Source organism: Pleurodeles waltl, chromosome 8 (assembly GCF_031143425.1).
Source record: "Pleurodeles waltl isolate 20211129_DDA chromosome 8, aPleWal1.hap1.20221129, whole genome shotgun sequence".
NCBI classification, from domain to species: domain Eukaryota; kingdom Metazoa; phylum Chordata; class Amphibia; order Caudata; family Salamandridae; genus Pleurodeles; species Pleurodeles waltl.
In genome coordinates this window covers 815,175,731-816,329,163 of record NC_090447.1, presented here as the reverse complement: position 1 = coordinate 816,329,163, position 1,153,433 = coordinate 815,175,731, and the positions used below count along the sequence as shown (strand labels likewise).

Genomic DNA, 1,153,433 nt, shown 5'->3' with positions numbered 1-1,153,433 from the left:
TCTTCTGTCCCCTCTCCAGAGGAGAGGACGAACGTGCAGGGGTCTGTTGGCCGGTGGCTCCTGCTGGGTCACTGCTGGGCCCCAACAGATAAAGTATCCTGTGGAGGGAAGCACTTGGCAGCCCGAGTCAGAGCTCCTTGTGGCTCTGGGACCGCAGGGGCACGGACGGAGTGCGCAGATGGGGAAAGATAGAGCGGTGAAGGCGGCTGGAAACACTCCATCACACAATATACTACCCTGCGGCAACCTACGCAGCGGCTCACCCAGCAGGTGGGGGAAGGAGATGGAGACCCCCATGGGTGAGATGCGGTGGAGCCCTACAGGGCGGACTTGATGCAGGCCATTCAGGGATTCCGCTCAGCATTGGAAAACTGGATAGAGTCTGTGTCCATCGATCTCAACTTGTTGAGGGCGGACTTCCGCAAAATCTCAGTGGAAACCAATATAGGGACCCTCCAGCGGGAAATGGCCACAATGAAGAGGCAGATGACCACAGTGAGTGCCGAGGTGGCCGGGCTGGGAAGGAGGGCAGAGGACGCTGAGGGCCACTCACGCCACAGCAACATTTGGGTGCTGGAGTTCCCGGAGAAATCGGAAGGGACCTCAGCGGAGCGATTTATGGAGGACTGGTTCAGGTCGTCACTGCAGCCTCGTGGTCTGTCGAAGGTGTTTGTCATCGGAAGGGCACACAGGGCCCCAGTGCCTCTGTCCCCCCCAAGGCCCCACCAAGGGCCATTATTGCAAAAGTCCTCAACTACAGAGATAGGGACTGCATCTTGAGAGCGGCCCGTGAGCAGCATGTCCCCCACTATGGAAACTGCCGTATTGACATATTTCCCAACTATACCAAACAGGTGCAGGAACAACGTAATTCTTTTTTGGCAGCAAAACAGAAACTAAAGGCCATGGGATTGACATACATGTTGTTGTATCCTGCCAAATTGGAAGTCATCCACAATGGCAAAGCTCACTTTTTTGAAACGCCACAGGAAGTCTGAGACTGGCTTGAAATTGGGGTGCCAGAGGCCGTGGGCCGGGGCTAAGGGACCTAGAGAGGGAAAAGAACATGGGACCAGAGACCACGTGGAACTCCTACTGACTCTACCGCTGGGGGCCAGGAGCGAGATTTGTCGACCACTCACAGAATCCATATAGGGGAGGATGGCGCTATGCACTTCTTGTAGTCGAGCTCCCAGGGAAAAGAAAGCTGCTTGCCAGAGCAGGGACCCTTGGGGAGGTATGTCCCGCACAGCCGGGGCTCCAGGCCGGGGACGGTGTCAGATGTGGCCCCCAGCAGGGGGGGCACTGCTCGAAGGTTGAGGTCCGAGACATTGAAGTGGAAACTGGCCAAATGGCTGATCGAAGCCCTGGGGGTCCCTGTGCTTGGTGAGAGGTGTGGGCTCCCCAGGCTGGGCCAACTCATGCAGGGATTGCTATGTCACATGCCACCACAGTTTGTAGTGGAGACAACAAGATGACACTTTACCATGCTTCAGGTTGTTAAAATACGCAGAAAGCAGGGTGACTTGATGCTGCAAGACTGCTGGTATTGTTGGAATAAACAGTTAGGTGCTCAGCTCCAGGTTGAACCAGTAAGGGAAGTGTCAACGTCCAATCCAGACACAATAGGGAGTGGGCTCCGATAGACTTATGTTTATGCTACGGTTGGCTGTGGGAGGAGGGAGGTTAATGGGGAAGTTCTGTTTTCAGTTGAGTATGTTATGCATGTTGGTTTGCTTTGCACACTATGGTCGGGAGGGTCCGAAGGTGCCCCCACAGCGGAGATACTTAATATGCCACAAACAATGATAGTCCGAAACACCTATTCACTTCTTATGTGGAATGTGAGGGGGCTTGGTACTGCTACAAAATGTTACATGGTGATGTCTTCGCTTAAATGCCGGGGGGTCAGTATAACTTACCTGCAGGAAACACATCTAACGGATGCCAAATCACAAAACCTGGCCAAAAAAGTGAGGGGACAAAATTATTATGCTGCTTTCTCATCCTTTGCTCGTGGGGTGCATATCTGGATAGCCTCCGGAGTCCCTTTTGCCTTACTCTCAATGGAGGCACATATAGAGGGCAGGTATGTCTTGCTTTTGGGGGCCTTGGATGGTCAGCAATTGGAGATACTCAACTCTGATGCCCCCATTACGGATGACCCCACATTCTACCCACCTTGGCTAGTGAACTGTCCATGCATGTGGAGTCTAACATTTTTTGGGCTGGGGACTTCAATTGTATCATAGTTGGTGACAGGGACAGACACCCCCCCCAGACAGGGCACTAAGCCTAGGATGACTGCAGACTAAAAAACTATAATGGCATACCTTGGGTCTACGGACATTTGGAGGGAAACACACCCAGACTGTAGGGAATACACATAACACCTTTAGTTGCCTTGATCGTATACTGCTCACTCAAAATACCACCCCGAAAGTACAGAGGGTATTTCACCTTACAAGATACTTGTTGGACCACTCCCCAGTGATGTGTGTGTTTCAGTGGGGCTGTCCCTCACGAACCTTGTATAATTGGAGATTCCCCTCAGAAAGTCTTCAGGACCCAGTTGGCAGAGATGCAATCACACAATCACTAACGGAATGGCGACGGAATGGAAGCATGTAAAGCCGTGCTCTGGGGGGGCTGTATGGGGGTTATGTGTGGAGTGCAGAAGGCATTGCAAGCAGAACTGACTGACAGGGAAGATGCCCTGGCAGCGTGCCTGCAGAATGCAGTACCTGGATGCAATAGTTATCAGGAGGAGTCTCACCTTCTCCGTCAAGTGACTGAAACTAGAGATAGGCTGGAACGCTATACCTTAAAATCATATTGACAACTCCTACACCACGAGAGTGACAGCTCCGGGAGGCTGCTGGCATGGATCCTTTGTAGGGAACAGCCACGCTCCTTAGTACTTCATCTTCCACACCCCGAGGGGGGGGAGGCGACCACACAACATGACATAGTTACAGTCTTCAGGGATCACCTTGAGGGAGTGTATGGGAGCACAAGCAACCCAGACCCTGCAATATTAGGAGAGTACCTAGTGGGGGCATGACTCCCGTGACCGGGTGAGATGGGGGTGCAGGCGTTGATCCCCAAGTCGACGGTTGCCTGCTGAGATCCGGCGTCATACCGCCCTAGCACGATGATTAATCTCGATGTGAAAATTCTATGTAAAATCTTTGCAACGTGCCTTGCACCGGAAGTGGCCCATTTGGGGCACCCTGACCAGTGTGGGTTCGTCCCGTGACAAAATACCACGATAAACACCCGACGCCTCATGCATGTCCTTCATGGAGTTGAAGAAAGGGAGGAGGAAATAGCACTGGTCTTGATTGATATAGCTAATGCCTTTGACACCGTCCATTGGGTTTACCTCCTCTCAGCCCTATCTGCCTTCGGGGTTGGGCCACCATTTCGGAGGTGGGTCAACCTTGTTTACACAGAACCATCAGTGAGGGTCAGAATGGGGGGACACTGCTCAGACACACTGAAGATACAGAGGGGGACACGACGGGGGTGCCCTTTGTCACCATTGCTCTTTGCAATGGCCTTGGAACCACTGGCGCAGAGACTTAGGCGCGGCATGGATAGGTGGGGCATTATTCTGGGCAGGACATGCCACCTACAGTCACTGTACGCTGATGATACGCTCTTTTATCTGAGGGACCCCAGAATTTCACTCCCTAGATTGATGCAAGAGTTTGAGATCTTCGAGCATTTTTTCTGGCCTACGTATTAATGTAAACAAATCTCTGATATTCCCCCTGGGAAGGCCTAGCACAGCTTCCACCGGGGGCACTGCTGAGCATGTCACTGCGATAGGAAGCTAACCATTTCTGATATCTCAGGATTATGGTGGCCCATACCGCCCAGCGCCATTACCAACTAAATATTGAGAGGGTACTCACAGACTTGGACAGCTCGGTGCAATTTCGGAACACCCTACCATTATCAGTAATGGGGCGAGTGGTTGTCGCAAAGATGGTGTTTCTGCTTCGATGCCTGTATACATTGCAGAACTCGCTAGATACACTCCCTCGCTCGGTATTCAGGCGTCTCCATTCCCAGGTGCTGTCACTGGTATGGGTGGGGAGGTCACTGTAGAGTGAAGCCAGAGACTCTCAAACTCCCCCTTGTTGAGCGGTGACTGGCGTTACCCAATTTAGAGTATTACTATTTAGCCACCCGGTTACAACATGCAGCGTTCTGGCTAGCGGAGGGTGACAATTGGGAGAAAACCCTTCTTAGGGATGACATTCGGCGCAACACCCTTGCACAGCTCTAACACATACTGCAACTCTGTGGATTCAGGCCGTGAAAGTAGCACTGCGCTGTGCACCATTTGCCCGGGACTTCGATTTTTGGGATCTTCCAGCGTTTCAACACTTGGCTTCGATGGTGGATGTCCGACCCTGGAAGGAGGAAGGGGGTTTAACGCTTGCAGACCTTTACCCCGGTGACAACTTTATAGTCTGCAAGGGGGCACAGGATTCATTCGGGTTGAATCAGGGACAGTTTTTAACTTAGGCCAGTATACTTAATATTGCCCGAGAGATATGGCCCACCTACCCAGAGGCCCCCTACTCCTCGGCACTCCTTAGGGTGCTCCTGGAATATGGGGTGGGCAAACATCTTATCTCCCACATATATAAGGCAATGGTGGGGGATACACCTAGATCTCTACTGCGGGCTTGGGAGGTAGATCTCGGTACCCCACTGGAAGAGACACAGTGGAAGGCAATATGTGCCCTGCTGCTCCAGGGGATATGTAACGCCAGATTTAAACTAATACATTTTAATTTCATACACCATACATATGTCACCCCTGTCTTCCTCCATAGAATTGACCCTGGCAGAGAGGACAGATGCCAACGTTGTACTGCACGACCTGCAACCTCTATACATTAAGCATGGGATTATCCCACAGTACAAAGCTTTTGTCAGGTTGTGGTCCAGACCTTAGAAAGGTAACTGGAAAAATATAGGAAATGTCTTAACAGAAAGTGAGAAAAGGAACAAATGATTGTTCAGGCTGGAGATGTAGTATGAGAATGAAAACTCACAATGAGTGCATAAAGGTACATCTGTATCTTTAAAGCCCATGGTTGTTACAAAGTGTTGCAGTGAATAAAAAACAAGATGAAAGACTCTGGAAAAAGTACTGTTCAATTGTGTACAATCTATGACAGTTCAGCATTAGTACGAGGGAGAGAGTGGCAACAAAATTACCCGGATGAGTGATATCAATGATGTTATCCCTGCTGGAAAGAGGGGAAATTAGACTGACAGGCCATCCATCTACAAAATACTCTATCACTACTTTCATTGATTCTTCAAGGTTCATTTCTTCATTTCACTAAGTGTAAGAAACAGACAATGGGGGTCATTCTGACCCCCGTGGGCGGCGGAAGCCGCCCTCCTGGCGGGAACCGCCAGAAGACCGTACCGCGGTCAAAAGACCGCGGCGGTCATTCTGACTTTCCCGCTGGGCTGGCGGGCGACCGCCAAAAGGCCGCCCGCCCGCCCAGCGGGAAAGCCCCAGCAACGAGGAAGCCGGCTCCAAATGGAGCCGGCGGAGTTGCTGGTGTGCGACGGGTGCAGTTGCTCCCGTCGCGATTTTCAGTGCCTGCCAAGCAGACACTGAAAATCTTAATGGGGCCCTGTTAGGGGGCCCCTGCAGTGCCCATGCCAGTGGCATGGGCACTGCAGGGGCCCCCAGGGGCCCCATGACACCCGTTCCCGCCATCCTGTTTCTGGCGGTGAAAACCGCCAGAAACAGGATGGCGGGAAGGGGGTCTGAATCCCCATGGCGGCGCTGCTTGCAGCGCCGCCGTGGAGGATTCCCTGGGGCAGCGGGAAACCGGCGGGAAACCGCCGGTTTCCCTTTTCTGACAGCGGCTTTACCGCCCCGGTCAGAATGGCCCCAGAAGCACCGCCAGCCTGTTGGCGGTACTTCCGCGGTCGTTGGCAATGACCCCCAATGTCTTATCATACCACCATAATTAAGATCAATTGCAGCAACAAAACGTTCTTCAACCCCATCAAGTTATTTAAAGTTATTGGAACTATTTTTAAAAAATGAAGATCCACAAAGATAATCAGCTCAATTATTTCTTGCACATGGTATGCATTCAATAATAAACCGATATTCCAACAATCTTGTGCATAATCTAGCAATTCTTGCAGATTGTTTGCTTCTAGCCTTCCCATTGAAAACATGAACCAATGGGCGGTGGCTTGTTGGCAGAGCAAATTCTTTACCCCCAAAAAATGAGTAAAATTTACTGACTGCCCACAAACACTCTAGTAATTCTCTCTAAATTACTGAATAAGATTTCTCTCACAATCTCAGAGCACAGGAGGCAAAAGCTAACGTAAACATGTTCTAGTTTTCAATTTGAGACAGAGCAGCGCCAAAACCATTGTTCCGTGCATCAATAGAGATGTAAGATATGATAGTTCTATTGAAAGTTTGTAAAGAAGGTGCTCAAATAATCCCACTTTTAAAACACCAATACTTGCTATTCTCCTTCTTAAGGAAGCAGTTTTACTGGCAAACTCCAGTATGAATTTAGGCTCCTATTGATGGTTTTGTGGAGCAGGGCAGCACAGCAAGTCACCTGGTTGTGCTGCCCTGCGTCAAAGGGAAAGGGTGGGATTGTGCCACATCTAAGGCATACAGTGCATTCCTGTCCTTTACCACTGGTCTGGTGCCGTTTTGGCAGCCTAGCGCCAACGCAAGCACCCTTGCACCATAGTGCAAGTGTGTCTGCGTTGTAGATAGGATTGTTTTTGTGCAGGAAGGGACACTTTTCTGCACAAGAACAATCCTGGGAGGCATTTTACTCTTTCAGCAGCACACATAGAAAGGGGAGAAAATGAGGAGTAATAAAAATATTTCTCTTTGTTGCAGCTTCGCTGGGGAAGCGTAAGATTTTGGCTCACCCCCAGGTTTACAAGTTCTTATAAATCTGGGAATGCGTCAAAATCCCTGAGTGTTGCATGAGAAAACCCACAGAAACACCCATGGAACACCTCTCTTACGCAGAGAAAGTTAACACAGTGATTTGTGCTGCCTTGCCTTAATCCATATCTAGGAGGCCATTCCAAGCCACGCAAAGTGGTTTTGCGTGGCCTCATAGATATGAATTCAATGTTTGCACCACCGTTGCATCACAAAAAGTGACACAACAGTCATGCAAGGAGCTCATAAATATGCCCCTTAGTGTGAAACTTTCAAATGCATAAAAGGGTTCCAAAACCTCCCTATTTTCTGGCTGCTTCGCAAGGAAGGTGTTGTTAGGGAAACTACTTTTCAACCCTCCTCAGAGTGACGCAAAGAAAACACAAACACCAGGCAAGGCTCCAGAACTGATGAAATGTTTCTTGAGGTACCAAGGTTTATTGGCATGCCAAGGCAGAAGGCAGACGCACATCCCAGTGTTACGTCTTACAAGCTGGCATCTTCTGCCCTGAAGCATATAAGTCAGGCAAAACCCCAAAAGGGGACATAGTCCAAACATGGGCACGCACATACAAAAGTAATGCTGTATATACAAAACTTAAAGTCAATAGAGTAAAAATATACATAATGCAGCGTGAGCATAAACAGGTGAACAGACAACATGTGGTTCCTAAATAAAAAGGGGCTGGGTTGCTGACTGGCTGAACTTAAAGTGTGAGACCAAGCTAAACTTAACAATGAGGCTTGGAGAGGCTTGTTTGCACAGCTGGCATATGTGTCAGAGATGTCAGCAGGGACGTCTTACTGGGATTCAGATAATGGAGGAGAGAATTGAAACTAAAGTATCATATCAATAGGTACATACATGGTAATATATTTTTCTCAACAGGTGTTACATGGGCGTTGCGGTGAGTGTCCCATGCAGCACCCCTGGATTTCGATGCATCCCCAGATTTACCAACCCTGGTAAACCTGGGGATATGCTAAAATCCTATGCCTCCCCAGGTGAGTCACAACCAGGAGAAATATCTTTATTTCTCCTCCTTTGTTCCTCTTTCTGTGTGTGGTGCATTCTTCAGTACACTTAGAAAGAGGAAAAAGCTTCACAGGATTGATTTTGTACAGGAAGTTGCAGCTTCCTGCACAAAAACAATCCTGCATGTAAAGCAGACGTGTCCTTTCCCACAGCGCTGTCGCTGTTTTGGCAGTCTAGCCCCAACTCAGGCACCTTTGAACCATGGTGCAAGGCTGTCTGCGTTGCACGCAGGATTGTTTTTATGCAGGAAGGGCACCTGCCTGCACAAAAACAATCATGCAAGGCCTTTTCCTTTTTCTATGTGTGTTGGCGAATGCAGAATGCAGTATAGATGAAAAAACGAGGAGAAATTAAGATATTTCTCCTCATAACGCCACACCTGGGGAAGAGTAAGATTTTGGCACTTCCCCGGGTTTACCAGGGTTAGTAAATCTGGGGATGCACCAAAATATATGGATCTTAAGTGTGAACATCAACCGCAGCGACCATGGAACACCTCCCTTGCGCAGCATAAGGCAACACAGCGATTTGTGCTGCCTTGTCTTACTCCATATCTATGAGGCCATTCAAAGCTGCACAAAGTGGCTTTGCGTGGCCTTCTAGGTATGGTTTAAATGTATGCGCCACCATTGCATCACAAAAAGTGATACAATGGCGGCCCAAAGGGTCATAAATACACCCCTGAGTGTGGCATCTGCCTCATCCAGTATGTGTAAAATGTTTTCCAGCATGACATCATAGAAATGTTTCGAAAAGATTGTTCACCAGGCTTTGAAAAACAGAAGCTACCGTGATTAATCCAAAAGGCATGGAGCAATACTGGAATAATCCTTTGGACGTAGTGTGGTGCCAGCGCTTCTGAGCTAATTTGATCGTGTGGTAAGAGGAACACATTGCAAGTTTTGAAGGAACTTTATTATGCATACGCTTATGGAGCAAAATCTCTATATGAGAGGAAGGTAAGTTATCCACTTTTAGGGCCTGATTGACCAAACTACTTTCAATGAATATACATAAATCCTAATGTTCCTCTGAGGTTCAATCAAAGGGCAACCCAAAGGAAGATTCCATTAACTCTTATATTCCATCAGAAAATGTAAATTGTAATGTCTTGGACAAGTATTTGTGCATATTAAGGCCCTTATTTATACTTTTTGGTGCAAAACTGCACTAAAGCAGTTTTGCACCAAAATGTTTAGCACCAGCTTGCACTATTTCTGTGCACCAGCCGGGCACCATATATATGGAATGGTGCAAGCCGGTGTAAAGGGTAGGCTAGAGTAAAAAAAAAATACTTTAGTCGGGTGGGGCTGGCGGTATAGAAGAAGGGGGTTTAGCACCAAAAAATGACTTTAGGCAGGTTAGAGTAAAAACAAATTACTCGAACCAGATTAGCGTCATTTTATGGTGCTAAACCTGCCATGCCACATGACTCCTGCCTTAGAAAAGGCAGGAGTCGTGCCCACCGACCCCATGGCCAGCATAGGGGACAAGGGTCCCCTGGGCATGGCCATTGCACCCTGTGCCATGTATGGGGGCCCTGTATGGCACTTTAAAAAAGAAAATGCAACACTTACCTGTACTTATCTGTACTTACCTGGGATGGGGTCTTCCATCCTCTGCAGTTCCACTGATGTGGGTGGGGGTGCCCATGGGGCCTGGGGAGGACACCTGCAGGCTTATTCCATGGTGTTCCACCATGGAAATAGGTCCACAGGTCCCCTAACACCTGCCCTGACTCAGGAGTTAAAAAACGTGGCAAAGCAAGCTTTGCACCATTTTTTGACCTCTCCTCCCTCCCGTGCACCATTTTTGCACGGGAGTATAAATATGGCGTTAAGGCCATAGAGTCATTTTTTGCACGGTAGGTTTCCACTTCCAAAAAATGACTTTAACTCCATAAATTTGGTGCTAGATGGGTCTAGCACCAAAGTATAAATATGGAGTTAGTTTTGCATTGAATTAGAGTAAAACAAAATGTCGCTAATTCGGTGCAAACTGCGTATAAATATGTCCCTAAGAGTTCGTTCCTCAAATGATGTTTCATTGGAATTGAAAATGCAATTCTTTTTCTCTTCAATCATGTAACTCCCTTGTCTAAAGCATCCTAAAAGGCTCTTGGGAGCGTACTTATTTGATGTGTTCAACATTGTTTGGGTGATTCTTTACCTTTTGTGGGAATTGTTACCATTGATAACTTGGTAATGGGAAGCTTAATAAATTAATATTGTTGAAAAATAACGCCATGAAATTAATAATTCCTTTGGCGAACACATGGAAAGTTTAGCACTTAGCTATGTGGATTGCCTCTCACGAAGATGGATTTTCGGTAGCTAAAAGTTTCTCCTGGCCTGTACTCCTTCATCAAAATATCTCATTGTGAATTGATCTCGTATAGCTGATCCTTGAAGATCATGAATTCACAAGATGCATCATGGCTCAGATTTACTAAGCCTTTGACCTTGCATCAATGAGATTTAAAAAGCAACACAATGGGAACCTTGCACGACTTTGTAAAGAAATGTAATGCGGTGACTTTATATTTCATAGTGGTAGGCGTTTCATGGGAGTAGCATTGGCATTCATGTGCACCCACCTATTAAATTTTACACAATCCCAGCTTTCCTGTAATCAGTTAACCTGGAATTATGCCAAAATGGAATGCCACCCTGATCATGGCGTATAAATATGCTTATTTCGCCTTGTTATTTCCACTTTCCACATGTGCTGCAGTCTGCCCACGTGGAAAGAGGAGATTGTCTGTTAGGACTGTTTTTGTGCAGGAAGGCAACCCTTTCTGCACAAAAACAATCTTGGTCATAACAGACACAACCTTGCAGGATAGAGCATAGTGGCATTAGGCAGCACGCAGTATGGCTGCACTAAGAGTGAGCAGAAGTGCACCATGGCTTAGTAAATATGGATCATTCATGCGTGCTGCCCTGATTTGCGTGAAACCTTAATAAACATGCCCAAAGTATGGAAAGAGCTGTAGTGTATGTGTCAATCCTTTCATTTGGCTGTTGCTCTCTTGAAAAAAGTGAACGTTTATGAACCACTTTAGTAGACTGTGTGTCAAACTGGACTTTCAGGTGCTTAACGACTTCTTAAAATTCTTCTAGATCATTACCACCTGAACCATCTTCTATTAGAGGCAAATGTTCAACAATGGCGTGGACCACAAATCGTAAATGGTAAACCAGTAAGAACATTTTGCTCTCTTGTCTGAAAGTAAACCCATCCATAGCTTTCTGATAATTACTGAATGCATGGAATCGTTCCTTGCATTTAACGGGTAGTTCACCGGGATCAGATAGAAATGGTGGAGAAGGGCTAACATTTCTTGGCATGACTGTAACGCGCTTCCTTATATTTTAAAATAAACTTAGAAGGTACTTCAGTAAATGTCGGTTTGAAGGAGAAGTGACACCACCAAAGTAATGTTGAGCTGCTGGTGAACATGGTCGTATGTGCCAATAGGACAATCAGGTAGTGCTCGAAGGGCCGGTCTGAAAGATCAGAGCGTGGGCTGTTTTTTTTATATTTGGGACCTATTTTATGGTCTGCTTGGCTGGGTTTTACTGATGACTTACTTGAAACAAGTCAGAACCGCCCCGGTCAGAATGGCCCCAGAAGCACCGCCAGCCTGTTGGCGGTACTTCCGCGGTCGTTGGCAATGACCCCCAATGTCTTATCATACCACCATAATTAAGATCAATTGCAGCAACAAAACGTTCTTCAACCCCATCAAGTTATTTAAAGTTATTGGAACTATTTTTAAAAAATGAAGATCCACAAAGATAATCAGCTAAATTATTTCTTGCACATGGTATGCATTCAATAATAAACCGATATTCCAACAATCTTGTGCATAATCTAGCAATTCTTGCAGATTGTTTGCTTCTAGCCTTCCCATTGAAAACATGAACCAATGGGCGGTGGCTTGTTGGCAGAGCAAATTCTTTACCCCCAAAAAATGAGTAAAATTTACTGACTGCCCACAAACACTCTAGTAATTCTCTCTAAATTACTGAATAAGATTTCTCTCACAATCTCAGAGCACAGGAGGCAAAAGCTAACGTAAACATGTTCTAGTTTTCAATTTGAGACAGAGCAGCGCCAAAACCATTGTTCTGTGCATCAATAGAGATGTAAGGTATGATAGTTCTATTGAAAGTTTGTAAAGAAGGTGCTCAAATAATCCCACTTTTAAAACACCAATACTTGCTATTCTCCTTCTTAAGGAAGCAGTTTTACTGGCAAACTCCAGTATGAATTTAGGCTCCTATTGATGGTTTTGTGGAGCAGGGCAGCACAGCAAGTCACCTGGTTGTGCTGCCCTGCGTCAAAGGGAAAGGGTGGGATTGTGCCACATCTAAGGCATACAGTGCATTCCTGTCCTTTACCACTGGTCTGGTGCCGTTTTGGCAGCCTAGCGCCAACGCAAGCACCCTTGCACCATAGTGCAAGTGTGTCTGCGTTGTAGATAGGATTGTTTTTGTGCAGGAAGGGACACTTTTCTGCACAAGAACAATCCTGGGAGGCATTTTACTCTTTCAGCAGCACACATAGAAAGGGGAGAAAATGAGGAGTAATAAAAATATTTCTCTTTGTTGCAGCTTCGCTGGGGAAGCGTAAGATTTTGGCTCACCCCCAGGTTTACAAGTTCTTATAAATCTGGGAATGCGTCAAAATCCCTGAGTGTTGCATGAGAAAACCCACAGAAACACCCATGGAACACCTCTCTTACGCAGAGAAAGTTAACACAGTGATTTGTGCTGCCTTGCCTTAATCCATATCTAGGAGGCCATTCCAAGCCACGCAAAGTGGTTTTGCGTGGCCTCATAGATATGAATTCAATGTTTGCACCACCGTTGCATCACAAAAAGTGACACAACAGTCATGCAAGGAGCTCATAAATATGCCCCTTAGTGTGAAACTTTCAAATGCATAAAAGGGTTCCAAAACCTCCCTATTTTCTGGCTGCTTCGCAAGGAAGGTGTTGTTAGGGAAACTACTTTTCAACCCTCCTCAGAGTGACGCAAAGAAAACACAAACACCAGGCAAGGCTCCAGAACTGATGAAATGTTTCTTGAGGTACCAAGGTTTATTGGCATGCCAAGGCAGAAGGCAGACGCACATCCCAGTGTTACGTCTTACAAGCTGGCATCTTCTGCCCTGAAGCATATAAGTCAGGCAAAACCCCAAAAGGGGACATAGTCCAAACATGGGCACGCACATACAAAAGTAATGCTGTATATACAAAACTTAAAGTCAATAGAGTAAAAATATACATAATGCAGCGTGAGCATAAACAGGTGAACAGACAACATGTGGTTCCTAAATAAAAAGGGGCTGGGTTGCTGACTGGCTGAACTTAAAGTGTGAGACCAAGCTAAACTTAACAATGAGGCTTGGAGAGGCTTGTTTGCACAGCTGGCATAGGTGTCAGAGATGTCAGCAGGGACGTCTTACTGGGATTCAGATAATGGAGGAGAGAATTGAAACTAAAGTATCATATCAATAGGTACATACATGGTAATATATTTTTCTCAACAGGTGTTACATGGGCGTTGCGGTGAGTGTCCCATGCAGCACCCCTGGATTTCGATGCATCCCCAGATTTACCAACCCTGGTAAACCTGGGGATATGCTAAAATCCTATGCCTCCCCAGGTGAGTCACAACCAGGAGAAATATCTTTATTTCTCCTCCTTTGTTCCTCTTTCTGTGTGTGGTGCATTCTTCAGTACACTTAGAAAGAGGAAAAAGCTTCACAGGATTGATTTTGTACAGGAAGTTGCAGCTTCCTGCACAAAAACAATCCTGCATGTAAAGCAGACGTGTCCTTTCCCACAGCGCTGTCGCTGTTTTGGCAGTCTAGCCCCAACTCAGGCACCTTTGAACCATGGTGCAAGGCTGTCTGCGTTGCACGCAGGATTGTTTTTATGCAGGAAGGGCACCTGCCTGCACAAAAACAATCATGCAAGGCCTTTTCCTTTTTCTATGTGTGTTGGCGAATGCAGAATGCAGTATAGATGAAAAAACGAGGAGAAATTAAGATATTTCTCCTCATAACGCCACACCTGGGGAAGAGTAAGATTTTGGCACTTCCCCGGGTTTACCAGGGTTAGTAAATCTGGGGATGCACCAAAATATATGGATCTTAAGTGTGAACATCAACCGCAGCGACCATGGAACACCTCCCTTGCGCAGCATAAGGCAACACAGCGATTTGTGCTGCCTTGTCTTACTCCATATCTATGAGGCCATTCAAAGCTGCACAAAGTGGCTTTGCGTGGCCTTCTAGGTATGGTTTAAATGTATGCGCCACCATTGCATCACAAAAAGTGATACAATGGCGGCCCAAAGGGTCATAAATACACCCCTGAGTGTGGCATCTGCCTCATCCAGTATGTGTAAAATGTTTTCCAGCATGACATCATAGAAATGTTTCGAAAAGATTGTTCACCAGGCTTTGAAAAACAGAAGCTACGGTGATTAATCCAAAAGGCATGGAGCAATACTGGAATAATCCTTTGGACGTAGTGTGGTGCCAGCGCTTCTGAGCTAATTTGATCGTGTGGTAAGAGGAACACATTGCAAGTTTTGAAGGAACTTTATTATGCATACGCTTATGGAGCAAAATCTCTATATGAGAGGAAGGTAAGTTATCCACTTTTAGGGCCTGATTGACCGAACTACTTTCAATGAATATACATAAATCCTAATGTTCCTCTGAGGTTCAATCAAAGGGCAACCCAAAGGAAGATTCCATTAACTCTTATATTCCATCAGAAAATGTAAATTGTAATGTCTTGGACAAGTATTTGTGCATATTAAGGCCCTTATTTATACTTTTTGGTGCAAAACTGCACTAAAGCAGTTTTGCACCAAAATGTTTAGCACCAGCTTGCACTATTTCTGTGCACCAGCCGGGCACCATATATATGGAATGGTGCAAGCCGGTGTAAAGGGTAGGCTAGAGTAAAAAAAAAATACTTTAGTCGGGTGGGGCTGGCGGTATAGAAGAAGGGGGTTTAGCACCAAAAAATGACTTTAGGCAGGTTAGAGTAAAAACAAATTACTCGAACCAGATTAGCGTCATTTTATGGTGCTAAACCTGCCATGCCACATGACTCCTGCCTTAGAAAAGGCAGGAGTCGTGCCCACCGACCCCATGGCCAGCATAGGGGACAAGGGTCCCCTGGGCATGGCCATTGCACCCTGTGCCATGTATGGGGGCCCTGTATGGCACTTTAAAAAAGAAAATGCAACACTTACCTGTACTTATCTGTACTTACCTGGGATGGGGTCTTCCATCCTCTGCAGTTCCACTGATGTGGGTGGGGGTGCCCATGGGGCCTGGGGAGGACACCTGCAGGCTTATTCCATGGTGTTCCACCATGGAAATAGGTCCACAGGTCCCCTAACACCTGCCCTGACTCAGGAGTTAAAAAACGTGGCAAAGCAAGCTTTGCACCATTTTTTGACCTCTCCTCCCTCCCGTGCACCATTTTTGCACGGGAGTATAAATATGGCGTTAAGGCCATAGAGTCATTTTTTGCACGGTAGGTTTCCACTTCCAAAAAATGACTTTAACTCCATAAATTCGGTGCTAGATGGGTCTAGCACCAAAGTATAAATATGGAGTTAGTTTTGCATTGAATTAGAGTAAAACAAAATGTCGCTAATTCGGTGCAAACTGCGTATAAATATGTCCCTAAGAGTTCGTTCCTCAAATGATGTTTCATTGGAATTGAAAATGCAATTCTTTTTCTCTTCAATCATGTAACTCCCTTGTCTAAAGCATCCTAAAAGGCTCTTGGGAGCGTACTTATTTGATGTGTTCAACATTGTTTGGGTGATTCTTTACCTTTTGTGGGAATTGTTACCATTGATAACTTGGTAATGGGAAGCTTAATAAATTAATATTGTTGAAAAATAACGCCATGAAATTAATAATTCCTTTGGCGAACACATGGAAAGTTTAGCACTTAGCTATGTGGATTGCCTCTCACGAAGATGGATTTTCGGTAGCTAAAAGTTTCTCCTGGCCTGTACTCCTTCATCAAAATATCTCATTGTGAATTGATCTCGTATAGCTGATCCTTGAAGATCATGAATTCACAAGATGCATCATGGCTCAGATTTACTAAGCCTTTGACCTTGCATCAATGAGATTTAAAAAGCAACACAATGGGAACCTTGCACGACTTTGTAAAGAAATGTAATGCGGTGACTTTATATTTCATAGTGGTAGGCGTTTCATGGGAGTAGCATTGGCATTCATGTGCACCCACCTATTAAATTTTACACAATCCCAGCTTTCCTGTAATCAGTTAACCTGGAATTATGCCAAAATGGAATGCCACCCTGATCATGGCGTATAAATATGCTTATTTCGCCTTGTTATTTCCACTTTCCACATGTGCTGCAGTCTGCCCACGTGGAAAGAGGAGATTGTCTGTTAGGACTGTTTTTGTGCAGGAAGGCAACCCTTTCTGCACAAAAACAATCTTGGTCATAACAGACACAACCTTGCAGGATAGAGCATAGTGGCATTAGGCAGCACGCAGTATGGCTGCACTAAGAGTGAGCAGAAGTGCACCATGGCTTAGTAAATATGGAGCATTCATGCGTGCTGCCCTGATTTGCGTGAAACCTTAATAAACATGCCCAAAGTATGGAAAGAGCTGCAGTGTATGTGTCAATCCTTTCATTTGGCTGTTGCTCTCTTGAAAAAAAGAGAAAGTTTATGAACCACTTTAGTAGACTGTGTGTCAAACTGGACTTTCAGGTGCTTAACGACTTCTTAAAATTCTTCTAGATCATTACCACCTGAACCATCTTCTATTAGAGGCAAATGTTCAACAATGGCGTGGACCACAAATCGTAAATGGTAAACCAGTAAGAACATTTTGCTCTCTTGTCTGAAAGTAAACCCATCCATAGCTTTCTGATAATTACTGAATGCATGGAATCGTTCCCTGCATTTAACGGGTAGTTCACCGGGATCAGATAGAAATGGTGGAGAAGGGCTAACATTTCTTGGCATGACTGTAACGCGCTTCCTTATATTTTAAAATAAACTTAGAAGGTACTTCAGTAAATGTCGGTTTGAAGGAGAAGTGACACTACCAAAGTAATGTTGAGCTGCTGGTGAATATGGTCGTATGTGCCAATAGGACAATCAGGTAGTGCTCGAAGGGCCGGTCTGAAAGATCAGAGCGTGGGCTGTTTTTTTTATATTTGGGACCTATTTTATGGTCTGCTTGGCTGGGTTTTACTGATGACTTACTTGAAACAAGTTGGTAGAAGAATATCACAAGATGTTGAATTCAAGAAGAGTGTGCAAAATGGTGAAATGGAAGGGGACCTGGGGATAAAGTCCAACAGACAGGAAAAGGTTTATGATTATGGAAACACTGATTATAGAAACTCAAGTGTCACAATTCAACTTTGACTCCATAAAAGCTATTATTTTCTTGATAGTAAGGCTGATCTCTGATACATTTTTTGGTTTTATCACACCTCTCTTGTACTAAGAAACCTACATTGGCTCCCATTGGTAGTGAGGAATAAGTTCAACATTTTCTGCCTTTTTTCATAGCACTCCATGAAAAACAGAAGATCTGTACAACTCCCTGAAAACTTCTGGCTGTTAGAGAAGTATGAAGATCAAAGACACTTTCCAACTAGAAACAAATAAATTCTTGCATCATTGCACCTCTAAAAAGTCTTTCTTTCGTGCTGTCCCAACCTTTTCGACTTTGCAGCCAGAAAGCGTCAAATGTATAAAGAATTTGCTCTCATTGTGAAAAAAATCAAAAGCATCAGAATGCTAACGTCTCCTTCATTTACAGCACACACCTGACTTATCAATCACGTTTCTTGTTGCCCAAATTATTTTTTATCAAATACTAGTCATTCCAAATCTTTCACTAATTTCTGATTAAACTAAGTAGCAAAAATGCTTCTCAGGCTTCTAAAGACTCACCTTTTCTTCCTCATTTTGCCCATCTTTCTGTCATATATTCTCCCATTGTATACACAACTTGTCTGCTTTGACTGCCTCTCATTTGCTTCTCTTTTCTCTTTCCTTCTCCTCTCATCGCTCTCTAACACTTCTTTCTGATTCTTAGTCTTCTGGGATTCTACAGAGTCTATGCTTCCACCTGCTGTGATCCCCACCTATTCTAACCTCATTGCTTTAAGTCCTCATTTTCCTATGCTATTTGCTAATCCAGGTGTTATACTACTCACAATCTTCAATAAGAATGTATTATGAATATCAGCTTGCAAGTTTTTGTCAGCCTTTATTATAGCTCCTTGTTCTGTGTAAAAGAGATCACACTCAACCGTTTTGTTATCTGTGAAACATGCTGACACCATTCTTATTATGTGGTTATGATGTGCTGTATGACAAATAATTAAGTAAAGAGTTTACACTAATAAACAAAGATTGTTATTTGACCTCTAGTTTGCAAAGGTATGTATATATTGGTCTACTAGGTGCACATTTTCTGCTGTTTCATGATCCATTATGGCAGGCCTTTGTAAAAACAAATAATGATCATCCTATGTTGCATATTATGAGCTACCAGCTGCCATTTAATTTTATGTCTGTGTGTGTGTGTTCTGACATTGAAATTGATTTTTATCATTAATAATGGTAGGAGAGGGTGACATATCATACTGGGCTGAAAGCCAGAATATGATATGCTGCACAGTTTTCCCTAAGTTGGTGTTGAACTATGCTTCTGGTCAGTTTCATTTGGAGCTGTGAGACCAGTCTGCTAGTTTTATCCAGTGGTTCATACCTGTTTCGTAATAACAGGACAACCCTCTTGGTATCTGTTAGAAACTGAGGTCTCTATTTGGCAGAGTTATGCGCCCTGTCCAAGTAGAGACTACAATCCTAGAGATGTCAAAGATGCAATGCAAAGAGCAGCAGGGGCTGATGCAAAGGTGATGCTTTGGCTCAGATCCGCGTAGTCAGAGATGCATCATTGTAGAGCTGCGCAATCATCAATGTGATGTCCTCCAGCAGCAGTGCAGCATCGAACCCCTTGCGATGAAAGCGATGCGTCATCATCAAGCCACGCAGCCAGCAATGCGATGTCCACAAGCATCGTCATCCAACAGGTGCAACAATGGCAATGTGTGGATTTGGCTGGTTTAGCACAGGAAAACCCACTTCCAATGGCCCAAGACTGGATTGGCAGAGTATCCACAGGTCCAGAAGTGTACAGATTTGGTAGGGTCAGAGGGCCAGTACTTATACTTAGTTGTGCCTTTGAAGTAGGGGTGACTTCAAAGAAGGGTCTTTGAAGTTTACATGGTCCTTTCTTCTTGCCTTGGCTCCAGATGCAATACAGGGGGTTAAGCATTCCTTTGTGTGGAAGCAGGACACTGCCTATTCAGGTGTAAGTGTCAACTCCTCCCTCCCATCCTTCCCAAGATGTCCCATCAACATGCAGATGGCCAATCAGTTACACCTACCCTTCATTGGTGTGAGGCTGTCTAGACAGAATGCAGGAAGCCAACTGTCACCCCACCTCAGACATGTATTGGAGACAGGCTTCAGGCACACAGAGCTAAGAGGAGGACATTTCCAACTCTCCAAAAGTGCCATTTTCAAAATTGTAACAATAAATTGGACTTTACCATTAAATAGGATTTGTCATTACACTTTCAGAGGTATTAAACATGACATAGCTACTCCTTCTCAAATAGGAATTATAGCTTATTAAATGTAATAAAAAATCTCCAATATTTTCTATTGGGGGGTAGGCCTCACAGTAGTGGAAATTGAATGTAGGAGTTTTTCACTACCAGGACATGTAAAACCTAAAAGTACATGTCCTACGTTTTAGTTACATGGCACCCTGCCTGCCCTATGAGCCATCTAGGGCCTACCTTATGGATGACTTATATGTAGCAAAAGGGGTTTTTAAGGCTTGGCAGGAGGTTTAAGTCAACATAGCAGTATAAACTGTACACACAGGCTCTGCAATGGCAGGCCTGAGACATGTTTAAGGGCTACTTGAGTGGGTGGCATAAGCAACGCTGCAGTCTTACTAGCATGTTTTATACAGACAAGGGAACCCAAGGATGAATAGGGACCAAAGGTAATCATAAAGCTATGAGGAACACAGGTCCCTAAGCATACATACAATACACTGATGCTCTAAATGCACACAAATCATGCACAGGGAAAGTCAAAGACAAGTAGTGATGTATTTATATGAACAAACTGAAATTGGTTCTTTTCAGGGTATACACCCCTTCGTGGCACACTGTAGCAGGTACTGCATAAACAAAACAGGCAAACAAAATGGTGACATCGCGAATTGCATAGAGTGAAGAGAGTCACCTTTCTTATTAAAAAGAAAGCGCTACTGCACCCAAGCAAACAATTTTCTGAATTCACAAGGGTCAGAGTGACTTAGTCAATGATGTTTGGATCCCCTCAACATACGGGATCATCATCAGGACAATACAATGTTTTCCTGGTTACATGAATTGAATACAATAAATCAGTAAATATATATTGCAACCCTTAACACAGCAAAACAGATGATAGCAAGACAAGATATGTATTTCCTGGTTGATGAGGTCCCGAATGGTGCTCTGCTGGAAACCCACTACATTCCCGCCAAGACGTTCTTTCTGGGCTCGTCCAGTTTGTCTTGCTATCATGTTTTGGCATTCAGACCTTTTGCATTACAGCCTATTGTCAGGCTATTACAGGCGAATTGCAATACGAAGTAACCAGTTATACATTAATCACTCGACCAATGTTGGCTATCAATACCTACGCCTCCCTCTGTCTTAAGGGTTGCAATTCCCCTCAGTGCGCATGTGTGTTTGGCCAGCCGTCTCAGGCCAGCCAAACACACATGCGCACTAAGCTGTCAGTGCCTGGTTGAAGACAGGAGGCCCAGGCTCCCAGTCTGCCTGGGAGCGTGAAAACAGCGCACTCCGCCCAATCCTAACACTGCTTTCATGCTGCCAGCAGCATGAGAGCAGCGTTAGGATTGGCCACACAGCAGGCTGAGAGGCTGTGCCTGCAAGTGGAGCCAGAAGAGCGGTGCAGTGGCAGGGAGTCAGGTAAGCTTTTTTTTAAAAAAATGTATGTTTTCTTTTGTTATATTCCCCTCCTCCCCCCGGACACGTGCCGCCCCATCCCTTTATCGCGCCACAAGTTGCGACTGTATGCCTTAGGTTATTTGTGCACTCAATACATTTTATTTCACTTCATTTTATTTTCAATTTGTTGCATTTCATCGGTTTGGAAGGTGATTACCTCAATAGGTTATTTCAATAAGGACTTCTTTACTGTCAGATGTTGGTGCTGTTAGCACGTCTTACCTCATTTGGTTATTTATCATTAGTTTATAAGCGGACGCGTAAGAGGTTAGATGGACCTTTTGACTGCGCTTAGAGTAGTTCCCACCATAAGGCTCAGTACCAGTACAAATCAATAGCATTGACAATCAATTGCATCAATAATCTTAGGAGTCAGTAATGTCCACACACCATGACCTCTTGGTCATGAATAACCACACCTTATGTAAAAGTTAAAATGTTTATTTCGCTGTATTAACAATGCTAATATCGCGTAACTGAGTCTCAAAATCAAATGATAAGCATACAGAAACAATACTGGCTGCCCAAATCTTCTAAAGAATCGCAATTTAATCAAGGCTTGGGCCACTATAAATTCTAAGGTTAATAGCAAGAATAGCTGCGCAAGAGAAAAGGCATACATTTGGATTCAGCAAAGAAAAAACATCAACTGTTATTACATGTATCGAGCATCATCAGTGAGTATCCTAATTAACCTTCAGATTAGAATAGCATGTTTGGGCTTCATGCAAAACAATTTAGTCAGCACAAATTTAGAAAAACATCTAACTATGGCTCTGTCAAAATTAGCGGTTGGTACCTAGGGACAAAAGCAAATATACATAAAAATCAGTAACATCGTCTTATACCTTGCCTCAGTATGGTTCAGCAAGCTGTGACAGTCTTCGTCAACTGGACATCTGTTCGTCAGCAAGACATCGGAATTCAGCATTAAAGTTCAAGAAAGCAAAGTCTCTTCATACAGTTCGGAAAAGAATAATAAAAAAATGGCCTCTCTCCTCTCAGTGCAGTCTTGCTAAGTTAGATTCCCTAAAACTACTTCCCACGTTACTATTGGTCAAAGAATAGTACGTTTACGTTTAGTCCGATGAAAGTAAAACCCCAAATCTAAGAATTCACTAGACCACTGTTCTTATGTCAATGATTGGCTCCTCTTCTCCTATTCCCTTCGTTGGACTCGTCAGGTAACGAATTTGTAACAGTTTATACTCCAGTCAGTGCATCCATTGTCTGCTCCTTGGAAGGTCGCCTTAACACACACTGAATTATACAAAGTATCCTTAGCTAATACAACATATTCTAGCAAACAGTTCTCATGGGAAAGAATTCTAGTTTTTAACATTCAGTCCATGCAATGGAAAATCACAATTTAATTATCCTAAGCAGCCATTTTATTATTCGCCTAAGCAATGCAGCGTGACCTGAGGCTGTGCAACTAGGCCCTCCTCGCTAAATCAAGGCCTATGATTAATAAAGCAAATACAAAATACATGACCATTAATATGACATAGTACTACATTAATCCAAACATGAGCTCAACATTTTACACTAATAAGCTGTTAATAAGTACACTTCGTGATTATTAGTGGTCACTCAAATAGACACAATTTCAAATGTGTGTATTATTTTTCTATGTGAACTCATTTTCTATGCAGATTCAACACTCAGAATACATGAATATTCATTAGAGAAATTTCAGTGTTAACAATCCCTCCTCTGATGACTAAATGTCATCACATCTACATATTCCCATACAAATTTCTGCTTTCAGCTAAAATTTGTCATCTCTATCCCTTTTAATCTTTGTTTCCTCGTTGAATTTTCCCTAAACAAATTTTCCCTTTTCATTTCATCCTTCCTCTGATTATTCTTTATTTGTTTATTTAATCCTGACACAATTTACATATTCCTCATGCTTCAATTAAGCAAATCACCATAATCAATATCCCTTCTATTATTTTCAATATTATCTCTTTCCCAGTGTTGCTGAGCCAATTTCCCACTGAAGCAAAACCTTTGCCAACTTTCTTCCAAACACCTGGCTCTTTCAACTCTTTCAAATCAGCACTATAATTAATAAGATTAGTAAGTAATATTCTAATTTCTTTGCTATTATTTGGAATATGTGAACAGCAATGCTTCAAATTCAGCATTTTGCAAACGCCGCCATCTTTTGCTAAAAGAATGTCTAACTCAAGGCGGTTCTGAAGAATCATAAATCTTACCGCAGCCATTTCTTTAGCCATTAGAATCATGGCTCCTGAAAACTTTGTCAACATGTTATCCACAATAGTTGACAACTTTCAAATCTTTATAGAATTCGGAACAACTCCTACTGAAGGAATCATTGCTCTAAATATATCTTCCACTATAACAGAAGGAGACTCTCTCTTTTTTTAGTGTGATGTAACTCAGACATTTTTGGTAATCCTTTCAAATCCTCAATTCAGAATACCTGTGGGAAAATTATCCCCAAGTAACATGTGCCATACCATCCTCTTGGAAGACGGCAATAAGAATTTGGCCCACAGATGTAATATATACCAGGAATCACTGGATCCTGTCCATTCAACATAAATGTCCATTTACTCTGGAACAAAAACACATCTACCTTCACTCGTACCCACAAACAAAGTGTCAGTATTAGATTTAGTCCTATATAGACAAAGCGTCCCTACGTGTTGGGCATCTAAAGCTAACCTCCCTTGTGTTTTTATTTCACTAAATGCTAAATCATTTCTAAAAGTCCTTTTCTCTAAGCCCTTTTCTAACTTCTCCTTTTATGCCTTTCTCCTGTCGTCTGTCTGATCTAAGAAGCTCTTTTCTAATGGTGTAAGTAATCATATCAGATTATTTCTATGCGGATATACCGTGCCAAAAGTAAATATAGGCTCAAAGTATCCTCTCACTAATTTTATATTGTTCTGCTTCACTACTCTACTGGGGTACTTAATTATGCGGACAAATGAAAACACAACATCGAAATTGGAATAAAAATACTGGATGTACCCCTGGTTATAGAATCTTGTTAGTATCAGACTACAACTTATCTCATAGGTGAGGGGCAAACTATGATAGGGCAAACTCCTTCTTTGACTGATGAAGGAATCTGTGTGCAAACATAACAATTTCTCACATCCATCGTCTCATCATACTCACTCAAAAAGCGATATAAAACATTAGAAGAAAGTTCTTCTTGTGCAGTGTCAACATGCAGGCACTTCTCATCTCACCTGAACTTCTCTATCTCTGTTAGTGCAGTAGGTTTATCTAAAGCTGAAGTATGGTTAGCTTTACTCTTGTCAAGAACAGTCATTCCCACAATCAATATCAAGCACAATACAACACACACAATTGCCAAACTAATACCCATGTATTTACAGCACCTATTCTTCCTATCCAGCTGGCTAAGGTTACTCATGATCTGTAAAGAATCAGAGAGTAGAAGAGAAAAATAGTAACTATGCAGCAAATTCAAAAACAGAATCTTCAATCTTATTTCAGCAATTATTTACAGCTTCCAGTCTCACTTCCAGGACCCTTTGTCAAAATCGGTAAGGTTGTCAAAAATCGGTTTAGCAGCTTGTCAAATCAGGTTATCTTGTCAGGCTATTAAAGCCTTTTCCGGTTACTTTTAACAGTCTCCTTTGCTCCTTTTTATTTTTCTCAGCTTGTAGTTTCCACAGTTCTGTTCATTGATTTCCTTCAAGTGGCAAAATATTTACCTGCAATGTCTCGATCAAAACGAAAAGACAAAAATTATCCTTGCCATAAACTTGTTGTTGCATATGCCCGTTCAGGACCTGCGTACCTTCGACTTGCTATTCTCTTTCTTTTCAACTTTCGATCTCCATTCAACTCTCCTTCACTCAGGTCTTCTTTCCGTGTCGTATTTACTTCCTCCTCAATAGTCGTCCCTGTGACTGCTTCCTTTCTCTTTGCTTGTGGCTCTGGCCACTTATCTCCTCTCAGTGGACCCTTTGCCAATGCTCTTTTTTTCAGTGTTGAATTTGAAACTTCATCTTGCTCTGCAGGATTTTCTCTTGACAGACGTGCGACTGGTTCAGGAGGAGTCATACCACAGTGGCTTTAATCTGCCTCAACTCCTTCCCCCTTGGGCTCTGTATTTGCTCTGCTTGTCTACTTTTGGGACAGCCCTCCTCTGACTAGACTCTCCTGCTGCCTTGATTGAGATTGGCTCACTGTCACTCTCCTGGAGGTCTGCTCTTTTGTCTCTCACAGGAGTGGCTGAACCGTTCTCGTCTTGCTCAGATGCAGTCTCAGTTCCTCTTTCTCCTCTTTCCGGCTCTGAGGTTGGTCTGGTCGTTTTTGGTACTCTCAATAACTCCTCTTCATTGTCCAGAGGACATGCCACTTTTCTTGTATGGCTTGCGTTGATCCAGTTTGGAACTGCAGCGCACTTCTTAGCTGTGGTAGTAATCAGACTTATCTGGAAAGGGCCTTTCCACTGAGGCTCAAACCACGTCTTCCTCACGTGTTATCTGATCACAACCCAGTTACCAGCTCTCAGGTTGTGTCCTTAATCTTGAGACGGTTGCAGTGTGGTGGCTTCCACCTGATGAGAGAAAGAGCGAACCACATCGGCCTGACACTTGCAGCAGTCCAACACCATATCATCTGTTATGTTCACAAGAGCATTTGCAGGAACCGCTGGCAACCTCATCACTCTGCCCATGAGGATCTCATGTGGTGACAATCCTGGCTTCCTGTCGGGGTGTTTCTCATTGTCATCAGAACGAACAGAAGTGCGTCTCGCCATTTCAGATTCGTGGACGCACACATTTTCGCCATTCTTGTTTCAAGGTACCATTCATCCTTTCCACCAGTCCTGATCCTTCAGGGCGGTAACTACAATGCAACTTCTGCTCACTGTTTAAGGCTAAACATAGTAATTGAATTGCTTCATTGTGGAAGTGACTTCCTCTATCTGATTCTAAAGAGATCGGAAACTCAAAACGTGGTATCAGTTCCCTAAGCAGTAATTTTGCTACTGTGAGGCTGTCATTTCTTTGTGTAGGATAAGCTTCGATCCAATGACTAAAGATGCAGACAATCACCAACACATATCTCAATCCTCCACACACAGGCATCTCCATAACATCCATCTGCATTCTGCTGAATGGACCTCCTGCTATTCCAATGTGGCTCAAATTGAACACTGTCCCCTTACCTGTGTTAATTTGTTGACAAATGACGCAACAATAGGAAACTGCTTCAGCAACTTGTCTACATTTTTGATTGAACCAATTCTGCTTGAACAATTGAATCATGGCATCCCTCCCAACATGCGCTTGACCATGATAATGTTTAGCCATTTGAGTCAACAAACTGTTCGGCAGTACTAATTGACCCTCTTCTGAAATCCACAGTTCATCCTGTTGTTGTACAAATTTCATTTTGACCCATGACCATTTTTCCTCCCTGTCAACATTATTTTCCAATATTCTCAGCTCTTCCAAGGTATCTATAAAATGCAATGCATAACTTGGACATGTCTTATCTTCTTCAGGTAACAATTCTCACTTATCCTTGAACGATATACAGTTCAATGCGCAAAACCTTGCGACTTGATCCACATATCCATTTCCCATTGACACAAAATTTTGCAATTTCAGATGTGCACTGCATTTCACCACGGCAATCTTTTAAGGAATTTGGTTAGCTTGCAACAACTCTTGAATTCTCTCACCATTTCTTACTGGTGAACCAGAAGAGGTCAGGAAGCCTCCCTCAGCCCACAATGGGCCAAAATCGTGCACTATCCCAAATCCATACTGGCTATCCGTACAAATGGTAACTTTAAGCTGTGCAGAAACATGACATGCTCTAGTAAGGGCTACCAGTTCCGCTACTTATGCAGAGTATACTCCTTGAAGCCAGGACACTTCAAGTATACCAGAAATTGCACACGTAGCATATCCTGCTCTCAGCATTCCCGTATTGTCCCTTAGACAGGAACCATCAGCAAAGATAATTTGGTAATTTTCTTCCAATCGGGTGTCTCTGATATCAGGTCTCGGTTTTGTGCACAGATCAGTTACTTCAAGACCTTCATGCTAAATGTCTTCCAATTTTTCAATTTCAACATTTTCATTTGGGAGGAAGGTCTCTGAGTTAAGCACTGTCCATCTTTTAAGTAGCACATTAGGGGACCCCAGGATGCTCGTTTCATAACCAGTGAGCATGCACCTGTTAGGTATTGTGTGTTGGTTCTTGTAAGTAGAACTTCAATGGAGTGAGGGACCATAATAGTCAGGGGATGTCCCATCACAATGCCTTCACACTGTGCGAGGCACTGTCCAACTGCTTTCACTAAACACAAACATCCTGTTAAAGCTGCTGCAACAGGGTCCAGAGTAGCTGAAAAATATGCCACTGGGCGGTTTACACCTCCATGGACTTGAGTCAAGACAGACAAAGAACAGGTATCACGCTCATGACAAAACAACATGAAGGGCTTTTGTAGTCAGGCATTCCCAAAGCTTTGCATAAACACTCTCTCAATTCAGAAAATACTTTCATACAGACCAAATCTAACGCTAGGAGATCAGTGACTTTTTTGTGAGTCCGCTTCTGCAATGGCTTGAAACGACTGTGTGGCTGGGGGACTCATCTGCAATATGGCTGTGACCCTTTCACTGGATATTTTCCTTATTCCCTTCTCAATCTGGTGACACAAATATTTCACTTGTTTTTGACAGCATTGTAATTTAAGTGGAGACGCTTTATGACCATTCTTCCCCAAATGGTTCAGTGAGGCAATCGTGTCATATTTGCACTCTTCCCTCGTTTTGGCTGCAATCATCAATGTATTGTACCAATGTCGATTGGAAAGGAATTTCCAATGAATTCATGTTCTTTTTCAAGATCTGATTGAATATGGAAGATGGTTCTGAAAAACCTTGAGGAATTCTACACCAACAGTAAACTTGATGTAAAAATTTGAAACAGAAGAGAAATTTACTATCCTCATGAAGAGACACAGAAAAGAAGGCTTGTGACAAGTCTATGAAGTGAACCATTCAGTATTACATGGAATCTGAAAGAAAATCACAGCTGGATTTGGTACTACAGGCCAACATTTGATTACTATATAATTTATTTTTCTCAAATCCTGGACAATCTGAATTTTCCCACAGGGCTTTCGCAATCCCATTATCGGTGAATTACATGGATTGCTCAACACTTCTTTCAAAACCCCTTGGTTCACATATTCTGTAATTATGGAAGCAGCCTTTTCAATGATGTCCTGTGTCAAGTGGTACTGGGGAATCAGGGGTAAAATTGGGTTCGGCTTTACCGGAACTTCAACTGGCTCAACTCCCTTTATCAGGCCAATATCTCTCTCTGTCAAATCCTTCACTCTCTCTTTAACTGTTCCTTGCAAGTCAGAAGGAAGATCCTTTACTGTAAAAACTGGAAAGAAACTAATCAGAGGGTACTCCTCATTTGTTATTTATTTCACACTCTGTCTCTGGAGCTGGGTCATCCTCATCATCACTTTTCGTCTGTATCTCGATTCCATAATTTGAGCAAGTAATCGAGCATCTTGTTTTACACAGCAAGTCCCTTCCCGATAGGGAGACTGGACTGGAATCACAGACTACGAATTTGTGTAATCCTTTAACGTTGCCTATTTTAACCTGAACTGGGTCTGTGATTGGATTGGTCAAATACTGATTTGCTACTCCTACAATCTGGACTGTTTTCCCTGAAAGGGGCAGGTTTAGAACTCCTGCAGTTCTCACTGAAGAGCATGTAGCTCCTGTGTCAACCAAGAAGGAAACTTTATGACTCTACTTTTCCCTTCACATGTGGACCTTTCTAATCTACTTCCAAGGAAGCAGCAAGCACACATTCCTCTTCATCAGAACTCTTGATCACTCACTCATTGTTTATTCCATTCTCACTGTGTACAGGGAATTGGTGTACGGTGTTATTACTCTGGTTCAACCTTTGACCTGTGACCTGTTGAGGAAGCATCACCTGCTGCTGTTTCATTAGGCCTTGAGGTATTTGGATTTGCTGTCTAGGTACCATATGAACCTGCTGTTGCATTGGCTGCGACTGTGCCGTCTGCATACGTGCCATGTGCACCTGCTGCATGGGTTGAAAATCTGATTCACATTGTTATGGAAATTTAGGGCCAGATGTATCATGAAAGCCTTTTGCAATTCGGAATTTGCGATTTTTAAGAAATCGCTATTTCCGACTCGCAAAATGCCATGTATCACATTTGCGAATCGGTAATAACGATTTCTTAAAAATCGCAAATGCTATTACTGAATCCCAAATTGCAATTTGTGACTCTCTAAACAGGGTCACAATTTTAAGGAATCGCTATTTTAGCGATTCCTCAAAATTGCGTTCAGAATGTCTTTCATACATTCTGAAATGGCTTTTTGCATTCGCAAACGGGCATTCGCACCGTTTGCAAATGCAAAAAACCTTGATAGAACTGGCCCTTAGATTATGACCTCTCATTCTTGGTCCTCTCATATTTTGGAATGAATTGATGTCATTTGTTTGCTGAAGAACACCTTCCTGTATCATCATCAGACACTTCCACTTCCAATGTCCGATTCCTCCGCAAGCGTGATATGGAAACAATCTCTTCATTCCCTGTACATCATTCTGAACTACTAGAGTACTCAAAACGGGACTACGGTTTCCATTTACAATTCCTCTGCCACCTCTACCTCTTGTCTGATTTTGAAATACCACATTTCCCTGTTGTTGTTGAAAGTGTCCCTGCATCCCTGTCTATGCAACTCTAATCTGCATCACCATCACCTTTTCTTTAAAATTTCTCTGCTTCAACTCAATCTCGTCACTACAGTACTTTTCATACTGCAATACCTCGTCAATCGGCTTTGCTTGCCAGCAAATCAAATTACTTTTAATTGTCTAGCTAATTTCAGGTCTCAATCATTCCACAAATCTAAACACAAAATGAATCATGTCTTTCGGCTCAATTGTCTCTGTACCACTGTAATGCTTAAATGCCTGCAACAATCTCTCATAATACGCATGTATTGACTCTTTTGCTTCCTGAGCTGTCCTGTCTATTCTCTGCCAATCAACGTTTTTGGCTGAAATTCTCATTTTCAAAAATTCAATCACTTTGTAGTAGTATTTCATTACTTCAGGAGATGGTGCACCTGTAATCAGATCCCTTTCTGGTTCCTTTATCGGCCAATCTATACTCCTGCACTCCATCCATAAATCTGCTGGAACTACTATTTCTAATAGAGTGTTCAAGACCTCCACAGGCATTTTGCAAATTTCACAAACCTGTCTGTCTGCTGGTACCATTCTACTGGTTTCTCTCTCAAGCTGGGATAGTCATTTGTAAGGACAGAATGTCACTTCTGCTCCAAGGGACGTGAACAAAGTTCCCTCGTGGAATCTCTCTCATTGGTAAAATTTGAACTGGATCCTCACCCTGCTGCACATTTGCAGTAAGATTTGCGGAATCCCTTTTCCTTTTATCTCCCTTCTTTACCCATCTGCCTTCCCACTTGTCTAATGCTCCCCATGTCTGGACACTTTGGAGAATCTCCCTAAGGTGTGCCTTCATTCCTGCAGATCTCGTGTTCAAAATCTTCTGTGTCAAAATCTAACCTATAACTCCTCTTCAAGTGTTTTGTTTTCTCTGTCTCTATGCTATATTGCTCTGCTACGTCTGCTTGCTTCTGATGTACCTCGCTTGCCTCTCTTGTAATTTTCAGGCACAAGTATCTCAATTCTGCTTCTGTGTAGGCTTTGAGTCTGGTCACACCCATAGTTCCTTCAATGAGCTGACACGCTTCCATCCCCAGTCTAGTATAGTTCAAGTACTCCTCTCCCCTGGGAGCACTCTGCAGGATATTCAGCTTATCTAACCATTCATTCAATTGTTGGGCAGTCAAACCTCGCAGTGAAATGTTGTTGGGCTGAGTATTTGGCAACTGTTGCACAACTAGATTTGGAGACTGCGGTGTCAGTAATTTCCGGCTGACGTTCGACCCTGTTGCACTATCCAAAGGAACTCCTAATGGGCTAAGGTCTAGCAATGATCTGTTTTCATCAAAGGGCTGTCCCACAGGAGAGACTATTCGAGTATTCTCATTGAGTCCTCTCCTCATTGAATTCTGACTCAGGACTCCCTGTCCATTTGTACTGTTCTTATCCTGTACAAACAAAGGTATGACTGGACCAATGGTGACAGGTACAGATACAGCGCCTGGGCTTTGTCTAACATTCGGGTTCTGTGGGTGCATAATTCCTTACTCTGGCTCATCAGCACAGACATATCTGTCTGTGTCCCTGTTACAGGAGTGTATTTTGGCATTGCTTGCGACTACACTTGAGGCAGTAAGAGTGGAGTTGGTTCTTTCTGGCCTAATATCAGTTTCAGGAAATCCTGTCCTGTTGGCACTATTTGGTTTGTGGCATTTCCCACAATGGGTACATCAGGGTGAATTCTCTGGACATTTGGCTGTGGCATCTGGTTTTGTGCTACCGGAATAGTATGCAGATTAAGATTGCTCTGCATTGGGCTCTGTGTCGTGCTAGGTCTAACCTATACTGGATTCGTCGTCATGTTAACCGGTGTCTGTGCTGAAGGGTTTACACTAGTGTTCGGACCGCTCTCTTGTGCTGCATATGGTGGGGGATAATTTCTCAATAATTGTAAAATAGCTCATCATCATCATCTGCCTCTTCCTCGAGTGTTAAAGATCTCCTAGACTCCTTTGATCTCCACTCCTTATTCTCAGACGGGCTTCTGTTTGTCTTTCTGGTGGCTTTCCTTCCTTCTCTCTCACTGTCCTGAGTAATGGCAGGAAACAATTTAATCCCCTGTAAAGTTTTGGTTCTCCTAAATTTCTGATCACTGTCCCATATAGCCTCCATTAGTGTCTTTTCTGCCTTTCTCATCCTACTCTCAAACTTCTGTTGCTGTTGCTGTCTGGCTACTAATTTCCAGATTGCTAATGCCTTGAACTGTGCTGTCTCGGAGGAGGCTTCAAGTCATATAGCACCGTCCTCAAATTCTCTAGGCTCCTCATATTAAATGTTCCATGAACAGAAAATGCTAAGTTCACATCCTTCTCTGTCACTTTGCACCATTGTTTGAGCCAAAGACATGGCGCAGCACTCTTTTCTTCGATTACAATGTAAGCTGGTGTACCTTCTGGCAGTGCAATATCTCCTATACTCGTTGTAATGTACGTATCTCCCCTTAAGGCATTTATTTCATTTCTGGGACCTTCATGTTATTCCAAATCAAATCAGGAAGTGACTTTTAATCCCAGAATCCTTTTCACCAACCTTCTCAAGCAATTGTGCTACACGGTTGTCCACCAATCCCTAACCAACCTATCCCAGCGTGGCTGCAATGACGTCACACTGACACGTACTGAGGCTGACAAAGACTTGCGCTTGTCCTCCTAAACTCAGATTCACACTAGGCTAATGCAAAATCATTGCGAGCACTAAACAAACTCAAAACCCAATTTGTCCATTTACAACAGGTAGGGTAACACAATCGCTTCAGAACCCTTAAGGATTTTTTACTGACAGCGTTTCACTTTAGCAGCTACTCCTTCTTTCTCAGTTTCCCTAATTCGTAAGCAAAATTCAACCCACAAATTTTACTCTGAACTAATCAGTGGGTCTGTCTTAGGATTCGCCAGATATCAGTTGAAAATTCTTTCACTCACTTTGATTCACACTCTGACTTGTCAACCACACCTGATCGACTTATTAAACCAGGCAAATTACAACAAAAAACAAGTGTCTGATACACTTTTCAAGGTACTCCGGAGACTTAGACCTACCTGGGAAGTCCGTATACCAACAACCACTTTGACAATTTTTGAGCACAAAGCACCACACACATGTGAAGTTCGACAACTTCCCCACTCTCACACTTTGGGGTATGCACACTCCTTCTACAACTTCATTTGGAGTACACAAACTCCCTAAACCCTCACAGACATTACAATTCACCTGCGATTTGCATAAGCTGTGCAAGCGCAAAACCTATTTCATTTACACTGTCGCTAGAACGCCGGGAACATCCTCAAACAATCAATGGCAAGCTCCAACATCTGGGAAAGTCATTCTAAGTACTTAGGGGCACATTTTCTCTCCACTTTGTATCATCAAATCTGAAAAATCCAAACTTTCTCTGAATTTTCTCTTTTAGGGGCCACCCGTGTATGGGGCCTCTAAGATGGGCTCTTAAGGAGAGTAATCATCATACTCTGCTACCATCATTGTTAGCTAATCTGACCTTATTTGGTTATTTATCATTAGTTTATGAGGGGACGCGTTAGAGGTTCGATGGACCTTTTGATTGCGCTAAGAGTAGTTCACATCGCAAGGCTCAGTACCAATACAAATTAATAGCAATTAAATAAATCGCATCAATAACCTTAGAAGTAAGTAATGTCCACGCACCATGACCTCTTGGTCATGAATAACCACACCTTTTGTAAAAGGTAAAATATCTATTTCCCTGTATTAACAATGCTAATATCACGTAACTAAGTCTCAAAATCAAATGATAAGCATACAGAAACAATACTGGCTACCCAAATCTTCTAAAGAATTGCAATTTAATCAAGGCTTGGACCACTACACATTCTAAGGTTACAGTACAATTCAATATTAAGAATAGCTGCGCAAGAGAAATGGCATATATTTAGATTCAGCAAAGAAAAGACATCAACTGTTATTACATGTAGTGGGCATCATCAGTGAGTATCCTAACTAACCTTCAGATTAGAATAGCATGTTTGGGCTTCATGCAAAACAATTTAGTCAACAGAAATTTGGAAAAACATCTAACTATGGCTCTGTCAAAATTAGCGGTTGGTACCTAGGGACAAAAGCAAATATACATAACAATCAGTAACATCGTCTTATACCTTGCCGCAGTATGGTTCAGCAAGCTGTGACATTCTTCGTCAACTGGACACCCGTCAGCAAGATAATAGAATTCAGCATTAAAGTTCAAGAAAGCAAAGTCTCATCATGCAGTTCGGAAAAAATTAATCGAAAAAATGCCCTCTCTCCTCTCCACCCAGTCTGGCTAAGTTAGATTCCTTAAAACTACTTCACACGTTGCTATTGGTCACAGCATTGTACGTTTACGTTTAGTCCAATGAAAGTAGAACCCCAAATCTAAGAATTTGCTAGACCACTATTCACATGTCGATGATTGGCTCCTCTTCTCTTGTTCCCGTCGTTGGGCTCGTCAGGTAACAAATTTGTAACAGTTTATACTCCAGTCAGTGCATCCATTGTCTGCTCCTGGGAAGGTCACCTTTATACACACTAAATTATACAAAGTATCCTTAGCTAGTACAACATATTCTAGCAAGCAGTTCTCATGGGAAAGAATTCTAGTTATTAACATTCAGTCCATGCAATGGAAAATCACAATTTAATTCTCCTAAGCAGCCACTTTATTACTCGCCTAAGAAATGCAGCTTGACCTGAAGTCGTGCAACTAGGCCCAAGACCTCGCTAAATTAAGGCCAATGATTAATAAAGCAAATACAAAATATATGACCATTAATATGACATAGTACTACATTAATCCAAACATGAGCTCAACATTTTACATTAATAAGCTGTTTAGTACACTTCGTGATTATTGGTGGTCACTCAAATGGGCACATTTTCAAATGTGTGTATTATTTTGTATGCAGATTCAACACTCACAATACATAAATATCCATTAGAAACATTTCAGCGTTAACAATGCTGAGCCCTGAAATGTTGAGAATATGTTCATTGGCAGTTGCTACCTTTTGAAAGAAGTGGGCCACATAAAAATATGTTCAACCCTTTAAAAACAAACCTACTTTGCTTGATTATCTTCTTCTGCAGCACATATTCAGCTGCAAACACAGCAAATGTTCCTTCTGTGTCGGGCTTGCTGGCAGTAGAGATGTGCATGCTGGACAATAGCATCCAAGCCAATCCAAGTACTGCTCTCATGCTGCTTACAATGCTAACCAGCATAACAGCAGTGCCAGGATTCTCTCGAGCAGGCAAACACAGTGCTCCATCAGACATGTACTGGGCTATGCCTCTGCTTATCAACTGCCTTTCAACTGTTGACTGCAGATGCTTGAGCTGCACATGTCAGACTGACCACAGTGAAAACACCAGTCAATCTGATATGCGCAGTAAAGTTAAAACAGCAGCATGTCGTCCAACTGCACTGCTGTAAAGCGGGGAAAGAGAGCTCCCTTATGGCCCCACCCCTAAACAGATGAGAGTTCAAGGGAAAGTTTGAATGGGAAAATGTGTGACTGTGTGTGATGTAGTGGGTCACAGTGGGGTGGTCAGAAGATCAATGCTGAAATGCCCCTATAGACGAACCACCTCAAAATAGGTTGAACATATAATATTGCTATTTTTTATATCTTAGGAAAAGAAATAAAATACATGTTAACAAAAATATCTAAGTCAAACTTGTCCCATGCTTTACTGAAAACATTAAATAATTGCAAAAGTGGCACCTTCTTTGAAAATCATCCCATTGCTTATTTAACATCCAAGTCTTTGACAACATCTTTAAGTGTTTAGTCCAACCATATGCAAGAGGCTCCAGAATGCCGTCCTCCTTCTGGATCAAGGCAGGTGGGAAGACGTGTGATGTAGGTAACATCCAATTTGTGTCAGAAAACAGCCTGTTTGTTTACAAAAATTAAGACTAAGAAGCCCATAAAGTAGTGTGATGAAAGTTTCCTTACCTTTTTCTTACGCCTTTTGGCGTTACCAATACCTTTTGACAGTGCTGTGCAGCATCATCATAAAATAAAACTAAGAAAATAAATAAAGGCACAATGATGCTCACACCAACAGAATGTACCAGGCGCCATTTGTTTTGTCTTTTATTGACCAATCCTATATGTCAGACGCCACCTGGAACAGTAAATAAAAATTATGAATTTTTCTGCAAAAAAAGCTCAAAATAAAAACGTTTTTATAGTGGATTTGTTGAGCAACGGAGGAGTATTGGGTAGGGAAAGAGTAGAAAGTCAGGCAGTGGGGGTGGGAGAAATGCACATGAGGGTGAAAGCAACAAAGGAGGTTGGGGAGAAGCACATGAGGAAGAAAGCAACACAGAGCATGGAGCATGGGTGAGAAGTACATGACAAGCGAGAGCACAAGTGACAGAGCAACATGGTACTTCAGGGGGGAAGCACAAGACGGACTGAGCTGAAAAACATATTCTCTCTTAATGAAGAGAAGTAGTCACCTGAAAGCGAGCAGGGGAATGACACAAGACAGCCAGTCAAGAATGTGGTAAAGAAGGTATGCTCAAGGGGGAGGACAATCACTAGCTTGAACAAGAAAGACAAGGAAAGCCACTGAATAAGTAGCAACGAGATGAGAATGACAATAAAGCCAACTAATGTTAAGCAGTGCGTAGGCTTTAAGCCGATAGGTCTTTCACAGCCAGACTGCTTGCATTGCCTGGTATTAGAGGCCTAAGAAAGCAGAAAAGGAAGAAAGAAGGAGGAAGAGAAAGATCAATAAAACAGTGACAGAGAAAAAGCAAGGAAGAGAAACAGCCTGTAGTAGTGAGAGAACTGTACAGAGGTGGAAGGTAGAAGCATGAGGTAGAATGAACACAGGCCAGCACTTCGTATTTGGCAGCCTCAGCGTTTGGGAGCACTGTCAGCAGTTTTCTAGGAAAATCCTTGCCCCCCTACACTGTTTTTTTTTTGGGGGGGGGGGTTACAAATTGAACACCACCACCCGTCTTATTTTACCTAAGTCGGCAAACTAGTGATAAAAAAACCACAACGGAGAATTGTTTCATTGCGTTGTGAGCTTGCAAAATGGACGATGATTTTTTTGTGAAATATATAAAGTGTTTATGACCGTTTTTCGTTAAAATAAATTATTTTAGTTCTGTGTTATCTTTAAAAATTACCTGCCCACTTCTACAACCAAATTGCCCCTACTTTTATATCCCATCAACTTTCTTCTTCTCACTGTGATTGTAAATATCTTTGTCCTTCTTCCTGATTTTTTCCACAGCTCTTCAGAATAGCCTGCGTGCCATGCATTTCGCCTCCGCCTGCAGAATAAATGGGCGTATTTTGCTTCCGGCTTTGCAGTTCTCCCAGATTGTGCAGAATCGCAGAGACCTGTGAGCAATCAAATACCTAGCGTATGCGGGTAGGGACACAATCACTGCCCTATTCATGGTTTACTGGGAGGCAAAGCAGTTACAGTGCAGAGTGGTGTCATTAAAGAATGCTTTCCATACACGCTGACCTGTAGCATGAATTTTCTGTTTGTAAGTAATTGCTATGAGGTCACTGATGACTGAGAAGAAGACAGGAAGAGGGCCAAGCGCCCTGATAATAGTCACCACAATCACACCCTGCAGATGTCAATTATGCTTCCAGCTAATTCTTAGGCAGCTGTGGGATAATGGCTGTACAAAGGCTATTATATTTGCAAAGAGAGAGGTTTTAAGCACCTCTCGTACGCCATTTCACTCCAGTTCAGGAGAGTTGTTTTTAGATCTGACTGCAGACATGTTTAGTTTGCTGGAATACCTCATGTCATTAATTCTTTTTTTAAAGTACCATAAGAAGAAGTACAGAGGGGGAGTGGGGTTTGGGTCAGCCCTCTTCAGTCAATAGGTTCCAAGTGTTTTTATGATTTGCAGTTGCTGAATGGACGCTCCGTCAAGCATGTCCCATTTCATTGTTCCATTTGTGTTCCCATTATGGTTTGGTGATGAGGCATCAAATAGTCCTTTTATTGCAACACAGATGAGAAACAAGAGCCTGTGTGAAATCTTTAGCCAGTGAATGTTCTTTGATCTATTTTCTTTGTTCACACAACACCCTATTTGGCAAATTGACGTCATATTAATTGCTGACTTGTGACTTTTTTATTTAGGAACTGAATAATGTTTGGATACTTAAGCTTGTTATAAGGATCACTGCAATTCACTTATTGGCTCTTTTGTCCATTTGTTTTGCTTTCCTGTCATGCAGCCACAGCCCATCGTAAATGGATGAGGAGGGAGGGGCCACCGCCTCATCTTTTGGCCACTATAGAGAATGTCTGTCAGGCTGAACAAAGGTCAGCCTGACAGACACTCTTTATTTTGAGGACAGGCAGCTAGGAGTTGGACATGCACTAAATGTGTAGCCTTCTGGCTGCTGAGTTGAACTTTGCCGGGCTGGAGAAGTCACAAGTCCTGTGGGTGTGACATCTTCAGCCTGGCAAAGCACGTTGAGGCCCTCCCACTCGTGAGAAGGGGGAGCATCACTGATTGCCTCGAACCTGGGTGCTTCAGTTCTAATCTCTGAAGTGCCCAGGACCGAGTGTCAATTAGTGACCCTTTGTCACTGACCCATTCCACTTTGTGACGAGTGAGGGACTGCTGTCTTCTCTTATTTGCTGACTTGAGACCAGCCAATGAGAGAAGGCTGCAGTCCCAACCCTCCTGGGCCCTCCAAGGCTTCAGACCGCTGCCTTCCCTCATTGGCTGAACTTAGGTCAGCCAATAAGCTAAGGCAGCAGTCCCAACCCGCCTGGGATCTTCGAGGCAGAGCTGCGCAGGTAAGTTTGATTTTATTTTTTAATGTTTGGTGTGTGGGTGCATGAATATTTGGAAGTGAGTGTTGTGAATAGATGTCTGTGTGTGTGTGTGTGCGCGTGCATGTGTGAATGCATGAGTGTGAGTGAGTGTTTGTGTGCGCTTGTGCCCCGACCGCCCCCCTCCCTGTTATACATACAGGCAGGGTGATTGGTGTTCATGGGCAAAAGGGGTGTTGTCCCTGCAACCATCCATCACTGGGCAGAGACAGAGGCCCTGATTCCGACCCCGGCGGTCAAGGACCGCCGGGGCCGGGGTTGGCGGGAGCACCGCCAACAGGCTGGCGGTGCCCCGCAGGGCATTCTGACCGCGGCGGTTTGGCCGCGGTCAGAACAGGAAAACCGGCGGTGTCCCGCCGGTTTTCCGATGCCCTGAGGAATCTCCCATGGCGGTGCAGCTTGCTGCGCCGCCATGGGGGATTCCGACCCCCTCACCGCCATCCTGTTCCTGGCGGTTCCGACCGCCAGGAACAGGATGGCGGTGAGGGGTGTCGTGGGGCCCCTGGGGGCCCCTGCAGTGCCCATGCCAATGGCATGGGCACTGCAGGGGCCCCCGTAAGCGGGCCCCACATAGAATTTCAGTGTCTGCATTGCAGACACTGAAATTCGCGGCGGGTGCAACTGCACCCGTCGCACCCTTCCCACTACGCCGGCTCCATTCGGAGCCGGCGTCCTCGTGGGAAGGGGTTTCCCGCTGGGCTGGCGGGCGGCCTTCTGGCGGTCGCCCGCCAGCCCAGCGGGAAACACAGAATGGCCGCCGCGGTCCGGTCATTCGGTGGTTCCCGCCAGGCGGGCGGCTCCCGCCGCCCGCCGGGGTCTGAATGACCCCCAGAGTGCTGAATCTCCTGGGTGAACTCTAGTGAACTCTCCAGATGTCCTACGACCTGCAGATACAAGCTACAGCAGTGACCTGATCAGAGAGGGAGGGATGATTTACAATGCATTTGGTCTGGTTGCTTTTGGGGTGCAAAAACAATGGCCCTGGGAGGAGTTAGCAACGCTCCATTCACTTGAGCGGCTGGGGGTGAGGCAGGCAGATGAGGACAAGGATGGAGTGGGTGGCAACAATTTGTTAATTGCACAGAAAAGCAGGCTGTAGGAGGGGTGCAGGGGGCTGCTCTCTGGGCAGTAACACATGTTTAGTACTGCATTTGGTTTCACTTTGAAAAAATCATTATGGAGCTGAGCATGACAGAGTGTAGAGGCCCAAGAGAGTGAAGTAACCAGCTGCGGACAACAATTGTACTAGTGGGCTAAGATGTAAGTGTGCAGTTAAGCTTCTGCGTGTATCAGGGGCATCGTCACTTCCCCCTCTCCCTCTTTAGCAGCTACAGTGGGGTGGGTTTCTTGATGGGCATCTTCTGTTTGCAGCTCGACAGACAAAGGATCATAATTAACTTGGAAGGGTGAGTGAGTGAAAGGAAGGATGGGTGGATGGATGGATGAAATTGTAAACCCTGGCCCCTCCACAGAGTGCTTCCTGGCCACCCCGAAGCACACCAAAGGACCTTTTTCCTGCCGCACCTGCAACTTCTCCTGCAACAAAACTACGAACCCAGCAACAACCAACACAAACCACCTGCACTGCATCCTCCTCAATACATTCTCCGCACGAAAACACGCGATCGAGCTCTGGGACCTGCTCGACACCGCCGCCCCAGACGTGGCCTTCCTGACCGAAACCTGGTGGAACGACTCTTCGGCCCCTGACATCGCCATCGCCATACCTGACGGATACAAGATCACCAGAAGAGATCGCACCAACGGAATCGGCGGAGGGATAGCCATCGCCCACAAATCTACCCTCAAGATCCACACCCACACGGACGACACCCTCAAGACAGCCGAACACCTCCACTTCCAGATTCACACGGACCCCAACACTACCCTCAGAGGAACCCTCATATACCGCCCTCCAGGACCAAGAGCCCCTTTCAGCGACACCGTCTCCGACCTCGCAAGCACCCACGCCCTCGCCTCTCCAGACTACATCCTCCTGGGAGATCTAAACTTCCACCTGGAAAACAACAACGACGCCAACACCGCATCACTGACCACCAACCTCCTCAACCTCGGACTCCGTCAACTGGTCAACACTCCCACCCACATCGCCGGACACACGCTTGACCCACTCTTCACCTCAAGCAACCACATCTCTTTCAGCCACACCTCCGAACTCCACTGGACCGACCATCACTGCATCCACTTCACCTTCAAGAAAAACACCGAACACCACCGCATCCCTCTACCGCCTCACCGCCGCTGGGGAAAAGTCACCGAAGACCAACTAACCAGCACACTCGCCAAATACCTACCACCCGAACCCACCGACCCGAGCACCGCCGCCATCAACCTCCATCAATGGATCCTCAACTGCGCCAACACCTTAGCCCCACTCAAGAAACCCAACGCCAACCAAGAAAAGAAAAAAACAGCCTGGTTCACAGACGAACTGACCACCTCCAAACGCACCTGCCAGAAACTCAAGAAGAAATGGATGCTCGAGCGCACACCCGACAACCTTGCTACCCTTAAGGACGCCAACCGTGAACACCACCAACGGATCCGACTCGCCAAGCGCGCCCACTTCACAGAACGCCTCAACAACAACGCCCACGACTGCAAAGAACTCTTCTGCATCGTGAAGGAACTCTCCAACCCTAACGCCAACGTCAACGACGTCCCTCCCTCCCAGAAACTCTGCGACGATCTCTCCACCTTCTTCCACCAGAAAATCGCAGCCATCCACGACAGCTTCAACACCGCACCTTCGCCAGACCCCACCCCCGACGACTCCTCCCACGCCTGCCGCCTCACCACCTGGACCCAAGTAGATGCCACCGAAACCCTAACAACCTGAATTCCATCCACTCAGGCACTCCCACGGACCCGTGCCCACATCACGTATTCAACAAAGCCGACGCCACCATCGCCCCCAAACTCCGCAAGATCATCAACCTCTCCTTCAACTCCGCCACCTTCCCGGACAGCTGGAAGCATGCAGAAATCCAACCCCTCCTCAAGAAACCCAAGGCTGACCCCAACGATCTCAAAAACTTCCGACCGATCTCTCTCCTCCCTTTTCCAGCGAAAGTCATCGAGAAGATCATCAACGCACAGCTCGCTCACTTCCTAGAAGTCAACTCCATCCTAGACCCCTCACAATCTGGATTCAGACGAAACCACAGCACTGAGACCGCACTCCTCGCCGCCACAGATGACATCAGACAACAAATGGACAACGGCGAAACCTCAGCCCTCATCCTCCTCGACCTATCTGCCGCTTTCAACACAGTCTGCCACCGCACCCTGCTAACCCGTCTCCACGAAGCCGGCATCCAAGACAAAGCCCTCAACTGGATCTCATCCTTCCTCTCTGACAGAACCCAGAGAGTCCGACTCTCACCCTTCCGCTCCAAAGCCACCAACCTCATCTGTGGCGTCCCCCAAGGCTCCTCTCTTAGCCCAACGCTGTTCAACGTCTACATGGCCCCCCTCGCACGACTGGCCCGTCAACACAACCTCAGCATCATCTCCTACGCCGACGACACCCAACTCGTCCTCTCCCTGACCAAAGATCCGCTCACCGCCACTAACCAACCTCCACGAGGGACTAAAATCCATCGCCGAGTGGATGAGCAACAGCCGCCTGAAGCTCAACTCCGACAAGACGGAAGTCCTCATCCTCGGACGCACCCCCTCGGCCTGGAACGACTCCTGGTGGCCCACCGCCTCGGACCCCCACCCACCCCAGCCAGCCACGCACGAAACCTCGGCGTCATCCTCGACTCTGCTCTCACCATGTCCAAACAGATCAACGCCGTCTCCTCTTCTTGTTTCAACACCCTCCGCATGCTCCGCAGGATCTTCAAGTGGATTCCAACAGGAACCAGGAAGACGGTGACTCAAGCCCTCGTCAGTAGCAGACTTGACTACGGCAACGCATTCTACACAGGCATCCCAACGAAAGACATCAAACGACTCCAACGCATCCAGAACGCATCCGCCCGCCTGATCCTCGACATACCCCGCCGATGTCACATCTCCCCCCACCTGAAGGACCTCCACTGGCTCCCTGTGGAAAAAAGGATCACCTTCAAACTCCTCATCCACGCACACAAGGCACTACACAACACCGGACCCACCTACCTGAACACCAGACTCAACTTCTACGTCCCCACACGTCAACTCCGCTCTGCCAACCTCGCCCTCGCCATCGTTCCCCGAATCCAGCGCAAGACCTCTGGCGGCAGATCCTTCTCCTTCCTCGCCGCCAAGACCTGGAACTCTCTCCCCACCTCACTACGCCAGAACCAGGACCTCCTCACCTTCAGAAGATTCCTCAAGACATGGCTCTTCGAACGCTAGCAGCACCCCCCCCTCCCCAGCGCCTCGAAACCCTGTCGGGTACATAGCGCGCTTTATAAATTCTTTGATTGATTGATTGATTGATAGATGAATGGATGAATGAGTGAAAGGATGGATGTAAGAGTGGAAGAGTGAAAGGCAGGGAGGGTATATGAGTGAAAGGGAGGGTGGGTTGATGGATGGATGGATGATGGATGGATTGATGGATGATGAGAGAAACGATGGATGGATGGTAGAATGAGTGAAAGGATGGATGGATGAGTGGAAGGGTGAATAGAAGGATGAGTGGATGGATGGAGTGAAAGAATGGATGGATGAGCGAAAGGATGGATGAAAGGATGTATGTAAAGATGGAAGAGTAAAACAATGGATGAGTGAAAGGGTGAATTGATTGATGGATGGATGAATAGATAGCTAGATGGATGAGTGAGTGAAAGGATGGATGGCTGAAGTAAAGGATAAATGGAGGGGTGTATGAATAGAGGGATGGATGGGTGGGATGAAGGGTGGGTGTATGAGTGTAACTGTGGATGACTGAGTGAAAGGGTGGATAGATGGATGAGCCAAAGGAAGAATGAAGGATGGATGGAGTGAAAGGATGGATAGATGGAGCAAAAGGGTGGATGGATGAGCAAAAGGATGGATGGATGGATGATTGGATGGATGAAAGGGGGATGGATAAGTGAAAGGATGGATGATTGAGTGGATGGATTGGTTTGATGGATAGTTGTCCCTGGACCAGTGGCGGCTCTCCTTTATGGGCTCCTTGTTTCCTGTTCCATTTTTATTTTATCAAGAGTAAATAATTATAATTTTATTATAATAAAAATAAAATGCAAACCTGCTTAGGGTCCAGCAACAAACTGAGCGGCTAGTGACATTGTTTGATTGCTGACACAGCTGACACAGGTGCATTAAGGTGTCTGAATCAGCCATCAGAGATACTGTTAAGAGGTGGTAAAATCCCAGCACTGTGAGCATGTGTGTGTGAGCATGTGCATGAGTTAAACTGAGCGAGAGTCAGTGAAGGAATGAGTCACAATGAATGAGAATGACTGACAGTAAAGACCAGTATGTGTGAGAGTGGGTGTGAGTGAGTCAGGGAGAATGTCAGTGGGTGTAACTGAACGTTACTGTGTGTGAGACTGAATCACAGTAAGACTAATTCAGAATGAGTAGGACGGAGTGAGACAGAGTGGGCCAGAGTAGAATGAGTGAGACTGCGTGAATTAGTGAGACCAAGTGAGACTGAGTGAGTCAGAGTGAGACAGTACACTTAGTACAAGAAAGTGTGAGAGAACCCTTCAAGAAAAAGCTGTATGAAATTTGGGAGAAGGATTACACCCCCACCACTTTTAAAGACCACCACCTGCAACTGTATACTGGTCGCCACTTCTGTCATGGTAACAGGTTGATGAATTTCCAGTTTTTTTATCAAAAAATTGAAGATGTGTGTTCACATAGGTTTTGATAAAGATGAAATAAAAAAGAAAGCCTTTTCTCAAAAGTATCTATAATGCAAGATTTTGCTTTGTATGTCATTTAAGTTCACCTCATACAATGGAAATATTTTCTGACTCCTTCTCATGACACTCTGCTTTGAGGGTACAACTAATTAAGTTTGTTCCAAAAAGAGGCCATATTCTCAGTTTTCCCACTGTTGTAACCCAATATTTAGCTTTATTATGGTATTTACTTCCTAGGACAGCTGATACAACACACTTAATCAAACAATATTTTCAAACTTTTTCATAGCAAAACACTGGCTTTGCAAATGCTTGTTAGAGACATGTAATGTATTTTAATTGTTCTTGCAATATCAATACTATCTGTAAGAATTTGTGAGCGGCCTGATTTTAAACCCACTGACCACCTGCCCCCAAATTATCCAGATGTAATGGCTTATGCTTTACTATCTTTCTTTCATGTGTAGTATTTAGCTGTGCACTTTCTTCATCCAAAAGCGCTGGCTGAACAATAAATTGCTGATCGCTGCATAACTGAAGTCCAAGTCTCTAAATTCCTCCCTGACTAAGCCTTGGATAGCTCTAGCTAGCTACTCTAAGGGTCAAGTGCCAATATAGTGTATTTAGAGTTGAGTCTGGGTCCAACAATAGGGTAAGCTCCAAGACAACAGAGGCAAAAGGCTCCAGTTGTCACAATAGAAGCCCATCAACTTCTGATTGCCAAGGACAACAAAAATGGCCCTACTCAATCCAAGTGCTTACCAGTGACCAACATTAATTCAAGTATTCCACCCTTCCTGTTTTTGTTTTTCTATGTGTGTAACAAAGGCCCAATGTAACACGCATCTTTCATTAGATGAAGTTCAAGTGGCTTGCAGAAATTACATCTGCAAAGAAGTCATGGATGAGCCTTTGCCTCACATGTGAGAAAAATTTGGATTTTTATAATATGATCAAGCTTTGGCAGTTCAAACGCCAGCAAGAATTGATCTTCCCCTTCATGTTTTTCATAATTGTATTTTTATTTTCTAGCCATTACAGAACCATGAATTGTGCACAGATAATGTTATATTGTATAAACAAATCCGTTGTTGGTCAACAATATTTAAACAGACACACATTGCCAGAGGCAAACCAGGCTCCGGCAGTCCATTTCATGAATCCATACTCCTAATTCCGGTGCGTTCTTCATTTTCCAGGTATTGTCAATATTACTTTTAGCAAGGAGCAGACTCATGTTATAAAGAATATGGAGCCTTTCAGAAGTTTGAGATCTTACAACAAAACCACGATTTCTGGGGTCATTTTAAATTTTCATTGGAAGACATTGAAGATAACATGAGCCATTTTGTCTTAGAATCTTTACACATAATGCAAGAAATTCCCTCTGCTCAAGTCAGGCAGTGCAGATGTGGGAGTGAGCGATCTCCTTTTATTTTCCACAGCTCCCTTTTGCAATACAGTTCATAAAGATAATTAAATGGAATAAAATGATGACCAAAGGAAAATGCCACCTCTCTCTGCACCAGTAAGGCATTTCTCAAGTCCTCATCTGATAGTACTTCTACATTGAGCGCTACAATTGACTGACAGCATCAGTTGTATTGACCACCAGTGTTCCGTGAACCTGGCAAATCATTTTACAATTGAACTTGGCTGTTTGTGTCCTTAGAGGTGGGGGTGAGAGCAGTGGTGTAGCGTATGGGGGTGCAGGGGGGTCCGGGAGCACCGGGCCCAACATCTTGGAAGAGACTAAATCCACGGGTTAGGGGGTGCAAATTACTTGCCTTGCCCCGGGTTAGGGGGCGCAAATTACTCGCCTTGCCCCGGGTGCTGACAACCCACGCTACGCCACTGGGTGAGAGTGTGTAGTATATGTATTTCTAAAATTTACCATTGTGCAACTGAAACTCTAGCTGCATATCAGTGAGCAAGCTTAAAACTCCCTCGTGCACCACATCACTGATATGGGAGATGCCATTCAACCACAGACTACAAATTTCTGAAGCGTGGCTACCTGCTCCAACTGTTATCCCACCCAAAGAGGGATCTCATCCATTTATTTCTCCAGCTATTTAATCCTTTTCAGGAACCCATTCCAGATTTGGAACACAATTTCTGTCTGGTTAAGGAAGGTCATCAGGAGAGCAGCCTCTGAATTGTACAGAGAGGGAGTTTGAGTAAGCCAATTTCCCGAGCTCAGATCAAGTCGCTTGCTCACTCATAAGGCCAACCTCCCAGTCGTTAGAATGAAACACACAGTGCTGTACCTGAGCACCTGCATCCCTAAGCCTCGTTCAAATACTGATTTGTAGCATACATCCATCCAGACCCTGAGCACACCCTCTTTCCATAGAAAAGAAGGAGTCTGTACCAGTAGATTAATGACGAAACCCCTGGAAACTTTGTATAGATTATTCTGAATCTAGTAAAGAAGCCAGAGTGTGATCACCATTTGGGAGAGGAGGACAGTGTCCATCTTGGCGATGGAGAGATTGCTACAACCCTGAAGACCATACAAGATGGAGAGCTGTAGAGAGTAGCAGTTAGTATTTCACTTACCATTACAGTAACCGACCATTACGTCGTGGCCCTAAGCAGCTGGATTTGGATAAATGAGCGTACTTAATAAAACAACGTCAATATTTCCAACCAAGAAATGACACTGTATCCATAGCGATGACATCGATAATGTCAATGTTAAGGTGACATGTATTGCAACAATAAATGTTATCAGTCTCATTTCTGATGTCATCGATCACGTCACTTGTGAGGTCATGTCAATGCATTTGGGGGTGTGAGGTATGATTTGCGTGGCAAAGATGCAGGGATTTATTTTCCACACTAACCCCCAAAACCTGGTTTCCCCTTCTCCCCTCGAAGAAATGCGAATGGCATGAACAAATGTGAACGGTCATGAGCATAGTTTGTTATAATGTATTCCTTATATCTCGCTACAAAGTGACGGTTTCTGCAGCGTGGTCTGCAACGCCGTCAAAGGAGGAAAAAGGTGCTAAAAACAATTACCGTGCCTGGAAAAGTGGGGCGATTTTACTCTACAGTAGAACCTTGCTTTGTATGTTGATATTTTTCCCGCTGTCTGATTTCGGTTCTGTGTCGAACCACAGTCTTTTGTGTTGCAGAGAAAGTGCCATGCAGGCATGCACGCATTGGTGTCACTGAACGCTGCCTCCAAGGTGATAAAATATGGGCTCAGAAACAAACTTCACGTTTACTTGCTGCCTTTTCCCACGCTGTCGAGGAGGATGTGTTGTTTTGTTGACTAATGAAAGCCAACACCTTATCACATGGTCCCTGCAGTGTACACTCCGTGGCAATTAATGAACATGAGATTTTTGCTGATTCGCTCCTCTGGCGATTTTCTTTCTCTCAGCATAATTATACAATCTAGTGTGTTCGTGTTTAATCATGGAATTGTTGCAATACCATGTCTGCACGTTCAATTAAGCAATATAAAGAGTGCGGCGTTTCTGCAGATGTGCTCGCTACTGATCAAACGTTTTACTTCAGAAAGTTAAGATATTTTAGTGCTGTCAAGGTTGGCAGGAGTCTCAGTTGTGTTTCCCATTAGCAGGCGTTGAGATTAGGGCACTGAAAATCCGTGGGCAGGAACTCTGTTATGTTTAAAGACTTCGTTGCAGTGCGCTACTTTGAGGAAAGTATGTCCCAGATTTAAGAGGGCCTAGCGCCTCCTGGCGCCACATTAGTTTCAATTTTTATGACGCTAATGTGGTCTAGAGGCCAAATTCGCCGCGCCAATTTTTACAAAGTGACGCAATGCATAACATGCATTGCACCACATTGTAACCCCTTGCGCTTCATTATGCCTGTGCTAGGCATAATGTATACAAGGGGGGCATTCCCCCATTGGGGGGGACCGCAAAAATGGCGCAGTGGAATCTAAGAGATTCTGCTGCATAATTTTTAGCAGCTATTTTTAAACCCTGCACAGAGCAGGTGATAAAAGGGGGTATACCATTGTTTTCAATGGCCCCTTATGTACTCTGTAGGATTAGCCCAAAATGTTGGCGCTAATCCTGCAAAGTATATCAATAGCATAAAAAATGTTGACAATATTGCCCCAACCTTGCATCATGTTGCGCCGTATATTAAATACGTCGCACACGTGGAGGGGGTAGGGGGCCTAAGGGATGCAAGAAAAACGTGTATTTAGTGGCCTCTGCTGAACTGAAGTAAAAGCAGATGCAAGGTCTTTGTGCAATGCAAGCTGTATATCATTTTTGTAGTGTGTTCTATTTCCTGATTACGTTGTTCACAGTCTGACTGACTTCATTGTTTGTAGTTATGTTTCTAACTCGTATGTCTTTCCACGAGGGAAAAGGAATGGTGTGGTAACATATTTTGTAATCGTTTTCCTGTGCATTCGTATTCCGGTGGAGTGAAACAAAGGATTCACAGATGAAAGTGGAGAAGAGGAAATGCAAGATACAATTGTATTTGTTTTGTTTTCATCAATGAAATAACAGCAATTAGAAGAGCTTAAAATATACAATTTATAGAATTTTGATATCTGTTAATGTTCTGATTGGTCATAACTTTCTCACCTCATGCTTTATCCAATCATTTTAATTTAACAAGTTTAATTTAATGTTCAGTCACCATGAGTTAGAGTTCAGTTGCTCTTTGTCCATGTTCCAGGTTCCTGAGTTCCCAAGACTTACTTTATGATCTGTCAGTTTGACATTTCAAATTTACCAGATAGTCTATTAACATTCTCGTACTTTATTAGCTAATGTCTTATCAATACTGAACCTATGCTTAGATGGTTTAGCGAATCTTATAGTCCAAACTCTAAAACATCACCCCTACTCTTATTCCTCATGCTACCTGTTCCGGACCTGATGTTGATGCCTGATGTTGCTGCCCCCTGACGAAGTAGACGTTGCTGATTATCATAGTGATTTAGTAAAAGTGTGAGCTGTGAATTGTTATTTGTCTTTTGTTTTTCATGTGCCAACTGCAAATGTTTATTTACTGCTGCTTATTTTTGAGAGCGGCATAGTTAGATGTTTTCGAAAGTTATGTTATTAAAACCTTTACATGAAGTGCAACATGTTGATGCTAATTAGTGGTTTGTGGGGTGATACTTCCATGCTCATGAATAGTCATTGATATTTTTGTCTCATCATCATCAGATGTATTCAGTTTCTCTTGCTCATATTCTGTTACTATGGTATTGTGTAATAATCATTGAGATAATTTGTCTTTTTGCATTGATTAAACATAGATACATTCGCCGTTCTAATTAGCCTTTATTGTTTCTCTACATGTATCATTTGTGTTTGAGAATTATTTTCGTGACCTTAGCATTGTTATTATAGGGACATAAATCATTGACTTCTTAATAAACTAGTGTGGTTATTGATGTTGAATTGATTTTCATATGCTTTATGTGAGGTTTATGACGTATTTCAGATGACATTTACTTCAAATCAGATTCGGTTCGGTTCATCGACCTAGTGTGTAAAATCCACTATCTAGTCCTTGGTGACTAAAATATAGCTAGGGTTTCTCCACATCAACAGTTTTGGTAGCAGACTTCGGTTATGTATCTCTTTGGATGATGTCATTGCTCGCGTCATAAATTGTGAAAATTAATTGGTGTGTTTTGATTATTATTTTTGAAATGTTCAAATTTGATAAAATGAATTGCTAAATGCCTAAAGTGACTTTCCCTGGTTCTTGGAGGTTCCCTAGGTTGACAAGGTATGTTCTCAGTGTATTGTTATTAGATTGAGTGAGTAGAATATGCTCTTGCACAGCTTTAGCTAATTTGCAATTGATTGGTTTGTTTGTGAGTTCTTAGGGGAGTTGGCGTACTCCAGAAGAGGAAATAATGTTAAAAAGACAGTTAGCGGACTCTGAAGTATGTGAGTAGGGAAGTCGGCAAACTTCACGTGTGTGGCACTTGGTGCTTGGAAAAATTGTCCACGAGGTTATTGATAAGACAGACCTGACAGGAGAGGTCTAAAACTCTGCAGTGTATTGAAAAGTGTTATGAGACACTTCGATTTATTTTGTTGTTGTAATTTGTCTATTTAGTAGACCAATCGGGCATGGTTGGTAAGTCGAGTTTGTGAGTTAAATTGAGTGTTTGGGAATTTTTGACTGAGATTTGGCGAGTCCTATATACACCAGGACTGTCTCCATTGATCAGTTGAGGATGAAATTTGCGGGTCAAATTTTACTTGTGAATCTGGGGAACTGAGAAAAAAGAATAACTGTAAGAGCCAAAGCCCACAGTGAAATTTAGAAGGTTCCTGAAGCAATTGTGTTACCCTACCTGTAGTAAATAGACACATTTGTTATTTTTTATTTTTTTTTGGTTTTTTTCAAGAAGTGCTCACGATCAATTTTTGTATTAAGTTTGAGTGATCTGAGTTTAGGAGGACAAGCTGCAACACTTTGTCAGCCGCTGTGTGTAAGAGTGATGTCAGTTTTTGTGCCACGCTGGGATAGGTTGGTTAATGAGAAGCGTCGCACACGGATTGGTGAACAACCGTGAAGCGCAATTGGATGAAAAGGGAGTTCAAAAGGATTGTCAGATTGTAGTCACTTTCTGATTATCGATTTTGAAATAAAATCTATGAAAAATGAAGTATTTCAAAGCTTTTAAAAGTGCTGTTAGAGGAGATGAGTATATTCCGGCAAGGGAAGGAGAAATTTGTCCACCAGAAGGTACTCCGGCATATATTGCAATTGACGAGAAAGGAACCAGGGCATGCCTTTGGTTAAAACACTGGATTAAGATTACAAAGAAGGAAGGTTGTTTAACTTTTCCTAAAAATGGTTCATTTAATTTGAGAATTTTTGAGAATTTGAGACAGAAGATGTATAGTCTAAGACCTCCACCAAGACCAGCTCAGTTTGAAGCCTTAGTGATCTGGGAGCTAGTAGCTAGACAGCAGCAATCATTGAAATTTGAGAGAAGCATGAGAAGGGCAGAGAAGTCACTAGCGGAAGCTAGATGGGACAGTAAGCAGAGACAGTGGAGACTCGATACCTTACAAGGTGTTAGATTGTTTCCGGCAATGTCAAAAGACAATGAGAAAGAGACAAACAAGATTTAAAAAAAGAGTTCTTCTTTAGCAGTTAAAGAGCAGACATCAAAAGAGCCTAAAGGGTTTTGTTTAATGATGATGAATCAGATTGTGATGAGTTTATTACACAGATTTTGAGAAATTGTCCACCACCAAATGTGGCTCAAGAAGGTTCAAGTACAAATGATATAAATCCTATTGCACCAATACCAGAGTTCAGTTCAGAGTGACCATAACATAACTGAGATTTGTGTACAGGTTAATCCTAATGTGAACCAGAGTTCAGGACAGAGTTCACAGAGTTCAGGACAGACTAGTCCTTTAGTGCAAATACCGATGCAGAGTAGCTTTAATCAGTCAACAAGCAATAGACAGCGACCAGAGATTATTTTTCATGCGATTTATCCAGATGTACCCATTGTAAAAATAACTACCAATTTAGTATTATCTTGGGGTCAGAATCTACAGGAGCTGAGATTGATTCAGAAAGAGCCTACTTCGATATTATTATCACAAATGCAGAATACAGGAATAATGCAGTCTCAGAGTATAGAAACCAGGAGCCCAGATGCGATTTCAGTTTCAATTGCATTTGGTCCACCTGTGCCTTTATATGTTCAGGGCAATAAGGGTGTAGCAAATCAAGGAACTCAAAGTCTGAATGGAAACATTGGGTTAATGTCATCTATAGGACAGACTCTAAATAAGTCGAAATCTTTAATAGATTTGACTCCTGTTAGAAGTTTGAAAATAACTGGATCATGTAGGGGCCAGGAGATGAGATTGTTAACTCGTCAATGTGTGAGCCCAATGCAGCAGCAACAAGTGTTCAACCTGATAATATTTTATTAAAGTGTCTGACTGCACAGGAAATAACAAAATGGTTAGAAGATTAGAGTGCTTCAAAAGTTCCAGAGAATCAAAGTAAGGGAACTGAAGTTTTAAACAAAACAAGATTGTCAATGGAAGCAGGTGAGCTTTTTGAAGGGACAATGGGAGTAAATAGACTTGAATCATATACTGAAGCTCAGTTGAGATATGTGTGTCGATTAATTACAAAGGGAGCAGCTGAAGTGCATCAGCAATTACAACAATTAGCAGATAAATATGAAATAGATCTTAAAAAAACAAAGAACCTGAATAGAAGTAGATTACATTTTGAGACTGAAGATTTTGAACACATGACGTCTGCAGGGATGAAAACACATCTTGGAGAGTTACTTGAAAGAATACATATCTAGAGAGCACTAGAAAAATGGGAAGGGAGATGGGTCAAGAAAAGAGAAAGGCCAAGGAAGAATTCAGATACTCCTTTTGTAGATATATCACAGAATAAAGAGCTAGTAAATATTTTGCCAATGAGAAAGACTCCAGGAGGGAATTTTGTACATGTACCTTGGAGCAGAAGTGCCATTTTGTCATTAACAAATGATTACCCCAAGTTAAGGGAGAAACCAGTGGAATGATCTCAGCAAACAGATAGGTTTGTTAAATCTTGCTAGATGCCCGTGGGAGGACTTAAATACTCTTTTTGAGATTGTTGTTCCAGCAGGTTTGCGGGTTGAGTGTAAAAGGAGTGTAGATTGGCCTGCAAGTGAACCGCAAAGAGATCAGAAAACAGGTGCACCATCTCCTGAAGTGATGAAATATTACTCTAAGGTCATTGAGCTCCTGAAGACAAGAATTTTGCTGAAAAATATTGATTGGCAACGCATAGATAAAACAGCTCATGAAGGGAAAGAATCAATTAATGCTTACTATGAAAGGTTGTTAAAAGCATTTACACATTACTGTGGTACACAAACAATTGAGGCGAAAGACATAATTCATTTTGTGTTCAGGTTTGTCAAAGGACTGAGACCAGAGGTTAGCCAGATGATTAAGAGTCATTTGATTTGTTGGCAAGCAAAACCAATTGATGAGGTGTTGCAGTATGCGAAATACTGTAGTGATTAGATTGAATTGAAACAAAGAATGTTGAAAGAGAAAGCGATGGTGATGCAGGTTAAAGCTGCCCAGACAGGGATTCAAGGAAATTGTCAGCAGCTACAGCTGCAGGGAAATGGTATGTTTCAGGATCAAGGCAGAGGTAGAGGACGTAGTGGAATGACACTTCCGGTTGTTAATCGAAGTATGAATTTGAATTCTGTAATGATGCAATGAGAGCAGCAGAGAAAAAGAATGTTACCTGGTCATGCTTGTGGGGCAATTGGACATTGGAAACGGCAGTGCCCAATGCTAAATCAGGGAGGTGTTGTTCAACAGACAAATGGTGTTAATACATTTCAGAGCATGAAAAGACCAAGAATGATCCAAAATTTTCAGAATGATGTAAATCTGATGCAGGGTTTCCAACCCTTACAACCAATGCTGATTGTGCAAAATGTACAACCGCTAGTACAACAGGTACAAATGCCCCAAGAACAGCAGATACAGCCACAAGTGCAGATGGTGCCTACACAACAAATTAAAATGCCTAGACAATTGCAAATACCACAGAGCCCTATGGATCAGCAGCACGTGATGCTTTCTCAGGTGGTCACAAATCAGAGCTTAAACCAGAATGACAATGCAGTACATCAATTTCCTTTCCATAGTGAGAATGAAAAAAAAGATGCATGGCTGTCAGATAGTTCAGATGAGGAGGAGTGTGTGATGGCTGCATCATTAGAAGTGTATCAGAAATTACCTTATGTTGAAGGAAAGGTGCATGGTCATGGTGTTTATTTCCTGGATGATACTGGAGCTACAGGTTCAACAGTGGGATCTGCAGAGGTTCCAGATTAATCCTGTCAAGTAAGACAGTTCCAACTGTGGGAGTTGCAAACAAACATTTGACAAATCCTATTACAGAACCAGTTGTAGATAAGATTGGTAATTTTAAAGGTTTGCACAAGTTTGTGGTTTGTGACTCAAGTCCGGTGTCACCCTCAGTAGAAATCTATTGTGCAAAACAAGATGTTCAATTACTTGCACAGATGAGGGAATTGAGATTCAGACAAGCAGTGATGATGAAGATCCAATACTAACTGATGACAATGAGTTGGTTTCTGAGGAATTTCCTTTGATTAGTTTCAATGAATCAGAGGTTGAGGAAGCACCTTTGATTAGTTTCTTTCCAGTTTTTGAAATAAAAGATCTTCCAGTTGATTTGCAGAAGACTGTCAAGTCTAAAGTTTGTGATCTTTCAGGAAAGGATATTGGTTTGATAAAAGGAGTAGAACCAGTCAGAGTTGCAGTGAAGCCTAATGTGGTTTTCCCTCAGACTCCACAATATCCAATGGCAATCGAAGCAATCGAGGGTGTAAGACCTTTGATAGAGCAGTTTGTGGAGAAAATAATTTTAAAGGCAGTGTTGAGTAGCCCATGTAATTCACCAATTATGGGTTTGAGAAAACCATGTGGGAAAATTTGTCTTGTACAGGATCTGAGAAAAATAAATTACATTGTGACTAAGTGTTGTTCAGTTGTGCCAAATCCAGCTATGATTATGTTTCAGATCCCATGTGATGCTGAATGGTTCAATGTGTTAGATCTGTGTCAAGCACTTTTCTCTGTGCCTGTTCATAAGGATAACAGATATCTCTTTTGTTTTAAATTCTTGAGCAAAGTCTACTGTTGGTGTAGAATTCCACAGGGGGTTTCAGAGTCATGATCTATTTTCAACCAGATCTTGGAAAATAATCTAGAGTCATTGGTAATGCCTTACCAATTGACAATGGTGCAATACATTGATGATCTACTGATCGCATCACAGACAAAGGAAGGGTGCAAATATGATATGATTGTTTTGTTGAATTTCCTGGGAGACAATGGTCATAAAGTGTCCACTACTAAATTGCAGTATTGTCAGAGAGAGGTGAAATATTTGGGTCATCTAATTGAGAAAGCAACTAGGAGAATTTCAAGAGATACAGTTGCGACAATTATGCAAATGAAAGTACTAAGTACACAAAAGGATGTGAGGATGTTTTTGGGAATGGTTGGTTATTGTCGCCAGCGGATTCCAAATTTTTCAGTTCTTTCAAAGCCCTTACAGAGACTGGCTCATAGCAATGTTTCCGATCCTACAATGATGGATGTAACTTGTATGAAAGCGTTGACTGATCTGAAAGAGAGTGTGCGTCAAGCTCCAGCTTTAGGTATGCCTGATTACACAAAGAGTTTTCTGTGGTTTTGTCATGAACGAGATGCATGTTCTTTGTCTATTTTGACTCAGACACATGGTGGTGTCAATCGTCCAGTAGCATATTTTTCAGCTACTTTGGATCCAGTCGCAGCAGTTTCAACAGGATGCTTGCGGTCCGTTGCAGCAGTAGAGCAGAGCATCGCTCAAAGCGAAAACATTGTGATGGGTTACCCTCTTACTGTGATGGTTTCCCATTCAATAGAAATCTTGCTCCCTTATTCAAAGGCTCAATATCTCACCAGTTCTAGACTGACCAGATATGAGACCTGTTAGAAATGGGGTCTCTAGCTGGCAGTCGGTTTGCATTCTGTCCAAGTAGGGACCCTCACTCTAGTCAGGATAAGGGAAATGCCTGCTCAGATAACCTCTGCTCACCCCCTTGGTAGCTTGGCACGAGCAGTCAGGCTTATCTCAGAAGCAATGTGTAAAGCATTTGCACAAAACACACAGTAACACAGTGAAAACACTACAAAGGGACACAACACCAGTTTTAGAAAAATAGCCAATACTTATCTATTTAAAACAAGACCAAATACGATAAAAATCCAACATACAGTAATAAAAATATTAATTCTGCAAGATTTACTCAAAAATACAGTTCCTTGAAGACAATAGCTCCACCTGGGGCTATCACAGCGTCGTGATCAACAAAACCAACAGTTCAGGCCGGCCGCGGCGTCGCGGGCCAGCTAATGTGTTGGGAAGACCCGCAAACAGTTCCTTGGATTTATAGGGCGTCGTGATCCTCGCGGTGAGCTCTAGAAAGCGTTGTTGCTGACGTCGCTGTGTCGCTTCCAGAGTCGGTGCAGGAGTCTTTGGGCCCTTGAAGTCACATGCGTTGCAGATTGAACTCCGGGCTGATAAAGTCAGGAGCGCTGGCGTGGATGTCGTCTGGGCTGCGCTGCGAAGTGGGACAGTGCGACTTGCGGTGCCCACAGGTCATGGTGCAGGCAGCGGCTCAGTGACAGGGTCCAGCAGCATCGGTGAGACCAGGGCTGTGGTGTGAAATGGGGCGGTGCAACGTGCGGTGTCCACAGGTCATGGTGCAGGCAGTGACGTTGTCATTGCGGAAGTGCTGTAGTCAGTAGGTCTAAGCCAGCGGTGCAGGACAGGACGGTGCTTTGTGACCCTCACAAGCGGTGTCCACAGGCCACGGTACAGGCAGGGATGCCTGGTGACGACACTGCAGTCGATGGTGCTGGCGTCGGTGGACCGGGGCTGCAGTGCAGAACAGGACAGTGCTTCGTGCTCCTTACGAGTGGTGTCCACAGGCCATGGTGCCGGCAGTGGCACCAGTGACAGCAGGAGTGGTGTTGTCGAGGAGGCCCAGGCTGCAGTGTGAGCAGGTGATGCCAGAGTGCGGGGCCCACAGGTCACGGTGCGAGCAGCGGCTCAGTGAAGTCGTCTGATGATGGCGTCGCTGAGACCAGGGCCGCGGTGCGAAGTGGGGCAAAGCGACTTCGTACAACGGCGGCAGGTCACGGTGTGGCCAGCGGCTTCCTTGGTGGCGGCGCAGTGGTTTTTCCTCTTGAACAGCACAAAACACCCAGTTCCCAGTGTTCAGGTCGAGGAAACTGAAGTCTTTGGTGTCCCTCAGACTTCCAACAGGAGGCAAGCTCTATTCCAAGCCCTTGGAGAACTTTCTCAAACAGGACACACAGCAAAGTTCACCCTTTGCACTCTTTTCAGGCAGAAGCAGCAACTGCAGGCCAGTCCAGCAAAGCAACACAGCAAAGGGACAGTACTCCTCCTTCAGTGCTTCAGCTGTCCTCCTGAGCTGAGGTTCCTCTTGATTCCAGAAAGATTCTAACAGGCTGGGGCTTGGGGTCTTCTTGCTCATCAGGATATGCAGGCTACACCTTCCCCCTTTTGTGTCACTGTCTAGAGAGGTGCAAAACAGCCCAACTGTCAAAGTGACCCAGTCAGACAATCCACAAACAGGCAGAGTCAAAGAAAGGTTTATGCAAGAAAATGCCTACTTTCTCAAAGTGGCATTTTCAAACAGACAATTTAAAAAACAACTTCACTAAAAGATGTATGTTTAAATTGTGAGTTCAGACACCCTAAATTCCACATTTTTATCTGCTCTCAAAGGGAATTTGTGTTTTAAGGATATTTAAAGGCAGCCCCCATTTTAACCTTTGAGAGAGATAGGCCTTGCACAGGGAAAACCAAATTTGGCAGCATTTCTGTTAGGACATATAAAACACACTGGTGTATGTCCTACCTTAAACATACACTGCCCCCTGCCCCTGGGGCTACCTAGGGCCTACCTTAGGGGTGCCTGACATGTAGTAAAAGGGAAGGTTTAGGCCTGGCAAGTGGGTGCACTTGCCAAGTCGAATTGGCAGTTTAAAACTGCACACACAGACACTGCAGTGGCAGGTCTGAGCCATGTTTACCGGGCTACTAATGTGGGTGGCACAACCAGTGCTGCAGGCCCACTAGTAGCATTTGATTTACAGGCCCTGGGCACCTCTAGTGAACTTTACTAGAAACTTACCAGTAAATCAAATATGTCAATCATGGATAAACCAATCCACAGTACAATTTACACAGGCAGCATACGAACTTTAGCACTGTTTAGCAGTGGTAAAGTGCACTGAGACAATAAACCAGCAAAAACAGACCTGAAAAAAATAGGAGGAAGAAGGCAAAAAGTTTGGGGATAACCCTTCAAAAAGGGCCATTTCCAACAAGAGCGCAATCTGGGGATCTCCGAATGTTACATTCAAGAGTTGTACAATGCTTTACTCGGCAACTTTACTTCCAGTTGAAAATATTGGTTTAGATAAATTGGATGATACTGAACATGATTGTTTGGAAATTACAGAGTTATGCACCAAACAGAGAGCAGATATTAGAGACACTTGCCCGCAAGACAATGATCAAATTATTTTTGTTGATGGTTCCTGCTTGAGAGATAATGTGGGCACTTTGAGAGCAGGATATGCAGTATGTACTATCACTGGCATACTGGAAGATTCATGGCTTCGGGGAGTGGTTTCTGCACAAGTAGCAGAATTGGTAGCTCTTACTAGAGCATGCCATATTTAGAGTCAGATGAAAGTGACGATCTACACAGATAGTCAATACGCATTCGCATTGTGCATGACTTTTGCCAAATATGGTCACAGGGAGGTTTTTTAACTTCTTCTGGTTCTACAGTGAGAAATGGTGAGAACATTCATGAGTTGTTAAAAGCTGTTTAAAAACCTGAGAAAATTGCTGTGGTGAAATGCAGTGTACATCAGAGATGACAAGATTCCGTGTCATTGGGAAATACATATGCAGATCAAGTAACAACGATTTGTACCGTGAATGGCAAGTCCTTCAAAAGAAATTGGGAATCGTTAACTGAAAATAATGAAGTGTATATGAATTTTACTATACAAATTATTGATACTTTGGAAGAGCTAAAGGCTCTACAAGATAATGTTTCAAAAGAAGAACGCAGGGATTGGATCAAGCTTATATGTATCCAAAGGGATGATGATATCTGGGTGACAGGATAGGGAAGGTAGTTCTGCCAAATAGTCTACTGACTCAAATGGCTAGATACTATCATGGTCAAGCACACATAGGGAGAGATGTAATGGCTCGATGTTTTAAACAACACTAGTGTAATCCAAAGTTTAGACAGGTTGCCAAAGCAGTCTGTCATAGATGCATCGTTTGTCAGTAAATTAATGTTGCAAAGGAACAGTGGTCAATATGGGACATAATGGCATGGCAGGAGGACCATTTAGCAGAATGCAAATGGATTTCATTGAGATGCCTGCATATGCTGGTTTGAAGTATGCGTTGGTTATGTGTGCATTTTCAGTCACTGGACTGAGGCTTACCCTACAAGGAAAAATTATAGTCTCACAGTAGCAAAATTACTGCTCAGAGATTTAATTTCACGTTTCGGTTTCCTGGTCTCTTTGGAATCAGATAGAGGAAGCCACTTCAACAATGAAGTGATAAAGTTGCTATGTTCAGCTTTAAACATTGAGCAGAAACTCCATCATACTTACCACCCAGAAGCTTCGGGACTCGTAGAGCAGATGAATGGAACTCTAAAGTCCAGATTGACAAAGATGTGTGCATCCACAAACTTGAAGTGGCCAGATGCTTTGCCATTGGTTCTAATGTCAATGAGAATTACCCCTGACAAGAAAACAGGATTGTTGCCCCATGAAATCCTCATGGGTAGAGCTATGAGAGTACCAGCAGTACCTGCAAATACTCTTATAAATATTACAGATGACATGGAGTTAGACTACTGCAGCAGTCTAGCTGATGTGTTTCGATCTTTTTCTCATCAAGTTGAAGCAACCACACTTCAACAATCTCAAGGCCAAGGACACAATCTGAAGGCTGGTGATTGGGTCGTCATTTGTAAGCATGTGAGGAAGTCGTGCTTGGAGCCAAGGTGGAAAGGACCATACCAGGTGATATTAATCACAACTACAGCTGTGAAGTGTGCAGGACTTGTGAACTGGATATATGCAAGCCAAACTCAGAAAGTGAACAATCCAACAGAGCAAGAAGAAGAGCTGTTGAGATTACCTGCAACAAAACTTATTCCAGGGCAAGAGAGAGAAGGAGAAGAATGGGAGACCGTACCTAGAAATGTTCCAATCGATTTATCCACCCCTGTATCAGACGAAGTGAAGAGTATCCTGACAGAGCAGGGTGAATCATCATCAAATGAGGTAGTAAAAGAATCGGTCCACGGAGAACAAAAGAGAGTACCGGTCGAGAGAAACACAGCTCAGAGGAGAGTGTCTTTGGAAGCAGGTGGTCTGACAAACCAGACTAAACAAGTGACTGACCCCAATGGAAAGGGAATTGAGACAGATCCAAGCCAAGAGGGTTTGACTTCTCCTGAACCAGTTGCAGGAACGTCAAAGGAGAAAAGTTTGAGTTCAATTATGAAAAAAGTGTTAACAAGAAGACCTTTGAAAGGTGACAACTAGCCAGAGAAAAGCTCAGAAGCAGGGAAGATAAACGTAGTCCACCAATTCAGGAAGAAAACGAAGGAGAAGATTTCAGTGAAGAAGAAGTTGGTAGTAGTCAAAAAGTGAAAGGAAAGAGAGTTGCAAATGGAAGATAATCTGTTCCTGAATGGGCATATGTAACTACAAATGAATGGCAAGAAGATTTTTTTAATTTTGGTTTTGATAGAAACATTCTGAGTTTAGATTTTGGTGAAATGAAAAAGACTGATGAACATTTTTTGAAAACTAAATGAAAAGACTTTGATGAAGTCATACCTAAAGAGACTTTGATAACCTGTTTAAACAAGCTGCTAAACTGATTTGACACATTTTTATCGAATTTTGACAAAGAATCCTGGTAGTGTGAATGAGCTTTTGAAAAAAAAGAAACACAAAAAATAGGAGGGATTGAAGGATTGAAGATTGAAGATTGAAAGTCGAAGATTGAAAGTTGAAGATTGTTTTGACATTTTTGTCTTTTGTTTTTGTTTTGTTTTGGATTTTTTCTGCATAGCTATAGTTTTGTTTTACTTCTACTTTTTGATTCTTTACAGACCATGGGAAACTTTAGTAATCAACACACTAAGAATAGTCATTGTAAATGTATTGGTATTGGTTTGGCAATTGTTTGTGCAATAGTATGTTTGTTATTGATTGTAGGTTTGATTGTCTTTGAGATGAATGGAGCCAAACATACTGTAGAAACACTTGCAACTGTTAGTCTTTTAGAGTCAACTACTACTCTTTAGCAATAGATAGGTTTAAAGTAGATGATAAATACTTACACAAAGAGAAAGAACTTTCTTCTAATGTCTCCTATCGCTTATTGCAGTTTGTTGATGTAATCGATGCGAAAGATTGTCATGTCTGTATAAAGATTCCAGCCTCTGTTGAGGAGGGAATTGCTTATCATAGTTTACCACTTACTCATGCTATAAGTTGTTGTAGTCTTTTACTAACACGATTCTATAACCAGGATATATTCAATATTTCTTTTCAAACTATGATGTAGTATTTTCGTTTGTACCTATAATTAGATATGTAAGTAGACTAGCCAAGGATAATGACATAGTTTTAGTAAGAGGTTTATTTGAACCTACATTAACTTTTGGAACTGTGTTTGCACACTGCAATAACCTTACCTGTTTACTTACACCTGTAGAAAATAAGTTTATAGATAACAAAGAAGATAGGAGAAGAGCCATCAAAGCTAAGAGAGATAAGGGAGAAGTTCACCGTAGACCTGGGAATGATCATGCTTACACTGACATCACTAAACAAGGGAAGTTAGCATTAGATGGGCAACATGTAGGAAAGCTTTGTATATATAGACTGCAAAGTTACTTTGATAGAATACATGTGGGTACGAGTGAATGTAGACATGTTTTTTTGCTTCAGAGTAAATGGAATTTAATGTTAAATGGTCAGGATCCTCCAGTGCCTGAAGTATATTATATTTGTAGGAAGAATGCTTATTACCGTCTTCCTAGAGGATGATATGGCACATGTTATTTGGGAATAGTCTTTCTGAAATGTACCAGGTGGAAGACTTAAGTAAGTTTCCTAAATTTACTGAAATTCAAACAAGACACAAGCGAGAATCAGTCCCCAGCCTTGTGGGAGACATATTTGGAGCAATAATTCCTTGAGTGGGAGTTGTTCTGAATTCAATAAAATATAAAAGTTATCTACAGTTGTGGATGACATGTTAACGGATTATTCAGGAGCTATTCTCCTCATAGATACTGAAATAGCTGCTACAAGAGCTATGGCTCTTCAGAACCACCTTGCATTAGACATTCTTTTAGCGAAAGAGGGCGAAGTTTGCAAATTCCTTGGCCCGCATCACTGTTGTTCATACATACTGGAAAAAAGTAAATTAGTTAGAGGTTTGATTAACAATTTAACAAAAGATAAAACAGAACTAAAATAATTAACTGAATCTACTATTTGGGAAAAAGCTGACAAGGGAATTGCTTCAGTGGGGAATTGGCTTGGCAACTTGTGAGAAGGTATTATATTAAAATTTGTCAAATGGATTTCGATTATTGTGTTTTGTCTAATTGGAATTTGGGGAATATATAAAATATTTCAAATGATTAAAAGAAGAAGATTTGAAAAGAAACAGACGAGGGTAGATGTTCAAATGGAGGGATTTTATAGGAAAAATTCAAGGAGAAAGAAAATTTATGAAAAGGTGAATGAATCAAGATTTTGAATTATAAAACAAAATAAATACGTTTATTTGTTTTTTTGTGTGATCACATATATAGTCATCAGAGGAGGGATTGTGAGAGCTGAGATTCTCTTGAAAATTATTAGTCTTTACGTAATTATACTTACAGATTAATGTGTGAATTAATCTAATAATAATATTGTGTTTACGAGAATTGTGGCTAACTAAATGACCACTATCATATGTAAGGCCTATATTTTGTTTTCCATGCTAACTTAAGCTGATTAAATTATTTTGTCTTTACAAAAGAGTGTGTTTCCTAAATAAAATAAATGTCAGAATTTAACGTGTATCTAGTGGCTTCTGCTGGACTAAAGTAGAAACAGATGCAAGGCCACTGTGCAATGCAAGCCATATACAAATTTTCTACTATGTTCTGTTTCCTGATTAAGTTTTTCACATTCAGACTGACTTCATTGTTTGTAGTTATGTTTCTAACTCGTATGTCTTTCCTCGAGGGAAAATAAATGGTGTGGTAACATATTCTGTAATCGTTTTTTCTGTGACTTCGTATTCCGGTAGAGTGAAACAAAAGATTCACAGATGAAACTGGAGAAGAAATGCAAGATACAAATGTATTTGTTTTGTTTTCGTCATTGAAATAACAACAAATAGAAGAGCTTAGAATACACAATTCATAAAATGTTGATATCTGTTACTGTACTGATTGGTCATAACTTTCTCACCTCATGCTTTATCCAATCATTTTCATTTAACAAGTTTAATTTAATGTTCAGTCACCATGAGTTAGAGTTCAGTTGCTCTTTGTTCATGTTCCAGGTTCCTGAGTTCCTGAGACTTACTTTGTGATCTGTCACTTTGACATTTCATATTTACCAGCTAGTCTATTGACATTATGGTACTTTAGTAGTTTATGTCTGATCAATACTGAACCTATGCTTAGATGGTTTAGTGTATCTTATAGTCCAAATTCTAAAACATCACCCCTACTCTTATTCCTGATGTTACCTGTTCCTGTTTTGATGTTGGTGCCTGAAGTTGCTGCCCCCCTGACGAAGTAGACGTTCTTGCTGATTATCGTAGTGATTTGGAAAATGTATGAGCTGTGAATTGTTATTTGTCTTTTGTTTTTCGGGTGCCAACTGCAAATGTTTATTTACTGCTGCTTATTTTTAATAGTACCATAGTTAGATGTTTTCTAAATTTATGTTATTAAAGCTTTTACATGAAGTCTAACATGTTGATGCTAATTAGTGGTTTGTGAGGTGATACTTCCATGCTCATGAATACTCATCGATATTTTTGTCTTATCATTATCAGATGTATTCACTTTCTCTTGCTCAGTTTCTGCTATTATGGTACTGTGTAATAACCATTGAGATCATATGTCTTTTTGCATTGATTAAACTTAGATACATTTGCCGTTTGAATTAGCTTTTATTGTTTCTCTACATGTATCATTTGGTTTGAGAATTATTTTCATGACCTTAGCGTTGTTAATATAGGGAAATAAACCATTAACTTCTTACTGGTGTTGTTACTGATGTTGAATTGATTTTCATGTGCTTTATGTGATGTTTATGACGTATTTCAGATGACATTTACTTCAAAACAGATTCGGTTCGGTTCATCGACCTGGTGTGTGAAATCCACTATCTAGTCCTTGGTGACTAAAATATAGCCAGGGTTTCTCCGCGTCAACAGGGGCAGGGGTGGAGGCAAAAGCAAAGAGATGGAATGCCCAGAACAAGGTATTCCTGCAGTAGTCCTAATTCACCATTTGGCCAGCAACGTAGGGCCTGATTTAGATGTGGGCAGGGGGGAATACTCCATCACAAACGTGACGGATATCCCATCTGCCGTATTACAATACCCGTAGGTATCGTAAAACTGCTTTCACACACACACACACACCTCTAATTTTCTCTTGAGCACATTTCTGTGGGCTTCCAGCTTTTTTGCCACAGCAAACCCAACAATAATGCATGTAGGCCAAGGGCCTCAGTGTATAGCCTTGGGCCCAGAGTGGGACTCTGTGGTCAGGAATGGCAGCTATGACCATGATTCAAGTCTAGGCCTTTTTACCTGTTGTCTTCACTGGGAGAGATGCTTACTGTGATTTCCTTTTTTAAAAAGTCTGCCAGTTCCTTTCAGACATGGATAGTGAAAGCATCTCTATGTTTATGGTATTGAGAGTATGATGGTGTGAGCCCCCATAAGAAAACCTATACCACAGCAAAAGTCAAAAAGCACAAAACTAGGAGTTTTCATGAGTTTTCTTGCACTGTATTTAAAAAAATACTTTATTTAAATGTGACCACAAACATGATTGACTGCTGACTCCAGCAGACCTTCAATCACAGATAGTTAGAGATGAAGGGGAAAGGGACAGTCAAACATCACCTTAAAGAAAACGAAATGTGAAAGCTACAGCAGAGAAGCCCAATTTTGGTTCTCTTTCTAAAGAGCCTCCACTTGAGGTCTAGATACAGGGTATTAAGCCCCAGGTGCGTCATTCCTTTTATGGAACAAGAAGCCTCACACACCTCATAGTGTCATATTTCATCATCAGCTTCCTCTCCCCACCCTGGTAGGACAATGCCTGAATAGGTTCAGTGCAAGAGGGAGTTCTCAATAAGTATACTACTGAATAAAAACTGGGATTCAGATGACTAAAACTACCTTGTATTACCTCGACTTTTCACCTTTATTAATGGGGAACACAGGTAATATTAAAAACGGTGGAAGGTGATACCTCGAAACCTAAGGTTCAAGTCACCTAATGTACAGCCAACATGTTTCTGCCCATTTGTATAAGCACTAACAGGTCTTGGGTATTCGTGAGAGCCACGGATCCCTACAAAACCTTGCTCATGAATCTGCTTTATTCTCTTTTATATTTAGCGCAAGGAAACTACATGCAGGAAAATCCTACCTGAGTCAGTGCCAAGCATTAGTTGAGCCACCTGCAGGAACATAAAATCACAGGTTAGGGATCTATCTCTGTTAATTTTAGGATCCCCTAAAGTAACACTGTGACCAAATGTGACAGCACACTTCACTGTAAACACCTCTGACATATGACCCAACTCATGCAATAAACCCCCCATGCATGCTTAATAGCTGGTAGTCTTCTACAAAAGTAGAGAGATATTATCTCTAAATCTACTACACTTATCCTTTTGTTAGGAATATTTAGTGCTAGTCACCCTAACCCTAGTTATAGCTTCCAGGTCAAGGAGAGGGAGAATGCCCTTTGTAGTCACACTCTGTATATTAAGATACAAAGACACAGAACATGGACATGCCAAACACAGACAACATATAAAAAGAGCATCATATACGTTGCTCATGACGTTGCATATTATCATACTTGCAGTAACTGGAAACAAATTATCTGGTCAGCTGTGCTGGACTCACTCAACAACATCCAGCGTTGCACAGACCTCACACCTCATGTTTACCAACAGCAGAGGCTGTCACTCAAACAACAGATCGTTCATTTAAATTAGCACAATTCTTCTCACATTTTTCCCAGCCCACTGGGCAGCCTCGGTGACGATGCTGGGTTCCACATCGCAGGTCCTCAGAACTGACGCATCCTTGACACTAGATTTTGCATCACAAGCCCTTGATGCAGGCCCTCCACTGGAGCTTTGCTGAATTTCAGAACCCACACATTGCTTCGGCTGCACAATGCATCCCTGAAGCAGACCCTCACAAAGTACCACAAACCCAAGATTTACGGTAGTTTGATCAGCAGGTCTAAACTGAGTCCCTGTAGCCGTCCCATGCTACCTTGCAGTTGGCACGAACTTGTGACTTGTCCCAGTCCGGCGCAACCAGATTTCTACAGTTGGTGTTTGTGTTTTTTGGAGAGATTTTCATTGTAACCTTTAAAACTGAATATCGCAATTCTACTAATTGGATTTTTGTCATTTTGGTCTTGTTTTATTTATTAAAAATAACTCTATTTTTAGGTCGAGCCTGGAAAGCGTGCATGCGCTGTCTGGAAGAACTGTTGTTAGGGATATAGGCATTTTTGTCCTGCCTGCCGCTGCCTGGCACTTCAAATAGGTTGAAGGCAGTGTTGCTCTTGTTGTGCTGCCTTCTAAGTGGTTGGGTAGCCGATACATCACTTCCTCTACTTGGCTGAGGAGCACAGGCCAAGTACAGTTTACTTACACCTCACATGTTTTTCTGTTGTTTGGACTGACTTTGTTTCCTGCCTCTCGTGTTTGTCAGTAAGCACTCATGTTGTTCACGTGCGCGGTTCTTTTCTGCATTTGCCTATCACTTGGTCCTTACTTTACACAGTCAGTAATAACAAGTAGTTTATTTGTACCTGTGTTTTATACTTTTTTGTCTCTATATAAAACATGAAATCGACCCAGGAATGAATCCTCAGACTCTCCCGGCACAGCCGGAGAGCCAATACTACAATATTCACTGCACTCGGGAAACCTCAACCCATAATACTTTGCAAGCATTCATTTTACAACACATTTGTGCCCATAATTCAGCCTGTGGTGGTCCTAGGGCAATGGGATCCCGACCCCCAAAACATTTAGAATTATGGGGGTCATTTCAACCCTGGCGGTACTGGACCGCCAGGGCTGAAATGACGGAAGCACCGCCAACAGGCTGGCGGTGCTTCCAGGGTCATTACGACCGCGGCACGGCGGGCCAGAGGTTTTCCGACACATTTGCCCCTGCGGTGATAATCCGCCTGGGCAGCGCTTCTAGCAGCGCTGCCCAGGGGATTACGAGTCCCCGACCGCCAGCCTTTTCCTGGCGGTTTTAACTGCCAGGAAAAGGCTGGTGGTACGGGGAGTCGCAGGGCCGCTGGGGGCCCCTGCACTGCCCATTCCACTGGCATGGGCAGTGCAGGGGCCCCCTGACAGGGCCCCATGCAGCTTTTCACAGTCTGCTATGCAGACAGTGAAAAGCGCGACGGGGGCAACTGCACCCGTCGCACGGCCGAAACACCGCCAGCTCCATTTGGAGCCGGCTCCCATGTTGCGGCCCACATCCCCGCTGGGCCGGTGGGTGGAAACTCAGTTTCCGCCGGCCGGCCCAGCGGGGATGTCAAAATGGGCACCGCGGAAGTGCGGCTGCATTGGCGGGCGCATGGCGGTTACAACTTGGCGGGCGGCGGTTGCCGCCCGCCAATGTTGTAATGAGGCCCTATGTGTTCTTTCTGTTCAGGCAATCTTGTGGGTCACACTAGGTGTGAGGGGGCCAAAATATCATAACCTCTTTCACCTCTGAATGTTTCTTTAAAATCTGCCATAGCTGAAACTTTTGTTTCTACAGCTAAAAGGTGTTTGTGTTGTGAGAGCCATGTTAGTGTTTGGATAATTAAGTTTGGCCTGCGGATGTGCTATGTGCTCCTGCTCCTGATATTGAAAAAAAAATTGTTTTAAGGTACTATTGACTTAATTAGCTTAACAGAGACATCTACCACCACCAGTGGTACTGCACCTTCTGCTAATGAAAAACACACTTTATTTCTGATAAAGGTTGAATGCATTCATTGAAACTTTGACCATACTGCTTTGCAGGCATTTGTTTTCCAACACTTTTGTGCTCATAACTTAGCCTGTGGTGGCCTTGGGGCAATGGGACCACCCTCAAAACATTTAGGCCCAGATATATACTTTTTAACGCTAATCTGCGCTAATGCAGTTTCGCGTAAAAAAGTATACCGCTGGCTGGCGCCATTCCAAGACGCCTTCTGGGCGTCTTATTTATGGAATGGTGCAATCCGGCGTAAAGGGTGGGCTAACGACTTGGAGAATGACGTTAGCCGGGTGAGGGTGGTGGGTTGGGAGTAGTGGGTTTAGTGTTAAAAAATGACATTAGGCTGGTTAGAGTTAAAAAAGATGAGTCTAACCAGCCTAGCGTCATTTATTGACACTAAACGTACCATACCACATGACTCCTGTCTTACAAAAGACAGGAGTCATGCCCACCACCCCCATGGCCAGCACAGAGGAAAAGGGTCCCCTGGCATGGCCATTGCACTCAGTGCCATGTATGGGTTAAGGAAAAAAGGTGAATAATTACCTTTACTTATCTGTACTCACCTGGGATGGGGTCCCCCATTCTCCGCTGTCCCTTTGGTGTGGGTGGGGTGTCCCTGGGGCCTGGAGAGGGCACCTGTGGGCTTATTCCATGGTTTTCCACCATAGAAATGGACCCACAGGCCCCCTAACGCCTCCCCTGACCCAGGCGTTAAATAATGGTGCTAAGCAAGCTTAGCGCCATTATTTAGGCCCGTCTACCTCCCGTGTGCCATTTTTGCACGGGAGGATAAATAAGGCGCTAGGGCGTTTGAGTCCATTTTTGCCTGGGAAGGCCTACCTTGCATCTCATTGACGCAAGGTAGTTTTCCGCAGACAAAAAATGACTTTAACTCCAATATTTTGGCTCTAGACATGTATAGTGCCAAAATATAAATATGGAGTTAAGTTTGCACCGGATTTGCGTAAAAGATAATGACGCAAATTCGGCACAAACAGAGTATAAATATGCACCTTAGAATAATGTGTTCTTTCTGTTCAGGCAATCTTGTGGGTCACACTAGGTGAGGGGGAGGGGGACAAATATCACAACCTCTTCCACCATTCAATGTATATTTAAACTCTCTTGTAGCTGAAACTTATGTTTTAACAGCTTAGCGGAGTTTGTGTAATAAGGGCCTTGTTAGTATTCTGACAATTCTGCTGGCCTTCAATATTGCTCCCAATATCAAAAGAATAATTGTTCTAAGGTACTACTGACTTAGTAGCCACCACCAGTGGTACTGCACCTTCTGCTAATGAATGAACACACTTTATTTTCTATAAATGTTTAATGTATTCATGGAAACTCAGCCCATAATGCTTTGCAGGCATTTTTCAACAACACGTGTGTGCCCATAACTAAGCCTGTGGTGGTCCTAGGGCAATGGGACCACCCCCAAAACATTTAGAATGATGTGCTCTTTCTTTTCAGGAAATCTTGTGGATCACACTGATGGGCATATTTATTTATACTTTTTGGTTCAAAACTGCACTAATGCAGTTTTGCATCAAAAAGTTTTGCACCGGCTTGCACCATTCTTGAGCGCTAGCAGGGCACCATATTTATTGAATGATGCAAGCAGGCACAAAGGGTAGACTAGCGTAAAACAAAATGATGTTATCCAGGTGGGGGTGGGGGTGGTGGTATGGGAGAAGGGGGTTTTGCAGCAAAAAATTAAGTTAGACAGGTTAGAGTAAAAAAAAAAAAAAAAACCCAGCCTTGCGTCATTTTCTGATGCAAAACCATCCATACCACAAGACTACTGTCTTAGTAAGGACAGGAGTCATGCCCACCACCCCAATGGCCAGCACAGGGGACCAGGGGACCAGGATCCCCTTGGCATGGCCATTGCACCCAGTGCCATGTAGGGGGGCTCATTTCAGGGCCCCCAATGGCACTTAAAAAAATATATTTACATGTACTCACCTATACTTACCTGGGATGGGGTCCGCCATCCTCCGCTGTCCCTGTGGTGTGGTTGTGGTTGTGGCTGGGGGTGGGGGTGGAGGGTAGGGGGTGTCCCTGGGGCCAGGGGAGGGCACCTGTGGGCTTATTCCATGGTGTTCCACTGTGGAAATAGGCCCACAGGTCTCCTAATGCCTACCCTGACCCCAGCGGTAAATAATGGTGCACAACAAGCATTGCACCATTATTTGACCCTCCTCCCCCCGTGCGTGATTTTAGCCCAGGGATAAATATGGCATTAAGGCCATAGACTCATTTTTCGCTTGGGAACACCTACCTTGCATCTCATTGATGCAAGGTAGGTTTCCATGTCCAAAAAATGACTTTAACTCAATAACTTGGCGCTAGACAGGTCTAGTGCCAAAGTATAAATATGGAGTTAGTTTTGTACTGAATTTGCCTATAAAAATGATGCAAATTTGGTGCAAAACAAGTATAAATATGCCCATAGGCGAGAGGGGGCCCAAATATCGTAACCTCTTCTACCACTCAATGCATATTTAAGCTCTCTTATAGCATTTTTTATTTTATTTTTTACAGCTAAGAGGAGTTAGTTTTACAAGGGCCTGGTTAGTATTTTGAGAATTATACTTGGCCAGTAGATGTGTAATGCTCTAAGCTCTTTACTGATTTCATTGGTTTTAGGCGCATATTTATAGGCTCCTAGTGCCACATTAATGTAATTTATTGTGACGGTAATCTGGCCCAACAAGACCAAAATCCCTGTGCCGTATTTACCAAGTGGTGCAATGCATGCATTGCGCCACTCGGTAACCCTTTGTGCCAGGCATAATATATGCAAAGGGGGCGTTCCCCTGTTAGGGTAGCCGGAAAAATGGTGTAAGGAAATCTATGATATTTCCTTGCGCCATTATATTACAACACTTTTAACGCCTGCTCAAGAGCAGGCGTTAAAAGGGGGCTTCCATTCTTTAGAATGGGCCCCTCTATACTCTGCAGGAGTAGCGCCAATATTTTGGACTACTCCTGCAGAGCATATCAATAGTGTCATAAAAAATGACACTATTGCCTCCTACTCTGCGCCATGGTGTGTCGTATTGTAAATACTGCGCACACATGGTGGTGGTAGGGGAGTTCTAAGGGACGCAGGGAAAGTGTTGCCTTTCCATAAATCTGGCCCTTAGAATGATGTGCTCTTTCTGTTCAGACAATCTTGTGGGTCACACCAGGTGAGAGGGGGACCAAATATCAACCTCTTCCACCACTCCATGCATCTTTAAATTCTCTAAAAGCTGAAACTGTTGTTTCTATAGGTGAGAAGAGTTTGTGTTATAAGGGCTTTGTTGGTGTTAGTATTCCGACAGTCCTGTTTGGCCTGCAGATGTGTAATGCGCTATGCTTTACTCAAAAGGATAATTATTCGCAAGGCATTACTATCTATGTTGGCTCAACAGGGACATCTAGCCACCACCAGTGGTACTGCACCTTTGGTTTTTGATTCTACTGGGACATCTAGCCACGACCAGTGGTACTGCACATTCTGCTATTGACTCTACAGGAACATCTAGTAAGGACCTGCGGCACTGCACCCTCGTGCCACTGACTCCAAAGTTGAGTGATATTTCAAAGGCCTGCTAGGCCTGAAAATGTGTAAAACACTATGCCCTCAAAGGGATGATTATATCATTACACTGCAATAATCATTATCATTCTTTTTTATGTGATTATGTCCTCTAGGGGTTGAATATATGTTTATATGACCAGGTTTCTCCAAATGCAATTTTTACTGTAGTGCTCTGTAGGGGCTGTTCAGACCATTACAGTCTAATGCCAATTGCATGAAGGAATGCACAAAGGCAGTTTATTTCTGAAAAAGGCTTACGGTCTGATTTATACTTTTTTAGCACCTCATTTGTGTCATTTTTGGGCAAAATTAAATTATATTTTGTAAGTCTACCACTTTTGTGTCAAAAAATGATGCAAATGAGGCGCCGAATAAAGGCCCCTAATGTGCTGCATGCCTAAATATTTCTAAAATGAGATGGTTGTAATTATTATTTACAACACCAACAGCTCTAACTCTTGCTAATGAGAGAACTACTGCATTGCAATTGCTTGTTCTAACTTGGTGTGGGATCCTTTTTGGGTGGTGTTTTCAGATTAGCACTTTTTGAAGTGTTGCAGAAATACTTTACGTATTGCCTCCAAGTTAAGCCTATTCATTCTGTGCCAAGCTACCATGGAGGTTGAGTACAGGGTAATTTAGGGCTGGCTTGTGTTTCAGCCTGGCAAGGGCTGTTGTTGCTGCTTGACCAGGGTTCCCACCAATAACCCAAATCTCACAAGAGCAGATTTTGATTACCTTAGTAAAATAGACATTTTTAAATGTACCAAACCAGTTGAACAAGCTTAAACCCAGCTTGGTTTAAAATGTTGACCAAGTATATTTTGGAAAGATATGCATTGTTTTTAGCTTCTAAAAAATACTTGTGTGTATTCCTATTAGATTTCTAGGTATGATTTTTATTTTTGTTTTAGAGCTTATTCAGATGAGAGGTGCTAATAAAACATGACATGACACACGTACTTTAATGCATGACAAATAGTTTATGCATTGTTTTGTATATGTACACTCATGTACCAGTGCCCAAGCACTCATTGCTGTTCAGTGAAGCACATGTATACTTACTGTGTGGTTTATGTATAAGTACATACTTTTCACACATATATCTACATCTGTGGTAGGTCTGTTGCTAGATCTCTGAAGAGTAACAGGATCCCTGCCATTTTCCAACTGATGACACCATCTTGAAGGTGTTTGGTGGCCTCATTGTGCAAGTGTTATTTGTCTTAACGTGCCTCCAAGGCAGTTTGCAGCATTTCACCACCCAGATCAGGTGTTTGCAGTGCAGCAACTTCAATGGATGACTATCCCAGTGCTCTAGGGATTTGCTCCCAGAAGACTACGGGGTTAGACTCATAATAGCCTCTTTGAACTGGAAACAGTGAACAAATTTATATTGAGACATAGATTCCTGCTTTCAAAAGATAACAGCACTGTTTTATTCATAGCACCTAAAGGCGGTGCACGTTGAATATTGCAAACTGAATACAGACCAGCAGTGTAACTGGACAACATTAATAATGCAACGTCCCATAACTGTAAGTCCTAAGGGTTTTGGTGGCTGGTTGCAGGCTCACTTGAATTAAATGCAGTTGGTGGGTAGGAAAGTTAGCTAAGGGCCTGATTTAAATCTTGGTGGTATTACCGCCAAGCTTCTTCGGCAGAGGCCCCAAAAAGACAGTCAAGTCAGCGGTCTACTGCCTGCCTTATCTAGATGTATTGCGGTTACGCAAAAGACCGCTCCGCTGCGCCAGCTGCATCCCACAACCGACACCTCAGGCTACAAAGCCGACGAGTAGGCCTATCATCGCCTTCTTGACTGTAGCATTCCGATAAGCCTATTTAGATCACACCGCTGTGCTGGTGGTGTTTCAGCAGCCGGCCCATGACGTCGGGATTCTGTTGAGGGACCCGTGCAGTATAGTACCATGGCTGTGGCCATTGGTTGGTTGCAAGTAGGCCACACCTGTTGTATATTGGACTATTGTGACCATCTGCAAAACACACTACAAAACACACTCCATTCCAGACCATGATTCTTTGCCATTCCACTGCATCAGATTGTTTAGGTGCAAGATAGCTGCGCCAGCTGCATCCCACAACCGACACCTCAGGCTACAAAGCCGACGAGTAGGCCTATCATCGCCTTCTTGACTGTAGCATTCCGATAAGCCTATTTAGATCACACCGCTGTGCTGGTGGTGTTTCAGCAGCCGGCCCATGACGTCGGGATTCTGTTGAGGGACCCGTGCAGTATAGTACCATGGCTGTGGCCATTGGTTGGTTGCAAGTAGGCCACACCTGTTGTATATTGGACTATTGTGACCATCTGCAAAACACACTACAAAACACACTCCATTCCAGACCATGATTCTTTGCCATTCCACTGCATCAGATTGTTTAGGTGCAAGATATCTGAAGCCTGGCGACAGGTTTTTTCTTTGTTTTGTTTTCTTTTCCCTCTGCGTTATTTTTGTTCAATTTGACTTAAGTTCATTACTCTTATTTTTTCATAAAAATCACAATGGCAGGCAGGAGAAATCCCCATTTCACAGAGGGAGAACTGACTGTCATGGTGGATAAAATAATTAGAATTGAGCCACAATTGTTTGGAACACAAGTACAAAATACTACAATTTCCAAGAAAAGGCAAAGGTGGTCGAGAATAGTGGACAGAGTGAATGCTGTAGCTAACAATCTGTGCACACAGGAGGAGATTAGGAAGAGGTGGAACGAGCTGTAGGGGAAAGTCCAAGTGTCAACAGAAGGGCCAGAGGACTGATGTTGGTTCTCCCAGCTCCCCTTTATGACTATTTTCCTGGGAGGAGAAGGTTTTGCAGTTCCTATATCCTGAAGGCTTGAATGGAATCCTTGATAGAGAGGAATCTGGTAAGTTGCCCCTAGCAATGCCTCCACAATCACAAACAGAGGATTGTCCTTAAATTAGATATTTAGAATACTTAATCACCCTTAGCAAAACAGTTTAAAATAATCTTGACTCCCCAAAATATTTCACAGTCTTCTATATCCAAGATTTCCTACATTGGTGATGTGGCATTCTGTATAAAAGTACTATTCTCACACAATTTACATTGCACTGTCCATACGATGACAGTTACATTTTGAAGCTGACCCACATTGTTTTTAATGTCTTGTAACCTGCTAGGCCTTAGAATAGTCAAGTACTGTAACCAAATCACCGTTGTGCTGGTTGAAAGTCTACTAGATGTAATGTGCAATGCTGAAATAACACTTTTGCATTTCAGGGTGTCTCTACAACATCATCACTGGAGTTGGCATCTGTGTAAATCAGTTGACATGGGTAAAACAATGGAAATCACACAAAGGCCTAATCATTCAATACGTCTGATTTTACATTTTTAGGTTTCCACATTTGTAGCTAAAGATACATAAAATGCACTAACTACATATGAATTACATATGTTCTCCATCCTTCTCAGGACCAACACCCCAGACTAGTGGAACAGCAACTGCCACCCAAGACAGTGCCACTCCAGACCAGGAGCAAGCCTTCTGTGAGTACACTACTCCTGCAAATCTTTAAGATCATGAGCCAGCTGGTCCTTCTAGTCAGTCTGGCTAGATAGCTCCAGTGATTCATATTCGTCCCACACTTACATCTCCCAACTCAAATGTAACAACACCTCAGTCAAAGGATACCTCCACTTCCTATGTCCAAAGGAACATCACACTAATCTTGTGCCCCCCCCCCCAGTCCTGGCTGCTGTTGAGAACACACCAACACCACCTCCAGTTCTGCCACGAAGCAGTAGGATGGGGTATGCCACTTCAAGAGCACAAGGTAGTGGGGTAGGTGTTGTGGGAGGGAATCTGTGGGTCAGCCACGTGAGGCCATTGGGGTATTTGTCAGCCAGACGACCATTGACCAAGTCTTGGCAGCAGTACAACAGGTCCAAGACATGATGGGCCAGGTAATAACCGAGCCCAGGGAAATCAAGGAGGTGTAGAGGGAGCTCATATTGGAAATATGCAATCATAATGAAAATATGAGCTCCCCTGACTGGGGTGCTTTATGACATACCACCATGTGAGCAGGAAGTTTCCCATTCCATCTGCCCCTGTCTGTGTACCCTCTACATCTGGCACTATTACGCCACTGCCAGCCACAGACAGGGAGACACTGCCCCATGAGGAACAAGCTCATCACACTCCAGTCCCTGCACCTGTTCGGCCCCCCCTTTCTACCCAGAGGGGACGGTCATCCGGACCACCAGGAGAGGATGGCAAGACCGCCATTACCACCTCCAAGAGATACGGATCTTATTTCCTCCAGTATGTGTCAAGCATTCACTCTATGGACTATTTCAGAGACACAGTTACATTTTCTGAGGACAGTTGTATTTTGTACATTAGACTCCAAACTGTTTCTGGCTCTACTACCATCATTTTATCCACCATGATAGACCTATTAGTTTAATTCCTACATTTTTTGTTTGACATTTCTGTTTTTTTGGGTCATGCTTGTTACTGAAAATATAGAAAGAGAAGGCCCATTTTTTGCTAATGCATGAGTTAGGAGGAAAACGTGCAGAGTCATATATGCTCAGAGAGGAATACAGGCCCGAGTGCTCATGGCATTCAAGTAAAAGGTCAGTGCAGGAGGCAGAGAAGTGAGACAAAGGCATAGTTATTCACAATGCAATTGCACGTAGAAGGGCCTAGAAGCTTGAATGGTCACAGGAACGGCACGCATTTCAAATCCACGTTCATAAGTAAAGGGAGTTTCAGGACAGGAACACAATGAGCATTGATACTTGAAGGCCAGCAGCTGTGTGAGGGAGGCCAGACAGACGGGGGGTTCCAAGTCTGGAGTTAGAAAAGGAGGAAATACAGACAGCCTTTAGAACGTGAGATAAAAAGGTATTGCCGTTTATTAATAAATGTGCACATGACAGATATGTAACCTTCGCTTTCCTGCAAATGTGTAATTAGATGCTTTTTCATGAGAAACGTGGCTTTATGCTGACGTAAGTAGTGATACAATGTACCAAACAAGCTTAAATTAAAAATGCATGACGAGTGATAAGACGCCTTCAAAGTGGCAAAAGCATATAAAAAGGGCTGCTTGAGTTGATGAATTTGAGTGCAGTTTCAGACTTAGAGCTGTGCTGCCCTCCCGGCCGTTATTCATAAATGCTCATATTAATTGCCAAACTGAGTCCTGTCGTTCTTTATTTGTGACCTGCCAACATGCTAATAAATGGTATGGACACAGACTCCAAGATTACTGTATTTTTTTGTGGCCTTTCATTTGTCATGTCTGTCTTCCACCATCATGTGGCTATTTCTTCTGAACATTTATTTGCCAAAGAAAAATTCTAATGACAAAGAGGTAAAGTGTTATCCATTTTATTCTGAGGACACAAACACAAATCATTATGTATCTGAAACATACATATGTTGGCAACAAGTCCTTGAAGAAATGAAATCTGGGTTTCAGTAACCAACCGAACCCCAATAGTCTGTGCCATTCAGGGTTATGCACCCCGACCTTGACACCATGGAGGATAGGGAATATTCGAGAGGATCAATTTAAATAGGCAAGCTATCACTGATGTATGACCTCAGTTGCAGCCATACATCCTGCTCGCACAATGGGAATCCTAGATCAATGATACCAATAGTCTACGTCATGGCAGTAACAACATTTGAGGCCATATGATCAGTACTGGACACAGTGGCAGTATCTGGTGCAATGACACATTCACCATTCAGTGGTGTACAAACAAAAAGTTTGATCAACTATGAGGAGACACATCAACAGCTACCTCCACTGTTCACAAATTGTAGATTCAGCCAATGTGAAGAAAGAACATTACGCTAGGGCTTGACCTAAACATGAGGTTTGAGAAAGTGAAGTGGCACATATTGCCTTGATGGCACTATCGCACAGAAAACAGATCTGATACAATCTTCTGAACTTCCATGTTCTCACAGTGAAAGTTGTCTCTGTCCAAGATTTGTCCATTCCAAGTTGTTGTCTATCCCAGGATCAAAACATGGTCACTTGGTACTTTCCAACAGCAACATATCACTGCAAATGTCACAAGTTTGGAATGTCCAAATGAAGATGACATGGTGAAGGACCCTAAAACAGAATGACAAGGGGTAATTAATGATTTCACATATTCAATCTGACTCACATGACAGTTATGAGGGCACACATACTTAGCACAAGCAAAGTTCATCTCTGTCAATTACCACTGTACTCAATGTAGGGAAACACTGATCAACTAACATCTATGCTTTGGAGTTTCTTGCACTGATCCTTCCTCCCAAATTACCACTGCAGACTCATAAGTTCCCTATGTCACAATTTCTTCTGACATTAGAGGTTACAATTTGCAAGGGTAAACTTACACTAAGGTGAAGAAGTGGTCAATCACATCTTGACATTAAGTCAACTCCTTCTTCGTCACCACTGTCATCTTCATTGGGCATTTCAAAATCCTCACCCTGTTGCTTATCATGTTCTCCCTCCTCTGCAATTACAGGGATGTTCCTCCACAGGGCGATGTTATGGAGAATGCAGCAGGCAACCATCATGTGGCACACCTTACAGGTGACTAGAGGAAAGCCAGTTTTGTCCACGCACTTAAACCTGGCCTTCAGGAGGCAGAAAGCCTGCTCCACTGGCCCCCATGCCCTTCCATGGGCCTCATTGAAGCGGACTTCCCCTGGCATTGTTGGATGCCTCAGCGGTGACAGTAACCACGGTCGGTTAGGATATGCTAAGTCTCCTACATGGAAGCAACACATGAACAGATTACTTACATAGCAAGCCATTGTCCCTTTCTAAACTAGGAGTCAGGCAAAAGATTATCAAGTCATGGTGTACTTACCAACAAGCCAGGCTCTCTCTGTTCCAAGTTGTGACACCTGCATGTGTAGGGTTCTGTTCTGTAGTCCGAATGGATCATGTGTTGACACAGGGAAGTGGGCACAAGTAGGCAATTTGCACATTGGTGGAATGAAAGTTCTTCCGATTGCAGTAGACCTGTTCCCTTTTGTGTGGTGGCATCAAGGCAACATGTGTGCCATCCATTGCTCCAACCACATGTTGTAGTCTATCCAAAGCTTAAAAAGCTCACTTCACAGTAGCCAAATCCTGTGGACATGGGAATTAGATGTAGCTGTTGATGTGTCTCATCAAAGAAGCAAGGACTTCCTGTAGCACACCACTGAAAGTTGGTTCGCACATGCTCCCAGATACTGCCACAGTGTATTGAAATGTGTCAGTGGCCATAAAATTCAGTACTGCCGTGAGTTTCACTATTGGTGTTATGGCTGTTGGATGTATAGTGCGAGGCAAGAGATCAGGCCCCAACTGCTGACACACATCCAGGATTGTGTGCCTATGTAGCTGAAATTTATTGATGACATCCCTTTCCTACATCGTGGCAAGGTCTGGAAAGGGACGGGACATCTGAGCCTGTCGCCTTTGCTGCAGCGTGTCCTCTTATAATTTTCACCAGGTTAATTTAACAGGAATGCGCACTGATGGGGTCGATGGACCTTTTGACCCCCTTCAAGATGATCATGCCCTAAGTCCATAAATTACATCAACATCTTATTAAAAACAATAGAAATTCATTGGAACCAGTAAAATTCACACACCATGGCCCAATTGGCCACAAATAACCACGCCTTTAGTATCAGTTAGAAGTTTTATGTCCCTAAATTAATAATGCTAGTGTCACATAAATTAGTCTCAAACCCACATGCTATAAGTATAAAAACAACACTGGTTGACCGAATCTTCTAGAGAATCTCACTTTGATTAATGCATTTATAAATAATCCTTCTAAAGCCAAGTACAAATCAACAATAAGAGTAATTGTGCAATGGTAATAACACATTGAAATTCAGCAATTGAATGATGTCATGTAGGGTCCAGTTGCATGGAGGAAAAACTCACTAGTAGCAGATTTGTATCAGCATGTTTGGACTTCATGCAAAAGAGTTTAGTCAACATAAATTTGGAAAACATCTAAGTGTGGCTCTATCAAATGCAGCAGTTGGTAACTAGAAACAAAAGACAGCAATAATAACGTAATTAGCTGTTAGATGATACCTGTTTTTAGGGATCAGCAAGCAGTGAATCATCTTCATCAGGTGGTCATCAGCGTGATCAGCATTGGGAGGGAGGCATGGAAAGGGTAATAATTCAGAAATTTGGGACTCTAAGCCTTCCGAACCATTAGAAAGAAGTATCTAAAGGAAGTAGTAAAAACGCTACAAGCTCTTAAGCATCAAGTGCAAAAGTGAACTCCTGCATTTCGCATAAGTAAAGTATCAAGTGGAGTAGATCTCTACTGAATGAGATGAAAGCAATAGCCCTCAAAAAGGGTAAGAACATGTGTATGGGCATATGCTAGCACCTCCACATGCAGTGTGGTTAAATTAAAGTTGTCCCACATTGTCATTGGTCAATGAATCATGCAACAGTCATTAGTACAATTAAAATTGTATTTCAAATCGAAGACATAACTAAACAGTCTTTCACACGTTGACGATTGGCTCTTCTTCTTCTCCTGTGCACATTTGTTCGACTCGTCAAGAATCAAGTTTGGTATCCTTCCGTTCCTTCCGTCAGCACGTTCATTGTTAGTTCTTGGGGACATCACTTCCTCACACATTTCATTGTGAATATTTGTAACCATTTTAATACATTTAAATTTCTACACATTTCCTTACACACAATTCTCATGAGGACAGGAAAAACAGTTTTGCTACTAGTATAATTCGTGGTTAGCTTTTAGTTTAGAACAATGGTTCTTTATTAGCAGGCATGAGATCATATTTTATTCTGATATTGCAATTTTTCAATATGAGGCTGTGTAACACTAAAGCTTAAGCCTTGTTAGCTTGAGGCCTACAGTTAATTTAAGCATAAATTGTAAGTAAAATATACTATTGCATTTTCACATTCAAATAAGGTCTAAAACAATCATTAGCACACTTTTAATAAAACAATACAATTTACATAGCGGCCATTCAAGTGGGCAATTTACAAGTTACACATTATTTTCTCTATTAATTCATTTTCTATGTAAATTCAAACATAGAATACATGAGATATTTTATTAGTGATCATTTCAGCGCTCACACCTTCTACCCTAGGCTGGGTTCAGATGTCTGTATGTATGGAAAAGAAAATTTCAGGTCATATCATACTTTTAATGTCACCATGCATCTGAATTCTTGTTATCAGTAGGAATGTCATTGGGTAATACATGTACACACATTAGCATCCAATTTTTGATCCTTAAAAATTATTTACGTTTTTCCTTTTTTTCATTATGTGCAAATAATACATTTTAAATGTATTATTTGCACATACTTTTGTTTTTATTTTTTCATAAATATAGTGTCAATGGAGGTATACTTCCCTTGAGGCACTATCGGTGTCCAACACAGTCACAGTTCACAGTTTTTTGTGTCATTTCTTGCCAAGGACAGTGTTGTTTGTATCTGGCATTTAAAAATACACTGGCCTCTATCTTGAGTGCTGGTGACACACTAACAATTGAAAAATGCACAGCTTCATACCCTAAAATGGCAGATGTCTGACCTTGCTGTCAGGATGCTGGCTACCTGACTGCAGAAGTTGACTGGGTAGTAGTTAGTACCCTCTACAATAGTCCCTGCCATTGGATAACGTGTGTGATGGCTACGCACGGAAGCCAATGGATGTGTCCGCTTCTGTCATGGATAGCGTCTACTGTGTAGCTGTATGCAGCATATTGCAAAAACAATCACATGCCTCCTAACACTGCTGCCAACTAGACCTCCTCGTGATTTGATGCTGTTTCTGACAGCTGGGAGCCAGGATGCCAGGTAAAACAGGTGACAGGACCCCTTTCTTCAGCAAGGAGGAGCTGGAGCTCCTTGCTTGGGAGGTCCTCTCCCTCTACAGCCAGCTCCATGATTGGAGAATGTCTGAATGAGTAACTACTTCTTTTTTAATCCACAGGCTGTTTTTTTTGGTTAATGGGGAAAGTGTTATAATTGGGGTTAACTGAATGATGTAGCTGGAATAGATTGTTTTTTGCCACCGTCTGAAATGTCTGCGAGTGGTAATGTTAAGTCATCTGAAAGTAGAAGCTGTAATGTGTGTCCATGTAACATACAAGTCCTATTTCTTCACACAAACTGCAGGCCACTGACTAACAATGGCCAGTAGACGGTATACCAGTAGTATGACTGACAACACACAGCCAAAGTTGAAATGATTGTGATATTGAGGGAAAATGTAGAGGATCTGGAGTTGTCTAATGCTGTACTGTCAAGTGGGATTCAATCCCATAATGTGTATTAGGCTGCACTGTATGGTTTAAACCTGTCTTGGAGCCATATATAGGTAAAGTTATTTTATGTGCCGCAAGTTCAGATGCTACTGACTCACAATCATCCATCTCAGTCTGCCCCCTTCTAACACACACTTGTTTATACATCCCACAAATCCCTGCCTTCAATGACACATAGTAGCCCTTCTGTATTGCCCTTAGTCACTGTCTGTAATGCAGCTCATGGGTTCTGACTCTTGGGAGCTTAGGCAGGAAACCAATGTAGCTGTGTTAGGATTGTACAAGTGGTTTGGCCATTAGTAGCTCACAATGATTGTCAGTAATCAGGGGTGGCTCTAAAAACAGGATAGGTTGCATAGCTCTGGCCAAGATGATGTTGTAGGTCTGATTAGGTACTATGAGAGCTAACAAATTTTGATGGTCCTCATGAGATCACTGCAAATCAGTATTTCCTGGCTACCTTTAATATTTTTGTGAAGAACATGTAGTTACTGTTTGGTGAACATACATGTGAATGTCCAAAATGTAATCTCAGAGCAATACTGCCAAACAGAAACACTCACATTTCTTTTCTTGTTCTTTTCTGTCAACGCCCATCAGAAGTAGGAGATTTAGAAGGCCATCGCAAAGAAGGTGCGGACCCTGTGGGTACACAAGTGGCACAGCCTGCACTGTAGGAAGAGGGTGAGGACCTGCATTGTGCAATGCGGACGTCTGCTGAGGGCCAAATCGGGCAGTCCTCCCAGCTATTCCGGCGGATGCACCGCACCCTCACCCCCTAATTAGCCACATCCTTGTGGTGGCTTACCCAGAGCTTGATGGGCAGTTGAGGGCCCAACAGCAGCGACAAGGGGGTAAATCTTTGCCTGTAGACATTGGTGTGTTTTAACCTCTTTATTTTCCAGCTATGCTGTACGTTACCAATATTGAGGTTGACACACATGCAAAGCCCATGAGGATTTCTGGAGATGTAAGTTGATCAGACAGTGTCTGATGCTGTGTGTGGTGTATTGTCTTGTGCTGAAGGGTGCCACTAGATTCCTCCTTACAAAGCAGGTACTGTTGTGGGCAGACACATGGATGCATGCACACAAAGGGGTTTCCAGCATTTTCTCAATGACATAAGGGACAGTTTCACAAAGCATGCCCCATGTTATATTTGGGTCAGGTGGGATGGCACATCATAAATGTGTGTAGTGAATGTAGGCCCCAATACTGGTAACTGTGGCAAACTGTGCAATTATAATGCAGCTGAAATATCAGAATTGGCATTGGTAAGTATTGCCATGACAATATGAGAATATGCATCTGCTCCAAATGTATTGGAATTTTGTGTACAGTGGCATCATTCCTTATCTGACACATGTTTGAAAGCAGTTTGTCTAGCAAACGTCTAGTAAGTTCATGTGGACAGTAGCAGGTTGACCTGACTTCTTAGTCCTTCACAATTGTGCATGTAGGCCAGTCTGTGATTACCAACGTGAATCTGTCTGCCAAATTGTATTGATTGCAACTGACAGGAATGTGTCCACATTGGTGATAGAGTTGTACATCCCACAGACAACATTTTGGTGTCTTTAGCTTTGCCCAGAGGAGAAATTGATGATGGAGAGCAATGTGATACTGAAAGGGACATATGCATATGGAAGGTTACATCACATTGATGTGGTGGCTTTCCATCTTGAGCAGTCAATTTCCATCCCAGCACCTTGCTCTTTGGGAAACGTGAATCAATTTTAGATCTGTACTGCAGTGGTACAGAGGTGTCTCCAGGCCTATGTGTTTACTCATTCTGCTGGAACCATTTGTCATGGAGTGAACTACTATATAAGTGACAAAGGCATACATGATATGGGAGCTGGGATGTGGGATTACTGAACTTAGCATTAATGTTATGTGATGTACTTTGATGTCCAATCGTATTCTCAGAGATACCTGAAAACAGTTGTATCTGAATTTTCAGCATCAACTGGGTGAGCGAAGATGACAGCAGCCACAACGGTGAGGATGAAGTTGGCCACTGGGGATTGGGTGTGGACACCAACTACACTGAGGGACCTAGTGGCAGGGAGGGTGAGGGGGCTGGCCAGGAGCCCACAAGCGAGTGATTCAACATCTTCCTCGGAGACCTCCAATGAAGTCCAGTCCCTAGTGGGAATGGACCCTGGAGTGACTGTGACACCTGCGTCTTCGTCTGCCCCCCATTCCAATCTCAATCCTCCCTCTTGCTTCCCCTCAGTTGGCCATAGCTGCCCCTGTAAAAGGAGTGGCATCAGCTTTGCTGCAGCACCTCTGCCCCTGCCCCAGTGTCCCAGGCTGCGCTCAGTCAGGAGACTATAGACCTTTGATGGACAATCATGTAGGCCAGACCACACTTCAGAATGCCATCCAGGGGCAGGCTGGCCAGAACACCCAGATGCTGGCTTACCTAGATGGCATTCATGGTGCCCTGTCTGGACTCATCAGCGGTTATTCCAGGCTGTGACCGCCTCATTGGGTGCAGCCTCCCATCCACACCAACCTCGTGCCCACATTCCCACCCCTTCCTCATCCCAAATCCCTCAACCCAGTCCTAGCCAAAGCACACACAACCAGATGCTCACACCCACTACAACAGCAAAAAGCAGAACATCCGTACACCAACATAGCAAAAAACACAAACACAGACACACACATGCAGGCACCACACATCCCACCACCACCACCCCTCCAGCATTCACAGAGACACAACAGTCTGCACACCCACAACTTTGTCAACACCCACAGACACCACCAGCACACCCACAATCAGTGCATGCACAACTCACAAACACCCACACACACCATGGGCACACACCCCAGTCAGCACAACCACACACATATGCACCAGCACACCCACAGACACCACAGCAACAGACACCACAACACACACATCCACACACACACTCAACCCAAATGCCCACACTCACCCACTCAATAGACACGCACTCACCTCAACATTCATACACACACTCACCTCAACATTCATACACACACTCAACCACTCATACACAGATTCACACAAGCATACACATACATGCATTCAAAACACTTATACACACACGCACACACTCTTACATTCACACACGCAGACAACACACACACCCCACCCTTCTGCCCCCTCCCCTATCGGACGATCGACTTACCTTGTCTAGCGAGGAGGTTGTCTGACAGGAAACGGGTACTTCCACTGCCAGCAGCACCCTGCCATCAGGTCACGGTCAGGCTGTATTACTGCTAGTAATACGGCTGGTGGAATACTTTTGGCGGGGCACGGCCGGTGGCGGAACCGCCCATATGCCTCCGACTGCCAGTACGACTACTGGAGTATTTCCACCCAAAATGTGGCAGAAATCCTTCAGTACTCGTGATCTGGTGAGCGGAAGACCGCCAGCACTGGCCGTCTTCTGGCTCCTACGGCTTTGGTGGCCTGATAAGAAAAACGCCAAAGTCCAAATGAGGGCCCTAGTGACAATGGATTGCGTCACTGTTATGTTTCTCACATGTAGTCTTGGTATTAGTACATATGCACTTACTTCCACTCTCATTCTGAATAACTTGGTCTGAAGTTTGTTTTGGCCCACATCCTTCTTCCGTGGGCATGTGTACATACTTGTCAATAGGAATCATCTATTCAGGAAATCATCTTGCAGATGTTATACTTTCTAATTAATCACACATACAGATGACGCACTGCCTATGTTGGAATTTTATTTACATATCGACCTGTTACAGGAGGGGAGGCTAAAATTACCCTCAGTCTTCTGAAAGTAGGTGCTTACTCATATCGGGAAACATTTACATGCCACATCTTTCTTTTGTGGCTCAAAGACTGACATGAAGTCTTAGGGGGTTATTCTAACTTTGGAGGAGGTGTTAATCCGTCCCAAAAGTGACGGAAAAGTGACGGATTTACCATCAGCCGTATTACGAGTCCATTATATCCTATGGAACTCGTAATACGGCTGGTGGTATATCCGTCACTTTACCGTCACTTTTGGGACGGATTAACACTCCTCCAAAGTTAGAAAAAAACCCTTAATCTCTTCCACCATTGTTAATGGTAGCTTCTCCCTTTTTTGGAATGTCTACACAGACGAGTCCTACAACTGCTAAGGGATGATTTCTCTATAAAAGCTGAGGTGCCAAAAAGTAAATGCAAATAGATATGTGTAAATTCTTGTTATATTCCTTCGAGCTCCACATGACAAATGGGCTACTCGTTGGATTTCTGGCTGTAAAGTATGAGGCAATTACTCTGGCTCAAAATACATGAGCGTGACCTACCTCTAGTGCACAACTAGGAGCATGGCAAACGATGCTCGAAAGTGATCTACCATGTATGTTAACCCTAATGTGGTAACTGGCAGCACATCACACTGTCCTTACTTACTCAGGAATCAGGTGGTCTGTTTTCCTGCAAGTCCTCACCATTCTTAGATACCTTTCTGCACTTAACAAGCAGAAGCTCCAGATACTGACAGCTCTGGGGAATCACATCACTGGTGATTTTAAAGGCCTATTTTCACACAGTCCTGCCACTGGGTCCACAAAGAATCTAACCATGCTCCTTGGGAGGACCATACTCTATCTGTAAAGCTCTCACAAAGGGGTGATAGTTGCTCCCTTCCAACCCATGTTGAGCGTCACAGGTGGAAGTTACTCCAGCTATTGCCCAGAATCTACTTTGCTCCTTGGAAGACTAGCTCGAAGAGAACAGACTGACTCTTCTGGAAAATTTTAGTCATAAAATATACCCATGGTCCTGCAAAGCTCACCAATCAAAACAAAGCAGACTCTGTCAATCATACCGAAACACAACCTCTGATATCGTCATTCCTTCCTGGAGGAGATACAAAGTTTACCTTCCTCCAGGACCCTCTAAATTCTGGCTCACCTTTCATGCTACAAAAGCACGCCTTTTATGCATTCATTCATCCAAAATGGCCTACACACATATAACAAAATACAAGAAGAGTTGGGGAAAGAGAACTAGGGAAATGGGAAAGTAAGAACAATCTGGGGCAAAGTAGAAGAAAAGTCACTAGAGAAGACTGATGAGAGAGAAAGAGTAGGAAAATGTTACATTGCTATAAGCAAATATTGTTACAACGTACAATAACGGGCCCTAAAAAGTTTGAAAAAAATGTTGTTCGGTCCCCATCAGAACTGCTCCAAAGTATGTGCAGTGAACTGTACGGCTTGATGCCATTTTCACAAACATTTACTTGCCGGAAGAGTGCCACGATGACCTGTGAGAAGAGTCGGTTTCACTCACTCGCATGGTGCGTTGTGACACTTGTAGGGCTGTTTTTGGTTTTCAATGTGGCAATACCAACTGAAACTGACAGACACAGTTAAACAATAATTGCTTCCAAGATGGGAATGGATTTAAGTGAGATTTTTCACGTAGAGTTTCAGTAGATTACTACAAACGCACATGTGGTTGCAAGTGGATTTGTCTTAAAGTCCCTTAGTAAGAAGTATTCTAATAATTTTCTTCTCACTCATCATCGTCCACCTCCCTCAAGGACTCCCTAACACTTGGTATGTATCGTTTATAAATTTCTCAATCCGCCAAAGCTGCAGTGGCAGATCAATAGTAATAAATACATCAGCCGTCTTCAACTTTCCACTCAAATGTATTGTGCTGTGTGTTTATTTTGGAGACTACACGGCTGAAAAACAGACATTTTTCAAGCCACACTTGATCTCACATCTGGTCCGACCTCTAAGGATGAACCACACAGAAGGAAGGCCAAGTAAGAGGTGAAGTACGTGTGTTTTCAAAGTAACAGAAACCACTAGTTCAAAACATGCTTAGAAATGAGGCCACTAAACAAGAGTGAAACCTGAAATCGGACTGTAGTGAATGGAAGAAAACTAGGACCAATGTGTTCCTCTCTGACTCATCACACCTCCTCGCCACTTTAAAAATACCTAGCTACTGCTTTAACCTAGGAAGACAATGCAGACTTATCAGTGTTGTATACCCTAAGCACAGCAGGCTGCAAGGCTGATGTCTTTGTCCCTAAACTCAACAATCCCTCCATTATTGCCTGCAGTTTACTCGGCCTATGTACTGTCTTCTGGGTTTAGGTCTGGAAATAGTAGGATTCAATGCCACTGATAAGACTAGCCTCACCATAAGGCTGCTGATCCTAGGACTGTTTCATGGCACTGCTAGACTGAGAGCATTACAGACAGTATCGCTTGGCATTCTAGAAGATTACAGATACGTTTATTGTATAGAGGATGTAATATCTAAACTGTTGTTTCACCAAGAAATTAAAATAAAACCGCAAGTGCTTCTCAAGAAGTAGGAAGAGGGGTGAACAAGGGTGAACTATGTGGCAATGCGTGAGCACTAGGAGATGTGTGGGTATTGTGAGGCTACTATATAGATGAGCAAGTTGCCAGGGCAGGTGTAGGAAGGTTGCACTCTTTTAGTCTGCTGGTTCTAATGCAAAGAAGCACTCCTGGTACCCTAGACTACAGAAGGACAGCGGATTTGACCTTCGAGAAACACTGGCAATGCTTACATACAAGGGAGAAAAGGATCCAAGTTCTCAATCCCTTAAAGTTAGCAGCATGATTCCCCTTGTCTGCTTCCATTTCTAGTTGTGCTCCCCAGTCTCTGAAGTGGGAGCCTTTTTAATAGCAGTAACGAGCTGGTGATTGGCGATAGGTGAATAGCCACTATCAAGAAAGTCCCACACTCAGGTCCTGCTTCTTTTAAAGTGCTTACTGTGACTGTACTGCAAAACAATTGAAGATTGCCCTATTATGTTTAGCGTAAGCGTTCGACCTCATGTATGCTTTTAGTATTTCATTTGTTGGTTGCAGCGTCCTTTAAAAATTCTTGCTCGCTAGTGATAATTTCTGCCTTTTTCTCCCTCCTTTTTCGGTTTCAGCGCAATGACCATCTACTGTATTATTCCACCTTGGTTTCTTTATCTGTTGCTGTGACAGACTATTTTTATTTCATTGGTGCCCCCTTTCACTGTAGGTGTTTTAGGCTGGTAGCTGCCTGTGTTTTATTGCAGCATTCCGTTCCTCCCATCTCCTCCCATGTGGCTGACATTTGTTTTGGCTTTATTCCAATGCTGTCCTCGTTTACTTCTGGCTCCTAAAATAAGCTCATTTTACAAAAAAAACACCTAGTTGTTTAGCTCACTGCTCACAAAAGCCACAATATGCCCTATCTAGTAGAAAGTAGCTAAACCTAGCAGCAATGAAGTGAAACTTGCTTAGCCTCACATTGCATCTCAAGTCTCTCTCTCCAGGGCCCCTCCCTGTCAGTACTCACAACATCACACAAAGGGCATTGCTTATCTCCTTTATTGGGGCCATAAATCTTCTCAGGCTGCTCTGCTCGTTGAACTACGAGACAAGAATGCGACGTTTCATTCTGTTAAAATGAAAAAAAATACTTTTCCAGCCTTATTTTCCTATTTCTGTTCAGATGTTTACACAACACGAGCTACTGCAGTCATTTTCTCGTTCTCCTCAAGGGCTTGTGATTTCTGATGTCAGTAGTCACACGTGACCACCAAAACATGGCAGGAAAAGATGAAATTATGAGACAAGGCTGACCAATTTATGTGGCAAGAAAAGTCCAGTTCTGAATTTGTTTTTCTAACCAAAAGTCTACAGCACAAACTGCAGCTGTAGGGCTCTCATCAGGATAGTACGTGGCTGTGCCTCACGCAGAGGAGTCAAGTTTCTGATTTTTTAAGAAGCTTCTTCCACCTTGAAAACCGAGTGCATTTCGGCATTTTATCAAGTCAGCAGCAGTTTTGAGGAAGAAAGTCTCCTAGCGGGGTTTTATTTATTACTTTTTGCAGCCTTTCCTCTTATGCATTTACATATGTCTTCTGTTTAAAAAAAAACACCTTTGGGGTATTCTGAGTCATATGGGCTGTGAAAAATGTGCTCCACTCACAGTTGTCACTGCTTCTTTGGAAGAAATGCAGAAGTTTTGATGCGTTTGTTTGTGCTGAACTTTGAAGTTAACCCCATTTTAGGAAATCTGAGGCATCCTGCTTCTGGAAGACATGCCCCTGGAAAACCTGGTTACCATTACGCGCCTTCCCACCAGGAGCTCACCAAATCTGCAGCAAAAATGTCTTTTGCACACTTACTTGTTTATAGCAGATGTCGGGGTGAGGCTGAGTTAGGAATGCTATCAATGTAGTTTGTGTTGTGATTTGTATAATGCCACGGAAGCTTAAAACTGGGTGAGGGAATTTGTGCAGTGAATATATCAAAATGCAGACAGAATATATGAAAATGCAAACGTGAAAAGCATGTCTCTGTAAGAACAGAAATATGTATAGGTCAGATAGAATAAAGCCACAGGTGGCTTTTGAAAGGCTATAAGGAGCAGTGCGGTAGGAGTGCACATACCCTTGAGTCTGTGCTAAATAAATAAAGTTATGAACAAAATATTCAGTAACCACAGTACAAACCATGTCTGATTTGTACTTGTATTTCTGTTTCTTAATATGCAGTTCGCACTTACCTAACTTCATGTTCTCCACTCGCCATGTGGCATAATGCATTGTGACTCTTGATACAGATTAGACAGCAGTTAAGTTCACTTTTTCAGAAGTCTGTTAGTTGAACTGCATTGGGAAGGATCTGCTTTGGGAGGGATCTGGTTTGGTCTTGGAGTCTGTTTTTTTTTTTTTAACACGGCACAGCCAGGCTCAGTGCATTGAGTTATGATGGTCACAGTTTATGAGTGAATTTTTGATCCTTAAAAATTATTTACGTTTTTCCTTTTTTTCATTATGTGCAAATAATACATTTTAAATGTATTATTTGCACATACTTTTGTTTTTATTTTTTCATAAATATAGTGTCAATGGAGGTATACTTCCCTTGAGGCAGTATCGGTGTCCAACACAGTCACAGTTCACAGTTTTTTGTGTCATTTCTTGCCAAGGACAGTGTTGTTTGTATCTGGCATTTAAAAATACACTGGCCTCTATCTTGAGTGCTGGTGACACACTAACAATTGAAAAATGCACAGCTTCATACCCTAAAATGGCAGATGTCTGACCTTGCTGTCAGGATACTGGCTACCTGACTGCAGAAGTTGACTGGGTAGTAGTTGGTACCCTCCACAATAGTCCCTGCCATTGGATAACGTGTGTGATGGCTACGCACGGAAGCCAATGGATGTGTCCGCCTCTGTCATGGATAGCGTCTACTGTGTAGCTGTATGCAGCATATTGCAAAAACAATCACATGCCTCCTAACACTGCTGCCAACTAGATCTCCTCTTGATTTGATGCTGTTTCTGACAGCTGGGAGCCAGGATGCCAGGTAAAACAGGTGACAGGACCCCTTTCTTCAGCAAGGAGGAGCTGGAGCTCCTTGCTTGGGAGGTCCTCTCCCTCTACAGCCAGCTCCATGATTGGAGAATGTCTGAATGAGTAACTACTTCTTTTTTAATCCACAGGCTGTTTTTTTTGGTTAATGGGGAAAGTGTTATAATTGGGGTTAACTGAATGATGTAGCTGGAATAGACTGTTTTTTGCCACCGTCTGAAATGTCTGCGAGTGGTAATGTTAAGTCATCTGAAAGTAGAAGCTGTAATGTGTGTCCATGTAACATACAAGTCCTATTTCTTCACACAAACTGCAGGCCACTGACTAACAATGGCCAGTAGACGGTATACCAGTAGTATGACTGACAACACACAGCCAAAGTTGAAATGATTGTGTTAGGGTTTGTGCACAGCAAAGAGCATGTCCCCTCTCACTGCACTAGTGGGTTCTGTAATAGCTCCCTTTTAAACTTACTATTGAAAGCCTTTCTTGTTATCTCACCTCCCCCCCCTCTAGGCTTCTGTGTATGTTGTTTAATGTGCTGTTTTGTTTACACATTGGGCCTTGCTTTTACCAAAGCTTCTTTAAAACACTCCTCTCTAGGCCATGTGTTAATTTAACTCATTTGCATAATAACTGAAACTCTGCACACCTTTCAAGAACATGTGCAGCATGTGAGGACCACACCCAGCTCTTCAAACCACACCCAGCTCTGCACACCTTTCAAGAACATGTGCAGCATGTGAGGACCACACCCAGCCCTGTCTATAAAAGACAGCCCCCGAGCCTCACCCAGTGCTTGTGCTCGTCTACCTCCCGCTTACCTGAGGACAGATCCCTCGGCGCTGGCACTCCTGCTCTCTACAGACTTTCATTGGCTTCAATGGGCGCAGCTGCTGGCTCTTCCTTCTTCCGGTTTCCGGTTCCTCCTTGCCTCAGCCTCTCTCCTACAAGCAACCTGCAAAAGAGAAAGAACACAAGGTTAGACTGATCAGTATCTCTTGCCAGCAACAAGTAAGTGCAAAACTTTTATTACCTGGAAGAACTTTTGACAACAATTTCTGTATTCGTGTATAGACAATTTGAAACAAGATACCTACCACGAACATTGTGATTCAAACTCTTTGTTACAAGAATACTTTGCGGAACTTTGCGAAGCAAACTTATTTTTTTTATGGAACTTTTAAGAATCGAACCGTGGAAACCATTAACAGCAAGGCAAACAGTAAATCAAGGACTTGCACAAATTACATGCTGTATTTTGACGTAAAAGTACAGTATTTGTTTTATAAAAGATTCTGGAAATATGGGAAAAGTGAGTCTGCTATTGGGAATTTAGGCTTTAGTTATATTAAGATGAATGTTTGATATTGGTAATTCTGATAACGGTATTTGTTTAATGTTTTAGAAGCTTTAGAGTAATAGAAAGCACATCCCAGAGAAGTAACACATTCCAAACCTGGAAACTAGAGACCAGGATCCAAGAGGTACTTTTAGAAGAACATTTTTAATAAATAAAGGGATAGTCAGGAACCCAGTTAGGAATAGGTTGTACTTATCTGTTCTTTGTTTATGTTTCATTAGGCACCAGTTTCTACAGAAGTCAGAGAGGGCCGCAGATTTGTGCAGCACTTCAACCGTGGAAACGCAAGAACGGTGTTGTCTCTTTATTTTATTTTATCCACTTCCCCCCTTCCCTTGAGCTTCTGTTCTTAGTGCACTGTTTTAAAAACTAGTGTGCTGGAACAAGCAGTTTCAGGGTGGGGTCGGATTGTCTTCAACCTCCATCAGAACTGAACAAGGACTCAGGTGAGCTGGGCTTTGACAGAAGCACAAGCCTTAAAAAAACAAACATTTCAGTTCTGGTGGACGATGAATATCGGGGAAGAAATAGAGGGCATTGACGTCACGGATATGGCGCAGGCCCTAAATGAGGACTTGGCTCTTAATGAATCAGTGTCTGGCATCTTGCAACATATGCAAGAGGAAATAGAGAGATTAAAGATGGAGAATACCTCTTTAAAACAGGATTTAAGCAGGTATAAATTTAGGGTATCTCAGTGGAACACAGCTTTTACGCCTTTGTTTAAAACCTCCTCAGAGAGAGGGGCGCCATCAAAACATACAACTTTGCCTCCCCCAGTTGAGGTCACTGTTAATGTTCCTAATGCTGTGCCCTTAGCAGCACCTGAACGTTTTCATGGAGATAGTAACAAATTCCATGTTTTTATCAATCAATGTCAATTACACTTCGTTTGTAAGCCACAACAGTTCCCTACTGATGCTACGAAAGTGGCATTTGTCTTGTCTTATTTGGGTGGCACAGCAGCCAATTGGTCAATTCCTTTCGTGGAGAGAGATGATCCCATCCTCCATAATTGGAATCAATTTAAACGTACCATGACCAGCCTTTTTGCAAAACACACTTTCATGCAGGCAAGTGATAATGAGCTTTTAAATCTTAAACAAGGTAACAAGGATTTATTGACCTATCTCACTAGTTTTAATCGTTTACTCACCGAGACACAGTGGCCAGAAGAAAAGCGTGTCTCCCTTTTCTATAAAGGTTTGAGAGATGAGTTAAAAGACGCGCTGGCTCATATCGTTGATTTGCCAGAGGACTATTCGGACTTTGTAGATTTAGTTGTAAAATTAGAACATAGACTAGGAGAAAGAAAGGGAGATAAATACAAACTGGAATCACGGTTAACTTTTATTAGACACGAGAAGAAAGACCCAGATAATAAACTCCCTGAACCTGAGCCTATGCAAATAGGGACACTCAGAGGTCCACTCACATCAGAGGAAAAAGAAAGAAGGAGAAAACTTCAATTATGTTTATATTGTGGAAGGGCAGGTCACTTTGCCAGAGAATGTCCAGTAAAGCCAAAAAATCCACGAAAGGGTGCTGTTTCCTCCACCTCCTTAACTGAATCGGGAAACGATTAAGCTCGACAAGGGGAGAGGTTACTTGTTCGAGAAAACATCTTAATCAAACCTCTAATGCTGCAGCCTTCATGGTACCGCACATACCTAGACATTTCATAATTCAGGTCGTTTTAATTGTTACTACCCAAGTGAGGCATTCTCTCCCTGTCCTACTGGACTCAGGCGCGACAGGAAATTTTGTGGATAATAAGTTAGCTGAAAACTTAGGACTTCCTATGTGCCTAAAGCCTTGTCCAGAAGCAGTATGTGCAGTGGATGGGTCAGAATTGACCTCTGGATTAATCACAAAACAAACAAGTCCACTTGTTATGGTCTGTCAGAACGGGCACACAGAGGTGATTAGCTTTGATCTGATAGATACTCCTAATTTTGGTTTGATTCTCGGGGTACCCTGGTTAACAACTCATAACCCAAAAATTGATTGGGTGAATAGAACTGTTACTTTGGATTCCTCTTTCTGTAGAACCAATTGCTATCAAGAAGCAGGTACAGAACAGAGCACAGTATTACACTGTGCTAGTGTTACACAAGATGAACCAAGTCTCCCTCCTGAATATTCTGACTTTAAAGACGTCTTTGATCCAGTAAAGGCTAGTGTGCTGCCCCCACATAGGTCTTATGACTGTCATATAGATCTTATCCCAGGGGCCCCTTTACCTAATAACAGAGTATATGCTTTGACTGACGAAGAAACCAAATACTTAAGAACCTACCTAGATGACCTACTACAGTCTGGGTTCATCCGTCATTCCACATCTCCGGTGTCATCTCCACTCTTTTTTATCCCGAAGCCGGATAAATCCCTGCGCGCGTGTATCGATTATAGAGGACTAAATAAGGCTACAATAAAGAATAAATATCCTCTTCCTCTAATACCTGTGTTGTTGGATCAATTAAGACATTCTACTGTATACACTAAACTAGATCTGCGGGGAGCTTACCACCTGGTCCGAGTAAAAGAGGGGGATGAGTGGAAGACAGCTTTCAAGACAAAGTTTGGTTTATTTGAGTACACAGTAATGCCCTTTGGGTTATGTAATGCCCCTGCGGCCTTTCAGTTCTTTATAAATGAGGTCCTACACAAATTCCTGGACATTTGTGTCATAGTATGCATAGACGACATCCTCATTTACTCTAAGAACTCAGAAGAACATACCCAACATGTTCGTGCAGTATTATCAAAGTTAAAAGAAAATCATCTTTTTGCTAAGTTAGAAAAGTGTACTTTTAATGTCAGCAAGGTGGACTTTTTAGGATACTGCCTGTCACCTCAAGGAATAACTATGGATGTAAAGAAAATCAGTGCTATTGCTGATTGGCCAGAACCATCCTCTGTAAAAGATATTCAGAAATTTCTGGGTTTCGCCAATTTTTATAGGAGGTTTATTGCACATTTTGCAGACATTGCGGCCCCAATAACTACCTTGTTGCGGAAAGGGCAACGATTTCTTTGGACTGATGAGGCGGCACACGCCTTTCAACTCCTAAAACAAAAGTTCACTTCAGCCCCAATTCTGAAACATCCTGATCCTGACTTGCCTTTTTTTGTTGAAGCGGATGCTTCACAAGTAGCTTTAGGAGGAGTTCTCTCTCAACGAGATGCAGTAGATGGCCAGTTACATCCTATAGCCTTCTATTCCAAAAAGTTATTACCAGCTGAACAAAATTACACTGTGGCTGAAAGGGAACTACTAGCTATCAAAGTAGCCTTTTCAGAATGGAGGCACCATTTAATGGGAGCCAAGTACCCAGTTACAATCTTTTCTGACCATAGGAACCTACAGTTTTTTGGATCACTTAAAGCACTAACACCACGTCAGATGCGCTGGTTAATTTTTTTTAGCACATTTGACTTTGTAATAACCTATAGACCAGGTGCACAACAAATTCAATCTGATGTGTTATCTAGATACGGACATACCTCAGACATGAAACAAGATAAAATAGGAGAACCCATTATTCCTCCCCAAAAGTTTTTGGCACCAGTACAACAGAAGGATTTCATCACAGATCTATATAATGCACACATGCAAATAGAACCTCAGGATTGGTTAAAGGATTCCCATAACACAATACAACGAGGTTTATTGTATCACGACAACATGCTGTTAGTGCCCACCTCTGAATTACAAACACAGGTGATAATTTGGCATCACGCCTCACCGTTGGCAGGTCATCCTGGTTGGGTAAAAACCCTGGAAAATTTGCAAAAACACTTTTGGTGGAACACTATAAGAAAGGACATTAAGCAATTTGTCACTACCTGTCCAATTTGTGCAAGACATAAATCTTCTCATAAGGCCCCTGACGGCTTGTTAATACCAATGCCAACACCCAAACAACCTTGGCACACTGTGAGCGTAGACTTTATTGTAGGTTTACCACCTGTAAAATCTTTCACAACAGTGTTGGTTATAGTGGATTTTTTATCTAAAATGGCACATTTTGTACCATTACGGAAATTACCCATGGCGGCAGAATTTGCCGATATTTTTATAAGGGAAATTTGCGTTTACATGGTTTGCCAAGCAAAGTGGTGTCAGACCGAGGGAGCCAGTTCAACTCAAAATTTTGGAAAAAATTATGTAAAAAACTGAAAATAGATGTGGCATTATCCACTGCTTTCCACCCAGAGACAGATGGGCAGACTGAACGACTGAACCAAACCTTACTTCAAACGCTACATTGTTTATTGGCTGATTATTCTAGTGAATGGTTGGAAGCTCTCCCTGTAGCGGAGTTTGTTTATAATAATACTGAGCATTCAGCTCTACTTTGCTCACCATTCTATTTCTTGCAGGGGTATCATCCAAGAGCTATACCCATTTTGTTAGAAGATTCTCTGTTACCTACAGTAACGGATAGACTAACGAGGTTAGGTGACATACAAGACAAAGCCAGGAAACATTTATTAAAGTACAAGGAAAGCATGAAAAGACAAGCAGACAAACACAGATCTGAGGCCCCAATGTATAAAATCGGTGACAAGGTATGGCTCTCCACAAAGAACCTAAACATAGAGGGATCCCGAAAGTTGCAACCACGTTTCATTGGACCCTTTAGTATAACTGCCATAGTAAACCCGGTAACAGTAAAATTAGATTTACCAAAAGAATATCCAGTACATACTACATTCCATGTGTCCTTGCTTAAGCCGTACAATCCAAAAACCCGACCTGAACCACCACCTCCACCCATACCAATTAAGGGAAATCTAGAATATGAAGTGAAAAGCATAAAAGACTCAAAAAGAATTAGTGGACGTCTGTTTTATTTAGTAGAATGGAAAGGATATGATGAATCTGAGAATTCATGGGAACCAGCATCATATGTACATGCCCCACGGCTGATTAGACGGTTTTATTTAAAAAATCCAGGAAAACCCCGTCCTGTAGGAGGGCCTTTGAGGGGGGCAACTGTTAGGGTTTGTGCACAGCAAAGAGCATGTCCCCTCTCACTGCACTAGTGGGTTCTGTAATAGCTCCCTTTTAAACTTACTATTGAAAGCCTTTCTTGTTATCTCACCTTCCCCCCCCCCCCCTCTAGGCTTCTGTGTATGTTGTTTAATGTGCTGTTTTGTTTACACATTGGGCCTTGCTTTTACCAAGGCTTCTTTAAAACACTCCTCTCTAGGACATGTGTTAATTTAACTCATTTGCATAATAACTGAAACTCTGCACACCTTTCAAGAACATGTGCAGTATGTGAGGACCACACCCAGCTCTTCAAACCACACCCAGCTCTGCACACCTTTCAAGAACATGTGCAGCATGTGAGGACCACACCCAGCCCTGTTTATAAAAGACAGCCCCCGAGCCTCACCCAGTGCTTGTGCTCGTCTACCTCCCGCTTACCTGAGGACAGATCCCTCGGCGCTGGCACTCCTGCTCTCTACAGACTTTCATTGGCTTCAATGGGCGCAGCTGCTGGCTCTTCCTTCTTCCGGTTTCCGGTTCCTCCTTGCCTTAGCCTCTCTTCTACAAGCAACCTGCAAAAGAGAAAGAACACAAGGTTAGACTGATCAGTATCTCTTGCCAGCAACAAGTAAGTGCAAAACCTTTATTACCTGAAAGAACTTTTGACAACAATTTCTGGATTCGTGTATAGACAATTTGAAACAAGATACCTACCACGAACATTGTGATTCAAACTCTTTGTTACAAGAATACTTTGAGGAACTTTGCGAAGCAAACATATTTTTTTTATGGAACTTTTAAGAATCGAACCGTGGAAACCATTAACAGCAAGGCAAACAGTAAATCAAGGACTTGCACAAATTACGTGCTGTATTTTGACGTAAAAGTACAGTATTTGTTTTATAAAAGATTCTGGAAATATGGGAAAAGTGAGTCTGCTATTGGGAATTTAGGCTTTAGTTATATTAAGATGAATGTTTGATATTGGTAATTCTGATAACGGTATTTGTTTAATGTTTTAGAAGCTTTAGAGTAATAGAAAGCACATCCCAGAGAAGTAACACATTCCAAACCTGGAAACTAGAGACCAGGATCCAAGAGGTACTTTTAGAAGAAATTTTTTAATAAATAAAGGGATAGTCAGGAACCCAGTTAGGAATAGGTTGTACTTATCTGTTCTTTGTTTATGTTTCATTAGGCACCAGTTTCTACAGAAGTCAGAGAGGGCCGCAGATTTGTGCAGCACTTCAACCGTGGAAACGCAAGAACGGTGTTGTCTCTTTATTTTATTTTATCCATTTCCCCCCTTCCCTTGAGCTTCTGTTCTTAGTGCACTGTTTTAAAAACTAGTGTGCTGGAACAAGCAGTTTCAGGGTGGGGTCGGATTGTCTTCAACCTCCATCAGAACTGAACAAGGACCCAGGTGAGCTGGGCTTTGACAGATTGTGATATTGAGGGAAAATGTAGAGGATCTGGAGTTGTCTAATGCTGTACTGTCAAGTGGGATTCAATCCCATAATGTGTATTAGGCTGCACTGTATGGTTTAAACATGTCTTGGAGCCATATATAGGTAAAGTTATTTTATGTGCCGCAAGTTCAGATGCTACTGACTCACAATCATCCATCTCAGTCTGCCCCCTTCTAACACACACTTGTTCATACATCCCACAAATCCCTGCCTTCAATGACACATAGTAGCCCTTCTGTATTGCCCTTAGTCACTGTCTGTAATGCAGCTCATGGGTTCTGACTCTTGGGAGCTTAGGCAGGAAACCAATGTAGCTGTGTTAGGATTGTACAAGTGGTTTGGCCATTAGTAGCTCACAATGATTGTGAGTAATCAGGGGTGGCTCTAAAAACAGGATAGGTTGCATAGCTCTGGCCAAGATGATGTTGTAGGTCTGATTAGGTACTATGAGAGCTAACAAATTTTGATGGTGCTCATGAGATCACTGCAAATCAGTATTTCCTGGCTACCTTTAATATTTTTGTGAATAACATGTAGTTACTGTTTGGTGAACATACATGTGAATGTCCAAAATGTAATCTCAGAGCAATACTGCCAAACAGAAACACTCACATTTCTTTTCTTGTTCTTTTCTGTCAACGCCCATCAGAAGTAGGAGATTTAGAAGGCCATCGCAAAGAAGGTGCGGACCCTGGGGGTACACAAGTGGCACAGCCTGCACTGTAGGAAGAGGGTGAGGACCTGCATTGTGCAATGCGGACGTCTGCTGAGGGCCAAATCGGGCAGTCCTCCCAGCTATTCCGGCGGATGCACCGCACCCTCACCCCCTAATTAGCCACATCCTTGTGGTGGCTTACCCGGAGCTTGATGGGCAGTTGAGGGCCCAACAGCAGCGACAAGGGGGTAAATCTTTGCCTGTAGACATTGGTGTGTTTTAACCTCTTTACTTTCCAGTTATGCTGTACGTTACCAACATTGAGGTTGACACACATGCAAAGCCCATGAGGATTTCTGGAGATGTAAGTTGATCAGACAGTGTCTGATACTGTGTGTGGTGTATTGTTTTGTGCTGAAGGGTGCCACTAGATTCCTCCTTACAAAGCAGGTACTGTTGTGGGCAGACACATGGATGCATGCACATGAAGGGGTTTCCAGCATTTTCTCAATGACATAAGGGACAGTTTCACAAAGCATGCCCCATGTTATATTTGGGTCAGGTGGGATGGCACATCATAAATGTGTGTAGTGAATGTAGGCCCCAATACTGGTAACTGTGGCAAACTGTGCAATTATAATGCAGCTGAAATATCAGAATTGGCATTGGTAAGTATTGCCATGACAATATGAGAATATGCATCTGCTCCAAATGTATTGGAATTTTGTGTACAGTGGCATCATTCCTTATCTGACACATGTTTGAAAGCAGTTTGTCTAGCAAACGTCTAGTAAGTTCATGTGGACAGTAGCAGGTTGACCTGACTTCTTAGTCCTTCACAATTGTGCATGTAGGCCAGTCTGTGATTACCAACGTGAATCTGTCTGCCAAATTGTATTGATTGCAACTGACAGGAATGTGTCCACATTGGTGATAGAGTTGTACATCCCACAGACAACATTTTGGTGTCTTTAGTTTTGCCCAGAGGAGAAATTGATGATGGAGAGCAATGTGATACTGAAAGGGACATATGCATATGGAAGGTTACATCACATTGATGTGGTGGCTTTCCATCTTGAGCAGTCAATTTCCATCCCAGCACCTTGCTCTTTGGGAAACGTGAATCAATTTTAGATCTGTACTGCAGTGGTACAGAGGTGTCTCCAGGCCTATGTGTTTACTCATTCTGCTGGAACCATTTGTCATGGAGTGAACTACTATATAGGTGACAAAGGCATACATGATATGGGAGCTGGGATGTGGGATTACTGAACTTAGCACTAATGTTATGTGATGTACTTTGATGTCCAATTGTATTCTCAGAGATACCTGAAAACAGTTGTATCTGAATTTTCAGCATCAACTGGGTGAGCGAAGATGACAGCAGCCACAACGGTGAGGATGAAGTTGGCCACTGGAGATTGGGTGTGGACACCAACTACACTGAGGGACCTAGTGGCAGGGAGGGTGAGGGGGCTGGCCAGGAGCCCACAAGCGAGTGATTTAACATCTTCCTCGGAGACCTCCAATGAAGTCTAGTCCCTAGTGGGAATGGACCCTGGAGTGACTGTGACACCTGCGTCTTCGTCTGCCCCCCATTCCAATCTCAATCCTCCCTCTTGCTTCCCCTCAGTTGGCCATAGCTGCCCCTGTAAAAGGAGTGGCATCAGCTTTGCTGCAGCACCTCTGCCCCTGCCCCAGTGTCCCAGGCTGCGCTCAGTCAGGAGACTATAGACCTTTGATGGACAATCATGTAGGCCAGACCACACTTCAGAATGCCATCCAGGGGCAGGCTGGCCAGAACACCCAGATGCTGGCTTACCTAGATGGCATTCATGGTGCCCTGTCTGGACTCATCAGCGGTTATTCCAGGCTGTGACCTCCTCATTAGGTGCAGCCTCCCATCCACACCAACCTCGTGCCCACATTCCCACCCCTTCCTCATCCCAAATCCCTCAACCCAGTCCTAGCCAAAGCACACACAACCAGATGCTCACACCCACTACAACAGCCAAAAGCAGAACATCCGTACACCAACATAGCAAAAAACACAAACACAGACACACACATGCAGGCACCACACATCCCACCACCACCACCCCTCCAGCATTCACAGAGACACAACAGTCTGCACACCCACAACTTTGTCAACACCCACAGACACCACCAGCACACCCACAATCAGTGCATGCACAACACACAAACACTCACACACACCATGGGCACACACCCCAGTCAGCACAACCACACACACATGCACCAGCACACCCACAGACACCACAGCAACAGACACCACAACACACACATCCACACACACACTCAACCCAAATGCCCACACTCACCCACCCAATAGACAAGCACTCACCTCAACATTCATACACACACTCACCTCAACATTCATACACACACTCAACCACTCATACACAGATTCACACAAGCATACACATACATGCATTCAAAACACTTATACACACACGCATACACACTTACATTCACACACGCAGACAACACCCACACACACACACACACCCCACCCTTCTGCCCCCTCCCCTATCGGACGATCGACTTACCTTGTCTAGCGAGGAGGTTGTCTGACAGGGAACGGGTACTTCCACTGCCAGCAGCACCCTGCCATCAGGTCACGGCCAGGCTGTATTACTGTTAGTAATACGGCTGGTGGAATACTTTTGGCGGGGCACGGCCGGTGGCGGAACCGCCCATATGCCTCCGACTGCCAGTACGACTACTGGAGTATTTCCACCCAAAATGTGGCAGAAATCCTTCAGTACTCGTGATCTGGTGAGCGGAAGACCGCCAGCACTGGCCGTCTTCTGGCTCCTACGGCTTTGGTGGCCTGATAAAAAAAACGCCAAAGTCCAAATGAGGGCCCTAGTGACAATGGATTGCGTCACTGTTATGTTTCTCACATGTAGTCTTGGTATTAGTACATATGCACTTACTTCCACTCTCATTCTGAATAACTTGGTCTGAAGTTTGTTTTGGCCCACATCCTTCTTCCATGGGCATGTGTACATACTTGTCAATAGGAATCATCTATTCAGGAAATCATCTTGCAGATGTTATACTTTCTAATTAATCACACATACAGATGACGCACTGCCTAAGTTGGAATTTTATTTACATATCGACCTGTTACAGGAGGGGAGGCTAAAATTACCCTCAGTCTTCTGAAAGTAGGTGCTTACTCATATCGGGAAACATTTACATGCCACATCTTTCTTTTGTGGCTCAAAGACTGACATGAAGTCTTAATCTCTTCCACCATTGTTAATGGTAGCTTCTCCCTTTTTTGGAATGTCTACACAGACTAGTCCTACAACTGCTAAGGGATGATTTCTCTATAAAAGCTGAGGTGCCAAAAAGTAAATGCAAATAGATATGTGTAAATTCTTGTTATATTCCTTCGAGCTCCACATGACAAATGGGCTACTCGTTGGATTTCTGGCTGTAAAGTATGAGGCAATTACTCTGGCTCAAAATACATGAGCGTGACCTACCTCTAGTGCACAACTAGGAGCATGGCAAACGATGCTCGAAAGTGATCTACCATGTATGTTAACCCTAAAGTGGTAACTGGCAGCACATCACACTGTCCTTACTTACTCAGGAATCAGGTGGTCTGTTTTCCTGCAAGTCCTCACCATTCTTAGATACCTTTCTGCACTTAACAAGCAGAAGCTCCAGATACTGACAGCTCTGGGGAATCACATCACTGGTGATTTTAAAGGCCTATTTTCACACAGTCCTGCCACTGGGTCCACAAAGAATCTAACCATGCTCCTTGGGAGGACCATACTCTATCTGTAAAGCTCTCACAAAGGGGTGATAGTTGCTCCCTTCCAACCCATGTTGAGCGTCACAGGTGGAAGTTACTCCAGCTATTGCCCAGAATCTACTTTGCTCCTTGGAAGACTAGCTCGAAGAGAACAGACTGACTCTTCTGGAAAATTTTAGTCATAAAATATACCCATGGTCCTGCAAAGCTCACCAATCAAAACAAAGCAGACTCTGTCAATCATACCGAAACACAACCTCTGATATCGTCATTCCTTCCTGGAGGAGACACAAAGTTTACCTTCCTCCAGGACCCTCTAAATTCTGGCTCACCTTTCATGCTACAAAAGCACGCCTTTTATGCATTCATTCATCCAAAATGGCCTACACACATATAACAAAATACAAGAAGAGTTGGGGAAAAGAGAGCTAGGGAAATGGGAAAGCAAGAACAATCTGGGGCAAAGTAGAAGAAAAGTCACTAGAGAAGACTGATGAGAGAGAAAGAGTAGGAAAATGTTACATTGCTATAAGCAAATATTGTTACAACGTACAATAACGGGCCCTAAAGAGTTTGAAAAAAATGTCGTTCGGTCCCCATCAGAACTGCTCCAAAGTATGTGCAGTGAACTGTACGGCTTGATGCCATTTTCACAAACATTTACTTGCCGGAAGAGTGCCACGATGACCTGTGAGAAGAGTCGGTTTCACTCACTCGCATGGTGCGTTGTGACACTTGTAGGGCTGTTTTTGGTTTTCAATGTGGCAATACCAACTGAAACTGACAGACACAGTTAAACAATAATTGCTTCCAAGATGGGAATGGATTTAAGTGAGATTTTTCACGTAGAGTTTCAGTAGATTACTACAAACGCACATGTGGTTGCAAGTGGATTTGTCTTAAAGTCCCTTAGTAAGAAGTATTCTAATAATTTTCTTCTCACTCATCATCGTCCACCTCCCTCAAGGACTCCCTAACACTTGGTATGTATCGTTTATAAATTTCTCAATCCGCCAAAGCTGCAGTGGCAGATCAATAGTAATAAATACATCAGCCGTCTTCAACTTTCCACTCAAATGTATTGTGCTGTGTGTTTATTTTGGAGACTACACAGCTGAAAAACAGACATTTTTCAAGCCACACTTGATCTCACATCTGGTCCGACCACTAAGGATGAACCACACAGAAGGAAGGCCAAGTAAGAGGTGAAGTACGTGTGTTTTCAAAGTAACAGAAACCACTAGTTCAAAACATGCTTAGAAATGAGGCCACTAAACAAGAGTGAAACCTGAAATCGGACTGTAGTGAATGGAAGAAAACTAGGACCAATGTGTTCCTCTCTGACTCATCACACCTCCTCGCCACTTTAAAAATACCTAGCTACTGCTTTAACCTAGGAAGACAATGCAGACTTATCAGTGTTGTATACCCTAAGCACAGCAGGCTGCAAGGCTGATGTCTTTGTCCCTAAACTCAACAATCCCTCCATTATTGCCTGCAGTTTACTCGGCCTATGTACTGTCTTCTGGGTTTAGGTCTGGAAATAGTAGGATTCAATGCCACTGATAAGACTAGCCTCACCATAAGGCTGCTGATCCTAGGACTGTTTCATGGCACTGCTAGACTTAAACCTTTACAGGTATCATGGTTCACGGAGCTCCTAGTAGGCAGTATCATTACTCATATCAGCTTAGGAGGATTCCCCACAAAATCGAGATGCAATTTGTTTTTTTTTCCAAACATTTTTAATAAACATTTTAAGTGAGAGCATTACAGACAGTATCGCTTGGCATTCTAGAAGATTACAGATACGTTTATTGTATAGAGGATGTAATATCTAAACTGTTGTTTCACCAAGAAATTAAAATAAAGCCGCAAGTGCTTCTCAAGAAGTAGGAAGAGGGGTGAACAAGGGTGAACTGTCTGGCAATGCGTGAGCACTAGCAGATGTGTGGGTATTGTGAGGCTACTATATAGATGAGCAAGTTGCCAGGGCAGGTGTAGGAAGGTTGCACTCTTTTAGTCTTCTGGTTCTAATGCAAAGAAGCACTCCTGGTACCCTAGACTACAGAAGGACAGCGGATTTGACCTTCGAGAAACACTGGCAATGCTTACATACAAGGGAGAGAAGGATCCAAGTTCACAATCCCTTAAAGTTAGCAGCATGATTCCCCTTGTCTGCTTCCATTTCTAGTTGTGCTCCCCAGTCTCTGAAGTGGGAGCCTTTTTAATAGCAGTAACGAGCTGGTGATTGGCGATAGGTGAATAGCCACTATCAAGAAAGTCCCACACTCAGGTCCTGCTTCTTTTACAGTGCTTACTGTGACTGTACTGCAAAACAATTGAAGATTGCCCTATTATGTTTAGCGTAAGCGTTCGACCTCATGTATGCTTTTAGTATTTCATTTGTTGGTTGCAGCGTCCTTTAAAAATTCTTACTCGCTAGTGATAATTTCTGCCTTTTTCTCCCTCCTTTTTCGGTTTCAGCGCAATGACCATCTACTGTATTATTCCACCTTGGTTTCTTTATCTGTTGCTGTGACAGACTATTTTTATTTCATTGGTGCCCCCTTTCACTGTAGGTGTTTTAGGCTGGTAGCTGCCTGTGTTTTATTGCAGCATTCCGTTCCTCCCATCTCCTCCCATGTGGCTGACATTTGTTTTGGCTTTATTCCAATGCTGTCCTCGTTTACTTCTGCTCCTAAAATAAGCTCATTTTACAAAAAAACCACCTAGTTGTTTAGCTCACTGCTCACAAAAGCCACAATATGCCCTATCTAGTAGAAAGTAGCTAAACCTAGCAGCAATGAAGTGAAACTTGCTTAGCCTCACATTGCATCTCAAGTCTCTCTCTCCAGGGCCCCTCCCTGTCAGTACTCACAACATCACACAAAGGGCATTGCTTATCTCCTTTATTGGGGCCATAAATCTTCTCAGGCTGCTCTGCTCGTTGAACTACGAGACAAGAATGCTTGCGAGACGTTTCATTCTGTTAAAATGAAAAAAAATACTTTTCCAGCCTTATTTTCCTATTTCTGTTCAGATGTTTACACAACACGAGCTACTGCAGTCATTTTCTCGTTCTCCTCAAGGGCTTGTGATTTCTGATGTCAGTAGTCACACGTGACCACCAAAACATGGCAGGAAAAGATGAAATTATGAGACAAGGCTGACCGATTTATGTGGCAAGAAAAGTCCAGTTCTGAATTTGTTTTTCTAACCAAAAGTCTACAGCACAAACTGCAGCTGTGGGGCTCTCATCAGGATAGTACGTGGCTGTGCCTCACGCAGAGGAGTCAAGTTTCTGATTTTTTAAGAAGCTTCTTCCACCTTGAAAACCGAGTGCATTTCGGCATTTTATCAAGTCAGCAGCAGTTTTGAGGAAGAAAGTCTCCTAGCGGGGTTTTATTTATTACTTTTTGCAGCCTTTCCTCTTATGCATTTACATATGTCTTCTGTTTAAAAAAAAACACCTTTGGGGTATTCTGAGTCATATGGGCTGTGAAAAATGTGCTCCACTCGCAGTTGCCACTGCTTCTTTGGAAGAAATGCAGAAGTTTTGATGCGTTTGTTTGTGCTGAACTTTGAAGTTAACCCCATTTTAGGAAATCGGAGGCATCTTGCTTCTGGAAGACATGCCCCTGGAAAACCTGGTTACCATTACGCGCCTTCCCACCAGGAGCTCACCAAATCTGCAGCAAAAATGTATTTTGCACACTTACTTGTTTATAGCAGATGTCGGGGTGAGGCTGAGTTAGGAATGCTATCAATGTAGTTTGTGTTGTGATTTGTATAACGCCACGGAAGCTTAAAACTGGGTGAGGGAATTTGTGCAGTGAATATATCAAAATGCAGACAGAATATATGAAAATGCAAACGTGAAAACCATGTCTCTGTAAGAACAGAAATATGTATAGGTCAGATAGAATAAAGCCACAGGTGGCTTTTGAAAGGCTATAAGGAGCAGTGCGGTAGGAGTGAACATACCCTTGAGTCTGTGCTAAATAAATAAAGTTATGAACAAAATATTAAGTAACCACAGTACAAACCATGTCTGATTTGTACTTGTATTTCTGTTTCTTAATATGCAGTTCGCACTTACCTAACTTCATGTTCTCCACTCGCCATGTGGCATAATGCATTGTGACTCTTGATACAGATTAGACAGCAGTTAAGTTCACTTTTTCAGAAGTCTGTTAGTTGAACTGCATTGGGAAGGATCTGCTTTGGGAGGGATCTGGTTTGGTCTTGGAGTCTGTTTTTTTTTTTTAACACGGCACAGCCAGGCTCAGTGCATTGAGTTATGATGATCACAGTTTATGAGTGAATTTTTGATCCTTAAAAATTATTTACGTTTTTCCTTTTTTTCATTATGTGCAAATAATACATTTTAAATGTATTATTTGCACATACTTTTGTTTTTATTTTTTCATAAATATAGTGTCAATGGAGGTATACTTCCCTTGAGGCACTATCGGTGTCCAACACAGTCACAGTTCACAGTTTTTTGTGTCATTTCTTGCCAAGGACAGTGTTGTTTGTATCTGGCATTTAAAAATACACTGGCCTCTATCTTGAGTGCTGGTGACACACTAACAATTGAAAAATGCACAGCTTCATACCCTAAAATGGCAGATGTCTGACCTTGCTGTCAGGATATTGGCTACCTGACTGCAGAAGTTGACTGGGTAGTAGTTGGTACCCTCCACAATAGTCCCTGCCATTGGATAACGTGTGTGATGGCTACGCACGGAAGCCAATGGATGTGTCCGCCTCTGTCATGGATAGTGTCTACTGTGTAGCTGTATGCAGCATATTGCAAAAACAATCACATGCCTCCTAACACTGCTGCCAACTAGATCTCCTCGTGATTTGATGCTGTTTCTGACAGCTGGGAGCCAAGATGCCAGGTAAAACAGGTGACAGGACCCCTTTCTTCAGCAAGGAGGAGCTGGAGCTCCTTGCTTGGGAGGTCCTCTCCCTCTACAGCCAGCTCCATGATTGGAGAATGTCTGAATGAGTAACTACTTCTTTTTTAATCCACAGGCTGTTTTTTTTGGTTAATGGGGAAAGTGTTATAATTGGGGTTAACTGAATGATGTAGCTGGAATAGACTGTTTTTTGCCACCGTCTGAAATGCCTGCGAGTGGTAATGTTAAGTCATCTGAAAGTAGAAGCTGTAATGTGTGTCCATGTAACATACAAGTCCTATTTCTTCACACAAACTGCAGGCCACTGACTAACAATGGCCAGTAGACGGTATACCAGTAGTATGACTGACAACACACAGCCAAAGTTGAAATGATTGTGTTAGGGTTTGTGCACAGCAAAGAGCATGTCCCCTCTCACTGTACTAGTGGGTTCTGTAATAGCTCCCTTTTAAACTTACTATTGAAAGCCTTTCTTGTTATCTCACCTTCCCCCCCCCCTCTAGGCTTCTGTGTATGTTGTTTAATGTGCTGTTTTGTTTACACATTGGGCCTTGCTTTTACCAAAGCTTCTTTAAAACACTCCTCTCTAGGCCATGTGTTAATTTAACTCATTTGCATAATAACTGAAACTCTGCACACCTTTCAAGAACATGTGCAGCATGTGAGGACCACACCCAGCTCTTCAAATCACACCCAGCTCTGCACACCTTTCAAGAACATGTGCAGCATGTGAGGACCACACCCAGCCCTGTCTATAAAAGACAGCCCCCGAGCCTCACCCAGTGCTTGTGCTCGTCTACCTCCCGCTTACCTGAGGACAGATCCCTCGGCGCTGGCACTCCTGCTCTCTACAGACTTTCATTGGCTTCAATGGGCGCAGCTGCTGGCTCTTCCGTCTTCCGGTTTCCGGTTCCTCCTTGCCTCAGCCTCTCTCCTACAAGCAACCTGCAAAAGAGAAAGAACACAAGGTTAGACTGATCAGTATCTCTTGCCAGCAACAAGTAAGTGCAAAACCTTTATTACCTGGAAGAACTTTTGACAACAATTTCTGGATTCGTGTATAGACAATTTGAAACAAGATACCTACCACGAACATTGTGATTCAAACTCTTTGTTACAAGAATACTTTGCGGAACTTTGCGAAGCAAACATATTTTTTTTATGGAACTTTTAAGAATCGAACCGTGGAAACCATTAACAGCAAGGCAAACAGTAAATCAAGGACTTGCACAAATTACATGCTGTATTTTGACGTAAAAGTACAGTATTTGTTTTATAAAAGATTCTGGAAATATGGGAAAAGTGAGTCTGCTATTGGGAATTTAGGCTTTAGTTATATTAAGATGAATGTTTGATATTGGTAATTCTGATAACGGTATTTGTTTAATGTTTTAGAAGCTTTAGAGTAATAGAAAGCACATCCCAGAGAAGTAACACATTCCAAACCTGGAAACTAGAGACCAGGATCCAAGAGGTACTTTTAGAAGAACATTTTTTATAAATAAAGGGATAGTCAGGAACCCAGTTAGGAATAGGTTGTACTTATCTGTTCTTTGTTTATGTTTCATTAGGCACCAGTTTCTACAGAAGTCAGAGAGGGCGGCAGATTTGTGCAGCACTTCAACCGTGGAAACGCAAGAACGGTGTTGTCTCTTTATTTTATTTTATCCACTTCCCCCCTTCCCTTGAGCTTCTGTTCTTAGTGCACTGTTTTAAAAACTAGTGTGCTGGAACAAGCAGTTTCAGGGTGGGGTCGGATTGTCTTCAACCTCCATCAGAACTGAACAAGGACTCAGGTGAGCTGGGCTTTGACAGAAGCACAAGCCTTAAAAAAAAACACATTTCAGTTCTGGTGGACGATGAATATCGGGGAAGAAATAGAGGGCATTGACGTCACGGATATGGCGCAGGCCCTAAATGAGGACTTGGCTCCTAATGAATCAGTGTCTGGCATCTTGCAACATATGCAAGAGGAAATAGAGAGATTAAAGATGGAGAATACCTCTTTAAAACAGGATTTAAGCAGGTATAAATTTAGGGTATCTCAGTGGAACACAGCTTTTACGCCTTTGTTTAAAACCTCCTCAGAGACAGGGGCGCCATCAAAACATACAACTTTGCCTCCCCCAGTTGAGGTCACTGTTAATGTTCCTAATGCTGTGCCCTTAGCAGCACCTGAACGTTTTCATGGAGATAGTAACAAATTCCATGTTTTTATCAATCAATGTCAATTACACTTCGTTTGTAAGCCACAACAGTTCCCTACTGATGCTACGAAAGTGGCATTTGTCTTGTCTTATTTGGGTGGCACAGCAGCCAATTGGTCAATTCCTTTCGTGGAGAGAGATGATCCCATCCTCCATAATTGGAATCAATTTAAACGTACCATGACCAGCCTTTTTGCAAAACACACTTTCATGCAGGCAAGTGATAATGAGCTTTTAAATCTTAAACAAGGTAACAAGGATTTATTGACCTATCTCACTAGTTTTAATCGTTTTCTCACCGAGACACAGTGGCCAGAAGAAAAGCGTGTCTCCCTTTCCTATAAAGGTTTGAGAGATAAGTTAAAAGACGCGCTGGCTCATATCGTTGATTTGCCAGAAGACTATTCGGACTTTGTAGATTTAGTTGTAAAATTAGAACATAGACTAGGAGAAAGAAAGGGAGATAAATACAAACTGGAATCACGGTTAACTTTTATTAGACACGAGAAGAAAGACCCAGATAATAAACTCCCTGAACCTGAGCCTATGCAAATAGGGACACTCAGAGGTCCACTCACATCAGAGGAAAAGGAAAGAAGGAGAAAACTTCAATTATGTTTATATTGTGGAAGGGCAGGTCACTTTGCCAGAGAATGTCCAGTAAAGCCAAAAAATCCACGAAAGGGTGCTGTTTCCTCCACCTCCTTAACTGAATCGGGAAACGATTAAGCTCGACAAGGGGAGAGGTTACTTGTTCGAGAAAACATCTTAATCAAACCTCTAATGCTGCAGCCTTCATGGTACCGCACATACCTAGACATTTCATAATTCAGGTCGTTTTAATTGTTACTACCCAAGTGAGGCATTCTCTCCCTGTCCTACTGGACTCAGGCGCGACAGGAAATTTTGTGGATAATAAGTTAGCTGAAAACTTAGGACTTCCTATGTGCCTAAAGCCTTGTCCAGAAGCAGTATGTGCAGTGGATGGGTCAGAATTGACCTCTGGATTAATCACAAAACAAACAAGTCCACTTGTTATGGTCTGTCAGAACGGGCACACAGAGGTGATTAGCTTTGATCTGATAGATACTCCTAATTTTGGTTTGATTCTCGGGGTACCCTGGTTAACAACTCATAACCCAAAAATTGATTGGGTGAATAGAACTGTTACTTTGGATTCCTCTTTCTGTAGAACCAATTGCTATCAAGAAGCAGGTACAGAACAGAGCACAGTATTACACTGTGCTAGTGTTACACAAGATGAACCAAGTCTCCCTCCTGAATATTCTGACTTTAAAGACGTCTTTGATCCAGTAAAGGCTAGTGTGCTGCCCCCACATAGGTCTTATGACTGTCATATAGATCTTATCCCAGGGGCCCCTTTACCTAATAACAGAGTATATGCTTTGACTGACGAAGAAACCAAATACTTAAGAACCTACCTAGATGACCTACTACAGTCTGGGTTCATCCGTCATTCCACATCTCCGGTGTCATCTCCACTCTTTTTTATCCCGAAGCCGGATAAATCCCTGCGCGCGTGTATCGATTATAGAGGACTAAATAAGGCTACAATAAAGAATAAATATCCTCTTCCTCTAATACCTGTGTTGTTGGATCAATTAAGACATTCTACTGTATACACTAAACTAGATCTGCGGGGAGCTTACCACCTGGTCCGAGTAAAAGAGGGGGATGAGTGGAAGACAGCTTTCAAGACAAAGTTTGGTTTATTTGAGTACACAGTAATGCCCTTTGGGTTATGTAATGCCCCTGCGGCCTTTCAGTTCTTTATAAGTGAGGTCCTACACGAATTCCTGGACATTTGTGTCATAGTATACATAGACGACATCCTCATTTACTCTAAGAACTCAGAAGAACATAACCAACATGTTCGTGCAGTATTATCAAAGTTAAAAGAAAATCATCTTTTTGCAAAGTTAGAAAAGTGTACTTTTAATGTCAGCAAGGTGGACTTTTTAGGATACTGCCTGTCACCTCAAGGAATAACTATGGATGTAAAGAAAATCAGTGCTATTGCTGATTGGCCAGAACCATCCTCTGTAAAAGATATTCAGAAATTTCTGGGTTTCGCAAATTTTTATAGGAGGTTTATTGCACATTTTGCAGACATTGCGGCCCCAATAACTACCTTGTTGCGGAAAGGGCAACGATTTCTTTGGACTGATGAGGCGGCACACGCCTTTCAACTCCTAAAACAAAAGTTCACTTCAGCCCCAATTCTGAAACATCCTGATCCTGACTTGCCTTTTTTTGTTGAAGCGGATGCTTCACAAGTAGCTTTAGGAGGAGTTCTCTCTCAACGAGATGCAGTAGATGGCCAGTTACATCCTATAGCCTTCTATTCCAAAACGTTATTACCAGCTGAACAAAATTACACTGTGGCTGAAAGGGAACTACTAGCTATCAAAGTAGCCTTTTCAGAATGGAGGCACCATTTAATGGGAGCCAAGTACCCAGTTACAATCTTTTCTGACCATAGGAACCTACAGTTTTTTGGATCACTTAAAGCACTAACACCACGTCAGATGCGCTGGTTAATTTTTTTTAGCACATTTGACTTTGTAATAACCTATAGACCAGGTGCACAACAAATTCAATCTGATGTGTTAACTAGATACGGACATACCTCAGACATTAAACAAGATAAAATAGGAGAACCCATTATTCCTCCCCAAAAGTTTTTGGCACCAGTACAACAGAAGGATTTCATCACAGATCTATATAATGCACACATGCAAATAGAACCTCAGGATTGGTTAAAGGATTCCCATAACACAATACAACGAGGTTTATTGTATCACGACAACATGCTGTTAGTGCCCACCTCTGAATTACAAACACAGGTGATAATTTGGCATCACGCCTCACCGTTGGCAGGTCATCCTGGTTGGGTAAAAACCCTGGAAAATGTGCAAAAACACTTTTGGTGGGACACTATAAGAAAGGACATTAAGCAATTTGTCACTACCTGTCCAATTTGTGCAAGACATAAATCTTCTCATAAGGCCCCTGACGGCTTGTTAATACCAATGCCAACACCCAAACAACCTTGGCACACTGTGAGCGTAGACTTTATTGTAGGTTTACCACCTGTAAAATCTTTAACAACAGTGTTGGCTATAGTGGATTTTTTATCTAAAATGGCACATTTTGTACCATTACGGAAATTACCCACGGCGGCAGAATTTGCCGATATTTTTATAAGGGAAATTGTGCGTTTACATGGTTTGCCAAGCAAAGTGGTGTCAGACCGAGGGAGCCAGTTCAACTCTAAATTTTGGAAAAAATTATGTAAAAAACTGAAAATAAATGTGGCATTATCCACTGCTTTCCACCCAGAGACAGATGGACAGACTGAACGACTGAACCAAACCTTACTTCAAACGCTACGTTGTTTATTGGCTGATTATTCTAGTGAATGGTTGGAAGCTCTCCCTGTAGCGGAGTTTGTTTATAATAATACTGAGCATTCAGCTCTACTTTGCTCACCATTCTATTTCTTGCAGGGGTATCATCCAAGAGCTATACCCATTTTGTTAGAAGATTCTCTGTTACCTACAGTAAAGGATAGACTAACGAGGTTAGGTGACATACAAGACAAAGCCAGGAAACATTTATTAAAGTACAAGGAAAGCATGAAAAGACAAGCAGACAAACACAGATCTGAGGCCCCAATGTATAAAATCGGTGACAAGGTATGGCTCTCCACAAAGAACCTAAACATAGAGGGATCCCGAAAGTTGCAACCACGTTTCATTGGACCCTTTAGTATAACTGCCATAGTAAACCCGGTAACAGTAAAATTAGATTTACCAAAAGAATATCCAGTACATACTACATTCCATGTGTCCTTGCTTAAGCCGTACAATCCAAAAACCCGACCTGAACCACCACTTCCACCCATACCAATTAAGGGAAATCTAGAATATGAAGTGAAAAGCATAAAAGATTCAAAAAGAATTAGTGGACGTTTGTTTTATTTAGTAGAATGGAAAGGATATGATGAATCTAAGAATTCATGGGAACCAGCATCATATGTACATGCCCCACAGCTGATTAGACGGTTTTATTTAAAAAATCCAGGAAAACCCCGTCCTGTAGGAGGGCCTTTGAGGGGGGCAACTGTTAGGGTTTGTGCACAGCAAAGAGCATGTCCCCTCTCACTGCACTAGTGGGTTCTGTAATAGCTCCCTTTTAAACTTACTATTGAAAGCCTTTCTTGTTATCTCACCTTCCCCCCCCCCTAGGCTTCTGTGTATGTTGTTTAATGTGCTGTTTTGTTTACACATTGGGCCTTGCTTTTACCAAGGCTTCTTTAAAACACTCCTCTCTAGGCCATGTGTTAATTTAACTCATTTGCACAATAACTGAAACTCTGCACACCTTTCAAGAACATGTGCAGTATGTGAGGACCACACCCAGCTCTTCAAACCACACCCAGCTCTGTACACCTTTCAAGAACATGTGCAGCATGTGAGGACCACACCCAGCCCTGTTTATAAAAGACAGCCCCGAGCCTCACCCAGTGCTTGTGCTCGTCTACCTCCCGCTTACCTGAGGACAGATCCCTCGGCGCTGGCACTCCTGCTCTCTACAGACTTTCATTGGCTTCAATGGGCGCAGCTGCTGGCTCTTCCTTCTTCCGGTTTCCGGTTCCTCCTTGCCTCAGCCTCTCTTCTACAAGCAACCTGCAAAAGAGAAAGAACACAAGGTTAGACTGATCAGTATCTCTTGCCAGCAACAAGTAAGTGCAAAACCTTTATTACCTGAAAGAACTTTTGACAACAATTTCTGGATTCGTGTATAGACAATTTGAAACAAGATACCTACCACGAACATTGTGATTCAAACTCTTTGTTACAAGAATACTTTGAGGAACTTTGCGAAGCAAACATATTTTTTTTATGGAACTTTTAAGAATCGAACCGTGGAAACCATTAACAGCAAGGCAAACAGTAAATCAAGGACTTGCACAAATTACATGCTGTATTTTGTCGTAAAAGTACAGTATTTGTTTTATAAAAGATTCTGGAAATATGGGAAAAGTGAGTCTGCTATTGGGAATTTAGGCTTTAGTTATATTAAGATGAATGTTTGATATTGGTAATTCTGATAACGGTATTTGTTTAATGTTTTAGAAGCTTTAGAGTAATAGAAAGCACATCCCAGAGAAGTAACACATTCCAAACCTGGAAACTAGAGACCAGGATCCAAGAGGTACTTTTAGAAGAAATGTTTTAATAAATAAAGGGATAGTCAGGAACCCAGTTAGAAATAGGTTGTACTTATCTGTTCTTTGTTTATGTTTCATTAGGCACCAGTTTCTACAGAAGTCAGAGAGGGCCGCAGATTTGTGCAGCACTTCAACCGTGGAAACGCAAGAACGGTGTTGTCTCTTTATTTTATTTTATCCACTTCCCCCCTTCCCTTGAGCTTCTGTTCTTAGTGCACTGTTTTAAAAACTAGTGTGCTGGAACAAGCAGTTTCAGGGTGGGGTCGGATTGTCTTCAACCTCCATCAGAACTGAACAAGGACTCAGGTGAGCTGGGCTTTGACAGATTGTGATATTGAGGGAAAATGTAGAGGATCTGGAGTTGTCTAATGCTGTACTGTCAAGTGGGATTCAATCCCATAATGTGTATTAGGCTGCACTGTATGGTTTAAACCTGTCTTGGAGCCATATATAGGTAAAGTTATTTTATGTGCTGCAAGTTCAGATGCTACTGACTCACAATCATCCATCTCAGTCTGCCCCCTTCTAACACACACTTGTTCATACATCCCACAAATCCCTGCCTTCAATGACACATAGTAGCCCTTCTGTATTGCCCTTAGTCACTGTCTGTAATGCAGCTCATGGGTTCTGACTCTTGGGAGCTTAGGCAGGAAACCAATGTAGCTGTGTTAGGATTGTACAAGTGGTTTGGCCATTAGTAGCTCACAATGATTGTGAGTAATCAGGGGTGGCTCTAAAAACAGGATAGGTTGCATAGCTCTGGCCAAGATGATGTTGTAGGTCTGATTAGGTACTATGAGAGCTAACAAATTTTGATGGTGCTCATGAGATCACTGCAAATCAGTATTTCCTGGCTACCTTTAATATTTTTGTGAAGAACATGTAGTTACTGTTTGGTGAACATACATGTGAATGTCCAAAATGTAATCTCAGAGCAATACTGCCAAACAGAAACACTCACATTTCTTTTCTTGTTCTTTTCTGTCAATGCCCATCAGAAGTAGGAGATTTAGAAGGCCATCGCAAAGAAGGTGCGGACCCTGGGGGTACACAAGTGGCACAGCCTGCACTGTAGGAAGAGGGTGAGGACCTGCATTGTGCAATGCGGACGTCTGCTGAGGGCCAAATCGGGCAGTCCTCCCAGCTATTCCGGCGGATGCACCGCACCCTCACCCCCTAATTAGCCACATCCTTGTGGTGGCTTACCCGGAGCTTGATGGGCAGTTGAGGGCCCAACAGCAGCGACAAGGGGGTAAATCTTTGCCTGTAGACATTGGTGTGTTTTAACCTCTTTATTTTCCAGTTATGCTGTACGTTACCAACATTGAGGGTGACACACATGCAAAGCCCATGAGGATTTCTGGAGATGTAAGTTGATCAGACAGTGTCTGATGCTGTGTGTGGCGTATTGTTTTGTGCTGAAGGGTGCCACTAGATTCCTCCTTACAAAGCAGGTACTGTTGTGGGCAGACACATGGATGCTTGCACACGAAGGGGTTTCCAGCATTTTCTCAATGACATAAGGGACAGTTTCACAAACCATGCCCCATGTTATATTTGGGTCAGGTGGGATGGCACAACATAAATGTGTGTAGTGAATGTAGGCCCCAATACTGGTAACTGTGGCAAACTGTGCAATTATAATGCAGCTGAAATATCAGAATTGGCATTGGTAAGTATTGCCATGACAATATGAGAATATGCATCTACTCCAAATGTATTGGAATTTTGTGTACAGTGGCATCATTCCTTATCTGACACATGTTTGAAAGCAGTTTGTCTAGCAAACGTCTAGTAAGTTCATGTGGACAGTAGCAGGTTGACCTGACTTCTTAGTCCTTCACAATTGTGCATGTAGGCCAGTCTGTGATTACCAACGGGAATCTGTCTGCCAAATTGTATTGATTGCAACTGACAGGAATGTGTCCACATTGGTGATAGAGTTGTACATCCCACAGACAACATTTTGGTGTCTTTAGTTTTGCCCAGAGGAGAAATTGATGATGGAGAGCAATGTGATACTGAAAGGGACATATGCATATGGAAGGTTACATCACATTGATGTGGTGGCTTTCCATCTTGAGCAGTCAATTTCCATCCCAGCACCTTGCTCTTTGGGAAACGTGAATCAATTTTAGATCTGTACTGCAGTGGTACAGAGGTGTCTCCAGGCCTATGTGTTTACTCATTCTGCTGGAACCATTTGTCATGGAGTGAACTACTATATAGGTGACAAAGGCATACATGATATGGGAGCTGGGATGTGGGATTACTGAACTTAGCACTAATGTTATGTGATGTACTTTGATGTCCAATTGTATTCTCAGAGATACCTGAAAACAGTTGTATCTGAATTTTCAGCATCAACTGGGTGAGCGAAGATGACAGCAGCCACAACGGTGAGGATGAAGTTGGCCACTGGGGATTGGGTGTGGCACCAACTACACTGAGGGACCTAGTGGCAGGGAGGGTGAGGGGGCTGGCCAGGAGCCCACAAGCGAGTGATTCAACATCTTCCTCGGAGACCTCCAATGAAGTCTAGTCCCTAGTGGGAATGGACCCTGGAGTGACTGTGACACCTGCGTCTTCGTCTGCCCCCCATTCCAATCTCAATCCTCCCTCTTGCTTCCCCTCAGTTGGCCATAGCTGCCCCTGTAAAAGGAGTGGCATCAGCTTTGCTGCAGCACCTCTGCCCCTGCCCCAGTGTCCCAGGCTGCGCTCAGTCTGGAGACTATAGACCTTTGATGGACAATCATGTAGGCCAGACCACACTTCAGAATGCCATCCAGGGGCAGGCTGGCCAGAACACCCAGATGCTGGCTTACCTAGATGGCATTAATGGTGCCCTGTCTGGACTCATCAGCGGTTATTCCAGGCTGTGACCTCCTCATTGGGTGCAGCCTCCCATCCACACCAACCTCGTGCCCACATTCCCACCCCTTCCTCATCCCAAATCCCTCAACCCAGTCCTAGCCAAAGCACACACAACCAGATGCTCACACCCACTACAACAGCCAAAAGCAGAACATCCGTACACCAACATAGCAAAAAACACAAACACAGACACACACATGCAGGCACCACACATCCCACCACCACCACCCCTCCAGCATTCACAGAGACACAACAGTCTGCACACCCACAACTTTGTCAACACCCACAGACACCACCAGCACACCCACAATCAGTGCATGCACAACACACAAACACCCACACACACCATGGGCACACACCCCAGTCAGCACAACCACACACACATGCACCAGCACACCCACAGACACCACAGCAACAGACACCACAACACACACATCCACACACACACTCAACCCAAATGCCCACACTCACCCACCCAATAGACACGCACTCACCTCAACATTCATACACACACTCACCTCAACATTCATACACACACTCAACCACTCATACACAGATTCACACAAGCATACACATACATGCATTCAAAACACTTATACACACACGCATACACACTTACATTCACACACGCAGACAACACCCACACACACACCCCACCCTTCTGCCCCCTCCCCTATCGGACGATCGACTTACGTTGTCTAGCGAGGAGGTTGTCTGACAGGGAACGGGTACTTCCACTGCCAGCAGCACCCTGCCATCAGGTCACGGCCAGGCTGTATTACTGCTAGTAATACGGCTGGTGGAATACTTTTGGCGGGGCACAGCCGGTGGCGGAACCACCCATATGCCTCCGACTGCCAGTACGACTACTGGAGTATTTCCACCCAAAATGTGGCAGAAATCCTTCAGTACTCGTGATCTGGTGAGCGGAAGACCGCCAGCACTGGCCGTCTTCTGGCTCCTACGGCTTTGGTGGCCTGATAAAAAAAACGCCAAAGTCCAAATGAGGGCCCTAGTGACAATGGATTGCATCACTGTTATGTTTCTCACATGTAGTCTTGGTATTAGTACATATGCACTTACTTCCACTCTCATTCTGAATAACTTGGTCTGAAGTTTGTTTTGGCCCACATCCTTCTTCCGTGGGCATGTGTACATACTTGTCAATAGGAATCATCTATTCAGGAAATCATCTTGCAGATGTTATACTTTCTAATTAATCACACATACAGATGACGCACTGCCTATGTTGGAATTTTATTTACATATCGACCTGTTACAGGAGGGGAGGCTAAAATTACCCTCAGTCTTCTGAAAGTAGGTGCTTACTCATATCGGGAAACATTTACATGCCACATCTTTCTTTTGTGGCTCAAAGACTGACATGAAGTCTGAGGGCCTGATTCTAACTTTGGAGGACGGTGTTAAACCGTCCCAAAAGTGGCGGATATACCACCTACCGTATTACGAGTCCATTATATCCTATGGAACTCGTAATACGGTAGGTGGTATATCCGCCACTTTTGGGACGGTTTAACACCGTCCTCCAAAGTTAGAATCAGGCCCTTAATCTCTTCCACCATTGTTAATGGTAGCTTCTCCCTTTTTTGGAATGTCTACACAGACTAGTCCTACAACTGCTAAGGGATGATTTCTCTATAAAAGCTGAGGTGCCAAAAAGTAAATGCAAATAGATATGTGTAAATTCTTGTTATATTCCTTCGAACTCCACATGACAAATGGGCTACTCGTTGGATTTCTGGCTGTAAAGTATGAGGCAATTACTCTGGCTCAAAATACATGAGCGTGACCTACCTCTAGTGCACAACTAGGAGCATGGCAAACGATGCTCGAAAGTGATCTACCATGTATGTTAACCCTAAAGTGGTAACTGGCAGCACATCACACTGTCCTTACTTACTCAGGAATCAGGTGGTCTGTTTTCCTGCAAGTCCTCACCATTCTTAGATACCTTTCTGCACTTAACAAGCAGAAGCTCCAGATACTGACAGCTCTGGGGAATCACATCACTGGTGATTTTAAAGGCCTATTTTCACACAGTCCTGCCACTGGGTCCACAAAGAATCTAACCATGCTCCTTGGGAGGACCATACTCTATCTGTAAAGCTCTCACAAAGGGGTGATAGTTGCTCCCTTCCAACCCATGTTGAGCGTCACAGGTGGAAGTTACTCCAGCTATTGCCCAGAATCTACTTTGCTCCTTGGAAGACTAGCTCGAAGAGAACAGACTGACTCTTCTGGAAAATTTTAGTCATAAAATATACCCATGGTCCTGCAAAGCTCACCAATCAAAACAAAGCAGACTCTGTCAATCATACCGAAACACAACCTCTGATATCGTCATTCCTTCCTGGAGGAGATACAAAGTTTACCTTCCTCCAGGACCCTCTAAATTCTGGCTCACCTTTCATGCTACAAAAGCACGCCTTTTATGCATTCATTCATCCAAAATGGCCTACACACATATAACAAAATACAAGAAGAGTTGGGGAAAAGAGAGCTAGGGAAATGGGAAAGTAAGAACAATCTGGGGAAAAGTAGAAGAAAAGTCACTAGAGAAGACTGATGAGAGAGAAAGAGTAGGAAAATGTTACATTGCTATCAGCAAATATTGTTACAACGTACAATAACGGGCCCTAAAGAGTTTGAAAAAAATGTCGTTCGGTCCCCATCAGAACTGCTCCAAAGTATGTGCAGTGAACTGTACGGCTTGATGCCATTTTCACAAACATTTACTTGCCGGAAGAGTGCCACGATGACCTGTGAGAAGAGTCGGTTTCACTCACTCGCATGGTGCGTTGTGACACTTGTAGGGCTGTTTTTGGTTTTCAATGTGGCAATACCAACTGAAACTGACAGACACAGTTAAACAATAATTGCTTCCAAGATGGGAATGGATTTAAGTGAGATTTTTCACGTAGAGTTTCAGTAGATTACTACAAACGCACATGTGGTTGCAAGTGGATTTGTCTTAAAGTCCCTTAGTAAGAAGTATTCTAATAATTTTCTTCTCACTCATCATCGTCCACCTCCCTCAAGGACTCCCTAACACTTGGTAGGTATCGTTTATAAATTTCTCAATCCGCCAAAGCTGCAGTGGCAGATCAATAGTAATAAATACATCAGCCGTCTTCAACTTTCCACTCAAATGTATTGTGCTGTGTGTTTATTTTGGAGACTACACAGCTGAAAAACAGACATTTTTCAAGCCACACTTGATCTCACATCTGGTCCGACCACTAAGGATGAACCACACAGAAGGAAGGCCAAGTAAGAGGTGAAGTACGTGTGTTTTCAAAGTAACAGAAACCACTAGTTCAAAACATGCTTAGAAATGAGGCCACTAAACAAGAGTGAAACCTGAAATCGGACTGTAGTGAATGGAAGAAAACTAGGACCAATGTGTTCCTCTCTGACTCATCACACCTCCTCGCCACTTTAAAAATACCTAGCTACTGCTTTAACCTAGGAAGACAATGCAGACTTATCAGTGTTGTATACCCTAAGCACAGCAGGCTGCAAGGCTGATGTCTTTGTCCCTAAACTCAACAATCCCTCCATTATTGCCTGCAGTTTACTCGGCCTATGTACTGTCTTCTGGGTTTAGGTCTGGAAATAGTAGGATTCAATGCCACTGATAAGACTAGCCTCACCATAAGGCTGCTGATCCTAGGACTGTTTCATGGCACTGCTAGACTTAAACCTTTACAGGTATCATGGTTCACGGAGCTCCTAGTAGGCAGTATCATTACTCATATCAGCTTAGGAGGATTCCCCACAAAATCGAGATGCAATTTGTTTTTTTTTCCAAACATTTTTAATAAACATTTTAAGTGAGAGCATTACAGACAGTATCGCTTGGCATTCTAGAAGATTACAGATACGTTTATTGTATAGAGGATGTAATATCTAAACTGTTGTTTCACCAAGAAATTAAAATAAAACCGCAAGTGCTTCTCAAGAAGTAGGAAGAGGGGTGAACAAGGGTGAACTGTCTGGCAATGCGTGAGCACTAGGAGATGTGTGGGTATTGTGAGGCTACTATATAGATGAGCAAGTTGCCAGGGCAGGTGTAGGAAGGTTGCACTCTTTTAGTCTGCTGGTTCTAATGCAAAGAAGCACTCCTGGTACCCTAGACTACAGAAGGACAGCGGATTTGACCTTCGAGAAACACTGGCAATGCTTACATACAAGGGAGAGAAGGATCCAAGTTCACAATCCCTTAAAGTTAGCAGCATGATTCCCCTTGTCTGCTTCCATTTCTAGTTGTGCTCCCCAGTCTCTGAAGTGGGAGCCTTTTTAATAGCAGTAACGAGCTGGTGATTGGCGATAGGTGAATAGCCACTATCAAGAAAGTCCCACACTCAGGTCCTGCTTCTTTTACAGTGCTTACTGTGACTGTACTGCAAAACAATTGAAGATTGCCCTATTATGTTTAGCGTAAGCGTTCGACCTCATGTATGCTTTTAGTATTTCATTTGTTGTTTGCAGCGTCCTTTAAAAATTCTTGCTCGCTAGTGATAATTTCTGCCTTTTTCTCCCTCCTTTTTCGGTTTCAGAGCAATGACCATCTACTGTATTATTCCACCTTGGTTTCTTTATCTGTTGCTGTGACAGACTATTTTTATTTCATTGGTGCCCCCTTTCACTGTAGGTGTTTTAGGCTGGTAGCTGCCTGTGTTTTATTGCAGCATTCCGTTCCTCCCATCTCCTCCCATGTGGCTGACATTTGTTTTGGCTTTATTCCAATGCTGTCCTCGTTTACTTCTGGCTCCTAAAATAAGCTCATTTTACAAAAAAGACACCTAGTTGTTTAGCTCACTGCTCACAAAAGCCACAATATGCCCTATCTAGTAGAAAGTAGCTAAACCTAGCAGCAATGAAGTGAAACTTGCTTAGCCTCACATTGCATCTCAAGTCTCTCTCTCCAGGGCCCCTCCCTTTCAGTACTCACAACATCACACAAAGGGCATTGCTTATCTCCTTATTGGGGCCATAAATCTTCTCAGGCTGCTCTGCTCGTTGAACTACGAGACAAGAATGCTTGCGAGACGTTTCATTCTGTTAAAATGAAAAAAAATACTTTTCCAGCCTTATTTTCCTATTTCTGTTCAGATGTTTACACAACACGAGCTACTGCAGTCATTTTCTCGTTCTCCTCAAGGGCTTGTGATTTCTGATGTCAGTAGTCACACGTGACCACCAAAACATGGCAGGAAAAGATGAAATTATGAGACAAGGCTGACCAATTTATGTGGCAAGAAAAGTCCAGTTCTGAATTTGTTTTTCTAACCAAAAGTCTACAGCACAAACTGCAGCTGTGGGGCTCTCATCAGGATAGTACGTGGCTGTGCCTCACGCAGAGGAGCCAAGTTTCTGATTTTTTAAGAAGCTTCTTCCACCTTGAAAACCGAGTGCATTTCGGCATTTTATCAAGTCAGCAGCAGTTTTGAGGAAGAAAGTCTCCTAGCGGGGTTTTATTTATTACTTTTTGCAGCCTTTCCTCTTATGCATTTACATATGTCTTCTGTTTAAAAAAAAACACCTTTGGGGTATTCTGAGTCATATGGGCTGTGAAAAATGTGCTCCACTCGCAGTTGCCACTGCTTCTTTGGAAGAAATGCAGAAGTTTTGATGCGTTTGTTTGTGCTGAACTTTGAAGTTAACCCCATTTTAGGAAATCTGAGGCATCCTGCTTCTGGAAGACATGCCCCTGGGAAACCTGGTTACCATTACGCGCCTTCCCACCAGGAGCTCACCAAATCTGCAGCAAAAATGTCTTTTGCACACTTACTTGTTTATAGCAGATGTCGGGGTGAGGCTGAGTTAGGAATGCTATCAATGTAGTTTGTGTTGTGATTTGTATAATGCCACGGAAGCTTAAAACTGGGTGAGGGAATTTGTGCAGTGAATATATCAAAATGCAGACAGAATATATGAAAATGCAAACGTAAAAAGCATGTCTCTGTAAGAACAGAAATATGTATAGGTCAGATAGAATAAAGCCACAGGTGGCTTTTGAAAGGCTATAAGGAGCAGTGCGGTAGGAGTGCACATACCCTTGAGTCTGTGCTAAATAAATAAAGTTATGAACAAAATATTCAGTAACCACAGTACAAACCATGTCTGATTTGTACTTGTATTTCTGTTTCTTAATATGCAGTTCGCACTTACCTAACTTCATGTTCTCCACTCGCCATGTGGCATAATGCATTGTGACTCTTGATACAGATTAGACAGCAGTTAAGTTCACTTTTTCAGAAGTCTGTTAGTTGAACTGCATTGGGAAGGATCTGCTTTGGGAGGGATCTGGTTTGGTCTTGGAGTCTGTTTTTTTTTTTTTAACACGGCACAGCCAGGCTCAGTGCATTGAGTTATGATGGTCACAGTTTATGAGTGAATTTTTGATCCTTAAAAATTATTTACGTTTTTCCTTTTTTTCATTATGTGCAAATAATACATTTTAAATGTATTATTTGCACATACTTTTGTTTTTATTTTTTCATAAATATAGTGTCAATGGAGGTATACTTCCCTTGAGGCACTATCGGTGTCCAACACAGTCACAGTTCACAGTTTTTTGTGTCATTTCTTGCCAAGGACAGTGTTGTTTGTATCTGGCATTTAAAAATACACTGGCCTCTATCTTGAGTGCTGGTGACACACTAACAATTGAAAAATGCACAGCTTCATACCCTAAAATGGCAGATGTCTGACCTTGCTGTCAGGATATTGGCTACCTGACTGCAGAAGTTGACTGGGTAGTAGTTGGTACCCTCCACAATAGTCCCTGCCATTGGATAACGTGTGTGATGGCTACGCACGGAAGCCAATGGATGTGTCCGCCTCTGTCATGGATAGTGTCTACTGTGTAGCTGTATGCAGCATATTGCAAAAACAATCACATGCCTCCTAACACTGCTGCCAACTAGATCTCCTCGTGATTTGATGCTGTTTCTGACAGCTGGGAGCCAGGATGCCAGGTAAAACAGGTGACAGGACCCCTTTCTTCAGCAAGGAGGAGCTGGAGCTCCTTGCTTGGGAGGTCCTCTCCCTCTACAGCCAGCTCCATGATTGGAGAATGTCTGAATGAGTAACTACTTGTTTTTTAATCCACATTCTGTTTTTTTTGGTTAATGGGGAAAGTGTTATAATTGGGGTTAACTGAATGATGTAGCTGGAATAGACTGTTTTTTGCCACCGTCTGAAATGTCTGCGAGTGGTAATGTTAAGTCATCTGAAAGTAGAAGCTGTAATGTGTGTCCATGTAACATACAAGTCCTATTTCTTCACACAAACTGCAGGCCACTGACTAACAATGGCCAGTAGACGGTATACCAGTAGTATGACTGACAACACACAGCCAAAGTTGAAATGATTGTGTTAGGGTTTGTGCACAGCAAAGAGCATGTCCCCTCTCACTGCACTAGTGGGTTCTGTAATAGCTCCCTTTTAAACTTACTATTGAAAGCCTTTCTTGTTATCTCACCTTCCCCCCCCCCTCTAGGCTTCTGTGTATGTTGTTTAATGTGCTGTTTTGTTTACACATTGAGCCTTGCTTTTACCAAAGCTTCTTTAAAACACTCCTCTCTAGGCCATGTGTTAATTTAACTCATTTGCATAATAACTGAAACTCTGCACACCTTTCAAGAACATGTGCAGCATGTGAGGACCACACCCAGCTCTTCAAATCACACCTAGCTCTGCACACCTTTCAAGAACATGTGCAGCATGTGAGGACCACACCCAGCCCTGTCTATAAAAGACAGCCCCCGAGCCTCACCCAGTGCTTGTGCTCGTCTACCTCCCGCTTACCTGAGGACAGATCCCTCGGCGCTGGCACTCCTGCTCTCTACAGACTTTCATTGGCTTCAATGGGCGCAGCTGCTGGCTCTTCCGTCTTCCGGTTTCCGGTTCCTCCTTGCCTCTCTCCTACAAGCAACCTGCAAAAGAGAAAGAACACAAGGTTAGACTGATCAGTATCTCTTGCCAGCAACAAGTAAGTGCAAAACCTTTATTACCTGGAAGAACTTTTGACAACAATTTCTGGATTCGTGTATAGACAATTTGAAACAAGATACCTACCACGAACATTGTGATTCAAACTCTTTGTTACAAGAATACTTTGCGGAACTTTGCGAAGCAAACATATTTCTTTTATGGAACTTTTAAGAATCGAACCGTGGAAACCATTAACAGCAAGGCAAACAGTAAATCAAGGACTTGCACAAATTACATGCTGTATTTTGACGTAAAAGTACAGTATTTGTTTTATAAAAGATTCTGGAAATATGGGAAAAGTGAGTCTGCTATTGGGAATTTAGGCTTTAGTTATATTAAGATGAATGTTTGATATTGGTAATTCTGATAACGGTATTTGTTTAATGTTTTAGAAGCTTTAGAGTAATAGAAAGCACATCCCAGAGAAGTAACACATTCCAAACCTGGAAACTAGAGACCAGGATCCAAAAGGTACTTTTAGAAGAACATTTTTAATAAATAAAGGGATAGTCAGGAACCCAGTTAGGAATAGGTTGTACTTATCTGTTCTTTGTTTATGTTTCATTAGGCACCAGTTTCTACAGAAGTCAGAGAGGGCCGCAGATTTGTGCAGCACTTCAACCGTGGAAACGCAAGAACGGTGTTGTCTCTTTATTTTATTTTATCCACTTCCCCCCTTCCCTTGAGCTTCTGTTCTTAGTGCACTGTTTTAAAAACTAGTGTGCTGGAACAAGCAGTTTCAGGGTGGGGTCGGATTGTCTTCAACCTCCATCAGAACTGAACAAGGACTCAGGTGAGCTGGGCTTTGACAGAAGCACAAGCCTTAAAAAAAAAAACATTTCAGTTCTGGTGGACGATGAATATCGGGGAAGAAATAGAGGGCATTGACGTCACGGATATGGCGCAGGCCCTAAATGAGGACTTGGCTCCTAATGAATCAGTGTCTGGCATCTTGCAACATATGCAAGAGGAAATAGAGAGATTAAAGATGGAGAATACCTCTTTAAAACAGGATTTAAGCAGGTATAAATTTAGGGTATCTCAGTGGAACACAGCTTTTACGCCTTTGTTTAAAACCTCCTCAGAGACAGGGGTGCCATCAAAACATACAACTTTGCCTCCCCCAGTTGAGGTCACTGTTAATGTTCCTAATGCTGTGCCCTTAGCAGCACCTGAACGTTTTCATGGAGATAGTAACAAATTCCATGTTTTTATCAATCAATGTCAATTACACTTCGTTTGTAAGCCACAACAGTTCCCTACTGATGCTACGAAAGTGGCATTTGTCTTGTCTTATTTGGGTGGCACAGCAGCCAATTGGTCAATTCCTTTCGTGGAGAGAGATGATCCCATCCTCCATAATTGGAATCAATTTAAACGTACCATGACCAGCCTTTTTGCAAAACACACTTTCATGCAGGCAAGTGATAATGAGCTTTTAAATCTTAAACAAGGTAACAAGGATTTATTGACCTATCTCACTAGTTTTAATCGTTTACTCACCGAGACACAGTGGCCAGAAGAAAAGCGTGTCTCCCTTTTCTATAAAGGTTTGAGAGATGAGTTAAAAGACGCGCTGGCTCATATCGTTGATTTGCCAGAAGACTCTTCGGACTTTGTAGATTTAGTTGTAAAATTAGAACATAGACTAGGAGAAAGAAAGGGAGATAAATACAAACTGGAATCACGGTTAACTTTTATTAGACACGAGAAGAAAGACCCAGATAATAAACTCCCTGAACCTGAGCCTATGCAAATAGGGACACTCAGAGGTCCACTCACATCATAGGAAAAAGAAAGAAGGAGAAAACTTCAATTATGTTTATATTGTGGAAGGGCAGGTCACTTTGCCAGAGAATGTCCAGTAAAGCCAAAAAATCCACGAAAGGGTGCTGTTTCCTCCACCTCCTTAACTGAATCGGGAAACGATTAAGCTCGACAAGGGGAGAGGTTACTTGTTCGAGAAAACATCTTAATCAAACCTCTAATGCTGCAGCCTTCATGGTACCGCACATACCTATACATTTCATAATTCAGGTCGTTTTAATTGTTACTACCCAAGTGAGGCATTCTCTCCCTGTCCTACTGGACTCAGGCGCGACAGGAAATTTTGTGGATAATAAGTTAGCTGAAAACTTAGGACTTCCTATGTGCCTAAAGCCTTGTCCAGAAGCAGTATGTGCAGTGGATGGGTCAGAATTGACCTCTGGATTAATCACAAAACAAACAAGTCCACTTGTTATGGTCTGTCAGAACGGGCACACAGAGGTGATTAGCTTTGATCTGATAGATACTCCTAATTTTGGTTTGATTCTCGGGGTACCCTGGTTAACAACTCATAACCCAAAAATTGATTGGGTGAATAGAACTGTTACTTTGGATTCCTCTTTCTGTAGAACCAATTGCTATCAAGAAGCAGGTACAGAACAGAGCACAGTATTACACTGTGCTAGTGTTACACAAGATGAACCAAGTCTCCCTCCTGAATATTCTGACTTTAAAGACGTCTTTGATCCAGTAAAGGCTAGTGTGCTGCCCCCACATAGGTCTTATGACTGTCATATAGATCTTATCCCAGGGGCCCCTTTACCTAATAACAGAGTATATGCTTTGACTGACGAAGAAACCAAATACTTAAGAACCTACCTAGATGACCTACTACAGTCTGGGTTCATCCGTCATTCCACATCTCCGGTGTCATCTCCACTCTTTTTTATCCCGAAGCCGGATAAATCCCTGCGCGCGTGTATCGATTATAGAGGACTAAATAAGGCTACAATAAAGAATAAATATCCTCTTCCTCTAATACCTGTGTTGTTGGATCAATTAAGACATTCTACTGTATACACTAAACTAGATCTGCGGGGAGCTTACCACCTGGTCCGAGTAAAAGAGGGGGATGAGTGGAAGACAGCTTTCAAGACAAAGTTTGGTTTATTTGAGTACACAGTAATGCCCTTTGGGTTATGTAATGCCCCTGCGGCCTTTCAGTTCTTTATAAATGAGGTCCTACACGAATTCCTGGACATTTGTGTCATAGTATACATAGACGACATCCTCATTTACTCTAAGAACTCAGAAGAACATACCCAACATGTTCGTGCAGTATTATCAAAGTTAAAAGAAAATCATCTTTTTGCTAAGTTAGAAAAGTGTACTTTTAATGTCAGCAAGGTGGACTTTTTAGGATACTGCCTGTCACCTCAAGGAATAACTATGGATGTAAAGAAAATCAGTGCTATTGCTGATTGGCCAGAACCATCCTCTGTAAAAGATATTCAGAAATTTCTGGGTTTCGCCAATTTTTATAGGAGGTTTATTGCACATTTTGCAGACATTGCGGCCCCAATAACTACCTTGTTGCGGAAAGGGCAACGATTTCTTTGGACTGATGAGGCGGCACACGCCTTTCAACTCCTAAAACAAAAGTTCACTTCAGCCCCAATTCTGAAACATCCTGATCCTGACTTGCCTTTTTTTGTTGAAGCGGATGCTTCACAAGTAGCTTTAGGAGGAGTTCTCTCTCAACGAGATGCAGTAGATGGCCAGTTACATCCTATAGCCTTCTATTCCAAAAAGTTATTACCAGCTGAACAAAATTACACTGTGGCTGAAAGGGAACTTCTAGCTATCAAAGTAGCCTTTTCAGAATGGAGGCACCATTTAATGGGAGCCAAGTACCCAGTTACAATCTTTTCTGACCATAGGAACCTACAGTTTTTTGGATCACTTAAAGAACTAACACCACGTCAGATGCGCTGGTTAATTTTTTTTAGCACATTTGACTTTGTAATAACCTATAGACCAGGTGCACAACAAATTCAATCTGATGTGTTATCTAGATACGTACATACCTCAGACATGAAACAAGATCAAATAGGAGAACCCATTATTCCTCCCCAAAAGTTTTTGGCACCAGTACAACAGAAGGATTTCATCACAGATCTATATAATGCACACATGCAAATAGAACCTCAGGATTGGTTAAAGGATTCCCATAACACAATACAACGAGGTTTATTGTATCACGACAACATGCTGTTAGTGCCCACCTCTGAATTACAAACACAGGTGATAATTTGGCATCACGCCTCACCGTTGACAGGTCATCCTGGTTGGGTAAAAACCCTGGAAAATGTGCAAAAACACTTTTGGTGGGACACTATAAGAAAGGACATTAAGCAATTTGTCACTACCTGTCCAATTTGTGCAAGACATAAATCTTCTCATAAGGCCCCTGACGGCTTGTTAATACCAATGCCAACACCCAAACAACCTTGGCACACTGTGAGCGTAGACTTTATTGTAGGTTTACCACCTGTAAAATCTTTCACAACAGTGTTGGTTATAGTGGATTTTTTATCTAAAATGGCACATTTTGTACCATTACGGAAATTACCCACGGCGGCAGAATTTGCAGATATTTTTATAAGGGAAATTGTGCGTTTACATGGTTTGCCAAGCAAAGTGGTGTCAGACCGAGGGAGCCAGTTCAACTCTAAATTTTGGAAAAAATTATGTAAAAAACTGAAAATAGATGTGGCATTATCCACTGCTTTCCACCCAGAGACAGATGGACAGACTGAACGACTGAACCAAACCTTACTTCAAACGCTACGTTGTTTATTGGCTGATTATTCTAGTGAATGGTTGGAAGCTCTCCCTGTAGCGGAGTTTGTTTATAATAATACTGAGCATTCAGCTCTACTTTGCTCACCATTCTATTTCTTGCAGGGGTATCATCCAAGAGCTATACCCATTTTGTTAGAAGATTCTCTGTTACCTACAGTAACGGATAGACTAACGAGGTTAGGTGACATACAAGACAAAGCCAGGAAACATTTATTAAAGTACAAGGAAAGCATGAAAAGACAAGCAGACAAACACAGATCTGAGGCCCCAATGTATAAAATCGGTGACAAGGTATGGCTCTCCACAAAGAACCTAAACATAGAGGGATCCCGAAAGTTGCAACCATGTTTCATTGGACCCTTTAGTATAACTGCCATAGTAAACCCGGTAACAGTAAAATTAGATTTACCAAAAGAATATCCAGTACATACTACATTCCATGTGTCCTTGCTTAAGCCGTACAATCCAAAAACCCGACCTGAACCACCACCTCCACCCATACCAATTAAGGGAAATCTAGAATATGAAGTGAAAAGCATAAAAGACTCAAAAAGAATTAGTGGACGTCTGTTTTATTTAGTAGAATGGAAAGGATATGATGAATCTGAGAATTCATGGGAACCAGCATCATATGTACATGCCCCACAGCTGATTAGACGGTTTTATTTAAAAAATCCAGGAAAACCCCGTCCTGTAGGAGGGCCTTTGAGGGGGGCAACTGTTAGGGTTTGTGCACAGCAAAGAGCATGTCCCCTCTCACTGCACTAGTGGGTTCTGTAATAGCTCCCTTTTAAACTTACTATTGAAAGCCTTTCTTGTTATCTCACCTTCCCCCCCCCTCTAGGCTTCTGTGTATGTTGTTTAATGTGCTGTTTTGTTTACACATTGGGCCTTGCTTTTACCAAGGCTTCTTTAAAACACTCCTCTCTAGGCCATGTGTTAATTTAACTCATTTGCATAATAACTGAAACTCTGCACACCTTTCAAGAACATGTGCAGTATGTGAGGACCACACCCAGCTCTTCAAACCACACCCAGCTCTGCACACCTTTCAAGAACATGTGCAGCATGTGAGGACCACACCCAGCCCTGTTTATAAAAGACAGCCCCCGAGCCTCACCCAGTGCTTGTGCTCGTCTACCTCCCGCTTACCTGAGGACAGATCCCTCGGCGCTGGCACTCCTGCTCTCTACAGACTTTCATTGGCTTCAATGGGCGCAGCTGCTGGCTCTTCCTTCTTCCGGTTTCCGGTTCCTCCTTGCTTCAGCCTCTCTTCTACAAGCAACCTGCAAAAGAGAAAGAACACAAGGTTAGACTGATCAGTATCTCTTGCCAGCAACAAGTAAGTGCAAAACCTTTATTACCTGAAAGAACTTTTGACAACAATTTCTGGATTCGTGTATAGACAATTTGAAACAAGATACCTACCACGAACATTGTGATTCAAACTCTTTGTTACAAGAATACTTTGAGGAACTTTGCGAAGCAAACATATTTTTTTTATGGAACTTTTAAGAATCGAACCGTGGAAACCATTAACAGCAAGGCAAACAGTAAATCAAGGACTTGCACAAATTACATGCTGTATTTTGACGTAAAAGTACAGTATTTGTTTTATAAAAGATTCTGGAAATATGGGAAAAGTGAGTCTGCTATTGGGAATTTAGGCTTTAGTTATATTAAGATGAATGTTTGATATTGGTAATTCTGATAACGGTATTTGTTTAATGTTTGAGAAGCTTTAGAGTAATAGAAAGCACATCCCAGAGAAGTAACACATTCCAAACCTGGAAACTAGAGACCAGGATCCAAGAGGTACTTTTAGAAGAAATTTTTTAATAAATAAAGGGATAGTCAGGAACCCAGTTAGGAATAGGTTGTACTTATCTGTTCTTTGTTTATGTTTCATTAGGCACCAGTTTCTACAGAAGTCAGAGAGGGCCGCAGATTTGTGCAGCACTTCAACCGTGGAAACGCAAGAACGGTGTTGTCTCTTTATTTTATTTTATCCACTTCCCCCCTTCCCTTGAGCTTCTGTTCTTAGTGCACTGTTTTAAAAACTAGTGTGCTGGAACAAGCAGTTTCAGGGTGGGGTCGGATTGTCTTCAACCTCCATCAGAACTGAACCAGGACTCAGGTGAGCTGGGCTTTGACAGATTGTGATATTGAGGGAAAATGTAGAGGATCTGGAGTTGTCTAATGCTGTACTGTCAAGTGGGATTCAATCCCATAATGTGTATTAGGCTGCACTGTATGGTTTAAACCTGTCTTGGAGCCATATATAGGTAAAGTTATTTTATGTGCCGCAAGTTCAGATGCTACTGACTCACAATCATCCATCTCAGTCTGCCCCCTTCTAACACACACTTGTTCATACATCCCACAAATCCCTGCCTTCAATGACACATAGTAGCCCTTCTGTATTGCCCTTAGTCACTGTCTGTAATGCAGCTCATGGGTTCTGACTCTTGGGAGCTTAGGCAGGAAACCAATGTAGCTGTGTTAGGATTGTACAAGTGGTTTGGCCATTAGTAGCTCACAATGATTGTGAGTAATCAGGGGTGGCTCTAAAAACAGGATAGGTTGCATAGCTCTGGCCAAGATGATGTTGTAGGTCTGATTAGGTACTATGAGAGCTAACAGATTTTGATGGTGCTCATGAGATCACTGCAAATCAGTATTTCCTGGCTACCTTTAATATTTTTGTGAAGAACATGTAGTTACTGTTTGGTGAACATACATGTGAATGTCCAAAATGTAATCTCAGAGCAATACTGCCAAACAGAAACACTCACATTTCTTTTCTTGTTCTTTTCTGTCAACGCCCATCAGAAGTAGGAGATTTAGAAGGCCATCGCAAAGAAGGTGCGGACCCTGGGGGTACACAAGTGGCACAGCCTGCACTGTAGGAAGAGGGTGAGGACCTGCATTGTGCAATGCGGAAGTCTGCTGAGGGCCAAATCGGGCAGTCCTCCCAGCTATTCCGGCGGATGCACCGCACCCTCACCCCCTAATTAGCCACATCCTTGTGGTGGCTTACCCGGAGCTTGATGGGCAGTTGAGGGCCCAACAGCAGCGACAAGGGGGTAAATCTTTGCCTGTAGACATTGGTGTGTTTTAACCTCTTTATTTTCCAGTTATGCTGTACGTTACCAACATTGAGGTTGACACACATGCAAAGCCCATGAGGATTTCTGGAGATGTAAGTTGATCAGACAGTGTCTGATGCTGTGTGTGGTGTATTGTTTTGTGCTGAAGGGTGCCACTAGATTCCTCCTTACAAAGCAGGTACTGTTGTGGGCAGACACATGGATGCATGCACACGAAGGGGTTTCCAGCATTTTCTCAATGACATAAGGGACAGTTTCACAAAGCATGCCCCATGTTATATTTGGGTCAGGTGGGATGGCACATCATAAATGTGTGTAGTGAATGTAGGCCCCTATACTGGTAACTGTGGCAAACTGTGCAATTATAATGCAGCTGAAATATCAGAATTGGCATTGGTAAGTATTGCCATGACAATATGAGAATATGCATCTGCTCCAAATGTATTGGAATTTTGTGTACAGTGGCATCATTCCTTATCTGACACATGTTTGAAAGTAGTTTGTCTAGCAAACGTCTAGTAAGTTCATGTGGACAGTAGCAGGTTGACCTGACTTCTTAGTCCTTCACAATTGTGCATGTAGGCCAGTCTGTGATTACCAACGGGAATCTGTCTGCCAAATTGTATTGATTGCAACTGACAGGAATGTGTCCACATTGGTGATAGAGTTGTACATCCCACAGACAACATTTTGGTGTCTTTAGTTTTGCCCAGAGGAGAAATTGATGATGGAGAGCAATGTGATACTGAAAGGGACATATGCATATGGAAGGTTACATCACATTGATGTGGTGGCTTTCCATCTTGAGCAGTCAATTTCCATCCCAGCACCTTGCTCTTTGGGAAACGTGAATCAATTTTAGATCTGTACTGCAGTGGTACAGAGGTGTCTCCAGGCCTATGTGTTTACTCATTCTGCTGGAACCATTTGTCATGGAGTGAACTACTATATAGGTGACAAAGGCATACATGATATGGGAGCTGGGATGTGGGATTACTGAACTTAGCACTAATGTTATGTGATGTACTTTGATGTCCAATTGTATTCTCAGAGATACCTGAAAACAGTTGTATCTGAATTTTCAGCATCAACTGGGTGAGCGAAGATGACAGCAGCCACAACGGTGAGGATGAAGTTGGCCACTGGGGATTGGGTGTGGACACCAACTACACTGAGGGACCTAGTGGCAGGGAGGGTGAGGGGGCTGGCCAGGAGCCCACAAGCGAGTGATTCAACATCTTCCTCGGAGACCTCCAATGAAGTCTAGTCCCTAGTGGGAATGGACCCTGGAGTGACTGTGACACCTGCGTCTTCGTCTGCCCCCCATTCCAATCTCAATCCTCCCTCTTGCTTCCCCTCAGTTGGCCATAGCTGCCCCTGTAAAAGGAGTGGCATCAGCTTTGCTGCAGCACCTCTGCCCCTGCCCCAGTGTCCCAGGCTGCGCTCAGTCAGGAGACTATAGACCTTTGATGGACAATCATGTAGGCCAGACCACACTTCAGAATGCCATCCAGGGGCAGGCTGGCCAGAACACCCAGATGCTGGCTTACCTAGATGGCATTCATGGTGCCCTGTCTGGACTCATCAGCGGTTATTCCAGGCTGTGACCTCCTCATTGGGTGCAGCCTCCCATCCACACCAACCTCGTGCCCACATTCCCACCCCTTCCTCATCCCAAATCCCTCAACCCAGTCCTAGCCAAAGCACACACAACCAGATGCTCACACCCACTACAACAGCCAAAAGCAGAACATCCGTACACCAACATAGCAAAAAACACAAACACAGACACACACATGCAGGCACCACACATCCCACCACCACCACCCCTCCAGCATTCACAGAGACACAACAGTCTGCACACCCACAACTTTGTCAACACCCACAGACACCACCAGCACACCCACAATCAGTGCATGCACAACACACAAACACCCACACACACCATGGGCACACACCCCAGTCAGCACAACCACACACACATGCACCAGCACACCCACAGACACCACAGCAACAGACACCACAACACACACATCCACACACACACTCAACCCAAATGCCCACACTCACCCACCCAATAGACACGCACTCACCTCAACATTCATACATACACTCACCTCAACATTCATACACACACTCAACCACTCATACACAGATTCACACAAGCATACACATACATGCATTCAAAACACTTATACACACACGCATACACACTTACATTCACACACGCAGACAACACCCACACACACACCCCACCCTTCTGCCCCCTCCCCTATCGGACGATCGACTTACCTTGTCTAGCGAGGAGGTTGTCTGACAGGGAACGGGTACTTCCACTGCCAGCAGCACCCTGCCATCAGGTCACGGCCAGGCTGTATTACTGCTAGTAATACGGCTGGTGGAATACTTTTGGCGGGGCACGGCCGGTGGCGGAACCGCCCATATGCCTCCGACTGCCAGTACGACTACTGGAGTATTTCCACCCAAAATGTGGCAGAAATCCTTCAGTACTCGTGATCTGGTGAGCGGAAGACCGCCAGCACTGGCCGTCTTCTGGCTCCTACGGCTTTGGTGGCCTGATAAAAAAAACGCCAAAGTCCAAATGAGGGCCCTAGTGACAATGGATTGCGTCACTGTTATGTTTCTCACATGTAGTCTTGGTATTAGTACATATGCACTTACTTCCACTCTCATTCTGAATAACTTGGTCTGAAGTTTGTTTTGGCCCACATCCTTCTTCCGTGGGCATGTGTACATACTTGTCAATAGGAATCATCTATTCAGGAAATCATCTTGCAGATGTTATACTTTCTAATTAATCACACATACAGATGACGCACTGCCTATGTTGGAATTTTATTTACATATCGACCTGTTACAGGAGGGGAGGCTAAAATTACCCTCAGTCTTCTGAAAGTAGGTGCTTACTCATATCGGGAAACATTTACATGCCACATCTTTCTTTTGTGGCTCAAAGACTGACATGCAGTCTTAATCTCTTCCACCATTGTTAATGGTAGCTTCTCCCTTTTTTGGAATGTCTACACAGACTAGTCCTACAACTGCTAAGGGATGATTTCTCTATAAAAGCTGAGGTGCCAAAAAGTAAATGCAAATAGATATGTGTAAATTCTTGTTATATTCCTTCGAGCTCCACATGACAAATGGGCTACTCGTTGGATTTCTGGCTGTAAAGTATGAGGCAATTACTCTGGCTCAAAATACATGAGCGTGACCTACCTCTAGTGCACAACTAGGAGCATGGCAAACGATGCTCGAAAGTGATCTACCATGTATGTTAACCCTAAAGTGGTAACTGGCAGCACATCACACTGTCCTTACTTACTCAGGAATCAGGTGGTCTGTTTTCCTGCAAGTCCTCACCATTCTTAGATACCTTTCTGCACTTAACAAGCAGAAGCTCCAGATACTGACAGCTCTGGGGAATCACATCACTGGTGATTTTAAAGGCCTATTTTCACACAGTCCTGCCACTGGGTCCACAAAGAATCTAACCATGCTCCTTGGGAGGACCATACTCTATCTGTAAAGCTCTCACAAAGGGATGATAGTTGCTCCCTTCCAACCCATGTTGAGCGTCACAGGTGGAAGTTACTCCAGCTATTGCCCAGAATCTACTTTGCTCCTTGGAAGACTAGCTCGAAGAGAACAGACTGACTCTTCTGGAAAATTTTAGTCATAAAATATACCCATGGTCCTGCAAAGCTCACCAATCAAAACAAAGCAGACTCTGTCAATCATACCGAAACACAACCTCTGATATCGTCATTCCTTCCTGGAGGAGATACAAAGTTTACCTTCCTCCAGGACCCTCTAAATTCTGGCTCACCTTTCATGCTACAAAAGCACGCCTTTTATGCATTCATTCATCCAAAATGGCCTACACACATATAACAAAATACAAGAAAAGTTGGGGAAAAGAGAGCTAGGGAAATGGGAAAGTAAGAACAATCTGGGGCAAAGTAGAAGAAAAGTCACTAGAGAAGACTGATGAGAGAGAAAGAGTAGGAAAATGTTACATTGCTATAAGCAAATATTGTTACAACGTACAATAACGGGCCCTAAAGAGTTTGAAAAAAATGTCGTTCGGTCCCCATCAGAACTGCTCCAAAGTATGTGCAGTGAACTGTACGGCTTGATGCCATTTTCACAAACATTTACTTGCCGGAAGAGTGCCACGATGACCTGTGAGAAGAGTCGGTTTCACTCACTCGCATGGTGCGTTGTGACACTTGTAGGGCTGTTTTTGGTTTTCAATGTGGCAATACCAACTGAAACTGACAGACACAGTTAAACAATAATTGCTTCCAAGATGGGAATGGATTTAAGTGAGATTTTTCACGTAGAGTTTCAGTAGATTACTACAAACGCACATGTGGTTGCAAGTGGATTTGTCTTAAAGTCCCTTAGTAAGAAGTATTCTAATAATTTTCTTCTCACTCATCATCGTCCACCTCCCTCAAGGACTCCCTAACACTTGGTAGGTATCGTTTATAAATTTCTCAATCCGCCAAAGCTGCAGTGGCAGATCAATAGTAATAAATACATCAGCCGTCTTCAACTTTCCACTCAAATGTATTGTGCTGTGTGTTTATTTTGGAGACTACACAGCTGAAAAACAGACATTTTTCAAGCCACACTTGATCTCACATCTGGTCCGACCACTAAGGATGAACCACACAGAAGGAAGGCCAAGTAAGAGGCGAAGTACGTGTGTTTTCAAAGTAACAGAAACCACTAGTTCAAAACATGCTTAGAAATGAGGCCACTAAACAAGAGTGAAACCTGAAATCGGACTGTAGTGAATGGAAGAAAACTAGGACCAATGTGTTCCTCTCTGACTCATCACACCTCCTCGCCACTTTAAAAATACCTAGCTACTGCTTTAACCTGGGAAGACAATGCAGACTTATCAGTGTTGTATACCCTAAGCACAGCAGGCTGCAAGGCTGATGTCTTTGTCCCTAAACTCAACAATCCCTCCATTATTGCCTGCAGTTTACTCGGCCTATGTACTGTCTTCTGGGTTTAGGTCTGGAAATAGTAGGATTCAATGCCACTGATAAGACTAGCCTCACCATAAGGCTGCTGATCCTAGGACTGTTTCATGGCACTGCTAGACTTAAACCTTTACAGGTATCATGGTTCACGGAGCTCCTAGTAGGCAGTATCATTACTCATATCAGCTTAGGAGGATTCCCCACAAAATCGAGATGCAATTTGTTTTTTTTTCCAAACATTTTTAATAAACATTTTAAGTGAGAGCATTACAGACAGTATCGCTTGGCATTCTAGAAGATTACAGATACGTTTATTGTATAGAGGATGTAATATCTAAACTGTTGTTTCACCAAGAAATTAAAATAAAACCGCAAGTGCTTCTCAAGAAGTAGGAAGAGGGGTGAACAAGGGTGAACTGTCTGGCAATGCGTGAGCACTAGGAGATGTGTGGGTATTGTGAGGCTACTATATAGATGAGCAAGTTGCCAGGGCAGGTGTAGGAAGGTTGCACTCTTTTAGTCTGCTGGTTCTAATGAAAAGAAGCACTCCTGGTACCCTAGACTACAGAAGGACAGCGGATTTGACCTTCGAGAAACACTGGCAATGCTTACATACAAGGGAGAGAAGGATCCAAGTTCTCAATCCCTTAAAGTTAGCAGCATGATTCCCCTTGTCTGCTTCCATTTCTAGTTGTGCTCCCCAGTCTCTGAAGTGGGAGCCTTTTTAATAGCAGTAACGAGCTGGTGATTGGCGATAGGTGAATAGCCACTATCAAGAAAGTCCCACACTCAGGTCCTGCTTCTTTTACAGTGCTTACTGTGACTGTACTGCAAAACAATTGAAGATTGCCCTATTATGTTTAGCGTAAGCGTTCGACCTCATGTATGCTTTTAGTGTTTCATTTGTTGGTTGCAGCGTCCTTTAAAAATTCTTGCTCGCTAGTGATAATTTCTGCCTTTTTCTCCCTCCTTTTCCGGTTTCAGAGCAATGACCATCTACTGTATTATTTCACCTTGGTTTATCTGTTGCTGTGACAGACTATTTTTATTTCATTGGTGCCCCCTTTCACTGTAGGTGTTTTAGGCTGGTAGCTGCCTGTGTTTTATTGCAGCATTCCGTTCCTCCCATCTCCTCCCATGTGGCTGACATTTGTTTTGGCTTTATTCCAATGCTGTCCTCGTTTACTTCTGGCTCCTAAAATAAGCTCATTTTACAAAAAAAAACACCTAGTTGTTTAGCTCACTGCTCACAAAAGCCACAATATGCCCTATCTAGTAGAAAGTAGCTAAACCTAGCAGCAATGAAGTGAAACTTGCTTAGCCTCACATTGCATCTCAAGTCTCTCTCTCCAGGGCCCCTCCCTGTCAGTACTCACAACATCACACAAAGGGCATTGCTTATCTCCTTTATTGGGGCCATAAATCTTCTCAGGCTGCTCTGCTCGTTGAACTACGAGACAAGAATGCTTGCGAGACGTTTCATTCTGTTAAAATGAAAAAAAATACTTTTCCAGCCTTATTTTCCTATTTCTGTTCAGATGTTTACACAAAACGAGCTACTGCAGTCATTTTCTCGTTCTCCTCAAGGGCTTTTGATTTCTGATGTCAGTAGTCACACGTGACCACCAAAACATGGCAGGAAAAGATGAAATTATGAGACAAGGCTGACCAATTTATGTGGCAAGAAAAGTCCAGTTCTGAATTTGTTTTTCTAACCAAAAGTCTACAGCACAAACTGCAGCTGTGGGGCTCTCATCAGGATAGTACGTGGCTGTGCCTCACGCAGAGGAGCCAAGTTTCTGATTTTTTAAGAAGCTTCTTTCACCTTGAAAACCGAGTGCATTTCGGCATTTTATCAAGTCAGCAGCAGTTTTGAGGAAGAAAGTCTCCTAGCTGGGTTTTATTTATTACTTTTTGCAGCCTTTCCTCTTATGCATTTACATATGTCTTCTGTTTAAAAAAAAACACCTTTGGGGTATTCTGAGTCATATGGGCTGTGAAAAATGTGCTCCACTCGCAGTTGCCACTGCTTCTTTGGAAGAAATGCAGAAGTTTTGATGCGTTTGTTTGTGCTGAACTTTGAAGTTAACCCCATTTTAGGAAATCTGAGGCATCCTGCTTCTGGAAGACATGCCCCTGGGAAACCTGGTTACCATTACGCGCCTTCCCACCAGGAGCTCACCAAATCTGCAGCAAAAATGTCTTTTGCACACTTACTTGTTTATAGCAGATGTCGGGCTGAGGCTGAGTTAGGAATGCTATCAATGTAGTTTGTGTTGTGATTTGTATAATGCCACGGAAGCTTAAAACTGGGTGAGGGAATTTGTGCAGTGAATATATCAAAATGCAGACAGAATATATGAAAATGCAAACGTGAAAAGCATGTCTCTGTAAGAACAGAAATATGTATAGGTCAGATAGAATAAAGCCACAGGTGGCTTTTGAAAGGCTATAAGGAGCAGTGCGGTAGGAGTGCACATACCCTTGAGTCTGTGCTAAATAAATAAAGTTATGAACAAAATATTCAGTAACCACAGTACAAACCATGTCTGATTTGTACTTGTATTTCTGTTTCTTAATATGCAGTTCGCACTTACCTAACTTCATGTTCTCCACTCGCCATGTGGCATAATGCATTGTGACTCTTGATACAGATTAGACAGCAGTTAAGTCCACTTTTTCAGAAGTCTGTTAGTTGAACTGCATTGGGAAGGATCTGCTTTGGGAGGGATCTGGTTTGGTCTTGGAGTCTGTTTTTTTTTTTTTAACACGGCACAGCCAGGCTCAGTGCATTGAGTTATGATGGTCACAGTTTATGAGTGAATTTTTGATCCTTAAAAATTATTTACGTTTTTCCTTTTTTTCATTATGTGCAAATAATACATTTTAAATGTATTATTTGCACATACTTTTGTTTTTATTTTTTCATAAATATAGTGTCAATGGAGGTATACTTCCCTTGAGGCACTATCAGTGTCCAACACAGTCACAGTTCACAGTTTTTTGTGTCATTTCTTGCCAAGGACAGTGTTGTTTGTATCTGGCATTTAAAAATACACTGGCCTCTATCTTGAATGCTGGTGACACACTAACAATTGAAAAATGCACAGCTTCATACCCTAAAATGGCAGATGTCTGACCTTGCTGTCAGGATATTGGCTACCTGACTGCAGAAGTTGACTGGGTAGTAGTTGGTACCCTCCACAATAGTCCCTGCCATTGGATAACGTGTGTGAAGGCTACGCACGGAAGCCAATGGATGTGTCCGCCTCTGTCATGGATAGTGTCTACTGTGTAGCTGTATGCAGCATATTGCAAAAACAATCACATGCCTCCTAACACTGCTGCCAACTAGATCTCCTCGTGATTTGATGCTGTTTCTGACAGCTGGGAGCCAGGATGCCAGGTAAAACAGGTGACAGGACCCCTTTCTTCAGCAAGGAGGAGCTGGAGCTCCTTGCTTGGGAGGTCCTCTCCCTCTACAGCCAGCTCCATGATTGGAGAATGTCTGAATGAGTAACTACTTCTTTTTTAATCCACAGGCTGTTTTTTTTGGTTAATGGGGAAAGTGTTATAATTGGGGTTAACTGAATGATGTAGCTGGAATAGACTGTTTTTTGCCACTGTCTGAAATGTCTGCGAGTGGTAATGTTAAGTCATCTGAAAGTAGAAGCTGTAATGTGTGTCCATGTAACATACAAGTCCTATTTCTTCACACAAACTGCAGGCCACTGACTAACAATGGCCAGTAGACGGTATACCAGTAGTATGACTGACAACACACAGCCAAAGTTGAAATGATTGTGTTAGGGTTTGTGCACAGCAAAGAGCATGTCCCCTCTCACTGCACTAGTGGGTTCTGTAATAGCTCCCTTTTAAACTTACTATTGAAAGCCTTTCTTGTTATCTCACCTTCCCCCCCCCCCCCCCCTCTAGGCTTCTGTGTATGTTGTTTAATGTGCTGTTTTGTTTACACATTGGGCCTTGCTTTTACCAAAGCTTCTTTAAAACACTCCTCTCTAGGCCATGTGTTAATTTAACTCATTTGCATAATAACTGAAACTCTGCACACCTTTCAAGAACATGTGCAGCATGTGAGGACCACACCCAGCTCTTCAAATCACACCTAGCTCTGCACACCTTTCAAGAACATGTGCAGCATGTGAGGACCACACCCAGCCCTGTCTATAAAAGACAGCCCCCGAGCCTCACCCAGTGCTTGTGCTCGTCTACCTCCCGCTTACCTGAGGACAGATCCCTCGGCGCTGGCACTCCTGCTCTCTACAGACTTTCATTGGCTTCAATGGGCGCAGCTGCTGGCTCTTCCGTCCTCCGGTTTCCGGTTCCTCCTTGCCTCAGCCTCTCTCCTACAAGCAACCTGCAAAAGAGAAAGAACACAAGGTTAGACTGATCAGTATCTCTTGCCAGCAACAAGTAAGTGCAAAACCTTTATTACCTGGAAGAACTTTTGACAACAATTTCTGGATTCGTGTATAGACAATTTGAAACAAGATACCTTCCACGAACATTGTGATTCAAACTCTTTGTTACAAGAATACTTTGCGGAACTTTGCGAAGCAAACATATTTTTTTTATGGAACTTTTAAGAATCGAACCGTGGAAACCATTAACAGCAAGGCAAACAGTAAATCAAGGACTTGCACAAATTACATGCTGTATTTTGACGTAAAAGTACAGTATTTGTTTTATAAAAGATTCTGGAAATATGGGAAAAGTGAGTCTGCTATTGGGAATTTAGGCTTTAGTTATATTAAGATGAATGTTTGATATTGGTAATTCTGATAACGGTATTTGTTTAATGTTTTAGAAGCTTTAGAGTAATAGAAAGCACATCCCAGAGAAGTAACACATTCCAAACCTGGAAACTAGAGACCAGGATCCAAGAGGTACTTTTAGAAGAACAGTTTTAATAAATAAAGGGATAGTCAGGAACCCAGTTAGGAATAGGTTGTACTTATCTGTTCTTTGTTTATGTTTCATTAGGCACCAGTTTCTACAGAAGTCAGAGAGGGCCGCAGATTTGTGCAGCACTTCAACCGTGGAAACGCAAGAACGGTGTTGTCTCTATTTTATTTTATCCACTTCCCCCCTTCCCTTCAGCTTCTGTTCTTAGTGCACTGTTTTAAAAACTAGTGTGCTGGAACAAGCAGTTTCAGGGTGGGGTCGGATTGTCTTCAACCTCCATCAGAACTGAACAAGGACTCAGGTGAGCTGGGCTTTGACAGAAGCACAAGCCTTAAAAAAAAAAACATTTCAGTTCTGGTGGACGATGAATATCGGGGAAGAAATAGAGGGCATTGACGTCACGGATATGGCGCAGGCCCTAAATGAGGACTTGGCTCCTAATGAATCAGTGTCTGGCATCTTGCAACATATGCAAGAGGAAATAGAGAGATTAAAGATGGAGAATACCTCTTTAAAACAGGATTTAAGCAGGTATAAATTTAGGGTATCTCAGTGGAACACAGCTTTTACGCCTTTGTTTAAAACCTCCTCAGAGACAGGGGCGCCATCAAAACATAAAACTTTGCCTCCCCCAGTTGAGGTCACTGTTAATGTTCCTAATGCTGTGCCCTTAGCAGCACCTGAACGTTTTCATGGAGATAGTAACAAATTCCATGTTTTTATCAATCAATGTCAATTACACTTCGTTTGTAAGCCACAACAGTTCCCTACTGATGCTACGAAAGTGGCATTTGTCTTGTCTTATTTGGGTGGCACAGCAGCCAATTGGTCAATTCCTTTCGTGGAGAGAGATGATCCCATCCTCCATAATTGGAATCAATTTAAACGTACCATGACCAGCCTTTTTGCAAAACACACTTTCATGCAGGCAAGTGATAATGAGCTTTTAAATCTTAAACAAGGTAACAAGGATTTATTGACCTATCTCACTAGTTTTAATCGTTTACTCACCGAGACACAGTGGCCAGAAGAAAAGCGTGTCTCCCTTTTCTATAAAGGTTTGAGAGATGAGTTAAAAGACGCGCTGGCTCATATCGTTGATTTGCCAGAAGACTATTCGGACTTTGTAGATTTAGTTGTAAAATTAGAACATAGACTAGGAGAAAGAAAGGGAGATAAATACAAACTGGAATCACGGTTAACTTTTATTAGACACAAGAAGAAAGACCCAGATAATAAACTCCCTGAACCTGAGCCTATGCAAATAGGGACACTCAGAGGTCCACTCACATCATAGGAAAAAGAAAGAAGGAGAAAACTTCAATTATGTTTATATTGTGGAAGGGCAGGTCACTTTGCCAGAGAATGTCCAGTAAAGCCAAAAAATCCACGAAAGGGTGCTGTTTCCTCCACCTCCTTAACTGAATTGGGAAACGATTAAGCTCGACAAGGGGAGAGGTTACTTGTTCGAGAAAACATCTTAATCAAACCTCTAATGCTGCAGCCTTCATGGTACCGCACATACCTAGACATTTCATAATTCAGGTCGTTTTAATTGTTACTACCCAAGTGAGGCATTCTCTCCCTGTCCTACTGGACTCAGGCGCGACAGGAAATTTTGTGGATAATAAGTTAGCTGAAAACTTAGGACTTCCTATGTGCCTAAAGCCTTGTCCAGAAGCAGTATGTGCAGTGGATGGGTCAGAATTGACCTCTGGATTAATCACAAAACAAACAAGTCCACTTGTTATGGTCTGTCAGAACGGGCACACAGAGGTGATTAGCTTTGATCTGATAGATACTCCTAATTTTGGTTTGATTCTCGGGGTACCCTGGTTAACAACTCATAACCCAAAAATTGATTGGGTGAATAGAACTGTTACTTTGGATTCCTCTTTCTGTAGAACCAATTGCTATCAAGAAGCAGGTACAGAACAGAGCACAGTATTACACTGTGCTAGTGTTACACAAGATGAACCAAGTCTCCCTCCTGAATATTCTGACTTTAAAGACGTCTTTGATCCAGTAAAGGCTAGTGTGCTGCCCCCACATAGGTCTTATGACTGTCATATAGATCTTATCCCAGGGGCCCCTTTACCTAATAACAGAGTATATGCTTTGACTGACGAAGAAACCAAATACTTAAGAACCTACCTAGATGACCTACTACAGTCTGGGTTCATCCGTCATTCCACATCTCCGGTGTCATCTCCACTCTTTTTTATCCCGAAGCCGGATAAATCCCTGCGCGCGTGTATCGATTATAGAGGACTAAATAAGGCTACAATAAAGAATAAATATCCTCTTCCTCTAATACCTGTGTTGTTGGATCAATTAAGACATTCTACTGTATACACTAAACTAGATCTGCGGGGAGCTTACCACCTGGTCCGAGTAAAAGAGGGGGATGAGTGGAAGACAGCTTTCAAGACAAAGTTTGGTTTATTTGAGTACACAGTAATGCCCTTTGGGTTATGTAATGCCCCTGCGGCCTTTCAGTTCTTTATAAATGAGGTCCTACACGAATTCCTGGACATTTGTGTCATAGTATACATAGACGACATCCTCATTTACTCTAAGAACTCAGAAGAACATACCCAACATGTTCGTGCAGTATTATCAAAGTTAAAAGAAAATCATCTTTTTGCTAAGTTAGAAAAGTGTACTTTTAATGTCAGCAAGGTGGACTTTTTAGGATACTGCCTGTCACCTCAAGGAATAACTATGGATGTAAAGAAAATCAGTGCTATTGCTGATTGGCCAGAACCATCCTCTGTAAAAGATATTCAGAAATTTCTGGGTTTCGCCAATTTTTATAGGAGGTTTATTGCACATTTTGCAGACATTGCGGCCCCAATAACTACCTTGTTGCGGAAAGGGCAACGATTTCTTTGGACTGATGAGGCGGCACACGCCTTTCAACTCCTAAAACAAAAGTTCACTTCAGCCCCAATTCTGAAACATCCTGATCCTGACTTGCCTTTTTTTGTTGAAGCGGATGCTTCACAAGTAGCTTTAGGAGGAGTTCTCTCTCAACGAGATGCAGTAGATGGCCAGTTACATCCTATAGCCTTCTATTCCAAAAAGTTATTACCAGCTGAACAAAATTACACTGTGGCTGAAAGGGAACTACTAGCTATCAAGGTAGCCTTTTCAGAATGGAGGCACCATTTAATGGGAGCCAAGTACCCAGTTACAATCTTTTCTGACCATAGGAACCTACAGTTTTTTGGATCACTTAAAGCACTAACACCACGTCAGATGCGCTGGTTATTTTTTTTAGCACATTTGACTTTGTAATAACCTATAGACCAGGTGCACAACAAATTCAATCTGATGTGTTATCTAGATACGTACATACCTCAGACATGAAACAAGATCAAATAGGAGAACCAATTATTCCTCCCCAAAAGTTTTTGGCACCAGTACAACAGAAGGATTTCATCACAGATCTATATAATGCACACATGCAAATAGAACCTCAGGATTGGTTAAAGGATTCCCATAACACAATACAACGAGGTTTATTGTATCACGACAACATGCTGTTAGTGCCCACCTCTGAATTACAAACACAGGTGATAATTTGGCATCACGCCTCACCGTTGACAGGTCATCCTGGTTGGGTAAAAACCCTGGAAAATGGGCAAAAACACTTTTGGTGGGACACTATAAGAAAGGACATTAAGCAATTTGTCACTACCTGTCCAATTTGTGCAAGACATAAATCTTCTCATAAGGCCCCTGACGGCTTGTTAATACCAATGCCAACACCCAAACAACCTTGGCACACTGTGAGCGTAGACTTTATTGTAGGTTTACCACCTGTAAAATCTTTCACAACAGTGTTGGTTATAGTGGATTTTTTATCTAAAATGGCAAATTTTGTACCATTACGGAAATTACCCACGGCGGCAGAATTTGCAGATATTTTTATAAGGGAAATTGTGCGTTTACATGGTTTGCCAAGCAAAGTGGTGTCAGACCGAGGGAGCCAGTTCAACTCTAAATTTTGATAAAAATTATGTAAAAAACTGAAAATAGATGTGGCATTATCCACTGCTTTCCACCCAGACACAGATGGACAGACTGAACGACTGAACCAAACCTTACTTCAAACGCTACGTTGTTTATTGGCTGATTATTCTAGTGAATGGTTGGAAGCTCTCCCTGTAGCGGAGTTTGTTTATAATAATACTGAGCATTCAGCTCTACTTTGCTCACCATTCTATTTCTTGCAGGGGTATCATCCAAGAGCTATACCCATTTTGTTAGAAGATTCTCTGTTACCTACAGTAACGGATAGACTAACGAGGTTAGGTGACATACAAGACAAAGCCAGGAAACATTTATTAAAGTACAAGGAAAGCATGAAAAGACAAGCAGACAAACACAGATCTGAGGCCCCAATGTATAAAATTGGTGACAAGGTATGGCTCTCCACAAAGAACCTAAACATAGAGGGATCCCGAAAGTTGCAACCACGTTTCATTGGACCCTTTAGTATAACTGCCATAGTAAACCCGGTAACAGTAAAATTAGATTTACCAAAAGAATATCCAGTACATACTACATTCCATGTGTCCTTGCTTAAGCCGTACAATCCAAAAACCCGACCTGAACCACCACCTCCACCCATACCAATTAAGGGAAATCTAGAATATGAAGTGAAAAGCATAAAAGACTCAAAAAGAATTAGTGGACGTCTGTTTTATTTAGTAGAATGGAAAGGATATGATGAATCTGAGAATTCATGGGAACCAGCATCATATGTACATGCCCCACAGCTGATTAGACGGTTTTATTTAAAAAATCCAGGAAAACCCCGTCCTGTAGGAGGGCCTTTGAGGGGGGCAACTGTTAGGGTTTGTGCACAGCAAAGAGCATGTCCCCTCTCACTGCACTAGTGGGTTCTGTAATAGCTCCCTTTTAAACTTACTATTGAAAGCCTTTCTTGTTATCTCACCTTCCCCCCCCCCTCTAGGATTCTGTGTATGTTGTTTAATGTGCTGTTTTGTTTACACATTGGGCCTTGCTTTTACCAAGGCTTCTTTAAAACACTCCTCTCTAGGCCATGTGTTAATTTAACTCATTTGCATAATAACTGAAACTCTGCACACCTTTCAAGAACATGTGCAGTATGTGAGGACCACACCCAGCTCTTCAAACCACACCCAGCTCTGCACACCTTTCAAGAACATGTGCAGCATGTGAGGACCACACCCAGCCCTGTTTATAAAAGACAGCCCCCGAGCCTCACCCAGTGCTTGTGCTCGTCTACCTCCCGCTTACCTGAGGACAGATCCCTCGGCGCTGGCACTCCTGCTCTCTACAGACTTTCATTGGCTTCAATGGGCGCAGCTGCTGGCTCTTCCTTCTTCCGGTTTCCGGTTCCTCCTTGCCTCAGCCTCTCTTCTACAAGCAACCTGCAAAAGAGAAAGAACACAAGGTTAGACTGATCAGTATCTCTTGCCAGCAACAAGTAAGTGCAAAACCTTTATTACCTGAAAGAACTTTTGACAACAATTTCTGGATTCGTGTAGAGACAATTTGAAACAAGATACCTACCACGAACATTGTGATTCAAACTCTTTGTTACAAGAATACTTTGAGGAACTTTGCGAAGCAAACATATTTTTTTTATGGAACTTTTAAGAATCGAACCGTGGAAACCATTAACAGCAAGGCAAACAGTAAATCAAGGACTTGCACAAATTACATGCTGTATTTTGACGTAAAAGTACAGTATTTGTTTTATAAAAGATTCTGGAAATATGGGAAAAGTGAGTCTGCTATTGGGAATTTAGGCTTTAGTTATATTAAGATGAATGTTTGATATTGGTAATTCTGATAACGGTATTTGTTTAATGTTTGAGAAGCTTTAGAGTAATAGAAAGCACATCCCAGAGAAGTAACACATTCCAAACCTGGAAACTAGAGACCAGGATCCAAGAGGTACTTTTAGAAGAAATTTTTTAATAAATAAAGGGATAGTCAGGAACCCAGTTAGGAATAGGTTGTACTTATCTGTTCTTTGTTTATGTTTCATTAGGCACCAGTTTCTACAGAAGTCAGAGAGGGCCGCAGATTTGTGCAGCACTTCAACCGTGGAAACGCAAGAACGGTGTTGTCTCTTTATTTTATTTTATCCACTTCCCCCCTTCCCTTGAGCTTCTGTTCTTAGTGCACTGTTTTAAAAACTAGTGTGCTGGAACAAGCAGTTTCAGGGTGGGGTCGGATTGTCTTCAACCTCCATCAGAACTGAACCAGGACTCAGGTGAGCTGGGCTTTGACAGATTGTGATATTGAGGGAAAATGTAGAGGATCTGGAGTTGTCTAATGCTGTACTGTCAAGTGGGATTCAATCCCATAATGTGTATTAGGCTGCACTGTATGGTTTAAACCTGTCTTGGAGCCATATATAGGTAAAGTTATTTTATGTGCCGCAAGTTCAGATGCTACTGACTCACAATCATCCATCTCAGTCTGCCCCCTTCTAACACACACTTGTTCATACATCCCACAAATCCCTGCCTTCAATGACACATAGTAGCCCTTCTGTATTGCCCTTAGTCACTGTCTGTAATGCAGCTCATGGGTTCTGACTCTTGGGAGCTTAGGCAGGAAACCAATGTAGCTGTGTTAGGATTGTACAAGTGGTTTGGCCATTAGTAGCTCACAATGATTGTGAGTAATCAGGGGTGGCTCTAAAAACAGGATAGGTTGCATAGCTCTGGCCAAGATGATGTTGTAGGTCTGATTAGGTACTATGAGAGCTAACAGATTTTGATGGTGCTCATGAGATCACTGCAAATCAGTATTTCCTGGCTACCTTTAATATTTTTGTGAAGAACATGTAGTTACTGTTTGGTGAACATACATGTGAATGTCCAAAATGTAATCTCAGAGCAATACTGCCAAACAGAAACACTCACATTTCTTTTCTTGTTCTTTTCTGTCAACGCCCATCAGAAGTAGGAGATTTAGAAGGCCATCGCAAAGAAGGTGCGGACCCTGGGGGTACACAAGTGGCACAGCCTGCACTGTAGGAAGAGGGTGAGGACCTGCATTGTGCAATGCGGAAGTCTGCTGAGGGCCAAATCGGGCAGTCCTCCCAGCTATTCCGGCGGATGCACCGCACCCTCACCCCCTAATTAGCCACATCCTTGTGGTGGCTTACCCGGAGCTTGATGGGCAGTTGAGGGCCCAACAGCAGCGACAAGGGGGTAAATCTTTGCCTGTAGACATTGGTGTGTTTTAACCTCTTTATTTTCCAGTTATGCTGTACGTTAACAACATTGAGGTTGACACACATGCAAAGCCCATGAGGATTTCTGGAGATGTAAGTTGATCAGACAGTGTCTGATGCTGTGTGTGGTGTATTGTTTTGTGCTGAAGGGTGCCACTAGATTCCTCCTTACAAAGCAGGTACTGTTGTGGGCAGACACATGGATGCTTGCACACGAAGGGGTTTCCAGCATTTTCTCAATGACATAAGGGACAGTTTCACAAAGCATGCCCCATGTTATATTTGGGTCAGGTGGGATGGCACATCATAAATGTGTGTAGTGAATGTAGGCCCCAATACTGGTAACTGTGGCAAACTGTGCAATTATAATGCAGCTGAAATATCAGAATTGGCATTGGTAAGTATTGCCATGACAATATGAGAATATGCATCTGCTCCAAATGTATTGGAATTTTGTGTACAGTGGCATCATTCCTTATCTGACACATGTTTGAAAGTAGTTTGTCTAGCAAACGTCTAGTAAGTTCATGTGGACAGTAGCAGGTTGACCTGACTTCTTAGTCCTTCACAATTGTGCATGTAGGCCAGTCTGTGATTACCAACGGGAATCTGTCTGCCAAATTGTTTTGATTGCAACTGACAGGAATGTGTCCACATTGGTGATAGAGTTGTACATCCCACAGACAACATTTTGGTGTCTTTAGTTTTGCCCAGAGGAGAAATTGATGATGGAGAGCAATGTGATACTGAAAGGGACATATGCATATGGAAGGTTACATCACATTGATGTGGTGGCTTTCCATCTTGAGCAGTCAATTTCCATCCCAGCACCTTGCTCTTTGGGAAACGTGAATCAATTTTAGATCTGTACTGCAGTGGTACAGAGGTGTCTCCAGGCCTATGTGTTTACTCATTCTGCTGGAACCATTTGTCATGGAGTGAACTACTATATAGGTGACAAAGGCATACATGATATGGGAGCTGGGATGTGGGATTACTGAACTTAGCACTAATGTTATGTGATGTACTTTGATGTCCAATTGTATTCTCAGAGATACCTGAAAACAGTTGTATCTGAATTTTCAGCATCAACTGGGTGAGCGAAGATGACAGCAGCCACAACGGTGAGGATGAAGTTGGCCACTGGGGATTGGGTGTGGACACCAACTACACTGAGGGACCTAGTGGCAGGGAGGGTGAGGGGGCTGGCCAGGAGCCCACAAGCGAGTGATTCAACATCTTCCTCGGAGACCTCCAATGAAGTCTAGTCCCTAGTGGGAATGGACCCTGGAGTGACTGTGACACCTGCGTCTTCGTCTGCCCCCCATTCCAATCTCAATCCTCCCTCTTGCTTCCCCTCAGTTGGCCATAGCTGCCCCTGTAAAAGGAGTGGCATCAGCTTTGCTGCAGCACCTCTGCCCCTGTCCCAGTGTCCCAGGCTGCGCTCAGTCAGGAGACTATAGACCTTTGATGGACAATCATGTAGGCCAGACCACACTTCAGAATGCCATCCAGGGGCAGGCTGGCCAGAACACCCAGATGCTGGCTTACCTAGATGGCATTCATGGTGCCCTGTCTGGACTCATCAGCGGTTATTCCAGGCTGTGACCTCCTCATTGGGTGCAGCCTCCCATCCACACCAACCTCGTGCCCACATTCCCACCCCTTCCTCATCCCAAATCCCTCAACCCAGTCCTAGCCAAAGCACACACAACCAGATGCTCACACCCACTACAACAGCCAAAAGCAGAACATCCGTACACCAACATAGCAAAAAACACAAACACAGACACACACATGCAGGCACCACACATCCCACCACCACCACCCCTCCAGCATTCACAGAGACACAACAGTCTGCACACCCACAACTTTGTCAACACCCACAGACACCACCAGCACACCCACAATCAGTGCATGCACAACACACAAACACCCACACACACCATGGGCACACACCCCAGTCAGCACAACCACACACACATGCACCAGCACACCCACAGACACCACAGCAACAGACACCACAACACACACATCCACACACACACTCAACCCAAATGCCCACACTCACCCACCCAATAGACACGCACTCACCTCAACATTCATACATACACTCACCTCAACATTCATACACACACTCAACCACTCATACACAGATTCACACAAGCATACACATACATGCATTCAAAACACTTATACACACACGCATACACACTTACATTCACACACGCAGACAACACCCACACACACACCCCACCCTTCTGCCCCCTCCCCTATCGGACGATCGACTTACCTTGTCTAGTGAGGAGGTTGTCTGACAGGGAACGGGTACTTCCACTGCCAGCAGCACCCTGCCATCAGGTCACGGCCAGGCTGTATTACTGCTAGTAATACGGCTGGTGGAATACTTTTGGCGGGGCACGGCCGGTGGCGGAACCGCCCATATGCCTCCGACTGCCAGTACGACTACTGGAGTATTTCCACCCAAAATGTGGCAGAAATCCTTCAGTACTCGTGATCTGGTGAGCGGAAGACCGCCAGCACTGGCCGTCTTCTGGCTCCTACGGCTTTGGTGGCCTGATAAAAAAAACGCCAAAGTCCAAATGAGGGCCCTAGTGACAATGGATTGCGTCACTGTTATGTTTCTCACATGTAGTCTTGGTATTAGTACATATGCACTTACTTCCACTCTCATTCTGAATAACTTGGTCTGAAGTTTGTTTTGGCCCACATCCTTCTTCCGTGGGCATGTGTACATACTTGTCAATAGGAATCATCTATTCAGGAAATCATCTTGCAGATGTTATACTTTCTAATTAATCACACATACAGATGACGCACTGCCTATGTTGGAATTTTATTTACATATCGACCTGTTACAGGAGGGGAGGCTAAAATTACCCTCAGTCTTCTGAAAGTAGGTGCTTACTCATATCGGGAAACATTTACATGCCACATCTTTCTTTTGTGGCTCAAAGACTGACATGCAGTCTTAATCTCTTCCACCATTGTTAATGGTAGCTTCTCCCTTTTTTGGAATGTCTACACAGACTAGTCCTACAACTGCTAAGGGATGATTTCTCTATAAAAGCTGAGGAGCCAAAAAGTAAATGCAAATAGATATGTGTAAATTCTTGTTATATTCCTTCGAGCTCCACATGACAAATGGGCTACTCGTTGGATTTCTGGCTGTAAAGTATGAGGCAATTACTCTGGCTCAAAATACATGAGCGTGACCTACCTCTAGTGCACAACTAGGAGCATGGCAAACGATGCTCGAAAGTGATCTACCATGTATGTTAACCCTAAAGTGGTAACTGGCAGCACATCACACTGTCCTTACTTACTCAGGAATCAGGTGGTCTGTTTTCCTGCAAGTCCTCACCATTCTTAGATACCTTTCTGCACTTAACAAGCAGAAGCTCCAGATACTGACAGCTCTGGGGAATCACATCACTGGTGATTTTAAAGGCCTATTTTCACACAGTCCTGCCACTGGGTCCACAAAGAATCTAACCATGCTCCTTGGGAGGACCATACTCTATCTGTAAAGCTCTCACAAAGGGGTGATAGTTGCTCCCTTCCAACCCATGTTGAGCGTAACAGGTGGAAGTTACTCCAGCTATTGCCCAGAATCTACTTTGCTCCTTGGAAGACTAGCTCGAAGAGAACAGACTGACTCTTCTGGAAAATGTTAGTCATAAAATATACCCATGGTCCTGCAAAGCTCACCAATCAAAACAAAGCAGACTCTGTCAATCATACCGAAACACAACCTCTGATATCGTCATTCCTTCCTGGAGGAGATACAAAGTTTACCTTCCTCCAGGACCCTCTAAATTCTGGCTCACCTTTCATGCTACAAAAGCACGCCTTTTATGCATTCATTCATCCAAAATGGCCTACACACATATAACAAAATACAAGAAGAGTTGGGGAAAAGAGAGCTAGGGAAATGGGAAAGTAAGAACAATCTGGGGCAAAGTAGAAGAAAAGTCACTAGAGAAGACTGATGAGAGAGAAAGAGTAGGAAAATGTTACATTGCTATAAGCAAATATTGTTACAACGTACAATAACGGGCCCTAAAGAGTTTGAAAAAAATGTCGTTCGGTCCCCATCAGAACTGCTCCAAAGTATGTGCAGTGAACTGTACGGCTTGATGCCATTTTCACAAACATTTACTTGCCGGAAGAGTGCCACGATGACCTGTGAGAAGAGTCGGTTTCTTTCACTCGCATGGTGCGTTGTGACACTTGTAGGGCTGCTTTTGGTTTTCAATGTGGCAATACCAACTGAAACTGACAGACACAGTTAAACAATAATTGCTTCCAAGATGGGAATGGATTTAAGTGAGATTTTTCACGTAGAGTTTCAGTAGATTACTACAAACGCACATGTGGTTGCAAGTGGATTTGTCTTAAAGTCCCTTAGTAAGAAGTATTCTAATAATTTTCTTCTCACTCATCATCGTCCACCTCCCTCAAGGACTCCCTAACACTTGGTATGTATCGTTTATACATTTCTCAATCCGCCAAAGCTGCAGTGGCAGATCAATAGTAATAAATACATCAGCCGTCTTCAACTTTCCACTCAAATGTATTGTGCTGTGTGTTTATTTTGGAGACTACACAGCTGAAAAACAGACATTTTTCAAGCCACACTTGATCTCACATCTGGTCCGACCACTAAGGATGAACCACACAGAAGGAAGGCCAAGTAAGAGGCGAAGTACGTGTGTTTTCAAAGTAACAGAAACCACTAGTTCAAAACATGCTTAGAAATGAGGCCACTAAACAAGAGTGAAACCTGAAATCGGACTGTAGTGAATGGAAGAAAACTAGGACCAATGTGTTCCTCTCTGACTCATCACACCTCCTCGCCACTTTAAAAATACCTAGCTACTGCTTTAACCTAGGAAGACAATGCAGACTTATCAGTGTTGTATACCCTAAGCACAGCAGGCTGCAAGGCTGATGTCTTTGTCCCTAAACTCAACAATCCCTCCATTATTGCCTGCAGTTTACTCGGCCTATGTACTGTCTTCTGGGTTTAGGTCTGGAAATAGTAGGATTCAATGCCACTGATAAGACTAGCCTCACCATAAGGCTGCTGATCCTAGGACTGTTTCATGGCACTGCTAGACTTAAACCTTTACAGGTATCATGGTTCACGGAGCTCCTAGTAGGCAGTATCATTACTCATATCAGCTTAGGAGGATTCCCCACAAAATCGAGATGCAATTTGTTTTTTTTTCCAAACATTTTTAATAAACATTTTAAGTGAGAGCATTACAGACAGTATCACTTGGCATTCTAGAAGATTACAGATACGTTTATTGTATAGAGGATGTAATATCTAAACTGTTGTTTCACCAAGAAATTAAAATAAAACCGCAAGTGCTTCTCAAGAAGTAGGAAGAGGGGTGAACAAGGGTGAACTGTCTGGCAATGCGTGAGCACTAGGAGATGTGTGGGTATTGTGAGGCTACTATATAGATGAGCAAGTTGCCAGGGCAGGTGTAGGAAGGTTGCACTCTTTTAGTCTGCTGGTTCTAATGCAAAGAAGCACTCCTGGTACCCTAGACTACAGAAGGACAGCGGATTTGACCTTCGAGAAACACTGGCAATGCTTACATACAAGGGAGAGAAGGATCCAAGTTCTCAATCCCTTAAAGTTAGCAGCATGATTCCCCTTGTCTGCTTCCATTTCTAGTTGTGCTCCCCAGTCTCTGAAGTGGGAGCCTTTTTAATAGCAGTAACGAGCTGGTGATTGGCGATAGGTGAATAGCCACTATCAAGAAAGTCCCACACTCAGGTCCTGCTTCTTTTACAGTGCTTACTGTGACTGTACTGCAAAACAATTGAAGATTGCCCTATTATGTTTAGTGTAAGCGTTCGACCTCATGTATGCTTTTAGTGTTTCATTTGTTGGTTGCAGCGTCCTTTAAAAATTCTTGCTCGCTAGTGATAATTTCTGCCTTTTTCTCCCTCCTTTTTCGGTTTCAGAGCAATGACCATCTACTGTATTATTCCACCTTGGTTTATCTGTTGCTGTGACAGACTATTTTTATTTCATTGGTGCCCCCTTTCACTGTAGGTGTTTTAGGCTGGTAGCTGCCTGTGTTTTATTGCAGCATTCCGTTCCTCCCATCTCCTCCCATGTGGCTGACATTTGTTTTGGCTTTATTCCAATGCTGTCCTCGTTTACTTCTGGCTCCTAAAATAAGCTCATTTTACAAAAAAAACACCTAGTTGTTTAGCTCACTGCTCACAAAAGCCACAATATGCCCTATCTAGTAGAAAGTAGCTAAACCTAGCAGCAATGAAGTGAAACTTGCTTAGCCTCACATTGCATCTCAAGTCTCTCTCTCCAGGGCCCCTCCCTGTCAGTACTCACAACATCACACAAAGGGCATTGCTTATCTCCTTTATTGGGGCCATAAATCTTCTCAGGCTGCTCTGCTCGTTGAACTACGAGACAAGAATGCTTGCGAGACGTTTCATTCTGTTAAAATGAAAAAAAATACTTTTCCAGCCTTATTTTCCTATTTCTGTTCAGATGTTTACACAAAACGAGCTACTGCAGTCATTTTCTCGTTCTCCTCAAGGGCTTGTGATTTCTGATGTCAGTAGTCACACGTGACCACCAAAACATGGCAGGAAAAGATGAAATTATGAGACAAGGCTGACCAATTTATGTGGCAAGAAAAGTCCAGTTCTGAATTTGTTTTTCTAACCAAAAGTCTACAGCACAAACTGCAGCTGTGGGGCTCTCATCAGGATAGTACGTGGCTGTGCCTCACGCAGAGGAGCCAAGTTTCTGATTTTTTAAGAAGCTTCTTCCACCTTGAAAACCGAGTGCATTTCGGCATTTTATCAAGTCAGCAGCAGTTTTGAGGAAGAAAGTCTCCTAGCGGGGTTTTATTTATTACTTTTTGAAGCCTTTCCTCTTATGCATTTACATATGTCTTCTGTTTAAAAAAAAAACACCTTTGGGGTATTCTGAGTCATATGGGCTGTGAAAAATGTGCTCCACTCGCAGTTGCCACTGCTTCTTTGGAAGAAATGCAGAAGTTTTGATGCGTTTGTTTGTGCTGAACTTTGAAGTTAACCCCATTTTAGGAAATCTGAGGCATCCTGCTTCTGGAAGACATGCCCCTGGGAAACCTGGTTACCATTACGCGCCTTCCCACCAGGAGCTCACCAAATCTGCAGCAAAAATGTCTTTTGCACACTTACTTGTTTATAGCAGATGTCGGGGTGAGGCTGAGTTAGGAATGCTATCAATGTAGTTTGTGTTGTGATTTGTATAACGCCACGGAAGCTTAAAACTGGGTGAGGGAATTTGTGCAGTGAATATATCAAAATGCAGACAGAATATATGAAAATGCAAACGTGAAAAGCATGTCTCTGTAAGAACAGAAATATGTATAGGTCAGATAGAATAAAGCCACAGGTGGCTTTTGAAAGGCTATAAGGAGCAGTGCGGTAGGAGTGCACATACCCTTGAGTCTGTGCTAAATAAATAAAGTTATGAACAAAATATTCAGTAACCACAGTACAAACCATGTCTGATTTGTACTTGTATTTCTGTTTCTTAATATGCAGTTCGCACTTACCTAACTTCATGTTCTCCACTCGCCATGTGGCATAATGCATTGTGACTCTTGATACAGATTAGACAGCAGTTAAGTTCACTTTTTCAGAAGTCTGTTAGTTGAACTGCATTGGGAAGGATCTGCTTTGGGAGGGATCTGGTTTGGTCTTGGAGTCTGTTTTTTTTTTTTTAACACGGCACAGCCAGGCTCAGTGCATTGAGTTATGATGGTCACAGTTTATGAGTGAATTTTTGATCCTTAAAAATTATTTAAGTTTTTCCTTTTTTTCATTATGTGCAAATAATACATTTTAAATGTATTATTTGCACATACTTTTGTTTTTATTTTTTCATAAATATAGTGTCAATGGAGGTATACTTCCCTTGAGGCACTATCGGTGTCCAACACAGTCACAGTTCACAGTTTTTTGTGTCATTTCTTGCCAAGGACAGTGTTGTTTGTATCTGGCATTTAAAAATACACTGGCCTCTATCTTGAGTGCTGGTGACACACTAACAATTGAAAAATGCACAACTTCATACCCTAAAATGGCAGATGTCTGACCTTGCTGTCAGGATATTGGCTACCTGACTGCAGAAGTTGACTGGGTAGTAGTTGGTACCCTCCACAATAGTCCCTGCCATTGGATAACGTGTGTGATGGCTACGCACGGAAGCCAATGGATGTGTCCGCCTCTGTCATGGATAGTGTCTACTGTGTAGCTGTATGCAGCATATTGCAAAAACAATCACATGCCTCCTAACACTGCTGCCAACTAGATCTCCTCGTGATTTGATGCTGTTTCTGACAGCTGGGAGCCAGGATGCCAGGTAAAACAGGTGACAGGACCCCTTTCTTCAGCAAGGAGGAGCTGGAGCTCCTTGCTTGGGAGGTCCTCTCCCTCTACAGCCAGCTCCATGATTGGAGAATGTCTGAATGAGTAACTACATCTTTTTTAATCCACAGGCTGTTTTTTTTGGTTAATGGGGAAAGTGTTATAATTGGGGTTAACTGAATGATGTAGCTGGAATAGACTGTTTTTTGCCACCGTCTGAAATGTCTGCGAGTGGTAATGTTAAGTCATCTGAAAGTAGAAGCTGTAATGTGTGTCCATGTAACATACAAGTCCTATTTCTTCACACAAACTGCAGGCCACTGACTAACAATGGCCAGTAGACGGTATACCAGTAGTATGACTGACAACACACAGCCAAAGTTGAAATGATTGTGTTAGGGTTTGTGCACAGCAAAGAGCATGTCCCCTCTCACTGCACTAGTGGGTTCTGTAATAGCTCCCTTTTAAACTTACTATTGAAAGCCTTTCTTGTTATCTCACCTTCCCCCCCCCCCCCTCTAGGCTTCTGTGTATGTTGTTTAATGTGCTGTTTTGTTTACACATTGGGCCTTGCTTTTACCAAAGCTTCTTTAAAACACTCCTCTCTAGGCCATGTGTTAATTTAACTCATTTGCATAATAACTGAAACTCTGCACACCTTTCAAGAACATGTGCAGCATGTGAGGACCACACCCAGCTCTTCAAATCACACCCAGCTCTGCACACCTTTCAAGAACATGTGCAGCATGTGAGGACCACACCCAGCCCTGTCTATAAAAGACAGCCCCCGAGCCTCACCCAGTGCTTGTGCTCGTCTACCTCCCGCTTACCTGAGGACAGATCCCTCGGCGCTGGCACTCCTGCTCTCTACAGACTTTCATTGGCTTCAATGGGCGCAGCTGCTGGCTCTTCCGTCTTCCGGTTTCCGGTTCCTCCTTGCCTCAGCCTCTCTCCTACAAGCAACCTGCAAAAGAGAAAGAACACAAGGTTAGACTGATCAGTATCTCTTGCCAGCAACAAGTAAGTGCAAAACCTTTATTACCTGGAAGAACTTTTGACAACAATTTCTGGATTCGTGTATAGACAATTTGAAACAAGATACCTACCACGAACATTGTGATTCAAACTCTTTGTTACAAGAATACTTTGCGGAACTTTGCGAAGCAAACATATTTTTTTTATGGAACTTTTAAGAATCGAACCGTGGAAACCATTAACAGCAAGGCAAACAGTAAATCAAGGACTTGCACAAATTACATGCTGTATTTTGACGTAAAAGTACAGTATTTGTTTTATAAAAGATTCTGGAAATATGGGAAAAGTGAGTCTGCTATTGGGAATTTAGGCTTTAGTTATATTAAGATGAATGTTTGATATTGGTAATTCTGATAACGGTATTTGTTTAATGTTTTAGAAGCTTTAGAGTAATAGAAAGCACATCCCAGAGAAGTAACACATTCCAAACCTGGAAACTAGAGACCAGGATCCAAGAGGTACTTTTAGAAGAACATTTTTTAATAAATAAAGGGATAGTCAGGAACCCAGTTAGGAATAGGTTGTACTTATCTGTTCTTTGTTTATGTTTCATTAGGCACCAGTTTCTACAGAAGTCAGAGAGGGCCGCAGATTTGTGCAGCACTTCAACCGTGGAAACGCAAGAACGGTGTTGTCTCTTTATTTTATTTTATCCACTTCCCCCCTTCCCTTGAGCTTCTGTTCTTAGTGCACTGTTTTAAAAACTAGTGTGCTGGAACAAGCAGTTTCAGGGTGGGGTCGGATTGTCTTCAACCTCCATCAGAACTGAACCAGGACTCAGGTGAGCTGGGCTTTGACAGATTGTGATATTGAGGGAAAATGTAGAGGATCTGGAGTTGTCTAATGCTGTACTGTCAAGTGGGATTCAATCCCATAATGTGTATTAGGCTGCACTGTATGGTTTAAACCTGTCTTGGAGCCATATATAGGTAAAGTTATTTTATGTGCCGCAAGTTCAGATGCTACTGACTCACAATCATCCATCTCAGTCTGCCCCCTTCTAACACACACTTGTTCATACATCCCACAAATCCCTGCCTTCAATGACACATAGTAGCCCTTCTGTATTGCCCTTAGTCACTGTCTGTAATGCAGCTCATGGGTTCTGACTCTTGGGAGCTTAGGCAGGAAACCAATGTAGCTGTGTTAGGATTGTACAAGTGGTTTGGCCATTAGTAGCTCACAATGATTGTGAGTAATCAGGGGTGGCTCTAAAAACAGGATAGGTTGCATAGCTCTGGCCAAGATGATGTTGTAGGTCTGATTAGGTACTATGAGAGCTAACAGATTTTGATGGTGCTCATGAGATCACTGCAAATCAGTATTTCCTGGCTACCTTTAATATTTTTGTGAAGAACATGTAGTTACTGTTTGGTGAACATACATGTGAATGTCCAAAATGTAATCTCAGAGCAATACTGCCAAACAGAAACACTCACATTTCTTTTCTTGTTCTTTTCTGTCAACGCCCATCAGAAGTAGGAGATTTAGAAGGCCATCGCAAAGAAGGTGCGGACCCTGGGGGTACACAAGTGGCACAGCCTGCACTGTAGGAAGAGGGTGAGGACCTGCATTGTGCAATGCGGAAGTCTGCTGAGGGCCAAATCGGGCAGTCCTCCCAGCTATTCCGGCGGATGCACCGCACCCTCACCCCCTAATTAGCCACATCCTTGTGGTGGCTTACCCGTAGCTTGATGGGCAGTTGAGGGCCCAACAGCAGCGACAAGGGGGTAAATCTTTGCCTGTAGACATTGGTGTGTTTTAACCTCTTTATTTTCCAGTTATGCTGTACGTTACCAACATTGAGGTTGACACACATGCAAAGCCCATGAGGATTTCTGGAGATGTAAGTTGATCAGACAGTGTCTGATGCTGTGTGTGGTGTATTGTTTTGTGCTGAAGGGTGCCACTAGATTCCTCCTTACAAAGCAGGTACTGTTGTGGGCAGACACATGGATGCATGCACACAAAGGGGTTTCCAGCATTTTCTCAATGACATAAGGGACAGTTTCACAAAGCATGCCCCATGTTATATTTGGGTCAGGTGGGATGGCACATCATAAATGTGTGTAGTGAATGTAGGCCCCAATACTGGTAACTGTGGCAAACTGTGCAATTATAATGCAGCTGAAATATCAGAATTGGCATTGGTAAGTATTGCCATGACAATATGAGAATATGCATCTGCTCCAAATGTATTGGAATTTTGTGTACAGTGGCATCATTCCTTATCTGACACATGTTTGAAAGCAGTTTGTCTAGCAAACGTCTAGTAAGTTCATGTGGACAGTAGCAGGTTGACCTGACTTCTTAGTCCTTCACAATTGTGCATGTAGGCCAGTCTGTGATTACCAACGTGAATCTGTCTGCCAAATTGTATTGATGGCAACTGACAGGAATGTGTCCACATTGGTGATAGAGTTGTACATCCCACAGACAACATTTTGGTGTCTTTAGTTTTGCCCAGAGGAGAAATTGATGATGGAGAGCAATGTGATACTGAAAGGGACATATGCATATGGAAGGTTACATCACATTGATGTGGTGGCTTTCCATCTTGAGCAGTCAATTTCCATCCCAGCACCTTGCTCTTTGGGAAACGTGAATCAATTTTAGATCTGTACTGCAGTGGTACAGAGGTGTCTCCAGGCCTATGTGTTTACTCATTCTGCTGGAACCATTTGTCATGGAGTGAACTACTATATAGGTGACAAAGGCATACATGATATGGGAGCTGGGATGTGGGATTACTGAACTTAGCACTAATGTTATGTGATGTACTTTGATGTCCAATTGTATTCTCAGAGATACCTGAAAACAGTTGTATCTGAATTTTCAGCATCAACTGGGTGAGCGAAGATGACAGCAGCCACAACGGTGAGGATGAAGTTGGCCACTGGGGATTGGGTGTGGACACCAACTACACTGAGGGACCTAGTGGCAGGGAGGGTGAGGGGGCTGGCCAGGAGCCCACAAGCGAGTGATTCAACATCTTCCTCGGAGACCTCCAATGAAGTCTAATCCCTAGTGGGAATGGACCCTGGAGTGACTGTGACACCTGCGTCTTCGTCTGCCCCCCATTCCAATCTCAATCCTCCCTCTTGCTTCCCCTCAGTTGGCCATAGCTGCCCCTGTAAAAGGAGTGGCATCAGCTTTGCTGCAGCACCTCTGCCCCTGCCCCAGTGTCCCAGGCTGCGCTCAGTCAGGAGACTATAGACCTTTGATGGACAATCATGTAGGCCAGACCACACTTCAGAATGCCATCCAGGGGCAGGCTGGCCAGAACACCCAGATGCTGGCTTACCTAGATGGCATTCATGGTGCCCTGTCTGGACTCATCAGCGGTTATTCCAGGCTGTGACCTCCTCATTGGGTGCAGCCTCCCATCCACACCAACCTCATGCCCACATTCCCACCCCTTCCTCATACCAAATCCCTCAACCCAGTCCTAGCCAAAGCACACACAACCAGATGCTCACACCCACTACAACAGCCAAAAGCAGAACATCCGTACACCAACAGAGCAAAAAACACAAACACAGACACACACATGCAGGCACCACACATCCCACCACCACCACCCCTCCAGCATTCACAGAGACACAACAGTCTGCACACCCACAACTTTGTCAACACCCACAGACACCACCAGCACACCCACAATCAGTGCATGCACAACACACAAACACCCACACACACCATGGGCACACACCCCAGTCAGCACAACCACACACACATGCACCAGCACACCCACAGACACCACAGCAACAGACACCACAACAAACACATCCACACACACACTCAACCCAAATGCCCACACTCACCCACCCAATAGACACGCACTCACCTCAACATTCATACACACACTCACCTCAACATTCATACACACACTCAACCACTCATACACAGATTCACACAAGCATACACATACATGCATTCAAAACACTTATACACACACGCATACACACTTACATTCACACACGCAGACAACACCCACACACACACCCCACCCTTCTGCCCCCTCCCCTATCGGACGATCGACTTACCTTGTCTAGCGAGGAGGTTGTCTGACAGGGAACGGGTACTTCCACTGCCAGCAGCACCCTGCCATCAGGTCACGGCCAGGCTGTATTACTGCTAGTAATACGGCTGGTGGAATACTTTTGGCGGGGCACGGCCGGTGGCGGAACCGCCCATATGCCTCCGACTGCCAGTACGACTACTGGAGTATTTCCACCCAAAATGTGGCAGAAATCCTTCAGTACTCGTGATCTGGTGAGCAGAAGACCGCCAGCACTGGCCGTCTTCTGGCTCCTACGGCTTTGGTGGCCTGATAAAAAAAACGCCAAAGTCCAAATGAGGGCCCTAGTGACAATGGATTGCGTCACTGTTATGTTTCTCACATGTAGTCTTGGTATTAGTACATATGCACTTACTTCCACTCTCATTCTGAATAACTTGGTCTGAAGTTTGTTTTGGCCCACATCCTTCTTCCGTGGGCATGTGTACATACTTGTCAATAGGAATCATCTATTCAGGAAATCATCTTGCAGATGTTATACTTTCTAATTAATCACACATACAGATGACGCACTGCGTATGTTGGAATTTTATTTACATATCGACCTGTTACAGGAGGGGAGGCTAAAATTACCCTCAGTCTTCTGAAAGTAGGTGCTTACTCATATCGGGAAACATTTACATGCCACATCTTTCTTTTGTGGCTCAAAGACTGACATGAAGTCTTAATCTCTTCCACCATTGTTAATGGTAGCTTCTCCCTTTTTTGGAATGTCTACACAGACTAGTCCTACAACTGCTAAGGGATGATTTCTCTATAAAAGCTGAGGTGCCAAAAAGTAAATGCAAATAGATATGTGTAAATTCTTGTTATATTCCTTCGAGCTCCACATGACAAATGGGCTACTCGTTGGATTTCTGGCTGTAAAGTATGAGGCAATTACTCTGGCTCAAAATACATGAGCGTGACCTACCTCTAGTGCACAACTAGGAGCATGGCAAACGATGCTCGAAAGTGATCTACCATGTATGTTAACCCTAAAGTGGTAACTGGCAGCACATCACACTGTCCTTACTTACTCAGGAATCAGGTGGTCTGTTTTCCTGCAAGTCCTCACCATTCTTAGATACCTTTCTGCACTTAACAAGCAGAAGCTCCAGATACTGACAGCTCTGGGGAATCACATCACTGGTGATTTTAAAGGCCTAATTTCACACAGTCCTGCCACTGGGTCCACAAAGAATCTAACCATGCTCCTTGGGAGGACCATACTCTATCTGTAAAGCTCTCACAAAGGGGTGATAGTTGCTCCCTTCCAACCCATGTTGAGCGTCACAGGTGGAAGTTACTCCAGCTATTGCCCAGAATCTACTTTGCTCCTTGGAAGACTAGCTCGAAGAGAACAGACTGACTCTTCTGGAAAATTTTAGTCATAAAATATACCCATGGTCCTGCAAAGCTCACCAATCAAAACAAAGCAGACTCTGTCAATCATACCGAAACACAACCTCTGATATCGTCATTCCTTCCTGGAGGAGATACAAAGTTTACCTTCCTCCAGGACCCTCTAAATTCTGGCTCACCTTTCATGCTACAAAAGCACGCCTTTTATGCATTCATTCATCCAAAATGGCCTACACACATATAACAAAATACAAGAAGAGTTGGGGAAAAGAGAGCTAGGGAAATGGGAAAGTAAGAACAATCTGGGGCAAAGTAGAAGAAAAGTCACTAGAGAAGACTGATGAGAGAGAAAGAGTAGGAAAATGTTACATTGCTATAAGCAAATATTGTTACAACGTACAATAACGGGCCCTAAAGAGTTTGAAAAAAATGTCGTTCGGTCCCCATCAGAACTGCTCCAAAGTATGTGCAGTGAACTGTACGGCTTGATGCCATTTTCACAAACATTTACTTGCCGGAAGAGTGCCACGATGACCTGTGAGAAGAGTCGGTTTCACTCACTCGCATGGTGCGTTGTGACACTTGTAGGGCTGTTTTTGGTTTTCAATGTGGCAATACCAACTGAAACTGACAGACACAGTTAAACAATAATTGCTTCCAAGATGGGAATGGATTTAAGTGAGATTTTTCACGTAGAGTTTCAGTAGATTACTACAAACGCACATGTGGTTGCAAGTGGATTTGTCTTAAAGTCCCTTAGTAAGAAGTATTCTAATAATTTTCTTCTCACTCATCATCGTCCACCTCCCTCAAGGACTCCCTAACACTTGGTATGTATCGTTTATAAATTTCTCAATCCGCCAAAGCTGCAGTGGCAGATCAATAGTAATAAATACATCAGCCGTCTTCAACTTTCCACTCAAATGTATTGTGCTGTGTGTTTATTTTGGAGACTACACAGCTGAAAAACAGACATTTTTCAAGCCACACTTGATCTCACATCTGGTCCGACCACTAAGGATGAACCACACAGAAGGAAGGCCAAGTAAGAGGTGAAGTACGTGTGTTTTCAAAGTAACAGAAACCACTAGTTCAAAACATGCTTAGAAATGAGGCCACTAAACAAGAGTGAAACCTGAAATCGGACTGTAGTGAATGGAAGAAAACTAGGACCAATGTGTTCCTCTCTGACTCATCACACCTCCTCGCCACTTTAAAAATACCTAGCTACTGCTTTAACCTAGGAAGACAATGCAGACTTATCAGTGTTGTATACCCTAAGCACAGCAGGCTGCAAGGCTGATGTCTTTGTCCCTAAACTCAACAATCCCTCCATTATTGCCTGCAGTTTACTCGGCCTATGTACTGTCTTCTGGGTTTAGGTCTGAAAATAGTAGGATTCAATGCCACTGATAAGACTAGCCTCACCATAAAGCTGCTGATCCTAGGACTGTTTCATGGCACTGCTAGACTGAGAGCATTACAGACAGTATCGCTTGGCATTCTAGAAGATTACAGATACGTTTATTGTATAGAGGATGTAATATCTAAACTGTTGTTTCACCAAGAAATTAAAATAAAACCGCAAGTGCTTCTCAAGAAGTAGGAAGAGGGGTGAACAAGGGTGAACTGTCTGGCAATGCGTGAGCACTAGGAGATGTGTGGGTATTGTGAGGCTACTATATAGATGAGCAAGTTGCCACGGCAGGTGTAGGAAGGTTGCACTCTTTTAGTCTGCTGGTTCTAATGCAAAGAAGCACTCCTGGTACCCTAGACTACAGAAGGACAGCGGATTTGACCTTCGAGAAACACTGGCAATGCTTACATACAAGGGAGAGAAGGATCCAAGTTCTCAATCCCTTAAAGTTAGCAGCATGATTCCCCTTGTCTGCTTCCATTTCTAGTTGTGCTCCCCAGTCTCTGAAGTGGGAGCCTTTTTAATAGCAGTAACGAGCTGGTGATTGGCGATAGGTGAATAGCCACTATCAAGAAAGTCCCACACTCAGGTCCTGCTTCTTTTACAGTGCTTACTGTGACTGTACTGCAAAACAATTGAAGATTGCCCTATTATGTTTAGCGTAAGCGTTCGACCTCATGTATGCTTTTAGTATTTCATTTGTTGGTTGCAGCGTCCTTTAAAAATTCTTGCTCGCTAGTGATAATTTCTGCCTTTTTCTCCCTCCTTTTTCGGTTTCAGAGCAATGACCATCTACTGTATTATTCCACCTTGGTTTCTTTATCTGTTGCTGTGACAGACTATTTTTATTTCATTGGTGCCCCCTTTCACTGTAGGTGTTTTAGGCTGGTAGCTGCTTGTGTTTTATTGCAGCATTCCGTTCCTCCCATCTCCTCCCATGTGGCTGACATTTGTTTTGGCTTTATTCCAATGCTGTCCTCGTTTACTTCTGGCTCCTAAAATAAGCTCATTTTACAAAAAAAACACCTAGTTGTTTAGCTCACTGCTCACAAAAGCCACAATATGCCCTATCTAGTAGAAAGTAGCTAAATCTAGCAGCAATGAAGTGAAACTTGCTTAGCCTCACATTGCATCTCAAGTCTCTCTCTCCAGGGCCCATCCCTGTCAGTACTCACAACATCACACAAAGGGCATTGCTTATCTCCTTTATTGGGGCCATAAATCTTCTCAGGCTGCTCTGCTCGTTGAACTACGTTTCATTCTGTTAAAATGAAAAAAAATACTTTTCCAGCCTTATTTTCCTATTTCTGTTCAGATGTTTACACAACACGAGCTACTGCAGTCATTTTCTCGTTCTCCTCAAGGGCTTGTGATTTCTGATGTCAGTAGTCACACGTGACCACCAAAACATGGCAGGAAAAGATGAAATTATGAGACAAGGCTGACCAATTTATGTGGCAAGAAAAGTCCAGTTCTGAATTTGTTTTTCTAACCAAAAGTCTACAGCACAAACTGCAGCTGTGGGGCTCTCATCAGGATAGTACGTGGCTGTGCCTCACGCAGAGGAGCCAAGTTTCTGATTTTTTAAGAAGCTTCTTCCACCTTGAAAACCGAGTGCATTTCGGCATTTTATCAAGTCAGCAGCAGTTTTGAGGAAGAAAGTCTCCTAGCGGGGTTTTATTTATTACTTTTTGCAGCCTTTCCTCTTATGCATTTACATATGTCTTCTGTTTAAAAAAAAACACCTTTGGGGTATTCTGAGTCATATGGGCTGTGAAAAATGTGCTCCACTCGCAGTTGCCACTGCTTCTTTGGAAGAAATGCAGAAGTTTTGATGCGTTTGTTTGTGCTGAACTTTGAAGTTAACCCCATTTTAGGAAATCTGAGGCATCCTGCTTCTGGAAGACATGCCCCTGGGAAACCTGGTTACCATTACGCGCCTTCCCACCAGGAGCTCACCAAATATGCAGCAAAAATGTCTTTTGCACACTTACTTGTTTATAGCAGATGCCGGGATGAGGCTGAGTTAGGAATGCTATCAATGTAGTTTGTGTTGTGATTTGTATAATGCCACGGAAGCTTAAAACTGGGTGAGGGAATTTGTGCAGTGAATATATCAAAATGCAGACAGAATATATGAAAATGCAAACGTGAAAAGCATGTCTCTGTAAGAACAGAAATATGTATAGGTCAGATAGAATAAAGCCACAGGTGGCTTTTGAAAGGCTATAAGGAGCAGTGCGGTAGGAGTGCACATACCCTTGAGTCTGTGCAAAATAAATAAAGTTATGAACAAAATATTCAGTAACCACAGTACAAACCATGTCTGATTTGTACTTGTATTTCTGTTTCTTAATATGCAGTTCGCACTTACCTAACTTCATGTTCTCCACTCGCCATGTGGCATAATGCATTGTGACTCTTGATACAGATTAGACAGCAGTTAAGTTCACTTTTTCAGAAGTCTGTTAGTTGAACTGCATTGGGAAGGATCTGCTTTGGGAGGGATCTGGTTTGGTCTTGGAGTCTGTTTTTTTTTTTTTAACACGGCACAGCCAGGCTCAGTGCATTGAGTTATGATGGTCACAGTTTATGAGTGTGAAGATGTTGCTGGCAAAGGGATTGTGGGAATTAATAATTAATAAGCATTTAGTAACATGAAAGGTTACTAGAACAAAGACATATAAAAATATGTTTATAGCATAAAAAAAGTTAACCCTCCAAAGGGAATTTACAATCTTGACCATATACTGATTATTCAAGGGGCTTAATAATTCATTTAGTGGTGAACAATGCCTGGCATAATTAAGGAAGATATATCCCGCATAGTGGCACCTGTAAGAAATATAACACGAACTCAGTTAAATTAGAGTAACTCCCCTACAAATGTAATTCACTCAACAGATGGTGACATACCTCTCCGAATTCCAAATGACCAGAACTGTCAACTCCAACAGAAAGCGGAAATAGCCTTACTTTTTTGGAATATTGCAGGTCTAACTAATAAGATCAGTAATGAGATCTGGGTGAATTTCATAGAAGAATTCTCATGTATATGTCTCCAAGGGACTTGGCTATTAAACCCTGTCCACATCAACGGCTATAAAACATTTCACAAACCAGCCGCACAGACCAGACATGGCAAGCCAAAAGGAGGACTATGCACATGCATTTCTAATAAGTTATGCTTACAGAATTTAGAGATGCAAACTATGAGTTTGTACTACAAAATGATAGAGAGTAATTTGGATCATAAGACTCATCTAGTAATCATTAACTTTTATAATAATTCATCCCCAGGAGAATTTTCTAATATTCTAATGGCAATGGGGAATGATCTAAAAAAAATATATGCAAATAACAGACGTGAGATTTTCATTATTTGGGGTGGTGATTTTAATGTCCATCCTTGTAAAGAAATCTCGGAAAAGGTATTAGGCTGGGATCCTGAAGGCGTTGGTTTAAGACTTCACTTCTCACATAACATTCAAGGAGATGCAATGAATCTAATGGCTCAAACTTATAACTTGTTTTTTGTAAATGAATTACACTTGGATGAATCTCAGTTTAAACCAACTTACAATGGAAAGGGTTCTAATACTGTGATTGATTATGTCTTAATGTCAAACCACTTTGCACACTACCTTATGAACTATGTTTTGCATGACATTGCAATTAGTGATCACTTTCCTCAGAGCCTGAACCTCTCACTAACCCCTTTTATAGCAGCTAAGGGTGATAGGGCCACGCTGGTAAATGATATTGAATTAGTGCCGCGCAATGGATACATACTGAGATGGTCTCAGACAGACCCAAAGATTCTACTGAAACAGTTAATATGTGATTGCAATCAAGCCTTTGCAGACTGTCTCAGTGAGAATTTAGACTCAGGAAAATATTTAAGTGCTTTTACACAGATCACGCAAACCATGAAAGAAGCTCTTACTATCAGAAGAGGTAAGATGGGACAGAAAAGGGAAACGGGATGGTTTGACCATAATTGTACAAAAGCACATAAGAGATTAAAAAAGGCTTTAAGTGCCCCCAAAAAATGCCTGACTGAAATACGCATGTGTAGACAGGAATATAAGATAGCCATGAAGAAAAGGAAATTGACCTTGAAAAGAACCTTGTGGGAAACCCTACATAAAGCAAGCTGTACGAAGGATAATATCCTCTTCTGGAAAACAATAAATTCTCTTGTGCTAGGTGATAGAGATAGCCCTAGGATGGAAATTGCAATTTCTGAAGAGGACTGGATTGCATACTTTTCCAAGATATATTCGCAGGCTAGTGATATAAAACCCAAATGATCCCGTAAAGGGCCTAGGCCCCCAGGAAGGCCTACGCTTGATCATAACCCCTCAGTTCAGCCTAGAGGAGGTAGTGGAAGCCATAAATTCAAGCAAAGCAGGGAAAGCGCCAGGCCCCGATGGCGTTCCGATAGATTTATATAAGGCCAATATACAGCAATGGGGTCCTCTATTGACACAGACATTGAGGGCCATTTGCATTCAAGGACCCTTACCATCATGGCAAGACTCTAATATTATTCCAATATATAAAAAAGGTGATCGCCTAAATACAGCCTGCTATAGGCCAATCTCCCTGCTGGATACATCAGCTAAACTAGCAGGGAGAATCATTCTGAACAGACTGCAAATATGGGCGGAAGAAAAGGGCGTTTTATCTCCAGTACAGTATGGCTTCCGCAAAGGAATTGGTACAGTGGAACATAGCCTGAATTTAAGCATTATTATTGGAAAGTATACAAGGATTAGAGCAGGTAACTTGTATTTGGCCTTCATAGACTTATCATCAGCATTTGATTGTGTATTACATGACAAGCTATGGGACATCTTAAGCAGCATGGGGGTAGAACCAACTATAATTCAATTCCTACGGGATATGTACACAGGGTGTAGAGCAAGAGTAAGGTATGGGCCAAGAGGGGAATGCACTCACCATTTCAGCATACCATACATAGAGGAGTGCGCCAAGGCTGTGTTATTGCCCCATTCCTGTTTTCAATGTATATAAATAACTTAGAAAGCGAACTGATAAGCAAATGTAAAGATCTACCCCAAATAGGTAATCGCGCTGTCCCGGTATTACTCTATGCAGATGATGCAGTACTTATGGCCAGGACCCCATTAGCTCTTCAAAAACTTTTAACTACTTGTATCACTTTTATGTCAGACTTGGGACTCACCGTCAATCGTTCCAAAACGTTTATTATGAACTGCGGTGGGAAACGCGGTAAGATTTACACCACCACCATCCAGGACGGGAGGGTTGAAATATCTCAAACATTTTCATATTTGGGCATAATGTTTGACAAACAGGGTTCTTGGGCTAATTGTATGAAAATGAAAAGAGATCAGATTATTAAAATAACGGCGGCTCTAAGGCTTTTTTCAAAAAGGCTCGGGGGATTACCCCGCTGAACATGATAAAAATGTATAAAGCCAAGTGTATTCCGGCTTCTATGTATGGGTCAGGAATTTGGGGGTATATCAATTGTAACCCGGTTCAGGCGGTGGAAAATTATTTTTTCAGATACCTGTTGATGGTACCAAATGGTACATCATTGTATATCAGCCACTCGGAACTGGGGGTCCCCTTTCTAGCTGACTTGATAAAGATTCAACCATTATTGCTATGGCATAAAGTCTGGACTTCTGAATACACTGGATTAAATAAGGCCATTCTGTCTGACTGCATGGAGTCAACATATTCAGCGAGGGTCCCCTGGTTGAGTTATATTATGATCTTTTTTGAAAATATGGGTAGTAAAGACTATTACACAAACCCAGTCTCGTTGGGAAAAATCACCATGAAGGAATTGAGGGCCCTGGCATTAAAGTACTTAGAAGAATTGCGATGGGAGGCAGAATCAAAAAAGGCCAATTTCATGTCTAAACAATTAATTTTGTTGGCGGAGGGCATGCAGCCCTACCTGGTAAATGTGGTAAACCACTGACACCGTTTTGTTCTTACTAGACTAAGGTTAGATACTTTTCACCGCTTAGTAACCTTTCCAACTATGAATGACTGGAGCACTACGCTAAGGGTATGTCCCTGTGATGCAAAGGCATCTCAAACTATGATCCATGTGGTCTTATTTTGTAAATTTTATGCCAAACAGAGAAAGCACCTATTAGTGCCTCTTTTTAGATTAATTAATTTGCCCCAGTGTCGTACTGCGTATGTTAGCCTTCAGGTTTTATCCTCTATTGAGATGTGTGGAATTTTGGCTAACTTTTTATGTTCTGTATTAACTATAAGAACGTCAACGTGGGTAGTGGTGTAATTTTTAACCAGCTCATTAAAGTTTTTGTGAATGGGAAATTTAATGCTATGTATTATTTTTCTCTTTTTGCTGTTTCTCTTTTTACTATTTTATCCAATTTATTGTATTTATATATTTAGATGTGTTATATCTCATACTTTTATGACTTGCTGAAAGTCGAATAAAGTTATTTCTACTACTAGTGGTGAACAAATCTGTTAAGTTAAGTGACTTTATGTTTTTTTTCTCTTGGTTGAATAAACTTAGAGGGCCAGATCGAGAAGTCAATGGATCTACTCAGTTTGGGCATGGTTGGCCCACTGAAGTAAGTTGCCTTGAAACCTAGAAACATAAATATTCATGAAGTTAGACTGACATGGGAGCAGGCTGTGCTTTTACCTCTGTCCTGACTCCCTGATTTGCTTGCTTGGTCCTCCTGGGAAAAAATACTTGAAGTGAACATGGTTTGAGTGGGTACAGATATGTTGTACAGTTGAAGCATGATGTGGGATGCCAGGTTAATATGCCTGTGGCTCTCACTTTTTGTTAGAGCATTTGAGTCGCAGAGTGAGCACCACAAATGGTTCTTGGTGATTGCACTAGAAGATAATATTACAGTCACAGTTTTTCACAAATTAATATAAGTGCAGTGCTACCAGATGAAACCCTGCAACAGAGTTTGTCATACGTCAACATCAGTCTCAAGCAATCTGTTTTTTCAGCAAATTACATGTTTTTAACCTAAGGTGCTTAAGAAGATTTATTTAAAAGGTACTCAAGCACATTTATTTGAGTCCTCAACTGAGGAATCGCCCTCAGATTTCCCCTTTTGCAACAGCTTCTCAGAAATGGGAATCAGTGAAATATATGAATTCCATCCAGGGCCCTTTCTTGATGCATATGTTTTCTGAAGATAAGCAGATACCTTTAGGACCAGCACAATTTTTGAAATCTTTCTTTTTGAAAGATTCTTCTTCTCTGGCACATGTTTTCTTATGCAAGCACATGGAGGATTCCTTTTCTGTTTCCTCGTGCCACGACCCAGCGTCAGTGAATTTTATCCACTTCCGGATAAAGGTTAGTGCTCTGTTGCTCATAACGAACATAAGTGTGTGTGTGTGTGTGTATATGCCTATATATTTATATATAGATATAGATATATAGAGTTATATAAATAACCTAGTGGCAGTCCCCACTAGGTAGATGGGACAGTTTCCATAGGAAAAGTGTTTTTTATTTTGCAGATAACTTTGGTACCGTTTGATGAATCTTAACAAAATTTTCCAAAATAATACCCAGCTCACTTCAGCACCTGTCTGCAAACTCAGTTAAGTGGGGGCAAACACAAAGGGGGGATTCAAGAACACTTTTTTCTCCATGGCTTTGTCCATAGGGATTTTGAACAGGAATAGCACCAAAACCACTGGACGAATTACACCAAATTTGGCAGAAGGGTAGCTCTTGATTGAGAAAGTGACCTTTTTAGGTCGAGTGTGCAAGCTCTTTGACCTGTTGTAATCTATCTGTGGGCTTTTACCACGCCCACTACACGCCCATCACTATCACTCATTCATGGGCGTACCTTTCAAAAATCCTTTATTATCATTGGAAAATGTTTTACGTTTGATCCTCCTTGGGCAGTTTTGTTACCGCCTTGGTCACCGACCCTGTTAAATGGATAATTGCACTTTTGCCAATACATTTGACTGCAAGCAAACTTCTTTTTCCTTTTATGTCTCTCCTTCACGCTCATGCTCATGGCGGCCATGGCACTTTGAATCGGCTCGTTTATGTCAACTGTTTTACTTTCCAATTTATGTGGCAAGAAAAGTCCAGTTGGGAATTTACAACACCAATAGCTCTAACTTGAGCAAATGGGAAACCCATTGCATTGCAAATGTTTGTTTTAGTTGTTTTCCAGGATAACAAAAGGATAGTAGAGCCCTCTGAGCTCCTCTAGCCCAAACATGGGATGTCCCAATGAAATAAGATACCACAGTCCCCTTCGCTGTGGGGGAACTACTTAAGGAACCTATTGTGCTTGCAGAAATAGATGCAAGGCCACACACAGTTCTGTTTTAGTATAAATATGGTACTATCAGTGTGCCTCCTCTACTTTGTGTGGCTAGGTGTTGTAAATTGTAAATTGTTCTTCCGCCAACGTTAGCAAAATAAGTGAAAGTGTTCTTGTACTTAACCTCCTTCAGTCTGACAGGAATCTTTAAGAATGCAGCAGTCCCCAGTAGGAGCCCTTCAAACTTCCTCTCTAGGCTGGGGAAATCTAATTACAGTCACTGCATGGGTGGAAACCTGGCAGAGGCAGTGTGGTGGCTGCTCAGGCTCAAACAGAGATGTACAACCTTCAGAGAAATTATCTTTGGAGCACATAAACCAAAAATCTAAGTTCACCAACGGATTTCATTTTATAATAAATAGTTTGCATCAAAGATAGGTTTTCTGGCTTCTCATATTGCCTAGCAAATGAAAATAAGAGTTTTCATACATAAACCCAGCTTTACCAAAAATAGAAAGATTGCTTCGCCCTGTGCATTAGAAAGCACTTTTGGATCTTGCTACTGTAAAGATATGCAGGTCTCATGTTAGCATATCTCACTTCTACACATTGGGGCATATTCATGGATTTATGGCACGGGGTAGCGGATCAAGTTACATTACTGCTCTGTACTGCCCTGTGTCACAGGGAAAGAACAGCAATGTACAGAGCATTGATGTCCTTTCCCGCTACACCAGTGGTTTTCAAACTTTTTAGTGCCGATCCCCCATCAGGGAAAAAATAATCGCCCCCCCCCTCAGAATTTTTTACAATTATTCTTTTAGGTTGGCAATGTTTAAACAAGTCTAGACTCATTTAAACATTGCACTTTGGTTCTGTTATCTTTTTAAAAACGCAACAAATTGTTTTCTGCTTAAAACAAAGCACTGTTATCTGGATAATGGTTATTTTGGCCAGAGTCTGGCGTCCCCCCGGGATCACTTACCCCCAGTTTGAAGACCCCTGCCCCACACTGTTTTGGCAGCCTAGCACTGAGGGTGCTTGCTATACATGCAGGATTGTTTTTGTGCAGGAACAAGCACCTTCCTGCACAAAAAGAAACCTGGGAGGCTTTCCTCTTTCTATGGGTGCTTCAGAAAATACAGAAGAAATAGAGATACTTCTCCTTGTTGCATCCCAGCTGGGGAGGCTTAAGGTTTTGCCACATCTCCGGGTTTGCAAGGTCTTGTAAATCTGGGGATGCATCATAATCCATGGGTGTTGTGTGGGAAAACCCACTGCAACGCCAATGGAACAGCTTCCTAGCACAGAGAAAGGCAACACAGTGATTTGCGCTGCCTCCCTTGACTTCATATTTATGAGGCCATTCAAAGACATGCAAAGTGGCATTGCGTGGCCTCCTATATATGAGCTGGTGGTTTGCGCCGCTGCCGGGTCACAAAAAATGACACAATGGCGGTGCAAGGGCCTCATAAATATAGTATTTTATGTGCCTATGTTTCAAGGCATACTTTCTAGTGATTTAATATAGTTAGTTGCAGGATTTACCATATGTCAAAAGCTTTATTTTGACCTGGAAGTGATCCAGCTTTGCCTGTAGCCAGTCGGGGCTGCAGAAGCAGCCTGGATGCCGTGTTTTAAAGTCACTTAACTGGATGATGCAAGTAAAAATCTCCACCCACATATGATATGACTTTTATGCCACTGGTGCAATTTCTGTGCACTTGTATAGTGGTAGAAAAAAAAACATATATGCCAATTGAGGTTAACCAACCTGTCACTATTTTTAGGGATCAGTGCACATGCACTGAGAGGTGTCTGGCAGTCATGCAGCAGTGTGAGTCAAAATATGCAAGCACATCCAGCTAAAACAAATTGGAGAACCACAGAAAAGGTACACTTTCATATACAACCAATACACATTTAGGTTTTTTATATGGTTTGTAACTCTAAAATTTGCTTTTATTACACAATTGTTTTGCAATAGCCAATAGATGGTGCTAAGCAAAAAATGAAAATATATAGGCCCTCATTATAACATTGGCGGTATATACCGCCTTCTGCCGTGCCAACGGCTGCCAAAAGACCGTCGCCGCGTCTACCAGCCGTCAGCCAGATTATTACCATCTGGGATTTCTGCCAGACGGATGGCGGAAATCCGGCTGTGGTCATGCCGGTGGACGGCGGTAAGGTGGTGCTGCTGCCAGCATCAGCACCACGCCAGTAGACCGCCGCAGACCTACCGCCATGGTTTTACTGGCGGTAAGGTTGCCATGAAAACCATGGCGGTAGGTGGGGTCATAATCCTGCAGGAAGGCTAGTGCCAGCCACCTGGCTGGAGACTGAAATCTCCAGCCCTGCGGTTGTTACCGCCGTGGCGGATGGTATGGTACGTTGGCGGTTTGGCTTGAGCCAAATCGCCAATGTCGTAATATGGGGAAAAGTACTGCCAGCCTGTTGGCAGTACTTTTATCCATTTTACTGCCGTCTGCCAGGATCAAAATGACCCCGATAGTCTTCTCTTCTGACCAAATTTTAAAATCCATTGTGTGCATTATCTTGTCACCACTCCGGTTTCCAGATAATTTCACTTGGTGTTATGTTATTTCCTTTTCCATTTCTCTCCATTACTTCTGATGGTTTTCATGTACATTCACGTTCTACAATAAAAAAACACAATACCAGTCCTGATAATTCAATTTCTTCCACTACTAAATACCCACTGCTTCTCAGCAGCTGGTCAAAAAGCTGAACAAAAATTTTTTAAATAAAAAATACCGACAATAAACAAAACGGAACGTTTGAATTGGATATTATGTGCTTGGTGCTAAAACCGGCATACCTTGAAATGAAATATGGTAATATTTATTTTTTATACTAAGCTAGAGACGAAGGGCTTGGATATATAGCACCAGAAATGCTAAAACAGTCGGGTAGCAAATTACAGTATTTTCAGTACAGCAAGTATACTATAAAAACAAGCCAGTATGTCTGGCGTATAAATGACTGTGGCTCCTCATTATTTACTGAGTATGTGTGTGTGTAGTACTGTGGATGAGCAAGTAGGTGAAAGCAAGAATGAGCTAATGGGTGGATGAAGGGATGCATGAGTGCAAGGATGAGTGACTGAGTGTATGCATAATTAGTGCTTAAATCACCAGTGAAGAGGCAATTTCATTAAGAATGTATTATGTTTGTCACTGAGCCTTGCCAAGGCCATAAATGGCAAGAATTTAACAGAATTCATGCACATTGAAATATTCAAAGACTCACAGCCTCACCCTTCGCGCACCTCTAAGTGCAAATCATGCTCTGGAATGTCAGAAGGTAAAAGTATTGCCTGTGGCGAATGTACTACTTAAAACCAGCTTGAGTGGGTGAATGTGAGAACTAGTCAACGTGTGGATGAGTACAAGGATGAATGCAAGAGCGAGTAACTGTGCATGGATAATTAGTGGGCATTTTAATAGATGGATCAACAAGGAGGTGAATAGGTGAGCGAGCAGGAGCGGCTCCTCGTCCCACTAACAAAAATGCCTCAAAAAAGGCCCAGAGGTGAAAAATAAAAATTATTACCGTTTTCACCAACCTGTCCCGAAAGCAGCAGGGAGGAGTGGTCGGCTGTATACTTAGGCTTAAAGTGCGGGTGTCTCTTTGGTCCGCCATCATGCGCATTTTAAACCTCTCTCACCCAGGAGTGCCCTTGAGAGCTCTAAGTGAGGCCGCTTGCTCCAATCCTGGCACTTCTCTCGCGCTGGTTACCAGCAGGACAGCAGCACCACGATTGGTTAGGGAAGCTGGCTGGAGCCTGGAAGAGACAGAGAAGAAGACCATGGACCGGATCAAGAAGGACGTCAGACGTGTCCTGCAGCAAGCAAGGTGAGTGATTATTTCTTTTTATATATAGTTGCCACTCGCCTTACATGCGTGTACCCACCCACCACTCTTCGTAGTTGTCAGCCACCGCTGCAAGTGAGTCATAAATGGATGAATGCAGTTTAAATCAAACCCACAGGATCAGGCTTTGGACAACAGTAGGGGTACCACCATTAAATACCAAGAACTACCAATATTATGCCAATGCAAAATGTATATCAGCGCTGGCCATCATCAAGTCAGGATGCCCAGAACATAAAAAAAGAATTACCACCATTATACCAGTGCACATACACATAAGCTGTGGCCACTATTGTCTGAAAGATGCTCAAAATATGTCAAGAATTACCACCGCTATGCATACTTGGATTAGCCTCATCACTAAGTAACCCTAATGCACATTCAGATGTGCATCATCAATCATGAATCCTAAAAGCATGTTTACATTTGCACAACCACACAGTACTCGTTAGTGCTTGTTGGGGTTGCACTAACACCCATTAATCTTGAATGCTTGTCCACTTTTCATTTTAGAAATCTTGAATCCTGGGTTGGATTGGCACCATCAGTAATAAATCTCGACTGCATGCCCACAGGTGCACCATGATTAATAAATCATTAGTGCAAGTGCCGATTTGCACCATCAATCAGTAATCATGAATCGTATTAACCATATGGCTGGCACATCATGTTAGATCGGACAAGTGAAGTGAAAAAGATTCTGAAGAAGTCAAAATGTAGAGAGTGGGAGCTGAATTGAAGTTTTAGGGTGAAATGCATGTGGGTGTGCCTCAGATGATCAGGGCTAAATCAGACCATCAGTATTATCAGGCGGATCTGAGGATTACAGTAAAGAGGATTTAGGGATAGGCTTAAAAAACAGCATGTGTGTCTCACATGTACATGTCGTTATTATTCACCTGCCCTGTGTGATTTTGTACCTTCAAGGCCTGCTGTGACAATGAAAGGGTTGGCTCTTTTTCACCTTCCCCACTGGGGGCAGAACAGCCATTTTTTAGGCTGTTCTGCCCCCAAAAAGGGCAGAAAACCACTAGACACCAGGGAGATGATTTATGTATGTTGAGGACTGACACCTGAGGCAAGTATTGCTCCCCATTTTGAAAATGGCATACCTTTATTTTATGCCCACCTTTGGAGAAGATATGGCCATATTTCAGACCAATCTACCCCCTGTAGGGATGGACAACTACTACACATCATGGAATTTCAATTATATGTTGCGGGAGCAGCCTCTTGGCTGGTGATGAATAAACTGGTGTTTGGCTGGCTGTGTGTGCACTGGAGTGTGGCTGGTAGTGTGTGAGGCAGGCCTTCAGCTCGCCAGGTGTGAGAAATGTTGTTTGGCTGACAATGTGTTTGAACTGGTGTTTGGCTGAAAGAATGTGTGAATTTGAGTTTGGCTGGGGGGCGTTGTGGAACTGACATGCGCCTGTCAGTGTGTAGGGACTGGCCTGTGGCTGGCAGTGTGTGTGGACTGGCATTTGGCTGGCAGTGTGTGTGGATTAGTGCCTGGCTGATAGTGTGTCTGGTTGGCATTTGGCTGGAGGTGTGTTTGGCTGGCGGTAAGTCTGAAGCAGCATGTGGCTGGCAGCTGGGATAAGGGTCACTCCCCTCTGGGGTGCCAATTTTTTGCCATGCTTTGGGCCATTTGTGATGCCGGTATGCCACCAAGGATGGACTACATTGTGTTGTAAAATGTTAACTGTTTTATTTCTTGTCATCATTTGCATTTGTGAACTTAATGTTTTTATTTCTCCTTTTTTATTTTAGTGTAAAGGCTTTCCTTGGTAGCAACTCCTGATTGTTTCAGCATTGGTAGATCCGTCTGTGTAGTTGCATGTGTTTGAAAAGGAAAATCTTTTGTAATGTTTACTTCAAATGAGTATCATTGGCCTGCTTGAATGTGTTTTTGTTAAAAGTTGTAATTAATGTGCATATTTAGCTTATGTTTTATTGTGGTTCAAATTCCTGTTTGGATTTTGCGAATTATCTTAAGTATACTTTTATTTGTTTTTTCTTTCTAGTGAGTTTTCTTTGATGCTTGTTGTGCTCAGTTGATTCTCAGTCTAGCTGTCTGTGGCAAGTGAGAGTACTTTTTTGGAGTAAAATATCCATTGTTTGCTTTGTGTTCCATATAATTTTTGGAGGAATAGTTATATTTACTTTTAGATATAGTCACAGTTTGTTGGAATCTCATTTGAAACTGTGTTGTTTATTGTTGTCTTGTTTGTTGTGTTAGTTTCATTAAAAAACATAATGAATGCCCAATGAAAAGAGATATAGCAGCATTAGATTTCATTGTAGGGAATCTAGGGGCATATTTACGAGCTCCTTCCACCACTGTTGCATCACTCTTTGTGATGCAATGGCGGCACAACCCTTGAATTCATATCTATCAGGCCACACAAAGTCACTTTGCGTGGCTTTGAATGGCCTCATAGATATGGAGTAGGGCAAGGCAGCGCAAACTTCTCCATTGCCTTAATCTGTGCTAGGGAGGTGCTCCCTGGGCGTTGTGGTGGATGTTCCCATGCAACATCCATGTTTGTAGGCACATCCCCAGATTTACAGGCCTTGCAAACCAGGGGATGCACCAAAACCTTACGCCTCCCCGGGGGAGGCGCATAGAGGAGAAATATCTTGATTTCTGCTCATTTTTTCTTGGTTCTAGTGTGCTGCATTCTGCAGCACACATTGAAAAAGGAAAAAAGTCTCTGAGGACTGGTTTTGTGCAACAAAGTGTCCCTTCCTGCACAGAAACAACACTACATAAAATGCAGGCACACTTGCACCATGGTGCAAAGATGCATGCGTTGGTGTTAGGTTGTTGAAGTGGACCTGTGCAGGGAGAAAAGACAGGAAGGTGCTGTAGGCCATAGATATGGTGAATTCCTGCCTGTTCTCTTTAATGCAGGGCAGCACAGCAAGGTGACTGTCCTGCGCTAAAAACCCATAAATATGGGCCCCACTGTCTGTGACAGAAGAGATGTCCATTGTGCAGAGACTGGAGATATGATCCCGTCCCATTGTTAGTAAAACTAGGTTGACTGCACAGCAGGTTGTAGGTTGACTTTTTGAATCTGCCTCTGAACATTGCTTTCAGGCTTACTCTGCATGTTCTGCAAAGGAATACTTTTAAGATTCTGGCAGTGAATTTTCTGACCTAAAGGAATCTTCTGGCAATTAAATCGCTATTAGTGCTCATGAAGAGCCTCTTTTAAATGATGACATTGATATGCTAGTAGTGCAGTAAGCCAACAAACACTAATGATGGACGGAATGCGGAACCAATCAAACATTCAGCCCCAGTCACAGATCTGGGTTTAATCCATCAATTATTTTGCTCACCATGCTACCCTAGTTTGGACCCAGCCATATGCAAATCAGACTTGACCCTGTTCCCCATTGGAACACTCCAGCCCGAACTGCCAGGCCATGTTCTCTCTGGACTGGAAACAAGCATCCTAGGACCAGTTTCAGGGTATCACCCTTCATCAGCCAGGCTAGCTTGAATCCAGTGGCATAGTGAGCCTGGGACCCACATCTGGGTATATCCAGCGCACTTAGGGCAACAGAAGCCAACAAATACAAATGATGGAGGGAATGCGGAACCAATAAAACATTCACCCCTAGTCACAGATCTGGGTTTAATCCATCAATTCTTTGGCTCACCATGCCACTCCAGTTTGGACCCAGCCATATGCAAATCAGTCTTGATCCTTCTTCCCATGGTAACAGTCCAGCCTGAACTGGCAGGCCAGGCGGAAACAAGCATCCTAGGACCGGTTTCAGGGTGTCACCCTTCATCAGCCAGGCTAGCTTGAATCCAGTGGCATAGTGAGCCCGGGACCCACGTCTGAGCATACCCAGCGCACTTAGGGCAACAAAAGCCAACAAAAAACAAATGATGGACGGAATGCAGAACTAATCAAACATTCACAGATTTGGGTTTAATCCGTCAATTCTTTTGCTCGCCATGCCACCCCAGTTTGGACCCAGCCATATGCAAATCAGTCTTGGACCCAGCCCAAACTGCCAGGCCAGGTCCTCCCTGGTCTGGAAACAAGCATCCTGGGACCGGTTACAGGGTATCACCCTTCATCAGCCAAGCTAGTTTGAATTTAGTAGTGCAGTAAGAGCATGCTGGATTGCAGCTAGGCACTGGAAGGCTTCCCCTTGAAGTGCTGAACTCTTGGTTGGCCATAACATGGCCTGCTTTTAGTTGTGTTGCAGGTTGTAGAGTTGATTCAGAGAACTTTTTGCCTATCAATTTCTTCTAAACTGTTTAATGATAATGTGTTTTTGGACAATATTGTTGAGCAAACTAATTTGTATGCAAAACAGTTAGTCGAAGGACAACAGTCCCACAGTTTTAACCACCCACTCTACAGCTACTTGTTGGACTCCCACAAATCTCCAGCACAAATCTCCATGAGATCAAGCAGTTCTGGGGTTTAACTTGGCTGATGAGATTAATAAGGGAGCCATCACTATCGTTATATTGGTCGCCTAGTTCCTTGATGGCAACTGCTCCATTTCTAGCAAACATGACTCAAGATCAGTATTTGTTTCTGCAGCGGATGCTTCAGCATTACTAGGAGATCACCCTCACTGTGACCTATTCAAGACTCTGCCTGTCCTTGAACATTTAGTAGATTGTTTCTCAGAAATATCTGTTCCTGGGAAGGACATATCTGAGGATCAGTCTCTGGTAATGTTGAAGGGTTGTTTGCTTTTCAGACAACAAATTCCCAGCAAGAGAGCATGTTACGGTATTAAGCTGTACATGCTGTGTGAAAGTGCCACTCGATATGCGTATAATATCAGGATCTACTCTGATAGGGATTATTGAAAAGGAAGGGGCCCAAGATGCAATGTGGTACCATCAACAAAAAGGGTAGCTGCCACCCTCAGAAAACAACCAAAAACAGGCATTTCTGAAGACTAGGCAACCAGGAGAATGAATGGTAGTGTGCCATGCATGGATCCCAGCAAGTATTCATATTCGCAATGCACTGCACACCTCAACATTTTCCAAAAATTGCACATTTTCCTTGCAATGCTGTGACGAAAACTTCGGAAATCAAAAGAAATCTATATAAATCCTTCCACCCAGCATTCCTCCACTTTTCCCTGTAAAATGTTGTCCCAGTTTTCTGGCTGGGACTAGTGCCCATAACAGGAATGGATCAAATTAAAGTCAATGGGGTCCTTGTAAAGGCAGTGGCGGCTGGTAACATTTGAAAGTAGTGGGGTAGAAAGGTTCTGTATGAGTGCCCGGTAGTGAGCAAGTGTAGCAAATAAGCCCGACCACTATAAGAGGGCTTCAGGGAGGCTTCTCTGACTGAGAAAATTTGGGAAAAAGAGTGGGCAAATGGTGCATTTTGAAGTAAATTTTAGAAAGCAAGAAAGTTGATAAAGCAATTGTGAAAGTTTAGTTATGACATCAATAAAGCAAGTTCATATGATGAAGTAGGTAGCTGCTTATGTAATAAGCAGGGATTAGCATTAAAAAAAACAACTGTTAATTAATGAGAAAATAAGCTAGTCGTCTTGGTTTTAACCAAGCTTTCAGGTGGCCCTATTCCACATGCATGAGTGACACAGCTTAAATGTGTGTTTGTGTGTCCGTGACACACAATAAACGTATCAATTAGAATACAACGAGGGTATACGGCACCAAGCACCTGCACTCCACGGAGGAGGGAAGCGGTCGAGTGAATGACTGTCTGGGAAAAAATGCATGTACGGTACCAAAGAAGTTTCATTAATATGCAAGTTTCTGGGTTATTGCTAACTTTTAAAGGGTGAATAGGGTTGGAGCTGCAGGTTGAAGGGGACCTTTTAGGTGAGGCCAAGCATTTGTCTACCTTAATCACACTTCAGTGCAGAACTCTCACACCTCTTTGAGCCTCTATTGTGGTGCTCCAGGCTGGAGAAAGTCCTGTTGTGAGGGGCATCACTACACAAAGGCTGTGTCTGAAACACAGCCTGGAAGACATTCGAAATGTAAACTTATTGGAATTTACCTTTCCTTATCAGGAAAGGTAGCTGCCACGACCCTCGTGTTTATGCGGATCTGGACAATTTTACAGTGCCATCCTTTGTTTAAAAAACATGAGCATCTTTAATTCCAGCCACATCCACTTCATGTTATTCCACTTAAACATGCATGTTTTGCTTTCAGGATACCCATGTGTTCCCTTGCATGAAAGGAATGGCTGCTTCAGCAACCCGACATCTTCACAGCGACCTTGTTGGAGTCTTGTTAGTTTTTATGTTTGGAGAATGAAACATGGAGTGGGGGTGTAGTTGGGGAGGGCTGTGTAGCCATCGAAAATGACCGATCCCAACCATAGCGTGAGAAGTGGGGGTCTCAAGAACATTATCATCGAAGTTGGAAAAAGAGAACTGAAAGGAGGGCAGAGGTGGATAGGGAGGGCAATATGGAGGTAGGGTGAGAGGAGGAAGAAAAGTAAGAGGAGAGGAATTATAAAGAGAGTCATGATAAGGAAAAATGAGACATAAGGGGGAAAGTAATGGGAACATCACGGAGATGGGGTGGAGGGAGGTATATAAGGAGACAAAAAGAGGAACATATATGTAGAGATGGTAGATGAGTGGGAGAAGATAGAACGTGAGGGAAATGAAATCATGTGTGAACTGAGAGATGGTGATGTGAGAAGGATTGAGAAAAATAGAGAGGGCAGGAGAAGCAAGCATTTGCAATGTAATGGGTCTCGCGTTTGCTCGAGTTAGAGCTATTAGCGTTGTAAACTCCTAACCAGACTTTTCTTGCCACATAAACTGAAAATGAAAAGTAAAACAGTTTCACATAAGCGAGCCGACGGTCGCCATTAGCGTGAAGGGGACACAGAAAAGGAAACAGAAGTTCGCTTGCAGGAAAACATATGGCAAAAGTGCAATTATCTATGTAACAGAGTCAATGTCATGCAAAGTACTCAATTACTGCCCAGCGAGATCACATAGCCTACAAATTAAATGCACAAAGTAGTCCAGAAACCAAACGGAAAACATCGAGCCTCCGATGTTTTCAGAAGTTAGCTGGTGAGCTCGAGGAGAAGTAAACACCAGAATCCCGCCGGCCCTATTATGGCTTCCCCGCTGGGCCAGTTTCCGCCTGCCAGGCCTTCGGGGAACAGGGCCTTAACATTGCAGCAGGCTCCTAATGGAGCCAGCCACAATTTGGCAGTACAGCAGGTCCAGCAGCACCCGTCACACATTCCACTGCCCGTAATTCATAATGCGCTACATGGCTGTGCATGGGGGCCCCTGCACTGCTCATGCCAAGTGCATGGGCCCACACGCCCCCCGAGCCCCACATTCGCCAGCCTTTCCATGGTGTTTACCGCCTTGGACAGGCTAGCGGATAGGAACTCGTAATCCCCAGTGCAGCGCTGCTTGCAGCACTGTCCTGGCGGATTACAACCGTAGGGGACAGCCAGGCTGCAGGCTGGCGTGAGCGTGGAGGTGTCGGTGGTTTGAATGTGGCGGCTGCGCCACGGTCATAATGTCGTGCCCGCACCGCCACTTTGGCGGCGGTCTGACCGTGACACTGGCAGTCTAATGAGCGCCATGGTCATAATGAACCCCTAAACCTTGAGCTGAACATAGGCATTACAAATTATTTAGAAACCAGCACGGGGTCTAGTTCCAGCTGCTGCATGGTTTATTTGTGGAAATACAAAACGCTTTAACCTTTGGCCTGTTAACAGGTTTAGCGTTAATCAGTAAAGTTAAAATGCATCCCTGAAGACTGAAACAGTCTGGCACACGAAACTACAATACACAGTGCGAAGCTGTTAGCGTATATGTTAACGGGTTTCATGTTAACCACTTTAGTTAGATTGTAGCTTCAGAACCACATTTTATCATAGGTCCTATGAAAGTGCATCATATAAATAATACCTTTCACAACTTTATAGTGTTCGCCGTTTACCGGACAGGGGCGTTCAGGGTCACACCCCTCACAATGAAAGGCTAATGGTGGGGGCAGTGTGACGTAGAGAAAGGAAATAAAAGAAGGAAGGAAGAATGGCGTGAGCGGAGCACACGTACACTGAGACAAAGAGATATAGGTGGTCATTACAACCCTGGCGGACGGTGTAAAAGCAGCGGAAATACCGCAAACAGGCCGGCGGACAAAAAAAGGGAATTATGACCCTGGCGGAAACCGCCAACTAAGACAGCCACTTTAACACACCGCCTGCCACGGCGGTACAGACAAGCAGCGCGGCGGTCACCGCCAACAGACAGGAGGAAGACAATGTACCACCCATAGTATTACAACCCGCCAATCCGCCACCTTTTCCGGGGCGGATTCACCGTGGATAAAAACACGGCGGAAACAGCTTTTGCAATGGGAAAACGCTCACCTTAACACATCCCACGAGGACTCCATGGAGCCGGAACTCCAAATACTCCCTGCCCTTGTCTTTCTGCTCCTCTACGACCAACAGCTACATAGGCGCCGAAGACACCGGTGAGTACTGCACCTACGACACGGGGAGGCAAAAGTTAGGGGGACACCCACGAAACACCCCCACCCCCACCCTCGCATATTACAACATATACACAAATGCATTCACAGAAATCACAGTAACAACCCACAATCCCTCCGGAAGAATGCAAAGACAATGCGAAATTCGGTCAAACATTGTAATGTGCCAATATACATGTCATACAAAAATATACAGATATATAATTGAAAATCAGTCATAATTATATACAATACGAGAAGTAGTGCAGATATGTACACAACAATGTCTGCGCACCAACAGTCCAAAAATGCATGGGCGAGGCCCACAAACGATACCTGACCACAATCGGAGAGAACACTGCTGGGGCATCAGATAGAAATACTACAGGCACCTCAGGGGGAAGGGAAGGGAGGGCACCTCAGCAGGATGAATGCAAAGCCAGATCCACGACGGGGCTCCATGCCCATTGATGTATCCTGGGGAGTGCAAAGCCACAGTCTCTCAAGTCTCTCAAGTGGGTGGTTTGCCCACTGTGCCATCCTGGGGAGTGCAAAGCCACAGCCTCTCAAGTCTCTACAGTGGGTGGGTTGCCCACTGTTCAATCATGGGGAGTGCAAAGCCACAGTCTCACAAGTAGATGCAGGTCTCTACTGGTACTGGGGGGGACTGGTGCCCAGACTGGATGAGTCTCCCCGTGAAAGGTCGTGTCCTGTCACTGTCCCAGCTGCACATGGGATAAGGATGCCTGATGTGGCGGTCCATTCATTCCTACCCGGTCTTTGCCCTGTTCAGCGGTGATTTGACATGGAGGTTCAGGACTGTTCAGCGGTGCTTTGCCATGGCGGTATTTGCCCTGTTCAGCGGTGCTTTGACATGGTGGTTCAGGACTGTTCAGCGGTGCTTTTCCATGGAGGTCTTTGCCCTGTTCAGCGGTGCTTTGACATGGCGGTTCAGGACTGTTCAGCAGTGCTTTGCCATGGCGGTTCTGATACGGACATTGGTGTGTGGCATGACGTTCTCTACACTGGGCATTGGTGTGTGGCATGACGTTCCATCATTGCCCAGCGGGGCTGTGGCAGCCGGGGCCCTTCAGGACACTGACTCTGGCAGTGGTCTCTGGACCAGTGACGATACTTGGGCCCTCCTGGGCTGTGACTCTGGCGGTGGTCTCTGGACCAGTGACGATACTTGGGCCCTCCTGGGCTGTGACTCTGGCGGTGGTCTCCTGACCAGTGACGATACTTGGGCTCTCCTGGGCTGTGACTCTGGCGGTGGTCTCTGGACCAGTGACGATACTTGGGCCCTCCTGGGCTGTGACTCTGGCAGTGGTCTCTGGACCAGTGACGATACTTGGGCCGTCATGGGCTGTGACTCCGGCGGTGGTCTCCTGACCAGTGACGATACTTGGGCCCTCCTGGGCTGTGACTCTGGCGGTGGTCTCCGGACCAGTGACAATACTTGTGCCCTCCTGGGCTGTGACTCCGGCGGTGGTCTCTGGACCAGTGACGATACTTGTGCCCTCCTGGGCTGTGACTCCGGCGGTGGTCTCTGGACCAGTGACGACGGTGCTGGCGGTTGTGTCTCGACCGCCGGAAATGATGGCGCACTTCTCCGCTGTGACACTCACAACAGGCTGGGCAGACTTCCTCTGGCCCTTCCCCACCTTTGGTGGAGTCACAGCTGACTCTCCAATCCCCTTGGGACCCCTGTGAGTTGTTGTCCCACCAGGAGTCTTAACACGGTCCCGTGGTCCATTCTCCAATTTTAGAGCCTTTACAGGGGGTGGGCTGCCAGTGCCGTGGCTCCGGGTCCTACTGCCTGCCCTGGTGGCCGGTGCACTCCACAAGTCTTGAACACGCACCACGGGTATTGGAGGCTTTTTGGCTGAGGCGCTACGATGGGACTGATGAATTGGAGGGGGGGTAGGGGCAAAAAGGTCAATTTTACAGAGGGGCAGTTTCTGACAAACACTGGGATGGGTAGCTGGAGGGGGTCTGGGAGTGGAGGAAGAGGAGGTGGTTGTCGGAGGTGTCACTTTAGCTGTTTTGGGTGCAGGTACTGGAGGCTGTCGTGAGGTGGATGGATGTTGGGTGAGTGATTGCCGGCGTTTGTGTACTTTGGGAGGGGGCGTCACAGACACACTGGGAGAGGACACAGGGGACGTGTAAATGGCAGTGGAGGTGGTGAGTGCAGGTGAGCGGCTTGGGGTGCTGGGTGTCCTGGTGCGAATCATGGTGCTTGTAGATGTGGTGCATGCAGGTGTGTGTGTAGACGAGACTGGGAGGGAGGAGGGAGAAGAGGAGGAGGGTGACACAGTGGAGGCAGTGGATGTTGCTGTGTCTGTATGGGTGTGATTGTGAGTGCCTGTGGGATGTGTGGTGCCTATGTTTGCTTGAGCTACTTTTGGGTGTTGACTTGTGTGCATGCTGGTCTGTAGGTGTGCTTGGGATGGGCTGGGGTACAGGGGATTGGGTCTGGGTGGAGGAAGTTGGAGGGGGGAGGCTAGACACAGGGACAATGGCTGCCATCAGTGCAGAGGCCAGAGATTGCAGGGTTCGCTGAAGGACAGCCTGACCAGAATGAATGCCCTCCAGGAATGCATTACCGTGTTGCAACTCTCGTTCTACACCCTGGATGGCATTCACAATGGTAGACTGCCCAACAGTGAGTGACCTGAGGAGGTCAATGGCCTCCTCACTGAGGGCAGCAGGGGTGACTGGGGCAGGGCCTGAGGTTCCTGGGGCGAAGGTGATGCCCACCCTCCTGGGTGAGCGGGCACGGGGCGAACGCTGAGGGGCTGCTGGGAGGGCGGGGCTGGTAGGGGAGGTGGCGGCTGTACCTGTAGAGGTGGGGGGCACAGATGGTGCCGCCACCACAAGCGAGCCCCCATCGGCGAACGAGTCTGTGTCACTGCTTGGTGATCCGGTGGCCGACGTGAAGCTCCCCTCGCCCTCCGTCCCACTGGTGCGTTCAGAGTCCGTGGTGTGGCCCTCCATGGCCATGTGGGATGCAGCTCTCTTGTGCTCCTGTGCCACTGTACCTCCGCCTGTTGATGCTGATGTACAAAAGGACAGGGAGAGCAGGAGAAGGGGGGGAGAGTTTTAGTGCATGGCATACCGCTACCGTTGGCAAACAAGACAGACGCAGCAGCCCCCTGCATTACGCTGTGGTCCTGCACTCTGCGCACGCAATTTCTGGGATATGACCTACATGGCAATGGTGGACATCTGCGCACATGGATGTCACAGGGGCAACTATACCTCGACTTGGCACTCTGCTGAGTTGGGGTAGAGTGCCACATGGCCTACATTACGGAGGGGCCTTGCCTACCTAACTCGCCCTGGCCTAGGGACACCCACAGCCGACCTCCCCCACCCAGACACCTCCACTGCACGCAAAGCCTGCAGAATGAGGTTGTACTCACCCCCTTGTGTCTGCTTTGATGTCCTAAAGCGCCCATCCAACTCCGGGTAGGCCACTGCCAGGATCCGGAACATCAGGGGGGTCATGGTGCGACGGGCACCCCTCCCACGTTGGGAGGCCATCCCCAGCTGAGCCTCCACTGTCTTCTTGCTGCAGCGGCGAATGTCCTCCCATCTCTTACGGCAGTGGGTGTCCCGTTTCTGGTGGGCCCCCAGGGTCCGGACCTCCTTGGCGATGGCACGCCAGATGTCCCTCTTCTGGTGGGCGCTGACCTACATGGCATGCACAAGGGAAGAGTAACAGTCATTACCAACTGCACCGTCAATGTGGGTGGCCCCCTCCCTACTCTGGCCATGTGGCCCATTCATTCCCATGCATTAATGTTCTATGAACTCTGCCCCCTTCCCTCTTCCAACCAGCCCTCTCCACCCAGGCCTAGCCCATACAATGTGCTCCCTGTGTACTAACCTGTTGGTCTGGAGGACCGTAGAGTAGCGTGTACTGGGAGAGGGCCCCATCCACAAGTTTCTCCAACTCCTGTGCAGTGAAGGCAGGGGCGCTTTCCCCAGACGCAGCAGCCATCGTCGCTTCCAGACCGAGGTCACAGCAAGAACTTGCAGTGTAGGTCCTCTCCTGTCGAAGGTCAGGTATCTAGTGATTGAACAGACAGAAAATGGCGGTGACGTCCGCGGTGGTGACGTCCGCGGCGGTGCGCATCATCACTGCCGGCGCACCTGTTCATTGGCTCTTGGGACCCATAGGGTCCAATGTTATCCAATGCAGCATTGCGCCGCGGTCTACGATCGCCTACGGCGACGGTTTACAACGCCAGCGCAGTTACCCCACAATCCCATTGTCCCAGTTTAGAGGTCAGGCAGCCGCCATTTCAGGGGCCCACATGCCTTCATTTACTACTGCGTCACACATAGCTAGGCCTACACTCAACACACATACAGGAAGGGTTTTGTGAGTGGTGTAGTCTTGTGTGTAACTGTGGGTACATACCTGGAGGAATAATGACTGGTTCTTCGCTGTTGTCCTTCGTAGGCACCGTCAGCTGGGACATATGAGAAGATGGCGGAATCCTCCGGTGTACCGACCGCTGGTGGACCTGTTGACAATGGAAGAGAGACATGTCATCGTCACCTACCGGTTTGACTGTGTCACTATCCAGGAACTATGTACCCTGTTGGAGCCAGACCTGATGTCACCAATCCGTCATCCGACTGGAATCCCCCTGACATGCAGGTGCTATCAGTGCTCCATTTCCTTGCAAGTGGGTCATTCCAGACAACAGTGGCCATGGCATCAGGGATGTCCCAGCCTATGTTTTCTAACGTCTTGTCCAGAGTGTTGGCTGCCCTGCTGAAACACGTAAGAAGATACATCATTATCCCTCAGGTGGAGGATTAGCCTACAGTGAAAGGTCACTTCTATGCCCTTGGACATATCCCCAACGTCATTGGTGCTATTGATGGGACCCATGTAGCTCTGGTGTCCCCCCCCACAGGAGTGAACAGGTGTACAGGAACAGGAAGAGTTATCATTCCATGAATGTCCAGATGGCTGTCAGACCAGTACATCTTGCAGGTAAATGCTTTGTTCCCTGGCTCAGTGCATGATGCCCACATCCTGCGGAATAGCAGCATCCCTGATATGATGGCTCAACTCCAGAGGCACCGTGTATGGCTATTGGGGGACTCTGGTTACCCCAACCTTTCCTGGCTATTGACCCCAGTGAGGAATCCCAGGACCAGGGCAGAGGAACGGTGCAATGAGGCCCATGGGCGGACTAGGAGGGTGATCGAACGCACCTTCGGCCTCCTGAAGGCCAGGTTCAGGTGCCTCCATATGACAGGTGGATCCCTATTCTACTCACCGAAGAAGGTGTGCGAGATCATCATCGCCTTCTCGATGCTCCATAATTTGGCTTTGCGAAGCCAGGTGCCTTTTCTGCAGGAGGATGATACAGATGACGGTGTTGTAGCAGCTGTGGAGTCTGTGGAGCCTGTGGACAGTGATGAGGATGAAGCTGAGGAAGAAGACAACAGGGAGTCAGTCATACAGCAATATTTCCAGTGAGACACAGGTGAGAACATTGTCTGGTTTGACATTACATTAACTTTCACACGTCTACCTCTATCCTGTTCCTCGATTTAAATCACTATTTGGTAACTGAGTTGTACCCTTCCATTACGGTTTCACAGGTGTGGTTACCTACGTGTCAACTGCTTGCATCCTTCAAGGGCTTGTGATGTGTGACATAGGTATGTTAGCCTTACAGTGGTAAAGCCATTATGACACTGTCATTGATAATACATATTTACTAAATCACAGACTGACTCCAGATTGTTTTGTGTTTCAAGGGTGTTTATTTAAGTGCTCAAAAATGAAGGGGGGTTGTAAAATGGTGATGGGGGATGGTGGAGGAATGTCCATGTTAGAGTCCAGTCTATTAGTCTCACAGGTGCACTGCCCATCTGGGAATAGGAAGTGGAGCTGGGGCAGTACGAATATGGACAGGGTAACAATGTGGGAAAGTGGGAGGACAATCAGGGTGGTCTCATTTCCTGGCGGGGTCTTGCCATCTTGCTCTGTCCTGTTCCTGGATCTCAGGGACCGCTTGCTTGGTGGTTCTCCGTCTGCAGGGGGTGGGGTGCTGGTGTGGTGGTCCTGTGGCGGGGCGTCCTGTCCACTAGCGCCGGCGGAGGTGGTGGGCAGTTCATCGTCTTGGCTAGTGTCAGGGGCCCCTTGGAGTGCCACGGTGTCCCTCAAGGTCTGCTGTATGTCCTTCAGCACCCCTACGATGGTGCCCAGGGCGGAGCTGATGGTCCTGAGCTCCGCCCTGAACCCCAAATACAGTTCGTCCTCCAGGCGCAGGGTCTCCTGCAACTTGTCCAGGACCGTCGCCATCGTCTCCTGGGAGTGGTGGTATGCTCCCATGATGGAGGAGAGGGCCTCGTGGAGAGTTGGTTCCCTTGGCCTGTCCTCCCTCTGTCGCACAGCAGCCCTCCCAGTTCCCCTGTGTTCCTGTGCCTCCATCCCCTGGACTGTGTGCCCACTACCACTGCCCCCAGGTCCCTGTTGTTGTTGGGATGGTGGGTTACCCTGGGTGCCCTGTAGTGGTGGACACACCGCTGATTTACCTGTCCTGGGTAGGGAGGTTTGGGCCCGCTGGGTGGGTGCTGTGCTGGTGTTACCAGAGGGTGGAAGGTCGGTGTTGGGCTGTGCCTGTGCAAGGGGAACCGACTGTCCTGAGGCCCACGATGGTCCGGGCTGGTCATCAAGATCCAGTAGGGCAGAGCTGCTCTCATCACTGTGGGCCTCTTCTGGGGGTGGAGTGGTGTTGTCTGGACCCTCTGGTGTGGTGACGGTCCTTCGGGTTCCTGCAGGGGCATAAGAGCATGGTTATTGCATGTGTGTGTGTAATGGTGTGCAATGGGTGGGTGTTTGTGTACCCCAGTGCAAGCATTCCTGTGTGTGGGTTTGTGTGATGATGGTTGGGGGGGTGTTCTGGGTATGTGCAGTGGGCATGCTTTAGTGAGGGGTGTCCATGTTTAGTTGTGTCATGCAGGGCTTGGTGTTGGGATGGGTGGTTAGTGTCATGGGTACATTAGTGAGGAGTTGTAGTGATAGGGGAGGGGGTGAGGGAGGGGGTGTGTGATAGCATGCAGGTAGGGTGGGGGATATGATAGTTAAGATTTGACTTACCAGTGTCCCATCCTCCACCGACTCCTCCGAGGCCCTCAGGATGCAAGATGGTCAAGACTTGCTCCTCCCATGTTGTTAGTTGTGGGGGAGGAGGTGGGGGTCCGCCGCAAGTCCGCTGCACTGCGATGTTGTGCCTGGAGACCGTTGAACGCACCTTCCCCCGTAGGTCGTTCCACCTCTTCCTGATGCCCTCCCTATTTCTTGGGTGCTGTCCCACGGCGTTCACCCTGTCCACTATTCTGCGCCATAACTCCATCTTCCTGGCTATTGATGTGTGCTGTACCTGTGAGCCAAATAGCTGTGGCTCTACCCGGATGATTTCCTCCACCATGACCCTGAGCTCCTCCTCAGAGAAGCGGGGGTGTCTTTGGCGTGCCATGGGTTGGTGTGGGTGAGGTGTGGGGTGGTGTATGTGGTGATGAGTGTGGTGAGTGTAGTGGTGTGTGGTGTTTTGTGCGTGGATGTTGTGTGGGTGATGGTGTTGTGTGCCTCTGTGTGACGGGGTTGTCTATTCTGTGCTCTCTCTCTGGCCTTCGTCAATAATTTCTGGTCGTAGGGGTTTGTGGGTGATGTGGGTGTGTGTTTTATATTGAATTGAGTGTGTGGGAGTGGTGTTTGTATGTGTGTCAGGTGTGTGTATTTGTGATTGTCCAATGTGGCGGTGTTTTGGAGATGTGTGTGTATTTTGAGCGCGGCGGTGTACCGCCAATGGAATACCGCGGTTGAATGACCGCCGCGTGGATTCGTAGGTCGTAATAGCATGGGCGTGTTTCTGTTGGCGTGGAGGTGGAGGATTTGTTTCCGCCAGTTTCTCACTGACCTTTGGTGTGGCGGTGTTGTGTGGGTGTCTGAATTTCGGCGGATTCCGAGATGTGTGTCATAATAGCTGTGGCGGTATACCGCCGCCTCCGCGGTGTATTGGCGGTCTTCTGCACGGCGGTAAGCGCCTTTTACTGCCAATGTTGTAATGACCCCCATAGTTAAATAAAGTAAAAGGTTAAAAGGTTTAATAACACCTCTGTCTCCGCGTCTTCATTAGAGCCTATTGCCGACTCTACAAACGTAAAGGGGGGAAAACTTTCTAATAATTTCCATTCCCCATGGGTCCGGTATTTACCTTGCAGTACGGCCCCGAGTTTCCTCGGCCACTCAGCTCATTCTCAGAGATGGGCAGCAGGAAGTCGATTGAAACCAACTACCGTCTCAGTTTCAAATCACACGTAAATAGGAAAGAGACTAGAGAGACAGCCTCCTCCCACCCCGCGTTGCCTCATGTGCACACACACACTGCATGAGGGTCCCTATTAACTACTACGCCTCACTCTGTAAACCAATCCTGGCACTGCTCCTCCTGTTACAGCAGTTCAAGGATTGGTTTGGGAAGGCGGCCTCGCTGCTCATTACTGAGACTGGAGACTGGGGGATGCAGCTTTGAGTCACCCCAGGCTCACTAATGTGGAGGTGGAGGTGCCTCTAGTTCACATGACGAGCTGGCCGGAAAAAAGCAGCATGCTAACCAGGCCGGCATGCGCACTTGGGCCCAGGTGCGTGCTGGCTAACTTCACCAATACATACTATGGCTTTCTGCCTGTCAATATAAGCCCCACCCCTCAAGCCCTTTCTACATGCTGCTGCAGCTGAAGGAGTTTTTCCATTTTTTTTTTTATGTTAGTGAAATACTATATGCTTGCATATAAGTTGGGGGTCAGGGGCAAAATATGAGTGGGACAACGTCCCAACGCCCTAAGGGATGCATTGCCTGAGACACACACTCAGCTCTATGTCTTCCGTGGCGTTTTCAGGAACAAAATTCTCTCCTTCCCATAAAATAATACCACTTCCCTGCACCTGGGTTTGCGCTATCTCCAGGCAAAACGGGTCTATCTCTAGCACAAAAAGCATCACGAACAGGGGACACCCGGTTATATGTCATTACAACGCATGGGATTAAAATGCATGCTTTTATCATTCATCCTTTCCCATGCAATGCCTTTACTAGGCAGTGCCTTTAACGCGCATGCCTTTACAACACAAGGTAAGTATATTTAAGTAAAAGTGTGTGTGTGTGTGTATATATATATATATATATATATATATATATATATATATATATATATATATAAACTTTTAGGATTTGGGGTGGTTAAGGGTATATTGGGTCATAGAGGTGTTTCTAGGGTTTAGCGATGGGTAGGTATATAGGGTGGTAAGGGTGTTTTTAGGGTGTAAGGGTGGGTAATGGTATAGGATGGTAAGGGTGTTTTTACGGTTTATGGGTGAGTAGCGTTATAGGGCAGTAAAGGTGTTTTTACGGTGTAGGGGTAGGTAGAGCTATAGAGTTGTATGGGTAGTTTTGGAGTTTAGGGGTGGGTAAGGGTATAGGGTGGTAAGGGTGTTTTAGGGTTTAGGGGTGGGAACCTGTCTCTGTATATACCATATCAAAGTGAGATATAGTGTGCACAGATTCCAGGGGTTCCCCAGGGGCTTAACAAAGGCTAAAGTAGATAATACTAATGCTCTCTTTGTGGTTGTGTGGTCGAGCAGTTAGGCTTATCGGATGGTAGTGCAAAGCATTTATTATACACACACAGAGAATAGAAGAAGCACACACTCAATGACTTAACTCCAGACCAATGGTTTTTATATTGCAAAAATATAATTTATTAGTTTATTTTTAGAACCACAAGATTCAAGTTGCAGGTAAGTACCTTAAAAGTTTCATATTTCCCACAGGTATCAAAAATACTTTGTTTGAAATAGGTAAGTAATACAGTTTTTGAATTATTGGCAAAAAGCTGTTTTAAAAATGGACACTGCAATTTTTAAACAGTTCCTGAGGGGAAGAAAAGTTAGATCTGTTTGCAGGTAAGTACAACACTTACAGTCTCAGTCTCCGGGTTTTAGGAAGTCCACCAGTTGGGGTTCAGGTTAACTCCAAATACCCAGCAACACGGGGCTGGTCGGGTGCAGAGGTCAAAGTTGAGCAAAATTAACATGGGATCCAATGGAGACAGGGGGTTCTCGGAATACGGTCAGCCAGCAGGTAAGTACCGGTGACTCGGAGAGCAGAATAGGGGGGATTAGAAGAGCAGTGGAGGGGCCACAAGTGAGCACCAAATACACACCCTCAACGGCACAGAGGCGGCAAGGTGAAGGGTGCAAATGGGTGTCGGGTTTCCAATGCTGGTCTATGAGGAGACCCCGGAGACACACCGAGGCTGCAGGTGAGGTCCGGGGGGAGGGGTTGTCTTGGACACACCACTGGTCAGACAAGGAGGAGGGCAACCTGCTGAACGATGAGGCACCGGTGGTCCGTTTCTCCAAGGCCTGGGGGCTGCTGGTGCAGTGTGTTCTTTAGGCGTTGGATAGCTTCGTCCAGAGCTCTAGGTCAGGGGGGTCCTCAGGATTCCCTCTGCAGGCGTTGTTGTGAAGAAGTGGAGAGTTCAACTCAGGGTGGGCACTTGCTCACAATCGTCTGGGGACTCTCTCTTGCTGGGTGGAACACCTGGACATGGGCCGTGGACGTCGGGTGTACAGGGGTCAAGACACGCATCCGGAGTGAGGTGGGAGCCCTTGGTTGTAGGTGCCTTCAGACAGAGCCGCTGTCCTTGGGAGTTCTTGGTCTTTTTGGATGCAGGGCAGTCCTCTGGAGTTGGTAGAGGTCGCTGGGTGTGCTGGACGGGTCGTTGGTCTATTTGCAGGTTCTTTGAAGCAGGAGACAGGCTGGTAGGGCTGGGGCCAAAGCAGTTGTCGTCTTCCTTCTTCTCTGCTGGGGGTTTCAGTTTAGCAGTCCTTCTTCTTCTTGTAGGTCGCCTGGAATCTAGTGAGCTGGGTTCAGGGAGGCCCTTAAATCCTAGATTTAGGGGCACATTAGGGGTCAGAGGGCAGTAGCCAATGGCTACTGTCCCTGAGGGTGGCTACACCCTCCTTGTGCCCACTCCCTTTGGGGAGGGGGGTACATTCCTATCCCTATTGGTCTCTGTCCTCCAAACCAAGATGGAGGATTCTGAAGGGAGGGGGCCATCTCAGTTCTGGACATCTTAGGGGTGGTCCTGGCTGGGGTGATCACTCCACCTTGTCTTCCCCAATTTTCCCACCTGACTTGCTGCCAAAAGTGGGGCTTTGTCCTGGGGGGTGGGCATCTCCACTAGCTGGAGTGCCCTGGGGCACTGTAACCGGAGGCTTGAGCCTTTGAGGCTCACCACCAGGTGTTACAGTTCTTGTAGGGGGAGATGTGAAGCACATTCACCCAGGACAGGCTTTGTTTCTGACCACAGAGTGCACAAAGGCACTCACCCCATGTGGTCAGAAACTTGTCTGAAAGTGGCAGGCTGGCACAGACCTGTCAGTCCTACACTAATAGTTGGGCTAGAATGCCCTCTGTGTGCATCTTCCAATAAATCCCACACTGGCATCAGGGTGGATTTATTGTGCTGAGAAGTTTGATACCAAACTTTCCAGTATTCACTGAAGCCAATATGGTGCTGTGAAATACGTAATGACAAACTCCCAGACCATATACTCAATATGGCTACACTGCACTTACTTTGTCTAAGAATGGACTTAGACACTGTAGGGGCATATTGCTCATGCAACTGTGCCCTCACCTGTGGTATAGTGCACCCTGTCTTAGGGCTGTAAGGCCTGCTAGAGGGGTAACTTACCTATGCCACAGGCAGTGGTTTGTGGGCATGGCACCCTGAGAGGGGTGTCAAGTTGACTTGGTCTTTTTCTCCCCACCAGCACACACAAGCTGGAAGGCAGTGTGAATGTGCTGAGTGAGGGGTCTCCTAGGGTGGCCTAATACATGCTGCCGCCCTTAGAGACCTTCCCCGGCCACAGGGCCCTTGGTACCATGGGTACCTTTTACAAGGGACTTAACTGTGTGACAGGGCTGTGCCAATAGTGGAAACAAAGGTACAGTTTTAGGGAAAGAACACTGGTGCTAGGGCCTGTTTAGCAGGATCCAGCACACTTTCAATCAAGGTTGACATCAACACTAGGCAAAAAGTGGGGGGGGTAGCCATGCCAACAGTGGCACTTTCCTACAGTGAGAGAATAGGGTGGTAAAGGTGGTTTTAGGGATGGGTATGTGTATAGGGTAATAAGGAGATTTCAAGATCCGAGCCATAGCTCACTGACACCTAAGCCCCAACACTATGACAGGACATGAAACAAAACTGCAGGTGTGTTACTTGGATCTACATCTGTACAGATCCAAGATTGCTATAGCCACATTCTGATGACACCCCTGTCCAGAAGGACAACAAAACCACCAAACAAACATCATTTGATAAGAGCCTGACTGTCAATAGGAAGTAAAGTGAAGAGACCATCCAGAGCAAAGGCTGGAGCTCACTGATACCTAAGCACCAGCAGTATGACAGAGCATGGAAAAAACAGGGGATGCCACCTAAACATCACTGTTCTGATTCATTGATTGCTGCAGAGGCAGCCTCCTACTCCATAGTCACATGAAGAGGTCATCCAGAACATAAGCGTGCCTCTCATCCTGCCTCTTTAGGTTTCTCACTCCAGAGAATGTTAATGAACATAAGCCCCTCTTAAATTCCAGAGGAATCTAGACAGACCATCCAGGACACTAGCCTGACTTTCATTTCAGTGGCACCTGTGCGGACTGTAGAAGGCTGACCCTCTATGTAGTGTGCAAAGCTAGGTACACTGTGCAGGGGGGTGCAGGCAACCACACAGTGGTTTACAGTGGTGAAAACTAGTCCACCTAAACCTCTTATTTTTATGGTAGCTTGGTCAAGCAATTAGGCTAATCTTGGAGAAGTGCAATGCATTTGTTGTACTCACAGTATCAATAAATAAGACAACACACTCAAAAGAATAACTCGAGACCAATTTACAAAAATACTTCAGATTTTTAAACAAATTTTAAGACCAAGATCATCAAAATCAGGTATTTTTTAAGTTGTTAATTTTTGATTTTTTAATAGAAATAGTATTTTTGTGCGTAATTACGCACCACAAGAATCAATGGAGGAAATACTTTGAAAATGCATATAAAATCAGACAGTTAGTTTACCAATGTCTCCTTTTGCAGGTATGTCAAGGTCTTTGGTGGGCATTATGGACCAGCTAGAGAAGTTCAGGCGATTCCCAGTTTCAGCAGGAGCAGCCGCAGAAAGTCATTGGAGCTGGTGCCAGGCCATTGCTGCGGACCACTTGGAAAAGTGCTGCACAGGTGGACTTAAAGGTAAGTTCTGTGGGTCCCCTTTGTGTGTCGAGGTCGCAAAGGGTGGGAGACCGTTAGGGCACAGTTGGATCTTCGGTGCAGGGCACAGGGCTGCCGGGTGCAGAACGAATCGTTGAGCCACGAGCTGTGTGCAAAGGTGCCTTTGGAAGCAGGAGGAAGGTCTCTATGAGGGTCACTTGCAGTTCAGCAGGGGCACTCTGGTGAATGGTCCGGGTGGTTCCTGAAGCCCCTCAACTGGGGCTTCCTCCTGGTCCTTTTTCAGTCCAGAATGGACACAGCCGCGGTCGGAATACAAAATGAAGCACCGCCAGCCTCTTGGCGGTGCTTCAGCCGGCCTCCACCCTGGCGGTCATAGACCCGCCAGGGTCAGAATGAGGCCCTTAGTCATTATAAGTCACCTCTAGTAGGCCCTTCCGCCCAAGGGCAGGGTGCATGTCTCTAAGTGTGAGGGTACCCCTGCATAAGCGGGCTACCCCTACAGATCAAAGGACAATTCTTGGACTCTGTAAGTGTGGGGGAGCCATCTTAAGGTATGTAGTGGACACTGTTCAACACAAGTGGTACAACTACATAATGGCTACTCCGAACCTAGGCATGTTTTGTATCAAACATGTTGGAATCATGAAACCACACCGATACCAGTGTTAGTTGCATGATGCCATGTACTCTGGGGTTTCCATAGGGGATCCCCCAGTTCTGTATGTGCAGCCTTAAGGGGGTCTAGCTGCCAGCCCGCGCTGCTGCTGACACCAGACAGTGTACTGACTTCCTGCTGGTTAGCTAGGCTCAGGCCGGAGGAGCAGAACAAAGGATTTCCTGCAAGGGATAGGTGTGACCACCTCTCCCTGTGTATTAGATGTCTAAGGGCTGGGGTCGGGTGGCCTCTAACCGCCACCAGACTGCTTTGACGGGCACATGTAGTGCCCTCCTTGCATAATCCGGTTTGCACCAGTTCCGGAACCCCCGGTTCCTGGTCTGGCACAAAACTACACAAAGGACAGGGGAGTGACCATCCCCCTGTCCAGCTCCTCCACCTGGAGAGGTACCCCGAGCTCTGCCAGGTGGACACTTGATTCTGCCATCTTAAAAATAAGATGTGCAGAGGCCAGTGGGAGCATCTGGTTGGATAGGCCAGGTAGGTGACATCCTTGACCCCCACTGATAGGTGGGTCACTGCAGAGAGTAACCAACCCCTATTAGAGTAATTTAAGGGCTCCCTGAGGTGGGTCCTCAGATTCATCAAGCAAGACTCTTTGAGGACCTCTCTGCACAATGTCCTGGCCTCTGGAACCGCTTCTGGTTTTCGTTGGAACTGAACAAGTCTGCTCGTGGTGGGAAGACTCCCATTGCAAAATTGTTTCTCTGGATCCTGCAAGAATTCTGCAACATCCAAGGCTGTGCATCCTCCAGGATCACAAAGACTCTGTTTATACCAGGAAGCTTGAAGGAATCTCCCTTGGTGTGAAGAAATCACTCCCCTGCTTCCGCAGGCACCTCAAGACAACTACCGGCTGGTGGAGTCTGCTGACCACAGACATCTGAAGAGCCTGCAACAAAGATGGTGATTCTGTGGCCTCTTCTGGGTCTTGCCTTTCTTCTGTCAATGGTTGGAGACTGTGGGCCCTTGCTTCTGCCACTGGACTGGCAAACCTGTGCACCGGGAACGTTTCACTTGCCAAGGCTGGTTGGCTCTTCCTCTGGGAGATCTTCAGGCTCCAAGAAGCCCCGGCCCCCAGCACTTTGCAAACAGAAGATCAGCTCCTATTCTGCAACTCCTGAGATGTGGGATTTCTGTTTTTCACGGCTGGTAAGGTCTCCTTGTGACTTTTTGTGTCCAGCGCCTGTGGGTCACTTGTGGAGGTTCCATCAACTTCTGTTGGCCTTTCTATGTGCTGAGGGCCAGCTCTTTTTACCCCTCCTGAGTAGAGTCTCCTGGACCTTGCAGGTCCCCAAAACATTAAAATACTTCTGCAACTCATATTTGCACTTTCCAGTGTTTGTTGGTGACCTGGCTGGTTACTGACCCTCCTGCAATTCGACGACTGACAAGGGATAGCTCGTAGGCAACTTCTGGGACATTCAGCAGCTCCTGGACCCCACAGCTGGACTTCTTCCACCAACTTGCAAAAGCTTCATCTACAGGAGAGTGGGCATTGCCACCTGCACCACATGGGCATCTCCTGTGTGCTGGACTCTGTCCCCTTCCTTTGCAGGACCTACATGTCCAGAATCCGTCCCTGGGTTCCACAGGCCTGGTCCATGAGTCGTGGCAGAAGCTGGACAATCCAAGCATCCACAGGGTTCAGAGAGAGTCCCTCCTCCCCTCTCCATCTGGGTCCCTGGTGTAGGTACTCCTGTCTTCTGGGTGTCCTGTGGTGGGGGCACTCTTCATCTATCCTCTTGCCTGCCGGTTTCCTCAGGGTACACTGGAAAGAGTCTTGAATTCCTCAAACTCCAACCATTAGTCTCTGATTTGGTCTATGGGACAACTGCGTGGGTAAGTGACTTAGTCCTGGTTGCTGGGGTCACTTACCGTACTTAACTCTGGTGTTCCTAACTGCCCCCAGCCCCTAGCTAACCACCACACTTACCTTGGCTGGAACCACTCTTTCACATCCCACTTTTGTATGGTTTGGCCCTCCTCTAAGGCCCTGTATATTTCTATGCTATTTCTGATGGTTATTCTATGTGTATATTGTATGTGATATCTCCAAGGGGAGATATACCAATGTCAGTTTAGTAATAGTGCCATAATAAAGTATCCTTTATTTTTACAACATTTGTGTTGTCTCTCTACTGTGGTATTGCAAGTGCTTTACATTTCTTCTGGATAAGCTTTAGCTGCTCGCCCCTAGAGATCTTCTGCTCTCTGGACACCTACCCACTATCACTAAGGGTTGCCTGGACTCAGTATAGGGTGCCACTCCATAGGTGTACACCGTAAACTGAGCCAGCCTCCTACATTGGTGGTGCAGCAGTGGGATAAGACACTTGCATTGCTTTACCACTTGGTCAGCAGTGACTTTTCATAAGGAGGATTACTACTAACTATTGATTACATACTGCATTAGTAACTGCAGGAAATCCTAAACATTTGCCTGGGTAGACAAGGGTCTAGCATAGCCTTTTATCCAAAGCCTTTTAAAGACTTTGAGTAGGTAGGTGCATTACATACACTACTCTAACACCATGTCTTTAGTTGAGGGAGCTCACCAGACTCAGGAGTCTAGGTATGAAGGCCTTAGGTTCAAGGAACTCAGGGTCTTCTGTACAGCTAGAAAACTTAAGACAGGTAGTGACCCTAACAAAACAATTCTCTTGAACCTCCTTTTTATGGATGACATACAGAACCCTGGTAGGGAAGGAGAATTAGATGATGAGGAGGGTGAATCACCAGTGTTGGAAAAGGAAGTGCCTGGTACTTCCTCTGACCATACTGGGCAGAACAATGAGGATGCTGGGAAAACACTGACACTGCAGAGAGGTGTGTTGGTAGCACAAGAGATGGTCACACCAGTAGGCTCACCTTTACTCCCCCAGGGTTAGTAAAGAGAGTATCCAGGAGGAGGTGGGCTGCATCCACTCTAGCTCTGATGAGGGATCCCTAGATAGAGGGTTTAGTTTGCTGAGACTTGAGCAGGCTAAGCTCAAGTTGAAACAACAGCAGCTGACTCTAGAGAGAGAAGCCTTGAAGATGGAAAGGGAAAGAAAGATTTTGGGGGTTAGAACCCCATGGGGCAGCATGAGAGAGACCAGGGTCAGGAAAGACTTTTGATTCCAAGAATTTCAGCAGGATAGTCCACCCTTACAAGGCTGTGCCAGGAATAAGGCTGTGTGCAGTTTTAGAGGCAGCAGCCATCTTGGGGTGTGGCAGGCCTATAAAGCCCAGCCACACCCAAGCACGTTTCTCACTATTTTGAAGACTTTGATGCAGCCAGACCTCGTGGGGGTTTCTCTGGAGAAGAGCAGAGTTCCTGAATGGCAGAGTGTCATCCAACCGAAGTATCCTTGTTTCCATGGTGCATTCAAAAACGAGTAGGTCGTACTCGTAGCGGTAAGGCCTTGCTGAATCCAAGTTTGAAGGAAGTCGTTACTTCCAAAAGGTAAAGCGCCCCTTAGCATAACGAGCAAAGCGTTTCAGGCCACACTGGTAAAGCGCCCCGTGCACGACATTCAAAGCGCTTCAGTTCACAGGAGTAAAGCGCGCTTGCCATGGTATTCCAAAGTGCTTCAGTTCACAGGAGTAAAGCGCACTTGGCGTGGTATTCAGAAGCGCTTCAGTTCACAGGAGTAAAGCGCACTTGGCACGACATTCAAGCTTTTCAGTTCACAGGAAGTAAAGCACCCTTCGCACAGCAATCAAAGCGCTTCAGTTCATAGGAGTAAAGCGCACTTGGCATGGTATTCAAAGCACTTCAGTTCACAGGAGTAAAGTGCTCTTGGCACAGCAAGCAAAGCGCTTCAGTTCACAGGAGTAGAGCGCGCTTGGCACAGCATTCAAAGCGCTTCAGTTCACAGGAGTAAAGCGCCCTTGGCACAGCAATCGATCCGCTTCAGTTCACAGGAGTAAGGCACCCTTGGCACAGGATTCAAAGTGCTTCAGTTCACAGGAGTAAACGCCCTTGGCACAGCATTCAAAGCGCTTCAGTTCACAGGAGTAAAGCGCCCTTGGTCCAATAATCAAGGCGCTTCAGTTTACATGAGTAAAACTTTCAGGCCTAGGTGGCAAATGTGAAAACATTTCAAAGATAAGCAAATCATAGTTTCATTGTTTTTGGAAGCATAATATGTGAGATAAATACTTAAGTCTTTGATGATATGTGAGATGCATATTTAAGTCTTTGCAAATTTCTAGGCTAAGACCAAACGTTTTATGTTTATGGATGCATAGTAGTTGCATGCTTGATGTTCAGAGTATGTGCATGGTCCAAGCTCTTGCCTTCTCAAGGTTCAGAGGTCTCAGTTCGTTCTTGTTCCATGATTCAGAGAAGGGCCACGCCCAGTTTTGTCTAAAGTTCATGACATTCTGAAGTATCATGATTTTACTAATTGTTCTTGCTCCATGATTCAGAGAAGGGCCACGCCCACTTTTGTCTAATGCTCATGACATCCTGAAATATCATGATTCTACCAATTGTTCTTGTTCCATGATTCAGAGAAGGGCCACGCCTAGTTTTGTCTAAAGTTCATGACATCCTGAAGTATCATGATTCTACCAATTGTTCTTGTTCCATGATTCAAAGACGGACCAAGCCCAGTTTTGTCTAAAGTTCATGACATTCTGAAGTATCATGGTTTTACTAATTGTTCTTGTTCCATGATTCAGAGAAGGGCCACACCCAGTTTTGTCTAATGCTCATGACATCCTGAAGTATCATGATTCTACCAATTGTTCTTGTTCCATGATTCAGAGAAGGGCCACGCCCAGTTTTGTCTAATGCTCATGACATCCTGAAGTTTCATGATTCTACCAACACTTTCATACATGGAGACGCCTTTGTCTATTCCATAAGGGTCTCAACTCTTGCATCCACGGAGACGCCTTTGTCTATTCCATAAGAGACCCTTATGGAACAGACAAAGGGGTCTCCGTGGATGCAAGAGTTGAGACCCTTATGGAATAGACAAAGGTGTCTCCGTAAATGCAAGTGTTGAGACCCTTATGGAATAGACTTTGTTTATTCCATAAGGGTCTCAACTCTTGCATCCACACTTGCATCCACGGAGACGCCTTTGTCTATTCCATAAGGGTCTCAACACTTGCTTTCACGGAGACGCCTTTGTCTGTTCCATAAGGGTCTCAACACTTGCATTCACAGAGACGGCTTTGTCTATTCCATAAGGGTCTCAACACTTGCATTTACGGAGACACCTTTGTCTATTCCATAAGGGTCTCAACTCTTGCATCCACGGAGACCCCTTTGTCTGTTCCATAAGGGTCTCAACACTTGCATCCAGAGATGCCTTTGTCTATTCCAGAAGGGTCTCAACACTTTGTCTAAGTATATAATTGAATGTTAATGCTGTTATACATACATGCTTAATCATTTTTTCCTGCTGTTCCCTACCCTAATTCCCTTCCCCCCGACTGGCTTCACCATAACTCTGTGCTATAATAGCTTTCTGAGTTGGTGATTCCGGAAGGTGGGTCTTTTGTTCAGCGGCGTGCAGATCCCGAGGAAAGGACACTGTGACAGGCTGGGGATCACATCCACAAGTGGATCACTGCTTTAGATAAGACCTGTAAGGCACAGAGGGTCCCTTAGAGGTGGTGGGTAGCTTCCTGTGGCTCTCCTATGAAGACAAAGGCATAGACAAACTTCTTATTGTGAGGGAGAAAGATGCAGATAACTACCACACCATAAAGGAGGCTCTGATTAATGGGTTTGGGTTCACAACTGAGGAATATAGAATTCAGTACAGAGAAACCCAGAAGGAATCCTGCCAAGACTGGGTAGATTTTGTGGACTGTGCAGTTAAGGCTCTGGAATGCTGGGTACATGGTAGTAATGTGCATGACTATGGAGAGCTCTACAATCTTATCATGAGAGAGCACATACTTAATAGCTTTGTGTCTGAGAAACTGCATTAGTGCCTGGTGGACTGAGATCTGACCTCTCCCTAAGAATTGGGAAAGAAGGCAGACAAACGTGTTCGCAACGGAGTGAGTAAGAAAACTCATAGTAGGGGTAACAATAAGAAGAAAGGTTCTTCTTCTACAAACCAGGAGAAAGATGGGGAGAAAGATATAGATAAGAAGAAAGAGTCTTCATCAGGCCCACAAAATTCTTCTTGGGGTGGGTCTTAATCCTCTTCTTCCTCCTCGAAAAAGAAATCTTGGTACTTCTTGTGTAAAGAAAGAGGCCATAGGACAAGTGACAGCATCGGCCCAAGAAAAGCACCAAGGGTACTACCACTACTACCATTCCTCGAAGTGCCCCTAGCAATAGCATTGGTGGTAGTACTTCGACCAAGCATGTAGCTGGGTTCACCTTGGAGAATGCAGTGGAATCTGGCCAAGTCAGAGAGACCATGGTGGATGTCGTAGTGTCAGAGGGTGACCTTGCCACTCTGGCTGCCTGGCCTCCTAATTTAAGGAAATACAGGCACCACTCCCGATTATTAGCATTGAGGCAGAGGCTTACAGGAACACACGTGCCAGTGTCCCAATGGTGACTGAAAAACTGGTGTCCCCTGAGCAAATCCTACTTGGTCACAGTTACCAAGTTACCAACGCAGACAACATCACTAGGTGCCACCTCATGGCAGTTGTCAACGCTAGCTGGGGCAAGGGGGTTTACTTGCCCTAAAAGAGTTGTAGTGTCCTCTTCCATTCATGTTGATTGATGGGCAATGATTTAGAGACCCAAGCCTGGGGTGAAGTGGAGCTGCAGATCCATGCAGCAATGCTGGGTATCCCTGCCAATGTATTTGTGATAACAAGAGCACAGGCCAGGAAACAGGGAGAATCAGAAGTAGTGGAGCATGAAAGTATGGACCAGTCAGCTCCCGAGAAGAGTGGTGGAAGGGTAAAACCTTAACCCCTGCCCAGGATTCAAGAGAGGATTAGTCTTCTCAGAGAAATGACCTCTTTCCTTGTGAGGAACCTGCATTAGAGGAGCTTGGTGCTGACAGAGCAGAGCTCTTGGGTGCAGGGGGCCCTCCAGGGAAGAACTGAGCTTGGAGCAGAAGTCATGCCCCTCTCTTGAAGGCCTCAGGCAGCAAGCTGCTGCACAGGAGGCAGGGGATGTCAGTAGATCCTACAGAGTCTATTGGGAGAATGGGTTTCTTTACTCTGAGGCTAGAGACACCAAGCCTGTTAGCACTAGGAGGTTAGTCATACCTCAGAACTTTAGGAATTCCTTTTGGCCTTAGCCCATGACATTCCCCTTCCAGGACATCTTGGGTAAAGCAAGACTTGGGACAGACGTCCCACACTTTCAATTGCCCCACATGTCTGAAGACACAAAGGAGTTTTGTCGCTCCTGTGCCACCTGCCAAGCCAGTGGCAAGACAGGTGGCACCACAAAGGCCCCCTTAATTCCACTGCTAGTGGTTGGGGTCTCCTTTGAAAGGGTAAGGGTTGACATTGTTGCCCCCCTTGACCCTGCATCTGGGAACAGATTTATTCTGGTGGTGGTGGACCATGCCACAGGTACCCCTAGGTCCCTGCAGTGACCAGGGCCCTCGTGGAAATATTTTCCAGGGTAGGCTTTCCTAAGGTAGTTGTATTTGACAGAGGTGCAAACTTCATGTCAGGATATCTCAAAGCAATGTGAAAAGAATGTGGTGTAACCTATGAATTCACCACTTCTTATCATCCACAAAGGAATGGCTTACTTGAGAGATTCAACAAAACCCTAAAAGGTATGATTATGAGACTCTCAGAAAAACGTAGGAGAAGATGGGATGTCCTACTACGTTGCCTTCTATTTGCCTACAGAGAGATTCCTCAGAGGGGAGTGGGCTACAGTCCATTTGAACTTCTGTTTGGAAATCCAGTTAGGGGTCCTCTTTGCTCTTGTAATGGAGGAGTGGGAGCAGGCCCCCTAAACAAAACATAGTTGACTATGTGCTAGGCCTGCGTTCATGCATGGCAGAGTGCATGAAGAAGGCTTCCAAAAACATTGAGGCCCGCCAAGAGCTTCAAAAGCTGTTGCATGACCAAAAGGCTGAGCTGACTCTTTCCCAGCCAGGACAGAAAGTGTGGGTCTTAGAGCCTGTGGCCCCAAGAGCACTACAAGACAAGTGGAGTGGCCCCCACAAAATCTCAAAGCAGAAAGGTGAGGTCACCTACTTGGTTGACCTGGGCACTCCATGAAGCCCCCCCAGGTTGCTTCATGTAAACCGCCTAAAGCCTTCTTAAGATAGGGCTGACATGAGCTTGCTCATGGCCACTGATGAAGGGCAGGAACCAGAGAGTGACCCACTCCCTGTCCTGCTCTTCAACAACCCTGTTGATGGTTCAGTGGATGGAGTAGTCTTTGTAAACTGCCTCTCTTACCAGCAAGAAGCTGACTGCAGACAAGTTGTCAGTCAGTTTTGATGATGTGATGTGATGTGGACACAGGGGATAGTATACCTGTAAAAAGTCAAATCTACAGTCAGCCTGACCATGTCAGAGAGTGCATCAGGACAGAAGTCCATAAGATGCTGGATTTGTGGATGACTGAGCCTTCAGATAGCCCTTGGGCTAGCCCAATCATCCTTGTGCGAAAACCTCATTTCCAGGGTGGAAAAAGAGAAATTAAGTTTTGTGTAAACTACAGAGGCCTCAGTGCAATCATTAAGGCTGATGCCCATCCAATCCCTAGGTCAGATGAACTGATTGATACTCTGGCTTCAGCCAAGTTAACTGATGCTGCCAAGCCTAAAACAGCATTGTCCACTCCTGGTGGGCACTGTCACTTTACCATGTTGTCTGAGCCTCTGAGCTAGCGGCTCTATTGCCAAAGCTAATCAGAGCGGTGTGATGGGCAGCCCTGGCGGGTTCCCCTGGTCACCGCAAAATGGGGCAAAATGAGTTGCCCAATTTTATACGGGCCATTGGTGCAGTGTATAGTAGGAAGATAAAGTGCTGCAGTTAGCCCTTAATGCCCACTGAGTCTAGGACGGCAAAAAGATATCTGCAGTTTACCCCATCAAATGCCTTTTCTAAATCTCATCCTAGGCATGAAGCCTGGTACAGATTTAATAGTTTGGGGCTAGTTTGGGTTCATACGATTTATAGAACTCAACCGCTAATCCATTGTGTCCCAATGTCTTCTGTGTGGCTGGGTCCCTGATGGTTTCCTGGATGTTTTGGAGCATTGTAGGGGCATTCAGTGTCTCCCTGTCCAGGGTGGTTAAAGTAGGTAGACCTATGTCATGAAGAAACTCGACGATGTGGGTCTGTCGATCAACGGGGTGGGGCATATCATGTTTTTTAATATGCTACAAAGGCTGAGTGAATGTCTGCTTGTGCTGTGATCGTGTGTGGCGGGGTTTCTCTGAGCTGTATGATGGGGGTCATTGGCACTGCCCTGGAGCCATGCCAGTAGTCCACCTGATTTATTACCCTCTACATTCATTGTGGTTTGGAAGGACCTAAAATATAGGCAACACAGCTGGTCTATCAAGCATGCATGGTGTTCCAATGCCTCAGTTACACCTTGTTTTTCAGTAGGGTCTGATCGGGCCAACACGTCCAATGGCCCCAAGGATTCCCCTGTCTGCATCAGGTCTCTGTGCAGGACCGCCATAGCTCCCACCACTAATTGAATGCACTGACCTCTGATGACTACCTTAAGTGCCTCCCACTCAAGTAGTCTGGAGGCAGTCGATCCCCAGTTATTCTCAAAATAATGTGTGATTGCCTACCTCATCTCCTCCTTGTAGGCATGGTCTTCTAATGTGGCCGGTTGAAGACACCACTTGGGCACCGGGGGTCGTGGCCTATCCCATTCAAAGTGTACTTGTAGCACTTGTGGTCCGAAAAAGTTTTCCCCAGGTATTCTGCTCTGATGACCAGTGGTTGTAGGGTGGAGAGACAGAGCATGTGGTCTAAGTGTCCCCCAATCCCTCTGGGTTAAATTAGCATGTCAGCCATTTGTGGCATAACATCTAGAGGGGCCTGGGAGTCTGTACTACCCATGGACGTGTGAGAGTCCAGTTCAGAGAGGCTGTCCTCTGTTTGTGTGTGGCTCAGGGGACGCCCGCAGCCCACCATGATGTCACCTTGGTTATGGCTTGTGACTGCTCTTCCCTTGCCTGTGCTGGGGTGGGAATTCCAGGGATGTTTGCTGCTCTGCGCCATCTACCCTTATGCTTGGTTCTCCATCTGCAGCCTTCTGGTAGAGCGCTTATAGTTGGTGAAGTTGGAGTGTCTGTGTCGAAGCAGCATTTTTTGAACCAGTCCCAGGCATCTGTGGGTTCTGTAAACAAATAGGTGGTGTGTGGTGTGCCATACTTTTAAGCTTGGCCGGTAACAGCAGGAAGTATCTCAGGCCAATTTGTGGAAGCTTCAGTTTTAAGCCCATGAAGGATGGTCTGCAGCATTGTACTGTTGCTGTGTCATCTAAAAAAAAGGTATATGCCTGCATTTTCCTAAATAATTAGACCAGCAGAGTTGGTCGCCTGTGGTGTGGCTTCCTTGTCTCTGTAATTCATTATCCTGGCTACTACAGGTCTGGGGTGGGTTCCCATGGGAGGCTTTCAGGGTAGTACTCGATGGGCACACTCGAGTAGGAAGTAAGGGGACAGCTTCTATGGTTTAGCAGCCAATCCTCAAAAAATTGGATGGGGTTAGGCCGTGTTTGCTTTTTCATTGTCTCTGCGTGCTTTACCACTGCTGAACAGTGCTAAAGTGCAAATGCTCCCTAGGTAAATTGTATGGTTAATTGGTTTATCCATGATTAGCATATTTGGTTTACTAATAAGCCCCTAGTAATGTGCACTATGTGTACCCAGGGCCTGTACATCAAATGCTACTAGTGGGCCGGCCTGCAGCACTGATGGTGCCACCCACATGAGTAGCCCTGAGAAGATGTCTCTGACCTGCCACTGCAGTATCTGTATGTGCAGTCTTGCACTGCCAATTCAAGCTGGTCCAATCCTTCCAATTTACTATCTGTAAGTCACCCCTAAGGTAGGCCCTAGGTAGCCCCATGGGCAGGGTGCAATGTATGTGAAAGGTAGGACATGTACTGATGTGTTTTACATGTCCTGACAGTGAAGTACTACCAAACTTGGTTTTAAATGTTGCAAGCCCTATCTCCCTCATAGGTTAACATGGGGACTGCCTTTACATATCTTTTAAGTGCAGTTTCCCGTTGAGTATAGATAGAGATCTGGAGTTTGGGGTCTCTGAACTCACAATTTAAACATACACCTTTTGGTAATGTTAGTTTTCAGATTGTGAGCTTAAAAATGATTGTCACTTTTAGAAACTGGACATTTTCCTGCTTAAACCATCCTGCGCCTCTGTCTGCTTGTGTATTTCACGTCAAGGTCAGACTGACAGTTGGGCTGATGTGAATTCCCCCTAAACAGTGACACAAAGGGAGCTGGAGTGTAGCATGCATATCCTGATGAGTCTCCTGGACTAGAATTTTGAGGGAGGAGCTGACACCTACACATGAAAGACGCCATCAACACCAGCGCTCCTGACTTTGTCATCAGCCCAGAGCTCTATCTGCAACGCGTGTGACTTCAAGGGCCCTGCACCGACCTCTGGAACCGACTCCAGCGACACCGCATTCCTGATCTCATCGCGAGGGTTACAGGGCCTTACATTTCCAAGGTGCTGTTTGTGGGTATTTCTGACACCGTAGCTGGGCCACGATGCTACAGGTGGCCTGAACTGTTGGATTTGTTGTTGACGATGCCGTGACAGCTCCAGACGGAGTTATCAACTTCAAGGAACTATGGGCCTGATTACAACTTTGGAGGAGGTGTTAATCCGTCCCAAATGTGACGGATATACCACCAGCCGTATTACGAGTTCCATAGGATATAATGGACTCGTAATACGGCTGGTGGTATATCCGTCACTTTACCGTCACTTTTGGGACGGATTAACACTTCCTCCAAGGTTGTAATCAGGCCCTATATTTTTAAGTTAATTCTTGCAAAATTCATATCTTTATTATTCTATGTTGCATTTTTCTCGTTTTGGTCTTGTTTTACACAGATAAATATTGGCTATTTTTCTAAAACTGGTGTGGTGTCCTTTTGTAGTGTTTTCACTGTATTACTGTGTGTGAAGTGCAAATGCCTCTGAGAGAAGCCTGGCTACTCGTGCCAAGCTACCAAGGTGGTGAGCAGGGGTTATCTCAGCTGGGTATCTTCTTTATCTTGATTAGAATGAGGGTCCCTATTTGGACAGGGTGCAAACCGACTGCCAACTGTAGACCCCATTTCTAACAGAATTCATCTTTTGTATATCCTAACATCTAACGCTAACCTTCTTCCAGAAGCTATAAATTAGATGAACGTTGCCATGCCCTCTTCTAACTAAACATAAATAAGCTTGTTTGCTTGATATAAAATTGTAAGTACTGATCATTATTCCTACACAAATATGCATTTAAATTGTTAGCAAGTTGTCCATTGGTGCTGCACAGCCCAAATAAAATTGGATCAGATGTGTACAGGATTGTAAATTTTTCACAAGGTGAGCCATGAAACCCCTTAATTAGTCTAGTTTTCAAGAAAGGCAGCATTATAGCACTGGTAAGTATTAATGCTGTTGTGCTGTACAGAGCACATGATTATACAAAACTCTATTCTGAGGGAGCCCTATGGGGGAACTGACTGTGTTGAAGACTCCAAAATATGTGACTAGACCCACAGTGGTACACAACTTGAGCCTCTTAACAATAAAAAGGCTATTCACCCATAGTTGTGCATGGCATATCAACCACCCTAAGAGACGTATGATGTAATACAGCAGGCTGTGCAAATCGCCTAGATGTGTACAGGGTGACAACCACCTTAAGTATGCTTTTGGCCCCCAAACTGGTCAAATCATTTGAAACTGCATCTGATTAGGGTCATCTACCCAGCACAACAAACAAAGCAATACAGGTATCAATCCTTAATCCAGGTTGGTATCCTCTGATTAGCTTCATATAATCTGTTGCTAATTTTAAATCCTGAATATAAGCTCCTCAGGAAAATATTAACCCAGAGGCTATTACCCATTTTGTTGACTTTAATAGAGGAAGCTCAAAATGACTTACTTTTACATTTGTCATAACTCATATCTAAATAATAGAGGCCTCTAATTATTATTATTATAGAAAAGGCTCCCAGTCTTTGGCCATGTGTGGCCTACCTTTCCTTGTGCTTAGAAAAAAGCTTTTGAAATGTTTAAGTGTCACTATGTGTTGGAAGTACTAGGAAAATTAGGGAGAGGGAAGCAAATGATCCAATAGGTCAAGATGCTTTATGCCAGACCTAAAGTTTAAATCTGGACGATCCGTCCCAGCATTGTATCAAGTGGAGAGAGGAATCCGACAGGAGTGCCAACTCTCACCTTTGCTCTTTTCACTAGCAAGTGAACTATTGGTAGTCAGAATGCACATTTCACAGGACAAATGAGAATCTCAGCTGGAAGAGGCTAATCCAATATTGTACGTAGATGATAAGCAGCTTTATTTTAGGGATGTTAAGAGTGATTTATCAACACTTTTGAATATTCTTAACTCCTTCAAGGTATTATTGGGCTTGGGTATTGAATGGAATAAATCCTGTATATTCCCAATATCCCATACAGTTCCACAGTGTAATTATTCTTGAGGGAAGGTGATGCAATGAGGAAAGAGTTATGTTCCAATATTCGAAGGATTAGGATATATATTCAGGAGTCCAATCTATTGGAGAGGGAAAAAAAAACGGAATTATGATCACGGCTGAAACCGCCAACACAGACAGCCACTTTAACACCCCGACCGCCATGGCGGTAGCAACAAGCACCGCATTGGTAACCGCCAACAGCCAGACTGAAGACAATCTACCCCCACCTTATTACTGCAGGCCAATCTGCCAGTTTTTCTGGGGCGGTACCAATGCCATCAAAAGCATGGCGGAAACAGTACACTGAAGGGAAACAACTCACCTCTCGACACTCAAGGAAGAATCACAACGCTATGGAGCCCGAACTGCACATTTTTCCAATGCTGGTGTACCTCCTCATACACCAGGAACACGAATGCCGGCGAAGACGACCACGGTGAGTACTGCACCTAGCACACAAGGGAGGGGGGAGGAAAAAGAAAGTGACACACACATGCAACACACAACACCCCCACCACCACCCTCACCCCCTACACTATACACACAAACAGATGCAACAACATTACATATACACCCCGTAACCCTCAGGAATAACGCAAGGACAAAAGGAATGGGGTAAAATGAGTGTAATAGTACAATTTAAGATAAATACGTCCTTAAATCAAAAAACAGTATGTACAATATATACAAAAGGAGGGACAATGCCCACTCCAAAATGTCCGTGGCCCACTGGGCCATAACACATAGGCCAAGGCCACACTTGACTCTTGCCTCAATACGGAGAGAACACTGCAGCGGCATCAGGTTGAAAACACACAGGCACCTCAGAGGGACGGGAAATGGGGGGCACCTCAGCCGGAAGATGGTACAACACCACTGCTCCTGGAGGGGGCTACATGCCCTCTGTGATGTCCTGGGGAGTGCAAGGCCACAGTCTCAGTAGTCGGTGGTTTGCCCACTGCTTGGTCCTGTGGAGTGCAAAGCCACAGTCTCTCTAGTGGGTGGTTTGACCACTGCTTGGTCCTGGGAGTGCAAAGCCACAGTCTCTGGAGTGGATGGCTTCTCCACTGGTTCTGGAGGGGACTTTGTGCCCAGTGTGCTTCATCCTGGCAATGAGGGGGTGAGTGGATGCCTTCTTCCACTGGTTCTGGAGGGGGCTTTGAGCCCAGTGTGCTTCATTCTGCCAAGGAGAAGGTGAGTGGATGCCTTCTTCCACTGGTTCTGGAGGGGGCGTTGTGCCCAGTATGCTTAATCCTGGATGGTGCAAGGTCACAGTCTCTCACCTGGGTGTCATCCCTACAGGTGTTGCAGGGGCCAGGACGCACTGCAGTCCATGTAGTCACGACTATCCACAGCACGCTGGCGGTGACTCCTGCTCAGTGGATGTCAGTTGCGGTGCATGTGGTGGTGCTGTCAGTGGTGGGGGGAGGCTTCAGCCCTTCCCCTGTAGCCTCAGATGGCTGCCCACTGGGGCTGCTGCTGGTAGCAGTGGTGCTGCTGGCGGTGCAGGTGGCGGTGCTGGCCGCGGTTCAGGCGGCGGTGCTGTCAGTGGTGGGGGGAGGCTCCAGCTCTTCCCCTGCAGCCTCGGACGGCTGCCCACTGGGGCTGCTGCTGCTGGCAGTGGTGCTGCTGGCTGTGCAGGTGGTGGTGCTGGCTGCGGTGCAGGTGGCAGTGCTGTCAGTGGTAGGGGGAGGCTCCAGCCATTCCCCTGCAGCCTCGGACTGCTGCCCACTTGGGCTGCTGCTGGCAGTGGTGCTGCTGGCGGTGCTGCCCGCAGTTCAGGTGGGGGTGCTGTCAGTGGTGGGGGAGGCTCCAGCCCTTCCCCTGCAGCCTCGGATGGCTGCAGTGCCCTGGATGGTGTTTTGTGCCCCTTCCTGCCCTTGGCAGATGGTGGTGCCTCCTTCCCCTTGCTCGCTGGTGGTGACTCCCTCCCCTTGCTGGCTGGTGGTGCCTTTTTCCCCTTGCTGACTGGTGTCCCCTTCTTGCCCTTGCTAGGTGGCGCCCCTTCTTGCCCTTGGCAGGTGGTGCAGGCATACTGGCTGTTCTGACGGGGGCCTCCTTGGAGCCTCTCACACCACAGTAGCTGCAGAAACTACAGTGGCCATGGACTGGGTGGCTGAGGTGCTGGGCTGGGTTCTGGCCACCCTGGCCCGAAGTGTAGGACATGGGGAAGGGGCAGAGAATAGGTCAATGGTAGCGAGGAAAAGCTTCTTAGGGACACTGGGGGGGTAAGAGGGGGAAGGTTTGGGAGTGGAGGAAGAGGGAGTGGTTGTAGGAGGTGTCTGTCTGCTGTGTTTGGGTGCAGGTGCATGGGCTGGATGCTGTTGTGAGGTGGATGGCTGTTGGGTGTCTGAGTGCCTGTGTTTGTGTACTTTGGGAGGAGGGGTGACAGACACAGTGGGAGAGGATACAGGGGGAGTGTGCATGGATGTGGGGGTGGTGACTGCCAGTGAGGGGCGTGTTGTGATAGGTGTGCTAGTGATGGAGGTAGTGGATGAGGATGTAGTGCATGCAGGTGTGAGTGGAGACGCTACTGGGAGGGAGGTGGACGAGGAGGGGGACACAGTGGAGGCAGTGGATGTTGCTGTATCTGCATCTGGATGGTGCTTGTGTGGTGCCTGTGGGATAAAGTGTGGTGCTTGTGTTTGCCTGAGCCACTTCTGTGTGTTGATTTGGGTGCATGCAGGTCTGAAGGTGTGCTTGGGATAGGTTTGGGTTGAGGGGAATGGTAATGGGTAGAGGAAGTTGGAGGGCGAAGGCTGGAGACAGGGACAATGGCTGCCATCAGTGAGTTGGCCAGAGCCTGGAATGCTCTCTGGTGGGCCGCCACGCCAGAGTGAATGCCCTCCAGGTATGCATTTGTTTGTTGCAAATGCCCTGCTAGACCCTGGATGACGTTCAGTATGGTTGACTGCCCAACAGTGAGGGATCTCATGAGGTCAATAGCCTCCTCACTGAGGGCAGCAGGGCTGACTGGGGCAGGGCCTGAGGTGCCTGGGGCGAAGGAGATGCCCACCCTCCTAGGTGAGCGGGCACAGAAAACATGCTGAGGAGCTGCTGGGAGGGCAGTGCTGGTACGGGGGTGGCGGCTGTACCTGTAGTTGGGGGGGGGCACAGAGGTGTCCGCCACTGCCAGGGAGCTTCCATCGGAGGAGGAGTCGCTGTTGGTACTGTCCCCTCCGTCGTAGTGCTCCCCTCGCCCTTGGTCCCACTGGTGCCCTCACCGTCAGTGGATTCGGCCTCCTGGCCCATGTGGGATGCAGCTCCCTCTGTCGCCGGTGCCTCTGCTCCTCCGTCACACAAGGACAGGGTGACAAAACAAAAAGGGGGAAGAGACAGAGGATACAGTTGGTCAATGCCAGCAACAACACTACTGTTGGCGTACAAAACTCACAGGGAACAGCCCTATGCACTAGGCCATGCACTACCAGTTACAATGTTAGTCACCAGGCCATGGGGTACAATGCCGAACGCCATTAGCTGCACAACTGAAACCCACAGGACCCTGTCCAGTAGTAGATTCCCACTAACATTATTAGGGTTGGAGTGCATCTGAGCTTGCCCATCATGGAACCTATCCTGCCATGTTTGCCCTGGCCTAGGGGCACCCACATCCCCCACCCAGGTAACAGCTTAACGCGTCCAAAGTCATGAATCTGAATTTGTACGCACCCCGTTGTGGCTGCTGTGATGCCTTCAAGCGCCCATCCAACTCCGGATAGGCCACCGCCAGGATGCAGAACATGAGGGGGGGGTCAGGTTACGATGGGCACCCCTTCCTCGTTGGGAGGCCAGTCCCAGCTGGGCCTCCGCCGTCTTCCTTGCCCAGCAGTGCAGGTCCTCCTACCGTTTGCAGCAGTGGGTGCTCTGCCTGTCAAAGACTCCCAGGGTCCGCACCTCCTTGGTGATGGCACGCCAAATAACCTTTTCTGATGGGCGCTGACCAGAAAAGCAGCAGAAAATACAGCAAAAAAGGTATTATTCATACCATCCGGACTGTCATACTCATGGCACAACATATCCCTCCCATCCTCTTACACACATACATTGACCACCATACATGCAGCACTCTACCCAGGACCCCTCAGCCCCCCCTACACATGGCTTACATACACAGCACTCCATGCATTCATGCCCCATGCATTGTGCTCACAGTGTACTCACCTGTTGGTCTAGAGGACCATAAAGTAAATGGGACCGGGGTAGGACCCCATCCACCAGTCTCTCGAACTCCTCGGAAGTGAAGGCAGGGGCCCTTTCCCCAGACCCTCGAGCCATGGTCGCTTCCAGACACAGGTCACAGCACCACTTGCAGTGTAGGTCCTCTCCTGTTGAAGGGCAGGTAGCAAGTGCGTGAACAGATAGAAAATGGCGGTCACGTCCGCGGCGGTGCGTACCGTCACCAACGGCGTACATCACCATTGGCCCCTGGAACCCGTAGGCCCCAATGACAACGAATGTGGTGTTGCACGGCGGTCATCGACCGCCGCACACAACAGCGCACAACGCCAGCGGAATTACCTCATTTCCATTTGTCCCTCCTCACAGGTCAGGCGGCTGCCATTTCAGGGGGGCACAGGCCATGGCACCTAACCGCGTCACAGCAGACACAGGCACATCAACTGACTTACAAGTTCACATACTGTTTGTGTAAAACAAACATAGCATATTAACCCGAGTATATGTTTGAATATGACCTTCTGCTCACCGTTTTTCACCCCAGAGTTCAACCGCTGAGGATGAATAGGAGATGGAGACATGCCCCTGTGTACAGACCCCTGGTGGACCTGGCGATAATGGAGAACAGGCCCATTATCCTAACCTACAAACTTGATAGGGCCACAATCTCAGAGCTGTGTGCCCAATTGGAGCCAGACCTGATTTCTGCTATCCGCCACCCTACAGGTATCCCCCCCTCTAGTGCAGGTCCTGTCTGTGCTCCATTTCTTGGCAAGTGGTTCCTTCCAAGCGACAGTGGCCATGGCATCAGGGATGTTACAGCCTATGTTCTCAAACGTGCTGACCAGAGTGTTGTCTGCTCTGATAAAACACATGCGCAGCTACATCGTATTTCCCAGGTGGATGTTTTGGCCACAGTGAAGGCTAACTTCTATGTAATGGGACATATCCCCAACATCATTGTTGCTATTGATGGTACACATATTGCCTTTGTCCCACCCCGGAGAAATGAACTGGTGTTCTGAAATCGAAAGAGTGTTCACTCTGAATGTACAGATGGTATGTTTGGCGGACCAGTAAATCTCCCATGTCAATGCAAAGTATCCTGGCTCTGTGCATGATGCCTTTATCTTGAGGAATAGCAGCATCCCATATGTGATGTCTCAACTCCAGAGGCACAGGGTGGCTAATAGGTGATCCCTGGTCCCCACCCAGTTGATGTAGGTATATGGGTGTGGGGTTGGCCCTAAGGGTGAGTGTTTGGCTAACAGGTATCCCTCGATATTTGCAGGTGACTCTGGTTACCCCAACCTCTCATGGCTGACCCCAGTGAGGAATCTCGGGACAAGGGCAGGTGAACGTTACAATGAGGCACATGGGCTTACAAAGAGGATCATTGAGCGAACCTTTGGCCTGCTGAAGGCCAGATTCCGGTGCCTCCATTTGACAGGTGGATCTCTGTACTACTCACCAAAGAAGGTGTGCCAGATCATCATTGCATGTTGGACAACCTGGCCTTGAGACGCCAGGTGCCTTTTCTGCAGGATGATGAGCCTTGAGATGGTCGTGTGGCAGCGGTGGAGCCTGTGGACAGTGAAGAGGGAGGAGGAAGAGGAAGAGGATGTGGACAACAGAACTACTATAATTCAACAGTACTTCCAGTGACACACAGGTAAGACACTGTAACTTCACCTTCCATTGCAGTTTTGTGTTGGACATTGTACATGGCAGCCTGATTTCCCTATTTCTATGGCCACTTTCTGTACCCTTTGGCATCTCTATTTTCAGATATCTGTGCCCCACTTTGGCTCCTGTTGTGTTTACTGCTGCCCACTACAGGTCATACCTATGTAAATATAACTGTACATTTGAATTGCAATGTTTACAGCTTCTTAAACTAATACATATTTCAATCAATTGACAGACTCCATACTTGTATTAGTTCCAAGGGTGTTTATTTCTGTGATAATAAGTAGGATAGAGTCCAGTCTATTGGTATCACAGACACATTGTCCAAGGGGGCATAGGAAGTGGAGCAATGGCAGTTCAAGGTGGACAGGGTGACAGAGTGGGACACAAGGGTGACATTCAGGTGAGTCTTATTTCCTGGCGGGGGTCTTGGCAATGTTCTCTGGCTTCTGCCTGGACCTTCTGCATGGTGGTTCTCCTTCTGCAGGTGGAGGGGTGCTGGTGGCCTGTTGTTCTTGCGGCGGGCCTCCTGTCCACTAGCGTCGGCGGAGGTAGAGGGCTGTTCTTCGGTGTGGCTAGTGTCAGGGGCCCGTTGGTGTGCCACTGCCTCCCTCATGGTGTTGGCCATGTCTGCCAGCACCCCTGCAATGGTGACCAGGGTGGTGTGAATGTCCTTCAGGTCCTCCCTGATCCCCAAGTACTGTCCCTCCTGCATCCGCTGGGTCTCCTGCAACTTGGCCAGTATCTGGCCCATGGTCTCTTGGGAATGGTGGTATGCTCCCAGGATCCCTGCAAGTGCCTCGTGGAGAGTCAGTTCCCTGGGCCTGTCCTACCCTTGTCACACAGCAGTCCTCCAAGCTTCCCTGTTGTCCGGTGCCTCTGTCCCCTGAACCGTGTGCCCACTGCCACTGACCCCAGGTCCCTGATCGTCGTGTGTTTGTGGGGTTGCCTGGGGTCCCTGTAGTGGTGGACACACTCCTGATTGACGTGTCCTGGGGACAGTGGGATGGGCCCTCTGGGTGGGTACTGTGCTGGTGTTTCCTGAGGGGGAGGCTCTGTGGTGGTTTGGGAATGTGTCTGGGTCACCGACTGTCCCAAGGGTCCCTGATGGGCCAGATTGGTCATCCTGATCCTGGCGTGCAAAGCTGCTGTCCTCACTGCGAGCCTCTTCTGAGGGGGGACTGGATGTGGCTGGCACTTCCTCTCCGGTGACACTTTGTGGGGGTCCTGTGGGGATGTAAATGCAGTGTTATTGTTTCTGCGTGTGCCATCTTGTGCATGGGTAGATTCCCCTCTTTGGTTGTTATTAGCAAGGCAGCTTTGGCTTGTGTGATTTGTGATTTGGTTGGCTAAGTGATTGTCACTAGTGTGCATGCTGTGGTAATGGGTGTCCATGCAGACCTGTAATGGGGTCCATGCATTGGTGTAGCATGCAGGGCTTGGTATTGAGATGGGTGGGCTGTGATGGTGGGGTATCTGTGAGGTGGTGGAGTGAAGGGGTGAGGGTAGGGGTAGGAGTTTATGATGGCATGCAGGTAGGGGGGGATAAAGTAGTAAAGATTTGACTTACCAGAGTCCAGTCCTCCTGCTACTCCTGCCAGACCCTTGGGATGCATGATCACCATGACTTGCTACTCCCATGTTGTTAGTTGTGGGGGAGGAGGTGGGGGTCCACAGTCAGTCCTCTGTACAGCTATCTGGTGTCTTGCAACCACAGAACGCACCTTCCCCCATAGGTCGTTCCACCTCTTCCTGATGTCATCCCTTGTTCTGGGGTGCTGTCCCACGGCATTGACCCTGACCACGACTCTCTGCCATAGCTCCATCTTCCTAGCAATAGACGTCTGCTGCACCTGTGATCCGAATAGCTGTGGCTCTACCCAGATGATTTCCTCTACCATGACCCAGCTCCTCCTCTGAGAACCTGGGGTGTCTTTGTGGTGCCATGGGTGTCGTGTGAGTTGTATGTGTGAGGGTGTGTGGAGTGATGTGTTGGGGTGTGTCTGTGAGGTGCGTGGATGGTGTATGGGTGATGGTGTTCTGTGGCTCTGATTCAGTGGGTGCTCCTGGCTTGTCTCTCTCTCAGTTGTCAATTTTTTTTTCGTAAAGGGTTGTGGGTAGTGTGTGTTTTATAGTGCTGTGTGGGTGTGGTGTGTGTATGTGTGTCAGGTGTGTGTAGTTGGAATTGTCCAATGTGGTGTTGTATAGTTAGGTTGTGTATATTTTGAGCGCGGCGGTCTGTACCGCAAATAGTTTACCGCGTTTCGGTGTCCGCCATGGTGATATGTGCGTCATAATGCTGTGGGCGTATTTCTGTTGCCGTAACGGTGTGGGTTTTGGTACCGCCATTTTATTACTTTGGTACCGCCATTTTATCACTGACCTTTGGGCTGGCAGACTTGTGTGTGTGTCTGTATAGTGGCGGATATCTATGTGTGTGTCATAATATGCGTAGCGGTATACCACCGCAGTCACGGTATGTTGGCGGCAGTCAGCATGGCGGTAAGCGGCGCTTACCGCTAATGTCGTAATGAGGGCCTATGTTTTGAAAGCAAAAACCCAGCCTTGCTTTCATGCTTCCGCATATATCTGGGAGCATTATCAGGTGCACCAAATTGTTAGATTTTGCAAATGTGTGAATATGTATAAATGTAGAAGACTCTCGGCATATGGGTTTGTGGTCCTTTGTGATAATACACATACTGTATGAAAATATGATTATAATGAAGTCACGTGTTTATCAATGCATTTAGATAAAAAAAAAAATTTTATAAACAATTCATGGTAATGTCTGATCATTTAATTATTACTACAAGTATAAATATACTTCTGGGTGTTTATAAAGTGGGATGTGTGTCGTGTACATAAAATTGCATAGTTATAATGTGTTTTATGTGTGTATGCATGCATAAATATTGCTATACATTTTTGATGTGTAGGTATGTCTACTTATATATTAATCTTTACTTACTGAGGTGGGGGGATTCACCTTCAACCTCTCCACTCTCTGCCTCAACCTAAACTTCTTGACTATTATAAACGCCCAACAGCCCTTTGCAAACTTTTTCCTCTTTTACTCTATTTATCCACCTAACAGGTGCACATAGCTACCTGTCCCATTACCAACTCACATCTATCTTGCTTAACTAATATTTTAATTAATCCAACCATTCAAAACAATACAGTACATGCATGAGATCTCAAGGTGAACTCATTTAAAACACTCAACAATATATATGTTTTTTACTAATCTACTAGCTTCTTTACTCTAACTTTGGGTTCCGGAACAGCATTGTATTGTCTTGCCAGTGACGTAACTGGCAAGACAAGCAGTGAGGATACACTTATGAGGTCGAGGGGTGTCCCATTTACATTACCCTCTCTGAGGGGCCAGTTGTGTGGAAAGGCCGGGTCTAGGGAGACTGCCAGTCACGTAGACAAGTAACTAAACACCCCTGACTCCAGTGTCCTGAATAATGAGGCCTACACTATAGCACGACTGAGGTATAAGCACAGCTGGTAAGCGCGAAACTAACCCCCCCACCAACCGCCATAACATTAGCAATGAGGGGGCCCTCATCTATGCCTCCAAAGGATTTTATATTGGTGCCTGGGTAAGTGGCGGCTGCATGCTCTGCATCTGGAAAGCAGTGCTCATGCCACATGCAGTGTGCACACCGTTGGTGCTGGGAGCGTGATTGCTTTGTGAAACTGATCTGGCTGTCCCTGGTGGGCAGTGCGTTAGGTGGCCTGAATCAGCAATGGGTCTACTCACGTGTGGAAGCAGGAGTTAGCACCGCCCCCACTTGCACGAGGCCTCCTGAAGTCTGCTCTCATTTGCCTAGCACAGTATCTGAGCCACCAGTGAGAGGGGAGAAGAAAAGAAAACTCCATCAAAGACTAGTAAGTGCAATAACAAAACACGAGCGGCAATTAAAAATTGGCAGCGAGCTAGAGGGAGGTTTATCAAGCATTGGCAACAGCAAGCCAGGACATTCAAAGCAACTGTGTCATTGCATGCCTGGTATTAAACAAACAAAACACAAAGATATAATTCACACAGACACACGCTCCCCAAAGTCTGCACTACTACACCTATGACCTTCTCAGCGTTACCACCACCTGAGAAAAGCCTTCCTGATGGCCCAGATCCCAGCAATCTAGCAAAGCTAGTGGTTTTACCAACTCCTAGACATTATGACCATGGGCCGCTCTAAAGAATGGTTAAAACCACGCACCTCACACGTGGAGGTGGCTCTACAGAGGACAATAAAAGCACAACCAGTCAATGCAATTGCAGCCTAAAAAGGACCAGAACGACAGCCGAAAACAGTGACATCAATGCCAGCATGTGGATATTGTGGCAGTCAGCTCACCACCCAGAAGAATGCCCTGCAGTGGGCAAACGGTGTGCTGGATGTGGAAAATTCAATCATTTCCCTAAAGTCTGTAAATCCAATTAGAGGTCACTGCTATGCAAAACCATCAACGCAATACCAGAAACCTGGGAAAGCAACAGTGACATGGACGATGATGAAAGTGTAGAACACACAGTACACACTGTTTCCACAATAGGGACTTCTGCTAAATCGCAATGCCAACCACCCCAATGCCAGAGGGGTGCACCCACTCGTAGTCATTGTGGCTACTGGTACATCCATAAAATCATGTCTGCAGAAGCATTCCAATCCATGGTTCCTCTTCAGAAAGCATTAGTTTGAGTATATGCATATGGTAAAGACACCCCAATGCCCATGGTGAAAAAACTCACAACACCCATAAGTCACGAGTCCCACACAGTAAGCTCATGCATCTATGTCGCTCAGGGGTGTCACTGCACTAGAAGTGGTCACTTTTACATTTGAGGTTCACTTGGAAGGTGTGTACCATATACTCAATGAGTTCCCAAAAGTATTTGACAGCACTGGGTGCCTAAAAGGAAAAACTGTGGAGTTACACATCAACCAATCAAATTACCTGTGCCCTACATCATAGTCACAGTGCATTCCACTTGAGGCCTTAGGTCGAGAGACAACTAGAAAAATTGGGAGCTGCTGGGATCATAGGTAAGGTGTCAGGCCCGCCCCATGGGTATCACCCATTGTCGTGATGCAGAAGCTGAAGCTACCCAGTGAAGTGCGCATATGTGTAGACATGTGTCTCCCCAATGTTGCAATCAAACAGGAGCGTCATCTGACCCCTACCATCGAAGCCTTGACTAGAGAATCAAGCGGAGCCAGTTGCTTCTCAAAGGTAGACCTCCACCCATGTTACCATCAGCTCACCGTAGATGAGGAGTCAAGATACATTACAACATTCTCCACTCAAGTGTGCCTGCGGCACTACCGGAGACTCAACTTTGGAATCTCAAATGCTGCTGAGCTGTTTCAGAATACCATACAAAGGTTATTGTTAGGTATACGAGCATAATCACCATAAGTGATGACATCCTTGTATATACCCAGTCAGTACAGGAACACTACAGCAGGCTGAGATGTCTCCTTCAAAGGAATGAATCAAGACTCAGTGCTAACCTTGCACCAAAGTAAGTGTGAGTTCCTCAAGCAGAATTTTTTTTTTTTGTCTACATAGTCTTGGCAGAGGGCATGGCACCTGACCCGGCAAAAGTGAGAGGCATCAAGTAAGCTCTCCCACCTTCCACTGTGTCATATGTCTGCAGTTTCTAAGAATGGTAAACTATTGTGGCTGTTCCATCAAGGAGCTGACCACACTGACTCAACCACTTTGGCACCTAACCAAGTCACCTGTTTCCTGGGTATGAGGCGAGGAGCAAGAACAACCATTCAAGCCACTAAAAACGCACTATCGTCAGATACTGACCTCACGTACTTTGATCCCTGGAGGGATATTAAAATTGCCATGGATGAAGGCCCCAAGGGACTCAGAGCAGTGATAATGCAATGACTAGAAAGTGGAGAATGGGTGCCAGTGACGTTTGCTAGCAGAATCTTTATCCCGACGGATTAGCGATACTCGAAAAGAGGGAAGGAAGCATAGCAATACACTGGGAGTGTTGTCATTTCCACTTGTATGTGTATGAATGTCCTTTTGTGGTTACTACCGACCACAAACCCCTCATTCCACTTTTCAGAGGGACAGCCGCAAACCACTGCAGCGTACTGAAAAACAGATACTTCAACTTCAGGAGTATAACTGCGGAGTGGAGTACAGATCCAGGACTTCCAACCCTGCTGATTATCTGTCACACCACCCCAGAGCTGCCACTCAACAGGAAGAAAAGGAGGCAGAGGAAATTAAGGAGTATGTAAAGTACATCGCTGACCGCTCATGACCCTTGCCCATGTCAGTGGACACAATATGCCAAGCCACCGCACTCGATGAGTGTCTGCAAAGAGCTCTGGAGGAGGTTCAAACAGGCCGGTGGCGACAGCTCAAAGCTCCCTAGGCTCAGCGCACACCCAAAGCACAGTGCATACTAGATACTGGGCAGCCTACATCACATCTTCCATGAACTTGTGGCAGATCCCCATGGCTGTCTTCTGCGAGGCCACAGACCTGTTATACCTAGCAGCATCCCAAACCGAGTAGGGCAGCTAGCCCACGCAGGCCACCAAGGCATGGTCAAAATGAAGAATTGTCTCAGCACAAAAGTGTGGTTCCCGCTCATAGATGAGTAGGTTGAAACAGTAGTATGCCCCCCCCCTGGTGTGAGGCCTCTGGAGGGCCTTCCCCACTAACCTAGGTAACCACTGAACGAGGACCTCAACAGCAATGGGTATACGCTAGCTTAGTCCTTAGTCCTCCTTGTCGACTACTCAAAGTACCCAGTGGTGGAGATTCTCAATTTCCAAAGAGTGCCCGAAGTGTTAACCAAGCTAGAGATAATGCATGTTTAACTTAAAGAGTTGAGGACTGATAATGGCCAACAATTTAAAGGCCAGGAAGTGGCCACATATCTGAAACCTCTGAACATCCAACACCCGAAAATCACGTCTCGGTGGCCAAAGGCCAACCGCCAAGCAGAACGATTCATGAGGACTTTAAACAAAGTCATACAAATTGCCCATGCTAATCAGCATCCCCTTGAGTAGGCCATTTACTCCTTCTTGTGAGAGTATCGCCAGATCCTGAACTCAATCACAAGGCAAGCCCCGGGGCAGCTCATCAGTGGGGCGAGTAATTCAGGATTCCATTCTCCACCATCCAGAGTGGACTCCCACTCCCCTGCATGACCGATAAGCACTAAAGAAAAGACGCACTGCCAACAATCGGGCCAGTCAGGTCAGGAGAGTCCGAGACTCTACCCTGCAAGTTGGTGATGAAGTGCTCATAAAGGACAGGTTCCCAGGGAGCTAATTTCAGCTCTCTTATGAACACCCTAAGGTATCACCAAAATGCACATGATGTAAGTACAGAAACAACACAGGTTGACCAAACCTTCTAAAGAATCACAACTTAATCAAAGCATTTACGATCAGAACCTCTAAGATCAGAGTGCAAAGCAACAATAAAATTAATTACGCAATAGAAATAACATTCATTGAGATAGTCAGCAATTGAGCAACATCAAGCTAGTACCATAGTAAGTTGGGAAAAAGTCTCTCTGTCATCCGATCATCATTAGCATATTGGGCTTCATGCAAAAAGTTTTAGTCATCATTAATTTGAAAAACATCTAACTATGGCTCTATCAAAAAGCAGAAGTTGGTACCTAGAAACAAAAGACAAATTGTTAAAGACATTTATAGTTTATAGCTTTCCTAGTTATGGATCAGCAAGCTGTGAATTCTTCATCAGTCGGGCATCAGTTCAGGAAGAATCAGCAACAGGACATGACATGACAGGGGTAATGGTTCAGAATTGGGGACTCTCAGTTCTCCAAACCATTAAGAGGCATTTCTAAGGCAGACAGCAAAGACGCATCGAGCTCTAAGCCCCAAGCGCAAGAGTGAACACCAGCATTTAAACATGAAGCATGCAAATAGTAGAGTAAAGTCTCAGCAGAGAAGTTGTTGGAGTATGGAGTGACCTAACCTTCTTAGTGCTGTGCGGTTAAATTAAAGTTGTTTCATGTTGAAATTGGTCAGAAAATCAAACAAGAGTTTATCAATCCAATGAGAATAATATTTAAAATCAGTGATATACTAGACAGTCTTTCACACATCGATGATTGGTTCTTCTCCTTTTACACACGTTGTCGAATTGTCAAGATGCAACATTTAATGTTTCTTCCACTCCTTCTATCAGCATTGCTAGTTTCTGGGAGCATTAGTTTCTCCTACATCTAAACTATCAAATTTTATCAATAGCAGTACATTGACACTTCTACATACATTACCTAATACACAGTAGTTTATGAAGACAGGAAAAACATTTGCTTATTTGCAGGATTTGGTCAACCTTCAGGACTGATAAAATTAGTTAACTTTTTATTCAGCAAGTATGAGATCATATTTTATTTATCATTGCAATTTCAATAATTGGCAGACATTCATTTTAAGCCTAGGCCTTTGCTAACTTGAGGCCTACAGTTAATATAAGCTAACACATAGCATTCAATCGTAAGTATGACATATTACTGCATTTTATCATTAATTTAGGCTCTAAATAAACATTATTATTTATTAATACAAAATTTCATATTATATGGCGGCCAATCAAGTGGGCACATTTTACGAGTTACATGTTATTTTCTATATTAATCAATTTTTCTATGCATATTCAGAATACAAAACACATAAAATAATTATTAGTAAAAATGTCAGCACTCACAATCCCTCCTCTGATGACTAAATATGTCATCACACAGATTTAACCTCACAAATGTTTCTTTCAACATTTAGTTTCTTTTATTTTCTTATTTGTTCTTTTCACATTTGAATTTTCCCTAAACCAATTTTCCATTTCAATCTCCACCCTCCTCTGATCTTTTTCCAATCTTTTTGTTTTAGTCACATTATACAATTTTCTCATTCCCCATATTAGTATTAAGCAAATCACAATAGCCAAAATCATTTGAATTATTTTCATTATTATCCCTTTTCCTAGGTTGCCAAGCCAAATCCCCACAGAAGCAATACCTTTGCCAACATTTCCCCACGCATTAGGTTCAGTTAGTTGTTTTAAATGAGCTTTATCGTTGGTTAGATTGTTAATAAGGCCTCTAATTTCTCTACTATTGTCCGGTATATATGAACAACAATGTTGCGGACTAAGCAATTTACAAACTCTGCCCTCTTTTGCTAAAAGGATGCCTAATGCAAGGCAGCTCTAAAGAGTCATAGCTCTTAACGCAGCATTTCACTATCCACTAGGATGATGGCCCCTGAAAAATCTGTCAGCATGTTAGCCACAGTAGTGGACAACTTCCGTATCTTATTAGAATTCAGAACAACTTCTATTGAAGGAATTATTGTTCCAAATATGCCTTCAACAATGCCAGAAACGGATTCTCGATTTTGTCTTTCATGATGTAAATCAGTCATTTTCTGTAGTTTGTTTAAGCCTTCAAGATGATACATCTTTGGGAAAACTATCGCTAAGTAACATGTGCCATACCATCCTCTAGGAAGACGTTAATATGCATTTTGCCCACAGATGTAATAAACACCTGGAACTGCATTCAACATGAATGTCCATTTATACCAAAACAAAAACACATGTCTACATGCATTCGTTCCCACAAACACTTTTTCAACTCTAGATTTTGGCATGTGCATACAACTCTTCCATACATGTAGCTCATCTAAAGCTAATTTCCCTTGCGTTGTAGTGTCACTAAATGCATGATCATTTCCTGGTGTCCTTATCACTAACCCTTTATCTATTTGTGCCTTTAATGCTTTTCTTCTAACTTCTGTGTGATCTAAAAAGCTCTTTTCTACTGGTGTAAACAAACATGTTAGGTTGTTCCTGGGCACATAAGCCGTTCCAAAAGTTAATGTTGGCTCAAAGAATCCTCTCACTATTTCTATGTTATTATCCTTAGCTACTGTACTCAGGTATTTTGTTAGAGGGACAAACGAAAATATGATCTCATAGTTAGAATAGAAATATTGGATATACTCCTGGTTATAGAATCTTGTTAATAAAAGGCTACAACTTATGCCATAGGTTAGATGCAGACTATGGTGCATTATTCCTTCCTCGACTGAGGCAGGAATATGGGCACAAACATAATATTCTTTCACATCCATTGTATCAACATACTCACGCAATAAGCAATAGAAGACATTAGAAGAAAGTTCTCCATGTGCGTTATCTACATGCAGGTATGTCTCATCTAACTTAAACTTATCTACCTTTGAGAGTGTAGTAGTCTCTATAGCTGTGGTATGGTTGGCCTCATCCGTATCAAGAACAGATACACTTACAATCACCATCAAGCACACTATCACACATACAACTGCCAAACCAATACCCATGTATTTACAACATCTATTCTTCCTACCCTGCTGGTTAGGACCAGCCAATGCCTGTAAAGAATCAGAAAGCAGAAGTAATAAAAATGAATAGCTATGCAGCAAAAATCAAAACCAAAAACAGAAATCTTCAATCTTCTTCAGCAATTATTTATAGTTTTCAGTATTTTATTCGTGACCCTTGTCAAAATTCTGTAACTTTTGCCAAAATCACTTTAGTAGTGTGTCACATCAGGTTATCAAAAATTATAACAGTCTCCTTTCTTGGCACTTTCTCTATTTCAGAATTTTCAACAGGTTCAGTTCATCAGTTCTCTTCACGTGTCAAAGTATTGACCTGGAATATCTTGATCAAAACAAAAAAACTAAAATTCTTTCTGCCACTCACTGGTAGACACAAACGCCCATTCAGGACCTAAGTACCTTCAATTTGCAATTCTCTTTCTTTTCAGCTTTCGATCACCACCGTGTTTTCATTCACTTAGATCTTCTTTTATAGTGGTTTTGACTTCCTGCTCAATCATTGTTACTTTGATTGCTTTCTTTGCTTTTGGCTGCAATTCTGGCCACCTGTCTCCTTTCAATGGCTTCCCAGTCAGTGCTCTTTTCAGTACTGGACATGCAAGATCTTCTTTTGACTTTCCTGCACCCTGTTCAGGAGGAGTCGAATCTATGTTGCTTTGATCTGCCTCAACTCCTACACCACTGGGGTCAGTCATGTGTTCTGCTTGCCTTTCAAGACTGTTTGCCTTTGGGAAAACCTTCCTCTGATCAGGTACTCCTATTGATCCAGTAGAGGTCAGTTTGCTCTCACTCTTCTGTATTCCTTCCACTTCGTCTCTTGCAGGAGTGTTCACATTGGATGTGGTCTGCTCAGATATAGGCCCTCATTCTGACCTTGGCGGGCGGCGGAGGCCGCCCGCCAAAGTCCCGCCGTCAGGTTACCGTTCCGCGGTCGAAAGACCGCGGCGGTAATTCTGACTTTCCCGCTGGGCTGGCGGGCGGTCGCCTTCAGACCGCCCGCCAGCCCAGCGGGAAAGAGGCTTCCACGATGAAGCCGGCTCGGAATCGAGCCGGCGGAGTGGAAGCTGTGCGACGGGTGCAGTTGCACCCGTCGCGTATTTCACTGTCTGCGCAGCAGACAGTGAAATACATGTAGGGGCCCTCTTACGGGGGCCCCTGCAATGCCCATGCCAGTGGCATGGGCACTGCAGGGGCCCCCAGGGGCCCCGCGACCCCCCCTACCGCCATCCGGATCTCGGCGGTCCGACCACCGGGATCTGGATGGCGGTAGGGGGGGTCGGAATCCCCGCGGCGGTGCAGCAAGCTGCGCCGCCGCGGAGGATTCAATGGGGCCGCGGTACACTGGCGGGACCCCGCCAGTGGTGCCGGTCCGACCGCGGCTTTACCGCCGCGGTCGGAATCCCCATTGGAGCACCGCCGGCCTGTCGGCAGTGCTCCCGCGGTCCTCCGCCCTGGCGGTCAAAGACCGCCAGGGTCAGAATGACCACCATAGTCTCCAGCTCACTTTCTTCTCTTCCCAAGCCTGGAGGTTGTCTTGTCGTTGTTGATAATCTCAACAACTCTGATTCCTCATCAGAAGGGTTATGCACTTTCCGAGTGTGGCTGGCATGAATCCAGTTCGGAAGACCAACACACTTTACAGCAGTGGTTGTGATCAGCACTATCTGGTAAGGGCCTTTCCACCGAGGCTCCAAGAACAACTTCCTCAAGTGCTTTCGGACCACAACCCAGTCACCTGTTTCAGGCTGTGTCCTTGATCTTGAGATGGTTGCAGTGTGGTAGCTTCCACCTTATGAGAGAAAAAGCAAACCACATCAGCCAGGCCTTTGCAATAGTCCAACACCATATAATCTGTAATGTTCACAAGAGCATTTGCAGGGACCGGTGGCAGCCTCATCACTCTGCCCATCAGGATCTCGTGAGGAGACAGTCCTGTTTTCTTGTCTGGTGTACTTCTCATTGACATTAAGACTAACAGTAGTGCGTCAGGCCATTTCAGATTCTTGGACGCACACATTTTCGCCATTCTTGATTTCAAGGTACCATTCATTCGTTCCACAAGGCCTGATGCTTCAGGGTGGTAACTACAGTGCAGTTTCTGCTCAATGTTTCAGGCTGAACATGGCAATTTGATTACTTCATTGTTGAAGTGACTTCCCTTATCTGATTTTAAAGAGACCGGAAACCCAAACCGTGGTATCAGTTCCCTAAGCAGTAACTTTGCTACTGTAAGGCTGTCATTTATTTGTGTAGGGTAGGCCTCAATCAATGGCTAAAGATGCACACAATCACCAACACATATCTCAAACTTCCACATACAGGCATCTCAATGAAATCCATTTGCATTCTGCTGAATGGACCTCCGGCTTTTCCAATGTCGCCCATGTTGACTATTGTCCCTCTCCCCACATTCATTTGCTGGCAGACAATGCATCTATGGCAAATTGCTTCAGCAACCTGGCTAAACTTTGGATTAAATCAACTCTGTTTGAAGGTATGAACCATTGCATTGCTTCCAATCTGTGCTTAGCCATGGTAATATCTCACCATTTGTATCAGTAGACTGTTCGGCAAGACTACTTTCCCTTCTTCTGACACCTAACCGTCATCCTACATCTGAATGCATTTCATCTTAACCCACTCCCTCTTTTCTTCCTTTGAAACATTGTCCTGCAAAGCTTTCAATTCTTCAGATTTATCTATGACATGCAAGGCATAATTTGTAAGTACTTCATTGTCATCAGGTAACAGTTCCCAGTTGTCTTTGAACGATATACAGTTCTATACGCAAAACCTTGCGACTTGATCCACATATCTATTTCCCATTAAAACTAAATCTTGCGATTTCTGATGTGCACTGCATTTAACCACAGCAATCATTTTGGGCAATTGAATGGCTTGTAACAATTCAAAAATTCTCTCACCATTTCTCACTGGTGAACCAGAAGAGGTCAGGAAATCTCTCTGTGACCACAATTGGCCAAAGTCATGGACTATTCCGAATCCATACTGGCTGTCTGTAAATATTGTGATTCAGATATATGGCATGCTCTAGTAAGAGCTACCAGCTCTGCCACTTGTGCAGAATATACTCCATGAAGCCAGGACGCTTCCAGTATACCAGAAATGATACATACGGCATAACCTGCTCTCAATGCGCCCATGTTGTCTCTCAGGCAGGAGCCATCAACAAAAATAATTTGATCATTATCTTCCAGATAAGTACCTCTTATGTCAGGTCTCGGCTTTGTACACAATTCAGTTATTCAGTTACCTCTAGGCAATCATGTTTAATGTCATCAATTTTATCAATTTCAATATTCTCATTTGGAAGCAAAGTTGCTGGGTTCAGCACTGTACATCTTTTAATGGACACGTTTGGGGATCCTAGGAAAATAGACTCATATTTAGTTAAATGGGCACTCGTCAAATGCTGGGTCTTGGATCTAGTGAGTAAAATATCAATCGAGTGAGGAATCAGTCCCGTAAGAGGATGTCCCATCACAATGTTCTCACTCTGAGTGAGACTCTGTTCAACTGCTGCAATGGACCTCAAACAACCTGGAAAGGCTGCTGCAACTGTGTCCAATGTAGATGAAAAATTGAGTCAAGACAGACAAAGAACAAGCATCACGTTCATGACAGAACAACATCAAGGGTTTTGTGTAATCAGGCATACCTACAGCTGATGCTCGACACAGACTCTCTCTCAATTGCATAAAGGCTTTCATACAGGCTTGGTCTAACACTAGGGTAAAAGTAACCTCCTTGTGAGTCATCTTTTGCAGGGGTTTTGAAATTACCACAAAATGTGGACTCCATTGGTGACAGTAGCCCACTATTCCCCAAAACACCCTAACATCTCTCTGGGTAGTTGGTGGATTTATTTGCAATATGGCTGCAACTCTCTCTCTCTCTGGATACTGCATTCCCTTCTCAATTAGGTGACCCAAATATTTCACTTCTTTCTGACAGTATTGTAATTTCACTGAGTACACTTTATGACCATTGTTCCCTAAATGATTCAGCAAGGCAATTGTATCATTCTTACATTCTTCCTTCATTTTGGAAGTAATCAACAAATCATCAATGTAGTGTACCAATGTTGACTGGTGAGGCATTCCCAATGATTCTATGTCCTTTTTCAAGATTTGGTTGAAAATGAAAGGTGACTCTGAAAACCCTTGGGGAATCCTACACCAACAATAGACTTGATTTAAGAAATTGAAACAGAAGAGAAATTGGCTATCCTCGTGAAGAAGAACAGAAAAGAATGCTTGTGACAGATCCTCTACAGGGAACCATTCAGAGTCGCATGGAATTTGGAACATGATCACTGCTGGATTAGGTACCACTGGGCAACATTTAATCACAATGTCATTTATCTTTCTCAAATCTTGAACAATTCAAACCTTCCCACATGGCTTTCACAATCCTATTATAGGGGAATTACATGGACTGCTCAGCACTTCTTTCAGCACACCTTTGTCTACGAACTCTTCAATTATGAGTGCTACGCTGTCATTCGTTTCCTTTGTCATGTGGTATTGCGGAACCTGTGGAAAAACTGCATTCTGTTTAATCGTAACTTTGACTTGCTCAACCCCTTTTATTAGACCTATGTTTTTCCTCAAAAAATCCCACACCTTCACTACAACAGATCCCTGTAAATCGGAAGGTAGATCTCTCACAGTGAAAACTGGAAAGAAGCTAATCAGAGGGTGTTCTTCAGTCACTGTGTTATTGTTAGTCTCTGTAGGTAAATCATCATCATCACTGCTTGTCTGAATCTCAATTTCATCATCTGAGCAATTAATCGAGCATTTTGTTTTGCATACTGGGTCTCTTCCCAATAGGGACACAGGACTCGAGTCACAGACCACGAATTTGTGTAATCCCCTGAAATTGGCAATTTTGACTGGGACTGGTCCAGTAATTGGGTTTGTCAAATATTGATTTGCTATTCCTACAATCTGAAGTGTTCTACCTAAAAGGGGCAGTTCTGGAACTTCTGCAGTTCTCACTGTAGAGGGTGTAGCTCCAGTGTCAAAAGAAAATGAAACTTTGTGACCATTAAACCTTTCCTTTAATGTAGGTACCCTTCTGATCTACCTCTTGTGAAGCAGGCAACATGCATTTCTCCTCATCAGAACTTTCACTCACCCAATCATCATTTATTCCATTCTCACTGTGTAAGGGGAATTGGTGTATAGTATTATTACTCTGATTAAGCCTTTGACCTGTGACTGCCTGAGAAAGTATCACTTACTGCTGTTCCATTGGGGCTTGGTGTATTTGCATTTGTTGTCTAGGCACCATTTGCACCTGGAATTGCATCTGCTGTGCTTGGGGCATCTGTAATTGCGGCGGCTGCATGGGCTGCATAGGCTGAAAACCTTGCATCGGGTTCACATTATTCTGGAAATTTGGGCGGCACTCCTCATGCTTGGTCCTCTCATGTTTTGTAAAATATTGACATCACTCATTTGCTGAACAACACCTCCTTAATTCATCATCGGGCACTCCCATTTCCAATGCCTGAGGCCTCTGCAATTGCAACATGGTAACATTCCTTCCATCCCTTGTGCTTCACCTTGCACCACCACTGTATTCAAATCAGGACCGAGATTCACACTACCCATTCCTCCACGGCCTCTACCTCTGCCTTGATTTTGAAACAACACGTTTCACTGCTGGGGTTGTGGTGGAAAGCTTCCCTGAATCCCTGCCTGTGGCACTCTATTCAGCTTCACCATTGCCTTTCCCTTCAACTTTCTCTGTTTCAATTCAATCTCGGCACTACAGTATTTCGCATACTGCAACACTTCATCAAATTGACAAATCTGAACACAAAATGAATCATGTGTTTCGGCTCAATTGTTTCTTTACCACTGTAATGCTTAAACGCCTGCAACAATCTCTCATAGTATGCATGCTTTGACTCTTTCGCTTCCTGGGCTGTCCTGTCTATGCACTGCCAGTCAATATTCTTAGGCAAAATCCTTGTCTTTAAAAATTCAATCACTTTAAAGTAATATTTAATTACTTCAGGAGATGCTGCACCTGTCGCTGGATCTGTCTCCGGTTCCCATGTTGGCCAATCTACAGTCCTCTTGCATTCCACCCATAAGTCTGCCGGTACTACTATCTCTAACAGAATGTTTAAGTCTTCCCATAGGCAGTTTGCAAGTTTCACAAACATGTCTGTCTGATGGTACCATTCTACTGGCTTCTCCCTCAGTCTGGGGTAGTCATCTTAAATGATAGAATGTCACTTTTGTTCCATGGAACGTGAACAAAATTCCTTCCTGGAATCTCTCTCATTGGTAGTATTTTTACTGTTTCCTCAGCCTGCGGCATGTTTGCAGAGGGAACATCAGAATCTCTCTTTTACTTTTCTCGTTTCTTTACACATCTGCTTTTCCATTTGTCTAATACTCTCCATGTCTGAATGCTTTGAAGTAATTCCCTAAGGTGTGTTTTCATTCCTGCCGTTCTCATGTGTTCAAAGTCCTTTGCATCGAATTCTAACCTGTAACTTCTCTTCAAGTGTTTAGTTTTCTTAAGATCTATGTTGTAATTGTCTGCGACTTCTGCCAATTTCTGATGTACAATTCCTGCTCTCTTCGTAACTATTGGACACAAATATCTCAGTTCATCTTTTGTGTATGATTCAAATCTGTTTACTCCCATTATCCCTTCAATCAGTACCTCTGCTTCCATCACAAGTCTAGTGTAATTTATGTAGTTCTCCCAAGTGGAAGCATTTTGCAGACTATTTAATTTCTCTAACCATTCAGTCAATTGTTGGGCTGTCAAACCTTGCAGCGAAATGTTATTAGGCTGTGTACTCGGCATCTCCAGAGCTGTCAACTTGGGAGGTTGCGAGGTCATTAACTTTAGATTAAAACTGATGTGTGACCCTGCTTCAGTATTTGGTGGAACTCTGTAAGGACTCAAGTCTAATAATGATCCTGCTTCATCAATTTACTGTCTCATGGGAGATACTATTCCTGCATTTCCATCTATTCTTCCTCCCATTGCGTTTTGACTCAGGATTCCCTGACCATTTGTTCCATTACTTCCCTGTGCAAACAATGGTATGACTGGACCAACAGTAACTGGTACTGACACTGCATCTGGGCTTGGTCTGACACCTGGGTTCCGAGGGTGCATCACTCCCATATTCTGACTCATTAGTACAGACATCTCTGTCTGTGTTCCTGTCACAGGAGTAAACTTCGGAATCGTTTGTGGGGGTATCTGAGGCAATAAGTGTGGAGTTTACTTCATCTGGACCAATGTTTGTCTCTGGTAAACCGGTCCTGCCGGCACCATTAAGTTTGTTGCAGTATCTAAAATAGGCACATCTGGGTATATTCTGGGAATACTCGTCTGCAGCATTGAATTCTGTGCTGCCAATGTAGTAGGTACATTTGATCTACTCTATACCGAACTCTGTGTCAAGTTTAATTGGGTCAGAGCTGTAGGATTTACATTAGTGCTCGGACCACTGTCTTGTGCTGCATATGGTGGAGGACGATTCCTCAACAACTGCAGTATGAACTCATCATCGTCTGACTCTTCATCAAGTGTAGAAGTCTTCCTAGTCTCCTTTGATTTCTGTTCTCTGCCCTCAGAAGGACTCCTATTTGCCTTCTAAGTAGCTTTTCTTTCTCATCATCCTGTGTAATTGCAGGAAACATTTTAATTACCTGTAAAATATCTAATCTCCAATACTTTTGATCATTTTCCCACCTAGCCTCCACAAGTGTATTTTCTGCCTTCTTCATTTTTCTCTCGAATTTCTGTTGCTGTTGCTGTCCAGCCACTAGTCCCCAGATCGTTGATGCTTCGAACAGTGCTGGTCTCTGGAGGGGTTTTAGGTCATACATCACCGTCCTCAAATTCTCTAGAATTCTCCAATTAAATGTACCATAAATAGGAAATGCAAAATTCCCATCTTTCTCCATCGCTTTGCACCACTGTTTTAACCAAAGACATGGCACAGCACCCCACTCCTCAAAAACTACATATGCGGATGCACCTTCTGGAGGAGTAACTTCTCTCACTGTCACTGTATTATATAAGCTTCTCCTCTTAGAGCACCTTTGATAGCTTTGAAAAAAGTCATTTTTGTAATTTTTTTTTTTTACACTTCTTAAATCGAATTCGGAAGTGACTTTTAATCCCAAAATCCTCTTCACCCACCTTCTCAACCAATTGCGCTACACGGCCACTAGCCAAACCATGCACAACCCTTCTCACTAACCAACCTATCCCAGCGCGGGTCCAATGAGGTCACACTCACACGTACAGTGGCTGACAAAGCCTTGAAGCTTGCCTTCCTCCATTCAGATTCACAATAAACTAATGCAAAATATTGTGAGCACCTCATCAAAAACATAAAAACAAATGTGTCTGTTTCCTATAGGTAGGGTAACACAATCGCTTCAGAAACCTTACAGATTTTCACTGATGGCTATCACTCTAACAGCTATTCTTTCTTTATCAGTTTCCCTGGCTCACAAGCAAATTTCAACCCGCAAATTGTACTCTCAACTGATCAATGGGTCTGTTCTAGTGCACATTGACTTGCCAAATCTCAGTAGAAATTTACTTTTACTTACTTTTGACACACACCGACTTGTTGACCACACCCAATCAACCTACTAAACAGACACATTACAACAACAACCCAAGTGTCTCATACACTTTTTCAATATACTCCTGAGTCTCGGACCTCGCAGGGTCCGTATACCAACAACCACGTGGACAATTTTTGAGCACCAGGCGCCACACAAATGTGAAGTTCGCTGACTTCCCTACTCTCACACTTCGGAGTACGCAAGCCCTTTGTAAAACATCATTTGGAGTATGCAAACCCCCCTAGTTCTCACAAATATCACAATTCTCCTGCGGTTTGCTTAAGCCGTGCAAGCGCACAACTTATTTCAATCACCCAATCATTAGAACGCGGGAACATTTCAGACAAACATCGGCAAACTCCGAGGACCTGGGAAAGTCATCCTAGGTTTTTAGGGACACATTTTCTCTCTATTTAGCATCCTCTGGACATTTGTTAACCAAATCAATTTTGGTAGTGTATATTCTTTTGTGAGACATATGTATATATCCTGTTACTTTTCTCAGTACAGTGCTTTCCGCGAATGTTATTTTAATTTTTTTTTTTTTTCATTGTTTTAAAATTGTTTAAAAAAATAATATGAAAACTAAATGTAGTATTCTGTATTTTGCGTTAGGGTTTATGTATTGTTTAGGCTTTTTCATGTAGGATTTTTGCTTAATAGTTTGTCTATGTTGTAAGTTCTTGTGGAGGGATTATTGATGTTCCGTTTCGGAATGTGTGGCACAGCGAGACAAGCAGCAACAAAAAGGACGGCTGGGAAGTGTCTGCGATCTGGGGTGATTATTTAGGCCCATATTTATACTTTTTGACGCTAAACTGCGCTAACGCAGTTTAGCGTCAAAAAGTTTTGCGCCGTCTAACGCCATTCTGAAGCGCCAAGCGGGCGCCGTATTTATGGAATGGCGTTAGACGGCGCAATCAGACCGGCGCTGCCTGGTTTGCGTGGGAAAAAACCACGTAGACCAGACAGCGCCGGCGTAGGGGGAAAATGGCGCATGGGCGTCTTAAAATGGGGCAAGTCAGGTTACGTCGAAAAAATCGTCTTAACCCGACTTGCGCCATTTTTTAACGACGCCCATCCCCCATCAACATGACTCCTATCATTGTAAAGATAGGAGTCATGCCCCCTTGCCCAATGGCCATGCCCAGGGGACTTCTGTCCCCTGGGCATGGTCATTGGGCATAGTGGCATGTAGGGGGGCACAAATAAGGCCCCCCTATGCCACCAAAAAAAAATATAAAAAATAAAAAATTATACTTACCTGAACTTACCTGAATGTCCCTGGGGTGGGTCCCTCCATCCTTGGGGGTCCTCCTGGGGTGGGCAAGGGTGGCAGGGGGGGTCCCTGGGGGCATGGGAGGGCACCTGTGGGCTCATTTTGAGCCCACAGGCCCCTTAACGCCTGCCCTGAGCAGGCGTTAAAAAGTGGCGCAAATGCGCCGTTTTTAGCCACGCCAACTCCCGGGCGTCTCTTTTGCCCGGGAGTATAAATACCACGTAAAGGCCTGGGAGTAATTTTTTAGACGGGAACGCCTCCCTTGCATATCATTAACGCAAGGAAGGGGTTCACGCTAAAAAATGACGCACATTCCGGGAACTTTGGCGCTATTCGCCTCTAACGCCATAGTATAAATATGGCGTTAGTTGGCGTTAGTTTTGCGTCGAAATTGCGTCAAAAAAAACGACGCAATTTCGGCGCAAACGGAGTATAAATATGGCCCTTAGACTTTAACACGTATAGAAATAAATTTGTACTTATCTTAACCAGCGGTTGTGTTCAGCTCACTTTAATAGTCTTGAGGCCAAGACAGTCCCTCTTTCATGTTTAACCCGGTATGTGCCGGGCAGGGATGAAAGGGGAAGCCCTTCCCCGAACACCCTGACCCCTCCCCCACCACAGTCTAATGACATCAGGACGCGATCGCGCGCTGACAGCCTTAGAGGGTGCTGGTTGCGCTGGAAGTCATTTGCTTCCAGCGCGTCTTTGGAGAAACAGGTACGTTTCTCCTCCAGTGGGGGGAGGAGTTTGATTTCACACAAAGAGGCATCAGGGGAAAGGAAAGGGTTTTCCTTTCCCCCAATGTCTCTTTAAGCATTCTGCGATCGGGCTGCAGGAATGCCCACTAGACACCAGGGATTATATTTATTTGTTTTATATGTACATTGTGTGTGTCGGGGAGCGGCCCCTTAGGCAAGGGTTGCTCCCCTTTGGGGGGCATATCTTTTATGGTCATTTCTGCCCCCCTATTATTTTTAGGCTGATCTGCCCCCAAGGGTGGCAGAAACGACTGGAGTGCCAGGAATTTTTTGTATTTGTTTATTTCTTGAGCAAGGGTGGGCTCCCCAAGGGGGGCATAGAACTATTGTCCATTTCTGCCCCCCTTGGGGGCAGATCAGCCTATTTTTTTTTTTAGGACCATTGCCCCCAAGGGGGGCAGAAGCCACTTAGGCACCGGGGATAGTGTGTGTGTGTGTGTGTTTTTGTTTGGGGGTGGCCCCTTGGGCAAGGGTCGCTCCCCATGGGGGCACACTACTAAAGGTATTTTCTGCCTATTTTTTAGTAGTCCCATCTGCCCCTATGGGGGGACAGAATCCACTTAGGCACCAATTTCTAAATGCTTGGTGGTGGGGTGTTTGTCAACTGGCGAAGTATTTGCATTTGTGATTATAACAGGTTTTTTCTCCTTTTTGTTCTAGTTCAAAGCTTTTGCTTCCTTTGCTGTAGCTCCTTGCGGTTTTGGCAGTGGTTGACCTGCGGTTTGCATAGTTGCATGCTTTAGGTAAGTAAAAACAATTTACTCCAAAGGAGTATTGTTGCCATGCATGAATGACATGTTTGTAGGTTGTGTACTAAATGCAGGATTGTGTGTGAAATTGTCCTTAGATTTGTGCACAATGATATTTGGGTTGTCTTATTTCTAATTTGCTTTTCTTTCTTTCTTTTTAGTGGGATATCATTGGTGGTTGCTGTGTCTGTGCAGAGTAGTTGCTGGTGAGTAGGTTTTTCCAGCAATTGAGCGGTAGAGTTTTTCAGTACATAACTCTTTGTGATAAAGCACACTTTGTTTATTACTTATCTTACACAGTGCTGGTTGTTGGTGGTGCATTTGTCCTGTTACTTTTCGTAGGAAGGATCATGGCTAGATGCAGGATGACCACTCAGCAGGTTGTTGGTATGCTTTTTGAGTCATTGTCTGATCATGATTATGAGACTGTCTCTGCATCTGAGACAGAGGAGGAAGTGAGAGATTCTGGCAGTGAAGTTTCTGTCGGAGAGGAATCTTCTGATGAGGAAGCCACTCTCAGTGCAGATGAAGGGCCTGTTTTAGAGGAGGACACTAATGTGCCAATAGTGCAGCAACCTGGGGCTGAAAGGTTTCCCATTGGAAGACCTGAACTCTGAGTTGCCCCAAACATGGAGCAGCCAGAGTTGCCTGCCTTTACTGGTCTCTTGGGGTGAATAGTCAATACGGAGAACTTTTTGCCTGTCAATTTCTTTGAGTTATTTATGAATGATGTGTTTTTGGAAGAGATTGTTGAGCAGATTACTCTAGAGCTACCGAGTGGATTCCCACAAATTTGGAAGAGATGAAAAGGTTTTAGGGTTTGAATCTTTTGGTGGGGTTGATAAGGAAGCCGTCACTGGCTTCTTATTGGTCTACTAGTCCCTTGATGGCAACAGCTATATTTCCTGCAACCATGAGTCGTAATCAGTATTTACTTCTTCTTAGGAGGCTGCCTTTTGTTGACAATGCTTTAGCCTTGCCACAAGATCATCCTGATTCTGACCGTCTTTTTAAGATTAGGCCTGTCCTTGATAATTTTGTAGATCAGTTTTCAGAGGTCTATGTTCCAGGCAAAGAAATAGCTGTGGACGAGTCTTTGGTCCTCTTCAAGGGTCATTTGGTTTTTAGGCAGTACATTCCTAGCAAGAGGGCATGATATGGAATTAAATTGTACATGCTCTCTGAAAGTAGTATAGGATTTGAGTATAATTACGGGTGTACACTGGTAGGGATTCCAGTATTGACCCCCCTGGTTGTACTCCAACTTTTGGAGTTACTGAGAAATTTGTGTGGGAACTTGGTAGACGACTGTTTAACAAAGGTCACCATTTATTTGTATGTAGATAACTTCTACCCTGGAGTTCAGTTGTTCAAGGAATTGTTTAGATTGGACACTGTTGCTTCTGGCACAATTTGTTGTCACTGGAAAGGCTATCCAAGGGAGCTTGTCTGTAAAAAACTTGAGAGGGGACAGTGCAGTGCCTTGCAGAATGATGAGCTGCTAGCTCTGAAATTTACAGACAGGAGGGATGTCTACATGCTGAGTACTATCCATGATGAGAGTACTTCTCCGTGACTGTTTGGGGCCAGGTTGCTGAAGTGCACAAACTTGTGTGCATTTTAGATTATAACAACCACATGGGAGGTGTAGATAGAGTTGATCAGAGGTTGAAACCTTATACTGCTATTCGTAAGTCTTACGTTTGGTATAAGAAGTTAGCAATCCACCTGTCCCACTTGGCAACTTTTAATGCTTTTATGGTGTTCAAGGATAGGTCTCCAGAGTCAAAGATGACATTTGTGAAATATCAGGAGTCAGTGATAGAGAGACTTATTGTGGTGGAACAGGCAAGAGTTCCTAGAGAAGCAATGGTGGAGGATGTGGCTAGATTGAAAGATCGCCACTTTGCTGAGCACATTCCTCCCACGCCCAAAAAAGACTTTCCAGCTAAGAAATGTAGAGTCTGTGGTCGAAGAGGTATCTGGAGTGAGACTCGAATGTACTACCCAGATTGTCCTTCAAAGCCTAGCCTGTGTGTGGGTGGCTGTTTCAGGAATTACCATACCCAGAAGATTTACTGGGACCTATCATGAGTGTAAACTGCATGTTTAATATTTTCATGTGTTCAGTTTCATGGTTGGCATTTCTGTCACGTATTTAGTTAGAGCTTTTGTGTTTGTAGTTTTGTACATATTTCTAATTAGTTAGTGGTTTCTTTGTTTTTGCTTTTAAAAAGGGATGCCATTGTGTGTGGAGTGGCGCTTGGCTGGTGGTGTAAATATAGACTTGCTGTTGACTACTGCAACACACTGTAGGCCAAACGCCAGTCCACACACTCCCATCAGCTGGTGTGATTGCTGTATCAGGCATGTGGGTGTATGTAAGTGATGGGCCCTTGAGTGGCGCTGTCTGCGATGCGAGTGTTGTAATGTGCTGGGCCCGTGGCTGGCGGCATGAATAGTTTTGTGCATGTCATGTATGAAAGGTGTGTGAATGGACTATAAAGCGGTTGGTGCCTTGTCGTAGCTTTACAGCTCACGAGCTGTGAGTCATTGGTTCAGATTTTTGGCCTTTCAGTTATTTACAGTGCATTTCATTTTTGTGAAATCTCTTGTTAATAAAATTCGATCTACTGAACTATCACTCACCCTCGTGTCAAATCCAACCAGTATGTGTAGTAAAAATGACAAAACCTGCTCGCTGTAATCAGGTGTCACAGCACAACCGTGACACGCTAGGTGTCTCGGGTGGGATCCCGATGATGAAGCATGCCACCAACTTGGTTGGTGGGTGAGGGGTCTTTTTAACATAACCTAAGTGTGTTTCTTTTCACAATTTTAGTATTTGGAAAATCACATAAGTATGTGGACACATCAAAATGATCTATTGCAAAACTACCTGTGTTTGTGGGGGGATGGACACCTATATTTTTGGTCCTGGGTGCGGCCTTCATCTAGGGAAACCTACGAAACCCAGACATGTTTTAAAAATAGACACCCCAAGGAGTCCAAGGAGGTGTGGCTTGCCTGAATCCCCCAACATTTTCTTACTGAGACTTCTCTGCAAACCTCAAACTTTTCTTAAAAAGCATATTTTACTCACTTTTCTTTGTAGGATCACCGCTCCGGCACAAATTTCCTACCACCCAGTGTTACCCTCAGTCGCCCAAGTAAAATGATACCTCACTTGTGTGGGTCCACAAAGGAGAGTCAGCCTAAAAGATGTATAAAAGAAAAATATGTGCTTATCAACTCGCTGTGCTGTCCCCTCAATCTCTACAGGTTTTTGGCATTTTTCTGTTGCAGGCACCTGAGCCACCCACACAAGTGAGGTATCATTTTTATCGGTGACTTGGGGGAACACTGGGTGGAAGGAAATTTGTGGCTCTTCTCAGATTCCAGAATTTTCTGGAAAAAGTGTTTTTTTAGCCAAATTTTGAGGTTTGCAAAGAATTCTGGGTAAGATAAAACTGGGGGATCCATGCAAGTCACACCACCCTGGACTCCCTCCGCTGTCTAGTTTTCAGAAATGTTTGAGTTTGGTAGGTTTCCTTATATGGCTGCTGAGCCCAGGACCAAAAAACGCAGGTGCCCCCCTGTAGTATGCTTACTGTATTATCTTTTCTGCAATGTTCTAAGATGTATTTTAGAATTTTGTATTGGGGTGTTCGATTGTCTCCTCGTGCCACTTTAATGCTTGTTCTACCGAGTCAGTTGTTCTGTGGGCGAGGAGCTGATCGAGGGCCTTGGTCGTGGGTTCGTTTTTCTACTACACTTTACTCTTGAATAAATACTCATTGCCAAGAAGAGCTTCCACTTTGATTTCCTCCACTCCGCTACTTGACACCCCCGCATAAACAGTTAGTTTTGTAATTGATAATTGTGATGTGTCCACATAGTGTTTTGGGGCATTTCTTTTCACAGGCGTAAGGCCTACCCACACAAGTGAGGTACCATTTTTATCGGGAGACTTGGGGGAATGCTAGGTGGAAGGAAATTTGTGGCTCCTCTCAGATTCCAGAACTTTCTGTCACCAAAATGTGAGGAAAAAGTGTTTTTTTAGCCAAATTATGAGGTTTGCAAAGGATTCTGGGTAACAGAACCTGGTCAGTGCCCCACAAGTCACCCATCTTGGATTCCCCTAGGTGTCTAGTTTTCAAAACGGTGCAGGTTTGGTAGGTGCCGGCTGAGCTAGAGGCCAAAATCCACATCTAGGCACTTTGCAAAAAACAGCTCTGTTTTCTTTGGGAAAATGTGATGTGTCCATGTTGTGTTTTGTGGCATTTCCTGTCGCAGGCGCTAGGCCTATCCACACAAGTGAGGTACCATTTTTATCGGGAGACTTGGGGGAACGCTGGATGGAAGGAAATTAGTGGCTCCTCTCAGATTCCAGAACTTTCTGTCACTGAAATGTGAGAAAAAAGTGTTTTTTAGCCATATTGTGAGGTTTGCAAAGGATTCTGGGTAACAGAACCTGGTCAGAGCTCCACAAGTCACCCCATCTTAATTCCCCTAGGTGTCTAGTTTTAAAAAATGCGCAGGTTTGCTAGGTTTCTTGAAAAGTCTTGGATTCTGGTAAGTATTATTTATTTTCAGTATGATCCACAATACGCAGAACAGCAATTCATAGCTCCGCCACCGTCGCCCATCCAACCGTTTTCCCCGTCCTATGTCGAGTCTCGAGACAAGGTTCTCGAATCCTCACAAGACTCGACATAAGAATAGAGAGACAACCCAACATATCCTTCCCCTTAACACATACAAAGTTACATCCAAACCTTCACAAAAACACAAAACACATTTTGTTAAACTGAAAGTACAAAGTCACGGAACTTCGTAGGAAGCCTCTTATTCCTAGTTGAGGATTTTCTTTTCATGTCCATCGACTCACATTCCTTCTTAATAGGACCTTCCAAAACCTCGTCCTTCCGTGGGTCCATTCTTGCTTCTTGATTTACTTTGGTGGACTCCTTCAAAGATTTGTTCAAAAGTTCCACATCACGAGCCAAGGACAACCTCTCCTTATTCCACCAATTACCATCTTCCAATTTAACAGCATTTTTACAAATTTTTATGACTTTCTTAGGATAAGAAAATCTTGATTCACCTTTCTGAACAATGCGGGCACTCTTGATTTTGACATAATCACCCAACTTCACACAAACAGTTTTTCTAGGATCACCTTTGTATTTATTCTGAGCAGAAATCCTTTTTCCACTCACTTTCTCAATCAATCCCTCATCAACTCCACTTTCACCCATCCACTTCCTTTTCAACTTAGTTCCTGGAACTCTTCCCCTCAATAATACAAAAGGAGACACACCAGTATCTGCATTGGGTGTGGTCCGCACAGCCCACAACAATTTTTTTAGTTCACCCTTACAATTTAACCCTCCAGCTTTGGCAAGCTGCATATTCTCTTTTATCACTCTGTTAAAGCGCTCAACAAGACCATTACTCCTAGGATGATAAAGTGAAGTCTTAACATGTTTAATGCCCATGAGCACTAAAAAATCAGAAAACTGAGAAGATGTGAATTGACTACCGTTGTCGGTAAGTATCTCATCAGGAATACCCTCTCTGAGAAATACAGATTCCAAAAATTCAATGATCTTATGCGAATTAGGTACTTTCACAAACTTAAACTCAGGCCAACGACTATAAAAGTCTATTAACACTATACCATACTCTACTTGCCCATTGATCAAATTGACAGGTCCAATCAAATCCATTGCAACCTTACTCCAGGCTTTCCCAGGCACTTCAATAGCTTCAACAGGGGATGGCAGGACAACCTGAGACTTGTCACTGATAGCACAGGCCAAACAATCTCTCACAAAGTGTTCTACATCTCTGTCCAGTCCAGGCCACCAGAAATCCTCTCTTATTCTCCTTTTCATAGCCCGCATACCTATGTGTCCTTCATGTCCCAAGGATAATACTTTGTATCTTAAATCCTTAGGTACAACCATTGCATCCGCACGCATTAACACGTTATTTATAATTGATAACTCCCCAAAAACATGTTTGTACACTTCACACTGTTCAGACTTGCATACAGACCATCCCTGTGCTATGCCCTTCATGACCTCCTTCAATTGATCATCATTTCCACACGCTTGCCTCCACTCATCTTCCGACACCGCACCACCCAATTGAAACTCTATAGAGCATACCAGGACATCATCTTCTTCCGGTTCCTCCTCATCTGGCCCGGCCCATTCTTGCAAGGAAGACGGGAAAGGGAATCAGCAAGTGTATTCCTTGCACCCGGAACATATTCCACATGAAAGTTATACATTTGTAATCTGTACTGCCACTTAGCTATTCTGGGAGTGGCTCGATGCGCACCAGAGGTAGAAAACAACTGCACTAAGGGTTTGTGATCCATCCTGACTGTAAAGTGCACACCCCACAAATACGGTTTTAATGAAAATTCTTGGATTCTGGTAAGTATTCTTTATTTTCAGTATGATCCACAATACGCAGAACAGCAATTCATAGCTCCGCCAAAAAAATGAAGTGAGCTTGAAACAACGCGAAGGGAGGCTTGTAAGTTCCAATCATCAACTGTTTATTTCCACTGGTACAAGAATAAACTGAACAATAAATCACCCCAGCGCCAGCAGTCGGCCCTCCGATGTCAAAATCCCCAGCCGCGGCGTCCGACCGTTGCTCTGGAATCTCCGGCGTTCCTCGCTGCATAATTCAGCACGAGGAACACCGAAGAACCAAAACACGGGCGCGTGTCAGCGTCTCCGCTGCGCGCGCGGTCTTATACACAGCTGAATACAGCTGACCGGCCCGCGCAGCGAACACGCTGCTATTACATTGTGCTTAAGCACTACAATTAGTTTTCTTTTTTAACAACAAAAAAAACAAACAACAAAACAAAAAAAACTTACAAATATACCCCTAAGGAAACCAAACAATAGTTTGATAAACATACATGCCAAGTATTGAAAGACAACATGTTCAACCTAAACAAATCCACATCACCGATACCTTATAGGTAACCTGTGAACTCTATCACTTTTTCTGGTAGGCACAAGATCCAAGCATGGACTTCCCCTCTTTGAACTGAAGTCCTTTGCTCCTCCAGTTTTTTTGACCATTAGGCATTCCTTCTCTTTCGAATAATGATCCCCTTTATCTTGAGACGGCAACAAAACCTCCTTTGATTCCACTTTTACAACTTTACCTATGTTCCACCAGTTACCTCCATCAACACGCACAGCATTACCACATACCTTGTCAATCTTAAGTGGTTCAGAAAACTTAGAGTCACCTTTCTTCACAAAAACTGGCAATTTAATTTGCACCCAATCACCCACTGTGAACTGGACATCCTTCACACTCTTTTTCTTATCATAATACATTTTCTGTCTTCGTTGAGCATTTTCCACATGAGAACGAATTTTTGAGTGTATGTGTTCCTTACATGTAGTATTTTTAAAAAACTTATCCAACCAAGCTGGCCTAAAAAGAGTGGCAGGCTTTCTCCCTTTAAGTGCCTCAAACGGAGATACCCCTGTGGTGGTGTGAGGTGTTGTTCGGTAAAACCAAAGCATACTCTTAACAGCGGCGTCAACTACACATCCATTGGCTAACGCCCACTGAATACATTCACCAATCACTCTATTAAAACGTTCAACCAAACCATTAGTTTGCGGTTGATAGAAAGAACTTTTCAAATGTTTGATGGCACACTCATTTAAAAAACTATCAAATTCACTAGATACAAACTGAACCCCGTTGTCCGACACAAGTTCCTTAGGAAACCCTTCCTGTAAAAATACATCCTTTAAAAACGTTACACTTGACGTGGAATCTGCATGACTCACAAACTTCACATGAGGCCACTTGGAAAAGTAATCAATAACAACATAAGCATACCGTAACTTAGGAGGAAGAGAATTAAAAGATCCCAGCAAATCGATTCCTAACTTTTCCCAGGGACCTGCTGGACATTCTATTGGCTTTAGCGGAGGACTTGACGTTTTGAGAGTCTTATCACTAGATGAACAAATAAGACATGATTTGACTAATGTATCAATGTCTCTGTCCATTTGCGGCCACCAGTAGTATTCTCTCACCCTTTTTTTTGTAAACGTAGCACCCAAATGACCGTCATGTGCTTTTTGGATAATCTTATACCTTATAACATCAGGAGGAACAATCTTATCATTTCTCAACACTACCCCATCTTCAATAGACAGTTCTTCAGACACCTTTGAAAATGGTTGTTCACTCTGGTTCAAATTTTTTTCATGTGGCCACCCTTCCTCAATGTATGTCAAAATTCTAGAGAGAACATGATCACTTGAAGTCGCTTCTCTCCATTGGGTTTCAGTGAACGACCCAGTACGTTCCAAATCGATGACAGCAATGAAACAGTTTTCATCTTGACAATCCATTTCCTCTTCACAGTCTTCAGAAATCGGATTCCTGGATAGATAATCAGCTCTCACGTTCTTTCCCCCAGAAATGTGTACCACAGAGAAATCAAATTGTAACAACCTGGCAGCAAATCTTGCGATTCTTGGTGTGCTGCTTTTTACATTGGTACCATTTAGAATAGAAACTAATGGCTTATGATCTGTCTGAAGAACAAAATGTCTTCCCCATAAATACGACTTAAATTTTTCTATACCCCACCAACATGCCAATAACTCTTTTTCAATCACCGAATAATGTACTTCATTAGGCCTGAGTACTCTTGACGCAAATCCAATGGTATGTTCCTGCACCTCATTCATTTGCGTCAAAACAGCACCCAGACCGAATTTACTGGCATCCACTGTCAAACAACATTTCAAATTGTGATCATAAGATTGTAAAACTTTAGCACTACACAACTTCTGCTTAATCGAGCCAAAAGCTTCCATACACTCAGCATTCCACACAAACTCAGAATTAGTCTTGAGTAAATTAGAGATGGGTCTGACTAGCGTAGCAAAATTTTCAATAAACCTAGAATAAAACTCGCAAAGTCCCAAAAATGATTTGACACCACCTTTGTCCTGAGGAGCTGGTGCACTCACAATCGCATCCACCAGACCTGGTCTGGGATGCACACCTTCAGCTGTGATGACATGACCCAGATACTCTACAGACGTTTGTAAAAACTGACATTTTTCTCTTTTCAACACAACACCAGCACCATCAAACTTACTTAAAACCTGTTTCAAAATTGAATCATGTTCCTCTCGGTCACCCACATAAGACGCGTATTCGGCGTCTTCGTTGCGTAGCGGTACACGAGAATAACAACAGGAGGACGCGCGCGCTGATCCGACACGCGCAGAAACCTCCTGTGTTAAACTGCCCCCAAAACAGCCCAAAAATCGATAAAAGATGAAAAACAGGATGTAGGCTCCTAGACGAACGGAGCTGCAAAGACTCCCCTCAGCAGGGTCGAAACACTGAAGGCCGGTTGAAGACGCCGCGCGATGAACTCCTCACAAGGTGCACACATAGGTCCAGCTGTCCTGCAGTCCCTCGTCGCCAATGAAAAGTCTTGGATTCTGGTAAGTATTATTTATTTTCAGTATGATCCACAATACGCAGAACAGCAATTCATAGCTCCGCCACCGTCGCCCATCCAACCGTTTTCCCCGTCCTATGTCGAGTGTCGAGACAAGGTTCTCGAATCCTCACAAGACTCGACATAAGAATAGAGAGACAACCCAACATTTCTCTAGGTGCCGGCTGAGCTAGAGGCCAAAATCCACAGCTAGGCATTTTGCAAAAAACATATCAGATTTCAATGTAAAAATGTGATGTGTCCATGTTGTGTTTCCTGTCACGAGCATTAGGCCTACCCGCGCAAGTGAGGTACCATTTTTATCGGGAGACTTGTGGGAACACAGAATAGCAAAACAAGTGTTATTGCCCCTTGTCTTTCCCTACATTTTTTCCTTCCAAATGTAAGACAGTGTGTAAAAACGACATGTATTTGAGAAATGCCCTGTAATTCACATGCTAGTATGGGCACCCCGGAATTCAGAGATGTGCAAATATCCACTGCTTCTCAACACCTTATCTTGTGCCCATTTTGGAAATACAAAGGTTTTCTGGATACCTATTTTTCACTTTTCATATTTCAGCAAATGAATTACTGTATACCTGGTATAGAATGAAAACCCATTGTAAGGTGTAGTTCATTTATTGGTTCTGGGTACCTATTGTTCTTGATGAACCTACAAGCCCTGTATATCCCCACACCCAGAAGAGTCCAGCAGACGTAACGGTATATTGCTTTCAAAAATCTGGCATGGCAGGAAAAAGTTACAGAGTAAAACGTGGAAAAAAATGGCTGTTTTTTTCACCTCAATTTCAGTATTTGATTATTTCAGCTGTTATTTTCTGTAGTAAACACTTGTAGGATCTACACAAATTAACTCTTGCTGAATTCAGAATTTTGTCTACTTTTCAGAAATGTTTAGCTGTCTGCGATCCAGCATTGGTTTCACACCCATTTCTGTCACTAACTGGAAAGAGACTGAAAGCACAAAAAATAGTAAAAATGGGGTATGTCCCAGTAAAATGACAAAATTGTGTTGAAAAATTGGGTTTTCTGATTTAAGTCTGCCTGTTCCTGAAAGCTGGGAAGATGGTGATTTTAGCACCTTTTGTTGATGCCATTTTTAGGGAAAACACCACAAGCCTCCTTCTGCATCCCTTTTTTCCCATTAAAAAAAAAAACAAACGAACTTTTCGTTGTATTTTGGCTAATTTCTTGGTCTCCTTCAGGGGAACCCACAGTGTCTGGGTACCCCTATAATTCTTAGGATGTTGGGGGAAAATGACGCAAATTTGACGTGTGTAGCTTATGTGGATAAAAAGTTATAGGGGCCTAAGCGCGAATTGCGCCAACTAGCCAGAAAAAGGCTAGGCACAGGAGGGGAAAAGGCCTGGCAGCGAAGGAGTTAAAGGATAATGACACGCGAACGCCTTATTTTCAAAGTAACAACACAAACACGTGGCTTTTGTCCAATTCATTTTAAATTGCGCTGATGATCAACAGTGCCCGCCAGGTGTCGCTGCTGCCTAATTCACCGCATTCACGCCTCATTTGAGCTTTCCTAAACGTCTTTCGACTGCCAGATTTTTGGCCCCTACAGGCCACCTTAGACGTCAGCCTTTGACCTGTAACTTTCATTCTAATGGGGAGTTTTAAAAAGCAATATCAATGCGACTGCCAAGAGTTTTAATGTACGTTTAGGGTGCACGAGTTTTTATGAAGTGCCAGAGAACGAGAACACTCCTTCAATCAGCAGAAGTATGTTGACAAGTACCGGCTCTAGCGGTCTGTGTGAGTACCAACCACCGATCTGCATTTCTTCCTCCAGTCCTTTGCGTCGTCTTACTGACCTGTTTTTATATGTGTGCAGCATTCTCACGGAATTATTATCCATGTAGTTTTTCTCCCTTCCCTCGTCCGTTTCCTTGTATTGTCCTTCAGATCTGACATGTCCCTTCCTTATTGACTGTAATTTTGTACGTTACATAAAGTGCAATGAAGGCTTTCACGGGGAGGTAGGAAAGCGCAAAATAAATGCTACAATACAATATTCGTAGACTGTTGTAGATGTAGTCCTTGATTGCACCTGCTGCTGATCAAGGTTGCCGTGTGCAAAGTGTTTATATCTCCTAAGAGGTTAAGTTGATTCCTTTATTCAACTTTCTTTGCACTCTTGTGCCAAATATAACAAGCATTTCCAATACAATGGGTCTCGCGTTTTCTCGAGTTAGCGCTATTAGCGTTGTAAATTCCTAAATGGACTGTTCTTGCCACATAAATTGAAAATGAAAAGTAAAACAGTTGACATCAGCAAATCACTTCAAAGCGCTACGGATGCCTTGAGCAGGAGAGTTATTGTCTCCCTATGTGACTGTCTCGAAAGGATCGCGGCTGGGATGTAAGGCAAACCGAAACCGGAGGAGGGTCAGTCACACGCTGTAACAGGAGAAAGCGTGACATAGTGTGATGGCCAACAAAAATGTTCACTTAGTTAAATTACCTGGAAGAGAACTCAGCACACAAAGAAGGGACGTTTCACAAAATGCACAAATACAAATGAAGCATTTAAGAGAAGCACAACAAAGAATGAATAGCGGTAGTGGGTGTGGTTAAAAGCCCACAGAGAGATTACAACAGGCCTGAGTGCTTGTGCGCTCGTCCCTAAAAATAAAGTTCCTCTCAAGGTAGAACCCGAAACCCTCTCATCCTGCCCTTATTTGCACGGCAGAGGCTGACTTGGTATGGTTAGTATCATAGAGGCCGTCTCAAATAGATAAATGGTTTTACCAATGCGAAGCGTTTAACTTTTTTGTATCTTTTCCGATGTTTACTGTGGCCCCTTCTGATGAATCTGGTGATTGGGATGAGTTTCCTGCACCTCCTACCAGGCTGAAACGGCAGTTTGTGGAAGAACCCAGTGTATTACTGGACAAGCTCAATTTAGTTAAAAAGAAACAGTCGCCTGATGATCACTAGAGGAATTTACCTCTGCTTTGAAGTTGCAGGCTGCAACTTACAATTTTGATGCATCCCTTGACACTTATCTACGGGATACATTTTTATACAGCTGTAATTCTAAGGAGATACCGGAAAGGCTCATTAGCTCCAGGGATGTTTCATCAGATGAAGTACTTGATTTGGCAAAGAGTTTGAATGTTCTATTGTGTCTACTCATATGAGTGCTCAGGAGAGCACCATACATTCATAAGCATTTGTGAATGCTGTGGGAATTTTAGAACATGAACATGCAGTTCGCTTGAAGGACAAGAATTGTAGAACCATGTATCATAATTCTAACCATTTTTGTTACAGGTGTGGTTCCAGGTCGCATTTAAATAATTTTGCCCAATGTCCTGCATTTAGTAAGCATTGCACTGAATGCAAACAACTCGGGAACTTTTACAGTGTATGTAAGATGGGTAAGAATTTGATGAAAGTGCACCGTATTGAGGTGTCTGATATACGACAGTATGTTGGATTTCTCAAATCTTGTTTTGAATCTTGAAGTGGATTATGTGATGGTTGGTAGAGTTGAAGGCCCTGTCTCTCAGCTAATTTTGGGTAGTGCCCTCACTCTTGATATGATGTATGACTCAGAGGCACCCATAAGAATAATTTCTGATGCATTATCAGGGGTGTAGAATTTATTAAAATATCTACTTGTCCATGGGGCAGGTTGCCTTTTAAATCCTGTGAAAAAAATCTACTTGTTCCTTTAGTGCCATGTAGTGCAGTGACAAATTATGGCAGCAGTCTCATTATGTAAGAGCTCTGATAATAGCCTGTCTGATTAAGCCAGAGCTACTTCTATAGTAGGGCTTGAATACTTTCAATTTCAATCCCTACTAAGGCAATTTCCTTGTTTTGCCACCTATCCGCAGATCTAGCTACTGGGGCTGAGGGAAGCAGTAAGCAACAGTTCCAGGGCTGGAATGCCTTTGAGTATGCAAACCTACTAACTTGCATGTTTTTAGGATTTTCAAGAGCTCTTCTCTAATCTTTTCCCATAATGCGAAAGTCGAAGTTCTTCCTGGGTTGGGAAAAAATTGGTTGGAGGAAAAGTGAACTTGTAAACACTCAATAGATTTTCAAATGAGCAAATCTACAAATACATATTTGCTTGTGTGAAAATACAGTTCACAAATATTTTCTAGGAGTACGATTTCCTGGTCTGTTCATTAAGTTCTTGTGAATTCATGAAAGCCTCTAATTCAAAGACATATACCATGGGTGCACCTTTGTGACTTTCTTTGAGAATTGGTTCCCTAATTAGGTCTGGCATTAACAAAGACTTTTTGGGCCAGATTTACAAGGCTGTGGCGCCTCCGTGCGCCACATTAGCGTAATTTTTCTGACGCTAATGTGGCTCAACGAGGCAAAAATTGCAGCGTTATATTTACAGTGTGATGCAATGCATGCATTTCGCCAGTTTGCGACCTCTTGCGCCACATTATGCCTGCATCAGGCATAATGTATGCAAGGGGGGCGTTCTGGTGTTGGACGGCCCACAAAAATGGCATAATGAAATCTACAGGATTTCATTGCACCATTTTTAACGCCTGCTCAGAGCTCAATGGGCCTCCTTGCACTTTGATGCTAGTGCAGCAAAGCGCCACAATACCATCAAAAATATTGACGCTATTGGTCTATCTTGTGCCATGGTGTGCCGTATTGTAAATACGGCTCACCCATGGTGTTGTTAGGTGGCGGTGGGGGGCGCACAAAATCTGGTCCATCATTATTGATGTGCCAGATTCTTGTAAATCTGGGCCTTTGTCTCTATCATACTTCTCTTTATCTATGGCTGGCTTTGAGTGACCGCATTCTGCTCTTCCACAAGGAGCACATTGGCACACAAAGCAGTTTTGTTCAGTGCTAGGAACTACTGTGACAATCAGTGGTGTAACGAAACTGGAGGCCCCCTGTCCTCCAGACTCACTCAGGGCAGTTGCAGGTGCTGTGGGGGCGGGTCTGGAGGGGAGCTGTGGGGCCTTTGTTACGCTGATGGTGACACTGTATGCTTTTTGAGACCAGAAACTTTTTTTTTCCTTTTTGCCAGTATTTGTTACAATGGTGAGGGGCTGGCAGTTCCCACAACAATAAAGTCGTACAAAAACCATGTCAAATCAAGACACACATTGACGAAACCAAAAGACTCACAAAAACGTGTCAAATCGGTTGGCTTTGCCAGTGCTTTACAATTTTATGCTTCCCATAATCCTGTTGAAAATGGTTACCCTTATTTTCCATTAGGAATATTTGTTTGAAATACTGGCATTTTACTAAATGACTCTTCAAATAATTAGCACCTAAAATGTCATAGTAGCGAAATGTTTTTTTTCTACTTGCATTTTTTTCTGAACATTTTATGTAGAAAGCAAAGAATCATCACTCTTGCTTTCAAGCTTCTGCAAACATTTGCATCTAATCAAAGAGCATTCTGAGAGCATTATACTTAGTATCATATTGTTAAACTTTTCAAACATGGTGGAAACTTTTTTTTTTAACTGGAACCACTGTCAGTAGTGCAGTGTGACCTTAAAACATTTATTTACAGCGCTTACCCTACTAATGAAGGCTTTTCATTAATGAACCATGAATACAAGTTCCAACAGCATTAACATAAGGACGCACATATTACCTAAACTGCGGACAATTCCATTCCCTGTAAACTTCCGCCGAAGGGTTTGTGCTGCAGGGATTTGGACCTACTTGTCCCAAGAACAAAATAAACATGAAAACTTGTTGCCCTTGACCCCAGACAATATGCCCCAGGCGTGGAGCGATAGGAATCCCACATCCCTGATTATTCAACTCGCACTGGAGTGCATGTGTGAGTTTGAATGCACTGGATGTTCACCCCAAGGCATATGGTGAACATGATACTGACACTGTAGGCTACTTTGAAGAGTATGTAACATGTTTGGGTAGGAAAACCTTGACCAAGGTTTATGTTGTAGTCAAAGGTAGGCACATTGTAGGGTGGCAAGACATGGCCAGTCTAGGACTTGTGCTTGTTCCTGGTGCGGCCCCCACCAGTAAAAAAGTCTAACATGTCTATTTCTCTGGTTCAATTAAATGATCAACATACTTCTGATGAGATTATCAAATCCTTCTTGGAAATTTTTAATGACAAAATTGGTTGCATTAAAGACTACGTATATACTATCAAGTTAAAAAAGAATGTTGTGGCGGCCACTCACAAAGTCCTACTGGTGCTGTTGAGTGTGAGACCTGAGTTGAAGAATCTTCTGGAGCAAAGTTTTGAAAATGATATAACCAATAATGCTGATTCCGCTGTGTGGGTCAGTCCAATAGTTATTGTCTGCAAGAAGGAAAGTGACATCAGACTATATTTTGAATAAAAACATTGTGGTTGATTGCCACCCACTCCCCAGAGTACAAGACTTACTGGCCAACACTATTGAGTCAAAGTTATTTTCTTTATTTGACCTCAAGTTGCTTACGATCGGATGCCTATGGATGATACCTCCCAAGCACTCACCACCTTTGTTACCTCTTTCGGGGTGTATACATTTTCCAGGTTACCCTTTGGGTTAGCATCTGCAGCCAGTGTCTTTCAAAGATTGATAGACACCATCGTGGTGGGTGTTGTTGGTGTGAAGGCCTTTCAAGATGATGTTCTTATTTTTGCAAAGACGCTGGTTGACCACAACCATATTTTGTCCATAGTTTTTTCGAGGTTTCACACTTCGCACTGACAGTGTAGGTTTCTGACACAACAGTTTGATTATTTGGGTATTCCATGGGTCTCAGTGGGATTTCTCCAAATTTTTCCCTTATAAAAGCTATTGAGGAAGCTTAACCATCCAGGGACAAGGATGTCCTCTGTTCCTTCCTGGGCTTAAGTGAGTACTACTCACGTTTTGTCAAGGGACATGCATACATTGTTTAGCCTTTGAGAAATCTACTTAAAAGAGTCAAGTACATTTGGTCAGATAAGGTTCAAAAGGCTTTCCAAATGGTTAAAAAAAACTTGTAATCTCTGCAACTACATTATCTCCTTTTGTGACTGGCAGAAGATGTGCTATTACAGTTGACACCAGCCAGATTGGACTGGGGGCTGTGTTCGCCCAATTCGTCTAGGACAAGGAATATGCCATTGCTTTTGCCTCGTGGTCTCAGCACTACTCGATCACATTATAGTACGTTTGAGGCATTGGCATGTTGTTGGGTGGTAGAGAGTTTTAAGTCTTTAATTTAGTGTACACATTTTGACAGCTGTACAGATCATAAACCATTGTTGCATTTACTCAAAGGAAATGGGCCTGGGGAGGTGTCTGCACACCTTGCCAAGTTGCTGTCCAAATAGCAGGAGTTTGACTTCACTTTACATTCCTGGTGGGAAGAATGTACGGGTGGACTGCTTGCTTAGATTACCTGTGACAGATGAGGTCATGGACTGCGTCCGTGAGGAGGAGTGTCTTGTTCATTAGTGGATGACATTCTTGGTAATTCAGGCACAATCACGCACAAGGTTTGGTTAGAAGATACTACGCACAATCCAGTTCTGCAACCTGTTTGCACCTGCATATTGAATGGGTGGCCTAGAGAGAGGAATATTGAAGCCTAACTAAGATCTTATGTACAAGTGCCTGAGGACCTCTCTCTGGTAGATGGTGTGTTATTGAGGACTGATGTTTGTGTGCCACCAATGTCACTCAGAAATTCTCTCATTAAGGAAGCCCATAAAGGTCATTTGGGTGTTAGCAGCACCAGTAAGGATCTTAAACAGTTTTACTGATGGCCAGCTATGGAGTCCCAGGTTGCAAAGTTCAGTGGTGAATGTACCACATATTTGGTTTTAGACACGCACTGGAAGGTGCATGAGTCTCCTCTTCACCAACTACCATTTCCTGAAGAAGCATGGCACAAGGTTGCCTTAGATTTTTCATGGCTCTTCAAATTGTTACACAATTCCCAAAGGTACATTATGGTGCTTGTAGATTATTTTTCCGAAATGGGTTTATTTTGACTTCCCGTCATTTCCCAACACTGATTCCATCATCAAGTTTTTGCAGAGAATTGTTGTCATAGAGGGGTCACCCAGGAAGAGTGTGACTGGTAATGGGATTCGTTTTATGTCCAGTCTCATGAAAAACTTTGTTGCTGAATTTCAGATTCTACATGTCAAAGTGGCCCTTTGCTCTCTTTCCTCAAATGGCCTTGTGGAGTATATGAACACATTTCAGAATGACTGCATTAACTAATGAGCTAGAGGTGGAGTATTTTCTTAATGAAAAGGTTTGGTCCTATTCAGTGACGCCTCATAGCACCACAGGTGTGTGCCCATTTGTTTTGTTACACAAAAGATTTCCTAGATGTTCAGTGTGTCTTGATTGGATCAGTGAATTGAATAAGACAAATCCTGTTAATTTGAGTGCTGTGCCTGATAGAGTGAAATCTAGTCAAACCCATATAAAATAACTCTTTGATAAGAAACATAGGGGGTCATTCTGACTTTGGCGGGCGGCGGAGGCCGCCCGCCAAAGTCCCGCCATCAGAATACCGCTGCGCGGTCAGAAGACCGCCGCAGTAATTCTGAGTTTCCCGCTGGGCTGGCGGGCGACCGCCAGAAGGCCGCCCGCCAGCCCAGCGGGAAACCCCCTTCCATGAGGATGCCGGCTCCGAATGGAGCCGGCGGAGTGGAAGGGGTGCGACGGGTGCAGTTGCACCTGTCGCGATTTTCAGTGTCTGCTTGGCAGACACTGAAAATCTTGGTGGGGCCCTGCAGTGCCCATGCCAATGGCATGGGCACTGCAGGGGCCCCCAGGGGCCCCACGACACCCGTTACCGCCAGCCAGGTTCTGGCGGTCAAAACCGCCAGAACCAGGCTGGCGGTAAGGGGGTCGGAATCCCCATGGCAGCGCTGCCTGCAGCGCCGCCATGGAGGATTCCCTAGGGCAGCGGGAAACCGGCGGGACACCGCCGGTTTCCCGTTTCTGACCACGGCTGTACCGCCGCGGTCAGAATGCCCATGGATGCACCGCCAGCCTGTTGGCGGTGCATCCGCGGTCCCCGGCCCTGGCGGTAGACAACCGCCAGGGTCGGAATGACCCCCATAATGTCAAAACCATAGAGTTAAACATTGGTGATTGGGTTTTGGTCATGGTTCCTACGAGGACGAAGAAAGGCAAATCTAAATTTTCCAAACCTGAACTTGTGGAGAAAGTGTCTAAAGGTTGTGTTGATTCGCAAAATAAAGGGTGGTGGAGCAGAAGATATGAAATTAAAGTTGCAGGTGATCAAGCTAGGAAAATTAATTCTGTGAGGGGTTCTGGTCAAGTGTCCAGTAATGAGTTTTTTGATGTTTAATTAGGATTTTGGAGATCAATTTTTTTTTCTCTGTTTTCCGTGACCCTGACAATGTTTCTGTTCCTGGTGACCCTGGTAACACTACTGAAGATTCAATGCCTGTGGAGATCGGCCAGCACCAAGAGGGTCATTAAGCTTTTACCGCCTCTGGAAGAGTGTCACACATTTCAAGCATGCCTGCTAAGTTCAAGGATTACTATGTTCCATGAACTATAGTTTATTGTTAGTTAACTCTGTATTATAGTATTGGAGCCCTAAAATGTTTTGTTCACAAAAGGGGGAAGGTGTTGTTCATGGTAGGTACTTAGTATTATGTTAGAGCAAGCTTGTTTCTCGAGATCGCTGTTCCACCTTTCTTTGATGCTGCGTAAGTAGTGTTCTGCTTGGGGAATGTTATGTTTGTATTCTATGTTTCTTTGTGGCACCCCTGTGCCTAGTATGTATCTGTTATCCTTTGAATGTGGACTGTTGATTCCTGCACAGCCTTGGGCGTTGGTGAGTTAATTTCTCGCTGGGCGTCCGTAGTTTGAGGTGCGCTCGTTTTGGGCTCCATGTTCTTCTACATTAGAATAATAAACTTTACTGCCAGCAACTTACCTGAGTGATCCTGAAGTCATCTTGTATGCTGAATGCAACAATGTTGTAGTCTTGTTTTCCTTTGCTTTAACTGAATAGGCTAACACAGATGAAATCAGTGATCTGTAGGAGGGAGTGTCTGTAATGGCCAAGAATGAGGAGGTCACCCTTGGATAGATCTGGAAGCTGTCATTGTGCTGAATTGTGACTTTTGCAGAGAAATGTTTTGATTTTGGCCTGGTGCAATTTGCTGTCCCCAGGACTCATTTGTTGTCCCCACTCTGTGTTGTGCTCAAGCAAAATAAGCCTCTAACTGTTCCAGCTGGGGAAATTACAAATGCCTTACTTAAATGGCCACCATCCCTCCTTTTTGTCCATTCCTTTACTCCTGAAAACATATTTTTCCTTGACAAATGTGTATCTACAGGGGTATGTTCCCTCTCTTGCTCACGTGTGGCACATATTAAATTAGAATAGTGAAATCCCTGTAAATGATACAAACAGGTATCAGTTACGTGTTTTTTGTTTGTCCACTTATATGTGCATGCATGAATAGTTCACAATAACTCGGTATAGCAATAAGTAGGGATCTTTTAGTCACTGACCCTTAGGGGTTATCTCTAGAGGCTAAAACATGTTAACTGAGAAAATAGAAGGGTAGGATCATTGTGTCCAGCAACCATCCAGTCTTCTGGAGTTTTTTTTATTTTTAAGTAATATTATTTGGTTTTGAAAAGAACAATACCAATGGGCACCAACATGCGCCCATGGCATACAGAGAATCCATACAGGCGGGCATAAATGCGTCAATGATAAAAAAGATGTCATCGACTGTGAACTAAAAGAATTGAGCTACACAATAGGTAGCAGGTGTGCATGGTTAGTGTGATCAAACATTACATTAGGCGTTAACGGATGGGGTATTAGACTCTTCTTCCAGCACTTCCAGGTCATTGTATTCAATTCACCCACTCCACAATTTTTTTTACATTTGCAGGTGCATTCTCTGGTTCTGTAGGTAATTTTTCTTCTGCAGTTATTTATAAATCCATCCCTGCCCTCCATTCTGACAGGGATGGTCGACAGGATGGCCCCCAATGTCTTGCCACATCTCTCTTCGCCACCACTGAACCCAGATTACGGAACAGTAACTTTGCCCTTTGAATATTCATATCATTATGTATGCCAAGAAGGGGTTAGTGTTGCCACCACCAGTTTACCAAGCTCATCTATTATCTGTTGCCAGTGGGACTGTATGGTTGAACAAGTCCACAGTGTATGTAAGAAGTTCCCAATCGGTCCACCTCACCTCAGACATTCCAGGGACACCGCCCTCCCCATTCTATGTAATCGTACTCAATTCAAATAAACACGATCAAGAATGTTGTATTGGATAAGTCTTGGTCTGGACTTGATGGCAACCTCTTCCAGGTGCATCAGTGCTCTGATTGCCGTTTGGCCTGCAGTTTCTTCAGAGAGTCAGGTACATTGTTATTAATAGTATTATGGATGGAAGAAACTGCTTTTTCAGTCAACTCCTCCACTAGGAGCCTTCTTTCTAGGGGTGCATATTCAGGCAGATCTGTTGATGCCTTCAGCCCTCCATGCATGGCTATGTTAGAAATATTTGTAGCCTTGTGTGTCATGTTGTAATAGTCCCTCCGAAGGGATTGAAAGGACACAAGGCCCTCATCCTCAATTAGGTCCCCCACTTTGGAAATACTATTAAGGTCCCACGTGTTGAAACCCCTAAGTTTACCCATTTCTTTGAAGTTCACCTCCAGCCATAATGGGGTCTCTCGAGTAATTCTGCATGCCCACTCTATACGTTTGTTTGTTTTGAGCCACGCCTCAAACACTACGGAAGTTGCTGGTAGAAATTGTCCTGTCCCTTCCCCCCCCCATAGAGAAGTTTTTTCAAGTGAATACGGAGGATGATCTCCGAGTGAAGAGCTCGAGTCATTAATAACAAATATGTGGACGCCCAATAGTAGGCTCAGATATCAGGAAGAGCAATACCATTATGTATTATTACGTTGTAATTTTGTGAAGGCTATCCTGGGATGTTAATTGTTCCATAACAATTTCCTAAGTTCATTGTCTATTTTAGCGAATATCACATTGGGGATTTCACATTATACATTCTGTAGGGCATACAAGAACTTTAGGAGGATTATCATCTTAAACATAGCCACCCTTTCCAATATAGTCAAGTGCAGCTCCTTCCTATGCTCTGCATTGTCATGGAATGCCATCAGTACCTTTATGAGGTTCTTCTCCAGGCATCTCTCTGGGGCTTCAGTGGCATGAATTCCCAGTACTGGATTCCATCTTCATCTCTGTGCAGTCTCCCAGGGAGAACCGACAGATCCAGGTTGCCGCCAGCAGGAAAAATAACCAATTTATCCCAGTTTATGGTGTAACCTGAGTGGGCACCATATCTGTCAAAAGCTTAGAATGTCGCAGGGATCAACTCTTCCAGGTGGGTAAGAAACAAAAGGATGTCATCTGCTTATAGCGAGGCCCTTTTCTCGGCAATCAGTTATCTGGCGGCGAGAAAGCCCTTGATAATCAGGTAGGCCCGGACCACACAAGCCAATGGTTCCAGTACCAAAGCGAACAAGTGGGGTGACGAGGCAGTCCTGTTGGGTTCCCCTCCATTTGGGAAAGTCCACTGAGAGCACACCATTAACCTGTACCGCCGCCACAGGAGCATGGTAAAACACTGCTACCCACCGCAGGACTTGGGGACCAAAACTGAACCTCTTCAGTGTTTCCACCATAAAGGGCCAGTGAACAGCATCAAACGCCTTTTCGATATCTAGAGAAATGAACCAATGGGGGTCAGGATGAGTCTGGATCTCTGCTAACCAGTTGTGGAGTCTACGAAGGTTACACCAGGTTGAGCGCCTAGGCATAAAGCCAGATTGATCTTTATAAATAAGTGGGGAAAATAACACCAATGAGTCATCTGCTGAAAGGATTGGGACTGGGGCTGCATTGAGATAGTCTTCAGTTTCGGACTGTGTTGTCAGCGGGCGGTCCCTTTATAGAGTCTCGTAGAAGTTTGCAAAAGCGCCTGCTATTTCTTTGTCTGTTGCATAGATGTTGCCATCTTTCCCCACTATTTGGTGCCCCCATCCGGCCTCTATTTCCCAACAACCCAGCCATGCTAGTAACTTTCCTGCTTTGTCTCCGGTATCATAGAAGTGGTGTTGCGCGGCCAAGACTGGAGTACTTGCCTCATTATGTACCAGTGCTTGGTATTCAACTCATAGATCCTCTACATTTCTCATCATCAGAGGGGCTGGTGAGGCAGCATGTGCACAGTCTGCCCACATTACTCTCCGCTCCAACATCTCCATTTCTTTTGTAGCCCTTTTTTTTAATTTATTTTTTTAAGGCTATAATATTCTAAGCCCTGTCCCTCAGCAGGGTCTTTTACACCTCCTATAGCACCACTGTAGAAGCCACAGAGTCTTTTTTTTTTTTTTTTAAGTAAAGATGAGAGTCTACTTGGAGCTTGCGCGCCCCCTTCTCATCTTGAAGTTCCCAGGTGTTCAGCTTCCATCCCACTCCACCTTCCCAGGGCCTGCTTCTGTCCCATGGTGATCTAGAGCCGGGCAGCATCAGACAGCCCCCTAGCTAGGTATTTCACCCGCTGGATCACCTCCACCTCACCTGCTGGAGTAAATATATAGTCTAATCTCAAAAATACTGTATGCATCCCTGGGTGGTAAGAATATTCTCTAGACATCGGGTGGTGACAAAGCCATAGGTCAGTTAGCCATGTGTAGAGGCAAAACTGGCCAATGGTGTCTCTTTGTGGGTGACAGTAGTGGTGCCGGATTTGTCCATGTTAGGGGACAAAGTGGCATTAAAATCTCCCCCGAGGATATGAAATGTCTGTTTCTAGCAATATTCCCATCACTTTGTCCAGGGTTGGTTGTTGAAGGCGAGGGTGTTCATCCACACTTACAAGTGTAACATCCATTTTACTCCAGAAGCCCTAAACCACTACATACATTGCATTGGGATCCACCCATGATCTCTGGACCTGGAACAGGGGTGATTTTTGGATCAAGATTGCCAAAACTCGGGAGCCCGAGGTGAAACATTCATGTGCCAGTGTAGTGTATGTCCCTCGTGCCAAGAAGTGACTTTGGGTACCCCTCAGATGGGTCTCCTGCAAGAATGCTACATCTGGTTTGTGTTGCTTGATATAGGCAGCAACCAGACCTCTTGCTTGTATTGTCTAGGCCATTGACGTTTCATGTAATCACTGAGTGACTCAGTAGATTTAACTCAGAAAGGTGCATCATGTCATTGTCAGGGGATATGTGTACCTCCCAGCCCAAAGTGCTGTATTGTGCCTCAGATTAATGGCTCCAACCTCATTTCTCATGAAATAAAAAATAAACTCCAACAACTGTAGCACAGATAAAACAGCCAATTTCTCCTCCTCCCCCCCACTCCCGCACGCATTCATTCACCTAGCAGGCAGACACCAATATGTCACAGGACCATGCCAGATATGTCTGTAGCCCACCCTTTCCTCAATCCAAATAACTTATGTATCAATGGGTTGTGGTGAGCTGAGAGACCTTACTCACATCCACTCACCGCTTGGGCCACTCGGAGTCTGAGGATTTCTCACGAACCACTGCTTCTCTGTCTGATCTGTCCTTTGATTTGGATCTCCCTTCTCTCGTTCTGGTCTGGCATCTGCGTTTCAAAGCTTGGGCCTGGGCCCCATGTCAGTCCAACTCGTTGACCCCTGAGAGGGTGTCCGTGTGGAGCAGGGGGCAGCCTATCTTCAACCCACTTCTAGGCCTCCTCCGGACTTTAAAAGAAATTAGTTTTTTCTTGGAAGATCACTTTTAGTTTGGTAGGAAAAAGCAGCATATACCGGAGGTGTGTTCTGAGTTTCGCCTTGACTGCATCAAAAGAACGTCTCTGCATTTGTACCTCTCTGGAGTATTCAGGGAACAGCATGATAGTGGAGGAGTTATGCTTAAGTGTCCTCAGTTGGCAGACTTCTCTAAGTATCATACCCGATCATGAAAATTCACAAAGCGTGCAATGATTGCTTGTGTAGGGACACCCGGTACCGGCCTGGAAGCGAGCGCTCTGTGTGCCTGTTCAACGACAAAACAGATTGAGAAGTTGCTAGAGGTGAAGGTAACCTGAATCCATTGCTCCAGGAAGGCAGGGACATTTGCACCCTCCACTCCGTATATGAAACCCACAAACCTGGGATTGTTGCCCCTTGTGTGGTTTTCAGCATCATCAGTCCTCCAGAGTAATTCTTTAGCAATGCCTGAACTTCGGTCAAGCCCTTTCCCTTGGTATGTGCGGCATCTTCCAGCTCCGAAATGAGATCCTCTGTCACCGTGACTCTGTCTATGACCTTCCAGAGATCTTGTCTTAACAGGGAGACTTCTGTGCCCACCTTGTCAATTATAGTTTCCAAGGTCACTCTAGCTTGATGGATCGCTGCCAAGAGTGCAGTATTGTGGGGGGCACAGCCTCTGCCTCCTCTAGAGGGACTTCGACCTGTCTAGTGTGTTGGTCTATCTTTCTTTGGCGGGTTTGTTTTGAGTCCTTATCCTTCGCCAGTGCACCTGTATAGGGTGGACGGCACAGAGAAGGTGACTAAACTGGTCTGAGGTAGACTGATAGTATTCACCCAAATGAATTGCTGTGTCAGATAGACCGACACGACACAGGAGGGTCTCATTCACAGTCTTCAGTAAGAATACCAAGGCCTTGTTTGGACTAACTCCTAATATGAAGGGGCTATCACCTCATCCCTCCCCGCCATAACGCAAGCTGGTAGGTGACCGCAGGTCCCACCCAGCTGGTCCCCTGAGCATTCTCCTTTAGGTGCCAGGATGAGTAGCTTTTAAAGTTGAGCAAGGGGGCGGGGACAGAGGCCTTAACCCCCAGTCATAGCCCGTCTCACAACTTTAAGAGCCACCCAGTGGCCCCTGGGCTCCTTCCTGGTATCCAGTTTCACTGTCGCTCCCTTGGGATGGGGTGGGAGGGGGTGGTTGTCTCCTGACTAAGAACAGCACATATACCACCTGGCGGGCCAGGGTCTACATCGTCTTTCAATTTCTAGGCCCCATGGCCCAGTCAGGCCTCATCAAGTGTCAGGTGGGTTGGGCCACTCTATTCTCTTCCTGGAATCAGGCCGTGGTTCTCCCAGGGGCCCCTTGCGGGATCAGCAGCCACTGCCTCTCCAACTCCGCAAGTCTCCTGCAGAGGAGGGGGACAAGAGGGCCACCATTGCAAGAGTTGCGGGGCAGCGGCTTCAATCTCCTGGTCGGGCCGCACTCAAGGTTTGTGTTTTCCCCTGCGGCCCAGTCTCAATCAAAACTCCCTAGGGCTCACCATGACCTCTGGGGATGGGATGCCAATCCACTGCTCTGACACAGCCCCAGGTTTCGGTCCGCATAGTCTCTTTACAACCACCCATGTCGTCTGACAGTGGGTTTCACCTCTTCGACCTCTTGAGGAAGGCAACGGGCCCAGAGACACACCCATAGGGCTGGCTGCCGCACACAGCACCCACAGCCAAGAGCTATCGTCCTCCTCACTCTTTGGCTATCAGCCCCTCACCGCTGCCCCATCACAACAGCAGCGCTGGAGGCCGGGATTCCCAGGCTCCAGTCTCGACATGCAGGCCGCTGCTACCGGATTCAGCCTGCCGTACCAGCCATGATCTGCACCCTGGACTGCAGCACTCCCGGTGTGCGAGGTGGAGGTAAGGGGGTGGGGGAGCCGCAGGAGTGCCCAGGCCCCAAGTGTCTGTTCTGGCATCCCCTTCTCAGCTTCCATTGGGTCACACGGGCAGCAGAGCGGGATCGCCTCTTCCGCGAGGCAGTCCCGATTTACCGAAGACGTTATAGATCTCATCAACCCGCCATGTCGTCACACAGCATCTCGGTACTTAATATGATATCCACTAACAGGAGGTTAAGTACGGAGCATCTAGGGGGTCCAGGATTATATCAGGATCAAGTCTGGCTTAGCTGAAGCTCCGCTCAGACACAGCTACTTTGCTGTCTTGTTGGTGATGTCCCTTTCTTGAGATTTTTTTTCATCTTGCCAAAGTAGCCACAAATAAACTATTACCTAGGTTACATTATACAATTTTATTTCTATTCTGCTACTGAATTAATTTATCTGGATCCCTAATATTGTCTTTCTTATGATATAGTACCTATATGATATAAGTGGTATAGTAGGAGCTTTGCATATCTTCTAGTTCAGCCTTGGCTGCTCTGCAATAGCTACCTCTATCAGCCTAAGCTGCTAGAACACTACTACTTTACCAATAAGGGATAACTGGACCTGGCACAAGGTGTAAGTACCTCTGGTACCCACTATAAGACAGGCCAGCCTCCTACATTGGCTCTTTGTAAAATTGAGCATGTCTTTCATAAACACTGAAATTTGTGGCTCCTCTCAGATTCCAGAGCCCCACAAGTCACCTCATTCTGAATTCCGCTAGATGTCTAGTTTTCCAAAATGTATAGGTTTGCTAGGTTTCCCTAGGTGTCGGCTGAGCTAGAGGCCAAAGTCCACAGCTAGGCACTTTACAAAAAACAAGTCCGTATTCTTTGGGAAAATGTGATGTGTCCACGTTGTGTTTTGGGGCATTTCCTGTTGCGGGCACTAGGCCTACCCACACAAGTGAGGTACCATTTTTATCGGGAGACTTGGAGGAATACTGGGTGGAAGGAAGTTTGTGGCTCCTCTCAGATTCCTGAACTTTGCAGCACCGACATTTGAGGGAAAAGTTTTATTTTTTTGGTATTTTTTTGCCAAATTTTGAGGTTTGCAAAGGATTCTGGGTAACAGAACCTGGTGGGAGCCCCACAAGTCACCCCATTCTGAATTGCCTTAGGTGTCCAGTTTTCAAAAAGACACAGGTTTGATAGGTTTCCCAAGGTGCCTGCTGAGCTAGAGGCCAAAATCCACAGCTAGGTACTTTGCAAAAAAACAAGTAAGTTTTCTTTGGGAAAATGTGATGTGTCCACATTGTGTTTTGGAGCATTTCCTGTTGCAGGCACTAGGCCTACCCACACAAGTGAGGTACCATTTTTATTGGGAGACTTAGGGGAATTCTGGGTGGAAGGAAGTTTGTGGCTCCTCTCCGATTCTAGAACTTTACAGCACCGGAATCTGAGGAAAAAGTGTTTGTTTGCCAAATTTTGAGGTTTACAAAGAATTCTGGGTAACAGAACATGGTGAGAGCCCCACAAGTCACCCCATTCTAAAGTCCCCTGGGTGTCTAGTTTTAAAAAATGCACAGGTTTGCTAGGTTTCCATAGGTGCTGGTTGAGCTAAAGGCCAAATCCACAGCTAGGCAGTTTGCAAAAAACAGGTCAGTTTTCTTTTGGAAAATGTGATGTGTCCACATTGTGTTTTGGGGCATTTCCTGTCGCGGGCACAGGAGTACCCACACAAGTGAGGTACCATTTTTATCGGGAGACTTGGAGGAATGCTGGGTGGAAGGAAGTTTGTGGCTACTCTCAGATTCCTGAACTTTTCAGCACGGAAATCTGAGGAAAAAGTGTTTTATTTTGTTTTTGCCAAATTTTGAGGTTTGCAAAGGATTCTGGGTAACAGAACCTGGTGAGAGCCCCACAAATCACCCCGTCCTGGATTCCCCTAGATTTAAAAAATGCACAGGTTTAATAAGTTTACCTAGGTGCCGGCTGAGCTAGAGAACAAAATCCACAGCTAGGCACTTTCCAAAAACACGTCAGATTTCAATGTAAAAATGTGATGTGTCCATGTTGCGTTTCCTGTCGCGGGGATAGGCCTACCCACACAAGTGAGGTACCATTTTTATCGGGAGAATTGGGGGAACACAGAATAGAAGAACAAGTGTTATTGCCCCTTGTCTTTCTCTACATATTTTCCTTCCAAATGTAGACAGTGTAAAAAACAAGTCTATTTGAGAAATGCCCTGTAATTCAGATGCTAGTATGAGGACCCCGGAATTCAGGTATGTGCAAATAACCACTGTTTCTCAACATCTTAGCTTGTGCCCATTTTGGAAATACAAAGGTGTCCTTGATATCTATTTTTCACTTTTTATATTTCACCAAATGAATTGCTGTATACCTTGTATACAATAAAAACCCATTGCAAAGTGCAGCTCATTTATTGGCTCTGGGTACCTAGGATTTTTTATGAACCTACAAGCCCTATATATACCCGCACCCAGAAGAGTCCAGCAGACATAACAATATATTGCTTTCAAAAATCTGCCATAGCTGGAAAAAGTTATAGAAGAAAACGTGGACAGAAATGGCTTTTTTTTTTTTTACCTCATTTTCAATATTTATTTTATGTTAGCTGCTACTTTCTATAGGAAAACCTTGAAGGATCTACACAAATGACTAACTGGAAGGAGGCTGAAACCACAAACAATAGTGAAAATGGAGTATGTCCCAGTAAAATGCATAAATTGTGTTGAAAATTGTGGTTTTCTGAATCAAGTCTGCCTGTTCCTGAAAGCTGGGAAGATGGTGATTTTTAGCTGTATCCTACAGTGTTTGCACTACTTTCTGACTGTTTTACTTACCTGATTTGGTCTGTTGTGTATATTTTGTGTATTTTACTTACCTCCTAAGGGAGTATATCCTCTGAGATATTTTTGACACATTGTCACTAAAATAAAGTACCTTTATTTTTGGTAACACTGAATATTGTCTTTCTTATGATATAGTACCTATATGATATAAGTGGTATACTAGGAGCTTTGCATGTCTCCTAGTTCAGCCTTGGCTGCTCTGCTATAGCTACCTCTATCAGCCTAAGCTGCTCGAACACTACTACTCTACTAATAAGGGATAACTGGACCTGCACAAGGTGTAAGTACTTCTGGTACCCACTATAAGACAGGCCGGCCTCCTACATTGGCTCTTTGTAAAATTGAGCATGTCTTTCATAAACACTGAAGACTTCTCACGCAGATAACAGACAAGGATAGTGTTGAGGGAGAAGTTTCTAAACAGTGTTAACTTTAAGGCATTCAAAACGGAGTTTGACCATTATTTGCTTACAAAGCTTATGATTTTCAGGAGACCACTTGACTTGTCTGGCAGAACTCATGTCAAACCAAAAAGTAAAAAAGGATTGTACAGAGAGGTGCTTAGCCCTTTTACCACAGCAGCTGTTGATGGCAGTCCTTGTGTTAGTCTCCCTATGGAGTGTTTTTATTACAGAGGCTGCGGGGCACAGTTAGGGAATGCAAAAACGGAGCACATCCAGGGGCAGTGCAGGAGCAAAACAGAAGCAAGTAGCGTTAAGAGATACTGTAGGAATACATTTGATAATGCTAGCCCACGGCACTGATGGCTAGCCAGCAGCAGAGACTGCAGGAAGGTAACACAACTGAGACTCCTGGAAGACAGGAGAGACTGATAAAATACAGATTGCAGTAGTGTAGCAAAGGCTGCTGGAGGACGTCTTTGAGTTTAGGAGCCCAACAGAGATTCCTGGGATAAAGACTGCAGGAGACTCCTGGAGTACAGACTAATGAAGCACAAGATACTGCAGCAAAAACTGTCTAGACACTACATAGGCTGTGGAAGCAAGCACAGCAGAACCATTGTGAGAACATCAAAGATTTCAGCAGACACATTGATCACAGGAAAGACTGAAGGATCACTGCACAGTCTTATAGGAATGTAGCAACTGACGATACTTCTGAAGATGTAGGGTTCAGACAGCAAGAGAATGCCAAAGGTTGCAAGAAGTACAACTGAAACTACAGGAGATACTTCTGTAGCTTGGACTGCAGAAGCACAAAACAAAGTGTAGGAGTATAGACAGTGGAAGCACTGCACAGGCTACAGGAACACAGCAACAGAAGAGACTTCATGAGGTTCTCAAAGCAGAAGAAGACTTAAAAAATCTTCGGGCGATAAAGGAATGGAGAAGATCAGGGTGAGAGTACAGAAGACACCACGAAGTTAGCAGCAACTTCTGTGAGTCAAGTATCATGCTTGCCTTTTCACCATCTTTTCCTCCTAAAACTTTCCCTCCACCATGTGCCCCCTTTTACTTTTCTCAATCTATTTTCTTTTTCTACCCTCTGTGCTCTGTTAGCTGGGTGTTTATTCCTTTCACCCTGCTTAGGTCTGAGTGAAGTTAGCTTTAGCTGTCTGTTGGAGTCAATGTCATACTTAAAAAGATAAATTAAGAGTATTCAGAGAGGGGCTTGGCTCTTCCTCTTTGTTGATCAGACTCGTTGATGCAAGTCAGCTTTTGATTGGCTTGCAGTTGTGATTGTCTGGAGATGGTGCACTTCCATTGTAACACATGGAAGATGAGGGGTCAGTTCACTGCAGTGGAGGAACTGTTTTCTACAGACCACCTCAGAATAAACCAATCCATCTACTACGTTGGAGATTGCCCATTTTCCCCACACTCTGTACCTTCATACCACAAGTTCTGTTTGTGCTTGCGGAAAAAGGGTGAGTACTCCTAAGAGTAGCAAAAGCTCATCATGAGGCATGTCAGCAGCAGGGCCGGACTGATAAAGCATGAAACATTGAAGATTCTATTCACCTAAGGTGGCCAGTGCATCCCAATATAATGATGCAGTGTCACATGTACATTTCAAAAGGAAAACAAAACCTGCCAGTTTGCTAAATGTGGTAGGAGCTGGGGCTTGACCACCCCAAGCATGCTCCTTATCCCTGAACCCTTTCTGTTCCTAGCCAGCTCTGAGGTGACTCCAGCAGCCCTGGCCTATGGTATCTTCTCGGGGAGAGCATATATGTACAGCAAGGTTAGAGAGAGACCCAACCAACGCTGAAAAAAATGCAACTTTCTTTGCACCTAACATGCACACAGAGAAGTATTGTCACTTTTTGTCTTCTTCAATAAGCTGTAATTCGGTGTGTTAGGGAACGTTTTGAGTGACCCGATTCCAGAAAAAGTTCGTAAATTTGCAGTGTTAGTAGCATCAATTTGAATTATCATGGTATGTGTGTTGGCTCTAAGAGAACATTATTAGGCAGGGAGGAGTTGCTTCAGTGTGATCTGTGGTATCCACTATAAGTGACAGCTTCAATGGAGGAATGCTACGGAAGGGTGAGTTGCCTCTCTTGTTCTCAAGATAAGTGTCTTGAAGTGGTTAGACGTTGTAGAACCTACATAAGGGTGACATGTTGCCCTGTGTCATTTGTTAAGGACATTTTTTGTCTTCTGTATGGGTTCAGTCGTTTCACAGCATATTTCTTACAGATGTTAAAGCAAAACTGGAGACTAATTTCAGTTGATTGTGTCATAATTGTAATTTTAAGATATAGGGAGATGTAGTTCGAGTTTCAGTGTTAATACCCCGAGATGGAGAGTTGGTGACTTGAGGGGGGGTAGGGAGGGGGGGTTATTACAGTGACGACGTTTGAGAGGCTGAGACCAAAGTCTTAGACCCCGATTCCAATATATGCACTATTCAGAGTGCAAATTCGGCCCATACATCATGTAATTGCATCGGAAATGATGAATACAAGGTGTGCAGTTTGCACATCAGACTACGTTTCTGATCTCAGAATCAAGGTAACATAAATAATGCACGATTTGAAGCACATCAAATGTGACAAGATAACGAAAGAATTTAAAGTCCTCTTTATTGCTTGGACTTTCACGACCCACCAAAAAATCTGGTCACGACCCACAGTTTGGGAAATACTGCACTAATACAAATAGGTCAACATTGCAAGTTGTATATCCATCCCCGCATTCCTCAGAGCTGTCCGCCATCAGTCGGATGCTGGCGCTCCAGCAAGTCCTCTCATAAAACATAGTATGCATTTCGGCCCTCCAATATCTTCACATCTCTCTATACTTTTCCCTGCAGTGATTCTCTATGGAGAAAGGAGGGGCGGCTTCCTGAGCAGCCTCTCCCATCATTCGCTCTGTAGCAGTAGACAGTGGCCCAGTGGTTCATTACTGGAGCTATAGACAGTAGGCAAGTGTCACAGAAGCTTTATTTCTCCCAAAAAGCAATGTGTACATAGCAAGGTGATCGTGTACCGTTGTGCTACGACTTCCAGATAAAGTATTATCTCGCAAATACAGCAATCTTGTGTGTGCATTAGAGAATGGAAATGTCTCTGATTTGTTAGCATGAATAGCTCTATAAACAAGGTTTATATTATTATGGCAGTCTTACACACGCATTTGTATTGCATTCAGAATAGTAGTTTTCTAGGCCCAGAGTATCTCACATACATACATTTAAAAGAGTTAGTGCTTCTAGAGGTGTATACTATCAGGCCTGGCCTGTATGTAACATGCACTGCGACACAAGAAGCTATCTGTCAGTTTCTGTCTCTCTCTCATAGACATGCGCAAAAGGACAATTTTTGAAATGCTGCTTAACTCACACTTTTGATGATACTTTTGCGCAAAGTACTTGTGTGTGCTGGAATAATATGGTTGATAGGCTTCTAAGTTCAGATGTTAGCGTTTAACTGAGGTTTTTTTTACAACTCTAAATGCAATGCATTCTAAATGGCTGCCTATTAATTTCTCTCACTGTCTCACTTTGTACACTGACCACATATGTTTCTTTTGCAGATAAGGCACCAGTGTCGAAGAGCCTTTTGTTGGTCCCAAGTGCCTTATCGGTTTTATTGGTGCTCCTCTTCCAAAACTATCTATCATTTTTCCAGTATAATATACAAGCAGTGAAAGAAGACTTTCAGGTAAATTTTCCTTAGCAACGTAATGAAAGTAGCCAGGATCGACTTAAACTTAGTTTGGTGTGCTAAGTGTACCCTTTGAAGCCTGATTTCGATCCCGTGTTGAAGGTTTCCTGTTGAGACAACCACCTGATTCAGTTAGTGTCAGAGATCTAGGCATGCCGTCTTTCGGTTTCAAAGATTGTTCCAGTCATGTGCTTTGCCATAGTCAGTATATTTTATAAATAGAAAAACCACAACCACATTGAAGTATCTCTTGTAAGTGAGTTTATCGGCTTTAGTGTGTTTGCTGATGTTCTCCTCCTTATTGTAAAGCAGACCGAAAAGAGAATTATTGTGTCTCTAAAATTACTCTCATTTGGCATGCTCACGCACCTTCCCAACACACCAAATGATTCCTGTAGACTTCAGTGAGGTCACCCTGCCTGCACATATAGTCCCTCCCTCCAAACAAAAATGGTATTCACCTCCATTGACTTCAAAGGGATCACCTACCACAGACATCCTGTTTTTTTTTTCTTGGAGACTTAATAGGTATGAAATTCGCATTAAAGGAAAAACCACATATATTGTGCATAATGAGTCAATAAGAGACAATACTTCTAACATTTTTGTGGATGGCTTTCTCATATTTCACTCACATTTCACAATCTTAGTTAGTCTGTTTTTAAATGGAAATGAAAATCCGTAACATTGAAAGCCAGAATTATTGAGCAGCGTGAGAAAGAAACACAAAGGTTGGGGTGCGAATCATAACACAGAAGCATATGTTTTAAGGGCAAATTCATTTGCACACAGGGATACGTTTAATGTGAACTCTTGCCTACGCTTTGTATGGAATCAAGTCACCAGTGATCTGCCATGGTTTTGAGCAGGGCACAAGGTCTACATATGAAGGTCAGATCCTTCAATAGATAAGAAATCCTAGTCTGTTAATGGGGTTGAAACAACTTGGGTGCTTGAATAAATAAACTCATTGCCTTAGAGATTTTTTTTTTTTTTTTTAAATGAAAGCTGTTACTTTCATAAATATGAGAGAAATAAAGAACATATTTTATGTACGGGTTTTCCATCTTTAAAAAATGTCCATACTTTTCACCATGTAATGCAGTAGTCTTAGAGCAGTCAGTCGTCAGATGTATGAGTGTAATTAGGTCTTGACTGACTATGCCCCAGCTCTATCCCCTTTTCAGATAGGACAGGCGTCTGGCATTTCATAGGTGATCCTCACATGCAACTATTCCATGTACTACTAGGTCTTTCATATCTGCTCAGATGTGTCTGAATCTGAACCAGCCTTGGCAACCTTTCAGAGGCAAATCTGGTTTGTAGCACAAGTACTTTGCACAAAAGTATCATCATACTTTTCACCATGTAATGCAGTAGTCTTAGAGCAGTCAGTCGTCAGATGTATGAGTGTAATTAGGTCTTGGCTGACTATGCACTAGCTCTATCCCCTTTTCACATGTAGCTATTCCATGCACTATAGTCTTTCATATCTGCTCAGATGTGTCTGAATCTGAACCAGCTTTGGCAACCTTTCGGAGGCAAATCTGTTTTTTACCTGGCCGTTTTGGAACCCGATTGGCCCTTTACAGGGGGATCCTCCTATGTTGCTCATTGTTTCTCAGTCCTGCCAGCATTCCATCAGTGATGCTGACATTGAATCCACTCTGCTCCGACTCTTGCCATCTTTCAGAGATGATCCTGCCATAAGGCTGTTGCGCCAAAAAGTAGCTCAGTGTCATATGAGGCACCTTCTGCCAGTTTGTATCTTTAAATCATCATTGTCACGCTCTCTCAAGGCATCTTGCGGTGTTTTGTCATTGTAAGTGTGGCTACAAAGACTCAGCATGTGAAGTGTTGTTGTCTCAGAAGATACAGGACTGTTCCCCAATGCTAACAATATTTCAGAACCAGATTACGAAGAAGCAGTCATACCTGCAATAAATACAAAATATGTTTTTGTAAACTCTCAGATTATTGAAATTGTTTTTGAATGACAGCTTTGAGAATGCTATTTCCATGTTTTCACCTGTAATCTGAATCAGTTCCTTATCTTCATGGAAAGCACAGGCTCACAGAAGAGTTCAGAAGAAGCACGTTAACCATAGACTCTTTGGTTTCTATGGTTTCTTAGGTTGCGCAAACTCTATATGCTAAAAAGGACACAGGTCCTTAGTGTAAAAGCCACACTTAAAGAAAATGTCCCTGTTGTTCATTCAGTGGCAGTTTCTATGTCTCCCTTTTTACCTGATTTTTTGAATATCATCCAAAATGCCTGATTTTTGAATACTTAATTTGTCAAATGCAAATGTTGTAATATGTACCCTTCAGGATTGAGCAGAAGACCTTTCACACAACCACAAGTATAAATACTCAGTTACTCGCATAGTAACCTCCCATGCACTAGTCTAGAGATTTGCTTTAGTATGCCTGTGTTTAGCATTTTAATAGGATTTATTTTGCTTTTTGCTTAAAGATTTACCTGATCTAGTCGCCTTCAACCACAGACCAAACCTGCATTCCCAAGTAAATGCCACAATTTTGTTTTTTATAAATCTGTTGGCAGTCAAGGCTGTAGTGTATTTACTTATTGCCACCAAACGTGGACAGTGGTTGGTGTCTTTTTTATTTTTTATTTCACAATGGCTTCACATGAATCCTGTACACATTGCAGAGCATACGTATAGCAACCTGGAAGTCCAGCTATTTCGCTCCCAGAATAGAGGTCCCAGCTGCATATCATGGCCTAGTAGGCACTGCATGGTGCTGTTCCTTGCACATTTGAAGAATATTTGATAAGTGACGAACTGCAGGCAAAAGCTATTAATATACAGAGGAATTCACTTTACTGGTTCATTTCAGTAAAAGTTCCAATACTGGGCTTGTTGCCATTCTCAAGTGCAGCTCCCTAGTTGGACAGTTTTCTTACTGACGCCACTCACAATCCAGGTCTTTAGCTTTTGAAGATTGCTGTAGGAGCTAGGATTCTGTATTTGTTTGGCAACCTTGTTTTTAGTTACTGAGGTGTTCTTTTACCTCTTGAATTCAAGCAGTTTTTCAGTTTAAAAATAACTAAATAATAATACTTGATAAATTGAAAATACCTTGGTTCCCTGCTCCTTCTAGCACTGTTCAGCTATTCATGACCACCTGAGACCAGCAGAAATAGGCCTGACCATCCCACCACATAACCTTAATGTTAGAAATGGTCGTACTGGTTGACTGGAGTGTGAGCCCTGGTCAAGCAGCAGCCTCAATCCTAGACTGGGTAAGGCACAAGCAAACCCTAAATTAACGTGTGCTCAGCCTCTGGTAGCTTGGCACAGAGCAGTCAGGCGTATCTTAGAGGAAATGTGTGTAGTATTTGTGCAACACTTCAAACAGTGAAAACACCACACAAAAAGATTCCACACCATGTTCGGAACATAGAACAAGATTTAATGAATAAAACAGACCAAAACGACAAAATCCAATAAGTAAAGCTGGAGAGAGTAAATTTCTTAGTTTTAAGTAAAAATAGTGCCAAGAAGTGCTATTGAAAAGATCTGGTCATGCTAGACCAGGAACAAGTCAAAAGTTGAGGCAGACTGCGATGGAAGGTGGCCGGCTGCAGGGACCCAATTAGGCATGCTGAACTAAAGTACCTTAAATCCTGGTCACTGAGCGTTGCGTGGATCCGCATTGAGACACGTCACTCAGCCGAGTTAATGCGTCTGTTCTGAGATGCGACGAGGCTGCAGTGTGAGGTCATGTTACATCATCGCGGATCCTGTTGATGGGGCATGCGATGCAAAGTCCGGTGTAAAGGATGCGTTGCTCAGTGGAAGCAATGTGTCAGTCCTGATTAGCAGTAAAGCTGTGATGTGGAGTTTTGGCAGTGGCACCAAAGCTGGCGTTGACTGGTGATGCGAGGAGCTTGTGCTGGGAAAAGCGTTGCATCGATGCTGCATCCCACATCTTGGGTTTGGCGCTTCACTTGCGGAACCACCGCTGTGCGAGTCTACAGCGATGCATTGGTTCTGCTTGAGAGTGCACAGCTCATCCGTGTGGATGCATCGGTTCTGCATGGGGATGAGTCGCTTCGCAGAGGATGCATCGGTTCCGCTGACAAAATGTTTTAACCCCACTTCCAAGGATCCAGGACTGGGTGGCACCACTTGGCAGGGTAGACTCGCAGATGGCAGAGTCAAGGTGCAGAAGCAGGGTGTTTGAAAGTATTTTATGTCCCAGAGACTTCAGGTCAGGAGGCCCGCCAGCTAGCCCTAGGACTCACTCTAGATTCAAATGATGCAGGTCCAGTCCTTCTTACTCAGGCAGGGGAATAGCAGGCAGCAGGGCAGTACAGCAAGGCAGGAGTCCAGCAAAGCAGCAGTCCAGCAGAGTGGCAGTCCTTCAGCAGCACAGCAGTCCTTTGTCTTGGCAGAGTATTCACAGGTCCAGAAGTGTACTCAACTGGTGGTGCCTGAGGCCCAGTTCTTATATACAGTGGCACCTTTGAAGTGGGTGAGATTTCAAAGACAGGCCTTTGAAGTGTACAGAGGCCATGCCCTCCCCGCTCTGGCTCTAGACTCACTGCAGGGAGGTATGCAGCCCTTTGTGTGGGACAGGACACATCCTATTCAAGTGGAAGTGAGGCTGGGCCCAGCTCCTCCCTCCCATCCTGCTAGGATGGCCCCTCAAGTCACACCTAAGCTCCCATTGTGGGTGGCAGGCTAGAAGGAATGCACAAAGCCCAGCTGAACCTACCCAGACATGTATTCAGAGTTGGGCAGTAGGCACCAAATGGCTAAAGTAGGAAAATGTCAACTTTTCTAAAAATGGCATTTTCAGAATTCCATTTTAAAATCCAATTTTACCATGTTTTGGGATTTTAGATTGTGATTCCAGAGACACCAAACTTGAAAATCGGACTCTTCACAATTGGAAATTACACTTATAAAATGTAACAAGGTAATCCCAATGTTATCCTATGGGAGAGATAGGCATTGCTATAGTTAAAAATGACTTTGGGGTGTTTTCACTGCTACGACATGTAAAACTCAAAAGTACTTGTCCTGTCTTTTAAATACATTGCACCCTGCCATGTGGGTTGTCCAGTGCCAACCTTAGGGGTGACTTATATGTATGAAAAGATTGGGCCTGGCAAAAGGCTTATTTTGCCAGGTCGACATGGCAGTGTAAAATGGAACACACAAACTCTGCAATGGCAGGCCTTAGTCATTGTTAGAAGGCTACTTAAGTGGGTGGCACAATCAGTGCTGAAGGCCCTCTAGTAGCATTTTATTTACATTCTGTGGGTACACATAGTACACCAGTATTACCTTGGTTAGGGGAGAGAACTCAAGCACTTTAGTTAGTAGCGGCAAAGTGCACAGAGTTCTAATGCCAGTAAAAGTGAGGTCAGAAAATTGGAGGAGGTAGGCAAAAAGTTGGAGGATAACCAACCAAAGGCCGTCTGGTCTAACACTTAACATAGTTGGGCTTCTATATAAGCATATCCATTAAAACTGAAAAAAATCTTAGCACTCTCAAAAACATAGAAAAATGGAGAAAAACAGGCTGAAACAACACTCCTGTTAATAAATTCAATAAGCTTGCAACAAAATCAGAGAATCATATGTTATTAGGACAACCATTCTCTGCTCAATGCTCTATTCTCACTGGGTGATATTATTTGCTATGGTCGCCAAGAACCCTGTAGCAGAAGAATGAATTAGGCAGAGGTGCATGTTTAAAAGTACAGTTAGTCATTTTGACATTTTCCCCTGTGTGGTTGTGGGCAGAATCAGTCTCTAGTCCTTGCACTCCATTCAGTGCCTAGGTTCTCTGTCCTGACTTCACGTGGGAATCCGCAATACTCTCTTGTTATTTTCGCAGTTGAGGGGTGAGTTTGAGTGCAGCCTGCATCTTTGGTGTAGACCACCTCTTGATGGAACACATGAATACAGTTTAGAGGGCTTAATGATCCCAGCATCTTCAGCCGTTGGAGCTTTTATCCAGGCCGATACAGGTAAGCTAAGCTGTCCACTATCATGGCACCCTTGGTCTGCCCCTCCAGGTCCTATGTCCCGTTCTGAACCTTTCATTGACAGGAACAGGCCTAAGCATCTGGATACCCACTGGATTAGCTTAACACCAGGGCCAAAATAAAAGTGAGAATACCATACTCTCATGCAGTCGGGCACTTGAGGGTGGAGCACACCCAGACTCCATGCAAGGGACATTCCTGTCCCAACAAACACTCCTCCCAGATCTGACTACCCAGAGCCTTAATTCACTGTTGGAGAAGTCCGTTTTTTGATAGGCAAACCTGGTTGGAAAGTTCAAATGCATTCCAATGATTCATTCTGGATTTGTACTCCATTGCAAAGTATAAAACCTTTGATGAAATAGACAATCTCAGTAACTTGGTGTTCTAATCTTTCATTGCCATCAACTATTTGAGTGGTTTGTGGTCTATTTGCACCACAAACTTGGGACCGAGCAAGTAATCCCCAAACCTCCTCAATGCCCACACTAGGGCAAATTATTATTTTTCAATGGCCGCAAGTTCAGTTCTCTAGGAAGCAGTCAGCTGCTGATAAAGGCTACCCTTATTGTCAAGTTTAGCCATTCCTGCTTCTGCTTTTTTATCTGAGATGTTGGTCTGTACAGTGAACTTCTGGCTAGAGTTAGTTGCCCTCAACAAAGGTACATGACATAAGGATGTCTTTATGTTCCTAAAGTCCTTCTGACACTCAGCCGACCAGATCACCTTTGGCTGTTTTTTGGGTGGCAAGGCTGTCAAGGGCATAGCAATAGCCCAGTAGTTCACCACAATGTTTCCTTAATAGCCAGTGAATCCTACAGAGGCCCTAACTTGAATCTGGGTACTAGGAACCTCCATTCTAGCTCAAACTGGATCTTAACATTCATCTGGTTTATCTTGCTGTTGCCCACCTCATGTCCAAGGTAGACTATAGGGGACTACTCTACCTAGCACTTGGTTTCCCTGATGTTCAGTTTCACTCCTTGTATCCTGTCCAGTACCTGTGCTAGGTCACATGGTCCTCTCACAAATTGCTAACGATGGCAATTTCTTCAAAGTAGGCAAGACAGAACTCTTTCAACCATGAAAGAACATGGTTCAAGTGCTGAAAAGTGACAGGAACGTTTTAAAGACATAAAGGCTTCACCCTAAACTGATATAATACTTTTGGTGTAGAGAATGCAGTATTTTCCTTAGTCGTAAGCCCTAATGCAATTAATCAGTTGCCACTGGCCAATTAAGAAACAGCACCGACCTGGTCCTCTAATTCATCAGCTCTGGAAATCGGGTGTGCTTTGGTCTTTGTCACCTCATTGAGAAACTTTTTAGCCCCACACAAAACTGAAAACCTCTAGAGCCTGGCTAGGATACCAGCACTAGTAGGTTGGGCCAAGCACTGCAGGAACATGTAATCGCCCCCACATCCATCATCTTGGTAGACGCTGCCTTGATACACTCCTGGGCTCGTTCAGACATCTATAAGTCTTGATTTTCGCAGGCAGACTATCTCTTGTATCAGTGTCATGTAAACAGATAGCAGTCCATCTTGGAGTCAGCAAAAAGAGATGAGAGATGGGAAAACCATCCTAGCACCTCTCTACATTCTCTTTGCTGCTTAGACTTTAGCTCAGAGGCAAGATGTACCTCATCCAAAGAAGCATCCTTCACATCACCATGCATTAGATGAGGAAGTTGTTCACTGTATTCCTCAACCTCATCTGTCATTACCATGATACTCCCTTTGAAATTTCCCTGGAGATATGACTAGGCCTGGACGGAGTTCTGCTGTGTGGAACTCTGCAAAGTGCCGAAAAAACTTTATCGCGTTACTCAGAGTTCTGCGAGCGGCAGAGTTTGGGTAAGTTGCGCTGTTCGTGCTGATTTTCAGCACCAGGTGTTTCTCCGCACTGTAAAATCAGTGCAAATGGCATCATGCGGAGCGCCAGATTGCGCTATCTTTTTTCTGCCGCCTGAGTAGAATTTCAACGTGAGCGGCAGCTTTCTCAATGCAAGCAGTAGCCACCTGTATCTACCGCCTGCGTTCAGAAATCTTGCGAGCACTCACCAACTTAGCGAGTTATCTTGCTCGCGCTCTCCAACTTAAGTTTGGCGAGCCATGTGAGAGAAAAAACTGCTCCGCTCCACTTTGTGGAGTTTCTCAGAACTATGCACGGAGTGGGAAAACCTTAACGAACTCTGCCAGCGGAGTGGAATTTTTCACTCACCACTAGATATGACCTAAGCTGGTTCTCCTGGAGCACCCTCTTTAGCTCCGTTGTGGCACCTGTGGCCACTAAGTTGGTCATTACAACCTCGGTGGTCTTTTTGCAAGACCGCCGAGGGACTGCCGTGCTGAAGACCGCCAGTGCAGGCAGTTTTCCGCTCGGCGAATTATGACTGCTGGCAGCCCTCCATCCTTTTCCGGACGGAAAGCCTCCAGCAGCCATACTAGCGGTCGGCGGGAAAGTGGAGGTTGCTCCACCTCCACCGCCCCGTCAACGGAACACAGCCCACTGAATCACGTTCCGTGATTCGGCGTAGCGGTGTTCTGTTGACGGGGTGCTGGCAGTGGAGCAGCCCCCATGGATCCCGTCCCCTCCCGGAGGATCAACGGACCAGGTAAGTTGATCGTCCGATAGGGGAGGGGGTTGGGGAGGTGTTGTGTGTTGTGTGCGTGTGAGTATGTAGAGGGGGTGTGTGAGTGCGTGTATGCATGCGGGGGGTGTTGTGTGTGGAAATGTGTGCATGTCTGTATGTATGTCTGAATCGATGTGTGTGTGTGGCTATTGGCATGTTTATGTGTGCGGGTATGTGTGTTGGTGGTGTCTGCATGCGTGTACGGTGTGTGTCTGGGTTGCGATGTTGGGGGTAGGGGTGGGGAGGGGGGTCCTGCCACCTTTGGTGGGTGGCAGGGGGTGGGGCATGTGGGGGGGGGGGGTGGGGGTGGAGGAGACCCCCTATCAGTGCCAGGGAAGGAATTCCCTGGCACTGATAGTGCTTACCGCCATGGATTTCATGGCGGTTCCCAACCACATGAAATCCATGGCGGTCAGCCAGGTCGTGATACCGCCGGCGGTCTTGTGACGGCCACCGGGCTGGAGACCCAAGTCTCCAGCCCAGCGATGGGAACAGAGAAGTGGCGGATGACCATGGCGGTAACCGCCATGGTCATGATTCCATTTTTTTTACCGCCAGCCTGTTGGCGGTAAGACCGCCACTTCTCCGCCAACCACCAGGGTCGTAATGAGGGCCAAAGTTATTCATCATAGAAACCTCCTGTAGTACTTTGTATGAACCTCAGCACTTATCTTCCAAAGTTCTTGAACAAACAGGCTTTAGCACCAACTCACCTGGCACCCAGTCAGCGTCACATTCTGATTACACTGCTCCTTCATCAGCTGTTGGCTTGCCTGAAGTTTCTTTTCTTTTTTTGCCAGACTCATGTACTACATATTACATAGCATGCTATGTCCTTCTTAGGTGACTCTAAAGTTCCTTTCCACCCTTCTGTGATGAAGGGGAGCATGCCACGAGCTTGGTGCCTGCTCAGAAGCTCAAAGAGGCTGAATCCTAAAGACTTCTATGGAATTTCTCTTTGGATGAATAATATTCATGTCAGGCGAAGATCACACTTACTCCTCGGGTTCTCTGGCAGGGTTCCCATCATGTTCTTAAAGATCTTGTTAAACCTTTCCACAACTCATTGGTATGTGGTAGAGAAGTGGCAGTTACAACAACTTGCTTCCACATTTTTCTCAATTATGAGGAGACAACATTTGTCCCCATCAGTAACCAATGTCTTAGCAAATACAACACTTGAAAAGATCCATCAGAGTCCCTCATCTACTATCCTTGCACTGGTGCTACTCATAGGTACCGCCTCTAGCTACCTGGTGGCATGGTCCATTAAAACCAAGATATACTTGTTGCCTAGTGGTGAGGGGGTGAGGTCAAATGGACCAATAAAATCAATTCCCACCTGCTGAAATGGAGCACCTACATCTGGCAGTGGCACTACTGGTGCCTTGGCCTTGCCTTGTGACTTACCACTCAACTGGTAAGTAGAACAGGTTCTGCAGAACCTCTCTGTCCACCCCTGTCCAGTAAAATAAGAGGCCAACCTATCCTGAGTCTTTGTTTATATCCAAGTTTCCAGCTAATGGCACTTTGTACTTCCACTGTCTAGGTGAGCTGGCCTCAACCTCCATCTTGTGCCATGCTAAACCAGGGGCCAGTACTCCGAGAGAGTGACACAGACACACACCCTCTTTCTCTCTCTCTTTCCCTTTCTCATTCCTTTTCTCTTTCTTTTTGTCTTTCTCACAGTGTTTGGGTTTTTCCATAATACTGTAACTGCATGAGAGGGGCAGATAGGCATACTTCACCTTGACACTGATTAAAAAGGTCCTCTGCCCACTATGACCGTCCATGGTGTGCTTCTAGAGGGCCTTGGGCAGGTCCTGGACTGCCTCACGTTGTCAGGGACAGGCCTAGACCTCTGCTAGATTAACGTGACACCAGGGCCAAAATAAAAGTCAGAAATACCATATTCTCAGTCAGGCATTCAATGCAGGTGGGCTAACACCATAAACCATACAGGGAACATTCTTGTTCTACTACTTTTACTGAATACGTAATATATAGCATATTTATAGATGAGAATAATATGCTGCGCATTACCTTTGTTGAGTTTGGGGATGGATTATGACTCACAGGAGTCAAAGCCTTTTGGCATTGTGCATGGCGCTTGGTGGCTACTGGGGCTGGCTGCATGGTGCGGTTGAAAGCCATGCCCTGCATCCAGATTGTACTGAGAATGGCTCAGATCTGTGCATATTTGTTTTTGTGGCTGTGGGGAATTGCAATCTGAGCCTGGTGCGACCTGCCTAAGGCCATGCACTGCAGGCTCTGCGGATGTGCTTTTTGGGGAGTTAGTTAAAAAAAAGCCTGAGCGGCTATAGATGGACAATGGCCATGTGAATTTGCATTATTACCTCCTAAACCAGCTGTGCGCATCCAAAGGACATGCAGATCATTGGGGAATTATGTGTGCTAAACTCAAGTGTGGCCCTGTGCCCAGCCAAACTATGGGAATAATGAGGGCGGAGTGTAGGGGTTTTCTGTAGAACAAACTGCATCCATTCCCCAGTGCACATGCCCAAAGGCTATGCACACTTAGCTATGTGGATAATGTGGGCCTAACGCCATGCCCTACACCTTCTCTTGCTTGCTGCACAATGCCACATTGGTTCTTCCCTTCTTGGTCTTAGGACTAATGTATATCATTAAAAAACAAAACAAAGATAACTGAGAAATTTTTAACTCAAACCTATTGTTACTTTGGTTCACGTTTAATAAAAATCTTAGAACAGTTAAAGTGATTGTGGTGCAGAACTTAAAAAACCTTTAAAGTATTATCAATAATGGTAAGCTGATGACCATAACTCAGTTCTCTCATACACTACTTAAGATCTCCCACTTGGCATCATTGATGACACCTCAAGTGACGGCACTGATGACATTTTAAATTACATTCCTAACGCAGAAGTGATGTCAATAAATAAGACTTCTCCACTTCCAAGCCCAGGCCTCAGAGACATCACTAGTAACAACACAAAGTATTTTGCAAAGCTTCATCCTGATGGTGTTTGAGATACCTAGGTTGTTTACCAAACAGTGTGGTCTACAATGTCCATCTCCATAAAGAGGCTCAATGTTTTCATCCATACCCACTCAAGTAAATACATTGCTGAAAGAATTGCCTTGGTCAGTATTTTGTACTGACTCATAGATTCTGATCACCAAGTAGGCATAGGCTTTAGTTACAGATCGCACTCTTGCCTCCCACTAGTCTACTAGAAATATCATTTTCCAACCCCCAACCCTGAATGGTACACTTATCTTATGGTACCCTTATGGGCTTTACATTAGTTATATAAAAACAAAACAATGTCATAGGACTCATACCATGATAAGACTGCTGGCTTTGGGGCTGCAGCACCACCATATGTGGGTGACTGAGTCGTTCCATCACTGGTTGGAAGCTGTCAGCCTAATCATTTCAGCCATCAAGCAGCACCTCACCAAAACCTAGGAAGTAAAGATGATTTGTGGCAGCTAGAAAACTTGACACTCTGACTCCTCAGAGAAGTCGCGGTTGGCAGATCTTGCCCCTTTCTCTAATTTGCACAATTCTCACACGCAAAGCCAGACAAAGAGTTGCAGGACGGTTTTCAGTGTATTTATTGAAAAAAGGCATGAGCTGCGAATAGTAGGAGGATGAAACATATAACAGTTCAAAGTGTGCTCATTAGTGAAAAACGAATTAACAGTCCCAGCATCGTGGAATAAACATGCCTAAAAATTCCAACCTACACCCCCAGCATCTACGTGAGAGCATAGCAGTGATAGCCCTTTCTGCCCGTACTAGCCCTTGGAAGGAGTCCCCACTCCCATACCCGAGAACAGGGGTCTGCTGGCCGTCTCCTTGATTGGCTGTAGAGACAGATGCTCTGTGGTTTACAACTGTCTCCCTGTTAGTAATGGTACATAGCATAGGTCCATGTTTAGTTGCTCTGAGTTATAGTGTGTATTCTTATAGCATTTCTTATGTTCTCTTCTCATGCATGCACACCGCATCACATATTATTCATTTGTAAACAATGATGTCAGCAATACACGTTTTATTTTGTTATGAAATTTGCATTAGTGTAAATCTGATATGTTGTGTGTGGTTTTCCTTTCAGATTTGGAGAATTTTATTAGGACGAACAATTTGTTTAGACCTTAAAGATACATTCTGCAGTGGCCTACTGGTATATAACTTCAGGATATTTGAAAGACGATATGGTAGCAGAAAATTTTCAGTAAGTCTTATTCAGTACCTTCTAAAATTACTAATTAAATGCATTATTTGTTTCTCTATTGCATGTTGTATGACTTTGTCCGTGCCCATATTCTCAATGCAATGCACTCTTCCTTCTCAGTCATGCAAAGAAGTCTATTCTTTTGTAGCTATATTATATGCTTTTGACCTTGTAAGTGCAGGGAAAGCTTTGTACAAAAGATATAGTACAATATGTGTTGCACATTTAGAAGGTCTTCTGCTTTAGAGCTTTATTCCCACTGTCCTGGAGACCTGTACCCTACAATACTTCGTAAGGAGGTGTGTAAACAAGTAGATTTATTCATTTGGGAAATGGTCAACAGTCCTATTATGATGGGATGATAGTGGTGGTTCTGAAAGCAGCATAGGACATGTCTCTCCTGGAAAAATAAATCAGTTCTTGACTTGCCGGATTCCAAAAGATGTCACTCCCAACTCCGTTGCCTCTTGGTTGCTAAATGTGTAGAAAAAAGCAAGTACAGCACAGCTTCAGGATTTTCAGGACCATATTAATCAAAATTGCATTTTGGGTGGTAACCAGTTTGGCTTTAGCCCCCAGAGAAGCGTAGCGATTGTGCTGGTTGATTTTGCTATTGCCATACTACAAGTAGTACATTTTGGGCTAGGAATTAGGTAAGTCCATCATATTGGGCTGTGAAGTGCCACAGGGATCCTTTTTAGGTCTCACCTAAGACAGCGCATGGCATTGCTTGTGACAAATATTTTTTTATTTTAAACGTTAAAAGGGGGCTTTTAGTCTGCCCATTATTTTACCTTTTGGTTGGCTTTATTGTCGGTCTCATTTCTTTGCTTCTTGTCGGTCAGCACCTTGGGTTATTTTTCATCTCCTGCATTTGCCCATTGATGGAGCATGGACCAAGTACTGACTAATTGCTTTATTTGCAGCCTTCTGCTGCATGTACTTGGATTGAGGTACTTTTTTTTCCTTCTTGCTTGCCCAACCACCCTCCCCCATTGTTGCTTCTTGTTGTCCCTACCTTGCATTGTTTTGCGGTGCTCAATGCTTTTCTGTTTCTGTGTTAGCTTTAAATTGTAAAAAAGCGTATCTTGTTTTTTGGAGAAATAAAAATGCCTTTGCCCGGTTTTCAGTTTTCGACAGTGGCCAGCTCTAGTGTTTGTCGTGTCAACATGTTTTTTTTGTATGCCCATTACTTGGAATAAAATTTCTTCTTTGCTTGTGGATATTTATCCTATTTGGCACTGTGTCTGTTGATCAGTGACTGCTTTTAAGTGTTTTCCTGATACAAAAGGCCCTTAGTGGTGTTGACCAGGGATGATAGTGCAAGTGAAGCTGTAATTCCAATCAGCTGCCTGTGGCTTTCTCCTGTAAAGTAGGGGAAAGGTTACTCTGCTACACAGCAATGAAACACTTGTGGTCTTGCTGTAGACGCAAACTACTATATTCCTCCTTGCCATGGCTGTTGTGGCCCGGCCCACAAAGCAAGCAATAAATGCATGTTTTCCTGTGTCACCAATTCCTTCTTATATTATAGCCTTACAGCCCCCTGACGAGGACTTTACCAGTAGTTAAAGGCCTGTCTCTGAGTTGTATGCCTTATAACGAGGTAGAGGGCGTTTAACAACTGGTATAGCCCAAGGCAGAAGCACTGTAAGGCTATTAGAACATTCCAGCCATTAAGGGCAGAATTATCTAAATTAAAAAGGGTGAAACCTGAAGACAAACATTGGAATGTTGGAGCTTCGGGCTTATACCTACCAATATAAGCCCGGAATTACTACGTTGTCTTCAGTATAGATCTCAACATTCCAATGTTCTAGTGTTTGTTTTCTTCTCTCTTTCTTCTCCCATTACAATTTTACACCATGATTTCAATTACAGCAGTGTCCTAAAAAACATATGTATGGGAACCTTAGCAGGGAAATCTGGTTATTCAGACATTACATACTCAACCTTTTTGCTAGCTTATTATATTTTTTTAATAAATGCATGCCCCAACAAGTAAATGTCTCCAAATGATAAATACAGAGCAACTCAGAGAATGACAAATAACCATAGGAGGTAAAAAAAGAAAGCCACTAAATTAGTCAACGCTGCTTGATATGTATCCTACATTGCATGTACGTATGTACTTCAAACTTTTAGAGCGCACTAAACCCTAAGGTGTCAAAGCGCTAGTGAAAAAGACCCAGTATAAGGCAAAAGCAGAGTTTAAAGAAGACGAAGGCTAAAGAGCCATGTTTTCAACTGTTTTTTAAAAGCTGAAAAAGAGTCAGTTTCTGAGATGTGAGCTGGCAGAGTGTTCCAAAGCTTTGCAACAGCCACCAAAAAGATCCTACCTGCCCACCTGGCCTTGCGAAATCTGGAATCTTGCACCAGTGTCCGAGAGAAGGACCTGAGCAAGCTACCCAGGGAGTACCAGTGAAATGAACAGTTCAACTAGTTTGAGCTTTTTTGATGCAAGGTCAAGAAGAGCATACATAGAGCCTTGAAAACAATCTTCTTTTTGACTTGCATCCAGTGGAGAGATTGTATGCCTTCTCTGACTGGTATAAACCTTGGAATATTCGGAATGAGGCGTGCAGCTGCATTCTGAACAAACTGGAGTTTAACACAAGACGTATTGATGTCAAGGCAAAGAGAATTACAGTAGTCCAAACGTGATGTGATATGTGCTTTGGTGACTGCCTGGCGCAGATTCTCCGGGATGTAGAGAAAGATCTTCCTCAAGATTATCAAGCACGTAGTAGTCTTACAACTGACCTGAGTATCAAAGCTCAGAATGTTGTCAAATACAACACACAAGTTTATGGCTGATTTGACCAGAGTGTGAAGAGGTCCACATTCCCCCAGCCACCAGATGTTGGACCAGGATCAGGACCCCTGTTTTGCCAGCATTAACTTTGAGGGCATTGTCATTCATCCATTTACTGATGCTGGACATGCAGCAATTGAACTTCTCGCTACAGAGATCAGGTCTTTGGAAATGGACACAATAATTTGGGTGTCCTCAGCGTACGACAGTACTTTGAATCCTAACAAGCGAACCAGAGCAGCAAAAAATAGCAACATACACATTGAAAAGGGTTGGAATAAGGGTCAAACCTTGGGGGACTCCACACGGAAGGCTGAATGCCTCCACCTTGAATCCCCAGCAGCTGACCGTTTGAACTCTAAATGTGGGGAAATTTGTTGAGGTTAAAAATTAAACACTGTTTACCGTCTTGTAAAGAAAACTTGACCCATTATCTTCTTTGCAGCATAATGGTGCAACTGCTTTTATTGGGATTTATTTCTTCTTGGTTAATATCATTAAAAACCTATTATACAGCTCATGTTTAGAAATAAGTGTATTATATATAGATTTTGATGAGTCTGAATGTTTTCTGTGCCATCTTTGACCACGATTAGGTGAACTTTAGTTAAATGTTACTGTTCGTCCTTTTTTCGGATGTGACTGCTGAGGACTATGTGATGGACGTCACTGCCATTTTCAGATGAGTTATATAATTTTTTTTATAGGGTATTTCATGTCTATGTGGTCTTTTCAGGAAGCTAAAAATCACCATTAAGGTTTGATCTTAGCCACTGTTCTAGTCTTTTATGGAATCTGTTTAATTGTCCATTAGTTTATTCAAGTTAGATGATGCACTCACAGCGACTATTCAAAAGACTTTCAAATTAATTGTGGTATTGTCCATAATTGTGCCCAAAAGGAATTTGAAAATGTAAAACATTATTTTCTTTAAATTCCCATTGATGATAAATCTCACATACAATAAAAGTGCATGTAGAGAAAACCATGTAAATAAAAGTCCATGTAGTGAAAATCACATATCCCAAACAGTATTCGAACCTCTGGACAGTCCTGTTCTGGATGATTGACAACACTGCAGTGTTATTAACATCCTTGTTCATTAATATAATTCTGGACTTTGTTTTCCTCATTCCTTCATTGAAACATTTGTAATTTGCCATCCATATTAAAGCCATTCTGTAAATGTTTAAGTCTATAAATCCAGTATATTAATTTTTGTCTGGCCTCATGTTCCCAATCTCATCTTCTCCTCTTGTGTTAAATATGCTCAGCCTATATAAGCCAGACATATGTAAGAAGTGAGAGTATTATTCATGAAAATATATATCCAGGGACATTTTGTATCCCCAATTCTCAAAGCCCCTATGCGTTTCTTCCAGCTTTCTTTAAACAAACTGATAAAAGACATAAAATTTTGGTTTGTTTTCCTACTCTTTTTATTTGAAATATCACTTGTTACACGGTAGACATAGATAATAACTAGAGACCATCACATTGAAGGCACAGCAATGTCAGTAGCAACAACCCTTACAGGAGAGTAGGGTAGAAGACAGAGTGGTGTTTTTACAGCCTGCTTTAGTCTTTTATGGATAGTACTAAGATCAATACAGGAGAGGATTTCCCCCCTCTTTTCACCATTAGTCTCTTATTCCCCATTTCCCCAAAAATTACACCAGGCACCCCAAATCTTATCCCACTTCTTGGGGCAACCTCTACTTTGATAAACCCCTTTCTCTGCTCTGTGACACCGTTCAAGATCTGATTCCCAGTCTTCAACCAGTGGGGGTGGGGGCCTGCCCAGGCCTGTGCAATGTTCTGTTTAGCCACCCCTGCTACCAATGCTGTCCAAATTTTCTGATACTTCGGCCATGTTTCATCCCCTGTTATTAATAAAATAAAGCATTTGGCGTTCATAGGAATAGCTTGTTTCAAGACCAGAGAGATCTTGTCAGTCACTGCACGCCAATATGTTTGTATCACTGGAGAGTCCCATAAGATATGAAAGAAGGAACCATCCTGTCCACATCCTTAAAAAGCATAGCGGTGTGTCAGCCCTCTACCTTAACATATTGTTGTGTACATATTTAAGCAATGATCTGTGTTACAATTTATAAAAGTAATTTGAAACTTTTTAGTGTTTAGGTGGTTGGAAAGAGCTTGTATCTTCTTATAAGTATATATACAACAGATACATTGCTCACATTTGTTGGAACAAACAGGGTTTTAGTAAACCATGTACTAAGTATTTTCTCTTGATTGATTTCAAAACGGATGCTGTCTAATGGGCTAAAAACTGCTAAAGTTCTGGATTTCCGGAATATGATATTAGGTCTTGAAACAAACGACTTTCCAATATTTCCTAAAATGTTCAAGAATATGATTGCTTTCAGCACAGTATTGTGTGTTAAATCTGATCTTTGCAGTATTTCTTTGTTCTTTTTTTAATGAGGACATGGCATGCAATCTGGGAGGTTTTGAACACCAGTATTTCAGATATGCTCACCAGGTTCAACGCAAGTATTTCTTTCACTGTATTTGAAGCTGCAATTTAATGTCCCTATGTCCTGTCACGAGAGCCACATTTGTTAAGGACAACCAATTGCCACACACCTGGTTTGCTCTAAAACTAACCATGAGCCAGCAGAACACCATCATGTCTGCAGGGCATGAAATGCAAGTGCCAATTGATCAGGATCCGCAGACAGCCTGTGGGGATTCATTAAAATGACCCACTGGAACCCAGAGCCAGCCTCTGATAGAAATAGTTTGAAGCAACATGTATAGCATGTTTCAGAAATCTATGTAAATAAGTAAATCTGCCCTATGCTTACCGCCAAGGTTCTACCTGAAAGCAGCCTTGTCATTACAGAATGCTTGTAACTGTTTTAGTGGCCTACTAAAAAAAGCATTAGCAAAGCCAATAGATCTCGCCTTTGAAACATATTAGCTTCACCAATGCCTCTTGACGATTCTTTACAGCATCAGCAAGATGCTATGGAACATGGCCAAAAGTCAAAAAGACAGTGGGCGTGGTGGCAGTGAAGGATGGGGTAGGGGGAATCAACAGGGAGTCGCAGGGGAGGTGAAAAGTAGCAAATGAGGGAGAGCCAACAGGGGATGGGGAGACGTACTCTGGCAAGAAAGCAACACTGAGCACAGATGAGAGAGGAAGTTTGGCTGAGGAGAAGCACACACTAGAGAGCGTGCTACTTAAGGAATACAATAAGTTGGAGCTTGGAGACGGTTGTTTGAGAGAGGTGTGAAGCACTCAAGGGAGAGAGCTGGAAAACACATGCATTCACATGAAGTGCTTAAGAAAAAAAATAGTTCTCCAAAATGGAGTATTAAAAGGCTAGTAACCAGCCAATCTGAGAGATGGTAAAAAGGCTAGGCTACAGAGGGACAAACACAAGATGGGCAAGCTACGACAAGGAAAGACTTATGGAATAAGAAGCAAACAAGTGGGAGTCACAACAAAGCCAATCACTGATATTCAGTGGTTGGGCTGTAAGCCCCTGTAAGTTCTTGGCGAGCCTGCAATGGGTATTTTACAACCAAATAGCTTGTGCTGTTAGGTGAAGTCAAAATAAAAACGGTGCTCCCAGATTGGCGGTGGTGAGAGGGCTAAAAGCTGAGCGAGGTCAGTGCACGACAGTTTAGAGGTGCATGCAATGACTTCTGCTACCTTCGTTTGTATACTGATGAACCCTTACTAGAGCTGATATTTGTCCTTTTTGCAGCATAGTTCAAGAATTGTAATAAAAAGTAACTTTATCAAGTTCTCTTTCATTTGTCCTGTGCACCGCAAGTACTTTTTTAAAAATCGGGCATGTGTACAGTAAATACTACAGGAAACAATGCTATAACATTTTGATAAGCCATTTTTGAAGTTTAATGATTGCTTAATAGTTTCTTTGTTTCATGTTTTTTAATAGTCCTTCTTGCTGTCAACTTGGATACTTTCAGCTCCGTTTGAGTTTATACTTGTGGAAGCAATTCACCATACATTTGGTATTACAGTGAACCAATTGCCTTCGGGATTGTAAGTAGTTTTTTTTTATTTTGACTGATAACACCAAACAACAGTGTGCATGTGATTTAGTACTGAATATCCGAGTTCATGATTTAACCATGTGTCTTTCCAGCATTAACTTGGATGTATGAGTCTAAATTCACTATGATAAAATAAATGTATTGCCATTGTTCTCAGGTGTTTACTGTCCCTAGACTGAAGTTACGTACCATTTAGTTTACTCTTCCAAAAATATTAGAACGTAAATCGGAAGGAATTAGAAAGTTAATCTGGTGTCATTTTAAATCTTTCATTGATCTTCATTGAAAAATGATTTTATTAGTGCGAAGATGGAGGAAAGTGTGACCTAAAGGGTGCTGCTTTTCTTTGATAATAGGCTAGTCTGGGCCTGAAAATGTGGTTAGGTGATGGTCAAGTAACCACCTCTCGTTTTTATATTGTTTACTGTTGTATTTATTAGGTATGATCCGAAAATTTTATTTTCAAACAAAGTAACCTTTGGTTTTTGAAAAAACGTAACAAGATGATTTCATTCAATGATATTTTTGATAATTCTTAATGCTCCTTTTCGTTTTTTGGTCGAATTTCATTTTATCGCTTGTGTGTTCCTTTTAATTTATATAAATAGTGGGACACGTGCCTCCTGCGAACAGACATATCTTACTTTTTTGTTGGGACAGAAGCGGATGATTTCTTGAAATGTGACAGAGACTGGTTTACCACAAAAACGTGGTTATTTTCTAACTACGATTTAGCTGTATGTTCTTCAGTAATTTGTTTGTAAGTGTCTCAAAATTTGGCCTAGATGTAGCCACTTCAAAATGTGAGGTGACGTTTGAGCCAGATATGTTACTGTCCAGGGCTGTAGTTGTGGGGCAGTGTTCTCCCTCACTCTGGGTGTGAATTGGTCTTCCTTTTGTCCCTGAGTGGCTTGAGAGATTGTTTGTGGTTGTGTTTTTTTTTTTTTTTTTATTTTTTTATAACACCGAGAGGTCTTTTCTGGGTTTTGAGAATGCCGGAGAAACATTATTGTTGTTGATGAGCCCGTGGTAGGAAAATATGCCATTGTAGTGACCGTGAAAGTAAAGTTGTGCTCTGTCATGGAAGGCAATCGAAGCGTTTTTGTTTTTTTCCTTTTGCATTTTCCTTTTCCTTTCATTCTGGGGACTATTACTGGCTTTTTTTTCTTAGACATGCGTTGTAGTATCACTCAGTTCAGTAGGAACCGCATCTCATTGCCGAACGGATAGACGTGTACAAAGCTCAGTTAGGAAAAACATTAGAACTTTACTCTCATTATATTTTACTTTATTTCCTACCATTTAAAATGCTCCAAAAACGTACTCAGAATTAAAAATGATATCACTGTAGCTTCCTTAATTCAGAAATACGGTTTCATCTTTAAACCTACTAGTCCAGCATTTACAGCGTAGTTTTCCACATTGAATAATTTTCACTTTATTCATGAGCTCTCAGTAGCGAACAAAAAAGAATGTCTGAAAAGAGAAAATGCTGTCATTACATAGGAAACAAGTTATTCAATTGCTATCTATAAGCAGCTCAGATATTTAATCAAACTCCCCCTTCTAGATGCCTCTCAGGGGCCCTGCTTTATTTTTTTGAGTATTGCTAACGTATTAAATATTTGCAAATATGTAGGTAGGTTCTTGGATTCCCTTAGCTATGTTGGAGCCTGATTCACCAAAGGGCTTAGTCATTCAGTTTCTATGGGAAAATCTGTTGATACATAAGAGCCTTAGGGGCCTCATTTAGATGTTGCTGGAGTTGCCTCCGAACCGTGTCGGTGGCAGGCCCAAGAAGACTGTCAAGTCAGCAGTGTTCCTCCTACCATATTTAGATGTAACAGTCCTGCAGGTGATGTGCTTGTGGCGCTTGGCTGACGGCGGAAGACGGCAGCGGGACTCATTAGAATTCATACAGTGGTAGCAGCTATGCAAGGGAGATAGGTGACACACACACAGTGTCCCTTAGCCATAGGTGCACTCCAGCACTACACACTAAACAACACATACACACACAATTATCCATTGCCAGTCCGAAACATCACATCCCGTACATGCCGAAAACACACACTGACACCCATCCATGACACACCATACACTCACCATTGACACTGCACCCACACATCACACAACCACAACAAACACAACTACACACTCAGCTACACAAACACACTAACATGCGCACCTCACCCAGCCAATTGCATACATGAATACACGTACTGACTCACACACACAACTTACAACACAACATGTCAGGTACAGGTTCCCCGGCATTGAGCACACATGGACACAGTTGACAGGTGTGACTGTATGATCATTGTGGTGCCAGCATTCATTTTGTAAAGCATACTGGCACCTTAATGACAGTTTTGTATGTGTGGGATGTGTTGTGTACTAGTGTGCTCACACCCATGTCAGACCCACTTGTGTCCCCGACATATGCATGTCACAGTGATAAAAAAACATTACTGTGACATGTATGTCTCCAGTGGTCCCCACCTTCCCCACAGTGCCCACCCAACGTACCATGGCAATGCAGCATCCCTACCTTGTAGTCCATTAAGGGGTGTGGGGTCGTGTTTTCCTCGTGAGTCGGTGGCAGCGGCGAAGGCAGGTGTTGTCCAGTCAGAGACTGGGGGAAGTGGTAAAATGGTAGTTTTCACTCCCAATCCTCCAACTATGAAGTGGAGGTCAGACCACCACTCTTTCCCTGGCGGTAAAGCACATCTAAATCTGCCCTGTGGGAAGGCTGGCTGTGGTCCAGCCAACATCCCCTTTTCCCTTTCCCACAGGAGACACAGCCAGTGTTTCTTGACGGCTTTCGAATGCGGTCTTTCGGCCATGGGACTGGCAACATCTAAACACAGTGGTTAGACCGCTGCACAGTGGGTGGGTTTACACTCAAAGTCGACAGCAGGACCGTTACCGTCAATATCTAAATCAGGCCCTTAGTGTTTTTGAACATTTTTTCACTTTACTTTTGTCCCATTTAAAAAAATAACTGTACGTTTGTGCTATACTTGTAAGGGTGCCACATATGGCGAAAGGTCTGCCCTGTGCCACAAATACATATCACACCGGCTCTCAGTTACCTATAAACATATATCCCATTCATATGGGCATATGTTCATACATCCTCAAAAACCACACACTGAACACACTTGGCAGCACTGTCATAGTGCCCCTGGTCGAAGTATTTTGCTCAAACCATAGTATCTGCCTCTATGAACATTAGGCTTAAAGTCAAGGAAGTTTGGCTTGGCGGTGTTTGGTAATAATGCGCAAGTTGTTTAGCTGAGGGTAGCGCACAATGATTTTCACTGATCAGAAGTAGCTCTTGTTACAGAAAAGGTTGGACATCAATGTCATTTTATTGTAACACACAGCACAATGTTAATACCTGTAAATGAACTGTACACATTCAGCAGTTAGGAAAGAAAAAATGAAGGACTTTTTTTGTAATTTTGCAGTGTGATGGGATCAAAGAAAATTAAGACAATTTACTTGGTGATGCACAAATGATAAATATTCACTTACACCAGACTGTGGGAGGCTGGCCTGGTTTGTAATGGGTACCTTGGGCACTTACACCTTATACCAAGTCCAGTTATCCCTTATTAGTGAAATGTAGTAGTGTTCTAGCAGCTTAGGCTGATAGAGGTAGCTGTAGCAGAGCAGCTTAGGCTGAACTAGGAGACATGCAAAGCTCCTGCAATACCACTATAGTTACACAGTACTTATACACAATTAAAGACAATACTCAGTGTTAACAAAAACAAAGGTAGTTTATTTGGGTGACACAAGGCCAAAACTATCTTAGAGGCAATTCTCCTTCTTCTGGATGTAAGTATTATACACAATATATACACTAGACACCAAAATAAGGTAAGTAATTAGACATAGGATAGTGCAAACAGTAGGAAATACTATAGAATGCAATGGGAGAAAATAGGTCTAGGGGCAACACAAGCCATGTACTAAGAAAGTGGAATGTGAATCACGAATTCCCCCCTAGACAAGGGTAGTGTGTAGAGAATCTCTAGGAGAGGTAGAAAACCACAAAGGTGAGTAAAATACCCCACCCCAGAGCCCAGTAAAGTACTGCAAGTTTCCTTAGGACACACTACAAGTCGTGATTAGAGTTATTGCAAGACTGAAAGCAACAAATGATGGATTCCTGGACCTGAAGACCTGCAACGAGAGGAGACCAAGTCCAGAAGTCGAAAGAAATTCCAGGAAGGACAGGAGACCCTGCCAACCTAGAAGAGGGTGCAAAAGAAGAGGCCCAGTTGGACGAAGACTGCAGAAATGCACCAAAGGAAGATGGCTGCGGGTTCCTGCGTGATGCAATGGATGTCCCACGAAGAGATGTTGGATGCAGGCGAGTTTTGGCGCTGGATTCGTCCAACTAGCCTTGATTCAAGTAAAGTCACAGATTGCGTCAAAGTGGCGGACCCAGGAGGGACCTGGGGGGCTCAACTCGGACTGATGAGGCAGAGGAGGCTCCAAACACTGGAGGGAACCCACAGATGACCAGGCAGCCCCCACGGAGGTCCCAGGACACGGGGACAAAGAAGGTGCAAATTGCCGTTGTTGCAGTACTGCAAAAGAAGGTCCCATGCCGCCGGAGGTCAACTCAGCGAGTTGACCGACGCAGGATAGAGTGCTGGGGACCTGGGCCAGGCTGTGCACGCTCTTACCTCCTCCAAATTTGGACTGCAGGACTTTAGGACAGTCTGGGTCGAAGGGGGTCCACCACCTGTGTTCCAAGGAGCACGCTCGTCGCCAGATGAGGAGTCCAAGAGAAAAGGTCATTGACTTATAAGGTGCCTGCAAGAGCAGGGAAGTGACTCCATGACTCCACTGGAGATTTCTTTGGTCCTTCTGGTGCAGTGTGAAGACAGGGAGTCCCCAGAGCGTGCACACCATGGAAACTGTTGCAGTTGCTGGCTGGAGCTGATGTTGCAGAGGAAAAGTAGCTCTTTTGGATACTTTGTTGCTATTACAGCAGTTCCTGGAGCAGTCTGTGGTTGATCTGAGGTCAGAGGATGAAGTAGTAGTTGCAGAGGATTCCTACTGGAAACTTGCAAGTAGAATCTGAAGAGAAACCCACAGGCGAGATCATAAATAGCCCTGAGAGGGGGATTGGCAAGCTAACCAGGTATGAACCTATCAGGACAGGTCTCTGACGTCACCTGCTGGCACTGGCCGCTGAGAGGCCGCCAGAGTGTCCCCACACCTTGGAAAACAAGATGGCTGAAGTCTGGGACACACTGGAGGAGCTCTGGGCACCACCCCTGGGGTGGTGATGGACATGGGAGTGGTCACGCCCCTTTCCTTTGTCCAGTTTCACACCAGAGCAGGGACTGGGGGTCCCTGAACCGGTGTAGACTGGCTTATGCAAGGAAGGCTACCCCTCCCCACCCTGTAACACTTATTTCCAAAGGGAGAGGGTGTAACACCCTCCTCCCAAAAGAAATGCTTTGTTCTGCCTTCCTGGGACTGAGCTGCTCAGATCCCAGGAGGGCAGAATCCTGTCTGTGAGGTGGCAGCAGCTGTAGCTGCAGTGCAAGCCTCAGAGAGCTGGTTTGGCAGTACTGGGGGTCCATGGTGGAGCCCCCAGAATGCATGGAATTGGCTCCTCAATACCAGATTTGGAATGGGGGGGGAACAGTTCCATGATCTTAGACACCTTACATGGCCATATTCGGAGTTACCATTATGAAACTACATATAGGTATTGAAATAAATGTAGTGCACACGTGTAATGTCGTCCTTTCACTCACAAGGTCCGGGGAATTGGCCCTGGACTGCGTGGTGGCACCTTTGCTAGTGCAAGGGTGCCCTCACACTTAGTAACTGTGCACGTAGCCTTCAGTAAATGAAGGTTAGACATATAGGTGACTTATAAGTTACTTAAGTGCAGTGAAAATGGCTATGAAATAGTGTGTGCACTATTTCAAACAGGCTGCAGTGGCAGCCCTGTGAACGAGTTGGTCTGAGCTCCTGATGAATGGCAGAAGAAATGCTGCAGCCCATATGGATCTCCTGGAACCCCAATGCCCTGGGTACCTAGGTACCATATACTAGGGACTTATAAGGGGGGCCCAGTGTGCCAATTGAAATTGGTAAATGAAGTCACTAGCCTATAGTGACAAATTGGAAAGCCGAGAGAGCATAAGCACTGAGGTTCTGGTTAGCAGAGCCTCAGTGACACAGTTAAGCTTTACTGACAACACACACATAGGCCACAAACTATGAGCACTGGGGTCCGGGCTAGCAGGATCCCAGTGAGACAGGCAAAAGACACGGACATATAGGGTATTATCTATGAGCACTGGGATCCTGGCTAGCAGGATCCCAGTGAGACAGGCAAAAGACACTGACATATAGGGTTTTATCTATGAGCACTGGGATCCTGTCTTGCAGGATCCCAGTGACACAATAAAAACACACTGACACACACTCACAAACCGGCCAGCAGTGGGGGTAACCATTCTAGAAAGAGGCTACTTTCTCACACCGACTCCCGCCACTATCATTTGTGTTCAATATAGGTTTATTAGTAAAATTGTATGTCTGTGCAAATTCAGTGTCCATTTCAGTCGAAAATGTTCTGTCTGTAAATGACACTGCGCTACCACACAGTGCTTTAATTACGTTGCACAATTGTCTGCCTTATGTCCATTAAACCTAGGTGCATTGCATACGTTTGTCTTTCTAAAAACTGGGTCCTGGTTCTAAAAAGTATGGGGAGCGTTGCTTTAACTGATGATGGAGGCTCCCATACCATGCACACTCTTTGGACACAACCAGCCCCAGGTCTCTTGGCACACTCCAAGGCTTGCGCTTTGTACCAAAGTAAGTGTCAGGGCCCTTCTCAGGAGGCCAATTCTCCCCACACCACCCATTGCCCTTGCCAGTGCTGACAAATACAGTGCCATCACAATTTTTACAAGAGTGACAGTTCAGAATATTCCAGGTCACCCAAAGATATAAGAATGGCATTGGTGGCAGGAAATATTCATTTTTAAAGCATATTCATTTAATAAACACTGTTGTAGTGCTTGTCTCAATTTTACCTGCAGAACCTTGTGAGTTTACTTGCAATACTCTAATGAAGATTAGAGCTAAATTTGAAGTAATGTGATGTCATAATATGCTGTACATGCCAAAGAAGTCTCAGCCAATTTATCTATGTATGTACCTGAAGATTATATCAGATAACACATTAATTCTTTCATTAATATGACTATGCGTGGCACATGAGCAGCTCTGAACTTTTCCAGTTCCATGTGTGAATCCAATAGATGTTTTTCTTGCACTCAGACCTGTTGTCCTGTATTTTGCACTGCTGGTTTCAAAATTCAAAGTATTTACCATGATCTGATGAACTCTTCATTCTTGGAGTTCAGAAACGTGAGGCATCCTCCATATATTAGTCAGCTTTACTGTTGTTTAGCCAGTATCTTTGTTTGCCGGTACACCTCTCAGTTCTTTTTTAAATGCTTCTTTGGTTTACACACCATCTCTGCTTGTACTGTGCATTAACTGTCTTAACAAACATGTTCTTATGTTACTGTTTTACCACCCATGCATGCTTAATCGTTTTCCTGCAGATTTGCTTCTATGTATGCTACACTCACTGCTTTGTTACACAGCTTTGATGTAAATGGACATGGAGCTCGCACTCTGTTGTTATTGTTTGGTTTTGGTTCACTGCCCGTGCTGTCTCCGTGAGCGATCTGTTATAGAACCAGTTAGAACTTGGCGGTTCTCACAGGCGGCAGACTGGAAGTGGGCTCCGTTTACGACTTATTTTTATCTTAAATAAAATCCATTTTACTTTGCTGAAAGAGCAGGTATTCATCATTGCAATATTTGGCGACATGATTACAGGACCACACACCGGCCTTATTTTGCAGTGCTCATTCATCAGATGGTCCAGGACCTGGAGGGCACTTGTGTCCCGCTCATGCCCTGCAGTATGACAGCGACTCCTGAATAAGAGATGGTGGCCTCTTGCTTGCTATGACTTCTGAAATAGTAGTGGGCACAGCTTAAAATTTGTAACGCTTACAGTGCAGCTGTCTGGAGCACAATTTCCCTTGAACTGACATGTTCACTCTCGTAGAGAAACTTTAGCCTCATTTAATTATCAAAAGTCATGAAGGTCTTACGTCATCACGCATAGGATGCTTGGCGGCCATTTTGTATTCAGACATCTTGGATTGGGAAGCCCTCAAGAACATCTTCACAGTCTTCTTCAGTGGATGTGAATTTAAAGAATTTCAGCACACAACTCTTGTAATAGAATAAACAGATTAATTACAAAAAGAAAATAAAATAAAAAATTAAGTAATGCCAACACTTTGTATTAAAGTTAGTGCTGGCTGTTTGTGTATCTATGCATACTATTAACTGCATATTTTCTGGTTTGAAGTTGCGAGTTTTGACAACAATTTTCCGCATTAAGTGACTTCTTCATCTATGGCATCTAGCAATTTTGCACGGATCACACCATTTTGTCAAAATCCTGGCAAGCCAGCAGTAGAGTGCAATGCTTGGTTACGATCTTTTGAAAACTATTTGATTGCTTTTGATGCTGACGAATTTGAACCAAAACGCAAATCTACATTTTTATTCAGTAATGTAAGCCACACAGGCCAACTCATTTTTGATGATTTGGCTCAAGCCATTGTCTCTGGTGTCCAATCTGGGGACTGGAACAAATACTCCCAGGCTTTTACAAGACTTAGGAACACATTTGCTGCAGGTGTGGGTTTAAGTCACATTTAAGTAACAGTGCACTTTGTCTGGCTGTAGGTAAATGCTGCATAAAATGTAAAAAAAGAAAGAGTCATTTCCACAATGTATGCAAAGCCAGTAAAAACCCTGTAAACATACACAGTATTGAATTAACTGATGGTGAAAGTAAACTGGATTTTTCCAACTTGGTTTTGATGCTGGAGGTTGATTCAGTTGCCACTAACTAAGTGAAAGACCCTGCATGTCAAGTCAGGTTGGGTTGTAAATTATCACTTGACAAGATGTGTGATTCAGGTGCACCCATTACAATGATTTCAGATCCCTTGTTTAGTCAACATTGAGGATCTGATATTGTTTGAAAGTCACCTGACGTGCATACAATGTTCCAGACATCAATATGTTTGTATTCTTTATAGTGTTGCTTGCCTTGGTAGAAACACTGTGACAAAAATGTATGAACATTTTGGCGTGGCAGGATCTTGCCACATTAGAGAGATCATGGTAGTCATAGGTGCAGATTTACCTGTCAGAATAGCTAAAACACCCAGTTTTCTTGTAAACATTGATGAAGTAAACTCTGTTCATGATGTTGTTAGGAAAATCCTGAAATTTTAAATGACAAGATTAGTCTTATTCACAAATATATTCAGACTCAAGAAAAATGCTATCCCTGTCACTCACAAAGCTAGACCTGTTCTCTTGAGTGTAAGATTGAAGCTAAAAATTCTATTAGAGAGATGTAGGAAAATGGCTCCCTGTTGTAGTTACCCCCCACTTTTTCCCTGATACTGATGCTGACTTGACAGAGAAGTGTGCTGGGACCCTGCTAACCAGGCCCCAGCACCAGTGTTCTTTCACCTAAAATGTACCATTGTTTCCACAGTTGGCACAACCCTGGCACACATATAAGTCCCTTGTAAAAGGTACCAGTGGTACCAAGGGCCCTGTGACCAGGGAAGGTACCTGAGGGCTGCAGCATATGTTGTGCCACCCTAGGGGACCCCCCACCTAACACCTGCACACTGCCATTGTAGATTGTGTGTGTTGGTGGGGAGAAAAAGGCAAAGTCGACATGGCATCCCCCTCAGGATGCCATCCCTACAAAATACTGCCTGTGGCATAGGTAAGTCACCCCTCTAGCAGGCCTTACAGCCCTAAGGCAGGGTGCACTATACCACAGGTGAGGGCATAGCTGCATGAGCAATATGCCCCTACAGTTTCTAAGTCTATTCTTAGACATTGTAAGTACAGTGTGGCCATATTAAGTATATGGTCTGGGAGTTTGTCAAAAACGAACTCCACAGCTCCATAATGGCTACACTGAATACTGGGAAGTTTGGTATCAAACTTCTCAGAATAATAAACCCACACTGATGCCAGTGTTGGATTTATTAAAAAATGCACACAGAGGGCATCTTAGACCTACCCCCTGTATTTTACCCAATCCTTCAGTGCAGGACTGACTGGTCTGTGCCAGCCTGCTGCTGAGAGATGAGTTTCTGACCCCCTGGGGTGAGAGCCTTTGTGCTCTCTGAGGCCAGAAACAAAGCCTGCACTGGGTGGAGATGCCTAACACCTCCCCCTGCAGGAACTGTAACACCTAGCAGTGAGCCTCAAAGGCTCAAGCTTCGTGTTACAATGCCCCGGGGCACTCCAACTAGTGGAGATGCCTGCCCCGTGGACACAGCCCCCACTTATGGCGGCACGTCCAGGGGAGATAATGAGAAAAACAAGGAGGAGTCACCCACCAGTCAGGACAGCCCCTAAGGTGTCCTGAGCTGAGGTGACCCCTGCCTTTAGAAATCCTCCATCTTGATTTTGGAGGGTTTCCCCATTAGGATTAGGGATGTGCCCCCCCTCCCCACAGGGAGGAGGCACAAAGAGGGTGTAGCCACACTCAAGGACAGTAGCCATTGGCTACTGCCATCCAAGACCTAAACACACCCCTAAATTCAGTTTTTATGGGCACCCCAGAACCTAGGAATTTAGATTCCTGCAACCTGAAGAAAGAAGAAGGACTGCTGACCTACAAGCCTGCAGAGGAGGAGGAAGACCACAACTGCTTTGGCCCCAGCCCTACCGGCCTGTCTCCAACTTCGAAAACCTGCTCCAGTGACGCATCCGACAGGGACCAGCGGCCTCTGAAACCTCAGAGGAGTGCCCTGGACTACAGGACCAAGAAACACCAGTGAACAGCGGCCCTGTTCAAAACCAGCTACTTCTTTGCAACAAAGAAGCAACTTCCAAGGGCTTCACATTTCACGCCGGAAGCATGAGACTCTACACTCTGCACCGACGCCCCCGGCTCGACCTGCAGAAAACCAACATCTCAGGGAGGACTCCCCGGTGACTGCGAGCCTGTGAGTAACCAGAGACGACCCCACTGAGCCCCCACAGTGACGCCTGAAGAGAGAATCCAGAGGCTCCCCCTTACTGCGACTGCCTGTAACAAGGGACCCAACGCCTGGAACCAACACTGCACCCACAGCCCCCAGGACCTGAAGGAACCGAACTTCAATGCAGGAGTGACCCCCAGGCGACCCTCTGCCTTGCCCAGGTGGTGGGAAGCCCCCCCTCCCCCCTGTGCCTGGCTGCACCGCTAGAGTGATCCCCTGGTCCCTCCATTGAAACCTATACAAAACCTGACGCCTTCTTTGCACACTGCACCTGGCTGCCCCTGTGTCGCTGAGGGTGTGTTTTGTGTGCCTACTTGTGTCCCCCCCCAGTGCTCTACAAAACCCCCCTGGTCTGCCCCCTGAGGACGCAGAGCGTAGTGAATACTGTTCCGGCTTTGTATAGGGCTATGCCTTTATTGTGCAACCATCAGGAAACCTGTTTAAGAAAGGAGTGAAGTATATTTGGTCTGATTCAGTTCAAGAAGCCTTTGAGAAGATCAGGAATCTCATTGTTTCAGCTCCAGCAATAATTCCATTTGTTGCTGGCAGGAAGTGTGCCATCACAGATGCTAGTCATATTGGACTAGGTGCTAGTTTTTCACAAATTGCTTTTGATAAGGAGCACACTATTGCATTTGCCTCTTGATCACTCAGTGATGCAGAGTCACTTTATGGTACCATTGAACAGGAGTCATTGGCCTGCTGCTGGACAGTGGAAAGGTTTAAGACATTTGGGACTCTCACTTTATATCTTTTCACTGATCACAAACTATTACTACCCCTGCTTATTGATAACTGTTCAGGTAAAGCATCATAACATTTAGTCAGATTGCTATCCAAACTACAAGAGTACAACTTTACTGTTAAATACATACCTGGCTGGAAGAATGTCAGAGCTGACTGCCTCTCAGGGTTACCTGTTGTGGCTAAGTGTGCAACCACTATTCAAGAAAATTATTGTTACATTGGTCTGGTGGAAGATATAGTTGGAGAGAAAGGCGCAATCGTGCATAAACAATGGTTGGAGGCTTCCAAACAAGGTCCCTTATTACAGTCTGTTTTCAAATTTATTAAAGATGGATGGCCCACAGAGAGAAATGTTGAGGACCTTTTGTTCAGGTTTCAGAGGACTTATCTGTGGTTGAAAGGGTTTTATTACAAACTGATATGTGTTCTCCCAGTTTCTGTCAGGAATACTCTCATTAAAGAAGCATGCAGCGGTCATTTAGGGGTTAGTGGCACCTGTGAAAATCTTAAACAATATTACTGGTGGCATGTTATGGAAGCTCCGTTTTTTCAAGTTTGTTGATTGTACTACTTGCTTAGTTTCTGACAAGCATTGGAAATTGAATGAATCACCTTATTCACATGGTTCCATTACCTGACGAACATGGCAAAAAGTGGCACTAGACTTTGTTGATCCATTTGACCTTTTACCTAATACCAAAAGGTACACAATGGTATTGGTGGATTACTTTACAATATGGTTGTACTTTGATTTTACTGCAGTACCTAACATTGATTCTATTGTCAGATTTTTGAAAAACGTTTTGATGTTGAAGTTTCACCTAAAGAAATGGTCACTTACAGTGGCACTCATTTTACATCAGCACGTGTGTAGGCTTTTATTGATGACTTTCACTGTACACACCTCAAAGTTGCTCTCTACTCACCATCTTCAAATGGTCTGGTAGAACTCATGAATACGTTTTATAGGTGTGCAGACAGCAATGATCATAGGTTTTGAGGTTGATGCCTTTCTGGTCAGTACAACAGGTGTATGCTCGTTTGTGAAGCTATACAAAAAGTGTCTGATGTCTTCAGTTTGCCCTGATTGGGTGTGAGAAGTACATAAAAGAAATATACGTGATGATGAAAGCTTGCCTTCTGTAGCGGCCAAAGTTGAAGCATTGCAGAGTCAGTTGAAGGAAGGTTTTCACGGGAAACACCATGTCAAGGAAGTAAAACTAAATGTGGATGATTGGGTACTAATAAGAAACCCACCAGTCAAAAAGGGTGAATCAAAGCTTTCCAAACCACTAGGTATTGAGAAGTTGTCAAAGGCTCCGTACTGATTATTGGCAGAGGTTGGTGGAGTAGAAAACACGTGGTTAAGAATACGCCTGAACATGCGGGTAAAATTCAGCAATCAGAGGCTGTGATGAACATAATTCCTCAATTGATAGCTCCTGGTGGGGAAAAACTAATACACATTTAGGTAATAGACATGTGGAGGCAAGATTTTGTCTACAGCTTTGTGTCATTATAATGATGCTGATGTGGATGATGGATTGTTAAATGAGGAAATGCAGCTTAATTTTGGAAATGATGCAGAAACTCGCAATGATCAAACAAATGTTTGCTCAAGTTATTTTTGTTCTGCCAATAGCTACAGAATTTTACGCAATGTTTCCATGTCATCAGGATTTAATGATTATTTTATGTCTAAAGTTGTTTTTACATATTTAGATTTTCTTCCTCCTCATGTTCAGTTTTGTTTTTCCAAAAAGTGGGAGATGTCATACCACTCATGTATGCTTGATCTTTTTCCTGCATGCATACTTCTATGAATGTTATAATCACTACCTTGTTACACAGTTTGGTGAAGAAAAACACAGAGCTCGCTCTTTGCTGTTGTTATTGTTTATTTTTGGTACCACTCCGCGCTGCCTCTGTGAGTGATTGGTTGTAGAACCAGTTACGACTCGGTGTGAGAAAGTAGCCTCTTTTTAGCATGGTTACCCCCACTTTTGGCCTGTTTGTGAGTGTGTGTCAGTGTGTTTTTACTGTGTCACTGGGATCCTACTAGCCAGGACCCCAGTGCTCATAGTATAAACCTTATATGTGTAGGAAAGTACCATCTTGCCTGGAATGTTATCCCCATTTTTTACTTGTATGTATGTATGTTTTTGCCTGTGTCATTGGGATCCTGCTAGCCAGGACCCTAGTGCTCATAAGTTGTGCCCTGTATGTGTTCCCTGTGTGGTGCCTAACTGTATCACTGAGGCTCTGCTAACCAGAACCTGTTTTTATGCTCTCTCTGCTTTTAAAATTGTCTCTGCAGGCTAGTGACTAATTTTACCAATTCTGATTGGCACACTGGAACACCCTTATAATTACCTAGCATATGGTACCCAAGTACCCAGGGTATTTGGGTTCCAGGAGATCCCTGTGGGCTGCAGCATTTCTTTTGCCACCCATAGGGAGCTCAGACAATTCTTACACAGGACTGCCACTGCAGCCTGAGTGAAATAATGTCTACGTTATTTCACAGCCATTTTACACTGCACTTAAGTAACTTATAAGTCACCTATATGTCTAACCCTCACTTAGTGAAGGCTAAGTGCAAAGTTACTAAGTGTGAGGGCACCCTGACACTAGCCAAGGTGCCCCCACATTATTCAGGGCAATTTCCCTGGACTTTGTGAGTGCGGGGACACCATTACACGCGTAAACTACATATAGGTCAATACCTATGTGTAGCTTCACAATGGTAACTCCACACATGGCCATGTAACATGTCATGGAATTGACCCGCAAGCCAAATCAGGTATTTGGGTGCGAATCCCATGCATCCCCGGATCTCCAGCATGGACCCCTGGGTACTGCCATACTAGCTCTCTGGGGTTTTCTCTGCAACTACTGCTGCTGCCAACCCTCAGACAAGTTTCTGCCCCCCCTGGGGCCTGGGCAGCCCAGTCCCAGGAAGGCAGAACAAAGGATTTCCTCTGAGAGAGGGTGTTACACCCTCTCGTTACACCCTCTCCCTTTGGAAATAGGTGTTAAGGGCCTAAGAGGAGCAGCCTCTCCTGGCCTCTGGAAATGCTTTGAAAGGCACAGATGGTGCCCTCCTTGCATAAACCAGTCTACACCGGTTCAGGGATCCCCCAGCCCCTGCTCTGGCGCGAAAATGGACACAGGAAAGGGGAGTGACCACTCCCCTGTCCATCACCACCCCAGGGGTGGTGCCCAGAGCTCCTCCAGTGTGTCCCAGACCTCTGCCATCTTGAATGCAGAGGTGTGAGGGCACAGTGGAGACGTCTGAGTGGCCAGTGCCAGCAGGTGACGTCAGAGACCCCTCCTGATAGGCTGTTACCTGGTTAGGTAGCCAATCCTCCTCTGAGGGCTATTTAGTGTCTCTTCTGTGGGTTTCTCTTGAGATAACGAATGCAAGAGCTCACCAGAGTTCCTCTGTACTGCCCTCTTCGACTTCTGCCAAGGATTGACCACTGACTGCTCCAGGACGCCTGCAAAACCGCAACAAAGTAGCAAGAAGACTACCAGCAACATTGTAGCGCCTAATCCTGCCAGCTTTCTCAACTGTTTCCTGGTGGTGCATGCTCTGAGGGCTGTCTGCCTTCACCCTGCACTGGAAGCCAAGAAGAAATCTCCTGTGGGTCGACAGAATCTTCCCCCTGCCAACGCAGGCACCAAACTTCTGCAACACCGGCCACTGAGTCCCTGGAACATAGGAGCTGGATCCAAGTGACCCCGACAGTCCAGTGGTCCTTCTGTCCAAATTTGGTGGAGGTAAGTCCTTGCCTGCCCACGCCAGACAGTAATCCTGTGTACTGCGTGATCTGCAGCTGCTAGGGCTTCTGTGCACTTTTGCAAGACTTCCTTCGTGCACAGCACAGCCCAGGTCCCCAGCACTCTGTCCTGCATTGCCCAACTCTCTGAGTTGATGTCCGACTTTGTGGGACCCTCTTTTGTTGTGCTGAGACGACCGCCGTGCTCAGATTTCTTGAACGCCTGGTCAGGTACTTCTGCGGGTGCAGCCTGCTTCTGCGTGGGTTCTTTCTGTTGCTGAGCGCCCCCTCTGTCTCCTCCTCCAAGTGGCGACCCCCCCTGGCAGCACCCAAAACCTTCAACCGCGACTCTTGCAGCTAGCAAGACTTGTTTGCTATCTTTCTGCCTGGAAACAACTCTGCAACCTCCAGCACGCCGTGGGACATCTTCTGACCAAAGGAGAAGTTCCTGGCACCTTCCGTTGTTGCAGAATCTTCGGTTTCTTCCACCCAAAGGCAGCCCTTTTGCACCTTCATCTGGGGTTTAGTGGGCTCATGCCCCCCCAGACACTTGCATGACTCTTGGACTTGGTCCCCTTCCTTTGCAGGTCCTCCGGTCCAGGAATCCGTCTTCAGTGCTTTTCAGTCAGTTGTTGTATTTGCAGAATCCCCTATCTCGACTTTACTGTCTTTCTGGGGTAGTAGGGTAACTTTTCAGGGTCTTGGGGTGGGGTATCTTGGACGCCCTTAGTGCTTTCTTACACTCCCAGCAACCCTCTACACACTACACTAGGCCTATGGGTCTATTCGTGGTTCGCATTCCACTTTTGGAGTATATGGTTTTTGTTGCCCCTAGGCCTATTGCGTCCTATTGTGTTCTACAGTGTTTGCACTACTTTTCTAAGTGTTTTACTTAACTGATTTTGGTTTTTGTGTATATTTTGTGTATTTTACTTACCTCCTAAGGGAGTATATCCTCTGAGATACTTTTGGCATATTGTCACTAAAATAAAGTACCTTTATTTTTAGTAACTCTGAGTATTGTGTTTCTTATGATATAGTACTATATGATATATGTGGTATAGTATGTGGTATAGTAGGAGCTTTGCATGTCTCCTAGTTCATCCTAAGCTGCTCTGCTATAGCTACCTGTATCAGCCTAAGTTGCTACAACACTACTGGGGTATTTTACTCACCTTTGTGGTATTCTTACTCTCCCAGCGATTCTCTACACATTACACTTCTCTAGGGGGGTCATTTGTGATTCGCATTCCACTTTCTTAGTATATGGTTTGTGTTGCCCCTAGACCTATTTTCTCCCTTTGTATTCTATAGTATTTCCTATTGTTTGCACTATCCTATGTCTAATTACTTACCTTATTTTGGTGTCTAGTGTATGTATTGTGTATAATACCTCCGGAAGGAGTATTGCCTCTAAGATATTTTTGGCCTTGTGTCGCCCAAATAAACTACCTTTATTTTTGGTAACACTGAGTATTGTCTTTAATTGTGTATAAGTACTGAGTAACTATAAGTGGTATTTCAGGAGCTTTGCATGTCTCCTAGTTCAGCCTAAGCTGCTCTGCTATAGCTACCTCTATCAGCCTAAGTTGCTAGAACACTGCTACATTTCACTAATAAGAGATAACTCGACCTGGTATATGGTGTATGTACCCACGGTACGCACTACAAACCAGGCCAGCCTCTTACACGCGGTGGTTCTCACCAGAGGCAAGCTAGACGTGGACTTCATTTATGTCTTGCGTTTATCTTAAATAAAAACCCTTTTACTTATCTAAAAGAGCAGGAATTCACCATTGCAACAGTTACTCCTACTCCCTGCTAGTGATCCATTTTAGTTTAGACTAGGAAAATTCTCTTTACTTTGGTCTCACCAGCTATTATCTGTTGTATCTATAAACTGGTCATTACTCCATCACTAATAGCTTCTGCAATCTGCACTTATTGATGGTGTCAGGAAGATGTATTTTTACAGATCTGTCACTATCCAAGTACATAAAGGGATTGGCCCTCCATTTCTTCAATCCAAATGTTTTAAATTTAACATTTTTTAAAGGAACATGGCTGCATTTACATTTTTTAATAGTTGGCAGTGGTCCCCTAATGAAACCTTCTAGTTTGAATGCCGATTTGTTTTTATACCTGATGTGCTACTCCCACTTGTCCAAACTGAGCAAGACATTACTTAATATTGTCTTTGGACTCCATCTACTGGTTATCTGGAGTATAGAGGATGTTCTTAAATTCTATATCAGGACCGGAGGCGAGGATTATGCTTTCTCTTTCTTTACTGAAAATTCACAGCAGCCAATTAAAACACGTTTAAACAAAAAACAACATTTCCCAATGTGCTCTAGTGTATAAGTCACATGCACCAATCAACCATCGTGACCTTAGTCCATAAAGTCCATAACCTTGAACGTCATATCCTCTTTCTTTGCTGCTTCGCAGCAGATAAGTAACTTTTCACTTTTTCTTAAATTTATTACCTTTTAGATTGTGGTATTGAAGTTTAAAAGTGTTTAATTTCACAGGCGTTGCGAGTCTGCGCGCCTTACTGTTTGTATTAATCCTTTGGTTTCGGCTTCTTACCGAGTTAATTATGTTTATTGATTTTCTGTCAAGAGCGACTGTTGTTAACTCGACAACCGGCTTCCTGCCGAGTTAAGTGTTTTATTGATTTTCCCTTGCAGAGGGAATTCTCTTGTTTATTGATTTTCTGGTTTAACTTTGCGGAGCAGGCTGCACATTTCTTTTCGGCTTCCAGCCGAGTGTTTAATTTAATTAGATTTTCCCTTATGTAGGGAACCCGGGAGAGGACTGCGTGTTAGACACGCAGTCTGTTTTCTATGGCAACCGGTGTTGCCAAACGCGTGCGTCATTGACGAACCGATCTCATTCCACTTTGATTCTACATGAGATCGGTTCGTCTTCTGATAGCGCGTGAGGCATTGGAGTTTGTCTAGAGCAACTGCTCACTTCCTCCCCAACGCCCAGTTAAGAAGAGCACTTACTGGGTTGTAAAATATCTTACAAAGGCTGGGCCTAGAGTGATATTATTAATATTCTGCAGGCATCCTTCTCAGTGATTTACCATTGCTGCATATATATATGCTTATCTCCCATTAGATAGGTTTTAAGTGTATATATATAATATTCCCCTACTAGTGCACCTGCTGGGGTTTTATCACTCCCCCTGTTATTATTCTTGTCTCCTGGTTTTATAGTTTATTCATTATGGCTCAATGGAGCGACCAGGATGCAGGGTTCTACCCTGAGGATACCGGCAACCAACTAGAGATAGATTTGGTTGAAGCTGTAGATTCAAGAGTACAACAGTCGATTAATGATGCTCTGGCTAGAGCTCTTGGCCCCTTTCCAGGCCAATTATTAGAATATGCCCAAGCACAGGGCTGGAGGACCGGGGACCCCTCCCCCTCCTCCGAAGGCAATACTACCCCTGTTCCTACAAAATCAAAATCAAAATCTAAGAATATCTCACAGGAGGATCCTGTTGGAGAGTTGCATGCCGACATGTTTGAAAAATTGCGCAAGAAAAGAAGCGCGGAACACAATTATAGCTCCCAACGCAATTCTAGGCAACGCCCCTTCCACTGGAACTGAAGATACTTCCTGTGGGGTGCAAAAATTGGGATTGAGAGGTACGCATCTTTTAGATCTAAACGAACCATCCAATCCCCTTCTAAAAGAATGTCTCGCAACATGTGAATCCCCTCCATCTTGAAGTGTCTGTAAACAATCCAAGAGTTGAAGTCTTTCAGATTTAATACCAACCGGTGACCGCCTCCTTTTTTGTCTACCACAAAAATAGGATTGCAGAAGCCGGTAGGGTGTGGAGTTGAAAAAGTTACCGCACCTTTGTCCAACAATGCTTGCACCTCTCGATCTATAAAATTCTGATTTGATTGGGAAAAACGCATGTTTATCGGAGGAGCATGCTGAAACGGAGTGTTGAGGAACTCCAGGTGAAAACCTGACACTGTCTGAATAACCCAGGGGTCTCCTGAAATCTCTCTCCATTTGTGCACAAACAGCCTGACTCTTCCCCCAAGAATAACTTGTGAATGTAGAATAATTCTTACCGGTAAAGGAGGCGTCTTGTATAGCTCCTTGCTGGCCTCTACGGTACCCTCTGCGGAACCTGGGCCTTCCTCCACGAGGTCGTGAAGGGTAGAACGTGGTGTCGACTTGATCTCCAGACCAGTTACCTCTACCCCTCGGGTAGTAATTTTGGGGACTGACAAAGTTACCTCGGCCTGGCATTCGTCCGCCGTAACGCCCGGCCCTGACAAAAAGGCCCCTTCGAAAAACCTTTTTTAGGGACAGCTGAGCCTTGTCTAAAGTGGAAAAGGTAGAGCAAAATTTGGCCAGCTCCTTAATGAAGGAAGAGCCAAAAAGGAGACCCTCAGCTGCTGGTCCCGCTTCAGAGGAAGCCAAGTCTACAAGTTTAGGATCCATCCACATCAGTATGGATTTCCTGCGTTCGGTGGAGATAGCACAGTTTGTGTTACCTAATAGGCAAACTGCCCTCTGAGCCCAACCCAATAAAACATCAGTGCTCACTGGGGTGCCTGATTCCTTGGATGTGGTAGCCAGGTCTAAGATTTTTGTCAATGGGCCTGCCATGTCTAGTAATTTGTCTTGACAAAGGCGCCAGGATCTGTCTAGACCCTTTTTGGGATCCTTCCCGTACTTCTTCATGAAAGTAATCAAAGTGGGGTCAATTTCGGGAGTTTCCGCCACGTTATTATCTAGCTCCGGTCTGGGGCATTCCGCCTTGAGTCTGGAGCGCACCTCTTTATCAAAACCTTTCCTTAAGTTAGCGTGAACGTAGAGTGCTACCTCAGGAGTTGGAAGCCAACTCGAAGATCTAGGATGTATAATCTCTGAAGGGTTAAAATCTAAAATTTGAGGTGTAGAAGAGGTAGTTTTTGATTTCTTACTAAGGTTTAGAGTGGTAATGTCATCAGAATCCGGATCATCGGAGTCCCCTGATGAAGAGGAATTCATGGCTCTCCCATTCGGTCTATCCTCGGCTCCCTGGTGCTTCACAAAGCTCTTGAGACCGGTAGTGGAATGTTTGAGAACCAAGGGAGTTCGTCTTATCATATATCTGGACGACATCTTACTGATGGCGCAGGATGCAACGACGTTACTGACCCATCTAAATTGGACAGTCACGTTGCTCCAGGAATTAGGTTTCCTTATCAATGCGCAGAAGTCACTGTTGAAACCATCCCAAACGATAGAGTTTTTGGGTTTCAGGATAGATTCCATTCTCTCCCTATTGATTCTTCCAGCGACAAAAATTCGCAATATCAAACGAGAATTGAGAGCAGCATTACTCAGCCCGAGTATTTCCCTAAGGAGCATTGCTCGACTAGTGGGTCTGTTAGCTTCATCCATTCAAGCAATTTTTCCTGCCCCCTTACACTATCGGGCCCTCCAGAGATTGAAGATTCAATATTTGAGGCAAGGTCTGAGTTACTCAGACCAGGTTCCTCTGACTTCAGAGGTCAAGGAAGAGATTCAGTGGTGGCTTCACCACATGGAAGCGTGGAATGGCAGGGCCATTTTCGGATCTCACCCAGAAGTTGTCATAGAATCGGACGCCAGTCAGTGGGGCTGGGGAGCACGTTGTGGCTCAATGACAACAGGGGGTCGTTGGTCTTCAACAGAGAAAGATTTACACATAAATTGCTTGGAGCTCCTGGCGGGCTCTTTCGCAATAAAGAGTTTATCCCCGATCAGGACAGATTGTTGCATTCTTCTGAGAATGGACAATATATCAGCGGTTCGTTATGTGAACAAACTGGGGGGAACGCGATCCAGAATCCTGGCGGAGATTGCCAAGGAATTTTGGCATTATTGCCTGAGACACAGACTAGTGGTGTTGGCGGAGTATCTTCCGGGAGATCAGAACATAGTAGCGGACTGGAACTCCAGATATCTGACGGATCCCAGCGATTGGAAATTGGATCCACAGATATTTCAACATATTGTCCAGGCTTGGGGTTCCTGCGAGATGGATCTTTTTGCGTCTCGCCTCAACAACCAAGTTCCGAAATTCTTCAGTTGGAGGCCGGATCCTCAAGCCTCGGCAACGGATGCTTTTCTACAGAATTGGAACTCGTTCCAGTGCTATGCATTCCCGCCGTTCCTATTGATACCCAGAGTCTTGGCTCAAGTGAGGAGACAGAAGGCAGAACTGATTTTAGTGACCCCGTTGTGGAGGTCTCAGCCGTGGTTCCCTATTGCCCTTCAGTTAGCATGTGCGCCTCCACTTCTAATTCCTCCTCGTCTGGACCTCTTGCTCAGTCCGGAGGGCCATCAACATCCCTTAATTGTATCGGGGACTTTAACTCTGATGGCTTGGAGGATTTCAGGACTAGATGGAAAGCCCCAGGAATTTCGCAACAGGCTGAAGGCTTTATCAAGCGAGCATGGGCAAAGAGCACCCACAAGAGATATGCTTCGGCATGGCGTAAATGGGTTAGTTGGTGCAATGGAAGAGATCTTAATCCCATGGGGTCAGGTATTGATATGATTATTAACTTTCTGGCTGAGTTAGCCTCGGCAGGTTTGGCCTATAGGACAATCAACAATTTTAGATCAGCAATTTCTTCAGGTCATCCACCTATAGAAGGTAAACAGGTAGGTGAACATCCGCTAATTTGTAAGCTGTTGAGGGGTATCAGATTTTCGAATCCTCCTCAGCCTAAGTACTCTGTACTTTGGGATGTGAATATTGTGTTAAAATTCTTGGATTCTTGGCCCAGTAACAAGTACTTATCCCGGAAACAATTGTCAGCTAAATTAACTATGTTACTATGTTTAGTCTCTTGCAAGAGAGTCTCAGATGTGAGAGCCCTAGATTTATCGGGGAGACTTTATTCTCCGGAAGGAGTAACCTTTATTATCTCCAGAAGGACCAAGAATAATTGCAGGTCAGTAACGTACCCTTGGTTTCCAGATAATTCAAAATTATGTGTGGTACAGTGTCTTAAAGATTATGAAATATCTACAGAAGAACATAGACAGGACATGAATGGGCAAGTATTAATTGCACTTCAGAAATCTTTTAAACCAGTTGCTTCGGCCACTCTTGCGAGGTGGTTAAGATGGCTTATGAATGAAGCAGGTATTGATACTAGCCATTTTGGAGCTCATTCAGTAAGAGGAGCAATGGCATCTAAGTCTTTTATGTTAGGTTCTAGTTTAACAGACATTATGAAATCTGCAGACTGGTCGTCTGAAAGTACTTTTCGTAAGTTTTATTTTAAACCTGTTTTGGATGTGGCCTCTGTTGTTATGGGTCAGCTTTGAACTAGCATAATCCAAGCCTCCGGTCCTGATATAGAATGAAAAATTTTCTAGCTTACGCGTTAAGAATTTTCAATTCTATTAAGGACACGGAGGCGAGGATTATCCCACCCTATCATGAATATGGATAATTTTGTTGATCTTAAAAAATTGTTTAATTCATTGTTACCCTCCCACGTTTTATATTGTATAATAAGATGTGAATGATTTTAAATGGTTGTTACCATTAGTTTGAAGATATTACCGGTTGGTTTTTATTATTATTTCTCAGGAACGGATCAGAAGAATTCCTGAAGTTATTTTCTCCATCCAGTTGTCTACGTTCTTGAAAAACCGACTTGATGTTCAGTCTGGTCTCCTTCGTGGGCTTCTTCCTTCCTAGATGAGACTTGATATCATCTAAAGGCTTTGAGGTCGTGTGAAAGAAATTACTGGTTTTGGTTGAAGCAAAGAAAGAGGATATGACGTTCAAGGTTATGGACTTTATGGACTAAGGTCACGATGGTTGATTGGTGCATGTGACTTATACACTAGAGCACATTGGGAAATGTTGTTTTTTGTTTAAACGTGTTTTAATTGGCTGCTGTGAATTTTCAGTAAAGAAAGAGAAAGCATAATCCTCGCCTCCGTGTCCTTAATAGAATTGAAAATTCTTAACGCGTAAGCTAGAAAATTTTTCATTCACTATCAAGCTGACAAGTTGTAAACTCAGTTTAAATGCCAAAACAACCCCTGCAACTTCCATACGCATGTGATGAGGAAATATTTGGAATGTGTATGCCATAGAAAAACTATCAGCACTTATAAATAATAGAATACGTAAATTCGTAAAAGTTTGGCTGTTACTCAAAACGCATAAAAAGGGAAGGATAAACGGCTACTGCGTCCGATCACTTCCAAGCCCGTCTGTAGAAGTCCCCCCTCAACCAGGAATAACGTTTGAAGAATGAAACGACCAATGATTGGCGTCTAAATATATTGTCTGTATCAACTAAAGATAGTAATGGACGGTAAAACTTGCTCAGTGCTCTACAATAGCTTTTTAGATACATGCATTGTATGGTTGTGTCTCTTAAACTGCGAAAAAAACCTAATTAAAGTTGTCAAAACATCATCGCCCAAATACCCAAATACTAAAGCCAGCATTCAGCCTTAATGCCACAATTCTGCCTTTCTCAGCCGCAGATATTGATCCAGTTTGGTACTTGCTATAAGATTCATATGTATGCATATCTTCTACACACAAACTGACCGTACTAAGGGCCTGATTCTAACTTTGGAGGACGGTGTTAAACCGTCCCAAAAGTGGCGGATATACCACCTACAGTATTACGAGTTCCATAGGATATAATGGACTCGTAATACGGTAGGTGGTATATCCGCCACTTTTGGGACGGTTTAACACCGTCCTCCAAAGTTAGAATCAGGCCCTAAGTGTCTTTTGCTTGTAATAACACACAATGTTCATAAGGGTTATCAAGTATAGCTGCGCCTTCGGCCGCCATTCTCTCCAGAGGAATAATTAGCCTCGATAGATGTCAGAGTACTCATGACTACATGCCTTGTACGCACTTTGAGTAATATTTTCATTTTCGCATGGGTAATGTTTACACTCTAATTGTCACAAGTTACTTTCTCTGTTGCTCATTACTCTATATTCTGACTATTCCAAAACTGTCTGCGAATTAGACCAGGAGTCAGCTAAAAATAGACATTTTGCTCTTGCTCTAAACACACTTATGAACGACTCAAGTGTTCCAATGAAAATAGCATGGGGCAGAGTCAGTCAGCCTCAGCCACTGGCTCGCTTTCACTGTGAGTGATGACGTTGGCACCTGATTCCATGTGCACATCCGCTAATAAAGAAGTGCACTTTAGTAACAGAACTATAGGCCTGTACTTTACTTAGCCAGTCCCTTTTTCCTTCCATTCTTCATCTTTTAAATATTTTGTTCTGTCATTCATGTGTTGTGTTCAGGTTACAGTAATTCAAACCCAGTAATACATTTTTATATCTGTAAGAATGATATTTTCCAGCGATGTGTATTAAAACCAAAAATGGATTTATACCTACTGGCTAGTATGCATCTGAAGTAATGTTTTAAAATTATATATAATGGTTAATTGTTCCTTACATTTATTGGTTTCCTGCAAGCAAATGGTTGCCACATTAAGCAATGGCATATTTTTTCATTCATTTTATTTTTGTGTCATATGCTTGGAATAAAAAATTACTTTTACAGCAGGTTGCCAGGATAGATCTATGGCCAGCTTTAATGCGTTATTGCTTTGTAGCTGTTTGAATAATGTCTCTCCATTTCGCATCTCAAACTGAATAGGTGCCACAACAACGGTACCAAAATTTATGATGAAACTGAGTGCCACTCGACCAGTCCTACGAGCTAGGTCATTTCCTGTTCGTTGTGGGTCGGTTTTTTCTAAGTCTTGGTTATACAATACAATCGAGGCATTTTTTTTTTTAAGTTGGGCTAGTATCTGGCTGATATTTCTGTGCTGTCTGAATTGACTCTTTCCACAGTGGTCCTATCACTGATCATTTTTTTTTTTTTTTTAATAATCGTGGGGGGATGGGTTCGATCTCTTTTAATGTTTTTAGTTTTTTTTTTATTGACTTTGATCCGATAGTCATTGGAATCTTCTCATTTCTGGATTGAATAAGTAGCCTATTCTTCTTCAAAACTGATTACTGTGGATTGATCCATGCTTTCACCAGTCCACAATAGAAACATCTTCTTGTCAGGCTCCGAATTGGCACTAGAGCCATGCATTTTTTCTGATTCCTTTCTTCTTTCTGGAAAAATAGTTCTCAGTCCTGCCATGAAGTGCCATGAATTCCGATGTTAATTAACATCTCTAGAAGTCTTTAAATGTTTTTCCAGGTTACTCTACATATCAACGCAGCTGTCAGTATGTTCAGCTAATAAAAACCACGTTTGTCTTTCTCAGAAAAACAGTCATTCTTCTCCTTGATCCTCACTTTAACCCCTTCGCTGCCAGGCCTTTTCCCCCTCCTGTGCCAGGCCTTTTTTTTGCTATTTGGGGCAGTTCGCGCTTAGGCCCTCATAACTTTTTGTCCACATAAGCTAGCAAAGCCAAATTTGCGTCCTTTTTTCCCAACATCCTAGGGATTCTTGCGTTACCCAGACTTTGTGGCCTCCCCTGAAGGAGGCCAAGAAATTAGCCAAAATACAGTGAAAATTTCGTTTTTTTCAAAACAATGGGAAAAAGTGGCTGCAGAAGAAGGCTTGTGGTTTTTTCCCTGAAAATGGCATCAACAAAGGGTTTGCAGTGCTAAAATCACCAGCTTTCAGGAACAGGCAGACTTGAATCAGAAGACCCAATTTTTCAACACAAATTTGGCATTTTACTGGGACATACCCCATTTTTAAGATTTTTTGTGCTTTCAGCCTCCTTCCAGTCAGTGACAGAAATGGGCGTGAAACCAATGCTGGATCCCAGATACCTAAACATTTCTGAAAAGTAGACAAAATTCAGAATTCAGCAAGGGGTCATTTGTGTAGATCCTACAAGGGTTTCCTACAGAAAATAACAACTGAAAAAGAAAAATATTGAACTTGAGGTGAAAAAAACGGCAATTTGTCTCTACGTTTTACTCTGTAACTTTTTCTTGCAATGTCAGATTTTTGAAAGCAATATACTGTTACGTCTGCTGGACTCTTCTGGTTGCGGGGATATATAAGGCTTGTAGGTTCATCAAGAACCCTAGGTACCCAGAGCCAATAAATGAGCTGCACCCTGTAGTGCGTTTTCATTCTATACCGGGTATACAGCAATTCATTTGCTGACATATAAAGAGTAAAATATAGCTATCAAGAAAACCTTTGTATTTCCAAAATGGGCACAAGATAAGGTGTTGAGGAGCAGTGGTTATTTGCACATCTCTGAATTCCGGGGTGACCATACTAGCATGTGAATTACAGGGCATTACTCAAATAGACGTCTTTTTTACACACTCTCTCATATTTGGAAGGATAAAATGTAGGGAAAGACAAGGGGCAATAACACTTGTTTTTCTATTCTATGTTCCCCCAAATCTCCCGATAAAAATGATACGTCACTTGTGTGGGTAGGCCTAGCGCCCGTGACAGGAAATGCCCCAAAACACAACGTGGACACATCACATTTTTTTAAAGAAAACAGAGGTGTTTTTTGCAAAGTGCCTACCTGTAGATTTTGGCCTCTAGCTCAGCCGGCACCTAGGGAAACCTACAAAACCTGTGCATTTTTGAAAACTAGAGGCCTAGGGGAATCCAAGATGGGGTGACTTGTGGGGCTCTGACCAGGTTCTGTTACCCAGAATCCTTTGCAAACCTCAAAATTTGGCTAAAAAAACACATTTTCCTCACATTTCGGTGACCGAAAGTTCTGGAATCTGAGAGGAGCCACAAATGTCCTTCCTCCCAGCTTTCCCCCAAGTCTCCCGATAAAAATGATACCTCACTTGTGTGGGTAGGCCTAGCGCCCACGAAAGGAAATGGCCCAAAACACAACGTGGGCACATCACATTTTTTCATAGACAACAGTGCCTACCTGTGGATTTTGGCCTCTAGCTCAGCTGGCACTTGGGGAAACCTAGCAAACCAGCGCATTTTTGAAAACTAGAAGCCAAGGGGAATCCAAGATGGGGTGACTTGTGGGGCTCTGACCTGGTTCTGTTACCCAGAATCCTTTGCAAACATCAACATTTGGCCCAAAAAACACTTTTTCCTCTCATTTCGGTGACAGAAAGTTCTGGAATCTGAGAGGAGCCACAAATTTCCTTCCACCCAGCGTTCCCCCAAGTCTCCCGATACAAAATGGTACCTCACTTGTGTGGGTAGGCCTAGCGCCCACGAAAGGAAATGGGCCAAAACACAACGTGGACACATCACATTTTTTCACAGAAAACAGAGGTGTTTTTTGCAAAGTGCCTACCTGTGGATTTTGGCCTCTAGCTCAGCCGGCCCGGGGGGGGGGCAGAAATGGCCTAAAATAAACCCCTTGCCTACGGGGTCGCTCCCCCTGCGTGACATTGGCGCCAAAAAAAAAATCCCCAGTGCCTAGTGGTTTCTTCCCCCTTGGGGGCAGATTGACCTAAAATCTGCCTATCTGCCCCCAAGGGGGCAGAAATTGTCTAAATACAATTTGCCCCCCAGGGGAGCAACCCTTCCCTAATGGGTCGCTCCCCATCTCTAAAAAAAAAAAAAAAAGAAACCACAAAAAAAAATATTTGCCCTGGCGCCTAGAGGCTTCTGCCCCCAGGGCGGACAGAAATGGCCTAAAATAAATTTACTTCCCCCCCCCCCCCCCCTCCCCGGGAGCGACCCTGGCCTATGAGGTCACTCCCCCTGCGTGACATTGGCGCCAAAAAAACAGAAATCCCCGGTGCCTAGTGGTTTCTGCCCCCCCCTTGGGGGCAGATTGGCGGAGCAAAAATCGGCCAATCTGCCCCCAACAGTGGCCACTTTGTTGTCCATAGCAGTTACCTGTTTCTGCCTGTAGATTTTTGTATCAAAAGTCAAAATATGGTGTGTGAGATAGCATCACTTAATTTTCTCGAGTGTTTGCATATGCATAATGCATGGATGACCTAGCTGCTAAGAAGCGTTTAGTAATTTGTACTGTGAGTTAACACCATTTTGACCATTTTGATTACATTTAATCAATTTTTTTGGGTCATTTTGGGTTGTGCCCAATTATGTATCACTATGACTCCACGCTGTGTGCTTCTAACTCTCACAGGTTGCGTGGGACATGTATGTGACCGACCAGGCTGTCAGACGTTTAAAGCTCTGTTCTGCTGCGGTGAATTAAGTGCACGATCTGACCTCTGAGGATCATGGGGCAGGGTAGTCTTCCTGCCTCCCAGCAAAATTACTGAACAGAAAACCTCTAATGCTGAATGTTCTGTATTGAGGATTCATCACCAATTATTAAGGATCTAGTTCTTTTGAAGGCCTTGTTGAACTTGTTGCCCCACCTGTGAGCGACAGAAATGTGCAGCATCATGAAATACTGAGCAGTGTGCTGAAACACTATTGGACAGAACTCAAAATGACCACTAACTAATTGATTAACTTTATTAGAAGTGGTCAACTGTGCCATAGGTTATGTAGTCCTATTATTAGGATTGCTTATCACCAGTGGTTCTCATTACCTTAAAAAAATGTTTTTTCGTCATGATTTATTTGTCATAAGCACCCATAAGTGAAACTTTGGTAATGGGAATTGATTTTGAAAAGCTTAGTCAAGATATCAGACCTGTATGTTTGCTTTCAGTCAGTGCACGTGTACCTTTAGTGTGGCTATTTGAATATATAGTAAATGTAAAAAATAATCCAATTGAAGAATACAGCTGATGCAAAAACCATGTCCAATCGTTGGTGTTTTTTATGAGAGGTCTCAGAGTGATTAATGGCTGACTGGAGACCTTCCTATTTTGTAAATAGTTGCTACAAGGTTACAGATCCATTCTAGTTTTCATATAACTAATTTAGATGTGTTCATTTTTGGCAGTGGTTGTAGTCTAAATCAGGCATAGCTCCAGCCATATGGACCAACATTGGACAGCCAAGAGCTCAGTCATTGAATACAGTATGTGAGATGTCTAAAAATGTAATAAGTTTAGTACTGTTAGTTAATTCACTCCATTCACATAGAGATACGCTTTATATGGCACAATTATTCTCATGTGTCCTTTCCTTGCTGTAGCCCTCTCTTGATGGCCCCAGATTCACACATTTGTTTCCAAGGAGATTTTACCCTCCGTCACTGAGACCTTGATCTCCAATGACCCCTAAGCAGATGAGGCTCGTGTTTTTTACTCCTTTCTGTAATAAGTATTGAGATAGATGTCCTTCTTCAATCAATCTTCTGAACCAGAAGAACATTTTTGTTGCAGACATATTGCAGACGAGACTCTGTTCCTGATTTGGTGTTTACCAGGTATTAGCTCTTCACAACAATCAAACATAAAATATGCTTATGCTCTTCTTTAGCACGTATAATTAGAGATAATTCTGTTACTTTTCAGCATACGTCTTATGCTACTTTGAGGGTGCGAAATTTACCCTGCCCTCGTCTGTGACCAGTATATGAGAGACTCCTATATTGCATGTTGATTTTCTTTAATGTTTAAGAAGCTTAATTATATAAAGGTCCCGGAAATATAATTAATCTAGGGCCATTTGCTAACCTAGGTTCCTCTAGGTTTCAGTGCTCAGCACTAAAACAAGTTTTAGATAGAAGTGTGCGCTACAAGTACAGGATTCTGGTTAAGGAAGTTGTGTCGTACGGTTTAAACTTTTGTCAGCTATGTCTTTAAGTCTTGTGACTTATAGTATTTTTCTAATCTGGGAAATCCACTTAGAGTTATATTAAAGTTTCCCTAATCAATCTTGCTGCTCATCACGTGTAAAAAGCTGATCCCAAAAAAACGTGGCAGTGCACCCAGCTCTGAATATTTCAGCTCAACCTCAAGCATATATATTTTTATAAGGTGCCCCTTGCCTGACAGCTTCTATCTCGATTTCAGGTTCGCGTTTTGCTTCTGGGCAAAAGTATGATATTTCCCACCAATTTTGCTTAGGTCTGTCAATTCTGTTATTGTGCAATGGATTCACCAGAGAACCAAATGCACTTTATAGTTTTCTGGAAGCATCATGCCAATGCCAAACATTAGTTTAGCTGTTTGAAACCGTTACTCCTTTTCGATGGCTATTAGCAATGCAGATAAGAGTTTTTTTATTTTTGTAATTATTTAAAAACCTTTGTACCTCTTATGTTTTGCCAAATTTTAACCCCCTTCACATGTAATGATTTTCTGTAATTGCTTCAGGCATATTTATATGTCAATTTGCCATAAGATTCCAGTGAAAGTCAGTAGATTTCGATTTGTTTTAGGTAATTGTGGTCTTAGGAACAATAATGTAATTCATTTTGTGACGTTGACTGCAATTGCACAAGTAACGTTTTAAGAGGCTACAGCTATTTTCATAGGTCTACAACTTTATTGGAATTGAGTTTTCTTATATCATTTGTGTGACTTAAAATAGATTTACATCAAATGTTGAATTGTTGTTGTGATTGAATTTACGGTGTTTGAGCAAGGCCATTGGAATTATGTGATTGTGCGGCTGCAACGTTATTCACATAATTATGGATCTGCCGCATTTGCCACATAATCCATTGTCTGCTGCATAATGAGTAAAGCATACCCAAAACAAAAAATGAGCACATTACTCATTGAGAATTGCTACACCACTTATTTTATTAAAGCTAATAATGCTGCTCCCAACCTTACCAGCCATCGAAGCAACTGCATATTTGATTGTATGCAAAGTCTCCTACCTCGCCACCATTGTGAATAGAAGTCCTTACACTGGTTTTCTGCAAGGAGGTACCTTTAGAAATGTTGCAATTGATTTGAAGGCTTAAAACAGCTAGCAGATGAGGGGCCTAATATTGGAGCCCTAACTAGACACTGTAATTCCCAGTTCTTATTTTATGGAAAGTTTTGTCTTATGCATTGATGTGAAATTGATCATCTATCTATTTATGAACTGGTCATCGAAAAACAGGTCTTGTGCACTAGATCTTGGGTAGCTCCATTTTTAGAATGCCCTGTTCTTCCTCCTCCCGAAAGGGTCTAAAATGTCATTGACAACAGTAGTCGTAATGCAGGATGTCACTGAAATCAGAGACTAGATCAGACTCGGTGAGGTGAAATTCCTCTGAGTCTCTGCTCACTTCAAAGACACCAAGTTATCTGGTTCTACCATCAAGTAGGGACTGTCCCGATGGAAGGAATCTAGGGCAATAGACTAAATAACAGGAAATTGTCTTTTATGAGAAGAAGAGAGACATGGACACCAAGCTGTCAAAGTTCTGAAGGGTCAGTCTGAATACGTCCTCTTCATTTTCATCATGTTCAGGAGGAAGCAAAGATCTGGCTGCTCTTTAATCCCCAGTAGCCATAAATTCAGTAAATGTAACTTTATAGAATACAAAATCACCACTGTAAATAACCTAGAACATATATAGCTTTTTGTCTCAAATCTGGGCCCAACACTGATAATTAAACATTACATTGCCCTGTGCCACATTGACCACAAAGAAGCACAAATTAGCAGAAGTGAATCACGCGCACGCCCTAGAAACATTCGGTGTTGGTCATCCAATCAGAAAAACCCTGTGGAGAATAACATTGTCACTGTGACAATCCTTGTTATACCCTCTTAAGAGATGTTACGTATTGTCGTGCCAACTGTCATTTAGTCAATTAAAGTTATGACTGTATATGGGATGTTTGCTTTGAAGTAATGCTAACGTTTAATACAGTCCGCTTGAGTACATGATAATGATAAACCAATGGTAAATGCTGTAGGCCAGATTGGTTTATTAGGAAGTGCTGCATTGGAGACCATAGACCTGATCTGTTTATACTGCAAAGTTATCAGAAAGGCAGTAGACCTGATTTATTTATTGTGAAAAGCCTGTGGCCTCAAAGGGGATCATTACTGCACTGGGTTAAAGCCTGTAGGCAGGTACTTGGTTAGATGGATTATTATATATTGCTATAGTGGGGCAAAGAGTTTGTGCTGTGATAAAAATACTCCCGCCAATCTGTGAGTGATTTACAGGTCCTAGGCCCGGTAGGGCAAGCTTTATGAACTTAACCAAATCATACATTCAAAGCTGGATTGATTTTATCATGTAGATTTACAATTACAGTGTAGACAAGTGAGTGGTTGTTAGACTTGATAAAAGTTATGCTTTGGCACATGTGCATTAACTTAATTGTAAAGTCCTAGCCTGAGAAACAATTGTTATTGGTTGCGGCAGCAGAAAATAATTCGGGAGATTATTGAATTGTTGGAGGTTGTGTAACTTTTTATTAAACCCATACAGCACCTAATCAAATGTTAAAAATAATTTTGCCTGATCAAGTTGTGTGAAATTTATATCATTTCACTGTTCAGATTACTGAGCGAGCGCACGCTACCTGTTCTTATACTTTTCCTGCGCACACTTCGTAGATAGTTCCGATACAGGATAACACTAATGACTCGTGCCTGAAATTGCTTCGAAACTATGTAGTATAGAATAACATCCAGGCAGGTGCTCAGATTCATCAAGAAAGTAGTAAAGGCTCCCCATGGGCTATATTGATTCTCCTCACTCTCCAGCATCAGAAAAGCAAAGCACACGTGAAATGGCACAAAGCAGACCAGAACTTGCACGATTAGTGTAAGAATGATCCTGATGGACTTCTGCTTGGCTTTCGGCTTCAATTTCGAAGTTTTTCCATGCACTAAGCTCTGAATAATGACCAGGTAGCATCCAATCATCATTAGTAGTGGAATCAAAAAAAAAAAGATCAGACGAACAAAGTTTAAGAGGTTGTCCTTTTTCAAGTGCACAATGTCAAAGATTTTCAAGCAGGTGGTGAAGTTGGAGGCCTTATCTGGATCGTTGTGTGCAAAAAGCAGCGGTGTAGTGGAAGCTAAGGTCATTATCCATATTCCTGCACAAGCCACCACAGCTTTGCCTATGTCCCTGAGCTCCTTGGCATGCTTAGGCTGCACTATGGCCATGTACCGATCAACACTGATGAAAGCAAGTAACCAGAGGGCAATATTTGGGTAACAAATAGTGAGTGCCCCAAGTATCCGACAGAGCATATCTCCAAAGGGCCAGTATTGATTACCATAGTATGCCAGTCGAAAGGGAATAAACATAATGAATAGCAAGTCAAGTAACGCAACGTTCATCATGTAGACCGTTATGGTTGTTCTCTTTTTAGTGGTGCAGCTGAAGACCCATAGTGCAGTGAGATTAACACACAATCCAATTATTAATACAGTGCTGTAGAAAATGAGTGCAGCTACACGGTATTCTTCGGGTTGGCTGAAATTCTGCAGCGTGGGTTGACTTTGATTGTTACTGATTGTCGCCATCCCCTTTTGTCATCAGGTTGAGTATCTTTTGAGAAAACCACAGATAAATAGGAGATGGTCAATTGGTTATCATTAAAAATATGAACAAGTCACAAGTTACAGTACCTCATTTGCATACTTACTAGTTCTTGAATGTTGCTTGTGCTGTAGTGGACGTGTTTTTGTGGTCAACGTGATGCAGTTCTACAGTGCAGCAAAAACATCCTGCCCACCATACAGGAAATAACCCACTCAACTGAGTAAAGGCTGTTTAAAAAAAATACATAACACACTGTCTGTGTTCACTCAAGTTGAGGGGACGATTGGTGGTTGTTAGTTTATTCCATAAGCAAGAGGTATTGTGCATGTAGATGTTACAAAAAATGTATGTTGTCTTTCATTAATTGTGCCTGTATCTTACCAAATAAACACATGCTTGTTCAATGCACCACTACAATGAAGAAATCAGTAAAAGAAAAGTACAAGCCAAGTTCAGTGACACATGAACAATAAGTGATTGTTAAGTTGTTAGAAATACTTAGACACTAGAGGTGAACAAAATATTACTTGTTTCGGATAGTAATGGTGACTGTGTACATATATTTGCATGGTACTTTCCTAAGAAAAAGTGTTTTTGTTAACTTTTGTCCTGCATGGCGAATCTACACATTACTAATATCCATGCATGTAGGTTTAATCATTCCACACTTTTCTCACAAATAAAGGCTCCAGCACTCCAACAGGTTAATACCCCATGCACTTATTAAAATACAAAGTATACGCAACTTAGATGCGTTTCGGCTATATATGTTGCCTTGCTCTACATATGTAGCTTAAACTCATCAAAGTCTTGTATACTTTGTATTTCAATAAATACACTGAGAACTGACCCGTTTGAATGCTGGAGGCTTTTTTGGAAGGTAGGTGTGGAATTGTTGGCTCTAGGGTGGTGGCTCTTGAAGAGTTTGAGCACTGTCTCTGTTCTGGAGCCGGTTCATGAAACCACTAGTCAAAGCCATAATACGTTTATTCATGTTAAGTTCTTTGCGGATGGTATGTGGTAATGTTCAGGGGTGTGCAAAATTTGTATAATTTGCATTTGCTTATTTGGTGAAATCTTAGGAAAATGATGCATAATTACCTAAAATTCACAACCAGTATTTGATGATATATTTTATGTAGAAATGTGTTAATTTTGGGTTAAAGGACGCATTTTGTGCCAACAAAAGTGCAAAAAGACTAGCGCCCCAAGCAGTAGCTGCTCGTGTTCTGAATAGGTTGTGTTGTTTTTGAGCACTAGATCTAAATTATTGCCATGAATGGAGCATAATTATGTGATGTGGCTTAATCATGTAAAGTATAAAATTACAAAAGATTATGCCAGGATAGCACATTTTTCGCTCAGGTTTTTTATTCTTATGGGGATTTCTCAGAGGTTGCATATCCCGTGCAAATTTTCTTAGTAATTTTTGCCCTCTGATACTTCAGAAACCATTGGATAGGTTTAAACCAGGTGTCTCCAACCAGTCAATCGCAAGCTACCAGTAGCTCCCAGACCCCTTCAGAGTAGCTCACAGCCTTAAGTTCTTTTTAAATAAACACTGGGTCACATTTTTTCTTTTAAAACCTTTACATTATTATCTTCAGCCTGTAGCTAGCAGGGCCTTATAAGGAGTAATGCTGGAGTCAGATTTATGACCCAGGGTACAGAGGTGAAGAACTGAAGTGCTATGGTTTATAACTCTTTAATAAAAATCCTTGTCAACTAAGTATTGCAGTGAGAACAAAATTGTTTCTCAAAGCTTTTAAGTAGGAGAAAATTACAAAGAAAAGTTACATTTTGATTAAGTTAACTTTTCATTTTAATTTTCTCAAATTGTTTTCCAAGGTGTTGCATCTACAAACAGCAGGCCTCTTGCTCCCAGTGGCTAGTAGAACACTGTGCCATATTTATAAATGAAAAATACAGTCATTGCTTAAATGTGAGAATGCTTAAATGGGAGAAATTTAAAGTGCAGAAAAATGTTTCACATTATGAACATTGTTGCACTTTAAATTCCTCCCATTTGAAAAAAATGATTGTATGTGTGTTATGCATTTAATGGTGCCACATGTATTAACAGGTATGTCCTGTGCCACAAGTACATATGACACAGGCTCTCAGTTACCCACACATCCCATTTATACGCACAGATGTTTATACATCCCCAAAGACCACACACTCACTGACACACAAAGCAGCCTTGTCATAGTGCCCCTTGTCAAAGTATTTTGTTCAAACCATAATTTTTGGCTCTATGGATATTGGGGTTAAAGTCAAGGAAGCTGGGCATGGGGGTGTCTGGTAATAATACACTTGTGATTTGGCCTTCAGTAGCTCATGATGATTTTCACTGATCAGAAGTAGCTCTCATTACAGAAAAGGTTGGAGACCCCTGGTTTAAACTAAGCACTGACCAGAAGATAATGCCTGGTCTGCTTTATTTCCTTTGTTTTTTTTGTTTGTTTCAGTGGTTTTTGAGAAAAGCACCAAAAGCACAATTCAACAAAATGTGTAGGTATATGGGTGCGAAAATACTGGCCCAGTTAGCAGCTTCAAATATGAATCTACATTGGCTCTGGAGAGCAGACTATTTCAGTTCCTTCTGACATTTTGCAGTTTGTGAACCCTACAGTGAAAGAAGTTTTGCTCTACCTTGTGAGCACACCCTAATCTTGAGGGAGCATGGCCTCAGAATGAATATATTTTATGTATTTTCCTTTGCAAATCTTTCAAAGGACCCCTTCCATTACTGAACATAGTTATCAGGGTTTTGTTTGTCAAGGTCTCCAGTATTCCACATTCTTGCTCGGTCTCACTAAACCCTACTAACCTACTCTTCTTACTGGAGAGAAAGTAAAATGTTTTTTTTTTGGCATAGCTGAAGCACACCCTTGAGGGGACCAAAAGGGTTAGGAGTACGTTTTTTTTTTTTTTTTTTAATTAAAAATACTCTGGATATCCCTGGAATTCCTGGTGAAATTCACAATTCTCGACTAATAGTATATTCAGTATTATTTTATTCGGAGCACCAATTCCTTCGGTAGACTTCTTAATAGTTTGTCATCAGCAACAACAGGAATATTAACTTCTTTGTTCACTAGTTTCTCAGCCCTGCGGGCTCCAGATTATATGGTGTTTGTTTCATTAATTGCACAAACTTAGAACCAGTTGCACAACAGAAGTTGACAGAGGTGCACTTTGTACTCCTCGTACGGCTTGGACATACCAGAAACTGATGTGCACGGTGGATCACCAACAGTGTGATGCTGCCATCTTAGGCACCCAGTTATCCCCAGAACCACTCTTTCTCTCACTTCCACCCATCAGAGCCATTGGCACACCCATCATAAGACACATGATCTTTCACTAGTTGTGCATGCCTATGTTTTATCTACTTGGTGAGGTGAAGCCTATCTTATCGTACAGAGCTTTGTCTTCTGGGAAAATCAAAGACTTGCCTAGTTCCTTTAAAGACATAACCTTCAAAATTCAGGCTTAGTGCTCACAATAAGGGATTATTTTGTTTTACCCAGCAAAGTGTGCCCTGTCCTTTAAGCTGTAAAATCATATATAGAAACATGGAAAGTTTAAAGTGACTACATTTAAAGCAGTAATTATTAGAGCTATAAAATACATAGTTTCAGTTTCTGACCCTGAAGTTAAAACTGCTGCTTGAAGTCACTTATCAGAACACCAAGAAGTAAAGTTCCAGACATTGATATCACTCTAATGCTTGTGGCTGGTAAAAAGTTGGCCAGGTATAAATTTGGGGACCAGGTATAAATTTGTCATATAATGTACAATGTGTAAGTCAAGTGGAGTAATGCCTTGGATCGCAGATTAGGACACATTCATCCTTTTACTTTTGGTCCTTTCACTTATATGTTTAGTGATGCTCCACAATCAAAGTTATTGTTTAAAGGCCGTATCTAAAAGTCTCCTTTTTTCTCAAGAAACAGCACACTTGAAGCACCAACTGTATCCTGTGCCATAGCTCGCTAGCCAGGGAATCAGGATCTGTGTCTGTTTACGGATCCACAGATCACCCATATCTAAGTTAAATCTAACTGGACAACAAATTCGCATAGTGGGATTTTGTGACGGGTGAAGGAAAATGGTTCTTGCCATTGAGGGGGAGCAGGACTGCCCACTTCAGATGTGGTAAACAACCCCAAAGTCACAACTTTGTGGGTATTCACAAACATTTATAGTGCATTTGCCACTCAAGCAGCCAAAAACTCCTACTGGAAAAACACAGGCGGAAGTGGGGCATTTGATCTGGGTCAGGGCATTGATTATTCTCACATTTTGTGATGTTGTATTGGAAGTGATTTATTTTCTCACGTGTAAGGTTGTTTTCCTTGTGAAGAAAGAACTGGAAGTGTGCACAGTTGCTCAATTCTCTGTATCTTGCAACAATCGTCATGTGTTGGGCTCAGGCAAATAGGCGTGCGCAAAGAAACTACGGAAGTTCTAGGTCTTGGTTGGGTATGCCTGAAGCTTTACAAATCGGTAAAGTGTACTCGAATTTATGTAAGTTGATAGCATGGTCCTAGGTCACACTCAGGTCCCAAGTTTTAAGTGTTTATCAGCTAAAACGATAGTTCCTGCACAGTAAGGCTGGTGCAAGTACTGAATCTGTTCTATAAAGAACAGTAGTTTCAGTTTCGATCTTCAGTGGAGTAGAACGCTTTTGATAAACGATGTTCAGAAAGACATCCAATGTTTGTACATTTATGCTACTGACCTGCAGTGATAGACTTAATAAAACTACATCATTTTATTTGACAAGCTCCTTGGTTTGTATTCCAATTCAAAATTTAATTATTGCGCCAAACCTATTCATTAAGTACGAAGTTGTTGATTATTTTCAGACTCGTCGGGGAGTTTTAAACAACCCATTAAGTCTGTGTCTATTAAAAAGCCACGATTCACACAATATGTACGGTAAAGCATTGTTTAAAAACTGGTGCTTGATATTCTAATCTGTACTCCAATTCGCTATTTTAAATGGCAAGTCTTGATACACCTTTTCACATAATAAAAAAGCAATGCTTGCAGTAGTAAAAAGTGAACACATGTCTTACCTTCGGTGCAAATCGATGTTCTTTTAACAATCTGTAAGCATTTTGAGGCTCCGGTCTACTGAAGATTTCGTCTTTCTTCCTCACTCTAAAGCGCGTGTGTAAAAATAGCAGAATTTTCTAACATGTCTGTGCTCAGGAAATGGCTGTGTAGAAACCCTTTCTGTGTGGGCTTTTTTTGCCGAAACAAATCTGTTTTTTATTGGTTGAGGATTTGGTCGCAGGTTCTGCACTTTTTTGTAGACTGCAAATTATTACAACGCGGGGAACTTCATAGTATGCAGTTACTTTGTACTGTTAAAAGGAAGGCAGTAAAGAAAATCACATGTACGCATGATGACAGGGAATCATTGCGTTAAGTGGCACACCAGACTATAACACTAGTTTTATGCAGGAGCTCCAATGAAGGTGTACTTAGCAATACGTCTTTAAACCTCATAACTCATATTCACTTATGGAATCAAACACGCCTTATGATCAGATCTTTGTTTCCTGAAAAACAAAATATAATGGTGAATTGCGATCAACTACCTAAGATACAAAGCGATCTTGACAATGTGTGGTGCCAAGGCTTTTTTTCCATCACAAATGATTTGAAAGCCACACCCCTTCAGGTAGTCAGGAATGTTATCTTAGTCTTAGGGAGTCATTTCGGGTTTGGCGGTCTCATGACTGCCATGTTGGCAGTGGCAGTCGTACCACCAACAGGCTAGTGGAGATGACCGCCAAATTATGTCCATGGCGGTATTCCCAACCAAATACAGCCAATTCACCGCCAGCACCACCAGTGTGGTCAGGCCGCCATGGATGGCTGTAGCCACCCTCAGACCAGCGGAGACCATGTTCCCGCCAGACAGATATCGAGGCTGCACACCGCCAAGGTTTCTTTCACATCGCACCACCACGGAAACCCTGGCGGAAACCAACTGTATAAAAGGAGACACTCACCTTCAGGAACACATACCCGTCTGGAGCCTCCATGGAACCTGAGCTAGTGGTCTTCTTGCTGCTCCTGCTCGCCCAACGACTCCGAAACCAGTGATGATGACAGCAACCATGAGTACGCACACTTACCTGTCACTGTTGCACAATGCCAGTGTATCTACGCACACACAACATACACATCCTGAACGGATGGCGATGGTGACACACACATACCCTCACACTGACACTCACACACAGCCACATAAACACACGCACATACATAGTACACACACTACAGCCAACACACTCACATACATCAAAAACACACACCAACTCCAATATAGACAGCACCTTCACAGTCAAACACAACAACCCACAACACTACCGTAACATCTCAAAAGCAGCGTTAAGCATCCACAATACACACCTCCACTTGACAAATCATACATACAACACCACGTAACAACACCAGAGAACCAACACACACAATCACACATCCATAGAATGAGGATACGTCATACCCAGCAAACACACTTCACAACGAATCTGACATACCAATCACCACACACACTCATGCATACAGTATAAACACAAGGGCACAGAGCACGCCAAATATTATGTCAACAATCACATCACACAATACCAACACAAATCCATGTCCCCAACTCATACATACCCATCACACAATACCATTGCATACGCAATTCCTTCACTGCAGGACAAATGCAATGCACACACCCACACATGCTGCCCAGACACAACTGGTAGTACAACCACCACACACACAAAACTAACTCACACAAAAAAAAGCAGCCAAGACCAAAAACAACTATAAGAAAGGCAGGAAAAATATGTAACTTTGGAAGCAACAACTGGTTGGTCCAGATGTATGTGAATATATATATATATATATATATATACTGAACTATTGACAAATATGAAGGACTTAGGCCAGTCCAAACACATATGTGCATCATGCACATACGGCACTTCCAAATGCCCCTACTTGACGCCTGTATGCCATATAGCCTCCACAGGTAGGGGCATCAAGGGGGCAGGCACCTCAAGGATTGGAGGGGGTTTGGGCTTAGGTTTGGGAGGGGGGTCTCCGGTTGAGGCTTAGGGAAGGGCTGTGAACTCTTGGGAGGGGTCAATTTCTTGGCGGACGGGGGACATGGCTACTTGTAGGGGGCCAGGGTAGGACTTGGAGGTGGAAGGGCTGGACTTGGGAAGGGACACAGATCATTTGGGGTCACATGGGGTGGGAGAGAAGTAGGGAAAAGGCACAACTCCGAGAGGAAAAATTTATTCAACACATAGGGACGGTCAAGGCAAAAGGGTTTGGGAGTGGTTGTAAGGGGTGTTTTGGTGGATGTCTTGGGCGCATGTGTGTGCAAGGTATGCTTGTGTGTGCTGGGTATCTGTTGGGGGGAGTGGGCCTTTATGTGTCTTGGGAGGAGGGGGGTGGAGGTGCTGGGAGATGCTGTGTTGGATGAGAGACTGTTGGGGTGTTGACTGCAGGTATGGTGGATGTGCTGCATTTAAGTGTGTCTGTGGTTCTGGTGTTTGAGGATGTGGTGACTGGGGTGGATGTCTGAGGGTTTGCTATTGCGCTGACTGTGGGTAGGATAGGAGTTGTGGCTGGATCAGCGAATGTTGGTGTGGTGTCTGCAGATGTGTCGGGTGTAGTGCCTGTAAAGGTGAGGGTGGTGGGGGAGTCAGTGCAGGCAGTGACTGTTGGTGTGTCTGCAGGTGGGTGTTGTTTGTGGGCATGCCGGTGTGGGTCTTGTTGTGCTTGTGTTTGTCAGCGGTACCCTTGGATGTTGAGGTGGAGATGCACTCTTGTCTGTCGGTGTGCATTGGCTGGGACGAGGATGAGAGGTTTGGGATTGGAAAGAGGAAGGTGGAGTGGGGATGGAAGACAACTGGTGACTGGCTGCCCTCAGTGTGGAGGCCAGAGCCTGAAAGGATCTCTGTAGGCCAGCCAGTGCACCATGAATGCCCTCCAGGAACACATTGCTCTGTTGGACTTGAGTTGCCAGTCCCTGAATGGCATTCACAACGGTCAACTGACCCACAAAGATCGACGTCAGGAGGTCAATAGCCTCCTCACTGAGGGCAGCAGGGCTGACAGGGGCAGGGGCAGAGGTGCCTGCAGCAAAGGAGTCACCCACCCTTCTGGGAGAGTGGGCACAGACAACTGGGTGGGGAGCTACAGGAAGGGCGGTGGTATTAAGGGAGGTGGCGGACAAAGATGGTGCTGGGGTGGTCCCAGAAGGGTCCTTCACTGCCAGGGAGTGTCAACTGGAGGAGGATTCTGAGGATGATGATCCTGTCTCCCTCATGGCTCTCCCCTCGCCCTCCGGGCCACCGGGTGCCTCACTTTCAGTGGTATAAGCACTCCGGGTCCATTGGTCAGCAGCATCCCCACTCCCTGTGCCCTATCTCCTTCGACTACCAATGCTGGTGCGCACAAATAGAGAGAGAGGGCCTGTGCCCCATCTCCTTCGCCTGCCAATGCTGATACCCACAAATAGAGAGGGAGGGAGATATAGAGAGGAAGAGAGAGGGGGTCATCACATTCTTCACATAAACACATTACAACATGGACAACTGTAGGTATACATCTCCCGGCTAGCCAATCTCATAGAAAACCACATATCCTACATCATGTCACAACATGTTACTTCTATCCACCCCTTTATGTCATCTGTCACACACACATTATAATCCAAGTGAGATAGCACAACTGGAGCAATCCAACAAATCACCTCTAAGGCTATGTCTTCATGCTCATCATGCCTTGGCTAAAGCTGAAATTCTGTCCTAATCCTGATGATAACTCTCCATACTCCTATCACCTTTAGGAAAAGCAGTTGACTGATCACACCTGACCAGTCCATGTCCATAAGTAATGTCCCATGAAAGTTGACAACTGTATTCACCGACCACACAGCACCTGCCATTACAATCACATGCCTGGCTGAACCTTCTGTACATGTATGCCATAATGGATACAATCTCCGATGTAGCCACAGCAAGTGGCATTCCCATACAGATGACATCTGATGTTTAGAATACACGTCTGAAGAACAGCCATGTCACTACATGTACCAAATCCCAGAGGAATATCTGCAGGCACTATTCACATAGCACACATGAGACATCCACTGACAATCTCAGAGAGCAATGTAAGAACAACTAAACAAACACCAGCCTACAGGTACATTATAGGGCACATAACATTCCACCCGACATCCAGATACAGTTCCACGACATGATATGAGTAAACCAACATCACTCACACCATTCCTGACGTGATTACCTGTACCTAAGTCCAGACAACGCACACATCCCACTTAAAAGACGTGGAAGTACTTGACTGTCATTGCACTGACAACATATCCCACAATAACAACACCTGTTTTATAAATAGCTGTACAGCTAAACCATTACATCTTTAACTAAGAAGTGAGTCAATACCGAGTTCTGTCCAAACTGCCCACATCAGCTAGGCTATGGTTAGCAATGATTGTCCCACTCTATAAGATGTGCCCCCAAGTGACCATTGAGACATGATAAACTCAGCTAATAACATATGTTGCACTCCTATTGGTAGGGCACATATAGCATGGACATTACATATTGTCAAAGGGTAGGTCAGCCTAGCCACTTACTTCCTCTAAAACAAAGCCATTGGGATAAAAGTGATTGGCCCACATGTCAATGACATGGACATGCATGAAAAGGGTAATTAGACAAATTCAGACACCGAAAGTTGAATCTCCTTCCGTTAAAACCTTCACATACCACATAGTATGAATATGAAGGGACAATGGGGACACATCTACAAACCCATATGTACAGCCCTCTACCGGCCATATCTGTTGACTTATTGAGATGCGAGCCTCACATGAAGTCAATACCTGTACCAGGACAAAGTTAACTCGCCCCTGTGCCAAATCTGTCAGGCACACAGTAGCAAATACAGGTGATCAACACAGATGGGAGTGGCCAGACACCTTAGAGCTACTTAATCACATATGCTGATGGATGGACCTGGATATACTCTATGGGTAGGATGATATAGCAGCTTACATTCATAAACATGGCTGGGTGGTGTCACACATGTGGCATTGTCATTTGTGCGTCTCCTCATGCAGTCATAGATATACTTTCACACAGGTGATCTCAATGTATACCTAGCAAGCCCTGATTCCAGATCTCCATCTAATAGTCAGGCAGTGTGAGTACTATGTATTCCCACTGGTATACATACCTGTACCACCTACTACATTGTCACAGCTGCTAAAGTGTGACTGCAAACACCATACTACCAGAGCCAAGTACAAGGATACAGTCAGTACTTACCCCCTTGTGGCTGCTGTGGTGCCCTCAAACGCCCATCCACCTCTGGGTAGGCCTCTGCCAAATGCGGGCCATTTGGGGGGGGGGGTCAGGGTCCGACGCACACCCCTCCCTTGTTGGGAGGGGATCCCCAACTGGGCCTCAGTGATCTTCCTGGCCCAGTGTCTTAGATCCTCCCACCGCTTTCGACAATGGGTTCTCTGCCAGCTTAGAACCCCAGGGTCCGCACTTGCTTGGCGATGGCACGCCTAATCCCCTTCTTCTGATAAGCGTTGACCTGCATTGATGACACAGACAAAAGGAGAAAGTCATGTACACATGCACCATCCCAATAGGAGTGGTCAGTACACATCAGTCACAGCAAGTAGGCACACATACCGATCCTCTCTGCTCACACGCCTTCACAATATGCTATCTGCTTGAATTTACACCCTCACCAGGTCACATGCCCGATGCAATGTCACACACAACTCCTATCACACATGGCTAGGGCATTGGACTCAACTGCTCCTCTGGTGCCCCATTTTGCTGGTCATACAGGGGTAGGACCTCCACCACTAACTTCTCCAGCACCTCTGGGGTGAAAGTAGGGGCCCCATCACCTCCAGGATGTGGCATGATGGCTCCCAGAGGCAGTACACAGCAGCTCACGTCTTGGCGGTCTTGCTGGCAACAGTGTCAGGAGTCAAGTGAGCAAAACTGCAGAAATAGCGATAATCGCCACCACTTACAGGACCTTGACCGCCGGTGGTCATGCCTATTTGCCTCAATCCGCAAAAGGCAGCAATGTTTTAACCAATGGCAAGTTCTGCCGGCACACTTAGGTCACTTCCAACTGTCCACTACAGTAGGTTAGGCGCCTGCCGTTTTGGGCACATGTAATCGATGGATGTGCTTCATTATCTGCGTCTGTCACTTACTACCCCAAAAATCTATGTAACCGTATGTTGTCCCATCATGGTTGTGCAACATATTGTGACAATGTTTACACAATGAGGTCTTGAGGGAATATATATATGGTGAGAACTATGTTAAGCTACTCTGAGGAACATAGTCCAAAGGGTAGATATTGGTAGAATCCAAAACATATGTGTGATTAGTGCAGGACAGCCAAGTGTCACACATATGTACAATAACAGTTGTTTCATATGTGCAATCCAATTTACATGTTAGCCAATGTGCAGCTATGAGGGTGAATTAGGTGCATGTCTAGGGTCTGTATTGTATATGTCAGCAGTGCTACGCATTGTCTACAGATGTTAGGCAACAGGTAATATACAAAGTGTTAATGATGTGTGCATACTACATAACTCATTGTACATCCCTTCCTTTCAACATAGCCACCCTGCCATAAGGAGAGTGAGACAACCATCAGTATACCGTCCACTAGTAGACCTGGAAACCATGGAGGACAGGCATGCCATCCAGACATATCATTTGAATCGTAATACCTTCATGGATCTTCATGGAGCCATATCTGGTGCCAGCCATTTGCAATGCCTATGGCATACCTCACATCATTCAAGTATTGTCAGTGTTACACTTCCTGGCCACAAGGGTCCTTTCAGATTACTTTTGTCTTAACAGCAGGGATGTCTCAGCCCATGTTCAGTCTGGTATTGACGGATGTACTGTGTGGATTGTTGAAACACCTGGACAGCTACATCAGGTTCCCCCAAAGAGCGGATTTGGCCAATGTGAAGGCAGACTTTTATGAGATAGGATACATTCCTCATGTGGTAGGAGCCATTGATGGCTCCCAAGTAGCCCCGGTCCCTCCTAGTGCCAATGAACAGGTTTAAAGGAACAGGAAAAACTATCACTCAGTCAGTGGTGGTGTGTCCGGCAGACCAGTACATCTCACAGCCAAGTTTCCTTGATCTGTGCATGATTTCTACATAATGCGGAACAGCACTGTCCCACATCTGATGGCACGACTACAAACAGAGAGGGCCTGGCTTCTTGGTAAGTGTGCATTTTAGTGTGTGTTTCAGTGAAATGTTACCTGTCATCACAGTGTAACCAGTTGCAGCACCTATTTATGAGTTGTTCTACCATTGTGTTCATAGGTGACTCAGGCTATCCAAACCTCCGTGGCTGTTGACACCAGTGAGGTACCCAGCCACGCTGGGGAACTCCGTTTCAGTGAGGCCCACGGGAGGACATGGCGTGTAATCAAACAAACATTTGGGCTCCTGAATGCAAGATTCAGGTGCCTGGACTTATCTGGAGGAGCCCTCCTTTACCCTCCCCACAAGGTATGCCAAATAATCGTTGCCTGCTGAATGCTCGACAATCTATCCCTGAGACGTCAGGGTGATGCAGCTGGACGAGTGGCTGGAAATGCTGATATGGCAAGTGATGAAGATCCAGAGGAAGAAGGAGCAGCTCACTCTAGGGCAGATCTCATCAATCAGTACTTTCATTGACACACAGGTATGTGAAGTGGACCTTTAGAAGTGTTGAATGTGCACATTTTGAATTGGATGGCTGCCATTACACCTCCTGACTTGAATCATTAGTGGGGGTGTAATGAGCTCCAATGCCTATGTGTGAGTTGTGAAAGCAGACTGATAGACTGTAATGTGTACAGTAACAAAATGGTTAGCTCAAACATATATTGTTACATCTGATCCTAACATACACTTCTGTAATGGACTAATCAGTATTGAGGTATGTTTCTTGTATTCTCCTATCCTCTTTGCCTTCCACTCACTAAACTTGTTATTTTGTGTTTCGCTCTGCAACCTATGACGTGAGGTATTCATTGTCAGTAGCCAATGGTAACAGCTGACAGACATGAGAGGTGTACATGACAGATAGCTGGTAAAATGGTTATAGTTACAGTGGGATGGAAACATGTTTGTACTCCCTGCATACAAGTGGGGTAGTGACTGTCTAGTCCGTTCCTATTACCATTGGGGTTGAGGGGATGTGAAATGGTGTATTATGTGTCAGTTGAAGTTTGTTGCCCATGTGTGAAGATTGGATCATGGCCTGTGGCAATTCAATGGGTGGGATACTTTGTGATGACCATGGGGCCTAACTTTGTTTGTATTCTGACGTTGCTGTGCAGGTAGCTGTATAGTGACAAAGGGGAGTAACAATCCAATGGGTGAGGGCCCATTGCTAGTGTTTGGTTAATGTACTGTGTTCCTCAGTGATGTTGTGTGTGTTCCATGTGATATGTAATCCTGTAGCTATGGTATGTGTATGTGAAGAGTCTGTACCTGGTGATATATAGGTCCAATCTGGGTGCCCCTGCTTTGTAGGTGGGTTACCATGGGCATGACTTCTATTACCTGTATTTATGCATCGTGTGCCACCATGCCTTCCACCCTCATAGTACTCTCTGCCATGCTCTATTTGCAGATCTATTTGCAGATTGGAATACTGACTATACTGTGGTGTTGGCCTGGATTTCGACCTCTCTGACATCTGTCCTGTGACATTTCATTTGTTATGTGTCTCCTGCTGAGGGAGCATCCCTCTGATGATCATTACACTGACTGTGCGATGCAGGGGGGCATGACCAGGCCACAGTTGGCAAGCATGGCAATTGTTGATGTATTATAAAAAGACATTTACAGTAGCTGTGCTCATTTGTGATTTATTGTGCATATCAGTATACTAAAGGTCAAAATCAAAGTGCTTAAAGGAAAAATAGGGAGATGAGTTAGGTCATGGTAGATGGATTCATCAGAGAAGAAGCTACACCAGTTGTTTACACAGGTCCAGTGTCATTACCATGGGAAAATTGAGTCATGTCTCAGAACAGTCTAAAGGGTGTCTCAGTGGCACACAAGGGTGGCATATCAGGAGAGGTTCACTTCCTGGCAGTGGTGGCATGAAGAACAGGAGCATTTGGTGATTAGGTGGGAGGTGTAGTGGGACATTTAGTTAATTAGAGAGTATTTGGGTGGTGAGGAAGCACACAGGGCAATACAGTAGTGTGACATGACTGTTGTGGGTACTTACCAAACTCCAGTCCCCCAGATATTCCAGTCAGGCCCTCAGGATGACCTTCTCCTCCCATGATGTGAACTGTGGGGGGAGGAAGTGGGGGCCCACCACCAGTCTTGTGCATGGCTATTTGTTGGCGTAATGCCATGGAATGCACCTTCCCCGTAGGTCGTTTCACCTCTTCCTGATGTCATCCCTTTATGCATGGATGCCTGCCTACTGAGTTGACCTTGCCAACTATCCTTTGCCACAACTCCGTTTTCCTGACAATCGATGTTTGTTGGATCTGTGCTCCAAACAGTTGTGGCTCTACCCTGACAATTTCATCCACCATGACCCTCAACTCTTAATTCGTGAAACGTGGGAGTTTTTGTGGGGACATGGTAGTGATTGTGTAGGCGGTGTGTGGGGGTATTGTGAGGGTAAGGGTGCAGTGTTGGGTAATTAGTGAGGTGTGGGTACTGCGCTGTGAGGGTGTGACGGTTGTCCTGATTTGTGTGTGCTTGTGATGTGTGTATTGTTAGTTGTGCTTATATGGGGTGTGTGCTGAGTGTGTATGTCTGCCTACTGTGTGAAGGTGCTATAGCTATTAATTTTGCCTACTCTCTGGGTATCTGAATGGCATTTTTTTTGCAAAGGATTGTGGGTTGTAAAGGGATGTGTTATATAGTGCAGTGAGTAGGTGTGTCAGGTGTTGGGTATTAAAAATATCCAGTGTGGAATGGTGTTCTGCCAGATGTGAGATTTGACCGCGGCGGTTCACACCGCCAATGGTTTTCCGTCATGGAAGAACCGCTTTGCTGATTTGTGGCTCATAATCTGGAGGGTGGAAATGTGTCGGGTTTGCGGTGCTGGTGGTGGGACCGCCTCTTTTCCACCCTCCAGTGGCCTGCCGATTTTGGTTTTTTGGCTGTCTTTTGACGGTCTTCACAGTGTGACCCTAATACAGCAGTCGGGTTACTGCCAACATGGTGGTCTTTTGGCGGTCGCCACTGCGGCCGTCTTCCCAAAAGACCGCCAAACTCATAACGAGGCCCTTAGACTCTCACCAAGTTTGTCACTCAATTTGACACCTAGAAGTACCTTTAATTAGCTCTTGAGTTTGAGTCAACAGCTAGCGTATGTTAGAATGATATGAACTTTTTTACTTAATGATTATGTGATGTGCAAATTTTTCAAGATAATATACTGAGGCATGTAGCTTCCCAATAAAACAATTGCACAGTTGCAAGGAATCTACAAATTTGAAAGAATGAACCATGACTAACAAACAATAAGTAAAATGTTCAATCTCCACTGTAGATTTCTTGATTGGCTTGATTTTTAATTGTTTTTGTACAGCCAAGTACAGCTTGGATGTGCAAAAACATTTATAAGGCCAAAATGCCATTTCTCCCATTCTGAGAATGGTTGTGCCTTCTCAGAGAATTTACGGATTACCTTCTTGATCACACTTGCAAAGCACTGATTCTAGGTGACTATAATATTCAGACTAACCAAGAGGGCGATGTCCATGTTAAGTCACCAGGAAGCTGTGGGCTTTTGCAGTAGATCACCCTTCCCACTTATAAGTGAGGGGATCTCAGGCTCTATAGAGAGCAGGATGCAATCAGCACTTTAGTCAGAATGCTCATTTATTACCAGCTTTGTTGACTGCCTGGGCAACCCTTTGAAATGCTCCCCCAATACACGATATTCTGTAAGCATGGCGGCCTATGTTGTGTTTTGCTGAGGCTCCCTGTAATGCAGTCTGTATTTAACCAACCATCTTGATCACTGACTCCATTGTTTGCGTAGCTTAGCTCTAAACACCTTCACATTGGTGGCGCAGGTATTTTACTGTGCATAGCCTGTTAACGTGGTTTCGCCTTTCTCACCAGAGAAGGGAGCATAATGTGGGGGACGAATCCTTTATAAGACTTTACAAGACTGAGAATGTTTATGGTAGAGAAGGGTTCAGCTTGGTCTTGGAAATACACCTTGGGGTTTGGCCAGTCTCTAATGTGTTTTTTTTCAACACTGACCTGGTACGACCAGCGCTTGAATTTCACAACTTACTTAACGGGAGTGGGGTTTCTAGAACCTTCCTCTTACGTTTGTTTAAAGTATGTTAGGTGGGGAAGCTTGATCCTGAGGGAGAAGGAACTCATCTCTGAGGGTGGGCTCATTGATCAGTGTAATCCTATTGGGATTGTTCTCTTCTGTCTCAGCTGTCACAAGTTCCACAGCTTGACATTGGCAGACAAAGGATGATGTTGGATTCAAGCCCCATGGTGATGCATTTTTAATTCTTAATATCTAGCTTTGCTATGTGCATGCATAAATATGTAGTCATTGCATATGAATTAATGGTTGATGTAAGGCATTTTCTTTGATTTATTATTATTCCACTGCTGTGATTATTTTAAGAGTTGTACATATGTTGCTGCATTCACATTAAGTGCTCACGTTATTCTCTAGATTTATATGAAACCTGGAAATCGCCTTAATAAATTTGTTACTCAGACTAAGAGTGCTGCATTCCTTGCATTCTTTAGCTCCTTTCCTTCTCAGCCTGTAGCAAAGCAGAATACTCCCAAAGGTCCTTCCAGTATCCAAGATTAACATGTTGTTACTCTTCTGAATAGTACCGAGGCTGGTGAGACTCTGCAAAGTCAACTGAGAGGACAACAAGGTGTTTTCTCCTCTACTCCCCCATAGGGTTGTGCGATGAAGGAGGACCTTCTCTGACCACGGGCTGGAGTAGAAGCAACAGTTGAGTGGACCACTGCAAGGTATTGGTCCTTGAAGCAGAGAATGCCTGATGGATAAGTGTGGAGTGGCATTGCACAGTACAGTGCTGTAGACTGAGAAGAAATACTGGGGTTAAGAGGTCAAGGATAGAGGAGCCTTGGTGGGCTGCAGAGGAGGGAGCGGTCTCGTCTGGGGCACACTGGGTATGACCGCCAAAACCTTGTGATCCTCTGACTGAGGCTGCCAGTAGAGGGGACTGTGTTGATGATTAACAAGAGGAGCAGTACTCTTGAAGAGATGATTGACAGAAATTCTAAGGCCGGCAACTTTAATTCAGAAAGCCCACTCTGCAGGTGCTGAGAGGAGGCCTTGAAGTGGATGGCTGATGTTTGGAATCGGAAAGACACTCTTTCCTCCACTGGGTTTACCGGTTGAGAAGTGAGTCACTGTTGCAAAGTAATACTACTACAGGCAGGAGCAAAAAGAAGTGCAGCAAGTACTTCTGGGCAATGGCAGGGTCCGGGATAGAGTCCGCAACAGGGGCTACAAACTGCAGTCGAGGGGAGCAGGGGAACTGTGAGCTTCAGTGTCATGTTGATTGATTAGAAACATTTCTATGATGTCGATCTAAGGTACAAACTGGATCACTGACTATAATTAATATCACAGACCTACTGGAGACCATAAACTAATCCCACCACTATGTTATGTAAGAACTTAGAGAGGCCAAGAAGATGTTGAGACTATCCGCTTTCTCAGCTCCCTTGAGAAGGGTCTTGCAGAGAGCACTGTACACACCAGCTTGAGTAAAGAAAGAGAGCACACAAACCAACGCAAGCTAATATAATTGATCTGTGTGCACTTTAATGGTGAACACCAAAATAATATCACTAGCAACATCATAAGGGCAACAGTACAGCACTGACTAACCCTCCCAATCAGGCCTAGGTATGGGTAATTCAAGGTGCACTAGAAGTAAAAATAGACACCACCTCCATAACAGTCAGTCTCCTGCGCACAGATCTTAGAAAGTAGGCAGATAGGGAGAATACACAGAAGAGACTATTGAGCATCTGAGAACCGAAGTTGGAGATCTACAGAACACAGTAAATTGTTTACATTCCTTATTAAATGGCTGGAAAAACACACAGAAAAGGCAGAGAGGTGCTCAGGGTGAAACAACTTGACTCACGGGTTTCACTGAAAGAGCAAAGGGTCCATCAGCATAACTCTTCATAGAGGAAATGATCATGTATGCCATGACACATAGCAGAATCAACGACCTTTTCTCTTCAGAGAGAGCTCCCAGAACTCTGGGGCCACCACTGCCATTAGGCAGCACCGGAGAGCTAAAATCGCAAAACTCTTTAGTTATTTCAGCAGAGATTTTATATTACAATACCTCTAGTAAAATTCTGCCCCATATGAGAATTGGCCTATCTTGACCAGACTACATATAAAAGTAGATAGAGACTTCCAGTTGCAGATTCCTTACATTCGAATTTTCCCCAGGCATTAGACTGAATCCAGAAGATTTTGTGAGAAGTACCCCTGCATACTGTTAGATGGTGTTGGTCAGCTCCCTGCCTGTGCCAGATATGACATCACGGGTCGTATATAGGCACCATCCCGGCATGCTGATGTCTGTTATTTACTTTCTGAGCCAGCAAGGGCTGAGCCACAGAGAGCAACCCCTCAGACAATTTTTGACTGGCTTTCTATTTTTTTATTTTTTTACTTTTTGTCGAGATTTTTTAGAGTTTCTATACTCCTGGTGCGTCAAAGGTGTTATCTAGGAAGACCAGATTCAAGCTGTACGGTTTGTGTCATCAGGCGATGTCAGTGACGGATCCGCACCTCTTGTGCCTTTGGTGCTTAGAGTGTGATCACGACCTGAAGTCGTGCTCCGTCCGAGTGTTGGGCCATGAACCCTAAAGCTATTGGCGAGCCGATGCTCAGCTCTCCGCAGGTCGAGATCTCAGTCGCGTGGAAGGTCCCAAGATCGGTTGCGAAGCCCAAAGTCCATGTCATCCCATTCTAAATCCTCAGGACATTCAAGTAAGCACAAGAAAAAGTAGAAGTCGAAGCATGCTTCTCCTTCTCCTCATACGTTGGCTGACGAGATGAGGGAGCATCAGTGCTCTTGGCCTCGTTCCGAGTATCCTGCGCCTGGGCTGTCTCCACACCTCCCCAACATTTTAGGAGCTGAAGCAACACCTATCCGACGCCGTGATTCTATTATTCCCTGTGCCTCATTTTTGGGCAGCCTGGCCCCGCCAGAGAGCCTTTGGGGCCCACGGGGTCAGAATGGACACCTTTGTGTTCTGTGGAGGCACCTCCTGCCCCGACGCAGAGGGGCACCCAAGGATCTGATCCCAGATCTTGTCCGATGCCGGTTGAGACTCCTCGACCTTCCCCTACGCGAACCCCGACACCGATACTCCCTGCGCCCTCAGGTGGCGCCATCTTCATATTCATTGCTGACTCCAACACAGAGCCAGATAAGTGTCGTCCAACGCTGGACCCTTTGGACTGGCATTCAGGCTTGGGTGAAGCCAGTGGACTAGATACCTCCCCAGAACTGACATGCTTTTTCCCCCCATTTCGTGGCTACAGAGAGTCATACTCTATGCTGGTGAGAAGAGCAGCTAAGATTGTGGACCCTGAGTTACATTCAGTGGCATGTGCTTCAACCTGGAGCTTCATATTCCGAACCCCTGCTCCCATTCTGTGAAGCCCTTTGCAGATGTCCTACAGGGTACCTGGTCCATTTCCAGCACAGGGACTTCTCTGAACAGGACTATCGCCCACCGCCATCGTCCCTGCTCTGGGTGACCCAAGTTTTCTGGCCCAACATCCCACACCGGAGAGCTTGGTTATCCAAGTCTCCACCTCCCATGACGTGTTCCCTTCAGCACACCTGGATAGGGAATCCAAGAGAGTGGACGCACTTGGGAAGAAGAAGATGTTTTCTTCCGGCAGCCTGGCACTGCAGTTCGTGAACACTGCATGCCTTTTGGGCCGTTATTCGCACACACTGTGAGATATGGTTGCGCAAGCGCTGCTGCAAGTCTTGAAGGAGGCCCAGGCTATACTTTCCTCAGCAGTTGCTGATGGGAGGGATGCAGCAAAGTTTACAATCCGATGTGGACTGGACACAACCGACTCACTGGGCAGAGCGGTTTCATCAACAGTGGCCTTGGGGTGCAACACCTGGCTGAGGACGTTTGGCTTTTCTGGTGCTGTCCAAGCTAATCTTATGGATATGCCCTCACCATGACCAAGCAAGTCAACGCCGTGTCCTCCGCCTGCTTCCTCACCCTCCGCATGCTCCGCAAGATCTTCCGCTGGATCCCCGCCGACACTAGAAAAACCGTGACCCACGCCCTCGTCACGAGCCGCCTGGACTACGGCAACACCCTCTATGCTGGGACCACCGGCAAGCTCCAAAAACGCCTGCAGCGTATTCAAAACGCCTCGGCCCGCCTCATCCTCGACGTACCCCGCAACATCCACATCTCCGCACACCTGAGACACCTGCATTGGCTCCCAGTCAGCAAAAGGATCACCTTCCGACTTCTCACCCACGCACACAAAGCCCTCCACAACAAGGGACCGGATTACCTCAACCGTCGCCTCAGCTTCTACACCCCACCCGTCTCCTCCGTTCCTCGGGCCTCGCGCTCGCTGCCGTCCCTCGCATCCACCGCTCCACTGCGGGTGGGAGGTCCTTCTCCTTCCTAGCAGCCAAGACCTGGAACTCCCTCCCCACCAGCCTCAGGACCACTCCGCATTCCGGAGACTCCTAAAAACCTGGCTTTTCGAGCAGCAGTAACCCCCCCGCCCTTTTCCCCTAGGGCCTTGAGACCCACACGGGTGAGTAGCGCGCTTAATAAATGTTAATGATTTGATTTGCCCTTTGATGGGACCCGTCTCTTCGGGGAGAAAGCAGACTTGGCGCACAAGCGTTTCATGGATTCTCGTGTTATGGCAAGGTCTGTGTGGTGCTTGACAGCCCCTTGTACCCCTCAGTCTGCTCTTCACCCTGTTAATGGCTAAGGAAGGGGTGCCCAACCGCGTCCGTTCCCCGCCAGCCACCATGTGTGCATGTAGGTCCAGTCTCTGCATGGCCGAGGACATGGGATCCAGTTCCCTTATGGATCAGGGTACCAGTGGTCTGGCCAGTAAGCGCCCCTGGGCAAGAAGCAACCCCCTGAAGGTTTGTGTGCTCTTTCTACTAGAGTCAAAGCGGCGATCACTGCATTAGCACATGGAGTTCCAATCCTTGATATATCTGCTAGGCGTCCACTTGGGCATCCCTGCACACATTTACCAAACACTACTGCCTGGACAGTCCGCTCCGGAGGGATGGGCAGTTTGCCTATTCAGTTCTGCAGGACTTTCTAGTATGAACTTAGTTCACAGATCCACCTCCAGGGATGGTATTTCTTGGGTATCTATTTGGAGTTAAGGAAACTGCAACTAGAAGTCTCTATCAGATGAACAAGTTACTTACCTTCGGTAAGGCCATTTCCAGTAGAGACTTATTCTAGTTACAGTTTCCTTACCGACCCACTCATCCGCCCCGCTCTGCGAACTGATTTCTTGGGGCAGGGACTCTCCTTTCAGCTCCTTAGTTTTGATGTACCAGTAGTCAGTTTCTTTTTCCCTCCGCTCTTCTGGCTTGGAAAATTATGAATAGAATCTGACGTCAGCGTGCAAGGGTGGCGCCTGTATAGGACCTAAGATGCCCATATTTGGCGCAGATGCCAATGATAGATGTGGAGCCGATCACCGCCACCTAACTGCGCGCAGGGGTACTGCTCTTGAAAATCTTCCAGATCCAGTCTGATGCCTGGGGAGAATTCAAAGGTAAGGAATCTGCAACTAGAATATGGCCCTCATTACAACGTCGCCGGTCTTTCAAAAAGACCTCCGAGGCTGCGGGAGACAGAATACCGGCAGTGCCAGTGGTATTTCTGGCTCCCTATTATGACTTTTCCGCTGGGCCAGCAGACGGTAATGCTGATGTGCAGCGGGTGCAGTAGCACCCGTCGCGCATTTCACAACCCGAAAATTGGGCAGTGAAATGCGTGACGGGGCTATGCTGGGGGCCCCTGCACTGCCCATGCCAAGTGCATGGGCAGTGCAGGGGCCTCCAGGGGCACCCCAAGCCCCCCTTACCACCAGCCTTTCCATGGCGGTGTTTACTGCCGTGGCCAGGCTGGCGGTCGGGGACTCTCCCTGGGGATTATGACGGTATAGTGGAGGGGCCGGCGTTTGGCCGTGGCTATTGCGCTACAGTCATAATAGCTGGAGTAACACCGCCAGCCTGTTGGCGGTGTTACTGCCAGCTTACCGCCGGCCGCCAGGGTCGTAATGAGGCCCTATGTCTCTTCCAGATAAGTCTTTACCAGAGGTAAGTAACCTGTTCAACAATGCAAGTCATTTGAGGAAGTAAAGAGAAAACTAAAGGCCTTACATCTGAAATATATACTGATGCACCCAGTCAACCTTTTAACTTATCCAATGAAGCAAGTCACACTTCTTTACAGATCCCAGAGAAGTCTGGGAATGACTAGCAAATTGGGACAAAGCTATGTCAATGACCAGTAGTTCTGTGCCCCACCGATTTAACGAAGCAGATAACGAATTGGGCTCTGTTCAAGGAACTCGGCCAAAAATAGGTTTACAGGGTCCTGAGGAATGTTACTGCTGAATTAGGTCAATGGCACGTTTGAAGTTGAGGCCAGCTTACGAACGCTAGTTTGGAACCTTATGCTCTGAAAACCTATAGGCCAGTCTCCTTCCTCCACACCATTTTAAAGGTTGTCTCTAGTGTTGGAAGATCACTATCTTTTGGATTGGTCACATGCAGGTTTAGTTCACTGCATGGCACTGAAGTCATTCTGCTAGTCTCTTTAAATTAATTACAGATGACTCTGGAGCAAAGTCGTTTTGTAAATATTCCATACACTTTCACAAACCTAGTCTAATATTCATTCAAACCAATGACTGACTTCAGTTTGTCCTTGTCAGCTGGCTGTAGTTCAAGTATAACCCTGTTAAGTTCATTCTTCAGTTTGATGATATCTGTTATTATACGAAAGCCTAAGAAATCTTCCGTGGACGTTGAAAATATTAATGTATTATTTCTTCTTCATGGTTCTTTCCTTCAAAATGCATAGATCTCTTGCAGGTCTGCATTCATTTTTTGTGAGAAACTGCTTGCATTAAAACATCATCTTGCAACACTCACACAACAACTACTCATTAAATAATAAGTGCATATATTTCTGAAATACATTAGCTCTAGACCCCAACATAAACAGTAATCTAAAGTACTTCAAAGTGTCAAATGAAGTGACAAATGTGAGAATCTGAGACTTGGGTGACATGGCTGTCTAATGAAACGTGTCTTTCAAATCATTTGCATTAAAAAAAAACTTGACGCCTCCTAACATTGTCAATATTTTTACTTTCATATGTAGTGTGTGGCAGTCCAAAAGCATATTCTTATTTCACACACGTTTAAATACTTACTTAAATTCTTCAAACAGTAGTAATTGAGATGCAACACTCGACAAAAAAGCACAGGGAGATTTAAGAACGATGGGATCACCCGTGAGTGATGTAGGTGCTATTTCCTGAATATGTTGCTTCCAACAAAACCACTAGGATTTAGATCAGACTAGAGTTGTGCAGATGCGGTCCCATGAAATGTGGCCTCCTGTTAAAACACATTATTAGGATATTTAAGAAACGGTTGATTCACCCCAATGAAACAAATGCTCAGCCTTTAGAAATGCTTTGAGATTTGGGAAACTTTGCAGTCACCCAGAAGCGACAAAGCCTGGAAGAATCTGCTTGCCACAAAAACTGCCATAGTTTTAAGATACTCTGAGTTACTCATAATGAGAGGGGAAACAAGAACTAAATAATCATTCTAGGAGAGGTGTTCAGTACCTTGGTTCTGACCCTAGGCCCCTATATGGCCCTACCAAGCCCAAACATGGAACAGTCCACAGCGAGATGCCCTTAAACTTTCCATCCTTTACCTGGAAACCCTTTAGTTAGACATCTGGACAGAACTCAATCAACCACTCCGTGGTGGTATGATAAAAACTATGCCCCGCTCATGTGACCCTGACAGAGTCAAGTTAATCTGGCCTGTGGACGTCTTGGAAAAATGATGGGGCTGTGGTTAATGCAGTGGGGAGAAGCCTGAAACAATGAACAAAGTTCATGTGACCCCCGAGTGGGCTGATGAAATCCACTGCAGGAAGCATTGGCTAAGGCAAGGTGGGAAAACATAAAACCACAAACAAAGCTTTAGGGTGGACAGAGAAACCCAAAATAAACATTAAATGCCCCCCCTCCCCAGTCATGATTACATGATTACACCTTTTCCCAAACAGATAGTCTAAACATGTTTTCTGTACTGATTCCTGTATACATAAACAACCAACTAATTCAGGATAATGTAGAAACCTCAGTAGCAGTTACAATGTGCAGTTAGTTGCGTGCTTCTGAGTCACAAGGGCTTGAAAATGATTGTTGCTGGCGATGAGTGATGGGCCAAAATTAGTGTTCTGTTGCCAATGACGCACCACAATAATATCTTAAGGTTGACCTTAGTTTACATGCATTTCAGATCCTACATCCAAAGAGACATTACCGATATTTACAAACAAAACTCTGCCTGGTAAAAGCCATAGCTATTAGAACTGGCAACCCCCTTTTGCCCTCCCCTTAGTTGATTTTATTGTGAAACAAAATATTTACAAATAACGCTTCAGTAGCAGAAGTTAGTTTTGTGCAAATCAAATCAAAGTAAAGCAAGATCTAAAATCTGAAGAACCTGCTTTCTGATTGTTGTCCACAACATTCTTCAACATTATCATTACGTTACCGAGTTGAACGATTTCCAATTGAAGCTACAAATATTGTGAAGTTTCCTGTCCCTTTTGAGCCCTGAACTGTTTAAATGCCCTAATCATTTTTCCATATGCTTTTCCCAATGTTCTAGCGTGGGAGGACCCGACTGTTATTTTATATTTCAATGTGTAATTTCATCTGACGATTTACCGAGAACATTGCTTTTCTCACAATTATTTTGAAGATTATTTTATAGTTATTTATTTTATTCCTGCAGGACCTATACCTAAGCTATGTACAAAAGTTAGTAAGACAAATTGCAGACACAGACCTAAACAACGAGTATGAAACTGATACATAGAACGGCAAATTAGCTTTGCAGTTGGAGACTGAAAAATGCCCGAAAACACCCAATGAAGGAGCTGTGATTTTTGGAAGGACCAAAAAAAGATGAACAAACAGAACAAACAGCGAGGGAAAGGCACTTCACAATCTAGAATCAAGGACTACTAAAGATTTACATCGAGAATGGACACAGGAATAGAGGGAAGGGGACAAAACAAAACTGGAAGGCACAGATTGAAAAAAACAATGTAAATTTTAAGGAGGGAGGAAACATAAGAGAGTATATGCCCTGGACATATTTTAACACTACCCATAAATGAGATTGGAGCCAGAAAGAGAAAGATAGCTAGTGAACAGAGTTGAGGTAAGGGAATACTCGAGCAGCAGGTCGACGTTTAAAAAGACAGATAACAGCAGATTTAAAAACAGATTGAAAAAGATTGAGTGAGATAGTAGAAGGTGCATTGAAGAGAGGAGATCATAAGTCAAGACAAGATAGAAAAAAGGATAACTGAAAGCATTGTACTGGCTTGAAATGTGCAGGGTGCACCAACAGTACCAAAGACAATCCGCCGTCCTGTACATTAAACTTCTGTAAGGCTCCAGTGACACAAAAAATGTTTTTCTGCCTTATATGGTGATGTGCCTTCCATGTCCGATCATTGGAAAGCAACATCTGTAACATAATCATAGTGAGAGCCTGTGTCAAGTGTTGTTTCTTTCAGTTCTCAGGTACATTTAGAAGGTCAAAAGTCAAAGTCATGGTTTTGCCTATATTGATCTTTTAATCTATTCTCGTCACCATATTCAGACAATTAATTTGAATTTGTGATCAAATTGCTGCCTGGTTTGTTAGTATTTATGTTTCCTACTGAAACAGAATGTTAGTATGGATCTGATTTAGTTTAACTTATTTGGTGGTAGGAATCTGTACAGATAATGTACCGTTACAGTACGGCTACATTTGTGCCCAGTTAGATGAATGAAGTATTCACAAAAAATGGGGTAAACCAACAAATATTTTAAATCTAGAAAGATTTGCGAAATGGTTCCACTGTCAATCAATCATGAGCTTGTATAGCATACTACTCACCCATAGGGTCTCAAGGCGCTGAGGGGTGACCACCGAGATCAGTTGAAGAGTAAGGTCTTCAGGTCCTTACTGAACTGAGGCGATGGCGCCTGTCTGAGGTGCAGTGGTAAGGTGTTCCATCCTTTTGCTGCCAGGTATGAAAAAAAAATCCTCCCGCTGAGGACTTCTTTATGCGGGGTAAGTTGGCGAGTGACTGTTGGGACGACCAGAGAGGTCTGGAAGGGGCGTATCAGTTGATGCAGTTGCTGAGGTAGTTGGGTTTGTTGTTGTTGAGCTCTGTAAGCGTGTACGAGGAGTTTGAAGTTGATCCTCTTCACGATGGTGAGCCAGAGGAGGTTTCTCAGGTGTTCTGTGATGTGTTCTTTTTTTTGGGGTGTGGGGCGACTAAGAGGAAAGGTACATGAGACATGAAATGCTGAAAGAATGCACTGAGGGGATAGTTTAGAGTGATGAGCACAGTGAAGATAATTGGAGACAGGATTAAGTCCTGTTTCAGTTGAGTGGGTATGGCAAAACCCAGATTGAACAGGATGAAGTAAAATATTAAAGTCAAAGAAGGCAGAAAGTTGGTTGTGCTTAGTAGGTTCTAGAGGTTTGAAAAAGAAGGGATATACTAAGAAGGTAGGAGTTACAGAGGATTCAAGAGTAGGGTTTTTAAGAAGTTTAATAAAAATATGTTTTAAAGATGAACAGGAAGTAGCCAGAGATAGTAGAAAGTTTGAACAGTGCAGAAATAAACAGGACAATACTATACACAAGACTATAGAGCTGGGGAATAAGAGGAGGTAGTTCAGAGTGTGCTGCACTATGGTTAGCCTGCTTAAAGGAGAAGAAGAGTTCAGATTCCAAAATGGGGGCGGATGAAAGGCTAGCATCACGTAAAAGGGAACAGATTGTTAGGAGGAATTAGATTTTTTTTTTTGAAGTAAAGAGGTTTGCAGACTCAGAAGCAGAAAGGAATTTGATGAACTATCTGAAAGGAATGGAGTTAGAAGTAAAGTAGAAAAGAGACCACAAGGGAAACAGAGAGAGAAAATTGTCATCAGTGTTTAAAAGAAGGCTATTTTAGCAGAAAAAAGGCCAGTATGGCAACCTGTGTGAACAGAAGGATACCCCCAGAGACCTTAAAACCAATTTTAAGAGCAGTGCTGCTCTGCCTTATGTAACACACAGAAAGCAGAGAGAATGGTATAGCCACATATGGGGATGTTTTGTAGTAACAGTACAAGGGAAACGAGGGCGAGAAATGTCAAGGGAAGGACTGAACCACATTATTCAGCCCGGCGTAGGTACAGGTGTCCAATTGTAACAAAAGTGAGAAAATGGATTGAACCCCGGAATACGAATTCAGTGAGCGGCGATTTCATCTAAAAAAAAGCGGCATGAATATTGGTATGTTAAGAGATGGAAACAGAGGAGGTAGAAAGAGAAGTAAAGGAAAGCAAGGACTTGCATTAAAAAAGATGGTAATGAATGGACAAGAGAAGAGCAGCTTTTGAGACATTAAGGTCTTACACATATGTTTCCTCCATCCCTATTCATTATGCCCCATTGGGATTTGAGCATATATTAATTAATATCTTAAGATCAAGATGGGAACCAGAGGAGCGGAAATGAGATGAAGGGAGCTGTGAAACATGAGAGAAGTCAGGTATATAATTAAATAAATGAAGTCATACTTTGGGAAGAACATAAATGGAGATTAAACTCTACCAAAGTGAAGGGAAAGAGGGGAGAGAAAACCAAGCAGGTATTGGAACTGGTCTACTTCCATTGAAAGTCCAGACTTGGATGCAATTGTGTATCCATTCTCAGTAACCCTCCAACTGGGATCAGTCTTGATTGTTCTCAAACAATATGCTACACAAAGACCGCACTAATCATATCATCTCTGTCAAAAGCACAGGCTCGAACTGGTCTGGATCTAGTAAGTATTCCATGATGTCACCTGTGAATATAGACCCTATCATAAGTATATATATAAATAAATGAATCAACCGAATTTGAGAAAACTTTTGCCCTCCACTAGATGGGGCCACCAGCACTGCCTGGTGCAAGAATACATTAAGTGAAAAGGCACGTTGGAATTTGACCATTGGCATATAAAAATAATTTCAATAATAGATAGATTTGAAGCTAATTTAAAAGTACAATGACATAAACAATAACAGTGATTAAACCACAAACTTTGTTGAAGGTGCAGTTTGGAACCCCATTGTGAGAAGGTAGCCTCTTTCTAGCCTTGTTACCCCCACTTTTGGCCTGTTTGTGAGTGTATGTCAGGGTGTTTGTCACTGTTTTCACTGTCTCACTGGGATCCTGATAGCCAGGCCTCAGTGCTCATAGTGAAAACACTATGTTTTCAGTATGTTTGTTATGTGTCACTGGGATCCTGCTTGTCAGGACCCCAGTGCTCATAGGTTTGTGGCCTATATGTATGTGTCACTGGGACCCTGTCACACAGGGCCCCAGTGCTCATAGGCGTGCATGTATATGTTCCCTGTGTGGTGCCTAACTGTCTCACTGAGGCTCTGCTAACCAGAACCTCAGTGGTTATGCTCTCTCATTACTTTCAAATTGTCACTAACAGGCTAGTGACCAATTTTACCAATTTACATTGGCTTACTGGAACACCCTTATAATTCCCTAGTATATGGTACTGAGGTACCCAGGGTATTGGGGTTCCAGGAGATCCCTATGGGCTGCAGCATTTCTTTTGCCACCCATAGGGAGCTCTGACAATTCTTACACAGGCCTGCCACTGCAGCCTGAGTGAAATAACGTCCACGTTATTTCACAGCCATTTTACACTGCACTTAAGTAACTTATAAGTCACCTATATGTCTAACCTTTACCTGGTAAAGGTTAGGTGCAAAGTTACTTAGTGTGTGGGCACCCTGGCACTAGCCAAGGTGCCCCCACATTGTTCAGAGCCAATTCACTGAACTTTGTGAGTGCGGGGACACCATTACACGCGTGCACTACATATAGGTCACTACCTATATGTAGCTTCACCATGGTAACTCCGAATATGGCCATGTAACATGTCTATGATCATGGAATTGCCCCCTCTATGCCATCCTGGCATTGTTGGTACAATTCCATGATCCCAGTGGTCTGTAGCACAGACCCTGGTACTGCCAGACTGCCCTTCCTGGGGTTTCTCTGCAGCTGCTGCTGCTGCCAACCCCTCAGACAGGCAGCTGCCCTCCTGGGGTCCAGCCAGGCCTGGCCCAGGATGGCAGAACAAAGAACTTCCTCTGAGAGAGGGTGTGACACCCTCTCCCTTTGGAAAATGGTGTGAAGGCAGGGGAGGAGTAGCCTCCCCCAGCCTCTGGAAATGCTTTGTTGGGCACAGATGTACCCAATTCTGCATAAGCCAGTCTACACCGGTTCAGGGACCCCTTAGCCCCTGCTCTGGCGCGAAACTGGACAAAGGAAAGGGGAGTGACCACTCCCCTGACCTGCACCTCCCCTGGGAGGTGTCCAGAGCTCCTCCAGTGTGCTCCAGACCTCTGCCATCTTGGAAACAGAGGTGCTGCTGGCACACTGGACTGCTCTGAGTGGCCAGTGCCACCAGGTGACGTCAGAGACTCCTGCTGATAGGCTCCTTCAGGTGTTAGTAGCCTTTCCTCTCTCCTAGGTAGCCAAACCCTCTTTTCTGGCTATTTAGGGTCTCTGTCTCTGGGGAAACTTCAGATAACGAATGCATGAGCTCAGCCGAGTTCCTCTGCATCTCCCTCTTCACCTTCTGATAAGGAATCGACCGCTGACCGCGCTGGAAGCCTGCAAACCTGCAACATAGTAGCAAAGACGACTACTGCAACTCTGTAACGCTGATCCTGCCGCCTTCTCGACTGTTTTCCTGCTTGTGCATGCTGTGGGGGTAGTCTGCCTCCTCTCTGCACCAGAAGCTCCGAAGAAATCTCCCGTGGGTCGACGGAATCTTCCCCCTGCAACCGCAGGCACCAAAAAGCTGCATCTCCGGTCCCTTGGGTCTCCTCTCAGCACGACGAGCGAGGTCCCTCGAATCCAGCGACACCGTCCAAGTGACCCCCACAGTCCAGTGACTCTTCAGCCCAAGTTTGGTGGAGGTAAGTCCTTGCCTCACCTCGCTGGGCTGCATTGCTGGGAACCGCGACTTTGCAAGCTACTCCGGCCCCTGTGCACTTCCGGCGGAAATCCTTCGTGCACAGCCAAGCCTGGGTCCACGGCACTCTAACCTGCATTGCACGACTTTCTAAGTTGGTCTCCGGCGACGTGGGACTCCTTTGTGCAACTTCGGCGAGCACCGTTTCACGCATCCTCGTAGTGCCTGTTTCTGGCACTTCTCCGGGTGCTACCTGCTTCAGTGAGGGCTCTTTGTCTTGCTCGACGTCCCCTCTCTCTGCAGGTCCAATTTGCGACCTTCTGGTCCCTCCTGGGCCCCAGCAGCGTCCAAAAACGCCAAACGCACGATTTGCGTGTAGCAAGGCTTGTTGGCGTCCATCCGGCGGGAAAACACTTCTGCACGACTCTCCAAGGCGTGGGGGATCCATCCTCCAAAGGGGAAGTCTCTAGCCCTTGTCGTTCCTGCAGTATTCACAGTTCTTCAGCCTAGTAAGAGCTTCTTTGCACCAACCGCTGGCATTTCTTGGGCATCTGCCCATCTCCGAGCTGCTTGTGACTTTTGGACTTGGTCCCCTTGCTCCACAGGTACCTTCAGACAGGAATCCATCGTTGTTGCATTGCTGATTTGTGTTTTCCTTGCATTCTCCCTCTAACACGACTATTTTGTCCTTAGGGGAACTTTGGTGCACTTTGCACTCACTTTTCAGGGTCTTGGGGAGGGTTATTTTTCTAACTCTCACTATTTTCTAATAGTCCCAGCGACCCTCTACAAGGTCACATAGGTTTGGGGTCCATTCGTGGTTCGCATTCCACTTCTGGAGTATATGGTTTGTGTTGCCCCTATCCCTATGTTTCCCCATTGCATCCTATTGTAACTATACATTGTTTGCACTGTTTTCTAAGACTATACTGCATATTTTTGCTATTGTGTATATATATCTTGTGTATATTTCCTATCCTCTCACTGAGGGTACACTCTAAGATACTTTGGCATATTGTCATAAAAATAAAGTACCTTTATTTTTAGTATAACTGTGTATTGTGTTTTCTTATGATATTGTGCATATGACACTAAGTGGTACTGTAGTAGCTTCACACGTCTCCTAGTTCAGCCTAAGCTGCTCTGCTAAGCTACCATTATCTATCAGCCTAAGCTGCTAGACACCCTATACACTAATAAGGGATAACTGGGCCTGGTGCAAGGTGCAAGTACCCCTTGGTACTCACTACAAGCCAGTCCAGCCTCCTACACCCATTATCCCCTTTTACAATATGTAACATGGTTCTGATATGAACTACCCCCATTCTATAAAGTCCAGCTGGAATTGGTTTGCCATGACTCAACCACAATTCGGAATGACCAGAGACACATCTACCTTGAACCTTTTTCAATATTTCAGCTTTCTGACACAGTTCTCCCTGTTTTCACTCTTGGCCAGAGGACTGTGGACCACCAACAGAAACCTGTACTGAATCCTATCTTCTGTTAGACTGCCTTCATGGATTGCCACCTTATAGTGTTGAAAACCATCTGTTGATCCCTAATTGGGAACACAAAGTGCTCCTGTGTTATTATAAAGAGGTGCATTAGGTGTAAGGCGTCTTCGATTGAAAGTGCGTTTCCTATGTTGGCTAAACATGCTTTGGTCTTTGTGCCGTAAATCACCCCTCATCTTCAATAGCCTCCTTGCAGAGACCTTGTTCAGGATTTTTTTGTCCCTGTTTATCATAGAAGATTGCCAAAATGACGAATATTGATATGTGTCCTTACACTGTTTTACTATCATATACACAGTGGCCTCCGTCATAGTAACAGGGGTGTGGAATTTATTAAAATATCTACTTGTCCAGGGGACAGGTTGCTTCTCAAATCTACTTGTCCTGTGAAAAGATCTACTTGTCCCTTTGGTGCCATGTAGTGTGGCGACAAATTATGGCAGCAATTAATAGCCTCTCTGATTATGCCAGGGCTACTACCATAGTAGGGCTTGAATACTTGGAGTTTCAATCGCTACTGTAGCAATTTCCTTATTTTGCCACCTTTCTGCAGATCTGCATACTGGGGCTGGAGGAAGCAGTAAGCAATAGTTTCAGGGCTGGAATGCCTTTGAGTCTGCAAACCTACATGTTTTAAAGATTTTTACCAGCTTCTCTCTAATATTTTCCCATAATAAGAAAGGTTGGACATTTACTCCTGACAATGGCAGAATTAGAACTTCTTCCAGGGTTGAGAAGAAAGTGGCTGGAGGGAAAATGAACCTGCAAATGCTCAATAGATTTTCACATGAGCAAATCTACACATCGTATTTACCCATGCTAAAATACAGTTCACAAATATTTTATAGGGGTACGACATATACCATGGGTGCACTTTTGTGACTTTCTTTAAGAATTTGGGGCCACATGTAGGTAGGTTCAGATTTGTGACCTGCAAATTGCGAGTCGCAAATCCGAATGTAGGATGGTGTCCTTGACACCATCTGTGATTCGCAAGGGCTTCGCAAATGCCCACCTCATGAATAATCATGAGGTGGGTCGCAATTTGCGACCTCCTCGCGAATGGTGGCCTGCTGGAGACAGCAGACCACCATGTCTGTGACTGCTTTTCAATAAAGCAGTTTTTTTTGTTTGTTTTTGTAATGCAGCCCGTTTTCCTTAAAGGAAAACGAGATGCATAACAAAAACGAAAAATGAAACGTTTTAGTTTCATTTTTTCAGAGCAGGCAGTGGTCCGAAGGACCACTGCCTGCTCTGAAAAAATGTTTACAGTGACATTCACAATGGAGAAGGGGTCCCATGGGGATCCCTTCCCTTTTGCGAAAGTGTTAGCACCCATTTGAAATGGGTGCAAACTGCGATTGGTTTGCGCCCGCGTTCGCGGTCACAAAACAATCCTACATTGCACTGCGAGTTGCAATTAGGAAGGGAATACCCCTTACCAATTGCGAGTCGCAAACCCGTTTTGTGATTCGGTAACCAGGTTACTGAATCGCAAAACTGGGTTTGTGTATCGCAATGTGCTTTTTGCATGTCGCAAACAGCAAAAGTCGCTGTTTGCGACATGCAAAAAGTTACCTACATGTGGGTCTTGGTCCCTAATTAGGTCTGGTGTTAACAAAGACATTTTGTTTTTATTAAACTTCTATTTCTCTCTCTTTCGGCTGGCTTAACTGTGAGCGATCGCATTCTGCTCTTCCACAAGGAGCATATTGCCACACAAAGTAGTTTTGTTCAGTGTCAGGAACTACAGTGGCAATCAGTGACGTAACAAAACTGGAGGGTGCCCCTTTGCAAAGAACATGGAGGAGCCCCCTCTCCAGACTCACTCAGGGCAGGTGCTGTGCTGTGCTGAAGGGGCCCCCTGGAGGGCGGCTGCGGGGCCTTTGTTATGCCGCTGGTGGCAACGTGTGCTTTAAGAGTTCAAAAACTTTTTGGGGGGGTTTTGCCAATGTTTGTTACAATGTTGAGGGCCTGGTAGCTAGCTCCCACAAGAATAAAGTGTTACAAAAGCCATGTCAAAACAAGACACGCATTGATGAAACTAAAAGACTTATAAAAATATGTCAGATCAGTTGGCTTTGTCAGTGTTTGTTTATTTTCATGCTTCCCATAATCGTGTTGAAAATGGTTACACTGATTTTCCATTAGAAATATTTTTGGGAAATACTAGCATGCATCAACACATTTTACTAAATGACACTTCATTTGCATATAATCAGAGAGCATTCTGGGAGCATTATACTTAGCCTCTTAGCCTAAACTTTTCAAACATGTGTGTACACGTTTTATTTTTTTTTGTACTGGAACCAACGTCAGTAGTGAAGTGTGACCTTAAAACATTTATTTACAGCACTCACCCTAATAATGAAGGCTTTCAAATAATGAACCATATATACAAGTTCGAACAGCATTATCTTTTGGAAACACATTACCTCAACTGCAGAGAATTCCACTCTCTGTAAAACAAGCAACCAAAGGGTTTGTGCTGCAGGGGGTTGGGCCTACTTGTCCCAAGGACAAAGTAAACATAAAAACTTGTTGCCCTTGACCCCAAACAAGATGTCCCGGGCGTCGGGCTATAGGAATTCCACATCCCTGTAGTAAGTAGCAAAGTTCCAGCAGCCCGCAACCACATGTTTACCTCTGTAAGCTTGTACCCTGTGCTCCAGAGAAACATCTGCTGGCAGGCTGTTGGCTCCCAGAGTTTTGCCTCTTTTTCTTACCTTTCATTGCTGCTATCATTTCCTCTCTTGAAAGGGGGAGAGTGGGCGGTTGGCGAGTATTCCAACCCTCCTTGCAATCTAGATACGCGTATGTCATTCAGGACCACAATGTCTATAAGTGTCTATTCTGAAGACTGTGTCAGTGAGTAAAGCATGACGTTATAGATGCTTACCTATTTACTAGAGCATCATTATCATTTTTCGAGCTGTGCACACCTAACAAGCAAGGCCAGCAACTTACTGGATGTGTCTCTTCTCTGTTTAATCACTGTTGATATTGTTTGTGCATGAATTTGACTAACTGTATTTTTATCGCTAGGATTTCTTGTGCTTTGTCTGGTGAGGTCATCGGCTTAACTAAGGGCCAGATGTAGGAAAAAAGCAATTTGCGACTTGCAAATTGCGAGTCCCTGCGACTCGCAATTTGCAAGTCGCAAATTGCTATGCAGTACGGTGTCTCAGACACCGACTGCAACTCGCAATGGGGTCGCAATGACCCACCTCATGAATATTCATGAGGTGGGTCGCAAATAGCGGCCCCATTGCGAGTATAGGCACTCGCTAACATGGAGGCCTGCTGACGTCAGCAGACCTCCATGTTAGCGACCTGCTTTTAAATAAAGCAGTTTTTTTGAAGTGTAGCCCGTTTTCCCTAAGGGAAAACGAGCTGCACTTAAAAAAAAACGAAACCTTTAGTTTCGTTTTTTTCAGGGCACGGAGTGGTCCCTTGGACCACTCCCTGCCCTGAAAAAATATTTTGGGCTCCAGTCACAAACTGGAAGGGGTCCCATGGGGACCCCTTCCAATTTGCGATTGGGTTACCATCCACTTGAAGTGGATGGTAACTGCGATGCCATTTGCGACCGCATATGCGGTCGCAAATGGTATTGCATCCCAATGCGACTCGCAAATAGGAAGGGAACACCCCTTCCTATTTGCAAGTCTGAAATGCATTTTGCGAGTCGGTAACGACTCGCAAAATGCATTTCTGCATTGGGATATGCGTTTTGCGACTCGCAAACGGCAAATTTTGCCGTTTGCGAGTCGCAAAACGTTTGCTACATCTGGCCCCTAGTGCTGTAAACGTTGTTCTTACATTCTCCTCTTATAAATGCTTTCAGAGCTTCCTATTCCATTGTCTATTCTGTAGCGGTAGTCCAATTTGTTGCAAAGTAATGATTTAGTGCTGGCCTTGTGCCATGTGATAATGTGACGCTTTGCAGTGCTTCGGCCCTCAGTTGTCTTGTAGGTATGTATGTTCACTTTTTACACCTGCACATGTCACTGTGAGGAATGATCAGATAGGACTCTACCCATGTATTTAGCTGCTCTAAAGTGATGCTGCTCTTCCTGGCTGCCCAAGTCCTTGTCTAATCTGTTTGTAAAATGTGTTGCTGAGTGACATGCATATACCTTGTGAGCAGCATGTCTCATTCTCCAGTATCCACAAAAATAATTTTGTCCCTAGCATCTTTGTCTCTCTCAGGATAGTTGTAAATGTTATTTTGAAATGCGACCTAAATTGTGTCCTGTTTAGCTTCCTATTCCTATGTCTGCCGCCCACACTTGTGATACATCCAAAAATTGCATTGCATTTTTCTTGAAATTTGGGAAAGATTGTGAGTCATCCACATTTGGGGCATACATTTTAAACAAGTATAGATCACAACCAGTGCATGATTCCTATACCATAACATAACTGCCTTTTGGTTCTGTTGCTGTCTTTTGGTGCAGAAGGGGATAGTTGGACCATCCTTATAATAATAATGCTTGCAAATAAAAATAATTTGCATGATGTTAGCATTTTTTTGTAATATGACAAATTCTTCTGTTATTAAAAGAGTTTTCTTGAGGCACACTATCCCAATACCATACCTCTTTAGGTACCACGTTATTCTACCCACTGGTACTCAGTTTATGGTCCGCAGGCTGCTGGCGGCCGAGCAGACCTTTCCTTGCAACCCGCAGACCTCCTGCTGAAAACCTGCTAGACTGGAGCAGAGAAATAAACCTGCTCCAGTTAGTTTTTTTAGGGTCGAGCCTGCGTTACATGCGCTCGCGCATGCAAATCGCAGCGAGACGCTCTTGTATTTAGAAAAGGGCTCGGAGCCCTGTCAACTTCACGTCAGTGTTTTTTATTGGTTCGTGGGCTTGCCTAATAAAATCTGCTTGCTTTCATTAGTCGAAGTCAAGCATACGTCATGCCTTTTCCGGTGGCTAGCCCTCCTCGAGCGCAGCGACCAAGTACAGAAAACATGCGAGGCTTGCTGTTTTCCATCAGGCTTGTGGACTTCTTTTTCTCTGATTTACAAGCGCGATCTCGCTTGGCAGAAGTCGAGCGCTTTACATGGTTAATTTCACTTTTTCGGGTTGTGTACACAAATGCACTTTTGCCCGATAGGTGAAAAGTCGGGTTAGGAGTTTACAACGCGATCAGCTCTAACATGAGCAAACGTGAGACCCGTTGCATTGTAAATGCTTGTTCTGTCATTGCTTCCAAGCAAGCAATACCGTTTTGTGATCCTGGCCCTTTTTTTAAGTAGTCAGTGAGCATGTTTTATAAGCTGGGTTGTTTTGCTCATAGAACAGGCTGAAATGAGTATAGAAACAAAGCCCAGAATCAGGAAACTAACAAAACGATCTTGCAAGGGTACATTTGTTTGTGATCTTCTGTATGAGCTTTGTTTCTGCATCTAGTTCACCTTGTACTGTCAGCAAGGCAGCCACACTTATACGTGAAAACTATATAATGTTCTAGTATACATGTCAATAATTTTAAATTCTATTAAGGAAACGGAGGCGAGGATTATGCTTCTCCTTGTTTGCAGTTTATTAATTTCCAAAAAACAGCAGACAATAAAAACAAGACTTTTTTATGAGCTACAATACCCTTAACTTTCAAATGTGACATCATAACATCAGTACCAGTAATGACACACCATTATATACAGGGAGTGCAGAATTATTAGGCAAATGAGTATTTTGACCACATCATCCTCTTTATGCATGTTGTCTTACTCCAAGCTGTATAGGCTCGAAAGCCTACTACCAATTAAGCATATTAGGTGATGTGCATCTCTGTAATGAGAAGGGGTGTGGTCTAATGACATCAACACCCTATATCAGGTGTGCATAATTATTAGGCAACTTCCTTTCCTTTGGCAAAATGGGTCAAAAGAAGGACTTGACAGGCTCCGAAAAGTCAAAAATAGTGAGATATCTTGCAGAGGGATGCAGCACTCTTAAAATTGCAAAGCTTCTGAAGCGTGATCATCGAACAATCAAGCGTTTCATTCAAAATAGTCAACAGGGTCGCAAGAAGCGTGTGGAAAAACCAAGGCGCAAAATAACTGCCCATGAACTGAGAAAAGTCAAGCGTGCAGCTGCCACGATGCTACTTGCCACCAGTTTGGCCATATTTCAGAGCTGCAACATCACTGGAGTGCCCAAAAGCACAAGGTGTGCAATACTCAGAGACATGGCCAAGGTAAGAAAGGCTGAAAGACGACCACCACTGAACAAGACACACAAGCTGAAACGTCAAGACTGGGCCAATAAATATCTCAAGACTGATTTTTCTAAGGTTTTATGGACTGATGAAATGAGAGTGAGTCTTGATGGGCCAGATGGATGGGCCCGTGGCTGGATTGGTAAAGGGCAGAGAGCTCCAGTCCGACTCAGACGCCAGCAAGGTGGAGGTGGAGTACTGGTTTGGGCTGGTATCATCAAAGATGAGCTTGTGGGGCCTTTTCGGGTTGAGGATGGAGTCAAGCTCAACTCCCAGTCCTACTGCCAGTTCCTGGAAGACACCTTCTTCAGTGGTACAGGAAGAAGTCTGCATCCTTCAAGAAAAACATGATTTTCATGCAGGACAATGCTCCATCACACGCGTCCAAGTACTCCACAGCGTGGCTGGCAAGAAAGGGTATAAAAGAAGGAAATCTAATGACATGGCCTCCTTGTTCACCTGATCTGAACCCCATTGAGAACCTGTGGTCCATCATCAAATGTGAGATTTACAAGGAGGGAAAACAGTACACCTCTCTGAACAGTGTCTGGGAGGCTGTGGTTGCTGCTGCACGCAATGTTGATGGTGAACAGATCAAAACACTGACAGAATCCATGGATGGCAGGCTTTTGAGTGTCCTTGCAAAGAAAGGTGGCTATATTGGTCACTGATTTGTTTTTGTTTTGTTTTTGAATGTCAGAAATGTATATTTGTGAATGTTGAGATGTTATATTGGTTTCACTGGTAATAATAAATAATTGAAATGGGTATATATTTTTTTTGTTAAGTTGCCTAATAATTATGCACAGTAATAGTCACCTGCACACACAGATATCCCCTTAACATAGCTAAAACTAAAAACAAACTAAAAACTACTTCCAAAAATATTCAGCTTTGATATTAATGAGTTTTTTGGGTTCATTGAGAACATGGTTGTTGTTCAATAATAAAATTAATCCTCAAAAATACAACTTGCCTAATAATTCTGCACTCCCTGTACACATAACGATGAGGAACCATAAATCATCCTCTTTCTTCACTCTTAAATTAAAAAGTCCTAGCAACCAGGAAATGTCCCAACAAAAACTTGTTCATGTCGATTCCAAGCGAGAACTCTAGCGGTCCTTCAGAAACGGAATGGTGAGCAGGCCCGAATGAAGGAAGTAAAAGCTTCTCTCTTTTCAATTACCTGGCCTTCTGGTCAGAGGCTGCGAAAGAGAAAAACAACATCATTGTAATCTTCTGTTTTGATGATAAAATAAATCATACAATGACATTCTGTTATGATACACGAAACACAAGGATAACACAAGGATAACAGTGCTAGCATCCATTTATATATATATATATATATATATATATATATATATATATATATATATATATATATATATATATATATATGTTCGATGGCATGTGTAGCTGCAGATACACATGCTTTGCACATCCCGCCATCTAGTGTTGGGCTCAGAGTGTTACAAGTTGTTTTTCTTCGAAGAAGTCTTTCGAGTCACGAGATCGAGGGACTCCTCGCCTTTCGGCTCCATTGCGCATGGGCGTCGACTCCATCTTAGATTGTTTTTTTTCCGCCATCGGGTTCGGACGTGTTCCTTTTCGCTCCGTGTTTCGGTTCGGAAAGTTAGTTAGAATCTCGGAAAAATCAACGGTATTGTTTGCGTTCGGTATCGGGTTAGTTACTACAGATCGACACCGATTTTTGAAGAGCTCCGGTGGCCCTTTGGGGTTTTTTCGATCCCCCGTCGGGGCCTGGTCGGCCTGGCCACGTGTCTCTTCAAGACTGATGGAACAGACCCCATTCCGATTCTGCCCAAAATGTCACAACAAGTATCCGTATACAGATCAGCACCTGGTCTGTAACTTGTGTTTGTCTCCAGAACACAAAGAAGAGACGTGTGAAGCCTGTAGAGCGTTTCGGTAGAGGAAGACATCGGGAAACCGAAGAGCAAGAAGACTGCAAATGGCGTCGGCGCCGACAGGACAAAGGCATTTGGAGGAGGAAGAGGAAAGCTTCTCCATCCAGGAGTCGGACTCGGACGAGCTCGAACCCGAAAAAACGCCTACAACCTTGAGTAAGACGTCGAAACATAAAACTCACGAGAAGACCACAAAAGCCCAGGGGACGCCACTACCAACAGGCCATGGCTTAACCCGTAAAATAGGTGACCGACCATCGGCACCGAAAAAGGGCACGCTTGTGTCGAAGTCATCCGACTCCGGTCGAGATACCGGCACACAGCAATCTCGAGCCCGAGACAGCGGCTCCGAGCAAGTTCGGCACCGAGACAGCAGCACCGAAATAGGTCGGCACCGAGAGGTCACGACGCCGAAAATAAAGAAAGTGTAGTCTGAGCCGAAAAAAGCTACCGAAAAGGTTTCCATTCCGAAACATCCAGCATCGGAACCGAAATCAGGTTCCTACACAGAGGAACAGGGATTGTCCTCCCAAATGCAAGGACATAAGTTCGGACAAGAACTAGAATCAATGGAGCCAGACTACACTCAAAGGAGGCTCCACATTCAAAAAGACACAGGGAAGATAAGCACTCTTCCCCCAATTAGGATGAAAAGAAGACTTGCCTTTCAAGATAAAGACAAGCAGCCACAGGCAAAGGTGGCAAGACAGACAACTCCGCCACCATCTCCACCACCATCAATGCACACATCACCGGTAGACACTCCACCACTGATGCAATCCCCAACGCATACCGCAATAAGTCAAGACGATCCCGACGCATGGGACCTTTATGATGCGCCAGTATCGGATAACAGCCCAGACTGTTACCCAGCGAGACCGTCCCCACCTGAGGACAGTACATCCTACACGCAGGTGGTCTCAAGGGCAGCAGCTTTTCATAATGTCACCTTGCATGCAGAACCGATTGAGGATGACTTTGTTTAATACACTATCCTCCACTCATAGCCAATACCAGAGCTTACCTATGCTTCCGGGAATGCTTAAACACTCCAAACAAGTGTTTCAGAAGCCTGTGAAGGGCAGGGCCATAACTCCAAGAGTGGAGAAAAAGTACAAGCCACTGCCTACAGATCCTGTGTATATCACGCAGCAACTAACACCAGACTCTGTGGTAGTAGGGGCAGCTCGCAAGAGAGCAAACTCTCACACCTCGGGAGACGCACCACCTCCAGACAAGGAGAGTCGCAAATTTGACGCTGCAGGGAAAAGGGTTGCAGCACAAGCAGCAAACCAATGGCGCATTGCCAGCTCACAAGCACTTCTGGCAAGATACGATAGGGCTCATTGGGACGAAATGCAGCACTTCATAGAACACTTACCCAAAGAGTTCCAAAAAAGGGCACAACAATTGGTGGAGGAAAGACAAAGTATCTAAAATAATCAGATACGGTCAGCAATGGATGCAGCAGATACAGCTGCAAGGACAGTAAATACTGCAGTAACAATAAGGAGACACGCATGGTTGCGTACGTCAGGATTCAAGCCGGAAATACAACAAGCTGTGCTGAATATGCCTTTTAATGGACAGCAGTTGTTTGGGCCGGAGGTGGACACTGCTATAGAAAAACTTAAAAAAGACACGGATACGGCCAAAGTCATGGGCGCACTCTACTCCCCACAGAGCAGAGGCACATTTCGCAAAACACAGTTTAGAGGGGGGTTTCGAGGACAAGCTACAGAACCCACAACCTCACAAACAAGGCCCACTTATCAAAGTCAATATCAGCGGGGAAGTTTTCGGGGACAATATAGAGGGGGACAATTCCAAAAGAATAGAGGGAAGTTCCAAAGCCCCAAAGCTCCTCAAAATAAGCAGTGACTTCCAAGTCACAAATCCCCAACACATAACACCTGTGGGGGGGAGACTAAGCAATTTTTACAAACATTGGGAGGAGATAACAACAGACACTTGGGTACTGGTAATTATCCAGCATGGTTATTGCATAGAATTTCTCAAATTCCCTCCAAACGTTCCACCGAAAACACACAATATGTCAAAACAACACATGGATCTTCTAGGACTAGAGGTCCAGGCATTGCTACAAAAAGGAGCAATAGAATTAGTACCAATTCAACAGAAAGGAACAGGAGTTTACTCTCTGTACTTTCTCATACCCAAAAAGGACAAAACACTGAGACCTATATTAGATCTCAGATCATTAAATACCTACATCAAATCAGACCACTTTCATATGGTGACATTACAAGACGTAATCCCACTGCTCAAACAACAAGACTACATGACAACACTAGACCTAAAGGATGCATATTTCCATATACCAATACATCCTTCACACAGAAGGTACCTCAGATTTGTATTCCAAGGGGTACATTACCAATTCAAGGTGTTGCCATTCGGAATAACAACTGCACCAAGAGTTTTTACAAAATGCCTGGCAGTAGTAGTTGCGCATATCAGAAGACAGCAAATGCATGTGTTCCCGTACCTAGACGATTGGTTAATCAAAACCAACACACTAGAACAGTGTTTACAACACACAAAGTACGTCATAGAAACCCTACACAAACTAGGTTTCTCAATCAATTACACAAAGTCACACCTTCAGCCGTGTCAAACACAGCAATACTTAGGGGCAACAATCGACACAGCAAAAGCAATTGCCACTCCAAGTCCACAAAGAGTACAAGCATTTCACAATGTAATACAGGACATGTATCCAAACCAAAGAATACAAGTCAAAATTGTAATGAAATTCCTAGGCATGATGTCCTCATGCATAGCCATTGTCCCAAATGCAAAATTGCACATGAGGCCCTTACAACAGTGCCTAGCATCACAATGGTCACAAGCACAGGGTCAACTTCTAGATCTAGTGTTGATAGACCGCCAAGCATACACCTTGCTTCAATGGTGGAACAATATAAATTTAAACCAAGGGCGGCCTTTTCAAGACCCAGTGCCTCAATACGTAATAACTACATGATAGGGTGGGGAGCACACCTCAATCAACACAGCATTCAGGGACAATGGGACTCTCGGCAAAAACAGTTTCACATAAATCACTTAGAACTATTGGCAGTATTTCTAGCGTTAAAAGCATTTCAACCAACAATGTATTACCTAAACAAACAGGGAGGAACACACTCAACACAGTTGTGTCTCCTGACACAGAAAATATGGCATTGGGCGATACACAACCACATTCGCCTAATAGCACAGTTCTTTCCAGGGATACAGAATCAATTAGCAGACAATCTCTCTCGGGATCACCAACTGATCCACGAATGGGAAATTCATCCCCAAGTACTACACACTTACTTCCAAAATTGGGGAACACCACAAATAGACCTGTTTGCAACAAAAGAAAACGAAAAATGCCAAAACTTCGCATCCAGGTACCCAGAAGATCAATCTCTGGGCAATGCGTTATGGATGAGTTGGTCAGGGATATTTGCATACGCTTTTCCCCCTCTCCCACTCCTTCCATATCTAGTAAACAAGTTGAGTCAAAACAAACTCAAACTCATACTCATAGCACCAACTTGGGCAAGACAACCGTGGTATACAACACTACTAGACCTCTCAGTAGTGCCTCATATCAAACTGCCAAACAGACCAAATCTGTTAACTCAACACAACCAACAGATCAGACACCCTAATCCAGCATCGCTGAATCTATCAATTTGCCTCCTGAAGTCTTAGAGTTTGGACATTTAGACCTTACACAGGAATGTATGGAAGTCATAAAACAAGCTAGAAAACCAACCACTAGACATTGCGATGCAAATAAGTGGAAAAGGTTTGTTTATTATTGCCATAATAATCAAATTCAACCCTTACACGCATCTGCTAAAAACATCGTAAGCTATTTGCTACATTTGCAAAAGTCAAAACTAGCTTTTTCATCCATTAAGATACATCTTACCGCAATTTCAGCTTACCTGCAAATTACCCACTCAACTTCACTGTTTAAGATACCAGTCATAAAAGCATTTATGGAAGGCCTAAAAAAAATTATACCACCAAGAACACCACCAGTTCCTTCGTGGAACCTCAACATTGTCTTAACACGACTCATGGGGCCACCATTTGAACCCATGCACTCATGTGAAATGCAATATTTAACATGGAAAGTTGCATTTCTAATTGCCATCACATCTCTAAGAAGAGTCAGTGAAATCCAAGCATTTACCATACAAGAACCATTTATTCAAATACACAAGCATAAAGTAGTTCTATGGACAAATCCTAAATTTTTACCAAAAGTCATATCACTGTTCCACTTGAATCAAACAGTAGAACTACCAGTGTTCTTCCCACAGCCCAATTCTGTAGCTGAGAGAGCACTGCATACACTAGATATCAAAAGAGCGTTAATGTACTACATTGACAGAACAAGACAAATTCGGAAAACAAATCAATTATTTGTTGCTTTCCAAAAACCTCATACAGGTAATCCAATTTCAAAACCAGGCATTGCTAGATGGATAGTTAAATGCATTCAAACCTGTTATCTCAAAGCAAAAAGAGAACTGCCGATTACACCTAGGGCACACTCAACTAGAAAGAAAGGTGCTACCATGGCCTTTCTAGGAAACATTCCAATGACTGAAATATGTAAGGCAGCCACATAGTCTACGCCTCATACGTTTACCAAGCACTACTGCGTTGATGTGTTAAGAGCACAACAAGCCACAGTAGGACAAGCAGTACTACGAACTTTGTTTCAAACAACTTCAACTCCTACAGGCTGAACCACCGCTTTTTTGGGGGAGATAACTGCTTACTAGTCTATGCAAAGCATGTGTATCTGCAGCTACACATGCCATCGAACGGAAAATGTCACTTACCCAGTGTACATCTGTTCGTGGCATGAGACGCTGCACATTCACATGCGCCCACCCGCCTCCCCCGGGAGCCTGTAGTCGTTTTGAAGTTGATCTTCAGCATTTGTAAATTTGTAAATATATCACTTTAAACTACATTATGTACATACATGTTTACTCCATTGCATGGGCACTATTACTATAATACACAACTCCTACCTCACCCTCTGCGGGGAAAACAATCTAAGATGGAGTCGACGCCCATGCGCAATGGAGCCGAAAGGGGAGGAGTCCCTCGATCTCGTGACTCGAAAGACTTCTTCGAAGAAAAACAACTTGTAACACTCTGAGCCCAACACTAGATGGCGGGATGTGCAAAGCATGTGTATCTGCAGCGTCTCATGCCACGAACAGATGTACACTGGGTAAGTGACATTTTCCATATATATATATATATATATTTTGTATACAACTCATAATCATATCTATGAAGTTAAAACTGTTAACAATATCATGTCAATGACGGAATTCAACACAAGGGAATCACTGGGTGGGAATGACCAAATGATTTGATGGGCTAATCCCCGCTGCTGTGTCCTTAATATAATTGAAAATTCTTGCCGCGTATGCTAGAAAATGTCATAGTCTCTGTCAGGACTGGAGGTTTCGGATTATGCTTATTTAAAGCTGTTGTAATACAATGGAAGCTACATTGAAAATTGGTTTATAGTCAAACTTTTTAAATGTAGAGTCTTCTGACTAATCTGCTGCTCTCATTATATCCAGCCTCCGGTCCTGATATAGAATTAGCTGAGCACGCTGAAAGTGCATAGAACTATGGACTGGTGTATAACGGTGCAACGGTAGTGGGGGCAATTAGGAGGTTCAGTAGATAGCTAAAAGACTAAATAGTATCCTGTAAATATTTTGTTGGTCTTTAACCTTTAATCTACAGGTAACTACATATAAAATGTATATATAATTCATATATATATATGGAAAATTATTCTGGTAGGAAAGAACAGTTTTATCACTGCAGACTTCAGTACAAATGGAGGGTCATTGACTTTAATCCTGGTTTGTGCACTGGAGAAATGCAGTGTGCTAGTGGGTCCCATTCTAGGAAATAAAGCACTGTGAATATGTAAATTCTTTCTTTAAATATGTAATACACACAGTATAACAGGCAACAAATGTGACAAATGCATAGGCTACATCAGTATAAGATAGGCTGCTGCAAAATGTGCAGAAAGACTTGAAAGGAAGACAGTTTTGTTACTCTTTTGAAATGGTGTGTATTTTTTTCCTATCCTCATAATTCCCCACCCCACACTGTCTCTCTGGGCATTGCCCTGGCATCGATGTATCCCTCGGGCACACCACAGACTGTACGTTTTGGTCTCCCTGGGTGTGTGAGTTACTCTTTCTGCCTACGTGGTCTGCCCTCTCTCCTTGCTACATATAACTGTATAGTTAACAGGGATGATAGTTTACAGTTACTTGAAGAAATCCTAACTATAACAAATTGCCACATCAGTATCTAGCCTCACTGGACTGTGTTTCCTTTCCTTCACTCTAATCCTACCAAATAAATCTTGATGTGTGGAGGAAACAGGTTCCCGTAGCTTGACAGCAACCAATTGAATCCAGGCCTTAATTCAGTCGACCATCCGAAGTAGATCCTCTAGCTTGTCTGTTTCACACCATTTAGGCAGATATCTCACATAACTCTTTTATGTCCCTCTTTACTTAGTTAAGCTACTAAAAGTGGGAAAAGTCAGATACATATTGTTTCTTTTTTGGCAGGAATGTCCAACTACCTCAATTTCTGCAGACCACACTCAGTTCCCCATACATCATCTCACTGATCATAGTATGTGACTCGTGCCAAGAACCTTCCATTAGTGTGGTGTCAGAATCTGTTTTCTCATTCAGTTGCTGATACCTGGACACAAGTTGACCAGGATCCATAGCGATGTTGCACCCAGTTTTCTATCTTCCATGGTCAGTATTATATGAGCCTTTTCTCTAGGCATGGCTGCCATCTCCTTTGTGCATGTGTTTCATGCTTCTCCCCTGAGCCCTGCAGGTTTTATCTGCTTCTGGGCTCCAGTGTCATTAGAATTTTGTCTGGATTTGTCCCACAGTTCCAACCAGTCCCACATGCTACTGAAGTCTTAAAAAAACATTGTGACTTGCCACTCTGCAGCTTTTGTGTTGGATACTTAAGTATGTGTTTTTAATTGTTACCCATTATTTGTGTTTGACAACTTCAAAGGATTTTTGCATCTTCTGTACTTTCTCGGTGTAAGCCAAAAAGATTATTATTTTACAACCTTCAGATTGAGTAGGCCCCTCTTTTTTGGAGTGATGTAGCATGCTGTCTCACAAGTTGATTCAATACTTTACTGCAGTTGCCCTGGGTGACGCTCCCAGCTCATAAGCAGAACTAATGCTTTATGTGCTTTTAGACTACTGAAAGAAAGGTTAAGAGCATCTTTGGTATGAATGTCTTCAATAACCACTGTTTCACAAATAACTGTGGAATGCCCTTCTGCTCTTTGTGGGAAGCCAGGCAAATGGAGGTTATTTTTTCACACTCTGCAGTCAACATCTTTACCTTCTCTGTGCATCTGTTTGGATAGTGATATTACGAGAATTTTACAGTTTCTGGACAACATATAACAGATGAGTCACTGCTTCCTTGGTTTTGTGCGCACTCCAGAGGGTCTGCATTGAGGAGATGGACCCTTCTGGCAGCAGTATTGATTTTAGCTTCCAGGGGAGTTCTTGTTCTGTAAGTAGCCTGCGGTGTCCTCTCTGAGATTGTTCTTGTGTTTCAGAAGGGCACACCCTCGTGTCCTGAACATTTACCACTTGTAGCCATTGCATAATGCATTGCCTTATCATTCTGTGTTATTTGTTTTGTTTTAGTGTGTCATACCCCTGTTCTCCTGTAGTTTAGTGCTTTGTGTCTACTGGGCAAACAGCTGGTAACCGGGTTTTCCAGTTAGCCCTGAATCACATACAAAAGCTCTTGGGCATCGTGTCCTTAACTCCCCATGGCCCACCACCCATCAAGACAAAGGCATTTGAGTTGGTTCCATTCCTCTCTGTTGTCCTTTCGTGCTGTCATTGTTTTTATAAGTCTAATTTAATCAGAATCTTCTCACTGGATTGCTGGTCCTCTCTCTGTCCCTTAATGAGTGAAGTCACCATTCGGTGCCTTCAGGCACCATAGACATTCGACTTTGCACTTTTTTGTGCTTCATGGTTCTCGCAGCCAGACATAAATAGTTAAGTTTAGGTGGCCCCCCCCCCACGGTGTCACATCACATTTGTCTCCCTTATTAATGGGAATTTTGCCATGTTCATGTCGCAGCCCTCCTACAATGTGGGCCCATCTTGCACTTGTGTGGACCTATTTTACATTTGTTCATTGCACACATCCAGTGCTGTCGGGCCCGGCACCAGGCTTGTATTCACGTCCTGCACGGCACCCTTTTCTTCTTCAGAGTTCCCTTCTGTGCTTCCCTTTGCCCCTGAGGTCCAAGTCATGCAGCTGCCTGCGTGGGAAAAGGGGAGCAGGGCCATGTTCTCCGATGTCTACACCTGAGCGGTTCTTGCCCTGATGCTGTCCATAACCTACAGGCCGGTCAGCCAGCATGGACAGAGGCCCATCCTTGTCCATCTGTTTAGCCACTGGTGCTGACTACTTTTTCCCCCAGCCTAACAGAGGTCACCTGCTGCCATCTTGACATTATGCTGTTAGATTGTCCCAAGGGGCCCAACATCTTGCTACCCTAATTCCTGAATTTCTCTGGTACTTCTACACGATCTGCCCAGATATGTGTGCTGTCAACAAGTTGAGCTGCTGCTTGATTTGCTTCATGTTATTGCCAGACTTTTTCAGGAGGTTAGAGGGCAGACCCAGGAGCTCCTCTTGAATCTGTCTAGCCAGCAGTTGATTGTCCCCAGGTCTCTCTTAAGTGAAACAAACCTAATTCATGATTTTAACATGTTATATAGTGGACTATAATAAAAAAGCCATTATACTGATTAAATATTTTCTGTATTAAGGATTAATTGGCATAATATATTCCAGTGTTGTAGCTCTGTTCTTCAGTCATTGTAGAGGCTGACCCCGTGACAGGACCTACAAACCCTCTTTACAACCTCAGCCAATGCTACATGCAACTTGTCACAGTGTCTCCCCCAAGCACAGGGCATGCATCCAGATCTCTACTGTGATATACCCTAAAGTTCCTTGTAAAGAGATTCTTTTTTTCCTTCATCATGTTGACTATGGACCACATTTATCAGTACTCTTTTCTTTATTCTATTTTATTGTAGCTACAGATATGTGTTGCAGCAATTGATCATTATGATGTTCGATTATGCCATTAGGGTCGTGCTGCAGATGCTGAGTGTGTGGTCTACAAAATCTTCCTCTGCCCTGTGTCTGTACTAGTACTTGAAAAGCAGTTTGCAGATGCAAAGAAGATATGCCCCATAGTAGACAATAATATTTTATTTTGCATTCAAAAACATCTGTGATGAGTGTCACAGACGGGTTTCCAGATCCCTATTGGCTTTATCATGGCGTTAGACATGGCAGTTGAGCCATTGAGGATGAGCTGTGTTTTTCCACATGGTTTACTAAGCTTGTGTTCTTCGTATTTTCTCTTACTGAACACAATAGCATGATAAGGAAGCACATATTTTGTGTTTTTCTTTAGTGCAGGGAAGAAGTTGGCCTTGGACGAGGGAGCCTTGAAATCTTGGCCAATTTTCAACGTTGTTTCTTCCAACTATGACCTATAGTAGCCAGCATGTTTTGAATATTTACATCTGAGAGGGAAGGGCCTTTCAGAAGGCTTTTTTCCATGATTATTTAAGCTATAAAAGGTGCCCTGGCAATAGCGAGGGGAATTTACGAGACCTCAGTCAGGACTGGACATCAAGGGGGTCATTCTGACCCCGGCGGTCATGGACCGCCGGGGCCAGGTTTGGCGGGAGCACCGCCAACAGGCTGGCGGTGCCCCGCAGGGCATTCTGACCGTGGCGGTTTTGCCGCGGTCAGATGCGGAAAACCGGCGGTCTCCCGCCGGTTTTCCGCTGCCCTTTAGAATCCTCCATGGCGGCGCAGCTCGCTGCGCCGCCATGGGGATTCTGACAGCCCATACCGCCATCCTGTTCCTGGCGGTTCTCCCGGCAGGAACAGGATGGCGGTATGGGTTGTCGTGGGGCCCCTGGGGGCCCCTGCAGTGCCCATGCCAATGGCATGGGCACTGCAGGGGCCCCCGTAAGAGGGCCCCACTTTGTATTTCAGTGTCTGCTTTGCAGACACTGAAATACGCGACGGGTGCCACTGCACCCGTAGCACCTTCCCACTCCGCCGGCTCAATTCTGAGCCGGCGTCCTCGTGGGAAGGCTCTTTTGCACTGGGCTGGCGGGCGGCCTTTTGGCGGCCGCCCGCCAGCCCAGTGCAAAAACCAGAATACCCTCCGCGGTCTCACAACCGCGGAGCGGTATTTTGGAGGGGGGAACTCTGGCGGGCGGCCTCCGCCGCCCGCCAGGGTGAGAATCACCCCCCAAATGTCTGACATTTTCCCGTGAGGGTGGAAATCTCTTTCTCGCAGTTGAACAGGGGTCATCAACTTGCTGGCATGAGAAAGATGAAGAGCATTGGCAGGCCCTATGGTGATGAATTTTGACTTTATTCTTTGCTTGGCAATTATGCTATAATATAATCACATATATTGTCTGTGTACATTGTAGTTGAGAATCACTTTGATATATTTTCCTTTCATTGCTGTGACTATTTTTAAACGTGTGCCTCTGACCTACTAATCTCCTTTTTCAGGAACCTCGTGGTGAAGTAATAATAAATGTCTTCTTTAAACTAAGAAGTGCATTCCAGAGATTTTTGTCAGCTCGGTCATTAGTGAAAGCAAAACACCCAGACTCTTGTGGCTGGTGCTAGCAAACATTAGGGCTGCCCGATCCCCACTTGCTCCCTTTGTCGCTGGTTGTCGTATTTCTCCTACCCCTTTACCACTTTTCCTCCCTCTTTCTCTCGTTCTTGGTATAATGGTGAAAAGTAAATCCAAGTCCCCAAAAATAAATATTGTCCCATGCTTATTAAGATTAATTGACATGGTATACTCTTATGTTCTAGCTTTTTATTAATAATTGTTGAGGCTGCCTCCGTGACAGGACCAAAAAACGCTCCTTAGAATGTTAAGAAAATAACAAACTTCAACAAAAATGAGTGCTGGTGGGACCCACCTGAAACTACTGGCTGAAATTAAGCACTCTTCTCTGTGGGACATACTGGCTAATATAAGGGGCAGTGGGGCATCAACATGGTGGTAAGGCTACCACCGTGATGACGTCCTGTTCTACCAGTGTCCCCCGCTTGGCAGTGATGGCTAACTGGACACATTCCTAGACCTGGTCTGAGAAATCTCCTGTGTTGCTAAATGTTTCCTATGTTTGCATGGGCCTGAAAGTGAATCCCTGAAGTTGCTGTCCAGGATGACTCCCAAGGGGTTTCCCTGAAGCAGATTGCAGGGTAATCCCCTTTGGGGTCCATGGGGATGGGTGGAATAGGCCTCCTGCAGCTCATAACTAGCAGGATGCACCATCATCATTTTACCACCCTTTCATCCCGGCCCTTAAGATTTCGCCACCAGCTTAGTGGTATCCTGATCTCCTTTTGTACCTCTGTTATTATTTGCAGGTATACTATAGTTGCGTAACAGAAGATGCAGTAGCCTTCGCTCACAAAATTCTAAATAGGGCCAATGCTTATAATATAAGTTATCTTGACACCTGAAAGTGTGACTGAAAATATTTTGATGATCTTGTAGACAATAACAGTGAATCTTTCAGTAGTTGTACAAGCAGTGAATTGTTCTATATGATATTGTTTATATTGTGCTGTGACTCCTTCTGATGGTTTTTCAAAAGGGGTTCGGTCATAAGGAACAGTCAGGCTTGCAATACTCTCTTTTTGGTATCCGATTTGAGCAACATGAATCACATCTGTGGTTTGCTAAGGGCTAAGTAAGAAACAAAGAAATCCGCATTCCTCCATTCAATGGATGTGAGCCTAGGTAGTCAGTTACACTTAGCAACAAAACCACCAGTTATCGATAATCGGGGGTCCTCTCATAAATCAGTAATTTATATATGGTGATGGTGGAGTTCGGTAGCTAGGAAAAGGCTACACATGCTGCAATAGATTCGGACAAAATTCACAAGACTTGGACCCATTACTGGTTCATCTTGCAGTTAAGCATCATTAGTTGTCATTGCCTACAGAGATAGTGAGCAGACCTCTAGTTCATCGTATGGTGGTATAGCAACTATTTATTTCCATCCTTATGTAAATTATGAAGTGGGTTTGAAAGAAGGAGTTCAGGGGTGATGATTAGACGCACCCAGATAGTAAATGAGCGAGAAGCCCAGGTGAACAATTTCAAAGGATAGAGGGAAAGATGTGGTCAGAAGGAGATACAAATTGTGGCGGTCATTCTGACTCTGGCGGGCGGCGGTTGCCGCCCGCCAGGCGGGAACCGCCATTTGTCCGCTACGCGGTCAAAAGACCGCTGCCGGCATTCCAACCTTCCCACTGGGCCGGCCGGCGCTACCCATGGTAGCGCCGTTCGGCCCAGCGGGAAGGAGGCCTGCAACACAGAAGCCGGCTCCGAAGGGAGCCGGCGTTGTTGCGGGCGTGCAACGGGTGCAGTTGCACCCGTCGCGCTTTTCACTGTCTGATAGGCAGACAGTGAAATGCTGCATGGGGCCCTGTTAGGGGGCCCCTGCACTGCCCATGCCAATGGCATGGGCAGTGCAGGGGCCCCCAGGGGCCCCAAGACACCCGTTCCCGCCAGCCTCTTCCTGGTGGTGACAACCGCCAGAAACAGGCTGGCGGGAAGGGGGTCAGAATCCCCATGGCAGCGCTGCTTGCAGCGCTGCCCTGGCGGATTCGCCCAGCCGGGGGAAAACCGGCGGGAAACCGCTGGTCCTGGTTTTCTGACCGCGGCTTTACCGCCGCGGTCAGAATGGGCTTGGAAGCACCGCCAGCCTGTTGGCGGTGCTTCCGTCATTCGCGACACCGCCAGGGTCAGAATGGCCCCCTGTGTTTTTTCTTTAGATTGCTTACATGTCTGTATTTGGATGTGTGAAAGACAACATTATTTTTTAAGAGGTGCGCCACTATCAAGAATTCAGTGTTGCTACACGCAAGTTTTTAGAAAACAGTAATAATGTGAGGGGCTTTATTTAGTCAGTCTGTGTAACGGTTCCTATATTGTTGTACTTTTACCTGAGTTTGAGTCTGTTAAAGGCAGATCTTCTAGAAATTTCTTGTCGTTCATGGGTCAAGGAGCTAGTTCATGGCTGTGTTTTAATTGCCTCGCTTTTTTCTAAGATGGGCACGAGGTACATCTATGATGTAGGGTTCTTCTCCTACAAAAGGAGTCTTCTGTTGAATTCAGTGACTAGATAATTGGAGAAGATATTCTGTATAGGTAGTTGAATGTCCCTGTGCATCTTGTTATTAGCCCTTATGTTGCAGTGCCTCACTTGGCCAATTCGTGACTAGGTAATGGTTACTTTTCGCTCATGACAGGTAATGAGCCTTGATGGTTTGTATGGTCCTGTTCTCACTACCACTCTAAGCTGGAGAAGAGTCTAACTGGCCAGGCCAATAGATGGTTGTGTCTGAAATCTAACCGGACCTGAATATTCTGTGCTACGAATGAGAAACTAACAGTACCTGCAAAGGTGAAGTATGTAGGGATTGCATAAAAGCAAGGGGGTAACCCAAATGTTATATATATATATATATATATATATATATATATATATATATATCCTTCCTAAGAGAACAGTTTAAGTTGATGGACTAACTCAGACGTATTATCAATAATTGGTCCCCAGGCATTAGATAAAAGTGGAATTGTTTGCCAGATCAGAACTCTGGGAGTGGGATATTCATACCTAGTCCTAAATTGGTGCCGACTCATAGTCCCGGATACATGCCTGTTGTAGGCTTAGACATATCCTCTTGTAGGGCTTATGGATGCCAAGTCATACGGAAAATTGGTTCTGTCTTCTCCATGCAGCTCCACAGGTCCCGTATTTTTGCCAGTCCATGATTTTGTTTTCGTGTCCCTAGAGTCATAGAGGTACCAGTAAGAAAGCTGAAAGGACCACTGGTGTAGAGTAGCTTGAATGGCAGAGTGCAACCAGAAGCCCAAGGCCCAGGTGCATAGTACCTAGTGCCACTGTCCTATTCCAATGTAAGCAGAGGAATGACTAGCACATGCATGGGTGTTTGTTCCTCTGTATGCTTGTGCATACTTAGTTTGACCCAAGACCAATTCTGAAACGTCGGTATCACCATGTTTCCCTTTGGGAGTTCATCGCACTCCAGTTTATGTGTTTATCTGATAAAATAATTTGTCCCACAGTAACTGCGTCTCTGCGCTGTGTAAAAGATGACACAGTAGGAACAGAGTTAGCGTTTAGAAGTTTGGCTTTTTGTCCTGGACATTGTACACTGCCTTCTCCCACAGTTAGCCACAGGAAGCCAGTTGCTCTTAGGAAGTGTGTCATTCGGCCCCACTTCTATAGGGCCAGGAACTACACGCAGATAATGGTCCTAAATCAATTTAGTGAGACTTGATGTAATAAGTGGCTATCCGCTGTTAAAATGAAAAATCAAGCAGTGAGTCTGAAAATGAGTCATAAAATCGTCAGTTTACCACAAATAAATACAGATGCACTTTTGTTCTTGATTTGCAGATTACTTGTCATGTGGTGTGGTGGATGCTAACTTGCTTTCACTTCCTGCAACTGTTAAGTTTAACTTGGTAATGTTCAGTTTGATTTTCTTACCACATTGCTTTGGGCACACACCTGCCTTATATATGACTTTTTTTTAAAGCAAAACAAATATGGAGGCTGAGTCCATTAACATGTTCCATTGAACTAATGTCTTGGGTACAAACAGGACAAGAGTTTTTAGTGACAGTCCGTGGCTGTCAATAAAAGTACATGGTTAATTTAATTACGTTCAAACATGTGACTACATTTTCTTTTGGAAATTCCCATTTGTTGAGTTCTGCTTTGGTGGTCGGTATGAAGAAAAAACAAAATACACGTGTAGAGCTTGAAACAGGAAATTGCACTTGTGTCAGGTTGTGAGTGATTTCTTCTTCTCTTAATGTACTTTTGTGATCCTGCACTTTATATCACAGCCTTATGATGTGAGGATGTGCCTGGATCTTTGCTTCAGTAATTACAGTTGTCTGGCTACTTGATTGATTGATCATTTTGTAACGGGTGGCTTTTAAGAGAACAGGTGAGTTTTTAGAAGTTTTCAAAAGTATAAAAGATTGTGAGTAGAGTGGATTGCATCAAAAAGCTGATTCCGAACAGTACTTAATCTGTAGCTAATTCTTTTCTGTCACAGTGGCAGTAGTCCCCTTTGTCTAGCCAAGGTCCTTTAACTCTGGTGTGGCTTCTAAAGCAAGACAGCTGTTCTCGCCTTTTTTTTCAGGAAACGGCGTTCTGTAACTCCAGATACCAACTGACCACACCTGTTGAGAAGTGACCTCTTATGCTCCAGTAGTAGGTCTGCCAAGAGGTAGCTTTAGCTGAGCACAATAGCTTATACTGTCTGTACAGAGAGGATTCAGATATAAGTGAAACCGACGTTCATCAGTCATTGGTTGTTTTCGTCGGTCATGGCATTACACTTAGACTTTTCAACATTCAGTACATAGACATTTTTAGGTCACGCACGTCGACAGCAAATGAGCTATCCTCCCTACAAGGGGTATTGTTTATTATAAAGGGCTTGTAGACCACCCATTCTTTACCATTCGTTGGCATCATTGTCATTTTTCTTTGGTGCCTCCTAATTGGCTTTCACATGCTGGGTGTCACTTCCTTTTCTGTCTGTTGAGCATGGACCAAGCACAGATTGATTGATCTTAATAAGTGTCTGTCTGTCGCTGTTCGTGCTGTGATTGAGGTACTATTTCTTCTTCCCCCTCCCCCGCTCCATGTTTCTTCTTCCTCTACCACTCCTGCATCCCATTGTCTAGCTCCACAACACTGTCGCCACCTAGTTTTATATCCTTTACCCCAAGTGGTATGAGATTCAGATACTATATCTTCTTCCCTCCCACCCCCTTTTCCGTGTTGCTGCTTCCCCTACTACTCCCCCATCCCAGCATCTAGCTCTGCAACGCTGCAGCCACCTAGCATCATCTTCTTTCTCCCCAGCTGGTGCAATATATATGTTGCTCTCTTGCCCACTAGCCCCTCCCAGTTTGAAACGCATTTATTTGTGAAGAAACCAGTTCTCGGATAAAAGGCTTCAGATGTTTACATAGATCGAGATAATTGGTGATGTATTGTATTATAATTCCCTTTATATAGCACAAGGCTTTGAAGCGCTATAGGGCAATTCAATGGCAACTCAAGCAACATTACTCAATCCCACTCCACTAAATGCCACTCCAATTCACTCAGTGCCACTCCACTCCACTCCATTCAATGCCACTCCAATCCACTCAGCGAGACTCCACTCACTTTACCCACTGACGTTCCACTCCACTCAGTGCCAATCCACTCAGTGCCACTCCACTCAGTGTCACCCCAGTCTAGTCCATTCCATGTCACTCTACTCATTGTCACGCCACTCAGTTCTAGACCACTTTATTCCACACCACTGAAGGCCACTCCACTTAGTGTCACTCAACTCCATGCCACTCAACTCAGTGCCACTCTACTCAGTGCCACTCTATTCCACTCATGCCACTCCACACAACTCCACTTCATTCTACTCTATGCCACTCCACTCATTGCAAGTCCATTCAAGTCAGTGCTACTTTACTCAGTGCTACTTGCTCCATGCCACTCAGTGCCACTCCACTCAATGCCACTCCACGCCCCTCCACTCAGTGTCACCCCAGTCCATTCCATGCCACTCAACTCTATGCCACTCCACTCTATTCACTCCACTCAGTGCCGCTCCATTCCACTCAGTGCCACCCAAGTCCATTCGTCCCCACTCAGGGCCACTCTACTCAACTTATGCCATCCCCTCCAATCCACTCCTCTCTACTCAATGCAACTCCACTTCGCTCTACTACATGCCACTCCACTCATTGCCACTCCACTCAATGCTACTCTGCTCATGCCACTCCATGCCACTTAATGCCACTCCACTCAGTGCCATTTCACTCCACTCAGGACCACTCCACTCTATTCCACTCCACTCAGTGCCACTCCACCTAAAGCCACTCCATTCAGTACTGCTCCGCTCAATGCCACTCCACTCACTGCCACCCTATTCAACTCATGCCACTCCACCTAATGCATATCCACTTCATTTGACTGCATGCCACTCCACTAAAGTCAGTGCTACTTCACTCCACGCCACTCTGTGCCACTCCACTCAGTGCCACCCCAGTCCATTCCATGCTACTCCACTCTATTCCACTCTGTTCCTCTCCACTCAGTGTCATTCCACTCCATGTCACTTCATTCCACTCAGTGCCACCAAAGTCCAGGCCACTCTGCTCCACTCATGCTGTGCCATGCCCATCAAATCCACAGTGCCACACTACTCATGCCACTCCAAGCCACTCAATGCCACTCCACGCAATGTCACTCCACTCAGTGCCACTTCACTCTATTCCACTCCACTCAGTGTCACTCCACTCTATGCCACTCGACTCTATGCCACTTCATTATACTCAGTGCCACTCAACTCCACTTAATGTCACTTCTTTCCACTCTACGCAACTCAATTCAGTGCCACCCCTCTCAATGCTGTTCCACTCCACTTAATGCCACTCCACTCTATTCCAATCCACTCAGTGCCACTCCACTCCTTGCCACACCACTCGCTCAATGTCACTCCATTCAATGCCACTCCACTCCATGCCTCTCCACTCAGTACCACTTCACTGAACTCATCCCAGTATCACTCCACTCACGCAACTCCACTCAACGTCACTCTGCTCCCCTCCATTCCACTCCACTCAATGCCCGTGCCACTCCACTCAGTGTCACTCCACTCAATTCAGTGCCACCCCACTCAGTGCCTCGTCATTCCATGCCACCGAACTCCACTCCAGCAAAGCCAATAGATCTCAGTTATGCAGGACATATTGGCTTTTCCAGTGCTAGTTATGTTAGCCTAGAGCGAGAGATTGGTCTCCTTTTTTTCTACCATTGTACTGGCAGACTCTGAAGCAGGAACACATCAAGAACCAGTATCTCTGCAGAGGCGAGCACATGGAAAGCTCTGGCACAATGTAGGTGCTGCAGTACTATATGGTGTCCGCCTCTATTTGCATGAGAGTTTGCAGCCTACAGGGAGCAAGCTGTTGTGCTTGCGACTTTCTATAGGGAACTGTCTACAGCTAGGACAGCATTATGTCGGGTCAGATTAAAAAAACAGGACAGGGAGCATAGGACAACAGTTTGGCAGCTACCACAAAGAGGGAAGGACAAAGCACCAACCAAGACTGTTTAGGGACAACAACTGTTCATTACACTGCAGCATTACAATGGGATACTAAGGGCTATATAAAATCTAATACACTAAAAATTCTAAGATAGCCTGTAACAATGCTAGGTGTCTTGGTGATTATGAACTTTGCTTCATTTCAGTACATGTTTACTAACTGAGCTCTCAAGTCACCCATATCGGACATGAGAAGCTCATGCAGTCCTATTATCCAGTACTACAAGTTCAAAAATGCAAAGGGAACACCTGGAATTGATGGTTTCTCATGCATAACAAGGGACAACTCAGTCATCTATAATATTTATTTGAGATTAATTGGTATGAATGGCACGGGTTGCTAAATAACAAACAGGAAGATGAATATCCAATGTTGTCTTTGGGAACTGGCTATGGTAAAGAGATATATGCATAGCTGACAAGTAAACCAAAGTTCCCTGTGGTACTTTCTGAACACATACTAGTGTTTTTTATCCAACAACATATTTCATTATGGGATTTTTGAACACATAGTAGTGACACAAAAAACAAAACTACGAAACTGCTGTTGGTTAAAAAGCCAGGGATGGTGTGATTGTCGTGCATGTTACGTGGAAAATTTTAAAAAAGTGACGTGGATTCCTTGAATTATTCTTAGCCACTGGTAATTACTCTAGGCCTCATTTCAGTCCCATCATTTTTTGCTCACTATGCCATCTCAGACTTGCTCCTGATCTAATAGGAACAGTCCAGCCTGAGTTGCCATGCTAGGTCACCTTTGAAGAGGAACACACGCAACCCCAGACTCGTTTTGGGCTTCATCAGTAGGATGCAGATTGAGTCCTGTGGCACAGTGAGCAAGCAACACACATCTCGGCATACCCACTGTGATCAACAGTGCCGAGAAGAATTCAAGCATTGCTTCCATTACCTTGTTATTATTTGTTAGTTGCAGTTAATGCCCTAAGTGCGACGGGTATGTCCAGACACAAGACTCATGCTGACTGTGTGACAGGACTCAAACTATACATCTCTGATGAGAACTAAGTAGGTCTGGGTTGTTTTTCCCTTCTGGAGGGGACCTGGCAGTTTGGGTTGAACTGTTGCCGTTGAAGAAGGTCCAAATGGGAGATCTCTGTCTAGTCTGTCCACAGACGGAGAAAAATGATGTTTTGGTGTGCGGCCCTTGGCGATCACGAACGGCTGGGATTTTTTCCAGCATTCCTTCTATCATCCTCTTTTTCTGATGCTTGATATGGAGCCATACTACCGTCATGCAGATGAATATGTAAGGGGAATTATTTGTATTGCTCACATGTATGAACTCAGGCAATTTGCACTTGATGTAGAGAGGCTTGTGCTTCTAAAGCCACTGTTTTTGTATTTATTTAATTTAAAAAAATGAAATTGTGTGACGGTATATACGAAGCTAACCAACTTAAATAAGTTGCAAGAGTGCATAAGCAACAATGAGACTCTTATTTCTCCATATTCCACAAAGCCAATGCAGCAGGTTGTTTCAGAAGGTGTGGAAGGGGGCAAATCGAGATTCATCTATCTTGGTGGGTCAACAGCAGGCATCCATAAACGTACAAATCAAGATACAAACAACACACAAGGACAGAGACCAGCATATACCCAGGCACAAACAAGCCTCCATGTATAGACAAAAACAGGAAAATGTGTGTCCTTCGTAGATTTATGCCTCCATATGATACTGATGGAACCCCTAACCTAGATATCTGGTGATTTTTGGAACTTGCATCTTGCAGTTGGTTGCACTTACACCACGACTGGGCGGAACTCACAGTCTTATAGATACCTAGCGGGTTTTGGAGGTTGCATCCTGTGTGAGTTCCACATTCGCCATTTCTTGGTGAACTCTTTAATCTCTTAAACACCCTTTTTTTAAACTGTATCATCTGTGGGTTGCACATTCACCACCTACCAGTGAACCCCACAGACAGTTGCGTACTTGGGGGGTTTTGAAGGGTGCGTCCTTTAATGAGTTGCACCCATGCTGCTCCTTGGTAAATATCATAGGCTTTTAGATACCTAGTGGTTTTTACAAGCTATGTCTGTGGTTGTGTTACACTTTTGCTGCTTATAGGCGAACTCCACAGATTTTAGATGCCAAGGGTTTCATTGCGAGTGGCCTAGTAAATTGCGATCCATGTTCAAACATCTGTTTGTGCAGGGATTGCAATCTTGAGTGTTGCCGTGTTTATCAAATCCCTTTTTAAATTTCGGCAGGTCAGACTTACAAGATTTAAAGGGGAAAATGGCCAGTAAATACTGGGACATGCATATTTTGGCGTGCAAAGCATCAGAATCCAGACGTTTTTAGGGCAAAACTTGTAATGAGGTGTAATACTCTCACTTGATAAATTCTGAATACACTGTTGTCAGATTTTAACATTTGCTATTATTAATGCACCAAACACCTGGTCACTCCTAAAGAGAGAGCACTGGTCTTATTTAAAGCTGCATCTCTCAGTGGGTTGCTTTTCCACTGCTTACAGCTGAGCCCCATAGATTTTACCATTCGCGATTATTAATGCACAAAACACCTGGTCACTCGTAATGAGGGCCTGGTCTAAATTTAAAAAGTATCACCCGATAGGTTGCTTTTCCACTATTAATCGCTGGGCCCCATAGACTCTAAAATACTGGTGATCTGATAGAGACATCCAGTAGCAGATTTCTTACCTTAGAGTTTCCCCCAGCACGTAGTTAGGTGGGACCGATCATCTTTGCGTCCGATATCGGCTTTGTCCGTGCTGGATATGACGTTGCAGGTCCTATATAGGCCCCACCCCAGCGCACTGACATCAGTTATTTTCTTTCTGCGCCAGTCTGCCGCTGATCCGAAAAAGAGCTACCCCTCAGGCAGGTCTTTTTCGACTTTCTGTTGAGGTTCTTTGAGTGTTGACTCTTCTGGTGCATCGAGGATGTCTTCGCATGAGACCGGGTTCAGGCCCTGCGGGTCCTGCCATCGGGCAATGTCCATAACAGATCCGCACCTCGTGTGCCTGTGGTGTCTGGAGCATGACCATGACACAGAGTCGTTCTCCGAGTGACGGGCCATGAATCTGAAAGCTTTGAGGGAGCAGTCCCTAAAGCTCTTTGTGGACTGACTCTCGGCTCCACGTCGGTCCCGATCTCGGTTGAGAGGAAGGTCCCGAGAACGGTCGCGGACCCCCACTTCATCATCATCCCACTCCAAGTCCTCGCAACGCTCGGGTAAGTCGAGGCACAAGAGGAAGTAGAAGAAGAACAAATGTTCTTTGACTTCACACCGTCCATTGGCTGACAAGACGAGGGAAAAGGAGCATTGTTATTCAATCAATCAATCAGAGCATTTGTAAAGCGCACTACTCACCCGTGAGGGTCTCAAGGTGCTGAGGTCTTGAGGCCTCTGTCCTCGGATCCTGCGTCTGAGTTGGCTTCAAGCCTCCCTGAGTCTCCAGGGGCCGGAGCAACCCCTGCCCAACTCAGAGAGTTTTATGAGGTCTTGTGCCTCAGTTTTGGGCAGTCTGACCCTGCCGGAACACCCTCGGGTCCCTTGGGGTGGAAGGGACCCCCTCAGGTTCCGAGCCAGCGGCTTTGGCCTCGGCTCTTGGGGGTACCTATGGATCCTTGCTTGGATCTGAACCGGGATCGTTCATAGCACCTTGACCTTTGTAGACGCTCCCAACGCCGCTCGTGCCCCCAGGCAACATCGACCCCTTTGTCATTGCCCCATGTCAGATCCTGAGCCTCATTTGTATGGGTTAGGATACGGTAAGCAATGGGAGGGGTCACAGGACCCTCTAGAATGCCAGCTTCAAGATCCTATGGACTTGCAGACGGACCTGGGTGAAGCCAGTGATCTGGATACTTACCCAGAAACTGGAATGCTTTCTCCCCGTACCGTGTCTACGGAGGAGGGAGCATCCTATTCCTTGGTGGTGCGGAGAGTGGCCAAGGTCCTTTGCCTCAAGCTACCTTCGGAGGCAGTCAGGACTAACCTCCTGTCGCGTAGGCTCTCATTATTCTAATGAGACTACTGGATTTTGAGCAGCAGAATCGCCTGCGGTGTGGGAGACTAAGTCTAACCCACTGCAGGTGACACCTGTCGCTCCAATCTGGGTTTTGCTCCGGCTAACTAGCAGTGCCTCATCTCTACCCAAGGGCATGGATGACTGGGCAGCCGAGCGCATAACATAATTGGTTTCTCAGGGAAGCTGAGGTCACTCAGGTCTCATCCGTTTCTCTCAGTTACATTAGTCTCATATATACAATGACAAACAGAGGCAGTATATGTTGATTTTAATGAAGTGACTGCATCTTAGATAGCAAAGCGTGAACTGCAATAACCATGACGACACAGCATGACAATATTAAAATTGTGACGAGGAGAGTGAAACATAAGAATAACGCTACCATATTGTCACTACAGTCAATAAACGAATTCCTACCTAGGCTATGATAGAGCACAGCGTGTTAAGCTCTAATTCTGCCCTTCAGGTTCCCCTGGGAAGACATCATCCCCCATACCTGAGCAATGGCCTGAAGTCTGCAAAGCAGCTGTAGCGAAGCATTCGGCAATCAGCATACAGTTGTGGTTCTCTGGCTGGAATCTCCCTCTAACGTTTAAGGGACAGGGAAGTGTTTTTATAATAAAACAGCTGATGTTCTGAGAAAATGTCCCTACGTAAGGATGTGTATTTTCTTTGAATGTCGGAGACTAAACTTATACCACTTTCAACTGCAATGTATCTTGCAGTAGTCTTGAAAGAAGCATAGAGTGAGCAAGAATGTCTTTTTTGAGAACAGGGTGCTGGCCTAGGCAAAACGGTTAGATAAACAGAAAATAAAACAAGACCGTAAAAGTGGCTATTATAACAATAATAAAATAAAGCTGAATAAAATATATCTAGGTTAGAGTGAACAGCAGCTTGGCCTAGTGTGTTAACATAAAGTGCATGGAGCTATAGCTAAAATGGCTACACAACACTCCTGACAGAGGTGATGCAGCTTGGGGCTTCATCCATTGAACCCCTATGGCCCTTTAACAAATCCCTTACTGATGTCCTGTTGGGTACCTGGTCCAAACCCAGCACAGGGACTCCTGTGAACAGGACTATTGCCCACCACCATTGGCTTGTGCTGAATGACCCAGCCTTCCTGATGCAGCACCCCACACCTGAGAGCTTGGTCATGCAAGCCTCTACATTCCTGGGTGTGTTCCCTTCCGCACCCCTAGATAGGGAATCCAAGAGGCTGGACCAACTTGATAAGAAAATGTTTTCATCCTCCAGCCTAGCATTATGGTCCGTGAACACTGCATGCCTTTTGGGCCGTTACTCTCATACGCTATGTGATACGGTTGCGCAAGTGCTGCTCCAGGTCTCAGAGGAGGCCAGGGCTGTATTATCTCAAGCAGTTGCTGGCAGAAGAGACGCAGCAATGTTTGGGATCCGATGTGGACTGGACATGATCGACTCAGTGGGCAGAACGATTGCATCGACGGTGGCCCTGGGGCGCCACATCTGGTTGAGTACATCTGGCTTTTCGGGGGATGTCCAATCTAACCTAATGGACATGCCCTTTGATGGCACCTGTCTCTTTGAAGAAAAAGTAGAGTCTGCGCTCAAGTGTTTTGAGGATTCTCATGCTACGGCCAGGTCCTTGGGCCTCGTGACTGCCTCTTTCCCCCCTCAGTCTGCTTTTGGCCCCTTTTGTGGCTACGGATGGGGCATCCCGCCATGTCCGTTCCCATCAGGCTTCATGGTGTGCATGCTGCACGGCCTCTAATGGCTTGGGACATGGGATCCATTGCCCTTGTGAATCAGGGAGCTAAAGGTCTAGCCAGTCCTACACAGCTGCCTCCCCACCCCTTGCAGTCGATCACGACAGACAGGTGGGTTTTGCAGAAAGTCTGAAGGGGCTACTCCCTCCCCTTCAAGACTACCCCTCCATCCATGCCACCAGCCTGCAATCGGATGACGGAGAATCACTGGGCACTTCTCTGCGAGTGGGTTACTTCTCTCTTGGCCAAGGACGCCATAAAGAGGGTCTCTGTGCCAGAAGGAGGCTATGGTTGTTATTCCCAATACTTTCTGGTGCCCAAAAAGGACAAGGCCTCTGTCCTATCCTAGACCTTTGGTCCCTCAATCTCTTCCTCAAGAAGGAGGAGTTAAAAATGTTCTATCTGCCCTGGACCCAGGAGACTGGACGTTAGCGTTGTACTTGCAGGACGCTTACTTCCACATTCCCCTCCTGTCTGCCCATAGAAGTTACTTGCGGTTCATGGTAGGCCACAAGCAGTTTCCTTTTATCATGCTCCCCTCTGGCCTTACGAGCGCCCCCACGGTTGTTCAAAAGGTGATGGCAGTGGTCGCAGCTCATCTGCGCAGATCAGGGGTTTTAGTCTTCCCCTATCTCGCGACTGACTGTTGAAGGTGGGCCTGCCCCAGGCTGTCATCTCCCACCTCTAGACTACGGTGGACCTCCTGCATTCACTGAGGTTTACTGTAAACGTGCTGAAGTCACACCTGACTCCCTCTCGGACTCTCCCTTTCATCGGGGGTGTTCTGGACACAGTGCAGTTTCTGGCTTATCCTCCAGAGTGACGATTCCAGGATATTCAGACTATAATACTGATGTTTTAGCCTCTATCCTCGATTTCGGTGAGAATGACTCTGAGGTTGCTGGGCCTCATAGCCTCCTGCATCCTGCTGGTGATACATGCCATATGGCACATGCAGGCTCTGCAGTGGAAGCTGAAGTTCCAGTGGGCGCAGCATCAGGGGAGTCTCTCCAACATGGCCCAGACCTTGGAGGGAACTGGGCGAGATCTGCAGTGGTGGCTAATGAACTGTGATTGGGTCAGAGGCAGATACCTCTCCTTTCCCCAGCCAGGTCTGACAGTAGTGACAGATGCGTCACTCCTGGGAGAGGCAGAGCTCTCCTTTTGGAGATCTCCTGCAGGGTCCAGACTCCAAATCAACCTGTTAAAGCTCTGGGCGACCAGGCTAGCATCAAAAGTATTTCTTCCCTCTCTCAAAGGGAAAGTAGTGCAGGTATTCATACACAACACCACCGCCATGTGGTATTGCAACCAGCGGGGCAGGATGGGGTTGTGGACCCTTTGTCAAGAGGCTCTGCACCTCTGGACATGGCTTGAACAGCAAGGCATATCCCTGGTGGTTCAACATCTGATGGGCTCTTTGAACGTCAGAGCAGACGAACTCAATCAACAATGCTTGGTCGATCATGAATGGCGTCCCCATCCAGAGGTGACGTAAGGTCTCTTTCAGCTGTGGGGAGAGCCATGGTTAGCTCTGTTCGCCTCCGCAGAGAACGCGCAATGTCAGTAGTATTGTACATTGGCGTTTCCCAGACGACACTCGCTCGACAACGCTTTTCATTTCAAGTAGAGCACAAGCCCCATGTACGCCTTTCCGCCCATACCACTTCTGCCCAGAGTTCTCAAGAAGATCAAGAATGACCTGGCCCAAGTAATCCTTATGGCTCCAGACTGGCACGAAGAGTCTGGTATCCCGAGCTATTAAGCATGCCATTGATCCTCCAATCAGACTTCCTCTTCAGGAGGATCTTCTGTCACAGCAGCAAGGGAGGATTCTCCACCCATACCTTTCAAGCCTCCGCCTTCTTGCATGGTGATTGAGTGGCAGCAGTTGACAGCTTTTGACCTTCCGCCCAAAGTCTGTAACGTTATCTTGGCAGCCAGGCGTCCCTCCACCAAAACGGTATATGCCCGTCATTGGAAGACATTTGTGGTCTGGTGCACAGACAAGTCAGTTGACCCCCCTTCTCTGCCCCTCCCTCTGAAGTTCTGTTGTTTATACTTTCGTTGGCCCAGAAGGGCTCTGCTTTGGGCACTCTCAAAGGTTATTTGTCTGCAAAATCTGCTTTCTTACGGCTCCCTGATAAGTCTTATTTGCTTCAATCCCCTATTGTAAATAGTTTCCTTAAAGATCTTACTCATATGTTTCTTCCTGATTCATTATGCCAAAATGGGACTAAAATTTGGTTCTGACATTCCTGATGTGTGCCCCTTTCGAGCCTCTCCACAATTGTTGTCTAAGACTTATCACTTTGAAAACAGCCTTCCTAGTGGCCATTACATCTGCCTGTAGGATGAGTGAGCTGCAGGCATTGTCATTTAAGCCACCCTACCTTTCCATCTATCCTGACAGTGTTGCTTCGTTCACAGGCCTCCTTTCTTCCGAAAGTGGTTATGCCCTTCCATGTAGGCCAATTCATCACCTTGCCTACACTTTGCGCACCCCCCACATCCTTCTAAGGAAGAGGAGAGACTCCACTGCATGGACCCAAAAAGAGCATTGGCGTTCTACCTTGATCATACCAAAGAGTTCTGGGTGGATGATCAACTCTTTGTTGGTTATGTGGGTGCTAAGAAAAGTCAGGCAGTGCAGAAGAGAACCATCTCCAGATGAGTCGTACTCTGCATTAAAATGTGCTACGCACTGGCTAAGAAGCAACCCCCTGAGGGCGTGCATGCTCATTCTACCAGAGCTAAAGCTACAACCACTGCGTTAGCATATGAAGTGCCAGTCCTGGACATCTGTCAGGTGGCACTGTCAGCATCCCTGCAAACGGTTACCAAACACCACTGCCTTGGACAGTCAGGTCCATAGGGACGGACACTTTGCCACTTCGGTCCTGCAGTACTTTCTGCTGTGATCTTGGCTCGCAGACCCTCCTTCGGGGATGGACTTGCTTGGGTATCTATTCTAAGGTAAGAAATCTGCAACTAGGTGACTCTGTCAGATGGACATGTTACTTACTTTCGGTAATGCCTTATCTGGTAGAGGCAGTATTTAGTTGAAGATTCCTTGCCGACTTACCCATCCTCCCCACTCTCCAAACTGATTTCTAGGGGCAGAGACCCCCCTTTCAGGGCTCTAGTTTTGATGTGTCAGTGTTCTTCATGGCTCTGCGCCTAAATCGTGGAAAGTCGTGAAAAGAAACTTAAGTCCTTATAGGACCTGCAACGTCATATCCGGAGTGGATGACACTGATGATGGTCACAGAGCCGATCGATGCCAGCTAATGGCGCACAGGGTTACTGTTTGAGAAAATCTCAGGATCCAGACTGACACCTTAGGGAAATTCTAAGGTAACAAATCTGCAACTAGATATTGCCTCTTACAGATAAGGCATTACGAAAGGTAAGAAACTTGTCCTTTTTTTGCAATATGTTTCTTTTGATGGATTTTTCTGATCATTTCCTGGGTGAATGCCATAGGTCTTAGAGATAGCTAGTGGTAAGGAGGGTGTGGCCAGCGGCACAAGATGGTGAACACAGTTTACTAGTGCCCGGCGTCCAAGATCCTGTAACATCCTGCCTCGAAATGCAATATATGGCTCTAAACACCACAGATAGACTAGGCGAATTGCAGTGGCTCAATTGGTGGTGCATTTTTTGCCCAAGTGGCCCACACAATAAGAGGCCGTGGAGACCTTTAGGCCTGCAACGACAACCTGCTTTGAAAAAGACAGTGAGTTGCAGGTCCCAAAGGGCCTAACCAGGTCGTGGACTCTCCTGGACCCTGCATGCAGTCACCTACATGGGGCTGCCCGCACAGCATATGTGGGAGGGTTCCGGTGTTCAGAGAACCCAGTAGCTGTGCTGTGGCAGCTGTGGGGGCAGAGTGGCTATGAGGTGGCTGCACCGGAATGACGATGGACAAGATGCCTCTCTCCTTGGATCAGACTGTATTTGAAATGTGGGTGGCCCTGTCTGCTGTCATGTTTGCAGGCTCCTGCAACCCTTGTCACGTGGTTTAGCAGAGCTGATCAAAGCCGATGGTGAGTAGGGCCTTCGGTGCTCTTTCCTGATTTCCCACAGCTGCACATGACAGACTCCTAGAGGCCAGATAGCAGCTATAGGGTTGGCCTGGCCAGAGATCATCTACTTTAGACGTCACCCAATGGGGAGACCTGAGACTGGGAGGACCTGGCGGTGGTGACCCCACCCCTGTGGCAATCCACAGTCAGCATTTAGGAACAGTCCCCTGCATTCAAATGACTTGAGGTTGAAAAGGGCCTCAGAACAAAGAAACAGCAGAGGTGGCGCTGGCTCCCTCCTTTGTGCTGCTGCCACGTCCTCCATGAGGGCATTGACTGACTGACTGCTTTGCTCTGCCTGAGCAGTGAGGCTTTTGCTTTTTAGACATTATTCAGAATTTGGTACTACAGTTCCACCCCTTTCCATGGCTGTACTGCACTTTGCCAGTTGGCCTTAAAACTGGGACTCACCTGCTTGTGTCACCACAGCACAGGTGGGCCAAGCATATATACACCACTACTTTGAATGAATCCGCATAAAATTGCCCACCTACCTGACTGGCTGTGATCAGCATCATTGTGAAAGACAGGACTCTCAAAACGAGGCAAAAAATGGATAAATTTGCTAAAATTCTTCCAATGGGTGAGTGCTTTGCTTCACTAATGACCGAGATGAAACACTCATGCACTGACAAAAATCTCTGGAATGCGCTTCTTAGTCTAAAGAAGACATTTATTAATTCACTCTGCAAGGTTCATAGAGGGGATTAGCATGCTGAATGCACACGTTTAAAAATGGTCCCAGCAATGAAATGAAAACAGGTACAAATGGTTCTCCACTGCAATATACACAGCAAATATATGTATCTATATTACATTGCAAAGCAAATAATGAATTAAAAATGCTTCGCCATGAGGCATGGGTAATCTGCGTCATCTCCCTCCTTATCAGCAATAGACCGCCAGATCCCAGAATCGATCGTGGAGACAGAGATCAGTTATCCTCATAAGAAGGATGACACACACCAGCGTCCTGAGCATGTCCGAGATCTGAGTCACTCCTCGGTCGATCTGGTCTCGGCCTCTTATATACTTTGAATAAACAAGAGAGGAGAATTCTAGAAACTCCCTCCCACTCCATAAGTTTATTATTCAAAAAATGCTGGTTACTTTAGGTCAGCTTTGAAAAGAACACGTTGGGAATTGGCCAAAATCCTAAGGTGCCCTCTATCTAAACAAAACCGTTCCCTGCCATCCTAGTACATTCTTATCAGCCTAAGCCTTTGGTGAGAAAGAACACGCAAACATCCAGAATAAAAACATGAGCGGGAAGCATATTGTATCTTGGAAAAATACTTGCAGATTTTAACGTGGCGGTGGCTAATGCTAAAATAAAGTCAATAGGCATAATGAAGCTGGTGGTCATTAATGACATGGTATGCTGCTAGGCTAAGTGCAACGTGGAGTCAGTGATCAAAACACAAATATCATTACAGTGAGGCCTCATAGGTGGAGACAGATACCAGATTTAGAGAAGCCCTGGACCTTCCAAAGGGCACCGGTTCCACTTCTGATCTCATATTACAAGCTATACAACCCTGCAGACTTGCCTTATAGATCAAAATCGGAGTGGAGTTGGCAGATGTGCCTCGCCGCTCTTAAAACTTCTGCAACTCATCTTCCCAAGTCTCTGAGACTGAGGTTCATATTTCCACATTGGAGAACAGTGTCTACACTTTGTCAGACAATTGGAAAGCTTCAGATCTCAGCAGCCAGAGGTGAAGATGCCGAGGGCCATGAAAGATGCAATGATCTTTGTCTGCTTGGCTTCCTAGAGGGAGTTGAAGGCCCACACCTGGAAAAATTTCTTACGACATGGATCCGTACCTTCCTTCTGGCAAACTGTCTTTCTTTGCTTCCTTGTGGAATGGGCACTCTGTCCACTTCCTCCTCCAGGCCCCTCCACATGCCTCCCCCCCTCAAGCACCGCTCCTATTGCCTGTATTTTGAACTATAGAGACAGAGACCTCATCCTTTGGTCAGTAGGCGAACTGGGTGAGATCAGATATGATGCACATAAAATCCTTTTTTTCCTGACTACACCTGATGAGTAAATTCTTTGAAGAAGTGAAAAATATCTAAGGGCGAGGAGTCTGGAATACATACTCCTTTATCAGGCAAAACTAAAGTTACTCTTTCAAGGAAAGGCTCTGTTTTTTTACCATCCGAAACAACCTTTGAGTAGAGGAGTGTCCCCTGCTTTGTTAGGTGGCTGTCAGACGGTGATGGAAGAGCCATGGATGGTGGACTGCCAGTTGTTGGTTTCACCTGCTGCAGCAGCTGATGCCTCTGACTGGCAGGGTCTCTGGTCCCAGGTGACCTCGGCAGCCTCTAGAGATCATACAAGCACCTGCAACACCAACTCAAATGATACAGATGATGGGAGAAGGTCCCTTCCCCTGATCCTGGAACGGTGGATAAGATGATATAGTAAACCTCCTGGCATGAAGTGTGGCATATTATGTGTTAAAATGGGGTTCTTTCCCTCTGTTGCCCCAGTTTAAAAGTTTCCTGGATTTGTTTAGATTTAGATAAATGGGTATAGATATTCCGGCAATAGATGCTTCCTGTGGGAAGTGTAGGCTGGGAGTGAGTCCGACAGGATAATGTTATTGATGTTTTGATGTTTTTATAACTTTTAATGGCACACAGCGACACCGAGCGCAGGACACCTATTGACTACATCCACTACAATGCAATCATAGTAAGGCTCACACAAACAAATTAAAGTCATAACCTAGAATATCAGTGGGCTTCTGACTAGAATTCAACGGGGTCAATATTGCATCAACTCATATTATTAGCCCCTGAAGTCATCTTTCTGCAGAAGGCGCACCTTTTGGGCTGCAAATGTAAATTTCTCGGAAGAAATACACTAGCATACTCCACTGTTTTTGCTAGGGGTTCCAGAGGGGCGGCAATTCTTCTAAGTAGGTCCCTTCCCCTAGAGGTCTCCAAGACATATGCGAATGGACTGGGTCAGTTTGTACTAATAGAAGGTTCTCTGAAGTCACACCCTTCAAACCTTATCTGAAGCACTCCTGCATGATCCAGTGAATACATTGATCAAAGGCGGTGGTTTCCGTGCCATACTTGATAAATCTCTAGACACCACTTCCACCTCTGCCACAGCAAGAACCCCAGCCCTCCACAAATGGAATTGGATGATACATAGTAAACCTGGCACCCATATGGTCCTCAATTTACATTTACCCTGGCCTCTCACTATTGCACCTCTAGAATCGATTATTTATTTATGTTTGCCTTCACACTATTGATGGTACTTGCACTTTCCTGCGGGGCATTTCTGACAGTGTTCTAGTTGAGATGCTTCTAAATGGGCTTTGGCTGGGCTAGAAAGTCATATGGTGCCTGATTGTCTGATGGCTCAGAGAGAAGCCCTTGACAGACTTCCTGCATCAACCATAGCAGATTACTTTGACCACAATGATCCTTCTGTGTCTTCTCTAATTAGACTCTAGTATACATTTAAAACTGTGATCTGTGAAGAGGCCTTTTTAGTGATAAGAGCCATGGAGCAGAATAGATAGTGTGAAATTGGTTCATTCATAGCCCAGATCTTGTAGCTTTAGCATAATGTTTCCAGGGACCCAGTGGTAGAGTTCTGAATGCAATTGGAAGACCTTTGAAACACCCTGCACCAGAAGCTGTTTCATGCAGGTAAAATTGTGAAATCCTTTGTCCAATACTGGCTTAACTAACACAGCAATAAAATGTGTAAGTTACTATACTGTTTCTCTTAAAAAGAAGTAGGTGTTCCTCAGATCCATACATCAGATAACGGCATATCCACTGATTCGATATGGATTTCGGATGCCTTCGCTGGCTACTACGGAAAGCTATACTGCTAATTGTTCCTTCCCACCATGGAGATATCCCATCCAATTGTTGATGATCTGCTGATGACAGCTCTCTCCATGAGTGATAGGTAAGAGTTGAATGATCTGCTGGCCCTGGAGGAGATCCTGGTGGCGATAACCACCTCATCCTCGGGCAAATTTCCCAGTGCAAGTGGCTTCCCCACTGAGTATTTTTAAAAGACTTGCTTTGGACCCGACACAGCACCTTCTTACCCTCTTTCAGAAGTTGGACCCAGTGATCTTCGTTTCACCACCATATCCACCATCCTCACGCCCAACAAACCTGCAGAAGATTTTGCCTCATATAGGTCTATATCACTTTTAAAGATTGAGGTAAAGCTTCTGGCTAAAATTATCACCACCAGGTTGTCTGATCCTTGGTCCGTTAAGATTAGAATGGATTTATGTCAAGCACAACACTGCCTATGTAGACATCAAGTGGCATCATCCCCCATAGATGAGCTACAGGGCCTGGCTGTGCTATTAATAATAAACTATTAAAAGGTCTATTAGCCCTTCCTGTTACAGATACTAAGCAAAATGAACATTGGCCTGTAGGAAAGTACCATCTTGCCTGGCATGTTACCCCCATATTTCACTGTATATATGTTGTTTTAGTTGTATGTGTCACTGGGACCCTGCCAGCCAGGGCCCCAGTGCTCATAAGTGTGCCCTGTATGTGTTACCTGTGTTATGACTAACTGTCTCACTGAGGGTCTGCTATCCAGAACCTCAGTGGTTATGCTCTCTCATTTCTTTCCAAATTGTCACTAACAGGCTAGTGACCAATTTCACCAATTTACATTGGCATACTGGAACACCCTTATAATTCCCTAGAATATGGTACTGAGGTACCCAGGGTATTGGGGTTCCAGGAGATCCCTATGGGCTGCAGCATTTCTTATGCCACCCATAGGGAGATCTGACAATTCTTACACAGGCCTGCCAGTGCAGCCTGAGTGAAATAACGTCCACGTTATTTCACAGCCATTTACCACTGCACTTAAGTAACTTATAAGTCACCTATATGTCTAACCTTTACCTGGTAAAGGTTGGGTGCTAAGTTACTTAGTGTGTGGGCACCCTGGCACAAGCCAAGGTGCTCCCACATTGTTCAGGGCAAATTCCCCGGACTTTGTGAGTGTGGGGACACCATTACACGTGTGCACTATACATATGTCACAACATATGTATAGCGTCACAATGGTAACTCCGAACATGGCCATGTAACATGTCTAAGATCATGGAATTGTCACCCCAATGCCATTCTGGCATTGGGGAGACAATTCCATGATCCCCTGAGTGTCTAGCACAGACCCGGGTACTGCCAAACCTGCCTTTCCCGGGGTTTCACTGCAGCTGCTGCTGCTGCCAACCCCTCAGACAGGTTTCTGCCCTCCTGGGGTCCGGCCAGGCTTGGCCCAGGAAGGCAGAACAAAGGACTTCCTCAGAGAGAGGGTGTTACACCCTCTCCCTTTGGAAAAAGGTGTCAGGGCTGGGGAGGAGTAGCCTCCCCCAGCCTCTGGAAATGCTTTGATGGGCACAGATGGTGCCCATCTCTGCATAAGCCAGTCTACACCGTTTCAGGGATCCCCCAGCCCTGCTCTGGCGCGAAACTGGACAAAGGGAAGGGGAGTGACCACTCCCCTGACCTGCACCTCCCCTGGGAGGTGCCCAGAGCTCCTCCAGTGTGCTCCAGACCTCTGCCATCTTGGAAACATAGGTGCTGCTGGCACACTGGACTGCTTTGAGTGGCCAGGGCCAGCAGGTGACGTCAGAGACTCCTTCTGATAGGCTCCTTCAGGTGTTGCTAGCCTATCCTCTCTCCTAGGTAGCCAAACCTCCTTTTCTGGCTATTTAGGATCTCTGCTTTGGGGGATTCCTTAGATAACGAATGCAAGAGCTCATCAGAGTTCCTCTGCATCTCTCTCTTCACCTTCTGCCAAGGAATCGACTGCTGACCGCGCTGGAAGCCTGCAAAACCGCAACAAAGTAGCAAAGACGACTACTGCAACCTTGTAACGCTGATCCTGACGCCTTCTCGACTGTTTTCCTGGTGGTGCATGCTGTGGGGGTAGTCTGCCTCCTCTCTGCTCTAGAAGCTCCGGAATAATCTCCAGTGGGTCGACGGAATCTTCCCCCTGCAACCGCAGGCACCAAAGAACTGCATCACCGGTCCTCTGGGTCTCCTCTCAGCACGACGAGCCAGGTCCCTTGAACTCAGCAACTCTGTCCAAGTGACTCCCACAGTCCAGTGACTCTTCAGTCCAAGTTTGGTGGAGGTAAGTCCTTGCGTCCCCACGCCAGACTGCATTGCTGGGAACCGCGTGATTTGCAGCTGCTCCGGCTCCTGTGCACTCTTCCAGGATTTCCTTGGTGCACAGCCAAGCCTGGGTCCCCAGCACTCTAACCTGCATGATCTCCTGAGTTGTCCTCCGGCGTCGTGGGACCTTCCTTTGTGACTTCGGGTGAGCTCCGGTTCACTCCACTTCGTAGTGCCTGTTCCGGCACTTCTGCGGGTGCTGCTTGCTTCTGAGTGGGCCCCTTGTCTTGCTGGGCGCCCCCTCTGTCTCCTCACGCAATTGGCGACATCCTGGTCCACCCTGGGCCACAGCAGCATCCAAAAACCCTAACCGCGACCCTTGCAGCTAGCAAGGCTTGTTTGCGGTCTTTCTGCACGGAAACACCTCTGCACGACTCTTCACGACGTGGGACATCCATCCTCCAAAGGGGAAGTTTCTAGCCCTTGTCGTTCTTGCAGAATCCACAGCTTCTACCATCCGGTGGCAGCTTCTTTGCACCCACAGCTGGCATTTCCTGGGCATCTGCCCACTCCCGACTTGATCGTGACTTTTGGACTTGGTCCCCTTGTTCCACAGGTACTCTCGTCAGGAAATCCATCGTTGTTGCATTGCTGGTGTTGGTCTTCCTTGCAGAATTCCCCTATCACGACTTCTGTGCTCTTTGTGGAACTTAGGTGCACTTTGCACCCACTTTTCAGGGTCTTGGGGAGGGCTATTTTTCTAACCCTCACTGTTTTCTTACAGTCCCAGCGACCCTCTACGAGCTCACATAGGTTTGGGGTCCATTTGTGGTTAGCATTCCACTTCTAGAGTATATGGTTTGTGTTGCCCCTATCCCTATGTGCTCCCATTGCATTCTATTGTGACTATACATTGTTTGCACTGTTTTCTATTGCTATTACTGCATATTTTGGTATTGTGTACATATATCTTGTGTATATTTGCTATCCTCATACTGAGGGTACTCACTGAGATACTTTGGCAGATTGTCATAAAAATAAAGTACCTTTATTTTTAGTATATCTGTGTATTGTGTTTTCTTATGATATTGTGCATATGACACTAGTGGTACTGTAGGAGCTTCACTTGTCTCCTAGTTCAGCCTGAGCTGCTCTGCTAAGCTACCATTTTCTATCAGCCTAAGCTGCTAGACACCCCTCTACACTAATAAGGGATACCTGGGCCTGGTGCAAGGTGTAAGTACCTCTTGGTACCCACTACAAGCCAGTCCAGCCTCCTACATTGGTTGTGCAGCGGTGGGATAAGTACTTGCAACTACTTACCACTTTGTCATATTGTACTTTTCATAAGAGAAAAATATACAAAACATGTTCAGTGTATGTACACCTAACCAAAAAGTTTTGCTCTTCTTCTCTTACTTCTTTGCTAAGTGCTGAAAAGTACCTCTAAACTTTCAAAAAGGTCTTTAAAAGTTTTAAAAGTTTTTTTCTGTTCTTTAAAAAGTTCTGAAACTTTTTCTATCTTTTTTCTATCCCTTAAAACCTTTTCTATAATGTCTGGTACAGGTCAAACTGTTGATCTGACCAAGATTGCTTATGATCACCTTAGCTGGAAAGGAGCAAGGAGTCTCTGCATCGAAAAAGGTTTAGGGGTAAGGAAGAATCCCTCAAGAGACCTGTTAGTTAATATGCTCATAGAACAGGATAAGACCTTAGTTGGCACATCTGGTGAGAAATTAGCTGATGGTTCACACTCTGATTCTGGGGTAGCCCCAGTAAAAGTGTTAGAAGGGAACTTTCCCAGCCTGCCCATTAGCAGGCCACCTAGAATGGCTGGTACTAATGTGAGTTCTCATCACAGTAGGAGTGTTAATTCTGTAGGCCAGAGTGTTAGAGTGCCATCTGTTAGGGACAGGTCTCCCTCTGTTCATTCACACCATTCTTCTGTGTCAAGGCATGCCCAACCCACCCTCCCTGATGACAGAGTGTTAGAAAGGGAACTCAATAGATTGAGAGTGGAAGAGTCCAGACTGAAGCTTAAACAGCAACAGCTGGCTCTAGACAGGGAATCTCTAGACTTAGAAAAAGAAAGACAGAGGTTGGGGTTAGGACCCCATGGGGGCAGCAGCAGTTTTACTGATAGTAATCCTGTGAAAGAGCATGATTCTAGGAATCTGCACAAGATAGTTCCCCCTTATAAGGAGGGGGAGGACATTAACAAGTGGTTTGCTGCACTTGAGAGGGCCTGTATTGTACAGGGGGTCCCTCAAAGGCAGTGGGCTGCTATCCTATGGCTATCTTTCAGTGGAAAGGGTAGGGATAGGCTCCTTACTGTGAAGGAAAGTGATGCCAATAATTTTACAGTTCTTAAGAATGCACTCCTAGATGGTTATGGCTTAACCACTCAACAGTACAGGATCAAGTTCAGACAAACCAAAAAGGAGTCTTCACAAGACTGGGTAGACTTTGTTGACCATTCAGTGAAGGCCTTGGAGGGGTGGTTACATGGCAGTAAAGTTGCTGACTATGAAAGCCTGTATAACTTAATCCTGAGAGAGCATATACTTAATAATTGTGTGTCTGATTTGTTGCACCAGTACCTGGTAGACTCTGATCTGACCTTTCCCCAAGAATTGGGAAAGAAGGCAGACAAATGGGTCAGAACAAGGGTGAACAGAAAAGTTCATACAGGGGGTGACAAGGATAGCAAGAAGAAGGATGGTAAGTCTTCTGACAAGGGTGGGGACAAATCTAAAAATGAGTCTTCATCAGGCCCACAAAAACACTCTGGTGGGGGTGGTGGGCCCAAATCCTCTTCAAATCAAAACAAAGAAAAGCAACCATGGTGCTATTTATGTAAAATAAAAGGCCATTGGACAACAGATCCCAGTTGTCCAAAGAAAAGCACCAAGCCTCCTACCACTACAACCCCTGCTGCTACACCTAGTGCCCCTAGTAATAGCAGTGGTGGTGGGAGCAAACCTACTAATAGCCAATCCAAGGGAGTAGCTGGGCTCACTTTTGGTAATTTAGTTGGGGTTGGTCTTGTTAGGGAGACCACAGAGGCTGTGTTAGTCTCTGAAGGTGCCATTGATTTGGCCACCTTGGTTGCTTGTCCCCTTAACATGGATAAGTACAAGCAACTTCCCCTAATAAATGGCGTTGAGGTTCAGGCCTACAGGGACACAGGTGCCAGTGTTACAATGGTAATAGAGAAACTGGTCCACCCTGAACAACACCTACTTGGTCACCAGTACCAAGTGACTGATGCTCATAACAACACACTTAGCCACCCCATGGCTGTTGTAAATCTCAACTGGGGGGAGGGGGGGGGGTTACTGGTCCAAAGAAAGTTGTGGTTGCCTCAGATTTACCTGTAGACTGTCTACTAGGGAACGATGTAGAGACATCAGCTTGGTCAGATGTGGAGTTGGAGGCTCATGCAGCAATGCTGGGCATTCCAGGGCATTATTTGCTTTAACCAGGGCTCAGGCCAAAAAGCAAAAAGGACAGGGTGACTTGGATCCTGGAAGAATGGACCAAGTGCTCCCTAAAGCTAGGGTTAGTAAAGGTAAAACACTACCTACTATCCCTCCCTCTACAGTGGATTCAACTTCTGAGGAAGAAGAATTTCCACCCTGTGCAGAACCTACACCAGAGGAGCTGGAAGCAGACACTGCTGAGCTTTTGGGTGAAGGGGGGCCTGCCAGGGAGGAGCTGAGTGTGGCACAGCATACCTGTCCCACACTAGAGGGTCTAAGACAGCAAGCTGTCAAACAAGCAAATGGGGATGTCAGTGACTCTCACAGAGTTTACTGGGAGGACAACCTCTTGTATACTGAAGCAAGGGATCCAAAACCTGGAGCTGCCAGGAGATTGGTGATTCCTCAGCAATACAGAGGGTTCCTCCTATCTCTAGCCCATGACATTCCCTTAGCTGGACATTTGGGGCAAATGAAAACTTGGGACAGGCTTGTCCCCTTGTTTCATTGGCCTAGAATGTCAGAGGACACAAAGGAATTTTGTAAGTCCTGTGAAACCTGTCAAGCCAGTGGCAAAACAGGTGTCACCCCAAAGGCACCCCTTATTCCACTACCTGTGGTTGGGGTTCCCTTTGAAAGGGTAGGGGTTGACATAGTTGGCCCCCTTGACCCTCCTACTGCTTCAGGCAATAGGTTTATCTTGGTGGTAGTGGACCACGCCACCAGATATCCTGAAGCAATTCCTCTAAGGACCACTACAACTCCTGCAGTGGCAAAGGCCCTCCTGGGAATCTTTTCCAGGGTAGGCTTCCCAAAAGTGGTGGTATCAGACAGGGGAAGCAATTTCATGTCTGCTTACTTAAAGGCCATGTGGAAGGAATGTGGTGTGACATACAAGTTCACCACACCCTATCATCCACAAACAAATGGACTGGTTGAGAGGTTTAATAAACCTCTCAAAGGAATGATAATGGGACTCCCTGAAAAACTCTGCAGGAGATGGGATGTCCTGTTACCTTGCCTCCTTTTTGCTTACAGGGAGGTACCCCAAAAAGGAGTGGGCTTCAGCCCCTTTGAACTCCTATTTGGACACCCTGTGAGAGGTCCTCTAACACTTGTGAAGGAGGGTTGGGAACAACCTTTAAAAGCTCCAAAGCAAGACATAGTGGACTATGTACTTGGCCTAAGATCTAGGATGGCTGAGTACATGAAAAAGGCCAGTAAAAACCTTCAGGCCAGCCAAGAGCTCCAAAAGCAATGGCATGACCAGAAGGCTGTTTTGGTTCAGTACCAACCAGGGCAGAAAGTGTGGGTCTTGGAGCCTGTGGCCCCAAGAGCACTCCAACACAAATGGAGTGGACCCCACATTATTGTTGAGAAAAAGGGTGAAGTCACCTATTTAGTTGACTTAGGCACTGCCAGGAGTCCCCTTAAGGTGCTCCATGTCAATCGCCTGAAACCCTTCTATGACAGGGCTGATCTCACCCTGCTCATGGCAACGGATGAGGGACAGGAAGAAGAGAGTGACCCTCTCCCTGATCTCTTCTCTTCCACAGAACAAGATGCTCTAGTGGAAGGTGTAGTTTTGGCAGATTGTCTTACTGCTGAGCAGAAAGACCACTGCATAAATCTCCTGGGTCAGTTTTCTGAACTCTTTTCTACTGTGCCAGGCACCACTTCTTGGTGTGAGCACACCATAGATACTGGAGACAGCTTGCCTGTCAAAAGTAAGATCTATAGGCAGCCTGACCATGTCAGAGACTGCATAAAACAAGAGGTGCAGAAATTGCTTGAACTGGGAGTGGTTGAGCACTCTGAAAGTCCATGGGCCTCTCCTGTGGTACTTGTACCAAAACCTCATTCCAAAGATGGTAAAAGGGAAATGAGATTTTGTGTTGACTACAGAGGTCTCAACCAGGTAACCAAAACTGACGCTCACCCTATACCCAGGGCAGATGAGCTAATAGATACACTGGCATCTGCCAAGTATCCAAGCACCTTTGATTTGACTGCAGGGTATTGGCAGATCAAGTTATCAGAGGATGCAAAAGCAAAAACTGCATTTTCAACCATTGGAGGCCATTACCAATTCACAGTAATGCCTTTTGGATTGAAAAATGCACCTGCCACTTTTCAAAGGTTGGTGAACACAGTCCTGCAAGGGCTGGAAGCTTTTAGTGCAGCATATCTAGATGATATAGCTGTCTTTAGCTCCAGCTGGGATGATCACCTGGTCCACCTATGGAATGTTTTGGAGGCCCTGCAAAAGGCAGGCCTCACTATCAAGGCTTCAAAGTGCCAGATAGGGCAGGGGAAAGTGGTTTATCTGGGACACCTGGTAGGTGGAGAACAGATTGCACCACTTCAGGGGAAAATCCAAACTATTATAGATTGGGTTCCCCCTACAACTCAAACTCAAGTGAGAGCCTTTTTAGGCCTCACTGGGTACTACAGGAGGTTCATAAAGAATTATGGCTCCATTGCAGCCCCTCTTAATGACCTCACATCTAAAAAAATGCCTAAAAAGGTATTATGGACAGCTAGCTGTCAGAAAGCTTTTGAGGAGCTGAAGCAGGCCATGTGCTCTGCACCTGTCCTGAAAAGCCCCTGTTACTCTAAAAAATTCATTGTCCAAACTGATGCATCTGAATTAGGGGTAGGGGCAGTCTTATCACAACTTAATTCTGAGGGCCAGGATCAACCTGTTGCTTTTATCAGCAGGAGGTTGACCCCTAGAGAAAAGCTTTGGTCTGCCATAGAGAGGGAGGCCTTTGCTGTGGTCTGGGCACTGAAGAAGTTGAGGCCATACCTGTTTGGCACTCACTTCATTGTTCAGACAGACCACAAACCTCTACTTTGGCTAAAACAAATGAAAGGTGAAAATCCTAAATTGTTGAGGTGGTCCATATCCCTACAGGGAATGGACTATACAGTGGAACATAGACCTGGGAGTACCCACTCCAATGCAGATGGACTCTCCAGATATTTCCACTTAGACAATGAAGACTCATCAGGTCAGGGCTAGTCTTATTGTCCTTCGTTTGGGGGGGGGGAGGGGTTGTGTAGTAAAGTACCATCTTGCCTGGCATGTTACCCCCATATTTCACTGTATATATGTTGTTTTAGTTGTATGTGTCACTGGGACCCTGCCAGCCAGGGCCCCAGTGCTCATAAGTGTGCCCTGTATGTGTTACCTGTGTTATGACTAACTGTCTCACTGAGGCTCTGCTATCCAGAACCTCAGTGGTTATGCTCTCTCATTTCTTTCCAAATTGTCACTAACAGGCTAGTGACCAATTTACATTGGCATACTGGAACACCCTTATAATTCCCTAGTATATGGTACTGAGGTATCTATGGTATTGGGGTTCCAGGAGATCCCTATGGGCTGCAGCATTTCTTATGCCACCCATAGGGAGATCTGACAATTCTTACACAGGCCTGCCAGTGCAGCCTGAGTGAAATAACGTCCACGTTATTTCACAGCCATTTACCACTGCACTTAAGTAACTTATAAGTCACCTATATGTCTAACCTTTACCTGGTAACGGTTGGGTGCTAAGTTACTTAGTGTGTGAGCACCCTGGCACTAGCCAAGGTGCTCCCGCATTGTTCAGGGTAAATTCCCCGGACTTTGTGAGTGCGGGGACACCATTACACGCGTCCACTATACATATGTCACGACATATGTATAGCGTCACAATGGTAACTCCGAACATGGCCATGTAACATGTCTAAGATCATGGAATTGTCACCCCAATGCCATTCTGGCATTGGGGAGACAAATCCATGATCCCCCGAGTCTCAAGCACAGACCCGGGTACTGCCAAACCTGCCTTTCCCGGGGTTTCACTGCAGCTGCTGCTGCTGCCAACCCCTCAGACAGGTTTCTGCCCTCCTGGGGTCCAGCCAGGCTTGGCCCAGGAAGGCAGAACAAAGGACTTCCTCAGAGATAGGGTGTTACACCCTCTCCCTTTGGAAAAAGGTGTCAGGGCTGGGGAGGAGAAGCCTCCCCCTGCCTCTGGAAATGCTTTGATAGGCACAGATGGTGCCCATCTCTGCATAAGCCAGTCTACACCGGTTCAGGGATCCCCCAGCCCTGCTCTGGCGCGAAACTGGACAAAGGGAAGGGGAGTGACTACTCCCCTGACCTGCACCTCCCCTGGGAGGTGCCCAGAGCTCCTCCAGTGTGCTCCAGATCTCTGCCATCTTGGAAACAGAGGTGCTGCTGACACACTGGACTGCTCTGAGTGGCCAGGGCCAGCAGGTGACGTCAGAGACTCCTTCTGATAGGCTCCTCCAGGTGTTGCTAGCCTATCCTCTCTCCTAGGTAGCCAAACCTCCTTTTCTGGCTATTTAGGATCTCTGCTTTGGGGAATTCCTTAGATAACGAATGCAAGAGCTCATCAGAGTTCCTCTGCATCTCTCTCTTCACCTTCTGCCAAGGAATCGACTGCTGACCGTGCTGGAAGCCTGCAAAACTGCAACAAAGTAGCAAAGACGACTACTGCAACCTTGTAACGCTGATCCCGACGCCTTCTCGACTGTTTTCCTGGTGGTGCATGCTGTGGGGGTAGTCTGCCTCCTCTCTGCACTAGAAGCTCCGAAGAAATCTCCCGTGGGTCGACGGAATCTTCCCCCTGCAACCGCAGGCACCAAAGAACTGCATCACCGGTCCTCTGGGTCTCCTCTCAGCACGACGAGCGAGGTCCCTTGAACTGAGCAACTCTGTCCAAGTGACTCCCACAGTCCAGTGACTCTTCAGTCCAAGTTTGGTGGAGGTAAGTCTTTGCCTCCCCACGCCAGACTGCATTGATGGCGTGCATGATTTGCAGCTGCTCTGGCTTCTGTGCACTCTTCCAGGATTTCCTTGGTGCACAGCCAAGCCTGGGTCCCCGGCACTCTAACCTGCAGTTCACGACCTCCTGAGTTGTCCTCCGGCGTCGTGGGACCTTCCTTTGTGACTTCGGGTGAGCTCCGGTTCACTCCACTTCGTAGTGCCTGTTCCGGCACTTCTGCGGGTGCTGCTTGCTTCTGAGTGGGCTCCTTGTCTTGCTGGGCGCCCCCTCTGTCTCCTCACGCAATTGGCGACATCCTGGTCCATCCTGGTCCACAGCAGCATCCAAAAACCCTAACCGCGACCCTTGCAGCTAGCAAGGCTAGCGGTCTTTCTGCACGGAAACACCTCTGCACGACTCTTCACGACGTGGGACATCCATCCTCCAAAGGGGAAGTTTCTAGCCCTTGTTGTTCTTGCAGAATCCACAGCTTCTACCATCCGGTGGCAGCTTCTTTGCACCCACAGCTGGCATTTCCTGGGCATCTGCCCACTCCCGACTTGATCGTGACTTTTGGACTTGGTCCCCTTGTTCCACAGGTACTCTCGTCAGGAAATCCATCGTTGTTGCATTGCTGGTGTTGGTCTTCCTTGCAGAATTCCCCTATCACAACTTCTGTGCTCTTTGGGGAACTTAGGTGCACTTTGCACCCACTTTTCAGGGTCTTGGGGTGGGCTATTTTTCTAACCCTCACTGTTTTCTTACAGTCCCAGCGACCCTCTACGAGCTCACATAGGTTTGGGGTCCATTCGTGGTTCGCATTCCACTTCTAGAGTATATGGTTTGTGTTGCCCCTATCCCTATGTGCTCCCACTTGCATTCTATTGTGACTATACATTGTTTGCACTGTTTTCTATTGCTATTACTGCATATTTTGGTATTGTGTACATATATCTTGTGTATATTTGCTATCCTCATACTGAGGGTACTCACTGAGATACTTTGGCATATTGTCATAAAAATAAAGTACCTTTATTTTTAGTATATCTGTGTATTGTGTTTTCTTATGATATTGTGCATATGACACTAGTGGTACTGTAGGAGCTTCACTCGTCTCCTAGTTCAGCCTAAGCTGCTCTGCTAAGCTACCATTTTCTATCAGCCTAAGCTGCTAGACACCCCTCTACACTAATAAGGGATACCTGGGCTTGGTGCAAGGTGTAAGTACCTCTTGGTACCCACTACAAGCCAGTCCAGCCTCCTACATGGCCCTATAATTTATTACCTTTGTGTCAGTCCTATACAGTGCCCCGAGGGCAGAAGTATTGGTAAATAAAGCACTTTTCTTGCCTTTCCCCATTGAGCGAGGTACACATCAAGGTTTCCGGCCCTTCCCCTCTCCTATTAGCCCTGATCTTAGAAATGCTGGCAGAATGGATCACTAGAGACGTGCCACTCTATGGATTTCTCTGGTTGACTGACTGTAAAGATAGGGGAGCTTCTATACATCTAGCACCCGTAGGTTTCCTTGCTGCATTTGGTTCAGATGCTTAACGTTTACAAGTCAGCTTCTGGCCTAAGTATTAACTGGGGGGAAACACATACGTAAACCCGAAAGGTACACAACTCTAATTTCCACCGGGGTGTACATTGCAGGATAACAGACATGTATCCTTCACTTGATCACCAAGTTAGCTGGGATACGAACGTTGCCCTCATTCTTAATCGCACTTTCTTAGACCTTGAATCATGGACCTCACTTCCCCAAAACCTTATGAGACTACACAGTGATGATCCTTCCTCGCTTTTTGTATGTGGTACAAATTTACCCATACATACTCCTGCCAAACTTTTTCCAAGATGCCCATGAGTCTCCATGTTCCTTTGGCTGGGCAAACTCCCTAGGGCCTTGAATCCTAAAAATACTCTCCCTACATACGATGGTGGCGTTGGCATGCCAGACTTATGTATCTATTACTGGATGGCGCAATTTGTGCCAATCAGAGGCTGGCTTTTTGGGGATCGACACAATACCTCCCTAACGTACCAGCTAAATATCTACGGATACTACGTTTACTGAACTGGGGACTCACCTAGTCCTCACTCCCCTAGATCAGGAGACTGCTGCTTATATGTGGTGGGCATTACATACAGTGGATCAATAAACTCAGAGCTGAAACTCCTCTCAGGGCTGACACTAAAGTGAAACAATTAACGCGTCTTACAGGCTTCCAAACCTTGGTTTTGATTGATAGCCACAGGCTGGAGGATGACAATTTGCATGGGGTCCTCATTGTAACCAATTGTAATTGAAGTGAGAGCAAACAATTGTAATTGAATTGGGCACATTGCTGACAGCTTCTGAGGTGGCAGTTGTCAAGAACAAGATCTCCTTGAAGACTTATGTCAGGCAGGGCATCTGATAGGAGGTTGTCTGCCTTGACTAGTTCCTAGAATTAGGAATAAGATATTTCCTTGAAGCCAGCCATGAATTGCTGTTTGCCTGGCCGTTTCTTTGGCTATTCTTGGCCTGACAACTGCTACCACTGAAGCAAGGTCAGTGTTTGCAGAGGAAGAGCATTGGTTTTTTGCTAATAACTTTGGCATAGTTTGACATTTTTCACAAAACTTTCCCCAAAAAAATCCATGCACCTCAGCTGCTTCCTGGAAAGTTTTTAGGTGATCCGTCAAGTGAGGGTCGAGAAAAAGAGGGCTTACTAAATGCTTTTTTTATGCGATTTCCCAAAGGAGTTTTAGATGAGTGGTGTAATACGTGAGGTCATAAGCCTTGCAAGTCGGAGGCGAAAGTTATATTTAGCTCAGAAAACTGGCGATTTTCAGTTTTTGTTTTAAAACAATAGTTTTATGTTGTACAAAGCCTAGTTATAACGTTATCTTTAAACTTTCTTTTTTCTGTGAATTTTCTAGGGTGCTTTTATAATGCACCTTACTGCACTAAGATCTTTTCTGGGTGCGGCAGCACGCTACTGCACCTGGAATAGGGCAGTGCTTTAAATGGGCCGATACTCACCGGTACTGAGTACCGGCACTTCTTATTTTTTTCACTCTGAGTACCGGCACTTCTCTGCTGCCAAGGAGAGTACCGGTACTCATGAAGGGTAGGCTCATTAGCTGCTAGTGCTGGTGAGTACTGGGCTCTCAGAGTTGAACCCGCCTCTGACAGCAAAGGTGCTTCTGTCGCCCTAAACTGAGCCCCGCTGAGCTATTCAGCGGGGATTATGTGCCTAATGTCTGGGTATTTACGATCACGCTGTGTTTGTCAGAACAGGGTCCATTCAGGCCCTGTGCTGTCAATCACATTTACACACTCGTGTGCTTTTGTGTAAACACAGGAATTGAGGCAGCCCCGCTGTGACAACTAAGAAAGCCATGGGAGGAAAGTTTTTAAAATGGCTTTGATCCCACCTGAGTCTCTTGAACGAGGGTCTGCTTATGTATGTGTGTTTGCCTGCTGGTATGTGTGTGTCTTTGTGTGAGAGAAAAGCGAATGAAAGAGAGAGAATCGGGGCACTTTAAGGAGGACTGTGTGGAATGCTTTGGGTGTGCGCCTCTGCTTGTTTCTTTCTGTGTGTGCACGTTCAAGAATATATAGTATTGTGCAAAACGACAGCAAATATGTTTGCCAGTAAGATAAATAGCGTTGTGTTTCGCTTACATTTCGTTTAACGAGTTAACTTGTTTTGTTTGTTCAAACACATTTCTCATGGGCCTTGGCATGTGCTGCAACTGGTATATAAGTCAAAGTATCCCATGTCTTGCTCTTAGTCCCGCCCCTAGCCCCACCCACCACACTACTAATATATGTTAATGAGTACCTGCACTTATTTTTTCCCATTTAAAGCACTGGAATAGGGGACAAAAGCAATGTTAGCTTCGCAGTGAAGCCTGAGCCGTACACCAAACGGCCTGTATTACTCAGAAGCCCCTTCACACCTCAACTCCTGGCTGCCAAGTTAAAGACCGTCGTAGACCGCTGACGCTCTGCTCGATTTTATATTTATTGCACTTCATTTAGCCTCATACCTTTTAAAATCTTGTTACTCACTATTTATCGCGGGTACAAATGATAATTCTCACGGAACGTTCTGTTCATATTGTTATAACTGTTTACACTTCCTTAGTATTTTTAACTGATGCAATTTATAATTTTCACGTAACGTTCTGTTTCTATTCCAAAGCGCAGTGACGTAATGTCCGCTTTATATAAGATTAGATTACATTAACAAAATTAACTATTTGTACGTGCTTTGTGGGGTGAGACTTAAGGAGAGCGGTGGAGCGAAAGGGATCCAGTGCTTGAACTTCTTTCCTCCGTTAAACTCTGTAAATGTTGAAAATAAAATTAAGGTTACTCTCGCCCTCTAGTGGCTGTTTAATGGATGCCGTGTTGATTTCTAAGAAATTACATTTGTCGTATCTATAAAACAGTATACTTGCTGATGTTGCATAAGAGTTCATTTCGGTATCTTTCTTTTATATTATAAACTTCTCTAAAAATGTCAAAGGTTTAAGCTAGAATTTAAGTTTAAGCTGTATAGGCGCTGGAAAATTGTTTTTTTTATTAACCACCTCTCTAGGTTCAGTCTCTGCTGTCAAAGGCGGTCATCTATGCCAGGTGAGATAGCTATTTGAACCTATCTATTCACTGCATGAATCTGTTTTAACCTCATGACAGTCACAGGTTCGAATCTCGGTGGGTCTGCTCAGCCTTATCTCCTTCATAGGTTGATTAACTTTTTAAGCACCTCTGGATTGAGTTACAATACGTAACTGCTTTTTATTTGAGGTTTGGAGAGCATGTACAATATAGTATAAGACAAAAATGAGGAGGCGAAATGCAGATTGACAATAAGAAAGTCAAAGCTGGTGAGTAAACGCACAGAACATAACATAGAATATAGACTATTCATGATACGTACGGGGTTTTATTTAATTCCACTAATGAGCGGAAGAAAAGATTAAGGGGGTCATTACAACCCTGGAGGACGGTGTTAAAGCTGCGGTAATACCGCAAACAGGCCGGCAGACAAAAAAAGGGAATCATGACCGTGGTGGAAACCGCCAACATAGACAGCCACTTTAACACTCCGACCGCCACGGCAGTACAGACAAGCAGCGCGGCGGTCACCGCCAACAGACAGGCGGAACACAATGTACCGCCCACAGTATCACAACCCGCCAATCCGCCACCTTTTCCGGGGCGGAGTCACCGTGGATAAAAACACGGCGGAAACAGCTTTTGCAATGGGAAAACGCTCACCTTCTACACACTCCACGAGGAAGGAGGACACCATGGAGCCGGACTTACAAATCCTACCTGCCCTTGTCTTCCTGCTCATTTATGAACACCAGCAACGGCGGCGGCGAAGACAACGGTGAGTACTGCACCTACGACATAGGGGAGGCAAAAGTCAGGGGGGGACACACGAAACACCCCCACCCCACCCCCACCCTCGCACATTATAACACACACAGCTATGCATGTCAAAACATCACAGTAACAACCCACAACCCCCCCGGAAGAATGCAAAGACCAAAGGAAATCAGTCGATAAATTGTAATGTATCAAAATACAGTTACCAAATATATACAGACATATATATATATATACACATTCAAAAGTATATACATTACGAGAAGCAGTGCAGGTATGCACATATCAATGTCCGTGCACCACTGGTCCAAAAATGTATGGGCGAGGCCCACAATAGATACCTGTCCACAAACAGAGAGAACACTGCTGGGGCATCAGATCGAAATACAACAGGCACCTCAGGGGGAAGGGAAGGAGGGGCACCTCAGCCGGATTACAGCACCACGCCAGATCCACGACGGGGCTCCATGCCCACTGAACAATCCTGGGGAGTGCAAAGCCACAGTCTCTCAAGTCTCTACAGTGGGTGGTTTGCCCACTGAACAATCCTGGGGAGTGCAAAGCCACAGTCTCTCAAGTCTCTACAGTGGGTGGCTTGCCCACTGAACAATCCTGGGGAGTGCAAAGCCACAGTCTCTTAAGTGGATAACAGTCTCCACTGGTTCTGGAGGGGGAATGGTGCCCACACTGCATTTAGCTCCCCGTGGCGGTTCCTGTACCGTCACAGTCCCAGCTGTACATGGGATAACGATGCTTGATGTGGCGGTGTTTCCTTGTTCAGCGGTGCTTTGCCATGGCGTTCTCTGATCTGTTCAGCGGTTCTCTGCCCTGTTCAGCGGTGCTGTGCCCTGTTCAGTGGTCTTCACCATGGCGGCGATTCCCTTGTTCAGCGGTGCTTTGCCATGGCGGTCTCTGATCTGTTCAGCGGTTCTCTGCCCTGTTCAGCGGTGCTGTGCCCTGTTCAACGGTCTTCACCATGGCGGTGATTCCCTTGTTCAGCGGGGCTTTGCCATGGCGGGCTCTGACCTGTGCATTGGTGTGTGGCATGACGGTCCCTCATTTTCCATCGGGGCTGTGGCAGCCGGGGCCCTCCTGGGCACTGACTCCGGCGGTGGTCTCCTGACCAGTGACGATACTCGTGCCCTCCTGGGCTATGACTCTGGCGGTGGTCTCCTGACCTGTGACGATACTCGTGCCCTCCTGGGCAAGGACTCTGGCGGTGGTCTCCTGACCTGTGACGATACTTGTGCCCTCCTGTGCAATGACTCTGGCGGTCTCCTGACCAGTGACGATACTTGTGCCCTCCTGGGCAATGACTCTGGCGGTGGTCTCCTGACAAGTGACAATACTTGTGCCCTCCTGGGCAATGACTCTGGCGGTGGTCTCCTGACCTGTGACAATACTTGTGCCCTCCTGGGCAATGACTCTGGCACTGGTCTCCTGACCAGTGACGATACTTGTGCCCTCCTGGGCAATGACTCTGGCGGTGGTCTCCTGACCAGTGACGACGGTGCTGGCAGTGGCGTCCCGGCCGCCGGGGAGGATGGTGCCCTTCTCCGCCGTGCTGCTCTCACCAGACTGTGCAGACTTCCTCTGGCTCTTCACCACCTTTGGAGGAGTCACAGCTGACTCTGCAATCCCCCTGGGACCCTTGTGAGCAGTTTTGCCGCCCGGAGTCTTCACCCTGTCCCATCGGCCACTTTCCAACTTGAGATGCTTTACAGGGGGTGGACTGGCAGTGCTTTGGCTCCGTGTCACACTGCCTGCCCTGGTGGCCGGTGAACTCCACACACCTGTAACACGCACCACTGGTACAGGAGTCTTTTTGGCTGAGGTGCTACTACGGGACTTATGAATTAGAGGGGTGGGGATGGGGGCAAAGAGGTCAACGTTGCTGAGGGAGAGTTTATGACGAACACTGGGATGGGTCGCTGGAGGGGGTCTGGGAGTGGAGGAAGAGGAGGTGGTTGTAGGAGGTGTCACTTTAGGTGTCTTGGGTGCAGGTGCAGGTACTGGAGGCTGTCGTGAGGTGGATGGATGTTGGGTGTGTGGGTGCCCGCGTTTGTGCACTTTGGGAGGGGGCGTCACAGACACTGGGAGAGGACACAGGGGACGTGTAAATGGGAGTGGGGGTGGTGAGTGCAGGTGAGCTGGGTGTGGTGCTGGGTGTTCTGGTGCGAGTCCTAGTGCCTGTAGATGTAGTGCATGCAGGTGAGAGTGTAGACGACACTGGGAGGGAGGAGGGAGACGATGAGGAGGGGGACACAGTGGAGGCAGTGGATGTTGCTGTGTCTGTATGTGTCTGATGCTTGTGTGAGTGCCTGTGGGATGTGTGGTGCCTATGTTTGCCTCAGCTACTTATGTGTGTTGAGGTGTGTGCATGCTTGTCTGTTGGTGTGCTTGGGATAGGCTGGGGTACAGGGGACTGGGTCTGGGTGGAGGAAGTTGGAGGAGGGAGGCTAGACACAGGGACAATGGCTGCCATCAGTGCTGAGGCCAAAGATTGCAGGGTTCGATGAAGGGCAGCCTGACCAGAATGAATGCCCTCCAGGAATGCATTACCGTGTTGCAACTCCCTTTCTACACCCTGGATGGCATTCACAATGGTAGACTGCCCAACAGTGAGTGACCTGAGAAGGTCAATGGCCTCCTCACTGAGGGCAGCAGGGCTGACAGGGGCAGGGCATGAGGTGCCTGGGGCGAAGGTGATGTCCACCCTCCTGGGTGAGCGGGCACAGGGCGAACGCTGAGGGGCTGCTGGGAGGGCGGTGCTGGTAGGGGAGGTGGCGGCTGTACCTGTAGAAGTGTGGGGCACAGATGGTGCCGCCACCACAAGGGAGCTCCCACCGGCGGACGAGTCCGTGTCGCTGGTTGGTGATCCAGTGCCCGACGTGAAGCTCCTCTCGCTCTCCGTCCCACTGGTGCATTCTGAGTCCATGGTGTGGCCCTCCATGGCCATGTGGGATGCAACTCCCTCGTGCTCTGGTGCCACTGTACCTCCGCCTGATGATGCTGATGCACAAAAGAACAGGGAGAGCACAAAAAGGGGGGGGGGAGGACGACAGAAGAAAGACAGGTTGAGTGCATGGCATACCGCTACCGTTGGCAGACAATACAGACACAGCAGCCCCCTGCACTACGCCGTGCTCCTGGCCTCTACAGATGCAATTCCAGGGATATGGCCTACATCGCTATAGTGGACATCTGCACACATGGATGCCACAGGGGCTTGTATACCTGTCATTGGCACTCTACTGCGGTGGGGTGGAGTGCCACATGGCCTGCATTATGGAGGGGCCTAGCCTATGGAAGTCGCCCTGGCCTAGGGAAACCCACAGCCCTCCTCCCACACCTAGAACCCTCAACAGCGCGCAAAGTCCCCAGAATGAGAGTGTACTCACCCCCTTGTGTCTGCTGTGATGCCCTCAAGCGCCCATCCAACTCAGGGTAGGCCACCGCCAGGATCTGGAACATCAGGGGGGTCATGGGGCGACGGGCACCCCTCCCACGTTGGGAGGCCATTCCCAGCTGAGCCTCCGCCGTCTTCTTGCTCCAGCGGCAAATGTCCTCCCATCTTTTACAGCAGTGGGTGCCCTGTCTCTGGTGGACCCCCAGGGTCCGGACGTCCTTGGCGATGGCACGCCAAATGTCCTTCTTCTGGTGGGCGCTGACCTACATGACCTGCACAGGGGAAGAAGAGAAGTCATTAGCAAGAGCACCTTCGAAGTGAGTGGCCCCCATCTCTGCCCTTGCCATGTGGCACATGCATTCACAGTCCTTCATGTTCACTGCACTCTGCCCCCTTCCCTCTTTCCCTCTTACAACCAGCCCTCTCCACCCAGGCATAGCCCATACAACGTGCTCCCTGTGTACTTACCTGTTGGCCTGGAGGACCGTAGAGTAGCGTGTACTGGGGGAGGACCCCGTCCACGAGCTTCTCCAACTCCTGAGCAGTGAAGGCAAGGGCCCTTTCCCCAGACGCAGCAGCCATTGTCTCTTCCAGACCGAGGTCACAGCAGCACTTGCAGTGTAGGTCCTCTCCTGTCGAAGATCAGGTATCAAGTGATTGAACAGATAGAAAATGGCAGTCACGTCCACGGCGGTGACGTCCGCGGCGGTGCGTATCATCACCGCCGGCGCACTTCATCATTGGCTCCTGGGACCCATAGGGTCCAATGTTAACCAATGCAGCATTGCGCCGCGGTCTACGACCGCCTACCGCGATGGTGTGCAACACCAGCGCAGTTACCTCACATCCCACTGTCCCAATTTAGAGGTCAGGCAGCCGCCATTTCAGGGGTCCACATGGCTTAATTTGCAACTGCGTCACACATACCTGTGCCTACACTCGACACACATACAGGAAGATTTTTTGTCTTTGGTGTCGTGTTCTGTGTATCTGTGGATACACACCTGGGATTTTGTTGACTCTGTGGTCGCTGTTGTCCTTCCTAGGCACCGTCAGCTTGGACATTTGAGAAGATGGCGGAATCCTCCGATGTACCGACCGCTGGTGGACCTGTTGACAATGGAGGAGCGACATTTACTCATCACCTACAGGTTTGACCGTGCCACTATCCAGGAACTATGTACCCAGTTGGAGCCAGACCTGATGTCACCAATCCGCCATCCCACAAGAATCCCCCCTCAAGTGCAGGTGCTGTCAGTGCTCCATTTCCTTGCAAGTGGATCGTTTCAGACAACAGTGGCCATGGCATCAGGGATGTCCCAGCCTATGTTTTCCAACGTGTTGTCCAGAGTGTTGTCTGCCCTGCTGAAACACGTAAAGGAGCTACATCGTTTTCCCTCAGGTGGAGGATTTGCCAACAGTGAAAGGTGACTTCTATGCCCTTGGACATATCCCCAACATCATAGGTGCTATTGATGGCACCCATGTAGCTCTGGTCCCCCCCCACAGGAGTGAACAGGTGTACAGGAACAGGAAGAGTTATCATTCCATGAATGTACAGATGGTATGTTTGGCAGACCAGTACATCTCCCAGGTAAATGCTATGTTCCCTGGCTCAGTGCATGACGCCTACTTCCTGCGCAATAGCAGCATCCCTTATATGATGGGTCAACTCCAGAGGCACCGGGTGTGGCTATTGGGGGACTCTGGTTACCCCCAACCTGTTCTGGCTATTGACCCAAGTGAGGAATCCCAGGACCAGGGCTGAGGAACGCTACAATGAGGCCCATGGGCGGACTAGGAGGGTGATCGAACGCACCTTCGGCCTCCTGAAGGCCAGGTTCAGGTGCCTGCATATGACAGGTGGTTCCCTATTCTACTCACCAAGGAAGGTGTGCCAGATCATCATCGCCTGCTGTATGCTTCACAATCTTGCTTTGCGACGGCAGGTGCTTTTTCTGCAGGAGGATGGTCCAGATGGCGGTGTTGTGGCAGCTGTGGAGCCTGTGGACAGTGATGAGGAGGACGCTGAGGAAGAATACATAGACAACAGGGAGTCAGTCATACGGCAATATTTCCAGTGACACACAGGTGAGAACAGTTTTCTTTTTGCCATTACATTCACTTTCACACTTCTACCTCTATCCTGTCTGTCAGTTCATAGCAGTATTTGGTCACTGAGTTGTACCTTTCCATTACGGTTTCACAGGTGTGGTTAGCAACGTGTGTCATCTGCTTGCATCCTTCAAGGACTTGTGATGTGTGACATAGGTATGTTGGCTATAAAATTGGAAAGCATGTTGACACTGTCATTGATTATACATATTTACCAAATCACAGACTGACTCCAGATTGTTTTATGGTTCAAGGGTGTTTATTTCAGTGCTCAAAAATGGAGGGGGGTAGTGATATGGTGATGGGGGACGGTGAGGGAATGTCCATGGCAGAGTCCAGTCCATTAGTCACACAGGTGCACTCCCCATATGGGCATAGGAAGTGGAGATGGGGCAGTTCCAATCTGGACAGGGTAACAAAGTGAGACAGTGGGAGGACAATCAGGGTGGTCTCATTTCCTGGCGGGGGTCTTGCCATCTTGCTCTGTCCTGTTCCTGGATCTCAGGGACCGCTTGCGGGGTGGTTGTCCGTCTGCAGGGGGTGGGGTGCTGGTGTGGTGTTCCTGTGGCAGGGCGTCCTGTCAACTAGCGCCGGCAGAGGTGGTGGGCAGTTCATCGTCCATGCTAGTGTCAGGGCCCCTTAGAGTGCCACGGTGTCCCTCATTGTCTTTTGTATGTCCTTCAGCACCGCTACGATGGTGCCCAGGGCGGAGCTGATGGTTCTGAGCTCCTCCCTGAACCCCAAATACAGTTCGTCCTGCAGGCGCTGGGTCTCCTGAAACTTGGCCAGTACCGTGGCCATCGTCTCCTGGGAGTGGTGGTATGCTCCCATGATGGAGGAGAGGGCCTCGTGGAGGGTGGGTTCCCTTGGCCTGTCCGCCCCCTGTCGCACAGCAGCCCTTCCAGTTCCCCTGTGTTCTGTGCCTCCGTCCCCTGGACCGTGTGCCCACTACCACTGCCCCCAGGTCCCTGTTGTCGTTGGGGTGGTGGGTTATCCTGGGTTCCCTGTAGTGGTGGACACACCGCTGATTGACGTGTCCTGGGACCGGAGGTATGGGCCCGCTGGGTGGGTGCTGTGCTGGTGTTACCAGAGGGTGGAAGGTCAGTGTTGGGCTGTGCCTGTGCAAGGGGAACCGACTGTCCCGAGGCCCACGATGGTCCGGGCAGGTCATCAGGATCCAGTAGAGCAGAGCTGCTGTCGTCACTGTGGGCCTCTTCTGTGGGTGGAGTGGAGATGTCTGGACCCTCCGGTGTGGTGACGTTTCGTAGTGGTCCTGCAGGGGTATAAGAGCATGATTAGTGCATGTGTGTGAGTAATGGTGTGCAATGGGTGGGTGTTTGTGTACCCCAGTGCAAGCATTCCTGTGTGTGGGTTTGTGTGATGATGGTTAGGGGGTTGTTATGGGTATGTGCAGTGAGCATGCTTTGGTGAGGGCTGACCATGCTTTGTTTTTGCATGCGGGGCTTGGTGTTGGGATGGGTGGTTTGTGTTATAAGTACATTAGTGAGGAGTTGGAGTGATAGGGGAGGGGCTGAGGGTGGGATGTGTGATGGCATGCAGGTAGGGTGGGGGATATAATAGTTGAGATTTAACTTACCAGTGTCCATTCCTCCACCGACTCCTCCGAGGCCCTCTGGATGCATGATGGTCAAGACTTGCTCCTCCCATGTTGTTAGTTGTGGGGGAGGAGGTGGAGGTCTGCCGCCAGTCCGCTGTACCGCAATGTTATGCCTGGATACCACTGAACGCACCTTCCCCCGTAGGTCGTTCCACCTCTTCCTGATGTCCTTCCGATTTCTTGGATGCTGTCCCACAGCGTTGACCCTGTCCACGATTTTTTGCCATAGCTCCATCTTCCTGGCTATGGATGTGTGCTGCACCTGTGAGCCAAATAGCTGTGGCTCTACCCGTAGGATTTCCTCCACCATGACCCTGAGCTCCTCCTTGGAAAACCTGGGGTGTCTTTGGCGTGACATGAGGTGGTGTGGGTGATGTGTGGGGTGGTGTAAGTGTTGATGTGTGTGGTGATGTGTAGTGGTATGTGGTACATTGTGCGTGTAATGTTGTATGGATGATGGTGTTGTGTGCCTCTGTGTGGTGGGGTTCTCAGTTGCTGTGCTCTCTGTCTATCTGGCCTTCGTCTCTAATTTTTGGTCGTAGGGGTTTGTGGGTGTGTGTTTTATATTGTGTTTGGTGTGTGGGAGTGGTGTTTGTATGTGTATCAGGTGTGTGTATTTGTAATTGTCCAATGTGGCGGTGTTTTGGAGATGTGTGTGTATTTTGAGCGCGGCGGTGTGTACCGCCAATGGAATACCACGGTTGAAAGACCGCCGCGTGGATTCATGGGTCATGATAGCATGGGTGTGTTTCTGTTGGCGTGATGGTGGAGGTTATCACTGACCTTTGGTGTGGCGGTCTTGTGTGGGTGTCTGAATTTCGGCAGATTCCGAGATGTGGGTCATAATAGCTGTGGCGGAATTCCACTGCCGCGGCGGTGTTTTGGGGGTCTTCTGCATGGCGGTAAGCGCCTTTTACCGCCAATGTTGTAATGAGGGCCTAAGTCCTTATTTCATCACCAGTCAGTTGCTAAAATTAATCATCTGACAGCCATAGAATTAATCAACAGTGTTTATGCTCAGCAGAGTTGTTCCGAACTCATGCCCAAACACAGTGAAAACAGCAAAACCGACAAATCTAGCCCCCAGACTGTTTTGGTCTTGCGCGAGGCCTCATCCTCATGTCAATCATTTGGAAATAACCTGAGAACTGACGTACTAGTGCAAAGCACTAGTACTCAAAATCTACATTTAGAATTCTGCACCTTCTACAGGTAGAGGTGGGGCCTAATTTTCGATGGAACGTTCATTTGCATTGTGGGTATATCTTGACGAGAATGTGAAAGATTTGCAAAGGGAAATTCGCAGGCGGAAGATACTACATGGAGACTGCAAATGACTCCGTTACAGGTTTTTTATTTTAACGTTCAGCACCGTGGACCAATTTACACCAACGATTTTCCCACCTTAGAGAGGACATTATCCAAAGATGCAGAAAAGTATGCCATGAAAAAAAAAAGAGAAAAATCTTGTGTCGGTTTCCCAAGAGAAGGTCAGTACTGTGGTGGACCACAACTTAGAAAATGTATTGGTAATAAGAGAAGAAATGAGCATTGGTAAAGTCATGTACGTCTGGCGCTGGCCGCCAGTCTTTTGGCATCGTCAGTCCTTATTTTGTTTTTGTCATGTCTTTATTGTTCGCCCATATCAGTGTAAAAAAATTGGCTATAAGTACAAATATTTTTTTGGTTTCAAAAGGTATAGCCATAGAAGTCCCTTGCAAACTGAATGTTGATGTGACTTTTGTGAAAGAGCATAATGATGTCACTGAGAATGAAGTTAATCATTGACTGTAGGGAGTAGAACCATCACCCTATTATGTATGCCGTAGTGGAGGTAAGAAAACACTGAGTGACACAATAACAGCCACCCAGTGAAGAAGGCTGGCTGAAAGCCCGTATAAGCGTTTAATTTTAGTAAAATAAAGGGTTTTGCTAACGCCAGACCTACAAATAGGATTATCCCAGTTATATGTTTCATGGCATATAATTGGAAACAACAAAAGTCTTCGAAATTTCGCTCCATGTTCTAAATAAAGTCAGAGTTGTTTCAGATATGATTTGTTTGATAACATGAAGTGAAATACATTTACAAAGGTGATTAAGGTGGAATCGTGAAAATAAACTAATAGCTTGCACGGTTAGACTTCACCTCCTAGGACCTATGTTTTGCCAAGACTGCCCAGTAATACCACCTGAGGTCTGGGAGGCTCAGGCCTTTGGCTGAAATAGCTAGAAACAATTGTTTTGTAAGCTCTGCTGGGTTGCTTAGACCTCCACATAAAGATGCAAACAGTTGACTGAGTTTTTTTAAAAAGCATTTGGAGTTTAAACTATTTACTTTTGGGCAGGGTGAACATGAGCTTTAAAATCAGACTTTTTTCTTACGTTGACTGCTTAACAATGAAGAGTCATAGAGTGATAACCTTTTAAGGTATTTGGCCGAAGTTTGCATTTGTTTAATGTCACTTTCAGATTACACTGTTTCAAGGGTGGTTTCTCTTTTATGGCTGATGGGTTGCGCCTCTCTGAAATTTCTACACATTCAATAAATATTAAATAAATCGATTTGTTTAGAGATATGATCTCTAAACAAATCGATGCCTTTAAGTCCGGGCTGTCTGTCCCAGGCTGCCTGCCCCACCTCAATTTAAAGCATGAGATTGAATCCAGGCAGTGAGTCAACTTTCTTGACGCATGGTGCAGGGCTGACTGCTCTGAAGCCCTTCATTTCCATTGTGGTCTATGGCTGTATCCACTACAGGCCAGTGATGCTTTTAGCGTCGGAGTCTTCAACCCTGTGTGAGGGCATCCATCTGTAATTTACAGGCATCGATCCCACCCTTTCTCCATTCGTCACACAGTAGAAGTGGATGCAAGCACGTGTGATAAAGCGCCTTGTCTTTGGTAACAGTAAGTGTTATAATGATAATCTTGTGTTATATTTATTGTACTGAGACCCCTTGTCATGCTAACCTCCCCCACTTGACACCCCAGGGCCTGGCTGCAGATTGCTGGCTCCTTTAGCAGTGGAGCTGCTGTATTTGTTCCTCGTGAAACTGTTCCAAAAGACAAACAGGGTTCTTTCTCCCTTGCGAAATGGATCCAAATATTCGAGTCAAGCACGTACTTACAATAAAGGCAGTTATCTGCTGTCTGGTATTAAAACAGGTGCTATCTTCCACAAACATGGATTGATTTGAGAACAATGAATGTTAAAATGTGTGTACTGTGTGTCAGCCATTTAGTTCCTCTTATTTCATATGTTTTACTTAATGTTGCATTCCCCAAGACAGTTAACTGTTTCATCATGCTTTGTTCCTGTGCATTGTATTACTCTTGCAAAGTGTATACTTTGACTCGTGCAAGGTGTTTATGAGAGGCTTTGATTGAGAGCGCTGGTGCTGAGGCTGAAGGCAAAGCAAAGGGCCTGACAGTGGGTTGGTCTCTCTGCAGAGCACACAGAGCAATGGTCATGTATTCAAGTTGCAAAATAAATTCAGTGTAAATGTGTGTGAAGGGGTGCGTAGTAGTAAAAATATTTAGAAGGCAAAAGCAAAATGAAATAAAGTGCTTAAATGTGAATGAGTGGAGCGTACATGTGGGGTGGTAAGATGAGGGAGTTGCGATAGAGTGCATTCTGGGGAGAGGGAAAAGAGGGTGCTGAAGAGGAAGGAGTGGAGGTTGAAAATGTGCAGGTGGATGAGATGTGAAGAGAAAAAGGGCGTACATATCCAATGTAAAGCACACATAACTGAAGGCCATACTCCTTCCATCGGCCTCAATAATATTTAATTCAATCTCACAATTTCAGAATTGAAACATTTTCAATGTTAATTATTTATAACTAATCATTGTTGTTACTAATTTATCTTAATCAGCTACCAAACATTGACAAAGCCAATAGTACTGACAGGTTTTAGGCATCTGCCTGTTGTGTTATATTTCTGGATGCAGTAATATCTCAGACAGAAACCAAAACACAGCCCAGTGGCACACTATGGGAATCACAGACATTTATTTTACATGTTCCCCTTTAGAGAGCCCCCACTTTTTTCATCCCACTTAAAGATCCGTCTGCACAGATTTCTGTATGGTTGATTGCAGCCAGCCGCTGTGGGTGCTTCCTGATGCCTGGTTAGGGCATTTTATTCCAAATTTGATGCTGCATGCAGTGCAAGACACTGGGAAAACACACACTTTAAAGGCCTGAGATTGTTGCGCTGTACAATTTACACATTAAAGCAACTGCTGAACCTATTAATGCAGTAAGATATGGGGCAGTTTTTAATGTGTTTAGTATTTCAAAACTATACTTTCCCACTGCTTTATAAACTTTGCTTTATCACTAAATTCATTTGCTTTCAAATCCACCATTTGTCAATGTTTTTTTAAAACTTTACTCGGGAGGAGAATTCACCTTGGACCAAACGTTTGTCCATTAAACTTGCTTGCTTCACTCGCTACATAAAAGTCATACCCAACTTTTACGCCCCATTATTTTCAAATGTCACCAGCGGCCACTGCGCTGTTTTCAGATTTTCATTTTTCTGAGCTTTTGTTAAAAATCATTGAAGCTTACTGAATAGATAAAACATAGTTAAATCCTGCATACCTGCAGGGATGCAGGCCCTGTGTCTCAGCAGGGCTGTGTGATGTGTAGAAAGGGCTGTAAAGTTGTTATGCTGCTTATGCGTGACCTACTTTATGGCTGTAGTGTGCATATGAGTGAATTTTTCATGCCTTATGTTTGCACCTTGATTGATACTGTAACTGCAGTGTGCATTTTTAAAATGCCATTCATTTTGTCACGCTTAAGGCATGAATAGAAATAGAAGCATAGGCAGTCCATATAGTACCAGTATGCTGTATTCCTATCAGTATATTTAATAAAATACAAGCATATGAATTACCCCCACGAGTAGCAGAAATGTATTCTTCCAGCTTTAAAATGGCCTTTGTGAGTATTGCATGGATGTAAGTAGGTTCTGTGTCAGGAGGGGGATGTTTATCGAACTGTGATAAACACTTTTAAAAAAGTCCCAGAACCCTTGGTCTTGTTGGCTGAAAAAAGCAAATTGTCTAAAAATCATTCCTGTACCACAGGGACAAATGAGAGGTATGAAACTATACCGGTTGTAGTCAGCGATGTGTTACCTTACTCTGCAGCAGGACCCCCCCAGACATCTTTCTACGCTCAAAATCAGCACTTTGTGTAGGCTGGTGCAGCACTCCTTCCTCTAGACTGATCCAAGATCCCCTTCTCCAGGCTTATGCAGGTCTCCAGCATCTTGGATGGTGCTTTACTCTTTCTGTATCCCTCACAAGCTCCTGCAGCACTGGCTCCCCTCACTCACTGTTTTTGTAGAGCTCCCTCTTTGCAGTTCCCCTATTGTGTTTACTCTAGCCAGGCTCCTACAACATTCCCTCATTACGTTTGTTTCCAACTTTCTCTCCCTTTCCACTCATTTAGCAGCTTTCGTTCTCAAAGCCTTCCTGCTGCAATCTCTGCAGCTTGTTGCTACACTGAAGCACTTCCCACTCTCCTGGATCCTGCTGCAGAGGCCTTCCAATCACTTACATATTCAAGCACCGGCATCACTTTCTCCTTAGTCTCCTGCAGCAAAAACCCTGTTCTGCTTCCGTTAGCACTCCCTCCCTCTCAGTGCTTGTTATCATTGTATTCTTTTACTTCCTCTGGTACTCCTTCGTTCCTAGCTCCTGGAGGACTCTCTTCTAATGTAAACAAATCATGCGCCCTTCCAGACCTCTGCCATTACAGATCACCACTCATCCATCTCTCACAGTGTCGGTGAGCTGTGCAGTTGATAGGTTGCTTCTCCAGAGCTTGGGTTCTGACTGAACAAGGCTTTAGTAAGAGGAGCATGACCACAGCTCTGCCTCTGTAAGATAGGTGAGGGTGTTCAGGTAACGTGTGCCAATGGTATTTTGGGGTAAACTCCTACACAGTGGGCCTCTGGAGAAGTGTCTCATTTGACTAGGTGCTGACTGAAATTGTTAGAACATGAACAATTCAGTAGTGTTTGTGCATCAGATTAGAGAAGCTCTGCAGGGGTTTTGGGTCTCAAGGCGCTGTGAGCTGAAGGTGGGGGACAGGAGGGGCAATATTTGTTCTGCAGCTCAGTCGAAGTGCTGGTGCAGTCGAAGAGCCAGGTCTTGATGACCTTCCTGAATTGAGGCTGCGAGAGTGATTGCCTGAGAGGAAGAGAGTTCCAGGTCTTAGCGGCGTGGTAGGAGAAGGGTCTTATTTCAGATGTGGTCTTGCTGATCCGTGGGATAGTGGCCAGGCCCAGGTGAGCAGAACGGAGTTGTCTAGTAGGGATGTGGATGGCGAGGCAGTGGTTGAGTTATGCAGGTCCGATGTTGTGGAGGGCCTTGTAGGCATGTGTGAGGAGCTTGAAGGTGATTCTTTTGTAGGTCTCTCATGTGCCCGGAGATGTGGCTGCAGCAGGAGATATCCAGGATAAGTCTAGCGGCGGTGTTCTGGATTCTTTGCATCTTCTTTTGGAGTTTCTGGGTAGTGCCTAGAACTTCCCTCTTTCACTGAGCAACTTCTCCCACTCTGTGAGGTTTTACATTGACATTTTGCCTTGTTTATGTAGCTCTCTTCTCCGGTTGGCTTCCTTATGCCTTAGCATTGCTGATTTAAGCTATTTGTGTCTTGTCACTGACCCAATGCAATAGCTGATAGGCATTTCCCTCTATATCTTTACCCCAGGAGCTCTTATCTAGTTTAATCTTGCGCTTGGATGCTGCAGTGTGTACAGAGTTTCTTCCAAACATCTGGTAGGCATACAAAGCAGTACTAGCCATGGATGACATTGAATTTTACCATTGAGAAGGGGAGGTACAAGGTGAGTGCAGTAATTTATTAGCTTGATGTAATACTGCCTCTCATATAAATGAGGCGCTCTCTTTAAGAAACAATCCGCAACTATGTGGAGGACCCTGGAAGATTCTGGTCATCTGCAAATTGTGCTAGCAAAATCGGGCAACTGTGAAAGTATCAGGTTTCAAGACTATTTTCCACGCAATTCCTGACACTGTCCTTCAGACATATAAAATTAGCAAAGCCTCAGATAGATAGCATAGAAAAGGAGACTACAGTGTAGATTGAGTGAAGCTTCACCCACACCAATTTGATCAACAAACATTGTGTTGTTTGTGGTAGACTCTTAAACCCCCCTACTGGTGTTATGCTTCATCACTGGGTCTTATCTTACTGGTTGTCTGCATCACTGGGGTTCACAACCAAAAAATGGACCGCCTTAGAAGGTGTCTCTACTTCCCTTAAGAATGGCAGCTCCATCACAAACAAGGTTTGTAGCATCCTGGCCAGGATCCTTTTGCAGCCCACCATAAGCTCAGATGACAATTAGTTTGCCATTTGGTTGGAAAACGTCTGTTGAACTGGGAGAGGAAAGGCTTCTACGTGCCTTCTCTCTGACACCTTTGGTGCTCAAAAATTGGGAAACAGCCCTGAATACCAGAACAGCCCAGGAACGTCAGCATGGCTCCACCAGGTCTTGTTCTCTGACACCATACATATGCTCAAGAGGGCACACATTTTGCTCCCACGTAGAAAAGAAAGGCTGTCTATTCAGAAAGGGAGAAATGTACAACCTTCCATACCATTGATCAGCCTATTGCCTAGTTTTTAATGAGTTAGAATTGCTAGGTATTTTTTCTGAAAATGTTGGTACTTTGGCAGTTATTAGAAGGTTAAGCAGATGGATAGTTATGTAACCTACTTCTAGGCAGGAACCTAGGCTTAACCAAACTAATTGTTAAGTATGTGACCGAGTGTGCTTTTGTGACATGATTCTAATTTAATGGCAGTGAGTTTCCCATGTCACCTCACACTTTACTGGTGTGGGGGTGCTGTAGCAGTACATGATATACAGGGCACATCAGGGTTTACTTTGTAAAAAATAAAAAGTCAGCTTTTTTGTTTTTGGCAGCTGTCCCTTGGTATCATCACTCACCGGCCTCCTGTGAATAGCAGTAGACAGTGCTCTTAACTCTGTCCTGAGTGGAGTCTGCACAGTTACACAGGCCAAGTGGGTTCCGGAAGACATTCGAGCATGTGGGCAGCATGGACAGGCTGTTGTTGTGGCACCATGGCAGACATCATTGGCTGCGTCGTGCTACCCAAAACGAGGTGTGGCAGGATTCACCTGGTAACCTGTACTGCAATGCCAAGCCCACCTTGCTGAGCAACACCAGCCCATACTGCTTATCTTCCAGCTACAGTTATAAGAGGGTCAGGCTGGCCAAGCAGGGGTGTAGTGACATACACACTTTTCATGATGAAGGCAGCCACTAACTAAGCAATACACCATGGGTCCTAGCCAGGCCAACATGGAGGAACAGCACAGGCGCAGTACAGGTATTGAGCCAGGGACCGTTTTTTCAAGGGTGATTGGCACCGCGACTGGCAAAACTAAGTTCAGAGTTCTCTGGAATAAGTGCTGGTGTCTCCCAGTGGCAATCACAGACACAGATTAATTTCTGAGTGCACTGTCCATGACCTGCTTTCAGTTAGTAAGGAGCAACCTCTTTTTAACTGTTTCAGCATAGGTGTAGGGCAATAACTGTTTTTGTCTGCATCTGATTATAGCTCTGAACAGTGACTTCCCAGCCGTCCATTCATGCTGTTTGCCTTTGCAGGTGCCGTTTAGTAGAGGGTTTTCCTTTAGCTTGACCTTTATCTGGGAAGATTGTTTCCAAAGAGGGCATTTTATAGGATTGTTTGGAATACGTGCACATGGTCACCCAGAAAATGAGGCAGATGTTTCCTAAGACAGTAAGTGTGTTTGCCAGTTTATAGGCAACCTTCCTTGCAGTATTCCTTTTTAGGTCGAGCGCACAAGCGCTTAGACCTGTTGTAAGTATTATGGGCTTTGAACCACAGCCATCTCATTCCCACCACTTTCATTCATTCCTGGGCTTTCCTTTCAAAAATCGCTTGATGTCATTGGTAAATGCTTTACGTTTGTCCCGCCTTGAGGCTGTTCTTGTCACGCCTTGCAGACTGAGCCTGACACATAGGTTATTGCACGATTGCCGATATACTTCAGCCTGGGCGAACCTTTTTTTTTCTTTTGTCTCTTCCCTTTGTGCTGCATGGCTGCAAAGGCGCAAACAGGCACAACAGCATGAACTTGATCGGTAGTATTGGAGTGCTGGTCACATTGCTCAGGTGGCTTTTCCCTTAAAACAATTACAATTGGTAAATGATTTGTGTAAAACAGAAATCCTCAAAGCGAAAGCAGCTCTCCTGGCACAGCGGGAAAGCTGAAACTACAATATTCACTGCACTCTGCAAACTCGCCCCATAATGCTTTGAGGGCATTACTTTGACAAAACGTTTTTGCTCATAACTCAACCTGTGGTGGTCCTAGGACAATTGGACCACCACCAAAGGTTCAGCATGACGCACTCTTTCTGTCTAGCTCATCGCTGGGTCCCTACACTAAGTTAGTGTGGACCCCAAAATAAGAACCTCTCCCACCATTCATTGTCTTTTTAAGTGCTTTCACAGTTGTAACTTTGGTTTTAGAGCTGGGAATAACTTGTGTTCTAAGGGCCTTGTTTGGAATATCATTGCTATAGGCCTGCTACCCCTGAAAATGTGTAGTGCACTACGCCCTCTTGGGGCTAAATATATGGTTACACCGCATTATTTATTGCCATTTTCTTTTTGTGCGGTTATGCTCTTCTTACAAATGCGATTTTCATTGTGGTGTCCTGTAGGGGCTGTTCTAAGCATTAGTCTTATCAACATATTAAAATATGTGTGGCATGGAAATTTGCCCAAAATGCTTTACAGGGCATTACTTTTACAAAACATTTTTGCTCATAGCTCAGCCTGTGGTGGTCCTAGGGCAATGGGACTACCGTCAAAACATTAACCATAACATGTTCTTTCTGTCTACATCGTCTCTGGGTCCCCACACTATGTTAGTGAGGGCTCCAAAATAATAAACCCTACCGCCATTCATTACCTTTTTAAACTCTTTCATGGCTGGAACTTGTGTTTTACAGCCGGGAAAAGTTATGTTTTGTGGGCTTTGGTTCTAATATCACTGCTGTAGGCCTGCTAGCCTTGAAAATGTGTAATGCATTACGCCCCCTAAGGGCTAGATATGTTGTTACACTGCATTACTTTCTCCCATTCTTTTTCATTGTGGATTTGCTCTCTAAGGATGACTATGTGTTTACATGACCATGTTTCTTCCTAATGCTAGTTTTATTGTGGTGTCCACTAGGGGCTGTTCTGAGTATTGCAGCCAATGTGCTATAATATTCGTGGCGCAAAAATTCTAGGACAATGGGACCACCTTCAAAACACTCTTTCCGTGTACATCATCGCTGACTAGGTTATTGGGCACTCCAAAATAATAACCCCTCCCACCATTCAATGTCTTTTAAGCTTTCTCCTGGCTAGAACCTTTGTTTTACAGCTGGGAGAAGTTTTGTTTGTAATAGCATTGCAGTAGGTCTCCTCACCCTAAAACCGCCCTCTTGAAGCCTAGTATTTGGTTACACTGCATTACTTTCTCCTGTTTTTTTCATGTGGTTATGTCCTCTAGGGCAGTGGTTCCCAACCTGTGGTCCGGGGATCCCTGGGGGTCCGCAAAGCCTTCTCAGGGGGTCTGCGAGAGCCTAGAAAATTAAAAAATATTAACAAATATTGACAAATTAGGTCCCCAGCTTCCAGTAATGACTCAGGTGGGGGTCCCCGGATTCCCATGATGATTCAGTGGGGCTCCCTGGGTTCCATTAATGTTAAAGTGGGGGTCCACAGAAATCAAAAGTTTGGGAACCACTGCTCTAGGGGCTAACAGCTTGGTTACATGACCATGTTTCTTACAAATAATATTTTTGTTATGGTGCCCTCTAGGGGCTGTTTTGAGCATTAGAGTCTAATGCCAAAACATTTGTCTCTGATAAAGGTTTATATGATAATTGTATATGTTTTAATAATCTCGCCTTATTACAGTTATGACCATGGTTCAGGTCAGCCTAACATCCTTATTACAATATGACTGTTTGAACACTTTTGATATATTTGGCTGAACCTTCTTGTTTATTTTTCCTCTGTGACTGTCTTGTGTCTTTTTTGGGGGGAATTGTGTTAGCCAGCCAGCAGCTCTGATAGTGGGGTGGTGAAAGTAGTATTCCATTGGAATTAGCATGGCAGATTTAAATTAGGCTGCTAAATGGCAACATTTTCATTTTTTGCTGCAGATAGAGGATGAAGGTAAATGGAAGTGCTTTAGTAATATGCAGAGGCCCCTGTAATTATATAGCAGTAAAAGATGAAATTATGAGGCAGGGTTGACCAATTTATGTGGTAAGAAAAGTTCAGTTATGAATTTACAGTGCCAATAGCTCTTACTCAAGCAAATGCGAGAGCTATTGCATTTCATTGCAAATGCTTGTTTGAAATATTGAGTGCTAAGCTGGACGCAAAAGATTGAACATCTGGCTTTTCTGCACCACTTTTGTTAAGCTACAGATAATTCCAGCACATGGCGTATAATGACAGTAGTGCTATTCTTCCAATCTTCCTATTGGGTCCCATTCCAACTCCAGTGCCCCAAAAACGAATGACAACCTGGGGGTAGGGTCATCCAAGATACCCGAATAACAGTCCGCACAACAAGCCAATGGTAATGAAAATGGATGTAGACTAATACACCAATGATGCTGATTTACAGATTTTCTTTTCTTGTGAAACTACAGGTACTTATCTGACATGCCCTTACTTACTCATGCTCATATATTATTACTGAAGAAGTTGTTTTTGATTTCTGTTTGTTTCATTCTGTTCACCATCTATATTTATTGTGCTCAGCACACATACTTTGTGTCCTGATGACCTGCAATACTGTATGAAGGCCAAACCCTGTGGACCACAACACAGCAGAAAAAAGAAAATTTTTGATTGACTCTATAAAGAGTACAGTGCACTCTCTGATAAAACCTTAATAATTCTAAGTACCACGTTTCAACAAAGAACTTCTCTTTGTCTTGTTGCTGTTCTCTTAGATGTGATCACCACTTCGCAACATTTTTTTCACTTTTTTGCACTGAATGTTCACTATATATGTGGAGTATTTTTAATCTCAATATTATCCTCTGCTTTTAATATTGTCTTGATAAAGATCTCGGAGTGATTGGTTATTGGCCATGCCTTTCTTTTACATTGATTGCATTAACAATACACTGTTTGGTGTTGATGAAATTGTAAATATTGCTTGATATAGTGATACCTACTTAGACACTGTTGCTTAAAACATTACATAGGCTAAGCCACCCTCCAAGTCTCAGATGTAGTCAAGTAGTTTCTCTGATGTTCCTGGTGCCCAGAACTTCTATGGTACTTCAGAGTGTATATCCACCCATCTTTGTAGGTATAAGATCGACCAAGGCCTCTCCATCTAGCATTACTGGACCCAAATCACCAAGGTGTCCTTGGTGCTTTCAGGCGTAAGAAAGGACCTTCGTTTACAACTTCCAGGGCCTCTGCCATTAAGGGTTTCTTTGCTTCTGTTGGAATCTCGGTGGTTTCTTTATTAAGTGGGCAGGCTTCGCTTCTTAGGTGCTTGACGAACCTATTCTTCAAATGGAAAGGGGACATGGCTCCCACTCCCAGCACACTCCAGAAAAAATGAAAGGGGGTGAGCTGCAATCCATATTGAGCTTCTACAAGCTGAACAAATTATTCTCCCTCTATAGCTTAGGTTCCTACTCTGGCTCGGTTCTGGACAGCAGAATGATGACTAGTAATCCTATGTATGTCATTCTCTATTCCATTTGCAGGGGTGAAAGGTAACTAGACAGAAACACATTTGTGATGCATCTGAACTCAAAATGCATCAATTTCACCTTCTAGATTGGCAGGAGTCCAATGTCCTTGGGGAAGCAGACTCATGCTGGATAAATTAAGGGTGTTTTATATGCTTTCTCGTGACCCTTGGTCTGAATTTGGTTCAGAAATTTAAGGGCAACTTGTGTGCTTGGTTTTTCTTGTGGCCTGGCCTTGGCAGACTTGCCAGACATGCCTTGACATCCTATAACTCCTCTAGAAGACCATCCAGGCCTTTGCCTTCCTAACTTGCTCTATGAATTATATATCAGCCTTTAAATAAGTAGCAGGGTTACATAAGTAAGTGGATACTTCTGAGACCTATTTATTAGCCCTTAGGTTCTGCTCAGATAGGCCAGGTGAATCCTTTTCCATCTCTAAAAAGGTCCTCAAATTGGCACCTTGCATGACTCTGGCATTTTAGTCTCCTATCACAGGTGTTGCATAACACCTTCAAAACGGTAGCCTAGAATATGAAGCTGCGGTCACGAAAAACAGTGTTGGTAAGTGTTATTGCTTATCAAGACTAATCAGTGAGCTGCAAATATGTGCCTCTAAACCGTGCATTTTGTGTACGTGATGATGTACTCAAGACACTTAAATCCTCATCAGAGATGCTTACTGAATTTCACTTATATGAGGAGATTGAACTCTGACATTTTTTCTCATGACTTCTCTTTTCCTTTGCGAGGAAGCGTGGCTCAAACGTAATGTCACTGTTTCTAGTGAAGGCACCACCACAAAGGAAAGCATTGTTACTGAGTATACACATGTATACTTGTGTGATACCACCATGGGAATCTCAAATTAACAGTTTTAAGAATTATTTTCCGATGATCTCCCTAAGTGGAAGACTACCCACTGGTTGAGAATAGGTTGGAGCCTATTGAGTACGAGAAACGATCATCGTAAAGGTCATATCATCTTGTTAAAATGGACTTTCAGTGTAGAGAAAAGAACTGTCCGCTCTCCCCAGTTCTGCATCACTATCAGTCACCAGCAATACCCATTCTAGAATTTTACTTTGATTTGTGTTGAAGTCTAGGGTTTTGAGATGTACTGTGACATCAATCACTGGAGAACCTTTTAAAACTGTCTTATTGTAATAAAGTGTTTTATTTTATGCTTCTTTACACACTTTGCTATTTCAAAGTACTGTAAATACCAGATGTTATTGTAATCCAATTTAATGGTACTCAATTTGCCGACCTCTGGAGGATGGATGGCTGAGTTAATCATGTGAGGACTGGAACTTGAATGAAGTGCAAATCTAACTAGGAATCTGAGTAAAGTGGTCCCCGATTAAAAAAATAAGGAGAAGTTGGGGTGGGGTGGGCTTGCTTTGTGAAACCTTTCAGTAATGTGTACAGGATTAGCAGGGGGTGGGAGGTGGACAAGGGAGAACTCTGTTCATGAGTTTATATGATACATTTTCTCTGGGTCGTGAGCAAGTAATTTATTACCATACAATATCTCTGTGGGAATTGTTGTTAACCACTGATGTCCCAGAGCACATTACACTATTGAACTATAATTTGATAGCAACAACTTGATTTGTGCATTTGTGTTGAATCCCACCATGTATCTCACTTGTGAGGTGGACAGTGCAGCTCCCCTCTGACTTCAGGTCTAACAGAAGGTTGCTGGGATAAAAGTAATACTGGGATCCTTCTGAGGAGTGCCAAACTTTGCACCATACTTAAAAGACAGTTCATGACATCCTTCCACCTTAACCGAACTCCAAACCATCCTAGGCGGATCCAGAGGCTTACGAAACAAGTACTTTCTGTCCCTCAAGACCCTGAAATTCAGGACCTCTCCAACTAGAAAGTAGTCCTTCACAGGAGCAGCGACTACTGCTCTCTACCAGTTAATCTTAAAAATACTTTATCTTTCCTCGCCCTTAGACAAGTTAAAGAACATCCATGTAAACAATCCCTTTTACAATCCTTGTCTTTCTTTGAATGTCATAACAAGGACACTTCTTGCGGTCATAAGTGCCTCTCTGCTACTTGTTTTCTGTTTGTACATGAAGTTAGCTCTCTCCTTTCATTGCTCTAACCTATAAACCTTTTTCCTCTTTTCACCTTCTGCTATTTGGATGTAACCCTTCTCTTGGTTTTTATATTCTGTGTAAAGCACCCTCATACTACTTTTAATCCATGCTGTGCTACATACATTTCTAAATAAAATTAATAAAATAAAGACTATGGAGGAGTAAGAGGATCATTGAGTAACTGTCCTGTAAGACAGCCTCCTTACTATATTGAAACAACACAGCAAGTATGATAGGCCAAAGATTCCTGGAATATTATTTATATATTGGTAGCAAACAGACCAAAGTCAATATTGAGGTTGGTTTCCCTTTTAAGGATACTGAACCCACTGAAGTGACATGCTTAGTGACTGGGTCCACCCCTCACTCTGGATAAGTTGGCTTAAATCGAAGTGGCTTCCAAGAAGGGGCTCCTATTAGGGGATTTTTTAAATATTTAATCTTAGACTGTAGCTGTTGTGCCTATGACTCAACCCTTCATGGATGAAACAGGAATAGGACTTCTGTTCTTTTGTTTACCGAGTGTCATTGGAGAGTCTTCAGAGTATGGTTGATATTGATGTAATAATATAGGCAAAGAAAGAATGAACAACGTGATCCTAGACCCTCTGAAGTTTGGAGGTTGTTTTGCTGGGGAGGCCAAATTAAAGGCTGTTGTAGTGATAATCATGGGAGATCACCTTTTCATGGATTGTAGCAATTTTCTGAACGAGTTTGATAGCCAGTTTTAGCAGATATAAGGGGTCAAAAACAGATTTGCTAACTGCATTTTGAGGTTTGTGAAGGAAAGCTCAGTATTGAACATCACAACTAGGTTGCAGGGTTTTACCTCAGACTTCGGGGAAAGCCTAGGGACCTAGTCCAGAAGAAAGGCAGATAGGCAGGATTCAATGTCTCAAGGAGCAGGTTTTCAGTGTTCTCACCATTCAGGCATAACCATTTTGTCTGCATCTAGTGAAGACTATGGGATAGACATTCTGATATATTCTATAAGTTCCATTGTCTTCAAGCTTAAGATTTAGCTCTTTGTTGTCTGCGTATTTGTGATATTTGTCTTGCAGGAATCTAGGATGTTACTGAGGGGGTGATGTAGATGTTGGCTAATTTTTGTGATAAAGCAGGGCCGTGAGGACCTCCACACATGATAGTGGAAATGTAAAAGAATGGACCCATTTTGACCTGACTGGTGAGATTTTGTAAGACAAGACTGTTCTTCTGATGTGTTGATGTATGATTCTGAGACTATTGGGAAGTTCTAAGTGGACAGTGGGGTGAAAAGTTTCCAAGAATTCCAACAAGATCAGGGCACGGGATATGCCTTGGTCCTTGGTGTTAAGTTATTGTTCCTTAATATTTAGTAGTATGTAGTCTATGCTCCTAAATATCTGAAGCCTAACTGAAAGTCACTCAGGAGACAGATTCCAGATAAGAGTAGAGTTGTTGGAAGACAACTGTTCAATTACATAGCAGCACATAGTACACTAGAGAGATGTCTTAATGGAAAGATTATAAGAGAACAGTAAAGGTTTTTAGGCGGTAATCGTGATAGTATGCTTGGGAAATGGCAGAATGGATCTCTGAAGAGGGAGGGATCAATAAATCTGATGAATGGCGGCAATGAAGTGGGGACCCAGATTGACAACTTTAGTGTTATGTATCTCTTAAGAGGGAGCAGATACATTGAATTAACAAGACTTTTTTTGTTCATTCTCTAAATGTAAGTCTGTAGGGCGGAGAACGAACAGGCGTGAGTATCTCTTCATCCCACCGGCTAGAGGGTGTTGCCCTGTTTTAGGATTTGATTGATGAAGATTGGAGATTGTTGTCACAAAGATCATTTGACCTTGAGGATCAGTTTGTGGGCAACACCTGCTTTAGATAAAAATACTTGATTGAGTTTCAGCCTCATCTAAACGACCTTGAAAGTTTACTTTTTGTCTGTAGCTCATGCTCATTAATGCATCTAGAGTACACCTTAAAAGCAGTACTGTCAGATGTAGTTTTGTTATCTTGTAGCATCTTTTCAGTGCTCTACCTTGAAATTTAAATAGCGTAATTTATCTATGAGTCAATTGTTGATCTTGATATGTTTCTTCCAGTGTGTGTGGCAGTTGGAGGGAGGAGCACAAGGAAGTTCAATGCGGTGTGTGATTTCCCCTCAGTGTGAGCTTAGAAGACCATCAGTTGACTCCAAGTGGGGGTGTCTGGTGTGTAAAAGATTAATTGAGACAAACCATTAGTGTAGGAAGTTGGCTCTGTATGCACTATTTCAAAGTAAGGAATAGTATGCACAGAGTCCAAGGGTTCCCCTTAGAGGTAAGATAGTGGCAAAAAGAGATAATACTAATGCTCTATTTTGTGGTAGTGCGGTCGAGCAGTAGGCTTATCAAAGGAGTAGTGTTAAGCATTTGTTGTACATACACACAGGCAATAGATGAGGAACACACACTCAGAGACAAATCCAGCCAATAGGTTTTGTTATAGAAAAATATATTTTCTTAGTTTATTTTAAGAACCACAGGTTCAAATTCTACATGTAATATCTCATTTGAAAGGTATTGCAGGTAAGTACTTTAGGAACTTTGAATGATTACAGTAGCATATATACTTTTCACATACAACACAAATAGCTGTTTTAAAAGTAGACACAGTGCAATTTTCACAGTTCCTGGGGAGGTAAAGTATTGTTATTTTTAGCAGGTAAGTAAATCACTTACAGGTCACAGTTTTGGGTCCAAGGTAGCCCACCGTTGGGGGTTCAGAGCAACCCCAAAGTTACCACACCAGCAGCTCAGGGCCGGTCAGGTGCAGAGGTCAAAGAGGTGCCCAAAACACATAGGCTTCAATGGAGAGAAGGGGGTGCCCCGGTTCCGGTCTGCCAGCAGGTAAGTACCCGCGTCTTCGGAGGGCAGACCAGGGGGGTTTTGTAGGGCACCGGGGGGGACACAAGTCAGCACAAAAAGTACACCCTCAGCAGCGCGGGGGCGGCCGGGTGCAGTGTGTAAACAAGCGTCGGCTTCTCTGTAGGTTTCAATGGGAGACCAAGGGGTCTCTTCAGCGGTGCAGGCAGGCAAGGGGGGGGCTTCTCGGGGTAGCCACCACCTGGGCAAGGGAGAGGGCCTCCTGGGGGTCACTCCTGCACAGAAGTTCCGTTCCTTCAGGTGCTGGGGGCTGCGGGTGCAGGGTCTTTTCCAGCCGTCGGGACTTTAGGTTCAGGCAGTCGCGGTCAGGGGGAGCCTCGAGATTCCCTCTGCAGGCGTCGCTGTGGGGGCTCAGGGGGGACAACTTTGGTTACTCACGGTCTCGGAGTCGCCGGAGGGTCCTCCCTGAGGTGTTGGTTCTCCACCAGTCGAGTCGGGGTCGCCGGGTGCAGTGTTGCAAGTCTCACGCTTCTTGCGGGGAGTTGCAGGGGTCTTTAAATCTGCTCCTTTGAAACAAAGTTGCAGTCTTTTTGGAGCAGGGCCGCTGTCCTCGGGAGTTTTTTGTCTTTCTTGAAGCAGGGCAGTCCTCTGAGGATTCAGAGGTCGCTGGTCCTTTGGAAAGCGTCGCTGGAGCAGGTTTCTTTGGAAGGCAGGAGACAGGCCGGTAGGACTGGGGCCAAAGCAGTTGGTGTCTTCTGTTCTTCTTCTTCAGGGGTTTTTCAGCTCAGCAGTCCTCTTCTTCTTGTAGTTTCAGGAATCTAAATTCTTAGGTTTAGGGAAGCCCTTAAATACTAAATTTAAGGGCGTGTGTAGGTCTGGGGGGTTAGTAGCCAATGGCTACTAGCCCTGAGGGTGGGTACACCCTCTTTGTGCCTCCTCCCAAGGGGAGGGGGTCACATCCCTAATCCTATTGGGGAATCCTCCATCTGCAAGATGGAGGATTTCTAAAAGTTAGAGTCACTTCAGCTCAGGACACCTTAGGGGCTGTCCTGACTGGCCAGTGACTCCTCCTTGTTATTCTCATTATTTCCTCCGGCCTTGCCGCCAAAAGTGGGGTCCGTGGCCGGAGGGGGCGGGCAACTCCACTACCTGGAGTGTCCTGCGGTGCTGGAACAAAGGGGTGAGCCTTTGAGGCTCACCGCCAGGTGTTACAGCTCCTGCCTGGGGGAGGTGTTAGCATCTCCACCCAGTGCAGGCTTTGTTACCTGCCTCAGAGTGACAAAGGCACTCTCCCCATGGGGCCAGCAACATGTCTCGGTTGTGGCAGGCTGCTGGAACAAGTCAGCCTACACAGATAGTCGGTTAAGGTTTCAGGGGGCACCTCTAAGGTGCCCTCTGGGGTGTATTTCACAATAAAATGTACACTGGCATCAGTGTGCATTTATTGTGCTGAGAAGTTTGATACCAAACTTCCCAGTTTTCAGTGTAGCCTTTATGGTGCTGTGGAGTCCGTGTTTGACAGACTCCCAGACCATATACTCTTATGGCTACCCTGCACTTACAATGTCTAAGGTTTGGCTTAGACACTGTAGGGGCACAGTACTCATGCACTGGTGCCCTCACCTATGGTATAGTGCACCCTGCCTTAGGGCTGTAAGGCCTACTAGAGGGGTGACTTATCTATACTGCATAGGCAGTGTGAGGTTGGCATGGCACCCTGAGGGGAGTGCCATGTCGACTTACTCGTTTTGTTCTCATCAGCACACACAAGCTGGCAAGCAGTGTGTCTGTGCTGAGTGAGGGGTCCCCAGGGTGGCATAAGATATGCTGCAGCCCTTAGAGACCTTCCCTGGCATCAGGGCCATTGGTACCAGGGGTACCAGTTACAAGGGACTTACCTGGATGCCAGAGTGTGCCAATTGTGGAATCAAAAGTACAGGTTAGGGAATGAACACTGGTGCTGGGGCCTGGTTAGCAGGCCTCAGCACACTTTCAATTCAAAACATAGCATCAGCAAAGGCAAAAAGTCAGGGGGTAACCATGCCAAGGAGGCATTTCCTTACACAACCCCCCCCCCCCAAACGAAAGAGGATGAGACTAACCTTTCCCAAGAGAGTCTTCATTTTCTAAGTGGAAGAACCTGGAAAGGCCATCTGCATTGGCATGGGCAGTCCCAGGTCTGTGTTCCACTATAAAGTCCATTCCCTGTAGGGAGATGGACCACCTCAACAGTTTTGGATTTTCACCTTTCATTTGCATCAGCCATCTGAGAGGTCTGTGGTCAGTCTGAACTAGGAAGTGAGTACCAAAGAGGTATGGTCTCAGCTTCTTCAGGGACCAAACCACAGCAAAGGCCTCCCTCTCAATGGCACTCCAACGCTGCTCCCTGGGAAGTAACCTCCTGCTAATGAAAGCAACAGGCTGGTCAAGGCCATCATCATTTGTTTGGGACAAAACTGCCCCTATCCCATGTTCAGAGGCATCTGTTTGCACAATGAATTGCTTGGAGTAATCTGGAGCTTTTAGAACTGGTGCTGTGCACATAGCTTGTTTCAGGGTGTCAAAGGCCTGTTGGCATTCTACAGTCCAGTTTACTTTCTTGGGCATTTTCTTGGAGGTGAGTTCTGTGAGGGCTGTCACAATGGATCCATATCCCTTCACAAACCTCCTATAGTACCCAGTCAAGCCAAGGAATGCCCTGACTTGAGTCTGGGTTTTTGGAGCTGCCCACTCCAGAATAGTCTGGATCTTAGGCTGGAGTGGCTGAACTTGGCCTCCACCTACAAGGTGTCCCAAGTAAACCACAGTTCCCTGCCCTATCTGGCATTTGGATGCCTTGATAGAGAGGCCTGCAGATTGCAGAGCCTTCAAAACCTTCTTCAGGTGGACCAGGTGATCCTGCCAGTTGGAGCTAAAGACAGCAATATCATCAAGATAAGCTGCACTAAAGGACTCCAACCCAGCAAGGCCTTGATTCACCAACCTTTGGAAGGTGGCAGGGGCATTCTTTAAACCAAAGGGCATAACAGTAAACTGATAATGCCCATCAGGTGTGGAGAATGCTGTTTTCTCTTTTGCTCCAGGTGCCATTTTGATTTGCCAGTACCCTGCTGTTAAGTCAATGGTACTTAAGAATTTGGCAGCACCTAATTTGTCAATCAGCTCGTCAGCTCTAGGAATGGGATGGGCATCTGTCTTGGTGACAGAATTAAGACCTCTGTAGTCCACACAAAACCTCATCTCTCTCTTTCCATCTTTGGTGTGAGGTTTGGGGACTAAGACCACTGGGCTAGCCCAGGGGCTGTCAGAGTGCTCAATTACTCCCAATTCCAGCATCTTGTGGACTTCCACCTTGATGCTTTCCTTAACTTGATCAGACTGTCTGAAGATTTTGTTTTTGACAGGCATGCTGTCTCCTGTGTCCACATCATGGGTACACAGGGGTGTCTGACCAGGGGTTAAGGAAAAGAGCTCAGCAAACTGTTGCAGGACCTTCTTACAGTCAGATTGCTGTTGGCCAGAGAGGGTGTCTGAATAGATCACTCCATCCACTGAGCCATCTTTAGGGTCTGATGAGAGGAGATCAGGGAGAGGCTCACTCTCAGCTTCCTGGTCCTCATCTGTTACCATCAACAGATTCACATCAGCCCTATCATGGAAGAGTTTTAGGCGGTTTACATGGATCACCCTCTTGGGGCTCCTGCTTGTGCCTAGGTCCACCAGGTAGGTGACCTGACTCTTCTTTTCCAGGATTGGGTAAGGGCCACTCCATCTGTCCTGAAGTGCCCAGGGAGCCACAGGCTCCAAAACCCAGACTTTCTGCCCTGGTTGAAATTCAACCATTGCAGCCTTTTGGTCATACCAAAACTTCTGGAGCTGTTGGCTGGCCTCAAGGTTTTTACTTGCCTTTTCCATGTACTCTGCCATTCTTGAGCGAAGGCCAAGTACATAGTCCACTATGTCTTGTTTAGGCTCATGAAGAGGTCTCTCCCAGCCTTCTTTAACAAGAGCAAGTGGTCCCCTTACAGGGTGGCCAAACAGAAGTTCAAAGGGTGAGAACCCTACTCCCTTCTGAGGCACCTCTCTGTAAGCGAAAAGCAGACATGGCAGGAGGACATCCCATCTCCTTTTGAGTTTTTCTAGGAGCCCCATGATCATGCCCTTTAATGTCTTGTTGAATCTCTCAACAAGGCCATTAGTTTGTGGATGATATGGTGTAGTGAATTTATAAGTCACTCCACACTCATTCCACATGTGTTTCAGGTATGCTGACATGAAGTTGGTACCTCTGTCAGACACCACCTCCTTAGGGAAGCCCACTCTGGTAAAGATACCAATGAGGGCCTTGGCTACTGCAGGGGCAGTAGTCGACCTAAGGGGAATAGCTTCAGGATACCTAGTAGCATGATCCACTACTACTACTAGGATGTACATATTTCCTGAGGCTGTGGGAGGTTCAAGTGGACCCACTATGTCCACACCCACTCTTTCAAAGGGGACCCCCACCACTGGAAGTGGAATGATGGGGGCCTTTGGATGTCCACCTGTCTTACCACTGGCTTGACAGGTGGTACAGGAGATGCAAAACTCCTTAACCTTCTGGGACATGTTGGGCCAGTAGAAGTGGTTGACTAACCTCTCCCACGTCTTGGTTTGTCCCAAATGCCCAGCAAGGGGAATATCATGGGCTAAGGTCAGAATAAACTCTCTGAATGCCTGAGGCACTACCACTCTCCTAGTGGCACCAGGTTTGGGATCTCTTGCCTCAGTGTACAGGAGTCCATCTTCCCAATAGACCCTATGTGTCCCATTTTTCTTGCCTTTGGACTCTTCAGCAGCTTGCTGCCTAAGGCCTTCAAGAGGGGGACAGGTTTCTTGCCCCTTACACAGCTCTTCCCTTGAGGGTCCCCCTGGGCCCAAGAGCTCAACCTGGAAAGGTTCCAGCTCCATAGGCTCAGTTCCCTCAGAGGGCAGAACTTCTTCCTGAGAAGAGAGGCTCTCTTTTTCTTGTTGTGTTGCAGCTGGTTTCCCAGCTGACTTTCCTTTTCTCTTGGTAGGCTGGGCCTTTCTTCCAGACTCCAGCTCTACTTTTTCACCCTGTGCCTTGCACTGTGCCCTTGTTTTGACACACACCAGTTCAGGGATACCCAGCATGGCTGCATGGGTTTTCAGTTCTACCTCAGCCCATGCTGAGGACTCCAGGTCATTTCCAAGCAAACAGTCTACGGGGATATTTGAGGAGACCACCACCTGTTTCAGGCCATTAACCCCTTCCCACTCTAAAGTTACCATTGCCATGGGATGTACTTTAGTTTGATTGTCAGCATTGGTGACTGGATAGGTTTGTCCAGTCAGGTATTGGCCAGGGGAAACCAGTTTCTCTGTCACCATAGTGACACTGGCACCTGTATCCCTCAGGCCTTCTACACTTGTCCCATTAATTAAGAGCTGCTGCCTGTATTTTTGCATGTTAGGGGGCCAGGCAGCCAGTGTGGCTAAATCCACCCCACCCTCAGAGACTAATGTAGCTTCAGTGTGACACCTGATTTGCTCTGGGCACACTGTTGATCCCACTTGGAGACTAGCCATTCCAGTGTTAGCTGGAGTGGAGTTTGAAGTGGTATTTTTCTTGGGACAGGCCTTGTCTCCAGTTTGGTGTCCAGACTGACTACAGCTACGACACCAGGCCTTTTTGGGATCAAAGTGTTTACCCTTGTACCCAGAATTGTTTTGTGAAGAGGCTCTGGGCCCACCCTCCTGTGCAGGTTTTTGGGGGCCTGTAGAAGACTATTTACTATTTTTGTTTTTGGCTGTCTCACCACCCTTCCCCTGGGGAGGTTTTGTGACCCCTTTCTTTTGGTCACCCCCTGTGGAAGTTTTGGACACCCTAGTCTTGACCCAATGGTCCGCCTTCTTTCCCAATTCTTGGGGAGAAATTGGTCCTAGGTCTACCAGATGCTGATGCAGTTTATCATTGAAACAATTACTTAATAGGTGTTCTTTCACAAATAAATTGTACAGCCCATCATAATTACTTACTCCACTGCCTTGAATCCAACCATCTAGTGTTTTTACTGAGTTGTCTACAAAGTCAACCCAGGTCTGGCTCGAGGATTTTTGAGCCCCCCTGAATCTACTCCTATACTCCTCAGTGGAGAATCCAAAGCCCTCAATCAGGGTACCCTTCATGAGGTCATAAGATTCTGCATCTTTTCCAGAGAGTGTGAGGAGTCTATCCCTACACTTTCCTGTGAACATTTCCCAAAGGAGAGCACCCCAGTGAGATTTGTTCACTTTTCTGGTTACACAAGCCCTCTCAAAAGCTGTGAACCATTTGGTGATGTCATCACCATCTTCATATTTAGTTACAATCCCTTTAGGGATTTTCAACATGTCAGGAGAATCTCTGACCCTATTTATGTTGCTGCCACCATTGATGGGTCCTAGGCCCATCTCTTGTCTTTCCCTTTCTATGGCTAGGATCTGTCTTTCCAAAGCCAATCTTTTGGCCATCCTGGCTAACTGGATGTCCTCTTCACTGGAGTTATCCTCAGTGATTTCAGAGAGGTTGGTCCCTCCTGTGAGGGAGCCAGCATCTCTGACTATTATGCTTGGAGTCAGGGCTTGAGAGGCCCTGTCTTCCCTAGATAGGACTGGTAGGGGGGAATCACCCTCCAAGTCACTATCATCTTCCTCTGAGTTGCCATCCTCAGAGGGGTTGGCCTTTTCAAACTCGCCAACAGCTCCTGGAGCTGTAGTTTGGAAGGTCTGGGGCCCATTACTATTTTCTTTATTTTACAGAGTGACCTTAGCTCCCTCATCTTAAGATGGAGGTAAGGTGTGGTGTCGAGTTCCACCACATTCACATCTGTACTGGACATTATGTTTCTAAAAGTTGGAATACTTTTTAAGAATCTAAAACTGGTTCTAGAATCTAATTCAAACTTTTACCAAACTTTTAAACCCTAAAAGCAATGCTAACAGGGACTAACACAAGACCCTAGCAGGACTTTAAAGAATTTAGAAAAATTTCAAATTGCAAAAAATCAATTTCTAATGACAATTTTTGGAATTTGTCGTGTGATCAGGTATTGGCTGAGTAGTCCAGCAAATGCAAAGTCCTGTACCCCACCGCTGATCCACCAATGTAGGAAGTTGGCTCTGTATGCACTATTTCAAAGTAAGGAATAGTATGCACAGAGTCCAAGGGTTCCCCTTGAGGTAAGATAGTGGCAAAAAGAGATAATACCAATGCTCTATTTTGTGGTAGTGTGGTCGAGCAGTGGGCTTATCAAAGGAGTAGTGTTAAGCATTTGTTGTACATACACACAGGCAATAAATGAGGAACACACACTCAGAGACAAATCCAGCCAATAGGTTTTGTTATAGAAAAATATATTTTCTTAGTTTATTTTAAGAACCACAGGTTCAAATTCTACATGTAATATCTCATTTGAAAGGTATTGCAGGTAAGTACTTTAGGAACTTTGAATGATTACAGTAGCATATATACTTTTCACATAAAACACAAATAGCTGTTTTAAAAGTAGACACAGTGCAATTTTCACAGTTCCTGGGGAGGTAAAGTATTGTTATTTTTAGCAGGTAAGTAAATCACTTACAGGTCACAGTTTTGGGTCCAAGGTAGCCCACCGTTGGGGGTTCAGAGCAACCCCAAAGTTACCACACCAGCAGCTCAGGGCCGGTCAGGTGCAGAGGTCAAAGAGGTGCCCAAAACACATAGGCTTCAATGGAGAGAAGGGGGTGCCCCGGTTCCGGTCTGCCAGCAGGTAAGTACCCGCGTCTTCGGAGGGCAGACCAGGGGGGTTTTGTAGGGCACCGGGGGGACACAAGTCAGCACAAAAAGTACACCCTCAGCAGCGCGGGGCGGCCGGGTGCAGTGTGTAAACAAGCGTCGGGTTCTCTGTAGGTTTCAATGGGAGACCAAGGGGTCTCTTCAGCGGTGCAGGCAGGCAAGGGGGGGGCTCCTTGGGGTAGCCACCACCTGGGCAAGGGAGAGGGCCTCCTGGGGGTCACTCCTGCACAGAAGATCTGTTCCTTCGGGTGTAGGGTCTTTTCCAGCCGTCGGGACTTTAGGTTCAGGCAGTCGCGGTCAGGGGGAGCCTCGGGATTCCCTCTGCAGGCGTCGCTGTGGGGGCTCAGGGGGGACAACTTTGGTTACTCACGGTCTCGGAGTCGCCGGAGGGTCCTCCCTGAGGTGTTGGTTCTCCACCAGTCGAGTCGGGGTCGCCGGGTGCAGTGTTGCAAGTCTCACGCTTCTTGCGGGGAGTTGCAGGGGTCTTTAAATCTGCTCCTTTGAAACAAAGTTGCAGTCTTTTTGGAGCAGGGCCGCTGTCCTCGGGCGTTTCTTGTCTTTCTTGAAGCAGGGCAGTCCTCTGAGGATTCAGAGGTCGCTGGTCCTTTGGAAAGCGTCGCTGGAGCAGGTTTCTTTGGAAGGCAGGAGACAGGCCGGTAGGACTGGGGCCAAAGCAGTTGGTGTCTTCTGTTCTTCTTCTGCAGGGGTTTTTCAGCTCAGCAGTCCTCTTCTTCTTGTAGTTTCAGGAATCTAAATTCTTAGGTTCAGGGGAGCCCTTAAATACTAAATTTAAGGGCGTGTTTAGGTCTGGGGGGTTAGTAGCCAATGGCTACTAGCCCTGAGGGTGGGTACACCCTCTTTGTGCCTCCTCCCAAGGGGAGGGGGTCACATCCCTAATCCTATTGGGGAATCCTCCATCTGCAAGATGGAGGATTTCTAAAAGTTAGAGTCACTTCAGCTCAGGACACCTTAGGGGCTGTCCTGACTGGCCAGTGACTCCTCCTTGTTATTCTCATTATTTCCTCCGGCCTTGCCGCCAAAAGTGGGGGCCGTGGCCGGAGGGGGCGGGCAACTCCACTAGCTGGAGTGCTCTGCGGTGCTGGAACAAAGGGGTGAGCCTTTGAGGCTCACCGCCAGGTGTTACAGCTCCTGCCTGGGGGAGGTGTTAGCATCTCCACCCAGTGCAGGCTTTGTTACTGGCCTCAGAGTGACAAAGGCACTCTCCCCATGGGGCCAGCAACATGTCTCGGTTGTGGCAGGCTGCTGGAACAAGTCAGCCTACACAGATAGTCGGTTAAGGTTTCAGGGGGCACCTCTAAGGTGCCCTCTGGGGTGTATTTCACAATAAAATGTACACTGGCATCAGTGTGCATTTATTGTGCTGAGAAGTTTGATACCAAACTTCCCAGTTTTCAGTGTAGCCTTTATGGTGCTGTGGAGTCCGTGTTTGACAGACTCCCAGACCATATACTCTTATGGCTTCCCTGCACTTACAATGTCTAAGGTTTGGCTTAGACACTGTAGGGGCACAGTACTCATGCACTGGTGCCCTCACCTGTGGTATAGTGCACCCTGCCTTAGGGCTGTAAGGCCTACTAGAGGGGTGACTTATCTATACTGCATAGGCAGTGTGAGGTTGGCATGGCACCCTGAGGGGAGTGCCATGTTGACTTACTCGTTTTGTTCTCATCAGCACACACAAGCTGGCAAGCAGTGTGTCTGTGCTGAGTGAGGGGTCCCCAGGGTGGCATAAGATATGCTGCAGCCCTTAGAGACCTTCCCTGGCATCAGGGCCATTGGTACCAGGGGTACCAGTTACAAGGGACTTACCTGGATGCCAGGGTGTGCCAATTGTGGAATCAAAAGTACAGGTTAGGGAAAGAACACTGGAGCTGGGGCCTGGTTAGCAGGCCTCAGCACACTTTCAATTCAAAACATAGCATCAGCAAAGGCAAAAAGTCAGGGGGTAACCATGCCAAGGAGGCATTTCCTTACAATTAGGATGTAAGAATACTCGAGAATCTCCCAAAGATGCCATTTTTTGGGGTAGAGGAGAGGTTTTTTTGTTTGTTTTTTAAACAATAGCCTTTATTCCACATCTTAAGGAGTATATATCTGTGGTCCTCATCTGAATTGTTGTACTCACACCAAAAACCAATAAACCCTCCACTCAAAACTGAACTGGCATCCCAGTCTAACTTGGTTACTTGTTGACAGAGAGTAAGCTGAATATATCATCTGGAGACTGAAGTGGCCAATGTTTCTGGACCTTGGGCTCTGATCCTTAACAACAGGGGCCTGCAGAACTAGGTTAGGAGACAAGTTATAATACCAAGTAGTTCACCACAAAGTTTTTGATACTAAAAGGAGCCCCGAAAGTGAGATGCGATCTTGTGGTTGTACCCACAGTGCTTAATTTGAACCAGTGGTCACCAATACGGACTACCGGCATTGATTTTTGGGGACCGGCACATATTTTTTCCTCTTCAAACATTTCCTGAGAGCAAGAAAGAGAAAAACACACGCGGGGGAAAGAAGCAATAAGAAAAGACAGACAAACTGTTACAAAGGGAAAAAGTAAGCACCTGCAGCAGAGAGATAAAGGGCATGAGAGGGTCTGGCAGTGAGTCAGAGGCCTGGGTGGATTTTGTATTTGCTGCACCGATATTTATCTTAGCGCTGCCTGTGTGCTTCTGAATAGTGCTTTGAACACCAGCACTCCGTTTTTTTTTTTTTTTTTTAATAATTAGGCTTTGGGGACCCAGAGGTGCCCAAAACTTCAACGGCTTGTATAAAACCCAGTCATAATTTTCCAGTTTTGGGGCCGATTGGCTGCAGGTCGGTTTTGCTACTCAAGTAGATTTTCACCTCTGACACGTTTCAGTCCACTGGACCTCTTGCTGATCGTTGAGGTTAGGATAGTAGTCTGGATTGTGCACAGAAGCAGGATATAAGTGAAGGTGCAATTTGGATTCAGTGGTTTTGCTTAATAAACAATATAGAAATATATTCAGATACGTCTTGTTCTGGCCTATGTCTTTGTTGAACTAAAGCAGTGAAATATTGGCCAAACTACACTTTTCTAACTTTTCCTCCCAACCCACCTTTAATTCTTTCTGTCCAGCCCAGGCTTTAATCCAGGCTTGCTTCCCATATTTTTTATTTGGCTGTTGCTTACTTTTTCCATGTGGTACCCCATAATCTAAGTGTTATGATTTGGGAACCATATTTTCATTTTTTTTTTTTTCCTTTTTTTTACTTACTGAGAAACTCCTCTTAAGATCACCTATAGCAGTGGTTCCCAACCTTTTGATTTCTGTGGACCCCCACTTTAACATTGATGGAACCCAGGGGTCCCCACTGAATCATCATGGGAATCCGGGGACCCCCGCCTGAGTCATTACTGGACGCTGGGGACCTAATTTGTCAATATTTTAAAATTTTCTAGGCTCTTGCGGACCCCCTGAGAAGGCCTCGCGGACCCCCAGGGGTCCCCGGACCACAGGTTGGGAACCACTGACCTATAGCAAAGAGCGATGATGTTTGTAACCATAGGGACAGACTATCCTTAGGCCTGCACTGGGTGCATATTTGAATCAAAACTTCGTCAACAGCTTGTGTTGCGAATTTGGGTGCAGATTTAAGTCAACTTCATCTTGTCCACGACTTGCACCTCATACTGTTCATTTTTTTAATGAACTCCTTTCTGTCAGTAACTTGTGCTTCGCACTGGGTGCATATCGTAATCAACTTTATTTTGTCTACCTCATGCTCCTCTTCTCTGTTAAACAATGGAAGCAGGTAGTCTTTCAGCACATTGTCTCTTGCCTGTAATAACGAAGTGGGAGAAAATTCTAGGAGGTGTCCTGGCGTTCATCCTATTGTGGCTCTCCAAACTGGACAAAACACACCCTTTTGCGTTTGACTCTCAGGTTAGCAAGGGTGAAAGGTCAACAGATTACCTGGGGCTGAGACTCAGAACTCAAACAATAAAAAAAAACTAGCAGAGTAAATCACTGTCCTGCTCAGTGCTTGGCTGTAATAAGAGAAAGTACTTTAATAGCACAGCAAAACGAAATTCAACAAAGTTAGATGGGGGGTACAATTAGAGGGTAAACTCTGTCACCTGTGGGCTTTTAGTCCAGCACTACACCCTCTACAGTGTTGTCTCGCACTCTAGGGTGCCCCATAAGGGTCATTAAACGGTTACTACAGTGGCACATTGTTTATCAGTCCAAACAGTTCTTGAGCCAAAGAGTTCACAGTTCACACTGGCAAAACGCTGACTTCTTAACAATAGGGTTATCTTTATGTGTTCGAGATACGGTCTGACAGTCTTTCAAGCTCAGGCCTCATGGTCCTTACTTAGCGGAGGTGCAATTGTTGCCTCTTCAGGTTCGACTGTCAGCATCTCCTCCAACACTGCAGGACCGCAAGCCTTTGCAGTGATAAGTATAACAGGGCTGATCAGTGAGTGTTTGTCTTCAGCAGTTGCAGCCTCCGGGCCGTGGGGTGGGTCTTCTGCTTTGTCAGTGACAATGGTTTTGGCCTGCTGGCAAGGGCCTTGCTCTTCACTCTGGCCACAGAGATGATCAGAAAGGCAGGCTTGATCTATGAGTACTTGTCTTTGCCTACTGCGGCCTCCAGACCATGGGGCATGTCTATCAGCAGCAGTAGCTCCAGTCCTTCTGGCATGCCCTAGGGGAGATGGTCTGCACACTGTTCTGGTTTTAATTTCTTCATGCAGTTCACAACATGAATCATATTCGGGGAGACCAGATGATCCCCTCACATTTTGGCTCAGCACCAACTTCATTCCTAACGGCATTCAACTTCTTCTGCTTTCCCAACACAATGTAAACACAGCTGAGTGTCTTCTCCTGGTCAGGCTTTCCTCCCCTTTCTGAGCAGACAGGCAGGCTTCTAGGTTCTGCACAGACCCACATGTTTTCCAGCAAGTTGCACAGAGCTCAGGTGTTGTCCCTTCACCTCAGGGAGCCAGGAAGACAGTCACACCGACACCAGTCCTGTGTGACAACAGCTTTTCAAGTACTCTGCGGAGCATGCCCTTCCTTGGCAAAGAAGAACTTGGAACTAGAACAGAAGGTAGTGGTTTGGGTACCACTTTCATATGGATCCACTGTCTAAGGTCATGGAACCGGTTCGGTTTAGTTATCTTTCAAATGTGGCTTTAATGCAGACACTGATTTTGTAAGGTGATGTATCTAACAACAGGAAGTGATGATGCTGACCATACAGGAGTATCCAAATCATGGGCACATTGAGGTTTGAAGACTCTGCACCTGGGTGTCACTAGTCTTCCTAAAGTAGCAATCAGGGAAAGACAAAAGGAAAGACCCCGTGTAGAAATGTCTTCCCCGTTAACAATATAATCTGCTGACATACCCCTTTCGATACCATCCATCAGAGGGCAGTGCTCAGAAAAATTTAATCACCAGCCCTTTGCTAAAAGGCCCTCATAAGTTTCTGCGTTGCCATCCTCGAGCTTCAGGAATGCAGGCAGTGTACTTTCACTCAATGAAGAAGCATTGTTCATTCACCCTTCATATTTTGCCACGCTAAACTGCAGGATTCCAAAATAGATTCCAAAATAGATTCCACTGGTCCCATCAATCAGTCTCATATCTCATAGTGACTCAATCTACCATATGCGTACCACACATTTGCAATGAGTGCACTCATGTAAAACCCACATGAAATGTCAGCACTATGGTCGGGGTGTTATGTAGAAGTGGAACTGTACAGGAGTGGGGCTGGTAGGCATCACTCCTCTGATATAGAAAAAAGTCTGTTCAGCAACCCAGGATATGAACAGTAGTTCCATATCGACAAAGAAGGCATGCATGGTACGTCCTCAAGGTCAACAAAGAGGATCTGACCTTGGCATTACCATGGACTTCCATAGGCTTGCATGCATACTCTAGATTAGTGTGTTAGCTAGGTCAACAAGAGTCAAGATAGCAATTTTATATGCAGTAGGGTAAGAGCAGGACTGCATGCTCATATACCTTGTTATAGTCATTCGCGACCCAAACCCGCTTTATGTAAAACTAGAAGGAGAAGTGACAACTGAAGAGCTACACCGGACAAGCCAATTATTTTAGGTCGAGCATAGCAGCATACAAGCGCTGCTTTTCTGACCTGTTGTTATCTGTTTGTGGGGTTTAACCAAGCCCATCTAACGCCCATCACTTTAATTCGTTCCTGGGCTTGCCTTGAAAAAAATCCCTTGATGTCATTGGTAAATACTTTACGTGTTCCCGCCTTGAGGCTGTTTCGTTATACCTAGCAGACCTACCCTGTTACATGGATAATTACACCATTGCCAATATGCTTTAGTTTTGGCAAACTACTTTTTAGGGTCGAGCCTGCATTGCATGCGCTCGCGCATGCGTATCACAGCGAGACGCTTTTGTATTTAGAAAAGGGCTCTGAGCCCTGTCAACTTCAGGTCAGTCTTTTTTATTGGTTCGTGGGCTTGCATAAAAAATCTGCTTTCTTTCATTAGTCAGAGGCAAGCAAACGTCATGCCTTTTCCGGTGGCTAGCCCTCCTCGAGCGCATCGACCAAGTACAGAAAACATGTGAGGCTGGCTCGTGGACTTCTTTTTCTCTAATTTACGAGCGCTATCTCGCTTGGCAGAAGTCGAGCGCTTTACATAGTTAATTTCACTTTTTCGGGTTGTGTACATAAATGCACTTTTGCCCGATAGGTGAAAAGTCGGGTTAGGAGTTTACAACGCGATCAGCTCTAACATGAGCAAACGCGAGACCCATTGCATTGTAAATGCTTGTTTCTTTTGTTTCTCCCGATCATACAGCCAAACTTGATCGGCGGCATTGGAGCGCTTTGCATGAGCACTAGTTACGTCACTTTGTTTCCTTTCTCTTTCCTGCACCCTCATGGCGGTGGGAGAGCCGAAATGCTTTAGCTTGTTTCTTTTGCCTCGAATGCGATAACCCACTTCCCTTTCTGCTGCTTGCTTGTTTTCTTTGATGTTGCCTTCAGAACAGATTGTCCAGTACAGATCGGCATTAATTTTGTTTCAATACTACATTGTTTAATTTAATGTGTTACCATCGGCATATGAACTGGGAGAGCTGATGCCCAGAATCGAACCCGATTCCCCAGACCCAAAGTCAGCTGGACTGTACCTTAAGGCACACCCTCTTGGAATTCTAAAACAGCACTTTCCACTTGTCTTTGTGTTTGTGTTAGGCTTGCGATGCCCGCTTCACACCATCCACGCTTCCCATATATTGACCTTGAAAACAAATTTACTTCCATCCTGGGCATTAGAAGATATCCCACTGTTTTCATTGTGGAAATCAACCTAAAAAAGAGCCGTGAAAGGCTGTCCCCGTGGTTAGATTTACTTACACTGTGAGTATTCTACTAGCACTTGCAAATTTGCGATGTCATTAAAAAGCATGAATTTGGACTCTTAAATAACGCTAATTGCGCACAGCACTTTAAGCTGTTTTTCTTTAACACCGGTTCTGCAACCAGGGATATCACAAAATCCTCTTTTGATTCCTTTGCTTATATCTAGCGCCACCTGCTGGCAGAACTCCAGAATAGTCTGCGCAACAGAATTTTGTTTTTGGCTTACTACCTTTTAACCTATAAGCAGTAGGAAAACGCTATAGAAATATTACTACAACGTATGTACATCTGTTCGTTGTCTCTGAATGTAAACCAGTTAATATTTTTGGCAGTAGTCAAACCTAATTTACAAATATAATAATTTGCATACTATGTAATAATGGACTGACAAAAATTAAGGAATGCCGAGATTGCTTAAGAATCTGTGCACTCTTAAAAATGTTGATGTATATTTTGAACTCGTTAGGTTTAATCAGGGATGACAAAAGTGGCAATTATTTTCAAAGGTAGAGAGTTTGACGTCCTCTTAAAGCTGCGCTATCCAGTGTCTTCCCCACTGCATAATTGCTCTCACTAGCGCAGTCAGTGCTTTAAATGGAAAAATAGAAGTGCAGGTACTCTCTATCAGAGTACCTGCTTGTTTCTGAGAAGTGCCGGTACTCTCCAATTAAAAGTATTACGTTTTTCTTGAGATATGCCGGTACTCTCCCTCTCAAAATAAAAAAGTGCCGGTACTCAGTACCGGAGAGTACCGGCCCATTTAAAGCACTGCTAGCGCTTATATTTGAGTGTGCTGTTGGAACAGGGGATGCTAACAATCTGGTTATTCAGTAGCTTTGACTCCAAACTAAAACACAAGCATTTACAATGCATCGGGTCTCGCGTTTGCTCATGTTAGAGCTGATCGCGTTGTAAACTCCTAACCCGACTTTTCACCTATCGGGCAGAAGTGCATTTATTTACATAACCCGAAAAAGTGAAATCAAGTATGTAAAGCGCTCGACTTCTGCCAAGCGAGATCCGGCTCGTAAATTAGAGAAAAAAAAAAAGTCCACGAGCCCGATGGAAAACAGCGAGCCTCGCATGTTTTCTGTACTTGGTCGCTGCGCTGGAGGAGGGCTAGCCACCGGGAAAGGCATGACATATGCGTGCCTTTGACTAATGAAAGCAAGCAGGTTTTATTAGGGAAGCCCACCAACCAATAAAAAACACTGACGTGAAGTTGAGCCCTTTTCTGAATACAAAAGAGTCTCGCTGCGAAACGCATGTACGAGCCCATGCATCACAGACTCGACCCTAACAAGGGTAAAAGGCATTGTCATTTACAACGCCAATAGCTCTAACTCACGTAAACGCAAGACCTCTTGCATTGCAAATGCTTGTTTCCTGTACTATCTTTACAGAAGTCCTCTAAGTGATTTGTCTATCACCCTTGCATGTGCATGTTATCTTTCTAGCTAGGGTTTGAACCAGGACCTGACTTGTGCTCACCCAGTTGGTGCTCGCTCACCTTTATAAGCTTTCCGGAGCATGGAAAAGACTTGGGGTGCAAACCCCTGTTCCAAATATTGAACTTGTTTGGTCCAGCAGGAAATGCAGTGAAATCAGAGCCTTTAAAGGTTGTGCTTTGTAATTATAATTGTAATTTGTGCATCCTTCTCTTATACCTACCTTCTTAATGACAGAGCCCTAGGCCAAGATAAGAACACCTCTGAGGCTACTCACGCAGTACACTGAAAAACTTCTCAGGTAGGACCACAACAACTGTAGCACTCTGCCAACCACACACTGCCTTACGACGTACAGTGCTACCTGTCTGAAAATGTGCTCAGACATCCCACGAAGGTTTATGAAGCGCCATAGAAATGCTTACCTTTATTACAGTGCAGTCTACGGTGATCCCGCTGATACATAAATCATAGTATTATGGCGTTTTTTCAATCGAGAGTGTATCTCCTTCTTTATTTACAAAATTCATGACATTGAACAAGGATGGTTATCCTCAACATCAACTATATACAAGTCACGCCTTCCTACAATGTAGTTCATAATTTAGTCTGTGTTTCAGCATGGATTTTTTTATTTAATTTATTGGTATTGATTTTCTAACCAACATAATTTTTAACAAGTTCTTAGATCTCGCCATCTTTGTGTTTCTAGTTGTGTTTGGTTAATATTAAAAATAGACCGAAACACTTTGGCGCGGAAGTTTACCATTTTATACACTGCGGTATACAAAGCGCAAGACGGGTTCAGTTATTCTATGTTTTTAACAGTATGAAGCAGAGAGACGATCTCAGTGATGCTGTTTTCAATACAATAAAAGTATGTCACTACTCTGCGGCTGCAACAGTTTTTCCTGCACGCTTCATACATATTAAAAATACGTTTTTTGCATACTTTAAAATGACAATGCAAGTGTATAAGCTAAAGCATATCATTAGGTGCCGTGTCCGTCGTCTGTTTGCCTGTCAAATGTTCATATATCTGCGATAGAAGCAATGTCGTTAGCAGTTAACATGTGGCCCAACGTTACATGGCAAATAACTTTAAAATCCCGTTCCATCAGACGGGTGTGTTGCAATTTAGCTACGTTTCAAAAGCCTTTATGTATTTCTTGTAAGTAATGAAAACACAAATATTATACGTTGTACGTTTGTTAATTAACCTCTGTTAGAGTTTATATGTTATACACTAAAGCTCTGGTAAGGTTCTGGTACAATATTTACAGGTACGTTGGGTATCCGGGAACTTTCTAGGGTACCTCTTTTTGATTAAAAGCCTTTTAATTTGCCATTTTTTTCTGCAATTTGAGTAAGGTGTCTACAGTGTAATTGTTCTAGAGAAAGTTGTGCATGGCATACAAAAGTCTCATCCTTATGTCCAGTCCACATAACCTCTTTCGTCCAAGTGGAGAATGTACGTTTAAGGGTTACTGAATAGCTGTGACTGTGTGTAGTACACTCAATTCATATTATTCCGAGAACATTTTCCACTTAAGCTACGTGGCTCGTCTACCGAACCTCCCATTCTTCCAGTGTCACTTAAAAGAAGCTATACTCTGTCTGAGTATCGAAGCTCGCATTATTTACAGTGATTCGAGGCTGGTACCTGTGGCACTTATAGCAATAGACATTTTCTGTTGTTAACATTATTACAAATGGATCATGGTTCCATTTTCCTGGCTAGAAGTAAAAAAGAAAAAACCTAATTCGACACACACTTTGTTGAACAATAGTGTAAGTTTGACAAAGAGTTCCCCTACTTGTGGTAGGTATATGTCTACTTTGGTGCCCAATACAATCCTACATTCATTTTGTTCTGGACAATCTTATACCACTTCTTCTGGTCATCTTTCTGAAGTATTTACAGAATTTAAAAAATACAATTTCAAACTCCTGAATCATCAGTACTTTCTGCTGCCATTGCTTGAAACCATCATCAAATGGGTTTCTACCACATCCCGTGAACTCTCGTCAGGAGTTGGCCTGGCCGCGCTTGAAACAGAGATGCTGATCTGCCGCCTCAGCAGCTTCATAACTCTACGCTTATACCCCTTGCAGGCAAAGAAGTAGACCAGCGGGTCCAGGCAGCTGTTCAGATTCATCAAGCACACGGTGATGTGCATGGCGATCTGGAAGTTCTGCTGCTGCAAGCAGGTGGGCTCGTACACGAGCTTCTTTACCATGTGCTGGATGATGGCCACATGGTATGGCGAGAAGCAGAGCAAAAACACAACAATTACCAAAATGATTGTGTTAATAGCCTTCTTGTTTGACCCTGATTTTTCGGTTAGCGGGTTATCCTTCGCTGCTTGGCACAGCTTATTACTTATTCGAACATAGCAAAACAGTATTATCACAAGGGGTAAAATGTATCCCATGAAGCAGGCGCCGAGCAACATCAACGGCAAGTGCGGTATTGTTTCGAAGTTTGGATATTCCATGCATGTAACATGTCCACCTACATCTTTAGACATTTCTTGGAGCAGGAGAGGACCGGTCTGCATGAAGACAATGAACCAGCCCAAAAAGCAGATATACTTTGCGTTTCTGACTCTTCGCAGCTTGTTGTAACGGAAGGGGTAGACAACTGCGAAGAACCGGTCCACACTCAAACAGGTCATGAAATTTACTCCAGCATACGTGTTGATGTAAAAGAAGAAAGAAGTAATTCTGCAGAATGCCTCACCAAATGGCCAGTCAAATCCCAAGGCATAGTATAGTATCCGTGTGGGCAGAGCAGCTGCGAAAAGAATGTCAGAAATAACTAGGTTGATTGAATAAAGGGTTGTTGAATTGATTTTTTTTCTGTTTTGATAAATGACAATTAAAGCCAATCCATTTGCAAAGCTTCCAATGATGAAAACAAGGCTGTAATACAGGGGTAGGCCTACTTTTGCTGAATTTTTATGAACGTACAGATCACATGTTTCAGTCTGGTTGGTTGAATTATTCGGTACCATGGTTGTCGCAAACTCAGTTGAAGCCATTCCGCCGTGGAGTCTTGCTTCGTAATTCTGACAAAATAAGAACAGAACCAAAAATAAACATGCTTGTCACGTTTTTTACTCACCAGGAAGCAATTACATAAAGATATCAAATCAACAAATAGTGGAGAAATTAAATGAAAATGTTTCACAATGTGGTACACTTTGAAACTGATTACTATTAAAATAGTTCAGCGTTTTCAATTCTTTACAGATACATTTCTCTCTATGTAATGAGCAGCATGATTTTCCCTTAGGTGAAAAGATTTAATGACTTCAAAAAGTACTGAACTTCTGTTAAACTTTAGAAAGTATCTATTTTATTATCTATTTTATCATCTGTTTTCCCTTCCTAGCTATGCAGAAGTATCTGTATAGTCTTACAACTTCTAATATAAATAGACTCAGTGAAGGGAATCTCAGTCTTGTGTATTATCACTTGTTTTGCTCAATTTTTATTGAAAAATAAAAGTGTTCAAATAATTAAACTGAGCCTATTGCACACTAGCATTGAATCTTTGTGCTCCAGCTTTGGCCTAGGTTAAGAAGCCACATCCTGTATTGGTGCCACGGTGGCGTTAAAATGTGAGGGCTCATATCCTGTCACACAGGACTACCCTAGACCCTGGTTTGGTACTTAACACAAGATATTTGCTTTTATAGATTTTGAGTACACATCTGGCTACTTTGTTCATTAAAAATAGTTTTTCATACTTTTCAACTTTTTTTTTTTTATAGTGTTTTCGTCATGATTGTTTACACAGTTGCAAACGCTGGCTTAAGATATACCTTGAAGTTTTCCCATTGCATTACTTTGGAAACATCAGGTGTAGTGCGGGCGAAATTGCACATTTTTTCCTCTCAAATTTTCATAAAGTTCCATGAAAAGTTTGCAAGATATAGTTTTGTAATTAAATGTGACTTGCCCATATTTCAGATCACTAATTTTTACACAAGTGCAATTGTTAAGGTGTGTGGATTAAGCTGCCATTAAGCTGCCGTTAGGGCATTCTAGGCTTCCAGATGCAAGTATGACATTAAAAAATGAATAAGTTTATAGAAATCTGACCTACACCTCGAAACCAATCAAAATCGTATCTGACGTTTACATAAGGTACATCAGTTTGTTTGAAGGCAATGTACTAGAACGTGAAATGTTTTGCAGGAGTCTTCTGCCAACTGTCCTGTACTGTTGTAACACTATGTGCAGCTTTCTAGTGGCCCCAGTTGTGGAGTGCTTATCTGGAGGATTTTTATACAGTCTTATTAAAATTGTCTCCGCATCAGGGACATTTTACGCAGAACCTCAGCTGGGAGCTGTATAACTGGATCACAAAAAGGGAATTCAGTTAAGTAATTTGAGGAGTGCACACAACAGTACGTTTTAGTTGACAATGAGATTTAGGTCAGTGGTACTTTTAACTACACAATAAATAAGTAGCCAGTTCACCCAGAACTACTTTTGCGACGTTTGTGTCCGCCTTTGGATGCACTCATTTATTAGATCGTATTGGAGGGAGGAGTTATCAGACTGAAAGTGGCCATGCTTATAAGCGGTATTTGGAGGCTGATATCGAGACAGAGATTACTGTTGATCAATAGGGCCACCCTTTGAATTGACATCCAAAAAACAACCTTTTGATTCAGAATAAGGAGACTGCATAGAGATTAATGGTCAGGTGGTATTTGAATCCTGATAAATAGCATCTCAGGTGCCCAGACAGGTGCTGTAGGGAGCATTGAGAAAAAGGGTGGACATTTATATTTGATAGATGCCCTAGAATCCTGAGGTTTTGGAAGCAGGTGCTTGGAACCGTTAAAAACATCTAAAATAACTCTTTATAGAATCACTGACCCAGATGATTGTGTGTATGAGATCCGATGGATATCGGGTGGGGTGGGTAAGACTGTTCTTCCTGCTCCCTCTTGCATGGATGGGCTGGGACAGTAGAGAGTGCATGTTCTGCCCACAACTGAGAGCTTTGCAGTTGTTCAACTGATTGGACCTACAAAGCAGGACGAGTATCTATCTGTTCCTCATGTTCTGTTCCTCACGTTCTGTTCCTCACGAGGTAGGCATGATCATGCCTCAAGTGCAGTTATATGTGCTTATATTGCTTCGGAATATTGCAAAGTAATGTATCATGATAGTGTTGGTAAGTAGAATATGTGTTTAAGTGCATTATGAGACAGGTGGAATGTTTAGTGCAGAGTAGTTATGGGGGGGTTCTAGAATGGAAGAAGTTGCATAATCTGAAGGAAACATTCTTTCAACATTATCTAGTAATGTAACACATTGGCATCAGGCACATGTTCTTGTGTTAGTGGTTATTATGTAAAGAGGTAAGATCATGTAGATTGTTTTGTGAAGGTTCTGGGAGGATATATAATGGCCAGCAGTAGAATGTTGGGGACACTCAAACTAGGAAGCAGTTGAACACAATGATTCCATGAAGTTGTATGTGTTGTGATTGCCCAAAGAAGTCAAAGAAATTACCTGCCTGGTGTCCTCTATACAATAATAATTTGGCAACGAGTTGTGAATTATGGCCTCTGCTCTGGATGGTAGCACTGGTCATGAGAATGGACTGCTTTGACATCATTTTACATATGAACAGGGTTGAGGCATTTTGATAGTGTCTCCAGGGATGTGGAATACCTATCGCCCGACGCCCGGGACATCTTGTTTGGGGTCAAGGGCAACAAGATTTTATGTTTACTTTGTCCTTGGGACAAGGAGACCCAACCCTCTGCAGCACAAACCCTATGGCTGCCTGTTTACAGAGAGTGGAACTCTCTGCAGTTGAGGTAATGTGTTTCCAAGAGATAATGCTGTTCGAACTTGTATTTATGGTTCATTATTTGAAAACCTTCATTATTAGGGTGAGTGCTGTAAATAAATGTTTTAATGTCACACTTCACTACTGACGTTGGTTCCAGTACAAAAAAAAAAAACGTGTATACACATGTTTGAAAAGTTTAGGCTATGAGGCTAAGTATAATGCTCCCAGAATGCTCTCTGATTATATGCAAATGAAGTGTCATTTAGTAAAATGTTTTGATGCATGCTAGTATTTCCCAAAAATATTTCTAATGGAAAATCAGTGTAACCATTTTCAACACGATTATGGGAAGCATGAAAATAAACAAACACTGACAAAGCCAACTGATCTGACATATTTTTTATAAGTCTTTTAGTTTCATCAATGCGTGTCTTGTTTTGACATGGCTTTTGTAACACTTTATTGTTGTGGGAGCTACCAGGTCCTCAACATTGTAACAAACACTGGCAAAAAAAAAAAAAAACGTTTTTGAACTCTAAAAGCACATGTTGCCACCAGTGGCATAACAAAGGCCCCGCAGCCGCCCTCCAGGGGGCCCCTTCAGCACAGCACCTGCCCTGAGTGAGTCTGGAGAGGGGGCTCCTCCATGTTCTTTGCAAAGGGGCACCCTCCAGTTTCATTACGTCACTGATTGCCACTGTAGTTCCTGACACTGAACAGAACTACTTTGTGTGCCAATATGCTCCTTGTGGAAGAGAAGAATGCGATCACTCACAGTAAAGCCAGCCGAAAGAGAGAGAAATAGAAGTTTAATAAAAACAAAATGTCTTTGTTAACACCAGACCTAATTAGGGACCATGACCCACATGTAGGTAGCTTTTTGCATGTCGCAAACAGCGACTTTCGCTGTTTGCGACGTGCAAAAAGCACATTGCGATGCACAAACCCAGTTTTGCGATTCGGTAACCTGGTTACCGAATCGCAAAACGGGTTTGTGACTCGCAATTAGGAAGGGGTGTTCCCTTCCTAATTGCGACTCGCAGTGCAATGTAGGATTGTTTTGCGAATGCGGGCGCAAACCAATCTCACTTTGCACCCATTTCAAATGGGTGCTAACACTTTCACAAAAGGGAAGGGGTCCCTCTGGGACCCCTTCCCCATTGTGAATGTCACTGTAAACATTTTTTCAGAGCAGGCAGTGGTCCTGCGGACCACTGCCTGCTCTGAAAAAATGAAACGAAAACGTTTCATTTTTCGTTTTTGTAATGCATCTCGTTTTCATTTAAGGAAAACGGGCTGCATTACAAAAAAAAAACTGCTTTATTGAAAAGCAGTCACAGACATGGTGGTCTGCTGTCTCCAGCAGGCCACCATCCCTGTGAGGCCGCCATTCGCAAGGGGGTCGCAAATTGCGACCCACCTCATGATTATTCATGAGGTGAGCATTTGCGAAGCCCTTGCGAATCACAGATGGTGTCAGGGACACCATCCTACATTCGGATTTGCGACTCGCAATTTGCGGGTCACAAATCTGAACCTACCTACATGTGGCCCCAAATTCTTAAAGAAAGTCACAAAAGTGCACCCATGGTATATCTCGTACCCCTATAAAATATTTGTGAACTGTATTTTAGCATGGGTAAATACGCATGTGTAGATTTGCTCATGTGAAAATCTATTGAGCATTTGCAAGTTCATTTTCCCTCCAGCCACTTTCTTCCCAACCCTGGAAGAAGTTCTAATTCTGCCATTGTCAGGAGTAAATGTCCAACCTTTCTTATTATGGGAAAATATTAGAGAGAAGCTGGTGAAAATCTTTAAAACATGCAGGTTAGTAGGTTTGCAGACTCAAAGGCATTCCAGCCCTGGAACTATTGCTTACTGCTTCCTCCAGCCCCAGTATGCAGATCTGCAGAAAGGTGGAAAAATAAGGAAATTGCTACAGTAGGGATTGAAACTGCTAGTATTCAAGCCCTACTATGGTAGTAGCCCTGGCATAATCAGAGAGGCTATTATCAGAGCTCTTACATAATGAGATTGCTGCTATAATTTGGCGCCACACTACATGGCACCAAAGGGACAAGTAGATCTTTTTACAGGACAAGTAGATTTGAGAAGCAACCTGTCCCATGGACAAGTAGATATTTTAATAAATTCCACACCTCTGTGTCTCTAGACTTGTCTAGCCTCATCAGAATTCACACTCCATTGGTGAGCTTGAACTCTGTCCTTGCCATTTTTTTTTTTGTTTCGGCAATTTGACCGTAGGCTATTGGTCGGCCATGTTATCGTTTGAAACAGTAGCACATCCACGCTTTTGGAATACAGCAGGAAACCCGAGTGCGTGCAGGAACTTGGAAGGTGAACATCGGACTTTGCATTGAAATGCAACATGCACAGGTGCTTTGTGGGAACACGCTTGACACGCTGAACCAACGTGACAGCATGTTTTATGGAAACTGATTTAATTACAGCAACAGGAGGTTGCTTGCGTCGCTTCAGTGAGAACGGGATATAGTGACCGTGTGTATTGATACACATTTTGTTACATCTTTTGTAACACATTGTATTACACATACTTGGGCAATCTATGACATTTTTTTTGAAAGGAGAGGAGTTTGGTCACAGCACTTTGAATTTTGTGACTATATTGTGTTGAAGTGTGGATAATGCAATCACCCTGGAGTGGAGAGAAGGGATATCACAGAACTAGTGCACATTATTTTGGAGTATGTCTGCGCACAGTTTAAATATTAACCCACCTAAAGTGTTTTGTTCCACTCAAACATGGATAAAGTGGAAAGAGTGTTTTTTAATTATATTGCAACAATTGATGAGTATATGTTTTCTCAGAAGCAAAAGAAACATATTCTATTGCAGTCCTTGGGATCAGAGGGTTTGAAAATATGTGATCATGTACAGAAGCAGGGTGGCGCAGGAGATGAGACTGTGTTTGAAACTACGCTGAAAGAGTTTGATGCATACGTTTCACCCCAAGTATCCATTGAGATTACCAGAACTACGTTTTTCTAGAAAAAACAGGCAGAACAAGAAACTGTAGATGATTTTGTGAGCACCTTGATTAAGTTGGCTGTTGATTGTAGGTTTGGGGTGTTGTAGGAAGTGGCGATCAGGGATTAATTGGAAAAGCGCCGTAGGGATCCAGCTAGACAGGACTGGTTGTGGGTGAATGGAGATGGGAATTTGAAGGGTATTTTGGCGATTACGCATAAGGCAGAACTTTCTTCTAGGAGCGCAAAAGTTGTTAAAGGTAGTACGCAAGGTGGGGATTGTGAAAAGGTTTGGAAAATCAATGTGAAGAGCAACATGGGAAAAAGGATTGCTAGGTCTAAGAACTTTAAAGCGTTGGGAAAAAGCTCTCAGATGTGCTATTGTTCTGACAGTTCAAACCATCTGGCATATTCTAAAATGTGTTCTGCTGTGAAGTAACGTTGCGGCTCTTGTAGCATTTTGCTAAAGTGTGTAGGAGGAAAAATAGTAAAGTTAAGTGTGTATCTGGTGAAGGCACATCAACTGATGATGATGTGCGTGCAACTAATGAGGAAGATCAGAAGACGAGATGTGTAATGCGAGAAAGGAAAAGTGGTATTCTTAATATTGTGGAAGAAGCTGGTCACAAGAAAAAAACGATATGTATTTTGTATATTGGTGGTGTAAGAATAGATGTGGTGGTAGACTCCAGATCACCATATACTATTGTGGAGGAGAGGGTGTGAAAGGAAAGATTTGTTAATAAATTGAGGGAAAGATTGTGTGAGCCAGACATTTATTGTGAAGGGTATGGCACTGAACCAATAGATATACTGGGGTCCCATGTATTGATTTTATGATTTAAAGGAAGAAAGACAATTGGGAAGTTGTATGTGGCTCAGAAGGAACCTTCAGTGTTTTGATGGGTCAATCAAGGTAATTTACACATATTATTGTACCCAAATAGCCCTGAGCAGGTATTGTTGGTGAATGACAGAGAAACAACAGGAAAAGAAATGTTAAAGGAATTTCTAAAAGTTTTTTGTGAGACAATTGGGAAGTTGAATGGATTTGAACACCACACTGTATTGAAAGAGAATGCGGAACCAATGGCACATTAGGTACGAAGCAGGCTAATCTTGCTGAGAAATGAAGTGACACAGGTACTCGAAAAACTGATTCAGGCTGATATAATTGAACCAATTAAGTCACCTGATTGGATTGCTCTGGTGGAGGCAGCAAGGCAATCCAGTAGGAAAATGTGTCTGTGCATAGATCGCCGGCACCTGAACAACAATGTACTGTGTCAGTTTCCCCTACTAAAATTGGTGAAATGTTAACTATGTTGAGGGGAGTTTAGTTTTTTTCTACATTTGACTTGTCCTCTGCCTAGCATCAGATTTCCCTAGAAAACAAATGTGGAAGGCTTACTGGTTTTATAACTCGTAATAGGCGTTTTCAATTCAAACACATGCATTGTGGGTGCGCATCTGCGGTTTTCCAGAGGCTTATGTTTCATTTGTTTGCAAAATGTCACCGTGTGTATTGTTTCCAAGGTGCTATATTTGTTACTTGGAAGAGTAAAATCAAACATGACGAACAGTTGCAAACAGTGTGTTCTGGAGGATGAGAGACTGACCGTGGAGTTTGCAAAGTGTAAGTTTGCTGTGGGAAGTGTGAGTTTCTTGGACCATGAAGTTAGTGGTGAGGGTGTTAAACCTCATACCCGCATGGTGGAAGCGATTAGGTTGGCACAATCGCCAAAGAGATGATGTTCAGATTTTCTTAGGGATGGTAGAATTTTATTAAAAATTTGTGGAAAATGTATCTGGGAAATCGTTCGACATAATGCAAGTGTTGACAAATGATAGCAAATTTGAATGGAGTCGCAAGTGCCAAAAGGATTTTGAAAGGATGACATAATAAAAGCCACAGCAGGTATTACGATTTGATCCATGCTCACACAATACAATAACTACTTATGCTAGTAAGCTAGGATTGGGTGCTCGGTTAAGTAAGAGGGACAAGAAGATTAGAGAATGGGCTATTGCCATCGCATCACGTTCCATGTCACCAGTAGAAGAAGAGTATTTAGTGATTGAACGTTAAGCATTGGCCTGTGTGTGGTCACTCAATCATTTATAGAATATTTATGTGGGATAGTGAAGTAGAGGTCAGGAGTGACCATAAACCACTTGTGCAGTTGGTAACTGTTTAAGGGTTGGTGCGTGCATCTCCAAGGTTATCTCGAATATCAATGCAATGCAGGATTATGTTTACAAGATGGTATATATGCCTGGAAGGAAAAATGTGGTGGGAGACCTCTTGTCCAAGATGCTGCTACAAATGGTGGAGTGTGAATGTAATGTAATGTATGAGAGAACTGTCAGATTACCTTGGTGTGTGATGGAAGTAAACCAGCTATCAAGAAAATGGAATGGGTTGATGGACAAGTTAATGACAAATTATTGTGTGATGTGAAAGAGTATATTAAGTCAGATGGCCAAAGAAAGTAACTGGGTGGACAAGTAAGAGTGTTTTGGAAGTTAAGGAATGAACTTTTTGTAGAAAATTAGTACATTGTCCAGGATGGAAGAACAGTACCACCCAGTAATGTAGGAGCATCCATGGAATTTAGGAGCACCCATTATGGAACAAATGCACAAAGTACATCTTGGAATTGTGAAGTTTAAGTAGGCCATAAAGAATCATTATTGGTGGCCAGGTATGGATGTGGCAATCGAACGAGTGGTAAAAGAATGTGCAAAGTGTGCCTGTTCTACAACTCTGGTGACATTGAGACCACTCATGTATGATATGTGGGGTCCAGAAGAGCCAGGGGAGTGTATTGCTGTGGATGTTATGGCTTCAACTCGAGTGCAACAAAAACATTTTTTGGTTGTTATGGATTTGTTTTCCTGGTAGCCTGTGGTGAAGGTAGTAGAAGAAGCAGATAGTGATAATGTGCTGGACTTTTTAGAGGAAATATACTTCTGTAAAGGTGTGCCTATTAGTTTAATTACTTACAATAGAGTGCAATTTTTGTCTGGAATGGATATAATGTTGTTGGAGTATTATGGTGTGGTGCTCTTAACTCCTCAAAACACAAGTATGGTGGCCTCTACAACACTATTTTTATCAGTGTTATGGTACAAATCACTAAATTACCAAGATTCTGGCATGGATAGGTGTATGCCCAAGAGGAAAAGAAAGGCTAATCTCATTAGAAGAGGAAGCCTCACTCACATAGTGTGACATTCTTCATCATGGCAACCTTCCTCACCCTGGTAGGACAATACCACCGGGGCGGACTCAACCTGATAGTAAACCTGAGGGAGAGAGTTCTTAAATAAGATAATTTCCTGGACAAAACAGGGGGATCCAGATAAAGTTAAAAGTACCAAGAGGTAACCGGGTTTCCACCTTTATTAGCGGTGACCTCTGGTGCATTTGCAATCAGCTATGCGATGAAATGAGGTCACAGTGGCTCAGACCATTGTCTTATTGCCAACATGGTTCTGCCTTATTCTAAGTAGCCTTTATTGGTGGGGGATTTCGTCAGGGCTAAGGATACCTTAAAAAGACCTAGACTAGCAAATAGTTAATAGTAAAACTTTAAAACCATGCACTAGAAGGACCAGAGTGAATCCTACCAGATCTTAGTGCTAGTAAACCTAAAACAATACACAAACAAAAATCTGGATTTTTTTATCAGCCAGGAATCGTCAGATAAAGGCACATATTACATGCCGAGGCCAAGGACCTCATATGTGGGTCACACTTGAAAAGACACTGCAGATCACAGAACACACTGGAACATGTAGGAGGCTGGCTCTCTATGTAGCGCGTGCAAAACCATGTACACTATGCAGAGAGTCCGGGCAATCACACGTTGGTTTACAGAGGTAAAAATTAGACCACCTAACGCTCCAATTTTTATGATAGATTGGTCAAGCAGTTAAGCCAATCTGAGAGGAGTGAAAGCATTTGTTATACCCACAGTATCAGTAGATAAGGACACACACTCAGAGGGATTACTCGAGAACATTTAAAAAAAAATACATCAGAATGTTATAAAACATTTAAGACCAAGATCATCAAAGTCTGGTAAGTACTTTTTAAGTTATGATTTTTTTTTAAGTTTAGAAAGTGTCTTGCTTTTGTGCAAAATTACGCACCGTAGGAATCAATGGGAGAAAAGTTTAAAAATGCATTTAAAATCAGGCAGTGTGTTTATCAGTGTCTCATTTTGTTTTTCGTTCAAGGTTGTCAGGAAGTCCTGTGGACCAGTCGTAGAGGTTCAGGCAATTCCCGGTTTTTGCAGGAGTAGCAGCTGCAAAGTCTTTGGAGCTGGTGCAGGACCACTACGGGGCTCACTTGGAAAAGAAATACACAGGCAGACTGCAAGGTGAGTCAGTTGGGTCCTGCTGGAATGTAGAGGTTGCAAGGGGTGGAGGACCCTTAGACCACAGTTGGTTCTCTGGTGCAGGGGCCAGGGAGGCTGGGTGCAGAGCAGATAGGTGAGCCAAAAGCTGTGTGCAAAGGTGTCGTAGGAAGCAGGAGGCAGGTCACTTTGAGGGTGGATTACAGGTCAGCAGGGCCACTCTGGGGGTTTGTTTTAACATGTCCTGAAGTCCCTCAACTGGGGCTTGCTCCTGGTCCTTTGGGAGTCCGGAGTGGGCTTTTCTTCTGGGTGTCTGACATTGGGGTCCAGTACCCCTGGCTATTGCACGGTTCAGCCACTGGAGGTCATAGTGCCACCAAACGTGGCACACTTGCAGAATTTGTCCTCTGGGTCCGTTGGGTAAAATTTGGTCTGGCTGCTGTGTCTGGTTCCTCAGTCTGTGGCTGGTCAGTGAACTGGACTTCACTGGTCTTTTGCTTCTTCGTTACACAAGGTGATGACTTCACTCTGGAGGTAGATATTTGGCAATTTTCAGAAGGGTGGAGGTCCTCTGCGGTTTTATGGAGTCTGTCCGATATCCATGCAACCCCACAGTGGCGATTGTCGAGTCCTGGGTGCAGCAGGCAGGTTTTGGTGCCTTTTTCTTTGAGAATCAGGAAAACAGTTCTCAAGCCCTGGGTCTTTTTTGTTGCAGGCCTTCTTCTGTCCTTGGAATCTGACCTGCAGGTCTAGTGGTGCCTACGAAATACTGCATTTAGTGGGCATTTAGGGGAGTACCTTTCAGTGACCAATGGATCATCTACCTTAGGGTGGCTACACCCACTATGAGACCACTTCCTGTGGGCAGAGATCATTTCCCTATCCATGAGCGGCTATTTTCCTACTGTGCAAAAGGGTAGAAAATGAAATTGAGAGGTCACCTCGCATGCAACACCTTAAGGGTGGTGTAAGCTGGGGGTGCCACTCCTCCTGTCCTTTGTCCATTTTCCCACTGTTGCTCCTGCCAAAAGTGGGGGATTGCAATGGGGGCAGCCATCTGCTACTAGCAGCAAGGCTAGGGGTTATGTTTCAAGGGAGGTATGCCCTTTAAATCTCATAGGCAGAGCTGTGCACATTCCTGGGGGAGAAAGCGTAACACCTCTGCACAGGAAGGGCTTTGTTCGCTGGACCCAGAGAGCACAGGCTCTCACCCCAGGGTTCCAGAATTTTGTCTGATAATGGGCAGGCTGGTTGTGACCAGCCAGCATCCATGCCAGGGTAGTTAGCTTTTGCAGGGGGCACCACTAAGGTGCCCCCCCAGGGTACATTTTGCAATAAATCTAATACTGGTACCAGTTTGGATTTATCATTCTGAGTTGCTTGATACCAAACTACTCAGGGTGCAGAGTGGCCATCATGTAGCTGGGAAACCTGTACTGACCAGTGTCCAGCACATGTATGTAAAATGGATGCTCTGTTCACCTACTAGGCCCCAGGATTGGCAGGGACACAGTAGGGGCATATTGCTCGTACATCTATGCCCACACATATTTTATAGTGCACCCTGCCTTAGGGCTGGAAGACCTGCCAGAGGGGTGATTTACCTTTATTGCATGCAGTGTGTAGTGGACAGGGCAAACGGGCTGTGTGCCATGTTTGTTTTGCATTTTGAGATTGCAGAGCACTCTCAGCCTGCGATGGCAGTTCTGAGTGTACTTGGATGCGTGGTCCCTGAGGGTGGCACAGTCTGTGCTGCTGCCCTCAGGGCCTTCCCTTTCTACCCCATGCCCTAAGTACCATTTACTAGGGACTTATAGTGGCAGCTGAAGGTGTTGCCATTTGTGCCAGTGCATCACAACAGTTTTGGGAAAGAGATCTGACCCGAGAAACCTGGTTAGCAGGGGTCATGGGCACTAACAACTTTGAAACCACAAAAAGTATCAGACAAAAGGTGGGGGCTAATCATCTCAAAAGAGGTACTTTCCTAAAGCACACGTGTAAATGTTACAGACAAACATGCACAATGTCTTGTTTGGTCCCAAGTCTTACCCTCACTAAGGATATACCAACCATCCAGTCTGTGGATGACCGATGTCCTCTGTAGTCACTTACTAATTTAATATGAGCCAATCAACAATACTCTTTTGCCTGTATATCTCAGCCTGCAATTTCATAGGTCACATATAAAGCTACTCTGGTGCCTGGGTTTCAGAAAAAAACTACCCTTCCTAATGCCCAAAGTAGATGTCCACTATGGGGAGGCAACAAAAGGTTACTGTAACCATATGTGGTAAAAGAAAAACAATACTGCCCAGTAAGAGTAACCCCTAGTTTTGGAGTAATTTCCCAAGTACTCATCAATCAATTAATCTAGTTGCCAAAATGCTAAATGTAGTGCTGCTGGGCAATTATTGTAGGCCAAACGATGCTGGTACAGCCATGTAAAATTACAGAACTGGACCAGGAAACCTCTGAGTTGTTACCCGCTGCGGCTGTGCAGATCGTCGTAACAGTGCACGTGTGGTTGTGGGGCTACTGCAGACCATGGGAGGTGCAGTCCCATGCTTGTCTGACAGTGGCTCCAAACAGGGATCAGTGTCAAGGTTTTCAGCAAAGGCAACTGTGCACCGAAGGGGCTATGTACACACTGCAGCGACCCAAATTATCTTAGCCAATCAGCTGCCAAGCTTGAAAGCTGTTGTGTGTGGTGGCTGATGTAGACATACCTCATTTAAATGGTCAGTGTGCTTTAAAATAAATACTTATTGCGCTCATACCTATAGGTTGTAATAAGAGCTGGGCGGTGTACTCATTTAAATATTTCTAAAGCAGAGAGGAGGATGGCCACTCTGTAGGCCTATAGAAGGGGTTTTATAGGTTGAGGGACCAAGGATGGAGTAAACAGGGTGTGATTAGGGTAACAAAACTTAGTAAATTGTTATTCTTGGTGCAAAAGCACAAACCCAATTGGACAAAGGAAAAATGAAACACCACCATGTATAGGGCAGGTATACATTAGGAAAGTGTGTATGTTACTTGCCACACAGCAACTGTGCTATTGGTGTAGTTGAGATGTTAGGGTGACATAAATACAAGTATATTGTGCTTACACAACGTGGCACTGAAGATGTCCTAGTGGTACAGATGAGTCCTTGGGTCAGAGCGCCCACAGGTCATATATGAGGTCATGTAAGGGGGCCCTATCATCAGTGTCTGCAAAACCGTTGTTTTTGGGAGCTCAAGTGACCACAGGGTATATTATCATTCAGCCCATGGATGTCACAGTGGAGTCTCTATACTCATCTCTGCTCAAAAAGGAGAAGTGGTCGAGTCATATCTTTCTTACTTTGTTTTAATTTTTCAATGTCGCACCAGTGTAAATCACTGTCACTGAGTCCCTTATTGATGTAGTGTCATGTAAATTTTGTGGCATCCTGTTTACAACGTATGGTGCTGTGGTATTCTGTTATTCATGTTTTTATGCTTCTTCTCGTCATCCCTGCATACAGGTGATTAGAAGTGCACTTTATAATGTAAACTACATTTTTGTAATTGCAGTTTGATAGTCCTTTCGACTTCCATGGGGTATTGAGTCCCAGATCTACCTCCTTTACATTTTTTGTGAAATGGCATACACTGCAATTGCTGCAAGGAGAGTACCCATGTGGTGGTGTTATGCCTCACAGTGTTGTCTATTATCCATAAGGAGTTTCCTTGGATGAGTGTATACCAATATGTCTTTTAAGTTGTTGGCCCTTTTGAAGATGTAGATTGGTTTGTTGAGACCAATGCCCCTAGACAACAAAATCCTCCAATTCTTATTGATGATTTTCTACAATTCATTTAATAGAGGATTAAAGGTTGGCACAGATCTGTCTATCCTGGGTGGGTCTTTCAAAAGTGGATAGCAATTGCTCTCTGTTATTGTTTGGCACTCTCATATTAGCTTTTTTAATAAGGTAGGTGGATATTTCCTTTCTGTCAGTTTTTTAAAGAATCTTTCAGCATAACCTTGTAGTCCTTTGTGTTGGAACAGTTACATCTCAGATGTAAAAACGGACCCACTGGAAGGTTCTCTCGTAAAGACTGAGGGTGAGGGAGCTCCTGAAAGCCGAGCAGGTTGTTCCTATTTGTCTCTTTGTAGTATGCCACTGTCCTCAGGAAACCCTCATTGGCAGATACTACTAGGTCCAAAAAGGACAGTCTTGACTCATCGATGGTGAACGTAAATCTAAGAAAAAGGTTTAGTGCACTCAGTCATTGTGAGAAAGACAAGGCATCTTTTCTTTCTTCCTTTCCAGATTATAAACCAGTCATCTATATAGTGTTTCCAGCTTGTGATGTTTTTCCTAATGGGTTGGAGCACATACTCTGATTCGAAGGAGTGTATGTACAATCATGTAAGGCGGGGGGCGAAAGGGCTCCCCATTGATGTCCAATGCAGTTGCAGGAAAAATTCTCCATCATACTCAAAAGTAGTTTTGAGTCAATGGTAGGTGTGCTAGATCAAGTATGAATTTACGTGATGTCATAGGCTCCCATGCATTCTAATTTAGGATTTTGTCTATAACCTCAATGGGCGCGTCTCGTGGGATGTTAGTATACAGTGACTCAACGTCTAGGCTAATGAATAACTCTTTTTCCTGATCAAAGGCCATGTCCTTGATTAGGTTAAGAATGTCGTCTGGGTCCTGAGGAAGGTGGGCATCTCTTTTATCAAAGGCCTCAAAAACTCATCCCAAAACAATGAAAAAGGTTCAAGTGCAGACCCTATCCCCGATACAATGGGTCTCCCTGGGTGGTTTTGGTTGGGGCGGTGGTGTATTTGTTTTTGTGTATCTTTGGAAGTATGTAAAAGTACTTTACTTATGGTTCTTTTTCAATCAGGAACTGAGACACATGCTTAGTTATGTACCTATTATCAGTTCCCTTGATTACCAGGAAGGATATCTCTTCCTGTACTTCAGAAGTTGTGTCCCTTGAGAGACGCTTGTAGTTGTGAGTGTCATTAAGGAGTCTAAGGCCTTATAGATGGTCTTTAGGAGGATTGTAATTGCCCCACCCTTGTTGGCGCATCACTGGCCAGGCTGTTTACGGCCATAATTTCTTCCTTTTTTTAGTGTTCCAAAAATGTTCATGATGGTCATTGATTAGTGAGTCAATGCCCCTAGTCACCTCCTTTTTGAATGCCATCACTTCTGCTGGTAAGCCGAATGATAGGGGTAAAGGTTACATTTTGGGTGCATTCCTGTATTGGTGTCAGTCTGTTCTTCAGTGGCATATTCTTTAAAGAACACGTTAAGCCGCACTTTCCTAAGGAACTCGGCGAGTTCCACCTTCATATAGATGATATTGACTTTAGAGGTGGGCACGAATCCTAACGCTTTGTGGAGAGCTTTCTTTTCTGTGTCAGAGCAGATACGTTCACTGTAATTGATAGTGATGTTCTCATGCTTGTTTAGGACCTGCTTGTGCTCGGGTTGGATACCGACTTTGCTACAAGACTGCCTTTCTTTTGCCTCTGCCTCTCCCGCATCCCGTCCCTAAAAAAATACAAATTTAGATCGAACTGCGGTATGTTCTGTGGATGCATGATTGAGGGTGGACCAAAGTTAGAGGGCAGACTGAAGTTAGGGGGCTAGCCCCACATGTTGACACCTTGTGGGGGATTACCACATGGTGCTTGTGGGGGGGGGGAGAAACCTTGTCAGCTCCATCTCTGTTGTGCCCCTGTTTAGTACTCATTTTCTGAGTCCGAGAAGGAACTGCTTCCTGAGTGCATTGCACTACCTCATGATACAATACAAGCACACATGGTGTGGTGGAGAGATTCAATAAGTTGCTGAAGGGAGTTCTTAAGTTGTCAGAAAGGATTTGTTCTTGTTGAGAGGTTCAAGTGTTTAAAACTGTATGGTCGTACAGGTCAACTGTGTGCAATGTTACAGGTGTTACTCCTTTTGAGTTGATGAGGGATCGTGTTCTGAGGTTTAAATGCAATCCTATTTGGTTGTTCCAGACGGGTCTACAGTGTGAGTGGTCATTGTAAAGAGTAAAAGGAAGGATGTGTAAGGTATGTGTTGCATACAAATCGTATTTTGATTTAAAAAAAAGAGGCGGTAGAAGGTACCACATGTTGAGAGTGGACAGATGATGAGGGTAACGAAATCTGATATGGTACCAAAAGGTGTCAGCAACACTTATGAACCTGTGAAGGTGGTGAAGGTAATGAAGGTCATGAGTTATTTTGTGCAATTGGAGGATGGTCGGTGTTGGCACATGAGTCATGTAGCTGTGTGTATGAAGGAAGTATGTCCAAGGGTGCTGGTGCAACTCAAGATTGTTCTTGTGATGGTAACAATGATGCTGAGAGTAATGCAGGTGAGGGGAGTGATGCAGATGTGGAGGCTCCATATGCTCCAAATTATGATGCAGCTGGGAGTGATGCGGTGGAAGTGCAGATGGTGTTCCAGAGTGTTCCACAAGGGTAATGCTGGATGCTGAATGGTGTGGGAATTGCTGCATCATCCAAGGGGCAGATCTATTAACTCACCAAAGTGGTCATCTGACCGTCAGTGTGATAAGTAAAATACTGTGTGGAGTATTGATATATTTGTGGTTGCAGACTGTTGCTGTATGGATGCTGTAAACGTAAAAAATATGCCCTTCACATGGGTCAGTCACAAGAGGTATAAGCTTTCAAGAAACAGAACTCATTCAAAAGATCTTGAGACCAAAGTTTTCCATCCCCTCCTAAAGCCATAAAAGATGTTTTATTCAAACTCATTTGAGAATAGATTTTGCCAAAATTGGTAGTAGTGTTATTGTCTGCTCCCATCATCGATCAATTTATATAGGCCTCAGTGTGTAACGCAAAATTATAGTGACCCCTGCAAAATTTGATGAGTGCCCCTTGAGTTCCCCAATTCTCACAGATATTCATGGGCCTTGAGCTGATTGGGGGGCCGGAATGGTTTGCCCCCCCCTTATATGGTCAGGTACACCCTTGCTCAGCAGGGCCTGCAGAGGCCTTAGGTACACCCCTAATAGGCCTCCCGGCATGGGGCCCGGGTCTTCCTGTGCTCTGTGGCAGGAAGAACAGTGCTAGGAGATAACGGATTTTATTTTATGCCTATCCTGTTCCCATGCGAGGTCTTGTGTGTCCCTGTTACTTATCAACTCTCAGCCCTGCCCATGCTTATGCACTACCAGGCACATTAAACAGAGTTTATCCCATATTTGGAACATGCATACGTACAACTGCCACAGGATCTGACACACTCAGTCACTGCCACCTCTGTAATGGACGAGTCCATTGAGATACCATTTACAAAATTAATGCCATTGCTTTCCACTTGGGAACAAGAGCTCTCAGACTTTTCACATGATCTCTCTTCCGTTCTCTCTCTCGACCTCCCTCTATTATTTACGTACGTCATGTGGGTGAGTATCCCCAAGTTCTGTCAAGTTTTAGTTTAGATGATGCATTCGTTGATATGAAAGTTCAGAAGGAATTTAGCCACTTGAAGCAGAAGTGTTACCTTCAGCTCAGAAATCAGTACTTGCAATCTTCTTCACCAAATGTTCCCTTAAGGTAGATGAGACAAAATAGAAATTACTTTCCAAAGTCAGTCTCATTTCTAGATCTCGCTGATGGGGAAAGTCTGCTTTTCAAAATGATACATTTACAGATATGTATCGACCCTTTCAAAGTACATAAGTAGACATTCCTATTGTGACCTTTAAATACATTTCAAAATGCACTCCTTTAAATTGGTATCCGAGATTCGTTTTGAATCACTTGGTAGGCCATGTAATATGGCTAAGGAGCAGTGGAAATTTCAATATTGAGTGTTTTTCTAGCCAAATCGAGTACATAGAACCATTGTTTAATGAAGGGAGGCAGGAACCTCCATTTAATTTCAAACGAAGAATTGTGAGGGGCAAAAGACTTTGATTCAAGCATAGATGCATTGTACGGAGACTCCCCTAGCATATGGACCGCCTCCACATCTGTTAAACTCATGGAATGGTGATCGTTCACATTTACTGCAGCTGCACAGCGTAGTTGCATGGGTCAGAGTCATCCTAGATGAATACAGCACTAGGGAAACAAAAGTACTGCTGAGTCCTGGGGATTAGTGGTCCGTGGAACTGCAGGGGCCCCTGAGATTGTAGTTGGGGTGACACCTAGAGTATGAATATTGCAAGGGTTAAGCAGAATGGAAGCACCAGTAATCCATTCCAGCAGGGCTTCTTTTTGAGGACGGGTGCCCTTCACAGCCACCGCACTGTATGCTGCTGTTTCCAGGGCCTCAGGGTGAAACTGCAGTTCACAGGATTGACAGTAGGTGAGATGAGGGGGTTCCATCCAGCTGGCTTTAATGGTGCTGGCTCTGGCAGAGCCCGGCTGGCACATTCTGATTAAAGAAATGGGAAAGAGCAAACAGAAGCAGACCAAGCTTGTTTTTGACACCTGAAAAAGCAACAGGACAGTTGAGGGGGCATCAGCAATGAGGAGAGAGTTGCATCATCAGTGGCAACGACTGCAACAGATGTTAAAACTATTAGTTTTGGAGATGGAAGCCAACCTCTGCAATGTTGACAAAGTCAACTCTGCAACCATAGTCTGGATCAAATGAAAGAAGTCTTAGATAAGCAGGTGGGCGTTTTTGGAAAATGGTGCTTCACCATCAAACGACGGCCTACTGCGACTAGAGAAAAGATCTGACCATCATCAAGGAGAAAAGTAGGAAAGGTAGAGCTTTTTGTTGAAATATTATTAGCAGATATATTTGTCAGAGATCAGTTTCCAGACCCCTTTATGGTCAAACCTGCTTCTGTATCACTGGTGAAGAAACCACTAACGAGCTAATCCCGTGCTGCTCCACAGCCCTCCCTGCCCAATAGGTGCCAGGTTTTATAATCACAGAGATTGACAATGTTTCGGCTGGCAAGAGACAAAGTCATGTTGGAATTTCAATGGGCTGCTGTGGATGTATTCCTGGATTTCAGTGGTGCAATACAAGAGGGTAGACCTGTCTTTTCAGGGGTCAAACGAGAATTTCAAACAGCAGAACTAAAATATGCTTTACCTTACCTAGCACGGTTGAGGATCAGCGTTGATTGCCATCCTAGAGGCTGCTTTCCCATTCTTAGTTTGCCCATAGACATCCAAGACAACAAGAAAGCACATGAGATTACGAATGGCACTGATTAAGGAAAAGGTGTAAAATACATTTCAGATGAATTACAGAGGGAGGCATGCTCCAGTTGGAGAAATGAAAGTATATGTACAAATTTCATTGATACGATCAAACGTAAGATATGTTTTGTTTGTCGAAGTTCCTCAGAATATACGAATTTTTTAGCAGACTGTTTTTTTTGTTCATACTAATCAAATAGGCTGTGTTATTTTATGAGAAATCCCACTTTTTCAGGGTGCTAACGCTGGATGCTTGTCACCTTCTTGTACATACACCAGTACGCCGACACCTGGATAGTCACTGTCAGATTCTTGTAGGGTTCTCTCACTGATTGTGTGGGAGGGGAGGGAGATCAGGGTTGGGGTTATGATCACATTGTAATGTATTGTTGTACATTAGTAACCATGTGACTCTGTCCTTGTTGCCATTATATGGTGAGGAGTGGATGAGGAGTGGATCGATTAATTGCACAAGGTAGATTTATGCCAGGTCAGGATTTAAAGCATGACGTTAAATTAATGTCATGGAACATCAGAGGATTTGCACAGTCCTAAGAAATGATTAGTCGTCATTCTCCAGAAAGGCAGAACATGGACACAGCTTTGCTACAGGAAACACACCTATGTCCCAGTAATCCAACTATGTCCTGAAATGTGACTAGGGCTGGTATTTTACTTCCTACAGCTCGTAAACCCGGGGATCGCAATGCTGATCTATAAAATGGTGAACTATAAGCTGCATCATATAGGCACAGACTATAGAGGTAGATGGCTTGTGGTCATAGGCTCGGACTCCAGAGGTAAAATGCTTTTTGTCACCGGCTGTCTCTGACAGTTCAGTCACTTTCATCAATATATCTTCTCCCAGTATATATTCAGCAGACTTCTTTGGCAATATCTTAACCCTAATCAGACAGTACTGTCTGAATAACTTGTTATGAGGAGGTGTGGTTAATTTGACTCTAAACAGCTCCTGGGAGAGTACAGGGACACAGTCGGGCCTCACCTCGAGATCAGCGCACGTTCTACTACTGATTATAAAGGGGTCTTACTTGATGTTTGGAGGACCCGTAGGTATACGGAGAAGGTGTACTCCTTTTATTCAACAGTATATGACACATTCCCACATACAGATTTCTAGCTTCTAACAAAAGCAGTGGTTTGCTCGATATGCCTCAACACATATCTGTTACGCTGACTATCTGATCACTCTTCGGTATTGTTGTTGTTAGAAATCCCTGCCTGTTTGCCACATTTCAGAAGTTGGAGCTTTGCTTCAGTAGCCTTAGTTGTCATGTTTTTTCTTGAGGAAATCCAGTTGCTTTAGTGCAGTGCTTGAAATAGAAAAATTAAAGTGCAGGTACTTTGAGTCAGAGTACATGCTTGTTTCTGAGAAGTGCTGGTTCTCCAATTAGAAGTATTACAGTTTTCTTGAGATGTGCCGGTACTCTCCCTCTCAAAATAAAAAAGTGCCGGCCCTCAGTACCGGACAGTACCGGCCCATTTAAAGCACTGCTTTAGTGTACTTTTTTAGGCAAAGTGTCAGTTCCCAAGTGTTCCACATTGTAGGAAACCTTTAACATTTATATTAGTTGTAAAGTTATATCGAAACGTGCTGCAGTCCTCTGTGCCATTAGGTTGCAAGTAAAAAAACAGGCTACACTTCTCAGTGTGGGAAAACCACATACATATGGTGCAGGCAAGGCTCTCATAGGCTAGATAAAGAGGGCATTGTTCTCCAATAGAGAAACGGCAGAATGCAAGTATATACTGGGGTAAATACGCAGGGGCGCACAGATCTTGTGAAGGGGAATGCCCTAGTAAAGCCCTGGCCTGGCTTCTGCATCCATTAGGGGAGATTCCTTCCCTATTGCAAAAGTTTGTCAGTGAACAGTAGGCGTCTCTGCATCAGAGAGACAATTTTATAAGAATTTGATGGATTTCATACAAACTTTTAGTTGGCCAAAGATGCCTCAAACCAAGACAACATTAATGGCTATCTAAATCACATAGCTCTTGCTTGGGTGGCGGATGCATAGAGATCCATTATTAGAGCGAGTTAATGTACAGGAAAGCAAGCTGGGCATGGGCATCTTTGATGGTAGTAAGGCCCCAGCATCCTTTGGCCTAACAGCTGCATTTTGTTTTTGATTTACCAAAAACGTGTTAAAGTACAGCACCACACAGGGATCATACATAGCTATTAATCGACAATCGGTCACTTTTCTTAGTTTCAGGACATAGACCATACATATACAGGTTAGCAAATCAGTAGCATGAAAAACCCCGGCGGAACATGTCTAGGACAACCCTTCAAGCCATTTCCCCCATGCTTTATTATGCTTGCGGGGACACCCTCGTGCCTCGTACACTGACTTCTCCTGTTGTGAACAACAGTCTACTGTTCGCCTCAATTTTGATACAATTGGTGGTTCAGACTTATTCTAGCCTTCCGCAATGTCCCTCTTGGCCACCTATAATGTAGTACCTGTAAATGAGCGATCAGCTCTTGTACCTCCCACATCTTCCATCACCCCCAGTAACACCATTTTGGGAGATATCCGAACCTCCCAGCCCACCGCCTCAGTAAGTTCCTTAGTAATCTTGACCCAGTATCTAGAGATGGATGTCATGTCCACGTCATGAGGTAAAAGGCTGCAAGGACATCTCCACATCTAGGGCAGTCAGGTTTGGGAAGGAAACTAGCTTGGTGCAGTCTGTCTGGGGAAATATAGGTTCCGTACAGGTAGTATGTTTGTATTAGCCTGGGGCAGGAGCACATGGTGATAGATATGGTTGCCATTAGCACGTCGTGCCACTCCTCATCCTCCTTTTGGCCCAGCCATTGTTCCCATTTATGTCTAATGTGGTTCAGGTCGGCTGGGGCATTGTTAATCAACACTATATATTTGGGATATTCCCCCTTTCTGCAGCGCCCCCATAAGTAATTTGGCCTCTAGGGGACTGTATTCCAGAAGAATGTTCGTATTAGTTATATGGGTATATAGTGCATGGCGGAGTTGGAGGTCTTTGTAGAATTGGGTGTGAGATAGCTGGTAGGTCTCCTGGAGCTCTGAAAACAAGCACATGTTCGTACCCCTCCACATGTCTCCATGAAGAGTTTTGCCCAATTGGTCCCATCGGGCAAAGCCTTCCAGTGCAGCTGATTCCCGGAACCATGTGCCTCTCCAGAGGGGAGTCTGTTGGGACAGGCGGTTTGCCTCTATGACAGAGGTGTTTTGCCAATCTGTGCCTACCACCTTTCCACAGAAAGGATGTTATAGCCCTGTTCAAGGTGTGAAACCACTGGCGTGTCAATGGAGTTTATTATTCTGAAAAATATATATGAACCGTGGGAGGATCATCATCTTGAACAGCGCTATTCAACCCATGACATTCAATGGGAGGGACCGCCATCTCAATAGGTCTGCATTCGCTCGCCGAGTCAGCGGGTGGAGATTAAGGGCCCAGGTCATTTCCTAGAGGAGGGTCACCCAGATATTTGAAGCTAAGCTTTCAGATGGGAACTATCTTTTGCCATGCAAAACTATCCCCTGACGGTGTCAGGGGGACTAGAATGGACTTGGGGGGATTCATTTGAAGACCTGAGGCCTCCTTAAACATCGCAGGAGATGGAGACTACGTGGACCAGAGTTGGCTGGGTCTGCTACATAAAGAAGGACTTCATCTGCATAGAGCGCTATACAATCTTCGTGATCTGTGTCCCATCTCCAAACCTTAAAGAGAAAATCGATCTGAAATAATTGCGCCAATGGCTCAATCACCAAGGCGAAGAGGAGTGGAAACAGGGAGCAACCCTGTTGAGTTCCTCGCTGAATAGCAAAGAGGTGGGGTTGATGTAAAGTGCTTGGGTTAACCTATGAAACCTAGGGCCTATCCCAGCACAGGTCAGAACCAATTGTAAGTATTACCAGTTCACCGAGTCGAATGCTTTCTCAAAATCCACAAAGAATAACACTAGATCTGGAGTTAACCGAGACCAGTGGTCCAAGGCCATCTGAAGCCTGCGTATACAATGTTGCGTACCTCAATTTGCTATGAAATCGCACTGATCTGGATTGACTAGATGGCATAGCACTCATTTAAGACAATTGGCAAAGATTGTAGCATATAGTTTTACATCTCCGTTTATAAGCGAAATGGGGCGATAGTCCGCACAGGCCTGGGAAGGAGGCGTTGTCTTTGGAATGACCACTATGGTTGCTGCATCCAGGCCAAGTAGAAAGGTGCCAGTGCGATCTACTTAGTTATATAAAGCAAGTAGTCTGGGTGTCGGTAGCTCCTTGAAGGCCTTATAGTATTCGGCTGGGAAACCATCAGGGCCTGGGATCTTCCCGGCAGCAAGAGAGGAGATTGCTGCTGCTATTTCTGCACTGGTAATGTGCTCATCTGGGGAATCTGTCTCTGGCCAGGGCAGTTGGGGGAGTGACACCTACTCAAGAAGTTGGACTGAGTAGGTGTGGGCAACCACGGGTGATGCGCATAGAGTAATTGATAGTACTTGACAAATTCACCAGCCACCTCAGCTAGATTGGTGATCTGTCTGCCCTCCACATCTACTATTTTGGGCACAATCCTGGACAATTGTTGATGGGAGACCAACCAGTAAAGTACTTTCCCATTCTTATCTCCCATCCATAAACTCAGGCCATGGAAGCTCACCAGAGATACGTTGCTGCCTTCATTGATTGCTTCTGCAGTTCCTCCTGCAGCAGTGCTAATTGCCGAAATGCTGTTTCTGAGGGTTGTGTTGCCAAAGCCCGTTCAAGTCAAAGGGTTTGGGCCTCTATTCGTGTGATTCACTCCATGCAACTGCACTTTTGAGAGACTATGAAGCTTTTGGCCACACCCAGTATCACTGCCTTAGTGGTGGCCCAGAGGACATCCAGGATGAAACTGAGCCTTCGTTTGTGGTGAAGTAAGTGTGCAGTTCAGCCTGTAGGTGTTGGATGCATGAATTGTCTTGTAAATGCCAGGTATTAAGTCACCACATAGGGGGAGTAATCACCTTGGCCAGTCCAAGGCTAACAAGGATTAGGGCATGGTCAGATTTACCTCTGGGAAGGATTTGCATGTATGAGAGGAGGCCACAGTCCAGGAAGAGTATCACGGTAAGACCTATTCTGGATTATATATGATGCGCTGCTGATGTGTGTGTGTGAATTGCCTAGTGTTCGGGTGCCAGGTCCTCCACATATCGCATAGTCCCAGGGACATAAACCAGTCTGAAAACTGTTGGGCTGCCCCACCTCCAAATACAGAAGGGGGGCCCGATGTGTCTTTCACGGGGTTGGGGACCACATTAAAATCACCTCTTATCAATGTCGGCCTGTTGGGTAGGCCTAATATGATCTTGGAGAGTGCTTTTAGGAAATAATTTTGGGCCGTCAGAGGGGAGTATGCACTAACCAGACTGATAGCCTTGCCCTCCAGCACACCTGTCAGTGCCACAAACCTTCCCTGTCCATCTCTCTCCACTCGATCAACCAACATGGGAAAGGTGCGCTGCAGGAGAGTTGCAACCCCCCCGGACCCTGGGTGAACCCTACATGGTAGATCCTAACATAACCTTGTCGAGCCAGAAAGGGGTATTTTTCTTCCAGGAGGGGAGTTTCTTGGAGTCGAAATGTGTCGGCAGTGGGCAAAGGAAAGCACAGTTGTCCACTTCACTTTTTCTAGGAGACCGTTAACGTTCCATTACATTACCTTGAAGGGGTTCTTCGCTGAAGTTGCCAGTCAGTGTGTCGTTCCCAGGGACGGATCTATCTCCTAATATTGTTCCATTTGTCTGTATCAGGTCCATGTACCCATCTATAGTTTCAAGGCACCAACGACTGGCTCCTGACCCCGGTGAGTGTGTGCCTATGCCTGCTAAAGGTACACCACGGTGTGGAATCATTACCCCAACCAGCAAAAGTGTTTACAGTTCTGAAAACAGGTTCCCATTCCCCCCAAATCCCATTCCTCCCTATACTCCCACTCCCACCCCCCCAAGAAGCATCTGTTGCCCCTAGATAAAACACCTTCTATGTAAATCATAACATCAAATTAGCAGACATTGGTCGACACCTCCATGACTTAGGATCAAATTGCCTAACAGGGCTACGGGGATATTTATGCAATGTATTCCATCATGGCCAGCCCTCAAATGCACAAGGTATGTCAAAGTATGGGACTCCGGGAAAGATTAGAGTCACTGCTCGAGGTCATTCTGTCAGGAGAAAGCTTTCCCATCTGGGTCACTGGTGCAGTATCTCGAGCCTCTGCGGCGGCAGCTGTTGTCTCAGCCGTTGCTCCCAGGGAGTCTCTCAGAGGCCCCGGCGGCAGAGATGCGGACTGCGTCCGGCAAGTAGACCTGCGCGTCCAGGAGCGGGTGCCTTGTTTTTGAGTTGTGGGTTTAGTTTGCCCCAGCATTGGAAGAAGGGGGGAAGGCCACCTTCGGGCAGGCCAGCGGGCAGTGCTCTGTAAGCCATTCCCAAGCGGATGTTGGTGTCTCAAAAAAACATGATTTATCTACATCAACTTCTCTAAGGTGGGCCAGAAACAGGCGTTGATAGGCCAGGCCCAGCGCCCTGAGTATAACCTGCGCTGTTGCTGGACCTCTTTTCTGTGGTCTAGGAAAAGTAAGACTTTAGCATTTCAGCACTGGAGATCTTTTCTGGTTCGGGCCTCCTGTAAGACTGCATCTCTGTCGCGAAAGTTAAGGAACCGAGCAATCACTGGTCTGGGTGGGGGCCACCTTGTCAACCCTCAGTGGGCCCGATCAATTGCAAACCAGGGTGACAGGCAGTTCAGGGGCATCCAGGTTTTAAACCACTTTTCTAAGTAATCAGTCATAGGTTGAGTTTCCAGGCCCTCGGGGATGCCTAATATGCGCACATTGTTTCGTCTTGACTAATGTGTGGCATCTTCAGCTCGTTGGTGGAGTTTTGAGCATTGAGACCTGCAATTTAAGAGTTTTCACCTCATCCTCGCCATTGGAAAGTCTCATTTCGGCCTCTGTGAGCCTCGCTATAGTGTTACGGTGGTCTTGACGTACCAGTGCTACGTCCACTCTAACCTCTCCAATCTTCGTTTCAACCGCTTCTCTTGAAGTCTGCATTGCCTGGAGGATTGTCGTAAGCTCGTTGGATGGCCAGTTCGTGTCACTGGAGGTGCTTCCCCTTGTGGAAACTGCCAGAGGGCCAGTGGTAAACTGATCTATTCGTGTCTGGGTGGTTGAGGAGCTTTGTGGATTGTCCTTGCCCATGTTGAGGCTGCTTCAAAGCCACAATACAGGCGCTCAGCCCACTTGTCACCCTCTCATGACAAGGCTTGCTCTTTGGTTCCCAGTGGGAGGCAGTGCTCAGCGTCCAGATGTTCTCCCGGTCTTCGCGCCTCAGTGAGTCTTGTCAAACCTTCCCTGTCGGCCCCATCCAGGATAATAACTGTGCGTTCACCCCAGTTTTGCCACCTGAAGTGATGAATGAGTCTTAGCTTCAACTCAGAAGGGGGGACACCTCCAGTCCCTGATGCTTCTTTGGGCCTTCTCACATCTGTTTCACATCCTTCATTATCATGCCCCCCTGCAGGACCAGGCCCCCAGCCAGAACGCACAGTGTGGGGCTGTTTCCACACTCACCGGGGTCTTTCTCCATGCTGATCCTTGTTCCTGGGTGGCCGCCTGGTGTCGTTTAGGTTGGACTGGCGTTACTTTATCCTGGGGCTGCCCATCCGGTCGCCAGAGGTTGTTGTGTAGGTTCTCATTATCCTAATGAGGCTACTGGATTTGGGATGCAGAATCGCATACATTGTGGGGTACCAAGTACAATTCCACACCATGTGACGCCTATCTGCCTAATCTGGGTTTTACAGCTAACTAGCAGCGCCTCATCTCTGCCCAAGAGCAGGGATGATTGTGGCACCTGGGCGCATGACAAGAAAGACTCCTCAGGGGAATCGTGGTCGATCAACTCTCGTCCCTTTTTCTCAGTTACAAAGACAAACAGAGGCACAATATAGTTCAATAAGGGTTTATTGAATTTACTGCATCTTAGATAAAATGGCATGTATTGCAATAACTAGAGTGATAAAACACAATAGAAGCAAGATTGTGACAAGGAGAGTGAAACACAAAAACAGTCTCACCATACTGTCACTAGGAGTGATATATATCTTTCCTACCTAAGCTATGTTAGAGCACAGCATAATGAGCCTAATCCGCCCTTCAGGTTTCCCCCTGGAAGACCTCATCCCCCATACCGGAGCAAGGAATCCTATAGTCTAGAGAGACACCGTCCCTATATAGGCCAGGGATCCGGTAGTCTAAGCAAGCAACTGTAAAGAAGGCAAACGGCAATCAGCATGCAATCTTGGTCATCTGCTAGAATCTCCCTGTAACGTGTATGGGACAAAGGAGTGTTTTTATAATAAAACGGTTGACATTGTAAGAAAGGGTCCCCATGTAGGAATGTGTATGTTTCTGTGAATGTTGGAGACACACCGTACCACTTTTGCCGGCAATCCTATCTGACTGCAACCTCGAGGAAAGCACAGAGTGAAATGAATGTCCTTCTAAGAACGTAATGCTTCCCTAGGCAAAAGAACAACTAGATAAAGAAAAATAAAACAATATTGCTAATGTGGCTAAGGCTAGAAAAATATAACGATGCTGAATAAAATGTAACTTGGCTAAAGTGCACAATGCCAGTCCTAGTTTGCTAAAATAACGTCTCTAAAATATGGCTAAAATAGCTATACAGCAAGGTCAGCCTAGCAATGAATTCCTGGGGGGAGGCCCTGCCACACTTCCGGCCCCTCACTCAGGCCGCACAGCAGCCCTGGGCTGCCGACCCACTTCCTCCATGGCACCCGCGCTGGTTCTTCAGGCCCAGCAGGCCTCCTCGACCCCGGCCGCCATTTTATGCCTGTGTGTGTTGTGGGTCAAGGAAATGTCGTCTGCGCACTGCTGCTGCTCTTTTCACCTCCACGACGCGGCCGGGTGACGCCTCCTGGAGCTCAAGGTGCCGGATGTCCCCAAAATTCCCAGCTGTGGGGCTGCAGAGTGAGGCGGATGACGGAGGGGTCCGGAGCACACTTAAGGTGCGTCGGCCATCCTAACGCCTCGGCCACGCCCCAACAGCTGCATTTTACAAGGAATACAAAAAATTGATAGCCCCACAGCTAGATCAGTATTTGAGGCAGCTACAAGGCTGCTTCCATCTATGGACAGATAGGTCCTGCCAGGTCGGGTGCGATTCATCACACAATCTTAGGACACTGTGCGATACTCCTGCACCAGATTAGACTGGAGCTGGAAACAACCACAATCTTTTTTGAAGCTGAGAAGGCCTTCAACTCACTGGAGTGCCCTTTACATAATGCGGACTAGAAGAGCATAGGTCTTGGCCCAAGTAAAACAGATTTTTGGAAGGGAGTGGCTTTAATTATAGCGACAGCTCACTCGCCATTTGACCTGACAGCTCTGATTGCTTTACTGATATATGTGGCAGATATTAAGGCATCAACCAGGACACTCACAGCACTCCTCCTGCTGCTGCCTGGGCTCATGGTAGCTATTTCCCTGGTTCAGGATATAAGAATGTCTGCAAGATGTGCTACCTTCTCCAATAAGTCAGCAGACGTTTTTTCCTCCATTCAACCATGTGTTAATAAGCCATAGGCTATTTGGGACTCTCTTATGTTACACCTAAAGTGAAGATGAGATACAGAACTTGGCTCTAAAGCTAAGAAGCATAAGGCTAATGTAGTGCCACAGCTTTCACAAGTAGGATTGGTGTTTTGTAAATCTACCCTCTTAGGTTGGTGGTAGCTATGCTGTAAACATGTGGATAGATTAATATGGTTAAAAACATTAATGGTGTGGGAAAGCATACTCTGGTGGCTACAAGTTTGATTTGAAAATAGGACTGATGTCTCAGGGTTAGCATGCGATTACTGTTCCTTTTAAGAAGGCATTTTATTGCCTGTGCAGTGGCACTGTATGCCTGGTGAACTGTCTGTTACACGGAACTATGGAAATATCAATTATATAAAATATTCATGTTGAAGAAAACCTCTTCCACTATATACGAGAAAGCCTCTTCCACTATATTTGAGAGAAGTATCTCATCGAAAGCAGTTAGTTCTCTACATTGCAGTAAACTATGCAAATTGGACCCGAAGAGATAACTCTTAAATAGTTGCAAATGCAAAGATTTCTTTTTTTAAGTAACTTTTTATTTTAACATTTCATGTTGCTTTAATTTTTTTAAACCATGTTGTGTTTATTATCCACTGGTGCAGTGGAAGATGCATAATCATATTTCTATTAAGTGTTCAGAGAGGTTTGTTATTCATCATTACACCTCTGTCTCTTTATCTCCCTTCCCTGGCCCCATCAAACATCAACAATACTCTAGTTTTCCATCCTATATTATTACATCCCGTGCAATCCACACATCCTATATCTTGTTGAACTTCTGCTCATATGAACCGTTGTGTGTGCTGCCAGACACCTGTCTATGCTGTTTTTCTGTTTTGTAATCATAGAGGGTCCTGAGTTGGCCGTTCTTTGTGCAATATTCCTCTAAAAACTATTAGACCTAACTGTATATTCTTAACAGTACAGATGTGCACCCAGATCAGGGAGAGGCCTAGTATTTCGTCTAATTCTTTCACGCTCCTGAAGCAATATCTTGTTATCAAGGGGCACCATCAAATTGTCTGTATAGGAATGTGCCCTTTTCGCCGCATCCTCACAGATAGGTGTTGTCTGTTGTTCTCTCAAACCTGTGCATCTGGATTCTGATGTAAGGTATCCCTAGAAGTATTTAAATATGTACCAGGTGGAATCCAGATCTCACAGAGACTTTCCTGAGGGGTATATGTGCTTCTTCCCATGTCCATTCTTCCAGCGAGCTGAAATCAGCTTCCCAATGGAGCTTCGGATTACCTAATGTCTTTTGCATGTTATTATTCTTCAATGTGTTTTATACTAGTGAGCTTGAATCATACTTTTTTTAAAACAAAATATTTAGGGGGTCTTTCTGACCCTGGCGGTCATTGACCGCCAGGGTCAACGACCGAGGGAACACCGCCAACAGGCTGGCGGTGCTCCCAAGGGCATTCTGACCGCGGCGGTATGGCAGCTTGCTGCGCCGCCATGGGGATTCCGACCCCCTCACCGCCATCCTGTTCATGGCGGTTTTGACCGCCAGGAACAGGATGGCGGTGAGGGTTGTCGTGGGGCCCCTGGGGGCCCCTGCAGTGCCCATGCCAACGGCATGGGCACTGCAGGTGCCCCCTTAAGAGGGCCCCTAAAAGATTTTCAGTGTCTGCCATGCAGACACTGAAAATCGTGACGGGTGCTACTGCACCCGTCGCACCCTTCCCACTCCGCCGGCTCCATTCGGAGCCGGCTTCCTCGTGGGAAGGGGTTTCCTGCTGGGCTGGCGGGCGGCCTTCTGGCGGTCGCCCGCCTGCCCAGCAGGAAACACAGAATAACCGCGGCGGTCTTCTGACCGCGTAGCGGTATTCTGTTGGGGGAACTTTGGCGGGCGGCCTCCGCCGCCCGCCAAAGTTGTAATCACCCCCTTAGTCCTTTATGAGGATCAGCATGGTTACAGATTACAAACATAGTTAGTTCCAGTGAGATTTACAGTGAAATGAATAGCATGCAGTCATTCATGCAATATGTTCACCAAACCAGTATTTCTGATCACGTTATAGCTCATGTTAATTTAAGCATCATACTCTCAATCCTCTACCAGGTTGAATCTTGTATGACGTGTCTCTTTTGACAACCGGCTGTGTTTATTGCGCTATAGTGGTATTCCAGGCTGTCAAATAAATTCTCAGTGAGAGCAACAATTCTGCCATCATAGGATTATATCCTTCAGTTATAGTATCAATAGTCAGACCGAACTCCACCCAGTACATAGTCACCAGAGGACAGAGCCAAGCCAAGTGCATGAAGTCCACAATCAGTGGGAACTAGTTGCCATGCCATGTTTTACCTTATTAACAGGGGTGTAGTACACACTATGCATGAATTTAAAATGGTGGCGTGACTTGCAGAGCATGGAAGCAGCTGCGTAACTGCAGAGCTCCAGCAAACCCCAACCCTGTGAGGCCATTTCGCCTATGATAACCCCCTCCCCAAGTGGCAGGGACCCAGCCTCTGACAGTGGAAGGGGCTCCCGCTGATGCAAAAAAAACCTGGGCGCAGCACAGCCCGGGGGACAATGAGCGCTCCCATCGCTGTGGCCTGGGGAAGCAACATGCATTGCAGCCTTAGGGGATCAGGGTGTGACCGGGAGATGGGCTGCACAGAACCGACTGAGATCCCGAGTGGTGCCTGTGGAGCGTGACCCTAATATCGGCTGACAGAAAGACTTTGTAGCGGGGGCACTTCCCGCCTGGAGTTTGCCTGACTCTGGCATTGGTGCACAGTAAGGCCTAATGACCCCAAGGGAATGGCTCCAGCCTTTTGCAAAGGATACAAGGCGGGATCTGTGTCCCTGTATGCAGGCAAACCTCCAAATTGATCACTAACCCCCAGGACTTATGGGATGAAAATGGGCACTGTCCTCACACAAGCTTTCAAATAAATCTGCTTATTCGTGCAGGGGAACCTTGTCAGCTCTGGGGAAAAACACAGATCAGTTAAAACGACCCAGATGGGCATCTTCCCCTCTCCCTGGCCTCTCTTGTTCTCTGGACCACTGGAGGCGCAAACTGGTGGATAACTGTTGGGATACCAATGCCATGGTGATGTACTCTCGGAGCCCAAGCACACAAGCATAAACACCTTCTGAACCCCATCGGAGCACGGGGACGGTGGACCCTCCTCAGATATCACCACCCCATGATAGGACAAGAGACGGGGCCTTGTATAGTACCCTGGATACTCTTGCCATAAGAGATCTGATTATGGACATTGACACCCAAGTTGCTCCGAGGGGCATTACCACAGTGAAGAGGACTGACCAGTGCTAACAGTGTGGTGCTTGTACCCGAAGGGGCAGTGTTGGTGGGGAGATAATGGGCCATAACCCCATGAGCACACCCAGCTATGTCAGAGGTGGCCCTGCACACTCATAGTCTATGCTGCTCTGCCAAGAACACTAGAACACTTAACTGTCAAGTGGACAATACCCTGGGCTTAAGGGCTAACAGAGACTTTGGTCCCCCCGATGGAGGAAGGAAGAAACAAGATGGTGTGCATCAAAACTACTCACCCACTGCAGGGAGAAGACTTGCACGTAGGACTGGTGCGGCAGCTCCATACTCACTGCCGATGGCAAAGAAGGGGCTGGAATCACATGCAGCAATAATCCCGACAGCTATTAAAGTCACTAAAGAGGCACTGGAGAGGAAGATCGAAAAGGTAGCGCATGATGTGAACCTCCTTAGGGAAGATCACAAGAAACTGATAGGATGGCAGACACAGAATCGACTTTGGCATAAATGTGCTTGACCCACAGTGACTGCCTGTCCCAGCTTGAAAAGGAAGTGTTACTTTTAAGGGGGATATAGATGATGCGGAAAGCCAACTGATGAGTGGGTCTCCCAGAACGAGCACAGGGACTGTTGATGGAGTTGTTTATGGTTAAGGTCTCTTTATTTGGCATTTCAAAAACAAGAACAAAAACAAGCTGTACTACAAGACCACGAGCCCACATTGCCCATCATTAATGTTGTTCATATAACTTCGAACAGTATAGCTCACTATTAAATCCCACTTCATCCCCTCTCTTGCCCCACCCCATAGCACACAGAGCGATAAAACTACACATAATATGGCGTTTCATGAAGTGGAAGTTGGCATCCTGGTTGTCGTCGTCTGGTTGCATGGTGGTCGCAATGTCTGCCAGGCACAACAGGCAGAGATATTTGTGGCTCAACAGAGAGTAAGGAGATGTAGGGATACCAGAGTTCACCATATGAGCCCCCCCCCCACCCTGTGAGGGTAAGAGTGAGTCTCTCTATTCCCAATGTATGCTATAGGCAATGTAGCCACCGTTGGTGTGTTGGAATGTGTCCTGTGCCCCAATCTGTAAGAATATTCTGAAGGGCTCCACCTAAAGCTAGCCCAATCTGTCGGCCCCTGTGGGATTTGAGTGGGAAGGTGAGCATGTTTGGGAGTCCGAGAATTGTGCAGACAAGAAATTGAGGTAGTTGAGTGTTTAGATGTGTATCACTATCATTGAGGATTTAATCTCAGTATCTTGTAAGATTGGGACAATCTGACAAGAGGTGAAGTAGAGTCCCAGGGGTCTGCAGCCTCGCCAGCAGTCAGAGCTTCCTGCAGTGTTCCCTCTATGTAAGCATACAGAGTGAGTTACCAATATGTAGCTATCTTATTGGCAGTTTCGACCCTGGATGTTGTGCGGGCTATATGTCGTGCCCTATCCATCAACAACCAATGATTCTCTGATTCATCTTTAGTCCATTCAACCAAATACATGGCTTGGGCGTATTGTAGGAGGTTTGGGATTCCCAAACCCCCCTCTCTCTTGGAGGTCGGCAACTCTGGTCTCTTTGCATTTGAGAGCATCCCCCCACCTAGACAAAGTGGTCCATTACCTGGAACAAAAACAGGATCTGTAAAACAGTCATCTGAGACTCTGCTGAGCCAGGAGAGGCACAAATGCTTCCATCTGTACAGGTCATCTTTGCTTTGACATTGAAGGGTCTGATAGTTTAGTGTTGCCGTTCTTAATGATATGGCCAGTTGAATTCCCAGATAAATGATGGAAGTGTCTGCCCATTGAATTGGGTATTGACAGGCAAGCTGCATCTACGTCACTGAGGATAGCAAAAGATTAAGAGCCTGAGGTTTATGGACAATTAACCCTTGAACACTGCCGCTTTTCCAAAGGACTCTAGTTTTGTCCAAAAGGCCAGAAAAGAAGAGACGCGATCAGGTCTTCCAGGGCCACATTCACATCATCTGTGTACATATAGTGTGTTCCCTCCACCCGAAAATGACCCCTCTGTATTAGGATTGTCTTCAACGCATTGTTCTATAGGCTCCATGTATAATGCAAACAACAGAGGTGAGAGAGGCACCCCTGACACATGTGTCTGCGGATGGGGAATGAGGTTGAGGTCCACCTGTTCACTCGGAATGTTGCCCTGGGTTGGCCATAGTTGCTGATAACCCACTTGCGGAAGCGTTCAAAATGCTGCAGGGTGGCTTCAAGGTAGGGCCAGTGGACTCGGTCAAATGCCTTCTTGGCATTTATGGCCTAGAACATTGTCTCCCTGTGGGAGGTCTGTGCCTTGTCTATCAGGTGTATGATGCGCTTGGTGTTATTACTACATTGTCTGTGTGGTACGAAGCCGCATGGTCTGGGGCAACCAGACCTGGCGGAGAGGGCCCAGTTGGGCGGTGAGATACTAGCGAACAATTTGATATCCACATTAAGAAGGGATATTGGGCGATATGAGCCGCATTGTTGTTTCTTTTCTCGGCTCGGAACGACCACTATGGCCTCTTCCAACATGGTGGGTGGAACTGTGTCTGGGCTCACAATTGAGTTGTAAAGTCGGGTTAATATAATGGCAAGTGGTGCAGAAGATTTTATTTATTTTTAAAAGCGACGGAAAACAGTCCAGCCCTGGGGATTTGAGAGGTTCCTGCCGATCTAGGGCGGCCGCCTGATCTGGCATCAGCCGCGATGTCAATACGTCTTGGAGGGAGAGGTCTGGACCATCTGGAGGGAGAGTTTGCCCTGCAGGAAGGTCCTGGTAGAAGGCTGAAGCTATGGGGCTGTCTCCAGTGATGTTGGAGCCATCATTGACCCGTAGAGTTTGCACACCCATGGCCTGTCACTGCACTCTTAATCTGTTGGCTAAAAGGCGTCCACACCTATTGCCTCCCACATAAAAGGAGTGTCATAGCAAAAGAGCGGCATATTCCGCTTTGTCTAGGTCAAGTCCTGCCGATTGAGCGCACACTGCTTCTAGCTGCCGCCAGACTCTCGGACGCCAGTGTGTTTTTGTTAGTGTTCAAGTTCCTGCACTTACTGATGTAATTGGTCCCTCTAATCACTGTGAAGTTTGTTATCTGCCACTGATACTGCAATAAATCCCCCCTCCCCCAAATTACACACTTTAGGGTTGCCCATAATATAGAAATAGAAGTGTCAGCCTTGTCAGTCATGGACAGAAAGTCCACTATAGCCTAGTTGACCTTCTCAATCACTTGAGGTCTTTGCTGTGTGGTTTCCCGCAGTCTCCATGTCTGGGAGGGACCCCTCACTGGGAGGAGGGTCAAGGCAAGAGAGACGCAGCGCAGTCTGACAGGGAATGGGATTTCAGCTCCAAAGCTGTAACCAGGGTCTGGAGTGTCTGTGTTTCCTCAAGAAGTGTTCTAGGCAGGCGTATGTTTTATGAGTATGAGATTTAAATTGGTAATCTCTGGTGTGGGGGGATGTACTTGGTGCCATAGATCCCTCAAGCCCTCCTTCAGGTAGTGTATTCACCCACATCTCGCCCCCCAGATGATAGGGCCCCAGTGTGTCCATATCGCTGGGCTGATCTATCAAGATCATTGTTGATGACTAAATTGAGATCTCCCCTAGAAACACCAGTCTATCCTGGGTGGACATGACTTCCGTTATTGCCCTATGAAGAAAGTGCTCCTGCCAGTCGTTCAGGGCTTACAGGGTGCCTGTTGTAAATGTTTGGTCTCCCAAACTCACTTTGTGAGTCAGAAACCGGTATCTGATTTCAACCAGACTGGAGCCCACCTTGCTTTGAAAAGAGTGAGACACCAATATATAGCCACTCCTGCATCCTTGGAGGGGGTAGATGAGAACAATTGGTGAGGGAAGGCATGGGAGCGTAGTCTGTGCCAGTCGCTAGCAACTAGATGGGTTTCCTGCAGAAGGCAGAGATCCACCCCAGATTGTTCTAAATAGGACAGGATGGCGCAGCGCTTAGTGGGATTATTAAGATCCTTCACATGCAGAGTATGCATGACCTGGGTGTAGGTGACAGGCCTCAAAAAAATTATAAAAATTTTACAAGACCTACAGGCCGAGTAGCTTGAATAATCTACTCGACCTAACTGTAAAGTACTTGACGCGGAATCGGGTCTCAAATTATTGATCCTAGGCAAATATTGTATTTTACAGTCACCTTTTTCTTCATTCTCACATATGGGTGCACCTTCAAATTTGTGAGTTCAGCATTTCTGCTTTAAAAAATCCTCTTTTGTTTGATTAAATACACTAAACGTTTGCTCCATGTATAATAAATCTAGCTCACGTATGGGGCACACATGATCCATGCATGACTTGCCTCTTAGTTTACTAATAGCTTTGCCATCAGGGCAGGAATGTTTCTCAGTTTGTTTAAACACTCACTTCTAATAAATATATTACTAAAGCATGATGTGGTAGTGCACCGTCATTTACAGACAGTAAATTTCTAAAAAATGTCCAAAAACCTTCCCACTAACTTGCAGCTTTACTGATAAAACTATATAGTGTATTAACAATAGTCAGTGAAAATTGGGTTTCAGAAAACCTTTATCATTTGCACATCACCAAGTAAAGTGTTCTGACTTTTCTTTCATCCTATTAAGATATTGTTTTCATCACACAGAAGTACAAAAAATGGTCTTTCACAGCTACTGAAATATATTTTGAAATGTTTGTAAAATTGATTTAGTTATATAAATGTTACTAACCTGATACTAAAAGCCTTTAATTTCACATAGGTCAGACAGTTAACCTTACAAAATACAGGGACTCTGCAGTCACAAGGAAAAGTATTTGCATTGCAAGAAGGCAAACTGACTTTTGACCTCTGTCTCTGAACACAATGCAGATGTGTCAAGAATAAGATTCAAAGGTATCTTAATTGCTAATTCATTTTCAGACTGAACAGAACACCTCGTCTTTGTCCACTGGCCAGAAGGGTCAAGTGGAATCTGAAAATAGCTCTACCTTGTCAAATAAAACTCACCATAGGGAGTGGTCGAGTAGATTTTTCGAGCCCTGGTGTGCCGTGCAGTAGGATTTCCCCTGTGTTTGAGACATTATCCTCCCTCCCCTGGAGGGTCAGTGTAAATATGTGTTAGAAAAGTAAGGTAGCATCATAGTCTGTGTGTGCATCCCCCAACAATCCACAAGAACTATAAACATTAAGAAAACAGTAAGATTTTCAATTGAGAGATCTCAAAGGATATCAAGAATGTTCACTAGGCATAAAGTTATCAGGTTTGTTTGGTGGCTCAAGGCGAACCGCCCTTGCCCATGCTGCCTGGCCCCCAGCGCTCAAAAAGAAAGCTTTCCAGAAGCCTCACGGAACTCATGTGGCTTCTGGTCCCGCAGCATCGCCAGGCAGCATCTCTAGCACCACTTACTTCTCTGTCTCTACAGTCTCTGGCTGTAACCCTTTGGGCAAGTGTTTGTTTCTTTGCCAGTGTAGGCGCTTGCTGCCTTTCCAATCATGTGAGCTGGGCTGCTAGTTACCAGTAAGGGAGTCCTCTATCCCCAACTGCCATCAGGTGTCTGCATTAGAGCAGAGCTGGTGGAGCTTTCCCTCCAGTTGGAAAATTATCTTGAACTGACATCCCCAGGAGTATGAGATGCCCTTACTGCACAGTTAGGCAGCCACTGGGTGAAAAATCACGGAGGTCTTGCAATTCAATGTCAGACAAGTCTTGGTAGAACATCAGCAGATGTTGCTTAAAGTGCACAGGGTGGCAGTCCGAGGACACGTGGAGAATGCATTCTTTTAGCTGCAAATCATGAACGCACATCAGTACGTCAGCAGGGAGAGCCAATTCAGGTTTCTGGAGGCCCACACCTGTGTCTGTGCTGTCAACTTGTATTTCCATATCAGGAGATGATTCCAGAATGTGCAAAAACAGGTCCTTTACATATGCTCCCACATACGTGCCCTCCGCGTTCATTGGCATCCACTTGATGTGTATGTTGTTATAACGGGATCGGTTTTCCAGGTCTTCAGCTTGGGCCTGTAAGCAGATCTGTTTGTCCCGAAGTCTGATGATCTCTTGTTGTAGCTTCTCAATTTTTTCATCCCGCTGATTTCATTGGTGGAGACTATGCATCCAGATCATCAAGCTCCCAGCAGACTTCTTTGAGAGCGTTGCATAAGTCTTTCTTGACTGTTTGGAGATCAACTCGAAGGGAGGCAAACAGGGATTCCAAGAAAGACAGAGTAACCGGTCCCTCCGATTCCTCACTATCAGGCAGGTTTTCCTGGTAGGTTTGTGTGGCAGGCGGCCCTGCAGACTTTGTGAACATGCCCTACAGTGTTGCTGTTCAGACATATTGCAAAACATATGTCTTACTTAACAAAATAGAACTCCCTGCCATAGGACTCTGTAGGCCTTTCTTAGGGGTGTCTTAAATATGTCATGTTAATTAAATTTGTAAAGTGCGTAGCTGCCCCAGCGCTGACCACCAGACCAGAGTACCACACCAAAAAGAGCAGCAAAGGGGATCAGGTCCTCCTAATAAATGAACAGCCAGGTTTTAAGATTTTTCTGAAATCAAAATGATTCTGAATATTTCTTAGCCCGAAAGGCAAACTGTTCCATAAGGCCAGGGCTAAAAAGGGCACCCACTGGCATGTTTCCGGTAGAACCGGGGCATCACCGCTAGATTTAGCTCGGCCGAGTGAAGTGCTCTGTTAAGGTATAGGGTGGCTCTGCCGCTGGCTCTGCAAGGCGAACTGGCAGCGAGAACACTGTCCTTCTAGTCTGCAGTGGCAGGCTGGGAGCCATTATGTACCTTGTCACACAAAGGGTGGTACAAACAGTGGAAATACAATTTGACATTTGATTTGTAGATGATTAGAACACGCTCTGAGGTCTGGTCAGCAGGCCTCAGTGCACTCTGAGTTGAAAAAACAGCAGCATCAGTCCAAAGATTTAATGATGAACATGCAAAAAAAGGCATTTCCTTACAATCACATATTTGCAAAGACAGATATTCATGAAGAAACACCCTAAGTAGAGAGGCATCCAAAGGAAAGATATCAGCTAATCCATTTTAATCTCCTTATTTTTTATAATATTTTATTGATTTTTGCAAACCATAAAATGTAGGATCAACCAAAACAATCAACCTCCTGCCCCATCCTTTCTCCACCCTTCCCACCCACTGAGGTCACCAGCTGAAACAAATACCCTACTCATCCACCCTTTCCAGATCTTATCAAATTTCTTTGGGCAACCCCCTCCTTTATAAATAATCTTTTCCTGTGTGTGGCTTATTTTCATCTCTGTTTCCCAGTCTCTCACCAAGGAAGCCACTCGAAAGCCCCATTTGCATGCTATTTCTCTCTTTGTGAGGAGGAACCTCAGACTAAATAATATGCGCTGATAGGTATCTGGTGCGATTCTGATGCAATTTCATAGCAGGATTAATGGGGCCCCCAGGGTTTTCTGAATGTCAGTAGCATCCTCCAATCTGTGAGTCCTCACTCCCAGAAATCGCACAAGATCAGGCACTCCCAAAGTGTATGTAAGAAAGTGCTCCAGTGTCCACAGCCTCTCAAACAGTAGTCATCTGACACTTTCCCCAATTTATGAAGTAGAACTCTAGTGTAGTAGACCCTATGCAGCTGTCTGGGGAATTGCAACGATTCTTCCCAGTCTTCATCTTTGAGGCCTCCGATGTCTCTCTGCCATCTCACCCTTAAAGGTTCTAAGTCTCCTTGGATATTCCTCATTAAGGTCTGGTAGGTGTGAGAAATAATTTTAGTAGGTATTGGCCCCTCTAATAAGCTATTCTCCCGAGGTGTGGCTGTGTTAATTTCCTATCTAGTTTAATCCTTGCCTGCAGAGCATGACACAATTACAAATATTTGAATATCTGGGAGGGCGGCAGCTTCTGTTCTGTCTGGAGATGTGTGAAGGGCACCTTCTCATTAGCGTCTCACACATATCTGCCAGGAATCTAAGTCTTATCATATCCTGTTGTCGGAAGCCACTAGGGCCTAACGCCTTCTTCATCCATATGCCCAGCCATAGTGGAGGCCCTGGAGTAAGGTGCCCCTCCATCCCATTTCTCTGTGTAGTTCATGCCATAATGTTAGTCACCTTCATTGCAGGAGGGGCGTCCACTTTTAGCTTCCCACCATAGAGAACGTCTAGGTAACATTTCCCTTCCAGCATCTCCCTGTCCAATCTGAATGCTGGGTTCTCCATTGGTGTATATGCCCAATCACTGATTACGCTCAAATGTGGAGCATCATCTAACACTAGGCAATGCTATGCCTCCCTCGTAGGTGGCATGCTGTAAAGGACCCCGCCACAATAATTTCCTTAGTAAGGCATCTATGTCCTTGAAAAACTTCTTTGGAATTCTATGGGTGCTATTCTGTAGTATATAAGTGAAGCATGGGAGGGTCACCATTTTGAACAATGCGGCCTTCCTCATTAAGGAGAGGGGCCAAGTCTCCCCCGTGTTTTACTTTCATTTCCATATTCTGCAGTAGTGGCACAAGATTGTCCTCATAATTTGAGGTTTCCTTTCTGCAAAGCCATACCCTGAGCGTGGTCTTTCAATATGAAGTGGTATTGAGAGGTTGGCACCCGCTATCCAGGCACCTTTCAGGTAAATTGAAGATTTCCCCCAATTGATTCAGATCCCATAATAATGCCCGTAAAGTGCAAATAGTTTGCCTACTCTTTCCAGGGTCTTATCAAGGTTGGCCTGATATAGTAGCACACCATTTGCACAGAGCGAGATATGTTCCTACCATGGGGGGGGGGGTCCCATCTCCAGCCCACAATCTGTGCATCCACTCATATCCATTCCGCCAGTGGTTCCGGTGTCAGTACGAATAATATAGATGATAGGGGCAGCCTTTTCACATGCCTCTCCGAATCATGAATGCCGCCAAGAGGATCCCACTTACCTTCAGTCGCACTTGAGGTTTCTTATATAGCATGGAGTCCCAGGCCAAGAACTTCAGTCCAAAATCCATTTTCCTCAAGACCGCAAGAATATAGGCCACTCCGAGTCAAATGCTTCGTGGTCATCAAAGGTAGCTACTGCAAGCGGTACCCCGCAACTCTAGCTGTGCCTATATTGTTGTGTAGTTTTCTAAGGTTAAATCTCGATGATATCTGGGGCATAAACCCACTTTGGTCTGGGTGTATCAAATCTAAAATCACTCCTCTCAATCTGTTTGCTAGAGATTTTGCCAGAATTTTCGTGTCTACATTCAGAATGGAAATAAGTTTGTAGGAGTCCCATATATCTGGGGGTTTCCTTGGTTTTAGGACAGGGGACACAGTTGTCATCCGCATGTCTCTGGGGAGGTTCACTCTTCTGATAGTCTCTGACAAAGCCCTTCATCTTTGCTTCCTCCCGTGTTTTTATCTGGAGTCCGGGTGGGATATGTAATTAACCACCATCAACAGCTCACCCTCCCATTGTCCCACAATCACTCTTCGTGAAGTGACCGCCCACAACGTGGTCATCTCAAAAGAGAGGGATTTTTTCAATCAGGGTTGCCGCTCCCCTAGAACCCGTGATGTACCGGGCGTGACCCACCATTTTATATTTCCTTCGCCCCAATTTTGATGTAGAATTCCTTCTCATATGAGTTTCCTGCAAAAATACTTTATCAGCAGAATATCTTGACATGGCTTTTGCTACCAGTCTCCACTTGATTTTGAGGCCCAACCCATTAACATTCTATGTCAGTAAAGAAAGATCATTAGTACTTATCGTGATGTGTCATGGTCTAGTGGTTCTAATTGTCCCACAATGACATAAAAACAACCCACCAACTCCCATCCCTCCCTACCTTACTGTGCCACAGTCGTGCATATATCCACCACCTCCCTCCCGCGCCCCCCCACCCCTATTCACAGTACGTTGTTCGCTCCCCAACCTAAAATCAGAGTTAATGCTCATTAGTTGCCAAAGGTCCAAACTCTGCGGCAGCAAGGCAGGGTCTGTGAGGTATGTGAGTGTGTTCCCCGATCCTGATCACGCAAGCTAGTTCCTCAAAAGTGCTCATATTATTTCATCAAAGGTCACTGGTGTCGCCACCGGTGGTGGTGTCTCAGCTCCCAAGGCTACGGACCCTGATCTCTTGCTCTCCGTTTCCTCCACAGCCTTTCGGAGAACATCTCATCTTGTGCCCACTTATGCTTTTCGCTGTCGTTGCAGTGCCTCCACCACACTTGCTCTTTCAGTCTCTGCCCGGTCTTGAGAAGGGTTCTGGGTCAGTCTCTATTGCGGTTTGTGTCACCTTTTCGCTTCTCACTATTCTGATGTGGGCGTCCTTCCTGACCACCCAGAGGAAATAGGGGGTGTGGGGGTTGGCATCCCTGGCTCTCGAGGCACTCCCAAACATCAGCTGGGGTCAAGAAAAAAGTGCATGGTAGGTCAGGCCCTGGGACATCTGAAGTAGAAGGCCCCGACCACCATGGTTCGACCCATTAGCTCCTACTTGCTTTCAGAACCACTTAATAGGGTTCTGACAGGGACAAATGGTGGTGGACAGCTCTACATTTAACTTGCTTTATTTCTCCCTGCTTTGCTTCACCTTGTTTTTTGTGATTCCCCCAGAATCAGACAGATTGCAGACATTTCTACGCCAGGCACAGAGGGACTCACGTTTGATGCTGGTGTTTGGCCTGCGGTGATTGCTGCTTTCTGTTTTTTTTCACCAGGTAGCAACTGCAACAGGCCACCGCTTTGGCTTCTCACTTACTTTGCATCTACATGCCCATTTGTCTTCCACTTACTTGCTTTCCCCCAACTGACCTCAAAGCCAAGCCCAACCAGATGATAGTTTAACATCAATGGGAAGTAGCAGATATAGGTCAAGTGAAGTTGCTGGTTCTATTGCCGATCTACTTGGGGATCTGGGCATGGGACCAGGGTCACACAGGTATGTATGTGTTATGAGGTGTGGATCTTTCATCCACATCCATTCCCCTGTTTTGTACCTTCCACTCTATGCTACAGGCTCTGCAAGGGCTCTTGTAGCTTTCTTTGTCCCTTGACCTCAAATAAAGAAATGACGTATGGGGTGTGGAGCTGGAAGGGGGTGAGGTTGGGGGGATGGTGTTGAGGAGAGTAAGGTTTGTGGGGCACTTGCTTCTTCTTCCCTTTTGCTGTTCCCAGCTCAAGAATCAATGGCCCCCTTCTCTGTGACAGAGTGAGCCTCTGGGTACGTATATGAACAGCTGACACAGGAGGTATGGAAGCCTGATACCCCTTTTGCTTCACCACTTGCAACCTTGCCCCTCCAGTTTATGCTTTTAGATGGTCTAACAAGTGCTCTTTCTTTGCATTCACTTTATCAGTTATTCTAAAGGCATCACTCCATCCAAAATATATAACGAAGGTGGAAAAAGATGAGAAAAATTTACAGTAACTCTTGCAAGAAAGCCCATAAAGAATAAGTAGAAAGCATAAATGCAGACTGTGTGACAGAAATGTGGAAGTAAGTTTAAATGGTAATACATTGCAAAAGCCATAGAGAGTGTGCAAGAGGAAGTGTTGTCACAGCAGCTGAGAACATTTCTGTCCAAAGAGAACACGACATACAGCAACACCTGGAATTACCACCACATGCATCTCCAAAGTGTTTTGTAGCCTTCTCAGAAGCCAACATGGTGTAAACAAATAACTTTTAAAAATAAATTTAAGTCTAAGCGTGAAATGCACAACTAGTTGGTCTATAAAAAGTTAAGATATTGGTGCAGAAAACATTACTACTACAAATGGTTGTGTACGTTTTGCCTATCCAGATGATGTGTGTTTTGTGGCCAGTTAATAGTTAATTCATAGCGCTCCCATTCCCTTTCCCCAATAAGGCCTATATTGTTGATTATGTGTAGGGAGAAATCTCCATGCATGGTGACCATGTTATTGATTCTTTTCTCCTCAGGTACCTGATCAAAGGTGTCTGCGTGTCAATGTGCCCTGAGCATGTATTTCTAATGTTAGCAGTAATTGTTTCAAAATGAGATTCCAAAACCATAGACAGGGCCTTTAGTCTTTGCATGTGTGAGGAAGTAACTCTCCTTCAGCCACATGGAATTGCAAAATTAACTTTCACAGTAACATCCTTTCGGATTGAAGTATCACCCACATTTATTTCTCCCAGTTCTAAACCATAGTATTTCTCTCTTATTGTGTGCCTGTAACATTCCTAATAATTCCAAGAATTAATTCCCAAGTGCACAGTAGTGCTGGGTCAATTTTCACACTGGAGGTGCAGGCCCTCAGACATCAAGTGATAGTCATTTTTGCTATGAAAAATTGAAGTTCTACTTAACCCTTTCACTGCTAGCATCCCCCATCCCCAAGTGCTAAGCCTTTTTTGACTATTTAGGGTGATTTGCACTTAGGCCTCCTTACCTTTTTGTCCACATAAGCTATCCATGCCAAGTGTGCACCCTTTTTTCCAACATATTGGAGTTTCTAAAGATACCCAGGGTTTGTGGATTCCCCTGGAGAGGACCTAGAAAATACCCAAAATATAGCTACATTTTGAGTTTTTGGTGAAAAATAAGAATAAAGTGCTCTAGATAAAAGTGTCTGTTTGGCGTCAACAAACGATTTGCTGTGCTGAAGTCACCACCTTCCAAGCTTTCAGGAACACGTAGAGCTGGTTTTAAAAAGCACATTTTTTACCTCTGGTTTGGCATTTTTCAAAGAGGAATCCCACTTTTCCTAATTTTAGTCCTCACAATCTACTCCACTTTGCAGTGGAAACCAATGTGAAACCCATTGGGTGAGCCCATATGTAGATCCATCAAAGTTTTCCCAAAGAAACCAACGATTGAAATAAGGTAATACTGCAAATGAATGGGGGAAAATGGCCATTTGTGATGATGTTTTCATTTGTAACTTTTTGTCACAATGGCAGATTTACAAAAGCAGTATACCATTATGTCCTGTAGGCCCTTCTGATTGTGGCGATATATGGGGTGTGTATGTTTTCCAAGACCTCAAGGTACCCAAAGCAAACAACTGAGCTCCACCGTACAATGGTTTTTCATTGTGTACGGAGTATAGACCAGTTCATATGGTGAAATATCTAGAGTGAAAAATGGGTTTCCAGGAAACCTATGGATTTCTGAACTGGGCACAAGATATGGAGCAGTGATTATTTGTACATCTCTGAATCTGTGGGTACCGTCCTTGCCTATGATTTGGAGAGTATTTTCAAAATGTCTTCTTTCTTACACACTGGCTTACCTTTGGTAGGCACAAATGCAGTGAAATCTAATTGGTAATAACAAATATCCTACTATTCTATGCTCCTACAAGATGTTTGATAAAAATGACTCCTCACTTGTGCTGGTAGGCCTAGTGTTGCGACAGGAAAGTAACCAAAACACAACATGAACATCCCATTTTTCCACTCACAACTGACCCATTTTTTGTAAAGTGGGTAGCTCTGGATTTTGGGCCCTATCTGAGCTGACACCTAGAGAAACCTAACAAACCTGTACATTTTTTAAAACTTGACACCTATGGGAGTCCAGGTTGGGATGACTTGCATGACTCTCACCAGGTTGTTTAACACAGAATCTCTTGTAAACCTCAAACTTTGACTAAAAAAACAAATGTTTCTCACATTTCTGTAATGGAATGTTCTGGAATCTGCGGGGAGCCACAAACATCCTTGCACCCAGTAATCCGCTAAGGTTTTTGGTAACAATGGTACCTCACTTTTGTGGGTAGATCTAGTGCCAGCTACAGGGAAATGGCTTAAAAAGCAACATGGATACATCTCATTTTAACACTCAGAACTGGCCCTTTTTAAAAATGGGTAGCTTTGAATTCTGGACCCTAGCTCAGCCGGCACCTAGGGAAACCTAGCAACCTTTCCCTACGGAAATCCAGGATGGAGTGAATTGCGTAGTTTCCATAAGGTTTTTTTTTTTTTACCCACAGTGCCCTGTAAACTTCAACCTTTGCCTGAAAACATGCAATTTGTTTTTCAGTTCAGTGATGGAAAATCCCAGAATCTGCAGAAATCCACAAAATGACTACCACCCAGCATTGGCCTACCTGTGTCGATAAAAATACTACCTCACTTGTGTGGCTGGGTCTAGTACCTGCAACAGGACCAGATCAAACCAAGGACAATGGGAGACCTTGCATGGGGACTCCTTTTGACCTTGGTTGGATCAGTTCCTGTCACTGGCACTAGGCCCAACCACGCAAGTGGCACAGCATTGTTATCAGCACAATCAGGGTACTGCTGGGTGGTAGGGATTTTGTGGATACCGTAAGTTTTCATCACAGAAATGTAGGAAAAATATGTGATTTCCAGCAATGTTTGAGATTTGCCGGTTATTTTAGGTAGGAAAACCTCATGGGATTCACACAATGCACACTACCTTGGAATCCCTTGGTTGTCTGTGGTTGGTAGGTTTCCATTGGTGGCGGTCGAGCATGGCTCCAAACCCCACAGCTACCCATGTTGCTGTTCTCTCCATGTAGCTTTTTAGGGCCTTTTGTGTCAAGGTCTTTTGTTCCACCCTTACAAGTGAGGTACCATTTTTATCAGGAGACATGGGGCAGTACTATGTAGTAGGGAATTTGTGGCTTTCTCACAGAAATGTGCAGAAAATGTGTGTCTTTCATCAACGAGGCTTGCAGGGCATGGTGGGTAAGAAAATGGTATGGGATGCATGCAAAGCACACCACATGCGTACTCGCCCAGATGGCTAGTTCTCAGAACTGTCTGCATCTGATAGGTTCTTCCAGGTGGCAAGCCTACCCAATCCCATGGTACTGCGAGTTAGCCAAACTCTCCTGGCTCATTTGTAAAAAATAACACTAAAAATAATCAGATGTCCTCTTGCTTGCCTTTGGGATGGGATGCTTTTGTCCTCAGAAGAGCAGAAAGACTGTTGAGGTTTCAGGGGTGAGGGCTGGGCCTGATGTTAGGCTGGGAAAGACCTATCCTATCATTTCGTTAAAAATATATATCTGACATACATTTATCCTATCCTCTTGGGAGGTGGGGGGGCAGAAATAATGTTATCTGAATATCCAAAAGTAAATTTTTCCTACAAGGGGATAACTCCCCCGCCCCCCTCCCCTCCCACACTTGAGGAAACACTTCCTCTACTCCCCTACCAAGTCTGGGCGTGATCCTCTTTCTTTCCTACTCTGTAACAGGAGTTACTCGATAACTTGGCTGATGTATATCTCTCTCTTACCATTTCCGGGGTGGGAAGGGGTTAGATTTCATATTTGTGGGTGTTAATAACTTGCAAAGCAAACTACACCTTGTTCTGTCTCCTTCCCAATCCTTGGTGGGATTTAGTACTGCAGATTTCTCCGGAATCTGTAGAAGTAAAATCATTTAGGCCCGTCAGGAATCCTTTTGTAAATTGTGAAGCTAGTTGCCGGCGTAAACTTAAAAATGCATTTGTGAACTGGGCTTTATGACTGTAACTGCACATGTGTAAAAGCATCCTCAATGACAAATGTTTTAACACAGATTAGCACCTGGTTACCTTCAGTGTGCAAGTGTGTGCTTGTGAAAGCACATTACTTAAAATTGAAGCGCATATATGTTGACAATGTAGCTTTAGTGGAGCTGCACAATTAAAATGCAATTTGTGACACACTTTTAATGGTAATACCATTAATTTATTTTAATACACACCTATATAATAGTTGCGTATAGGACATGTAGAGTAATTCTTAAGTCAAGTTCTGAAAAGTCTATAATGTTGAAAATGAATATGTTTCCCATGTGTCTGTGCGCCTAGTAAGTTAATAATATTGCACGTGTGGAAAACAACTGTCCTGGGCATAGCTCACTTTCAGTAATTAAAAGCTCACCTTGTTTCACGATAATTGCAAAACTGTAAACACACCAGTGGCGTAGCGTGGGGGGTGCAGGGGGGGCCGGCCGCACCGGGCGCAACATCTGGGGGGGGGGGACTCGAGTGCTAAAATCCACGGGTTAGGGGGCGCAAATTACTTGCCTTGCCCCGGGTGCTGACAACCCACGCTACGCCACTGAAACACACTACTTGACGAGCGCTCATCTCCCTCCAGTACTTCGACATTTCGACCGAATGCACATTTTCAAATTAGTATATAGTTCTGCAACTAGCAACATTCACAAATCAATTAATGCGTGTGCTGCACACAGCTCACAATATCTGGAACAGAAGGAAAAAGACAAGTAGCCAAGGTTAAAAAATAACCTCACGCATAATACAATAAAAGTATTTTGAATGTCCAAGACCACAGAAGTGAAAGAAGCATAATGCTGCTCGTTTCCACCACAGAGCTAGATATGATCCGACTAAGTGCATGTGGTGAAAACAAAGCTGTTTTCTCTACTTTTACATCCTGAGCTGGTAATTTGTGAAATAACTAGCAGGTAAATTAGGGCATGATATTCACTCCATAGTGTGCTTTGCACATTTTTACCACAAGTGATTTGTTGCTAAAATACATATAAAGTTTAAATTGGAAAACAAGTATACTTATTAATTTACATCTGTATTAACCTTTACTATAATATATCGGTTTCCTTTGACGCTTTCCTGTCCCACCTCATGAGTGGCACTAAGGAAAAATTTGCCATGTAAAAGCATAATAGCAGTTGCTCTGAAGAAATTGCCCTACCCTTCATAGTCTACATTTTAACAAGCAGCAAATGCTCATAGGAAATAAACACACAACAGGGGGCTTTTTATTGCTTGTTTTCCAAAATAAACTTTGAAACTATATGGGGGCGGTGCAGCACCTCCCATACCCCTACTTCTGTGAGTGTTTTTGGAGACACCTACCAAACATGATGATGTCTGATCACAGGCAGCTTATATAAGAAGTTGAAAATATTTGTCATCTCACTTCTAGCTGCAGATTCATTACCTTTGAATTTCCCCAGGCATCAGACTGGATCCTGAAGATTTTTCATAAACAGTACTCCTGCTCGCGGACAGGTGGCATCAGTTGGCTCCGCACAGCGGAGTCTATACCGGAAGTACCCTCTACATCACCTATATTGGCACCACCTCAGCACGCTGTTGTCAGTTACTTTTTACAACTTTCCACACCAGAAGCACTGAGCCATGAAGTGCACTGGCACTGGATTGTCCAAACTAGGTCCCTGAAAGGGGTCATCCCTAACCCTAGAAGTGTGTCCATGGAGGGGGGAGGGTGGGTGGGTTGGTAAGGAACCTGTGGCTAGATATTGTCTCTACCAGATAAAGCGTTACCAGAGGTAAGTAACTTGTTCATCTGATAGAGACTTCGAAGCTGCAGATTCCTTACCTTTGGATAGATACGCAAACAGTACCGTACCTGGAGGTGGGTCTATGGGCAAATTTAGACTAGGAAGTCCTGCAGGACAAAATGGGTGAAATGTCCGTCCCTACATACTTGACTGTCCAGGCAGTACTGCTTAGTAAACGTGTGCAGAGAAACCCACATTGCCTCCTGGCATATGGCTAGGACTAGGACGCCAAGTGCTAACGCACTGGCTGCAGCTTTGGCTCTGACAGAATGAGCACACAAGCTCCCATGGGGTTGCTTTTTGCCCACTGAGTAGCAGATTTTAATGCAGAGATCAACCCATCAGAAATAATCGCTTCTGCATCGCCCGACCTTTCTTTGCACTAACATACCCCATGAAGAATTGATCGTCCACCTAGACCTTTTGTGTGCAGTCAAGGTAGAACAACAACGCTCTGTTTGGGTCCAGATGGTGGAGTTGCTCCTCTTCATTTGAGGGATATGGAGGATTGTAGAAAGTGGGCAAGTGACAGATTGTCCCACATGAAATGATGTTACCACTTTTAGCAGGAAAGAGGCACAGGTGCAAAGCACCGGTTTGTCTGCAAAAATGGACAAGAACTGAGGATTGGATGACAGAGCCTGCAGCTCACTCGCCCTCCTAGCAGAAGTGATTGCCACGAGAAATGGTGTTTGATCATGAGCAGCCGGAGGGGACAATTATATAGAAGCTTGAAAGGAACACACACTGACTCCATCCAGGAAAGCTTTGGCTGACTCCATGTTAATAATAATAATACATATTTTCCTCTGATGCTACTCAAAGGTGTACTGGGAAGCCCCACAAAGCCACCACTGCTCGCACTTTCTCATTGCTCGCACAGTTCCTTCCTGATACCCATCATGGGGCCTCTGTCTCTATTATACTGGGGCCCAGATGAATGAAGGGGAAAATGCAACAGTCTCGCAACATCCCTCTCCTGACTTGAATTTCCATTCAGTGAATCATCTACTGTCTCAGTGCTCTTTACCACTACCAACACTTTCCAACCAAAATCCTGGTCCGTTTTTGGATGTTGGAGAGGGAGCCTATAAGCCCTCTTTACAATTGCAGATTCTCCCTCCTGTAACAGCTTCCTAAGGGACTCTTTCATTTGAGAATTAAGTATGTCCAGTGGCATCTCCACTTCAATATCCAGCACCCTGATGGTGGAGCCTAATCAGAGATTGTCATAGTGAATAGAAATAACATCTCTGAAATGTGGAAGACTCATTCAGCTCAATGTTTGTTGACTCAGCTACATTTCTCAGTGTAAAAAAAAACAGCCTCTGTAACCTCCATGACTTTCTGCACTACCCAAACGCCCCCTGTATTACCTTCAATTTCGGTTCCACATTTCACACAGCCAGCTCTATTCAGTTGTTTTTCTGCATGTTTATTGTGAAGTGAAAACGAGTGTCTTTTTCCCCACTGACATTTCAGCTAGCATCCTGGAGTCTACAGTTGCTACAGGGTGCTTCTCCTTGGTTCCTCTATTGCAGGGGGTGAAAACATCTTGCTTGCCTTTATGGCATCTCGTCATGGTGCCTCGTAGCATTGATGGATGTTAATTGAACAGTTGCTTTCCTCATAGCTCTCAATGAGGCTTAGTTCATGAACCAAGCCTGCTCCGATTTACAGGCTGTTATCAAATGGGTCCACAAAGTCATGGTTGGCCTTTGAGGCATGCCACCTGATTTTATATAGCGCTCAATCCTAAGTCCCCAAAGCCGTCAACAGCAAAGTCTTTTCCTTTCTGCTTGTAAATGTGAGTATTCTCCAGTCACCTGAGCACACCCCCTTGTGGCTGCCTTTCTGCTTCCTAAGGCAATGGTCTACCGCTGCTCTTTTGTGTTCGATGGTCTTATAAAAGCTTCATCAAGAAAGTTAGTAGGACCATGTGTGACTCTAACCCTCAGAATCGTATTCACTGTTGGGTTCTCAGTGAAGCATCTATACCATTCCCCGATGTCTCTTAAGGAATATCCAGTTGGTTGGGCCATTCTGGACTTCAACTGGCAAAGTTCTTCCTATCCCTGAAGAAAGCGCCAGACATTTACCACACTGTATAATCTTAGTGGACGATAATACCTGCCAACATGTTGGTTCCAGAGGCTTCAGTGACTACATGCATTTTTAGGTGGGGGAGTCCCTCCGCCAGACCCTACATGTTATCTTACCATCTCCATCTTACACAGCACTGTATTCAGGTAATTGACAGTTATTATAAACTCATGGTGCCCTTTTTGCCTTTCATTCCCACTTTGAGATGGTGGGTCTGAGCTCCCAGGCTTCTGATGTCGCGCCTCTTCCATAGCCATAAATCACTGTAATGATGAACTCGTCAGTTTGGAGCTCACTTCAGGGATCACCTTCAGAGCCTTGCATTTGAGATGACATCTAAACCTCCACAGTTGCATGCTGGAGTTAAGAGTAGTTTTCATGGCCCTAAAATCCTTCCTTCATCAAGTAAAGTCCTTGGTTGTAACTATGCACAAGGACAGGACAAACACCCCTTCTTTTGACTGTCAAATTGTGGGAGTTCACGATTGCTTAGGTACTTTCCTCAATTGTATAGTCAGTAGATAGACTGCAGGCACACTCAGCAGGCTTCTTCACTGAGCCAGGAGTAGGAACATCACCAATAAGTCCTAGATGCTTCCACTGAAGGCTGGTGATAACCAACTTTGATACCCTACAGAACTCTAGGTGTGAGTAGTTTGCTTCCTGCAATGGGCAGACGTTTGGGATCTCGGTGTCTGTGTCAAAGGGAACACTCTGTTCACCTCCTCCAGAGGAGAAGGCCTCCTGTCCTTTCCTGCACCTTTCCCTATCATTGCCCAGCTTGAGCTTGGTGTTCTTGTGGGGCTAGCATTTGCCCACCCCGGACTCTTCTCTGGAAACTTGGTGACTGCCAGAAGGTCATTTGCCTGAACATGTTACAAGAGCAGGTGAATGTGGTTCTGCTGTTGGGCCCTGTCAAAGAAGATTAATCTGCTATATTGCTCAGTGGACATTGCCATGTGTTCAACAAGACATCCAGCAGAATCAGAGATTCAGATGGACATCTACCATATGATGTCTGACTTGTGTATTGTACCTGTTTCCCCAATATCACACGTCTTTTGATGATCTTGAATTTTAATCTGGTCCTGAATAATCTAATACAGTAATTCTTCGATATGATGTGACATAGACTTTTCTCTTGGAATGCTGCTCACTGTTATTTATGTACAAAAGTAACAGATGAGAACTGAAAAATCAGAAACGTCCATGGATACTGGTTTCCAGTCCAATCAATAAATCATAAATGTAACCTAAAACCATAATCTCCACATGTTTAGAGTGGTAATATTTCTGTTATTTATTTTTACTAAAAACAGAAATATTTGTTTCGCTACTGCACGCATTTATGAGATTATTGTTTTAGGATACTTTTCTGATTTATTTATCACTACTATGTATGACCAGCACATAACCTAGCTTCAAAGTCCTATATGCCTCTAAACCATACTATTTGATTCATTAGGACGGAGTGATGTTGAGAACACGTCTCTCCGTCATTTGTAGACTAACTGCTACTCAAAGTAGCATTTTCCCTCTTACCTTTTGCTTGCCCACATACTTTCTCAACCAGTGAGTTGCTGCATAGTCTTGTAGTCCATTGCACTCAGTGCTTTTACCTAGGTAGAATCTGGGTTCTGCAGACCAACTCTTTAAGACCGTTGTAGGCAATGGCAGTAACAAGACTGAAGCTAAAGGTGCCTAACTAAAATATGGATTACATCCTCCATCTCTTAGTGTTGCTGCGGGTGAAGGACAGTTGCCTACATATGGTTTCCAGTCACAAGCAAACAGACGTTACGCGACTTTGAGGCTTTCTCCTGACTTCTACCCACCAGAGAGATATCAAAGCCACCTACTTCATCACCATTGTGCAGGATCCGTGAGCAGCCACATGCAGGCCTTACAGCATTAAGCAGGCATTAGATTCTTAAGGCTTCCTCCTCAAGCAGTGTTCAGAGTGAGTGCATTCTGAGAGATTTGTATGCATAGGCCTAAGCTGCCTTCACCTCTCAGTTCACTTTGCTCTACAATCTACCCCCACAGGCTGGAACTGATCAGAAAGTCAGGACATGGGGTAGAAAAAAAGTTGCCTGTCTAGTGACTTATTTACACCTAGTCAGTAGGCTCTCTCCCATTATACCCATCATTTGAACAGTTAAACAAAACATTAATTAACTTCTTTTTCAGCTCTGGCCAGAGACAGCTTTGTTAGGTGAGCCTGGAAACCACTTTAGCTGTCTCTCAAGAGTGTTTACCATCTTTGGAGAGAGGCTAAAAGTCTGCCAGCAGAAGCTATTGGTTGCAGCTTATAGGTAACTATCTTTCATGCTGCGTGTTTTTTCAGCCATTTTACTGAGCAGAAGTTGTAAGAGTCAGTATAACGAAGGGCATTCTTATTTTCTTTTTCATTGTGCAGGGAGGGTGTAGGTTTGCCACTACTCTCAGAGGAAAAACACCAGCTACTCGTTCGTTTTGAGAGTCTGAAAGGGCCAGGCGCCGGTACTTGAGAACATTTTTTGCTGTAAAATCCTCTGCATTCTTTTTAATTGAGAATTCTACATCTTTTGCCTTAACCATTTAGAAATGGGATAATAAGTAAATACCAGCATCTCCTCTTCCTTTGGAAACAAACGCAACAAAAAAAACACAAGAATACATCATTGTTTAAGTATATTATAACTTATACAATTATGTATTCTTGTGTTTCTTTTGTTGTTATTGTTTCCAAAGGAAGCGGGGTGCTGGTATTTACTCATTATCCCATTTTTACCATATTTGACAAAACACATAATGCATACATGTTTGGAAAATACTGGACAGGCAGCCCCCTTCAAGGGTGCTCACTTGTCCAGAATATTCTCAGAGAGTCCTCTTAGTGGAAACTAAATTTGCTTTCCGTTATTGTGCTAATGTACATTTTTGTCCTGTAATTGTGAAAAGCAGGACCTGAGCATGTCATTCAATTTGCCCGTAACCACTGCCTGAGAAGAAACCACATAAGCAAGGGTGGCAAAGCAAGAGGACTTTAGATTAGTTTGGAAACTCCTGCCATCATTGGACCATCTGTCTGAGCTGTCGTTGTTTATTGGCTGTTAGACTTTAAAGACTATTCTGTGGCTTATGGTTTATTTGAGGAAGCTCTTCACAGTTGTCGTCTAGAGTTAATACGACATGGCACAGAATTTGCCTGCTGTACATTCCACCGTCTCTGACTTTGCTTGCCCTTCTCATTATGTGGAACCCGGGCAGCTGGAAGACATAGGTGACCCATGCAAACAGCATCTGTACTGATGAGCAGGGTTTTCACCCCAGGCACTTCAGTCTAACTGCACCGTGACTCCGCCTGACAGCAACTTTAATGGCACCTTCCTGCAACCGGTGCTTCTTGGCTGCTACCCATGTCACAAGCATGAGCAGCCCTCCTGTCTTTACCTTTCAAGCTCAGCTGCTACTAAGAGGATGGGGATGAACATCTGGTGGAAAAACATCACTGGACAAGAAAAAAGTGAGATGGCTATGGAGGCTGAGGGTGAAAAGAGAGAGAGAGGGACACAGACAAATGTACGGTATCTGATCTTAAACTTATACAGGCAACCAACGTCATCTGGTAACCCTCACCCCATCCTCGTATATTAGTTTAATCTTAGACATGGTCAGCACAACACTCTCGCCATAACTACAGCGACTCATGGCGTAACAGTGATGATTTATTAGCAGAATATTAGCGTCCATGGCGCAATATTGGAAGCGGGGGATGTTGGTGCCCATCTCTTGGATAATGGTAGCATTGCCTTAAGGGTGGTAACTCACTACATACTGTGGCCAACCATAGAAAGTGTCTAGAAACGTGTTAAAAATACACCCAGTTTAATTATGTCCATATGACGTATTTGATACCCCACAGGTTGCAAGTCATATATGGAGGTGACCCATGTGGGTGCCCCAGATGCAACCTGTTAGACGCAGACTTCTGCTATATGACCTGGAGCTGCCCACGGCTCCATCCTTTCTGAAATGTGGTGATGGATGCGCTTAATGCTACACTGAGCATTCTCTCTTGTAAAGCTTAGATGTTTGTTTGTTGGAACTATTTCCCAGACCCCCGTAAGCGCTAGGTGGGATTCCGGTTATAGGATCTGGCTTTAGTGTTGGCAAGGAGACGAATCGCAATCACCTGGGTGCATGATGTTACGAAGCAGAGTAGAGCTGAAGAGCAGGCTTTGCTTCGCGAAGATGCTAGGGCAGTGATGTGCCGACCACCGGTGAGGTTGTGGTCTGAAGTCCTGGAAGCCTGGGAATACCCAGAGGCAATTTCGGAAGAGGCCCCTGATGGGGCTTACGAGTTAGATGGGGTAGGCTGGGGGACCTACCTGACGATGCAGTGAGAAACAGACGGCGGGATGATTAGAGGACTTTACAGGGGTCCCTTCTTTTCCCTCTCCTGACACTGCCTGGTAGGGTGATAAGCATGCCCATTTCCCCGCATCTTGGACGCCCCCGCCATACCCTATAACGCAGGCTCCCCCTCACTGACTTTCCCTAGCAGTTCTTCCTGAGCACTGATACGAACCTCACCCTCTTCCCACTCTTCCCAAGGGCGTAGAGCAACAGGACGTACCTGACCCGTGAGACAGCTTAGTTCTTTAGTTTCTGTTTTTCTTGATTTTGGTTTCATGTTGAGTATTTATCAATGCAACTAGACATGAATTTCCTCTTTCCCTCTTATTACTCTCTGGCGATAGAGTATTCATTCCAGCCACCAGGATATTGGGCATACATCTATAGTCACTACTGCTTTTATATGACCTCTGAGCTTTGGATCATATTAGCAGGGAATTGTGGTACTGACAGGAAGGGAAGGCATGCCTTACTTGCTATATCATACAAATACTCCCATCTCCTACACTTCCCAGGTATACCTCTTATGCTGATAAATGTCCCAGGCTATGCTCTTGGATAATGTACGGAACTTAACATTGACACTGCCTGAAAAACAAAAATGTTGACTCGAGAATGTTTGTGATTCTTTCTTGGAATGTCAGTAAACATCTTTTTTTTTTTTTTTTTTTTTTTTAAATACTGTGGCCTCCCATGGCAAGATGGTACCTTCCTCTGACATCATACTAACTTTGGCATTATTATGAATATACTAACCATAATGGTGCTAATTCTTGGCACAATGTCGGCATACTTCTGATGGTTTATGCACCTCACATAATGCTGCCCCTGGCATACGCTTGAGTGATGGAACCAACTTCTAGCATAATGCTGGCCTTTGGATCACAGTGGTAATTGTTGCCATAATCTGCGAATCCATTCATATATATTGCCATTACATCTAAGTCAAGCTGTAGCTGCCTGGTTGAAAAAATATTTGAAGGGTTGAGAAACTGAAGCCCCTTGACTCTCGCTCTGCTGACAGCAAGCACCATCTCCAGGATATTAATACATTTACACGGTGGTTAGTCAGTGCCTGCACCCCCACTTTCATCTGTATGTGCACTCTTCCAGTGGTGCAGCCAGCAACCTAGCAAGCAATTTGCTGCTTGGTAATCCTGAGCAGATATTACATCTTAAAATCAAAGCAGGGGTTTATAAATGCATTCAGAAGCATGGTTTTATGACAAACGTTTTTAAAAGAAAAACAATACTTATAATACTTTTCAGTAAGAAGCAACAGGACTTATAGACTACCACCAACTGCTTAGCCATTGTCAATTTGGAGTATATAAAAAGACATTTCGCTCTCTTCCAGTATAAGATGGAATATGACAAGGAACCATCCAATCAGGCCAAAGCAAGCCATTACCGATATTCAGCTTGTACAGGATGGTCACAATTTCTGATTCAGAAGAATTTAGTTTTAAACAATTCCCATTCATTTACCCTTGATGCAATTTGAGCTCAAAACAGAGACTGATAATCAGATAAATTATAATTCCCCTCACCACTGATGTAAATGAAAATCAGAATATTGTAGGGGAACATGAAGAAAAATAATCTTACTCAATGAAGCAGATGTACCCAGGGTGCGAAAATAAACCGAATAACTGTGGGAAGTGGTGAAGCTTGAGGCACACCATATGTGACCGCTGTAAATGAAGAAGTATAACAACACTGTGCTGAACCAACAAAAACAATTAGTAGACAAGAATGCCTGACGTCATGGGCCTCTTGGCTTTTTTTGTTTGTACTGGTGGGGTCAGGATTCCTTTATCAGAGCCCAATGAAGATTGTTTCCAAACCTTGCAGGATCACGCATTGAAATTTAAACTAGGATTGAAAAACCTTTCCAATGCAGGAACCTGAAAGTTTTATTTATGTTTGGGGAAAACCGAACAGCCGAGTGATGTTGTTGGGAGGCAGCATGCCTTTCAATCCTGGCACATTTATTTGAAAGCAAATTGGTTTTAGTGCAAAAGAAATTGTTCGGCTGTTAGAATCCGTGCTGTAGGGCAAAAACAGACTAAACATGGGCAAAGTTAGAACTTTATTTCTAAAATGATTGCCCCTTTCACGCTCTGCACACATGCATTCATGACTACTCGAAACATGGTGTCAGTATTTCATAAGAGCCCACAGTCAAACTGTACATATTATCTCAATGGACCATTTATTTTTCCAGAATTGAAACATACAGGGCAAGGAGGGTTAAAGGATGATTGTTTGGTATTTGTCAAAGATTGCAGTGAGGATTCATAGAAGAAATTCTTCTCAGACTTGGGAATTAATTACATGACATTGTAGGAGGCATCATTTGCCAGTGATTGGCCTAAACCACTGTTTTCAACAGTCTGGGGCCATGTACTCTCTCATAACCCATTTGCTGGGTTATAGGGTACCATCTTTGTGGAGGATTGCAACAGCAGTTCAGTGGGCACTTCACCTGGATGAGCCATGTAAATGGCTCAAAGTGAGAAGCTCTGAGCATAATTAGCCTCTTTTTAGCAATTGTCGCCAATTAATCGTATAGTATGGCTCCTAATCTTAAACTGCTTCCTAATTTTTTTTTATAGAATGGCTCCCAGACGAAATTATTTAATCTTGTTTAGACATAATTGGAAACGGTATTGAAGAAATCTAAGTGGATTACCACGTTTTCTGCTTTAAGTTGTTTTCCTGGGTGCCCTGTAAGTGCTAACTCAGCATATATAGTTTTTATAATATACTTTCTTAAAGTTGGGATCACACAATACACATAACTTCACAATCCGTCATTGATAGCTGCGGCAAATATTAGTGCAGCAAGATATTACAGTAGACATTGTAGAACACTGAGGCCCATATTTATACTTTTTGACGCTAAACTGCGCTAACGCAGTTTAGCGTCAAAAAGTTTTGCGCCGGCTAACGCCATTCTGAAGCGCCATGCGGGCGCCGTATTTATTGAATGGCGTTAGCCGGCGCAAGCAGACCGGCGCTGCCTGGTGTGCGCGAGAAAAACCACGTACACCAGGCAGCGCCGGCGTAGGGGGAAAATGGCGCATGGGCGTCTTAAAATGGGGCAAGTCAGGTTACGTCGAAAAAATCGTCGTAACCCGACTTGCGCCATTTATTTTCGACGCCCATCCCCCATCAACATGACTCCTATCATTGTAAAGATAGGAGTCATGCCCCCTTGCCCAATGGCCATGCCCAGGGGACTTCTGTCCCCTGGGCATGGTCATTGGGCATAGTGGCATGTAGGGGGGCACAAATCAGGCCCCCCTATGCCAAAAAAAATTATTTAAAAAAAATAAAAAAATACTTACCTGAATGTCCCTGGGGTGGGTCCCTCCAGCCTTGGGTGTCCTCCTGGGGTGGGCAAGGGTGGCAGGGGGGGGTCCCTGGGGGCAGGGGAGGGCACTCTGGGCTCATTTTGAGCCCACTTGTCCCTTAACGCCATGCCTGACCCAGGCGTTAAAAAGCGGCGCAAATGCGCCGTTTTTAGCCACGCCCACTCCCAGGCGTCTCTTTTGCCCGGGAGTATAAATACCACGTAAAGGCCTGGGAGTCATTTTTTAGACGGGAACGCCTCCCTTGCATATCATTAACGCAAGGAAGGGGTTCACGCTAAAAAATGACGCACATTCCGGGAACTTTGGCGCTATTCGCCTCTAACGCCATAGTATAAATATGGCGTTAGTTGGCGTTAGTTTAGCGTCGAATTTGCGTCGAAAAAAACGACGCAAATTCGGCGCAAACGGAGTATAAATACGGCCCTGAATCACTCCAGACCCTTATTATGAAGTTTTCCGACGTGTGCGCAGACCCCTGTTTCCACAAGAGCCAGATTTCAGAGTTGTGTGTTTTTTACCACACCCAGACATTACCAGGTGCAACAGAGACCTCACCCTTCATTACATTTAACCAGGTCTTCCTGCTGGAATTTAAAAGGAGACCATATTTACCGTGGTGTGTGGATTTTGTTGCAGTAACCACCAAAATAAGCATATTTGCCAAATCCTCACTACTGTCGCCCCATCTTTCATTCTTCCTTATAGTGTTGATTATGAAAATGTGTCTTCCAATGTGCTGACTGAAGAGGCCCATAAAGACCCCCACCCCAGTTGTAGCTGCTAAAGAGGGTGTTCAAGACCCCCTGGTTTGAAGCATTGTGATGTTTGTTTATTTGATGTACAGTGGATCAAGCTCCAAAAAGGGGAATATTTTACAGTGAATATTTAATTGTAGCAGTGGCCCTCAAAAATAGCATCATTGATATTGCAGTGGTGTGTAGGATGGGATTGAGACCAGATTAGAGAAATGAAGATGTGATAGGAACATGTATTTGGAGCAGTACTACATAGCATGCTGCACATTTGGTTTTTACACAGCACATTAACGAATGACGGTAAAAGAAGATAAAGTGATTTGGCCAGAATTACACAATTTTTGGGGCAAATGGCTAACCTGTGACTGGAACCCTTGCTTGCAGGATCTGAAGTTAAGTAATTTCGTGTATTTGCTACATCTCCTTTGTGACAGTCTAATCAACTCATATGGAAGATTTTGTTAACAGAAGGTTGCTTCCCTGCTTATAATTGTTTTCATAATATCCTTTGATGTAAGATCAGCCAAGTGTTCACAAATTTAGATTTACTTTTAGGCAAATATTTGAGTTTAAAAGAAATCAGACTTTTCTTTAAGGACGTCAGCTTTTTATATTTTGATTTAAATTTTGATAGGTGAAAGGATGAACTGGTGCATGCCTTTTGCTACTCTGTCCACGTTCGACACTGACCTTCTTGATAGTGAACCAGTGTCTGACAGGGACTCACAAACTCTCTTCATACAAAACAGGATTGGGGGGAACAGCAATATCCAACATAAAGCGCCAAAAATATTCTGATAAACTACTTGCAGTCCATAACCCAGAAAAAAAGGCAAAGCCCGCCAACTGCTGAAGAAAACATACCATAAGTGACGTTTTTGATTGTGTTCAGGTTTTTGGTTTTTAATTCCTCTTAAGGTATTTTTCATAACTTTTTAGATCACCTTAACTAATACATTGTCTCTCTTCCACATATTGACATAACAATGTTTATTTTTGCATCTGTAATTGAAATCTAGCATCACCGTTTTTACTATTCTAGTCAAATGTGTCAATCTTCCCATCACCATCCTTTAGGAACCCCAAGGGCGAGTGTTGGCTGTTGCCTCCAATCTGCCCGTATTCCCCTGACCTACCATTCTGCTGAGTGTCTTCATAACATTCCAAAGGTGGAAGGATAGAAAAGAGCAGGCAGTCATTCAGCTAGAACCACACAGCAGAACAATCCGGCTGTGGGATTGGAAACCCTCTAGTGATCTGCCTGAGAGAACTAGCTAGGACTTGACTAAGAGAAGATTCTGATTGATGTAGAGAATTGTTGGCTGCTGAGGGGTTACTTATGTATGGGGATATTGGCCGATATGGGGTGGACTAGCTGATGGGATATCTACTGGCTGATGTAAAGCTATGGACTGATGGGGGTGATAGTTGGCTGAAAATCTCTCATGTAATCTGCTATTGATTTTAACATGTCACCTGCGTCACAGACGACTGTGTGATGAAGTTTATCTTCTCAAGTGGCATATGTGTTTAGTCTCTGTGAGTTCGTTCACAATATTACTTCCAGTCTTCTCTGGCTTTCGTTTGCTTACTCTCATGATGCTGAATTAATTGCTTTCACGTGCAAATAGCAAATTAAAATCGTGGAAAGTGATGATCCCTCCAAATCAGTTTCAACCGAGTTGGCTTCTGCATTAATCTTTTCGGTCTCCATGTGTCTATTTGTAGAACAGTTCCTTGCTATCCTTTACCCAACCAATTGTTCTCTTTTGTTTCACATTGTGCACATTTGCTGTCTTTAATTGCCTCATATGTTTTCCTATTTACTTCTCTTTTTTTCTCTTCAAATGCAGTTCCCTCTTTTGTTACTGTCTATTCAACTATTGCTTCACCAAAATTAGGTCCAATAAACTGTTCTTCCCCTATATGTTGGTTCATAAATTACCTTTACCACGCCTCGCTTTTCTTACGAAAATTACCACACTTGTTCTAATATCTGGGGTTCCCAACGTAGTTCTAGAAGAACTTGTGAATACCAACGAAATATGTAAATTAGTTCCTTCTAGATTTCTTGTGCCTAAATTTATGAGGACGTCTTAAAGGAGCATGGCTACAGTATAAAGAGCACTTGTGCCACTTAACACTATCACCGTATTCGCTTTCATAGCCAAATACTTTGCTTCTAGTTTCTTTAAAAAATTTGTTACACTCAAGGCAAATGCATGTTTTGAATACTAACTGTGTTTAATAGTGTCACAGAAATATCATTTTCACTTATTTAAAAATGTGAAATGGATTTAGAAGGTTAAACTAGCATCATTATTTTTTTTTTTTAAACTGGGTTTGCTTGCTGTGGAAAAAGTCACTCTGCTGTGTTGGTAGCTGCTGGTGGTGAACTCCCCTAAGAAATTTCTTACTTAAGATACAGCCTCAGGATGGGAATAGGTGAGTGGCTGAATAAAAATATCCCTGATGTTTTTAGGGCTGAAGGTAATAGTGAACTTTAATTTTTATGCCCCAGTGTCATCTGAAAGACAGGTGAAAGCTGAAATGTGGTTGCCCAGGCACTTGATCTTCAAGACTCTCATTGTGTGTGCCGTGATAATAACCCGGTTTAAACTGAGAGGAGATACCGTTAATGCACGTTTGGATGTACCCATTGGAGGTTTTCAGGGGCGATTACAAGTTTCACATCTGGGAATGAGGTGTAATGGGCAGTTTCTGTTTTACCTGCCAGTATTAGAGCATGTGTATCCCCCTTTTACAGATACGTTCTCCAAACACATCCTCTAGGTCAGTGGTTCCCAACCTGTCGTCCGGAGACCCATGGGGGTCTGCGAAACCTTCTCAGGGGGTCTGTGACCGCTGAGTTAAAGTGCAGGTGCATCAAACTAAATATAGTAGGAGCGAAGTGTGGCTTCAATTGAATTTATAAAAGCTCCAACCTTACTATTACATTTATTAACTTTATTTTTTTATTTATATTTGTTTACGAATTAAGTAAAATGTGTTATCATTTGTGTATGTGTTTGTTGGAATGGTTGTTTCTGTATTTGTTGTGTATTGTTTTGGAGTTCAAATCATCGTCATTGTTTAAGTTGGGGTTGCCAGCTTCCAGTAATGACTCAGGGGAGGAGGGGGGTCCACGGATTCCAATAATGATTCAGTGGGAGTCCCTGGGGTCCTGTAGTGATAAAGTGGGGGTCTACAGAAGTCAAAAGGTTGGGAACCACTGCTCTAGGTTGAACCTGGAGAAGTTTTGTGTGGGGATAAATTAAAGTGCCAAGCACAGTTGAGACTAAAATAAGGAGCAAACACCAAAGAGAAGGACAGTGTCTTCACTTTGTGTCTGACTTTCCCACCTTGGGTAGACACATGGCTTGGTATTTCTTAGGTATTACACTGAATTTAGGCTCTTGCAAGCCACAAACAGTACACACAGTCTGCGTCTTGATAGCATTAAATGAACTGATTTCTTTTACCCCATTTCTGGGCATCTAATTAAAGAACTGTGTATATGTTTTAAACCACAGACCTTTTTTTTATCGCAAAGTGATTTTTTTTTTTCTTAGAAAGTCTCCCTTTTAAAGTCCACTGTTTAATGCAGTGCAAAATTACTACTGGAATTCTGTACACCTATGGGGCGAAATGCAACATATGTCTTAATCATCTGTTAGATATTTTTTAAAGAAATAATGTATTTGTGCATTAAATAAAATTCATGCGTAAGTGTACTGTGCCTTGGTAATTTAAAGGAGTTTCCATCATCATGTGTAATGTAAAGTATAAATCAATACCACATCAAGGTACTCTTTTAATCATTAGGAAACTATTACTTGGTCTGAACCCTTGTGGATTTTTGTTTTTTCCCAACTATATCCTTTACACATTTTCACACTGAACTTGTTTAGTTTAAACAGCATGAAAAATAATTTTGAAATTGAAGACGCACCATTGCTCTCCATGCAAAAACACTCCTATTTTATTTGCCCAGCTATTAAGAACGCCTGAAAAGCGGCTCTTGGAGTAGTAAAAATACATTTGGGGCAGATAACAAAATCCTTTCATAAGTACACTGCAGTTTTCTCCAACATTTGCTCAGGCCAAGTAGTGCAAAAGCAATTTTTGCACAAGCTTATTGCTACCTACTTTGTTTTGTGTTTTTTTTCTTTTTTCTTCCGAAAGCCGTTTATGCAGGTTTTGCTGCACTATTAAACTGCAGTTGTTATGCCTCTTATCACGTGATCGTGATTATTGGTGCAAAATGCTGTGGTATGCCCTTGGCGGGTGGCCATATATGTAAAAATAGCCTGAAATGATGTCAGTAGGACGTTTCACCACTACAACGGTATGAGTGTGGGCAACCAAATTCAAACATATTTAAAAAAAAAACTTTTTTGGAACAGAAACAAAGCGGTGTGTGAGTGATTGGGTGTTTCTTCTGAACTATGCGTACAATTCTTGTAGGTGTAGTCTTATTCATAAACATTATCTCACATGACACAAAAGTAGAAAAATAAATAACGGCTTCAAGAAGCAACCTAAAGTAGATGTACGCAATGAGTGTTAAGGTACATCTTATTAGGGTATATGTTGTGTGGTCTAATTCTAAACGCAAGTTGTCACCTCATGTTGCCCTTAATATCTCTTAACTAGTTCGATCTGTTTATTTCCGTCACATAGTTTCACATTACAGTGCAATTTTAATTGAAGTTTCAGCTGGCCACAGAATCGGCGGCTGAGAATAACCTGTACCATCATTGTGCGCTTCCCGTGACTAAAGCCTGTCTTCCTTTGTGTCTTCGGGCGCGTGGTTCCTTTGAGTGTGGCAGCGCCATTTTCTGAGCTCTAACCCAGGGACTCGGCCTCATGCGGTCTCTTTTTGGTGCCCATGCCTGGCTGCATTAGGCGCGTGGAAGGAGGGAGCGGTCACGCAGCCAAATTGGTCAATGTCATTCCTGGCAGATTTGAGATTTAATCCGCAGTAGCAGACACGACTGCAGCCTACATTTTGAAAATGATGACACCAGGTGCACAGGAAGTCTGCGTTTAACACCCTGAAAGGTGGCAGAGAAAAGTGGACTCAACTCATTGGTTACCAAACTAGACCTTTTAAAAATCCCTGTAATTGTCAAAATACCGATTCGACCTGCTTTAAGGACAAATGTATTACAGTCGACGAGAATCTACAGTCTACCCGTTCATAAAGTAGTTTATACTGTTAGATGCCTAGACTTTTGTTCTGCTGTGTCATGTTGGCAAACACTCGCGCCACGACTGTTTGAGAGACAGTACCGTTTATGGTGTAGGTATCACCTTTACCCGTAAGAATATTTTGCAGCACTCAGTGCATCTGCGGGATCGATGCCCGCCAATGTGTTATGTGCGTCTGTCGTTTCAAGACAATTTACAAGGATGTTTTCAGTCCGTTAGTGAAGCGTTTAACCCGTAGCTCTTAATCAGGTCAAATGTGCGTTTGGGGTGTTGTTCACATCCCTTTTAAGCGAAAAGACGGAGATAGTGCAAGTTTAAAAAGCCACGAAGGCTCCCCTTGCCTTCTAAGGAAAGCGTCCCCGGTCCATTATGCTCTTGTTTTTTATGTTGTTTAATCTGAGTTTGCAAAAGAAACAGAAAAGCTACTTGCTTTAGAAAAAAAAAAAAACATTTCATTTGCTATTTGATTAAAATATACTTCAAATATCTTAATACTACTGCCCACAATATGTGCTAAAATACAATACAATGAAAGTAAACATTCGTTTCACTATACAGTTTCAAGTTTTTTAATTTGCCCCAACCCGTAGGGATATGACCCTCGTAATATGTTAACTAAAAACTGTATTATTCAAAGTAACCAACATTTTTTCACCATGTTCATCCCCTGAATGCACTTTTTAAAGCATTGATGGGACAGACATTCTCCCATGAGTATCATTGATAAAAATTATACATACACAATATTTGTCTTCTGTTTTCATATATTGCTAAAATGTTCAAGGAGGCCAAAAAGCTGTAACTTGCAAGCGAAAGGGAAAACATTGCCCTTGCGCTGTCACACAGAGCGGTGGCAGCAAGATATTTAAGGGCCTGATTACAACTTTGGCGGATGGGATTACTCCGTCCCAAATGTGACGGATATCCCGCCCACCGTATCACGAGTTCCATAGGATATAATGGGACATAATGGGAATAATGAGTAATCTCCTCCGCCCAAGTCGTATTCAGGCCCATAGTTTTTAATTGTACTTACATAAAAGAGGCAGTTCTGATATCCCGGTTTCGCGGACCCGATACGTGCTGAAGTTGTGAGTCTAACAGCAGGTTTTCATTTTCCCCATTATTTTTCGACCACCGCTACATGCGTGCAGCTGGCCTCGTGGTGTGGCATCAACATTTCCCTTCCTTGTGGTTGAAAGTCACAGACTTCTCTAAACTGAACTGCTGGTGGCAGATCCACTATAGGCTGCGGCTGATACTCCACCTACACTAGAAGGGAAGTGAGAAATCTATCTTTCTGCTGGCTTTTCCTCTGCTTTCAACATTAAGAACAAACAGCCTGCCTCACTAGTTTAAAGATTTTTTTGTTTCTTTTTTTCAAATGAAAGCACTGAATTATAGCTAATTCTTTAACTGCAAAGCATTTTAAAGGTTCTGTGGTAGCAACCAATTACAATTACTGACCACATCAGTAGATCTGGCAAACATATATATATATTTTTTTAAGTTAAACGATTTTTCATTGATTGGCGAGTTTGGTTGGTGTGTAGTCTTGCGAGTGGTTGAATGTGCAAATGAGTCAGTGTTTGGGTGTAGAAATGTGTGAGTGAGAAGATAGAGTAGATGAATGTGTGCATGACTGCATATTCATTATATGGATGGGTGACTCATTGCATAGATGGACGATTGCACGGATGGTTAGGTCAGTGTACGTATGGTTGCATTAGTCATGTAGGGCATAAGGTGATGGCTGAATGGGTGAGGGCATGAATGATGGGTAAAAAGCAAGGATGGGTTAACCATACAACCACACCTATGCATTAATCACCCAATTTATCTAATCATTCACTCACTCAGACTCATCCTTTTATCTACTCATACTTTTCTGTTCATCCGTGTGTGCCACTGCACCATTCATTTAAGCATCTGTTTATCTACCCACACTTACATTCATGTAGCCATCCTTGCATCCACTTGCATTTATGCACACATTGATCATTCACCTACTCATGCATTACCTACCTTCCTGTGTGTGCATGTATCCCTTGCACACAGTTCATATGTGTCTGCATGTGTATTCTGTTTGCATGAGTATCTGTATGCCTATCAGTAGTTGTGTACTTGACACTTATGGGTGAGTTTCGGTGAGTATTGGTGCCTCCATGTCTTTCGATCTGTGTCCTTTTTTTATTTTTTATGAAAAAAAAAAAAAGATGATGACGGCGGAAGGCTTTCCCTAATCTCAGCAGTGGGTAATTGTTCTGGGCTACCGCATTCTAGTTCATGTTTTTTGCCCACTGTATCCCTACATACAGGGACCGGAGTTATGTAAAGTGACTAAGGTGAATTCAGTCATTCTGTCCTTAACCTTTAAGATGTTTGCCTCTTGGCATCACAGTAAAACGCCATGCATTTGACAGGTGTGTCCAGATGTGGGTCCATCGCTCACTGTTCTCTAGAATATAAGCTTCACCTGCCTAATGAAACCCAGCAAGGCCTAAACTTGTCTGGGGTTGCTTTGTTCCCAGGCAGAGGAGATGTTGCCTAGCCGTTCAGAATGGATAGAACATTTTGGACGGAGATGAGACCGATTTCTATAGGGTCTGTTTCCATGACGGCACAGTGAGCAAAAAATGATGGACTGGAGTGCAGCCCAAACCAATTACATTAACTGAGATGAATTTGTGTATTCCAGCCATCACCTTTTTTCACTTTGTGCATTTATGGCCTATGTAATGTTTTTATTTTTATATTCCTGTTGATTCTTGGAACCAGTACCAGCCTCAGTGATGAGAGAAATTTCCATAGGGACTGTGTCCATGATGGCACAGTGAGCAAAAAATAATGGACTGGAGTGCAGCCCAAAGTAATTACAATTGACTGAGAATAATTTATGTATTCATTCCATCACCTTTTTTTCTCTGTTAGCATTTGTGTCCTATGTAATGTTGGTATGTGTGTATTCCTGTTGACGTTTTTCTCTTTTTGGGTATATGTTTGTGTGTGTCTTTGTGGCATGCTCCTTGGTGTCACTCTCTGTGATTGACGGTGTGTTTTTCTGTGTGTAGGACTGCATGCATGTCTTCTGGTCTGTGTGCAATTGTACTTATATGTATGTCTTTTGGTACACTGGTGCAGGATGTGCTATCCATCTGCCTGTGAATATGGACACACATTGGGTATGCATGCTTGCCTGCAAGTTATGTGATATCTTGTGCATACAAGAGCTGGAGCTTTTGGTTATGTCAATGCTTGTTTAGTTAGCCAAGATAAGAAAGTATACTCCGTTTATGTTTCAGTCTCACTTTACATTTACTTTACATAGCTTACGCTAAATTGACTCTTGCACATTGCACTCTATGTTCACTAGGGCCTGATTACAAGTTTGACGGTCTGGGCACCACCATGGCGGCAGTCCGACTGCCATCGGCTTGGCAGTCGGATCACTGTATTACAATATTGGGGGGCCTATGGAGCAAAGACCGCGGAGGTCCAGCCGCCACCACCAGGCAGCGCAGACCACTGCGGTGATGAGGTAGGACAAACAGGCCGGTGGAGCCAGTGTTCGCTCCGGACTCATTATGATGTTGCGCATCAGCAGCTTTACCGTGGCAGTCCAACTACCACATCCAGGCGGGCGGAAACGGAGAGCATAAATGGAGCCTCTCACCTGCAGGCAATGTTACACGCCCTGTGCCGCCATGGAGCCCATCACACATGTCCTGCTGCTGCTCAGCGAAGGTGCCCAAAATCCATGTCCCGGTGGATGCAACCGATAGTAAGTACGCACACCTACCTGTGTTATTAGCTTTAACAACCGATCTTCGCACCGTCGTTCACATGACATTGGGCACATGCTACGGGCACCAAGTACACATGTCATTGTGTCCACAGTTGGAGTCATTCACATAGAAGGACCCATTCACAGCCATTAATCGCCCCCGTTGGGCAGGTCACGGACACTGCACTGACAAACTACACAAAACGCACGTTTGACCATCTCAGGCACAGGGAAAACAAAGACACCCTTACATTGCACACATGCCATGGACTGTTATCAAATTGAACACACATATGTATGAATGTATCATGGAATACAAAGACCCTTCCCATGAAAAAGACCTGCAGTGGACCCATACATCACCCACATTGCAACACAATGGAAGGGCAATTGGATACAGAATAGATGGAGAGACAAATATCCAAAGCTCACTATGCAGTCAGTGAGGAAGCCAGAGCCTGAAAAGATCTCTTTAGGTTAGACATGGCCTTATGAATGCCTTCCAGGAAAGCATTGGTCTGCTGAAGTTGGTTGGCCAAGCCCTGGATGGCATTCATAATGGCCACCTGTCCCACAAAGATGCTCCTCAGGAGGTCAATAGCCTCCTCACTCAGGGCAGCAGGGGTAACAGGGGATGGGGCAGAGGTGCCTGCGGCAAAGGAGATGCCCACCCCCTTGGATGAGCGGGCATGGCCAACTGGGTGGGACAAAGATGGTACAGGAGTAGGTCCTGATGGTTCTGCCACCAATAGGGAGTGGCCACTGGAGTTAGAATCCAATGTTGAAGACATTGATCCTGTCTCCTCTGTGGTAATAACCTCACCATCCAGGCCACTGGGTCCCTCCGTGTTAGTGGTGTCATGACCAGAGGTACCATGGCTAGATGCTTCGCCCTTGGTTGTGCCCTGTCTCCTTTCCGCTTGTCCAGGCTGATGCTGCAAATACAAAGAGGAAAAGGGTCACCACATGTTAATAATCACACTTGAACAACAGCTGTGATTAGCAAACATTACCATGATGTCAAGTAGGCCCCAGAAACAAACTACATCAAATTGCATGCATGCCATATGAACTGTCAACAGTTGCCCAGAAGAAAATCAGAATCTCAGACAACTACAATTGCATGGCTAAAGTTGTGCAACCACAGTAATTATTGAACAGGTAGGGGACCACATCACCTTCAATGCTTTGCCTCATGGAGCATACTTCAGTTACCTGTTGTCATGCAATAGTAGGCCAATGCCAACTTTATTCCCACGGATCCCACACTAGGTCATGCAGACATATATTTGTCACATACACATTACCTCAACAATAAGACATGATGGTCCTAAAACCTGCCATGTTGCTGACAACAATACAGTAGCCCGTAGAAGGTAACATGGAAATACTTATGTCACACTGGAAATCTATCAGCAATGCACACCTCACCATGTGAAATTTGTCCTGTGGAGTCATGGAGGTAGTGCTAATGTTGCTCAGATATGCTACACATTTGGCATGGAAAAGTAAACTGTAGACAAAATGCTAAATATTAGGCAGGTATGCCCCTAAAATCCACAAAACAATGAATCAGCAAGCCCCAAGGAAATCCCCACTAATGTCCAGCACCCCTTACAATGACATACTCTGATTGCATCAGTAGACACCATTAGTCCTTCTTATTTTGGAGAGGCAAAAAGAGTTGCAAGTACTTGTAGAAGGCCCTAAACATGTTTTGCCAATGGGAATTGACATCACTGTCTCTGTCCTGCAAACCCAGGTGTCTGTGGATGAATGGTTGTACCTAACCACACACGATTCCAACATAACTGCAAGTCACTCCATGATGCATGCCAATAGTCAGGTATCAATCCTTCCCCATTATACATGTGCAGTGTACCTTTCCACATGATGCCACATCAGTGGTATGGAAATGCACATTGTGTGTGAAAACTCTAGTCCTACCTGTCATGTCCCTCATTGCTACTGCAGTTGTACATGCCAAATGACATGCTATGACGGGTAAGGGTGTGTGTCAGCCAACAATCAATGGTAAGACACTCCTGTCTGCAGCACCACATGAAATGTACCCCCATTGGAAAGGTCCTATTCCAAACAAAGGTTGATATGCACATATATGTGAGGGAATATAGAACTCACCCCACAAACGCAGGTAGACCATGCATGAAACAGCAGTGTACTCGTTTTGTCAAAAGAGAATGGAACACATGCTAACATGTAGGTACAAGGAATGTTGGCAGCAGTGATTGCACATCAATCATGTCAATGAACATTCCCCACTTACCAAGGGAAAAGTATTGATCTGTAGCTGAGCCAAAGAACAATGTATGCTCTGTTACATGTTTGATGGCCATCTTCACATTACAGACAGTAGTGAGTCACCAGCACTCGTCACACACTGAAGACAAATGGCTTCTGGGGGCAGATGCCAATTTACTCATTTGACCAGACGTGGCTGAGGACAGAGATCCATCACTTCTTTTCCTTTGGAGTGTAACACTGAGGAGTAGTTATCCATAGTGTAGAATTTACACCCACAACAACAACAAACTTTACTTGATTGATCAATGTACACAGCCATGTGTTGTCCCTGGAAGGCAATTGTTTGTGGAATTTACTCAGTTGTGTCCTGGGTCCGTGGGACAATAGGCAAGGCACATTAGTATGCACCACATTACATATCTACACAAACAATTACTCATCTACTGTGTCACACATGGCTCATCCCTAATCGTCAGGGGGAGTTGTCAGAACCTAACACATTAACTTGGCAATGTAACAGGCAGGAATATGACCTGTACTCACCCCCTTGTGGCCCCTATGCTCCCCTCAAACCCCCATCAAGGTCTGGGTACGTCACCGCTAGAATGCGGGCCATTGGTGGGGTCATGGTCCAACGCACACCCCACCCATGTTGGGAGGACAGCCCCAGCTGGACCTCTGTGATCTTCTGGGCCCTGCGCCTCAGGTCCTCCAACCTCCTATGACAGTGGTCTCTCTGCGAGATTGACTCACTGCATAGAGTCCCTACAGGCAACTTCCATAGTACAGACGTCACCCTTACACTTGAATGACAATGAAGAGGCTGACATGGTGGGTACAGAAAGTGTCTTCCCTGTTTATGTTTGGACATGTGGCCTACCAAATGCCAACTCATGCCACTTCATGGGGTGGGAGGTTCTGTAGTATATACATGTTCCACAGAATACTCCTTTGGATATATATGTCTAAACTACAGAGATGGCGCCCAACATACAAAGGTATACATTGTACAGTTTCTGCTATGTGACCAAGCTACTGACTCACATGCCATGGCCTCTCAGGAATCTACACCCTGTGTGCACTGTGGGACTGTCATTTGTGCAGGAAGCCTGTACAGGACAATTATGACTTAAGTGAAGGTGACAACAGAGCTGTGGGAGTATGGGACCTGTCATGAGTCAAAGACACACATTGTCAATGATGCAAAGAGCACATATGGACTACTCCTGGGATGTACCTCTGTACCCATTCCTAATCTAGTCAGTGGACCGAGGCATTCAGGGCAAGTTTTGCTACTAGACCATCACATTGTCCACATGACAGGATCTGCTGGTGTACAGGGAGTGGGCACAGTGCCACAGTTGCATAGCCACAGTGACTCTCTCACAGCCTGGACTATGTCCCATACTGGGAGATACATTTGACAGGCCCTGGTCTCTGCAGGCTGAGCATAAAGAACCTACATGACACTCACATTTCCATCACTTCCATGCATGACAGTACATCATGTGGCCATCAGCAATGTAGCATGTGTTCTGTGTGGTAAACTGAAGGGCAGAGGGAGTCATGATATGCCTACCAGACAATGGTTTTGCAAGGCCTAATGTGTGTTGAAACATCTGTGGCACAATACACATTGCTTACACAATCCTCAAACAATGCATACCCAGCTCATGCTGTCATGCATATACATGTTGGCCAACATTTACAACCATCATAAAAAAAGAAATGTAATTGGATGGCAGTAAAGTATCTTTGCCTAGTTATGTGCATCCAACACAGGGAGGATCTAGGACCCCAAAAAACATCACACAACTCAATGTTAATGAACACAACATATAGTACTGGTCACTAATACCTGCACCATGTACATCCCATTGATGCCACACTGACGGCAACAACAGGCACACAAGAAGTCTAACTGGGCACATTGTAGCCTGTGAGGAGGGAAAGGATGTTGTTGATCAGTAAATTGTGCACACAAGGGACTGACCTTGTCCTCTGGTGAGCCATAAAGCTGTCCATACAGGGGAAGGACCTCATTCACAAGCCTCTCCAGCTCCTCTGGAGAGAATGCAGGGCTCCTATGACCTGCTGAACGTCGTGGCATGATTGCTCCCAGAGACGGCATTCAGCAGCTGAAGTAGTGGAGGTGTTGCTGGCAGCAGTGTCAGGAGTCAAATGAGTGAATTTGCACAACAAGGCGGTCACATTCACCAATTATGTTGTCATCACCACTGACAGACACAGCCATTGGACCGCGACCCCAACAGGCACCGACGTTAGCCTATTGCTGTATCCGCCGCGGTTAGAACCGCCTATCATGCAGATTACTTCTGCCAGTGGGCGCGGGCGGTTCCTAATGTCCAGTGGTGTAGGTCAGGCATCCAACCCTTTGGTGGCCTGAAATACTGCATATGGCTTTGTGAACAGCATCACAACTACAATATATGTGTTGTAGCATCGCAAACATCCTTACTGTGTCTTATGTAGGTACTACTACACAACCTATAACTGAAATAAGATGCACTGTTTCAAAAGAAAGGACTCCATTCCACCAATTATGGTAGGGGGTCTTTTCAGGCACCACATGCATTAGTCTTATTTCAGTTATAGGTTCATGTAGGGAGATTGATGCACTGGACCACATAATTCTCCCTAGTTTTGTATCCCTAAAAATGTTTTGGTATACCTAATAGACAACCACCAATGTAGTGTGTTGCAGTTCACAGATGGCATATGACGGCAGTGCATGGTCCACCACCGCTGACAGTATTTTTGGTGGTCGAAAAATACAGTCACATTTCAAGGGGCAATTGTGCAGCAGATAGTTGAGTTTCGCCCAAAGCTATGTTGTGGACATGTGTTGACAACCATGAGGATCACACGTGACCCTTATGTAGTTCTCAGCTGGGATATGTACTGTGTGTCATGTCTATCCAATCAGAAATGCTTTGTGACATGATATTGTTGGCGTGCATCATGTATGTTGCTGTGGACACACTGCCTAATGTTTTACATCATGTCTTGTCACACATAGGTACCCTAGGAGGGGGAGGATGAAACAACCCCCTGTCTACTGTCCACTGCCAGACCATCACACCATGGAGCAATGCCACATAATCCACTTATACTGCCTGGATAGGCAAACAATAGTGGACTTGTGCCGTCAGTTGGAGCCAGATCTGATCCGAGCTAACAGTAATCCAACCTCCATACTACCCATTGTTCAAGTCATATCAATATTGCACTTCCTGGCCACAGGGTCCTTCTAACATACAGTGGCTCTGTCTGTTGGTATTTCCCAACCTATGTTCCGTCTGGTGTTAAAGGATTTCCTCTCAGCAATGTTGAAATACATTGACAGCTATATCAGGTTCCCCCGACGTGAGGATTTAGTCAATGTGAAGACTGACTTTTATGATTTTGCCTTCCTCCCATATGTGGTGGGGGCCATCAGTGACACGCACTTTGGCTTGGAGCCACCACTGGCCACTGAACAAGTCTTTAGCAACAGAAAAAACTTCCATTCCATCAACATGCAAGTTGTCTGTTTGGCGGATTTCTTCATCTCAAATATGTGTGCCCATTATCCGGATCAGCCCACGATTCCTTCTTATTGGGGAACAGCACCATACCCCCAGCTGATGTCACAACTATATCTAGAGAGGGCCTGGCTGGTTGGTAAGTCACATCTGTCCTGATTGTGTGTGAGCAATGTCAGGTGCTACAATCATAAAGTGAGTGACTCCTTGCCTGCCCTTAAGCCCCATTCCTTAACAGGAGGCTCAGCATATCCAAACCGTCCTTGGTTGTTGACATCGCTGAGGAATCAAACTACACTGGGGAAGTCCGCCTCAGTGAGGTCCATGGAAGAATACGGCAGGCAGTGGAGCAGGTTTATGGGCTCCTGAAGTTCAGATTTAGGTGTCTAGACAGGACTGCTGGAGCCCTCCTCTACTCACTTGGGAAAGTGTGTCAAATCGTTGTGGCATGCTCCACAACATCACCCTGCGGAGGAATATCCCGTACATCCCAGAGGATGGCGAGCCTGCAGTGACATTGGGTGAAATTCCAGAAATACCAACTTAGGATGACAATGGGGAAGACGAAGAAGCTGACTTGCGAGAAGATCTCATCCACAGCATCTTCTCATGATTGCAAGTATGTCATGTGATGTTATGACTGTGACTGTATTGTGAACTGTGTTGAGTTCAGTGATCTGGATATAGGTAGGTATTCTCAGTAATAATTAGCCAAAGGCTGCTCGATAAGATAGCTTTTGACACATCCCCACCTTGATGATGTTGCTTTGTTTTTGTCAGTTTCCTTGCAACATACTTTGTTTTCCAGATGATTGCTATGAGAAGTGTCACATATATGGTTTCAAGCCTATGCTCCTTGTTTTGTTCGTTGTACAGGTACCTTCATCATGACATCTTCATGTGGACATTTCAGAGTTGTTCCATTGGCAGGTATGTTATGCTGTTCTGACATACAAAGTGGACATGGATTGTTCCAGGTAATGCAGGTCACAGGGCTTGGGTGTATAAGACCTGTGCCAAGACAGCTTGCACAGTGTTTGGGTGGAAGGTCAGAAGTGCTCATTTGACTTGTTTTGTGTGCTGTTGTGGGCCAGATGTATCATGTGGGCATACAATATGAATTCCTAGACCACGACCAAGTAATGTTTGTTTCACATTAGCTAAACACTCTTTTTGTATGACCTGTATGTAGCTGTAGATGTGCTTCATCATTGTAGGCCACAGTGCCTGTGCCACAACACTGACCTATGTTTGTGACATACCACCAGGGCCAGACTGGCTGCTGCAGGAATCAGGCACTGTCCCGGTCGGCTGGAAGGGTGGGGGACAGTTTTTCAACTGTGGGGGTCAGTATTGTTACTATGGGCTAGTTTTGCAACAGTTCTGCCATGTAGGCCCCCAGTAACAACAGAACAAAGTCAGCAGTGCATCGCCTACTCCAACCACCCCCCCACCTTCCCTGACCTGGGACTGGTCTGACAAAATTGACAGGGCTGCTTTGGGTTCCAGTCCTGCCCTGCATACCACCAGATGCATGAGCATTTGATTATGATGGCCCTGTGATCAGGGACCGTTGTAGTGCCGTCTGTCTGTATCTTGGATTATGTGATGTTGAATTAATTTGGTGTGTTATGTTATAAGGCCAGGAAGATGACATCAACCACATCAATGTTTGCACCTTCTACAGGACAGTGTCTGACATATTCCTTCCTTCCGTGGTCTGGGGTCTGTACATGTCAATATCTTAATTTACTCAGTATGAGACAATCATCCATGATTTCCAATAGTACAGACATGTTGACAACTTATGTGCTGTACACTGTAATAACAATTTTACTTCGGGCAGACACTTGTATGTATGTGTTTGTGTGAGAGGGTTGTAATCCTGAGCTGGACAATTTGTACATGCAATATATCCCATCTTGAACAAGTGCCTTGGATCATCATTGAATGGTTCACATGGTCTGACATATCTACATGGCCATATATGAAACAAAATCAGCAATGAGTAATTGAAGGGTCAATTTATCGTGACACTATGATTAACATAAAGTATATGTGCCATGACTCAACAAAAATTAAAATGTGAAGGGGTCAGCCATGGTGAATGAAATAATTTGAGTAGATGCCACACCATTGACAGTCCAAAGTCCAGAGTACTCCCATTGGAAATGGTAGGTGATTCAGGATCATCCCAGACTGAATGTGTAACACACAAAGGAGGTCCTTAAGGAAGAGAGTTATTACTGGCAGTGGTGAGTGTCTTGCCATCTGCCCCTCCTGGATTCTTTGCTGGATGTCCCCACTTTGGGGGAGTGGGGGTGATCTGCTGCTACAGAGGCAGGGGTGTCTGGGGCTTGTTGGTACTTTGGCAGGGCCTCCCTACCAGTGGCTGGCACCTAGGTTAATGGGCCTTCTGTTAAATAGCCAAGGGAATCCTACCCCCAAGGGTCTGCGCCCTTGCCACAGGGAGCCCTCTCAAACTTGTTTCTGGACCCTCATTGTCCAAAGTGTTGCACGCACCTCAGGATCCAGGACCCAGAGGTGTGAGATGGAGGACACTGTGCTAGAGACACAGGTTGGAGTGGAGGGGTGGGGTCGAATGGTTGCCTGTGATGTTGAAACAACAGGGCTGGGGGGTGACGTTATGGGCACAGTGAGACTCACTGTTGCCGTCTGACCAGGTTGCCCAGATGTGTCAGAACCGTCCTCCATGTCCAGACGTCCAGGAGTGTCGTCACTGATGGTTTTATCCTGGGGTGTAGTGGTAGGCTGTTCTGTGACCTCTGTGTGCCCAGCGGCAGATCCTCCTTTTGATGTTACTGGTTGTATTGTGATATCCACCTCCAATGGTTTAGTGTTACAGTAAGCAGAGACCTTGGGCAAGGTTAACTTGTAGTTAGTCCAATTGTGGCAAGTAGCCATGGTATTAGGTGATTCAACATAACATGTGTGAAGCATACCAACCCAATTTGACTCAAGCAGCTGCTGAGATGTGCATACCAGTTGTACTTTTCAAGATGGATGAAAATGGCATCTTGTCACCAGTGCAGCCAACACAGTGTAGATTCAAGATGCAGCTTTGCCATTTGGAGGCCTGGTTTGGTGGTATGCAGGCAGACCCAGGCCTTTGTTGTATATGTGACTGGAGTCATCATGTGCACAGTACTGTGTCAGTGTGTCTTCTGTTGCTGCCAATCTGGTGATGCATCTTGAGGCCTTATGAATACTTGTTGTACAATCTGAGTAAGGTGTCATTCCTGTCCTCAATACTTTCATCTTGGCATAGCAAGTCAAGATGGAGCTATGTAGACAGACATTTCTCTGATTTGAGGATGGCCTGTGCATGATCACTCCCAGGTGAGTACACTTCATTTATGAATTGACAAACAGGAGTTTTTGTACGCGGGAACACTGTGCAGGTGTTTGGACTTCTAGAAACAGGGCCAGCTGTTTTACTGTCAGGTCACTCTCTATACTCCAAAATACTTGACAAATGTTGGCCCCCCTAGGTGAGTAAACTTAATTTGCAAGCTCACTTACAGATGTATTTGGCCATGTGAACATGTTGAAGTTAAAGAAACAGGGCCTATTGGGCTTTGCAGTCAGGTCAGTCCCTCTACGTCCCAACACTTGACAAATGGTATCCTCCCAGGAGAGTAAACTTCATTTGGGAGTTGACAAACAGGGACATTTGGACAAGTGAACACTGGGCTGGTGGTTGGAGTAACAGAAACAAGGTTTCCTGGGAGTTGAGGTCATGTTGCTCCCTCTACTACAAACACTGTACAAATGGTATCCTCCCAGGTGAGTACACTTCAATTTGTAGTTGACAAATGGGGGTATTTGGACAAGTGAACAGTGGGCTGGTGGGCGTTGTAGTCATGTCACTCTCTCTACTACACACACCATCTACATCTTGGGTGTTGCATATCTGAATACATACTTCATTTAGGTTTGGGCATACATTTACATGTTGAGAAATGCCATGAGTCCTTGGAATATTTTTTGATCTTGAAAGACTTACAGGCACCACTTGGGCATATGACATGTGATGGGCGTTGGTAGCTGTGCTGTTGGGTTCAACAATACACATTGACAGCGTTCACACTCAGTTACTTTGGGTATTGAATGTTGGTTAAGTACATGAACAAGAGAGTGGCAAAAGGTGAGCTGTGAGCATGCATTACATTGCATTTATGGGACAGTTTTTGTGTGTGACTTACCAGCCTTCATTCCCCCAGGTATGCCTGTCAAGCCCTCAGGATGCAGGATGGCCAAGACCTTCTCCTCCCGGGGAAAGAGTATTATTGGACCGCTGGGAGGGCCACCGCCAGTTTTCTTGGCCTGCAACCGGTGCCTGGGGACCAGGGAACGGACCTTGCCCCTGAGGTCGTTTCACCTCTCCGAAATGTCCTCCTTTGTGCGCAGGGTGCTGCCTACAGCATTCACTCTGTCAACGATCCTGGCCCAAGTTTCCATTTTCCTACTGAGTGGAGTACGCTGGACTTGTGCTCCAAACAGTTGTGGCTCTACTGTTATGATTCCATACACCATGATTCTTAACTTATCTTCAGAAAAACTGAGATTTTTTTCTTAATGTGACATGGTGGAGATAAAAGGAAAAGGATGTCAGGGACTTACTTAATAGGGGAAGTGCACTAGGGTGTGAATGGAGAAAAGTGTGTGCAGGGTGTTCTATGGGATGGTGAAAAAGAGGGGTGCCTAATCTATTTACTTTACAAAAAAGGTGCTCAGGCTTTGTTGTCTTGCAGTGGAAATGCCAAAGATTGTGTTCTGTGAAGGGGTGCTCTTTATAGTGTCCTTTGCAGGTGTGTCCACTTGGCAAATGTTTATCAGCTGTGTTCTTTTTTAATTCATCCATTGTGCAGTTGTTTGTTACTTTGCTGACCGCGAACCGCTGTGGTCCTGACCACCATGAGGGGAGTGCTGCAAAGCCTGCGTGATTGTAATATGCTCGGTGGTTTGTCATGGCGCTTGAGGTTGGACCGCCTATATCCAGGCCTTTTTTGCTTGGTGGTCAGCGGTCCTGTCTGCATAACTCATAATAGGGCTGTCTAGAAGACCCCTCGCGTGGTGGTCTTTTCAGGACCGTGAACATGCGGTCTGGCAGTCCAACCACCAAACTCGTAATAAGGCCTTTAGTCACAAAACCTTCTAGATAATGCACACTTTTCCAAAAGCAGGAAAAAGAACCCTGCAGAATTGTATATATGTTTAACAGAGCCCTATAAGGCATCAACTTGTATTACTATTCTACAAACTAAAATACAGTTGTTGTTCATTAGGTTTTAATAATGGGTTTATAATTACCTGTTTGCGAACTTCAGAAGCAGTCATGTATCTAAGAAGTCTGTTTTATTTTTATCAGACCACTGAAATGGCTAGCTCATGTCATGTCGTCAATGATGGTTACAGTCAACGAATGGCTGATTAATGAAGACTGATAAAAATGTGAATAGTACTTAATGGCAAACAATTGCTAAAGATGCTGACCGTTTGCCACCTTCCTACCCCTCTGTGCTTAGTTGAATTCGCTTTTACCAATAGCAGTCTCTACCAAGACCGATACAAAACATAACACTGATGGGTTCTATCTGACTCTGTTTGTAATGTTGGGGTTCTGTCTGACAGTAGACTCAGCCTGGAACACCATGTGAATAAAGTTGGTGGCACTTTTTTTTGTTTGTTACTCAGGACCCTTTGGAAGATTCTTCCGTTGTTACCTTCCCCGGCTCATGCGCTGGTGGTTTACAGTGTAATTCTAAGCAGGGTAGACTATTACAATGCCCTCCTACTTGGTGCCCCTGAATTTTTGTGAAACTGGCTTTCCAGAGTTCAAGTTTCTGCTTTCCAGTTAGTGCTTTACAGGCCTCGATGTGCTTCAGCCTCAAAAGCATTGAAGGATCTACATTGGCTTCAACGAGGCAGAGGACTGCATTTTAATCTCTCTGTATCATCTGTAAGATTCTCCAGGGTCACGGTCAAGCCTCCCTGAAAAACAGGATCAGGAGATATTACCCAGAGAGATGCCTTTGCTCTTTCTCAGCCAATTTGGTCCATGTGGCTAGATTCAAGAAAGTAAGGTATATGGAATCATTTATCTATCTCCCTTTGCTCCCTGGCTGACCTTATGCCTCTCAGAAAGCCCTGAAAAACTTGGCTTTTCCTGAAATAGGTCTTTCTTTTCAGCATCGTTTTAGTGGCCACTATCAGCTTGAGCCACTGGTAATATTATAGTGCCAGGATACCAGTTTGGTAGCAGTGCGCTTTACAAATACCCTAAATAATAAAATGAACAAGCGTGTGCTATGAAGACAAGTCTGAGAGGACCTATGCAGTTTGAATTATTCACTGCTTCCCTTGTGTTTTACCATCTAACTATTACAGATGTCTAACCTAAGTCCCATATGAAGAGTGATGAGGATTTGCGGGACACCTTGCATGAATATCACCTGGTGCCTGACACATGCCCATGCAAGGCTATGATTCAGAGTGAGGATGTCAATTAGCTTGTCTGATTCCCTGTCCAACTGGACTAGTGGACCAACATCCCACCTTCTTCCTCTGCCTATCAAAGCCTGTCAGGGGCCTTGCAGCCAGCAGCCCGTGGGTGATAGACTAGTTCCCTGTGAAAAAGGAGACTATATATAAAATCAGAAGACCATGTACTCAGGGGGGAAAAAGAATACCAGCTCCCTATGATTTCTAAATTGTGTCCTTAAAGAGCTTAATCAAACCAAAGTGGATTGTCAAAGAGGAAGCATCTGAAGGTGTGTGTGGCTGCCAATATTGACATGTAATACTCTTTGATACTGTTAACCCCATTCCTGATATGGGAAGAGCACCACATTATGGGATGTACCAGAAACATCTATGTTTCTCCGCCGTGCCCCAGCCACACCTTCACATGTATCCACAGCATGCTTCATTACTAAAGCAACAAACAAGAACACTTATCCCAAAATCAATTCAACTGACATTAGTAAGTTTTGCCAGTGGAACATACTGTACCTGACCTCTGCACCAAATTCATACAGCAGTGTTTGGCTTCATGGAGCAGGGGGTCCTACATTAGTCACACCTTGTCTTCAAAAATGCTACTTTCCCAGACATGGCTTTCTACACCAGCTGCTTTTTAGATATTGCATGGGCAGTCTTATTCGAACCAGGACCAACAAATGCAGTGTCTCCTTTAGCAGACCTGTTCTCAAAGAATCTGTACAATTGCCTGTCAATGGATCAGAAAATAGGGATCTGGTGGTGTGTTTCTTACCAAAGTGCTTGTAACACAGCTGTTTTTGCCTGTATAATATTCATGTTCCAGGCTATGAGTTGTAGACCTTACAGGTTTTCCTTTTGATGCCTTGCTCAACATGCGGTGTTGATGTTGTTAATGGCAAACATGTTTTTTTAATTAAACAAATACATTGAATTTAGAGTTGTTTAAAGATGTGGTGGTGCTGATAAAGAGATAAAAACCACGACCCTTAGTTTTGATATGAAATACCTGACCTACTTTTCAGCCTGGTGTCAGCTTTCTAATTTATCCTGTGCAAAAAGTACATTCAGTCACAGTCTTAGTTCAGCCTGAGACCTTATGAAGACTTTAGTTTTGAATGTTTTTATAAAGTTACTAGCCTAATATTCCTTTCCCATCTGAAATTCATAGGGTCATTTACAAATAGACATATGAGTGCAATGGCCATATCCATAAGGTTTTGCAGTGACACTTAGCATATTGGGCCTACGTTATCACATCTAAGCATAATATTGTATTTATTGAGGAGCCTTCCACTCTTTCTTCAGTCTTGTTAAGATATGCCATACGTATTAGTTGTTCCTCAAGTCCTTGGTAGTTGTCAGTGACCTAAATCATTCATTACTAGATTCTTGAACATGGCAGAGCTCAGAGCAACCCAGCTGGAGAGAGTGATAAATGTGAGGTGGTCATCCCAAGAGCCTACACTAGAACCCTGGGGGAAAGAGACTGAGAAGGATCCACAGAATGAGAACGAATGGCAGCATCAATATCTTCAAAATGTCCTCAGTGCCTGGAGTCAGCACCAGCTAAAAGACAATAACATCCAAACAATGGCGATGACTTACTGCCTGGATAGTATAAGTTGGTGGTCGTGATCAAAGCATGACCTCACATTACAGAACCTTCAGATGGGGTTAAATATATGACTCTGTTTCTTTAGGCTATTTTACACAGGGGTAGCCCCCTTGGTGTGTACATTTGTGGCACGTCAATACTATTACCACTGTGCTGAGTTAAGAACCCTTTTAATTATTAATGATAACATGACAGGCACTGCCCTCTTTAGGAAGATGGGTAGTTTAAAGTTCATCTCTCGATAAGGTAAGATGGAGCAGTGGGGTTTTTGCTTTCTAGTAGATGGTTATACCAGCAGGAACCTAAACAATCGCTACAGGGAACACTTGTCAACAATGAGGTACCCCAAAACACTTGATGTCCTAACACCGCACGTGGTTCTTAAACATGGTACACCTAAGGTACTCATATGTAACATAAACAGTCTGAGAACATAAGCTCAAAAGAAGTAAAGTGATTTTTATACCCTCATGGCTCATGCAGAATTCACAACAATTTCTATAAGGGTGAAATTCTCAAAAAAAGCTCACTGCTGTTTAGTGGGTTTGGCTTCCATCCAAGAAGATGGGTACCTAGCCTGCAAGCTCCACTATGCTGCACAAAGGAAAACTTTCCCAAAAAGCGTACTTGACGTTTATGTTAAAAAAATACCTTTGGATTCTTGATGCGGAATATGCTGACCATCCTCTCAGTTACTTGATGACATGTTGCCTTCGGTTTCCATCAAGGATTACTACAATGCATGTGGCCGCCCGATGATCACTGTCCCTGACTCCAGAATGGCTGATGGCCATCCGATCTAACTGACTGTCCTCCACAGGACCTGAGGTAGTGACCCAAAGTGAAATTAAAGGCAAGGATACAAAATCTACAATATGCTAACTTGCCTGAAGCCCTAAAACAAGGTGAGGCTCATCCTGCAGTCCTCCATGCTTGTGTAAACTGACGCTAGTTGCATGCACTCTGTTCAGACCTCAGCCAGCGTCCAACCACTACTCACTTCTCCTCAACTTCTTCCGACCTACGTGTCATGCACTCCTTTGGATCTAGATGATCCATCCCATGTGCCAGCAGCAACTCTCACAGACTAGCATTACATGATATAATCTATGTGCTGATTCTGATTTTATCAGTTGAAGATAAGACAGTTTGGTTTTTATACAAATTATCATCCCTAGGCTTTCTCTTTTTATTGTATGCATTGGGAAATTGTTTGGCTTCATGCTACCGGATGAGGGTGTAGATTTCAGCTCAAGACTACTCAGTGCCCTTCTGCAATATGCTATTATTGCTGCTGGCACTATCTGGGCAACATAGTGACTTTCACCACTGCTAAGCAGTGCAGCCTGACTTCTGCCTGCAATTGCCTCAGTTAGCTTTAAACTACAGAGAGCTACCTATCACACTAACCCCTATTCTTTATCTCAAACCTCATTGTCAATAACCCCAGAGCACTTATTAGTCATCTTTTCCAACTTTTCAAGATGGCTGACACTAGATCCCATGAACCAAAAGAACTGAAGGCGGGACATAAGGAATCAAAAACAGGGCCAACAAAATTATAAACAAGAGTCACTATTATCAGACTTCTCAATTAAGTGCAAGCCTGGCAGTGGGTCAACACTAAATCTTATAATATAATGCAAACACTTGAAGCACTTTGCAATTTGGCCAGTCCCCAAAAGCTGGCGATTTAATGCAAAAATACCTCTCCTGCGTAAATAAAGACCTCCAGTCTCTTAGTGGGAGAATGGCAGAAGCAGACTCATGCATAAGTGTACTTGAAGACCATAAACAGAAATCATCCAAAGATAACTCCATCAATGGCACAAATTGACATTGGTAGAGGGAATTATCACAGAATTGGAGGATCAAAATAGAAGGGGTAGTCTCTGAATATTTGGCCTTCCCTAAGGCTTGAATACCAAGCAGCATCTTGCTCTGAGTTCCATTAGAAAATGGATTCCTCAAGCTCTTTGTTAAATTTGATTGTGACTTCGAGATCACCCTTGCTCACAAGGTTCCATCATTAAAACCCCAAAATCTCAACTTCCCCAGAGCACTTATCTTAAGACCTCTTCATTATTCCCACACAGATCAATTATTGCCCACATGAAAAAAACACAGAAAGTTGTTTGGCATGGTGCATCAATAAGAATCTTTCAAGACTACTCTAAGGACAAGGAAAACATTCCTTGTGAAGAGAAAATCACTCAAAGACCTAGCTATTTAGTTTTCCTTCATTGGCTCAGCACATCTAAAAACGGTCTTTATTGCCAGACGAAAAATCTTTGGCCCTAAATATCTGGTCATTTTCATCTCTGATTTAACTGACCACCAAATGATTACCTGATGACACATGACATCGCTCAAATTGAATAACCTCCTAACATAAGGTATAATGGACATAATCTCACTAATGATTAATAATTTGCCTTTTCTTTCATTTTGGCTATCTCCCTGCACTTTTCCCAGCAACTAATGCCACTTTCCTAAGGTCTCTTATGCTGATGGTCATCACAAGGCTCACTAAACTTTCATGTGTCTTTCCAGTGGAGATACATCATACTAAACTGTGTCTTCTGATATGGAACATATTTTGCGCTACAATTATGTGTTATCTCATACATTAATACTGAATGCTGGCCAACCCAGGTAGTGTCTGATTTCATCCCATATCTGTTAGATATTGTTGTTTAACGTAGTTTATTTCAGCTCTATGTCAAATTGTACTTTAAGATATGTTTTTCACACATTTAGCAACTTACAGCTGAGCAATTACTGGCAAACGAGTCTGCAGCATCAGAGAGCCCCTCTTAACCTACCAAATTGTATGCACATTGTTAATTTTAGCTTTGTTGCCACTTTTCTATGTGTTAATTACCATGAATGAATGACAGAAGTTATCTTAGCACTCACAGTTGTTATTTTCTTAAATGGCATAGTTTGTTAGCTTTGTAGTCCTTGTTTCAGCCACTCATGGTCTCCACTGTCTAACCTCAAATTTAGGTCAGTCTCCTTTTTGAGTGGTCTCATGTTTTTTCTCTATCTTTTCTGCTGTTTCCCCCCTTGTTCTTGCTTGTCTCTCCGCTATCCTATCACCACTACTACTCCCTTTTCTCGCCTTTCTTTCCCTGTTTGATCATCGCTAAATCCCCTTATAGGCAGCTCTCTTTGCGAGTATGTTAAATATACAAGATCAGCAAGCCACTTTGCTTAAATTAAAGATCCACTCCATTAATATGAAGGGTCTAAACCATTCAGTCAGACACCAAGAGACTCTTGATTATTGCCATAAACTGAGAAGCAACATAATTCTCCTACAGAAGATAAGAGCCAGTCTGAAACAAGCCATCCTGTTAAGTAAAGCCTGGCTGTGGGATTTGGCATGCGATCCAACCAGTAAGAAGAAAAATTGTCTCATTACACTGCTATTAACCAGACTGCAACAAATGACACAGAAATCTGTTTTCCGTACCTATGGTTCAAATAGCGACATCCCTGAGTTCTCCATTCAACTTAAGAAAAAACATTTCTCCCATCCCCCTCATCTCAAGATTAATCCTAGGTAGAAATGTTAGTATACCATGAGATGGAATTATTGACAGATTTTCCAAATGTACTTTCAGATGTAACACACCTTGCAAACAAATGTTAAACTTGTACAATACAAATAAGCTGAAAAATATGTGGCAATTAGCTAACCCCATTCTGGAAAGGACTTTACATTCTTTTCCCACCTCACAACTCATTCTCACAAATTGATTACATTCTGGTTGATGGATCTTGCATTCTCAAAACTTCAAGCCCCACTGTTGACCCAATTCATATTTTGCACCACACCTGTATAACTATTTCTTATGACCTATGCATCCCATTACTAAACTCAACACGTGGTTAATGAACAGCTATCTGGCTGAAGGGCCCAGGCTCTGAGAATACCCCTCAGGCTCTTAGCAATTAAACAAGATATAATAAATGACATTAATAATAATATGAACTTTGGTCCAAACCACCAAATCATTAGGGATGCCTCAAAAGCTAGAGTTCTGGGCTCTACGAATAAACTTACGTCAAGGAAAAACAAATAAGTCATTTTAAAATTTGGAAAGCTAGCATCTGATATACAAGAAGTAGAAAAATACTTAAACGTATCCAAATAAACAAACTCTAGTTTGTTTAGAGTGACTAAAATCATGAGCAACAAAGCCCACCTTATGATCAATAAATAGAAAATAAAGGTCTCACGTTCTGTGGTCGCAACAAATCTGGAAAGCTAGTAGCTACTTTCATGAAACAAAAATAGAAAACACCGAAACATAACTTCCATCACCACTGAACAAGAGGAAAATATTTTATCACCTTTAACATTTTTTAGTTCAAACTTTTCTCTAAAACGAACCATCCTTCCTAAGAAGAATATATACAATGCTTTTTTTTTTTTTTTAGAAATAGACCATTAAAAAGGATCAAAACAAACCATACATCCAAAGAAAATCAAAAGTACAGTTAATACACTCCTCGTCCAACAAACCAAAAGTTAAATGATACTCCTTAGTTGATGGCACCTAGCTTATTGGATACCATCTACCAAGGCAATTTAAAAAAGAAACAGAGGGTATACTGTATATTTTCCAATATTAATTATAGAAACTGTTCTAAAACAAATTGTACATAACCAGTGGTTCGCAGCACACCATAAAATATTTCATATTTATAAAAAGATAAAAACCAAACATTTAAAAGGGTGCCATAAAATTAACCTCAGTTCTTGGGTAAAATATTCATAAGAAAAGAATCTTACCATTTACAAAGAGCTATGCGCTACGCTATTATGAATCAGGTAAGTAAGAAAACCCAGTAAATAACGCAAACACAGATAAAATCTAATATTATAGGTGAGTCAACACAAATAATCAAGTTTAGGTGCCCTAATCGTCTGAAATCCTCGCCCACAAACTGCTGGTCCTCTCCTCAGTAATTAAACTGGGATCTAAAATAGTCCTGCTTTGAATTGACCATGCCGCTGACAAAAATTTGGAGACAGACCCTACTATCAACGTAGAAGTATCATATTTGCATAGTCTATAAGCAGTGGTTCGATCATACAGTAGTAGTACCTTGCACAGAGGGATAATCCACTTCTCTCGAGGGCATTTATACAAGGGGCAGAAAAATAAAACATGCTCAGGAGTTTCCTTACATAGGTGCCAATTTATGCATTGATCAGACATGGGACTGTTGATCAACCAACGGGCTGTGTAGCTGTTGATTGCTAATGTTCCATATCTGAACTGAAGGAATAGGGCTCGGGCACGTGCTGGTATGGGGAGATCCAAAATATTTTCGGGCCGGGGTTCGTGCGTGACCTGCAGAAAATCAGCTGTCAGCCGACCTAGCCCATTTCGGTGGAAAAACTCATCATAAATTGTTCCCCAATATCGCTCCTTGATCAACAATCTAGCGTTAGCAGGGATTGTCTCAGGATTCTCCCAATAATGGGGGAAGCCCAGCTTAACCCAGGCTGATTTAATCTCCCTCATCCAACAAACTTTTTCCCATCCCTGGGAAGGTGGTATAAGATCTTTAATTGCTGTCCTGAAGGGCTCAAGTTCTTCAGTTTTCCATAATCGAACCCAATATAGAAGTGGGTTTAAACTTGCTGTATCTTTGATGCTGTTTATCCCCAGGTCTAATCTTAAAGGGATCATAGATGTGCCCTTCCCTAGTCTAGATATGTGTCTGAAAAAATAGTTTTCTTTGATTTGGAGAATATCCAATTGTCTATATGAACCCCAGAGTTCCGCTCCGTAAAAGGCAGCTGCACGGATTTGGACTTTATAAATTTCGGAAATAGGGATCAGAGGGGGGCTTGGTGCGGTATTAGCCTTTCGTTCTAGCACTCCACCCCTTTGGCTGATAATAAGTGCCCCTTTTCTTATGGCTGCATCCCAAATACCCTTATCCGATAATCTAATACCCAGATAATCGTACTCGGTTACCCTCTCCAGAAGGACTGAATCCATTGTTATATTTGCTTTTATCTTCTTATTCGAGGTGCTGTATACCATAAGTTTTGTTTTCTTGGCATTGATATCCAGCCCATAATCTCTACAAAACACACAGAACTGATTAACCAAATTTTGGATTCCCATAGATGTTTTGGCCAACAAGATGGTGTCATCCGCATTGAGCAGGCACAGCACTTTATTCCCGGCCAACTTAGGAGAATCATTGGTACAGTTAACTAGATAGTTAATGCAATTATTTATGTATAGGAGGAAAAGGGTAGGGGCTAGGACGCAACCCTGTCTGACTCCTCTTTCAATGGCGACTGGATCGGTTAAATCGCCGTCCTTACCACTCCTAATTTGTGCATAGGTATTCTCATGTAATCGGACCATAAGTTTCAGAAGACCATTGGGGATGCCCATGTCGGCTAATGTCAGCCATAGCTGGTTCCTAGGGACCAGATCGAATGCGGCTCTGAGATCAATGTAGACCACAAACAGGTTACCCCCTCCTACTTCCACAGTCTTCCATTTGGTTGTTAAAAATCTTAGAACTTGATCTATGGTACTGATTGCTGGCCTAAACCCTGCTTGCAAATTAGAGATGGCATTGGTTTCTAGGATCCATTCTTCAAGATGAGACAGGATTTGCTTTGCAATTTTTTTTTTTAAATTGTCAAGTAAGGAAATTGGGCGATAATTGGCAGTGTCAGAGGGACTGCCTTTTTTAAAAATAGGAACTATCTCCGCTCCCTTCCAGGAGCTCGGAACAGGCGCTCCTGCAGCAACTGCATTAGAAAACAAGTTCAAGTATATGGCCCATATATCCGGGTTTGACTTGTACAGGTCACCTGGAATTTTATCAAGACCCGGGACCTTTCCCCATTTCAGTGAAACAATTTGCGCCTTCGTTTCTGCGAGAGCGAATTTAATTGGGGGGCCCCAGAGGACATAATATGATTCAGTTCACTAGTAGTAACATCTGTAGTCCCTGAGTATAATCGTCCAAAGTGATCTGTCCACTCCACGGGGAGTATTGAGGCACCAGGCAGATGCCTAGGTTCCCCACTGGTGTCGGCCACAAGTTTCCAAAATCTCGAGGTATCATTAGCTTTTGCAGACTCCAGGAGGGAAACCCATCTAGACTCATCCCATCCTCTGCGGGCCCTGCTAAGTGCCTGTTTATAATCTTTCCTTGCTTGCCTTATAAACTCTAACTGACCCCCTCTTAGAGCTCTAAGTAGTTTGTGCTGAGCCTCCCTGCATGTGGCACTAAACCACCTTGCACTACACTTCTTTTTTAATTTACTGGCAATCTCTTTAGTGAAAAGGTGTTTTAGGGAATTAAATAATTGTGTATTGGCTGCTAGGAGCCCTTCACCATCTTCTAAAAGCAGGGACATGCACTCCATTTGATCAGCCAACAGGCTGTACAGAGTTGTCATGGAACCTAAGTCGGTGTTCACAAATTCCCATTTGACATTCCGTCTGTTTGTCAGTGCAAGCTCTTGTTCATAAATCTTAGGACAAGGGGCTTCAAGTAGAGGTAATAAACCTCTGACCGCTAAGATCAGTGGCTCATGATCACTTTCCTCGTGTTCTAAAATCTTCATATCAGCCATGTGGCCCCACAACCGAATGTCAAGCAAAATATAATCTATCTGGCTCTTCTGGGCTCCACACCTGAATGTAGGATGGAGGTCAACATCCGAGCGGGAGCGACCATTACAGGCCCGAAGACCATGTGCCAGTGTGATGTCAACGACTTGGTGTAATAATCTGTTCATTCTCGGTCTTTTGCTTGACACCAGTTGAGGGATACCCCAGTATGCGTCCTCTTCTTTATATAGTTCCTGGGCCAGCGAGTAGGGCTCAACGGTAACATTAAAATCCCCTGCGATAAGAGTATAATGGGAAGAGGTTTTGCAGGAGAGAAAACTATCCTAAATAGTCAGAGCGTCTGACTCGTATTTGCTACCCAGCCTCCTATTGTAGATGTTAATTATTAGGAGCGGTTTCTCCTTAAGGGATGGTATGATCAGACCCATCAGATCGGGACAGCCCATATCTACTGGTTCGACCCTACATTTGAGGGAGCAGCTAAGCCATATGAGCAGCCCGCCTGATGGTCTCCCGGAGGTCACCTTGGATGCTGGGACCCAATAACTTTTTAAGCCAATTCTATATTTGGGCTCCAATGCCCACGTTTCTTGAAAAAGGCATATTTTGTGTTCGTCTATAAATTTGCCCCATTCAGGGATACCCATTTTATTCTCCAGCCCTGCGACATTCCAGCTAAGAACTGTGTCTAAACCATCTGTTCTGCCTTGTGGAGTTTTAACCGTAAAACACCCTCTAGCGAGTGAAGTGCCAAGGGAAGGGTTCGTACCCCTCTTATTCGTAGCTAAACTAGCCGTGGTTAGAGTTTCCACTGCATTGTCACCCGAAGAGTTGCTCACCCCACTTAAGACGGGGCCTGGCGTAGTCAGTTCGGGTATCCGGACTGGTTGGGTAGGCCCACGGTTGTTGGAACCTGTTGATTCCGGGACTGGGTTTCTCTCATGAGCCACGCCCTCCTTACTAACTCCCCAAGTACAGATCTCCCTACTCTGACCACAAAGGGAAGGAGGGAGGCTATTTTCCGTCCAGGAGAGTTCAATCTGGGCTGGTGAAAGGATTGGTGTGGGGTCTCTGATATCTAGAATAAAGGTCTGATCAGTCTCAGGACTACTTGTACCTATTCCTTGTGTTCCACTATTTCTGGTTACAGGGAAATTCTTATCCCAGTTTCTAGTTCTTTGAGACTTGGGTGGGCCATAGGCGGAGCTGTCTTTTAGTCAGTCAACTTCAGAAAGAGAGGGTGAGAGGGGGCGACATCCTATCTGGGGAACAAACTGCTTCTGAAAACTAGTGTAACCGCTGGGTGGCATTAGCGCCCCCTTACTTGCTGATGTGACTATGTGAGGATAGAATGTCTGGAGTCTACACAAAGATACTTCTTCTCCTAAAGGATTGGATTTGCACACATTCGAGGAGAGCTGCTGAACAAGGGTGGGTGAATCGAAGTTGGTAATAATACCGGGGTTCTTAATTGTTCCCAACCAACCCACCCTCCTCACCATTATTATTGAAGATACCATGTGGAATGCAAATCTGGCGTTATTGTGTAACCAATGTATAACCTTGTATTTCAGTTCTATATATGATTCAGAAGTGTTGGTTTTAAGTTTAGGGACACTTGTGATGACAAGAACATATGGACAGGATTCTGGCGATAGGTGTAAGGTTCCCAGGTTGGTTCCTTCGTCCCTATAAATCCGATCTAATGATAAATAGTTCTGATCGGGAATGTCTTTATGGGTTATGGGATTTCGTTCTCATAATGTTGGAAGGAACAGCTCCACCATTCCCCCTCGGTAGGGAAATGGGGGTCTTGGGACCCTTGACCTTTGGGGCGGCAGCCAGCCTGCCAGTTATAACCCTCTCTGGTTGGTACCGAGGATCTGGAAAGGTAAGGGAAGGTTACTGGCACTATTGCCCAGAAGGCTTGAGAGGAGAATTTGGCAGGGGAGTTGCAGGTCCGGCGAGGGAAAAGTGGCCAACTGCTTGGACTCGATAAGACCTCCCAATTTCTCCTCAATGGCTTGTAGGCGAGCTACTATAGGGTGTAACCTTTTAGAAAACTCATCTTTTATGCGTTCTATTATATAGTCAATTGCTGGACGTTCATCAATAGGTGCTTGAGCTAATGTGTGACCCTTGCTCCGAGTTGATACGTTAGGTACGCCATGGTTGGGAGAGCTCTGAGTACGGGCCCGTATGTTCCTTAAATTTACCTCGCCTCGTTTTCTTTTGCCCTTTATATTGTGCTCTGGGTTAGGTACGGACCTATCTGGAAGCGGCTGTGATAAATCAGGTGGCTGGGTGGCATTTCCCTGGATCTCCACAGTCAACTCTTGGGAAATTGGAGGTGGAATAGCCGGAGCAGACTGGAAATCGGGTGGGTAAAGGGGTTGTGTTGGAACTTGCAGTGGGGATAAAGATGGGCGATTAGCTACCATCGATGGGGGGGCAGTTTAGACGGCGTTCCACCAGTTCAATTACCTTTTCTAATGCTCCAACCGCTTTCTGGAGAAATCCATCTAAGGTCTTGTTATTACTGACCTTTTCCAAGGATGCCCCCCCCTTCCTTCCTCCCATCTTGTGTTCTTAGAGTCCCTTTAACCAACAGGTGTTTTTTAATCTCTTTGGCCAGTCTTTTACTATAGGCACCTGGGCACTTGCCTCCCTGTTCCCACCCTATTTGCACCCCACTGGGGCCTTGTTTGGAGGACTGGAACGACAAAAGGGAATGAATAGTGCAAAATATAGCTCACCTATGGCGGTATATTGTCCTCAAGTCCGCTGTGGGTTCGACCGCTGGTCACCAACCCCAGATACCAAGAGAAGAATAGTATGGCCCAGTCTCCTCCGAGCTTCACCAGAGGCAAAAAAGATCTTGAAGGGGCTTTCGTCCCGCTCCTGCTGCCTGCAGCCACCTCCAAGCGTGTTAATTTAGTACCCTCGAGTAATATCCATGCAATTTGGAAGCTTGTGAGGTAAGTACTATGTTCGTGGTGAAGGTCTCAGGGGGGTGGCTCAGCCCAGCCTCTGCCAGCCGCTGACGGGCACAGGACGGGCCCGCCCTTGGCCCGGGCTTTGCCCGGGCACCGCCCACGCGCGTCCCGCAAGGCGGGAGCGCTAGGATTAATTTAAAGGGCTCCTGCCCTTTGTGCAAATGGTGCCACCTCCTCCTCCAGCAAACGCGTGTCCCGCGAGGCGGGAGCGCTAGGATTAATTTAAAGGGCTCCTGCCCTTTGTGCAAATGGTACCGCCTCCTCCTCCAGCAAACGCGCGTCCCGCGAGGCGGGAGCGCTGGGATTAATTTAAAGGGCTCCTGCCCTTTGTGCAAATGGTGCCGCCTCCTCCTCCAGCAAACGCGTGTTTGCCTTAATAATCTCCCTGTAACCAAAATATGCACTAAATCTAAAACCCTTTTAGATAACCCAATCGCTCAACAAGAAATAGAAAAGCCATACACTTCCTCAAACCAAAGAAAAAGGACTGGACCCCAACAGATTTCATGCCAGCTCAGTTTTTATCCACAGTCCACTCAAAGACCTCTTCCCACACTTTGCAAATCCTGGTTCGGTTAAAAGCACAGCTTCTAAAGCAACAATCATTGTTATCCTGTAAGATGGAAGTGACCCCAATTAACAACAAAAAACTTTGCCCAATATATTAATTAACACAAACTGCAAAATTTATGCCAAAATCGTAGCCCTTAGACTCAAGATTATCCTGTAGCCAGTCACCCATAGCTCACAGACTGAATTAATTAAAGGTAGATTCAGTTCAGATAATACTTGGACATTCAGCCATGCTATTAAAAAATCGCTCACACTTGTGAACGCAGCTTGCATCATAGCCTTAGGTTTTAGACAAGGTTTAGTCAATTTTTGTGCATGCTTCTTTAGGAGCTTTCAGTTTTGAGTCCTACTTCATCAAAGCCTTGCCTTGCCTTGTATGAGGAGCCTAAATAGGCATCAGCGGCCATCTGTCTACTAGGTTTACCCTCTATCAAGGCATGAGACAAGGCTATCCCATATCTCATCTACTCCTCCTAGTAACGTCCTAGGGATCCCATTTGCTGACAGATCTCAAAAAGTTGCTGCTTTCGACGATTACATTTGATTTGTACTGAACATTCAGGGTCAGCTTTCCCAACTATCTTGGCAACAATTAGTTTCTATGCCATAGTTTATGGCTATACTGAATAAAGTGAAAACCAATATTCTGCTACTTGAAAGCCAGTGCAGTAGCTCCATCATTAACAACACTGGTCTTAAATGGGCACAAAAAAAGAATAACATTCTTTGGGCATATGGTTTGAACGCAATCTGAAATGTTCCATATCTCATAATGAAAAGAAACACCAAAATCCGAGACCCGCATAGACAAATGTTTGCTCAGATATATTACGTAGTGGGGCTGTGTTGAAACCGTTTAAGGTGATAATTTCCCACTTATCCACTTCCTCATGAGTATGTCTCCTATCTGACTTTCTTACAAGCCTCTTAAAAACAATTGACTCGCTCTACCACAAATTCCTTTGGCTTTCAAAAAAACTAAGAATCATTCTTACAAAAATCGACGTCCTAGATTACTGTAGATACTAAACTGCTTATTTATTCAAAAAGGGAGTATGCTAGATTATTCACCGATCTCACTTCCTGACAGTTTCTCTACCAGTTGAGCAAAAAAATATCCCCACCCCACTAAACTCGCCTCTATACCACAAGTAAAAGAATCATTACAGAACACTCCTTTGTGATTCTCTCTCACTGTCAAACCCTCTCCTCTTTTTGTTTATCATAAAAAACTTGATACCCTTTACTTCCACAAATAGTCATTCTATACAATTCTATACAACCACACATTTTCTAAAAATCCTAACTTCCCCCCATACTCACCAATTTGGCAAGAAGTGGGTATGTGGCATCCAAAATATACTCCTTACTCTATTCAAAAACATAAAAACTGACAAACCCCTCCAGGACAAATGGAAACGAGTACTAAATAACAATGCCAACTCCCTCCATGTTGATATAGACTGGAATTCCACTTGAACAAAAAAAACATAAGACAAGATTGTGCCATCCCTTGCTCAAAGTATACTTTGGACCTCACATGAAACCCACTGGACCCTTGATACATTTTACACTAGGCCTTATAAAATCTGACTGCTGCTGGTGCTGTAAAAAAGAAGGAGACCTCAAAGTTAGGCAATTACACTGTGAGTTCTCTGACAAATTTTGTAAAGAAGTGAGTACAACCATTTCACAAATTTTAAACCTACAACGTACACCTGACCTTGCTTCCATCATCTTAATGGGCGTCACTTCTGAAATCTCCCACTTTCGCAGTCAGGAAGAACTCCTTTTATTAGATATGCTTATAACAATTGGTTTTCAATTTATACTTTGATAGTGGATGGACCTAAACCAACCTTCAGTACACTCATGGTGGGCTTGGGCACAGTTTACTACGGGTTGCCGACAACTCTCTAATAACGGTCTGGAAAATTAAGCCTAAGTAAAAATATAAAATTTGGGAGAACCTCAACAATTATATATCCATCCCGTCCACTACACACAATTGATTATTTCCACAATTTATTACTCCAGACTACATTTTCTAATGTTAATATTGGAATATTCGTTGTCAGTGCACACAGTGAAACTTTCGAAGGGTCATCACCATCATGAGATTCCCCTGTTGTGAACTCTCTCAACCCCAGCATGTAGGTACATGGTCAGGCAGGCTCTGAGACCTAGGCCTGAGGTTACTGACTGACATGTCACACTGGCAGACAAATGCACACACAGGAAAACTGAAATCAAATTCCATGCATATGCAGTGACATCACAATGGTCCCCGGAGATTGGCCCCAATAAAACACACATGGCCAGAGGGCTGAGTGCATTCCCATAAACATCAACAAGTTGGATGCCACATGGAGTTAAGAACACATAGCCAATCAAAATCCAGCACACGCAGCAGCCGCACATCCCTCAGGCCGGACATCTGGAAACCTACTAACTGGCCCACATTGTGTCCACGCAAGGTCGGGGCCCACCTGCATTTGTTATCTGAAATTGTGTTTATGACTCCATGACAACTGTTTGCATTTTTACCAACAAAGGAACGTTTTTTATTGGTTTATGGTACTCAGAGAAATGTATGAAAACCTACTGCAACCTAATGTACATTGATAGACAGTCCTCAGACCCCGGTTCTGTAATTGCTCTCCCGGCCATAATGTTTAATTAAAGTAACTGTTCCTGTTTTGCCAGACACCTCTTGTCTTTTGTTTTTTTAAGGTAAATTCACAAATGAGCAACACTTTGTCACTTCCTCTTACATAGTATTCACCTATCTAATATCCAAGGGGACTACCTTAGATTCCCTCTTTCTCTACCTCTCCCAATGTTCTCTCATCTTATTTTCCCTTTACTCTCCCCTTTCTCTCATAACTCTCCTTTCTTCGTTTCCTTGCTTTGGATCATGTACTGTTTTAATTTTGAGATCCTTTTAAAGTATACAACGCAACCCACTGTTGTATATTTATTTTCATCTGACTTATGTTTTGCTACGTGCAGCTTATCTTTTTTTTACCCCTTATCTTACAGCCTTCTTTTATTCATGAAAATGTAATGAAATGTATTTGACATTTATTAAAAAAAAAAAAGCTTACTGTAGATCAGAGCAGAACTCATTGGACTGACCCATAGGTTATTGTGTTTCACTAGCAGGAGAGTTTCATAGATAGGATTGTACTCTTGTCACCCTACCTACACCTTAGGTTGCTGATTCATACAGTGGAAATGGTGGGGACCGTGATACGTCTAACTCCAAAGGCTGTACTTATAATGAGGAGACCTCAATTTATTATTATCTGACTGACTAGACAGGCTGACTTTCTGTGTGATGGGCAGAGATTTGAAACTAGAATGATTTTCCAAGGCTCTAGGCTTATACAGAATATGGAGAGTAGACTGCTTCATTGTTTCCCAGTTTTCTTTCTATGGCTGAAAAACTCCTTTTAAAGATTAGATTATCTTTTGTCCTGATGTTACATTGAGGAAGATTAGGGGTTTGTTCTATTTAGCCAGGGACATATACAATCATTCCCCACTTCTGGAGACCTTTCACACCAGAACGCTTTATAGGCTTGCTGATTGGGGACTTGATATATGGTAACTGTGTAATAAAGAAGTAGAGCAGCACTTGGCTTCTACAATTGATTATTAGCTTATCGACAAAACAGGCTCAATTCTGTCAGTTGTGTCTCTATTGAAGGCCTACAAACCAGTCCATTGAAGAGCAGTGGTATCCAAAATCCCAGGGAATACGAATACTAGGATCATAGAAGCAATGGGAATTTATTATAAACTTATATGCCTAGAGGAATATCGCTTACCCAGTTCCCAAGCAGAACTACTAAGAAATTAATATATAGCTATGGTAGAAAGAGAAGACAAACTGCAGTTTCTGTGTATTATGCAACTGTTGTATGAAGTAGGTAATAAAGCTGGCAAATTGTTGGCTTGGCTTACTAAAAGGGAGATGGTCCAAAGATGGATTCAGTGCATAAAGTATGAAGAGTTTCAAGAAGTATGGAAGGAATAAGATATAGTTCAGCTCTTTGCACATCATCTTCAGACTTTATACTGTACTGGAGACTGAAGTAACCTTAAAGAATTGACAAGTTTGTTTTTCATGACTTACTAGTCTGCAACCTAGTGTGATGCACTCAATGAGAATTTTAAGGGTGGTATGCTTACTGAAGCCCTGAGTCCCAAAGGACTTCCTGATGAACTCTTGAAAAAATTATCTAGCAAGATCTCAAACCATATTCTTCATATGATAGGGAAGGCTTAAGGGATAGGATGTCTCCCATTAGACCTTTGTGCAGCTATCATTGCTGTAATCCACAAATCAGGCAAACGGCCTGAAGGGTGTGCCTATTACAAATCCATATCTCTGCTAAAGATAGAGATGTAAACTATTTTCAAAACCCCTAGCTGATTGACTATATATAATTAATAATTCCCAGATATATTCTGACCAGTTAGGATTTATGACAGGTGGATTGGCTACATGCAACCTAAGATACCTTTATGCCTGTCTGACTCATGCAAAAGCTTTAATAGAAGCTGCTGTGGTTGTGTGGCCGGACGCCAATGAGGGATTTGATTCCCTTGGATGGCTGCCTTTAATGACAGTTTTGTAATAGATGGATTTTGGTGTGGTATTTATGATCTGGATGTTGATGCTCTGTACATGAACTGCGGCAAAGATAAGTCAGTGGACCAATTTTGGAATCCTTCCTGCTGAGTCGGGTTCAAGACTATCTCACTTCGAACTCATTATTGAACCACTAGTAAGCTGGGTTAGGCGGGATGCTTTCGTGAGACGTCTGAGGTCGGACCATGATTGAGAGGACATTTTATGCCAGTTGTTTACTTCTATGTTTTGCTGATTCTTTGAATATAATTGGGAGAATTCTTAACATAGTTAATATCTATGGATTTTGTTCAGGCCTCCATATCAGCTGTGCAAATGTATGCTCTCACAGAACAGTTTTCTCCAAGAAACTGGCCCACTCCTATTAAAATTGTTGGGCTTTACTTTCAGTATGTTGCTATTTAGTTAGCTAAGGATAAAGAAATATTCCTGGATTGAAACCAGACCACGATTCTGAAGTGGTATAGGGAGAAATGTGATTCGGTTTCCTGATGGCCACTTTATAAGAAGATAACTCTCTCTCAAATTGTATTTGTTGTGCTCATAACAAACACACTGTTCTGAATGTCTGAGGTTTGTTTTCCTATGGTGGATGGATTGGTGCTTTCCTTTCTAGAGGATGGTGGTACAGCCAGGATTTTGCTTGCCAACTTTAGCCTGGGCTTTACAATGGATAAATTGTGTTTCTTGGAGTGCATAGATAGTTCTGGGCATCTCAGATGGCTGTTAATGATTGGGCTTTTACACCCTTGCAGCAGGCATCTTTGATAGCAGACCAAGTACCCCTTAATGCCCAGAAAGGGTCCTTAGGAGAGGTTGTGGTCACTAGCCAATGGGCACCTGGTGCACTCCCACTTGATAGCAGCATCTCACTGAAGTGTGGCATCTAGCGATCCCAGAGTGCGCTATTCTGCCCAAGTCCAAGATGGCTGAACCTGTTTCTTAGTGTGTGGTGCTCTGAAACCCACCTTAGAAGTGTGGCTACCTTAAGGCTACAGGCCCCTGGAGAAACCAGTTTGGCCAGTGTTTCCCCCTCTCAGTCCCTGAAGCGAATCAGTCTACCCAACAAAACAGCAACCTCTCTAAAAAAGTGTTCACCATTTGCCTTACAAAGGCAGCTTTTTCTATAAAGTTTTTCTTTTGGGCGACTGTCCTGCGTGGCATCCTTGCGGGACGAGGTAAAACCTCCTCCAGTGGCAGGCCTCTATTTTTACTTGTCCTGGGAGCCATTTACATTCCTTCCCAGGTGTGAAGAAGTCTGTCTTGTGTCTAGTATCTGCAAATGGTCACTGGACAACCTGGGCAGCAGAGTGGCAACTTTCTAAAAGTTTAATTTACCAACAAATAACATTCATTTTGCGCGTCAAGTTTGGCTTAATGTAACAAGTTGTTTGATACCTTGAAGAACCAAGTCCCATTCAGAAGTTAGCACAGCTGAGTTGTCTGCGTGTCATACTGTACTTGCCAACTGAGCTACTAGCCTCTCTCACAGTAAAGAAGAAAATTGCTAGTTTTTACTGTCAGAACATGTAAAACACGTGTTCTACTTTTTAACATGCTGCCTTAGGACTCAATAGGCTTGTTGTAGATGTGACTTGTACACGTTAAAAAGGGAGGTTTGGGCTTTGCCATTGTTTTAAATTGCAAAGTCAAGTTAGCAGTTTTAACCCTTTCTCTGCTAGGCTTTTCCTCCCTAGTTCTAAGCCTCTTTTGGGCTATTTGGGGTAGTTTGCGCTTGAATCGGCCTAATCTTTTGTCCAAATAAGAGATCCACACCAAATTTGCATCCTTCTTTTCTAACATCCTGGGGATTCTAAAGGTACCGAGGGTTTGTGGATTCTGATGAAGAGGACTGAGAAAATAGCCAAAATAAAACAGAATTTTAAGTTTTGGGGAAAAACAGGAAAAAAGTGCTCTGGATAAAAGTGTTTTGTTTTTTCATAAAAATGGCATAAACGAAAGGTTTGATGTGCCAAAGTCACCATCTTCCCAGATTTCAGATAGACGCAGAGCTGAATCAAAAATACTATTTTTTTACAATAGTTTTGTCACACTTTAAAGTTTAAAGAGGTAGCTCATTTTTTCTGCTTTTTGAGTGCTTTCAGCCTACTTCCAGTTTGTGGTGTAAACCAGTATGAAACCCATGGGTGATCCTGGAATGCTATATACTTCTTAAAAGTACTGATAAGTAAGAGGAGATTTTCCCCTTTCCAGTGACACCCTCCCCTTCTGAATTGGTGTTCAGGGGGCAGCGATATGCCCTTGAGCACCAATGCACTGAAAATTAAATTGGGCCAAATGGCTAATTTCACTTTTAATGTAATGACATCAGGTTGACGGCTTGAAGCCATCCTCCACACCAACGCGGTTACATTGGTCTAACAGTATGTTGTGACTCAGCCCCTGTGGGGGGCATTTGAACTTACAGGTCCTGGGTACTCTTGGTACCATATACTAGGGTCTTATAAGTATGTTAGTTTTTGCCAATCAGGTATAGGCCAATCAAACATACAAACACAGGCACCAAAGTCTGGTTAGAAGGCCTCAGTGCATTCTTATAGTCTGAAAACTAGCAGCATCGGTCCACAATTATGGGGTGATCATGCAAAAAGAGGCATTTCCTAACACTGTATATGTTGGAGAATTCTAGAAAGTGGCAAATGTATAAATGTTTTAAATCGGTTAGTAATTAAAAGATATGTGAAGTTGCTTCTAAGGTGCTGATATTGCTGATGTATTTTTGGACCTTCTTTCATATACTTTTATATAGGACATGCCTGCACATAAACTGGACAGTAACATGTAACCAACAGTCTTTAGTGACTCAGTATGTGAGTCAGTGGGATACTGATATCCCAGTTCTCTCTATTAAAAAAAAAAAGGGTTGAAGCAAGCCTCTGCCACCATAGAATCAAAACATTAGGATCTGTAATAAATAATCCTGAAACATTCATTTAAAAAAAAATATTCAGAGTCAGTCATGATCACAAAAATAATGTTACAAACTTATTACCAAAAACAAAATACAAATACAATGTGAAATCATAAGAGCAACAGGATATGCCAGAGGAAAAAAGAAAAGTAATCAAAAACAATTAAGTTGGAAACAAAATAGCCACTTATAGAACAGGAAGATTCAACACCAACTAGTGCAGGCCCAATTCTTGGAAGACGTTTATCGGCATTGGGGCCTCTAGCTTTAGATTAGGTTTTGGCAGAGTTTGTGGAGTTCCGCTATGCGGAACTCCGCAAAGTTACCAAAAAACATTGCTGTGCTACGTGGAGTTCCGCAAGCGGCGGAGTGCATTAGGTCATTGTGTTGATCCCGAGCTGAAAAATCAGCTCGAACAGCACCACGCACAGCACAAAGTACTGCTTCTTTTCTGCTACTTGAGTAGATTTTCTATTCAAGTGGCAGCTTCCTCAATGGGAACGGACCATCCGCGACCGCCTGCGTTGAGAAATCTCTCTGGGAGGTGGTCTGGAGTAAGATTTTCCTAGCTCGTGCTTGCCATCTTAAAGTTGGCGAGTGTGAGCAAGGAAGAAACTCCGCTCCACAGAGTTTTTCAGAACTCCGCACTCTAAGCAGAGCGCAGAGTGGGAAAAACTCTGCATGCGGGGTGGAGTTCACCGCCCATCCCTACTTTAGATATAGTCAATTGAAATTTAGATATCTGGCAGATAAGTGCCCACTACTATGATACCTTTGGAGGAGAGGGGCTAATCCACCACCTAGCAATACATAGCCGAGCAGTAATAATTGTGATCAACATCAGTGAATTGCAGCTGAGGTTGTGCTCAATTTCATGAGCCAGCATAATCTCCCTGATGGAAAATCATATCCCAAACAGGATATTGACAGTTGAACCACATCTAAGCAAAATTCCTGAAGCGCAGGACAACTGGCAAACATATGTATGATATCTGCAACAGGGAATCCGCACTTTGTACAGCAAGTGTTGCTCAAGCCATAACTTGGAGCCCATTTAGAAATCCACTCAGGGCTATAATAAAGCTTAAAAATAGTCTTCAACTGCTGAAGCTTTATACTGTCAGAAGGAGCAGAATGATTAACAATCTATAAAGCACTCACAGTCTCGTCTGGGGAAAAAAATGTCCAGGTTGAGCACCCTACTCCATTTGGAGGCCAGCAGTGAGCTTTCATCAATGCTATAAGCATCAATAATCTGGTATAGTGCACGCTACCAGTTCCCCACCCTGAACACTTGTGCGGATTCTCCACCTCTTTCACCCCCTTATGACTGTGAGGTCACCTGTAGAGCTTTTAATAAATGTGGCTCACCGTTGCTGCCGTAGGTGTCTGCGCCTCACAAGTGACACCATTCCCTATGCACCAGCACTGGCACTACTGGGTATACAACTCAGCACACAGCTCACGACCACTGCTGAACTGAGGCCTTGGCACGTGGCCGATCTACACAGACTGGGCGATCTTTACAACGAGAATAAGCTTATTCCATTTAGTGAATTGTCGGCAGAGATGGGACTTCCATCGGGACAGTTTCTTCTGTACAATTCATTGATGATTGAGCTATCGAGCGGATGAGGAGATATGGCAACTGAACCCTCACTGCACTTACTAGTGCAACATACAAGTTATGGGACGAGGAGGATACCTGATACAGTGGTTCACCGATGCGCTTAGAACGCACACGCTATATACCCACACTGCCCTGCATGCTAACTGGGAGGGTGATCTGGCTGAACCCTTTACTGACACAGCATGGCAGTGGCACCATCCAGCCATACTAATGTCCCCTACAATTCCAGATTCCGCCTTATACAATTTTACATTATTCACAGAGCTTACTTCACGCCAGCCCGCATTAACAAATACTTAAATCGTGTAGACGCTGCTTGCCCCCGCTGTAACCTAATAGGGGCAGATATCCTTCATATGCTATGGTCTTGCCCTTCCTTAAACATTTATTGGCACGGAGTCATGCCATGCCTATCAATATGCACATCACGCCCACTGTTAACTGATTGGGCATCCTGCCTCCTTGGTCTCTTCCCGAGAGATAGAAAGCTGAGGGCTTCCACAAGATTTCTCGACCTAGGAATTCTGATGGCCAAGCGCCTCATCACTAAAAGATGGAAAGCCACTGAGCCTCCATCCGTACTAACCTGGGAGTGCTCCTTTCTGATATGGGGGATGGTGAGGGAGTAGTGCTACGACGCGCGGATGCTATGGGCATTCATAAATATCCCCTGTCTGCTAGTTGGGACGCGATGATGACCCATTTACACGAATCGGAACGAGGCACAGACACTGAAGACACAATTGTTCATAGCACAGAATTAATACTGGAGTAGGCAATTCATATGCTAAGATTGTTAACAGGACCCTTAATGGCATACTTTCCTATATAAACCCCTTACGGTCAAAACAAATTAATAGCAGACCATTTCACTGTCATACCTTGGATACAGATGGAGATACCGTTATGCAGATTCATTGGGAGGCCCTAGGGTGGTGGGTTGGGGGATATCTAAACCGGGTTTTTTTAACGGTTTTTCTTATTTCATTCAGTTCTCTTTACTGTCAATGCTGAATCTACAAGTTCATCAGTGGCTTTACGAACTCAAGGCTTGGTTTGTGCTAGACTTCAGTAGACACATGATTCCCTAGAAGTAATTCACCGAGTTGGGCAGGCTACAATTATTATGATATTGACCTTAGGTGCAATTGTTCTAGATGTCATTCTAATACTACTGTGCAGCTAACTAATATGATTGTTCGTTTATAAGACAAAGAACTTATCGTTGACTCCTCCGCAGGGAGTACAAATGTATAGATAATGTATTCAACATATGCATCTGAACAGTGACATTACAGGATGTACTTGTATTAGAGAATCTTAATTGAATAAATAAAATAATAAAAAGATTTTTTTTTTTTAAAGAATCTGGTATAGTGCACTATTCAAAGCCTTTGCCCGTACCCTTCATAGGTAAGACAAGATCCTTACACCCATGCATAAAGAAATCACACAGCTGTAAGATTTTTTTTTTTTAATGATGGAGAAGATCAAAGGAAGTCTGAAGGGAAGCAAATGAACAGAACCTATTACTATCTTACAGCTGCCCGCAGTCTTCACCCCTAGCATTGCCCATGCTTGCCCACTGAATCATGAAAAACAGAGGTAAATGCCGGGTTCCCCCAGAGTTGTGTATGCAAAGTTGTTTGGGAGTTATTAAAGCAGATTTCCCTCCAAATACGAATATTATCATTAATAATTTTAAACAGGACCTGCTTGTAATAATTGAGGTCTGAAAGTCTGCTAATGAAGAACTTAGCATCTGATCCTAGAGCAAGTTGATAGCCCAGAATAGACATATCCGGGTCATATCCAGTAAACAGATTCCATATACGGTTTGCAAAGGCTGCCCAAAAGTAAAGTTTAAAGTGGGGTAGCTTAAACTTCCCTCTGTAGGAAAGTTTCAAAAAACAAATAGCACGTCCAGCCCTCCTGTAACCCGATGTAACACTGCCAATAGCACCCGAGAGAGTGAGTCGGGGACCTGAAGTGGTATGTGCTCGAAATAGATAGAAGAATTTAGGTATAACGTCAATTTTTATGTTGTTACAACGCCCTAATAAACTGATTGGGAGTCGATTCCATAAGCACAACTCAGTAATGAATGATTGCAGGAGTGGTTCATAATTCAGTTTGACAGTACTGTCCTCTCTGCCTCTCCGTCTAACTCCTAATTGAGTATCCATTAATACTGAAACATTAAATTAAGCATATTCTTATTTAGATTTAGCAATGGATGACAAACCTTTGTGTTATGTAGACGGAGACTAGAAATGGATTTCAGTAACTGTCCAGAAATGTTATTAAATTCCTTCAGAATTGACTGATGTGCCACAACCACTTTATTCTTATTGAGCATGCTGCTTTTTAGCATATCATTTTTCATGGGAGGGCTGAGGTGTGAAAAAATCTTCTACTCCTCATTAGTAATATTATTAATTCCTGATCTTCCTCCCCTCTCCCTCCCAGTCAACTAACGTTAAAGTAAGTAAATCAAATACAGTAAATACATAATTTAATCCTTTGAAATACGTTGCTTTTTAAAACCACCATTATTTGCTGAATTATGTGCTTCCATATTATTGAGTTGGTAGTTCTTTGAAATTTCCCTGTACTGTCCATTCTGTTTTCACTGATTAGTTAATGTCACATTTTTCATCAGCCGTCATTCTTGTAACCACATTCGTTTTCCTATCTGATGTTTATTGGGCATGTTCACTATTGTGCTATTCCTGGGTGCTCCTTTAATAATCAATTTTTAATATGTTTTGCTTCCTTTCCCCCTTTCTGAAATTGATACCATAATATGTTTGTAAGGGATATGTAGATTATGAATTTGTAGCATGTTTACATGCCATTGTATATGCATTTCTGCAGAAACAAAATCCAACTTTTCTCTCTGAAATTGCTGTCAATTAAACAAAACTATTTCCTTTTACAGTCTTGCTCCAATATTTGGACTGTTTGTTCCATTCTATGGATCCATTCCAGGAGTGCAGGTGACTGTGGTTCTTGGTCATTTTCCAATCTCCAACAAGACTCTGGTTTATATTGTGGGTCTCCAGGTACAGTGAGTTTATATTAAGTCCCTTATTATGTGTTTCAAAAATGTTTCTAATTGTGTTTGGGGAATACAGCAGTGCATCATCAAAAACACACTTGTTTAACAACAGTGAAATATATTCACTGTGTCCCTCCATTCGTGCAAAATTAAGCTCAACATACTTTCAATTGTTAAAGTAATTTCAGCAACTTTAAAAATAGGAGAATGGGTAATGCATTCCGAGAACCATGGTACCTTGCATGGTTCCACAGTTCTCGGGTTTCTGAAGATGCCACATGACGCCTTCAACTGCAGGCTGTGCGTTTCACTCACCTGGGCTGGCTTCCCTCGTGCTTCTGGCTCCTAGCTGCTGTTCCTTGCTCCTCCAACTACAAAATGGCCATCACCGGTCTGAGGGTTTGTAGCTGCGTTTTAAAGCTGCTCAACACCAGTCCACTTCGGGTTTTTGTTCCTGTTTATTTTCCTCTAACATCATGGCTGTTCCTGTCTTGTTTCTTTCTTGATTTGCCTAAACCTTTGTTTCTTATCTTGTTTCTTGTCTTGTGGTGTTTTGATGTCATTTCATTTTCCTGTTCTTTTCCTATATAAAGCCTTCAGTCTGTTAGCAGGATGCATCACAACAAAGCTGTGTCCCTTCATTTGTTTGGTCACTCCCTCCACTTGTTGATCCTGACTCTTCATTCCTGAAAAGTTCCACTCTTGGATTCCAGATTCCTAGTATTCTTCTATTCACTGAAATCTCCATCCATCAACAAGGTTTTTTATGCCTTTTGGCTTTTTCCTCCTGAGAAGTTGGCAGTTTCTCAAGGGCACTTTCCTACCACATATTCCACTATGAGGTGACATTGTGGCTTTTGGAAACAGTCAATTGAACCTCGAAGAGAAGAAGACCTGCCCAAAAAACTTCAGTCTGTTCACTAAATGGATCTTGGTATTGACCTGGCCGCTGTCCTCCAGCTACAAACCCTGCAATTGTACCAATTCAGGACCACAAATGCTTCCCTTCGTTAAGCAAACCACTCCAGGTCTTGCAATTTGTCCACCATCACCCTCACAAGATCAAAGTATTCTGAAGTCGCTATGGGGCTGAAAGAGTTATTGGACAGTCTATTTGTTTATTTTGCCTCTCGACGTGGGCAATTTTCTTTGGATCGATCAAAGGTGAGATATTTGATAGTTTTTTTTTACCTGTGCAGCTAGTCTGGAGAACCCCTCTGGTTATTTCTGAAGCTCCTTGCCTGAATAATTATGCTTATTTTTTGGCAAACTTGTTCTACCATTTTGCAGTGAGTTTCACGAGCTTGCTCCTAAGGCCACCTGTGTGCTTTGTACAAGAGAGGGTTAAAGGAGGAGTTAAAGAATGAGCTGACAAGTGTTCCATGTTTTCCAAACTACTGGACCAGGTGTAAAATATTTAATGAAGTTAGATCTTCATTGAACCTACCCTATGCTTCAGGTAAAGAAGGGTGATACTAGGAAGACAACCTTTCGGACACACTTTGGCACTACGAATATCGGATCATACCCTTTGGCTTTACAAATGCTCAAGCAGTTCTCTAGAGACTCACTAATAGTAGTAGTAGTAGTAGAAGATACTTTATTATGGGCATAGAGCATTAAAGTAACAGAATAAAAACAGGTTAAAACACATACATAAACTCACAAAAGCCATACAGCAAAGAAACATTGCATAAAGTACTCCACTATTGGCCTGATTACACAGAAAACAATACACAAGCTCATGCAATAGACAAAAACTTAAAATGGTCTGCCAGGTCTAAAGGTAGAGTTCTTGCATATCATAATAATAGGGATAATAATGTTGAGTATAATCGCAGACCATTTATAAATAATGAATACATTAAAAGAAAAATACACTAGTTAAATTCATTGGAGGACTCGTTTGTAGGCAAAATAAAACTCATAGTTCCTAAGTGATAAGTGTTATCAAAATATACAGTATAGCCTTCACAATTGCCAGCATGTAGCGACAATGACTCACACATCACAAGCCAAATACCTATATACACTGTATATAACCTATAGGTCAGCCAAGCAAATTAAAGTGCAAGTATTTTAGTTCTAAGGCAGGAGGCCAAGTTACTTCCTGGTCGTTCCCACTGCAAATTTGACTAAAGTACAAAACTCCAATGTCATACTGGAATGCCAAGTCGCTTTCTAATGACGCCACTGCCAATAAAAATCTGCTCATGCAGAAGACGGATAATCTGCTTGTGTCTGAGCTCAGGATTTAAAGAATAGGTCATTACTGCTGGAACCTCAGACTTGCAATAAGATTTCAGCCATTTAGCTCTTGCTGAAGAATACAAAGGACAGCAAAACAGATATGTTCTATGGTTTCCTCCCTAGCCAAACATCTGAACTACACTCGCTTATCACTCACATCTGTGTCTGTGTGTGTAACTGTTCACTGCTAAAGTGCCAACCCTGAATTTAACAAAGATCATTTTGGCCCACTGCTAATGTCATAGTCAAAGTAAGGTTCAAACTGAGGGGAGGGTTTTATAGACACAAATCTTCCAGTAAGACTATCACTATCAACTTTCTGTATACTTTCTCTTTTTCTGTACTCTCAAAATACTTTCTCCAACAGAACCTTCCATGAAGAGTCAATGGCGGAAGGATTTGTCCACAAAGATTACAGAACCCAAAATAAGGAGCCATTTGTTTATATGAAAATATCCTACTGAATAAGGATATAATTGTTCCTTGGATGAGTTCATGAAGACCAAGCTCAGGGCTTACAAAATGTTTTTTTCTTCAGCTGTCAGTGTGTCCAAGGGTCTTGTACCCCAAACCTCGGCCCTATAGAGTGCAGCCGACTGATCAGTGACTTTATAGACCTCCACTACTGGGGATACTGCCCTCTGCAGAATCTCTATACCTCCTTCCAATAGCGGCTGATTTATGTAAATGAATAGCCCTGGACTTTTCAATATGAGAAGACCATGACATGGATTGCTGAGCCTTATACCAAGGTAGTCAAAATGCTTGACTTCAAGTACAGCAGTCACCAATGTCTGGTTTCCACGGAAGGATCTATGCAGTCATAAATTTAGTTTTCTTGAAATTGATCTCAAGTCCTTGGTGGTTACAGAAATCATTAAATTTGTTTAACAAATTCTCGATCCTAACAGTGGTTCTTGAGATAAGAAGCATTTCGTCAGTGAACAGCAGGCCGGGGATGAAAACACCACCACGTTTTGGGGGCATCATTGATGCAGTCATGGAGAAAATAAAGCACATCATTAATGTACAGTGAGAACAGCATTAGTGCAATAATTCAACCCTGTCATATCTCGTGTAACATTAATCTTATCTGTTAACGCCCCATCCTTGCCCCAGCGCGCTTGGGCATAGTTGTTCTTGTGCAGCCTCATTAATAGTATATTCTCAGACATCCTGAACCTGTTTCTTGTGGTGTACAAGGTCAGCATCCTGATATTCTCTGCCATCCTTCCTGAAAATTGAGACCATGCTTGTTCTGTCCTTCGTGATCTCAGGATAAACCACTTATCCTGTAAAGCTGACAAGTGAGAGTTTGAAGGACCAGAAGTGGAGTATTTACGGCATTGCCTGTGTGAGAGTTGATTATCTATGGACCCTCTTAAGATCTTTGCCCTCCGGGACTGCCCAACCCCTAAGTCCGTCTAGAAGATCCAGAGTTTTCTTAGGATTGGGTAACTTGAATAGACATTTCACAATAAAATTTGCTTTGCTAATGTGAGTGGTTATATATCTTCCTCTGTAAGAAGAACCTAAACAAAAGTTTTTCTTTGACCCTTAAAGCCCAAGAGGCCTTTACCAATCTCAAGAAGGCTTTGACCTCAGCTGCTGTCCTGAGTCACTCATATCTGTCCAGACATTGTATAGTGGTTACTAATGCTGTAAGATTTGTAGAGGGAGCAGTGCACTTCAACTTCAGGAGGAGAACAGCTTAAAGCATCCTAGTTTTAATATCTTCCACATCCTGAATTTATGTGAGCAACAGTATGGAATATGATCTCTTGACCCTCAAGCATGCTTGTATGGAGTGGCAGAATCTTTTAATATTAGCAGCCAACCTTTGGAGGTTCAGACAGACCTCTGAAACCTCCACTTTCTGCAGCACATGCAATGCAGAAATAGCAGACAATCTCATTGGGCCTTTTTCTTTTTCTCATCATCATTTCTAGGTTACTCATAACCCTGGCACACAGAACATTCTTGCTTATGCCTTGTCTAGATGATATATTTTGGTTGAAGAATCAGAGATATCTGTCCTTTTGCTTCCTGACAAAGTTGTCTGTCTGGCAAAGTCTTTTTTTATAGTGCGTAAGACGCTCACATTGAGATCTCCCCGGAAGACCTTGATGCTCTGCAGAATAAAAGTACCATTGCCCTACCTCCATAATTTTTTATTTTTTCAGCAAGCCTTGTTGATCCCTACTAAAGTCCTTAAATGGAGATTCTAGTAAAGTTTCACAACACTGCAGTAGCAGGTCATCGCAGGATTATGTCAACTTTAGAGTGTAGGAAAGTCCTTTTTTTTGCCTGATCACCCCCACTCTTTCTGGATAGGTACTGGTGGTTACTGACTCTTGGCTGTGCCCTGGGTACTGCTTACCAGTCCCAGGGCCAGTGCTCTGTGTAAAATGGATATGCAAATTAGGCTAATTATAATTGGCTAAGTTAACCTACCTATAAGTCCCTAGTATATGGTAGGGCATGTAGGTTTAGGGACCACAGCATAGGTGGTGCACACCTAGGTGCATTGCTGAGGTGCCCAGTGTCATTTTAAAAGCAAGCCTGCCTTGCTGGCTGCTTTTAAATTAAAGTTATATGCAAATTCGACTTTGGAATTAAAGGTACTTCCAAAGTCTTAAACTACCTTATTTTTACATATAAGTCACCCCTAAGGTGTGCCCTATGTGCCCCTAGGGCTGGGTGCCATGTATCTATAAGCAGGGACTTTATAAAAATAGATTTATAAGCCCTGGTGAGGTAAAAACAGCCAAATTCGTTTTTCCCTCATTGAAGTAAATGGCCTTCATAGGCTAGAATGGGCAGACTTTATTTTAAATTTTAAAGTCTCCTTAAATGTTACATACCAAGAATTTGGTATCAAATTGATTGTTATAATAAATCCCACAACTTCCAGTTGTTGGATTTAATATAACTAGTGCAGGTAAAAAGTTTAGACTTTACCTAAAAAGTTGCCAATTTCAGCTCTGCATTGTTTTTGCTGCTGTGCTCTGATTGGCCAGCCTGCAGCAGCTTCTGCCAGGCCACTTTAATGAGGTGTGAAGTGGCCTGGCTTCACACAAAGGAATGTGCTTGGGGAAGAGAATCTCCCCTCAGCAGATGGTGAGGCAGGAAGGGGGAGGGCTGCCAAACTGGTCTTCAAAGGCAGAGAAGGACATCTGGAGCACCCAGCAACACCCCCACATCCTGCAACCCCAGACAGCTAGGTGCCCCCTTGATTAGATTAGGAGAGGGCAGGAGAGGGGTGTGTTTATGATTTTTAGCCACACCAGTGGGTGGGCTCAGCCAGATCTCTCCTCCAAAAATCAGATTCATCCATTTTGGATTTTTAGAGACTGTTGCCTTCTGGGATGGATTTTTGCCACACTTCCCAGGAAGTGGTCATCACAGGGGGACGACCCTGTCCCTGATTGGAGAACCAGGGCCCCCCTGCTTTTCACCCAGGAGCAAGGATAAAACTGGCAGACCTGCACCCACGCCTCAGATCCCCACCAAATTTCAAGAAGAAAGAACTACAAGAAGAAGAAGGACTGCCCTGCTGGACCCCTGGCCTGCACCTGGACCCTGCACTCAGAAAGACTGCACCAGCTGCACACTTGGGCTTCACCACAAGAAGGACTTTGCCTGGCTTCCACTGGTTCAAGGAGGGACTCCCTGTTTGCTACAGGTGAAAAATTGCTAACCAGAGTCCCCTGCACCAACTCCTGAAAAAGTGACCAGCTGACCACTGTCCAGTGGCCAAAAAGGAGTTTGTGCCAGGTGCATTCTGGGAGTTGAAGTCCGCACTTCCCAAGGACCATCACAGAACTTCTGGACCCTTGGGGTGAGCTGTGGACCCCAAAAGAACCTTAAAAGAACATCTGGGTGAAGCCCCAGAAGTTTGGAAAAGATTGAAGAAATTTTGGAAAAAAGCTCCATAAAGTGACCGACCCGACGCGGAAATTCTAGCCGGCTTGCCTCAACCGCGACCCGGCCTGACTTCGTGGTTCGTCCCGGTAAAGAAAAACATCCAAAAAAGAGACTAAGTCCGAACGTAAAAAGTTGACCGGGACCTTCCAGCCATCGTATCCGAGAAGGGCTCCACGGACGTCGGATCAAGATCCAGGTTTACCCCGGTCGAAGGATTTTCATCTCGAAAAAACGACTAAGTCCGAAGGTAGAAATCACCACCGAGGAAACCGACTTCGCGTATCCGGACAAGGGCTCCAGGAGGTCGGATCCAACTGGCAGGTTCGTCCCGGTGAAGAAAAACTTCAAAATAAAGACTAAGTCAGAAGGTAACTTTTTAACCGAGGCTTCCCGCGACCTGTAGCCGAGCAGGGCTCCATCGCGGTCGGCCTGAAAGTTTGACTTTGTCCCGGTCCTGGTGCAACCAGATGACCCGATTGGCGCTTTTTGTTTCTATGCGCTAGAAAATAATAATACTTTAAAAATTCATATCTCCGGTTCCCCTGAACCGATTTTAATCGTTTTTGTGTCATTTTAAAGATAAAAATATAAGCTATTTTTATAAATTGGTTTTGGATTTTTAAACTGTTTCCTGTGTTTTATTTAATTTCTGTTGTGTGATATTTGAATGCTTTACACTTTGTCTCCTAAGTTAAGCCTTGACGTTCGATGCCAAGCTACCAAGGGTAGAGCTGGGATTAATTTACTGAGACCTAACTGTACTTTTGTGGAGGTTTGTGGCTTGTTGCTAGGTGTAGGTACCTACCTGCCCTACCAATAACCCATTTTCCAACATAATTGGAAGCAGCGACGGGATCCTGTACTGGTGTTCAATATCACGTTACAGTTTTAGATAAAACAAATTAAAAATCCTTTAAATTGTCCTAGTGCAAAAATTGTTTTTAATTTTTAATTTTAATTTTTTTTTAAATTAATTTGGATTAATTTCAGTTATTGAATTTTTGTAATTTTTCTAAATTCTTGTTACCAATTTTTGCAAAAAGTTTTTGTTGACACAAAACTAGGGAACCATGGAGCTTGATCTGGCTAGCCTACCCACACTGACAGTAGTCCAGCTTAGGGGGTTGTGTATTGAGAGAGGGTTGCCTGCAACCCCTGATCTCAGGAAGCAAATCCTGATTAAATCCCTGACAGCATGGGCTGAGGCCCAAGAGGTAGAGACAGAGGAAGCTCCAGAGGAGGAAGAAAAAGAGGAAGATGCTAACTCTAACCACTCAGGGGAGGGAAGGCATCAGACCCCAAGTGAGGAAGAGGAGGAACGGTCCTCAATGGATACAGTCACTAGGGGCAGACCCAAAGCTAGTGGTAGGAAGAGGGTCCTTTCAGGAGGAGAGAACCCATCCATCAGGGAAAGAGAGCTGGAAGCCCAGCTAGCCTACATAGCTTTGGAAGCAGATAAGCTTGCCCTAGAAAAGAAAAAGTGGGCAAGCAAAGAAAAAAAAGATGGAAGCAGCGAGAAAGAAACTGAGGTGTCCCTGGGTGGGGGTTTTGCCCCCAGATTACCCAAAGGGGTGGTTCCTGCCTATGTAGAGGGGGATGACATAGATAAGTGGCTGGGGGCCTTTGAGAGGGCCCTCCAGATGAGGAAAGTCAAACCTCAGTACTGGGGTTCACTCCTTTGGGAGTTAGTTCCCAACTCTGGGAGGGATAGGCTCCTAACCATGAGTGGGGAGGATGCAGACTCATACCCCAGTATGAAGAGTTGCTTGACTAAAAAGTTTGGTCTAACCCCAGAGCAGTATAGGCTTAAGTTTAGGGACACCCAAAAGACAAGCACCCAGTCCTGGGTGGACTTTGTGGACATTTCAGTAAAAGCACTGGAGGGCTGGATACAGGGCAACAGGGTAAGTACCTTTGAGGGGCTGTACAATTTGATTATGAGGGAGCACCTTCTAACTAATTGTGTCCAAGAGAGGCTCCGCCAGTATCTAGTAGACTCTAGGTTGACCAACCCCAGAGAGCTGGGGGAGGCAGCAGATGACTGGTTAAGAACTAGGGTTAACCAGAAACCCCCAGGGGGTGATCAGAAAAAGGGAGGACATGGTTCTTCTCAGGGGAAGAACCAAGGGAAAGATGACAAAAAACCCAAAGAGTCCTCACAAGAGTCCCCAAAAACTTCTCAGGGAGGGGGAGCCCCGAGCCAATTCACTTTTAAAGGGAAAGGGTATCAGGGAAAGAATTATGATCCTGCTAAAGCAGGAAAGTTTCAGGAGCTTGCTAAGGCCGGCAAGTGTTTTGACTGTTATCAGCCAGGACATAAAAGAGGAGATGCTATCTGCACCAAGAAGCCCCCCACTGGTGGGCAATCCCAGGGGATTGCTAGTGTAGGGTTGGGGGTGGAAGTTGGCCCAGGGGTGGAATCAGGGTACACTGAAGTCACCTTAGTATCCGTGGGTGGGGTGGACATTGCAACTATGGCCACCTTACCTCCCATCATGCAGAGGTATAGGCAGAGGCCTAAAGTCAATGGGACTGAAGTGGAAGCTCTGAGAGATACAGGAGCCAGTGTGACAATGGTTGCAGAAAAGCTGGTTTCTCCAGAGCAGGTCTTACCTGGTGTCTTCCACCAGGTGACTTATGCAGATACCAGAACCAAACTCCATCCCATGGCTATGGTGAGTCTGGAATGGGGAGGGGTGACTGGCCCTAAAAAAGTAGCTGTAGCTCCTGCCCTCCCAGTAGAGTGTCTGCTGGGAAATGATCTTGAAGCATCTGAATGGTCAGAAGTGGAGAGAAGGGTCCATGCACAGATGCTGGACCTCCCTGAATGGGTGTGTGCTGTGACCAGGTCACAGGCAGCACAACAGGGAAATGCTGGACACTTGGACCCTGGAACAATGGGCCAAGCCTCCAAGAAGAAGAGAAAGGGCACAGGGTCTGGCTTGCCAGCCCCAACAAGTACAGAGGGTCAGGAAGAATCCAACCCTGAGGGGGAGGATCTGAACTCTGAGGGAGGGACACCTTCCCTGCAAACTCTGCCTGACTTGGCAGAACTGCAAGGGGCAGGTGGGCCCACCAGAGAAGATTTGTGCCAGGGACAAAGAGAGTGTCCCACTCTTGAGGGCCTGAGGCAGACTGCTGCCAGGCAAGAACAAGGGGATACCAGTGGTACCCACAAGGTTTACTGGGAGGATGGAGTTCTCTACACTGAGGCTAGGACCCTTAAAGAAGGGGCTACTAGGAGAGTAGTGGTCCCCCAAAAGTATAGAGAATTCCTCCTTACCTTAAGCCATGATATCCCCTTAGCTGGTCATTTGGGACAGACCAAGACCTGGAGCAGGCTGGTCAACCATTTTTTTTGGCCCGAAATGTCAGAAAAAGTCAGGGAGTTTTGCAGCTCCTGTGTCACCTGTCAAGCCAGTGGCAAGACAGGGGGCAAACCAAAGGCTCCCTTGATTCCACTGCCAGTGGTTGGGACTCCCTTTGAGAGGGTGGGGATTGACATTGTTGGTCCCCTAGACCCACCAACTGCTTCAGGTAACAGGTACATTGTGGTGGTAGTGGACCATGCCACCAGGTACCCTGAGGCAATACCCCTCCGGACAGTCACTGCTCCCACAGTGGCTAGGGCCCTACTTGGTGTGTTCACCAGAGTGGGATTCCCAAAGGAGGTGGTCTCAGATAGGGGCACAAACTTTATGTCAGCCTATCTGAAAGCCATGTGGGAGGAGTGTGGTGTTACTTATAAGTTCAGCACACCCTACCATCCACAGACCAATGGTCTGGTGGAAAGATTCAATAAGACCCTGAAGGGCATGATCATGGGTTTGTCTGACAAACTCAGGAGGAGATGGGATGTCCTCCTCCCATGCCTGCTGTTTGCCTACAGGGAGGTGCCACAGAAGGGGGTTGGATTCAGCCCCTTTGAGTTACTGTTTGGGCACCCTGTAAGAGGCCCATTGTGCTTGGTGAGAGAGTCTTGGGAAAAGCCTCTCAAGGAATCCAAGGAGAATGTGCTGGATTATGTACTAGGCCTGCGGTCTCGCATGGCTGAGTATATGAAGAAGGCAAGCAGAAACCTGGAGGCCAGTCAGGAGCTCATGAAGCTCTGGCATGATCAAAAGGCTAGCATGCCTGAGTATCACCCAGGACAGCTGGTGTGGGTTTTGGAGCCCATGGCTCCTAGGGCACTACAGGCCAAATGGACTGGGCCCTATCCAATTCTGGAAAAAAAAGGTGAGGTCACCTACTTGGTGGACCTTGGCACCCCCAGGAATCCTCACAGGATCCTACATGTAAACAGGATGAAACCCCACCAGGACAGGGCAGACATGACCATGCTGATGGTCACTGATGAAGGGAAGGAGGAGGAGGGTGAACCTCTCCCAGACCTCCTGTCCTCAAAGGAAAAAGATGGGTCAGTGGAGGGAGTGGTACTCTCTCCCAAATTGACAGATCAGCAACAACAAGACTGTAAGCAAGTCTTGGGACAGTTTGCTAGTCTGTTCTCCCTGACCCCTGGACTCACCAATTGGTGTGTCCATGATGTTGACACTGGTGACAGCTTGCCTGTCAAGAACAAGCTGTACAGGCTGTCTGACCAGGTCAAGGCCAACATCAAAGCTGAAGTGGCTAAGATGTTGGACCTGAAGGTAATTGAGCCCTCTGATAGTCCTTGGTCCAGTCCAGTGGTACTGGTGCCCAAAGCTAATCCCCAAGGTGGGAAGAAAGAATTAAGATTCTGTGTGGACTACAGAGGTCTAAATGCAGTCACTAGGACTGATGCTCACCCCATACCTAGAGCTGATGAGCTCATTGACAGGTTGGGGGCTGCCAAATTCCTGAGCACATTTGATCTGACCTCAGGATATTGGCAGATTGCCTTAAATCCAAGAGCTAAGGAGAGGTCAGCATTTTCCACACCAGAGGGCCACTTTCAGTTCAAGGTGATGCCCTTCGGGATGAAAAATGCTCCTGCCACCTTCCAACGGTTGGTGAATAGAGTCCTATCTGGGTTGGAATCTTTTAGTGCAGCTTATCTGGATGATATAGCTGTATTTAGTTCCACCTGGAGGGACCACCTGGTCCACCTGAAGGAAGTGCTTCAGGCCCTGCTTCAAGCAGGCCTGACTATCAAGGCAAGCAAGTGCCAGATAGGGCAAAGTTCTGTTGTGTACCTGGGCCACCTTGTTGGTGGAGGCCATGTACAACCTCTCCAGCCCAAGATCCAGACTATCCTGGATTGGGAGGCTCCAAAAACCCAGACTCAGGTCAGGGCCTTTCTTGGCCTGACTGGGTATTACAGGAGGTTTGTTCAGAATTTTGGGACCATAGTGGCCCCTCTGACTGAGCTTACCTCCAAGAAACAACCCAAGAAGGTCATTTGGACCCCAGAGTGTCAGAAAGCTTTTGACACCCTAAAACAGGCTATGTGTTCAGCACCAGTGTTACTGGCCCCTGACTATAGCAAGGAATTTGTAGTGCAAACAGATGCTTCAGAGGAAGGGATTGGGGCAGTGTTAGCACAAGTTAATGAAGAGGGCCATGATCACCCAGTTGCCTTCATCAGCAGGCGACTACTCCCCAGAGAGAAAAAATGGAGTGCCATTGAGAGGGAGGCCTTTGCTGTGGTTCGGTCCCTGAAGAAGTTGAGGCCTTACTTGTTTGGCACTCACTTCCGTGTACAAACTGACCACAGACCTCTCAGATGGTTGATGCAGATGAGGGGGGAGAACCCAAAACTGTTAAGGTGGTCCATTTCCCTACAGGGGATGGACTTCACAGTGGAGCACAGACCTGGGACTGCTCATGCCAATGCAGATGGCCTTTCCAGGTTTTTCCACTTAGCTGATGAGGACTACCAGGGTGTAGGTTAGTACCCATCACCTTTCATCTGGGGGGGGGCAGTGTAGGAAAGTCCTTTTTTTTGCCTGATCACCCCCACTCTTTCTGGATAGGTACTGGTGGTTACTGACTCTTGGCTGTGCCCTGGGTACTGCTTACCAGTCCCAGGGCCAGTGCTCTGTGTAAAATGGATATGCAAATTAGGCTAATTATAATTGGCTAAGTTAACCTACCTATAAGTCCCTAGTATATGGTAGGGCATGTAGGTTTAGGGACCACAGCATAGGTGGTGCACACCTAGGTGCATTGCTGAGGTGCCCAGTGTCATTTTAAAAGCAAGCCTGCCTTGCTGGCTGCTTTTAAATTAAAGTTATATGCAAATTCGACTTTGGAATTAAAGGTACTTCCAAAGTCTTAAACTACCTTATTTTTACATATAAGTCACCCCTAAGGTGTGCCCTATGTGCCCCTAGGGCTGGGTGCCATGTATCTATAAGCAGGGACTTTATAAAAATAGATTTATAAGCCCTGGTGAGGTAAAAACAGCCAAATTCGTTTTTCCCTCATTGAAGTAAATGGCCTTCATAGGCTAGAATGGGCAGACTTCATTTTAAATTTTAAAGTCTCCTTAAATGTTACATACCAAGAATTTGGTATCAAATTGATTGTTATAATAAATCCCACAACTTCCAGTTGTTGGATTTAATATAACTAGTGCAGGTAAAAAGTTTAGACTTTACCTAAAAAGTTGCCAATTTCAGCTCTGCATTGTTTTTGCTGCTGTGCTCTGATTGGCCAGCCTGCAGCAGCTTCTGCCAGGCCACTTTAATGAGGTGTGAAGTGGCCTGGCTTCACACATAGGAATGTGCTTGGGGGAGAGAATCTCCCCTCAGCAGATGGTGAGGCAGGAAGGGGGAGGGCTGCCAAACTGGTCTTCAAAGGCAGAGAAGGACATCTGGAGCACCCAGCAACACCCCCACATCCTGCAACCCCAGACAGCTAGGTGCCCCCTTGATTAGATTAGGAGAGGGCAGGAGAGGGGTGTGTTTATGATTTTTAGCCACACCAGTGGGTGGGCTCAGCCAGATCTCTCCTCCAAAAATCAGATTCATCCATTTTGGATTTTTAGAGACTGTTGCCTTCTGGGATGGATTTTTGCCACACTTCCCAGGAAGTGGTCATCACAGGGGGACGACCCTGTCCCTGATTGGAGAACCAGGGCCCCCCTGCTTTTCACCCAGGAGCAAGGATAAAACTGGCAGACCTGCACCCACGCCTCAGATCCCCACCAAATTTCAAGAAGAAAGAACTACAAGAAGAAGAAGGACTGCCCTGCTGGACCCCTGGCCTGCACCTGGACCCTGCACTCAGAAAGACTGCACCAGCTGCACACTTGGGCTTCACCACAAGAAGGACTTTGCCTGGCTTCCACTGGTTCAAGGAGGGACTCCCTGTTTGCTACAGGTGAAAAATTGCTAACCAGAGTCCCCTGCACCAACTCCTGAAAAAGTGACCAGCTGACCACTGTCCAGTGGCCAAAAAGGAGTTTGCGCCAGGTGCATTCTGGGAGTTGAAGTCCGCACATCCCAAGGACCATCACAGAACTTCTGGACCCTTGGGGTGAGCTGTGGACCCCAAAAGAACCTTAAAAGAACATCTGGGTGAAGCCCCAGAAGTTTGGAAAAGATTGAAGAAATTTTGGAAAAAAGCTCCATAAAGTGACCGACCCGACGCGGAAATTCTAGCCGGCTTGCCTCAACCGCGACCCGGCCTGACTTCGTGGTTCGTCCCGGTAAAGAAAAACATCCAAAAAAGAGACTAAGTCCGAACGTAAAAAGTTGACCGGGACCTTCCAGCCATCGTATCCGAGAAGGGCTCCACGGACGTCGGATCAAGATCCAGGTTTACCCCGGTCGAAGGATTTTCATCTCGAAAAAACGACTAAGTCCGAAGGTAGAAATCACCACCGAGGAAACCGACTTCGCGTATCCGGACAAGGGCTCCAGGAGGTCGGATCCAACTGGCAGGTTCGTCCCGGTGAAGAAAAACTTCAAAATAAAGACTAAGTCAGAAGGTAACTTTTTAACCGAGGCTTCCCGCGACCTGTAGCCGAGCAGGGCTCCATCGCGGTCGGCCTGAAAGTTTGACTTTGTCCCGGTCCTGGTGCAACCAGATGACCCGATTGGCGCTTTTTGTTTCTATGCGCTAGAAAATAATAATACTTTAAAAATTCATATCTCCGGTTCCCCTGAACCGATTTTAATCGTTTTTGTGTCATTTTAAAGATAAAAATATAAGCTATTTTTATAAATTGGTTTTGGATTTTTAAACTGTTTCCTGTGTTTTATTTAATTACTGTTGTGTGATATTTGAATGCTTTACACTTTGTCTCCTAAGTTAAGCCTTGACGCTCGATGCCAAGCTACCAAGGGTAGAGCTGGGATTAATTTACTGAGACCTAACTGTACTTTTGTGGAGGTTTGTGGCTTGTTGCTAGGTGTAGGTACCTACCTGCCCTACCAATAACCCATTTTCCAACATAGAGCTAGTCCTATGTTCCATCTGGTGGCCTACTGTTCGCAGCAACGTTGAATATCATGTTAAAACCTTTCTTGTTTGTGCACAGTCCAGTGCAGTCCACGCTAAGCCTTTTGTTTTTCTCTAAACTTCGCCTGACTCTCCTCATCCATCACATATGATTTCCACCAATTCTCTTGTGGACTTACCCCCTTTAGCAGGAAACTGAATGATCATGGTCACAGTAGACTGCTTTTCTAAAATGGTTTATTTTTCCATATTCCCGAGGCTTCCATCTGCCAGCATGATGGCAAGGACATTTCTGGCTGATATATTCTGCTTCCAGTGGTCGCCTGACAGCATAATCTGTAACTAGGGCTTTCATTACATTTCTAGGTTCTGGTACTTGGTTAGGTCTACCCAGGATATCCATCAAACCCTATTCTTATGTTACCACCCACATTTCAGTTGGCAAACTAAGAAGGTCAACAAGAGAATTAAGCAGTGGCTGACCCTTAGCAGATTTCTCGTGTAACAAATCTGTTCACTCTGGTAGTGTATGCTGGGTTTCGAAACTTGTTGTTTTTTATCTTCTTTGTTTCTCTTTCCTATTGTGTGGCTGAAGCTGATTTCCTTGAGAGTCTTGTCTCTGAAAGAAAAATGACTACCCAAAATTTACAAAATTCCAAAACTGCTATAAAAGCTATAACTGATAAATTAGGAAGACCAGCTCCAAACTTTAAGGGGAGATTTGTCTGTCTCCTAGGTTCTTGCCCACTCGAAATGTGTCAGTCCAGTTTTGTCCATGAATTTTTGGTCCCTTTGTAATAACCAAACAAATCAACCCTGTTGCTTGTAGGCTCCTTCTTCCTAACTCTTGGAAGATTTTATGTTTCCCAGTTAAGCCTTTTCAGAGGTCAATTGCAGTTTTGTTTTCAATGGATATTCTATTCTGCTTGTGAGGGTTCCTCGGTTTCTGCCTCTTCTGTCTATGCCTTGGCCTTTCCTGGCAAACCAGGTACCCTGGGAGGAGCTGTATACTGTTGTCGTCATGATGTCTCTAGGGCCCTTATGCCCAAGAACCACAGAACACTGCATGGTTCTGCTGTTCTTGGGGCTCAGAAGACACCACATAAATGTTCAACTGGGGCTGCCTTCATGCCCCTGGGCTCCTACCTGCTGCCCCTTGCTCCATCTAGCTGCACAATGGCCATCGCCCACCCATCTGAGGGCTTTGCAGCTGTTTTTTTAAAGCTGCTCCACAGCTGATCCTCCTCCAGTTGTCATTCTCTTTTTCCCTTCCCATCATAACCTTTTCTTTCTTGTTTTCTTTCAGATTTTCCCAATTCCTGTCATGTGGTGTTTTGACGTAATTTCATTTTCCATTTCCATTTCTATATCAAGGATTTAGGTGGTTGAAGGGTGCATCATAACAAAGTTTTTATGTTCCTTTGCTTATTTGCTCACTCCCTTCACTTGCTGATCCCGACTCGAAATTCCTGGAGAATTCTGCTTTTGGACTCTGTAGTCCTGGTTTTCTTGTCCAGCAAGGAGGTTTTTTACACATTAGGATTTTTCTTCCTGAGAAGGTGGCAGCTTCATGAGGGCATTTGTCTACCACATATTCCAGTGTGGGGTGACAGTGGCTTCTGCAATGGCAAACACAAAATGATTGGGCCTCCCTGTAAAATGTGATGAGGGGCCTCTGTGTCTCCCATATCTGACACATATTCATTGGCCCTGGTCTGGATGGGGGCCCATTGAAGTGTTGGGATCCTCCGGCACCGCAGAGGCTGCAGTGGCCTGCATTATGCCACTTGGCTTCTGGAAACAGGCGTCCCTACCTCAGACAGCAGAAGACTGAGACCCGGATTACAGGTAGGCATCCAGACCTGAACAAGGAGTACACTTCAGTGCAGCCTGTGTATCAATTGCTCTGAGAAAACCAGGTTGCATAAAGCCTTCTTCTGAATGGGAATTTAAATTCTTGATAGAAGCTAACAAGCCTAATAGTCCTTTTACCATTTGAGAATCTTTTGTTAGAGACCGTTTTCTATTCAGGTTCTTTCAGCTCACAACACACTACTTTTAACAGCTGTGTAATGTTGCAATCTTGCAAAAAATCTTGTACGGTCCACCTAGTTAACATACGGATTATAAGATTAGAGCAAGGGTGCTTAGTAATGTTAATATTAATAGAAGTGCCCCATTGCTTTGCCAGCTGTTCTTTACTAGGATTATCTCGCAACCAGCTATCCTACAATGATCTTGAGTTTCAGGGGATCCATATGCTTAATTAGCTCAATTCCCCAATTAGAATTCATACATATTTATTCTGTGCTTTTTCTTGAGAATTAGCTAGATTTATCACCCAGACTTCAGATCCATGTATAATGGCTGATTAAACTTTGCTGTCAAACGCCTACAAACAGTTCATTGTGATTTGACCCACACCTAATGTCTGAGGTGGGACAATGTGATATCTGTATAATGATTTCACTTCATGTAGGTCTCAAGGGTAGCTCCCTGGTTTGCATATTTCTTTGCTAAATTCATTACTTGAGTTTGGTGAAGAATAATTACACTTTCCCTTATTGAAATGGATTAATTTGTTTTAGGCATGGTCAGCTGAACAATCATGCTCACAAAGTATGTGTGCATTTTCAAAAGCTGTTTCTTCAGCGTTCTGGGTGCACAACACCAGAGCCATGTTGTATGCATAGAGGTGGGTTTCAGTCTCAAGTTAACCAAGCTGGACACATCACTATTGTCATGTTCAGCCAGTGATTATAGTGGTGGGTACCAGCACTTATTCTGTGGGATCTGTGACTTACTTTTCATCGTCATACTTTGATCCAGAGAAACATGCAGTACAGGGAGGATAAAGAGATAGGATGTAGGGTGGTGGAAGGAAAAAGCATGAGGGGGCTACATTGTATAAGTGCAGCTCCTTCTAGTTTACATACTTTTTCGCTAATGTCTTTAGAACATTGCAGTTGACAATCATTGTGGTATATTTTCCTTTCATTACTATGACTATTTTTAAACGTGTGCCTTCGACCTACTAATCTCCTTCATTTTTTTAGGAATCTCGTGGTGGAATAATAATAAATGTCTTCTTTAAACTAAGAAGTGCATTCCAGAGATGTTTGTCAGCTCGGTTGTTAGTGAAAGCAAAACAAACAATAATAGCCGAGGACCACGAAGGCGGGGCTCCCTCCCGCACCACAGCATTTATGACCAAGGTCAACAATGGCCTCCAAACCTCAATGTTATCCCGCAATAGGTAAGGGGGTATAACATCGGATGCTGGGGCCTTATTACAAGATAGAGCCTGAATATCCTGTGAAACTTCCGCAAAGGGGAAAACAAAATTAGCTCTCATCAGCGAGAGGCATGCCTGACCCACCTCACCATCCGATAGCCCAGAATTGTAAATGCCCTTAAAATGTTCCACCCACTAATGTTCTGACATGTGATAGATAAGGCGGGCCCGAATGCTTGGCAAAGCAGGGCTTATTTATCACCTGCCAAAAAGTGTATTGCCTCTCAATTCGCTGGCTTGAGCTAGATCCTCCCAGGCGGACTTACGTAGGATATGCTTGCGATTCTTGAGGGCCATCTTATAATCTTTCTGGCATTTAGCAACATGCTCCCTGTCTCTGGGGGACAGTTTAAGAGCTACTTTCAGGAGGCAAAAATGCTTGGAGAAATCTTGGTCAAACCATTTAGGATAGTCTACTTTAGATTTAATCGCTGGGGCTGAGAGCAAAGCCGACACCTTCCAAGAGGTTCTTGCAAATGCATTCAGGATCGCCTCACGCATGGCACTCATATCCAAGCAAGTGGAGATCTCCTGCTGACACTAGGTAAAGAGTGACAAGTGGAATGCCTTAGGGTCACAAGTGACCACCTCAAGCATCTACCTTGATCAGAGGTGGTAGGCCTACTCTGTAACGCTACCAATGACTTAATCCTGCCCCTTACTCCCCCAATGCGTAGTGACAGGGGATTATGATCACTGAAAGGGCTATATGTTATAATAAAACTTGAAATAAACAGAAACAAAGGAGCTGAAACAAAAATAAAATCTATTATTGGCGCATAGCCCCTCCCTTTTAATGCGGGGTAATATGGGTATTAATCAAATTTATCAGCTTCTCTAGGGCGAAAACCAGATTGTTGGTGTGAAAAAAGGTGCTAAGCTCAGTACCTTCAGATGTGTGTGCCATATGGAGCCCCTCTGCAATCATACATCTCAAGTTCACATTATCCGGGACTAAAGGACTAATGCACAAATGCCAACTAGAACAAGCTTCTCCCAACCCACACCATGCCCCACCAGAGAGTTGATGGCAGAGCGTAAGCTACTGAAGTTAGATATCCCGGATGACCCTAACTTTGCATTGTAATAATTGATTACAGCAATCAGTGTAGATCCATGTACATACAGCTTGAGACCCTGAAACAGGTGTGACTCCCAATTAAGAGCTTTAAAGTAGCCACATAGCTCCAGTGACACAAAAATGATCAAACCTCCTTTAGCCCTCCCGAATGCAGATGACACTGCAGGGGATAAATAGGTTTTATTGCCTTCAAGGAAGAAAGAATTACGGACTTCCCAAGATTCCTGGTGACAAATCACCTGATATATCTTGACAAACTGGACCCACTTATTATCAATAAACTCTGCGGACAAACCCACAAGGTTCCAAGATAGCAGCCAAAGTTCATCCCCATTGCAAGTTAAAATATGCAAACTAGGGACAGGGGGCATGGCCGATAATGAGGATCTCTCTGGCACAATATCGATCGCAGGAATCAAGGTTGCGCAAAGGTACAAATATATTACTCAAAGCCAGGGATGTAGGGACCAGTGGGCTCAGTGTAGGACGACATTGGCGAGCTAATCCACCCCTTATCAGAATCCATGTAGTCTTGCATACAACCTCCGGCTTATAAAAAAAACCCTAAAGGGAGCGCCAAGATGTCAGTAGGGTTGAGTGATTTCCTGTAAATTAAAGTGGTCAGGATACGTGCAGCTGTATGGGATTTAGTAAAATTAACCACCACACAATCCTCTGCCCATCTCTTAACATCCAGTCTCAACCAGTCCACCCTCCTCACCATAATGATTGAATCATAAATGTCCATGCGTAAGTTAGAGTGAACCTTAAACCATTGCACCACCTTGTTCTTTAATTCCCCCAAACGTTTTTTGTATAGCTTTATTATGTGGGGGGGAACATTGCTTAAAACTACCACATATGGGGTTGCTTCTGGGGGCAAAATAGTCAATACCCCAGACTGAAAGGCTGATGGATGAGTAGCTTCAGGGGGCATGGACCCAATGAGGATGTGACAGAGCTCAGGTTTGTGCAGGGGGCAGTAGGAGGTAACCTGGGTGGTTACAGCAGTACGGAGGCCAACTCCCCTCGACTCACTGCAGGGCTTTGAGACCTTACTGAGCCAATGGTGACAAAACCCCCTCCAACGGGAGGCCTTGAGTCTTTGTGTAAAGCACCTAAGGCTTTCAACTCAGCCCTGAGCTGCAAGATACTTGCTTCAATTGATTTAAACCTTGAGGAGATTCAATCTAGCTTCAAATTCCTAGTGCAGCTAAGGTCCCCAAGATGGGCCACCTGCGGTCGGGCAGTGTGATCCCCCCAAATTGGAGATACAAAGATGGCTCCATCTGTACCTCAACGGTGACTAAAGGAGCTTTCTGTTGAGGGACGGATGTAAGCCTTCTGCGCTTGCACCTCGGTGTAATGGAGGGGCTTGCAACTGTATTAACTCCCTGGGCACCACCCTCTCTAACACCTCCTGATGTCTCATAGGAGTCCACATAAGACACTTCCTGGAAAAATTCCCGTGTGTGTACTGCAGGCAAGGCACAGGGATCAGAGGATGTAGTTAGAGTCTCTGCAGCACTACATACATCTGGTGCAGCTAAAGGTAGGCCCCCCTTGGTCAGGGACAACTTTCTCTCAGCTAGTTCTATCTTTTTAGAAATCTCACTTACCGCCTGGGAGAGAAACCCCTGTGACATTTGCCACTTAGGGAGCAGACTGGGGGGGGACCTTGGAACAAAGGTGGACACTTTTCTTTTCCCCATCTTCAAACAGATAACAAGATAAGAAAAGATAACAGGAAAAAGGAAAACATTTCAGAACGATAAACACAGCATGCTAGTGGGTCACCCTTTACAGTAACATGAAATCAACTGTTCTTCCAAAAAGAGAATATAACATTTTTCTGATGATTAAAGTCTGGGAGATATGTCCAATTAGCCATGTATGCCCCTTAATTAAAAAGCACAGTTCCTTGTCTTGTGGGTCTATGAGTCCCTGCTGAGAGCCAACAAGCAAGTAACCAGTGAGGAGCATCCCCGTGGACCAGTCAGAAGAGTTTCCGTCCTGCAATATTGATATTAATGGTAAACAAATTTCTATTGTAGTTGACTCCTGCTCTTGGTACACTATTATTGATCACTGGATTATGGATACATTATGGCATAGTAGATGTTTACTGCCATATGATGTTGCTCCTGGGGGATACACAGGACAGAAAATTAAATTAGCAGGATGTTTTTAGGGAAGGTTGGATTTTTTTGGGTCGCAGTACTAGAGCAAAAGTATATGTAGCACATACAGGGCGCTCATTATTGGAACAGCGTCATCAAGTTGAAATGGGCATTAGACTGACTCCATTGGGAGGAACAGGTTAGCAAGAGTGCTGGGCTTTTGCAACATCGGGCAGCATCCATACTGCGCCTTTATAAGAGCACAATGGCCAAAGCTGTATCCCCAGCAATAAAGATTTATGTGGCCAAGGCGCAGGGTGCTGCTGCCTACGGTGCAGAGATTTGGGGCATCTCTGATAGTAGTAGAATAACCAAAATTGAGAATAGCTTCGCACGGGCTTTATGTGCATGCCCCATTAGCACCCCATTAATCCCCTTGTTTCTAGATTTAGGGCTAAAACGAATGGCTGACCTAATTATTTTACGACCTCTGCTGTATTGGGTGAGGCTATGGATAGTCCCCGAATTGGTCGTATATAAGTCCTCACTTCTAGAATTGCTAAAATGTTCTAATTCTATCTCCATCCCATGGATTAAACACGTATCCAGCTGGTTTTGTACATTGGGACTGAGAGACTTATGGGAGAACCTCCATCAACTTGAGAAGTCCCATGTCAAAGTATTGAAGGGTGCCTACTGGTCTTATATGCGGAACAATTATATTTCTCACAAACTTAATGGTGATTTAACTAATCTTTTTATTGATTTTAAATGGTACTCAGAGTTCGAATTATACCTAGATATAATACCTGACCTACTAGGCAAAGGACTGTATGCCAGATTCCGCTTTGTAACACTACCATTGATGGCCCTGACGAGCAGATGGGGATCCAACACTACTTCTGATACTTGTCCTGTGTGTGGCAATTTCCCTGAAACAGTAGAACATTTTATGTTTTTTTGTCCTGCTTACTTATTCCCAAGGTCTAAATGGATCCGCAAAATTTGTCAGGAATTGAAGATAAGAAAATGTGCCTTAGCTCTGAGGATCCTAAAAAGTCACAATTCAAATGTGTTAATTTATGCTGTAAGCAAGTTTTTAGCAGCGGCATGGCATATACGTAACTTTTATCTAACGTGATCTTAACTGTTTTTTTAGTTTGGGCAATCAGGGATTTTATTCTTTTTTTCTTAGATTTGGTTTATGGTAGATTTGTACTGTTTTATTCATGATGATTATTTATCTTTGTATTGTATTGCTTTGATGGTCTGCTGGCCGAATAAAGCTTGTGTGAAACAAACAGACTGGATCCCAAGTTAAGTTCACCTGTCTATGTAGTTGATTAATGCAAGGGCAGAACTTGTGGGAATTCAACACGAGTGAATTAGTTTTTCACAACTGGAAAAAATGTATAATGGGGTTTTCATTAAAAATTTAGGTGAATATAAGGGTTTTAAACATTGTATAGCATTGAAGAGTGATGCGATACTTGTAAGACATAAGGTCAGAAATGTGCTATTTGCATATACTGTAAAACCTAAAATAATACTAAGAATGTATGCAAAAAAGGTATTATTGAGTCTTTTGAATCATCACCTTGTGTATCCCTCATTTTTATTTCATTGAAAGCATGTGGGGAGTTGAGGCTGCCAAATCTACATTAAATGTTTTCAACCCTGGTGGGTGCCAAGGTCTTTTCTATTCTGGATTTAGCTAGTGCATACCTCCAGGTCAAGCTTGAGGATAAATTGAAAATGCTAACATCATTCATTACACCAGAAGAATTATTCTGTTATTGTAGGATGCATTTTTGGTCTGTTTTCCAGCAGTTAATGAAAGAAACACTGGAGGGTATACCTGAGGTAATTGCCTTCAAGGACGATATTTTGGTATATAGGTGAAACTTTGAAGCGCATGATAAAAACCTGGATAGACTTCTGGAGGCATTGTCAGATAAAGGATTAACACTGAAAATGCTAATTTCCAGAACAAGAAGTAGAGTGTTTGGGACATCTCATAAGTGGGACAGGTTTCCGGCCAAAACAGTTGTTGAAGAAGAAGGCAGCATTTGAATGGAATGAAGGAAGGACAGGTGCCTTCAATGAGTTAAGGGAATTAATAAGCAATACACCTTGTCTTAAACTGTATGTTGTGTGAACAGAATGTTTAATAGCTGTGGATGCAAGTAATTGCAGTCTAGGAGCAGTCCTCATGCAGAAAGAAAAGGAAAGAGAATGGATAGTGTCCAGTGCTTCAGGGACTTTCCATGGAGCTGAGCGTAATTACTCTGTAATAGAGAGGGAACTTCTTGTGTGTGGTGGGTGTTCAGAACACTACAAAATGTTTTTGTAGGAGACTATTTTCATTATAAAAACTGATCATAAACCACTGGTGCACAGGTTGTCTTCAGGTGGAGGGCGTGCAATGACTACTAGATTGGCCAGATTGGCATTAAGATTACAAGCATTTTAACGCAGAATTGAATATGTTCCAGGGAAATACAATATTTATGCAGATTGCATGTCAAGATTACCAGTGTCAGTTGAAAATCGGGTTGATGAATTGGATGTAGAACACGTGATAGCATTTACAGTTGCTGATGTGAATTTAACATTTGTAGACAATACTGCTATGCTTGAGTCTGAATAGGGTGGTGAAATAAGGAAAGACTCAAATTTTGAAGTTACTCACTGAAGCTTTTGGTAAGTGGATGGCCTGAGGAATGTAATGTTCCAGGAGAATTTAAAGAGTTCTTCAAATTACATGAGGAGCTAGGTGTAGAACATGGAATACTTATGAGAGGTAACAAGTTTGTTCCTCCTTTTTGTCTCAGGAAGAAATTAATTGATTGTGCAAATGAAGGTCATTTGGGAATATCTAGTACCAGGAGGTGTATCAGAGATAATTTTTGGTAACCTGGAATTGATGTCATGGTTGATCAACAGGTAAGATTGTGGAGTGAATATCCATTTAGTGAAAATTCAGCCAAGCTTCTCATTCCTGATTTGTGCCAAAGTGAATTTCCCGTAGGACCGTGGACGAAAATGGGCATAGACGTCATTTTTCCTTTTGCAGTGTTACCTAAGCATGAGGTGTTTGATATAGTTCTCATAGATTACTTCCCAAAATGGCCAGAAGTCTGAATGGTTAAGGAGGTTACATCGGAGAGTGTTGTAGAATTTGTGTTTGGATGAGTTGTTTTGCAGAGAGGTAATACGACAAAACATTGTTTCAGATACTAGTCTGCAATTTACCAGCAATTACACTCAAAATTATTTGTCTGGATATGGTTTTGTTCAGAGGGAAAAAAAGAGGAAGGAGGAAGTCATGGTGGAGGATGAAGTGGAAAGTAGAGAACGTGATAATAATTGTTTTTACCAGGAAATGTAGATTTAGAAACAATTATGGAGTAACACCATCCACGAGTGCACCAACTAATTTAGTTGTCTCAGGAAGATCTGATGTCAGTAGTGAATGTACAACATGTGGCAGAGTATGCAGATTACCTGTGAGGTTCAAGGGCTGTGTTCTGTAATCACTAATAGTTACTTGTCTGCATATAGTGATTACACATGCGTTTTAATTTGTTTTGGGGGGAGATGTGTTACATCTGTTCTTTGAACTGTTGGGAATTGTATATGTAACACATTACATGTTGCTATTTTTGGAACTGCTGGGGGGTTGGTTATTGTCATGAATTATGTGCGTGCAAACAAGAGACTGTCCTGAGGCCATTAATAGTGGGGAGATAGGACTTTGAACGGCGTTCATGAACTGGTACTTATAGCATTTTAACTGAGGAATAAACAATTGGAGCATCTACATTGTAGACTCGTTCTTGCTGTGTGACCCTTTATCCTCTTAACAGTATGTCAGTATAACAAGTCAGTTAAAAAATTCATAACTTACCTGCGTGGTAAAGTCCTGTGTTGTAAAGGTACCTTTCAAATAAGCTCTGTGGTACTTACCTGGTTGGTGAACCCAGTGTGGTAAAGGTGATGTGTGAAAATGAATGCACTGTAAAGATGACATACCACCTGTTAACAGATAAAATGATATAGTTGAAGATTTCACCCAATAGTGTGCATGTGGAAGCCATATTGAGGCCATAGCAATTTTCCAATAATAGTCAATATGTCATTATATTTGGAGATTGCAATTCCAGCTCTAACGCCTCTACCTGAACTGGAATTGAGCTGCACAGACCTAATGCCTTTCTCCATGTCTAGAGGCCCAAATGGACTGGTCACTGTGGACACAGGGTCTGCTAGCCCTATGGGCCTCAAAGGTCCCTTAGAAAGTTAGGCAGGAAGGCAGCAGTCTTCATTGCAGACACCAAGACCATCAGCTACCAAGCAAAGCTAATTACCTCTTGTCATCTCCCACACATATCTTCCAACACAGATTTACAATATTGTTTTGTTATGGCATAAACCCACAGAGTTCAAAGTTGGCTCAATTGTCCCTTTATCCAATGTAGATTGGAGGAACTGAGGCAATATAGAAGCAAAATGTGCAAGTTTTGATCCATGTACTACTGAGACCTGTGTACTCTTTAGAAGAAAGACCCAAATGTACTGCCTTCTGTTTAGTATCCAGCACATATAAACAGAATTGACAGTGCTTATCTGTCCACTAGTACAAAAGTATAAAGGGAATGTGACGATATGATAGGAAACGTAAAGTGTGAGGGAGCAGGCATAATTCGGGTGAGCAAGATAGAGTTGAGAGACTGCACTTAATGGCTCAGGCAAAAGGATTGAAGCGGTAATGAGATTCCACTAGATTGATTCGAAAACATTGAGAGCCTCCTGGAATGGCATAACATTTTAGTGTGGAACCTATAACTGAATTCTAGATCCAACCCCTCCTCTGCTTCTCAATGCGTCTCTGTGCTTCTGAACTCTGATGCCAGACAGTTGCTGCATGATTGGTGCAATGTTGTGCTTTACTTTGCTTAAGAACACTATTAGACCTGGTGTAATTGTCTCCCCTATCTTTTTTGCCTCTGCTTCCTATGTTTTGACTGTGTGCTGGACTTTGTTTTTGCAGTTTTTGGTATCTGGGCACGTTACCAGTGCTAAAGTGCAAGGGCTTCCTGTGTAAATTGTATGTGTAGTTGGCTTTTATATGATTGGCATATTTGATTTACTAGTAAGTCCTTACTAAAGTGCACTATAGGAGCCCAGGGTCTGTAAATCAAATGCTACTAGTGGGGTGTCAGCATGAGTAGCCCTGTAAACATGGCTCAGACCTGCCACTGCAGTGTCTATGTGTGCAGTTTTAACCTTCCAATTCGACCTGGCAAATGTACCCACTTGCCAGGCCCAAACCATCTCTTTTTATACATGAAAGGCACCCTAAGGTAGGCCCATGCGTAGAGGTCAGTGTATGTTAAATGTGGGATATGTACTGATGTGTTTTACATGTCCTAACAGTGAAATACTGTCAAATTAGTTTTTCACTGTTGCAAGGCCTATCTCTTTCATAGATTAACATGGGGCCTGCCTTTAAATATCTTTTAATTGTGGTTTCCCTTTGGGAGCAGATAGAGTAATTGGAGTTTGGGGTCTCTTAACTCACAATTTAAAAATACATCTTTTGGTAAAGTTGGTTTTTAGATTGTCAGTTTGAAAATTCCACTTTTAGAAAGTGGGCATTTTCTTTCTTAGACCATTCTGTGACTCTGCCTGCTTGTGTATTCCCTGTCTGGATAAGAGTTGGGCTGTTTGTAAATCCCCTCTAGACAGTGACACAAAGGGAGCGGGGTGTAGCCTGCATATCCTGGTAGGCCATCTGGGCATGAGTGGAGGGAGGAGTGGTCACTTACACCTGAATGGACTATGCCTACCCTCACACAGTGCAGTCTCTCCCCTGGTGTGAGTCTGGAGTCAGGACTAAGCAATGCAGGATTTTGTGAACAACAGAGACTTTCCTTTGAAGTTTGCCTGCTTCGAAGGCAGAAAGAAGTGTAAGTAGTGGACCCAAAACCCCAGATTTTCAGATTACTTCTAGAACCAAGAGGAACCTCTGCCAAGGAAAAGAGCTGGAGGAGGAGTACTGCTCCTTTGCCTGTGACTGTGCTTTGCTAGGTTGGTCTCCAATTGCTGCTTCTGCCTGAAAGAGGACAACGACTGGACTTTGTGGTATATTCCTGCTTGAGAAGAATCTCCAAGGGCTTGGACTGAACTTGCCTCCTGTTTTGAAGACCCAGGGCCATCAAAGACTTCCTCTGTCAGCTCCTGGACTCACTCTCTGCTGAGACTCCTGCCCTGCCAAGTGGTGCCCTATCAAGTCCCTGGGCCCTTAAGAGGTGAAGCTGGTAGAACAAGGACTGAAATCCACGCACAGGAAGCTGTGCAGGGCAAATTTTGATGCACCACTTCCAACGCAGCTGGAGAAACGACACAACGCCGGCTTGCGGCAGCTGTAAACGACACAAACCCCACGTAGCGCGGTTTTCCATCACTGTGCAGCTGGATTTCTCACGCATCATCACTGGGCGTCAAAATCCTTGTGATCCTGCGTGGATCTGAGGTGCCCTATCTGGAAATCAACGCATCACTCTCTTGCGGGAGAGAAAAATGACACATCGCCTACCCGACTGGAGAAGAAACAACGCATGGCCTCACTTGCGGGTAAAGAATCAACGCATCGCTGACTTTTCCGAATGCACGCTCACCCATGCAGCTTTATTTTTGACGCAAACCAGGTACTTTGTGTAACAACAACGCTTCCATTGTTTTCTATGGAGTAAGACACTTTTTACATTAAAAATTCATAGCTTGACTTGTGTATGTTGGATGTTTTGTCATTTTGGTCTTGTCTGATTTAGATAGCTATTGGCTATCTTTCTAAACTGGTGTGGTGTCGCTTTTTTGTGGTGTTTTCACTGTATTACTGTGTGTATTGGTACAAATACTTTACACATTGCCTATGAGATAAGCCTGACTGCTTGTGCCAAGCTACCATGGGGGTGAGCAGGGGTTATCTAAGTGTGTTTCTCTATTGCCCTGACTAGAGTTATGGTTTTTTGCTTGGACAGAGTGCAAACTGACTACCAACCAGAGAACCCATTTCTAACAACACCATTGATTTCTTGCTGGATCCTCATTGTGCTGTTGAAATGTTGGACCTCTGGATTAAGCAAATGAGCATTTGAATGCCTGCTCAGCAGTTTGCTTGATGGTTCACTCTTTGCTGATCATTGAGGGTGCTGCTGTTTAAAAGGTTTAAATTCCTGTGAGGTTGCTAGGCATGTTTGTGCTTTTTTTATCCTCGGGCTTGCACTTGCTGAGCTTTGCTAATCCATCAATTGCATCTACTGTACAAGGTATGCCTCCTCGGGGAGCCAAGAGACAATATCTGAGGCTAGGGTTATCTCTGCAAAGGTTTGGAGCTGCGAAGTGAAGCATGTTGCATCCTTCAAGCATGGCAACGCAATCTTGAGTGTGGCTTGCGGTCTCCAACGCTAAATGGGGGCAACCTGCGATGGCTTGGAAGAGATGAGTCAGCATTTTACTTTATTCTTATTTATTTTATGTTTTGTGAATTTTTTTGTTGTCTTGAAGAAATTGAACTTGCTATGAGATACTGGACTTCAATCTGTAAACAGTTTGTGAAAAATCTAGACTGCTGAAAGGCTTGAGAAGGATCTCATCTGGTCTGAATTGGACTTGAGTTTGACCCATCTTTTGGAATTGTCATCTGACTGTACAGCTGAACTACGCTAATTCAGTTCAAGGACTTGCGGTTTCTAGAATTATAAACTTAAAACTTAAACTTCGCACTTGTATAGCGCACTACTCACCTGTTAGGGTCTCAAGGCGCTGTACGCATACTGCTGTGGAACCCCTCCTGGCTTTTCCCTGTGGGGCGCCCACTCCTGGGCAACCCCCAGGGTGAAGCCAGGCATCCAAGCGCTGTCAGGGCCGTTGTGGAGATTAAGCAAGCTATTGCCCAGAGTTACAGAGTGGGACCCATTAATTAGATTAGGCACAGAGGCGAGAATTATCTGGCCAAGGCGGGAATTGAACCCTGGTCCCGGCCGAGATCTCTGCATCAGGGTCTGCCGCTCTAACCATTGTGCCACACTTCTCTCCCAGTTATATACATAACTTTATTACCTAAAATTAATACACATTATTTGATATTTCAACTATAAGGACTCTGCTGTTTGTGTATCAGCACCTGTTACAGCTTGTTAAAATATAAAGCGCATAACTAGTTGGGCACAGGTCTAAGTGGTTTAACAAACAAATGTGGGGTCTGCCAGAGAGAGCACTTTTGCCACCTGCGCTACTACTGCTGTCTTCGACAAAATTAATATGCATCACTTTTCAAATACACACGTTTTGATGCATAGAGTAATAATATAAGTTCCTTTCTCCTCAACAGTTACAAAAAAAAATCAGGATGAGAGACCTATCTGACAATTCTAACTAGTGGTTTTGAATATCAAAAAAAGCATTAAATACAAAGACATGATTTCAAAGTTTATTATCCGATGGAAATAAGTTATTCCATTGTCATACAATAATAAAAACATCAGAAATAATACAAAACATCACCTTTTCACTTCAACATGTAAATACTTAGGTACATTTTTAAGACAACACACGTAACTAGTAGGTTATAAAGCTTTGAATTATCAACATTTATAAAATTGTCTACATTTGATAAAGCTAACAAATACACATTTAGGAGGCACTCAGAACCTCTTGGCCTGGATTAATTGCATTTTCAATTATTTTTGTTTGATATCCCATGCTGCAAAAAAGAACTTCGAGACTGCAAACACTATCATTGAGTTGCATTCGCTCTTACAGATCCTTAAGGCACAGACTCAATTTGTGATTGACAAGCTCCTACATAGAGGAGCCATCCGCCTACATCTGGGCATGAGGTATTTGGGGCAAAAAAGCAGATGCTCATCTGTTTCATCAGCAATGGTGCAGAATTTGCAACTTTTGGCACCATCTGCCGAGGACACCGAAAGTGCAGTAAAGGCAGCTGTTGGCAGCGTGCCATACCTAAACTGCAAAAACAACGTGTAAGCATGTATTGGTCTGATGAGATCCAAAAAAGCCTTGGCCTTAGATACAGCTTTGTGCAGCAGGAAACCTCTGGGCATTGTTCCTCTGCCACTAGCCAGTTCCATCCGGGAGGTTTCCCTCTTCCAATATCTCTGCTTAACCATTGAAACAGCATTTGCCAGGATGGGAACTGGTTTATCAGAGAATTCTGCTAGTCCTAGCTCAACCCATAGGCTCCTCAGGTTCCTCATCCACTCAGTCTTGTGCACTGCTTTCTTGTGCCATATTACATCACTGAGGCCGGACCGGTCGCTTTGCAATTCAGTGATAGACCATATACGGACACAATATAAAAGCATTCTTAATGTGGCAAGCTAAGTAACAGGATTGATTTTGAAGGTCTTATCTAAGGCGCAATATGGGGGCCCACTACCCCACCCCTGTAATGGCTCTGAGGAAGTTGTTTTCCTTTACACCAAGAGTATTCAGGTTACACTGTCTCAGAATCCTGCACGTATAAGGATGCTCCTCTTACCTGCATTTTGTAAATGTCCACGCAGGGTGGACTGGAAACCACTGGGCTCGCTTCGCCATCCTAATATTGGTCCCTCCTCTATGGTTTCTAACGTTCATGTTTGGTAATTTGTGGGAGCCAAGATCCTGAGTCCGCCAACCTAACACCTAGGTAGTCAATATCAGCAACCTTTTCTAACCTCTCCTTATTCAAAGTAACTACGCCATTCAGCCTCCTCGTTTTAATGTATACCATCAGCTTTGTTTTGGCAAACTTCCAAACCAAAGTCTTTACCAAAGGCACAGAAACTATTCACTAAATTCTGGAGGTGCACCCTTGTTTTGGCTATTAAGAGTGTCATCAGCGTAAAAGAGGTCAGGGATTTTCTGCCCATCTAGTGTGGGGGAATCGTTTACACATGATTCCACTTTGGCAGTGAAACAGAATGAAGACCTTGAAGATGCAAATGTGTATGTAATATATGGTACTTTAATTCAGCCTTTGAAACTCGGTTCTCATTGTAATCTGAAATTAAATTGGTCTGGGGTGGTGTAACACAATTCAGAGTTACAGACATCATATCAACAACTTCCTGAAGAGGAGCGCAAACGAGGATGATTTGTGGTCCAAGAAAAATGTGCTATTCAATGGTTCTGACTTTGAATATATAACCTCTTAACAATGAGGTGTGCTTTATCTACCCCCTTCAAATCCACCTGGCTTAAAGAAAAATGCAGCCCTCAACCTGAAATTCTGGACCTACCTATATCCTCTGTGGTGTTTTCTATTCAGTCGGCCTTCGTATTGATGGTAAAACTGTTAACTAATCAGTTGGCAATACGAACTCATTCTGTGAATATTATCTTAGCGATTTTGAAGTCCTTAGTGAATTTAAAAAATCTGAATATTTTCAACCATAAATCTACATAAACCAATAATGGGTACACTATAGATGTTTCACTTTTGTTATCTGATGCTAGCATCATGATTGATCGTATCAAATTGTAATGCAGATATCATCAGCAAAAATCATAGTATTTCCTGAGTTGAAACTAGTTCACAAATAAGCAACTTCAAAAAGACTGAAAAAGGAAGAAATTAAAGCAATCTTTTTGCTTGATACAAGATATTATATCATGTCATAAGTAGTCTTATCCCCAAACAAAAATAGAATCATTTAGCAGTTTGACCCCAAACGTTTTGTTTACCCTGCAAGTACAAAGTAACAACATCGTTGATGTGGATATTTAGATTGAGTGAAAGAATAAAGCCCAGGGAATTTCCAATCTAAATGTGACAAATAGAACTGGAGAGAATGTGCTTGAGGCTACCAAATAATTGCTGCATGCTGATGTTTGTTGACCTATTTTTTCAAGAGGGTCTGCGTGTTCCCAAGACTCTTTTGAATGTACTGCAGACTATGAGAAAATCGGTTTAATGTATGGTGTAATTGTGCAACCTCACTTTGTAATAAAATCACAAAACAGTCAGGCCTATATGAAAAACCTTAGTTCAACCCTGAGGAGCTGTGGCTTCAAACAGTCAGGCTTTGTTGTCAAAGAAGCTAGTGCAAAGCATTTACAAGTACCAAAACAGTTTAAAAAAGCAAAACATGACACAAACAATATTCAATATCAATTTATAAATATAGCTCTTATTTGTATGAACTTTTAGAGACCAAAACAAACAAAATCCACTGGAGGGTTCAGGGGATATAAATTATTAAACAAATAATAAATCACTGGTTTACTTTAAATCACAAAAAAAGCATTGGCAACTGCAGCAGGTCGTGGTTACTTAAAGAACATTTAAAAACTTTTGTACAGTTTTGTCCAATTAGTCCAGCACATTTTGAGCGACCAACTCCAGTAGGGAGCAAGTCACAGGGGTCAATGAGGCTCGGTAGGACAGTTACCTTGCAGTCAAGGCAGTTTCCAGTCCAGTTCCAGGCTTTATGGGTGAACTGCCATAGACATCAATGGAGTGAAGTCCCAGCATAAGGAATACAGGATGCTGAAGATACTGAAGGATGCTTATCCAGTGATGGGTCTTCCTGGGACAACCTCTCGGTCCACGAACACAGTGGGGCTACTTTGGCAACAGAGGTCGATGATCCTTGAAATCCAGTAGAAGTCTGGCCAAAAAACAATTGTCACTGGTCTCCAGTTACAGTGAAACTAACTCTTCCCTTCAAATGAGGTTAGTTTCTGTCTTTGGTGACCAAAGTGCATTCTGAAAACCCTCCCGGGTTCAGCAGACTCTGGTGCAACTCTTGAGCTTAGAGACTCAGTCTCCCAGGCTGCGCTTTGGCAGTCTGTGGCAGTCAAGCAATTGTGGCTACCTACTCACCAAGGCAGGCTTCTTCAACTTTTGTGGCCCGAAGCTGTAACAGGAAGTTAGCCAACTGCCTCTTGGAGTTACTACTTCTGTCTGAGGTTGAGGGTGACTTTTCCTCGAGTAGGGCACCACAGGATCAGTCCTCCCCTTGCTACCCAAAGGATCAGCAGTTGCAATCCAGTTTTTGGTGCAGCCTGTCTATGCTGGGTCCAGGGAATAGCAGGGCAGTTCTTCTTCCAACTTCTGTCCAACGCAGACATGATCTAAAGTCTGAATACAAGGTTTGCCACTTTTATGCCCAGGACTTGCCCTCGGGGATGTGGTGACTACTAGGAAATGGGCTACCAAATCCTGCATAGCGTGCCATCTAACTATACCTGTGTACAATGTTCTGCAAGCTCCCAAGATGGATGGATGGGAGGGGAGGAGGGGGGGGCAGGTGTATGTGGTGTGTGTGTGTGTTGTATGTGTGTGTGTGTGTGTATGTGTATGTGTGTGTGTATATGTGTGTGTGTGTGTGTGTGTGCGCGTGTAAAGAGCAGCCCTTCTCCTGTGTGTCCACAATTTTCCTTTTAAAGGCAACGGCCTTTGAATCTCGCCATTTTTGCTCACACCATGTTTGGCCTTCCTACCAGAAATAGGTCACACCTCTTCCAAGGGCAGGCCCTTTGTGTTCCTTCCTGAGAGTCATTCACACCTCCCCCAGGAGTGCAGAAGGTTATCTCATGTCCAACAAACGGAATTGGTCACTGGGATATTTAAGAATCAGTGTGTCAGCTTTCTAAGGATGCCATTAATTAAAGTTGCATTAAATTTGACTTGGGCACCAAGTCAGGTTTACTATAATGATTCTTTTAATATCAACTTTAGTAGTCCCTTTCATAGGTAAACACAGCTGAGTTGTCACCCCCCTAGGTGGTTATGGTGGGTGCTTTCAGTACCACCAACAAATGCTCAGTAGACCATACAGCCTTTTATGGCCATGGCTGTAGCATCCACAGACAGTGCATCCCAATCCCAAGCCCTTCCAGTGGGTGTAGTCGCAAAACGTCTTTAGTGGGTCTTTCCATACACACAGCCACCCTATCGGATTAGGATCTGGCACTTTATGTCAGGGTGGGAAACAGTCACTTCAGACAAGTAGATCTTGTCCGGCGCCCTTCCCTTTCTTTCTACTCTACTCCACCTTCCACCACCTTCAGGACGGAGGACCGTTTGTTTTACAGTAGGAAGTGCAGACCCTTCTGTCCAAAGGAGCGATAGAGGTGATGATGACATCAGAAGTGTGAACTGGCTATTTCTCCTGCTACTTTCTGATGCCAAAAAAGGTCAGAGGCCTTTGTCCTATTTTAGACCTTCACCCTATCAGTGCCTGTCTGAGAAAGGAAAAATTCAAGATGGTCATCTGAACTCAGGTCTTTTTCTGTCCCTGAACCTGAAGACTGAACGGTAGTGTTGGATCTGCAGAACGCTTATTTTCACATTCCCGTCCTGCAGGGCCATAGCAGTTAACCTGCGGTTCATGGTGGGACTATAGCGCTTTTAGTATACTGTGGTCCCCTTTGTTCTCAACAGTATCCCCTGGTGCTCACACAAGTGGTGGCATTGGTTGCAGCACATTTATGGGTGTTGAGGTACCAGTTTTCCTCTACCTTGACGACTGGCTGTTGAATGCAGGCTAGCTCGGGGCAGTCATAACCCACCTCCAAACTACAGCAAACCTCATGACAACATGGGGGTTCACTATCAATATGCCAAAGCCACACCTGATTCCTTTGCAGATGCTCCTTTCATCTGAGCTATGATGGACATGCATGCAGTTTTGTGTTTTACCCCAGAGCAGGGAATCCAGGACATGATACCGATGTTTCAACCTCTATCCTGGATTTCTGTGAGGATAATGTTGGGACTACTGGGACTTATGTCCTCTTGCATCCTGCTGGTCAAGCATGCCAGATGCCATATGTTGGATGTGCAGTGGGATTGGAAGTCCCACAGCATCCGACTGTTTCCAGATTTCGGAGGAGACTGCTAAAGACCTGTAGTGATTACTGCTGGATTGCGATTGAGTCGACGGCAGACCTCTGTCCCTTCCCCACCCAGAGCTCACAGCTGTGACAGATACATCACTTCTTGGCTCAGGTGGCCATATATGAGAGGTGGCGATCAGAGATCTGGTTTCCAGCTCCACATCAATCTCCTGGAGCTGTGGGCTATTCGCTTGGTGTTTAAAGCCTTCCTGCCATCCATTAAAGGGAGGCTGATGTAGGTGCCCACGGACACCACCATCACTAAATACTAGGCCTACGAGCAGGGACCCTGTGTCAGGAGGTGTTATTTTTCTGGAAGTGGCTAGAACACCAAGGATTTTTCTTGGTAGCACATGAACTGGGAGTATTTTTTAGCGACAAGGCAGTTTAACTCAACCGCTGAGGCCTAGCAGATCATTCATAGCAGCTACACCCTAAGGTGGCCCGAGGACTCATCAATGAATGGGAGAACCTTGGCTTGATCTCTTTGCCACAGTGGAGAATGCCAGCATTTTTGCATGTGGAAGTTCTTAAGACCGCTCTTGCTCAGAAACTCATTCCACCTAGAATGTAGCTCAGGGCTCCAGTACGCCATTCTCCAGCTACCTTTCATGCTGTAAATTCTTAAGAAATTACAAATGACTAAGCCAAAGTCATCCAACTGGCACCAGATCGGGCAAGAAGAGTGTGGTACCCAGAACTCCTGGATATTGCCATCTGCCCTTTGATCAGACTGCCTTTCAGAAGTACCTGTGTCACAGCAGCAGGGCAGGGTTCTGCACATGTACCTGTGCAGTCTTTATCTCCATGCTTGGAGATGATTGAACTGTGGCAGTTGCCCAGATTCAACCTTTCCCCCGAAGTAGGTGATGTCATTCTGGCAGCCAGGCGTCCCTCCACTGAATGGTCTGTGGCCTGGTGCAGTACGCGGCAGATTGATCCGCTCCAAGCCAAACTATATGAAATGTTGCTTTTCATGTTGTTTTTAGGTCAGCAAGGATTTTGGGCACAGTTAAAGATTATTTGTTGGTTCTTTGGGCTTTTTTACAGATTTGAGGCCTGCCATCTTTATTTGAATCATCTGTTGTGATATGCTGCAGATCTTTCAAACAACACATGTTTCTGACTCAGTGATACATAAACTTAGTCCTCACCTTCTTATGTGTACCTGCTTTGTACTTCCGCACACTGGTTCATTGCAGCTCCTCAGTCGGCACAGAGAGTGAGTTGCAAGCCCTCTCTGCTAACTCTGTTAACTTGCCATACACAACATTCTTTCCTTCCTGAAAGAGGTTACTCCTATTCATATCGGACAAAATATCACTCTCCTAGTTTTCTTCGCTCTGCCTCACCCTTCTTGGGAAGTGGAGGAGAGGCTACATTCGCTGGACCTCTTCTGTATTGATCATGCCAGGGAACATCCTATTGACCATCAGCTCTTTCTTGGATTCGCTGGAGCGAAAAAGGGCAGAGCAGTGTAGAAAGAACCATTTCTGACTGAATAGTTCCCTGCATCAAAATCTACAATGCACTGTCTAAGAAACAGCCTGCAGAAAGCCTGTAGGCTCACTCCACCAGAATTAAGACTACATGGGTGTCGCTCCACATGTTCATGAAGCATACTGCCAGGTTTGATGAGAAGGGCATTTTACCTGCTTGATCCTGCATGACTTTTTGGTGTGTGCTAGTTCCCAGATCCACCATCTGGGAGTTACTGCTTTGGTATGCATTCAAAAGGTAAGGAATCTGCAGTTAGAAATATCCGAACAAGTAACTTACCTTAAGTAACGCAGTTGTTGGTAGATACTCCTATCTAACTGCAGATTTGTCACTGACTCTCCCTCATCCCTATTCTATGAACTGGACTCCTTTGCTAGTAAAAAGGGCCAAGTCTACAGATCTGCACACTGGTTGCTACCAATTTTCTGTTGGGCTCTGAGAATGGGGACACTGACAGCTTAGGAAGTAAGTGATGTCAGTGCTCTTGGGTGACATTTATGTGCGTCTCTGCACATCACTTACACAGTGGATCAACATTGGTGTGGTGCCAGTGTGCAGAGATACCACTTAAAAGTTTCCAGTTCCAGTCTGAGGCTTGGGAGAGTATGCAAATGTGAGGGTAGTGTGGGTAGATACATTGTCTACCAGAAAGAGCGTTATCGAAGTTAAGTAACTTGTTCATCATGGAACGGATGAGGTAGATTTTGTAGCAAACCTTTATTAAATGGATTGATACCCCACTTTAGATTTCCATTAGTACAAATAATGTTGGTTGTTGCAATAGTTTAAATCCCAAGAAATCGTCCATAGATTTTCCGCCTACACTTCATTCAATTATATTCTTAACATGCTATGATATGTGCTTCAGAAATTATTGTATAATTAATTATTGTGGAAAATCAACATATTGATGGAATGGTATTACGATCCACAGTAGACAATGTCCAATTATTAGAAAATTGTCCCTGGATTTCTGACATGCCAAATTTGTTTTTCATTTAAAAAATCCGCCCACACAAAATACCCAGTGAAACCATGTATTTACTATATTGTAAAATCGCTGGACTATAGTATTTTTAGTTTTTGAGTACTTTTATTAATTATTTTTGTTATTTATTAATTCTGCAGAAATTTGCTTCCAGAAAACTTAATAGGTATCAGAGTTTGATTTGAGTAATTATTTAGTGTTCTCTAGTGCAGCCATTGACTTTACCGATGGCCATGATAAAGGGGAGGGGGGGTGTCGGGATGAGGGGGGTAAGGGGGGTTGACTTCCCACTCTTATAAGAAGTGGCAAGAATTGGTCTGTCACCAAGTTGTATGTAAACTGTCCCCTTATATTAGTAGTCTTCTTGCTGATCCCAAATAAGGACCAATAGTATATCGATGAATCTGTGTTAAAATTATTAGTTTGCAATATGTATATTCTTCCTGGACAATCAAGTACAAATATTCTTACCAGTGCCATGCATCCTCTGCAAGACATCTAAGGTAAGTATTCAAATACTGTTTGTCTATTGCTTGGAGACTTTAATGCTCTCATCTCTTCATATATGTATGATCATAGTAGTTTTACTGGCCTGGATTTATTTTAGGAATTGGGTCCTTTGGACTTCTTTTCAACATACAAAATGAGAAGTGAAATGGTAGCTTATTGGCCAATATTTTCAAATTGAATTTAGATATGAGTAGCCACTTTGAGTGATGTGCCTTTGAAACCTACAGTACAATGGCAAGTAGGTGTAGGTTGGGTCTTTCAAAATGTGAATTAAAAAGACAAAAAAAGGTTGTTCTCAATTCAAGAAAACCAACTAAGGGATTTTTGGTCTATTGTGGCTAACACTACTGGGAAGAAGGTATGTCAGAAGCTAGCCTCGAATAGTGAGGCTGCCTGATGTTCTCACTTTGTTTGGCTATATGCAAACTAAAGGCCTACAAAATAATGTGGTTCTCTCTGGTGAATCTTCATTCAATTCTTCTAAGCCTACTACGGTTGCACAGATGCTTACTGTAGTGAAAGGTATGAATGGCTGTAGAGCCACTGGCCTCAGTGGGGTCCTTCTAACAGTGTATAATGCCCTACTCTGGACATCTGTCTTTCATGGCTAGTTTAATTATTGTATTGTGAAAGATCAACTTCCGGATACTTGAAACGGGCTAGACCAAGTATGTCCAACTATCAACCCTATTGTTTTGCACTTAGCAGTGACTATTTATGCTAAGGTCCTCCTACACCAATTGGAACCTTGGGTAGCAAGTAATAACCTGCTCTAACTAGAGAAAGTAGGGTTTAGGTCCTCCTTGCACAGCTGTTAATGTCTTTGATACTGTGTTAAAAATATATGTTAGTGAAGTGTCAGAAATAATTAGCTACATTTGTGGTTTTGTCCAGCACCTTTGACAACCTTTATACTATGACACAAATTGGAGGCAATCTACATCTGACTTCTCATTTAAGGCCACAAGATATCTATATTCAGATAACTGGATTAGAAATGTTTTGGGTATGTGCTGCTGGGCGGTGCAGTTGTCCACTATCAACGGCTGGGTCTTTGGGCCTCCCAACAAACTGGCCTACCAGATGGACAGGCTAGAACTGTAACCGGGGGTTACGTAAGGGCACTTTACGGACCTCCCAAGTGCTTGAAACTCAAGGGACTGACAGCAATAGTGGTTGACATTTGGCACACAGCCACTCAATTCCTGGGCTGATAGGTGAAGATCACACAGGCTAGACCCCTTTGGGACCTACCTGCACCCTGAAAACTGAGATGCCTCCTGGGCTTTGATAAGTGGGACCTAATATGCATCTTGAGGGTGAGGATCTTAATGCAACAGGGTGACGTCATTCCCTTTACAGACTACCGGTTAGCACCTACAAAAACATACCACTATCTGCAGGACAGACATGCACTGAGGGTGGCTCTGCCAAGGGAAACAGCACTACCGGAGTCCCCACCGTTGGAGGACGGACTCCTTGATGAGTATATAATGTGAAAAACCACATCACGGACATACAAGAAAATAGTCCAGAATACACCTGAGGTTCTGACACACCTGCGTGAGCACTGGGCACATGATATTGGGGGCCTTGATGATGACGACTGGGTGGAAGCCACGGCCTCCTCTAAGGGACTGGACAAACATTCAGATTTTTGTCTAGTAGAACAAAAAAACCTTCAACGCTCTTATAACTCCCCAAACATATCGTCTAAGGTGGGTAGGACAGCAAGTGTGAACTGTAGATGGGGTTGTGGCCAGGTGGGTATCTTTTACAACACGATTTGGAAATGTCCAAAAAAACAGGGCTATTGGGAGGCAGTGATTGAACGTCCGAACGAAGTATGTAGATCCTCCCTTACCCCGACAGTGAAATGGTGTCTCCTGAATGTTTGGGAGGAAACAGACCTGCTCCCATGAAACATATATGGTTAATGTTGGGGTTGCCTATTGCAAAAAGAAATATCGCCAAAATGTGGAGAGCGGAGCAGGTGCACCAGTAACAAGGTTGGAAATGCGACATGGACTGGTGCAATCTCGTCGAAAGGGTGGTGTATGAAGGCAGGGGCTGCCCTCGGAAATGGGTCAAAATTTGGGGTCACTGGAATGATTACAGAGGCAATATTTGTGGTGCCACAGATACTGTGGTTGTCTTCATACAGAGGGCTATGAATGACCCATCAAGTAATGTCGAAAACAATAGTAACAAGGAGTGATTTGTGGGGGAGATATGGTTTTAAGGTGTCCAGGTGTGAGCGATGCCTTGGTTTTTACCTGTGCTCAATTTCATATTGTTCTCTTTTGCTGAAAATGTCAATAAAAAGAATTAGGCAAGAAAAGAAATGTTTTAGGTACAAGTAATGAGATAAAGTGCCTGTACCCAGTGGCCTTAAATATTTATATGTTTTAGCCCCCTTATTTTTTATTTATACCTAGTTGACTTAATACATTTTTGCAAAAGTTCTAATGTTTACACCAAAGTTAGACAGAGTACATTTGTATATTGTCTTGTATGCTGATGATTTGGTTTTATTAAGTCTTACTTTGGTCGATGGGACAGGTTGCTCATAAATCTACTTGGCCTGAAAATAGTCTACTTGTCCTTTTGGAGCCATGTAATGCAGCAACAAATTATGGCAGCTTTTTCATAATGTAAAAGCTCTGATAATAGCTTTTTTGAATATTCCAGGCCTAGTACTGTAGTAGGGCTTGAATACTAGAAATATCCTTATTTTTCCACCTTTCTGCAGATCTACATACTGGGGCTGGTGTTAGCGGTAAGCAATAGTTCCAGGGTTAGACTGCCTTTTTGAGTCTGTGCAACCCTACTAACTTGCATGTTGTGTGGGTTTTCACCAGCTTATCTCTAATCTTTTCCCATACTGAGAATGGTTGGAAATTTACTCCTGACAATGTCAGAAGGAAAACTTCTTCTAGGGTTGGGGAAAAAGTGGTTAGAGAGAAAGTGAACATGTAAACTCTCAACCGATTTTGGCATGAGCAAATTTACACATGCATATTTTGCTCGTGCTAAAACACAGTTCACAAATATTTTCTAGGAATACAATTTCCTGGTCTACTTCTGTAAATTCTTGTGAATTCATGAAATATTTAAATATGCACTAATGCAAAGACATGTATCATGGGTGCACTTTGGTGACTTTCTTTAAGAAGTGAACGCCTAATTAGGTCTGGCGTAAACCAATACCTTTTGTTTTTATTACATTTTTATCTCTCTCTGTTTCCATCTATCGGCTGGCTTCACTACGAATGACTGTAATCGGCTCTTTGACAAGTAGCATATCGGCACATAAAGCAGATTTGCTCAGTGCCAGGAACTACTATGGCAATGTGTGTTTTTTTGAGGCAATAAAATCTTTTTGCTTTTTGCCAATGTTTGTTACAATAGTGAGGGTCCAGAAGTTCCCACAACAATAAAGTTTTTTTTGTCAAAACAAGACACCCTTTGACAAAACCAAAAGACTGGCTACCAATGTCGGACCTATTGACTTTGTCAAAGCTTGTTTATGTTTTCCATAATCTTATTGAAGTTGATTACACTGACTTTCCACTATGAATGTTTAGGAAATACCAGCATGCCTCCACACATTTTACTAAATGAGGCTTCAAGGTAATGGTACCAAAACGTCTTTGTTTCCTAGTTGCATTTGTTTCTGAATTTATTTTTTTTAAAACAAAGAATTATCAATTTTGCTTTCAAGCTTCTGCAAATATTTGTATATAAACAGAGAGCATTCTGGAAGCATTATATAGCCTCATATTGTTAAACCTTGCAAATCCGTTAACACATTTTTTAGTGGAACCACTGTTGGTAGTGCAGTCCGAGCTTACGACATTTATTTAGAATGCTAATAAAGGCTTTGCATTAATGAACCATAAATACAAGTTCGAACAGCATTAGCTTATGGACACAAATATTACCTCAACTGCCAACAATTCCCTTACCTGCTTCATGGTACTGTTAATTGCCAGCGAAAGGGTTTGTGCTGCAGTAGATTGGGTTTACTTGTCCCAAGGATAAAATAAACCTGAAAACTTGTTGTCTTTGACCCAAACAATATGTCCTTGGCAAGGTCTACCCATGCTGTACATTTGCAAAAGGAGCAATCCTATATGGATAACGTCCGACCATTTACTAGGGCCGTATGTGAATCAGATTAAATGTGAGCATTATGCATTGTTTCTAGAAGACCAGCATGCCTTCCTAAATGCAATTTATCTGATCCAAGGTAATGTAATGTTTGAGGATACAGAGAAAAAACTAATCCAGAATAGGCAGTCTCTGACTCTTTTTTTTTTTCCTCACTGAAATTCTGTCCAAATTACTGTTGTTGATTCAGATCCAAGTAGTGATAACTTTTAAAACAGTCTCTTCTCTTTTTTTTCAAGCTTTTAACGTCTAGTCCATCCATGTGCATCATAGCTGTGAGTGGCCTGGTGAGTGCTTGCAACTTAAAATTGTGTATTTTTCATTAATTGAAACGATAACTGTATTTGTAGTTGTTATTTTATGCTCTGTTGAGCTTCATTCACTTTGTTGGTATAAATAATTGGTCAAATCCATTGAAACTTTAACACAATCTGTAAACTGTCTCATAAACTGCACAAATTGATAGAGAAAAATAGTTTTCGTGTTCAAGTTATGTTTTTGGTAATATGTATGAATTTTTTGTGAGTTTGAAAGGTTGAGGAGTGCTATTTAATGTCCTTTTTAAGACGAGCCAAGGTTATTTTCACATTCTGCTTTCTAGCCGAAAAGCCAAAAGCGCAAGCTTGCCATTTGCTGGAAGTTTTGAGTTCAAGTCTTTTTATTATAATTGTCGGCAGATTCAAATGGAGATAAAGCATAACAATCAACACTTACTCGTTCACTTTCTGGTTTAATATATGTTGAGCTGTTAACCGCAGAGTTTGATCTGTGACATTTATAACAATAATGCGGCATAGTATTCTTGACACGTTTTTGTTGATAGAGTTGAGGACATGACTGGCAACAAGGAGCTTCTTGCGCCGCAATTAAAGGTTGTTATCAAAGTTCTCAGGCATAGGATAAAACATTACGTTTTTTAAAAAGCCAGCTAATGCATTGTAGTTGTTTAGCAGTGCCTTTAGGACCTGTTGGATTTTCAGTGTTTGTCATACTATAAAGCATCCACGATACTGCACAGCATGTCTGAAGGAAAAAAAATCTAAATATAATAAGCCACTATCTTGTGGTAATGGTTTTGTTATGTAGGTGCACGCAACAACATGCATGTGCACGCACACAAAATGAGGAAAGCATTTTTTTGTTTTAATGCACCATGCTGGGGGCGAGCAACACAGAGGGTCGGTGTTTGGGGAAGCATCATGTCGGAATTGGGTACGCAATATAGCAGGTTGGGGGGAAGCAACACAGTGGGTGAAATGGAAGATATATGGCGAAGATGGAAAGTAACACAGAGAGAAGTGGGGAGTAGAAGCAATGGTCGAGAGAAAGAGGGCGTAGGTGGGGAGAGTAACACAGGAGGGAAAAGTGTGGAAGAGAAGCAACAGGCAAACAGAAAAAAACACAGGCGAGCAAGCAACTGGGGAGTACAGAAGTGAGGAGAAGAAGCAACTGGCAAGACAAAAGGATGGGGGGAGCAAAATTAAGAGTGAGGGTGAGAAGAAAAAGCAATGGGCAGGCACAGTTTAGGAAAGAGAAACCATGTGAAAAAATGAGACTGGAAAAAAAAACACATCTACTCTCATGGAGTGTGAGTGCTTACACAAAAAGAGAAATGTAGTTCCCTGAAAGCGAGAATGAGAACCAGGTAAAGAGGCAATGCTAGATGGGAGAAACAACACAAGATTGACGGAATAAAGGCATCACATAGGATGCTGGAAAATGAGTTACAGTAAAGCCAACCAACGGTAAGCAGGAGAAAACAAAGAGAAGAGGAGGAAATAAGGGTGACCTATCAGAAAGAAACAAGAAAAGACAAATAAAATGACAGACAAAAAGGAAAGAAGAGAGCAGAGAGTATGAAGAAAACAAGCCCCAGAGCTATTCCTGGGGCGAGTCCTAAGATGAAAATGCACTTTTGAAAATTCTACAAGTTTTGGGGGAAAAGGAGTGTGTTGTTCCTGCAATACATCACTTTGAAATAGTACTAGGCATCAGAAGTATTTTGTAAGTCACCTTCTGGTTGGCTCAGTCTAATCTGTGGTGGCATGGAGGGCAAAAGAATGATGGGTTGGAATGTTACCCTGAGCAGTTGTCAGTGGTTAGACTTAATGCAAGCATCCTCCCATCACCTTTTGTGTGTTTGACAAATAGAGGGAATGCATATAAAACTGCTTTTAAACATCATAAGTTATTGCTTTACAGTGCAATGGGTTTGTCTATTACGCCCCAACTACAGTCAGCAAACAATGTTTCTAGAGATCTATTTAAGACTATGAAGAAAATGTGCCAGCTCCTCATAACCGAAGATAGGAGTTCCTGCTTCCAGACATCATGATAGTGTATCTCATTTTTAGGTCTTTTTTAGGTCTCGCCCGCAAGACCTTTGTGTTGAGTAATTGACTAGGAGCCCACCCACTACTTACCATTCATTGGCTTCTTTGCCACTCTTCTGTGCTGCCTCCTAATTGTCCAGCGCATACCAAGCGTTGCTTGCTTGCCTGTCTGTGGAGCACAGACCAAACACAGATTGATTCAGCTTAATTAGTGTCCATCAGCTGCTTATGCTGTAAGGGAGATACTATTTCTTCTTCAGTTCTACATGTTGCTGACCTCTTCCATTCTTGCCCGTCCTGGCGAAAAAAAGAGATATGACTGAGCACCAGCACTGGTCGTGCCATAGTGCTTTTTTTACAAACTTTACTTTTTATTACTTTCACTGTTTAGGACGTGTCGTTTTCTAGTTTTTGTTGCAGATTTGTGGCTGCATGACACACCATGGGAATACACTATCTGGCCCCCACTCCCTCCCTTCCGCTGTCAGCAGTTTATCAGGCATCAGTACAACTCTAGATTACTTTTAGTATTTCGCACAGATCGGTGTTTCTTTTTATAGGCAAAAGTAAAATGGCTGCCGACACAACCTGGAAGTACAATATCCAGTCCTTGCTCCCTCCCTCCAACCGCCAGGAGTTTGTCGGGCGTCAGTGTAGCTCTAAATCACTTCTGGTATCTAAACACAGTTCCACGTTTCTTCTTGCAGTTGAAAATAAAATAAATGTTGTGGCCTGTGCCTTATCTGTATATTATAAAATAAAATATCCCTTTCTGTTGTTTGTTTGTGGCACATGACTGACTCCCGTTTTGTAACTCCGCTCCAGACCTCATCATCTCTAGAGCTCTCAAGTGTCCAAGCTCAATGGGTGAGTAGTTAATTTAGTCCACATTTATTCTCTGCATTCTAGAAATTATAAAACCTATTTTAAGGTGAGAAAAAACAAAAATACTACAAATCCCAAACCGCAGAGAAAAAAACTGGACTGGGTGAGATGCTGATGCATGGAAGTTAGTAAAATGATATACCTGCATCTGTGCATTGATTCCTCCGGCCTCTAACCCCACTCCCTTTGTTACTGCTAGCAGCCCTCGTGTCCAGTGCCCCCTGCAGCCACGTATGCCAACCCTTACTGTTCCTTGATCCCAGCCCCTGGGTTATAGTTTGTCTGCCAGCACCCCATCCTCCTACCATCTTTGAGACCTCTGGTTTCTGCTACTACATGACCCCCGCCCCATCTCTGCTACCACCTACCTACTAGTCTCTGGTTGCAGTTAAGATTTCCAACTTCCTCAGAGAAAAAGCATTGACAAAGTAGGTCTCGCCTACGCTAGAGCTGTCGGCTTTGTCAATGTCGTGTGCCTATGTTGTACAGCAACATAGCTGAAATTTAGAAAAAAGAGTTATGCTGTGTTATATCGCTATGATGCCACCAGCACAAGTCGTGTTATAACACTTTGTTTCCCTAACTTTCAGCCATGCTGCACAGTAGTCGTGCTGCTGTACAACAGGCTAAAAGACATTGACAAAGCGAATAGCTCTCACATAGGCGAGACCTGTTGGCTTTGGCAGTGCTTGTTCTCTTTGAATATCATCATGATCTATGACAGAATGAAAAATCAGTGGGGCACCACAATGAATCTGTCCAGGTAACAGAGCTCGTAGTCCTACCATCTGCTCCCATTCCTATCTTGTGACCGCTTCTGATCAGTCTCCGTAATGTGAATGAGATCCTGTTCAGCCTCAAAGTGGTTTCACCAGGGGACCCCTGCGGTATATTTATTCTAAAAGGCCTTCTCCCTATCATGGGAGGATCTATTCAGACAGTCATCAATGCCTTCCTTAAATGCAGCCAGGTCCCACAGCAACTCAATAAGACATAGTCAAAGTCCCTGCCTCTGATATTCCTAGGATGTGCTTGCCTTATGTTGCTGAGATTATTATATTATTCTGTCATTCTACCTCTTCAGGTGTCCAAAATATATTTTATATTTTAGGTGGTATGTTGAAAAACTTGATTTGGAACACCGAGTTGCATTATCTGAACTGAAACTCTAGACTGATTGTGGAGGCCTTGGCACCTGCCTGGACTTTGAACTTCTCTACTGAGCTGGTTAGCTAGTTAATTCTTACATGAGATGTGTCTTTCATCTCAAACCTGTGTCTTAGACTTAATTCATGAACGCTTCAGTTGCCATAAAAACCGAATAAATAGCTGTTCCCAAAATAGTTACCACAGAGCTTTAACTTTTTCGCCCACAGATGCACACTATGCTCCTGGAGTTGCCTTACATAGTTTCCATTGTTTTCGGGACAGTGTTACACCCAGCTCAGCTGAAGCCTGTGAGAACACTGGATTACACTGTGTAGGAGACTTATTCCAAGATGGATCTTTTCTCCCCATCAACTTCGATTTAACTGGTTGTAAAATATGGCCTCACTGCAGGTCACTTCTTAACACACAGACGTCTCAAATCAGCCCTCAAAAATATCTGGGATATCACCTATGCAGGACTACACACTTACCCTTCGATGCAAACTCTACACACTAGGTATTTGCTTGTCCAGTTTATCCCCAGTCAGACTAACACGGGTCTCACATTTACACAACAGAAATGGAATGTGATAACTTGCTCTCTTATCCTCTCAAGTTCTCACATAATGCCAGATTTCAACACATCAAATGTAACTTTTTATTGTGCTTAATTAACCCTAGCACACTTGAATAAAGTGCACAATACTGCAAGTTCTGACTGTTCTTGATGTCATGCTCCTGATGCAGGCATCAAGCACATGTTCTGGGATTGCCCAGTAGTTCCTGCGTTTTGAAGTTAGATCACAACAGAGCTTACAACTGTCACAAGCAGACAAGGCCTACACAAACTGTTAGGGATTTACGCCTATTCAAAGACTGGCACAGTTGGTAACAGATTCCTAGACTTTGCCTTTCTACTGGTGTAGCGTTTACTCACCATGTACTGGAAACTCTCCTCTCTGCCCAGGAAGCTTCTTTGGCATACCACAGAACTTCGAGGGGTGGAAATATGATCTGTTTTCTCTGCACAGGGAGGAGACAGGAGGATTACATCAATGCCCTTTTGCTCCCGGGTGAAATCTTTACCTTTTGGGAGCACACCAGAGACTATACCAGACCTCTGTAAAAGAGCATCCCTTTGTCCTGCCACTAGTTACATTTCCCCCTATAGCATTTGTCCTTAAGCAATCCATACATTGTCACTTTATCATTGAGTGAAGACTTTATTGTGTGTTATTTAATGTTATTGTATGTATCTCAAATTAATGGCATGTCCTCCTCCTCAGAATATAAAGGTTGTCTTATACACTGCACCAAATTCGTCGTCTCACGCAGAGTGCATCCCACCTGAATTTCTTTATCATGAACTCACTAGCCTAATAGCTTTTAGGCCAGGCACTTTTTTCATTGTCATTTTAGTCTTTATTATGTTTGTATATAGGTACTGATTGTATTTACTTAATCACCTATTATCCGCATTGACTTATTTACTGTTCTCAGACATATATTATTAGCTGGAGGATACCATGAAAATGTGGAAATCCTGTAACCTTACTATAACATGTGCTACTGTTTTTCTATCAAAAATAATAAAAATGGTTTGAAAGAGATAGTTACTCCTATATTAAAGAATCAGGGCTTGACACCTCCATTTTGAAAAACCATCAGCCCACTTCCCAACTCCCCACAGTGGCTAAGGTCATGTAGAACTATCTAGCCAGATGGTTGTCCAATAATAGGGAATATTTTAATATTCTTGATGTTAGGCAAGCAGGTTTCTACATGAAATTGGTATGAGCTGGCATGACTTGGTATGGTGAGATCAGTGGTTAGGGATTCTTCGTTTAGATCTTGTGGCTGCTTTGAAGCAGTCCACCTTGACATTATTTTGTACCATCTCTGAGCCGCATGGATAGAGGGACATGCCCTCCCTGGTTTGCCTTTTTCTAAACCATAAGTCTCAGATGGTTGCACTTGCAGTCCTTTCATTTGTGTGATACTTCGTTACCTTGTTGCGTTTCTTGAGGTTCAACTGTATCACACTCCTATGTAATGTCTGCACCAAGCCTCTATGCAATCTGACTCAGTCTTTTGGGTTGTGACGATTCCATATGCCGCAGACGCACAGGTACTGCTTAAATATGACTGCCATTCCTCCAAATCAATGAGGAGGCTGAAAGAGTGCATGTTCTCAAATAAAATGGAGACCCAACAGAACTGCCTATAATAAGCGGGGTTTCTCAGTCCTATTTTGCTGGCCTATGGCCTTTACATTCTTTTTTTCTGGACCTTCTCTCATTTTGTGGGTGTTAGAAATGGGGCCTCTGGTTGGCAATCAGTTTGCACTCTGTCCAAGCAGGGACCCTCACTCTAGTCAGGGTAAGGAAGATACACACCTAGGATAACCCCTGCTCTCCCCCTTGGCTGCTTAGCACAAGCAGCCATGCTTATCTCAGAGGCAATGTGTAAAATATTTAAACCAACACACACAGTAACACAGTGAAAACACTACAAAATGGACACAACACCATTTTAAAAACATAGCCAATATTTATCTAAATCAAACAAGACCAAAATGACAAAAATCCAACATACACAAGCAAAGTTATGATTTTTTTAAAGTTAACAGTGTCTTAATCTGTAGAAATCAATAGTTGAATTGTCTTTACACAAAGTACCTGGTTTGCATAAAAAATAAAGCTGCACAGGCGAGCGTGCACTGCAAGTGACTGTGCGTCATTTCTTCTCCAGTAGGGTAGGCGATGCAAAGTTTTTCTCTCCCACAGAAGAGCGATGCATCGATTTCTGGACAGGCAACCTCTGATCAACGCAGGTTCACGATGATTTTGACGGCCAGCGATGATCCATGCAAAATTCCGGTGCATTGTGATGAAGAGCCTTGCTGCGTGAGTGTTGTCGATTTTGGCAGCCGCGCACATGTGTTGCGTTGATTTCCCAGCTGCGATGCAGGTGGGGCGTGGTTTTTTTTTTAGCCACGAGGCTTGTGCTACATCAATATGTCTCCTGCGGGACCTGTGCGTGGATTTCAGTCTGGTTTCCACCAGCTTCTCCTTTCTAGGGCCCAGGGACTGGAGTTGGCTCCACTTGGCAGGGTAGGAGTCTCAGCAAGAGAGTCCAGGTGCTGGCAGAGGAAGTCTTTGATGGCCCTGAGCCGTCAGAAAAGGGGGCAAGCTTAGCCTAAGCCCTTGGAGACACTTCACAAGCAGGAAAACACAGCAAAGTCCAGTGTTAGTCCTCTCAAAGGCAGAAGCAGCAACTGCAGACCAACCCAGCAAAGCACACTCACTGGCAAAGGGGCAGTACTTCTCCCTGCAGGTCTTTAGCTCTTCTCTTTGGCAGAGGTTCCTCTTGATTCAGAAGTAATCTAAAAGTCAGGAGTTTTGGGTCCACTACTTATACTCCTTTCTGTCTTTGAAGTAGGCAAACTTCAATGGAAAGTCTCGGTTGTTCTCAAGATCCTGCCTTGCCCAGGCCAGGCCCCAGTCACACACCAGGGGGTTGGAGACTGCATTGTGTGAGGACAGGCACAGCCCTTTCAGGTGTAGGTGTCAGCTCCTCCCTCCCCATTCTAGCCCAGGACACTCATCAGGATATGCAGGCTACACCCCAGCTCCTTTTGTGTCACTGTCTGAAGGGAATTCACAAACAGCCCAACTGTCAGTCTGAAACAGACGTGGATTCCACTAGCAGGCAGAGGCACCGGATGGTTAAGCAAGAAAATGCCCACTTTCTAAAAGTGGCATTTTCAAATTAACATTATAAAAAACAACGTTACCCAAAAAATTATTTTTAAATTGTGAGTTCAGAGACCCCCAAACTCCATATCTCTATCTGCTCTCCATGGGAAGCTGCACTTAAAACATATTTACAGGCAGTCCCCAGGTTAGCCTCAGGGAGAGATAGGCCTTGCAATAGGGAAAAACGAATTTGGCAGTACTTCACTATTAGGACATGTAAAACACATCAGTACATGTCCTACCTTTAACATACACTGCACCCTGCCCATGTGCTTTCTAGGGCCTACCTTAGGGGTGCCTTACATGTACAAAAAGGGAAGGTTTGGACCTGGCGAGTGGGTACTCTTGCCAGGTCGAATTGGCAGTTTAAAACTGGACGCACAGCACTGCAGCGGCACGTCTGAGCCATGTTTACAGGGCTACACATGTGGGTGGCACAATCAGTGCTACAGGCCCACCAGTAGCATTTGATTTACAGGCCCTGTCACCTCTAGTGCACTTTACTAGGGACTTACTAGACTTAATAGTAAATCAAATATGCCAATCATTAAAAAGCTAATTAGAGTTACAGTTTACACAGAGAGCACTTGCACTTTAGCAGTGTTCAGCAGTGGTAAAGTGTCCAGAGTACCAAAACCAACAACAGCAGAGTCCAGCACACAGTCACAAACACAGGAATCCGAGATAAAAAGACAAGGGAAACCACACCAAAGACGCCAGGTCTAACAGTGGGTTAAGTGAGAAACTTGGGAGTTCTCCATGATTAGGGTCTTTCGTTTCTTCTCCACATCTAGAAAGTATGTGCTGCTGGGTATGCCAAAATTAGGCTATGTTGGAAGGTTTGGCCTTTCTTTCCTGTGGAGAGCATTGGACAGATGGTGGTGTTGTGTCCTCTCCCATCTGAATTACTTTAGTGTCATCTGTCTTGTCCTCTCTAATTCCAGATTATGGCTAAAAGACTAGTGAGAGGTCTCAAGAACTTTAACCATATTTGACTGGAGAGACACAACCTGCACTGGCCTCCTCTAAAACATGTTTTAACAAATACTGAATGACCACAGCGTATAAATATGTGCATTTCACTCATTTGTGCTGCAGATGTATCTTATACAAATTTCAGATGGATACTTTTATATGCAGGTTCCTCACCTTTAGAATACTCCCAGATGCCAGACTGGATCTTGATAATTTTTCCAGCATGTCTCCTGCGCACTAGTAGGCGGTGTTGTGTTATTATTATGTGACTCAATACAACTCCAGAAGTGACAACACTGAGCTACATATCAGCACCACATATGCCCTCTGGCATTATTTCCTAACTGCACGCTTTCATGCGGATCCAGAAAGCATCTCCCAAATTTGCCGTACTTCCAACAACTTCAGATTCTTACTACAACAGTTTTCTAGGGAATATATTCTCTCCAAGACTACTGAAACAATGCCTGGACTGCAGGAAGCAGATGTTGGTCACAGACCCACAGAACTTGCGTTTGTGGTGCTTGGTCAGCAGTCATGACCCGTAGTTGTGCTCTTATGCACCCAGAGGTGATCAAGGAACAAGAGGAGAAGCTTACGTCGCTAAACAAAGATCATGATCAAAGTTCAAGTCCTACTACACTGCGTGCCACTTGAGGTCTGGGCCGTGGTACTGTCCCTAAGAAAAGTCCTGTTTGAGGTAAAAGCCTTCAGGTAAGACCATATCAAAGATGCACCATAAACATGAGAAAGCCAAGCAGGATTCACCCACAACCCGCCAGTCGAAGTTTGGCTAAATGTAAATCTAAAGATCTGCCGCGTCCAGTGTCACCTGAATCTGACTCAGTCCCGCATTTGGTACTAGGGCACCCAGAATTTCCCAGGCCTTTGTCAACTCTGCAGCAAATACCAGATTTTAAGGAAGCCATGCTGCGAGTGTTTCAGGCCCACAAAGTTGTAGGAGCCCCCAATGGGAAGTCTGCCAGCATGTCCATCCCCAACAGCAACGGACTCTTTTCTAGTCCTCAGTTTTCATCCGTTTGGACTTTAAAAATAGCCCCATGGATCACACCAGTTCCTTCCACGCCGACGTTGGTACTGCCTCCACTTGCACCAGCCTGATGTTAGACTCTGATGCAGATCTCCAACCCCAAACTGATGCAAGTCCACTCTAGGCCTACATCGGCCCACTCCAGGCCTATATCACAAATGCACGAACAGTTGTTATACATTTTACATATGTCACAGCCTTTAGCTATGTGCTGAAGAGATAAACACACTTTGCATACTTTATGGGGATCTGAAGACACTTTGTTTCTGCTACAGGATGGACACTTAGTGAGGAGAGCTGGCATTTTTGATTAAAAAATTATCTTCAGCAAAGAAGAAGTCCAGATAAAATGGTTTAAGTTGACAAGACAGATAAAAAATATCAAGTAAAAGTGATTTTCAAAGAGCAGTGAAAAGAATTCTCACAAAGTGTGGTGAAAAAAGAAATCACCTGATGTGTTGTGAGACCCTGCCTGAAGGAACCGGAAAATTGAACTTACTTTCTCAGGCAAACTGCCACTGCAGTGCATTGTGGGAAGGGGTCTCTCTGGGGGGCATAAAGGGGCGAGCCATGTTTTCAAGCTTTCACTGTTAACCTATCAGGCAGTTTTTTCCTATCATGCTGTCTATTCAAGGGCAGCATTTTTCTATTATTTTATGTTGCAGATATTAAAAAGGTCCTTTTTCGACAATTATTTTCTACTACACTGCTACAGAATTTCAAGGAAAGTACATCGCTGATAGTCTACACTGCAGCTATGAAGAAAATGATTTGCAGTGATGAACACTATACAGACATTTTCATGAAATCTAAATATATGTTGAAGAAGGTGCTCCAGGGTCCGCACAGGCAGCACAGAATTATTCTAAGTTTATGTCTTCAATGAAGATTCCTATGATTCAGAACTATGGCCAGAGGTATATACGTTTTCCTTCTTGTAAACAGTCTTTGTTAAAGTCTATACTTGTTTTATCAAATAGTTCAACGATTGTTTCCTTTTAACATAATTTTATAATAGAAATACCTCTCCGACTTCCAGTTTGTCCTTAAATAATCAATTATGAATGCCGAGTTCTTCAAATGCGAACACAAACCAAGTCTCAAGGTCCCGGCTGCATTAACATTGCAATTCACTTTTCTAGCAATGACACAGTGAAACACATGGGGAGTTATACCCAGTGATCATTGATTGCCACCACCATCTACAAACAATGTGAAAGCTCAAGGATTCCTGGGACATTTAGTATCTTTGTTGGGTACTATCATGTAATATTTTCTTCACAGACGCAATAACTTTTGCCAGGCGGCGACAGCATTCACTGAACACTTTCAGCCTTTTCTTCCTTGGAATGAACTTGGCATACACAGATTTGAAGTATTACACCCCGGATCCACTGAGGCCTTGTCAGTAAGGCACACATTATAACAAGCCCCAAGACTCTCAAGGCCACCATCTGAAAAGAGAAACCCCTGGCTTGTCAGGATGTTCTAGGCAGAATTTACACAATAAACATGGGGCATGAAGTTTAGAAGCTGGTTCCTGTAATCTTACCTCAATGCTGAACACCTTCCAGTCTACTAACAACTGCAATTGTTTCTTAACATTTCTTCCACGTCAAATTAATGTACTCCTTATTCACTTTTAGCACTCACCTAAACCCACCTAGGATATGAAGCAAGACATGTTTCTGCAGAACAAAGTTTCCACAACAATGTATGAAATCTTGGATAACGTTTAGTAGACCGGGGCAATTTTGAGCACCCTGTGACTTTAGTCACAATCGTTTCAATAGAAAATGGACCTACAAATGTTAGTTGTGACATGGAACTATGCTTTAAATGTTAATTTTATGTGAGTCACCATGCTTTCTCACCTATATACAAATTGGCTGGCTGAAATTCTCTCGAATTCTGCATATAAATTTATAACTAGCTTTAGCTTTTTCCAAGGCTTCCTGCACTGATTTGTTTTATTTCTGTTAACTCTAATAAATTCTGTAGCTCTAGTGGTCTGATGTATATAAGGACAGATTCAGAGGTCATATTTGGAGCTGGTAGCCATACACTGGTCAGTTAGGTCTGTTAACCACAATGTCTTACTCCATTCCTCATAATGCAAGTCTTGTTATCTCAAATACAAGTGAACTCATTGATTCAACCCTTCATCCTATATGTTCTTCTGAGGTCAATAATTTGTAGACAGAAAGGATTCTATATTTAATTTTTTACATTATTTAGACCAAAATCTCAAAGTAAGTTAAGACCCTCTGTCAGCAATCAGAACCTATGGAATACCATGTGATGTGTTATAGAAGAATTTGTGATGTAGGCAACCCTGTCAAAGATACAGAAAATCTGTTTTAGTCAAATGATCTACAACCACCATAATTACTGTGCAGCCTTGACTTTTGGGTCACTCTGTAGTGAAATTTGTGGACACAGTGTGCCAAGTTCTTAATGGATGAGGTTATAGCTAACCCGCATGTTTTTACCTCGCAACATTAATCCGTTCCTTTCATGTCTGTCTTCTTATTCTGTTACCCAAGAATCCTTATCAGTTTGTTTCTGTATGTACTTTTGTCAAAAATTATTCCACGTTAATTAAAGCAATAGAATGATCATTCAAAATCTTAGTAGAAAAAAATTAATGGTAGATGATCCATCAACTGGCTATCACTTTCATGTTAATTATCTTCATCCATACCATCAGCCTTACCATCATTAGGACCTGGCCTTAATTTATTACAAAATCGTAATCAGAAAAGAGCAAAGCCACTCTGTTGTGTCTGGAGGTCAGTGCTGTAGATGAGTTTAGTAACTACAGATTACTGTGCTCTGTATGCGCCTTTGTTGTGTGTTTGACCCCCAGCAAATGTCTACACTGTTCAGAGAACTCTCACTTGCCAGAAGTTCCTGACATAGTTTAATTCTGCACTCAAAGACACTTCTTGGAAAAAAGCTAACAGATGAAGCTGCTGGTGTTTGTATTTTGCCGCACTAAAACACCCCCAAAGCATGATACAAAGCATCTGTTTCAACAATAAAAGGTTGTTCAAAATTACCATGTTCACAAGGAGCTCTGATCAGCCTCTTTTACCAAATAAAAACTATCCCTGACATAATGACTTTGGTAGAGGGTCTTATAATTTCAGTTCACTTATGAATGAACTTCCAACAAAAGTAAGCAAACATAGAATAACCTCAGCTGTAGTTGATGTGGGCCATTAGAGGATTGCTGATTTTTTATTTTCATCCATATGCATGCCATATTTTTAGGGAACAAAAAACTAATCATAGAGATTTAGAAGGTGTGTCTGACGACCTGATGAATCGATTAGTCAATTTTCCATCTAAATATTCCTTAAAATGTTCCGTTTCTGGCTCATTAAGTGTTTAAATTCAACTAAGGATATTGGTTCAACAATTTCCGGATCCTTCTTACAGTAACGATTTCCATGTCAAGTAACTCATTTGCTTTTTCTTCATGAATTGCATCACTAAACACTTTATAACAAGAAAGTAGAGATGCCACACAATCTGTGACTGGAGATGTAGAAACTCTGCTACAACCCTAGAATGGTGAACCCAGAAGATTCACATGTGGTCAGACATTAAGGCATACAGTACATGAACTTAGGGGTACTGTTGTAGCTGCTCAGTCAATACTGGCTTTGTGTAAAGTCAACCCAAATATACACAAGATCAATTTGAACTGAGGAGCATCTATCAAATCAAATCAAAGACAACCTTTGCACTATGGTTTTCAAAACAAATCAAAGAAATCATGTGTCTATAAAATTGTTCTGGACCTGACAAAAAAAGAGAACAATCAGCTGCATTACCATCCTCCATAACTTCTTTTCTTAATAACATGTATTTGTAAACATTGACAAGCTTAATGTCTGTATAGTTCCTCAAAGCTCCTGAATCAAAAACTCTTGAGACAGTATTTTCTTGACCATCTGACTAATACAGTTTCATGGGAACAGATAAGTGAGCTACCAAAGACTGCCTGGTGCTCATTACACATTGTGCAGCAGAGCTAATATCGTCTCTTGACAAAGTATCTCCATTAGTAATCAAGAAATCAAATCTTTCCACCAACTCTCTTTCTGTATCTGAAGTTATGCTAGATTTTTAGATATTCTAGATTTAATCCAACAGTCTTCCACAGTACATACCCAATTTATTTGCACTTCTTTTTTTCTCTTTATTCTTTTGAGAAAGTTCTGTCTAATTGCATGAATTTAGAAGATTATAAAGTTTTATCTTCTAACTGGCAACAGATTAATCATATTTTTATGAATGATTTTGTTTTTTCTGAATGACTGTGTACAACAAGACTATGATCTAACTGCACCACGTAGCCTGTATTCAGTCCATGGGAAGCAGAAGGCTTTACAACTTGTGCCTGAACATCCTTTTATTTATTTTTGTACTAAGCAAATAAATATGGTTCAGTACCTCAAAGAATATTGATAGCCCTCTTTCAAACTGAACAATTGTTTATCCAGGGAAAGCGCAAGTGACTTATTTTCAAATACCTTATGCGTTTGCTCATATAAAGCAGAGAATATATAACGCATAGTGGAAACTGGCTCTCAGATACACTAGGAGCACTGTACCGTACCCAACAAATATCCCACTTTGTGGTCTGCCTACGTCCCAGGGGACATTTACAGCACTGTGTTTGGTTCAGTGGGATTGTGAAGGGGTATTTGACGGTGGGCTCACTGTTCCAAGATGGCACCCTACCATCACATGTGGACTTTAGTCACTGACATTGGATCCCTGAAACACTGTGTCTCACACATGCAAGCTTTACCTGTTACATATGGCAGACTTGGCCCCGAGGGGAGAGAACCCAATACACACGAGCTGCTCCAGTCACTATATATTATGAGGAGTGGACGTTACCCTATTCGTTGGCTCTATCGTGGGATTTGTTCACACCGGGGGGGGTCTCTTTAGCAGCTCTGAGGGAGGTGTGAGAAGCTGATCTAGTTCAAGAAATCCCAGATAAAGATTGAGAATGCATATTCAAATACCCAATACAGGTCTCAGCAACTCCAAGTTTAAATGTATTCAATTCTCAATACTACACAGGGCATATTTGACACCTCTTAAGATTGCCAGAATCTACCCTAATGTGTCCTCCAACTGCCCCGCTGTAGGGCCACCGAAGCCAATCTCTCACATATGTTGTGGACTTGCCCCTGACTCCACCAGTATTGGTCGGGGATAGAAACAGCACTGTCAGAACTTACTAGATGGACCCAGTGAGTGGAGCACACCATGCAATGTCTCCTGGGACTACATACCCAACCAAGAGGAGCTAAGGTGACACAGTGATTTACAAATCTGGCCCTACCGCTGGCAAAGCGTATAATAATGCGCAATTGGAAGGCCCGACAGCTCAGAGAGTTGATGCATGGCGGAGGGAGGTAGCATAATGGGTGTTGGTGGAGAGTAATGCTCTTCATTGTGAGGAATATTAAGGTCTCGGTAAAAAGCCTATCTCCTTGGAATGGGATACCACATTAGAAGGGTTTAAGGTGCAGGATATGGCACCAGAATAACATATTATCATACACAACACACACGGAACGAGAAGAAACGAGTGTGTGACCACACTACACCTGTCATGGTCGAAGTCCTGTGTGGGATGATCTGGGACTGGAGAGTTTATAGTACACTGGTCTTCTTCCTTGGTCGCTCAACAGTTGGGCAATACAAACAATACATCACCCCAGAAGCAAACATATATGGTGTACCCCTCTCGGAATCACGGTTGGTAATGTAAATATTTTGATGATTCAGCATTAGGGGGCTTAAGGAAAGGGGGGAAGTTGAAAGTTTATGGTTGGTTAATAGCACACATAAATGTAACCCTCAGCAATAATACTTAAATCAAAAGTATGTAGTTATCAAATGCAGTATAAATGTTACTGTGTCAAAAATACAATAACATTTGTGTTAAAAACAAATCAGAGAATATATAAAATAATGGTTAGTTTTTTCTCCACTGTTGGAACACTCCAATTTGCTGCATTTCCATCTTGACAAAACAAAAGTTACTTTAGTGTTGTTTCTGGAAATGTGATGGGATTAGATGAAAATGTAACTGACACTAATTAAAAACGAATGCAAATTACTTTGGGACATCTGTAACTCTCTAAGGAGGCGCTAGAGGCATGACCGGTGTTGCTAGTGAGTATGAATTTGATACGTTTTTAACTCTTACTGTCCATGTACCAGTGGCTTGTTTAATTATGATTACCTCTTATTGTAACACCTTATTCTCTAACCACTACTAAGTTAATTTGCTGCTGTCTTTTGGTTCCTAAATCTGAAATTTGCAGCTAGAGTAGTATCAGGATCCATCACTCAAGTTTGAAGTTAATGTGGGTTAGACAATCTATTGGAAAACACTAACATTGTCTTCTGGCTCCATCGAGAGTGCTGCACTTTTCCACACCTCATTGTATCCACCATCAAACTTCACTGTACAAATATGTGGGATAAGAATGAAAATACCATAAGGGGAATGGGATAAGAGACAAACTAGAGACATTGCATATCGATACTCTGAATTGTAATTATGTTGAGCTCTGACATCTGGAAGTGAATTATGGAACTCTAAAGACAAATAAGATAGTTTTATCATCTAGCTCTAACAGGAGATAAGATACATTCTATACAAATTTCCTTATTACCAACTCTTTGTGTTCTTGAAGTGAAGTTGGTATTTCTGAAACTAAAGCGTAAGATTCAGTACTTAATAAACGTTGATCAGCCCTCCACCTCTGTAAGGTAACTACATTCTATTTCTTTAGTGTTCACTCTCTGTAGATAAAATGATTAGTTTCTACCTGGCATTATTTTGGAGCGGTAAAGAAATTATTATTTAACTGTTAACAATCATCAGTATACTTTGATCCCTATAGCTAGCAACACACATATATCTGACTTCAGACCTTTTGGTAAAAATATTCAAAAGTTTTTTGTGTAATTATATCTGCTGTCCCTTCACGAGAAGTAACCCGGAGGTCTTGTAAACCATCTTTGTTACTGTCTATACTTGTAAATCAGATCTTCAAAACGTTTGCTTTCAGAAATACTTCTCTAAATTCCAAACTATCCTCATATAATCAATTGTGATTGCTCAGTTCTTCAAATAAAAAAGGAATCCAATCTAAAGGTCCCAGCTGCAGCACTACAAAGGAAATTATACCCAAAGAGCCAAAATGACCATCGCCAAACAACATGAGAGTTCAAGAGTTCCTGGAAAATGTATTTTCCTTGTGAGATTCCATTGCATTGCACTTTTTCCATAGACAGAAAGCCTTTTTTTCCAGATTGCTTAGACTTTCAGCAACCACACCAGCCTCTCCTTCTGTAGGAATGATCTTGGCTCATGTAGGTTTGGAGTATTATAGCCAAAGCCTGTTGAGTTCTGACTCGTAAGCCAGGCACCCTGATAATACACTACTTTTAGTGACCTTTGCAAGGAGGTGTAGTCCCGAAATGAGACAGAAATTATTAAGCTCTCCTACATTAGTTGAAAATTTCTTCTGGAGTGGAGAAACCTGGCCAAAGGGGAACACTCCATGTGGAGGAGATAAGTTAACTAAGTTTTACTGTGGGATATGAACTGATAAGCCAGTTCTTTAGTTAGATTTCTCAGGATTGGATCAGTGGTGTGGTTAGAATGTTTTACCTTACCAATAATATTTAGCAGATACACCTCCAAAGTGTTTTTGAACTGTAGCCATTCGCCCCTAGCTTTATAATTAAGAGTCAGGTGTTTCCAGGAGTGGCAAGCTGTGAAACAAAAAGAGTTTAATGGGTTTGACTTTCTCATAAGAAAGCGAGTGAACGCTTTCGATTTAGAATTTCCATTTAGATATGTTCCATGAAAATAGCTGTATACCATGTCCAGCTTTAGGTTGGGTCAACATTATAGGGGTCATTCTGACCCTGGCGGTCAGTGTTAAAGCGGCGGCCAACCCGCCAACAGGCTGGCGGTCCAAAAAATGGAATTCTGACCCTGGCGGGAACCGCCAACACAGGCCGCCGCTTTAACACTCCGACCGCCATGGCGGCACAAACAAACAGCGCGGCGGTCACCGCCAACAGCCAGGCGGCAGACAATGCACCGCCCACCCTATCAGAACTCACCAATCCGCCACCTTTTCCGGGGCGGGAGCCCCGCCGATAAAAACACTGCGGAAACAGACATTTCCAATGGAAAACGCTCACCTCGACACACTCCACGCGGAATCGGGACAGCATGGAACCGGAACTCCACATCCTCCCAGCTATTGCCTTCCTGCTCTTCTTCCAGGATCACGAACGTCGCCGCAGACGACAACAGTGAGTACTGCACCTACGACACAGGGGAGGAGGAAAGGTTACGGGCACACACGTACGCCACACACCCACCCCCACCCTCACCCCCACCGAAATACCTACACACCAATGCAGATTAAAAAGTCAGAGTGACACCCCCAAACCCCCAAAACAAAAATGCAAAGACAAAAGGCAATGATTGTAAAAATAGAACTATATTATAGCAATAATTAAGTATAGCGAACTTAGCAATATATAAAGAATTATTACACATCTAGAACTATATATATACAAGTAGCAAAAGTCCGGCACAGTTTTGCAAAGTTCAAATGTCCGTGGGCCAATGTGCAGCAACACATGGGCAAAGCCCACACACGAGATCGAGTCCATTGGAGAGAACACTGCTGGGGCATCACAAAAATAAAATACTGGCACCTCAGGGGGAAGGGATGGGGGGGGCACCTCAGCCACATGAGTCCACGACGCCAGATCCACGAAGGGCCTCCATGCCCACTGTGCCATCCTGGGGAGTGCAAAGCCACAGTCTCTCAAGTCTCTACAGTGGGTGGATTGCCCACTGTGCCATCCTGGGGAGTGCAAAGCCACAGTCTATCAAGTCTCTACAGTGGGTGGATTGCCCACTGTGCCATCCTGGGGAGTGCAAAACCACAGTCTCTCAAGTCTCTACAGTGGGTGGATTGCCCACTGTGCCATCCTGGGGGGTCCAAAGCCACAGTCCATCAGGTGGATTACAGAATCCACTGGTCATGGAGGAGGCATGGTGGGCAGAGTGCCTCGTGAAGCCCTGCCCGACACAGAACCGGGCCTGCCAATGGGCCAGCGGTGCTTGACAGGAGGGCCCAGCGGAGCGGTGCTTGACAAGAGGGCCCAGTGGAGCGGTGCTTGACAGGAGGGCCCAGCGGAGCGGTGCTTGACAGGAGGGCCCAGCGGAGCGGTGCTTGAGATGAGGGCCCAGCGGAGCGGTGCTTGAGATGAGGGCCCAGCGGAGCGGTGCTTGAGATGAGGGCCCAGCGGAGCGGTGCTTGAGATGAGGGCCCAGCGGAGCGGTGCTTGAGATGAGGGCCCAGCGGAGCGGTGCTTGACAGGAGGGCCCAGCGGAGCGGTGCTTGACAGGAGGGCCCAGCGGAGCGGTGCTTGAGATGAGGGCCCAAGCGGAGCGGTGCTTGAGATGAGGGCCCAAGCGGAGCGGTGCTTGAGATGAGGGCCCAGCGGAGCGGTGCTTGACAGGAGGGCCCTGTTCAGCGGTGCTTCTAACCGCGGGGCCCTGTTCAGCGGTGCTTCTCACGGCGGGGCCCTGTTCTGCTGTGCCTGTCTTGGCGGGGCCCTGTTCAGCGGCGCTTCTCACGGCGGGGCCCTGTTCAGCGGTGCTCCTCACGGCGGGGCCCTGTTCAGCGGTGCTCCTCACGGCGGGGCCCTGTTCAGCGGTGCCTGTCTTGGCGGGGCCCTGTTCAGCGGTGCCTGTCTTGGCGGGGCCCTGTTCAGCGGTGCTTCTCACGGCGGGGCCCTGTTCAGCGGTGCTCCTCACGGCGGGGCCCTGTTCAGCGGTGCCTGTCTTGGCGGGGCCCTGTTCAGCGGTGCTCCTCACGGCGGGGCCCTGTTCAGCGGTGCCTGTCTTGTGTTTCGAGTGAACCACACCTGGCCAATACTTCCCGCTCAGTCAGCATCCGACCTTTCCGTTGCGGGGCCCTCCTGTGATGGAGTCCTGGGGCCCTGGGTCTCCTCCGATACCCCCGGAATGGGGCTGGTGGGGCCCTCATGGCCAGGTCGGCTGCTCCCTGCCTTTTGCGCTTTGCTGCCCTTGCCCTCCTTGGCAGACTCTCCGTGGCCCTTGGCTCCCTTACCCGATGTGGCAGGTGACGGTGCAAGGCTACCCTCCTTGGGGGTAGGCGTATCAGGCCTGTCGCGCCTGCCCTTCAGTTTTTTGCTCCTCTTCCCGGGGGGGGGGGGGGGGGGGGGGCTGGCTGTGCCTTTGCTGCTGGCCGATGTCCCTGCCCAAGGAAAGGGCGGACTCCAAAAACCAGGCACGACGTTCTTGGGAGTTGCTGGGCTGGTGGTGGCTGAGGTGTTTTTGGAACTCTTACGAGATGGAGGGGGTGGGTCAGGTGAGGAAAAGAGGTCCAGTTTAGAGAGGAATAGTTTTTTAGGAGCAATGGGAAGGGTAGCTGGAGTGGGTATGGGAGTGGAGGAAGAGGATGTGGTTGTAGGAGAGTCAAGTCTGGTGTCTTTGGGTGCAGGTGCTTGGGCTGGAGGCTGACGTGAGGTGGATGGCTGTTGGTTGGGTGCCTGCCTGCGTTTGTGTGGTTTGGAAGCGGGGTGACAGACACACTGGGAGACGACACAGGGGATGTGTACATGGCAGTGGGGGTGGTGACTGCACGTGTGCGGACTGGTCTGGAGGGTGTGCTGGTGATGGGTGTACTGGCTGATGGTGGTGTGCATGCAGGTGTGAGTGTAGACGTCACAGGGAGGAAGGAGGGAGACGAGGAGGTGGGGGACACAGAGGAGGTAGTGGCTGTTGGCATGTCTGCATCTGTATGTTGCTTGTGTGAATGCTTGTGTGTTCTGTGGTGCTTATGTCTGGATGAGCTTCCCTTGGGTGTTGAGGTGTGTGCAGGCTGGTCTGTAGGTGTGGATGGGATAGGCAGAGGAACAGGGGAGTGGGACTGGGTGGAGGGAGTTAGAAGAGGGAGGCTGGAGACAGGGACAATCGCTGCTGTCAGTGCTGAGGCCAGAGCGTTGAACGATCGCTGCTGGGCAGCCTGACCCGAATGAAGGCCCTCCAGGTATGCATTGCTTTGATGCACCTCCCTCTCCACACCCTGGATGGCATTCAAAAGGGTAGACTGCCCAAAAATGATGGTCCTCAGGAGGTCAATGAACTCCTCACTGAGGGCAGCAGGGGTGACTGGGGCAGGGCCTGAGGTGCCTGGGGCAGGGCCTGAGGTGCCTGGGGCGAAGGCGATGGCCGCCTTCCTGGCCGTGCGGGCACGGGCCGAAGGCCGAGGGGCTGCTGGGAGGGCGGAGCTGGTGCGCTGGGTGGCGGCTGTACCTGTAGTATCGGTGGGCACGGATGTTGCCGCCACCGCAAGGGAGCTCCCATCCGAGGACGTGTCGGTGTCACTGACGTCTGCACGGGTCCCCGTGGTGGAGCCCCCCTCGCCCTCCGTCTCACTGGTCATGTCGGAGTCCGTTGCATGGCCCTCCGGGGCCATGTGAGATGCAGCTCCTTCTTGCGCCAATGCCACTTCTCCTCCGCCTGATGATGCTAATGCTCACAGAAAAACAAAGAAAATGGGGGGGGGGGGTTGGAGAAGTAAAGACAAGTTGAGTGCATGCATTGGGGACACCGTTGGCGGAGAGGACAGACACAGAAGCCCCCTGCACTACGCTGCGCACTTGGGGTGCACTACTCATTCACTGGGACATGCCCTACAAGCCTATGGGCGACAACTGCCCACACAGAATACACAGGTCCATGAATAGCGTTACTAGGCACCCTACAGAGGTGGGGGGGGGGGCACAGGACCATACCTCACAGAGGGGCCTAGCCTACAGAAATCGCCCTGGCCTAGGGATACCCACAGCCCTCCTCCCCACCCAGGCACCTCCACTGCGCGCAAATATAGCTGAATGTGCTGGTACTCACCCCCTTGTGTCTGCTGTGATGTCCTCAAGCGCCCATCTAAATCGGGGTAGGCCACCGCCAGGATCCGGGACATCAGGGGGGTCAAGGTACGACTGGCACCCCTCCTAGGTTGGGAGGCCATCCCCAGCAGAGCCTCGGCGGTCTTCCTGCTCCCGCGGCGGATGTCCTCCCACCTCTTGCGGCAGTGGGTGCCCCGTCTGTTGTGGACCCCCAGGGCCCGGACGTCCTTGGCGATGGCACGCCAAATATCGATCTTCTGATGGGCGCTGACCTATGTGACATGTACAGGGGGGGAAAAGAAACATCATCACTTTTCTGCATGCTCGATGTGAGTGGCCCCCCCTCCCCAAACTTGCCATGTGGCACATGCTCTCATCTGTCGTGCCATGCATTCGTAATTCGCTCCCCTCCCCTCCATCGTACATCCACCCCACTCATCACAGGCATTGCTCACTATGCATTGGCCCCCGTGTACTCACCTGTTGGTCTGGAGGACCGTAGAGTAGCGCATACTGGGGGAGGACCCCGTCCACGAGCTTCTCCAACTCTTCGGAACTGAAGGCGGGGGCCCTTTTCCCAGTCGCAGCAGCCATTGTCACTTCCAGACTGAGGTCACAGCAGCACTTGCAGTATAGGTCCTCTCCTGTGGATGCTCAGGTCTCGTGTGATTAAGCAGAGAGAAAATGGCGGTCACGCCCGCGGCGGTGCGTACCGCGACCGCCGGCGCACATCGTCATTGGCTCCTGAAACCCATAGGGTTCAATGTTAACCAATGCTGCTTTGCGCCGCGGTCTTCGACCGCCTACCGCCACGGCGTGCCACGCCAGCGCAATGACCTCACTTCACATTGTCACACTTCACAGGTCAGGCAGCCGCCATTTCAAGGGCCCACGTGGCTTAATTCCTACTGCGTCACACATGGCTAGGCCTTGCATCGACACTCATACAAGCCATTCAATCCAGAGAGATTCGTGTACTGTGCAGGCTGTGGGAACTTACCTGTGGGTTGATTGACTCTGTGCTCCATGTTGTCCTTCCTAGGCACCGTCCGCTGGGACTTGCGAGGAGACGGAGGAATGTTCCCGTGTACAGACCGCTGGTGGTCCTGTCGACAATGGAAGAACGACATGTCATACTCACCTACAGACTCAACAGTGCCACTATACAGGAACTGTGTGCCCAGCTGGAGCCAGACCTGATGTCACCCATCCGCCAACCCACAGGGATTCCGCCTCTAGTGCAGGTGCTGTCAGTACTCCATTTTTTGGCTAGTGGATCACTTCAAACTACAGTGGCCATTTCATCTGGGATGTCTCAGCCTATGTTTTCAAGGGTATTGTCCAGAGTGTTGTCTGCCCTGATGAAATACATGCGGAGCTACATCATTTTCCCTGAGGTGGGTGACTTGCCTACAGTGAAGGGTGATTTCTATGCCCTTGGACACATTCCCAATATCATTGGTGCCATTGATGGTACACATGTGGCTTTGGTCCCCCCAAAAGACAATGAACTGGTGTACAGGAACCGAAAAAGTTATCATTCGATGAATGTCCAGGTGGTCTGTTTGGCTGACCAGTACATCTCCCATTTAAATGCCAAGTTCCCAGGGTCAGTGCATGACGCGTACGTCATGCGAAATAGCAGCATCCCTTATGTGATGGAACAGCTACAGAGAAAGCGTGTGTGGGGCTAATTGGTGACTCTGGTTACCCCAACCTGCCTTGGTTATTGACCCCAGTGAGGAATCCCATGACAAGGGCAGAGGAACGGTACAATGAGGCCCATGGGCGTACTAAGAGGGTGATCGAGCAGACCTTCGGCCTCCTGAAGGCCAGGTTTAGGTGCCTGCATATGACCGGTGGATCCCTAATGTACTCACCAAAGAAAGTGTGTCATATCATTGTGGCCTGCTGCATGCTTCACAACCTGGTTTTGCGACGCCAGGTGCCTTTCCTGCAGGAGGATGGTCCAGATGGTGGTGTTGTGGCCGCTGTGGAGCCTGCGGAGAATGAAGAGGAGGAAGACGAAGAGGACGACACAGACAACAGGGACAGAGTGATACTGCAGTATTTCCAGTAACACACAGGTAAGAATCTACTCCTGCATTTTATTATATCTGTAACAGTACTGGCTCTCTACTGTCTGACCTTTCACCCCAATGTATGGTAACTTAGTTGTGAATTTGCCTTCCTATTTCAGTGATCTGGTCCCCACGGAGTGCCCTCTGGTTTATTTCCCCATGGACTACCGCTGTGTGACACTGGTATGTTGTCATCACAATGTAATTGGACATTTTTGGTTGGTTATATCGAATACATTTGGTTTAAAAAAATAAATAGCAGACTCCAGATGGTTTTTGTGCAATAATTGTGTTTATTGAAGTGCAAAAATTGGTGTATAGTTCAAAAAGGGTGATGGGTGATGGTGGAGGCATGTCCATGGCAGAGTCCAGACTCTCATTCGCACAGGTGCATTGTCCATATGCCTGTGGAAGGTGGAGCAGGGGCAGTTCAAGGTTGGACAGGGTGAACAAGTGGGACAGTGGGATGACATCCGGGGGGATCCGTGCATGGCGGGGGTCTTGACATCCTACTCTGTCTTCTTCCTAGATCTCAGGCCTTTCTTGCGGGGTGGTTCATGTTCTGCAGGGGGTGGGGTCCGGGTGGCCCGTTGCTGTTGTGTCGGGGCCTCCTGACCACTAGCGCCGTCGGAGGTGGTGGGCTGTTCTTCCTCCATGATAGTGGCAGGGGCCCTTTGGGGGGCCACATGGTCCCGCAATGTGGTGACAATCTGGTTGAGTGCCACCACGATTGTACCCATTGCGGAACTGATGCTGTGCAGTTCTTCCCGGAACCCCATGTACTGGCCCTCCTGCATGGCCTGGCTCTCCTGGAACCTGGCCAGGACCGTCGCCATCGTCTCTTGGGAGTGGTGGTACGCTCCCATGATGGTGGTGAGGGCCTCTTGGACAGTGGGTTCCCTAGGCCTGTCCTCCCTCTGTCGCACAGCAGCCCTCCCAGTTCCCCTTTGTTCCTGGGCCTCTGTCCCCTGGACGGTGTGCCCACTACCACTGCCCCCAGGTCCCTGTTGTTGTTGGGGTGGTGGGTTGCCCTGGGTGCCCTGTAGTGGTAGACACACCGCTGCTTGACCTGTCCTGGAGACAGAGGCATGGGCCCGCTGGGTGGGTGCTGTGCTGGGGTTTCCAGAGGGGGGTAGGTCTGCTGTGGCCTGTGGCTGCCTGAGGGGAACCGACTGTCTAGAGGTCCCCGATGGTCCGGGCTGGTCATCAGGTTCTAGGTCGACAGAGCTGCTGTCATCACTGGGGGCCTGTTCTGGGGGTGGGATGGACATTTCTGGACCCTCCGGGCCGGTGTGTTGGCGTTCGGGCCCTGCAGGGGTAAAAGAGTATGGTTATTGCTTCTGTGTGTGCTATGCCGTGCGATTTGTGGGTGCCCTTGTCCCCCAGTGCTGGCATTCCCTTGTGGGAGGAGTTGTGAGGGTGGTTTGGGGGGGGATGGGTATGTGCAGTGGTCATGCTTAGGTGATGGGTGTCCATGGTTTGTGTTGGCATTCAGGGGTTGGTGTTGGTTTGGGTGGGTTGTGCTGGTGAGACATTAGCAGGGAGGATATGTGCTGGGGGGTTGGGGGTGAGGGTGGGGGTGTGGGTTGGCATGCTGGTGGTTGGGGGGGGGTGAAGTAGTTGAGATTAGACTTACCAGAGTCCATTCCTCCGCCTACTCCAGCGAGGCCCTCAGGATGCAGGATGTTCAAGACCTCTTGCTCCCATGCTGTGAATTCGGGTGGAGTGGGTGGGGGTCCGCCGCCAGTCTTCTGCACAGCGATGTTGTGTCTTGACACCATCGTCCGCACCTTCCCCCGTAGGTCGTTCCAGCGCTTTCGGATGTCTTCCCGATTTCTGGGATGCTGTCCCACAGCGTTGACCCTGTCGACGATCCTTTGCCATAGCTCCGCCTTCCTGGCTATTGTGGTGTGCTGCACCTGTGTGCCGAAGAGCTGGGGCTCTACCCTAATTATTTCCTCCACCTTGACCCTGAGTTCTTGGTCCGAAAACCTGGGGTGTCTTTGGGGTGCCATGGGGTGGTGTGGATGAGGTGTGGGGTGGTGTTTGTGGTGATGAGTGTAGTGGTGTGTGGTGTTTTGTGCGTAGATGTAGTGTGGGGGATGATGTTGGGTTCCTGTGTGTGTTGTGGTTTGCGTTCCCTGTGCTCTCTCTCTGTGTATTGCGCCTTGTCTCTGAATTTCGATTTGTGGGGGTTGTGGGTGATGTGGGTGTGTGTTTTATATCGTATTGATTGTGTGGGAGTGGTGTTTGTATGTGTATCAGGTGTGCGTATTTGTAATTGTCCAATGTGGCAGTGTTTTGTAGATGTGTGTGTATTTTGAGTGCAGTGGTGTGTACCGCCAATGGGATACCGCGGTTGAAAGACCGCCGCGTGGATTCGTGGGTCGTAATGGCATGGGCGTATTTCTGTTGGCGTGACGGTGGAGGTTTGGTCATCTCCAGTTTATCGCTGACCGCTGATGTGGCGGCCTTCAGTGGAGGTCGGGTTTTTGGCGGTTGTGGGTCAGAATGACCCTGGCGGGTTACTGCGGCCGTGGCGGTGTTATGGCGGTCTTCTGACCGGCGGTAACTGCCTTTTACCGCCAGGGTCAGAATGACCCCCTATGTAAACTGCTCCTGCTATAATCTCACAGACTGTTATGCACAATGTTTTACAGTGTGTACTACTGGGAGTTCATCTTTCAACCTATAACATTGTATGAAAATTGGGATGCACTCTTCAACTGAATTAGAACCTAAACTCTACTAAATGTCACAAATTAAGCTTCTGTGAGTAGACTTGAAAAGGCATTATATTATTGAGGGTACTGGGCCAGTGACATATCAGTGAATCTTTACTTGAAGATCCTTTGGCTCCAGTTAATTAACTTTTCAGAGTGCTTTCGGCACCAAGTAGATTTGGCAACCTAGACAGCAATGAAACATGTCCACATGCTAGAAACTGATGCAAAATGTATAAAATCAAAGTAAAAGTGAAAGAGAGGTGACAGTCTAGTTGTGAGCTGTTTCTAAGCATCGATAGGCCTAAACAGTCGGACTCCCATAGATAATCTAGTTTGTCGTTGGGATTGCCTTCCCCACGCGTGGTAGAATATGAATGTGGTATATGTACCATTAGTAGTTAAATAATGTGAGTGTGTTATTAAAAAGAAGCTTGTAGACAGCAGTTTAACAAAGCCAAGGAGCTGTTTCTTTATAGTTTCAAACAATGATGTTATCCACAAAAGAAGAGGTCGGAGATAAAATTACATTAGAGCAAAAAGTCCACATTCCACCAGCAGCTGTGCAAACATCGGCGTGTGAACACCCAAACTTCACCTTCTGTAGGTTTGTGGATTTAACGGCGTTTTACTGTTGGGCCTAGAAAAACAGCTAATCCCAGATTACCACAGAGATGGCAGTTGGACATAAAACGTGTATGTAGGAGAAGGTCCTTGGGAGGAAACAAACAAGAAGATGTCCTCATTTCGGAGTATATAATGGAAAGAAGAATGAATCCCCAAATTAGTACACGTTGCTTTGAGTAGGACAAACGTGGACATACAGCCATATATATCTTAAAAGGGTAAAGACTGAACCTATGGAATTTGGATTTTGTGGGGAGCTGGCCCCAAAACGAATCTATAACTCTGTGATCTAGGCAAAAGTGGAAACTCTTACATAAGCCTTTTTAACAGCTAATGCATAGGACAAAAACCCTTATCTCCGAACTTAAATGGATTTAGGAGTCTTCGAACAATATTCCCCTGACAATACGAATTCTACTACATCTCCCAATAATAGAGCTTTAAGGTGCAGACACTCCTTTATTTTAAAGACTATTTGTTCCAGGAAACCAAGTTATGGGTTGGCAGCTGTTCGCCCCTCTTCAATAGAGCCCAAAACAGGAGGAGTTGTACTACTCAACCCACAAAATCCTACAATAAAATAGAAAAAGAGCAAAGAAAAAGACAAGAGATTATCATAGGTTACCCAAGCATCCATCTGTGGATTGGATAACTGATACAGAGACCACTTTTTCAGCTGCTCAGAAATGGGCTCTCACCCTACACTGTACTTTGTTCATGGCGAGACAAGATTGAGATACACATTAATATTACTTCAGTCTGTATATTAAGATTTAGAAATGATTGGTTGACAGGGTGATACCTCAAACCAGACACAAACAATTGCATCTTAAACGTCTTAAGTCAACTATCCTACAGTTGACACACAATAATTTAAAGGGTATGCACTAGGGAGCCGAAAGGACACAGAAACTCCCATTGCAATGGCTTTTTTCACCTAGAATATATGTTGATACTACCTGATACTGCAAAGAATGTCCGCTATGGAATCCGGGTGGTGTACAAAAAGGTCTACTCCATCCACAGCTCCTATTCAAGATGCTTTTCCAGCAAGTTGTAACGAAGATCGTAGGCCCCTTAAAATCATCAAAAAGAGGACATAGGTATGTACTTGTACTGATTGATTATGCCACCTGATATCTCAGAACCACCAATCTAGCAGACGTTCTGTTATCTTACTTTTTAAGTGTTGGCCTACCAGCGGAAATTCTTACTAACCAAGGTACAAACTCTGTCACATTTACTTTACCAATCCTGCCGACTTCTAAACATCAACCAGATAAAATGTGCAGTTTGTCGTCCATAAATTGATGGATTAGTGGAGTATTCCAAGCAGACAATGAAACAAGTATTAGAACTTGTCCTTACCCTGAAGGATCACATGGTAGTAAGAACAACATTTCATATTTTATCATTGCTGCTATTTTAGTTGTCATAGCACTTTACAATAAAAAATGACATATTTATGGTTTGAATCCGTTTTCACAGAGTCGATATTTCATTCTGTCCTACAACATAGGTTTGTACCTCATCCAGGTGTTTTTTTGTCTTTTTGTTTGTGGAGCGAAGAAGTGACATACTTATTTTTCTATTCCTATTGTGTTTACCAGTAACACAAAACAAATCCATAATTTGCAAGCACGTTTAAATAACAATAAATAAATATATAATATTTAATCTCTAGTTCCTCTGGTGTCGATTCCCAGCAAATGTAATTCATTAAACAATACCGTATTTATCTCACCTAATTCCTTTCTGTAACTCGTTGCTGTATACTAATATATTACCTGTTTTTCTCTCCTGGACAGCCTTTTAGTCACACTTTTCCCAATTAGGACCATCCTGCAAAAAAAAAAAGCCCCCCAGAGATTGTTTTGTCTCATATAATCCTTTGTGCTTATAATATACAAGGTCCCAACTCAACAATTCCTTTAACGATTCCATCCATTCCCGTTTTTCATGTGGGTTATTATCCTTTCTCTTTTTAACTATAAGCTTCCTTGCTACCAGCATCCCTACATATATATTTTTATCTATATAACTTCACCTAGATTTATAATTCCAGTGCAATTAATGGTTTTGTGTTCTCAATCTCTAAATGTATCTTTGTTAACATGGCTAAATCGTTTTGAACATTTTGCCATCATTCCTCTAATTTTAAAAAAAAAACAATAAACATATATTCCAAGGTCCATGTTTTGTTACAGCAAGGTAATTTTGGATTAGCACTGGGTAACCAAGACTGAATTTGCGCTGTAGTGTAATACAGCCTGAATTTGGTAAAGTATGAAATGCTTCAATAATGTTAACAACGGAATAAACTATGAACTGTCTCGCTCAGTGGATTAACTCCACACCTACTAGTTCAATTTCAGCTTTGGACTATTTTCAGTAACGTCTTTGAAAGGCTACCATGCTAAAAACTTCTACCATGCTTTTCATCATCATCAATTCTTTATTCGGCAGTAAAGGCTATAAAAGGTAAAACACACAATAATAATAAAGCAATCAATCAATAAATACATATAATAGAAAGATAAATGAGCATATTGAGTCAAAACATCAAAATATTAAATATAAAATACATTGATAATCTACAATATGGAAGTTGTTCATGTAAGCAATGTTTCCTACATTTATTTGCATATTGAATAAAATGTACTATCGTCACTCATACGCTCATAGCGGGTAATAATGATTGCGAAAACAAATAGCTAACTTGTATTGTCTTAAGTTGGTTCCCTTTAAAAGCAATAATAATGTGTGTTTCCTAATGCCTGAGTAAAATTTGCAAAATAAAGTGTGGAGTTGATTGTGTAGAAAGCCCATCACAGAGGCACACATCTGGGCTTGTAATGTGTTTCGCTGGCTCAAGAAATGCAACCATAAAGTGCAAAGCCTGAGCCTAATCAACAAAGCTGTTATTAAGTATTCTTCACCCAGGAAAGATACAAGTCTATTCCTTTTAGTGTACTTTTAGTGTTTTCTGCACAGTCGCTAGTGATCTTCCAGATCTAAAAACTATCCTTCAAAATGTGATTATAGGACATTGATAAAACGTTATGCAGTCAGCCCCCTTCATCAGGTATTCCAGCACATTAAATCTGCTATGGGACAATAGCATGCCTCCATCCAACAATTAGCAGATGATCTCATTGTACCAAATCGATGTAAATTCATATTTTTTAGGGATTTTTCAGAATATAGCACATTTCCTGAAGATTTATGTCACTTTAAATCATTTTGGTATGTGATTTAAAAAGTATTTTGAACAATCAAATTGAAAAATATCTATTCATTCTGCCTCGTCCTATCATAGCTTCTACAAGACTGTTATCCATTTCATGTTCCAGGTCTGAGGTCATTAATCTTTTAAGGTACCCTAACAATATTATACTTTTCAGTGTCCTGCAAGGCCCATCCTCTGCAAAGAAGTGTCATGCATAGCGTTTGCTGTTAACCTTGCCCTTTTTATTAGACCAGATAAATCTATTAATTATTCTATAAAGGTATTTTTTTTTTAAACATATTTTTTAACTCCCAAGGTTATGTTTGAAATAACAATCAATTTTGTTGAAGAATAGTCATCTTAATTAAGTTTATTCTACCAACTAGCAAACATTTTTTGTCTTTCTTTGTAATTAGTTCTTAATCTTCTTCCATAATTGAGTGTGTAAAGTTTCCTTACACAGGCTGTTGTGTAAATATATATAAATAACAGACTTCTTTATTATCTTGGATTGTGTTTAGATAGACCATTAATGTGTAGTACTAGGGTCGAATGAGAGTAATTCTCTTTCAGTATGATTCATTTTGTACCCTGAAACTCTTGAAAAATCGTAATGGTAAGTAGGTTTACCATATTTTGCTGCTCAGAGCCCAAGCATCAGACCACTCCATTACCATATCATTCTGTCTTGCAGCCTCCATGAAGGCAGCTCTGTACTGCCTTCTAGGTCATCTCTGAGCTAACCTCAATTTTCTCTCCTGTCATCCCCTTCATTTTTAACCTGATCTGCACTCTGAAATATGCTTGCGATCATGACTTGGTGAACTGGTTATACATTTGTATCTTCTTAAGGACCTCCAACAAGAAGTTCCAGTTCACTGGGTCAAACGTGTTCTCCGCATTTAGAAACGATATGAGTTCAGATGATGCTCCTCCTAATGATAAGATAGCTTCCAACAAAAAGAGTGTCTGGGTGGCGAGTTTCCATCTGGGTGTGAAACACATTTAATCTCAACGTACCATCGTTCCGAACAACCAAGCCAATTGATTAGCCAAGATTTTTAAAAGCAGTTTATAACCTGTATTCAGGAGCTTGGTGGGGCAGTATGAACCGCATTTTGGGGTTTTCTAATCCGATTTTAAAAATCCTCCTTCCCTAAAAATGTTGAGCTGCTATCATGTTATCCAAATATGGTTGTAAACTTTGAGCAAACATGGAATTAGTAAATTTGAAAAGGTTTTATAGATTTCGCACTCAGTACTGTTTGGTTCTGGAAATACCTCAAAGCTGAATCTTTATGGTAACACGCCTCAAGGCATAATATTTTTTTTAAAGCTCCTGAATAAACAGGTACAATTACTGTTGCTTACCAGGGATAATAAAAGATTAATCCATAGAAGCCACATTTGGCTGTCAATTAGCTCCTACAGTCGTCTGATGCCACATTCCTTCTTGGTGAGTATTTTTTAAGAATGCAATCAAATAAAGATCCTACAACTGAGATTCTGCATTTTTCCTTCATATGACCGCTTGCCAAAGTGGGCCGACAGCCTGCCATCAGGAATAAGCAGATTGTGCCAACAGGATAAGGAAAAAGTATTCACCTATTGTGCACCTGCACTTTCTTGTTAAATGACCGCAGGTCCCTCCTTCGAAAGTTTTTTAATTGCTATGGAATCAGAACATGCCGCCAGATGTTACTTTTTTGCATGAGAGGATGTGCTCATGTAATTACATGTTTTGTAAAAATTGTAAACATTGTAGAGAGACAGCTGACAGCTAAAACTGACAATAGAAAATCATCAGTCAGCACAAACGTTAATGGCGCACAGCAGTCACAATGTGGTCTGCTGGGTGGGGACGTTCCTCAAACCTCTCCACCGCATCTGGCAATTTGCAGACAAGTTTCCTCAGCAGTGGTTTGCGAGGAGTGTAGTTTCAAGGAGTATGCAGGAATCAGGTCATAAGTGACTTACACTCTTGTGAATTGACTGTTCCACTCTTTTAGTGTCTCGCTGAACATCAGTTAATTCAAAATAATAGTACCAAGAAACAGCAGATCCTTTTAAAGTCGTTCCGTCAAGATGCTGCTGGCAACAGTTGGGGAACGAATTATGGTTTAACCAAATTATGGTAATAAGGGAATCTTTACCATTTTGCTAACAGTTAATGCTAAGTATACCTTGGTGGTCATTTGGGGCTACATGTATGTAGGCTTTTTGCAGTTGTAAACCGTCTGATTTGCAGAACTGGGCTGTTTGCGACCACTAAAAAACATTTTGGGATGTACAAAGCTTATTTTGCGATTCAGTAATCTGTTACCGTATCACGTAATAGGTTTGCAATTCGGTATTAAATAGGGGTGTGTTAAGGGTGCTGACGCAGATAGGCTAATTAGAAATTATTAATGAATGTCTATGCCTTTTGATTAACAAGAAGTTGATAGAAAAATTAAATGTAGAGAAATTAATGTGAATGATTGAACATATGCTCACGAAGAGTGACAGTCAATTTAAACAAACTTGTACTAAATTGATTAAAAATGTGAAAAAGAATATTAATAATATAGTAATATGTCATATTAAGATATATAACGTATGTTTTGCATTATATTGTAGAGTTAACTTAGCCAAAGTTGTGGCCTAGTTACCAGGCCTCATGCAGAAACTTAATTTCTAGCGCACTGTAGAGAAGTTGGTGCGCTGAACTGACCATGAACCACGTATGTTAATAAAATCTGCAATGTACCAACGAACAGAAGATGATGGAACTAGACATGGAACAATTTTGGTGTAAGACAGGCTTGATGTACTTTCCCAGGACTTGAACAATAGAAGCATTGACTGGAGAAGAAGATGCAACATTTTCGATACCTGATGAGCCGGATGATGAGGACATCGTACAGGGAGCCAAGCAACGAACTGAGAACGGTGTAATATTAGAATCCACAGATTTGCAAAATTAATATGGTTGGGTAGAGTAATAACTGGTGATGGACTGACCAATTAGGAATTATGGGGATGGATGGGAAAACCTTAATAAAAAGTCATGACAAAGGGTAAAACCTTCAGATGATGCGAGGGGAGAACTGATGCAGATATCAAATGTCAGAAGATGCGATTCGAGATTCTGTCATTGGGCTCATGCTCTTGATAGCCTGATGCGTTGCTGATCGATTGATGACCTGAAGACGAAGACTGACTTTGTTACTGATCCATTTGTGCCTTTCTTTCTAGGTACCAACTGCGCTGTTTGAATAGTTTTTCTTTTAGCTAGATGTTTTCTAAATTCGTGTTCTAAATTGTTTTTTTGCATGAAGTCCCACATGCTAATGCTAATCTGGGTTAGGTGAGGTTCCTTTGGGTGACGTTGACAGTGACAAATAATTGACAAAGTGATTGCTGAACTCTGCTATTAATGTCGATATATTCATCTTTGTTAGCTTACACTGAAGCATTAGAGCATATGATTTCTCAAGTTCTGATTAGATTATGTTATTGGTGGTCACTAATTAATTAACTATGAGATAATTGAATAAAGTTTGAATTAATCTGATGGTTTAGAATTGTAACTAATAGGGAAATAAAACATTGTTAAACGTTTATTGAGTTTTGGTTATTCATGAAATGTTGTTATATTGTCTAATGTTTAATGATTCTCATAGTGGTTATTGATTGATTAGATTGATTTTTGTTGACATTGGTCACCACATGGCTAGGATACTCCGTGCGATCCAAAAAGTTCATCGACCTACACGCTTCCCCTTGTAAATTTACTTACTATGGACCAGGCGCGCTAGCAGTTTTTGGTAGCAGCTTGATGGTTAGTTTCCTTGGAGAACTAGTTATGTGGTGATTAGTGGATGGTGGTTGTTTAAATTAGGGTTAGTTACTCATTTTATGAAGGTTGTATTTTAGTTTTTCGTTATGGCAATTTTAGCAAAGATAATGTCCCCTTAAGCCCAGAAATGACTTTCCCAGAGCCTGGATCGTGCTAGTAAAGTTAGGTATGTTCTCAATGTTTTTGTGATGGTGTGAAAGTGGTAGGTTGCGCTTGCAAAATCTTATGCAAATCGTGGGTGAATTGTGATGTATGTGAGGAAAAGTAGGGGGTCTGCGTACTCCAGTTGAGGTTTAGTAGGAGTGTGCGTACTTTGCAATATCAGAGTAGGGAAGTCGTTGAACTTCATATGTGTGTGGCTCTTTGTGCTCAAAAATTGTCCACGTGGTTGTTGGTGATGTATGGACCGGACCCTCTGTGGTCTAAGACTCCGGACTATATTGACATGTGTAGGAGACACTTGGTTATATGTTGTAATCCGTCTGGTTTAGTAGGTTGATCGGGCGTGGTCAACAAGTCGGTGTGTAAGTTAAGTTACTAAGGGAAATTTTCGACTGAGATTTGGCGAGTCCAATGTGCACCAGGACAGACCCATTGATCAGTTGAGAGTGAAATTCACAGGTCAAATTTTGCTTGCTAATGTGGGAGACTGAGAAAGAGGAATAGCTACATGAGCGAAAGGGCCATTAGTGAAAATCCGTATGGTCTCTGAAACGTTTGTATACCCATTGATCAGTTGAGAGTGAAATTCACAGGTCAAATTTTGCTTGCTAATGTGGGAGACTGAGAAAGAGGAATAGCTACATGAGCGAAAGGGCCATTAGTGAAAATCCGTATGGTCTCTGAAACGTTTGTATACCTTTCTGTAGTAAAAGAGCTGATTTGGTTTTGGTTATTGGTTTTTGGTTAGTGCTCGCAATACTTTTGTATTAGTTTCGTGTGAAATGAAGATTAGGAGGACAAGCCGCAAGACTTTGTCAGCTGCAGTGTGTGAGTGTGACGTCAGAGCGAGCCGCGCTGGGATAGGTTGGTTAGTGAGAAGAGTTGCGAGCGGATTGGCCGCCGTCTGTAAAAGACAATTGGTTGAGAAAGCGGGTGAAAGGAATCTTGGGAGTAAAAGTCATTTCCTTATTAAATCAAATACACAAAAGATAGCAAGATTAAGTTTTTCAAAGCGTTTAGGAGTGCCATGAACGACGATAGTTACATTAATGCGACAGTAGGGGAGCCGACCCCACCAGAAAATTCTCCAGCAATTATTGTGATGGAGGAGCTAGGTGTCGCGCCATGTCTTTGGTTAAAGCAGTGGTGCAAATTGACAGAGAAACAGGGAGCTTTAGCATTTCCAGAGCATGAAACGTTCAATTTGAGAATTTTGGATCAGTTGTGAATGACATTATATGAGACAAAGCCACTTCCGAGACCAACACAGTTTGAGGCTTTAGCGGTTTGGGAGCTTATAGCAAGACAACAGCAAGAAATGAAATTCCAGAGGAGAATAAGGAAGATAGAGAAATCTCTAGCAGACGTGAGATGGGATTCAGAACAGATAAAGTGGAGAGTGACAACATTGCAAGGTGTTAAGTTGTTTCCTGCTTTTACAGAGGAAGATGAGTCAGAAGACAAAGAGGATTCTTGCAAGAGTGATAAGAGTTTGTCAGGAAGTAAGAAGAAGAAAAATACTTATGTGGAACAAGAAGATTGAGATGTTGAGGATCTCATTACTCAGGTGTTGAGGGACCGACCTCCACCATATGCAGAGCAGGAGGGGGGTCCAAATACTAGTTCTGCTCCAACTGCCCCAGCCCAAGTGTCGGGGACAGTGGGACCAGTGCAGGCAGATAAGGGACAGGTACAAGGGGTAGTGCAGAGAACTCCTAATGCAGTGACTACTTCGGTGGTTCAAGCGCAGATGCACACTCCACCGATACACAGAATTTATCCAGAGGTACCAATTCTTGAATCAACTTCGAACTTAGTGGTGCCTACGGAGCAAGTGGTTCAGAGGCCAATGCTAGTTCAGACTGAGCCGACTCCAATGTTGTTGCCTCAGGCACAGACACAGGGTTTCCCCGAAGTTCACACCAATGACAGGGACACAGTCAGATGTGACACCACTGATGGATCAGAGTATGGGAATAGCCCTTCCACAAAATGCATGTGTCAGAGCAACACCAGAGGCAATATCGTTGCCAATTACTGTTGGTCCTGCGGTACCATTGTTTGCGCAGAATAAGCCGATTGCAGGAGTACAGGGTTAAATGTCACAAAGCCTAGTGAGGAGGGGAGTGAGAGATCATGTGCAGGTAATATCATCTATGGGTCAGACCTTTGATGGATCTAGACCATTAATCAACCTTAGTCCACTTGTTGCGTTTCCAGGTGCAGTAAATGGCCCGAGTGCAAGTCAGAGCTTGAAGCTCTTGACACTACAGACTCCGGGTCCAGTGGTACAAGAAGGTGCCATTGCCAAATGCAAGTAACATCTCATTACAGGGATTGGCAGCACAGCAATTGAATGAGTGGTTAGATAGTCTGAATACTCCTCGAAACACATCCAAGGGTGAAGAGCAAATTAATTGTGTAAGATTGGCTATAGAGATAACTGAACTAGTTGAGGGATCGATGGGAGTGAATAGGTTAGAATCCTATACAGAAGAAGAGCTGAGATACTTGTGTCTGAGGATTACAAGATAAGTGGGTAAGATACATCAGAAATTGGCAGATCTGGCAGATAAACATGACATAGAGATTGAGAAAACAAAGCACTTGAAAAGGAGTTACAGGTTAGATTTTGAGGCAAAAGATTTTGAACACATGAGATCAGCAGGGATGAAAGCACATCTCAAGAAACTATTGCATAATGCTCAAATTTGGGGAGCCTTAGAGATGTGGGAAGGCAGATGGGCAAAGAAGAAGGATAAACGGAGGAAACGGGATTCACAAGAAGGGTCTGAAAGCGTTCAGAAAGAAATGGATTCAGTAAAATTTTTACCAATGAGGGAAATTCCTGGAGGACAATTTGTTCATGTTCCTTGGCACAGGAGTGATATTTTTTCATTCACAAATGATTGTCCAAAATTGAGAGAGAAACCGGTTGAGTGGTATCAGCAGATAGATTTGTGAAACTTTCTAAATGTCTGTGGGAAGACCTGAATACTCTGTTGGAGATAGTGGTTCCAGCTGACTTGTGGGTTGAGTGCAAGAGCAGTGGATTGGCTTACGAGTGAACCAGAAAGGGATAGAGTTACAGGTGCACCATCACCTGAAGTGATAAAACACTATTATAAGGTGATTGAGTTCCAGAAGACAAGAATTTCGCCTAAAAATATTGATTGACAGAGAATTGACAGAGAATTGACAGGACAGTGCAGGAGGTAGAGTCGATACATACCTATTATGAGAGATTGCTGAAAGCGTTCAAGGAGTACAGTGGTAAACAAGCAATTGAGCCAAAAGACATGTTGCACTTTGTGTTCAGGTTCATGGAAAGATTGAGACCTGAAGTAGGGCAGATGATTAAGAGTCATTTGATTTGCTGGCATGCGAAGCCGATTGAGGAGGTATTGCCACAGACATTTAGAAAGTTTCACAAATCTATCTGCTGATACCACTCACTAAATACTGTAGTGATGAGATTGAGTTGAAGCAGAAAAATTTGAAAGAGAAAGCAATGGTGATGCAAAATAAGGCAGCTCAAAATGAAGTGTAAGGAGCTTTAGTGCAACAGATGCCACAACAGCAGGACACTGTTATGTTCTAACACCAGATGAGAGGTAGGGGTCATGGAATCAATATGAATCGTGGTCCGGATTTGAGTACTGTAGTGGTTCCGAATGTTGTGCAAGGGATGAAAAAAATGTTAATGTCATCTGTGCAGAAACGTGGGACACTGGAAGCGGGAGTGTCCGTTGATGGTGCAGGATGGTGTTGTTCAGCACAGTGGTGAAGTCAATACATTTCAAACTGTGAAAGTCCCTAGAATGAGAGGACTTAATTCGAATTTTCAGAATAACCTGAATCAAGAGCAGAACTTTCAACCCATGCAGCAGATGCAAATGCCACATGCACAAGTGACACAGTTGCAACCAATGCAGCAGCAGGTTCCTATGGTACGTAGAAAGCAAATGCAGATACCTCAAGCCCCGATGGAACAGCAACATGTGATGCTTACTCAGCAGGTCACAGGTCAGAGACAAGACATAAGTAGTGACACAGTGCACCAATTCCCATTACATAGTGAGAATGAAATAAACGATGAATGGATAAGTATTATTTCGGTGAAGAGCCATGTATGCTTGCAGCTTCATTAGAAGTAGATCAAAGAAGACTTTTTGTGAAGGGAAAGGTGGTGGGTCACAGGGTTTCATTTCTGGTGGACACAGGAGCTACTCGCTCTACAGTGAGAAGTGCAGAAGTTCAGAACTTACCTCTTTCAGGAAGAACAGTTCAGGTTGTGGGAGTAGCAAACAGACAGCTGATAAATCCGATCACAGATCCAGTACAGGTGGAGATTGGCAACTTCCAGGGACTACATAAGATTGTAGTCTGTGACTCAAGTCCAGTATCTCTACTGAGAAGGGACTTGTTGTGCAAAACCAGATGTTCAATTAGTTGTTCGACTGCTGGAATAGAGGTTCAGACGCATAGTGATGACGAAGAAGAACAAACTCCTGAAACTGAGACTGAAAACATTAATGAAGAATACCCATTGATTGAGTTTTTCCTAATGTTTACTGCGAAAGAATTGCATGCAGATATGCAAGGAACAGTACAGGAAAATGTGTGGGACCTGACAGGTAAAGAAGTACGTTTGATCAAGGGAGTGGAGCCGATTAAGATCATTTTGAAGCCAAATGCAGTGTTTCCACAGCTTCCAAAGTAGAACATGGCACAAGATGTTCTGATGAAAGTGGCACAAGTAATTGGAGATTTTCTGAAACAAGAAGTTTTGAAAAACGTGTTGAGCAGTCCATGTAATTCACAGATAATGGGCTTAAAGAAGCTGTGTGGGAAAGTGTGCATTGTGCAGGATTTGCGAAAAGTGAATGATATGGTGGTCAAGTGTTGTCCTGTGGTGCTGAACCCAGCAGGAATATTGTTTCAGATTCCGTGCAATGCTGAGTGGTTCACAGTAGTTGATTTGTCACAAGCTTTCTTTTGTGTGACTCTTCATGAGTATAGTCAGTTTCTTTTTAGTTTCAAATTCCTTGACTGAGCCTACAGCTGGTGCAGGCTTCCACAAGGGTTCATGGAGTCACCATCTCTGTTCAATCAGATTTTGAAAAAGAATCTGGAGTCATCGGAACTACCGTACCAATCGACTCTGGTGCAGTACATTGATGATTTGCTAATTGCGTCCAAGACAAGCGACGAGTGTAAGTACGACTCGATTACCCTGTTGAATCATTTGGGAAAATTTGGACATAAACTGTCACCCTTGAAATTGCAGTACTTTCACAAGTCAGTGAAATATTTGGGACACCAAATTGAGAAAAGGTCGAGGAGAATCTCCAGGGAGAGGATTACAGTGATATTGCAGAGAAGTCCTCCGACTTCACAGAGAGACATCAGAGTGTTTCTGGGAATGGTTGGTTATTTTCGTCAGTGGATTCCAAATTTTGCTGACATTGCCAAACCATTGCAGCAGCTGACACATAAACAGGTTAGTGACCCCATAACCTTAGATCAGGACCAGATGAAGGCACTTACTGAGTTGAGAGAGAGAGTTTGTGCAGAGCACCAGGGTTGGGAATGCCTTATTACAGAAAGCCATTCACATTCTTTTGTCATGAACGTGATGCTTGTTCTTTGTCTTGACACAGGTCAATGGAGGTGCTTATCGCCCAGTAGCCTATTTTTCAGCTACCTTGGACCCAGTCGCAGCAGCTTTACCAGGTTGTCTGTGGGCAGTTGCCGCAGTTGGTCAAAGCCTTTCACAATATGAGGGAGTAGTGATGGGATATCCTCTAAGGGTAATGGTTCCTCATTCTTTTGAGATTTTACTGACAAGGAGGAAAACACAGTATTTGACTGGTGCAAGACTGACAAGGTATGAGACGAGCATTTTAGGTGCTCCAAATGTAACATTGAAAAGATGTACAGTGCTGAATCCAGCAACATTACTTCCAAGTGATACTGTTGAGATTGAAAAAGACATTGAGCATGATTGTCTTGAGGTAACTGAATTGTGCACAAGACCTGATATCAGAGACACCCGATTGGAAGAAAATGACCAAATTGTCCTTGTTGATAGCTCATGTCTCAGAGATGGTACAGGGACATTGAGAGCAGGATATGCTGTATGCACAATCACAGGTACATTAGAAGCTTCCTGGCTTTGAGGTGTATATTCTGCACAAGTGGCCAAATTGGTAGCTCTTAATAGAGCGTGCCATGTTTCTGCGAGACTGAGAGTCACAATCTATACTGACAGCCAGTATGGATTTTGAATTGTCCACGATTTTGGTCAATTGTGGGTGCAAAGAGGTTTACTGACCTCTACTGGTTCACCAGTCAGAAATGGCGACAGAATAAAAGAATTGCTGTATGCAATACAGTTGCCTGAAGAAATTGCAGTGGTAAAATGAGGCACATAAAAAAAACACAAGATTCTATCTCACTAGGGAATGGATATGCGGATCAAGTCGCAAGGTTTTGCGCATTGAACGTATAACTGGGAACTGATGTCAGAAGAAGATAACACATGTACAAGATTTGCATTGAAAGTAATCAATACTTTGGAAGAAGTAAACACATTGCAAGATAATGTTTACAAGGAAGAGAAACAACTCTGGTCCAAATTAAAATGAGTCCAGCGTCCTGATGAGATTTGGGTTTCTGAGGAAGGACAGATGGTCCTGTCCAATAGTTTATTGTCACAAATAGCCTGTTACTACTATGCCCAGGCACACATTGGGAGGGATGCCGTGGTTCGATTGTTCAAAATTGACTGGTTCAGTCCTAAGTTTAGGCAGGCAGCATAGGCAGTATGTCATCGCTGTATAATTTGTCAGCAACTAAACGTGGGAAAAGGGACAGTGGTGAACTTGAGCCGTATTGGAAGAGCAGGAGGTCCATTCAGCAGAATGCAGTTGGATTTCATTGAAATGCCTGCGTGTGGAGGTTTGAAGTACGTGTTGGTGATTGTGTGCGTTTTTAGTCACTGGATTGAAGCATACTCCTACAAGAAGGAATGACCGTCTCACAGCAGCAAAGTTGTTACTTAGGGAGTTGATACCACGTTTCGGGTTTCTGATCTCTTTAGAATCAGATAGGGGAACTCACTTCAACAACGAGGTGATTAAACTCTTATGTGCCGCATTAAACATTGAGCAGAAGTTGCATTGTAGTTACCGCCCTGAAGCATCAGGACAGATGAATGGTACCTTGAAATCAAGAATTGCAAAGATGTGTGCAGCAACGAATCTGATATGGCCAGATGCATTGCCTTGGGTGTTGATGTCTGAGAAATACACCTGACAAGAAGACAGGGCTGTCGCCCCATGAGATCCTCATGGGAAGAGCAATGAGATTGCCAGCAGTTCCAGCCAATGCACTTGTAAACATTACAGATGATATGGTGTTGGACTACTGCAAGGGTCTGGCTGATGCGGTTCGCTCTTTCTCTCAGCAGGTGTAGGTCACCACCCATCCACGATCCAGGACACAATGTGGGCACTCGTGACTGGATCGTTTTCTGGAAGTATTTTCGTAAGACGTGTTTGGAGCTGCACTGGAGAAGTCCTTATCAGGTGATCCTGACAACTACGACAGCTGTGACTCAGATGTATCCAAACTGGATACACCCGAGTCACACAAAGAAAGTGGTATGTCCACAGGATAATGAAGAAGCGTTGTTGAAAGCACCAACAACAGCAAAACAGGTTGCCGCACCTGAACCAGAAAAAGAGCCAATAGAGCCTGAAATTGAACAAGAGTGTTGTAATTTGGACTCTTGCTCTGGGCAAGACTGCTGGTTCGAGGATGACAGTACTTATGTTTGTAGACGGCTATGCCTATCCTATAACAAGTAGCAACTGTAATCCCAACCCCTCCGGCTCACTAGCAGTACCTCACAAAAAACCCAAACAGCTAAAGGTGATTTGTAACAGCCGTTACACATGGACTCAGAAGTATGTCATCTCAAGGAGTGTCGTGGTTAAACAGATATTACCCCTTTTTCACAGATATATCATGTCTCAACCAAACACAGGCAATAACGAAGATGCAGTAATGTTTCAATAGTTTTTATTTAATACAATGCGATAAATTGCATGGGCTGCAATTATTAGGATAATGAACAGTGCAAGAAATAGGATTGTAAAGACGAGAGTCATGATTATGAAGACCCCCACCATTTTGCGTTCGCATGGAAAGACATAAAGTGTATAATATGTCCTAGTACCCTATTGTGATAGGCCTAACCTTCTACCTAGAGGAGAGCTGGGTATGTTAAGCCTAATCTGCCAATGCCATGTCCCTGGAAGTAACCCCCAACCCTTGTTACCTTGAAATGAGGTCTCAAGCTCAGACTTCGGAAGGACACGAAGTTCGGGTCAGCGTCAAGGCGACGTGCAGCAACAATAGTAGCGATAGTATCTGGTAGGAATCCCTCTGATTATCTGTCTAAAGTGTGATGTATTTATACAGATCTACTTGGACCCCTGACGTAGGTTGTTCCAAAACAATAGATAACACCGCATGCTTGGGACGGTAATTTCTAATGTGAGCACCTACAGTTTGTTGCATGAGTTGACGCCTTAGCACGGTGACACTGATAACATAACTCTAAACAAAAGGGCCTAACTATAAACAAGGCAGCCATCTTAGAAGAATGAATTAAATAAATGGTCTAAGTAGGTTAGAAGTCACTAGGTGACAGGGGCACGAGTCTGCAAGTTAAAGGCTACGCTAATTCCTGTTATCCCATTAAAACAGACTAGGATTCACTACACCCTCCCTATTGCCGTAACAAGTATGATGCCATTACTGGACGCCACCATAGGTGAAGGAATCCCAAAAAGCTAAAAAAGCTGCTCTGGACCAAAAGCGAAGCATAAAAACCAAAGTTAAAAACATAGTTAAACTTAAATGTTTAAAAACATACTAAAGAGACTTAAAGTCAACCATGACAAGCACAGCAGGCCAAAGTAAAATCAGACATTGGATGTTAGTTAGATTTAAAAAAGACTTGCAATCATTGTGGCGTGGAACTATAGTCATGATCTTGAAGACTAGCTCCGAAGTCACCTGTTAAAAAGTCATAAAAAAATTAGGCCAAATCGTCTGATGTAAGATTGATCACTTGGGCGGATGAATTCACAGAGCAAAAGTGCGCAGTAGTCTCATGTGCAGGTCCACCTGCATCAGTGCCACTGTCCGTAGATGGAAGAGCCAACTTTGAGTGTTCATAAGTGGCCTCGCGGATCAGCCTTAGTCTCATGGGGCACGACCGTGTATGAACCCTCATTGGGGACATTAGCAGTTCTTGGTCCACAGGAGAACCTGGCAAGACACACTGTTGGCAAATGTTCGAAGAAGCACCGTATGCAGCGAAAGACAGGCTGCACGCACCAGAGGAGTGGCTGAAATGACAATGACCAATTCCACTCTTGTTCCTTAAGCAAGGAAACATTGAAGATCTGAACCATGCGATCCCAGCACAGTTGTGCTGGTGGCAGTGGCTCCATCGCTCCGTGTAGCTGTAAAGAAACAACCACTGCGAATCAGAAAAAATAGAAGTAGTATTCCGCCAAATAATGCCCAAATTACAGGAAAGCCACCAAACAGACTTGAAAAGAGTGAATGGATGGCCGACGGGATGACTCCGAAGATCGTCTGGAAGACGGACACAAATCCAGACCCGATAGCCTTAAAGAAATAGACAATCCCATAATGCTTGAGGCTTTGAATATTCTGGATACCAGCTCACCAAAGTGCTTGGGGAAGTTGGTATGTAATAGGGATTGTATCTCGGCTGATGATCTCTCAATCTGGAGAACATACGTCTCTCTAGCGGATGTCAACGCACCTATTTTTGAAACAGTATCGCCTTTAGCCTACTCAGCCTGTCATAATTTACATTAACATTTCTGATACCTATATCTCTTGTGTGGGGGGAATAAAACATGTCCACAACACATACCTACCTTAGAGACTGAAATTGTGTAGGCAATGCCTGGTTGCATACCGCAAAAGCTGTGATCGCTCAGCACCACATAACTGCCATTGGAAAGTACATGAAATGCTGGTCGAATCAAAGAAACAAGAGTACCCTTCAGAAAACAGGCCACGTTCGCGACCCTGGCATTGCAGTGGCCGTGAAGGGACACCTGCTTGCAGATCATAGAATGACTAACAGTAGTCTCACATTTGGTTCCGCTAAGAAAGACCTCTGTTTCGCCTTTCAGACATTTATAATCAAAAGGCAACTTCCACTCTTCCTTAATAAAGCTATCGCCCAAATGCTCTTACCTGCCCACGGCAAGATGTTTCAAGCATTTCGAAAAACGAAAGGTAGATATGGGCAGATTAATAATGCCATGTATGAGCCAGACAGTCGAAGAACTCTCTGCTATCGTAAAAGGCAATTTTTCCAACTTTTCTATATGACGCATGGTGAAACTGGCTTCCCTTTTGGCCATTGTCTGTTGTTTCTCGGATACATTAAAAGCAGCGAACAATTCACTACTGTTAATGTATCTCCATGACACACGCCCATTTTTCAACGTTTGTAGCGTTCAACCAAGCTGCATAATAGAACCCAGCTGACTTTGTCCATGGTATAAACGGGACATGTCTGACTGAATTTTATCAATCGTAGACGACACTATGGCCCTCATTCCAACCGCAGTGGTCTTTTTGAAAGACCGCCGAGGTTCCGCCGGGCCAAAGACTGCCAGTGTTGGCGGTCTTCCGCCAACCATATTATGACTGGTGGTGACCCTCTGCCATTTTTTTGGACGGAGAGCTGCCAGCAGCCATACTGGCAGTCGGCGGTCTAGTGGAGGTTGCTCCTCCGTCACCACCACGTCATCCGAACACTGCCCACCGAATTACGTTCCAGTATTCGGCGTGGCGGTGTTCTGGTGATGTGGTGCTGGCGGCTTAGCAGCCCCCACGGATCCCGTTCCCTCCCGGAGGACCACCGAAGCAGGTAAGGTGATCGTCCGACAGGGGAGGGGGTTAGCGGGGTGTTGTGTGGTGTGTGCGTGAATGGGGGTGTGAGTGTTTAGAGGGGGTGTGTGGGTGTGTGTATGTTTGCGGGTGTGATGTGTATAGTGGGGATGTAACGTGTATGTATGTGTGCATGTGTGCTTTTAAGTGCAAGTGTATGTGTGTGAGTGGTGTGTGCATGTGTGAGTGGGGGGCGTGTGGGGTATGTTTGGGGGGGCATATGGGGGTCGGGGGCGGAGGTGAGGAGGGGGCCCTACCACCTTTGGGGGTGGTACTCCTGGAATGGAGGTAGGGGGAGACCCCTATCAGTGCCAGGGAACAAATTCCCTGGCACTGATAGTGCCTACCGTCATGGATTTCGTGGTGGTTCAAAATCCACGAAATCCCTGGCGGTATTTGGGGTCCTGATCTCGCAGGCCGACTGGTGACGGCCACCAGGCTGGAGACTGTTGTCTCCGGCCTGGCGGTCGTAACCGCCGTGGCGGACTGTGTGGCACATTGGCGGTTTGGCATGTGCCAAACCGCCAATGTCATAATTGGGCGGTAATTACCGCCTGCCTGTTTGCGGTCCTACCGCCAACATTGCTCCGTCCGCCACGGTTGTAATGAGGGCCTTTGTTTGTGAGTGAATAAATTCTGTTGGACAGGGTGTTGATGCCGTTATCGACAACCGCCAAAGCCTTTTCTAAGTTTTCCTTAACTATCTGCCTTAAACGTGCAGCAGCTTCTATCTGAGAAAGTTTCCATAACTCATTATACATAGCAAATACAAATCTTTTAGAGCGCTGTTTCCTAGGACCTAACAGGATGGTCCTGCAGGTCTATATCTTCAGAAAGTGTGTTCAGGTGTTCTTTAACTGCGGCTAACGAGTTAGACTGTACCCATTGTTGACACAGTTTACCCACACTGTATGTAGTAACTATCCCCGTGTGTTGACCTGAGATGAAGCGAGGATCTGGCCGGCTAATCTTAAAACCCTCTGAGGAATTAAAAAAACGAGCCTGACATCCATTGGTGTCCATTGCCAAACTAACCACCCGCCAGGACTGGAAAGTGAAGAATTATAGGTACCATCCTGAACTTTTGCATCTAGCTCTTCTTCGGTGTTATTCAGGAAGAATCGCCAGTCATTAAATTTAGCCGGTGTGGGGATACTGGGCATGTTCATTTCTTTTATTTTTGCTAAAGCAAGGCAGGACGTCTGTTGAACAGTGTCATTTAAAAAATCATTTGTACAGGAATCAGGCATGCTATGAACAAGGCTTCCCTACCCTGTATTTCCCAATCTTGTGTCCCCCATACACTCTTTAAATCAATATTGTTCTTCCAGTGAGCGTAACCTTCAATGGTAAGATGAGAAACAAAGGCATCTGAATATATCAGTTTTGTATCGGTTAGCAAAATTTTCCTAATTTTTGAAGGAGGCAATTTGAAAAAATATGAATTTCTTGTGTCATGCCCAGAAAATTAAGTACATTTTTCTTAATAATTTTTGGGGCTCCCGACCGGTGGTGTTGAACAATGTTCCCACTGTGTGTAATTAAGTACAGGTCTATGTCTAGTTGCACGGTGCAGGTAGTAATGTCCCCAATTATTGTAGCAGAACATTTCCCCATAATTCATTGTATTTACATATACATCATCACTTTCAAATATCGAATAGTCCTTCTTTTCAGTTAACATAGAATCAACTGTCTGGACAGCCTAATCATCAGATACAACACCCGGTGTGATAACATCTGTCTTGGATATTTTGAATACATATGGAATTTGAATGATCTCAGTAGGCCGGTATATTTCAAAGGGAACTTTGTCCCACACAATCCCATCAGAAACAGGTACAGCTGAAATGTTCACCGGGGACAAGTCTCTGCGGACCTTGTGTGAGGAATGATGTGGAGTTAAAACTTAATCTACTGGCGCTACAATTGCGCGTTCAGGAATGTAATAACTATTTATAAGTAAGTTAAAAACAGTCACGAAACCAATCCATAGACATAAGGTAGAAAATATTTGGCAGAACCATAAATAGTTCCAGGGGTATATCAAGTAGTTCGTTTTAAGCTGTAGATATAGCTTGTGTGTCTTTGAATCATTTTCAATCGCTTGAGTGGATGAGTCTGAAGAAAAGTCATCAATGTTGATGAAGTAACCAGAGCCAGTCTCTGTAAAAACAGGAGCAAGTTCAGTACTTGTAGATGTGTTCACTTCATGTGGAGGCTCATAGTAAATAGTGCCATCAGTCTTTGTTGTATTGGTGTATAAGACGGCCAATTCTTGACCAGGTGTTGTCGTGGAAGTGGTGACTGGAACCATCAAGAGCTCATTCCCTGCCCTCCCCATGGTCAAGGAGGAATTTATAGCATTGTTGGACATTTTAACATAGTCCATAGTAGTGTTGTTCACTCTGTTCTGAAGAGGAATGTCCTGTTGGGTAGTGAGAGGGGATCGGGAACTACCTAAGGGACCTTTGGGTCTACTGTGCAGGATCTGCCACATGGTGTAGTTTGACATTGTCAATTGAAACAAATCTGTTTCCTCTGCAACTAAGTAATGGTGGTAATATTACAGTTCTGGTACCTTGTATTCCCAAGACTGAGACTGGTGCTCCATAGGATGGACCAAAATCCTTCTTTACGGCAATCTTTTCCTGAACCAGATCCCCAACTTTAGGAGTCCAGCCAGTGGAAGTTGTTGGAATATCCCTTATTCCTAAGGTGGCAGCACTGGTGGATGATTTTTGATCTCAAAATTGTTGAAGCTCCTGTAAGGCAGTGAGACGTTCATTTATGTCAAAAGGTGTTTCTGCTGTCACCGTACCAGAACCATCAAGATCCGAGACATACATAGGTATCCCAAAGAGAACCTCAAAGGGAGTTAATCCCCCCCAAGGACTGTCTTGGCAGATTATTCAGTGCTCTTTGGACCCCATATAGGTGATGAAGCCAGCTGCAGCCAGGACCTAATACTCTTGCTGTTAAGGACTGCTTTAGATCACGTTTCTGCCTCGCCACAACCGAATTTCCGTAAGGATGGTATGGTGAGGACTAGTGGAGTTCAACACCCATCGTCCCCATGGTGTCCCTGAATGCCTTAGAGGCAAATGCAGGGCCGTGGTTCGAGTGGAATGCTGCATCGCATATGTACTGATAAAGATAATTAAATCTTTTATAACAGTTCGAGCATCAGCCAACCACTGCGGCCATACCCACAGGAATCTAAAACAAGAATCTACAGCTACTAGGATGTATTTGTATGCACCATCCGGTTGGGTTGGACAACAGTGGTCCAGCTACACACATTGTAATGGCCTACTGGACACTACGAGGGATGTCTGCGGTGGGCGTTTGATATTAGAGCCCTTTATCTGCTGGCAGATGTCACAACAAAGGACATATTGCTTTGTCTGTTTATATAGTCCCGGCCACCAGAATCTTTTCTGTAAGAGTGTTACTGTGGCCGACATACCAGCATGAGCAGAAGCGACACCCTCATGCGCTTTTTTTACTAGATCTAATTTCTGGTCTTCGTTAGGGATTGCTCGATCTCCAAACCCAGGAAATGTTGCATAAGCAACATTCTGTGCACTGATGTGGTACGAATATTTTGTAGGGTATCCTTTTGGGAGAGACTTGCCTTCAGCCGAAGCTTTCACAGTAGTCACTATTTCATTATCTAATCTCGTATGGCAACAAGTCACTGCAGCCACTGAAGCTGTAGCTACTGTGGATTTGGCTGCTTCGTCAGCCAAAGTATTACCGATAACGTGTACTCTTACACGTTGGTGGCCCAGTGTATGTACAACATGTACGCACTGCAGCTTATCCTTAAGATCAGCCACCCTCCCCCCCAAAGTCTAAACCCATTCGGTTTCCAATGATTAAGATAATCATTGTAAGACTGAACACAGTAATATGAATCACAGACTATCAAAGTCAGTCTTCCTGTCTCCGTTTTCTCTAGCGCTAAAATAAGGGCTTTGAGTTCGCCTAACTGAGCTGTGCAGTCCCCTAGGGTCTGCGTGTAGGTATTATGAGGGTGGAAGACTCCATCCTTCATCACTCCACTCACGGCTGCACAAGCGGCTGAGTATTTTGGTACCTACAGCTGGTTGGGCTGAACCATCAGAATAAATGACAGTATCATAGTTGTCTAAAGGTAAAAGATGTAGAGGAGTGGGCACTCTTGTTCATATTGGAGAAATTCTTGTGTCTGAAGTTTCGGATCAAAAATATAATCTACATCAGTAGCTGTCAGAGGGGTCGCCCACTGAATCCAGCATGGGTGTAATGCTTTAACGTTCGGAATGCTCGCTTTGGTGGCGGCCTCTAGTGCTGGCACCGGGGTAACGACAATGATGCGTTTCCCCTGGGCAAGTGGTCTATCTTTTTTATGACAGCCATCTGAACTGCAGTTAGAATTTTTTCTATGGGTGCAAAGCGTTGCGCTGCATTCGAGTATAAATGTGATTTTTATGCTATGGGCACCGTGTCCTCCTCATTGAAGGTGGAATACGTAAGCCCAAGGGCACCAGCAATTATTCTGGTGCTCAAATGCTTTTTATTGTCACAGGTGTGTAAGTGTTTAGCTTCTAGCATGTCCTGCTGCAAATCCCTAAGGATGCGCATGTGTTCAACTGTCCAGTGTCTGCTAGAAAAATCTGGACATATTAAGTTGTATAGTGGCTTGATACGTTGTGCATATTCTGGAATGTATGTTCTGCCAAGATTAAAGAAACCAAGTAAAGCCTGTAGTTTCCTTAGTGTATTTGGTGGGTGCAGTTGTGCACATTTCTCTAGGAAGTGCGGGCCAGGCTCTTTCCTTTGTTTGATAGCTCGTATCCCAGGAACAATACACTGAGAAAGGCGATCTTGCTTTTCTTAAAGTTGAATTTATAATCAACTCCTGCAAACCCCAAAATTATTCGATCAACCCATAAAAGATGAATGTTTAGGTCATCATCCGTGAGATAAATGTCGTCCACCTAGGTTAACGCCTCCATAATAATTATGTTACTCGGACGGAGAACAGTCCTGGACTATTCTTATAGCCCTGGGGAAAACGGCAAAAGCGTTTTTGTGAGCCAAATGAGAATGCACTCAGGTCCCGACTTTCTTCCGCTAAATTCTGGCAGGGGAACCCGTTGGAAATGTCCAACATTGTTTTATATTTTTTGCACACTATGTTATTTATCAGTGCTGTGCTATGTGAATTTTGTAGCGCATATGTACGTGTATGACTGTTTAAGTGTCTGTAATGTAAGACTATTCTATAGGAATGGTCTGGCTTCGCAACCGGGAAAAATTGATTATTCATTGCAGAGGCGCATTGCTCAATTCCCCTCTATTTTTTATTAAGTTCATTCGGTCTAGAAATCTAGACCATTTAAGATAATAATAACAATCATACTTAAAAAGGGATGTAATAAAAACATGGTAACAATGTGAAACCAATAGACATCAAAACAGTGTAACAATAAGAATAACAAAACAAAGCATTTCATCAAATATATAAATACAATAAAATAAAACATGAATAAATATAGTAAAAAAGGGGACAGGGCTAAAAACTGAAGTATAAGACTTTTTTTGTCTGGAGGACCAGTATGCACAACCAAAAGACAAAAAAGACAAAAGATAGTCTGATTGGACTAAAAGACGACATTATCAGAGTACCAATCAAAGAAAACAACAGGATAACTATATGAGAAGGCTATATGGGCTTGTGCAGTCTTGGTAGTCATAGGGAAAGCAACAAATTCATAATGGAAATTTCCAACTAAAAACAATACAAAAAAGATAAAAAAGAAGATTAAAATCCTTCTGAAAGCAAATATAGAAATGGCTCAGGAGCCTTTGGATGCTATGAACTTGCGACGGATGTACCAGGCCTCCGATAAATATTTGGTAACTGGAATGGCAACCCTGGGAGAAGAATCATGCGTACAGATTCTAATGGCTGTTACTCTGTCCTGAAATGACATGTTTTTACAGAGGGGAATAATCCACCTCTTTCTTGGTGTCTTGTACAAAGGGCAGAAGAATAATACATGCTCTGATGTTTCTTTGCAAAGTTGACAGAAGATACACCTATCATTTGTAGCGATGTTAGATGGCCAATGGGCCGTAAAACCATTGGTAGGCAATGTGCCATATCTTAACTGCAGGTATAGAGCACGGGCATACGGAGGGATAGGGAGGTTCAGGAAAATCTCAGCCCAGGGTTCATGCTTAATTTGGAGAAAATCCATAGTTAACCTACCCGCCCTCTTTTGGTGCAGGGAATCTTCGTTAACTTTCTCCCAATATCTGTTCGTAACAAATCTCCTAGCCTTGTCAGGGATTTGATCCGGGTGATTCCAATAATGGGGAAGACCCATTTTGTCCCAGGCAGTTTTCATCTCTTTCAGCCAAGGGATTCTCTCCAGTGCCTTAGGGGCGGCTATCAACTCTCTTACAGCCAGCCTATATGGTTCTAGTTCAGCAGATTTCCATAGACGAATCCAGTAGGAAAGGGGTCTTAAGGCCGCTATAGTTTTAATGCCATTTAAACCAAGGTCAAGCCTTAAAGGGGTCATTGGAGTGCCCGTACCTAGCCTGGACACCTGCCTAAGGAAGATATTTTCCTTAGTTTGCAGAATGTCCAGGTTTTTGTGGGACCCCCAAAGTTCCGCACCATATAGGGCTGCTGCTCTGATTTGAACATTATAAATCTCCGCAAGAATGTTCAGAGGGGGGCTCGGTGCCTTTCTAGATCTGCGGACTAAGGCCCCACCTCTTTGGCTTATGATCAGAGCCCCCTTGTCAATAGCTGCCTTCCATTTACCCGATGTAGATAGTCTGAAACCCAAATAATCAAACTCTTCAACTTTCTCCAATGGGGTCGAATTCATCACAATATTAGTACGCAGTCGTTTTTTAGAGGTAGTGAATATCATAAATTTAGTTTTCTTAATATTTACATCTAAACCATAATCACTACAGTAAGCACAGAACTGGTTAATTAGGTGTTGAATTCCCATTGGTGATTTTGATAGTAGGATCGTATCATCTGCATAAAGCAGGCAGGGGATTTTTTTCCCACCTAGTTTTGGAGAATCATTTATGCAGTTCTCTAGGTAGTGGATGCAATTATTGATGTAGAGCAGAAAAAGAGTAGGTGCCAAAACACAACCTTGTCTAACTCCTTTTTTGATAGCTACAGGGTCAGTCAGCTCGCCCCCTTGTCCACACCTGATTTGGGCAAAGGTATTTTGGTGCAACTGGGCTATGAGTTTCAGGAGGCCAAATGGCACTCCCATGTTTAATAATGTTGACCACAGCAGATTCCTGGGGATCAGGTCAAATGCAGCTCTTAGGTCTATAAAGACCACGTAAAGGTTGCCCCCCCCCAGGTCAACATTCTTCCATTTTATTGACATAAATCTTAGAGCTTGGTCAACTGTGCTCACAGCGGGTCTGAAGCCCTCTTGTAAATCAGAAAGGGCTTTAGACTCAATAATCCATTCCTCAAGGTGGGACAGAAGATGTTTAGCATAAATTTTTTGGAAGTTATCGAGGAGACTAATTGGACGGTAGTTAGCCGGAATGTTTGGATTTCCTTTTTTGAAGATCGGTACAATTTCTGCCCCTTTCCAAGTAGATGGAACTGGAGCGCCTGCTGCAATAGTATTGCAGATAAAATTGAGGTAGGGAGCCCATATATCAGGTCTAGATTTATATAGATCACCTGGAATTTTATCTGGGCCAGGCGCCTTCCCCCATTTCAGGGAGTCTATTGCAGCTCTAGTTTCGGAAAGAGAAAAAGAAATTGGAATGATCTCTTGGTTTGATGAATCATTGGGGGGCCACAGAGAAACATCTGGTGGACCACCATAAAGTTGCCCAAAATGCTCTACCCAAGTTGCTGAGAGGATTGTAGAGCCAGGCGCGGCTGGAGAGTCACTGTCATTATCAGCTATTAGTTTCCAAAACTTGGAAGTATTATTAGATGAGGCTGAAACCAGGATAGTGGCCCATCTGGCCTCCTCCCAACTTCTGCGTGCCTTTGAACATTCCTTCTTATAAGCGGCCCTGGCTATTCTCAACGTCGCAGCATGGCCTTCTTTAATTGCATCCAGGAGAGCTAGTTGTGCTGATCTGCAGGAATTATTGAACCAAGGGGCATTGTGTTTTTTATTGGAATTGTTAACAGACTCTTTTGTAAAAAATTGTTTTAAAGATTGGAACAGATCAGTGTGGGCTGTAAGAAGGCTATCGCCCTCCTCGGACTCATCTAACCGGATCATACACTCCATTTGATTCACAAGCAAACTGTAGATAGATGCTAAATGATTAGGGGAGGAGATAACAGATTCCCATTTTAGATTGCGTCTATTATTGGTTAGGGCCAGTTGGGACACGTTGGACCTAGAGTGAGGCACTATAAACGAAGGAAAAAGACCTCTGGTTGATAGAATCAGGGGATCGTGGTCGCTCACAGGCTGCTCATCTACCCTCATATCTACCATGTAACACCAAAGACGGATATCAAGAAGTATGTAGTCAATGCGACTGCTATGTACTCCGCGCCTAAAAGTGGGTCGCAAGATAGCATCCGAGTGTGAGCGGCCATTACAGGCTCTGAGGCCATGAGCTAGTGCGATGTCAGCCAAAAAGCGTGCAGATTTGTTCAATCTTGGTTTTTTGTTGGAGACTAACTGGGGGATGCCCCAATGGGCATCCTCTTCTTTACAGATTCCTTGGACTAAAGGATTAGGTTCGAAGGTAACATTAAAATCTCCACCAATTAAAACAAAAGAGGGGGAATTACTTTTAAGAACATAGTCCAAGTTTGAGAGAACGTCAGACTCAGAGTGGGGACTCACATTCCTGTTATAGATATTAATTAAAAGGAGGGGTTTTTCTTCAGAAATCATTAACAATAGGGCTTGCAAGTCCGGGCAACCAGTGTCTAATTCTTCTATCTTGCACCTGAGAGAAATATTTAGCCACACGAGCAACCCTCCCGAAGGTCTCCCAGAAGATGACTTACGGGCCGGAACCCAGAAGCTTTTAAAACCGAGTCTGTATTTGGGTTCTAATGCCCATGTTTCTTGAAAAAGACAAATCAAGTGATCATCAATAAGGTTACCCCAACCTGGGCTGTGTAATTTACTTTCCAATCCAGCTATATTCCAGCTGAGCACCTTATCGAGATCCTCTGGGCATGAGGACCCAACTCTATTCTGGGCATATGGAGTACTAGGGGAGGGACTGTCAAGGACCATGGTGCTTCCCTCGGGTGAATTAAGATCAGAAGGTTTCTCACTCTGAGTCTTTAAAACCTCGCTGGGTATATCCTCAATAGTGTTAGGATTTGATGGGTTGGCCATGCAGATGTGACCCAAGGTATAGGGAGCGTTTGACTGATTAGAAATGCATTCCTCAGATGCTTGGCATATTAAACTATTGGGTGAACCCGGGACAACAAAATCGGCCGAGATGTTAAGACCAATAGGGCAAATGGACTCAGCTTCGCAGTTAGACAAAACCGCATCCTGAAAGGCATCTCCTAGTCAGTCTGCCTCGGAGAGGGAGGATAGAGGACGTCTAGAACCAATTACAGGGGTAGGCAGTGTGTGAGAGGCCGAGCCGGCCCCGTGTAATGGTGGTGATTGAGTACTCCGGGACGACATAGAAGGAGGATAGAACACTTGTAACCTGCAAAGAGAAGTTTTGCCAATTGTAGGGTAAAGTCTGTTGGCATTAAGAGAAAGTCGTTGGACTAGATCGGGAGAATTAAAATTAATGACAATACAATCCCCAAAACCGATCTTCGCTAGAGGGCCCACCCACCCTACCCTTCTCACCATCAGTATTGAAGATGACATGGAAAAAGCAAACCCCGCATTCACATGCAACCAGTGGATAACCTTATTTTTGAGTTCGGTGAAGGATTCGGGAAAATAAGGTTTGAGTTCAGGAACATTTGATATGATAAGAACATAAGGGCATGATTCAGGTGGTAAATGAAGCACTTTGGGTTCTTGAGAGTCCCAACTCTTATTCTTCTTCTGGTATGCTGGCTGTGAGGATTCCCTAAAGGGGGGGCCGTCTCGTGAATTAGTTGCTGGATTGTTCCATGAGGCGGTTCCTTTTAATAAGGGAGCTAAGGCCATATGGGGTTTGTTCGTCAGGATGCTGGGGGTTTTAGCAGGACTAGGCCAGACGTGATTTAGAGTAGGAGGAAAAGTTTTGGGAATTTGGCCTGTGAGACTAATGGCAACAGTAGAGTCATGATTAGGATGAATTTCTGCAGGTAAAGAAATTGTTGGTAGCTGACTGCTCGTAAGACTTTCAAGTTTGTCCTCAATTCTTTGGAGACGGTTGGAGATAGGAAGAAGTAGTTTAGAGAGCTCATCTCTTATGAGATCCCTAATAAAGTCGTTTGCATGGGAGTTATTGGTATTGTGTAAGGAGATTGATGCCATTTCATTAATAGAAGATTGGGCCAGATTGGAGGGACTCAAGGTTCTAGATCGTTTATTTTTGAGGACAGGTTCCCTACGCTTCCTTTTCCCTTTGGTATTAGATTCAGTTAAAGTAAGGGAACCTTCTATAGGGGGACACTGGGCCAATGAAATTGATGCGGCACAGATGGCAGGTGCAATTGGAGTATCATCTTGGATCTCTTGAAAAATTTTGGACGGAGAAGGGGAATGGATAATCGGGGCAGACTGGAGCTCTAGTCGCGGGTGGGGCTGTGAGACTGGGCTATCATGGGCTGAGCTAATGGATGCAGAAGGAGGGACAGCAAGACGACGTTGTACTAGTTCTATTTCTCTTTCAAGTTCCCCAACGGCCTTTTGTAAAAAGCCGTCCAGGGTTTGGTTAGAGTGCAATTTCCCATCCAACCCCCCCCGCGTCGTCGACCCATTTTGCTAAGAACCAGGGGTCTTGGATTTAGTGAGAGAATCAAGTAAAATCACAGCGGGGCGAGCAAAGGCAGGTTAATATTGGAAATTGACCACTGACTAGGTAGAGGCCTAGAGCTTTGGGGGAAAGCTACCCCACCACAGTGTAAATAGGCTTGAGTTTGTCCTTCGGGCAGTCAAATAGAAAGTGGTTATCTGGGACCACAGTTTAAAGTAAATGTCAGGGGGGTGGCCCTGCCCTGCCTCTTCCTGCGAGTATTTAAAGGGCTCCTGCCCTGATTGATGGCAGCACACAGCTGCTGCCCACCTCCTCCTCCTCGAATCCCGGCAAGAGAGTTTCAGCGCGTCCCGCGGAGCGGGAGCGCTTGCGAGTTTTTAAAGGGCTCCTGCCCTGATTGATGGCAGCACACAGCTGCTGCCCACCTCCTCCTCCTCGAATCCCGGCAAGAGAGTTTCAGCGCGTCCCGCGGAGCGGGAGCGCTTGCGAGTTTTTAAAGGGCTCCTGCCCTGATTGATGGCAGCACACAGCTGCTGCCCACCTCCTCCTCCTCGAATCCCGGCAAGAGAGTTTCAGCGCGTCCCGCGGAGCGGGAGCGCTTGCGAGTTTTTAAAGGGCTCCTGCCCTGATTGATGGCAGCACACAGCTGCTGCCCACCTCCTCCTCCTCGAATCCCGGCAAGAGAGTTTCAGCGCGTCCCCTCTGATATTCTAGCTGAGTGAGGATTTCCCTCACTGGAGCTTTAGCCTTATGTTTGACTGGATATTGTGTCTGAGGCTGGGGTGTAGACCTGATAGGTATTATATGACACGGAGAGTCCCTGCCCCAACCTACATGATTGCAATATAATGCAGGTGCCTGTGCTAGAGCCCATCTGACAGCGTAGGCTTCCTTTTTCGCCTCTGGAACAAGATTAGAGAAAGAAGGCAAAATGACATTTTCCCCATGTGGGAGCTTACGGGCGTGTTTGGGCGACCAATCTCTTTCAGCCAATAGGATGTCACAATTAAGTTTGTTCCAAAAGATCAAACCGATTGTGCGTTCCACGTCTCCCTCAATTTGGATCTTTAGATCATAAAGTCTATCTGGTGGGAGTACCCGCCCGTCCTCCGTTTCAACTGCAACAAAATCGCTAGTTGCTGTCGCATCCAGATGATCTTTCAGACTCTGGCGACATATCGTGACCTCTGCTGCGTTGTCTAGCAGTGTCACTGCCTACGTCTTGTTCTTCGGCAATGTTCTCAAGTGTATTGGCATTTTTAAGCAATAGTGCTGCCACCTTTTTCTTTTTAAACTGTGGCTTTTGTTGCAAAGTCTTCTCTTAGTCTTTGACTGTAGACTGCGGCGAGTCTTTCTTTTGTTTCACGTAGTCAGGACGTCGGTCAGGATGGCCCCCTCTCTTGCTACGTCTATCCGGAGCGTCCTGAAAGGAACGAGAGGGACGTGAATCAGTATATCTGTCAGGAGTTCTAATATTCTCCCTATTTCTGAGAGTATATCTCCTTTCGGAGTTCTCCGGATGCGGAGAGTCTGCTCTCTGCTTCTGTCTCTTTCTAAATTGTATTGGCTTCTCCCTGCACTTTTTCGAACCCTCTTGTGTCTGTTTTGTACCTTCCTTAGGGGTGGTACTCTGTACTTCCAATTTCTTTGGCTTGGCTCCCAGACTATCCCGTCCTATACTAGTCTAGGTATCGGAAATTATTTTTGGTAGCTGTCTTTTTTTATCCAAATATGGAGTTTCTTGGAGACGCTGGCGTATAGCCAGTGCTACCCCTCCCCCTTTAATGTTACTGAGTATTATTGAGGATACTGCATCAAAATTACACATCAATTTCATCCCCAAATCTTAGGCAGGTGCTGCCCCATGCTCATTCTGTATTTGTTTTAACACCTCCGGTAAATTGGCAAGTGTCGGGGTACCATGTGTGGTAGTATATATTGCAGCAAAGACTGTACCCCATGTGGCACAGTCATCTACAGAGGGAACCATCCCAAAGGGCAAGCACATTGTTAGAATTCTATGTTTCTCCTGTGGTCTTGTATGGGGAAACACAGCTTCCAGCTGATTTGTTTTCTGGACTATCCAATAAGTTATTTTCTCCAGTTCTGTGGTTACCTTACCAATAATAGTATGTACTGTTTGTGGATTAATCCCAGTACCCAATTGTTATCCAGCAGGTGCTGGTGGTGCTGAACATGCTGGTGTTGTGTTCAAAGTCCGCATTAGAAACTGAACCAGCCACCTATATAATGTTACTACTTCATTATATAAGTTTCGCAGATCTACTGCTTGCAAATTTTGTATACCCGGGTGAGGTGTGTATGTGGCAAACATAGGCCACGTAGGTCCGTCATTACCTAAGGGACCTAATCTCAAGCGTTGTATCACATGTGGTAGGGCGCCTTCAAACCAGTTCTGATGCTCCTGATAAGTGAACGGTATTTCATGATACTGGTATGCTTGTTACCGTTGAGGTACATTAGCAATTCTATATGTGTGAAATATGACTGACCTGCAGTCTCCCTCAGGAAAGGTGACCCAGGAGTAGGATGTTTCTGTTTGGTAAGCCTCATTAGCTTCTATGAAAGTGACATCCCCGCCCTCTTCTTTAAAGGCATGCGCTACTAGATGTAATGTTAATGCTTGTCTAGCATTCTCAGGAATTTCTATGTCCATTTTTTTCTGTAGAGATGGAAAACCAAGTGAGGAGTATATTCCTTTTATGAGTTCGAGCTCGAACAACCTACAGCCTAATTAGATGTTCCCTGTTCAACGGAGGAGGATTTCCCAAAGACCACGGACGTCTCCGTATAATGGTACTTAGGGTACCTGTCGTCTGTGAGACAGTAATAGTCGGGGTACCCGTAAATTAGTGCCTAGACACCATCGTTGGTGGCACCATGTCGTAGTTTGGACTCTTGCTCTGGGCAAGACTGCTGGTTCGAAGATGACAGCACTTATGTTTGTAGGCGGCTATGCCTATCCTACAACAAGTCGCTACTTTAATCCCAACCTCTCTGGCTCACTAGCAGTACCTCACCAAAAACCCAAACAGCTAAAGGTGATTTGTGGCAGCCGTTACGCATGGACTCAGAAGTCTGACATCTCAGGGAGTGTCATGGTTAAACGGAGATTACCCCTTTCTCACAGATATATCATGTCTCAACCAAACACAGGCAATAACAAAGATGCAGTAATGTTTCAATAGTTTGTATTTAATACAATGCGGTAAATCTCCTGGGCTGAAATGATTAGGATAATGAATAGTGCAAGAATTAGAATTGTAAAGACGAGAGTCATGATTATGAAGCCCCCCACCATCTTGCGTTAGCAAGGAAAGACATAAAGGGGGTCATTCTGACCCTGGCGGCCGGTGACCGCCAGGGTCACCGACCACGGGAGCACCGCCAACAGGCTGGCGGTGCTCCCTCGAGCATTCTGACCGCGGCTCAGAAACGGAAAGTCGGCGGTCTCCCGCCGACTTTCCGCTGCTCGGGTGAATCCGCGCTCCGCAGCCATGGGGATTCTGACACCCCCTACCGCCATCCTGTTCCTGGTGGGTCTCCCGCCAGGAACAGGATGGCGGTAGGGGGTGCCGCGGGGCCCCTGGGGGCCCCTGCAGTGCCCATGCCAATGGCATGGCAATGCCAATGGCATGGGCACTGCAGGGGCCCCCGTAAGAGGGCCCCACAAAGTATTTCAGTGTCTGCAAAGCAGACACTGAAATACGCGACGGGTGCAACAGCACCCGTCGCACCTTCCCACTACGCCGGCTCCATTCGGAGCCGGCGTCCTCGTGGGAAGGTAGATTTGCCCTGGGCTGGCGGGCGGCCTTTTGGTGGCCGCCCGCCAGCCCAGGGCAAATTTCAAAATACCCTCCGCGGTCTTGTGACCGCGGAGCGGTATTTTGTCGGGGGTAGACTGGCGGGCGGCCTCCGCCGCCCGCCGGTCTCGGAATCACCCCCAAAGTGTATAATATGTCCTAGTACCCTATCGTGATAGGCCTAACCTTCTACCTAGAGGAGAGCTGGGTATGTTAAACCTAATCTGCCAATGACATGTCCCTGGAAGGAACCCCCAACCCTTGTTACCTTGAAATGAGGTCTCGAGCTTAGACTTCGAAAGAACACGAAGTCCGGGTCAGCGTCAAGGCGACATGCAGCATCAATAGCAGCAATGGTATCTGGTTGGAATCCCTCTGATTATCTGTCTAAAGTGTGATGTATTTATACAGATCTACTTGGACCCCTGACGTAGGTTGTTCCAAAACAATAGATAACACCGCATGCTTGAGACGAAAATGTCTATTGTGAGCACCTACAGTTTGTTTGTCTTTGTTGCATGAGTTGATGCATTAGCGCGGTGACACTGATAACGTAACTCTAAACAAAAGGGCCTAACTATAAACAAGGCAGCCATCTTAGAAGAATTAATTAAATAAATGGTCTGACAGAGCAAGCTAAGTAGGTTAAAAGTCACTAGGTGACAGGGGCACGAGTCTGCAAGCCAAAGGCTAAGCTAACTCCTGTTATCCCATTAGAACAAACTAGGATTCACCACAAGAGCTTGTCGAAGATGGATCTATTTCCCCTGTAAGAGTCGAGAGTGAAGAATTACAGGAGGGTGCGGAAGACTCTATCTCAACGGATACAACATGAGAGCCTAGCTCAGCAGAGGTTCTCCCAGAAGCAGATGGTGCTGAAAAGCAGACAGGGCAAGTGCCAGACCAGGAGGGGGAAGAGTTGAGACGGATCAAAGTCCAGGTCGATCCGACTCCTCCTGAGCCAGTTGCAGGTCCATCAAGAGAAAACACCATAGAGAAAGAGAAGGAAAAGAGTCCAATCCTGAGAAGAATACTGACAGAAAGATTGAGAAAAGGAGATAATTGGCCTGAGTCGCAAGTACGGAAAAGAAAAGAATTGGTTATAAATGAGACAATAGAGGAAGAAGTAGATACTACAAGAAAAGAATTGAGTGAAGGAGAACTAAGTGGTGATCGAAGGTTGAAAAGAAAGAGAATAGCAAGTCGGCGTTACGCAGGTCCTGAATGGGCGTATGCAACTACCAATGAATGGCAACACAAGTTTATATCCTTTTATTTTGATAGAGAAGTTATGAGTTAGTACTTTGATGTAACCTGAAGGAGAACAAGAAGCTGAATTGTTGAGCCAATCTGAAAAAAAAACCTAAAGAGAATTTTGAAAATAAACTTGAAGAGACATTGATAACCTGATTTGACACAAAACCGGATGTGACAAGCTGCTAATCGATTTTGACAAAGATAAGGGTTCCTGCATGTGAAACTGAGCCGCGAGCAAAGAATTTCTTTCCTTATTTATGATTTTTACTGCACTTTATATAAGAGTTACTTCTGCTTTCTGTTTCTTTACAGATCATGGCTGAGCTAAATAATCAAAGTAGGAATGCTAGGCGCTGTAGACATATGAGTGTTGGATTGGCAATTATGTGTGGAATCTTGTTTATAGTGCTGATTGTGGGAATGTCAGTTCTTGATATGAAAGGAGCCACTCATAACTTCTGCTCCTGAAACTACTACGTTAATGGCTTTGGAGACGTTTAAGTTAGATGAGAAATGTTTGCATGATTATACTAATGCTTAAGGAGAGCTTTCTTCTAATGTCTTCTATCACTTGTTGAGTGAGTATGTCGAAACAATGGATGCAAGGGATTGTCTAGTGTGTACGCAAATTCCTTCGTCAGTAGAGGAAGGAGTTACATATCATAGCTTACCTTTAACCTACGGAATAAGCTGTAGCATGGCACTAACAAGATTCTATAATCAAGAGTATATACAGTATTTTTACTCCAATTATGACGTTGTGTTTTCATTTGTTCCTATTATTAGATATTTGAGTAGAATAGCTAAAGAGCATGATATAGTATTGGTTAGAGGATTCTTTGAGCCAACACTAACATTTGGAACTGCACAACAACAAACTCACATGCTTGCTTACACCTGTAGAGAAGAGCTTCATAGGGCATACTGATGATAGGAGGAAATCATTAAAAGAAAAATTAGAAAAAGGTTTAGAAAAAAGGACTTACAAGAATGATTATGCTTATACTGCAATTAAAACACAAGAAAATTAGCATTATATGCATTACATGTAGGGAAGCTTTGTATATATAGGCCAGAATCACGCACTGACACTTTATTTGTGGGAACGAGTGAATGTAGGCATGTGTTTTTGTTTCAAAGTAAGTGGACTTTTATGCTGAATGGTAAGGGCCCTGCGATTCCAGGAATTTATTATATTTGTGGACTAAATGCTTACTACCATTTTCCAAGAGGATGGTATGGGACTTGTTATTTGGGGATAGTTTTCCCAAAGATTTATCATAGATGATTTGAAGAAGTTTCCGATATTGACTGAATTGCATCATAAGCGACAGAGGAGGGAAACCTCTTCTGCAGTTGTGGGAGATATCTTTGGTGCAGTGATTCCTTCAGTGGGAGTAATTTTGAATTCAATCAAGATACGAAAGTTGTCTACTATTGTGGATAACATGCTGACAAACTTTACAGGGGCAATACGCCTTATAGATACTGAATTAGCAGCAGATAGAGCTATGGTGCTTCAAAATAGGCTTGCTTTACACACTCTTTTAGCGAAAGACGGCTGTGCTTGTAAGATGATTAATTCTAGGCATTGTTGCTCATATATTCCGGATAATGATAGGAAGATAAGAGACTTACTCCCTAACCTGACTAACTCAGGTAAGGACTTAAAAGAATTGAAAGAACCAGGTGTTTGGGAAAAGGTTGGAAAAGGATTTTCTTCAGTGGGAAATTGGCTTAGTCACATTTGGGATGGGGTATTATTAAAAATCATACAGGGAATATTAATTCTGATTGCTTGTATATTATTAATATGGGCTTCATGTAAATTATGTCAAAAGCTTAAATTGAGAAGATCTAAAAATAATCAGAGGAGGGAAGAATGAAACAGGGAAAGAATCTATAGAGATGATTTGAGAAGAAGACAAAATATTGATGAAACAGAATTATGAAAACATTGATGGTGAAGAAGGGTGTGATGACATTTAGTCATCAGAGGAGGGATTGCTGACGGAGATATGCTAATTAGAAATTATTAATGAATGTTTATGCGTTTTGATTAACAAGAAGTTGATAGAAAAATTTAATGTAGAGAAATGAATGTGCATGCTTGAAAATGTACCCACGGAGAGTGACAGATAGGTTAAACGAACCTGTACTAAAATGATTAAAAATGTGAAAAAGGAATATTAATAATGTAGTAATATGTCATATTAAGATGTATAACCTATGTTTTGCATTATATTGTAGAGATAACTTAGCTGAAGTTGTGGCCTAGTTACCAGGCCTCATAGGAAACTGAATTTCTAGCGCACTGTAGAGAAGCTGGTGCGTTGATCTGACCATGAACGCGTATGTTAATAAAATCTGCATAGCTAGAATTTTCTGCAATGTACAGATGAACAGGAGATGATGGAACTAGACATATAACAATTTTGGTGTAAGACAGACTCAATATACTTTCCCAGGACTCGAACAATAGAAGCACTGACTGGAGAAGAAAATGCAACATTTTCGATACCCGATGAGCCGGATGATGACGACATCGTACAGTGAACCAATCAACGAACTGAGAACGGCATAATATTAGAATTCATAGATTTGCAAAATTAATATTATTGGGTAGAGTAATAACTGGTGATTGACTGACCAATTAGGAATTATAGGGATGGTCCGGAAAACCTTAATAAAAAGTCATGACAAAGGGTAAAAACTTCGGATGATGTGAGGGGAGAACTGATACAGATATTAAATGTCAGAAGATGCGATTTTAGATTCTGTCATTGGGCTCATGCTCTTGATATCCTGATGTGTTGCTGATCGATTGATGACCTGAAGACGAAGCCTGACTTTGTTGCTGATCCATTTGGTGGATAGGTAGCTATGACAATGTGACTTTTAGTGCCTTTCTTTCTAGGTACCAACTGCGCTGTTTGAATAGTTTTTCTTTTAGCTAGATGTTTTCTAAATTTGTGTTGTAAATTGTTTTTGCATGAAGTGCCACATGCTAATGCTAATCTGGGTTAGATAAAGTTCCTTTGGGTGACGTTGACAGTGACAAATGATTGACGAACTGATTGCTGAACTCTATTAATGTCGATATATTCATCTTTGTTAGTTTACGTTGAAGCATTAGAGCATATGTTTTCTCAAGTTCTGCTTAGATTGTGTTATTGGTGGTCACTAATGAATTAACTATGAGATAATTGAATAAAGTTTGAATTAATCTGATGGTTTAGAATTGTAACTAATAGGGAAATAAAAAATTGTTAAAACGTTTATTGAGTTGTGGTTATTCATGAAATGTTGATATATTGTCTAATGTTTAATGATTCTCTTAGTGGTTATTGATTGATTACATTGATTATTGATGACATTTGTCAGCACATGACTAAGATACTCCATGCGATCCAAAAGGTTCATTGGCCTATACGCGTCCCCTTGTAAGTTTACTTACTAAGGACCAGGCGTGCTAGCAAGGGCGTTCCTTCCTACTAGCAACTCACTAGGGGATGTATGAATGTTTTGCAACCAGAATGTTGTTGCAAAACATTCACAGTTTACCACCATCTTCAGGTTGGTGGTAACCAATTTGCAAATGGTAAGGAGTCTCCAGGGACCCCTTACCCTTTGTGAATGTGGTGCAAATATTTTTAAGAGCAGGACCACTGCCTGCTCTTAAGAAATGAAAAGAAAACTTTTCATATTTGTTTTTGAAATGCATCCCGTTTTCCTTTGACCCGTTGGGTGCCCTGGATGTAAAGGTTACGTCCTGGGCAGCACCGCTCGGTTGCCCAGGACATAACCTAGGGGTCCTCGGGGGAAGCGCTAGAGCTCCCCCCCTTTGGGGTCTGAGGCCGTCAGCTTGCGATCATGTGCTGACCTTGTCAGAGGCCTACCACTCAGCGCGGATCGGAGGAGAAATGCAAAAGCATTTCTCCTCCGATCACGTAGAGGAGCCGAGAGAGGCATCAAAGGAAAGGAAAGGCCTTTCTTTTCCTATGATGTTTCTCTCTGGATTTCGGCTGCGATCGGCAGCAGAAATGCCCACTAGACACCAGGGAGTGTTTTTTGTTTTTGTTTTATATCTATCAGGGGAGCACCCCCTTGGACAAGGGCCGCTTCCCTTGGGGGCAAATTATTTTACGGCCATTGCGGCAGAGCGGCCTATTTTTCTTAGGCCAATTGTCCCCAGGGGGGCAGAAACCACTAGACACGAGGTAGTTTTGCTTTTTATTTATATTTATACATAAGGGGAGTGGCCCCTTGGGCAAGGGCCACTCCCCAGTGGGGCAAAATATTTTTAGCCCTTTTCTACCCCCCTGGGGGCAGATCGGCCTATTATAATTAGGGCAGAAACCACTAGACACCAGGGATCTTTTGTTTTGTCAGTTTCACGTGAGAGGAGCAACCCCTTAGGCAAGGGTTGCTCCCCTGGGAGTCGGGGGCAAATTTTTTGTAGTCCATTTATTGTAATTAGGCCGGGGGGGTATGAAAACCCCAGACACCTGGAATTTATTCTTTTTGTTTATTTTTTATTTTTTTGGGCAAGGGTCGCTCCCTTGGGGGGCAAATTCTCTTTAGGCCATTTCTGCCCCACTTGGGGCAGATCGGCCTAATTCTATTAGGACGATCTTCCCGGGGGAGGGGGGGCAGAAACCACTTAGGCACCAGGGATTGGTGTGTGTGAATGTGTGGTTTTTTTGGGGGGGCAGCCCCTTGGGCAAGTGTTGCTCCCCATGCGGAATATTACTGTTGGCCATGTCTGCCCCCATTGGGGGAAGATGGGCCTATTTTTGGAAGGCTCTTCTGCCCCCAAGGAGGGCACAAAGCCCACCAGAAACCACAGAAGATTTTTTTTCAAAATAAAAGGGTTGGGTTATGGCCATACCCTGACCCCAAATAAATGGGGGCCAAAGTTGTTCTGCCCACCAGTGGGCAGATGGGGCAATTACCCCTGATCCACACCCCGGAGAGGGGGGGCAGAAAGTCTACTAGATGCCAGGGAATAAAAAATAAAAAAAATAGTGGGGTGGTGGTTACCTACAAGTATGGGCCTGGTTATGCCCCACCCCAAATGAAGGGGGTAACAGTCTTTCAGCTCTCCCCCGCTCTAAAACATCTTATCCCACAGCAAGCAAGAGGACATTTGATTATTTTGCGTTTTGGTTTTACATTTGGGCCATGAAAGCTTGGCTAACTCTCAAAAGCGTCCCACTTGGAATGGTGAGGGCTACACTTTTTGGACTTTGTGACGCTGCCATGTAGAAAAATCCACAAGACCTAGACATATCTGAAAACTAAACATCTGGCTGATTCCAGGGTGGTGTGCTTCACATGCACACGCACCATTTTCTTACCCACAATGCCCTGCAAACCTCCAACTTTGCCGGAAATCACACATTTTTCTCACATTTTTGTGATGGAACCTTCGGGAATCTGCAGGAATCCACAATATTTCTACCACCTAGAATTGTCTCATCTATACCAATCAAAATTCTGCTGCACTTGTCAGCCTAAAAATATTTTTTTTGAAACTGCCTTTTTGGACCCACTTTGGTTCCCACTCAATTTTGACATGTTTTGGGCTCTTCCCTGTTACAGGCACTTGTCCCACCTACACAAGTGAGGTATAATTTTTACCAGGAGACTGAGAGGAACGTTAGGTGGTAGTAAATATGTCCTGGTGTGGTGATCCCCCTGCGGAAAGGTGGGAAAAATGTGTTGTTGTTTTTTAGCTAAATTTGAGGTTTGCTGAGGATTCTGGGTAAGAAAACACTGGGGGATCCACGCAAGTCACCCCTCCCTGGGTTCCCTGGGGTGTCTAGTTTTTAGAAATGTTTGGGTTTGGTAGGTTTCCCTATATGGCTGCTGAGCCCAGGACCAAAAACGCAGGTGCCCGCACAGTGTTCTGGGGTGTTTCCTGTCACCGGCACTAGGCCTACCCACACAAGTGAGGTGCCATTTTTATTGGGAGAATTGGGGGAATGCTGGGTATAAGGAAGATTGTGACTGCCTTCAGGTTCCAGAACTTTGCATCGCTGAAATGTGAGGAAAAAGTATTTTTAGACAAATTTTGAGGTTTGTAAAGGATTCTGGTTGACAGAACCTGGTGAGAGCCCCACAAGTCACCCCATTCTGGGTCCCACTAGGTGTCTAGTTTTCAAAAATGCACAAGTTTGGTAGGTTTTCCTAGGTGCCGGCTGAGCTAGATGCCAAAATCTACAGCTAGGCACTTTCCCAAAAACACGTCAGTTTTCCTTGGGAAAATTTGATGTGTCCATGTTGCGTTTCCTGTCGTTGGCTTTAGGTCTAACTACGCAAGTAAAGTACCATTTTTATTGGGAGACCTTGGGGGAACACAGAACAGCAGAACAAGTGTTATTGCCTCTTGTGTTTCTCTACACTTTTTCCTTCCAAATGTAACAGTGTAAAAAAGACGTCTATTTGAGAAATGTCCTGTAATTCACAAGCTAGTATGGGGACCCCAGAATTCAGAGATGTGCATATAACCACTACTTCTCAACACCTTATCTTGTGCCCATTTTGGAAATACAAAGGTTTTCTTGATACATATTTTTCACTCTTCATATTTCACCAAATGAATTGCTTTATACGTGGTATAGAATGAAAACCCATTCAAGGTGCAGCTCATTTATTTGCTCTGGGTACCTAGGGTTCTTGATGAACCTACGAGCCCTATATATCCCCACAGTCAGAAGAGTCCAGCAGACGTAACGGTGTATTGCTTTCAAAAATCTGACATCGTAGGAAGAAGTTGCAGAGTAAAACATGGAGAAATATTGCAGTTTTTTTACCTCAATTTCAATATTTATTTATTTCAGCTGTTATTTTCTATAGGAAAACCTTGTAGGATCTACACAAATTACCCCTTGCTGAATTCAGAATGTTGTCTACTTTTCAGAAATGTTTAGCTTTCTGGGATCCAGCTTTGGTTTCACACACATTGCTGTCACTAACCGGAAGGGGCTGAAAGTACAAAAAATAGTAAAAATGGGGTATGACCCAGTAAAATGCCAAAATTGTGTTGAAAAATGTAGTTTTCTGATTCAAGTCTGCCTGTTCCTGAAAGCTGGGAAGTTGGTTATTTTAGCACCGCAAACCCTTTGTTGATGCATTTTCAGGGAAAATCCACAAGCCTTCTTTGGCAGCCCTTTTTTCTTATTGTTTGGAAAAAAATGCATTTTTAGCTGTATTTTGGCTAATTTCTTGTTCTCCGTTAGGGGAACCCACAAACTCTGGGTACCTCTAGAATCCCTAGGATGTTGGAAAAAAAGGATGCAAATTTGGCATGGGTAGCTTATGTGGACATAAAGTTATGAGGGCCTAAGCGTGAACTGCCCCAAATAGCCAGAAAAAGGCCTGGCACCTGAGGGGGAAAAGGCCTGGCAGCGAAGGGGTTAAGGAAAACGGGGTGTATTGTTTTTTTAAAAAAAGGCTATATTTAAAAAGCAATCACAGACATGGTGGTCTGCTGACCTCCACAGCAGGCCACCATCCCTGTGATTTTAGGCCATTCCCAATTGGTTGCAAATTACCTCATGAATATTGATGAGGTAGGTCCATTTGCGACCCACTGGGAATCGCTAAATGTGTCTGAAACACATTAGTATATCACTGTTTGTGACTTCCTGATTGCGAATCACAAAGATTCAAAATTAGGAAATTGCAAACAGAATTCTTTGTACACGTGGCCCTTGGTCTCAGTGTTTTTTTTTTAATTATGTCTAAAGGGATGGTTTTATGTTGAGTTTTTTCATCATGATCTTGTTGTACGTGTATTTAAGTGTTTATGGTTATAATTAACTGAAATAATGTTCTATAATTCTACAGCAGTCAACCCTCTTTTGAGGGAGTTACAGGTGTACTGATGCTGTTTCTTGTATTTTTAATTTATGTACCATGCATCATGACTTGTATGTTCTAAGGGCACACAAACCAGAATGCAGCCACTGTGTAACATTACAAGTCCTTGTTCTATATGTCAGGTATTCACTGATTCAGTATTAGCAATAGTAGAAGTATTTGATTTCATTTTAGTAGTCATATTATAAGGTTGGTAGCTCAAGGTTTATTTCAGCAAATTAATGTGTTGTGCACATACATTTTGAATTGCCTTATATTGTATGTTCGTTAACTTCAAATGCAGAGAGAGAAAATGGCATTTTTAGCAATCGAGCCAGCACGATTATATTTCAGATGTTTTTCAGGAAGTGGCTTTTTTACTCAGAACTATCAGGCAAAAAAAACGTCTTGCTTAATAACCAATTGTGGTCTTTGAATCCTGTTTGCAGTCCTAGAAAGTACTCAGCCACTTTCACGAAAATTGTGTACTCCTACACACTGCAGACCAGAAGTTTCAAAACACCTGTCTAAAATAATTCTCCTTTTTCTCATGATGATTCTCTGCTATGGTGTGGAGGTAGAATTCATTTCAGAGAGGGACTTCAGAAGAAACAAAACTTAAAGAGTAGTACAGTCATTTCGTTTTTTCCAGAAGCCTAACTGACTACTAACTTTAAATTCAACCCCTTCTTTTCAAGTAAAATTGTCTATTTTAATGTGAGCTACGTCAGTGCAAAACCAAAGTAAACGGTTTATTAGCCAATGCTACCCACACCCATGAGCACAAGTTTTATCACCGCCCTGCTACATGCTTAGTTTCCCCACAGAAACCCTTCCCCACAACAAAACATGACAGCCTTCCCCCCTCCAGAGCATCCAGAATACAGCCCACTCACCTAAATTGCATCCCCCAGCCACCATCCCAATGATCATAGGAATGCCATGGCCTTAGGAGAAGGGCTTGCACTGTCTCTTGGTTCCCGTCCTGTGTCCTCTCACTCCTGCCCTCATAATACGGGTTCACTATACTGGAATTGATGGCATAGAGATCTAGCTGATCTGTAAACAGAGATTGGATGGACATCGACTGAGCCTGACTTCAACCCTAGATCTCTGCAGGCGCTCTCAGAACTGGATTGCGTTCCCTCTATCCTTCCCTGGCGGGCTCTTGGGGTACACAGTGTGCTATTATCCCAGGTGTAAGGAGCAGCAGAAATTAACCCCAGAAGAATATTTTGTGTACAATCCCAGCGCCCCTGATATACCGCTGTAAAAAAATAAAATAATGGCCAGAGATTTTCATTTTTGATTTGTGTTTTTGGATCAATCGAGAAGTCATTTAGCTTGAGTATGCATTGCTGATCCAGGATGATTTTTTTTTCTGGACGGCATCAGCAGTGTTTTGCCGAGTTAACATCTCCAAGGCCATCTTGTTCGATGTTGATAACCAGAATTTATGAAGCTGCACAGGTATAAGTGTCAAATATTTGATGGAGGCAAGGTCAATTGTTCCACTTGTAGACAGATAGTTCAAGATGACTGTCGAAGACAATGTGCAGTTCTGGCAAGGTGCACACTGACTTTGATACCTGTAGAACAGCCTTAACGATCTCTCCGAAGTTTGCATGGATGAAATCTTGACCATTCCTAATTTTGACATTTAGGGCCTGATTCTAACTTTGGAGGACGGTGTTAAACCGTCCCAAAAGTGGCGGATATACCACCTACCGTATTACGAGTTCCATAGGATATAATGGACTCGTAATACGGTAGGTGGTATATCCGCCACTTTTGGGACGGTTTAACACCGTCCTCCAAAGTTAGAATCAGGCCCTTAGTCCACAACAACAGCAGATGTCAATCAGGACAGCTTTTCAAATTGAAATTGTTCAGGTGAAAGGTTTTTTTTTAGCTCTTGTACGAGTTTATGCTTCACTGGTTTGGCTGCAGCATCTCCATCAAAAAATGCATTTGTTGGAAGACGATCATGCAACAGAATGTCCTTGATAAATTCACCCCTTTGTTTTGCTACATCCATCTCTCTATGTAGTTGCAAAAGCTGTTTTGTTGTAACCTGTTTTGTAGTGGCTGTTTGGATGAAACTCTTGTTGTGGCAGTTAAAACGTGGAAGTTTAGCTTTAGTGATTATGTCAAACAGCTTGTCTTCTTTCAATACAAATCTCCCCTGCTTCTTCTGTGTATCATTTCGATACATGTTCCAGGACATCTAGTGGATGTCTTTATATCGTTATCCAGATATTGTTTGGTCATGAAGTTGTGTAGTCACACTGGCTTAGACATTTCAAAGTGGTTTCCTTGCTGCTCCATGAAATGAAGGAGGCTGTCAACATGTTTATTAAAACGTTCTCTTCTCTTTCCCACAAGTACTGGGTGAGGAACAGTTTCATGATGGTCCATTCATTTTGAATTTGTCATCTCTCTGAAAACTTTGCAAATAGAAATGTCTTCATGGTAAACTAGCTGTCATTGAGCAATATATTCACTTTTACATGTCTTACCAACAACTTCCTTGGAGATTTTCTAAGATCTCTGGATCATCTGATCCAGTTTCATATCCTGAGCCACAACATGGAACTTTCCCTCTCTGTCTTTCAACACAAAATGTCTTTGGATTAATTTCCTGTAGAGGTATGGTTTCCACCTCTAGCTTCTTCACTCTTTCTAAATACCAGAACCCATGTCTCAGGTAGTTTATGCAATCAATTTAATAAAACACAGTAATGACTGACTCCACAGTCTTCACGTGCAGCTCCCAGTCACCTTCCCGATCAGCATGTACCAAGTTTTTCACTAAAGCAACATTTCCCCAGTACTTGCAAAGTTCTAATTTTTCTTCACATTCTTTGAAAAACTCTACAAACTTGATTTTAGTTTTCTGAACCGAATTCTGAACCGAATGTATTGAACATTTCCTGGCTTTGTATTATGTCTTTTGAATGAAGGGCACCCTGTGCCTTGTTCACTTCTGAGATAAGGATGCAAAACCTAATTTGTCATTTTTGTTCCAAAAAGCATTACAGTGCAATGTTTCTATAGCCTCAGATATGATGAACATACCTTGTAACTAACTAACATAATGCGTTCTGCTCAATACTGACTGGACAGTTTTGCTTCCAAAGATTTCAGCCTCAATAAGTGCATTGTCTATGCCACATTCACTAAGATAACTTCCTGCACACTGCAACACAATTTTTGTCATGTGGAAAACGCCAATCGGGATAAAGATCATCAAATTCTACTGGATTGCTCATACAAATGTCAGCTACAATACAGAAAACACCTTCATCGCAGAAAATTGGCAGGATAGGCTGATCTTCAAGCTAAACACGCACAAACCGAATAAGCAAAACGATAGATTCAGTTAAAAAGGCTTTGCAGACCACAGCATCAGGTAGAAGATCCATGTCCTCAGCCAATATGAAACTTTCTGGTTGACTGGGACTAGTTGATAGCTTGTAGTGATTTTGCACACGTTTGGAAGGCAGTTGGGTTAAAAGTTTTCAGCTTCGTTTGTTTATGCTTATAGCTGGCACAGCTCGTTTTCCAGCAGTTACTTCTTAGTACAGTCTCGAAAAGGTACCATGGCAGTATCATGTATGCTGAATGTTCCAGACAAAGAAGAGCTGTCTTCAATATCAATATCATGTGTAGTGGAGTTTTCTTTTTGCTGTGATGTATTTCATAAACAGGGTTTGGAAAAGACAATACATTTCCACAGCATAATCCTGTCGGTTCATGGGATTGTCTTGCACTTCTTTATTTATATCTTCAAAGCCATCATCAGTGTTGTTGGCTTCTGTTCTGTACTCAAAAATGTTAGTTTGTAACTGTTTTGCTTTGCTGATATTAAAAAAAGGTGTAAAAAATGTTAAGACAACATCAGGCATTTTTATTGACTCCCATGATTTTCAGAGCTCTGGGACATTATAACATTTGTCATTAAGTCCAAAATCTAAATCTTTCAAGACATTTCTTAAAATGGCTTCTGCTGATTTTACTGTATCCTGTGATCTTATTTTGGCAGCAAGAACTTCAGGAGTCAAATCAGCTTAGAACACCATAAGTGGCCCATGCTTTTTGTTAGACTGGCAAAGACAAATTCTGTCATTGTACATTCTCACCAGAAAAATCTTAATTTCATGATTATGGATCAGTACAGTTTCATCAGTGTTGACCATTATTCCTCTGATCTCACTGAGTGTGAACCCATAGTCAGCACTCAAGCGTTGCTTTAAAACTTCATTTGCTTTTTCAAAGAGTACAAACTTAACTGAAGACTGGTGGTTAGGTTGCAGTTGGGAGCTCACTGTACAGTCGTATTTTCGAATGTATGCACGCATGCAGTTTGGGTGAGTATACAAATCCGCTGCATATAAATTCACCTAGCTGTTTAGATCAACTACTCGGCTGAAAACTTCATCTTGGAAGAAATTAGTTGCAGATAAAAACATGTTTGCCCTTTGAGACTCACACACGCTGTACTTTGTTGTTTTGTCACTCAATTTGGCCCTTGTTCTGGCTAAACCATTAATAACATATTGAAGATCCTCTGCTTTGTGATCAGTTGTTGGAGGTGGGTGAGGAGCAGCCATCGATCTTCTAGGTGGATGAGCAATGGGTTTGGTTGTCGTCGCTTTCTCAAAAGATTTAGGGGGTCATTCAGACCCCGGCGGGCGGCGGGAGCCGCCCGCCTGGAGGGAACCGCCATATGGCCGCTCCGTGGTCGAAAGACCGCGGAGGCCATTCTGGCTTTCCACTGGGCTGGCGGGCGACTGCCAGAAGGCCGCCCGCCAGCCCAGCGGGAAACCCCTTCCCACGAGGAAGCCGGCTCCGAATGGAGCCGGCGGAGTGGGAAGGTGCGACGGGTGCAGTTGCACCCATCGCGAATTCCAGTGTCTGCTGAGCAGACACTGGAATTCAAAGTGGGGCCCTCTTACGGGGGCCCCTGCAGTGCCCATGCCACTGGCATGGGCACTGCAGGGGCCCCCAGGGGCCCCACGACACCCCTCACCGCCATCCTGTTCCTTGCGGTCGGAACCGCCAGGAACAGGATGGCGGTGAGGGGGTCGGAATCCCCCATGGCGGCGCAGCAAGCTGCGCCGCCATGAGGGATTCCCAGGGCAGCAGAAAACCGGCGGGAGACCGCCGGTTTTCCTGGTCTGACCGCGGCCAAACCGCCGCGGTCAGAATGCCCTGCGGGGCACCGCCAGCCTGTTGGCGGTGCTCCCGCATCCCCGGCCCCGGCGGTCCATGACCGCCGGGGTCGGAATGACCCCCTTAGATTCTTGTTGTGATTTACAAATTTTTGCTATTTTTTGACATTTTTTTTCCATTGTATACGACTTGTAGCACTTGTTGTTAGAATGATAAAATATTTGATCTTCTTCACCTATCAGTTTCAATCTTTTGTGAACTTCGTCTTGCTGTATTTCTGCAGCATCGCAAGCTCCCTTCTGTCCAGCCACAGTTGATGTTAGCTTTTCTTTCGGATTAGTTTGGCATGACATATTTTTCCTTGTTGAAGGAGTCCTCAGGTTTTGTAGTTAGCAACACTGGCAGGAGCTTAAGATCCTCTGCTACCACCTGCTTTGCTCATGTTTACGAATTTGAATCAATGAAAAATCTGAAACAAAAACAATATTAAAAAGAAATTACCAATGTAATGGCTAAAACACATCATTATAGAGCCACCATTTTTGAAAATTGCAGAATGGTTACTCTGGGGAGTTATTTTCTGTTTCTATAAGACTACTTGATCCCCAAAACCTATGTTTTGATGCCAGAATGAAGTACATAGGTCTCATGGTTCCTGAAATATTACATCACCACTGCAACACATTTGCAATTTTTAAAATTGTCATCCAGAACGAATTGGCCCGATTAGCAATGTCTAAGTTACTTCTCTAATGATACAAAAACACAAATCAAAAATGAAAATCCCTGACAACATTTTTTTACGAAGGTATATCAAGGGATCATGACTCTTATATTTACATAACAATTTCTCTACCCCTTTGCAGCCTACAGCTCTTTTTGGATTGTAGAGTAAATATCTATACTGTATGTATAATCTATATAGCAATGACAAGGTCAGGGATTTCTCCTGATTATTTCCATTTGGTTCGTGGGTGTCCTTTGTGTTTATGGCTGAAATGTTGTTTGTAGTTTGGCCTAAATGGGAAAGGTTGGGTCCAGTGCTTGAGGTTTGAAACTAGTGTAAAAGTGTTGTGAAAGATGCAAAAGTTCATAAGCACAGCTGTTGAATAGTATAACAACAAGACATATGTGGTAACCTACCCTTCTTTGAGTTGAGATTGTTAACTGTACTGGCAGTTGATAGTTTCTCTATGATCCACAGGTTAGAATGTTGTTGCTCCAGTTACAAGTTGTACAAAGTTGAATTCCCTTGTGTAAAAACACCAGAATCTATTTTACTGGCTGAAAAAGACAGCTATTAAAATTGCATTTGGAAAGGGCTACAGTAGAGCCCTGCCCATTTATGTCCCTCTGCTTAGAGCAGGTGGTAAGTGTATGTGTTAAACCCTACAAAATTGGAAATTGTATGCAGAATTCTTCCCACTATATTGCACAGACATTCGCTATGCTGTGGGGTTAAACTCATAGCAGGAATATATATGTGTAGTAATACCAGTCAATAAAGGAAATTCCAGCCAACTGGAGTTTCCACACATATTTCCTCCTTAATTGTAATTTGGCCTATATTGGGTCACACATGGTTGTGAGATAGAATGGCAGCACACCATTCATTTTGGGTCCACCCAGTAACATTATGGGCTCAAACCACTAAGGCATTGAGAACCGCAAGTAGAATCGTGATCTTTCTGAAAAGGAGGCACAGTGAAATACATACTATAATGTAGCAGACAGGTGTAGTGGAGAACTCACAGACTAAGGGTTGTTGCGTTGGCTCTCATTATCCTAAATGAGACTACTGGATTTCTAGGTGTCAGAGTCATTCCTGGTGTGGGGGACTAAGTCTGACCCACTAAGAGGGACCCCTGTCACCTTCAATCCGGTTTTGCTCCGGCTAACTAGCAGTGCCTCATCTCTCCCAAGTGGAAGGGATGATTTGGCAGCTGAGCGCATGACATCTTAGAACTTCTCAGGGAAGTCGTAGTCACTCAGGTCCCAACCAGCTCTCTCATTTACAGTATGATCCCATATACAAATGACAGAAACAGTTTAAGTTTTATAGATTGTTTTAATAAAACGACTGCATTCTAGATAATAAGGCGTGAGCCGCAATAACCAGAACCATACAACACAGTAGGATTAAAATAGTAACCAAAAGAGTGAAAAATAGGAATAACGCTATCATAGTGTTAACAAACTACGTTCTCTCTAATTGTGTTCTATTTTGAACACAGCATGTTAAGCTTTAAGCTTGCCTTTCAGATTCCCTGAGAAGACATCAACCCTCATACCTGAGCAAAGGCCTGAGATCTGGATCAGCGTCTGCAACAGGGCAGTCAGTGTCTAGTTGTGGTCCCCTGGTCGGAATCTCCCTCTTGCTTGTATTAGGACAAGGAAGTGTTTTTATAACTAACATGTCAATGTGAACAATACGTCCCTACGCAAGAATGTCTATCGTCTACAACCCAAAGACTAAACTCCTACCACGTCTATCGGCAATGTACCAGACTGTATCCTTGACTAAAGCACAGAGTGAGCGAGAATGTGTTATTGAAAACTCCGATGCTGAAGTAGGCTAAACAGTGTGATATAAAGAATAAAACAAGACCGTAGAACTGGCTATTAAAAATAACAGTACGAAGCTGAATAAAATGCATCTAGAGCAAAGTGCACAGAGGCCCGATGCTGCGAGCAAAGAAATAAAATGCAACTAGGGCAAAGCTCACAAAGGCCTAACGCCTGAAGCAAGCGCGCAAAGATTACATAAAAATGGCTACACTACACCCTCCCCTTGTCGGTAGAAAGTGGTTCTAATCAAATCATAATAAAAAAAATGCCCTAGAAAATCTAAAAAAACACATTTCGACAAGTCCAGAGGACATCAAAGCCCAGAATTCTAATTTGAACCATGTGCCTTGAGAGCCAAATTTCATAGAACAATGTAAATTTTGAAGGAATCCAATTCAAACGGAAGTAACGGAAAGCAGGATACTCTCCACTTCGGCAGATGACAAGACCGTAAAATCCACGCCAAACACCATCATGGAGCAGGTGTGTTCCAAAGCCCCAGAACCATCCAAGGCGGCATCCTGTGCAGGGCCTATGAACGAGTTAGCATCATCTTCCTCCAGGAAGGGAATCTCGTAAACTGCCTCACGAAGCAAACGCAGCCGCAGTGCGCATGTCTGGGAATGAGCCCTTACCGGGAACATCAACAGATCAGCATCAACCACAGGGCGGCGCTGCAGTGAGAGACAGAGAGACAGTGCATGTTCAAATGAGAACCAAAGGCACCGAAACACGGGTTGCACACAATCCAAAACTGGTCTGTATGACAGGGACCAGTCACACTCCAAATGTCCCAGGAGTGTTGCTCCAAAATGCTGCATCATGGGTTCACGACACAGCTGTACCGATGGGAGTGCCCACATTCGCTCTTGTTGTAGCGGGACAGCCATTGCGGAAGAACAACAGCAACAGCAAAACACCAGCCAATAAAGCCAAAGTTAGCGGAAAACCACAAAAAATGCTTCCGAAAATAGAATGAATAGCCGAAGGTATCAAACCGAATATGGAAGAGAAGGTATGAGCAAAACCAACACCTACGGCTTTGAAAAAATGTGCTAGTCCAGCAGTGCTGGACGCATTAAATATACGTCCCACGAGTTCACCAAAGTGGCTTGGAAAGTTAATATTTAATAGGGACTGTATTTCTGCTGATGACCTTGCCACCTGAAGTGCGTAGGTCTTGCTTGCAGATGTAAGGGCCACATGCTTTTGAAACAATAGAGCTTTTAGTCGACTCAACTTCTCGACATTCACCTTGGAAGTAGCAATGTGAGGCCAGATATCAGCCACGTCCCTTAATTTAGTGGGGGCAAATAACACATTTCCGCAGCAAGTAACGACCTTGGTGAACAAAACTACGTAAACTATTCCGGCACGCATGCCACAACAGTCTTCACTGTTAAGGAGGACGTAGCTGCTGTTTGAAAGTACCTGGAACGTGTTTTTAATAACGGGGACTGGAACTCCCTTTAGATAGCAAGCCAAGTTTGCAACTGAGGCATTACACGCCCCATGCAAGGACAGCTGCTTACAAACCATCGAATGGCTGACAGACGTTTTGCAGTCACTACCGCTAAGAAAAACCTCTCTCATGCCATTAAGACATCTGTATATAAAGGGAAGCTCCCACACCTCATGTATATAACTGTCTCCTAACCTTTCATATCTGCCCACCGGAACATGTTTCAAACAAGAAGTGAACTGCAATGTGGAAATGGGCAGATTAATAACCCAGTGTATTAACCATTCAGCTGATGGAATCTCGGCCACGGTAAAAGGCAACCTCTCTAATTTTTCAATATTCAACATAACATATGTCGCTTCCTTTTTCGCCATCAGTTGTTGTTGACGTGTCAAATTAAAGGAAAAAAATATCTCCCTGGACCTGATGTGCTGCCACGGAATGCAACCCGCCTTCAGCGTCTGAAGTGTCCAACCTAACTGCATAATGGACCGTGTTTGACTCTGTCCATGATATAAGGAAGACATATCTGATCTAATAATGTCTAAAGCAGAGGAAACAATGTTGTCAATCGTATATATACAGTCAGACAGGGTGTGTATTCCATTATCCACTACAGATAATGCTTGTTTCAAATTTTCCTGATCTATCTGCCTTAACCGGGCCGCAGCCTCCTGTTGGGAAAGTTTCCATTTCTCATTGTATACTTCGTACAAAAAACGTTTCCTCCGGGGCACTCTCGGTCCTGACAAAAAATCTTTCAAGTCAGTATAATTAGACAGAAGCGTGAGATGTGTCTTAACTGCGTCTAGCGTGGATGACTTTAACCATTGTTGACATAGTTTCCCCACGCTATATGTAGTAATGATATCTGCATGTTCAGGTGATATATAGCGAGGGTCTGCCCTACTGGTCCTGAAACCCCCAGAGGAGGTGACAAAACGTTGATGACACCCATTAGTGTCTATGGGCCACAATAACCACCCGCCTGGACGTGTCAATGAAGCACCCATTCCGTAAGCGCAGTAAAGGTGGCATTTATATATTGCTGCCAATCTTTCATTTTGGAAGGGACAGGTATGCCAGGCATATTCAATTCCCTAATGGTTGCTAAGCCCAAACAGCTAGTCTGTTGCACTGTGTCATTTAAGAATATCATTTGGACAGGAATGAGACATGCCCTAAACAATGTTTCCCTACCATGCGTCTGCCAATGTTTTGTTCCCCAAACACTTTTCAAATCAACATTTTTTGACCAATATTCATACCCCTCAATAGACAGTTGGGAAACAAATGAATCTGAATACAGGAATTTCGTATCAGTCAACAGTATTTGCTTATTTGCATGCGGAGTTAATTGAAAATAATATGACTTAGCACTGTGTTGATGATGCCGAGAAAAATATGCAAATTTGTCAGAATATGTTTTAGAACTCCCTTGCGGAGGAGTCGGGCAATGCTCCCATTGCGTATAGTAAAAAATTGTTTTAGGACTACTCGCTTTATGAATAAAGTGGTGACCATAATAATTGTAACAAAACATGTCACCATAATTATCTCTAAACTGGTAAGCATCTTCATTTTCATAGACAGTATAATATTGTAACTCTGTCAACATAGAATCAACTGTCTTCACGTCCCAATCATCAGATACAATGCCTGGTATCACTATATCATTCATAGATAACTTTAGAACATACGGTATTTGAATTGTCTCAGTGGGACCATATATATCTAACATTACTCTATCCCACACAATCCCATCCGGAATTGGCACAGCGGAAATGTTCACAAAGGACAAGTCTCTTTGAACCTTATGTGATGAAAAATGTGGCTTCAACACCTCCTCCACCTGTTCAACCTCTGATCTCTCAGGAAGAAAATGACCATGTATGACTAGAAAAAAAGGTAACTACAAACCCTACGCACAGAAAAAAGGCCATCAGAGTCATAAAAAGCCACAGATAGTTCCAAGGAAAAACAAAATACGTATTCTTAAGCCAATACATCAGCTTACGTGAACCCGGGACAGGTGTTGAAGAGGACAAAGAGTCTGATAGACCATCATCATTGTTATGAAAGCATCCGGAGGCAGTTCTCGCAAAAGGTGCCACCGTAAACAAAGGAGCAGCAAGTGTTTCTCGCCGTGGTACACTGTAGATAACACCCTCAGTAACATCCGTAGTTACAGCGACTTGATCAAAGGATTCCAAATTATTTGTCATGAGTGGAACAATCGTAAGATCATCTTCCACCCTCCCCATGCCCGGAGAGGAAGCAGTGTTGGTGCAAACCACCTGCAGCGGAACATCTTCCCCATTAGTGAGAGGGATTCGGGAACTACTAGGCATTCCTCTTACTCTGCTGTGCAAAATCGGCCACATGTTGTAACTTGACATTGTCGATGGAGACAAAGCGATTTCCTTTGGCTCCTTGCAACGGCGGCAAAATCACAGTTCTTGTTCCGTGGATTCCCAGTACAGGGACTGGTGCTCGATACGAAGGGCCAAATTCTTTTTTCACTGCGACCTTTTCACGCACAAGATCCCCAATTCTGGGAATCCAACCAATAGGCGTTACTGGCTCATCCTTAATTCCTGTGGAGGCAGCACTTGCAGAAGAGTTATCCTCACGGAACTGCTGTAATTCCTGCAAAACAGTGACACGATCATTTATGTCAAAAGGCGTTTCCGACACCTCCACGCCAGGACCATCCAGATCCGCAACAAACATTCGTGTTCCAAACAGGCACTCATATGAAGTACGACCCCCCAGGGACTTTCTAGGCAAGTTATTGAGTTCTCTCTGTACTCCATACAGGTGGGTTAGCCAACTACGACCCGTACCTATAACTCTAGCCATTAAGGATTGCTTTAAATCGCGATTTAAACGCTCCACGACAGAATTTCCCTTGGGATGAAATGGAGACGAGAACTGGAGCTGGACCCCCAATGAAGCCATGGGGTCCCTGACTACCTTAGAGGCAAAAGCAGGGCACTGGTCCGAATGGAAAGCCGCAACTGCATATGTACCGAGAAAGATGCGCAAATCTTTAATAACAGTTCGAGCGTCAGCCGAGCGCTGTGGTCACACCCACACAAATCTGGAGCACGAATCTACAGCTACCAAAATATATTTGTATGCACTATCTGCTGTCAGCGGACCACAATGGTCCAAGTACACACACTGTAATGGTTTATTTGAAATCAGAAGGGGCGTCTGCTGCGGGCGTTTAGCCGTTGAAACTTTAATTTGTTGACAGATGTCACATCAAAGGACACACTGCTTCGTCTCTTTATAGAGACCAGGCCACCAGTAACGGGCCTGCAACAGCGAAATCGTGGCAGCCACGCCAGCATGTGCAGATGCCACCCCTTCATGTGCTGCAGTAATTAATTGAGGTCTCACTAATTTATTGGGCATTTCGCGTACACCCACGCCTGGAATTTTAACCTCAGCGTTCAGCATACCACCCATTGAGTAATGATATTTAGATGGAAATCCCTTAGGATAAGGCGTGCCATCAGCCGTAGCTTTTATGGCCGCCAAAATCTCTGTGTCTGGTTTGGAACTCGAACGAGTAACTGCGGCCACAGTGGCAACTACCACTGCCGATTTACCGGCTTCATCAGCCAAAGTATTTCCAGCAACGTGTATTCCAACGCACTGGTGTCCAAGAGTATGCATAACATGGACTTTAGGGAGCATGTCCTTGAGATCTGCTTCCTTCCCCCACAGCAATCTTTGTTTTATGGTGTTACAGTTCGAATCTCTGAAGCCATTTAACCTCCAGTAATGCAAGTATTCATTAAAAGACTGGACACAGTAATTGGAATCACAAACAAGAAGTGTAAACTGTGCCGGATCCGTATGTTCCAAGGCCAATAATATAGCCTTAGAACCCGCCATAGCGGGCTCTACCGGCTATTAAAGGCCCGCTCCCCTCGTTAAATGCCCGAGCCGAAGGCGAGGGCATTTAACAAGGGAGAGGGACCTTAATAGCCGGTAGAGCCCGCTACGGCGGGTTCTAAGGCTATTAGAACATTCTGCCACACAGGGCAGAATGTTCTATTAAAAAAAAAAATTGTTCACGGAGCCCGAGGGGATTTAAATCCCCTCGGGCTCCGTGAGGCTTTGTTCACAGCTGTTGCTGTGAACAAAGCGAACATTGGAATGTTGGCGCTGCGGGCTTTTACCGGCCTGTAAAAGCCCGCAGCAGTCCATTGTCTTCAATGGACATGCCAACATTCGAATGTTCTAATAGATCTTTCAGCTCAGCCAACTGTGCCGTACAGTCCTCCAATGTCTGTGTGTTAGTATGTAGGGGGCAGAACTTCTCCCCCTCCATACGGCCGCTCACCACCGCACATGCAGCAGAATATTGGTGTTTTTTTTCCCACCGCAGGTTGCGCAGAGCCATCAGTGTACATGACTACTTGATATTGATCCATAGGCAAAGTGTCAGCGGGAACAGGATATTCTATTTCATATTGGAGAAATTCCTGTGTCTGTAGTTTTGGGTCAAAAACGTAATCTACATCAGTGGCTGTTAAAGACGTAGCCCATTGTATCCAACGCGGATGTGATGCTTTCGCATTTGGTACACTCGCCTTTGTAACAGCTTCTAGGGCCGGAATGGGGGAAACGACTATGATGCATCTGCCCTTGGCAAGAGGTCGTTCTTTAATAACAGCCATCTGTACAGCAGTTAGAATCTTCTCTGTTTGTGCAAAACGTTGTTCTGCAGCTGAATACAAGTGAGACTTATATCCTATCGGGACTGTATTTCCCTCATTAAAGGTAACATACGTAAAACCAACGGCCCCAGCTACAACCCTGATGACCAGATGTGTCTTATTGTCCCGTGTGTGTAAATGCTTTGCAGCTAGGAGATAATGTTGCAAATCTCGAAGAGTATGTGTATGCTCAATCGTCCAAAATCTACTCAAAATCTGGGCGAATCAACTCGTATAATGGCTTTATACGTGTAGCGTAATCAGGAATGTAAGTTCTGCCAAAATTTAGAAATACCAACAGCGACTGGAGTTTCTTAATCGTATTAGGAGGTTGCAATTGCGCACATTTTTCTAAGAAATGTGGTGCTAGGCTCTTACCTTCATTCGACAGCTCATATCCCAAGAAAATGATTCTGAGGAAGGCAATTTTTGATTTCTTGAAGTTGAACTTGTAGCCAATATCAGCAAATCCCACAACAATGCGGGCTACCCGCCTTAAATGTTGTAGTAACTCGTCATCTGTGAGATATATATCATCAACGTATGACAATGCTTCAGGGTCCAGCTCATGCAATATTTCAGTCACACGAGCTGAAAACAGTCCTGGGCTATTTTTATACCCCTGAGACAAACAACAATTTTTTTTCGGCGAGCCAAACGCACTAAAACTCGTAAAATCCCTGCTTTCGGGCGCTATATTCTGGCAGAAGAAACCATTCGAGATATCTAAAGTGGTTTTGTATTTTTTACGCACTATATTATTCATCAGTGCTGCGCTATGTGAATTTTGTATCGCATATGTACGTGCATGTCCGTTCAAATGTCAAATGTCTGTAGTCCACCACTATTCTATAAGAATGGTCCGGTTTAGCCACAGGAAATAAGGGATTATTCATCGGCGAGACACAGGGTTCAATTACTCCCTGCTACTCCAATTGGGTAAGTATGTTCCTCAGCGATGCCCTCGCTTCATATTTATTAGGATATTGCGGTTGTGGCTGAACTCTCTTCCTGTGTAGCATGTCGAATTGAGACTGTCGCCACTTTTTTCTTTTTAAACTGTTGTTTTTGTTGGATCGGTTTCTCTTCTATCTTTACAGAAACCTCCGAAGAGCGTTGTGATTCCTGTCTGGGTTTCACGTACTCTGTTCTCCACTCTCACCGCCCACCTCTCTCATTTCTCTTTTCCGATGAGTCCTGAAAGGAACGAGATTGGCGTGTATCAGTATATTGATATCTATCAGGCGTCTTCAAATTATCCCTATTTCTAAGATTATATTTTGTTTGAGGGGTCTCCGTTCTCGGAGATTCTCCCCTTTCTTTTTTAGGTATTTGTTGTTTTTTCTCCCAACGCTTTTTATTACCCTCAGGTTGTTGGTTTTTAATAGTATTCTTACTACCCTTCCCTTACAACTGTGGTTTCTGTGGTCTAGCCCCAAGGCTATCACGACCGATACTGGAATATGTTTCCGCTATTATTCTCGGCAGCTCCCGCTCCTGATCCAGTTGCGGAACATCACGAAGACGCATACGCACCGCTAGTGCTACTGCCTCTCCCTTGAGATTACTCAATATAATAGAAGAAACCGCGGCAAAGATGCCCATCAGTTGCATCCCCAAATCTAAGGCTGGGGCAGCCCCATATTCATCCTGAATTTGTTTGAGCACTTCCGGTAAGTTGGCTAATGTCGGTGTACCGTGTGCTGTAGTGTAGAGCACGGCAAACACCGTGCCCCATGTATTACAGTGGTCCTCTGCGGGAACCATTCCAAACGGTAAACACATCGTCAATATTGTATGTTTATCCTGAGGGCCCGTATGGGGAAATACTGCCTCCAACGTATTAATTTTTTGTGCCAGCCAAAATGGAGTCTCCTCTCGTTTAGCCGGTACCTTACCCATAACTGAGTGTACAGTCGCCGGATTGATACCCGGAACTACTGCATGTTGTTGCGCTGGGGCAGCACGCGCTGGGTTCGTATTTAGTGTCTGCATCACAAATTGTACCAATCATCTATATGTAGCCGTTAAGTCTGTGTATAAACGACGAACTTCAGCCACCGCCAAATTAGCCACCGCAGGATGTGGTGTATATGTAGCCAATAAAGGCCATGTAGGACCATCGTTACTTAGTGGACCTAACCGAACAGGTGCTATGGTGTGGGGTAAGGCGCCATCAAGCCAATTATTATGTTCTTGATAAGATAGAGGTATTTCTAAGTATGCGTATGCCCTGTACTGTCCAGGGACGTTCGCAAACGTGTAGTTGTGAAATGTGTTTGAATTCCCATCAACTGCTGGAAATGTGACCCAAGAATAAAAAAGTTCTGTTCTATAGGCTGCCTGGGCGTCCACCACGAACGTGACTGGACCCCCCTGGTTTGTTAGACCATGTGCAAGCAAATGCACTGTGAGCGGTTGTCGCATATTAACTGCTATTTGTATTACCTGAGGATTCGCCATTATCAAAACAGCGATAGTTCAGAGAAGGCACACCAATATCGGAGTTTTCCTTTCAGAGTTCAAGCTTGAACAACCAACCGCTATATTGCGGAGGCGGAATTCCTCAGAGCCATGGACGTCTCCGTTAACGCGACCGAGGAGTCAATATATATATGAGACTGAGAGAGTCAGCCAGACCCGAAAATTAGAGCCAGATCAATCGTTGGCGGCGCCATGTCGCGTTGGCTCTCATTATCCTAAAAGAGACCACTGGATTTCTAGGTGTCAGAGTCGTTCCTGGTGTGGGGGACTAAGTCTGACCCACTAAGAAGGACCCCTGTCACCTTCAATCCGGTTTTGCTCCGGCTAACTAGCAGTGCCTCATCTCTCCCAAGGGGAAGGGATGATTTGGAAGCCGAGCGCATGACATCTTAGAACTTCCCAGGGAAGTCGTGGTCATTCAGGTCCCAACCAGCTCTCTCATTTACAGTATGATCTCATATACAAATGACAGAAACAGTTTAAGTTTTATAGCTTGTTTTAATAAAACAACTGCATTCTAGATAATAAGGCATGAGCCGCAATAACCAGAACCATACAACACAGTAGGATTAAAATAGTAACCAAGAGAGTGAAACATAGGAATAACGCTATCATAGTGTTAACAAACTACGTTCTCTCTAATTTTGTTCTATTTTGAGCACAGCATGTTAAGCTTGCCTTTCAGATTCCCTGGGAAGACATCAACCCTCATACCTGAGCAAAGGCCTGTGATCTGAATCAGCGTCTGCAACAGGGCAGTCAGTGTCTAGTTGTGGTCCCCTGGTCGGAATCTCCCTCTTGCTTGTATTAGGAAAAGGAAGTGTTTTTATAACGAACATGTCAATGTGAACAAAACGTCCCTACGCAAGAATGTGTATCGTCTACAACCCAAAGACTAAACTCCTACCACGTCTATCGGCAATGTACCAGACTGTATCCTTGACTAAAGCACAGAGTGAGCGAGAATGTGTTATTGAAAACTCAGATGCTGAAGTAGGCTAAACAGTGTGATATAAAGAATAAAACAAGACCGTAGAACTGGCTATTAAAAATAACAGTACAAAGCTGAATAAAATGCATCTAGAGCAAAGTGCACAGAGGCCCAATGCTGCGAGCAAAGAAATAAAATGCAACTAGGGCAAAGCGCACAAAGGCCTAACGCCTGAAGCAAGCGTGCAAAGGTTACATAAAAATGGTTACACTACAGGGTCAGATTTAGAGCTTGGCAGATGGGTTACTCCATCACAAATGTGACGGATATCCCGTCCGCCGTATTACGATTTCCATAGGATAGAATGGGATTGGAATACAGCGGGCGGGATATCGTCATGTTTGTGACGGAATAACCCCATCTGCCAAACTCTAAATCAGGCCCTAAGTCCTAGTTGGAAACTTATTTGAAACCTATCCTCATGATATTCCTTTTATAAGGACGCAATAACCCCACCCAATGAAGTGCCATGCTTCCTAGGATCTGTTCCACACAGTATTGATTAGGTGGGTTCCAACCAAGGAGCTCTTTAATGAAATCCTTTTTGCATGTACAGGTGTTTGTTTGTAATACTAACCACAATCTTTGAGTGCTGGGATCCTGAATTCCAGATATTAAAATTGCCTATTGGTGCACAATAAAACACTTATTTGTGTCTCCTATAGCAGGACTAACAGAATATGTATATAAGGATGGCAAAGGTATTGATCACCCCTCACATCCTCAGAACGTGTTTCAGGCATCAACTATGAGCCCCAATAGAGCTCTGTAGTTTTTGCCAGTACCAAGGACCCTATCAAACTACCCAGGGCTGCCTGGAGGAACATGAAGCGGTAGAGGAATCCCTCCAAGACACATTTGTGGATTGCCACATTCCTGTAAGCTTGGTAGGACACACTGGAGGAAGTGAGAGCCAGACTCTTCAGTATACTTTGAAGGGTGCTCTTTGATTCAAAGAGAGATCACTAGAAATGGTCCTGGGCACATCTCAGGAGATGGGGCTGATAAGAGAATCATGAACAGTAGGGCTGAGGCCCTGGGGTAACCTTTTGATCCACATCACTGTGGCAGACATCCAGGTGTGAAGCTCTACTCACTCTCATGGCCTATGTTGTGGGTCTATCAGATTTGGGGGTCTTTCCTTTTGTGATAAACTGATTTCTGGAGGAAGAGTAGGCTAGATGAGAGGGCATTACAAAAGTAAACAGATCCTCAAAATGAACTTCAAAGACTCACACCCTAAATGGCATTTGTTGACTGGAAATTAATTATAAAAATGGTGTAATAATTCATTTAAGGTGTAGGTAGGTTCTTTATTTGAAGAGCATGCCATCCAAAAGTAAGAAGGCAACTAGGTCCAGTTGTAACTGTCACCGACCATGGAACTTGCAAACTTTCATAGCTGGGCTTGAATGTCCTTGCATTCTAAATTCCTTGTATACAAATGCAGTGCCTAAATATAAAATAGAGGAGCTTGAGGCCCCCAAAAGTGTCAACTGTCATGCAGCCAGTCAGGCCTTGCGAGAAGAGAAACTGCAAAACTTCTTCTTGTGACCAGAAGTGAAGGTTAAGACATGCCAGTCTCACAGCTGGGTGCGGGGACATCATCAGGAAATCTAAGACAGCCTGCCTATGGAGCACCAGTGCCTGTCTGCTTGCTAAGACTAGCGTGCCCTGTGAGGAAGAGGAGAGCTCTGGAGGGAGGAAGGTGCAATGGGAGATCCTGATTTGATCTCTGAAGTGAGGTGTGAAGAAATGGCTACGGCACCAATAGGGTTGTGGCCTGTGTGTGGAGTGAAGTCTGAGACCCTGTATGCCAGGTGGCACCTCAAGGAAGATTGCTGCTGAGCTGATTGAACCATAGCCCATGTGTGAAGTGAGGACAATGACCCTGTAGGCCAGGTCGTGCCACCCTAAAAAAGGCAAAAAGCATGGTTTGGTTGAGAGGAAGAGTCTACTTTGGTAACCCAGGCAGGCCTGAGCACCAACTGAAGATCTGCACCAGGAGCGATGAAATCTCCTCCCAATCCCCCCTGACCATCCCCCACCAACCCCCGCCCACCACCTGTCAGGAGGATCCAAGGGCACTTACTGGCAGGACCCCATGTACAGTTTGCAAGGCCACCTGACTGCTGCCCCTGCAGGGCTGCGTATGCGATATCGCCAGAGACAGCTGCTGCAGCCTCCACACCCACCATGGAGAGCTAACATAGACTCTGATCATGCACCCCCTGCTGGTGTGGGCGAAACTGATTGTTAGGCAAGAATTGCCCAAAAGAACTTGCCTGCATACAGCACCTTTGCCTTGGAACACTTTTGTGACTTTAATTAGAGTCGGAGTGGGATTCCTGAGACTCAAACTCCTAGTGGGGCTTAACCTGAAGATCCCCTATAATGAATGGGGAAAAAACACTTCCTGTACAAGAGGGGAGTTGGACTCAGGAACCCGCCTATTGAAACACTAGAGCCCTGACCTTAGGGGACTTTGTGTGTTGTTCGTGAATGGCATATTTTACATTATGTTAGTATATAAATACTCATTTGTTTCATAAAAGTAAGTATTTGGTCGGACAATCATTTATTGCTGCTATTGAACGTATTTTTAGTTGTGAGCCTGCCCCCCCCCCCCTTTGTTAATTCCCCCTTACCCTGAGAAGCCTTTGACTGCTTGCTACACCATACCACAGAGAGTTGAGTGATGAAGGCGTACTTGGTCCAGTTGCTCAGGATCCAGAGTAGGTCAGGTCCAGGGACATCAGGAGCAAAAGGCCTCAAACCCCTATGCAAGTCTCAGTAGCTCCTGCTTGCCCTGTAGCCCTCTGAACAGTTTTCTGACATGCAAAAAATGTGAAACAAAAAATGGCTGCATGAAACCAGCTCCTTGTCTGTTTTTTAGACAGTTATCTCCTGTGAGTAAGAGAGAGAAAACACAATGTTTTCTTCTTTAGGATGGTTCAATGAAGTTAAAATGTTATGTGTCTCCATTTAGAAAATTTTAAGCTTCACTTGTCAATTTAAGGTCCCATAAACCTGATATATAGCCAAACAGATGTTCATGTATGCACAGCACACACATGCAGTGGTGCCACACAGTCACGACGCACAATTCAACACACAAGTGAAAAGTGGCTTATCCTACCCAAACATACATAGTCAGGCACCATGGAAGACATGCCAACCCCCTTTGTGAAACTTAGTTGATATTCAGTTTAAATGATTAGTGCAGAAATTGCTATTAATATAATTTCTTCTTATCCAAAAGTGAAATCCACTTACCCTGCCAACTGGTGGTACTGACACATTGCTGAAGAGTGCCATTTGGATACCTTCAGGTGATGTTCCGACCAGGGATCTTATGGGGGTCATATTTTGGGGGGAAATCCATGTGGGTATTGTTTTTCTGGATTCTAGATGTTTGCGTTGTAGATTGTTCTTAATTTTGAGTTGAATGAGCTTCCACCAACTCCTGTTCTTCTGAATGAGGGATGAGAAGGAGCACTGCCATTCGTGATCTAAGGTTCCTCCATTATGTGTGCAACTTTGAGTTGAATTGTCAAAGGCTGGCCCAGTTGCATGGATTGTTCTATGGAAAATGCTGTATTAAGAATCTACTTGCAATAAGATGCCAGTAATGTGGACACACCGGTTCAGGCTAGGAACTTGTCTTGCGTCAGACCAAATATCCCTATATCTGATGGTTGTTCCGGTTTAAAGATAATCTGGGTGTTGTTGGCTTAGTTGTATTAGGTAAGTTTAGAAGAGCTGATAAGCTCTTGTAATTGGAGCACATATATACTTTGACGAGAAGAAGGATAATAGTTGAGCCTTGGAACTTGTGTTCTAATTATGAGGTAGGACTGAATCCCTTTAAGGGCTGAGCCCAGAAATGTTGTGTATATAATCAGTCAAATATAATTTGGTGGTCTATAGTATCAAAAGCTGCTGTTTGGTTAGTTTCGTCTACAGTGTTTTTGTGAAATATTTTTGCATTAGTTTCATTTGCCAAAACCGTATAGAAACAATACACCTTTACACACATAAACACGTAGTCTCCATCACTCACCTGCACCCACCCTATCTTAAATGGGGACCCCTCTTCTACCACTACTACAGTCTCATCTGTCAAGCCATGATAAAGTCTGAAGTGTTCTAATGTTTTTTTCTGATTTGGGAAAGAAGGAAAAAAGTGAATGGTACACATTTGATACACAGATCATTACATCAGTCAATCATTAAATCCATTCCGCAGTACCTTGACAACAAGAAGAAAGACCAATGAGAGAAAAGAGAACAGGGCTAAACATAAAAAAAAGCAATGAAGGACCCACAAAGCTCCCTTCTGTGAGAAAAAACCTCGTAAACTAGCCATGAACAGGTTCAGTCCAGTTCCTGATAGACACCCAAATTTGTTTTCAAGTGCTTTCGTTCGGTTACCTTTTCTAATAGACAATTCCAGCCTACTTATATCAGAGAACTAATTACACCATGAGGTAACAAGGGGAGAGATATGGGCCAGTGACTGATGATATTGTCACAAAAAAATGGATTCTAGCAGTCTACCTAGTTTTTGAGGTCACCCAAGTTTGCAGTTAATGCTGCTGCCATCAATCTTCCAGGTTGGAAACCTGTCTGTGGGTCAATGACAGGGTTGTTTTTCTCAAGGAAGTTTATAATTTGAATCATGAATGCTGATTTTTCAGTGAGCTTGCCCAAAAATGTTCCAGTTTCCGTATGTCTGTTTTTTTGTTTGGGCCTCCAAGTCCAGTATTGTCTTCTTTTGAAGTGATTCATAAAGCACTGCAGTTCCTCATTGACTGTGTCAAACATCGCCTCCAAAGTTTTCGGGGGTCAAACTTGTCGGACCCCAACAACACAACATCTACATATGGTGTCTAGGATCAGAACATGCTCCCTCAGCCAGCAACTCCTGCACCTATAGTCCACCAGAGAGTGAGAGGATGACATCCTTAACGATCTTCCCACAAAAAGCACAAAATAGCATAGGAAGAATAAATTCCCTTCCTTCTCAAGGAAATAGTGCAGCTCCCAAGACCATTCTGAATACCGAGGCTGTTCCCTGGTGCAGGGCTCCACCGACATCCTCAGGGTGACCACTCTCAACTAGTGAGCTTACACCAGACCTGATACCTACAACCCAGAACCTTCTGACTACTTGCTTCCCCTAGCTCCGACCTTGGCACCACTTCCAACAAAGCCTGTACAGTCCAACGTGCAGACGTCTGCTCCTATGACATCGACACAGGCCTCTCAACTGATTTCAGTGCCAACTCTGAAAATCCTCAAAGTTGAACAACATTATCTAGGTTGCAAAAGAAAAGGTTTGAGTCTGTTTATATGGTCATCCTTTTGCACAACACCACCCCAGAGCCCAGAGATTTGCCAGTATGGAGGAACTCTTCGTATCCAACTCCAGTGCCTGTGTCATGGCTGACAGAGATTATGGCCATAAAAGGGATGATGATTGAGAGGCATATAGCGTCCTTTCCTCTTAGAGCATAAATGTTGGCCTTTTCTTGGATGTAGAAAATACAAGTGATCTTGATACATCTCCAGAAGTGGAGAGCACTTACTCCTCTGTGTTCCCTTCAGAGGAACTTTGTTTATGTTGGTCCTACAAAAGTAGCAGAAGCTTTAGAATTAACCTTGCCCTCCACTAAGACCAATTCCAGGGAACAACAGTCCAACCACCGTCAATCTTTGCACCCAATCATAACACCCTTCTAGAGCAGTGGTGGATCTAAAGAATGCCACTACCAGCAGAAGCCACAACTCCAGTCCCTTCCATATTCTACAGCTCTTCTGCCTCAAATCTTCTTTAAATCCACTCTTTCACACCACCAGCTACTCGTGCTGCAGCTTCCCCCATTTCCCCTTGTTGAAAAATAATCATGATGGATCACTGAGTCATCCACTTACTCCCTGAGTGCTACGCCCTATCATTCCTGTCTTCCCCTCATAACACCCTCTTCGACCACAGCATGCTGGTTAGGACACACCTCCATCTTGGAGGTAGATGTTTTAGCTGTGTTGGAAAAACAGGCCATAAAGGTGGTGCCCATAGTAGAAAGATTCACAGGACTTTATACCCTTTACTTTTTGCTTTTCAAGAAAGAGGTTTCCGACTAATCAAAGACCTTTGCCTCTTGGACAATTTAATTTGATTGGAATTTTTGAAGTTTCTGACCCTGAGATCAGTTTTGCTAGTCCTCACCACAGGGGACTGGTTGGTGTGCCTTAACCTCCCGGACACCTGCTTCTGCCTGCTGACCCTACCTGCCCACCTGAGGTTTACGATGGGGTCTCAGCAGAACTAGTTTATGGTTTTGCTGCTTGGACTGGTGACTGCTCTGTGAGTATTCACCAAAGTGATTTTGCCCTGAGGATGCTTCAATGCTAAGGTCACAAGCACAATTATTTTTGTACTTGGATGAATTGCTGGTGAAGGTAGGGTCTCCTGCAATCGTCACAGCACATCTTCAGTGCACTTTAAATCTTATTCACAGTCTGGGCTTACGAACAACGCCCAGATGTCCTATCTTCCCCTCACACAGAGACTGATAGTATCCTCTGTTTTGAGCCATACACTTCTTTCTGAATGGTTCCCTTTGGGATACCTTCAGGTTCAACTGGTTATGGGCATGCTTTATGAATTCCTACTCATCCCATCTCTGTTGCAAGTCCTGCAGAAGGAGGATCAAGCCCACTAAAACCTGGGTTGGTGAGGAGGATTTGGTACACCAATCTTTTGAACTTAGTACTCTGCCACCTATACCTCTGTGGCACAAGGTGACCTGCTTTCGTAGCACAGTGGACTGGTCCTTCACTCCAGTCCCCAAATGCAGTTGCTGCATATGTGTACCTTGAATGGTATCAGCTAAAGTCCTGCTTACCGCCAAAGGTTGCACACATCATCTTTGCTACCAGAACATCTGCCACAAAATCCTTTTATGTGGCTTGATGGAACAAGTTTATTCAGTGGTGAAAGTCGAAAATCCTAGCCACTAAAAGTCCCTACTCAGCAGTATAGTGGCTATTGTAAAGGGTTCTATGGCTGCCCTATTCACTTTTCCGTGTCTCCCCGACCACCTATCTCTGTTTAAGTTACCACCAGAAACATTTTCTGAAAGATTTGCTTTCATTGTTTCCTCCCACTCCATTTATTTCTCTTCAGTGGGATTTACATTTTGTGTTAACATTTCTTACAGCATCCCCACTCATGCCAGTGCACTGTTGCCTGGTTCAGCACCTGACTCTAAACGTCGTCATCTTAGTGGTAATGACTTCAACCTATAGGGTCAGTGAACTCCAGGCCCCACACTCATTCCACCATTCATGTGTTTTTACCCACGCACCTTCTTACTGAAAGCAATGATTACCTTTCACATAGTACTGTGCATTACTTTGCCATCTTGCTTTCCTCCTCCTGATTCCCCCAAAGAGGAGGAGCAGCTGCTTATATGGGATCCCATGTGTGCAGTGCCTTGCTACATTGACGGCATCACGAAAGGGTGGAGTGTTTGACCAGATATTTGTAGTCTTCAATGAAAGCAAGAATGAGAGAGGTGACTAAGCACACCATTTCACATAGGATTAACCTCTGTATTAGGATCTGCTGAGCCTTGGCCAAGAAAGATCCTCGGGCTGATATTTGTAGCCACTCCTGCCTCATGGCAACATGGTCAGCTTTACACACTTTTCCTAAACATTACTACCTCATAGATCAAAGACACAGTGATGGATATTTTACCAGGGCTGTGTTGCCTGACTTCCTTTATTAATTGGTACTGCTCCAACCCACCTCCAAGAGGGTGTTACTTTGAAATGACTTCATAAAATAAGGAAACAGCAGGAAGTAGTGTCCATCAGAAGGAATTCTTACTTCCATTTGGTAAGGATATTTTTGGTGGATACATAATCTTCCTACGGATTCTTCACCACCCTCACTCCGCCTCACAGAGTTAGAGTTAGGGCTGTGATTAATAATTAATTAATCAGTGTTCAGCCCAATGCTTCAAAAAAGTACTATAATCACACAGTAGTACTAGATACTACACATTTTAGTAAGCATATAGGTCAGTGATTCTGGGTATTATCTTGTGCAGGTGCTAAACCCGACCTGCTCTCTCTCTCTCTGTTTTCTACCAGGTTCTGGATTCCGTCACATCACCAAGCGTAGTCAGGCCTAGCATGAATCAGTTTGAGGTGCAGTTTGATTACCCACAATTCTCAGGGGACTACTGTTCCATCTTCACTTGCAGCTCATCTTCTTGCCTACTGTTCAGCCGATGTTGCCTCTACTGGGCCTCCAGTAGAGCAGTAGTTGCAGTCTCGACTGGGCCTTCAGCAACTCAGAGGCTTCAATATTGTGGTTCTTGCACGACCCGGAACCAGCGTCTAAAGCCAAAGGCTTGATGGCCCTTCTAAATAGGCTTCTAAGTGTGTTAGGGCACAGCTCCTTCAGGAACAGTATCCTTGGGTTTGAGATACTTCTGTTAACCATAGTCCTGTAAGCACCTATATCTGTCAAGGCAGGAACCTTCCTCCCGCTGATATTAGCTTCCAACACAAACTTCATAGTATTTGGATGGATGTGCTTAAAAACTTCTGGGTCCTTCTTTCAGATATTCATTGCTACCACATTGAGTGCAAAAGATCCCTCTTGAGTACCTTCATGCACCATCAACACACTAACTATGATCGCTGAAGCTGGTGCTGGGGATTTCACCTAATAGTGTCTTTTGTAGTGCCTCTCCATGTAAATAATATAACGGGTAATAATCTTGGGTTTGGAAGAACCCTCATGCCCTTCCTTCTACTTGTGTTCCTGACTTGGAACCAATATTTCCTTTAATTATTTGTTTCCTTGTGTGGCAATAGAAGGTTTCTAAGTGCATTTTTTCATTACTCTGCAGGACCACAAATAGCAACAGGTGATCAGGTTATTGCTTCAGATACGATAGAAGGGACAGAGTGATCAAAAAAGAGAGCTTTATTAGGATTGTTTGTAACTTTCAGAAAAACAATTTAGTATTTCTGCAGCTACCTAGGATAGTTTGTACAATTTTAAATCCTGATTAGGTAGGTTCACTTCATTGAAAATGTGTTTACACTTGTTGCCTGCCACAGAGTACCTAACTTTTGTGCAGATCTCTCTCTCTCTCTGTCTGTATATATATGTGTATATATATATATATATATATATATATATATATATATATATATTAGCAGCTTTTTAGGCTAAAATCTCAAATGAATCTGGCAGAAGATTGTATGTTAGCTTTAACTCTATTGTCTAACATTGCTGTGCTATTACTTAATTTCAATTTCTATTAGTATTAGCAAGAAACACTTTTACTATTAGAAAACAGCTTAAAGTGACACAGACGTTTTTCCTGTCACAAAGGAGAGGCTGCATTATACCCTCCATAGCAAGAGAGCGGCAGAAGTGAAACATGCTGAATTATTCCTCAGTGAGCAGGTAAAGGGTGAATTAGAAAGAGGCTGCATCATGTACAAAAAACAAGAAGTAGAGAGTGACTGCATTACTCCTGTTGGGAAATATCAGGATCTGTTGTGTTCCTCGGTCTACCCTAACAGGAAATGCAGTAAAATTACATATGGAGCTCAGATGCTCTCTTAGTGCTGCTCTGGGGGTCTGACATCAGTCCAAGCAACATAATCATTGTGTTTTTCTGCTTGGATACCCCCATTGCATTTCATATATTCATTTATTTGAGTGCACGTATTTGTTCATAAAGGCATGTTACATTTACAACTGTTTGCACAGGTAGAACCTAAAACATTTGCTTCCTAATAGTTTAATAGCACAATTTTGAATTTTGTGCATTAACTTCTGAAACATTATAACAATGCTGCAATTATTTTTAAAGTTTTGTTTATTAATTACTTTTATTGTCACTATTTTGTTTGTAAAATGATAAATAGTGTGGATTCTTCTGGGTGTCCTGCCATGATGCAAGTTATTTGGAACTCACTAACAGGTCTCAACAGTACTGATCATTGCCTTGAATGCACCACCCTCATGTGATGTGCAGGTAGTTCTTGCGTTGCAGCCCACCAGGTTTCCGTCTGTAGTTGGTAAATCGCCATTTAAGCCTGCACTTAGCAGAGGGTCTGGGTGCCAAATCTCAGGCGGTATTTTACATAAAGTTGCAAAATGTATCAGTGGCGCCCTGCTGTGGGACCGCTCTATTGACAAATCTGGATTGACACATGCAAAGACTTTACCAATCTTACTAATAGCAGAGATGTCTGGTTTACAGTTGGTTTCCTCCCTCTTTTCAGCTCTGCTGTGGGTTTGTCGGGTGCATGACTAGCGAAAGGTGTTTCCCGTTTGATTTAATTTTTTAATCTCTTTTTTTAATATGTTCTACACGTGTGGCACAGTGCGTTGTGATAATGGTGAACTTCAGGTACCATTAACACAGCACCCAAGGTAAGTCTTTTTCCTGAGGCGGGCGGATGGAGTAACTTATGACATAAATGCACTGGTGCATGCGCTCTTGAAATATTTTACTCATGAGTGGAGTTTGAACCTGTAGATCCAGACACTAAGTACTTTCAGTTATATAAAGCTGCTCCTACACCTGCAGAAGATGAACCATATCACTATCTGGAAATCCAGATTGGCTACCAGGATCAGCATGCTTGGTTTGGTGGACATTTACCACATGTAATGCAGAATGTCAAAATGGACCCCTTAAGTATTCCAGGGGCTCCTTGACCCTTGTTGGCTGGTTATACTCTGATTCCAGATTCACCAGATTGAAATGTTCCAGAATTAGGACAGTTATTAAATCAATTAGTGGCTGTTTATAGACGATCTTGATACCATGTTTTACAGACCACAGGGACTAGAATATAGGTTCTTGTTCCCGGACAAAAAATGTATCACACTGCAGTGCAGGCAATTAGTCCACAGACTATTAAAGTGATCATGGGCAAGGCACTCACAAAGCTTGGTAAGATTCCATTTGGATTGTGCGCAAAACGGATCAGTTGGAAGCAGTCTACCCTCATACATCACCCCAAGACAAACATAGAATGTAATTATGTGAGTTCCATTAGGTATAATACCAACTGTACAGGAGTGTATTACAAGTGGAACAACTAAACTACTACTTGCACTACTACACATAGCACAGCCTAATTGGTGGTGCTACCGGAGATCTGAAAACAAATACAGAATGAGCATGTAGCCGCACTGGCTGTTCATTTAGGGATGAAATTGTTTTTGAGGCTGTCTTTTCCATAGTTGTTAGTAGCATTCGGGGTGAAGTGGCGGTTCTGACAGCACACCAGTGCTTGGCTCTTGTTCCCATTCATAATTGTGAATGAGAGCTTCCTAAAATTATATTGTTAATATATTCCTCCATAGAAAAAAACTTTTGAGTTCCTGAGCCACAAAACCACAACTTGAAACAAAAAACTGCAAGCCTTGTGTAGTCCCTGATTTGAGCCTTTCTGGTCATGTGTGCTGGGTCCAGTCAGACAAGTGGGTAGCATTTTTATTGGGAGGAGTATAGAAACACTGGATGGTATGAATTTTGTGGATGCCTGTAGATTTTGGAAGTTTCTGTCACTGAACTGTGAGAAAAGTGCATGATTTTAGGCAAGGTTTGAGGTTTGCAAGGCATGGTGGGTGAGAAAACATCCTAGGGTCCACACAGGTCACACTAACCTAGATTCCCTTGCATATCTAGTTTTCTGACATGTCTGGGTGTAATAGGCTGTCCTGGGCGGCAGCCGAGCATGAGCCAAAATACCTCCATTGCCAAACCAGGTAAATGTTCAACAGGAAATGCAGATGTCTCCATGTTGCATTTTGTGGCCTTGTGTTGAACACGCTAGGCATGGTCACACAAGAGGGCCCGCTTTTCTATCAGGAGAAGTGTGGAAACACAGAATAGTATAACACCTGTTATTATGAATTGAGTTTCTCTCCATTATTGGTTCCAAAAATGTATGTCAGTGTGCAAGAAAGGTCACATTTTGCAAATTGTCCTTTGAATCACATGCACCTATGGGTAACCCCAAATTCAGAGGTGTGCAAATATCCACTTTTCCTGAACTCAGTATCTTGTGCACATTTCAAAACTAGGTTTCCTTCAGTCACATTTTTCATATATTAGATTTTACAATATGACTTGTTGCCTTGTCATTGTACAATGAAACATTATTACTAGCTGTAGCTTAGTTGTTTGCTCTGGATATCGCATGTTTTTAGACAACCAACAAACACTGTATATCTCTGAAACCAAAAAGGTCTCCCAGACGTACCAGTATGTCACTTTTGTAAATCGCCATTGGGGCAAAAAAAAAAGTACTGATGAAAACATCACTAATTGGTATTTTATCTTATTTTAATTGGGTTTACTTCAATGATAAATTTATTTTGGAAAAAAACATGAGCAATCCATACAAATATCCTCTTGTTGAAATCTTTTCAGAAATGAATAGCTTTTCGGGTTGACATCTGTTAACGCACACAAATTACAAGTAGGTTGAAATTGGAAAAAAATATAGGAGAAATGGTAGCACTTAGGACAAGGAAAAGAGGATTTCTTTTACAGCTGTGTTCCTGAACGCTGGGAAGATGGAGATCTTGTCACAGCAATCATATTGTTGATACCATTTTGGGGGAAAACATACACTTTCTTGCACAGCACCTCTTTATCCTTTTTTTCCAACAAAAATCTAAATATTGTTATATTTTGGCTATTTTCTCAGTTCCCTCCAGGTGAATCTACAAATAATGGGTGCCTTTGAACCCTAAGATGTGTGAAAAAGGACCTCATTTGGTTCTGGATACCTTTTGAAGAAAAAGGCTATTAAGGCTTCAAACACCAAAAAAGGGCTCAGCACTGGGGGTGGAAAAGCCTTAGCAGCTAAAGAAGTTAAGATTGTATGCTTCATTAGACAATCCATCAGGAGCTTTACTGTTTGTTTAATAGTGGACTCCACTACATTCTTCGTTCAAGCAGCCCCAAGGAAGTATATAATTATACACAGTAGGAGTATTGCGGGATCCCTCCAAATAGTGCTGAAAGCTTTCAGAAAAGTTTTTGTTATTTTAATAATGATGACAGGACTGACCCATCTGTATTTTTTAGTTACTTTATGTGATTTTTAGAATAAGGTTACACATATTGGAAGGGAAATGGAAATCAAAAAACTATTTAGGGAACTACATTTTGTCAACTGTGGCAAATTCAGGGCACTAACAGTTTATTCAGAGCATGTTTGATTCCTAATGAAATAATATGTTTTTTAATAAGACTGCAGCAAACATCGTGCATGACCGTTGTGTGCCTTAAAGACTTAAAAACTCCATCAAATGCGAAAATTAACTTGGCACACTTTACGGGTGTAAATGGAAAGCAGACATTACTGGTAATAATTTGAAAGAAATGGTTCAGAATGGAGCATACAATATATCATTGTTTAGTTCAGATGGTGTAAACTTCTGCCCAAAAAATACTGATATGTGTAGGGACTAGTTTCTCTCTAAAGCTGTAGGTCCACCGGCAAATAGACCAGACCATTATTGTAACACACATTTCTCTATTAGGGGTATAACAAAACTAGAGTGGGCCCCTCTGCAACTAACATAGACAGGCCCTCCTCCGGGCTCACCCAGGCCAGGTACCGTGCTGAGGGGGCACCCCCGCACCATGGCGACCTATGCTACACCACTGTTCTCTATATCTACTGTATAACTACTTATAGTCTAGGAAAGTTATGCCAAAGATGGCTGTCACAATCTAGTTTGAGTGCTGTAAAAAAAAAAGTGCAAATTAAGTGAATATATATCGATCTAAGTGATCTTTTTTGGGGGAACCACATGCTGTGAAAATTAAAAGGCCATCCCTATTAATATTTTAGGGTGCTTTAAAAGAACAGGCATACTCTCTAAAAGAAGCTGCAGAATGAATTAAGGAAACATAAGGAAATAATGAAACACATTATTAAAAAGTATTGTGTGTAGTCATTACTTCTGTTTACAGAAACATTCTCTTTTGTCATTTTCTACCCTATTGAAAGAATGACAAATATAGTCTAAGAGGTCTGGATGTTTAGCAAAGTGAGAGTAAGAAAATAGGTGCTTCCGGTCTGAGGGGCAACGTAAGAGCTGCGAACTGCATATCGAGATCACCAAATGGTCTGTTAGCTAAACGTAAAAAAGAACATTCTGCATCTTAGTTTCGTTGTAGATGACCACAATGTGACCACACTTCCTCGTTACTTCTAATGCAGATTTACTCTGAATATTAGCCATTAATTCGAAATTTGTTACATTACTCATTACATCCCATGTTTTTACATCAGGAGTGCCTTGACTTCGGAGGTAGGCATCCAAGTATTATTTTAACCCTTTATAATTGATAAATGTCTATGTAAATAAATATATATATATATATATATATATATATATATATATATATATATATATATATAAATATATGTGTTTTAATGCAAAAATTATTTTAGTAAAATGCATTTAACTTTTTAAATTACATTAGTATTAAATGTTTAACTTAATGTAATTTTACACACCAAGTATTGGGAAATCATTTTATATCATATATCCCTGCACATAGAAATTCCCTTATACCACATTCACTAGCCAACCCTACAAATTCCTTACAGCCCCTATATACAACACACCCCTGAACCCTTAAAGCACCTTACAACTTCTAAACTCTAAGCATCTCTGAACCCCAGAAACTGTTTGCTGCATTTATATACTTCCTATCCCTGAACCCTAAAAAACCCTTACAACCACTGTACATTCCCCAGCATATAGCCCTAAAAACATCTTACTACTCAGTGGCACTACTAGTTGCTTGGAGCTAAACACATTTTACTACCCCTATGCACTACCCACCCGAGAAGCCAAAAAAAAACTCAGTAATCCTATACACACTAATTGAAGCTCTGTCTTCCGAAGGAGCTTGGTCTTTACTTTTCTTTCTCTGACTTCAAAGTGAGAGGATATATGTGACAGTCTTGCTGGGTACTGGGGTGTGGTGGAGGAAAGGCTTTAGGGTGTTATTTTTTCTACCACACAACAAAATGTAAATGTCTAATTGAACTGTGAAAATATTTCAGAACAAATCAGAATTAGGATAGTGCAAATGAAGCACTTTTTTATAATTCTGAAGGGTGGTGGAAACATACTTATATACACTCAAAACAATCAATGCACATTATTGTTTGCACAGTGTATAGTTTTATCAGTACAACTGTATATCTGTGCAAATGTAATGGTCATTTTAATTGAAAATATGTTGTCTGTCATGGACGTGTGCTACCACATCATGTATACTCCACTCTATGCAGTTCCACTAGTCCATTATACAAAACTTTACTCCTTGACACTCTGTACTCCTCTACAGTACGCCACACCGCTCTCCTCCACTCCGCTCTCCAACACTCCAGTCTATGACACTCCACTCCACGACCTTCCACTCTACACCACTTCACTCTAGTCCACTCTAAACCACACTCTGATACTCCACTCCATGATACTCCATTTGACTACACTGTGCCCTATGCCACTCCACTCCACTCTATGCCACTCAACTCTGTCACTCCACTCTATGCCGTTCCATGTCAGTGGGTCTAGCAAGGTACTAGCAGGGTGATTGGTCAGAGGACGAGCTGGGTGTGACTGTAACAAGAGTGGTTACTGGTTTCAGTGTGGTCTATGATGGGATTAAAAACAAGAGGGTACCAAGAGGCTGGAAGGCAAGCAAGACAGAAGCAGGTTGGAACAGGACACTGAAAGTCTGTATGGAAAACACAAGTACACACAACAGGAATATAAAGCAGGATAGCAATAGATAAACTATCACAAATTATAGTTTGTCTGCCCCTCGACAGTGATTTTTATATCAAAGCAAGGAGCAGATTAATCTCACAGCAGTCTGGGAGGCACCCAGCAGCTCCTATGGAGAAGGTGCGCTGGGTGGTTTCCTTCGAAGCAATGAAACTCAGGATAACAATTCAAGACTTGTCAACAGGGAAAAGAATAAGGAACACCAAAACAGAAACTGGGCTCAGGCAAAGCAGGACTGGAATCAGGACAAAGCTAGGAAAGTTCTGCACTCAAACAAGGCAAGACGGAAATATGCAGACAAACGGGAACACAGAATACAAGGCAGTAAGTCTGCATATAACAGGGTAAATCAAGAGTGCAGACACGAGACTATGAACTATGGCTAACACTGGAACACAGATACAGGAAAACAAGGAACAGAAAAAGGAGACTATGAACTATGGCTAACACAGGAACAGAGGAGCTGGAAGACTATGGATAGGAACAGATACTACAGAACAGGACAATGGGCTCGGAAAAAAAGGGAAACGGACTCAGAGAACAAGCCAGCAGGAACACAGAGCACTAGGAGACGCAACAGGAGTCAGTTGCAAGCTGGCATCCTCTGCGCTCACAGGGCTGAAATAGGTGGAGGCTCAGTAGAGGAGCATAGGTGCAGATAGAGCCAGGTGCATGGAATTAACCAGGTGCAGTGAATCAGGGAACCACCAATAAAAGGAAGGCTGAACTGAAGCTTGGAAGAAGGAAGACCAAGGATAACAGGAGACACAAGACCGGGAATAGGAAAACCTGGAATGGAATGTGGATTGGAGCAAACAGAGAGGGGTCCAGAGCACAGACATAAAGGGGTCAAAATAACCATAGGAACCAGGAACAAATATAGCAAACAAGAAAGGAAGGGTCTTAAGACAGAAGGAACTACAACGACCATGATGTATCAGGACAATAGAGTGGAAGTCTGGACTGGAATACAAACTGCATCTGGTAAGTCAAGCTGGCAAGTATAATGTCATATTTAGAGATAAAGGCAGGAGTCCAGAGGGCCTTCATGAGCGCCATTTAGTGGCAGGATGGCAGAATCCTGACATTCGATGCCCTGCCACTCAAAACCACTCCACAACATTGTATGCTACTTCATTGACACTCCACTGTATGCCACTTTACGACACTCTGTGCCATTGTGCAACACTCTGTGCCACTTTACTCCACTCTGCGCTGCTCCATGCTACAATGCTGCACTCCACTCCACTCTATGCACTCCACTCAACAGCTCTCACAGCACTCTATGGCACTCTACTGTACTCTGCCACTTTACTCCACTCTATGACACCTTACACCACTCTGCTACGCCACTGTAGGCCCTTCCAATCGAGGTCACTTAACTCTGACCCTGCTCCACTCTGCACCACTCCTCTCTCTGGCACTCTACTCCACTATACTACACTGTAAGCCCCTTCACTTTATACCATTCAGCAATACTGTATGCCATTCTATGACACTTTATGCCATTCTATGACAATCTGTGCCATTGTCTGTCATTCTCTACCACTCTGTGGTACTCCACTCTACACCACTCCACTCCACTCCACTCTACTGTATACCACCATTCTACTCTATGGCCTCTATGGTATTCTACAGCACTCTACTCCATGCTGACACATAACTATACTCCACAACACTTTACTCCTCTCTCTGCTATGCCACTGTTTGACACTCCACTCTATGTCACTCCACTCTGTGTCACTCAACTCTGACACTCTTTTCTTCTCCGCTCTATGCCACTCCACTCTCTGCGACTCTACTCCAGTCTGACACTCCACTAAACTCTATCTCCCCTCCACTCTACACCCACTCACTCTGACACTCTAATCCACCACACTCTACGATACTCCACTCTACGCCACACCATTCTACATCACTCAACGCCAATCCACTCCATGCCACTCATCTCCATGCCATCCCACTCTACCCAACTCCACTCGATGACACTATATGACACTCTACCTCACTCTACAATACCCTTCACCACTCTATGCCACGACACTCTACTACACTCTATGGATCTCTACTCTATGCCTTTTCACTTTACACCAATCTGTGCTACTCTGCACCACTCCACTCTAGTCTACTCTACTCCACACTACCACACGCCACTGTAGTCCACTCCACTCTACTCTACTCTGCTCCACTCCACTCCCCTCCACTCTAGAACACTCCACTCTCCTCTATGCCACTAACTTTTACCCATACCGAACAGCAGCCACTCTGGTCTACAACATATCTAAAACACAATTGCAAAGCCAGTAACTCTTGCATAGGCGAGATGAAGTGGCTTTGCCAATGCTTGTTCCGCACTTGGGGCCATGAACTTTGGCAACCTTTCTTCTCTTCTTCTTTTACTTGTTTCTTAACTGCTAATTCCTTCCACTCGACATACAGACATTTTTATAATAATAATCCTTTGGCAAATTCTCTATGTTTTCCTCTTTGACAGAACTAGTGAATATATAGTACCACAATCTGAATAATTTCTAGTAGTATATCTCTGAAACCCACTACATCTCGCTGCACGAAAACCTGGAGGACAACTTTCCATAATTGACCCACAGAATGACTAATTTATAATGCTGGCCAAAATCCACACAGGGCTATCACTTACTATCTTTAATTTACTAAGAGATCACATCAGTGCCATCCTATTAGCAAACAAATGCTAGTTCCCATATCTCTAAAAATTAAAGAATGTTTCTAAAGCATTGAGAAAGTAGAATTTAGTTACAAGGACTTGTTATGGGGCACAATCCCACAGTCCGGAATGGTTCTCAGTAACAGTTACAAGTCAATGCTACTGATCTCAGCTTCAGCCAGTGGAAATAGAATATATGTGGATCAGAAATATGCAAGAACGTTCATCCTTCATTACTAGTTTTATCCCTGATCCGTTCACAAACGTCCATGGGACTAACACTTGTCCCTCTGATGATAGCCCTCTTGTTTATTACTGTAATGTCCAAGTCCCACTTCTCTCATCCCAAGAAGCCCCCTAGTGCCACCTCACAAATCCATGGACACCTGGAGAATGCTCTGGTTCTCAGAGGTTACATCACACTCCACTCAGGAACCCATCTGCATTCAGTAATGGTTGTTTGTAATGTGATTCCAACATTTTTAATGCCCATCACAATCAAAAGCATGTTTTCTCCTTCTGCTGTTAAACCAAGATGATGTATGATCATATTCCGGTATTGATTCGCTGATGGTATTTTAAACATGTCTATAAACGATTGTTCCAACCCTTATAGGAATTAATCAAGTATAGCTCTTTTTAATAATTTCTTTCTACTTATTTGGAATAGGTCATGTGGCTTCTTAAGCAATGCTGCTTATAAATGGACATTTTATGTTGTTTTCTTTTTTTTCAGTGCAACTGTTTTCTAAAAAAAATATATATATATTTTAGTTCCTAGAAGGTTATATAACTAATTAGTTACTTTTACCCCCACTCGCAAGTATGGACGTTCATATGATTCACAGTAATTGTGTATTTCAGTGCCATGATTACTAATGATTTTCAACTGCCCAACATCCTGTGATTGATTTTTTTGAGTGCCACAACTTAGAAAGTTTTCAACATTGTTTCTGTGTAGTGCCACGGTCTTTTGATATATACTTATATATGGACTCAGTGCATAGTTTGAATGCATAATACATCTCTCAAAGCTGAGCTATAAACATGGTTTTAGGCCTGTGCATTATGCTTTATTGCAATGCTCGCCAAACCTTTTAGAACCATGACCCACTCTTTAGTACAACAAACTTTCACAACCCACCCAGGCTTCATGGACAAGGCGTGCTTTTAAAAAAATGTAACTAAAGCATTGTTTGGTGGCGCACTATCGTTTACACACAGCACATTTTCCATTGAAATGGTCAGTAAGCTGACAGACAAAATGTTTTAATAATAAAACGATATTGCATACAAACAAAAATGTGTGTATATCGGGTTTCAGTGAATATTTATTATTTGTATATCGACAAGTAAAGTATTTTGATTTGGTCTGATCCTAATAAAATCTTTGTTTCCATCAAACTTAAAATGACCATGAAATGTGTTTCAATTATGTTTTCCTAACTGCTGAACGCGTACAGTTCATTTAGGGGTAGTTACATTTTGTTGTGTGTTGAGAACAAATTACATACTACAGCCTTTCCTTTTATTCTTGAAGTAAATCAGTAAGCTTGTCTCATAATCCACTTAACGTTTCTCTCTTGGATTGCAAAGTGAGAGGAGTATGGAAACACTAGACCCCATGTTAAAAAAAACATAACAACCAGTACACATAGCCTGACATTTGACCTCTGTCTTTGAAGCGCAGCGAGTGTGGCAAGATAGATACAGAACTTAAAGGCATGTTTATTTATTGCTTGGACTTTCTTTGACTCACCAAAAATTGGCTTGTGCCCTTTTGGACGCTGCTTTAATGAAATCATTACATTCTCTTTTACATACTGTGTACACACCATCAGGTTTTCTTTAATATCCTTTTATCTGCTTAAACGTGGATGAATGTTGTGTTGTATTTACTTTTCCTTGTCAGCTTTCTTGCAATCTCAGAATGACGTATGATTGATGTAAGGTTCTCTTGCATGCAATGCAGCATTAAGTATTATTTTGGTGTACCAAATCCTTCTTGGCGACATTCACGCTTCAGAGTGTGAAACTCTATGCACCAATCATTCTAGTTTCTATATTTTAATTTCCTACATGCGTAGACCATGTGATCAGATACATTTCAAATGTGAGTGGAATTATACGAATATTAGCTAATTTGACATTCCCTTTTTTTTTTTAATTATGCAAGTTTTACTTACATTTGATGATATTTGTATCATCAACTTTGCAAAGATTTATGTAAAATTACTTAAAACGTAATCAGGCCAATATTCGGGTGTGCATTCTAAACCAGCATATTAGTAAGTTTGCCACAGTCTATTTTTCACCATTTGTAGCTCTCAGCCTACCACACCTCAAAGCTGTCTGGTTTGCTGAAGACATCTTGAGGACATTCAGAATGCTGAACTAGGAATGCATTCTGCCCGTTGCTTGCCATTGGCTTTGTGGTTTGTAACTAACATTTTCTTGCTCTCCATCTGCCAGATTTATTTGTTTTAAGCTGTGCAGCTAGAGTTCAGTTCTTCTCTTGTCTAAACCTTATTTAAAGTATCGTTGAGTGCTCCCTTTCGGTAAACAGGCCTGTAAATCTTGTTCCTATCTTGTCACATGTGCTGTGCATTCAAAGACCAGGCCATACTTTTGTAGTCTGTACCTGAGCACCTTTATGTTTTTGTTGCCTAGATTATTAGAATATTCATGCCTCCGAGGACACTTGTTTGCTTTTCTTTCTATGACTTCAAAGTGAAAGGATTTATGTGGCAATCTTTCTATATGCTGGGGCTAGGAAAGAGTTTTTTCTAGCACATGCCAACATTTAAATTAACTGTGTAAGTATTTCAGAATATATATCAGAATTAGGAACACAAGTGAAGCATGTTTTTTGTTATTTCTTAAATGTGTTGGAAACAAATACTATGATCAAAACAGATCTTTACACTAGGTGATGCAATTTCCACACTTTTTCACCAGTGCACTGTATAGTTTTATTAGTAAAACTATATGTCTGTGCACATGTAATGCTTATTTAAATTGAAAATGTGTTATCTGTAATGGCAGTGCGCTACCACACCATGAATACTCCACTCTGCTCTGCACCACTCCACAACACTGCACTCTACACTGCACCACTCCATTTACACCACTCCACGCAACTGTACTCTGCACCACTCCCTTCTATGCCACTGCACTCTACACCACTTAACACTATGCCTTTCTACTTTACCCTGTACCACACCAATCTATGCCAATGAACTCTTCACCACTTTACACCACTGCACTGTTTGCCACACCATTGTACTCTGCACAACTCTACTCTACGCCACTCACTGTATGCTACCGCACTCTACGCCAATGCACTTTACTCTGTTACACTCGTCTCTGTGCCCCTGCACTCTACCCCTACCAACTGTACGCCTCTCAAATCTACTCTGCACCACTACACTCTATCCCACCTCACTCTACACCACTTTACTCTACACCATTCCACTCTGTGCATCTCTGTGCAACTGCACACTACCCTGCGCCACTCCACGCCATTTCACTCTACTCTGAAACAATCTACTCTATGCTACTGCAGTGTACACTACTTTGCTCCACTCTGGGCCACTCCACTCTATGTCACTACACTCTACATCAATGCACGCTACTCTGCATTACTGTACTCTATGCAGCTGCACTCTACACTACTCACTGTCCATTCTACACCACTGCAGTTTGACATTCTTCTCTGCAACACTGCACTGTCTGCCGCGAAGCTCTACGTCACTGAACTCTATGGCACTCTACTCTACACTACTCCACCATATGCTGCTCCACTCTATGCCATTGCACTCTACGTCATTACACTCTATGCTGCTACACTCTACCCCGACTCTGTGCAACTCCACTCTATGCCACTTCAATACATGACACTTTCTGCTACTCTGATGTACAACACTCTACTCCTCATGCCATTCCACTGTATGACAGTCCACACCACTCTCCTCTCAGCCATTAACTTTTAGCCATGCTGAACAGCAGCCGCTCTGGTGTACAACATGGCTAAAACACATTAGTTAAGCCAGGAGCTCTTGCATAGCCGAGACCTATTGGTTTTGCCAATGCTTGTTGACCATTTGGCTCCTGTTTATATCATTCACACTCACAAATAATGCACACAGCCAGTTTTGACTTGTAGATAAGGAACTATAAGGTAATCAAGAACACAAAAACATTTTAAACTTTTAGTCTGTTCCTGAGCACCTTTACATTTTTGTTGCCTAGATTATTAGAATATTCATGCCTTTTTTTTTTAAAGAAAAAAATATTTTTATTGGATTTTTACATGCAAACAAAGGGAAGTCATTTCAAATCGGCAGTAATAAGAAAGACAATAAAGTTATACAGTTAAGGTGACAATAACATGTATCAACTATATCCCTGGTCACTACTTAAGAATGTGAGGTTGGTGGGTCCCTTTGAGACCTAGACAGAATGCACTTCAACTACCTTGGGAATTTCAGGGTCAAAGTGAGTGACGGGTGACTTACAAGTTAGCCTGCCAAGCATCAAGAACATACAACAAATCATGCCTTTTAAGAGCCAAAAGAAGGAAAAGATGAAAAGAAAAGGAAAAAAGAAGAACTGTAACCACCCATCTACCAAGCGACATCCCATTTGTCAATGTTCACTGTTTATGATGGGGAGGGGTTGAGTGCTCTATAGTTATTTGGGTAAGGGCTCAGACAAGATCAAGCTGAGAATTGCCAAGGAACACGGGACTCCTCTCTTGGGGACCGTGGAGGGGCAAAAGGGCGGGAGGGGGGAGTCACAGTGGGCCAAACTGGTAGGGATATGGGCCTCCGCATGGCGGGTGGGGGACATTCAAAGGGGCATGTTACCATCTTTGATTTTCTTGTAAAAGTGTCTGCATGAGTAAGTCCTAGTTACCTGCTTTGAATCATATGCAAAGACCTCCTCACTGCGGAGAATGGCACCCTCAGCAGTTTCCTACCGGGGCTAAATAGTGGACTGCCACCTCATGGTTATGGCACACTAGGCAACAAACCGGGTGAGTTCAGAAAATTATCTGGTACCCCTCTTAGTTTTGGGACTGCAGAAACACCCAGTAAGACAGGCCTAGAGACCATCTATGTCAGTGGGATTAGTGATAGGAGCGATATCCCCTAATACAGCTGCCCAGAGGAAACTCAAGGGAGGACAGGCCCAGAGCATGTGGTATAGATCAGCAGGAGAAGCATGGCATCTAGAGCATATATCAAGTGGTGCGGGGTAAATGAGGTGCAACCTAAGTGAAGTGAGATATGCCCTCTGTTGTATATGAAACTGTGTACATTTAAATTTGGCATTATGAGAACTCTTGTGGGGGTCATTTAGAGTTCTCTGCCAATCCTTATCTGAAAGGAAGTGGCCACAATCCGGTTCCCACCTCTTTTAGGAGGATAAGGCTCATTCTGATGTATTGGTGAATGGCTTTATAAAGCCAAGTGACTAACCTTCAGCCATGACCAATAATGTACAGTGTTTGGAGAAGCACATACGTTTCTAGCTCGGTATGTTGAACCTCCCAATATCTTTGGAGTGCTCCCTGCACAGTACTATTGAGAAGGAAGGTACCACCTGATAGGAAATGTTGAGCCTTCAGCTGCTGGAAGGGGTATAAGGATCCATCACCAAAGAAATCTCCCACCATCTCCAGACCGGCCTCATCTCATAGCTCCAAATTTGTGGCTCAAAGGACACCTCTCTGGGTGGGCAGCCCCACCGGGGTTATAGCTGGAACTCTGCCATACTATTTTTGTTGCAGCTCAGAGCTGTGGAAAAGACCAGGGGAAGCTGCCCGAGTTAGGCTCAGCACCAAGGAAAAGCGATCTGTGAGCAGCAACCTCCCGAAACTGAGCCTGGGAGAAGCCTGTATATTCAGGCCTCGATCATTTTACCACGTCAGCAGAAAATATCACTTTTAGGCTGGATCATTTTTGATTCACCTTAAACAAAAGCAGGATGGGAAACAGAGATGAGTCATTCTTGGTCACACACATGAAAAGGGTGCTTTTGGGAGTATTTGGAGGTAGTTAAAGTAGTGTCAATCTGGATAAACACATCAAAAGTGATGAAGATACTTCGAATATGGGTAAAGATTGACAATCTGAAGCTCCCATTGGAGCATCCACAATTTCTTCTTCTTCTTCTCATTGAATGACCTAGCAGAAGAGAATGTCAATGCTTAAAATGTAAGCGGATGAGATTCGTTAATGTAAGAAGAGAGCGAAAGAGGTCCTGGTGGTCGAGGCTAGTTGGTGTGTTAAAGGTTTAGTTGGACATGTTGTGTATGCATTCAGTTTTCAGTAATACATTTTTTTTTGTTGGTTGTCCTCAGACAGAAAGGAAGTCTTAGACTAACGCTGAGGATTTAAGGGGTGCAATTGTAAGTTGCATTCTTTGCCAGAGCAGGCATGGGAAAATGCTTTATTGCTCTCATTTGACACCAAAAATAATTTTGAAAGGATTTTATTAGAAGGTTTAGCCGGTCAGACTTAGTCAAATTCATTGTATGACCTAATATTTTTATTAGCCCCCGCAAAGTAGCTGTGAAGTGCAATGCCTTGCATCTGAAGATTCCACCAAGGATATCCTTGTTGCTATTGATATTTTCGATGATGAAAGGGCGTGTTTTAGTACTGGATAGATAGATAGGTGTATTGCACAGTTAATGAAACCCTTAGCAAAACAATGAAACAATAAAAAAGCACATCATTTTTAAAAGCATCACCATTGTTACTCATGAATATTTCAGAGTTGCTTTATGTTCACTACTAATACATGAATGATAGAATATCTACTCGTCAACGAAGTAAACTGCATGCTATTAAAAAAGATTTTTTGTGCTAAACAAGGAATTCAACTGTAATATATTGATGAGTTTAAACTAGGATAGGAGACAGTTTTTTTTTCTCTAAAAGTCTTTAAAACTTTTTATATTGGCAGTTCAGAGGGTTGCCTTTTGGATTTAAGTTTGTGATTGCTGCCAACTGGCATATGTATCCAGCTTTGATTAACAAATGGTTTCAAAAGAAGTCTCCTTTCTTGTAAAAGAGCTGGACAAAGACATGTAAAGTGCATGCTACTGTCCTCTCCCAATGCACAAAATCTGCAAGGACCTTTCAAAGCTGGACCTTTCCAGGAACTTCCTTTATACTCTCCAGGGTGAAGGCCAAAGCGGTGTTGCATAAATTCTGTTTTTAAGTGACTGGACCACCCTATTTCCATACATGACTGACATTTTAGGTTCTGGTAACCGTTTAGAACTGTCCATGCATGGGAGCAAGAAGATAAAATTGCTTTGACAGTTACAAGGGAAAGTCTTTTCACAGAGACAGTCACCTGTTTTTTTAAAACTATTTATGGTAATTTCTCGTCCTATTTTCCAAAAAGCTCCAAATTGTTAATAGCTGTTAGACCTGGCAGCTTTTTGGCGTGTCTCCCCTGTCTTTTTGCCTTCTGACCTCCTGGTTTTGTACTCTGTTTTTGCTGGTTTATTGTCTCTGCTCAGTGTACCACTGCTAAACAGTGCTAAAGTACAAGTGCTCCCCATCTAAATTGTATTGGGGATTGGTTAATCCATAATTGGTATATTTGATTTACCGGTAAGTCCCTGGTAAAGTGCACCAGCGGTGCCAAGGGCCTGTAAATCAAATGCTGCTAGTGGGCCTGCAGCACTAGTTATCCCACCTACAGTAGTAGCCCTGTAAACATGGCTCAGACCTGCCACTGCAGTGTCTGTGTGTGCAGTTTTAAATTGCCAATTCGACTTGGCAAGTGTACCCACTTGCCAGGCCTAAACCTTCCCTTTTACTACATGTAAGGCACCCCTAAGGTAGGCTCTAGGTAGCCCCATGGGTGGGATGCAGTGTGTGTTTAAGGGAGGACACATACTAGTGTGTTTTATATGTTCTAACAGTGAAATACTGCCAAATTCGGTTTTCACTGTGTAAGGCCTATCTCTCTCATAGGTTAACATGGGGGCTGCCTTTAAATATCCTTAAAGCGTAGATTCCCTTTGAGAGCAGATAAAAATTTGGAGTTTAGGGTCTCTGAACTCACAATTTAAAAATACATATTTTAGTGAAGTTGTTTTTTAAATTGTCTGTTTGAAAATGCCACTTTTAGAAAGTAGGCATTTTCTTGCTTACACCATTCTGTGTCTCTGCCTGTTTGTGGATTGTCTGTCTGGGTCAGTTTTGCATCTCTCTAGACAGTGACACAAAAGGGGGTGGGGGTGTAGCCTGCATATCCTGATGAGCCATCTGAGCTAGAGAGGAGGGAGGAGTGGTCGTTCACACCTGAAAGGACTGTGCCTGCCCTCACACAATGCACCCTCCGACCCCCTGGTGTGCGTCTGGGCCCTGGCCTGGACAAGGAAGGATCTTGCAAACACTTGAGACTTTGCTTTGAAGTTTGCCAACTTCAAAGGCAGAACTGGGTATAAGAAGAAGACCCAAAACCCCAGACTTTTAGAATCTTTCTGGAATCAAGAGAAACCTCTGCAAGGAGAAGAGCTGAAGGAGGAGTACTGTCGCTTTGGTGTGCCTCTTTGATGGACTGGCCTGCAGTTGCTGCTTCTGCCTGAAAAGTGTGCAAAGGGTAAACTTTGCTGTGTGTCCTGCTTGAGAAAATTTTCCAAGGGCTTGGAGTAGAGCTTGCCTCCTGTTGGAAGTCTCAGGGACACCAAAGCCTTCAGTTTCCTCGACCTGCAGCACTGGGAACTGTGTGTTTTGTGCTGTTCAAGAGGAGGAACCACTGCGATGCCACCAACGACACTACTGGCCTGCACCGTGACCTGCCAACGCCACACGGACTCTCATTGCTCCGCTTCGCACTACGACCCGGTCTCCCCGACGCCGTCATCGAATGACTTCACCGAGCCGCTGCTGGCACCGCGACCTGTGGGCCCCAGACTCTGGTATCGCCTGATCACACCGCAGCCTGGGCATCCCTGATGCCGCCGCTCCTGCTGACACCAGCGCCGATGCCTGCACTGTGGCCTGTGGACACCGCTCGTGAGGTACATGAAGCACCGTCCTTCCCTCACCGCAGCCCAGGTCCACCGACCCCAGCACCATCGACTCCTGTGTTGTCACCAGGCATCCTGCTTGCACCGTGGCCTGTGGACACCGCTTGGGAGGATCACGAAGCACCGTTCCATCCCGCACAGCTGGCTTGGTCCTACCGACGCCGCCACTACCTACACCGTGACCTGTGGACATTGCACGTCACACCACTCCGCTCCACACCTCAGCCCTGGTCTCACCGACGCCACTGGATGCCGTCACCGAGCCACTGTCTGCACCGTGACCTGTGGGCACAGTGAGTCGCATCATCCCGCTTCTCTCCGCAGCCCGACGCCATCCACGCCGGCACACCTAACTTCATCAGCCTCAAGTTCAATCCGCAACGCGTGTGACTTCAAGGGACCCACGACTCTTGCACCGACTCCGGTACCGACACGTTACGTCAGCAACGCCGCTCTCCGGAGCTCACCGTGAGGATCACGACACCCTGCAAATCCAAGGTACTGTTTGTGGGTCTTTCCGACACCGTAGCTGGCCCGCAACGCCGCGGCCGGCCTGAACTGTTGGTTTTGTTATCACAACGCCGTGATAGCCCCAGGTGGAGCTATCGACTTCAAGGAACTGTATTTTTGAGTAAATCTTGCAGAATTCATATTTTTATTACTGTATGTTGGATTTGTATCGTATTTGGTCTTGTTTTATATAGATAAATATTGGCTATATTTCTAAAACTGGTGTGGTGTTCGTTTGTAGTGTTTTCACTTATTACTGTGTGTTATGTGCAAATGCTTTACACATTGCTTCTGAGATAAGCCGGATTGCTTGAGCCAAGCTACCAAGGGGGTGAGCAGGGGTTATCTGAGCGGGTATCTCCCTTATCCTGACTAGAATGAGGGTCCCTACTTGGACAGGGTGCAAACGACTGCCAACTAGAGACCCCATTTCTAACAATAGCCAAGTCGAAATAAAGACAGGCTGGTGCTGTATAGTTGTTCTGCAGATGCAGATCCTGCTTAAGGGCTTGGCAGATTTGACTTTCTGTTGCGCTTCTTATTCGATGCCATGTTTGTAGGTAGTCCCCTGTATTGCGATTGTTTGGTAAATAAGACCAAACTCGAACCTTATCTGGGCTGGAGAAGCGTTTGAGGGGAGTTTAAAAAGTAATCTAAAAGTCCTTGCTAAAATCCGATTTAGAACCACACCTTCCTTTTCTCGCAAAGCTTCACTTCCATATGTAATAGCTGAGATAAGCTTTGCTTGGACTACCTTCAATAATGGCAGAATATAAAAACCTCCCAAAGCAGATTGGAAAGTGCGAAAGTCAAAGGTCAAAGTGTGTCATTTTTTAAGCAATTCTTTCAGATACAATTGAAGCGTCCCTTTTTTATCAAATAAGACAACAAGGTATCTGTAAGTACTAACCCGCTTCAGTTCTTGGCCATAGAGAAACCATTTGTAACTAACCTTGTTCCCTCTTGTATGCATCATTATCTTATTTTTTTAAAGATTTAGTAGCATCCCATTGTTGATGGAATATGCAGACAGCTTGTTGAAGACCAACCTTGCTCTGACTTCACAGGATCACTTCATTAGCGTATAACAAACTTGAGACATGGATGGTTCAAAGCTTTGGTGCATGAAAGTTTGGCTCCTCCAGGGTGAAAGATAGATCAGACAAAAATAAATGAAAGAGATAAGGGGCCAGAACGCAGCCCTGCTTAAGAACCTTTGTTGTTACTATTTTGCTAGGCAGAATTGATCCGTCGCTGAGCCTTACCCGTACCCAGGTGTCTGTATACAGAGATTGTATTGCTCTTAGTAGATTATCCGGGATACTCTTCATTGCCAGTTTATGCCAGAGTAGTTCTCGGTCTACGCAATCAAACTCAGATTTAAAATCCACACAGCACAGGTATAAAGGTAGCTTATTAAGCTTGTGTTTATCCATGATTAATGATAAGGCCAGAATATTAGTTGAAGTTCAGTTCCTGGGCCCTTTATAAACCCAGTTTGGTTCGGTGGGACATACGATTGTCATCAGCCCATTGTAACAAGTCTACCAGTATCATGCTGGCAAAATATTTTGCCTCTGTGTCCAACAGTTATCAGCCGATAATTCTGTAGCTCAGGACGGTCCCCATTCCTATTGAATGGGTTTATAATTGCGCTCTTCCAGGATTCAGAAATACATTGGTGTTGTAGGGCCTAGTTGTACACTTTTCCTAAGTGCACGGCTCATGCTGGTGGGTTTGTTTTAATTAAGGCTGAAGGCAAGCCATTTAGTCTGGGAGCACTGTCCTGCCTGCTGCTTTATATTATGTTAAATACTTGGATTACCAAGAAACTATACAATGGAAAATTTGAATTGTTTGATGAAAATGTCCTAACTGTCTCAGTGTCAGTATACTCAATAGAATATTTAGGGGTCAGACCTGGGGAGGGGTTAAGATGTGCCTTTAAGAAAATGAACCCATCTGTACTTGGTCAAATGTGAACTAGGCACTGCACAGGAAGTATAATTCAGATTATTGATCATTTAAGGATTAAAGGCACAGCTTTTTACTTGCCAATATAAACTTGGTCTTCGTGTGGGCATGGTTTTAGTATATCTAACAATATCAAACAGTGCCAAGGGGCAGGAATTTTGCCTCTCAGTGTATTGTTACTGTTGGATTTGGCCCTCTCTGTAGGATCACCCCAAACTTTTTATTCACCCCTCCTATTTTTATGAATTTGTTTTTGCTGGCCTATGACTCTGTGCCTTTTACCAGTGCTACAGTGCTTGAGCTCATTCCCTAAGCACTTCATTGAAATATTTAATGTACTTAAATGTCCCTAGTAAAGTGGTAAACCATATACCCAGGGCCGGTAAATTAAATACTACTAATGGGTCTGCAGTACTTATTATGCCACCCACTTAAGTAGCCCTCTAAAACATGTCCCAGGCCTGCCATTCCAGCCTGTATGCAGTTTTAAACTGCCAATTTGACTGGACAAAATAATCCCCTTAACAATCCTTCAACTCCCCTTTTATTACATATAAGTCATCCCTAAGATAGGTCATTAGTTGCCCATAGGGCAGAGTGCATTGTAAAGAAATTGTTGGATATGTATTTTATTTGTTTTACATGTCCTGGTAGTGAAAAACTCCCAAAACTGGTTTTAACTACTGTAAGGACTACCCCTCCCATAGGATAATATTAGGTTGCCTTATGACATTTAATAAGTGCTAACTTTTGATTGGAACAGGGAGCTAATCATGTTTGGTGTGTAAGAAATTGTAATTTAAAATCCTCTTCAATGGTAATGCTGTGCATGGCCTTCACACAAAGAAATTCACACTACCTTGATGTGCCTGTAATCAGGATATAGCCTGGGCAGAGGAGGCAGGAAATTCCAAGCACTTCAAGGGAAGGTCTCCAGAAACATCTCCTATTTCAAAGACAATTCCAGGTATAAATACACTTTGTGGAACTGCTGAAGGACACTGAGGACTGCCTGCTGCTGTTGTCTGCTGCGTACTTCAGAAGACTGCTTTGCTGCACCTGGAAGGACTGGCCTGCTGCCTGAAGCCCTCCTTAACCCTCAGAGGCCCGCCCGGGTGTTTAAGCCCTGTTTCACAACTTGAACCCAGGACTACCAGGGTGACTCCAAGGGCTAGTTGGCTGGGCTCCTAACCAGAGCCCAGGGATAGAAGAGACTGCAGCCATCTTGATCCCACAAGTGGGCCCAGCCTGAGTGAGTCCTAACCCTCCAACTTGTGCCTCTCCAGGCCTGGGCCTCTAAAAGTGGTGCTAAAGATTCCCAGTTAGCCAAAATCCAATAATTGGGACTTCTCTGCACCAACAAAATCTGTTCAGCGGTCCTTTGCAGAAGGGGTATCCGGCCTCATGGAGCCTACGTTGGCTACAGCTTACAGCTTCGTATCACTGCAGATTTTCAACTTCCAAAAAAAGAAACTAAGGGCCTGATTTAGATATTGGCGGTAATGGTCCCGCTGTCAACGTTTTGACTTAAAACCCATCCGCCACTGCGACGGTCTGCCAACCGTATTTAGATGTTGACAGTCCCATAAACGAAAGCCCACATTGGAACCACCTTCGCTGCCAAGAAAGACAGCCAGAATTGACAGTGCAATAGAAAAAGTGGCTGACGACAGAACCCCAGACACCAATTTAGAATAACAGAACCCGCTGTGCAGATTTGGATGAGACTTAGCGCCAAGAAAAAAGTGGAAGTCCAACCTCCAGGTTTGAGTTGGCAGATTGGGGGGAAAAGGGGGGGGGAAACACACCCTTTTTCTCCATTTCATCCCCATCAGTATGTGTATGTGTGTGTGTGTGATACAATGCGATTGGCTGGTTGGGATGGAGAAAGCTTGAGTGGGCTGTGTCTGTATTTGTGTTACTTGCATGTGAGACTGATGTTGTGTTGCCATGTGGCACATTCAGGTGAGTATTGTCGTGATGTGTGTAGTTGTGCTAGTGTGTGTGTGGTTTTTGTGTAGCTGAGTTTGTTGGTTGTTGTGGATGTTTTGTGTGTGGGTGTAGTGTAAATGGTGTGTGTTGTGTCCTGGATGTGTGTCAATGTTTGTTTTCGGCATATTGTGTTGGAATGGCAATGGGTTATTGTGTGTATGTAGTTTGTTGTGTAATGCAGGGGTACACATATGGCTAAGGGACACTGTGTGTGTCACACACCTCTCTTCAGTAGCCCCTGCCATTGTACAAAGTCCATTGGGATCCACCGTCGTCTCCCTCCGTCAGCAGTTCGTCGCGAGTCAATCTGCTTGCAGAACTGTAACAGGCGAATCACAGTTGGCTTGATGGCCTTTTCAGGTCTGCCTTCGGCGCGGCTTAGCGGTGCGACCACCAAGTTCTAAATCATCCAGCAGCTCCACCGCAGTGACGCCTCCTTCTCAGATACCACCTTGCCCCAAAGAATTTTACCTTCCCAGGCATTTTTCTACAAAATTTCAGAAGCTAAGCGCTGATTGGGCCCACTCCACTCCTTGTATCCGACCCATGCTCAGTCAGCCATATTTTTTACTTTGACCCAGTCTTGTGCACCTAAATGTCCACGTTCAGCACTTTGTTCATTTAGGCGCTAGTTTTTACTTTAAACTCAAAAAATTCATAACTCTGTTTCTAGTGATGGGATTTTTGTCACTTTGGTGTCAATCTATTCGATAAAATTTACTCTGTTTTTCTACATTGGTGTATGTTTTTTCTTGTGTTTTCACTTTATTACAGTTTGTATTCTGCATAAGTTCTTTACACATTGCCTGCAGGTAAAGCCAGACTGCTTTTGTGCCAAGCTACAGAGGGTTAAGCAAAGATTAATTTAGTTACTTTTGTTGCTCACCCTTACGGGGATTGTGACTGTTGCATGAGCAGGGTTAACACCCCACTCAAACAACAAATTTCTCAAAATTACAAACGTCTTGTTTTCTGAGTTTCTTAGAAGTGCTGGGTATGACCACAGACTGAGTTTACTCAATAGAAGAACCGGGTTTGTTATCCTGGCTCCCTCCACTAAGTTCTATTCCATGCTACAGATACTCAACGTTTAAAAAATGTGTGGATGTAGAGGAAGAGTGGGTGAGTTATTTGGTAAGGTTTCGTTTGTCCTTAAACAAGCTTAAACAAGAAAATGGGCATGTCTGACAGATAAACTATTCTATTCATTATAAAAGAAGTGTAGCATGATTCTAGATGGGCACACAAATTCCAAGACATCTGATACCATTTGAAAAAGTAGGAGGTGACTGATTTTCAAAGTAACATACTTGAGCTGAATAGTGTTAAGGAATAGGGATACAGATTTAGGCAAGAGGGTCCGTGAGAAGATAAGACATAAGATTTGTTTGGAACTGGCAAAGCTAACAATATCCCCACAGTTAATTGAAAAGTGGTTTAAGTGCCCCCATCTTAGACAATAGATTTATATATCTGGAAATGTATTCCACATGGTCGGTGGTATATCAAATACGTGCTGAGCAGAGCATGGTGAATATGACACAAATGATCACATACCATTGATTTTAGGCATAATATAAAGCTCCTGGGCAGAAATATTATAATGGATCAAATACATTACGCTGTCAGTACCAGCTTCTACCAGCCGTGGATATAAGAATGCCCCGTGATGATATTGTACCGTTTGTTATTGTTAGGGGTATTTCTCTTGTTCACTTTGTCAGACCCCATTCACGGGGGCTGTAGGGCAGATGGGAGCTACAGTTACATAACCGCGGTAGGCAGGCATGCAGGCTTCAGGTAGACACTCAGCTCCTCTAGCAGAAAGTGCAGACTTCGGATGATGTCCCCTCAAATCTGGAAGACTTGTGGTCAGGTAGACACCAGCCCTGGTCACACAGTAGTCCTTAAAGTGACCTGCAGAGCACTGACTTCCTTGGCCATTAGGAGCTTATAACTGGAACTCAGTGGGGTAGTTTGGATTCCGCATAATATACATTTACTAGACAGGGGATGTCAGTCTACTGTCTGAGATTTCGCAACCATTTTTAGGTGGTTCTCTTTCAAATGTCATTTTCTGGCTACTCTAAAGCTACAACATTTGCGCAAATTGATCGCTCTCACAGCTCATAGCAATGAGGATAGCTTCAGTCACAAGTATCCACAACATGAACACAATGAAGTGTATGGTTTCTGCACCAGCAATTCTCATTTCTCATGAAGCAGCAATCAAAGACCGGCAAAAGGACAGGCCCTGCCAAAACACTTCCTCACCTTGAATAACAGACAACCCATTACAAGGAAGGTTAAAAAATGGAGCATAATTAGTCACATTCCCCTCCTATACTATTTACCAAACTACAGTATTTAAGAAGAACTATTCAGCAGTCCTTTGTTAACAAGCCTCAAGGAATTTCCAGAGGGACCCATGTCTCAGTATTCTTCGCTTCAGTGTCTGTTAGAATTCTACTGCTAAACATGCATGCACTGCACACACACATGCACTCAACATTAACGCTGGATGTCAGCACAATTTTCTGAGTTTCACCTAACAGCTGAACTTTACACAAAAGGAATCAATGACCACAACCTCACTGACAAAGACAAATGGTCTGGTCACACACCAGATTAACAGAAAACAGTGTACTGCTACTGCTGCTTGGTGTAATACGCTAAGGGCATCAACAGTATTCCACTGTCTTCCCGGGGGACACACTTGGTGTGCTGTTCAGGGCCACAGGGCAGATCCTTGACTTTTCATTTTCAGGGTAGGCTGAGGTCTCTGCATACACACCAGATTAGCATGACACTAGGGCAAAATAAAAGTCAGGCTAAGTGTTTCACTTGCTGTTGGGCACTGAGTTGGGTTACATTAAATTTAACATGCAGGGGGACATTACTGTCCCACCACTTGTGGCGATTAAGAATAGCTCATTCAAAGACCAGGTATCTTCATGTGTTACGTGGAGACATGCCATTAAAAACAAAACCATTTGATGAATGATAGGATGCAAGATTATATGTTTAATTGGCACCTTTTTTGAGAAGTGCACAGGTGGTTCCACTTTGTTACATGAGAAAGGTTTGCAGGCCTGCTCCTTTCATAATATTTGATGTGATGTGAAACTTGACATTTTAGAGTTGTGGCATAACTACACATGTATCCTGAAAAACTGGTAAATAGTTTAGTACAACCTTAACTAGGGTTTAAGTTAGGGGCTTTTGACACCTTCAGCACAATTTTCCATGGACAAGTGCAGATTCTTGTTATCCAATCAGGGTGTCTGATAATGCACAGTGAGCACTGCAGCAAGGGCTTTTTGTTTGGCTGTTATGTTTTTAAGTAATCAATTTTTAACATCCCATGTACTTGGTTGTCCTTTTAGGTCATGCCTAGAGACAACTTAAGCTGTCTGTTGGCAAACACACCTATTATATTCACTGTAGGCATAGAGTGGGCATTGTGACCAACTCTTCTTCACAATTTGATGGTTTTCTTATCTATCTCAAAGCCCTGGTTGTGAATCAGTGGCTTTCCTCCCTATTCTTGTGTTTGTCCCATCCAGGAAGCATTTTGGTCTCCCCATCCCACTGTATGAATTTATTCTTCCACTGCGGACCTCACAGTGGAGGAGGGTCTATTTTCCTGCCCTCTCTCTGTCCCTTTCTACTTCCCAACTCAGTTAATTAAAAAATGAGCCCCTAAATACCTCTATGGCTGCTTGCTGAAACCATCTCCTTACGTTCCTTGCTCCACCCACCACGTTATGATCAGGCGGCAATATTAAAATGGTCCTAAATCTGTCAGGATGATGACCTATGGGCACAGCGTCAATATTTTCTTAAAGTGGAAAAAAAAGCATTTCAAGATGGCCAACATGTATGCATACATACTGCTAATGTTTTTTTAGGGGCGAGCGCAAAGCGCTCCGTCCTTCTTCTAATCTCTCTTTAGGGGGATTTTAATCATGCCCATGTTACATCAGTCACTTTCATTGGTTCGTGGGCTTGCCTTTTAAAATCCGTTGTTTTCATTCATGAAAGGCATGCACACGTCATGCCTTTTTCGGTGTTTAGCCCTCCTCGAGAGTGCCTGTAAACCACTGGAAACCTACAAAGCTCCATGTTTTCCGTATGGTTTCTGGACTACTTTTTCTCTTTATTTCACAGCGCAATCGCGCTTGTTTTTTTTTTCTTCCATTTAATGTGGCAAGAAATGTCCGGTTTGGAGTTTACAACGCTAATAGCTCTAACTCGACGTAATGCGAGACCTGTTGCATTGCAAATGCTTGTCTTTTATTCTAGGAAAAAATCATTATAAGATTGTGTTGAGGTTATTTTAGTACGCTTTAATGGGCACGCTATTTTAGCCATAGGCCTGCAGCTTGTGCCCATTAGCCTAAATAACAATGTATTTTATTAATTTTCTTTTCTGAGCAGAAGCTTTATTCCGCTGTGATCTTTTATTTCTTTTATCTCATACACTTTTAGCCTAGAAACTTTTTTCATTCTTCAAAGTCTGACATTCCTGTTCTGTACTCTGCTCAAGGCTGTACCCAATATTGTTGTCAATACAAAGTGGAACACCACAATTTTTGCCACTTCACGAGAAACATATGTGTTCTTATGTTAGGGCAATATTCACAGTTTTATTATAAAACACCACTCTGCCCTCTATACGTTAGAGTTCTAGCCAGAAAATTGCTAGCGCATACTTTTGCTTCATTGCAGCTGTCTGCTGAGACTTGGTGTCTTCCGCTTACCTGGGTGAGGACTCTCAGTAGAACAACAACCCTCTTCGCAACTACCTTATTCAGGTATGAGGGATAGTGTCTTCCTAGGGATCCTGAAGGGCGAATTAGAGCTTAACACTGCTATGCTCAAGTAGTACATTAGTGGTGTAGGTAGGAATTCTAACACTTAGCATTCTGACACTATGGTGAGACTTTTCTTATGTTTCACTTTCTTTGTCACCGCATTGCTATTGTGTTATCATCCCAATCATTGCAGTACATGCCATTTTATTTAGAACACAGTTGATTCAATAAAGTACATTGAACCAATCCCTACTTCTGTTTGTCTCTCCATGTGTGAGACGAACGTAAATGAGAGAAAAGGATGAGATCTGTTACACCACGATTTCTCTGAGAAATCAGAATGTCATGCGCACGGCTGCCACATATCGCCTCCACTTCTAGGTGTGGATGAGTTAGTGATAGCTGGCGGGAAGGATAACGCTGACAGTTGTCACACGATGTGCAATTGGACTCAGTTCCCCACAGCCTAGTGGTGCTGCCACCCAAATCCAGCAGTCTCAGTTAACATAATGAGAGCCAACACAACAAGATGGCTGCCGGACGTGTCTGCTCAAGCATGCTGTTTGAATAATTTTTGTTTAACAGAAAAGCCATTATAATATGGCTATTGCCATGCATGTGTATTCACAGTAGCCATTTTGTAAAGAGTTTTCTTGAACTTAAAACCATTACAAACAAACCATACAATGTGGCCACATAACATGAGTTTGCATGCACAAAAATATATTTGGGGAAAGAACGAGCACTAACCAAGCCAGTTCATATGATGGGTAAAACACGTTGATATGCCAGTCCTTTATTCTTTATTTTCTTTCTTAAGCGAAAAAAATTACATTATACATTAGTGAAGCACAGATTTTAATGGTATGAGAGATGCTAGAAAACCAGATTGAAATTTATGGAGTGGGAAAGTAGAGACTTATTTTATCAACAAATTTTATTGGTTTGAAAACACAATCATTGTCTGGTGACCCATAAGGACACATTACAGAAGAAGCCTTGGATATCACAAATTTGAATAAGGAAAGCATATCCAACAAGAAAAGGAAACAGGCAACCACACAGACCAAGCCACCCCCCCCCCCAACCGAGTCCCACCAGTAATCTGCATATCTGCCAGTGATTAACATCTAGTAGTTGGGATCCCACCCCCCAGCCCACCACCCCAGATGTCTTCATCCAGGATCGGAGGGGCTTATCTGTTCCAAGACAACCCCCCTTTAGTCTACATATCTTTGCCAAATCTTGAAGTGTTTCTGAGGGCATCCCCTGGCCTGATAAACTGCCACATCCAGCCCCATGCATTGGTCCATGCACTGTTTACAAACAGCTAGTGAGGGTGGAGTCTCTGCCTTCCATTTCTTAGCAGTGTCTCATTTGGCAAGTGTGAGGCCTAGGAAAAGATGTGTGTTTATAACTGTTACCCCTCCCAGCCACCCCCCCAACCCTGAACTCACCCACCCCACCACCAAAGCCCTCCATTATTTGAAGAAGGATACGTTTAGGATCTCTTGGTATCACCCAGGAGAGTACCTCACTTAAACAGGAGAGAACATTTTGCCAGAAACTACCCAACACCGTGCAATCCCACACCGAGTGTAAGAATGTAACCTCCGACAACCGAGACATCCGGAAGGGGCCTCGAGCCCCATGCGCCACAATCGACAATGTGTACAATAGGTCCTATGCAGGTAAATTGAATGAGGCGGAGGTGGACCGAGACTGAAGCCTCCCTGGGTGCCCCTAAGGTCTCCGGCCAATCATCATTATATAGTGTGTCTAGGTTACCCTCCCAGGCCACCCGAGTGCGGGTAGTTTATTGGTGTGTTGGTAGCCAGGGTTTGATATATTTTGATTTTATGAGACTCGAGGTCGCCCAGGAGGAGTCTACTGTCAAGGGGAAAGAAGAGACTTTAAAAGTTTTAATGTTGAATTGCATGTGCACTAACTTCACAATATCAACTACCTACACATTGTCAAGAAAAGTGTAGGAAAGTGTAGTATTATGTGGTATGGTTCTGAGACCCCACCATGAAAAAATTCCATAATGTTTATCAGGTCCAGTTAAGCTTCTTTAATAGAACCCGATCTCAGTCCTGGGTCGCTGTGGCACAGTCAGTCATGTTCAATCAAAGAAACAAGTGTAAAGCATTTAGAAGTAACAAAGTAGTAGGTAAGTAAGAAACACAACACTATAAAAATCCAACCCCGGTTTATAAAAATAGTTTCTTTTTAGCTTTAAATAGACACAAAAACGACAAAAATATATTGAGGAGGTAAGTATAATTACTTTAACTTAGTCTTATATGCAATAACTTGTTGCAGCCAGTCATAGGGATAGTTAAGGGCCAGGTTCAGCAGTTATAGGGTCCTAGGGGCACTTTTCTTCTTTTAACACGGTCCAGTCAAGAAGTGGTCCTTATGCTGAGAATGCAGGAAGCTGAAGATTCTGGAGATGCTGCAGAGATGCGGTCAGTGTTAATGGGACCACCCTGGTATCCACAAGCACCAAGGGTAGTCTGTGGCCGCAGGTCTCCTTCTCCTGTGATGCAGGGGGAAAGTCCGGCTTAAGTCTAGTCATTACAGGTAAGCTGGTCTCCTGTTTCTAGCAGTCTTCAGCGGTTGCTTCCAGATATATTTCTCTTTCTTGGTGAGCAACCAGAGTCAACTTCCACATCTGCCACGGGTCCCATGGACTTGAGGATAGCTCGGGCAGGTCAGGACTCAGTCTCCAAGGAGGCACTTTGGCATCGGCAGTAGGCAGGTTTTCCTGGGCAGTGGGGCAATCAAGAGTGCAGGCTTCCTTAAACTTTTGTGTCCCTGGTACTGAACAGAGGGTTAACCAACTAGCTCTTGAAGTCAATTCTGACCCCCCTAGCACCAGTGTAGCTCTTTTGCACTGGTGGGCTAAGCAGGCACAGTCCTCTTTGCAGGCCCCTTGGCTTCAGCACGTGCAGCCCAATCTTTGTTGCAGCCTCTTTTTGATGGGTCCAGGGAGCACCAGGGCAGTCCTTCTTCTGTCTTGTTTCCAGTCCAGTAGTGATCTGAGGACTGTGTCTGGGGTGTCACGTTTATACATCTTCTCGTTTGTGGGAAGGAAAGACTCATGGGGCAGTACTTCAGACGAGGCAACCTCTTCCCAATTTGCATCACTTACTGTGGATTTGGCCACCAAATAATCTCAGACGTACCCCTCTGTATTCGAATCCAGATGGCACAAGCCTTCTTCTAATGTGAGGAGCCCTGGGCACACCCCTCCGGTGCACCGAGCATAGTGAGCCACTACTCCTGGAAAACTGGTTCTACAACAGGTTTTCTCCTCTGGACGAGAAGCCAGCCTCTCTCCCTACACAAAGGAGCAGGCAGGTGAATGTGTGATCACCATTTGCTTCACTAAGGGGATATCACCTTTGAAAGCGGGCCATCAGTTATCATCCTGCTGGAAGAGGTCACACCTTTATTCCCTGTTCCTGGGAGTACTTCACAATTCCTAACAGGTAGGCAGCATGTTGTCTTGGGTGACAACTGGTGCAAATAGTCAGGAAAGGATACCAAGAATTTGAGCAGCAAAGTGGATACTTTCTAAAGTCACCTCTCTATTAAAAGTTACCTTTACTCCGATCAGAGCAACGAGTTGGGTTTAATGTAATGGCCACAACTCCGGTCCCTGGTGCAAGTGAACTTGCTGCACCATTGACACAGGTCAGGGGATGCGGAGGGACAGCGATGGAAGGAAGGGTCACAGGCGAGCACAAGGCAGTGAGAGAGTAGGGTCCCAAGAGTATGGTGTGGAAAGGAGTTGGAGGGAGCAGGAGAGTGAAGGGATAGAGGTTGTGGAGGGTGAAGTAAGTGATTCTTCCTGGAGTGAGTGATTGGGGCAGTGTGATAGGTAGGCAGTGATGGAGAACCATGTTGAGGAGACATTATAGAATTCTTACATATCTTGAGGGCATGACAGGGAGCAGGGAAGGGATGAAAAATAGTTTTGAGAAAGCGAGGGATGGAACAAGTTGTGAGGTGAGGAACGGAGAGTGTGACAGCATTGGTAGCCAAGGGGTGAGGAAGAAAGGCTGAGGGTGGTGAAGGGGAGATAGGGAGAGATGAAATGGTGACAGCTTTGAAACGAATGAAGGAGAAAGTATGGTGGAGAGGACTGAGTGGCTATATGGTAGAAGAGGATGGGGGGGAGAAACAGGGCGGGGAGGATGTGAAGGACGGTGGAACCTTTCCTTGATAGAAGAAACACGATCAGGCAGGTAATCAGGAATGGACTAAGTAAAGGGTCTGGGGGATGGTGCTTGCAGGAGGAATCGTGATCCTGGTGGGGTTTTGCGGGAACAACTGGAGCTTGGTAGGAAGCTGGAGAGGGGAAGCACAGCACAGAAGGCTGAAGACTCATGGTAGCGAGTTAACCGGTAAAATATCTTACAGTAAGACAACAACAGGGAAAAGGAGAGAGCTTCAAAGACCACAAAACACCAATAAGGTCACATATAGATCTTTCAAGTCACTGAATAGAGTCAAGGAGAGTGGTTCAGAGACACAACTAACCTGCTAGACCTCTTTCAAAAAGACACCAGAAGGGCTAAGAAAGTGGCTTTACAGATACTGAAAATAGTAGTGTGTGAAATTTGATCTTGCATATTTACACAAAGGTTTATGAAAATGACACAAAATGTCACGAGGCAAAATCCAGCATTTTTGCTATATTTTACTGTAAAATACAAACTAGCAGCTTACATTTTTAGCTTAAAAACTAGCACTGAATTACAGTAACACGGACAGCAGTGCCATTCTGTTTGTTTTTATTGTTCCTGGGCTCCCACATAGGGATTTTTCACCAAACAATTATATGACCTGGTGTAATTTCAGACAATTAGCATAGCAAGCATAATATGGAATTCAGAAAGTAAATGAGATTACGCTGATGTAATGAAAATATCACCTGGGCCTAACCGAAGAGCTGAGAATACCATAAAGTGGCAATCCGAGAGAGGAAAATACCTTAAAAACAACCAAAGGTGAAGTTTGAAACGGGACCAAGGATGGATCAGCAGAGACACAAACACCAAGACGGAGACAAGTACATTTGAGACATTGAAGCATCAACAAGGACAAGGAGGGACGTATAAAGACAGTGGTATCACAAACAGAGCAAAGAGTCATTTCATAAGCCCACTAAACACCAATAGAAACATGAATGGAAGATGTGACAATGTAACTGCAGGGAATGAGAGCTATGATTTTTTGCCAGGGGTGGGAGACAATGAGTCGGATAGCTGTGATGACCTAGCTACCTAGAGTGAGTGAGAGCTGTGACCGTCCAAGGGGGCACAAGACCAGTGGTGCCCTAACTTCCTGGGGCGTGGGAAAGCTGTGACGGCCTCGCTGTGGGAGAGAGAGAGCTGTGACACTTTTACTGCTAGGGTGTGCGTGGGTAGGCCAGTAATGTTCCAGCTTGTGTAGGGAGAGAGAGTTATGCTGGACAAACGATGAACATCTGGCAGGACTGAAAGGAAGCAGGGGTGCGTGGATTAGGGAAACTTAAGGCTGTGTTTGCCTGGAGAGGAAAGTTTTTGGAACAGAACATTGTGGCTGACTTGTGGAAGGCATGCAGAACATTGTTCACACAACCACCAAACTAGGCTTTTTTATTGCAAAAGTCCTTCTACCCTGCACCGTGTGCATAACTTTATTGTGAAATGCACGCATCTTAAATCAGTTTGCATCTGAAAGTGGTAGAAGAGGGGGCCTGGAGATTTGTTCAGGGAAAGCTAAATTTAGCACAAGCGCAGACAGAAGTACAATGCCAGAGTCTTGATCCTCTGGGACAGAAGCGATGGCTATTAAGGGTGTATGAATGAGTGCAGTAGACTGTGCTGCCATACAACAAATGTGATACAGAACAAAACACAGGCCTTCGGAGCTTGACCATGCTGACAGCACGCTCTGAACGCTTATTCCCACTGTGTGAAACTCGAGTGAAGATGAAGCAGACGCTAACAAGGCTGTGGGCTGGGAAATCGCATCACAAGGGATGAAAAAAAGATAAGCGCAATGTCCTTTGAAAAGACGCCTGAGGCATGCTCATGTTGCCAAAACAAGCCCAACACCACATAACGCAAACAAGTTATTAAAAAATATACATGCAACAGGAGCCGATAGAAACAAGCATATTTATCAGCTTTAACGTACACTGTAAAATAAGGGTGCAGTAAGGGGAAAGCAATGGCGCCCGAGAGCAACTGTCGAGTCTTAGGAGACTTGTGGGCTTTAGAACACTGCCTCTGACCTCAGAATTGACAGGCGGGTGGTGGTGGGAGGGATGGCACAGACGAGCAGGAAACAAAACAAGAGAAATCACACATTTAGCCACACAAAAGACGTTCCCATGTGTGAAGAGCTGTTCAGAATATAAAAATAAAATTCTGAGCAGAACATAAAATAGAAAAAAGCAGGAACCTACAAGTCATGCGGTGATGCTCCACGGGAGTGAACCAGTTACTTAAAGGAGGGAGCAAGACGACAAATTACCCACATGCAAGCAAGGAATTTTTAAAGACAAGCAATTAGAAAAATCAAAAGCAATGGGTGGGGTTCAAGCCTACAAAGTACATACAACAGATTGCTGACAGCGCCAGCGCTGTCTAGGCTCAGCCTAAAAAGGTAGGTTTTGACTTGGCCAAAGGATTTATGTTGCCATGCTGAGTTGGGAGGTTTAAAGGTGCATATTCCAGGATGCAGCGGCAGGCCTAGAGTCACATTTTCCCCTTATCACTGTAGTGGTGGCACAATTAAGTGCAGTCCACTAGTGACATCTAACTTACTAGCCCTGGTTACCTCTGGTACCATATTTTAGGGAGCTATCGGCACGTTAAATGAGACAATCTGGTATTAGCCAAACGTATGCAGAAATTGGGGGTCAGAACAAAGCGGTGGGGCCTTGACAGCAGCGCCCAGTGCACTACAGAGTTTAAAAACCAGCTGCATCAGTCCAACACTGGGGGATAGGGCCAGATGTGAGCATACAAAAAGAGGTTCGTTCCTAAAGTAAGTAAACATGGTGTTAGAATAGTGAATCTATACTTCCCTATATATGTTTACCTTGACTTTATGTTCTTAGTGATATTGTGGAGTCTGTATATGTGCAGGTCAATAATTTAGACCTTGATTTTCTGACGTACAATTACATATGAATAATACAAAGGTCATAATAGCGTTTCGTCGTCATAATACTCTGAGATGATAATATAAAATGTGTTATGTAAAATTATTAACAAAAAGAAAATGTGAATTAAAAAATACAGAAGCCACGTGAATTTTATACATGCGTTTACAGCCTTGACAACAATCCGAGTATTAGGGAAGTAATTTTATTGGGCAGTGTGCAGTTTGGTGTTATAATTACTAAACATTATTTGAGGCAAGACAGTAGACCTGATTAGATGGTTTTGGCGCAAAATAATGCAAAAATAAATAAGGCCTCACCTTACCGTGAACCTGTGTGTCAATGCGGTTACTTGACAAGATCGGTAGGTTTTCTGGGCATTGAGATAGCAGCTTATCATATCTTTGCCATTAGCTACGTCTCACAAACAGACAATGGTTCCGTGAATCGTCCATGTAGGCAGGGAAAATAAAATGTTATCAGTATTGTAAAACTGCTTGCAGGATGTGTGATAGAGCACGCTTTCACAAGTTTCAGGTCTACTTTGTGTATAAACACGCAGGACACTAATTCATAAATAGAATTTCAAGTTGTGGAAATAAATGATCACCTTGCTAAATTATTTTCTAAAATTAGTTTGAAGTCCATTTTAAAATTGTGTGCATTTTCTATGTTTTTCTTAATATAGACATATCAAAAACCAATACCGCAAAGTAAATATTGCTGTATCCCTCTTTGTACGCTACAGTGTTATAAATCTGCCACCGTTTGTAAATTAATGTAGTTATTAGAGTGACGAGGGCAAAAGTCAAATACAAAAAGAAAGATCGAGGGAAAAAGTAATATATCTGAAAAATAGAGAGGTTCTGAGCCAAATGTTTGTCACAAATGAAAATACTTAGTGTTAGATGCCTGGGCGAAAAAATCTATGTACGGAAAACGGAGGCGAAGTATTGCAGGTAAAATCAATGAAAATAGCTACAGAAAGTAAAATACAGAGAGCCATTACTAATGAGTCTCCCACAGTGCCCTTTCTGCAAATAACAAAACAGCCATGCTGAATGTTGATCTCAACTTTCCCCCTTCCCCCCCTGTGGAGTTTCGTTTGAGAAGCATCCCTTCTATCCAAGACCTTTGTGAGCGCGTAGCCAGATTTGGTGTGCTATGGTTGTAGCTGGTGGTATATTTCCAGGGAGCTTTCTCCCATATACCAAGTGCTGTAGGAGAGTGCCTAGCGTTGCCCATTTTTCATTTGTGAAGGCTGGGTTTACCTCAGTGTCAAACCACCATTAATTCACTATGATGTGTGCTGCTCTATAGTAGGAAGTCATGTCCAGCGTCGTGATGACAACATCATATGTAGATTTGTACCCAGGAGTACAGTGGCTCCAGAGGAAGTCAAGTAATAGTGAGTCAAATCTCTTGAAGCAGATCAATGATAAGGGATATGGGTAGTTCTGTAATTGCTAGAGTAGACGGGGAAGGGCTGCCATTTTGTTAATGGATAATGGTAGTGTTGCCCAAAATCCCAGATCTCTGTGTCTGGCTGGACCAAAGTAGCAAGCATCATATTACTTGCTAGGGCTTTAGCCTATATGTCCACTTCTGTATATAAGAGGGATATGGGGCTGTAGGAGGAGAAGCAGTCAGATGGCCGCAAGACGCAGGTGCCTGTCTCCTGTGCTTTTAGTAAAATCTTGTATAGTGGTCAAGAAGTAAAGTTCTATACACTTTAACGAATTCCGCTGGGAATCCATTGTTAGCAGGGGTGTTCATGGGAGAAGCTGGGACAGAGCTTCCTCTTGTTCCTCCCACATGAAGGGGCCCTAGAGCGAGGCTCTGCTGCTGTTAGAGTTCATTTAAGTAGATCCTTTACAAAGTCCTGGAGGACAGTTGGGTCGCTCTTTGGAGGTTGGGCATAATGTTCTCGTTAGTAAGAGACTAATTGCTGGGAAACAGCTGCTTCCACAACGAGCCAGATACTTTAATTGTCAATTATATGTGTAATAAAAGTGTGGCGATTTGTGTTGGAGCAGAGTCTTGCCTGCTTTGTCGCCCCAGTGGTAAACCCCACTTTGTATGGCGAGCCACACCATCCGTACCTCGTCAAGGAGCAACTGCTTTAGGACCATTTGATTGTGTAAAGAATCCCTGAGTGTTTTGTGAGCTTCAGATCTGTCATATTCGGCCTCTAGTTCTAGAATTCAGGCCTTTAGGTTAGTTACTTTGTTTCTTTGCCTCTTTAGTGTCCCTGAAATGTGGCCTTTGAAATCCCCCTAATCGTGAATTTGAACACCTCCCAGGGAATCTCAGGGGACTCAACAGAGCCTTTATTGGTCTCTATGTAGTTGTGTATGGCTGTCTGAAAATGCGTTTTAGTTTTGGCTTCCTAGAGCCACCAAGCGTTTAGACGTCATGCCTGTCGAGATCATTGGAGGCTAAGCTGTAGTCGCTAGGAGAGAGTGATCTGACAGGCCTGTGGCATGGCTATGAATGTCACCCAGTCTATGAGACTCAGAATTAGGTAGGAGGAAGTAATCAAGTTAGGAGAACACTCTGTGCGCCCCTGAATAGTAGGTGTATCCCTTCTCCTGAGAATGGGGCCTCCTCTGCCCATCTTTTAGACCCATTACCTCTATAATTCTTGTTAGTAGGGGGTGGGGGGCATTCCCCTTCCGTCCTGATTGGTTTGAGTGGATCTATCCAGTCCCCAGTCTGCTTTGCCATTGAAGCCCCCACCCCTGTGGTAATTGTGTCCATCCCCAGATCTTCCCAGGGCCTTCTTGGCAGATAGGTGAGTGTTGTACTTTGCTCCTAAGATTGTATCTCTCTTCCATCCACTTCCAAGCAACCTCAAGGATATCAAAGCAGAGCATTTTATTTTGGTAAATGACCTTCAGTCTCAGTGGGAGAAGTAACATGTATTTGTTCTAGAAAATTATGTTTCTGTTGCTGGACTTTTAGTGTATAGTCCAGGACAACCCTTGCCTTGGCAGCTTTGTATAGCAGGACATCTTGAATGTTGAGGTACTGAGGATGACATCTCGATCAGCAATTTGAAGATATGGTAAATGATGGGGTTGTTGAGGAACCCCCGTGGGAAGTTTTGGAGCCAGCGACCTAAGCGCCCACTGCACGGCAAACCAAGCAGACAGTTCTTTCTTCAGGAGTCAGGACAGTAGCCAGGTTGCGATGCCCACAATCCTAATGTTATTTCCGCAGGGGCACCTTTCTACATCCTCTGCCCACTTTTTAGATGGTTGACCATGTTTTGCAATCTGGAGACCGTAGTTTCTAAGGTGTAAGGTGTCTTCGGTCTCAATGATGCGTTTTTCTGTTTCTGTGACCCACTTCATAGTGTTGTGCAGATCCTGGCACAGGAGAGAAACATCCAGTTTCAGCTTGTCTATTCTCCTGCCAAGGAGGAACTGTACTTCTGTATTGCCTGCAGGATTGAAGCTGATAGGATGATCATTGTGTCATGGAGGTAATGGAGGGGGTGGCTCACCTTTGGGGGTTGTGTTAGGTTTTGTGAATATAACAATTTTCACCTGAGAGGTCCGAGCCCCCACGTGTTTATCTTTACACATAGGGCAGGCCCGGCCCGGTGCCCTGCATGCATCCTAGGAGAAAACAGACGCATGTTACTGATGATCGCCAAACATCCAGCCTTCTCGTAAATAGGGCTTGTAGCATTCTGAGCGCCAGCACCCCGCTCTTCTAATCTCCACCAGTGACCAACCCCGCATTTCAGCATTTTTTGGCATACCTATCCTAAAAGAGTGTATCCCAAACTCATGAGCTCCGTAACCCAGAAAAACAAGCACCTTGCACAGGACACCCAAAACTTGGGCCGCTGGTGAAACCATCTCATCCTCATGACGAAAAATCTGCCCAGTTTCCTGCCTTCTGAGGCAAAACGCCAACCATTCCCTCCTTCGGGTAGATGCTTCAATCCGAATAATCCTTCATCGATATACACATACCCCTGCCTGTCTGATCAGTTTTAGAGAGTGGTACCCAGATCTGGACCACATCCGCAAACCCCCTCACATCCTCCCACCAAACACCTACCAGCGCTCTGGAGCCCACCACCTCTGTGACCCTTAAGGCACCAAGAAAGAGCCACAACAAAATCACAGCGAATATCCGTGCCTCTCCCTCATTGCAGCATACGCTTGGAAGAGACAAGACAATCTTTAGCATGTGCAGTGTAATGGGCCTCCTCACCCTTGCCCCCTTTCCCCAGTCCAAACCCGTATCATCCTAGGGCCCATCTCACCTGCTCGTAGGCACATAACCCCATAACAGTGTCCAGAAAAAAGCAATCCCCGCCAGCTTACCTGCGATGGTGACCACTGATAACCCTCTGTTCATCAAATTCAATATGAAAGTTACCACAACGTTCCTCCTCATCAACTCACCATTGCAGCACCGCTCCTCATCACCTCAGATCTCAGGAATTCCTCCCAATCCAGCCAATACTCCTGCCTTGTGGACCCTGAAAAGGAGCTCAATAACAAACGTCTGATTGACTCTCGCCGATCGCCCACAGGTGAGTCGGCACCTCCATTTTTATCTTGTCTGCCCACGGTACAAGCCCACAGAGCCTGGTCCACTGGAAACGAGAAAGAGCATCAGCAATTTCATTATCCATGCCTGCAACATTCAAATCTCAAACATTCCAACATAAACACTCGCAGCAACTTCCAAACCATGGGGTCTCTGGGAGACTGCAGATTAACCATATGCACCACTGACATGTTGTCCACATTGAACAGCACCTGTTTGTTCACAAAGCAGCAACCCCATAAACAGACCGCCACCACCAGTGGAAAAAAATTAGAGGAAATCAATACTTCCGGCACCATCCCCCCCCATCTCCTTCCGTGCGGCTGGACACTCCTCCGCACACCACTTTCCATGCCAAAAAAAGACCGAAACCAAGTCTCTCTCTGTTATCGGAAAACAATTGAATGGACCACTCCATCTCTCCTCTCCCAAGTCTGCCATGGGTACTCCATTAAATTCTTCCAAAAAAGTGTGCCACAGCTGCAAATACTCCTCCACCCCAGCAGTGAGACGTAAGTGGTGATGTGGCAAGCTTGACCCTGACAGCGCCCACCCCATTCTCCTGCAAAATGTAGCCCCACCCACACATCTCTACAAATTAAATTCAAATGGCCCAAACGGACATGAATATCTTTCACTCGCACCTTGTTCTTCTGAATTGTATGTTCCAACAATTCCAAGCTGCAAATCTTCTTATCTCTTGGCAACCTGACCTCCATTTTCCCAGAATCCAGCTCCACTCCTAAGAATGTAATTACTTGCACAGGACCCACAATTTGTTCGGGGGCCAACGGGACCCCAAAATCGTGCATAAACTCTTTGAACAAATCAAACTATGCTGACAGTCCTGGCTCCCTGCTGCCCCAACCACAAAGAAATCATCCAAATACTGTGTCATGGTATCCCTTCCTCCCACATGAACAAATATCTTTTTCAAAAAGGAACTAAAAGCCTCAAACAAGGAACAGGAAACCGATAACCCATTGGGAGAGCCTTGTCAACAAAGATAAAATACCCCAAACTGGATACCTAACAGCTCATAATCCGCCAGGTGACCTGGCAGAAGATGAAATGCAGATTTCACGTCGCATGAGTGCTCCTTCTCCCAGCTTATTCACTAATTCCACAGCTGTGTCCACTGACACATAATTAACTCTACTGAAAGCTTCAGGGATAAAGTCATTCACAGATAAATCCTCCGGCCAAGACAAATGGTGGATCAAGCTAAATTCCCCAGGTTTCTTTTTCGGCACATCCCCAATAGGAGAAATATGCAAATCATCCAAAGGCAACTCCCGTAAAGGGCCCTCCATCCACCCCACATGCACATCCTTCATCAATTTGATCCATACCAAAGCTTCCTGCCCCCTCAACGACTGGAGGTTCCCTGCCCATTGCCTTCCTCTTGGTCCAACATAGCATATACGAAAACCGTCAACAAAATCAACCCCCAACAACTGCCACTCCTGCTCCAAGCATACCTGGTGTGGCCAGTATAATAACCTGTCCATCTTAACTGTAGTATGAGCCTTTTCCCAGTGCCTGCTGTTGACCCCGACTCCTCCCGCGGTCCAGAGCCCTGCCCGAAAGCTCCCTCCAGCCTGCAGTCCACATTGCATGAGCATGTGCTTGCCTCCTCATTTAGAGCATTCTTGCTTGTACTTGCAGTATTCTTGCCAACACTGCCCCGTTATAAGACCAACACGCTCCCGATGTGCCCCCTTGTCCTCTTCCTGCTGTCCCACCCAGCCGAAGCGGGGTGCCCTCGAAAGGACTTGTAAATAACCGGCTATCATTCACTGTGTAAGTCGATGGAGCTGGTCGTTCAGGTGTCATTGTCTGTAAAAATAGTTTGTTATCCAATTGTCCCCAAATTCCATCAGCATCTTCCGCCAGGTGTGCCCTGAACTCCTCATCGTAACGCACCCATGCCATGCCCCCAAAAATTACCTGTACTTTACGCACCACGTCCATATATTTAAATAGCGCCACACACCTCTCGGGGTACGTTTCACAGTAGACGCTTGCATAGCTGAGGAAAGCCACTGTCCAATTTTCGGTTTACTAGAACCTTTGGCCTGCGCAAGAGCTCAAATTCCCCTTCCTTCTACCCCTCTTTAGCCTATATTTCTCTGTGCAGCAATTTAAAAAGTTCGCTATATTCCTCTTTCCATGTGCGTTCTTTTTTCCCCAGCATTAAATGCTCCACCAGCTGCTTCGTAACTCGCATATACGGAAGCTTGGTTCGATTAATATCCTTCCTTTTCTTCTTGTTCTCCTTCTGCTTGGTCTCTCCCAGCAGGCTCTGCTCTGGCTTAGTGCCCCCGCTTGTGACATCCCTGTCTGTGTCTTCAAGCCCGTCCATCTCTATACCTGTACCCTGATCTTGAACATACTTACCCCTCTACAACCGAATGCCCCATGCCTGTATTGGTTGAACATCTCCCATATTTTCCCGAATCCCCACCTCCACCTCCACCGGCCCATCTCTCCCTTTGGTCCCGCAAGCAATCTTACGTGGCATTGAGGTCGGTGTCCTCACTAAAACCGTCCGCTGTGGCACAGGTCTTGACTCCATCATGATTCCAGTCTCCTTGTTTGGATGCTCCTCTGCTTTCTGTAAAACACCAAGGCCCTCATTCTGACCTTGGCGGGCGGCGGAGGCCGCCCGCCAAAGTCCCGCCGTCAGGTTACCGTTCCGCGGTCGAAAGACCGCGGCGGTAATTCTGACTTTCCCGCTGGGCTGGCGGGCGGTCGCCTTCAGACCGCCCGCCAGCCCAGCGGGAAAGAGGCTTCCACGATGAAGCCGGCTCGGAATCGAGCCGGCGGAGTGGAAGCTGTGCGACGGGTGCAGTTGCACCCGTCGCGTATTTCACTGTCGGCGCAGCAGACAGTGAAATACATGTAGGGGCCCTCTTACGGGGGCCCCTGCAATGCCCATGCCAGTGGCATGGGCACTGCAGGGGCCCCCAGGGGCCCCGCGACCCCCCCTACCGCCATCCGGATCCCGGCGGTCGGACCGCCGGGATCTGGATGGCGGTAGGGGGGGTCGGAATCCCCTCGGCGGCGCAGCAAGCTGCGCCGCCTTGGAGGATTCAATGGGGCGGCGGTACACTGGCGGGAGCCCGCCAGTGGTGCCGGTCCGACCGCGGCTTTACCGCTGCGGTCGGAATCCCCATTGGAGCACCGCCGGCCTGTCGGCGGTGCTCCCGCGGTCCTCCGCCCTGGCGGTCTTTGACCGCCAGGGTCAGAATGATCGCCCAAGTGTCCTCTCCCCGTTAGTACCGCCCCTCCCCATAATAGTTCCCTGGAAACCCCACCCACCATTCGCATTCTTGCTCCTCTACAGTTTCCCCCTCTTCCACTTCCCGCTCCTCATAATCCAAGTTCCACTCATTCACACCACTGAACACTCCACAATCCGCACTGGTGCCATGCATCTCTCTGTCACCCACACCACCATCGCCAAATTGGGTGTCATATAAGTTTTGTGAAGGGTCAAAACTTGGCAGTGCAGCCGCAAATCCTGTACCCTGCTGTCTCTCCAAATGGTCCTGCGCCGACCGCACTGACGCAAGATCTGTCTTCAGGATGAGGCTCCAAGCCCGCACCAGACTTCCCCAGCTGGCACATGAACGCATGTTCTGTACCTACCTGTGAAACCTGGCTGCTTGGAAACTGTCCCTGTCCTACTGAGGTTTTCACCACCGACAGAGGGACATGACACCACACCCATCTCCCAGGGTCCCCATCCCCAAAGGCCTCCACTTCCAACCATACCGCCGAGGGACACCTAATAGTCTGTACCCCTTCACCCCCCACCAGCACCCAACGCAGATGAAAAAACCTCTTCTCCCAGGTACAAAAACCTTTCAGCACTAACTGACAAATCACTGCCCCTGGGGTGGATACCTGTCTTTTACCCTCCAGGAAAGTTTGCACGCACTGGTAGGCCTACCGATGCCGCCTGCTACCAGATTGACAGGGGAATCAACAGAAATGACTGGCTCCGGTACCAGTTTTATCACGGAACCACCCCAGATAAGCAATCTGGTTTCTGTGCCGCAGGGGCGGAGTGGTAGAGGGGGAAGCGTTTGGGGGGGGCGCATTCCAGCTGCACTCTCCCCGACACAGGCTTCCTACCTCCCACACCACTTCTGAAAGTCATAGTCTTCCCACTGTTGCATATCCACAGGAGCGGCCCCAACACTACCATTATCGCTCAGGGCAGCTTTCCTTCCCCAGCCCCACCCACTCACTGTCATTTTGTGTGATGCTAAGGCCCGAGTCAACCCCTAAGCACCATGTCTGAGTCATATCCCTCAGTTCTTGTAATGCAAATGAGTGACACTCGAAACTATGTAACAACGACCACTTTGGTAGCAGTGTCTATTTTCTGTAAAAAAAAAAATCAACATATTCAGTGTTATCAGGCTAGCTTTTGTTCATTATGTGTTTCAATAGCCTATGTTTGAGCTTAGTTTAGGATATAGTGGCTAGCAGTACCTGTTGTAGGGTCATTTTGCATGATTTTGGAACTATATCCTGCTATTATGGGATAATACTGGTCCACCAAAGGTCACAAAAGAATCACAATGGTCCTGTATAATTGTTCACTCTATAATCGTTTTTGCAGTCACTGTTGTTGGATGAAAGTACTCCAATTAAAACAAGGGATATTTGGTGATCCTCTGAATAACCAACTACTGTTTACGCTCATCAGAACTGAAGTCTAATCAAAGTGAGCCATTAACGTAAATGAAACGTTATAAAAACAGCAAAACTGCAACTAAGGAGGGAAAAGGCTGAGGTGGTTGGAAGGGATGCATCAGTTCTGAGAAACCTTGCGCCTGAGAGGAGAGCAGTGTTTCTTGTTCGGTGCATACAGGACACAAAACACTACTCTTCACAATGCGTAACCCATTTGATTACCATCTTGATTGGAAAACTGACTTTTGTTTTAGGACCTCTATCAGATCATATTATAGATTAGTTGCTTCATAAACGTGGGCCCATTCCTTGAGTCTTCCCTGAGCAGTCACCACATCCTGCAAAGTATTAGACGTTGCTCATTTGAAGTAGGATTGCATCGTGTCCTCTGGAATGTCTTGTCAGTCATTCATCCTCCAAGTAAATCTGTTTCTCTCCTCGGACCTAGTTACAATGAAGCTGTGTCTAGGGTTTTTTTAAGAGGATGTTCCAACCAGCACCGTTTTTGGCTTTGAATGGCCCATAGAACATGCTCCAGGAAGCACTTAGGGCCATATGTACGAAAGCTTTTTCCCATAGACACAGAATGGGTAAAATCCTTTGGTACATTTACATTTTCCAGTGTAAATTCTAGCACTCTTTTCTACTTTGTAAGAGCTGAAAGTTGACACTGTATAGCCAACACAGTTCTCCCTCCTTGTTATTCTCAGATACATTTCAAGTGCAGGCGAGACACTGTGCCCACTGTATTTTCTGTGCTGCTGAGGCAGTTTGGTATCACAGAATGGAGCTGCCCATGCTTATGGAGTCTCTTCTGTAAACGGATCATGCTTGCGCAATCCCAGTGAGGGAGGTCTTCATTTGGATGTGGGAACGGCCCCATGCAAATGGGTGAAACTGTTGTCTTTGCACCCACGCTATAGTACAAATCTGGGCAAAGGAGCAAAGAAGGTATTGGGAGACGCACTGATTGCGCACCACATAAAGGTGCACGCAGTCAGGGCACCCGAGAGTGTCTCTTTAGGTCCATGTCGGTTCCACCTGCAGGGAAATCACTGTCTCATTTTCACATTCAGGCCGGGCCACTGTCAGTAGGGAAAGGCAGACCTGCAGCTAAAAAATGATCTTTCTTTCACCAGTGTGCTGTTCAGAGCTCGGGCGCAACTTTGCTCCTGCACTCTGAAGAGCACCTTTATTGTAACGGGGTTACTTGTCCTGGTCTATGTTTGATTTATCGAGTTAAGATGCAGCTTAGAGTGGGTTGATACATTTGACACTTAATTCTGCCCAGATGTCTGAAAGAGCCTTCCACCATGGTCTCATATGTGTGTGATTCTTAGTTGTCACAATCAAGTAAATCCTCTAGCATCCATTCCTACTCAGAATCAATCGTCTTTATGTGTCCAAAGCATTCTTCAAACATCCAGTCTCAAGAATCGTTTTGCCCGTGGGACAATAAACCATTCCACATATTTATTTGAGTAAATTAAGCCTAATAAAAATCAAACTGTATTGTGCAACATTTACAACAGTTAACTTGGAATATCCATTTACTGCAATACATGGAGTGAAAATATACTTTGGCGATAATTAAGGCTTCAAACATCAAAACGAGGGGGATAAGTCATTTAAATATCCTGTAGAGCAAAACAGTTACAGTAATTTTTCTGATTTTAATAAATGGACTGGAGACTTTGTTTTACCATTGAGTTTCCTAGTGAAAAGTTTAAATATTAGTGCACACCTTGAAGAAGAGAAAAGGTCATGATGTATAAGGTACCCATGGTAGACTTTCCTATCAATATGCTAAAAATGTCTAGGAGACAAGCGAGGTGAAATGGCAGAGGGAATCCAAGGCCATATCAGTCAGTGGTCCAGTGAAGGCACACCCTGAGGTAAGTTTTGATTGGTCTGAGCTGATCTTGTAATACTGGGTCTGATTATGCCTCTTGATTTCATTGTGAGGTGTCAGACCCGAACATTGCATATAAACGAAGTGGGGTTAAGTACCAATGCAACAGAATGGTATAGCTATATTCCTTGTGCTGACTGTAAATGGGCGCTTTAGCTACTTTGAACCATATGTTCGGCCATGAATTTTCTGTGATTTGAATTCCTAATTTAATTTCCCATGAAGCTACACATTTGGTCTTGGCTGTAGATTGCTTTTCAGAATGTAATACGAAACTGCTCCTTCTTGGACGGTGTTAAGACAAATTTAAATGCTGTAAGGTCCCTAGTGGTTTTGATGTTTCTCTGTCAGTGCAGTGCATTGCCTGAGTATATCTACATGGGTTGTTACTTAACAGCTAGCTCCATTGTTGACATGAAATTAACAAGCTGGTTGCCTCCTGGCGTTTTAACCATTCCCTGAAGTCTCTGTCCTGTTGACCTGGTGGAAAATTTTGGCTGTCATTGAGGCCAGAGACACACTTCGCACCTTACAAATTACGGACTTTGGAACCTGTTACCGTTCTCCTCTACTCCTTCCCCTAACCGCCTGGGACTGGTAATGAGCAAATAGTAAGATACGGATAGGATATTCATTGAGTAAAGAAACAATACAACAACTGTTATTCAGCACCAACATGTCCCAGCAGTTGAACATGTGATTTATAAATACTCACTTGTTAGAACCCACAGACTCCTTGGAAGGAATGTTTCGATCCATGGGCAAACATTGGAACATGTAAAATATTTTAACTACCTAGGGGTAATGTTGGATTCTAAATTATCATGGACTCCCCATGTGGACAAAGCTAAAACATCCCTTGTGTATAATTCCACGGCGATTAGTAACAAATACCGAAAATCAAGAGCAGAAGCAGTATCCCCTGTGCTTGAGGTTTACAGATATAAAGCACAAGCTGCTGCTTTATATGGGGGATCAGCAAATCTGAAACAGCTAATGTTACAAGAAAACATCTTTATGAGAAGTATATTAGAGTTACCTGCCTCATCACCCCTGATCCCAATGTTCCTAGACTGGAATATAAAGCAAATTGATCATTTGGCAATATTAAGACCTGTGCTCTATTGGTGCAGGCTTTGAACAGTACCAGATGTGGCTCCTTACAGAGAAGCACTAATGGAGCTAGTCGATTTAGATAGAGCTGTATCTTTCCCTTGGCTCCGCCATGTGAGGTTTTGATTTCTTAAACTGGGGCTTAAATCCTGGGACTATCCTTATACTTTTACTGTGCATTCAGAGGTTCTCCTGAAATGAGAGTACTGGGAGCATTATCTTTCTAACCTCCATCGAAAAGTGAATTTGGGAAGATTAACCACCCAGTTTCTGAATATTAAACAGAAACCCAACTTTGAAGAATGGCTACATGTAAAACATCCAAGGCGTGCAAAAATACTTAACATGAAATTCCGGTACGAAATCCTGCAAATTAAGGCATACACTGGAAAATGGGACCGGTTGAGAAATAATAGAGACAATTCAATTTGCAACTTATGCAATATGAGAAGTATTGAAACTATCGAGCATGTGCTATTGTTTTACAAAGTTTATGATAAGCCTAGAAGGACGAGGATCCGCCCGATTTGTATTAATCTAGGAATAAGGAAGCACAAGGAAGCGACAAGAATTTTGAGGTCTGATACCACTGCTTATATAGTATTTGGAATAAGCAGATTCCTAATAGCAGCCGCATATATAAGAGACAAAGTGGCCCTAACTCTTTAGAATATCGTAGGCTATGCAATTTCGATTGTAATCTAAAAGATAAGACCACTCTCTTATTGCTGTAAATGTATTTAAGATAGATAATTTTGTATATTAAGTGCTGAGAACATTGAGCATAGATTTTAATTAATTAAATTTGTTTTTAGCATCTTGCATCTTACAATTCAATTAGATATCATTGTTTCTTTGGGCCAGTCCATATTGTTGCTTAATCTCTTCTCTGCTTAAATATATCCTAAAGGACGTTGTCCACATTATACTGTCCTAGTACAGGAGATAGAGAAGTGACATAAAGTACTCTTGCTGACACTAGAAGTAGGAAAATTGACGAACAATCGTGATTGCTAACAAGAGCGGGGAAAGCTTAAAATTCTTGATCTAGAACTAGCATCCCACACCCTAGGATGAAATTAATAGAAGTCGGTTATATCCATGAAAAACAACAAGTTCCCCAAATCCTATTAGCATGCCATCTGTATTTCCAACTTTAAGATTCAAAGTATTATCATGTGGAATAAATTTGGCATATTGGACCCAGCTCTAAGAGATTATTGAATTAGGTTAAGTAAATGGAATCTAAGTGAACCAGGATTGTTGATGTACAACTTGATCAATTGATTGCTAATGATTTATTGTATCATTGTTTTTGGAGGTTTTAATAATATTAATGTACATATATTATTACTGTTATTTTATTGATGTATCTTTTTATGGCTTATAGCCGAATAAAGATTTGTACGTACAAGTAAGATACAGATAGGATATTCATTGAGTAGAGAAACAATAAAACCACTGTTATTCAGCACCAACATTTCCTCGGAGTTGAACATGTGATTTATAAGTACTCCCTATGCTATGTTTGTTATATTCTGAAAATCCTAACTTTGTGTTAAAACCTGGACTGTGGACGATATCAAATGAAATGGAGAATGTGTTTCTTAAAGTGTCTGTACGTTCCACATCTAGGAACTAGCGTCACATATTCCTGCTTTGGTAACATTGCTTTTTCAAATATCTATGTTTTCTTTTTAGGTTGCTGGTTTATGCTATAATAGCAATGTGTGGGAAATTAATAAAGTGTTCTACATCCCTGACTGGTTGGCAAAGATCAGTTCCTGCACTCTGGAGCCCCTGTTCTCATCTACTCAACCCACCACTGAGAGCCAAGAAGGAATGGGTGCAACACTGGATATCCAGAGACAGCAGAGAATGGAATTATTTGATCAGCAAATAATGTTGTCGCAGTTTACTCCAAGAGGACCACAAGCACAGGTACCAACAAAATAATTCCTAGACATTTAAAAGCCACATAGAAGCAGCTCAACTGTGTTTGAATGAACTGTACAACACAAAGGCCTGGGCACATGTACAATTGGGAATTATGTTCGCAGTGACTTAAGTGTGAAGTTGCATGCACTGTAGGATTGATCATCTGGGGGGATTTGGGTATCGAAAGCACAACATTGGCAGTTTTGCAGTGGGAACAGTGTGCTGTAATTCAATTATGGGTCTTGTATCAAGTGTATTTGTCTGCACAAATATCTGTTTCGGTATGTGTGCCAACAGATCTTGCTTCTCTGCCACATTCTGCTTTTTTCTGCTAGTTGTCGCATTTCTGTGCAACCCTTATGCATGTCCCGTTTGGATGGAAGCGACAAACCCTATACTTCCCGGGTTTTTATTTGCTCACACAAGGACGTTTGAGAAGTTTCTCACTTGAGTGTTCTCCTGACTCGCTGGCCCTGTCAGCCAGTTTTGTCCTGCCGCTTATTGTAGTTTACGTTTTGCAGGACCCTGATAATCAGGCCATAACCATCTACTGCTGTCGGTCCATTTGGTAGCAAGTCTTCAGTGGTTGGTATTTCATTCACCCCATTTGAGTTCCTGTGATGACTGCTTTACAGATATCTGACAGACTGAAGATTTTTTATTTTTTCAGACTTTTTTTGTTAGATCTTTTTCAGACTGCTCTGCACTTATTTCTGTTTTTCTCTCAGGCCTTTTTTGAATCTCGCCATCCTCATGAAGACGCAGTCATCATTGTGGGTCGAAACACCATCAACAGCAAACTTATGAAGTTTGTTGCAAGTCTGATTTGAGTTGTGACTACTTAATCGTTAAGAGTACAACCATAGACTCTTCAACTGTAGTCATGTATCTTTTTTGGCCTTCTTCTCCTAACACTTTGTATTATCTCACTGAAATGTGTGAATCACCCGAGCACTGAGCATGTTTCTTGACTGGTCAGTTGGAATAAAATTACCTTTTTGTCATAATATTTTTGTTTTTTGTACTAATGATTTCTGTGTTATTTACATTGACGCATGTATTGCCTTTATTTTCATTTGTATTTACTTATTCCTTAGGAAACTTTGTTCTAATCGAGCTGAATGCTTGAATAGCACTTTTGAAGCCATATATGTTTACATGGGGATCTCCACATCCAAAAAGTGTAGGAGACACCCCTTTTTCAAATCAGATGTGGAGGCAAGGGTCAGAAGAGCCACCTTTTGACTGCAGTGAAAATGTGATCTTACGTTAGGAAAATATTCTGTGGAAGTCGAAACAGCAGATCAACTGGGAGGAAACTTGGCTATGATTTAGAGGTCCAAACTCTCTTGGGTGTCATGCCAAAGTGACAGACAGCAAAATGACAGTTTCGAAAGAAACTAACTTCAGTGTTCATTGATACTTAGAGTGTCCTTGTAGAGTTTCAAGAAATGAAACCAAATCTTATGTGAACGATAGAAGCCACCCTCACTCCCCCCAAGGCTTTTTACAAGCTCAATTGCACGTTTTTATTAAACCTAGGGCTTATGACCTTTGACCTCTTCCTTTAGTAAAGTAACATAAAACGCATTTTATCTTCTGGGTTTGTAAAGGTTCTATTATTTTTAGTTTGATTTTACTTATTAATAATGATGAGAGGTTATCAATAGAGCATATAGGGTGTAAGGAAAACAAGGTCATTGCTAATATTGTTCCTTATACATGTATAGTTCTCATGTATTATTTTAACAAACATCTTGAGGACTGAATACAGTTTATGTGTTTTAATCCAGAGTAACGCAGCAAAAAACGTATGTTTTTATTGCTAGCTCCAGAGGGAAATCAGGGTGCTAAGGACACTGGGAACATGTCCTTGCACTTGAAAGAAGTGGGAGGGCTGTGCTGATATAGAGTAGCAAAGGGAGAGCTATGTGGGGCTGGATACATTTTCTCACAATGGCAAAAACAATATAGGATTTGGTTAGACTGCTTTACTCCTCTTTTCCTCTTTTTTATCATTCGCCCGTGCTGATGTTCTAATAATGAATGCAGCTATTGTTTACTGTTTACTCTGCACTAGTTTAGTGATGTGTAGGTAATTGGTAATTTGACGATTTATTGACGATTTCCTACTTGGCTTACCAGATGCAAAAAGGGGTGGTCTCACCTAAAAATAGCCTCGTTTACTCTCTGGCAGGTCTCCTCAGTGTACAAACTGATCCTTCCTTCTCATTAGCTCACGGATTATCCGATATCCCTGTATGTTTCGTTCTGTCTGCAAGTTGATAGGCTAACTACACAAGTCTCGGAACCAAGAGCGATCTAAATAGAGTGCCATAATCCCCCGTTCGTGTCAGTCTTGTGCTGTCCAGGCGGATAATGCCACTTTTAAACCCAAAGGCTCACCCTAAAAGTCAAAGTACTGGAAGTAGGTATGCGGGGGAAAGGGGTGCTACAGCACCCCAAGAATAACCATGCTGGAGATGACAAGGTGAATGGGCAATAAAGATACCTTAATTTTTGTTTTTGTCTTGTCACATTTGTCTTGCTTTCAGAAATAAAGGGCATGCCAGGCTATGCCATCTAACAAATTGCTGCTTACTTTTTTAGCACGGGGATTGGTGGTTACTTTTCATTCCCTAACTAGATAGTTAAAGGATTTTGTAAAGTGATCTAACTGACAATCACGTGGGATATAGGGATAGTGAAAGGAAAGCCTGCAGCCTGTTAGTTTTCTTCTAACACACAACCAAATGTAAATACTTGTAAATGAACTGTTCAAATATTTGAAAATATATCAGCAGCTGGTAAAGCAAATATGAGACACATTAGTTTTGTAGTTCTGAAGTGTGATTGAGACAAAGATTTTATTGGCATCAAAATAAATCAGGACACTTTACTTGGTGATGTGCAAACAAGGTACTTACAGAGTGAGAACTGTATGTGGAATGGTAACACTAGAATTGAGTTGATGTCATGATAAACAGTACTATCATTGTGACATTGATGTGAGAAAAAAAAGTATTACATTTGTGTCCATGTGCATAACTTAACAGTTTGAAAAGAAAGCAAACCCAAGTAAAAACAAGGTATGCAAAATCCGTGTAGCTGGTGTTTTTCTCTGTGTTCTTTATTGAAATAATCACTTACATGCGATAATCATGCAAGAAAATGAAGATGCAGTTGATAGTCAACACATGTTGCACCCCTTGTAAGAGCGCAGCCCCAAGGGTGTCTCAAGGATGTAAGCAAAGTAAAAAAAAAAAAGAACAAATATAAAAGCATTGTTACAAATTTGAAATATCCATCAACAGAATAATTTGTGAGTGGTTGTCACACTTTGTGTCACTGTAAAGGTAGAGAAATGTTTAAATACCATAGGTCAGTCGAAGTGAGCCACTAGTGGTTAAACCGTGATACTCTGTGACTAGAGAGATGCAAGTTCATCTGTTGTTATCTTTTAGAGGTTGTTTACATAATTTCAAAGAATATAAACTATACATTCTGGAAGTAATTTGGTGACTGCGGCTCTGCCTGGAGCAGTGAGTTAGTCTGGTGGATTTTTGCCTTAAAATAAGCGTTTGGAACAACATGAGAATGGCAGAAAAGCCACAGTCTATTGTTGTAATGTATTGTAAACTATCCAAAGGCCTAGGATGAACTATGGTTCTCTGTGTGTTGTTGAAGGTAACTGGCAAGGAGTGGGAATGACAAGAAATACCTGCTCCGAGACTATGTTAGAGGGCTGGCTAGAGGGCGAAAGCAGAGTTATCTCTGTACCAGCACTTAATTGAGAATGAGTTAGTTCTTAAATGTTGGGGAGATAATTGTAAAGAGGTCCAATTTTGTTACCAAAAGATACAACAACGTCAAGGTTGGTAGAAGAATAGTTATGAAGGCATTGGTAGAACCAATAGTACTAGTGGTGGCCAAAAGCATCAGTGTGCTGCACAAGGTGTATTTAGGAAGATGTGTCTATTGAAAACAACCAAGAGATTTAAGATTGGAAAGATAGGCGAAAGACTGGGGGGAAACAGAGGGGTATGGTGAAAGGTAGCAGAGGTAACAATTGCTGTGCAATCTAAATTACTTTCATATGGTATCCGTAGTCATTGGTGTAGGTGAGTATATTGTCATCATTGGGGCAAAGCGCTGTAAGGACACAAATCCAGAAGAGACAAGTTGGGGTGTCACATAACAGGCAGACAGTCAAATCATGCCACAGCGTGGGTTCTACAGAGTATTATGAATTTGTCTTAGAAATGAGAGAAGGCAGTTAAGTTTGAAATTACCAACTTTTTGGGTTGTCACACAAATCAGCGCAAAGCTCAGCCAGGACTTCCCTGTTACCAGACAGTATGTGCTTGAAACCATTGTTGCCATCAACAAACTATGTGACTAAGGCTGACCTCCTCTGTGCCTCCAAACCTTTCACTGTGGAAGACCTTCATTGGCACTCAATGACGGCCCTTCCACCCACTCCCTCTTTCTAAGTTTGCAAATTGGGCCTTTAATTAGTTTCCAGCTTAGGAACTTGCACCCTGGTTTCTAACGTTCCTGCTCCTGTTTTCACTAACTGAAGCTTTTGTGTTCCACTGACCTCTTTACCGAAAAACATCTCAATATACTTTTGGTCAATGCCCTAGTTAAATCAAGGCTAGATTATAGAAATGCTATCAAGCTGTTGGCTTGCAATTTGCTCATATCCCACCTGCAAATTGTCCAGAATGCAGGAATACAGCTACTTGGAGCCTTAAGTGATTCAATCTTGTTTTATCAACTCTGCGACAACTACATTGGCTTCCTATTTATAACAGAATGACATGTAAAGTCATGCTTATTGTATATAAGGCAGTCTAGTACTGTACTCCACACTTCATAGCCTCTACGTTCACAAGGTTGAAGCTCTAGGTCACTCTGTTCTTAACAATTAGTTTAAACCATACCCCAGTCAAGCACAGTCACATAGGATGATAAAGCCCTGTTTCTTACTGCCGTTAAAATTTGGAACGCCCTTCCTTTGAGGTTACGCCGCTAATCATCTCCAATTCATTTAAGAAAGCATTGTAAAAAGTATCTTGTTAGTATGCAGTTTCTGCGTCATTTTGAGACAGTTCTCTTTCTATAGTGCCAAGAAGCTATGTATGAACATTGCTTTTGACACATACATACAACATACAACATAAAATGTTGTGGCTCTAAAGCCAGTAATATTTCGGACACTGCTTTGGTACAGGCAAGGAAAGAAAGTTAAAAACAGCTATTTATTTCTAACATAATAACCTATTTTCTTTCTAGTACATCTATCAAACATCTCTTGTTTTATCCATGGGTTGAAGTGTAAGTTATGACTTGTAAAAATGTTACTACATGACTGACATTAATCTCCATTTTTTGTGAGATTTCATTCAACAGTGCTCTATAATTTATTTTTCGTTCAGGATAAATAAAGCCTACAAAGTCATTGCCAGATGTATTGGCTTTGCCACTGCTTGTTGTTTGTATTCTTTATATTTTCATTTAAACCTCAGTTCTGCTGACACATGACAAGTGATTATACAATTGTTATAGGTAAAAACAAACGAACAGCTATGTGGCAAAACGTAGCTTTGAGCTAACCACAATAGCCTCAGATGTTCTAAAAGGTGCATACTGTTATTGAAGGTGCCCTGCTCAGACAAGTGACTGCAATTCTGAGATGAGGCATAGTGGGCAACAGAGTGATATCCAATGGTATGATACCATGTGTGGCACAAATGCCAGGCCCTCGTATTTTTTGAGGCTTTTTTCTAAGGAAGCAATGGATTCAAGAAGCATGCACTATCAATCAAGCCCCAGTGTATATACCTTGGAAAGCCTCCTTGGTAGCGTAAAAATTGATGGGACACATGAGACCCAAGAAAGAAAGTTCTTTTGAGAATTCTTACACTTAATTTATCCAAATGACTCATGAATACAGGCAGAAAAGCACGCACTGCCAAACATAGAGGCTTCCCCCAACATTTCCTCCTCTACTGCCATCCCCTCCTCTGATATCTTTCGCCTCAGACCATCCATCTCCTCCTATGGGGCTTGCCTTAGTTCCACAGGCACCCCACCTCCCTTGATAAGCAAGAACTATTTCTGTTTTAGCACATAAGTAGTTGTTGCCATGCCACGTTGGTCATTTCTAACATAACTGCCTTCTTTCATTTCTGAGACAAATTCGTAATACTCTGTAGAACCTGTGCTGTGGTGTGTGATTTGACTGAAGCCAAGTTTGTTTTAAGCTGCCTTATACATGCACGTAGGAGCTGACAAAATTTAGTGTTAACAATCTACTGAACCACGTGTAAAAGCCCTTCTGCGATCTGTTCAGTGATTTCTTGGACTCTTAAAAACAAATTGTGAAGTGGGACCTATATTCATCAGACCCGTCCATGGGCATAATTGTCAGCATACTTCATCATGCATAGATGAGTTCCAAAGAATTCTCCAGAGCTGTGCCAGCCACATTCTTGTACATGTTCTTTGATGGCCAGTGGCTATTCAGCAAGAAGGCATACTCCTTTCTCGAACGCTTCTAGAGTAGTAGATACAGTCCGCGTGATGTGCTCAGCATACACAGTAAGACCGTTCCACTGATAGCATAGGACATTTTGAGGCTTTTCCAGGGCACAACTGTACAGGCATAGCCACCCCTCGCATACAGTTCAAATATCCCAACATATATACTGCTTTTTTCATGGCAGGGGTGCATCTTCAGGGCCCTATCACCAAAAACAGCAGGAGGTCCAGTACCTACCATTTTCTGCTGGCCCTGCTGCCCAAAACCCCTCTCACTTACCTCCCCCCCCCCCACCTGCCTTTCCCTACCAATTAGGCCACCATCTTCCATTAGAGGACGAATCTCCCATTTATTTTTCAACCTGTTTGGAAAGTATCACAATGGATCACTGGGTCATCCAGCTAATCTGCAAAGGCAACGTCCTACCCTTTGTGTCTGTATAACTGCACCATTCCATCTGAACATGGTCTCTGGCACATGCCTCTGTTTTTGAGGCAGATGTTCTTGCCCTTCTGAGCAAATGTTTGGATGCATCCTAAAAGATTCTACAGCTGGTGCCTCTAACAGAAAGTGGCACGGGTTTCTTCTGCCTTCAATTCAAGGTCCCCAAGAAGCACAGAAGCTTGAGACACTTCCTTGAACTTCATTTGGCAGAACAAGTTCATAATGTTGTCCCTAAGCTATGTTCTGATGGCTCTCATTGCAGGGGATTGGCTAACGGTCACCTCTCACAGACATTACCAGAGGAGTGTCAGTGCTGTCAGTTCATGATGCTTCTTTTTGGGCTGACTGCGCTGCGTGTTTTCCCCAAAGTGTTTGTGGAAGCTGCACTACGGTGGTCAGGAAGTCTATGTACTCAAATACGTCAACAGGTTGGAAAAATCACATTCAAGAAACATCTTGAAAGCACTGTGACCCTTCTCCCCAACCTGGCTTTTATGATCAACACGGGAGAATCTCATCTTTCACCCACACAGATATCCTTCTACCTGTCTATCTTTCCTTCCAACAGTGTTTTCTGCTTTTCGCATTTGTCACAAATCACCTTTCCGTCTTCCTCATCCACCAAAGAGGAGGAATGGTGCATAGGCTAGACCACTGGTGTGCTATATCCTATTGCTGAATCACACTGAGCAGGACAGATTAAATCATCAGCTGTTTGTGGACTTTGATGGATCCAAAAAAACAAGTCTAAGGGACCAAATACACCATTTACTGCTCGGTCACCCTCTGTATCATGATTTGTTATGCCTTGTCAAGAAAGATCCTCCAAAGGGAATTTGTGACCATTCCATGAGGGCTTGTCGTGTGTCTAATGTTCTCACTAACTTGACGTGCTGGGCGGCCACGTTGCTACCGTTGAATATTTCTGGCAAGCATTAATGCCTCAAGCATGCAGCAACGGGTATTTTGCCCAAACTCTGCTGCATGATTTCCTTGGATAATCAACATTACAGAATCTCCCCTCTGAACGGGTACTGCTTTGAGACTCATTCATAAGGAGAGGAATCTGCAAGAAGACGTATCTATAAGAATTAAAAGGTACTTGTCTTCCGTAACCATATTTCTGATGCATATAAAATTACCCCACGTGTTTCCACTTTGCCCTACCTCCGTCTCCTACTAGTTGGTGCCGTGAGTAACAAGATTACAAGGCAAACATCTTTTCTCTAACCATCATTGCCATTGATGATCTCTCAGTTTCTCTCGGCGCACCTTAATGGGGTACGGAAAAAGTACCAGGAACTGACACTGACACAGCGGGTGGTGCCTAATGTGCTCCAATGTCTTCTCTACTGGCAAAGAGCAGCTAAAAGTCCACGGTGCCCCCTGTCAACGCCGAAGAGCTGTTGATGAGGAAACGTTTCGGTATCTAGTCTGGTACTTGTAGGCTATTTCTGAAGGAGAGCATCTGCATGACGATTATCTATCTATCATAGATACCGTTATCTAAAGTACCTAACGTATTCTTTACCACAGATTAATACCAAGGGGAGAATCCCACTGTTTTTGACTAAAAAGCTTGTAAAGTTTCACCTGTGGTGAGAGTCTTTAAGGGTACTATGAATTGCCTGCTCATACTGTCTTGTAGCACGTAGCTTTTTGAAATAGCATGTGTGAGAGAAAAATGGATTGAGGTAGCTTTGCTTTGTCTAAGAAGAGACTCTAGAGGGATGCTTGTGCTGAACTGGGATGGGAGTCAAAATATGTTTCATACGATTGTTACAATTGATAATAGGGTGTGAGTGTTTTATTTGCCTGGAGTTTGTGCTGAGTAGTTTGGAAGTCATTCTGCTTGTGGTGTGCTTGTTGCAACAGGATAAGCTCAGTTCCCTCAACCGGCACCGAGAAGCTGCACCCCACAATAAATGTGACTGCAGACAGTCCCATGGACAAGGCCACTAACAGTGCTCCCACTGTAATTTGGGGTACTCCAGCTCCCAGTGGCGGTGCAGAACAATGCTGAACAGTGCTGGCAGTAAATGCTGGCCAGTGATGCTCACTATGGGGAGAGAGGGGTAGCATTATTGCTCCTTACTATGGGACCATTAATGTGCCTCTTTGAAGGTCGGTATTGAGTGGACCTTCCAATGTTCCATGCTGTGTGGGACTTTTAACGCTGGCATTGTGTGGGGCTATTACAGCTGGTTACTGCGTGTGACCATTAATGCTGGTTAGTTTGTGGGGCCATTAAAGCAGGCTGCTGTGCCTGACCATTAAAGTGGGTTACTGTGTTGGCCAAAAAATTGGGTTACTGAGTATTGTCACTAATGCATGTCTACTAATTTGGCTCATTGATGCATATGGTGGGAGAAGCCACTGAGATATTTAACACCATGGCAGTAGATCCATAGACTGCCTAGGACAAGGGGATCCAGCAGTGGTGAATCCGTGTCAGTTTTTTAGGATATCCACATAAGATAGATTTGCGTTTCGTTATGCTGACAACCTAATTTAAATAGAGGTTAAACTGAAAATCTGGTATGAATCTTGCCCACTTGGGCCTATTTTGAACAGCCCGGCCTAGGACACCTGCTGCATCTGCTGCTTGAGACCACTGATGCACGTAATTTGCTTAGTCCATTGATGCAGTTTTCTAGCAAGGGAACAGTGACATAATAGCATGGACGTCACTTAGGGGTCGCAACTGCTTGTACCTTGTAACCCCTGGCACCGCTTCTGAAACCCCAGGTCCCAGAGTTGGTCAAATCAGTGCCAGGAGCACAGAGGCAGCTCGTAATTATGGGCGTTGCTTGGGGCTCCATTTTTTTCTATAATCAGTCTTTTTAATACACTAAAAGTGAATAATATATTATTCACTATTAATCTAATAAAAATGGATTAGTTAGCTGGAAAATGACCCTCCTTGGTAGCTGAGGTAAGTAAACAACACTTAAGTGTACGTTGTGTGCATGGTTGCAGGTGAGTTGTGCTTATGTAAAAGAGTGTGTGCGTATGAGCAAATGTGTGTTTGCAAGGCCGGCTTTAGAGTGGTGTGAGTGGTGCGGCCGCACCGGGTGCTGACCTGGATGGGAGGGGCGTTTGACTTACAAAACTTGCGATTTAAAAGCACCTGCTGAAAAGTTCCTTGTGTGTCCAGCCTTCAGGAAATAATGAAAATGTCAGGATACCTCTTGTGCTTAATGCTACTGCTAGGGAAAGAAATGGGAGTTTTGTCCAGCAGCAGCTTTAACTCGCCATGTGATAGCGCAGAGGGTTAATGTGCCTGCTGCAAAGAACAGATTTGTATTTTATGTGGATAGCTGAGTGGATTAGTAAAGCCAGCCTTTACAAGCGCTTTAAAACAAATGAATGCAGGTGAAAGGGGAGGTTGGGGGGGGGGCTATGGAGAGAGGAGGGGCACATTTGCCAGGTGGCAGAGAGTGAATTCGAGGAGAAGGTCATGGGGTGGGGGAGGCACCAAAAAAGACTGTCCTACAGGGCGCCACCAGCGCTAAAGCCGGTCCTGTGTGTTTTTGTAAGCATATGTATATGAGTGAAAGTAAAGATCAAATGGCATGTGATGTCACTTCCGCTACCCCAGGCATTTTGGTGAATTGACGTCCATGGTTGATAGGGCGACAGCCATGTAAACTCAGTCGTCTACCTTAGTGTTTATCACATTGAAAGACAGCGACTTGATCTTTGTAGCTGCGCGCGAATAGTAGTTCACCAGTGACACGGGAGAGTAAGCTGCTTTCACCTGTATTTGTTCACTTACTTTTCCACATTAAATCAGGAGACAGACAGACATCTTGCCTTTTTCAGTGTAAACTCTTGCGGCAAGTCAAGGTGAGAAAGATAACTACTGCTTTTAACCAAAGAGTTGCTTCTTATTTTTCTCCACGGCGGAGAAGCGGCGATGCCTAGAGAAATGGAAAGACAGTTAATTATTTCCAGCTTATTCGTGTTTCTTGTTATATTCCTGACGTGTGATTCGCTGATTTCACTTTTTCACACTTTCTGCAGACAGAAAAATTGTGCCCGCGGTAAAGGCAAGCTATTATATAAAGGCAAACAGAAGGATAGGTTTCTTTGGGTGTTTTTTAACACATGGTTCGTGATTCTGAAAAGGTTAGGGTGTTCACACGCTGGAGCAGTTTCCTGTTGACAGATGGCAATCCAGCCCTTATCAGAGCTAATCTGTGTGCAGGATGCCAGCCTGTACAAAAAAGATGTCTTTCGGTGAAGCGAATGTCATAAACCTAGGCTTTTAATAGATCTGTAATTCCCTTCCCGCCCAAGTACTTGCACATACAAAGCAGTGGTTGTTACGAGTCCCAGTCTCACCCTCAATCTAAATGTATGCCCATGTGTGAGAGATACTGTTAGTTGATATCTCTAATCCTCACTTACAATCTTCATCACAGCTCTGCAAAACTGAGACCAAGTTGTTGGCCCGGTTTAGCTCTTTATTTGGTTAGCAGAGAAACCAGGTTGTAGATTCAGCAGCTCATTGCAATGGGCGAAAACACAGGATGTCTGCGTTGCTCACAGTTACAACAGCGCAGATATCTAGAATAGGTATTTTTGTTCATTGATAATTTATTAACATCTGTACACAATACACCATTGAATGACTAATCAAACGTACGATAAACAGCAGTGTGAAGAATCACACTATGCCAACTATCATCGGGGACTTTGCCACTTTAAACAATTTATTCACAAAAGCAGGTCTGTATCTTGTACTCTACCAACAATCTCTCGAGAGATATCTTAACCACCCTTACTCTCCTTTGGTCACCTGCCAATAAATGAGCTCGAAGTGAAGCGTTAAATCTCTTTCACTGTAATTTTGTACAATTTCATACTCGGAAATCTGTTTGGCACTTTCTTCTAGTTAGGGCTATGCAAGATCATCTATTTGTCTGAAGATCACCCTGAAAGTGATTTTCTGAGTGAATGATTAAGTCTGGGTCCCCTAGCCTTCCAGCAATACAAGCTGGGAGTACCCAGCATTCCTAGAAATGGCACCATATGTGATTCCCACCTAACCTGGTGCTGGGTTACTCAAATGTGTGGCTAATTGGTTCTTGTCAGTTGCTGTATCTCTTCTGTTATGGTTGATTTTGTTGAAGTGATAAGCGGTTTATTTTATAAATTGAGTTTTTTGCTAACACTGCTAAGTCATGACTTTGGAGATAGTGTTGAATAGAAATGTGTGTTAGTAGATTGAAGGCAATATGCTGATGGTCTTTGTAGGAAAACTCCCTTTTCTGCATGGTCACGCTACATTTTTTTGCCTCTTGCGGCACCCTATAGTTTTTGCTGGCTTTAGAATTCTGTGCACTTTAACTGTGGAGCAGTAGTAAAGTGCCTGTGCCCCCCTCAAACATGGTTGACTTGGCATAGTCCTAATTAGTATCCTTAGCTTGCTTATTAGTCCCTAGTATATGATATGAAATGTACCAAGGGCCTGTTAGTTTAATGTCACTAGAGTGCCATCCACTACAGTGACAGCGTGAAAGATGGCTTCCGACCTACCACAGTAGCCTGACTGTGGCAGTGTAAATACTGCAGTTTGACTTGTCAAAATAAAACATTTTGGCAGGGGAAAACCTCCCTTTTAAAGATTAATCAGTCCCTACAATGTAGGCCTTTTTCTCCACAAGGCAGAGTGCATGGTATTTAAAACTCGGACGTGTGGCATGTAGACATTTAATGTTAACATCCTTACAGTGTCTAGATCCCAAACGCTTTTTCATTTTAGGTAGGCTGGCTGGCTCATAAGGAGCTCGTAAGGAAGGAGCTTCATCATCCGATGGCCGTGGAGCAAAGTCGGGGTGAAGATTTTTACCTTCAGACAGTCACCAACATGGAAATCGAAAATATCCAGCAAGATGAAGCAGAAGGCTACAGTCAAAGACAGTTCCATGAGGTTGGATATCCCTTTGGCGAAGCAGCACTGAAACATATTTACTGCTGCAGAGAAAAACATAGCAGGAGAGGCCGCAAAGTCAATCTGACTGGCGACACACCTCTGCAAAATGGCGAACAGGTTTGTCCCGGATTTGTCCTGTTTCTCAGAGCACTTTTTGACCAAATTTTGTCTGTCATCAGGTTTGGAAAATGGCCATCTTCAGCACCACAACCAAGGATTGAGGAGTGGCGGAGACCTCTAGGGAGTTCAGAACTCACTGGGTTCAGGTGTGGGTTTAAGATGATGGGAGCCTGTTATGTTCCTGTGTCTCTGAACAGGAGGCTGGAAAACTAGCCCTTGGAGTCACTTCTGGTACTCCTGGGTGCAGATGTAGATGCAGGGCTGGCCTCTGAGGGTTCAAGGCAGGCTCCAAGCAGCAAAGCAGTCCTTCCAGGAGCAGCATCAGTCTGGCACGTGCACAGCAGGTCACAGCAATAGCCAATCTTTTAGGAGTCCTTCCGCAGGTCCAATAGTGAACTGAAGAGTGGCTCTGAAGGTCCTATTTTTATACCCTGGTCCCCTTCTACTGGAAGGTGGGAGAAGTTTCTGGAAAGGTTCTATGAACTTCTTGGAATTTCCTGACTCCCCAGCCCTGGCTCCAAGCTGGCTGCAGTGACAATATAGGGATTTCTGATGGATACAACTACCTGTGGATTCCTCACCTCATGAATACTCCCATGGCGCCAGCATTCGACGGAAATCTTCTTACTAGTCTCTGCACGTCGACGAGGACGTCACTGTCTCGCACGCGACGCCGTCTGACGTCATATAGGCAATAAGAGGTCCTCGACGACGTGCGGACGTCAGTTCCCTTTTTTCCGTGCATTCGAAACGGTTATCTTCGAGGGAGCAACTGTTACTCTTGCGGTTACAGTGTATATCTTGCTGCGTACTCTTTCTCTGTGGAAATAATGTCGCAGAGAAAGTCTGGATTTAAGCCTTGTCGTGAGTGTGGAGGCAAGATGTCGGTGACGGATCCTCATTCCGATTGCCTTTGGTGTTTGAGCTCCGACCACGACGTCTCGACTTGTGATTCATGTCAGCACATGAATCCGAAGGCTTTTAAAGAACGTGAGGCGAAGCTGTTTATGGCCAAGTCAAAGGAGAAGCATCACAAGAAGTCTTCTCCAAGACATCGGCGTCATCGAGACTCCCGGCGCCGTAGAGAATCTCGGCGTCATTCAAGGGAGGCTCGTTCCAGGTCTCCGGATCGGCGCCGAAAGACATGGGAGGTCAGCCCCACGGTGACGCCGCATCCTTCGACGCCGTTGCCCTCTCCGGCGTCACCAACTTCGCCTGGACAGGCGTCGGTGATTGAGGTATTGGAGCCTCAAGTGTTTTCTCCGGCGCAGACGCCGAGGCCGGCGTCGGGGTCGCCTCCGAGACAGGCACCCCAGTATCCGGCTTTTCCCACCCCTGGAGCCGATAGTTCCGCATTCTTGAATGCGATGTATGCCATCTTCCAACAGATGGCTCCAGGGGGTGCTCCGGCTGGGCCTTTGGCCTTTTCTTTGGGTGATCCTGCGCCTCTTCGGCCGGCACCCTTTATGCCCTTTCTCCCGTTTGGGAACGTGGGCTCGGCGCCAGTGTCGGCGCCGGTGGCCGCTCCGGTGGCTTCGGAGGGATTGGCCCCAGGGATTTCCATCCCGTCGACGTCGAGATTTCGGCCTGTGACTCCGGTGGGTCCATCTGTTTCAGCTGCTCTTCAGTCGGCGCCGAAGTTACCCGTGGCGCCGGATGCGGCGTCGGTGGCTTCGGAAGATCGGCGCCGATCTCCGACTTCGGCGGAGGCATTGTCGACTCCGCGGATTGAGCAACGACTGCATTCAAGGAGGCGTGCTCTCCGGGTACTAGAAGAGCAGGAGTACCAACGAGCCCTAGAGGAAGGAGAGCTAGAGGACTCGGGTGATGGGCTGCGTGGACTGGAGTCGGCCAGTGGGCTGGACACTTCCCCTGAGTGGGACCTTTCGTCCCCGGGGGAATATACTGAGGAAGCTGCTTCCTTTCATACAGTGGTACGGAAGGCAGCTAGTTTTTTGGACCTGCCTTTGCCGGTGGTGGAGGCAAAACAAAACCTTTTGACGGAGGTGTTGCATCCGGCCTCAGCCGCGGCGGAGCCTCTGTTACCTTTTAATGACGCTCTGCTGGATCCGGTTTTAGAGGTGTGGAAGAGGCCGGCATCTTCCCCAGCAGTTCACAGAGCCGTGGCCAGGAGGTATCGGACGGCTCCAACTGATCCTGGTTTCCTATCTAGGCACCCTACGCCGGAGAGCTTGGTAGTGCAGGCCTCCTGTTCGTCCAAGTCAGCGCCTGGTTCTTTCCCGACGGTGCCTGGGGACAGAGACTCAAAAAAGCTAGAGGCGCAGTCGAAGAAGATTTTTTCGTCCTGCAGTCTGGCGTTAAAAGCCTCTAATGCGACCTGTATCCTGGGGAGGTATATTCATGCTCTGATGGATGACATCTCCTCTTCGTTTACAGAGCTTCCCCAGGGTCTTTTGGATCTTGTCTCTGATGCCCAGGCTGCTGCGACCCAAATTATCCAGACGGGACTGGATACCACCGACTCGGTAGCCAGAGCAATGGGCACAACTGTGGTGGAAAGGAGACAGGCCTGGCTCCGTAACTCGGGCTTTTCGGCAGATGTACAGTCCAGATTGTTGGATCTCCCTTTTGATGGGGACAAACTGTTTGGGGCTAAGGCTGATTCGGCCTTGGAACGTTTTAAGGAGAGCAGGGCCACGGCTAAGTCGTTGGGACTCCAAGCTCCTTCTTCCACGGCCTCTTCCAGATTCTTCAGGAGGTTTCGTGGATTTGGGCGTGGCTCTTCCTCCTCTTCCTTTCGGGGAAGATATCAGCAACCTGCCTCTTCCCATCCCTATAGATCTTTTAGGGGGAGGGGTAGGGTCCGCACCAGGGGAGCCTCTCAGCAGCACTCTGCCTCTTCCTCATCCTCTGGCGGGGTGCAGCAGGGGAAGCAGCCTTAGGCTTCCACCATTTCCCACTCACTCCTCTCCTGTAGGGGGAAGATTACAGCATTTTCTCACCAAATGGGAGACTGTTACGTCGGACACTTGGGTTCTCAGTGTTGTGGGAAAAGGCTACACCCTTCCCTTTCGGGAGTTTCCGCCCCTCATCCCGCCCCGCCCTTCGTATTGTTCACAAGAACACCTCCTGTTGCTAGAACAGGAGGTAGAAGTCCTCCTTTTAAAGGGCGCGGTGGAGTTGGTCCCGGAGCAGGAAAGGGGTCAAGGAGTTTACTCAAGGTATTTCCTGATTCCCAAGAAGGATGGTCGTTTGAGACCAATTCTGGACCTGAGGATCTTGAATTGGTTCCTCAAGCAGGAAAAGTTCAAGATGCTGACCCTAGCACAGGTGCTTTTGGCGTTGAACATGGAAGACTGGATGGTGTCTGTCGACTTGCAGGATGCTTACTTTCATATCCCGATACTCAAGTCACACAGGAAGTATCTCCGGTTTGTGGTGGGATCGCAACACTACCAGTTTGCGGTCCTTCCGTTTGGTCTTACTTCAGCACCTCGAGTCTTCACGAAGGTGATGTCGGTGGTTGCGGCAGAGCTCAGAAGGAAGGGGATAGCAGTATTCCCTTACTTGGACGATTGGTTGATCAAAGCCAAGTCCCCGGAGCTTGTGTTGCGTCATCTGCAGTCAACAACCCAGTTGTTGTTCGACCTAGGCTTTTCGGTGAACGAGCCCAAATCTCACCTGGAGCCCTCTCAGCGCCTCCTGTTCATAGGGGCAGTACTGGATACAACATTGGGTCGGGCCTTTCCTCCGCCTCAGCGGATTCAAGATATTCAGGATTTGGTTCCAATGTTTCGAAATGGAGCGGTAGTTCCAGTCCTCAAGGTCCTTCGTCTGCTCGCTCTTTTTGCCTCCTGCATTCTGTTGGTCACGCATGCTCGCTGGCACATGAGGGCTCTTCAGTGGTGCCTCCGAAGGCAGTGGTCTCAACACAGAGGGGATCTAGAGGGTACTGTCAAGATCTCCAGAGATGCTGCTGTGGATTTGAAGTGGTGGATTGCAAGCAACAATCTTTCACAAGGAAAGCCGTTCCAGCAGTCGCCACCAGTGGCCACAGTCATAACGGATGCTTCCACTCTAGGGTGGGGAGCTCATCTGGGGGATCTGGAGATCAAAGGTCTTTGGTCTCCAGAGGAACAGATTTTTCACATCAATCTGTTAGAGTTACGGGCTGTACGTCTGGCTCTCAAGGCCTTCCTCCCTTCCCTTCGTGGTCAGTCGGTACAGGTCCTAACGGACAATACTACCACGATGTGGTACATAAACAAGCAGGGAGGAGTGGGGTCGTACCTTCTCTGCAGAGAAGCTCTTCAACTATGGTCCTGGGCAAAGGACCATCGGATTTGCTTGATAGCAAACCATCTGGCCGGAGTCTTGAACGTGCGTGCGGACAGTCTCAGTCGCCACTTCTCGGCAGACCACGAGTGGCGTCTCCATCCAGATCAAGTCCGTTTAATCTTCCAGAAGTGGGGGTTTCCTCGGGTAGATCTGTTCGCCACTCGAGAGAACGCGCATTGTCCGTTGTTCTGCAGCCTTCAGTATCCGATGCAGGAAGCGTTGGGGGACGCGTTTCAAATGACCTGGTGCGGCCAGTTGCTTTACGCGTTTCCTCCCATACCCTTGATTCCTCGAGTATTGAGGAAGATTCGCCAAGACCGGGCTCTAGTAATCTTAATAGCTCCGGATTGGCCAAGGAGGGTGTGGTACTCCGACCTTCTCCAACTCTCAACGTGCCCGCCGCTCCGTCTCCCTTTCAGGGCAGACCTCCTCTCACAGTCGCAGGGGCAGGTTCTACACCCCAACCTCCAGAGTCTGCACCTACATGCCTGGAGATTGAACGGGGCAACCTGAGTTCCTTCTCTCTCCCGCCTGAGGTAGTGGATGTTATATTAGCGGCCAGGCAACACTCCACTAAATCTATCTACGCTAATAGGTGGTCTAAATTTGTTGCGTGGTGTGGAGAGAGGCAGATTGATCCTTTACATGCTCATCTATCGGACGTTTTGTCTTTTGCTCTATCTCTGGCGCAGAAAGGTTGTGCAGTGGCTACCATTAAAGGTTATTTATCGGCCTTGTCAGCCTTCATATGTCTTCCAGACCAACCATCTTTATTTAAATGCCCTATTGTTATCAGATTCTTGAAAGGTCTTCTAAATCAATATCCTCCAAAGCCATTCGTTATGCCGCAATGGGATTTGTCCTTAGTCCTGACTTTCCTTATGGGGTCCCCTTTTGAACCTATGCATTCTTGCCCCTTGAGGTATTTGGTTTTAAAAACAGTCTTCCTGATAGCTATAACATCAGCAAGGAGAGTGAGTGAGTTGCAGGCCTTATCAGTAAAACCCCCTTATACAACTTTTTATGGGGATAAGGTGGTGTTGAGGACCAAGGCTGCTTTCCTCCCGAAGGTTGTTTCACCCTTCCATTTGGCTCAGGCAATTACTTTGTCCACGTTCTATCCTCCGCCTCATCCTTCCAAAGAGGAAGAAAGACTGCACCGTCTGGACCCAAAGAGAGCGTTGAGCTTCTTTATCGATAGAACAAAGGATTTCAGGCTGGAGGATCAGCTGTTTATTGGATACGTGGGCAAGAGGAGAGGAAAGGCAGTCCACAAGAGAACACTATCCAGGTGGGTTGTTCTTTGCATTAAAATATGTTACTCTTTGGCAAAGAAGGATCCTCCTGAGGGCATTAGAGCTCATTCCACCAGAGCTAAGTCGGCCACTTCGGCCTTAGCCAGAGGTGTTCCTGTGGTCGACATCTGCAAGGCCGCAACTTGGTCGTCCCTTCACACTTTTGCAAAACATTACTGTTTAGATTCTGAGGTTAGAAGGGACGGCCATTTTGCACGGTCAGTGCTGCAGGATTTCTTGGTTTGACCATTTAGGCACCCACCGCCGGGCGTGGTACTGCTTTGGGACTCTATTCATGAGGTGAGGAATCCACAGGTAGTTGTATCCATCAGAAGAACGAGTTACTTACCTTCGGTAACGACTTTTCTGGTGGATACATTAGCTACCTGTGGATTCCTCACGGTCCCACCCGCCTCCCCGTTGCCTTTATGGTCTTGCCAAGTAATCCTTGAGTGCGCTCCTCTTGGTCTTTGAGGGTGCAATAGATGTATATATATAATATATTTATATATATATAGGTATATGTGTATATATCTTTATGTATATACTTGGTGTGTGTATATATTTTAAAAGAGAGAGTTTTATATATATATATATATATATATATATGTACATAAAAAGATTTACAGTTATTCATACAATGTGGTGTATTTTTACAATATAATGGATGTTGCTTTGTTCTTTCATTGCATTGCCTGGTTGTTCTCATGCACGTAAAAAAATGATTGGTACTGACGTCCGCACGTCGTCGAGGACCTCTTATTGCCTATATGACGTCAGACGGCGTCGCGTGCGAGACAGTGACGTCCTCGTCGACGTGCAGAGACTAGTAAGAAGATTTCCGTCGAATGCTGGCGCCATGGGAGTATTCATGAGGTGAGGAATCCACAGGTAGCTAATGTATCCACCAGAAAAGTCGTTACCGAAGGTAAGTAACTCGTTCGTTAGGCCTATTGTGATGAGACAGGACACAGCCTATTCAGGTGCAAGTGGGGCTGTGCTCTGCTCTGTCCACCCCCACCTTGCCAGTTGATGGCCCATTGAGGTACACCTAATCTTGCTATTGTGTGACTGTCTGGGAGGAATTCACAAAGTGTGTCAGCTACAGCCAGTCATGTGGCCCAAGACAGGCTGTAGGCACAAAGAGCTAAGGGCAGGAAAATGCCAATGTTCCAAAAGGGGAATTTTCAAAATTGTTATGAAATATCTGACTTTACCATTAAAGTGGATTTACCATTACAATTCCATAGGTACCAACATGACATATCTGTCTCATCTCAATTCGGAATTACAGCTTATTACATGTAATAAGGAATCTCCAATGTTATCGTATCGGAGGGGTAAGCCTCAGAGTACTGAAAAATGAATTTTTCAGTTTTTCACTACCAGGACATATAAAACTTTAAAAGTACATTTCCCACCTTTTAATTTCACAGCACCCTGCGCTATGGGCTACCTAGAGCACACCTTAGGGGTAACTTACATGTAATAAAATGGAGTTTAAAACTTGGCAAGGGGGTTTAAATGCCAACTCAACATGGCTGTGTGGCACTGCATTCAGGCTGCAATGGCAGGCCTGATACAAATTTTAGAGGGGTACTTAGGTGGGTGGATCCCCAGTCTACACTCTCCAGAGCCACTGAACTGACCCATGGGGAACCCTTCTCCTCACCGGTGGACAACCTTTCCACTATTTTCCTCTACTTTGGATGACTGAGTAATGTGAGGAAAAAGGATGTTTTTGCAACAAATTTTAAACATGTCTCTATGACCGGGTAGTTTTTGGGAAGAGCAATGCTAGGTGACTGCCTAGGGCCCCACCACGAGTTCCAATACTGCTACTGAAAGAAAAATCCCAACCACAAAGGACACTTCTTCTAAGGCAGCAAAAACCCTTCACTGGTCCTGCTCAATGCTAAAGGGTTATGAATAAAATGCATATTGTCAATGATGAAAACACCGAAGACTATTAGACCTAAGTACAACACTCACTGGCTTAAGTCAATGAAATTACTACAAACCACCAGCCACAAAATTATTCTTCACAACATCCAGCCATCAAAAATGGAGAGCATACCTCGGGCGTCATTGTTAGAGTCATTAAACAGAAAATATACAGATATAAAATGCATGAAACGGAATATAAATACTTAATACAAAATACAGTACCAGATCTATTTAACACAACTAAAATAGTAGCTAATATGAATTATTGTGCATCAAATAGACAGAAGAGTTGGTAGACACAGAAAAAGTGTGCACAAAACTATATAATATGCTCTTCGAGGTGAGTGTCACTTAGAAAAGTAAATAATCACAGTGAGGAAATGTGTAAAACTTACAATAAGACAGTACAACTGGAATAAAGTAGTAGCCATCGAGGGTTTAAAGAATGGCAATAGGAAGTAATACACTTGTGTCACTGCAGTGCTACTGGACGGTAAAAAACGAAAAGAAAAAGGAAACAGAATGCAAAATAGACTAACCATCATTAACAGTTTTTCACTGCTGACGCATGAGAAGTCTAGGCTAATCCTATGATTTAAAATGCAGGCAATGAATCAAAGATGCACCTGCAATTCTGTGAAGAGAAAAATGTGCACAAAGATCCTGTACATTAAGCTACTTGAATTGACGAATGATTCACTTTTACCTTCGAGTGTGGATAAAGAACAAAAGAATAGTCACTGCAAACTATATCCAAATCCCCAAGTACTGAAAAACACCTGCCAAAGACATGTCTATTTGAAAGTCTGCCCTTAGTTTCACAAACTAAGTGGCCGTCAACGCTTCAGTTAGCATATCCTGGTCTCAAATCTGAGGGAAAAGCAATGCCTTTCCTTTTAGTTATCGTGTTCCTCGATACACCATGTCAAGGCCCTGACCACTGGATGGCAGAGAGCTGCACAGTAAGGGATGATATAACAACTAACAGCAAGTACAGGTCTTATAATAGTAAATGAATGTGCTCATGCAGTTAGTAATATCTGTGTAGGGCAGGTTTTAGGAAACAAGGTACATCTCTTCTGAAGGCTGCAATTGCTGTGGCTTTTATTATAAGCGATGGTAGAGCATTTCAAATTTGGTGCATTGTCAGTCGGATTGTTTGAAGATGGAGGCTTAGTTAATCCTGCACTGTCTAGCTTGAGCACAGTTTACTTTGTTATGTGATAACTATTCAGGTTTGTCCATGTGTATCACACCCTGTAGGTAATGCATGCTGTCGTATGTGTCTAGCGATAGTTCAAGATAAGGCAAACAAGTGATGAATGAACCAGGGCGATACATTGAGGCCTTTTGTACTGAAGACCAGATGGGTGCCAAACTGAGAACTGCTTTGAGCCAGTCAGTTTAGCGGGGTTATTCTCTTCACATGACTAGGGCTTAATGGCCAGCAGGCGGTCTTGTTTAGAGAAGAAGGACTGAAGCGACACAGACGTTTTAGTAAGAATCAGTCATTTTTAGCCATCCTCCCACTCTGAGTCTGTATTCATTCATCAGGGCCTCATTCCTTAAAATAAGATTATTTTAGGGCTGGACTACAGCTCTTAGCTGAGGCAATGACTCCCTAGCCAGCTCCAGAACAGAAAAGGTTTGAAGGCAGTACTCTGGTGAATACCTTTGACATATGCTTCAATTCTTCAGTGGTGCGGATCGAAAACTAGGATTTGAACATCAACAATTCTGCACAACAGAGTACACCGGAAAAGCACTTGGCCTCTTTCATTCTTTCATGCAGAGATGGCACTATGTCAAATGTAGCACATTTCTGATTCACTGAAAAATATACCAAGAGTAAACTTTATAATTTTGATCCTATAGTAGATTATCAAACTATTGCACCTTTTCAAAAGGAAGGTTGAGTATAAATACATTTATGAACATCTTTTGTTTCCCAAGCTTTGCCTCGCTGATCTTCTACCTTCTCAGACATTTCACTTCAGAAATTGGTTTAAGTTCAATAAAAAGCACTGACCGGACCTAGTCCACCTCTTGTTTCCAAATTGCACACCATAGCAGTTGGCCTTAATTTAGACCTGGTTCCGCACAACCAAATGTCTGTGGTTGGCACTTTTAACATTTAGGCGCTACTTTGAACCTTAAACTTTAAAAATATTTAACTCTGGTTCTACTGATTCGATTTTTGTAATTTTGGTGTGAAATAACTTATTAAAATTTACTCTATTATTCTAAACTGGTTTAGGATTTTTCTTATTTTGTGTTTTCACTTTATTACTGTTTGTGTGCAGCATAAATACTTTACACATTGCCTCTAAATTTAGCCTGACTGCTTTTTGTGCCAAGCTACCCAGGGTTAAGCACAGGTTAACTGAGTTACTTTTTGTAGTTCACCCTGCAAGAGTTTGTGTCTGTTGCTTGACCAGGGCTCACACCCAGTCAACCAACAACCCAATTTCTCACAGTAATGTGAGAGGGAATATATTCTTCATACAAAGTAGTTCCTTTACTAGGGTGCTTTTTGATCTTTTATTGGCTCTATATAGTGCAAACTAGAGTGCTCAAAATAATAATCCCACCAGAGTTCTGTAAGCAACCTCTTCAATGTATACCCTTCATAAAGGCTAATGCTGAATATAACCTACTATAATACAATTGTTTATAAATACAATGTGGGAGGTGTTAAGCACAAACTTTCCGAAATGTTTGAAATGGGTTTCTGATCTTCATCAATATTCTAGTGAAGAGTGTACGGCAGCAGCCTAACTTATCTTTTCCGTGAAACAATTTGGTTCACTGACATATCGAAACCAAAAATACTGTGATACAAAAATATTGTGTCAAGGGGGTAAAATTTACTATTCCCACTCCAATCTGTGCAACAGTAGGGAAAGCGTTAGACACCAGAGCTCTAAACTTTACCATTCCCACTCCAGTCTGTGCAACAGTAGGGAAAACGTTGGACTCAGGGGAGGGGGATTTCCTACTCCTGCTGTAGTCAGTGCAACGGTATTAGAGAAAGCATTGGACTCAGGAGGGGTAAAATTGACTATTCCCACTCCAGTCTGTGCAACAGTTGGGAAAGCGTTGGACTCAGGAGGGGTAAAAATTACTATTCCTACTCCATTCAGTGCAACAGTAGAGAGAGAGTAATTCACTTCAAACAAATAACATATTTTAATAACTCTAATAAATACCCAAAATATACATCTCTAAATATAAAAATGATATGTCTAAATTTGAAGAAAAAAATAAAACAAATTAAATCATTATTACAATATTTATTAATTATTAATTAAAACAAATATTAATAACCAAAGGAAGTAAAAAGTATAACACAATTACCATATTATCTAATAAAAACTATTTTTAATGAATTAATAATGTTAATTTAGTACTAAAATAACTTCCCATCCTATTCCTTTGCAAACTAAACACACACCCAAAATATAACTTAACAAATAGAATTTCACAACTAAAATAATTATAAATTAAATAATTAATAATACATTAATAATTATCAAGAAATTATTTCTTAAATAACTTCCCACCCTTTACCCCTACAAACCCGACAAACTGCATCTGAAATATAACTTAAAAAATGTCTTTACTACGCAAATAATACAAATAATTAGCAATTACATAATTCATATTAATAAAAAATTATTATTAATTAATTTCCTACCCTTTATCTCTACAAACCCCACAACCCGCACCTAAAATACAACTAAAAAATAAATGAATTACAAAATGTACTTAATTATTAATTAAATAATTAAAATAATTAAAACAAATTAAATATAATTAACTTCCCACCCTTTACCTCTACAAACCCCACAACCTGCACCTAAAACATAACTTAAAAATACATTGATTATGCAATACATAATAAATTATAAATTAAATTAATAATAATTAAAATTAATTATAAATTAACTATAATTAATTTACTTCCCACCCTGTACCTCTATAAACCCCACAACCTGCTACATTAAAAATTACAATTAATAATTACATCACATTTAAAAGCTACTAATTATATTAAAAAACATTAACTACAATTATATAAACAATTTATAACATATACAATTAAAACATATGCTAAAATACATAAAAATAATTAAAAAACGATATCCTTTACAACAATATTTTTGTAACCGATATTAACAGCATAGATATTTTTAACATTGATATTACTTTCCTTAGAAAATCATAAAAACTCGATGTTTGTGAGCCGCGATATATTGTCCAAATAGCAACAATTCGCTCCGTTTTCTGGTGCTCACCAGTGAACTGCTGCCACTGTGCTTCCTTTTCCCTGACCCCTGTAATGTCCCGCGCTCCCTGCTGGTTTCTGTACGTAATCAGTGTCTTATTTTTGTCACCTAGATAGTCACGGTAGTGCTTGCTGCCCACATGCCATAGTTTCAGTTTGGAGCACAGTACATTTACATATTAGGTGCCATCTGTTTGCCTTTTCGTTGGCTGATGCTGGATTCTGAATTGCTGCTGCCATGCTTTCATTTCCCCTTCTGGTGATCTGTTATCTCCCAACTCGGCTTGCTTGTGCTCTCTTCTGTCTACAATGCACTAGAGAGGAGACCGTTTGCACGGCTAGCTCAGGCTCCTGACCTTTGATTGCTAGACGTTGCCTTTGTATATAGATATAGGAGCAAGAGCACTGGGCTTTGAACATAATGAATATAAGACGTATGCCAATAATGGAGTCTCATTGTTGACCGGGCTTCCACTTCTCTGCTGGTTTTATGTGCAAAATTGGTGTGAACTATACTTCACATTTGTTTGAGAATGAAGTACATCTCAGTCACAATCTCAGATGAACGTGGGATAGAAGCAGTCCGGTACCAGATCATTGATGATGGCCATGACCAGCCTGTTGCTTTCATTAGCAGGAGGTTACTCCCTAGACCGCCCGGGTGCCTCTGTCGCCCCCCTAGCTCCTTGAGGGTACCCTCAGCAGGCAGGAGGAGGCTTCAAGATAGGAAGGGAGGAGGGGGTGGTAGAGAGGGAGGAGAGAGGAGGAGATATGGTGGAAGCAGAGAGAGATAAAGAGAAGGAGGGTGGGGATGGGGAGGTAGAGAGGGAGAAAAGATGGGCAGAGAGAGGTGGTGGAAAGAGAAAGAGGGTGAGGCGGGAAGTTGAGAGAAGGCGACCACAGAGGGAAGTTAGAAAAGGAGAGAAAGGTGGATGGAAGGATAGAGGGAGTGGGAATGGGAATGGGAGAAAGAAATGGATGGATCGGGGACAAGGAGAGGTGGGATGAGAGGTAGACAGAAAGCGATCAGAGAGGGAGGAGAAAAGGAGAGAGATGGATGGATTGATCGATGGAAAGAGAGATTGCATGAGGAGTTGTATTGAACTGGGCTGTTTTGAACATTTTAGCAAGGGTTGCTTTTGGTTCCAGTCCGGCCCTGGTTATCTCTGAAGCCGAAGGCCAGGTAAGGGCCGTTTCATGGCCTCCTAACATGCATAACCGTTTGACACTGTAAAAGAAAACAAAATAATTGGTATAGCATTTTCTGCACAATAGATACATACAGCCGAGGAGTTATACCCTCTATGTTGCTTGTGTTCATTACTTTGTTTATATTTTGTTGTTACCCTCACCTTGTGTTACCCTTTTTCCTCGCTCTCTACTTCACACCGGTGTCCACCCATTCTTCCCAACTGGAAAGCGGGTGAGCACTCTTCAAGTTACATTCAGCAGTTGAAATGCAGTGCTTTTTTACTGACACCCAGTACGAGTGACATCCACTATGGAAAGGTCTGCATTATGTCCGTGTCCTTGCTCTATGTCTTTGCTCTTCATGAAACTCAACAAAGCATGAAATTTAAAGAGCATGGGCAAAGATAATTTGCCTCGCCTATGCAAGAGCTATTGACTTTGCCTTTATATTTTAGTCATGTTGTACATCAGCATGGCTTCTATTCAGCATGGCTAAGGTTTTTGGGGTAAGGGAGAGTCGTAAAGTGGAGTAGAGCGGAGTTTTATGAGTGGCGTGGAGTGGGGCAGAGTAGAGTCGAGTGGCGTGGAGTGTCATGGAGTGGCGTAGAGTGTCATAGAGTGGAAGGGGACAGAGAGGAGTAGGGTATTGTGGAGTGGCATAGACTGTCATGAGATGGTGCAGAGCAGAGTGGAGTGGTGTAGAGGGTGTTGCTTTGAGTGGATTAGAGTCTTATAGAGTGGAGTAGTGTAAATCTGAGTAGATTGTTATAGAGCGCAGTAGTGTAGGAGAGTAGAATGGAATAGAGTAGAGTACTGTAGAGTCGAGTGACAGAGTGGAGGAGTGGAATAGAGTGTAGTAGTGTCTGTAAAATACAATGGAGTAAAGTGGCAGAAAGTGCCATAGAGGTGGTTACTTACAGTGGAGTAGTGTTTTAGAGTGATGCAGAGTGTTGTAGAGTCAAGTGGCATAGAGTTGAGGAGTGGAATAAAGTGGAGTAGTGTCTAGTAAAATACAGTGGAGTAAAGTGGCATGAAGTACCATAGAGGGAATTGCGTAGAGTGGAGTAGTGTTGTACAGTGGAGTAGAGTGTCATAGAGTAATATAGAGTTTAATGGAGTAGAGCATCATAGAGTAGAGTATCATAGAGTGTAGTGTTGTAGAATGAAAAGGAATGGGCTTGAGTGAAGTGGCATTAAGTACAGTGGTGCAGAGTGCATTGTGTTTTAATAAAGTATTGCATTAGTAGTGCATTGGCATAGAGCACAGTGACGTAGAGTGCAGTGGGGTAAAGAAGAGTGATGCAGAGTAGATTGCAGTGGCAAAGAGTGCAGTGACGTACAGTTATTTGTTTCAGAGTAGAGTGAAGTGTCGTAGAGTGGAATGGTGCTGGGTGGAATGGAGAATGCAAGGAGGAGTGCAGTGGCGTAGAGTGCAGTATTGCAGAGTAGAGTGAGATGGTGCACAGTAGAGTGGAGTGGCCTAGACTGGAGTGGCATAGAATGCAATGGCTAAGAGTGCATTTTGCATAGCAGAGTGGGGCAAAGTGCACTGGCATGTAGTAGAGTGGTGCAGAGCACAGTAGAGAGGCATTGATTGAAGTGACGTAGAGTGTATTGGTTTTGAGTAAAGTGGTGTAAAGTGCATTAGCATGGAGTGCAGTGGCGCAGACTGCAGCGACATAGAATAGAGTGGCTTGGAGTCGAGTGGCACAGGGTAGATTGCAGTGGTGTATAGTTTAATGGCGTAAAGTGGGATTGTACAGAGTGAAATAGAGTGCAGTGGCGTAGAGTAGGTTGTTTCAGAGTAGGGTATAGTGCTGTAAAGTGCAATGGCATAGAGTGGAGTGGTGCATAGTAGAGTGGTGTACAGTGCATTGGCGTAGTGATGCACAGTAGAGTGCAGTGGTGTGGATTTCGGGGGCAGAGAGTGCAATGCTACATAGTAGATTGGTGTAGAGTGAAGTGGCGTATAGTACAGTGGTGCAGGGTTGTGTGTAGTAGAATAGAGTGTAGTGGCATAAAGTGCATTGGTGTAGAGTGGTGCAGAGTAGAGTGCAGTATCATAGAGTGGCAGACAGTGCAGTATTGCAGAGTAGACTGTCAAAAAGTGCAGTGGTGTATAGTAGAGTGGCATAGAGTGCATTGGTGTGCAGTGCAATAATGTAGAGTAGTGCAGAGTAGAGTGGCATAGAGAGCAGTGGTGCAAAGTAGAATAAAGTGGTTTAGAGTACAGTTTGTGTAGAGTACAGTGGTATAAAGTGCTGCAAAGTAGAGTACAGTGGTGTAGAGTGTTGCAGAATATGGTATTGTGGCACAGAGTGAAGTGGTGCAGAGTAGTTGTAGTGCAGTGGCATAGAATGCATTGATTTTAGGGAACATGTGTAGAGTGCAGTGGTGCAGAGTAGAGTGTGGTGTCACAGAGCAGAGTGGAGTGGTACTGAGTGCAGTTGTGCAGAGTGCAGTGGCATAGATTAGATTGTTTCAGCGTAGAGTAGTACAGAGTAGGGTGTATTGGACTAGAGTGCAGTGGCATTAGGTGCTATGTTGCAGAGCAGAGTGGCATAGAGTAGAGTGGGTCAGAATGTAGAATGCAGTGAACAGTGTAGTGGTGCTTAGACTACCATAGGGTAAAGTGCATTGGCACAGAGTAGAGTGCTGTATGTAGAAAGGTGTTGAGTGAAGTGGCTTAGAGTGCAGTTGTGCAGAGTAGAGTGCAGTCATGCAGTGGAGTTGCATAGTGTGAAAAGGTGCAGAGTGGAGTGGAGTGGCATAGAGTGGAATATGCATGATGTGTTCTCACACTTCCATTACAGCCAGCTCATCTTCAGATGAAATTATAGCATACAGCACACAAAAAATAATGTGTAGAAATGTTATCCCCTGTATTTATTTGTTTTGATTGTTTTAAAATATTTGTTTCCAACACCTTTCAGAATTACCAAAATTGTGCTCCATTTCTAATTCTGAAATATCTGCATAGTTAATTTACAGACATTTACATTTTGTTGTGTGCTAGCAAAAAAATAAAATTGTACAGCCTTCCTCAAGCACTCCCATGGTCCCAACAGGATTGTTACATAAATCCTCCCACTTTGAAGTTAGAGAAAGAAAAGTGAATACCTAAGGCCACATTTACAAAGAGCTTTTGTGTTCACAAACATGCCGATTGCAGAACAAAAAGGCGTTTTTTCAAATGTACAAAGCCCTATTTGCGATTCAGTAACCTATTACCGAATCGCACATTAGGTTTGAGATTTGGTATTAGGAAGGGGCGTGTTTAGGTCGTTCCTTCCTAATACGGAATCGCAGTGGTATGTAAGAATGTTTTGCAACCGAAATGTGGTCGCAAAACATTCACATTTTATCACCTTCTTCAAGTAGGTGGTAACCTATTTGCAAATGGAAAGGGGTCCGCAAGGGACCCTTACCCCTTTTTGAATGTTTGTAAAAACATATTCTAAGAGCAGGCCGTGGTCCTAAGGACCACGGCCTACTCTTAAAAAACAAAAAGAAGAAAGATTGCTTTGTTGAAAAGCAATCACAGACATGGTGTTCTGCTGAAGCCAGCAGGCCACCATCCCTGTGATGTTTGTGATTGCCAGTGGATCACAAACCGAGATATATCTCATTAATATTTATGAGGTAGGTCTATTTGCGACCCACTGGGAATCGCAAAATATGTTATACAATTGAACATGGGTCTTTTGAATTACAAAATAGTGAATCGCAAAAAAACACGAATTGATAATCGCAAACACTTACCTTTGTACATGTGGTTCCCAATCACCCTGGAAGACAGAGGCTGGCGTTTGACCTCTGTCTTTGAATACACAGCAAATGTGACAAGATGAGAACAAGACTTAAAGGTCTGTTTACAGAAATCGAGCACCAGTGAATGAATACAGTAAATAAGGTTTGGGTAAGGGCAGGGGCGAACTCTAGCGGGACAGCCTAAAACAAATAGAGCCAGCACATAGAAAACAAACAAATGTGAGTTACAAACCACAAAGCCAGTGGTAAACAACGGGCAGAATGCTTTCCCTGGGAAGCTTTCCAAATGTCCCTGAGACGTTGTTAGCAACCCAGATAGCTGCACTTTCTGGTAGGCTTCGACCTAAAAAGAAAGCAACTGAAAAGAAAATGAACTGCCATACCACACCAATATGGTACCCTAGTAGCTACTGACAACAAGGAAAAAAAGATAACGTACTTCTTTCATGGCAGAAATTTACATTCACTTTTAGAATTTACCAGGCATGTCACCGTACCACATTAGAGAAGTGGTCAAAGCAGGGCTTTTTAGTGGAATAACCCATAATACTGGAGGGTAGTAATATTTGTTAAGATGATAAACGACTAGCTGTGTCCCGTAAATAACTCGTCACAGTGATATGGCAGGGTAGCTATAGGATGTGGGTAAAGCTGATGGTGAGGACACGCCTATTTACGGTAAGAATGTAAACTGCAGAGACTTGTGTGCCGCCCTGCCGCCTGCTCTGTGTTTAAAAGTCTTTTGGGGAAAAAAAGAATGAGTAAGAATGATTACTTAGTACAACAGTGATGTAATTTGTTAGTAGAGAATGGCCACAGCCGTATCGCAGGAAAGCGGCTATTGTGTTTTTCAGTAAGCAAGAAGCAACAGTGATCCACGTTTTGCACAAAAATTAGTAACTTATGATTTGTTTCCAGGTTGGGATGTTTCACTGGAGTCGCTTGTTTACACCTTTTCGTCATGGACTTTTTCCAAGTGCTAATAACCCGACACCTGCTCAAGAGGTTCGCCATACTGCAGCTTCAGAGCAACAGGTAATAATGTTTTGTTAGAGTATAGTCTGCTTTCTTTAATCCTTATGATCCAAACTTATTTCATTGGTGATATCAAACCAAGGAAATGTCTGCTCTTAAAACTTACTGATGTTTTACAAGGCGCTCTTACTGACTTTCATCGAATAGCTCATGGTTACTTGTGGTCCCAACAGCTACATGATATTTCCCAGAAAGAATCAGATTTGTGTAAAAAGTTCAACTGTGTTATTAAACAGCATTATAATTACAAATAGTTTGAAACCAGTAATGACTCAGTTGAATTGTGTAACGAGCAGCCTGGGCGTCTTCAGTAGATGGACCCTGTGGCCTATATGGTAGCTTTCCTTCTGAACACAAACAGGTTCCATCAAATTGGACATTCGGAGAGCCTTAGTGCAGGAATGGAATAGTGGTCCAAAAGGTGACCAGTGGCTTTGCTAGCTTTTGTTAAATGTTATTTGTCAGTATGATATATTCAATTGAAAGAATATACCAAAAGGTCAGAGGTTAACTGTCATAATTCAGTTTTTGGAAGACAGTTCCACATTGTATGTCTTCTTTATCCCAGTCCAAGAATGTCAACTTTGAGACTAATGATGTTTGCAGTTTATCTTGTTTTTTTTTTTTAAGTAAATGTCAGTCATGAACAATGGAATTTAGACATTACACGGGGATCTTGTTGCCATTTCATTGGAGTTCACATAAGGAAGGATATCCTGTTTCTTTGTTTTGTGCAGCTTTTTTTCTGATTTGATGAAACATTTTTATAACCGATTTTCACCTTTCCAGCTTTTCTTTGAGCACACAGTATAATAAGATTCACTGTTTGCATTCCTTTAAAAATAATGCTGAGGGCACCCAGCCCATTTAAGAATGGGAAAGGTGCCAGTATATGGGTTGTAATTTGCTGGATCCTTCCCGAGGAAGCAAATAGCCCAGGTAGGCAGTTTGAGAATTCCTATTGACTGCTGTTGAGAAAAGCCAACAGCGTATGACAGTTTGTCACGTATCAGGCGTGACGTAGAAAAGCCTGCAGGAATTGGACAGTCAGTCTGAAGTATGCGAGGAGGACGGTGAGCACAAAATCACTTTTATTTTACATATGTAAAATACGATCGGTTCAACAGTCTCCGAGGGCCCCCAGAACCGCCGCTCCGTCCAACCGTCATCTCCCTCTGCTCTGCCCCCGGCGTTTCCCTCGCGCTGCCGTCAAAACGCCTAGCAACCCCTTCACCATGGGGTTCTAGTCACGAGGCCGTGCGCGAGGGTACGCACTCAAATACAACATTGAGTTTTTTGTTATTTATTTTTTTAACAAATATTAACAAACCTCCCCTAAAACAAAAACAAAAGAACTAAAACACTAAAAAAATAAACATTAACATTGATGCAGTTTGCAGAATAGTAATGCAGTTTGCAGAGTAATAACTCGTTCCTTCAATGACACAGTTTCCAAGGTAACTTTCGTACTCTATCACTCCTGCGTAACACAAGACCCTCATCTCCGCTCTTATTCATGTCCGATCTTACCACTAACTCTCGCCTGGTGACACCCTGAGGATCCCAGTTCCCCTTCAGTTTAACCACCTTGGATTTGTTCCACCACTTGTTGCCTTGCACCCTCACTGCATTGCCCAAAACACGTTCAACACAAACAGTTTCGGAAAATTTTGCTTAACCTTTTTTAACAAACGTTGGCAGTTTTATCACTACCCTATCACCTTCCACAAAAAATTACTCTTTAGCCCCTTTCTTATTGTCAAAGTATCTCTTTTGTGTAAACTGCTTGTTTTCCACATTGGCCTTGATAACATCAGCACGCTCTCCAACTAGCATTTGTTCAAAAAACTTAGACTTCCACCCAGGTTTGATTTGGGTATTGGCTTTCTCCCTTTCAGAGCTTCAAAAGGAGATACCCCTGTGGTAGAATGAGGAGTTGTTCTGTAAAACCAAAGCATAGCCTGTACAGATGCCAACACATCACACCCATTCTTCAGTGCCCACCTGATACAGTCCCCCACCACACAGTTGAATCTCTCCACCAAACCGTTTGTTTGAGGTTGATAGAGGGAACATCTCAGGTGTTTGACTGAACCTTGGTTCAGAAATGCTTTAAACTCTTCAGACACGAACTGAACACCATTGTCCGAAATAATTTCTTCCGGAAAGCCCTCATTCATAAACACTTCTCTTAAGAAGGTCACTAAAGATCTAGCATTAGGCTCCTGTACAAATTTTACATAAGGCCACTTCGAGAAATAATCCACAACTATATATGCATACCGTAGACTGGAATTAAGTAAGTGAAAGAGTCCCACCATATCCACCCCCAATTTTCGCCACGGACCTCCAGGACACGCAATAGGCATAAGGGGTGGTGTCACAGTTTTCAGACTCTTGTCAGAATTAGAACATATAGCACAATTCTTTATCAAATGCTCAATTTCACTGTCCATACGTGGCCACCAAAAGTTGTCACGTATTCGTCTTTTGGTCATAGTGGTGCCCAAATGACCTTCATGCGCCTTCTTCACTATTGAACTCCTCAATTCCTCCGGAGGAATGAGTTTATCATTTCTCAAGAGAATGCCCTCCTCAATTGTAAGTTCATCTGAAATTTTCCAAAATGGCTGAATCGCCAACGTCAAGTCTTTCTCATAAGGCCATCCTTCAGTAATGAACCTCATAACAGAACACAAATCATTGTCTCCAGCCAACTTTTCCTTCCACTCTGTCTCAGAGCAAACACAGACATGGTCAACCTCAACCGTTGCAATCATACAACATTCATCGTCCACTATTTCATCAGTCATCGAACTAATCTGACTGGGAAATCTCGACAAATAGTCTGCTCTTATATTCGTTCCGCCAGGAATATGCATGACCTCAAAATCGTATTGCATGAGCCTAGCTACTAACCTAGCAATTCTAGGTGTGCCTGTCTTATCATTTGTTCCTTTTAAGATTGAAACCAAAGGCTTGTGATCTGTCTTTAATACAAAATGCCTCCCCCACACATAGCTTCTGAATTTTTCAATGGCCCAGACACAGGCCAGCAACTCCTTTTCGATGACAGAGTAATGCACCTCTGGTGCCCTTAAAACTCTATACGCGAAGCCAATGGTGTTTTCATCACTCCCAACAGTTTGAGTCAACACAGCCCCCAATCCAATATTGCTGGCATCAACTGTTAGGCAACATTGGAACCTTTGGTCATACGGTTTTAACACTTTGGCTTGAGTTAAGAGGACTTTGATATCTTCAAACGCTTGTTCACACTCAGCACTCCACTCAAAACTGGTCTTATCCTTCAATAAATTTGACAAGACTCTAACCCGACTAGCATACTCCGGTATGAACCGGGAGTAAAACTCACACATGCCTAAAAACACTTTCACCCCAGCTTTGTCAGAAGGCGGAGGTGCTGCCTTAATAGCATCAATCAAACCAGGTTTCGGGCTAACACCCTCCTCCCTCACATGACCCAAATATTCCACAGAGGATTTCATGAATTGGCACTTTTCCCTTCTAAGAACGATGCCATGATCCTTGAATTTCTGCAACACCTTTCTGAGGATCTTGTTATGGGCCTGTAGATCAGGGGCGTGAATTCAAACATCGTCCTGAAACACCAGTACATTGGAAATACCTTTCAACAATGTGCACATAATCCTTTGAAACACAGAGGCTGCCGACGCCAACCCAAAAGGCATGCAGCAAAGCTGTAAAACACCAAAAGGCGATACAAATGCTGTCAAATACCTGGAATCGGGATCCAGCTCCACCTGATGATATGCACTGGCCAAATCTAACTTCGTAAACACCTTTGCGCCTTTAATGGTAGACAACATTTCAGTTATATTAGGTAAGGGATGTGAGTCCACCCATATCTCTCTGTTGAACGCTCTCAGGTCCACACAAATTCTCAACTCTCCATTCTTTTTCTTCGCTACCACCAGTGGAGAAAGCCACAAAGAGGACTCAATGGGTTCTATAATCCCCTTGTTCTGTAAACTTTCTAATTCTCTTTCCAGATCTTCTCTCACACTGAAAGGCACAGACCTAATCTTATGCTTGACAGGGGCAGCATGCAATTTTACTTTAATCTTATGTTTAAAACCTTTCAGCTTTCCCAACTCACCTGAAAAAACTTTAGGAAACTCGTTGAGTAGACCTTCAATCACATCAGTTTCTCTGATCACTGCAACCTGTTCTGATGTACCTGGTCGCAACACCATACCAAACAAACCCTGATGGAACCAACCTAAAATGTTCAAACCTTTAGCTGCTACATAAACTTTCCCATGTATACGTCTCCCCCTAAACTCAAGTATATCCTCAAAAAAACCTTGAAGCTCAATCTTCCTCCCTTCATAAGACACTGGAGCCCTGTCTGGTGGCTCAAGAGCTCGCTCTTTCCAATTCTGCTTGAACAAGTCGAGAGTAATCATGGTGATCCTAGCCCCTGAGTCCACCAGCAAACGCAAGGACTTGTTTCCAACTCTAACGCACACATACGGATCCACACAGTTATCGGGATCACCAGACTTAACCTCTCCACTATCAACAACTAAAACCATATCCTAAACCTCTCCCATGAGGTGCTTAACTGCTTCTTCATTCTCATCCATCACTGTCATGACAGATTCACGTTTACCACCTTGACACACTTTAGCAAAATGCCCAACCTTGCCACAATTCCTGCATTGGATATTCCATGCAGGACAACTCTTAAACCCTTTTTGATGAGGCACATTTCCACATCTAAAGCAATCATTCTTTTGTTTAAAAAAAACATTAGAATTAGCAAACTTAATGTTTTTCTGTCCGCTTGTTTTAACTACTGTTTTTTTATCTTCTCTGTTGATGACGGCGTTGACCCTGGTAGCTGCTGCCTGTTCAATTTCTCTGGACGACTTGATCGAAGATTCGATGCTCTTAGCAATTTTTATAGTTTCAGTCAATGTTGGATTGTCCAACGATAACAATTTCTGTCTGATAGACTTGTCTGTCCCTTGACAAATAAATTGGTCTCTGATGAGTTGATCACCCAGCACTCCAAACTGACATTCTACAGCCAAAAGACGCAACGCCGAAATTTAAGTGTCAACATCTTCGCCAGAACGTTGTTGTTAGAAATGGGGTTTTTGGTTGGTAGTCAGGTTACCCTCTGACCAAGCAAAAGCCCTCACTCTAGTCAGGGTAAGTCACACACAATCCAAGATTATCCTGTGCCCACCCTTTGTTAGCTTGGCACGAGCAGTCAGGCTTAACTTTGAAGGAAATGTGTAAAGCATTTGTGCAATAAATCATACAATACCATAATATAACACCACAAAAATACACCACACAGTGTTTAGAAAAATATATCATATTTATCTGGGTATTTGCAGGTCAAAACGATCAAAGATGCAATATGAATTTGTAAAGATATCACTGAAAAGTGATATAAAGTGTCTTAAGTCTTTAAAAAGCAAACAAAGTCTCTTTCAAGCACAAAGTACCTGGTTTCTGGTGGGAAATCTCCGCAGAGGGCCGCAGAAGAGGAGATGCGTGGAAAAATGGTGTGTGTGTCGGTTACGCCCCTTCACACACGGACTTGCGTCGTTATTTTTCACGCGGGGAGACGTGCGTCATTCTACAGGAGGAAAAATGGTGTGTGCGTCGGTTGCGCCCCTTCACACACGGACTTGTGTAGTTATTTTTCACTCTGGGGAAGACGTGCGTCGTTTTCCGGCACGCGGACCGTCTCCTTCTATGGGTCGCGGGGATTACCAGATGTCCCGGGTCTGTGCGGGGATTCTCCTGCTTGTTTTCCGGCTGCGCGTCGTTCCGCGGGCCTGTGCGTCGAAATTTCACTCTCACGGCAGGCGTCGCGTCGATTTCTCCTTGGAAGTCGGGCGGCGTTGTCCTTGCGAGGCCGTGCGTCAAAGTTTCGGTTGTCCCGAAGGCGTTGCGTCAATCAGCGTCGGTGTGCGGCGTTTTTCTTGCCGCGGAACAAGCTGTGCGTCAAAAATTTCGCCGCACGAAGCGTCCAAGTGAAAGAGAGAAGTCTTTTTGGTCCTGAGACTTCAGGAACAGGAGGCAAGCTCTATCCAAGCCCTTGGAGAGCACTTTTACAGCCAGACAAGAGTTCAGCAAGGCAGCAGGCCAACAGCAAGGCAGCAGTCCTTTGTAGAAAAGCAGACAGGTGAGTCCTTTGAGCAGCCAGGCAGTTCTTCTTGGCAGGAGGTAGTTTCTAGTTCAGGTTTCTTCTCCAGCAAGTGTCTCATGAGGTAGGGCAGAGGCCCTGTTTTATACTAAGTTGTGCCTTTGAAGTGGGGGTGACTTCAAAGAGCGTCTAAGAAATGCACCAAGCCCCCTTTCAGTTCAATCCTGTCTGCCAGAGTCCCAGTAGGGGGTGTGGCAGTCCTTTGTGTGAGGGCAGGCCCTCCACCCTCCCAGCCCAGGAAGACCCATTCAAAATGCAGATGTATGCAAATGAGGCTTAGTACCCTGTGTTTGGGGTGTGTCTGAGTGAATGCACAAGGAGCTGTCAACTAAACCTAGCCAGACGTGGATTGAAGGGCACAGAAAGATTTAAGTGCAAAGAAATGCTCACTTTCTAAAAGTGGCATTTCTAGAATAGTAATATTAAATCTGACTTCACCAGTCAGCAGGATTTTGTATTACCATTCTGGCCATACTAAATATGACCTTCTTGCTCCTTTCAGATCAGCAGCTGCCACTTCAACAATGTATGAGGGTAGCCCCAATGTTAGCCTATGAAGGGAGCAGGCCTCACAGTAGTGTAAAAACGAATTTAGGAGTTTTACACTACCAGGACATATAACTACACAGGTACATGTCCTGCCTTTTACCCACACAGCACCCTGCTCTAGGGCTTACCTAGGGCACACATTAGGGGTGACTTATATGTAGAAAAAGGGGAGTTCTAGGCTTGGCAAGTACTTTTAAATGCCAAGTCGAAGTGGCAGTGAAACTGCACACACAGGCCTTGCAATGGCAGGCCTGAGACAAGGTTAAGGGGCTTCTACGGTGGGTGGCACAACCAGTGCTGCAGGCCCACTAGTAGCATTTAATCTACATGCCCTAGGCACATGTAGTGCACTCTACTAGGGACTTACAAGTAAATTAAATAGCCAATCATGGATAAACCAATCAATAGTACAATTTACACAGAGAGCATATGCACTTTAGCACTGGTTAGCAGTGGTAAAGTGCCCAGAGGTCAAAAGCCAACAACAACAGGTCAGAAAAAATAGGAGGAAGGAGGCAAAAGGTTTGGGGATGACCCTGTCAAAAAGCCAGGTACAACATGACCCCCTACCAGCCTAAAGCCAGGGGAGAACAATCACTATCCTGATGTACTTCCCTGTTTGAGGCGACAGAACAAGGACCCAGGCCCACAACAGCAGGGGCATGCTCCAGTTCTTCGCCTTCCTGACTCCAATTGGATCCCTCTGTCCATACTCTCAGGGCCCACTAAGCCCATCCATGGGGAACCTTTCTCCTTACCTGCGGATCCCATCTGTGCAGCACCTAACCTTACTTTGCTCACATATGTATCCCAGAGCAGGATAGTACCACTAGGACTAACACAGTGGTGTTGCCCACTCTACCCTCGGGGTGTGACACTTGTCCCCTCCCCAGGGATAACTCTGTCCACCCGGACAGCAAGCCATAGTGGTTACTGACAGCTGCCAGGGATGAGAGCCAGGCCCCAGGCCTCTCAAAGCTCTCCCACCACTGTGGTTGTGGAGAGTGGGGGCGGTAGCCCCAGGTGCTGGGCACCCTTTAACCACTCTCCCTTCCACCAGGTCAGGGATGACAGCCTGAACCTGGTCCTCCCCTCTGGGTCTCTGTACCCTCCCTCCTGGAGCGGTACCCCCAGAGTCCAACATGGTCAGGGTGCTTATAGAAGTTGCCCTGTACCATTCCTCCACCAGTGCAGGGCTGTTAACCTGCAACTGGCCCTCCAACCTGGGGTCTGTACCTTCAGGTTGGACTAGGGCCCGGGTGAGGCTTCCCTCCCCTGCCCTCCCTTCTGGGGTCCAGCACCCTCCAACTAGGAGTGGCCTCCTCAGAAGACAACATGGTAGGGGCACTGTTATCAGTAGCCCCTCCCTCCAGGTCCGGGGGGACACCCTGAATCTGGTCTTCCAGCCCAGGGTCTGTACCCTCAGACTGGATCACTGCCTGGCAAACCAGGACTTTCTGGGGGGCACGTCTACCCCCCGCCAGGTCAGAGTTTAACCTCTGAACTTGGCCATCCAACTCAGAGTCACCACCCTGAAGTTGAACAATTGCCTAGCATGCCAGGACTTCCTGGAGGGCACACTGACCCTCCACCAGGTCAGAGTTTAACCTCTGAACCTGGTTCTCCAACCCAGGGTCACCACCCTGAGGTTGGGCAATTGCTTGGCACACCAGGACTTTCTGGGAGGCACACCTACCTCCCACCAGGTCAGAGTTTAACCTCTGAACCTGGTTCTCCAACCCAGGGTCACCACCCTGAGGTTGGGCAGTTGCCTGGCACACCAGGGCTTTCTGGGGGGCACACCTACCCCCCACCAGGTCAGAGTTTAACCTCTGAACCTGGCCACCCAACCCAGAGTCAATACCCTGAGGTTGGACAATTGCCTGGCACAGCAGGACTTCCTGGGAGGCATACCTACTGCCCACCAGGTCAGAGTTTAACCTCTGAACCTGGGTATCCAACCCAGAGTCACCACCCTGAGGTTAAACCATTGCCTGGCATACCAGGACTTTCTGGGGGGCACACCTACCCCCCACCAGGTCAGAGTTTAACCTCTGAACCTGGTTAGCCAACCCAGAGTCACCACCCTGAGGTTGAACCATTGCCTGGCATACCAGGACTTTCTGGGGGGCACACCTACCCCCCACCAGGTCAGAGTTTAACCTCTGAACCTGGTTAGCCAACCCAGAGTCACCACCCTGAGGTTGAATCTTTGCCTGGCATACCAGGACTTTCTGGGGGGCACACCTACCCCCCACCAGGTCAGAGTTTAACCTCTGAACCCAGTTATCCAACCCAGTCACCACCCTGAGGTTGAATCTTTGCCTGGCATGCCAGGACTTCCTGGGGGGGACTCTCACTCCCCACAAGGGACACACCGTCCCCAAGGGTCACACAAGAGTCTGGTTGGCGCAGGTCTCCCGACCTCTGCCCATGCCGCAGAGTCTGGGTTTCCCCCAAACCAGAAACGGTTTCACCTGGGTCATTCCTGGGGGGCTCTGCTCTCAGAGCTGACCCCTGACTCTCAAGGTCCTCCACTGGGGTCTGCAACCCCCTCTCAACCCTATGTCTGGACTTCTGCACCCCCTCACTAGGAGTGGTACTGCCAGTCACCAGAACTGTTGGGATGCTGGCTACAGTCACCCCCCCCCAAGTTCTTCTGACACTGCGGGGCTTCCCTCAAAAGGTGGCCCTACGGTACAGGCTAGGCTTCCCTCCTGGTGTTCCCTCATGGAACCCTCTAGGACCTGGGACCTACCTGGGACACTACAATCCTCTCCCACCTCTCTTGGTTGGGAACCACCTAGACCACTTCCTTCAGGAGCACCCCCAAATGCCTCTTCAGACTCTCTGGTACTCACCCAGAAGTCTGCCTCCATTGTAAGTTCCCTGGGGTCAGAGATCTCACACTCCACCTGGTGTTGGCGTAGCTCTGGAAAATAAGGACCAGACATATGCTCTCCAGCAATTACATCACTCTGCCCTTCACATGTATTAACCACAGTACCCTTCACCCAACCACCCAGTAACTCAGCCTTGGAAAAGCACTCTACATCACCCTCCTGAGACTGGTGAGACAGTATCTGCGTGTCCCTAACACTCAACCCATACTCTTCTGGGATGTCTCTGCACTCTATATCCAGGACGTCCACCAGGGGGGAACCCTTTTCTCTGTCACTCTCTGCTAGAGTCAGTAAAGTGTCCCTCCCCCTAGTAGGAATATAACTCCCTGTGCCAGTTCCCCAATCCTTCTCAGGGACCCTGTGCATAACGGGAACTACCTCATACCCTTGAACCACCTGGGGTGTGTCAACTCCCTTCTTCAAGTTGGGCACCACATCTCTGGGCTTGTGCCCTTCTTCAGCAGTACTGGATGCAAGATTTTTGCTGCCACCATCGGAACTGGACTCAGCCCTTCCGGCCTCCAGTTTCAGCTCTTCACAGCTCAGCTTTGAGCTGCAGTCCTTTCTTCTTCTAGGGCTAAGAGTCTTGCTGCCTCAGCCCTTTCAAGCTGCTCATCTAGCTCTTCCATCCACCGCTCTTGAGCTAGGAGCCATTCATCTCTCACTGGTTCTCTTTCCTCATCTGAGTAGTCTTCCTCCTCATTTGAGCAGTCCCCCTCCTCATCTGAGGGGTACTTAGTCATTTGGTTTTTTTCTGCCTTTCTCTCTGCCCATCTTCCCCCCAGACTATGTAGGCATGTAGCATTTCCATCTTAGTAGATCTCCTTGATACAGGAAGGCCCCATTTTCTGCAAAGCCTCCTTAGGTCAGCCTTAGTGAGGTGGTCAGTAGGCACAAAGAGTGAGTAGGTAAGCAATCTCATTGCTGATAAGGTCTTACCGGCAAAAACCAAAATCCAAAGTCCAAAATATCAATAGTATATCCAGGAGGACATCAGAGAACCAAAAGCAAAAAAGATGAAAAATCAAGTTGACCTTCAACTGTGGGGAGGTAGTGAAATACTTAGCTACTGTATGTCACTGCACAAACACAAGTCCTATCCTCACCGCTGATCACCAATGTTAGAAATGGGGTTTTTGGTTGGTAGTCAGGTTACCCTCTGACCAAGCAAAAGCCCTCACTCTAGTCAGGGTAAGTCACACACAATCCAAGATTATCCTGTGCCCACCCTCTGGTAGCTTGGCACGAGCAGTCAGGCTTAACTTAGAAGGCAATGTGTAAAGCATTTGTGCAATAAATCATACAATACCATAATATAACACCACAAAAATACACCACACAGTGTTTAGAAAAATATATCATATTTATCTGGGTATTTGCAGGTCAAAACGATCAAAGATGCAATATGAATTTGTAAAGATATCACTGAAAAGTGATATAAAGTGTCTTTGGTCTTTAAAAAGCAAACAAAGTCTCTTTCAAGCACAAAGTACCTGGTTTCTGGTGGGAAATCTCCGCAGAGGGCCGCAGAAGAGGAGATGCGTGGAAAAATGGTGTGTGTGTGTCGGTTACGCCCCTCCACACACGGACTTGCGTCGTTATTTTTCACGCAGGGAGACGTGCGTCATTCTACAGGAGGAAAAATGGTGTGTGCGTCGGTTGCGCCCCTTCACACACGGACTTGTGTAGTTATTTTTCACTCGGGGGAAGACGTGCGTCGTTTTCCGGCACGCGGACCGTCTCCTTCTATGGGTCGCGGGGATTACCAGATGTCCCGGGTCTGTGCGGGGATTCTCCTGCTTGTTTTCCGGCTGCGCGTCGTTCAGCGGGGCTGTGCGTCGAAATTTCACTCTCATGGCAGGCGTCGCGTCGATTTCTCCTTGGAAGTCGGGCAGTGTTGTCCTTGCGAGGCCGTGCGTAAAAGTTTCGGTCGTCCCGAAGGCGTTGCGTCGGTGTGCAGTGTTTTTCTCGCCGCAGAACAAGCTGTGCGTCGAACATTTCGGCTCACGAAGCGTCCAAGTAAAAGAGAGAAGTCTTTTTGGTCCTGAGACTTCAGGGAACAGGAGGCAAGCTCTATCCAAGCCCTTGGAGAGCACTTTTACAGCCAGACAAGAGTTCAGCAAGGCAGCAGGCCAACAGCAAGGCAGCAGTCCTTTGTAGAAAAGCAGACAGGTGAGTCCTTTGAGCAGCCAGGCAGTTCTTCTTGGCAGGAGGTAGTTTCTGGTTCAGGTTTCTTCTCCAGCAAGTGTCTCATGAGGTAGGGCAGAGGCCCTGTTTTATACTAAGTTGTGCCTTTGAAGTGGGGGTGACTTCAAAGAGCGTCTAAGAAATGCACCAAGCCCCCTTTCAGTTCAATCCTGTCTGCCAGAGTCCCAGTAGGGGGTGTGGCAGTCCTTTGTGTGAGGGCAGGCCCTCCACCCTCCCAGCCCAGGAAGACCCATTCAAAATGCAGATGTATGCAAGTGAGGCTGAGTACCCTGTGTTTGGGGTGTGTCTGAGTGAATGCACAAGGAGCTGTCAACTAAACCTAGCCAGACGTGGATTGAAGGGCACAGAAAGATTTAAGTGCAAAGAAATGCTCACTTCCTAAAAGTGGCATTTCTAGAATAGTAATATTAAATCCGACTTCACCAGTCAGCAGGATTTTGTATTACCATTCTGGCCATACTAAATATGACCTTCTTGCTCCTTTCAGATCAGCAGCTGCCACTTCAACAATGTATGAGGGTAGCCCCAATGTTAGCCTATGAAGGGAGCAGGCCTCACAGTAGTGTAAAAACGAATTTAGGAGTTTTACACTACCAGGACATATAACTACACAGGTACATGTCCTGCCTTTTACCCACACAGCACCCTGCTCTAGGGGTTGCCTAGGGCACACATTAGGGGTGACTTATATGTAGAAAAAGGGGAGTTCTAGGCTTGGCAAGTACTTTTAAATGCCAAGTCGAAGTGGCAGTGAAATTGCACACACAGGCCTTGCAATGGCAGGCCTGAGACAAGGTTAAGGGGCTTCTACAGTGGGTGGCACAACCAGTGCTGCAGGCCCACTAGTAACATTTAATCTACATGCCCTAGGCACATGTAGTGCACTCTACTAGGGACTTACAAGTAAATTAAATAGCCAATCATGGATAAACCAATCAATAGTACAATTTACACAGAGAGCATATGCACTTTAGCACTGGTTAGCAGTGGTAAAGTGCCCAGAGGTCAAAAGCCAACAACAACAGGTCAGAAAAAATAGGAGGAAGGAGGCAAAAAGTTTGGGGATGACCCTGTCAAAAAGCCAGGTACAACAGTTGTTCTCTCTTCCACCACTAAGCTGGGAGGAGCATCAAACCTGACGCTCATTTTCTTCACAGCTATTTGGTACTAATCCATTTCACCATCGTCCTATTGTAAATCCGGTAGGTGCTTAAAAATAGCCCTCCCTTCGAAACCAGTGGAATGCAGGAGAAGACACTTTTTGCGTTCAGGTCTATACCGTTATGCCCCTATCGCCCCTAAGTACGTCTTGAAGGCATCATACCACTGCTTCCATACTATGTGTGGTTTGCCAGGGCTCTCTAGAAATGGTGGTGGAGGGAGAACAGATTGCATGGTGCACCCAACAATAAAATAAAAACAAATATTCCTAGAAACAGGAACAGAAATTGTAACGCCCTTTCTTGTAAAAATGTTAGTATGTTGAAAATTTTTGTATGTTGCAAATAAATAAATAATCCAACTAGCCCTTATTGCCTCCTAGATAGTTGAATCATGGATAGATATCTCCTCAAATGTGTTGTAAATGACCATTATGCGTTCACAGCGGGTAGAGATGTTCCTTTCCTTTTTCATTTTTTTTTAGCAAACTTGTTTTTGAATGAACAGCGGAGGCGCCGCAGAACCAAACCCTTCTTCAGCAATGGTTCATCTTCAATTTTGTAACCTCTTCACATCAAGACACAAAAAGGTTATTTCTATAGCTGGTTGGCGTAACACAGGAGAAAGAAACTCCTCCCACGGGGTGGAGAAAACCAGTTTCTAAAAATAAGCCTGCCGTCTTCGTGTAGATCCTCAACGATCGTGCTGGCACATAAATAAGGAGTTGGGGGCAATGTCGTAAATAGCTGTTAAACAGCTGATGCGTGGGCCGCTGTGCTCGGAGACCTGACCACCTCGTCGCCACAATGAAGTATGCGAGGAGGACGGTGAGCACAAAATCACTTTTATTTTACATATGTAAAATACGATCGGTTCAACAGTCTCCGAGCGCCCCCAGAACCGCCACTCCGTCCAACCGTCATCTCCCTCTGCTCTGCCCCTGGCGTTTCCCTCGCACCGCCGTCAAAACGCCTAGCAACCCCTTCACCATGGGGTTCTAGTCGCGAGGCCGTGCGCGAGGGTACGCACTCAAATACAACACAGTCACATTCCTTAAACATTTCTGTATGCATTGGTAGGGCAAGGGAAGAGGTAACCACTTGTGCAACTCGCCTATGATAGGCAGTAGGTTTGTAGCCATATTTGTCACATGCCTGTCACGCACCTGGTAGGCCGGGATGGCATGAATAATATAACACCCAGAGCTGCCGATTACAAAAGCAAACCAGGGCCAAACTGGTAACCCAAAGCAGCTCTGGCAAATTTTGTCACCCCCTCCAACCCACCCCTCAATACAGTGCATAGCGAGTGCAGCTAGCAAGCCTGACTACTACAAAGGAGTGCTTGGGGGGGTTTCACCCCAAGAGAATTTGGAGAACAATGGTGCATTCTACAGCACATTTGTCATTATATACTCAATTGTCATTAGCTTTTATAGCATAGTAAAGGTTGACCTTACTGTGCACCAGTATACAACAATCTTTTCTGGGACCCTTTAGTGGTTCTCTTACTATCACCCTCCAACAATGCCCCTCATCTCTACGTGGCCCCTCTCTCACATGTATTTCATTTGTTTTATAGCACCTTTCATACCAGTTTAGGGAGTCAGTGCACTTTACATCACACACAAGTACAGAGACAATGAATCATAAGCATGTAAATCAGTGTATAGAAAATATTACAAAAGACAAAGGGGAATGTAAGATGTAGAATTTACATGTCATCCACACTGGTATTTTTAAGAGTCCTTGGTCTGGAGAATCAAAAACTGAGGATTCAGAACATAAAACAGTGGTTAGGCAGACTTTAATAATAAGAATGTATTTCTTTGCAAACAAAACTTTTTTAGCAATATCAGGATAATGAAAGACTGGGAAGAAAACATAACTTTCTAACCTGTACCATGCAGTCTGCATGCAGCTCATTGATGGCAGTTCATAGCTCACTGTGCTGTGTAACTTATGAAGTGCACAATAACAAAAAATATCTGTGACAAAAGCAGTAACTCACTGAGGTATGCACATAAAATACTGTTCTTTGATATGCATGGTACAAGCTCTTTCCAGCAGGCATATTAGTCCATTGCACTACCTTAGATGAGTTAAAACTGCTTACTAGACAAAACTCCCATCAGCAGGTACATTAATCACAAGAGTTATCAACACTTTTATTGTTGCCCAAAAACTGCTGGATATGCCATTATCTTAGTAGTGCTTTTAAAACTAATGCACTGCTACAAAACAGGCCCCCACTCTTCCATCTTCCTGAGGAAATGCCCGATGCAGCCAATCCAGCCTTGAAGCAAACCTAGTGTGGCTCATTTCTTTGACCACAGGCTTCATCCGTGATCTGTGTATTGTTCTCTGGACGTAATGCTTCCTTTGTCCAAAGTATACAAAAACTGAAGGATGGAAAGTTTGAATTAATCTCAGCCACTGGTAATTACTTGAGCTGTATCCCAGTCCATTGTTATTATGCACAGCGGGCTACCTCAGCTTGGACCCAGCTGAATCCAAATCAGTCTTAACCCTGCTGCAATGGAAGCAGTCCAGCCCGAACTGCCAAACCAAGACCTCCCTGAACCGGAACACAAGCAACCCAGGACCTTTGCCCTTATTATGGACTCATCCAGTGGGTATAGCTTGATTGGTATTCTTCATCTAAAACAAAGCTTTCAGGTGGGGCAATTACTTAGGCCCTCATTATGAGTCTGGCTGTCCTAGGACCGCCAGACTCAAAGTGGCGATCTGACCGCCACCTAAGCGGTGGTCCAATCGCTTTGGCGGCAGTCAGACCGCCACATTATGACCATGGCAAAAACGCCACGGTCGGCCTGCCGGCACTGCCAGATTCCTGCCACAGGAGGGGCTGGCGGTGCCGGTGGTCCTAATCCACCAGGGCAGCACTGCATGCAGCCCCGCCCTGGGGATTACGACTTCCCTCTCCCCCAGCTTTAACATGGCAGTTGCACCGCCGTGTAAAATCTAGCAGAGGTGGGGTGCAGGGGGCCCCATGGGGGCCCTACTCTGCCCATGCACTTGCCATGGGAAGTGCAGGGGCCCCCATGGCCAGCCCCATCTTGTTTTTCTCTGCCTGAGTAGCAGACAGTGAAAAGTGTGACAGGTGCTTTTGCACCCTACGCACCGCAACATTGCTGCCAGCTCAATTACGAGTTGGCGTCAATGTTGTGGGCTGTTTCCCACTGGGCCAGCGGGTGGAAACTCCGATTCCGCCCACTGACCCAGCAGGAAACTCGAAATAGGAGTCACAGGAAGGTCACCGCATTGGCGGTGACCTGACCGCAGGAGTTTGGCAGTCGGCCTTTTCCGCCCGCCAAACTCGAAATAAGGGACTTAGGGGGTCATTCCGACCCTGGTGGTCCTTGACCGCCAGGGCCGGGGACCGCGGGAGCACCGCCAACAGGCTGGCGGTGCTCCCTTGGGCATTCCGACCGTGGCGGTACAGCCGCGGTCAGAAACGGAAAACCGGCGGTGTACCGCCGGTTTTCCGCTGCCCATGGGAATCCTTGTATATGTTAATTGGTTGTAATTGTTGTACACTTTTTGATTCCCATTGGCCCTTTTCTTCTGGTCTTATGGGAACTGTAGTTTCTTGACTGCTGCTATTTAATAAAGTAAGAAAAGAAACGCATAATAGGAGCCTCCGGTCTTGCCATAAAATTGAGAATGAGCCCCCAAACCAAAGGTTCTCTTAAAATCTCCAAAAAGCCCCAAACTCAGCAGATCAATTGAGTATTACATATTTAATTGTGCTCAAATAAAGTCTAAAGCAGTAAATTTCCTATACTCCTTGTTCAGAGATTGCCTGAGAATTGATGAGTTAATGCTTTGTTCTCTAAAGAGCCTTGAATGTAGGTCCAAAGTATTTTTCCAAACAAACATTTTGCATGAAATATACAATAGCAATATTGGCCTCTAATTTAAGGGTTCTTTTTAGGTACTTTTTAAAAATATTATTATGATAGCCATGTTCCAATAAGCTTTGATGGTGGATGCTGAAATGGCAGCGTTCATTGTGTCCAAAAATCCCCGTGCCCAAATGTCTCTGTTTGCCAAAAAGAAATCCGATGACACTAATCAGTCCTTGTTCAGTTTCTCTGCTCTCAGTGTTGTATAGACTTAGTCAACTAAAATAGTGGAATGCTGTTGGAATTCAATCTGTTACCCCAGTTTGTGTTACCTCCTCGTCCTTACTTAAACAGAGCTGGGAGACGTGCTTTATCCACTATCCTTGGTTACAGTATCCACAGTTCGCCCGAAAATAAGAGCCGAATACTACAAATTTCCCAAAAATATGACTATCAATAGCGTTTGCTGCTTCAACATGGAGCTTTCAGGTGTCAGGTCAAACTACTAGCAGAACACAGTGAAGTCACTGGCACTTGGTGGGATTCAATATATGTTGTAGTCGTCATATTTAAACAGTCCATCAATCAGTCCTGTACAGCTGCTTTGCAACCTAATGTTCTTGTATTGCTGCAACTATGAGGGATGCTATAGTATTCACATACTATGAATGTCAAGTTGAGGACATTCCATTAGTTCTCCTTCTCTGATGTTGTTATTCACACTAACCCACCTGTGGCGAAACAGCTTTTCCATGTTTTCATAACTTGTATCTCAGAAGCCGTGGGATATTTAACACATACCTAATGAGGGAAGCGTGGTCTCATCATCACCCCATTCCAAGCAAGGAACGGTTTCATCGAGGTGGTCCTGGCCTCCACCTTGCAACATAGGTCCTCTGACTGATGTAGGATGTGAGTTGCGTACATCTGTATTTCATTGTTAGTAACTGACAGCGTGGCACACCCCTCTGTCAGCTGGCTTCAGTTCCATTCTCACTAGAACAGGTGGTCTAAACAAGCTTCCATTACTCCACCGGGGTTTCATTCCTAGAGCCTGGGGCACTGCCCCTGCTCTCCTGCCCTTAGATTTCCCAAGACTTTCCTTTTCCCGAGAGTACTTTGGAAAATAAATATTGTTTCCTGACATTAACAGTTTATCTTTTTGTTTCTTGCTTAGCTAGTGATTGCACCCATTGCAGGACTGTGCCTGAGGCTTAGACTACTGGGTACTTGAGGTTAAGTAGGACTATGTGTATTGATTTTTTAATTAATTCCTTGACTAGAGAAGTTACCTCTTGTTTTCCCTTCTTTATCTGTTTCTAGGATTGGCCTTTATTATTCCTTTTAAAGTAATCACTGTTTGGCAGAAGGTTAGGGAGTTCAAATTGCTCTCCAATACTCTCTGTCTCTTTCTTCTGGCTGGTCTGTTTTCGAAATACTCCAGGAGTTCCTAGTAATTAAGGTCCTAGCCATTTGGTTTTTGTGCTTCCCTTTTTTGCTCAGTGTCACCTCCTACTTCCAAGAAGTGCCTGGAGATAAAGTGATAGCATGTCCTGTCTACTAAGCTGTCTGCCCGGATGTCATTAGTACGCATCAGACCTAACAACTTTTACAGCAAACTTTGTCTGCAAGCCTTCTGAAAACTGCAGCCATTTTTTTAAATTTTTAAATCTGCTTTTTTTGATTCATGGATATAAATAACAGTGCCATCTTCAAATCTAGATATTTTTATGTTTCAATTATTTGTTTGCAAAAAAATACGTGTTGGTCCTTCCTTGATTTTTCCTGATAAACGGTTCAAGGTGGTGGACGGAAAGCCCACCAATAATAGTGCATGTCTTTGATAGAGCAAGGTTATAGTACAGTGCTGCTTTATGAGATTGATATAATCTGTGGCGCCCACATCCCCCAGCTCTGCATTTTCCTTCTATTTATCCCAAAAAAAGTGTATGAAATTGTGGCAAGTTTGTATTTTTAGATTGACAATGCAAGATTATTGGAAGTAGCAGGTGGTCCTATATCTGCTGGCTGAGCCAATGGGATAAAGAAGGGGCTGCTTGTCAAGCCAAAGCGTAATTACTTCTGGACCCAGGTCGTTACCTGTTGCTGTCTGTTTACTTCTACAGGGAGTGCAGAATTATTAGGCAAGTTGTATTTTTGAGGATTAATTTTATTATTGAACAACAACCATGTTCTCAATTAACCCAAAAAACTCATTAATATCAAAGCTGAACATTTTTGGAAGTAGTTTTTGGTTTGTTTTTAGTTTTAGCTATGTTAGGGGGATATCTGTGTGTACAGGTGACTATTACTGTGCATAATTATTAGGCAACTTAACAAAAAAAATATATATACCCATTTCAATTATTTATTATTACCAGTGAAACCAATATAACATCTCAACATTCACAAATATACATTTCTGACATTCAAAAACAAAACAAAAACAAATCAGTGACCAATATAGCCACCTTTCTTTGCAAGGACACTCAAAAGCATGCCATCCATGGATTCTGTCAGTGTTTTGATCTGTTCACCATCAACATTGCGTGCAGCAGCAACCACAGCCTCCCAGACACTGTTCAGAGAGGTGTACTGTTTTCCCTCCTTGTAAATCTCACATTTGATGATGGACCACAGGTTCTCAATGGGGTTCAGATCAGGTGAACAAGGAGGCCATGTCATTAGATTTCCTTCTTTTATACCCTTTCTTGCCAGCCACGCTGTGGAGTATTTGGACGCGTGTGATGGAGCATTGTCCTGCATGAAAACCATGTTTTTCTTGAAGGATGCAGACTTCTTCCTGTACCACTGCTTGAAGAAGGTGTCTTCCAGGAACTGGCAGTAGGACTGGGAGTTGAGCTTGACTCCATCCTCAACCCGAAAAGGCCCCACAAGCTCATCTTTGATGATACCAGCCCAAACCAGTACTCCACCTCCACCTTGCTGGCGTCTGAGTCGGACTGGAGCTCTCTGCCCTTTACCAATCCAGCCACGGGCCCATCCATCTGGCCCATCAAGACTCACTCTCATTTCATCAGTCCATAAAACCTTAGAAAAATCAGTCTTGAGATATTTCTTGGCCCAGTCTTGACGTTTCAGCTTGTGTGTCTTGTTCAGTGGTGGTCGTCTTTCAGCCTTTCTTACCTTGGCCATGTCTCTGAGTATTGCACACCTTGTGCTTTTGGCCACTCCAGTGATGTTGCAGCTCTGAAATATGGCCAAACTGGTGGCAAGTGGCATCGTGGCAGCTGCACGCTTGACTTTTCTCAGTTCATGGGCAGTTATTTTGCGCCTTGGTTTTTCCACATGCTTCTTGCGACCCTGTTGACTATTTTGAATGAAACGCTTGATTGTTCGATGATCACGCTTCAGAACCTTTGCAATTTTAAGAGTGCTGCATCCCTCTGCAAGATATCTCACTATTTTTGACTTTTCTGAGCCTGTCAAGTCCTTCTTTTGACCCATTTTGCCAAAGGAAAGGAAGTTGCCTAATAATTATGCACACCTGATATAGGGTGTTGATGTCATTAGACCACACCCCTTCTCATTACAGAGATGCACATCACCTAATATGCTTAATTGGTAGTAGGCATTCGAGCTTATACAGCTTGGAGTAAGACAACATGCATAAAGAGGATGATGTGGTCAAAATACTCATTTGCCTAATAATTCTGCACTCCCTGTACATCTTCCTCTTCCTTCACGCAGAGATAGATTCCTCCCACCCCAGGCCTCACTTGCATTTGGCAGGTAACCTTCCTCGCCCGAGAGCGGGAGGGCCCACCTGCCCCGGATTTTTTGTACCTAGAAGGTTTCCACGGCAGGAAATGAAAGCTGAAATGCTGCTTCCAGGTAAACTGCCTAGTGCGCACTGCAGACCGGCAGTCAACCTGTTGCACTGGTCCTGGGAGACCGACACTTTCCCACCGAGATTCAGAAACGGGGACCACATTCATGGAAGAACCTTAGGCAGATCTGCATTTGCTCTCTGCGTTCCTGTGCAATACGTCACGCCGGAGTACAGCAGACTTCTCCATGAGGCAGAGCAAAAGTAAGAGAAGCTGGGGGGCCGTTCAAGTGGTTTTCGGCTGATGAGAGGGGGAGGGGGGGTTGGATCGTTTGCATTGGTTGTGGGTGATCTTTTGTGTAAGATGGACGCTCCTCAGTACAGAAAAGGTCAAGACGAGGAGATGATGGAAAGGAGAAGAGGGCCGCATTAAAAAGTCAGTTACTTTCATTTCTGCCGTCGCCTGACAGGAAAACTGCAGAGCAGAGCTGTGATGCTGCGAAGGCAGGGTACGCCTGGAAATTAAATTTTCATTGAACCAATTCCGCAGAAACTGTGAATCAACACAGACGAAGAATGCTGAACGTCAGAGGGTGGAAGGTAGGCCCAGATAGTGGTGACGAAACGGAAACCCCCCCCATCTGTCGTAGAAAGTCGCCTCCGTCCACATGTCTCGGAGAAGAACTCGATCAGGAAATATTCTCTTAAACTCCTGAATCGCGCCGCGCTAACGGCAAAACTGTGGTTTGATAAACGGAAGTGGGCAGGCGAAACATTTGATTAGATCGCGAATACACGGTATCTTTCAGACAAACTTAAATAAGTATAACAATGAGACTTGGTGCTCAACTGGGGTCTGTCATTTGTAACGAATGTGTTTTCTTACGAAGAGGACCTACATTTCTCTGTAAAAGAGAAGGTTGATTTGACTTTCATTATACGGAGCAGAGGCCATAGGTTATAGTGAAAAAATAGCGTAATGCTCATATGAAGCCATCTTGGACCTCTTCCCAGCTGTTTTTGCTTGTGCAACCTATGCAAAGTGCGTGATTGACAGTAGTGACGTAACATGATAGCCGCCTCCCCACCCCCAAACATTGGCAAATCATTTATGTCACAGATAGAAAGGAAGTCATTCACACTGACATACTTTGGATGCACCATTGTAAGTTTTGTTGTGGTTGTTAGTGTGTATCGTGATTGAAACTCCTGGTTGCTGTAGTGGCGAAAAGAGAGGGCCTGATGCACAAAATATGAACCGGTGCCCGTTTGCAGGCCCGGTCCTAGGACTTCTGGGGCCCCAGGCGAAAGGGAAGATGTGAGGCCCCTCTAATTTGCATGTGACATCACAAGAAGTGACATCGCAGAAAGTGGCATTGCAGGACTATTGATCTTATTTGACATCACTGCAGAGACCTAATGTGAATATCAGTAACATGGACAAAAAGATAAATATCCAAACGAAATAAGTCCATAAACTTTAAAACTGTATTAAGTGGATTACATTAGTCACACTGGGTGGTAAAGTTAGGTGCAGGTCTCACAAAGATGGATATTTTTACTCCATGTTAAAAGATTGTTTCCAGATCAGTGCATGATAACAATTCCAGAGCATTGTGGAAAATAAATTGAATTGCATCACTGGTACAAATTATGCAACAAGGAATAGCAACATAAGTTCAGATACATGATTTTTTTATTATTATTTGAAAGTTATGTAAATCACTGACCAGAACAAAAAAAAAGGCCTGCAGAAAACCAAGAACCAAATCTTTCAGATTTAGAATACAAAATGAATACAGGCGATGAAGGGATGGAAAACAGGTGAGCAAATCTACATTTCTTATAAAAAGCAGATAAAAGGAAGGATTGCAATTGAACAATGAGGAGATAAGTAAATTGATAAGCACATGAAAATACAATCGCAGTGAAACATAAATAGAGTAACTCCAATGTTCTAGATTATTCTCATTGAGTGGCTCCCTGGCATTGATTCATTAGGGAAGGTCTAGTATGTGAGTGTTTAAAGTGAAGGTATGCTGCAGATTCAAAGGGTTTTCAAACCAAGCTATTTGATTTGGTGTCAGAACTATAGGAAGTGGTAGTGGCAGAATGGCAAGATTCTGATGAAAATCCCTCAATCTCCCCAAAAAGACAGCACCATTATTGTATATATTCCCAACTTTATGGGGCCATCCAACTTGGGGAAAATGGGGTTAGGGGTAGGAATAAAAAAAAAAAGGAATTGTCATCTTCGTATCATGTGCTGTAGGCATCCAGAGGTCATTAGTAGAATCTTCCCCATTTTGCCTACATCCTGCTAAAAACATATACGTATAACAGGTTATCAGGAAGTTGATAACAAACCGGGAAATAATACAAGGCAACAAAATGAGTGTAACACTTACCAGCTCCTTCAATTGTTAGTCGGCGATGATCCTCTGAGTGCATCAGGATATGCCCCCAAAATTTCAAAGGAACCAGAGTGGCAACAGAGCATCAGCATGAATTTCGCAACTCAATTTAAAGAAGGAACAAAACACGAAACAGAAGTTGAATTCTGAAAAACAACATAGTATAGAGCCTAATGAGTTATTTCTGACAGGACAATATTGAATAAGAACATTTATTGTGACAATTCGATTTCTCATCTGAAGCAGTGCACGCTAAAATGTGATATTCGTAGCCTTTCTTCTACTAAAGGCATCAATCATTTCACTGTAGTCCAATGTTGCTGCAATATCTCCTTCAGTTGAAAGAAGGGCCAATTCTGATAGTTGTTCCTGGGATATTGTTGAGCATAAGTAAGTCTTTATAAATTTGAGGCATGAGAAACTGTGTTTGGCAGATGCTACTGACAGTGGAATTGTGAGCAGAACCTTTCAGGCAAGCACACAATTTGGGTAGGTGTCTTCCAACCTGTTAATATAAATATACCGAAGAGCCTCTAACATATTTAGTTTTTCAGGAAGGACTTGAGCAAGAAAGGGAATTTCCTGAAGCAGTTCAAACCCATCTATATCAGAAGATACAACACCAACAGCTGTGCTGTCTGACAGAAGATGGTGTAGATCATTGCATCGCTTTTGTAGGTCTCCACTTTTCATGTCTTTTAAGCTGGAAATACTATAAAGAAAACCAACTTGCTTTTGGTGATTTTTCACTGCTCAAATAGTCTGTCGATGCACACAATTGCTGTATCAACAAGAGCATTGAAAAACTGGATGCAAAATTGCTTTTTTGGATCCAATATTGGCGTGTCAGCCCCCTCCTATCCAAACATTTTCTTTTTTTTGCTATCATTTGACCACATTGGAATTCTTTTGGAATTTCCAATTCATTTGCAAGTTCATTTGCCTGAAATCAATGCAGCTGTAAATCCTTCATAGCAATAATTTGTTAAGAATGCAAGTAGTTCCTAAACGTGTTTCACAGCTACATCAAGCTGCACGTTCTCACTCTGCATCAGTTTACTGACCGTGTTGATTCTCATTTAAATATCATACCATATGACCAAACATAGCAGGAATTCATATGAGGCAAGCTCTGATGCTAGTGATGTTGCTTCAATTCTGTTTTTCACGTCTTTATCCATTCCAGACTCTTGCACAAGTGCATCAATCAGTAAATCAATCAGCATTTCTAAAGCACAGCACTGTCACCCATAGGGGTATCTGAGCACTTCATGTATTAGACTCATCTGAAATCGGACAGCTTTGATGAGTTCTAGATGGCATTCCCACCGAGTAGCAGAGGGGCGTTTGAGGGAAAGCATCACTCCAGGTTTAGTTAATACATTCCAACTTTTTGTTGATGCTGAGAACAAGTAGTAAAATTGTTAAATAATACCGAAGAAGTTGGCTGCATATGTAGATGAAGCTGCAGCATCTCCCAAGACCAGGCTCTATTTGTGACAGCGGCACGGTGTAAAAAAAGCCCATCGGTTCTCTTTTAATGTTCGAGCTTGCACTCCCCTGTATTGTCCATGCATATTTGCACCATTCTCATAACCTTGCCCACAACAATCAGCAAGGGGAAGTTTCAGAGCCTCCAGCTTTTGCAAGAATGCATCAGCAAGAGCCTGTCCAGCTTGGAACAAATCCAATGTAATGTTGCTCAATAGTCAGACATCCATTTGTAGAATGGACAAATCTCACAATAAATGTCATTTGTCAGGTTGACTCGGATCAGGAGTACAGTCAAGGGGCACTGAGTAATATTTGGCTTTTCGAACACAGCGTAGGATTTCTTTGAGAACCATCACAGATATCAGCTCAATCAATGTATTCTGAATGTATTTGCCAAGATAATGTGTATGAATCTCATTTGTGGTAACTGCAAACATGTTCCATCATAACCGACTCAAATTTTCCTAAAAGTTATACACGCCCCAAAAATTTCCCACTGTGGGGTTGGTTCAGCTGGTCATCAACGCAGAGGAATTCCGAGTTATGTTCTCCTAGGTACTGTTTAATTACTAGGAGCCTCTCCAAGACATTTCACCAATGCATCCTCTCCTGCTGGATTTGAACAGGGTTTTGCTTATCAATAGTACATTCCTTCCTTAGTCGAAGTTTGAACTCCTTCCACTTACTAATATTTTTTAGGTGCTCCTGAGAATCTTCATGTTCATATAAATGCTGTCCAAGAAGGTGCCAGTCCAACAAACTGCTACTCACAAGCTAGTGTTAATAGATTTAATGGTAAATGATTTGCAGCACGGACAAAATACTGCACTTTTGTACATGGAATGAACTATCCACTGCCTGTTAATTTGCTGACCGTTACTCATTTCCTTTTTGAAATAAGTAGGGTGTTCTCCTGTCTTCTGTTCTTCTGTCTTCCGTTCTTCTGTCTTCTATCTTCTGTCTTCGGCTCCTCTGCCCCCTCCGTCTTCTTCTCCCCGCGCCTGCCCTCCTGCCTCATCCCCCTCCCTCACTCGCCTCCCCCTCTCTATCACCCCTATCTAACCCATTCGCTATCTACCTCCCTCTCTCCTCCTATCCACCTATCTCTCTATCTCACTATCTAACTCCCTCACTCCCCACCTCCTCCTATCCACCTATCTCTCTATCTAACTATTTCTCTATCTATCGATTTCTCTATCTATCCATTTTCTCTAGGTATTTCTCTATCTCTCCCCCCCTTTCCGCCACCCACTCTATTACCTATTCTTCCTATCCTCTCACTGTGCCTCTCACCCTCACCCACCTCTACAACCCCCCCTCCCCTATCTTCAAAACCCAACTCCTATCTCTCTTCCTAATCTCCCAAACCTCCTAACACTCTCCCCCCTCCACCCTTAAACCCCCTTCCCCCAGCTCTTCTCACTCTACCTGTCCCCCCTCCCTCGCGCTTTCCCGCTGCGACCTCCTGCTCACCCCCGCCCCCCCTGCTCCCATTCGCCCCCAGCTGACCCCTCCCCCCACTCCTACCTCATATGGCGGCCGCTGCGCGACAGTGGTAGCGACCCTTGACCCAAGGGTAGGTCGCTCCCCCTGCCGCTGCAGGTCCTCCAGGTTCCTGAGTTCCTGAGACCCACCTCACAGTAAGTACCCCCCACCTCCCAACCCCTCGCCCTGCCCCGCGCTACTCACCCTCCATCCGGCTCCTGCTTCTTTTCTTCTTCTCTGTTCTTCCTCCTCGCTCCTCGCCTGTAATCTTCTTATGTACTCTTCTTCTCCCCGTCTTCTCTCTTCTTCTGTTTGCTTCTCTGCCTCTCCTGTCGCCTCTCTTCTTCTTCATCTTCTTCTGAGGTCTTCTGCCTGTCTTCTGCCTTCTGTTCTTCGTATCTTCATCTGTGATCTTCTGCTCTTCTGTGAACTTCCGCTCTTCTGAGTTCTTCTGGACTCCTGTTCTTCGGTTCTCCTGTTCTTCGGTTCTCCTGTTCTTCTGTTCTTCTGTTCTTCTGCTCTTCTGCTCTTCTGTTCTTCTGCTCTTCCGGTCTTCTGTTCTCCTGTCTTCTGTTCTTCTGTCTTCCGTTCTTCTGTCTTCTATCTTCTGTCTTCGGCTCCTCTGCCCCCTCCGTCTTCTTCTCCCCCCGCCTGCCCTCCTGCTCCTGCCTCATCCCCCTCCCTCACTCGCCTCCCCCTCTCTATCACCCCTATCTAACCCATTCGCTATCTACCTCCCTCTCTCCTCCTATCCACCTATCTCTCTATCTCACTATCTAACTCCCTCACTCTCCACCTCCTCCTATCCACCTATCTCTCTATCTATCTATTTCTCTATCTATCGATTTCTCTATCTATCCATTTTCTCTAGCTATTTCTCTATCTCTCCCCCCCTTCCCGCCACCCCCTCTATTACCTATTCTTCCTATCCTCTCACTCTACCTCTCACCCTCACCCACCTCTACAACCCCCCCATCCCTATCTTCAAAACCCAACTCCTATCTCTCTTCCTAATCTCCCAAACCTCCTAACACTCTCCCCCCTCCACCCTTAAACCCCCCTCCCTCAGCTCTTCTCACTCTACCTGTCCCCCCCCCCTCGCGCTTTCGCGCCGCGACCTCCTGCTCGCCCCCGCCCCCCCAGCTCCCATTTGCCCCCAGCTGACCCCCCCCCCTCCTACCTCATATGGCGGCGCGCCAGAGGCAAGCCCGTCTGCGCCCTTCCGCGCCTGGCCCGCGCCCAGCGCCACGACCCCTGGTCCCCAGCTCTCCCAAACCCCGCTTATCCGCTACGACCCCACGACCCTCCTCGCCCTCAACCCAGGACGCTCCAACACCTGCTTCCAAGCTCACCCCAAACGCACCCATGGACCCTTCGCCTGCAACTCCTGCAAACGCATCTTCCACCACGCAACTACCACGACCACAAGCCCACGCGCCATCACCCACCTCAAGTGCATCCTGGTCAACGCTCGATCCGTCCACAAGCACGCCTTTGAACTCTGGGACCTCCTGGACTCCACAGCACCGGACGTCGCCTTCATCACGGAGACCTGGATGAACGCCTCCTCTGCTCCAGACATCGCCACCGCCATCCCCGAAGGCTACAAGATCTCCAGAAAAGACCGCACCAACCAAGTAGGAGGAGGTATCGCCATCGTCTTTAAAGACTCCATCAGCGTCACCACCTCCACCGAAGACACCCCCCTCGCCGCTGAACACCTGCATTTTCAGATTCGCACCGACCCGAGGACCACCCTCAGAGGATCCCTCGTCTACCGTCCTCCCGGACCGCGCGCCCCCTTCAGCGACGCCATCGCCGACTTCATCTCCCCGCACGCCCTCGCCACACCGGACTACATCCTCCTAGGCGACCTCAACTTCCATCTGGAACAAAACAACGACCCCAACACCGCCACCCTGCTCGCCAACCTCGGCCTCAAACAACTGGTGAACACCGCCACCCACATCGCCGGACACGCGCTTGACCCTATCTTCTCCGCCAGCAAACACGTCTTCTTCAGCCACACCTCCGCTCTACACTGGACCGACCACAGCTGTGTCCACTTCACATTCCGACGCGAGACCCGCTACCTTCGCACCATCCCTCGTCGACAGTGGAACAAGATCCCCGAAGAGCAAATCTTCTCAGCACTCGCCGCCAACCAACCCACCCTCACCACCGACCCCAACGACGCAGCCCTCAGCCTCACAAACTGGATCTCCAACTGCGCAGACAACCTTGCTCCCCTCAAATGCACGCATCAACAGACCAACACCAAAAAACCTCTCTGGTTCTCTGACACCCTCAAAGAATCAAAGAAAACTTGTCGCGCCCTCGAGAAGGCCTGGCGCAAGGACCACATCGCTGACAACATGACCGCCCTCAAGAACGCTACCCGCGAACACCACCGCCTGATCCGCGCTGCTAAAAAGACCTTTCTCACCAACAGACTGGACAAAAACAGCCACAACAGCAAAGAACTCTTCAGCATCGTCAAGGAGTTCTCCAACCCCAACGCCAACGCCGTCACGCCCTCACAGGATTTGTGCGAATCCCTCGCCACTTTCTTCCATCGCAAGATCAGCGACCTCCAGACCCAACATAACACCACCAAACCCGCACCCCCGGCCATTACCCTCAACAACTGGACCCACATCAACACTGAAGAAACTAAATCCATCATGAACTCTATCCACTCCGGCGCCCCTTCGGACCCCTGCCCTCACTTCATCTTTAACAAAGCCGACGACATCATCGCCCCGCACCTCCAGACCGTCATCAACTCTTCTTTTTCTTCTGCTACCTTCCCCGAATGCTGGAAACACGCCGAAGTCAATGCCCTACTAAAGAAACCTACGGCTGACCCGAGCGACCTGAAAAACTTCCGCCCCATCTCTCTTCTGCCTTTCCCAGCCAAGGTAATAGAGAAGACCGTCAACAAACAGCTGACCACCTTCCTGGAAAACAACAACTTGCTCGACCCTTCACAAACCGGATTCCGAACCAACCACAGCACGGAAACCGCCCTCATCTCAGTCACTGACGACATCAGAACCCTGATGGACAACGGTGAAACAGTCGCTCTCATTCTCCTCGACCTCTCGGCTGCCTTCGACACCGTCTGTCACCGCAACCTAATCACCCGCCTCCGCTCCACCGGGATCCAAGGCCAGGCCCTGGACTGGAGCGCCTCCTTCCTCTCAAACCTTTCCCAAAGAGTTTACCTCCCTCCGTTTCGCTCAGAACCCACCGAGATCATCTGCGGCGTACCTCAAGGCTCATCGCTCAGCCCGACACTCTTCAATGTCTACATGAGCCCCCTCGCCAACATCGTTCGCAAGCACAACATCATCATCACCTCCTACGCCGATGACACCCAACTTATACTCTCCCTCACCAAGGACCCCGCCAGCGCCAAGACCAACCTACAAGAGGGTATGAAGGACGTCGCAGATTGGATGAGGCTCAGCCGCCTAAAGCTGAACTCTGAAAAAACGGAAGTCCTCATCCTCGGCAACACCCCGTCCGCCTGGGACGACTCCTGGTGGCCCACGGCCCTCGGCACCGCACCGACCCCCACAGATCACGCCCGCAACCTCGGCTTCATCTTGGACCCTCTTCTCACCATGACCAAGCAAGTCAACGCCGTGTCCTCCGCCTGCTTCCTCACCCTCCGCATGCTCCGCAAGATCTTCCGCTGGATCCCTGCCGACACTAGAAAAACCGTGACCCACGCCCTCGTCACGAGCCGCCTGGACTACGGCAACACCCTCTACGCCGGGACCACAGCCAAACTCCAAAATCGCCTGCAACGCATTCAAAACGCATCGGCACGCCTCATCCTCGACGTACCCCGCAACAGCCACATCTCTGCACACCTGAGACAGCTGCATTGGCTCCCAGTCAGCAAAAGGATCACCTTTCGACTTCTCACCCACGCACACAAAGCCCTCCACAACAAGGGACCGGAATACCTCAACCGACGCCTCAGCTTCTACGTCCCCACCCGCCTCCTCCGTTCCTCTGGTCTTGCACTCGCTGCTGTCCCTCGCATCCGCCGCTCCACGGCGGGTGGGAGATCTTTCTCCTTCCTGGCGGCCAAGACCTGGAACTCCCTCCCCACCAGCCTCAGGACCACCCAGGACCACTCCGCTTTCCGGAGACTCCTAAAAACCTGGCTATTCGAGCAGCAGTAACCCCCCCCTTTCCCCTAGCGTCTTGAGACCCGCACGGGTGAGTAGCGCGCTTTATAAATGTTAATGATTTGAATTTGATTTGATAGGATTGAAGGATGGATTTTGAGAGTCACGTGGGAAATAATCACATGCATTACGTCCAGCCTGAATAGGTCCTCTTTCTACTATGTAGCAACATATTTTATCGTCTTGAGTAGTAGGCCATTTCCCCGGGTCAACATCAGTGTGGTGGAAAAACTTTCCAGGAGTTTCGCTAGTAGTTTCATCGCTATCAGTGTTTGCTGCTTTTACACTGTCAGCATATGTCAGAAACATATTTGTTTCTTTAAATTTTGTTGTGTGGTTGAAAAAAATAATAATCCTATAGCCTTTCTTTTCTCACCAGCAATATTGTCCTATAGTTACATTTACAAATCCTCTCACTTTGCACATGAGAAAGAAAAATAAATACCAAATAAGCAGCAATTTGTCTGAAGACAGTCTGGGCCTGATTACAACTTTGGAGGAGGTGTTAATCCGTCCCAAATGTGACGGATATACCACCAGCCGTATTACGAGTTCCATAGGATATAATGGACTCGTAATACGGCTGGTGGTATATCCGTCACTTTATCGTCACTTTTGGGACAGATTAACACTTCCTCCAAAGTTGTAATCAGGCCCTCTGACATTTAACCTTGCCTTTCAACACACAGAAAATGTGACAAGAGAAAAGCAAAATGATAACGCATCATTATGCTCATTCACCTTGGAACTGCAGCAGGGTTATTAGCACAGTTGTTTTGGGGGTGCTGCAACACCTCCTACACCTGTATTATGGGAATTCATCTGTGCTGCCTACACCATAAATGTACACTGAAATTAAATCCCCCGAGTTTCCTAGCCACCACTCGGTATGGACTGTGGAAGCAACAGTGCCAGGACATGAGTTCATTGTTACACCACATTTCAGGTTTTAACCCTGCCCAAGGTCTTTGGAATGCTTTACAAGGGCATCATTTACATTAGAAAAGGTCGGGATTTTTTTTAGATAAGGGGATTTATGTGATTTGCCAAGAATCACAGGATGTTGCACTAACAGCTAGAATTGAACCTGGATCCCAGTTCCATAGTATAGCACTGAGAGGCAAAGGAGACCTGGCCCTCGCAGGACTAAGTAATGGCTACAAGGCCCAGGAAAGGGGGTCCTACACCTGGACCTTGCAGCCTGATGGAGCGCTGCGAGAGAGTTGCCACCTTTCAAAAAGAAAAATACCAGCCATTTGTTTTTGTTTTAAGAGGCTGCAAAGGCTGGTATTTGTTACTAAGTATGACTTCAAACTACATTTCATGCATTCTATTGTAACAACTTCTGTATTTGTTTATTGAATAGACATGGATCATTAAAGTGACTCGACAACACATTTATAAGTGCTTTCTATTCATGTTTGATGTTTAAATGATGTACCGATAAGGGCTAGAAAAATGATTGTTTTAGGTAGTTTTGTTTATTTTTGTGCTGATGAGAGATCTAAATACTGATGGTGCTGGAAGAAAACCCGGGCACGTGGCAACCCTAGCTGCGAGGTTCAGGGAAGCCCCCCCCCCCCATGCCATGGGCCTTACAGCATTACATTATGGCTACAAGGCCCAGGGAAGGGGGATGGGGGGGGCGCTGCGAGGGGGTGCTGACCATTTGAAGTCATTGTAGGAGGCTGCAAAGGCTGGTACTGCTACTAAATAGGACTTCAAATAAAACGGACTTTTCTGTATTTGTCTACTTTAGTCTTGGTTGGCGAGAGAAACCTATATAAACAGTGGTGGCCTTGCTCTCGCAGTGATGTTGTAAAAACTAGAAAGCCACATCCTTTATCGTGGTGGCTTTCCTTGTACACAACTATATGTGAAAGTGAATCTCTGCGTAGTGTTAAATGTGGACCGTTCCGCATCCCAACCCATTACCTTAATTTGAGCCACTGGTCTACGCATGACCAGATAACGTCCCAAGGCAAACAGAGACCACGGACAAAGCGGGCTCCGGCCCAGGGTCTCAGCCTCTCAGGGGGGCTCATGACAGAGCTAGCTCTGCCTGCAGTCTGTCCATCATGATCCTGAATAGTTGTTAAACAGATTGTTCTAAATATCCTTTTCCATTAATTCATTTTTATTTTGGGTGATGTGTCAGAGTCTATTACAGACACTTTGCAGCGAGATGTTGTGTTTTTGTTTCATGCAACATCCATAAAAAAAATATTTTAGATCAAACCAGGACCTCACATATGAGAAATGGGAGGGGGTCACAGAGAGATTATTTGCAGTGTTATTAGTATGCTGTGTTACAATATTGAAAACAACGCATCACTTTCCTTGAATATTAGACGTAAACACATTTAGAATTTCGACGAGTGTGCCTGTGCAGTGACTTGGCCAAAGAGGGCATGTAAAAGCTGAAATTAGATCATAAATTCAAAGCAGTTCCTAACATGGGCCCCCAATACATTTGGCCCATAGGCCCCAAAATCATTAAAATGTCCTTGTACACAGAGTATTTCACACAGATAACACAAGTGCCAATGCGGACAAAACGCACAGGGAGAACACAGCAAATCATTACAATCATTGTCAATGTGCACCAACGTGAGAGTTTAACCTGGGCCCGTCGACATCTATGCTGGAAAGAGGCTTTCTCACTTGGATTTTATTTGTCTACAATCTGAAATGTCTTGTAAGCGAAAAAAGAATCCTTCATTACTTTCTTTGTCGACACTCTACATTTCCTTTGAAGCTGTCGAAGTGATATTTCAGTATTACAGACCACCAAAGCAGAATTTGCACTGGGGACTTTAAAAGCACATTTCAAACTCAAATGCCTCTGGCTGGCCTTCTAATTAGTCACAGGTACATGCAAGCGTGTTAGCGCACAGAGCAAACCATTTTTGGCATGATGAAGGTGCTTTACAGCTCATAACCTTTATTGAAAAGAGGCAGCATGAAACAAACAGACATTGTATTCTAAAACAAGAAAATTAACCCTAAAGCCTTGCCCTGGTGCCAGACTGCAGTGATGGGCTGTACTCGCAAAGGTGTGAGAAAGAATGGTCATTAATGCGGCTCTCTAACACATTGAAAAGTGCTCTCTGTTTACATTTGCTGAATACCTATGGTGCTGGTAGAAAAGTTGCCAGGTTTCAACTCTGGCTGCGAGGAGAGCCCATCAGCCCTGGGTCTCGCAGCACTAAACAGTGGCTACAAGGCCCAGGGAAGGGGGCCCATACCTGTACCTTGCAGCCTGATCCAGTGCTTCGAGGCACTACGCAAAACACTGCCCTACCATGGCAGTTCTGCATACATTTTAAATGCAAAATTCCTATTTACAGAAAGAAGAAAAAATTGCTATGAATATTGCAAAAATAATCTGGCTGCCCCCTCCTCGGCTAACCCACCTCTCATTTCCTGTGTCGGGCTGGTCCTGGAAACAAAGAGGCGTTCTGCTGCCCAGAAACAAAATGCAGAGAGGGCACACAAGCTTTCCAGATATTTAACAGAGGCGCTGCTCCCCACCTGACACTGCGAACCAGCATAATTGCTGGCCCAGCTACTGTCACCCCCTATTCTGTTTGTACCTTCCATCCACCCCTGCACCCAGAGGAATGCCACCATGCCCTGTCCAGCAAGGTCAATACACCCAACATAAACATGCACTTGTAATGTGATTGGGTGGAGCAAGGGGCCCTAGAGGAGCAGGTGGGCTAACTGTGAGAGTGTGGCCTTTCATAGTGAAGCGGTGCCATCCTGTTTTTCAGCAGAGCGCGAGGCCTTGTTCAGCTGCCCACACTGCCCAGGCCTAGCGCCGACCCTGCCCCTTTACGTTGCCCCTCTCTGACACGCAGCTGCATCTTGCTGACCCCAGTGCTTCATTTATGTGAGTGTTGGCAGGGATTGGGCGCCAGCACTCATTTTCGGAGCAAAGGCTTATTTTTCTTCATTAGATTTTGACCCAGATCAAAAGTGGCGAACGTAGAAAACTGACCGGGACAGAAGGAAAAGATAGGAAAACAGTGATGAAGGGAGAGATCGGGGATGAAAAAATGCAAGAGTGCGAGAAAGAGACAGTGTATGGAAGAAAGAGGCAAAAGGTCGAATCAAGACCAGGTAGCCTTGGTATTTGGCAACACCACTATCGGCAGCTCCAATTGTGGGCTCATATGATAAACCGTGAGCCCCTGCACTATTTATTTATTTATTTATTTTTCGAATAGTACTGGCTGGCCCACTTGTTCCAATTCACAATCAAGATCTGTAGATGGGGAAGGAAGACATGTAAGGGAGCTTAGGTCTGCGTGTGCCGCTCCGTGCATATCAGAGTGGATGATGCACCCTCTTAACCTGACATCTACCAGCTTTAGAGGGACCGTACCGGTCAGTGCCGGGAGCTACACTGCTACCAGCTTTGGTGGGAACATGCATATCATCAGTGCATTGAACTACATTTCTCTATTTATAGTGTGGTATAAATGTAATTCACTTGTATTTAAGATTTATCCTCTGCTTTTAAAGGTTTAGCTTCTTCAATTACCAGGTCACAAAAAATGTCTACCATGAGTTGAGTCCAGTTTGAAAATTCAAACCCTCCAAGTTGAAAAGTTTTATTGGACTAAATCTAAATGTAATCCTGATACACTGTGTGAGCATTCGAGGTCCCATAGACTCCATATTTTTTTGTTTCAAATCGATTTTATTGGCATTTTGTATAAACAGTTTACAGCAAACCTTGAAACAACAATTGTATTGATAATATATATGGCAAGTTCATAAGTATATTTAATAAGAATCAGGGTCCCATACACCCGTCTTACACTTCTCAACCTCACAAATTTGTCTCAACATTGTAATTTCCAATTATATTTTCATCATCATCAAGTTTTACAGATATACATTCATTAAAATGCAATCATTTGTGGATCACTTTTTGCAGCTGTGGGGAGAATTCTCCACTGGCCTGACAGTGGCTGGAGGGACTGAAACAATGGCACGGACCCTCAGGTAGATAGGCGCACACAAGGCGCTGTGGTACACAGTAGTCCAACTAAGCTTGCTTACTTGATGACCCCACTGGGGCTTTCGAATGCCTGGAGGGTGCACCCCCATTAGATTTAGGGTACACTTATTTCTCGACAACCCATGGGTCCTTCTCCTGGCTAGATTATTTTATTTTCATATACCCACTTCTTATATAAACAGAACATCCAACACGGGCATTTTGATGTGGAGATTATCTGACCATTATCAGATAGTTATGACTGTACACCTCGGTCCCCAGCGATCTGCCTTTCGCTGGCGTCTCTTGCCTTGGCATCTCCAACTCCCCCCTTATAGAACCCACATCGTGAAATTTATAGAGGACTATTTCCTTATAAATAAAGGTTACATTGGACTCTGTAACAACCCGTTGGGAGGCCTTAAAACCGGCGCTGGGGAGGACATATTCTATTGTACCTGAGAACGCTTTTGTAGGAAACAGAACTTGGGAGACCTTGAGTCTTAAATATGGGCCTTAGAGGACCGCAGACTTTGTGACTAGGTCATATTGTGCAAAGGCAACTGGGACTAGCTCAGCAGCAACTACATCAACTGTTGATGGATGAAGCTAAATTGATGTAGCATGAGACGCAAAGCTGCATATCTCAATGGGGTGATAAGTCCAGTAACTTACTATATAGATTATGCCAGATGGCCTGTCGGCCCACTGCTCTTTCCCTCCCACGAGCCCCTGATGGGACACCGATCCTCGATCCCCATGCGATCACAGACAGCTTCTCTGCATACTTCGCAGGGGTATATGCCCGATGAGAGCACTTGCCCCAAGAACAGATATGCAGACTTGCCTCTCACATCCTTATCAGACTCAACAAGGGCCCAACTGGATGACGAGATCTCGAAAACTGAACTCTCAGTGGCCCTCTCTCGGCTCCAGTCTGGCAAGGCCCTAGGACCTAACTGGCTGCTGTGTGAGTTCTTCAATTCGCACATGGCCAAACTTGAGAAACACCTTCTGGCAGTCATACACGCTGTTGGTGTGGAGCGGGTGCTTCCCCCAACAGATGCCATGCTGAAACCGTGATTTTTCCCAAACCAGGCCATTTCCCCAACAAGCGTTCCTCATATCACCCCATATCCCTCATTAATATAGAGGCCAAGCACTTTGCAAAAACCATAGCGACTAGATTAGTGTGCCATGTCTCCGATATGGTTACCCTGGACCAGGCAGATTTTATGCCTGGTAGAGCCACTCATCACAACATCAGCCATGTGTCTAATGCCCAGGCGGTCGCAGACCGTCTTGGATGACCGGCCGCGTTATTACTGCCCAACGTTGATATGGCATTTGAGGCCATATGTACAAACACATTTTCCCATATAGACAGAATGGGTAAAATCCTTTGGTACATCTGGCCCTTGATTCTGTTAGTGGGACTACCTGTTCATACTTCTAACCCAATTGAACTTTGGCCTCAGATTCCTTTGGTATGTAAGTTTACTGTATACCAACCTGACAACTGCGGTCAGGGTAACTGGCAATGTGTCTGATCCGTTCCCGATTCAACGAAGAACAAGTCGAGGGTGTTCCCTATCCATACTCCTATTAATCCTGGTTATGGAGCCCTTGGTGGTCTGGGTCCGAATGGATGCACAGGTGCAGGGATTTGAGTTGAGCCCGGATTGCTCTGACAGAGTCACTCTTTAAACAGAAAACCTGAGATTTTTTCTTACTGACCCTAAGGAGATGGTGCTTGGGCATCTTTGGCGAGACAGCAGGGCTCCGCATCAACATCTCCAAATCTTTAGTAGTCCCCGTCAATGGATATACAGGGCCGTAACTTGGGCTCCAGGATTACGGATGGAGACTGATGGTTTCAAGTATCTCGGCATACATATCTCACCCAAGGCTGGTATATCATAGGCGCACAATTTGGAGACGGCCTTGGTGGGGTTGAGAGAGGAGACGTGGACTTGGTTGCTTTTACCATTGTCCCTTACTGACCGCTCAGCAGTTTTCAAAATGGTGTTTCTGTCCTGACTGCTCTATCAGCTGCAGAACCACCCTCACCTAGTCCGCAGATCGTGGTTTAGCCAAATTGATACAGTTCTCACTGGCTTCCTTTGGGGGGCAGCACCCCGCGTATTACCTTGACCAAATGTTTTCTTTTGACATTCGTTGGCGATATTGCGGCTGCTGAAGTTACCTCCTATTACCTTGCCTCCCACTTGCTCATCATTAATGAATGGTGGTGTGACCACTTGGGAGATCCGGCATACGCTGCCTAGAAGTGGGCGATGGGTGCCACTTCCTTACTGGACTATCTTTATGTGGGAGGTCGGTTTGGTAGCCTCCCCCGGCAACGTAAGTGGTAATGTCCATATGAAGAAACACTCTGTACCGAATGGGATGGTGGGAGAGGCTCACAGCATTGACACCGCTGTGGCATGGTACCGTATTGAAACAGGTGGTGCAACTGCAAAGCTTTGGGAGGTGGGATGTGATTGGAATCTTTACCCTGGGAGACGTGATGTCGGACACAATTCTGAAATCTTTTCAAGAGCTTCAGCAGGAATTTAGCCTCCACTGTAGTCAATTTAATCGTTCTCTGCAAAATCGCCATGCACTTTCCCCATACATAGGCAGCTTTGACTCCCTCCTGGACTACAACCCTTGGAGGGTAAGCTTCTGGCAGAGGATCTGGGAGATCACAAGTTAGCAAAATTGTATCTCACCCTCCTTATATACAGCCCTCACACATTATCAGCCCTCCCCATAGCCTGGGAGGCTGACCTTGGTGCTCTCCACGATGATGATTGGGCTGATGCACTGAGGTTGCCTCAGGAGGCTGCCATTTTGGTGCGCCTGCGGCTCATATAGCTTAAATACCTTCATACGAGCTACTACACTAGATATCCTCTATGGCGCATGGAAATGATAGACTCTTCACTATGTCTATGTTGTGGAACACAGAAGGGTTTCTTCATTCACACGGTGTGGGAATGCTCCATCTTGCGTAGATTTTATAATGGAGTGATCCCCTGTCAGGGTAGTGTTCTCTCCTGGGTGATACCTGCAAACTCGAAGCTGGCCACCATGCACATTATGGGTGTCTTTGGGGGCAATAAGTACAAAAGGGAACTCCTGACTCTGTGGCTGATTTTGGCGAAAAGAGACAAAGCTAGAGAGTGGAAAGCGGAGCCCCCCCCCGTTCTTGGCAGTGTGAAAGAGAGGCCTGGATCACTGCATGGGCTTGGAGGTGGCAGTTTATAAGGCCAAGGTTTGCCCTCAAAAGCATAACAAGATCCAGCAGTGCTAGGCAGATTACTGAGTGATTACTGTGCAACGTTTCTTCTCAGAGCGCTCATTACTATATGGTGAATTAGAGAATATTGATAGGATGGTGGGAAGAAAATTGCCCGAGTGAACAATGTCTGATGCATATGGTTGTGTGACGGGGTGGGGCGGGGTCGTTTTTCTGTGCAATTTGTGTGTTTATGTGACTATAACTGTGACAATTTTCGCACTTTGTTTAACTGTTGGCCAACTTGGCCTATTTGTTACCATGAAACTCAATAAAATTTGTCATGAAAAAAATCCATACTCACAGAATGTAAATATTTTATAAAACATAAAATTCCCATTGCATCATGTAGTGTGCAAAATCTAAAATTGACTATGTATACATATTCTTGCACAGTGAAACATATATAGACACTACTAATATAATTCATATTTAGTACATAGGTTCTAAAACAATGACTACAACACATGAAAAACGGACCGTATTAATAAATGCTTTCCTCTACTTATTATGAAGTGCCATAAAGTTGTATGCACAAGAAATTAAAAAGTAACACATAAGCACCCTAAAAACATAATAACAGCTCCCCAACTCATTTCCTAGCAGTGTTGTGCTCCGGAATGGCTTATAACACCCACTTCAAGGTGTGAGGGCATTGTTACTTTTGTTTGTGAGTGATGAAGACAGTTTTTTATCTTCTGGTTACTTGAGGCTGGCACTCAGTATCAACTTGCACACTGTAAAATTATGTTTGTTTCTTGTAGTTTGTACCCAATCAATTTGGTCACTGCTTGTTTTACTCCAGAAAACTAGCTTGCTACATTGGACATACATGTGCCAGCCATTTCATTTTCAATGTCTCTTAGTCACTACACGAGCAGGTTTATGCCTTTGATCTTTAATGGATATAGGATGCTTTCTTGAATGCCAGTTTGCACTACGTTGCTCAGTCTGTGTGAGAAGGAAAAAGGCCCTGGGTCATGGACTGCAAGTGGTTTGTGGGAGCAATTGTGTCATCTTTTTACAGTAGAGTGATCTGGAACCAGGCCTTCTGTGTTTTTTAACCTTGTTGCAAGACAGAATAGTGCCAATATAACAGTTTCGGAATCTGACAAAAGAAGAGAGACGAGGAGAGAAACATTCCAGGTTCATCCTGTCGAGACTGAGTGGTTTTGAGGCTGGTGTGAACCTGATAATGATAAACTCAGTCCTGGTCAGGTTGTGTTTGGATAAGATGGAGGACATTAAGGTTTGGATAGTGTTTGTTCTTGATCTGAGCTTTTTTTAAAGTACAGGGAAATAGCACTTTGAGGAATAGTTGAATGCTATTGATGTAACAATAATGAATTATTTTTTTTGTTAATTCGTACTCTTTGAAGGCCTCAGGCATTTTGATCTGTTTGGTTGCCGCTATGATGAGTCCACGCACATCTTTGTTTAAGTGTATCTACACACGAAAAGGGCATTTTGTTTTTCCACTGATCAGCTATGTAAAAGGGTGCTGCAAGGCCAAGGAGAAGCATTGGGTGAGCCAACTCCACTTTGCTAGAGCTAGGCACGATTCTGGAGGTCAGTTTACGTTTTAAGTTGTTTAGCGCAGTTTCTTTTAAGGAGTTTTGCTAGGAAGAGGAGGCGGTGACAAAGCAGTAGTTGCGTATTTTATCAAATTGATATATATTTTTAATAGAATATGAAATGGACGTTTTTTAGCGGAAGGCGAATATGCCTCTGTGGAGAGATGTTCATGATTTTGATGATGGATGTTAGGACCTCAGGTTGTAAATAATCTGTTATCTAAGAAGGGTCTGATGCATTACTTGACAAGTAAAGCAGTAGACTTTGAAGGTGATGGTAACTTAAAGACTGAATCAGTGGAGACTAGATAGAAAGGGGTAATGTAGTCCGTTTCGGCTGTAGAGTGCCGCTATGGTTTTTTGTAGTTCTAGGCTTGCTACGCATAGAATATAGCTGACAAAAAGGAAAAACATAGGGAAGCCCAGCATTGCAAATGACACTGGGGTTCATGCACTGAAGTTGAGGAGTGCCTCAGGAGAAAGAGCCGTTCTTAAATCAATCACTGCTCTGCACACAGACCTAAGCGCAACAGTTGACATTGTCTCTGCACTGCTAATCAGGAGATGGAAGGCTGTGTGAAAGGGCTGGCTGGGGAAGTAGATAGAATTGTGAATACCCAGAGATCTACTGTTGGAGCACAGCATGTCTGACCTCCGCTCCTGCAGTTTAGGGTGGGAAGACCCTCCAAGGTGGCTTGGTTAAAAGCAAGCTTTGATTATGCAATTGGATTGAAATGTTGGACAACTTGCAACCTGGTATGACAGTGCAAATTCTAGCGCTTCCACAGCAGCTGATATCAGCTGATCCAAAGATGTCGATAAAGCCCCTTTTGAGTCCTTTTTGTACATCACATAGGAACAAGACTCATGTTTAAATTGTCGAGAAAGAGCCAGAGACCTGGAGAGGAAGCCGGTGAGACAGTGATGGTATGATGTTCAGCCAGTATGAGTCAAGACTTTAAGAGGTATGTGAAAGAGGGTAACAGAATTTATGATGACCGGTGATGTCTGTTTTTTGTGGACCTGATCCCATTAACTTTAAGGAAGAAAATAGGATTCCTGGTAGTAAAGAGGGAACTGAATACATTGACCATACATGCCTGCCTTACCCAGTGAGATCGAGGGTGGAAAGATGTTCTTGAGTGTTAAAAGGATGGGTGTGAGGAGGCCCAGGGTTGCTGATAAGTGAGCTAGTCTGGTGGGAGTCTGGGGAATGGCAGTTGGCCGGATGTGATCCTGATTAAGACTCTTCCTCGAGAGACAGAGAATGGGTATTGGAATGTTTTAGTGTGTGTCCATTATATGATATATCTTTTTTCTCTTTGCCTCCGCTTCTCTTTTTTAGACACTGGTTACCCAGCTGAGTATGGTTCTTTTAGAAGTAAAATAACTCCGCACAATTATAAACTTTGTGTTTTTCTGTTTTACTTTGAAATACGCCTGCCAGCCCTGTTGGGTATCTCGGTAAGGGATGAAGCAGGAGATGTTTGCTTTCTGTCTTCATATCCTAGGTAAAGTCAGTCTTATAAATTCCGTTCTTATGCTGAGCTTTATTAAGTGTCAAATGTGAAACCCAAGGCACAGTCCGGCACAGGAAAGATAGCCATATTCCTGTCTGTTCTCGAAGTTGGTAAAAAAGTTGATATGGTAGGATCCCAAAGGTTTTGTAGTAATTATAAGTAATAATGGACGATGACAGAAAACTATCGCTTTTCCGTTTCTTTTTCAAAGCAAGCAAAGGAAGCTCGGAGATCAGTCTAAGGTCCATTTTTAACTTTTTAGAGATGAGGAAATTCGACCTATTTTCAAGACTTCCTGACCGAATGACATTTGAGAGAGTGGTTTATTTGTGATTACAACAAGAAGCAGGGATGCAGCTTATTTGTAGTATGTTTGAGTAGTCCCCGAATTACCTTATCTGCTCAGAAAAAGAGCTTGATGTACCTATCTATGAGGTCAAGAGCTTTGGAGGTGAACTATTTGGATATTATACAAAAGAGGGACAATGTGGAGAGACTCTGTTCTACTAGTTTTTGATGTCAAAGTAAATGTTAAGAAGCCTTCTCAGACTAAATGTTGGTGATCGTACTTGCAAATCCTTCTGAATAGCGGTATTGTGGAATACCCTGTGGGAATTGAAGTCTGAAGGCTCCAGTATCCTTACCACTATTCACTACAGCCACCTTTACTAGGCTGCTATCCGAATCAGTTGCTCCTCCACCTTAGAAATCATTAACAAAAACATCCTCAGTCCACCACCACCCACCTCTTGATCCCGTAAAACTTTGTTTTATCTCCCCCACATCTCGTCGTGTCCCATGCCCCTCTTTGACATGATCCCTTCATTTTGATTTTCGTGCCCTTTCTTTTTGATAACTATCACAACATCTTCTTATTCCCTTCTTACTCCCTTCCATGCAGGGTTATATCTCTGACTTCCTCAATGCAGCCTGGTGCTGGGTATCCCAGGGCTGCCTTAACGTCGCAAAACTGGCATTTTTCACTTTTCTTCTTCCACAGCCCTGTCTCATCTCTCCATCACATTTCCATCAGGCACCATGATTCTTTCCCCCCCACCTGTTACATCCTAGGAGTGTCTTTTTTTTAAATCTTTATTTTCATGTTTGTAAAACAGTACAAGTTAAAAAAAATAATAATATCAGCAAGCAGTGGTATACACTGTAGAAAATAAAGCACACATAGTTGATATATAACTTTGCATTATACAGTTCTGAGCACACTGGGCATACAGAACCCAACAGTAAACAGCCACCTTCATACTGCGGGAATGTTTCATACTTCATCCAGAATCAACTGAGGCAAGACCCCTTGCAAGTGTAGACCCCCCGTTTCCGTCAGTGCTATCGCTATCCATTGAATTTGTATCTGATTCCGGTTCTAGGAGCTAGTCACACAAATCTCTCCAGTCCGACAGGTCTTCGCTCACCTTGTCGTCTCGCCTATTGAGTTACATATGGGATTCCTCTGCTAGGGACCACTCTAAAATGTCTTTTTGCCAGTGCATTATTTCAGGTACCCGTTGTGACATCCAGATGATGGCGACTCTACTTCTGCCCAATACCAACACCAGTTGTAAAAATCTGTATCATCCTTTGCCACCTTTAGGTTGTTTAATATTGCCTAAGAGGCAACACTGAGTGGAGAGGGCTATATTTAAGCATGTGGTTCTTGTTATGTCTGCGACCACCTGAGTCCAGAAGGTTTGCCATGCATTGCCATGCTAAGAGTAGAAAGCCAGCGCCACTCTCTCCACAGCATGGGCAGCTATCTGTGTGAGTCAGGACCATGCATTGAATGTCCTTAGGGGTAAGGTAAGTCCTATGGGGGAAGTTGTAGTGTACCAGCTTAAAGCAGGCATTACATGAGACTGTATCCAGTCCCCTTCATCCAGTGGAGCGTCTAAGTCTAGGTCCCATGCTATGTGGGCCCCAGGGGGTAGCCCAGCTGCGTCCGTGTGCACGGCTCTGTATAGCAGCATAATTAATTGGGCACTGGAACCGCAGGTGAGTAAGATCCCAAGTGTTTGTGAGGGGGTGGATGCTGCAGGGCAAGTGGGCCAGGTGGCCTTGGCTATTTCGGCCAGGCCGGCATGCTGAAAAAAATGACCAGGGCAGAGTATAAATTCTTGGCAAGCTTCCTCAAAGGAGATGAACATCTCTCTAGGGTACAAGTCCCCAAGTTGTGAACACCCACCCTCCTGTCACGCCTGGAGGGATGTAGCCTGATCAGTTTTAGTATCCATATCCCAAGCTCCCTATGGAGTGGGGCCCATTTTAGAACAGTCTGTGCGAATTGCTGTCAGATGTAAGTAGTGCTCTGGACTATGTATAGAAGTTCCTTGGAAATCCCTGCACCCTCAATCAATAACTGATAAATGTGGTAGTGCAACTCTACCCATCAGTAGCCAGTTCTCACCCTGGCAGCATGTTGATGGTGTACAACATAATAATACAAGTCGAGGCGTGGGACTTCCAGTCCTCCATCCTCAAACCTTTTAGTTATTGTCGTCAGGGCCACTCTACTGCGTCAGCAAACCCAGAGGAGTGAAATAAGGATGGAGTCAAACTGCTTAAAGATCTTGGGTGAGAGTGGACAAAGCAAGTTCTGCAACACAGACAGACATCTCGGGAGCAGTATCATTTTGGCTATAGCCATCATACCCATTAAGGAGAGTGGCAATATGTTTCAGAAGGCTACGGATGATCTCAAGGCCTCTATGACCCTGCCTACATTTAGGTGTTTTTGTAGGGATCTGGTGTGTGCTACTCAAATCCCTAAATATCTGAATTGCTCCAGTTCTCAGTGCAGGCGCAAGGCCGGCAATTGAGCCACTGGTGTCCCCACAAGTGCGGCGAGGAGGAATACCAAGGACTTATAACGATTTATGCAAAGACCCCATTTGTTGCTGGAGTCATTGAGCAGCTGTAACAGCCGCAGCAAAGTACCCCTGGTTGGGGAGATGTAAAATAGGGCATCATCAGCCTATAGCGAGATGACATGTTGGACTTTGCCAATTTGTACGCCACAGTCCTGCAGCTCTCTATGTGCCCATATGGCCAATGTCTCTATTGCGAGTGTTAACAAGAGCGAGGACAACGGACATCCCTGTCATATACCCTGAAACAATGGCCACGCCTCAAAGCTGTAATGCCCCACCCGCAATCTTGTGCTCGGCTCCGCGTACAGGAGCTGGACCCAACTGTAGAACCAAGGATCAAAATCCATTACCTGCAGTACCTGGATCAAGTAACCCCAGTCTTCAGTGTCAAACCCCGTTTCCAGGTTGATTGCCATGAATGCTCCTAGTTTTGATGTTCGGCCTCATGTAGGACATGTGTGAAGCTCTTAATGTTCTTGACAGTGCTTCTTCCTGGTATGAAGACACATAGTTCCACATGGACCAATTGTGGCATGTGAGGCGACAGTTGATTGGCCAGTGACTTACTGAGCACCTTCATGTCAGAATTTATCATTGTGAGCGGTCTATCAGCTGTTGGGTTGTCTGCTTCTCCTCCCGGTTTAAGGAACATTCATATCTCGCCGTCCCACATGGTCAGGGGTAATACTCCTGCCTCTGATGCCTCTAAGAACACTTCCAGGAGTCTTTGTGTTAATGTGGCCAAGAATTCTCGATAAGTCAGATGGGAAGCCATCGCTATCAGGTGTTTTGGATCGCAGGAGCATACCTAGCGCCACACCAAGTTCTTCTAGTCCTAACTGTTCTTACAATGCTTCTGATGCCGCCGGCCCATGCTTGGGGATGTCTAGTCCTTCTAGAAAAGGGGAGTAGACATGCGTGCTTATGTTGGGTCTGCTGTATATACCTGCTGTAGGTGTTTACAGAGCACATCTACAAAGCCCACCCTGGAGATAACTCTGGTGCCATCCCGGGCGGCCAATGATATCGTGACAGGTGGGGCCTGCTCAACCTGGGGGTGTCATTGAAATTTGGAAAGCGAGATGTGCCTGTCCACATTCATTGCAAGACTGCCACTGTTCACCACACTAAAGGCCTAATTTAGATCTTGGAGAAGGGGAATACTCCAGTCACAGACGTGAGAGATTTCTCGTCCGCCGTATTACCATCCCATGATATCCTATGTCGATCAAATACAGCGGACTGTATATCTGTCCCGTTTGTGATGGAGTATTCCATCCGCCAAGATCTAAATTAGACCCCAAGTCACATATTGACAATGGATTTGAGTTGGGGTTTTTTGGTTAACATTTGTTATTGTTTTATGGTTAAACTGAACAAAAGGGCGACATATACAATCAGCATTACTTAGTATTTTAATCATTGCCCGCTTAAGTACAAACACATTACTCCCATGAGGAAAACAGTATTTGAAGGGCGGCGAAACTTAATGTGATGCAAGCATGGGTTGACCCCTTATATTACCACTAGTTCAGCAATGTGCTGACATATTCTGGTTACATACATTTAAACTATTAGTGCAGTCCGAAATCAAGGTAACAAACAGCAAGAGTAAAAAAAAATAATAATAAAGTAACGTGAACTCCAGGGGCGAAGGAGGAACCAAACATACACAGCATATAAGTTGTGTGTACAGTCCCAGTGAAGGGAAGGAGCGGTGGATGCATAGGAGGAAAGGGAGCGGGGCTCACACTGCTCCTGATTTTGCACAGAACAGCCAGACGTGGCTCAGGGATGATAACAAAAGGCTCAACTGGGGACTGCCCCAGGTGCGATGAATTCGAGTTTGATTAAAGTGTAGTTGGGTGCAGGGCCCCAGTGTGCATGAATGTGCACCCTCATGGGATATGTTTGGTGCAAAGTAGGATTTTGTGTTGCATTACGACATAAATGCTGTCTCCATTGTGGGCACTGACGCAATCATGTTAAGAGGTGTTGCAGACCACCCTTTGCATCCACCATCATTTGGGCCTTGAGCTACCACTGTGCATGAAGCTCCCGCACAGAGACTAATAGCATAGAACCTGCAGTAATGTCAGAGGTCCTAGGCCATCACCAGCTAGTTTGGAAAGAGCTGAGCAAATGTTTGTTTGCCCCTCTGCGAAGCAGCCTGGGTGTGCAAACACAGTCCAAATGTTGTTGATCTCCTTGGAACATTACTGTAATCAGTCCACCCGTTTTAGCTGTTCATCTTGGAATAGAGATCTGCATGGAGTACTACACAAGCACCATATTAATTGTAGTCCTCCTGTCAGTAGCTATTCTCTATTCCTCTTTCTCCTTTTTACTCAGCTTATGGACCAGGATATGTTTCTTAGAATTAGTGATTTAGGCTCCTTGGGGGCTACACCGTACCAGCCTTCCTCTCTGTTTTCTACCAAACAACAACATCACCTTTTAGAAGAGTACTTAACCTACAGGGCAACAACGTGCTGGTCCACTCCTTGAACTATGAAGGAAGATCTTAATTGGATTTTACAATCTAGTGTAGGGAAAGCCGGGTGGTGCCCTGTCAAACTCTTTTTTATTGACGGTGAAGTTATTCCTCACTGCTACAAAGAAACTTTGTTGGAAAACTGAGGGATAATCATTTTTTGGTGTAGTCTAATGTGGAACGTTTCCATACATGGCTTTGTGGCTATAGGAAGAGGTTTGAATTTTACTCTGGCTTTTTTTAGAGGCCAGCGTTCGTCTCAGAAAACGTGTGTAACAGTTGGAAGAGATATTTTTACTGCCCTTAATGCAGTGTTTCGGACCACTTGGAGTTTAGTGTTTTGTTTCAGAAGTCACCATGTGGTGCCCAAAATGTCCTGCTCAAGTTGTGTTCTATTTTCCCTATCAGAGAGCAGTCAAACATGTCAGAGTAATTTTAGATGGTAGTGAGAGACAGTCTGTGTGGCAGTGGTTTGGGCCACCCATCCACAAATGAGTTGAAAATGACCCCAAGAATCTGAACTTTTACTTCCGCCTTTATTACGATTTTTTTAAAATCATTTACAGAGAGGCATCTACGCAAGAACAAATCTCACTTACAATATTGTGTTGTGGAATATAGCCTGTAGGTAGCATTTAGCCATAGCATTTTGGAAATACAAACCATAGAAAATTTTGAACTTAACTGTGAGCCTAGTCCCATATAAGAATCTCAATAGGTTTACGTGTGGTACGGTGGTGTCCACAGGTGGCACATTGGAGGTGTGAAGTCACTGCCTTACGGTAAGTATGTAGGTATGGTGAAAGCTGGGAGAAGGGTGGGAGGCGCACTGTCCAGAGACGGGTGCAGGCCCGCAATGAGGGGCAGGGAAGGGGGACGAGGTGACTTTTGAAATGTCATTCCATTGTGGACTAGTATCATCATCTGGGTTCTTTTGGAATGTGTACAGTAAATCATTCATGTGGCTGCTGTGAGGTGCTCTGCAATTCCTGTATTTCTTCACAACGGAGTGCGGTGGACTTCACCATGTCACATTGGATCACCGTGTTCTGCCACCATGAAACACCCGGTAGTGACCAGCTTTCCCTTTCATTACAATTGCATATTGGGCAATTGTTAAGTCGATTAAGCGGTTGGTTGCACCACCTTCCCTCCAGCGCTTGTATAGACTTAATAGGCAGCTGTTTACAGGATTGAGGTCCTGGCTATGTGTGTTGTGTGTGACGGTCGTACAGACTTCCGTCCAGAAGGTGCGAGTGATTGGACAGTCCCAGAACATGTGTAACAGTTCTGCCCGGGGAGCATGGCAACAGGGTCATTCAGGCGTCGCTGCGGGACAAATTGTTTGAGTTCTGGCCAGTTTTAAGTAGGCTCTTTGCAAGATGTTATGTTTTATATATTGCAATCTCTCGTTGTGCAGGATCTTCCGCGGTTATGTGAGCACTCTACTCGATTCTATGGGGGTTAGAGGGAGGCCTATGTCTTGCTCTCATTTCTGCCGAAGCGGGTCTTTGTTCAATGTGGTATATCTTTATCAATCCAGGGAATGAGTCTCAGTGCTCATTGTGCGTAGGACCTGCGTTAAGGGTTGCATGGCAGGTTACAATGTGGTGATCCCGAGAGTCACGCCAGCTTTACTGTGAGTTGCCTGTGCATCAAAAACTGACAAACCAGGAGGCTGGTCTGTTCGGTCAGCATGTCATATAGGATCGAAACTCTGTCTTGAAACAAGTCACCCACAGTCTCTACTCCTGAGAATTCCCAAAGCTTCACACTTCCCGACCGAAGGCCATCCTAAAGAGATCGCCGGGGGACCTTAGGTGCTTTTGGTGATATATGTCACGGGGGGATCGCAGTGCTTGCCGGTAATTTCCCTATGCCACACGAGTTGGTTTTTAGGGGCTCCAGGTAGGGTTGATGTCAGCAGAAATACCTCCTGTGTGAGGTTCAGGGCATTTAGTCCTTTCCCCATGTACACTTCTAGTAGGTTGCAGCCAGACAGCCTATGGGCTGTTAACAGAAACTATGCCACTAGGTAGTAATGTTCAAATGCCCAAACCCACAGTCCTTTGGAAGCTGTTATTATGCCAGGATCCCTCTGCGCTTCCTCTTGCTCCATATGAGGTCTTCTAGCATCTTGTTTAGGGAGTGGAATGTGGTACGGGAAATAGTGACCGATAGGTTAGTGAAGTAGTATAGTAGCCTTGGCAGTATTACCATTTTAGCGAGTGTGACTCAACCCTGCACTACGAGGGAGCACCAGTGTAGGAAAGTACCATTTTGCCTGGCATGTTACCCCCATTTTTATATGTATGTAAATTTGTTTTTGCCTGTCTCACTGGGATCCTGCTAGCCAGGACCCCAGTGCTCATAGTTTGCGGCCTGAATGTGTGTATGTGTGTACCTGTGTAGTGACTAACTGTGTCACTGAGGCTCTGTTAATTAGAACCGCAGTGCTTATGCTCTCTCTGCCTTTAAAATTGTCACTAAAGGCTAGTGACCATTTTTCCAATTCTAATTGGCACACTGGAACACCCTTATAATTCCCTAGTATATGGTACTGAGGTACCCAGGGTATTGGGGTTCCAGGAGATCCCTATGGGCTGCAGCATTTCTTTTGCCACCCATAGGGAGCTCAGACAATTCTTACACAGGACTGCCACTACAGCCTGAGTGAAGTAACGCACACGTTGTTTCACAGCCATTTTACACTGCACTTAAGTAACTTATAAGCCACATATATGTCTAACCCTCACTTAGTGAAGGTTAGGTGCAAAGTTACTAAGTGTGAGGGCACCCTTGCACTAGCAAAGGTGCCCCCACATAGTTCAGGGCAATTTCCCCAGACGGTGAAGTTATTCCTCACTGCTACAAAGAAAGAGTGCGGGGATACCATTACACATGTGCACTACATATAGGTCAATACCTGTACGTAGCTTCACAATGGTAACTCCGAATATGGCCATGTAACATGTCTAAGATCATGGATTTGTCCCCCATGCCAAATCTGGTATTGGGGTGCCAATCCCATGCATCCCCGGGGCTCCACTATGGACCAGCTCTCTGGGGTTTTCTCTGCAGCTACCACTGCTGCCACCCCATAGACAGGGTTCTGCCCTCCTGGGGTCTGGGCAGCCCAGTCCCAGGAAGGCAGAACAAAGAATTTCCTCTGAGAGAGGGTGTTTAACCCTCTCCCTTTGGAAATAAGTGTTAAAGGCTAAGGAAGGAGTAGCCTCCCCCAGCATCTGGAAATACTTTGAAGGGCACAGATGGTGCCCTCCTTGCATAAGCCAGACTACACCAGTTCAGGGAACCCCCAGTCCCTGCTCTGGCGCAAAACTAGACACAGGAAAGGGGAGTGACCACTCCCCTGTCCATCACCACCCCAGGGTTGGTGCCTAGAGCTCCTCCAGTGTGTCTCAGACCTCTGCCATCTTGAATCCAGAGGTGTAAGGGCACACTGGAGGCCTCTGAGTGGCCAGTGCCAGCAGGTGACGTCAGAGACCCCTCCTGATAGGTGCTTACCTGACTAGGCCAATCCTCCTCTGAGGGCTATTTAGGGTCTCTCCAGTGGGCTTTTCCTCAGATAATGACTTGCAAGAATTCACCAGAGTTCCTCTTCACCTCTCTCTTCAACTTCTGCCTGGGACCCATCTCATCCTGACGAGCATGGCCCCTGGAACACAGGTGGTGAACCAAAGTGACCCAGTCTGTCCAGTGGGCCAACTGTACAAATTTGGAAGAGGTAAGTCCTTGCCTCCCCTCTCCAGACAGTAATCCTGTGCACTGCGTAAACTGCAGCTGCTAGGGCTTCTGTGCAGTTTTGCAAGGAATCCTTCGTGCACAGCCTAGCCCAGGTCCCCAGCACTCTGTCCTGCATTGCTCAGCTCCCTTAGTTGAACTCGGGCTTCGTGGGACCCTCTTTTTTTTGTAGTGTTGAGACAACCGACGTGCTCAGTCTGCTTGAACCCGTGTTCAAGGACTTCTGCGGGTGCTGCCTTCTTGTGCGTGGGCGCTCTGTGTTGCTGAGGGCCCCCTCTGTCTCCTCTGCCAAGTGGCGACATCCTGGTCCTGCCTGGGCCCGGACAGCACTCTTTTTCTTCGACCGCGACCTTTGCAACTAGCAAGGCTTGTTTGTGGTCTTTCTCCAAAGAAACAACTCTGCATCCTCCAGCACTCCGTGGGACATCTTCTGCATGAAGGAGAAGTTCCTAGCACCTTTCGTTGTTGCAGAATCTTCAGCTTCTTCCATCCGGAGGCAGCGATTTTGCACCTTCATCCAGGGTTTAGTGGGCTCCTGCCCCCCCTGGACACTTTCACGACTCTTGGACTTGGTCCCCTTCCTTTGCAGGTCCTCAGGTCCAGGAATCCGTCTTCAGTGCTTTGCAGTCTGTTGTGATCTTTGCAGAATCCTCTATCACGAGTTTAATGTGTTTCTGGGGAAGTAGTAGCACTTTACTCCTACTTTTCAGGGTCTTGGGGTAGGGTATCTTGGACACCCTTAGTGTTTTCTTACACTCCCAACGACCCTCTACACACTACACTAGCCTAGGGGTCCATTCGTGGTTTGCATTCCACTTTCTTAGTATATGGTTTGTGTTGCCCCAAGGCCTATTGCTTCCTATTGTATTCTACCGTGTTTGCACTACTTTCTGACTGATTTACTTACCTGATTTTGGTTTGTGTGTATATTTTGTGTATTTTACTTACCTCCTAAGGGAGTATATCCTCTGAGATATTTTTGGCACATTGTCACTAAAATAAAGTACCTTTATTTTTAGTAACCCTGAGTATTGTGTTTCTTGTGATATAGTACCTATGTGATATAAGTGGTATAGTAGGAGCTTTGCATGTCTCTTGGTTCAGCCTAAGCTACTCTGCTATAGCTACCTCTATCAGCATAAGCTGCTAGACCACTGCTAATTTACTAATAAGGGATAACTGGACCTGGCACAAGGTGTAAGTACCATCAGGTACCCACTATAAGCCAGGCCAGCCTCTTACAACCAGATGGCAAATTGATGTAAAAGGGAGGAGATTGCCTTTTTGACGTGACCATCTATTGGGTACTGGGCAGTGTGGCAGAAGTTTATGCCCAGGTTTTGAAAAGTGAAGGAGTTCCCATTTGATAGGGTGGGTGTCAGCTGTGATGACGTGTGGCGTTCAATTTGAGTGGAGTAGGACAGGCAGGTCGTGGCCCAGTTGACCCCCTGAGGTTGCCTTGAAGCCTTCCAAAGTTTGTTCTGCATCTTCTTTGCTGGCTCTGATGTGTTTGATGTATGTGAGGACATCATCAGCATATAGCAAAAAAAGTATGTCTCACTGTTAATGGATATACCCCAGGCCCGTCTGGATTGACCCACGTGCTGTGCAAGGGGGTCCATCTCCAGTGCAAAGAGTAGTGGTGAGAGATTGCACCCTTTACATGTGCTGCGGTTTACCAGAAATGTGTTGGAGATCAGTTGGCCTTTTTTCACACTACCCGTGGGCTCTTCTTAGAAGAGTTTGATCATCCCTAGCATTCTGCTATCAATGCCCATTACGTTTAGGACTGCAAACATTTACCCCCAGTGTAAGGTGTCAATAGCCTTCTCAAGGACCATGTAGCCAGAGTAGGGCCAGTGAAGCAAAGCTTCCTCAAGCAGTCCTTGTAGTTTGCGGACATTGGGACATGGATCGGCCCCATATGAATCCATTTTGGTGCGGATGGACATACTCGGGCAAATGCCTCAGTATTTGTGCTGCCAGTATTTTGCTGAGTACTTTTTAGCTGCTTCCCAGCATGGATAGAGGCAACCTTTAGGGGGATCTTGTCCAGGCTTCTGGAGTGAGACCTGTGGCACCTCCTGCATGGATGGTGGCTGGAGTCCCGAGGTAGGGGTAGATGTGTGTAATTCAGCTAGCTTTGGGGCAAGTAGGGCCTTGTATGTTTTATAAAACTCGGAAGTTAGCCCATCAAGTCCCAGGGTCTTACACGAGGGAGAGTCAAATATAGCACCTCACATTTCTTGGCGTGGCCAAGCCGGTGAACATGGCGGACGCGAGCTAGGTGGGCTCCGCGCACCGCCCGGCTTATCTGGCTTTACATGGGGGTTTGTGGGCCGGTGGCACCCAGTTGGAGGGGGCGCTGCACTACTGTGGCGCCCCGGATTGCAGCGATTCCAGGCGCCGGTTCCTGGAGGCAGTGGTGAACAGTGACGAGCTGGGCCCACGTGGGTCCGTGGCCTGCCGGGCTCTGGTGAGCGGCGCGCGATTAAGGCACCGAGGGGCCTGACCGCCAGGGCCTGCTTGAGGGGGGGTGCCTGGGGGGCCGGCGCCCCCTCAGTACAGAGGACGAGCCTGAGAGGCCGGGAGGCAAGTGGTGGAAGGATTCTTCCTCCCGGGCAGTGTGCCGCTGCGCCAGAGTGAGGTGCGGGGCCTCCAGCCACGTGGCCTGACTCGAGTAGGCTGCCCCTGGTGGGAGAACTTGTCCGGAGTGCCTATGGACTGGAGCTGGTGGCTGGAAACCTTGTGAAAAGTGGACGGAGGTAGGCTGCGAGTGAATTACTGGTTGGGCTGCTCATACTGCTGTGCGGCACCATTCTGGTGGCGCAAGCAAGCGGGTCCGGCCTTTCAGCGGACTGGAGAGGCACTCCCCCAGTGAACGCCAGAGGCGAGTTGACGGCAGATTTCCTGCTGGTTGCGATGCTGGTGGCGGAGAGACGATCCCTACGGACTCGCAGTGCAGGGTAAATCGCGCCATTGTGGTGGCTGATTGTGAGGGTGTGGGAGCCGACTTGGAGGACCTGCACTATTGCACGGCTGCCGCATTTGCTACAATACTCTCCTGATCTGGTCCTCCTGTGCTGGTTGAGTACACTGGTGAGCACTGGCTGCGCCGCTCGTGGTGAGTTGCTCGGAGTGTGGTGTGGAGTGGTGCCAATTTGGAGCGCAGATAGACTGGCTATGGATGGGACGGTACGCCTTTGCTCTGGCACTGGAACCAGGAGAGTGCAGGATGCTGCGGCGCAGAACAGCCAAAAGCTGGATGCTGTGTTGGCTGTGGTGGAGCGCATCGGTGACTCGCTAGAGTGAGCTCACACTTTTCTAGAAGCCAAGATTGACAAGGTGGCCAGTGACCTTGTCCTGCTACACGCTGACCACCACAGCCTGGCGGACAAGACAGGTATGATAGAGGCGAGAGTGGATGAGCTGACACCGGTGGCGTCTCGCTTGGAGGCCAATGTGGGGGATGCTCTGGCGCGAGTGGCGGAGTTGGAGCGCCGTGTGGAGGATGCCGCACCCGTCTAAATAACATACGAGTGGTAGGGTGCAGAGGGCCCGAATGCGGTGACTTACTCAAAGAACTGGCTTAGGGGGCTAGTGCCGGAGGGTACCCTGACCCCCTTTTTTTCAGTGGAACGGACTCATCGAATCCCCACGCGGCCCAGGCCTCCGGGGAGTGGCCCTCGCCCCTTCATAATACGCTTGCTCCATTATGGGGATCGAGACACTATTCTCAAATCTGTGAGGTCCTCTCCGCCGCCTCGGGTGGACGATGCGCAAATAATGCTGTTCCCGGACTACACTCTGGCGGTGCAGCAGGATCGGGCCTCCTACCTGCCCTTGAAGCACAGATTTAGAGAGCTGCGCCTTGAGTACTCTCTACTATTTCCAGCGAAGCTCCGCATCATAGCCAAAAACAAATCTCACTTCTTCACCACACCAGAGGCCGCATGGGACTGGCTGGAGTCAACAGGCCGCCTCTCAGGCCGTGAAGCGGAGAGGCACCAGCCTGCTTCAAAGAGCAAGCGTGGCCAGGTGAGACGTGGCCTTAGGAGGGGTGATGTGGTGTCGAGGCTACGGCACATGCCCCTGATCTGGAGCAGCTGATACAGGAGCGGCGCAAGGCGTTGCAGTCAGCAGCGGCAATCAGCACCCCCCTGAGGGTGTCAGAATCGGAAACTGAAATTTCGCAGCCTCCCAGTGACCGTCCTGCCACACCAGACTGGCTTTCGAAGTTGGGTTTCCCGGAATGCCCGACCGTGACTCCTGCCACTGTGGACGACCTCTTCTAGGCCCTGCTGAGACATACTTGGATGGCCAGGAAATGCTGTTGCTCCTTGCTTGATATAAATGGTGGGCCTGGCTCACAGAGATGACATGTTACTTTGCACGTGCTGACTGATGGCCCAACTGCCAGGCAAGAGTTGCTATGTTGACAGACTGTGTGGTTTCTACTGGCACTGTGGTTGTCTCAGATCACAGCTTAAAAGCCCAGCCCGCCGCTGGCTCCCCTCCCCCTTCTGTTATCCACTATAGCTGGGCTGACTGTCTTAGTGCTTGCCTGTTTCCCCGTGTAATCTGGCCTACCCCACTCTCCTGCTATTGGAGAATTAACATGTGTGATTGTGTTGTTGAATGTTCAAGTTGCTGGGTTTGGGCGGGGACTGGTTGTTCATCTGCTCTGATGGTATTGGTTTTGTTCTGGTTATGTTGGAGGCTCTACACGGGTGGGCGGTCTGGGCGCGGGGTGTCTGTCACGGTACGCGCAGCATTGTGCTTAAAGGCGGGACGTGTGGAATGCGGGCATGCAAAGCTAAGGCCGCCATGACTTCATGTACTGCGCTTACTTGGAACGTGCGCGGTATACATACGCCTAGGCACAGGTATTCCATATATTTGTATGTTAGACGACACTCGGTCGACCTCGCCTTCTTGCAGGAGACCCATTTAGCTCTGGCAGAACTCCCTCGCTTGCAGCGGCGCTGGAGAGGGCAATTATATGCAACTGGCCACTCCACTTATGCTAGGGGAGCCCTGATTTGGATTAAATCGGGTGTCCCCTTTGTAGCGGAGGATGAGATCATAGACCCACAGGGGAGATTTGCTCTGGTTCACTGGCGGCTTGCGGGCTGGGCTCTATATACACTCCAAATGTAGATCAACCTTCCTTTATGCACACTCTGTTCCATCACTTATCTGGTTGGAGTGTCTACCCCTGGTTGCTGGGTGGAGACTTTAATGGTGTGCTAGATACTGATTTAGATTGTTCCTTCCCCCACTGCCTACATCACCTACTATAGAGGCTGCACGCGGGTTGGTCAACTGGACCCAACACTGGCATCTGATAGATATATGGCGGCGGCGTAATCCTGCTGATAGACTTTACTCGTATTACCCCCCACTCCCTGCATGTACGTCTCGATAGAATACTCTGCACGCAGAACCTGACCCCACTATTGTAGACGTGGACTATTTGGGGCGTACGCACTCGGACCACAATCCGCAGATTGTATGCTTGGGTTGGGATGTCTCCCCTTCAGCTGTCCCTACCTGGAAGCTCAGACCTGAGCTCCTGGAGGATGCTGCCTTTAAAGCATCACTAGAAGTAGCGATCCCTGAATTTTTTGTGCACAATGAAGGTACCGCCTCTACGGGCCTGTTGGAGTGGGACGCCTTTAAAGTCTTCATCTGTGGCCATTGCATGGAGACTCAATGGAATTTGAGACGCTTGGTTGAGCAGGACCTTGCTCATATAGAGCGGGAATCGTTGCACCCGGAGCGGGAGGCTACTCGGGATCCCGCGGAGGTGGCGCGGTTATCCAGGGCCCATACCGAACGTTTATCTCTGCTTGAACGGCTGCTTCGCTTGAACTACGCTGCTCACTCGGCGAGAAGGCACGCATCAGCAGACAAGTCGGGCAGACTTCTGGCCTGGTTGATTAGAGGTGATCGCAACCATGGCCCGATTATGGAGGTTCGCTCGGAGACTGCTCGGTTGTTGCATACACCTGGGGAAATACAATCTGTGTTTACGCAGCACTTCAAGACATTGTACGCCTCAGTTGTGGTTGCCCCGAGCAGTCGTATGACGCCTTCCTCTCTGGGGTGGAGCCATGTCTGACGGCTGACCAAAGGAATGCGCTGGAGGAACCTCTTGTCCTTACAGAGGTACATGCTAGTATTCGTGAGCTGGCGTCTGGCAGGACGCCGGGTCCAGACGGCCTACAGACTGACTTTTACAAGGCGTTTACTCTAATCCTTGCACCCAAGCTTCTCCGCATCTATGAGGAGGCGGTACAGAGGGGTCATTTGTCGGCATCTCAGAGGGAGGCGATGCTGGTGTCCCTTCCCAAGCCTGACAAGGATCCGGTTGAGATGGGCTCGTACCGCCCTCTAGTTATGCTCAACACGGACTATAAAATATTTGCTAAAATCTTAGATCGTATAATAGCAGGCGGCTGTTCTGTGTTATGCATTATGCGAGACGAGTCTGGCCACGGGCGGGATGTCTTGTCCTTGACCTGGAGAAGGCCTTTGATTCCCTGGAATGGCATTACCTTTTCAGGGTCTTGTAGCGGTTCGGCATGGGGCCCCTTTTTAGTCGTATGGTTAAACTGCTATGCACCAAACCTCGAGTCCGGTTTAAGATGGGGCGCATTGTATCAGAGCCAGTCAACGTGTATAGGGGTACGAGCGTCTTATCCAGGTGACTGGTTGACACCTGTTCGGTATAAGTCAATAAGAACGCTCAATGAAGGACCACACGCTAATTATGAATACAATTTATCTTTACTAGAATTTCAGGTAAATGTTTGCATTAAACACATCAACAATGGTAGAATAAAAATAGCAATGAAGAGCATCTTTTTATATATGAGTACACTACAAAAAGCATCTATGTATATATATTAGCAAAGAGTTCATTGACAGATATAAGCTTTGATTAACTGTATACCAAAATACGTCACACTACGATGTTTCAGGAAGCAAAATATAAACAAGTTGAATACTTCAGATAAGTTTTGATTTACTGCACACAAAAATGCATGTTTCAATTACTGCACCAAGCTCACACTACGATGTTCAGAAAGCAAAATATAAACAAGCTGAATACTTCAGATTATAAACACAGTGCAAGCATAATAATCAATCATAATAATAGAGCAGAAAAACAAAGGCCTTTCATCCCTGTGTGGAACTTAACTTAGTCCACGAAATGCTGGGAAGCCCTCTACCGCCTGCTTGGACCTCTCCCGCTCTCAAGCAACATGGTCTCTGGACAGCAAACAGGGAGGCAGCGCTGGGCCTCGAGATGGCAGCTTTCACAACCCCATCTGCAAGCTTCAAATCCCTCACCCGTACTTCAGTGCGTAAATAACTCAAAGCTTGGATTGTATCCCTTTCTGGCATTTTCTAACTATGTTATCAGCACTTGTCTTTTGGCTGCTCTGCCCCTCCCCAGCCATTGCTTTCATTCCATCTTCTCCCTGTACTCTCGTTCTCAAGGTTGAGATGGAGTCTCCTACACAAACAAGCTTGAAACTAATATCGTGAACTTTTCCACGTTGTTCGTGTTTCAGGAGGCATCACGCTCATCTACACTGCTCAATCTAATTAACCCTTCGCGTCACAATGTCTTCCGCACCTTTCCCTATACTGATCAACTAGGCAAGGTTGCCCCCCTTTCCCCACTACTCTTCTCCCTTGTCATGGAGCGGCTGCTAGCAGTCCTGCGTGACAGTGGTTCTGGTTGGGGTATTCCCCTGGGGGATGGTCTGCACACGATATCGCTATACGCTGATGACCTCTTGTTGTACTTCAGGAATATTTTGCGAATCCCTCCAGGGGTTGTGCAGGGATGCTGAATTCCTATCGCCCGACGCCCGGGACATCTTGTTTGGGGTCAAGGGCAACAAGTTTTCATGTTTATTTTGTCCTTAGGACAAGTAGGCCCAACCCCCTGCAGCACAAACACTTTGGCTGCCAGTTTATAGAGAAGGGAACTGCCTGCAGTTGAGGTAAGGTTTGTCCATATGTTAATGCTGTTCAAATTTGTATTTATGGTTCATTAATTCAAAGCCTTCATTATTAGGGTGAGCGCTGTAAATGTTTTAAGGTCACACTGCACTACTGAAAGTGTACACATGTTTGAAAAGTTTAGCAATATAAGGCTAAGTATAATACTCCCAGAATGCTCTCTGATTAGATGCAAATGTTTGCAGAAGCTTGTAAGAAAGAGTGAGGATTCTTTGCTTTTAAAATAAAATGTTCAGGAAAAATGCAACTAGGGGAAAAAAGGTTTCGCTACTATGAAATTTTAGGTGCTATTTCTTTGAAGCGCCATTTAGTAAAATATGTTGATGCATGCTGGTATTTCCCAAAAATAGTCCTAATGGAAAAATCAGTGTAACCATTTTCAACAAGATTATGGGAAGCATGAAAATAAACAAGCACTGACAAAACCAACTAAGCCAACATTTTTTTGTGAGTCTTTTAGTTTCATCAATGCGTGTCTTATTTTGATATGCCTTTTATAACACTTTTATGTGGGAGCTGGCAGGCCCTCACCATTTTAACAAACACTGGCAAAAACAAAAAAGCATTTTTGATCTCTAAAAGCACACGTTGCCCCCAGTGGCATAACAAAAGCCCCCCCAGTCCGCTGCAGGGGGTCACTTCAGTACAGCACCTGCCCTGAGCGAGTCTGGAGAGGGGGCCCCTCCATGTTCTTTCCAAAGGAACCCCCTCAAGTTTCGTTATGTCACTGATTGCCACTGTAGTTCCTGACACTGAACAAAACTACTTTATGTGCCAATATGCGCCTTGTGGAAGAGCAGAATGAGATCGCTCACAGTAAAGCCAGCCAATAAAGGAAGAAATAGAAGTTTAATAAAAACAAAATGTCTGTTCACGCCAGACCTTATTAGGGACCCAATTCTTAAAGAAAGTCACAAAAGTGCACCCGTGGTATATTTCTTTGAATTAGTGGCTTTCATGAATTCACAAGAAGTATACCAGAAATCGTTCCCCTATAAAATATATGTGTACTGTATTTTAGCATGGGCAAATATGCATGTGTAGATTTGCTCATATGAAAATCTTTTGACCATTTCCTAGTTCACTTTCCCTCCAACCACTTTTTTCCCCCAACCCTGGAAGAAGTTCTCCTTCTGCCATTGTCAGGAGTAAATTTCCAACCTTTCTTATTATGGGAAAAGATTAGAGAAAAGCTGGTGAAAATACTTAAAACACGCAAGTTAGTAAGTTTGCAGACTCAAAGGCATTCCAGCCCTGGAACTAGTGCTTACTGCTTCCTCCAGCCCCAGTATGTAGATCTGAAGAAAGGTGGCAAAACAAGCAAATTGCTACAGCAGGGATCGAATTGCAAGTATTCAAGCCCCACTATGGTAGTATCCCTGGCATAATCAGAGAGGCTATTATCAGAGCTCTTACAGAAGTTGTCACCGCACTACAATGCACCAAAGGGACAAGTAGATATTTTTACAGGACAAGTAGATTTAAGAAGCAACCTGTCCCAAGGATAAGTAGATATTTTAATAAATTCCACACCCCTGGTTGTGACCCTATTGCAACAGTTTGCCTCATTAGCTGGCCTCAGGGTTAATTGGTCCAAGTCCTGCCTTTTCCCCTTTGACCCGAGCGCTCAAATCCAGAGCTCTGTTTCTCTGGGAGTGCGGTTCCCTGGCAGCCCTGCGCATTCTGTTATTTGGGCATCCGCATTTATCACCATGAGGACGACTTAATAGATGGAAACCTTAAGAGAGCGGTGTCCTCAATTAAATCCCAGATGGCTTTCTGGCACACGTTGCCACCGTCGGTGCCACGTCTGTTATATTACTTTACTAACAACTCGCACTATATTCCTCCTAGTTTCTTCAAGAATCTGGAGTCCACATTGAGGGACTTTATTTGGAATGGGGGAAGATGCAGAGTTGCGCTAAGAAATTTGTATTTGCCACTTGAGAGGGGTGGCCTGTCGGTCCCTAATCTGGCGCATTACCATTTGCCTCTCAGCTCCAATGGGTGTCTAAGTGGCTGGCGGGCCTGCACCTAGCCGACACGGCAACTACGGAAGGCCCTTGGTCCCTCATGCAAGTGTTGCACCTATTTCACCCATTAAAACGAGTGACATTGCCGGGACAGTTATTCCTTAAGGTAGCTATTAGCTGTTCTCGTAGGTCTCGGCGTATTGCTGGGGGGGCGATCCCATTTGTGCCGGCGTTGGCGTTGCTGGGCACTCCCCGTGGCTCTATAGTTACGTCGGGACCCGAGCTGCGTGCGTGGTATGGAGCAGAGCTGTATACACTGGGTGACCTCTATGATGATGGCAAACTGATATAGTTTCCTGTGCTGGTACAGTAGTCGGGCCTTCCTGCAGGGCATTTTCTGCTGTATAATTCATTGCTGAGGTCTCTTGCGTCTAAGTGGGGTCACTTGTCTGTTGCTCCTCCCACGCATCTATTGGTACAGTATATACAGGTGATGGGTCAGAGACGTCACCTAATTCGATGGTTCATTGAAGCGCTGCGCTTGCACACAACCCGGGAATGCGATACACTACGTGCGGCTGGGGAATGGAGATGCGACTACCTAGTTCACAGAAGCGCAATGGAAATCAGCCCTCTCCGGCCATGTCAATATACCACGTAACTCCAGATTCCGTTTGATTCAATTCTATATCATTCATAGGGCATACCTCACTCCAGCCCGAATAAATAGATATTTTGCCCGCCGCGATGCGGCATGTCCCCTTTGTTCCCACATTGACGCAGACATGATTCATATGCTATGGTCCTGTCCATCCTTGTGCCACTTTTGGGGGGCGGTGGTAGGTTGCCTATTGGAGTGCGCGTCGCGACCGATTCCCTTCACCTGGGAGACTTGTATACTGAGCCTCTTTCCTAGGGACATGCGGAATAAAGCTGCAGCACGATTTCTGGACCTAGGCCTGATAACAGCCAGGAGATTGATAACCCGTCGGTGGAAGTCATCTGACCCACCAGCAGAGCGAGCCTGGAAATATTCATTTGAGGTATGGGCTGGCGTGGAGGGAGTGGCGTTGGCACAGGAGGATGCACTGGGGCTGCGCAAGTATCCGTTATCAGTTAGCTGGGAGGCGATGTTGGCATGCTTGCGAGGTCTGGGGCAGGGCTCGGATGTGGAGGAAGTGATCTGACTGCCGTAGTGAGCTCGTATCTGCTCCTGGCGCGGGAGTGAGAGGAGTTGGGTGTTGAAGATTGAGCAGCGGATCCGACCTCGGCTGTTGAGCTGTGGTTGTGGTTTATATAGGTGGCAGGGGTTTGTGGTGTGCGCATATTTCCGCATTACGCTGGTACGAATGAACAGAACACGGGGGTCCCTGTGCCCTTTGAGACACTCTTCAGCCCCAGCCTGCTGCTCGTAGAGACAGTCCTCCAAAGTTAGTTTATGTTCTTATTGTCAACTGTGATTTGCCTAAAAATACACACTTGCAAGCATAATGTTGTACGTATACAATGATCTTCAGGTGTGGTTTAAAGTGACACTGTGGTAATTGCAGCCTTTCAAATTATTTATGTGACCCATGACTCCAGTGTACGGCCTTCTCTGGTAGTGCTCGTATATTAACCAATCCTGTTTTATGCAGGTTCTATGGTGTGTGGTTGAACCATCCACTTTAAGACCTCGCTTTTAATTATTCCAACGTCTGCCTTTGACAGTTGTGTTCATTTAGTCAACTAATAATTGCACAAGTTTGTTATCCTGCTATCGCTGTAAGTCCAAATGTTACAATATGCTGAAAATACTAATAAACAGATTTTCTGGAATAAAATAGCACCTCAGATTTTTTGCTCCATGATCGGGCCATTTAAGATATCCTTCTTCTCTGCGGTCACTGCTCGCAGCATAACAATGAGGAGGAATTATCTTATTCTGGGTTGCTGCTGAACAGGCTTATGTTTGGTACTGTGTGAAGAATGCTTTGTGTATTTCGGGTACCTTTGATGGAGTTAGGGTAAACGCGGATGGCGTCACTGACTTAATATCATATTTGTGCCTGAGCACCCACACTACTAAGCTGCTTGGTTTGTCTCTCTCTCTCTGCATCTTGATGCGGTATGCCCTGTAGTCAATACTCTGCATTGACTTGAGCAGTTGGGCATTACATTCCCTCGCATCAGTCAGCTCATCACTGCCAGTGTAATCATCATCTTCCACACCGTGCAGTGAAGTTTTCACTCATTATTGCTTGCAGCAGAATTTGCCTCTCTCTGTGACTGTGGTATGGATGCAGTGTCCCAGACCCACCGTTTTTAGGGATCCCATTCCAGTAGGCATGTGACGGCCATGTTACTATTTTCGACTATGTAGTGTGCAAGTGCTTATTTCATCATTTTGCAAAATACTCGGTCTTCAAACATTGTGAGCAGTAATCTCCAGGTAGGTACTGGTGGAATATATCCCTCCCATATGAGTCGTTGTGGTAGGGGGCTAGATCTGAAAGGGTCCTCCTAAGGTATTCTGCATCAGTTATTAAGAGTTGTGAGGCATAAGAGTGGTCTAGTCTAACGTGAAGGTCATGTGGAGGGAGTAAAAGCAGCATTCCCACTTCTTTGGGTGTAGAGCCCTCCAGCAGTCCATCAGCGACCACTGTGTGAGCCACTATGAGAGATATGTTACGATGCAGGTCATGGACAAGTGGGGAGAGGGGTGTGTGATCTGTGTAATGTGGTTTCTAAGACACAGTTGAAATCACCCCTGTAAGCCAAGGGAGGGAGGACCAAGAGGTCATGTGTGATGATAAGTTTACCAGAAAGTGTAATTGGCCTGTGTTAGGTAAGTATACACTTCCTAGCAACACAGAAATACTATCCAGTGTCCCCTCCACTAGCACATAACTACCCTCTGGGGCCTCCTCCACAGCATTACTCTGAAATGGAACCGCTGGTCGGATCCAGATGGGCGCCACTCTGGAATAACAGAGTAGATAAAACTAAAGCATCAGCCCCTCCACCGCTTCTGTATTCTGAGATCCTGCCCCTTAGCTAAGTGGATTTCCTGCAAGCTATGTGGACTTCCTGCCATTTGAGATATTGGTGTGCAGAGTGACGTTTCTTGGTGGTGCCCTAGCCTCTGATGTTCCAAGATATAAGTGGTTACCCATGTTATTTTGCAGGGTGGTGTGTTGAGGGGAGCGGAGCACAGGCCGGTTGACGAGGGAGGCTGTCTGTTGCGCAACCTACAGATATATCTCACTTCATTGTTTGGTTTAGGCTCAGTTATATAAACAATAGAAACTCCCCAACTTCCATTCCCAGGGCAATAGAGCAACATCTGGCTGCCAAAACATTTAATGTAATGTCTTGTAGATGTGAGTCCTGAACACAGTGTGGTAGTAGTCGCAGGGTCCACAACATAGAAGGAGGATAGTGTAAGATGTTTAGGAGCATTGAGGTCTGTCATGGGGGCCTTATCAAGTTAGATATGCACAAGTATATTCTGATGCATGGGGGCCAGTCAAGGAGAATGCCGCGCAATGGCCTCCAGCTGCAGCAAGTGTGGTGTGGGTGAGAACCCTCTTTGTGGGGGTTCACATGTGTCAAGTATATCGACAGGTCAATGATTGAGTGTGGTATTGTCAGGGTTCTTGGTTACCATCCACTATGGGTACCAAGTGTCTGCAAGGCTCTGTACAGGTAAATGATATCCTCCACTGTCTGATGTGTGATGATGGGGGCATGATAGAAGCCATGATTGACTGTGAGGTTTCTGAATCCTTATCAGAAGAGGCCACTCCGATCTGTCTGTGGAATGGATCTTGTTAGGAAGTGGGTTGTTGGTTGACTGGGGTGTATTCCTTAGGCAAGCAGCAACCACAGTCCTAGTAAGGGTAAGTGTCAGGAAAACCCTAAATTAACCTATACTCACTCTCAGGGAGCCTGGCACAGAGCAGTCAGGCCTAACTTAGAGGCAGTGTATAAAGTATTTGTGCAACACTTGAAACAGTAAAAACCATGAATATACCATTCAAAATGATTCCACGCCAGTTTAGAAAAATATCACTAGATTTTATTGATAAAATAAGACTAAAACGACAAACATCAAATAAGTAGAACTGGAGTTATGATTTTTGAAAGATTAAATTGAAAAATAGCACTTAGAAGCAAGAAGTGCCAACTGAGGATATCTGGTCTCACAGGACCAGGACAAAGTCAGAGGTTCAGGCTGACTAGGAGAGCAGCCCAGCTGCAGGGTCCCACTGGGGCCCCGCAGAACCAAAATACCTTTAATCCTGGTTGTGTTGGTTCCAAACCACCCAGTATAGGTAATGTGTTGGTTCTGCCCCACACAGCAGCTCTGATGCATTGGGTCTGAGACGCTGCGAGACTGTGGTGCGAGTTCCCCAAAGCGTCAACGTCCAGGGTCCAGGTGCTGGGGCTTGCGATGCGAAGAACTGTGTTGAGGATGTATTGTGCTGTCATGAAAATGCGTCATTTGCAATGAGTGTAGCATCTGCGATGCAGAGTGTTGTCATTGAGTCAAGGCTGCCGCTGACGGGGATGCCAGGACCTTGCGCCGAGAAAAGCGTTGCAGTGTCAGTTCTGAAGGCAGTGCACTGGTTCCAAGATGTGAGGTGCACCAGGCATGCAAGTCTGGTTACGCCAGTTTGGACCCACTTTGACCCATGCAGGTGCAGTGATGCACCAGTTCTGTTCCGTGCAACAGTGAGGATGTGTCGATTCTGCTCCTGCAGCAAAGGATAAGTTGGTTCCACTGGGGTAAGCACCTTAGACCCACTTCCAGGGGTCCAGACTGGGGTGGCAAAGAGCCAGACAAGGAGAATGCATCCAGTGGCAGCAAGCGCGACGTGGGTGAGAACCCTCTGTGTGGGGTGTTCACATGTCTGGCATATCGACAGTGCAGGATTGAGTGTGTGCATATTGGTTTTTTGGTTACCAACCCACTACAATTACCAAGTATCTGAAGTGTTCTGTACAGTTAGATGATATTCTCTGCTGTCTGAGGTATAATGATGGGGGCACAATAGAGGTCGAGCTTGACCGTGAGTTCTTGAATCGTTATCATAAGAGGCCCTTTCCGATCCGTCTGTGGAATGGATCTTGTTAGAAATTGGGTTGTTGATTGATTGGGGTGTATTCCTTAGTCAAGGAGCAACCACAACCCTAGTCAGGGTAAGTGTCAGGCAAAACCTGTAAGTAACTAAGTTATGAATTTTTAAAGATTAAATTGAAAAATAGTGCTTAGAAGCAAGAAGCCCTAACCAAGGATATCTGGTCTCCCTGTACTGGGACAAAGTAGGAAGTTCAGGCTGATTGTGATGATGCGTGGACCGACTACAGGGAACCAGTTGGGTCCGCTGAACCAAAGTACTTAAAGTCCTGGTTGCAGAGCATTGCATCGGTTCTGCCCCATGCAGCAGCAGTGATGCATCAGTTCCAATGTGGTGAAGATGCAGTGCGAGTTTCCAATGTGTCAACGTCAAGGATCCAGGCACTGGGGTTTGCGATGCAAAGACCGGTGTTGAGGATGCGTTGTGCAGTCGAGGCGATGCTTTGGTTCTAATGAACGCAGAGGCTGCAATGCTTAGTTTTGTTGTTGAGGCTGTTGTCCATGGGGATGCAAGAACCTTGCTCTGAGAAAAGAGCTGCAGTGTCTGTTCCAGAGGCGATTTACTGATTCCAAGATATGAGAGGCAGCAGTGATGCGAGTCTGGTTGCATCAGTTCCAACCCACGTAGTGGCAGTGGTGCAGCAGTTCTGTTCCTCACAACAGCAGCAAATGCCGATTCTGCCCTTGCAGCAGAGGATGCCTGTTCCAATGGAGCAAGCTCCTTAGGCCCACTTCTAAGAGACCAGGACTGAGGTGGTACCCTTTGCCAGGGCAGACTCACAGGTTCAGCAGCAGGGTGGTTGGAAATATTTTACGTCCCTGAGACTAAGGATCACGAGGCCAGCCAGCTAGCCATTAGAGTCACTCTAGGTTCAAGTAATGCAGAGCCAGTCCTTCTCACCAGGTAAGAAAGCAGCAGGCAACAGGGCAGCACTGCAAGGCAGGAGTCCAGCATAGCAGCAGTCCAGTAGAGTGACAGTCCTTCAGGAGCACAGCAGTCCTTCTTCCTGGCAAAGTAGTCACAGGTGCAGACGTGTATTGACTTCGTGGTACCAGAGGTACTTTCACCGTGTTCGGCCTTTGAAGTGGGGGAGACTTCAAAGACAGTCCTTTGAAGTGCACACAGGTTCTGCCCTTCCTGCTGTGGCTCTAGACTCACTACAGGGGGTTATGCAGCCCTTTGTGTGGGGGCAGGACACAGCCTATTCAGACTAAGGCCTTTGTGTGTAGACAGGAAACAGCCCATCAGGTTCTGCCCGGCTCCTCCCCCTCATCCTCCGAGGATGGCCCATCAAGTCATACCTATGCTCCCATTGTGTGTGACTGTCTAGAGGGAATACACAATTTCCAGGTGTCACCTGCCCTAAACAAATGATCAGAGAAAGGCAGCAGGCACCAAATGGCTAAACTAAGAAAATGCCAGCTTTCTAAAAGTGGCATTTTAAGAATTACAATTTGAAATCTGACTTTACCATAAATTGTGGTTTTTAATTGTGATTACACAATCACAAAACTCGAAAATATTATCTCTTCCAAATTGTGAATTACACTTACAAGATGTAATAAGGTAATCCCAATGTTATCCTATTGGACAGACAGGTCTGGGTGTAGCAAAAAAACAATTTAAGAGTATTTTACTACCAAGACACGTAAAATGTAAAATTGAATGTCTTACCTTTTAAATACTTTGCACCCTGTCCACTGGGTTGTCTAGGGCCTACTTTAGGGGGGGCTTATATGTATAAGAAGGGAAGGTTTGGGCCTGGCAAAAGGGTTATTTGCCAGGTCAACATGGCAGTGTGAACTGCACACACAGGCTCTCCGATGGCAGGCCTGAGACATGGTTAAAGGGCTACTTAAGTGGGTGGCACAATCAGTTCTGCAGACCCACTAGTAGCATTTAATTTACAGGCCCTGGGTACACATAGTGCCACTTTACTAGAAGCTAATGGGTATATGAAATATGCCTCTTGGGGATAAACCAATATTACCATGTTTAGGGGAGACAGACCAGCACTATTGCACTGGTTAGCAGTGGTAAACTGCACAAAGTCCTAAAGTCAGGAAAAACATGGTCAGAGAAGTGCAGGAGGTAAGCAGAAAGTTGGGGGGAAGACCTCTCTAAGGGTGTCAGGTCAAACAGATCTCATCCGTCTCTCAGAAATTGGACGCATAAACTAAGGCCAAAATTCTCTCACAACATGCTTGTGCTGGTGACGGGGTATTGGAAGTGCAGGGCTGTCCAAAGGGTACGCTGCTTCTCCCATGTGATTCAGGGGCCATTTGGGTGCTTGTACGGGGTCGCAGGTTCAGTTTCTGAAAAATCATAACAAATCTGTTCTACACAGTCTTGGCATTGGCGGGATCTGTGAAGAAGTAAGTCCTTTGGTATTCAATTACTTTGAGTTTTGGTGGAAATAACAGGGAGTTTTTGAGGTCGGCATCCTGCAGTTTCCATTTCATGCCCATAAAAGAGGCACACTTATGCTGTACTGCTAGGGTGTAGTGTAGAAGGAGGAACATCTGTGATTTTCATAGGCAATGCAACCTTTACGCCTGGCGACATGAAGGATCATGTCTTTATCCCTGAAACTCAGCAATTTCGCTAACACTGGTCGGGGGGATGTATCAAGCTGGGCTGTTGTGTCCAACTGAAAAGAAAGGAGATAGGCCCATGGGTGCTACATGGGTGGACAGCTAAGTCTCGAAGAAGGTGCTGAGTCTGCAACCTCTGCTCTCTCCTGGAAGTCTACAATGCTAAAGTTATTGCAACGCAATCTACCCTGGGTGTCCTCGACTTTGCTTTCCAGGATGTAAACCTTTTTGGTAGGCCCTGCGACCTACCCGTTGAGGACTTTGGTCTGAGGCTGAAAGTCTTGTATGGCTGATTCTGTTCATTTGACTCTGTCTGAAAGCTTACATCAGTGGTTTTGCAGAAGAACCCGTTCCACTACATCCACTCTGCTACCAAGATCTTGCCTGCTTTGAGGGTTTGGTCCAGCTTTGGTACCGTGTGTTCATAAGGGGTTTTAGATGGTGCTGTGGGGTCGCAGAAAACCACTAAGGCAGCAACAGTTGGTTGAGCTAGTGGTTGCGCCAAGGGTGGGGCCCTGCCAATCCTACGGCATCCCATCCACAAAACTTTTCATATCTGATAGAGACTTGTAGCCGCAGATTCCTTACCTTAGAATTATCACCAGACTTCAGAATGGATCTGGAAATCTTTTTGTGATTATACCTCTGCTCACCTGTAGGTGGTGTCATTCGGCTCCATGTGGTGTTGTTCTCACTGGAAGTGACGTGCGTGGTGCATATACAGGCACCAGCCCAGCGTGCTGACACTACTTCTTTTTATTCAGCGCCAGTCAATGCAGTTCCGGAGAAGAGCTATCCCTTAGTCATTTTATGACTAAACTTTTTTTGACTTTTGTCAAAGACTTCTTGAAGTTTTTCCTCTTGGTATTGCAGGGATGTCATCACTGAAGGCCGGCTTCAAACACTGTGGCGCCTGGCACCGCTCAAGGTTAGTGGCAGGCCCACACCTTGTGTGCCTCTGGTGCCTTGAGTGCAACCACGGCCCAAAGGGCTCTGCAGATTGCAGCTCCATGTACCCGAGGGCCTTGAGAGAACAATCTGTAAAACCCATGGCGGCTCAACATTCAAAGTCATGACAGTCGAGGTCCCGGTTGAGAGGAACGTCCTCGGAGAGGTTGCAGAGTCCAAGATTTTCATCAATGTCAAAGTCGTTGGGTCACTCGGGCACGTCCCACTACCACAAGAAGACAAAGTCATTGAAGAAATCTTCGACTTTACCTCGTCCACTGAGATGAGGGTTGCATCGCCATTCGAGGCTTGGCTTCATGGTAGAGCCATCACCTGCACCATTCCCGCTCATCCCTGAGCCCCGGGAGCTGGAACAACACTTGTCAAACTAAAGGAGTTCTGTGAGACCATGCACCTCATATTCGGGTGTCCCGTTCACTCCAGAGTGCCTTTTGGCCCGAGGGTCTGGGAGGGCCCCTTCTGGAACTGCGCTGACAGCTTTGGCCTCAGTCGGGCCTCTAGGATCCATTCTCGGATCTTGACCGATGCCGGTTGTGCCACGTGGACCTTCCCTGGTGCCTGTCCCAGTTAAGACACTCCCAGCACCGCCCCTAATCTGATCCCCGGCTCGAACATGGAGCTGTAAGGACATCGACCAACACCAATTCCTGCAGCGCCTAGGGCAGTGCCTTCCAGGCTGGAGCCTGAGCCCTATTCATATGGGCTCAGACACTGTGAGGAATGGGATTGACCGCTGGATGCTGAAGAATACCAGCCTTATGAGACCATGGGCTGATTGGTGTGAGGATCTGGGTGAGGCCAGTGGACTGGACAGTTCTCCAGATACTGGCATGCTTCTCCCCCCTACCCTGGCAATGGAGGAAGAAGCGTTCTTTGCATTGGTGGTGAGAAGGGCAGCTGCGGTCCTTAACTTTCAGTTTTCCTTAGTGCCAGTTAAGACTTATGTCCTGACAGATGTTGTGCAACCATGAGTGTCCCCCTCAGAACCGCTACTCCCATTCACTGAGGCTCTCACGGACCTTCTGCTTGGTACCTGGTCTAAGCCCAGCACAGGGGCTCCTGTGAACGGGACAATTGCCCACTGCCACTGTCCTGCTCCTGGGGACTCAAATATCCTTACCCAGCATCCTACCCAAAAGAGCTTGGTGGTCCAAGCCTCTACTTCCCACATAAATTCTGGCACATCTCCCCCACCACCCCCTAGGAATGGGAATCGAAGAGGCTGGACACCTTAGGGAAGATGGTGTTTTCTTCCACAAGCCTGGCACTGCAGTCCATGAATACCACATGCCTTTTAGGCTGCTATTCCCATGACCTGTGGAGTATGGTTGCGAGGGTCTGCAACGGTCCTGGTGTAGGCCCAAGCCATCCTCTCCCAGGCTGTTGCCGATGGGAGGGGGAGCTAAGTTCACAATGCAGTGTGGGCTGGATACCACCAACTCACTAGGCAGCACGTTTTCATTGACTGTGGCCTTACCATGCCATGACTGGTTGAGGATGACTGCTTTTCTTAGGATGACCAAGCATTACTCAGGGATATACCCTTTGATGGCTCCTGTCTCTTCATAGACAAGACTTTAGGGAAAGCAGGGCCATGGCCAGGTCCTTGGCCCTTCGTCTTCCCCAGTCCGCCTTTCTCTTCTTTCATGGCCACAGAAGGGGCTTCCAGCTGCACCTGTATCCTCCCTGTCACTGTGCTGTGCAGCTTCACAGCCTCTGGGTAGACAGATCCTGTGGTTCAGGCTGACAGCGGTCTAGCCAGTCCAACACACCCCTGGCAGCCTCCAAACCCGCCTAATCTGCCCTCTCACTATCATGGGTTCCTAGGATTTGCCATCACCTGCCCTGCTGGCTGTCTTTAACATTGGACCAGTGGACTTTGCAGATCGTCTGTAGGGACTACTCACTCCCCTTTGTGACTACTCCACCCCCCATGCCACCAACTAATGACAGGCTGACTGAGGATCACCTATCTTTTCTCCGCAAGGAAGTGACGGGGCTCTCTTGGCTGACGCCAGAAGTGGGTCATGGTTGCTATTCCCAGTACTTTCTAGTGCCTAAAACGGATTGAGGCATTCAACCCATCTTAGACTTGTGCCCCCTTAAATTATTTTTTTTGAACAAGAAGTTCAAGTCCTGTTTGCCCTGGACCCAGGAGACTGGATACTAGCATTGGGCTTGAAGGACACATATTTTCACCCTCCCCTCCTGCTTGGCCACAGACGTTATCTGCGGTTCACGGTAGGCCACAAGCACTTTCAGTTCACTGTGCTTGACTTTGGCTCTACCAGCACCCCCCTGTGTTCACCAAGGTGATGGCGATGGTTTCAGCTTATCTGCAAAGATCCTGAATGTCAGTCTTCCCCTATCTCAACAACTGTCTTTTGAATGTGGCTCGCCCCAGGCTTTTGCCTGTCCCCCCCTCTCAGACGACAGCAAATTTCTTGCACTCGATTGGGTTCACTATCAACGTGCCAAAGTCACACCTAGCTCCCTTTCAGATGCTCCACTTCATCAGAGCTGTTCTAGACATGGTGCAGTTTCGGGCATATCCTCCCGAATGGCGGGTACGGGATTTTCAGTTTGATGGCAATGTTTCAGCCTCTATCATGGATTTCAGTGAGACCGACCCTGAGGCTGCTAGAAATCATGGCCTCCTGCACCCTGCTGGTGACACATGCCCGCTGGCATATGCAGGCTCTGCAGTGGGACCTGAAGTACCAGTGGGCGCAGCATCAGGGGAGTCTATCCAACTTGGTCGATACCTTGAAGGGAACTGTGAAAGACCTGCAGTGGCGGCTTACGAACTGCAATTGGGTCAGGGGCTAATCCCTCTCCCTTCCCCAACCAGATCTAACAGTAGTGATAGAGGCTTCACTTCTGGGGTGGGATGGCCATCTGAGAGAGGTATAGTTCAGAGGACTCTGGTGTCTGGGAGAATCCGGACTCCACATCAACCTATTGGAGCTCCAAGTGATTTCACACCAGTGGTCAGTGTTCTTCATGGCTGCATGCTCCTGGAGTGGAAAGCCGTGAAAAGAAACTGACAACAGTGTGCCTGGGTTGCGAATGTCACTTCTGGCTCGGATGACGCCATGCAGAGTCAAACAACGCTACCTACTGGTACGCAGGGTTACTGCTCATGAAAACATTTCCAGATCCGGTCTGACGCCTGGGGATAATTCTAAGGTAAGGAATCTGCGGCTAGATAGTGCCTCTGCCAGATAAGGCATTACCAAAGGTAAGTAACTTAATGGGACAGTTAGTAGGTGGGTGATGGTTAGTTTGGCTCCATTGTCTGAGACTGCCGTTCTCCCAGGGCAGTGAGCATGGGGTAGCCTAGTCTGGGGAGGCACAAGCAGTCTCCCAGATTGTTTTGTACTTCTGTATGGGTGGTGGGAGCTGGCAGTCAGTGCCCAAAGATGGTCTGCATTTCAGCTGTTCGGTGCATCTCAGTGACCTGAGGCTTGCCTTACCCACAGGTTGATGCAGAGATGCGGTTGGTCCCTGACACCCAGGGACAGGCAGCGCCTCTGAAAAAAGGGGCCCATCACACTCCCCAGTGTTGTAGGTGATAATAGTGCGGCCTGCTAAGCCCAGTCACTTGCAATAAGGAGCAAGTTTCCCTGGCCAAGGCCTCTCCCCCGGGTCCTCAATATGCATGTGGGGTGGGGTAGTTTTCTGTCACTCTACTGAGCTATGTTCCCAGTCTCTCTAATTGTGTCTATCTGTGGCACAACCCCTCCCTGGTGTCCCCAGATCAGATTGCTTAATTCTTTGCAGTGTGTGAAGTGAGGGCTGCCTCAGCTTATCCTCTCCCCACCTCATGTGGTGCTGCCACGGGGTCGCAGCTGTGATTGCTGCTGCAGCCAGGCGAAGTAACTTCTGGAAGATGGTGTAACATGAAGAAAAATACTTTTATTTGATAAAATGGTCCCCAGCAGCCAGGACAACCATCCACGGAGGTAAGTGGCATCAACTGACTCTGTGTTCAAAAACAGCAGTTATAGAACATTTTGAATGGTGAATGCGGTGCGTGAGTAGCGCAAGGAGAACAAAGAACTAAAACACCTTGTGCTACATCACTTCCCATAATGCTTAATACATAGGTACACAGAACTTACTTTAAATATAACCTAATTAATACAAAAAAGCAAAGTATAACATAATGCCACACACCTCTTCCCTTTAATTTGTGAAGAAAGAAAAATAGTAAGAGAAACAACAGAAAAAAAGAAGACAATGTTAAGAAGAGCATGAACAAAAATGAACTTGTAAACGTTAAAAATCATCAAATTTCTTAGGAACACAAACTTCCCTTTTTGGTTTTTCTGAACTGATTCCAATGTCCTCTGCAGAGACTCACTTATAGATTCATGAGTGATACCACTAGCATCCTTTTTTGAGTCTTGAGGACATGGTGGAATGGTTTTAGGGTTCAAGGCAGGCAGTTTGGGGTACTTTTTAGGATAGGGTGGGATAGTTTTTAGGACACAGCAGGGTAGGTTTAGGGAGGGGCAGGGGGTCAGTGTAGTTTTTGGGAAAGGACAGGGTAGGTTTTAGTGTTTAGGACAGGGGAGGGTGTTAGTGGTAGGTTTTAGGACAGGGTGGGGGAGTTTTTAGGAAAAGGTACGTTTTAGGGTTTAGGGTGGGGGCGGGGCTGTATAGTTTTAAGGACAGAGGAGGGTAGGTTTTAGGGTTTAGGGCGGGGTTGGGGAAGTTTTTTGGACAAGTTGGGGGCGATTTAGGACAGGATAGGTGTTAGGGTTTAAGTCGGGTGGGGTATAGGGTAATTTTTAGGACAGGGTGGGGTAGGGTTTAGGGCGGAGGTTCAGGGTAGTTTTTGGAACAGAGCAGGGTAGGGTTTAGGGTTTGGGATGGGGGTCAGGGTAGTTTTTAGGACAGGGTGGGGTCGTTTTTAGGACAGGGTAGGGTTTAGGGTGGAGGCGGGGTCGGGTAGTTTTAAGGACAGGGCAGGTAGGTTTTAGGATTTAGGGCAGGGGGTAGAGGTAGTTTTTAGGACAGGGTGGGGGAGTTTTTAGGAAGGGTAGGGTTTAGGGCAAGGTGGGTGTCCGGGTAGTTTTTAGGATAGGGTGGGGTAGGTTTTAGGGTTCAGGGCGAGGGGTCGGGTCGTTTTTAGGACAAAGGGAGGTAGTTTTTAGGACAGGGTAGGTTTTAGAGTTTAGGGTGGGGTCGTTTTTGGGACAGGGCGGGGTACGTTTTAGGACATGGCAAGGCAGCTTTTAGGGTTTAGGGCGGGCCAGAGTAGTTTTTAGGACTGGGCAGGGTATGGTTTAGGATGGGGTGGGCGGGTCAGGTAGTTTTTAGGACAAGGTGGGGTAGGTTTTAGGATTTGGGGCAGGGGGTCGGGATAGTCTTTAGGACAGGGTAGGTTTTAGGGTTTAGGACAGGGTACTTTTTAGAACGGGGCAGGGTAGGCTTTAAGGTTTAGGGCAGGGGGTCAGGGTAGTTTTTAGGACAGGGTGGGGGAGTTTTTAGGAAGGGTAGGGTTTAGGGCAGGGTGGGTGTCGGGACAGTTTTTAGGATAGGGCGGGGTAGGTTTTTAGGATCCAGGGCGGGGGTGGGGTCATTTTTAGGACAGGGTGCAATAGTTTTTAGAACAGGGTAGATTTTAGGGTTTTGGGCAGGGTAGTATTTAGGACACAGCGGGGTAGGTTTTAGGACAGGGCAGGTCAGCTTTTCGAGTTTAGGGCCGGGGGCAGCTTAGTTTTTAGGATAGGGCAGGGTATGTTTTAGGTTGGTGGGTCAGGTAGTTTTTAGGACAAGGTAGGGTAGTTTTAAGGACAGGGTAGGTTTTAGGGTTTAGGGTAAAGGGTCAGGGTAGTTTTAGGACAGGGCAGAGTGGGTTTTAGGACAGAGCAGGGTAGATTTTAGCGTTTAAGGCGGGGGCAGGGTAGTTTATAGGACAGAGCAGGTTATGTTTTAGGATTTCGGGTGGGGTGGGGGGTTGGGATAGTTTTTAGGACAGGGTAGGTTTCTGGGTGCGGGTGGGGTGTCAGGGTAGTTTTTAGAACAGGGTGGGGCCGGGTCAGGGTAGTTTTTGGGACAGGGCAGGGTAGGTTTTATGGTTTGTTGTGGGACGGTCTGGCTAGTTTTTAAGACAGAGTGTGGCTGTTTTTTTTAGGACAGGGCAGTTTTAGGGTTTAGGGTAGGGGTCGAGTAGTTTTAAGGGCGGGGTTGGGGTCAGGGTAGTTCTTGGGACAGAACAGCGTAGGTTTTAGGATTTGGGTCGGGGTTTCAGGGTAGTTTTTAGGACAGGGCGTGTAAGGAAATGCCTCCTTGGCATGGTTGCCTCCTGACTTTTTGCCTTTGCTGATGCTATGTTTACAATTGAAAGTGTGCTGAGGCCTGCTAACCAGGCCCCAGCACCAGTGTTCTTTCCCTAACCTGTACTTTTGTATCCACAATTGGCAGACCCTGGCATCCAGATAAGTCCCTTGTAACTGGTACTTCTAGTACCAAGGGCCCTGATGCCAAGGAAGGTCTCTAAGGGCTGCAGCATGTCTTATGCCACCCTGGAGACCTCTCACTCAGCACAGACACACTGCTTGCCAGCTTGTGTGTGCTAGTGAGGACAAACCGAGTAAGTCGACATGGCACTCCCCTCAGGGTGCCATGCCAGCCTCTCACTGCCTATGCAGTATAGGTAAGACACCCCTCTAGCAGGCCTTACAGCCCTAAGGCAGGGTGCACTATACCATAGGTGAGGGTACCAGTGCATGAGCATGGTACCCCTACAGTGTCTAAACAAAACCTTAGACATTGTAAGTGCAGGGTAGTCATAAGAGTATATGGTCTGGGAGTTTGTCAAACACGAACTCCACAGCACCATAATGGCTACACTGAAAACTGGGAAGTTTGGTATCAAACTTCTCAGCACAATAAATGCACACTGATGCCAGTGTACATTTTATTGTAAAATACACCACAGAGGGCACCTTAGAGGTGCCCCCTGAAACTTAACCGACTATCTGTGTAGGCTGACTAGTTTTAGCAGCCTGCCGCAAACCGAGACATGTTGCTGGCCCCATGGGGAGAGTGCCTTTGTCACTCTGAGGCCAGTAACAAAGCCTGCACTGGGTGGAGATGCTAACACCTCCCCCAGGCAGGAATTGTCACACCTGGCGGTGAGCCTCAAAGGCTCACCTCCTTTGTGCCAACCCAGCAGGACACTCCAGCTAGTGGAGTTGCCCGCCCCCTCCGGCCAGGCCCCACTTTTGGCGGCAAGGCCGGAGAAAATAATGAGAAAAACAAGGAGGAGTCACTGGCCAGTCAGGACAGCCCCTAAGGTGTCCTGAGCTGAGGTGACTCTGACTTTTAGAAATCCTCCATCTTGCAGATGGAGGATTCCCCCAATAGGGTTAGGATTGTGACCCCCTCCCCTTGGGAGGAGGCACAAAGAGGGTGTACCCACCCTCAGGGCTAGTAGCCATTGGCTACTAACCCCCCAGACCTAAACACGCCCTTAAATTTCGTATTTAAGGGCTACCCTGAACCCTAGAAAATCAGATTCCTGCAACTACAAGAAGAAGGACTGCCCAGCTGAAAACCCCTGCAGCGGAAGACCAGAAGACGACAACTGCCTTGGCTCCAGAAACTCACCGGCCTGTCTCCTGCCTTCCAAAGATCCTGCTCCAGCGACGCCTTCCAAAGGGACCAGCGACCTCGACATCCTCTGAGGACTGCCCCTGCTTCGAAAAGACAAGAAACTCCCGAGGACAGCGGACCTGCTCCAAGAAAGGCTGCAACTTTGTTTCCAGCAGCTTTAAAGAACCCTGCAAGCTCCCCGCAAGAAGCGTGAGACTTGCAACACTGCACCCGGCGACCCTGACTCGGCTGGTGGAGACCCGACACCTCAGGAGGGACCCCAGGACTACTCTGATACTGTGAGTACCAAAACCTGTCCCCCCTGAGCCCCCACAGCGCCGCCTGCAGAGGGAATCCCGAGGCTTCCCCTGACCGCGACTCTTTGAATCCAAAGTCCCGACGCCTGGGAGAGACCCTGCACCCGCAGCCCCCAGGACCTGAAGGACCGGACTTTCACTGGAGAAGTGACCCCCAGGAGTCCCTCTCCCTTGCCCAAGTGGAGGTTTCCCCGAGGAACCCCCCCCTTGCCTGCCTGCAGCGCTGAAGAGATCCCGAGATCTCTCATAGACTAACATTGCGAACCCGACGCTGGTTTCTACACTGCACCCGGCCGCCCCCGCGCTGCTGAGGGTGAAATTTCTGTGTGGGCTTGTGTCCCCCCCGGTGCCCTACAAAACCCCTCTGGTCTGCCCTCCGAAGACGCGGGTACTTACCTGCAAGCAGACCGGAACCGGGGCACCCCCTTCTCTCCATTCTAGCCTATGTGTTTTGGGCACCACTTTGAACTCTGCACCTGACCGGCGCTGAGCTGCTGGTGTGGTGACTTTGGGGTTGCTCTGAACCCCCAACGGTGGGCTACCTTGGACCAAGAACTGAACCCTGTAAGTGTCCTACTTACCTGGTAAAACTAACAAAAACTTACCTCCCCCAGGAACTGTGAAAATTGCACTAAGTGTCCACTTTTAAAACAGCTATTTGTGAATAACTTGAAAAGTATACATGCAATTGAAATGATTCAAAGTTCCTAATGTACTTACCTGCAATACCTTTCAAACAAGATATTACATGTTAAATTTGAACCTGTGGTTCTTAAAATAAACTAAGAAAAGATATTTTTCTATACAAAACCTATTGGCTGGATTTGTCTCTGAGTGTGTGTACCTCATTTATTGTCTATGTGTATGTACAACAAATGCTTAACACTACTCCTTGGATAAGCCTACTGCTCGACCACACTACCACAAAATAGAGCATTAGTATTATCTCTTTTTACCACTATTTTACCTCTAAGGGGAACCCTTGGACTCTGTGCATGCTATTCCTTACTTTGAAATAGCACATACAGAGCCAACTTCCTACATTGGTGGATCAGCGGTGGGGTACAAGACTTTGCATTTGCTGGACTACTCAGCCAATACCTGATCACACGACAAATTCCAAAATTGTCATTAGAAATTGATTTTTGCAATTTGAAAAGTTTTCTAAATTCTTAAAAGACCTGCTAGGGCCTTGTGTTAGATCCTGTTTAGCATTTCTTTTAGAGTTTAAAAGTTTGTAAAAGTTTGAATTAGATTCTAGAACCAGTTGTAGATTCTTAAAAAGTATTCCAACTTTTAGAAGCAAAATGTCTAGCACAGATGTGACTGTGGTGGAACTCGACACCACACCTTACCTCCATCTTAAGATGAGGGAGCTAAGGTCACTCTGTAAAATAAAGAAAATAACAATGGGCCCCAAACCTACCAAAATACAGCTCCAGGAGCTTTTGGCAGAGTTTGAAAAGGCCAACCCCTCTGAGGGTGGCAACTCAGAGGAAGAAGATAGTGACTTGGAGGAAAATTCCCCCCTACCAATCCTATCTAGGGAGAACAGGGTCCCTCAAACCCTGACTCCAAAAATAATAGTCAGAGATGCTGGTTCCCTCACAGGAGAGACCAACACCTCTGAAATCACTGAGGATAGCCCCAGTGAAGAGGACATCCAGTTAGCCAGGATGGCCAAAAGATTGGCTTTGGAAAGACAGATCCTAGCCATAGAGAGGGAAAGACAAGAGATGGGCCTAGGACCCATCAATGGTGGCAGCAACATAAATAGGGTCAGAGATTCTCCTGACATGTTGAAAATCCCTAAAGGGATTGTAACTAAATATGAAGATGGTGATGACATCACCAAATGGTTCACAGCTTTTGAGAGGGCTTGTGTAACCAGAAAAGTGAACAGATCTCACTGGGGTGCTCTCCTTTGGGAAATGTTCACAGGAAAGTGTAGGGATAGACTCCTCACACTCTCTGGACAAGATGCAGAATCTTATGACCTCATGAAGGGTACCCTGATTGAGGGCTTTGGATTCTCCACTGAGGAGTACAGGATTAGGTTCAGGGGGGCTCAAAAATCCTCGAGCCAGACCTGGGTTGACTTTGTTGACTACTCAGTGAAAACACTAGATGGTTGGATTCAAGGCAGTGGTGTAAGTAATTATGATGGGCTGTACAATTTATTTGTGAAAGAACACCTGTTAAGTAATTGTTTCAATGATAAACTGCATCAGCATCTGGTAGACCTAGGACCAATTTCTCCCCAAGAATTGGGAAAGAAGGCGGACCATTGGGTCAAAACAAGGGTGTCCAAGACTTCAACAGGGGGTGACCAAAAGAAAGGGGTCACAAAGACTCCCCAGGGGAAGGGTGATGAGACAACCAAAACTAAAAATAGTAAAGAGTCTTCTACAGGCCCCCAAAAACCTGCACAGGAGGGTGGGCCCAGAGCCTCTTCACAAAACAATGGGTACAAGGGTAAAAACTTTGATCCCAAAAAGGCCTGGTGTCATAGCTGTAAACAGCATGGACACCAAACTGGAGACAAGGCCTGTCCCAAGAAAGGTTCCACTCCAAACTCCCATCCAGGTAACACTGGTATGGCTAGTCTCCAAGTGGGATCAACAGTGTGCCCAGAGCAAATCAGGGTCCACACTGAAGCTACTCTAGTTTCTGAGGGTGGGGTGGATTTAGCCACACTAGCTGTCTGGCCGCCTAACATGCAAAAATACAGACAGCAACTCTTAATTAATGGGACTAGAATAGAGGGCCTGAGGGATACAGGTGCCAGTGTCACCATGGTGACAGAGAAACTGGTTTCCCCTGGCCAATACCTGACTGGAAAAACTTACACAGTCACCAACGCTGACAATCAGAGAAAAGTACATCCCATGGCAATGGTTACTTTAGAATGGGGAGGGGTCAATGGCCTGAAACAGGTGGTGGTCTCCTCAAATATCCCAGTGGACTGTCTGCTTGGAAATGACCTGGAGTCCTCAGCATGGGCTGAGGTAGAACTAAAAACCCATGCAGCAATGCTGGGTATCCCTGAACTGGTGTGTGTGAAAACAAGAGCACAGTGCAAGGCACAGGGTGAACAAGTAGAGCTGGAGTCTGGAAGAATGGCCCAGCCTACCAAGAGGAAAGGAAAGTCAGTTGGGAAACCAACTGCAACACAGCAAAAGAAAGGGAACCTCTCTTCTCAGGAAGAAGTTCTGCCCTCTGAGGGAACTGAGCCTTTGGAGCTTGAACCTTATCAGGTTGAGCTCTTGGGCCCAGGGGGACCCTCAAGGGAGGAGCTGTGTAAGGGACAAGAAACCTGTCCCTCTCTTGAAGGCCTTAGGCAGCAAGCTGCTGAAGAGTCCAAAGGCAAGAAAAATGGAACGCATAGGGTCTATTGGGAAGATGGACTCCTGTACACTGAGGCCAGAGACCCCAAACCTGGTGCCACTAGGAGAGTGGTAGTGCCTCAGCTGTTCAGGAAGTTCATCCTAACATTGGCCCATGACATTCCCCTTGCTGGACATTTGGGACAAACCAAGACGTGGGAGAGGTTAGTCAACCACTTCTACTGGCCCAATATGTCCAACATGGTTAAGGAGTTTTGCCTCTCCTGCCCCACCTGTCAAGCCAGTGGTAAGACAGGTGGGCATCCAAAGGCCCCCCTCATTCCACTTCCAGTGGTGGGGGTGCCCTTTGAAAGAGTGGGTGTGGACATAGTTGGTCCACTAGAACCTCCCACAGCCTCAGGAAATATGTATATCCTGGTAGTAGTGGATCATGCTACCAGGTATCCTGAAGCTATTCCCCTTAGGTCGACTACTGCCCCTGCAGTAGCCAAGGCCCTCATTGGTATCTTTACCAGAGTGGGTTTCCCTAAGGAGGTGGTGTCTGACAGAGGTACCAACTTCATGTCAGCATACCTAAAGCACATGTGGAATGAGTGTGGAGTGACTTATAAATTCACTACACCATACCATCCACAAACTAATGGCTTGGTTGAGAGATTCAACAAGACATTAAAAGGCATGATCATGGGGCTCCCAGAAAAGCTCAAAAGGAGATGGGATGTCCTCTTGCCATGTCTGCTTTTCGCTTACAGAGAGGTGCCACAGAAGGGAGTAGGATTCTCACCCTTTGAACTTCTGTTTGGTCATCCTGTAAGGGGACCACTTGCCCTTGTTAAAGAAGGCTGGGAGAGACCTCTCCATGAGCCTAAACAGGACATAGTGGACTATGTACTTGGCCTTTGCTCTAGAATGGCAGAGTACATGGAAAAGGCAACCAAAAACCTTGAGGCCAGCCAACAGCTCCAGAAGTTTTGGTATGAACAAAAGGCTGCACTGGTTGAGTTCCAACCAGGGCAGAAAGTCTGGGTTCTGGAGCCTGTGGCTCCCAGGGCACTCCAGGACAAATGGAGTGGCCCTTACCCAGTACTAGAGAGGAAGAGTCAGGTCACCTACTTGGTGGACCTGGGCACAAGCAGGAGCCCCAAGAGGGTGATCCATGTAAACCGCCTTAAGCTCTTCCATGACAGGGCTGATGTGAATCTGTTGATGGTAACAGATGAGGATCAGGAGGCAGAGAGTGAACCTCTCCCTGATCTTCTGTCATCAGACCCAAAAGATGGCACAGTAGATGGAGTGATCTACTCAGACACCCTCTCTGGCCAACAGCAAGCTGATTGTAGGAGAGTCCTACAACAGTTTCCTGAACTCTTCTCCTTAACCCCTGGTCAGACACACCTGTGTACCCATGATGTGGACACAGGAGACAGCATGCCTGTCAAGAACAAAATCTTTAGACAGTCTGACCATGTTAAGGAAAGCATCAAGGTGGAAGTCCACAAGATGCTGGAATTGGGAGTGATTGAGCGCTCTGACAGCCCCTGGGCTAGCCCAGTGGTCTTAGTCCCCAAACCTCACACCAAAGATGGAAAGAAAGAGATGAGGTTTTGTGTGGACTACAGAGGGCTCAATTCTGTCACCAAGACAGATGCTCATCCAATTCCAAGAGCTGATGAGCTCATAGACAAATTAGGTGCTGCCAAATTCCTAAGTACCTTTGACTTGACAGCAGGGTACTGGCAAATAAAAATGGCACCTGGAGCAAAAGAGAAAACAGCATTCTCCACACCTGATGGGCATTATCAGTTTACTGTTATGCCCTTTGGTTTAAAGAATGCCCCTGCCACCTTCCAAAGGTTGGTGAATCAAGTCCTTGCTGGCTTGGAGTCCTTTAGCACAGCTTATCTTGATGATATTGCTGTCTTTAGCTCCACCTGGCAGGATCACCTGGTCCACCTGAGGAAGGTTTTGAAGGCTCTGCAATCTGCAGGCCTCTCTATCAAGGCATCCAAATGCCAGATAGGGCAGGGAACTGTGGTTTACTTGGGACACCTTGTAGGTGGAGGCCAAGTTCAGCCACTCCAACCCAAGATCCAGACTATTCTGGACTGGGTAGCTCCAAAAACCCAGACTCAAGTCAGGGCATTCCTTGGCTTGACTGGGTATTACAGGAGGTTTGTGAAGGGATATGGATCCATTGTGACAGCCCTCACTGAACTCACCTCCAAGAAAATGCCCAAGAAAGTGAACTGGACTGTGGAATGCCAACAGGCCTTTGACACCCTGAAACAGGCAATGTGCTCAGCACCAGTTCTCAAAGCTCCAGATTATTCTAAGCAGTTCATTGTGCAGACTGATGCCTCTGAACATGGGATAGGGGCAGTTTTGTCCCAAACAAATGATGATGGCCTTGACCAGCCTGTTGCTTTCATTAGCAGGAGGTTACTCCCCAGGGAGCAGCGTTGGAGTGCCATTGAGAGGGAGGCCTTTGCTGTGGTTTGGTCCCTGAAGAAGCTGAGACCATACCTCTTTGGGACTCACTTCCTAGTTCAAACTGACCACAGACCTCTCAAATGGCTGATGCAAATGAAAGGTGAAAATCCTAAACTGTTGAGGTGGTCCATCTCCCTACAGGGAATGGACTTTATAGTGGAACACAGACCTGGGACTGCCCATGCCAATGCAGATGGCCTTTCCAGGTTCTTCCACTTAGAAAATGAAGACTCTCTTGGGAAAGGTTAGTCTCATCCTCTTTCGTTTGGGGGGGGGTTGTGTAAGGAAATGCCTCCTTGGCATGGTTGCCTCCTGACTTTTTGCCTTTGCTGATGCTATGTTTACAATTGAAAGTGTGCTGAGGCCTGCTAACCAGGCCCCAGCACCAGTGTTCTTTCCCTAACCTGTACTTTTGTATCCACAATTGGCAGACCCTGGCATCCAGATAAGTCCCTTGTAACTGGTACTTCTAGTACCAAGGGCCCTGATGCCAAGGAAGGTCTCTAAGGGCTGCAGCATGTCTTATGCCACCCTGGAGACCTCTCACTCAGCACAGACACACTGCTTGCCAGCTTGTGTGTGCTAGTGAGGACAAACCGAGTAAGTCGACATGGCACTCCCCTCAGGGTGCCATGCCAGCCTCTCACTGCCTATGCAGTATAGGTAAGACACCCCTCTAGCAGGCCTTACAGCCCTAAGGCAGGGTGCACTATACCATAGGTGAGGGTACCAGTGCATGAGCATGGTACCCCTACAGTGTCTAAACAAAACCTTAGACATTGTAAGTGCAGGGTAGTCATAAGAGTATATGGTCTGGGAGTTTGTCAAACACGAACTCCACAGCACCATAATGGCTACACTGAAAACTGGGAAGTTTGGTATCAAACTTCTCAGCACAATAAATGCACACTGATGCCAGTGTACATTTTATTGTAAAATACACCACAGAGGGCACCTTAGAGGTGCCCCCTGAAACTTAACCGACTATCTGTGTAGGCTGACTAGTTTTAGCAGCCTGCCACAAACCGAGACATGTTGCTGGCCCCATGGGGAGAGTGCCTTTGTCACTCTGAGGCCAGTAACAAAGCCTGCACTGGGTGGAGATGCTAACACCTCCCCCAGGCAGGAATTGTCACACCTGGCGGTGAGCCTCAAAGGCTCACCTCCTTTGTGCCAACCCAGCAGGACACTCCAGCTAGTGGAGTTGCCCGCCCCCTCCGGCCAGGCCCCACTTTTGGCGGCAAGGCCGGAGAAAATAATGAGAAAAACAAGGAGGAGTCACTGGCCAGTCAGGACAGCCCCTAAGGTGTCCTGAGCTGAGGTGACTCTGACTTTTAGAAATCCTCCATCTTGCAGATGGAGGATTCCCCCAATAGGGTTAGGATTGTGACCCCCTCCCCTTGGGAGGAGGCACAAAGAGGGTGTACCCACCCTCAGGGCTAGTAGCCATTGGCTACTAACCCCCCAGACCTAAACACGCCCTTAAATTTCGTATTTAAGGGCTACCCTGAACCCTAGAAAATCAGATTCCTGCAACTACAAGAAGAAGGACTGCCCAGCTGAAAACCCCTGCAGCGGAAGAGCAGAAGACGACAACTGCCTTGGCTCCAGAAACTCACCGGCCTGTCTCCTGCCTTCCAAAGATCCTGCTCCAGCGACGCCTTCCAAAGGGACCAGCGACCTCGACATCCTCTGAGGACTGCCCCTGCTTCGAAAAGACAAGAAACTCCCGAGGACAGCGGACCTGCTCCAAGAAAGGCTGCAACTTTGTTTCCAGCAGCTTTAAAGAACCCTGCAAGCTCCCCGCAAGAAGCGTGAGACTTGCAACACTGCACCCGGCGACCCTGACTCGGCTGGTGGAGACCCGACACCTCAGGAGGGACCCCAGGACTACTCTGATACTGTGAGTACCAAAACCTGTCCCCTCTGAGCCCCCACAGCGCCGCCTGCAGAGGGAATCCCGAGGCTTCCCCTGACCGCGACTCTTTGAATCCAAAGTCCCGACGCCTGGGAGAGACCCTGCACCCGCAGCCCCCAGGACCTGAAGGACCGGACTTTCACTGGAGAAGTGACCCCCAGGAGTCCCTCTCCCTTGCCCAAGTGGAGGTTTCCCCGAGGAACCCCCCCCTTGCCTGCCTGCAGCGCTGAAGAGATCCCGAGATCTCTCATAGACTAACATTGCGAACCCGACGCTGGTTTCTACACTGCACCCGGCCGCCCCCGCGCTGCTGAGGGTGAAATTTCTGTGTGGGCTTGTGTCCCCCCCGGTGCCCTACAAAACCCCTCTGGTCTGCCCTCCGAAGACGCGGGTACTTACCTGCAAGCAGACCGGAACCGGGGCACCCCCTTGTCTCCATTCTAGCCTATGTGTTTTGGGCACCACTTTGAACTCTGCACCTGACCGGCCCTGAGCTGCTGGTGTGGTGACTTTGGGGTTGCTCTGAACCCCCAACGGTGGGCTACCTTGGACCAAGAACTGAACCCTGTAAGTGTCCTACTTACCTGGTAAAACTAACAAAAACTTACCTCCCCCAGGAACTGTGAAAATTGCACTAAGTGTCCACTTTTAAAACAGCTATTTGTGAATAACTTGAAAAGTATACATGCAATTGAAATGATTCAAAGTTCCTAATGTACTTACCTGCAATACCTTTCAAACAAGATATTACATGTTAAATTTGAACCTGTGGTTCTTAAAATAAACTAAGAAAAGATATTTTTCTATACAAAACCTATTGGCTGGATTTGTCTCTGAGTGTGTGTACCTCATTTATTGTCTATGTGTATGTACAACAAATGCTTAACACTACTCCTTGGATAAGCCTACTGCTCGACCACACTACCACAAAATAGAGCATTAGTATTATCTCTTTTTACCACTATTTTACCTCTAAGGGGAACCCTTGGACTCTGTGCATGCTATTCCTTACTTTGAAATAGCACATACAGAGCCAACTTCCTACAGGGCGGGATAGTTTTTAGGACAGGTTAGGGTAGGGTTTAGAGCTGGGTAGGGGGTCAGGGTAGTTTTAAGGATAGGGCGGGGTAGGTTTTAGGGTTGAGGTGCATTCAGGGTAGTTTTTAGGACAGGGTGGGGTAGTTTTTAGGACAGGGTAGGGTTTAGGGCCGGGGCAAAGGGTCTGGGTAGTTTTTAGGACAGGGCAGCTTTTAGGGTTTAGGACGGAGCAGGATAGTAGGACAGGGCTGGGTATGTTTTAGGGTGGGGGTGAGGGGTCGGGTAGTTTTTAGGACAGGGTAGGTTTTAGGGCGGAGGGTCAGGGTAGTTTTTAGGACAGGGCGGAGTAGGTTTTAGGACAGGGCAGGGTAGTTTATAGGACAGAGCAGGGCATGTTTTAGGGTTTAGGGTGGGGGCTGGTATAGTTTTTAGGACAGGGTGGAAGAGTTTTTAGGACAGGGTGGAAGAGTTTTTAGGATAAGGTGGGTTTTAGGATTTAGGGCGGGACGGGTGTCAGTGTAGTTTTTAGGACAGGGCGGGATAGTTTTTTAGGAAAGGGTGGAGTCAGTTTTAGGGTTTAGGGTGGGGGTGAGGGTAGTTTTTGGGACAGGGCAGGGTAGGTTTTAGGGTTTGGGGTGGGGGGTCAGGCTCGTTTTTGAGACAGGGTGGGGCTGTTTTTAGGACAGGGTAAATTTAGGGTTTAGGGTGGGGACAGGGGTCGAGTAGTTTTAAGGACAGGGTGGGGTAGGTTGTAGGGGTTGAGGTAGTTTTTAGGACAGTGTAGGGAAGTTTTTAGGACAAGACAGGTAGCTTTTAGGGTTTAGTGCAGGGGCTGGGTAGTTTTTAAGACAGGGCAGGGTATGGTTTAGCGCGGGGTTTGTTAGTTTTTAGGACGGGGTTAGTTTTCACAACAGGATAGCTTTCAGGGTTTAGGGCAGGAGGGTCGGGGTAGTTTTTAGGACGGGCGGATAGGTTTTAGAGTTGGGGAAGTTTTTAGGACAGGGTGGGGTAGACTTTAGGACAGGGTAGGTTTTAGGGTGGGGTGGGAGTCGATGTAGGTTTAAGGACAGTGCAGGTAGGGTTTAGGGTGGGTGTGGGGGTCGGGGTAGTTTGTAGTTCAGGGTGGGTTCGTTTTTAGGAAAAGGTAGATTTAAGGGTTTAGGCGGGGTGTCAGGGTAGTTTTTAGGACAGGGCAGGGTAGTTTTTTTGATGGGGTAGGGTAGGGTTTAGGGCAGGTGGGGGTCTTGGGACAGAGCAGGGGACGTTTTAGGGTTTGGGGTGGGGCTTCAGGGTAGTTTTTAGGACAGGTTGGGGTAGCTTTTCGGGTTTAGGCTGGAGCAGGCGGCTCAGGGTATTTTTAAGGAGAGGGTAGGGTACGTTTTAGGGTTGGGGTTGGGTTTAGTTTTTAGGACAGGGTGGGGTAGGAATTAGGACAGGGTAAAGTTTAGGGCCACGGTGGAGGGTCGGTAGTTTTTAGGAAAGGGTGGGGTAGCTTTTAGGACAGGGTATTGTAGGGTTTAGGGTGGGGTGGGGTGGGGTTCAGGGTAGTTTTTAGGACAGGGTAGGTTTTAGAGTTTAGGGCAGGGCGAGGGTTCAATGGGTAGTATCACAAAACCATGAATTGTGTTACCAAATATACCTTTACTAAGGATGCTTTTAAAATGGAATTTGTTGCAAAGGCATGCGTGGTTAAGACGCAGTTGTGGTTCCGACCATGTTGTTAAGCCATGCGTGTTTCTGACATGCTTGGTTCTGTCATACAAACAAATTGTATTCATACATTTTGGAAAGTATTCTAAACAGGCAAGCAGAAGCCTTTTTGGTGCCATTACCATTCAGCAATGCAAAAAGGGATTTGTGATCAGTCTTTACAATTAATTTTGTTCCCCCCAAGTAAATTTTAAAATGTTCAGAACCCCATGCACAGGCTAAAGCTTCCCGCTCTATGGCAGAATATTTACTTTCTGCTACTGGAAGTGGTCTTGAAGCAAATGCAATAGTTTTTTCAGTGTTATTGTACTTTTGGCTCAACATGACACCCAATCCATCCAAACTTGAATCAACATTCAGTGCACACTGTTCTTTGTAGCTAAACGGAGACAAAGGAGCAGCATGTAGAATAGATAACTTAATTTTATTAAAATCATCTTGAAGTTCTTGTGCCAGTTTGTAATGTTTACCCTTCTTAAGTAAAAATCTGAGTGGTGCAGCAATTTGAGATAAGGTGTTAACAAATCTGGAATAGAACTCACAGAGACCAAGAAATGATCTTAATCAATCTCTGTCTTCAGGAGCAGGCATAGCTTCAGTGGAATCAAGTAGTTTGTGCTTCGGACAAATACCTTTGCTAGAAATCACATGCCCAAGATAATCCACTTCTTGCGTGAGAAACTCACATTTCTCCATTTAAAGAGTCATTCCCTTGTCATGTAAAATTTGTAAAACAAAGGACAACCTAGAATTTTGTGTTTCCACATTATCAGAAAAAATCAAAATGTCCTCCTAGAATGTGATGACACCTTCTATATCTCTAAAAAGAGAAAACATGAGCTTTTGATTTTGAAACCCAGATGCATCTGATCCTAAGCCGAATGGCAACCTTATGTATCTAAAAGCCCCATCAGGAGTAATGAAGATCGCTAGATGCCCACAGTCTTCTTCTAACTCTATCTGATGGTAAGCAGACCTAAGATCGAGTTGTCAAAATTATGACTCCACTGATCTGAGTGAGTAATTCTTGGATCTTAGGAAGGGGATGACAATCCACCACAAGGGACCTCAGATCCACACACAAGCTGAACAAACCTTTTTTTTTTTATTTTTTTATTTTTTTTTTAACAAGAACAATGGGAGATGTCCATTCTGAAGCATCAACTTCCTCAATAACGCCATCATCCTGTAATTGTTTAAGCAAACAACTAAGTTTCTTCCTGGCTCTTAACAGAACATCCATAAGTTTGTGTCTGACATGGCAAGCATCCAGCTTTGGAACAGTCCTATGTGTGAAACCTTTTACCACCCCTAAATCCTTGTTGAACACATTTTGAAATTGATTAATAATGTTTTATATACCTTGGTGAATTGCCATACAGTAAACAGGTAAATCTGCTGACGGGCCCAAAATGAATCTCAAGTTTCCTTCATGTCTCCACCCAAGAACGTGTTGACCATTTTCTGCTATATACATCTTTTCCAATATAGTGCGAGACTCAAAAGTAATGGCAGCTATAAAATAGCCTAATTTGTTAATCTTGGAATTTCCATAACCAAAAACCTTATTGTCACAGACCTGCAAACGTCTATTCAGCCACCATTTGTGAGTTGGAAATAAAAAAGAAGAACCAGAGTCAACCAGCATAATAGACTTCACACCATCAATGGCAATCTCGCAGAACAGAGTGCCAAGCTTCCTTATCAATGTTGTAGTAAGATTCTGCTTTTTCAACCATCAAAACCATGTTTCAGCTCCCAGTTTCTTTAGTATGAGATTCAATGAAATTTTTCATGATGGCATGTGTAATACGTTGTGATCTGCGCACATTGGAAAAGTGACCAACTTTGCCACACTTGAAACTACTTTTGCTGTTGGCTGGACATAAAGGCCCACATTATGACAATGGCGGTATAAGCCGCCCACCGCCGTGGTGACGACCACCAAAAGACCGTCACCGCTGCTACCAACCGTCCGCCAGATTATGACCATAGCCGGACTTCCGGTATAAGAAGGGCAGAAATCTGACTGTGGCCATACTGGCGGATGGTGGTAAGGTGGTGCTGCTACCACCAGCACCGCCACGCCAGTAGACCTCCGCCAGCCATATCATGACACATGATACGGCCTGGCGGTGTTCTGTTGGCGGCAGCAGCGCCCCTTTCCTTTCCCTGCCGGAAGACCCCCTGGATGCAGGTAAGTTGGGCTTCCAACAGGGGAGGGGGTGAGGGCGTTGTGTGGGTGTGTGTGGAGTTGTGTGAATGAATGTGAGTGTGTGTGCATGTATTCAACTGTGTGTGTAGTGTTGTTTGCATGGGTGTAGGCATGTGTGAAAATACATGTACAAATGGAAATGTGAATGCGTGTCTGCATGTCAGTGTGAATGTGTGTACGGATGTGTGCGAGAATGAATGGGTGCATGTGTGAATGAATGCGTGTATGCCAGTGTGAGGGAGTGTGTGTATGCGTGGTGCGTGTCTGCGAGTGTGAGCGTGTATGGGGGGGGTAGGAGATTGAAAGGGGGGAGCGTGGGTGGAGGTGGGGATGGGGGTGTCTGGGGAGTGTTTGAGGGGGTGGGTGACCATCCTATCAGTGACAGGGAAGGAATGCCCTGTCACTGGTAGGGCCTAGCGCCATGATAACCATGGCAGTAGGCAGGCTTATAATGCCGCCGGTACCATTTCGCCTGCCGGGCTGGAGATTATCTCCGGCCCGGCAGCTGCTGCCCCCATGGCGGTATGAATTGTAAATTGTCTGGTTGGCTGCAGCCAACCCACCAATGTCATAATGTGACGGTATGTACCGCCACATTATCACCTACCGCCGGAGTCATAATGACCCCCAAAGTCTTGTTGGCATGAACATTTGGCCCACACTTTGAGCATTTTTCTTTGTTTCCATTTGAAAAACTTTATTTTTTATAAACTTGCTTTTGTTGGAATAGAAAATTATGGTGACATTGACATGGCTTTCTTTTTCATCTTTGAGTAATTTTTATACTTATGGAAATCTATGCCTCTATGTATGTGCCAGAATGAGTGGGATAACAAGCTAAGGGGCAAAAATAAGGTGTGACAGGCAGTGATTCTAGTCAGCGTTGAAAATCAACACAGACCAAGTTTGCACTGTGATGAAAAGAGGAAATGTTAAACATGGTGATACGTTTTTTCACATACGCTCGGGGGGGCTCCAGGTTCAAGCATGTACTAAAGAGCAGCACGCAGCGAGTTACATTGGTGGTGGTGACAGAGTCCGGCACAGAAGACAGCAGGGCGGAAATAATCAGTCTTAGAGGCTCATAAGTCCAAAACTATGCTCCAGTATCCACAATGTCGGTAAGGCCCACAAATCCAACAACAGTGCAGATGAAAAGCAAAAAGGACGGCTGAAGCAATGAACAGCAAGATCCTCCGGCGGTGGTCAAAACCACGGTTGGGGATCACATAGCTCGTTCCCAAAATTAAGTAACTTCTGGGAGACAGCGTAACATTAATTTTTATTTGATAAAATGGTCCCCAACAGACAGGACAACCATTCACAGAGGTAAGTGGCAGCAAACTAACTCTCCATGTTCAAAAACAGCAGTTATTGAAAACTTCGAACTGTGAATGCGCTGCCGGAGTAGCACGAGAACAAAGAAGGAAAACACTTTGCGCTACATCACTGCACTTGTTAACGCGTCCCTTTATGATAATTTATTACACATTAGGACTTGTTTTAGGCCAATGAATCTTTTGACCCAGTTGAGAGACACCTTAGGACGAGATAGCTAATCAATATGTCAATCAATACGTCAATAATGTCATCAATATTTATTACCACAATGCATTTCACTTTAGTCAAAGACATTAATCGATTCAAGACACCACCATGACCTTGCAGTCATGAATAACCACACCAGTTTAGTAGAATTTTACAAATTTTATTCCCTATTTATTACAATTCTAAAAGCAGATGTGTTAATCTCAAAACCAAGAAACACAATAGCATAGTCACAATATTGCAACTCTGATAAGATTTCATTAAGGCAAGAATCGCAAACATCAGAACATAACACGCTGTGTACATAGATTAACTTTAGCAAAGGGTCATCAACGCGTCAGTTCAACAAAGCATAGATTCAATTGTTTGTCTATTTGCGTCAGTTTTAGTGAACCCCTGTCCTAACCACTGATTAGCATTAGCTTGTTGGGATTCATGCAAAACAATTTAGAACACCAATTTGGAAAACATCTAGCTATGGTCTCTGTCAAAAGTAAGCAGTAGGTACCTAGAAAGGAAAAGCAAACAGACCGATCACAATTGCATTGTCATAGTTACCCTCCAAGGTTTAGGTCAGCACTCAGGTTCAGTCTTCGTCTTCAGGACATCAGTTGATTCACCATCAGTCAGAACTCAGCTCTGGGGCAAAAGGGGGCACTTCCCTCATAAGGAGGCAAAGTGTAAATGGGCAGTCTAAGGAAGCGGATGGTTCTAAGTAAAATCAGCAAAGTCACCAAACAGAGTGACAAAGTTTCTGGATAAAATCAATAGCATTCCCTAACCCACCTAAATGGCTCCCTGTGTCATGGGTTTTTATCCCTTTTTCGTAGTACATTCCCCTAAAATTTCATTGGTTTACGGTTAAACCCCACTATCTTTACCTTATTAGAAAACAGATTATGTCATTATTCTTTCACCCCATATTATTTTACAGACATTTTATTGGTCCATGTGATTGACGTCTTCGGAGTTAGCACGTCCGGTATGATTTCATCCTTCTGTAATTCTTTGCACATCTTTTGGTCAGTAGCTCCATTGTCTTCACCGGTTTAAACAATCTTGTACATTACACTAATCTACACTGTTGCATTTCATCTAGCACTCTCCTACAAGCAATATGAATTTCATGAGAACGGATCCACTATGGTTACATTCAGCATCTAGTTTGAAGATAACAAGAGGTCATGTCTTTTTGCGAGTCAGACCACTGCACGTTAGAAAAACACATTTAATATGAGAGCCAGGCAGCTAAGCTTCGGCTCATGCTAACTTAAGGCCTACAGAATTCATTTAGCATTACTGTAATAACACAATCATTAGTAATTAGTACAAAACCACACTTTTAATATCATATTTTATCAACATTAGTCATTTCTATTAGTCCCAGTATATATTGGCGGCCACTCCCCGTGGTCACATTTCAAGTGCACGTTTAAGCAAAATACATGAATACAATTTCTATGCGGCATTATCACACATTAGTTCATAAACATTTCATGTTAATATAGATTATATAAGCTACGCTCTCTCAGTCCCTCCTCTGATGACGTTCGTCATCACACAACCCTTTCCCTTTCAACCTTTCACTTTTAATTTTTCACCTTGCGCATAATGCGCATTCCAACATCTTGTCCTTTGTGTAAGCTCTCCTAAATTTCATTAAACATCTTCTCCTTTTCATGTTCTTCATTCCTCTTGCTACGGTTGGTCCAAGTTCTTCTAATTCTTTCATTAATTTTGCATGCTCCCCATAAACCTAATAAACAGATCAGAACAATTAATAGACCGCCTAATATTTTTGCAAGCACCCGTTCCAAATAATACTAAACCAGCTCCCTACTCTGGCAATTCCTTTTCCAACTTAATCCCACACTCCTGGTTCTTTCAAAAACTTCAAATCTGCACTATCTCTAGTTAAGTTAGTAAGCATACCTCGAATCTTTTTACTATTATCCGGTATAAATGAGCAACAATGATGCTCGTTGAGCATCTTGCAGACTCCAACGCTCTTTGCTAAAAGAATGTCTAAAGCGAGCTGATTTTGAAGAGTCATAGCTCTTTACGCAGCAAGTTCAGTATCCATCAGGGGTATAGCCCCTGTAAAATTTGTCAGCATTTTATCCACAATAGTAGACAACTTTCGAATCTTTATGGAGTTTAAGATAACCCCCACTGAAGGAATTATGGCTCCAAATATGTCATCAACGACAGCAGCCGCTGTCAATATCTCTTTTGTCTTGCATGTTGTAATTCAGACATTTTAGGTATTTGCTTTAAGTCATCAATCTGGTAAATCTTTTGGCAAACTATCCCCAAATAACATGTCCCATACCATCCCTTAGGGAGACGGTAATAAGCATTAAGTTCACATATACTGTATAATAGATCCCAGGGATCACTGGATCATGACATGAATGTCCACTTACTCTGAAACAAAAACACATGCCTACATTCACTCGTTTCCACAAATAAAGTGTCATGATCAGATTTCGGCCTATTTATACAAAGTCTACCTACATGTAGTGCATCTATGGCTAATTTGCCTTGTGTCTTTATTGCATTGTAAGCATAGTCATTTGCATATGTGCGTTTCTCTAGCCCCTTTTCTAATCTTTCCTTCAGTGCTTTGCGTCTATCATCAGTGTGATCTAAAAAGCTTTTTCTCCACAGGTGTTAATAAGCAGGTTAGATTGTTGCGGTGTGCATAAGCTGCCCCAAATGTCACTGTTGGTTCAAAGAAACCTAACTAATTTTATGCTATACTCTTTAGCTAACTTGTTCAGAAACTCAATCACAGGCACAAAGGAAAACACCACATCCAAATTTGAATAAAAATATTGCACATGTTCCTGATCATAGAATCTTGTTAGCAGTAGACTACAGCTTATCCCATAAGTTAGCGGAAGACTATGGTAGGTGACTCCCTCTTGTACTGATGAAGGAATCTTTGTACACACATAACAGTTTCTCGCATCCATTGTATCAACATACTCATTCAGCAAGCAATTGAAGACATTAGTGGAGAGTTCCCCTTTTGAATGACTTCCCTCATGCAAGTGTTGTGTATCTTGCTCAAACTTTTCCCATGGAGGTAGTGTAGCAGTTTCAGGTTTTGAAGCATTGTTAGTCGCTTTCTTATCCAACCACGGCATTCCCACATTCACACCTATAATTATTATTGCACACACAATACCTAGAATAACACTTAACCAACCACACACTTTACCCTTTTTGCTACTACCTCCATTGGAAGCCATGGTCTGTAAAGAATCAGATAGCAGAATAACTCGAAGCAAACAATCAACTTTAAGGAAGATTTAAAAGCTCTCTTTTTTTCTTTTCTTTTTTTTCAAAGTCTCTCTTTCTCTCTGCGTATAGTTACAGCGTTTCGCTCACCCCAGGACCCTTTTGTCAAATCAGGTTAGCAGCTTGTCATATTTGGTTTTTCAAAGTCAATTCAGGTTCAAGTGTCACATCCGGTAATTTATAAGTCTCTTTTCTCAGTTATCAGCTTTCAATTTTGATTTCAATTTGAACACAGTCTCTTGCTTAAGGTAGTTTCAGGTACAATAATATTGGCCTGGTACTTCTCGATCAAAGCAAAACGCTAAGAATTCTTGCTGCCACTCAGATGTTGTGGCATACGCCCATTCAGGACCTGCGTACCTTCTATTTGCAACTCTTTTCCTTTTCAGCCTGCGTTCACTCTGCAGCTCTCTTTCCCTTAGATCCTCCCTTCTGGTTGTGTCGATTTCTTCCTTTATTGTCTCACCTGGGACGATCTTTTCCCTTGCTGCTGGTTTCTTTGGCCAGTTATCACCTTTATGCGTTTTCTTACTGCTTGGCCTTTCAGGACGCTGAACAGCACCCTCCTCTTGTGCTATGCTGTTTTCTCTTGATGGACTTGCAACTGGCTCGGGAGATGCTGGTGTGCTTTGACTTTCCTCTATTATTTCCCCTTCTTCCTCTGGATCTGTAACGGGTTCAAGCTCTAACCCGTATCCGTCTACTTCTGGGAGAACCTCTCCTTGACTTGGTTCTCCTGCTGCCTCTACTGAGATTGGCTCACCGTCACCTCTCTCGAACTCGTTTACTGCTTGAGGGACTGAGCCGTCCTCAGTGGGCTCTCCTGCAGTCTCAGTTCCCCTTTGACCGTTCTCTGGCCCTGAGACTTCCTTCTCTGGAATTGCTGAGTCGGAAACTTCAAGTTCCTCATCAGTCGGACATGCCACTTTATTTGTGTGACTGGCATGTATCCAGTTTGGAATGCCTGCACATTTCACAGCAGTGGTTGTTGTCAGTATTACTTGATATGGCCCCTTCCAGCACGGCTCCAACACGACTTCCTTACGTGCTTCTTGACAACCACCCAGTCACCGTTTGTGACCTGGATCACTGATCGGTGGCAATATGTTGGCCTCCACCTGGTGGGAAAAACAGCGCACCACATCAGCCAAACCTTTGCAGTAGTCCAACACCATATCATCCGTGATATTCACAAGAGCATTTACAGGTACTGCGGGCAACCTCATAGCTCTCCCCATTAAGATTTCATGGGGTGATAGTCCTGTCTTCTTATCGGGTGTGTTTCTCATTGACATTAGCACTAAAGGCAATGCATCTGGCCATTTCATATTGGTAGCTGCCAACGTTTTTGCCATTCTCGATTTCAAGGTACCATTCATCTGTTCCACTAGTCCTTATGCTTTGGGCGGTAGCTATAATGCAGCTTCTGTTCAATGTCTAACGCAGCACACAAGAGCTTTATCACCTCATTGTCGAAGTGTCTGCCCCTATCTGATTCTAAAGAGACCAGAAACCCGCACCTGGGTATTAGCTCTCTAAGCAACAGCTTTGCAACTGTGAGACTGTCATTTCTACGTGTAGGATAGGCTTCAATCCAGTTACTGAAAACACAATCACCAACACATACCTCAAGCCTCCACATACAGCCATCTCAATGAAATCCATCTGCATCTTGCTAAATTGACCTCCAGCTCTCCCTATGTGGCTCAGAGTGACCACAGTTCCTTTCCCTGCATTCATCTGTTGACAGATGATGCACCTGTGACAGGTAACCTCTGCGGCTAGTCTGAATTTTGGATTGAACCAATCAATTTTGAATAATCTGATCATTGCGTCTCTCCCAAGGTGTGCCTGACCATGGTACAACCTTGCAAACTGTGACAAAAGGCTGTTTGCCAAAATGAGCTTCCCCTCCTCTGAGACCCACAAGTCGTCAGCTCTTTGTACACATTGCATTCTCTGCCAGGAGCGTTTCTCCTCTCTGCTAGCACGACACTGCAGTGATTTTAGCTCATCTAATGTGTCAACAACTCTTAATGCAAAGTTCAGGCATGTCTCATTTTCAGTCTGCGGTAACAATTCCCACTGGTCCTTGAACGATATACAGTTCAATGCGCAAAACCTTGCGACTTTATCTGCATAGCCGTTTCCCATGGACACAAAGGGGGTCATTACAACATTGGCGGACGGCTTCCGCCGCCCGCCAAGCTGTATCCGCCATGCGGCCGCACTCCCGCGGTGCCCATTACAACATCCCCGCTGGGCCGGCGGGTGCAAACCTAGTTTACGCCGGCCGGCCCAGCGGGGATGCGGCCACAACATAGGAGCCGGCTCCTAATGGAGCCGGCGGTGTTGTGGCTGTGCGACGGGTGCAGTTGCACCCGTCGCGCTTTTCACTGTCTGCTATGCAGACAGTGAAAAGCTGCACGGGCCCTGTTAGGGGGCCCCTGCACTCCCCTTACCGCCAGCCTCTTCCTGGCGGTGCAAACCGCCAGAAACAGGCTGGCGGTAGGGAAGTCATAATCCCCAGGGCAGTGCTGCCCTGGCGGATTATCACCGCCGGGGCTAAAACGGCAGGAAACCGCCGGCGGTGCAACCGCAGCGCTGCCGCCGCGGTCGAAATATGGGTCTCCGTACCACCAGCCTGTTGACGGTACGGACGCCACTTTAGCCCTCGCAGTCTCAGACCGCCAGGGTCGTAATGACCACCAAAGTCTTGTGACTTAACAGGAGCACTGCATTTCACCACGGCAATTTCAAGAGGTAACTGAATCGCATGCAACAAATCTTTAATTTGTTCACCATTTTTCACTGGAGAACCAGACGAGGTCATGAAACCCCTCTGTGACAACAATTGGCCAGAATCATGTACAATGCCAAATCCGTATCTGCTGTCAGTATAGATAGTGACTTTCACATTTTCAGCTGCGTGGCATGCCTTAGTAAGGGCAATGACCTCAGCCACTTGTGCGGAATACACTCTCTCGAGACAGGAAACTTTTATAATACCGGTGATTGTACACACAGCATAACCTGCTCTTAGTATTCCAACTGAGTCTCTCAAACATGATCCATCAACAAACATAATGCAGTCATTTTCTTTTAACTGCGTATCTTTAATGTCAGGTCTGGGTTTGGTCCACAGTTCTGTTACCTCAAGACAGTCGTGCTCCACCTCTTCCGAATTACTAATCTCAGTGTTTTCAACAGGAAGTAGAGCTGCCGGGTTCAATACAGTACATCGCTTTAATGAGGCATTAGGCGACCCCAAAATAATTGTCTCATATCGGGTAAGTCGGGCATTTGTCATGTGCTGAGTCTTAATCTGAGTCAACAGAATTTCAACTGAATGCGGAACCATTACTGTTAGGGGATGTCCCATCACTATGCCTTCACACTGTGTGAGGCTCTGACCAACTGCTGCACCTGCACGCAAACAACCCAGTAAGGCTGCTGCGACTGGGTCCAAGGTAGCTGAAAAATATGCTACAGGGCGGTTTGCACCTCCATGGACCTGTGTTAAGACAGACAAAGAACAAGCATCACGTTCATGACAAAACAGCAGAAAAGGCTTTGTGTAATCAGGCATTTCTTAAGCTGGTGCCCTGCACATACACTCTCTCAATTCCATGAATGACTCAAGCTCTTCCTTTGACAGAGTTATAGTATACGGTTCATCCTTAGTTTCCTTGCCTGTCAGCTTTATTAATGGTTTAGAGATAATCGAAAAGTTGGTTATCCACTGGCGACAGTAGCCCACCATTCACAAAAACATTCTGACATCTCTCATTGTTGTCGGGGGGTTCATCTGCAGTATAGCCGTCGCACTCTCCTTTGATATTCTCCTGGACCCTTTCTCAATCAACAGTCCTAAGTATTTCACCTCTTTCTGACAGTATTGCAGCTTCTTTGGGGACCATTTATGTCCGTTCTTTCCCAAATGGTTCAATAAGGCAATTGTGTCATACCTGCAGTCATCTTTTGTTCTGGACGCAATCAGCAAGTCATCAATGTACTGCACTAGAGTCGAACTGAAAGGCAGTTCTAAGGACTCTAAGTCCTTCTTCAATATCTGATTGAAGATGGAAGGTGACTCAGAAAACCCTTGAGGAATTCTGCACCAACTGTACACCTTGTCCAGGAATTTGAAACTGAATAAAAATTGTCTGTCCTCATGAAGAGGCACCGAAAAGAACGCGTGTGACAAATCCACGACTGTGAACCAGTCTGCATCACACGGAACCTGAAACATAATCACTGCTGGATTTGGCATTATGGGGCAACACTTTACCACAATCTCGTTTATTTTTCTCAAATCCTGCACAATTCGAACCTTCCAACAAGGCTTTTTCAAACCCATTATTGGTGAATTACATCGACTGCTCAATACTTCCTTCAGGACTCCTTGCTTTATAAAGTCTGCAATTATCTGCGAAACCTGTATAAGGACATCTTGTGCCATGTGATACTGCGGCACCTGGGGAAGCACTGCATTCGGCTTCACCTGTACTTTAACCGGTTCAACTCCTTTTATCAGTCCCACTTCCTTTCCTGTCAGATCCCACACTTTCTCTGTCACTGTTCCTTACAACTCAGGTGGCAAGTCAGTTACTGTGAGTATTGGGAATAAGGTTATCAAAGGGTAATCTTCATTTGCAGTCTCTGTTTCTGATTCTGTAAATTGCACATCATCCCCCTGATCATCACTGTTTGTCTGCACCTCAATTCCATCATTAGAACAGGTAATCGAACATTTCGTCTTGCACAGTAAGTCTCTTCCCAGTAGGGATACAGGACTCGAATCGCAGACTACAAACTTATGCAGTCCCTGAAAGTTGCCAATCTCAACTTGAACCGGATCAGAAATCGGATTTGTCAAGTACTGGTTTGCTGCTCCTACCACTCTTATGGTACGCCCTGATAGTGGCAATTTCGGAGCCTCTGCACTTCTGACTGTAGAGCGTGTAGCTCCAGTGTCGACCAAGAATGAAACCTTGTGACCCATCACTTTTCCCTCAACATAGGGTCCCCTCGGATCTACTTCTAGGGACGCTGCAAGCCTGCACTCTTCACTGTCAGAACTGTCATCCGACCATTCATCATTCATTCCATCTTCACCACGCAATGGGAATTGCTGAACTGTATTATTTTGGCTCATTACTTGACCTGTGACCTGCTGAGGAAGCATCACCTGTTGCTGTCCCATTGGAGCTAATGGTAATTGCATTTGCTGTCTAGGTACCATAGGAACCTGCTGTGCTGCACAGCATTTGTGCTGGTTGAACACGCAGCATTTGCATTTGCTGCATGAGCTGTAACCCCTGCATCTGAACCATGTTATTCTGGAAGTTTTGATTTTGACCTCTTAATTTTGGACCCTTCACATTTTGAAATGTACCAACATCAGTGCTTTGTTGAACGACACCATCATGCACTGCATTCGGACATTCCCCCCCCCCCACGACATGGTGACATCTTTTTCATCCCTTGCACATCATTTTGAACCACCACAGTATTCAAATCTGGACCGCGATTCACAAAACCTCAACCTCGGCCTCTAGGTTGCGCCTGAAACATGCCATTCCCTTGCGGTTGCTGTTGTACCATCTGTTGGACTCCATTCCCTTGCATACCTGCCTGCGCTGCCCTTATTTGCATCACCATCACTTTCTCCTTCAGCTTTCTCTGCTTCAACTCAATCTCGTCGCTACAGTATTTTGCATACTGCAACACCTCATCAATCGGCTTCGCTTGCCAACAAATCAAATGATTCTCAATCATCTGGCTAACCTCTGGTCTCAGCCCTTCAACAAACCTGAACACAAGATGGTTCATGTCTTTCGGCTCAATAGTCTCAGTACCACTGTAATGTTTGAATGCTTTCAACAACCTCTCATATTAAGCATGGATCAATTCTTTAACCTCCTGTGAGATCCGGTCGATTTTCTGTCAATCAGTCACTTTCGGCAACACCTTTTGCTTCAAAAACTCAATCACTTTATGATAGTACTTCATCACCTCCTCAGATGGTGCTCTAGTCACCTTATCCCTTGCCGGCTCCTGTGTCGGCCAATCCACACCTCTCTTGCACTCAAGCCGTAAGTCAGGTGGAACAATGATCTCAAATAAGGTATTCAAGTCCTCCCAGAGACACTTCGCAAGTTTCACAAACCTGTCTGTCTGCTGATACCACTCTATTGGTTTCTCCCTCAACCTGGGATAATCATTTGTGAAAGACAGAATGTCTCCCCTGGACCACGGTACATGGACTAAAATGCCTCCAGCTGTTTCTCTCATCGGTAACATCTTTACCGACCCAGTATCCGGTGAGGGTTTAGTCTGGCTTGATCCCGGACTGTCACTTTTCTCCTTATCTCTTTTCTTTGCCCATCTGCCTTCCCATTTTTCTAAGGCTCCCCAGATTTGTGCACTTTGCAATATTTCTTTAAGATGCGCCTTTATTCCGGCTGACCTCATGTGATCAAAATCTTTAGAGTCAAAGTCTAGTCTGTAGCTTCTTTTCAAATGTTTAGTATTCTCAATATCAATATTGTATTTGTCTGCCAGGTTCGCCAACCTCTGATGTACTTTGCCCACTTCTTTTGTGATCTTGGGGCATAGAAATCTCAGTTCTGCTTCTGTATATGATTCCAGTCTGTTTATCCCTATTGTCCCTTCCACTAGTTCAGCAGCTTCCACACCCAGTCTTTCAAAATGTAGGTACTCATCTCTTTCTGACCTTTCTGCGGTCACCATGGTAGTTTGCGAAGCATGAGTCTTTTCTAACCATTCTTTCAACTGTTGCACCGTAAAACCTTGCAGTGAAATATTCCCTGCATGCATCATTGGCGATTGTGAAGTGTTCGTACTTATGGTCTGCGGAGTTAGCACACCTAGCCCTGCCTGCCTCATTGCCTCTAAAGGTGTTTCGGCCGGACTAAGGTCTAACAAGGACCTGGGTCCTTCAATTGATTGCTCTCCTCAGGCCATTAATTGGGGAGTTCCTAGGGACCCTCCTCTTATTACATCTTGGGTCATTACTCCCTGTTTACACATACCAGGCTTACCCTGCGCATATAATGGCACCGGTGGACCAACAGTAATCGGTAGTGATATGGCAGCTGGTGTCTGACTTGGTCCCAAACCCCGCGGAGCAGTAACTCCTAAGGCTTGACTCACTGAGGCTGGGGCAGGTACTAACGGAGGTCCTGCTGCTGGACTATACCCCGCAATCAGCTGTTGCTGCAGCTGGGGCAGCCCACGAAGCCGGCATACAAGGGATTGCTCTCAACTGGATTACTTCCTATCTCCAAAAAAGAGCGAATATCATCCACTCGCCCCCCTTCTCGTCCGAACCCTACCTCACAAAAGCAGTGGTCCCCCAAGGGTCAATCATCTCACCTTTGCTTTTCAACATCTACATGATATCTTTACCAGAACTGATCAATGATTTCCATCTCACATGCTACAACTATGCAGATGACACACAAATACTACTTAAATTAGAAGACCCCAAAAACATTGAAAACTTACAAATCTTCAGTTGCCTCAGAGCCGTTGATCAGTGGATGACCTGGAGCCATCTCAAACTAAATACCTCCAAAACAGAAATACTCATATGTGGTGACTGGAAACATTATGACCCTCTGTGCATCTGGCCTAACGATCTCGGACCACCTCCTCAATTATCCAAGGAAGTGAAAAACCTAGGAATCACCATGGATTCCAAGCTAACTATGAATGCCCAAGTAGACAAATTAGCACGCACAAGCTTCATCACCTTAAAGACTTTACGACGCATCTTCCCCCACCTCGGATTTCCACACAAGGTGCAAGCTACTATCTCGCTTGTACTATCCAAACTGGATTATGCCAATAGCCTCTACCATGGATCATCTCTATCTGTTAAGAAAAAACTACAAAGTATCCAGAATTCCGCAGCCAGGCTACTACTACAAATAAAGCCGCAAGCCCACATCTCCCCTGCCTTGAGAGCACTACACTGGTTACCCGTTGCCAGACGATGCACTTTCAAGCTGCTTTGTATCATCCACAAAGCTATACATGGAACAGGACCGCTTTTTATCAGAAAGAAAATTACCAAATACATACAACAAAGAACCCTCCGTTCAAGACTGGCACCCCGCCTTAGAACACCACCATACAAGAAAAAGACTAAAGGTGGTACATCCTTCTCCGTCCAAGCAGCCAAACTATGGAATTCATTACCCCCAACTATAAGAGCCACAGATAACTTTCTTGTCTTCAGAAAACTACTCAAGAGTTGGCTCTTTCCTTCATAACCACCTTTTTCAAACAACTATGAACTGCATATGTCTATGTGGATAAATATTTTTTCAGATTATTTGTATATTTCTATTTATTTATAGTTTCTTTGGAAAATATGTATTGCTACTGTCATAACAATAAAATACACACACACTCTTTAAACCTGTCTGACTAAGTATTTTTTACCCATGTTTCTAATTATGTATTGTATGTGCATATGTGTGTGTGTGTGTGTGTGTGTGTATATGTATATATATATATAAATGTATATGTATGTGTATATGTTGTTCCTGTGCTTGGCATGTTTGTGGATCATTGCATGGCTCCTGGCTTTTGGGTTGTTTTACTAGATATCTATGAATTCCTGCTCTCATCTTATCACACTTATCTACTCATCACTCTTATACCATGCCTCTATCAAACTATCCTCCATTCTCACTCTGACTCATCCCTTCTACCACTTTCATCTCCTAAATATCTCTGCCTAAGCTCTTCCCTCCACCTCCACATCTAACTCACCAAACCTCACTCTACCTCTGTGACCTCCCACACAACCCTACTAAATTCTCTTGCATTCATCTCACCCTGCTACTATGCTCTCCCTAACCCTTCCACATACTCTTCCCCCTCCGCTCCCCTTTATTTATCCCAAGCCTTTGGGTTGAGTAAATGAAGGATATACTCCCAATTAACACTTCTGGATTTCTTTCCTCCTCCACCCCTCCATTACTCCAGTCAATCTAACTAACAAACTCTCATATCCGCGGCTCAAATTAACTCATAATAATACTAAAACTGTACTCATTATTAAACTATACTAATCCATCACTAATTCTTGTTGGGTTCCAGAGTAGCATGCTACTCATCGAAAAGCGCTTTGACGCCTCGTCAGGGGTAGTAAGCGCTATATAAATACGATTACAATACAATACAATACAATTGTGGAGTTGGCTCAATCTGCACTAACCTCGATTTTGTATATATCGGATCAGGCGGCACTATCAGATTCGTAGTAGTCTCTAGTACGGGGACGTCTGGATAAATTCTCTGTATCTGCGGTGGAGGTTGCAACTAAATCTGCATGTCTGGTGCAGCGGGTACATTGACACCATTCTGTATCAAACCCGTATCACTAGTCTGTACTGTATCAGTAACTCCCTTCTCCTGCGTCTGGTTCCCAGGACCAACACTAGTGCTCGGAGCATTGTCGTCTACTGCATAAGGTGGCGGGCGATCATGTAACAACTGATTGGGAAACTCTTCGTCATCTGAGTCGTCTTCCTCTATCCAAGACCTCTTAGTTTCCTTTGGTTTACTAGAGTCTTTATCTGTCTTACAAGTGGTTTTCTTTCCCTGTGTTTCGTCTCCCTGTGTTATTGCTGGGAACAATTTGAGTCTGTCAACTATTCCCCTTCTCCACATTTTGCTCTCATTGTGCCATCTAGCCTCAGCTAAGGTCTTTTCTGCCCTTCTCATTGTCCTCTCGAATTTCTGCTGTCTTTGTTAAATAGCCATTAAATCCCAGACTGCTAATGCCTCGTACTGAGCTGGCCTCGGAGGTGGCTTCTGTACACTTAACATCCACCTTAAATTCTCTAAAATCCTCATATTGAACGTCCCGTGCTCCGGAAACGCCAAACATCCCTCCTTTTCTTTCAATTTGCGCCACTGTTTCATCCATAGGCAAGGCGTGACACCCTTTTCCTCCATGACTATATACGCTGGAGTACCCTCAGGCGGTGTAGGCTCCCCTTCACTCGCTATAATGTATGCGTCTCCTTTCAGAGCGCTCCTAAAAGCTTTGATAAAATTCATCTTTGCGTCTTTTTTTTTTGTCTGTATTTAATCAGGAAGTGACTTTAATTCCCAGGACACTCTTCACCCACCTTTCTCAACCTATTGCCTCTCGCGGACGGCTGCCAATCCGTGCGCGACCCCTTTTGGCAACTGACCTATCCCAGTGCGGCACCACTGACGTCACACTCGCACACACTGCAGCTGACAAAGTCTTGCAGCTTGTCAGCCCCTCACTGGATTCACACCAGACTAATGCAAAATTACTGCGAGCACCATTTACAACTCAAATTTGCCGGTTTACTACAGGAAGGGTACATATTCGCTTCAGAACTTTACAGAGATTTCACTTGAAGCCTCGGCCGCTACTCTCTCCTTCTCAGTTCCCGCATACGCAAGCAGAATTCGACCCGCAAATCCTACTCTCGACTTGTCAATGGTTCGTTCTAGTGCACTTTAGAACTTGCCAAATCTCCATCGAAGGTTTCATTCCCACAATTGACTCAAACTCGACTTGTCAACCACGCCCGATTGACCTACTTAAACTGCACAAATTACAACATAAACCCAAGTGTCTCCTATACTTGTCAATATACTCCGGAGTCTTAGACCGCGACGGGTCTGTACATTAACAACCAACCACGTGGATAATTTTGAGTACAAAGCGCCACACTCATATGAAGTACGCCGACTTCCCTGCTCTCATACTGTGGAGTACGCCCACTCCTACTAAAACAACATTACCTGGCCTAAATACACACAAACTTCACATATCACCTGCAAAATGCATAAGCTGAGCAAGCGCAAATCCTACACCACACATGCTAAAACGCCAAGAACATTCCCAACTCACTTAGGCAGGCTCTGATGTCCCGGGAAAGTCATGGGGAATTTAGAAACACATCATATCTCCAATTTGCATTATCTCAGAAAAACAAGCTAAACAATAATTCTCCGTCCTAGGGCCCCAAAGGGCCAAACCGTCGCTCTGCTACCAGAACTGTTAATGCGTCCCTTTATGATAATTTATTACACATTAGGACTCATTTTAGGCCAATGAATCTTTTGACCCAGTTGAGAGACACCTTAGGACGAGATAGCTAATCAACATGTCAATCAATACGTCAATAATGTCATCAATTATTACCACAATGCATTTCACTTTAGTCAAAGACATTAATCGATTCAAGACACCACCTTGACCTTGCAGTCTTGAATAACCACACCAGTTTAGAAGAACTTTACTAATTTTGTTCCCTTTTTATTACAATTCTAAAAGCAGATGTGTTAATCTCAGAACCAAGAAACACAATAGCATAGTCACAATATGGCAACTCTGATAAGATTTAATTAAGGAAAGAATCACGAACATCAGAACATAACACGGCGTGTACATAGATTAACTTTAGCAAAGGGTCATCAATGTGTCAGTTCAACAAAGCATAGATTCAATTGTTTGTCTATTTGCGTCGGTTTTAGTGAACCCCTGTCCTAACCACTGATTAGCATTAGCATGTTGGGCTTCATGCAAAACAATTTAGAACACCAATTTGGAAAACATCTAGCTACGGTCTCTGTCAAAAGTAAGCAGTTGGTACCTAGAAAGGAAAAGCAAACAGACAAATCACAATTGCATTGTCATAGTTACCCTCCAAGGTTTAGGTCAGCACTCAGGTTCAGTCTTCGTCTTCAGGACATCAGTTGATTCACCATCAGTCAGAACTCAGCTCTTGGGCAAAAGGGGGCACTTCCCTCATAAGGAGGCAAAGTGTAAATGGGCAATCTAAGGAAGAGGATGGTTCTAAGTAAAATCAGTAAAGTCACCAAACAGAGTGACAAAGTTTCTGGATAAAATCAATAGCATTCCCTAACCCACCTAAATGGCTCCCTGTGTCATGGGTTTTTATCCCTTTTTCGTAGTATATTCCCCTAAAATGTCATTGGTTTACGATTATACCCCACTATCTTTACCCTATTAGAAAACAGATTATTTCATGAATCTTTCACCCCATATTATTTTACAGACATTTTATTGGTCCAAGTGATTGACGTCTTCAGAGGTAGCACGTCCGGTATGATTTTATCCTTCTGTAATTCTTTACACATCTTTTGGTCAGTAGCTCCATTGTCTTCACCGGTTTAAACGACCTTGTACATTACACTAATCTACACTGTTGCATTTCAGCTAGCACTCTCCTACAAGCAATATGAATTTCATGAGAATGGATCCACTATGGTTACATTCACCCTCTAGTTTGAAGATAACAAGAGGTCATGTCCTTTTGCGAGTCAGCACACTGCACGTTAGAAAAACACATTTAATATGAGAGCCAGGCAGCTAAGCTTCGGCTCATGCTAACTTAAGGCCTACAGAATTCATTTAGCATTACTGTAATAACACAATCATTAGTAATTAGTACAAAACCACACTTTTAATATCATATTTTATCAACATTAGTCATTTCTATTAGTCCCCGAATACATTAGCGGCCACTCCCTGTAGTCACATTTCAAGTGCACGTTTAAGCAAAATACATGAATACAATTTCTAAGCGGCATTATCACACATTAGTTAATAAACATTTCATGTTAATATAGATTATATAAGCTACGCTCTCTCACACTTAATACATAAATATACACAACTTACTAATTAACAAAAAAGCAAAATATAACAAAATACCACACCAGGTCCTTCGGCCACCAGAGTGCCATAGGCTTTTTCTCCCTTTGAGGCGTCAGACGGGCCTGCGAGTTCACTGTCTCAGCGGGAACGAGTCGGGAACAGTCCCGGCCAACTCCCCTGTGGCTTGTCTCCACCACACTGGAAGCTGTCACAGGCCACGGAGCTGCAGTCCAAAAGGTTGTGAGCCCCATTCCCCATTACAACCCGGTTGGTTTTGTATCGTAGGTCCACATGCGGAGCAGTGTTAATGGACATCCGCCATCTTGCGCCGTAAGGCCACGCCCCTCAAGATATTTACTTTACCTCTAATCAGATCATCATTCTCATCGATCGCAAGAGACTTCTAAGTAAGCTTTATTTTCCTTCTAATGTGATCGGAATCTCTGAAAAATAGCTCTGATTCTGATGAGGTAAGACTCAACAAGTTCAAAAATGTCCATTCTTTTTGGTATGAAAAAATTGATTGGTTTGAGCTTTATCGCCAGATATGTTTTTGGTGACTGAAACAATGAACTGCTTGTTGTCCTTAAAGTTATGAAAACAAATCCTAGACGTACACGGAAGATCATGTAAAGGGGCACTTAACCTGTGGCACTCTCTATTTCACTGTCTGTAATAGTGAGTTGGTGTTCTTATTTTTTAGTTTTGCCTGGTGTTGAGATAGAAGTGAGGCACACCATCTAATAGTGTGCACTAACACACGGACTATAGTAGGAGGTCAAAAGTTGAAAGCTTCCAACAGATCTAGCATCAAGAAGATTGCGGGTCACACCATCTGTAAGTCTTGGACCCTCAATACGAGCGGCTTTTAAATTCAAGTAGGACCAGTAACGGGAGTTGCACACCCATCAGAATTAACAATGATATTAATGGGCCACTTGTAATAAGGGGCTTAATATGATACCGTAGATGCACAATTTTGGTACCATAATTAGGGCGAAAATCTGACAGTACTCTAGTTTTGTGTTTTCTTTGAGTAGTTATATTTCATTGCATTCCCGCCTATTACTCCTAGACCGTGAATCACTGCGTATCTTTTTTTGAGTCATCACAGTGGCTCACGTGTGTGAATGGAAACAATTTTTTTAGGGGCGAGTACAAAGCGCTATGTCCTGTGTTGTAATCTCTCTTTGGGATTCTAACGACGCCCGTATCGCATCAGTCCCTTACATTGGTTTGTGGGCTTGCCTTTTAAAATCCGCTTGCCTTTATTAGTTAAAGGCATGCATACATCATGCCTTTTCCGGTGATTAGCCCTCCTCCAGCACACCGATCAACTACTGGAAACATACGTGGCTCCATATTTTCTGTATGGTTTCTGGACTACTTTTTCTCTCTATTTCGCAGCGTGATCGCGCTTGTTTTTTTTTTACATTTAATGTGGCAAGGAAAGTCCGGGTAGGAGTTTACAACGCTAATAGCTGTAACTCGACGAAATGCGAAACCCGTTGCATTGCAAATGCTTGTTTTAGTTAGCTATGAAGCACGTTAAGTTTTCCTGTCACATAGCTTCCTTGAGTGAGTGCAGATAACGGCCAAGATTAATTATCAGTAGTGTTTTCTCGAGTCCAAATCTTAATGTTCACAGTCTTTACCTACTAAGTGTGCGTTCGCACCCGGCAGAAAGGAAGGTGCTAAATCTGAAGAACAGTCTGTTGAGCTAGCCAGCTGTACTGTAAAATAATGCCACCGCTGCCTGACCAGTCCTCTTTGTACACACTAGAGCAGAATGTGCGGTCAAAGACTACGTTCGCAGTGGCACACAGGAAGGAAGTCAAGAGCTTCTTTTGTACTCGGTGTGAATAACAAAGATTTGTTACAGGTGAAACCTCGATATTAGGCCTCAATTCTTTACGAGCACAGTCTTCAAGCTTTGAAAGTAATGCAGTGTTGTGTCAAAGAACACATACACCCAAGGATTCTAGAAAATATCCGAAGAAGGCGAATGTTGTCCCCTAGGTAGCAGAGTTGCATGTGGTTAATGCCGGATGTACTAAATATTAGGCCCTCTGTGGAAGTCTTTTTTTCATCATGGGCCCTGTTGCATGCAAGAAAAATGTCCCCCTTCATTGCTGCTGGGGTAGTAAATGCAGCAATTATCACGGCGGTGCCACAGCACCTGCTGCACTAATAGTAGCCTCTTCCCTGCTCTTTGCAGCGGTGTTAACGTTATAATATTCTGCACGATCAGGAGCTGACATTTCTATTTTTGTCCTTTTTTCCGCATGTTGTGTTCAGTTAATATGCTTATAAAGCGCATCTGTAGTCCTATAAGGCGTCCTAGTACTAGACTCCACTGGATTCCCACACCACACCCGTCAGATAACTCATATTGGATGGTTTTAGTGCCTTCCTGAAGAAGAAATCCAAATGCATAGATAAAAAGGCGCAAGGAAGGATTCCAAGTTTCATCTGTTAAATAATGAAGACTCGGCCCCCAGAACAAGCTTTCAGTAAAGTGAGATAATTTCAGGTTTTGGTCTTGTGATGAACGATTGGAGCGAGTTGGGCAATATTTCTGAATACTGTCTTGAAGATAGAGAAGGGCCTCTTTTGTGCACTGCATAGTGTACCAAGCATAGAAACTCCAACACGATTCTTTTTCCACTAAACCAACCTCCTTTATAGTGAAATATGTGATTGTCTTTTAAGATTACAGATCAAATGAGCGGCCCAATTTTGTTCACCTTGACAGATGACAAGTTGGTTGCCATCTGCATACGTCGTAAAACCATACCTAGAAGCTTGTATTAGTTTGGCCAAAAGAGTTTTGTAGATACTAAAAAAAAAATGGGGCTCAGCAACGACCCCAGACTTAACACGGGGGTGGGAGTCTTCTGACATTGCAGAGACGGTTTATACTCTTTGGTGGCAGTCGGTAGGGTAAGAAGCCACCCAGGAGCATAACACAAGTGGGAGAAGGGAGGGGGGGCGTGTCATCCCTCCAGGGGGCCACCATTCATCCCAAGGCCAATGAATAATACCTGTGAGATATGGTAAACTCAGGGTGCCCCTCATCACATTCAGTAAAGAGGTCCCATCATTTTGTGTTACACTTCTGAAGCCAGCCATTGTATGGCTGTGCCCCAACACCATTCTCTTTCCTCCTGGTTAGTAGGACTCTATGGGAGATTGTAAGGAAGACGACTGAGAAATCTAGAAGTAGCATGAATGCACAATGGCCAGGACCTAGGATCCATCGCGAGCCGTCTATTACAGTTAAGAGGGCAGACTCCGTACTGCCTAACCTTCTGAAACCTGATTGAACTGGGTCCAGAATGGATTGGGATTATAAAAATGTGGAGAGTGTTATTCACACGCTTCTTCAAAATCATAACTGGAACCGGCAACAATTAAACTGGTTGGAAGTTAGCCAAAACGGGCAAGTCCACAGAAGACTTCTTTAAAATCGGTGTGACAACTGCAACTTTACAGCTACATGTAACAACTTCTGAACCCAGCGATAGATTACAAAACATCATGAAAATCGCTCATATGAGCTTGTTAATGGCCAGATGGAGTATCCTAGCTGACCACAGCTGTAATGGGAAATCTTATAAGACAGCCGTGAGACTGTCCATCACAGTCTCCAGAGATAGCAGCCCAAACTCGCAAAGAAGAGTCTTATCTGATGGAGTAAATTAATTAATGTGCTGCTTATTTGATGTTGCTTGATCATGTGGCTCAACAAGAGCTGAGTGAATTCTATTAATTTTCTCAAAAATAAAAAGGTAAGCTCATTGCTAGTTCATTTTTTATGACACATTTTATTGATTTTGCAGAGTTGACAAAAAAAGAAAAACACTGAACATGACTTTGACCACAGTGCTAGCCGTTCAAGCGCTAGGTAGTGAGCACAACAATACAAAACTAGTAAGCTTAACCATTCCTCAGTCCCTTATATAATTGTGAACAGGCAAAGACAGTCTCTTATGCACATTGTGTGTCCAATTCCAGTTAAGGGGCCTCTGTACTGAGTCCATGGCACCCATAAGCGCTTATATTTCTGTAGTACCCCCGCCTCCACCCTGTGCCTTATATACCAATTTCTCTATTGCTGCACAGTGGGCCATACCCCTGATACATTATTGCAATGGCGGTGCCCTCTCTTCCCTCCAGTACCTTGCCAGATCCTTCTTGAGTAATACGTGTGTGCATGGCACAAGGCTCTCTCAAGGGGGTCCATAATACCCAACAGCGTAACCTTGGGGTCCATGGCCAGCAACTGTCCAACTATCCATGAAAATACTTGAACTGGACATTCTGGGAGCCATTTTTGCCTCCACACACATCATCGTCAAGTAGCCCCACATCATCGCCAAGAGGCCCCACATCATCCTCCCAGCTCATCTTAAGGGCCAGCAAAGGATCTGGCGTATTAACAACCAATGACTTGTAGAGATGCAAGACACCTCCCCTACTCAAGTCCTCCATCCCCAACTTGAATTTCAAAGGATTAAGCTCTAGGAGGGTTCCCAGCCTGTATCTATTGTCCTCTAAAGTTTGGTGCAGCTGAAGATTTCTGAAGAACTGCGAGGAGTGTAAGTGAAAGTCAGCTGCTACATCCTGGAACAGTGGCATGCGCACTCCCTCCAGATATCCCTGAGTGTGGATATTCTGATGAGGTCCCAAGTCTGAACCCCACTAGGCTAGCCGTTTCTGGCACCCATCATCCACCCCTAAGGTGGGGTCTCTCCATAAGCGAACTGTACCATTTCATTTGTAGAAGGGCTGCATAGCAGCACTGAATGGGGGCCTGGGTGACAGGCGTCAGTGCATTGGGAGGAGATCTGCAGTACAGCAGGGAGAGCCCTCCATAGAGGTGTAATATCTCCAACTTCAGTCTGTGAGCCTGGTCATCCCTGTCTGCCCTCAGCCACTCATTGATGTTTACTGGTTGTGAGCCCCAGCTATTCAGTTTGATGTCTGCCCATCCCAGCCCCCTGTCAAACTTAGAAATTCAGCACTTTGTAATGGAAACCCTGGGTGTTTTACTCGCCCATAAGAAATTGGTGATGAGGGCATGCGGTTTGGTCAAGAAAGTGTGTGGCAACTGGTGGAGGTTATGCTGCAGTATGTACAGAAAATGAGGAAGAGACACCATTTTGAGCACACCCCCAAAGCCTTCTCCCTGCCCCACAATCGACAATGGCACCTTAAACCAGATCCCCATGTCCCAACATGTCCTGGCCAGTAGTGGAAGTATATTCAGTTCCCAATATCGCTGTTGGATAAGAGCCACCGTCATGCCTAGTTATCAGAAACTGTCCTCCGCAATCTGTAGTATTGCAGTATTCTTGAGGATCCACAATATTCAATGTAAGGCAATTGGGATTAACTACGGAATGCACAATCTTAAAGATTTGGGGCTAGATGTATCAAACAGTTCGTTAGGCCATTTGCGATCGCAAAAACTGCATTTTGGTATGTATCAGATCCAATTTACGATTCGATAACTTGTTACCGAATCGCAAATTAGATTTGAAACTACATAACGATTCGGTATTAGGAAGGGGCGTGTAACAGGCGTCCCTTCTTAATACTGAATTGCAGAGGTATGTATGATTGTTTTGAGACCGTGAATGCGGTCGCAAAACAATCGCATTTACCACCAATTTCAAATTTGGCCTGTGCCTGGAGCGACGACGCGGGAGAGAGGAGCAGCGCACGACGGTGAAGGTACATTTTTTAAAATTTTACTTTACTAAATTTAAATGTATTGATCCCCCCGCCCCTAGTAATACCCATGAGCAACTACTGATTAAAATACACAACTAAACCATAATTTAGTTAGAAAGTGAAGTATTACCTTAATGTCAGGTTCTATCTCTTACTTGGTCCACATGCAAAGACATTCACTTTCTTAACAAGTAGTGATGCAAGTGTAGAATTTCTGGGTACACCTGTGGATGAATTAAGATAAGTCTCATAGAATCAGCATGTTTGGAGTGCTATGTTTTTGTGGACAGTGTGCACTGTCAGCCTGGTCCAAGTTGCAGATCATGTTGTCCCTGATAGAATGCTCATGTGTAAAAATCAAGTATGTGCGCGTCACTGAAAGGTGGTTGTTAAAGTGTGTTTGGACTTCCCTGGGGTGGATTAGGTTTTTTTCAGAAGGTTCCATGGAGAAAGATAGCAAAAAAAAGAGGGAGTCCTGCTCAACGGTCCTTGTCTGTAATAGATCCCCCACCAGGAATGACTGACAGGATATACATGGGCCTAAGAGCTGTAGAGTTCAACTTTGTTTATGTATTGAGCCACTAGGCATCAGATTTCCAAGAGACTATTCTTGCTCCTTGTCATATTTGACGGAACCAGAGGACCTAGTCTCCTAAAAGTCTGTAAGTGGATGACAATCCAGGTTGGGTCAGAGTTCCTTTGGGAAAGACATTTTGGTGTCTTAATAACTTTGGCACCATTTGACAAATATGCACTTCATTCACTTTGGCTCCTTCATAGAAAGCTTTGCGCTGATCCGTCAAGTGGGACCAAGAAAGCAGAGGAGGGAGAATCCGAAAAGCACAATTTCTAATGTTAATTCCTATAAGAAACCTATTCTGTCTGATAGAGAAGAAAAGATTAATATAATTACACCAAAATATGGCAGAAATGTTTTAGCTTTTCTTAGCATGTTTTTGAGAATTGGTGTAAATCTGTTCAGCTGTTTTTAAGAAATTAGCATTTAAAGAGGGGTTCAGGTTGGGCATGAAGGGGTTAAGCTTCAGAACAAGTTAGAGATATCTCGACAGTTAGTACTACAATACTCCTACGGTACCAACAAATTGAGAAAAAATTGGTTCCTCTGATTGGCCAAGGGAGATTCTACTCCACTTGGGACAGTGGTACTGAAATAATGATTTGCTGTCCACAACACTCTAGAAAACTTTATGGCCACCATTACAAGACTCTGGGACTTGGTCCATGAGTCACAAAAAAAAAAAAACCCCATAAGTGGGCAGAGGGAGCACATCCTCACTCCCAACCCCCACCCACCCCCCTACCCCGGGTCATGCCAGGGTTGATTGGGTTACCAACTCAGTTAATAATGGCATGGGTGGGTCCCACTTACTACCTCACACACACCAATATAGTTTTGCACAATATACTCAGTCAGGGGTATGGTGTTTGTCCATATGTTTGTGTACTCCCAGGTGATATGTGAAGATCTGTCCCTCATACAAGCTTGCATGGCTCTATTTTTTGCCTTCCACTCGTTGTTCTCACTCTAAGGAGAGATGATAAAGACCCCTTGCAAAATCCAAGGGGAAGGTAGAGTTTACCTTATCCCAAATAGGGGTTCAGAAACCAACAGAAAATGTTTTAGGAATGAGTGTGGTCTCCTGGATACTGATGGCTGTGCCAGAGAGTGAGTGAACACCTGAATGTACGACTGTGTGTCTTGGCTATCTGGAAGCCCATGTCATAGTATGTATATAGTATTTGGTGTCCGAAATTTGTTCAGATGTTACACAGATGCCTACAAGATTGTGCATATAACCGGGAGGGGTGGTGTGTAAATAAATAACTGAGTATGATGCAAATCTACTAGAGTGAGAGTCTTTATTTACAGTAAGAAGTGGTTTCTAGTGGATGAAAAACCAGAAAGCGATACGTATGGATTTAAACAGTGAAGAAGTTAGTGTTTCTGGTGTGGGTTCACACACATAAATCCTGAGGGGCACTCTGGACTAGGCCATCTTTTGGGATTTTTGTTGTACAGCTAAGAACTAATATCCTACAGAGTTTGTTTCCAGAGGTGGGCAAGTGAGGCCTGGTCAAAGTAAAGAGGACTTACATGAAGTTCTGATTAAGTCTTGAATTCGGCAGAGGTATTTTAAGTGTTCTTGAACTCTTCTCATCGGGTAAGCCTTGTACACTGTTAAGAGACATTAATTAGGATCGGATGCACCCTGTCTAACTGCTGGAGTTTGATGAGTCCCAAAATTTGCAACACACAGTTAAATTAACCAGGCTGATTCTATTTATTTTTGCATATTTGTGTTCAAAGTGCTATTTCAAGCAAGCATTGCCAATTTGTGTTATTCTGTGAATTGGTTCAGACACAATACATTAAGGGGGTCATTCTGACCCTGGCGGTCATGGACCGCCAGGTCCGGGGACCGCGGATGCACCGCCAACAGGCTGGCGGTGCATCCATGGGCATTCTGACCGCGGCGGTACAGCCGCGGTCAGAAACGGAAAACCGGCGGTGTCCCGCCGGTTTTCCGCTGCCCTAGGGAATCCTCCACGGCGGCGCTGCTGGATTCCGACTCCCTTACCGCCTGCTGAACCTGGCTGGCGGTAACGGGTGTCGTGGGGCCCCTGGGGGCCCCACAAAGATTTTCAGTGTCTGCTAAGCAGACACTGAAAATCGCGACGGGTGCAACTGCACCCGTCGCACCCTTTCCACTCCGCCGGCTCCATTCGGAGCCGGCATCCTCATGGAAGGGGGTTTCCCGCTGGGCGGGCGGCCTTCTGGCGGTCACCCGCCCGCCCAGCGGGAAACTCAGAATCACCGCGGCGGTCTTTTGACCGCGCAGCGGTGTTCTGCCGGGGGAACTTTGGCGGGCGGCCTCCGCCGCCCGCCAAAGTTAGAATGACCCCCTAAGATTTTTTTTAAATTTGTAAAGATGTTAGTGCCAGGGCCTAAGGTATTGCTTAGGAGGTTGCTGCAGCTTGCACCCTCCACTTCCCCTGCTAGTGCTGCTAAATGCCAATACCAATGGCTTGCACGCAATGCTATTATTTTTCAGTGTATATTCATTTGCTAAACTAATGTGTTCTGCTGAAACTAATCAGACATTGCTACCATGTGATGGACGCCACACAAAAAAGCGGCGGTGTTATGAAATGTCGGTGCTTAGCACCAGCAAACACTAGCACAAATTAAGTACTGCTTCTCATTTGTTTTCGTGGTGGTTATAAAGTTCCCCATTGTGGTTTTGACATAATTTGTGACGCTGGGGTGTGGAAGCACCATAGGGCGCTTGTAGCTTTGGTCTGGAGAGTTGTGGGTTTTAAGAATTCTTTGAAGAAACGGGCGTCCATGTGTGCACATGGTCTGCCGGTACAACACACTTTATCAAATATATAAATTCGTTAATTTGAAGCTGTTTTAAAAAAAATAGGGCAGGGCCATAGGAAGCAGATATGATCAAATCTCATATCCTGAGGTCTGAGTTCATTCGTTATTTGGCAGGGTAGGCAGCGTGGCAGCATTTCCACACTGCTTGGCTGATTGTAGCAGAGATTACAGCCCTGTTCCCTACGTAGACTTCATTTATCTTTACTAAATAAGAGCGCACTGGAAGCGGTATCCTATGTGCCTTCAAGGTCAATTTAAGTACACAGAATATAGGGGTCAATTCACAAAGGCATTCGTAAGTATGTGAAATGTCCAACTCCCTGTTAGTAAAAGTGTAAAGAAGCACAGTTCTTTTTATTTGAACAATTGGTATATGACATTCCCTGAATATACCCAATATAGATGTTTGGGGCTAAATCACAAAGGCATTAAGAACATTTGAAGTAATCCTATTGTACTACTTCATATGCTCATAAACGCCTTTGTGAATCGGCCCTTTAATGGAATGTCTCTCTAATGACATCTATTGAGCTACAATTTCTCAGATGCAGTTGAATCTTAACCTATCCATATATTTGGCTTTAACACAGTGATACTGGTGTTACTGTACAGGAACCTAAGGGAGACGAACATAAGACTGGGTAAATCAGAATGGGGACAGAGGGGGCGGGTGTGCAGGGATGTGGAATTCCTATCGCCTGACACCCAGGACATCTTGTTTGGGGTCAAGGGCAACAAGTTTTCATGTTTAATTTGTTCTTGGGACAAGTAGGCCCAACCCCCTGCAGCACCAACCCTTTGGCTGCCAGTTTACAGATAAGGGAACTGTCTGCAGTTAAGATAATATATGTGTCCATTTGTGAATGCTGTTTGAACTTGTATTTATGGTTCATTATTGAAAAGCCTTCATTATTAGGGTGAGCGCTATAAATAAATGTCACATAGCACTGCTGGCAGTGATTCCAGTAAAAAATAAAATAATAAGTTTACACACGTTTGAAAAGTTTAACAATATGAGGCGAAGTATAACGCCCCCAGAATGCTCTCTGATAAGATGCAAATGTTTGCAGAAGCTTGTTTTGATTCTTTGCTTTCAAAATAAAATGTTCAGAAGAAAAATGCAAGTAAGACATTTTAAGTGCTATTTCTTTGAAGTGTCACTTAGTTAAATGTGTTGAGGCATGCTAGTATTTCCAAAACGTATTCTTAATGGAAAAATCAGTGTAACCATTTTCAACAAGATTATCAGACGAATGAAAATAATAAAGCACTGGCAAAGCCAACTGATCCATCATTTTTTGTGAGTCTTTTGGTTTTGTCAATGTGTGTCTTGTTTTGACATGGCTTTTGCAACGCTTTATTGTTGTGGGAGCTGCCAGGCCCTCGCCATTGTAACAAACATTGGCAAAAAGAAAAACAAATTGTTCTAAAAAAGCACACATTGCCGCCAGTAGAGTAACAAAGGCCCTGGAGCCCCCCTCGAAGGGCCCCCCGCAGCACAGCCCCTGCCCTGCGTGAGTCTGGAGGGTGGGGCCCTTCAAGGTCTTTCCAGGGGGGGCCCTATAGTTCCGTTATGCCACTGATTGCCAAATTAGTTGCTGGCACTGGACAAAACTACCTTGTGTGCCAATATGCTCCTTGTGGAAGAGCGAATGCGATCACTCACAGTAAAGCCAGACGATCGATAGATAAGAGAATTAGAAGTTTAATAAAAACAAAATATCTTTGTTAACGCTAGACCTAATCAGGGACGCTATTCTTAAAGAAAGTCACAAAAGTGCACCCATGGTATATGTCTTTGAGTTAGTGACTTTCATGAATTCACAAGAACTTACAGAAGTAGACCAGGAAATCGGACTCCTTAAAAATATTTGTGAACTGTATTTTAGCACCAGCAAATATCCAAGTGTAGATTTGCTCATGTGAAAATCTGTTGAGCATTTACCAGTTCACTTTCCGTCCAACCACTTTTTTCCCAACCCTGAAAGAACTTATATTTCTGCCATTGTCAGGAGTAATTTTCCAACCTTTATCATTATGGGAAAAGATTAGAGAAGAGCAGGCGAAAATCCTTAAAAGATGTAAGTTAGTATGTTTGCAGACTTAAAGGCGTTCCAGCCCTGGAACTATTGCTTACTGCTTCCTCCAGCCCCAGGGTGTAGATCTGCGGAAATGCGGCAAAATAAGAAAATTGCTATTGTGGGGATTGAAATTGCAAGTATTCAAGTCCTACTATAGTAGTATCCCTGCCATAATGACAGAGACTATATCAGAACTCTTACATAAAGAGATTGCTGTCATAATTTGTCGCCGCATTACATGGCACCTATAAGACAAGTAGATTTTTTTTTTTTACAGGACAAGTAGATTTGAAAAGCAACCCGTCCCATGGACATGTAGATATTTTATTAAATTCCACACCCCTGGGTGTGGACTAGAGTTGTGGTGGGGAGTTGAAGGGATGTCGGGTATCTGGGCTTGTTTTTGATGAGGGAGGAAGCTGGATCATATTAAACCACAACCTGAAAAGAAGGGTCCGTTCTCAATTCTTTTGTTTTCATTGGAAATATTATACATATGTACAAAGATTAAAAGTAACATCTTACAGTTTTTTTTTTTAATTTAGGAGACTTGGTATACGTGCCATTCTTTCTTTGAATACAACATTTCCATGTTAAATTTATATTGAAACATACACAAAAGAGAAGTGTATACAACATACTAGACAGAATCAATAAACATAAAACAGCATACATAACATTATTTTATCTTTTTATTGAAATTTCTGGTGAAAACGTGTATTTTGGAGAAGAATTTACTGGCTGAATTTCCTCCCCTCGACTGGTCGATGTATGATATTCAATGGGTGTGTTTCAGCTTCAGATTTAGTACTGTGCGCCTGATTTAGAAAGTACTTTTGTGCTTGCACAAAATAATAGGGTTTGCGACCATAAAAATGGCTTTTTACATTGGAGGGAAGATCTTCACAAGTCAAAAAAAGGGCTTTTGCAGCCCTTTCTAAATCGCAAATAAAAGGAGGCGTTTAAATATCCACATTTTGATTGTTTTTCATAAACATAACAGTGCTCATAGTGAATTGCAGCAAAGCCCACTACTCCTACACCAGCGACATGCAATTTGAGACACTGTTGTAAGTGCCATCTAGCCTAAGCCATAATAAGCCCACAAACTCCTCCAGATTTGCCATGTTTCTTCGGACATACCTGTGCTACCTGACATATGGTTAGGGGAGGTATTAACTGATGAATTCTAGACGTGAGATCCCACCCCTCTTTCCCCCCGGGACCCATGAGCAGTTTAGCCTTAAGAGGAATATGTTCGGTTACCTCAGACAGATAGTCTCGGTGGCAAGACAGAGGAATGGCATATTTGTAAATAATGGTAGAACTGGGACTTTTATAAATTAAAGTCTTTTTGGAACTCCGTGAAGGGCCTAATTTGTGCTTGGCCTCACCCCCCCCCCCCCACCCTTAATATTACAGTCAATCCAATCAAATCCTAGTTATGAAACCCTTCCAAATGCATTGAGTGTATCAGCCAGTTGTCTTTCAATATAGGGGCTCAAGTGCCACTTTTCGTTCCCAGCAAGTCCATCTGAGTGCTGACCTCCAATCCTTGTAGGACCACTCCAGTGACTTCTGAGAGGGACCAGGGGATGGGGCACCATAGAGGAAGTCCAGGATGCAGTGCAGGCCAAGCAATGCCTCTTCCCTCCGAATGTTGGGTACCCCCCACCCACCAATCAGCCTATTATTAATGACCGGGATGTGGGCTGCCAAGTAGTAAGGCGGACATCTGTCATGGCTAGCCTGCCATTGGACATACGTTGTACACACTTGCCAAAGGGTATGTGGGAGTACTTACCAGATTATAGGAACAGACATACTTTGGCTGTCAGGTCACAAATCCAACTCTGTGGAATAAAAAGGGGGACATTTTGCAGAACATACAACATGGGTGGGAGTACTAACATTTTGAACAGTGCAACACTGCCTAGAATATTGAGGGGTAGGAGGAGTAAAGGCTACAGGTTTAGGTTCTAAATCAGATTAGCCTGAAAAGTAATGTATATTCCCAGGTATTGGAAACTTAGGCAATAAATCGGCAGACCCAGCTGCCAATTTTCATCATTCCTGTCATCTCCTTGGGGGGGACAAACTGGGATTTGTCCCATTTGATTCGGAGTCCTGATGCTTCCCCAAAGGCTCTTGGGCACTACAAGCAGTCAAGGTGCTTCTTGATCCGATTGCAACACCGGGAAGCCCAGGTGAAAGGCATGCTGGGCCTCACTCACTCTAGACGTCTCAAGTTAGGATCTCCTGTGCTGCCAAAAGGGTCTCCAGCTGCCAGCCCTTGAGGAGTACTGCTGCCGATGAGTACCCAGCTCCCACGAAGGGGGAGCAGTTTGTGGAGCCCCAGACTTCGCTTGCTGATGCACCCTGTCCAGGCTCCACAATAATTGAGGCCCAAAATCATCAGTAGGTTTGACCATTGGGCCCACCACACTTAGTCCCCACTCCAACGGCAGATGCAACCAGGCCTGTTAAGGCCACGCCTCACACGGATGCGCCTCAGACCCCAGCAGACCAGCCCAGTCTTTGGAAGCCACTGAAGCTCTCTGCGCATTCCCCGGTCAGGGAGGTGTTCTCTCGTGCAGTAAGGGGCCTGTGAGGTCACGTCTGCCATCTTAGTGCCGCTTCGCTGTATCAGTGCAGCCCCAGCAGCGTGGGAGATGGGCAGAGACCGCACCTGGTGCTCCTGCTAACACTCAGGACAGCATGTGGTCGTGGGAACCAACATTTGGGCATGCCAGCACCCAGGACTCTTGAGCAGTTGCAGGGGCTAGCGGGAGCTCATTTCCAAGCGCCGCCATCTTTGCCAGCCAAGCTATGCCCCTTCTGTTAAAGTATTTCAGCATATCTTCTGTCTTTTACCCAGTGGATGTCAGTGTGTGATTCTACTGTGGATGATTCATGTGAGCATGTCTTGCCTTATTTGGTCTTTTATAGTTTAATTGATAAGGGGACACGTTAGAGGTTCGATGGACGTTTTGACTCTGTTAAGAGTGATTTACCATGGTCACAAACCTTATACATCTCAAAAATACCAAAATACATTTCAAATTGTCAAATTAATTGATAAACATTTGAGTCACTAACTTCATGCACCATGACATAAGTGGCCATGAATAACCACACGGTTGGTAAAATTAAAATATTTATTTCCCTACATTAACAAAGCTAAGGTCAAGTAATGCAATCTCAAAATTAGCTGTTGAACATACAAGAACAACACAGGTTGACCAAAACGACGAAAGGACCTTAATCTCACTAAAGCATTTAACATCAAACATTCATTGGCTACTGCACATATTATTATCAGTAATATTTGAACTAAAGATATGGCATACATTTAGTCATCAACAGTTGGACAAAATCATTCCATGATTAGTTTGATTACAGGCCTGGAATCTACCTAAACCTCTAATTTGAAGAGCATGTTGGGCTCCATGCAAAAAGCAAAAGACAGACGAACATTAATTAGGGAAAACATCCAACTATCTAGTAAAAATATAGTAGTTGACACCTAGAAAAGAAAGACAATAAACCTGCAATAGAAAATAGCATTACATCTCATTATACCTCTTGTTAATGGGTCAGCAAGCATAGACTTTTAAGTCAGCTGGGCATCCGTCTAGTCAGCATCCACAGTGAGGGGAAAGGAAGGAGATTGGTTCAGCCACACTGGGCTCTAAGTTAACCATAGCAAGTCAAAGGGACATCAACCAAAATGTCTCTAAAGGGCACTAAATCTGCTCTGCTCACAGATCTTCTCTGCGGTCAATCCTTCTGCAACTCTACTCCCAGCTAAGCTACCTTTTCCAAAGGTAATGCTGGTATATTGGAATGCACAAGTATTTTCCCATGTTGTCATGGGTCAGAATATCGGGTGTTCACAGTTGAACCAATGAATATTTTTCCTCCAATCTATGACATAATTAGACAGTCTTTCACATGTCGTTGATTTGCTGCTCATCTCCTGTTCCTGTCACCAGTTCCGCCACGTATCTTTTTAGTTGCACTTCATACTTTTGTCAGTGAGTCTATTGTTAAGTTGAGAAAAACATTTGCTTCTCATGCGTCAATAGAATATAAGTAACACAAAAAGTTCCTCTGCATTAGAGCGGAAAAAGTCTCATGAGAAAGTTAAGACATCATCTAGTAAACATTGCAACATTATAAACTATTTGATCAACTGTGCATGTACAAGGACAAATAAAGCGCAAACATTTCTCCATGCACTGGAAAACAATTTTGAACATTTATTCAAGACGGATGAAACTTAGCATGAGCCTTAGATGAGTAGGCCTAGAATTTTCAATTAGTCTATGCGTAATGAGTTTAAGCAAACACATATTAATTATACATCATTCTGGTTTATTAGTATATTTTATTTAATTATGGCATATTATTAAGCCCATTAAAACCATTTATTTAATAAGCCGAACATGTCATGGTGGCCCCTATGCTGGGCATATTTTCCATAAACATTTATTTTTCTTTATGTTAATCTAAAACATGTAGGATTCTTGATTACTTATCAAAACAAATTTGTTATTAATTAAATCAGCTTTCACATTCACATGTAAGATATTACCTTTGAAGGTAGATCCTAGACTCTACTAGTTAGGAGATGCACCACAAGTTTGCCCGTGGCTGTGATTGAAGGGTTCTACTGCCCTGTCTTCAAGGCTTCAAGCAGACTGACAGCTTGTGACAGTTGTTTCTGGGTGCGGAGACACATGTCATTTTATCTGTACCCATAGATGGTGGGAGGGACAGATCAGGCTTGTCTATGTGAAATACATGCCTGCCAACCCTTCTTTTCCTCAATGTTTGGCATGCTCTTTGAAGATTTCCATCCTCCCCTTTTGAGTGCAAGAATCAGCATATTCCTTGTTACGTTGGTTCCTATATACTTGCCCACAACCAGTTGTTTGGTGGACAAGGGGGAGACTCCACCTCTTAATCAGTTTCTGCCTAATTGTACCTCGGTTCACTCCCCACTACCTTTGTTATGCTTGGCAATACCTATTAAATAAAGACCTGAGGATGTCTGGGCACTGTAGACATTTCCAGTGATGAGTCAGCTCCAGACCTCCTTTGCTTTCATAAACAGCCTGAGATTAATGTGGCAAAGTCTAGGAAATGCTATCCGTGCGGCCTTTGTGCTAGTGCCTGAGAGGCAAGATACATTCTAACCTCATCTGGCCAGTAGTTGTACTTCTGGCTTTTGAGACAAACATGCCCTGACCAGGAGAACAGTATACCAGAAATGTAGTCTTACTGCTACTCGTTTCCTTTAAAGCAGGGGTCTCTAAACTTTTCAGTGAGAGGGCCACATCATATCTTTTGCAACTATTTGTGCGCTGAAATAATTAGAGTGCCTGCCCACCTCAAAACCAATACCGTTTGTTTCTCCCCTCTCTCAATACCCAGTCTCGTGTGCCAGTACCCCTCACAACTCTTCTCATGACCCCTACTACTCATCCATCTGGATTTACTCTCCACTAATCCCCATCCATTATTCGTCCAGCACCCCTTATGACTATCCCTATCCACTGCCCCTAGTATTTCATCTAGCCATCATCTCAACTGTACCTTGGTTCTTCTTCAAGTTCACCCCTGACACTTCTCCCTTACCACTGCATCTTTCCCATCACTCTTACTTACTCATCCATTCTATCAACCTCCAACCCCCTTTACTACTCTCCACTTTAGTCTTCGTCCACTCTTACACCAGCAGCTGTCGCATCACATTTATCACCCCCTTCCATCTACCAATATCCTTTCCCATCCACTACTCTCCCTTTCCCCTGTATACTACTGTTCCTCACAGGTTTTTTTACCACTCCCCAGTTACCTTGCATCGCTTTGATCACAAAATACATCCTTGTCACAGTGGGTGCAGGGCCGGGAGAGCTGCATAAGAGCCAGCAGATACCATGTCCTTGTGAGCCAGCAGCCCTTTGGCCTTTAGGGCTAGCACTTAACTTCAGGCAGCAGCCCCCATGCACCAACATCGTAGGTATCCCATTAATGACGAGGTCCCATGGAAAAAAATATTGCGGGACACCTGGTCATAGTCACTCATGGCAAACCAGCTAAACCATAAACGTGAAACACACTCCAGGCTGTTGAATTTTAACAAAGCAGTTCCACTTTCTGCCGTTGCCTAGGTGGTGTCAGTTTCAAAGATTCTGCTATGATGACAAGTGGTAGGCCAGCAGGTAGGACTCAGTGCAGTGCCGTAGATAACGCCCCCTACAGCCCACTTGCATGTAGCTTTCTCAAGCAGTAACCATTAATTTCCAGCAAGTTTCGTAATTTCGAACTACTAACCTGCCGATGTGCCTTACCAAGGGGGAAAACTCATGCAGCAACAATGTTCATTACCAGCCAGAAGACTGTGTGTGTGAGACCCTCCTACCTTGCAACCCTTAAGCAGCAGCCACACCACCCCCCTCTGTAAAAGGCTATCAAATGGCTCCATGACACCGATACCTCATTGCTCCAGATCTGGCTCTCCATTCAACACCCTAATGAATTCTGAGAGTTGAAGTCTTAGCTCACTCCAGTTTACCCAATGTAACTACCCTGTAAACAATAAATTGTAAACGTCAAGAGAAACACTGGAGCATTACATCTAGAAACCCCTTTCTCAGGCAATGATAAGCTGACCACGTAGAGGAGAATGCTCCATTCTCAAAATTCCGTCTCTAACCTCATCATACTTCTCTTGTTCTCCACATTTATCTTGTCCAAGTTGAACTTGGTAGAGAGAGACATTTTGTTCAGACACTAGCAGCCAATTCAAAGAAGAGATCAGACTTGAGTCCTGCACTGTGCTCCATCCCCTAAACCGACCATAACAGCCTCTCCCTGCAGGTCACTTTAAGCCTGTGTAGTTAGTCTCACGTCCTCCATTCCATGCCTCCCTGTTCCCCCCCTTGGGTATATGAAGACAGATCTTACAAGTCAGAGCCTCTAATTGGTTCATGCTGGAATCCAATGAGTGAACTTTGAGAAGAGGAAGGAAGAGGCAGGGTAGGTTGAGCGGGCAGCTGTCACATTTGTCACGGAGCTTAGAGCATACACTTCAATTAATTGCACACACTCATGCGTTGACTACACGTATTAAATGTTCGACAATGTGGTAGGGAAAAAAAATATTTAATGTTTCTGCGGGACGGATACAATTTTGGCCCTTCGGGCTGTAGTTTGGAGACCCCTACTTTAAAGATTAGGAATGAACCCTACATTTTTTAAGCATCCTGCGTTGTGTTCTGGGGAAGAAGGATTTTTAATGCTCAATTAGAGGAGAGTAGCTGTGCCCCGACCACAACAAGGGTAAACTGACTGAAATTGCAGTGAGGATGCGACAAGGTACATAGCCATCGAGGGCTCCCAGTGGCCTGAATTGATACATTAAACTACGAATTGATGAGAGGTTAAGGAACTACAGATTCACTTTGCAGAACTATGTGCTTGGTGAGTTTGCACTGTTTTTGGCCTGCTCAGAACTAGTCCTAATTCCATGGGGGGGGGTCTGTGTTTCCCTGCACTCTTACTTACTAGTTGTTTCCCATTCTCAGCCCTGTGGTTACCCTGACGCCTCCTGGTGAGACTAGAAACAGGTTCTACAGCTGTTTAAACCATGCTTTCTGTGCAGGTAAGACTCACACATTCGTCCATCTGATGAGTCCTGGCCCCATTGTAGCATGCATACCCAACTAGTTCTCTTTTATCTCTTTAACAGTATGGACTTGATCCACCTACTTTCTCGCTCACATGAATTACAGCTGCAGTGCCTTGGGTTAGTTTTTTCGGGTCTTTTAGGATCTTTTATTTTCTGGTCCTCTTCCATCATCATCTTCCTTTAGTTCCGGCAGTTCATAACACAGTTCTACAGTTGTAAGCTATGCACTCATTTGCCACTGGCCATTTGCAAAGCTCACCCTCAACCTCTGTTTCCTGTGTTTGGACATTATTCATCAAGTGCACACCTTCATTCTATGTATTACCCTCAAAACACGGTCTGTCGGAAACTGTGTGGCTTCCATGCAGAGTGAGGATTCTCTGTTCTCTGGAAAGATGTTGGATATTATCATTAGGAAGCAGAAGGTGAAAGTGTCTGTTTGAAAGTCTGTTTCCTCCGTACCAAAACTCTTGATCCAACTAAACTCTGTTGTCCTGATTCTCGAAAGAGGTAGTGCAATACGAGTTTGACTGAGATTGCTACCTGGGTCAGAGTCAGTAGAACAAGTCTCAGTTTGTTGCTCTGCTTCTCCTGTGGGTGGTTTCTTTCACAGTCACAACCTGATCAGGTAGGCCTCATTACTGCAGTTCAACTCTGCTACCATGCTGGGCATGTGACAAGAAAATCAGAGAGGCTATGCAGTCGGTGAGTGTAGTTCCCCACCAAAAAAGAAGTGTAGTAGGCAGACTCCTTCAAGCATACCATCAAGCCTCTTACCAGAAGCAACAGAAGCACAATAAAAAGCAGATGAACCTAGAGGCACTCACCATTACCTCACTAGATACATAAATATTGTAGATGTAGAGAATGCTGCAGTCCTGTTAAGATGTCACTATACAAAGTTCAGAATGGTCTCTCCGGCGCCACGGCAGCGCTATCAGCAACCCTTACCGGTATCAGCAGTCTATCTTCTTCATACTCTTGGCCCTTCAGAATCTCCCTGGTTTATCACCATCGGGGTACAAGGTTACATGCCATATAAATCAAATTCTCTTCATTTAAATCATGTGTAGCTATACAAGGCTTTACTGAACATCTGCAGCCTTCCCTTAAATCATGCAGCAGGCTTTGCCCCCATGCTTACCACAATCCACTGCTCTGATTACTTCTTTAATGTTGTGTGTGCAAAGTTGAAGACTAGAGTATGAGAGCCAACCGCTCATCTTTAAGTCTTGCCACTGTCTGTTTCCAGTATTGATCTTTTCTCTGGTCTTGCTCTTAGCTTGGGTACCACGTCTGGATGATTCCCCAACAGATTTGTCTCCTATTCCTTTTCCAAGACAGAGACAGAGACCTAGGATCCAATATCAGTGATATGAGGACCTTCATCCAGTCAGATCCAACCACCCTCATGGACTGAGGCTCTCCAGCTTCCAAGGTAACCATCAACTTGGTCACCTCTGTTTCGTTCACCATCCAGATAACTCCTGTAGATAGAGATGGTCTTTGTATTCATTTTAGAAGCAGTTCTGGTTCCTTTCCAAAACAATTGACCAGGGATATGACTCCCACTAATTCCTTGTAAGGAGCAATAGAGTGGGATCTGTGGTCCTATCCAGTCCCCCCTTCAGAAATTCAGGAAGCTAACTTGGGCTTAGATGCTGACAACCTTCCAAAATGCCAGATGACGGCCAATAGTGGGCCTTCAAAAAGCCTGCTTCCTTGTACCCATCCTGGAAAAGCTTATGATATACCCCGGTTTCATAGTGGGTAACAAACACTACCAGTACTATACAGTGCTTTTGATCTCATTACTGCTACTACATTCCTTAACAGTGTCCTGGCCCATATGATGGCTTATCTGTGGGAGCAGATGGTCCACTTCTAGCTGTAGCTAGACAGTTTGATCATCAGAGCAACATCAGTGGAGAAGGCAGTGACTGACCTAAATCCCATTGCTCAGGACACTGTACACATTTGATTTCTCAGCGAACTTGAAAACTAAATCATATTTCATACTATTCAGATGTATTTGTTTCAGAAGTGACATTCTAGACTTCAGCCTGGGAAAAGTGTCTTATTTTTCTCCAGTGAAGATCAAGGCCATCAGCTAGATACTGGAATATTTCAAAACCATCAAGACGGTGACAGTCTGGCAATGAAAGAGGCTTCTGTCAGACGGTCTCTTCCCTAATAACTTGGCAATTGCGGTGACTGTCAGAAAATACTTTACCAGCCCCAAGTGTAGAAGCAAATCACTGCCATCTTGCTACTGGGCTGTGGAGAAGACCATCAGCCACTCGCTGTCTGAATGAAGCCATGTCCTTTTTTGTGCCAGCTGGCTGAGATGGGCTGCCAGTTGGCATCTTCAAGCCTTACTCTCTTGAAAACTGGGGTCTACTGGAACAAGGAATGTAGATACATCTTCCATGACTAGTAAAGTCTGAAACAGACACCTGACGGTTCTAATGCAGACATCCCATGGGCTTTTGGTGATGTGAACATAGAGAGTTAATGCACCAATTCAAAAAGAGAGCAACAAATGAAAATAGATCAAGCTAAGCCGGCGGTGCATCTAAAAAGACTTTAAAGAATGTTAAAAACCTTTCACCTATCGGGCTTTTTTGGACTATACATATATATATATATATAAAACACAATGCCTGATTAGCTGTTTGTTTTTACACTATAACTATGAAACATTGGCAGAAGATAACTACGTTTATGGGTTAACTACAGAGGATATATTATAAGAGCAAGCTTAATTTCTCATATCCCTTTCTTACACAAAGTGCAAATACATTGATCAGGCTTTCCAATCTCCTTTTCCTCATATTCTTCTGCAAAGGGAGCCCTACCCTATCCTTAGATTTAAACTGAATATATGTAAGAAATGACCTTGAAATATCTACACATAGTTTTGGGTTGCTCTCTTCACTGCTGCTTTAGAAAATGAATTCAAACTTGCAAATCTTAGAAAAGTGCATACTGCCCTCTTTAAAACCACAGTTGCCACTACTTTTTTAATCGCAGCTTCCGGCATTACTTCTCTTGAGACACTGTACTGAAATTACCAAGTACTGTGAAAGCTAGAGGATGGTTTACAGCTAGCACTTTCTTTATCTCTCAGTTAAATGTCTTTTCAGGAGCCTGGAAAATTTTAAATGAGCCAGACCCTTGACCCATTCAAGCGAGGAACAGGAAAATAATTCATAACAGGGGCTAACTATACTGAACACTGCACTGAACGGCTGTGACCTACAGAACACAGTGACTCTATGTTTTTCCCATGTACTCTAATTTAGAAAACAACTTGAACAAAGGACTGCATTCAGCGTACACATGCAGCATGTATATAACACCTTTCTTCTAGTTGTATAGTAGCACCTATTTAAGCCTCGTCCATGGCCTATTCCTTTTAGTGATACGTGAGCTTCATGGAGGTGAGATCCTAAGGTCTGAGGAATCCTTCTAAACGCAGATTCCTCATCTTGTGAATACCCCCAGACGTCTCCTGCTCACAAGCAGGTGGCATCGTGCGGCTTATAGTATTCTTTGTCCCACCCAAGATGTGACATCAGCCCCACTCATGTATGCTGACCTCAATTTCTTTCTTTTCGTGGCTTCTATCTCTGATCTGGAGCTCACTCCCAAACATTTTCCTCATCTTTGATGGACTTTTTAAAAATATTTTCCAGTGTGCAAGGGAACTTGTCTACGTCTAAAATCACAGGCTTCAAGCCTTGTAGGACTGCCACAAACCGATGTTGGTGTCCAATCCCCACGAAGTATGTCTTTGGTGTTTGTGGTCATTGCACGACTCCAAGTCCTCCAAGGACTGCACCTGAATGAACCCCAAGGTGATCCGGGACCCCAATCCCAAACTGTACATCACTGTGCACTGACGAAAGGGGCATAAGTTCCTCTCCTGGTCAAAGTCAAATTTGTGGACTGCTCCTGCTTTAGAGGTCAGAGGATCTTCCTCACATTCGAAATCCTTGGTTAAGTCGAAGTAAAAAAAGAAATACAAGAAAACAAAGCAGGTGACTCCAAGTCTCAGGCTGAGGAACCATGTCCCCCAATTTATCTCGATTGACCCCAAATTCTGAGGTCCATTGGCAACATTGCAGAATACAGAGGCTTTCAAAAAAGCCATGTTATGAATATTCAGCACCTTTCAGTCTCTCCCTGGTGTGTCTTTGGAGCCCATGGGTCCGAGGAGGCCTCCAGTTGCATTACCGTCAGTGAATCCGCCCTCAACAACTTTGTGCCACCTGGACCCCACTGTGGGGTCTGCCTTGACTACAGGGTGATACATGACTTGAGTTGCAGCTCCAAGATCCACACCAGTTCCTGCCATGTTGATGCAGGCCTGATGCCGCTAATCCGGGATGTGGACCTGATTGCTTTTTCAGACTCCAAATCAAATTCAGCATGACCGTAACCAAGGTTGCTTTCATGCAAGTCCCAATGCAACCGGTCAAACCTAATTCATACTTATGCATTACCTAAGAGTCGGCCACAAACTATCCAAATCTTTTTTGGATCAGATTCTGATTATAGCCAACAAGGCCTCAGAGATGACAATGGAGATGACAGGGATTATGCATACCATTGTTATGATGATGATGGCTTCTTATGGATTTACAAGAGGCCAGTGGTTTGGACTCTTCCCCTGACATTGTATTGTGTCTCCACCCCCTGCCCCATGATGGAAGAATTATTATCATTTGATATAGTGATGGGGCATGCAGCCAAAGATTTAGACTTTCAGATCCAATCTGTAGTAGTCTAAACTAATGTCTTGACAGAGGGACTGCAGCCTGGCCAGGCTTCAACGGAGCACTTTTGCCTTTTAATGAGACTCTCAGAAACACGTTAATGGGCAATTGGGCTAAGCCTTGGTCTTGCCAATCGGTAAGTAGGCAAGTGCCCAGATGCCACAGTCCTGCCCCAGGTTGACTCTCCCCTTCTCACTCAACATCCATGGCTGAAAGCCTGCTGGTCGAGGCATCAACAAGTAATGTGAACCCAAACTTGTTTTCTGTGACTTCTCATGATAAGAAATTGAAATATATGGAGGCATTTGGGGAAATTACATTTTCTCCATGCTAGTTGTCTCTTTAGTCGATACACACTTTGTGGGATGTGATCAGCAGCATCTTGCCAGCAATCCCGATAAATTGCACCCCAGCTTACCACAGATCTTTCAGGATGGTGAAGATACTGCAAAGTATGTCATAAGTATGAATCTGTGATTCAAGTTGTGTCAGGAGCAATTTTCAATTTCCTGTGCTCTCCTTCAGCCTCACCAGTGCCCCTTTGGGTGTTTATGATAGTGATAGCAGTGGTCGCAGCACAGCTTCGAAGGTTGGTAAACCAGCCTTCCCCATCTTTTTTGACTGGCTTTTGAAGCCGGGCTTGCCTGCCTTGTCTGCCTTAGACCACCTCTATGCGACATGAACCTCCTAATGTCTTTGGGGTTCTCAATCTTCATGCTGAAGTGCTAGAAATGGGGTCTCTAGTTTGCAGAGGTACACACCCTGGTCCAAGTAGGGTCTACAATCCTAGTCAGGGTAAGTCACAACACAATCCAAATGATCCTGTGCCCATCCTCCAGTAGCTTGACACTGAGCAATCAGGATTAATCTAGAAGGCAATGTGAAAAGTATTTGTGCACAACTAATACCAGAAAACAGTAAAAACACCACACAGGTTTGGAAAAAAATAGAGAATATTTATCTGAATGAAAGTTATGAATTTTTAAAGATTAAATCCTACTAAAGCGCCTAGAAACACAATAGCTCCAACCGGGGATATCACTACGTCGTTGACTGAGTCATTCCCAAACAATCTAACACCACCGGTGCCAGTCACGGAGCCAAACGGACCCCCAGGTACAGTACCTTTAGGAATCTAAGAACAGGGATGTTGCACGGAGTTGGAAAGAGGCGTAGCTGGAGTAGGCGCGGTGTCAGTCCCTTACAGCTTAAGAGGAAAGAGGCAGTGGAGGTGATGCGTCGGTTCAGTCTATATGCAGGGGGAGATGATGCTGCCCCGTCTGTGATGCGCCGATTCCTTGTGACCCAGTAGGGTTGCAAGGTTCCAGTCCTTCAGGATGTGATGTGTCGACTTCGCAGTGTCACGATGACCGTGAGTGATGTCAGTGGAGTTGCGGCAATGTCAGACTTGCGATGCAGGCCGCGGTTATTGAGTGCAGAGAAGCCCACGGAGCGGGAGCAGGCTGCAGCGTCATCGAAGTTGTTGCTGAGTCGGTGGAGTCAGGTACTAGCATAAAGCTAGTAGTTGAAGTCTTTGCTGTCCCTGAGACTTCAGAACAGGAGGCAAGCTCAATCCAAACCCTTGGAGAGCACTTTTGGGAGAAGGCAGAGGCCTTCCAGCACAGTCAGAGGCCAGCAGGGCAGCAGTCCTTCTCAGCAAAGCAGTCCAGAGAGTCCTTTGAGCAGCCAGACAGGTCTTCTGCCAGAGTTCCAATGCAGGTCCAGAAGTGTCTGAGTTGGTGGGGTCAGAGCCGCAGTTTATATACCCAAACATGCCTTTGAAGTGGGGGTGACTTCAAAGAGTGGTTTTGAAGAGCATAAGTTCCCCTTTCAGCCCAGTCCTGTCTTCCAGGTTGCCGGTGGGGGAGTTATAAGTCCTTTGTGTGAGGGCAGGCCACTGGTCTTTGAAATGTAAGTGTCAGGCCCTCCACCCCTCCAGCCCAAGAAGACCCTTTCAGTATGCATATGAATGCAGATGTGACTGAGTGTCCTATGTTTGTGGTTGTCTGGGTGTAATGCACAAGGGATATGTCAACCAGCACAGATCAGACGTTGATTGGGTTAGGCTGTAAGGCACAGATGGTGTTAAGTGCAGAAAAATGCTTACTTTCTAAAAGTGCCATTTCTAAAATAGTAATATAAAATCCAACCTCACCAGGATTTTCTATTACCATTCTGGCCATACTAAATAAGACCCGGTTACCCCTTCCAGTTCAGAATCACCCACTCAAAAAATATGAGGGCAGGGCTAATGCTAATCTCTGAAAGGAGATGGCCTCACAGTAGTGGAAAACGAATTTAGGTGTTGTTCACTACTGGTACATGTAAAACACATATGTACTTACCCTGCCTTTTACCTACATAGCACCCTGCCCTATGAGTTACCTAGGACCTACCTTGGGGGTGACTTATATGTAGAAAAAGGGGAGTTTAAGGTTTGACAATTTCTTTTAGATGCCAAGTCGAAGTGGCAGTGAAACTGCACACACAGGCTTTGTAATGGCAGACCTGAGAAATGGTTAAGGGGCTACATATGTGGGTGGCACAATCAGGGCTGCAGGCCCACTAGTAGCATTAATTTACAGGCCCTGTGCACATGTAATGCACTTTACTAGGGACATATAAGTATATCAGACATGCCAAATGGGGATGAACCAATGTTACCATGTTTAAGGGAGAGATCATATGCACTTTAGCACTGATTAGCAGTGGTAAAGTGCGCAGAGTCCTAAAACCAGCAACAACTGTCAGAAAAGTGGAGGGAGGCATGCAAAAAGTTGGGAGATGACCACCCTAAGGCTGTTAGGTTTAACATGAAGTAATACCCCGCTCCTTTTGCAGAGGCTCCCATTCATCAGAGCCATTCTGGATAGTTCAAGCCTTCCCTCGGCCCAGCAACTCCAGAACATTCGAGCTCTGATCCCAAAATTGCAGTCTTGTTCCTGGATCTCACTGAAAGTGGCTTGGCTCAGAGACTTCTTGGTCTCCTGCATACTGCTTGCCGACTACAACAGGTGGCACATGCAGACTCTGAAGTGGGATCTCAACTATCAGTGGGCTCAGCACCAAAGAAACCTGTCAGATTCCATCCAGGTTTTGCAGGAAAATGCAGAACTAGAGGTCATGGTTGCTTGACTGCAATTGGATTGTGACAGACCCCTCTTACCACCACACCTAGAATTGACCGTGGTGGAAAACGCATCACTGCTGCATTGGAGCAGTCACCTGGGAGAGGTGGACATCAGAGGACTCCGATTTCTATGGGAGACCTGGCTCCACGTCAGCTTGTTGGAGTTGCTGGCCTTTTGTTTGGCATTGAAAGCCTTCATTCTAGTTGTCAAAAGGAGGCTTGCAAAGGCCCTTGATACTGTGCCAGGAGGATCTGAGCCATCAGGGCATTTCCCTCATAATGAACCTCCTGATGGAATCTTTTACCTCCAGGCTGGACAAACTCAGACAGCAGTGCCCGGCAGATGATGAATAGCTGTTGCATCCTGAGATGGCACAGGGTCTTTCAGCAGGGGGTAGAACCCTGACTCGATCTCAGTCAATCCATTATTTTTCCATTACTATTCTAACATTCTTTCCTCCATCTCACCCACTGAAAGATGAAACTGGGTTGCAAAGTTTGGACCACAAAAGTGCATTGAGCTCTTACATCAAATGTACCAAGGATCATCAGCTGAGCGATCAGCTCTATATGGGGTACTGGATCAAAGAAAGGCAAGGCAGTGCAGAGGCTTACCATATCATGATGGGTAGACCTCTGTATTAATGTCTGCTACATGTTGGATAAGAGGCAGCCTCCAGAAGGTCTGACGGCTCATTCCACCAGAGCCAAGGCTGCTGCAATTACATTGGAATGCAGAGTATTTGTCCTGGATCTCCATCAGGCTGCTACATGGATATCAGGGTGCACGTTCACAAAGCACTATTTCTGTCAGTATGAGAACGTCGCCTGTTCAATCCTAGGTAAAAGGCAGGGTAAGTACTTTTTGGTCTAAGCAGCCCCACCATACTGGGAGGTACTACTTTGGTATCTATTCACAAGGAAAGGAATCTGTGGCTAGAAGTATCTCTCTGAAGAATAAGTTATTTACCTTTGGTAATGCCCTTTTTGGTGGATACTCTGACTAGTCATAGACTCCTCACTGCTCTCCCAACTCCCCTTTCTGTGGAATGGTTGCTTTTGCCATACATAAAAAGCACCCAATCTAGAGGCCGGCACACTGCCACGTCTGATCAGTTATTGAGCTCTGCCTCCGATGGTGCAGACATAATATAGAAGGAAGCTAACATCAGCATGCAGGGGTGCCTGTTCTGAGTTAGGACTATACTGACACGAAGCTGCACAATGCCACCTACGGGCACACAGGAGGAGTACTCTGAAAAATCTCCTGGTCCAGTCTGGTGCCTGAGTGTGTTCACAAAGTGAATAACCAAGGGTTAGACAGAGTACCCACTAGAAAAAAAAACATTACGAAAGGTAAGTAACTTGTTTTTTTGGAACATTTTAACACCAAGATATGTATAATGGCTTACTTTTTCTGGATTTCCTCTCCCAAATTTGAGGGAAGTGAAACCAGTTTGTTACTTCTTAAACACTAGCACTTTGCACTTACAGTTGTTCACCTTCAAAAAATGACAGTCTGCATAATCTTGTAAAGCACTTAACCCCACTGCAAGGCTATTGGAGTAAAATCTAGAACAAACAATTCATCTGCATATAATAATCTATGTAATCAAAATTACAGCTTTTCCAACCCCTTGAAAATGTTCAGGAACTTTTGGAGATAGAGGGAAATTTATGAGAGTGCCAGCAAGTAGCCCTGTTTCAAACCATTTCCGGGGTTAAATTTGCTTAGACTATTAACTGAGCCCAGCAGTGGTTTATTGTTTAGCAGTTTCTTGCCAAATATATAATAGATGCAAAAGCAACAAAGTGATGGAGTGAATGCTTGAATTAATCTGAAGCACTAGTGATCACTTGGAGCTTCATTCCAAACAATTGTCTTTTACCCAGTGTGTGTCACTCTAGACAGAACCAGCCATGTGCAAATCAGACTTTATCCTGCTCCAGTGAGAACAGTCCAGCCCAAACTGCCAGGCCAGGTCCTCTTTGAACTGGAACACAAGCAACCCAGGATTGGTTTCACCTAGTTAGGGCTCATCGCCAAGGTAAAACTTGGGTCTAGTGGCACAGTGTGCACAGGACCCTCGTGTGGGCATACCTGTTCCACTTAGGGCAACACACCAAAGTATACAAACAAGTAATTGATGGGTTATTTTGCACGTCATGCCACCTCAGTTTGGACCCACCCATCAGTCAGCCTTAACCCTGCTTCAGTGGGAACAGTTCAGCCTGAAGTGCCAGGCCAGATCCTCCCCTGAACAGTAACACAAGCAACCCAGGACTGGTTTCACTCCAGTTACTACTAACCAGCCATGTATATCTTGGTTTCAGTGACACAATGTATAAGGGATACACATCTGGGTGTACCCGTCCCACTTAATGCAACACACTAAAATATATACTTTTTTAAAGTGATAGATGTGCTAGCGCGCCTGGTCCTTAGTAAGTGAACTTACAAGTGGACGTGTGTAGGTTGATGAACCTTTTGATTCGCATGGAGTATCCTAGCTACAGGGTGACCAATGTTCAACAATCAATACACAAGAATCAATAACCATTGAGCAAATAGACATAATTCAATGACCACAACTCAATGTACGTTTTAACAATGTTATTCCCTATTAGTTACAATACTAAGTCATGTGATTAATTTAAACTTTATTCAAACCAAATCAATGATTAATTCATTAGTGACCACCAATAACAAAATCTAGTCAGAACTTGAGAAAGCATATGCTCTAATGCTTCAGCATAAGACGACAAAGATGAATATATCAACATCAATAGCAGAGTTCAGCAACCAGTTTGTCAATCATTTGTCACTGTCAGCGTCACCCAAAAACCCTAGCTAACCCAGATTAGCATTAGCATGTGGGGCTACATGCGAAAACAATTGGAAACATGAATTTGGAAAAACATCTAGCTTGAAGAAAAACTATTTAGACAGCGCAATTGGTACCTAGAAAGAAAAGGCACAAAAGTTAATCAGTCACATTGTCATAGCTACCTATCCACAGAATGGATCAGCAACAAAGTCAGTCTTTGTCTCCAGGTCATCAATCGATCAGTAACGCATCAGGCTGTCAAGAGCCTGAGCCCAATGACAGAATCTTGAATCTCTTCGAACGTCCACGCCTAACCTCGAACATCTGATGTTTTCTCCCTTTGTCATAACATTATATTAATGTTGTCCAGTCCATCCCCCTAATTCCTAATTGGTCAGTTAATCACCAGTTATTACCTTAACCAATAATTCTTATTTTACGAATCTATAAATTCTAAGATTACGCCGTTCTCAGTTCGTTGATTGGTTCACTGTACGATGTCCTCATCTTCCGGCTCATCAGGTATCGAAAATGTTGCATCTTCTTCTCCAGTCAGTGTCCCGATTGTTTGCATCCTGGGAAAGTACATCTAGCCTGCTCTACACAGTCCTTGTTGCAACATTTATTCCCTCATCTCCTGTCTGTCGGTACATTGCAGAAAATTCTAGCTAAGCAGACTGTATTACCATCCAGTGGTTCAGGGTCAGTTCCAACACATTTGCTTCTCTACAGTACATGGTTATTCCACTGCTGCACGAGGCCTGGCAAATTAGGCCACAACTTCGGCTAAGTTAGCTCTACAATTTAATGCAAAACATACGTTATACAGTACATTTTAATATGATATATTACTACATTATTATTGCACATTTTAACATTTCACATTTTTTATTCATTTTAGTACAACTTCATATAAGCTGGCAGCAACTCTTCCTGGGCACATTTTCAACGTGCACATTTATTTTTCTACGTTTAATTTTTCTATCATTTTCTTGTTAATCATAACGCAAAAACAGTCATTAATAATTTCTAATTAACATATCTGCTTCAACAGATGGAATGCTTAAATTAAGCTCAGCCACTGGTTATTACTCAGGACGCATCCCAGTCCATCGTTATTTTTTCACACAATGCCAACTCAGTTTGGACCCAGCCATATGCAAATCAGTCTCGACCCTGCTCCAGTAGGAACAGTCACATTATGCTGCCCGTAATCCATCAAGAGCTAGGAGTTGAGCAAATGGGGACAAAAATATATTGGCCATGTCACGCGGGTGTCTTTCACCAAGAGTGACTGTATGGAGTCCTTAGCGGCCAAACCTTGAAAGATGGCCTGAAGTTGCCTTCATTGGTAGTTGATTAGTTCTAACGAACCCGCTGTGTGGGCAGTGGGTGAGCACGTTCACATCAAACACACAGGCCGTGCCTTTTTGCTCCCCTAACTCAGTAGCCAGACAACCTCACACAAACTTGATAGCACTTATCTTGTAATGTTCTGTTTTGCACCTTTGTTCGTATAGTCTTGAGACCTTCAGCAAAGCTGTAATAAGAGAACTAAGACCCAAAGGTCCCAGCGGACAGCCAGGAGCCCATAACCTTTGCCCCATAGTCTAAATCTCTCCCAAAGACTCATTTGTAATCATCAATTTTAGTCAAGGCCACCTGAATTATGCAGGAGGTGAGGGCCAATTTATGCGGCAGCGTTGAGTAAACTATATGGCAAGAAAAGTCAAAATATGCGGCATAATGTGTCACATTTATTAATAGTATTGCTTAATTATTTCTTACTTATTAAACTTGGTAGCACTGTCTGCATATGGGTTGCACCTCTTCAGTACCAATCTAACACACAAACATAGTAATAAGCAGCAGAATTCTGACCCATCCAGCAAAGGGCCTTTCACTGCGCAGCAACACGTGTTGCTGCAGTTTTAGTAACTTTTGTACCGCTTAAGCTGGAAGCAATTTCTTTTGTTAAAATCTGAAGATTGTGTGGCAGATGATGGATTATATGGCAAATGTGGCAAATCTATTATTATGGGGAAAACCGCTGCACCTGCACTATGGCATAATTCCAGTGGAACTGCTTGTTATCATTGCCTTTTGCAGCAGCCAGCTGATATTCAGCATCCACGGAATGCAGTACCATTTCCTTCTCTCTTGAGGCCGAGACAGAAGTAAAATGATTCCTCCTTGTTAATATCCCAGTTCTTCTCTATGCATGACTCGTCTCTATGCAAGATCCCTCTATGCTGGGCCTCGCAGCTATAGTGTGGCACCAAGAGGCTTGGGGCCTCACAATCATGTAGCTCTGTAAAGAATAGGCCCTGGTGGACATAACTGTGAGACCCAGGGAAGGGACTCCACAGGGCAGAATGGACTCTCCACCCCCTTGTAGCGCTACGCCAAAGGTGTGATGCTCAGGGTTTGAAAGGGCCTCCTCCTGGGTTATGTACTGATGGTGTGGGGCAGTGAGGCCTAGGGTGGTGGCCCTGGGTACGGTGGCCAGTCTGTATTTAACAGGTTTGGCCTGTAATTGGGCATCCAGTCGAGTGCTGAAAAAACAAAGGTACTGCAGGACATCCACCGTCCCGCACTTTGTGAATGTAAATAACAAGAAAGCAAATTTGCAAACAAACCGTGACTACATGCCTGCCGTTCTCAATAGTTCACTTCAAAACTATGCAATTGTATTTGTTTAACAGGGCGTATGGTTCTCACACAACGGTCGATTTGTATAGGGTCTCTGGAAAGTCCCTTGAAATGTAGTCTCCTACGCCCATGGTTTTGCCCCCGTGAGGATGAGGCACGGAACAGAACTTGTCGAATTGCGCTATTCTTCGAAGTACAACGATTCGGTGTCGGCGAAAACATTGACAATGTTTTTATATAAGCTACTTTTTCCTAATCGTTTTTCTTGGACTACTGTATTATGGTAAATTTATGTTTTCAAAAGGATCACATGACTGTGTACCAAAACGACTGTTAAAATACGTAAAAGCATGCGATTCTGCCAGCAGTGGCCTTTCTGATGATGCTTGACTCTCTCTTATGACCATATCAAGTACTGCAATATGGAAGGAATGTTACTCGTTTGAGGTACAGCGAGATGATTGTGGTGCTACTTTTGGCAATTAGCGGCACTACTTAAAGTGCTCAAGTTGAGCCAGTGAGGACCACCATCACTTATTTTTGGGGAGTGGTACTTATTTTCCACAGCAGACATTAATCTAGCGCAAGAGGGGGAGAACAGACACAGCGGAAAGACCCTCATAAAGGGAGAAAACGGAAACTAGCAAGAGAAGGGGCTGTAAGTGTTGGGTAGTGGATGAAAGAGGCGTGATGTGGATTCACACTACGCAGGCTTGGTGTCTCGTGCGGCGATAGTTAATTGCATCGTCCTCGGTCTTCTGAGCAGAGCTTCGGACACCGGCTATTACAGCTTTACAAGTTAAGCACTGGCTCTATGATTCATCGTTGTTCTAAATTAATGCTACTCAGGTATTTGGTATATCTTAACCAAGTCCTTGCTACGATTAGTAAGAAAAATATCTGTGGGGAAAATACCATATCAACATGTTAAATGAAACCCCACTTCAGAAAGTTTTGCCTTTCTCTGAATGATGCCTATATATTAGTGAACGTATGGACACTTGCACCAGGTTGGCTGTCTTTATATCTTCATATGGATTCAGCTGCTGTCTGTGCATTGCTGCTTAACCAGCTCTTCCTTCTCCTGCGTACACCCCACAGGTCCTTGCTTGGGTTCATCGTCTCTAGATTGTCATGCAAGAATACGGGGTTTGGAAGACTGGAGAAAAGTTTTTGTAATTGTTTTCTTTACAAAAGAAAACGTTTTTAATGTGCTGTGGCTCACGTCCACTTTATTATCTTCACACAAGCCACCTCGCCCCAACCCCTTCGCTTCAGGGATGGATGTGTGCAAGCAATGCCCAGCGATCCACAATCTCAGCAGCCACCTGACCATGACATACCTGCCAACTTATAAATACATTTCACTGTGTGAGGAGGTGGTGGGGCCATGGAGGGGGCCGAGCCTCATGGCAAGAGCTACCTAAGACGGACACTACTGCTCACCAGGCTCCCCCACCCCCTCCCAAAATAAAAAAAACAAAGTGTCATTGAGGCTGTTGCTGATGTCCTAGGATGTGTTCACAACTTTTAATGGACATCAGCTGCTTATTCCACCCGAAAAGAAGTGTTTTTCAGGTCTTTTCTTCCTCCCACCATGTGTGATTTTGGCTCCTCTCCATGTGAAGAGATGAAATTGTGTGACAAACGGTGGCACCATGTGAGTTGAAAGGTTTACCATGAAACCTCAACTGCATGGGTCAGAAGTACATCTGAAGCAAAGGACACCACCCTCTTCGATCTGGAAGATCAACAGTACCTTCCTGTGGGTATGCGTCCCATGCCCACTGTGAGGCTCCCAATGGGCAAAATAAGCTGTGGAGAAGCTATATCTCAGAACCTAGGCAGGCACTACAGGGGTGAGTAGTCAACTGTGTCTATTACCCTCCACAGCATTGAACCTAAGTTGGAGCCCAGCTTCTATGTAAATGAGACCTCAGGGGCCTCCGTACTTGGACAAGAAGCCAATATAAATTACAGGGCATTGCCATCTTGGACTTGAAAGGTCCAGAGACCCTTTTCCATAGCCTCACACTGCATATCTTCCAGCAGGCCCTTTGCCTGTTGAGTGATATCTGGATGGTGCAGCCCATATACTGCACCATTTCTGGGATTCCCTGCTACGCATGCATGGTACCACCTCACTTGGAACAACCACTGCCTCTCTTGCTCTTCATATGTGCCCATGTCACAGGCAACCTCTGTCTCTAGCTCCCTAGCATGCCTTGCAAACAGAATGTCTGCACCTGTTGTGCAGCAAGGCCATCACTGTCCAAGCTACACCCAGGTTTATAGACCCAGTCATTATCACAGTTCTGCTCTTCCCATGCTAATGTGCCCATCCTTTGTGTCTTCCTACCCAGAGTCTCTGGTCTTCAACTACTTCTGCTTTCCCATACCCCATCTACCCTGTAAATACATATACTTTTCTTCATTGGTCTTATTTGTCTTCATCTGCACAACCTATATATCATTACTGATGTTGTACCAAGACCCCCCAGATCGATTCGTCCCACCTATTATTATTCTTCGCTGTATTTGACCATACTTGCTCATTTAGAGCCTCAACAAGTATGGCCATTTTATCCAAATGACAACACGTACCATATTCCATCCAGGTGTACCAGAATCAAATCCATTTTACATGACATTGGAACAGGAATGTTCCCTGCATGGTTTTGAGCATTCGCCAGAGCTAATGTTCAATTGCTTTGAAGCTGTATTAGTTCTGCTGGGTTTTGGTTTTCCACAGTGAACACAACGATCCTGGGTGTTCACTGTGGGCTTTCCATGTGGTGGCAAGAGACCCGGAGCATGGTTCTCTAGTTATGAGTAGCACCCTAAGTGTACCTCTGCTAGACTTACTCTGCCTGATGAGAAGATACTAGTCACCCGTTTTGACTATTAGTGGTCTTAGACTGCAGAAGTCGTGTACCTTTATTTTATCATTTGTACTGTTTTCCGTGTGGCACTGAGCTGAGTGTTGAGATAAAGACACCTCTCACTAGACAAGCATGGCTGGGCATTCATGTATTATGTGATATTGTGTGTGCATTGCGTTCCTAGCCCACACCACCTCCCTAAGTAGGCCTTGGACTGCTCTACTTCACTATCTTGAGAGTTAGGTGCTAAAGGGGCGTCCATCTTGTACAGTTTTGGGTTAATTCATAAAGAGCCCCTCGGACACCAGAGGTAAAGTTGTGCCTTTCGATATGGTAGAGCCTTGTAAACAGTTATTGCCGTGGGACTCAACCAGTTCCCTCTTCACTCGGCCTCCTGGGACTCATTCAAGTGCCCAGCAATTTTCTCATTATATCCTCCAAACTTTCCCTCCAGCTATTTGTCGCTCCCAGCCTTTGAATCTTACTCCCTTCCCCAATGTTCATCACCAAAAAAACAAATGCTCACTTTGCTCAGCAAATAGAAGACACCAATAACTCCTGGGTACCCCTGTTAGCAGGCCCAACTTCTCCTGACTCTGCTCTTGCTGTAGCCAAGTCTACCTACTTCAAGATCTCTTTCCCTGCTTTCAACCCTACCCTTATTACCCATCCCTTACCTTCATATTCATCCTCTGGTGCCACTGCAGCTAACTCCGCTTTTCAGGTACTAACTTCGTGGAATATTTCTTCTGCTCCATAATTAACCCACTTGTTTTGGCCGTTTTTTCCTTTCACTTAGCTCACCTCAGAAATGTTCCCCCTACAAGCCCTGCAAAGTTTTCCCTATTCTCAGAACAGACAACCCTTTGCACCTTGCTCAGTCCTCAATCAATCAGCCCTTTGGCATCCTCCACACTGACTACCTTTTCAGTTATTCTCTCCTCTTCGGTACCTACCCAAAATGTTTTAAATCCGTTGTTTTGACTAGGTTACTAAAGAGAATTCCAGCTGACTAATTCCCCCATCTATTACCGTGTCTCCTCAACTACATTTCGTGTCCAAAAGAGTTCAATAGTTTGTGTTCAATTGACTAACCAGTTATTTTACTACTCACAACATCTTTTATACTTTTATTACATTCTGTTTACTTTTCATCCATTGTACAAACATCATCCTCTTTGATTGTAGCTCTAGGAAATATTAAACCCTATATCTCAAGCCATCCTACACACCTGGAAACTTCCTTCTCCTCCCCTCCCCACTTAAGGGGGTCACTTAACTTGTCCACACCATATCCAGGTTAGCAGTCCTTTGAGATCTGCACTACGGGCTTTAGTCTCTACCTGCAGCAAAAGTCATTTCAGAGCGATCCAGAATGCCCACCATTTGCAGTGTATCGAGGCAACTAAGTTCAATGACAGGAGGCTGGATCGTTTTTCAGGAATTCCTTTTTCTCTCCCTCGTTCCGTTTTGGTGATTTTCTCTGTCATAAGAACCCACCTTAATCGTTTTTACCAGTCTCCTTCAGAAGGATGATATTCGCCCCCCATTTGTTAAGAATTTCCTGCTTCGCAGTCATGAGCAAATGCAAAATTATTTTCTCCTTTTGGTCATGTAGAAGGACGTTCTGCTTCCGAGAAGCAACCCAGTAAGATCACCTCTAGGCATGGTGCAAGTTTTGACCCTTGGGTTCTGTCCCAAAGGGAAGAGATGTGTGGCGAGGACCATGACCTGTGAATGGTGTGCCCTTTTCTCTTCACGGTCTCGAGCAAGTCTTATTCCTAGATCTTCCCAATAGTGCTTAGTCTATAAAAAAAAACCACCCTCACACATGTGTAATGTTCAGCATCTTGGCCCACCAAAACGGGGTTTTCTTACATTGCCTTTGCCTCTTTACGGCGTTCAATAACACCCAGTTTCTCCTCCAGCTTTTCAGTCACTCCAGGCACACTTCCCCTTTTTCCTGTCGACACCAGGCCAGGTTCCTGTGTGCCACAAATAGGAGCACATGTTTCTACTCTGATATTCAAGACCATGCACAGTCTAACCACCTACGGTGAACCTCCTCCATCGCATCGTTGGTCTGTCCAGGATACCTGAGCTCCACGATTCACAATCTCCTTTTAATTCTCAAGCCTCATAATACTTCATCCTTATTCTGATATTTCAGTCTCCTCTGTTGCTTTTACTGGAAATTATTCCCAGTGTAAGGACTACACCTTCTTTCTATGTATTTAAGACTGCTCTAAAAGACCATCTCCTTCAGATCAAGAACCAAAATGGTTAAAGGATACAGATTTTGATTCATAAGTCTGTCAAACACGTGCCCGCCCACCATCCAGAAAGCTTTTCATATTTTACTCTGAAAAAATTTATTTGACTTTATTCACATAATGGCAGCTCCCTCATTTACCATCCACTGTTTTTCAGTATCCACCGCTATAAGTACCTATCCCAACTGTGATTGTGTTCCATGTGCTGTCAGCTTGTTACGGACGACGTTTCTGTTCACAGTATTTATATTCATTCTTTCGGTATATCAATATACTGGATGGGATGGAGAAGTTGTCACCCACGTTAGTTCTCAGACCACTCAATACTGCTCTTGTGGGATAGTGCTTTGTTATTGACACATTATGAACGTCAGAAAAATCTTAGGGGTAGGAATCACAATCAACAAATGCACCCACCATCATTCAGAATCTGCATCATCGCAAACATCACCCAAGCCAGCTCTGAAATATATATATATACATTTGCAAGAAATAATGCACATTGCTTAAAAGTCTACAATCACAAGACTTTAAGTACGTTTGATGAGCATACACACTTCTCTGATACCAGATAACATTTAAAACACTGCCTTTGATCCCAAGACAAATTAACTTGTACTTTCAAATGCCACTGTAAACGTATCAGGGGCGGCTGGTGTTCAAGGACTAAGGGGCTGCGCCCCTAGCCTTTTCTGGCCTCGCTAGTGAAGCATATATTTAATTACATGATGAAAGTAAAACATTTTCTGCACAACATTTTCCGAGTTTAAGTTGTGCACTTTGAAAAGCCCCACTGCGCCTGTGTCTGTATGTGGCTGAAAGCTGCACAGTAGGGCTGACAGGGCTTGTCCATGCAAAGCCCTTACGTTTTCTCAGAACGCAGTGACATCCCTGGCTTATCTCCTCCTCCACCAGAAGCCCTTGTAGTAAACAACCTGGAGTCTTTTTTGTTTAGGCCGGGTTTCTTAAAACTTCATGTCACTCCGATATTATTCTCCACCCTTTCCTATTTACTCAAATGGTAGGGTGTGATCAGAAGGGTCTACGTACCAGAGGTCACATTTTATTAAAAGAATGTGGTATTGCGCAAAGAAAATAAATTTTTCCTGCATTACAAGCAGTCTGTGGCAGAGAAATGGAATAAATACAACAAATAACTCCACCCAGGGCGCTCTGGTAGACAGGAGTGTGACCTGAAGGCCTCAAGTCATAAATATGCCAAAGACAACCCTGCACACAAGTAAGTTGGAGCTCTATCTTTTTTACAGACAATAAGAAAAAAATATGTTCTCTCAGCTGTCCTCACCTTTCACTGCCTCTGTAGGTGATTTCTTCTCTCAAAGGCAGTAATGGTTCCAGTAATTTATCATGGCTAGTTATTGTTTTATTTCTTCTGCAGACAAATGACTTGATATGTCACATTAAACATGTAATCTGCAGCTCAAATAAACGTGTACCTCTCATCACTGAAACTGCTGGATACCGGATGGGTGAGGCAATGTGTGTTTGTTTGAATGTGTTTGCAGGGCTTGACAGAGTGGCTGAGAAAATGTGGGTGTCTGTGTATAAGAGTTGTTTGAATGGCAGTGGATGACAATGTGGATGAGTAAATGGGTAGGTGACCAAAGGCAGTGGGTGAGTAGGTGAATGGAAATACGTGGGTAGTGAGGCTCTCTCACATGGTGCAATTCCGTCTTGTATTTGTGCCCCACCACTGCTTTCAGTCACCAGCCACCACTGAAAAGTATACATGAACAGCTGATTGGTGAAAATAGGAAAGATGCGGTCTAATGCAGCCTTTCCCTTTTTAGGTCCTGTCTGAGGCAGCAAATGCGTTTCACATGTATGTCTGTTGTCCTTTAAAAAAATCTAAAAAAGCTTATAGCCCACTGATTGCTTACCATTGGTTGATTCCCTTGTCACTCATTTCTTTTAATTTCATTTCACAGCGGCAATTGGTTTCATTTTGTTTTTCGCCCCCAGATGGCTTTAGGAGGATTTTTGTTTCACCTCGTTAGGTTTCACAGACGTATCAAAGCACTGCAGGAAATTGGCTGCGTGTACTTTTAAAAGTTAGTGAACACTGCCTGCAGCAACAACATACGCAGCAGACAGAGAAACAGTGCAAACATTTGCACAATATTATGTTTAAAAACAACCTGTTTAAAGATATTTAGCTTCACATGTTTTTGTTTTGTTGCTTCATCCATGTTCTTTTTGTTTGTCACGTTTGTTTTTTCATTTTTTTTTTTTTAAATCACCTGCTTCACCGCCGCCACCACCGTGCCCAAAGCAGCATTGGGATTGGCTGGGAGCACCAAGCCAGGGCACTCCTAGACAGACTGGGAGCATGTGCCTGCTCTCTCCAGTCCAGCAACTGTGTTGCTGGGCTAGAGAGAGCCTACTACGCATGTATGTTTGACCAGCCCATGATTTACTCCCCTTATTGTCCTCATCCCCAAAGCCCTTCCCCTTTAACAAACAAAACGATAATAAAAATGATTTGTTATTGTTTCATTTGTTAAAGGGTTTGCAGCAGCTGCTGCTGGTGGTGAGGGGGGGGGGGTGACGCGCCTCCTCCCTAACAGAGGAGCCACGTCTGTGTTTTTTCCTTTAGGGGATGTGTGGATGCTACGTATTAAACAGCTAACTAAAACAGCCTAACAACGCATGTGGTGTTTCCACACATATGGCGACATATTTGTTTCTGTTTCACGCCAATTCTTTGCATTGAATTGATACAGTCAGGGAGAGATTTGAATATTTAAATACAACACATAAAGGACAGTGCATGTTTTGATATACTGTTCCGGTATGTTTTTTAACACTATAGAACTGCTACAAAAAAACAGCACAATAAGAAAGCTGTATTTAATTAGGAAATAATTGCCAGACTTTGAGTTGTATTTGATTTTTAAAAAGAACTTCACATTATAACAACAGTTCAGCACAAACCAGAAGACCCTGCATGAAACTCAGTCGCAGAGAAATACATTTTGATATTTTGAAAACAATTTTTAAACACCCTAGCTTGGCCTCAGAGCACTTTGTGTTAATTTTAATAGTGTTTTTCTTCAAAGTGACTGTTCAGGGCAAGGACCCCGGCTGCTCTTTTCCAAATCCCCATGTAGTCCTAAGCTTTTCCTTTGCACTCTACTGTTGTCCTAACATTGGCCCCTATATCGGTTCTAGGCCTACCCCCTCTTCCCTTTCAACCTGTTCATAACATAGGGACAGTATATTGATGCCAGCCTTCTCCTGTGCTCTCCATGTTGTTGCTATGATATGTGCGTTTTCATAGTGCTTACTGCCTCTACGAAGCTTTAGAGCGCTTTAAGGATGCTTAGCAGGTTGCTCCTAAGAAGCCCTGTATCTGTTCCGGCCGTTTACCTTGGCAGCCCTATTTGACTCTACGTGGTTTCTACCTTTACCTTTTTCAGGCTTTCTGCCACCCTCCCTACACTTTTGGTCCAAAAGATTTCCCTTCCTCAGATCAATCTGGCCGTTGCCAGTATGTGGGCGTGGAGAGCAGAAGCATCTCAGTCTTTTCATTCCACAGTTGAGAGTTTAAAGTATCGTTATAGTTAGGTGAAATATTCAATTTTAAACTCTACGAACCAGTAGAATTCACCCGTTATAATTACCTTAGGGTGTGAGTTATAATTAACTGAGATAACAATAACTCTTGCCCCCGCCATTCACAATGATATTATCAATTATGTCAAGAAAGATGTAATGAATGATGCAGTATGTAGAGTAATTAGCAGTGCATGGTCAGGGCGCAACTTATAGTCCCTTAGGACACAAGGTATAGTTACTTGAAATAACACTAACTATAACACAGGTTTCCATTCCCGCGCAAGTGCGGGCAGGGAAACCACTATGCCACAAGGGTGGACACCTCGGGCCCTAGCATATGAACTGGCCCATGAGGATGGGGTCCTCAGGGTCATTAGTGGCTCAGGGCGGGGAGGCGCATCCCCCTTCCCCCTTAACTGCATAGCTGGGCCCCGAGGAATGGGGTTCCTAGGTCCAGAAACGACCCAGGGAGAAGGGCCACTTACCCACTTCACTATGTGGCCCGTCCCTGGAGAATGGGATCCCTGGGGCCGAAATCTGTGCAGGAAGGGGGCACACGCGGCTCCCTCAAATATAAATATGTCCCCACCCCCGCATTCCCCAAGTACCTGGCCCACCTGGGGGCTTTTAAAGCAAACGGCAAGAGACCATGATTGTCTCTTTTTAAAATTTTGCCACATATTTGTGGATCCCCTGCAAATTCGTGACAATATGAAAAAAAAGATTTTTGGGCCCCAGGTGTGGTCCCTTTAGGACCCCACCACCACGCCTAGGGGCCCTGCCCCGCTCTGGCTTTTTTTTTGCATTTTTTTAGGGCTCGGGACCGAGTCCTAAGATGGCTGCCACCACAAACTGGTTGAGGTGATAGCAGCCAATCAGATCTCACTTTGAGATCTGTCGGGTTTCACTGTGCCTCCACCTCCTTAGATATACAAAACATTTTAGCATGAATTGCTTACAAACTACTGAGCTGATTTATACCAAAACACAACAAGCACACCTTCTGGACCTAAATCTATCTTTCTGCCAGATTTTGTGTAAATCCGTTTAGCAGTTTAGGCTGTAGCTGTGTATAAAGTTCGTATGGGAAAATTAATGGAGACCCCCCCCAACTTTTTTTTACCCCCCGCTTGATGGATCACTCCAAAACTTTCCATACCCAAACTAGACAAAAAAAGAGCACTTTTTTGGGAAAGTTGTGCGGAGATTCGTTAAACAACGCCAAAGTTACTAGCAACACAAAAAATGCATTTCCTATGGAAACACAATCCTAACTATAGCTACGCAGTGGCGACCATTTTATATATATATATATATATATATATATATATATATATATATATATATATATATATATATATAGATACAGATATGTAAATTTAAATGTTCATTTATAAAGGGCAAACAATCATCCCAATGGGTATCAATGCACTACAGTCTGAGAACAAACAAAACGTGTCCGATCACTACTAGAAGATAAGAAGAGGAAAGGAAAACATAAATTAAAGCAGGAAAAAAGGTCAGGTTTTTAGAAGCTTTCTAATAACACAAATTTTGGGAGCTAGTTTGACCGTACGCTCTAGATCGTTCCAGGGCCTTGTCCCCAGCACCGAAATAGATTTACCCCTTCTAGTTTGTACCCCTGATTTTGAGAATCCTTAGCAATCTGTTATTGGTGGATCATAACTCTCTGTGTGTGGGGGCACAAGGTTCAAAGCAATCTAAAAGAAACTTAGGTACCATTTGATGAACTGCCTTGTAACCCATAGTTGTGGATTTAAATAAAATCAGTTTATCAACAGAAAGCCAGTGAAGGTGCTGTAAACTTTCAACAGTAGAGCTGGTACGAGGGCGTTTTGGAGTCAGTCTGACTCCGGCATTTTGAACGTCTTGCAGCTTCTTGATTAGATATTTGGGCAATCCCAAAGAGAGACTATTACTATAGTCAAGTCATGAAGTGACCAAGGCGTGGGCAACTGTCTTTCTTGCTGAAAGAGAAAAAAAACTAAAAGCTTTTTCCGGGACTTGATTACAAAGAAGCAGGTCTCTGGACCGAGTTGGCCTGTTGATGAAAAGATCAAGCACTGTCCAACTTAACACCTAAATTCCTTTGTATCTTGGCAGGTATAGGAGGGTTGTCGAGGAATGTTGTGACAAATCATGTCAGAAGCTGCCGACATATCCAACAGAATCAGTACCACGTATTTGCCACTATCTAGGATTTTTAGAGATTCTGAAACTTACAGCAATGCAAATTCTGTAGATTGTTTGGGCCTGAAAACGGCTTGAAAGAAGTGGAGGATGGTTTGTGGTTATTAAAAAAAAAAATACTCAAGTTGCTGATTAACTATTTCCTGCAAGACTTTTGCTAACACTGGTAACAGAGAGATCTGTCTAAAACTGGACAGGGCCGTTGGGCAGGTATTTGATTTTTTTTTTTTTAGTAGTGGTTTACCTAAGATATAACCTGGATGGAGAGCCCCCATGTATCAGGGACAGAAGCCGATAGGAGCACTTGAATATGGACGTCACATTTGGACTATTGACCTTGATAGACTTTTTTAGGATCTTTGGTTAACAAGGGTTTAATGGGGGACCCGAATTGCAGTACCTAATGGCCTGTTCGAACTTCTCCAAAGTTATCGAACTGAAATCGGAGAGAGAGGGCGCTGCAGGACCTTCCAATAAGACCTTTTTTTCCAGCAGCTTCAGAGTTCGTATTAGGAGTAAAACCAGCAAAGATGGTGTTGATCTTCTGGTCAAAGAACTTGGCCAACCTTTCACACAATTCTTGTGACAAGTCAAGAACAGGTGTACAGCTTTGGGCCTAAAGAGAATCTTTGGAAATTTAGAGAACTGCGTGAGAATCATTTTTAACTGCTTCTGTCCTAGAAGCAAAGTGCATTCTCTTTGCCTCTAAGATAAATTTATGGTATTTTTTAAGGCAATCATGTACAGGGAATGCAGAATTATTAGGCAAATGAGTATTTTGACCACATCATCCTCTTTATGCATGTTGTCTTACTCCAAGCTGTATAGGCTCGAAAGCCTACTACCAATTAAGCATATTAGGTGATGTGCATCTCTGTAATGAGAAGGGGTGTGGTCTAATGACATCAACACCCTATATCAGGTGTGCATAATTATTAGGCAACTTCATTTCCTTTGGCAAAATGGGTCAAAAGAAGGACTTGACAGGCTCAGAAAAGTCAAAAATAGTGAGATATCTTGCAGAGGGATGCAGCACTCTTAAAATTGCAAAGCTTCTGAAGCGTGATCATCGAACAATCAAGCGTTTCATTCAAAATAGTCAACAGGGTCGCAAGAAGCGTGTGGAAAAACCAAGGCGCAAAATAACTGCCCATGAACTGAGAAAAGTCAAGCGTGCAGCTGCCACGATGCCACTTGCCACCAGTTTGGCCATATTTCAGAGCTGCAACATCACTGGAGTGGCCAAAAGCACAAGGTGTGCAATACTCAGAGACATGGCCAAGGTAAGAAAGGCTGAAAGACGACCACCACTGAACAAGACACACAAGCTGAAACGTCAAGACTGGGCCAAGAAATATCTCAAGACTGATCTTTCTAAGGTTTTATGGACTGATGAAATGAGAGTGAGTCTTGATGGGCCAGATGGATGGGCCCGTGGCTGGATTGGTAAAGGGCAGAGAGCTCCAGTCCGACTCAGACGCCAGCAAGGTGGAGGTGGAGTACTGGTTTGGGCTGGTATCATCAAAGATGAGCTTGTGGGGCCTTTTCGGGTTGAGGATGGAGTCAAGCTCAACTCCCAGTCCTACTGCCAGTTCCTGGAAGACACCTTCTTCAAGCAGTGGTACAGGAAGAAGTCTGCATCCTTCAAGAAAAACATGGTTTTCATGCAGGACAATGCTCCATCACACGCGTCCAAATACTCCACAGCGTGGCTGGCAAGAAAGGGTATAAAAGAAGGAAATCTAATGACATGGCCTCCTTGTTCACCTGATCTGAACCCCATTGAGAACCTGTGGTCCATCATCAAATGTGAGATTTACAAGGAGGGAAAACAGTACACCTCTCTGAACAGTGTCTGGGAGGCTGTGGTTGCTGCTGCACGCAATGTTGATGGTGAACAGATCAAAACACTGACAGAATCCATGGATGGCAGGCTTTTGAGTGTCCTTGCAAAGAAAGGTGGCTATATTGGTCACTGATTTGTTTTTGTTTTGTTTTTGAATGTCAGAAATGTATATTTGTGAATGTTGAGATGTTATATTGGTTTCACTGGTAATAATAAATAATTGAAATGGGTATATATTTTTTTTTGTTAAGTTGCCTAATAATTATGCACAGTAATAGTCACCTGCACACACAGATATCCCTCTAACATAGCTAAAACTAAAAACAAACTAAAAACTACTTCCAAAAATATTCAGCTTTGATATTAATGAGTTTTTTGGGTTCATTGAGAACATGGTTGTTGTTCAATAATAAAATTAATCCTCAAAAATACAACTTGCCTAATAATTCTGCACTCCCTGTATACCTCACTATCGTCTTTAAATTATGTTGCCCTCCATGCGCGCGCTACCTGTCTGCAGCACCTTTGTTCTTTAGATATATATTATATATATCAGCTCCTCGAACGAAATCAGCATGGGCACTCCTTGGAGTCTTTTCTAGTGCATGTACTTTAATGGTTCAATAACACAGAAGCCTTTCGGCTGTTCATCTTGCTCACTGTGAGCTATGAAGAAAGCCCACCCTCTTTTCCTTCTGTTTCTGATAACCTAGAGATTAGAACCATAGGGATATTGCTAAAGAAAATGTAAAGCCCATCAGTATCTCATTGCAGCTTCAGCTCAGCAGCTTCTCCCCTTTTGTGGCCCATACCCCTCCACGGTGACTGCATGAACACTGAGGCCCCTCTATACCTTTTAACGAAAAAGGAGAGCCCATCAGTGTCCCTGTTGCTGATTCCTCATCCAACAGTTGTCTAGTAAAGATGGTAGCCGTGGGTCTAACAGTGATGGAGGGGAACGCTGCCATCCTGGAAGTCTCTCACACAAGGCTTATTTTTAGCAAGGTGTGGCCACTGCATTTCCCCTGCTGTCTCTCACCTGATTGGTGGCATCATACCTCCTTTCCTGACAGAACTACCCCTTTAAAGCTCTGCAGGTCGTCCTCCTTCACGATTGAACATTTGGTGACCTGCACCAGCTTGCTACATTCCTGCTCATGCTTCTGCCTCCCCATCCCTGTGTCTCCAAGAGCACTAGGAAGTCTGAGATAAGTGCATTAGCATGCTAAGAATGCTATGGGTCCTAGTGCAAGCAAAGAGAATCGTCTTGTTGGATTTTATTGGGGTAAAAAAAATCAAGCAGTCATTTGGCTTCAATGAGCCCCTCAGAGCACTGGACCATGGTGCACTGCACCAATGGTAGCTATGCCTCTGGATAAATGCTTTTGTTGTGACTCATATCCAGGTTCAAATAGAGCTCTGTGGACACAGTGTAAATGGCAGGGACTGGCTCCCATTCTCAAGTATGCATTCCGCCACCCTTATCACAGCATTTGTGATGCCCAACTCGGGGATGTAGCTGCAGCATAGTGCCTCTCAGCATTACTAATTGGCTGTGGTGCAGAACCTTCAGAGCATGTCCGTAGGCTGTTCCTAGAATGGTATGAAAGTGTTAGTATAACGTTATGAGATAAAAAGTGTAAAAAAATATTGTTTTTACGTGTACAGAACAGGATGATTTATGATATGATAAGGAACATAACTCAATTAACTAATTAATCTATTGCAAAGATATTTGTGTAACCTGAAGGTCGCATTTTCAACTCCAAGCAGTACCACTGAGCTGGTTAATAATTAACGCTTGATATTAGACAACGGAGCCAAAAAGCAAACTGGAATTGGACCTCAGAGCTCTTGGAGTGAACAGTTTTTCTTATGAAGAGTTCTAAAGTGCCAGCTGTTGAATATAAACAGCTCTTTAACTGCAGAGAGCTACTGTCCATTTTACATCCTCTAAAAATGAATATATATGTTTGTGTGTGTGTGTTCTTCATCTCCCAGACTCAGAAATGGTAACAAATAGCACATTACTCACTGCATATAAGAAAAAAAAAAAAATATATATATATATATATATATATATATATGATACACACACATACATACATACCCTTACTAGGTACACAAAGCAATCAACATTTCCCAAGTTGGCTATGCAAACTTCTTTTAAATTGCAGTTAAATTTACTACCTTGCGTTTCCAGCGAAATAGGTGTAAGAAGTTTTTCTGTTATACCACCCCTTGGCTATGAAATCCTTACGCCCTAGAGAAGCATCTGCAAAGTTTACTTCACACGGTCAAGTCATAGTCCACTTTGTGAAGCACTGTTACAGGCTGGTTCCCCCCTAGGCCCTGGTCTGTTAGGCAGCTCCCCATCGATACTTCCCTCTCCCGACTTTGTCCTTCGGGGCTTGTTCGTATGCATGGTTGCTGCCCCCGCTCACTTTTACTGTTGGCTGCTGACTCATTGCCTTGGTCACTGGGGGCTCTGCTACCCCGCCACAAATCCCTTGTCCACTCTTCCTTTTTCACTGCTGGCTTTTTGCTGTGAGCTTCACCATCCAGGTTATATTTCTCATTGTTCCTGTTTTCCTTCTAACTCACCCGCCCCGCCCCACCTCCCACAAATTTGTTTTTCTGCCCCTTGCAACCTTAATTGCGGTTGCAACACTCATACGTTTCCCCACTTCTTTTGTTTTTTTTTGTCTTCTTTGATGCAACCTTCGAATCCGTTGAGCGTATTGTGAACTTATATGGTGCTCGTCTTCACTGTTGTCTAATGTTGACATGTTCTTTCTGTGAACAGCTTTGCACATGTATGCTGTATTGTATCCTTTTCCTGCTTTAAAACCTATTCAAAAGATTTAAACACAAGTCATAGTCAAATCTTCTACCCCGATGCATGGCTTACTGGTTGCCACTTTTATGCAGGTTTTATTTAAAATATTTATTTGGTTTACCATTCAGTTTTGTCAATAATTAAGGGTTCTTTAAACATATTCATTGCAAACCTCTGGTTCTTATTATATAAGCTGCGCTCTTTAATAGTCTTGATTCACTTGCATTAAATTGGAGAAATCTGAGCATAGACTTCGATTCTAAAATATTCTAAAGCTGTTCAGTATACGCACTTGTCGTGCTATTATCTTCTGCGTGTGGGTCGTCCACCCTCAAATAGTGACTTGATTTATTAAATACATTAATCATGTAGACGGCCTACTAGTGAAGACACCAGGTCAGGGAGTGTGACTCCCTGATCTGGTTCTGGCCAGGAGTCCACTTGGCTCCACTAGCCTGCCCCCGTGTCCATGACCCATCGATGCCCCCCTCCGCCCGCAGGCACCCGCCTGCGCATCATCCCTGGTGCCTAGTGGTAGGCAGCTCCAACTAGCGTGTAAGTAACCCTTTTGTTTTGTGTTACACTCTTTTCCGCCGCTTTTTCTGTCGCCGTGTACGTATTTCCAAACTTCTACATCTGCCCGTGTTTTTTCTCCTTCTCTTTATCTCTATAACTGCTGTGTGTGTAGCTACCTAGCATTGTGCATTGTGCCGTGTTTCAACTTTCCACTCCGGTATTTTTAGTACTTCCGTGTACGTAGTTATTTTGTATTGTGCCGTGTTTTTCCTTCCTTTCTGTATTTTCTGCCCCCCAGCGCTCGCTCCGCTCCCTCCCTCCCCGTTTTTTTCCTTGCTGGCTTTGGCAGGTCTCTAATCCCCCTGCCGCTGCCTCCCCTGCGGCCCTGCCCCCGCGCACACCCATTGGCCCCCTTCCTCCTCCCAGCTGCTCCACCCTCCCACCCCACCCTCATAATGGCGGGCGCTGTGCGGACGCGTGCAGCGGGCACCCCGCTGGCGCACCAGAGGCAAGCCCGTCCGCGCCCGTCCGTGCCTGGACCGCGCCCATCGCCAGGCCTCCTGGCCCCCCCAGCCAAGACCCCCCCAGACAACTCTACTCCCCTCTCACCCTCCACTCCCTCAACCCAGGAACTCGCCCCACCTGCACCCAATCCAGCCCCACACACACACAGGGCCCCTTCACCTGCTACACCTGCCATTTCTCCTGCTCCACATCCGCCCAACACCAACTCCAGCATCCCCCACCGCCAAACACAAAAACCTCAATGCCATAAACACCCAAACAGCCCCGCGCCCACCAACCGGCCCAATCACACAACATCTCACAGCCTGAACACACCCCACAACACCACCACCACAACCCACAGCAACACCATCCTATGACACAACAACAACACCCACTACAACCATCTCAACTGCCTGCTCCTCAACAACCGTTCCCTACACAAACATGCCATAGAACTCAGGGATCTCATCACATCACACACACCTGACATCATCTTCCTCACGGAAACCTGGACAAACCACTCCTCAGAGCCCGACATAGCCACAGCCACCCCCATGGGCTACAAACTCCAACACAAAGACCGCCTTAACAAGCCAGGAGGTGGCATCGCTATCCTGCACAAAGACACCATTAAAGTCACCACCAACTCCCAAGACAACATCGACAACGCAGAACACATGGACTTCCTAATCCACATTAACAACACAACCACCCTCAGAGGTACACTAATTTACAGACCCCCAGGACCACGCCCCGCCTTCTGTGACAGCATTGCCGACACCATCAGCACGCACGCCCTCACCTCCACAAACTCCATCCTCCTCGGTGATTTCAACTTTCACTTGGAGAACCTTCAAGACCACAACTCCTCCTCCCTCCTAGACAAGCTCGCCAACCTAGGACTCAAACAACTGCTCACAGCACCCACCCACTTAGCAGGACACACACTTGACGCAATTTTCACCTCAAGCCAACACATAACCTACACCCACACCACCGAACTCCACTGGACGGACCACCACTGCGTCCACTTCTCCTTCGCCAAACCCCCCACTCATCACCACCAACACACCACACCATAACGCATGTGGGACAAGATCCCCGCAGAACGCCTAAACTCCCAACTGACGCATAACCCCCCCCCCACACCGACGACCCCAACACCGCTGCCCACAACCTCTCAAAATGGATCACTACCTGCGAAGACACACTAATCCCCCTCAGAAAAAACAGCACCACCCACAACATCAAGAATGCCCCATGGTTCACCACTGAACTCCAAGCGCAAATGCCGCCAAGCGGAGAAAGCCTGGCGACAAGAACCCTCTACAACCAACTTCTCCTCCCTCAAAAATTCCATTTGCACCCACCACCAACTCATACGTACCTCCAAACGAGCACACTACACAGAACGCATTGACAACAACTCCCAAAACAGCAAAGAACTCTTTACCATCATTAAAGAGCTATCCAAACCCAAAGCCAGCAACATAGACCCCACACACACACACACAAACCCTCTGCGACACCCTCTCCAACCATTTCCACCACAAAATCCTGGACATACACAACAGTTTCATACCACACCCACCCACCATACACGCCTCTCACCCACCCAACTCAGACCCCCCCAAACCAACATACCACCTGGGCCCCAACCACCAACGAAGAAACTGAAAAAAACATGAATTCCATCCCCTCTGGATCCCCCTCCGACCCTTGCCCCCATCGCATCTTCAACAAAGCCAGCCCTACCATCGCCCCCAAGCTCCGTGACATAATCAACACCTCTCTCAACACCGCCACCTTTCCAGACCCCTGGAAGCACGCAGAAATCACTGCACTCCTAAAAAAGGCCAAAGCCGACCCAGACGACCTCTCCAACTACCGCCCCATCTCGCTCCTCCCTTTCCCCGCCAAGGTCGCAGAGAAACTAGTCAACGCCCGCCTATCCCACTTCCTTGAGGAAAACAACACACTCAACCCCTCACAATCCGGGTTCCGCAAAAACCACAGCACGGAAACTACCCTCATCGCATGTACTGATGACATCAGAACCAGAGTCGACAAGGGCGAGACCGTCACACTCATCCTCCTTGACCTCTCCGCAGCCTTTGACATGGTCTGCCACCACACACTCTGCACACACCTCCACAACACAGGAATTCGCCACAAAACCCTAGACTGGCTCACCTCATTCCTCACCGATAGAACCCAAAAGGTCCGCCTCCCATCCTTCCACTCTACTGCTACCAAAATCATCTGCAGAGTCCCCCAAGGGTCCTCCCTCAGCCCCACTCTCTTCAACATTTACATGACCCCTCTCGCCAACATCCTCCGTCCACACGGAAACATCATTCTCTCCTACGCAGATGACACCCAACTCATCATCTCCCTCACCCACAACCGTACCACCACCGCCAAAACCAACCTCCACGCTGCACTCCTTGACACCGCCATCTGGGTGACAACAAACCACCTCAAGCTCAACTCCAACAAAACAGAAATCATAATTTTCGGCCCCAACAAAACCATATAGGACGATTCCTGGTGGCCCACCGCCCTAGGCCCTGCACCCACCCCCGCAAACCACGCACGCAACCTCAGCAGCACCCTAGACCCCTCCCTCTCCATGACCCAGCAAATCAGTGCAGTCACCTCATCCTGTTTCCACACACTCCGCACGCTGAAAAAACCTTCAAATTGATTCTCACAGAGACCAGGAAGACCGTCACACACGCACTCATCACCTGCAGGCTAGACTACGGTAACGCCTTCTACGCCGGCACCACACTCAAATGCAAGCTCCAGAGAATCCAGAACACAGCTGCATGCCTCATCCTGGACCTTCCCCGCCACGAACACATCACACCACACCTCAAACTCCTTCACTGGCTTCCAATAGACAAGAGGATCACCTTCAAGATCCTCATCCACACACACAAATCCCTCCACAACACCAGCCCAACCTACCTCAACGAAAGAGTGAACTTCCACACTCCCACACACCACCTCCGATCTGCCGACCTCGCACTAGCCACAATCCCCCGCATCCAACGCACCACCACTGGAGGCAGGTCCTTCTCCTACCTCGCCCCCAAGACCTGGAACTCCCTCCCCACCAACCTTTGCAAAAACCCAAGACCTCCGGCTTTTCAGAAAAAACCTCAAGACATGGCTGTTCAAACAATGACCCCCCTTACCCCACCCCCATAACCCGCACCCCCCCAGCCCCACAGCGCCTTGAGACCCTCACGGGTGAGTAGCTCGCTCTATAAATGTTATTTGATTGATTGATTGATTGAAACCATTTGTCTCTGATTCTTCGAATGGTAACTGGACAAGCGAATTCCCAAATCAGCATTATTAGAAACATCGCTAGATCACTCTAATTTCTGCCAGCCCAACTTCTAATCTTAAACAGAATTAAGTACTAACTACTCTGATGAATCTGCTAACACTTAAAGCGCTTTATTTTAGTACAGCTCAATAGCAGACTTTCAGATTCAGTCACATTATCTGATATGCAGGTCTTTACCATTGACTATGATGTGATTTTAAACTCATGATTTTGTTGTTCACGGTTTTCATTAACCAAAATAAACTATTCTTTGCTATTAAACCACTCGATAACCACTTGAAATAATTCCTCAGTAATCCTAACTCCGCTAATGATTTTAACGCTGCTTCATAGAGCCAAAGATTGATCATAATGGTTAGAAGATTTATTGTGGTTTTTAGAACTTGAGCACAAAGACAGCAATCCTGTAAAATGTCTCCTTGAAGCATTATCTTGATACTGCCCTTACTCATAAAACATTTTCAATTTTCCTTCTCTTTTAGGTTGCACAACTCATGGACATGGGTTTTTCCAGGGCTGATGCACTAGCAGCACTGAGGGCTTCTAACAACGACATCAACAGGGCTTCTAACTCTCTACTGCAGCACTAATACCTGGTGGAACAGTATCACCATAACTTAACTTCTGTCGGATGACGTTCAACTGCCAGATATGAGGAGAGCCGCAGAAGGTGTATTGGAAATTTGATTATGTGTCACATAACGGACAACATGGATTACTCCCTATGTTGAAAATAGACCCACAATGATGATTGGTCTTCCTGTACATTTAAAAAATCCTACCTCCAGATGGTTGTTGATATTTATTTTTGAAAAACGTCCTTTTAAAAAAAATATCTAATATAGACATTGGGAGTTGTATTCTCATTCGTAATTGGGTGTGTGGGGAAAAATACATTCTATTGACAGAACAAATTACTGTACTGCAAAACCAAAACACAAATGCTGCTTTCACATATTATGAGGTTTGATACTGTATTGATTTAGGTTTATAAATAAATATATGTTTAAAGGGAACTTAAAATGCCATTCTGAAAATGTTCGAATGGGATTACAATTACTGTATGGTTAATTCTAATAAAGATTCGAACACCTTGTCATGTGTTATGTCGATTAGCACATTCATTGAAATACTTGGTCTTCGATGGCGAATCACAATCCTGAGAATAAAGCTACAGCTACCAGCTTCGAAGCACCGTCCTTCTCGAAGCAAATAAACGGACCCAGACCAATTACCTGCTATGTTGAATTGAAAGCACTGAAGCTTACTTCACGGAGCATTCTGGAGGCTCTGTGTGACTTGAGAGCCGGAGACAGTCAGAAATAAAGATGACTAGAAAGTGAGTGCAATGGTGGTTCCTCCTAGGTGATTCTTCTCTGTTGAACTTAGAATTTTCTGTGGAGCTTGAAAATCTACAGATTTACTTCCTTGGAATATCTCCAACCTAAAACGTTGTTCTTTCCACCCCTGAGTCTGTTCAGTCATTTATCAATGAGTGTCCTGGAAGGGTGGGCCGGGAGTGGGGGGGAAGAACTAGTTTTTCCCCCCATATAAATGTACTGCATTTGTGCTAAAGATATTCACTCCAAGTTGTTACCAGCACAAACCTGCTAAATTATCTGTCCCAGCCTCCACCTGCAACCACCAGCTATTTGATTGTAAGAGGTCCTCTCTTTGTCTTTCTTATGTATACTTCATTGTTCCTCTTTATACGAGAAAATCACTATTAGAAATCTTAAGCATGTTTGCCCTTACATCCAAATTCTTACCCTTGTCAACGGCGTATATATGTACTACCCTTTCTTAAATACATTCTGAAGCAATTGGCCAATATAGCCATACTTGTAGGCTGCAAAAACTCAAAACTTCATACCTTAAGTATTTCTTTGGGCGTTACTGATGAAAGGCGAGCTTTTACACTTTAGAAGACATATTTTAAAGAAGTGCTCCAGGATCCTTGTATGCTGGCAGGAGTGTTCAGTACTTATGACTTCTATGGAGATACCCCAGATAGAGAACTAGGGTTATAGATAAGAAACCATTCCTTTACGTAGATGATTTCAAAAGCAGTGACAGATCCCTGTGAAATATTTCCCAAATGTAACCTTAATTCAGTTATTATACTAGAAAATATAGCTTTTCCTAACCAGTTGCATCCCCAAAAGTAATATATCCCAAATTAACACATAATGAAACATACTCTAATTCATAATTGGTCATGCCAAATCCTGGCTCATGTTTTGAGATATAAATACATTAGGGCAGTTCGATGCTATGACTATGAAGATCACAGTACTCCAGTGCAACACTCTGCTAAAAAAACACATATAGGCAGAACCCTGTAGAAGGGATTCCTATGTCACATTCTTGTTTTAGCTTTCAGTCCATGATAAACTCTTGGGGAAAAAACTCCTTCACCCAAGGATCTTTAATGTTGCTGTGATACAGTGTCACTCCTTATGTAGTAGTAGTAGTAGTAGTAGTGCTGAAAGAGTGAGCTTTGGGGAATTGGTTGGAAGGGCAGTCTCTCAAGCCCGAGCCATTTTCATGGAAGATTACATGGTCCCATTTCTGTTCAGTGCGCTCAGATCCTTGGTTATGGCTGTTAGCTTCATAACCCATTGTTTGGATAGTTTATAGATCAATGAAAAAAGCAAAAAGTATTTGATCTATGAAAGTGAACATGGAATAGTATATGCTGACACCCTGACTTCTCTGTCATCTCACAGTAGGGTGACCACCTGGCATTGAGGAAAATTCTGGACAGGACTGTAAAAAGTTCAGGACAAAGGGTCAAAATTCAGGACAAAACTTCAGGGCAAATGGTCACAATTCAGGACAAAAATTCAAGATCAAATGTCAGTTTTACAGACACACCCAAGAGAGGCCATGCCTCACTATGTTGTTGGTGCATTTATTTACTCTTTTTTAACATAACACTGTAGTCTTTTTGTGATCGCCTCCTGGTATGTTACATTCAGGTTTCACAGTACGTCCTTGTTTAGTAGTAAATTAAGGCCCTTCACCAGTGTCAAGGCCATCACCCTTACCCAAATCTACCCAATCTTTCTTGAAGAGAAAGTAATAGCAACATTTTGATTATGTTTCTGAACATTTTAAAACCCCTGGCAAACAGTTTAAGAAACATTAAGGTAACTAACCTTATGCTAGTTTAAACAAATTGAACAAAATCATCCGGCTCACCCCAACCGCCCGTGGACTTTCAACCTAAAAAAAAATGAATGAGTCAGGGCAGATGGCGTGAGCAACAGTCTCACACCTAATGTCAGGATGTGAGGTGCCCGTAACTTGCCTGCAGTCTCACAGCACTAGAGTGTATGTCTGGGACTCTACATTTATCTCTGAAATGGGAGCCCAGACTACCAATCAAAGATAATAAAAGAGGAAGATGAAATTGAAATCAAATGGGCGTCCACAACAAGTGTTTCAAAGGGTTGTTGCTAAGAACCGGATAAATAAGGAAGAGAAGAGCAATGTTGGACAATTCCTAAAATCAGACAAGATGGGTCCACCAAGACTATCAGAAGGTACTGGGTACATGGGGAGTTGTCTCTGCACACAGGAGAGAAACAGAAGAGGCACTGTCAAGTGGTTGAACAAGCAACACCCATCCACCTTGGTAAACACTTCTGGTGCAATGGTCTGCTGTTCTTGCTTTTGAAAAGTGAGCAGGGGCCAGACCCCTTGCAAGGTTGTGCAAGGCAATTGCCCGCTTTGTCGATGTGTTTAAATGGTTTTGAAGGTGAGCAAAAGCCAAACTAGTGATTTGGGTTATCCCTAAGTGTCAAATACATATAGAATCTTCAAAATATTTGGTATGTAAATTGCACAAACAAAATGTAAAAAATTTAAAATGTACTTAGTGTTTCTTTAACATACGTACATCACTCTAATCTACTCTGCACCTCTGCACTCTATGCCACAGCACTCTACACCACTTTACTCTATGCCACTCTAAGCAACTCCACTCTACCCTGCACCTCACCACTCTAAGCCACTTCACTGTACTGTGAAACAATCTACTTTACGCCATTGCATTCTGTGCCACTGCATTCTATGCCACTGCATTCTATGCCACTGCACTGTGCATCACTCCACTCTCCGCAACTGCGCTCTACAGCACTATATTCTGCACCACTCTACACTACTCCACTCTACGCCACTGCATTCTCTGCCATGCTGCTTTACTCTGCACTCCATGGCACTGCACCACTCCTCACTACTGCACTCTATTGTATGTCATTTTACTCCACTGCACTCTATGCCCTCTACTCTGCCCAACGCCACTACATGCCACTGCACTATACTCTACTCTGCACTACTCTATCTCACTGCACTCTATGCCATGCAAACCTACTCTGCACTCAATGCCACTGCACCACGCTAGACTACTGCACTCTGCCACTCTATGCCACTCTACTCTGCCCAACGCCACTGCACTCTAAACCACTGCACTCTACACCAATGCACTCTAAACAACTGCACTGTACTCTGCACCACTGGGCTCTACGCCACGGCTCCTAAGCCACTCTACTCCACTCCACACCACTGTGCACTAACTTTAGCCATATTGAACAGCAGCCACTCTGGTGTATAACATGGCTAAAACACATTGACAAAGCTTGGTTAGACGAGACCTATTGGCTTTGCCAATGCTTGTTAGTACTATGAGGTACCGAAATCCCTGAAAGAACTGTGAATGTGTAAGTCCTTATTTTAAACATGAATTGGACACCTCGTCAGGGGTAGTAAGCGCTATATAAATACAATTACATCATAATATAGGCTGCTACAAAATGTGCAAATACATTTCGGTTAAATAAAAAAAAGGCCTTCTAAAATACAGATTTGAATAATATACAGTTTATACCTAGTACTAACATTTTTTTATAACAGTCCATTAAAACCACACACTCCACAGCTCACCTTGGAACACCATTACAGTACATCTCTAAAAAAAATATCTTTGTTATCAGAAAGCTTGAAGTGACTCCTTTGATTAAAGTTAATGCAGGTTTCGAAGCCCCTTTGCATTTGCATATTTACCAGTTGCCCACATTTGCATTTCTTTAGGGAAGGAGACGCCCTGGCAAGAAGATCTCTTTCTTATCCGTCTGCCCCTCCCTCCCTCCCTCAGAGCACAGGAGACTCCCTGCCTTTCAATCCAGCTGGGAAAACTCATCTGCCTGTAATTTTGCTCTGCCGTTCGTTGTCCTTTTGGTGAAAGGCTAAAATTACGGACAAATGCCGTCCGTTAAGCCTTTCATCGCGGACAACGGACAGCAGGGCGAAATTACGGGCGGTCCGTGAAATTTACAGATGGGTGGTCACCCTATCTCAGTTACTGCTCACCCACTCCTGTTCATTGCCTATTATCGATCCCTTCTCCTCTGTTGAGTCCCCCATTCATCCTCTCATTCTCCTGTTCATCCACCCTCACTCCACATCATGAGTTCTGACCTAGTTTGTTCCCACATTTGGCCCTGTCACTGTCATTCTGACTGATTGTTGCCTTATTCACCTCAGCCTTTCTCATTCATTACTCTGCATACCCCGTTCACGTCTGCTGCATCACTGCCCTGCGTCACCTCCCTTTTCACCCACTTGCACTGTCATCTCAACTTCGCCTTCCTGCTCTTCTCTCCGTCTGTCTCCCTCATTATATGCTCCTTTCATACTGGTAATTGCTGCCCTGCTCTCCCCCGCTCCCACTCCCCCTCCGCTGCTGCCCCTATGGCCCCGCCCCCTCCTCTCTCACGCTGCTGCGGCCGCCCCCTTTTTCGCGCTGGTTTTTGCCCCCGCTCCCAGCTGTCCTCTCCTCCTCCCCACCTCCCTAGTTAATGGCAGCCGATGCGCAGGTGCACCAAAGTCAAGCCCGCCTGCGCCTGTCCATGCCTGCTCTCGCCCCCCCCCACTGCCGCCACGCACATCTTCATTACGATGACGCCACCCTCTGTGCTCTCAACAGCGGACGCTTTCCAGCCTACCTTCAAGCCTCCCCGCAGACCCTTCTCCTGCCGGAACTACACCTTCACCAGCCTCCACTCCAATGACCCACCCACCAAGGCAGGACGCAACCATTTCAGATGTATCCTCCTCAACACCCGCTCTGTCCACAAGCACGCAGTAGAGCTATGGAATCTACTTGACTCAGCCTCCCCAGACGTCGCCTTCCTGACCGAGACCTGGATGAACCCTTCCTCAGCGCCTGACATCGCCATAGCCATCCCGGATGGCTACAAGATCACCCGCAGGGACTGCTCCAACAAACCAGGAGGAGGCCTCGCCATCATCCACAAGAACACCCTCAGGATCATGACCAGCACCGAAGACAACCTCAGCACCGCTGAACACCTGCACTTCCAGATCCACACTTACCCAAACACCACCCTCCGAGGGATCCTCGTCTACAGGCCCCCGGCCCGACAGCATTTCAGCGACTCAATCACAGACTTCATCAGCGTGCACGCCCTCGCATCCACTGACTGGATACTCCTCGGGGACCTAAACTTCCACCTCGAGAGCACCATCGACAACAACACTGCCACCCTGCTTGACAACCTCTCCAATCTCGGTCTCAAACAGCTCGTCACGACACAAACCCACTAGGCAGGACACACACTTGACCCCATTTTCTTTGCCAGCAATCACGTCAGCCACTCCACTGGACAGATCACCGCTGCATCCACTTCTCCTTCAAGAAACCCACAACACACCACCACCCACAACGGACCCCCACTGCAGTTGGAACAAGGTCACCAAAGACCGACTTATCCCGACCCTCTCCTGGAACCCACCCATCAACACCACCGACACTGACGCAGCTGCCCGCAACTTCAGGCAATGGATTGACACCTGTGCCAATACTCTCGCCCTGATAAAGAATCCCTCCAACAGACACACCGACAGAAGGGCCTTCTGGTTTACCGCCGACCTCCACGAATCTAAGCAAACCTGCCGTAGACTCTAAAGAAAGTGGAGCCAAGATCAGAACCTGGACAACCACACAGCCTTCAACAATGCCATCCGCAGACACCACCAACTCATCCGAACCACCAAGAGAACCGCCTTCAAAGACCAAATCAACAGCAACACACACAGCCACAAGGATCTCCTCAACATCGTGAAGGAACTCTCCAACCCCTGCTCCAACGCCAATGACATCTCGCCATCTCAAGACCCCTGCGACTCCCTAGCCTACTACTTCCACCGCAAGATTGCAAACATCCACAACAGCTTCAGCACCCAGACCACCCCAACAACCACCAACACCACAGAATCACTTTTGACCAACCTCCTGCTCTCCTGGACCCCCGTCAACGACACCGAGACCATTGAAATCATGAACACCATCCACTCCGGCTCTCCATTTGACCACTGCCCTCACCAAATCCTCAACAAAGCAAGCTCCGTCATCGAATCCCAACTACAAAAGTTCATCAACAGCTCCTTCGAGTCTGCCACCTTCCCGGAGAGCTGGAAACACTCTGAGATCAACGATCTCAAAAAACCCAAGGCACACCCAAAGTACCTCAAGAACTTCCGGCCTATCTCCTTACTCCCCTTCCCAGCAAAAGTCATTGAGAAGGCTGTCAACAGACAACTAAACTTCCTAGAGGAGAACTGCACCCTGAACCCTTCCCAATCGGGATTCCACAGCAACCACAGTACCAAAATGGCCCTCATCGGCGCCACCAACAACATCACCATACTGGACAGGGGCGAAACCGCTGCCCTCATGCTCCTGGACCTCTCGACCATGTTCGACACCGTCTGTCACCACACCCTATGCTCACGCCTCAGCAATGCAGGAATCCGTGACAGAGCCCTGGACTGGGTCACCTCCTTTCTCACCGGCAGAACCCAGGGAGTCCGCCTCCCCCCATTCCTCTCGAAGGCCACCAAAATCATCTGCGGCATACCCTAGGGTTCGTCCCTCAGCCCGACCCTCTTCAACGTCTACAGGCCCCGCTTGCTAACACTGCCTGATACCACAACCTCAACATCATCTCATCCGCCGACGACACCCACCTGATCCTCTCCCTCACCAAGGACTCCGCCAAGACCAAACTCCACTAAGGAATGAAGGCCATTGCCAAATGGATGAAATACAGCTGCCTCAAACCCAACAAGACGAAAGTCCTCATCTTTGGCTCCACCCCATCTGCATGGGATGACTCCTGGTGGCCTGCCACTCGGAGCCGCTCAGACTCCCACCGACCACGCACGCAACCTAGGATTCAACTTGGATTCCTCATTATCCATGACCCAGCAAGTCAACCCCATCTCCTCCTCCTGCTTCAACACCCTCTGCATGCTCCAAGAGATTTACAAATGGATCCCCACCGAAACCAGAACAGTCACCCAAGCCCTCGTAAGCAGCAAACTGGACTATAGCAATGCCCTCTACACAGGAACCATGGCCAAACTCCAGAAGAGGTTGCAATGCATCCATAACGCCTCCGCACGCCTCATCCTGGACATCCCCCACCACTGCCACATCACAGGCCATCTGAGAGACCTGCACTGGCTCCCAATCAACAAGAGAATCACCTTCAAAATCCTCACCCACACTCACAAAGCACTGCATAACACCGGACCAGAATACCTCAACAGACGGCTCTCCTTCTACACCCCGAACCGCCATCTCTGCTCCCCCTTTCCCCTCGCCTCCACCTCAGCGCCTTGAAATCCTCACGGGTGAGTAGTGCGCTTTACAAATTCCTGATTGATTGATTTAATGCTGAGTTTTTAGGACTGGTCTTTGACTAAATTACAGTCCTTACTTTAGTGAGCGAGGAAACCCAAATAGAGAGAATACCTCGAATTTTATAGGACTACTACAGTCCCACAATCCTTTACCTTAATGTGACAGGGGCAACTCAGTGAATTAACTATGTGGTGGCTGGCAGCACTATATGAAAAACAAAATAGTTCAGCGTAGACTGGCAGCATTGTGAACATGGTTTGCAGATGGAGAGCTCCTGTGAAAGTTTCCTTAAATCCTTCGAAATCCTACAGTAAATTTTTGATAAGTGGAGTCAATCAAATCCTCTATTTCGACTCCATACAGGCCATAAAAGGTAAAAGTCAGTAAAAAACAAAATTTTTACACAAAAAGCAGTCATAATCATATTATTAAAAAGCTGACAATACATTATTATGGGAAGCATCCTCAACAACGACTCCTGAACAACGAAGTCGTGGAAAATGAAAGCGGAACAACGCTTTTGTTAACTACGACTTCCTTGTTCAGGGCCTTAACCAGCCGTGTGCTGAACCACGCACATGCGTGGTTAAGACACAGAAGAAGGGAGTCGGCTGAGGATGGCGCGATCAAGGAGGAGGTAAGTGGGGGTCAGGGTATTTTTAGCTTTAGAGGTGGGGGTGGTTTAGGGGAGAAGGGGGGGTCGGGCATTTTTTAGTTTTAGGGGCAGGGGTGGGGGGTAGGGTATTTTCAGTTTTTGGGGGTGGGGGGCTCGGGATGATTAAGGTTTAGGGGTGGTGGAGGGAGGGTCAGGGCATTTTTAGTTTTAGGGGCGAGGGTGGGGGCTTGGGGTATTTTTACTTTTTGGGGATGGGGGTTGGGGTGGTTTAGGTTTAGGGGCAGGGGAGGGGAGGTCGGGGTATTTTTAGTATTTTGGGGTGGGGGTTGGGGTGGTTTAGGTTTTAGGGATGGGGTGGGGGGTGCTTTAGGTTTTAGGGGTGGGGTTGGGGTGGTTTAGGTTTGTGGGGTGGGGGCATTTTTAGTTTTAGGGGCGGGGTGGGGGGGTCAGGGTATTTTTTGTTTTTGGGGGTGGGGTGGGGGCTCGGGGAAAATAAGGTTTAGGGGCGAGTTCGGAGTATTTTTAGTTTTAGGAGCGGGGTGGTGGGTCCGGGGTATTTTTACTTCTTGGGAGTGGGAGGTTGGGGTGGTTTTAGGTTTTAGGGTCGGGTGAGGGGTTGCAGTAATTTTAGGGGTGGGTGCCGTGGTAATTTTTAGGGGTGGGGGGGCCAGGAGGGACACATGCTGGAACCATGCATGCCGTTCACTAATGCATTTACCAGGAATGCCTTTACAACGAAAAATCGTTGTTAAGGCATTAGTGGTAACAACAAGGTCGTTGTTCCCACCTCGTTGTTCAGGCATGCGTTGTTCCGACGTATATTCCATTATTATAGACAATAGAGGAGTGGTTCCCAACCTTTTGAGTTCTGTGGACCCCCACTTTATCATTAATGGAACCCAGGGACCCCCACTGAATCATCATGGGAATCCGGGGACCCCCACTGAGTCATTACTGGAAGCATGGGCCCTAATTTGTCAATATTTGTCAATATTTTTTACTTTTCTAAGCAGTCGCGGACCCCCTGAGAAGGCTTTGCGGACCCCCAGGGGTCGCCGGACCACAGGTTGGGAACCACTGCAATAGAGTATTATATAATATATGTAAAAGCAGTGACTACATTAGCTTTAACATCTGCCTGGCTCACTTAAAAAGATAAAAACCTTTCAAAAGGATCCCAAGGGCCAACTCCATACGGTTTATAGCGTCCTGGTTTCTAGATCCTGGAGTTACTGTGCTTGGTGCCCTTCGACCCTACAGCTTTCATCCTTACAGGCCAGATTGAGGGCAGGTAGCTTGCAATCGAGAATAAAACGCAACCACTGGTATCTGGCTTACATATCCTTAAAGCGTTATGCCTATCATTCTTTCCACAAAGACGACAGAGTGGAATAATCCAGTAAATTCGTTGTTTCCTATACGTGTTGCAAAACAATGTACGTTCATCATTTTCTGCTACGTGGCAACCCAACGGGCACATTTTAGTATCATGACTTCTTTTTGCCAAGTGCAGGTGAAAGAAGCTAAAGGTAAAATACCTAGGGGCATATTTATACTCTGTTTGCACCGAATTAGTGTCATATTTTTTTACTCTAATTCGGTGCAAAACTAACTCCATATTTATACTTTGGTGCTAGACCCCTCTAGCACCAAATGTATGGAGTTAAAGTCATTTTTTTAAAGTGGAGACCTACTTTGCCCTAATGAGATGCAAGGTAGGCGTTCCCGTGCAAAAAAATGACTCTATGGCCTTAACGCCATATTTAGGGCATATTTATACTCTGCAGCATATTTATACTCTGTTTGCACCGAATTAGTGTCATTTTTTTTTACTCTAATTCGGTGCAAAACTAACTCCATATTTATACTTTAGTGCTAGACCCATCTAACACCAAGGCCCTGATTTAAACTTTTTTTTGCATCGCATTAACGTCATTTTATGACACAAAAGTGGCGAAAACTTACAAAATATTAGCCCTTATTTATACTTTTTGCTGCAAAACTGTACTAACTCAGTTTTGCACCAAAAAGTTTAGCACCGGCTTGCACCATTTCTGTGCACCAGCTGGGCACCATATTTATGGAATGGTGCAAGCCGGTGCAAAGGGTAGGCTAGAGTTAAAAAAAATGACTTTAGTCGGGTGGGGCTGGCAGTATAGAAGAAGAGGGTTTAGCACCAAAAAATGGCTTTAGGCAGGTTAGAGTAAAAAAAAATGACTCTAACCAGATTAGCGTCATTTTATGGTGCTAAACCTACCATGCCACATGACTCCTGCATAAGAAAAGGCAGGAGTCATGCCCACCACCCCAGTTGCCAGCACAGATGGCAGGGGTCCCCTGGGCATGGCCATTGCACCCGGTGCCATGTATGGGGGCCCATTTCAGGGCCCCCTATGGCACTTTCAAAAATACAATGCACTTACCTGTACTTACCTGGGATGGGGTTCCCCCATCCTCGCAGTCCCTCTAGTGTGGGTGGGGGTGCCCCTAGGGCCTAGGGAGGGCACCTCTGGGCTTATTCCATGGTGTTCCACCATGGAAATAGGGCCACAGGTCCACTAACACCTGCCCTGACCCAGGTCTTAAAAAATGGGGCAAAGCAAGCTTTGCCCCATTTTTTGACCCCTCCTCCCTCCCTTGCACCATTTTTACATGGGAGTATAAATATGGTGTTAAGGCCATAGAGTCATTTTTTTGCACGGGAACGCCTACTTTGCATCTCATTAAGGCAAGATAGGTTTCCACTTCCAAAAAATGACTTTAACTCCATAAATTTGGTGCTAGACGGGTCTAGCACCAAAGTATAAATATGGAGTTAGTTTTGCACTGAATTAGAGTAAAAAAATAATGACTCTAATTCAGTGCAAACAGAGTATAAATATGCCCCTTAGCGTCAAAAAATGATGTTAATCTGGTCAGAATCATTTATTTTGACTCAAAACTGCCTAACGTCATTTTTTTTTAAGCTAGCCTACCCTTTGCACCGGCTTGCACCATTCCATAAATATGGTGCCCAGCTGGTGCTAAAAAATGGTGCAAGCCGGTGCAAAACTTTTTGGGGCAAAACTGCCTTAGTGCAGTTTTGCACCAAAAAGTATAAATAAGGCCCCTAATCTAAACTTTATGTAGAGAGCTCGTGCCTATGGGTTCCTAATGATATCCATAAAAAGGTTCGAATTCTGGTATACACTTAAAAGACAAATAATGGTCTGAAAGGCTATCTGTGGTTACCGCTGATATTTTATTTTCCATGGTGTAATCCCGGTAGCGTTTTTGCTTTAAATATCCCAGGTCCCGGGGTGTATCCAGTACTCGTTCAAGCCTAGTTTTATCTACCAGTTTCCTATGCAGGAGAGCCAGGGATTAGGGTAGCTGCCCAACCATCTAGCAGCGCTCCAAGACATTTCCTGAATGGAGCCAGGTCTTCCGTGGTCCACAGCATGGGCCAATTCAAAACCGGTTACGGGGGTGCCACCTCTGATGTTGGCCTGAGGTTCAGTTCGAATTACATTGGAGTGCTGCTGGGGAGGTTTAGAAGAAATTTTATTTCAAAAAGTCTTCTGCCTGTTTTAAGATTGCAGTGGCCGCACAAGTTTGCCCCATACAAAGAGCCCCCCCCCCCCCCAAGTTTGAATTTTATATATTTCTATAGCAGGTATGATAGCAGAAGAGAGGGCTCTTTTTGCAAACCTTGTGATTACTCCTGCTGTATATATTTTAGGGCTAGCGTGCTTTTCTCTAACTGGGGCACCAATTTGTGCGAGTCACTTTACCTGGCTCATAGATAGTCAAATTCTGAAACTCTCCCTAATGTATTTCCTTCTAAAATTATTTGCCCACCAGTGATTATACCGGTAGCTTGTTTTTATGTATTTATGTTGAACTGAAAATGTTTTTAGTAAATGTTTGATGACGTGGCAGTGCTTAAGGCCTTGTTTTGCACTTGGGGGGCTGCAATGAGTTGCAGCAACGAGCTGTGCCCTCTTGAAGCATACTAGGGTGTTTTGGCTGGCAGGCATGCCTGGATGGTGTGCCCTTACAGCTAATGGCCGGGTGACTACTGAGACCTCATCTAGAATTAAATGGCCAACCTGCAAAGAGACACCGCCCATAATTGGAAATATTGGAGTTAGAGGCTAGGACCTCATAGTTCCTTAGGAGGTAGTTAGGCTTCGGGAAGAGGGAAGGGTGGGATGTGAAGGCACCAGCAGAAGCCATCCTAAAAGAGGTCCATTAGTTGAGTGGGTGGGCAGTATAGCCTCCTACTTTGCCCCGGTTCAAGGTTCAGGAAGGCATCCGCACAGGGTGTGGGGAGCAGGGATGCATTTAATGGTAGTTATTCAACTGTTGATTTGGTTATGAGGTTACCCTGTTATTAACCCAAATATTAACTACAATAAGGCTAGAATTATAAGGGAACTAATCTTGATATGGTACAAAAGAGGCCAGCCTGGTGCTCGATGGGCGTGTCTCTCCGTTTGGCAATAGCGTGGAGGTCAGAACTCATGTTTTAACTTGGAATGTCTAAGCTCTCAACAATTTTACAAAAAGAGCAGCTTATTCTTTTATCTGTGCAGACACGTGGCATATATATTTCCCTTGCAGGAAATACACCGAGTGACAAATAAATGTGAGAAACTGAATAAGAGGGGTGGGGGGGATGGAGATGGCTGTCTTGCTTGCTCTCATGGTCCTGTATCTGGTTCAGCGGTTCATCCAGTATCTGGGTGAAGAAATGTACTGTTATATAAGTTAATTGAAGGCCAGTAGCTCTGTTACATTTGGTTCTAAGTATGCATCAAATGTTACAAACTTTTTCAGTGTTCTGCTGGATGGGGTGTCACCTTTACTAAGTTGATTTATGGTATGGACTTGAGACTTGAACTGAAATTTCAATGACATTTTAGTAAGAGAACTCCAAACGCTTGCTACAGACTTTTATCAGTACTGCATTGTTTGGTCTTGTGGAAAAGTATGAGCTGACAGATGCTTGGCAAATCCATTATGTGATAAAGTCTTCCCATGATTCCTACAACAAGCTGAGCTATATATTTTGGTTAGAGATGGGCGCCATTATAGGTACTCCGAGATCTTTTATTTCGGTATGTAGCTTTTGGACAACTCTCCAATCGTGACCAGTTCAAATACGGGATCTCTGTGCACTCTTAATGACTTGCACATGGGAGCTGAAAGGGCATAAATACCGAAAAGAAGACTATTGGTGCCGACCTTCCCGGGTTCGAGTCTTCTGGCATGAAGCCTGCCCCGCATCTGGCTCAGGCAATCTGAGTGCCCCACACTGGCCGTAGGGCTTGGGGCAGCGGATGTCAGTGGCGGAGCCAGTGAATGGAGGAGGTTCAGCGCTCCACCCTCGGGACCTACTCACAGGGAACTGAAGAAAAGGCCTGCAGCCGTGACCCAGCGGCACTCGGAGATCCAGCGATGACATGCCTGAGGACCAGGAAGGGGGCCCCTGCCACAGAGACCTGACTGGACTGGGCTGTGAATGAGGAGAGGTCCAGGGACCCCCTAAGCTAAGACGGTCAGGGAGAACTGATCCACATTAGGTGCGCAGAGCTCCTGGGGGGTTCATAGGGCTTGGGCCTCGCCATGGGGGTTGCCTTTGTACAAAGCTGGGGACCACTTGGAGGCGTGAAGGCCTGATGGGAATTGAAAGCCCTTGTCCCACACCTGAAGCTGTAAAAGTAAGTGTGGCCTCCATCCCTGGTGGTGAAGACCGGTGCCATCTACTCGGGCATGACACCAGCCTGGATTGAGCTTGGGGTTGACTGCTGGGCAGTCGCTGACTACTGAGTCCTGAACAGCTGCATGAAGTGCAAGGCACACGTGTACCACCACAACATACAATGGATAAGGACAGAGTGCTTAGGAGTGCCCAGCAAATGAAGACAGGCCAGTTTTCTGCCTCTGGAGTTGGGGGTGGGGCCCGCAGGTCAATGGAGAAGGGGGACTGCATGATCTGCAAGAAACAAATGGGCGTAGAGATCCTGAAAGTGATCAAAACCTCCAGCGCGAATGTGCAGGCGACGGTTGAAACTATCGCTCTGGATGTAGACCTGCTGCAAATGGACTGCAGGTGGCTCACAAATATGTAGCAACCAGGGTGACCACCCGTCTGTAAATTTCATGGACTGGCCGTAATTTCACACTGTAGTCCGTTGTCCGTGATGAAAGGCTCAACGGACGGCATTTGTCAGTCATTTTAGCCTTTCACCAAAAGGACAATGGACGGTAGGGCGAAATTACGGGCAGCTCAGTTTTCCCAGCTGGATTGAGAGGCAGGGAGTCTCCTGTGCTCGGAGGGAGGGGCAGACAGTGAAGGAACAGACCTTCTTTCCAGGGTGTCTCCTTCCCTAAAGAAATGCAAAAATGTGGACAACTGTTAAATTTGCAAATGTAAAGGGGCTTGAAAACCTGCATCCACTTTAACCAAAGGAGTCACTTGAATCTTTCTGATGGCAAAGATATTTTCTTTTAGGGGGTGCTGCATTGGTGTTCCAAGGTGAGCCATGGAGTGTCTGGTTTTAATAGAGTGTTATAAAAAAGTTTTGTACAAGGTATAAACTGTATATTATTCAAATCTGTATTTGAGAAGCACTTTTTTTATTTAACCGAAATGTATTTGCATGTTTTGTAGCAGCCTATATTATGATGTAATTGTATTTATATAGCGCTTACTATCCCTGACGAGGCGTTGAATGCATGTTTAAAATAAGGACTTACACATCCACAGTTCTTTCAGGGGCCTCGGTACCTCATAGTACTAACAAATATTGGCAAAGCCAATAGGTCTCGTCTACGCAAGAGTTATTGGCTTTGCCAATGTGGTTTAGCCATGTTATACACCAGAGTGGCTGCTGTTCATGGCTAAAAGTTAGTGGCATGGTGGTGTGGAGTGGAGTAGAGCGGCATAGGAGCAGTGGCATAGAGTCAGTGGTGCAGGGTACAGTACAGTTGTTTAGAGTGCATTGGCTTATAGTGCAGTGGTTTAGAGTGCAGTGGCATGGAGTGGTGTGGGACAGAGTAGAGTGGCATAGAGTGCAGTGGAGTAGAGTGGCATACAATAGAGTGACAGAGAGTGCAGTAGTGTAGAGTGGAGTGATGCAGAGTAGAGTAGCATAGAGTGCAGTATTACAGAGTAGATTGGTGTACAGTACAGTGGCAGATAGTGCAGTTTTGCAAAGCAGAGTCAGTGCAGTGATATAGAGTGGAGTAGAGTGGCACAGAGAGCAGTGGCGTAGAGTATAGTGGTGCAGAGTAGAGGGCAGTGGCTTACAGTGCAGTTGTTTAGAGTGCATTGGCACAGAGTGCAGTGGCATGGAGTGGCATGGGGTAGTGTAGCATAGAGTGCAGTGTAGTAGAGTGGCATACAATAGAGTGGTAGAGAGTGAAGTAATGTAGAGTGGTGCAGTGTCATAGAGTGCAGAGTAGACTTGTGAGACAAATGTAGAGTCCCAGACATACACTCTAGTGCTGTGAGACTACAGACGAGTTGTGGGTATCTCACATCCTGACATTAGGTGTGAGACGATCGCTCACACCATCTGCCCTGCCTCTTTAAAAAAAAAAAAAGTTGAAAGTCGATTTACGGTTGGGATAAGCCAAATGTTTTTGTTCAATTTGTTTAAACTTACATAAGGTTAATTACCTTAATGTTTCCCAAACTGTTTGCCAGGGGTTTTAAAATGTTCAGAAACATAATCAAAAATTTGCTGTTACTTTCTCTTAAAGAAAGATTGGGTAGATTTGGGTAGGGGTGATGGCCTTGCCACAGTACTGAAGGGAATTAATTTACTACTGAACAAGGATGTAATGTGACACCTGAATGTAGCATACCAGGGGGCAATCACAAAAAGACCACAGTGAATAAATAGTGCTGTGTGAAAAAAGAGTACATAAATGCACTGAAATATAATGAGGCATGGCCTCTCTTGCGTGTGTCTGTAAAATTGACATTTGTGCTTGAATTTTTGTTCTGAATTTTGACCCTTTGTCCTCAATTTATTACAGTCCTGTCCAGAATTTGCATCAATGCCAGGTGGTCACCCTAGTAGCAACAGAACAGCAGGTGACTAAGCTACAGCAGGAAATGTTGACACTCCGGCCACAGTGGCTGCTCTCACACCCCAGACGCAGATGCTGTGGGTCAAGGATGTGCAGGGACGCTCCTGAAGATGCAATCTGTGTTTTTGTGGGGATCCCCGTGAAGGCAGAGGGTCAGTGCTTAATTTGTGCTTGTTGTTTCCGGTGCTGGGCACCAGCACTTATTTTTGAGGGCTGGGGTTTTTTCTTTGGCCTCAAACATTTGTTGCGAGCAAAAGACACATATGGGAAAGACGGATGAAGGGAAAAACGAAAAAGCGTCACAAAGGGAGAAAGTAGACAGCTGCAAGAGTGAGCTGAAGGGGCGGGGAGTGGCTTTCTTTGGATTGAAGAGGCCCGAGATGGCTTCAGGATTACGCCGCCTCAGTATTCCATGTTCACACATTTAATTGCAGCAGCCGCGTGTTTAATAGGAGGGCTTTGGGCACCAGCACCTTTTTATTTACAAATTAAGCACTACAGAGGGCACTGTGCCAGAGTGGTTCCTAGAGGGATGGCTCAGCAAGAAACTCTCAGAAGCAGGCTTATCACCAGTTTTACTGGTAGAATGAGCTCACAGGTCCCTGCCACTGCCACCGGACAGAACCCCGAGGACCATTATTGCAAAGATTCTTAATTATAGGGAGAGGGGCGGCATCTTGCGGGGGTGCGTTTAAAGGGAGTCCCCACTTTCGTAAACAATGTTATTCTCATATTCCTAAATTATACACTATACGTCCAGCAACAGAGGTAGCCATTTGGCGGAGTCAAGCAAAAGCTGAAAGTTATGGGCCTTAAATACATGTTGTTCTATCCAGCAAATCTGAAGGTACTGCATGAGGGGCGTTTGCACTCCTTTACTAAGCTAGACGTATGGGACTGGCTGAAGGTTAGGGGGGTGGCTGTATCCCTCCCAGGCCTTGGCGAAAGCTTGTGACTGGTCCCAAAGGGGACATCGACCAGGGTTGACGGCAAAGAGAAAGAGCAGACGCAGGAAGCGATCATCTTCGGTCACGAGGGTGGAGGTACAACGCAATGGCACATTGGGTATGGCACAAAAAAGACAAGAACGGGAGGAGGCCAGAGTTCTGGAGGAGACAGTCCATTCCGCTACATCCACTGAGAGGGGCTCAGACTTGATAAAAGACACGCCGGTCCTTACGACAACATAGGACTCTGACTGCCAGCTTGAAGCCGATTATTGACTCTGGCCCTGCGATAGACTGACTGGTGAATTTATCTGGGGCACGATGGGGGCGCTACTCCCGATACGGATATGCAGCTGAGGAGGTATTGAACATTTGCCTGAGACCTAGGAACCAGAAAGGGCAGTTCAGACAATGTGTACGAGGGGCCTCATCTGACAACTATAAGCCGGGGAGATGTGTTGAGGGCTGATTGGGGAGGGGACTCCTGAGTACAGCTTGCTTCTTTCTTTCTTTCTTTCTTTCTTTCTTTCTTTCTTTCTTTCTTTCTTTCTTTCTTACTTTCGCAGCACATAGTAAACCATGATGGGGAGACCCACAAACTTCCTCTCGTGAAATGTGAGGGGCCTGAACTCCTCTGCCAAACGACATAGGGTGCATGCCTAGTTACGGCAGGTTGGGGTTCATATTGTTATGCTGCAGGAGATACACCTGATGGATGGGGAGGCACAGAATCTACAAAAGTGGAGGGGACAACTCTATTCCTTGACATATTCGACCAATGCTAGAGGGGTCTCCATCTGGGTGGCTCCTGGGGTCCTGTTTCACATGCTCCGTTATACATATGGCCTAGAGGGTAGGTATATGTTAATACATGGCAAAAAAAGATGGCATGGAAATGTGCCTTCTCAACATCTACGCACTGAATGTAGACAATGCTTTTTTGGGGGCACTGGAGGCTGAGCCCCTGCCCAATGTGGGGATGCCAATAATCTGGGCAGGGGAATTCAGTTGTGTGCTGGATGGCAGCCTGGATAGGCACCCATCCAAATGAAGAAAGAAACCGAACATGACGATGGGTTATGGGTAACAATGACCAGGTTACATTGTGTGGACTTATGGAGGGAACTTCACCCGACTATTAAGGAGCTATCCTGCTACACACCTACCCATGGAGTGCACAGTTGATTGGATTGGTTCCTATTATTGGACAATGGTGCTCTGAATGTACATGGGGTGCGGTATCTGATGCGCTTCCTGTTGGACAACAACCCCCTCCTATTGCAATGCAGCTTAAGGGGCATCACCCTGGCGTCCCTCTGTGGTGTCTCTGGCCAGGGGCCCTGGGCGACCCTGAGTACCAGGCTGACTTACAGACAGTCCTGCAGGAATTCTTGGGACCACATTTCCCTTGTGAGTGTGCAGACTGGACAGGTGGTATCAGATGTACTGACTGGGGTGAGGAACGAGACAAGGATGCTCGTGTCCCCACCCCTCTTTGCATTGGCATTGTACCTGAGGAGAGAACTACAGGACTGGGAGAGTGCAACTGGATGACACTACTCATGTTGTATCCATGTATGCAGACAATACCCTGGTGTGTGTGAGAAACCCGCTCCTCCTGAGACTCATGACAGACTTTGGGAAGGCGTTTGGCCTACATGTCAACAGGCACAAGATGGCAATTTTTCCCTTGGCAACCTTGGCGGTGGGGCTGCCCTGGGGGACAGTCCACTTTTGCTATCTGGGGATACAAGTAGCACATGGCTCAGGGCAGCAGTATGAGTTCAACATGGTCTGGGTGGTCGATGGATTGACCCCTTCAGTAAGATTCTGGAACACCTGGCTGGTCATGGGCAGAGTGGCCTTCATAGAATGGTGTTGCTGCCCTGGCGTCCCTATACTATGCAGAACTCTTTCTGTACTCCGCCTCTTCTGGAAGCTTAATGGTCTGTTGGTATTGTTGGCCGGGGCTGGCAGGCAGAACAAAGTCCGGGTGCACATCTTTAAATTATACCCGATGGATGGCACATTGGGGCTTCCGGAACTACAGTTGTATTTCTAGCAGGGCTCCTGCAGCATGCAGCGCTGTGGTGCTATGAAAGCCACAGCTGAGAGAAGAAGCTCCTAAAAGACCTGGTGCCAGACGGAGGGATTTCTAAGATACTCCGGGGTGGCCACAGGGTGCCGGAAGATACATCTTTCATAGTAAGTCTCACAAGCATGGGAACAAGCAGGGTCCCGGGTTTTGGGTCATGCACTTTATGCCGGGATTCTCCCTGTCTGGTGGCTGTGACCTTTCCTACATACACTCATCAATGGATGTCACTCAATGGACAGGGGACGGTTGTCAGAGGGCGAGAAAAGTGTTCCTTAGTGGATCTTTTATGATGAAGTAGGGACAGTCTTTGGGGTGGGACCTGGGAAGTTTTTGCAGTTTGCAGGCATATCTCGTAGAGCCCAGGAGATATGGAGAACTTTCCCTGAGGAGCCCAGCAAATCCTGTCCTGATGGTTATATTAGACCCAGACTCAAGAAGGGGGCCTTATTTCACTGCTGTATGCTGTCCTAAAAGACAAAAGAAACACAGACATGGTGACCACCCACGACAATTGAAATAGGGCCACAAGGACCACCTCTCAAGTGGGAAATGGAAATAGGCTAGAGCCCAATTGAACGAAACCGCAAGAAACACCAGCTTTAAACTAACACACTTTTATTACCTCCATAGACCCTATTTAACATCATAGCGATTTCACAGAAAAGTCCCAGCCTGGCGGGCAGGCTGTATTCAACGCAATGGGATCCTGGCCGATTAAAACTCATGTCCCATGAGGGTGTCACTGGCTGCAGCCCTACTGGTCTGGAGTGGTGCAGGTGGTACACCGAATGACTGGGGTCAGACTAGAGAAGATGGTGCACCATTGTGTCCTTGTCCGTTTGCCGCTCCCCAGAGAGCGCAGGAAGATGAAATACAACTTTGACCTGCTGGACCTGGTGCTGGCTAGGCGTTGGGTTGCCAGTCACTGGATCAGTCCAGTGGCGCTACCATTATGTAAGTGGATGGTGGACTTTCGTGAACGGGCTGTGGTCTAAGAGTGCAGGCTGAAAAGAAGTGTGAAAGAATGACTATGCAGAAAGAGTCTTGGAGATGGGGGATTGATGGTGGACCACCTGGGGGATGGGGAGGTGGAGAGGGAGAAAGACCCTTATCCAGACCTCTCCTGGGGCTGGAGCAACATCCCCCTGGAGGAGGGGATACATCCTAGAGGCAATTACTGGTCTCCACCCCCCAAGTTTATGTTCTAAGATTAACTCTTTGCAATGTTTACTGCAAAAAAGTAATAAAGAAAACGTTTTTAAAAAGTATAAATTGTCAGATTAACACTAAGAGAAAGGTTTGTCTACACAGCAGGGTGCATTAAAAAAAATAATATTAAGAGTTATTGCCAACACATACAGAGTAGAGGAAGTGGCACCAAACAGTGACATCTGTTAAATGTTTAGGACGTTAGATATATTTACACATAAGCAGTGCTGACAAAAAATTCTTAGCGAACAAGACAGAAGCTGGCGGCTGTTAGCATGGCTTCTCAAGAAGGAGTCCGCTACTCCTAATGTAATGGTAGCTGTCAAAAAACATTAGGTAGTCCTAAAGAAGTAGAAGGGTGTAAATAGCACTTTTTACATCAGAGGCTACAGTTAAAACCGCCTCGACCTGAAGGAACAGCCCGCCCAAAACTGACCCTTACCTGGAACACAAGCAACCCAAGATCGGTTTCACCCTGATTAGGGCTCATCAGTCAGTAGCACAGTGAGGAAAGGACCAAGGTCTAAGTATAGCATGGCCAATTTTGGTGTTACATCAAACACACAAAAAGGTGATGGGAGGAATGATTGCAATGTGTCTAACCACTGACAATCACTTGGGGTACTATTCCAGCACTTTGTTGTTGTATTCACCATGCCACCTCATTTGGGACCCAAATAAATGCAAATCAGATTCTTGATCTACCTAATGAAACAGAAATGGGATTGGCCACTAAATAAAGACATTAGGACATTAGGAAACCACAGTCAATGTTAGAATTGTCGCTGTTAGGCCTCCCAATCTTTAAGAAAATATGTGATATTGCAATCTGCAGATGGGTAGAGTGAGGGCTCCTGCCGATAGGAGAATTTTGCACTGTGAACATATTTCTCACCATTGATGTGCAGATGCCCTATTTAGTGCACAGCCTGGACACTTTTTAATGTATGCCAGACCCCTGAAAGTGTCTCCAAATACTGGAGGCGATTTCCGAACAAGCAAGCGGAACTATTGATGCTAGAGGCAGTTGTCCCCTTCTCGGAGGACTGTACTGTTGTCCACCCTCTACAGAGCACTAGGTGCAGACATACTGCAGAGAGGATTAAAAAAAAAAGAGGTGGCAAAATGAGTCTGAGTGGGTCTAATTTTCTAAGTTTTCAATAAAGCTACATTCAAGTTGGTGCAATTTAACGTTTTGCACAGGAGATTGTACTACTGAATATTGAGATTATGAATGTGGTGTTGCAAGAGTATTGTGGTCAAAATACAGAAGAATAAAATATCAAAAGGTAAGTGCATAAAAGGAAATATATATTTACTATTCCTAACTCCACATATACATACCTTGAAGCCCACCATCAGAAAATGTCAGCCTGGTTCCTGGCTAGCTCGCAGTGCCTCCCATTAGATTACGTTTCTTCCGCTGCTTTGGACAGTCAGTGTTGTTTTTGTATGTGTTTGATTTGGTATTGAGATCAATCTACATAACTTTAGCATTGTTAATATAGGGAAATAAATATTTTAACTTTTACTAAAAAGTGTGGTTATTCATGACTGAAAGGTCATGGTGCGTGACAATTACTGACTCCATTGATTATTACTGTTATTAATTATTGGTGATTATTGATATTGTGTATTGATTAATGATTATGTACTGGAGCTATGGCAAGAACATCGTAATTGCGAGTCAAAAGGTTCATCGACCTATTTGCATCCCGTTGTAAGTTTACTTATTAGGGTCACACGCACTAACACATTACATATAAAATAAAAATGCACTGTGTTAGAAGATGCAGCTCTGCCATGATGCTTTGTCTTGCTATTAGAAGCTGTCGCATAAACTGGCAACACGCACCCAGAATATCTTGTTCCGTATGTAGCCTTGGACAGGGTGTTCCTGATTATGTGTCAAGAAAGCTAACTGGAGATATGCATCATGTACCCTGCCTTCTCAAAATAATATTATGTAAGCTCGTACATAAAATAATACTGGTAAAAATGCAATGTAGCTAAAATGTACAACATGTAAAATGTGCAATGCAAAAAAGCTAAGAAACAGGGGGAGCCAAACTCGATTCAAGATGGACATCACTATACCATCCCCTTGCTTGTGACAGGGAGAGATTTGAGAAACGCTATTGGCAAAAATCATATGAAACTAATAAAATGTTCACTCCAACAAGCAAACGAACCAGATTAAAAATATATCATTTGAAAAGAAAACACATTTAGATGGGAAGAGATTCAAATTTAAACGTTCATGGAGCTGTCCAAATTGTCAGTGTCACTGAAATCCAAGATGGATCCCGCTTCCGCAGATGATATTACCGCCAAAGCCTTGGTGAATAGAACGAAGGAACACACATGGTCAGTGGCCCCAGCTGCCGCTGAGACAGTAGCATGCTTTATAGTGCCCGCTTATGATGAGCCAGCAGGGACAAACCATGAAGTTGCATCCACAAGTTGCGGTTCATAAACGGCATCGTGAAGCAATCATATTCTCACAGGACAACACCAAAAATTGACTTGTAATGGTTATATCAACATATTTGTCTGTAGATTGTATGGATTGAGTTGCAAGACAAATATCCAGTGTGCTTTCATAAGGGCACCAAAGAGAGCGGAACACAGGCTGGACACAATAGGACCATACTGGTTGAGACCAGTCCTCATACACTTTGTCCAGTACAGATGTGCCAAAGTACTGTTTCATAGGTTTACAACATAGGTTGACATGGTAGTTCTGTCACCTTTTGGCTTCAGGATGGGACGTCCATTGTGGAGCAGAAAAAACAAGACAAAAATGTTACCTATCAAAGCCAATATTAATGGCAAGCCTTCGGAGACAGTCAAAAATAGTGAACAGCTGCAGGAATTACTCCCAAAACGTCTGAAAGGTACTGACAAAGCCAGACCCCAGCACTTAAAAAAAGTGGACAATTCCTGCTGTGTTTGATGCATTAAAAATGCGACCCACAAGTTCACCAAAATGTCTCAGAAAATTGGTGTTTAAAAGTGTCTGTATTTCAGAAGATGGCTCGCAATTCAAATGTTTACAGGCAGATGGGAGCCCCACATTCTTCTGAAACAATAGTGGTTTGAGGCGGCACAGCTTGTCAAAGTTAACATTAAGGGGGTTATTACAACTTTGGAGGAGGTGTTAATCCGTCCCAAAAGTGACAGTAAAGTGACGGATATACCACCAGCCGTATTACGAGTTCCATAGGATATAATGGACTCGTAATACGGCTGGTGGTATGTCCGTCACTTTACCGTCACTTTTGGGACGGATTACCACCTCCTCCAAAGTTGTAATAACCCCCTAAATGTTGGGATGGAAGGCCACAAGCTGATTACTCTAATGTCTTCAGCAGGAGGAAGAATTATGTTACCACAGCAGGTCACTATTTGAGAAACAGAAACCACAAACGTGATACCTTCTCTCTTCCCACAACAGCCTTGATCATTCAGTATCAAGTAACTTCCCTTTGAAAGTAACTGAAACACTGGGTGAATCAAGGAAACCAGTACTTCCTTCAAGTATAAGCCAGATTGACCGCTGATGCATTGCAGATGCCATGCAATGTCACCAGTTTACACAGCATATAGTTCCTTAGAAAATTTTCACTTTTGTTTCCGCTTAGGAAAACCTCCCTTTCCTCACTTACACACTTGCAATCCAAAGGCAGTTCCCACACCTCGTGTATGAAGCTGTCCCCTAAAGCCTCAGATCTGCTCACCGGAAAACATGCAGTGCATTACAATGAGGAGATAGGCATTTTTTCTGTGTGAAGCATCATGTATGTGGCATTCTTATTGGCCATTACTAGCTGCTTCCGTGTCAAATTAAAAGGCAGAAACAATTCTGTACACTTAAAGTGCTTCTAGGGCACGATGTTTCCCTTTAATACCCGTGATATCCACCCCAAGTGCATGATAGACCTCAGCTGACTCTGCCCATGTTGTATGATCTCAATTGCAGATGACACAGGGGGTCATTCTAACCCTGGCGGTCCAAGACCGCCAGGGCTAAAATGGCGGGGGCACCGCCAACAGGCTGGCGGTGCCCCGCTGGGCATTCTGAGCGCGGCGGTTTGACCGCAGTCAGAAGTGGAAAACCGGCGGTATCCCGCCGGTTTTCCGCTGCCCATTTGAATCCACAGGATGGCGGTATGGGTTGTCGTGGGGCCCCTGGGGGCCCCTGCAGTGCCCATGCCAATGGCATGGGCACTGCAGGGGCCCCCGTAAGAGGGCCCCACAAAGAATTTCACTGTCTGCATTGCAGACAGTGAAATTCGCGACGGGTGCCACTGCACCCGTCGCACCTTCCCACTCCGCCGGCTCCGAAGGCGTCCTCGTGGGAAGGTAGTTTTGCACTGGGCTGGCAGGCGGCCTTTTGGCGGTCGCCTGCCAGCCCAGTGCAAAACCCAGAATACCCTCAGCGGTCTTCCGACCGCGGAGCGGTATTCTGAAGGGGGAAGTCTGGCGGGCGGCCTCCGCCGCCCGCCAGACTTAGAATCACCCCCACAATGTTAATGGGTAAATGCCAGTGGACCCATTCCATTATCAACCGCAGCAAATGCTTTCTCTAAAGTATCCTGATCTATTTGCCTTAATCATGCAGTTTCCTCCATATGCAAAAGCTTCCATAATTCATTGTAAATGGCATACAGGAATCATTTTGATGTCGGTGTCCTAGGACCCAGCTAAAAATCTTGCAAGTCAATGTCCTCAGAGAGGAGAGAGGTGCTCTTTTGCCGCTGACAATGTGAAGTGTTTCAACCATTGCTGTTGTAACTGACACACGCTGTAAGTTGTAGCTACCCCTTTGTGTTGTGAGATGTAACAAGGGTCCAGTCTACTTGCTTTAAAACCTTGCAAGGGGTTCTAACTATAAGAGCTGAATTTCTATGATTTTGTATGTGTTAATTCTGATCCTAACTCTAACATCCCTGTAATCTTTGTTTTTTCACAGTGAATTTCTATGGTTTTTTTTTCTGCAGGGTAAGGGTCAATCTGTGGGCAACCCCTTGTGTGCATCCCACTCTTTGCCGTACATGGCCTTTGGCAATACATGGAAGAAGGGTTGGCCATAGAGCCTGGCAAACCCCTGCGTGCATCCAACCCCACACCACAAGGGAAAAGCAAGGGGAAGACACTGTAAAAAACATTGGAATAAACAAGTAGAAGGCAATGAAAACTGGGAAAAACATGAAGAAGGCTCACAACAAACAAAGGAAAAAGTAAGGAGAAAGCAGTGAAAACTAGGGGAAAGCAAGGAGAAGGCACAGAACAATGAGGGAAAAAGCAAGGAGAAAGCAGTAAAAATAAGAGAAAAGCAAGGAGAAGGCACATAAAAACAGGGGGAAAGCAAGGAGAAAGCAGTGAAAACGAGGGAAAAGAAAGGAGAGGGCACACAAAAAAGGGGGTAAAAACAAGGAGAAAGCAATGTAAAATAGAGAAAAGCGAGGAGAAGGCACAAAAAAGCTAGGGAAAAAGCTACGAGAAAGCAGTGAAAATGGGAAAAGCAAGGAAAAGGCACACAAAAAACGGGTGAAAAAGCAAGGTTCACGCAGTGAGAATGAGGGAAAAGCAAGGAGAAGGCACACAAAATGGGGAGAAAAGCAGGGAGAAGACAGGAGTAAGAGTGATGCAGCAGAAGATCCACGTCCCCAGATATACAACTTTATTTTTCCTTTAATAACTCCAAAACTACTGAACGGATTCAAACCAAATCATAATAAGGGCTATTTCTGGACCAAGATCTAGCTTTCTGCCAAATTTGTTGTGATTCTGTCCAGAGGTTTGGCCTGTAGTCGTGTCTAAAATCCCTATGGGAAACTGCATGGAGAATATGCCTTTTTTGTACCCCACCCCTTTTTCTCAGCACCTACTTGACGAATCACCCTGAAACTTTTAAGACAGCAGGTGAAATGAGTTGCGAACTAATTTTGAACATTCTGTGAAAATTCGTCAAACAGCACCAAAGTTATTAGCAAAACAAAAAATGCTTTTGCTATGGAAATTAGTTCCTAACAACCAAGGACACCCAGCTGATGAACTATGTTGGGCAGTGTTAGATAAATCTACACTGCCGGTGTCTGTTCAGAACATCTCTCAATACCTGTATGCAAAAGAACGATGGTGGATTTTTAGATTACGTAATCGCATATACAGGTACAAGGATGAGTTTCCTTTACTGTATTTGACCCTTTGCTGGGCCATGTTTTCCAACTCTGCTAACTAGGTTTTTCATGTGATCACTGTACAATCTGTTTCTGTAGGCCGGAGCCACCCCCACCCAATGTGAGCTTCTGCTTAATATCAACATAATGCACCTGACCTTCTTTTGGACCATTCTTCACAAAATGTTCGTAACTCTGGAGGTCATAGGTTCACACCCACTTGATGTGTGCTACTGCTTAGCATCAATTCACTGCATTTGCCCCATTGCTGGACCATGTGTTACAACTCTGCTAACTAGGTTTTTATGTGATCACCACACAAACTGTTTGGAGATCATAGCCACACATCCACATGATGTGAGTTTCTTTTGGAGTATTCTTTATAACACATTCATAACACAGTTAACCAGGTCCTCACTCAATCGCTAGAATGCCTACTCTTAGTATTTAGCTTTGCACTTGATAGGTTGCTTTAGAGACATCACTGTTTCCTGCTTTTTGCGGCCAGCGCTCTCTATATTTTTGCTTAACTGTTTATAATTACCATCATATCCATCACTTTACCGTTCACTTGGTATGATTTTAAGCCCGGAATATTGGAATATATAAATATTTACAAGGGTTTAATGACACTTTAACCTTGCTAATATTGACGGCGGTACACATTGTTACTGCAGCCTGAAAAAAAACGAATGGGGTCTGGGCGGGAGTCGGGCTTGCACGGTTTCCCCTGGGGCTAGTCGGGCATGGTAGAGCATTCCACAACACTTGAGGCAGCTACTAATCAGGGATTGCAGGAAAGGAGGGCCATAGGGAGGGTTTTTATGGAGGTGGGAGGGTGTGGGCGGCCTCTTTGGCCATTGCAACACCCAGGCGAAGGGAGGAGTTAGTTTGGCACCTGTCAAAGCTGTTGGCAGGCCAGAGGTAATATCACATTTATGAAAGTTCTACATTATATTGAGTAGTCATGGCTACTGCCAACCATGTGGTACAAGCCTTAAAAATTTTGCAAGAAGAGGAGAGGGAAGATCTTTTGCAGGAAGGTGTTTTAGAGCACACTTGGGTGGGGTTGAAACACCGTAAACGGGTTTCTTCTGAAGGGGTAGCTATGGCTGTTTTGGCCTGTACCTCCCCAGATGTGAGGCCCAAGAAATATAAACAAAAAAGCACAACCGGACGACGGTCGAGCTCGTTACCTCATAGCGCTGCTGCCTTCTCTGCTATGGAAAAATCTGAGTTGAGTGTTCCTTATAATAGCGGGCCGGTGCTCCATCGTGGCAGTGCACATTTAGAACATCATTCAGGAACCTTATTCCGAGACAGCGACTTGCTCCAGGGTTAAGCTGTGGCAGCTTCTCCCCAACAGGAGGAGTGTACAAGTGTCGCACTTGCTCCCGAAGTGGGAGAGAGCTCTGATGGTCAAGGCGGGCTTCTTCCTTATTGGTCAGACACGCTGGGATCAGAATTGGCCCTGCATGGCACGTCGGTCTTGATTAATGATGACATGGTGCACGAAGTGCCAGCACCCGATTGGTGTTTCCCTGGCAGTTTAGAGGAAAGCAAGTATGGCACGACAGCCAATATTGTGCCACCCATATTTCAACACATTAATATTATATTGATTGAATCTGAGGATGAGGAGGAGGTCGGGCAGGCTGAGGCAAGTGGAAATAAAGGTCTGGGCAGCCTTTTATTGAGTGATGGAGGTTTTTAGCAGGACACTTCCGAGCAGCTTGGGTTAGCTCTATGTTAAAGAAAGTGTAGAGGTAGGAGGTGGATAATAGGGCATTAGTGGTAGCTGAACAAGTAGGTCAGATGGAGTAGGATGTAGCAGGGCCCAGAGGGGATGCCAAAGGGACTCCTGATTTCCAGTGTCAGGATGAGGATTCATTTAGTCAGGAGCACTTAGGAGGACAGTCAGCACGGTCCAAAGTGGGTGTTAGTTTGCCGAAGTGTGACAACTCTTCCGGGCTGGGTGGCCCTGAGGATTATGGCCATCCACGGCACCTTGTGTCAGGCACTACACCTGTACAGATGCCGGTGAGGGCAGGAGCATCCTCTGGGCACCGGCCTGAAAGAAGTGCAGGTTCCAGAGCAACCTGCTTGACGTCAGGGGATTACATTCCAGCAACCTTGGATTACATCAGCAATGCGCAGGATCATGAACAACAGAGTACTAGACAGGGCGCTAGTGGGCTTGGAGATATGGAGAACTGTGCGGAGGAATTGCCTGATTATGACAAGGAAGCAATTTTAGAGGAAGGGGAGATTGTAGATGAAGTAACTAATGTGCCTGGTGGGTTGAAGAAGATGGGGTTAAGTCGGCAGGTCATTAACCCAAGAAGGAGCTTTGGTGTGTTTCAGGAAGAGTCCTGGGATTCAGTCCAGCGTGATGCAAAGGGGTTGCAGAGTGTCAGGCGGTCAATTAGTCAGCGTCCAACAATCCCTAGAGGTAAGAAAAAAGTGGCACGGGATGCATCTATGGTTAGGGGAAAGAACAAGGTAGTCAGGGTGGTGTCTGTGGGCAATAGTCCGATTAAAAGGCTGATGAGTATGAAAAGTGTTGAAGGTGGCAGTGGGCATCCCTCGGATATCTCAAAGGAGGATGGTAAGTTTGCAGATCAGGGAAGGTCTGCAGCTGATATTGCGAAATCAGGTAAGGATGAGGGTAAAATCTTAGAGGGCAGTGTAAAAAATAAACGGTTGCTAAATATGGGTTTGTCAATGCCTTTGGGGGTGCATCTCACTGAACAAATGAAGGATACAATTTGTAGAGGAGAATTTGTAGATGTATTTAAGTTGTTACATAGAGAGGTGCAAGCGAAGGAATATTTCAAAAGAAGAGGAGTGGAAACTTGCTCATAGACCTAAGGTATTGACTACAATTTAAATGTGGACGTCGGCATTCTTGATATTTGGAAGCATGTATTGTGAGTGCCACTCTGAGCGATGTGTAGCTCTTTTTAAATATATGGATGTGGTGCAGAGGGCCCAGATTAATTATGGTGGCTTTGGATGGTTCAGGTATGATGAGTGGTGGATGCAGTGGCTTTGTACACCAAGAATGTACCAGGTGTCCACACTGCTAGCCGTTTACCCTTACAGTACAAGCCCTTTCAGGGACGCCCGACCCAATATGGGGTGGGGTCTTTCGGAAGAGGTTAGTTCCCTCAAAATGGGTCATGTTGGTCTTTTAACAGAGGGACCTCAATTGGGAAGGCAAGGAAGTTCAAACAGAGGGGAAGATGTAGGTCGGGGCAATGCAGCCAGTGGTGGGAAAAGGGTCCTACCCATATTGATTTGCAGATTTTGAGCTAATGGCTTCAATTTTATCCTAATCATGATGATGCAAAATCCTTATTTTGTGGTTTTCTTGAAGGGTTTTGTTTACGTTACTAAGGCCCCAGGATCGAAAGATGGGCAAAAAATGTGTAGCCAGCTGTAGACAATGCAGATGTAAATAGGGCTAAGCTAGCCAAAGAATTTAGTCAGGGTACGATTGTTGGTCCTTTTAGTTACTGGCCTTTGCCTGATTGTATCAAAAGAGCAGCAAAGTGAGTTTCATTTGATCCATCATCTATCTTGGCCGCTAGGCACCTCTGTTAATGATTTTATAGCTGAGGAGGATTCAGTAGCACATTATGCTTCTGTGGATCATGCCATGGCTTTGGTAAAACCTTGTGGATTGGGAATTGAAGTGGCCATATCTGTTGCCAGTTCATCTGGATGATTTTTCATTGCTGGGTTTGTAGTTTGGTGGTTCCATTTGTATAAACAGGATTTTGCCAATGGGATGCTCAGTCTCATGTTCTTTGTTTGAAATGTGTAGTTCCTTACTGCAGTGGGTCTTTCAATTTAGGGCTGGTGTGCATCATGTTATGCATTATTTGGATGACCTTCTATTTGTTGGAAAGGGTGGCTCAGGTGAGTGTTTGGTAGCTTATGGATGAGCTTGGTGTTCCTTTGGCTGCCGACAAGACTGAGGGTCCAACTACTTGCATTTCCTTTTTGAGTATCAAATTGGATACATGGCAAATGGAGGTTTGTTTACCTCAAGAAAAAGAAGGCAAATTGATTTCCTTGTTGGAGGAGGCAGTTGTTAGTCCCAAGTTAGAGTTGAGACAGGCGCAGTCTCTTCTGGGTCATTTAAATTTTGCTTGCTTTGTAGTGAGGGTTGGCTGCACTTTCTGTAGGTGGCTTGGTTTTGCAGTCTTGCCTCATCATAGGATATGCTTGCGTGCTAACATCCAAGCTGATTTGAGGATTTGAATTACATTTCTGAAGGAGTTCAATGGAGTGACCATGTGGGCAGACAAGTAGAATTGTTTTTGGCAGATGCAGATTATTTCTGCTGCGTCTGCTGCTCATGGTTTTAATGTCTTTTGTGATGGTTACTGGGTGGCGGAAGGTTGCCTGGACAGCTGAAAGGCAGCCCATCATAGTATTGCCTTCATAGAAATCTTCCTGCTGGTGGTAGCTACATTTTTGTGGGGAGTCCAGATGGCTAACAGACGGGCTGTTTTCAATGTTGATAATCAAACTGTTGTGAATTTGGTTAATTTTCAAAAAGTAAGAGATGAGAAAGTTTCAAGACTGCTGAGGATTTTCCTTTTGGGGTGTTTGAAATTTAACATTATGTTCAAAGCCAAACATGTCCCAGGTGTGAATAAGGATATTGCGGATGCGCTATCTCGTTCACAGTGACAGAGATTCCGTGGGCTTCATGGGCTCCGGGAACGGAAGCATGGAAGACAGAAATGCAGAGGGATTTATGGTCACTGGGGATTGAGGATTTTGCACTTGATTCTGCTGTCCATTGCACCTACAAATAGAAGGTCCTATAAGCTTGCTTGGTCTGAATTTATTCTATCAGGTGCTTCTCGGAGGGTGGATGGTCCTTTGGTGTTGTTTCAGAGAAGAGCGGATGTGGTTTGCTTTATTTTGTGGCATATTGACTCTGGGTTATTGACAGTTACGATACTGGAAATATGTCAGGTATTTCCTTTTATTGTAAGTATTTTTGGAGATATGATCCTATGTAGGGTGAGGTTTGTAGACGACTGGTGGCAGGATTGGCTTGGGAGGGTGGGGCGCGGTGTGATCAGAGGTGGCCTATTACAGGTAAGTTGTTGTCTGAAATTGTCAGGGAGTTAAAACGGCATTTGATTATCTTCGTGGTACACTGACTTGTTCTTATTATGTATGTTGTGGATGTATTATGGTGCATTTTGTGTTTCAGAATTGTTGGGGACGAAAAGAAAGGAATGTTTATTGCGTTCCAATGTGTCATTGGGAGAGGAAGGGGTTCGGATTTGGTTGGCTCACTCCAAAACTGATCCATTGGGTAGGGGCCAAGAAGTCCTGCTGGCGCCGGCAGTTTCTCCGGCATACCTGGTGGTATGTTGGCTTTCTTTTGAGAGCCTTTTGCCTGTTGGGTCATGATTTGTTTTTATTCATGAAGACAGGTATCAGCTAATATAGGTTCAAGTCGTAAAAATTTTAAGAATCGATTTAGGTATGTTGGTGTTATCCGCTAATGCTTATGGTACTCCTTATTTGCGCATAGGCGCAGCGACAGACGCAAGGAGAATGGGTGCTTATGAGGTGGGTATTATCAATGTGGATCGTTGGAGATCACAGTGCTATAAGCATTGTGTTTGAGAAAAATATGCTTGATTAAGAATTGTTCTTTTTTAATGTTTATTGTCCTTCTTTGGGTAATTTTCTTTCCTTTCAGGTTGTGTGGCGGTCCCGTGCATTGGCATGGCTACAGTATGGTTGATTGAGGTTTATCCATTGGGCAGCGAAGCACGCAGAATCCAGACATTTTGGCAGGCAGGTGTGGCTGGATGGTTCCCAAGTTTTTGCTAAATGGTGGGGTAAAAGTGAAATGCGTTGGGGAGAATTGTTGGATGTTCTCTCTAAGAGAGTAATGTCTGATTTCTATCCCAATTTGCTTATCATACATCCTGGAGAAAACAATTTGGTTTCCTCATCAGGTATAGGTTTGTTAAATGCCATGAAAGTAGATTTGTCACGGATTAGAGAGAAGTGGGCTGGAACTCACATTTTGTGGACCAAATTGGTGCCTCAACGTTATTGAAGAGGGTCTAGGAATCACAGGGCCATAGAAAAGCAAAGAAAGAAGGTGAATAAGGAGATGGTACATTTTTGTAGCGACTTGGCCATTTCCACATTATATCATGTTGAAATTGTTCAGGAAGATGTATCTTTGTTTAGACAGGATGGCATGCATCTGTCTCTGCTTGGTGTTGAATTTTATCTGATGGAGCTAAGGCTAAAAATAGCAGATTTATTAGGTGAAAGATTATGGGATTAGTGAGCGTGGGCAGAACTATTTTGTCGGGCGGGAAAACACCTTTGTTTTTTTTTTCCGGTTTGTGAGGAAAAAGGCAATTCTTTGGTGGGGAGGGGGTCCAAATCAGACCGATATGATCTCAGATATATTGAGAAAGGATATAAAGCATGGAGGGCCAAGGGTAACAAATCAAGGTGGAGGTAAGAGCTGAGGGATACTGGATTTTGGTTTACAAAGTATTGGATGGGAAGGGGCATTTCTGGTGGTAAGTTTCATTAGATGGGACCGGGTGAGTTTTAGGTGGCTATTATGTATTAGTTAGGTTCAGTAGTTTTGTGAAGCTTTTGCCAAGGATGTTGTTTTATTTTGCCAGACCTGGTCTATTAAAGCGGTCTTTTTCCCAGTTATATGGTGTAAGTCTCATGGTTGCTTTGGTTAGGGGTTTTGGGGAGTCGGACTTGCCCGGTCTCCCCCGGGCTAGTGGGGCATGGTAGAGCTTTTCACAACACCTTGGGCAGCTATTGGTCAGGAATGACATGAAAGGAGGGACATAGGGATGGTGTGTAAGGAGTTGGGAAGGAGTGGGAGGCCTCTTTGGCCATTGTCCCACCCAGGCGAAGAGAGGAGTAGGGAATTCTAAATATGGTATTTGTGATTTAGGCTTTCATAGGGCAGTTCTCGTTGGTTTTGTTTGTTTGCCGCTGGCTGGCTGGTCTGCCATTACAGGGAAAAAAGACAATTCTTGGGTGGGAGTGGGTCTAAATCAGACTAATATGAGCTCAGATATATTGAGGAAGAATATAAGGTATTGAGGGCCAAGGGTAACAAATCAAGGTGGACATCAGGGTTTCTACCAACTCTTCTAAAACATCAGAAGAGCTCCTCCTTCTCGAAGAGGGAGTCATAGCCTCCACCGTGATCAGCTGTCATGGTGCAAGGAGATTCCCAATGATGAAGAATGCCAACTCTGGTGGGTGAGGGAATTCGTTGTAATACGGGAACATCCATGTTAAGCTAGGTTTCTCTTTCTCTACCTCTTCCCAGACTCAGGTGTTTTTATGTATATATGTAACAGTGCCACACATGGCAAAAGGTATATCCTATACCACAAGTACATTTGACACAGGTTTTCAGTCACCCACAAACATATATCCTATTTATATGCACACATGTTCATACATCCCCAAAGACAACGCTCTCACTCAAACACATGGCAGCCCTGTCATAGTGCCCCCAGTCAAAGTATTTTCTTCAAACCATAGTATCTGGCTCCACAGATATTAGGCTTAAGGTCAATTAAGTTGGGCATGGGGGCGTCTGGTAACATTGCACAGGATGCTTAGCCTTTTTAGCTCATAATGATTTTCACTGATCAGAAGTAGCTCTCACCCCGGAAAAGGTTGGAGATCCCTGCTATAGAAGGTGCATGATGCTGGAGTAGCTGTGAGTGTATTTTGTCCATTTTTATCCTATTGTGGACAGCAAATGGACTTCCATACGATACACACGCCTATGAGCAATGTGCAAATGCCTTTACCAGTTTTCTTATGTTTTTACCTTGTGCTAAAAACCAATGAACATGTTTAAAAAATAAATAAAACATCTAAATAAATAAATAAATCACTCCTCGAGGTAATGACAAGCCAGCCTTTAAGTAAAGCATTTACTCCTATTTTTCAAGGCACACCTTTGTAATAAAGACACATCGCAGGTGGTAATTCCAGAGGGGGAGCTCGGGTGCTCAAACTGTGGAATGACACAAAATGGTAACAGGTTAGAGAGAAAGGGCCTTTTAATACAGTTTCATTTAATTAAATTGATATTCATGCATTAGGTGAAATTTGCAACTGATGGGTCTTTAGTGATTTGTGGAAGGCAGGGTGAGAAAGCATTTATCTTTTTCTATTGACTTGGTAACATGCCTTGAGATTACAAAAATACACATTTTTTGTACTAGAAATAAAACATATGCTAACAGTAGTGTGTAGAATATCAGTGTGACTTTCTAAATATTTTTTCTTTATTGTACTACCTATCTCACTTTCTTACTATCGCAATATGTACATTAAAGAAAATAGGTTTGCACATGTTGAATAACAGAGCTCAAGTTTTATATAACTTAGGGCCAGATGTAGCAAAGGGTTTTTCCCATTCTGTGTCAATGGGAAAATGTGTTCCTACATATGGCCCTTAGTGCCCTGAATGATCAAGATACATCCTAGTACTGCACTATTGTGGCAGGCTCCAAAATGCAGGTATGTGGACAACTCCAAATGGGGCGCAGATGAGTAAATTGTCTGAAAATGTATATCTGTTAGTAAATAACAGGTTTAACCCCTTAGTCGCCATGGACGTAATGGTTACGCCCGGTGGCGGGGCTCTGTGGCGCCACAGATGTAACCATTACGTCCTGGAACCGACCCTTGGTAGAAGTGCCAGCGCTGCCCCCGAGGGCCCCCCCCAGGGCAGGGAAGGAAGGGAAACCTCTTCCCTTTCCACCCCCAGTGACATCTGTGGACATCAGTGTGTGACTGCACGCTGACCTCATCAGAGGCCACTCCCATCACGGTGGAAGCTCTGCTTCCAGGGCAGATCGGAAGAGAATTTTGCTTTGTTTATAATCAAGGGAAGCAGCCCCTTTGGCAAGGGTGGTTCCCCTGGAGGGCATTTTAAACTAGGCCTTTTCTGCCAGATTGGCCTATTTTATTTAGACCTATCTGCCCCCGGGGGGGGGCATAACCCACTAGACACCAGGGAGGGCCCATCAGGGACCTCGGAACAGTCGGTTCCCCTGACATAGTCACAAACCACCACTGAACCTCCCCCCTCAGGAAACACCACCACAGCATCCACCCAGTGGGCCCATCCCTCTGTCCTCAGGACACGTCAATCAGCAGTGTGTCCACCACTAAAGGGAACCCAGGCAACCCCACTAACATAGGACGATCAGAGACCCTTGCCTAACTGGTTGCTCCCCATCTGTAAAAAATAAAAAATAAAAATATCCGTGGTGCCTAGTGGTTTCTGCCACTCTTGGGGGAAGATCAGCCTAATTAAAATAGGCCGATCTGCCTTCAAGAGTGGCTGAAGTGACCTAAAATAAATTTGCAACCCAGAGAAGCGACTCTTGCCTAAGGGGTCGCTCACCTTGCGTGAAACTGACGTAAAAAAATAAATCTCTGGTATCTAGTAGTTTCTGCCCCATTGGGGGCAGACTGCCCTAATAAAAATAGGCCGATTTGCCAAATGGCCTAAAAAGTATTTGCCCCAGGGGAGTGACCCTTACCTAACGTGTCGCTCCCCACCTCTAAAAAGATTTTTTTTAAAGTTATCCCTGGTGCTTAGTTGCTCCTGCTCCTCCGGGGGCACATTGGCCTAATTAAAAAGGCCGATCTGCCCACGGGGGAAGGGTGGGTCAGAAACGGCCCCCTAAATAATTATCCCCGATGGGTGCTACCCTTGTTCAAGGGGTCGCTCCCCTTCATTGTTTTTGTAAAAAAAACTCCAAGGGTCGCTCCCCTGGGGGGCAAATTTATTTTAGGCCATTTCTTCCTCCCTTGGGGGCAGATCAACCTATTTCTATTAGGCCGATCTGCTCCCTGGGGGGCAGAAGTCTCTTAGGCACCAGGAATTGGTGTGTGTGTGTTTTGTGTGGGGGCAGCCCCTTGGGCAAGGGTCGCTCCCCAAGGGGGCACATTACCATTGGCCATTTCTGGTTATCCCCCCAGCTCAACTGAAGGGGATTACAGTCTCTCAGCTCTCCCTGTACATTAAAAGATCTTATCCCAACGGCAAGCAAGAGGACATTTGATTCGTTTTCAGATGTGTCTAGGTCTCGTAGATTTTTCTACATGGCAGCGTCCCAAAGTCCAAAAAGTGCAGCCCTCACCATTCCAAGTGAGACGATTTTGAGAGTTAGACAAGCTCTCATGGCCCAAATGTAAAACCAAAACCCCAAATAAACATTTGGGTGAGTCTAGGGTGGTGTGCTTCACATGCACCCCACACCATTTTCTTACCCACAATGCCCTACAAACCTCCAACTTTGCTTGAAATCACACATTTTCCCCACATTTTTGTGATGGAACCTTCCGGAATCTGCAGGAATCCACAAAATTCCTACCATCCCGCATTGTCGCATCTATTCCAATGAAAATTCTGGCCCACTTGTCAGTCTAAAAACGTTTGTTTTCCAAACTGCCCTTTTGGACCCGCTTTGGTTCCCCCTCAATTTCAACATGTTATTGGCTCTTCCCTGTCACAGGCACATGGCGCCCATCTACACAAGTGAGGTATCTTTTTTATCAGGAGACTGAGGGGAACGTTGGGTGGTAGGAAATTTGTGCCGGTGTTGTGATCCTACACAGAAATGTGGGAAAAATATGATTTTTAGCTAAATTTGAGGTTTGTGAGGACTCTGGGTAAGAAAACACTGGGGGATCTACGCAAGTCACACCGCCCTGGACTCCCTCGGGTGTCTAGTTTTCAGAAATGTCTGGGTTTGGTAGGTTTCCCTAGATGGCGGCTGAGCCCAGAACCAAAAACGCAGGTGCCCCCCCCTGCAAAAACAGGTGGTTTTGTTTGATAATTCGGATATGTTCACATAGGTGGTCATTACAACCCTGGCAGACGGTGTTAAAGCGGCGGTAAAACCGCCAACAGGCCGGTGGTAAAAAAATTGGAACTACGACCGTGGCGGAAACCGCCAACAAAGACAGCCACTTTAACACTCCGACTGCCACGGCAGTACAAACAAACAGCGCGGCTGTCACCGCCAACAGACAGACGGAGGACAATGTACCCCCCACACTATTATGACAGGCCAATCCGCCAGCTTTTCCGGGGCGGATTCACCGCGGATAAAAACACGGCGGAAACAGGAATTTCTAAGGGAAAACGCTCACCTCTACACACTCCAGGAGGAACGACGACACCATGGACCCGGAACTCCAAATCCTACCTGCAATAGTCTTCCTGTTCCTGTACCAGGCGCACCAACACCGGCGGAGAAGACCACGGTGAGTACTGCACCTACGACACAGGGGAAGGGGGAGGCAAAAAACAGGGACACACACATGCAACACCCCCACCCCCACCCTCACCCACTACAACACATACACTAATACATATCTATACATTATAGTTACACCTCCCAACCCCCCCGGAAGAATGCAAAGACCAAAGGGAATGAGTGTAACCATTGTAATATATTAAAATGCAGTACGCAAAAATATACATATATACACTATTAACAAAATATACACCAAGATTAGTAGTCCAGGTATTGCACCATTTATAGTCCGTGGACCACTGGGCCCAAAATGCATGGGCGAGGCCCACACACAATACTAGATCAAAACAGAGAGAACACTGCAGGGGCATCAGATAGAAATACAACAGGCACCTCAGGGGGAAGTGAAGGGGGGGCACCTCAGCCGGATGAGTGCACGACGCCAGATCCACGAAGGGGCTCCATGCCCATTGATGTATCCTGGGGAGTGCAAAGCCACAGTCTCTCAAGTCCATACAGTGGGTGGTTTGCCCACTGTTCAATCCTGGGGAGTGCAAAGCCACAGTCTCTCAAGTCCATACAGTGGGTGGTTTGCCCACTGTTCAATCCTGGGGAGTGCAAAGCCACAGTCTCTCAAGTCTCTACAGTGGGTGGCTTGCCCACTGCACTATCCTGGGGAGTGCAAAGCCACAGTCTCTCAAGTCTCTACAGTGGGTGGCTTGCCCACTGCATTATCGTGGGGAGTGCAAAGCCACAGTCTCTCAAGTGGATAACAGTCTCCACTGGTTCTGGAGGGGGACTGGTGCCCAGAGTGCTTCACCCTGTGACGGACAGAGGTAGTGGATGCATGTCTCCACTGGTTCTGGAGGGGGACTGGTGCCCAGAGTGCTTCATCCTGTGAAGGACAGAGGTAGTGGATGCATGTCTCCACTGGTTCTGGAGGGGGACTGGTGCCCAGAGTGCTTCATCCTGTGAAGGACAGAGGTAGTGGATGCATGTCTCCACTGGTTCTGGAGGGGGACTGGTGCCCAGAGTGCATCACGGCCCCCGTGACGGTCCCAGTTGCTTCAGTGCCCCTGCCGCTCATGGGCTAGCGGTGCTTGATTTGGCGGTGCCCTGTTCAGCGGTGCTTGAGTTGGTGGTGCCCTGTTCAGCGGTGCTTGATTTGGCGGTGCCCTGTTCAGCGGTGCTTGAGTTGGCGGTGCCCTGTTCAGCGGTGCTTGATTTGGCGGTGCCCTGTTCAGCGGTGCTTGAGTTGGCGGTCCCTCATTGCCCAGCTTGGCTGTGGCTGGCGGTCCTTCATTGGGCAGCAGGGCTGTGGCTGGTGGGGCCCTCCTGGGCAGCTGGGCTGTGGCTGGCAGGGCCCTCCTGGGCAGCTGGGCTGTGGCTGGTGGGGCCATCCTGGGCAGCTGGGCTGTGGCTGGCGGGGCCCTCCTCGGCAGCTGAGCTGTGGCTGGTGGGGCCCTCCTGGGCAGCTGGGCTGTGGCTGGCGGGGCCCTCCTGGGCAGCGAGGATGGGGCTGGCGGTGGACTCCTGTGCAGCAAGGATGGGGCTGGCGGTGGCCTCCTGGGCAGCTGGGCTGTGGCTGGCGGGGCCCTCCTGGGCAGCGAGGATGGGGCTGGCGGTGGCCTCCTGTGCAGCGAGGATGGGGCTGGTGGTGGCCTCCTGGGCAGCGAGGAAGGGGCTGGCGGTGGCCTTCTGGGCAGCGAGGATGGGGCTGGCAGGGCCCTTCTGGGCAGCGGGGATGATGGCGGTCTTCGCCACCGTGCTGCTCCTCCCAGACCTGCCGGGTTTCTTGTGGCCCTTCCCCACCTTGGGAGGAGTCACAGCTGAGTCCACACTCCCACCAGGACCCCTGGGACCGGCTTGGGTGGCTGGAGTCTTCCCCCTATCCCGCCGGGCATTGGTCAACTTCTGGTGCTTCACAGGGGAGGGACTGGCTGTGCTGTGGCTCCGTGCCACACTGGCTGTCCTGGTGGCCGGTGCACTCCACATACCTGTGACAACAGGCACCACTGGTCCCGGAGATGTTGTGGCTGAGGTGCTACTTCGGGACCTATGAGTTGGACGGGGGGTGGGAAATAGGTCAGGGCTGGACAGGAAAAGTTGTTTGGACACACTGGGATGGGTAGCTGGAGAGGGTTTGGGAGTGGAGGAAGAGGTGGTGGTTGTAGGAGGTGTACGTTTGGGGGCTTTGGGTGCAGGTGCATGCGCTGGAGGCTGTCGTGAGGTGGATGGCTGTTGGGTGGGTGTGTGCCTGCGTTTGTGTATCTTCGGAGGGGGTATCACAGACACACTGGGAGAGGACACAGGGGACGTGTGTATGGTAGTGGGGGTGGTGACTGCACATGAGCGGGGTGTGCTGGTGGGTGTGCTGGTGAGGGACGTAGTGGCTGTAGAGGTAGTGCATGCAGGTGTGAGTGTAGACGAGACTGGGAGGGAGGAGGGAGACGAGGAGGAGGGGGACACAGTGGAGGCAGTGGATGTTGGTGTGTCTGTATGTGTGTGATGCTTGCATGAGTGCCTGTGGGATGTGTGGTGCTTATGTTTGCCTGAGCTTCCCTTGTGTGGTGAGGTGTGTGCAGTCTGGTCTGATGGTGTGCTTGGGATAGGCAGAGGTACAGGGGGTTGGGTCTGGATGGAGGAAGTTGCAGGGGGGAGGCTAGACACAGGGACAATGGCTGCCATCAGTGCTGAGGCCAGAGTTTGAAAGGCTCAGTGAAGAGCCGCCTGACCAGAATGAATGCCCTCCAGGAATGCATTTGTTTGTTGCAACTGCCTTTCTACACCCTGGATGGCATTCAAAATGGTAGACTGCCCAACAGTGAGTGACCTGAGGAGGTCAATGGCCTCCTCACTGAGGGCAGCAGGAGTGACTGGGGCAGGGCCTGAGGGGCCTGGGGCGAAAGTGATGCCCACCCTCTTGGGTGAGCGGGCACGGGGCGAAGGCTGAGGGGCTGCTGGGAGGGTGGTGCTGGTAGGGGGTGTAGCGGCTGTACCTGTAGATGCAGGGGCACAGATGTTGCCGCCACCACAAGGGAGCTCCCATCGGAGGACGAGTCCTGTCGCTGGTTTCAGCTCCTGTCCCCGCCGTGGTGCTCCCCTCGCCCTCCGTCCCACTGGTGTATTCTGAGTCCATAGTGTGGCCCTCCATGGCCATGTGAGATGCAGCTCCCTCATGCTCTGGTGCCACTGCTCCTCCGCCGGATGATGCTACTGCACACAAGAACAGGTGGACCACAAAAAGGGGGGGGCAGAAGAAAGACATGTTGAGTGCATGGATTACCTCTACCGTTGGCAGACAAGACAGACACAGAAGCCCCCTGCACTACGTCGCGCTCTTGGGCTCTACAGTGCAATTCCTGGGAAATCGCCTACAAGGCTATGGCTGACATCTGCACACATAGATGACACAGGTGCATGAATAGCTGTAGTTGGCACTCCACAGAGGTCGGGTGGGGGGCCACAGGGCCATGCCTTACGGAGGTGCCTAGCCTACGGAACTCGCCCTGGCCTAGGGAAACCCACAGCCCTCCTCCCTCACCCAGACACCTCCACTGCGCGCAAAGTCAGCTGAATGAGAGTGTACTCACCCCCTTGTGTCTTCTGTGATGCCCTCAAGCGTCCATCCAACTCCGGGTAGGCCACCGCCAGGATCCTGAACATCATGGGGGTCATGGTTCGACGGGCACCCCTCCCACGTTTGGAGGCTATCCCCAGCTGAGCCTCTGCCGCCTTCTTGTTCCAGCGGCGAATGTCCTCCCATCTTTTCCGGCAGTGGGTGCTCCGTCTGTGGTGGACCCTCAGGGTCCGGACGTCCTTGGCGATGGCACGCCAAATATCCTTGTTCTGGTGGACGCTGACCTACATGAAATATACAGGGGAAGAAGAGAAGTCATTACCAACTGCGCCGTCAAAGTGAGTGGCCCCCATCACTACCCTTGCCATGTGGCACATGCACCCACCGTCTTTCATGCACGCAGAACTCTGCCCCCTTCCTTCTTACAACCAGCCCTCTCCACACAGGGATAGCCCATACAACATTCTCCCTGTGTACTTACCTGTTGGTCTGGAGGACCGTAGACTAGTGTGTACTGGGGGAGGACCCCATCAATGAGCTTCTCCAACTCCTCCGATGTGAAGGCAGGGGCCCTTTCCCCAGACGCACAAGCCATTGTCTCTTCCAGACCGATGTCACAGCAGCACTTGCAGTGTAGGTCCTCTCCTGTCGAAGATCAGGTATCGAGTGATTGAAGTGATAGAAAATGGTGGTCACGTCCGCGGCGGTCATGTCCGCAGCAGTGCGTACCAGCACCGCCGGCGTACATCGTCATTGGCTCCTGGGACCCATAGGGTCCAATGTTAACCAATGCAGCATTGCGCCGCGGTCTTCGACCGCCTACCGCGACGGTGTACAACGCCAGCGCAGTTACCTCACATCCCATTGTCCCGCTTTAGAGGTCAGGCAGCCGCCATTTCAGGGGCCCACATGGCTTAATTTCCAAATGCGTCACACATACCTAGGCCTAGTCTCAACACACATACAGGCCACAATTTGTGTATGATTGGTGTTCTGTGTAGACTGTGGGTACATACCTCTGAGTTGTTTGACTCTGTGCTCGCTGTTGTCCTTCATAGGCACCGTCCGCTGGGACATGTGAGGAGATGGCGGAATCCTCCGGTGTACCGATCGCTGGTGGACCTGTCGACAATGGAGGAAAGAACTTTGATTATCACCTACAGGTTTGACCGTGCCACAATCCTGGAACGGTGTACACAGTTGGAGCCTGACCTGATGTCAGCAATAAGCCATCCCACAGGAATCCCCCCTCAATTGCGGGTGCTATCAGTGCTCCATTTCCTTGCAAGTGGGTCTTTTCAAACAACTGTGGCCATGGCATCAGGGATGTCCCAGCCTATGTTTTCCAACGTATTGTCCAGAGTGTTGTCTGCCCTGCTGAAACACATGCGGAGCTACATCGTTTTCCCTCAGGTGGAGGATTTGCCTACTGTGAAAGGTGACTTTTATGCCCTGGGACATATCCCCAACATCATAGGTGCCATTGATGGGACCCATGTGGCTTTGGTCCCCCTCCACAGGAGTGAACAGGTGTCCAGAAACCAGAAGAGTTATCATTCCATGAATGTACAGATGGTATGTTTGGCAGACCAGTACATCTCCCATGTGAATGCCATGTTCCCTGGCTCAGTGCATGACGCCTACGTCCTGCGGAATAGCAGCATCCCTTATGTGATGGGTCAACTCCAGAGGCACTGTGTGTGGCTATTAGGTGACTCTGGTTACCCCAACCTGTCATGGCTACTGACCCCAGTGAGGAATCCCAGGACAAGGGTAGAGGAACGCTACAATGAGGCCCATGGGTGAACTAGGAGAGTGATTGAGCGGACCTTCGGCCTCCTAAAGGCCAGGTTCAGGTGTCTGCATATGACAGGTGGATCCCTATTCTACTCACCAAAGAAGGTGTGCCAGATCTTCGTGGCCTGCTGTATGCTTCACAACTTTGCTTTGCGACGACAGGTGCCTTTTCTGCAGGAGGATGGTCCAGATGGCGGTGTTGTGGCAGCTGTGGAGCCTGTGGACAGTAATGAGGATGAAGCAGAGGAAGAAGACATGCAGAACAGGGACTCAGTGATCCAGCAATATTTCCAGTGAAACACAGATGAGAATACATTCCTGCCTACTACATGTACTTTTACACTTCTACCTCTATCCTGTCTGTCGTTTTCACCCAGTGTATGGTCACTGAGTTGTCACTTTCCCTTACGGTTTCACAGGTGTGGGTCCCAACGTGTCTCATCTGCTTAAATTCCTCATGGACTACAGCTGTGTAACATAGATATGTTGACATTACTATTTCAAGAACTTTTTGTCACTGTAATTGCAAATACACTATTTTGAAATCACAGACAGACTCCAGATCTTTTGGTGCTTTAGGTGTGTTTATTTAAATACAAAATATTGGGGGGGGGGAGTTAAATGGTGAGGGGTGATGGCGAAGGAGTGTCCATGGCAGAGTCCAGTCTATTAGTCTCACAGGTGCATTGCACATATGGGCATAGGAAGTGGAGCTGGGGCAGTTTCAATATGGACAGGGTGACAAAGTGGGACAGTGGGATGACAATCAGGGTGGTCTCATTTCTTGGCGGGGGTCTTGACATCGTGCTCTGTCTTGTTCCTGGATCTCAGGGACCGTTTGCGGGGTGGTTCTCCGTCTGCAGGGGGTGCGGTGCGACGGGTGGGTGCTGTGCTGGTGTTTCCTGAGGGGGGAAGGTCTGTGGTGGCCTGTGCCTGTGTGAGGGGAACCGACTGTCCCGAGGCCCCCGATGGTCCGGGCTGGTCATGTTGATCCAGGTGGACAGAGGTGCTGTCATCACTGTGGGCCTCTTCTGTGGGTGGAGTGGACATGTCTGGACCCTCCTGTCTGGTGACGTAGGGTAGTGGTCCTGCAGGGGTGGAAAGGCATGACTATTGCATCTGTGTGTGTCATGGTGTGCAATGGGTGAGTGACCGTGTACCCCAGTGCTGGCATTCCTGTGTGTGAGCTTGTGTGATGATGGTGGTTTAGGGGGCTGTATGGGTGTGTGCAGTGGGCATGCTTTAGTGATGGGTGTCCATGTGTTGTTGTTGCATGCAGGGCTTGGTGTTGGGATGTGTGGTTTGTGATATTGGTACATTTGTGAGGATTTGGAGTGATAGGGGTGAGGGCGAGGGTGGGGGTATGTGATGGCATGCAGGTAGGGCGGGGGATGTAATAGTTAAGATTTGACTTATAAGAGTCCATTCCTCCACCGACTCCTGCGAGGCCCTCAGGATGCAGAATCGCCAAGACCTGCTCCTCCCATGTTGTTAGTTGTGGGTGGGGAGGTGGGGGTCCGCCGCAAGTCCGCTGAACCACCTGGTGGTGTCTTGAGACCACGGAACACACCTTCCCCCGTAGGCCGTTCCACCTCTTCCTGATGTCCTCCCGATTTCTTGGGGGCTGTCCCACTGCGTTGACCCTGACGACTATTCTTTGCCATAGCTCCATCTTCCTTGCAATTGAGGTGTGCTGCACCTGGGATCCAAATAGCTGTGGCTCTACCCGGACGATTTCCTCCACCATGACCCTGAGCTTCTCCTCCGAGAACCTGGGCTTTCTTTGCCATGCCATGGGGTGGTGTAGGTGATGTGTGGGGTGGTGTGTGTGGTGATAAGTGCGGTGATATCTAGTGGTGTGTTGTGTGAGGTGCGTGGAAGTTGTGTGGGTGATGGTGTTGTGTGCCTGTGGATGCTAGTTTGTTGATGGTGGTGTCTCTCTCTGGCCTTCGTTCGTGATTATTGGTCGTAGGGGTTTGTGGGTGATGTGGGTGTGTGTTTTATATTGTAATGGGTGTGTGGGAGTGGTGTGTGTATGTGTATCAGGTGTGTGTATTTCGGATTGTCCAATGTGGCTGTGTTTTTGAGATGTGTGTGTATTTTGAGCGCGGCGGTGTGTACCGCCAATGGAATACCGCGGTTGAAAGACCGTTGCGTGGATTCGTGTGTCGTGATAGTGTGGGCATTGTTCTGTTGGCGTGACGGTGGAGGATTTGTTTTTGCCAGTTTATCACTAACCTTTGGTGTGGCGGACTTGTGTGGGTGTCTGAATTTTGGCGGATTCCGAGATGTGGGTCATAATGGCTGTGGCGGAATTCCGCGGCCGCGGCGGTGTGTTGGCGGTCTTCTGCACGGTGGTAAGTGGCTTTTACCGCCAATGTTGTAATGACCCCCTTAGTGTTTTGGGGCATATCCTGTTGCGTGCAATAGGCCTACCATAGTTCAGATTCCAGAACTTTCTTTCACCCAAATGTGAGGAAAAAGTTTTTTTTTGTTTTTTTGCATTTTGAGGTTTGCAAAGGATTATGGGTAGCAGAACCTGGTGAGAGCCCCACAAGTCACCCCATCCTGGATTCCCCTAGGTGTCAAGTTTTAATGTAGGTTTTAACATAGGATTCCCTACGTGCCAGCTGACCTAGAGGCCAAAATCCACAGCAAGGTTTTCTTTGGGAAAATGTGATGTGTCCATGTTGTGTTTTGGGGAATTTCCTGTTGCAGGCACTAGGCCTACCCACACAAGTGAGGTACCATTTTTATCGGTAGACTTAGGGAAATGCAGGGTGGAATGAGGTTTGTGGCTCCTCTCAGATTCCAGAACTTTCTGTCACCGAAATGTGTGGAAAAAGTGTTTTTTTGCCACATTTTGAGGTTGACAAAATATTCTGGGTAACAGAACCTGGTGAGAGCCCCACAAGTCACCCCATCCTGGATTCCCCTAGGTGTCTAGTCTTAAAAAGTGCACAGGTTTGGTAGGTTTCCCATTACTGACGGGAACCCTGAATCTACAAGAAAAGCACAACGGGGACACAGGACTTATCATGGCTTTCTGACCTCACATTTGTTTGACGACTACTTGCTTAACACACGGAGGACACATTCTTCTTAACTCCCAGCACTATCGTTTACTACTAGCACATCGTTTACCTAGTCTTGTCTGATCGGACAACGGGTATTCATAAGGATAGAGTGCTTTACATTACTATCTAGATGGACTTTTTAGATGACTCCTCCACTATTTACCCTTGAAAAAAGTCACTGTGTGACGAAACACGTGTTGGCTGTGTCTTTCCGAATCAAATAAATCACCTTTTGGAACATCAAGAAGAATACTGTATTATACGTTGTGGACTCTCTACACCAGTTTCTATTGTTTCTTGTAAAACTAGTCACATTTATGAGTGCTGTGGTCTCAATTGTATTTATAGGTTTCCCTAGGTGCTGGCTGAGCTAAAGGCCAAAATCTACAGCTAGGCACTTTCCCAAAAACACATCAGATTTCAATGTACAAATGTCATGTGTCCATATCGCACTTCCTAGGCACTAGGCCTACCAACACACGTGAGGTAGCATTTGTATCAGGAGACTTGGGGAAACACAGAATAAAAGAACAAGTGTTATTGCCCCTTGTTTTTCTCTACATTTTTTATTTCCAAATGTAAGACTGTGTGTAAAAAAAGACAACTATTTGAGAAATTCCCTGTAATTCACATGCTGGGGACCCCGGAATTCAGAGATGTGCAAATAACCACTGCTTCTCAACACCTTGGGCCTGATTACAATTTTGGAGGATGGTGTTAATCCGTCCCAAATGTGACGGATATACCACCTACTGTATTACGAGTTCCATAGGATATAATGGACTCGTAATACGGTAGGTGGTATATCCGTCACATTTGGGACGGATTAACACCGTCCTCCAAAGTTGTAATCAGGCCCCTTATCTTATGCCCATTTTGGAAATACAAAGGTTTCCTTGATACCTATTTTTCAATCTTTATATTTCATCAAATGAATTGCTGTATACCCGTTATACAATGAAAATCCATTGCAAGGTGCAGCTCCTATATTGGCTCTGGGTACATAGGGTTCTAGATGAACCTACAAGCCTTATATGTCCCTACAACCAGAAGAGTCCAGCAGACGTAACGGTATATTGCTTTTAAAAATCTGATATTGCAAGAAAAAGTTACAGAGTAAAACATGGAGAGAATGGCTGTTTTTTTCAACTCAATTTCAATATTTTTTATTTCGCCTGTTATTTTCTATAGGAAAACCTTGTAGGATCTACACAAATGACCTCTTGCTGAATTCAGAATTTTGTATACTTTTCTGAAATGTTTAGCTGTCCGGGATCCAGCACTGGTTTCACACCCATTTCTGTCACTAACTGGAAGGAGGCTAAAAGCACAAAATATAGTAAAAATGGGGTATGTCCCATTAAAATGCCAAAATGATGTTGAAAAATGTGTTTTTCTGATTCAAGTCTGCCTGTTCCTGAAAGCTGGGAAGATGGTGATTTTAGCACCACAACCCCTTTTTTTTAAAATCTGTTTATTAAACGAGGTGCAGAAACATCAGTACATTTCACTTAATTAAGAAAAAGAATAAGAATTTTCCCTTCTTGTATCCGTCTACACATATTTGTAGAGTTTGTACAATACGGTTACAATTTAGCATACTGGCATGCAACTTAAAACTGTGCAACTTGTAATTATAGTCACGCTTGATTATTACATTTATGTATGTTGGCATCACAAATTATGGGGACAACACTAGACAGTAGAGACGAGAGAGGCACATCTACTTTGTATGTGTGCAATGTGGGCGAGAACAGGGCTGAAGGACACGTGACACCAAATCTTATTCCCTGGGATCACACTTGGAGGGAGCTCTATTAGGCGCTTAATGTTATGCTTCAATTGGGTGTAATAATATCATGCTGGAGTAAAAGGAAGGATGTGACGGATCGTATGATGTGGATGTTGAGCAGGGAATCCTCTGTCGGGTGTCTGATAATTCAGGGGGGTACATGTTGTCTTTGGTTTCTATGTGTACTACAAAGTTAGCCCAGATTTCAGCCCCTTCTTGTATCTGACCCTTGTATTGAAGCTGTCTTAATGTGTGTGCCTCTGCCTGTGTGCGACTCTGCAGGTCGTGGAGCCAGGCGGAGTAAGGAGGGGCATGGGGGGCCTTCCAGTGTGTGGCAATCAGGCACTTGTAAACCACAAATGCGAGGTCTATAAACCTGTGAAGGTGTTTATCTCCCTTAGCACAGTGACGTATACCCAGCAAGCATGATTCCGGGGTGGGTGTGAGCGTATTGGCGACGATGTCTGCTGTTGTCTCCGTGATTCGCTGCCAGCTCGTGTTTACTGGGTGGCAATCCCAAACCATGTGGTAAAAATTAGCTGCTGGAGTGGCACATCTAGGACACTCTGGATTAGAATTCGGGTATATTTTATTAATGCGGGCTGGGGACAAATACGACTGATGAATGTAGTTGAATTGGGTGAACCATAGTCTAGTTTTGTGGGAAACGGACTTAATCGTGGTGAGGACCGCCCCCCAGGTTTTTTGGGGAATTGGAGCAGTGAGGACGGCATCCCAGCAGGATTTGACCTGAGCTAAGTCTGTACAGGCGTCTGCTAGAAGTATTTTGTATAACTTGGTTATAGTGCCTTTTGCGTTGCCTATAGTGAGGATTGTAGTGAATAGGGGAGATTCTCATGGTTCGGTGTGGCTGTGTCCTCAAAAACTGTGTAAAAGTTTTTTAATGGTACTGTATGTCAGGAAGGCCCCAGGTTGCATGGTTCCAGCAGACACTAATTCTACGAAGGTACTTACATTGGAACCCGAGTAGAGGTCCCCCATGTTTAATGATTTAGTGACGCGCATATCGTGATATGATGAAAGTGCTTGAACACCCGGTACTTGAGACAACGGTAGTGAATGGGAGTAAGGAGGGGTCCCGCCCTGGACATATCTACGCCAGCAGAATCTGGCTGCATCCAACTGAGGAGACTTATTCGGCGAGTGGGGGGGTCCAGCCAGTAATGAGGTTAATATCGTTTGTGGTGCCGTGTATGCGTTTATTGCTGCGCTCTCCAGGGGGGTGGTTCACTAAGCCACATGGCTACCCATTGTAACTGAGCAGCTGCATAATATAGTTCGAGATTTGGCATGCCCAATCCGCCCTCCTCTTGTGGGTATTGTGTTATAGTTAATGCTGCTCTGCGTCTATCCTTACCCAATTGTAAGTCAGTCAGTAGGGAGTGTAGCTCATGAAAGAATGAGCGTGGCAGAGGTATCGGGAGCGCGGTGAAGTAATATAAAAACCTCAGTAGGATTAGAATTTTGGCAATGGCTGTCTGGCCCATAGGGGATAGAGGGAGGGAGCGAGCTCCAGAATGACAACGAGCCACGGGTAGACCTAAGCAATCTGTCCAGATTGCCTTCCCTTAGATCTACTGTGGAATGGTAAATTTGAATACCTAAATACTTAAAGGTCGAGTGTGACCAGGGCAATTGATATTGGGGTAGTGTCATGTGCTGCTCATTTGGTATAGGGGTGAGAGGAAAAATACTTGATTTGGACCAGTTGATGTGCAAGCCCGAAGCGAGTGCGAAATTGTCCAGTATTAGCATTACCCCTGCTATGGAAGTAGTATGGTTGCGCAGGTATATCAAGGCATCATCTGCGTATAGGAATACGATGTGATATGTGTTAAATTCTGGGATGCCCCAGGTGTAGGCGTGGCTGCGGAGCTTAATTGCTAGTGGTTCCATAGCTATTGCAAATAATAAGGGGAAGAGCGGGCAGCCTTGCCTAATACCTCTGCCAACGGGGAATGCTTTGTAGATAACTTGTCCCGTTTTGACTCGGGCTGTGGGTTTGGAGTATAATGTTTTGATCCAACTAATGAAGCCATGTCGAAAACCGAGCACACTAAGAGTGCAGAAAAGATAGTCCCAACTAAGCGTATCAAACGCTTTTTCTATATCCAGGGATATAGCCACCGTTTCTGCCTCTGTGACGTTGTGCACTATATGGATTAATCGCCTAATATTTAAGAAGGTATTTCTCCCTGGGATAAATCTAGATTGATCAGGGTATATTAAGTTTGGTAAGTAAGGGAGTAGTCTGTTTGCTAGGATCTTCCCTAGAAGTTTGCAGTCAGAATTTAGGAGGGAAAGCGGTCTATACGATTTAACGTCCAAGGGGTCATGGCCTGGTTTTGGGAGCACGACTATCAGTGCTTCGCGCATGGAGTCTGGCAGCTGCCTCCTATTTCGTGCTTCATTAAACACCTCCAAGAGGGGTTGCAGGAGATGGGCGGCTTGTGAGTTGAAATATTCCACTGCCAGTCTGTCTGAGCCGGGGGTTTTGCTGCATGCCATTTGAGAAAGAGCTAAGCATAGCTCTTCCATGGTGATGGGGCCATCTAGTATATCTGCGTTGTCTATAATGAGCGGGTTTTGGGGGACCAACGCCAGTAGTTCAGCCAACTGTTGTTCAGTTGGAGGGGGGTGGGTTTGTATTAGAAGCGATAATATGTGTGAAAGGCCGCATTAATTTCAACCTGAGTATTAATGACGATACCTGAATGCAGTCTAATCGCGCCTATAGGTGAGGATTGCGATGGCTGATGAACCAGCCATGCTAACAATTTGCCCGATCTGTCCCCCTCTGCATGTTGTTGCGCTTTAAAGTGTCTGTAATCGTGTTTGCCCAGCCTAATGTCTACCTCTCTGGGACTAGCCCTGAGTAAATTCAGTGCTTCTAATGAGGCTTTGTTTATAGAGACCTCGAGCTCTACTTTACGTAGTTTGGTCTCCAATTCTTGTAGCTCTTTAGTGAGTGCTCTTTTAACCCCCACGGAGGCTGCCAGACAGTGGCCACGTATCACAACTTTATCGGCATCCCATTCAATAGCACGTGATGAGGTTGTATTCTTATTCAAGGAAAAATAATCAGATAAACATTTGGACAAATCTGCATGGAAGGGAGGGTCTGTGAGGGCATCTGGCTGCAAACGCCATGTTGGGATGCGGGTGTGTGTGCGGCCCGACACCAATGTAGCGTATAACGGGTTATGGTCTGAAATGGTGCGGGCAAGCTATCCAGATGTATTTATTTTTGGGATTATGGCAGCTGATGCAAAAAGCATGTCTATTCTGGTATGTAGTTTGTGCACTGATGAATAATAAGAGTATTCACGGTGTGTGGTGTATCCAGTTCTCCAGATTTCTCTCAAACCATTAATGGAGGCCCAGTCTACTAGGTCAAGTGAAGCTCGTTCGGCTGGAGCAATGTAGAGTGGAGGAAATGAGCGGTCTATTTGGGTGTCTAGAACACAGTTAAAATCGCCACTCCATATGCTATCAATCGCCGGGTCACTAAGATTACCATTATTAAGTGTCCATAGAAATTCGCGTTGGTTTGCTTTGGGAGTGTATAGTGCAACTAATGCTAGGGGGGAGCCGTCTAGGTCACCCTCCAGAATCACGTACCGCCCATTAGGGTCGCATTGCGTACGGGACATGGCAAATGGGACCCAAGGGGCTATCCAGATCGCCACCCCACGGGCAAATGTCGAAAAGGTAGTGCCATACAATTGTCCTTTCCATTTTGCACGTGAGCTTTCCAGGGAGGACTTAGGTAAATGAGTCTCTTGTAACATAGCAAAATGTATCTGGTGCCTCCTAAGGTATGCATAAATCCGTTGCGGCTTACGCAAGGATGCCATACCTCTAATATTCCATGCAAGTATGTTATATTGTGGGATGTATTGCTGATTTTGGGAGGTCATGAGATATTTGTGGGTTTATTTGGACGCAGTGGGTGCGTGACCCTCGCCCTATTCATGCCAATAATGTTCCCAGTGCCCTCTACGACCAGCCATTCTCTACCATTGGTATTATCTAGCATGTACTTATTAACAACACAGTTGTGACGCATATTACTGTTAACGTAGACTAAATTGCATAACATGGGAGAAACCCATTTAGTAAAAATGAAAACAATAACTATTTATAACATTAACTGCGGTTGTGGCAGGGCTGGTGGTGTTCCAGTATTTGCCAACTTGGAGAGACAGTCAGTATGGTGCGGGCGGTGCTTTAGGCTTATGATTCCGAGTCATTGGGATACCCGGCCCAAGTTGCTCTTGGTGTTGGTTCTTATACCCAGGGTCACTGGCGACTATGATGTTGTGGCTTAAAATAGCGTGGAAACGTGGGTACACTCAGCCAGGATCCAGACAGATATTCGAGGTGGATTTTGTCCTTACAGAAGAGGCACGGCCCAGTGCACTGCGATGTTTAGAACTTGGATAATTAACAAATGTCATCTGCCGTACGTGGCGTGAGAGTGGGACCTCGGGTGGAGTTTACGGAGTCAGAGTTTGCATCTAGTTCTCAATCCGCATCAATTTGGGTAGACAGGGAGTTTGGGGATACATTGACAAAGTGGGATGTAGCCTGTAGTAGTAAGGAGCGCTCTGTTTGAGATTGTTCAGGTGAAGGTTTGGTGTCTTGTTTTTTGCGGGGCTTGCGCTTCGCCTTCGGGGAGGACCACTGTTCCATAGGGTTTCTTAGGTTTAGCGGGTCAGCCAGGCCTTTAGCGTGCAGCCAGGTCCATGCACTTCTGGAGTTGTAAAAAAAAGAGTGCAGGTGTCGTCTTGTACACAGAGTTTGGCCGGGAACAGCAAAGCGTACCTGATGTCATATTCGCGTAGATGTTCTTTAACATTGAAAAAGGAGTCACGTTTCTTCTGTACTTCTGCGGTAAAGTCTGGATAGGCTGTGATTTCTGCGTTCTCAAACCGTATAGGACCTGATTTACGGAACAATTGTAGGATAAGATCTCTGTCGCGATAGTTAAGGAGTCTTGCTATTAGAGGGCGGGGCTGAGTGCCGGGTGGCGGGGGCCTGCCAGGGACCCTGTGGGCACGCTCTACAGAGAAAAACTTCGGGATGTTATTTTTTAGGATTGTTCCCGTGAGCCATTCAATAAATAGTTCTGTGCTAGGTCCTTTGGCCCGTTCGGGGAACCCCACAAAGCGTATATTACTGCGGCGTGATCTGCCTTCAGCGTCTTCGGCTCTACGTTTTAAGGCTTCCACTTTGCCCATCATAAACATCATCTGCGATTGGAGGTCCTTTATCGATGGTGAGAGGAGTGTTGTATCTTTTTCTAGCTCTGTTACCCTTTCAGCCAGAGCATGTTGGTCTGTGCGCAGCAAGTTAACATCCTCGACAACTGATCCTATTTTAGCTTCCATGGTAGTTTTGGTGTCTAGGATAACTTGCAATATCTTTTCAAATTGTGCTGTATGCATTTGTAATGTTGACTCCATCTTCTGTAGTGCCTGGTCCGTAACGGAGTGCTCCGCGGGCAGAGCTGAAGCGCCTGAGTCCATGTTCCCTGGGGACGCACACAGGGTCTTCGGTTTGCCCATTGAATATCTGAGGTGTCTTGGGATCACTGTTGGTAAGTTTCCGGTTAAGTACAAAATAGGATTAACACCGTTATTAGAGTCTTGCGATATTGTTGCGGTTGGGTACCATTTGCGCGGAGCCAGCTGATTGACGTAGGATGAGCTTGTTGTGACTATGGTGGCCGCCTCATTTGTTCTTGATGGGGTAGTTTCCCAGTTCCCGAGAGCCTGAGCGTGGGCTTCAGTAAAATTGTGGTGGGCAGGCAGATCCCAGAATTTTGACAATTTATTGTTCAGTTGCTCCAATCTTTGTCTGTGGATTCAAACCATAGCCAGTTCCCACGACAAGCAGAGAGGAACGGGGATGGCTGAGGGAGGATCACTCTAACTTATTGGTGTGTGCTGCAAAAAGGATTCGGGCTTTTGGTTAGCCGGCGGTTAGTCAATGGAGAGAGATACAGGCTGTGCCAACACACAGATCAGTCCAGAACAATCACGTCTCCAATAAATTTCTATTTGTGGGGTCTTATATGCACATGTGTACTCATGAGGGCCAGTTTTTGTTGTGAGCGCACCGCGACTCGATTGATGTCGCTGTTGTGGCGCGAAGACGGTTGCAGAGTTGTATTTACGTGTCTGCCTGGGATTAGATAAATGGTCTTCGGGTCGGTGTCTTTGCAACCTCTCCGGTTCCCATGCGAACGCAGCTGCCTTTTGTTTGGGCCTTGTAGCCCAGCTCGTGGTCGCCGCGGCCGCAGGTTACTGTCGGGACGGGCACGGCATCACAGTGCGACCGAGTGATTTTTAAATTTGCAAGTCCTCGCACTTTAGTGAGGGAGGCTGGGGCCTGGAGATCAGTGGGGCCGGACAGCAAGCAGCTCGCAGGCCCGGCCCACCTGTTGAGGCGGCCGAGACGGCACCCTCAGACTGGCGCAGTCTTCCGTGCGCGGGGTGCCTGCGTCTGGAACACGCAAGCCGGCTCTCACCTACATTAAGGGCACCGAGCCCGATGCGCCCGGTGGTCCAGTCGCTCCGCACCCGTCAGGGTCCCATGGGTCCACGCCGAGCCTCGGTGCGATCAATGAAGGGCAGCCCCACGGCCCAGAGCCACGCCCGATCAAGCCGCGCCTGCTGGCATGCAGCCCAGCAGTCCGTCAGTCGATCAGTGGTTCCACGGGCAAGTTCAGCGACCAATCCGGAGCAATAGTCGTCAGTGGGGGTCCTGGGAACAGAGAGGGCGACATCTTCCACGGAGATAGTCGAAGGCGTCTTATTCAGGATATTTGCCAAAGGCCGGGAGCGGGGTGCAGTTTATGTGGCCGCTCCGGTCGCCATGTTGGCCACGCCCCCATCCACCGCAAACCCTTTGTTGATGCCATTTTGGCTAATTTCTTGGTCTCCTCCAGGGGAACCCACAAACGCTGGGTACCTCTAGAATCCCTAGGATGTTGGAAAAAAGGATGCAAATTTGGTGTGGGTAGCTTATGTGGACAAAAAGTTATGAGGGCCTAAGCGTGAACTGACCCAAATAGCCAAAAAAGGCTTGGCACCTGAGGGGGAAAAGGCCTGGCAGCAAAGGGGTTAACGGTTATCTGTTTGTAAATAACGGGTTTGTTCTGATTGGAGAGGTACATAAAATCTTCAGTGCACCTGTGGGCCAACTTTCCTCTAATGAGAGAAAGTTGAAATCTGCAATGGAATTACTGAACTCGTTTCTAGACATCTCTAAATAATCCAGTCCTTTCAAATCTCTACTTGACCAGCCTAGGGCGGGTAGGGCAAACATTTATTACCGTTTATGGAGTGTTAGATAACAACATACTGTGAGGAGGCTGACTGTGCTTTTCAGTTACCTACACCAGTTTGGCGGGAGGTGGACTTGCAGGTAGGTGTTTAGCAGGTCCCTGTCTTTCAAGCCTGAGTATGTGATACTCAAGTTTCTTCAGGTTTCTTAATTAAATGCAGTAAACCCAGGGGCATATTTATACTTTTTGATGCAAAACTGCACTAACGCAGGTTTGCATCAAAAAGTTTAGCACCGGCTTGTGCCATTCCTGAGCGCTAGCTGGGTGCGATATTTGTGAAATGATGCAAGCTGGTGCAAAGGGTGGGCTAGCATAAAAAAAAAATGACATTAGCCGCTGGGGGTGGCGGTATGGGAGAAGGGGGGTTTGCACCAAAAAATTATGTTAGGCTGGTTAGAGGCAAACAAAATGCTTTTAACCAGACTAGCGTCATTTTCTTACGCAAAACCATCCATACCACATGACTCCTGACTTAGAAAAGACAGGAGTCATGCCCAGCACCCAATGCCCAGCACAGGGAACCAGTGTCTCCTGGGCATGGCCCTTGCACCATGTGCCATGCAGGGGACCCCAAGGTGGGCCCCTGATGGCACTTTAATTTAAAAAAATATATGTATACTTACTTATACTTACCCTACTTACCTTGGATGGGATTCCCATCCTCCGGTGTCCCTGTGGTATGGGTGGGGGTGTTCCTGGGGCTTGAGGAGCACATTTGGTGCCTTCCTTGCATAAACCGGTTTGCACTTGTCCAGGGAAGACTGATCTCTGTTCTGGCACAAAACTGGATAAAGTAAAGGGGAGTGACCACTTCCATGTCCATCACCACCCCAGGCCCAGAACTCCTCCAGGTGGCCACTTGATTCTTCCATCTTGAATCCAAGGTGGGCAGAGGCCCCTGGGAGAATCTGAGTGGCCAAGTCAGGTAGGTGACGTCACAGCCCCCTCTGATAAATTGTCACTTTCTTAGGTGAGAAAACCCCCTTCCTGGGCTATTTAGGGTCTCCTTCTTGGGTGGGTCCTCAGATTCGACTCGCAACATTCCAGCAGGTCTCTTCTGCATTGTTTACTTCATCTTCTGGCCACTGGGACTGCAACTGGACCCTCCAGGCACCGACAATCTGCTACTAAAGCAATTACTCTGCTCTGCAACATTGTTCCTCCGACTCCTTCCAGCAACTGCAACATTTCCTCAGCTGTGTGGCGAGTCCTTCAACCCGCACAAGAAGTAAAAAGGAGTTTCCCTTGGAGTGAAGGAGTCACTCCCCTGCATCTGCAGGCACCAACTGCAACGACAACAGGCTGCATGGATCTGCTTTCCTCCAGAACTGCGTGGATCCTCCATCACAGGCAGTGGTCTGCAGTAGTCCCCTTGGTCCTTTCTACCAGATGTCCAACTTGGGAGATGGTAAGCCCTGGCCTGTCCTTGCAGGACAGTACCCCTGTGCACTGCGACTCTTGCAGCTGCCAATACTTGTTTGCTCCTGCTCCAAGGGATCTTCAGGCTCCCTGTAGCCCCGGCCCCCAGCACTCCTTCTTGCAAAGTACAGCCTCCTGTCTGCTACTCCAACAACGTGGAACTCCTTTTCAGGTGTGCTGAGTGGGCCTCACTGTGACTCCTGTGACTGCTGCCAGTGGGTTGCCTGTGGGGGCTGCCACCTCTTTTTGTGACTCTCCAAGCCGCTGAGGGTCACCCAGGACTTCCCTCCTTGGGTTGAGTCCCCTAGACCTTGCTGGTACTCTTCAGCCTTGCAAACCTTCTTCTCCGTCTCTTGCATTTGCCAAGGCTTGTTTGTGGTTTTCCAGCACCACTAACCAACTGCATCTCGACCGCAAACGTGGGACATCACTTGCATCACTTCTGGGACTTCTTCTCATCTCCTGTGCTGCACTGCTGGCCTTCTTTGCCACCGTCGACCTGGTCCTACATCCACAGAGGGGTGGGTAGTAGCTCTTGCCACAACCAGACACTCCATCTAAAACTGGCCTTGGTCTCCTTCCTTTGCAGGTCCTCTTCTGTGAGGATCCATCTTTGGGTTCTTCCATTCTTGGTTGGGTCTTGCATAATCCTTTTACAAAGTCCTCCTGTTGGTTTTAGGGAAAAGCAGGTACTTACCTCTGCTCTCGGTCATTGAGGGTCACTCTGGTACTCACTTCTTGGGGTTCCTAGTTCCTCCAGCTCCCTTCTACTGATTACACTTCCTTAGGTGGGGAACTGCCTTTCTCATTCCATTTTTTAGTAAATGGTTTGCCCCTCTTCTTCCTATTTTCTATTGCTTTAACCAATGCTTATTGCTTTCTATGCTATTCACTGATTGCTAATGTATATATAATACTGTGTTTAGTTACCTCCAATTGGGGGATTGCCTTTTCAGTAATCTAGTATTTGTGTTACCATAATAAAGCACATTCATTTTTGTAACACCGTGTGGTTCTTTCTTGTGTGTAAGTGCTGTGTGACTGTAGTGGTATTGCATGAGCTTTGCATGTCTCGTAGATAAGTCATCCACAGCTACCGCTATAGAGCACTGGCTTCCTAACCACTGCCTACACTTCACTAATAGGGGGATACCTAGACCTGGTATAAGGTGATAGATAACACCATAGGTGCTCATCACACACCAGGCCAGCTTCCTACAGTTCAGTTTCAGCCATTTGTTCTTAGTTAGCTGTTTACTTTATTGTAGTGGCTGCACTTGATTAACAATGTTGTCTCACCTCGTATGCACTCACTTAGATAAAACTTTTTTTGTTTTCTGCTAGTTACTTCCACTGCGACTTAAAAATGTTAAAACCTGTCTGTGCAGACAATTCTGTTAGGGTCTTTTCCAGAGCTGTTGGAAAAGCTATTTCATAAAATAAGGATTCCTTTCCATATACCTTAGGATTTCTTGAACATGAACTAGGTTCATCAAATGTAAAGAAGACAAGCATGGCTCTCCTGAAAGCTGGGTACAACCATTCTTTCTTGCCTTCGCCCTCTTGCACAGAGAGGCACACACACTAGCAAAGAAACATCTCTCCTCCAACTCCATTTTGAGCAGATGTAACTCGACCCTCCCTGAGCAGTGACAGTCTTCGCAAGAATACTCCTGCACCCACACTTGACAGTAAAAAGGTGAACTCACAGGCAGTGAGGCACACACCCCCACCCCCAAGCAGAAGCAGCTGCAAACTTTCAAAAATAAAACAATAATAAACGGTGTTTATTATCGTTTTATTTTTAAAGGGGCCCCTTTAAAAAAATAGGCCACCCCAGCCCACCACTCACCCCCAATCCCTTAATACACCCCCCACCCCTGCCCCAGCTGCCCTCACCTCACCCCGTCACTCCCGCCCCTAGCCTAACCCCCCTTATTCCTTAAAAAAAATACCCAAACTCCCCACCTCACCCCTTAAAAAAGATAGCCCGCCCCTAGTCCCCCATCCACCCTAATCCCTTAATCCACACCCCACCCCTGCCCCAGCCCCACTTACCTCACTGCGTCCTCTCCCGAACAAAGCATGACTGTTTCTGTGCCTTAACCACGCATATGCATAGCTCAGCACATGATACAGCACACAAATAAGGTGCATTTATGATTAACCATAACCAAGTGAATTGTCTATCTTTTTTAAAATAGATATTTGTATTAGTTGAATTTCCATAGCGTTACAATAACAGTTAACCTTGCAGACGCATTTGGCACTCGACCCCTCCCTCATCTCTTAAACCCCCCTCCAACTGCCCCCCCCCCAAAAAAAAACAAGTGGATTTTCCATCACTTGTAAACTTTCTAGGTTAAGGTTATTTAGACACATATCTGCAAATTTCGTAAATGTGAATGCCTACTCTTGGAGATATCTTTGATTGGGAGAGAGTGACCAAACCACGACTCGTTCGTTGTGTGTAAAAGGCCGCTTTATTGGAACAGGTGCCCCTAAACCTACCCCACCTGGCCTGTGCCTTACAAAACTAAAACCTCACTAGACATCAATTCACCTGTCCCCGCCCCTCCCCTACCCCGATCCCTCCCCCCCCTTATTCTCGTCCTGTCTTTTCCTTCCTCTTGTCTCCTTTCCTTTCCCACGTTCTATCCGCTTCTTTGAACCTGTCCGCTAATGAGCAGTCTCCTGCCTGTCCCTGTCTAATTAATACTCCTTCCCGTCCTAATACCTGAATTGCCCTGCCAACTCCGTCCTCCACCCGAGCTTTTAATAGCTGCCCTGCAGCTGTCCCCGCCGCGGCACGCACCTGTCCCAAGCGACAACCTACCCCAAAAAAGGACACCTGCTCCAACAAATCCAACCTATCCGGGGAGGGAGGGAGGGAAAAGAAACAAGGAGCCCCAGACAAACGTCCTGGCCACCAGGTCACCTTTCTCAAAATGGTGACAGGAGACACAAATTGTCTGTCTAAATACTGCACCCACCACCCTAATTGGCACCCTGGACGCCCATCCGCGTCGCGGGTCGTGCCACCTCTCCCAAAAACTCCGGGGGGGAACTCCTCGTTCCTCCTCTTCCCCCCGAGGCCCCAATCCCCGTGAACTCAGAAGTACTCTCAAATATCAGAAGGAAACCAGCATTTCTGACTTAAGTGCTCCCTTTAGACCCATATCTTTTATTTTGAAGACAACAATTTCAGAATTAAATTTAACGCATCAACCCAGCACCATGGCAACAAAAAATGGGACCAAAAATTTCAATGTTTCCAGCGTTCCAAATCTAACTAGTTAATCTGGCGGAGATAGTGTGGACTGATTGACAAAAACCCACATGAGAGATATTCCCATTTCAAGCGCCAAATTTCATAGGTGGGGCACATCCGGGGATGTTTGCTTTGCTGTTTCTTGCCAAGATGACCTTCACAAAAATCAGGAAACTAGTCCGAAATGCTGGTTTGCGCACCTCTAAAGGATGAAAACATACACGATGTGCTTGTCTCTCCAGCTGTGAGGTACCATACCATGGAATCGACATTTAGCAGGTGCGCAATTTACGCAAGCATTTGAGCCTGAGTTACAGTGCTTAATTTGAGCCGTGGTTGCTAGTGGGGGACAACGACTCTTATTTCTGGGGGCCGGCGCTTATTTCTCCTCATAAATCATTTTCCAAGACAAACAGAGGGAAAAACAAACTAAATGTTAAGACTGAAGAAGAGAAATACATAAAATAAGTGCCCAAGGGAGAACGCACAAACCTGTAAGTGAGATAACTGGGCGGAATACCAGGCAGCGAATTGAAGAGGCTTGAGGTGGATTCGGGACTGCTCACCCTTGGGATTTGTCAAGTTTACATTTTATAGCGCCGGTCGCGGGAGCCTGAGCAGCGCTTTGGGCACCGGCACTTTCTGAGCTGTAATCCTTGTACAAGTGCCAAAACGACTTTTTGTCTGTAAAATAAGACTTTGCAGCTCGGTCACTCTAACCGCTAGTGTGTGGCAGCAGAACATGTTCTATTGTTCTTATTCCGACTTAAAACAATATGCTTTGAGGTCACCTTAAATTACATCCTGTTAGTGGGTAAAGCAGGCGCACCTATTTTGTTAGCCTAATGTTTCGTCGTTCAGCTGGTAATTCCAGAAACGCCCATGTATATGTTAAGAATAGGATGTATAATTGTATATAATAAATGGGATACAGTAATATTGCAACAACATTTTGTTCATTATTTTCTGAACGTGAGAGCCCTGATTTCTTAATACGTTTTTAATAAGTAAAACCTTCTCTAGTCGCCTTTATAATTCATCACAAGTGACATTTCAGCTGCCAGTGTAGTTCATTTCACAGCTTTGTTTTCCTTTGTCTCTTACTGACAGAGATGAGTTGGCTGAATAACACTGGCGCCTGGGTGCTCCAAGTAGTTTACTTTTCCATGTAACTGAAAAGGAATGGCTTCTGAAAGAAATGCTCAAAGAAAACAAGCATTGCCAAAGTCAAAAGGTTCTGGTTGTGTGAATGGGTGTGACAATTAGTAAACAGTAGGATGGATGAGTTGGGATAGTGATGGATGAACGAGTAAATGATCCACAGCAAACCTCAGGAACCTCTGAGAAGACCTCGCCACAGGCACGTGCAGGTAAGCATCCTGCAGATCCAGCGACACTAGAAAGTCCTCTTGCCTGACCAATGGAAAGATAGTCTGAATAGACAGCATGCGGAAATGCACCGTCCTGATCCAAGCATTCACCTCCTTCAGATTGAGCACCGGTCGAAATCCCCCTGAAACGTTCTGCACAAGAAACAAGACCGAATAAGTGCCCTGACCCCGTTCCTCCAGCGGCATGCGGGAAATGGCCCCTTTGACCAGCTAGTCCCGTACTCCGTCCAATAATGCTCTTCTCCGTGACCCCCCTGAAGGTAGAGGGGTGGGACGTACCCCTGAATCTGGCGGTACTACCCCAAAATCGATGACATAACCATTGGCCACAATGTCTAGCACCAAACGATCGTTGACACTCTCCTCCCAAGCTGAAAGAAAGTGACTCAGCCTTCCCCCAACCGGCCCTATGCCAGGCCCACAGTGATTGTCAGGACCCCTTCTTGAACCCACCCCGGTTCACAGGAGCCGACTTCTTAGGAGAAAAACGTGGCTGAAAACGCCGTTTCCTAAATGAAAAGGATTTGGCATCCCTATTCGGAAAGGATCGGGAATGCTTCTTCCACCGTTTACTTGAGGTAGAACCCCCTTTATAAGGCAAGGCATGCTTCTGTTCCTTAAACGCTTTGGAAAGCATAGATGGCAACTGCTCTCCAAACAAGCTACGACCTTCAAACGGCAGTCTCAGCAAGGCCGCCTTTTCCCCTGGGTCAGCTTTCCATGAACGTAACCAGAGGGACCTACGAGCCCCAATCAAAGCACCAGAGGCCAGAGCCGAAGTACGGACCACATCCGATGACACATCCGCCAACAATCTGGCCTGCTGTTCCATACCAGCCAGGAGCTCTGAACATTCTGCTCCTTCCTGAACAGCCACCGCCAGCTTATCAAAGTCTTGCACCAACGACTGGGCCGCATAAGCAGAATATATACCTGCCCTTAGTGCCAGATTCTCAGCGGCAAACACCCTCTTAAGACCTGAATCCACTTTACAGTCCGTGGCATCCGAAGGCACACAATCCTCCGGATTTACTGCCGTTTTGCCAATCAGGGTAGCTAATATTGAATCCAGGCGGTCCGAAGGAGGTAAAACCTCCTCACCCTCAAGTAAATACAGTTTCTGCAGGAAGTGTGGAACCTGAGCTTTATCCACATCCTTCCATTCACGAAACACCATATCCTTCACAGGTCCCTGAAAAGGCATGGCAAACTTGGCAGGCATCTGATATTGTGGAAATAAGTGAGAATCCGAGTTTGAAGGTTGAAACACTGGGAAACCCAAATTGTCCCGAACATGTGCCATCACCTCACACATTTCTTCTCTGGATACATATTTACCCCCAGATGACGTAGATGGGGCCTCATCACCCTCACTATCTGACGAGGACTTCCTTTCAGCAGCCGATGTATGAGAAATCTTAGACTGACCAGGCCTGGCCACCCCTGCTTGAAGAGCCCTGGTAACAGCCACCTCAATCATCTCCTGCACTTCCTCCCTGGACATGAGGGGAGTACCCCTATCCTGTAATTGTGAGCCCCCAGGAGTGGAAACTCCAGCAGCACCCTCCTCCTCCTCCGAGGAAGATGAGACGAAACCTTAGGCATGTCGATATCCAATATACACTGCCCTACACCTAAAATCACTCCCCATATAAAGTGACCAGGTAGGACTCCACCAATCCCCAAAAAGGTCAAACTCTACTGCCCAAACCATAAAACTGCGGGCAGAACGCCCGTCCTACCTGAAGATCATCCAAAAAACGCATTCCCGCAGTTCCCCGCTGCTCTGCAGCGCGGCAACCTGGAAACCGACGCCCCAGCCACAGAGGGCCGGTTGACCCCGTCAGCCGGCCCTCAGTCCGCGTTTTCCCGAGCAGCCCGGCTGCTCGTCACAGACGCGACCAGGTGCAGCACTCCTCGCGGAGCTCCGCGTCCCGAGGAATGCCTCCATCGCAGACCTCCAGGCCCCGCCGTGCAGGTAAGGGAAAAGAAAACATCTAGCGTGGGCTAGACAAAAGAAACAGGAGGAGATAAGGGTGGGGGGGGGGTTTAAAAGGGGAAGGGAGGGTCTGGGGGGAGGCGGGAGGCCTCATTGGTTTAAAAGGAAGGCGAGGGAGGGACGGGAGGTAATGTTGAATGACCAAAAATATGTTGATTAGCGGGTGTTCTTCAACGTTCCCAACATTTCTACCCTGGAACACGCGCTCCTCTCCCGTTGGAGGAGATTTACTCAGCTGTGTGTATGTAAATCCTTGTTTGAGTGTCGAACCGACTTTGTGTCTGTAAAATAAGACTTTGCAGCTCGGTCACTCTAACCGCTAGTGTTTGGCAGCAGAACATGTTCTATTGTTCCTATTCCGACTTAAAACAATATGCTTTTGGGTCACCCTAAATTACATCCTGTTAGTGGGTAAAGCAGGTGCACCTATTTTGTTAGCCTAATGTTCCGTCGTTCAGCTGGTAATTCCAGAAACGCCCATGTATATGTTAAGAATAGGATGTATAATTGTATATAATAAATGGGATACAGTAATATTGCAACAACATTTATTTTCTTAACGTGCGAGCCCTGATTTCTTGATGCGCTTTTAATAAGTAAAACCTTCCCTGGTCGCCTCTAATAATTCATCACAGGTGACATTTCAGCTGCCAGTGTAGCTCCAGTTTACAGCTCTGCTTTCCTTTGTCTCTTACTGACAGAGATGAGTTGACTGAATAGCACTGGCGCCTGGGTTCTACAAGTAGTTTAATTTTCCATGTGACTGAAAATGAATGGCTTCTGAGAGAAATGCTCAAAGAAAACAAGCATTGCCAAAGTCAAAAGGTTCTGGTTGTGCGAATGGGTGTGACAATTAGTAAACAGTAGGATGGATGAGTTGGGATAGTGATGGATGAACGAGTAAATGGCGGAGTGCATGGATATTCACTGAGTGGGTGCGTGCTTCAATGGATAGGGGAGCGAGGGCATGGATGGATGAATGTTTGAATGCGTGGGCAAATGGATAGATTACTGAATGGGTGCTGGATGACCAGATTATACTTGGTGGTCGATGGAAAAAGTTTATTGCATGGAGTATGTGGTGAGCAGCTATCACATCGGGCAGGAGAGAGCACTTGTTGCCGTGGGAGCTGAGGTGTGCAGTTACCGTGTGGGCTTGGGGTTAGTGGTTATCACGCGAGAGATGGGAAGATCAAATATTTTTTGGGATCTGGTGTGTGTAGTGGGGGCTATAACTTGCTGTTATTTCACTGGGACCACATGAGCAGTTATGGCAACTGTTCTAACAGAATAAAATATCCCACCTAGGTGGGGTAACTAATTATCACCAACAACTCAAGGGCATATTTACAACAAATTATTGTAGGACAGTGCTGGCTGCAAGTATTTTTGCTGTGCTGCACTACGCCAATTTGAAAGGGCAGAAATGCACCATATTTACAAGATACGGTTGTGAGAAAGTAGCCTCTTTCTAGCATGGTTACCCCCCCCCACTTTTTGCCTGTTTATGAGTGTGAGTCAGTGTGTTTTTACTGTGTCACTGGGACCCTGCTAGCCAGGACCTCAGTGCTCATAGATAAAAACATATATGTCAGTGTGTTTTGCCTGTCTCACTGGAATCCTGCTAGCCAGGATCCCAGTGCTCATAGTTTGTGGCCTAATGTGTATGCCCGTGTAGTGCCTAACTGTGTCACTGAGGCTCTGCTAATCAGAACCTCAGTGCTTATGCTCTCTCTGCTTTTAAATTTGTCACTGTAGGCCAGTGACTTCACTTACCAATTTCAATTGGCATACTGGACCCCCCTTATAAGTCCCTAGTACATGGTACCTAGGTACCCAGGGCATTGGGGTTCCAGGAGATCCATATGGGCTGCAGCATTTCTTTTGCCACCCATAAGGAGCTCAGACAAACCTTTACATAGGACTGCCATTGCAGCCTGCGTGAAATAGTGCACACACTATTTCACAGCCATTTTCACTGCACTTAAGTAACTTGTAAGTCACCTATATGTCTAACCTTCACTGAAGGTTAGGTACAAAGTTACTAAGTGTGAGGGCACCCTTGCACTAGCAAAGGTGCCCCCTCATAGTTCAGGGCCATTTCCCCCGACTTTGTGAGTGCAGGGACGCCATTACACGCGTGCACTACTAAGATCATGGGATTGTCCCCCCATTCCAAACCTGGCTTTGGGGAGCCAATTCCATGCATCCTGGGGGCTCCACCATGGACCCCCAGTACTGCCAAACCAGCTCTCTGAGGCTTGCACTGCAGCTTCAGCTGCTGCCACCTCACAGACAGGGTTCTGCCCTCCTGGGACCTGGGCAGCCCAGTCCCAGGAAGGCAGAACAAAGCATTTCCTCTGAAAGCAGGGTGTTACACCCTCTCTCTTCGGAAATAGGTGTTACATGCTGGGGAGCGGTAGCCTCCCCCAGCTTCTGGAAATGCTTTGAAGGGTACAGATGGTGCCCTCCTTGCATAAACCATTCTACACAGGTTCAGGGACCCCTTCTCCCCTGCTCTGGTGGGAAACTGGACAAAGGAAAGGGGAGTGACCACTCCCCTGTCCATCACCACCCCTGGGGTGGTGCCCAGAGCTCCTCCAGTGTGTCCCAGATTTCAGCCATCTTGCTTTGCAAGGTGTGGGGGCACTCTGGAGGGCTCTGAGTGGCCAGTGCCAGCAGGTGACGTCAGAGACCCCTCCTGATAGGTCCATGCCACATAAGGTAGCCAATCCCCCTCTCAGGGTTATTTGGGGTCTTTCCTGTGGGTTCTCTTCAGATTCTGCTTGCAAGTTTCCTTTAGGAATCCTCTACAACAACTTCAGACTCTTCTGACCTCGGATCAACCACAGCCTGCTCCAAGAAATGCTGTAACTGCAACAAAGTGTCTACAAGAGACACTTTTCTTCAGCAACCTCAGCTCCAAGTCAGCAACTGCAACAGTTTCCATGGTGTGCATGCTCTGGGGACTCCCTGTCTAAATCCTGCACCAGAAGGACCGAAGAAATCTCCAGTGGATTGATGGAGTCACACCTCTGCTCCAAGCAGGCACCTTCCAAGATGACGATCGGTATCCTGGGACTCCTCTCACAAAAATGAGCGTGCTCCTAAGGACATAGAGGGTGAACATCATCGACATAGACTGTCCTGAAGTCCTGCTGATGCAATTTGGGGGAGGTAAGACCTTGCCTTCCCTGAGAACAACTGTACCCCTGTGCACTGTGACTTCTTCACCGCCTGAGGCCTCTGTGCATTCTTTGCAAAATTCCTTTGTGCACAGCCTGGTCCAGGTCCCCAGCACTCCACCCTGTGACGCTCAACTTGCTGAGTTATTCTCTGGTGGCGTGGGACCTTCTTTTGTTGTGCTGCATCAACCGTGTTTTGCACCTCCTTTGAACCCAGATCCTGCGGCTTCTGGGGGTGCTGGCTGGCATCCTGAGGGCTCTCTAAAGTGCTGAGAGCTCCCTCTTCCTCCTCACACAGAGTAGAGGACCCCAGGTCCCTCCTGGGTCCATCCAGCACCATTTTGATGAAAAACGCACTTTTGTCGTAGCCAAGGCTTGCTGGTGCCTTCCAACACGAAATCTTGTCTGCAACAATCTTCACACCGTGGAACAACTTTTGCATCATGCAGAAATCCGCTGGCATCTTCCTAGGGTGCATTTCTTCAGTCTTCAACTAACCAGGGACTCTTCTTTTGCACCCTATTCTGGGATGGCAGGGGCTCCTGTCCTTTCTGGAACTTCTTTAGACTTCTGGACTTGGTACCCTTCCTTTGCAGGTCTTCAGGTCCAATAATCCAGCAGTTGTTCTTTGCAGACTTGGTTGGCTGCTGCAAAATCCCCAAAACGAGGTGTAGTGTGTCCTAAGGAAACTTGCAGTACTTTACTCCTGCTTTTCTGGGCTCTGGGTCGGGTAATTTACTTACCTTTACTGTATTCTTACTCTCCCAGCGATTCTGCACACACTACACTTGTCTAGGGGGAAATTCGTGATTCACATTCCACTTTTTTAGTATATGGTTTGTGTTGCCCTTAGACATATTTTCTCCCACTGCATTCTATAGGATTTCCTATTGTTTACATTGTTCTATGACTATTTACTTGCCTAATTTTGGTGTCTAGTGTATACATTGTGTATAATACTTACCTCCAGAAGGAGTATTGTCTCTAAGATATTTTTGGTACTGTGTCACCCAAATAAATACCTTTATCTTTGGTAACACTGAGTATTGTCTTTACTTGTGCATAAGCACTGTGTAACTATACGTGGTATTGCATGAGCTTTGCATTTCTCCTAGTTCAGCCTAAGATGCTCTGCTATAGCTACCTCTATCAGCCTAAGCTGCTAGAAAACTACTACATTCACTAACAAGGGATAACTGGACCTGGTGTAAGGTGTAAGTACCCAAGGTACCCACTATAAACCAGGCCAGCCTCCTACAACGGTGCATTTCTGGGGTGCAGGATGCAGCACACATAGAAAGAGGAAAAAAGAGGAGAACTAAAGATATTTCTCCTTGTTCCGCCGGCCCTGGGGAGGCTTAAGATTTTGACGCATTCCCAGGTTTACATTGCCTTGTAAATCTGGGAATGCGTCAAAACCCATTGGTGTTGCATGGGAAAACCCACCACAATGTCAATGGGATGCTCCACTGAAGCACTGTAAGGCAACACAGCGACTTGCGCTACATTGCGTTGCACCATATCTACGAGGTCACAGAAAGCCACAAACAGTGGCTTTGCATGGCCTCATAGATGTGGGTTGCACTATGCGCTGCCTGAGCGTAAAAAAAAGTGATGCACTGGAGGTGCAAAGGGCTTGTAAACTAGTCAGTCTTACCTTCTGAATGTGGTAAATTGATTATAAAGTCCATCAAGATTTGGGACCATGGTTTCTGAGGTGTAGGTAAGGTCTGCAACAATCCCACAGGTTTCTTCAGGGAACCTTGTTGCACAGATGATGCATTGGTTTACAATTATCAAATGCTGAGCCTACCCCAAATAGAATGAAGGAGTCAGAATGTTTGATGTGGAATACTGTGGCTTAACCGTGACACTGATTGAGATGGATAATCAAAATAGGTCTCCCATACAACCACTGGGCCAATTCATAAAGATCTTTTGCCAACCACTGATCCAAATCGTGCTGTTGTATCTGAAGGACACTAAAGAGACCCTCAATATGATAAAGGTCTTAGAATTTGACCCACGAAGCCAACTACTAATGTCCTTGGCCGTGGAAGCCTTCTAAATGTGTATCTCACAGAAAGCATCTTTGTTAACCGTAGAAGAGCTACTCGGTTTGGACAATCACACTCCCATAGAATATGTTCTTCAATGCACAGGGATGGTCCTCACAAAATAACTTTCAGTTTGAGCAAGATTTCTCTTTTTAGACTGGCAGGACTATCATGGCATGTGCATGCCCCCAATTCGGACATATCTTTAAGTCCAATATTTTAATATGCCATGCCTCTAACCCTTCAGTCCAAATATTAAACTGTGGCATTGTTTTATTGATGATATCATGTTAGTCTAGTAGGGTGGTGAACAATGTATAGAACAGTTCCTAAAATTGCTCAGTTCACTCGATCTGCACTTGAAAATTACTATGAATATGATCAGGAATTGGCTGACCTTTCTGGACCTAAAAAACATAGGCCCATATTTATACTCTGTTAGCGTTGGATTTGCGTAATATTTTTTTACGTAAATTCGGCGCAAACTTAACTCCATATTTATACTTTGGCGCTAGACCCATCTAGTGCCAAAATTATGGAGTTTGAGCCTTTTTTTTGTACGTGAAAACCTACCTTGCGCTAATGACATGCAAGGTAGGCGTTCCAGTGCAAAAAATAACTCTAAGGCATGTGCGCCTTATTTATCCTCCGGTGTCAAAATGACGCACAGGAGGAGGCGGGCCTTAAAACATGGCACCCAGCCGGATTTGCTCTGTTTTTTAACACCTGGGTCAGGGCAGGCATTAAGGGACCTGTGGGTTCATTTCCATGGTGGGAGACCATGGATGCAGTCCACAGGTGCCCTTCCCTCCACCCAGGGACACCCCCTGCCACCCTCGCCCAACCCTGGAGGACACCCATGGATGGGGGGACCCATCCATGGTGAGTGCAGGCAAGTATAGTTTTTTTTTTTAAGTGGCATGGGGGGCCTAACGGGGGCCCCCTTACATGCCACTGTGCCCATGGCCATTGGGCAGGGGGGCATGACTCCTGTCTTTGCTAAGACAGGAGTCATTTCCATGGGAGTTGTGTGCCAAAAAATGGCGCAAGTGAAGTTAGAGCCAATATTTTTTACTCTAACCTGACTTGCACCATTCTTTGGAGCACAACTCCCAGTCTTCCCTTCGCCTCCACTGCCAAGTTACCGTAATTTATTTTGATGCTAACCAGGCTGCAGCGCCGGCTAATGTCATTCCATAAATAAGGCATCCGGCTGGCGCGTTGGAATGGCGTTAGCCGGCGGTAAACCTTTTGACGCAAATCTGCCCTAGTGCTGATTTGCGTTAAAAAGTATAAATAAGGGCCATAGAGAGGGCTTACATCTAACTTTACATAAACCAAATGAATGAAACTCACGTTTACCTTCGAGGGCCACCATCCGTGAGCATTGCATGAACATCTAACAGTGGGTCAGCTTTTAAGAATTCATGGGAATTGCCCTGACCTTATCACCTTAGAGAACTACCAGGAGATTCTTAAATACAGACTGACATAACAAAAGGTACTCTTGAGAAGTAGTAAAAAAGCAGTAAACCAGCTAGTAATAATAACAGAGTTGCCAGGTAGAAACATACAAAAAACTCACCAGAGCATAAGGACTCGTGTCTCTACTTTTTCCACCTTAACATACAAAATAAAGCACAATATAACAAACGACTGGAGTATACCGACATTCAATAATTTAAAAAACCCTGGAAATTCTTGTTTGTATTGGAAAGGGGGTCCAGTATCTGTGATCAAATAGTACGTACCCAGTCAAAAAAGCTCAATCAAGGAAAAACACCCTATGGAATCTATCAAGTGCCAAATGTTGTGTAAATTTGCTGATATATTCTTGCTCTTTGAGATACATCAGGATGACCATGCGCAAAATAAAGATCAGGAATTTATAACATACTATGGCCCTGATTTATGCTATTTTTGCGCCGCAATAGCGTCATGTTTTGACGCAAAAGCGGCGAAAACTTACAAAATATAGTTGTATTTTGTAAGTTTGGGCCCCTTTTGCATCAAAACATGACGCTCATGAAGCAAAAAAATACTATTTTGTAAGTTTGCGCTGCTTTTGTGTCAAAGCTTGACGCTAATGCAGCGCAAAAATAGTATAGATCAGGGCCTATACCAAACTATAACATGTACAAGCCTCTCAACAAAATTGATGTTGCACTTTGTACAAAATAAGCATACAGCAAGTGTGTTAAGGTGGACGATTCTTGAAAAAGTAGAGGATACAGGCAAAACAAGTTTAAAACAAATTTTGCTCTAAAAGAACAATATTGGATTTCCCAATTTGCAAAAAATAGCACTGGGCTAAACAATGTAATTATATGAAATTAAACTTGCTCTTATAACAACATGTTAGTAAGAAACAGAACAAAACCTACACCCGCACTGCAAAATAATCTACTTTATGATAACAGATCTCATCAGGAATAATTCCAGCAATCCTAGATACACGCCCCTTTTTATCCTATAACAAAACAAGGCTTTATTAGCACTTGATCATCTAGAAAATAACGATTGGTAATATAATTTGTATATGACGAGTACATTTGAAATTTTCACATCATTTTAAGGAGAATGCACTGCCCATAAAATCTTCCAATTCCTGTCATACAAACCACACATGGGTCATTTTGATCTTGGCGGTAATGACCGCTCTGCTGGCGGTGGCGGTAATTACTGCTGACGGCATGGCGGTGCATGACAGCCAAATAAAGATGACAGTGATGAACAGGCTGCAAAGCAGCCTGTCCACTACCACCCACCGCCAGGCCTGAATCGTCCACCGGACTGGAGGTAGCCACCTTCGACCAGGTGGTAGAGCATAGAATGCCAGTGGGATGATCCCATTTCCACCAGGGATTTCCTGGCGGGATACCCCACCAGGTAATCCCTGGCAGAAAGCATTCAGGTGACAGGAATTCTCATTCCTATCACCAGTATGTGACACGCCAGTCCCCCACCACAACCCCCTCCCACCCCCCGAAGCCCTTAGACCCGCCCCCACCGCCATCCCCTGAACCACGAAAATAGTTCCCCCCATCCCTCCAATCTCCCTGTTGGCCTTCCCGAACCCCACTCACCCCCACACCTCTGTTCAGATCCCCCCTAACCCCCAACCCCCTCATACACATACACCCATATACCGACATACACACACGCATTCATACACGCAGACACACATCCCCCTGCACGCACTCACTCACTCACTCAAAACACACCCCCTCCCCCTTCCCTCTCGGCCAGCATTTACCTGTTCCGTGGGGCTGCTATGGGAGGGAACGGGCTCCTAGGATGCTGCTCTGCCAGCATCGCTGCATCTCCATACACCGCCACGCCTATGACTGCATCATTATATGCGTTGCAGTGTCTGGACTGACGTGGCGGTGAGGGTGAAACAGCATCCACCACGACCACCAGCATGGAACCTGGCGGCCCTCACACCATCAATGGCGGTGAGGCTCCAGGCATCATTATCTGGCGGGATGCCTGCCGCTGTCACTGGCGGTCTTCCATCGACCGTCAGCATGGTTGGCGGCGGGTTATCCTGCCAAGATGAAAATGACCGCCATGGACTGGTTTTCCTCAAAAACCATATACGTCATAATCAACACTTTACCTATAACGCAGTATACCACTCTTCCTCTTATCTTTACTCCCTAAATTCTGCAGGCTGATTCCCTTCCATGCAGTATGTTCCTGTCAAAAGAGTGTAAGTGGGTACAACACTTAGGGCCGTATTTATACTCTGGTTGTGCCGAATTTGCGTCGTTTTTTTCGACGCAAATTCGACGCTAAACTAACGCCAACTAACGCCATATTTATACTATGGCGTTAGACGCTTCGGGCGCCAAAGTGCCCGGAGTGTGCGTCATTTTTTAGCGTGAACCCCTTCCTTGCGTTAATGATATGCAAGGGAGGCGTTCCCGTCTTAAAAAATGACTCCCAGGCCTTTACGTGGAATTTATACTCCCGGGCAAAAATGACGCCCGGGAGTGGGCGTGGCCAAAAACGGCGCATTTGCGCCGCTTTTTAACGCCTGGGTCAGGGATGGCGTTAAGGGACAAGTGGGCTCAAAATGAGCCCAGAGTGCCCTCCCCTGCCCCCAGGGACCCCCCCTGCCACCCTTGCCCACCCCAGGAGGACACCCAAGGATGGAGGGACCCATCCCAGAGACATTAAGGTAAGTTCAGGTAAGTATTTTTTTATTTATTTTTTGTGGCATAGGGGGGCCTGATTTGTGCCCCCCTACATGCCACTATGCCCAATGACCATGCCCAGGGGACATAAGTCCCCTGGGCATGGCCATTGGGCAAGGGGGCATGACTCCTATCTTTACAATGATAGGAGTCATGTTGATGGGGGATGGGCGTCGAAAAAAAATGGCGCAAGTCGGGTTAAGACGATTTTTTAGCGTCAACCGGACTTGCGCCATTTTAAGACGCCCTAACGTCATTTTTTCCCAACGCCGGCGCTGCCTGGTCTACGTGGTTTTTTTCCACGCACACCAGGCAGCGCCGGTCTGATTGCGCCGCCTAACGCCATTCCATAAATACGGCGCCCGCATGGCGCTTCAGAATGGCGTTAGACGGCGCAAAATATTTTGACGCTAAACTGCGTTAGCGCAGTTTAGCGTCAAAAAGTATAAATATGGGCCTTAATACCCAACATTTACCACGTGTTGGGGAGTAGAGGGAGTGACCTGGCTGCAACTCCCAGGAGGCCCTGTTTCTCTAACTCCAAACACCAGCTGAGTGTTCAATTGGCTCAATACATCTGTTAGTAAACTCCCACATGAAGTGTACTCACCTAGGGGAATACCATATGTCAAGTGTTGGAAAGCAGCGAGAGTGACCTGACTGCAAAGCCCAATACTATAACGCAGTATACCACTCTTCTTATTATCTTTACTCCCTAAATTCTGCAGGCTGGTTCCCTTCCATGCAGTATGTTTCCCGTCAAAGACTTTAAGTGGGTACAATGCGTACACCTTAGTGTACGGAAGCCAAATGCACAGTTTGTTTTTCACACTCTCGAGGTCGAGCATATATGAAATGGTATTGCAGAAAGACATGGAGTGAGTCGGCATGGCCCATAACCTTGACGGATTACGAGATGTTTATAATTAAATTAGGTTTAGTCTAGAACCTTTACAGGAACTATTCCCCCACCATACAGGCTCCTCTGGTATTTCATGTGAGGGCTGAGAAATGGGCAACAAAGTTGCGCCAGCCGTAGCGCCTAGGTAAACGAGCAGGAATTCATTTTCCAAATTGCCCTGACAGTCGCCACCACTGATTCTGGTCGCCACAGAGGTATACATAGAAAGCTGACGTAATGACGACAAACTGGGTGCCAGGCCCTGATGGGTGACACAATGACTCATGAACAAAGTTCTTAGGGAACTAACAGGCTGTCTCCTCCACATTAGAAGACTGAGAGGTACAAAAGAAGGTGGACCCACATGACTACACATAATTACAGGTATGTCTGGCAGCCCCTGGCTTTAATTCCCTGTGTCCACTTCCACTAAAATACCATAACTTGTACTTCTTTTCCAATTGCAGACCTCTTCCACTGGATGCTTCGGTGAGTCTGGTGACTCCTGCTTCTAGTCTCTTTAGGTCACAGAAGACTTGAATTAGGTGACAGCATACAGCTAGTTATATTAAAGAAAGGGCAGAAACAAGTGAACCTTTTATAAGATGAGAGAGGTGTCCTAATATCACTTGTTACCTCATTCCTTTTGTTTTGATCATTGTACAAGTGAAGATGAAGAGCAAATAAATAGCAAATATAATCCTTACCTTAGTACAATGTTAAACTGCTACAGCCCTTATCACATACTAAAAATCTCCTTAAGAGCTCTGGATGACTCATAGTATGGCAAGACTTTGAACATGCATAATATTGGTCTCTGTGTCTTCCCATAACATTCAGATTTTCTATAGCAGGGGAGGAAAGAATATCATGATTTTGTTAAAGACACCCTCTTTATTGCCACTCACAGCAGCAACAAGAACTTAACATCAGAGCATAGAATAAGAACTTTAATAGCATTCCAATACACTACATAATGTAGATTTTCCTCGTTTTAATGACGTAAAGTCTTAATTTTATTACAGACACGGAGGCGAGTATTATGCATTTCTTTTCTTGCTTTAATAAAACAGCAGCAAGTGAAGAAAACTACAATTCCCATGAGCGCAGAGAAAACCAGCCAATGGGAAACAAGTTGGAGTCCATTTAGAATAATCAATGAATAACCATGTATGCCATTATGACGTAACTGGACTGCGAACAGCCCTCTTTTCTTGCTGCTCGCAGCCAGTTAAGTCATTTTTCTTAATTACTCCACGTTTATTATGGGTTTTCACTGTAAATGTTAGTTTTAATTTGTGTACTTTATCGTGCTTTACTCGCGCTGCTTTGTGATATTATTAACCTTGGTTCTTTCTTCCTAGTCGCATAATAGGAGCCTCCGGTCTTGTCATAAAATCTTGTTGCAGGCAGCGATCTTCCTTCTTTTTGCTTTGAATAAACAGAAAAAATCCTTCTTCCAGCTTTAAAAATATTAAACGGATTAAAACTTCTGTCTCAGTCTTCTAAATTATCTCCTGCAGTCATTGCTTCCTGGAAAACAAAACACAAATTAATGGCAGGGTTCCTGTTGAATGGTGCGATAATATTAACCTTGGTGTCCTTGATAAAATCATGATTTTCTACCCACCCTTGCTGTGGAAAATCTGAATTTTATGGCAAGACATGGAGGCCGATATTATGCATGTTAAAAGCCTTGCCCTATTATTCCTCACAGCACATTCTACAGGTTTAAAATAAACCTTTTTAAACACAAAGGGGCATATTTATACTCTGGTTGCGCCAGAATTGCGTCGTTTTTTTTTACGCAAATCCAACGCAAAACTAACTCCATATTTATACTTTGGCGTTAGACCCGTCTAGCGCCAAAGATCTTGGAGTTTGCGTCATTTTTTAGCGTGGACACCTTCCTTGCGTAAATGATATGCAAGGTAGGCGTTCCCGTCTAAAAAATGACTCCGAGGAATGTGTGCCGTATTTATACTCCCGGGCAAAAATGACGCCCGGGAGTGGGCGGGTCAAAAAAAAAGGCGTCCAGCCGCTTTAGCGTCATTTTTTAGTGCCTGGTCAGGGCAGGCGTTAAGGGACCTGTGGGCTCAGAAGGAGCCCAGAGGTGCCCTCCCATGCCCCCAGGGACACCCCCTGCTACCCTTGCCCACCCCAGGAGGACACCCAAGGATGGAGGGACCCATCCCAGGGAACTTAAGGTAAGTTCAGGTAAGTATTTTTTTTTTTTTTTGTGGCATAGGGGGCGCCTGATTTGTGCCCCCCTACATGCCACTATGCCCAATGACCATGCCCAGGGGATATAAGTCCCCTGGGCATGGCCATTGGGCAAGGGGGCATGACTCCTGTCTTTACTAAGACAGGAGTCATGTCAATGGAGGGTGGGAGTAAAAAAAAAATGGCGCAACTCGGGTTGAGGCAGATTATTTGCCTCAGACCGACTTGCCCCATTTTTTGACGCCCAAGCTCCATTTTCCCCTACGCCGGCGCTGCCTGGTGTAAGTCATATTTTTTGACGCACACCAGGCAGCTCCGTCGGCTAACGTCATTCCATAAATAAGGCGTCCGCATTGCGCTTTGGAATGGCGTTAGCCGGCGTTAAATTTTTTTGAAGCACAACTGCGTTGGCGCAGTTGTGCGCCAAAAAGTATAAATACGGCCCAAAATCCTTTGACCAATCTGACACAGCCAGGATGCTTCCTGGGCTTCCTACTGCCGACAAAGCTTTTGATGCCTTACCACCTCTTGCTAATGCGCAGCAAATTTAGAAACATCAATATTGGTCCTTCTCATGGCCTCTTTAACCCACCTAGCTAAAGTAGGACTAGAAACAGGCTTTGAGGATGCCTGAATGAAATTAGAAGTTGAGTATCTCCTTGACTCCTTAAATTTACGGTTCCTTTTTCATACTCCTACAAACATTAAACTATACACAATCTCCTGTTCTCTTCTAAATTAGGATTAAAAAATTGTTCTAGACATGGTTTTTGTTCTTCTAATATAAAATCACACTCCCTATGGCAGGAAATTCCTAAAAGAAACTTCTAATGCCCTGACATCAGCCACTCTTCTAAAAGAAATTAACCAAAGAAGCATTACTAACTTTAGTGACAAACTAAAACTTCATTCTAATTCCACTCTGCCAACTCTTTGAACACCAAATCTACATCCCAAAGAGAAGAATATTTTGGTCCGGTGGAGTTTTCAAATGCACACTTCTCACCAAGTTCTTCACTACATCATTTTGTTCCACAGGTAAATCATCTTCCAACTCATGACCTGACGTAATAGCTGATCTTATCAGATTCACTGAACTGTACGAACTTCCACCTAAGAAAAAATCAGTAAGGAAATTAACCATAGTTACCACAGGTGCATAAATTGGGATCCAAATTCCACAGAGAACACTAACATACCCATCTCTTCCATACCAATTTATAAGCCTCTGTTATTCCTGGTACCCAGGAGTCCTTAATGAGTTTTATAGCCTCTTATGATAAGCCTGACAGTTGCCAGACTCTTCTGAAATCAACCATCCCTTAAACTGCAATTGACCCTGCAGCACCAAAACGTGACTCTAGCCTATAGGATTCACCAACAGATCTGAAACCAGTGGAAGAATTGGATTGTCTATTAACAATTCCATTACACCTGTAAACCATACATGGGCTGACCAAAATGAAGCTATTAACAACACCTCTGCTCGTTCTATCCTCGCCTTCAACACCAATCTCTCAATCAATGCAAATGGACTGAAAGCATAATTGCATATTACCCACCAAAGCTGAAGAAATGCATCTACTACTGCTGCCTCTGGGTCCGGTCTCCAACTGTAAACCCTGCAAATTTGTGCATTCCACCTGCTTTCAAATAGATCCACCTCCAAGAGACCCCATTTTTTCTCTAGTGCTCTGAACACATCCATAACTGGAATCATTCAATTTCCTGGCATTTCTGTCTGTCACAGTGTTGCTCAAGCCCGGAATATGTTGAGCCTTCTACCATAATATTGTGGCCTAGACAAAAATGCCAAAACTCTCTTCTCAATCTGGTAAAGCCTTTGATCATGGACCTCCCAACTTGTTCACAAACTTTACCGCAGACGTTGTCCATCTTCAAGAAGGCACAACATTTCATCTGGTCTTTGACAAAACCCTTTACTGCAAAAGACCCTGCCAGTAATTCTAGATAGTTGATGTGAATTACCTATTTCTGTAATGTCCGCTTCCCTCCTGTTGTAATTGAACCACATTTTGCTCCCCAATCTGGGAGACTGGCATCCTACTCTATCACCATATCCAGATCCTCTCCAAAATAGATCTCCCATTCCATGCCTCCATATTTTCCAACCACGACTTCAACTCTGTTTTTGTCTCTAAATCCATTTGCACTTTCTGTGAATAACTCATCCCTCTGAGGAGATACCCCGCTTTCAACCTCTGTAAAGCATGATAATATAATGGGGCTGGAAATATTACTTGAATTGATGCTGGCAACAAACCCAATATCCTACCTATTTAACGTAACATAATCCAACTACATTGCAGCATTCTATTTATTTCTCTGCAAATCTTTTATACATACAATTCATTGTCTAAAACTGAAACCCCCTGAACATCATCTCCTGACATGGTTCTAAACAAGACGTCTTCCTGTTCACTATAAAACCCCGATCTTCCAAAATCCAGACTGCTAATTCTGTCTGACCCTGTGCCAGTTCCATACTGTCTGCCTTGATAATAATGTAAACCCCTCTAGTCATACAAAGACTGCTTCCAGATGTGTTACTTACCCAGCTTTTCCTTATCATCAGAAACTATGTATTGTCAAATGCTTGAAAGCTTTTGAAGAGTGTACTCTTGAGATTTGCAGAGATCTACAGGGACAATTACTTATTTCATTACAGAGTACCTTTGGTCCGGTTTCTGCTGCAACTGTGGCAAGATGGGTCAGATGGATATTGGGGGAAGCTGGGATAGATATTTCTATGTTTGGTACACACTAATTTCGAGGAGCTATGGCCTCTAAGGCATTTTCTACTGGTTCTCGTTTGGAGGAAATTGTGAAAACGGCTTCACATTTAACATTTTTTATCACAAACCTGTTGTTGATGTGGTATCTGCAGTGTGGATCAGCTTTGAACTAGCATAATCCGAAGCATCTGGTCCTGACATAGAATAAAAAAAATTCTAGCTTACGCATCAAGAATTTTCAATTCTATTAAGGACACGGAGGCGAGGATTATCCCACCCAAATAACAATTTGCCATTTCTATTATTTTTGTAAAGTTGTTAATGATACTATGCCTAGTGTGTTAAATTAAATTAGATGCCCAGCCATTATTTCATGATTATGGATTGGATATTATTATGGGTGTCTTTCATTTCTCATCAAGTATGGAGAGCAAGGCTACCTGATCGATCAAGTTAGAGGAAGAAATTCTTTGGCAGTTGACAGTTGTCTGAAATTCAGTTCTACGTTTGGAGTCCGGTTCTAAGGAGTCAAGCATTTGTTTTACGCTGATTGCAAAGAAAGAGGAAGGACTATGTTGGGAGAGGCAGATATACAGGTAGACAGTATGGACTACTGTGGTTCATAAGGAAAGTAGTTTTTTGTTTTAAAGTGTTTTGATTGGCTACTGTTAAATTTGCAGTAGAGAGAAGCATAATCCTCGCCTCTGTGTCCTTAATGAATTGAAAATTCTTGACTCGTAAGCTAGAAAATGTTTTATTCTGACAGAAACAAGAGTAACAATTCCCAAAATATGGCCACTAAAATACCACACAATGTTATTATAGCAGTTTCTAATTCAAAAATGGCTACCAACGTTAACCCCTTCCCTGCCATGGACGTAATGGTTACGTCCATGGCAGCGCCCGTGAGGTGCCATGGACATAACCATTACGTCCTGTTACCGGCCCTCTGGGGAAGCGCTAGCTCTGCTTCCACCGCGATCGAAAGAGAAATGCTCAGCATTTCTCTTTCGATCATGTGGGGGAGGCAAGGAGAGGCTTCAAAGGGAAGGAAATGTATTTCCTTCCCTTTGAAGTCTCTCCCAGGGTTTCTAAAGCCGGATTGCTTGCAATCCGGCTTTTGAAACCCCACTAGACACCAGGGATGTTTTTTTTTTTTTTGAAAGTGACATAAGGGAGCGACCCCTTGGGCAAGGGTCGCTCCCTGGGGGGCATTTTTTTTTAAGGCCTTTTCTGCTCCCCCTGGGGGCAGATCGGCCTATTATTAGGCCGATCTGCCCCCAGGGGGGGCAGAAACCTCTAGACCCCAGGGATACTTTTGTTTTTTTTGTTTTGTTTTATGTGTGGGGAGCGACCCCTTAGGCAAGGGTCGCTCCCATAGGGGACAAATTATATTTAGGCCATTTCTGCCCCCTTTGGGGGCAGATTGGCCTATTTTTATGATGTCAATCTGCCCCCAAGGGGGGTAGAAACCACTAGACACCAGGGAGTTTTTATTTTTTTTGTTTTTCACGTAAGGGGAGCGACCTTGTAGGCAAGGGTCGCTCCCCGGGGGGCTGTGGGGGGGCAAATTTATTTTAGGCCATTTCTGCCACCCCTGGGGGCAGATTGGCCTATTGTTATTAGGCCGATCTGCCCCCAAGAGGGGCAGAAACCTCTAGGCGCCAGGGCAAATTTTTTTTGTGTGTTTTTTATAGTTTTTTTTTTTTTAGAGATGGGGAGCGACCCATTAGGCAAGGGTCGCTCCCCTGAGGGGGCAAATTGTATTTAGACCATTTCTGACACCCTTGGGGGCAGATTGGCCGATTTTAGGTCAATCTGCCCCAAGGGGGCAGAAACCACTTGGCACCAGGATTTTTTTGGGAGCGCCAATGTCACGCAGGGGGAGCGACACCGTAGGCAAGGGTCTCTCCCAGGCGGGGGTTGGGGGGGCTGGCGGGGCAAATTTATTTTAGGCCATTTTTGCCCCCCCTGGGGGCAGATTGGCCTATTGTTATTAGGCCGATCTGCCCCCAAGAGGGGAAGAAACCTCTAGGCGCCAGGGCAAAAAATAATTTTGTGTTTTTTTTTGGTTTGTTTGTTTTTTTAGAGATGGTGAGCGACCCATTAGGCAAGGGTCGCTCCCCCAGGGGACAAATTGTAATTAGACCATTTCTGCCCCCCTTGGGGGCAGAAACCACTAGGCAGCGGGGATTTTTTTTTTTGGCGCCAATGTCACGCAGGGGGAGCGCCCCGTAGGCAAGGGTCGCTCCCAGGGGGGGATTGGGGGGGGGTGGTGGACAAATTTCTTTTAGGCCATTTCTGCCCACCCGGGGCCGGCTGAGCTTGAGGCCAAAATCCACATGTAGGCACTGTTTTCTATGAAAAAATGTGATGTGTCCACGTTGTGTTTTGGGCCATTTCCTGTTGCGGGCGCTAAGCCTACCCACACAAGTGAGGTATCATTTTTATCGGGAGACTTGGGGGAACGCTGGGTGGAAGGAAATTTGTGGCTCCTCTCAGATTCCAGAACTTTCTGTCACGGAAATGTGAGGAAAACGTGTTTTTTTAGCCAAATTTTGAGGTTTGCAAAGGATTCTGGGTAACAGAACCTGGTCAGAGACCCACAAGTCACCCCATCTTGGATTCCCCTGGGTTTCTATTTTTCAAAAATGCGCTGGTTTGCTAGGTTTCCCCAGGTGCCGGCTGAGCTAGAGGCTAAAATCCACAGTTAGGCACTGTTTTCTATGAAAATATTTGATGTGTCCACGTTGTGTTTTGGGCCATTTCCTGTCGCGGGCGCTAGGCCTACCCACACAAGTGAGGTATCATTTTTATCGGGAGACTTGGGGGAACGCTAGGTGGAAGGACATTTGTGGCTCCTCTCAGATTCCAGAACTTTCTGTCACCGAAATGTGAGGAAAATGTGTTTTTTTAGCCAAATTTTGAGGTTTGCAAAGGATTCTGGGTAACAGAACCTGGTCAGAGCCCCACAAGTCACCCCATCTTGGATTCCCCTAGGTCTTTATTTTTCAAAAATGCACAGGTTTGGTAGGTTTCCCTAGGTGCCGGCTGAGCTAGAGGCCAAAATCTACAGGTAGGCACTTTGCAAAAAACACCTCTGTTTTCTTTAATAAAATGTGATGTGTCCACGTTGTGTTTTGGGGCATTTGCTGTCACGGGCGCTAGGCCTACCCACATAAGTGAGGTATCATTTTTATCGGGAGACTTGGGGGAACGCTGGGTGGAAGGAAATTTGTGGCTCCTCTCTGATTCCAGAACTTTCTGTCACCAAAATGTGAGGAAAATGTGTTTTTTTAGCCAAAGTTTGAGGTTTGCAAAGGATTCTGGGTAACAGAACCTGGTCAGAGCCCCACAAGTCACCCCATCTTGGATTCCCGTAGGTCTCTAGTTTTCCAAAATGCACAGGTTTGGTAGGTTTCCCTATGTGCCGGCTGAGCTAGAGGCCAAGATCTACAGGTAGGCACTTTGCAAAATACACCTCTGTTTTCTTTTAAAAAAATGTGATGTGTCCACGTTGTGTTTTGGGGCATTTCCTGTCACGGGCGCTAGGGCCCCACATAAGTGAGGTATCATTTTTATCGGGAGACTTGGGGGAAGGCTGGGTGGAAGGAAATTCGTGGCTCCTCTCTGATTCTAGAACTTTCTGTCACCAAAATGCGAGGAAAATTTGTTTTTTTAGCCAAATTTTGAGGTTTGCAAAGGATTCTGGGTAACAGAACCTGGTCAGAGCCCCACAAGTCACCCCATCTTGGATTCCCCTAGGTCTCTAGATTTAAAAAATGCACAGGTTTGGTAGGTTTCCCTAGGTGCCGGCTGAGCTAGAGGCCAAAATCTACAGGTAGGCACTTTGCAAAAAACACCTCTGTTTTCTTTCAAAAAATGTGATGTGTCCACATTGAGTTTTGGGGTGTTTCCTGTTGTGGGCGCTAGGCCTACCCACACAAGTGAGGTATCATTTTTATCGGAAGACTTGGGGAAACATAGATTAGCAAAACAAGTGTTATTACCCCTTGTCTTTCTCTACATTTTTTCCTTCCAAATATAAGAGTGTGTGTAAAAAAGACATCTTTTTGAGAAATGCCCTGTAATTCACATGCTAGTATGGTCACCCCGGAATTCAGAGATGTGCAAATAAACACTGCTCCTCAACACCTTATCTTGTGCCCTTTTTGGAAATACAAAGGTTTTCTTGATAGCTATTTTTCACTCTTTATATTTCAGCAAATGAATTGCTGTATACCCAGTATAGAATGAAAACGCACTGCAGGGTGCAGCTCATTTATTGGCTCTGGGTACCTAGGGTTCTTGATGAACCTACAAGCCCTATATGTCCCCGCAACCAGAAGAGTCCAGCAGACGTAACGGTTTATTGCTTTAAAAAATCTGACATTGCAGGAAAAAGTTACAGAGTAAAACGTAGAGAAAAATTGCAGATTTTTTCACCTCAATTTCAATATTTTGTTTTTTCAGTTGTTATTTTCTGAAGGAAACCCTTGTAGGATCTACACAAATTACCCCTTGCTGAATTCAGAATGTTGTCTACTTTTCAGAAATGTTGCAGTTACCGGGATCAAGCATTGGTTTCATGCCCATTTCTGTCACTGACTGGAAGGAGGCTGAAAGCACAAAAAATCGTAAAAATGGGGTATGTCCCAGTAAAATGCCAAAATTGTGTTGAAAAATTGGGTTTTCTGATTCAAGTCTGCCTGTTCCTGAAAGCTGGGAAGCTGGTGATTTTAGCACCGCAAACCCTTTGTTGATGCCATTTTCAGGGGAAAAACCACAAGCCTTCTTCTGCAGCCCCTTTTTCCAATTTTTTTGAAAAAAACGAAATTTTCACTGTATTTTGGCTAATTTCTTGGCCTCCTTCTGGGGAACCCACAAAGTCTGGGTACCTCTACAATCCCTAGGATGTTGGAAAAAAAGGACGCAAATTTGGCGTGGGCAGCTTATGTGAACAAAAAGTTATGAGGGCCTAAGCGTGAACTGCCCCAAATAGCCAAAAAAAGGCTTGGCACCTGAGGGGGAAAAGGCCTGACAGTGAAGGGGTTAAACAATGTCCTAAGGGAGCTGCAAGTATTGTTTAGTGTCCACCCACGTTTACAGCGCATTGAAAACCTACATAATATTTGTTGCTCACGCATGTTCACTGCGATCTTCTACAGCTTTTTAACTCTGTTCAAGAACCATGTCTCATGGACACAGCGCACGTGACAATAAGCACGAGATGAAAGGGAACGGCAAAAGAAGAAACAGGCAAGAGTTTTGAATAGAGCGCGTGACACAGCAGCCAATCTTTTAAATATCTTTCCCGAGCTCGCGCGACACCATTTTATGTGCGTTAACTCAGAGAAATAATTACCATCTAGAAAGGCGGCAAGCGTTTTACTGCCGAGCACGAGACCCTGCGGCTAACACAAAACTATTCCCAAATCGCGTGCAACTAAATTATGCTCGCCAGCTCAGTAAAAATTATTATACATAGTGGTCACTTAAACATGCTCTTAAAAGTAATGTACAAAATTGCGGCAATATCGGAAGAAAAATCTAAGTTTCCACTCTACGAATCACAAGGTTCTCAACCACCAATATTATCTTTTGACTCAAATTACTGCACTTGCTCACAACACGCTTTCATCTAAATGAAGCCCGCACAAATAACATACATTTTATCTCAATATACTATAACAAACAGTTAAATCAGAACGAAAAACCATTAAACTTAAGTTACATATAACATGTAACATCCTATCTAACCCCTAAGGATGATTACCTTAAAACTCAGATTTACTCACCACCTTAAGAATCATTAAGTAAGGTGCGGTAAAAAATTGGATATTTTATAGAGAACTTATCTTGTGTGTGAGCAGAAACAAAGAAGAAAGATGGCTGCCTACAACAAAATTATATAGTGCATTGGAATGTTATTAAAGTTCTGATTCGGGTGGCCACGGACGTCAAGATGGTGGACGCACTCTAAGAGTGCTAGGGACCCCTCCGTCATCCATCCGGAGCCTGCCACCATAATCGACCCTTAAAATCCTCAACCGTGGTGTGGGGGCTGCCTAGGTGCCTCCCGGCTCCCGTGGATCTGAGCCCGGGGCTCCGGGAGGCCAGAGAGGTGCCGAGAGAGGAGCGACCCCGAGCGCTGAACTGCACTTCAGAGGGGGTCAACGGACGCCCCGGGCTGGGGCGTGGGTCGCGACCGGACGCCGCTGGACCGGGTCTCCTGGGGCTGCGGGGATCGCGGCAGGAGGTGCTTTTTCCCCTCGGCGTGCCTGGGGGAGCCGCAGCGGTTCGCGGCCAAGCAGAAGAGGGGCGGGGCCGGCGCTGCAAGACTCTGCGGCCGGCCCGCCTGAAGACAGCCGGGGTCCCGGAAACCTAGGGCACGGCGCAGGGCGCCCGTGGCCCGAGTTGGGCAGAGCGAGTGAAAGGAAAGACAAGAGAGGCACACATCCCTGGGGCTGGAGCCTCGGGGGACTAAAAAAAGATCTTGCCGGGCGGCGCTGCGGGTCCGATTGGGAACGGGCCGAGAGGAGAGGTGCCCGCCCACTCGTAGAAGCTACCGGATCGGCGCCTATAATTTGGGGCACCCGAGCCGGACTTGCATCATTACACCAGACGAACAGACTGAGCAGCCAGAATACATGGACATTGAAGTAAGGAGTGAAATGGGGTTTTAAACTGGCCTAGAAATAAGAGAGACTCTGCCCAAGAGAGACCAACGGAGAGGAGTGGGGAATCACGGGAGTCCGAGGCGACCGGGGCCCGGGCGCTGGAGGGGGTTGCCCACTGATTTGTGCCCACTGAGGCACCAATCACACCAGACTGGCCTTGAGGTGGTTCCCACGAAAGATGCAGAGTCAATAGCGGAGATGTCAGAAGTGGGACTGGGGTACCTGTGAGGTCCAATGGTTTATCAACCCCCCCCCCCCCGGCTTGCAACCGGTGTAGGGAGAGGCCCCCCCGCCGACCATCTTGGTCTGGGACTCGCCAAGTGACAGCGCAGCTAACTCCAATCCTCTTGTGGACTGACTGGAGACCCTGGAGCCCTCCCGGAGATGTCGCCCGTCCAGTAGCCCCCCGTCGGATGAGGTTGCACCCCCGCTGTGGTCAACTGGACTCACAGCTGCCTCAGATAGAAGGGACACGAGATCCTAACCGCGACCGGACCCCACTTTAACGGGGGCGTAACTGTGCCTGCTCCGCAAACACCGACACAATGGGGAAGGACAGAGCCCCCAAGCAAGCACATCCATCCCATCAGAAAATTGACCAGTTCACCACGCCGGCGGCTCCTCGAACTGGAGGAGACACCCCACCCACTGATCAGGCCGCAGAGGGAGTCAACGCTATCCTGCTTGAGATCCAAACCTCACAACGAGCAGTGGAATCCAAAATTGGAGAGGTGAGAGAAGAGATGGGCCTCGTGAGGCAAGACCTCAGAAATGCGGTGGGCCGAATAACAGAGGTGGAGACCCGTGTTTCGCAAACCGAGGACGACCTAGCTGATCTAAGATCCAAGGTGGCCCACCTGCAAACGCGGACCGGGGAACTCCATCGCAGAGCTGAGGATACTGAGAACCGCTCCAGGCGCAACAACCTGCGCGTCGTTGGCGTGCCCGAAGGAGCTGAGGATGGCAAGGCCACCAAATTCCTGGAAGAATGGATCAAATCCTGGATGCCAGAGAACTCTCTCTCATTATGGTTTGCGATAGAGCGAGCGCACAGGGCCCTGGCCCGAGGCCCCCGCCGGGGGGCCCCCAACGACCCCTGATTGCGCACTTCTTCAACTTTAAAGACCGTGATGCCATCCTCGGGGAAGCTAGACGCTCCCCCAACCTCCTTTGGGACAATCAGAAAATCTTCATAATCCCGGACTACACATGTGAAGTCCAAGCCAAACGTCGATCATATGAGCAAGTGAAGCAGAAGCTGAGAGCTATGCAACTCTCATATATGCTCCTCTTCCCGGCTCGTTTGAAGGTGATCCTGGCTGATAAAGCACATTTCTTCGAATCGCCCGAGGAGGCATGGGACTGGCTGACGGAAGAGGGCTTGAGATGTTGCAAGGGCCCAACTGGTCCGCCTAAGGAACCCAAGGGGATGCGCCCGAGTATACATGCGGATGCGAGAAGGGGTCGGAGGCATACCAGATCCAGGCGTGGTAGACTCAGAAGTCCCAGCAGCCGAACAGAAGAGGAAGCCTGCGTGACCCGAGATCCCCCGCCGGGGGGGGATCCGACCGACGGCCCGGAGGATCGGACTGTGGGAGAGGAGCAGATAAATGATCGCCTGAGCCAGTCCCCCGACCTTGGTTGATGGAGAGCCCACACATGCTGGACTCCAGCTCGTCGGGATCTGCCGGAGGCGCCAGGTACCACTCCACGCTGATGGAACAGGGGTGCGCAGGGGTGGTCACCCTGCTGTACACCCCACTGGCCTTACCAAGGGTGAAGGTTCCCTACCAAGTTAATTGCAATTGATCCGATATGCAGGAGGGGTCCACCACTCCACTCAGAAGCAGTCTACATGGCTGTATTGCCCCGGTTGGGCTTTAGGGCGACAGATGCTTCAAGGGTAGAAGTATGGGTGGGGGGAAGTTGGGGTGTTCAAAGCTCACGTTAGGGCTTAGTGTAGTGGTTAGGATAAGTTACCGAAACAGCACCGACATCTATCGTATAGATCCCTCTCAATCAATATGTCAGTCCCTGGGTCCCAAATCGAGTCCTTGATTACCCAACGCACAGATATGGCACAAGTGGATTCTCCACTGACACAGATCTTATCTTGGAATGTTAATGGCCTCCTAGATAAAATCAAAAGATCCGCAGTCTTTAGCACGTTGCGCAGATACGCACCCACAGTGGTCCTTCTACAGGAGACTCACCTACTTGGCACCAAATGCCCCATCCTGGCTCGGGGAGGTTTTGACAAGGTTTTTCATGCAGGCTTAGCAAGGGGTTCCAGAGGGGTGGCCATCCTATTCCACCGCTCACTGCCAATAGTAATTACCTCCACTACATCGGACCCTCAAGGTAGATTCGTAACGGTGACCGGTTCATTACACGGTTCAACAGTTAACTTTGTAAGTGCATACCCTCCCCCAGCCGGCTTCAACACCTTTTTACCAAATCTACACCGGACGCTCATTGCCCTCCCACAGGGACTCACACTCATAGGGGGAGATTTTAATTCAATCTTAGACCCCAAACTAGACGTATCCGGACCTGTCTCCTCGACCCGGGCAGGGAGGGCATCCATCTTGAGCGGATGGATGATAAAGTTAGGACTGTGTGAAGCATGGAGGACATGGCACCCCAGGGCACGACAGTACACTCACACCTCGGCAGCACACCACTCTCAGGCAAGAATTGATCTGGTGTTTATGCCTGCCATGGACATCTCTAGAGTCACAGGTGCTGAGATATTGGCCCGAGGAGGCTCAGACCACTCCCCAATCCGCATCCGACTGGGGAGCGTACCCCCCAATCATCGCCCCACGTGGCGCATGAACGCATGGTATCTACAGGACGATGATTACACCCGTGAAATAAGGGACCACCTTACCCAATATTTCGCTCATAACCTGGGGTCCGTTCAGTCCCCCGGCACAATTTGGGCGGCGTGCAAAGCCACACTTAGAAGCATCGCGTTCGTGCCCGTGAGAGGGCTCGGGACCGGCAGGTGACAGCCCTTGAGACCAGAGCCCTTGCGCTGGAACGCTCCACGACCACTGCCGCATCAGCCTCAGCTCTGAGACGCCTAACGGCAATCAGGGAGGAAATTAAGCAATTGGTACTCGAGGCCGCAAAACATGCTTGGAGGGCATCGGCGGCGCACGTGTATGGATGGGGTGATAAAAACGGCAAACTCCTTCACTGGTTGGCCACGCGCCCACTAGCCAATAGAGTTGTCCCCGAGGTCGTGGATGAGGCAGGTTTGGTCGCAAGAACCCCTAGTGGGATTGCGAGGATCTTTGCGTCTTATTACGCTCACTTATATGCGGTGCGTTACCGCCCTCTAATTGAAAGGGAGTCCCCTCTCCTGAACGACATCACTCTCCCTAGCATCCCACATACAACTAGGATGCTCCTGGATGAAGCCATAAATTTGACCGAAATCACAACAGCTATTGCTGGTCTGACGTCAGGTAAAACACCCGGACCGGACTGGTTTCCGGCTGAGCTCTACAAAAGATGTGGGGACATCTTAGGCCCCCACCTACTTAATATGTTTAACGAGGCAGAGAAGACCGGCCGCTTCCCCGCTGGGATAGACCAAGCCACAATAGTGGTGATCCCAAAGACTCAACCACCCTCACGAGATCTCTCGGCCTATAGACCAATTTCCTTACTGAACGCGGAGATTAAGGTACTATCAACTTTACTTGCTACAAGACTGAAAACGGTGCTCCCTACACTGGTACACCCGGATCAATGTGGCTTTATGCCCTCCCGCAGCACCAGACATTGCATTAGGAGACTGCAAGTCGCACTGGCTCAACGCGGCACCCTGGCTGGATCCCCTCTTGCTCTACTCCTAATAGACTTTGAAAAAGCTTTCGATACAGTGGACTGGTCATATCTAGGACAAGTCTTAAGAAGGAACGGATTTGGCCCCAAGTTTCGAGGCCATGTAAAATTGCTTTACTCCAACCCAACCGCCCGGGTTCAGGTAAACGGGGTGGCCTCTGATCCATTCCCTATCTGTCGCGGAACCCGTCAGGGATGTCCGTTGTCGCCGCTGCTCTTCGCCCTTGCGATTGAGCCACTGGCCAAACTGTTGAGAGAGGACCCGCTGATAACGGGCTGGGTGTGGCCCACAAGCCCAGAAGACCGAGTAGCAATGTACGCGGATGACGTACTCATTTACCTCTCCAACCCAGCAACGAGTGGCCCTCGTGTCTTAGAACTCCTGGACCTCTTCTCGCAGGCCTCGGGCCTAACTCTGAATCCCAGTAAATCCCTGCTGATCCCCTTACACCCCTCTAGAGACTGCATAGACTGGCAGGAAAGCATTCAAATCCGTCGTAACAGCTTCAAGTATCTAGGAGTCCACATAACTCTGCTCCCCGAACTGACATGGGAACTTAACATCGCACCACTTCTTAAGAAGACTAAAAAAGACCTTCAGCGCTGGCGGGACCTACCACTCAATACACTGGGTAGAATTGCATTATACAAAATGATGATACTCCCCAGCTTCCTATACCAATTGCAAAACTTCCCATACCCAATCCCCCGGAAGTGGTTTAACGGCATCGAGTCGACTGCACGCCACTTCCTATGGCACGGCTCCCGATCTAAGCTATCCCTTGCTACATGTCAAAGGGACATAAGTGAAGGGGGTATGGGAATGTCCAACATTTATTTCTAATACCTGGCCATGCGCCTGCAAGTGATCAACGACTGGCTGTCGGGAGGCTGGACGGATCCTGCATATAGACTAGAGCTCCAGACGTTGGGATACGGTGGAGTTTTCGATGCTCTATACGGGGGAGCGATCCCACAGACCACCCCTGAAGTTACCAGGCTGGTATTGACGGGGTGGCGAGCGGCACAGAAGACCACGGGGTGGTGGCCCCGACTAACTCAACAGACACCTCTTTGGCAGGGGAGATGGTTGAGGGAAGTTTCCACGCTAGAGGGATTCCGGAAATGGGACACTATAGGAATATCTACACTGGGTGACATTTGGGGGGAGTCACAAATACGGTCCTTCGAGGAGCTTCAGAAAACGCACTCTTTAAACAAGACCCAATTTCATAAGTATCTGCAACTTAGGCATGCCTTGCTAGTACACCTACATCCCGGGGATAGCGTCCCAGAACACAGCCCACTCGAGGCGAAGGTTATGATGGGACACCTAAACAAAGGAGGGATCTCCCAGATTTACCGAACCATCCTTACAAATGCAACTCCCCCCTTGACAAGCTACGCCAGAAATGGGAGGGTTGGGTAGGCCCCATAGAAGACTTAGATTGGAGAGAGGCTTTGATAGCCCCCCGGAATCTGGCCATATCTACACGATTCCAGCAGCTACAAACCCTCTACCTACACTCAGCTTACCTTACACCTAAAAGGCTCCACCAAGCCAATCTCCGCCCCACAGACGAATGCCCCCGTTGCTTTCAACCAGGGGCCGACTTCTTCCATATGATTTGGACCTGCCCAATTATAGAGTCGTACTGGGGGTCGGTCCTGGGGGTGATCTCCGAGGTCCCACAGGCTGAGATAGAGATATCTCCGATTCCAGTTTTGTTGGGGGCCATGGGCGAGATGGGGCTAAACAGAGCGAATCGAACCTTCCTGGGGGTGGCCTGCTTGGTGGCGAAGAGAGACATCATGTCAGAATGGAAGGCCGTAAAAGCTCCGACCCTCGCCAAATGGAGACGAGGTATGGACTGGTGTGCAAGATGTGAAAAACTTGTATATGAGGTGAGGGGGTGCCCAGACAAATACAACAGAGTATGGGGGAGTTGGGACAGTTTACTGAACATTTGATTAACCTATGAGATTAGATTTTCCCAGAATTATCTGGAGGAACCCCGTAGCTGATGGAAAGTGGCGCATCTAGATTCAGTCCCTGCTTTATAACAAGGGAAGGACCAAGCCCACTGGGGTAGTATGAAGACGAAACCGGACTTTATTCGGCAATGTGGTAGCGGGGGTCTGCAGATCCTACGCTCTTGAGAACCGAGCACGCCTAAACCTTAACCCCTATCCCAATCACATGGAACCCGCTGTGCCTTTCAAAAACATTAAGACTGGAAAGACGATCAAGTCGGATGTGACAGGTGTTACATCCTGTAGATGGTGTCGGGTTGTCGGTATTTGTATTGGTATTACTTGTTATTATTATGTGTTTAATTGTTTCTTTAACCCTAAATAAATTAAAAAATATCTTTATAAAAAAAAAAAAAAAGTTCTCATTCTATGTACTGGTATTAAGTTCTTGTTGCTGCTGTGAATGGCAATAAAGAGGATATGAATAACATTAGCCTCTGTAGCTTGCCATAAAATTTAAGACAGGTCTCAACATTAACAAGGAGGTTAACATATTGGTCCTAATACCACGGCCAAACAAGCAATGGCAAAGGCAACAGGTCTCGCCTATACAAGAGCTATTAGCTTTGGCAATGTGTTTTGTCATGTTGTACATCAGTGTGGCTGCTGTTCAGCATGACTAAAAACGTTAGTGGCATGGAGTGTAGTAGAATGGAGTAGGGGGAATACAGTGCCATAGAGGCAAGTGGAGGAGAATTGAGTTCCGTGGCAGAGAGTGTCCTGGCATGGATTTGCGTGGGGTAGAATAGGATGGAGTGGGTTGGAATTGACTGAGGTAGTCGGATGGATTGGACTAGAGCAGGGTAGATTGAACTGGGATACAGTGGGGTGGATTGACTAGAGTGGGGTGAATTATAGTGGGATGGGGTGGATTGAAATGGGGGAGGTTGAATGGGTTGGGTGGATTGGACTGAAATGATAGGACTAGGGTGGGGTGATTGGAGTGGGGTAGATTGGACTGGACTGGAGTGGGGAAGATTGGAGTGAACTGGAGTGGGGTGGATTAGATTTATTTGATTGAAGTGGGGTGGACTGAACTGAAGCGGGTGGTTTGAATTGAAGTGGGTTGGACTGGAGTTGAGTGGATTTATTGTAGTGGATTGGGTGTATTGGGTAGAGTGGGGTGGATTGGACTGGACTGGGGTGGATTGGACTAGAGTGGAGTTGAGTGGGGTGGACTGAAGTGGAATAGAGTGGATTGCGGTGGGGTGACTGGATTGAATTGGGTTGCGGTAGACTGGAGTTGGGTGGTTTGGAGTGGGGTGGATTGGATTGGGTTGGGTGTTGTAATTGGACTTGAGTGGAGAGAACTGGAGCGGAGTGGATTTGACTGGAGTGGGGTAGGTTGGATTGGAATGGACTGGCCTGGGGTGGAATTGAGTAGGTTGGGATAGAATGGGGTGGATTGGATTGAGTGGAGTGGACTGGATTGGTGCAGACTGGATTGAGGTGGATTAGATTGGATTGAGGTGGAGTGATTGGGGTGGGTGGATTGGAGTGGGGAGGATGGAAGTGGAATGGATTTTTTCAGAGTGGGTGGATTGGATTTGAGGGGACTGGAGTTGAGTAGGTGGAATGTGGTGGATTGGACTGTAGTTGGGTGAACTGGACTGGAGTGGGGTGGAGTGCAATGGAGTGTGGTGGATGGGATTGAGTGAGTGGATGGATTGGTGTGGGTGGGTTGGATCAATGTGAGTTGGATTAAGTTGATTTAGAGTGGGGTGGTTTGGACAGGAGTGGGGTGGATTAAGGTGGACTGTGTTGGACTGGAGTTGGATGGACTGGAGTGGATTGGATTGAAGTAGGGTGGAGTAAACTGGGGTGGTGTGGGTTGGAGTGAACATGGGTTGGAGTAGAGTGGAATGGATTGAAGTAGAGCGGGGTCGGACTGGAGTAGAGTGGGGAGGAATGGAGTAGAATGGGGTGGATTGAGGGAGAGTGGGTAGGAATGGATTAGAGTGAGGTGGATTGGAGTAGAGTGAAGATAGGTGGATTGGAATTGTGTGGTTTGGATTGGGGTGGGGTGGGTTGGATTGGATTGAGGTGTGGTAAACGTGATTGGAGTGAGGTGGGATGCCTTGAGGTGGGGTGGATTGACTTGGTGTAGAGTGGGGTGAAATGGATGGAATGGGGTGAAATGGAGTGCATTAGACTGCTGTGGAGTGAAGAGGAATAGAGTGAGGTGGGTTGAATTGATTGTGGTGGATTAGATTGAGGTTGGGTGGATTGGATGGGGTGGACTGGATTGAGGTGGGGTGGATTGGATTGGATTGGAGTGGGGTTGATTGGATGAAGTAGGATTAATCGGATTGGAGTGGGATTATTAGACTGGTGTGGAGTGCGGTGGATTGGAGTGGGTGGATTAAGGTGATGTGGGTGGATTGTATTGTAATTGTGAGGATTAAGGTGAACTGGGTGGATTGGAGTGGGATCAACTGGGGAGAGGTGGGTGGATTGGAGTAGGTGGATTGGGTTAGGCTGGATTGGGGCAGGACTGGAGTGGGATAGGTTGGATTGGAATGGGCTGGATTGGAGTGGGATGAGTTGGAATGTGGTGAATTGGAGTGGGGTAGATTGTATTGGATTGGAGTGGGGTAGATTGGATTGGGATGGATTAGATTGGTCTGGGTTGGGGTGGATTGGATTGGTGTGAGGTGGATTGTGGTGGATTGGAGTGGGGGTGAATTGGGATGGGGTGGGGTGGATTGGACTGGGGTGAGGTGAGGTGGACTGGATTGGAATGGGGCGGTCTGGAGTGTGGTGGACCGGAGTGGGGCAGATTGTTTTGGATTGTAGAGGGGAAGATTGTTTTTAATTGGAGTGGGGGAGATTCTTTTGGACTCAAGTGGGGCAGATTGTTTTGGAATGGAGTGGGGCAGATTGTTTTGGATTGTTGTGGGGCAGATTGTTTTTGATTGGAGTGGGACAGGTTGTTTTGGAATGGAGTGCGGCAGATTGTGTTGGAATGGAGTGGGACAGATTGTTTTGGACTGGAATGTGGCAGATTGTTTTGGATAGGATTGGAGCGGATCGGAGTGGGCCAGATTGTTTTGGTTTGTAGTGGGGCAGATTGGAGTGGAGCAGATTGTTTTGGATTGGAGTGTGTCAGATTGTTTGGGATTGGAGTAAATGTAGATTGGTTTGGGGAAAATTGTTTTGGATTGGAGTGGGGCAGATTGTTTTGGATTGGAATGGGGCAGATTGTTGTGGATTGGAATGGGGCAGATTGTTTTGTATTGGGCTGGGGCAGATTGTTTTGGATTTGAGTGGGGCAGATTGTTTTGTATTGAAGTGGGGTACATTGCTTTGGATTGGAGTGGGCAGATTGTTTTGGACTGGAGTGGGGCAGATTGGATTGGGGCAGGTGGTTTTCGATTTGAATGGAGCTGATTGTTTTGGACTGGAGTGGGACAAATTGGAGTGGAGCAGATTACTTTGGATTGCAGTGGCAGATTGTTTTTGATTGGAGTAGGGAAGGTTGGAGTGGGGGAGGTTGTTTTGGCTTGTACTGGGACAGATTGGAGTGGGGCAGATTGTTTTGAATTGGAGTGGGGCACATTTTGTGGATTGTAATGAGGCAGACTCGTGCAGGGTATAATGTTTTGGTTAGGAGTGGGGCAGTCGGATTTGGATTGAAGTGGGGCAGATTGTTTTAGAATGGAGTTGGGCAGACTGTTTTGGATTGGAGTGGGACAGATTGGAGTGTGGCAGATTGTTTTGGAATGGAGTGGGGCATGTTGGAGTGGGGCAGATTGAAGTGGTACAGATTGGGGTGAGGTGGACTGGACTGGAGTGCGGTGGATTGGATTGGAGTGGAGTGTGGGAGTTGGAGTGGGGCAAATTGTTTCAGATTGAAGTAGGGCCGATTGTTTTGGATTGGAATGGGCAGATTGTTTTAGATTAGAGCGGGGTCAATTGTTTTGGATTGGAGTGGGGCAGAATTCTTTGGAATGGAGTGGGGCAGATTGTTGTGGATTGAAGTGGGGCATGTTTGATGGGGCAGATTGTTTTGGACTGGAGTAAGCAGATTGTTTTGGATTGGAGTGGGGCAGATTGGATTGGGGCAGATTGTTGTGGTTGGCACTGTGACAGATTGGAGTGGGGCAGATTGTTTTGAATTGAAGCGGGCACACTCTTTCGGAATGGAATAGGCAGAATGTTTTAGATTGGACTGGGAGAGATTGGAGTGGGGTGGATTGGAGTGGGGCAGATTGGAGAAGGGTGTATCCGGGTGAGGGGGACTTGATTGGAGAGGGGTCGATATGAGTGAGACAGATTGGATTGGAGTGGATGGACTGGAGTGTGGTAGATTTTTTTGGATTGCAGTGGGTGTAGATTGATTTGGAGCATATTGTTTTGAATTGGAGTGGGGCTGATTGTTTTGGATTGGAATGGGGCAGATTGTTGTGGATTAGAGTGGGCAGATTTGTTTTGTATTGGGATGGGGCAGGTTGTTTTGGATTGAAGTGAGGGCAGATTTGAGTGGGGCAGATTGTTTTGTAATGGAGTGGGGCAGATTGTTTTGGACTAGAGTGGGGCAGATTGTTTTGGATTCAAGTGTGGCAGAATGGAGTGGGGCATGTTGATTTGGTTTGGAGTAGGCAGATTATTTTGGACTGGAGTGGGGCAGATAGTTTTCTATTTGAGTGGGGTAATTGTTTGGATTGGAGTGATACTATTGGAGTGGGACAGATTCCTTTGGATAGTAGTGGCAGATTGTTTTGGATTGGAGTAGGGCAGACTGGAGAGGGGCAGATTGTTTTGGTTTGTACGGGGACAGCTTGGAGTGGGGCAGATTGTTTTGAATTGTAGTGGGGCATTTTTTGTGGATTGTAGTGGGGCAGAATTGAGCGGGACATATTGTTTTGGATTGGAAGGGTGCAGATGGTTTTGGATTGAAATGGGGCAGACTGTTTTGGAATTGAGTAGGGCAGACATTTTGGGATTGTAGTGGGACAGATTGGAGTGGGGCAGATTGTTTTGGATTGGAATGGGGCAGATTGAAATGGGGCAGATTAAAGTGGGGCAGACTGAAGTGGGGCAGATGGGGTGAACTGGAATTGAGTGGAGTGGGGTGGATTGGATTGGAGTGGGGCGGATTGGATTGGAGTAGGGGAATTGGAGTGGGGCTGACTGTTTTGGAATGGAGTAAAGCAGATTGTTTTGGATTGGGGTGGGGTAGATTTGGGTGGGGCAGATTATTTAAGGTTAGAGTGGGATAGATTGGTTTGGATTGGAGTGGGGCAAATTGTTTTAGATTGTAGTGTGGCACATTGTTTTGGATTGGAGTGGGCAGAGTGTTTTGGATTGAAATGGACAGATTGTTTTGGATTGGCGTGGTGCAGATTGTTTTGTTTATACTGGGACTGATTGTAGTGGGGCAGATTGTTTTGGATTGGACAGGGGAAGATTGGAGTGGGGCATATTGTTTTGGATAGAATGGGCAGATTGTTTTGGGTTGGAGTGGAGCAGATAGGTTTGGACTGGAGTGGAGTAGACTGGAATGGGGGCAGTGTTGCTTTGGACTGGAGTGTGGAATATTGTTTTAGATTGGAATGAGGCCGTTTGTTGGAGTGGGACAGATTTGGAGTGGGGCAGATTGGGGTGAAGTGGACTGGATTGTGGAATATTGTTTTAGATTGGAATGAGGCAGTTTGTTTTAGATTGCAGTGGGGTGGATTGAATTGGGGTAGATTGTTTTGGATTGGAGTGGGGCATATTGTTTTGGATGGGAGTAGGGCAGATTGTTTTGGATTGGGGTGGGACAGATTCTTGTGGACTGGAGTGGAGCAGATTGTATTGGATTGTTGTATTGGAGTGGGGTAGATTGTTTTGGATTGGGGTGGGGCAGATTGGATTGGGGCTGATTGGAGGGGATGGATTGGAGGGGGGCAGGTTGTTTTGGAATATAGTGGAGCAGACTGTTGTGTATTGGAGTGGGGCAGATTGTTTTGGATTGTTGTGTTGGTGTGAGGCAGATTATTTTGGATTGGGGTGGGGCTAATTGGAGTGGGGTGATGGGGGTGAGGTTGACTGGGTGAGTGGGACGGATTTGACTGGAGTGGGAGAATCGGAGTGGGGCAGATTGTTTTGATTTGTACTGGGACAGATTGGAGTGGGGCAGATTGTTTTGAATTATAGTGGTGCACATTTTGTGGATTGTAGTGGGGCAGACTCGAGCAGGCTTATTGTTTTGGATTGGAGTAGAGCAGACGGTTTTGGATTGAAGTGAGGCAGACTGTTTTGAATTGGAGTGGGCAGATTGTTTTGGTTTGGAGTGGGGCAGATTGTTTTGGATTGAAGAGGGGCAGACTGTTTTGGGATAGAATAGGCAGATTGTTTTGGATTGGAGTGGGGCAGTTTGTTTTAGAATAGAGTGGGGTGGAATGGAGAGGGTTGAATTAGAGTGGGGCAGATTGGAGTAGGATGGATAGGAGTGGGTGGATTGGATTGGAGTAGGGGGACTGGAGTTGGGCGTATTGTTTTGGATGGAGTTGGCAGATTGTTTTAGGTTAGAGCGGGACAAATTGTTTTGGAACGAGTGGGGCAGATTGTTCTGGATTGAGTGGGCAGATTGTTTAGGATTGGAGTGGGCCAGATTGGAGAGGGGCAGATAGTTTTAGTTTAGAGTAAGGCAGATTGTTTTGGACTGGAGTTGGGCAGATTGTTTTGGACAGGAGTGGGGTAGACTGGAATGAGGCATATTGTTTTGGATTGGAGTAGGGCTGATTGTTTTGGATTAGGGTGGGGCAGATTGTAGTGGACTGGAGTGGGGCAGATTGTTCTGGATTGCTGTGCTGGAGTGAGGTAGATTGTGTTTTGGATTGGGATGGGGCAGATTGGATTGAGGCAGATTGGAGGGGGTGGATTGGAGTGGGGCAGGTTGTTTTGGATTGATGTCGGGCAGAATGTTGTGGATTGGAGTGGGGCATATTATTTTGGAGTGGGGCAGCTTGGAGTGGGGCAGACTGTTTTGGACTGGAGAGGGGCAGATTGTTTTGGATTGAGGTGGGGCAGATTGTTGTGGATTGGAGTGTGGAAGTCTGTTTTGGATTGGTGTGTTGGAGTATGGCAGATTGTTTTGGATTGAAGCAGGACAGATTGTTTTGGATTGGAGTGGGGCACATTGAAGTGGGGCACATTTTTGTTTGGGATGGAATGTGACAGGCTGGATTGAATTGGAGTGGGGTAAATTGGAGTGGGGCAGATTGGTTTGGATTGGAGTGGGGAAGACTGTTTCGGATTGGAGTGGGGAAGGTTGTTGTGGATTGGGATGGGACAGATGGTTTGAAGAGTGGCGGGAGGCAGAGTTTTGTGGATTGGAGTAGGGCAGATTGTTTTGCATTGCTGTATTGGAGTGAGGCAGGTTTTTTTTTGGATTGAAGTGGGGCAGATTGTTTTGTATTGGAGTGGGGTTGGTTGGGAGTATTGGAGTGTGGTGGACGGGAGTGGAGTGGGATGAGTGGTTTGGATTTAGTAGGACAGATTGGATTGATTGGAGTGGGGTGGATTTAGACGTACTGTACGATTATGTGTTGAAGTATAATTTCAAAAGTTACACATAAGAAAGAAACATTGTTGCTTTGCAATATTTAGAACAAGATAATAGTAATCTTTTTAGAACAGCACCCATGAGCAAAAAAAACATGAGTGCAAAGTGAGAAAAGAAGACTTGGCAAAATAAAAAATATAGAAAATACAACTTTTCAATGTTGTTTGTTATGCTAGGCATATTTTTGCCAGTCACGCGCCTTCAGTTTGCAGGGCACTAGAAGTTAAATAAACAAAACATGAGTGCAAAGTGAAAAAAGAAGACCTGGCAAAATAAAAAAAGTTAACTATAGAAAATACAACTTCACAATTCTGTTTGTCAAGCTCAGCACATTTTTGCTAGTCTGGCAGCTTCTGGTTGCAGGGCACTAGAATTTAAAAGAAGAAAATAGTACCTCAATCATCAATCATCACAGAAGCAGCAGACAGCACTAATTCGGATAAATCAATCCATGCTTGGTCCCTTCTCCATGGACAGGAGCTGAAGTGATGATATGGCCTCCAGTGATGAATTACAAAGCTGTAAAGAAGAGTGCCAAGCAAGCCAACAAATGCTAAGCCACAGAATGGGTCCAAGACCTTTTCTAACTACAGCAACGTCTCGCTAGCATTGTGCATGCGCATGCTATCGCAGGCTTCACCCTAAACATGGGAAAATCCGGTATAAATTTGCCTTACGGGGATTGCTTGTTGTCAAATGCACGCTGGCCATACATTGGTAGTCGCCCAGAGACCCAAATTATGCAGTTTGATTGAGAGATATGAGGGAGTGGGCCTTAGCAGAGGAAATGTGCTTGAGGGAAGTGTGCACTGATGATAAAGTGGTAAAGGACTTACTGCTGTGCGGAAATATGCTTAATATGCTTTCAGAACCAAAGAATGTGGATAGAGAAGAGGTAAGTACATCACAGGAGAGCCCAAGCGAGGGATGATTGTTCAGTAGAGAGGTACAGCTTCACTGGGATATAAGGGGGAGGGAGACTATGGGGGTTATACAGGGTGGGGATGATTGATAACTGCTACAGTTGGGGCAGCACCCAGAGGCCGCTCGGGCGCTTGACTCAAAGGTTTGGAAGTCAACAGACTCATCTTGGTGATCTGGTGGGGTTCAGACTTCTGGCGATTGGGGGCGCTTCCCACACACAGTCTAGTTCTGGTTAGATACTGGTCCCCCTCCCTCCGGTCCTCCAAACTGATGATAGTGGGGAATGACTACGAGGACACCGGGAGGCACACCGCACACAGACTAACCACCTCACCACCAACCCACATCAACAGGCACGGATACCTGAGATCATAGCACAACAAAGCCATCTTGAGCTTAATGTTGAAGGACTGCATGATTGAGTGCTGTGTAGGACTATCAAATGTCTCAACTATTGTTCTCCCATTGTATATTAATACACTTCCATATAATGTTTCAAATGGACGTGGTCCTATTTTTATGTGTCACAGATCTGTGGGATAGGTTCAAATGAAAAGTTATTTTTATGGACTATGTGGGACTATGCAGTGCTAGGGAGAGGGTGTAGCGGGGAGTTATAGTTTGTAATGTTTGTGGATACTGTAATTTGTATACCACGATCTGCAATATATGCATACATTTTTAATACAAACATTTGAAAAAGTATGGGTTTTGTACTCTAAGGGGCTCTTTCAACCTAAAAAGTGTGCTTTAATACTTTTTCCACTTCGAATGTGTGCAGTACAGTGTAAGAAACATGCAAAGTTGGAAAAATAATGGAGTTTTAAACCTTGCTCCAAAGTTACCCTTGCCTTGAGGAGCCCTATATTTTTGGTGCAAATCCCTGTCTACCAGTGCTTAATTTGTGCTTGCTGTTTCCGGTGCGGAGCACACTTATTTATGAGGGCCGGCACTCATTTTTCTGCCTCAAGCATTTACTGCGAGCAAAAGACACCTATAGGAAAGACGGAGGAAGAAAACAACGAAAAAGCATCACAATGGGAGAAAGCAGAAAGCTGCAAGAGTGAGGTGAGGTGGCAGTGAGTGGCTATGAATGGATTGAAGAGGCGCGAGATGGCCTCAGGATCACCTGCCTTAGTAGTCGGTGTTCGGACATTTAATTGCAGCAGCCACATGTTTAAGAGGACGGCTTTGGGCACTGGCACGTTTTTTTTATTTACAAATGAAGCACTGCTCACCAGTGGTATTATATAGTCATTTGCACCAAAACCCATGAGTTGTTGCATGGGAAAGCCCAGGTACCAACCTTTGATGTAGGCATTTATGCTTTACTTTGGGCAACTTTCCAACACAAATTTTGATTTACGTTGGAAAGTAAATACTCCCATAACACTTTACATTACAAAAGTGCAACGTGCAAAGCGCTAGTAAATCTGGGCCCGCATTTCTAGCACCTGACTTCATTGACTAAGCAAACGAATTTGGTGGTTTTCTCCGACATTGCTGGCTACAGAATCCATAGAGCTAAAACGTAGGTTATTCTACTTAACTATCCTAAATCCACATTAACATTAGAGATGCAATATATGGTAACTACTGGGTCAATTAGGTATTTAGTGGTAATGGTTAAGGATCAGAGTTCTACCATGTATAAATTACATTTTGGAACTCTGCTGTCTAAATTGAAAACGTTTTCCAGACTTGGTGTATATTCCACTAGCACTCGTTGGGCAGATACATTTTAGCCAAAATTTCTACCCTACCCCACTGCTTATTTCTATTTCAACACCTTTTGTTGCTGCCTTGAAAAACATTTTTACCAAACGTTACTACTTAATAATCTATTTTATTTGGGTTGGTAAAGACAACTGTTTATACAACTCTAATTCTCTGCTTTTTTGGCTGACGAAGGTTAGGGCCAGATGTAGCAAAGGTTTTTACCCATTCTGTGTCTATGGGAAAAATTGTTCGTACATATGGCCCTTAGTCACTTAGAGAAGTCATATTGTATTTATGTGGCTGCACCAACCCTATGAATCAAAAGAATATTCCTACCCCATCTGCAAGACTAGTTCCTCCCTAACATAATTTCTAAGATGGTAGTTATTAACTATGTATCATTCCTAATGAATATCAATGAAGAGTTGAAAATCGATTATTATATTTGAGAAATATTGGTTTATATTGGCTAATTAGTAATGTGAATTGTTATGTAATTTCTAAGCACCTTCCCATAATAAAAATCTTAAGAAGCAATACTCCTCAAAAACATTTAACGGAGGGGCAGAAAAGGACTTTCTTTTCAACAGTATTCTCTGGTGGCTAGGGATAGACAGTTATAAGGACCAGTAAGTGAGTGCATCTCCCCCTTAGTAATTTTGGCCACCTGGATATATTGTGGGTTATAATAAAGAGGTACTCCTCCAAGCCCCACAACTCTTTGCACAACCTCTTCATCTTCATCCACAATTATTTTAATGTCGCTTTTTAAGTGACTGAAAATAAGAAAACTACTAGTCTTAAAATTGGTAAAACAGACCACAAAGTGCACTTGATTGCTTATGTCTAGGATACATGAATATTATTTCACCCCTTGTTTACCTCAGAAAACATATAGGCCCTCATTACAACCCTGGCGGTCGGTGTTAAAGTGGCGGTATTACCGCCAAAAGGCCGGCGGTAAAAAAATGGGATCACGACCATGGCAGAAACCGCCAACACAGACAGCAACTTGAACACTCTGACTTCCACGGCGGTAGCAACAAACACCGCAGCGGTAACCGCCAACAGAGAGACAGAAGACAATGTACCGCCCACACTATTACAAGGCACCAATCCGCCAGCTTTTCTGGGGCGGTACCAACGCCATCAAATGCACTGCGGAAACAGTACACAGAAGGGAAACCACTCACCTCTCGACACCCAAGGAACAACTAGGACGCCACGGAGCCTGAATTGCAGATCCTACCCATGTTGGTGTATCTACTAATACACCACGAAGTAGAAAGAAGGCGGCAGCGGCGACGACGGTGAGTACTGCACCTAGCACACAGGGGAGGGGAGTAGGGAAAAGAGAGTGACACACACACATGACACGCAACCTCCCCATCCACAACAACATACACACACACATATGCAACAACATCACAGATACACCCTGGCCCCCCCTGGAAGAACGCAAGGACAAAATGAAATGAGTTTAACTAGAGTTATATTGGAACAATCAGATAGATCAAGAGAAAAGCAAATAATTAGTATACACAAATATTTACATCAAGCACACAAGTCCCTACACTGTCCCATGAAATATCCGTGGAACAGTGGTCCCAAAAAGCATGGGCGAAGCCCACACATGACACCTGCCTCAAAATGGAGATAAAATTGCAGGGGCATCAGGTCGGAAAAAAAACAGGCACCTCAGGTGGAAGGGGAGGGGAGACACCTCAGCCGGATGATGTTACAACGCCACTGCTCCCCGAGGGGGCTCCATGTTAACGAGCATCTCAAGCACTTCAAATGTATAAAGAAGTTGCCACCAAGACCAACCTAGTCCTGTTGGTAACTGCTGCGCGCCCGCAGCATCATGCTTTATATCAGGTCTGAGATTGTATTCTCGGACAGTTAGAATGCTAACGCTACAAAAATGGCGGACGTTGGTGCAAAGCCAAAGTCTCTCAAGTGGGTGCTTTGACCACTGCTTGGTCCTGGGGAGTGCAAAGCCACAGTCTCTCAAGTCTCTCAAGTGGGTGCCTTGCCCACATGCTCTGGAGGGGGCCGTGTGCCCAGAGTGCTTCATCCTGCCAAGGATTGGGGGAGTGGATGCATTTCTCCACTGGTTCTGGGGGGGGGCTTTGTGCCCAGAGTGCTTCATCCTGCCAAGGAATGGGAGAGTGGATGCATTTCTCCACTGGTTCTGGGGGGGGCTTTGTGCCCAGAGTGCTTCATCCTACCAAGGATTGGGGGAGTGGAAGCAGTTCCCCACTGGTTCTGGAGGGGGCTTTGTGCCGAGTGATGCTGCACCTGGGGTGTGGCAGTTGACATCCTCTCACCTGGGTGTCTTAGCCACGGGATGTATCTGGAACAGGTAGCATGATACTCCATGGAGGCAGAGCCACACTCCGACGACTTAGGCTGCCAATTGCTGGTTCGTGTCAGTGCTGGAGGTGGTGTCTCAAGTGGCGTGTCCAGGACGTCACCTGCAGACTCGGACAGCTGCCCACTGGGGATGGTGCTGACGTACGACAGAGTGGTATCGGCTGTGCACATGGCAGTGCTGATGGTGGTGCAGGTGGCGGTGGCTGTGGCGGGGATGCTGCCAGTCGTGGTGCAAGTGTCTGTTGTGGTGGATGGAGACACCATACCGTCTCCGGCAGCCTCGGATGGCTGAACCTTGGGGAGGATGCTGCAGCCTAACGTTGTGGCAGAGGCGGTGCAGGTGGCGGTCGGAGCAGCGTGGTGACTGTGGTGCAGGTGGCTGCCATCCCTGATGATATGGTGGTCACCAGCCCCTCACCAGGAGACATCATGCCCTGAGGTGACTTGCCCTTTGGCTTGTGGCCCTTCCCCACCTTGGCAGTCGCTGCAGGGACCTTAGCACTGTCCTCTCTGTGTTTGGGCGAGGCCTTGCTGGGTGGGTGGTGTGACTTTCCCCTGCTGGAAACTGGCCCCTTTTTTACCTTTGGAGGTGGTGGAATAGGGTGGTCCTTCTTATCTGTCGGTGGCACGCTGGCAGCTCTGACGGGTGCCCCCTTCGATCGTACCGGACTAGCAGGGACCACAGCGGATGAGGATTTGGTGGCTGAGATGCTAGGCTGGGATCTAGACATCCTGGCCCTAGGGGAAGGACGGGGGGAGGTGTAGGGAAGAGGTTAATGTTAGCTAGGAAAAGTTTTTTAGACACACTGGGACGGGAAGATGGAGGGCGTGTGGGAGTGGAGAAAGAGGTAGTGGTTGTAGGAGGTGGATGTCTGCCGAGCTTGGGTGAAGGTGCATGGGCTGGAAGCTGTTGTGAGGTGGATGGCTGTTGAGTGGGTGTGTGCCTGCGTTTGTGTACTTTGGGAGGAGGGCTCACAGACACACTGGGAGAGGACACAGGGACTTGTGAATGGTAGTGGGGGTGGTGAATGCACGTGAGTGGTGTGTAGTGATGGGCGTGCTGGTGATGGAGGCAGTGGCTGATGATGTAGTGCATGCAGGTGTGAGTGGAGACGAGACTGGGAGGGAGGTGGAGGACGTGGAGGAGGGCGACACAGTGGAGGAAGTGGATGTTGTTATGTGTGCATGGGTATGGTGCTTGTGTGAGTGCTTGTGGGATGTGTGGTGCTTATGTTTTCCTGAGCCACTTTTGTGTGTTGATGTGTGTGCATGCTGGTCTGATGGTGTGCTTGGGATAGGGTGAGGTAGAGGGGATTGGGTCTGGGTAGTGGTAGTTGGAGGGGGGAGGCTGGACACAGGGACAATGGCTGCCATCAGTGCTGAGGTCAGAGCCTGAAATGCTCTCGGTTGAGCCGCCACGCCAGAATGAATGCCCACCAGGTATGCATTTGTTTGCTGCAAATGCTTCTCAACACCTGGATGGCCATCAGAATGGTTGACTGCCTAACAGTGAGGGATCTCAGGAGGTCAATAGCCTCCTCACTGAGGGGCAGGGCCTGAGGTGCCTGGGGCGAAGGAGATGCCCACCCTCCTGGGTGAGCAGGCACGGGAAACTCGCTGAGGGGCTGCTGGGAGGGCGGTGCTGGTGGGGGGGGGGTGGCGGCTGTACCTGTTGTTGGGGTGGGCATAGAGGTGTCCACTACCGCCAGGGAGCTTCCATCAGAGGAGTTGCTGTTGTTGGTATCCCCTCCTGTCCCCGTCGTGGAGCTCCCCTCGCCCTCCGTCCCACTGGTGCCTTCACCCTCTGTGGATTCACCCTCCTGGGCCTTGTGGGATGCAGCTCCCTCCGTCGCCGGTGCCTCTGCTCCTCCGCCAGATTATGCTAATGCACACAAGGACAGGGTGACAAAACAAGAAGGGGGGGAAAGACCGAGAACACACATGGACAATGCCAGCAACACCACTACCGTTGGCGGACACAACACACAGGGAGCAGCCCTATGCACTAGGCCATGCACTATCAGTTAGTAGGAAAGTCACCAGGCCATGGGGTACAATGCCTAACGTTATTAGCTGCACACCTGACACCCACAGGACCCTGCCCAGTAGTAGATGCCCACTAACACTATTGGGGTTGGAGTGCCTCAGAGCCTACCCAACAAGGGACCTACACTGCCATGTTTGCCCTGGCCTAGGGGTACCCACAGTCCACATCCCCCACCCAGGTACTTCCTAAAGTGTGCAGAGGCAGCTTTATGACACTGTACTCACCCCCTTGTGGCTGCTGTGATGCCCTCAAGCGCCCATCCAACTCCAGATAGGCCACCACCAGGATGTGGAACATCAGGGGGGTCATGGTGTGACGGGCAGCCCTTCCACGTTGGGAGGCCATCCCCAGCTGAACCTCCGCTGTCTTCTTGCTCCAGCGGCGCAGGTCCTCCTATCTCTTGCGGCAGTGGGTGCTCCATCCATGATAGACCCCCAGGGTATGCTCTTCCTTGGCGATGGAACACCAAATACCCTTCTTCTGGTGGGCGCTGACCTAGAGGAAAGGTACAGGAGGAAAGGACATTACTCACTCATCCGGACCGTCAGACTCATTGCCCACCAGTTCCCAACCATGCCCTGACGCACATACACTCACCATCCTCGCATGCAGCCCTCAGCTCCCCCCAACATGTATATTCTATTCACACCACTCAAAACAGGCATTTCCCACGCATCATGCTCACAGTGAACTCACCTGTTTGTCTGGAGGACCGTAGAGTAGCATGTACTGGGGGAGGACCCCATCCACCAGTTTGTCCAACTCCTCCGCTGTGAAGGCAGGGGCCCTTTCCCCAGACACATGAGCCATTGTCGCTTCCAGACACAGGTCACAGCAGCACTTGCAGTGTAGGTCCTCTCCTGTTGAAGGTCAGGTATCAAGTGAGTGAACAGATAGAAAATGGTGGTCACATCCGTGGCGGGACGTACCGTCACGCCATTGGCTCCTGGAACCCATAGGGCCCAATGATAACCAATGCTGAATTACGCAGTGGTCTTCGACCACCTACCACGACACAGCACAACGCCAGGGCAGTTACCTCATTTCCCCTTGTCCCTCCTCACTAGTCAGGCAGCGCCATTTCAGGGGGGCACATGCCATGGCACCTAACTGCATCACAGCACATTTTGGCACATATACGGACTAACTATGCCACACACGGATTTACTAACATTACTGCAGACACACGTGTGCAACCTATGTGGTGCATGACCCTCTGCTCACCGTTCTCCTCCATAGGCCACAACCGCTGGGGCAGATGATGAGATAGCGGCATCCTCCGGTGTACAGACTCCTGGTGGACCTGTCGACAACGTAAGACAGACACAGCATAATCACCTACAGACTTGATCGTGCCACAATCCAAGACCAGTGTGCCCAATTAGAGCCAGACCTGATGTCATCTATCCGCCATCCCACAGGAATCCCCCCTCTAGTGCAGGTCCTGTCAGTGCTCCATTTCTTGGCAAGTGGCTCCTTTCAAACAACAGTGGCCATGGCATCAGGGATGTCTCAGCCAATGTTTTCTAACTTGTTGACCAGAGTGTTGTCTGCCCTGCTGAAACACATGTGCAGCTACATCGTGTTTCCCCAGGTGGAGGATTTGCCCACAGTAAAGGCTGACTTTAATGCCCTGGGACTAGTGCTTAATTTGTGCTTGTTGTTTCCGGTGCTGAGCACCAGCACTTATTTTTGAGGGCAGGGGCTTATTCTTCTGCCTCAAGCATTTGCTGCGAGCAAAAGACACATATGGGAAAGACGGAGGAAGAGAAAAACGAAAAAGCGTCACAAAGGGAGAAAGTAGAAAGCTGCAAGAGTGAGTTGAAGGGGCAGGGAGAGGCTTTATATGCATTGAAGAGGCCCGAGATTGCTTCAGGAGTACGCCGCCTCAGTATTCCGTGTTCACACATTGAATTGCAGCAGCCGCGTGTTTAACAGGAGGGCTTTGGGCACGGCACCTTTTTATTTACAAATTAAGTACTGCCTGGGCCATATCCCCAACATCACTGGTGTAATTGATGGTACACATGTGGCATTTGTCCCCCCCCGCAGAAATGAACAAGTGTACAGAAATAGAAAAAGCTACCATTCGATGAATGTGCAGATGGTGTGTTTGGTGGACCAGTACATCTCTCATGTGAATGCCAAGTATCATGACTCTGTGCATGATGCCTACATTTTGAGGAATAGCAGTATCCCTTATGTGATGGGCCAACTCCAGAGGCACCGGGTGTGGCTAATAGGTGAGGCCAAGATTCCCACACAGTATGAGTAGGAGTCTGGGTATGGGGTAGTCCCTAAGGGTTAGTGTGTGTCTAACAGTTATCCCTCGACATTTGCAGGTGACTCTGGTTACCTCAACCTGTGATGGCTACTGACCCCAGTGAGGAATGCCAGGACAAGGGCAGAGGACGGCTACAATGAGGCACATCGGCGAACTAGGCGTATTATTGAGAGGACGTTCGGCCTCCTGAAGGCCAGATTCCGGTGCCTCCATCTAACAGGTAGCTCCCTATATTACTCACCGAAGAAGGTGTGCCAGATAATCGTGGCATGTTGCATGTTTCACAACCTGGCATTGTGACGCCAGGTGCCTTTTCTGCAGGAGGATGAGCATGGTGATGGTCTTGTGGCAGCGGTGGAGCCTGTGGACAGTGAGGAAGAGGAGGCAGAGGAAGAAGATATTGACAACCGAACGAACATCATCATGCAGTACTTCCAGTGACACACAGGTAAGAGACTGTAACTCCTCCTCACATTTCAGAATACTGTAGGATATTGTATAAGTCAGCCTCTTAACCTCTGTCTATGGACACTGACAGTTCACTTTGGATTTCCATTTTCCAGATTTGGGTACCCCATTCTGCCTAAATGTACTGCTGCCCAACAACTGTCATACATTGGTATGAGCAAATGAACATTTACATTGCTATTTGTTACTAAATGTTGTCATCATACATTTGTGAAAGATCAGACTGACTCCAGATTGGTTTGTGCTTAAAGGGTGTTTATTTAGGGGCTAATGAGTATAGGGGTATGTGCAAGGGGGTGGGGTGATGGTGGAGGAAGGTCCATAGTAGAGTCCAGTCTCTTGGTATCACAGGTGCATTGTCCAATGTGTAATAGGAAGGGGAGTAATGGCAGTTCAGTTTGGACAGGATCACATAGTGGGACAGAAGTGTGACAATCACAAGAGTCTTATTTCCTGGCTGGAGTCTTGGCAATGTTCTCTGTCTTCTGCCTGGATCGCAGGGACCGTTTGCGGGGTGGTTCTCCTTCTGCAGGGGGTGGGGTGCTGGTGGCCTGTTGTTCCTGTGGCGAGGCCTCCTGTCCACTAGAGCTGGCGGAGGTGGAGGGCTGTTCCTCGATTTGGCTAGTGTCAGGGACCCTTTGTTGTGCCACTCCCTTCCTCATGGTCTTGCCTATGTCAGCCAGCACCCCTGCTATGGTGACCAGGATGGTGTATATGTTGGTGAGGTCCTCCCTGATCCCCATGTATTGTTCCTCCTGCAGCCGCTGGGTCTCTTGAAACTTGGCCAGTACCGTGCCCATGGTCTCCTGGGAATGGTGGTATTCTCCCATAATGTTGGAGAGTGCCTCGTGGAGGGTCGGTTCCCTGGGCCTGTCCTCCCCCTGTCGCACAGCAGACCTCCCAGCTTTCCTGTTGTCCTGTGCCTCTGTACCCTGAACCGTGTGCCCACTGCCACTGACCCCATGTCCCTGATCGTCCTGGGTTAGAGGGGTTGCCTGGGGTCCCTGTAGTGGTGGACGCATTGCTGATTGACATGTCCTGGGGACAGTGGCATGGGCCCGCTGGGTGGGTGCTGTGGTGGTGTTTCCTGAGGGGGGAGGTTGTGTGGTGGTTTGGGACTGTGGCAGGATCACTGACTGTCCAGAGGTCCCTGATGGGCCAGGCTGGTCATCTTGATCCAGGCGTGCAGAGATACTGTCATCACTGTGGGCCTCTTTTGTGGGGGGACTGGATATGGCTGGCACCTCCTGTCCGGTGACGTTGGGTAGGGGTCCTGTTGGGATGTAAATGCACTGTTATTTTATCTGTGTGTGCCATCTTGTGCAATGGGTGTGTTTCCCTGTATTACTGTGCTTACACTATCGCCTTGGCCCTTTTGTGAGTGGTGATTTTGTGCCTGGGTGAGTCTCTCTATTGGACATGCTTTGGTGATGGGTGTCCATGCATGTCTGTGATGGGTGTCCATGCATTGTTGTTGCATGCAGGGCTTGGTTGTGGGAGTGGTGGGTTGTGATGGTGGGGTGTGTGGGAGGTGGTGGAGTCATGGGAGTGAGGGTGAGTGTGAGGGTGGGAGTATGTGATGGCATGCAGGTAGGGTGGGGGGGATATAGTATTACCGATTTGCCTTACCAGAGTCCAGTCCTCCTGCTACTCCTGCAAGGCCCTCAGGATGCATGATCGCCAACACTTGCTCCTCCCATGTTGTTAGTTGTGGGGGAGGAGGTTGGGGTCCACCGCCAGTCCTCTGTACGACTACCTGGTGTCTTGCTACCACGGAACGTACCTTCCCCCATAGGTCGTTCTACCTCTTCCTGATGTCATCCCTTGTTCTTGGATGCTGTCCCACTGCGTTGACCCTGTCCACAATTCTCCACCATAGCTCCATCTTCCTTGCAATGGAGGTCTGCTGCACCTGTGATCTGAATAGCTGTGGCTTTACCTGGATGATTTCCTCCACCATAACCCTCTGCTCCTCCTCAGAAAACATGGGGTGTCTTTGAGGTGCCATGACGTGGTGGGAGTGATGTGTTAGATGATGGGTGATGTGATGTGTGAGGTGATGTGTTGGGGTGTGTGGTGTGAGGTGCGATGATGGTGTATGTGTGATGGTGTTCTGTGCCTCTGGATGATGGTGTGGTCTTTGCTTTTCTCTCTCTCTGCTTCTTCAAAATTGTTGCACGTAAGGGGTTGTGGGTAATGTGGTGTGAGTGTGTGGGTGTGGTGTGTGTATGTGTGTCAGGTGTGTGTATTTTGAATTGTCCAATGTGGTTGTGATTTGTAAATGTGTGTGTATTTTGAGCGCGGTGGTTTGTACCGCCAATGGTTTACCGCGGGTGAAAGACCGCCGCGTTGATTCGTGGGTCGTGATACTGTGGGCGTATTACTGTTGGCGTAATGGTGTGTGTTTTGCTATCGCCAGTTTATCACTGACCTTTGGTGTGGCGGACTTGTGTGGGTGTCTGTATATTGGTGGATTTCTCAGTATGGGTCATAATACCCGTAGCAGATTTCCGCTGCGGTCACGGTATGTTGGCGGCCGTCGGCATGGAGGTAAGCGGGATTTACCACCAGGGTTATAAAGAGGGCCATAATGTTTCATATCTAGGTTTTTCGATACCAAAATATTTAGTTGCTTTAGAGGTGATCGAAGTTGCCTAAAACAATGAGGAGTTCGGTGAAAGGATGTTTTTGAGCAGCAGAAATGCCCCCACCAAAGACATATTTAAAAAAAAAGATGGCTACTGCAACATGAGCGAAGCCTTGCGATCTTTGCTGTGGGCAGTGAAAGTGGCATGTCCGGGACTCTGAGACACTGATGTGCGTGTAAAGGTAACCTCTTCTGGTAACGCTTGGCTGACAAGTAATCCCCATTGTAGGCATGTGGGAGACATGCAGAGTCATCGAAGCTAAGGTCTTCCTAGACAGGATGTCTGATTGGTATCTTTCTGAGGGGGGATAGGGAAGCAGAGTGAAGCTGGTGAAGATATTCATATAACACCAGAGCAGACAAAGGGAATGATTAGGAAAGAAGAAAGGGAATACATAGGAAGAGAGCAGAATGCCACATTCAGCAAATCACTAGGAGGTCAGAAAAAGAGATTATGTGGTGCTTGACCCTATCTTATAGAAACTAGACATGGTGGGAGAAGCAGTAGTGGAGGTGGAAGTTAAACTGCCCAATACTGAGATCATGGTGTGAGGAGTGAAATGCACACTGACATCAATGGGGAAAAGACTGCAAGCTGCAGAGGACCAACTGGTGGCAACATGTACGAGTCAGAGTTCTGCAATAGCACCAGAGTCAGATTCAGGATTTTGGGAGCCCCAGCAACAACATATTTTGTGGCCCTGTATAGAAAACGTTGTCTTATTTCCAGATGACAGGTATTATAAGCCTGTATGATACCAAACAATACTAAGTTTATGGTCAACTGACGGGGTTACACAAAAACTGTTGTAATATGTCTTGCACAAGACACCAAAAATCTTTAGCAATGGCCCTGGGCGGAGAGAGCCAGAGTCAGAGGAAGCAGTAGGTTAGGCTAGGAGATAGCTTTAGATAGAGAAATAAAATAGGCAGAGGATAGAGAGTAAGTTCACTTTCCCAGGGGGCCCGTTGGAAGGTGGGGCCCTGGGCAATTGCTCACTTTGCGCATGCCTTGAAACATCTGTGAACAGCACTTTTGATTTCTTTCTTACTGTGCAGGACAGGCTCGTTTTGGCATGTGTTAGGGTTGTATTTAACAATCATGTCCTGGGTTTTCTAGCCTTTGCATCCATCTGAGTTTTATGTTTGCAGATGACTTTGCTCCTCTAAGTTACTCTGCTCCTGCCCTAATTAAGAAGGCCTACAGGCTACCTCTAAATTTCCTCTAGGTCACCAGCTGGCATATCCACTAGAAAGATCTTTGTAGTTTTGCAGAACACAGAAAATCACAACTTCATTTAAAGTAAGAAGCTTCATTAAAACACAACCTGCAGCATGATCTTCCCGAATGAAAATTCTGCTTGTCTTTGATTTTATTCCAGAAATTCAAATGAGGGCCATCAGCTGATGGTGGAGCTGAAGGAGCTTCTGAGTTTAGGATTCCAAGCTGTGACATGGTTCCTGGCTAACTGAAAGTGGCATATTAAAAGAAGCCCAATACTTTTTAGGGTTGAGCGCGCAAATGCTCTAGCCTGTTGTAAACTCTCTGTGGTCTTTTAATCGTGCCCATGTCATGGCCGTCACTTTCATTGGTTCGCGGGTTTGCCTTTTAAAAATCACTTGATTTTATTTGTGAAAGCCATGCATACGTCATGCCTTTTCCAGTGTTTAGCACTCCTCGAGGTCCAATGACCAACTACTGAAAACATACAAGGCTCCATGTTTTCACTGTGGTTTCTGGACTACTTTTTCTTTTTCTTTTCTACGGAGTACGATCTGGCTGCACATTTGCCGATATGTTTTACTGCAAACAAACTTCTGTTTCATTTTGTGTGCTCCTTCACGCTCATGGCGTGGCACTTTAAATCGGCTTGCTTATGTAAAATGTATTACTTTTCATTTTCATTTTATGTGGCAATTAAAGACCAGTTAAGACTTTACAACGCTAATAGCTCTAAGTCGAGCAAATATGAGCCCCATTGCATTGCAAATGCTTGTTCCTATGTGAAGTCTTTTAGGGCCTTCCTAGAGAGGAGAAGGTGGATCATCTTAATGGCTGTGTGGGGTGTTTTGGTGAGTGCTTATCTTTTTGCTAGTGAACTACCAAATTAACTTGTTTGCTTTCATGAAACTTGTGTTGTGGAGAGGAGGGAGAGCTCAACTTACAGATGTGTGGTGGTCTAGTTGTTCCTGTTGTTGTGGTTCTCCTGGCTGCGCTCTCACTTACTAAACAATTTCCTGCCTCGTCCATCCCCCCCGCCTCCTCCACCACAAAACCTTATCCATGCAGTGTTGGGGATGCAGTTGTTTACTGTCAGTGGTGTAACAAATGTACATTATTTGTAGGTTGTGTGTTTTCAGTATGCAAAGTTAATTGCCTGTGGTGCTTATTAATTTGATGTATCTCTTGGGGTTTTGTATTTTCCACGTTCCTGTTTTCTGATATTTATTATAAAAAGATTGAAACCTACTAATTAATAATTAATACCAGCCTTATGTAAGATATAGAAAGATAGCATTAAGTGAAGATATGTAGGTGTGAAGAATCAATACATCTAGGATGAACATACAACGAAGCTTGCTATACATTCTGATCAGTTTATGGTCAAAGGATGAGTTGCAGAATTAGTAGACAATTGAGCTTGTGATTCAGTGGGCTAAGCAGAGAATTAAGAAACCAAACTTTCAATCAGAAAAGTTAAGCAGCCAATGAGAAAATGTAGATGTGGTCAACCTAATTTAAAACCTAAAGTAGTAATACTGTAACAAGCCATACATTGGTTCACTCCTCATATTGTCGAAAGGACTACATAGGAAGAAATAATGAAGAAACACAACAAAGTTGTCATTACACCAATAGTTAGCTGTTTCGTAGAAGAACATATAAGATGCAAAAGACTTGAAGCACTGTTTATGTTATGGCCAAAAGCATGAAGCCTGTAACTGGCCTCTTGAACATTGCTTTAAATGGTCAAGCATTGTCACCCATGTGAAATAACACAAGCAAAGATAAATGCTAATGTGGTGTACACAAAAGCGGATTAAAAAATGAATAACTCAAATTAAAAAAAACAAGTAAGAAAAACAAACATTTATATCATCGATATCTTTATACCCACAGCTTAAAACCGATGGGTTTCAGCTGTGGTATTTAGAATCCCATTCAAAGATAGCCATGGTGAATGAATATGCATACATTGTGGCCACAGGTAACAAGCAAGACAAGATGGGGCAGATACTATTCCCAAAACCAATATATAAACAATAACAAGTATGAAGGATTCGAGGAAACTGGAGAACAACACAAGGACGGAGTTAGGGTAATCTAATGCTGACCACTGGAAGAGGAGAGCTATAAAATTTAACGGTAGTGGAATTACAGATTCAGGAATTGGCCAATTAGCATGTTTAAGTACACAATTCTATTCACACCAGGAAGTGCACTCACCTCTTCTGCTCTGTCAAGAGGCAAATAACCAGACAGAGAATGCCTCCAACTCGGTCCACTCCAGCAGTGAACATGGATGCCTACATGCCCCCACGACCTCACTATGGCGGCTTCCACGTGACACTTTGGAAGGTCCTGCATTCGGGAAGCTCAACAGGCAGATATTCAGCAGTACTTTGCAGAGAACCACAACACAGCGACCACCAGAGCCGCTGAGTGGGATGCATTTGAAGTAGTTACACAGGGCATTTGTCTTCAGGACATAGTAAGCGGACGTGGGGCCCTGGAAAGTGAAATCGAAGAGACTGAGGCCCGACTCGCAGATTGAGGGAATAAGACAAACTGCATCCCTGTTAACGTTTCACAATATTTGGAAGTGTAGTCCTATGCTTCACTTCTTGAACACTTACGGTGCTTCAATTCTGCTGCGCATACTGTAAAAGTCCACAGGGAAGGTGATAAAGCCGGATGGCTAATTGCCTGGCTAGTCAAGCAAAACAAGACCACTACCCCAGTCATGGAAAATCGGTCTGCTTCGAGAGCAATACTTCGCACTCAATAGGCGATTCTCTGGGATTTCCACTCTTACTACACAGAAATATACTGGGTCCCAAGTAAATGTTTCTTACACTTTCAAACATTCGTTATCATCATTACACTTCCACTCATCCCCGCTGTTGATGGGGTCTTTAGTTGGCAGTCGGTTTGCACCCTGTCCAAGTATGGACCCTCACTCTAGTCAGGATAAGGGAGATACCCGCTCAGATAACCCCTGCTCACCCCCTTGGTAGCTTGGCATGAGCAGTCAGGCTTATCTCAGAAGCAATGTGTAAAGCATTTGCACATAACACACAGTAATAAGTGAAAATACTACAAAAGGACAGCACATCAGTTTTAGAAAAATAGCCAATATTTATATATATAAAACAAGACCAAATACGATAAGAATCCGGCATACAGTAAGAAAAATATGAATTATGCAAGATTTACTAAAAAATACAGTTCCTTGAAGTCGATAGCCCTACCTGGGGCTATCACGGCGTCGTGATCAACAAAACCAACAGTTCAGGCTGGCTGCGGCGTCGCGAGCCAGCTACGGTGTCAGGAAGACCCGCAAACAGTACCTTGGATTTGCAGGGCGTCGTGATCCCTGCGTTGAGCTCCGGAGAGCGGCGTTGCTGGCGTCGGTTCCGGAGTCGGTGCAGGGAGTCGTCGGGCACTTGAAGTCACACGTGTTGCGGATCGAACTCCGGGCTGATGAAGTCAGGTGCGCCGGCGTCGGGGCTGATGTCGAAGCGGGACGCTGCAACGTGCGGTGCCCACAAGTCACGGCGCAGGCAGTGGCTCAGTGACGGCGTCCAGCGGTGTCGGTGAGACCAGGGCTGCGGCGTGAAGCGGGCGGTGCGACGTGCGGTGTCCACAGGTCACGGTGCTGACAGGATGCCTGGTGGCGACACCGAGTCGATGATGCTGGCGTCGGTGGACCAGGGCTGCGGTGTGGGACGGGACGGTGCTCCGTGTATCTCACAAGCAGTGTCCACAGGCCACGGTGCAGGCAGCGGTGCCAGTGTCAGCAGGAGTGTCGTCGTCGGGGATGCCCAGGCTGCGGTGTGAGCGGGCGTGCCAGAGTGCGGGACCCACAGGTCACGGTGCGAGCAGCGGCTCGGTGAAGTCGTCCGATGACGGCGTCGGTGAAACCAGGATCGCGGTGCGAAGTGGGGCAATGCGGCTCCGTGTGGCGTCAGCAGGTCACGGTGCAGGCCAGCGGTGTCGTTGGCGGCGTCGCAGTGGTTTCTCCTCTTGAGCAGCACAAAACACACAGTTCCCAGTGCTGCAGGTAGGGGAAACTGAAGTCTTTGGTTTCCCTGAGACTTCCAACAGGAGGCAAGCTCTACTCCAAGCCCTTGGAGAACTTTCTCAAGCAGGACACACAGCAAAGTTCATCATTTGCACTCTTTTCAGGCAGAAGCAGCAACTGCACGCCAGTCCAGCAAAGCAACACAGCAAAGAGACAGTACTCCTCCAGCTCTTCAACTCTTCTCCTTGCAGAGGTTCCTCTTGATTCCAGAAAGTTTCTAAAAGTCTGAGATTTTGGGTCTGCTCCTTATACCCAGTTCTGCCTTTGAAGTTTGCAAACTTCAAAAAAAAGTCTCAAGTGTTTGCAAAATCCTTCCTTGTCCAGGCCAGGCCCCAGACACTCACCAGGGGGTCGGAGACGGCATTGTGTGAGGGCAGGCACAGTCCTTTCAGGTGTGAGTGACCACTCCTCCCCTCCCCTCCAGCACAGATGGCTAATCAAGATATGTAGGCTACACCCCAGCCCCCTTTGTGTCACTGTCTGGAGGAGAGGTGTGAACAGCCCAACTGTCAAACTGACCCAGACAGGGAATCCACAAACAGGCAGAGTCACAAAATTGGATTAAGCAAGAAAATGCCTACTTTCTAAAAGTGGCATTTTCAAACTCATAATCTTAAAATCAATTTTACTAAAAGATGTATTTTCAAATTGTGAGCTCAGAGAACCCAAACTCCACATGTCCATCCGCTCCCAAAGGGAATCTACACTTTAATCAGATTTAAAGGTAGCCCCCATGTTAACCTATGAGAGGGACAGGCCTTGCAACAATGAAAAACGAATTTAGCAATATTTCACTGTCAGGACATATAAAACACATTACTATGGGGGTCATTCCAACCCTGGCGGTCGGTGTTAAAGCGGCGGCCAACCCTTCAACAGGCAGGCGGTAAAAAAAATGGAATTCTGACCCTGGCGGAAACCGCCAACAGAGCCCGCCACTTTAACACTCCGACCGCCATGGCGGGACAAACAAACAGCGCGGCGGTCACCGCCAACAGACAGACGGGAGACAATGTACCGCCCACCCTATCACAACCCACCAATCTGCCACCTTTTCCGGGGCGGTAGCCCCGCCGATAAAAACACCTCGGAAACAGCCATTACGAACGGGAAACGCTCACCTCTACACATTCCACGAGGAATCTGGACAGCATGGAACCCGAACTACACATCCTACCAGCTATTGTCTTCCTGCTCCTCTACCAGGAGCACGAACGCCGGCGCAGAAGACAACGGTGAGTACTGCACCTACGACACAGGGGTGGGGGGAGGCAAAAAATTATGGGGACACACATACGCGACACACCCACCCTCACCCTCACCCACAGCTACATACACATCAATGCAGAGCAACAACTCAGAGTGACACCCCCAAGTCCCCCGGAAGAATGCAAAGACAAAATAAAATAATCATGAAATTTGAAGTATATTGTACGGCTAAGTAAAAAAATATATCAAACATCTATAACTATATATACATATGTAAATTGTCCTGTCCAAATTGGGTATCAGCCATTGTTCGTTGGCCAATGGGCCTAAACACATGGGCAAAGCCCACACAGGATACCCGACTCCAATGGAGAGAACACTGCAGGGGCATCAGATAGCAAAATTACAGGCACCTCAGGGGGAAGGGAAGGGGGGGCACCTCAGCCAGATGAGTCCACGACGCCAGATCTACGAGGGGCCTCCATGGCCACTGTTCAATCCTGGGGAGTGCAAAGCCACAGTCTCACAAGTCTCTACAGTGGGTGAATTGCCCACTGTGCCATCCTGGGGAGTGCAAAGCCACAGTCTCACAAGTGGATTACAGACTCCAGTGGTTCTGGAGGAGGCATGGTGCCCAGAGTGCTTCGTGCAGCCCTGCCCGACACAGATGCGGGCCTGCCCCTTCTGCCAATCGGCCAGTGGTGTTTGAGACGGCGGTGCCCAGCGGAGCGGTGCAGAGACGGCGGTGCCCAGCGGAGCGGTGCAGAGACGGCGGTGCCCAGTGGAGCGGTGCTTGAGATGAAGGGCCCAGCGGAGCGGTGCAGAGACGGCGGGGCCCAGCGTAGCGGTGCTTGAGTTGAAGGGTCCAGCGGAGCGGTGCTTGAGATGAAGGGCCCAGCGGAGCGGTGCTTGAGATGAAGGGCCCAGCGGAGCGGTGCAGAGACGGCAGTGCCCAGCGGAGCGGTGCTTGACATGAAGGGCCCAGCGGAGCGGTGCAGAGACGGCGGTGCCCAGCGGAGCGATGCTTGAGACGAAGGGCCCAGCGGAGCGATGCAGAGACGGCGTTGCCCAGCGGAGCGGTGCTTGAGATGAAGGGCCCAGCGGAGCGGTGCAGAGACGGCGGTGCGGAGCGGTGCTTGACATGAAGGGCCGAGCGGAGCGGTGCAGAGACGGCGGTGCCCAGCGGAGCGGTGCTTGAGATGAAGGGCCCAGCGGAGCGGTGCAGAGACGGCGGTGCCCTGTTCAGCGGTGCTTGACTTGAAGGGCCCTGTTCAGCGGTTCTTGACTTGAAGGGCCCTGTTCAGCGGTGCTTGACTTGAAGGGCCCTGTTCAGCGGTGCTTGACATGTGTGTCCAGGTCACCAGATCTGGCCATTACATGGATTTCACTCGCCACCTGACATGTGGCTGCCGGGCCCTTCGTGCACATCTGTCTTCTCGCTTGCGGGGCCCTCCTGTGCTGCCGTCCCGGGCCCGTGGGTGTCCTCCTGCACACCTGGAATGGGGCTGGTGGGACCCTCCTGGGCAGCTCGCCTGCTGCCGGACTTGTCGGGCGTGCTGCCCTTGCCACCCTTCCCTGCTCGTCTGTGGCCCTTTCCTCCCTTTGGCGGTGTGCCAGGTGGCACCCCACTCCCTGACGGTGCCAGGGTAGTGCTTTTTGAGCCTGCTGTCTTTGGCCTGTCGCGCCGGGCACTGGCTTTCTTGGCTTTTTTTTCAGGGGGTGGGCTGGCCGTCTCTTTACTCCTGGCAGAAGTAGCTGGTCTTGAAGGTGGTGGACTCCAAAATCCTTGGACTATTGTCTTTGTAGGTCCAGGTTTTGTGGTGGCTGAGGTGCTGATTGGAGTCTTAAGAGATGGAGGGGGTGGGTCAGTTGTTGGAAAGAGGTCAAGGTTGGAAAGGAAAATCAATTTAGAAAGACAGCGACGGGTAGTTGTAGTGGGTATGGGAGTGGAGGAAGAGGATGTGGTTGTAGGAGAGTGAAGTCTGGTGTCTTTGGGTGCAGGTGCTTGTGCTGGAGGCTGTCGTGAGTTGGATGGCTGTTGGGTGGGTGGCTGACTGCGTTTGTGTGGTTTGGAAGAGGGGGTGACAGACACACTGGGAGAGGGCACAGGGGACGTGTAAATGGTAGTGGGGGTGGTGACTGCACGTGTGCGGAGTGTTCTGGTGGGTGTGCTGGTGATGGACGTAGTGGCTGAAGATGTGGTGCATGCAAGTGTGAGTGGAGACGTCACAGGGAGGGAGGAGGGAGACGAGGAGGAGGGGGACACAGAGGAGGCAGTGGCTGTTGGCATGTCTGCATGTGGATGTTGCTTGGGTGAATGCTTGTGTGATGTGTGGTGCTTATGTCTGGATGAGCTTCCCTTGGGTGTTGAGGTGTGTGCAGACAGGTCTGTAGGTGTGTCTGGGATAGGCAGAGGTACAGGGGAGTGGGACTGGGTTGAGGAAGTTGGAGGAGGGAGGCAGGAGACAGGGACAATGGCTGCCGTCAGTGCTGAGGCCAGAGCGTTGAACGATCGCTGATGGGCAGCCTGACCCGAATGAATGCCCTCCAGGTATGCATTACTCCGGTGCACCTCCCTTTCTACACCCTGTATGGCATTCAAAAGGGTAGACTGCCCAACAATGAGCGTCCTCAGGAGGTCAATGACCTCATCACTGAGGGCAGCAGGGGTAACTGGGGCAGGGCCTGAGGTGCCTGGGGCGAAGGAGATGCCCACCTTCCTGGGTGAGCGGGCACGGGGCGAAGGCTGAGGGGCTATTGGGAGGGCGGAGCTGGTGCGCTGGGTGGCGGCTGTACCTGTTGTTGCGGTGGGCACGGATGTTGCCGCCACCACAAGGGAGCTCCCTTCCGAGGACGTGTCTGTGTCGCTTGTGTCACCACGTGTCCCCGCTGTGGAGCTCCCCTCGCCCTCCGTCTCACTGGTGAAATCCGAGTCAGTTGCATGGCCCTCCACGACCATGTGAGATGCAGCTCCCTCGTGCTCCGATGCCACTTCTCCTCCGCCTGATGATGCTAATGCACACATGAACAGGAAGACCACCAAAAAAGGGGGGGGGGGGAGAAACAAAGACATGTTGAGTGCATGCATTGGCGACACCGTTGGCGGAGAGGACAGACACAGAAGCCCCCTGCACTACGCCGTGCACTTGGGGTACACTACTCAATCCGTGGGACATGGCCTACAAGCCTATGGACGACAACTCCACACATAGGTGACACAGGGCCATGAATAGCTGTACTAGGCAACCTACAGAGGTGGGGGGCGGGGGCACAGGGCCATGCCTAACGGAGGGGCCTAGCCTACAGAAATCGCCCTGGCCTAGGGATACCCACAGCCCTCCTCCCCCACCCAGACACCTCCAATGTGCGCAAAATCAGCAGAATGTGCCTGTACTCACCCCCTTGTGTCTGCTGTGATGTCCTCACGTGCCCATCCAAATCGGGGTAGGCCACCGCCAGGATCCGGGACATCAGGGGGGTCAAGGTACGACTGGCACCCCTCCTACGTTGGGAGGCCATCCCCAGCAGAGCCTCCGCGGTCTTCCTGCTCCCGCGGCGGATGTCCTCCCACCTCTTCCAGCAGTGGGTGCCCCGTCTGTTGTGGACCCCCAGGGTCCGGACGTCCTTGGCGATGGCACGCCAAATGTCGATTTTCTGATGGGCGCTGACCTATGTGACATGTACAGGGGGAGAAAATAAAAAATCAGCACCTTCTGCATGCTCGATGTGAGTGGCCCCCCATCCCCACCCTTGCCATGTGGCACATGCTCTCATCTGTCGTTTGATGCATGCCTCATTCGCTCCCCTCCCCACCATCTTTCATTCACCCCACTCAACCCAGGCATTGGCCACAAAGCATGGTCCCAGTGTACTTACCTGTTGGTCTGGAGGACCGTAGAGTAGCGCATACTGGGGGAGGACCCCATCCACGAGTTTCTCCAATTTTTCAGAAGTGAAGGCAGGGGCCCTTTCCCCAGTCGCAGCAGCCATTGTCTCTTCCAGACCAAGGTCACAGCAGCACTTGCAGTATAGGTCCTCTCCTGTGGATGATCAGGTATCGAGTGATTAAGCAGATAGTAAATGGCGGTCACGCCTGCGGCGGTGCGTACCGCGACCACCGGCGCACATCGTCATTGGCTCCTGAAACCCATAGGGTTCAATGTTAACCAATGCGGCTTTGCGCCGCGGTCTTCGACCGCCTACCCACACGGTGTGCCACGCCAGCGCATTGACCTCACATCCCACTGTCGCACTTCACAGGTCAGGCAGCCGCCATTTCAAGGGCTCCCATATCTTAATTTCTACTGCGTCACACATGCCTAGGCCTTGCATCAACACTCATACAAGCCATTCAATGCATTGAGAATCGTGTACTGTGCAAGCTGTGGGAACGTACCTGTGGGTTGATTGACTCTGTGCTCCATGTTGTCCTTCCTAGGCACCGTCCGCTGGGACTTGCGAGGAGATGGAGTAATCTTCCTGTGTACAGACCGCTGGTGGACCTGTCGACAATGGAAGAAAGACATGTCATACTGACATACAGGCTTGACAGAGCCACTATACAGGAACTGTGTGCCCAGCTGGAGCCAGACCTGATGTCACCCATCCGCCAACCCACAGGGATCCCCCCTCTAGTGCAGGTTCTGTCAGTACTCCATTTTTTGGCAAGTGGGTCATTTCAAACAACAGTGGCCATTTCATCAGGGATGTCTCAGCCTATGTTTTCCAAGGTGTTGTCCAGAGTGTTGTCTGCCCTGCTGAAATACATGCGGAGCTACATTGTTTTCCCTGAGGTGGGCGATTTGGCTACAGTGAAGGGTGATTTCTATGCACTTGGACATATTCCCAACATCATTGGTGCAATTGATGGGACACATGTTGCTTTGGTCCCCCCCAGCACGAGTGAACAGGTGTACAGGAACAGAAAAAGTTATCATTCCATGAATGTCCAGGTGGTCTGTTTGGCTGACCAGTACATCTCCCATGTAAATGCCAAGTTCCCTGGGTCAGTGCATGACGCGTACATCATGCGAAATAGCAGCATCCCTTACGTGATGGAACTACTTCAGAGACACCGTGTGTGGCTAATTGGTGACTCTGGTTACCCCAACCTGTCATGGCTACTGGCCCCAGTGAGGAATCCCAGGACAAGGGCAGAGGAACGGTACAATGAGGCCCATGGGCGTACTAGGAGGGTGATCGAGCGGACCTTCGGGCTCCTGAAGGCCAGGTTTAGGTGCCTCCATATGACAGGTGGATCCCTAATGTACTCACCAAAGAAGGTGTGCCATATCATTGTGGCCTGCTGTATGCTTCACAACCTGGCTTTGTGACGCCAGGTGCCTTTCCTGCAGGAGGATGGTCCAGATGGTGGTGTTGTGACAGCTGTGGAGCCTGCGGAGAGTGAAGAGGAGGAAGACGAAGAGGACGACACAGACAACAGGGACACAGTAATACAGCAGTATTTTCAATGACATACAGGTAAGAATCAACACCGGCATTTTACATTTTCTTAAAGTCTCCTGCCTCTCTACTGTCTGAGTTTCCCCCCAGTGTATGTTAACTGAGTTGTGACTTTCCCTTCCAATTTCAGAGATGTGGGCCCCACTCCGTGACCTCTGCTTTGTTTCCCCATGGACTACAGCTGTGTGACAGTGGTATGTTGTCATCACAGTGTAACTGGACATTTTGGCACGGTTCTGTGTAATACATTTGTTCAAAAATACAGGCAGACTCCAGATTATTTTTGTGCAATAAGTGTGTTTATTAAAGTGCTCAATTTTGGGTAATGGTTGCAATTCGGTGATGGGTGATGGTGGAGGAATGTCCATGGCAGAGTCCAGATTTTCAGTCTCACAGGTGCATTGTCCATATGCCTGTGGAAGGTGGAGCAGGGGCAGTTTAAGGTTGGACAGGGTGACAATGTGGGACAGTGGGATGACAATCAGGGGGTATCCTTTCCTGGCGGGGGTCTTGGCATCCTTCTCTGTCTTCTTCCTAGATCTCAGGCACCGCTTGCGGGGTGGTTCTCCTTCTGCAGGAGGTGGGGTTCTGGTGTCCTGTTGTTTTTGTGTCGGGGCCTCCTGTCCACTAGCGCCGGCGGAGGTGGTAGCCTGTTCTTGGTCCATGCTAGTGACAGGGGCCCTTTGTGGTGCCACATGGTCCCGCAATGTGCTGACAATCTGATTGAGAGCCACAACGATGGTGCCCATTGCGGAACTGATGTTTCTGAGTTCTTCCCTGAACCCCATAAACTGTTCCTCCTGCAGTACCTGGATCTCCTGGAACCTGGCCAGGACCGTCGCCATCGTCTCCTGGGAGTGGTGGTATGCTCCCATGATGGAAGATAGGGCCTCGTGGAGAGTGGGTTCCCTGGGCCTGTCCCGCCCCTGTCGCACAGTAGCCCTCCCAGTTCCCCTGTTTCCCTGGGCCTCTGTCCCCTGGACCGTGTGCCCACTGCCACTGCCCCCAGGTCCCTGTTGTTGTTGGGGTGGTGGGTTAACCTGGGTGCCCTGTAGTGGTGGACACACCGCTGATTGACGTGTCCTGGAGACAGAGGCATGGGCCCGCTGGGTGGGTGCTGTGCTGGTGTTCCCAGAGGGGGGTAGGTCTGCTGTGGCTGTCTGAGGGGAACCGACTGTCCCGAGGTCCCCGATGGGCCGGGCTGGTCATCTGGGTCCAGGGAGACAGAGCTGCTGTCATCACTGTGGGCCTCTTCTGGGGATGGAATGGACATTTCTGGACCCTCCTGGGCGGTGTCGTGGCGTTCGGGTCCTGCAGGGGTATAAGAGTATGGTTATTGCTTCTGTGTGTGCCATAGCGTGCAATGGGTGGCTGACCGTGTACCCCAGTGCTGGCATTCCCTTGTGGGGGCTGTTGTGACGGTGGTTTGGGGGGGGATGGGTATGTGCAGTGGGCATGCTTAGGTGATGGGTGTCCATGGTTTGTGGTCGCATGCAGGGCTTGGTGTTGGGATGGGTGGGTTGTGATGGTGAGACATTAGCAAGGAGGATGTGTGATGGGGGTGGGGGGGAGGGTGGAGGTATGATTTGGCATGCAGGTGGGTGGGGGGGATGAAGTAGTTGAGATTAGACTTACCAGAGTCCATTCCTCCGCCTACTCCTGCGAGGCCCTCAGGATGCAGGATCGCCAAGACCTGTTCCTCCCATGTTGTAAATTCTGGGGGTTGAGGTGGGGGTCCGCCGCCAGTCTTCTGCACTGCGATGTTGTGTCTGGATACCATGGAACGCACCTTCCCCGTAGGTCGTTCCACCGCTTCCTGATGTCGTCCCGATTTCGTGGATGCTGACCCACAGCGTTGACCCTGTCCACTATTCTTTGCCATAGCTCCATCTTCCTGGCAATGGTGATGTGCTACACCTGTGTTCCGAAGAGCTGGGGCTCTACCCGAACTATTTCCTCCACCATGACCCTGAGTTCAGCATCTGAAAACCTGGGGTGTCTTTGGGGTGCCATGGGGTGGTGTGGATGAGATGTGGGGTGGCGTTTGTGGTGATGAGTGTGGTGAGTGTGGTGGTGTGTGGTGTTTTGTGCGTGGATGTTGTGTGAGTGATGGTGTAATGTGCCTGTGAATGCTCTGTACTAGCTGGTGGTGTCTCTCTCTGGCCTTAGTCAATAAATGGTGGTCGTAGGGGGTTGTGGGTGATGTGGGTGTGTGTTTTATATTGTGTTGGGTGTGTGGGAGTGGTGTTTGTATGTGTATCAGGTGTGTGTATTTCAAAATGTCCAATGTGGCAGTGTTTTGGAGCTGTGTGTGTATGTTGACCGCGGCGGTGTGTACCGCCAATGGAATACCGCGGTTGAAAGACCGCCGCGTGGATTCGTGGGTCGGAATGGAATGGGCATATTTCTGTTGGCGTGACGGTGGAGGTTTGGTCATCGCCAGTTTTTCGCTGGCCGTTGGTGTGGCGGACTTTTGTGGATGTCGGGTTTTTGGCGGTTTGCCTGTTGCGGGTCAGAATGACCGTGGCGGTTTCCCGCGGCCGCGGCGGTGTTATGGCGGTCTTCTGACCGGCGGTAAGCGCCTTTTACCGCTGAGGTCAGAATGACCCCCTATATGTCCTACCTTAACCATACACTGCACCCTGCCCTTGGGGCTACCTGGGGCCTACCTTAGCGGTGCCTTACATGTAAGAAAAGGGAAGGTTTAGGCCTGGCAAGTGGGTACACTTGCCAAGTCGAAGTTACAGTCAAAACTGTACACACAGACACTGCAGTGGCAGGTCTAAGACATGATTACAGAGCTACATATGTGGGTGTCACAACCAGTGCTGCAGGCCCACTAGTAGCACTTGATTTACAGGCCCTGGGCACCTCTAGTGCACTTTACTAGGGACTTACCGGTTAATCAAATATGCCAATCATGGATAAATCAATCAACAGTACAATTTCTATAGGGAGCAGTTGCACTTTAGCACTGATTAGCAGTGGTAAAGTGCGCAGAGACTATAAACCAGCAAAAACAGACCTGAAAAAAAGAGGAAGAAGAATGCAAAAAGTTTGGGAATAACCCTGCAAAAAGGGCCATTTCCAACACCCGCCAAAGCCAGGAAAGCATAAGATACCCCTACCATGACACAGGAGTTCACACAAGCCATTAAAGAAGTGGCACGTAATAAGACCCCAGGCCTTGACGGCCTTCCACTAGAAAATTATTCTGCGTTCTCCACTAAGCTGGTGCAGCACTTGACGGAGATGTATGAAGCGGCCCTCCGAATAGGAATACTTCCCAGTTCCCTACGTAAATCACTATTGGTCTCCATCCCAAAACCTGACCTTGACCCTACCTTGCTGAGATCATATTAGCCGAATGCCAAACTGGGTGCTGATTATAAAGCCCCAGGTAAGATCCTAGCAAGCAGATACTTGCAAATTGTACCAACACTTAGTCACACAGACCAGAATGGATTTGTGCCTGGTCGCAACACCTCACAGAACATTTACCAGCTTTTCCATATACAAGATAAAATCCAAAATGCCTTTCCACTTGCAGCCTGCCTTATCCTACATATAGAAAAGGCATTTGATACCCTATCTTGGGATTATTTATTCCAAGGCCTCACTCACATGGTCTTCGGGATACTCCTCCTTGCATACATCCTATTATTATATACAGACCCCTCATCCCATGTTTGATTGGGCCCCCTGGTCTTGGAACCTTTCTCAGTGAGGTGTGGCTCCAGGTGCCCACTTTCCCCTTTACTGCTCACTTTGGTGATGGAGCCACTGGTGATCCACTTCTGCGAAGAGAGTCATGAAAGGCACATTCCTCTGAAGGATCAACTACATGCTGTCTTGCTTTATGCAGACAACATACTTATATATGTTAGAGATGTGACAAAGTCTATAACTCCAGTACAAAGCAACCTATCTGCATTTGCTGACATCTACGGTCTACAAGTGAATTGGGCCAAATCAGCAATTTACCCCCTGAGCCCTCAACAGCAACTGTGTGGGAATATGTGACAGAACAACTAGGTCCTAAACAACTATAGCCTAAACCACTACTGCTAAACAACTAAAAAGTCTCTACAACTAAGTACTGAACAACTACTGTCTGAACAACTATTGTGTCTGAATAACAATTGCCTGAACAACTAATATATATATATATATATTCTAAACAACTAATAAACCATAAAAACCAAAAGGAAAACCTTACCTTAAAATTAGTTTTTCAGGCAATTGTTATTCAGGCACAATTGTTGTTTAGACAGTAGTTGTTCAGTACTTAGTTGTAGAGACTTTTTAGTTGTTTAGCAGTAGTGGTTCAGGCAAGTAAGGGTTTAGACCTAGTTGTTCAGGATGTTTCTCACTGCGTGGGATATCCCTTGGGGAGACGCGCCTTCGGTTGTGTCCTGAGGAGACATGATGCCCAGAGGTCCAACTTTATTGTACCCCACTTGATTAGTATGACGGGAATCTCCGCAGGGCCCTGTCGTGCATCCGTTCACATATTTCTTTTTGGCAATCCCTCCCTCTTGCCCGTAGTGGTAAAATCACTTTCATTAAATGACCATCTTACAGAGACTGTTATTTTAGTTAGACACACTCCTATGTTCACCTATATGGGGTGCAAAATGCCATCATGTGGCTAGAAACTGCAACTTCCGGTGGTACCGGGTCGGCTGGGAGCTCTTTCCTTTGAGGCATACTTTCTAGCCACACAGCTGCAATGACTGTCACGTTGTACAGCAGCCCACCATATTGATGAGGCAAGCTACTCTCGAGGGACACTTACACCAGCAATATTGCATAACCAGCACTTTTCCAGGGTGCTACCCTCACCCCCTTGGCCCCTACAAGTGGCGATATCACGGGCATGGATGATCCACATACATTAACTGTCCCATGACAGATCACTATATGCCCAAATGTCCCCTTGGCAGGCCTTCCTCGCTTTCTGAGCTTCTTCACCATGAACACTATGACGACATGGACAACATGTTCACTACATACAGTGGGGGACTTATACTCAGCGGGTCACCTCCTTCCCTTTGCCCAATTAACTGCAAATTATACACTACTCACTGCACATTTCCTTACTGTAGGAAAGTACTATCTTGCCTGGCATGTTACCCCCATTTTTCACTGTATATATGTTGTTTTAGTTGTATGTGTCACTGGGACCCTGCCAGCCAGGTCCCCAGTGCTCATAAGTGTGCCTGAATGTGTTACCTGTGTTATGACTAACTGTCTCACTGAGGCTCTGCTAATCAGAACCTCAGTGGTTATGCTCTCTCATTTCTTTCAAATTGTCACTAACAGGCTAGTGACCAATTTTACCAATTTACATTGGCATACTGGAACACCCTTATAATTCCCTAGTATATGGTACTGAGGTACCCATGGTATTGGGGTTCCAGGAGATCCCTATGGGCTGCAGCATTTCTTTTGCCACCCATAGGGAGCACTGACAATTCTTACACAGGCCTGCCACTGCAGCCTGAGTGAAATAACGTCCACGTTATTTCACAGCCATTTTTCACTGCACTTAAGTAACTTATAAGTCACCTATATGTCTAACCTTTACCTGGTAAAGGTTGGGTGCTAAGTTACTTAGTGTGTGGGCACCCTGGCACTAGCCACGGTGCCCCCACATTCTTCAGGGCCAATTCCCAGTACTTTGTGAGTGCGGGGACACCATTACACGAGTGCACTACATATAGGTCACTACCTATATGTAGCTTCACAATGGTAACTCCGAATATGGCCATGTAACATGTCTATGATCATGGAATTGCCCCCTCTATACCATCCTAGCATAGTTGGCACAATCCCATGATCCCACGGGTCTCTAGCACAGACCCTAGCACTGCCAAACTGCCTTTCCCGGGGTTTCACTGCAGCTGCTGCTGCTGCCAACCCCTCAGACAGGTTTCTGCCCTCCTGGGGTCCAGCCAGGCTTGGCCCAGGAGGGCAGAACAAAGGACTTCCTCAGAGAGAGGGTGTTACACCCTCTCCCTTTGGATAATGGTGTTAGGGCTGGGGAGGAGTAGCCTCCCCCAGCCTCTGGAAATGCTTTCATGGGCACAGATGGTGCCCGTTTCTGCATAAGCCAGTCTACACCGGTTCAGGGACCCCTCAGCCCTGCTCTGGCGCGAAACTGGACAAAGGAAAGGGGAGTGACCACTCCCCTGACCTGCACCTCCCCTGGGAGGTGCCCAGAGCTCCTCCAGTGTGCTCCAGACCTCTGCCATCTTGGAAACAGAGGTGCTGCTGGCACACTGGACTGCTCTGAGTGGCCAGTGCCAGCAGGTGACGTCAGAGACTCCTTCTGATAGGCTCCTTCAGGTGTTGCTAGCCTATCCTCTCTCCTAAGTAGACAAACCCTCTTTTCTGGCTATTTAGGGTCTCTGTCTTTGGGGATTCCTTAGATAACGAATGCAAGAGCTCATCCGAGTTCCTCTGCATCTCTCTCTTCACCTTCTGCCAAGGAATCGACTGCTGACCGCGCTGGAAGCCTGCAAAACTGCAACAAAGTAGCAAAGACGACTACTGCAACTCTGTAACGCTGATCCTGCCGCCTTCTCGACTGCTTTCCTGGTGGTGCATGCTGTGGGGGTAGTCTGCCTCCTCTCTGCACTAGAAGCTCCGAAGAAATCTCCCGTGGGTCGACGGAATCGTCCCCCTGCAACCGCAGGCACCAAAGAACTGCATCACGAGTACCCTGGGTCTCCTCTCAGCACGACGAGCGAGGTCCCTTGAATCCAGCAACTCTGTCCAAGTGACTCCCACAGTCCAGTGACTCTTCAGTCCAAGTTTGGTGGAGGTAAGTCCTTGCCTCCCCACGCCAGACTGCATTGCTGGGAACCGCAACTTTTGCAGCTACTCCGGCCTCCGTGCACTTTCGGCGGAAATCCTTTGTGCACAGTCCAGCCTGGGTCCACGGCACTCTAACCTGCATTGCACGACCTCCTAAGTTGTCCTCCGGCGGCGTTGGACTCCTTTGTGCAACTTCGGGTGAGCACCGTTTCACTCCACTTCGTAGTGCCTGTTCCGGCACCTCTGCAGGTGCTGCCTGCTTCTGAGAGGGTTCCTTGTCTTGCTTGATGCCCCCTCTGTCCCCAGACGCAATTGGCTACATCCTGGTCCCTCCTGGGCCACAGCAGCATCCAAAAACCCTAACCGCACGATTTGCAGCTAGCAAGGCTTGTTGGCGGTCTTTCTTCAGGAAAACACCTTTGCACAACTCTCCACGGCGTGAGGGATCCGTCCTCCAAAGGGGAAGTTCCTAGCCCTTGTCGTTCCTGCAGAATCTTCAGCTTCTACTGTCCAGTAGCTGCTTCTTTGCACCCACAGCTGGCATTTCCTGGGCATCTGCCCATCTCCGACTTGCTTGTGACTTTTGGACTTGGTCCCCTTGTTCCACAGGTACCCTCGTTTGGAAATCCATCATTGTTGCATTGCTGATTTGTGTCTTTCCTGCAGAATTCCCCTATCACGACTTCTATGTCCTTTGGGGAACTTTAGTGCACTTTGCACTCACTTTTCAGGGTCTTGGGGTGGGCTATTTTTCTAACCCTAACTGTTTTCATACAGTCCCAGCGATCCTCTACAAGGTCACATAGGTTTGGGGTCCATTCGTGGTTCGCATTCCACTTTTGGAGTATATGGTTTGTGTTGCCCCATCCCTATGTGTCCCCATTGCATCCTATTGTAACTATACATTGTTTGCACTGTTTTCTAATACTATTACTGCATATTTTGGTAATGTGTACATATATCTTGTGTATATTTGCTATCCTCATACTGAGGGTACTCACTGAAATACTTTTGGCATATTGTCATAAAAATAAAGTACCTTTATTTTTAGTATATCTGTGTATTGTGTTTTCTTATGATATTGTGCATATGACACTAGTGGTACTGTAGGAGCTTCACTCGTCTCCTAGTTCAGCCTAAGCTGCTCTGCTAAGCTACCATTATCTATCAGGCTATGCTGCTAGACACCCTATACACTAATAAGGGATAACTGGGCCTGGTGCAAGATGTAAGTACCCCTTGGTACTCACTACAAGCCAGTCCAGCCTCCTACACTTACCCACCAGCAACTGCGCAACACTATCCACACATTATGGAATGCTGCAGATACCGAACAATCTCCACATCCAGTCTTGCACACAATACTTACAGAGGGTACAGACCACCACCTCATTACCTGGCTCTATAAAGCTATTTGTGAACTCCTAGATACCCCTCTCACTTCTCTTAGACATGCATGGGAAGATGACATAGGGAAGGCTTTGCATGACAAGGAATGGGACATGGCATTCATGCACCCACATTGAGGATCCCGAAATTCCCGATTCAAATATATCAAATTTTACATTTTACATAGGGCATATCTCACGCCAGCACGATTGAATCACTATTACCCAACAGCTCAAGTCAACTGCCCATGCTGTCCTTTCCCTGGAGCAGACTTCAAACACATTGTATGGGTATGCCTGGCGCTACAGGATTTTTGGCACTCGGTGCACACCACCCTCCGAGAGATCATAGAACTGACTGATCTGCACATATGAGAAGCAAGCACTTTGGGAATTTTCAAGCAAAGGAAAAGTCATAGAGGCCGCACTTGCTTTGCAGCCATGGCAATCCTAGCTATCCATACCCTCACACTGCATTGTCGCTCAGCGTCCCCTCCACCAGTGGAGGCATGGTGGGGAGCCTTTGCAAATGGGGCAGAGCCAAAGAGGAGGCTCTCCATGACAAAGAGGCATGTGGCCTCCACAGAAGCCCCATCTCCTATCACTGGGCTACTCTACTCCTGAACTTCCATGAAAACACACAAGAGGACACCATGCCCCAATGAACTCCTCAATGTTTGTGGCATCATTCCCACTTCTCTGATCAATTCCTAGTTTACTACTCTTACCCCTCGTCTCAACCTCATCCATAGGTTACCCAGTTCTACTCCCTAATGCATCCCCCCACTCCCTTACCTCACTCCCAGAACCCAAACCTTTACATGCCGCTACCCCACGCATTTTTACTCAGCATCTCGCAGTAGCTAGATTTCCCCTATAGACATACCCTGTACCTGACAATAAGCTCTCTACACTAAACCGCTATCAGCTTCTTTGTAGATGCGTCTGTAACACCTCTCCCCTCCTTTTTTCTGTTCCTCGCAGTTACTGTTCACACAAAGCAATTTGACTATAAGCATAATTCCCTATCCAGGCTCACAGCACCTATGTTGCTTTGCTGCATTGATGTGCAGATACTCCTTCACCTCTTCTAAATCAGCTTGGTAAATATGAAGACTCAAAAAAAAGTGAGAACTTTGCAATGGCCATGTTATGCTTTAAAATGTTCATTATTGCACGTTAGACAATCTGTACCAAATTCTACTAACTGAAAGATCAGTTGCAGAAGTGACAATAAAACAGCAAGTATGTTTGAATAACAAAGGCATGTCTCAGAAGTGATGTCATCTATGGATCCTGACCCAGAAATTACCTCACCCAAGAAATCCTCCTAAGCCCTGTATAAGAAATAATGTACAGAAAGTGATCCCATGATCTGGATTTCAGAGGGTCAAAACATACTCACTCTTCAAGACTTCCCAATATGCAATACGCAGGCCATAGGGGACACAAACATCCGAGTCCCAAAGGGTCAACCAACGCTCCCCTTTCAACCCATCTCAAAATTCAATGCACAGAAAGTAACGTAGTAGGGAATTACTTAGGTGATTACAAGTAGTATACAATGATACCTTTCGTCACCATTCATTTTTTGACAGGTGGGAACACCCCCCGGAAGTGACGTATGAGCCGGAAGTCCCGCCCCGGAAGTCCCTCCCCAGAAGTCCTTCCCCGGAAGTCCCGCCCCGGAAGTCCGGACCGGGAGTTCCTCCCCGGAAGTCCAGGGCCGGAAGTCCAGCCACTGCGGGTCGGCCCCCCTGAAGGGCATCCCCTAAGGTGTCCAGTTGTAGTGTTAGTACCCTGCACACTGGAATTAATGGATGTGTAGGTGTGTCATAGGTGTAGAGTGATGGTGTGGGGTGCCTAGGGATAGCTGCAAGGCATGCAATAGGTCCTACTAGGGGTGTTTTAGGGTTGTGGGATGGATGAACAGAGACTTACCTGTGGGGTGCCATGTTTGTTGGCCAAGGCGGGACATGTCTGGGCATGCTTGGACATGTCTGTGCGTGTTCATCGGGTAGTTGCGGCTGCAGGCTGGTGTTGCTTGAGCAGTGTCGAGCTCCACCTGTGGAATGGGAGTCCTAGAGTGTTGCGTGGCCTTTTTTGGAGGGAGGACAGCCCCCTAGGAGGCGTGGCTGATGCCTATGGAGTTCCTGAATGGTGGCCTGTGATGTAGGGGCGTAGCCTTAGTAGGCAGGGGGCTGGAAATCCATTGGTCTCGAAGAGGCGGGAATTTTGCCGCCTAATTTTAAAAAGTCTAGACTGTGAAATGAGAGCAGTTATGAAAATCATATAAAAAATAAATGCCAAGTCACTGTGGGTGACGTAGAAGGATACACCCTTTTTATGAGCTTACATTGTATATAAGGAGATCCTTAACGCATAGTGTTATATCAGCCGGCAAGAGAGAACCTGGGTATCATGAAGCGGTACAACTATCTCGCATCGAGGGATACCCGTGAGCAGGGGGTGAAAACTATTGACAAATATTTTCGCCCCCTGAGTCCCCTGGTAATAGATGAGCAGAAGCTGCAAGAAGTCGCTAAAGAGGAGAGCGCTGAAGTAACAGGTTATCATGAGGACCTGTGTCGGTGGATGGCCTCACTCAGCCTTGAGGATCGACCACAGCTGATATCACCTATTAAGGACTCAGAAAGCGCCAGCCAAGCCTCAAGTCAAGAGGGAAGCTTTGAAAATAGTTTTACAGAGATGGAAGTTTCGGAAGAAGCTATAATCTCACCCCAATCTCAGGTGTATGAAGATATGAAATCTCTGGAGGCTGATTCAGGGTCAGATCCCGCAGGTGGGCAGCAATGTGCTGAAATCAGCGACGCTCATGAGGCGATGGACTTTGACATCTCGCAAGATTTCAGAGCAGCAGCAGAATCCACTTCAGATGTGGAGGTTAGTATTATCTTAATGTAGATACTTTAAGCATCTGTGATGCATTTTTTATTTTTATTTCTTGTTAACTAATCCCTTTCTTTCTTTTTTGAACTGCAGAAAGCAGCAGAAAATTGCGCCGAGGTTGAGGAGTCTTCAGGGGCTGCTAAGACCTTCATTATGAATTGCTTGTGCTGTTCAAAACAGATTGAAAGTTCCACCAGCCAAAACAACGAATTGTGTAAGGACTATAAAAAAGCATTGGACTGCATAGATCTTGAAACGGAGACCTCATGTGTAACCTGCTTGGATAGAGAGCATGTTAGGGGTTTTGCAGCCAGTGTTGTGTATGCCTGCCTCAAGAGAGACTTTTATTCTCGATGTTATGGTCATAAAACTAAGGATCCACAACAGACTGCTCATGACTGCCTATATCCATCTTACACAGCTGAAACTACCCGCTATATATGTCATTTGATAGACCCCTGTAAGTTATATAAACTGTTAAAGTCTGTGTACCGGCTAGCAGCAGATAAAAATGGCAGACCGGCTACGGTCAGGATCTTGTCGCAGGCCCTCAGGGAAATCAAAAATGCATATCATATTAGGGCAAAACTTTCTAACATGCGTGGCCGCTGCCAGACAGTTATTAGAAAGAGGGTGGAACGATCTATAGAAAAGCATGTTGCTGATGTATATTATAAAACTAGAAAACAGGTGGGGCGTATGGACCCAAGAAAAATGTTTTTAAATTTAAATAAAGAGGCAGCTCCTATTAGTGTGTTGTACAAAGAACCATAGCATTATTGTGTGACTGTTAAGAAAATGCCAAAAAACTCTGTTGTTATAAGCTCATGTTTGACTATTTAATACTTATTTCTAGGATATGGAGCAGGAGATGGTGATCCCTGATGATTCTGAGCCAGCGCTGGAATACCTGTGTATTGCTAAAGTGTTCTATGATTTGCTTAAAGAAAGAATCATTGAATTATAGTCAACGACATTGTGCTTTTCAAAAATGGTTCGTTTGCTAGAGGGGCACAGACAGGGCAGTCCTAGATGCTTATGCGGCTGCGGACACTCGAATTCTATGTGCTTACATACTGAATAACCTGTATGCTACTTTTTTAATGTCGTGTACCACCCACAATGTAAGCTTGTAAACTATGGAATGCTAATATTTTGTAATCCTATATACGTATAATAATGTGCCTATACACAAAACATGCGTCTTTCATTTTGAGTTTCAGAAGTGCTAACATGTCTGGGGTCTTGTTAAAGAAGCTTTATTATGATACAAAGGATGTTGCGAGCTTTGGAAGCGGCAAAGCGCTGTTAAGAGGGGCTAAAGCTGAAACGGAATCGATAACAACAAGCCAGGTGAAGGCGTGGCTATCTGGCGAAGAGGCGTATTCACTTCATAAGCCAGCGAGGAGACGCTTTAAGAGGAGACCCACTATTGTTAATGCGCAATTAGATCATCAATGGCAGGCTGACATAATAAGCCTTCAAGATCTAGCCAAGCATAATAATGGAGCCCGGTACATCTTAACAGTTATAGATGTACTGTCTAAATACGCCTACGCAGAAGCTCTAAATGATAAAAGTGGGGCAAGCGTCACCAGGGCCTTTAAAGTAATCTTTAGGAAAGGCCGAACACCTCAAAAACTACAAACAGATGCCGGAAAAGAATTCTTAAACAAAACCTTCCAGAAATTATTAAAACAGCATGGGATACAACATTTTGTAACACACACGAAGGTAAAAGCAGCGGTTATAGAGCGCTTTAACAGAACCTTAAAATCTAAGATGTGGAGGTACTTCACGGCATACAATACATACCGATACCTCCCCGTTCTACAGGATTTTTTAGCTGTTTATAATGCCAGCTATCACAGAACTATCAGAATGGCGCCTGTAGAGGTAACGGCTGACAATTCTCTAAAGGTGTGGAGGACGTTATACAACCGCTACTTCGATGCCAAAATAAAGAAGCCTCTTTTTAAAAAAGGGGACCATGTCAGGGTTTCAAAATTAAAAGGGGTCTTTACGAAAGGATATCAACAGACTTTCAGCGATGAAATATTCATAGTTGATAGTGTTGAGCTTAAAGAAGGTATGTACATTTACAGGCTGAAGGACTACTCTAGTGAACCAGTGAAAGGTGTTTTTTACACTGAAGAGTTACAAAAGATCCCAGACGATGTAAATAGGGTTTACAGGGTTGAAAAGATTCTAGAGTGGAAAGGGCGGGGGGCAAAAAAACAGGCCTTTGTTAAATGGCGTGGATGGCCTGAGAAATTTAACAGTAGGGTGCCTGCCGACTACCTGCAGGACGTGTAAGGAACGATAGCTCAAAAAAGAAGAAGAAAGCAATATGGAGACAGCATCCTTTTATATTACATTACCTTCTAACGCATCAATGGCCATGTTCCCGGATAATAAAATATCAAAATATACGGTCACATTGGCTAAACCGGTGGATTTGAAAGGGGACTGGGAAGTTGCCCTAACAGAAATCCAATACCCCCGCACATGGAATACATTTAAGAGATCAGAATCTAAATTCAGTATAAAGAAGTCACAATCCGAACCTCTATGCAGCTCAGCTTTTCCCCCGGGATACTACCCTACTGTTAATGCTGTGTTGGATGCCATTAACAAGACAATATCCGGCATTGATGGGTTTTCAGAGGTTCAACTGGTGCTTGATAGTGTTTTTATTAAGGCACCCAGCCAGGACGCCCAGTTTGTTACCCGTGGAAAGTTCAGCAGGGTTTTAGGAACGGTCCAGCATATAAAAAGCAAGCATGAGGCAGATTTGACATGTCCAGATATTGATGGTGGGTTTTACACACTCTATGTGTATACAGATATAATAGAACCGCAGAGAGTGGGAGATAGTTATGCTCCCCTGCTGAGGTGGGTTCAAGTGAGGGGCGAAAACAACACAATAGCTAATATTCAATATATTAAGCCTAACTATGTAGCAATTTCTAAAAGTCATTTTGACACTATAAGAATTATGGTCTTTGATGATCAGTCTGAGCCGGTATCCTTTAAATACGGGAAAGTTATTGTTAAGCTTCATTTCAGGCAGTGCCACGGCGGTGACTATTAAGAGCTCATCATGGTGGCTATGAAAGCCTACGGCAACCCTTCTATGTATAGAGAGTATTACAAGCACCAGGCGGGATATGGAGGGCCCCCCTACTTTCAAGGAGCTCCTGTTATGTACGGGACGGGTCTAGGAGTTTTTTTTTGTAGCTTGTTCAGAAGGGCTATGCCTTTTTTGAGAAAAGGCTATGAAATTGTAAAACCCCATGTAAAGACAGCTGCCCAGAATATTGCCCAAGATGTGGTGGGGTCTGTGAAGTCGGCTGTCGTTGAAAGTATGAACAGACAACCTCAAGAGGGGTCAGGACTGTTGTACAAGCCATGCCCTAGTATTAAAAGGAAGAGGAGGTCTTCACAACGTCGGGGACTCCCTGCGCCCTATAAAAAAAGGAAGCGATCTTCAAAAAGAGCTAACAAAAGAAGATCCCCAAGGCAGAAGAGAGCTACGAAGAAGAGAACATCCCCTAACATTAATATTTTCTAATAGGCTTGCCACCCTGAAACATGGCTTTTGTACATTGCGCTTCGGGTGAATGCGCCAAGTCCGACTTAGATTTGTTCTCTCTAAAACCCACACAGACTAGTATCGAAAACAGTTTTTTCATGGAGGTATCGCCATTAGCGGCCCTGACGCCACTGGCCCCTATAGAGTTTTATGTATCAGGGTCCACGGATATGTATCTAGATCTCAACAATATGCTGCTACATGTGGTATGTAAAATTGTCAAAGCGGATGGATCTGTGATTTCTGCAACCGCTAAAGTGGCTACTGTTGCTTACCCCATAGCGACGATTTTTAATCAGGTGGACATTACCCTGGGTGACAGACTCATCATGCAACATGACAATATGTACGCCTACAGGGCTTACATGGAGAGTATCCTAAACTACAGCAGCGATGCCTTGGACACACAGCTTTCAGCAGGGCTTTTTTACAAAGATACTTACGCTCAGTTTGAAAACACGGCTCTAGACGGCCCCAATATCTGGTTTGTAAAAGGAGCAGGGTTTGCTGCAGAGAGTAGAGAGTTCAATCTCTTGGGCGAATACATTCAAACCTCTTCTTCCAGGATAAGCTAATCGTTAATGGCATAGACCTCAAGATCAAACTCAACCGTAACAAAGATGCCTTTTGCATCATTACTGGGGATGCCGAGCAGTATAAACTGCTCATACAGTCTGCAAGCCTGTATGTAAAGAGAGTGAATGTATCACCATCGGTCAGACTGGCTCACGCTGAAGCTCTACAACTGTCGAATGCTAAATATGCCATTGAAAGAGTCTCTATGAAAGTCTACAGCATACCAGTCGGCACCCGATTAACACAGCATCAAAATTTATTTCTGGGGCAGCTACCAAAACTTGTTATTATAGGGTTTGTTGACAATACAGCTTTTAGCGGTGTACACAACTCCAACCCTTTTAATGTCAAGCACTACGGTATCAACTATGCTGCCTTGGTTCACGAGGGAGCTGTCATACCTGCAAAGCCGTACACACCCAATTTTGGAACTGGAAATTTTATTAGAGAATATCTTGGATTAGTGTTGATAACTGGGAGACACCTGCGTGATTCGGGGGTCGTCGTATCACGCGAAGGATATGGGTCCGGCTACACGCTATTTGCCTTTGATCTGACCCCCGACATGGAAGATGGGGACCATTACAGCCTGCTTAAAAATGGAAATCTAAAAGCTGAAATCCGATTTAGCACCGCCCTAACTACGAATGTGAACATGGTGGTATTCGCTGTATTTGATAGCGTCATACAAGTTAATCACGCCCGGCAGATTCTGTTTGATTATCTTTGAAAAGAATCTAAAATGGACACTGTTCACATACGAAACTTCTTAAGCCGCCATAAAGACGCTAAGAAATACTTTTTAGGTGTTTATCCAAGCGATGGGCTGCCAAAGGAAATAAGTTATGAAAGACCGCGATCTCTGGTCTTTAACACCGATCCTCACCATGAACCAGGAACTCACCGGGCTGCTATGTTTTTGGACACTGACAGGGTAACGGTGTTTGATAGCCTTGCAGAGTTTCCGGAGCATAGCATCTATACAAAACCCATATTCAAGTATTTTAAAAAAGTGGCTTCTAGAGTAGAATATAACAAGTTGCAGGTACAGGATTCACTATCTATTACGTGTGGGGAACATTGTATATATTTCACCTGTAAAATGTCAGAGGGTCTAACTTTTAGAATTTTTTAAAATTTATATTCAAGTGATCGCTTAAACAATGATAGGCTTGTTACCCGCTACCTGAAAGAAGGTTTGAAACCTTTTCCGCGCAGCGTTACAAATGAATACGATATTTGTCAAAAGTGTAAAGTTTTATAATGCATGTTTGTGTAATGCTCATGTTCAAAATAAAAATATATGAATAAAAGTCTGTATTTAACCAACTACTCAGACTATGTGGTTTTCTTATTTACGCCACGCCAAGAAAAAAAAGCCAGTAGAGTGTTGAAAGTTATAAATGTTTATTACAAGCATTTTGAAATATTCAAGAATCACACACATAAAACTGATACAGAGATAAATAGAGAACCATATAGCGAAGACAGGCAGGGAAGCACAGTTCTGTACACCCTCTTTATATACAAAATATACAGGCAAACCGTAACATGCCACAATCAATTTTTAATGTGGGAGCCATCCCTTCATTTTAAATAGAGACTTTTTAGCCTCCAGAGGCACATCTCCAGGGTTATTTGAGGAGGCTAGCTGTGGAAAGAATGGGGAAGTGGGTGATTTTGAAGGTGTGTGAAAGGCAAATGATAGCGGAGGAGATGCACCACTGGCGGTCCTAGGGTGTTTCAAAAGTTCAAGTTGGTGGCGGTGTCTTGTGCTACCCACAAGCGATGATGGTATGTTGAGTTCCGCAGCAGCGCTTAGAAACTGATCCCATCCTCTCGGGCTGTCTGTCGTGAGAGGGTTTTAGGATGCGTGAAACTTCTGATCAGATCGTACATATGTGACCCACCAACTGGTTGTCCCTTGTAGATGAACTCACCACGCTCATTCCATGATGTTAGGTCTTTAGAATCAGCCATTTTACTTAACAACATCTGCGCTGCCCCTCTATAGCGTTGACTTATGTTTTGTAGTAAGCTTTCAGCAATAGCGTCAGGGGATACCTGTGGCTGGTCTAATGGTGATGGTGTTGCCTGGGCTGCCGCGGTTATAGGAGCTGGCTCATCATCAGCAGCGTATAAAGTCAGTTTGTTTTTTTCAGCCTGTATCTGCTTGTAATATTGCAAGAAATTCTGAAGAGCTCGGGAGTAGAGCCCCGCTTTAGCTTCAGGCTTTAAGTCTGTGCGGGCCAAAATATGTTTAATTTCAGCATCCATGCGGAGTGTTTCAGATCTCCTTATGTCCCATGTATCATTTGTCGAGGGTGTCAGCTGTTCAAGCTGCTGTTGCAGTACTAGATACATTTTCTGGGCGTAATCCATCAGGTCCGCGACAGGAGGCTCGTAATTAGAGGTATAGCTATACACAGCAGAGCCCCTATAAAGCCCCCAGACTGCTTTACCAATTTCTTCTTTGAAGTAAGGGAGACCCTTTTATTACTAAGCTTCTTGATGAGCTGCCGCTTCTTCTTTAGCACCCTGTACTGGCTAGTTGAAATAGGAACATTACCTTTTAGGGTGTTCAGAGCAATTTCTGAAATGGCACCAACTAAGTCGTCTGAAGCAGCACATAGTATGGCTTTTCTCTGAGGGGGACTGGCTGTAACAAGCATTTTCAAGAGGGCCATATTACGGCGTAAACGGGTGGACATGTTTAACACCGTATGGTGTGGCGCTTTGTGAATAAATGGTTCCTAGGCGTTTTAGCAATCCTTTTATAACCTTTGGGTCTCTGTTTTGGGATGTAGGCGACAGGTAGCTCGGGTGGGAAGATATCAGCTCGCAGTCTGTAGTCTTCCCGAGTACGGGTCTTTAAGTCCACCAATAAGTAGCCGTGGGGTTTAGTGGTTGCATCGTTAAAGGCTTCCATAAAAAACTGAGTGTTCCCCGGATGGCTATAACGGCTATTTTGCTGCTTTTCCCGGGGGTTTTTAAATAAAACTAGGTAGGAGGCATTGAGAGCTATAGAACGGCTGCTCTTACCCTTGTAAAACAAGTTCTGTACGATGTAACATATACTCAGATTACGATGGTGGGAATATTGCGTAAAAGCTCTTTCTATCTCAGGATGGTCCCCTCTTTCCCGCATAAGATCATCTACAATTACCATATACACACACGATCCTTGGGCAACAAGTCGTCGTTGTTAGGACTCGTAGGTATCCCTTCTATAAATCTAATATTTGCAAACTGGTGAGTGAGCTCAGTATAAAAATGTTGCCAGCAGGAATAAAGCCAGACAATATTGTTAGGCGTATGGGATAAAATGCTCGTAGCATTTTCTAATAGTTTTTTTCTAAAGTAGCTTTTGCCGCAGTATGAAGGTCCTGCTATAATGCATGAGAAGGGGTGTTGCAACCTGGTATCCATGTTGGTAGAGGTTCTCAGCCGTAATGTATCTTTAATAACCATAAGGGACCGTTTTGTAGTCTGACATTAAGACCCTTTTATCGAACACCACACGTAATGTTTTATGCAAAAGTTGGGTTGTGATTTCCCATCTTTTTTTGGTCCTAACTATAGAAGGTTGACTTACAACGATGGTTTTGTCACAGGAATGAGCAGTCTTTGAGGCATACTCGTTCACTAGATTCTTTAGACTGTCGAAATGTATTTTTATGGTATTCTTGACATTTAATGTTATACCCTTGACTTTCATACAGACTTTATTGTTAGACATTTTGTAGCTGTACGTCTTTGGTCCAGTTGACGCGAATTTGACTATGAACTCATCCTTATCTAGTTAACTAGTTAAATCCCCCAGATAATCTCCCAGAGGAGGGGCTTCATCCCCTATTTTGCTCACAAAAATAACAGAGTCTGTGTCATGATACAAACACCGTTCCTGTAGTTTGTCCAGCAATTTGTAAAGCTCCAAACGTGCATGTGCGGTTGTAAAACAAGCTATAAAGATGTTTATATTGTTACTAGTTGTGGGGTACTGTTTAGCATGTTTCCAACCCAGCATGGCCGTATCGTCGTTAATACGTCATAACAGGGTGCAAAAAGGTAATTAAACAAATCGTCAGGATCTGTGACGATGGTTGTGTTTGTGCGTTGCGCAAATTTTCCCCACAAGGAGTTGAGACATAACTTCGCCAGCTGACGCTTGGCGGGGTTGACTTCGATAAAATTAGGTCTCAGGTTTATGCCCTCATGAGTATAGTATTCATTGATGTACTGTTGTCTGGAGGCAGCATCAGTGCACCAGTCCGGATACCCCGAGGCCTCCTGCTTGTCTCTGAGAAATAAATTAATATACTCAGAAAAAAGGTTTGATGTAGTCTTTTCAAAGTGCCAAATTTCGAATATTTTACCTAGCCGGTATCCTTTCTTTAGGGCCTCTTGAACCTCTATGCTACACCATGTACCCCTGAGCATCCGTTGTGCTTCAGTGTGTAGGCATAAGGTGTCCTCTTTACTTTCAGCGCAGGTTCGGCAGAGGGGGAACATGAGCTTACTATCGACTCTGTAGGGCAACACTGGGAAGTAAAGGCCCCGGGGCGGATACATTTCACACTTAACTAATCCAAAGTATGTGTCTATAGATTTAAAGTTGCGGTATATAATAGTGGGATGCCCTTCGGGGTATAATTTCATTTTGTTGACAAATGGATACAAGCTTGTGAAATCATAGTAGTATATTTTCTCCCCGGGACCTACGGCTCTGTGCAGTTGTATTGCATTTGTGCGGCCCCCGAACAAGGCATGGCGGGGATCCAGCGGTTCAGGTAGCTGCTCACTCTTGAGAAAATGATCTAGCTCGACATCTGATGCCAGCATGTCATTCCACTCGTGTTCCCAAAGCGTTCTCATAATGAAGCCCTTGTTTTCAACATATTGAGCTTTCATTAGTGTGCGCCTATAAAGGTGCTCAAACTTTGTGCCCATCAGTTTATTAAACTTGTGGGGCTTGTAGCAATGGGGGCATCCATGATAAAAGCAGCCATTGTATTCAAAGGCTGTTGGCCATCCGTTGATTACCACATACCCATCCAGGTAATAAGGCCCTACCCGATATTCACCACCCTGCAAGGCGTGTTGAATGTAGATGTTTTCTTTGTTAGAAATGTACATAAGCCATTGTATCGACGGCGTGGAGTAACGTTTTTGTTTACCGTTATAGAGGTCTGGTGGTATTAAAGCTATGCTTTGCGGTTGTAAAAACATGTGCTTATAGATAGACATGCACATAGAAGCCAGCATAATACTCTGAAAGGGATCGATGTACTCGATAGACTCTGTCTCCCGAGGCGTGTTGGGGTTGGTTACGTCCACCTGCTTAGTCATGTCTACAACTGCATCTCTGAAAAGATTACAAGCCTGGCGCAAGATCATAACATCCGCTTGACAGTAGGCTTTTAACTCTGTCTGAAAATTAAAAGTTTTGTCACTGTTTTCGCCATATCATTGTAAAAAGTTATTTTCCTCATCTGGCATCATGTACTCAGCTCCATAGCTGTGAGGCGGTAGCATGGGACCCTCATAATTTTGATTAGCCCAGGTATTAAACAAATGGGGAAAATAGCCTTTACACCCATGAAAGGCAAAAGCTTTTGGTAACTAACTTAACTTCATGGGCAGAAAATTTAAGGTGTCTATAAAACGTATTTGTACGGTTACAACGGTTACAGACATTAGCTTACAGCCTTGGGTGATGAGTTTTACAGGCATCTTCTCACTAATCAACTTCTGTAAAATAAAAAATGAGTCATACCCCTTTGAGTTGTGAGCCATCATAGTGTACCCCTTATATTTGGGTTGCATGAAGGTGGCTAGGAAATCACTCACACAGGATCGACTTTCAAACTCCCAGTTCTCATCCGAAGTTAGATGATGAGCGTAGATATAATTTGGCTCATGCACGGATGTTTCTTGGGTGCACTCTATATCAAAAATGATATAATCTTCTGTTTTAGGTGGTTGTCGTCCCTTGCGCATGTAGCACATGTGCTCTGCACCCTCCTGAAAAGAAGCCTCACAGCTGGGGCATTTCATGCCAGGGCATTTGTGACCCTCGGCGACGTAATGCCCGCAGTGACCACAATCTGATTTAGGTATGCACCGAACAACACTGTTATGTATGCGCAAACATCTTTGGGAGCGACAGAATAGATTACAGGTGCCGCAGCGCACCTTCTGCTCTGCTATGACTTCGCATTCAGCTGTCTGACACATTTTACAATACATTTCACAGTCATGAGTTAGCTGATTGCTGTAAATGTGATCACAATGGGTACACACATACCTAGCTCCTAAAAATCCTTTTAAATTCAGGATACCATAAAAATGGTTTTCGTGGTGAAGAACATAAATGGTCTTGTTTTTCAGAGACTGTCCAGATGTGAAGTATTGCCAGGTGCCGTTGTTGTTGTACAGAATTTTTACCGTAACTTTAAAATAGTTCTCAAAAAGCCCTAGGTAACCAAAACCAACAGGGTGATTTGTAGGTACTTTAAGAGCAGTATGGGCTGCATTAGCTCTAGAGAGGATAACAGCATCGCTAGTGTTACGGTCAGCCAAAATTCCTGCTATGCTTGCGGCCAGGCATGTATTAGCTGTTGGGTTGTTAAAATCAACCAGCCATTGTTGTTTCTTCTCTATGATTTTACTGAACAGAATAGTCTTTAAAGGTCTAGCACCACCTCTGGCGCGAAATCTAACAACTAGAGCTATGATTCTAAAGGTTCAATGAGCCATTATCTCACTCCTACTCTGTAAAAGATTAGTGAGGTTTTCTAAAAAATCTACAGCATCAAAGACATCCCGGGCTGATCTAGTTGTAAATAAAGGACTATTGAGATCTTGTGCCTGGAACCGCAGATGAAAAAAATCATTAGGCCCTGTATCGTGTAACATGCGCTCTATGAGTGTTTGTATAGCTTGATGAATAGCTAGAATGCCTTGTTCTAATGAGGTTATACGATCAAGGTTGACAAATCTAAACTCCTCGTAATGTTCTGTAGCATTAAATTTCCGTACAGGATGGGTGTACCTTCTGACGCTCTCTAAAAAGACAGGCTCTAGGTCTTCAGGTTGAGGGCTGATGCTCCGTGGCAATCTCACAGGGGAGGGGTGTTGAGGGGTCTGTCTTAGGGTCTGAGCGGCTAGTTTTTTAATCCTTCTTGTGACGTGTATTCTGGCTTTCTTTAGGCTATTTGTTAAACGCCGGCGGAGCCTCGCACTATTAAGCCAATTCTGCTTGTTCTTAACCCATGTGTTTTTAGGTAACCTTCCACATCCTGATTGATTCGGAAAACTTGTAAATTCAGGCTCAACAGGCTCATTTTTACAACTCATTATTGATGCCTCTCCGGGATTTAAACCCCCGACGGACCTTTCTAACTGTTCTGTCTTCTTAACGGCCCATAGGATTCGTCGAGCCTTATTAAGTATCTTCAGGGTTGTTTTTTTATATTTTGACACACTTGTAGCTTTATTCATAAACCCAGAATTAGAAATGTTTAGGGACGTCTGAGAGTCTAGTCATAATGGTATGAGCATTAGGTTGGTAGCTGCTGATTCACAATCTGATACCACATAGCTTGCATACATTTTCACCGTATGATTTATTTCCTCCAGCACGTCATTTAAAGCTCTGTTCTTGTTTTTTGCTTTCCCATGTTTTAAAATTATAGAGCTCACCATAGCTTTTACTTGTTTGATAGACTTCTGCATTTCTTTGATATTGGTCAGTAAAACCGTTTTATGAGCTAATTCAGAATTGTCGGTGCTGTTAGGGTCGTCTATTAATGTAGGGTTTATATTACTATGGGGACTCCTTCGAATCGCTCCCTCGTCACTATTAACAGTTTTATTATTGATGTCAGCGCTGCTATCTGCTAAAGCTGGGTCCCTTTGCGAACATCCCTGTGCATTAGTCCCTATTACGTAAGTCGCTGCCGCTCTAGGCTTTTCAATATTATTGTTGAGGGGATCTAAAGAAGCAGGCTCCCAATACGAACACCCTGGTGCTGGTGCCTTGGGGGTCGTAGCTAATTCATAATACCTCTTTTCAATCCCTTTCAAAGTGGCACTATAATCATGGTCTGAAGAGGGTGAGGACAATATTATTACACTGGATGAGGGACTAGTAGGGTCATAGGCTGAATCGGGTTCGGCGGGTTCCACATGCTGAATGAAATTTAAATAGTGATCATAATAAGCCAAGGCCTCAGCAGTATGAGGTGCGACGGGGCTGGGGGGCGGTACTCTATATTCCTCATAGTTCACATTAGAGAGATGGTCAGACGCTTCTGTTGGTGTTATTTCAGAACTTTTGGTCAGCCTAGACATATCCTGAAGAAGCTTTATAAGACTTGCGTGCAATGTGCGTTCTGACTCATTACTTTCAATAACCTCTCCATTGAAGTCAGGGCCATTATCGGCTAGGGGGCTCCTATCCGGCTGAAGATCAGCCGCTAAATCACCAGAGGCTTTGTTTGTCCGGGGTTTCTTGTGGGGTTTAGCGTTCACTCCTTTAACTCTCTGTTTATGACCGGTCGCCAGCTGTGTGGAGCGACCAGGGGTTGGGGTGTCTAGTGGGGCGTGTCCTTCACCTAGGTCGTTAGGCACCTGTGAGAAAAAGGTTGGCTTAGACATTTGCTTAGCTGCTTTCTTTAGAGCTAAACCTCTGGGGTTAGATCCAGTTTTAACTTTTTCACACATGCAGGCTTTACTTTAGCTGATTTACAGTCTCCATCAGTCTCTTCAACCGGTTTACAAAAAATCTGTACACCTTCATAAATGTTGTCCTGCCGGGCATTTTTGATCTCAACAGCTGATGTCTTTGGTTTATTTTGCCCTACATTTGTGATGTTCTTTAGATGTATTGATAATCGGCCCCTCTTGAGTGACTCTTCTTTTTGCACAAACTTGTGTACTGTTTCTACAGATGTAAACAAAAATATATATTAAAAACTAGAAAAGTATAAACTAGTAACAATAAACCACAGTAAGGTTTCTTACAAACAACTGTGATGAATACTGGGCCCTTCTACTTTACACTATATCTGGCTAAAACATGCTTTTTTTAAAACGGAGTCCAAAGCTTTTAAAAGCTCACCTGTTTGTTGTCTTTGTAGAACCCCATTCTTAGTAGACTGTCCGCTTTTAAGCATAGGCACTGATTGCAGCGCTCTTTTCTCCAAAGATGTACCACTTTTAAGCACAGGTGTTTGTCGAGCGCGTTTCTCAGGAGGAGGGCCCTTTTTAAGCGCCGATGCTGACCTTTTCACAGCTCTCCCTTTAACACACATTTCTACGGGACCCTGGTTCACATCGCAGGGACCTGCCAAGAAAAAATATATATATCTATATATATGTATCCACAATATGATCCCTCTTGGTCTTGAGCGCTCAACAGCGGATGCTTTGCGCTGGGTTCGGATCCTGACCTTCGCTTACTTCCATTAGAACAAATGGCGCAGCACTCCAGACTAGGTTACTTAAGGTATTTTATTTTCCACAGTACCACTCAACAACTCATGTATATATATATATATACATATATAGCATGCTTCACAAGGTAATAAGGCTTGCTCTCCCTTTCGCAGTACGCGTGCACACACACACACACACACCCTTCCTTACCTGTAATAGGCGTATTAGAAGAGTGTTGCTTCTCCCGTTCCTCAGCATCCAATTGTTGTTGTATTATGTCAAAGGTTAGTTGCATATCCATGTCATAGTCTGTAAAAAACATACATAGGGAGGTAGTTAAGAAATGCAGGAAAAACGTTTTTACTACTATTTCTAAAAGGCTGGCGCTTATACACGTACCTTCGGCAAAAGCAGCAGTTTACGCATCAGACAGTGTCAGCTCCTGGAGATCCTGCGTACAGAAAATAAATAAATTATAAATACTAATAAAAGAAATAATAAAATATATATGTATGAAAGCCACATATTAATAAAAATATAGCCTGATATATTTTGCGTGAACTTGATCCCAAGGGGTTTCAGACCACTTTACAGGAGTACCAGGTGTATTACAGTGTGCATTTTTAAGCCCCCTGCTTTTAATAACACGCTTCAAGTAATTTTAAAGCATGTTGCTACAGATCTCGTAAGGAGAGGCTGTAGCAACATGTTTTAAAACTACTTGAACCGTGTTATTAAAAGCAGGGGTCCACGGTGCGTGCACCATGGCCCCAAGCTTTCATTCACAGTGCTTGTGGGGCAGGGCATACAGCGCTGCCATGATGGGGGCGGAAGTAGTGTTTTAAACACTTCTTCCGCCCCCCACAAGCACTGTGCTAGGCAGGGCATACAGCGTTGCCATGATGGGGGCGGAAGTAGTGTTTTAAACACTTCTTCCGTCCCCCACAAGCACTGTGCTAGGCAGGGCATACAGCGCTGCTGCCATGATGGGGGCGGAAGAAGTATTTAAAACACTACTTCCGCCCCCCATCATGGCAGCGCTGTATGCCCTGCCCCACAAGCACTGTGAATAAAAGCAGGGGGCCGTGGTGCGCGCACCGTGGACCCCTGCTTTTAATAACACGGTTCAAGTAGTTTTAAAACACTTCCGCCCCCATCATGAAGTAAGATCACAGGGCGGGACTCAGAGTGGTTTGAAACCCCTCTGAGTCCCGCGCTCTTACACACGGCATGGCCCGCGCACTGCGAGCCGCACACCGACAGCAGCCCCCACGAGTGAGAGGACATCGGTGCTAACAGCACTATTCAGGTTTGGGGGGCGGCGGAGGCATTGAGGCCAGCCTCTGTCGCCCCTATCAGGGCAATATATATATTATTTTTTTTAAACAAAAAAGGCGCTGGTTGCCTTTAGGACTGCCGGTACAAGGAGCTGGTCGCCATTAGGGCTGCCGCACCTTGTACCGGCAGTGCTACCATTGCGGGGGATCGGCTAAGGCATTAGGGGGCCATCCTTCGTCGGCCCCTCGCACCACGGACATGGCTGGTGATTTTTTTTCTTTAAAAAAATAAAATAAAAGACATCACGGGTGGTGAAGACCCTAGGGTCACATTACTCAGCTCTGCGAAGGCCTCAGCCTTAGCCTTCAGCACCCCGCCTACTAAGATAGGTCTTCAGGGCCACCCTTTTACCGGAACCAGCATCAGTACAGAGTCACCGACATTGGATTTGGAAAACCCCAACATCACTACAGATCCTGGAGACGTCCTGCATTAAAGGTAAGTGTATAACAGTCCTTGCTTTGTCATTTTCACCCTCTTAAACTGCTATGCCTCCATGCCCCATACTACAATACCCTCTCTATGCATGCTTATTACAGTTGTTTCCGGTCTATAGTTTTTAAGTAATGCCCGAAATACTTTATAAATTAGAAATAAAATTCAAAACTACTTACATTAAGTATAGAGCTGGTTTTATCAGTGTGACTGTTGCCAGGGTGTGCCATGTTAACCGCGTAGTCTTCTGTCGCAGTCTGTTCACTCGCCAAGATGCAGGAAGGTGCTCCAAAACGCCTGTCAGAGTGCCAGTGTGCGTCTATGTTATATCCCTATTTTTATACCTGTTACAATCTGATAAAAGCCAGAAGGGTCGTCCTCTAGACTGGCTGAAACTTATGGCAAAAAAAAAAGTTTACGTGTTAAACGGACCAAAGTGTAAAAGCGCTCCTTTAAAAAATGTTGTACACTCATATCTGTTGCACTCTGATAAAGCAGGCCTTGTAGGCTCCCTCTTACAGGCGGGAAACTCACAGCAATAGAGATAAGAGCTTATGTATTACCCTTCAATTATTTTCTGCAGCCTCCCAAATGTAAAAGCGCGCCTTTGAAAATGTCATACTTTCTTTAGCCTTTCTCATACACTGCCTGCCTAAGCGTGCCATGTGCACATTTCGTGCCACTCTTTTACAAGACAGCATTGCTTATCAATCCTTGCCAGCTGACTCCACGTAGAAGCCTCTCCGTTTCTTAGCAGTCTTTTAGACTGTTTAAAATTAGGCGCCAGAATGTTACATCAGCAAACTTACATTTTAGTTATGCCGCTCTTATGAGCCTCTTGTTCTTCCCGCTCTTTCTGTGTTGCACCAGCATTTTTCTCACCCTGTTACATCTCCATGGCTGGTTTTCCGCCTTTTTGTGACACTTGCTCCATCCAACCCTTTATGGGCTGTAGCAGCCTATTTTGCCGTTACAAAAGAAAAAAATACCTGTCCATGTTGCTGGACCCCGACGTTTGCCTTACAAGATTGCCACGTTTAGCAGCCCTGGCCCCTCACTCATACGTAGAGCGTAGCCTCTGCTGCATAACAAATGTCCTTATTTATATAATTTATTTATTTTTTCTTTTCATAATTAGTGTCATTTACATCAGAGACTTTCAAATAGGCTGTACATAATGCTGCACCAGGAAACTCTCAGTCTAGGTTTGTGACAATACATTACCCTATAAAGAACCCAGTAAGGGTCTGTTACACAACCCACAGCCGCCTTACATTCTGGCCGCTGTTCATCATCCCTAACACATTACTCCACGTAGAAAGAAGCCACAATTGCACAACACTTGTCTTCATTTATTTTTTATTTTATTTACTTTTCTTTTCATAACGGACATCAATTTACATCAGTGACTTTAAAATTTAGCTGTGCAAAATATTGCACTGGCAAACTGGCAGTCTAGGATTGCTGCAGCACACTCCAGCGTGGTAAACTGCAGTGCCCTGGCATGTTACACAGCAGCCATCAGCTGGTTTACACACTGTCCCTCTTTATCATCCCTAACACATTATTCCCACGTAGAAAGAAATCATAATTGCACAGCATTTGTCTTTATTTATTTGATTTTCATAACTGCTCTCATTTCACAGTCTAGACTTTTTAAAATTAGGCGGCAAAATTCCCGCCTCTTCGAGACCAAGTGATTTCCAGCCCCCTGCCTACTAAGGCTACGCCCCTACATCACAGGCCACCATTCAGGAACTCCATAGGCATCAGCCACGCCTCCTAGGGGGCTGTCCTGCCTCCAAAAAAGGCCACGCAACACTCTAGGACTCCCATTCCACAGATGGAGCTCGACACTGCTCAAGGAACACCAGCCTGCAGCCGCAACTACCCGATGAACACGCACAGACATGTCCAAGCATGCCCAGACATGTCCCGCCTTGGCCAACAAACATGGCACCCCACAGGTAAGTCTCTGTTCATCCATCCCACAACCCTAAAACACCCCTAGTAGGACCTATTGCATGCCTTGCAGCTATCCCTAGGCACCCCACACCATCACTCTACACCTATGACACACCTACACATCCATTAATTCCAGTGTGCAGGGTACTAACACTACAACTGGACACCTTAGGGGATGCCCTTCAGGGGGCCGACCCGCAGTGTCTGGACTTCCGGCCCTGGACTTCCGGGGAGGAACTTCCGGCCCGGACTTCCGGGGAGGGACTTCCGGCTCCTACGTCACTTCCGGGGGGCGTTCCCACCTGTCAAAAAATGAATGGTGACGAAAGGTATCATTGTATACTACTATTACACCCTTTTTTGGAGCTCTTCGGAGAAATGTAAGGAGTTCTTGGCCAATCCTCAGTCAAGGCACAGTACTCACTCCAGGAATAGAACCTTCCAATACCTTGAAGAGATACATCCATTATGCCATATGCTAGTGCGAATACTGCCAGTAACTATTTCTGCAGTCTGACAACTCCAGCATTCCTAATGGAAAAGGACCCTGAGCGTTGGTTTATAAGAACGTGAGCGATGAAGCCTCGGAGCTCGAAGATAAACATTCACAGCCAGTGTGGAAAATGGGTATCGAAAGTGCAACTTTATTCAAGTTATTATCAACATAAAGTCAACAATCCTGAGGAAAATGCCTACGAATATGTGCAAACATTTTCATGTCAAGCACTGGGTGCTAAACTTAAATTGTAGAGACTGCTGTATCATCTTAGAAAAACTGTGAACCCCATTAAGGTTCAGAGTCTTAGCAAAAACCTACAGAGAGATCCAACATAGATGTAATATTGCAGGAAACCTGAATGGATGCAAGGTCAGTGTTTCACTTTCTTTGGAAGGCTGATTTAAAAACTTACAGAAAAACGTTTGAGAATTAGTTTTTAAATAGACAATTTAGAAGCTGTTTAACCCCTCAAAAGTTCTTTTAAAAAGCTATACCTATCTTTTGATGTTACATATGCTCATATACTTCATCATCTTCAGAAAACAATTTCTACGAAATGGTTTCCAGCTGACCATGTGGGTCGCTATGTGGCTCAAAAATTGTTTTTACCGCTAGACAAACAAACTAGATCCAAGCTGAAGTCGGAATGCCCTCGTCCTGTCCTTCCGAACAAAGCTACCATTACCCCTTCTATTGACCAGCAAATGTTGACCTTCTTTACTAAGCAGGGTAAGGACCCTCGCAAAGGAGTGGACAAAGCGTGGTCCTCTTGTCAGGACAAGCTTTTGGACTTTACTGGACTGCTAACTAGGATATTCGATCTGGTTGAGTCGGCCAGGTTAGAGGGTACTTTCTTAGACCCAGAAGAGTTATCGTTGTGGGTTCAACGCTGCTTCTGCCTACTGGGGAATGCAAATTCCTCCCTTATTCATGAGCGATGCAAGGGCCTACCTATTAAACTGGATCCCAAATTAATTACCTTGGCGTCCGTACAACCTCACATTCAAACAGATGGACAACTTTTTGGAGAATTTTTCACAAAAGACCTCAGCAAATACGTGGCTACATTTACTTCATTGGACAAAGCTCAACAGTCCATGAGGAAAATGTTTCATCAACGTGTTTTTGCCAGGGCCGGTAGAGGCAGGGGTCGCTTTACCGGCCGTGGATTCGCTAATCAAGGCTCCAGGGGTTACCACTGGTCCTACCAACAGGATTTCAGACCACAATTCTACCCCCAACGTGGCAGAGGTTACCGCTCCAGGTCCGCCAGACATTCCTGAGCCTCCAATCCAACAGGTAAGCCCTCATGTTGGTTTTTTCCCGACAGGGGGTCGTATCTTCAATTTTCTGTCAAATTGGTTAACAATTACCGCAGATGTGTGGGTGATAGACACGGTACAAGGTTACAAAATAGAGCTTTATTCTACTCCGGTACAAACTCTTTTCCAACCTCCTCCCCATTTTTCCGCAGAAATGATACATCTGATATCTCTCAAGGTAAACACTCTGTTACAAAAGCAAGCGGTCTCAATCACTCGTCCTCATCCATTGAGGTTTGTCAGCCCAATTTTTCTAGTTCAAAAGAAGAACAAAAAGATGCATCCAGTCATCAATCTAAAACATTTCAACCGGTTTGTGCTATACCGACATTTTAAAATGGAGACATTTCTCCACCTCAGAGATATACTTCTTCAGAACGACTGGATGGTCAGACTGGATTTACAGGATGCTTATTTAGTGGTTCCTGTACATCCGGAGTTCAGAACATTTCTTCAATTTCAATGGCTGGGCCAAATGTATCATTTTACCTCTCTGCCCCTGGGTCTCTCGTCTGCCCCTTGGTGCTTCACCAAACTCATGAAGCCCGTAGTTGCTTTTCTGAGAGCTCAGGGGATAAGGCTATTAATTTACCTAGATGATATCCTCATCTTAAGTCAGTCTCCCCAAACTCTTCTAGACCACTTACAAACGACTTGCTCTCTTTTAGAAGACTTAGGTTTCATAATAAACAGAGAAAAATATCTCCTAATACCCTCTCAAATCATAGAATTCTTGGGATTCCAGATCAATTCCCCTTCGGCTACCCTTCTTCTGCCTACGATAAAAATAAAATCCATAAAGTCAGAAATTTTACAAATTCTTCACAGTGCTCTCATTTCTCTCCGAACTGTAGCTCGAATAGTAGGTCTTCTCTCCTCTTCTATCCAGGCAATCTTTCCAGGTCCCCTTCATTACCGCTCACAAGACTGAAGATTCAACATTTGAGGAAGGGGCTATCGTATTCCGACCTCGTTCCTTTAGGCGTAGAGTCACACACAGAGCTTCAATGGTGGATAGACCATTTAGATGCTTGGAACAGGAAAAGTATTTTTCCATCAGCCCCAGATCTTGTGTTAGAATCCGATGCAAGTCATCTAGGTTGGGGGGCCCAGTGTGGGTCCATCTCGACTGGAGGTATATGGTCAGCCGAGGAGTCCAAATTGCACATCAATTGTTTAGAGATGCTTGCCGGCTCCTTTGCAATCAGAAGCCTGGCAAAACACAAAGTGCATTGTGCAATCCTTCTCAGGATGGACAATATCTCTGCAGTCAGATACATAAATCATCTCGGGGTACAAAATCCAAACCTCTGGCGGATTTAGACAAGAGTTTTGGGGAGTTCTGCCTCTCAAACCATCTTTCGGTTCATGCAGAGTACCTTCCAGGAGTTCTCAACTCTGTGGCAGATTGGCATTCTCGTCATCTTTGAGTCTCCAGCGATTGGAGACTTCATCCTCAGTTTTCCACAAGATACAATCATTATGGGGTCCACTCTCCATAGACCTATTCGCATCTCGACTGAACACACAGCTTCCTCAGTTTTACAGCTGACGTCCAGATCCCTTAGCCTTAGCATCAGATGATTTCTTACAAAATTGGTCTCATTCCCTCAACTACGCCTTTCCCCCTTTTATAATGATCAACAGGGTCCTAGCACTCGCCAGATGTCAGCATGCCTCTCTCATTCTCATAGTCCCATTTTGGCAATCCCAAGTTTGGTTTCCCACTCTGTTGGAACTTTTGGTAGATTTTCCCTTACTAATTCTGTCCTTCCCAGATTTACTGCTAGACCCTCTTCAACGTTCTCACCCCCTTATCGTGGACAATATCCTCACTCTATCCGCCTGGAAGATCTCAGGTATTCCCAATCTTCCCCTGTCATTTCGGCAGAGGCTTCCCAATACATCTCAAACTCCTGGGCCCCAGGCACCAAGAAAGCCTATAAGGCAGCCTGGTCTTTAAGGGACGGCTGGTGTTTGGGAAGGCAAATTGATCCCTTTTCAGCAGATGTAGTTTTTGTTGTTAATTTCTTGGCCGCAGAAGCCAGTAAAGGTAAAGCATTCCGCACTATCAATCTCTATAGATCAGCTATTTCTTCCAACCATATCCATGTCAATGGGAAACCGGTAGGCGAACATCCGATGGTATGCCGATTACTGAAGGGAGTAAAATTTTCCAAACCTCCTCTACCAAAGTATAATCAATTGTGGGCCGTCAATATTGTTCTAATTTTTTTTATTTCTTTACCAGATAATCTAATTTTATCATTAAAGATGTTATCCGCTAAATTAACAATGTTGTTATGTTTGGTTTCCATTAAACGTTTATCAGATGTTAAAGCTTTGGACGTCTCCAATCAGCAATTCACTCCTTCGGGAGTGTTGTTTTCGCTTGTACGACGTACCAAGACCAACTTATCGTCAGTTTTTTATCCTTATTTTCCGCAACAGCCGAAATTATGTGTAGGCCAGTGTCTCAAGGTCTATGAGCAAAGGACTGCAGATTTGAGAACATCCTCCTCCCAACTTCTTATCTCTTTCAGAAAACCCTATAACCCAGTTTCATCTGCTACATTGGCTCGTTGGGTGAGATTGATTATGTCCTTAGCGGGTATTGACATTTCCAGATTTGGTACTCATTCTTCTAGAGGGGCTATGGCTTCCAAAGACTTCTGGGCAGGTTCTCGTTTAGAGGATATTCTGAAATCTGCAGACTGGTCTAATGATAATACTTTTAGAGTTTTTTATTGCAAACCTGTTGACAATGTTTCATTGAATGTAATTAATATGCTTTAAACTCGCATAATAGGAGCCTCCGGTCTGGCATAAAATGTAGATTTTCCTAGTTTATGACGGAAAGTCTTAATTTTATTAAAGACACGGAGGCGAGTATTATCCCACATCTAGTATAACTCTATTTTCTCCCTCCCTTTCTTCCAGCACCAGTTTCGACCACTCAACCAGCGTCCTAGTTGGACCTCTTCGCATCATCTGAATTCTCCGTTTACTTCAAGTTTTGGATCGTCTCCTCCTGTTTTACTGGAACATTCCTTCCTTTGTAGGATTTTGGACTTTTGTTCTGATGTGTTTGCATTTCTTATGGCATTGTTTATTCTTTGTTTATTATTCCTGTTATTCATCACTAATTGACTTTATTTGCAAGAAAAGAGGCCTGCTTGCAGTCAAGTGACGTCACAATGGCATGGCAGTATTCCCATTGGTTCATACATGTTATACTACGTTTTTAATTCCATTGGCTGTCTGTGTTAAGCCTTATGGGATTTGTAGTTTCTTCTTGACTGCTGCTGATTTATTAAAGCGAGAAAAGAAACGCATAATACTCACCTCCGTGTCTTTAATAAAATTAAGACTTTCCGTCATAAACTAGGAAAATCTACATTTTCATCAAAAAGCACTCCCAGGTATGGAAAAAATGGAACAGACATGATTCTGGTCCTATTAACAAACAAGCATTTGCAATGCAATCGGTCACGCGTTTGCTTGAGTTAGAGCCATTAGCACTGTAAATTCCTAATTGGACTTTTCTTGCCAGATAAATTGAAAATAAAAAGTAAAACAGTTGACATAAGCAAGCCGATTCAAAGCGTTACGGCCGCCATGAGCATGACCGCGAAGGAGAGACACAAAAGGGAAAAGTAGTTTGCTCACTGTCAAACGTATCAGCAAATGTGCAATTATCCATGTAAGATGGGCAGTCTGCAAGGCGGTAACAAAACCGCCCCAAGGAGGGACAAACGTAAAGCATTTACCAATGATAACAAAGAATTTTGAAAGGCAAGCCCATGAACGAGAGATAGTGGTTAAAAGCCCACAGATAGATTACAACAGATCAAAGCGCTTGCGCGCTCGACCTAAATAAATGTGGGTGGGAAAGTAATGAAGAATGTGGGGGGAGTCGGTGGCAGGACACCAGAGGCATTATTTTTGATATTTGGGAATGGGAAGATAGTGATTTTGGTGGTGTGGGGGGCAGCATAACAGGTGTTTTTGGAGAGGAAGATGTCAAAAGGTTGGGAAGTGGCAGGACACCACAGATAAAATGGAGGATGGGGCTGAGGCAGGTGAAGCCACGTTGTGTATGACTTTCCCATAACTCCTCTAGCTCTGCATAGTTGTTGACAGCAGGAGCAGACCATACGGTTGGATCTTACCTAACATAAAATTGTAAATGGCTAAGAGTAAATAACAGGTACGCCTTAGTCCAAGGTATTTTCAGAGACAGCTTCGTTGTCTATTTGATGTCACTCAGAATCCCACTACAATGTTACCACTAGAACAAGAAACAAAAGTGAAATTAATGTGTCAACTCTTACAAGTTTGACAACCTTCTGCATGATAAATTACGGATTGCACATATAATGCAATCCAACAGATAGAAAAAACGGGGAGACTCGATTTTATGTGGATCAGAACAAATCTATAAGTTACGGATACATGTAAGCTACGTATGCATACTTTTTTGAGTACTTTTATACTTTTTGGTCCTTGTCTTTTGTATATACACTCACAGCCCCTGCAACTAAGAGAGCAGAACTTCGAGTCCCAAAGCAGAAAGATTCTCTATGTATGTGTTCTCATCTACGTTTGGGAGTCAGCCATGCCTATGTCAGGAGTAAAACATACGGACTCTGATTAATGGATTTCTAGGAGGCCCAAACTGAAATTGAGGTTTTTCCAAAATATAACAATAATTCTCCTAAGAAAGATCAATTAAAATCAAATTAATGTATAAAACGCACAGCTGCCAAAACAAGGCGTTGCGGTGCTAGAAACAGATTACAATGCACAACAATAGTGTGATGTTAAGACTGAAGAACTACGTTTTATGTCTATATCTGGCTTTCCTTAGCCATGTAATCAATAGTGTGAATTATTTTAACAACTATGTAGCTAAAGGAGCTGCTCGTCGACCACAATCAGCTCAGTTTTGGCAGACTAATGTGCAAAGCAGTCTGGTACTTATTTTGTAAACATCTGTAGACCAATAAACACGATAGACCCAAAAAGGTTGGCCAAAGTAAATTTTTCATTTAACGTAAATACATTACGGTGATTTGTTAATTAGAAACACTAAGGAATTCACCACCAGAGCCAGGCTAATCCGATCGTGCGCGGATGCTGCCAAAATAAGGGCCATATTTATACTTTTTGACGCACAACTACGCCAACGGAGTTGTGCGTCAAAAATTTTAACGCCATTCCAACGCACCATGCGGGCGCCTTATTTAAGGAATGATGTTAACCGGGGCTGCGGACAGGTCTGAGTAAAAAAAAATGACTATCACGAGGCAGCGCTGGCGAGGGGGAAAATGGGGGTTTGTGCGTCAAAAAATGGTGCAAGTCAGGTCTGAGGCAAAAATCATGCCTCAAACCCGATTTGGGCAATTTTTTTACGCACAAGCCCCATTGCAATGACTCCTGTCTTAGCAAAGACAGGAGTCATGCCCCCTTGCCCAATGGCCATGCCCAGGGGACTTTTGTCCCTTGGGCATGGACATTGGGCACAGTGGCATGTAGGGGGGCCCAAATTAGGCCCCCCATGCCACTTAAAAAAAATATATATATATACTTACCTTAACTTACCTGCACTTACCTGGGATGGGTCCCCCCATCCATGGGTGTCCTCCAGGGGTGGGTGGGGGTGGCAGGGGGTGTCCCTGGGGGCAGGGGAGGGCACCTCTGGACTCCTTCCGAGCCCACAGGTCCCTTAACGTCTGCCCTGACCCAAGCGTTAAAAAACGGTGCACATCAGGCTGTGCGCCGTTTTTTAAGGCCCACCCCCTCCTGTGCGTCAAAATGACACTGGGGTGTAAATAAGGCGCACAGGCCTTAAAGTCATTTTTTGGAAGGGAGCGCCTACCTTGCATATCATTAACGCAAGGCAGTTTCCCGCATCCAAAAAATGACGCACACGGTGGAATTTTGACATCCGTGGGGTCGGGCGTCAGAGTTTAAATATGGGGCAAGGTTTGCACCGAATGTGCGTCAAAATGTTTGACGCACATTCGGCACAAACAGAGTATAAATATGCCCCTAAATGTTGTACCTTCCCTAAGTTAGGGGATAAGATGAATGAAAAACCCCTTCCAGCTCCCAGCCTTCACTTACTGCTGGAAACCAAAAACACAAGCGCCACGGCCGACATGAGCGCAAAGCAGACACACAAAAGGAAAAATGAAGTGTAAAACATTAGTTGACATGAGCAAGCCGATTTAAAGTGCCATGGCTGCCATGAGCATGAGCGCGAAAGAGACACACAAAAGGAAAAGGAAGTTCACTTGCAGTCAAACTTATCAGCAAACGTACAATTATCCATGTAACAGGGTCAGTCCCCAAGGCGGTTACAAAACCGCCCCAAGGAAGGACAAACGTAAAGCATTTACCAATGATAACAAAGGATTTTTGAAAGGCAAGCCCACAAACGAGTTAAAGTGATGGGCATGAGGTGGGCGTGGTTAAATGTCCACATAGATACCAAGACTTTGGAAAAGCAGCACTTGCCCGCTGCTATGCTCTACCTACAAAGTACTTGTTCCTGTACCTCCTAGAACCTTGAATTATTATATGAATTTTGGAATGGTTTCCTGTTAGCTCCAAATCTTTCATTAAGTTTACAAAATGATCAATCAGCTTCTCCAGCTCAAGTTGTGTCCTAGCAGTAAGCACTATGTCATCCGCATAGAGCAACACTGGGATAGGATGATTTCCACCACACTGGATGTCCACATCAATATAAATAACATGTTTTCCCAACCATCTTTACAAAATAAATCAATGAAAAAGGTGACAATATTTAGCTATGTCAAACTCCAGGTGAAAGATTAAAAGATGCAGTGATCTCACCCATTGAGCCATACCTCATTCTGACCGATACCTCATTATGTAATTGCCTTGAAAAGTTCATATTTGCCTCAATTTCCATGTCCTTCATTATATCCGATTTACGTGATCAAAAGCTTGTATGAAACCCACTTTCCCTGATTTTGCTATGGTGTATTTGTTAATAGATGTAAATGAAGGCACTGTTCAATGGTACATAGTCCTGCCCAAAACCCAAACTGCAGATCTGATATAATGTTATTTGCCTTGGCCCAAACCTCTAGTCAATCTAATCTAATCTAATCTAATCTAATCTAATCTAATCTAATCTAATATAATATAATATAATATAATATAATATAATATAATATAATATAATATAATATAACATAATTGTGACGGGCCGATCGGGGTCTGCCCGCACACAACAACAACTTGTGCTGACGCTGCCCGGATGCCCGGGAACCTCATGATGCAGGAACCAATCGGACGCCCTGGATGGCCATGACCCTGCGTCCAGGAAGCAGCAACGCGGGACCTGAAGAAGGGAGAAAAGGCGGCGTCTCAGGGACGAGAGGCGCGCGACAAGGAGGAAGAGGCGAGCAGCATCCTTGGAGTGCAGGCAGTATTCGCACGGAGAGAAAAAGACGAGGAGGAGTCCAACAGAGGAACGAGGTCCGCAGCGGCCCCGGAAGGCGAAGCAAGAAACTCCGCCACGCTTCTGGAGAAGCGTGGCATGGTCAGGTGTGTGTCCACACCTAAATGCAGAGAACCAGGGTGGCGGGAGGACGGAGGAGGAAGGACTAATGCGCAAGGGGGAGTGGCGAAGCGGGTATAACAGGAAAGAGAATAAATATGAGCACTTTAAGGGAATAAACCCGAGAAAAGAAAGCAACAAAGTATAAAACTGCTACGATATAAGGACCTATAGTTGGACAGCCCCGAGAGGAAAGGCCTCAGTAATAAACTATCAACAGAGCAGCAGAGGAAAGAGAAGGAGCCATACGAGGAAGGGCTATATGAAAGATAGAGAGGGCAATAAGAGGACAGTAAAGGCTACGCTAAGGAAGGGGAAACCAATACAGCATAAGATAATAGCGGAAGAAAAGAGACATAGAAACCCAGTAAGGAGAGAGAGAGAGAGAGGGAAACAGAGCATGCAGTAACAAACGAAACAGAGAACAGAAAGAGAGAAAGAGCGAAAGACATACGAAAGACAGAGGAAGAAAGGATAAGAAGAGGTAGAGAAGGAAAGAGACAGACAAGGAAAAACCCACTTACCGGTGCTTCTCTTGTTCTTTTCCACGCATGCACTTCCTGGGAGCCCTGAAAGAGAAGAAAAGAACATAGAAGAGGTGAAGAACCAGGGAAATACAACGGGAAGTTATCCAGGAAACAATATAAGAAACACAGAGGAAAACCTATTCATCACTCCTACATATTCTTCAATTAAGCACACTTGTAATCCAATCCAGAGATTTGTGTCATCCTTTAACCCGGACCATCAACGACATGGAAGGGAAACCAACTTTGGCAGACATGATTGCCGAGGGGCAATGACATCTACAAATTGTTTTGGAACAACAACTGAAAGAGGCGAAGGAGGAATGAGAGGCCTTACAAACGGCTCTGAAAAGTCAAGCAACCATAATAGCGAACAATCAGTTGGTTTACGAAACAGCCTTGGGAAAATTGACTGAAACTATTGCTCATACAAAGGTCCATCCGAACGTTCCGAGTAGTGTGCTGCAAAGATATCAAGATTCATTCTTTACTAATTTTGAAAGGGTAGCCAGCACAGCAAACTGGCCTAAAGATAAGTGGGGTCAATATATAGTCCCGTTATTTACTGGACAATTTCAAGCTGCCTATCAGGCAATCAACCCTGGTGGCACCCTTCCTTATAAAGAGGTAAAGAAAGCTATCCTGGAACGCATTGGCCTGGATAGCGAGAGCTATAGAACCAAGTTCCATCAGGCAAAATGGCAACAACAAGAAAACCTGCGCACCTTACATTATCGGGTACATCATGCTGCAGGAAAATGGTTACACCCCACAGAAACCACTAGGGAGGAGATGTTCGAAACCATAGTCTTGGAACAATATCTGGACACCCTGCCCCCTAGCACACGGAATTGGGTGAGACAACATCTGGGGCTGACAAACCAGACTGCCGTTGACCCAGCCTGTGCTTATCACGGGGCACCAGACTTTCGCACTGCATCCAGTAGACATCCCCTTTCTCCTTCTGTCCGGCCAAGCGCAGCCAAGAGTATAACCCAGAGACCTACGGCCACACATGGCCCGGATCGTTCTCTATCTACGACTTCGGCAACTCCAAGTTATCCAACCACAGGACCTCAATGTTATCAGTGTTCCGAGTGGGGCCATATTGCTAGACACTGTCCGTTAAAAAAGGATCCTGAAGAACCGATGGAAATAGGGCTGATGAAAGGGCGAGTATTATGGTCTGGAGGGAAAAGACCGACTTATACTCTCACAGTCCTACTCAATGATATCGAAAGAACAGCTCTAGTTGATTCGGGTGCAGTCAAAGTGTGATTAGACAGAACTTGGTACTGCCCGGACAAGAGAATCCACAGAGCCAGGTATTAATAGCTTGCGTACATGGAGATCAATGACCCTATCCCGTGGCTACCGTACACCTAAATTGGAAGGGAGAGGATGAGACCATAAGGGTGGGGGTAATTCCCCATTTGGGAGAAGATCTCATCCTCGGGACGGACTACATGGATTTTACCTCCCTCCTAAATAAAGCAGGACAGGAGGACATCTTTAAGACATGGTGGGAGGAGATACCATGTGAGTTAGGTGTGGAAGAGAACAGAAAAACACGGACTGCACTGAGTAGGAAGCAAAAGAGAGAGCAACAGCGACAGTATCAGCCCATTCGGGGTCCCTGAATTTCAGACTCTAAAGACCCCCCCCCCCAGCCATCGTCTGCACCATCACAGGAGATTTCCGACAGAGCCAACACGAAGATCCTACACTGAAAAATGCATGGCACCAAGCCTTGAACATGGATGACCATGTGGTAGGTCCCAAGTTCCTGGAAAAAAACTATTTACTGTATAGAAACCCCTCTGCCATAGGGGAAAGGGAACTGCAGCTAGTGGTACCCCGGAGCCATAGACAGCAGGTCCTACAATTAGCTCATGGGGATAATGGGGAAGGACATATGGGGAGAGAGAAAATGGAAGAGGCAGTATTACGGTGCTTTTATTGGCCTGGAGTGTTTGGATATATTCGGAAACATTGTACAGAATGCCCGAAATGTCAACTCCTGAATCCATCTCCACACCGTCCAGCCCCCCTTCAACCGCTTCCCATTATAGAAAACCATTTTTCTAGAGTCAGAATGGACACTGTAGGTCCCCTAACTATTTTGGTGAGAGGACAACAGTATATTCTGGTATTAGTCGATTATGCAACCCGTTACCCTGAAGCCATACCAATCCCCAGTATGCACACCAAAACCATAGCTCAGGCAATGATAGAATTATTTTCACGAGTCGGGTTTCCGAAAGAAATACTCACAGGTCAAGGGACTCCATTTATGTCGAGACTGATGGCAGAGGTGTGTTGTTCTCTAGGGGTTAAACAAATCAGAACATCTGTTTACCATCCCCAAACAGACGGTCTAGTAGAGAGATACAATAAGACCATTAAATCCCTACTTCGAAAAAGTATTTCTGAAGCCGGAAAAGATTGGGAAAAGAAACTACCCCTAGTGCTCTATGCCATACGCACCCACGTTCAGACCTCCACAGGGCATAGCCCTTTGAGTTGTTATTCGGGAGACAACCTTGTACCCTTTTAGAGATGCTGGCTGAACAATGGGAAGAAACCGAGGAAGAAGTTAAAGATCGGTTGACCTATACTAGAGAACTACGAGAAAACCTCCACACGGTATGGGAAGAGGCCCATACCACTTTAACATAGGCCCAAACCAAACAAAAAGAGCTGTATGATGCTATAAGTGTTTTTCGAAGTCTGAAGGTTGGAGATAAGGCCTTAGTACTCTTACCCAGTTGTGAAAATAAGCTGTTAGTACGGTGGCAGGGTCCATATGAAGTCTTAGAGCAAATCAATCCCACCACATATAGACTTGCCATGCCCCAAGGCTCAGGAAGGGAACAAATATACCATATCAATTTGCTTAAAAAATGGCAGGAATCTTCGGGTGATCATTCTATCATGTACATCACACAGGAAGCACACAATGAGATTCCCTTCCCTTCCTGCTAACTCACCTCACGTGGACCCTCCTCCTCAAAAAACCCCACTCCCAGACACTTATCTTAGGCAACTCCACCATCTGATCGATAACATAGAGACGTATTCTCTAAGCACCGGGACGAACATCCTTAGTTCAGCATGCAATTCGTATTACGTCCGACAGTACAGCCCACCAGCGACCCTATCGTATCCCTGAAGCAAAAAGGAAAATTATAGAACAAGAAGTGCACTCCATGTTGGAAGCCGGCATCATTGAACCCTCTACAAGCCCATGGTGTTCCCCTCTGGTCCTAGTACCATACCCTGATGGAAGCACTCGCTTTTGCGTTGATTATAGACGCGTCAACGCCTTTTCCCAGTTTGACGCATATCCCATGCCCCGCATCGATGAACTTTTAGATCAATTAGTTCAAGCTCGGTATATGTCCACATTAGATCTAACAAAAGGGTACTGGCAAATACCATTGCGGCCAGAGGATACGGAGAAAACCGCCTTCGCGACCCCATCCGGTCTCTATCATTTTACTGTCCTTCCGTTTGGACTTCATGGGGCCCCAGCCACTTTTCAGAGACTCATCGACAGAATACTGCGACCCTACCATCAGTATGCCGTAGCATATCTCGATGATATTGTAGTCTATAGTAGGACCTGGGATGACCACCTAGAACACCTAGACAACATCTTACAGGCCCTGAGGAAGGCCATTCTTACAGAAAATCCTGAAAAATGCAGGTTGGGACACACAAAAATTAAATATCTGGGCTATGTATTAGGAGAAGGACAGGTTAGGCCTCAGGTTGAGAAAATACAGGCCATCACTAAAATCACCCTCCCACGCACAAAGAAGGATATACGAGCCTTCCTTGGCCTAGTAGGATACTATATTAGATTCATACCACAATTCTCCAGCTTAGCAGGACCACTTACCGACCTCTTAAAGAAATCGTGTCCAAACACCTTACCCCCTCTCTCTGAAAGAGAGCGACAGAGCTTTGAAGCACTAAAGTCTGCATTGACCTCTGGACCGGTGTTGTGTTGTCCGGATTTCCAGAAACCCTTTATCGTGCAAACAGATGCTTCAGATGTAGGCCTGGGGGCCGTCCTTTTACAAGAACAAGACGATGGGGAGCTCCAACCCGTTGTCTACATAAGTCGGAAACTTCTTCCACGGGAACAACATTATCCCACATTAGAAAAAGAATGTTTAGCCATCAAATGGGTGGTGGAATCCCTGCGATACTATTTGGCGGGCAGAACTTTTACCTTAGTGACTGATCATGCTCCCCTTACCTGGCTCGCCCATAACAAAGATACCAACTCCCGTGTACTGCGATGGTTCCTCTCACTTCAGCCTTTCTCCTTTCAGATACGACATTCCCCGGGTTCCCTCATGACCAATGCTGACTTTTTATCACGTTATCCATCGTCGGAGCATCTCTATCAGCCGCTCTCTAGGGGGAGTGTATGTGACGGGCCGATCGAAGTCAGTCCACACACAACAACAAATTGTGCTGACACTGCCCCGGATGCCCGGGAACCTCATGATGCAGGAACCAATTGGACACCCCGGCTGGCTGTGACCTTGCGTCCAGGAAGAAGCAACGCGAGACCTGAAGAGGGAGAAAAGGTGGCGTCTCAGGGATGAGAGGCGCGTGACGAGGAGGAAGGGGCAAGTAGCGTCCTTGGAGTGCAGGCTGTATTCACACGGAGAGAAGAAGACGATGAGGAGTCCAATGTAGAAACGAGGTCCGCAGTGGCCCCGGGAGGCGAAGAAAGAAACCCCGCCACGCTTCTGGAGAAGCGTGGCATGGTCAGGTGCGTGTCCACACCTAAATGCGGGGAACCAGGGTGGCGGGAGGATGGGAGAGGAAGGACTAATGCGCAAGGGGGAGTGGGGAAGCGGGTATAACAGGAAAGAGAATAAATATGAGCACTTTAAGGGAATAAACCCGAGAAAAGAAAGCAACAAGGTATAAAACTGCTACGATATAAGGACCTATGGTAGGACAGCCCCGAGAGGAAAGGCCTCAGTAATAAACTATCAACAGAGCAGCAGAGGAAAGAGAAGGAGCCATACGAGGAAGGACTATATGAAAGATAGAGAGGGCAATAAGAGGACAGTAAAGGCTACGCTAAGGAAGGGGAAACCAATACAGCAAACGATAATAGCGGAAGAAAAGAGACATAGAAACATAGTAAGGAGAGAGAGAGAGAGAGAGAGAGAAACAGAGCACGCAGTAACAAACGAAACAGAGAACAGGAAGAGAGAAAGAGCGAAAGACATACGAAAGACAGAGGAAGAAAGGAAAAGAAGAGGTAGAGAAGGAAAGAGACAGACAAGGAAAAACCCACTTACCGGTGCTTCTCTTGTTCTTTTCCACACAGCGCTTCCTGGGAGCCCTGAAAGAAAAGAAAAGAACATAGAAGAGGTGAAGAACCAGGGAAATACAACGGGAAGCTATCCAGGAAACAATATAAGAAACACAGAGGAAAACCTATTCATCACTCCTATATATTCTTCAATAAAGCACACTTGTAATCCAATCCAGAGCTTCGTGTCATCCTTTAACCCGGCCTACCACAATAATATAATATAATAATATAATATCAATTCTAATATAATTCTGCCCATGATCTTTGCAGTAGAGTTAATTAGTGAGATAGAACGCTAACATTTTGGGTCACATCTACTGCTCTTTTTAAATATAGGCATAATTATGGAATTTCACCAAACCTTGGGAGGCCTAACATCACAAAAAGCATTCAAGATAGTTCAAAGGGGTGTCCATAATTCAACATTTTCTTTAAATAAATCTGCAGGGACCCCATGGGGACTGTGGCTTTGCCCTGAGGACACCTGTTTGTAGCAACTGTGACTTCTTGCAACTCAATCTTTATTCCTGGTGGGTGTACCATCAACCCATCCTCTCTTGTTGTTCAAGAATTGTTTTGCAAGCCAGAATTACCATACACCTCAATAAAATGATCAACCCAGATATCAGGTTCACTCACACTCTCAATCCCGGTCTCTGTAGAATTGTTAAAGAATGGGGTACTGATCACCTTCCAAAAGACCCAGGAGTCTTTCAGGATACTGGTCACTGATAAGGTCTCATAGGCCTCAGTTCTAATTTATTTTTTCCTATTTGCTATAGCCAGTATATAAGCCCACCGACACTTCTGAACATGGTCAGCATCTCGCTGTACCATTTTAGATTTTAGCAACTCTGCATGCTTTGGAGCAATTTGAGTCTGACCATCTGACAGAGTTCTGCATACAATGTGAAGCTGGAAGAGTCAACAATTCCCTAATGGAGTTGTACAGCAAGTTTTAACATGTGGGGATCATTAATACATCCCCCCTCAAATGCTTGGAGGATTCCTCCTTGTTACAAGTGACAATAGTACAAAATAGTTGTGGTTTTTTAACGCTTTCCCATTTCTGCAGTACACCTTTATGTTTTGAGGCAACTAAAGGTACAGGCATCCTTTGAGTCCCCATAGGGGTTTTACTGCAGTAGAAGGATTTTGAAAGGAAGTTATGATGCCTAAAAACACTATACAAAAACCTAATGTCCAAAAAAAAGAAAGTGAACATATCAGCAGAATACAGAATTAAATTGATAATACTAAAATGTTCCATACCCGTATAGGCTGGTTTTAAAACCAGGGATTTAGTAAATGAGGACCCTGGGGTAGCTGGTGTAAAATATGATGTAAACCCCTATACATAGCACAGGTTAGTGGCCCAGGTCTCTAGTAATGATATACTATCAGAGCTTCCTATAAGATCCAGCCATTGTGGGTTACTCATTTTAGAGCTCACACCTACAAGGTTCCAAGTTGTGAATTTGCCCAATAACTTAGGTGGGGAGATCCTACAATTATTTATGGTTGTACCATCAAACCTGCAAGGTTCCAAGTTGTGATATTCCCCATTGTCTTGGATGAGGTAATCCTACAATTATTCATGGTTATACCATCCTGCCTAACTGAGTTGATGCCTTCTACTGGGCCAATATTGCCTTTAATGCTAAATAGGTCCTTAGTACCCCAGAAGAGTGAACCATCCCCTTCCAGTCAGTGGGTAGACAAGGTACACAGGATTTTGTTTGTCAATCCATGTCTTCGCACTGGCAGAGGAACAGGAAATTCTGGTTAAAGAGGTGACAGAACACCAGCACCAACTGTTTGTCACCTCAAAGTTGCCAATCAGTAGGAGAGATGCTGTATGGCAACAAATTGTTGACAAGATTAACAGTGTGGCAGAAGTACGCAGAACAGTCATCGAGTGCAAGAAACGCTGGCATGACTGCAAGCGCAGGACAAAGGAAAAGATGGCCAGAAACAGGAAGGCAGCACTGCAGACTGGAGGTGGGAGTCCAGCACACCAGGAGGCCCTGGACCACATGGAGGAGATGGTCGCAGCCGTCATCCCTGAGGATATCGTCACAGGGATTCAAGGACAGGACAGCGCAGACTACCAGGAGACAACGCACATGCAGGGTAAGTCGCATGTGGAATTATAATGCACTATTGTTAACCGTAAGCGGGGGGGTACAGACCACAAAATGCATGAAAGTCATCATATACATGGAGTGGCATGGGTAAAGGGTTATGGCATGGGGGCATGGCCTGGACAGACAGAAGCTGGGGCACACCATTACACTACACCAACAACAGTCCCTTGGGGGCATGCTGCCATGCCAACGATGGAGCAAAGGTAAAGCCACGCCAGGAGGGAAGGGCACAACGTCAAACTGACATCCTGGCACACATCAGCCACCATACCCCTTGCATGAACTAGGGCCCAATTAACAACCTCTAGCCATACCGACAACTGGAATGTAACAGTGACAACAGTTGTCACTATCACCTCCGCTCTGTGTGCAGCTCAAGTAGCCAATGGCAGTAACTTCCCCATGGATCATACACAGCAAAATTTGAGGGTTGATGATGACAACTCCAATAATCCCCTGAAACAAGACAAAGGCCCCAGTCCTGTCAAATGTCAATGCCCATAGTTGTCGCAAACATCAGCCAATGTCATCAACAGTAGGAGCTACGCAGCACTAACGACATACCCATGCTGCATATGTCAGGGTCCATCCTGTGCCTGGGTCACAATGTAACACCCCAAATGGCATACTGCTCAGACAACAGCATTGAGGGGGGGACACACGTATCTGGTCACTGAAATACACCTGAACAGTCAGAGGAGGAAATAGGACACTGATACGATTATCAGGGCAATCCAATGTACCACACATTCCCAACATCAGCTGTACACATTACCAATGCCAACATCCATATCGTGCCATAACAATGCTATGCATAGGATACGCTACATGTCAACTACATTTAAGTGTGAAAGATCAGAGACTGGGGCAGGTCCAGATTGTCAAGTGTGCTGCCAGTGCCATCAGAGCACCCACAGCCAGTGAAAGGCCTCACCATGAGAATGGATGTAGACGGAGGGTTGAGTAGGGCAAGAAGGTGGCAAATCACTATTTGGCCAGAACAAACACCTAGAGGAGATGATGCCGACAAGTCTAATAACTTACCGCAATATATGTGACATGCAGGTGGGCCATAGGCCTGGGAGAATGCCCATCTGAAAGACTGGAGCAATAAGCACGAAACAAGATCACAATGTGAATTCATCACAAGGCAGGCATGTCACATCACCAATGCCACAACACACACACACTAATTGTACCCCATTTCATTGCAGGGGATGATGGATCTCCTGCGGATATGCCTGTCCCAGAATACCCTGATGACATGGATGACGAGCTGACGAACATTCCCCAGCAGACCATCCAAGAGGTCCTTGGAACCCTCCAGGCCCCACCTTCAGTCACAAGGAGGAGCACAGAACAAGCAGCCATCACAGAGGACCCGCCCACCACCCCAAATGTAAGACGTGCCAGCTCCAATACAGCTGAGGACTCAGACAACACAGGCACCAGCTTTGAGAGAACTGTAGTTGAGGTACAGCGGGAGCTGGCCAATGAGGCGCGGGTAGGGATGCAAACTATGGCAGCCAGCCTAGAGGGGGTGCGTTCGTGCATGATGTCATCTGCAGATAGGCAGCAGCCATGCAGGCGCTAACATCCATCCTGCAAGGACTACAAGAAACTGTCAAGGAATTCACCACTGCAGTAAGGGAGTTGCCACAACACCTTGCACCCCAAACCTTCCACTGCATGCACAAATGCAATCATGACCCCCTCAGGGCCGACCTGGCTGTCTACCATCGTGATGTGGATGCTATTCTTAAGAATCAGCAGATCCTCCTTGCTGCAGTACTGCCCTTAAGACCTTCACAGGTAGCAGTGACTGGGATGTCTGACTCCACGTCTTCTAACACTGAGGTGTGTGTTGCCCCTTCACAACCACCACCACCAAGGACAGAGGAGGCAACACACACAGCAGAAGAAGAAGACATGGAACAGATCACATTCACATGGAAAAGTACCCAGAAGCACTAGTCCCTGCCACATGGCCAACTATTACCAAGGTCCAGCGTTTTGTAACATGCCAGTCTTACAATGACTGTTCTGCTAACCACTGTATATCTTGTCAACCTGCCCAGTGCTTGTCTCTCTCTTACTCATTGGCAAATCCTGTCCCTCTGCACTGTCTGAAACATCACCCCAGCATTTCAAAAGCGTTTCCTTAACCCCTTGTGTAGGATCACAATGTAAGATGTCACTATAATGGACTCACAATCATGTACAATGTACATATAGCACTACAGCACTTTTCAATAAATAGCACTTGCACAACAAATCTGTCTCTGGGTAATGTGACACATCAACTGTGCAGTAGATAACTGAAATGTGCCTACTGTCAAATAACGTAGCTTGTCAATACAACTGTCCTGAAATTATGTGGTCAGATAAATCTGCACAGTGGCCAGGATTGCATCATACTCTGCCCTTCCTGAGGGTAATATCTGATGAAGTGAGAAACCATACACCATCATGCTGTGTTGGACAGAATATTGCTTCCTCAAGGGATATCTCAGTCATTAAATAGTGGCAGCAAAATGTTGTCACCATGCAATACTAACACATATAACAGTGCACACAAATCTATGCAAAAACTGCATGAATGAAGGTGTTTGAGTTTACATCCAAATAGGTAATCATGCTGAACAGTGTCACAAATGATCTATGTGAGTCATGAAGACAATACTACAAGAGTGCTTACGACAACTCATCTTATAAGGGTGTCCTTGAACATCACACTGCAGTCAGACCTAAAACTGTTCCCCCAATACCAAGTCTGGAAGCACCGTTTGTGACTTACAAAACATACTTATCGACAAAAACACGTTGGGATCCATATTAACTGTGATTGGTGGTTGCAACGAATGGAGAAATCTATGCAAGGTAGCTCTTGGGTAGCTGCCAATCTTACATCTCAGTTGGGATTTGTTCATAGCATAGAGACACAAATGTAATAGAACAAAATTAATGTACACTAATGCCAAGGCCATGATCAAATAGCATTTAACACATACTGTAAAGGGTTCACTATTTATTTATTAAATGGTAATCACAGAACAGGAAACTGAGGGAAAAGTCTTACCTACCCTAATCTACCCTGACTACTCATTACCCACAACTGTCCCTAACTAACCTAACGTAAACTTACTTATCACATGTAACGAAAAGTTCTAAACATCAACCCCCCATCCCCCTTATGAGACGGGACACATGGAGGACAACAGATACTAACCTAAACACATACTATACTATCCTTAACAAATATATATATATATTTTTTTTATTAAACACACAAGAACCCCAACATAGCCCCCACCCACCCACACACTTAATAAGTTAAAATAGAAAGAATCAGGACCACCCACCCCCCACCCACTAACACTAACTGAACTAACAGACTATACTAACCTAACACTAAGCCCGCTAAGCCCACTAAGTATGAGAACAAGGAAAGAGGAGGGAGGGCAGGGAATCATGTCCATTGTCATCAAAGTCTAGAGGTTGGCCCTCCGGAGGGTCCGCTTTATGGACCGCACACGCCTGTTAATATGGCGAACATCCCAGCTCAGATTACTGATCATCCTCAACACACGGTCCATCTTACGTTCCATTGCCTGGAATGCTGCAGGGTCAACTGTTGGAGCTGGGGCAGTCTGGGTACCGGCGGAGGAGGTTTGTGGGCGTGTAGAGCCAAGGCCTGTGGGCTGTCCTGAAGCTGTTGCAATGCTGGGGCCTGGAACAACAGCAGACGTTGGGACAACAGTCCCACCTGTGGGTGGTGCCACCTGGGTTGAACTGGTGGTTGTGCTGGTGGTGGCTGTGGTGGGCAAAGTAGGGCCACTCTGTGGGAAAGCCCTCCATGCTCCGGAGGCCCGTTCATGGCGGTATCTACGGGCCATCCTCCTGAACCCCGACTCTACCAGCAGGATATGTTGGTATCTCATGGCCCGCCTCTGGAACTCACAGACCTGGATGGGTGTCATGTTTGCAGCTGTGAAGACAAAGGCAAATAATTTACATTAGGAACTGTATTGTCTGAAATGGCACAAGAAGTAAATCAGACAATACATCTACTGTACTTGTAACAGCTCATATCACCATAAAGATGATTGAATGTCCCTGAGGAAGTACATGGCAGGCCAGCCTACAAAGGTCACATCACACATAGCACATCCAAAACCTATGAGATGGGTAACAACTGGCATTGACTTGCCATCTGAGTTCTGCCAGTTATCAGCTAACAATCAGGCTGCACATCCTCCGCCAATGCCTGGGCAACAGATGTCAGTGTACGGAATGCAAAACTAAAGCCACATGGTCTGCAAGTTGTAACTGGACTTGCCAGTATAGTACCCATGTGACATACCTGAGTGTGTTTACTAGGTTCCGACCAAACAGTCACTTATTCACATGTATGTGTAACATACTGGTAGCATCAGTCCTAGGTACCCTATTCACAAACCCATGACTGTGTTTGAGGGGGGGGGGGAGAAATAACAAACAATTCCAAACAACATGGACACCCAGGAGTGTATAAAAAACTTCACACGTGTTTGGCTCTACACACACACACCACAGGTAAGGTGTATCAACAATTAGGAGTCTGCAAACCCTTGACCAATCATAGCGCCACACGTCAGGAAATGCAGAGCTTGGTACTCATCATATACTTCCAGTAAGGCATGACTTACACCAGACACAGAGTTGCAAGAACACCCATGGTCATGATTAGCATGCACACCTAGGCCATTGCACTCAAGTTCCACATACCTGTAGCACTACATGTGGATGTACATGCTGCTAGGAAGTTCTACCTACCGTTTAATAAGTACTTTGGTGAATAGGGAAGCAGAAGTCTGTTGGAAAGCGATTTGCAGTACCAATCTGGGAGAATGTGGGTCTGACAGGCTGACTAAATCTGAGCTGAGTTCCAGTGCGACTCTTGTTGATACAAGTGTTATCCACATGACTCACCCCAGTACTTATTGTGGGGCCTACAGGAATGACCTACAATCCCTAGATAATACAATCAGATAACCATTGGCCAACTCAAAACGTTTGAGAAACTGAAATCCCACTCATGGAACAAAACAAATGATTGGCCAGAGCATCATACCTTGCAATGTGTTAAACACACAGGAGTCCATCACACATCACCAGCAAACACAACACATAACAGACATATCAACACTTACTGGAGTGGTCGGGGTCCTCAAATGTAGCCACCTCTCCCACAGTGTAGGGTGCCGCTCCACCTGCAAGGCATGGAAGGAAGAAATGTGCTCAGAATCTGTGCACTGACCAACAATTTCAAAGACATATACAATGTGGAAGCTGAATAAGGAAATGACAGCCATTCAGACATGATGATACTGCATCTGATATATCACGGCCAACATGTACATAGCATGGGTCACCTGTGACAGTTACACACATATCTGCACACATGCAGTGGCCCTAACTATCATGTGGTGGCAAACATGCTCCTTCATTAGTGATCAGAAATTATAATGGAGTGTAATCGTCTCATCAAGTGCATCCAAGAGAGACATCCAAAGCCTGGTGACGTGAGGTCTGCATTACCAGTCAAACAGCCTATGTGGCCATGACACATTTATTACACATAGGTACGATGTACAGAGGGGCAGGGACTTTTGTAAGCCCTCCTGTTGTTACAGTTTCTTCATTTGATGTGGCCCAGCAATGGTGATTTGCACCAACCATGGAGATGTGAACCCATGTGCATACCTTTGGACTGCCATCCCTAATTGGAATGTGGCACAACTAACTCCAAATACCATTCTAAGATGTTAGCTGAGGGCACCCTACACCTTTTCACAATGTTTTCAAATCCATATCTGACATATATCCAAAAAGATGAAGGACCACAATAATCCCTAACATTCATAGAACTTCCGTGAACGCTTTCCTTCCACACTCACCAGACTCACATGAGACATATGTCTGGGCCACTTTGCTATCATCAATTGACGTGAAGCCAGCACTCATTTTCTGCATCATGTAGTGTTTCTAAAGTCAGTCTAGCTATTGTGTCAACAAAGTTAGCCAATATTTTAGTACATCTTTAATTCTCTGGCAAATGTGACCTATATAGACATGATTGGCTCCTATTTTGTTTGGTTGTCTGACACAAAGGCGGCACCAATTTACTTAACGGAAAAGTATCCTGTAAGTTTTCAGAGCACGTGCTTCCTGACAGCTAGCAATTGTGATCCTTCACATAGTGCATCAATTACCCTGTATGTTTCCACAGCATAACACACAATCAGCAACTTAGCTGGCAGATATTGTACAAATCATCTGCTGTCACTACAGAGCATTTAATCGTGCACATTTACATGATTAGTACTCACCAACAGGGCTACCAATCACTATTCCCAGGTGGTCCAGCAGATCTTGCTCCCTGGTGATGAGGTCAGCCCACCGGTGCTTCAGCTGGTGGTCACTCCTCTGGCTGGCATACACGCGCTGCAGGTGATGCAGCACCTTTCGCCACCGGATTCTGTGCGCCTCAGTGTGATACCCCTGTATCACCCTGCCTCGATCATGAGTGGTAGGAAATGGCACACAAGCCATATAAAGCCCCCCAACTCCTCCTCACCCCTCCTGCCAAGATGTGGCCTACCAGACATCTCGGCAATGAAAAGGGGAATAGGAGCTAAAGAAGCAGAAAGGGGAAAAGGGGGAAAGTAGGGGTACAAAAAAAGAAGAAAAGTAAACTTAACCACTAAAAGAGCCCAACTATCCCCAAACTAGCACTACCCACAACAGACTCCCACAAACAACAAAAACACTAGAATACTGGACAAATGTAAACAAAACACACTAGGACACTATACAACAACAATATTTATTTCACAAAATAACAATTAAGATAGCACACAGGACACAAAAGCACAAAAATCACCAGACAACACTCTGAACACAGCCACACAGTCTAGAAGATTCACAGACTGCAAAGTGAAAGTGTAAGTACACCCACTGTACATAATCAGTAAACAGGATATCCTATTACATCACTTCCTGCATAAAATTGCCGCCGTTTTTTGCGTTATGCGTCATATTTTTTCACGCATACAGTTTGTACGTCATATTTTTCGACGCACAGGAGTGAAAATTAGGCCACATCCAAATAATAGTAAATAGTCTGTACAATTATTTGGATGCGGCCTAATTTTCACTCCTGTGCGTCGAAAAATATGACGCACAATCTGTATTGGTGGGGTAAAAATGACGCATAACACTAGCAACGTCAAAATTTCAGTACATGAACTGGTTTTGGGAATTTTTTCAGTTTTTATGTTATGTTACTGTAAAGATGAATCTCTCAGTTTAGTTTAGTTCCATTTCTTTATTTCATAATTAATGTACAGCATCTCCAGCACAGCTCCGTCCTTCCTTCTCTCTCTCTTCTTCCTCTCAACTTCCCCCCACATTCCATTTGAGAACCCATCTACCTCATAACCTTCCAGTATTGGTCCTCCTACAGCACATAGAGTACCAAGCCATCTTCACACTTCTCCCCCCTATATAATATATAACAAATAACAAAACAAAGAACAAGAGTAGGTACGAAAAGACATGAAAGATCATACAAAGCTATTAACCCTAGTTCACAATACAAGTTCAACAAAATAATTCAGAAATTCAATATTTTAACGATGAACTTTGCACACACTTCCCATACTCCAAGAAGAACCATCCTCTAAAATTACTACATTCCTTTTGACTTCCCTCACCAATTGAGGAGCAGAATACTTGCTGTCTCCCTTCACAACTGTTCCACCTCTCCTTGTCACTACCCAATCCCCTTTATCTATGTGAAAATACTTCACACCCATTCTTTTGTTGTACTGTTGGTTTTTTTTTCTGCATCTCCTCTACTCTCTCTTTCATTGCCTCCCTGTCCACTCTTACATTCCTTTCAGTCTTTAACCATACTGGGCATTCTTTCACACCAGGCATTCTTCCCTTAAGTGATACAAACAGTGCCACCCCAGTAACTGAATGTGGAGTTGTGCGATATGTCCACATCATTTTATATAATTCTCTTTTCCAAGAGAGATGATTGGCTAAAGACAACGGAATATTATCCATTATCATGCGATTCACCCTCTCAACCAAGCCGCTGGCCTGTGGTCGAAAGGTGGCAACTCTTTCATGACTAATACCCATCTTCCACAAATATTCCACCATTTCACGTGACACAAATTGTACACCATTGTCAGACACAATAGTTTTTGGAATCCCTTCCTCTAAGAAAACCTCTTCAAAGAATTTTATGACTCTCGCAGTATTCACTTGGTCAACAATTTTGACCACAAACCATTTTGAGTGATAGTCTACTAGCACAATAATGAACCTGTTCCTAGGACCCAACTTGGATACAGGACCAATGAAATCCACAGCTAGTTTTTCCCAAGGTCTTTTTGGAAATCTTACGGGGGCTAAAGGAGTTTGCCTTAGGACCTTAGTTTTGTCACTATTACCACAAGGCACACAATTCTTCACTGTCTCTTCCACCTGTTTATCTATTCCGGGCCACCAGAATAATTGTTTTATTTTCCTTTTCATTACTCCTCATCCTAAATGTCCCTGGTGAGTTATATCAATAATGTGCTTCCTTACACCCTCAGGGGGCACAATTAGATTTTTCCTACACAACCTCCCCTCCAGTACACTCAGTTGATCCTTAATCGTAAAGTAACATGACACATCGCTACTTCGTTCATCCTCATGCGTCCATCCATTAATTATTTTACTTTCCACCTTACACATAACGGAATCGTTCGCCTTAGCATCAGCCCACTCGCTCTTGCTCAAGGCCAGTTCACCCAAAATAGTTCCTACAAAATTCTCAACTCCCTCACCTACAATTTCATCCACGATCACAGGCATTCTTGACAAACAATCTGCCACCACATTTCTATTACCTCTTACAAACTCCACATCAAAATTACACTCCATCACAGATAATAGCCACCTTGAAATTCGAAGTGTTAAATTCCCTTCCAAACCACGCCCGCCCTTGAAAATATATCTAGGGCTTATGGTCAGTTTTTAGTTTAAAAGGCACTCCCCATAAGTAAAACCTGAAATGATTGATCCCCCAGCAACAAGCCAAGGTCTCTCTTTCAATTACTGAATATGATAATTCCGCACCCTGCAATCGTCTTGAAGCGAAACCTACAACATACTCATCACCATCCTTTACTTGAGTTAAAACCGCTCCCACTCCCACGTTGCTCGCATCTGAAGTTACATATGTTTTTGCTGTCACATCAAAAACCCCTAAAGTGGGAGCACTCAAAATACTCTTCTTCACATATTCAAAGGCGCAATTGCAATCCTCATTCCACTCATATGCTACTCCTTTTTTCATCAATCTCCTTAAAGGTTCTACAATCTCTGTAAAATTCCTTATGAACTTGGCGCAGCATTCCGCAAGACCCAAGAAAGATCTCAACTCATCTTTGCTAGTTGGCTCTGGCGCTTTCTCGATTGCAGTCACTATGCTCTTCTTAGGTCTAATACCGTTTCCAATAACAGCATGTCCCAAATAAGTCACTTCAGATTTTCCAATTTGACATTTTTCCTCTTTAATGGTCAGGCCTCTCTTCTCCAATCTGGACATTACTTCTTAAAATAAGAGGTCATGCTCTCTTTCATCATTACCTACAATTAAAATGTCATCTTGAAAGCATAACACTTTGTTCATATCTCCAAAAATCTCTTCCATTAGCCTCTAGAAAACGGCTGAGGCAGAAGCTAATCCAAAGGGCATCCTCTTGTAGCGGAATGCCCCTAAAGGCGTCACAAAGGATGTCAAATGTCTAGAATCTTCATGTAGATTAATCTGATGATATGCTGAGGACATATCCAACACACTAAAAATGCACCCTTTACCTTTTATAGACAACATCTGTGAAATATTTGGCAAACGTTGTCTGTCCACCCAGATATTTTTGTTTAAATCTCTAAGATCGATGCATAGACGAATCCTTCCTCCCTCCTTGGGCGCTACAACAATCGTAGCCAGCCATTCAAAGACTCTATTGGCTCAATGATACCATCTTGCAACAACCTGTCCAATTCATCTTTCAAAGGTTCTTTCATCAAATTAGGTATGCCTCGCACCCAGTGAACTACAGGTTTTGCATCACTTTTTAGAACAATCTTGTGAGAAAACCCTTTCAAGATGCCTAATCTTGGAGAAAAGACTTGTGGATGCTTTTGGATTAAGGGATGACGAGAGTTTTCTTTTACTTCACCAATTCTTTCTTTTTCCAAAATCATTACAGGCTCTTTAGCATTAGGGTTCAGAATTATGCCCAAATCTTTCTGATGACGCCAGCCCAATAGATTAGTTCCAAAGTCCGTGATATATATCCTTCCTTTAACTGCTCTTCCTTTGAAAACAATTGTCATCCAAATCATGCCTATCATTTCTATTCTTTTTCCCACATACCCCACAGCTTTAATATCCGGTTCCAACAGATTCTCATTTCCAGTGTTAACCCACAATACCTCATAAGTCTTTTTTGAAACAAGGGTAAATAGACTCCCAGAATCTACCAACAGATTAACTGGCTGGTTGTTCAGTAACACTTGGGCATGAGGTTTCTTCAAGACACTTGTACTTTCTAGATCAACCTTGAGCGTCGAATCCTCTATACTCATGGTTTTCTCGTTAGGAGCTAGATCAATGGGATTTCCTTCCACAGTTAGTATTATTTCTTCCAAGTTTCCACACACATCCTGAACATCTTAAATTGTGTGACCACTACCTTCATTGTTTTAAAATTTACAGACTTTGGCAAAATGCCCTCTTTTCCCGCAATTGCGACATATTGCGTTCCTTGCAGTACACATTTTGCTCTATGCAATATGTCCAGGCGCTCCGCACCAATAGCATTTTACTTCCCTTGAGTCGAACTTTCCCCGATTCGGGTCTTCCCAATTCCTTGTTGATTTTTTCTTCTCTTCACTAATTATGAATTTGCTCCTATTCTTTATTTCACTGATGACATTTTGTTTTCCTTCCTTATTTGAATCATCCATTTCCTGTAGCCATGCAGCCGTGTGCTCCATTCTTTTAGCAACTTGTATCGCTTCCTCCAGATTAGGATCTTTCATTAGTAACTTCTCCCTTATTTTTTTATTATAAGCACACCTTACTATCTGATCTCTTATCAGGGAATCAGATAACTGTTCGAAGCGGCAAGACAGGGCGAGTCCACGTAAGGTTGCTACATATGATGCTATATCTTCTTCAGCATTTTGCATCCTCAAGAAAAATTTATGACGCTCTAAAACCAAATTAGTCCTAGGTGTAAATTGTAAATCTAGAATTTGCAAGGACATATCAAACAAATTGGAGGGTTGTCCATCACCCATACCTAAGGAAACCTCAGGTAAGTACTCATAGATTCTTCTTCCTTCTATACCTAAATGATGAAGAAGAATCACCTGCCTTCTGATAGGACTGTAGCGATCTCCCCCAATTGCCAGTAAGTAGGTAGAAAACACCTTTTTCCACTGTTTCCACGGAATAGGTGGTTCCCCAGGAGTCGCTAAAAAGGGTGGTGGCGAGGACATACTTTGATCACCCATAGTTCAATATTTTAACTCAATAGATATTTCTTTAGTTCCTTATATAATATTATAGTTATATATTTTTCTTTTTATTTATTTTTTATTTTTATTTTTATTTTTTATAACATATGTACTTTTCTTCTCCTCAATTTTTTCTCTTTAAAATTTGTTATGAGTATACATTTAATATTTGCATTTCTTCACTTTTTCCATCCACATTGCCTTTTTCCTTTCTCTTTTTTTTTTTTTTTTTTTTAGAAAGTCTTACTTCGCTTGCAGTACGTAACTTTTACCAAGTCCTTCTTCGCTTTTGCAGGACTGGTGCAGAGTATGTGATGAAGTGCTGGTGCAGGTAAGGTTCTTGTTTTCCCCTTATTTAATATTTTAGTTGCCGCATCAGGCAGGGAGCCGAGTAATGTTTCACTAGCTGTAGAAAGCCGGCAATGTTCCGCTCGCGGCATGAACTGCCGTAATGGAAATTGCTCGCTCGCGTTCAGGATCGCGTTCTGCTTGCGGCAGAATTTCTTCAGAGCGCTAAATGCACCACGCGCTCACGTCACATACACCTCGCACGCCCGCTCATTTTTGTTTTTAAAAATACAAACAGTTTGTTAGAGATACGCGGCCCTCTTTGCCTTAGGACAACATAAAGATTATTATTGTTTTCCTTGATGAAATGCTATCATGCGATTGAGCTTGTCACACGGAGTTAATTAAAAAATATATATATATATATATATCTTCATATGCGTATTTAAGGTTCCAAGGGACAACTTAACCGATTTGAAATTACGATATAGTTGAATAATAATAATTTTGTTCACCAGTTCAACAGGAAAGTAAGGTTTAAGAGTTCTTTTGCAAGTTTTTCTTTCCTTCTTTTGTTTCTTTTTCTTTCTGTTGAATAGATGATTTATTGAGCTGTATTCGCTTCTAGGAGTGGAGATGACTCAATCCGTCTCCTGCACGGCTTCTCGTCGCCAATGTAAAGATGAATCTCTCAGTTTAGTTTAGTTCCATTTCTTTATTTCATAATTAATGTACAGCATCTCCAGCACAGCTCCGTCCTTCCTTCTCTCTCTCTTCTTCCTCTTAACTTCCCCCCACATTCCATTTGAGAAGCCATCTACCTCATAACCTTCCAGTATTGGTCCTCCTACAGCACATAGAGTACCAAGCCATCTTCACAGTTACATTTGGGACACATCAGAGACAGGCTGATTGCACCCACTATGGTGTTGATGGTGTATGTTCACATGTGAGACATCATACTGCAGCGGACCATGACCCGCTACTTCCTTAACAGGATTTTGACAGTTGGCTGACGCACTAGATGGCCATATGTGTGGCCTATATATATGTATTGTACAATTTGGGCATGTTTGGCATCAAGAGAGGATAGCAAGGTGACGCGCATAAGTACAATACCTCAATGCCTATGGCTCAATGTGTGTGCAGTGGCAACTAATGTAGTTGTTGACCAAGTGTGTGTGCATCACAAGATGCATTATTGAACATATGCTTGTATGAATGTGAAGTCAATATGTCCATACCTTAGATGCAAGTCATTGTGGAAATGAGAGAGGACATGTGTTAGTCTTACATGTAGCAACATCTGTTATGTGCACTTCCAAGATTTTGGGTAACGTAGACACCACAAATGACAAAGCATGCACCAGATAGATGGCAGACGCTTGTTCATGTCAATGGTCCACAATTTCACCATCCTATGTCCTAGATTTTTGGTAACAGCTTCCTTGGCACTTGTTGGTAAATCCCACAGTGAGTCCGACACATGCATTGAGGAAGTGGGTACAATGTAATTGGCCCAGGCAGCCAAAGGTGAACCACAAATGTATGATGACGCCACAGTTGAGGTCATATAACTGAGCCACAACTCTCCAGTGGCTGTGGTGGACCAGCAGACGAGGCAGCACATGTCACATATTTCCAGTGATCAATTGCACAGAGGTGTCTTGTTCGTGTGTGGGGTCCAATGTTGATCCTGTTTATTTTTAGGGGTGTATGTTGTCACAGTGATGCCCAGGTCTCATTATGAGTCAGTGGCAGCTATTCCTGTATCTACTAAGTATCCTTTGTTGATCAATGTGAGTAAAGTGGATGAGGACATGAGAACCTACATGGGGATGGTCCCACCCTGTCACTGAAGATGTGTAATGAGACTGTCAACAGGGCAACCTTGGTGTGCTGAGTGAGATAATGTCTCAGGTGTCATGTTCCAGCAGGTGTCATTACAACATTTGTACACAGGTTGGCCTCTGCAATTCCCACTGCATCTGGGAACATCATAGCCTGTCTGCTGATTATTTTTGCAGCTATTCACCACACACGTCCCATCAATATGTTGTGAGCAATGTAATTCTGTGTGTGAACTGTCAGGGTCCTGACATGTGTGGACTTTTCATGGACATTATCAGAGGTTGCTGGTTCTGCTGAAGGCCCCGTACCCAATCCCTGCATACGGCCCTGGGACACTGTCACACTTTGTCGTTCATGCATACGTGAGACCCAGACAAGGGATGGGCCATGAATTTTGGTATTCACAGAGGATTTAACTAATATGGTACAATTAAAAGGCAGATGATGCTATACAATGTATTTGGGTATGCATTGATGAAGCACATGACCAAATACCCTCTGAGGAATGAGAGGTTTGGTAAAGCAAGTGTGATACATATGTAGCCACAGGGAAACTTTAGGGTGACGCACAGACAGATGCCTACCTTGCATATGATTAACGCAAGGCAGGTTGCCGCATCAAAAACATTACGCACCCGGCGGAATTTTGACGCCCACGGGCGTCAAAGTTTAAATACGGGGCAAGGTTTGTGGTGATTGTGAGTCAAAAGTTTTGACGCACATTCGGCGCAGACGGAGTATAAATATGCCCCTACATCTCCCCTCTTGATAAAAAAAAAATCAATTAACTTTTTACAAACATATATATATATATATATATATATATATATATATATATATACATATATACACATACACATGTATATATATATATATATATATATATATATATATATATATATATATATCCTACCAGCGATTCTCCCCACTGCCTGCTCTTCATCCTCTTGGAGCAGCAGCTTGCGCTGATGGGCATGGGAAGCCTGGTATTATTCAAAACAAGCGGAGTCCAAACAATGTACATCAAAGCGCAAGCCATCCATTGGTGATTGCATTGTGAAGTTTATTGTGGCAGTTGTGTAACACCCAATACATTCCAGGGACTGCTCCCCTTGCTCATGGCCCAAGTATCAGTAAAGCCAACAACAGTGATTCTTAAGTGAAGGTGCCATAAACACAAATGATGGACTGAACTGATTTGATCACATTCCATATGCTGTACATCGGCTGCCATGATGGACTAGTAAAAGTAATTCTTCTCATAATCATTGTGATTTAAACATCCAGTCTGACTCCCAGTTCACAATTTAGGCACATATTTACAAGCCCCTAGCGCCACCGGAGCTCAGGTGGCACTGTGCACTGCGCCTTATTTACAAGACGACGCTAAGCCACTTTTTGTGGACTGATGATGCCTTGTAAATATGGGCCCCTCCGATGCAGGTTTCTGTGACAGAGGGGCATGCGATTGGTGTTGCTGTGGGCATCCCACCACAACACCCATTGCTTTTGACGCTGCTCCAGATTTACAAGGAATCATAAATCTGAGGCAGCGCCAACAACTAACATCACCCAAGGGGTAGCACTAGCATGGCGCAACAAGGAGAAATACTTTTATTCCTCCTTGTTTTTGCTTTTTCTATATGTGCTGCATTCTGCAACACACATAGAAAGAGCAAAAAAACATTAATGATTGTTTGTGTGCAGGAAGGGACACCTTTCTGCACATAAACTATCTTTCCCTTCAACGCAGACACCCTTACACTATGGTGCAAGGAGGCCTGCACTTGCAGCTAAATTTAGCGCCAGCACTAGGGGAAACAATGGGGTGCTCTGTATTTTTGTAAATACGGCTCATCCCTGCATTTCAGAACTGGTGTGGCACTGTCAATTTTGGCGCAGTGCTGTGCTGGCCCAGTTCATGTAAATATGCCTCTCATGTATTTAATGTAACTCGCATTTTCTAATATGAAATATTCCACAACCTGTTCATGACACATAATGAGGCTGGAGTCCAAGGGGCATATTTATACTCTGTTTGCACCAAATTAGCATAATTTGTTTTCACTCTAATTTATTGCAAATCTAACTCCATATTTATACTTTGGTGCTAGACCCATCTAGCGCCAAATGTATGCAGTTAAAGTCATTTTTTGGAAGTGGAGACCTACCTTGCCTTAATGAGATGCAAGGTAGGCGTTCCCGTGCAAAAAATGACTCTATGGCCTTAACGCCATGTTTAGGGGCATATTCATACTCTGCAGCATATTTATACTCTGTTTGCACCGAATTAGCGTAATTTTTTTAACTCTACTTCGGTGCAAAACTAACTCCATATTTATACTTTGGTGCTAGACCCATCTAGCGCCAAATGTTTGGAGTTAAAGTAATTTTTTGGAAGTGGAGACCTACCTTGCCTTAATGAGATGGAAGGTAGGCGTTCCCATGCAAAAAATGACTCTATGGCCTTAACGCCATGTTTAGGGGCATATTCATGCTCTGCGGCATATTTATACTCTGTTTGCACCGAATTAGCGTCATTTTTTTTACTCTAATTCGGTGCAATACTAACTCCATATTTATACTTTGGTGCTAGACCCGTCTAGCACCAAGGCCCTGATTTATACTTTTTTTGCGCAGCACTAATGTCATTTTTTTACGCAAAAGTGGCACAAACTTACAAAATATTGGCCCTTATTTATACTTTTTCCTGCAAAGCTGCACTAACTCAGTTTTGCACCAAAAAGTTTAGCACCGGCTTGCACCATTTCTGTGCACCAGCCGAGCACCATATTTCTGGAATGGTGCAAGCTGGTGCAAAGGGTAGGCTAGCGTAAAAAAAATGACTTTAGTCGGGTGGGGCTGGGGGTAAAGAAGAAGAGGGTTTAGCACCAAAAAATGACTTTAGGCAGGTTAGAGTAAAAAAAATTACTTTAACCAGATTAACGTCATTTTATGGTGCTAAACCTACCATGCCACATGACTCCTGCCTTAGAAAAGGCAGGAGTCATGCCCACCACCCCAATGGCCAGTACAGAGGACAAGCATCCCATGGGTATGGCCATTGCACCCTGTGCCAAGAATGGGGGCCCATTTCAGGGCCCTCTATGGCACTTTCAAAAATAAAATGCAATCTTACCTGTACTTACCTGGGATGGGGCACCCATCCTCGGCAGTCCCTCTGGTGTGGGTGGGGGTGCCCCTGGGGCCTGGGGAGGGCATCTGTGGGCTTATTCCATGGTGTTCCACCACGGAAATAGGCCCACAGGTCCCCTAACACCTGCCTGAGGCAGGCTTTAAAAAATGGGGCAAAGCCTACCAAGGACAACAAAAAAAGGGACATAGTGAACTCTACAAGCCTGACTGCCTGCAGAGGGGGTGATAAAGGCCTCAACAGGGCCACACCAGCGCCCTCATCCTCAATGGGCCAACAAGCCACTGCATCTGACTGGCTGCAGAGGAGATGACAAAGGGCCTGACAAGTCCACATCAGTGCCCTCAACACCACTTGAAGTCGCTGCTTCCAGGCCTACACTTCACAAGTGCCTGTAGCACACAGCCCACATCATCACCACGAAGTGGGCAACAAAGAGTATCACCTCCACCTCTCGCCCTTCATAAAGATGGAATATAAACGGAAAAGAGAAGAACCACGCCACCCTAGTTACCACCTCCAGCATAGGACACCCGTACACATGACATCAATACCCACTATCAAACCTTTCACTGCCTCTGACGCACCATCCTCTCAAGCTGCCAAATAGGCAACCTGGGTAGACCGGCTGGAAACATACTTCGCAGACATCAGACTGGAGGCAGACAGGTGGGTGACCAATGCTTCTCCACCTCAGGAGCGCCATCCACAAGTTATCCAAGACAATAGGTGAAGCCGGCCCCTTGTACACCTATGCCAAGCTCAAGACAGCCCTAGCCGCTCCCTTTGCACCACTGGTGAATCCGGGCTACGAGCAGTTTTTACTCAGGCAAGCCTGGCAGACACCAGTACAGTCAATAAAAGGATTTTATGACAGGCTCTGTGAGCTGGCGAGCACCCGCCCGAACAACACCAAATTCATACTAGCAGACAATGATGACATGAATAATGATGAGTCCTAAGCCACAATCCATGTAATACACGTTGTGCAGTCAAGCCCAGGTTGCATTCGCCGTGTCCCCAAGTACCAAGTCATCATAGATGGACAACCGGTAGTGACCCTCATCGACACGGGGGCCTCCATTAACATTTTGCCTTTTATGTAGCCCAGAGAAATTACACCCCCACCAGCACTATGCCCCTCTAGCACCGGAGTATACACCTTTGGCACCTCTACATTCCTCCCCCTGGCAGTTTCTTCACCACCACTACCAGTCACCAAAGGCAAGCCACCAGGTTGAAGGTATATGTCATTGAAGGAGGAGCTGACATGCCTTTGACTCCCTCTTGGAGGAATTCAGTCAACTCTTCCAGGGCATTGGGTGCCTCAAAGACTGGGTAGTGCACCTCCATATCGACCAGTGGGTCCAACCCATCGCACTGCAGCACTGCCAGGTTGCCTTACGCCTACGGCCTAAAGTGGAGGGAGAACTGTTGAAGTTCGAAGCAGCTGACATCATTGAAAAAGAAGAGGGACCAACACCCTGGGTGTTGCCCATTGTCATCTCCCGCTATCCAAAACGGCTGGGGGAAGGTACTTATGCCTCGACAAGAGGCTTCTGAACACCGCCATAAAGAGAGAATGCCATTTAACAAACGTGGATGGCATAGTGGGGGAACTTTCCGGGTCCAGGTGGTTCTCTAAAATGGACCTATGGTCGGTCTATCACCAGATCCTCTTCGCACCCAAATCTCAGCATGTGACCACATTCTCCACCTACCTTAGCCTAAGACTATTGAAATGCCTCAATTTCGGAATCTCCTGTGCCACCAAAGAATTTCAGGGTATCATAAGAAAAGTGCTGGGATATCCCACAGGCACGTTAAACGTTAATGACAACATCCTGGTCCATGCTCCTAACTTGGAAAAACATCTCCAAAGACTGGAATTGGTGTTCCACTGGCTCCAAAGCTGTGGCCTAACTTTACATGAAGAGAAATGCGAATTCCTCAAAGAGGATGTATGTTTTTTGGATACTGAATCTCTGAGAAAGTTATCGCCCTCTGTTGTAAATTGGGTCTCTAGTTGGCAGAGGTATGCACCCTGACTAAGTACGGACCACAATCCTAGTCAGGGTAAGTCAATCACACTCTCTAAATTAACCTGTGCTCGCCCTCTGGTAGCTTGGCACAGAACAATCAGGCTTACCTTAAGAGGCAATGTGTAAAGTAATTGTGCAACACTTAAATTACAGTAACACAATGAAAGACACCACAAAACAACTCCACACCAGTTCAGAAGAATAGAGAATATTTATGTGAGCTAAACAAGACCAAAATGACAAAAATCTAATAATTAGAACTCGAGACGAGGGTAAATATAAAGTTCAGGCTGACCATGATGGAGGGGAGGCAGGCTACAGGACCCACACAGGGCAGGCTGAAAAAGTACCTTGGATGGAGCAAGCATCGAAGACTCGATGTGTCAGTCCCGATTTACGCAGTTGGGTAGGTGCATTGTCGTTGAGCCTCGCAGTTGGTCCCACCCTGGCATTGAATCCATTTTGATGTAGGTCATATGTCGCCATCGAGCTGCACAGCGATGTCCTCGGACCGGTGCTGCGTCGTTGTCATACCACACACTCAGGTCCCACGTCGTTAAATTGGCACTGCGTCAGCATCGAAGGGCACTGCAGCGGTTCTGAGTGGCTCAACGGCTCAATGTGTCACTTTTTTTAAACAAAACAGCTGTAGAGTCCAGTCTCAAGGTCCAGGACTGGATTGGCATGACTTGGCAGGGCAGGACTCACAGTAGGCAGAGTCCAGCAGCTGAAGCAGAGTTGATGGAAGTCTTTGACAGCCCTGAGACTTCCACTATAAGAGGCAAGCCAGACAGCCCTTGGGGGTCACCTGGTTCTGGGGATGAAGAGATGGAGGTTGAGTCCTCCTCACTCCCAGAAAAGGAGGGCTGCAGATTGCAGGGCAGGCACAGCAAAGCAGGAGTCCAGAAAAGTCCGGCAGAGACCCAGCTGAGTGGCAGTCCTTTAACAGACCAGCGGTCCTTCTTGGCAGAGTATCCTCAGGTTCAGAAGTGTACTGACTTAGTAGGGTCAAACGTCCAGTTCTTATACCCAGTGGTACATTTGAAGTGGGGGTGACTTTAAAAAGGACTTTGAACTGCACATAGGTCCTTCCTTCCCTGCCCTGGCTGCAGACACACTACAGAGGCTTATGAGGCTCTTTGTTTGGGGACAGGCTCAGCTCTATTCAGGTGCAAGTGTCTGCCCCTACCTCCCATCTAACTCAGGAAGGCCCATCAGCCTGGTGTTGGGCGAACAGGACGTAATGGCATACCTCAGCTCCCTTTGTGTGTGACTGTCTATGGTAATGCACAAAGACCAGATGTCACCCAACCCAGATGTGGATTGGAGGCAGGCAGCAGGCACACAGGGCTTAAGAGTAGAAAAAATGGCAACTTTTTAAAAGTGGCATTTTTAAAAGAGACTTCACAACTGGTTATAGAAAAATAAACTGTATCAGCAATATTCTGCTACGTAAGCAGTTGTCAGAACATCATCATTTGGAATGCACATACCATGAAACATTCTCATGATGCATGTCAGATAAAACATAATAGAACAACCATCACTGCACATCTCATGTGGTCTCCTGAAGCAGTACTTTGTGCATACATCAACCTCGGAGCACCCAAAACAAAATGCAGCAGATAATGAGTTCCCCGCCATCAGTACTTTTTGGTTTTATGAGTCACTAGCACAGTGCCATAGACCCGGTGCATTAGCACCTCTACTATGCGAGAGGCAGAATAAAACCTGCTCACACAAGGCCCCTGCACTCCTCCTATACCACATACAGTATTCCTCAATTAATCTTAGCAGGATCGGGGACCTCCCTTGAGGGTCACCACCCCGTCCTGTTTACTCTACTGCAAGGGGGCTCTGTTTACTCTATAATACGGGAGGCCTGCAACTGCCCTGCAAGGAGGTTCTTGCTTCCTTTTCCTCGTGGGAGATCGTGATCAGTCCCTGCGTTTGAACTTGCAACGCAGCTACCCACCTCTGCACGGTCCAGCTGCTAATCCTCGGGTTTGGCTGGAGAGCACTCTGAGGTCTCCTCCAACCGGGACACGAGTACCCACTTGTCCCTTGGGGGCACCAGGCAGGGAGCACCTTGGATCGCGTTGATAGCAACTGCTCCCCACATCTCTGGCAAACTAAAATGAGTTGCTCCAGATGATACTGAGTGGCCTGGGGAGTGTCTCTCATTCCAGTTTCTCCTCGTCACAGTGCCTCCCCAATGCTACCATTCATGAGGGTCCCAAAGGAGATTGTTGCAGGCAACTCGCACTCACATAAATGAACACAGAGGGATAGGGGGCACACCATCCAGCCCCTGGAGACAACTGAGGGGCACCGGATACAGGTAAAGCAGGAGGATGCCAGCACATAAGGCAACTAGGCATAGTGGTAGTACCCTCTGCAGACCAACAAGTACAGGCAGCAGTCCAGGGCCACAAGTCCAGCGGTCCAGATGGCGGTTCCTTCCTGACAGCACCACAGTCCTCAGGTGTAGCACATCCAGCCAACAGCACTTGGCGACAAGTCCCAAGCAGTGTCTAAAAACATGGGGAACAACCCTGTACTTAAACTCATTTTCTCTTTAATCTCAGGGGGCACTTCAAAGAAACTTCAGAAGTGCACAACACCCACTTTCAGCCCCAGCCCTGGCTCCAAACATCAGTAGCAGGTAAACAAGCCCTTTGTGTGAGTACAGGACACAGTCTATACAAATGAAAGTGCTCCCACCTCTCCTAGCCCAGGAAAACCATTCAGTATGGAGATGTAATCCTGTTACACCTTCACCTTCCCTGTATACTGGCTGTCTGGAAAGTAAGCACAAAGCCCAGCTGTCACTCTATCCCAGATGTGGATTGGAGTCAGGCTACAAAGCACAAGAGTCATAAGCACAGAGAAATGCCCACTTTCCAAAAGTGACATCTGTACAATGTTAATAAAAAATCCACCTACACCAATAAGCAGCATTTCTCACTACCATTCCAAACATACCAAACATGACCACGCTGCACCTCATAGATCAGAAGATACCACTTAGACATATGCAATGGCATTTCCAGTGCAAGCCTATGAGAGGAGCAGCACTCACTGCAGTGAGAAACCAAATAGGCTGTTTTTCACTACCAGGACATGCCACACAATGAAGTCCTACCTCTTACCTACACATCACCCTCCCATAGGGCTACCTAGGGCCTACCTTAGGGGTGACCTATATGTAGTAAAAGGGTAGTTCCAGGCCTGGCAAATAAATTTAGATGCCAAGCCACTGTGTCAGTAAACTGCTCACACAGGCCCTGCAGTGGCATGTCTGAGACAGGTCTGAAAGGCTACTTCTGTGGGTGCCACAAGCTGCGCTGCAGACCCACTAGTAGCCTTAAATTTAGAGGCCCTCAGTATAAGGGATGCCACTGTACACAGGACTTACAGGTAAATTAAATGTGCCAATTAGATGTAAGCCAATCATACCAAGTTTAGAATAGAGAGCACATGCACTTTAGCACTAATCAGCAGTGAAACAGTGCCCAGAGTCCTAGAGCCAAAAACAATACATCAGAAAACAGGAGGAGGAAGGCAAAACAGTTTGGGAATGAGCCTGCAAAAGGGGACCGGTCCAACAAAGTTGTAATCATAAATCCTAATTTACCTTTAAATAATGTTTATTATTACAAGTCCATAGGTACCAAACATGACTGCCATACTCCTTCATGTAGGAAAGCACCCTCTTTTTGCCTGCTGTCAGTGTGTCTTGGCTGTTTTCACTGGGATCCTGATAATCAGGACCACATTGATTGTGCTCTCTCCCTCTAAATTTGGTATCTTAGGACTTTGCACACCCCACAATTGGCATACTGGTGCCCCCATTTAAGTCGCTAGTATATGGTACTGCTGTACCAAGGGCATTGGGTTACTAGGGGTGCCCCATGAGCTGCAGCATGTATTGTACCACCCATGGGAGCCCATGCAGAATGTGTCTGCAGGCCTGCCACTGCAGCCTGCGTGAAAAGGTGCATACACCCTTTTGCTATGTGTCACTGCACCTGGCCACCCTATGGTAGGCCCTCCTATCCCAGAGAGCAGGGTGCAAGTACGTGTGTGTGGGCACACCTCATAAGCAGAGGTGACTCTACGAACTCCAGCTCCATTACACTGGACTTCGTAAGTGCGGGTAAGGCATTTTACTCGTGTACTGGACACAAGTCACTATCCGTGTCCAGCAACATAATGATAGCTCCAAACCTGGTCATGTTTGGTATCAAACATGTCAGAATGATACCCCAATACTGTTGCCAGTATTGGTTGTATGATTCAATGCACTCTAGGGGCTCCTTACAGGACCCCCAGCATTGCTCCTACCAGTCTTGTGGGGTTTTCCTGGCAGCCCACGCTGCTGCCACCCCTCAGAAAGGTTTCTGCCCGCCTGCTGCTTGACTAAGCTCAGGCATAGGAAGGCAAAACAAAGGATTTCCTGTGGGAGAGGAAGGTAACACCCTCTCTCTTGGAAATAGGTGTTACATGGCTTGGGAGGTGTAGCCTCCCCAAGCCACTGGTATGCTTTTAAGGGCACATTTTGTGCCCTCCTTGCATAAACCAGTTTGCACCAGTCCAGGGACCACTCCCCTGTCCATTACCACCCTAGGGGTGGTGCTCAGAGCTCCTCAAGGTGGCCACTTGATTCTGCCATCTTGAATCCAAGGTGGGCAGAGGTCTCTGAGAGCATCTGAGTGGCCAGGTAAGGCAGCTGATATCACAGCCGCCTCCTAATAGGTGGTCACCGTGGTAGGTGACCAATCCCACTTCCTGCGTTATTTAGGGTTTCCCTCTTGGGTGTGTCCTCAGATTCGAAAAATAAAGATTCCAGCAGGACTCCTTTGCATCATTTATTTCATCTTCGGGCCACTGGAACTGCAACTGGACCCCCCAGTAACTGACAATCTGCAACTACAGTGACGATTCCGTTCTGCAACATTGTTTCTACGGCTCCTTCCAGCAACTGCAACATATCTCCAGCTGTGCATCTTCTGAGGGTGACGAGTCTTCAGCCTGTAGAAGAAGTAAGAAGGAATCTCCCTTCGAGTGAAAGAGTCACTCCCCTGCATCTGCAGGCACCAACTGCAACGACGAACAGCTGCGTGGATCTTCTCTCCTCTGTAGCTGCTTCAGATCCTGCACCACAGGTGGTGGTCTGGCGTGGTCCCCTTGGTCCTTTTTACCAGCTGCCCAACTTCAGAGATGGTAAGCCCTTGCCTCTTCTTGCAGGACAGTACCCCGGTGCACCGCGACTCTTGCGACTACTAAGGCTTGTTTGTTCCTCCATCCAAGGGATCTTCAGGCTCCATGTAGCCCCAGTCCCCAGCACTCCTTCCTGCAAAGCACAGTCTCCTGCCTGCTGCTCCAGGACGTGGGACTAATCTTCAGGTGTGGTGAGTGGGCCTCACTGTGACTCCTGTGCCTGCTGCCAGTGGGTTGCCTGTGGGGGCTGCCTCCTCTTCTTGTGACTCTCCCAGCTGCTGAGGGTCACTCTGGACTCCCCTCCTTAGGTTGAGTCCCCTGGACCTTGCTGGTCTTCTTCAGCCTTGCAAACCTTTTTCTCCACCTCTTGCATTTGCCTAAGCTTGTTGGTGTTTTTCCAGCACCACTAATCAATTGAATCTCGACTGCCGATATGGGACATCACTTGCATCACTTCTGGGACTCTTCTTCAGCTCCTGTGCTGCACTGTTGACCTTCTTTGTCCACTGCCAGCCTGGTCCTGCATTCACAGAAGGGTTGGTAGTGGCTTCTGCCACCACTGGACACTCCAATGCGAACTGGACTTGGTCCCCTTCCTTTGCAGGTTCTCCCCTGTCAGGATCCACCTTTGGGTTCTTCCAGTTTTGTTTGGTTCTTGCATAATCCTTTTCCATAGTCCTCCTGTTGGTTTTGGGGAAAACCAGGTTCTTACCTCTGCTCTCCTAGTCACTGAGGGTCACTCTGGTACTCACCTCTTGGGGTTCCTAGTTCCTTCAGCTCCTTTCAACTGACTCCACTTCCTTGGGTGGTGGACTGCCTTTCACATTCCACTTTTTTAGTATATGGCTTGGCCCTCCCCCAGAGCCCTCACTATTTGCTATTGATTTTACCAATACCTATTGCTTTCTATGCTATTTAATGATTGCTAATGTGTATATAATAGTGTGTTTACTTACCTCCAGGTGGGGGATTGCCTAGCTAGTATTCTAATATTTGTGTTATTATAATAAAGTACCTTTATTTTTGTAACACTGTGGTTCTTCCATGTGTGATAGTGCTGTGTGACTATAGTGGTATTGCATAAGCTTTGCATGTCTCCTAGATATGTCTTGGCTGCTCATCCACAGCTACCTCTAAAGAGCCCTGGAATCCTAGACACTGCCTATACTTCACTAATAGGGGATACCTGGACCTGGTATAAGGTGTTAACACCCTAGGTGCTCACCACACATCAGGTCAGCTTCCTGCACTTCTCAATCAGGAATTACACTTAATAAAGATATTAAGCAATCACCAATGTTATCCTATGAGAGAGGTAGGCTTCACACTAGTGAAAAATGAATGTGGGAGTTTTTCACTCCCAGGACATGTAAAACTAAGAAGTATACGTCCTGCCTTTTACTTACCCTGCCCCCTTCCCTATGGGCTACCTAGGGCCTACCTTAGGGGTGTCTTATGTATTATGAAAGAGGAGGGTAAGGCTTGGCAAGGGGTGTTAAATGCCAAGTCGACATGGCAGTGAAACTGCACGCACAGACTCTGCAGTGGCAGTCCTGGGGCATGTTTAAATGGTTACTTAAGTGGGTGCTACAATCAGTGCTGCAGACACACTAGTAACATTTAATTTACAGGCCCTGGGCAGATATAGTGGACTTTACTAGGGACTTACAAGTAAATTAAATATGACAATTGTGAATGCACCAGTTACCATATTTTAGGGGAGTGAACACATGCACTTTAGCACTGGTTAGCAGTGGTAAAGTGCCCAGACTCCTAAGGTCAACAAAACAAATCAGCAAAAATGAGAAAAAGCAGGCCAAAAGTTTCAGGGAAGACCACCATAAGACTGTCAAGTCTGACACCCCTGATCGTGTAAAGATCCATGACATTCAAACCTGCACCTGCACTTTCTGCTGTCACCGGAGTGATAAGCTTCCTGGGGAAGGTCACCTACTGTGGCCGTTTAAAACAGAACTTGACTCAACTAACGGGCCACTATGCAAGCTTACCAAGTCATCTATCTCTTGGGAGTGGGGTCCCGAACAAGAGAAATCATTTCAAGACACCAAACAGGCCCTGTTTGCCAATACCCACACTTGTCTAATTTGACCCCAGCAAAGGCACAGAGCTTTCAGTGGACACCAGCCCCACCAGCCTAGGGTACCTTCCCCACCGGCCATGTGGCGAGCTAGCCCCATCGTCCAATGCTAGCTGTAATCTGACCCCCCACCGAGCAATAGTATTCTCAAATAGAGAGAAGCCATTGCAATACACTGGGGTGCCAGCACTTTCACAATAACATTTATAGACACAAATTTGCGGTCAGCATGCATACACACATACACAAGCCTGCGATACTACTATTTAAAGGCTCAGCATCCACAACCCCCCACAAATAGAAAAGTGGATTCTGCAGCTATAGGAGTACCAGTTCTCTGTAGAGTACTGGCCTGGCACCCACAACCCAGCAGATTACCTCTATTGGCAAGCATATCCCACCACACCCCAGGAAGAGCAAGAGGCCGAAGAAGCTGAAGAGTATGTGAGGGTTGTCGTAGAACGATCACGCCCTCTCCCCATCTCGTTAAGCAACATCATTAATGGCACCCAGGCTTACGAATGCCTTCATCAAGTTATGATAGCCACCAGGTCAGAGAGGTGGGACACCATCATGGCCACCATACCTCGAAAGACAGCAAAAGCCCAGAGCACGCTCAGGTCTGTACATCAAGTGAAAGAGGAACTCCCTGTGTCAGGAGATAGATGTTTACTCAGAGGGCCTCAACTTTTGGTGCCTGCCAGCCTGACTAGGCGAAGAGTAGACCTTGCCCACGGGTCACACCAAAGGGTTGTCAAGATGAAAACCAAACTAAGAAACAAAGGGCCAGATTTACAAGACTCTATTGCCACCGTGATGCCCTGGTGGTGCTGTGTAGTGTGCCACATTTACAAGGTGGCGCTAAGCCACTTTTTATGGCTTAACGCCACCTTGTAAATATTGGCCCCCCTGATGCAGTTTTCTGCATCAGAGGGGCATGCAATGGGTATTGCTGTGTACCGCAACAGCCATTGCTTTTGATTCTGCCCCAGATTTACAAGAATCTGTAAATCTGTGGCAGCTCCAAAATCTAACACCAGCCCAGGGGTGGTGTAAGCTTGGCGCAATGAAGAAAAATGGTTTAATTTCTCCTCGTTTTTGCTTTTTCTATGTGTGCTGCATTCTGCAAGAGCAAAACCACCTGAATGATTGTGTATGTGTAGGAAGCTGTCCCTTCCTGCACATAAGCAATCATTATACAAAGACGTTTGGTCCTTCTATGTGTGCTGCATTATACAGCACACATAAAAGTGCCAAATCACCATTGTAGATGGTTTACGTGCAGGAAGAGACGCCTTCCTGCACCTAAACAATCAATCCCCTCAACGCAGACACCCTTGCAATATGGTGAAAGGATACCTGCGTTGGTGCTAGGCAGCTAAATTAACGCCAGCACAGGGGGAAATGCACAGGTGCACCATATTCTTGTAAATACAGTGCATCCGTGCATTTCAAAACTGGCGCAGCGCTGCTGATTTTGGCAAAGCGCCATGCTGCACCAGTTTGCTGTAAATCTGGCCCGGGAATGTGGAATAGAGAGTCCAACAGTGCAGCCTCTGCCAAGCTGCCAGTCAAGGTGAATCCCCCCCTAGCAATCATCATCGAACAATAACTCGATGGCCCCTGACACTGGGGCTAGTGCCGATTTTGGCAACCTGTTGGATGGAAGACATCTATTAGTGGTGATAGAAGACTATTCCAGATACCTGCAGAAGACACCCCCCAAATTGGAAATGGTCATGGCAACTCACGACCTCATCCGGGAACTACACATGGACAATGGCCCAACTTTCGATTGGCAGGCAGTACGTACTACCTGACATCAAGAGGGGCCAAACACTACCGCATTACACCCTGATGGCCTCAAGCCAACAGCGAGGTTGAATATTTTGGCCCATATTTATACTTTTGTAGCGCCGCATTTGCGTCGGTTTTTGACGCAAAATCGGCGCAAACTTACAAAATACAATTGTATTTTGTAAGTTTGCGCCGATTTTGCGTCAAAAAATGACGCAAATGCGGTGCTAAAAAATTATAAATATGGGCCTTTATGACTACAATCACAAAAACAATTTGCATTTCACAGGCAGAGCAGCACAGCACAGAGAGAGCCATCTACACTTTCCTAAACGATTACAGACTAACCCTCCCATACCACCACACAAGTAACCCCTGGTGCCCTCTGCTTGGGGGCCCAAGGTCACGGATGTCATCCCTCATCATTCCTCTTGGGAACAAACTCCCATACCACCCCGCTAAGATCAGGCTCGCCGAGAATAACAGAATAACAAAGCATCTCAAACTCGACATGCCAAGACTCCTCCGATTTCCGCAGGAGTCTGGGTGCTCATGAAAAACCAGCACCCTGGAAGCAAGTTCCGGCTTCCTTTTGAAAGAAGGCCATAGAAAGTCATCAGCATCCACAGAAGAATGGTGACTGCATCAAGAAGCAAAGAGACAATCACATGAAACATATTGCATTTCAAGCAGTTCTATGGAACTCCAGAGGACGCCTCGGAGCCCACAGATGGACACCTTCTGGAAGCTTTAGGTGTTCAGGAGGCAACGTACCCACCTCCAGTTCCCCAGAAAGAACTGACGCTCTCACTGCCTCAGCAAACAGTGCACAGAAGTACCGAATCATCCAACTCAGTGAGAGAGGAGGTCGCTGGAAGATCCTACACAGAGCAATCTGAGCCTAACCGGAGTTACCCGAGGTATAACTCCGGCAGAACCCGACAACTTCTCAACAGTGCCAGGACTATGTGATGAACTAGAAAAGCTAGGGCAGCAATCCACAGTGCTCCCAACCAACCTGTACCCCTTTAAAAATTAAAGTCACCCGCAGTTTGGTTTGTGAGTTTAAATAAATGGGCGCGGCTGTGCGTCTGTCCCGCGCCAGTCTGGTCCGACGTGTACCAAGTGTTTCTTCTGAACTGCCTGTGGCTTATGCGCAGCGCTCTAAGGTCCCGCGCACCATCCCAGGTACCCCGGACGCAACAGATTACAGTATTTCTAAATGATTTCAGTCTTCTAACAACAATCTACATTGCTGGTTATCATGAATTTCTACTTCATCGTAATGTCTGACTGAACAAGGGCTCAGATAAACAACCTTGTAAAATTGTAAGAGAGTGAAACCCTCTCCTGTTTCTACCCCCAGGGCGCTATGGGTATGCTTTGTGCTTCACATGGGAACGAACGTTGCTTTGCATTGCACTGGAACATGAGACAAAGAAGGGTGTTACAATTAAAAAGGTTTTTTTCCTAAGGAAGATCTTTTCATTTGAGAACATAACAAACGCTGCTGTGTTGGAAGCACTAGCCTTAGGAAAAAGCAGGCTTTGCTCACTAGTTTCCAGTACAAATCACAGCTCCTAGCAGTCCAAGTCGGGTTCATGTGGATTGACGCCTTGACAAGTTGATTGTGCGAGAAACAAGCCGCGAAAGTCTCACTAAGAGATACAACGCCAATATGTTTTTTTTAGAGTCTGGCCACACCCAGTGAGGCTCGTAGACATTCTGCAATGTCTATGCCATTCCTCACTCACAGAGGAAGAAGGCTATCAAGAGCAGTACAAGATCTGCTTCCACTATTCCAGCGATTCACTCTCTTGAGAAGAGTGGAAGGGTATAGAAACTAAATAGGGCTCAGTAGTTTGTACACAAATTAATAGGAGTCCTCACAGCCTCTGTAGCTAATGTACGCGGGGTCGCTTCACCATATGTTTTACAGAAATCAGTAACAATTGACGTTGCTCACTCTGTGATACATTGCCTTTTGATGCCATGCCTACCTTTGATCCACACATGGGCACAGATTCATTAAGGACTTGCGTTGTCCTTGGGTGACACACGTCATCACGAAGCATCACAAGTATTTAAATGGGATTTACAAAGTCTCACAAGGGTCTATTTGCGCTACCTTCGGTGATTTTATAAAGAAATGTAACGCAATGCAGTGCAAGACGCTGCTTTACATTACGGTGTTCCATGGGTGCAGAAGGGGCATTCCCATGCATCCACCCACCGGATTTGATGCAGTCCCAGATTTACTAAAGGTAGTAAGAATGGGATTGTCCCAAAATGGTGTGCCTACTACAGAGAGGATTCATGAGGAGAAATATGTTTATTTATCTTCCTTACTTCCTCTGTCTATGCGTGATGCTTTTTGCATCACGCATAGAAAGAGGAAATTGCTTCTTAGGATTGTTTTTGTGCAGGAAGATAGTCTTTCCTGCATAAAAACAATATCGCCTGTAATGTAGGCACCCTTGTAACATGGCACAAAGGTCCCTGCATTGACACTAGGCAGCCTCAAGTGTACCAGCGCAGGTAGAGAGCTGAAGAGCACCATAGTTAAGTAGATATGGCGCTGTTCAGCTCTCTTCCATTCACTCAACGCAGTGCAGCAACTTTGCTTGCTGCCTTGAGTTGCATGAACTTTTATTAAATATGCCCCATGATCTTTTGGAAGGTTGTATGCCTGGAAATTGAGGACAGAAAGATCGTACTACACAAATGTGGTGGCCTAAACATCCAGAAGCAAAATATGGTGAAGCAAAATGCACACACGTGAGCATACATTTACCATTCTTAACTCCACATACACATATTTTGAAGATACATATACTGTTAATCAATCAGCATTTGTATAGTGCACCACTATCACCCTTAGGAGTATCTGGGCACTGAGGGTGCTGAGTCTCTGTTGAAAAGCCAGGCCTTGAGTTTCTTTCTGCAGTCTGCCAGGGAGGGTACTGTTCGGAGGTGGGGGGTGCCGGTCGTTCCAGGTCTTTGCAGCGATGTGCGAGAAGGAGCAGCTCCTGCTGCGATGGATGCGGGGGGGTGCACAAGGGCAAGAGAGAAGGAGCGCAGGTGTCTTGAGGGTAGATGGAAGTTCAGTTGATGTTTGATGTAGGATGGTCCTTAATTGTGTAGAGTTTTGTGGGTATGCATGAGGATCTTGAACTGCCATCTCTTCTGGATGGGGAGCCAGTGGAGGTTTCTGAGGTGGAGGGTAATGTGGGTCTGTTTTGGAAGGTCTGGGATCAGTTGGCTGCCATTTTCTGTATGGTCTAGAGTCTTTTGAGGAGGTGGGAGTAGATGCCTGCTTAGAGGGCACTGCTGTAGTTAAGGCGGCTGGTGACGAGGGCCTGGGTGACGTTTTTCTGGTGTTGACTGGGATCCATCTGAAGATTCTGTGGAGCATGCAAAGGGTGTGGAAGCAGGAGGAGGCAACTGTGTTGACTTGTCATTTCACGGCCAGTTTGTTGTCGAGGGTAATGCCTAGGTTGCGTGCATGGTCTGTAGGTGTGGGCGTTGGTCCGAATCCTGCTGGATACCAGCTGTGGTCCCAAGTGGAGGTGCTCTACGCGAAGATCAGTACTTCTGTCTTTTGTCAGAGTTGAGATTGAGGCAGTTTCATCTCATCTAGTTGGCTATGTCTGACATGGCATCTCAGAAGTTGGTTTTGGCGTTGGAGGGGTCCTCAGTGAGCGATATGATTAGTTAACTGTCGTCAGCATAGGAGATTTTGTTGAGTCCATGAGCTCTGATGGCGTCTGCAAGTGGGATCATGTAGGTGTTGAACAGGGTGGGGCTGAGGGAAGATCCTGGGGGCACCTGCATATGACGTCCTTAGGTTTGGAGGTGAAGGGAGGCAGCCGGATGCTCTGTGAGTGACCTGTAAGGAAAGAGGCGATCCACTTGAGGGCATTTTGCTGTATGCCGATGTTGTAGTCTGTCTATGTGGGTGTGGTGAGAAATGGTGTTGAATGCAGCAGAGAGGTCGAAGGGGATCAGGGCCACATTTTCTGCACAATCAAGGAGAAATCCGATATCATCTGTGGCAGCGATCAGCGCAGTCTCAGTGCTGTGATTGGCATGGAAGCCAGATTGTGAGGTGTCAAGTAAGTGTGTTCCAGGTGTTAGGTGAGTTTGTTGTACAGTGTCTTAGACTAGAGGTCTGTAGAATGCAGTAGAGTACAGTGGAGTGGCATTTCGTACAGTGGAGTGGCGTGTCATAATGTGGAGTGGTGTGTTATAAAGTGGAGTAGCATGCTTTAGACTATAGAGCAGAGTGGTATACCATTGAGTATCATTGTCATTAATTATTTTATTTTTTATCTCCTTAGGTAACTTTATACTTCAAAGGTAGTATTTCAGCACTCTGTAACCTTTTTTGTAAAATATGTAACAATAAAAATACTTTTCCCTACCTGTTGAGACTTTTTTTGAAGTGCCTCAGGTGATTTTGTAGATTGAAAACATTGTAATAATGTATCTGCTGTAGAAACCCAGAACACAGCCAAAGTGTATTCTAAACAATATGGCCGACTTTTAATTTTGTAAGGGCTTGCATTAACCAATAGTATGGTGGATTACAATTTTTGTCTTCTCAATGTACTGCGGTATACTTTAAAATACAGTGGTATACTATGAGCCATAATATCAGTTTCATATATAGTTTTGTCCCTTATT

The 1,153,433-nt window shown here is 44.9% G+C and overlaps 3 protein-coding genes and 1 long non-coding RNA gene across 4 annotated transcripts; 2 read left to right on the top strand and 2 right to left on the bottom strand.

Moving 5' to 3' along the window:
• The first annotated feature begins 255,964 nt into the window (after positions 1-255,964).
• UBAC2 (UBA domain containing 2) lies at positions 255,965-951,054 on the top strand. Its single transcript, XM_069205081.1, has 9 exons — positions 255,965-256,148; positions 277,884-278,011; positions 290,789-290,908; positions 297,662-297,768; positions 571,278-571,401; positions 613,789-613,836; positions 758,774-759,013; positions 789,772-789,888; positions 950,438-951,054. Exons 1-9 carry the CDS (start codon positions 256,118-256,120, stop codon positions 950,543-950,545), a joined length of 1,023 nt encoding a protein of 340 aa, XP_069061182.1. The 5' UTR covers positions 255,965-256,117; the 3' UTR covers positions 950,546-951,054.
• LOC138250322 (uncharacterized) lies at positions 315,789-321,437 on the top strand. Its single transcript, XR_011194931.1, has 2 exons — positions 315,789-315,934; positions 321,092-321,437. It is a non-coding gene; the product is annotated as an uncharacterized lncRNA (long non-coding RNA).
• Positions 330,712-337,043, bottom strand: GPR18 (G protein-coupled receptor 18). The gene is made up of 2 exons (XM_069205079.1): positions 336,909-337,043; positions 330,712-331,824 (listed from the first exon to the last, which is right to left on the bottom strand). The coding sequence occupies exon 2, from the start codon at positions 331,797-331,799 to the stop codon at positions 330,801-330,803; it is 999 nt and encodes a 332-aa protein (XP_069061180.1). The 5' UTR covers positions 331,800-331,824; positions 336,909-337,043; the 3' UTR covers positions 330,712-330,800.
• Positions 462,124-531,382, bottom strand: GPR183 (G protein-coupled receptor 183). The gene is made up of 2 exons (XM_069205080.1): positions 531,217-531,382; positions 462,124-464,751 (listed from the first exon to the last, which is right to left on the bottom strand). The coding sequence occupies exon 2, from the start codon at positions 464,722-464,724 to the stop codon at positions 463,639-463,641; it is 1,086 nt and encodes a 361-aa protein (XP_069061181.1). The 5' UTR covers positions 464,725-464,751; positions 531,217-531,382; the 3' UTR covers positions 462,124-463,638.
• Positions 951,055-1,153,433: the final 202,379 nt, after the last annotated feature.

Excerpts from the sequence above, each read along its gene's own strand:
- UBAC2 (XM_069205081.1), top strand. The coding sequence starts at position 256,118 with ATGTTGACAAGTACCGGCTCTAGCGGTCTGT. Across the intron at positions 256,149-277,883 it reads TACCGGCTCTAGCGGTCTGT|ATAAGGCACCAGTGTCGAAG; the intron begins GTGAGTACCAAC and ends TTTCTTTTGCAG. Across the intron at positions 613,837-758,773 it reads TCATAGCTGTGAGTGGCCTG|GTTGCTGGTTTATGCTATAA; the intron begins GTGAGTGCTTGC and ends TTTTCTTTTTAG.
- GPR18 (XM_069205079.1), bottom strand. The coding sequence starts at position 331,799 with ATGGCGACAATCAGTAACAATCAAAGTCAACCCACGCTGCAGAATTTC.
- GPR183 (XM_069205080.1), bottom strand. The coding sequence starts at position 464,724 with ATGGCTTCAACTGAGTTTGCGACAACCATGGTACCGAATAATTCAACC.